A 1,062,601-nucleotide genomic window follows, 5' to 3' on the forward strand; every position below is an offset into this window, starting at 1 on the left:
AAAAAACATATTTACTGTTGATATGGCAGCCATGGATTTTATCTGAATTTAAGTACTTCTTTCCCAAGGAATTCTGAAGGCCATGATTGTTTAGGATGCAAATGGATTGATTCCATTGTTTTGTTTTGTTTTTCTGCTACATTTTTTCTAGCATGGGGTGCAAGATATAAGGACCTTATCACACTGCAAAATAGTCTGTCTGTTTGCATTGTGGAATATCTGTTTAGATATGTGTTCTAGAGCTGGTTCACCATGTATTCTGCAAGAAAATATGACAAAAATGCCCTGTCGAAATGGCTGAGGATTAACAATGTATTTTCTCTCCCAATACGTATGCTTTTAAATATTTAAAGAACTGAGCATTCATAGTATTCAAAGATGTTCAGAATTTGCTTTACAGCCAGATTAAAGTCAACACATTAGTCTGATGCATATAATCTTACATTGTACATTTCATTTAGAAACCAAAAATTTTAAATCCCTCAAGTGTCCCAGTTTCACGACTACCCCAAGTTATTATTGTGTATGGTTCTCTTCTAAATGCAATATGTGAATTGTTGCTCCTGGACTCTAGAATACTTTCTGTTCTCATTTGTTCTACAATTCTGTTTATCCTTAGCTACCAAACAAGGAAATTCATGGAAAGTTTAATATATTAAAGAATTCCTTTTAAACAATGCAAACAATGCCATGGTTGTGTGTTTTTTTCAGGATTGGGGTTGTTATATATTTTCCCCCTATTACTGGCAGATGACATTCTAATTCCAATAATCAAAGGATTAAACAGGGAGGGGAGAGAGAGAGTAAGAAAACATAGGTCAAGGGAATAGATCAAACTGCCTATTCCAGTCCACTTGACTTATTTGTGACTCATAAGTATGTCCTATTTTCGTAATGTTTTGCAGTTTCGTTCACAATATGCAGAAAAAATGCATTTTTCTCTATTAACAATTTGATTTTAAAGTGAATACAACTGATTTTAATGTTTTTGGATATTTATAATTTGTTTTGTTCTGGCATTGAATGTTTGCCATATATGTGTTGTGCTCCACCCTGAGTCCCCTTCAGGGTGAGAAGGGCGGAATATAAAGTCTTTAAATAAATATTTTTAATACATTGTCTCTCAAAATATGCATTTTTTAAATGTTGATTGAATGAAGTGAGGTGGAAGCTGTGAAATATCCATGCTCTGATCTGCTCATTAGTATAGACAGCATTGATCAGGGCAGTTCCTATAACAGTGTGCAAAGACTGAATTCCTCAAGCAAGCTTTCTTATGGACAAAGGTAGATTGCTAGACATTCAAACTAGAGTTGATTCTAGAAACCCAGTTTTTCACTGAATGTTAGCAAAGCAACAGTGGGAGGCATTGATTCACTGTTGAGGACAGAAATGGAAGAGCATAGTTCACTGCTTTACTGCTGTAAATTCCTTCCCCAGCTTCTTTCCCCATTATTTGGCAAATGCACCAGGGGAGCATGAGTAGGAAGAATTATCACTGAGGACTGAAAGAATATTCATCACTGTGCATTTACCAACATAATAATGGATTCCCCAATGCTCAGGAAACCCCAGTGAGCTTCTTCACATTGGCTGACTTATGGGGAAATATTCTGCATAAATATATATATATATATATATGTGTGTGTGTGTGTGTGTGTGTGTGTGTGTGTGTGTGTTTTAAAACTATCACCCCATCCCTTTTTGCTGGAAAAAAGTTTATGGGCAGAAATTGTTAACTGTGTTAAAAACACAATTCCCCATCCAGAAACATTTGTTGCGTATGTGAAAAAAAGTGTATTTTTGCAAAGAATAGTTCCCTAAAAGGCTTTGTAAAATTGCAGGTGTTTCTTGAGAATGACACAGAGTTCTCTGTTTTCTCCAGCAGAGAGAAAGATTTACACCCTTAACACACACAGTTGCTTCCAGCTTCTTGATGCTGTCAATTCATAGCTATTTAGCTGCCACCAAATGTTTACCTCAGCCTTTAGTCCTAAAAATGGGACCTTTAGACAAACATTAATGTCATATTGATTGTCTCCACTATACTTATCCTACTTCAAAGCATTAACAATATAATTAATCACAAGTCCTTTGGTGAAGATACTATTGAAACTCATTCTATCACTCTTGAGTTGGACCCATGGCACATCTGCAAATAAAATGTTATGTGACAGCACTGAGAAAGACAAAATCCAGTGTTTTATAGGCATTCAGAAGACAACTCTTTGCCACAAGTTTGGAAATAAATCACACATGTTAGTAATGCTTGGAATTATAATCACCGATTGCATTATTAATTTTGCAGTAGGCAAGGCTGGTGTTTTTTTGTTTTTGTTTTTTTTTACTATGCTAGAATTTTTTTCTGGCAGAATATTGAGGTAAGGTGACTTACTGGTGATATCGACAAAAGTGCCCCACCAAAATAAATGCCAGCTGCGTAATTCCCTTGGATAACATTGTGACCACTATAATTTTAAGCCCACTGATCACACCTTTAAAGGAACTGGCAAGGAACTCCCAAGAAAACCATAATATTGAACAATCATAAGTGCATGTTCACTGTGGCATTATAAACAGTTTTCCCAGCCACAATCTCCAATTAATGGAAGTAGGTAGATAATTACTATGGTAAATAATTACCATTTACAGATGCTTAGTTTTTTTTTAGACAAGAACAAAGGATCTTGTTTACGAGATGTTGAAACAATTTTCTTGAACAGTGAAATCTTTGTTTATAATGTGTGTAAAAATAAAGGACTTTTGGTAATAATGCTGATGGTGCAATTGCAACATTACAACTTGTAAATTAGCCATTTCTGAAATGAAATGCAAAGCCTGAGCAGACCTGAGTCTGCAAGACCTGTTGATGAAAGAGTGACTTAGAGGTCTCTCATTCATTGCATTGCCATAAGTCAAGTCTGTTAATCTGTAACAACAGTTCAATATTGTAAAATGAATCTCAGTCAGAAACAATCTTATTTGTAGCTTTACCTCTGCTTCTATGTGATCATTATTCTTGGCTAGCCACCTATGAAAGATGTGTCATATACCACCACAAAAACACCACAGTATCCATATAAAACAACTCATCTGCTGAGATTCTGCATCAGGAGATGTATTGTAAAATTCTACAATATATCTCCCCTCCTGCAGGAATCATCTTCCTTCTGTATCCCCCTCAACAGCCTGTGGCCAGTGGAGAATGAGGAATGGCTAAAAAGCATTGGTCTTTGTGCCTGTATATGGCAACATCATCTTCCTGGATCTCAGGAAGACACCTTGAATATTTAGAATATTTTCATCATTGTGCATCTGGGTATATGTAGAGCTTTTATGGGCATGAAAGATATAAAGAATTCCAACCTTCTTCCATGCATAATAGAATTCCAGCTCTCTCTCTCTCTCTCTTTGTGTGTGTGTGTGCTTATATGCTTATGTTGGCTGGCATTAAGCACAAGGAGGTTAAGAAGTGTTTCAAAATTACTAGAGAATTGTATTTGCTGCATAACCATGTTACATATATTTCCAACAATTAATAGTATTCTTTGTTCAGTTTCCTTTCTGCCTGAAACAGTTGAGTTACTGAAGCCATCACAAACAGCAAGTTAAATTATGTGTACAGCAATTCTAAAGTAGCCCAAACAGCACTATTTATGGAGAAAGTATCAGCAGACTTCCTTTATGTCTTCAAGGAAGGGATGTAAATTGGGTATAGTCAATGAGGATTGAGCAAGTGATTATGAAATGGAAAATCACTCTTGCACTTTAAGGAAATGGAAAACCAGTGCATAGAGTTTTGTTCTCCATAGAGACATTGTAGAATGGTCGAATCTGCCAGGGAAATGACATGACAGGCAGAGACTTTGTACATCTCCATTTTCCTTTGAACCATGGAGCGGCTGCACATTTCTAAAGCATAATGAAGGCTACCACTCCTGCTTCTCTGAGGAAGTACGTACAGGAAAGGGTTCCTACATTAAAGAAAAACCTGGATTAAGGCAGTCATTGACTTGTTTGCACTTTACTTCGAGAAAGCAAAAACATTTATTCTTTATCCTCATAAAAGGAATAACTTTGGAGCAAAACAGATTACAATAAAAGCTATCACTTATTTTACATTTTCAGGGTAAAAATTGGGCAGCACTAACCACAATGTTTGTAGTTCATTATCAGTGACTTTGAAGAAACCAATGGCTGCCATTCACACTCCAGCAACCTCAATCTACACTGCTCCCATTCTGAAAGAAAAATTGCTGGGAGCGAAAAGCTGCATTTTCTGAGCAACTCAATATCACAGGTTTGTCCTGGAATATAACAAAAGAGACACCTTTAAAAACACAACTCTAGTCTTTCCATAGAAACATAGCACCAATTCTGCTTTCTCCGTGAAAAATAGTCCCTGCTTCCCCAAACAGCCTGGTTTTATGAATTTTCTGTTTGTAAACAAATTGACTGGCATTAATGGCAATACCTAGGGCATAGATTAAGCCATTAATGCCAGTTGCACAAGGCCCATATTTGCTTGGAAGAAGAGTAATTAGAATCATTTCACAGATAGATTTAAATATCTATTTTCAGATTTGCCTGAAATTACTTAAACTGTTAAGCAATTACATTTCCGCCACATGGAAAATCAGAAACAAGTATTTTACATCCTCTTGCTATTGGGTTTAAGGAATAAAGATAATAGGCTGCAGTTTTCAGTGATCTCCTTGAATTGACCATAAATATACTGTGTCTTCAATAAGTCACATTATTCCAATATGTATACTTGGTTTTATACATGGTTGCTACCATTCTTCCCAAATGAAAAACTGACAGCTTCATTATATATGATTGATATGGCTGCTTAGGACAAGCTACTACTAAAATGAACACTATAAACATTTTTTCTTACTAATATTTGCCCGGTTTTACCTCCCAAATGTACAATGTAAAGTGAAACACTGGACTGAAATCCATGGTTTCAGATTCTCAGGGTTCTGATTGGTTTTCTGGCTTTTCTGGAGTAAATATAACAAAGCAATCTGCTTTGCTAAAAGAGTTTCAGCAAAGATTATTCAACCGTATTGGAGACCTCCATAAAACTCTATGAGGTGTGGGGGCGGGTTGAAGTTCCACAGAAGATTTTTCCATTTGCTTTCAGTTTTTCCTTTTTTAGGTTTTATGAGATCTCTTTTCAGTTCGGTTCATCCTTTTAAGGAAATACTGCTGCATTGGGGAAACACACCATAGCCGTGTGTTGATATATATACTATTCACTGTGCAGTCTCCGAATGAAATGATTCTCCCAAGGGTAGCAAGCATGAGTCATATGAACTAGATTCAGATAGCAATTTGGATAGGGTGATATGAGTTGATACTGTAATCTCCTCATTAATTTCTGATTTAGTTTAGCAAACTGTATGAACACATGGCAGCTTTGAAGCAAGGTGCAATTGTATTGGGGAGGGGGGAAGAATGACACATAAGAAAGGTTAAATTTGTAATATCCAGTGCCATAGTTCCAATCAAATTTATGCCTTCCTTTTCAATTGCTGTTAGAGCCTTTTTGAAATGCCAGAAAATGTGTGTGTGTGTGTTCCCTGTAGGTATAACCTTAATTAGCATTCTTTGGAATTCAGAAGTGAAATCAGTCATCCCAGTCTTTAGTTTGCCACTCAAGACTATATGCATAAGCTGCCCTGTAAACTACACATAAGAAGTGTATGTTCTACTTAAATTTTCACTAGATGACATGAGAAAAAACCCTTAGCATTTCCCTCCTTCATCTCCCCTCCCCTCCTTCTCATCCTCCTCCTGTGCCTTACTGCTGCTTCGCTTCCTCCTATTTCTTAGATCATTATAGGGAACTGTCTTTATACAGTATATATTCTTTCTCTTAGGAATATGCTTTTTTTAAAAAAATGCTTGTTTCTAAATTGGCCTCTGCTTCTTTCCATTGCCACAAATCTGACAAAATTGAAATCATGACCATTAAGACATGGAAGGATAGGATATTTGCTTCAAGCCACTTGAAACAATTCATTCCTAAGAGTTTGTAGTAAGAGGTCATTGCTCTGTTCTACTCAATCAAAGTCCAGGGAGCAGAACACAGAAACCACTGCAGACAATCCAGCATGGATTTTCTTAATCCTTCAGAAAAGGGCTGGTAAATGCTGAACCAACAGAAATAAGACATCTCCCTGGCATTTGGAGTGCTGTATGACAAAGGATTCATCCAGGTGTCTACATGACCCATACCATTGTAACTTAGCCAGACAGATCACTGTTCTGATTTAAAACACTTGTCTTCTCTGCATAATACTTCCTGCATAGTTTAGGAAAGTTCATGCTACAAGAACATGTGGCAAGTACTACCAGGATGTGTTCCCTTGCCACATCTCTCACTACTGTCAACACTGACTACACACATATGCTATGCCACCTACAGATTTGGAGAGCATAGCAAAAATGTCTTTCCATAATAATACCTGCATATAATTCTTTCATACCAGGGGTTATTAGCTCAGGATTTCTCCTTGCATTAAAAAGTCTCTTGGTATATTAGGGATGTAAAAATATTTGCATTTTTTTCATTCTTAGTGAGAAAGGGTGTGAAGACATCTTGATATTCAATTGGCATGAGATAGTTGTCTGTATAACAATGTCCATTTATTGTGTGTGAAGAAAATAATGTATTTTGCAAAAACATACATCACCTTTGCAAAATATTGCTTTTTTTGTGCAAATTCTATTTTTCATGCAAATATTTTGGTCTGAGAACTAACAAAAAAAATCATCCAAAAAGGAGAAAAGTATTTGATTTGAAATTATTTTATTTTGTATGTAGGAATGAAATAATCAAATACTTATATTCCTAGTGCATCTGTTGCTAAAGCCAAGTCTCAGTGTGCATTGCCCCAGTTAATGGAGTTTCAAATTTACAATGTTTGTCCACAAATAAATCCATTAAAATGTCTATAACCCCAATCCTAACCTGCAATACATAGCTCTTCCTGCACATCTGTGTAGCTGAGCAAAGAGGGAGAGGTGAGAGCATTCAGAGTGGAAAAGAGTGAGGGCCCATCCAGACAGGTCCATATCGTGAGACTTGCTGGGCTTTTACCAAAGGCATCCAAATGATGCCACTGGTAAAAATGAATTAATTTGGAATAACCTTTGTTATTCCAAATGAATTAGGTATCATATTAGATCCAGGCCTTCCTGGGTCTAATGGGGTATTGGGCCTGTGGGGACTCACTTCCAGGTAGTCCTGGGAGTCCCATTTGCCATTCCGAACATTTTGGGCTGTTGGAATACAAAGATCCAGAATGGCACCTGCCCCCCCCCCCTTCAGCCCCTATTACCCCTTAACAATAAAGTAACACTTACCTGGCCACCATAACATTTCTCCTTGCACCCTCCTGGCATGAGAAAATGATGTGCCAGGAAATGGTGGGGGGGGGGGGGTGAGGAGGGAATTCCCTTCTTGCCCCCATCTCCTAGCGCATCATTTCCTCACACGAGGACAGCACAAGGAGCAAAGTTATGGCAGTCAGGTAAGTTTTATTTTTAGGGGAAAATTTAAGGGGCCTCTGGGTGGCTGCATGCCATTCCGATTGTAATCAGGATGGCATGTAGCACCCCCCCCCCCCCCACCCCCAAGAAAGCCTGGGTTTTTTGTGGGGATAAGTGGGGATGGGAATACACACCAAAGCAGGTTTTTAAAACCCATTTTGGTGCAGATTTTGGTGCTGTCTGGAAGAGCATGGGTTTTTGGGAGCTAAGGAATGGTGACTGGACTGGTTCAATTTTACCTTCTTTGGCTGATGGAGTGGGAAAAGGGCAGGGACCGACTGTACTCTTTCCACTGCTGGCAGCAAGAGGCTTCCTTTTCTTTCTTGAAGGGGGAGAAATAAGTTGGTATTTTGAAGCTTTTGTGTAGTTGGGAATTGGATTTCTCTTTTGACTTATATGGAGGGTGAGCAATTCCTATATGTTTTCTTCACTTTGCAAAGCTGTTGGAGAGGGCACAGTTGAAGATGTGCAGCTTCTCTTGTTCTTATGTCCTCAACAGCTGCTGCTGGAGACACAGCAGAAGGTGTGCTGCTTCTCTCTCCTGGTGTTCTTTTTCTGCCTGGAAAGCCTGTTGGAGAAGACATAGCAGAACTAAACAGTTGATCCCCGGATATATCTCTAAGGAACAATTGTAATCTACTAGCAAATCAGTTCATCTGAGGCAAAATGCCTGGGATCAACAGTTCTAGCCCTTCCTTCTCTCGCTGGGAAACATCTGCATATTTCTGTAGCCTGGAGACAATGAGCTCTAATGTTTCAAGCTTTAAACCTCTTAAAAATCGATGGTCAGAGAAGTATGATTCCGAATTCTGTGGCTACTCCACATCTGTCAGAATACATCCACCTGATCTCCAGGTTCATTTAGATCAGTATCCCTTCATTTATGTCAACTTCAATTTATATCATGTCCACCAATGCAACCATAACATCAAATCAAAATGTGAATTAGATGTGTTCTTGTGCTTGTGGAAATCAGGACATTAACAAGCATCCATCCACCCACTTCACAACTTATAAGCCATACTGCAGTGGACAACTTTATAAGGTACATTACATAAAGCACGGAATATAAGGTTTACTTTACATTATTGTAGCAACACTGCACCCTGGTTTTATTATTATATTTTAGCTTTATATACTCACAGATAACCCACTCTGAGCTTCAGAAGCACCATGTGTGATCTTTATCATCATATTTTATTATGTTTGTCTGGGAAGTTTCTGCATAATTTGAAACAAAAGTAATGAAAACTATTTTAATAAGGACAGGCTACCAATGCATCTAAGCAATAACAGGGATAGGTGGGTGGAAGTATTAACTAAAGCAATGGCTTAAATTTTATGTTGCTTTCCAACCATTGCTATTGTCAAAACAATTTCACTGAAACAAAAACAGACCTCACAACCTCTGAGGATGCTTGCCATAGATGCAGGTGAAATGTCAGGAGAAATGCCTCTAGAACATGGCTCTATAGCCCGAAAAAACCCACAAGAACCTAGTGATTCCAGCCATGAAAGCCTTCGACAATACAAAAATTGAATTCTTTGGCGGTGTTCATCTTTTAACTTTATCACTATCTCATTTCTCCAACCAAAAAGAAAAGGAAAGAAATATTGATAGCATTATGACTGGAAGGAATTAGAAACATCAACAAACTATGAATTTTTAGTAAACATGTCCTCTATTATTATTCATGCAACAACTCAACAAGGGAAAATAACTTGTAAGTAGAAAAGGAGAAAAGGGAACTGAAAATAAAAAAGTGCTTATTCATTTGTCTTAGTTATGAGAAGAGTGTTATTAATTTAAGCACTGATATTACACTGCATAACTAATTTTGCAACTTTCAGAGAGCTCAATCTTTCTTAGCATTAAAGAAAAATTTCAAGACTCCCAATAGTGCAATATATTTTGAGGTTGCAACCATAACCACCTCAGAGTTCTGTCAAAAGGGAATTAGGATGGGCAGAAATGCACTTTCACTAGATCACCTTTCCTGGCCCAAACATAGGGGTGGGGAAGTGCTTTGCTTCCTTCCGGTGAAAGAAAAACAAAGAGTTAAAAAGTCCTAGCTGGGACTTGTTGTGAATGGGGCCAAGGAGAACTTGGCCTGAAGAAGTTGAAGGACCAAGATATGTTGCTGCCCTGGTCCAGTGCCTGGCCATCTGAATATTGGGGGGAGGGAGGGAGGCGCAGGCCAGCAAGCCACCACCTCATTTGATTAATGGCAAATTCAAGCTCAAATTCATGTTCAAGATTATGTTGAATCATAAATTGGATGGGAGGATCACACAGAGATTGATTGGTAACATATAATAAAAGTTGTCCATAGTTAACCCACAACATGGTGTTGTCTGGTGATTTCACTGGTTGAAGAGCAAAAGTAGAACTGTGTTAGTATGGGAGGCCTTGCAACCCAGCATATGTCTGTTACTAACAGTGCTCAGAAGTATAGGTACAAAATTTGGACATTCACGTAAAGGCACAGGAAATAGGGAAAGGAAGATTTTCTCAATCACAGAAGCCTTGTTTCCCAAGGACTGCCTCCATAGCCAAAGCAAGCTAGTCAAGTATGTGATATGGTGGGGGCTTAAATAACAACATCAACTGCACTCCCCCACAGAAAATTTAATGTACCACAAAAGGTTCTTTAAGAAGCATGTTGGGGGACTTTTACTATGTTTTGGGGGGAAGGATCAGGTCATTTTAGGCTTGTAGGGGCCTTCGCCCCCTTTTTAATAATAGAATGTAATCAGAGGTTAACTTCCTGTTCATTCTCCTGGGTCTAAAATGAGTATGTAAGGGAAATGATTTTTCTTCTTTTCCATTTTGATTTACCCCTGGAGGATCCTAGGGAATGTGAGTGGCTCATGGGTTTCACTTTACCTACCACTCCTTTAAGCTAACTAGTAACTAACATGGTTATTTCTTTCCTACAACAATAAGGGGAGAAGAAGCTGTGAGTGGAATGGGGGAAGTGAAATAATTTCCGATTTGGACTACAGAACCCATAATTCTCTAGCTCAGGTGTCCTCAAACATTTTAAGCAGAGGGCCGGTTCACAGTTCCTCAGACTGTTGGGGGGGGGGGGGGAGGGGGGGTCAGACTATAATTGGGAAAAATGATCAAATTCCTTTACACACACATATCTTATTTGTAGTGCACAAAACATGAAAGAAAACAATGTTTAAAATGAAGAATAATTTCAACCAGCATAAACTACCAGTATTTCAATGGGAAGTGTGGGCCTACTTTTGGCTAATTAGATAGTCAACTTAATTAGGATTGTTGTTATTGTGTGTGTTTAAATTATTTAAGACCAAGGGTGACCCTAAGTGTAAATTTAGGATGGGGGGCAGGTGAATGACCGTAGAGGGCCGTTGTGGGAAGTAGAAGAAGCCTCTTTGCACCATTTCTCTGTTATTTATTTCAGACTTTTGCATTTATAGCTTCTTTTCCAGAAACTATCCCAGTCAAGGAAAGCTAATGGCTCCTACATCACTGGACTAATGAATCCTTCTAGAACAGTGATTCCCAACCTTTGCTCTTTCAGGTGTTTTGGACTTCAGCTCCCAAAAATCCCAGCCATCTTTCCAGCTGGTAGGATTTCTGGGAGATGGAGGCCAAAACATCTGAGATCCACAGGTAGAGAACCACTGTTCAAGGAGGTTGTATTTCAGACTTTAAAGATGCTATCCAAGTTACTTAACCTATCCAAGAGACATGGGAACACAAACTGCCACTGTTAAAACATCTATCTATCTATCTATCAATCAGTCAATCAATCAATCAATCATCTGTGTGTATGTGTGTGTGTATACCTTTGCTGCCTCATCTTCATCTAGTACACATTACTTGCACATTTTTCCATTACTGAACTCTGGATTAAATATGATGGAATAACTGCAAAAAACAAGAGGAATAGCATTGTTGGGGGATTTCTGATTCTTATGTTTGCATGTTGCTGTTGATCCACCTTACTACACATAAAATAAAGCAGTTTGTTTCTTTTCAACATTTTAAAGGAAGATGAATCTACCTTACACAGCAAAAAAAAAAGTCTCCACTTGGCAACAAGTGTTATACAACTATAAAACAACATGGAAAATTATTAAATTGAATGGCTCAAGGAGACACCACTCTTCAAAAGGGGTTAAAAGAACAAGCAAATTTAAAGAGGGTATAATTTATTTTTACAGGAGTAGCAAATGTTCTCAAATGACTTACATAAATACAGGCAAACACAAATACAAAAAAATCAAATAAAATCCACATAAATAAGATCAATGTCAAAAGCTGCATACAAAAAAAGAAAAGAAAAAAAGTAACAAAAAAGAAACACCCCTTCAAAGCCAGTAGAGACTAAAACAAGATAGGCAGTTGCAGTCACTAAAGATCTGAAAAGCTTCATGGACATAAACACAATCTTAGATGCAAATTAGGCAGAAAAAATATAAAGCCATAAGTGGACTATCTTGTAGACCTTCTGAGAAGGATAGGCTGTAACTTTAAGGGAACCACACGACTGAAAAGTCCCATCTGCAAGTAACTGTCTCTCATTTTGTGAGACACCAGAGCAAAGTCTCAGGATGATATCAGGGCAACTGTGGAAATATCAGGATGATATGAGGACAACAACGGCTATGTCTTTGTGTGAGATGTGATGTTATTTTATGAGATGTGTTTAATAATGTTTAATGTTTTATCAGGGGAGGGTCAATTTTGACGTTTTATACTGTTCTTTATCAATGGCATTGAATTGTGAACTGCACTGAGTCCCCTTCGGGGTTGAGAAGAGCAGTATACAAATACTGCAAATAATAAATAAATAAACAAACAAATAAATAAATATGTGGAAAAAGTTGGTCCTTCAGATGTTATAGAAAAAGGGGTTGTCTAAAGAGATACACTACCTCCTTGTACAACATCCCCAAAAAAACTTCATAATTAAAGATTATGCCAACAAAAGTCACCACTTCAACTCCCAAAAATCCCATTCTGGCTATAGTTTACATACCAGTTTAAATTGGTAAAAGATGCTTCTGTCACAGTGAACACTTATGCCCTAATAACAAAAAAGGAGCCACACAGAGTCCATTGGGAATCAGACAATTAAACAAATCCCACTATTGTTCTGCTCTACTTTTCATTATGCTATGCCGACTCTCCTCCACAATGTGTCACTGTATGTGTAGGAGCCTTGAAATTGCCCATCAATTTATGATAACTCTGTGAATTTCATAGACATTTCTTAGGCAAGGTTTGCTCAGAGGTGGTTTTGCCAGTTCCTTCCTCTAAAATATTGCCTACATCACCTGGTATTGATTGGGTTCGGAAGCAGCAGGGGCAGCAATTGTTGCTGCTCCCTGCGTGTCTCTCAGCCCCTAACTAACATTAAGGCAAGGAATCAAAGGGCAGAGGCTGAGGAGAAGGAGGAAGGGAAGGAGAGAGGGGGGGGAAGGCAAAAGGAGGGAGGCGGGCCACACTCTGGGCACACACTCTGACAGTGTAGATGCATCCAAAGTCAAACCTTCCACACTGCCATGTAAAATCCAGATTATCTACTTAGGACTGGATTATATGGCAGTGTAGACACACGCATGGACACACACACACCCATATGGATGGATATTGGATCACTGGTTGGTGTGATATGTGTGTGTGTGTGTATATATATATATATATAGAGAGAGAGAGAATTATAATACTGTATATATAACTATTATATATATTGCTATTATATATATATATATATATATATATATATATATATACATATACATATACATATACATATACACACATATATGTTATATATACTACTCTGTAATATAATGTTACTACTATATATTACTATATTAAATACACTCATAGAATAGACTTAGAAGGGACTCTACCATGGTATTGGGGGAGAACAGACAGGAAGGAAGGAGAGAAAAAAGTAGGGCGGGAAAAAGGGAAGAAATGAAGGAGGGAAAGGGGGAAGGAAGGAAAGAGAGAAGGAGGGAGGGAAAAAAGGAAAGATGGAAGAAAGGAGAGAAGGAAGGAAGGAAAGAAAGGAAGAGGTACTGAAGGAAGGAAGAAGAGAAAGTAGTAAGGACAGAAAAAGGGAAGGAAAGGCAGGAAAGAGGTAAAGATGGAAGGAAAGAGAAAAGGAAATAAAAAGTGAAAGAAGGAAGGAAACAGGGAGGGAAGAAAGGAGACAAAGGAAGAAGTAGAGAAAGGGGGAGGGAAGGAAGGAAAGAGAGAAGGAAGGATGAAACCAAAGAGTGAAAGAAGGAATGAAAGAAAGAGATAGAGAAGGAAGAAAAGAGAGAAAGGGGAAGGCAAGAAAAAGGGGGGAAGGAATAGGTAGGTACCTCTCTTTCATAATAGCCCAGATATCTACCTTTACTTCAGAAATTCTTACTATAGGCCACAGCAATGCGTGGCAGTGTACAGCTAGTTTTATTCTAAAAACCATCAGTGCCGTGAAATTAGAATTCATCATAGTAAAATCTTATCTTGCAGTCCCATTATGTCATACAAAGTGAATATATGTGGCTGAAGTTCTAAACTATTGCAGGAATAAATTCCATGTGCATTATATCTTTCTAGTTATTCTGACAAATTTTTCTTCTCAATTTTAGACAGTGACATGTAGTGTTACAGTGGATTCTGCACAAAATGCTTCAGCTGTACTCCACAAAAAGGAAAAGCATTCTTATTCAAGCCCTGCAAATGCTGATTTATTATAAGTAAGTGTATGATTTTCATGATTATTTTATCTGTCTATATACTAGGAGTCACCTGAACATTTCTCAGGTGAATAGGGGTTGTGAGTGGAAGATGTTTAAGTAGCCTGATCTAGTGTACTTGGCAGAAATCTGTGATAAGTGCACTCCAATGTATCTTTTGTGTGTGAGAGTGTGTGTTTCTACCCAGATTCTACAGAGACTGGGTGCAAATTGTATCCAGAAATACACATATTTCCAGACCTGGACAGATGACAGATAAAATAAACATGTTATAAATGCAAGCATTGCTTATACTTTAAAAACTGTACACACAAATTTGCATATTTTTTTGGTTTTAAAAAGAATTCATCCAGATATTTTTTTAAACAAATCTGCATGTAAGCAGCAAGGTGTAGATCTGGAGACAGGAAAAACAGGAAGTTGATATGACAAATGCACACATTCCTACCCACAGAATAGTTCCAGTGGAGACTCACATAAATTAATCACACAGCAAAACAGCAGCACTTTATCTTTTCCTATAAAATCAGGGGACCCATCATAAACTAAAGCACCACGCCACCCTAAAATTGTAGAGAAACATTCTCAATAAACCACACAATGTGGTGTCATGCAGAAATGAAAAGCCATATGAAGGGGCCTATCATGGGAAACAACCGAATGCAGTCTACCCCTGGCAACTGTTTTTGTACATCAGCCGTAAATCTTGGACCCATTCTAACAAGAAATTAACTGTGCTTTGTTTATGCAGACTACATTGTCACTGTAACAAGCTGGAGCAGGAAGGATAGTAAATTGCCTGTTTGAGCTGTAAACTAGAAATTGACCATTGTGTTTAAAATTCTGTTTCGGTATCAGCTGAACACAATGTGTTTGTGCTAATTGAAATGATGCCTGGAAATTAGCTTCTATTCCATCCAGAGAACTAAATTATGGACCTTATCTCTCATCCAATTCAATAGGAGGTAAAATATATGCTTTATTTCTGGAAGAAATTTCATGGCTATTTCAATGCCTCCAGAAAGTCTACACACTTGATCCAGTTGAGACAAGGACACTGTTCATGCGAATTTACTGTCCTTTTAAGAGTACATTTGAGAGACAGACAGGGAAATCAATAAGGTGAGTAACTACCTTTTTACTCTGGCTTACTAATTCCTTCAAAAGAATCTCAGGGCTGGGCACTGTTATGCTTTGTGTCTTGAATTGCTCCGCTTCTTGTGCCTTTTCTAAATAATCAGATTCCTGATGGCTGACAGAGTCATGACCTGGAATAAGAGACTACCTGTAGCAATATGATTCATAATGCACTGTATGTACCTGTGGCAATTTCAGATGTTCTTCAGAAGCAACAAGACAGAAAGTGTCACTATGACTTTTCCCCGCTATGCTCCCAGGTCATATCAGAAAGGGAAGATACATGAGCTTCACAAAAATAATATGTGTTCCCTTTCTGCATTGGAATCATGTACATTTATTTCCTGAGGTGTATATGCAATGTACAATTTCAGGTGTAACTTGGGAATGCAGGGGGAGTCACTTACACTTCCATTGATAGTTCTTCAAAATGTGTGAAGGATTCTACTGTGAGTAAAACAGCACATGTGTGTGTGTGTGTGGTGTGTGTATCAATATATCTATATTGAAGTACAACCCCTTTATCAATGAGCCAAGTATCCAAGGTTTCATTTATGCTCAGAAAAATGTGCTTTCTCTTTCATTTTTAGGGTTTTTCAGTGTGACTCCATGGTATTCTTGGATGAGAAGTTTCATTTCACTGCTATCCACAGGTATATTTCCACATGAAGTATCAAATGTATCCCTACAAATACATTGGTCCTACTGTGAATATATATAGAGAGAGATGGAGATATATAGATGTGTAGACAGGGGACCTTCTTTAGATACTCAAGTTTTCAAAAAGCTTTACCACAAAGAACACTTTTGCAGAGTTATTTTGGCTTTGGCTGTTAGGTTCTACCCAAGAAAGAAACTGGGGCCAGGATCATGGCTTCTATCCAGAAATTTCTCCAGGTACGATACAGCTTCCACTTATTTAAGGGTCCCAGGTTCATTACAAAAGTACATGAGAGTAAGTACAGAATGCTCTGGCTTGTTTCCAGACTGCTAAATCCATCTGCCATGAAGAATAAAGTGATGGCTCATTCTCCAAGTTTGCCAGAAGGTGAAATAGCAAATAAATATACCTAAAGCATCAGTTATGTGCTAAGTAAATTGACCACTTTGCAGCACATGATTGTATGCTATAATGTGCAGAGAGGAAGCTTCCCCTCTCCATCGGACACCCCGACAGAGACACTGGGGGCGGGGCTGGGGCTCTTCCCAACACTCCGCCCCAACTTACCTCAGAAGCGGCTTGTCTTTGCCCACCTCACCCGCCCTTTAGAGCAGTATATTATGGTTGCCACTAGGGGGCTGGGTAGGAATTTTTTTCCCCACCTATGTTCTAGGTGGGTTTTTCAAAATTAACTCAATGTATACTTACAAATACACATATCAACAAAACACAAAGCTGCAACATTCACATTAAGCAGAAACAATTCTTCTCTTGAAGTATGAAACAAAACCTTCATGTGAGTAAAAATAGTCCTTGAATGTCAATAAATGTCCTATTCTTTATTGCATACAAGTAGACTCCAGTAATCACAATAAGTGTCCTATTTCCTTTGTTACACATGAGTGGACTCCAACCTGCAACCGGTTTCATCTCACAAGAGCCTTCATCAGACAGTTGGGTCTACAAACAACACATATCATTAATACACACATACAGCTGAACAAATTATGACAACAAATTTGTAAGTATATATACAGGCACTCTACTTACTCATTTATCAACAAAGGCTCATTTATCAAAAAAGACTCAACTTTTGAGGTAAGTGATTCACCAACAATGTTCTTGAGTATTATAGTTGTATTATATTTTATTTTTATTTCATAGATATTACATTTCTGTTATGAATGGCTTATAATTCATGTCACAATGCAATTTAGATACATTCGCATTACCATAAACAGTGGATTTTGGTCTCCACAGTTTCAGAGGAACCTATTTTTCTTTTCAATATGTTTTTAATCCCATGTTTTAATGTAGCATATTTTCCGGCATAGAAGACGACTGGGTGTATAAGACCACCCCCAACTTTTCAAGTTAAAATACAGAGTTAGGGATATACTCGCCATATAAGATTCGGTAACTATGATGCCCAGAATGCCTCAGTGGGCACATCCAAGGCATGTCGCCCGGGCCTGCTGGGAGTCATAGTCCGGAGGCGTTTCCTTGGGCCTGGGTGAACCCAGTGACCATTGGCCACTCAGGAGGCCTTGCTTTCTTCCTCTCTCTCTCTCTTGGCCGCCTGCAAATAGTGGTGCAGGAGGATTTGGAGGGCCATCGGGCTAGCTGAAGGAAGCCGATTGGGTGGCCTTGCTTCCTTCCTCTCTCCTGACTGCCTGCCTGCAAATAGCTATGTGGGAGGAGTTGGAGAAGGGCCTTGAAAAAAAGAGTGGGGGGAATGGCGGCAGTGGTGGGGACAAGTCTCTTAGCAGTATGGCCTGAGGAGGAGGGAGGGGGAAAAAGAAAGAGGGTGGAGGAGGAGGGTGGAGGGAGGGCATGTGGAGGAGGAGTGCCAGGCCAGCTGGGCTGCCCCTGACACTCTCCCCACTCTCCTTTCAAGGACCTTCTCCAACTCTTCCCATGTCACTATTTGTAGGCAGCCAGGAGAGTGAGGAAGGAAGTGAGGAAGGAAGGAAGGAAGGAAGGCCACAAAGCAGCTAGCAGAAGCCTCAGAAGGCCACCAGGCACATCCAGGCCCAAGGCAGCACCTCCAGACTATGACTCCCAGCAGCCCCGGGCGGCAGCGTGCCTTGTAAATGCCCACTGAGGCATTTTTATGCCTCCCATTTTTGTATCCGGCATATAAGACCACCCCCAACTTTCCAAAAGATTTTCCAGGGTTAGAAAGTTGTCTTATACTCTGGAAAATATGGTAGTTACATTTTATGATTTAATTGATAGCTTTATATTACTTTTGTTTCATGTTAGGTTTTCATGTTTTGTAACGCATTTAATTTTGCCATGAATATATTTGAAACCACTTTGAGTCCCCCCAGGGGTGAGAAAAGCTGTATATAAATGAAGTAAATAAATAAACTAAATAAACTTAACTATTTTCCTTCTATGGCATGATATCTAAACAAATTTACTGGGGTTTCTTTCAGCATTAATCACAATTTGATATAAAATTACTCTTCCGGTGGGCGAAAGAAGGGTTATCTCAATGGCTCAATTCCTTTGAACCAAAATACATTGCTAGGAAACAATAAGTCTGGTGTATGCAATATTTGTTTCCTGAGGCTTCTGCTAATCACTATGAATGTAATCTTTTCTAATTATAGCAAGTATTTTTGGTAATTCTCCTCCTGCTATGAAAAAGTCTTGGAGAACTGTGCAGTTTGTAAAGACTATTTGCTGTTTGAGACTTACTCTATTGCAAACTTGCAGATTTTATCATGTTTGCAAGTGATACAAAACTAGGAAGGGTGGCTAATGCATTGGAAGATAGGGACAGAGTTCAGAAGGACCTTGATAAACTAGAATATCGGTCAGAAATTAATACAATGAAATTCAATAGATGCAAAGGCAAAATTCTATATTTAGGTCACAAAAACAAAATGTTCAGATACAGTAAAAGGAATACATGGCTCAGTATTATTACAGGTGAAATGAACTTTGAGGTTATTGCTGATCATAAACTTAATGTGAGCCAGCAGTTTGATGCTGCAGCAAAGAAAGTGAATGCTAGATCAGCCTTCATTAATGGAAACATGGTTTCTAAATTGAGGGAAATATAGTCCATGGTCAGATTTTACACTAGGTATTGTGACCAGTTCTCAGTATCTCATTTTAAGAAGGATATAGACAAATTAAGCAGGATCAGAGACAGATAACAAGAATAGTAAGTGATATCAAAGAAAGGTTGAAAGAGCTGGGCTTGTTCAACTTGGTGAAGACTGATGGGTGGCATGACTGAACTTTCTAAATATCTTAAGAACTGTCATGGAGAGAAGGGGGCAGGGCCGTTCTCCCAAAACATGCCCCCCCCCCAAGAATATATTTTCTGCATGTCTTTGTTCTGAAATTTGCCTCTCCTGAACATTGATGAAGAATATCCCATAGAGTCCAGAATAAGTTACTTGTTTCTGCTCTTGACATACCATCTACCTAAGTAAAGTTAATTCCAGAAAATCTGGGGCCAAAAGAGAGAATGAAGGAACATCACTGAATGTAAAGAATAAAGAAGACAGATTATTTATATAAACTGTAATTTTAAGAGATGACTCATATAGTCTCTCGATCAAACGTCAAAAAGCCCCCGGATCCTGTGTGAGATTAAACCTTCTTTTCTCATATCACCCACGAAGGAGGATTAACTGCCTAAGCAAAAACCAACAGTCAGATCCATTTGGGGGCTTATTTTCAATCCATATTGACATTTTTCATAGTCCTGTGAATATAAAATACACTTATGGTATAATAGGCTCTTGAGCAGTCTATCCCACATGCTAAGATTCCAATTTTCAGGTCAGAATTCAATTTAGAACCAAGGTACACAAACAGCGGAATCATGCATTGAAACTTTCGATGGAATGTTTGATTTCAGTGACATATATGAGTGCTTCACTTTCTCTAGCTTACTCCAAAAACACCCATAACATTTATCTTGCCATTCCAGGACACTAGCCACTACATTCACCCTAACCTTCGAATGCAGAAAATTCACTATTATCAAAAATAGCTCCAGATTTAAAAAGGAACGACAGCTGGATTTCTTGGAAAAAATTGCATGGTTATTCCTTTAAAATGTGCACTAATTACTAGGCTTGTGCAATTCGCGTAAACTGTTATCCATTTCCATATCCCAGATTCAAGTGGAGGGGTCCCACTCCATTTTTTGGAAGCTTCCTGAATTCGGGAAGACAGAAATCCATTTTTGATCCAGGAAGCCAAAAGATTTGTTTTCTACCCAGCCCATTGGTGGTGATGGGGGCTTCCCACAGGCTCCTCTTCCCATCATTTAAGGTATTGGGTTGCTGTGAGCTTTCCAGGCTGTATGGCCATATTCCAAAAGCATTATCTCCTGACATTTTGCCCACATCTCAACCTCTGAGGATGCCTGCCATAGATGTGGGTAAAACAGGAGAGAATGCTTCTGGAACTTAGCCATACAGCTTGAAAAACTCACAGCAAGCCAGTGGTGCCTCTCCCCCATGCTTCAATCTCCTTTCTGCATTGGGTTTAATGCTTTGTTAAAGCTGTTTCTACTCTAAAGGAGACAGGGCTGCTGGCATATGTGCTCTCTCCCTGCAGCAGGCAGTTTTCCAAGGCATTTTGAGGAGGCTTCCCACTTCCCAGGGAGAGATCGACCTGAAGGTATTATTTGTTGGTTTGTTTCATTTATATACTGCTTTTCCTCAACCCCTAAGGGGACTTAGAATAGTTCACAACAAAATAAATGGCAAAATTCCACGCCTCACAATATAAAAATGCATTACATAACTAAACATATTATATACATTAAAATCAATAAACTATAAAACATCAGCCATGAACAAACATAAAACATAAGACATTCAACATTGTTACGAATCCCAGGATATCTTGACTACTTCATCTCACTTCCAAATGCTTGTTTGAAAAGCCATGTTTTGAGTAGTTTCCAAAACATCAGGAGGGAGGGGGCTAATCTGATCTCACTGGGAAGGGAATTCCACAGCTGAGAGGCCACCACCGAGAAGGCTCTGTCCCTCATCCCCATGAGTACTGTCTGTGAGGTCGGCGAGACCAAGAGCAAGACCTCCTCAGCTTATCTTAATGCTCTACCTGGCTTATAAAGAGAGATATGTTCAAATAGGTAAGCTGGACCGGGACTGTGTAGGGATGTATAGGGTAAACCCAGCAGTTTGAATTGTACTTGGTCGCAGACTGGCAGCCAGTGAAGCTGGCTAAAGGGGGGGGGGGGTATGCTCCCTGTTTGTTGCTCTAGTTCAGTGGTTCTCAATCTGGGGTTCCCAGATGTTTTTGGCCTACAACTCCCAGAAATCCCAGCTAGTTTTCCAACTGTTAGGATTTCTGGGAGTTGAAGGCCAAAAACATCTGGGGACCCCAGGTTGAGAACTGCTGCTCTAGTTAGAAAACTGGCTGTCCCCTGTTGGACTACTTGAAACTTCCAAAAAGCCTTCAAAGGCAACCCCACATAGAGTGCATTGCAGTAATCTATTTGAGATGTAACAAGAACGTGGATTACCGTGACCAAGTCTGACTTCCCTAAGTATGGGTGCAGCTGGTGCACAAGTTTTAATTGTGCGAATTCCCTCCTGGCCACCACCAAAACCTGAGGCTCCAGGCTTAGCGATGAGTCGAGGAGAACTCCCAAGCTGCGAACCTGTGACTGCAAACCTGTGTATTCTATCCTGGGCTTCCTTTAAAAGTCCTCTCTTCTCTCTTGATTTGGAGGTGCTGGAGTGGTGCTTTTCCCCGCTCACACTTTTTCTTCTAGAGGCTTCCTCCCTCCCTGCACTACATGTGTAGCTGAAAGCAGTCAGTTTTTGACAGCCACTGTTCTGCTGCGGCCAGTAAAAAAATGGTGTCTGAGCCCATGCCATTACGAGTTTCCGAACCAACTAAACAAACGAACAAACCAAAGGTAAATGTCCATAACGAATCCCTGCAAAAGACTACTAATTACACTCCTATCTCTCCAACTGGATGGAAAGGATTACAGCCATATCATGTAGCTTTGGTATTTTATTTACCTTTCCTAGTGAGCGAGGCACTTCTAGCTAGGTTTTTTTTCTTTCCTACCTTACTTTCAATCTTTCATGATACTAGAACTTCTGCCTTGCTGAATTTTAATTTAAACTTATTTATGAGTGCAGTAGCTATGAAGAATGTTAAATATATGTGTAGATGAATTGAACACAATATTACTTTCAGTACACCACTGTTATTTCAGTATTCTGTAAGTAAAATAATGAAAGTGACTATGTTTCTCCTCTGATCTTTTTATAGACAAAACTAACATTTTCTGTATCTAGATTTTGTTGGGATTTTCTATTTTAGTGTGTGTTTAGCCAGACAATGCTGACTGGGAGGTTCTGGGAGTTGTAGTGATTTAAAAACTCTTACATGTTCTTCATGAAATAGATAGCATTTTCAAGCTCTGACATACTAGCTCACAGCATATAGCATTCAATTAGTCATTTATAATAATTAGTTATAGGCCATGAGATATCATTAATTACAAATTATTACTTCATGACACCAGTTTTTTTCACCCAAAACTATGTGCAGCTATATTGCATTATGCATATAACTTAACACTGGGGAACTTTGAAATGTATTTTTATTATGCTATTATGTTTTAATGTTTAACTTACATTTTAACTAATGTTCTAAGGCACCATGGAGGTACAATGTTCACTAGGGGCTGTATAAGATTGTACTGTCTGAAAAAAGTTACCTAACACATTGTAATTATAGGTATGCTCCAGTTGAGTAGAGAACTTTCCACAGAATCTTTTGTGGTGGCTCTTCAAGCTTTGTTGGGCTCTGCTGCAAGAGGGACTCTGGGGCCTGAGTGTTGCCATCCAGCTTTTCTGCCAGCTCAGCCCTGAGCTTACTCACGAGGAGACCTGCAGCCACACCCTCATTCCAGCCAGCTGACCCAGCAGCCTCCAAGGAGAGAACATAAAAGGTCTTGACCTAGAGGCCTGGAAGAGCTTTGTTGGGCTCTGCTGCAAGAGGGACCCTGGGGCCTGAGTGTTGCCATCCAGCTTTGCTGCCAGCTCAGCCCTGGGCTTACCCACGAGGAGACCTGCAGTCAAACCCTCATTCCAGCCAGCTGACCCAGCAGGGAGAGAACATGGCCCCCCGCAATCTCTCTGCGCTGCTACTTTAATGGCCACGCCACCCATTACCCGGCTGCCGGAACATCTGCAAGGGGGGGTCTCCATGGCCATGCTGCCCATCATTTGGACATTGGAACACCTGTGTGGGTGCTCGTTTTCGGGGTTCCCTTGCCTCTCCTGTTGCTTCTGACCACTTATTCCATCAGCCCACCTTGGCAGAGATTGAATATTTACTTTTAAGCTTTTTTTGGTATTTATATTTGAATTATTGTATGTTTACTTTTAAGCTTTTTATCGTATTTCTATTTGAATTACTTCTAAGCTTTTTATTGTATTTATATTTAAATTATTATGTCATGTTTATTATTGTATGCTTGAATTGATATGTTAATTGTTTAAATTGATATGTTATGCTTATTATTATATGTGTAATGTGGCATTGTATGCCATGGATTGTAAGCCGCCCTGAGTCCCCCACTGGGGTGAGAAGGGTGGGGTATAAATGTAGAATAATAATAATAATAATAATAATAATAATAATAATAATAATACAAATGCTGGTCCTCAAGCCTTCTGCCAAGGCTACTATTACATGTACATGTGTAAATCAATTCACTTTGATCTATACCAGTGGTGGGTTTGGTGGGCATTGACCTTGAGTTTTGGAGTTGTAGTTCACCTACATCCAGAGAGCAACGTGGATTTAAACAATAATGGATCTGGACCAAACTTGGCACAAATACTCAATATGCTCAAATGTGAACACTGGTGGAGTTTGGGGAAAATAGACCTTGGAATTTGTGAGTTATAGTTACTGGGATTTATAGTTCACCTACAATCAAAGAGCCCCTTGAACACAACCAACTGTAGAATTGGGCCAAACTTCCCACACAGAACCCCTATGACCAACAGAAAATGCTGGAGGGATTTGAGAAGAATTGACAGTGATTTAGGGAAGCACATGCCTGCTCTTCCCTCCCCACTTGGAGTTTCAGGAACAGCCCTCCCCTTGACTGAGAGACCAACCAATCATAGTAGGAGGAGGCCTTTTGGTGGGAAGATTTGCATACTGTTTCCAAAAAGGAAGAGAAAGATAGGTGGATAGATCTTCAGACTTCTCTGCCAAAAGGGTTCCCAAGACCATCAGAAATATATGCTTTCTGATGGCCTTTGGCAACCCCTCTGAAAACCCTTCGTGACCCCCCCCCCCCCAGGAATCCCAACCACCAGGTTGATAAACACTAATCTGTATGGTTTCATACTTCCTTTTTCAGAAGGTGTTTGTTTCATCATAAACACTGATGACATGTATCCTGACTTGATGAGCATGAAAACAACTCTGTCAAAGTAGAGCAACAGTTTTTGCCTCAGATTTACTTTGGCCTTATCCAAACAGGACCAATTTGTAAGCCAGTATTTCATGTCCTACTATTCTTCTTTCTTAATTCCTCTAGGGAAACAGTACTGTTTTTAACTCTTGGGGATTGGTAGGATAGAAATGGCACTTTGGATCCATAGGGAAAAGTCCATGCCCCAAGCCACTAAATTAATTAGCAACCCTCCTGATCAAGTCAGGCCTGTTTAGAATTGGAAACCTATGTTCTATTATAAAGGAAACTGAAAAATGCATTGTTTCATAAAGACTATATGCTATTTTACACAGGTGTAACTGTTTGATACTAGATCCTGTTCTGTAGAAACCTGGTGATTTAAACCTTTTGAAATCATTTTGATGGTGCACTCCCCTAAACTACAACCATAGAGCTCTCTAACACTTTCCCATAACCAAATACAATTGCTTTTGCTTGGCATAGTTTTGAACCTGTTACTAATTTAGATATTAAATTCATCTAATGAAAATCAGAGGTGAACGACTTGCCAATAAATAATTTATTTGACTAATTTAGCTTGACTAATAAACACAAGCACATTGCATTTTTTCTCTCTGATGGATTAGTTATTCAAATAAAGTTGACAAATTTAGCATTGTGTATGAAAAAATTAAAGAGCATGAGGTTTATAAATATTTAAAATATGAGCTCTTTAGCTAATAATTGGGTCAACTACAAAGTACCTGTGACAATTGGGTCACAGATAGTTTTTGCTAATGGTGAACTTCCTAGATTTTTTGAAGCAAAATTGTAAAACATGGTACCTCATATAATTTGTGTGATTTATTACTGAGTCTTTCTTCTATTGACTCAAGTTTTTAAAGATACTTACTTTATTTTTCAGTCAGGAGTAAATTGTTGACTGTGTTAACAGATGAAGAGGACACAAACTTCTTGAAATCTCATATTTTTAGGACGTCATAGAAATATAGCGTTATGATAGGAGAAAAGGGCATACAAATATATGTTTTGTTTTTTGTTTATTCATTCAGTTGCTTCTGACTCTTCATGATCCCATGGACCAGGCCACGCCAAAGCCCTTATCGACCATACCACCCTCCCTCCCAGCTCTTTCAAAGTCAAGCCAGTCATTAAAAGGATACCATCCACCCATCTTACCCTTGGTCTGCCCCTCTTCCTTTTCCTTCCACTTTCCCCAACATCATTGTCTTCTCCAAGCTTCCCTGTCTTCTTATTAGGTGTCTTATTATTAGGAGCCCCTGGTGGTGCAGTGGGTTAAACCCCTGTGCCAGCAGGACTGAAGACAGACAGGTCGCAGGTTCGAATCCGGGGAGAGGCAAATGAGCTCCCTCTATCAGCTCCAGCTCCTCATGCGGGGACATGAGAGAAGCCTCCCACAAGGATGATAAAAACATCAAATCATCCAGGCATCCCCTGGGCAACATCCTTGCAGATGGCCAATTCTCTCACACCAGAAGCAACTTGCTCCTAACACGGCAAAAAAAATTAGGTGGGCAAAGTACTTCATCTTTGCCTCTAATATCCTTCCCTCCAGTGAGCAGACAGGCTTTATTTCCTGGAGTATGGACTGGTTGGATCTTCTTGTATTCCAAGGCACTCTCAGAATTTCTACCTGTGGGGGAAAAACAGCATATCAAATGATATATATTTAGACAAAATGGGGCAATATTAGGAGAAATTGCATACAAAAGTGTGCACATTCCTTGTGGGAAATCATAGTGCACATTCACAAACTGAGGCTGAAAATATGTGTGTATTGGAACTATTAAAACAGTCAGAATTACCCTTCCCTACTGCACAAAGTTAATGAAATCACTTGTGAACCTTTCAAAGTTCAAATAATACGTAATATTTGATGCATCACTTGATTGGATTATTTATGTTTACAGTTAATAGCAGGGGGTACACTGGGAGTTGTTTTTGCTGGGATCACAGCACCTAGGGAAGAAGTCTGCATGCTTCTATCCTCTGTTCCCCTGATCCCAATGAAAACCATGTCCAATAATGTGCCTTTTCCCCATAATTGCTACCATTCTAAATGGAGGAGGGGAAAACTTAAGAGGCATGAAGGGCCCTTTCACATTACACGTTATAGCACTATGGTTTTGTTTGAACTGTCAGGCAACAAATTCTGAAATGTTAGGGTCTGTGATTTGGTGAAGTTCTAAAGGTCTCTGGCTAAGAGTTCTAAATATAGTCCCCTAAACTGCAAACCCCAGGATTCCACAGGATTCAGCCATAACAGTTAAAGTGGGATCATAATACTAAAACTATGTTGTGTGAAATGACACCCAACAAACAATGACACCCATCCATGACAGTGCAAGACACTGTCTGTATTATCCAATGCAGTCTGCCTCCCACCCTGATCAACAGCTGTTTCAATACATTGTGATGTTTTGGTGCTAAATTCGTAAATATAGTAATTACTACATAACGTTACCATGTATTGTACTGCTTTTTTTGTCAATTTGTTGTAAAACAAGATGTTTTGGTGCTTAATTTGTTAAATCATAATATAATTTGATGTTTAATAAGCTTTTCCTTAATCCCTCCTTATTATCCAACATTTTCACTTATCTTATGTTCTGCCGGTCCATTTATGTTGGATAAGTGAGACTCTGCTGTATATAGAATTGGACTATCAAGACTCAATGGAGGATCTTCTGCCCTTATGTTTTCAGTTCTCTCCTCCTCCCCACAGTAATATATGAGCATATTTTTCATGGAAATTCTTGAGGTTACTAAGCAGTACACTTTTGAACCATAAAATGTGACAATGGAATTGTTTTCCATTTGTAGATACAAAATAATGGCCATTGCATGACGCCTAATATCTGTAGGTCCTTGACAGTTCATAATACATGCATTTATACAGAGCCTAAGCAAAATGTCATATCCATAAAAACATGTGTTCAGACATTTTTTATTTATATGGCCAACTGAATTCTGTGTAACACTTTCATTCATTTTAATAATAAGCTTTGACCACTGTTGCCATGTGCTGATATAATAACAAAATTTGTTACAGAAAATACAGTCAGCAATCTTTTTTTTCTGTGCCGGTGATGACAACAATGATGCCTGAGGCTATAGATCTTTTCATACTTGCCAAGTATCTGAATTTAATAGGACTTGTTTCTAGGTAAACAAACATATATATATATAATTGTGTATGAACCTTCATATTGCTTGTGGACTTATACTGACCTCCATGATTTTTTTTCATATGGGCTTCTTTAGGCAAGGGATACTCAGAGGTGGTTTGGCCAGTTCCTTCCTCTGAAATGGAACTTACAAATCCTGGTATTAATTAGTGGTTCCTCGTCCAAATACTAGCCAGGGCTGACTCTGCTTAGCTTTCAAGATCAGACAGGATTTTTGAAATCAGGTTACTGTTAATTATAATAAACAATCCCTTTAACCTAATTTGCATGATTTATGTGTTCCATTTATGAGCTTCCATGCAAATGATCTCTGATCAAACAATTGGTAGTTTTTTTCCATCTTATCTATGAAAATATCATTACCGTCAATAGGAAAAATGCATGGTCAGATGATGGATTATACTTGACCTTTCATAAGTGCTGCTTAGGCAGTGCTTGAATGTGGTACTTTTCTGGAGAATCTTATATTTTTTTTCTTAGCCTCTTTCTTATCTTTGTAAGGATGGATATTAATAATGTTTCTGGATTTCTCATCTCTTTTCAGTATGATTGTCTTCTGATCAGCTATTCTAATTCTTACTCTTCATTAAATTTTTATTTTGTTTTATTTTTAGTTGTTATTTATGCATTTTTAAGTGTTTCATCTGGCAACTCATTGCCAGTTGATTTAATTGTAAAGAAGCAGATTAACAGTATCCATTAGATTTTAAATTGCATTAATTTAATTTCCAAAGACCATGTGACGAGTTACAATATGCCAAGGGGCAGTTTTTGACTTTCCAACCTTCTGTAATACAATTCTGATTCTTCTCTTTTTTCACTTTTACTCTGATTGGCAATATAGTAGCATGGTAGTTTATTATCACCATCAAGTACACATTTTACAAAAGGTAAACAATGAAAAGTAATTTAAAAGAACAATTAAAATGTATACTGTATTATAATGTCAGTATAATGTCAGATGCATTCCTGGACTTTGCTTGGATATGTAAAATCTCATATAATAGCTAACCGATTGAAATGACAAACATCAGATGTGGTTAAATTAAACTCAAATACAGAGGTCATGATGTATTAACTTTGTGAAACTGGAACTTTCAGGTTTTTATTTTTTAAATATATATATATATATATATATATATATATATATATATATATATTTGGGACCAACAGGTAGAGTATAATATAACCACTTTTTCTCATCTGAAAATTTGGAAGATAACATAGGCAACTTTTACAGAACATATATTTTACCAATTTAACAAAAAAAAGAGATAAAATTTTAATATGCAATCACCCTCATCCCAAATTGTTTCCACCCCTTTTCCACTATTTTCCTTCTCCCCTTCCTTCTCCAATTCACCCCTCCTTCCTCCGGGAACAGTCAAACTTTCCCTTTATATTTCATTCTGTTTGTTGGGTCGTAAGGATAGTCTGGTTTAATTGCTTATAATTTCTGTTAGCCTTTGCCTTGGCCATCAGTTTTCCTCATTTCCCTTTCTATTTTCCCCTGTGTTATCCATTGGCATATTTATTTTTCCTATCCATTTTGTAATATTGAAGCAGATCATCTGCTAAATAATCGTGCCATTTTTGTATATCCCATTGTTTATTTATTTTATTTATTTACAGTATTTCTTTACCGCTTTTCTCACCCCTAGGGAGACTCAAAGCGGTTTACACATAACTGGCAAAACTTCAATGCCATACATTGGACACTGACGCGATGCCAATCCATAACAACCACAATAATAAAACCACGATTAAATATAAATCACAATTAGGCAGTACATAAGCAATCATTAAAACAATAAATAATAAAAACAGTCTCGCCAGTCGTATTGTCATTCTAGTCCATGTCCTTTAAACTCTACAAACATTTACTGTCCGAAGGCCTGGTCCCAAAGCCATGATTTTACTTTCTTTCTGAAAGCCAGGAGGGAGGGAGCAGATCTTACCTCATTTGGGAGTGTGTTCCATAGGCGAGGGGCCACCGCTGAGAAGGCCCTGTCTCTCGTCCCTGCCAGATGCATTTGCACAATTGACGGGAGCGAAAGCAGGGCCTCCCCGGATGATTTTAGATTACGAGAGGGGAAGTAGGTGTGGATGTGTTCAGACAAGTATGTTCTTTTCATCCCAGGGTGACCATGGCTTGGGCCATAGCTAATATATATGGTATTATATTGTCATGCTGCAATCTTTATTACCACTTTTCCTTCCAGTTTCATGATAAAAAAAACCCCTGTTTCTTATTCAACTCTAATTTTTGCTCTAATAATTCTTCCAGTTCCCCCTTTATTTTTCTAAAGAATTCTTGTACCTTGGGACAGACCCACCACGTATGGATAAATGGTGAGAATGTTTTATCAGTCCTGTTTTTTTTCCTGGATTCCACCGCCGCCGCCACCCACTTCTGTGTCATCCTCCTGTGTTTTTTTCCTGGTCATCCTGATGGCTCCAGTGCTGCTGCTGTTGTTGTTGATGTTATTGTTCTGGAACTCCTCTACTCACCTGATCTCCAGCTGTATCTAGTAAGGATAAGCCAAAACAATTCAAGAGATTCTCCCCTTCAGCCACAGTTCTAGCCCTGTGTCTTTTTCCATCTTTGTAAATTATTATGGCTTCTGGGGAACTGCCATGAAAATCTTATCCCAGCTGCAGTCCGTTTCTGGTGATCTATCACATGGTTTATCTCTTTCTTATTGTTTTATTCACCAGGTCCTGATAAACTTAGATTTTATTTTCCTTGAATTTTAAGTTTAAGATTGACCACTGTTTCTTAAAGATAAAATCCCTCATTCTTTCCCTTGAGAAAGCCAACACAATGTATCTTGGAGTGCCTTTTTGAGCCAACTTGAAGGGCACCCTTTCAAAATCCATCTCTGACAGCTGAATGTCCTGCTTTGATAGCCATTCTGAGATAACACTAATTAATTGGGGAGCCTCTGAATTTCAAATTTTTCAATCTGTGCTGGTTTTCCAAGTCAGTTAATTTATGTCTACTTCAGTTTCCAGGCTCAAACAACCTTTCCCATTCACCTTTCCTTGTAATTTCATTTCCAAAATTTCAGATTTGAATCTTTGACTTTCAGCACCAGCTCTTTCACAGACAAATCAAAATATGCCATTATCTTTAATAGGCAGTCCTGTTTTTTGTCAGTGGACATACCCTGGGATTCCCCCAGCTCCATGATTTATGATCTCAAGTTTCTTCTGAAGCCTCCTCCAGAACCTCAATAGCAGTTTAAGCTTCTGCCTTAACTCTGCTTCTGGTCAATATTTTTTGCTCTTGATCTAGCAGAGAGGTAAACTTGCCTTTTTTTCCACTGGAGAGCCTACACTTTTTTGCAAGGAATTAATTAGCTTAATTAATTTATGGAGGGCTACCAAGGTATGTCTAGCACTGCAATCGCCCCTCCCCCCTTTTTCATATTCTCATTTGATTACTTTTAGGTTTTCTCAAACAAAACTAAAATATTGTTTGTAAACTTAGTGCAATCTTATGTAAAAATATGTCACATTGATTCAATTGACTTTTCTTCTAGGTTTAAACCAAATTGTACTCTAAGAGTATTTTTAAAAATATGAATAGGATTCCTATCATTTGATTAAATTCAATAAAGATACACACTATTATCAATCATTCATAAATATGTTAAATATTTGATGTTAAATAATGATGCTAAACATAATAAATCAATACCGCTATTGAGGTGAGACTATCTTACTAAGTTTTGATTACAAACTTATAACGTAGCTCATTTATATCCTATTATGCATACCTAGAATAGAGTCATGTCAGCTTTCTCCAGGTACACAGCAATTTCATCCATGCCATCTAGAACAATATCCAATTCCAAAATCACCTGGTGGACTGGAGGGTGGGAACCACTGGTGTAGAATATACACACTGGGGGCAAACTGCTGAAGGAGGAGAGACTGGATGGAGAGGATGAGACACAACAGGAGATATCATAAAGGACTGAGTTAACTAGACAAAGAGAGAAAATTGAGAGGTGTAGAGGGCACACAGGGTAATAAAAATGATAGAAAGAATGTAATAATAATAATAATAATAATAATAACAACAACAACAACAATAATAACAATTTTATTTTTGTACCCCACCTCCATCTCCCCGGAGAGACTTGAATTGGCTTACATGGGGACCAAGCACGATCAACATAGTTAAAATATAACATTAAAAACATAGTAACAGCATAAAAACTGTTGTTTTTATGGGAGTTCCAGAGCCAGGGGGCCACCACTGAGAAGGCCCTCTCCCTTGTCCCCACTAACTGTGCTTGTCATGCGGGGCACGAGCGAGAGGAGAGCCAAGAGAGATTGGGGGGGGGGGGTTGAGAATGTACTGCTTGAACACACACATAGTTACTCAATACAAAATAGATAATGAAAACAAGAAACTGATAGAAATTGGGAACAGGAGCTGGGACTAAATCCTGATGTTGTTTAGCCATATTACATACTGGTTTTTTATCTGTGTCAGAGTATTTCTACTCACAAATATTTATATCTGAGTTTACTATTATTTAGTCTGGGTGGTCACTATATAGTGAGCTGGGTGTGCTATGACTGATAGGTGACATGGTAGCCATCTTGAAATATTTGAAAGGATGCATATTTAAGATGGAAGAAGTTTTTTCCTGTTGTTGCAGAGACTAGGGCCATGTTCACTAGTCAAATAAAATGGACTCTTGAGATGCTTCTGTGCTGCATCCAGTACTACTTCACTACAGTAGTCTAGATTATTTCAATAAGTGTAGGTTCAATCCAGGACATGGTGTAATGGATTCCACCTAAACACTGATAAGAACTTCCTAATGATAAGCACTGGAATATGCTGCCCAATGGAATATGTTGCCTAAGAACTTGGCAGAGACTCTTCCTTTGGAGGATAGCCCTTTGTGGTCTCTTGAGACTATGGTTCTATGTATTGAATTTCTAGAAGGAACTATGCAATTTGATGCATGGTAATTATAAAAGAATCTTATGCACTGTTCATGAAGCAAATGTTTTCAGAGACACAGAACATTTACTTTTCACTGATTGATCAATCAATCAAACAATCCATTTTTCTCTATCTCTGAGAACCAAAATGTTTCACAACATGATTAAAATATGGATACAACTAAAATTACGCAGTATGGTTTAGTAATAATAATATTTTTTATTTATTTGATCAGTCATATGACCATTTCAAAATAGAACACGAGTAAAAAAACAAGGCAATAAGGTGAAGACAGCAGCCGACCTTCTATTTATAGTCAGAATCTTATTTTCCTGGTTCTTCTTTCAGGAAATCTGCTCTTTTCTTAATTATTTTCAGAATAAAAAGGCTTACTCTGATTATGCTGGATCTTTCCTGCCCTTGCAAGAGGGATGTCAGAATATCATTTCTGTTGGGGGACCTGCAGTTGGATAATATTGGATGTAAATATCTGTCTCGCAGTTCAGTATATGCTGGACAGTCAATTAAGAAATGTTCAATGTCTTCCACTGTTTGTTCTCCCCAGACACCAAACCTCTCACTTCTTGGGATGTTACAGTAGAGCCCAGTTTGCACCATAGTACCGAGTTGTTCAAACCTAGCCCTAGTATATATTCTTCTTAAGGGTAGAGGAAGTGAAATAGTTAGGTAGTGCTCTAAATGAATATTCCTTTTGTGGGAAGCTAAAAACCTTGTGGCTGAAGACCTACCTATGCTCTCTAGGTCCAGCTGTGCATAGACATCCCTAATGCACCACTTGAGCACTTGCCCTGCCCCCAGACCCAAAACACCCAGAAATTGCAAAGGCAGACCGAATCCAGCCAGCTCATTATTCAGAGCCGCCATCCACAATGACTTCTGGTCATGCTGGACTTGATCTTCTAGACATAGGCAAGGAAGTCTACTGGGATCCATAGAGTTTACTTTTGATCAGTAATTAAATTGTCTCATTAAAATTTGAGCGTTTCCTGGGAGTATTCCTAGCTCAGCCCTTACTGCCGCTGTCAGCATTGTTCTGGAAAGGCCCACAAAAGTGCGAAGCTGCTTCACTTGGAAGGCTTCAATCTTAGCCAAATTGATGTGCCCCCAAATTTCAGCCCCAAATATCAGTGCTGGCATTATTTTTGTTTTAAAGACTTCCAGGGCAGGTCTGGTTGTGCCCGGGTATCTATGATGGTACAGCTTATAAATGGAACCTGCTGCTTTCGTGGCTCTTTGTATACTATGAGTAATGTGGTTAGCCCAAGCACCAGATGAAGAGAACATAATGCCTAGATATTTGTAGCAATTAATTTGTTCCAAATGTATGCCTTTCAGGGACCACGTGTACCCTTTCCTGTTTTTTTCCAAAGACTACAATTTTGGATTTATCCTTGTTCATAGTGAGTGAATTTAGCTCACAGTACAAATTGAATTTTGCCAGGGATCTTCTTAGTCCCACTGGAGATGTTGCCATAATCACCATGTCATCAGCGTAAAGCAGGATGCTAATAGTTCTGGACAAAACTTTAGGACCATGTAGACTGTCAGAGAATAATGTATTTACGATGTCATTTATATAGAAGTTAAAGAGAAAAGGGGCTAAAATGCACCCTTGTCTCACCCAGTTGAGGTCTTGATTTCATTGCTCAGGGCTCCACTGGGTCCAAGTCTAAGTAATCTTCTGTCAATGTTTGTGGCAGCCAGCTTTTCCCATAGTATGTTACGACAAATTGTGCCAAACGCTGAAGACAAGTCTATAAATGCTGAATACAGACACATCCCCCTTGAATTATACTTTTGAATTATGTGCTGCAGGACAAAGCAATTATCTATGGTTGACCGTCCCTGTCAGAAGCCTGATTGTTCTTCACAGAGAATATTGTTTTCATTGGACCATTGCTCAATTTTGATCAAAAGATATTTTGCGTAGATTTTTGCTGTGATATCAATCAGGCTTATAGGCCGATAGTTCTTTGGATTGGTTTTTTCTCCATTCTTATGAATAGGGACGATAATACTCATCTGCCAGCCTCTAGGTATGCTGCATGAGTTGTTAATGTGAGAGAAGAGCCCTGCTAAAAGTTGGGCCCACCAATCACTATTGTTCTTGAAAAGTTCAGCCAGCAAAAAAAAATCCTCCCCTGGAGCTTTATTGTTTTGAAGTGCGTTGATAATAGATATTACTTCATGTGGCTTGACTTGTGTCCAGGCCGGGAGGGTGGCAGGATGGTTTAGTATTAAACACAGTGAAACAGGTTACAATAATACAACAACTGTCTTAAAAACGACAGAAACATATTTTAAAGAGTGATAAATGCATAAATCCCTCTTTCCAGGTTAAAAGCGCATAGCACCAAATCACTTACCAAATGCTTGGATAACTAAAAAGATCTTCACCTGCTAGCAATAGGCCTACCAACGGATAATGTTCACCTTTCCAATAACAAGATTTCTCCTATATGTTATAGTAAAGTGCAGAGTCACACTCCTCAGCTTTTCTGAGCTTACAGTATAAAACAATCTGGTCAATGCAATGCTAAAGTACAAGGATCATGTTCTTGTTTTTAGAAAAGAAAGTAAAGCTTTCTAAAGATGCATTGTTTTTCAACTTTTTTCCTCAAACAGCAAAGATTAGTAAGACAGATATACTTGCAGTCAGAACTGCAGCAGTCCCTTTAAATGTGTTTTATTGCACATTTAATAAAAGCTGCACTTCTGGTATCAAGCTTGAGGTATCACAGTATCTATAAAAATTGCTGGAGCATGAAAAGAAAAAAAGAAGACAAAAAGTCCTGGACATTGGTTCTGATTTCCTAGGAAACAGTTACCAAAGTGAAAGTTTGAAACTGGTTTAAAAAAAAGTACCACCTCATGCTACTACCCTTCCTGCTTAAAACAGAATTGGAAGATGCAGATGAGTTCATATCTTGTATCTTTTATTAATTTTTGTTGGTGCATTTTTCTGCTTTGAATATTTTTCTTCTTCTAATGATTCTGCATGATTGGGCCCATTCTAGATGTTTTCAAACTTTCTTCATTTGTGTGTCATAAAAATAGGAAGCTGTAGGCTGTTAACAAGTTGACAGTATTATCGACATATTTGGCATCGGTATTAGTACACTTCTGTCATTTGACAATTATTTCCCTTAGCATACCATATGGTAAAGAAAATGTTTTCATTCACCCACACAGATGAATATTTTCTTGAGAGACACATACTGTGCTTTTCATCTCACCATATTTTGTACATTCCTAGAGTTTCCCTAATGTCCAGCAACTGGGAAGCACCAAAAAAATTAGTCCACTGTGCAGATAAGATGGTTTATCAGTTCTTGCTGGCTCAAAAAGGTGGCTTCAAAGACAGCTGGACAGACATATCCTCTTGGCAGATTTCCTAGACTTTTGCTTCTGCTGTTTCAGCTTCTCGGCATCTTTCACAGTTGCTTTTTATAACACTACAAGTAATAAAATCCAAAGTCTCATCAGTGTTTCTATATATTTTTGTAGGCATGCCCAGATTTATTCAGCTCTATCAATGTGAATGCTAGTAACTGCATTATTATATTACGGTAAGGATTAGTTGTTCAATTTCTGAACATTATGAATATTAAACTTGTCCAAATATTGATATAGAATCTAGGCTGGAACCTCGATTTCTGATCTCTTTGGAATGATATTTGGAATAGTCCTATATCCAAACATTTTCTAGGTCAGTTCCAAGAATAATAGAAAAATAATAATAAGGGGAAAACCCAACCAAGTTCACAGTGACAGACATCTTAAGCCAAGTGGTAAATGATCAAAAATGTCCCAGATTTCTGGCTCTGCGAGGAGTTCTGGCACAAGTAAAAGCAAGACTAAATAAAATTGTCTTGCAATGTTTCTAGAAAATTTCAGATCCATCCTAGAGGTTTTCAAGGATTAGTGATGTAATTATTCAATATTTTTTACTTCTCAAAGGAAAAAGCAAGTCATTTTTCCATTTTTTTATCACAAGAGAAACCATGCATTTTTCAAAGCCTGTTCTCAAATCATAACATGGCTGTTTTGCACAAAAAAACATCAGATTGCATGCAAAAAACCCCCAGCTTTTAATGCAATTTTTCCATACTGAACAATTCTGTTGAATTTTGTTGAGTAGAAATCCTCAATTAGAACTTTGTCTGCTAGAGAAGTATTATTTTGTTGAAATATTATTTTCTATAGAAAAAATGCTGGAATTAAGAATATATTGTATGCAAAATGTATGTGATTGATTAGCAAAGAAAACAGCATATCTGCATAGGAAACCATTTTTTGCACAAGTAATATTATGGAAAATAAAATAATGCTCTTCTCTGAACAAAAAATAACTTGATTTTGTGCAGAATGAGTTTTTCAGTGTACTATTACCACCAGTCCACTTCTCTTTCTTATCAAGGATTTGTCAACAATTTAAATAAATATATATTGATAATTTTTCTAATATTTTTGAATAAATGTTCCATTTTCATGATACAATCAGAAGAATCACAGGCATCTTCTGTCCAAGATGCAGGTCTTAGAAATACCATTTGGTAGAAACAATGGAAACATATTGCTAAATGTAGTTTGACATTTATGAGTCTCTGATCGGTCTGGGGCACTTTCCCCTGGATGGCTCAGTAGTTAGGCACATGTTCTGTGTGCAAGAAGTCCAGGGTTCAACCAGTGCGGCCTCCATGTAAAGCTAGGAGAGAAACCTGAATATTAACAAGCTGTTACCAGCTGGTGGAACAGCTCTGAGATAAAAAGACTGATAATATTATTCAGGGTGCAGCTACACTGTAGAATTAATGCAGTTTGATACCATTTAAACTGCCATAACTCAATGTTATGGGATTGTGGGATTTTTAGTTTGATGAGACACAAGCACTTTTTATGAACTCTCATGATTCCATGGCATTAAGCTATGGCAATTAAAGCAATGTCAAGTTGCCTTAATTCTATAGTGTAGATGCACTCCTAAGTAGAACATCTGAAACTATGATTAAGGAGCAGTGGCAGCCAATTCCATGATGTTTGTGTGTGTGTGTGTGTGTGTGAAGAGAAAGAGAGAGAGAGAGGGAGAGAGGGAGGGAGAGAGGGAGGGAGGGAGGGAGGGAGGGAGAGAAAAGAGGAGATGCCCTTTTCCATATTCTTTTTACCTCTGCAAATTAAAGTCCCAGAACATCACCCTACAAAATCTCACTTTTGCTCATCTCATTATATTGATTTTTCTTAAAAGTTGTTTTTGAGCATACAGTCACAACAGTGTGTTGTTTTATTTTGCTTGGTACAAATGATGTTCTGTAAAATAAACAGCTTGTAAATATTGACAGCCATTAGAAATGGTTGCCAATTTTTTCATTTTTAAAAATCAGTCTTTAGCAAATGCCCTTTTAACTATATATTGATGGTTCAAATTCTCTGTCTGATTATGGCCCAGTCGGTTGCAAAGTCTTTCTGTTCCTACAGGGTATAAATTATATTTTTTAGCAAATGTCTCATCATTTAGTAACTATCCAGTTTGGGTGAAGAAACCACTTACTAATCTCTGCAGTAATTATTTCTGAAGGATTCTTGAGATGCCAACTTGTTTAATGCCAAGGATAGGAGAGGTGGGGGTGGGAAACAGCTGCTTTCCAACATATCTCATCTTCTCCTTGTAGAAATGGTGTGAATTTGTGTATATAAGCATCAATGCCAGCCTCTCCACAATCCAGAGGCTCTGAGAAAACAAATCCAGATGAAAGAATTTCATCTCCAGAACAACATTGATTGGCATAACTGCTATTGACTTCTCACCCGCTTTCCCCATTGATCTGAAAATGGCCTCAAAGGCAGTAGATTTGAATTTGAAAATAAATGAAATAAAATACTTTGTTTTTCTTTATTGTTATAGTGGATCAAGAGTCCAAGTAAATCTTCAAGAATTAAATATATGGCACTAGGTGAGAGAGGGATAAAGAGGGAGCAAAACTCAACGAAACTACAGCATACAAAATGTATTATTTATTGCTGATACATACTCCAATATCAGTGTTGCTACTTGCTTTGGGTTAGGTAGGAATTTTCTCCTCTTTAGTTGCTTTCCTCTCTGCACTACACTGTATCTATGGGGCTTTGACAACTGGATAAGGGTGGGATATTTAAATTGGTGACCACCTGACATATACTGGAGGGAGAAAAGCAGAAGTTATGGCAAATTTATTAGCATCCATTTGGTGAGAGGGAGAATTCTGGAATTGCTTCTTTTGGTCCTAGGACCCAAGAATGGGGCAAGGAGACTGCCCTCGTAGGAGGACTGTGAGCTTTCCTTCATGTAAAGTTTTGAAATTGGGGAGGGATTCTTTGAGTTTGCTTTCCAATAGATGGTCAGACATGGAACAACTCTGCCAGTAGGTTGCTCCCCCCCCCTCCTTTTCAGAAAAGGTATCCCTTTTCAAATCATTCTTATGATTTTAGTTTTGTTAATTCATAATTGGTTAAAAATAGCTTCTTTGCCCATCCGTTGACTTTTCTTCCTGTCTCAAAATTGCAAAGCTGGATGTGTCTTGTTTACTCTTTCCCAGTCATCATCTGTTTTCAGACACATTTTCCCTAACTGCACGAACCTTTCATCATTTTGTATCTAAGCAAACAGATACGAAATATTGGTAGGTTACATACCTGTGACCATCTTTCTTCGAGTGGTGCTCTGCGAATTCACACTTGTGGAGAGACTGCGCCTGCGCGGGCTCCAACGGAAACTTCTACATTTTAAAACTTTCAAGTTTTGGCGGTAACCCCGCCCAGCCCCGGCAGGGGATAAAAGGGGCGCCCCGCGCACACCGATCCAATTCCTACGCCGCTACGGTAGCGAGAAATTGGCGGTTTGCATAGAGGGGAGGCTGGGCGGGTTAGTGTGAATTCGCAGAGCACCACTCGAAGAAAGATGGTCACAGGTATGTAACCTACCATTTTTCTTCGTGGTCTCTGCGAATGCACACTTGTGGAGACTAGCAAGCTCAGGTCCCGGAGGCGGGAAGGATGCAAACCGACTAGTCAAGTCAAGGGCCAAACAATTTTATTAAGTGCAAACATTTAGCAAACAAAAGGTTGTAAACACTTCCGAGGAAGGGCACAGTGCATAAAACTTATGGGAGTACGTGATCCTCCCGGTCACGCGAGGGTGACCAATTAACAGTGAAAGACACCCAATAAGTGAGGGCATTCCTGAACAATAAGAACCGTTTCATGACCCTTGAATTAAAACACATGGTGATTTCCGAGACACTCATTGCAATGAGGGCACATTAAGTGGTTACACAAAACAGTCTTGTTAACAAGTGCAAAATACATTAGCAAGGTAAAATGGTGCCGATATCGACACAAACAGTACCTGTGGGGGGCCCCATTAGGCTGTAGTGCAAGGTTGCCTGCGCCCCAGGCAGTAAGGCATCAAGTGTAAAGGTGCAATTACATTCACTGGCACCAGTAAACAAGTAAATTCAAGTAGAACATGGTAAATAACATTCACAACAATGCACGGTACCGAAGAAAAGCTCGGTACCGACCAACACAAGAAAAAATCTTTGGGTCTTATGAAGGACCCGATTCCAAAATCGCCCTCCCAAAGGCCATGTCAGGTGTACACCTGGTGTTCAATCTGTAATGTGAGACAAAAGTCTGAGGGTTCTTCCAAATGGCCGCCTTGCAAATAGCGTCCAGGGGAATCCCCTTAAGGAAGGCTGTTGAAGCCGCCATAGCCCTGGTTGACCGAGCCCGGACAACCAAAGGGGGCTGCCTTCGAGCAAGCTGGTAACAAAGCTCGATTACCGAGGTGATCCAGTGGGACAGGCATTGTGCCGTGACCGGCAAGCCCAACTTCTCTCGGGCATACGCCACGAACAGTCTCTGAGTCCTTCGAGACCGAGCGGTTCTGTCCCTATAAGAAAGCAAAGCCCTTCGCACATCGAGCATATGAAGTTCTTTCTCCCTCGGGGTGGAGGGGGACTGACACAACGAGGGAAGGACAATGTCTTCATTCACATGAAAGGGGGACACAACCTTAGGAAGGAAGTTCACGTCGGTACGGAGGACTGCTCTGTCCTCGTGGACAACAAAATATGGTTCGTCCACGCGCAGTGCTGCAAGCTCCGAAGGCCTACGGGCCGAGGTGATAGCAACAAGAAATGCTACCTTCCACGACAAGAGTCGCAGGTCGATCGATGATATCGGCTCAAAAGGCTCCTGTGCGAGTCGGGCCAGCACAAGGTCAAGGTCCCACCCTGGAGTCGGGGAGCGGACTGGGGGGTGTAGGTTGTTGAAACCCCGCAGGAAGGTCTTCACTGAGCTCTCCTTAAACAAGGAGGTCTCACCTGTTCGTTGCAGCTGCCAAGAGATGGCCGCCAGGTGGGACTTGAGCGACGACAACGACAGGCCTCGTTCGGTAAGGTGTAGCAGGAACGAGAGGACTGACGGTATCGACGGCTGATGGTCGTCAAGGCCCTTCTCGGAGAGGAAGGCCTGGAAGCGGTTGAGGCACGCCGAGTAGCACTTTTTGGTTGCCGGCTTGTGAGCTGCCTCCAGGATCGGGAGGACTCCTGGACACAGGGACCTCAGAACTGAATCCTCCACGCCGAAAGATGCAGAGAAGCGAGGTCGGGGTGGAGAAGTTGACCGTCTTCCCGGGAGAGTAGGTCCTGCCGAAGTGGAAGGCGTCTCATCCGTCCCTCGGACAGCTGAAGAAGGACCGAGAACCACGGTTGTCGTGGCCATTCTGGCGCGATCAAGATGCAGTTCGTTTGCGCCGCCTGGATTCTCTCGATCACCCTCGGGATGAGCGGGAAGGGAGGGAAGAGGTAGAGCAGATGCCGCGACCAGTCTAGAAGGAACGCGTCCCCGAGACACCCCGGTACCGTGTTCGGAGCAAGCCGGGCACCGAACTGAGGAAGCTGAGCGTTTTGCGGCGACGCGAAGAGGTCTGCGGTCGGGAGGCCCCAGTCCCTGAAGATCTTGGCCAACTCGTCTGGGTTCAACCTCCACTCGTGAGATGTTGCCTTGGTTCTGCTGAGTGCGTCGGCCTCGACGTTGACCTCCCCCGGGAGGTGCAAGGCTGTTATCGACACCGACCTGGCCACACACCAGTCCCAGAGTTCCAGCGACAGCTTGAGCAGTTTTCTCGAGCCCATTCCTCCCTGCTTGTTCACATAGAACATTGCCACCATGTTGTCCGTGAGGATCTGGACCGACTTCCCCGCTACCAGGAGAGCAAACGCCCTCAGAGCTTTGAAGATTGCCAGCAGTTCCAAGTAGTTTATGTGGCACTGCTTCTCCTGTGGAGACCAGAGATCGTGGACTGAGAGATCTCCTGTATGGCATCCCCATGCGAACATCGAGGCGTCTGTCGTTATTGTGACAGCCGGGGGTTCTGGATGGAATGGAACGCCTCTGCAGACATGCTGGCGGTTCATCCACCAGTTTAGAGAGTCCTTTACTGACTTTGGTATCAGCAGGCGTTTCGTAGGACTGTCCCGCATGGGATTGAAGTGGTCCAAGAACCATCTCTGGAGGGGACGGAAGCGGAGCCTCGCCAATGGTGTCACCATCACCGTGGAGGCCATGTGCCCGAGGAGGACCTGTATCTGCTTCGCGGAGACCACTCGGGATCGACGTACTTTGAGCGCCTCGGCACGAAGAGCTCTGAACCTCTCCTCCGGAAGGAAGACTGTCTGGGAGAGAGAATCGAACATGGCGCCGATGAACTTTATGCAGGTGGTGGGCTCGAGGTGGGACTTCTCCTCGTTCAGCTGGAGGCCGAGGTCTTCGAGGAGGGAAAGTGTCTTTGCCACCTGAAGGCGCAGAAGGTCCGGGGAGCGTGCCGCCAACAACCAGTCGTCTAGGTACGGGAAAATGCGGATTTTTTCCCTCCTGAGGGCTGCCGCGACCACCGACATGCATTTGGTGAAGGTTCTCGGTGCCGTCACGAGACCGAACGGAAGGACGTCGAAGACGTACGTCTGCCCCGCTACCCTGAAGGCCAGGAAGCGCCTGTGATGCTTTCTGATGGACACATGAAAATAGGTGTCTCGAAGATCGACGGACGCGAAGAAGTCCCCGTGCCTGAGGAGCGGGAGAATGGACGATACCGTCACCATCCGAAACTTTTGAGGTTTGATGAAGGAGTTTAAGTCCCTGAGGTCGAGGATGGGGCGGAGGGAGCCATCCGGCTTTGGGACAGTAAAGTATCTGGAGAAGAAGGCTCGATGGTTTTGAGAGTCCGGGAGAGGGGAAATTGCCCCCTTTCGAAGCAAGGTCTCGACCTCCTTCAGAATGGCTGAGGATGGTTCGGTATCGACAATTTGACCTGTTGGTGGGAGCTCTTCGAACTCCAATGCATAACCTTCTTCGACAATCTTTAAAACCCATGCATCTGAGGTGATATTTTCCCATGCAGGGAGAAAGTTCGTCAGGCGGTCTCCGAACGGTGTCGAGCCGGATGGAAGGAAGAGGGTGGGTACCATCGGGAGGGACATGGGAACAACATCGGTAACGAAAGAGCAAACGGTATCGTCCATTAGGGCGTCAAATGCGGCGCCTGGCTTGGTTGCCTCCAGAGGCCTGGCGGGATCGGGAGCGTTGTTGCTGATGCTGCCTTCTCTGTTGTTGTGGTTGCTGAGGGTGGGTTTGCTGGGAGGCATGCAGAGGGCGGGTAGGCTGCCGGTACTGTATGGTGCGGTACGGGACCGTGTGTCGGCGTTTGTACTGGAACCATCTGGTCCTCTGCGCCTGGTTCTGATTCTCGAACCCACACTTCGAAGCCAAGGTCTTGTAGTCGTGATTCGACTTCAGTTTGTCGTCCGTACCCGTGTTGAAGAGTCCCAGGGCATCGAACGGGAGGTCCTCGATCACCTGCCTCGAGGATGTAGAAAGGCCAGAGGACCTGAGCCATGCATGTCTCCTGATTGCCACAGCGTGAGCAATCATCTTGCCCGCGGTGTCTCCCGTGTGTTTGGCCATCTGCATCTGGTGATGGGCCAAAGAGTTCGCCTCCTGGGACAGGGTGGAAAGGGCAGAGCGGTCCTCCTCAGACATTCTTTGGAAGAGTGGTGCTGCCTTCTCCCAAAGAATCTGCTGGTATGCGCCCATACAAGCGCCATAATTTGCCATGCGGGCCAGCAGGAGGGCACCGGAGTATAGCTTCCTGCCCACTGCATCAAACCTCTTCCCCTCACGGTCGGATGGCGTCGACGATTGCCTTCCGAACCCCTGAGCCGCCTTCACGACCACCGAGTTAGGGTCGGGATGGTGTTTCAGCCACTCCAAGCCCTCATCGTCCGTTCTATACCAAGACTCGATCTTCTTGGAGGTTGGAGGGATGGAGGAAGGGGTCTTCCAGGAGCCCTGGATCACTTCTAGGAGGTAGGGAAGGAAGGGCAGAAGAGGAGCAGGAGGGGATTCCGCTTGCACCCTTTTAAACACCGGGTCCTGTACTGCCTTGGAAGTCTGCTTGACCTCTAGGCCCAGAGCTTCAGCCATACGAGCCATTTGATCTGCAAAGGCTCGGACATTGTCAGTAGGAGATGGAGGGTCAACCTCATAGGCGTCGTGAGTAGGTGATCTCTCGATCCCGAGGGACAACACAGACCCCGAGTGTACCGATCTCGGCAACTCGCCATCCTCTTCTTCGTCATCAGCTGCCACTGACTCAGGGGGAGGGGATGAGGAGACATCTCTACTCAGGAGCTGCAGCGGGGCCACCGGAGGGGCTTTCGAGGTTGAAGCCTGATTGGCACGGGCCAAGGCCAGTCTCATAGTCTGCCTGCCCCTTTCCGGAGTCTCCAGCACTGGAGAAGTCTCCTGTCTTGCCGTCACAGTTGTCAAGGTCGCGACCGACGGGAAAAGCTCCTGTCTGGCTGTCACGTGTCGAGTTGGTGCCTCGATCACCGTGTCCACCGAAATCACCGGGGACTCGGGTCGCTCTGACGGCAGCTCTGGCAAGGACTGCGGCTCCTGAACAGGTTGAGGGGCCGGTTGGGGTTCGACCGGCTGCAAAGGCGACGACCTCGCCGACGAGGTGGCCGAGGAGGCGGTGGTTTGCTTTCGGGAAGAAGAAGAAGACGAGGATGGAGGCGGCATCGTTTTCTTCTTCTTTGCCGGTGGTTGAGATGTTTTCGACACCGACTTGCCCGGGGTGGGCGGAACTGAGGAAGAGGTAGAGGCACGCCGAGACTCCTCTTGAGACCGGCGGAAGGCAATACGAACCGCCGTGGAAGATGGCGGAGTCGCCGACGTCGACCTCGTGGACCTGATCGATCTCACCGACGCCACAGAACTGGTGGAAGAGTGCCGGATGCGTACGGTCTCGGTCGTGACCGTGCAAGGAGCCTTCTGCTTCGTTGGCTTTGTAGCCTTGGAAGCTGTCGACACCGAAGCTTTGGAGGTTGTCGACATCGCTGCTCTCGGCCTCTTCTGTGCAGCCTTCTTCGCCCTTGTCTGGCGAAGCTCGGCCTCTGCCGATGGGCTAACAGGTCTTGGTGTCGATGCTGCCTTCGACGTCGAAGCTGAAGTCGAGGGCCTAGATACCGCTGCCGACGTCGACGCCGATGTCGATGTCGAAGGAACCGGAGCCAAAGTCTGCTGGTACAGAATGTATCGAAGCCGGTGGACCCGATTTTTACGGGACTGTGCCGTCAACGATTGACAATGACGGCACGAAGAAGTAACGTGTGCCTCACCGAGACACAAAAGGCAAAGAGCGTGAGAGTCCGAATCAGGGATCTTCCTCGGACAATTCGCGCATCTTTTGAAACGAGTTGTTGACATAATCCAGTCAAACAACTCGAGGAACAAACTCTGACGAGAAGCTATCCAAACTCTATCCAACTAGAAGTACCGAAGCGAGCCGTGCGGCGGAAAAAAAGGAATTGGATCGGTGTGCGCGGGGCGCCCCTTTTATCCCCTGCCGGGGCTGGGCGGGGTTACCGCCAAAACTTGAAAGTTTTAAAATGTAGAAGTTTCCGTTGGAGCCCGCGCAGGCGCAGTCTCTCCACAAGTGTGCATTCGCAGAGACCACGAAGAAAAAACAGGATTTGTAACCATCAACAAATGCTATATAACTAGGCAAAGGCTACAGTTATGCAATCATGGAATCTACCTTTTAACATTTAGTTCAAACAAGCTGAAATATGAGCAGGCATGACTTTCTATTTTAGCCCCTGATATGTTGCTATATCCATTTTTCATCACCAGTAGCATACATTGGCATGGTTTCCCTCATAAAGACCAATATGGGTTGCACAATCTCCCGAAGGTCTGACCAAGACAATTTGCTTCTTGAGATTGAGAAACATTTTTTCCCCACACTACATAGGACAAAGTATATAAAGCCAACCATGTTACTTTGGAATATGGGGTAGAAAATTCCCCTATCCCAGGCACCAAAAGCATAAAAACAAGCAACTAACAATTTGCTGCCCTTTCATGACACCCAAAGTTGGCTGCTTCAGGCAGTCACATCACTCAGTCTAATGACAGAGCCAGTCCTGGAATTACATGAAATTATTTCCAAAAGCCATTGGCAGCCATGGAGACTTGAGAAAGCAGCTAACTCTATCTCGGATAGTAACTCCTTAATGCTAAACACATTTCTATGTGTACACACACACACAAGTTTTCACCATGCACCCAATATTACAAAAGGGAGAACATGGTGTTTCTGTACACATTTTAACTGAGCACAGTGTTGTAGAGCACTCAGATGCGAACAAAAGGTCCTGCAATGCTGATCAAAAATGTGCAGACTGGATCATTCTGGAAACTGTAATTCAAAATCTGGTCACCAATTGTATTGATAAAGAGCCATAATTTTCAGCAGGAAAAAAGTATGCACATATAGAGTAAAAAGAAATTCAACCTCTATTTGAAAAAAAGATTTTCATATTGAAAAGTGAACATCATCCCACACTTGTACAAAAAAATGTGTTTTGTTTAAGGGATTATCATTTTAAAAAATCCTTGATGACAGTGAAGAGTGATTCTACACATTATAACCTCTGCCACTAAATTCAGCTGTTGTCTTTCTTTTGGGGTACTGTTTTCTACATGATGACTCAAACCATTTAAGCTTCTTCTTGCATTATATAACTTCTTGATTTGCTGCAATTAAAATACTCAATTCCCATCTGTTCCCTAGTCTTTCTTCACTGAATCACATCTACAGGTACCTGCAAGAAACATGCAAAATACTCCCAAGAAACTTTGGGAGGTGGGGAATGGCAATGGCAAGTGAAAGATGATCATGATGATGAAGTCCAGTAACTTACTATAGTCTGACAATAAATATCTATATCAGTTATATTGGAATGTATCAGTTATATTGAAATTCTGAAGAAGAAAAGTGATCAGATGCTATCAAGTCAAGCTTGGTCTTAAATTAGATCAGTGGTTCCCAATCTTTGGTCCTCCAGATGTTTTGGACTTCAGCTCTCACCATTCCTAACAGTTTGGTAAGCTGGCTAGATTTCTGTGAATTGAAGTCCAAAACACCTGGAGGACCAAAGGTTGGGAACCACTGGATTAGATCATGGTGGCAGATGCTTGATATCAAGTTAAAGCAGTATTCTAATTAAATAGATCATTTTCTGACATCAAGCCAAAGAGAATATGATTGCCACAATTCACTATGGCTGGGGAGTGCTAGGAAATATATTCTTAAAAGTAAAGTTCCCAAGTTGTGCTTTTTCTGCATGGCAGGGGGTTGGCCAGAGTGAAGGGGGGCAAGGGACAGCTCCATCTTGTCTCCTGCATATGTCATCAGTTGGGGACCTCTCCCCCCCCCCCCCAGCACCAACTGCTGCTCTGGGCCAGAGTGAAGAGGGGGTGGGGGCAGGGGATAGCTCTACCTTGTCTCCTGTGTATATAATATAATATAATATAATATAATATAATATAATATAATATAATATATACATATAATATTTATAATATTATAATGTAATACAATATAATACTACTACTAATAATAATATAATTATATATTTTATATTTCATGTAATGTTACTAATAATATTACAATATAATGGTATAGTACAATATAGTAATGCGTAATACTGATATTGTACTATGCTAATAATATAATATATTGTATGTCTGTCTGTCTGTCTGTCTATCTATCTATCTATCTATCTATCTTGTACGCCGCTCTGAGTCTCCTTCGCGGTGAGAAGGGCGGCATATAAATGTCGTAAATAATTAGTCTGTAACTCTTTATTACTGTCCCTGTGTGTGTGCTTGTGGGGGGGGGGGGGGGGGATTGGATACCAGTTCCTTCCTTCCCTGAACTACCATATTTCAGGCCATAGAGGCTCCATCCAACTCACATCAAACTGAGCTTTGCCTTCAGCCTGCTGTAGCTGAGCTGTAAGCGCGTTTCTGGGAGGGAGGCGAGCCGAGTGTGTATCTATCTCCCTCTGCTGCGGCCTGTGTTCCTGCGCGCGCGCGCGTCCACGTGAGGGGGAAAAAGACAAGCCCGGATTAGAAACAGCCGCTTGCCCGCTCTTTCCCCCGTTTTCAAAGAGAAGAGCGAAGGGGAACAGACCAAAACGTAGTCAGAATGGATTGCTGGCCCGCCCGTTGTTGTTGTTGTGGAGGGAGGGTAGGGGAGAATGAATGAAAAATAATGGAAAAGTTAGAGGTGGGGGAGAAAGAGGAAGCGCGGCTCTGGAGAAGGACGCCGGCTCGTCCTGGTCTCTCCGTGCCTGGTCTGGCACGCGCCAGCTGGAGTCGGCGTCTTTCATCGGGCGGCAATCAATCAATGCCTTGAATTGGCTTTTGCTGATCTTGCCATCACTGGTGGGGCAGGTCACCTCTCCCCTCCTCTCCTCTCCCCTCCCCTCCTCTCCCCTCCCCTCCCCTCCCCTCCCCTCCCCTCCCCTCCCCTCTCAAAACTCTGTCTCTCTCTCTCTCTCTCTCTCTCTCTCTACAACTTCTGCCCCAACCCACCATGTGTGTGTGTATGTTTGTATCTATATTCCAGTGTCTGGGGAAAGTTGTGGAGAATGTGTGTGTGTGTGTGTGTATGAAGCTGTGGAGAATGTGTGTGTTTATCTCTATTCATTCTAGTGTTTGATGGGAGATGTAGTGCACACATACACACAGGTGTGGATATGCCAAAGTCTGTGTTGAGAGGAAGTTGTGGAGAATACGTGTGTGTATATGTGTGTGTGTTATATATATATATATATATATATATTCCATATTTTTTGGGGGGGGGGTGATTTAGTATTGTATACACACACACACATCTTCTCCACAACTTCCACTCAACACAAACATTGGCATATCCACACCCGTGTGTGTGTGCACTACATCTTCTCCCAAACACACACACACACAGGTCTGTGTTGAGGTGGAGAATATGTGTGTGTGTGTGTATTCTAGTGTTAAGGGGGAGATGTAGTGCATACGCACACACACTCAGGTGTGGATATGCCAATTCTGTGTTGAGGGGAAGTTGTGGAGAATACGTGTGTGTGTGTATGTCCTTTCCAGTGTTTGGGAGGAGATTTAGTCTTGCATACACACACACACACACATTCTCCACAACTTCCCCTCAACACAAACATTGGCATATCCACAACCGTGTGTGTGTGTGCGCTATATCTTCTCCCAAACACACACACACACACACGGGTGTGGATATACCAATGTCTGTATTGAGGGGAAGTTGTGGAGAATGTGTGTGTTTGTGTGTTCCAGTGTTTGGGGGGAGATGTAGTCCACACGCACACACACTCGGGTGTGGATATGCCAATGTCTGTGTTGAGGGAAAGTTGCGAAAAATATGTGTGTGTGTGTGTGTGTGTGTGTAGAGAGAGAGAGAGAGCAGTATTTGGGGAGAGATATAGTTCATACACAAACACACACACGGGTGTGGATATGTCAATGTCTATGTTGAGGGGAAGTTGTGGAGAACACCTACGTGTGTGTTAATTTTACTATATATCCTCAACTCCTCCCTCAAAATGCACACATCCACGCGGTAAGTGGCTCTGCTAAAGTGTGTGCCTTGAGGGGTAATTGTGGAGATTATATTGCGTGTGCATTAATTGCATATATTTCCACCCCCCTCCCCCCCGACATACACACACACACACAGGCTGTAGCTATGACAATATGTGTGTGTTGGCAAGTTGTAGGGGATAGATAGAATATTAATCCACAAAACGTGTCTGTGTGTGTATGTATATGTATGTATGTGTGAGTGTGTGTATATATATATGTGTGTGTGTGTGTGTATATATATATATATACACACACACACGTTTTGTGGATATGCCAGTGTGTGTATGTGTTGGGAAGTTGTGGAATATATATATATATACACACACACATACAACATACACACACACACATATATATACACACACACACATGTACATTTCAATTATGTGTGTGTGTATGTACACATTCTCCCCCCCCCCCCAACACACACACACACACACACAATGTGGCTATGCCACTGTGTGTTTTGTTTTGGGGACAAATTGTGGGAATATACGCATCCCACGCTACCTGCCCAACTCTCCTCCCTGCTTAAGAGGGGCAGAGCCCCTCATCAGCCGGGCCCTCTCCCTCTCTCTCCCTCTCCCTCTCTGCCTCCCTCCTTCCCGCTTTGCTGGGCTCCATCATCCCCACCAGCCAGCCCCACCAGCCAGCAGGACAAGTTGCTACGGAAACGGCTGCATGGCAACGGGCTCCGAGCCTGGGGTCCGTCTGCTGCTGCTGCTGCTGCCTGCGCTTCTGCCTCCTCCTCCTCCTCCTCCTCCTCCTCCTCCGCCGCCGCGTTGCTGGCTGCCTCCTCATTCTCGGGCGCGCTTCCCTCCTCGCTAGATGGTGTGCGAGGCACCCGAGACCAGACACGCTCCGGACGCGGCGAGAAGCGGCTCGAGGAGGCAGCAGCAGCAGCAGCAGGGAAGGCACGCCGGGAAGGAAGGAGGCAGGCAGGCAGGCAGGCTCGGGCGGGAGGGTGGCCGCAGAGGAGGCGAGAGCAGCAGGAGGAGGAGGAGGAGGAAAGAGAAGGAGAAGCAGCCAGGCGTCGGATCTATCCTACCCCGCGCGCCTTTGGCCCCTGGAACCCCACAGGAAAGAGGAGGAGGAGGAGGAGGAGCACGAGAGCCACCGCCGCCCTTGTCGTCGTCGTCGTCGCCGCGAGGAGCCGGAGCGGAGCCGCGTCGGGCAGGCATGGACATGATGCTCCTGGTCCAGGGCGCTTGTTGCTCCAACCAGTGGCTGGCCGCCTTGCTGCTCAGCCTCTGCTGCCTGCTGCCCTCCTGCCTCCCCGCCGGGCAGAGCGTGGACTTTCCCGGGACCGCCGTGGACAGCCTGGTGGTCAGGAAGGGGGACACGGCTGTGCTCAGGTAGGACCGCCGGACAGACACTCCGCCCGACCCCTTTTTGTTTTGGATTTGGTGTGGGGGGGGGGGGGGACTCTGCGTCGAAGTTGGCCGTTGTGGCCCCCCACAAGGCGCGAGTGGGGCTGAAGAGCGTGGAAGAGGAAGAGGAGGACTAGAAGAGTTCCCCCCTCCCTTTCCACTTCGCAAATAACTGGCCTCTCTTTCCAGGTGTGGGGTTCTGAAGCTTAGAGGAGAGCAAGGAAAGAAGTCTCTTGCTTCATCCCTCCCTTCAAAATATCCCTCCTTTTCTTTCCTCCTTTTAAGAGGCGGAAGAGTGGAAGAAGAGGGCTTTCTCCTCATCCCCTCTTCTACAATACTGCTCCCCCCCTTCCCCCAGATGTGGGGCTTATAGAGAAGAGGAGGAAGTCTTCCTCCTCACCCCTTCTCAAAATGTTCCACATGTGAGGAGCTCAGCCTAGAGGAAGAAGAAGGGAACTAGAAGAAGAGGTCTTTACCCTCACATTCTCTTCCACCGCCCCCTTAATCCTCACATAAGTGGGGCTCTGGAGCTTAGAGGAGGAGAGGGAGAACAAGTCTTTCTCCTCATCCCTCCCACCTACAATAGTGCCCCCCCTCCCCCCAGCTATGGGGTTCTTGGAGAGAAAGGAGAGGAAGAAGTCTCCCCCCTCACCCCTCCCTTCTACAATACTGCCCTCCCTTTCCCCAGGTATGGGCTCTTAGAGAAAAAGGAGAGGAAGAAGAAGTCTTCCTCCTCACCCCTTCTCCTCATAATGTTCAATATGTGAGGAGTTCAGCTTAGAGGAGGAAGCAGGGAAGTGGAAGAAAGAGTCTTTCCTCTCACATTCCCTTCCACAACCCCACCACCACCACTTTAATCCCCACATACATAGGGCTCTGGAACTTAGAGGAGGAGGAGGAGGAGTCTTCCTCATCCCTCCCTTCAAAATATCTCTCCTCCTCCCATATATGTGAGGGGCTCAGCAGCTTAGATGAAGAATGAAAGAAGAGGTCTTTCTCTCTCCCCCCCCCCCACCCCTTGAAGCAATCATTTCCCCTTTTTCCCACAGGTGTGGGGTTCAGAAGATTAGAGGAGGAGAGAGGAGGGAGATGACTTTCTCCTCCCTTTGAAAAACCAGCCTCTCCTCCCCACACATACACTTACATGTGGGGTTCTGGGGTTTGAAGGAGGAAGAAGAAGATTAGGAGAGGTCTTTCTTCTCACCCTCCCTTTGGAAAACTTACCACCCTCTGCCCCCAAGGTTTGGGGCTCAGAAGATAGGAGGAGGAGAAGGAAGAAGTCTTTCTCCCCACCCTTCTCTAAGGAAAAATTAGTCTGGACCCCCTTTCTTCTCAGCCCTCCATTAGAAAATCCTACCCTTTCCCTCCCTCCCTGCTCTGCAGCAAAATGGGCCAAGCTTTCCACTTGGCACAGAGACTTTGACTTGGTTATAGGGCAGTGGAGGAGGGTGACAGGAGGAGGACCCACCCCCTTTCCAAACTACTACCTGTGTCCCCATTCAGAGGGACACCCTTTTCTCTCCTCCTGTTATTGCTCCTTCATTAGAGCCCCCAACCACCCTAGCCTCCCTGTAGATACAGCCTATTTGTTTTTACTGGTTTTCTATTTTCCTCAGTGGAATTAAAATATACTTCCACTCCTCACCCACTTCCTCTGCCGCTCCCTGAAATGCCCCACTCTTGGTGGATCTGTGGTACTTCGCTCAACTTTGGAGGCATCTCCCTTGGCTGCTTGCTCGGTGGGCTCTGGAACACTTATCGAATGTAATTGAGGGAGAAGGAGGAGGAAAAAGCAGATGAGACATGCAGGAGGGTCTCCCCTTGGACTTAGTTTTTGCGCTTCCCCCTAAAGCATCTTTCTCACACTCCTTGTTAAGCCTCTGAAAGCTGTAATGGCTCATCGGAGAGTAAGCAAGCTCACCCACTCTCCTCCTCCCTTTGCACAGCTTTATGAAAGCAAAGTGGCTGCAGTGCAGAATAAGCTTTGGCAAAAATATGCCTCCTTTTTTTTTGGAGGGGAGGGTGAAGTTGGTATCCAAGGCAGATATGATGGGAGTAGTGTGAAAGACCCCTTTCTTCTCACCCGCCTCTCCCTTCTGTGCCGGTCCCATCCAGATGCTTGCTGCATTAGCACTGACAGTGCAGTTTTACGCAACTGAGTCCTGTGCTATGGGATACATACATTTCTCCAGAGGTTCATTCAGAGCTCCAGCTGTAATAAGCAGCCAGTGCATACCCAGCACAGTACTCACAGACCTTATACAAGAGAGGTGTTTTGATTATATTCTTAGGCTGGTTCCAAGTGTTTTGAAAAGCACCAGTCTATGCTGCAAAATAAAGTGACAAAGGTGCTTTTAAGAATACAGATTACCATTTGTCTTGTAATTGCAGAGCCCGGTGCTTAATGAGTTCTCCTTTTGAAAGGGTATGAAATAGTATACAGTTTGTGACAAAGGAATCCAAAAAGGGTCTCTCTTCCCTCCCACCCTTGCTTCAGCAGTGAACAAACACAAATGGTTTTCGTTTGCTTTTGGAATGCTAAGTTTGTTCCTACAAGTTGGAATGGAAATCACTGATGCTTGACTTCATTTCAGTGGGATAGTGCCTGATGTTTGTAACAGGATCTGCAGTACAACCTTTCTGATGACTGGATATAGCACTGCTCAGCAGTAACAGTTCACTGAGGATACAGAGAAATGCATACACACCACTTAACATCCTTAGTGTTTTTCCTGATGGTTTTGTGCAGTAGAGAAACTACACTACAGTTGATAATGATTGCATTGAAATACTTGTATTTAAAAATATCTCTTTACCACAGGAAGACTGCAGACACACAGCAGTTGAAATGCTGTTTACCTTCCATACAGTAACAATCCATTTGGGTTGTACAACATTTGCTTATTATTAGCAGTTAATTATCTAATGCAGGTTTGTCATATCTTTTACTTTAATTTGTATTTTCATCAGTACTATTCTTTCAGCTAAAGTTTCAGTTAATATATTGCCAAAGACAGTATTTTGTCTTGCTGGGGGTAGGGTGGAGGTGGGGAACTGAACTGACTTACTATTTACTTATGTATCATATACATTCAAAGGTAGTATCTGCATCAGTTTTGACCCTGAACCATGTGGTCATAAACTGGTTTGCTTGTCACTGATTGACTAGGTTCATCAAATAACACAAGGAGGTTTGTTTTGGCAGTATGCAAAACTGCAAAATAAAATGCCTAAATACAGCAGAAGAGATTTGTTCATTGATTCAAACTGTGGCATAGTCAGCCCAACTGTATTTGTTTTCATGACTGTTCTCGTGTGGCAGATGCTGGGAAAACATCGAGTGCCTATGCACCACTGCTTGACATATTTTCCATTGGTAGTTATATGCTGTAGTTACACTCCATGGTTTTAGAATAAATTGGAATATACTCTTCAGTTTTCTTATATGGTACTGCAAACAGCAAGAATATGCAACCATGCCTATTCTGTCTTTCTGTATTTGCATTGCTTCCAGTGTAAAGAAAGACATATATCAGAGTTGATGAGCTGAGTTTTCCCATTTACATTTGAACTCAGATGAATACTAGTGATTGCTGAAAGGGGGGTATTCTTCAACACCCCCCCCCCCCCCACATTTTAAAACCAAGCAGTAATGGTGTCTCTTGGTGGTAAGAATTATTTTTTTTATCCCTAGAGCATTTCTCCCCTTAGGCCTGTGTATTGAAGTAAATATGCAACACTTAAATGCAACTGGGGCTTTAGGGTTAAGCAGTAATTTTCATCTTGTAAGATGAAGGGGCTGTTTGTAAAAGAGCTTTTTCAAGAAAGAAAAACTGTCAGTAGGGCACCTTATATAATTTTAGCATAAAAGGGGATAAGATAGAACTACTGAGTGGGGGATACCAAAGTTGATACTAAAACTGCTGGAAGATCTGCATCTTTTCATAACAGCACATTTTGCACAATTGTGTGTATTACCTTTTGTGTTCATTGTGAGAGAAAAGTTTGCATTCTTTGAGCCAATTTTGCAATGTAACTACATAGGAAATGGAGGAACAACTTGAACATCAGATGCTAACTCTCCAGTGCTTTTTGTAACTGTTACCCTAACAAACAATCCACAGCTTCAGTGAAAACACATAAAACCTAAACGACTTTAAATGAATGATATTCCATTAAAAGCTGCTTTTGAAGTGTCGTATCAGGAGAGGCATTTTTCTCCAACTGGAGAGAGGAATGGTGGCAAATTATATTTCAGTTACACTATAGTAGATGTTTTAGACTAACACATGCTGCATTATGTGGCGTTTGTATTATGTAATTTCCCAACATTGTAGTTGTATCTCATTTCCATACAGTTTTAGCATCTCTGACTTAATATTTTGGTCTTTAGTCAGCACTTTGGTTGCTTATTCAAAAGAATAGTGTATTAAAATATAGGATAAGCAAGCATTATATTTATGTAGTTGTTGAACTCTTGAGAAGCTTTATGTGGTTGACAGGTTGGCTAAGATCCAACATGTGTATGTCATGGTATATGAAAGTCAGATTATATTGGTAAAATCTACTGATGTGTTATTGTTAGCACTCTAACAAGCATGACTTTAAGTTGGCTATCATTCATGAATTCCAGGGCCAAACTTTGACTACAAACTGTGGTAAACACCTTTTGACATTTCAGTGCACTGTGTGCATGTTGAGGGTGTATGTGATAGAATAAAGGCATTAAGCAGAATAGGGTGTGATCCTATGCTGAGTAGAATATATTTGCTCCTGAGGAAATAGGGATAGGAAATAGGGTTGTAGACGCTTTTCAGATCAATCTCCATTTGGCCCTCATGCTATTACAGCTGTAATCCTATGCGTGCTTAACTTGAATAAGCCTTAATGTACATAATAATGTTCATGTCAGATCAAACATGCATCAAATTTCACTGTTTAAGGTTGAGATGTATTAGTATTGTTATAAATATTGTTCTGGAATTATGCAAACTTTCTCCTAGCTGTCTGTACATTTTAAACATGTTGGATCTGCCTGTAATCTCTGTTTGAAAGAACATGTCTTTTAAAATAGAAATGCTCTATTGCAGTGGTTCTCAACCTGTGGGTCCCCAGGTGTTTTGGCCTACAACTCCCAGAAATCCCAGCCAACTGAGTTTACCAAGCTGTTAGGATTTCTGGGAGTTGAAGGCCAAAATATCTGAGGACCCACAGGTTGAGAACTACTGCTCTATAGGATATTCCCAGGTCCACAAAGTTAACCATGATTTTTGGCATATTGCATTATACTATTGCAGTGCAGACAACAGAATGCTCTGAGAGATTAGATGGTGTTTTGAGTAATGTGATAATGGTGGAAATGAGAGGTTTCTTGTTAGAATTCCTTGTTATATGAGGCGTATGGCTGGAAATTCTAGTTTGTACCAAATTTTTATTCAGGCAGATCTCGCTGTCTTTCTGACCTCATGGACCAGTCCATGCCAGAGCTCCCTGTCGACCATGGCCAGCCCCAGCTCCTCCAAAGTCAAGTCAGTCACTTCAAAGATACCATCCATCCATCTTAGAATCATAGAATCATAAAATCATAGAGTTGGAAGAGACCTCATGCGCAATCCAGTCCAACCCCCTACCAAGAAGCAGGAAAATCGCATTCAAACAGATGGCCACCCAGCCTCTGTTTTAAAACTTCCAGAGAAGGAGCTTCCACCACACTCTAGGGCAGAGAGTTCCACTGCTGAATGGCTTTCACAGTCAGGAAGTTCTTCCTAATGTTCACGTGGAATCTCCTTTCTTGTAATTTGAAGCCATTGTTCCGTGCCCTAGTCTCCAGGGCAGCAGAAAACAAGCTTGTGCCCTCCTCCCCATGATTTCCTCTCACATATGGCTATTATGTCTCCTTGCTCCTGGTCTGCCTCTCTTACTTTTATAGTGTAACGATAATCATGAATGCCATGTAGATATCCTTTCCTATTCTCACAATGTATCCGTAATGAAATGTAAGGGCTGATGTGTTGATTGCTTTTGTTTGGTTTGGTTCATTTTAGTATTGTATTAGTGTTGTCTACTTCCACCATTGCATGTCTTGCTATCCTTGTCATCTGTAAATATATTTTTCAATCAGAGATCAAAGCTGTCTAGTCAGCTTCCTTTTACAGACACAATACATGGATGGTGGAAGTCAACGGCAAAACAGAGATGTGAAAGTGGTGGTAAGGCCAGCAAGTAGGTTTCCACTTCACTCTAACTGGTGATTGTAATTGTGGGAAGTTGAACTGAACCAGGCGTTCTCTATTCCAAGGACACTGTGTAACAGGTAAGAAGTTTTCTCTCCTAAGGAGGGAAAAAGAGAGTGTTTCCTTTCAACCCACAACACTGGCTGACCTGGCACTCCGTAATCCACAGTGCACTATCTCAGCTCACAGTAATGTATTGCTGTTGAGGGATCCTCCAATATCTAGGCCTGTCCTCTCCAGTGCCTTGACCATCATGATGACAGACATTTGTCTAGATCAGTGGTTCTCAACCTATGGGTCCCCAGGTGTTTTGGCTTACAACTTCCAGAAATCCCAGCCAGTTTACCAGCTGTTAATGTTTCTGGGAGTCAAAAGCTAAAACATCTGGGAACCCACAGGTTGAAACCACTGGTCTAGATTGTACAGAACTAAAGTTACATACATGCCTCAAAACCTTCAGTCCAGATATCCAGTGGTCTCTTCAGAGTTGTTCTTGGACATTTGTTTTTGGTTGTTTGAATACAAGTAAAGCAATGATTTTTCAGCCCCATAAATGACATTGATTTTTTAGTATTATATTTATGTGTAGGAGCCATAGTGAAATGCTTTGTTTTCTGTTGCTCTACCAATCCAATTTAAAGTGGGGGCTCCACATTTCTTTCAATTGCATGATTTGTAAACTCCTGGCATATAGCTTGCACATGTCTGTGATAGAGCAAATAAGGATGCTCTTTTTGGAGATGTAGATAAACAGAAGATATGAGACACTTGTGCTTCTTATTATGCCTGTAATCTTTGAATCCTCTCTCAGACTGCAGCGTTATACAAATCTACCTGGATCATCTCATTAAACTTACTTCTTAGCAGATATATCTAGAATTCTACTGTTGTAAGTAGTACTAACTGAAAATTAATTAAGATTTATTAGTGAGTATCATGAATATTGGTTTCATGTCCTATTTCTGAGCTTCTGTAATATAAGTTCAAATGATTGGTTCTAGCCTCTCATTCTTTCTGTATTTTGAATAAAATGGTGATTTACATAATGACCTTGTTTAACTTCCTTCATCAAAAATGAAAACCACAGATGCAGACACTGAATTATTTGAATACAGTGACATAACTTCTTAAGACATCCCCTAAGGCATTCAACAGAATTTAGGCTAGGCTGTTTATTTAAACAGATTTTGTTTATTACAAGAATAGCTTAACAAAAATTGGGTAAACTTAACAGTTACCATTTCGAAATTGGATAGACATTCTCAAATGGGCCTAGAGCTTGTTTAGAGGACACACAATGCAGTCACAATGATGTGGGTTACCTAGAAAAAGTAAAACTGGAAAATAATCCATGAAATTTTCAGATAATATTCCCATGCTTCAAATAATGTCATCTCATTTAACACATTTGATTTAAATTTATATAAAGACACATCATTTTGTGTAGATGCTGTTTTGCTGGAGTATTTGTAATACAGCAAAGAGAATAGCATACAGCTCACCTAATAAAAAGGGACTGTACCTGAAAGGGCATTGTTAAAGGATGCATGCATCAAGATAGTTCTCCTGATATATCTTACATTAACATTTATTTTGCTGAGGTATAGCTGTAGTACTTTCAGCTTAACTCTCCTCGCCTCTCCTCACCTCCTCATTTCTCCTCTCCTCTACTTATCAGTTCCATTTTAGGTTAAAAATAACATCTACTGTAGATGAACATTTTATTGCAGTAAAGCAGTGGTTCTCAAACTCTGCTCCTCCAGATTTATTTGTTTATTTACTGTACTTTTACCCTGAAGGGAACTCGGAGTGGCTTTTAAGATGGCAATATTCAATGCCATACATATAACAGATATATTATACACATACATTAAAATAATTAAAAATTTAAAACCGAAAACGAAGCATATTAATACATTACATTCATACATTTAAATCAACTACTAAAACCTCACAAATCCAAAGTCATAATCCAGAGGCCATTCCAATCATTACACTTACTTCATTGTCACATATTGCACTGTCTGTTCTCCAAAAGCTTGGTCCCACAGCCAAGTTTTCAGTTTCTTTCTGAAAATCAGGAGGGAGGGAGCTGATTTAATTTCACTCGGAAGGACACATGCAAGTTTTGGAATTCAGCTTCCACAGTTCCTAACAGCTGGTAAGATGGCTGGGATTTCTGGGAGCTGAAGCAGAGTTTGAGAAACACTGCACTAAAGGATAGATGGGAGTCTGTGGTTTGTCTTGACTGCTATTACTTGTGACTGAAAAGCAGGCTTCTTTTGTGAAATAAAATAAGCTTAGCAGTGTTCATTTGCTAGTCTATTCATCTGAGTTATCAGAGTTTATTAATGCTTATCTCCTAATAAGAGTTATTAGAAGTCCATATTTAGCCTATGTAAGATGATTGAATATAGTATAAGAGTCCAGACAACAGTAGATAAAAACAGAGAAACAGTGTGGAGCATTTTAGTAGAAAAATATAGCTGTCAAATTTTCTCTAGAATTTCCCACCCTGTATCTCTGTATACCTATATCTTCACAGGAGTAGTGGATATGGGTCTAGGTGCCCCTGACAGGAAACCCATCTATGAACACTACATGTAGAATTCCACGATGCAATGAAACTAGGATATAAATCAAGTGAGAAGAAGAAATAAAACTATTAAATGACATTGAAATAGGAAAAATGAATTCTTTCCACCTGCTTCCTCACTTTTTGAAGATTATTTTTCATTTTGAACAATAAGTCAAAAAACTTTGCCCTTCTCTAATTTTCAAAAAAGAAAGATGTTCTCAACTTAAACCAGAAAAAAATCTGTCTACTGAGTGTATTCTCAGTCAGAGCACTGCTCCATGTAGTTACTTTCTACATCCAAAGAGGTGAAAGTGAGGTCCTCAAGATATGGCTAGGCTACAATGTCTTCCTTCAGCATTGCATTGCTTGCCTATCAGTGATGGGAGTTGTACTCTAATAACAATTGGAAGGACACACATTCTTTCTCCTTGAACTACAATATATGGCAGTTACTGGTTACTGTTTACGAGGCAGAACAGGAACTGAACATCAAACAGTTTGTATCTAAACTTTGTGCTCTGTCCTGTGCTATAAAGCCTATACAATTTTTTTGTGCAATCGGCCAAATGACAATAAATAATCTGGGTTTGACATGGGACTGAAAGGAAGGCACAAAAAATTAACGAATGCACCAAAATGCATATTGATTTGGAATACAGATAGGTTGGATTTGAGAGCTATAGAAATAGAGAAGATAATTTACCTGTGAAGCAATCTGAAGGTTACAAAAACTGTGAAACTGCAAGATCTTGGATATTTGAATGGAGAATCAATATAAGGTTGCCAGTTGTACAGTATTGACTTTTATTCATAATAGTTGAACAATGAGCTTTGGACAAATGGGTACAATTACATGCTAGATATAGTAACAGAGACAAGTGATTTAGTGAAACAGGCTTGTGTCTTCCTTCTGTGTTTATGGCTCATTACATTAGAACTTGGAAGTTTAACTGTGGGGTTCAGAGGTCTTATTCTCAAACTGTGAAAGAAAATGGTGAAATTATTTAGGGGATGGTACAATAATTTTAATTTCACAAGTTACAAGTGGCAAAACCTTTGCCAGAAAATAGATATGGCTTCAAGTCCTGAGATATTTGGCTGTGTCATTTCAGCTGTACTCTACCTCTGCTGAGACAAATTGTTTCTTTCTGGACGACACAGATAATTCACTCTTTGTGGGGAAAAAACTGTCAGAAATGTAATTGTGGCAGTCCCCTTCTACTTGTAAACCAGTTTTTGCCTTATGTGTTAAAAAGTTTGGAAGCTATAACCAAAGCACTATGGCATTCTGGGAGATGGATTTTCTTTCTGACAAGTGTGAGATCTTAACATTGAAGACAAATCAAGAGTAATGGTGTCTTGAACATAGTTTATAGTAAAATATTTGTTAAATGATGTCATTAAGAATATCCAATTATATTCTGGTTGGATATATTTTCTATTTTGTGCTCTCTATATATAGCAGAACTTTTGTGGTTGCAATTCTCACATCAGTGGAAATTAGCTGTAATCGTCACACAACAACAACAACAACAACAACAACAACACTTTATTTATATTTCGCCATTCTCACCCCGAAGGGGACTCAGGGCGGATCACAGCACGCATACACAGCAAACATTCAATGCCGCTTTGTATAGACAATATACAGACAAACAGAACAGGAAGGAGATGTTGTCAACTCAGTGTCCAGATGTTTTTGGTGCCAAGGAAGGTGAGCCCAGCCTCAGGGGGTCAGGACTCTATGACGAAGAGCCGTCAGGACTTCCTCCTTCCTTTTTGGTCACCCAGCATTTTCTGATCTTCTTTCTTTATAGCGTTGTAAAACACCTCTCCCCCTTTTAGCGGTACCTAATTTCTCTAATTACAGCTAAAGCTGTTTTTGAACTGCTTAGGTAAACAGTAAGCAGGGCTGACAATCGACCACTTGCACCGACCCGGGGCTTCGAACTTGCAACCTTTTGGGTGACAGATCTTATAGTTGCTGGTGATTTACCAGCTGTGCTAAACCTCCAGCCCATAACATTGAAATTAACAAAATATTTATTATTACAACATCACCTTCAATAAGAAATATTTTGTAAATGTTATGGATATTTAAGGTAGATGACACATCTGTTTGTGGCTTAACTTCCAATCCAGTGCTATAATAGTGAAGATCTAATCTGCATCTAATCATTCGTAGATATGATTGTCTTACTTCTGATGCTCCTAGATATATTTAGTGCTGTACCTATTTAGGTTTAGCTCTTTTTCAATTGTAAATCAATTTATTTTTAATGGGATCAGTTTCTGTACTGTAGTTTGCATTTGTAGAATTGTTAACAATGTGAGCTTTTTTGCAGATCATTCTAGAAGATAAATACTTTTTTGCCATGTGTAGGCATTCAAAATCTAGAAGCTGTTTATGGAAGATTTCTTCAGTCCAAATCTTTGCCAATAAAGATACAAACATCTGGCACTTGAGCCCATGGTTAAATTGTCCTCAATATGCTATTCAATTCATTGAATTAAAAAAGGCCAGGATTTTCAATGATACAGTACGAAAGGTTTCCTAACCAGAAAATCACTTGAGTAAAGAAACAAGTTGCTTAGCACTTCTTTGTATGTATCTATTGAAATTTTTGCTAAAGATAGTTGGACGGTCTATGGAAGAAAATTTGCTCAGCACTGTAAGAAATTACTCCCCTTGGGAATGGGCTGCAGTTCAGTCAAGTGTATCAATATCTTCTGCCAGCATGAAGTCCCAGAGATTTAATGTCAGCCTTGACCTGCCCTCTCTCCATTTTATTTTCAAAAACTTGTCCTTTTAATTTAGTAGTGTCTATTTAAAGAAGGACACCATGTTTTATGAATAGGACCAAAGTGAAAAAAAAGGCCCTCTGAAAAAAATCAGTGAATAAAACACGGAAGATGTCTAACAAAAAGCAACTTTTAGTAACTCTAATCTGTAGAAATGAATGTGAGGAAATGCAATCCAACTATATCTGATGGGGCACACATTTCTTCCTCCTGTTTTATAGTAGCACAGCCATTATAGAGTCAAGTATTCAAAATTTGTATTATTAGTTAGAAGTAGACTCCAGGCTTTGAAGTTTCCTTTGCTGTGCTTTTTAGTTTCATTTCAGTGCTCCACCCAACCAGGTATCAAGATATTTTTGTCTTCCAGCAGTTAGAATAAAGAGTTTGTTTATTCTACATTTGTTATTATGAGCAGAATAGGACTAGGCAATACATATTAAAGAGTCTTTTTTTTTGTCATGTCATGAGCGACTTGAGAAACTACAAGTTGCTTCTGGTGTGAGAGAATTGGCTGTCTGCAAGGACGTCCAGGGGACGCCTGGATGTTTATGATGTTTTATCAGCCTTGTGGGAGGCTTCTCTCGTGTCTCTGCATGAGAAGCTGGAGCTGATAGAGGGAGCTCATCCATGCTCTCCCTGGATTCAAACCTGCGACCTATCGGCACAGGGTTTAACCCACTATGCCACCTATACTAAAGGGTAAGAAAAGTCATATGGGATGTGCAAAAAAAATGTCTTAAGTGAGTCTTGACTGTTTTAAAGCACTTGTTATAGTGGCTATTTTTCTTCCTTCTGTAGAGTACATGATGTCAAATGAAACAGTGCCAGAGGAACAGAAAGAATGTTGTTCCCTCTACAGATTGCTGGCTGGCTACCTAGGCTGTAACTCAGACCTAATTTCTGATTTTTCCCAAAGCATACAGGTCAGCGTAAGGTATTTTCAATATTTCTGGTAAGAAAAAAAATCACTCCAGTAACCAGCAAAAATCAAACGTTGAATCATTTTCTACAATTAGCATTTAGTCACTCATTCAGCAGCCAGTTAAAGAGCCTCAACAATCAAAAGTTCAACAAGCAAATGATAATATAAAGACCAGGAATAGGTCTAGAAGACCATGAACACCTCAAATCATTTATTTTCCTCAGTGTCCCTCCCTAACTTTTAGTATGGACAACTTTTGCTTTGTTGTTTAGTCAAAATCAAAATCAAAAATTGACACAACAAATTCAAAATCAAAGGCAAATTCAGGGACAAAAGTTACAGCAGTCATTTAATTCCTGGTGTTTATACTAAATTTCTTCCACATTGATACATATGTAGCCCACTATATAAATCAGTACACTCTCTGCATAGAGGAACATGGGGAAAATCCTTGTCTTCAGGCCTGTAACCAGGAAAAAAAAAAAAGGGGGGGGGGGGTTGGAACATTTTTTATTTTTTAAGCGAATCACAAAGAGCATAACATAAAATAATTTAAATTCTATGACTCATTTTATATTTTTATATAGACTTAATTAAATCAATTTTCTATTTTAGCTACAAAGTTTTAAGTCTTAAAAAACCCTGCAAATGACTCTTAATGGGTAATTTAGTGGTTACAAAAGAATGCCACAATGTCTGTTGGAAACACTTGAAAACTGTGTCAATACACTTTGACAGAAATCAGGCCCCATCAATAAACTTCAGTGGACACTCAAGAGTGCAAGTTCAGTCAGTCTTTCTTGCCCCATTGTGCTTCTTATGTATGCTTTCAAACATTTAAGAGTTGAAAATTACCTTTCATTTGTAGCTGTTGACACTGGCAATGTTGCCTAAACCTGAAGAAGTTTCTTCACATTTGGAAAAAAAACCTGTCTATCACAGAAAAGATATGCTTCCAGTACATTTAATGGTTTTTCAGCAGGTGTAATCTTTTTCCATTTTCTACACCACATGTCAAACTCTTCCATCAGTGTGTCAGTAGCTTGAAGGATTTCATTGCAAAGTTCTGCACACTTGTTCAAGCTGGATTTTAAATGGTCACAATTCCCTGGGCCTTGTAAACCTTTCCTGAAGCTAACTACAGAAAAAGTCCAGAAATTAGATGTATACATTTAGGCTATAATATTTCATTGATGTTGGTGAAGTTGCCTGGATGCTGCTTTTACAAGTCTGCCTTGAACAGATGTGAGGAATTCTAACTTCCTCACCCAATGACTCCACCACTGATCTTGCTGTGTTAAAGATCTGCTGAAATTCTTTCACAGATTCTGTGTGCAACTCCCTGGCTTTCTCTAAGATACTATTGACATGTTGCAGTCTACAGAAAATGTCCATATATACTCTTTGTAATTTTTTTTAGGCTGAAGGGATGATGACAGAAGCTTTCTTAAAATGTGTATGATTACTACAATTTCAGCATTCAGAATAGTTAAAAGAAGGTGTCCAGCTTGGGAAGAAGTCTCACTGTTGTATAGAAAACTCTCTTTTAGTTCTTCAAGTGTTCTCACCACCACATTGGACAGTTCACCAAAATATAAAAGTGCATCATGTCGCTCAACCCAATGGGTTTCACAAAGTAGCAACAACAGTTTCTGACAGGTGGAATGTTGCAAGTCTTTGCTAAGGCTAAGATTTAGTGATTGAGCACTGCAGTGGATGTAGACAGCCATTGGATACTTCTGTGTTATAATTGTCTGTGCACCACTAATATGAGTACATATTATCAGCTCCATCATAATCCTGTCCACACAAGTATTACAAGTTCAACCCATTTTTCCAGGTCTTCCACCTGCCATGTCACTTATTTTCATAAAGCCTGTAAAGTCTTCTCTTATTCCTGCAGCCTGTAAAGCCTGTAAAGTCTTCTCTTATTCCAAAATTTCATCTGCCAAAATAGAGAAACATTGTGATGCATTACATTTTTCAATATTTTTTTGAATATATTGTCACTACAAATGTTTATTAGTTCATTCTGTATTTGAGGACTACTATACTGGGCATTCATAGCTGCAGTTTTGAGATGGCTTTTCAGGTTAGTGTCTCCTGATTTGGCATGAGATCTCAACAAGGTCCTGAAATTACCATCATTGTGCAAAGGTTCTTCACAGGTAATGAGTCCTGAATTAGGCCTGGGTAACAACGCAAAAATTTGTTTCTAAAATCAATTTGTATTTGGGGTTTTTTTTTGTTTCGATATTTAAAATAATTACAAAATTTTCCTTTTAAAAAGTTCGATATTTACGAAATTTCGTAAATGGTAAAAAATTAACAAATCGATTTCCGAAACAATAACGAATCGATTCGTTAATGGCGGACGCGACCGCGAAATACGCTAAAAAACCTCCAAAAACTTCTGAAGCTTCCCTCTCCCTCTGTTCTTGACTGTTGGTGTAATATTATAATTTTTTTTCACTAATTAAACCATAAAACTGGCCCAGACATGCGGAAATAATAACGAAACGACCTCAGAACAATAACGAAACGAATACAATAACGAAATACGAAGCATTTACAAAACGTGTTTAAAAATTCATTTTTTTAATGATTGCTCCAGAATGGTTCGTTATCATTTTGTAATTGGAAAAATTAACAAATTATTAACGAATTACGAATTAACGAAACGAAACCGCCCAGGCCTATCCTGAATCATTGCTCCCTCTTAACGCCAGTTCTTGTTGGCCACAAAGGACAACTGGCCGAAGTTTCTTTCTGTTTTCTTCTGCTTTCTTCTTATTTTTTTTATCGTGATGACAGGTTACATCAAGACATTTTTCACTGTGAATTATCAAGATGTTTTCAGCCAAGCACTCTGTTTTTTGGTCTTCATTGAAGACTTCTATTGCATCTTTCCATCATACAAATGATTTAGCAACCAATGCACCAAGCTTCTTTACCCCAACTTCTCCTCCAAACACTACGCAGTACTTACACATGCACCTCGTACATGAAATAAGTAGGCTATCCAGGGAAAATCTGTTGAACCATTTGAGTTGAAAACCTAGGTGCCTTTTCTTACCCACAGGAAGTCCATATCCTGGAAAATGGAGTCTGTGGATTTTGTACTAATTGAGTTTTCACTTGGTCATTATCATAAATATTATCTTGTTCATATAAAACCCAAGGTCTAGCTATGACACTGCTTCTTGTCTTTGCTCCTGATCCAAGATAGCCCTAAAAGGGAGAAGAGCAAGAGATCAGTGATGTGACTACTTCCATGTGTTTTTTATATTTTAAAAACTATTAAAATAGCCCCCCCCCCCTCTGGGTGTTGAGAAAGGCGGGGTACAAATGCTTTAAATAAATAAATAAATAAATAAATATTAAAATTGTCATGGGGGTAAAACAAATGAAACTGTGTAATAAAATGTATAATTGTGTACAAATTTCACAAAAAAATGTTGATACAGCATTTTGAAGATCTTGTATACATATATTTTCACTTTAAATTGGAAATCTAAAAATCAAGATCTATGACCTACACATATTATTACATTTTTAAACACTACATAAAATATCTTTAATCAGATACTTAGTTATTCAAAAATACTTTATAGTTTAGGAGAAATTAAAGTATAAACTTTTAAAGCAAGCACAAACTATCATAGTTGTTCTATACCTGGAAACATTGTAAATTGTATTTAAACTAATTTATTCTTATGGAGTGTAACCTGGGGTGTCCGATTTTTGCTTTCAAAATTTGCAGATGACTATTTACCTTCTTTTTGTATTGGTTATGTGATTGCTGGGCCATTTCTTCAGACCAAGAGGCCATTGAATTGCCCTTGTATTTATTTTATACTATGATAAGCAAATTGCAGTGTCTTAAGGGCTACTAAAAACAAATGTGTGGTTAGGAATGAAAGGTTGTCACATTTTGTCCAAGAAGGGCTTTCAGGACAAAAGGATTACTTTGGATTTTTCAATTGCTTTTCCCTTATTGCATGGTATGAGTGTCAGTGTCCTAAACCCAAGCAAAATAGGAGATTCAGCCTCAGGATTAAATCTGCCTGATCAGCTGACGTGGTTAAACAGTTTGCATTATTCCCAAGGACTGTAGAAAATGAATTACACTGTTTTTAATCCTATAAAGACAGTGAAACCATGCTCTGTGTCACCCTGCTTCTCTGAGAGGAAATGTTTCTGGCATTCCAGCGTGTATGCACTTGCAATACCATTCAGACATTTCAGCATTTGTGTTTCCCTTCAGGCAAACACTGCTCATGAAGAAAATTTACAGGATAATTTTGACAGAAGATTCTGCGGGTGGGAGAATCCCCCTTCCCTGGAATAGGCAAACTGCCAGTTTTACTTATGTCTGCATTTAAATTTTCTAAATATTGGTAAATTAAAAAACAAAACTATACATTCATACTCATCCTTGTTACCGAACTTTATTTGTGCTATTTCATTATAGGTCGGGCAAGAGAGCACTATTTGACTGTTTTATTTGAGACTTCAAAAATGTAGGTCATTTTCAGTTGTCATGCCTATACCTCAAAAATCTGTATTATCCTTCAGATGGCAGTGGATGACTTGCCATGTATAACTTACGTCTTGATGTAGTAATGATTAATACACTTTTGAGTGATGGCATGTCAGAATTCAAGCTCTGGTTGCATTTCCATCTCTTACATCCTTGTTTGTTTTAGAACATGGTGCAGCATGAGCTGTTATCCCTTGCAAATCCATTTAGCCATCTGTACCTCTGTGCTGCATCTTTCTCATTCTGGTAACAGCAAGTCCCTAAGCATTTCCGGCCCCTCCCTTTAATAAACCTCCATATTATGAGTAAAGCAGCATTCTGATAGAAAATAAGAAACAGAAATACATTTTATCTGTTATCCTAACTCAAGAGCTATAACTACCGTATAAGCTTCTGGATGAATAAAAGGTAGATGATTTCCAATGGTTTATTTTCATTTGCTTTTCTATGGGAGCTTCAATAAAGCCCAGTTTATGAAAGTTCTGTTTAGGTATTTTCACCACTTGTATTACTTCTTATGAAGTTATTTGCATGCACCTAGGGCACTATGTCAGCTCTGCCTTCAAACATCCTCATGCATTTGAAAATACACTAGACTTTCATGCATTGAGCACAAAATTTTATGGAGGGCATGCTATGGCTGTGTTTGCTTGAATGCAGTCGTAAAGATTCTGCGGGTGGAAATTCTGCCTTCCTAGACTTCCCAGGCACAGAAAGTTCTATAAAAAAAATGCCATGCTTACAATGTTCGATATGTGAATGCCTATGATGTAAGTGTGTAGAAGTGAGTAGGAGCAGAGCGTATGCATGCTTCTATAGCATTATGTAACACAATTTTCATTTCCTAATTGGTTTTATCATAACAACATGGAAGGAGTTTATGAAACTGTGAAAACTTTGTTTTTGCGGGACATGGTGCAGTATATTTTATTACAGTTTTTCAGTGAATATATATAATTGAGTCTCAACCAATTCAACATAGTTTGTGGCAGCCATAAAAACAAAGTATCTAGAGTATAACAACTACTTTCAATGTTCGTACCACACAATAACATGGGAATAACACTTTCAAGCCAGGAACAGAAAAGTTTTCTTTCTTTTTTTTTTTTACATAGTGTAATTCTTTTAACACTACAGATGTCTAGGCCAATGCCTGCATGGAGTTGTATGTTATGGCTGGAATCTCAAATAATAGTGTTCCTTTTCTCTTGTCATTCTCATTTTGAGCCTTCACAAAATCTATGGTCAAAGTGGACAAGCGTTTAATGATAAATATCTTAGTCTACATATTATGCTATAGATGTGCAATATATTTAATGATTGTTTCTTCAGACAACTATTCAAAATCTAGTCTAACTTATCACTTTAAAATAAACAAAAAAAGGCATAATTTACTGTCAGTTTTATTCAGGCTGAGATACACACACACAAACACACACACTATGTTGTACAATTGAGTGCTAAAAGGATTATGTTGATGACCCCAAAGTTATAGAATTACTTGCTCTTATAGCGAGAGGCTATGAATTTCTGCAAAAGTATTGCAAATCTTTTTTAAAAATCTTATTTATTTATTCAGTGGATAAATAAATAGTGAGTGGCTTCTGTATTTTCAGTTGGCACTGTTTCTTGTATCTTGTGGTGTGCTTTATTTGACATCTTGGAAGGTGCTTTGAAAAGTGACCAGTGTACATAGATTTATCTAGATTAACATTAGGAACATTATAGTCAAGGTTGTACACACTTTTATTAATATATTTATGCACGCCAAGCCTGTTTAAGATTAAAAACGTTACTCTGTTAAACTGGTAGATCAGTTGGTTAAAGCTTTAATTGCAGTTTAAAGACTATGTCCCAATTAATTGAAAGGAGTGGAGACTGAAAGATGTGCCAGCTTTATTCTCTCTCCTTTGTTATAATATTTATTGCAGAAAAGGTGGCACTTCTCCAGTTATTGCATCCAAAACTAGCAGATGCACTGCTTTTCAGGGAGAAACTATAATGGCATTTTTCTTGTAAAATTCATGTTAGTTGGAAATATCAGTATGTAAAGTGATTCTTTAGCACCTTAGAGGTGAACTGATTGCACTTCTATACTGACACTATTATGAGGTTCAAAGACAACTTAAGTCCTTGGTGACCACAAAACACACTTTTAAAAAGTATCAGAAAAATCTGAGTTCATCCAAAAAAATTGCTACATCGGATTCCTATGTGTCCCAGTTCCATGGTGAAGTCAGCTCCACAAAATGAGGAATATGTTATACACCGCCACCCCTGCTTAAACACAGTAAAATATCCCAAGGAGGGGGGGGGGGTGCTTTTAAACCAGGTTGTTCTCTAGATTGGATCTGATCATTTGCGGGCCATTTTTTATTCTATCCAGATTTCAATATTGAGGAAAGAGGAAACACGAAATACACTCTTTTCTTCCAATTACAAGCTTTTTTGTCTCTTGCCTCGTTAGAAATGGGAATATTGGAAATTATACCTAAATTCTGTAGGGTGTTATGACTTTTCCAGTACATTGAGTCAACTCATTGAATTGAGCTATTACATATTCATTTTGCACATTCATACATAATACTTTAAACTGCTCATTCTGTCCTCTATCCACAATCAGAACAACAAAACCTAAATTTAACTTCATTGCACTGGTTTTGTCCTTCTGTCGATGATTTACCAAGAGTTTTTCATTCATTGTATCATTAATTTGCAAAGGTAATCCTTTCCTGTTGAGCATTATTGCTTTAATACAATATTTGCAGTCTCAATAGCAATAATTACAGATAATGAAAGTCCTTTACCTACAATAAATTTAACCTCTTAAAGGTGTATCAATTGAGCTACATATTGAGCTATTCTACAGTTTCTGCCAACACTACTGATTGAGTTACTTAAACATTGCAAAATATTTGGTTTCCTACTGCTTAATATGTAATTATGACTGCTATTTTGAATAATAGAGAATGAAACTATGTTAGGGGAATGAAAATCTAATAATGAAAAGGAAGCTATTTGCTTTTGGGATTGAATGCTCTTGTTCATCTAAACATTTTGATTGAACTTTACTTCTTAATTTTCGTTATGAATGGAAAACGGTCAGTGTGAAAATCCTCTATGGATTAAAACACCATCTATGAAGAAGTCCAAGAGCATCTATGGATGTTGCTATTCTTCCAGTTAGATACTAATGATATTTAGAAAAAGTTTCACTGATTTTAATGTGCTCTAATAACATGCAAGTGCTTTTAAGATTGCAGCCTTAGGCAACAATGCAAATTTTATTTCTTCTAGATTGTGGGATTCCTTATATAATAACAGGCAGCTTAGTTTAGACGTACACATTCAGAAGCAATATTAAATTAATCAAGACCCAAAGATGCAATGAATAGGTGTTTAGAAAAGAAATGGGATGAATTTGAATATAGCAAGAGAATAAGATAGAAATTGTGCTATCAGGTGCTTCTAAATTATGCTTTATCTGATCCTCCTTGTTTTTTCGACTTGGGGAAAGGGGGGAAGCAACCAAATCAGTGTGCATTCCTGTAGCTGGTACTTGTCTCTGGAGAGTTTCCCCTTCAGCCTCATCAAGACTGCCATATAGTGTATTGTTTTTTGGCATCTAATGACTGCTTGCTGTAAGCCATTCTGAGTCCTTCTTCAGAGGTGAGTAGGATGGGATAGAAATGCCCAAAATAAATAAATAAATAAATAAATAAATATAATACAGTTTGAGCTGGATGACATGATCAGACTGAACTTCATTGAACTAGATTATATGTACTGCCAAATACCATATATACTCGAGTATAAGCCAACTCAAATATAAGATGAGGCACCTAATCTTACCACAGAAAACTGGGAAAACTTCTTGACTCGAGTATAAGCCTAGGGTGGGAAATGCAGTAGCTATTGGTGAATTTCAAAATAAAAATAGATACCAATAACATAATAATTGAGGCATCAGTAGGTTAAATGTTTTTGAATATTTGCCATATTTCAAAGAAAAACAGTATACTGTAAGTGGAAAAGTAGGATAAAACAATAACTTATAATAACGTATAACAACAACAACAACAACAACAACAATAACTTCATTTGTAGCCTGCCCTATCTCCCTATGGGGACTCAGGTCGGGCTCCAACATAGTAACAGGCAAACATTCAATACCTATATAAACAATGCAGAGCTATTTAATTTATTTATTTATTTCTTATCAAAAGCATTGCATAAATTAGTATAAAACTCATAAAAATAGAAGGTGTACAGGCGGGTAAATATCTTTTGACCAAAAACAGGCAACAGCAACGGCATTGTCTGCATTTTTAATGCAGAGCTAGATATAGATCTATACTTACATATAGTAATTTCACATTGCATTTCCCCTGAAACGTTTGCAAATCCTCTCTCTATATATGTGCATTTCCCTCATGCAATATTTGCAAGCCCTATATATCTATGTTTATATCTATCTAATCATCTCTATCTCTATATATATATATGTATGTGTGTGCATTTTCCCTCTGTAATATTTGCAAACCTTATATATCTATATTCATATCTGTCTATCTATCTATCTATCTATCTATCCAGACATCTCTTGATATAGAGATAATTATAGCTATATAGGATTTGCAAAGACTTGCAAACATGTGAGGGAAAAATTATATATAAATTTATTTTTATACACACACACACAGAGATATACAAATATAGGTAGCTCTATATATTTATCTATATCTATATAGGATTTGCAGAGATGTGCAAATATGTGAGGAGAAAATTCATATATAAAATAATGTATACATATAGATACAGATATACAGGTACATAGGCATCTTTATATATCTTTATGTATATAGGAATTGCAAAGACCTGCAAACATATGAGGGTAAAATTCATATATAAAATTAATGTAGATAGGTAAAGGTAAAGGTAGTCCCCTGACATTAAGTCCAGTCATGTCTGACTCTGGGGTGTGGTGCTCATCTCCATTTCTAAGCCGAAGAGCCAGTGTTGTCCGTAGACACCTCCAAGGTCATGTGGCCGGCATGACTGCATGGAGCGCTGTTACCTTCCCGCCAGAGCGGTACCTATTGATCTACTCACATTTGCATGTTTTCGAACTGCTAGGTTGGCAGAAGCTAGGGCTGACAGCGGTAGCTCACGCCGCTCCCCGGAATCGAACCTGCGACCTTTCGATCAACAAGCTCAGCAGCTCAGTGCTTTAATCCACTGAGCCACCTAGATAGAGATATATAAGTACATAGGAATTGCAAAGGCTTGCAGGGGGAAATCTGTAAGAGAGATTAACAAATATTTCAGGGAAAATACTTTTATAAGATTAATGGATGTGTGTATGTGTGTGGTTTGCAAAGACTTCAGAAGAAACATGCATATATAGAAACATAGTTATAGATCTAGAGAACTTCCAAAGGCTAGTGAACACTTCCAAGAGAACAAAAATGCACATATAAAGTTAATACATTTAGATACACAGAAATTGGGCTTGCAAAAGATTTCAGGGGAAATGCATATATAAGATGAATATGTATATAGATATATACAGATAACATAGGGTTTGCAAAGATTTTTAGGGGGGGAGGAAGACTATGTATTATTTACAAGCTCCCCCTCCTTTCCCTTTTCAAAACATTCTCCTCCTCCTCTTCTTCTTCTCCTCTCTCTCTTTTAAAAATAAGAGTTTCCAAAATGGTCAACTCCAGCCTGGGAGGAGAAGTGGAGTAAGGGAGGTTTTGGAAAAGAAAACACACTAAGGAAGGGGAAGAGGAGAGAGAAATATATCATATACTGCAAGGAATGGCTGGAAACAGCTGTAACAGCAGGGGACAACATCGGAGCCTTGACTCCATTATAAGCCAAGGGAGGCTTTTTCAGTCCAATACTCGGCTTATATTTGAGTATATACAGTCATCCAATTCAATACACTTAATTTGCATTCTGAAACAAGATTATAGGCAGTGTAGATGAGGCCTTCCTTTCCTTTTCTCCCACAGTTTATGAATCACAAGGATGGGAAAAGTGTAGCCTATAACCCACATGTGGCACCAAGCTCTGTTTTGCAATACAGAGCCACTACAGTCAAACTCCGAAATTGTACAGTCTCTCAATGTTTCAAATTGGGGAAGTGAACAATTACCTGAAAAACAATGGAACATTGTTTTTCAACTGATTTGCTTCACAGCACCTTATATTTCCAACCCACCTTCCCAAAATAACATTTTTTCTTGTCTGAATGCTGAAGTGATGCCATCTCACTTCGGGATCAACCAGAATGCCTCTTTGTGACCTGTTGGAGTTGATGTAAAAAAATGTCTCCCTGCTCCTGACACAGTTACTGTGAAAATATTCTTCCAACTAGTCCCAAAACATCAGGACCTGTCTGTTTAATTTCAGAATAGTTTACATTTCAATCCCTTCACTTTGGAATTAGTCCACTTTGGCTTAGAATGCATGCTGTGTCCAAAGTGGATTCACAGTCATAGTCTAAACATTTCAGTCAGTTCTGATTGTGCTCAAAATAGAATGTATAGCTGGCCCTTTATAACTGCAGATTTAACTTTTACAGATTGAATTATTCATGAATTTAATACATGCTCTCTAGGAATTTCTAGGTCCTCAAGGATCATTCTATTGTCTGCTTTCAAGTGAAGGGTCATCTATACTGCCGCTGCCATATAAATACTATTTCAAAGGTTCTAAAGAAGATCGTTTTTTAGGCCTCCAGCTGGCCCAGAGAACAATTTCAGTTGTTTCTGATTTGGCAAAGAAAGATTTGAGTCCTCTCCAATTTACTCTGAACCTAATAAGAAAATTAAACTCTATTCCATTTCAAGTTGTACTAGGCCCAACCTGTACAGATGACAAAGGAGTCAAACTCTTTATTATCATATCTAACTTTATAAAATAATTTATGTGCTTAACAATATTTCTATGGCAACAACATATGTTGCTTCCCTATAACTTGGAATTATCTTTTTAATTGAAGATATATTTGTGGGATGAATCTCTGTGTTTTCCTTCTTAATGGAAACTTGTCTATGATGGTAATCTTTCCAATGTCTGTTTTGTTTTGTTGTTTTTGAATGGAAATCTAAGGCTGCTTGTTCATAGTCACATAATCTGCATCAGAATGTGAATTAAAGAAACCCAGTTCCACTCTGGAGAGTCTCCACATGCATCCCAGGAACCATGGAAAAGTTACTGCTGCATCCACAAAGCTCCCCTCATGCCAAATTGATCCAATAGAATTTCCTCACCTCATTTGGAGAAATGTGCTGAACTGCAAACAGATGGTTCAGCACATAAATTATTTGATCAAGTTTTATGTGATAATACAAAGTTTTGCCCCTTGTTGTCTATACATGTTGAGAATCAGCAATAGACTCAACTCAAAAGCAGAAAGGGGAAAGAGATTTCCCTCATGGAGAGAGGGAAGAGGTGTGTCTGCCTTATGCGAATACCAAATCAGGTGCCTTCCTCAAATTTTCAAGAGGTGGTGCTGTTTACATTTTATCACTGATTTCAGGGTTTCTCCTGACTTTAACATGTGTTTTCCATGTGGCTTTGCATTGCAGTACACATTAGAAATGTGTGTTTTCTAGCCACTACCACCCTCCCCATAATCCAAATCATTCTGGATTTTACAGCATGTATAGATGGGGCCAACGTAGTGGTTTTTTTCATTCTTAGTGAACATCTATATGTTAATGAAGTAGCCATATATGTGACCATTTAATTGCTCATCTAACTTAGAATCCAAAATAATAGCACGTCACCTAGTTTATTTCACAGTCTAGAAAAAATATAATCCAGGTTGAGCATCCCTTAAATCCCAGAATCTGTGATCCAAAATATTGTCCTCCAAAACATTCACATAGATGGTTAAGATAGTGACAGCTTTGCTTTATACTAGTTATTTGTTTCATAAATGAAATTATAAAATCTGTTATATAAAAGTACCTTCAGGCTATGAGTATAATGTATATATGAAACATAAATGAATTTAAATTTTTGTCACATCTCAATGATATTTCATTATGGTATTCAATGATATTTCATTATGGAATACCTATGCAAAAACAGGTATTCCAGAATCTAAAAAAAATGGCAGTCAATAGGACCATAATTTTGGTCCTAAGCATTTTGGATATGGGATACTCAAATTGTAATTAATAATAGGTAACATTAAATATAAATTGTATGGTTACTTCCATTGAATTAATATATATGACAGTGGTTCTCAACGTGGGGTCCCCAGATGTTTTTTGCCTTCAACTCCCAGAAGTCCTAACAGCTGGTAAACTGGCTGGGATTTCTGGGAGTTGAAGGCCAAAAACATCTAAGGACCCCAGGTTGTGAACCACGGATATATGATACAAATAATTTCTAACATTACAAGCTATACATTCCATTGTCCTTCTTCCAGGCATTTTATATTAGTTCATGTCATTTTCATAACTTTATTCAACATTTTTCTCTTGTTCCATTATAGAGTGCTCCTAATAAATTATAAAGTTGCACCTTATCCTTCACTTTATTATTCTCGAGCACAATGAAGATAGAGTATCTTCTAATAAAGCAATAATTTCCCTGTCTGCCCTCTCTAACCCTGATAACATTTGTAAATTTCAGTATAAGTACCAAGGTCTACACACTCATCACACATTATTTCATTCAGGGGATGTCTTTTGTTTCCATTTATGATTGATTGAAATTCTAGTGTCTGTTAACTAAATTACAGCTTTTATGGTCCTTCAGATTCAAGCAATGGGCTGGCAGGAGAAGAAATCCCCCATACTCTGTTTCCTTCGAACTTTGAGGTCTCTGTCTCTCACAGGTACCCTACTCCACTGAAGTAGTCTGATTCTTATTTGGCTGGACTACTTCAGAGTGTGGATGATATTGCTAAATATTCCTTCATTTAAAGGCATCACTGCATCTAACTTTTGCATATCCTTGTTATAAAAATTCAAAATTTGCAAAGTCTCTGGACAAAATGGGACTGTGTAATTTCCCTATGATGCCCAATACAGGACTGTTTTGTCATTTTTCTTGCTTTTTTGGTGAATATAAATATTCCAGACAGGTGAATTTCCTATCTACAGGACAAAAATCATTTGTTCACAATTTCTCCAATTATATTTCAATATTCTCCATTACAAAAACAAGTAAGCTATGTTCTTTTCTATTTCCTGAATCTGTCTGGCTTTAATTTAAGAAGAAAGTATGTTTATATAAGGTGTATAAGGCATTTGGTGAAATTAATCTTGTGTCAACACTTTGTGATATATTTTGCAAATTGCACCATGGTTACTTGAAACACTTAGGAGTTATTATCAATTATGGCAAAATTCTTTACTGGGAAAGTGAGTTTTTGTTTAAAAAATAAATCAATTGTAAATGTCATTATTTTTAAAACAACTGGAAATTAGCTAGTAACATATTTAAATTATAGTCTGAAGTTTTATTTTCAATAATTATACCTTAGTAGTGCTATTTCTAATTATACTCTACAGAAAAAAAAACTTTGATAGAAGAATCACATCTGTCATTTATAAGGTCTATATGTGGTAGTTCTGAGCCCTCATTTATTCTCCTCTCCTTCTGGAAATCCATGTAACATAATTATTTGGTGTATGTTTCTGACATGTTTAACATTTGCAATTGAGGGTGAGGAATATTTGCAGTCTGAGCGGCAATATGCAGTTTGGGAAGAGGAATAAAAGTGATTTACCACTTTCATAAATAGCTTCTGAACTATACCCAATGACCAGGTAAACACAGGGCCACAAAAAAAAGCTTAGTTAAGCAATCCTTTAGCATAAGATACTGGAAGTTCTGTCTTACACAACAACAGAAATATCTTTATAAAAGGCCATTCCATCAATCTTTTGAAGGTGGTTAATGTTGCCTTAGACTACTCTTTAATTTTAATTGAACTCACCAATTTTATGGTATGGAATCTTTTTTTTTCTTTTTCTTTAATGATGCAGAAATAGAATTTAGCAGGAGTAGTCTTATACATGGGAGTCGTCTTATATGCGGGAGTAGTGTTATACACCAGGAGTAGTCTTATAGAGCGGGTGCTGAAAATTCCAATCCAGACTGGAGAATCTGTGGTTGCTGCATATTGTGGGGAGAACTCAAAAATGGCAGTGGTTGCATCTCTGCCGTATGCAGCAACTGTATGAAAGCATTAAGGGTGATGCTGTACAAGTATGGTAGAAGAAAATCCATTCATCAGGATGCATGGACTTAATGTGGTCCCAATGGTGAGGTGAAGGGGCGCCTCACCGGGAAGGTGTAAGTGAAGGGCGGAGCAAGCTGCAGGCGTCCGGGGCGCCCGAGGAATGGAAAAAGAGATAGAGTGGCCCTGAGCCCAGAAAAATACAACTCTTTTACCTGTCTGGCCCGCCCTTGTATCCTATTACCGTGCCTCCTCCTCTGCCTCTCAGATCTCCTGAAGACTGCAGTGAAGTGGTGCAGGTGCGCATGTGCGAGATCTGAGAGGCAAAGAAGGAGGTACAGTAATAGGAAAATTACCATATTGAAATAAAATCTGATGCTTTAAAAAATTTATTTGGTGTTTGTTGGAAGAGAGGTAGTCTTATACGGCGAGTATATCCCAAACTCTATATTTTAACTGGAAAAGTTGGGGGTTGTCTTACACGCCCAGTCGTCTTATATGCCAGAATATACGGTAATTTTTTAACTTTTAAGGCTTTTCTGTGGGTTTTTTTGTTGGTGTCTGGTGTCCTGCCAGAAGGTCCAGCAAGGCATCTGGACACCACCACCCATGAAAGTACAGGTGTTCACAGGTGGTGTGTGAACTTTAACATGTTCCCAGTTGGGTTTCTTAAACCGGATTGGGTGTGGGTTAAAGTGCTGTGTGGAAGTAGCCTCACTTCCTATTGTCTCATTGGGGAGAGTCCCCTCAGGAAGATAGTTTTATTATTATTGTCATCCTCGTTTGTAATTAGGTGTCATATGTAAGTTGGATGTTTGCAGCTGGGAGGCTGCCTGTGTATGTATAATATCCATTAAATATCAAGTGAATGATACCCTGGTCAAGGCCATATAGGCCTTACAAATCAGTGAAGTTGTATTGGGAAGTAAGAATACCACATCAGCAGTTTTGTTTTCATAGCAAACAGGTCAGGTGCATTGTCTACTATTAATAATGCCAAACCATCCAGTCCTAAATACTGCTTATTCTTGCAGCAATGATGGAACCATTGGGTAAACAAGATGGCTTTTACCCAAGCTTTCAAATTATACTACAAGCAGTTGAAGATTGCATCGGTGGTTAAGAGTATGCAGGTTCTTCCATTTTTATGCTACAGATGGTTTGATCATACAGGGTGAGGCAGCATAAATTCATTTTTTAAAATGCGCACCATTCAGTTGGTTGAAGACGTAGCGGAGCGCTAGTGGTCTCGTTCGAGAGGCGGGAGTATAAAGTTTTGTCCTGAAACAGTTCAGTTGCCATCATGCGTTGGAACAGTGAGGTGCGTGCTTTTGCCATTGAGACCTACTTTTTGAGTGGATTTGGAGTGGCCGGCCTGCTCTCCAGATTTGGCCCCTTATGATTTTTTTCTATGGAGTTTTTTGAAATCCCGTGTTCATGTGAACCATCCAAGGACCCTACAAGATTTGAAGACCAACATCCAGGAAGAAATTGCCAACATAACGCCTGCTATGCTGGCAAGAGTTATGACAAATGCCAGAAATCGGTTTACTCAGTGTATGGAGAATGGAGAATGGGGGATGTCACCTACCTAATTTGATCTTCAAAACTACGTAAAACAAAACTTTAGGTATGCGCCTACATTCTAAAAAAAATTCTGATTCATACAATTTATTAAGTTTTGAGTAAAGGAAGTTATGCTGCCTCACCCTGTACAATAATAATAATAATAATAATAATAATATAATAATAATAATAATAATAATAATCTTTATTTATACCCTGCCACCATCTCCCAAGGGGGACTCGAGGTGGATTACATGAGGCCAAGCCCAGAAGTGCATTACAATACAGTAATGTGAAAAGCATAAAGCAAACATCAGAATAAAATAAATCAAGCAAAAAAAATACAATAAAAAGTACAAAGTAATACAGTGGAAGATCATATCTCTTGCACAATTGCCACATAGGCCCACAGTTAATCTGTTCTTCCATGTTTTATGTCCCGGTACTATCTTTGATGTTTTATGAATGTAGATTCTTGTGGATATTTTGCCCCAGAAGAGCCAGACTTCATCACAATTGAACACCTGAATAGTATCCTTTTTTTCTTAGTCAGGAAATGTGGCAACAGGATCCTGATTGGCATACACAGCCTCTCCAGATCGTTTTATACTTTTAAGTCCATACCTATTCTTTAATCTTGTGGTAAATGGCTAGGTGACACCTGCTGAAAGTCTTTATACTGTTTCACTAATTTCTGTTACAATGCCTTGCCATCAATGGGAACACATTTTCTGTTCATGTCTTTCATCCACACATGTAAGACCTTTTCCATTTATATTATGTACTTATCACATGTTCTGGATGTAACTTTTGCGGTTTGATGTGGCATAGCAAAATTACCAGGATTCTCTTTTTTCCTCTTCACAGCTTCACAGACTTCACTTGTTCTTGATGTAGATTTTAACAACCTCAGAACACATTTTTCCATTCCTTATTGTCCATAGCTTCCACCTTCTCACAAAAAGAAATTGCTTTACAGGTTTGATCTGGCTTATTTGAATTGTCAGCATCACCATACTTGTGATTTAAGGCTGTTATTAAACAATGCAACATCTTCAACACCACAGTCCCTCCACTAACAACAACTCTTCACCACCATGACCTCTTTACCAATACAACCTCTTTACTACTACAATCCTTTCACTGCTGGAAATTCTTCATCACCACAAGTTACTAAAGGGCAGGGTGTGTAGAGTCAGGCAATGCTGAAGATGAACTAGCACAGGTAGCATGAGTTATCACAGGTGACACAAGGAGGTAGTTGTGTATAACTGAAACTGCATAACATGAACTTGCATAATACATGAGTCTATTGTGCCATATTAGTTGACAGTTACAGACATAGGAGAGTGATTTAGGTGTGTCTATGGGAGAATATGATTGGTAGTATATTTCAATAGGTTTTTAAAATGTTGTTGATCAACATGTTATAAAAAGCTCACATCAAAGTTTTCATTCTGTAATCCAAGATACTGTAAGTTTTCATTCAGTACAAATAAACCTATAATTAGTGCAGGAAGAGTGGGTGAATTAACATCACTCTTAAGGATGTCAAATAGTCCATGAGTTCTGCACCATGGGTGGTGACTACTGTCACAAATGCCTTAACATTATACTATATAGAACCCCTAACCAATACTTTACCATCACTGGCAGTATAAAAATCTGATAACAAAGCATAATGCTTGCTTTGATTGCAGAAAGTGTACATAAATAATGTTGTTACTTCAGGTCAATTTATGAATATTGTTAGACTTTAAGGAATGTGATCAAGTATTCTATTTAAGATTACAATCCTTACATATTTGTCAACCAGTAACTGTCAACTAATATGGTACAGTCCTGTTGCCATGGGGCTTACTTTTGAGTAAGCATGAATATGATCACATTGTAAATCTCCAATATTATATAACTGTATATTAATGGCTAATAAAACATTCTGAGATTTTTAGACATGCCAAGTACTTGCATTCTGAGATTTCTAGACATGCCAAGTACATTTCTACTAATATACATAGTTGTAACTTAAATATAAAATTAAACAAATTGTGCTGTCCAAATTAAATTTTCACCAAATAAATATGGTAAGCAAAGATACAGATTCCATGTATCTATCTCAACATTTTAAAGTCATTGTATGGTTCAACAGATCTGAAAGAAATTGAAAAAACAAAATTAGAAATATAATGAAACAGTCAAGTTAAATTTATTATTTAATTAAGTGATCTGGTGGATTGTGACTGTGTTAAATAAAACTTGAGTAAACAAAAGGTAGAAAGTTTAGATTGCTTTTATAAAAAAAACTGCTCGATAAACATGTTTCCTGTGCTTCTAATTTTTTGTACATTTAGCCTAGTCTTCCTGAAAGAATGCTTTCATTGCATGCCAGAAATGGCCTTTCAAGTAACTGGAATCAGAGTTATTGAAAGTCTGCCAAAGTTCTCAGTGTATCTCTTCAGCTACTGTATCTTTTGGTGTCAACCAAAGTTATATATTTCTCTTGTCAAAATAACCACATGTATATTTGTTATTTCCCGTATCATTGCCATCTTGATGCTTAACTCAGTAGAACAAAAATGATTAGTGCTTTTTCCTTGACAATCTTATGTGGAATATAAATGAGCAAAATGCCTTTTATCCCTCCAGCAAATTTCCCCTTTGGCCACTACAAAAGTACCAGTTAGGCTAAACAACAAAATTGTCTCACAGTATCATTTAAGTGTCTCACCTAATGCTTTCCTTTAGTTATGTGGGTAAAAATTGCTACTCCCTGCCACATTTACATTTTAAAAAGGAAGAAAAACACAAACACACCCTCTGCTCTGCAGACAACAAAGAACTGGTGAAATGCCTGATTGCAATTACAGGTAGAATATTAAGACTTAGAAGGTTGAAGGTTTCCAACTGTGCATCAATTATATAGCTAAATTCTTACTGCCTTTGAACTTAAAGCATTCACAATTACATCTCATTAGCATAAGAGTATTTCACATAGCAAGGCAAGATGAAGGCTGAACTTATTAGCTTTGTCTCCTGCTGCCAAGGTGCCATGTCAGGCTTCCACATACATGTCCTGGAGAGGTCTTTTCCCTCTCTCTCAAGAAGCTTCAAAGAGCAGAGTTTCAACCCCATGTCAGTTTCACCTTTCAAATGACAGCATTTCTCAGACCCACGCAGAGGTGAGGAGAAAACATGCCAGTTTCACTGTTGCTCTTTGTAGCCTTCACATGGGGATGAGATAATTTGCAATTATGGTTGACCAGCAACTGGAAGTGCAAACCATGGTATGAGCAAGCACAGTAGAGAGCACTTTGCACTTAGAAACTGGAGTTATTTAGAGGCTCTAGTAGTATCCAAGACAGTGGGAGTTCCATGGATATCTAGAACCAAGGAGTGGAAAAGCAAGGGATTCCACATAAATAAAATAACAACCACTTGTTACATTCTTAATATCTTCTACCACTTCTATTTTTAAAAAATCTAAAAATGCTTTAAAAGGTCATATTTATTTAGTAGTCTGGGTTTTTTTTTTAAAAAAGCATTTAGAACCAGAAGATTGTATTTATGATATGTCCTTGTCTCAGGCCAAGATCAACAGTTGAAACAAACAAAACTAAGATGGCGTTCATACAAAAATTAAAAATGTGATTAAGCTATCAATAAAATCTAATAAATTTTAAATATGGTTATTTTAAAAATAAGCAATACTGCAGAATATACAGTATTGTCCCCCTTGAATTATTAAAGGCCTGTTAAAATACAAATAAAAAGTATTTGCCTACCCGCAGAAAGACAGCAAGAAGAGTACCAATCTAACCTTTCTAGTAAGTGAGTTCTAGAGTTTGGGGGGCAGCCATCAGATGGACCAATGATTATAGTAGGACAAATAGAAGGGCCTCTCATAAAATTTTAGAATGTGGGCTGGCTCAAATGGGAGAATGCAGTCCCTCAGATGTGGACTAAAATTACTTGGTACAGGTCCTGAACTGGTTTGAATTCAGGTGAGTGTTCACATTAACCATGAATCTGGCCTCAAAAATATCTGTCAAACCCCCCCCCCCTTTCCAGGAGATATGTGCAGTAATTATTTATTTAGTTATTTATTTACGGCGCTTATATGCCGCCCTTCTCACCCTGAAGGGGACTCAGAGCGGCTTACAATATATATTTTCATACAATATATTATATTATTAGCAAAGTACAATATCAGTATATATTACTATATTGCACTATACCATTATATTGTAATATTATTAGTAATATTACATGTAATTAAATATATAATTATAATTATAATATTGAATTATTATTACTAGTATTATATTGTATTACATTATAATATTATAAATATTATATGTATATACAATATACTATATTATATTATTAGTAAAGACAAGATGGAAATGTCTTCTGCTCCCCTCTGTCTTCTCTCTGGCCAGAGATGAACAGGAGATGAAAAACAAAAGGGAAAGTGACAGAAGTGGAGGTAATCAATTACCCTCCCAATGGGGTCGATTAGTTGTTTGAGCAAGAGCAGGTGTCTATAATTCACTCTGCATTCTGCAGAGCCAATTTTGCCCTGAGATCTGAGATACATTGGGATCTGTTGCAGTGCATTAAAGGGCTTAAACTGAATTTTCTTTAATGCACTGTATATTCTTTAATCCAAACTGCAACACACATTGAAGGTGTCATTTTGTGTGTGCTGTAGTTTTGAATTGGCTTGGAGCCCCATTAAATGGTCACTTTAGGTGGCCCTTTGACACACTGAGTAGATTTTGTTGAGGTGTCAGGATAGTGTGGAAGTGGTTGTGACATTAATCATACTTTCTCAGAGCTTGCATCAAGTGCATTTCGTATTGCAACTTGCAAACATACACATTTCTGTTTTACTTTTACTTCGATGGACAGGGAACTTATCAGCTGTTCTGAAACAACTGAATTCAAAAGTGTCGGTGCCTGTATGCATATCTCCACATATTGTTTGTGTAATTCAAAATAACCTGAGTGGTATCTATCTGTTCACACATACTCGTGCAGAACTATGAGATGGGGTCCTGGAATTGAACTGTCTTTTTGGTGAAAAAGGGAAAGTAACTGGAAATACTTGGAAATGGTTGAGTCTTCTCTTGTCATGGTTTTCTCCCAATTGTTCCCTTTGTCATGTAGTACATTCAGGCATCAAGAACATACATGCAGAGTGGTCAACAGAGGATTGATAAATGTCACCTCCCTGTTATGGTATCAAAGAACTTTCTGAGTAATTAAATCAAATTACAGAACCTCTATGATTGTTGTCTAGAAAGTATTTGGAGAGTTTTTTAAACACTTTGTTATGCAAGTAGTGTCATAACATAGATGTACTATAGTAAACTACACTATTAAATAAACTATTAAATGTTAGTATACTACTAGATGAAATTTAAAATATAGAATGGAAGTAATTAATTTTTAAAGATATTTTGGCTATTTCTGTACTTAAGAATGCAAACCAATGCTACAACATTGCTAGTCATAGACTGCAACTAACAAAATTACTTTCTTATTAACCTATGTGCATTTCTGACCATTTATTACTCCTTTCTATAAAAATATATCATCCAAAATCCTTTCAGGAAACTTTTGAATATCTATCTGTCTGTCTATTTATCTTTCTGTCTATCTTTTCTTAAGGGAAAAGCATAGACTCAGTCTTTGCTTTTATCATGCAATTGATCACTGCAGAAATGCTCACGGTTTCACTTATCATGCTAGATGTGTGCATGGATGAAATTTTCAACCCATGATAGAAAAACGTTTTTTTAAAAAATATATACAACAGTGTAATTTTTCTCTTTCCAGTTCTATCATGTTTCTGTAAACAATATGTTTCTTTTCTCTTTACCCTCAGAATGAATGGTAGGTATAAAATTAATCTTGATCCCCCCCCCCCCTGAAATTTAAATAGCAATTTCATGATAAACAGGACATAGTGGATCTTGCTGAATGGAGTGGGTGTTTAAATTTTTTAGTGGAAGAATAAATCTATGGCAAATACAGATAAGATTTTAGTAACATGGTAAATAATTAACAGTACTGGATAAGTGACATTTAAATTGTAGATAATTGGAATAACCCTCTACTTCCACTATCTCAGTAGGTTAAGAGTTCATTTCTCTGCATATCTTAGTTCACTGTTAATTGTTGCTGTGGCCAAGCCATTAAGGTGCTAGGAAACATTTGCCTGGTTGTGAAAACATCACAGATACAATTCTGAAAATTATCCATCTATTAATCATTTTATTCAAATCATGGTATTAGAGGCCTGATATGTGCTCATCCTTTGTCATAGACCTTTGTTCAGTTATTATATGAAGTGGATACATATATCTATCTAATTGTAAGACTTCTTAACACTTATTTAATAAGTTGTAAGAATTTCAACTCCTAGATGGAATTAATTTCATATATTCTGAGCAATGCCCACAGCCTTTTGAAACTTACATTCCCAGATACCAAGGGATTATATCCAGAAAATTATCAGAGGTGATGGTGGGTTACCTTAGATCAGTGACGTTCAAACTGTGTTTCAGAAACCCTGGGATTTCTTGGAAACTTATCAGAGGCTCCTTGGTGAGAAGATCAGTAATAGCAAACAACCTCCCTGGATAATAGCCTGCCCTCACTGTGGATCTCTTCCAGTTTGTATAGCAAAATAATGTAAGGTGTGAATGGGAGTTTCATCCATTGTCCATCACTAGCTTTTGTAGACCCCACACTGTGAAGTGTCCTTAGACTGAGAAGCTGATGTAGCAAAAGTTTTCTGAAATTAGAATATACTTGCACACCACTGCCTGAATTCATCTGCTAAAGAGATGTGTATGCGTGTATGTGCACACATGAAAAGATTATGGGAGTTCATTAATGACAATATTTCACTTGGCTGTGATGGAAATAAACTCTTAAGGGAGATAAGAAGCATTGAGGGAAATATGACATATAGTTTGGTCTGGTTGTCCCTTCTTCCCCAACTAGTATTACTACCTATGCCTGTCTTCAACAGTGGATAGAAAACTGCCACTTACGATTAGACAAGTGAATAATTCCCACCCATTTACTTAAACTATCTTTATACTAGCCTGTCAAGACAGGTTATTAACTCCTATCTCCACAAGAGCCTTACTCCTGTACAAGAAAGATATGAGTATGCATGTTTTTCTTTTTGTCAGGGTTTCCACATATGAATATACAATGTCTTGCCACAAAGCTAGCATTTTTTTTCCTTCTGAAACAAAACACAAATCAACACAGCCACACACATATGCACATATGAAGCATAGGAGACCTGCTGATTGATCAGAAAGATGCAAACAGCCTCTTCAATTATCATATGCCCATGCCAGAAAGTGCTAGGGAGGGACGTCAGCCATTATTTCATACAAGTATAAAGGATTTCAGAAGTCCCCTTGCTGGATAAGATATGGTGAACCTCTATGCATTTTTCATTTCTTTTCTTCATTTCTAGGACTTGAATAGTGAAAACTTTATTTTGTGGAAAAGAAACATGTTGTGTTATGTAGTACTCTCAACAATACACACACACACATTTATTTACATTTCAACTCATGAAAAGTTAATAGAAATGAGAAAAAAATGTGGTAGTTCATCATTTTGTAAGTGTATCTCAGTGTGTCAACACATCCTGCCCCATCTAGGATGTAAAAAATGATGAACGTTCTTTACCTCCCTTATGTCTAGCCATCTCGTATTTTAATACAATGCATGCAAAAACTGTTTTTTGTAAAAGTGTGATCTCTTGCTGACACCAACAAAAAATGCTTTGCCATCTTTCATATGAGCAGGAGAATTTTACAGTTTCTTGTTTCCGCTCACAAGAATATGGCTCCATCAACACTGACTTAAAATCAGAAATGTAACATGGATTAACCTGAGGCATTCAGATGACATTGCAGAGTATTCCGTTTCAGCCTGGAAAAAACTTGATTTTCCATGTTTAATTCAGGTTTTAAAAATACTTCCAAAGATCTTAAACTTCCCTGAAAGCCTGGACCTTTGGAGGTCTGGGGCCCATGGAGACAGTCACCTGGGATAACTATCTGTGATCCCAGCTGTCTGTCTCCACAGCCATCCCATCTCCCCAGGCTCAAGAAGCAATGCCAGCCTCCCCTCCCTGCCCTCCATTTTGCCCTCAACTTACGAGGCAAAGCCTCGGACAGTGGCCTGGAGGCTTCCCTTCCCTTCGTAGTTCCTTGAACAGCCAACAGAGGGCCTTGGAGAATGAATTCGCCCCTTCCCAAAGCCCTCTGTTGCCTGTTTGAGGCAACAGGAAGAGAAGGGAAACCTGCAGACCTCTGTCCAAAGCTTGGTAAATTGAGGGCAAAATGGAGGGCAGGGAGGGGAGGCTGGCAGTGCTTCTGCCCGCCCATGCTGATTGAGGATCAGCACGGGTGGGTGTGTGGCCATCCTGCCAAAAAGGTGAGGTTTCAGCCCCAGTCTGACCTCCAAAGGTGAATAACATTTAATTAACTTTTGAACCAGTGTGGAAAGGCCCCAAGATAAGTGAGGATTCCCAACCATAGATCCTGATCCAGCCCAGCCTCCTTTCCCTCCCATGCCATGTGAGAAATAATGCTCCAAACTTGGTGCTCAGATTACAGTTTGTTATGGGTGATATACTCAGTTCCAAACAATAGTAAAACCCAAACATACACATGTATTTATTCTGAATTCATTTACATCTTTTCTATTTCAGTCATGACCAAAACTAGTAGGAATTGCATACCTTTGAGGAGCAATCGAATTCAATATAACAGTCCTAAAAATACAATAAAATAAGATATGGGGGTCTAAGCTGAAGTATAAGATATAGGGCTTTAAGCTGAAGATTCAGCTAGAGTAAACTCATTGAATAAATGGAATTTACATGCACATTAACTTGTTTTGCAGCTGATTCAGTGGGTTTCCTCTAGTTGGAGTTAGCAATTGTATTTATGCCATATTCTTTACAAGGAATAAAGAAGGGGAATCTTAAAATTGTGAGTATATATTCAAGACAAATGTATTACAAAGCACAGAATGAGCAGCACAAGCTGTATATTTTTCCACCCACAGTGAGATTAAAAGCTAGCATAAATGCAAGAGCTCTGAATCTTTCTGAGAAGAATGCAGTAAATCTGAATTCTCTCCTAAGCTTTACATTGTATGTGAAAGAGTTCAATTTAGATTTCTTCTCCTTTAAGAATATCAACTCCAAAGACAAGCTCTTGTGTTAATAAGGCTTTGCTGTAGACAGAACTTGCTTTAAGACACAGTATAGGATGAGTAAAAAGATCAATAGGGAAAATTAAACTAAATTTCTAAAATGTGTCCTGCCACCTGTATAATCTAATGCAACTTTAGAAATTTTCAAAAAAACGCCCAAGCTTTTGTTTGGGACTGCTATCTTTTTTCTTTTTAGCTAAGACTCACAAACTTTATATGCATATTTGAGTCCTGTTACAAGAAAACATGGAGTAAATGAGCACAAAATTATACTTCAAGTTTTATGCATGCTTAGGGCTCTTCTACACATGTCCCGAAATGCAGAAGAAACCAAAATGAAAGGGGTGTGTGTGTCTAAATGACGTTTCATAAAAATGTGTGCTGATTCAGGTTAACAGCTGAAAAACACGTGTTAAAAGGGTGCACTTAAAACCCAATTTCAGCCAAAAATATGCATATTCGCATGATTATATATCCCTGCAGTCAAGGAAAACACATGATTTTGTTGGTGTGGACTGCTCCGGCACATGGGCACATGAGGGCTGTAAACAAATAAAGCCACTGACACACAAAAAAAAACATCTTGAATTTATAGTAGGTGAGGAGGGATAATAAGAAATCCACTTGTGTGTACATTTAGATATCTGCATGAGCACGTATGACATCCAGAACATCTCAGAGTGCCAATTTTCTAAACTTCTATCTTCTAAAATGTGCTATGAACGAAGATGTCAGGAGGGTGAGGGACCATTTATCGGGACTGACATGTCTGTGTTTGGACTTGTTGTCAGGTCCCCAGTTTTTTGCTCCACTTATTTGACCTGCATTTTTATGCTATTTGGAAGTGCCCTTAGACTCACTGATAGTAATTTAGAATTAAGAGGGTGGGATTATATGTTCATGGGTGATGAAATTCATATGGAATCTGCTCCCAGTATGGTTTCTCTCTTGCGTCTTCATTTTGATAACTTTAAACAAGTGATTACAAGCTCTTTTACACTGCACAATTTCTACTATGGTTCCAGTGTAACAAACATATTGTCCCACTGAGTTTTTGGTTTTGTAGTGGTGGGACACTAGTACTCCATGTCTGATCATTATAAATCTCTCCCAAACTGTAAATTTCATGGATATAGTTATATAATTGTGTAGTGTGATAAGGCCATATTAATAGAATTTCCAAGTCATGTGACTGTTCATCCTTGTATAGAATATATGCGTATCAAAAGTGATTTCTTCATTTTTCTGTCTGTGCTCAAGCAAAGTGGGGGAAGGTTGTTGAGGAAGTTGCTGCTTCCTTTCTGGTCTCATGTCTTGATATCTCAGGGTCCTTCCACACAGCCATATAACCCAGAATATCAAGGCAGAAAATCCCACAATATCTGATTTGAACTGGGATATCTGACTGATATAACTGCCATATATTCCAGTTCAAATCAGACAATGTGCGATTTTATTCAGCTGTGTGGAAGGGGCCTCGGTGTTTTTGAGACATATGAAATGGGATACACATGTGTGCACATACTCCCATGTGACTGGCAAACCTTTGCATCCAGCTGTTCTAATCAGATGTACTCTCACACACATATAGATCTGTGTACATGCAACACAACATGTGGTCTCCTTTCAAGGCCAACACATTTTTTTGCCTGTGGGGAGAAGGCATGATGATGCCACTTATCCTGTTCCATACATTGGAAATGGCTGAACAGTCAGCTGATATACACTGATGAAAGATTGGCATCTGCAGCCACATTAGAGAAGAGCATTTTGTGGAGCTGATTTTGCCCTGGATCTTGAATACACTGGCATATGCTGCACACATTTTTTTTGACTGAAGACTTTTTAAATGCATTTTATACCCTTAGATGTGCATTACAGTATGCATTAGCAGTGGGTGGCCACCATGGCCTCAAGTCGGTTTCATACTGCAGGGTTACCATATTGTGAAGTGGGATTGTGGCAAAAAAGTGCAAATCTCAGATGTTTGCTTTCTTCTGAACATGCATCAGGACCAGGCATGTAGCCGGGGGGGGGGGGGGGGGCTTTGGGGGCTTCACACCCCTCCCCCCCCGAAATTCTCATGGTGGTCTGCGAAAAGGCCTTACTGGTACATTATTTAAACTGTTATGTTTATTCATATCATGATCTGATCACCATGCTCAATATATCTCATATGCATGGGGGTATTGGGGTAACGATACAAAAGGTTTACTAGGGTAGATCCTCTTTCACTCAGACTCAGCCCCCCCCCCCCCCTGAAATCAAAATCCTGGCTACGGGCCTGATCTGATCAGGACAATACTGTATTCCAAAGAGATTAAGAAAATAGTACCCTAGACATGTCCAGTGGAATTTCGTCCAGCTGCATCCATAATGCATGAATCATTCACCTGATTTCATTAGAGGAAATGGTAAAATGTAGAGTCTTGTCCTAGTAAAAGTTAGAATTTCCTGGCTTAACATGAAGTTTTTTCATAATATGTTGATTAGGCCTGTTTGATCAAGAAAAAAATTGTTTCTAAATTCGATTCTTAATTGGGTTTTTTTTTTGTTTCGATATTAAAATCATTTACAAAACTTCCCCGAAAATTTTTTCGTTATTTACGAAATTTCGTTAATATTAACGAATTTCGTTATTACAGGGCAATAACGAATCGATTCGTTAAGATGGCGCCATTGGTTTTAAAGCGCATGCGCGAATAATAACGAAATTCGTTAATTCGTTATTACGAAATTACGAATCGATTAACGAATTTCACATTAACGAAATTTCGTTATTCGTTAATAACGAATCGATTCGTTAAGATGGCGCTTCCGCGCTTTAGCGCATGCGCGGAGACATTAACGAAATTCGTAAATCAAGCATTCGTTAATAATAAATAAACAAATAATAATACATAATAAAAATAAATAAATAAATAAATAAATAAATAAAAATAAATAATAATTAATAATAAATCGAAAATAAACAAAATAAACAAAAACATAACATTACAGCTTCATCATACATTTAGAGATGGAACTAATTTTGTGTTTTTTTCATAGAAAATGAAAGATATTGCACGAGCAGAATAGAAGGGAATCATTTTTTTTGGGCATTTATGATTTCTTTCCTCCCTTATCTTCACCCCTTCCCCCATATATTTTTAAATTTTTTTATATTTTAAATATATTTTTTATATTTTAAATATATTTTTTATATTTTTATATTTTTTTATTTTTTATTTTTTTTATTTTATATTTATATTTTTTATATTTTTTATATTTTAAATATATATATTATATATATTTTAATATTGGTAATTTAATATATTGGTAATTAAAAGAAATAATTAAAAAAACATATTAATAAAGTAATGTAACATAAGAAATAAAATAATAAAATAATATAACTGTCTGCTACAATAAAATAACAAATAAGAATAATAAAATTATCAAATAGAATATAAATCAATAAAAAGTTAAACCAAAAATTAAAATACAGTCAGTTGCTAAACAAGAAGCAAGGTAAGAAATTGAAATTAAATTACAAGACTGTAATAAAATGTAATACATAAGAAATGTATTATATTTTTTTAACATAACAATACGAAATATAAATTATTTATTTATAATATTATTACAAATTAATTGTTAAAAATGCAGAAAGTAAATTAAATCAAAAGAAGAAAATATCATAAATTTCACTTTGAAACAACTATGAATATTAAATTAAGGGAAATTATCTGGCTGGGTGGTTTTGTTCGACAATTTTGTAAATTGTTTTTTTTTATAACTATATCGGTATTTCTTTCAAACCCGGAAGTGTTTCTTCTAAATCGAAGTTCTAAATCGAAGTTTTAAATAAGGGTTCCTTGACCATGCATCTTTTTAACTCCAGTTCTTGGGCAATTTTTCTTAAAATAACAGTTTTTTGTTAAGCTTTTTTGGCCAAAAACTCCCAATAACTTAACTCCTTCAAAACAATATATCTTTCATAGTATATTGGCCGTCCCCTTCCCGGCCTTCTCCCTCCCAGGGGGACATTGCTCGGCCCGCCCCCCCCCCCCCCCGGGACTGTCATGGTGTGCACATTTCTTACACAGCATATTGGCCGTCCCCTAGTGAGACAGACTGAGTCCTCCCGGGGTGGGCTCTTGACCCTGGCCCCCCCGGGATTGACCGCCTTTTTGTCTGCTGAGAGAAGGCCGATACCCTTCCCGGCCTTCTCCCTCCCAGGGGGACATTGCTCGGCCCGCCCACCCCCCCCCCCCCGGGACTGTCATGGTGTGCACATTTCTTACACAGCATATTGGCCGTCCCCTAGTGAGACAGACTGAGTCCTCCCGGGGTGGGCTCTTGACCCTGGCCCCCCCGGGATTGACCGCCTTTTTGTCTGCTGAGAGAAGGCCGATACCCTTCCCGGCCTTCTCCCTCCCATGCCACTGAGACAGATTAACTCCTCCCGGGGTGGGCTCTTGACCTGCATCATGTGGGAGCGCATGGAACATCTTTGTCAGCCCAAGCTGACCCCCAACAACCAGGAGTGGATGATCATCACTCAGCTGGTCGAGATACTAGAACCATTCAAATTAGCCACCGAACATCTTTCAGCACAGAAAGCAATAATCATGTGGTCCCTGTCGTCCTGCGTTTGAAGAGGCATTTGGAGTCACTGCGTGGACAAAGTACATTGCAATCGTCACACCCTCCAACGTAACTTGCTCGACCCCCTTGCTGTGGAAAACCTGGTCTTATTGAAGGCCAACTTGCCATTTTTGGGCTATCCCCAGATTGATCTGGATAGCATGGACGCGTACATCACTACAGCCTTTACTGTGGTAAGTCGCTGGGTGGACAAAGTACATTGCTATCATGGCTGGGCCCCTGTTCACTCCACAGGCTTAGGAGGTGGCCAGAAAGTTGACTTTCCCCATCTGTAGACGTCTTCACATTTGTCTTTGGTGAAACAAAAGCTGTTTTACCCAGTTGTTGTGGCTGTCCTGCAGCTGTTTTTGCATCAGTACAGGGCAAGCATTTTGAAATTTTTCTTTTTTAAAAGTTTCACTGCTACATATTTCTTTTATTCTTAAAAAAAATATATAAAATATTTGAAATATTTGAAAACACTGCAGTGCATTTGTCTGCAGTTTTTGTGTGCCCTGTGGTATTTTCGCTGCACATCAGGGCAAGCATTTCATTTGTGTAGTTCCAACTAGTGCGGCCCATAAGCCAACACAAAATGCTTACAGTGCTCATTATTAGTGTAGTTCCAACCAGTGTGGCCCTTCTGGGAGTTAAGGGAGTTAAGGGAGGTTAAGAGGAGGGGAAAGTGTGTATGAAAGAGAGTTAAGGGAGGTAAAGACGAACTTTGGTCTCACAGCCATTCAAAGTCAAATTTTCATTTGAGTCCCGCGGTCTTCCCGGGTTAGGCTCATCCATTGCACTCCGTGTGTGCTGACCCCTGGGATTAAGTACTGGCCTACTCTCAGCAGCCAGGAAGACAAGGGAGTTGGGGGGAGGTTTCCCAAGTATAGGTCAGGGATGGGGACCAACCAAAATTCGCTATTACAATCATAAATAAAAACAAGTGCTTCCATGAAAATGTCTGGGATTAAGTACTGGCCTACTCTCAGCAGCCAGGAAGACAGTTAGTGGGGGGGGGGGGGGGGAAATAATATGTATGTAAAATAATTTTCTTGACTATGAATTTATACCGCAAAATTATTTTCCAGGCAATGCATTCATTTTTTTATGGAGTTGGGGGGTTGGGAAGCCATGCAAAGTCAAATTTTAACTTCTCTCGGCGCTCTCCCCATGCTCTTAAACGAATGTCCCTGTGGTCCAAAGTGTTTCCTTTTTAGTGTGTTCAAAGCAGGCCGGTCCCATCAATCAGGAACAAGTGCACGAGTACAGAAGTGCCATTGATCGCCAGGGTTGATTCGGATGATCTGGCTGGCTATGCGGGTGTTTCAATGTGTCCATCTGCAGTCCCCTGCCTTTCTTTGGTATTCGCCGGGAAGGAAGCGTTTCATCACACTGGTTGGAACTACAGAAATGATCTGGCTGGTTATGCGGGTGTCCCCTTCCTCCCTCACCGCTCCATGTGCTTCCCTCCCGAAGCTGTTGTGATGAGTTGGGGGGGGAGGGCACTGGAGTGCCAAAGGCTGCATGTCAGGGAGTGGTGGGGGAGCGTTTAGTGCCTCTTCTCCGGGCACCCCAGAGACGATGCCCAACAGGCTGAAAGTACTCATTCTCCTGTTTGGACTGTCGGAGTGCCAAAGGCTGAGAGGGAAGGATGGGAGAGGAAGCTTGGGATGTTCCCGCGTTCAGCAGGCAGTGACAATGTAAGAAACCACAACGCAGAAAGCAAAGTAGTATGCATCAGGGCACCCTCCCAAAATGTTATTCCATCCTAGTATGAGGGATGTGAGCAACGTCTCTGAACCCTGGTGTATGAAGGGGAGTTGGGGGGGAGGGTTTCCATTCAAAAATGGGAATTTACCCAAATGCTCACCCTCTAGAGCTAATCCATGCCGACGAGCGCAGTCCTCCATGATGAAGAAGTCCTAACGAAGGTGGTTTTCCCATGGTGAAACAAAAACAATTTCACCGAGTTCTTTGCCTCTATTTAAAAATGGAAAATTTTCCAAATGCTCACCCTCTAGAGCTAATCCATGCCGACGAGCCCAGACCTCCGGGATGTGTGTATGAAAGGGAGTTGGGGGGGGGGGGGGAAGCCATCTAGGTGGCCTTTTGGGTCTCTTCCTAATGTAGGATTTTGTGATTCAGGATTCTATGATTCAGTAGAGACAGGCTAGCCATCTGTCAGGAAGGGTTTGAGATGCATATGAAGAGGCATCACCCAATGATCAAGGTGAGAGTAAGAGAAACTGGCAGCACCTGGAGCCGCAGGAAGAATACTCCCACTTTGGCAACTGCCAAACCCTTCCATATGGTAGAGCGGGAAGGCTTCCGCCGCTTGATGGCGCTCGGTTGCAGAGGACGAAGTCAAAGGTAAAGAAGGAGTGTACCGAGGTCTCCATTACTAAAGTCGCCTTTAAAATAATCAATAAAAAGTGTCCTGGGGTTCCTGTGATGCCATTAGAGTGCCAAAGGCTGCATGACAGGGAGTTGGGGGAATCTTGACATACAGTCGCCATAAAAATCATAAACTTGACTAAAATTCGCCATTACAATCAATCATTAATCATTAATCATAAATCAAGAATAAAAGAAATACTTAGCTATTGATAGCTAGCTAATAATAAAACGAAGTGCTGCTATGAAAATGTGGAGGACCGAAGCATTTACTTTGAAAAAATTAGTGCGGTCAAAGCTGGCCGCTTGCATCAATCAAGAACGAAAGTCGGAGGTTTGAAGATAGAAAATCTTTAGAGTAATTCCAAGACTGGTAATCATCAATCACAAACCAGAAATATACAGTATTTTGATGACCATCCTTAGGCTGTTGTGATGAGTTGGGGGGGGGGGGGGGAAGGCACAGGAGTGCCAAACAGGTGCCGGTAACCCGTTGAACCCTATTCGTGATTTCCCCTTTCTTGGGTGCTTGACAGGGTGTGGGGGGGGGGAGGGCACAGGATTGCCAAAGGCTGCATGACGGGGAGTTGGGGTAAACTAGAGTTGGCAACTACAGCACACTGCCACAGAAGAGTTTTTAATTTTTTAGAATATGATCTGGCTGGCTATGCGGGTGTCCCCTTCCTCCCTCACCGCTCCATGTGCTTCTCTCCCGAAGCTGTTGTGATGAGTTGGGGCTTCGTGTAGGCTTATGGGCTGCACCGGTTGGAAGTTACTACACAAATGAACAAATGACACGCATGCAAAGGCTGTGAGTTACAGTGAAACTGATAATGGCTCATTACAATAATCAAGGCTGCATGACAGGGAGTTATGGGGGGGGGGGAAATTCACCCACAGCCAAGCAGATCAGGGCAAACTCGCCATAAAGTCGCGATTAAAATAAGTAGCCATTGATCGCCAGGGTTGATTCGGATGATCTGGATGGGTATGCGGGTGCCAAAGGCTGCATGACAGGGAGTTGGGGGGGGGAAGCGTACACACAGGAGTGCCTCTTTTCCGGGCACCCCAGAGACGATGCCCAACAGGCTGAAAGTACACTTCGTGTACTCTTTCTCCTGCTTGGACTGTCGCAGTGCCAAAGGCAGAGAGGGAAGGATGGGAGAGGAAGGTTGGGATGTAAAGTACACAAGGGCGTTACAGTGAAACTGAAAATGGCTCATTAAAATAATCACAATAATTAAAATAATTAAAATAAGGCTGGAGCCGGGCAGCTATGTCTTCTGTATTCACTGCTCAGGAACACCGGGCAAACGGCCGCTTTGGTTACTCTAGATAACCTGGGTCCGATCGCATCAGGGCGATGTGCCAAAGGCTGCATGAGTTGGGGGGGGGGGTACACACAGGAGTGCCTCTTTTCCGGGCACCCCAGAGACGATGAGAGGGAAGGATGGGATCCTGGGTCCGATCGCATCAGGGCGATGTGCCAAAGGCTGCATGAGTTGGGGGGGGGGGGTACACACAGGAGTGCCTCTTTTCCGGGCACCCCAGAGACGATGCCCAACAGGCTGAAAGTACACTTCGTGTACTCTTTCTCCTGCTTGGACTGTCGCAGTGCCAAAGGCAGAGAGGGAAGGATGGGAGAGGAAGGTTGGGATGTAAAGTACACAAGGGCGTTACAGTGAAACTGAAAATGGCTCATTAAAATAATCACAATAATTAAAATAATTAAAATAAGGCTGGAGCCGGGCAGCTATGTCTTCTGTATTCACTGCTCAGGAACACCGGGCAAACGGCCGCTTTGGTTACTCTAGATAACCTGGGTCCGATCGCATCAGGGCGATGTGCCAAAGGCTGCATGAGTTGGGGGGGGGGGTACACACAGGAGTGCCTCTTTTCCGGGCACCCCAGAGACGATGAGAGGGAAGGATGGGATCCTGGGTCCGATCGCATCAGGGCGATGTGCCAAAGGCTGCATGAGTTGGGGGGGGGGGGGTACACACAGGAGTGCCTCTTTTCCGGGCACCCCAGAGACGATGCCCAACAGGCTGAAAGTACACTTCGTGTACTCTTTCTCCTGCTTGGACTGTCGCAGTGCCAAAGGCAGAGAGGGAAGGATGGGAGAGGAAGGTTGGGATGTAAAGTACACAAGGGCGTTACAGTGAAACTGAAAATGGCTCATTAAAATAATCACAATAATTAAAATAATTAAAATAAGGCTGGAGCCGGGCAGCTATGTCTTCTGTATTCACTGCTCAGGAACACCGGGCAAACGGCCGCTTTGGTTACTCTAGATAACCTGGGTCCGATCGCATCAGGGCGATGTGCCAAAGGCTGCATGAGTTGGGGGGGGGGGGGTACACACAGGAGTGCCTCTTTTCCGGGCACCCCAGAGACGATGAGAGGGAAGGATGGGATCCTGGGTCCGATCGCATCAGGGCGATGTGCCAAAGGCTGCATGAGTTGGGGGGGGGGGGGGGTACACACAGGAGTGCCTCTTTTCCGGGCACCCCAGAGACGATGCCCAACAGGCTGAAAGTACACTTCGTGTACTCTTTCTCCTGCTTGGACTGTCGCAGTGCCAAAGGCAGAGAGGGAAGGATGGGAGAGGAAGGTTGGGATGTAAAGTACACAAGGGCGTTACAGTGAAACTGAAAATGGCTCATTAAAATAATCACAATAATTAAAATAATTAAAATAAGGCTGGAGCCGGGCAGCTATGTCTTCTGTATTCACTGCTCAGGAACACCGGGCAAACGGCCGCTTTGGTTACTCTAGATAACCTGGGTCCGATCGCATCAGGGCGATGTGCCAAAGGCTGCATGAGTTGGGGGGGGGGTACACACAGGAGTGCCTCTTTTCCGGGCACCCCAGAGACGATGAGAGGGAAGGATGGGATCCTGGGTCCGATCGCATCAGGGCGATGTGCCAAAGGCTGCATGAGTTGGGGGGGGGGGGGTACACACAGGAGTGCCTCTTTTCCGGGCACCCCAGAGACGATGCCCAACAGGCTGAAAGTACACTTCGTGTACTCTTTCTCCTGCTTGGACTGTCGCAGTGCCAAAGGCAGAGAGGGAAGGATGGGAGAGGAAGGTTGGGATGTAAAGTACACAAGGGCGTTACAGTGAAACTGAAAATGGCTCATTAAAATAATCACAATAATTAAAATAATTAAAATAAGGCTGGAGCCGGGCAGCTATGTCTTCTGTATTCACTGCTCAGGAACACCGGGCAAACGGCCGCTTTGGTTACTCTAGATAACCTGGGTCCGATCGCATCAGGGCGATGTGCCAAAGGCTGCATGAGTTGGGGGGGGGGGGACACACAGGAGTGCCTCTTTTCCGGGCACCCCAGAGACGATGCCCAACAGGCTGAAAGTACACTTCGTGTACTCTTTCTCCTGTTTGGACTGTCGCAGTGCCAAAGGCAGAGAGGGAAGGATGGGAGAGGAAGGTTGGGATGTAAAGTACACAAGGGCGTTACAGTGAAACTGAAAATGGCTCATTAAAATAATCACAATAATTAAAATAATTAAAATATTTTAATTTTTTATACCAAAATAATACTATTTTTTATACCAAAATAAAGTCGCATTCGTTTTTCCAAAGGCTGCAGGGAGTTGGGGGGGGGCGTACACACAGGAGTGCCTCTTTTCCGGGCACCCCAGAGACGATGCCCAACAGGCTGAAAGTACACTTCAGGTGAACTCATTCTCCTGTTTGGACTGTCAGAGTGTCGGTGTTTGTTTTTTTTACAATTTTTTTGGGTTTTTTTTTAAATGAACCAATGAAATGAAAGACGGAGGTGTTGCAGGAGTGAAACGTGGCGTCATGGCAGGTGCGTTCAAACTGCCATTCAAACTGAAATTTCCATTTGAGTCCCGCTGACCCCTGCGATTTCCCCAAATGCGGGAAACTGGCAGGGAATGACCGGGGAGACACCGTGATCATGAAGGTGGTCCTCCAGGGTTAGGCTCATCCATTGCACTCCGTGTGTGCTGACCCCGGTGATTAAAACCATCAATAATACGCATCAGGGCACCCTCCCAAAATATAATATAAAAAAAAAACTTGCCTAACAGTCGCCATAAGAAAAAGTGGGGAAATGGTGTATGAAAGGGAATGACCGGCAGGCAACTACTGGGGAAAGGCTGCATGACGGGGAGTTGGGGGGGGAGGGCACAGGAGTGCCAAAGGCTGCATGACGGGGAGTTGTGGGGGAGATTAACACAAAAGTAGGGAAATTAACCAAAAAGCTTGCCCGGCGGTTTTCATGCTTCTTGGCAGGGGTTTGTAATGGGTGGCCCATGAGGTCTCTTCCAACTGTTTGATTCTATGATCTGTTTTGTATTCAATATCAGGACAATGTTCCTGCGTTTAGCAGGCAGTGGCAATGTAAAACTAAAGCAAAGCAAAGCAAAGCAAAGCAAAGCAAAGCAAAGCAAAATTGATTAGAATTTATATATATATTGCAAAATAATTTTCCAGGCTATGCATTCATAAAGGGAAATCTGTAACTAACTCTAAGGCTGGATCTATACTGCCATATAATCCTGAATGTCAAAGCTGATGATCCCCATCATCATCTTTAAACAGGATTATAAGTGTCTACACTGCCATACAATCCAGTTCAAAGCACATAATTTTAAAAAAACCTTCTATAATCAGGTCTGTAAATAAAGAACAATACTCAGAAAACAGATAGTAAACAATCAGGGCCAGCTAACACCTACTAACAAAGGATTCCCCCAGGCAGGAAACAGCCAGGCTTTGAAGCTGCAAGGCTATTCAATGCTAATCAAAGTGACCAATAGCAACATTCACACTTGCCTCAAGCAAACAAGACTTATTTCTCCCACCCTGGACATTATTCTACAGATATATAAACCCCACTTGACTAGTTTCCAACAGACCTCGCAACTTCTGAGGATGCCTGCCATAGATGTGGGCGAAATGTCAGGAGACATCGTAATGATCCCATTGGAGCGATCTCGGCCTACCCCTACGCACTTCAGGTGTACTCATTCTCCTGTTTGGAGAAAATGGCTCATTAAAATAATCAAGGCTGTATGACAGGGAGTGGGGGGGGGGGGAGGTTACAGGAGTGCCAAAGGCTGCCTGACTGGGAGTTGGGGGGAGGAAGCGTACACACAGGAGTGCCTCTTTTCCGGGCACCCCAGAGACTCTTTCTCCTGTTTGGACTGTCGGAGTGAAACTGAAAATGGCTCATTAAAATAATCAAGGCTGTATGACAGGGAGTGGGGGGGGGGGGAGGGCACAGGAGTGCCAAATTCGGAGGTGTTGCTGGAGTGGAACGTGGCGTCATGGCAGGTGCGTTGCAGAGGAAGGAGGAGGAGGAGGTAAGCACACAGGCAGCCTTTTCCTTATAAGTTAGAGTTTCCTAGCAAAAAGGAAGACATTTAAAAGAAGTTTGGGAGCCGGGATATTCTCCTTAAACTGCCTCTCCTCGACTGGGATAACATCGTAATGATCCCATTGGAGCGATCTCGGCCTACCCCTAGTACGCACTTCAGGTGTACTCATTCTCCTGTTTGGACTGTCAGAGTGTCGGAGTTTGTTTTTTTACAATTTTTTATTGTATTTTTTAACATAACATGAACCAATGAAATGAAAGTCGGAGGTGTTAAAATGAACCAATGAAATGAAAGTCGGAGGTGGCGTCATGGCAGGTGCGTTGCATTTTTTTAAATGAAGAAATGAAATGAAACGGCACGGCAAGAGAAGACTCACAGAAGTGCCTTGCAAGACAGCCATTCAAACTGAAATTTCCATTTGAGTCCCGCTGACCCCTGCGATTTCCTCAAATGCGGGAAACTGGCAGGGAATGACCGGGGAGACACCGTGATCATGAAGGTGGTCCTCCGGGGTTAGGCTCATCCATTGCACTCCGTGTGTGCTGACCCCGGTGATTAAAACCATCAATAATACGCATCAGGGCACCCTCCCAAAATATAATATACAAAAAAAACTTGCCTAAAAGTCGACATAAAAAAAAGTGGGGAAATGGTGTATGAAAGGGAATGACCGACAGGCAACTACTGGGGAAAGGCTGCATCACGGGGAGTTGGGGAGGGGGGGCACAGGAGTGCCAAAGGCTGCATGACGACGTCCAAGGTAAAGAAGGAGTGTACCGTGGTCTCCAGTACTTTCCCATTTTTCCAAAGGCTGCATGACAAGGTATTTTTTAAAAATTGTCAGAAATGGAAAATAAAGGAGGAAATCTCCCTGCTGTGGACCAAACACAGCCACAAACAGGGACCAAGTAGAGGACACAGCCACACAAGAGCTTTAGAATATTTTTGAATTTTTTTTGTATTTTATTGAAGAACAAATGAAATACACTAAAGGTATTTTTTAAAAATAGTAAAAAAAGGAAAATAAAGGAGGAAAGGCTGCATGACGGTGAGTTGGGGCGAACTTGCCATAAAGTTGCCATAAAAAAAAGTTGCCATTGATCGCCAGGGTTGATTCAGACGATCTGGCTACTATGCGGGTGTCCCCTTCCTCCCTCACCGCTTCATGTGCTTCCCTCCCGTAGCTGTTGTGATGACTTGGGGGGGAGAGTTGGGGGGGAGCGGGGAGACAGACTCAGTCCACGCTGAAAGTTTGGGGTCTGCCCATGGGCAGGATGAGATCGGGGGAAAAGTCACCCACAGCCAAGCAGATCACCCAGTGCGTGGGAGAGATGATGGCACGGCCGCTTTGGTTACTCTAGATAACCTGGGTCTGATCGCATCAGGGCAATGTTCCCGCGTTTTGTACGCATCCTTTAAAATCATCAATAAAAAGTGAAAGGAGTGCCAAAGGCTGCAAAGGATGGGAGAGGAAGCTTGGGATGTAAAGTACACAAGGGCGTTACAGTGAAACTGATAGTGGCTCATTACAGTAATCAAGGCTGTATGACAGGGAGTTGGTGGGGGAGGGCGTTATTGGCGCGGGGTCGATTCGTTAAGGATATAAGGAATGTATTCGTTAGTACGTCGGACGCGATCGCGCATGCGCAAAAGCGACTTCCGAAACGTCGTTATTACATACATACGATTCGATTCGATATTGAGATTAATAACGAATCGACTCGTGAAAGCGAATATATACTTCTTTTTAAAGAATATAACAAACTAAAACAAAACTAAAACAAACAAACTAGAGGACAAAAGCCCTGTTCTGAAGCGTACACAGGACTACAGGAGTGCCTCTTAAAGAAATGTATAAATAAAAGACATAATAGCAGCATTTCTTGGTGAGTATCTTTGTTTTCCTTTTTTAAATAATTAAATCAACGAATAATAGTAGCAGCAGCTGCTCTACTATTAAAATATATATTTTTTTCTTTTTTTTTAATTTTTTTCATTTTTTTGGTGGTTTTTTGTGTGTTTTTTTTATGAGGTAGGTAGTTGTTTATGGGTAAGGGAGTTGGGGGAGGGGGGAAGCGTACACAGGAGTACAGGACAGCCTCTTCTCCTGGCACCCCAGAGGCGATGCCCAACAGGCTGAAAGGGGACCGGTAGGGGAAGACAGGGGAAAGGGTGTATGAAAAGGAGTTTGGGGGGGGGGGGCAACACGAAGCACTAAAGTACACAGCAGGGCAATCTTCCCGCGTTGAGCGGGCAGTGGTAACGGAAGGCAACACGAAGCACTAAAGTACACATCAGGGCAATCTTTCCGCGTTGAGCAGGCAGTGGTAACGGAAGGCAACACGAAGCACTAAAGTACACAGCAGGGCAATCTTCCCGCGTTGAGCGGGCAGTGGTAACGGAAGGCAACACGAAGCACTAAAGTACACAGCAGGGCAATCTTCCCGCGTTGAGCGGGCAGTGGTAACGGAAGGCAACACGAAGCACTAAAGTACACATCAGGGCAATCTTTCCGCGTTGAGCAGGCAGTGGTAACGGAAGGCAACACGAAGCACTAAAGTACACAGCAGGGCAATCTTCCCGCGTTGAGCGGGCAGTGGTAACGGAAGGCAACACGAAGCACTAAAGTACACAGCAGGGCAATCTTCCCGCGTTGAGCGGGCAGTGGTAACGGAAGGCAACACGAAGCACTAAAGTACACAGCAGGGCAATCTTCCCGCGTTGAGCGGGCAGTGGTAACGCAAGGCAACACGAAGCACTAAAGTACACAGCAGGGCAATCTTCCCGCGTTGAGCGGGCAGTGGTAACGGAAGGCAACACGAAGCACTAAAGTACACATCAGGGCAATCTTCCCGCGTTGAGCAGGCAGTGGTAACGGAAGGCAACACGAAGCACTAAAGTACACAGCAGGGCAATCTTCCCGCGTTGAGCGGGCAGTGGTAACGCAAGGCAACACGAAGCACTAAAGTACACAGCAGGGCAATCTTCCCGCGTTGAGCGGGCAGTGGTAACGCAAGGCAACACGAAGCACTAAAGTACACAGCAGGGCAATCTTCCCGCGTTGAGCGGGCAGTGGTAACGGAAGGCAACACGAAGCACTAAAGTACACATCAGGGCAATCTTCCCGCGTTGAGCAGGCAGTGGTAACGGAAGGCAACACGAAGCACTAAAGTACACAGCAGGGCAATCTTCCCGCGTTGAGCAGGCACAAAGCACAAAGCAACTAAGGTGATCTACCGCACGGAGCCAGGGTTGGTGTCGAAATCTATCTCCGGGTAGCCCAAAAGTGGCAAGTTGGCCTTTAAGAACACCAGCTTTTCCACCGAAAGGGGGTTGAGTGAGGTACGTTGGAGGGTGACGACATCTCCTGCCAGGCTGAAAACCCTCTCACTCTGCACACTAGTTGGTGGGCAGCTGAGAAACTTGCGGGCTACGGTTGAGAGGTCAGGCCATGTACTCCTTTTTGAGGACCAGTACGCCAATGGATCGGTGTCTACATCCTCCTGAGGCTCGTCAAAGTACCGATTGACAGAGATCTCTGCCGAGTCCATCTTTGCTGCCTGGGCCGACAAAGATGTTCCTTGCCCTGCCATCAAAGCGATACTGTCATGTATGAAACGCTCCGCTCTCCTCTTTTTCAGCTGCACTGCTCTTGCTTCATCCCTTATAGGTGGCAAGGCGGGACTGATGTTATCGGTGCTGCCGTAATCGCGGGTGTTTTTGGGAGTAACGGCAGAAGGAATTTGCTCTGAGCGTTCCCCCACCCTCCGAGAGTATTCTTCTCTCACGAGCGAGAGAAGTTCGGCCTTCCACTTTGGGAGTTCTTTGGAGCAGACAGTGTCCTTGATGGAAGGGTCGCAGAGTGCTGCGAAAACATGAATCTTACTCTCTGTCAACGGTACCAGACGTTTACGGAGGGAGAAATTCAACTTTCTGACCACCTCCTGGGCCTGTGGAGTCAAGGGCCCAGCCATACACTGCAATGTAGTTTGTCCACCCAGCGAATCCAAATGGCTCTTCAATCGCGAGATGACTGGGAGCACATGGCTGAGTAGTGCTTTGTCTCCTGAAAGTTTTTCGGTCGCCAGTTTGAACGGTTCTAGGATCTCAACCAGCTGAGTGATGGTCATCCACTCCTGGTTGTTGGGGACCAGCTTGTTTATCGGAGCCGCAATTGACAGCGAGACAGCGTGGACTGCCCTCTGTTGCTCCACCATGCGCTCCAACATGATGTAGGTGGAGTTCCAGCGGGTGGGGACATCCTGCAGTAACCGGTGTTGTGGGAGGCACTCCAGGATTTGCCTGTCACGCAGCAGTTTTGCAGACTTAGAGCTACGGTGGAAGAAGCCCGCGATTCTGCGGCAACGCTCAATGAGTTGAGAGACGGCGGTGGCGCTGTTCTCATCGGTCCCCTTGAACCCATCTTTTACGCAGTTATGCAGCAAGTGCGCCATGCATGTTACGTTTGTGAAGCCGGCACTTTCGACCGCCCGGATCATGTTCCTTCCTGCGTCTGTGACCATGAATCCCGAGTTAGCACCCCCAGAATGAGTATGCCGCATCCAGTCTCTCATCATCTCTCGCAAGTACTCAGAAATGGTGTCGGCCCTGTGATCCGTATCGATCACCTCAAGGGACAGGAGTGCCCAACGATGACCCGAGTCTTGGCAACCCTCCATCTCCCACCAGTGAGCGGTCAGGGACAAATAGGAATGCCCTCCTCCCGTGCTCGTCCAGATGTCTGAGGTGAAATGTACATGGACGGGTTGTGACTTGCTCAAAAGGTTCCTGAGACGTTGCTTGCATCCCTCGAACAAAGCGGGAATGACTGTTTGAGAGAAAGTTGTGCGACTTGGGATCTTGTACCATGGTGCCAGGAGGTGAACAAATCGGCGGAAACCTTCCCGTTCCACCATACGGAAGGGCTGGTGGTCCAGAGCCATCATCTCTCCCAGGCGACGTGTAATTTCCTTCACTGATGGCGGCTTAACTCCAGATCTCACCCTTGTAACTTGCAGGCCCCAAGCATCGAAGGTTTTCTGCACGGGGCCTGTTGGTGTGTTTGGAGTGCTGCTGCATGTGCTGGCGCCTTCAACTAGGTCCAACTTCACAGTTGGGTGGTGTCTCGTCAGGTGCGTCCTTAGCCCTGTTGTGGCAAGATGCCTCGTATCTTTTCCTCTGCTGACGCTCGCACCGCAATGCCTGCAAACTGCCACAGTGGCCTTGTCCTTATGGACGTCGTAATGATCCCACAGGAGCGATCTCGGCCTACCCCTACGCACTTCAGGTGTACTCATTCTCGTGTTTGGACTGTCTGTGTTTCTGGGAGGGATTGTTGGTGGTTGTTTCTGTGGCTCGCCCTCCATCACCATGCAGTCCTCTTGATCACTATTTCCTGTGGTAGAAGCAGATTCCATATTGTCTCCTTCCTCCCATTCCTCTGACATGTCCGCCTCCTCGCCCTCCTCTTCATAACAAGTAGTAGGAGAAGTACTTGGAAGGACATCAGGATCTGAATGTAGTCTCTCTCGAACTGAGGAATAAGGAGGAGGTCCTCCCATCTCACTGCTGGTAGAGGCATCAATAACCATCTCGTCGATTGAATGTTCCCTGCTTGTCAATGTGTCCATCTGCAGTCCCCTGTCTTTCTTTGATATTTGCGATTGCACTTGGCCCTTGCGATTAGAAAAGCCGGGAAGGAAGCGTTTCATCGCACTGGTTTGAAGTACACAAAAGAGCGATCCGATCAAGCTCTGTATTGTATGACTTTGTATTTGTATGACTTTGAGTTGGCAACTAGAGCACACAGCCGCGGAAGAGTCTTGAATGTTTTTAGAACACAAGGCCACAGGAGAGTTGTGGAATATTTTTGTATTTTTTGAATATTTTTTAAAAGAAGAAATGCCTGAAATGCACTAACAGTGTTTCTTAAAAATGGTCAGAAATGGAAAAAAAACCTCCCTGCTGCGCACCAGACGCAGGCAGGCACACAAACACACAGGGACCAGCAGCAACACAAGGCCACAGGAGAGTTGTGGAATATTTTTGTATTTTTTGAATATTTTTTAAAAGAAGAAATGCCTGAAATGCACTAACAGTGTTTCTTAAAAATGGTCAGAAATGGAAAAAAAACCTCCCTGCTGTGCACCAGACGCAGGCAGGCACACAAACACACAGGGACCAGCAACAACACAAGGCCACAGGAGAGTTGTGGAATATTTTTGTATTTTTTGAATATTTTTTAAAAGAAGAAATGCCTGAAATGCACTAACAGTGTTTCTTAAAAATGGTCAGAAATGGAAAAAAAACCTCCCTGCTGCGCACCAGACGCAGGCAGGCACACAAACACACAGGGACCAGCAGCAACACAAGGCCACAGGAGAGTTGTGGAATATTTTTGTATTTTTTGAATATTTTTTAAAAGAAGAAATGTCTGAAATGCACTAACAGTGTTTCTTAAAAATGGTCAGAAATGGAAAAAAAACCTCCCTGCTGTGCACCAGACGCAGGCAGGCACACAAACACACAGGGACCAGCAACAACACAAGGCCACAGGAGAGTTGTGGAATATTTTTGTATTTTTTGAATATTTTTTAAAAGAAGAAATGCCTGAAATGCACTAACAGTGTTTCTTAAAAATGGTCAGAAATGGAAAAAAAACCTCCCTGCTGTGCACCAGACGCAGGCAGGCACACAAACACACAGGGACCAGCAACAACACAAGGCCACAGGAGAGTTGTGGAATATTTTTGTATTTTTTGAATATTTTTTAAAAGAAGAAATGCCTGAAATGCACTAACAGTGTTTCTTAAAAATGGTCAGAAATGGAAAAAAAACCTCCCTGCTGCGCACCAGACGCAGGCAGGCACACAAACACACAGGGACCAGCAGCAACACAAGGCCACAGGAGAGTTGTGGAATATTTTTGTATTTTTTGAATATTTTTTAAAAGAAGAAATGCCTGAAATGCACTAACAGTGTTTCTTAAAAATGGTCAGAAATGGAAAAAAAACCTCCCTGCTGTGCACCAGACGCAGGCAGGCACACAAACACACAGGGACCAGCAGCAACACAAGGCCACAGGAGAGTTGTGGAATATTTTTGTATTTTTTGAATATTTTTTAAAAGAAGAAATGCCTGAAATGCACTAACAGTGTTTCTTAAAAATGGTCAGAAATGGAAAAAAAACCTCCCTGCTGCGCACCAGACGCAGGCAGGCACACAAACACACAGGGACCAGCAGCAACACAAGGCCACAGGAGAGTTGTGGAATATTTTTGTATTTTTTGAATATTTTTTAAAAGAAGAAATGCCTGAAATGCACTAACAGTGTTTCTTAAAAATGGTCAGAAATGGAAAAAAAACCTCCCTGCTGTGCACCAGACGCAGGCAGGCACACAAACACACAGGGAGCAGCAGCAACACAAGGCCACAGGAGAGTTGTGGAATATTTTTGTATTTTTTGAATATTTTTTAAAAGAAGAAATGCCTGAAATGCACTAACAGTGTTTCTTAAAAATGGTCAGAAATGGAAAAAAAACCTCCCTGCTGTGCACCAGACGCAGGCAGGCACACAAACACACAGGGACCAGCAACAACACAAGGCCACAGGAGAGTTGTGGAATATTTTTGTATTTTTTGAATATTTTTTAAAAGAAGAAATGCCTGAAATGCACTAACAGTGTTTCTTAAAAATGGTCAGAAATGGAAAAAATACCTCCCTGCTGCGCACCAGACGCAGGCAGGCACACAAACACACAGGGACCAGCAACAACACAAGGCCACAGGAGAGTTGTGGAATATTTTTGTATTTTTTGAATATTTTTTAAAAGAAGAAATGCCTGAAATGCACTAACAGTGTTTCTTAAAAATGGTCAGAAATGGAAAAAAAACCTCCCTGCTGCGCACCAGACGCAGGCAGGCACACAAACACACAGGGACCAGCAGCAACACAAGGCCACAGGAGAGTTGTGGAATATTTTTGTATTTTTTGAATATTTTTTAAAAGAAGAAATGCCTGAAATGCACTAACAGTGTTTCTTAAAAATGGTCAGAAATGGAAAAAAAACCTCCCTGCTGTGCACCAGACGCAGGCAGGCACACAAACACACAGGGACCAGCAGCAACACAAGGCCACAGGAGAGTTGTGGAATATTTTTGTATTTTTTGAATATTTTTTAAAAGAAGAAATGCCTGAAATGCACTAACAGTGTTTCTTAAAAATGGTCAGAAATGGAAAAAAAACCTCCCTGCTGTGCACCAGACGCAGGCAGGCACACAAACACACAGGGACCAGCAGCAACACAAGGCCACAGGAGAGTTGTGGAATATTTTTGTATTTTTTGAATATTTTTTAAAAGAAGAAATGCCTGAAATGCACTAACAGTGTTTCTTAAAAATGGTCAGAAATGGAAAAAAAACCTCCCTGCTGTGCACCAGACGCAGGCAGGCACACAAACACACAGGGAGCAGCAGCAACACAAGGCCACAGGAGAGTTGTGGAATATTTTTGTATTTTTTGAATATTTTTTAAAAGAAGAAATGCCTGAAATGCACTAACAGTGTTTCTTAAAAATGGTCAGAAATGGAAAAAAAACCTCCCTGCTGTGCACCAGACGCAGGCAGGCACACAAACACACAGGGACCAGCAACAACACAAGGCCACAGGAGAGTTGTGGAATATTTTTGTATTTTTTGAATATTTTTTAAAAGAAGAAATGCCTGAAATGCACTAACAGTGTTTCTTAAAAATGGTCAGAAATGGAAAAAAAACCTCCCTGCTGTGCACCAGACGCAGGCAGGCACACAAACACACAGGGACCAGCAACAACACAAGGCCACAGGAGAGTTGTGGAATATTTTTGTATTTTTTGAATATTTTTTAAAAGAAGAAATGCCTGAAATGCACTAACAGTGTTTCTTAAAAATGGTCAGAAATGGAAAAAAAACCTCCCTGCTGCGCACCAGACGCAGGCAGGCACACAAACACACAGGGAGCAGCAGCAACACAAGGCCACAGGAGAGTTGTGGAATATTTTTGTATTTTTTGAATATTTTTTAAAAGAAGAAATGCCTGAAATGCACTAACAGTGTTTCTTAAAAATGGTCAGAAATGGAAAAAAAACCTCCCTGCTGTGCACCAGACGCAGGCAGGCACACAAACACACAGGGACCAGCAGCAACACAAGGCCACAGGAGAGTTGTGGAATATTTTTGTATTTTTTGAATATTTTTTAAAAGAAGAAATGCCTGAAATGCACTAACAGTGTTTCTTAAAAATGGTCAGAAATGGAAAAAAAACCTCCCTGCTGTGCACCAGACGCAGGCAGGCACACAAACACACAGGGACCAGCAGCAACACAAGGCCACAGGAGAGTTGTGGAATATTTTTGTATTTTTTGAATATTTTTTAAAAGAAGAAATGCCTGAAATGCACTAACAGTGTTTCTTAAAAATGGTCAGAAATGGAAAAAAAACCTCCCTGCTGTGCACCAGACGCAGGCAGGCACACAAACACACAGGGAGCAGCAGCAACACAAGGCCACAGGAGAGTTGTGGAATATTTTTGTATTTTTTGAATATTTTTTAAAAGAAGAAATGCCTGAAATGCACTAACAGTGTTTCTTAAAAATGGTCAGAAATGGAAAAAAAACCTCCCTGCTGTGCACCAGACGCAGGCAGGCACACAAACACACAGGGACCAGCAACAACACAAGGCCACAGGAGAGTTGTGGAATATTTTTGTATTTTTTGAATATTTTTTAAAAGAAGAAATGCCTGAAATGCACTAACAGTGTTTCTTAAAAATGTGCACCAGACGCAGGCAGGCACAAACAGGGTAAAACACTTAAGGCAAAAAAAAAAAAATACACAAAAGGTAAAGGTTTGTTTTAAATAATAAAAAATACAGTAAAGGTAAGGCTAAGGCTAAAGGGACCAACGAACCCAAGCAACAAGTTAAACAAGGTAAAAGGCAAGCTATTATGCTTGCTTGCTTAGGGACCAACGAACCCAAGCAAGCACTGCAGACTAGAGCAGAGCACAACCCTCCCACACAGTCCTCCACCCTCGCCTCCGCGCGCCGAAATGAGCTCCGCGGCCGCGCGGAGCTCTTTTTATAGGCCTTCTCGGCCAATGAAAAGCAGCCACGGTGCACTGCTGGCGCCGGATTGGCTCCCAGGAACCAGCACATGACACAGGGCACTGAAGCCAGTACAGCAGCCGCCATTCCATTTCCGAGACGACCGGAAGATCGTAAAAAAAAAGCGGCTGCTGTTTCGATATTTTCAAACCCTTCCGGGTTTGAAAATATTGTTTTGATATCGCGTCGGATATGCAAAAAATTAAGAATAATTAACGAATTAACGAAAAACGATATAAAACCGACAGGCCTAATGTTGATACTTTTTTTGCCATTTATTTGGTCATCTGTGGAAGTTCCTGGAAGATTAGGTCAGAAAAATCACCTCATTAGTTAGGTCTATCCATGCAAAGCTTTTGTTGTTATTAGAATAGATGCTATTTTTATTTTATTTTATTTTGTTGTACACACTAAGTACTATAAATAATTTACGGCATCTTCTCTCACCACTGTACATTAAATAGAACCATTCTGAATTGTTCATTCTGTTTCTGGTCTGGCTTATGATGATCCTCAGGCAAACCTATCATCTGTGGTTTTCTTGGCAAAATTTGTTTACAAGGGGGTTCACGTTTGCCTTCTTCTGAGGCTATGAGTGTGTGAGAGAAGGCCCCATGCGAAAGTGGAAAATCATGAATTAAAAACCTCATCGTTTTTTTAAAATCTAGGTACAGCACTTCTCACAAAATCTCTAAATCCTCTAGGGCAACTCTGTGGTGAACTTACAAGTTGTTGTGTTAATATATTGATCAAATATACAAATAATCAAATTCACAAAAAGTTGAACCTGCAAATGTGAATCACTGACTGTAGAGTCAAAATGGAGGGATAAGCTAAAATGTGCCTAGCAAAGAGTCCACACTCAGTTAGCTTCTACTTAACTTTCCATTCACAGCCAATGCCTAGAGACACAAATTTGCTGTCCATGATGTGTAAAGAAGTGGGGGCATCTTGCCATGCTTGGCACATAGTAGTGTGTCATCCCAAGGGAAAGCTTGATGGCACCAGAGCCCAACACTCATCCCTTCTACTCTCCCATGCTGAGAAGATGCTTTTCTTGTTCATGACTATTTTTCTTTGTTCCCAGTCTTAAAAACAGAGTCCTTCAGATTTGTGTGCTACAACTACCACAAACGAAAGCCAGCATGGCCAGAGATAGCTGTAGATCAAAACCACCAAGAGGATTCAGGTTGGAAGCAGTCCAGCTAAGAGCTGTGGTAACCTGCCTGAAAGTAGAAAAATGCTAAGAATGGTCTGGGCTTACTTATTTCAAAGTTATTCTCATACATTCATCCAATATAGAGTATTGATTTTATGTTATATCTTCAAATCACTAAAAATGTAGACATATATGTGACCGCTAGATCTTGTGTATTTTCTCTGATCCCATGTTTTGCCTTTCTGTGTTATATATATACCTGATATAGTGGAAAAACTGCTGCTATCCATATTTTTTTTATGAATAAACCCTCAATTTTCCCTTTATTCTGCTACTTTCTTGTTTCTATCCATTACTCCAACCAATTTGCTTTGTGATTTGCAGTAGACATTTTCTGAAAATGCTTCGTAGTCTGTGTGGATATGACACCCATTTTCAAAATTGTTCTTGGATTTTTTCACTTGTATGGAATTGCTGAAAGGCTCTGCAGTTGTCTGGTGCCATAAAGGTTTTTTTAATGGTAAAAGCAAGCTGACATACCAAACTGCTTCTAAATTACTATGCAATGCAGAAATATCTATAGATGCCTTTATCTGAAAATCCTGGTGCAAGTGCATGAAACTTGAGCTATAATGCCAGACAATATCACAAATGTTCCTCCAAATTTTGGTGAAGGAAGACAATGACATGTTTGACAAGGAAGGAAGGAAGAAAAAATGAGATTGATGTGTTCAGGAGCAGATTGAGAAGTGGACAAAAAGAAACAGGCTTTCAAGACAGATTGAGAGAACCTGATTTTTTTTACATTCCACTGATTTCAATATTTCAGTAAAAATATTTTCACTTGTTTTCTGAGTTCTGAGTTACTTTGCAAACCAATTATATAAGAGTGCAGTATTTGCAGGCAATGTCAGTTTTGCGTGGCAATTTTTCCTCAAATTGTTAACTAACTTTACATATTTCTCCTATTTTTGTAGAACTGATAATATGTGGAGCTAATATGAATGATGTCACATCACCAAATACTGTTCAAATTTATTGCCACCAATCCCATCATGAGTTCTGAATGTTCCTAGCATAAATAACATTATATTCTCTGGGTAAATGATTGAAGTAGTGTAGTCATAATTCCCTTTTCCAAATAGTATTCTCATGTTATATTTTGAATTAGCTGCAATTTATAATTGCACCACATAAAATATATTATGACAGTCTAATCTGGAGACACTATTGCATTGTGTCTACATCTGGTGCACCAGTCTAAATCAAAAGAAGACACTGTGCTAAGGAGGCAACATGTACTTCTATTGAACTGTGAAAACATTAAGTATACTGCCAGACCTTCGCATTTGCTGAGGTTGGGGGCTCAGTATCCCTGTGAAAATGAAAAATCATGAATAAAAATGTTATTTTCTTTTTATCTGAGAGATCACCTCTGTAGGAATCTCAGATCCTCCAGCATGGTTATGGTCATCTTCCAGTGTATAAAGTTATTTTTGCTCTAGGTCCTCTGGTGTAATTCTGTGGTCAACTTACAATGGAAGTTGATGATAGAGTTGCACTGAAGGATCTACAAATACCCAGATAGAACATTTTAGTCAAATCTATAAATAATTAAATCAGCAGAAGCCAAGCATGTGAATCATGTTTGATTTACAAGTCACAATCAAAGGTTGTTATGGCAGTTAGCTTTAACTCTCTTTCAGAAAGGTAATACTGATACATAAATCTAGAAATCTTAGTCAAAAAAGCAACTCAAAAAACCCGGATCAATTTATCTACAGCTCAAAGTAAGCTAGCTCCCTCTCCCTCTCTCTCTCTTAATAAAAAGAACAATCTCTAAGTAGAGTAGTGAAAAGTGAGAGTTCTCCATCCTGGGATATCTCGTGGGCATCAGCACACATACCCCTCCTGGTGTCTACTATGACACTACTTCTGATTTTTTAAAATGAATGGGTGGAAAAGTGATGACACTTACTCCTACTTAACAACATGCCTAACTTATACAGGAGTCATATCAAAATTTATAATTTAGGCCCCAAAATCTGCCCTTGGCTTATACAGAAGTATAAACTGTAGTTTCCAAATATTTTCTGCAACTAAAGTTCAGTGATAGGTATGGAAGACATAAGTCACATCTCATCACAAGCTATTTAAAAAAATAAAACAAAACAAAAAGCTTTAACTGCATTGGAGAAAATATATTGGATGTGCCAGTAAAAAATTCTTATAGATGAACATTAAGTGGAAGCTAGAGATAGATCAGCATCCACAAAAGCCAAATCAATTGTATAATATCACTTAACGATGCTGAATAAATGTATGAAGGACTGCAGGCCGGTCTTTCCTCAACTACCAGGATCTGAAGGTCATGCCATTTATCGTTATGAAACAATTTTCTCCTTCTAAGATGGGTCATAATGCTATTATTATAAATTGAGGACTCCACTATAGTGATTACAAAGGAATATTGACATCTGAGCATAATTTTCCCTATATTTAAGAAAGTAACCATATGCTATTCAATGTTACTACAAAGGCAGGCTTGGATAATTATTATGAAGTTCCCTTTGTTGAAAGTTTTGGATTATATATTAAGTCAGATTTATTATTACTTGATATTTACCTATAATCTATGTATATTATAACTCAAATATTCTTTTCTCCTATCCCGCTATATTATTATTCAAATTCTGTACATCTGTCAGAGACTTTTGAATGTGCAAGTATATTACTAATTAGATTTCACAATATTCTACATAGTCTTATGAAAGATATTTAAGTAGCTTATGGTTGCAATTTACTGTTTTTTTTAACTTGCTGTAGACATTTTATGTAGAAAAAGGAACTCCTCTAAACATTATTCACACATAATGTTTAGCTATTATGGTCTCTTGATTACAAAGAGTCTCCTTACTAGACCAAGTGTGAAAAATAAAATAATTATCTGCCCTTCCCGATGAACCAAACTGGGCTTTCCAGTTTTAATGAGAAAGGAATGCATTATCATTCTGTGAATTATAATCAGACTGGATATTATTTGCACTTCAGTACTAGGAATAAAGGAAGGTAATAACTTCCTATTTTGCAATAATTCCTTATACTCAATGGTTCATTGGTCCATGTAGTGGACTATGGGTAGACAGCTGTGGTTTTCAAGATGTTTTTTTTTAATTTCTGCTCCAAAGATCTATCACCAGTGATACTCTGCTGGCTAACACTGACAGGGACGGCGGTTTCATAACTTCTGGAGGACCACAGAGGTCCACATGAATATTTCCCTTAGGTTGAACGTCTACCCCTAAGTGGGTGCCAACAAGACATAAGCCATACATTTTGGCTATTAATTAAGCCTAAACTAAATTGAATAGAGCAAAGGTTGTTGCTATGTGGTCTAGTAAATCATTTCTTTATGGAATTAGACATATTTACAATTAGAAAGTTTTTACCATTAGAAATTGACTTATTCACAGTTTCTGTTTTTATTATATGGTATATGTGTGCTATATAATTTTTTATGTGTGCTGGAGCCCCTGGTGGTGCAGTGGGTTGAGCTGCTGAGCTTGTTGACTGAAAGGTCGCAAGTTCAAATCCGAGGAGCAGTGTGAGCTTCCGCTGTCAGCCCCAGCTTCTGCCAACCTATCAGTTCGAAAACAGGGAAATGTGAATAGATCAATAGGTACCGCTCTGGCGGGAAGGTAACGGCGCTCCATGCAGTCATGCCAGCCACATGACCTTGGAGGTGTTTATGGACAATGCCAGCTCTTCGGCTTAGAAATTGAGATGAGCACCACACCCCAGAGTCTGACACAACTGGACTTCATGTCAGGGGAAAACCTTTCCTTTACCTACCTATATGTGTGCTAATCAAGATAAAATTAAAGAGGCATTGAAAACGAACATGACATTTAGCTTGAAGAGGATAATGAGACCAAAGAGAAGCCTGGAGAATCATTTTATCTTTTCTACATTGCTGAAGATTTGGAGCAGATCTGTGGAAAAAACAATGTCATGCAACCCAAGTCCTAGTTTTGCATGCCCTGAGACTTTCCAGAGACTTGTTTTTAAAAAGTAACTGCACTGATTTCTGGGAAGTTTTTTATCCCATACTACACAATACTACATAATGTAATGGTTTACCACCTGTAAAAAAACATGAGGGTTACTTTTCTTCCATACTCCTCTTATCCTACAGAAATCACTAGCCTTATGAATTGGCTGAAAATGGTGGCTGGAAATGAAATGGCACCACATCTGGTATGACAAAATGTGCAATTGTTGCCCATGGGACACACTGAGAACTGCCCTCCACCTCCTGTACAATCCTGTGCCCTCCACCTCCTGTGCCTATCCTCCTGTGCCTATCCAATATAGAGGAACACCTGTGTCTGAAGTAGTCTTTCTGGGAGGTAAAGAGTAGTGACAAGTGAAAAACATTATGCCCTTATTTACGAATGAATATTTTGGTTTAGATGGAAACTACCTGAAAGTTATTAAAGGATTCAAAACTGAAACTATTGATATTTTCCTTAAATGATGTCTCTAAGATTATGCTTTAGATAACTGCAGAATAGCCAATGTAACATCTTTTTAAAAAAGAAAATAAATCCAGAGTAATCCAGGAAAGGATAGGCCATTTAATATAATGTCTGTTCCAGTTAAATAGTTGGAAAGTTTTAAGACTAAATTGTGAATCATGAAGAGCAAACCATGTTGAAAAAGAAGTGTAGTTTTGACAAAGCTAATGTCCTTCTTACCAACCTTGTAGACTTCATCTTTCAATATATATGTGTATTGTAATAATCTGGTAGGCAGTACTTAAATGAGGATACTGGTGATTATTCTTTCTATCCTGCCTTTTCCCCAGTTTCAGACCCAAAGCAGCTTATGACAAATTTGAACATATATTATTAAAATTCAAAAGATACCAAAGGAAAAACAAGATTAAACAACCAAAAAAATTTAAACCAGATGAAAACAGACATCATTAAACAAACATATACACACACCTTACAGCAATTATCAAGATCCAGCACAATCTATGTGAGATGGGCCATATACAATTACTTATCAAATTCCTGTTGGAACAGGAAAGTCTCCACTTCGCTGTGCAAAGAGAATGGTTCCAGTCCAGTTTATCTGGGAAGGGAGAATCTCAAGGACTGATTTGTTAGGGAAAATGTTGTCCAGAAAACCTGGACAATATTCCAGGTTATCTGGAATATATAAAAATATATAGGGCTTTATAGGTCAAAACTGGCATTTTGAATTATGGCCAGAAGTGAACCAGCAGCAAGAAAAGAAATATTGGAGTGGTGTGTTTCCTATAAACAGTCCCAGTTAGAAATCTTGCTAGAGCTCTTTGGGTCCAAATACTCTTCAAAGACTGCCACACATAGCAAATGTTACAGTTATACAAATATGGTATGAGTCACCGTGACCAGATCTTAAGGAAACTCTCAGGGAATAGGTGCAGCTGGAGAACAACATGCTATTGAGTCAACTGGATTTACCTTTCTTGGACATGTGTATTAAAGATTTGTGACCACTAGAAATAGCTCTGCTTGCCCACTCCTTGTAGATGTAGGATCAAAAGGATTTTGACAAAGCTCCAGACCAAAGACTCCTTCACAGTTCTGTACTGGAACCAGTGCTTTTAACTTGTTCATAAATGGGATGGGATTAAGGGTGAGTATTGAGGTAACAATGTTTTCTGATTGTAATTAAATTATTAGGGGAGAATAAAAAAACAGGTTTTGAAGAGCTCCAAAAGGAGCTCTCCACAGAACAAAAATGAACAGCAAAATGGCAAGTGGTATCAAATGTAAACAAATGCAAAGTGATACATTTTGGAGTAAAATTTCCCAGCTTCATACAGTTCAATGTTCAGTGCTGACCACTGGGATCTTCAGTAAAATAATCTCAATGAAAATAACATCCCAATGTACAGCTTATGTCAGAAAGGCAAATTCCATGCTGGGCATAATTGAAAAGGGAATTGAAAAGGAAACTCCCGATGTCATACTACTCATGGTGTGACCAATCCATGGTGCAATCACATATGGAATACTGCATACAGTATTGGTCAGTGCTCCTAACAATGATATTGCAGAGCTAGAAAAGATAAAAAAAGTGGCAATATATGGTAAAAGGATAGCAGCAACACTGCCAGGAAGCAAGATTAAAATGTCTAACTTTAATAAATGGCAAATAAAATGAAACTTTTTTATTTATATGGAAAAAGAAAACAGGAGAAAACATTTCTCCCTCTCAGAATAAGCATTGGGTTACCTACAAAAGATGAGACATACAACATAGAACAGATAGCCAGCATGTTGTAATGATTTGGACCTTGAACCTGGAGATCAGGGTTGAAATCCCCACTTAGCTATGGAATCCCAATGGGGGCCCTTCCACAGAGCCATATAACCCAGACTATCACAGCAAAAAATCCCACAATATCTGCTTTGAACCGGGTTTTCTGAGTCCACACTGCCATATATTCCAGTTCAAAGCAGAAAATATGGAATTTTATTCAGCTGTGAGGAAGGGGCCTGGGCAACCTTGGGCAGATCACATTCTCTCAGCCTCAGAGGAAGCCAAGGGCAACCTCCCTCTAAACAAATCTTGCAAAAAAAATTTATAGGTTTGCCCGAGCACTATCTTAAGTAAAAAAATGACTTGAAGGCACAGAACAATAACAAAATAGAAAGTACCTTTTCACACAGCACATAAGTAAATTGCGATTGTCTCTGCCACAAGACGTAGCAGCTTAAAATATGGATAGCTTAAAAAGGCATTGGACAAATTCATGGAGAATTTGGCTGTCTGTGCTACTAGTCATGATAGCTGTATGTCAGTTCTAGTATCAGAGGCAATATAACTCTGTACATCAGTTATTCTAGAATGAAGAATGGATGGTGTGGTTGTACTCGTGTCATTCGGGCAAGTTTTCTATTGGCATTGACTGCTGACTGTATAAACAGGATGTTGAACTAGATAGCTTTCTGATCTGATTTTGTTAGCTTTTCGTACATTCTTAAATTCTTACTTATTCTGGGTGCCATAGTAGTGTCCAGAGATGTAGTCGGGGGGGGGGGGGAGAGTTAAACCCCCCCCCCCCCATTTTCAGGTTTAAAAAACCCTGGTTTACTCATGAATTTTAACTAGTTAACCAAATCCCAATGATAAATCTATGAGAAGAAAAAAATAAACAAGTCCCTCCAGAACTGCAAGCACAATCTCAAGCACATTTTGACAATTTATTCACACTGCCATTACTTACTGCAATAGCCGAGATAATGGAAGCAAACACGTTGGGCCACCCAAAACAGGCAGGCAAAGTCTAAGGCACAGGGGGTGGGGGTGGGTGGGATGTATTTGAAGGCCCTCATGAAGGACACCAGACTTGGTGAGGGTGGTACTGGCCTTGTAGAAACTCCAAGGCACTTTTCTCCTTGCTCCCTCCCCTCCCCTCTTCCAGATAGTAGGGTTCCCATTGCTTGCTATGCCTTTGCCTTGGCAGTTATTGGCAGGGATTTCCCAGCAGAACATAAGGGCTGGAGGTTTGGTGGCTGCATAAAGCAGAGTTCCTTTCCTGGGTTGCCTCAAGGAAGCTCCTCCTCCCTACCCTAGAATAAACTCTTAAGAAGTTGTTGCCTGGATGGGTCATACTCTCTCAGCCTCAAGCCATGATTGCTGGGCCACAGAGGAAGGTTGCAGATAACTCCTTCCTTTAAAATAATGCTTAATGAATTGCTTTTCTGGAGGGAGTCACACACTCTCAGCCCCAGGAAGGCACAGACAATTGCACTCATTAACTGTGTCATCATATATTGGGACCTACATTGTACTGCATGCCTCATGTTATGGTTAAGCTTTGGCCTCATGTTAGGTTTAGCTCTTGCAATTATATTGGGGGGGGGGGGGGTCTCTCCTTTGTTTTAAGCCTATGCTAGGCTTTAAGTTTTGTCATTATATTGGGAGTCAGCCACCTTGTTCTTGGCCTTATGTTCAGCTTTATAGCCTTTGCCAGTATATTAAATAGGCTTCATTTGGAGGTCTGTCTCCATTTTGTTCAGACCACATGCTGAGCTTCATGCCTTTCGGTTATTGTTGCTTCAGGCTGGGGCCAATCTGGAGGGGGCCACGTGGTCTTCTTCTGTATCTGAGAGGCCTTCCGGGTTCTGCCTAGTCAGGCTCATGCCTAACAAACTAGAAGGCATCAGATCTGGTCTGTTCTGGAAGCCATGCAGTCATACAATCTTGCAGCAGAGAGCTCTAAAGGGGAGGAGGTGAGTAAGTTGATGAGAAATGAGGTTTCAAAGAGAAAAGCAAAGAAGAGGGAACAAGAAACAAAGCTGTTGTTATGCTTAGAAAGGGTGAGCAATGAAATAGAGGAAAGAAAGATCAAATTGTTTTAGAAATTGTGTTGTGGACAAACAAAATTATTTCTTACATGGAGAGTTCTGTTGAGCAATTTCAGAAACCAGGGAGATATAGTATGAGAAGGACCATCATATCATATCTCCCAGAGCATCCAGAGAGTTAGACCCAGCATACTGCTTTCTCTGTGTATTTATCTATTGCAACTTGAAAAATGATGTTGAATAACTCTATTTAATCTCATTGGAATTCTAAATGTGTTGGGTAAGTTTAGTCTCACGCATTTGAGGTTCAAACTAATGGAATTAGCTGGAAACTGAAATGTCCTCATTCCAGTGTTCACACTCTGACTTGCATTCTTGAGTGTCCACCAACATTTATCGATGGAACCTGATTTCTGTCAATGTGCATTGGCACAGTTTTCAAGTATTTCCAACAGACGTTGTGGTATTTTTTTGTAACTCTAAATAACCAAGTAACAGTCATTTGCCATTATTTTAAGACTTGAAACTTTGTAACTAAAATAGAAATTTGAGTTAATTAAATCTATATAAAATATAGAATGAACCGTATAATTTAAACTATTTTGTGTTATGGAACTACTGTTCATAATTTGCAAAAAAAAAAAAAAAAAAGGTTTTAACCCCCACCCCCTACCCCCATTTTTTTCTGGCTACAGCCCTGGTAGTTTGTGTGTGTGTGTGTTTCTGTGTATGTGGATATTAGATCCTATTTGCAAAATTCATAGACTGTTTACTTTTTAATTTTCTCGGTTTAATACTATTTTAGAGTGATCAAAGTACAGCCTTATTCAGGAAAGCAGCTATTATTCTAGCAAGAAGGTAGGAGGGGGCAGGTGGGAAACAAGCCAAAGAAGGATACTCACATACTTGCCCCATGTGTACTAATTTAGCCCTTTACCAATTTAACAGGATTGAGCGATAGAAGATAATTTGCCAGGGCTATCTGCTTTCTACAATCAGATTAAGCAACTTGTTCTGACAATTACAGAAGTACAACCAATATGCCAGCATTTTTGTGATGTCTGCTGGGTATTTTCAACTCTCCCGGCTCCTGTTCTGTCTTCCTTTGGTGCATGGAAACCACTCATAATGGCTCTGAGTTCAGCTTCCTTATATTCTTCAAGGGTCCTGCACTATCCTCTGTCATGCTGACTCTCATTAAATGTTACAACACTTTAGTTTCCCTGGTTAGTAATGTATGCATTTTGATCTGCCCAGTGAGAAACACTTATGGGATACTTGCAGAATAATGAACAAAACCATTGTTAGATGCTTAGCTAAATATAGCTTCCATCTGTGTTCTAACAGCATGATAGATTTCTCTTATGCAGAGGTCACTAACCCTGCTTCCTGAGTGGTGTTTTATGCTGAGTGAACATAGATACTTCTTTTCTTTTTATTTTTTTTAACTTTTGCATCAAAACATATGAAGCAGGAAGCTTCCTTAATGTACAACAGAAATTTCATGTGTTCAACAGTAAAATAATATGTTTCTTCTCAAAAAATGCTGAACTGTAGGTCTTTTATAGAGTTGTGTGTAACTTACCCTCACTTTGTTTTTGGGAACAAAGAAACTGGGAATGGGGACAGGAATTTGCCACAAAGGGAGGGGAAGTTTCCCAAATAGTTTCATGGAGGTAGAATTCACCATTAGCATTGGCAGTGGAACTGCTTCCTTTTTACAAGTTTTGTCTTCACTCCAAGCCCTGGTAGCAGCAATAGCAGCAGAAAACAATTGCTTGGGAAAGCTGGAATCCTAGTTCAATGTTAGGGGTAAAGGGCTGGGAAGAATAGTTGCTCACCCCTGTGGTTGAAAATACTGAAGTAACATTATGCAATGTAGTCTTTTTTTCCATGTTAACTACCACCACCCCCCCCCCTCAGAAAACAAAAACAAAACAAAATGTTGATCAAGTTTGTTTCTAGCTTGTGATGTGAAATTTCAATACAATTAATAGTCTCATGGATTTTCACTCCCTGTATAAGCCTACCTGGGCCTTATGATCACCGAGAGAAATTTTTATCCCAGTCCCACCACCATCACATGCTCAGTTGATGGAGATGCAAGAAAGGCTCTTCTCATTGGCTGTTTCCAGATTTTGGAACTCCTTTCCTTGCTGTTCTTCTGTCAGCAGGCACCCTCTTTTTAAGACCTCATCAGATGCAAAAAGAGGAGTGTCTTCTCCCCGCTACCAGAACTGAGTCCCATAGAGCAGGGCAACTTCCAGGAGGACTCTGTGGGGCTCCATTTTGGCAGCAGAAAGGAAACAGGGCCCAGAGTGCCCCTGGAGGATTTGGGTGAAGAAAGCAAAGAGGTAGCGGGGAAAGATGGATCTGAAGGGGGACATGATATGGGAAGACTGAAGACAGACCCTGATGGGAAAGAACAGTGTCTTACGGTTCCACTGTCTCACACTTCCTCTCTCCCCATTTTACCCCTGCCCATCTTAGTCTGACAGGATATATAATAATGGTCTGAGGATGCTGTATTGCTTTAAAGTGCACTGTTTTTATAGCTTTAAATCTTTTTATTGTATTTGATTCCTTTAAATAAGGATTTGAAGTGCTTTAATATTGTGAATGTAATATAGCTCTTTTAAACTAGTGTTGGTTGACCAAGAGTTAGACCATGAAAAAAAGTTTATTTAGGCTTACAGAGAAGCAAAAAAAAAAAAAATTCAGATGCACATGAGGTACCTAGTCTAATTTATTGGATAAGCAAATTATTGTTGTTGTTGTTGTTGTTGTTGTTATTATTATTATTATTATTATTGTAAACAGAGGTAGAGTAAGACAAATCTTGATAGCCATTCCATGAGACTACACAGAACAAACAGATAGTGATATTCCACTTACATTTTCACTCAATATAATATGTCTTATTTAGTTAACCTTACCAATCCCAATTTCACACTTATGTATCACTTATCTATCACTAGTGTCCAGCAGTTTTGCTCTCTCCCCTCCCTCCTCCACCCCCCCCCCCCAACTGCCAGGAACAGTTAGTTCAAGTATTATAATATTTTACTTGATTGTGAAGAGAGTATGGTTCAGTTCTTTATATCCCCCCCCTTTTTTTTTACTCTAGCTATCAGAATTCCCCATTTCGAGACCCGATCCTTCTTGAAACAACCTGTTGTGTATTTAATTCTCCTTTCAAAGATATAATCCTGGAGCATACATTCTGCTAAATATTCAAACCATTTTTGATTTCCCATTTTCCTGCTCTTTCCAACCCAGAGCTAAAATTGCTTGGACAGCTTCTATCATATGTTTTGTGGTATCATTAATACATGGGCTGATATCATTTTTATAGTTCACCTTATTCCTATCACCTAGCTTCATCACATGGCCTTTCTAACTGATGAGATGGTATGGCTTTGCTTGGTTTCATCATGTCTTGTTCTCTAAATATGGACAAGTGAGTCATTTCTAAAGGTGTACAGCTGGTGATAGTGAAGCTTGTAATGCCCCCATAAAGGCTCTTACTGTTTTCTTCATTGAGCCCCAGTTATCCTTTAGCTAGGATGGATTTAGTTCCTTTTGTATAGTTTTCTATAGAAGGGAACATTAGTTAGACCTGGTCTCTTTAAGAACCCCCCCCCCCCCCCCAGAGAAGGAGTCTCCCAGCCACGGTTATGGTACTAAGGTCCTGGGAAGCTGCAATCTCTCTCATGTCTGTTTAGAAAAAGAGTCAAATAAAGTTGTTATGCAGAAGACAAAATACAGATAGAGGTCACAGAAGGAAGCCAGTAAAGTGGATCTTCTTGGAAGCAGTCAAGAAGAAATTAGTTAAGTTTCAAGCTTCAATCTGTTCCAGCAAAACAAGTCTTTGGCCCCTTCCACATAGCTGAATAAAATCGCACATTAACGGTTTTGAACTGGAATATATGGCAGTGTGGATTCAAACCCAGTTCAAAGCAGATATTGTGGGATATTCTGCCTTGATATTCTGGGTTATATGGCTGTGTGGAAGGGCCCGTAGTCTGTTCTGGCCAAGTACAGGGCACCATATAAGAGTTTACATAAGGAACAAAACAAAGCTATTTCACCTGACTTCATCTTTTCTGTGTCAAACTCTGTATTAAATCTTTGTTCTCACTACATTGACTGCATAGTTGACAGAAGGCCCTTCCACACAACTAAATACAATCCTACATTTTCTGCTTTGAACTGAAATATATGGCAACGTGGACTCAGATAACTTCCACACAGCACTATACAGGGCTGTAGCCAGAAAAAAAATTCAGGGAGGGTTGAAAATTTTGGGGGGAGGGGGTTTGAAAATTGGGGGGGGGGGGTTGAAACCTGTCTCCTAGCTCATGCTGAAGCAAAAAGCACAGCAGGAGACAGAGTAGCCTTCAATAGCCTGCAGCTCCGCCCCTGTCAACCACCTCCACCAAGTTTGGCCTCCTTAATGAGAGCATTCAACACCCCCCCCCCCCCAACTTGGTTGCTTCGCTACATCGGCTATTGCTGCAAGTAATGACAGTGTGAATAAATTGTCAATATTTGCTTGAGATAGTGCTTGCAGTTCTGGAGGGACTCTTAATTTTTTGCATCTCATAGACTTAGCATGGGGATTTGGTTAACCAGTTAAAATTCATGAGTAAACTAAGTTTTTTTTAACCTGAAAAATTTCAGGAGGGGGGGGGGGTTTGAACCCCTACCCCCCCCCCCTCCCGGCTACAGGCCTGGCACTATATCCCAGAATGTGAAGGCAGGAAATCCCACATCCAGACTCAGATAATCCAGTTCAAAGCAGATATTGTGGGATTTTCTGACTTGATATTTTGGAATATAGGGCTGCGTGGAAGGGCCCCCAGTTCAAAGCAGATATTGTGGGATTTTCTGACTTTCTATTCTGGGTTATAGGGCTATGTGCATTATATGGCAGTTTAGATGCAGCCTATTTTACTTCATCTTGCAAATCAGGTTACTTTAAAAATGTTGTGAAACACATTATCTGCTTTGAACTGGATTATATGAGTTCACACTGCAAGATAATCCAGTTCAAAGCAGACAATCTGGATTTTATATAGCTCTGTAGAAGAGGCCTAAGGCTCCTCCCACACATTATCTGCTTTGAACTGGAATATATGTCAATGTGGACTCAGAGAACCCAGTTCAAAGCAGATATTGTGAGATTTTCTGCCTTGATATGCTGGGTTATATGGCTGTGCGGAAGGGCTGTAAGTGCTCCCTCCCATTTCCTTGTGTAGGAAAAAGAGACAAACACTGAAGTTAGGAAAGGAATCTCTGCTGATTTCAATCAGCGACTAGAAATAATGGCTATTCTTTCTGGACAACCATTGGGTGGGCATTAGAGAGGGATAGATCTCCGTAGGCCAAATGGTGAAATGGCATAGGTTAAATGAACCATGTGGAACTTAGGTTCAACTCACCTACCATAGACTATGATTGCAAGAATTTATAAATCTGAACATTTCTTAGCATTCTTTGGACCTGATCAAGGGGAATATGGATGGAATTGTGCAACCTTGAAGATATAAGACTCAGTAGTGAAAAAGGTAGCAGTCATTATTAGTCAGTAGAACCCAGAACTTAGAAAAAGGACTACCGGTGGAGAAAATTAATGTTTTTAGTCCAAAAGTACTTTTTCCAAACTCTGTTAACTTGTGTTGAACAAGATTGACTTCTTTCTTAGCATTTTCATCAAAACATGATAAGTCTTTATTTTACACTTGGGCCATACCACTTGTGAAAACATTTTTCAATGTATGAGATGCACTGAATGCATCTGTGAAATTACAAATATCTAGTTACTATATTTATGGATCAAATATTCAAAAAATAAGATCCAGTTTTGATGTCTCTTCATGGAATCAAATAAGAATTTTGCCATAGGTTAGGCTTTCAATTCTAATTTATGGATTTTTAGATAAATATTTTTAAATGTGTTACTGTGAATTGATCTGTTTTTCATTATACATATGGTATTTTATCTGGTTAATCCAAAGGAACGTTTTATTGGTTCATATGCTAATAGAGGATTTGAGCATCACTGGTAATAATCATTTTTATAGAGGATGATTGTGGTGATAGTTGGGTTTTTTTCCCTTGGATTTTGTGGAGAAAAGAAAATGCTGCTCTTGGATCTGTTTCAACAGCGCAAACAGCACGGTTCACAGCAAATATATTAAGAACTCACTGCATGCTTGTTTGCAATCCTTGACCAAAGAAAGGCTTATAATTAGTGTAATTGCACAGGAAGCCTTGACTTTGTCACTTATCTGCATAATGCATATAAAGAGTGGAGTCTACTGCCGCTGCTCAGTTGAGCTGATTAATTGGAGGAATTGCACTGGTAATAATTAGTAAAAGAAGGTGCAGTGGAGCAAATCAATATCTTTCAGAGGACATTCCTTGTCCTTTGGGAGTCTAGACCTTCACCAGGCTGTCACATTGCAAGGTGATTAAAATATCTCTGATTTATACTGATTATTTATTCACTAGTCACTAATTCATTTCTGCAGTATGCTAAATTTCAATATAGAATTTTATTTTGTGCTAACAGCTACATTTTATTTTGAATTTTCCTTATGGTTTTTTGAACAATAAATCTTGAGGAGTTTGGGTTTTGTTTTGTTTGTTTGTTTTTTGTTAGTGTGATAAAGTAAAAGTAGATTCTAGTATTTCAGGGGGCATTATATGAAATACTGCTTCATTTGGTCCCCAACATTAAATACGATTCTGTTGGAGGAAATGGGTTGCAATGCTTTTACTATCTCATGTCCTTTCTACAGTGCCATATAAAATCCAGATTATCTGCTTTGAACTGGATTATATGGCATTGTGAACTCGTATAATCCAGTTCAAAGCAGATAATGTGGATTATCTACTTTGATAATCTGGATAATATGACAGTGTAGAGGGGGCCTTAGTTTATCAAAAAGACTAATTTAGCATTAAAGCATATGTTGATGATCAAAGCAAAGGCTGATATATGTAAAACACGCAAACTTTCATTCTGTATAATAACATCACAAAGCACTAATAGTCCCAGTAATGTTAAATAGCTTGGACTCACTTATTCATTCTAACTTACTAGTCAAGATGACCACTCTTTACAGACAAAGGCTACCTTTTCATTCCCTTTGAACATCACTCAGCCATAGCCCTTAGGCCAATATTTCCAACCATTAAAGCATCATAAGAAAATAGGAACAATATCACACACTTAAACGACTTTTCAAAATTTTCAACCATATTAGCACAGGTTACTATTTCCCTGGGAACGGTCCTCTATCATCCTTTCTTTAGGAAGTACATCCAGTTCTCTGGAATAGGTTCTGCCTCCTTAATACCAGTTGATTACTTTTAAAGGTGTCATAATTCTCTGATCATATCAACTGATCATTGTTATTACAATTTCTTGATATATGTCATCAATGTGCATGTTGCTTTTCCAGCAAAATAGTGAGTTCTACCAAAGGTGTGCAATCTATTGATCTATACCCACAAAGAGGGTTAGAGAATGATAATAAAAACATAAAACTACAGTATGAATCCTATATCCATGCAACTTACATACATGGTTTCACTTATTCAGTTGTTCACTTACAGCTTTCTGTACAACCTGCATCATCTTTTTGGTACTTCTGTCATTTACCCCATTGTAGTTACAAGGTGATGGTCCAACAAGGCTGATGTAATCTCGGCCCAGCTGGACCATATGGATGCCAATCTGCCACTGCAGCAGGCTTTATTAATCCAGGAGTGGGCAACTACAGCAATATTTAGAGAACAAAGTTGCCTAGTTCTGTTATAAATGGTTAGTCCAGAGTATTGACTTTAGTAACTCTTGTGGATCTTCTGGAGTGATACAAGCTGGGAAGTGTTTATTCCACCATTCACTAAACAGATCAATAAGAACCTTTTCATCTGTCTAAAGATTTCCTGCAAATTTGTATTTTTTACACATTTCATTGTTTATATAATGTATGGCCTTTTATATTGTAAAAACTTCACTAAAAGTAGTGATGAGTAGAGAGTGCTTTGAAGTGCAGAAATACAAATATCTAAATGAGAGAACCATTTGTTTGTGAGAATCCTAATCTGATATGGGTTGGCCTGGCATTTCTCAGAGAAGCAATTATGGATGGTGCTGGAAACTATCAGGACTATAGGGCAATAAATGGTCTTCAGTTTATTGGTTTACCTGTGGCAGTGCCCAGCAATTGCAAAAAAATGGGCAGCAGAATTTTACAGCATTTATGCATACCTTCCCTGTTTCTAGTATGATTGTACATTTTCAGAATATAACAATAGCAACCTATGCAGAAGACACATTAGTCAAACTAGTTTATAGTTGTGAAAAAACATTTACAGGACCCTGAATGAGAATGTTTTTTATCCTTTGGGAGGGGGTAGGTTCAAATGTGTGTGCATGCGTATGCCTGCTAAGAAGTTCAGTGAAGTTTACTCTCCACAAAATATATGCAGAAGTAAAAGAAATAAAAACAACAAAAATTATTTCCTAAAAAGCATTGGAATTTTATTTTTATTACATTGGCCTTTGTGGAAAGGCATGTTCTTTCTTGGCATCTCTTGAAGCCTTGGGAGACTATGAGTAGAAAGAGCTCTGAGAGAGTAGCATTTCATTTACATACTTTTCCCCATTAGGCTTTACTTCTGTTCACTTCTGTTGCACCACCTGACATCCACTGAGAAGTAACAGCTAATAATGAAAGGACCAAGGTAGAAACATCCTTGACACACCCCTTGTTTGGATATCAGCCAGCACGCCAATGCCTTAAATGAAGAAATAGTTTTCTGAAAGTGGCAGGCTAAATACCAAATGAGAGATTCCCTTCTGGGCACACAGAAGACTGGGTGATTTGGAGGGTGCTGAACAGATTGTGTTCTGGCTCCACAAGACACAGAGCCAACCTTAAGAAATGGAGCCACAAAGTGGAGTCCACGACATGCGAGTGTGGAGAAGAGCAAACCACAGACCACCTATTACAATGCAGTCTGAGCCCGGCCACATGCACAATGGAGGACCTCCTTATAGTAACACCAGAGGCACTCCAAGTAGCCAGTTACTGGTCAAAGGACATTTGATATAATGCCAAGTTTTAAAACTTTGTGTTTTTTAAATACAATACAACTGTACCCTTGGATCGCTCCTGATACAATAAATAAATTAATTAGCCTTTGCTAGAGCTGCTGTAAGAACAAAGGAGCCAGATAGGGAGAGGCAGCAACCCTTTGAGCTAGATGAGAAAGCAAAGTTTGGTGGAGGGGTTTTTTTTTGGGGGGGGGGGGGAGGATAGCAGCTCATCTGTTTATTTTTCCCCATCAGCCTTTGTTAAAGACTGTGAGAAAAACAGCATTCTGGTGCAGAAAGAAAGCTCTTGAAGCATTTGTGCATGGCCTGTGATGTGGACAATTACATCCCATATAGATATTACAGAGGGGAGGGGGAGAGACATAACTGCAGTGGTTCTCAAACTTTGGTCCTCCAGGTGTTTTGGACTTCAACTTCCGGAAATCCCAGTCATTTTACCAACTGTTAGGAATTGTGGGAGCAGAAGTCAAAAAGACCTGAAGGTCCAAATGTTCAGAACCACTGGCTACTGTGTTACATGTGAAATGTTTGTCTTGCCAGAAGATACCACCATCTGCCCTAAGTGAAATTGGTTGCTTTCTTCAAATGGAAGGTCAGTGCTTTACACCTACATTTTGGGCCCATTCAATGTATCATATAATGTAAGGACTTCCCAGATAGAATACAGGAAGAACTGCTACTACAGGAACCAGCAAGGAGAAACTGCCTAGGAAAATGAAGAGGACTGTAACACGATAGAAGACATTCACTATCAAGAGCAGAGAATACAGAAGGGATTCAGCACTTTCCAATTAAGCAATCAATCCCTGCGTCTTCAAGAAAATAGCAGCAGTCAAAATGCTGCATGCCCAGAAAGGAGTCAAATGTAATATCAATGTTCAAAAAAAATCTCAAAAACATTCACAGATTCCGAAGGTATTCTTTATGTTCAACCCTATGCCACTGACATGGCAGAACACCAGAAATATGGTGTCTATGTCATTTATATTGCTCCACCAGTCCTAGTCTAACATTCTTGGAGACTGTTAGAGAAATCCGCTGAAAAATACTTACAAAGTGCTATAGGCTTTATGTTATAGGGAATGAGTTTGGATTATATCTTTTTATCTTTTTAGCCTCTGGAAGCTCATGATACTTTTGAGGGTTCCCTGCTGTTGCACACTGAATCCCTTTCTTGCAAGTAACCATAAAAAGTTTAGAGCTGCCTCTTGAAACATAAAACATCAATCTAGTGCGTTCAATTAAGGATGAACAATCATGGATTTGAGATTTAACTGGTGAACACAAAGCAAACAAAGCACTCCATCCAATTATTTTATCACTTGGTAGATGTAGAATTGTGTTTTTCCCCTTAAATGAGTTAAGGTTATAATTGCAAAGAAGACTGATTGTCTGGAATGCATGTGGAAGGCAGGGCTATAGCCCGGAGGGGAGGGGGGGTCAACCCTCCCTCCGAAAATTCTCAGGTTAAAAAAAACCTGGTTTACTCATGAATTTTAACTGGTTGACCAAATTCCACTGCTAAGTCTATGAGAAGCAAAATTAAACAAGTCCCTCCAGAACTGCAAACACTATCTCAAGCAAATTTTGATAATTTATTCACACTGTCATTACTTGCAACAATAGCTGATACAGTGGAAACAACCAAGTTGGCCCACCCACAACTGGTAGGCAAAGCCTAAGGCATGGGAGGGATTTGAAGCCCCCCATGAAGGAGATGAGAAAATTGATGTAATTAAGTCTATATAAAATATAGGATGAATCATACCATTTTCATTGTTTTGTGTTATGGAATTATTTCTCATGATTCGCTAAAAAAAAAAAATCAACTCCCCCCCCCCCCCAATTATTTTCTGGCTACGGTCCTGGTGGAAGATATATGTGAAAGTGATTGATGCTTTGTTGCCTTATAGCACTCCTCATCTTATTCCATACACAATCCACTTCTATATTCAAGCAAATAAGTAAAGGCAATCTGTACATATTAAAGTGGTTTATCAAACTTGACTGGAATTTCATGATGGGACTAAATGATATGACCAACATAATTCTAACAATGAATGTATCACACCACCTGGATTCCTCTACTTCATAAAACAGTCATTAGTTACAAAGAGGGCCTACTTTGCCTGCAAGGTTTTGGTTCCAAGACCTGCCATGGCTATGAAAAACATGGATGACCACACCCACATTATTGAATGGTAGCAATATGAATGTGCATATCTTTAACATGTCCACATCCATGCTGCCATCATTTATTAATACGTTGCTGGAATTGTGGATCTGAATAGGATCTAAAAGACATATTGTATGCAGAAAGAGAGTCTCATGTGCCAGAATGTTTCATGATTGACTCCCATTTTTTTAATATGATCTTCTACTAGGCAAAAGAAAGGAATAATTCTCCTTCATTGTGTTGTTCCATAATGCTACGTGCATTCAATTTCATTTAGTGTCCTTTTATGAGCCCATTGGGTAAATCTAGCCTGACAGGGCAATGCTTAGCCGTCCCTCAAGTCCGGCTTCATCACATCCTTTGAAGTTAAGTATAAAGAGAATCATCTCTATGGTGATCCCCATGGCTTCATAGAAAATGTCCTACACTTGCCCTAAAATCTTGTCCATCCCTTATAGGATGGATCTAGGGGAAAGTTGTAAGGAGCCTTAGATTAATCACCAAGACAAAACCAAGAACCTAGCACAAAAAGGAGTAAAGCCTCACAATAACTAACAGTGATATTGCCCTAAACAACCTCACAACCAAGTTGGTGTTAGTTGTCAGCCCTTGAATTGAAAGTCAATATCAGATACAACATTTGTGGGTTTTTTGTTACTTAAAAAAGGAACCCTAATTAGAACTGACAACAGCCATTTCTCATTTCTCCTTCTTGCAACAATAAAAGAAGTATAAACCTCAAAGAGAACTAGTGTGGTGTAGTACTTTGAGTGTTAGACTATGACTCTGGAGACCAGGGTTCAAATCCACACTCAGCAATGAAGCCTACTGGGTGAAGTTGGCCTAGTCACAATTTCTCAGCCTAAGAGGGAAGCCAGTGGCAAACTGCTTCTGATGTAATCTTGCCAAGAAAACTCTGCAATAGGTTTACCTTAGGGTTACCATTAGAAATGTCTTGTAAAAACACTCGCACACATGCACACAAAATCAAGTTGACTAGAAAATCTGCTTCCTCTCCCAGTGCCAAGGTGACTTTCTGCACAGTGACAAGTTGTGTTTAGGCATTGTATACTTCTAAAAAACTAATTCAGTAACCTTTGGATGCCCATCTAATCTCATCTGTAATTGAGACGTATGGTTTGTCTTGAAAGAAAAGCTAATTCTAGACAAGCAGGTACAGTGCTTTGTGATATACCCATGCATGTTACAATCCACAATATTCACTAATAAAGTGTGGATTAGTCTTTGGCACCTAGAGAACTTCCTGGTCTCCTAATTTGCTGGAATAATTCATTAGCAAGCACTTTCCATCCATGACAGTCACAGGTAAATCCCAGTCTGGAATTGCTAATTGAAACTTCACATTGAAAGGGATGTTGCTAATGAAATGGCAAACAAATTATGTGGCAATGTAAAGGTAATCTTGTATTTTCAGAAGTGCCACAATTTATGTTAACAGGTTCATCAACAAATTCTGTAAGCATTGTAGTGAGGATTAGGATGCATATGCATTGAGTATACTGATACATGGTCTGTGGTCTCCTTTCCCATTCTGTGACCTTGAACAAGTCACACACTATCAGCTGCAGGGAAGGCAAAAGCAACCCCTCTCTGAACAAATCTCATCAAGAAAACTCCATGATAAGTTTTGTTTTAGGGTTGCCATAAATCAGAAGGCAGAAAACAATAATTATCCTTTTTAACTCATACTTTGGTACACTGAAGGCAGAATCCGAGGGCAACTTGAGATCCTTCAGATGTGATTGACTGATAGAAAAATGTTCAAATTCATTTTGACATAGGATTATTTTGGGAAGAAGAAATGAAGTCAAAGACAATAGAATGAAGAACAATGTGGTGAAGTAATTGATGCATCAGATATGTAAGCTTGATTTCAACACTTCCCATGCAGAGATTAGGTAGACCCAGTACTCCTTGTACAACAAGTCATTATATCTTCTATCTCCAATTTCCTCCTCAGGGTGGGTCAGTTCTTTTCATATCCTCCACAAATCTTATAAACTTGTTTGCAACACCTTGAAAATGTGTGTTTCTAAAGCTTTTCCCATTTAAGTACTCCACACAATGACTGTGCTTACAGAATCATTAAAGAATCTGTGATTATTACACTGTACATTAAATGGCTGTATGCTCAGATTTTTAGTATGTAATGTGGCCTACCTTTCAGTTAAAAAAAAAAAGAGTTGGAGATGGATTATTTAAATACATTTTAACTTCCATGGGGAGCTTTTTGTTGTGGCATTTCCTTCCCTGTGCCCTCAAAATAGTTAGATATTGAAATATTTTACTTTAGAAAATATCCCCTATCCCAATTCAATAACCTTAATCATGAGACCTTTTAGAGATATATTGCTTTTTCATAAGCAGAGAGATCGAGTTTATTATAGCACTTCTGTCACTTCAGATATGTCTTGCCATGTTGTCTTTGTAAAGAAACCTTATCACAGATTGTATTTGAGAAATCCAAGAGCAGATACACAGAAGCTCTTATCAGCAGGAAAAAAAGGTGTATTTTCAGCTTCCAAGATGTAATGTGTTATACCTTCTCACTAAAGGTGCCTAGCCAGGCAAAAGTGCAGTATGCTTTATGGAGGTGTAAGGTGAGCAACTCTTAAGTTGAGTTACAGTAATCCTCGTTTTCAATTAGATGGACAGAAAGCATCGATGATAACATCCATATAAGGGGATAACTGTAATATCAGGATGGTAGACTTCAGGAACTCTTTGCTATTAGGTATTACTCCATTTTAGATAGAAAAGGCTCTCTTGAATATTTCCTTTTAGAAATTGCTGGTGTATACAGTGCATTTTTGTTATCCCTGTGATCATTCATATAATGCATAGTCACAATTCTGTTAATAGAGGTGACAGGTGATTAACATTAATCACCACTCACCCTTAATTCTGCATTAAGCAAAAAAAATAACAATCTAGTTCTACTCTTCATTGGCTACTGCTGCCTTTTGTTTTTAGATATAGGTAGCTGCATCATACGAGTGTAACTTGAGGTAACTGACTATTGATCTTGTAAAGGCTTTTTCCAGTGCTGAACTCAAGTGATCTTTTAGTTCGTCTACCTGTAATACGGTCTCTTGCTATTGCCTATCACTTTACCATGGATTGTCATATTTTCCATTGAGTCATATAATTTCATGATATGTACACAGTATGACAGCCTCAGTTTAGTCATCTTCATTTTTGTTAAAAACAGTACACTTAAAACAATTTCAAAAGCATTGAAATCAATAATGAAGTAAAATGTGCAATACTTCCATTAAAGATCCCTTTGTCATCATTAGTTACATTTAGTGTTCAATTAAAATGGATTTATCATGTGACCTTGGAGCATCAGTACTTCTTAATAAATCTAGCATACAAACTTTATTTGTAAATAGCCATCCCAACACAACATGAATGCTGTGGCATGCCAAGTTTAACCTGTTCAAATGCAGCTTTGTTCTACCTCTTTAATATTCACTTTGCATTTAAGTGCATTCTATTTGGTCATCTTTCAAAGACTGTATTTCTGACCTCAGAGTTGCAGCTCTTGCACCTACAAATAAAGGAAGACTGCCAATAGAAACAGCTGGATTAGGGTAGAACCTAATTTTAACAGAGACAGTGGTTTCTTAATACACTACATGTGTTAAAACACTAGTCTTCAGCACAGCCACACTCAAAAATATTCTCTGCATACTTGATTTTTGTCTTGTTCTCACTAGACAAAGACTTTGGGTCACTATATATGTGTTTAACCAGCTTATCTGTTCTTGTTGCAAAACCTGTCACCCACCTTAAAAAATAACTTTATGGTCATCATTAAATTTACACTTATCACCACTCCAATATGTTTTTGTATTTTCAGTACTAGTCCCAAAGATGCTACTGAATTTCTTTATATCTTTGTAGGCATTTCCTATTATGCTGTATCTTGTGCCTTTCTTGCCAATTTTTGTTAGCACCAAGCTCCGTGTGCAGTGTGCTGTTCCATTTCCCTATAAAATAGGTTTGTCCTGAAAACTCCTTATTGTTCAATTGAAGAAGCTTTGATGCTGAAAAATAGTTTACCTTTGAGAAGTACACCATCTTCCCAAAAGATTTGGTAACAGACGGTATGGCATCTATGGAGGACCCTTTGCCTCTTTGAGAGGTGTGTGTGATTGTGTGTCTCTCTGTAAGCTTGTTAATGTTGTTTCAGAAGGAGGGAAGCTTGAAAATATTGTGCATGGCTGATAAAATAACAGAAAGAGGCGATAGAAGCTGTGCCAGCAGGAAACTTTGAGACAAGAGGCAAGGAAAAATGCCAGCTCAAAACCAGAATGCAGCCAGCAGATCAAACAAATGGAAAACATTTTAGTATGAGGAAGGTAGCCTCCTGTCACAAGAGAAAGAATGAGACTGAAAGAACAGTTGTTAGATGCAACGTAGTGAGGAAAGTCAGCAAGAAGCCTTAACAGTCAGAGTTACTCATGTCCTGGTATAGCCTCCCTGCTCATTGTAAGCTGCCAAGAAATATTGGGTGAGAGAATGAGCACACAAGGGAACTGCTGTGAAAAGGTACCATAGAGAGAAGAGCTAATTAGAGATTCGGAGAAACAAAGAACTGGTGTGATATATTGGGTGCAGAAAACTTGCTCTAGGGAGCGAATGGGCAATAAAGCTTCCTGTTGTGAGGTAGAGAGTAGTGCTGTGCCGGAAATTTCTTTCCCATCTCCCCTGTCCCCAACCATTCTCATTCAATTAATATAAAAGAAATTGCTCTGAATAAAACATTCAAAAGAGAAGATGACTCCAGTGAAATTCTCATGCGTGAGGTGCAGAGTTGTTGCATTCATCATAATTACAACTGGAATGGGGTGAAATTCATTTCAGATTGTTACTGTTAAAGGACTCACCAAAATTCTTCAACTTCTGAAAGGAAATAATTTGAATGCTAAAAAAATAGATGGGAGAAAAATGGAACTGCTCAGAAACAGCAAAGAAAAAAGTTGCAAGTATTGTAGTTAGGAGGATTTATATCATACATGGGAATAATGTGCCCCTCTAGAAGTTGTTGGGCTACAATTCCCAGCTTTTCTTCTTCTATGCTGAGCTTGAGCTGCATAACATCTGGAGGGTCACATGATTTTCAACCTTAATTTTCATCATATAGTACTTTCTTCTGAGAATGTTACTGGGAGAAGCATGACAATGTCCATCTTTGGTAGAAAATATTCAGGACTATTTTCTCTCTATATAATTAGTTTTGAATAGCTTCATTTGCTGAACTCAACTGTTTTTCAAGTGTGAGAGTTCACCATTACTAAGTGCACAACCATGCAGCATTAATAATACAATTTATCATATAAAGAAACACATTTTTATTATCACCATGGGAAAAAAAACTCACAGAATCACAGAATCATTTAGAGTGTATGTTCTTTTCACAGTTAAGTAAATAGTAGGTATGAACATAGTAACATAAACAAATCACCGTTATGCTTGTGGTACAAAGAATCATAGAATCATAGAATCAAAGAATGGAAGAGACCTCATGGGCCATCCAGTCCAACCCCCTGCCAAGAAGCAGGAATATTGCATTCAAATTACCCCTGACAGATGGCCATCCAGCCTCTGTTTAAAAGCTTCCAAAGAAGGAGCCTCCACCACACTCTGGGGCAGAGAGTTCCACTGCTTGAACGTCTCTCACAGTCAGGAAGTTCTTCCTCATGTTCAGATGGAATCTCCTCTCTTCAAACTCACTTTCAAACAAAGCCCATGTCCACATTGGTTAGATTGGCTATGTCTGGACTAGCCTTGGAGGCATCTGCACACACTCTCTTGAACCCATGGTGGTGATAGTTCAGAATTCATTCAGTCTGGCTGGACTGAGACTAATAGATGAGAGGGGTTGGTATTGTACATCACAATTATTTTTATTCCTTGCATGTTGGACAGATGTATCAATTTTTATTGACTGATCAATATTTTATATTGTCTAAATAGGTGATTTAAGAAACAATACTTACCACTTTCCAGAATTTAAGCATTTAGATTGAGACATTGTTTATTGTGAATCACACACAATGTAGGCATTTTAATTACTACAGTACCTTTGCCCCCCCTTATATCCAAACATGAACAAAATTATTATGATTCTATACTTTCCAATAAAAAATAACAATTCCAGACATACTGTGGTATAGATTTGATTGTGACAATGATCTAACCATCTTTAGTCAATGGGAACAAAATCAGGAAATCTGAACACTTGTCAGAAATATTCCCTGAAAGTTTTTAAGTCTGGACATTGGGACCGATTCAGGGAAAAATTCAATTGCCTGCCAACCCCCCAAATGAAGACACCAGACAACAGTTATGGGTTTAAAACTGGGCAACTTTATTAATTGTTACCTAATTAAATCTATCACTGAATCTCAAAATCAGACTAGCATGAATGTGTAGTGAATAAAGCCGAGGTGGTGTCCCTTCCCGGCCTACCCCTCGGCTAAATAGGGCGAAGCACCCGGTTCCCGGGTGACATAAACCTGGGTAACCTTTTAGGTAATGTGTTGGAGAAATCTTCCCCAAGGATGTTGAGGTAAGACCCTCCCCATTTCCAAGCCATTTATCTTGTAGTCACCTCGGTTAGAGTGACAACCAGTGATGTTTTATGTTAATGGCTTTTGTCCCAAAAGGGGGATCCTTTGGGTGCACACCAAATGTATTTCTTTCTAGCTGTTTTCTGCTGAACCTATTTATAGCCACCAAAGTCCAATCTGCCCTCTAGTAACAGTATAGGATAGGCGAAAAAACCCTCCTAACACATAGAAGGGGAAAAAATTCCTATCCGGCTCCCTAAGGCAACCCGTAATTATACTGTTAGCGGGCGGGTGAGGTGGGTCGACGTCAAGAAAGGACTGAGCCAGAGGGAGGCTATTTCCCTCTTGGCTCCGCCCCCCAAAGTAGTTCCAGCAGGAACTACTTTGGGTTGGTTTTCTTCTTTGGGCGGAGGAGGCAAAGCCCTTTCTCCTTCACCATCTGCGCTGGTTTGTAGAAAGGTAAGAGTTTGGATTCAAGATCCTACATTCAGGCTCAGTATGAAGCTGTATACGATGCATTCCTTTTCAGATTAGGTTCTTGTGGGTTTTTTCGGGCTATATGGCCATGTTGTAGAGGCATTTTTCCTGACGTTTCACCTGCATCTATGGCAAGCATCCTCAGATGTATTGTCTGAGTATTGTCGAAGGCTTTCATGTATTGTCGAAGGCTTTCATGGCTGGAATCACTAGGTTCTTGTGGGTTTTTTCGGGCTATATGGCCATGTTCTAGAGGCATTTTTCCTGACGTTTCGCCTGCATCTATGGCAAGCATCCTCAGAGGTAGTGAGGACCCCTCACTACCTCTGAGGATGCTTGCCATAGGTGCAGGCGAAACGTCAGGAGAAATGCCTCTAGAACATGGCCATATAGCCCGAAAAAACCCACAAGAACCTAGTGATTCCAGCCATGAAAGCCTTCGACAATACCTTTTCAGATTGTTCAACTTTGGTATGCTTTGTTTACACAGTTTCACAACTCATTTTATTTTCTTCCTCGCTCTCTGCCAGTGTACTGTGCTGCCTTATCTGGTTTGATGCTGACACAAATAAAACTAATGCATGTTGTTTTTCTACCCTAGTTTCCTTTTGGCTTTCAAAATGAAAGTAAGTGGTTAACTCCTACAACATCCTCTTAGCATGTAGGTGGGATGAGATTAAAGAGCTGTGTACATTAAGCACAATGTTCAAGACAGAGAGCAGCTCTTGGAGGCTTATTGCAAACAGCAGCCATAACAAACAGTTGAATGGCCTCCCCTGAGGACTGGCACATACCCTTAAGCTCTGTCATTGACAATGCAGCCTGTTGTTGAGTTGCAGAGCTGTGGCAGGTAGCTGCTGCACATATGGATGCTCAAAAGGTTCAAGCTGTCATATGGAAGCTGCAGCTCTTTTCATTTTTGGTACACTGAGTTGGGAATGAGCTGCTAGCCTATGGATCTGGAAAACACTACTGCATACCCTATTTTATTAAATGAATCAGTCTTTTATTGTTTGGAGTCTCCCAAATAAATTGCAATCCAATTCTTTTATTTTCCATTTTTTAAAAAGAGGAATTTGTGGTGCATTATAATAATAAAAATCATTTTCTGTTTTTTTTTCTATAAAAAATATGCACACAGCCTTTAAAAAGTTTAATCTTCTTTCTCACCTGAACACTTTGGGGAATTTAAAACTACTTTGATATAATATTATAGTGAAGCAGGTTATCGCCGAATAGTCTGTTCGTTTTAGCAATAATAGTGTTCATGCACCAGCACCTGCTTCATCATTGATGGTAGCAGCTGTTTGAGTTTGGAAAAAAGAATGAAACCCTGATAGTTTTGTCGTCGTTTTCTATTGTGTATTCACTTCGGACAGTTTTTGTAACCTGGACTACCAAGGAAAGGAGAATTGCAAACTGAATGCCCTTCAACTAATGGTGTTTATCTTATGAATTGGTTCAAATATACAGAACCCTCTGTGCAAATATTTCCCATTGTTTTGGGTGGGAACAAGAAGGCAACATTCACATAGGGCAGCCCTTCTGAAAAATAACACCTTCTCATGGTATCTGGGGATTTGGACAATCACTGCATTCATGTAGATCTGTCGGAAAGGCTTAAATTAGTCACTATAAACATAGCCACAGGGATAAAGATGCTAATTTTCATTAATAAAAGCTCTGCATAAGTATTGCCTGGAAAATATTTCAGTGTAATTAAGAATGGTTGGGTGTATTACTATGGGTTTTTAAAAAATTGAATAAATGAAGAAATTTGAGAAATTTGTGAAACTTTATGATTTTTCATTTGCTTGTGGGATTGTTAGATACTTGATCTTTTCAACTAGAAATATGATACATGAAATAGCTCTCGTGTGCCCTAACACTTTTCATTCCAGCCCAGATTTTTTGACTGGAAAAGGGAAGGCAAAAGATTCAGTTATCATTATACCAAACATGTTTTGTGTATGATCAGAAACACATCATTTATGTTTTGAAATGCTTCACCCTTGATTTATTACTCTACTTTAAATGGATCAGTAACCTCTAGTTACAAATTACACCATTGCCAGAGGTTTCTGAAGGGTTTCTAGACTTTCTACACATTGTTGACAGGAAACTTTCCACTAGTGTAGAAATCACATATTGGACAGATGGCAAGCTCTTTATCCTCAACAGTCTGAAAGTCAAAAGTAAGGTCACAACAACTTGTGTTATAGAACTTCAATATTCTGATAATAACATAGTCTGTTCTCATTCAGAGGACGGCTTACAAGCTTGGCCCCTCACTTAACCTTGAGAAAACCAAAGTGCTCTACCACCAGGCACCAACCAATTCCTCCATAATTCTAGAAGTAAAGCTAAATTGTTTAATGCTAGAAAAATTTGACCATTTCTGTTACTATGACAGCCACCTCTGCACAAAAATCAACATCAAAGCTGAAGTACAACACCATCTGAGCTCTGTGAGTGCAACATTTTTTTCAACTGAAGCAGAGAGTGTTTGAAGATTGGGACATTCATAGGGATACCAAGATGCCTGTTTATAAAACTATTATCCTTCCAACTCTATTGTACTCCGGTGAACGCGGACTGTCCATAAGCACGCTAGACTTCTGGAAAGAATCCAGCAGCATTGCCTTCAAAAAAATCCTGCAAAGCTCTTGAGAAGTCAGGAGGACAAATGTCAACATTCCTTATAGAAAGTAGCCTCAAAACACTACCAAAACCTCAAGAACAATTCCAGAACTATGGTTTTTCCTTCTCTCAAAGTCACAACAGTGTCCCATTTGTGTTGTCTTCGAAAAATCCTGCAAATCTCTTGGAAGACAGGTAGACAGAGAGAAGTGTTCTGGAAGAAGCAAAGACCACGAGCATTGAAGCAATATTCTTCGCCATCAACTTTGCTGGACTGGCCATGTTCTCTGAGTACCCAATCACCATCTCCCAAAACAGTTACTTTATTCCCACTTATCTGCCATGGCTCAGTGCTATGGAATGGGAGTTGTATTTATGAGGTTTTTAGAACTTCTCTGACAGAGTGCACCGCTGCCTCACCAAACTACAAATATCAGGATCCCATAGCATTGAGCAGTTAAAATATCAAACTGCATTAATTCTGTAGTCAAGAGACACCCCAAGTCTCAGTAGCAAAAATTACCTCATGGCAGTTTGGTAACCTTTCCATGTCCATAGTCACAATTTAGATATGCATTGTTTACAGCATATGCATCATAGGATGTATTAAAATCCTATGGTATAGGGGTTCAGATTATGTGGTTTATAACTGAAAGCTTTTTCTTAGTGCAATATTAAACATCTAGAATAGTCTAGGACAGTGGTTCTCAACCTGGGGTGCCCAGATGTTTTTGGCCTACAACCCGCAGAAATCCCAGCCAGTTTACCAGCTGTTAGGATTTCTGGGAGTTGGCCAAAAATATCTGGGGACCCCAGGTTGAGAACCACTGGTCTAGGAGGTCTGGGAAATTCAGGCATAGTCAAGTGAGCATTGTCCTATGTGAGATTCAGATATTTGTTATCAGGATATTTTCCTAGTGTGTATCCAGGGGCGGCTCAACCCATTACGCAAAGTAAGGATTTGCAGTATAGTTGATTTTGCCCAGGGGCGCTATTGAGGTTCTCCTGGGGGAAAATAGACCTTGACATATGTGAGTTGTAGTTACTGGGATGTATAGTTTGTCTACAACCAAAGAGCATTCTGAATTCCAACAATGATGGAATTGAACCAAATATGGCACACAGAACTCCCACGACGAACAGAAAATATATATTAGTGATTGGTTGGGGTGTGTGTGCCAAAATACTGTTTGCTTACCATTGAAAATTACCTAGGGTCGCCTCTGTGTGTATCAGTCACATGTTGGACTAGTAAGGAACTTCAAGCAGACATTCTGGAACTATTACCCTTGCTCAAAATACTTCACAGAAATTCAAAAGCTTTGTACTGATCAGGGAGTCTAAATCGAACAAGAACTAAAATTTTCTCAGTGTATACTCTCAGAGTTTTCCCTTCCAATCTGATACTCATTTTTATAGCTATTTTTAACTTTAGTTCATGCAAAGATTTTCTATTTCAAATGATTAAACTTTATACCCTTAATATGGGGACAGCTCTGCCAGAGTTTTTTTAATGCCATTAGTATTTTACATTTTCCTTCTTTAAAAATATAAATTGCTTTTTCTCTCTTGTCAGCATGTGTCAGTTATAAAATCACACTATATTTCCAGGTTGAGAAGCTTGTTCTTTATGACAGGTGTCAGGATTGCTGGTGATTTAAATTAATATTAAAGGACAATGCATGAATAGCAGAGAAAATCTGCCGAAATCTTCTCAGGATGAGACTCTCAGCTTTGGACTTCTAATGCCTATAAAATATGAATTGCTTCTAGGCAAATTATTGAAGGATTCAGAGCAGTCATATGTGAAGAGCAGAATACGATGCATCTGACAGGCTCTTAGAATGCAGATCCAAATATTCAGATACCATCTGGTCACATAAGTAGCTCCCTACAAGCACAGCACTTGGGAAACAGAGTGGAGATTTGTGTGCATTTATTGGGGTTGTGTGCATTTATGCTTTTATCGGCAAACACTATACATGGGTAGAACTTGCTAATAATTGTCAGCCAGCAATAACAGCATTTTTACCAGCAGTATTTCTAAATATATGTTGATAAGGCCAGCCCAACACACTGCTGATGTACAACCTCCATTCATTTTCAATAAGCTCATGCAGAGTTCCTGTGAAAGCCCCACTATAATGAATGAGGGTTGTGTGCCTCATTTGGATTGTTTTTGTATTAGATAAGCCCTCTTCCATCAACAACAAATGTTCCTAAAGTTAATGAGAGAAATGAGAAAACATTTGTGCCACCTTAAAAAAATAGTCTTCAGAATATAGAAAACAGAAATGAATAAAAGAATTTAAAAATGGAACTTCTCACAAATGTTGTACCTGCTTTTTAAATATTTCAGTTTGCTAACCTTAGCGTTTTCTGACCATAGGTGTCAGAAAGTCCATGAAAGATTCTCTTAAGTCCAAAGTAGAAAGGGCGAGATGGATGGATGTTACTACAGTATTATTATTATTATTATTATTATTATTATTTATTTCAGATATTTGTACCCCACCCTTCTCAACCCTCCCCCCCCCGGGGGTGGGGGGATTCAGGGCGGCTACCAGCCAGCAACGATTCGATGCCTCCATGTGCACATAATAAAATCCAATAATTACAGTTAAAAACATTAAATCAATTCAATTAAAAGGCTTGGTCCCACATCTGTGTTTTTAACTTCTTTCTGAAGTAAAGGAGGGATGTAGATAACCTAAGTTCATCAGGGAGTGAATTTCACAGGCCACCACTGAGAAGGCCCTGTTGCTCATCCCCGCCAAGCGCATTTGCAACAAATTTTTGAGAGTAGGCCTTCCCAGAAGATCTTAAATCCGAGGTGGGACATGGATGGAGATACGTTTGGACAGGTACACTGGACCAGAACTGTACAGGGTTTTATAGGTCAAGACCAGCACTTTGAATTGTTCTCAGAACTGGACTGGCAGTCAGTGGAGCTGACATAATAGGGGGATGGTATGCTCCCTGTATGACACTCTAGTGCAGGGGTCCTCAAACTAAGGCCCAAAGGCCGAATGTGGCCCTCCGAGGTCATTTACCCGGCCTTCTCTCAGGGTCAACCTAAGTCTGAAACTACTTGAAAGCACACAACAACAACAATCCTATCTCATCAGGCAAAAGCAGGCCCACACTTCCCATTGAAATACTAATAAGTTTATATTTGTTAAAATTGTTCTTCATTTTAATTATTGTATTGTTTTAAGTGGGGGGTTTTTTGCACCACAAACAAGATATGTGCAGTGTGCATAGGAATTGATTCATTTTTTTTTCAAATTATAATCCGGCCCGCCAACAGTTTGAGGGACTGTGACCTGGCCCTCTGTTTAAAAAGTTTGAGGACCCCTGCTCTAGTGAGTAATCTAGCTGCTGCCCATTGGACTAGTTGGAGTTTCCGAACAGTCTTCAAAGGCAACCCCACATATAGCACGTTGCAGTAATCTATTTGGGATGTAATAAGAGCGTGGACCACTGTGGCCAGATCAGACTTCCCAAGGTACGGGCGCAGCTGGTGCACAAGTTTTAATTGTACAAAGGCTTTCCCAGCCACCGCAGAGACCTGCAGTTCCAGGCTCAGCAATGAGTCTAGGATCACTCCCAAGCTGTGAACCTGTGTCTTCAGGGGGAATGTAACCCCGTCTAACACAGGCTGTAACCTTATGCCCTGTTCGGCCTTTCGACTGACCAGTAGGACCTCTGTCTTGTCTGGATTCAATTTCAATTTGTTAGCTCACATCCAGTCCAACACCGCTGCCAAACACCAATTCAGTGTCCGGACAGCCTCCTTGGTAACAGGTGGAAAGGAGTGACAGAGTTGGACGTCATCTGCATAGAGATAACACCTCATTCCGAAATTCCAGATGATTTCCGCCAGCAGCTTCATGTAGCTGTTAAACAACATCGGGGACAATATTGAACCCTGTGGGACTCCACAAAGCAATGGCTTTGGGGTCAAACAGCTGTCACCCAATAACACCTGCTGGGACCATCCCTCGAAGAAGGACCAGAGCCACTGAAGACCAGTACCTCCAAGTCCCATGACTGTAAGGCGTCCCAGGAAGATACCATGGTCAACGGTATCTAATGCCGCTGAGAGGTCCAGGAGAACCAATAGGGACACACTCCCCCTGTCTAGTTCCCAGCATAGATCATCTACCAAGGCAACCAAGGCGGTCTTGGTCCCATGTCCTGGCCTAAATCCAGACTGTGCTGGATCTAGATAATCGGTGTCTACCAGGAACCCCTGAAGTTGCGAAGCCACCACACATTCCATGACTTTGCCCAAATAGGGAAGATTGGAAACTGGCCGATAGTTGACTAATTGGGTGGGGTCCAGTGATGGCTTTTTCAACAGCGGTTTTATAAGCTGTTGTTTTAAGCTGGCTGGAATTTTGTCTTCCTGTAAGGAAGCATTAACCACCACCTTTACCCACTCTGCCAAAACCCCTCTTGCTTCTTTTATCAGGCAGGATGGGCAGGGGTCTAGGATGCAGGTAGTAGGCCTCACCTCTCCAAGGATCCTGTCCACATCCTAAAGCTGAACCAATTGAAATGAATCCATCAAAATCAAGGGGATGCTCTGACAAGCAGATGCTCGTGCTACATCTCCAGAGACTGCTGTTAAAATGGCATTAAAACTGGAATGAATCAGAGCGACTTTGTCAGCAAAGAACCGAGCAAATGCTTCACAGCAAGCTACTGAGTTGAGAGGGATCTTGCTCTACAGTGGATTTAACAGTCCTATGACAACTCGGAATAGCTCAGCTGGATGGTTCTTTGCAGACACAATATTGGCTGCAAGAAATGATTTCTGTGTGGCCTTTATTGCCACATCATAGGAAGTTTAAAAGGTTCCCAAATGTGCTCGGGCTGATTTGGAATGTTTCTGTTGCCACACACACTCAAGCCTCCTGTTCTTTTGCTTCATGACTGCCAGCTCCTCAGTAAACCAAAGGGCTGGTTTAACTCGGTTACTCGAGAGGGAATGTTCCAGAGCGATTGTGTCTATTGTCCTGGTCATCTCACTGTCCCAGAGAGAGAGACCAGAGCATCGACAGAGTCACTTGCTGAGGAGATGGGAAAATCCCCAAGAGCTATCAGGAAACCATTAGGATTCATAAGTCTCTTGGGGCAGACCATTCTAATGGGTTCACCACCTTTGCGGAGGCTAAGAGACACAGTAAGTCTAAACCTTATCAGGTGGTGGTTGGTCCATGGCAATGGAGCGATGGTCAGCTCCTCCACCCTGCCACCTTCATCCCATCCCTGGCAGAAAACCATATCCCATGTGTGCCCAGCACTATGGGTGGGACCAGATACTAATTGGGACAGGCCCATGGTTGCCATGGCAGCCATGAAGTCCTGAGCCACACCTAACAGAGTGGTCTTGGCATTACTTTGAAGTTCCCCAGCACTAAGCATTACTTTGAAGTCCCCCAGTTGAGACTCCAATGCCAGGTCCGAGACCACTCCGGCTACCTCAGGTAGGAAGACTGTAGTGCAGCGGGGTGGTCAGTACACTAGCACTACACTGTCCTGGTCACCTACCATTAGGCCAACACACTCAAAGGAAGTTGACTGCAGGATGGGGCACCTGGTCAGGGAGATAGAATCCTTATAGACCACTGCACCTCCGCCTCCCCACCCTCCAGTTCTTGATTGGAGCTGCACAGAGGAACCTGGTGGACAGAGCTGGGAGAGATTGACCCCTCCCACCTCATCAAACCAGGTCTCTGTTATGCAAGCCAGGTCAGCATGTTCTTCAAGGATTAAATCCTGGATAATAGATTTCCCACACTGACCTGGCATTAAGCAGCACCCCTCTCAACCTGGAGGGGCCACCATCCTGGTACCTCAGCTGTACGTGTCAGGAGAATGTTTTGGAATTGCCAATGTTCTCTCATAAATTTTGGACCAAATTGGTTGTTTCATTCTCCAGTAGGATCTTAGTATCTGCATAGGTTTGGTTCTAGGACCTCTGTCAATACCAATATACACAAACACAATTGTATATAAAAAAATTGAGTTTTAAAAATGGGCCAATATAATGCTGATTTAAAAAAAGATATTTGAGAACCTAAAAGAAGCACTGATCTCCCCCATTTCCACCACAGCATTTTATCATTATGCAGTTAACTTGTTTAGTCTACTGTAGTGGCAAATTAACAACTGGACTTAGACCACGAACTCAATAATTGGAATTAGACCAGTTCAGTTTATAGCCACATTCTGAGGGAACTTTATTCAAGGTCTTGCAGGAATCAAAGTTACATCAGCTTTTTCAGGGATGTTTCATCAGATAAAGCAGTTCATTTATTGTAGCAAACAAATACTTGATTTAAAACGTGGCCTGAACAAAATGCTACTTCTCTTAACAGCCAGCAGGTCTTACTTCACAGAGAAAGTTCATTTTACAGTTGGCTCTTACTCTCGTAGAGGTTGATAGATAACTTTCTGTATGCCAAGAGAATGTCTTTCACAACATTCTGCAAACTCTCTTCCTCTTCCTTCAAGCAAAACAAGATGATCACAGTGGCTGGGAATTATTATCAATTATATCCACCTTCCATAGCTAGCTACTAGTCAATTCAGACAATAGCCAGTGAAATATATATGGATTTGATTGTATGGTAAGCTAGCTGTTTATGCCAAAATTGTGCAAGACCAATCCCTTATTTGTCAGAGCTGAGTCTGCAACATGAGTTCTCCTCTGCTCACCTACAAAACATCTCTCTATATGCTGCTAAGCATGGACTCTGGACCACCTGTCCCAATCTTATATGCTATATACTTCATTCCCAAAACCCACTGACAAGCTTGCCTTGTCTCTTTGGACAAGAGACAATAGATGTGTGTTTGTAGAGAGCGAAGTGCCTCATACCATTCCTCTCTGCATTGCCATGGAAGGTTGAGATTCCCCTAGGGACTCATTGTCTAGAAGAGAGGCTTGTATTTCTTTGTATTTAATTGCCTGCAATAGTTCACTTTTAAGCTTAAGAGGTCTGTTATTCTTTGATAGGTGGATGGTTTCACATAGAATGACGAAGGTATATACTTATTTATGAAGATGGCTCTTCTAATGCCTGCCTAAAGTTAGTCCTTCTGTTTTTATGAGCTACTAGTCTTTTTAGTATCCTTTCACTATAAATTCTCAATTATTACCTTCATGAAACAAGGAGGGAAGTAACCCTTCACTTTGCAGGCAGTTTCTGGCTCCTATTTAAGCAGATTTATGGCACCTTAATGCCATTTAATGCCTTATGCATTGCATGGTAAAACAGTTGCACATTTTGTCCAGTTGTTTTTTTGAGAGTCAGGTAATTCATTCATGATGAAAATTGCAAACAAGGTGTTTATTTAAGATCCCTTGGAGCAGGACACTTAAATACCTTATTCGTCATGTAAGCATGGCTTCCATTAACCCAAATCCACAGAACTCTGCTATGTCCATTCTCATTATCAGCATTTTTTTTTTGGGGGGGGGGGGTAACATTTATTGAAAAACTACCTAAATATTGATTAAAGGTTGGCATATTTGTGTGCAGATTTTATTACTGCATTTAAAGGGAACGTGTGTATGCTCACAAATGAGCCGAGAATCTATTTCTTTAGGGTTGGTTGTAGATAAAACAAGCATTTTAAGTATCTTGCCAGATTCATTGCTTACGGCCATGAAAACTGAGCCTAGCTTTTGATTACACATACAAATCAGATTATTATCTTGTGGCTTGAAATTGCATGCTCATTTTTATGTGGATAGTTCTAGGACTGTGACCTCAGGTATCTGTAATCCTTTTATCCATTTGTACAATTCAGATATATTCTACTTTGATAATATCTTCCGCATCTGATGACATGCCAGTTGGAAGTCAACAAAGAAAGGGAAGCATGCCGTTCTTTCAATCTCTCTGGAATGATACAACTATAGTCTCCTATTATCTTGCTTTTGCAATATTTTGTTTTGTTGAGTCATAGAAATGATCAGTATTGCAAAATAGTAGCAATAAATTGCTTTGGGATTGATTATGCGCTTTAGCTTTGCTTCATCCATTAATCAAACTTGGCAGCTATTTATTGCCCTGGATAGAGCAAAGCAGTGGACATGATTCTCCAAACATAATAAAATGTGATACAAATCCAAGTCGAGTGATATAAAGGTCTTGTATCTCTAGGCTCAATATTGTAATAAGAGCTGAGGTACTTAATATTCTTGATCTGGATGCTTTCAAAATATGTACATTTATTGATTTTTAGAAGCAAGTGTGGTGGTACAATGGATTTAGAATTTAAATTTGCATCAAAAGAACAAGAAATGAATTGATTCAAAAACGCTTTTAATAGTTTCTGATGATAATTCAACATGATGACTAATTAATGTTACTGTTACTGTTATGTCTCACTTGGGATCCCATTAAAATGAGGCACTTTGCAGAGTACATAAGGAATGGAGCCTAATTCTGAGCCATTTATAAAGGTACAAGCTAGAAGCAATGACACACATGGTGAGATACTACAGATACAGCAGTAAGGCATTTAAGTCACTCTGCAGCTTGCCCCATATAGCAATGCTATGCAAATATGCACAGAGAGAAAGCTCAGACAGTTTATTGCTGCTTAATTCTAAGAATGTGTACAATCATAACCCTTTTCCAATGTCCATTTCTTCACATGAATAGAAAGAGTCCTACCCACATCATATTGAAGATGGGGTCGGCTAGTTTTCTACTGCTCTAGAGACAAGAGTCTCATCTTCATGAGCTATTTAGTCTGAGGCCAGTCCAAAGTAGCAAGACTCTAGACCAGTGGGTCCCATGTGTTTTGGCCTACAACTCCCAGAAATCTCAGCCAGTTTACTAGCTGTTAGGATTTCTGGGAGTTGAAGGCTACAACATCTGGGGATCCACAGGTTGAGAACCACTGCTCTAGACTATTCCAAGGGCAACTACACTGCTATTCTCTGTCCCACTGTAGTGGCTAGGCAGAAACCAAACCATTTAGTGGGGCTGAAACTGATTCAGCTCTACTGGAACTATCACCTTATCCTGGTGGCTTCCTGTTGCTGCTGCCAGACCACCACAAAGCTTCAGTAGCAACAAGAGACCTTGTGGCCATAACCAGACACATCAGCAAAGGTGTCCACATGGCCAAGGAGAAGGAGAAGTGTGTTCTAGATCAGGAAAAATATATTTTTTTATACTTACATTAGATAAAAAACATTCATATACCCTGTCATGCCCCCACAAAGGCATTTACTGTTTTCTTTGTTAAGCCTCAGTTGTCCCTTAGTTAAAATGCATTTAGTTCCTTTTGGTCTAGTTTTCTGTGGAAGGATACCTTAATTAGACCCTATCTTTTTAAGACCCCCCCCCCCCCCGACATGGAGATTGCAGTCCTCCTCAGCAACTCAGTTGCAGCTAGTCAGTCCTAAGGGTGGCAAGGAGCTTAGTGGTTGCAATGTCTTCTATTTCTAAGGTTGAAGTCAAAAGTTAAGGAAACTCAATCAAATGTTTAGGAAACTAAGTCAAAGGTTAAAGAAACACAGGCAAAGTTTAAGAAGCCAAAGATTAAGGATATTAAGTTTAAGACTTGGAGAAACCAGCTTGAAGTATTAAGGAACCAAGTCCACAGTTTAGAGAAGAAAAGAGGTGTTAACAGAAGTCAAAGCCAGACAAAGGACACTGAAAAGTGGCTAGAAAAGGGATCTTTTTGGAAGAAATCAAGATAAACCTATTTAAGTTCCAAGTTTCCATCTGTTTCTTCAAGTAATTGTTTGTTAGTCAGACCCTAGGAGGAGTTAAGGTACTGGTCTTCAACATGTTAAATTACCTTTTGTTTACTGTTACACCTTTTATTATGAGTTTCCAATTCTGTTCTGTCTGAGATTAGGGCATCTGAGAGAGTTAGCTCAGGAGACAGAACATGCCCCTTTAGTATTTCAGTTAATTCTAGACATTTGCTTTCAAAATAAATATTTCTCACTCTGTTGTTTTACTAAAAAGTTAGAGGAAAAATTCAAGAAGATAGCCATGACTACAATTGGACAAATTTGAGTAACCATTACATTACATAACATATCTGTAAATGTGGCCAAATCCATTATTTCATGTGTGTTGGAATGCAATCTAAAACCTTTGTGATGCCCAATAGAGCTTAAATCAGTGTAACTTTGTGATTCTTTGCCCATTTAATTTTATAGTTTGACTAGCAGATTTCATGGATTTGATAACCACTTTTAATGCATTTCTTATGACTAACTCATCTTTCTTCATCTTCCTGATGAAGGAATTTTAAGGTCTTGACATCATGCCTACGATTTTTTGCATATTTGCTTGGTGCCAATAAAGCTCCTGGACTTATAATATATCACTGTCTCCAAGGACATTTTTTCTGTGCAAAGGTGCTGAAGATGAATTTAGATAATTCCAGTGCTAATTTATTCCGAAGGAATTGACAATTGGATCCAGGCCGGATCCAGACAATCCTTTTTCCCAGGAGAATCTGCATTTTAAAACATGGATTTTCCTGGGGGGCTGTCCACACCCACCCCAGAAAGCATAAACCTTCTAGGATGGGTATCCAGACATTCTAGCCTGAGAGAACGTCTGGAGGCCCTATCCCTCTTCCCCCAAGCCCCCAGACCCCTTAGAAAAGTAATAAAAACTTACCTAGTCTCTATTACAAGCCTCAGCCAGCTCTCCTGATGCACCAGGAGAGCGGGGGGGGGGGGGAGAGCAATTTTCCTCCCTCCCCCCCCCCCCCCGCTCTCCTGGTGCATCGTTTCTACGCACCAGGAGAGCTGGCCAAGGCTTTTAACGGAGTTAGCATTTCAGAGAGATTTAAATCTAACTAACATCCACTAAATATCATGACTTCATTGCCTGGAAGAACTTCTCAGAAACTCCCAATTAAGCACAGTAGCAATCATATATATTTCACTCTTGTGTACAAGTACAAATACATTCAGAAACATTATCCCTGCTGAGTCAGGTTATAGGAGTTTTTGCACATTTTTCTATGATTTTTCACTTTAGAACTTTACTGTGAACTTTTTTTTGTTCAAAATATTACATTTTTGCTGAAAAACAGCATTTTATGCACAATATATTGTTTCTACCTGTTCATGTTTTGTCCAGAATGCATTTTTAATGCAAAAATGTCCCAAAATGTCATTCAGTGCTTGCTCATTTTCTGAGCGTCTGCAGAAAAGAGCAAAGTTAGTGTGCATTCTTTTTATTCCTGGTGGATACTGATGTATCTAACTCTGTTTAGAAAATGTTTTCTCTACATTATTTATTTTCCCTTTGTTCTTTATTGGTTCTTCTCACACATCTGTTAACAGATTTAAATAATCAGTTTTCAGTCAGCAGTGAGAGTTTTGAGTTCAATATTTTTGGCAGCTTCCCTTGATTCAAGTATCTGTGCTGGAACAGCTGCTCATTAGTTTGGCTGTACAAGTCTAAAGTGATTACAGTAGACATACATTGCTCATCTCTATTGTACAGCCATTTTCTTTTGTCCTCTCTGATTGCTGTGCATAGTTGGGAGCTGAAATCACTTCCATGACTTTTGTGGCAGGGCATAATTTCTAGCAAATAACATGTCAGTTTGATGAGGAATAGAAATTTGGGAGAAGGTATTAGCTCTACCCTAGTCCCATCCTACTTGCTGGAGTGATATATAGCTAGTGATAAAGGAAACTGATTTCATTTCTGACAAGTTTGTAGGAACTTTTGAAAGACTCCTTTTTGTGGATACCAATTATGCATTAAGAACTAGGACCTTTTTGTTATCTTTTCTTGTAGTTGAATAGATGAGTTTCTCTAATATTAGAGAAACATTAGGTCCATACTATGTTTGCAGAAGGAATGTGAGAACATGGAATGGCCCATTCTGCTGTTATTATGGTCATAAGTAAGCATAATTTTTTAGTAACTCTCACCCAAGACCTACTTTCAGCACAAGTAATACTTGGCCAAAGAAATTGATGAGCGCCATGCCAAACCCTGAGTAAATTTTTGCAAAGCTTTTTAATGACGTAGTAGCACTGCACTAGATTTTTACACAGACATTCTTGCAAAATATTTTTTCTATACTGCCTTTTTCCAAATAAGGTGGAGAAATTTTGAGGAATATCTGGTTGGGTGTGCAGATGATCACGTCCAGCTTACTTTGTGTAGGCAGCTGCTGGGGATTCCCCTGTTCCCTTTTAAAATCAGTTCTACTCTTTGCTTATTTCTTTATTGCATGTGAGAACAAAAAACAAACAAACATATATACCACTGAATAAATATTTGCATATTTATATTCTAGAGTATAACCTGGAATATAATAGAATAAAAACAGTAATGATTTCCTGGGCCAGAGACTTAGGGGAAAATATAGATTTAGAAACTTGGGAATACTTATGGAAAAAAGGATTAAAATTTTCCATAACTGGGTCCATTAGAGAAAATATGTACAAAGTGCTCTATAGAAGTTATATAACTCCCGAATTAATTACTAAATTTGATAAAACCCAATGGGAGAAATGTTGGAGATGCAAAATGCAGAAAGGCACCTTCTTCCATGTTTGGTGGACCTGTAAGGTAGACTGGCTTTCCCATCTAGGGTCCTTGGGTACTCTAGGCCCAACAAGAAGTTGCTAGAGGTTCTTTCAGAGATTACGGTTTTAATAATAATTTTAAAATACATCATTTTAAACATTCATTCATGCTAATAAAAGGCTAAGAAAGGGTTCCAACCTGTCGCTACAGGGAGAAAGTTACTATATTTCATCACATAATAATCACCACTGTGTAATAGTCACACTCCTATTTTTGCCCCCCCCCACCCCCAAATTGGTATTTTTGCTGTCTTTGAGTAATAGTCACACACTTGATTCATTGCCCCAAAGTCCTTTTCCATTTGCTCACCTGTATGCCCCCCCTCTTCCAGTTATGCCGCTTTATTCAGCTAAGGAAAGTGCCATAGATGGAAGGGGGAGGGTGCATGGGCACCCCCCTTTTCAGTCAAAAAAGGGTATAAAAGAACCATTAATATTCTCTTAAATATGCTGTTCAATTCCAGTTCATTACTGCACAAATAGCTAATTAGGAAGTTAACTCATTGGAAAAGGAAGTTACCTGTTAGCTCTGCGAGACAGAAATCCTGGTTTGGTGAGAACCCTGTGCTCTTTTAAAATTCTTCCTATGTTAGCAGAAAGGAAAAAACCATTATTGAAAGCAGAAACTGTAACAAAGTTATAGAGCTATTCAACTAATTGAGAATGCTTGATTTTCCTTCATCCAAAATTATATTTTAATGGATATTATATTTGAACATTACTATCAGAAGAATTAGGTTAAATAAAAAGTAATTCTTTAGTCTTTGTATTTTACAAGCAGGAACTTGTACATATTTTTGAGGGAAAGCACATTGCAATTGATGTTTTTTGTTGCCTACTGTTTGGCTGGCAGGAGACCTGTGTTTAAAGCTAATCATATTAATAGCAACTCCAGAGAACTGGGAACTTAAAGAGTAACCTTGCTTATGATTCTTCATTTCTCACTGACAGTGCTAGAAACTGAATTACAGTGTTGAAGGAAAAATAATATGTAATTTGGCTTAAGGCCTGTGGCTAGAGTCACTAATTTTAGATGTACTATGTCATTATTTCTGTACTGTTTAGAAAAAAATAAATCCCAAAACAAAAAGCTGTTCTTCACAATGTCATCCATAAATAGGGTACGGAGTTAACCTTCTCCAAAAACTACTAAGTGCATCTGTCTGTCAAAGAAAGTGAGCCCAAAACAACTATATTTCATATTGACTTACAAGCACAGAATTGAAATAAACAACAAAATTAATATCAAGTCCACTTAAGAAGTAAGATGTCCTTGTTTATATTGTAATAGGCAGGGAATACAACAAAGGTACAGCAATGACCATTGAAATGTGAAAGGTGACACTTCTGTCATAATAGAACAAGATCTAGGCTTTTGCTACAGAGCATTAGGATTTTCTTTTTTAAAGTCAGTGTACATAAAAGTTTGTAAATGCAATTCAAAATCAGCTACATAAACAAACCTTACATTCTAATTCAAGTTTACCCAATATTTTGCCCTCCAGTTGTGTTGGACTCCAGCTCCCATGATTCTAGCCTGCATAACTATTCGGCATTGACCAGTTGGTTTGGGATTATGTGAGCTATAGTCCAAGACATCTGGAAGCAGGCATGTAGCCAGGGGGGGGGAGGGCTTGGGGAGCTTCAGCCCCCCCCCCCCGAAATTCTCATGGTGGTCCGCGAGAAGGCCTTATTGGTGCATTATTTAAACTGTTATGTTTATTCATATCATGATCTGATCACCATACTCAATATATCCCATAAGCATGGGGGTATTGGGGTAACGATACAAAAGGTTTGCTAGGGTAGACCCTCTTTCGCTCAGACTCAGCCTCCCCGAATCAAACTCAGCCCCCCCTCCCCGAATCAAAATCCTGGCTACGGGCCTGTCTGGAAGGCTAGCATAATGACATTATCCCCCCTCCCTCTTTGTGTGTGTTTGTCAGACCACATCAGAATATAAATTCAAATATTTCTTTTCCTTTATGTCATTGGTTTTGTTTCCATCCTGGACTGAAATGGAGCCAAATGTAATCATATTTGAGGGCTTTGGATAAAGGGGAGGAATGGAGTGGCAAGGAGGTCTTTAAAATTATATATATATATATATATATGGGGGATATGATGGTCATATAAAAATTCTGCTGGAAGGTTGTAGTATACATAGTGAAGACACAAGGTTGAGAATAACTGCATGTTTTGAGACATATTTCCAGCTTATTGAACACGTGAAAATACCAAGACCGACTGAAGACAAAACCTTGACTAACCTTTGTAATCTAAGATACAGACTAAAAAAATGAGATACAGTTCTGCTGGAAGAGAAGTTGTGTTTACATTTGCTTCCAGGAAAATGGTATTCATGTAGGACTCATCACTATCAAATTTTATTATTGAGCTTGTCTATGCTATTTAACCAGGATATGTATTATAAAATATATAACCAGACATGAAATGTGTATGCTGATTGAGGGTCAATTTGTTGGAATTCACTGTAGTTGTGGATCTATACATTTCCTTGTTTGTTTGCATCTTCATATTTAAAAACATGTGTAGCATTCATCTTAACTTAAAATATTGTAGTCCCCTGGCAAACCTTAAATTCACTTTCACACTTTTTTCCTGATGATGTGGATTGTTTTATCTTTGCAAAAAGTATACAGAGTTGTTTTGTGCATAAAACAGTGTTTTCTTTTCAGGAAGTAGTATTTTCTGGGCATAAAATACTTGTTTCGCTATAGAAAATGTTATAGTGGATGGTTTACTCTGCAAAATTAATATATGTTTTAGATAGCAATAAGTTTTTTTCTCCATAGGAAATAACATTATTTGCACACAGAATTCAATTTCCTACACAGAACATGTTATTTTGATGCAAAACAAAACAATGTGAAATTCTGAACTCCAAAGATTTTTGCTGCACAATGTTTACAAGTTCTCAAAAAATATTTTTCAACCTATTATCAATATAGTTTCCATTTTTTTATAGTACCGACTCTTTTTAAAAGCTCATAATGATGTTTTTAAGTGCTTCCTAATTTGTTTCACACAGATAAATCTATGTGGAAATTCAGATTATTTCCAGGCCCCTTCTACACTGTCCTTATAACCCAGGATCTGATCCCAGATTGTATGGCAGTGGAGATTCATTTAATCCAGTTCGAAGCAGATAACCTGGGATCAGTTCCTGGGATATATGGACAGTGTAGAAGTGGCCTCAGAGGTTTCTCTAACTGAAGTCCATTCTTTACTTTATTTTGCATAGCAGAAGCATCCTACTGCAATCAGTTTGCCAAGACTCTGGTGGGTGAAACTTTTCATTGCCATGGGCATTTCTGCCTTGTTTTATCCTGGTAACGCTTGTGGACCACTTAGCTGAGCACTTAGTGCCTCAAGAAAGTATGCACGTTTTGCAATACATATTCCATGTGGCTGTGTACTGCCAGTGCATTATTGTTTTATCCTCAATAGGCATAATTGTATCTTATAATGATTTCCATTCAAAAGCAATCATGTTTCTCTAAGTAGAATAATGTAGAGCTGAACAATTCCTACTCTCATGTATATAATTTGCTCAATTGCCCATCATCTTACACATGTAGTGGCCAGGGTTTGGGATGATCCAGTGATCATATTCTCAAACAGGCTGTTATTAGGATGACTGCTCCCAATAACAGATTTTCTAGTTTTGCAATAAGTGAGAAAATAAAGGTATTTGACACTATGTTAATTTAGGATAGAAAAAAAGAAATACAAAAGAAGGCAGTGAGAGTACAAGATAATGGTGGTGATAGTGGCATCTCCTGGATGTTCAGAGCAATTATCAGTCTTTATGAGACCAAATAGATCTTCAGTGGAAAGAGGACTCCTTATTGCTGTGTGCCTGTGCATCACTTTGTCAAAATTCCTTGCTGGCATACAGGTTAGGCCCAACTAGACACACATTGGCTTGACAATACCATGCCCTTTGTAGCTTTAACTCCAGAAAACAATAGGAAATAGGAACATTTGAACCTATTGGTTTACTTTACATGGTATTTGTGGAGGTTAATCCATCACAATTTCAAGTGGGTTCTTAAACCAGGATTTTTAGTGGGTGTGCCCTGTCATCTTACATCCTACATCTCCTATTGATATCTTCCAACTCTCTCAACTTGGCAGGGAGATTCCTGAATAATTCTCTGTTGTCCCACATTTGCAGCTGGATCTACACTACCATGTAATCCAGTTTCAGAATGCAGATTAACTGCATTGAACTAGATTATATGAACTACACTGTCCTATAATTCAATTCAGTGCAGTTAAATCTGTATTCTGAAACTGGATTATATGGCAGTGTAGATTGAGGCTAAAGCATCCCAGGTTCTCTCTCCTTCTCCCACTTTCTGTTTTTGCTTCAGTTGCTGCCAACTGAGTTCAGAGTGCAAATTTTGCCCTCGGTATACTCAATGGCAGAAAGAGGAATGAAGAGGGTGGAGTTTTGACCTCCCAGTAGACACTGGCAAAACCCAATGGCTGTAGCAACTCCTTGGTTATTTGTTCTTTTTTCATTAATACCTTTTGTCATTTTGATCTGATGTAGTTTAGCCATATGTATCCCAGTTTGTGTGTGTGTGTGTAAAATGTTAGACAGAATGCAGTTCTATGATTTTGCTTCAAGCCTGTTAGACTGAGGTCTTTGAAAAATACTTTAGAATGCCTGGAAATTGTCTGCTGCATGCAATGATCAATTTAAAAAGATGAGAAGAGCAATGCTGGGTCAGAACAAAGGCCCATCTAGCCCAGCATTCAGTTTACACAATGGCCAGTCAATTGCCTACTGGATGCCTGCCAGCAAGACATCAGAACAACTTCACTCCCCATCTTGGGCTCTCCAGAAACTAATATATTGGAGGTAATATATAATCATCCTAATAATAATGATTTTCCATCCTCCTTCAGTGTACCCGATCTCCCTTTAAAGCTATCTGAACTGGGAGCTGTAACTGTCTTGCAGCTTTGAATTCTATATTGTAACTACTGTGCTGTGTAAAGAAATATATTTTTCTGTCCTGAATGTTAGATGAGTCAGATGCAGTGGATAATCCCAGGTTCTTTTAATACTTCTTTCTACCACACCTCATAAAGCAGTAGCCTTCCTGCGAGTCTGATAAATGTCTTCCTTGTATAAGAGCAGTCACACTTCTTAAGCTATAGCTTTGCTTTTGAGACCTCTTTGTCTCATGAGTCTTGAAAGATATGAAACTGATGACTCAAAACTGATTTTTACCCTAACCCAATTCCCTTTGCTCCTTGGGTGGTGATCTGGAACTTAACATTTTGTACCATGTGACTCTTTGTGGGCTCGTAGTATGACCCTCACTGAGACCTGGTATTAATTGACAGTTGATGTCTTGAACTTTATGGCAGTCGTATTTATATATTTATTTGTGATTTATAGTTACCTTTTAAGATTATTTCCTAAAGGGATCTGGGAATTAGTAATCTTATCCCAAAACATACTGAAAATTAAAGTTTACCAATTTCTGAATTTGAGACAATGAATGATAAGCGCATGGCATATTACAGATGTATAAACCCACCCTGAAGGTATTTGTGAAAGTTTTTTTCCACTTCATATAGATTGTTTGTCTATATTATTTGTTATTTTGGTTTGTTTTTTTCAGATGTGGTGCTTTGCTTCTGATTATATTTTAGCTTCAAATTATTACTGGCAGATATGACTATTTCTTGGCACCTTGGTTTATTATATTTTGCACTCAGGACACAGCTATTCATTTTCTCGGCTCAAGGCACTGTGTCAGTAGTGTAGGTTTCATGATTTATTACTGCACTTGCCTACTTTCAGAGTGTCCAACTCTTCCCTAGATAATTTTTTTAGCTTCCTTTCCCTTTTTTTGACAATGTCTTAGTTTCAGAAGAATTTAAATCTTCTCAAAACCCTTTAATGTAATGCATCACCATGATCCCGTGTGATTATATTATGTAATCATAGCTGCTTATCTTCTTTCTTTGCTTGAGCTTTTAAGTATCTACATCATATGATAGATGAGAAATATTTCATGCCTTCCTGAGTTAGTTTGAACATCAAAGGAAGCTCAGATTCTAATCCTGATAATTTTGAGGTCAAGACAAATCATTTTTTAAAGATAAGGCAAACAGTGAATTATATGCTAAGGCCTTTTGTAGAATGGTTTGCATTTATTCACAGTGCTCATCCTGCAGGTTTTCATGCTATACATAAAATCTACATAGTTATGAAATAAGGTTTAGAAACCAATCTTCAGTGTTGGTTATGCTGTCACCCTAATATAATGGTTTGCTAAAAAATACAGTAACTTGCTGTTCGCACTGAGAAACCTGAATTAGGTATGCATAGATTTAACATTTTCTTGAAAGAAAGAAAATGCATTAGAGTCAGAAATCACGTATTGTGGCCACTTAGCAGTTGATCTTCTGAATACATGGAGGATGATAAAGAGCAGAGACACTGATTTTCCTGGAGAACTACATACTGACACAAAACTGACTCTTCTTGGTATTCCCTTTGCCTAATGTGCGATGGTGTGTAATGCTACTGATTCGAGACATAGGATCATCTATGCTGTAGAATCAATACAGTTTGACACCACTTTAATTTCCATGGCTCCATGCTATAGAATCCTGGTGAGACACTAGCCCTTTTTGGAAGAAAAGGCTGAAGATCTTGCACACCTATAACCCCCTCTAATTTTATAGCATTGAACAATGACAGTTAAAGTGATGTCAAATTACATTCATTATACTGTGTAGATGCGCCCATAATCATTCAATTGGAAATGGGATGGGAAGCAGAGCACATGGTCTGAATCTTAAGGCCCTATCTACACAGCCCTGGGAAATGGATTAGCCTGAAGTGTCCAGATGTCATTTCAGGCTAACCCACTTAAAACTGGAGTAAAAAAAATGTACTAGATTTAATTCAGGTTTTAAAAATACCTCTAAGGCTCCTTCTATACTGCCATATACTTCAGACTATCAAATCAGATAATCCACAATATCTGCTTTGAACTGGATTATATAATCCAGTTCAAAGCAGATAAAATTGATTTTATATGGCAGTGTAGAAGGGATCTGGTTGTTCCCTGAAGGTCTGGATCCTTGGAAGTATGTGGCCTGTGGAAACAGACATCCAGGATCACCTTCCAGGACCCCAGTGTCTGTTTCCACAGCCATTTCTTCTCCTCATACTCGACCAACATGGAGAAGAGGGATGGCACTGCCAGTCTCCCCTCCCTGGACCTCATTTCCAGCTCAGCTTACTGGATGAAGGCTCTATTGGAAGCTTGAACCCTGTCTCCTTCTCCCTTGAACAGAGGGTCTTGGAGGAGGAACTCCACCCCCACCCCCCCCCCCCAAAGCCCTCTTACAGCTCTTCCAAGAGGCAAGGGAGAAGAAAGCAAGCTTCAGGCCTCCATTCGAGATGTATTTTCATAAATTGAGGGGAAAATTGAGAGAAGGGAGGAGTGCCTCTGCCCACACCTACTGATTTCTTATCAGCAAGGATGGGTATCTGGACCTCACCCTACCAAAATTCTGGGTTTTAGGCTGCTGTTTGGACTAAATCCCGGAAGAAACTGGGATTTAAAATCCCAGTTTCATTTGGAATTTTGCCCTATCTAGAAGGGCGTTTTGTGTGTATTTTCATTTCCCAGGTATTATGTAATATTAGAAGGGCTGATTGGAATTTCACTGCTGATTAGAACTTTACATATTGTAATCCTAGGAGCTGGCCTGATCTTAGTAGCTGGCCAATGTTTCTGGTTGTCCTTGACACTGACTCCCTGTGAGTCACCTCACATGAACCAATGACCTAGGAGAAAGGAGAAAGTTTTTCTTTGATGTAACTTCAGAGAAATGACTTATTTTCTTGAGACTACGAAGTGGGAATGTCTCATAATAAACTGCTGAGAGATTCAGAATGCTTCCCAAAAAATTAAAAACTGTGAAGAGCCATTGGGGGGAAAGGGGAAGAAAATTGAATATTACTTTAGGGTTTTTTTTTTCACTCCTTCTCCATTAAACTTGGGAGAGTCCCATCTTAGGAGAAAGGTGAATAAAATTCCAATAAATGAACAAATTGCTACCAAAAGTATGGTGTACATTTAGAAACTGAGGGAATTAAATACATATTCACTAAAAACAGGCAATTAAATTGTGGTAATTTAATTTGTAGACTGACTATCCTGTAAAATGTCCTTACTTTGCATGATAATCCAAACTGTTGTTTTCGAGGCTGAGGACTGTGTGCTAGTTTCATGTGCAATTTGCCCTTTCATGTGATGATGCTGTCACACATTTAGGTTTCTGTACAATTAAAGTAAGCACTGAGTTCCAAAATGTGTTTTGAAAAATTTTGGTTTGGATATTGTCCATGGTTTCCTCATTTAAACAACATAACTCCCACCCCACCCCAAAAACTGGAAACAATTCAGGTAACATCAACCTGGGGTGGGGATGGAAGAAGAAATATGCAAGTTCTGCTAGTCTCTTCCAGTTTCCCCATCTACATTAGTGTAATTTTCGTCCATGGGGATTTCTGCATACAATCTCTCTCTCTCTCTCTCTCTCTCTCTCTCTTAGTGCATTCTGATTATGTATAATGCATCTTCAGTCAAGTTACACGGTAAAAGCTTTTTAAAAATGAACACAGTAATCCAGAATTTTCTTCTTTTTTGAGATAGGAGTGAGACAACCTACTGCTAATTTGTCTGCAGTTTGTATAGTTCTAAATATTGCATTTAAGTTTGCAGCATACTAAAATCGGCATAGTATTAAATAGTCCCTATTTCACTATGAGCAGAGTGTTCTACTATTGTATGTTGTTTTATCAGTAGGCTGAAAATATGAATGTGAAGCCCATGCACTGTCAGCCTTTTGCTACCATGGCTTGCCCTTCCCAGTGACATTTGTCCTTAGGCAGTGCATAATTTGCTGTGTTTATATTTTAGGAAATAAGGTCAAATGCAAATTTCTTACCATTTTTGCAAGGCACTGTATGGTAACGATATTCACCTCCATGCCATGTAGCTCATAGCCATGTCTTAACAGAGATTTTCTTTGTTTGCTTCAGACATGTCTTTCCAGTAGACAAAAAGTGCACATTTTGAAAAGATCAAAAGCCAATACTATGGACAAAAGGTATACTCAAGACTGTTTTGTTAGGCAAAAAGAAAGGAATTAATTCATTAATATGTCCCAAAGAGATTTTTTAAATGTTCAGATTAATAACATAACTTATATAGTAACCCATATAACGTAGAGAAAATTACATGATTTGATAAATGTCTATAATAATCATTTTATTTATTTGTTTTAAATAAAATATGCTTATTTTTGGATCCCTTGATTGGTTAGACAATTTTCCATGACAAAGAGAAAGCCATTACCAGTGTATGGCACATGTGTGCCAACAAACACACGCGCACACGCACACACACTACATTGGCAGGGGGCATATGCCTCTCTTCGTTTGTTCTTATTTAGGGCAGAAAAATGCAAAAAATGTAATTACAGAGTTTCACTACATTAAAAGTAGTCTAAAAATAAAGGGGGTAATTAGAAAATATGACTTCTTGTCTATTCATCAACATACATACATTAGTTTTGTTGTTTTTATCTGATTTCAAATAGGATTCTCCCTCTTCCCCCACCCAACTTTGTGCTAAATGTAATGGAAGGTATTTGTTAAAAGCAACTGACATGTTGGTTGATTTCTTTAAAATACTGCATATTTGAAAGGATGATTTTGTAACATTCTGTGTGCAGGAATTTTGATGATCTGGTGTTAATGGACCCCTAGAACAACTGTAAGGTATTAAATGGTTTTGACTCTTGCAAACTAGGGCTTCGGGATGTGTGACATCTTTGAGAATAACCTTCCTTTTCCATTTGTAGTTTCAAGGCACTGAATATGGGTTAATGTGGCAGTCTCCTAGAGATAAAATTGGATATGGGGCAAATTAAAGATGCTCAATCCTTTGACTCTGGATGGACCTGTCCTGAAGTTCCTTTGGGGTTACTATCTGTTTTAGGCTCTATTTTCCATGCTGGTTCTACAGTTGATAATTATATCTCTAGTTATTTCTTATCTCCTCCTTTTCCTTTGTTTAACTTCCTTCATGTAAGTCGTGGCACAAAGTCTTGACATGCATATAATTTGAGGAAAAAATAATAATTTTCTGTTTTTGCATAATAATAATAAATATCTGCTATGGAATCACCTTAATAATCAATATTTCATCAGTGAGTGCAGGTGGCTCAAACACCATAAGCATGTAATGAGAGAGAGAATGTATATGCATTGAAAGTAGGGATCTGATGCTTTTGATAGTGCTAGAAATGTGTAACCAACAATGAATGATTAAATGCTAATCAAAGTGGGTAAATATAACATTCACACATACCTCTAGCAGACAAGAGTTCTTTCTCCCACCCTGGACATTCCACAGATATATAAACCTCACTTACTTAGTTTCCAATACACCCCTCAACCTCTGAGGATGCCTGCCATAGATGTGGGTGAAATGTCAGGAGAGAATGCTTCTGGAACATTGCCATACAGCTTGGAAAACGCACAGTAACCCAGTGATTTGGCCATGAAAGCCTTCAACAAAACATTGAATTATTGAATGTTATCAGTTGCTTCAATTTCTTGATCTCACATGTACTAGATACGACTGGGGTTTTGGTTCACAAACTGAATCCAATACACACATATATACATATACATACATTTGAATTGCCTACCACTTCTTAGCCCCACTTTACAGCCATGAGTCATCTATACCAGGTGTGGTTAAACCTGTATAGATTCTAGCAAAAATTGCTTCCAATTTGAACACTCACATAGATTCTCTAATTATATTGTGAGTGTTGAATTTATGAATATGTTTTAAATAAATAATTTAATCACTGTTATTCAACTTGTATATGAACACCACCAATACACAAAATCATTGTTGCTAATGTGACACTGGCATCTGGGCGAGAATGTAAAGTAGATAACTGAAAATACTGAGGCTTGTAGGTAGAAAACACTTTTTTTAAAAACCCTGCAATCTTTCTACTAATGGCATATGTAAGAGCAGTTTTGGTAATGGATTGAAAAAATTAATCCCTATCATTGAAAGTAAACACAATTACAAAGATGTCTTTTCTCTTAATAAAAAAACTGCAAACTTGTTTACAAAAATTGAAATAAAGTCCATTATAAACCTTGTTAGATGTTTAAACTGTACATTTTTGCATACATATGCAAAAGCTATTTCTTTACAAATAGGGTCCTAAGAGATTTCTAAAAGTAGACGAAGCCTTCTGTTTCTTCTCTTTTACTGGTGTTTCTTATGAGCGTATTGTATTACAAAGGAGAACAGCTTGCTCAGAACTGTAGTTTAATGTTGCTTAGAATTAGACAAAGAAAACATATCCTGATCAATATAGAACCAAAACCACATTGTGTTTGTTAACAGACAGATGGACAAATGGACAGACAGACAGATATTAAGTAGATAGAGGCAACATGTAGTCTTTTAGATGTTATGACATTACTGCACCTATAATCTTTCACTATTGGCTGTTCTAGCAACTGTTGATGGGAATTATATGTTACACACACACACACACATCAATATTTGAAAAGCTACAGTTTCCAACCCACAATATAGACAGATGCAGGTACAAATACATAGTGAAAGCTTTTCCAGCAGTGAATGCCAACATGGATGTAGAGAATTTCCAAGTATCGCCATATGACAGCTTTAGAATAGTCATTTCTATTACTATTCTATTGTAAGAACTGCTAGATTCTATATATTTAACACACTGGTGTCATTAGAAATATCAATGATGCTGAATATTAATTCCTCATGCTGTGAAGCCATGGATTGCTTGTAGTTCTTAGTTAAAACAGTTATATAATCTGAAGTTATAATTTCCAGTACTGTTGTTGCTCTAGTACAAGTAAAAATTGATTCATCAAAAACAGTATTGCTATACTTCTGTTATACTTTTAGTAATACCTTGTTTTTAGTGAAACACTAAGGTAAAGATAAAGGTTTCCCCTTGACATTAAGTCTATTTGTGTCCAACTCTGGCAGTGGTGCTCATCTCCATTTCTATGCCGAAGAGCCCGCATTGTCCGTAGATGCCTCCAGGATCATGTGGCCAGCATGACTGCATGGATCACCATTACGTTCCCACCAGAACGGTACCTATAGATCTGCTCATATTTGCATCTTTTTGAACTGTTAGGTTGGCAGAAGCTGGGGCTAACAGTGGGAGTTTACCCCACTCCCCAGATTCGAACCACCAACCTTTTGGTCAGCAAGTTCAGCAGTTCAGTGATTTAACCTGCTGCGCCACCGGGGGTAACAATGCCAATTAAATTATTTTCAGTTCCAGATTGTAGCACATCAATATGCGAAATGGTATAAAGTGTGCAACAATAATTCTGCAAGACAATTCTGTGTATATAGTTTGCCTAGCTCAGTTCATTACTTGCAGAATTACAACAGCTTACCACCAAATACTTCAATCGATATGGTTGATTGATATGAGTCCTTGAGGATGACATTCCTTGATCTCTTGTTGATTTCAGATAAATTTTCATAGAATTTCCACCTTTCTGTTGTTACTTTTTGCTTCTATTAAACTTGCCCATCTTCTTGTTCCTGGTGTCCACCATTCCAAAGTCTGCTTCTAAGACATCATCTTATCTCACTAGATAAGCACATGCATCCTATACATCCACCATCAAATGTGAGGGGAAAGTGTTTTGCTCATAATTAGCAATAAGCAGCATTCTGAAGTAAGTGTGCTATCATAACATCTCCCATGTATTTCCTAGCAAATGGTTAAAGGAACTTGTAGCATTCCCCTACCTCAAAACTGAATTATGGGTGATATTGTTACTGGTTATGCCAGACATAACATTCTCATAAATATTATGTAACATGATCATGTACATAATATTCTTGTGCACCCTCTATTTTATCAGTTTTATATTTATTTATGCAATGCTTTTGACACAAAATAAATATATTACTTACTTACTTACTTAGGCGATCCCTTGTTGGACGAGTAGGATAGTTTTCAAGGGTCAGTATTCTTGTGTATCCGTAGGTGACTGGGGAGCCCTATTCTTGACCTGCATCTTCTCCCGCAGTGAGGGCATTGGTTTCCAGGTGGAAGGCGGTCTCAGTCGGGGTTGGCTTGACGCGCCTTCCTCTTGGCACGTTTCTCTCTTTCACCCTCCATTCATGCCTCTTCAAATTCTGCAGCACTGCTGTTCACAGCTGACCTCCAGCTGGAGTGCTCAAGGGCCAGAGCTTCCCAGTTCTCAGTGTCTATGGCAGAGTTTTTAAGGTTTGCTTTGAGCCCATCTTCCTGTCCACCAACATTCCGTTTTCCATTCTTGAGTTTGGAGTAGTGCAACTGCTTTGGGAGATGGTGGTCAGGTATCCGGACAACGTGGCCGGTCCAGCGGAGTTGAAGGCGGAGGGCCATCGCTCCAGTGCTGGTGGTCTTTGCTTCTTCCAGCAAGCTGACATTTGTCCACTTGTCTTCCCAAGAGATTTGCAGGATTTTCCGGAGGCAGCACTGATGGAATCGTTCCAGGAGTTGCATGTGATGTCTGTAGACAGTCCACGTTTCGCAGGAATATAGCAGGGTTGGGAGGACAATAGCTTTATAAACAAGCACCTCGGTATCCCTACGGATGTCCCGGTCCTCAAACACTCTCTGCTTCATTCGGAAAAATTCTGGTGTTGTATTTCGGTGTCAATGTTGACTTTGGTGGAGAGGTGGCTGCCAAGGTAGCGGAAATGGTCAACATTTTCTATTGTTACACCATTAAGCTATATCTCTGGCATTGGAGCGGGGTTGGCTGGTGACTGCTGGAACATCACGTTGGTTTTCTCGATGTTCAATGACAGGCTGAGCTTCTCGTATGCTTCTGCAAATGTGTTTAGAGTGGCTTGTAGATCTTCTTCTGAATGCGCTCAGACGACATTGTGATCAGCATACTGGAGTTCTATAACAGATGTTGTTGTAACCTTGGTTTTGGCTTTCAATCTGCTGAGGTTAAGCAGCTTGCCATCGGTCCGATAGATGATTTCCACTCCGGTGGGAAGCTTCCCATCAGAAGCTTCCCAAAGTGAAGTATCATAGCAATGAAGATGGAGAATAAAGTTGGGGCAATAACACATCACTGTTTGACACCTGATTCCATCTTAAATGGGTCACTTTGGGAGCCATTGCTGTCCAAAACTATTGCCATCATGGAGGCGCTCAGACGACATTGTGATCAGCATACTGGAGTTCTATAACAGATGTTGTTGTAACCTTGGTTTTGGCTTTCAATCTGCTGAGGTTAAGCAGCTTGCCATCGGTCCGATAGATGATTTCCACTCCGGTGGGAAGCTTCCCATCAACAAAGTGAAGTATCATAGCAATGAAGATGGAGAATAAAGTTGGGGCAATAACACATCACTGTTTGACACCTGATTCCATCTTAAATGGGTCACTTTGGGAGCCATTGCTGTCCAAAACTATTGCCATCATGGAGGAGCCGCAGGATGTTCACAAATTTGTTAGGGCACCTGATTTTTTGGAGGATGGTCCAGAGAGCGCTGCAATTCACTGTGTCGAATGCCTTTGCAAGGTCGATGAATGCCATGTACAGAGGTTGATTTTGTTCCCTGCATTTTTCTTCGAGCTGTCGTGCAGTGAAGATCATGTCCACTGTTCCTCTGGGGGACAGAAGCCGTTCTGGGAGTCTGGGAGGGTGTCTTCTGAGAGGGGTAGAAGGCAGTTTGCAAGGATTCTTGCGCGGATTTTCCCAGCTGAGGTTAGAAGGGAGATCCCTCGATAGTTTCCGCAGTCTGTTCTTTCCCCTTTTTTGAAGAGTGTGATGATAGTGGCATCCTTGAAATCTGCTGGGATTTTCTCAGTCACCCACACTTTTTCTATGAGCTGGTGGAGTTATTGTGTCAGCTCAGGTCCTCCCTCTTTAAAGATTTCCGCAGGGATCCCATCAGGTCTGCTGGCTTTTGTATTTTTTTTGTTGGCTGATGGCATTGCTGACTTCTTCCAAACTAGGCAGTGCTGAAAGCTCATCCCTGGTTCGTTGTTGTGGGATTTGTGAGAGAATCTCTTTGGCGACATTGGAGCTGTGGTTCAGGAGGCATTGGTAGTGTTTTTTTTTTCAACGTAGTGCAGTTGAGTTTTGGTCCTTGAGGAGTTTGGTTCCATCTGATGAGTGTAGAGGCAAATAAATATATAAATAATGTAACATGAGATACTTGGTTGTCTATCACTATGTATTTATTTGGCTGTCTTGGTGTCGTGTGTGTGTGATGTTAGAATTCTTGGCCTGCATTTGCACTCATCACCTCTCCCATAAATAATAATATAGAATCCATTTCTACAACAAAGGAGATATATTAAAAGTTTAAGACATCATAAACAAGCACCATTTTATTTTTGATATCATGTTAGTATTTGGATTTAAGTGAGTTTAAAATACAAGTGGCATTTTTTCTTTGTTTTGGTTAACATCAGAGCTGATAAACTGATTTAGTTGAGGGAAGATGTGCTTCTTTTGTGTATCAGGAATATAAAAGCATGTCTATCAACATATGTATCAGAATATTGGAACATTTGTTAAACATAAAATGGTAGTCAGTTGTAAGAAGACAAATCCTAACTTTGTGCTCCATAGCAGAAGTATTGCAAATAGCAATGTAGTTCAATAAGCCCACAGTCTAATATTACCTAGCTTTGTCACTGTTCATGCAATGTGTCCACTATACAGTTATTTCAAAAGTAGTGACTATATTGAATGATGTTGAACTGCCAGAACAGGTGGAGGAGCTTCTCCAGTGAAGTGGTACCCTAAAGTGAACACATTCAAGGATAGTGATCAGAGAACTCAGTGAATATTTTGTTGTTGCTCATTGATCAGTATTTATAAAAGTTTTAACTGCAGGCTTCCTAGAGTTGGATAAAATTGGTTCAGTTAAAGAACCATATAAATGATATTCTGTTCTGTATTATTATATTGGAAGGTCTGAATCAGGCATCCATGATTATTAGATGCAATGATAAGCAAGAACATTTTAAAGGTGCTGTACAATGAAGGTCCAAATTTGTTTAGTACATTAAGGCATCAGTCTTACACATGCACATATGCACACACATACACACATAGGGGTGGGGGAGGGAGAATAAGCCCTCTTTGCATTCAGTAGCCTTTAATTCTGGATAGACTTGTGTGATTGTTCTATCAGTAATTCCTACCGGTTTTTTTATGACATCACTATACTATGGTAATAGTTATTTCACACAGAATAATTTTCTCAGGAACTGTTTTCAGAGGGCAGAAAGAGCTGATTCATACGTTCATTGACAATATACCAAGAGGTGGGAGTTGTGAGTACAGTAATTTTCTGTTTTCCTCTACTCAGTGCCAGACACACTGTTAAAACAATCATAATAAAGGATAGAAACTATTTACTATTGTCCTTTCCATACAAATACCAGCTTGCTTTAAACCTGTTGAGCTGTTAAAGAAATAGGCCTGTACAAAATTATTATGAAACAAATAGACTTGTGTGAAGGAAGTAAGAGTATTTTTGGACTGACTGAAAGTCGTAAAGATATATACAGTTCATACAGGAATCCTTCTGAACACCACAAAAATGGAATGATGATATAGTTATACTACTTCTCCACTTCATGTGCCCATCATCAGTTGCTCTAGACTTGGCTACTGTAAGGCGCTCTATATGGGGCTACCCTTGAAGACGGCCCATAAATTACAACTTGTCCAACATTCGACAGCCAGATTAATAACTGGGGCTAGTTATAGGGAGCGGTCGACTCCCATGTTTAAGGAGCTCCACTGGCTGCCGTTTATTTTTCGGTCCCAATTCAAGGTACAGGTCATCACCTTCCTTCATGACCGTATCTCTCTCCACGTACCAACCCAGGCCCTTAGATCTTCGGGGGAGGCCCTCCTTTCACCCCTACTAATCTCACAAGCTGGTTTTGTGGGCACAAGGGGGAGAGCCTTCTCCTCTGTGGCTCCCCAACTTTGGAACTCCTTACCTGGAGAGATCAGGAAAGCCCCTTCTATAGAAACATTTAAAAAGAACCTTAAAACCTGGTTCTTCCACTGCGCCTTTGGTGAGTAGGTGCACAATATGACACCATTGTACCCTTCAACGTTCTTCCCACAGGAACACACACCCTCCAAATGGGAAGTTTAACTTCACAACTATGTATGTTTTTTACTAGTTCCCTGCAGATAACTTGCTCCTATTTTTATCTCATTAGAGTTTTAGAATTGTTTTTATCCTGTACATGTGACCCACCCATTGTTATTATGATTGCGCTTATTAGAATGTTATTTTATGACTTTTTAATGTAATTTGATGTTGTTGTTTATTGTTTATGCTCTGGGTTTATTTTGTTGTATTATGTTGTCCAGGCTTGGCCCCATGTAAGCTGCTCCGAGTCCCCATTGGGGAGATGGTGGCAGGGTATAAATAAAGATGATGATGATGATGATGATGATGATGATGATGATGATGATGATTTTCATCAGTTCTCCTCATTTGCTTGAAGATTTAGAAAATAAAAAGATAGGCACTGATCTAAAGTATAAACAATGAGATATCTCCCAGAAGAGGTTTGAAGTCAGAAATATGATGCTGGGGGATATTGCTTGGTAGAGTATCTCTTTGCCCCAAAGTCGCCTTTCACCAACTCAAGAAATAAGCCATGCTGTTTTCTTTCAAATAAAGAAAAACTTTTTATAAATCCTGATCCAGTCCAACTTTTAGTGAGACAAGAATCAGCTGTCTAGGGAAAACATTGCTTTGCAGGGGGTGACTTTGTAAAGCTTGGTACAAGGAGAATTTCTGGTGGGAACATCTTTCATCTAATCCTCTGTGGGAGTTGAGGCATGCACCTTATACAGTTTTATTGGGAGCAGCTCTTCAAAATGGCTCATTTTGATCCTTTGCTTGAGGAGTTTTGAAGACTTCTTGGTGGGGAAAAATTGGGCTTACTTTCAGTGTGATGAAAAGGGATTGCACAGCAGTGGAAAATGATGTTAATCCCAGTCATATGATCATGCTTTCCAATATGAAATTGAATGTATGCCATGCTTGCAGGTGTAATTGTACAATCTCCTTGCATACTTTAGCAGAGACTCAGGTGAGTTTTCAGCAACAACTTTCTTCTAATAGTGCTAGAGCAAATTCCTGAGCTAATTTCTATCATGCTATTTTGAATCTAACCATCTTCAGTTGATGAGTATCTGAGAGACATTTTATCATCTTGTACTTTTATTTTCTAAAGTTGTCTCTGCTTCTGAAGACACCTTAAAGAACAATGTTTTTCAACTTCAGTCATAATCTGGGGTTATTTAGCCAATTATTCATAACATACAGATGGCATTATGTTTTCTAGGTAATAGTGTTTGAGATTCTGCCAATCTATTCATTCATATTCATCTTCCTCATGCTTGGAATAACTAATCCTGATGTATTCCTTCAACCTAGGTGATAAAAAGGATAGGTAAGCAAAGGTAGGTAAAAATACTGGAAAATGTACCTGTTTGTGATGTAAAAGTGTTATGATATTTTGAGACACTCTGTCAAGAAATTGACAATTGCTGTGTGGTTTTTGAGACTTCTTTGTAAAAAACAACAACAATTCATGTAATTTTATACACATTTTCATTGAGAAGTCTGCATATTTTGCACAACAAACAAACAAACAAACCTCTAAACAAAGTTTTGTGCATATTATTCCTTTTGTAAAAAGTTCCAAAATATAGATAATCGTTAGAAAATGTGCAGAAACATATGTATCCAACAAAGAATATTTAAGGCTCTTGAAACTATCATATCTGACATAGTGTTCAAAACTCAAAGAAGATATTGTACTGAACACGAACACAATCTGTTCATTGACAGCTTTATCATCTGTTCTATAATACTATTCACATTAAGTTAAAATTAACTTTATAGAGATTTATAGGATGAACGTGCATGGTTGCCAACCCTGCTTTCCCAAAGACTGGAAATTGTTTTCTTAATTTAATGAAATTCCATGTGATATATGAAGAACATTGATAGTCATTGGATGAACTGATTTTGCCAATAGGAGGCATGGGAATACAGCTATTTTTTAAAATTCTTGCATGACAATCGATACTTACCATATGGGCTTTTAAAAAATGAAGTAGAAATTCTTAATATACGTTTAAGTACAAGTATCTGTATCTCCTTTCAAAATTATCCCACCATCAGTGGTTGCTCCCAGGTTTTGGAGCCTTCTTCTCAGGCTGGATCTACTTCCCTATATCCCAGAATCTGATATCAGATTATTTGCTTATCCTAGATTATCTGGAAGTGCAGACTACTATAATCCATTCAAAGCAGATAAACAGGGATCAGATCCTAGGATGTAGAGCAGTGCAGATCCAGCCTCAGAGAAGTCAGGCTGCTACCTACTTTCCTTTATCAGACAAACATTTTTTTATTTCAACAGTCATTTGATGAGTGACTGTTTGTCTCACATAAACAATGCACTGAATCTTAATAATTGTTGCACTGGTACATGTGCAGAGCGTGAGTGTTGGATGTACTAATCTATATTTTGAGTGTTTCATTTTGTTTTGTTTGTTTTTTTTAACTTTTGTGCCTTGTGAATTTTTTAAACTGAAATCAAGGTTTCTGCTCTGACAATTTTCATGCAACTGTTTTTGCTGTGTAGAGATTTGCTATTAGATTTAGCCATGTTCTAATAATAAAGGCTAGCGCTGCATTTTGTTGTGTAGGTTTCTTAAAACAATCTGCCCATGTCTTTTTTATTATCACCACTGATTTCATATACGATCAAGTTATTGTTCATCACCTAATGAATCTTTCATAAGGCATCCATATTTCATTCATCAAACAGCCCTGACATGACTGAAGCAGTCCACCTGCTCCAAGCTAACATTCGATATAATGCTTGATAAGATGTGAAATATACCATGGCAATGGTTATTAGTACAGACATAGACTAGAATTGATACTGTCTTTTATTACTATACTGCTTTGGAAATGTTTGGTAGGATGTATTTCTGCTTTTGGATTGAAAATCTGTGAGCATCAGTCAAATTGACTCAAATAGTTTATTATAGTATTAACAATATATGTTTTTTGTATACAGGGAGCAAGTAAATTGTCTGAGTGACAACTCTACCACATTTGCATTAAATCAAAAGTTCTGGGAAGACATATTCCTGACTGAATGAATGTAACTCTGCTTGAAGCACACTGTAATTCTTATCCATTTTGTTTGTGTCTGACTGTTGGGTATTGCATAAATGAATATTTCTCTGATTCCTATAATGATGTTTTTCACAGCATTGCAGTAACTCAAGGCAACTTTGTTTTTTTAATTTTTTATTTCAAAAAGAGCAGTCTTCATTATGCGCAGTAATTACTATACCTAAGAGCAAAAACAAATATTAATTCATTTACCTTGGGACAAGTTGCAAAAGGAAGTTTAATCCTTATTTACATTGAAAAATGTGAAATGCAAGGTTTTAAGGACAAAAATGATTAGGTGGTAAATCAGTTTTAAGGAAATACAAGCAAAACCTATATTCAGGGATTCAAAAGAATTATGTTTTGTGATAAATTAAAACTAATCTTCTCAAGGTCGCTGCATTCAAAATCTGGTGGTAAAGAAGTCACTTTCTTGGTTATGACAAGATTGGCGGGGGCTTTGTTTTTAAAATGGAGTCAGTATTCAGATTTTTTGTGCTCCAGGCCTATAGGGAATTGAATAAATATTCCTGCTTCTTGCATTCTAGGGTTGCCTTGGGGTTTTCTTGGTTTACTTTCATAACTGCATTCTTATTAAGTTATGGTTAAGTTACTGGAGCGAAAGTTAATATAGCAATAAGGTTGCCATTCACAGAGCATAATTCAGCTACCACCATCCTTACCCTTACCTGCTGCCTAAAGCTATCCTACTTGAAGAATCATGAAGGATGAAAAGTAATATCTTATTGGCATGATGAAATATAGAAAAGAGACATTGATTGAAATATATAATTTTCTTCTCCTATGTTGTGAATCCAAAGCCTTTTGAAATAGATTGAATGGGTTACGTTTTGCTTCAAAGTGGATATTGATAACATCTACAAAACAATTTATTGAGGGCTTGATAAACCTTGTTGGTCACAAACAAAGTGCAAAATATTTGTTTGTCAAAGAAGGCACCCTGAAACCTTGATGTTTGTTGATGTATGATTACAAGCTACTGTGTTTGTGTTCTCAGAATGCCTCCTGTAAAAGGAAACAGCATTTAATAAAGGCGAACATGTTTATTGAAGGAGTAAAGATGCCCCCTTCCCACTTCCTTCCATTATTGAAATGATTCAATGTAAGTTTTGTCACAACCCTTGTGTAATGTTTAATATGGATCCTGCAGTCATAACATCTTGGTTTGTTTAACAAATTATTGATGCAGGCATGAGTTTTATCCTTTCCATCCTTTATCATAACTCCTCCTTACACCTAAAAATATCAGAGAGAGAAAATCTCCTTCCTGTCAGTGCTTTTTTGCATAAAGCAGTGTTTCTCAAACAGTGCTCCTACAGATCTTTTGGACTTCTGCCCCCATAAAACACCTGGAGGAGCACAGTTTAATAATAATAATAATAATAATAATAATAATAATAATAAATTATTCCTTACCCACCTCTCCTTGCAGCTCGAGACAGGTTGCAAGACAATTAAAAACATGAAAATTACAAAAATTCAAAAATATACATATTTCTATAGAAGATACACATTAAAACTTCATTTCTATAAATACATATTAAAATACACAAAACAGACATCAAAAAAGGAATATGAGTTGAAGATTCATAGTTAAAAACTGTCTGAGTAGGCATACTGGAAAAGATACATCTTTAGATTGTTTTTAAATTATGACAGCTGACCTAGCTGTCAGAGCTCTACCGGCAGGTCATTTCAGAGTCTTGGGGGGGGGGGGGGCAATGGAAAGGTCCTCTGGGTGGTGGTCACCAGTCGGGGTCTGGGAGGCAGGAGCACACACATTCCAGTGGACATATGTTTTTGGGGTGTATTGTACGGGAGAAGGCGATCCTGAAGGTAACCTGGACCCAAATCATGTAAATAATTAGGCTACCATATTTTGAACCAACTTGAGTTTCCAAACTTGTTACAAAGGTAGCCCAATGTGAAGCACATTACAAAAGTCCAACCTTGAGGTTACCAGCACATGCACTACCATCTTTACATCTTCCAAATCTGCCATAAAGGATGCACCATGATGGAGGAGGGAAGCAACAAAGGCATCAGGTGCAATGATGCCCACAACAATTCTGTCCCACCACCTGATTTGTTAAACCAACAGCAGAAAGCTAACTTCAAGTTTCAGCTGCGTCACATTCCTGATAAAGCAGAAGCAAGCATGAATAAAAGCAGTATCTACAGTATCACTAAAAACATGGCCAAAGAAATTAAGCTACTAATGTAATTTCATGAATTTCATGCACACCTTCAGGATTTCTCATAGTACTTCTAGAGGTGGATTAAAATTTCTTGATAATGTGATGTAACCTTGATTACTCAAACACCGCATTCCTGTTGTAAGAATTTAAGTTGGGATAGGATATTTGTCTTCAGTCAGGCATAGAAAATAAGAAATTTCCAAAGGGAGTTGTTCTTCCATTATCACCCACAGGAGAACCTATTCCACATATTGAAACTTGACTAATGAACGTGGCAAGTTCCACATTGCTTGTCTGAAGGTAAGTCATTTTCTGGGTCAAGGGGAACTTCTACCACCACAATGCCTCTCCACCCCCATCACTGTTCATTGTATTCAGTTGGAACATTTTCAATGGGATTTTGTTTTGTAATTAATCAAATGCTGAAGAAAGAACAGAGATTAAAATATAAATTTCCCAGTGTTTTTTTATGTTAGAATTATTCACATTGTTTTCATAAATTTGCAACTTAGGGGTTTTCCAGAAGGGAGATTTTTAGCTACTTGGGACTTATTTCTTTCTTGTCAAGCCATATAAATAAAGCTCCATGTTCCTCTCCCCCCCCCCACCCCCCACCAAAACATTTTCCAGGTTCCACTCAAATGGAGTGGCTCATACCTATAGTTATCTGTCCTAATGGCAGGTCTTCATGAACCAAATAATAGATTTGGACTTGATTGCTATTATAATTCTTGTTTTTCCTTGATTTTATGATGGTGCAGTCCATATATAAGCATGCTGTTGTAGTAGAGCCTCTAAGTAACGCTGCAAGCAGTAGTATGGCCGCCAGAAGGGGAAAAGGGGTACTCGTGAGCAGGAATTGGATGAGGAACAACAAAGGAAAAGGATCTGGGATATACTTATGGCACCTACCAATGAGGATTCATTTGAGGGGTTTTCTGGGGACGAAGGGTCCATGAGTGAAGGAGAGGAAGGAAATACAATGAATGGGAATAGGGGAACAAAGAGGGTTACTCGGGAGCCGGGATTGGATGAGGAGCAACAGAGGAAGAGGATCCGGGATATACTTACTGCTCCTACAGATGAGGAATCATGCATGGGTTTCTCTGAGGGTGATGGGTTAAGGAGTCATGAAGATGGAGATGACACATTGGACTGGACTAAGGTAAAAGGGTACAAGTTGTATGTGCGGAACCGACATCTAGTGATATATTTGTAGGGTTCTCTGGTAATGAGGACTGGCAAGGGGAATACATCTGAGTCTTGGGGGGATCTAAGTCTTGACAGAAGGTGAAGTTGGAGAGATGGGAGTAGGAATTCATGTGTGGAATCAAGAACAGCTGCAAGAAATAATGATGGGGTGGAGGTCAGCTCATCTTCTGATGATGATGTGTAAGATAAAAGTAGGCTCTGAAATGGGGAATCTTTGCAGAAGGCAAAGTGTTGGTATACATTCGTGCATTGGGTACTGGATTGGGTACTGGGTTCGTGCACTGTCTGGATTTGTCGCTGTCTGTTCTGTGTTGGTGTTGGGTTTGGGATCTGTAGGTTGCTGCTCCTGTTCATGTGTGCTTTGACTCGGCTTGGATTCTTGTGTGGATTTCTCCCTTCCTTGGCCTTGGACCGGTTTGGCTATGATGCTGCTTCCGTGGACTTTGGAACTTCGCTACTTCGGATTCTGCTTGCTACGACCCTGGACTTCGCTTGACTACGCTTCCTTCCCTGCGGTTTCTCTGTTTTGTTAACCATTTGAATGCTGTGCTGTTTTGTGTGACTTTCGGAGTACTTTGTTTAATCCAGTTTTTCTCCGGATAATCCGGATTATTGCTTTGGTTAACCTTTTTGTACCAGGATTGGTTTTTACCTTTGAGTTTTGACCAGAGACATTGAGTTAAGTGCCTCTGAGTCTTTTTCCTTTGTATAATAAACTCTGTTTTGGAACTAACTCTGAGTCTGGCCCTTTAAGGCGTCTGTGTTCCAACACATGCAGCACCCTTACTGTTAGATGGCTGGCCATTTTAATTTACTGGAAGCAAATTGAAGGGGATTGATTGTTAATAAGTGAACTAGATTTTGATATAAACTTCTCACTCTGCATTCAAAAATTACCTGTAAATGTAGCAAAAGGTGAGAGGTTTTAAAGGCAAGTGGTTAATAAATGTGACCAGTTGTAAGTAGGTTTGAACCAGTAAATGATGGATCTTTTATGATTTACTGACCAGGTTTCTAGCAGAGACCACAAATGGAAACGTGTGTGTGTGTGTGTGTGTGTGTGTGCCATGCTTGGAAAGAGTTAAATGGCCTCTTCTTTAGTAGTTGATATAAAGAATTGGATCTTGAATGTGACAGGCTTTTGACAATAAGTACATGCCACAGGCAGCAGCTACTTTGGAACACCATTGAAATTCCGTTCATAAGAATGCTTGGTGTATCAATACACAAAATGTTTGAAATATAAAGTGCAATCACAATTATTATTACAGCCTATACATGACCATGATATTTTAAATCAATTATAGTGAGTCATAGTGAAATGGTGTCACTTAGATAAAATGGCAAAATCAAGGTTTATTTTTTTGGTTGTCTTTTATTTTGTACTATTTTCAAGCTGTGGATGTTTGAATCCATAGATGCAGAATCCATGGATATGGAGGGCTGGCTGTACTCATTTCTTTGTTTTCATATTAAATGGCATGTAGATGTCTGGCTGTGAAGAAGACAATTTTTCATTTGTCATTTGCAAGCTGTTTGAAGACAGTGGCAGCTATTTGCATAAGGCGATAAAACAAATTACTTTAGAAATAAGTGTCAAGAAGTGAATGAATCCAAAATATGTCTTGTTTTGGAAAATATTTTCCATTGTATCTTATTGTATTTTATTGTAGCCTTCTACTGTAACTCAAGCAAATTGGTATTTGTGAAATTTTGTGCTTGTTCTAGGTGATAGAAAGAGCTGAAAGAGATGTTTTCTTTGTAATTATGTTTCATTTGCAAGGTAACTGCAGCTTCTGTAGGCCTGGAGGACATCCAAAAATTTTGGAATAGTCAGAACAGAAATCCTAGGTGGACAAGCATTGTACAATGAGTCAGTAATAATCTGGAGACTGGGATAATCAAACAATAATTGGTAATCAGGCTAGAAAAATTATGACGTGTACATCAGATAATTTCTTATTCTTCACAGAAACAGTGTATTCTGTTTACCTAATTTTAATGTCCATGTAATTATCACTGTGGTTCTTCTAACACCTGCCTGCCTGGTTGGTGCACCTGATACAGACTAAATTCTGAATTCTACATGTATTCAATAGGCTATTTTGCTCAGAAATATTTAAAAAGTGGGCATATGAAAGATTTGTTTTATCATTAGTAATCATTATTTCTTAATATGTTTTCTCATCATTACATTTTGTTTCCACTGGGTAGTGGGAAGTCTGACTACCAACTTTTGTGCAACAAAATACCTGCAGCCTAAACTATATTTTGATAGTGCTTGCCTGGGTTTTCTGGAAATTTATTATTTTTATACTTTATTAGCATTGTTTGAAAAAAAACTTCAAAAAAATTCTCACTTGATCATACATTGTAACAGGGTACAGTGCACATTTTCAGCAGGAAATACGTGCATATATAAGCCACTCCAATGCCCTTGGGGAAATGGAGCAGAATATAAATAAAGTATTATTATTATCATTAGTAGTGGTGGTACGTGAATGTAATCACTACATGGTGAAACACACAGAAAAGTAATAGCAAAACCTCAGATCCTTTATATGGTCATCTCCCTAATAAGGAGGAGCCTCTCTCTAATGGCCAGGGCAGTTGTGGAAGTCTAAATCATTCCAGGATCAATCTGTTTTTTGCCTCTTTGGGTCAGTCCCAGGATAAGTGGTCAGTGTGCATCTGTCCAGGGAAAAGATGGTCTGAATAGTAAAGAGCAGCAGTTGTATATAGACTGGTTTTGACCTGTTTTGTGATCTTTTCCACTCAAGTGCTTCGGGTCTCAGGCATTTGTTAGTGTTGAACAGTTAGCTTGCTTACATATTGTGTCTGTCACTAAATCTACTTCCCCTTCTGTTCATGTTTGGCATGTCAAAAAACCTATGCTTGTAGAGGCTTCATGTGTTATCAGTTGCCAGTCTTATTATTAGTGGCTATGCTTATAATTAAAAATGCTGTGGTGACCATTGGTAAAATACACAGTTTTTTAAAAAATCAGTATAGTATGTCTCCTGTATTAGCAATAGATACGTTTTTGAATTTACTGTTGAAACAGAAATATCAATTAATCTTACTGAAATGAATGGACTCTATCAAGTTACCAAAGAGTCACCCTGGAAGACCTATACAATTCCTAGAGTGATCGTCTTTCTGATGGAAACTCTCGGGCTCTGTTCACTGCCTTCTTAGAGAGGCATTATTGGTATCATCCAGAATTATCTGCCTATGTGGTTGCTGTTTTTCATATTTAACCCTATTTATAGTTTAGTTATAGAAAACCTCATATGTGTTAATAATGCAGAAGCTCATCTGTTCTTTTCTTAACCTGCCCCAAAGTTCCAAAGATTTGGGGAAAAAAATTGTGGTCATCATCATCATTTGATACATCACGCTCACTGTAAACTTGTCTCCATTCTACTCAAAGTCTCAATTCTATGCAAATTTAACTCTCTCTTTGTTGGCAGAAAGGAGAGAAGCATTAGGCACTAGATAAATTTATGGGTTGGATTAGTTTTTTTAAAAGTCAATAGCAGCCAAACTAGGTAGTTTGACCTATTTGGTTAGCAAGGCTGCACCCTCAGAACAAAGCTTATCTTCAAGTTATATGCAATCTTCTTCTTCCAGTGCAGAGTTCTACTGATGAGAGATTAAATTTAGTATAAAACATGAAAATATATAACATGTGTAATTTTTATCTGCAAAATATGTAATACATTATTCTGAATGATTGAAAGAGAGAGAGAGAGAGCAGTTTACAGGCAGGATTTTAGCCCCAATTTCCTTGTATGATTATTGACTGGAAACCAGTGTAAAATATGACAGTCACTTTAGCTATTGTATTTTATGACTCACTGAACACAATTACTCAAATCCGAGGATTCCTGGCAAACTATGAAAATTAGAAAAACTCAGAAATAAAAGAACAAATGACTTTGGATGTCCTGCACATGCATCCCCCCAAAATAATGTACTCAGGGGGAAACACATCTACAGTATCTCCAGGCACAGTGCAGTTTGATGGGTAAAGGTAAAGGTTTTCCCCTGACATAGTCGAGTCGTGTCCAACTCTGGGGTGTGGTGCTCATCTCCATTTCTAAGCTGAAGAGCCGGCATTGTCCATAGATACCTCCAAGGGCATGTGGCCGGCATGACTGCATGGAGTGCTGTTACCTTCCTGCCGGACCAGTACATATTGATCTACTCACATTTGCATGCTTTCGAACTGCTAGGTTGACAGAAGCTGGGGCTGACAGCTGAAGCTCACGCTGCTCCCCAGATTCGAACCTGCGACCTTTCAGTCAGCAAGCTCAGCAGCTCAGTGCTTTAACCCACTGTGCCACGGGGGCTCCCTGGTGTTTAATATCCAGGTCAAAATCCTATTTAATCACCAATGGAGCATAAAGCTCTGGATTATGCTGGTTGTGCAGGATGAGGGGTGCTTCCTGGCACAACTCTTATTTCCTAGGTCATTGATAGGCTGTGAAGATATGTCCAAATGCTGTCTGGAGAAGGAGGAGAATTCTTTGCCTTGTAAAAGATGCTCTTCCTTCTCTGTCTGCATAATATTATTAGGTACGTTCTATGCCGAATCAGTAGCTAGAAGTGAAGGAACAGAACTGGACCAGCTATTTTTGTACAACTAGGAATAAGGTATTATGCAAAGAGGTGCAGGATATTTCTCAAGGAAATTATATTGCCGTAATCCTCAATTTTGTCAGCACACATCACCAGGAAGCTTTTGGCTGTGGAATAGAATGTACACATTTGCTGCTTCAATATATTGATCACCCTTTGTTATTGTAGCCATGTTGTGTCTTTTTAAGATTCATTTTAAATGCATCTCTCAACATTCAATATCAAAATTCTACAGCTTGCTGAACAACAGATTTACTGCATGTAAATGTCCCTAAATATAGGATTAGACTGGATAACTTATTATCAACCATCCACACTGTCAACTGCAACATAAAAATGGATTTTTGAGTAGATAAAATGTTCGGTAATCATAATTAAGAGTGGGAGTTTTAATAGATTCTGTTGTAGCAGGCATACAAGATACTATAAAATTGGTTTTGAATGTCTGAGGATGGTCTGAACAGTACAGAAAGATCTTACCACTGGAAAAAAAACTAAGCTGTGCAGGCAGTTAATAGAAAGTGGCACAATTGGATATCAGGCCACACCTATCAATGTTTCTATGATGTCCTTTTAAAATGTCTACATAATTTTCCTGTTTATTAATCAATTTTCAGATCTAAAAACACAAAACCAGAGAAAGTGCTGGGACAGTTCCTTTGGACCATAAATCAAAATAAAATCAAACTCCCAGATTCATATATGGTCTGGAATATTATATCCCCATAAGATCCCTTGAGACATTGTGAGGGCAGACTTTTGAACAAAAGTATTTCATGAGTGCTTCAGCTGCCAACAGTTGACCAAACAGCCAAGAGTACAAGTCCAACAAATTCCTCTCTTGCCTTGCAGACAATTTCATGGTCCAGAAGGTAGAAGAGGCAACAAATGCGGAGGACTTGATCGATGCAGTTGAAGTGATCGAATCCTTAGGGGAAAGTGACCATGTGCTCCTGCAATTTGAGGTACAAAGGAAGGCCGAAACTAAGACAAGTCAAACCCACATTTTGGACTTTAGGAGAGCTGATTTCCAAAAAATGAAGGAAACACTGAGCAGCATTCAGTGGACACAGAGACTAAAAGGCAAGACATTACAGATGGATGGGAATTTCTCAAGAGTGAAATACTCAAGGCGCAATTGCAAACCATGCCAACAAAGAGAAAAAATAGGACAAGTGCAAAGAAGCCAGAATGGATGTCCAAAGAACTTCTAACTGTGCTAAAAAAAAAAGAGAGAGAGACATGTACAGGAAGTGGAAAAAGGGAGAAATAACCAAAGAAGAATTCAAACAAATAGCCAACACCTGTAGGGAAAAGGTCCGCAAGGCTAAAGCACAAAACGAGCTCAGGCTTGCCAGGGACATTAAAAACAATAAAAAAGGCTTCTTTTCTTATGTCAGTAGAAAAAGGAAAAACAAGGAGGCGATAGGGCCTCTTCGAGGAGAAGATGGGGCAATGCTGACAGGGGGTAGGGAAAAGGCAGAACTACTTAATGCCTTCTTTGCCTCGGTCTTCTCACAAAAAGAAAGTCATCTTCAACCTCAGCAAGATGGAGTGGATGAGGGATTAGAGGACATCCAACCCCAAATTAGGAAACAAGTCATCTTGGAATACCTGGCCACTCTAAATGAGTTCAAGTTCCCAGGGCGAGATCAACTATACCCAAGAGTACTGAAGGAACTAGCGGAAGTCATTTCCGAACCATTGGCAATCATCTTTAAGAGTTCTTGGAGAACGGGAGAAGTTCCAGCAGATTGGAGGAGGGCCAATGTGGTCTCAATCTTCAAGAAGGGAAAAAAGGATGACTCAAACAATTACCATTCGGTCTGCCTCACGTTGATACCAGGCAAGATTCTGGAAAAGATTGTGAAGGAAGTGGTCTGCAAACACTTAGAAACAAATGCGGTCATCGGTAATAGTCAACATGGATTTATCAAAAACAAGTCATGCCAGACTAATCTGATCTCTTTTTCGATAGAGTTACAAGCTGGGTAGATGCGGGGAATGCCGTGGATGTAGCGTACCTGGATTTCAGTAAGACCTTCGACAAGGTCCCCCATGACATTCTGGCAAGGAAACTAGTCCAATGTGGGCTAGGCAAAACTACGGTGAGGTGGATCTGTAATTGGTTAAATGGACGAACCCAGAGGGTGCTCACCAATGCTTCCTCTTCATCCTGGAAAGAAGTGACAAGTGGAGTGCTGCAGGGTTCCGTCCTGGGCCCGGTGCTGTTCAACATCTTTATTAATGACTTAAATGAAGGGCTAGAAGGCATGATCATCAAGTTTGCAGACGACACCAAATTGGGAGGGATAGCCAATACTCCAGAGGACAGGAGCAGGATTCAAAACGATCTTGACAGATTAGAGAGATGGGCCAAAACTAACAAAATGAAGTTCAACAGTGACAAATGCAAGATACTCAACTTAGGCAGAAAAAATGAAATGCAAAGATACAGAATGGGGGACAGTGCCTGGCTCAAGAGCAGTACGTGTGAAAAAGATCTTGGAGTCCTCGTGGACAACAAGTTAATAGGCCTGGGTAACAACGGAAAAATTTGTTTCTAAAATCGATTCGTTTTTTGGGGGTTTTTGCGTTTCTTTATTTAAAATAATTACAAAATTTTCCTTTTAAAAAGTTCGATATTTACGAAATTTCGTAAATGGTAAAAAATTAACGAATCGATTTCCGAAACAATAACGAATCAATTCGTTAATGGCAGACGCGACCGCGAAATACGCTAAAAAACCTCCAAAAACTTCTGAAGCTTCCCTCTCCCTCTGTTCTTGACTGTTGGTGTGATATTATAATTTTTTTTCACTAATTAAACCATAAAACTGGCCCAGACATGCGGAAATAATAACGAAACGACCTCAGAACAATAACGAAACGAATACAATAACGAAATACGAAGCATTTACAAAACGTATTTAAAAATTCAGTTTTTTTAATAATTGCTCCAGAATGGTTCGTTATCGTTTTGTAATTGGAAAAATTAACGAATTATTAACGAATTACGAATTAACGAAACGAAACCAAGTTAAACATGAGCCAACAATGTGATGTGGAAGTAAAAAAAAATCCAATGGGATTTTGGCCTGCATCAATAGGAGCATAGTGTCTAGATCTAGGGAAGTAATGCTGCCCCTCTATTCAGCTTTGGTTAGACCACACCTGGAATATTGTGTCCAGTTCTGGGCACCATAATTCAAGAGAGATATTGACAAGCTGGAATGTGTCCAGAGGAGGGCAACTAAAATGATCAAGGGTCTGGAGAACAAGCCCTATGAGGAGCGGCTTAAGGAGCTGGGCATGTTTAACCTGAAGAAGGGAAGGCTGAGAGGAGATATGATAGCCATGTATAAATATGTGAGAGGAAGTCACAGGGAGGAGGGAGCAAGCTTGTTTTCTGCTTCCCTGGAGACTAGGACACGAAACAATGGCTTCAAATGGCTTCAAACTACAAGAAAGGAGATTCCATCTGAACATGAGGAAGAGCTTTCTGACTGTGAGAGCCGTTCAGCAGTGGAACTCTCTGCCCCAGAGTGTGGTGGAGGCTCCTTCTTTGGAAGCTTTTAAACAGTGGCTGGATGGCCATCTGTCAGGGGTGATTTGAATGTAATATTCCTGCTTCTTGGCAGGGGGTTGGACTGAATGGCCCATGAGGTCTCTTCCAACTCTTTGATTCTATGATTCTATATCATATCACTTCCAGGAGTATTTCTGGCCCCAGAGCAGATGCCAATCTGTATAGCATCATCTTGAAAAAGAAAGGTGAAAAAAGAAAAACAGACCATCTCTTGGGAACTGTTCTTTAAAAAATATTCTCAGGTCACTTAAAGGAGAAATGAAATGGAGCAAATGTAGAATGTTTGTTAAAGGGAAGAGAATGACATCAATTCATCTCCAAATTCCTCCTTTCTCTTTCTCTCTCCCCCTCTCTCTCATATGCATACACACACAAATATTTAATGGGTACTTTCTTTGATGCCAAGAACACAAGAAAGTAGTATTTTTCCATTTTTGCACCACTTATGTATCAAACTAAGGTGCCCTGTCCCCACATATAAAAAGTAATGAGTAACATGTTTATTGAAAAATATAGACTATGCATAAAACCTTTAGCCACAATCTCATAGCTACACTTCAACACTCCATTTGAACCTTACTCATTGGTAAGAGAAGGCTGGTCACTACAGGAACTCATGCTCTTCATCAACTTCTTCATTGTTTTAGCAGAATTTGAAGGTGTGAGCTTCTAGCATTACTACAAAACAATAAGGAACACCGTGACAAGATATGTTGAGGAGAAAGGGGTTTATCCTGATACTCCAAGAGGGGTACTGTTCACTGAGTCTTTAAAGCCAACCACCATTTCACCAAGCCCCAAACAAAATCTTGTGATGCCAGCACCATTGCAAGGCTGGAGAGATTCTCATGCCTGATATCAGAACAGTGCAACACAAGCTTTCATATCTCAGTATTCTTTGGACCAGATCTGACAGGTGGATAAAGAAGCAAAAAGGGCAGGATGGGGATGGCATTCCTAGGGATGCAGAGGGCCCTTGACTCCCTGACCCTTACACATGTCACACAGATTGGCAGATATGAAAACCCCTACCCACATGTTTACTGAACCTAGGTGACTTTGCAGCATCACTTGTGCATTCATTAGAATGATCTTCAAACTAAGAGGCCCTATATTCACCCTTCTCCCAACCTTACTTTGTCTATGCAGTGTCTGTCTGCAGAAGATAATGACTTTTGATGGTTATCATTCCAGGCATATGAAACCTTCCCAATTGTATTGGAGAAGTCTGTGTTGATTATCATGGACATTGCTGATCTCATGTGACATTTGTTATTTTAATAATGCCTTTATCCAAACAACTGAAAGTTAATTCTTTCTTATGCATTTATAACAATTATCCTCGGGGAACCTCTGCAGCATTATCACATTTCTTAAGTTTCCTAGAATAACAAAAAAGCAGAAGTGGAAAAGAAAACTGAGTGATAGAAATATATTAGTAAAGTTTGCATTGATATCTTGACTGAGTTGGAAGGAAATGGATGCCAAATGAGTTAGAAATAATGGTCCACACAATGCTGGTATCAATCTTTTAAATCTGAAATTATTGACCAACAGAAGAGATAATGAGACCACGCAAAACATGTTGGTCAAAATAAGGGCAACTTTGTTAATGTTACCCATTTAATTGTTTCTTGCTTTGCTTTGTTATTGTGATGTTATGTTCTTTATTGTATTGTGTTTTGAGGCTTCGGCCTGTGTAAGCCGCATCGAGTCCTCCGGGAGATGCTAGCGGGGTACAAATAAAGTTAATAATAATAATAATAATAATAATAATAATAATAATAATAATAAGCAAAACCTAACTGGGAGAGCGGGGAGAAGCCAGGGGCGGTGACCTAGACATTTTACCCAATTTCCCTGGGCAAGATCATTATAGTCCCTGAAATGAAACCAATGTAAAAAAATGGGTTGCTCCTAGGCAAACTATTAAACTGGAAGGTTGAGCAAATGTATCAATCCTCAAGCTGGTGAGGGTGAAGACTGAGAAACCGAACCCAAGGACAGCAACCTCCCCCCCCCCCCCCACCGCAACTGCATGATACTGAGAGGCAGTTCCAGATTGTGTGAGGTGGTGTTGTTTGAATTTTATTCCACCCCCCCCCCCCCAAAAAAAAACCCTGCCAATGAAAGCCTATTCAAGGTACCAACCCTTGTCAATTGTCATGTCCCCTATGGCAGTGTAGAGCAGATGGAAAAAATCCTACCTGGCCGTAAAACAACCAGCATATTTATACTGTAAAATGAGGTGTAATAAAATTACAAAATATGTTGTGTCTTAAATGTTCTTTATGTCTTTGAAGTTGTTTTTAATATTTAAACACATTTTAATTTTTAACATTAAAGTATGTTTAGATTCATTTCTAATTTGAGCCCCTCCAGTATGATACAAGTAACTTGCTTAGATTTTGTGACTAGGTTTTAAAGGTTTTGTTTGATTGCTTTTAATATGCTTGTTTGTGGTCTGGAGAGGGCAGTATTGAGGATGGTGTCAGGGCAGAGGTCTCTAATAGTTGTGTGCTTTTCTTGGAGGAAAATCCTCCTCTGTAAAAGCAGTTAGTGATCTGAGAGTGTCACCCAATGATCTCACTAATACTATATAATTAAACCAGAAATTTTTATTTAAGCAGTTTTGTTGCCAGAGAGATCAATAGAATCTCAGTGTCTTGGGCTCCAATTCTGCACACAAATTCAGGGAGGAAATCCCATTGAATTTTGGGGTGCTCACTTTTGAATAGTCACCTACATTGGCACCAATATTTAACATTCTTGCAGCACAGTAGGCTGTTTCAGGCACCAAAAGCTGTGATTTTTTTTTTTGCAGACTCCACTAAATGTAGTCTTATATTATAGCATGCTGTACAGTTGATTCTTTCCTGTCCCCCCATAGCCCCATATATTACCCATTTTCCTTGTGTATTTTTTGTGTGTAATTTTGTTTTTACAAGAAATGAAAATGTGTCACAATAACTCTATTAAATTTTGCCCCGGGGGTTACTTTTGCTTAACCAGTGTAACATATTGTAACCAAAAAGTATGTCTCTTGCCATTTTTGAATGAGTTATGATGTAGCAGAGTGAAGTGATGCACTCTGACTGCAAGTAGGCTAGCCCTGTGTGAAGGAAATTTAACTTTCTTTTATGTGTATCCTTAGGGATCAGGAAAAGCTTCCTTGTACTAGAACTGTATATTTTATTTTACTTTATTCTATATTGTGCAAATTTTCTGGATCTGTATATTTGGGTGGAACATACTTACACAGATAGAAACACTCCTGCTAATATGGGAGTATTTTTGTACCATCGTAAGTTTTCTTACAGTGAGAAAATACCCTATAATCCAAATAATCACTGCAATTTTATCTTTGTATCTGATGATAGTGGTCCAATGCATGCCTGCTCAGATAAGTTGACACCGTTCTAAGCTTCAGGAGATCTGAAGTATGTTGTTTCCAGATCATCTGGCATAAGAATTTTTTATTTATTGTGGCCTTAAGAGCAAAGGCAGTGTTCAGGCTTCCAAAGAAGGAGGAATTGAGGTTTTTCAAAGAACTCACCAAGATTTTCTCTGTTACAGTAAGTAGCAACCTAAAGGCACAACAGGTTATGTCAGCTGGGTTAGAAATGCTTCATCTCTTTAGCACTTCCATAGATACCAGAAATGCAACAGGGTCCCTTTTATGGGAGAGATTCAATAAAATGAACAATGCATGATAATCATGATTTCAAATAGCTTACTTTGCTGAATTGATTAATGTCAGATAACACAGCCAAACAGAAGTGATGATACTGGACAAGATAAACTAATGATTTGATCATGTGTTGCAGTTTCTTAATGTTACACATATAATTATTTATAAATATTTAGTTGTTAAACTTTATTCAACTTTATTGAATGTTTAAACTGTGTCGTGTTATATATTTATTATGATGTTGCCAGTTTTATAATTTTTGCTGCTTTGAGTCCCAATTGGGAGAAAAGTAGGATAAATAAATAAATAATACTTGTATTGTCGAAGGCTTTCATGGCTGGAATCACTAGGTTCTTGTGGGTTTTTTCGGGCTATAGAGCCATGTTCTAGAGGCATTTCTCCTGACGTTTCGCTTGCATCTATGGCAAGCTTCCTCAGAGGTTGTGAGGTCTGTTGGAAGTAGGAAAAATGGGTTTATATATCTGTGGAATTGCTGGGGTGGGGCAAGGAGCTCTTCCCTGCTGCCGTTAGGTGTGAATGTTTAGCTGATCACCTTCATTAGCATTTGAAGGCCTGCCTGCGCCTGGGAAAATCTGTTGCTGGGAGGTGTTAATCTGTGCCTGGTTTTTTCCTCTCTGTTGTTTAGCTGTTATAATTTTAGAGTTTTTTAATACTGGTAGCCAGATTTTGTTCATTTTCATGGTCTCTTCCTTTCTGTTGAAATTGTCCACATGCCTGTGGATTTCAATGGCTTCTCTGTGTAGTCTGACATGGTGGTTGTTGGTGTGGTCCAGCATTTCTGTGTTCTCAAATAATATGCTGTGTCCAGGCTGGTTCATCAGGTGCTCTGCTATAGCTGACTTCTCTGGTTGAAGTAGTCTGCAGTGCCTTTCATGTTCCTTGATGCGTGTCTGGGCGCTGCGTTTGGTGGTCCCTATGTAGACTTGTCCACAGCTGCATGGTATACGGTAGACTCCTGCAGAGGTGAGAGGATCCCTCTTGTCCTTTGCTGAACATAGCATTTGTTGGATTTTCTTGGTGGGTTTGTAGATTGTTTGTATGTTGTGTTTCCTCATCAGCTTCCCTATGCGATCAGTGGTTCCCTTGATGTATGGCAGGAACACTTTCCCTCTGGGTGGATTTTCAGGATCTTTCTAGAAGAGTTAGCTGTTGTTTTCCATGTAGTCAGTATTTATTAAACAATATACCAAGTGCTGCACATTACTGCTGTAATCCTCAAAGTTTTAAATAGAACTTTTCCTTTTTAAAAGGCCCGAGTACCTTATTTAGATTTTACTCCTATTTACCCTTGATTGCATCATTTCATTGCTCTCCTATGGCCGAAATGGGCATGACTTTGACTATATTAAACCAATTCATCCTCACTAAATCTCTTGAATTGTCTTTATTGCAATGAGCCATACATACAAAGAAGGCATTTTAGATAAGTGGTCAATGACATTTTCCCATTTCTGCTGTTTGGATCACCGCTCATTGAAATTGAACCTTAGTGCTTGAGCACACCTGTGCTTTTCACTGTGATAGTCATAGCAAAGGGAAGTAGGCTATAAAATTCTCCTGGACAAAGATGCTTTACATCATCTCTGTCTTTGATTCCCTCCCAGTGGGAGTGTTAACAATATAATTTGCAAAAGATTGGCTTTATTTGGGAATCCTGACCACTGGTTCATTCCTCATTACCTTTCAAATCACTATCACTTCTGTGTTCTTTGCTTTGATTTGTAACTGGTCATTTGCTAGTTGAACTCATTGCTTGGTTTGGAATTTGTCCTTAAAATTCCTTTAGGAGACTTACACTATCATTAGCTAAAATCATAATTTCTTTGACTGAAATTAATTTAATGGCATGGAACATTGGTGACATCTATTGGAGCTTGACTCAAGTAAAATTATTTAGTAATTTAGTAATTTTCATTTGTTTACTGTAGAATAGGGCTTCTTAATTTTTTTCCACTCGCAACCTCTTTTCAAAATTTAGTTAAATTGATGGATATGGAGAGCCAACTTTTCCACAGAAATAAAAATTACTGCATGTCTAAGTTCCAAGTACATCCAAACCAAACCCCTTTGCTATAGATGATATATAAGGAAAGTAGGGTATTAACACACCAAATACAAATGTATCAAGATTGGAACATGCCAATAAGAGTTTCACATGTCTTCAATTATTTATTTATTTATTTATTTATTTACGACATTTATATGCCGCCCTTCTCACCCCAAAGGGGACTCAGAGCAGCTTACAAGGTATATATACATACAATATGTTATTAACATACTACAATATCAGTTTTAAATATTGCTATATTGCACTATATCAATTATACTGTAATATTATTAGTAATATTACATGTAATATAAATATATAATTATAATATCATATTATTATTACTAGTATTATATTGCATTACATTACAATATTATAAATATTATATGTATATGCAATATATTATATATTATATTATAACATATTATTAGAATAGCACAGGAGACAAGGTGGAACTGTCCCCTGGCCTCCCCTCTCTTCAGTTGGTGCTGGGGGGAGGGGTCCCCAACGGATGGCAAATGCATTAACAATATCTGTTTTGCTGTGTTGAAAAGCAAAAAGCTGTCTATCTCATTTTTCTTTTAAAAAATCTGTATAGAAATTATGTTTGAAGTGCAGACACATTGGTCTTATCATAGTTTGCACATGAGTTCTTACACATCATACAACACATGTTGGTTTTAGTTTGGAAAGTTATTCTGCATACAGTATGCTCTCAGTGGGCTGTTTCAAACTGGACCTGATCCTGTTGTCCACACTGCCCCAAAGCCAAAGGGATACTCTGGAATTTCAAGCAATTGCAGGAGCCCCCACCCAGCAACCTTTATATTAGTAAAGAGAAAAAGAGATCAACTAGGTTGAGTATATGATATTTACCAGAAGTAGAGAAAGGTCATGGGAGCCAGCACAGAATGAGTCTGGGTTTTAATGCCAGTGTTAGATGAGCCCTAGATTCATAGAAAATGATTTTCCAACCTGCTACCCCACACAAATCTGAATCAGGAGTTCCCACTACCCCACTGTCCACATGAGGCACCACAGTCATCACCATTTCCCTGTGTCACCACCATCACTGCTCCCAGTCAGTTGCAGAGCTCCACCTGAGCCCCTGGTTGTCACTGGCTCCTTGCTCCATTCGCAGCAGAGGCACCCGCATAACCAGGAAAGAGGAGGAAGCCAATCAACACAGAGTGCATTAGTGGGCTAATGCATTCCTGACCGATCTGGGCTGTTTGGTTTTTATCAGCTGTCTCAACAGTTTTGTGAGGGTGTGTGTAACCACTTCTGGGGCTCATCTGGATTTACCAGCCAGTATAGACATGGCATTACACAATAATTTATATATTTGACTAATTAAGTATTAATGATGAACATCTGTAGATCAAATTGTTTGTGTTTTGATTGTAATAAATGGTTGTTTTGGAAAACTGTAGCAAAAGATCTGAAATGTTGAAATAAAAAACATAGGCAATTGATCTAAGTTTGGGACAGCAAAAAGAAAGATCATAAGCAACATAGAGAACTAAGGAGAGGACAAAACTAGTGTCACCTCATTTCAAGGAGAAAACTGACAGAGTTTGTAATTGCAGTGACTCTAATGCAGCCACCAAAGAAACTGCCCATGTCAAGGTCATTTCTGTTTTGCTGGGTTGTCAGGTTTCAATTCATCCTCCATTGAGGTAGAATCTGACACCAGGACTGTCAACAGTAATTTCACAGCAGCCTCTTGACCACTGTTGTAGTATTTTATCTCATAATGATTCTCTGAAGTCATGTATTGTCTTGCTAGAATGACTTTTCATAGTTTGGTTCAACCTAGCAAATGATAGATATGCTGCTTGAGCAATTTTTATTTTATTTTATTTGAGAAGCCAGTTTTACACTCAAGGTCATTTAAGGCTTCACTTCTACAAATATTTTCTTAGGGCTTTTGTGTTGACACCACAACTATCAATTTCCTCTCTGTTAAACAAACCCTGTACCTTATATCTATTGGAGATGCTTCCAAACTATATAAGCATTATTAAATTTTAAATTTTCATGTCCATTATTTCAGTAATATAAACATCTTTGTCCATCTAGCTGAAGTTATGAGGTAAAGAGCTCAAAACAGGAAATTCCAATCTTACTATTGTAATTATTTCAGCATTGCATTTTTGGGACATTATTACTATAATGCTTTGTAATTTTAACAGAGTCTCGGTAAAAATGTAATACAAGCAATTCAATAAGTGCTATAAGGATGATAATGTATCACCATCCATTTTGGCTTTTATCTCCCAGGTCATTTAAATATCCTTTTTATGGTTAATTCATTCCAATGAAAGTCCACATACTCCTTACCTAAAACTATTGCTTATTGATCTTTATGGCAAGTTTTTTTTCTTAATGCTTCCCCCAGTAAAGCATTTTCAGACGTTTGTTTCTTGATAATGATCATAGGGATATTAAGAGTCAATAAACATTAAGGTAAACCTCCCTCTAAACAAATCTTGCTGAGATAGGAATATCTTGGGGTCATCAGAAGCAAGAAATTACTTGAATGCATACAAAAATGGCAATCATTAACTGTCTTTATCATAATTATTTATAAGTGCTTGCATTTACATTTTCATTATGCATGTGCAAGTACAAAAGGCTATCAAATAAAGGGTTTCAGGAAGTGGAGACTTTGTTCCAGTTCATGATATTGAGGCGCATCTGAAACCAACATGATCATTCAGTGACTTAAAAAGAGTTTAGAGTTTAATGGCAGATATGGCCATAAGTGGTTGCCACCTATGATGTAAAATCTTCTGATGAGAAATCTCTGTCTTTATAATGGCACATTTCTCTGAATCCATCCCTTGTTCATTGAAAAAGATTCTTTTCTAATTGTTGTTCCTTCAGAGCCAACAAAAAAGGATTAGGTTTCATTTGGATTCCCCCCCCTAAAATGTCCTCCAACGTCTTATGGATCTGAACCCAATATTTCTTCACCTTGTCACAAGATAGTACACATGTTTCTCAATTAGTATACTGCCCAAATCCCATGATAGGTTACAAGTTTACCTGAGGTATCCAAGTGATGCCTCAGGTAAACCTGGATTAATCTGGGGGAAACTGGGATTTGACACCTGCAAAAATCTGGACCTTAATCTAAGGTCTGGATCTCTGCAGGTGTTAGGACTGTGGGGATTAACTCCTGAGATTGTTTCTGCAGTCTCGAGGGGCAATCCACACAGCCATCCTGGTTCTTTGGGCTTCTGGATCATGAAGGAGTCAGATGGCATCCCTCCCCCCTTTGAGGCCCCCAGTTTCCTCTCAAAAGCTTTGCATCAAGAAGTATTGGGGAGACGCCTCCACGCAACTCCTGACGTGCATCAGGAGAGCTCTGTAGAGGGGCCTGGGCTGCTGTCAGACCCCTCAGGCAAATTTTTGAGGAGAAAATGGGGGACTGGAGGGGGACTGGAAGCTATCCTATGTCTAGCCACTTCCTCACCCCCCCCCCCCCCCCCGGGAATCCTGTAGTTGTGGGAGGAACTGGGTTAAATTAATCAGTTCTTTCCAAGATTTCAGGCTGTGTAGAAATGCCCTATGTCAGAATTATCTCATACATGATTACAGATGCCAGATTTTTATACACACAGAAATGTATATAACATAACAATGCACAAAGATGGGAAAATAAGACATTGCTGAGATTGACACATTGACAATATTGATGAAAGATACGTTTTTTGGCATTTTTTTTAAAAAAAGGATTGAGATTTGATGATTGCTGTTTTTAGATAACATTGGGGAATGTATCAGTTTTGGGTTTCGAGGATTAATAGTGTTACATTTGATGTAGAAGTGCAAAAAAGATACTAATTTAGAGGAAGTTTGGAAATTATATCTGGAAAGTGGGAAGTAATGTATTTTTTGTTTTTTGTTTTCTTTTAGCTTAGTTATGTACGGTCATTGTTGCTTTTTTCTTGTAACTTGTGTATGTCAATTTTGATCTCAGTTTTTATGTTTCTCCTTTTGTACAATTTGAATGTATATATAAGAATATTTGTGTACACAGAGAGAGAGAGAGAAAGAGAGAGAGGGTGAGAGAGAGAGAAATGTACATGCTTTATTTTCATAATGTGTATTTTTTGGACTACTGCCTTTGTGTCTTCTTCAAGAGTCACTATAATTGATGTCCCAACATGAATATTAGTTGGGGCAAACAAGAGCTGTTTTATTGACAAGAACTTTCCAATTTGGACCAAGCTATACCATGCCTGGAAGAAGCAAGGAGGCAGAGCAGCCTGATGCAAGATCAGCCACAATAATCTGTCAACCCTTAACTACCTCCTCGGCCTTCCCTAGGGCAAAGTACCTGGCCCCAGACATAGCTTAGTAACTGGTTTGCTTAATATATAATCTAGGGTCAGGTTCACCCTTCAGAGAAAAAGCCATTTATATTTAAAGGCTGTCCAAAATACATTGAGATCAGTTAAAGTGGGCTCCAGGCTGTTCAAAACACATTGAGCTTCAAATGGAGAGATGGATTCAGGATTATGCACCTGTTTCTGGGGAGTGGTACCTGAGAGCCTCGTCATGTTGGGAATTAATGTTAATTTAAGATGAAGTGCCCTATTACAGCATTCAGGCCCTGATATAGTACCTTCACTGTCTTTGTTGATTCCAAAGTCAAGATGTACAGCATAGAATCCCAAAATTTTTAATTACTTCATCCTCTGATTACATATATAAATTAAACAGCATGATCAATAGAATGGAATATTTGTAAAACTGCATATTAATAGCCAGAGGACTGAACACAGATTAATGACCAAGGAGTTGAACACAAACCAGAAGATAGGAGCAGAACAGTGTTTTTCACTTTTGACTTGCAAACCTCTACAATAAAATGTGTTTTGTTCTTACTGATGAAAATATATTTCTGCATGTTTTTCAGCTATATAGTAATTACCAGAATGGCTTCTTGTCTGATTCAGTGCATATGTTCTTGTGTGCATCACTCCCATCTACTCGCATTTAAGTTTTTTCATGGGCGGTCACTTGGGAATTCATTGATAACATTTCTTCAATGCATGTATGTACACTAGAGTAAAAATTATTTGAAACTTGCAGGATCTGAACTGAATGTCAACACTTTCCAGGAATTCAGGTCATCCAAATGAATATCATACTTCTGTTATTCTAGCCACTTCCAGTGCAGGATGAATGTGTCTCAAAGCTCTCCATGTGAATCATCAGTAGTTATCCATTGCCATCAGTACAATTTGACATGCATCTCCCGGGGGCTTCAGTTGGCGTTGCACATTAGGATTTTGGTGAATTTCATTTGGATTATCTACTAAGACTGAAATGCCATATTAAGAGTAGCCAGTCATTGTGTACCACCACTGAGCTAAATTTCCAAGGAGAAGGAGCATGTAGGAGAGGGAAAATATAGCTCATTTTATCTATGCTGCTTTTGTTCTCCACCCACTTTTTTCCCAAGTCACCTCCCAGAATTATGTTTCATAACAGTCTATCAGTTTCACTTTCATCTATATTCTCAAAAGCTTTCCATTAAATTCATGAAGAAATTTGTGGTTTTTTGACAGTTCTGTTTAGGAAAAGTACCTAATTTCTCAGATCTTCATACAGTGAATATTTTATAGGGGGAAAGATGAATAAACAATACTTGGTTCCTCATTTCTTCCGAGGGGATCTCTAACTGTATCTATACTGCCCTAATCCCAAATTATCTGCTTTGAATTGGGTTATATGAGTCTACACTGCCAGATCATTTGGGATAAGCAGATAACCTGTGATCAGATCCTGGGATATAGGGCAGTGTAGAAGGGGCCTCTGTTAAGGGGAATAATTGAAATGAATGGGATCAAACGGAAAACATACAAGATAGACAACCACCAATTTAGTCTAAGTTAGAAGATTCCCAAAGTTTAGAGGGCAACTCTGGTCTCCAAGCAGCAGGAGTCAAAACCGTTCATCTTCTGCACTTCCAGACCTGAAACCAAAAAGAAGCATTTGGCGGCAATGAACTAAGGGGCTATCTGCTGAATTTAGTACCAGAGGCTTCCCTTAATAATACATATACACATCATGCTATAAGAAAGTATATCTGTTCATAAAAGGGCAGGAGACTGAAAATAGACTATACAGAGAACCAGTTTTAATAATAGAAGCCAGGCAGAAAATAAAGATAACTAGATACACTTTTTATTATGCAAGCTCCTGCATGGAGTGAAAGCTAATTAGCTTCACTCTATATAGACACTGTATAGACCCACTTCCCATGTCAAAACACAGAACCCTTGGTAGTATACTCTTGAGGCTGAAGCTTTGTGATTTTCCTGCTTCTTGACAGGGGGGTTGGACTGGATGGCCGACAAGGTCTCTTCTAACTCAATGATTCTACTATTCTAAGTAAAAGATAGTGTCACTGTGAAGTCCCAACGGGGATATAATGAAAAGAGTATACAATTTAAATTCATTTTGTAACAAAATCCTATAGAAGCTCAAGTAGAGCAAGTTAACCAGTCAATAACCATAGGCCCAAGCATTCTTATATCTTACTGTACATGTTGGTTCTTAGCAGAACTCAGAAAAACTTGTACTGTCTTTAATGGGAAGACCTCTTCTTAACCTTGAGAAACTGAAAACAAGAGATAGCACAGGTGTTTGAGAGCATTACATGGTTTCAGGCTGTGACAAAATGGATTTCACAGGAGGACACAGAGAAGGAACTTCATTTCTTGACAGCCTCCACTGGATCTAGAGAGGGGGAAAGGATGCTTTGGACCAAATCCATTATCGGAAAGCAATGCCAATGCTATTTTTTAAAAAAAAAAAAAAAATCTACATTTCCCCCATTGCATCTTTTTATTGAAAAGCCAACTGTCAATTTTATTGATTTATTTTATTGATGACATACATCCAATAAATTAATGACAAGTTTCTGTTCTTTGTCACTTTATTGGTTTTTGTGTATCAATCCCACTTCATATTTACGAAAGAAAAAAACAAAAACCAGCAACTATTATTTCTATTAGGAAACAAAGTGTTTCTGTACAAGATTTATAAATCGATCTCTTACAATAGGAATTGTTCTTAGAATAAAGTTGTTCTTTATAAACAAAATATAACAGTAGCACCACTAGCTGAGTGATTTCTGCACATAAGAGGAAATGGGGGAAAATACTAGAATACAGAATGATAATTTAAATATTTTCCAGGTTCTATTCTTTTTTTAAAAAAAGCATGTTGTTGCAGTAAAAATCTTCCGTTAAAGGTTTTTGAAAAGGTTTTACATACAGACCCTCAGGCATTTACAGAAATCAATTTAATATAAAATCTCCTTGAACAACTACAAGTATAAAAGAAACTAAGTGGGTTGAAAAGTGGATATCACTTCATGGCAGTTATAATATTTCTTACTGTGAGCATTGATAGGATAGTGCTTGACAAGGATTACAGGGCTCAAACAGTATAATAATGTTTGTTCACGTTAATGTGGAGGAAACATGTATCACCACTATTTGTTGGAGGAAAAGACACAGGAAAAAACATCCTCACAGAAGTTACAAGAACTGCTTGCACTATAAGCTCATACCCTATGATATTTCAGAGAGGAAAACAGGACACGTGGTCAAAATGGCATAAGTTATTAATGAGGAAGGACACATAAGCTAAGAGATATTCCAGTGGTTTGCTTTTGCCTATGCCAGAAGTGTCCAGTCTTTGTTCTTCCAGGTGTTTTGGACTTCCACTCCCAGAATTGCTGAGCATAGATCAAGCTGGCCATGGCTTCTAGGTGATCGAGTCCCAAACACCAGAAGGATCAAAGATTGGAGACCACTGGCCTAAGCATATGAGAAGGGCAACACTCTTCTCTTCTCCCCATTACTGCATTAATTGAGTGCAATCCACCTTTGCCAAAATAAGTCAAGGACAAAAGAGGAGGAAGAGGAAGGAGAGACAATTAAAAGGTAGCTCAAAAAGTGAGGTTGATGGAAGTGTAACAGGGATTGTTGCTGCCAATTGAACAGTTGGATGATATGTAAGTGAGGCCTCCTCCCACAGTTAATACCACTGGATTTGAGATCACAATGTCATTTTGGTGTAATCTGTTGATGAAATTGCAGAAGCAGCAGTTTTAGTTTTCAAGGATGTTAAAAGGGTAACAAAAATAGTCTATAAGGCTTTACACAGAAAGAAGAGGAGATTCTGAAGGTGGTGTGACGTTAGGCAGATGAAGGTGTGTATTCAGTTCAGTAAAATACATTATTGCTGTTTTTTAAAAAAATTCTCCTCTGTTTGGTCTGTTTTTCCTCTATAACATTGTTGATGCTTCTGTTACATTTATGTCTTCATTTGAGTATTTATACACACACACACACACACACACATATACACAGCATATAATTTTTATTTATAGCTTGCCTCTCCTCATGACTCGAGGCGGGTTACAGCATTGCTAAAACACACATTCACCTAAAATTGTTCTTTAAAATACACATGTTAAAATGTATTTCCACAAAATACATATCAAAATACATAAAACAGAGATTAAAGGTAAGATGCAAGTTTAACTTTCATCATTAAAACTGTCTGGGTACATATACTTACTATTTATTTATTTACTTACTTACTGTATTTGTATACCGCCTTTCTCAGCCTATCGGCGACTCAACAAAACAGTATACATAATATCATAATACAATTTAAAACATTAAAATTACATAAACCACAACAGTAATAAAACAACATCTTTGGCATCTCCATATTGTCAAGCATTGTCCAATTCCATCGTCAATCGTCACTTTCCTGTATCAGTTGCCTGTATTTGTGAACGCCTGCTCAAATAGCCACGTTTTGACTTGCTTCCGAAACGTTAAGAGAGAGGGGGCAGATCTGATCTCTCTAGGGAGGGCATTCCATAGCCGGGGGGCCACCACTGAGAAGGCCCTGCCTCTCGTCCCCACCAAACGTACCTGTGACAAAGGCGAGGCCAAGAGCAGGGCCTCCCCGGATGATCTTAAGGTCCTAGATGGTTCATAAGGGGAGATACGTTAGGACAGGTAAGTTGGGCCAGAACTGTTTAGGGCATTATAGGCTAAAGCCAGCACTTTGAATTGTGTCCGGTAGCAAACTGGCAGCCAGTGGAGCTGGCGCAACAAGGGAGTTGTATGCTCCCTGAGAGCCGCTCCAGTTAGCAATCTGACTGCTGTCCGCTGGACCAGTTGAAGCTTCCGGACAGTTTTCAAAGGCAACCCCACGTAGAGAGTGTTGCAGTAGTCTATACGGAATGTAACAAGAGCGTTACTACATATACCCATGCACATACACAATATAAAATTGTTTTCCAGGCATGTTTAAACACATGCTGATGTCTTTTCTCAGAATTCATGCTTAGAAGTCTATCTTTTATACATCAGTCTGCATTGTAGTGTTTAGAGAGGTATAAAAACCAGTCAAAATACAGGAGGGCATGAAATGCAACTGACGTGTTCATCCAAGAAGTACAGAGCACATCATTTTATATAGGTGTTCAAAATTATGAAATTCCTCAACCATCTCTATATGTATTTAGGATTAGTTCCTGTATCATAAACTAGCATAAGGGGTTATTAAGTAGGCTAAATAGGAAATGCTGGCATTTGAAAATAAGTTTGAACATTGTGAGGAAGGAGACATCAGAAAATCCATCGGGGAGGCAATTTCAGACATAAAGGACATCACGGAAGAAAATCCTATGTTGCATGAAGGAGGAAAAAAATTCTGGACACATCAGGCAGGTCGCATTCTACACAGCCTTTTGCTTCTTGCTGGCATTAATCCATAAATATTTTTCTTACCATTGCCTACTGTTAAACCAAGGGATGGGGAACCATCTCCCCAAAGAGGACTCGGAGCGGCTTACATGAGGCCAAGCCCAGTGATACATTACAGTAACAAAAAAATATAAACAACAAAATAACATCACAATAAAATAAATAAACCAATCAAGTAAAATAAACAGTACAAAATAACATAATGGAAAATAAAACACCATGGGCAGGCCAAATACATGACATAAAATGATAAAACTCTGGATGAGATAACAATGAAAAGGTACGTTTGTGGAAGAGGAGCTCGTAGGGGCATGAAGAGTGGAATTAGACTTTCAATAAAGTGGGTGAAAGTGCAATATGAGGGAAACAGTGTAGGTGAAACAACAGGACTGGAATATATGGTCACTCTCCAAAGGCACATTGGAAAAGCCAAGTCTTTAGATCTTTCTTATAGGCTGCTAGGGTGGGGACTTGCATAATCTCACCAGGTAGCGAGTTCCATAGCCAGGGGATCACGGTGGAGAAGGCTCTCTCCATCATTCCCACAAGTCATGTGTAACACCAGGGAGGGAGGACACCAGTTTGTGTAAAGAAGCATGCACCTATGTGCTGTCCTCTGTCAAAGCTTTAATAGCTAACTTGCTATGAGTGTTATAAAGCAGAAGCCTCTTGGCTTGGAAATCACAGGCTGGAGTCTCTCTTGTATGAAACAAAGTATCAACGTTTATTCAAACATTCCAAGCTCCAAACGATTGTGGTTACAATTACTATTTTTGTTGCAAACTTGAGTTTCAGTCACATATATTATACATGTTGCACTTTCCTGAAATAGGCTTTCAATGTTTCTCATTTATCAAGATGGTATTTGCTTTACACATACAAGACTAAAATTACTTTCCGATTCAAGCACCACTGGCTTTTCTTTAGGTTCTCAAAACTTGTACTCTATTTGACTAGCGGCTTACTTTTCTAACAGGATTTATTAACTACCATTCATGAACAGGAGTCCCTAACTCTCTGTCCTTCACAAACTGCAATCCCTACTCAACTAACTCTCTTTTTAAAATTCTCTCTCTAACTCCCCTCCTTTTTGAACTTAACTCCGCCCCTTTAGAATGTTCGGCCCTGCTCTTCCCAACTGTCATTTTGTCTCCCAACCTTTTGAAATCCTGGGGCTATGCTAATCTACATATGACCAATCAGCCTCCATATGCAAATAAATCCGGTCCCTCTGTTGCTATCCTCTCTTGTCTCTAATCTTCCTTATCTGCCCCCTGCAAACATAGATCTATGCATTAAAATTTCATATAGAGTAACAAATTCGCTACATACGCCCCTTCCCTATAAAAATATTGCTGGAGATGAGTGTTTTTAACCTCATCGAAAGCAATATTGTTAACTTATACCTTATCTAACAATCCTATATTCAATTCACATTTAAAACCATATATTTAAATACTTACATTTTTATCATATACCACATGAAAACATTCTTTAATAATGATACTATACAGTTACTCTACCAATACAATTTTATATAAACATACATATTATATATCTTAACAGCATATATCACTAATATACATTACCAATAGTCATCTTCTTGCACCCGGTTATTCTTCTGTCTCCTGTTCCTCATCCTTTCCTGGAATTCTAGAGAGCGCATCCGCCACAATGTTTTCTTTTCCCTTAATATGTCTTACATCAAACTGATAATCTTGCAGCATTAGGCTCCACCTTATCAGTTTGCTATTGGCGTTTTTTACCTGATTCAACCACCTCAGTGGAGAATGGTCTGTATATATTAGGAACTCTCTTCCCCAAAGATAAGGTCTCAATTTGTCAATAGCCCAAATTATGGCTAAACACTCCCTCTCAATCACAGCTAAATGTTGCTCTCGCTCCAATAACTTTCTACTTAGATATAATATAGGTCTTAGGTCTCCATTTATATCTACTTGACTCAACACTACTTGTGAAGCCCGAGGATGTGGACAAGATACTTGGAGGAATGAGGCCCACCACGTCCATCCTAGACCCCTGCCCATCCTGGCTTCTGAAGGAGGCCAGAGGGGGATTGGCTGAGTGGGTAACGGTGGTGGTTAATGCCTCCCTTCGGGAAGGCAAGATTCCAGCGAGCCTAAAACAGGCTATTATAAAACCGCTGTTGAAGAAACCATCACTGGACCCCACCAAATTCGACAACTTTCGGCGTGTTTCCAATCTTCCCTTCTTGGGCAAAGTCATGGAAAGCGTGGTGGCCTCACAACTCAAGGTATTCTTGAGAGACACGGATTATCTGGATTCGGCACAGTCTGGTTTCAGACCGGGACATGGTACCGAGACGGTCTTGGTCGCCTTAGTGGATGATCTGCGCCGGGAGCTAGACAGGGGGAGTGTGTCCCTGTTGGTGCTCCTGGACCTCTCAGCGGCCTTCGATACCGTCAACCACGGTATTCTTCTGGGGCGCCTTGCAGAGATGGGTCTTGGGGGCACTGCTTTGCAGTGGCTCCAGTCATTTCTGGAGGGCCGTACCCAGAAGGTGTTATTGGGGGACTCCTGTTCAACACCACAGCCTTTGACCTGCGGGGTTCCTCAGGGCTCTATACTGTCCCCCATGCTGTTTAACATCTACATGAAGCCGCTGGGTGAGATCATCCGGAGTTTCGGGGTGCGGTGTCATCTGTACGCAGATGACGTCCAACTCTGTCACTCCTTCCCACCTGCTACTAAGGAGGCTGTCGAAGTCCTGAACCGGTGCCTGGCCGCTGTAATGGTCTGGATGAGGGCGAACAAACTGAAATTAAATCCAGACAAGACAGAGGTACTCCTGGTCAGTCACAAGGCCGAGCAGGGTATAGGGTTACAGCCTGTGCTGGACGGGGTCACACTCCCCTTGAAGGCGCAGGTTCGCAGCTTGGGTGTGACCCTGGACTCATCGCTGAGCCTGGATCCCCAGGTTTCAGCGGTGACCAGGGGAGCATTTGCACAGCTTAGGCTCGTGCGCCAGCTGCGCCCGTACCTTGGGAAGTCTGACTTGGCCACGGTGGTACACGCTTTGGTCACATCCCGCCTCGACTACTGCAACGCTCTCTACGTGGGGCTGCCCTTGAAGACGGCCCGGAAGCTTCAGCTAGTCCAGCGCGCGGCAGCCATGTTGTTAACAGGAGCAGGACGCAGGGAGCGTACTACGCCCTTGTTGTCCCAGCTCCACTGGCTGCCGATTTGCTACCGGGCCCAATTTAAGGTGCTGGTGTTATCCTACAAAGCCCTAAACGGTTCCGGCCCAAAATACCTTGCGGACCGCATCTCGGCCTACGAGCCCACGAGGACCTTGAGATCATCTGGGGAGGCCCTTCTCTCGGTCCCGCCTGCCTCACAGGCACGCCTGGCGGGGACGAGAGAGCGGGCCTTCTCGGTGGTGGCCCCCCGGCTATGGAACTCCCTCCCTGCTGAAATTAGACAGGCGCCCTCCCTTATGGCCTTTCGTAAGGGCCTGAAAACATGGCTTTTCGAGATGGCCTTCAACTGAGTGCTATGTGATTGGAAATGACGACCGGAATGGACTATGACTATGAGATTGATTATGACCCCATGATAAGACGAAGCGGATTTTTAGTATAATTAGATGTTATGTATTAGTAGAACGTTGTTTTGTTGTCATGACTTAGTGTAAATTGTCTTTTCTATGTTTTTGTACACCGCCACGAGTCGCCCTAGGGCTGAGAGCGGCGGTTAATAAGTGCAAGTAATAAATAAATAAATAAACACCGCTCCTAGTCCTATCCTTGATGCATCTGTGGTGAGTATGAACTGTTTATCAAACTCAGGTACCTTTAATATGGGTTCATTTACCAATGCATTCTTTAACTCATCATAGGCTTTTTGACACCCTTCATTCCATTTAATTATATTAGGTTTGTCTTTTTGTAGACACTCAAATAAAGGAGAAGCGATATCGCTAAAATTAGGAATAAACTTCCTATAAAAGCCTACCACTCCTACAAATGCTCTAATTTCTTTTTTAGTTCTAGGCCTTGCCCAATTCCTAATAGTTTCTACTTTGTTCCATTCAGGTATTATTTCTCCACTACCAACTACATGTCCTAAATATTTAACCTTTGTTTTTGCTAATTGGCATTTTGCAGCTTTTACTGTTAACCCAGTTTCTTTAATTCTTTGTAACACTTTAGAAATATGTCCTAAGTGCATTTCCTAATCGGTACTGTAAATTGCAATGTCATCAATATAAGCCTGAGCAAACTCTCTTAAACCTACCAACATTTTGTCAATTAATCTTTGGAAACTCGCTGCGCTATTTTTTAATCCAAAAGGTAAACGTGTGAACTCATGTAATCCCTCTTTTGTCATGAAAGCCGTTTTACACTGATTCTTAGGATCCATCCCCACTTGCCAATATCCTTTGGTTTTTTATAAGTTACAGGGATTTCTGCTACCGAGGTCTTGAATGCTGGCCCATAGATTCCTTTTAATAGATATTTCTTACCAGGCACTATCTGCTCCTGACTCTCCTCACGTTCTTGTGCTCCCTCCTCTACCACCTCTTCTTCAGTTCCAGCTTTCTTGCCCTTGGGAGGAGCCATTTTCTCTTACTTGTATTCTTTATGAGGTAATTTTGCCTCTTTCTGATGCACTGGACCAGATATATTCTACTTATCCCTCAGCTTTCTGAGGCACTAGATTAGATGTATTCTACGCATCCCGCAGCTGCCTACAATTATGTAACACCAGGGAGGGAGGACACCAGTTTGTGTAAAGAAGCATGCACCTATGTGCAGTCCTCTGTCAAAGCTTTAATAGCTAACTTGCTATGAGTGTTATAAAGCAGAAGCCTCTTGGCTTGGAAATCACAGGCTGGAGTCTCTCTTGTATGAAACAAAGTATCAACGTTTATTCAAACATTCCAAGCTCCAAACGATTGTGGTTACAATTACTATTTTTGTTGCAAACTTGAGTTTCAGTCACATATATTATACATGTTGCACTTTCCTGAAATAGGCTTTCAATGTTTCTCATTTATCAAGATGGTATTTGCTTTACACATACAAGACTAAAATTACTTTCCGATTCAAGCACCACTGGCTTTTCTTTAGGTTCTCAAAACTTGTACTCTATTTGACTAGCGGCTTACTTTTCTAACAGGATTTATTAACTACCATTCATGAACAGGAGTCCCTAACTCTCTGTCCTTCACAAACTGCAATCCCTACTCAACTAACTCTCTTTTTAAAACTCTCTCTCTAACTCCCCTCCTTTTTGAACTTAACTCCGCCCCTTTAGAATGTTCGGCCCTGCTCTTCCCAACTGTCATTTTGTCTCTCAACCTTTTGAAATCCTGGGGCTATGCTAATCTGCATATGACCAATCAGTCTCCATATGCAAATAAATCCGGTCCCTCTGTTGCTATCCTCTCTTGTCTCTAATCTTCCTTATCTGCCCCCTGCAAACATAGATCTATGCACTAAAATTTCATATAGAGTAACAAATTCGCTACATCATGCCTGTGATAGAGGAAGAGGTGAGAGGAGGGCCTCCCCCGAGGATTGGAGAAAACGTGCAGGTTTGTGGAAGGAGATGCAGTCATAAAGATAGGCAGGTCCAAAACCATTTAGGGCTTTATAGGTGTTAAGCTGCATCTTGAATTGGGACTGGAAAATGAACGGCAGCCAATTGAGCTCCTTGAATGGAGGTGGGGGGGATGGACCAGTTAGTAGTCTGGCTGCCGAACATTGGACCAATGGAAATTTCCGGGCCTCTTTAAGGGAAGCCCCATGTAGGGTGCATTGCAGTAATCCAGTCTAGAGGTAACTGAGGCATGGACAACCATGGTCAAGTCAGACCTCACAAGGTATGGTCACAGCTGGCGCACAAGTTTTAATTGCGTGAAGGCCCTCCCAGCCACCACCGACACCTGCGCATCAAGCATCAGTGCTGAATCCAGAAGGATTTAATGTGATTTGAAATCTAACTACATCTGGAGAACTATATATTTCCCATCCCTAACCTTATACAAGTTGGGTTTCACTTATCCAAAGTGTTTTAGACCAAAAGTGATTTGACTTTTGGCTTTTTTCAGATTTTTGGAATTCTTGTATTGAATTTACATGTAAAATTAGATATCTTGGCAGTGGAACTCAAATTCAAACATTAAATTAATTAATGTGCAGTTAAACATAACAAAAAACCCCAAGATTATGGCAGCCAGACTGATTGATACCCAGCAAATAGAGGGAGAAAACATGGAGGCAGTGACAGACTTTGTATTTCTAGGTGCAAAGATTACTGCATATGTAGACTGCATCCATGAAATCAGAAGACACTTACTTCTTGGGAAGAGAGCAATGTCCAATCCCGATAAAATAGTGAAGAGTCGAGACATCACACTGGCAACAAAGATCCGCATAGCCGAAGCAATGGTATTCCCCATAGTAACCTACGGATGTGAGAGCTGGACCTTAGGGAAGGCTGAGCAAAGGAAGATAGATGCTTTTGAACTGTGGTGTTGGAGGAAAGTTCTGAGAGTGCCTTGGACCGTAAGAAAATCCAACCAGTCCATACTTCAGGAAATAAAGCCCGACTGCTCATTGGAGGAAAAGATAGTAGAGGCAAAGATGAAGTACTTCAGCCATATCATGAGACGACAGGAAAGCTTGGAGAAGACAATGATGCTGGGGAAAATGGAAGGAAAAGGGAAGAGGGGCTGACCAAGGGCAAGATGGATGGATGGTATCATTGAAGTGACTGGCTTGACTCTGAAGGAGCTGGGGGAGGTGACAGCTGACAGGGAGCTCTGGCCTGGGCTGGTCCATGAGGTCACAAAGAGTCAGAAGCGACTAAACAAATGAACAACAACAAAAATATACATTACACATTCAGCTTAAAATTTCATGCACAAATTTTAAATAAATTTGTGCATGAAACAAAGTTGGTGTACATTGAACCATCAGAAAGCCAAGGTGTCACTATCTCAACCGCCCATGTCAACAATTTTGAATTTTTGAATATTTTGAATGTTCAAATGTAGATGTGAAGATTTAGGTTGCTGAGTCTAACTGTGTGAAAACATAAAAGGTAGAAAGAAAAGTTAAACTGCATTTGTTTCCATAATTTTGCTGCTTGTTTGTTTCTCAAATGTATATAATAGGCCTGGGTAACAACGCAAAAATTTGTTTCTAAAATCGGTTTGTATTTGGGGTTTTTTTTTGTTTCGATATTTAAAATAATTACAACATTTTCCTTTTAAAAAGTTCGATATTTACAAAATTTCGTAAATGGTAAAAAATTAACGAATTGATTTCTGAAACAATAACGAATCGATTCGTTAATGGCGGACGGGACCGCGAAATACGCTAAAAAACCTCCAAAAACTTCTGAAGCTTCCCTCTCCCTCTGTTCTTGACTGTTGGTGTGATATTATAATTTTTTTTCACTAATTAAACCATAAAACTGGCCCAGACATGCGGAAATAATAACTAAACGATCTCGGAACAATAACGAAACGAATACAATAACGAAATACGAAGCATTTACAAAACGTATTTAAAAATTCATTTTTTTAAATAATTGCTCCAGAATGGTTCGTTATTGTTTTGTAATTGGAAAAATTAACGAATTATTAACGAATTACGAATTAACGAAACGAAACCGCCCAGGCCTAGTATATAATATTTATGTGGCAAGAAACACATCTTTTTCCTCCAATATACTTCATATTGACTTGTGAGAATACCCAACCACCCACACAATACTTTTCCTTCTGTTTTAACAGAGAAACAAAAATATTTCTGTGTAGTCTTTTTCCTCATTTCCATCTTTGCTTTTGAAAAGTTCCATTTCTGTTTTCCTGTGATCTTTCTTGACCTTTGGATTGCATACAGTATTGTTGAATTTGTATAAATATCACTCTTACATATGCAAAGCTGTTTATCAGTCCTTTTTGTTGTTTTATCTGAGAAAATGTTTCCCCTTTATTGCTTTTCTATTTCTAGTTGTGAGGTCATACGGTGATGTCGTTCTCTCATATCTTCTTCTTTAAACAGAAGACAATATGGAAAACGTATTAATGTTTAAATTCATCTAGAAAGATACACATAGAATTGTAGGAGTAGGGTTGTAAATTGTTGCTTAATTTGTCACCATATCCAAGAACAAAATATTTTGAACTTCTTCATCCTCCTGAGCAATAATCTGAAAGTTTTCTTTCATTTTTTAAAAAAATCACTATTTAAAATTTTGAAGGAAAATTCTTCACACAAAAATTATTTTGTGTGGAAAGCATTATATTTTGCATATATTAATAATAATAATAATAATAATAATAATAATAATAGCATTTTGTGAGGTGCAGAATTACATCGCAAATGGGGGCTAGGGTTGGGTTCCTGGTTTTGTCCATCATGGAAGAATACATGATCTCATATCAATCCATTTTGTTAAATGCATCTTTACATAAATATAACATTTCTCATTGAGGATGAGAAAAATGTATTATTTCAATACTTATATATCGGAATGTAGGATATGTAAAGGTGATATTTATACAAATGCAACAATACTGTGTGCAATGTTTTATGCTTTATTACTCTTTTTAAAAATTCCAAATGAGACTTTGTTATTATGTGCAGGAAGTTAACTGGCTGCTGAGGACATTGTGCTATGCAACAAACTGTTCTCACATCCTCTCTTACAAAGTTTGCTTTATGATCATTAGGAAATATTCTCTGTGCTTTTATTTTACTCAGCTATTTTCTAAATTGCTTTTGCATGGAAAATTGAGTGTTGAGAGGCAATAGACAAATGCCTTATATAGCCACATGGCAGCAGATGGAATTGTAGAGTGTTGTGGTCTGGTGTTGGGATAGTGGGGATAGATTTGAGGGATAGTAATGACAGAGGAAAGAGAAGCTGAGTTGTTTCCAACTCAGATTTTTGAAGCTGTGGCAATTTATAACACTTCAGATTCACACTCCAGTTTTGAATGCTGTCCAGAAAGTTGTGTTTTCAAGCTTGACTCAAGAGAGTTTCACAGACAGCTCTGATCTTTGGCATTCAGAAGATAGTTGTCTTCCTTGTTAAAGTGAGGCCTATTATCACTTCTCTATGATAGTCAGTCCTCTCCCATTTTCATCTGTGTAAGGTTTCACACTTCATTCATGCAACCTTTTTTCTAAAGTCTTGGTTAAGCTCTTGAACAACTTTAGAAATTTTTCATGTTCTCAATAACAATATTTAGACATCTTTCCCAATGTATTTTGCGCACTACCCATATATATTCCATCTATATGGACTTTTACTCTATAAGGTGCTATTTTCAGGCTAGTAAAATCTGTTCTTAATGTTGCATGTAAGTACTTGCCTTGAAAGCACCCTTAAAATAACAAGCTTTAAAACAGCTGAAATAATGTTTTAATTTTTTAAGTGGACAGAAAGTATTTATTACTATTCAGGCTAGGAATTGCTTTTATGATGTTGTGTTGTGTTTTAGTGGAGTGTTATTATTATTATTATTATTATTATTATTGTGTCATGTTTTAATTGTGTTTTTCCAGGCTTCTCCCTATGTAAGCCATCCCGAGTCCCGTTGGGGAAATGGAGGTGGGGTACAAAAATAAAATAATAATAATAATTAAGCAGTTTATACTATATATTGCATGGTAGGAACTCTACAGCAGGTACAGCTAATGAAATATATGTATCTCAATTTCAAAACAAGTATTTGAAATGGGAAATGTCTCAGAGAAAAGAATTTACTATACAGTATAACCCCCATATCTGTGGCAGTTTTGTTCCTGAACTTTTCACAAAAACAGCAAACAGCGAATAAAAGTGGACCCTATTGAAATGAATGATTTCCACCAGATGTTATAACAGAGTCGTACTGGAAGATCTACAGAGGACATATTTTCTCAGATGTGGGGAGATGAAACCACGGGTATTGATCCCATGTGTAAAGGACAGCACTGTATGTTTTCCTAAGTGTTGTAATGTTTTTTGCTGGTGAGCCTCAGGGTTTGAAACACATAAATGGCTATCTTAATTTCTATACAGAATCAGACTACACACCCAAGTGCTTTAATAACATGCAGGTTAGATTATATAGCATATCTACATTGACCACTTAAGTCATGCTGGAGGGCCTATAAAATGTCTAGAGGGGTCATATTTTGTTGAACATGGATAATTTGAAACCAGATACCAGTCCTGTGGTTATGAGGATTGTACTGTATTCATTTTCATGAGTTCTACCACTCCAGTTCAAGCATTTTCCCAAAGTAACACAATTAAAGAAGTTGATAAGTTTTCTTAGTGAGATTTGTTCAGAGGATATTTGCCTTTGCTTTCTAGTGAGGCTGAGAAAATGTGGTTTGCCCAAGGCTACCTAGTGGGTTTTTGAAGCTGAAGAAGGATTTTGAACCTTGATCTTCACATAGCCTAATGATAACAGCAACTGCACTCAGAGCAGACATACACACACAAATATGAATGCCAGTAATTACATAGCCAAAATCCATTATTTTATTGAGACTGTATTACAGTGTAGTTAGTGGCTAAAGTCTGAAGACTTTGAAATTGAAATATTTCTAAAACGCAGCAGGTCTGGACAGGGACATAAGACGTTGCCTGGGAACTCTTTGTGTGCTGCAGAGAGCCTTTTTGAAGAAATCCAGATTTCAAATACAGCAAATAACTAATAAGATGGAGTTAGTGCAGATTAATCACCCCTTGATGTGTGGCCATAGGCTATCTCTTCTTATCTGCTCACAATCCAGCTGATGTTTGTAGCTTTTTGATGTGTTGTGAGTCCAGAAAGTGGTAACTTGACACTAGCAGTTTTGACCTATTCAGATAGTCAAGCGATAACTGAAATTACCACATAATTAATTCAAAAGGAGTAGCTGAACTGATCTTCAAAGTGCTATAGCACCAGCATGATTCTTCAAACAAAGCTTATTTCAGACTGTACTTCCATTGTAAATAGCTGAGTGACTGACACTGTAATCCTTTGCATGTCTACTGAGAAACAAATCCCCCCAGATTCAATGGAATTGATTCTAAAGTTTGTGCAGAAATATAGTGGAATGTAAGGGTATGGCGGTAGAGGAAATGTCTCAGCCTCTGGAACAATTTTGAGCCATCACAAAATGCACCCATAACACTGAGGAGGATTTTGCTACATTTTGTCCCCCTCCCCAGGTGTTTGAACTCCAGAACCTTATTTAACTGGAAAATATAACAGACTGAATCAGGGCAGTGTCTGGTTTTCTTTCTGATTAAATACATTCTTTTCTAGACCTAAATAGTATGGGAGAGTCCAAAAAGTGGTGAAATTGCCCTCTACAATGTAATCTATAATGTAATGCACATTGTAGATTACAATTTTGGTTAAAAATAAAGGGGAAATTCCATTGTTAAGGGTGGAGGTACATGGGAAGGGTCAAAGCATGTAGAATATGCCCCCCCCCCAAGTTTACAAATTATTTTTCAGCGGTTGTACATGAAAGTTCAAAATCTCAAACAAACAGTCCTTAGAAAGCACAAGGATGCTAGTCTAGGCCAGAAGACAGAAGATGCATGTCAGACCTGCACTGGCATTTTTCCAGCTATCTGTTTCTTCGCAGTAGAAACTAAAGGACTTTGCAGAAATTACAGTTTGATTGGTGATTACACTTTCCTCTCTTATGGGTGCTCAAAATCTTATGATGTACCAACACTGACAACATTTTTAGCTCAACCATGTTGGTGTTTCTCTGTGTTAAATGTTGCTTCTCCAAGCACCAATGCTTTTCTTGTCTTGCAAATGATGAAATAACTCAGTAAGAATAGTAAATATGAAATAATTATAATTTGTATTTTTGCAATATCTTCTTTCTTGCTGGTATTTTTATCTCATTGAAGAGGATAATGTATGTTCCTCTACAAGCTTTATGCTTATTTTTGTTATAATTCCATAATATTTGGTTATATGCTGGAGTTCCTGCATGTGCGAGCCTGTGCCCTTAAAGTCACCAGTTAGTCTATGGTGTACCTCATTAATTACATAGTTTTCTTAGGCAAGGGTTACTCATAAGTGGTTTTATCAGTTTCTTCCTATGAAATATAACCTATAGCATCTGGTATTCATTAATGGTCCAACTACTAACCAGAGCCTCCAAGATTAGACAGGATCTGATGGCTTTAAGAGATTTAGTTAGGAAATAGAGTAATCATAATTAGGAAAAAAGTTAATAATCCCAGAAATGAAATGAATGTTTTGAATTTTAAAAAAGAACCCCCCCCCCCCAAATAAATAGAATGGGTCTTTGGAAGGGGGAAAATGTAAGGTTCACATGTAGCCACAATTTGTTTTCACAGCTACACCAATGTGTTATTCAATTGTCACTTTATGTTGAATCCATGCATTTCCTAGGGTTTTTGTAGACAAAAAATACTCAGAAGTGGTTTTTCCAGTTCCTTTTTCTGAAATATCGCCTATTCATCATAAGCTAGAAGTTGTAGTTGAGTATGATTGTCTTCCAAGTGTCTTGGTGGTGTGTCTGTAAGTGACTGTAGATACCTATTCTGGATCTGCATGGTCTTTTGCAGTAAGGACATACATTTCCTGATAAAAGGTGGTCCTGATGAGGATTTGCTTGATGAACTTTATTCTTGGCATGTTGCTTCCTTATTCCCTCCATTCATGCCTCTTTGAATTCCACAGCACTATTGGTAACAGCTGACGTCTAGTTGGAATGCTCGAGGGCCAGGGCTTTCCAGTCTTGGTATTTATTCCACATTTGTAAGGTTAACTTTAAATCCATGTTTAAATCTCTTTTTGTGTTCACCAACATTCAGTTTTCTGTTCTTGAGCTGAGAGTAAAGAAACTACTTCAAGAGATGCTGTTCATGCATTCGGACACCATGGCAAGTGCAGTGAAGTTGATGGCAGAGGATCATCACTTCATTGTTGGTGGTCTTTGCTTTTTCTAGAATGCGGACATTTTTTCATCTGTCTTCCCAAAAGATTTGCAGGATTTTTCGAAAGCAACACTTATGGCATCTTTCCTGAAGTTGAAAGTGACATTTATAGATGGACCATGTTTTGCAGGCATGCAATAAAGTTTGAAGGACAATAGCTTTATACCAGTGGTTCCCAAACTTTTTTGATCAGGGACCACTTTGACCAGGGACCACTCTCCATCATTATACCAAAAGTGTTACGAATCAGTCTTTTTGGCAACTTTAGATTCAGTTTGGTTATTTGGGGTGCTGATTCAGAAAATTGCATTGGATAGACCACATCAGCTCTAGTTTCTGATACAGAACATATGCCACCCAGTAGTCGCCATCTGCTCATCCACAGAAAACCATATTTAATAAGCCTTGGCACTATAAGAGGGTTTCGAGAGACCAGTCACACTCATTGCAATGGTGTAGTAATGGTGAGTTTGCGGACCATATTTTAGTTCTTGTGGACCACGGGTGGTCCACGGACCAAAATTTGGGAACCACTGCTTTATACCAAATATTGAGAAAACAAAGTTATCTACCAGCAGGCATCAACCAGTTCCTCTGCATTGCCAGAAATAAACCTTAATGGTCTAATGCTAGAAAATGTTGACCACTTCCACTAACTAGAAGCCACCTCTCCCCAAGAGTTGACATTAATGCCAAAATACAATATCATCTGAGCTCTGTGAGCACAGCATTTTTTAGAGAGGAGATTCCATCTGAGCATGAGGAAGAACTTCCTGACTGTGAGAGCCGTTCAGCAGTGGAACTCTCTGCCCCGGAGTGTGGTGGAGGCTCCTTCTTTGGAAGCTTTTAAACAGAGGCTGGATGGCCATCTGTCAGGGGTGATTTGAATGCAATATTCCTGCTTCTTGGCAGGGGGTTGGACTGGATGGCCCATGAGGTCTCTTCCAACTCTTTGATTCTATGATTCTATGATTCTAATGAAGCAGAGATTGTTTGAGGATCAGTATATTCATAGAGATACCAAGATGCTTGTTTATAAAGCTATTGTTCTCCCAACTCTAGCCTACTGCACCAGGTATGTTGGGCAATAGAGTGATTGCATTATGGGCATCACCTTTATGTATAGAGTGATGATCTTTCAGAGAGTTCAGGGCATCTTAAGATCAATCTTACTAAAAGTGGTATGTCTGGATTGGTGTAATTTCACATGTCTTTAGCTGCTAATTCCTGGTAAATGTCCTGGAAATACTTAATAATAATTATAGCCAGTGGATGCAGATAAGTTATTGGTCCCTGGCATACAGGTGAAAACAATGTTGCTAGTCCCCACTATCAAGAAGCCTGACAAACACATTGTCTATATGTGATTCTCAGTGGCATTTTGGTAGTTTTCAACCCCTTGCCAGGCCCTCAAAGCCTCAACTTCCAGAATATTTGACCAAGCCATTTCTGGAGTGACAGATAACCTTAAAAAACACAGTCACATGCCAACCAGTGATATCAAACACAATTCTAATGTTGGTGTTGGCTGCTTGTTAGCTTGTTCAGGGTCAGCATCAGTCCCTGCAGACTAGAAGAAAAATGGTCTCAAAATGTCCAGCCTAGCCAAGATAAATATGACTGGGTTGTTCTAGATCATTCAGTTTGGTCAACTGCAGTCCTTGTATCCCAAATTAAGGGGTTTCTGGTCATAGATTTTCAAGCAGGAGGGACTTGTGCAGATTAATTGATTGTTTAGGTCAGGAAGGCTCTCTCTTTCATTTATATCAAGCCTGCAGATTAGTCTAAGCAATCACGGCTGTTTTTCTTATGGGATCAAGGTTGGTAAGTGATTTGCTTTGTTGCAACTTAATTGGAAGTGCTTCAAAAGGCTTTTGAGCAGGGTAAAGGGGAAACAGTTAATTACGACCCTGCAAAGGGAAGCATCAGTAAGCATCTTGTGAGGGCAAAGGTTCCTAAAATGGTGATGGTGAAAGAGACAAAAGCCAAGTTTCAAAGTAAGTGGCAAAGTGAAGCGGTGTCCAACATGTGCTAGTTTTTGTAATTTTGCCGCCCTACTATAGCAATGTAGTTTGTGTTTGTGAGTGGATGTGGGGTTTCTTGCCTCTATGTCCCTACTTTAGGAGTGTGCCAGATCCTGTGCTCTAGGTGAAATCATTGCTTTCACCTCAACATTATAAATTGAGTATGACATTACCTCTGCTATATTTTCCTGTCCCTGGCAAAATGAACTTTGTCAATTCATTCTCATTCCACAGACCAATGTAGCAACTTTATTTTAAAAGGCTTTTATTCATGGGTTGTTGTAGGTTTTTTCAGGCTACAAGGCCATGTTCTAGAGGCATTCTCTCCTGACGTTTCACCTGCACCTATGGCAAGCATCCTCGGAGGTAGTGAGGTCTGTTGGAACTAGGAAAATGGGTTTATATGGGACAAAGGACTCTTGTCTGTTGGAGCTAGGTGTGAATGTTTCAACTGACCACCTTGATTAGCATTTGATAGCCTGGCAGTGCCTGGAGCAATCTTTTGTTGAGAAGTGATTAGATGTCCCTGATTGTTTTCCCTCTGCTGTTTTGCTGTTTTATTCATGCATAGGAGTTTTAAGACTGGAGTGAAACTTCTGAGGTTTTTAAATGCTTTGCTGTTGATGTCTGCATGTTCATGTTTTTGTGTCCAGTTGAGCCCCTTTTTGTTCACCCATGTACTGAATTCAGCATTTCCTTTTTCCAGTGTAAATGAGACAGGTTGTTGGAAATTTGAAGCAATGTATGAGAGTACCAGGAGACATAAGTGAGTGAGATATTTGATATTTGTTTTATTAAGTCTATCTACTTAAAGTTGTATAAACCTAATTTTAAAAGGCTTGAAGCAGTATGCAAAAAATACTTTGAAATCTCATCAAATGAAACCGAAATGAATATTCAGATTAAATCCCCGGATTACCATAAAGAAACAACCATTGAACACATGTGGAGAAGAATTGAAACTCTGGCAGCTAGTTACCTTTAAATTTGGTAATGAAAGGTTCGCCTAGATCTTGCCAGGTGAATCCCTTTCTTAGAGAATTTTGTATAATATCTAGATTGTTGTTTTAAGAAAAGGAACTATATTCAAGCACTTTCCATAATGATGCACATGAACTATAAGGTTCAGTTGACATATAATCATATAGTCATGCTTTAATATCACAACACACTCTTGATTTTGGAATTGGCCTTGCTAGCCAAGCTAGATATGTGTTGCACAAATAATTAAAAGAAAGGGGAGTGGTAAACAATATCAACCAATAATTGATGTAGATTTTGTCGGGCTATATGCCCATGTTCTAGAAGCATTCTCTCCTGGTGTTTTGCCTGCATCTGTGGCTTGCCATAGATGCAGGCGAAACATCAGAAGAGAATGCTTCTAGAACATGGCCATATAGTCCGAAAAACTTACAACAACCCAATAATTGATGCTTACTTCTTGCAAACTCAAGGTCTTATCTACTTTTTTACAGCTCTGTAAATACGGGGCTATATCTGCCAGAGGAGTTTTGCCAAAGAGTAGTTTTTAAATATATATATATATATATATTTCACTGTGTTCAAAAGAATTCAATATCAAAACACTATTCAGCAAACAGCAGGTGGCTGATAAAGCATTTAGTAGAATCTTTTGTCTTTCTGTTGTTCACTGTTACATTTTTTAAAGCTTTTATCTTGGAAAAAAGTATACATTGCTTGCTTCTATGCATCTTGTTATGCCTTTTTTCTATTTTTATATAGATGTAGAAACAGATGGTTTGGATAAATTTTAATTGAAGCATATAAATAATGGAACAGAAATCTGTTATCCTCATACCCTTAAGGCATCAGGTGTTTCGCAGTTTCTCCCGTGGAATGTGATATTCCATGGAGAGTGATGAAAATAGGGGTAGTAAGCACAGCAATACTGCAATGCAGTTACAACCCAGTTATCTGTCTTTCCAAGGAAGCATATGAACTATTTGGATCAACAGATGGACATAAAAATTGGAATTGTATCTAAATAAGTTGCTGTTGATGTATTCTATTCAAAGATAGGATATTTAGCTTTTTAAAAATTGTTTGTTGCCCTAATTCTCCTAGTCCTGAAAATTGTGGAAGATACTGGAAGCTATAATCCAACAAAAGTAAAAAAAATGGAGTGAAATAACACATTCTCCTTGCTTGCCTTTCATTCTTGCTCGAGGTTTTTATTCAAAGGAAAGAAAACAAGTGAATGGACAATTATGACCGTGGCATAAGGGGTGGGGTGAGGGTGAGGGTGGGGGTGGAAGGCATACAAGGAAGAAGTCTGCACTGAGAAACTTGCCAGATCTTGCCCCTCCCCCTGTTGCTGCAAATGCCTTTTGTCAAGCCCCCATTAATTCCAAATTAGTTCATCCTCACATTGTGTATGTTTAACATGGGAAATACATGGCTGAAGGGTGATAAGATTTGTTGCTCTTATTTGACATCAAGTTGACCTCTACTGTTGGTGACCCTATCAATGAGAGACCTCCAACAGTCCTGGTCATCAACTGCCCTTTTCAGGTCTTGTGAATGCAGATCTATAGCTTCTTTGATTGAATTAATTCCAAAGAATCCACTCTCTTTATTTTGCTATTGTCGTCTACTTTACCAGAAATATCACTTTTCCAGTGAATCATGCCAAATTACAACATCTTCAGATTAGTCATCTTCACTTCTACTAAAGACATAATTTACTGTAAGATTTGTCTTTTTGGCCACCCATTGTATCTGTAGAAATATCTCCAGCACCACATTTCAAATGAGTTGATTTTCTTTCTGTGTGCTTTCTTCACTTTCCATCTTTCACAGCCATACATAGGAATGAAATAGTTTAGGTTTAGATTCTAAGTTAAGTGTTTAATAATATGTCTTTATACTAGGTGTCATATCTGGTACTCTAATGGCTTTTTTCCCCAAATCTTACTACCTCATCACATGGCCACCAAAAGTGTCCCACATAGCTCTGCTTCACCGTGGCTCCTCTGGCAACTGATCCCATGGGTGGAAGTGTGGAGCAGGAGGCACCCCCCCCCCCCCCACCACCACCATTAAAGTCAATAGCAAGCCTCCTGTGTTGCTGTTGTGGTGGCAGCACACTGGTTCCACCCTCCTTCACCCACGGAGCCAGCACAGCATCGTCTGATGGGAGCCAGCTGGCTCCATGGGTGACTGGGGCTAGATTGGTGGATGCCACTAATTTTAACCATGTATAATGAGGTCATATAGTCTCATATAGAATCATTGGCAGTTGGAAGAAACCACATGGGCCATTAAATCCAACCCCCTGCCATGAAGGAAAAGCACAAAGTACCCCCAACAGATGGCCATCCAGCCTCTGTTTAAAAGCCTCCAAAGAAGGGGCCTCCAGCATACTGAAATGACTTCTGCTAGGTAGTGAGATTCACTGTTGAATAGTTCTTACAGTCAGGAAGTTCTTCCTAATGTTCAGGTGGAATCTCCTTTCCTGAAACTTGAACTCATTGCTCCAAGGCCTAGTTTCCAGGGTTGCAGAAAACAAATCTGTTCCCTTTTCCTTATGACACTCTTTCAGATATTCAAATATGGTGTTCATGTCTCCGCTCAACCTTCTCTTCTGCAGGCTAAACATGGCCAGCTTTAAGCCACTACTCATAGGGCAAGTTTTCCAGACATTTGATCATTTTAGTTGCCTTCTGTGGACATGTTCCAGCTTAGCAATAGCCCTCTTGGATTGTGATGCCCCAAATTGGACACAGTATTCCAGGTGAGGTCTGCCCAAAGCAAAATAGAGGGGCATAATTATTTCCCTTGATCTAGACAGTATACTTCTTTTGATTCAGCCCAAAATCCCATTGGCTTTTTGAGCTGCTCCATCACATTTTTTGGCTCATGTTCAACTTGTTGTCTATTAAGACTCCAACATCCTTTTCACATGTATTATTGTTGCACACCAGATACAGCCAGGTATCACCTAATCTGTATCTGTGCATTTTATTTTTTCTGCCTAAATGTAGTATTCTACATTTCTCCTTGTTAAAATTAATTTCATTAGTTTTGTCCTAGGTCTCTAATCTGTTAAGGTTGTTTTGGATTTTGATCCTGTCTTCTAAAGTATTAGCTATCCCTTCCAATTTGGTGTCATTGGTAAACTTGATAAGCTTGCCTCTAAAACTTCGTTCAAATAATTAATAAATATGTTAAACAGCACTGGGCTTAAGGACCTCATCATAGAGGCCAAGAAGCAAGGAGACAGTGGGGGAAACCTTGGGGCTGTGTAGTATTGTTGGTAATGGGATCCCTTTCCACAACATTTCCTTGCTGTCCCTGGCATCCCCTTTCATCCTCCTCAGCTTCTTCTCTGAGGAGTTGGGTGTACACCGGGCTCCTCAGGGCTCTGGCTCTCTGTGCTACCAGCATGCTGTTTGCAAGGAGTGCAACAGAGCCCCGTGAAAGGTAACTTTGTATCATCTGATGGGCTCCTGTGGACTCTGTACCAGCAGCATGCTTGCATCACCGTGAAGCAGGGAGAAGATGCTTCTCAGCCTCCATGTGATGAGGTCATAGGACCCTTGTGCCCCACTAATCACTTCTTTCAAGAATGAAGAGGAGCCATTGGTAAATACCCTTTGGGTTTTGTTGCTTAACCAATTACAAATCCACCTAATAGTAGTATTGTCTAGTCCACATTTTACTAGTTTGTTTGCAAGAACAGCATGGGGGAAATCAAAATGTTCCATCCACAGCATTCCCTGCATCTACCAAGCTTGTAACACTATTGAAAAAAGAGTTACGACTAGTCTAGCGTGACTTGTTTTTGAAAAATCCATGCTGACTTTTAGTAAACACAGATTTCTTTTCTAAGTGATTACAGATCCTTAATGTTCTGCTCCAGAATCTTTCCTGGTATTGATATCAGGCTGACCGGATGATACATTGTTTGGGTCCTCTTTTTTTGCCCTCTTCCAATTTCCTGAGACTTCTCCTGTTCTCCAAATATTCTCAAAGATTATTACCAGTGGCTCTGAAATGACTTCTGCTGGTTCCTTTAATACCCTTGGATGTAGTTCATCTGACCCTGAAGATTTGAATTTGTTTAGAATTGTCAGGTATTCCTTGACTATTTCTTTACTTATTTTGGGTTTTCCCTATTGCCTTGTCTGCTGTATGTTGCTCAGATTGAAGACTGATTTGCTTTTGGGAGAAGACAAAAAAGGCAAGGGAGATGTTGAGTAGTTCTGCCTTTTCCCTATTCCTATTTATCTTGGTTTCCCCTTTCTTCTGTATCACAAACTTCATAGCATATGGTTACTCCTACCTAAGGATCCCACTCCTTCCACTCCATTGACCAGGTCCTCAAATGTTGTTTAGGATGAGATCTAGAAGAACTGATCCTCTCATAGCCTCTACAACATCAAGGACAATAATATTGTCTGGAAGGCAAATGAGGAATTTGTTGGACTTTAAACTCTTGGAAGAGTTGTTTTCCAACAAATATCAGACTAGTTGAAATCTCCCATTACTACTACAGGGTGAGGCAGCATAACTTCCTTTTTTGCCAATATAATGCCTGCTATGCTGGCAAGAGTCATGACAAATGCCAGAAATCGGTTTACTCAGTATGGAGAATGGAGAATGGGGGACGTCACCTACCTAATTTGATCTTCAAAACTACATAAAACAAAACTTTAGGTATGCGCATACATTATAAAAAAAATTAAAATTTCTGATTCATACAATGGGTTTTATTAAATTTTGAAAAAAAGAAGTTATGCTGCCTCACCCTGTATATCTCCATGTATGTGCGTGTTGTTGCATAGATATTTTTTCTTTCTTGTCTGAGTCATAGTTGGTATGACTACATCACAGTTCATGAGATCTCCAGTAGTGTCTTGAGAAAAGAGGAGATTTGCATAACCATGGGGCAGAGATTAATTTGAAAAAGTATAGAAAAAGATGGCTTAAACTTGAATGCTTATATAAAACATTTTCAGAGACCTTCAGAATGCTCCACACCAATTTAATTGATGTGGCCAAATCTTTTGCTCCCTTAATTCCAGAGAAAAACACTAATCAGTATACTCGGTATTCTCCTTATTCTGCCAATACTGTGTCTATTTTTTTTAAGTCTATCTATACTATACCGAATCACAACTTAAAACAAAGCATTGATCACAGGTATTTCTTTTTCTTCATGGGAGAACAGAATTATGTAGAATGCACCATGCAGGACACAGTTAATGTTGAATAATGTTACTAAATGTTTTTTTAAAATATGGTCTATTTCCTGTACTAAGCCTTGGTTAGCAGAAATAAATAAACTATATTTCTTTGAGTATTAACAAGGAGAGAGGAAGAACAGGTAAAAAGGAAGCAAATTAGTAGTTTCCATTAGTGCTAACATAAATAAATCATTTAACCCTTTGATGGGTAAATCCTCTTTGTTTTGTTCACATAGCTAAAATAACTAAAGCATAGTAAATGTGTTTGTGTTTTTTTTTTTCCCCAGAGGATATCTTTGTGGTGTTTGAGCATTTTTAAAATATTTACAACAAATTACCAGTATCCTCCAAGGTCATGTGGCTGGCATGACTGCATGGAGCGGCGTTACCTTCCCGCCGGAGCGGTACCTATTGATCTCACATTTGCATGTTTTCGAACTGCTAGGTTGGCAGAAGCTAGGGCTGACAGCGGAAGCTCACGCCGCTCCCCGGAATCGAACCTGCAACCTTTTGATCAACAAGCTCAGCAGCTCAGTGCTTTAACCCACTGTGTTAAAGCACTGAGTAAAACAGTAATTGTTGGCTATAGTCTCCCTGAGAGCTTCCTTGGAAGACATCAGAAAATGAACTGCAAACTAATTTTGGGTAGACCTTTAATCTTATCTAAACATGACAAGATGTCATATGTTGCATTATCTTAATCTGTGTGCATCTCATATTTTTATTGGTATGTGGGGAGAGAATGAATTAACTAAAGCACCTGGATGTTGTGGTAAACCACACTCTGCATCATTTTCAGAAATACAGAAACTGGAATAAAGAAGAGCTCCTAATGTATTGGTTCTACTTTGAAAATAAGACTTCTATTAGCAAAAACCCTCACCTTACCTCCATTTTTCTACTCAGTAACTTTTTTGCAGAATCTCCATGTAGTCTAGATATCTTGCCTATTACAGATTAACAAATCTGGAAAGGATGTGTTTGCAAGTGCTATCAGTAGTCTCTGCTAACATGGAAAAAAGAGCATTATAACCATATCTATGCTGATGTGGGACTTCTAAGAAAGGCTCAGTCACTGATTTAATCATATAGTGGACTGTGTGAAAGCTCTGAGTTCTTCTGTGACATCCAAATTAGTACTGAAATTAAATTGCATGCATTTTATAACAGTGGTGCTGTGGACTAAAGTGCTGAGTTGCTGCACTTGCTGACCAAAAGGTCGCAGGTTCGAATCCAGGGAGCGGCGTGAGCTCCTGCTGTTAGTTCCAGCTTCTGCCAACCTAGCAGTTTGAAAACATGCAAATGTGAGATCAATAGGTACCACTCCAGCAGGAAAGTAACGGCATTCCATGCAGTCATTCTGACCACATGACCTTGGAGGTGTCTATGGACAATGCAGGCTCTTTGGCTTAGAAATCGAGATGAGCACCAACCCCCAGAGTCAGACACGACAGGGAAAAACCTTTACCTTTCCTAACAGTTAGATAGTAACAAGTACCATTTGTGTATTTGGAAATCTTCCTTCTAGTTGTCAACCTATTTTATTGAAATCATGAACTCAGGAATATTTCAAGATTTCAAAATGACAATTTTGTGGGAAAACACTGAGCTAGACTGATTTGTGGATCTCTCTATATTGAGATTCTGTTGACACCCCACAATCTAGCAACCTAGCCATGGTAGTAATGTTAAAAGACACTGCCATATTAGTATGTTCTAATATGTAGAGAGATCTTTTAGCTCCTTTGAGACTAATAGAGAAAACAAAGTTGGAAGCATAAACTTTCATAGCCTGGATGCATCTGAAGAAGACTGAGAAGAAAGTAGAATAATAAAAAGTTAGAAACATCACAACTATAACCCAGCAAACCACTTGTGGCTCTATGGAATTGTTTTCCATTTCTGCTTAATAATACTGAGGAAGATTCACAGTTACTTGTACAGATTGTATGTATCACTTCAGGTGTTTCAAGGTGCAGAGGTAGGTAGGTTAATAATCTGCTGCAGCAAAACCAAGAAGTCTGATGGCACTTTAAAGACTAACATAAGATCTGGTAGATTCCATCATATCTCCAAAGAATGTGAAGAAGGGGCATGACCCATTCATTTGGAATGATTTTTGAGAGGAATTTGCAGCATCAGCCACAACTTTCAACATTACCTACATATTGAACTCAAGATGAAAAAGTGGGCACTTTAGCTTTACAGTGGTTATGATTATGTGAAGAGTAGCTATTATTTTTAATCAATAACAAATTATATAACCTTGGGGGCCATCCTTCCTTTTTATTGTTTATTACAGCCTTTCTTCTTCCCCTTTGCAGACATTTATGGCATTAGTCATAAGATCATAATTAAAGGAGACAACTGATAAGATTGCATATTGATGCTGCAGAAGCAATGCCAATAGTCTGCACAGTCAGTGGGCAAATCTCCTTGGTGCTTTCCAAAGGGAGAAATGCACAGGGTGCTGTTTGGGCTGGATTTTGAACAGTTTTGCATGCTGAGTTTCCCCACTGGTCATTGCAGAAAGTATCAGATACTGATTGCAAAGCTTACTATGTTCAAAAGTGAACACTTTTTGATTAAGTTGCATGCTGGTTACTGATGATATAATAAATATAAGCTAGCTCAGTGCATTTCAGAATCAAGGGGCACCTCTTGACTGACCATATAATGCAGGTTGAAGCTATCTTCAAACTGTAGTAGTTATATAATACATTCTGCAGAGTTGATTTTGCTGTGCCATGTGGTTTATGCTGTGCTCATGCTGCAGTGCATTCAAGGGCTTATTTTGGGCTTTCCCCCAACTTTGCTTGATATGCTTTAACCTCCTTAACACATGTTGCTGCACTTTGGCTGCATGCATTGTATAGCCATCATAGTTCAGAGCTAGTTTCAAACTATAGCTAGTGTTATGAAGGATAAAGTGCATTAAGAAAAGTCAGAGGAAATAAGCCCCTAAATGCACTGCAATCAACTCCACAGAATGTGAGGCACATTGTAGACACCCAACACACCAATGCATTTTGTGAAATTCAGAATGTGGGCTGATGAAAACTGCCCAAGGACATTGATGGCCAGTAGGCAGCCAATTGACCTCCATTTCTAAATTGAATACCTCCATTGCTAAATGTAACTTTATTTTTGGGTTTTCCACTTTTATGTCCATATGTGCATCTTGCCTGGAAGTGGGGTTGGGGACTCATTCCCCAATGGCTATCAAGACACAGATATTGTGGATTCTGGAAATGGTTCAAAGCCACCTTCTATGGATAATGTAATAATCATCCTAGTCTCAAATCTGTTCTAAAAATGGCAGTATAATTATTCCCACAGTGACACTAGTTTCTGCTGAACCAATTCTGAACCAACCTCAGTAGTCAGTGTAGATGAGCCCAAGTTTATAATTGTTTTTTGGGATGCTAAAATTACTAATCTTAGTGAGAGAGAAGGGTCTTATGGATAGTTGAGATATCAACATGTTTAAGCACCAGGATCATAAATGCTTATGCTTTTGAAAACAAGAACTATTGTTCTTGAGAGAAAATGAAGACAGTCAGTGACCATAGTGGAATAGGAGAAGGAAGAAATTGTAATAATTAGACTTAGCACTGAACCATAATTTGTTTATACCATTTTGGTGGTGTAGCCTTATTTCCACAAAAGGTTGCTTTTTCTCACTCTAGCTCTTATCCAAATATATTCTGCCCTGTTATAGTAGAAGATTTTATAGCAGGTAAAGTCAGCATTGCCAAATAAAGAGTATTGTTATCATTGACTGGTTACAGATACAGTATGTATATTTCAGGCAACAATCTAGAGTTTTTCTTAGCAAGTCACTCATCAAACCACAATTTTGATTCATTTCTTTGTTAAAACTTTCCTCAAGATCTTTTCAAATAGGCATCCTTGCTACTGTGGTCATCCTTCTAATCAAGATGCAAAATTCCCCAACCTCCATTATTACAGATGAGCAAGCGGAAAAACACTTAGGACAGCTGTTGCTTAAGTGCATAAGATAGAAAATATAGTAAGTTAATTGTTGCAGAGACAGTGTAGTTAGAAGAGAATGGGTAACAGGGTGAAGGTTCAGAATTTTTTTAGATCAAATATTTCAGTTGATCCAGTGAAATTGATGGTATGCATTGCTAAGAGCAAAAGTATGCATTGCACACACATCCTTTGGCACCACGTGGAGAAAAAAGAGTGATGTTGTCTAAAAATATTTTCCTTGCCTATTGTGAACAAGGAAGTCACTGAATACATCAGCAACATTTTATTAGATGCCTCAACAGGTTTGTTATCCATACTCTTTCCTTTCATATCCTCATAGCCAAGCAGATGTACGGATAGAGGGATGTAATAAACTGGAATCGATTTTTGGTACTGGATTTGGACCTAATCACAATACTTAATGTAAATTGAAAATCTGAGAATAACTAATAACCCAAACTGTGATTCAGTTTGTCATATTTTGGTCTCAAATAAATCACAATTAGCTGGCAGTGGTGGGTAGGATGTAGAAGCTAGCAAAAGAAAACATATTTAGTGATGCACCTGAATCCAGCCAATGCATATAGCTGATATCTGTAAGCTACACATGCTCAAACTTTGCAACTTGCTATAATTTTGAAGATAGCAAATATTTGCATCTGCCTTTCAAATGGCTCATAAAGTAAGCTGATATTTCTGAGGGATGTAATGACTGAAACACAAGCCACTAATATTTCTGTTCACTCAAATTTAGATAGAAGAACCTTGGATGGATTTTTTTATTGAAGATGGGAGACATAGCCTAAACTATTCTAAACTATGACTTTATGACTCATATTTTAACAATTTTCCAACATCCATTTGTGATCCTAATCTTGTCTGTTTCTAGTCCTAATTCTGCTAGCATTTCCATTTTTTTTTTGCAGATTTCAGGAGCACCATTTATTATGCATTACACTTATCTAATCCCTTGCTTCAAAGCTGAATATGTTTGATAAGTAAATGCATCACCCCACCTTAGTAAATTTCATAATTATCTTACAGATGTTAACTGTTATCTAAAAGCCAGATAAAACCTTTTTGCTTCAGGAGACATGTGGTGTTCATGGCTAAGCAGAAAGAAGTTTTTAATTCTCACTGCACATTGCGAAATATAATCATGTGCAGAACTATATGGGCTGTCCAATATGAGAAGGTTGCTTGTGTATAGCTCACAACTGGAGTCTACTGATTTGATCTAGATATTGGTGCATATAGAGTAGCAGTATACAATAATGCATTGCTGTTGAATAATGAATCACATTGAGTTCAGTAGTTCTTACTCAGTAAGGCATGGGTGTGGTTGCAATCTAAACCTATGAATCTGACACATCCACCATATTCAAGTTATTTGAATTGGCCTTGTTCAGAACATTGGATTTAAAAAAATCCATGCTCTCACTAATTAGTGATATTGTCAGGCTAATTAAGATGGATAGACATTATGACTGAATCCAGATCACCCATTGGAATCAATGAGATCTAATTAGTTGTGACAGACTTAAAATTCATTGATTCATAGAATCATAGAATCAAAGAGTTGGAAGAGACCTCATGGGCCATCCAGTCCAACCCCCTGCCAAGAAGCAGGAATATTGCATTCAAATCACCCCTGACAAATGGCCATCCAGCCTCTGTTTAAAAGCTTCCAAAGAAGGAGCCTCCACCACACTCCGGGGCAGAGAGTTCCACTGCTGAACGGCTCTCACAGTCAGGAAGTTCTTCCTCATGTTCAGATGGAATCTCCTCTCTTGTAGTTTGAAGCCATTGTTCCACGTTCTAGTCTCCAGGGAAGCAGAAAACAAGCTTGCTCCCTCCTCCCTGTGGCTTCCTCTCACATATTTATACATGGCTATCATATCCCCTCTCAGCCTTCTCTTCTTCAGACTAAACATGCCCAGCTACTTAAGCCGCTCCTCATAGGGCTTGTTCTCCAGACCTTTTATCATTTTAGTCACTCTCCTCTGGACACATTCCAGCTTGTCAAGATCTCTCTTGAATTGTGGTGCCCAGAATTGGACACAATATTCCAGATGTGGTCTAACCAAAGCAGAATAGAGGGGTAGCATTACCCCTCCCATTATATATGTGCCATCTAGATCTAGACACTATGCTCCTATTGATGCAGGCCAAAATCCCATTGGCTCACATTGTTGGCTCATGTTTAACTTGTCCACGAGGACTCCAAGATCTTTTTCACACATACTGCTCTCGAGCCAGGCATCCCCCATTCTGTATCTTTGCATTTCGTTTTTCCTGCCAAAGTGGAGTATCTTGCATTTGTCACTGTTGAACTTCATTTTGTTAGTTTTGGCCCATCTCTCTAATCTGTCAAGATCGTTTTGAATCCTGCTCCTGTCCTCTGGAGTATTGGCTATCCCTCCCAATTTGGTGTCGTCTGCAAACTTGATGATCCTGCCTTTTAACCCTTCATCTAAGTCATTAATAAAGATGTTGAACAGGACCGGGCCCAGGGCGTTCCAACAGTTCTTTTCTACGGATGGTTAATTTTGGGACCAACTCATTGCATTTTGTGAGAAATCAGTACTACCTATCTTGAGCCATCTGGACAAAGTGAGATGTCTGTTTCACTAAACAAAAAATATGAGACCAGTTTATAAAGTTGTCATATTTTGTGTTTTATTGCTTTAAAAATCGGAATAGCAGCAATATTACAGGAGAACAAACAGATGGCATTGCCTAGTGGAAAGTTTCCCCACAAAATAACATTGTTTTACATTTGCCTGCTAGGAATTAGCAATTTTACAATTAATGCAGTTTCTTGCTTTTCATTACAGTCCATAAATTACATCATATTTTTATACATTCAGATGGGAAAATAGCTTTAATATAAAGTATTATCTTTTTGACTAAACAGATAATAAATTATCATTATCTAAAACCTTTTTTCAGTTGACTGTATCTAGGATAATAAGGGTAACACCATCCCTTATTATCCTACAACACCATCCCAATAAGATACCAATTTAAATGTATTTATTAGGTTTTATTTTATTTTATCATATCAGAAGCAAACCAAGGTTGCAGTTGTAATGTATTTAAAAAACAGAAAGTTAAAAAACTTGGCATTATGCTAAATGTCCTTTGACCAGTAGCTGGCCATTTGGAGTGTCTCTGGTGTTGCTATAAGGAGGGCCTCCATTGTGCATGTGGCAGAGCTCAGGCTGCATTGTAGTAGGTGGTCTGTGGTTTGCTCTTCTCCACATTCACATGTCATGGACTCCACTTTGAAGCCCAATTTCTTAGGGTTGGCTCTGCATCTCATGGTGCCAGAGTGCAGTCTGTTCAGCACCTTCTAAGTCATCCAGTCTTCTGTATGCCCCGGGGGAGTCTCTCATCTGGCATCTGCCATGGCTTGAGGTTCCGTATTTATTAGGCAGAAAGCCAGATAGAACACAGTGGGATTGAATTCTGCATGAACAGACACAGAGCAGGAGTGGAACCCAGTAAAGAATGGACTAAGAAGCTCAACAGCAACTGCAGGTTTGCTGCTGTTGCCATCGTTGCCAGTACTGCTAATTGGCTCTTTGCCTGTCCATGTCAAGAATTATTGGAAAGCCAGACTTGATCACAGTGGTCCACATTCTTGGTACATCCCAAGTAGACTACTGCAATGCGCTCTATGTGGGGTTGCCTTTGAAGACTGTTTAGGAGCTTCAAATAGTGGGCAGCAACCAGGCTGCTCACCAGTGTGGCATATAGAGAGAGGACATCCCTCCTGTTGCATCAGCTCCACTGGCTGCTAGTCCATTACCAAGCACAATTCAAAGTGCTGGCTTTAGCCTATAAAGCCCTAAACAGTTCCAGGCCTGTTTACCTATCCAAATGTATCTCCCTTTATGAGCCAGCAAGTAGATTAAGATCTTCTGGGGAGGCCCTACTCTCGATCCCACCTCCTTCACAGGCATGGCTGGCAGGGACGAGAGACAGGACCTTCTCAGTGGTGGCCCCTCAGCTGTGGAACTCCCTCCCGAGTGAAATTAGATTGCTCTCTCCCTCCTGACCTTTAGGAAAAGGTTTAAAATGTGGATAGACTACATAGTGATGTAGTATTCTTAAGAGTATATGTTAGGTAGGATAAGGAAAAGCAAACAGGATAGTGTGTGTGTAGTTTTTAACCTAGGACCTTTTGCAGTTTATTAATTTAATGTGAATCGTACCATATACTTAAATATTGGAAAGGTGTTACATCTGATCTCCCATTATATATGTGCCATTTTGGCATGCTAACTGGTGAGTAATACTGTAGTCATAATCATACTGAGCTATAAGTAGGCATGCAACTTTCACATTGAATATCCTCATAGGTCTTATGATTGGTATCATCTGTATAGACACCTCTTCATATTTTGTATCCATAGATTCAGCCATCCATAGCTTGAAAAAATATATATTTAAAAATATTCCAGATAGCAAGCCTTGATTTTGCCATTTTATATGAAGGACATCATTTTTCTATGTCATTGTCTATAATGGGACATAAGAATCTACAAATTTGGTATTCATGGAACCAAATCTCAGTGGATACAGAGACCCAGTATCCAAGCATCTGGGTTCCTGGGTTCCTGTTTGTGTGGCTGCAGCTGTTACAGAGAGGAAGGTGCAGAGAGGAAGGTGCTGCCATCTTCCTTTCAGTATCTATGTTCCAACTTGCTCTCTGCATTATAAACACATTCATGATTGGTCTTGGTACAACCCCACATATAATATGCCCCAGACCTGGTCAATTGGAAAGCTACATTGGCTAGCTTGGCTAAACACATTTTTAGGTGGACCTGAGTGTGGAAATCTTCAATCAAGGCCACTCGAGGAACATAGAAACACTATTCATCAAGCAGCCATCAGTCTGTCCCCAACTTTTTTCTCTTTTTTCTCTCTTTTGGAATTGCAAAATAGAGTTTCCTTTCCCCTGGGTATAGATGCACAGTGCATTCATTTACCGTTTTCTCCCCATTTTCTCCTTGTCAAAACGATAGTGTTGTCATTATTCTAGATCTTCCAGCTCTAAGGATCTTGGAGGAGAACAAATTCAGCTTGAAGACTGTCAGACCCGTTTCACTCCTGGGTGCCAGAGGAAGAAGGAATTGGGTCATTGAGGATGCCTTTGTGGAGTCCTATATCCTGCCAGCCAATGGTTTCCTAAGCAGGAAGGCTGGGTGAGAGGCTTCATCAGTCAGCAGGCTGGTCATCTAGTGCCCTGATTTATGTTTTACATTGTGCTAAGGCTCTATCCAATGTTACAAAAAAAGTTGCAGCCATGATATTTTTTCCTGAGAATGTGTTTGTGATTTGTGTGCCATCTTCTTTTGCCCTCACCTCTTGTTGAACACTGGTCATACCTTCCTTTGTCATAAGTTATTCTGTTTTTATTCTTGAGCATCTTTATAGATGCACATTATGAACACTTTACATGATTGAAGTTGTTTATAGAATGCAATCATTATTGCACATTATGGTCAAATCATGGGAGATATTTGCTGTTTAGATCTACCTGTCATTGTGCTAATATTCAAGTAATGATTGAGTCCATTTTTACATGTGCTCATTGCAGCAGTATTCAAAACCTCTTTTAAAGTTCATTTAGAAGTAGTTCCATGAGGAAAAGATCCAGGTGGTTTCTAAGGGTCACATTTTATTGAGAAAAAAATCCAACTAATTTTGTGCTTAATACAATTGGATTATGCCCATGTTAAGAGAGATGGATATAAAATACCAAAAATGGCTGTGTCCTGTATAAGGGCTCTGCCATTTCCCCTTGGTGTTATTATTCCATGTCTTGATGGACAACCTGATCTGATCAGGCTGATGGACTTCCTTCAAACTAAGGGAAGCATTTGTTTCACTATAGCTGCCTTCTTTACTGAAAGACCACTCACAATATTATGTTCTGTGATTTACACAGGCTAAAAATTGGTAGTTTACTTGGCTTTGGACATGGGAAAAAATTATTATTATTTGCTTTTCATAGTCAATGATATATTTCTTTCTGCAATTGATACATTTTGCAAAGGCATATGGTTAGAACAAATGTGCCCTCGTCGATCTTGTTTGTTCAGGTGACCATTCAATCTAGATGTCACTTTATGTAGGTAAATGTGTCATTTCTGAATTTAGCTGCTAAATTTGTTGGTGAATGTAATTATTTGAATTTCATTGTACTTAGAACCATAGTTCTCTTGAAACTTTTATAGACTTCAAACTTGCCTTGGTAATATTTATTTGTTATGATGACCTCAAAAGCAAAGCACAAATCTATTGCGATTCCAATTTAAATATCAATAGAAAGAAGAATTAAAATTGAAATGCTGAAATCATATTAAGGAGACAATAAAGCAGGTATGTCCTTGTACATTGAAAATATCATTCAGGGAACAGACCAGAATGTGTGGGAAACTGACCAGTTTTCTTTGCTCTGAGCAAATGATATAATAACAAGGTAAATAATGTAATGGTAAGGTTAGTGACATAGGATTTCAATTCATTTAGAGGATCCTAACGTATAGGGTGTTGTTCTGCTAATGCAGTGTCAATGTGTGCTAGATTATTTTGAATGCTCCTAGAATCAGACTTTTAAATGAGCCTCTGCACTTCAAAGATTATCACTAAGTTGTTGATTTTCAACTAGTATTTTGGGAGCGAGAAGGCAACAGACTCACAGTATCAGTTTTCAAGAGTTTTATTTTGGCTGAAGGTGACAGCACAGCTTCCCTGGAAAAGGAAACTGCCACCCTCCTTTAGTCAGCAAATAAGTTTTATGGCATTTTATAGTGCATGCGTACAAGAGTTTTACTAAGTTTCTATTTCCCCAAAATCATCTGATTTACAAGAAATCACAAGGTTCTACAACTGTACTAAGTTTCTATTCTACGTGCATGCTTCCTTCTAGCAATCAACTTTTAGATACGTATTCTATTAAGAAAGTTGCAATTTCTTTTGTTTCCCTCTTAACTACACTATTAGTAGTGAGATTTTCAAAATCCATTGGTTGTGTTCTAGATACAGTAGATGTTTATGATCTCATCCATTTCATCTACCTTGTCTGCTAATTAATTGCTTTTGCCCTTTGCACCCTACCTAACATGTAATCAATGAAACTTGCCTTCCCCTCTCTTTCTGTTCTTTCCACTTCATCTGAGTCCTTTGGTTGGACATAACCTAAAAGCTATTTTCTAGTTGTGTTGTCTTTACCGAGAGGAGAAGTGTAGTATCCTTAGCAGATTATCGCCATGCAAACCAAAAGCAAGCAAGTTTTCCTGCCTGAACTGCCTGCAAGGCAAAGAATACATTAGTGAAAACAAATCCAGATGGTTCTAACATGTTAGAAGGAGGGAGCTGTAGGAAAGCATGAAGGTATTTTAAGGATAAATGTTCTATCTAATGATTATTTGGCAAGAACAACCAACACATTTTTTAACATTCACAGATTTTTAGGCATCTTAAATAATGTCTAGCAAAATCATTAAAACATATTGCAGGGGAAAAATATGTCTGTGCTGCAGGTTATCACATTTGTGGCTCTTTTCCAACTCCAATTACTTGGAGCATATTTTGGGAATGTATAGCTTTCCCCATTGCTATCACTAAATGTAGTAGAACAATGATGTGGTTGTTCCGTTTTTGCTAATACAGGCAAGTCCCCGAGTTACAAACAATCGACTAACACATGCCTCTTCGTAAAGAACGAGGGTGAGACAACAGAAAGTGAGAGAAATCTACCTTCAGAAGGGAAATTAACTTCTGAAAGAGTTCTCATGGGGAATAGGTGTCTCCACTGAAGCTTTATTGTTGTGGAATCCTTCCACAACAAGCCAATTTTTCAAAATTCAATTATCACAGTGACAGAAAGTGAGGTGAAATCTTCAGAATAGGGGCATGGATAGCATAGAGGTGTTAACCCTTCCCTATGTTATCCAAAAGTGTGTGTGTGTGTGTGTAACATTTGGTTGGAGTTACACTTTAAAATGTCCCTGTTCCAACTTACAAAAAAATTCAAGCCCCGAGTGGCACAGTGGGTTAAACTGATGAACTGCTGCACTTGCTGACCGAAAGGTCAGTGGTTTGAATCCAGGGAGTGGGGGTAGCTCCCACTGTTAGCCCCAGCCTCTGACAACCTAGCAGTTCAAAAAATGCAAATTTTAGTAGATCAATAGGTACCGCTTCGGTGGGAAGGTAATGGTGCTCCATGTAGTCATGCCTGCCACATGACCTTGGAGATGTCTACAGACAACACTGGCTCTTTGACTTAGAAATGGAGATGAGTACCCCCTCCCAGAGTCAGACAGGACTAGACTTAATGTCAAGGGGATACTATTAATTGTACAACTGTAGTGAAATCTACCTTTTAGGCGACCAGGCCGAAGCCTGAATATCAGTAGCTTTCATCTGGAAAGACAAGCAGCAGCAGGAGGAGGAGTCAAGCCGACTCCTGATTGGGTAGAGCGATTAGGGGAGGAGTCGGTGGAGAGAGGGGAAAAAGCTGTCAGCTTTTGACAGAAAGGAGAGAAGTGTCTTCACATCAGACACAGAAGGATAGGATTTTAGGAGAGGAAGCTAGATAGAGTTCTGACAGGGAAGAAGAGTTTAAAAGTGAGCCTTAAGGTTAGGGAATAAGGTTGAGACAAAGGCTAGGGTTTTACTGTGTTAAGAGGACCAGTAAAAGAGAGTTTTGTCTTATTAAACTTGGGAGAAGTTTAGATATTTTATTTCCCTGTGGGAGAGACAGATAGGAGTCTGTTCTCCAAGTGATACGGTTTCTAAGGATAGAGCAGTGTGTTTAAGGAAACTCACAGTTAATAAAAGCTTTATTTGTCAGTAGATCTAACTGTTTAACCTAACTACGTCTCTACAACTGAATTACGCTTCTGTACCGTTCATTCTATGAGTAGATGTTTGTTTAAAGTTCAATAAACTTTTCCTAGTTCACTTTTAACTGGTCTCAGCTTCAGTCTGTCAAACTCTTGTAAAGTCCAGTCAGCCTGTTAAGAAGCCATCGAAGAATCCAGGGCAAACACACCTTACCTACAATACATTCACACCTTTGGTTCCTCAGACCAATAAAGCTGAGGTGGTGGCGGCTAATACTACCAATAACATCGGTCATTTATAATACTTTAATTTCGTTATACTGGTGGCAGCGGTGGGATTGTTTGACCACCCTGCCCAAGCTGTGGCGCTTTAATTTCGTTATACTGGTGGCAGCAGTGGGATTGTTTGACCACCCTGCCCAAGCTGTGTCACTTTAATTTCATTATAACAACCTTTTCCTTTTCCTTTATACTTGGTCTTGACCTATAAAACCCTATACGACTCCGGTCCAGCATACCTGTCCGAACGTATCTCCTTCTACATTCCACCTCGGAGCTTAAGATCATCTGGGGAGGCCCTGCTCTCGGCCCCACCTTTGTCTCAAACACGCTTGGCGGGGACGAGGGACAGGGTCTTCTCGGTGGTGGCCGCCCGCCTGTGGAATTTGCTCCCTGGGGAAATTAGGTCATCGTCATCCCTCCTCACCTTTAGAGAAAAGGTTAAAACGTGGCTGTGGGACCAGGCCTTCGTGCAATCAGGTTAAAGGTCAATTGATAATGTTTGACTATGGCATAGAAGAGGATTTGGATAAGTTAAGTGGAGTATTCATTAGTAGATGGCTAGCTAAACAGCCACCAGACGGGCAATAGCTAATCAGAGTGTAAGTATACTGTTTTAATCTTTATTTATTAATGTTCATGTTAATTGTTATATTTGTTATTCTGTATTCTGTATTTTATGATGCGGCATTAAATTATTGCCAATTGTAAGCCGCCCTGAGTCCCCCTAGGGGTTGAGAAGGGTGGGGTAGAAATGTTTGAAATAAATAAATAAATAAATATACCTGATATAACTCATCATCATGTAAGCATGGGATTGAAAACACGACTAGAGATGAACAAAATTATGGCCTTTATTGTGGCATTGTTTGCATCAAGATAGAAATGGGCATAGCTTAGTTTAGTGGTAAATATCTTAACACTGACTAATTGTCCTTACATCTAAGTATACACTGTTGTAAGGTTAATATTTGTAAGGTTAATATTTCTTGGCAAACAACTTTTCCCTTAGATTAGATTTTTACCCCAGTCAGCTTTTTGCAGATTCTTCCTGTTGTATTCTGCTACTAAGATAATTATGTTTCAGGAAATCTTGATGAAGATTCTCTGTGGTGGCTCCCCGCTTCTGGAATGCCCTCCCGAAAGATCTCAGACAGGCCCCTACTTTGGCGGTTTTCAGAAAGAACCTGAAAACTTGGCTGTTCCAACGTGCCTTCTCAGATTAGGAACCCCACTACCAAAGCCCAGAAGCACTTTAGTAGACTCAAGATCACCTTCACCGCACACTGCACTTATATCTTAATCCCATATCCCTCCGACACTTCAGCACTTTTAACCCTGTACCCCACTCCGGCCGGCTCAGTTTTTAATAATGTCCTGTTGTATTGCTATTGTTATTGTTTTTCTGCTTTAACTGTTTTATTTGCTATGTATTGTGTTGTTGTATTGTGTTGGGCTCCGGCCTATTGTAAGCCGCATCGAATCCCTTGGGAGATGCTAGCGGGGTACAAATAAAGTTATAATAATAATAATAATAATAATAATAATAATAATAATAATAAAGCTCCCTCAAATTATACCTCAGCCTGAAATCTTCAGATACTGTACTGCCTTCTTGAATCTTCATCACAAAATACAACCATACATCATGACTTCCTGCTACTTCCTCCAACTGTAGTGTCTAGAACATCTGATAAGGCTCTCTCACATGGAACTTTCTCTAAATGTCCCCAGTTCTGTTCAGATACCCTGGCCAGAACTTCTGGCCAGCCATGTTCTTGGTAAACTTTCCAAATCATTTTATGCATTCCTCCTGAGCAATTTGAACAAATGCAGTGCCTTTTCTTAGTTGTTTTCAAAGTTTCAACTTACAGAGCAATGAAAACTAAGGTACTAAATAAATACCACTCCCTGTGACTCAATACACAATGCTATGTCTAGTTTCTGATCTACATGATTACATTATAGTTTCAAAACTCACTGAAAAAAACACATAATGCAAACATAATGTGTTTCTTCACAATATAACTCCATTTATACCTTGCCAGAATCCAAATCTGAAATTTTTTCTTGGAGCGTTGACAGTGCTATACATTTGCGCTATTAATTGTACAACTGAGCTCTCTGATTTATGTGTAGCTTGGGTATGTTTAATTACTGTGGGGTTTGTTTGTTTAATATTTTAGGGGAGCATTTCACAATACATCTCAAGAATTCCACAATATTAAAACATGAAGCTTGGGAAACTGCAGCTGCTGACAGGCTCTCCAATACTCAGAAGAGAGATGAGGGACTTATTCACATGTGCTGGCACTACGCATTTGGGGGCATGGGGAACCCATCACCCTCTCCCCATATTTCCTGACTCATCCAAGCATCTGCCACCTGATTTACCCCATTGCTCCAAGGCAACATGGGAAGCCTCCTGTGTTGACACGGTGGTGGTATGTGCTGGTTTGCCTTCTCCTTTATGAAGGAACCCTGCTGGAAGTTGCATTGCATCATGGGATGGAAGCCAGAGGGCTCTGTCATAAAGGAGAAGATGAACTAGTGCATGCCACCAATTTCGCCTAGTCTGATGAGGTTGGAGAAGGCATCAGAAGACAATGGCTATACATAAGTTGTCGCACATTTTATCCATCTAGATCTACATAATTGGCAGTGATTTTACTGGGAGATTTCACAGAAGTATTTCCAAGCCCTACTAGAAAGTATGAGATCAAAGCTAGGATCTTTTTTATCAAAAGCAAAGATCTTGTGAATTGGCTGTGGCTCTTCTTAGAATATGAATTAGGTGTAGATATCACCTTAGTGCAGCAGAAGAAAGGAAAAAGTAAGGACTCTATGGACACACTACCTTAATCCACCATAAAATCAACATTCTTGGGAGGGAATTAATATGAGCTTTTAAAAAAAGCTATAATGAGGAAATGTGTGGGATATCAACACAGTTTCATATTGTGATACCCAGACTACTTACTACTTTAGGGCAGGAAGACTGAAACATTTCTTGATGATACACATTCCATTGCCTCACAAGCATTGGGACTCAGGGAGTTTTCTGGAAAGGTGTGCAACATTGCACAAAGGACTAATCTAGAAGGAGCATTGGCAGAAAGTTTTGTTGTTTATTCATTCAGTTGTGTCTGACTCTTTATGACCTCATGGGCAAGCTCATGCCAGAGCCATCGCCACCCCCAGCTCATTCAAGGTCAAGCCCATCACTTCAAGGATAACATCCATCCATCTTGCCCTTGGTCACCTCCTCTTCCTTTTTCCTTCAGTTTTCCCCTGCATCATTATCTTCTCCAAGCTTTTCTGTCTTCTCATTATTTGATCTAAGTACTTCATATTTGCCTTCCCTCCAGTGAGCAGTCATTCATTATTTACTGGAGTAGGGACTGTTTTGATGTTCTTGTGGTCTAAGACACTCTCAGAATTTTCCTCCAACACCACAGTTCAAAAGCATCTTTCTTCCTTCGGTCAGCCTTCCTTATAGTTCAGCTCTCACATCTATAGGTTACTATGGGATACACCATTGCTTTAACTATGCATACCTTCACTGCCAGTGTGATGTCTCTACTCTTCACAATTTTATGGAGATTGGTCATTGCTCACCTCCCAAGAAGTAAACATCTTCTGATTTCCTGACTGCAGTCTGTGTCTACAATAATCTTTTCGCCTAGAAATACAAGTCTGTCACTGTCTCCAAACTTTTCTCTGTATTTGCCAGTTGTCAATCAGTCTGGTTGCCATAATCTTGTATCTTTATGTTTTACTTCAACCCAGCTTTTGCACTTTCTTCTTTCATCTTGGCTACTCTGAAGGCTACTCAGCTCCTCCTTGCTTTCAGCCATCAAAGTGGTATCATCTGCCTATCTAAGGTTGTTAATGTTTCTTCCAGCAATTTTAATTCCAGCCTTGGATTTGTCAAGCCCTGCACATTGCATGATATGTTCTGCATACAAGTTGAATAGATAGAGTGAGAATATACAACCCTGCCATACTCCTTTCCCAATCTTGAATCAGTCTGTTGTTCCATGGTCTGTTCTTCCTGTCACTAGTTGGTCCTTGTACAGATTCCTCAGGAGAGAGACAAGGTGGCTTGGTATGCCCATCCCACCAAGAACTTGCCACAATTTATTATGATCCACACAGTCAAAGGCTTTGGAATAGTCAATGAAACAGAAATGTTTTTCTGAAGCTCCCTGCCTTCCTCCATTATCCAGAAAGTAGATGCTTCAATATAGTTCTTCACAATGTTTTGTTCTCTAAAGAAGCAAGAAGTAATTTTAGAAATTTTATTTGCTCTGCAAGTAAAATGTTGCTAACAGCAGTTTTAAAGTTCAGAAATTAATTCTTATGTTAATTCGTTTTTTAAAAAAACACAGAAAACAGTATTTTCTGCAGGAAACTTAATTTTCTATGCAAAAAATATGCAGAAATGTTATTTCCCATGCTGAAAAGTATATTTTATCAAAAACTCTGAAAATTATGTACAGAATATGTCTTGAACTTCAAAGATTTTTAGTTCAGAAATCATTTTGTCAGGATTTCTTGAACCTTGGAATATAACTTTTTTACCATTTCTCAAGTGATTTGGAATATTCCCAAGTAAACACAACCTGAAGTTGATATACCATATGCCCAAGTCATGAGTTTTCTAGATCCTGCTAATTTTAAGTGATGAAAGTTTCCCAACTTGCCATACAGTGTCTTAAATCTTCCAGAAGCAGTAAGTTGATAACTGCAAATAAAGCACTAAAAATGGCAAGATAAATATTCAAAGTTCATGACCAAAAATATGAATTAGTAGAATTACACTAATAAGAAAATAGCAGCTATTTCTATTTTCTCTATCAGCAAGAATCAAAATAAACCAAAATGCCTTTTGTACCAAACAAAACAAAAATTAGAGCTTATAATGTACTGAGAATTGGGTATAATGATGATAGCCTAATAGCAGGAAATGCAGTTTTACCATGAAATGCAGGAAACACAGAGCACTTGACAGTTTTTCATAAGGTGTATTTTATTCTCTTCACAATGAAATAATGTCTTATCTCTCTTTGAGGTGCATACTTCTTATAATGACCAATGAATATGCATGTATAATGCATGAACACATACATATTTGCTACATTCTACCAAACATGTACCAATATTCTTTATCATTATGTAACCTGTCTTATTCCATTTAAACTCTGGCCATAGATTTGGCATATGGAAGGGCAATAACATAGATTTGTCAAGTTGATTGAGGTTAAGCAATTTGCTTTGTATCAGAGAATTAAAAAACATTATTGCACATTCAAGAAAACAGGCGTACTATAGGCTTTTTTGAACCTATATGCATATTCACATTTTCTTATGGAGTTAGAACCTCCTAGCTCTTTACTACTATGTACTTAGTTCAGCACCAGTCAAACTTGTGACCTGAGAATGAGGTAGTTTGCTGTCCTTTGTGTTTGTAATGAATTTGAACAATTATTTTTATATCTTTTGCTGTGTACAGCTAATTCTACTGTATATACCAAAGGCTGACATTGGCCTAAATCCTGTTGTCTTGACTAAACCCATTGAATTAGTGGAATTTGCTTTTATATATAATCTCAGATCTTTCATGCATATTATCGGATTCTGTATTCACAGATTCAACTATTCATGGCTTGAAAATCCCCTCTCCCCTCCAAATAATCCAAAAAACAACCCTCAATTTTGTCATTTTACATATAGGATCCCATTGTATATAATAGAACTTGAGCTTCCACATATTTTGGTATCTGTGGGACGTTTTGAAACTAAACTTGGATCTTTTAATAGGTTGACTGCAAAATTTTTGTTAGGGGTATCACTTTTAGTGATTTTTCTCATACCTGATGGGCTGATTGCAGATTATGATACTTGAGTCTCTGCTCACCTACGAGTATTTCAAGCTCTGCAAGAAGTACAAAGATAGTTACATAAGAAACCATCTTTCTGGTGATGTCAGCCAGGCTGAGAGTACCGCACTCAAAATGGAGTGTCTGGTACTTTCCTAAATACCCTCATAACATCATACAAGACCATTTCATTTCTTCTGGTATTATAATTATATATTTGTAATATTTTTATTGTTTATCAATTTAAATTGTTTTATAGGATGAATGAATGCTGTGAGCTGTCCTGATAATGTTTTATTTAAAAAATATGTGTACTGCCCATCAAAATAGTCCATCACAGCATAAAAGTGTACTGGACAGTGTGTGCTTGAAGTCCTAAATCAAATACCTTAGCATCTTCATTTTAAGAAAAAAAAAACCCATACATACGATTTTGGAGAAGTAGCATTCACAGTATACAATACTGTCAGATTGATACTGAGATAGATGACAGTCTGAATTGAGCAGGAATCAGATTATATGGTGGGAATTTGCTGTACAGAATGTGGAAATATTTTTCGTAGACTTTCCAGATGGCTGAATGTCATGCTGAAGAGACTAAGGATTGTGTGGGAGTAGGGAATGGATTTATATTTTGTTTTCACTTCTGTCTCATTCATTCTTCATGTAATGCCTGGAGCATAACCTTGTTATAATGAGAGAAGCACATTCATTCTCCATTCAAAATGACACACTTTACAAACTTTCATTCAAAATGATACAACACTAACCATGAGTTTATCATTGTTAACCCCTCTGAAGGGGAAACATTTATAAAATGTTAGCATGTTTCTCGTTACAAACTATCCCAATTACAAAATTATGCTGGGGCTACAATCTCTATTCCCAGTTAGAAGTAAATTTATCCAAACGCTGTGTAACTTTATTTCCAGTAAATGTGTTTAGGATCAGGATACCATTGGGATACAATTGACATGGCAAGGCTTAGAGGGTAATTGTTTTGCACTCAAAATGTAATAAGTTTGTACCCTTTGATGATTGGCTTAGCCAAGGTTCATCAGTTATAAAAATCTTAATTTTTATGAAAACTGGAAAGCCAATTCATGGCATTAATAAGGCTAGTTAGAAAGATAAATATCTAATTAAACAAGCAGTGTTATCTACTTCAAGCAAAAACTTCATTCATGGCCACATATATATAAACTGTAATCATCTTTAATAAAGGTCTTTTTATGTGAAAGCATTTAGGGATATGACCAATGTATCTGCTTTGAATTTTATTTTAAGGAAAAGGAAAATCTTTAACAACTGTGTTGAGAAAGGCTGGATTTTTCCTCTTCCATGTTTGTGTGAATATTTAATAATTTAGAATTATATTGTGCAATAAAATTATAAAAATAAGCTACAATTTTACAATTAATAGTGAAGTTACTACAACTCCTATGTGCTTATGTAATCAAACATGGGTGCTCCCCACCCCAATCTACCACGGTAGATTGGGCCTCATCACACTTCAGCATTTTCTCACTGTAATCCACTTTAAATGCTGTGACTGCCTCCTGCAGAATTCTTGGGCTTGTAGTTTAGGGAGGCCCAGGGCTTCTCTGGATGAGCAGTTTAAAGGCTGGCTTCTTCCTAATCGGCAAACTCAAGAATTCTCCAGTGACTGCTTCCTGCAGAATTCTGGGCCTTGTAGTTTACAGAGGGTCGTTTAAACTCCTCATTCAGAGAAGCCCTGGACCTCCCTAAACTATAAGCCCCAGAATTCTGCAGGAGGCAGTCACAGCATTTAGAGTGGATTAAAGCGGGAAAATGCTCAATTGTGATGAGGCAGAAATGTAGTTTTGTGATGAATTCTGACCTGTCTCTCTTCTGTGGTTGTTATTTTTACAACAATTATATTATTGAGGTGTTATTCCTTTTAAAAATATGAAAACACTTGAATCTCATAAAGGGAGCCTAAGCTGACAGGCACAGTGGAAAGGAGTAGTGTGTGATGATAACATCATGTGAGATTAGTTTGATGTTTCAAAAATTTGTTATTCCTTTATTTTACACGAAAGTACAAAACTCAGCAAATTATGACCAAGGTTTGCAAAACTGAATTGAATTTTATATGTCAGTTTAATCTAGTTCTTAGTTAAAACAATTACACTTGAAAACAGGTGCCCTTCTTTGTTCAACCAGACCTAATAGAAATGTAAAATCCAAATTACAGGAAAGAACATTAGAAAGGAATTCCTGACCATAAGAGCTGTTCAACAGTGGAACTTTTGCATAAGAGTGTGGTGGAGGCTCCTTCTTTGTAGACTTTTAAACAGAGGCTGGATAGCTATTTGTTGGGGGTGCTTTGGTTGTGCGTTTCCTGCATGGCAGGAGTTTGGACTGGATGGCCTGTGTGGCCTCTTCCAACTCTGTGATTCGAAATCATTGCATTTTTACTGCCTCTTACCACCTCATCAGACGGGGTGATTTTAGCTTCCAAGGATGCTTCTACCCCATCTAGAGGACTGATGGGCTTGTTGCTCATCAGAATGCCCTTTCCCCAACTAGGGTGAAAGTGTCACCAGATGTTTCCCCGACAATTTCCCCATGTGATGGAAAAAACATATGGAGAGGGAGATGCTCTCAGGGTGACTGATTCGCCCCATTGCCCCCTCTTTACTCCCCAGAAGCCTGGCAAAGCAGGGCGCTTTGCTAGGGTTTTGTGATGAGATTATGTGACCAATAAAAATGATCTTGGCAACAAAAACTGCATTAGTCATCTCCATACCATTTACCTTTAATTGTTTCTTGAGTTAAAACTCTCTGTTGTGTCATAATTTTCTAAATGTTACCTGCGCATAAAAGATGAACTCCTTGCATCCTGGATACATATTACAGCCATGAATAAATTAAATGAGGTCCCTTCAGCCTCACAGTGATCTGTTTTGGTCCATTTGATTTGAGGAAAACAGGAAGAGTGTCTGAGCAAGGTCTGTGTGGTTCTATTTATCCTGCCAATTCCAGTGGATTAGACATATAATGTATGTATTGCACACCACATCTTTGGAGTCAGGTCTCTGGAGGGCCGAAGATTCCAATCATGTCTTTCAGTGAGCTGACTTTGAACTGTTGTTTTTAAAAGGCACTCACACATAGCATTCATAATGAAATGTTTCTTAATATGATCATCCAAAAAGATCAACCTATGATGTATTTAGCATTCATTTGAAATGCTTCATTATCTTTTTTGTGACCTGAGTGAGACACTTCTTTGCTAATTTATAGATCGAATTGACTTACTGATAGCACCTTAAAGAGTTTGTATAATGCTGCAGCTTTTAATAAATAGGTACCATGTAAAGTGACAATTAACTGAACAGTATTTTACTTTGATTGCTTTTGTGTGTGTGTATGTGTGTGTGTGTGTGTAAATATTTAAATTTGCTTTTTAAGAAGAAAAAGTGTAAGGCCAGATGGTTCTGGCTGTCTTCCTTGAATGTGTAATTATTTCAGTGCAAGCTACAAATAATTTTCTAGCTAAATCCAATATGGTAATCGATACAAGCCATGCTATGATACACAAGTAAAGTCAATAGCATCCATTTAATTATAGTTTTCTGCATACATCATTTAGAAGGGATGAATGTGAAAGAAGTGATGCTTCTCTAGCAAAATTTTGAGTATGTCGGATATTATAAAAATTGTCCTTTTTTCATTAATTCCAAGATTTGGTATGCGCAGTATAACAAAATTTCTTATTTGAGAATATATGAAGTTGTCTCACACATTGATAGGTTTAGTTCACTATTATGTGAAACAGACCTCCATGATTTCAGACAGGGTCCTTCTGGTGCCTTCTGGAAGTGCTGAGGCTTAAATTTGGGACTTTCTACATGTAAAATTTATGCTTTACCACTGAGAAACTATATTTCCCCCAGGATAGCACACCTAATTTGGAATATAAGAAATATAAGAAAGTTTTTTCATACTGTTTCAGACCATTGGTTCATCTTGTTCATCTTTTCAGTCTGCCAGCAGCTGTGCAGGATTTCAGAGAAGATTCTTGGAATTACATCAGAGAAAAAGTATCTTTCCTTCTTATCTAGTCATATGAATGTCAGAATTTCTTCCACCCTCAAGGTCTGAAATATTGATGACATTCACCTATTTAGATTAGAATTGGAGTGCCATCAGTGTACAGTAAGATGAACAAAAAAGAGCTCTCTGCTCCCAGATTCATGGTAGTCTCTCTAAAAACTTTACATTCTCTCTAATAGATTCCACGTTGAAAACAAAGAATTCTTAGTGGGTGTACTTTTCAGACATGTTTATAGAAATAACTAATGTTCTAATATTATACACATAGAAGGATCTTTGAGCCTTGCTCTTTGAACATCTTAGCAGACTTGTCCCAGTAGGAGGACTGTTTTTGTTGCACTTCTATTCTTTTTTTCTCTGTAAAGTTGAAACTGCAGACCCCTATGGTCTCCACACTAACATGTGTGAACTTGGAGAAGATATGTGTCACCAGGTTCTCTACATGCAGCAGTTTGCCAACAATATGCTCTAAAAATCTAAACACAAGACAGCCTATTAGAATGAGGTGGGCAGCGTACCCCGTAGGCTGCATGTGGCCCCACTGACTCTGTGTGGATTCCAGCAATATTTATTCATTCTTTTCTAATAAACAAGTTGCATCACAACCTCTAGAAGTAGTATGGACAGTTGCAAAACCACCTCCAGTTATAGCCTTACAGACCCTTTTCAGGGCCCTTCCAGACAGGGCCCAAAATGTGAGTCCTCTAGGACTTTTACATGAGGTGTCCAAACGACGCCTCAGGTAAAAGAGGATTTCAGAACAAAGCAGGTAAACTCTGCTTTCTCCTGAATTAAATAGATACCACATTAGACCTGGGCCTTCCTGAAAGGCCAAGGTCTAATGGAGTCTGTTCCCATAATCCAATTCACTTCTTCATGCCCCAGGCCCAGGGAAGGGAAGACGGCACCCACCCCAAATTGCTCCTGCTTTCCCCCATGCCTCCTGGCCAAGAGGCCTCATGGCACCTGTTAAGTATCTTCTTATTTTAGGGGCTTTTGTAGGGGGGGTTAGTGACCCCATACCAGCACAGAAATTACCACACTGGCATGGGGACACTAACCAGCCAAGCCTGGTTGTTTTGGGCAGTGTGTGGGGACTTAAACCCATTTCTGAGTGGGTTTCTCTAATTCATTTCTTTATTTATTTCCAGCATTTATATCCCATCCTTCTCACCTCCGAAGAGGGACTCTAAAGCGGGATTAAGCCCTGCCTTCAAGCGCCCTAACTTCTGTAACTTTAGTTCTCTTATTTCATAAATTTGGAAATATAATAAACTGTAAGTAGGGAATTAACTAACACAATTCCACACAGATATCTTAGGGAGTTGTTTGTTCTAGGCACCTGTATATCTGGATGTTTTCCAAGATACAAAAACATCTTTTAAAAGCAGTAGTTCAATGCTTGGTCTTGATAGTTCACTTCATATTGCTTTTATTCTGGAACTGAAGCTATAAAACAGCAGTCAAATAAGATTGTTAAATTTTAACTAAGATATATGAGAATGATCATAATAGTGATGATAATGATGGTGGCATACTTGAAGAGAGATTCCTTTTATTCTACCAGCAAAATGACTGATGAGGTTCAATGATTCAGCATAAGGAAATAGTGGTGAGGAAGTGATGGAAATTCATTTTATATGTTAGCATTTCAACTAGTGAGATTCCCCCTTAATATATTCTGTAATCTGTCCTGAAGTTCAAAACATCTGCCTTGTGATCAATTAATCACCCCATCTTTTCCAAAGTTTCCTGACTTATTATTTTCAGGGTACTGGTTTTGGTCTTTCTTTGTTGTTTAGCTGTTTTGATTTTCTTTCTTCCTCTGTCCTGAACACAATTGCTTTGTGTTTTCTCATAAAGTAAAAAGGATGCTGGTATGCTAGTGTTGTTTATCCCAGCTCATTTCCTGCCTACAGTGAAGTCATATAGAAATCCTACAATTCTCTCCCATCACAAAATGTGCCAGACAGTGTGCTGCCTCTTCTTTGGTGACTCAGGCTTTCTATCTTCCATCTCATCCTGAAATAGTAATAACAGCAGCAACAACAAAAATATCAAGGCACAAATGGAGTGAAGGTACAATAAGTTTTGTTATCTAGTAGCCTAATCTGGTGGTATAACAGAATGAGTAAATGCTAGAACAGGTTGGCTTCAGAGACTGCACACAATCCTTCTCCAGAAGCACTGATATGGGAGAACTGATGGCAAGAATCATATACATACTGAAGTGTCAATGGACAGTCTAGCTCTCAGGTTTCTTCTCCATATCACATCACCTTGGCTATTTGCCTTGTCATGCATGAAATGCACTCCCTGGCTTCCCCTCACCCATTTTTGATGTCTTAATCTTTATTTCTTATTGAATCCCTTCAGATTGTGCTATTCGCTGTGGCAAAATTGAGCAGAGTGATGCAGGTTTACTCCAGAGCTGACACAAATGGGCCTTAATCACAACAAATTCCTTCACTGTTTTGAATGCTCAGATTGATTGCAAACCTGGTGGATACTTAGGTTCTACTGGCAAAAACTGTTGACTGTTGCTAGATCTTCAAGGACTTGGAGGCTTGGGTTTCTTCCTTCATCGTTTTCCCACCTCCCTGTAGCGTTCACAATTTTCTGTTCTCTCTCATTTCTTTTCCTATTCTTGCCGTGCTATTCATATCGTAATATGCAGAAAGTATGTTATGTTGTACCCCACTGTGCTTTGATACAGTACATCAGTAGTATCTTCTGTAATCATACTTTTTAACTGTGGTTCAACTAGTCAGAGAAGAGTGTTTTGAGCACTGTGTGTCAAAAGGATATTATTTCCCCTTTGCCCCATAACACAGCCTACTTTGTAGACTTGAGACATTTTCAAAGCTGTATGCACAGTGGTGATGTTTAAGGGGAAGACTGATATGGGAACATGCATCTTTTCACTAGAAGCCTTTTCAAATGCTCCCTTACAAGAAAAGGAAAGGAAAGGAAAGGAAAAAAAGAAAAGAAAAGGGTAAAATTACAATTGCTGCTTATAGTTTTGTCAATTCTTGTGGAATTCTGAACAAAAAGAGAAAACCTGCCACTTATTTATTACTGCATTCTTTAGCATAGATAACATCTCCTGTAACCATGGTTTCACTTATCTGCATTTGCAATCTATATGTTTAAAATACAGACTTTGCAGTTGGCAGGCTAGGATAACACCATCTTTGTTTGCAAAAGAAAATTGATAAATTTAGGTCTGTAGTGTGAGGCAGTTGTCAGAAGGCCAGATTCTTATCTCACTTAAACAAAAGCAACTTGATTAAACCCAATAAAGTTAATCTGGATTTGTTCTAGGGTGATTCAGAATACAATTGTCCCGCAAAAGCTGACATGGTTACAGAGTGAAACATTCCAGGCATGATTTCGTTTGTTTCCTTTCCATAACAGCCAAATTTTCATCATATTGGCTGTTATAGCTGAATTTATCAGCTGACCTTTTCTTTAGAGATCCCAAGGAAAAACAGGGGAAAGGAAAAAATGAACATAAAGAAAAAATAGGTGTGAGAAAGAAGATCCAAACTGTTAAAAAATACCCAAGTGCATGACAATCAGAGAAACAGCTTGTGTTTCTCCTTATTACCAATTAAATTCTTCTTCATTACCTTGAAAAAAATGCAAAATCATATCAGACCCTGGAGAGTCTGCCAGCATCTTCCATTCATCTCTACCTATTAAGTTTCTTGTGCCTATCTGCATCCAACAATAACAATTATTCTGTGTCTTTCTCTGTATGGGCAGGTTTACACAGTAATATATGTTTTGAGTTCTCTCAAATACTTGTAGTGTTGATTTTCCCCCCTTTTGAACTACCTAAATTTGTATTAAGTTTTCTTTAATGTAAAAACTTGTAACGTTGCATGCCTTTGACTTGCACCAATGCTCTCTAAACTACTGCAGCTTCTGACCCCAAAGCTCAATATTGGGTTTACGAAAAAATGGCAGTGAATGCCACCTATTTACGCAAAGCTGCTAACAACAACATCCAGTTTTTACAGTAGACTCTACAGAAAATATTCAACACAAAAAGGGAAATTGACCTGTTTAGCAAGCTTTGCTAAATGCTTGGCATAACAGTGGCTGAGATAGTCCTGCATGTCACACACAAATTGCGCCTTTTCTTCTCCATGAGTCTTTTATCCTGCCATGACATATTTCCACTTTTTTTCTTCCTCCCAACGTATCAAAACATGGATTTCATAGAGTACCCTTTCCCCATATTTCAAAGAACTATATCTTCCCATATGAGCCCAAATGAGCTCTAAGGCCTCCAAAGGAAGCATTCTGTCCTACGACCTTCACAAGTATGGTTGGTAGAAACATGGGAGAAAGCCTTCTCTGACTGCTTTGGAACTCCCTCCCTAAGGAAATTGGGATGGCTCCTTCTTTGTTTTACTTAAAGCAACAAGCTAAGATCTTTCTTTTCTAACATGCTTTTGGAAACTTTTAACATATTTTAACATAAATGGCTTTTATGGTGGTATACTGTTTTAAAAAGAGATTTCAATTAGTTTTAATTCTGTTGTTATTTTAAAACTTTTATAATCATCATTTGGTATGTTTTTTTTTTACTTTATGTTCGTATAGTTTGTAAACTACCTTGAGTTCCAACCTGAGAGAAAGGTGTGATGAGAGAAAGTGATGGATGGATGTGATTATGAGGACTTTTGGTATGACAGTTGGTTCAGTGTCTTCAGTTCATGGTTTCAGAAATCCCCATGGTAAGGAGAAGCAGAATGTAGTGGGAAATCTTTATTCCCAATCCTTACTAGCATAGTCTGATTTACTCTAATCAATTGTTCCTAGACATTTGCATTCTAACATTTTTATTGCTACTTTTCCATCACCTCAACCATATGGCCATAGTGAAGTGTTAAGGTTCCCCTTAATCATCATAGTCAATTTTACTGTTTATCTTCAATACAAACAATACAATGCCCAAGGGAAAGGATACATAGGCTGAAAGGTCTCTTTGTGCTCACATGGGAATTTATGGTCAATTTCTAGATATGTGGATTTTTCAGCCATCAAAAGATCCAACACAAGAGTTAGCTGAAAGAAAATTCTGAATGTAAGATGAGTATGTTAATTGTATAACTCATTCAAGGACAACATTCTCAAAATAAATGATTCTCGCATCATTCAGCTTGTTGATTCCCCAGAAATCCCACTAAGGACTCTTCCAAACAGGCCAAAATCCCAAGAGGAACTGGGATTTTAAATCTCAGTTAGGCTCAGGATTGAGGCCACACAGCAGCTCCAGAAGGGGGTACTGATTACCTCTTTATTTGTGTCAAAAGTGCAACCACCACATAAAAGGCAGTTACTTTTGCATAACTCTCCAGTAAAATTCGAATCGAAATGGCTATGCATGTAGTGATTAAAATGAGAGCAAGTACTGAACATTCCAGTGCTCACTCAAGTACATTGGTTGCATGGGCAAACCTTCCTAGTTCAAACCACATGGGAGCAAATACAAGAGTACTGTGGAAGATAGGCAAGCAATTATTTTCTAGTGCTGGTAAAAAGAATTCGATCCCATCAGATTATATGAAACAAGCAGAAATTGCCATGTGCTTATAAAGGCTTAGCTAAGCTTGTTAAGGAGAAAGATAGCACCTTTAGCAAAATCTTAAGTGAATATGGCAGAAAACTGAACAGCTGTAGAATCCATGATGGATAACATCTGCCTACCTTGGGTGCAATTCATGCTCAGGTAAAAGTAATACACAGAATACTTGCTTTAATGACTCCATTTTAGAAAGCATGCTTCAATAGTACATCGCTAGTCTTCACAATCCCCCACTCCTCTCAATGTGAATGTATGTGTGCATGGATGATAGATGAGGGGAACAATTTTTAACATAATTCCTGTTGAGCTTTATTTTTTTAGCTGTTTTAGACTTAAAGAGACATGGTGATTTCAAAACAGCAGTTAGTCTTCTTCTATCATGTCAATTTTTTCCTCTATAGCTTATTTTAATACACCACTCTAGTCTGGATTGAGGGAAGCATAGTGCTCTCCTATTGGCTGAAAACAAACCTCCCTTGAATGGGGCGGGGTTAGGTACGACCTTGGAAACCGAGAAAGGACCATATTTTTGTAAGCTATTCAATTACATATGACACAGTGTGGTGAGAGGTTGTGTGTAACTCTATATAATGAATCGTATTCTGAAGTGTAGTCTGAGTTCTTGTCTGTACCCAAAGAGTTAGCAGAAATTATTTTTTCATTTACATATAGGCGGGGTATCCGTACTTTAAAAAGTTGACATGATGTAGAAAAACTGGGGTCATTTTTGGATTCAGATGCCAAAAGTTAGTAAAAAACAAGTGTCAGATCTAACTCAATTAAAATTGTGTTTCCTAGATAGATACACAGATAGATAAATAGATTACATGCAAAAAATAGATCTCATTAATGAAGAGTAAATAGCTGGTTATTTTTTCCCCAAAACTCAAGTGAAATCTTATACTAAGTAATGCTGAAAAAACCCCCACTAAAATCCTGCATAATCTGACCAACAGTATTGGGTGAACCTTCAAGCAATGAAGAACATACTGATCTATTTCTTCCCCCTGCCTCCGGTCAGCAAATCCTATTCAGTCGGAGACTTGCAAATATGGAGGCTGTGTTAAGCTAACATGCATGTATCTAATCCTCTTCCAAAGTAAATTTGAGTATGGCCCAGCAGCAGATTTTATGGTTCTGCATTCTACATGCATTGTGCAATTTTACAATTATCTCCTGAGGCTTAACCTTTTTAACAGCATTTTAATATTCATCACTTTTACATTAAATCTGTTTCCTAGTTAATATGTAATATAGGCTTTAACTTTTTGCTTCCATTGAACATGTTGCTCACTGGGCATGTTTTGATCATGGGAAAAAATGGTTCAAAACTCGTTTCAGATGTAGGGGGCACTGGCGATGATTTCCAAAATTTCCTGGAAAAAGAGTCGGAATTTTCTGAAATTTCCAAAATTTCCAAATTGCTTCATTAATGGTGGGCGCAATTGCGCAATACGTGAAAAACTGCTTACCTAAGGAAATTTTGAACAGATAAAAGCAGATTTCTATCTCCAACAAGTAAAAAAAGTTAAAAAAAAAGTACAAAAAAGTGCTGTTCAACCCCAAGCAGAGATATTATTATTAGGAATTATTATTACAAATTATTTGAAATTGTTAGCAGATAAGGGGATTCCAAAAATCCAAAGGGACTTTCTGGGATCCTAAAATCCAAGGTCTCTAGAAAGTTTAATTCAATTGGCAGACAGTGGCAGGCAAGATAAGAACACTTCTCCCAGTTGCCCTTTTGTGCTGCTCTGCCCTGCCCTTCTTCCCTTCCCAAGCAAGCCTCTCAGGCAATGGGTGTGCTACCAGCTGTTCTCTTCTCCCCATTTGTTGTTCCTTCCCTTCCCTATCTGTAACCCCATTGCTTGATCGCACCTTTCCCACCCAAGCTGCCTTCCCAACCTGTTCACGTCCCCTGCTCGCAATGAGTCCACGAGGCACGCGAGGCCCCTTTTAAAGGAAAATGGCTGCCGTGCCATAACCCTGCCCCTCCACACATGATTTTCCTTCATTGGCTGGAGGCAAGCATCCCAGCATGTAAACAGCTGCTTGCCTTGCTGCGTGCTTGCCTTCAAATGCAGAGTCATTTCCGATTCACTTCCTGACTCGAAACAAAGATGGTGACAGTGGCTTTGAAAGGGCAAGGATACTTCCGGGTTCCCAAATTGCTTCGAAATCACTTCAAAAAGGAATTTGATCCGAATTTAATCTGAATTCCGAGGATTCTGAATGGACCTAACCATGCCTATTACTCACATTTGTTAATCAATTTTGCTTTTATTTCCATTTACTGTACCTCCATCAATGGATATAAAAATGTCTGATATAGATTTTTCTACATTTTTTAATATTTAAATTATGGGAATCCTGAGGATGATTCTAATGCTGAATATCCAGTTAAAGGCAAATTGTTGAACATAGCTCTGTTGCTACCTCTGCCGCCCTGCCCCCCACTCTCCACTAACATGGAAATGGCTGTCTTGGTTGTGTATATATGTATGTATGTATGCCACACTGAAGAGATGAGGTTTCAAGAGATTTTGATCATTATATTGTTGGAAAAAAGAACTCTAACCTCAAGTGTGTTACAATGGCACAAAGTGGACCTACATCATTGTAACTTGCTAACAGGAAACTAGCTAGGAATTTAGAATGGGTGATGGCAGAAACAGAGACAGTGGTAATTACAGACGGAGAATAGAAACACAATCTGATAGTGGGAGAAAAAATATGGGTCAATGCTTTCTGGTTCACCTATCATCTACTAACATTGACATTTGCAGGATTTTGTATCCAGTAACCTTAAGAAGCTTTCAAATTAGTTCCTACTGTGGATATCCAGGACTCCCCTGTCCATCGTTGCTTAGAGATATCTTTGCAATTTTGTCTTATTCAGACATTTTGGTTTGTACTCTTCCCCTCTCCCCACAATGCTTGAAGGTTCATTCTGCCTTTGGAATATGTATATGAGAGCTAGCTGTGTGCACAAGGCTAGACTTTTTAACATTAGAAAGTTGACTAAAAATTCCAAACACAGAAACTTTACTGGGATCTGAGAGTGCATCATTGTCAATGTGAGTGATTAAAAATAATCTTAGCAGACGGTGTCTTTCTGATTCCTCACATTTTACTTTTTTTGAAAGAGCAAAATGCACAGTAATTTATTTACCTGATTTCAGTTTACTTGCAAGTAGATTTTGGCAGGAGACTCAGAGTGTAATCCATCTCCTATTGAAGCCTATGATAAAGCTGACATTGATTTTTAAAAGAGTTGGATTGCACCCATTCACTACAAAGTGAGGAGGCTATAAATTTCTTTCACTAAACCTTAGCCATGTGATCTGCCCTATTTAGCATCAAAACAAAACTATCCTTTCGTGCATAACTGGGTTTGAAACTAATCTGGAAATGGTTGTGAATGTTAACAACTCGCAACTCGCCCCTCACCCCATAGGAAACATTCTGTTTTGCATGAGACAGACATCAAACAGGACAAACATCTATTTACAGCATTAATTGGTGACTATGGTCATCCAGATGGTTTTGCACTGTAGCTTCCAAAGGGTATGCTGTTTGGGTTTGATGGGCCAAAAAATCTGGTATGTTATAGTTACCCATCACAATTTAAAAGAGCACGTCATCCAGCTTGCTCATATATACATGCTCATATGATTCGTGAAGGAGTAAGTTTTAATGCAAACTATTGGCCCTTAAGCTAGCAACTGTCCTTCCCTACAGCCAAAGGTGAAGTTTTAAAGCCTCCGTGGGTGAGTCCATGGGGCTTCACATGAGAGTGACAATCACATCAGTCTCAGCTGGTGAGAGGCAGGCTATTAAAATTCTGCCTGCCCCTCCCAGAGGAATTCTAATAGCTAATGATAGGAGATGGTTTGGTCTGGGCCTCCCACACTTTACATTGTTTTGGCCCTGGTTTCTGTTGAGAGTGGAATGGTTTTGTTTCATGGGCTGTGGAGTTGTGGTTCAGTCTCTCTCCTGCCTCTCTTCAACTGCCCCTCCCCCCCTTTAGCCCTTAAGCTAGCAATTTTAAGTCACCTATTATGTTCTCTACAGCTAAGGATAGTTCAAGGGACAAAACCCAAAGGTTCACCAAGCCATATTTCCTTTTTAGATCATCTGCTGTTCTATTTTTTTGGTTACCCAAAAAAAGTTGGAAGAGACTGCAAGGGCCATCCAGTCCAATGTCCTTCTTATGGTATGTCTCCATAAGAAGGTATGTGAATCATGATGAAGCACTGTATCAATTTCATTCACTTTGTTTATCAAAGAGCAAGGATGTCATCAGAAATATCCATGACTTTTGATTTATAAAATTAGCTGATGAAGTCTATCACCACCTTTTTACACTTGTTGGATTATGGTAGGATTGGGAAATGATACTCTTGCCATGGTGTCTGGGGAGTTGCAGCCCACAAAATCAACATTTCCAAGTGTTAGTTTCTACACATTAATAAATACATGGCTTACCTTCCTTTTAAATACATCTTTATTAGGAGTGAGCTTATATGATCAAAGATTCACAAATAATATAATATTCTACTACATTATAATATAATGTATCTAAAATATATTATATTTATAGTATTCATTAAGGAGGGACAGTGATGAGGGTAGAACAACACGGGGCAAGTTATTGCTTGAAGGCTTTCATGATGGTGTGTTCAGGAAAAGTTGGTGAGGAACTCAAAGGAAAATTGTTACTGTCGTTAGGGGAAATAGGATGTGGTAGAAAGAGAATAGGGAAGGAAGGAGAAGGCACATATAATCAGGATTCCAGAAAATAAAATATTGAGGGGGAGGGGGAGATGTGGGAGAAGGAGCTATGTAAATTAAAAACCTATTTAATCTGTGTTGAACCTGGAAAGAAGCAGGGGAGCAAGCTACCTAGTGCGAGATTGGCCCTATTCTTCTGTCTTCCTCTGAGTAAACTGCCAGAGCTCCAAAGCAATGCAATAGCTGGGTTGCTTCTCATCTTCCAGCTACTAGAAAGCAGATCCAAGGCACACCCTCCCCCAACTGCACGTCTAAACTCAGGGCAGATCCCTCAGGTCCACTTCAAAAGAAAACTTATTTCCCACCCACTGCAAAGTGCTGCAAAGTGAGGGGATAGATCTTTAAAATTCCAGCACATGACATCATTACACCTTGTGCCTGATGCAGTTAACATTGGCCTCTCCTCCTCTGTTGAAACCATCAAAAGCAACTTCTCCCCTGGAGTGCTTTGCACCATCCACTTTCAGTGTGGCATTTCTCTAATGATGGTACAATCCAAATGGACTTGACTGCATCCTTTAACCTAAGATGAGGAAATTGAGAACAAAATTGGAAAATATATCAATAAGACAGGAAAAACAGTCTTATAATACCATAATCACAGCAACTCTTCGAGTATTCAATAATGGGGAAGCTCAGTATTTGCCCATATTGATCAGAGATGGCAAAACCTTTAGAGGGGAAGGATGGAAAATGTGGTAACCTGAATCACTAGAGCAGTGGTTCTCAACCTGGGGTCCCCAGATGTTTTTGGACTTCAACTCCCAGAAATCCTAACAGCTGGTAAACTGACTCCCAGGGATTCCTGGGAGTTGTAGGCGAAAACACCCAAGGATCGACAGGTTGAGAACCACTGCACTAGAGAATCTAAAGCAATAACTCCTAAGCAATTTGCTGCAATAAAGGTACTGGCACTCATTTGTTTTTGTTTTTTAAGTGAGAGATTTCAGGGTAAATCTTTCACTTAGACAATTGACATACCTGTCCTTAGCATGAAGAAAATAGATAGAAATAAGATTATGACATCAGGAAACTCTAATTATTTATACCTGATCTGTTTGTGTGAGATGAGAGTTTTATCTAGCTATGCTATCACAATTTCTTAAATCTGAATCTCTTCAACATGATTTTTTTCCCAACCCCACACGCATTTGTTTATGCTAGTATGTGCTGTTTTCAATACATGCTAGTACTGGCAGTTTCTCTGTTTGAATCAGAATAGGAACCCCCATCCCAAGCCATAGTAGCACTTTAGCACAACTAATGTCGCTGCACACCGCACTTTTATCCTACGTTCCTCCTACCATTTCAGCACTTTTAACCCTGTACCCCATTGCACCGGCCGAGCCAGTTTTAAATAATGTCTTGATGTATTGCCATTGTTGTTGTTTTGCTTAATTGTTTTGATTCGCTTTGTTTATTGCTGTGTTACGTTTTTATTGTATTGTGTTTTGAGGCTTCGGCCTGTGTAAGCCGCATCGAGTCCTTCGGGAGATGCTAGCGGGGTACAAATAAAGTTAATAATAATAATAATAATAATAATAATAATAAAGTTGTGTTCTGCCCAGAAAAAACACCTCAAAACAAAATACCATTGGAATACACAAAGTCAATAAAATCTACTGCTAAATTCAAATGATCATAATATCCTGCTTCATTACCTTTGAAGCAGGCAATGTGTCTAGAAACAGTGGGTTGTTGTTGGTTTTTCAGGTTGTATGTGCATGTTCTAGAAGCATTCGTTCCTGATGTCTCACATGCATCTGTGGCAAGCATCCTCAGAGGTTGTGAGGTTTGTTGGAAACTGGAAAATTGGGTTTATATATCTGGAAGGTCCAAGATGGGAGAAAAACCTCTTGTGTCTTGGAAGTAGGTGTGAATGTTTCAGTTGGCCACCGATTAGCATTTGATGGCCTGACAGTTTTTAGGTGCGGCTTGTTACTGCCTGGGAAATTTCCTTGTTGAGAGGTGATTAGGTGTTCCTGATTGTTTCCTGGTTGAAGTTCCCCTGTGTTTGAGTTTTGTTTTTTATTTACTGTTACAATTTTAGAGTTTTTTAGTACTGGTAGCCAGATTTTGTTCATTTTCATGGTTTCTCAGTTTTTTAGAAGATAATGCTACTAGAACATGGCCATACAATGTAAAAAAACCTACAACAACCCAATGATTCTGGCCATAAAAGCCTTCAACAACACATTGTCTGGAAACACTTGTTGGAGATTATAGAGGCATATAGGCCCCATGCATAACAGTCCTCAAGAAACCTTGAAGGATCTGAAGGGAATATTCAATATATGGCACCTTGATCCCCATTAATGAGATAATATAAACTGAAGATATAGTTAGTAGGGCTGGGCGGTTTCGTTCGTTAATTTCGTAATTCGTTATTAATTCGTTATTTTTTTTTATAACGAAGCGATATTGAACCATTCAGGAGCAACTAAAAATCGAAACGAATTTTTAAAATTTATTTCGTAATTGTTTCGTAATTGTTTCGTAATTGTTTCGAAATTGTTTCGTTATTATTTCGTTATTATTTCCGTATGTCTGGTGCAAGTTTTATTGATGTTGTTTGTTTTATCAGTGATAAAAAATAAATTATCACACTAACAGTCAACAACAGAGGGAGAGGGAAGCTTCAGAAGTTTCCCCTGTCCCATTTGGAGGTTTTTTTAGCATATTGCGCAATCGCGTCCGCCATTAACGAATCGATTGGTTATTGTTTCGAAATTGTTTCGTAATTTCCGAAATTTCATAAATATTGAACTTTTTTAAAGAAAAATTTCGGAATTCTTTTAAAAAACAAAACACAAAAACCCCCTAAAAACGAATTGAGTTTAGAAACAAATTTTTCTGTGGTTGCCCAGCCCTAATAGTTAGCATTAGAATGGCTCAAAATACAATCCATTCTGCTCCAGGCAATGTGAAAGCTGTCTTGCTGGGATCATAACTGGATCCACAGTCTCTCTTTCAATTTCCATCAAGGGGAAAACACTGAGACTAACCATCTTATCACATTGGGGCTTTTTGCCCCTTTGAAGTACTTTGGAGATGATCCCTGCCAAGCACCATCACATGAGCGCCATCACATGACATCCCTTGACCCTCCAGATGCCGAGGAAGTGTTGTAAGATACTTCCTCAACAACAACGGAAAGGAAAGTGTTACTACCCTTTCTCCCATCTCATAGGGACAGGGCATAAACACACCTTGCTTGTCACCGTCATGTGATGGGGGAAGGAGGGAGGGCGCATGAGCCATTTCACCAACAACTGCCACCAAAACAAAGTAGGGGCCAGTGTGAAGTCCTAAGCCTGGAGATAGAGTTAATGATATGATTTCTTTTTCATTACATGCACAAGATGTTGGGGGAAGGAAAGGAACCTCACAGAAAGAGGAAGGGCAATGTGGAAAAATACATACTTGTAATCTCAGAGCAAAAATCTAGCAGGACCTAAAATATAACCTCATCTTCAAAATCAGAGTGCTGTGCATTTTGGTTTCCAACTGCTCTCTAATACTTTTGAAAAGTGTAGAAAGTTTGGTGTTTGTGGCAACAAAATCAGCTCTGGCAACCATTTTGTCACGTAGGCCTTGCAGTACTTTTGATACTTGCCATGAAGGCATCAAATTCCTGGAAATGGGCTGTCTGCCATCAAAAGTAACCATGATTGTGGTGCCATTTGGAGTGGCATGTGCTAATTTTTGCATAATTCTGGATAGGTTTCTTCTGCCAATGGACATGCAAATGACTTTAGGCTTCAGATATTTTAATTTTCCCCTTTCACACATTTAAAGGGGCATTTTAAAGTACTCGTTCTTCTGTATCTCCCAATCTTTTAGTTATGGTAAGACATTATGTCAGAAGACAGCTAAGATTTGCAAGCACGTGCCATTTCTTATTCATCACATTCTTTTTCTTTAACTTCCCTTGAAACCATGGCAACCTTTTTTTAAAAAAAAAAACTATGCTGTTGGGAGGTCAAAATTCTACCATGGAGGAAGTGAATAAACATGTCATTTATTTAAACTTCCATCTGCTTTGTTTGATTGTTCCCATTGTTTTCTCCTCTTTGTATTCTTCTTGTATGACAGGTTGCTAAGAGGGTCAGTTTAACACCTTACCCACCAATGGTTTTTTTTGTTGTTGTTGCTAGCATTTATCAAATATTTATATGAACAGAAAAGCTTGTCTTTACCATTTTCTCCCATCTCCATTTCAAATCATAGATTAAAATGATGGCCTCAAAGGTTAGTGAATAATTGCAGGTTTTCTGTTGTCCCCCTCAAAATTTTCCATTGCTACCTCAAAACATTTGCCTGACCATACAAACATTCATAATAACCAGGGATGAGCAAAGCATCACTTTCCTGATGTTGTTCCCTAGTCCACATAATGACAACTGAGGAATGCTGGGAGCCACAGTCAAATAATATTTGGAGAGTCACATTTGCACATCCCGATACTAACTTTTGAATACTTTTTGTTTTCTCATTTTAAATGTGTAGCTTATATATCTTAGCCTGAAATATTAGACTCCTACTTTTAGTGTTCATTGAATATGAAAGTCGCATCATCCTTCTAATAATACTGTCAAGACTCAGAAGCCTCAGTAAAGCCAAACACAGAGTAAAAAGTCCAAACACAAGTTTATTGTTAACAAAAGAGTCATTAAAACACTTAAATTCAGTGCTTCAGGCTCAGCCAACAAGTTGGCATCAAAAACAAGGCAATATAAGAAACTGAAATATAACCCGGATTATTCTGGCGTTTAATCCGGTTCAACACAAAAATACAGCAATCCGCTTTAAACTCACACAGTTCAAAAAGCACAGTACAAAGAAGCAAAAACAGAGTCCAGAAAACGTTCCAAGGTCGAAGCATGTGGTAGGCAAGTTGTCCAAATCTGAGTGGCAAAAAAGCGTTGGTCAAAACAATCCGGAGTCGAGCGGTAGAGTAGAAGTAAACACAGGAACACAGGAATCTGTAGTCCAAGGACCCTAGCTCGAGAATTGGCAGCAACAAAGATTCACACCCCAAAAGAGACACTTTGCCTTCTGCAAAGATCCATACAAACAAAACCCACTTTTATCCTAAAGTTCCTCATCAGAAGATGAGGTGCTCCCCACCCTTTCATCATCACTCTCAGCTGCCTCAATCCCCACAGCTGAACCCGAGCGCCCATCCCTCCACCACTGCCAGTGTCTGTCAAGACTTAGGTCTTGCCAAGTGCTCCCCAGTTGCCATTTATTTATTTATTATTTGAACTTATATGCTGCCACTCCCCTGGGGCTCAGAGCGGCTTACAAGAATGGCTAAAATCTAACAAAATTTAAAAGCAATTTAAAACAATTTTAAAACAGCAATATCAAACATTAAACGCCTGTCGAAACAGGTATGTCTTACATGCCTTGCAGAAAGCTGGTAAGTCTCGCAAGGCACGGACTTCAGGTGGCAGAGTATTCCAGAGTGATGGTGCCACTGCTGTGAAGGCTCTGCGTCTGGTTGCTGTTAGATGCAAGGTCTTGACACTGGGGACTTCCAATAGATCTTGGTCCTCAGAACGGAGGGATCTCTGGGGTTGGTAGGGGGTGAGGCGGTCCCTCAGATACATCGGCCCCAGACCATGCAAGGCCTTAAAGGTGAGTACCATCACCAAAACCTCGGCTGAAGGGACCTGATCACCACTTTTTGGGACGGTAGACCCCTCGAAGTCATCGCTGGAGGTGGGTCAATTACAAATATCTCTAATCTCCTGAACATGGGTCCAATCAAGCTCATCCTCCTCCCCCGTGTCACTCCCAGACCCATCACTTCCTTCAAACCACATGAAGTCCTCGTCCTCTGTAGGAGTGCTAAGTATATCACGGATACGCTTCCTTTGAATCTCCTCGTCGGACTCTTGTTCACGAGTAGCCCGCTTGACTCCCCTGCTTTCCTCCCCATCCCCCATCTCACAGTCGGAGAAGCCCTCAAAGATTTCAGAATTACTCGGAGCCATGATTATCTCCCTAATCCGTTTTTGCTGCTGCTCTTCTTCCAACACTTGTGCAGCCCTCTTCTCCCTTCTACCAGTAGTAGCAACGTTACCATCATGCTGAACTACAACAAATACCCATCAAACCAAATTCATCCTCTGTTTTGACATCCTTTGTGTTTTCAGTTTTGTTCAGATACACACTACACAATCATAGCTCTTTGATACCACTTTACTTTTGGAAAATATGTGTGATAGTACTGGATTCCTCAAGTGTAGTAATCGAAACATAGTAATCAACATTGGATTGTAGCACCCATCAGCCTTAGTGGGCATAGTCAATAGCTTCATTGTCACTGCTTCCTATCTCTGCCTAACCAAGTCCCGAGAAACTTCCTTTCGTGCCTCATTTTCCCCATCTTGTATTGTGTTTTTTACTAGAAGTATAAGGGATGCTTGGATGTCCCCCTTATGGGAGTGAGGGTTTTATCAAAATGCTTATGTACACACAACATATCCAATCTTTCCATAGACGATGTTCTAAGTATCATGAATGCTCATATATAGAGAAGAATTTAAAGAATTTCATGGAGCCTTTAAGATGATTTTCAAATATTTATTTAGTACCAGCAGTGTTCTATAAATATAGCCTATGAAAAGAAAGTATACACAGAAGGGATTATACCATTGTATTGTCTTAAATCTGGAGTTTCACATGTGAGAACTCCATGGAACGTAACGTGTTGGTGGTTTTTCTAAGAGAATAATGCATGAGGACTCTCCTTTAATCATAAAATCAAATATTCACAAGCAGATTTTTATGTACACTTGGAAAATATTTTGTAAGCAAATTTCCTCTCCTTCTTGTTACTCATTCTCATTAGGCAGTTGAGTAAAGATGCTTAAAGATTATAAGCTAATTGCTTATTTACTTAGATGTATTCCATTTCTTTCTTTGATAAAAATTCTCATAAGAAATATATGATTCACACCACCTCTGCACACTATGCTGTTTGATCCACATGATCATCCGCACAGGGTGGCTTGGGACTAGATCCCATATAGTGCTCAGTTTTCCCAGATTGAAATACACTATTTTCTTAAAGAAAATGAGTCTTTCTCTCTGCATGAACAACATAAATGTTTCTTTCCTTTCATAAGCTTTTCCCATAACAATGTTCCCATGGGGATCTACTTACCACTTTACTGGTAACCTTATCTCAGCAGATAACAGCAATTCATTTAGATAACAAAGGAGAAGTATTTTTATTCTTTCCTCCTCTCTTCCTCAACTGGCCTAGTTTCTTCCTCAACAACTATGGAGGTTGGGCCCCCCAGTCCATTTCCTTTCCGCTCTTCAAAAGTGTGTATGTATATATATATATATATATATATATATATATATAGGTTACCAATAAATCATTTCCCTTTCATCCTATTTAATTGCAAAATATACATAAGTGTGTGTTGTAGTACAGTGTGATAGTAACGTTACTACTACCGGTAAAAGGGAGAAGAGGGCTGCGCAGGTGTGGGAGGAGGAGCAGCAGCGAAAGCGGATTAGAGGCATATTCATGGCTCCAACTGATTCTGAATCCTTCGAGGGTTTCTCTGACTGTGAAATGGGGGAAGGAGAGGAAAGCAGGGGAGTTAAGCGGGCTACTCATGAACAAGAATCTGATGAGGAGCTCTAAAGGAAGCGTATCCGTGATATACTTAGCGCTCCAACAGAAGATGAAGATTTTATGGGTTTTGAAGGGAGTGATGGGACTGGGAGTGACATTGAGGAGGAGGGTGATTTGGACTGGACCCGTGTACAGGAAATTAGGGATATCTGTACTCAGCCTACCTCTAATGATGATTTTGAGGGGTTTGCAGAAGAATGGCAATCGGGAAACACTTGGGAGGACCTAAGTCTTGACAGACGCTGGCAAAGGTGGAGAGATGGGAGGCAGTGTTCAGCTGCAGGGAATGGGGCAGCTGAAAGTGATGCTGAAAGGGTGGGGAGCAGTTCATCCTCTTATGAGGAGCTTTAGGATATAGGTTGGTTTGGTTTCAATGGGTCTTTGCAGAAGGCAAAGAGTTTTTCCGGGTGTGTATCTTTGTCCCTGCCATTACTCTGAGCTTGGGTCCTTGGACTACAGATCTTCGTGTTTTTGTGACTTCTGGCTGATACTTCATAAGTGCTGACTACAACTCTCCCTGTTTGACCCCGGACCATGTTTGACAGCGACTACGCTTTTTGGACTGCTTCTTCTTACTTCGGACATGCCTGGACTACGGACTGACTTTGGACTCTGATTTTTCTTGCTCCTACATTGTTTTTTGGTGCCTTTTGGACATTTTGAATTACAAGCAGTTTGCTGTATATTTTCGTTATCCCAGATTATACTCCGGGATAATCCGGATTATATTTAAATTGAGTTTTTCATGTAGCGGGTGCTATAGACTTTTAGTTTGTGTTAGAGACACTGAAGTAAGTGTCTCTAAAGCCTTTTTGTGTTTAATAAACCTGTGTTTGGACCTTTTATATTGCGTTTGGCGTTCTTGAGGCTTCTGGGTCTTGACAGTGTGAGGTTTCCTACTGTAAAAGCTGTCAAATGTTCCATAGTTTGGCTTACACATGGTAATTCCAGTAATAGTTGTTTGTTTCTGCCCCAACTTGTTTCAGTTGCTGGCAGAAGTACCTCTGCCCCTTGTGTTTTCTGACACATATGAAAGAGTATAGTTGTGTGAGAACTGAGGACACAGTCCCATAAAATTTCTGCTTCTCATATAAATTTTTCCTTTGCTCCTTACATTTCTAAAATGGAAGAGAATGAGATCTTGACAATAGATCATACATTGAACACTTATATTTACTCTGTTTGCATTTCCTTGGTATCTTTGCCTGATATTTTCCTTTGGATATTTAAACTGTACTCTATATCTAAATGCTCAACTGAAGTTTCAGTTATAGCAATACTAGATATCTGGGGGCTGAAGGAATTTTTGACTGGAGGACAGAATTCTTAATGGGAAGGAATGTTGTCATGTTTTGTCCCTCCTGTAGCTACATTTCTCCAGTCCCCCCCCCCCCCAGAAATTCATTATGTAATTATCACAAGGAAGAGAGAAAGAAAGAAAGAAAGAAAGAAAATTCTTTTTGTAAGTAACAAAGTAGTAGATGTTGAGTTCATAAAAACCTATTATTAATACTGGACAAGATGGCAGTTGTAGGCCTGGATCAGGTGAAGACAATATAGCCATGCAAGTCCTAGTTGCACTTCAAAGCTTACATAAAGATGAAGTATCTTCTTAAACAAGTAATTGTCTCTCCCATATTTACATGAGAATTGATTACAGCCCTCCTTAAATCAGACAGTCTTAGAGTGGATCTGAGGAGGATATTAGAATGCCATGGCTGGCTGTGGAGATACTTGAATGGTCCTCTGCTGTTTCAGAAGCCACTCAAGACTTGACTAAGCCCAAGATGCTGGCATAAGCATTGTGGAAGTTCTGAGGCTTCTCACTCTGCCACCATTAAATTGGATAATTCCTTTATCCTAGTCAAACATTTTTGCCCTGGTTTTACTAACCATTGTTTGGAGGTTTTCTTCTTTCCTTTATCATGCAACCTCAAAAATATTATCTTCAAAGGAATGAGACAAAAAATGTTCCCTATTCCTTCCTATCAAGCACAGTCCAAGTTAAGTGTCCACCCATCAAAGTAAAAATTATAAATTTATGAAGCATAATGGACAAGGTGGAAAGAACAAGTGGAGAATCTAGAAGCACATTAAATAAAAGCATGCATGCTCTATTTTTTAAATAAAGGTAGAAATGTGTGTCTATATTCACTGTAAAATAGATTAATGAGGGTACCAGATAAGTTCTTTTCCTGCAACATAGTCTTACAAAGTAGGGATTGGGTGTAATCTGCAGCTAAAGATAGAAATGAACATGAGACAAAAGGCACATGAATTAATTGCCTCAGGTGGTGATGGGAAATGGAACATGCCTAGGCATGAATAATTAAACAAATATTCAGAATGGTCTATTTAGTGTGTGAATGTACAACTTTCCTATATTCATCAAAAGCAATTAAAAGTTATGATCACATGTTCTGCTACTTTTTTGTGGACATGAAAAACTAGAATAACCCTAAAATGCAATTCAATTTCAGTTCATGTATTGTGTTCATTAATTCATTTATGAAGGCTGTGCAGTTAATTCACTTTATCCTTTAAAGACTTATAACTTTAAAATTTTAATTACATTTCACTTCATATACCACATTCATTAACTTATTCATTTAGAAAGCATTTGTAATTTATTGACTTTACCCTTTGTACAGTTACCAAAAGAAAAGTTAGTCTAATTTGTCTTCCTGAAATTTGTTTAAAAATCTTTATGTTCGCCTTTTCCATTTGCCGCAACATTTTGTTAACTGCCTTATCGTAAGCTGCCACATCTGTAGTCCTCAATCACTTTCACAAAAGGTATCTTTCTGCACACATCAATACTGGACCTTATAAATATCCATAAGAACATTGTCTAAAATAAATTGCTTCATGTCATGTAGAGTTGTGCCACAGTAGAAGACTCTCATTTTCAAGAGGAAGAATTTAATGAATTGTTCTAAATGTCTTTAATCCCTGGTGTTTCTCAGTTTTGGCTGCACACCATTCTGTTAAGTGATGAGCTACTGTATCAGTTCCAAAGCATTTGCATTTGGCTTCCATCCTGGATTTATCATACATCATTATTAATGCATTCTATATTTTATAAAATATTTTCACCACAAAATGGAATCTGCCAATGTTTAAGACAATCACCATTCACATTTAAAGCTACATGGAATTTTAACATATGGTAAATGCTGTGAATTGCCATCCAAAGAACCTCACAGAGCGGAAGTTTCACATAACCAGAACTTGATGGTTTACAAAAAAAGAATAGTAAGTGAAAAAATATATATAAAAAGTTTGTATAGTGCAAATTGGTTGGTTCCAGTCCATAAAGAATCACTGCAGTGTTTCTTTTAGTGCATCAGAGTGGTTTGCATTCTTGAGTTTATAGCTATGTCCTCCATTCTCTGCATTACAGCCATCTGAACTGTATGAATTTGTTTTGTGAGAAGATGGGAGATTTCAAAGGCACTAAGGTTTCTGTCATGATCAAACACAGATAACACACAAAGAAGAACATTTCTTCAACCATGCTCCAAATCACTTTGACATCATCAGAGAACTGACACCAGAAGTACTGATTCGCAAGGGAAACAGTTTAGGTGGATTCTCTCAAAGTTACTGTTAAGAGAATAATTTGAGAATTGCTGTCTGGGTTTTGGCAGTTCTCATCATCATAGATGATCACTCATGGCTGAATATAATTGTTTTCCAAGGACAGAGTCTTGGCAGTGGGTTCATAAGTAATTGTGGAGACCTACTCTGGATCCGCATGGCCTTTCACAATGAGGACACAGATTTCCAGAAGGACAAGGGCTTGCTTGATGCACCTTCCTCTTGGCATATTTCATCTTTTTGCATTGTATTTGTGTCTCTTCAAAATCCATAGCACCATTAATAACAGTTGATGTCCAGGTACAACACTTGAATGCCAGGGCTTCCAAGTGTATATTCTACATTTTAAAGATTATCTTTTAAGTCCCCTTTAAAATCTCTTTTGTAGTCCATCAACATTTTGCTTTCTGTTCATGAGCTGAGAATAAAGTAATTACTTTGAGAAATGGTATTGGGCATTCAGACAATGTAGCCAGTCCAGTCCAGCAAAGTTGATGCTTGGGAATCATCACTTCAGTCTTGGGGGTATTTGCTTTTTCCAGAACACTGCTGTTTGTCTGCATGTCTTCCAAGAGATTTGCAGCATTTTTCAGAGGCAACACAAATGGAACACTGTTGTGACTCAGAGAGAAGGAAGAACCATAGTTCCAGAATTGTTCTCGGGGTTTTGCAAGTGCTACGAGGATTTGAATGAAAAGTAATGTCTCCACCTTCATAACTCCTCAATAGATAGCGGTACTGGTATGCTTGCAGGTACTGGCTTGTTCAGTAAACTCTCCTCTACAGTTCCATCTTGCCAGGAAGCCTTAGCATTGAATGGTTGTGTTGTTAAAGTGTGAAGTATGGAACCTGCGCAGATGGTCGGTCAATGCGACTTAAGCAACGTGCAGTCATTGAATTCTTGACAGCAGAAAGTGTTACCCCAAAGGAGATTCATCAGAGAATGCAAGCTGTTTATGGTGATTGTGTTGATGTGTGTACTGTGTGTTGTTGGGCAAGTAAGTTTAAACATGTTGAGGTGGGAACATCTGACTTGCATGAAAAAGAGTTGGACGTCCTGTGACAGCAACCATTGAGTTCCACAAGCAGAAGTTGACAGATTGATTCAGGATGATTGTCGTATCAGTCAGAGAGAAATTTCAAGCATGAGTGGCATTTCACAAGAATGTGTGGGTTACATTATTTCTTTGCTTGGCTATCGGAAGATCTGTGCACGATGGGTACCCAAAATGCTGACATCTGAAATGAAAGCACACAGACTTGAAATTTGCCGGGAACTCCTCTCGCATTATGAGAATGAAGGTGATGCCTTTCTCCATTCAATTTTGACAGGAGACGAAACGTGGGTACACCATTATAACCCAGAGACAAAGCGTCAGTCTATGGAATATCAACACAAAGACTCGTCCCAGAAAAAGAAATTCAAGGCATAGTCCTCAGCTGAAAAAATCATGGCAACAGTGTTCTGGGATGCAGATGGTGTTATCCATGTTGATTTCTTTGAATGTGGAACAACGATAAATTCAGAGCGTTACATTACAATGCTGCAAACTTTGAAACGACAGTTAACAAGGATGCGAAAGGAAAAGAGAAATGTTTTCCTGCAGCATGACTGATTATCTTCCCACCCCATCTCATGCCATTCAGGATATTTGGCCCAATACAGAATCTTTTGCGAGAGACACAGGGGCTATAAAAGAAAGAGACATCCGGAACTTCCTTGAACTCTCAGTTCAAGGAACTGCTTCTTTCCTACTGTCAATCATTATATCTGCAGCAATTGTATCCATAGTTTTACTTATCCATGTCTGACAAAACATGTCCCTAGAGTTCACAATTATCCACAATTTCATATGTCCACACAAAGTCCAGAAATGCAACCCCATGGATATGTGGTAGTTGTACTATTTTCATTTATATGTCTATCCGGAAACTTGAAAAAGATTCATACATCCATCTACCTATCTGTTCATCTTGCACATTTCTATCCATCAGGGAACGTAGTACATGTAAAATTATTAAAACAAGATAACATTAAAAAAATTAAATACGACAGAAAAATCCGTAACCAGTAACAATTTTAAAAAACTATCCAAAATAAAAGTATACTAAAAGTTTAAAATATCCAGATATTAAAAATACATTTTAATTTGCTATCTCAATGAGAATGATTAACTTCTTTGAAAGACATTCCAAATTGGTTTGGATGCCACCATCTGAGATTTGTGTGCAGGCTGGAAATCCCAGGTAATCCTTCTTAATAAAAACAATTCATTTGTTCATCTATACTGTGTTAGATTTAGATCCGTTTAAATGTTTGATGCATGAATTAGGATTAAAATGAGAATTTCTGTCTTAAACATTTAATTAAACAAATCTAATGAGTTACATACTTTTAAAAAAATTAAATGTTCCTTTATTATCCTGATACAGATCATATTTTAATTAAAGGAAATCCTAGCTGATCATCTTTGCTATGTGGTTGTCAGCAATAAAGACTTCCCAAACATACAGAGGAAGATAGGGTGCAAAATAGCTTCTGATCTCAAGTTACATTTACAGCAAAATAGCAGTTTAAATATGTCATCCCAGCATTTTTAAAAAAAGTCATCTTGTTGCCTTTTCGGATTACATGGCTTTTTATATGTGTCTAGTTTTGATGTCACATAAGAGGCAAAAATAGAAAAGACAAAAGTGCTAGAAGCTCAAGGACACAATATAACACCATTGCTGGAATCAGTTTGATCAGTACTAACTGGAAATTAAGATTAGAAACTTTATCCAGGAAGGAAAATAGATAATAATTGAGAACATAATGATTTCCAGTGTCACCTGACACCATATTTCTAATGTAACCTTTGATTCTTGTAATTCTGAGGTGTCTTATTCTTCTCAAATGTAACATATACTTCTGTTAGGCCACTGTGGTTAGAAATAAAGCAATTGATAATGCTTAATCTTATTTTAGTCTTTTAAATAGCATGTCTGATGTGTAAATCACTCTACAGATTTAACTTCTGTGGAAACTAATAATTGTGTTTAGCCTATAGCTGTTCAGTGACCTCCTGTCTATATTTCCTATTTTCTTCCCTTTTTCACACAAGCCAGAGAGAGTGGAATTTGTGTATGCAGCAAAGGGCCAAGATTGTGATGGTGTCGGACGATTTGGCTCTTTTAACTGGGATAATAATGTTTTAATGTGTATGGTGCTGATATTTTAATCGTGTAATGAAGTGGCATTGTGTTGTTATTGTATATTTTTTGTATGTTAACACATGTTGTGAACTGGTCCGAATCCCTCTTTGAAGGCGAGAGGGTTGGTATATAAAACCTTGAAATGAATAAATAAATAAATAAATAAATGTATTAACATTTGCCTTTTTGACCATATTATGGAGAATATGACATTAATGAATGATAAGCAACCAGCTCCTCATTACATAACTTTGGTGGGGGTGGGGGTGGGGATGGGGGGGCAAAGTAAATGGATACAACCGTCAGGCATACTTTGTCAGGCATACTGTGAAAACAGGATTCGATGTTTCATATTATCTAGCATATTATCTGTGATCCATGAGCCACCAGTGGTCTGCAAGAACGAAAATATGATCCATGGCCTCACCATTACTACACCATTGCAAAGAGAGTGACTGGTCTTGTGAAACCCTCTTATATTGCTGAGGCTTATTAAATATGCTTTTCTGTGGGAGAGCAGATGGTGACTACTGATGTCATATGTTCTGTATCAGAAACTAGAGCTGATGTGGTCTATCCAATAATAATAATAAACTTTATTTATACCCTGCCACCATCTCCCCAGTGGGGACTCGGAGCGGCTTACATGGGGCCAAGCCGAGACAACATATTATAATAAAATAAAAACCAAGGCATAACATCAAAACAACATCAACAAAATTACATAGGGAAAAAAGGATAAACACAATAATAAAATAACATTTCAATAAGCACAATCACGATAACAATGGGCAGGCCACATGTACAGGATAAAACGATTAAAAACTCTAATGAGATAAAAATAGGAGCAGGTTATTTGCAGGGAACTCCTAAAAACACACAGAGTTGTGAAGATAAACTTCACAATTTGGTGGACATGTACTCCAGTGGCAAAAGCATAAAGGGGAGCAATAGTGTCATAATGTTCTTCAGTGGTGTAGGGCGCAGACACCCCTTGATAATGTGGCATGTCTCATTAAGAGCCACATCCACTGTTTTAGCGTGGTGAGATGTGTTCCACACTGGGCATGCATACTCAGCAGCAAAGTAGCATAGCACAAGGGCAGATGTTTTTACTGTGTCTGGTTGTGACCCCCAGGTTGTGCCAGTCAGCTTTCGTATGATATTGTTTCTAGCATCCACTTTTTGCTTGATATTCAGGCAGTGCTTCTTGTAGGTCAGAGCATGGTCCAGAATGACTCCCAGGTATTTGGGTGCGCTACAATGCTCTAGTGGGATTCCTTCCCAGGTAATCCTCAGAGCTCGGGATGCTTGTCTGTTCTTAAGGTGAAAAGCGCATGTCTGTGTTTTAAATGAATTAGAGATCAGCTGGTTTTCCCTGTAGTAGGTGGTAAGAGCACCTAGAGCTTCGGAGAGCTTCTGTTCAACCATCTCAAAGCTCCCTGCTTGAGCGGTAATGGCACGATCATCAGCATAGATGAAGCTCTCTGTCCCTTATGGCAGTGGCTGGTCATTTGTGTAAGTGTTGAAGATTGATGGAGCAAGCACGCTACCCTGAGGCAGGCTGTTCTTCTGTTTCCGCCATCTGCTTCTCTGGCCCTGGATCTCAACAAAGAAGCTCCTGTTTTGTAGCAGGTTTCCTATGAGGTGGGTGAGATGGTAGTCCTTTGTGATATTATACATTTTTCTCAGGAGGAGGCGGTGGTTTACAGTATCATAAGCTGCTGACAGGTCTATGAAGACAGCTCCTGTGATCTGCTGCCTTTCAAAGCCATCTTCTATGTGCTGAGTCAGGTTTAGTACTTGTGATGTGCAGCTTTTGCCTTTCCTGAAGTCAGCTTGCTGTGGAATCAGATATGGGTCTATTTTTTCCATAATTCTATGCAAAATAAGTCTCTTCAGAACTTTTTAGAGGTGGCACAACAGGGAAATTGTTCTCCTTAAACATGGGAGTCGACAGCTCCATATAACTAGCCCCAGTTATTAATGTGGCTGCCGAATGTTGGACAAGTTGTAGTTTCCAGGCCGTCTTCAAGGGTAGCCCCACGTAGAGTGCATTGCAATAATCCAGTCTAGAGGTAACTAAGGCTTGGACCACCATGGTCAAGTCAGACTTCACGAGGTATGGTCGCAGCTGGTGCATGAGTTTTAACTGTGCAAAGGCCCTCCCGGCCACCGTCGACACCTGCACATCAAGCGTCAGCTCTTCCACTCTGACTGTTCCATCATCTACAATAAAAACAAGGTCCAGCGTGTGTCCCACCTGATGTGTGGGGCCAGATATTACTTGAGTCAGCCCCATGGTCGTCATGGCAACCATGAAATCCTGAGCTGCACCTGTCAACATGGTCTCAGCATGGATGTTAAAGTCTCCCAAAATCATTAGTTGTTGGGAGGCCAGGGCTGAATTTGAGACCACTTCTTCTAGCTCAGGCAGAAAAACTGCTGGGTCGTGGGGTGGACGGTACACCAGCAGGATCCCCAGGCTGACTTGGCTTCCCACCCTCAGGTAGACACACTCAAACCTTGAAAATTGTGGGATGGTGCATCTGATCAGGGTGATGGATTGCTGAAAGGTCACCGCGACCCCTCCTCCCCGCTGGGTGAGATTTACCCCACCCATCTCATCCAACAACGTCTCAGTGATGCATGCCAGATCTGCCCCCTCATCCAGGATGAAGTCCTGCATGATCGCTGTCTACCGGTTGACAGATCTGGCATTCAAAAGCAATTTTGAATGCCAGTTTTGAACTCTATCAAATGCAATTTTTTAATAGCACCCGAAATAACTAAACCGAATCTAAAGTTGACCAAAAACTGATATGTAAGCCTTTTGGTACTAATGTTGGAGAGTGGTCCCTGGTCAAAGTGGTCTCTGTTCAAGTGGCCCCTGGTCAAAAAAAGGTTGGGAACCACTGTTCTTGCAGGGGGGAAGCCACCCTGTCCTGTCCATCTCCCTTGACAAAATTGTTTCAAAATATGGCCAAGATCTTTTTGGGATTATTGAATTGATAAACCCATCTCATCTCATTGGGCAAATATGATCAACCGTGTCCTACAGAGTACCTTGTCCTACTAGTTTCCCTCTCCTTCAATTTGTTTGCTTGCCTTTCTAGATCTCATGCCTAAATAGTCTTAACATTCCTAGTCAGGACTGGGTATGGGACAATTAATTTCCAATTTACATGAGCCATGTAATTTTATCTGATTATAATATTAATCCCCAGCCTGCTGAATGCAAATACATGGGCTTTGTACTTTTAAATGATTTATTTGTGCATGGAACATGTTACCTTTCACCTGTTCCCATATTTATGGTGCCCTCGCTATACCAGCATTATTAAAGTGACCAGCATTATTAAATGAACAGACTATTTTGAAATAATGTTCTTTATTGTTCTTTCTGGTATTTCACTTTAAACACAATACTAGATTTAATTCTGATCTCTGGTTACCAGGAATTTTTTATTTCCTATGGGTATGGAGGTATATCAGATGGACCATGGCCCTTTCATCATATGGATTTAGGGGTACCTTCCTCCTTGAGCCAACCATGATAATTTCTCATCTTCAAAAAAGAGTATTCAATGCCAGACATTGAAACAGCAGGTGTTAATCCAGTCTGCCACCTAGGCAAGTCATGTGCCTATTTCTGATGCATTGTGGAGATTGGGTATCCTTATCCAAAATGCTTGAGAGCAGAAGTTCATTTATGATTTGTAAACACCTTATACACTTAGTCTGGAGGTAATTTATAAACAATATCATTTAATGATTTTGTGCATGAAACAAACTTTGTGTACACAAAACCATCAAAAAACAAAGATATCGCTGCCTCAGTCACATGTGTGGACAATTTCGGATTTTGGAGTATTTTGGATTTTGGAATTGTGGGTAAGGGAAGCTGCCTGAAACTGTACTAATGTCAAATCAATTTACAATTATATAAGCCGGACGTTTAATTTCGTATATATTGCTTGTTAGTGTTATTTAATTAAGCAACAACATTAATAAAACATCTCAGTCTTTAATGAATTCTGGCATTTTTTTAGATGGCAACTAAGAGTACTCAAAAGTATGTATTCTCTTCCATCTTTATTGAATGAAGCGAAAGCAGGATCACAATACTAGAAATATACATCAGAAACTATATATTAACTTATTATATTAATTTTTGTAATTAATGTAACATTAAGATAGCAAATTAAGAGAGTGTGTTCTTATAGAACCAAAAAGCAACCTCAAAGGAGCCCATTACATATTTGAATGTCCTAACTTTTATGAGTGGGTTCCTAAGAAGCCCCTTTCTAGCTCTGTAGAGATTCATTCTGGTTACTTCAAAACATAACAAATCACTTTTAATTTTCAGCAGGTAGGAGACCCTGGCAGCTTAACAGCTTTTCAGTTCTTAGCTGTGGATTACTCAGAATCCATTCTTGGCATTTCACAAACTCTGAGATTATTGCAAGGGGACAGAACAAGTAGGGTTTTGACAAGTGAAACAAAAGAAGTCATGCTGTGTGAATTTACTTCGGTTATCAATTAAGCAGGACACTATCCAACAATACTACCAAAAGTACAAGCTTTAAAAAATGTTATCTCTTGCAGTTTTCCCATTGAATTCTGTAGCTATTTATTATATATGTTTGTGTCAGCTATACTGAAAGCACTCTTTCTCCCTGTCCCCATATTTAAACAGACCATACTCTGTTGTGTCTGAATTGTACAGCTTCATGGTTGTTTACTGTGGCTGTTATTAATATTTTATCTATACCACTGAGAGTGTCTACTTCACTTTCACTTGGAAAATGTTTTAAATGGACATATATTTAGATCACTAAAGAAAATGAGTAGCTCAATTTTTCCTACATCCTGAAAATGGTAGAGCTTTCTTACATGAATAGCTTGTTGCAATGCGTAGTATTCAAAAAGATTTGTATTCTGAATACTAAACTACATTATTGCTTTCAGTTACTTGTGGGGAAAATGGCTCACAAAGGAAATCCACTATTGAACTCCACATCCATTACATGAAACATATTTATAAGAATACATAATTTCATAACCTTTGTCTTTATACTGAGAAATTTACTTTGAAATGTGAACTACTCATTCTCAAATGCACTGAAGGAAGAATCTCCTTTTTCACATGGGCACATCCATTATTAGAAAGAGTAGGAACTTGGCATTACTTTTACATTGACCTAGTGCTTTCCTAAATATATAGGTGTGGTTTGATGATTAGAGAGGATTGTGTATTCCAGGGAGGATTGAAGCAAAATGTGTGTGTTTGTGTGTGTGTGTGAGGTGGTGGTGGTGGTGATGGTTTTCCCTGTGGAGGGAGAAATGTTTTGACATCAAGATGTCTTCCTCTCCTTTGCTGACATTCTGGTGGGGGGCGGGGGGGGGGCTCAGGGGGGCTCATAACTGGCAACCATTAGATGCCAAACACAACAATTATAATAACAATTACAATTAAAACCATTAGTTAAAACATCAATGATAAACATCCATTGAACATTACACAAATCCATCTCTATTGACTTCCACAGTCAACACTCCATATCCATTGTTCCATCCATCCACATCTTGAATTTATTTTTTAATCCAAAATCAAAGCAAACTTTCATTTTGTCATTTTATATACTATATAAAGATCATAATTTTACTATGCCATTGTATATAATGGCATTTGAGCATGCATAGATTTTGGTATCTACATGGCAAGTCCTGGAAACAAACCCCAGCAAATACCAAAGGCAAGAAGCAACACACATTATTTTGATTTGATTTGACATCATGATCCTGTTGCTAAACTTGATTGGGTTAACTTGTTAATGATGCCATTTAAGGACTGAGCATTGCTTTGCTGGTTCATAATTCCTGGCTGGTTGGGCTCATTTTGCAAAAGAACAGACCTGTGGTTTGCTTTGTTCTAATGGTGGCATTGAAGCTGTACACAAAGCAAAGAATAGCAGCGATTGGGATGTGTGAACAGTGCACTACAGCAAAGAAATGTAACAAACCTTTACTCTAATTTTGTTCCCACCTTGACAGGTGACAGTTAAGTGTACCCCTAGTTTATGTAGAAATAGTGACATTATGCCAGAATATAATATTAAATATGGACCAAGTTCCAAAGATATGTAACATCAGTTTCACAGGCAAAATGTGGTTTTAGACATATTGTCCCCCTCAAACATCACCTCACCTATGATGCATGGGAAACTGCTATCTCAGGCATGGCAAAGAGAGCAGGTCTTGAAAGAAAAGCCAACAATTCTGCAGGCAAATACAGTCACATTATTATTATTATTATTATTATTATTATTATTATTATTATTATTATTATTTGAAATGCAATAAGATGAGTCCACAGCAGACACTCTTCTGGCTGTTGTATTGGATCGCATGTCAGACACTTTCCAAGTGTCTAGGACTGTGTGACGTATCGACGAATAATACGTGCAGATCCCAGTAAGGTGGCCTTCTGCAGCTGGCAGATGGTAACTTTGTCAGCGCCAATTGTGTTTAAGTGCAGGCCAAGGTCTTTAGGCACTGCACCCAGTGTGCCACTACCACTGGTATCACCTTGACTTGCTTGTGCCAGAGTCTTTGCAGTTCGATCTTTAAATCCTCATATTGTGCGAGCTTTTTCAGTTGTTTCTCTTCAATCCTCCTGTCACCTGGGATTGCAACATCAACAATCCATACTTTGTTTTTTAACACGATCATGAGGTCAGGAATATTGTGCTCCTTATTATTATTATTATTATTATTATTATTATTATTATTCTGACACAAAAACACTGTATGTCACAGTAAACGAGATCTATATGCTGGATTTCATATCACAAAATAACAAGTTGAACACTTCCCAAGCATCTAAGACTGTGTGATGTATTTTCGAATGATGCACGCAGATCCAAGTAAGGTGGCCTTTTGCAGTTGACAGATCATGATTTTGTCAATGTTTATTGTTTCCAAATGCCGGCTGAGATCTTTTGGCATGGCACCCAATGACCACTGGGACCACCTGTACTGGTTTATGCCAGAGCCTTTGCAGTTCGATTTTGAGGTCTTGATAACGGTTGAGTTTTTCCTGTTGTTTTTGTCAATTTGACTGTCACCTGGTATGGCGACATCAATAATCCCAACTTTTCCATTTCCACAATCATGATGTCTGGTGTATTGTGTTTCAAAATTTTGTCAGTCTGGATTCAAAAGTCCCACAGTATTTTTGCATGTTCTTTTTGCATGACCTTTGCAGGTTTATGATCCCACTAATTCTTTACTGCTGGCAGGTGGTACTTGTGACATAGGTTCCAGTGAATCATTTGGGCCACAGAGTTGTGCCTTTGTTTGTAGTTCATCTGTGTGATTTTCTATTATTATTATTATTATTATTATTATTATTATTATTATTATTATTGTGTTTATTTATACCCTGTTTTTTCTCTCCACAAGGGGATCCTTGGGTGGGCTCTTTAAATACAAGCCTTAGTATCTAGAAAAGAATTGTTATTTCCCTAATTAGTTGGACATGTTTTGCCAAAGGATAATCAGAATAATAATTGCTAGTTTTTGGCACATTCTTTCAGATTTCTTTTCCCCTGAGCTATTCATTTATATTTGGGCTGTATTTCTCAAGCCTGCATGTTGCTTATGAACCATAGGAAGGGAAACAATTTTTGCATGTTTTAAGTAAAGGGGCAGGATTGTGTGGCTTTTGCTCAAACGAAAATTAAGCAATAAAAATGATGACAAGCATATGTTTCTTGCTCTACTCCAGTATGGCTTTGGTAAATGGAGAAGGCAAAGGCCGATTGACTTTATGTGTTTTAGAAGAGTGCAATAATCCCATAAAATGCACACCCTGGAGTAGTTTATGGATATTAATGCAATGAATACATGTATACAAATGACACAATAAAATTATGAATAAAAAGAAAGAAGATAGTAACCTCATCAGTATAGGCACAAGCATAATAACACAATCAAATCATGACAAATGTCGACTGTGCTAACTTCTTAGATACGTCATTAACATATATCAAATGCAGCAAGGCTGGAACATCATCTCAATGAGTTCCAAACACCCCAAGTGGCCCTTTTTATTTATTTATTTTAAAAAATCTGTCCAGTCTTTACTGGTTGCTCTCATTATACTAGACATTAGTAACAGACTGGAGCATTATTTATAGGCCTGATTCTTGTGTCTTATATGCACTAGCTTCATAAAACAAGGAACGCCTTTGGCACATAGCAAGGCTTTCATTTAGAAAAGTGTGTGAGTAGCTCATTCTCTAACATGGCTTTGGAATCCACTAAGTGATCATTTAAAATACAAATGTATTAAAAAAAAAAAAGAAGATGTGCAAAGAAGCATATTCCATTTTATTTCCATCCAGGGTAGTATCATCTCTAAACTCCACAAACTGTTGCCTGGATCATATAAGTTTAACTTACAATGCATAAAAAGAGGAAGCACTGGAGCACCATACAGGGAGCACCCCCCCCCTGCTATATAAACTCCACTGGTTGCCAGTCCATTTCCTAGCACAATTCAAAGTGCTGGTCCTGGCCTATAAAACCCTATACGGCTCTGGCCCAGCTTACTTCTCCGAACATATCTCCCTCTACATTCCACCTCGTAGTTTACGATCCACTGGGGAGACCCTGCTCTCGGTCCCATCAGCCTCGCAAACTCATCTGGTGGGGACGAGGGACAGGGCCTTCTTGGTGGTGACCCCCCACTTGTGGAACTCGCTCCCCAGCGAGATTAGATCAGCATCCTCCCTCCTTTCCTTTAGGAAAGAACTGAAATTGTGGTTGTGGAACCAGGCTTTTGGCTAGCAGACATAACTGCACTTTGGACATTGAACTGGAGCATATGATTGTTATAATAATGGAAACGGCTATATGATTGTATAACTAATGCTATTGTTTTTAATCTATTGTGATATTGTGGCATCGAATTGTTGCCAGTGTTAGCTGCTTTGAGTCCCCCCTCAAGGATGGAGTAGAAATGCTGTAAATAAATAAAGTTGAGAATGCAATATGCTGCCCCCCCCCATGTATTTTATTTATGGGTTGTTGTGTGTTTTCCGGGCTGTATGGCCATGTCCCAGAAGCATTCTCTCCTGACATTTTGCTTCATCTATGGCAGACATCCTCAGAAGTTGTGAGGTCTGTTGGAAACTAGGAAAGTGGGATATACATATTTGTGGAATGTCCAGGGTGGGAGAAAGAACTCTGTTTGAGGTAGGTATGAATGTAACAATTGGCCACCTTGATTAGCATTTAATGGCCTAGCAGCTTTCTTACTGCTTGGAGGAATTCTTTATTGGGAAATGATTAGTTGGCCCTGAATGTGTCTTTATATTTTATTTATATTTAATTTTATCATCATCATGGATTTATTACCTGCCTCTATTTTAATACTATTAAAATTATTATTTACTTCATTTATATACCGCTTTTCTCAGCCCTTGGCGACTCTAACAGACATACAACAAAATGCAGAGAGTTAAAATATAAGTTAAAATCCACTGATGAAGTGCAGATTAAAATTCACAAATTAAAATTGACTTGGTTGGCCAGCCAGAACAGATGGATCTTCAATTGTGCCTTAAATTCCAACAGCTGATCTAACTGTTGAATCTATTTTAGCAGGTCATCCCAATTCCTTGATGATGGTTCAAGTGACTGATAAATTTCTATGGCATGTATAACACAAAGGACAATCTAATAGGTGCAACTGCTACATAAATTATCAATAAAAATAGAATATTAGGCATATGTATATTTACTCATAAATACCCACCCCATGGGGATCCTTGGCACCCATTCCCAGATAAATATGTGCACAATTATACTTTTAAAATATTGCTTAAACCAGGCATAAATTCTAATCTGTTTATATATTGCTATCTCTAATAGAGTCATATATGAATACACACACACACAATTCTAAGAAGAGATAAATATTAGATGCAGTATAATGGGAAAATATTGTATTAAAATGCAACAAAATGCAGCCATTAGAAATCATACATAACCTTTGTATAAAATTTTATACATAACCTTTGTATAAAATGTATGCAATATCTCATTCGTAGTAGAGTAGAAAGTAGTAGTAAAAAGAGAAAACAACACCTAACAGATGGACCGACTTAATCAAAAAAGTCAAGACCTTGAACTTGAAACATTTGAGCAAGGTGATTGAAGACCAGGAGTGTGTCTATACTGTAGTATCAATTCAGTTTCAGGATGCATTCACACAGAACCTAAAATGCGTGAGCACACACATTTTTACCTGGGGCATCCAAATGACGTCTCAGGTAAAAGCAAATTAATTTGGGATAAAGTAGGAAAACCCTGCTTTGTCCTGAATTAATTTGAGAACTGGAAAGACTTGGATCTTTTCAGATGTGTACCCAATGTGGATTGGGCCTGAGGATCGCGTCTCATGACTTCTGGTCCCAATCCACACAGCTGATTTAGGATTTTTGGGCTACTGGTGCCCATAAAAACCCACAGCCCACATCCCCTCCCAAAACCACTTAATAAGCATAAGATAAGAAAAAATAACTTATCCGGCCAGCATTTCCCTGCTGTCACACCCCTCCTGATACGTAGAAATGATGCACCAGCCTTGGAGCCATAACTGCTATTGGGTTGCCATTCCCCATCATACCAACTCCATATGGTAGACAATTAAAAGTGTTCGTAGTTGTCATTCAATAATGTATGGGGATCAATATTAGTTAAAAACTAAAGAGCATTGACCACTATGTAAAAATGGATTCTGTGGACTTCTGAGGATAGCCATAAGGCTGATGTGGCCTTTGATGCCATATTGGTTTGGTTTTGATCATGTCTGTACCAGGTTGGTCGAAAGGATTTCAAACTGATTTGCTAATTTACACATCAGCCTCAGTAAAAGGCAGATAGCATTGCCATCAACCATGCCTAGAAAGGTGATGGTAAATACGGCATTGGTCCAACTGAAGAGCAAGATGAACACATTCAGATTGAAGTTGGATTGTGGGGGAGGAGATATTATTGTTTCTTTATTTCATAGAATAATAGAGTTGGAAGAGACCTCGTGGGCTATCCAGTCCAACCCCCCACCAAGAAGCAGGACAATCACGTTCAAAGCACCCCCAACAGATGGCCATCCAGCCTCTGTTTAAAAGCTTCCATAGAAGGAAGCTTTTACCCCACACTTTGGAGTAGAGAGTTCCACTGCTGAACAGCTCTCACAGTCAGAAAGGTCTTCCTAATGTCCAGGTGGAATCTGCTTTCCTGTAGTTTGAAGCCATTGCTCTGCATCCTAGTCTCCAGGGTAGCAGAAAACAAGCTTGCTCCCTCCTCCCTGTGGCTTCCTCTCACATATTTATACATGGCTATCATGTCTCCTCTCAGCCTTTTCTTCTGCAGGCTAAACATGCCCAGCTCTTTAAGCCGCTCCTCATAGGGCTTGTTCTCCAGACCCTTGATCATTTTAGTCACCTCTCTCTGGACATATTCCAGCTTGTCAATATTTACCTTCAATTGTGGTGCCCAGAATTGGACACAATATTCCAGGTGTGATGTATTGTCGAAGGCTTTCATGGCCGGAATCACTGGGTTGTTGTAGGTTTTTCCGGGCTATATGGCCATGTTCTGGAGGCAATTTTTCTGACCAAGCCAGAATAGAGGTGCAGCATGACTTCCCTGGATCTAGACACTATACTCCTATTTATGCAGGGCAAAATCCCATTGGCTTTTCTAGCTGCACCATCACATTGTTGGCTCATGTTTAACTTGTTCTCCACAAGGACTCCAAGATCTTTTTCACGTGTATTGCTGTCGAGCCAGGTGTCCCCCATTCTGTATCTTTGCATTTCATTTTTCTGCATAAGTGGAGTATCTTGCATTTGTCCCAATTTTTAGAAAAATGTTGCTATGTGTCAAACAGTCCTTATGTGATCAGGAAAGAATCCAAAATCTGTAAGGTGCTTTGTGACTACAGGAAATAGAACTAAGCAATTTTGCAAGAAGGGTATGACTTTAAAGAGTCACCACAGAAGAATACATGGCTTCCAAAAAACTGCAGTCTAGCACCTTTCACTGGAGAAATTTAGCATCACAGTTCAGCTATGTGTGCTCTGCAGGACAACCACATTTAAATTGAAATTAAACAAATCAGCTCACTGGCTTGTGACCAAACTCCAGATGAATTGTTATCTTCACAGTACTCTGTGTTTGCCACCCTGAGGAACAAATAGCTCTGTTTTGTTCTGAAAAGTAGCAGAACACTCTGTTTAACTGCCTATCGAGTGAGTCATTTTGTGTAACTCTACCAGTTGTTAAAGATCCCATAGTGTTCCTTCACTTCAGGGAAGCATATCAGAGACTGACTTTTTTCAGAAGTAAAGACTAAATTAGTGATGAAGAGAATGAGGGTGCTAAAGGCATCACCATTCTAAAAACATGTGCATTTGACAACGCTAACTCACTCATAACCTAGGAAAAAACAGTATGCTAAGTAAGGGGAACCCCCCCCCCCCCCCATACACACACACACACACACACACACACACACAAACACAGCCCCGACAATGCTGTATTGAATAAGGTGTGGATGCTGTTGTGGAAATCCAAATAGCCAAAATTTAGAAGGAACTGCTTTCACAAGTAGAAATTTCTTTGGCTTCCAGAGCATTATATGAGGAAGAGAACTTGACTGTTTGTGCTATCTGGTTAATGCTATCCAAGTAGGTGCTCTAAGTTTTTATGTTTCTGCAAGTTGTGCAACATCTTATACAAGTGAAAAATGTATGTTGACCATTCTTCTACCATGTCACAATGCCATCTATCAACAAACATTCGCTAAACAACAAAATCTCCTTGGGTGTGGAGTTAAGGCTTTAGATGTATATCATACTGGATTTTAGAAATGCTGTTGTTTAAATAATAATAATAAGTATTATTATTACTATTATTTTATTCTGAGAGCAGCAGTTTCACCAATGTTTGGAGAGAGTCTAAACATTATGGTACTCTGCTTTAATGGCAATAAGAACAAGTTTGATAAGTGCTAAAGAATTACATGTGTGACCATCTCATAATCCCCCCCCCCCATTTTATGAGCAGCCACTGTAAGTTTATTGGGAGTCATGGCTGCCATCAGATGACTTCCAATCATTGCTCCTGCCCACCTATCACAGAACTACAGTGCAATCATGAAATTGGGCAGATGTGTAATCATGGAGAAAAAAAATCATGAATTTAGTCAAAATAGCACAAAGGACCCATTATTTTGGCTCAAAGCAACATGTGATAGGGTCCATGACAGTCTCCCTTCTGTTTCAGAGCTTGCCATGGTGAAAAGAGGTGTTCTGATGGGCTGCTCCTAGCAGTGAGCTGTACTTAGCAGTGAGCTGTCATCCTCCTTTACAGAAGTGCAAAACTCCTTCCCTTCCAATTGTTTTAAATTATTAGTGACAGATATAGTGTAATAGAGGAACTGTAGGACAGAGAACAGGCAGTTTGGTTTTGCTGGTTTGTTTCAATCGTAATCTTGTACTTAGCAGAGAGCTGTCATCCCTGTTTATAGAAATGCATGATTAGATTATTTATTTATTTATTTATTTATTTATTTATTTACTATGCTTCTATACCGCCATTCTCAGCCTGAGGGCGACTCATGGTGGTTTAAAAAATGGCACAATTTGATTACTCCTTCCTATGGAAGGAAGTGGTTTAAAACAGCCTCCCTGTTTCAAGACTCCAATGGGTTTTGATGCAGAACAATTGGTTCCCATGGAAAGAAGTGGTTTAAAACAGCATCCCTGTCTCAAGGGTCCAATGGGTTTAGATGCAGAACTATTGCACCCCATGGAAAGGGATTCTGGCAGATTTGCATGAAGAAAAAGCTGGAGGTGGAGACATATTGCCTATGTGTGACGAAGAAGATAGTGGGCACCTACAGGAAAGCACTAAAAGTTTGGTGAGCGGAGAATGAATGAAAATGGGTGAGGAGGAAGGTACAATCAGCTCCCAAATTCATAACAATGCTTCTCAATAGTTCTGCCTGATAAGGTCCTGAGTCTGGACACTTCAAATTCTGTAAACAGTATAACAGCAAAAAGCAATTTATGACCAAATATATTTTGAAGTTGTTCTGGATGTATGAAAATAAAGTGAAAAATAACAGACATTGTTGATATGGAACTTTGAGCAATTTTGAAAAATAGGGGTAAAAAGATTAGCCAACAATGTATCAATGCTTGTATCAGGATGGAAATGATGCAGCCTTCCAGATATGTTTGGGCTGCACCAGTGCCTATACTGCTTCAGGCAGTTGGAAACTGCAGTCTGACCACACCTGAAGGCCCACATTATTTCTACCCCACTGTAAGTCCTTCATGGCAAAATGAATATTTACATCAGTTACCATTTTTCAGGCCCTTCCAGAGATTCTTATATTTATTTATTTATTTATTTATTTATTATTTACAGTTCTTATATTCCGCCCTTCTCACCCCGCAAGGGACTCAGGGCGGATTACAGTAAACACATATATGGCAAACATTCAATGCCAGTTTGACAAACAACATTTAACAGACAAAGGCTATTTAACTTTTTTTTTCTGGCCGCCAGGGGAGCTGCTGCTTTTCATCGTCCATCAACGACACCGATGAAGTTCTTCCGCATTCCACATTCCCCGGAGTCTTCTTTCTTTATGGCCTCATAAATTAGTTAAATTTAGCCTCCCACACAAGGTGGTCCCTTATTTTCCTACTTGACAGATGCAACTGTCTTTCGGGTTGCAAAGGTCGACAACGGGCTACACAATGGCTGGACACCCACTCCAGTCCGGGCTGGCTTCGAACTCATGACCTTTTGGTCAGAGTGATCTTAATGCAGCTGACACTCAGCCAGCTGCGCCACAATCTAATCAGAACTAGCCAGCATAGATAATGGTAAAAGGTATATGCTTTGTATATTTGGAAATATTGTATACAGTTGGCTGGTGGAAGCATCTCTTTTCAATTGTAGAATGTATGAATTTGCCTTTATAGTTGAACAACTTGATCTGGAAATCTTTCAGTCATTTACCTAAGCAAATGTTGCACTTCTTTCATATATATTTTTTAAAAGTCCCCATAAAACTAATTGGTTTCCTGAAATTATTGTTCAACTTTAAATTGAAAGAACATTGATTGTTTAAGCAGGAGAACAGCGAAAAGAGTATGCAGGTTAGGTGTACCTGAACAGACAATGTTGGCTGCTATGGCAACAAAGTTGTTTTTGACAAATCCCTTCTTGTCTTTAGAAAAAAAGCCTCATATATGTTGTATTTTTCCATCATTGTAAAATGAAGTGGTGGTGGCGGCTGATAATTTCATAGAGATAAAGCATCCCTTCTTCTGTTCTAACCCTAATATTACATCCATTTACAAAGAGAGAAAATTAAAGCAAACTCATTCCAAAAGCTAAATCAAGGATGCATGCTGTGTAAACACTATTATGGGTAGTAGCTGTGCTCCCATTAGGTTTCAGAAACACAGTGTACTTTACTTAGATATTGGCTATATAGGAAAGTGAAATATTTGATAGATGCAAATTGAGAGGTCACTAGTTCCTTTGAAGAGCAAAGGAGGAGACAAAATTGTACATCTGATAGATGCATCTATACCAGTCGCATCTACACCATAGAATTAATGCAGTTTGATGCCTTGTTTAAGTTTAGGAATAAAGCTATGACAATATTTCGATAATGACAAATATGTATTTTCCTTATTTATGTGTGTACATAGTAAATGCATTGTATCCATGTTACAGAGTTCTAGCATTTCAGTACCGCTTAAAATCTAATGGATATCTGGAGCTGTCAGTTAATGGACTTGGGATTGTCTGCTACAGGCCTCTGTTGCTATAATTTCAGAGGACTGGACAAGCAGAGAATTTCAAGCCCCTCACCAAATTACGGATCCTTGGACAACACTGGATGAAGTCCTGACAGTTGAACTGGTATTGAAGCTGCTGTTAGTAGTATTATTGCATTGCTACTTTAGTGTTACATTAGCAGTCCTGGTTGCTGATGAAGATTCATTCAGAGTGCAAAATTGCTTATTCTTACCTTTAAAGCCTTAAAGGCATTGAAACTTTCAAGGAGTGTCTGCAGTGCATGCCTAGCCATTAAGATGACCCTTGTTCTGATACTTTCATAAGACAGGAGATACACTCAATAGGGGCTCTTCAGTGGAGGCCCCCTTATTCTAGATCTCCTTCCTATGAGAACTTTGTTTACTATATATACTAATGTATAAGTTGAGAGCAGGTTTTCAGTCCAAAATGATCAATTTTGATAAGTCAAGGGTCATTCCATAAAGAGAGGAGGCCAATCACCACTTGGCCACTATCATTTTCCTGTCTGGGAATTTTAAAATACCAGAATAGAGTGGTCAATGCTTCTTTTAGGATCTCCCAGGATGGACTACTCAGGGATCATTCCTTTTTTGACAAGGTACATTATTTACATTGACATATGGATAAGTTGAATAACATTTGGGAGAGAGGGGAGTCATTTTTTTTACTTAAATTTCTAGAGTTGTAGATGTGGATATACAGAATATGCTCTATTTAGTTAATTTTTTTGAAGTTGACCCATTGTATGTTTTGTTGTTGCCATTTTTGATTGCTTCATTATTGATTGGTGTTTGTAATTATTCATGTTGATTATTGTATTTGGTTTCTTTAAACGATTGTTTCCTTGTTGAAAACACCTTGAGAGACCTACATGACCCACAAATGAGGTCAATATATAAAGTAAAAAAGTAAATTAAATATTTTAATCATATTTTACTAGTTTTATGTTTATATTACTATTTTTAAGCATTCAATGCTTACTATATTAAAGTAGAGCTTAATGAGAACAAGAAGCAAGATCTAGAAATGGAAAAGCAACTCACCTTAACTTGAATTTGTACCATTTTTTTACAGTTTGCAATGGAATCTTGGACATATCTTTCTGTTTCCCTCTATCGTGTAGAAAAATCCTACAAGCATCAAATTTGCACTCATCTCTTTTCTTTTACAAAGTTTGGGCAGGTCAATTTGTGTAAGGAAATATGTGTACTATTTTCTTCCAGTAGGAAAATGTGTCAACAAACCCCTGGACACATTAACAAACATGCATTCAGATGCATACATTAGGGAACATTTGTACCAAAATCCATACACATTTCTATGCAGGAAGTGAGGGAAAAGTTTCATAATGATACCAACCTTGAACAAGATGAGAATGCTGGAGAAAGCTTGGGAAATGCAAAGTAAATAAAACTGCTAGATTGTGGCAGCAGTACCAAGATCTGAGTTAATTTTCAGACTTGTATAAAATGTGCAGGTACATTTATGTCCTTATAAAATGTAGATATGTATTTGCCATCTCAGCATTTCCAGCCATCCCACGTTGAGTGATTATTGGTACACCTACTGATTTTTGTCTAGCTTTTTCACTTAAAAAATGATAGAAAGAACAGAAAAGAAAATAAAGTGAACCTCTGCATCTTGTTCACGGCTCACTGGCAATAAACATCACAGACATGCTGAGCTCACTAATATTTCCAGAGCTCTTATATTATTTTTTACCCCTTTCTTCGATGATGAGCTGGAGTATTCATCAGAACCTGCTGTGCAAAGATTGATATGCACTGTGTTGCCCAAGATCACCTGGAGAGGATTTTATGAAATAATAATAAAAATTACTGAAGGGAAATACAGCCTCTTTATGTCATATCTTTTTTCCAACTCACCTTGGTGTTCAGCTTCCATGCTAAATGTACAAATAGACACGCATCACAACAGCAACACTGCTATAAAGTAAGACATAGGAAGGTCATACAGATTCCCATTGCCTGTGGAGGGATAGAGGAAAGGAATTTCACTGAAAAACCAGGTTCCAATAGTCGGTCATTATGTAATGTAATATATGTAGCTTCAAATATTATTAACTAAAGGAATAGGAGTTGAAGTTTTCAGCAGAGCCAGCTCCACTATTAGGTAGAGCAAGTCATCATCTTTGACAATTGCTAAAGAATGAGGAGCACTGCAAGGTCAGACCTAGAAGGTGGTGGGTGCCAATACAGGGGCTCTGAAATTAGCCATTTATCTTCAGATGTGGAGAACGACACTATCAAGGGTCTATTTACATTCTTTTACTACTACAATTCCATCTTATAAGTCAACAGTTTAATATGGTCACTAAAAAAATCCAGTGTTATTTCTTAGTTGCATCAGTAGAAGTATAGTGTTGAGATCAAGGGAAGTCATTGTCCCACTCCATTCTGCTTTTGTCAGATCTCACCTGGAATACTGTGTCCAGTTCTGGCCACCATAATTTGAGAAGGATATTGACAAACTAGAATGTGTCTGGAGAAAAGCCACCAAAATGATCAAAGGTTAGGAAACCAAACCATATGAGAATTGGCTTAGGGAGCTTGGTATGTCTAGCCTGGAGAAGGGAAGGTTGATGTGACATTGAAAGGATAAGGTAAAGGAAAAGGTTTCCCCTTGACAGTATGTCTAGACATGTCTGACTCTGAGGGGTGGTGCTTCTCTCAATTTCTAAGCCAAAGAGCCAGCATCCATTGACTCCTCAAAGCTCATGTGGCCATCATGACTGCATGGAGTGCTGTTACCTTCTTGCAGGAGCAGAACCTATTGATCTACTCACATTTGCATGTTGTCGAACTGCTAGGTTAGCAGAAACTGAGCGTAACAGTGGGAGCTCACCCCGTTCCCTGTATTCACACCGCCAACCTTTCAGCCCACAGTGGTGCCCCCCCCCTCACCCAGTGCTTTATACATTGTTACAGCATCATTTCTAGAACACTGTTCAAATATAATTTTTCTCTATTTTCTCCTTCAATGCATTATGGCACAATTATGTACTTTGGGTAATTGATGTTTGCTTACTGTCAAAATACAGAATGTGTATGAATTTTTCAAACCATTTCTTTGTTACTATTGAAAATGAGTGAATAACAGTAATTTTTGCATTTGAGTGAGAAACTTAAGATGGAGAAACTAGAGCTGAGCTGAGTACAGGATGATATGATTAATCCTAGTTTGTCTTGGGTCATAGTTCATAATCATGTAGGGAAAGGGGGCTTGCTCCTTCACTAGGTGACCTTGGAGAAAACACATGCTGTCAGTCTTAGTGGAATGAACAAATCTTGCCAAGAAAGGTGCATTTATGTAAGTTTGCTTTAAGACTGCCTTAAATCCAAAACAGCTTGAATGTACACAACAACTTTCTTTTCTCAAGGGGGCTTCTGAAAAAGTGCAGACAACAAGAAGTTGAAGTGATCTCATGTGAACTTGCATTCAAAAGAAAAAAACAGCTTATAAATGTAGAAATACTAAAGCGCCCTATTTAAAGATTGTGTTCCCCTTGCCATGGCTTTACTAATTATTTTCTTTGCATGAAAAAACGTTGGTGTGTGTGTGTGTGTGTGTGTGTGTGTGTGTGTTTGTCTCACATTGCTAAAGAGGCATTTGCCAAATGGGCAATTGAAATGAGACCACATTATTTTTATTCTGAATCTGGGATAAAAAATATTTCTAAATTTGATAAGCATCTGAAAACTGTCCTCTGGAGGCAAGGCTACAACAATTTTCTGCATCACTGTCCAGATCAAATTCACTTTGCTTGATTTGTAACATGAGTGTGCTCTGTTTCAGCTTGGAGCTGCCAAAGGCAAACTTGAACTGAGATATCAGACACTTCTCCTAATTTTCTCCGAAATTCATATTCAAGAATGAGTATCTCTTTTCCCTTTTGCTACAGCTAATATGAAAATGAAACAGAAGAGGTACATCTGAATGGGAATCTTCCCCCTCCCACGTTATTTCATGTGAAAATTATGTGAACAGATCTTGGAAAAGGGTGTTTTTTGAAGACTTGCCATTCTGGCCATATGGATTGGCCTTCTGTGTAAAACATTCAAAAACCTCAAGCCTTTCCCAAGCTTTAAGAAAATTTTTCATGTAACTTAGGGTGCTTCCAAACAGCACTAAAATTCGGGATTAAAAATGGGGAGTAAGAAATCCCTGGACCTGACTGCAGGTCCCCACACAGACTTGTTAGCCTTTGGCTTCTCACAGGCTTCCTCAGTATTGGAACAAGATGGAGGGTGGATGGGGGACATCCAGCAGAAGGGTTTAAAATAAAAAGTCAGTTTATTTGAAAGCCTTCGACAATACAAAAAGTCAGTTATTTACTGGAACTCATATGCACACATGCAAATATCTAAATGCTCACACAAGCATATTTCTCATCTCTCTTCCCCCAATTTTAATGCAAGCTCTGTTTAATATTATAAACTGTGAAATAAAGAGTTTCAGAGGGTTCTAATTACTCTTTGTGCTTCCTTCAAACCATCTGTGTGTCCATTTGACAGCCGAATCAGCCGCAGAAGTATCCTGGAGCAGTCTCCACGGGCAATTGGGGGGGGGGGGGTAGGAGGAAATAATGTGTTTTGCATGATTGCAGGGTTATACAGTCATGCAAATATTTTTATTTTCCAGGTGAAATCATGTGTTTTTCCTCTGTTAATGTGAATGAGTACAGATTTGGTGCTAGCATAATTTAACCACCCCCCTTTTTAACGTGGTAACTTTTGCATTTTAGATGCTGTTTAAAAGGGCCCTTAGACCTTTAAAAAAGAGGAAAAGCCATGGGAGTAGAAGGGGCCATTTCTGTCACAAATTGCTAAGAATCAGGAAGCAGTCATAACCAGACATCACATCCACTTGTGATTTTCAGTTCAGTGCAGCTTCTTTTGAGATTTGGGCAGATATTAGACCAGTGCTAAATATCATTTACCATGTATCTGGGACAGGCTGGAGGCATTAGGCAAAAAAAAAAAAATCCCTTTTGGAGGTTGATAGGGACTCACAATGGGACATGGTAGTCCCCCCCCCCCCCCCTCGCAAAAAGCTCTAGATAACTGCAAAATCCTAGGAGTTTTGGTCCAATTTTAAATTAATATAAACAATAATATAAATAATACGATAACCTGGACAATTTATTTGTCTAATTAACAGGCATCCCCGCAGCTCAGTACGGTGTGGGTTTTTCTCTGGTTTTTAAACTTACAATTTGTTCAATTAATGTTAGCTGTGTCTTCTGAAATGTCAGAAATGTGCTGCTATTGTGGTTACTTCACAGGTTAGAGCTGTTCGTATTACTTTCTACTTGGCAAGGGCAAGCACTGAAAGTTTGGGACCTTGCAGCAATTTGAATGTTTAAGTCTGATTAACTTCCACATTCCTAAGGGAAGCAGTAGATGTCTTGAGCATTAATGACATGGTGTTTGGTGTTCTGTAGTTAAAAATACGATTCATCTCCTCCCTTAGCAAGGTGCAATAATTAATAATCTCTTCTTTTTACATTCTTCCTTCCTTCTTTTCTTTCTTGTTCTTGTACTAACAAGAACTAACACCACACATAAACAATTCAAATAATATGTATTATTAAGCATACATTTTCACTTGAATGAGCTATGTAAGTGACTGAGTCATGCATTTGAAAGAATGCAATCAACTTAGAATATTTTGTTTGTATCATCCTGCACACTCAATGGTGAAGCAGTGTCATGATTATGCTCCATTTAACAGTATAGTAGTGAGGAAAACCTCATCTCTGATATATCCACCTACCTTTTCCTTTATTGAGTGTTGGGATTGAGATTTGAAGGAGAGGTAGTAGAATGCCAATTGTTATACTTGGACTGTTGATGTCCTGGTTAATCTGTAAAATAGGGAGGTAATGCATATGCCTATGCATATAGATGCCTTCATGTCACATGTCAATTTATGGAGACTCCAGAAATTTCTTAGGGGGCTTTTTTTGAGGCAAGGTATACTCAGAGATGTTTTGTTAGATCCTTCCTCTGAAATATAGTCGGAAGCATCTGGTGTTCATTTGCAGTCTCCCATCCAAATACTAAGCACATCTTAACTTTCAAGATCAGATAAGCTCTAGTGCTTTCAGAGTATTTAGGCCCAAAGTAACCTGTACCATCAACAGAGTTACTCTGAAGTATCTTGGGTGCAGAACATGGATTCCTTGGTCTTCTGGGGAGCTCAAGGCAATGAAGTGATGGTGGAAAAGTCCTTGGGATAAATCTAATCAAGTTCCAATTAAGAACCATTTTAGAACAATTCTTTAATGTCTCTATTATATTGTCCAATGTAGTTGCTCCATGTAGTCCAGGTGCTATTACATTCTAAAGTTTATACTGTGGAGGATGAACACTCAGAAATATGTTGTAATGTGTTTGCTGAGAAAATTGCTTAGATTTGTTATGACTTGGACATGAAGATAGGGTCTGGAGAGTTGATTGAGGTATGTCCAGCTTTGATGGATGACATTCAGTTTGTTAAATATAATGATATGGACAATATGCTTGGAGAATTAACTGTTAGCTTTGGTCCATCTTGAGTGATTAAAGCTACCAGGGAAAGGATGGACAATTGCGTGATGTGTCTTGCAATCGTTCTTTGAAAATGAGCTTTATTCAAGCCCCACTTTTTTAAAAAAAAAATCAATTGTAAGCTCTTAGTTACATATCTTCACTTAACTTTACCACTCTATGATATTTGGTCAATTTCTAATCTACTTTTTTTGAGAACTAGATAATAGGGTGGACAATGAGGGCTTTCTTTAATGAACTTGGTTACTAGGATGAATTCCAGCCTGGCTTCAAATCTGGCTATAGGAAGAAACAGATTGTGTTACCTTGGTGGGTAACTTAACCCAAAGAAGAATACATTCCTGTTAGTTCTGCTGAACTTCTTAGCAGTATTTAACATCATTGGTTATGGTAGCTTTCTGGTTCTTTTTGGCTAAATGTCCCCAAAAGGTGGTGCTTGAAAACTTGCTCAGCCTTTTGGTCATTACTCTTTTGTTTTTGTTTTTCATCATCTTCATGAAATTGATAGGGACTGTCATCCAGATTTTGGGCACAGTTTGCATCAGAAAATATAATATATTTAATATATCCCTGTATTAAATATTAAATGCTCTTATGGTTATTGTAGAACCTCAGAGTAGTATTTACAGGCCTGGAAAACCATTCATTCTTTAGTTGCATGGTTCCCTTTAAAGTTCTTATGCCACTACATATTTATTTTGAAGGTTTTGCATTTAGTAATCCCATTTTGAAATCACTCCCAATGAAATCCGTCACATATTTCTTCATCCATAATAGTCGTCAGAATTCAAGCATACTTTCCACATGTGCTTTATAAATTAGGATAAATTATTGATATGTCAAAAATGTCCTAATAGTAACTTTTTCCTGAAACATATTTGATTGCAAGATCAATAGGAAGGAGTTTACCAGGTATGCAATTTATGAATTAGTGCTTCTCTTAAATTCTGTAAGTGTTTATGCTACCTATGAGTTTCAAGCCAAGTAATCCCAGTTATTTAAGACTCTCAAAGAATAACAACTTTTTGGTTATTCATGTTGTTTACTATGCAGCTAAAAGTATTAAAACTTTATTTAATACTTAAAACAGGATTCATTATCTCAAAAGAGCACAGTCAAGTGAAGTTGTACACAATCCTGGTATGGAACAAATTGTTTGTAGCATCATTTTGATATTTGTTTTTGTTGTAGCCCTCAGGTTGCCTTGATGCAATATCTTGGCAGATCCTCTTAAAAACATAATTCAAAAGGTACCTAGATAAATTGGGCCTAAATCAATAAAATGAAATTCAATAGGGTCAATTGCAAAAGTCTGCATTTGGGTTACACATACGAATTGCACAGATGTAAGATGGAGAATAAATGAATGGCTCAGCAGGTCTATATGAAAAAGAAATTTGGGATCATTGTTGATCATAAACTGGGCATGTGCCAGCAGTGTGATGCTGCATCAAAGAAAGTGAATGCTATTTTTATTATAGTTTCCAAGTTGAGAAAATAAATAGTCCAACTATATTGTGCATGGATCAGGATTCCTTTAAAGTGCCATTTTGGACGCTTCATTTTAAGAAGGATACTGACACATTGGAGCAGTTCAGAAAAGGCCAGACAGGGTAAGAATTATGGAGAACAGGATATGGCCAAGTCTAATGATTTGAAGTATTATGAGAGAAGATTTTAATTGAATATTAAAAAGAACTTCTTGATGTAAGAACAGTTTGATAATTAAAACTAATGTACTAAAGAGATGGTGGGATCTCCTACTGTGGACATCTTCAAAAAGGGACTGGGATGCTTTGTCTAGAGATCATACATTAAGCAGGAATTGGAGTCAATGCCCATTAGGCCCCTTCCAGGTCTATCAATTCTGTGCTAATTTCCGTGTGCCTTGAGGAGGGAATCTGCTTGTGATATTGGCATGTGGTACAGTTAATGCAGTTTGACACTACTTAAACTATACTTAAAACATCCAGATTGGACTATTGCAATGTGCTCTACATGGGGCTGCCCTTGAAGACGGCTCAGAAGTTCCAACTGGTACAACGGGTGGCAGCCAGGCTCCTTACTGGAGCAAACTGTAGGGAGCATGCGACACCCCTTTTAAAACAGCTTAACTGGCTGCTGATAAGTTGCCGAGCCAAATTCAAGGTGCAGGTTATGACCTATAAAGCCCTAAATGGTTCGGACCCCACCTATCTTTGTGATCGCATCTCCCTCTATGAACTGGCATGGACTTTAAGATCTTCCGGGGAGGTCCTCCTTTTCCTCCCACCACCGTCACAAGCATGGTTGGTGGGGATGAGAGAGAGGGCCTTCTCAGTGGTGGCCCCCGCCTCTGGAACACCCTTCCTAGAGAAATAAGACAGGTCCCATCCCTCCCCTCCTTTCGTAAGAGCCTGAAGACCTGGTGGTTTAAACAAACCTTTGAGAACAACTAGTTCTAGCTTAGCCCCAGATACTGTTGAAATTGGCCACACCTTTTTCTACCAATTACCCAGGTTACTTTCTTCTATTAGGCCCTGGAAATGTACAGCCATAGATTCTACCTAATTTCCCAGGCCCTCTAAAATTGCACTAGCCCTGGCCCGGCCTTTTAAATTGCCTTGAACAGGCAGGATTATTTTAAATATATATGTGCTATTGTGGTTTTTAATGCTTATATTGTCTTGTTAATTTTATGTTTATGCTGTTTTCCTTGTATGTATGGATTATGTTATTTGGAAACCGCTTTGAGTCCCCTTGGGGAGATAGAGCGGTATATAAATAAAGTTTTGTTGCTGTTTTTGTAAAACTGCCATGACTCAATGGTATGGAATGATGGGAGCTGTGTTTACAAGATTTTAGCTTTCTCTGCTAAAGAGTGCTGCTGCCTTGCCAAATTGCAAATTCCAGGATCCCATGCCATTGAATCATGGCAGTTCAAGTGATGTCAAACTGCATAAATTCTGCAGTGTATAAGGAGCTCAGCTGAATCTTTAAAGGAACTGAATCCTAACTCCCAAATAGTTTGTCTTCTGTAGTTCCTAGTATAATGTTGGGAATCTGTGCTAATTTTTGACCCAGAAATAAATTCTGAATTAGAGACATGGAGGAACACAAAGAGCTGGGTTTGCCCAAGAATATAATGAATCTTCAATAATAGTGAATGTTGTTTTTGTTCTACCTGCACGTTATATAAATAAAATTAAGCCTCTGTCCATGTGTTTATTGCTGCATTAGAAAACCAGAGTTGGATGGATTTACATGTAATTTGCAGGGTAGATTTCAGATACAATACAATATAGCTAATTGATGTATACAAAATTTGATTTGGGGTAGTCACTACTGGGCCACCTGTTCATGTCTTTAAAAACATTTTGATGCCCTACAATGCCCATATTTCTGGTTCATATTATATTTTATTCATTTATGGTTAATGATTATCCCATGAAATTAATATAACTATGTTCTTTCTTCTGTATTAATTCATAAAACTGACCTTATGAGCCAATGAAATAGAAAGATGCCATCTATAATGAGTCTTTAGATCACATCATTTACATACAAAGGGGGATGTGCTTGTTTTTTGACAGGAGTATCTGCATCAAACTACAAGCCCTGTTTTTTTTTTCCAAATAAAACTGAATTTCTGTATTTGAGTCCTTTCTGTATCAATACACTTCATTACAAACCATTTGAATATTAATATGATGAAAGACAGGCAGGGGCTTTAAAAAACACTCTTTAAAAAAGAAATACAGATTAATACAGCAACTATTGGAACTATTTACTGGTTTCTGAAATGGAAATGCATTATTGTGTAAAAAAAAATGTTTGGGACTCAGCTGTAGACCATAAAATGATGTGACCATATGAAATGTGATTTTTAAGACTTCATAACATTTATATATACCCAGAAGAAAACACCATACAAACAGTATATTAGATTTATTGTAAGCTTTGATCCTCGTGGAAATATCATATCAGTTCATTCCTTGTAGGAGTTCAGCGGTACATGAACTGGCCATCAGTCTAGTAAATCCAAACTGGGATTTGGGATTATTACTGAGGTCAGACAGCAGCTCAAGGAAACTACCATCTGTTCATGTTTCATGATTGAGAACAATGTATCATTCCTACAGGCTTGAGGTAAGTAATGAATGAAAGTATTGCCTCGAGCCCTTAGGAAACTTTTCAAACATGAAACATGACAACTTATGAATTTGTGAAAAAGTGACTCATGGAGGCAGTGGAGGAAAGAAAAGCATTGTTAACCAATACCCCAATTACTTTGGCAAGCCTTATGTATATTTCTTAGCATTTAAATTATAAATTCAAGGAAAAGAGGAAGCAAAATAAAAAGAGCAGAAATGGTGGAAAAGAAAGAGAGAAATATACAGTGTAGGATTAAAATGTAGGTTGGACATATGTACAAAAATACATATGTATATAAATATGGAGACCATAGCTTAGCTTAAAGATGAACAAATAGTGTAATTGTATTGCTTGGCTTTTGGCTTCATTTGTTCATTTGTGTAGTTTTGCTTTGTGCTGAGCGGCATGCACAGATGACAAATACAATTTTCTTTTGCTAATGGATATAATAGTTTGAAGCTCACCACAGGGGAATGGAATTGATCGTACTGCATTTTCCTTCTTCACCGGACTGTTGAGTCTTATCAACAAGAATGCAAGCGAGGACTATGCCTCTTCCACTGGGACACAGGAATTAGTTAGGATTCTGGGCTCTGCTTCTGCTTTTTTCCATGGTAATAGATCAATCCATTTACTGCAACACAAATCCAAGCCTGAAATGAGCCAAAGATCTTTTACCCTTAAATGATTAGGCTAATCATTGAAATTAGCTTTCCAGATGTGATATTATATTATATCACCTGTCCCATTTTAGAGATGGCTTGATCAGATACCAAAGTGTTACTTGACTTGCTCGGGGTCCCATAATGAGATAAACAATGGGCTAAGCCCCAGTCTGCCTTGATTTTGATTCATTATACTATCTACCAGCTAGTGCTGCTGCATGGTATTTAGCGATAATGACTATCCTGTTTAAAATCTATATTAATCCCTTCATAGTTTTCCCCTCAGGCCTTCCTCATCGGAAACATTAACTGCATTAAGATATTATGCAAATGCTGATCCTACTGTGGCAGTATTGTTATGTCGTAAATGGCGAAATCTGGAGAATAATCAATTTTTCCTCCAGAGGGATTTTCACATTGAGATATCAACATATAATAAACATATTAATATTTCAGAACCTGAAACTGCTTTTGAAGTTCTATTGAGTTGCAGTGTTCTTATCCCATTTCCTACCTCACCTTGAAATGTTTTAGCCTTCATCAACAAGGGATCCATAGTTGCATCCATAACCAATTTATAGTTCAAACAGTCAGCAGTGAACTCAATATACACTGCCATATGGGAAACTCTTTGTTCAAGCCCTTTACAACAGAGGAGAACAAAATGCCTGTTTCACAGATGAAGGGGTGATACCTACTACACACATACACTCTTTCACTTCCTCCTGTTGAAACCATGTCTTCAAGTATTCTTGAAAGCAAAACAGTTCTTTTTTTGCTATTCACTCATACTTAGTAAGGGATTCCAAAGGCAGCTATAAAAACTTTGTAAAAATAAGCTTCATTGTTGGAGGCTTTGTTAACCAAGATATGCTATAACTTGTCATTGACTTGTTTCTTCGGCAGCAAAGCTATAGTAAATTACATTAACATTGCAACTTAACAACTAACTAGCATTCCCTTCATGCTATAACTGCATGTGTGTCACACTGCCTACTTTTTGGTGGTGGTGACGGGTGTTCAGTAGTTCAACCATGGAGTCTGATGGCTCCCATCATACCCCAGAGAATTACTTTTCGGGCCAAACCGCCACAGAAACCCTGTTGCTGCCAAAAAAATTGTTGGCGGCAGTCAACGGTAGGCTCCTCATCTTTATATTAGGAAAGATGTATCAAGTTGGCTAAAGGAGGCTTCCCCCCATGTGATGAGGTGCGGGGAAGCTGGGACAGTGTAGGGCATGAAGCTACAGGTCCCCATACCCCCTGGGCAGGCATCACTGGTATTGCTGCAATCTGAGGCAATATCCAATGATTCTGGCAGCGCATGTGACAAGGTCTGTAGTATATTTAAAAAATTTGGCATTCCAAATTGGAAATCATAAGAAAAGTGGAGGCCTTGCTAGGTGGAGAGTAATCCCTAGTTGAACATTTCTGTGGTGGCCCCTCGGCTGTGGAACGCCCTTCCCATGGACATTAGATCAGCTCCTTCGTTAATGGTGTTTTGAAGAAAACTAAAAACCCGGCTGTTCGAACAGGCGTTCGGTTAAACAATGCAATGTACACGATGAATATAGAAAACGGAATTATGGAAGATGAATTGGATCACGATTCTAGTTACGAGACGTTAATGTGTTGTTATTGATGTGTCATTCTGTATATTATGCTGTTAATGGTTTTTAAATTTTTTATGCTGTTGGATTGACTTTTGCTCTTGTTGTAAACCGCTCATAAGAAATCTTGAGTCAATGAGTAGACGATTTAACCACAAATTATCTTGTGACCTAGGAGCAGAATATTGTGATAACTGTAGACTGTTGTTTGGAAATGCATCATTAATGGCACAAAACTTTCAAGTATGGCAGACTAGCTTTTAGGGAGATTCTACAAAATGTTATGTCCAAAATGGAGATAGCCTGAAAATGTCATTCCATTTCCAACACTTACAATCTAATGAAAAAGCAATTCCACCTCACTCAATTTAGCCATGCTTTATAATACACTTGTATATGGAGAGGTTAAGTATTTTAGCATACTTAAACTTTGCTTCTATCCTGCAATTGCCTGGGTGACTATATAAATTGGATCCTTGAACATTAGAAGGTCTCTCCCAGGTTTTCAGTGGATTTCTTTAATGCCAGGAAATAGCTGGATGCTTCATGCACCTCTGGCTTGCTCATGCACGTCTTTTGCCTTCAGAGTTAAGGGTGACTCATATCTCTATTAAAAAATTTAAAGTGCAACAGCTCACTGGAGGGCCGTAGAAAATTAATTTGAAATATGCTTTTCCTCATTCTTCCTCAGCTGCAAACTTGGTTATTAAGTAAAACACTCTCCTCATTCAAATAACTTGAGGATTTTTTAAAAAAAGAAATATGAAATGTTCATGCTGGAGGTCACATTAATATTTGTTAATTATGATGTATAGTTCTAAGATCAAATTGTTTGCAATCTGAGATTTGGCCTAGTTACATACATGGGTTTGGGATCATTTTTTTTTCTGAATGCGAGGCAAAATATTAATAGAAATATGCCATATTAGTTGCCTGAGTGTACTGTCAAAGCTCCTAGCACATTAAAACTACTAAAGTGAAAAGCAATTACATCGTATCACTTATTTGATAAATTAACATGGGAAAAACATCTTCTGTTTAACATTTTGTGTGAAGGGTTTCTCATGTTCACTGTAGCTCCAAAATTCTGGGAAAAATGTGGCTGATATTTTTAGTAGACACACATTAGCTGGTCAGTATGGATATGGTACATTATCTTGTGTTTTGAAAGTTCTCCAGCTTTATCACTTTCTTTGAACAAGATGGCTCTTAAAGTAGTGAAAAACTAAGGCAATTTTTGCTTTACAAAATTATATCACTTTGTTATCACTTTAACTGCCATGGCTGTGGAATCTTGAGATTTGTAATTTGTTGAGGCACCATAACTTTCTAGCAGAAAATTCTAAATACCCACCAAATCACAAGTCTCAGGTAAACTAGGATGAATGCATAGCAGCAAAAGTGGTATCAATATTTTATTCTTATGCACTGTGAAATATGCCTAAGGCCTGCCTACATAGCATAATAATGTATATTCAGTGTGAGTTCGATCCTGGCTATCATAATGAAACTCGTCAGCTTTCACTAGTTACCACATTAAGAAAAGTTAAGGGATAGTCTGGCTTCAGCACAGTGTGGACAGAAGGATTGGATCTGATTTATACTTATCTACACAGGCATTGCTGTAAGCCTCTTTTCCAGCATTCATTAGCTCTGGGGAAAGGAGAAAGATTGTGCCCATATCACTGCTATCATCCCTCCAGACAGCTGTTGTTGTTACTCCCAACGAACTTTGTGCAGACTCTTGGCTATGATGGCATCTTCTTCTTTCTGGTTGTATGGGCAGCTCTACTTTTTTTCCATGTCAAGAGCGATTTGAGAAACTGCAAGTCGCTTCTGGTGTGAGACAATTAGCTGTCTATAAGGATGTTGCCCAGGGGATGCCCAGATGTTTTTGATGTTCTACCATCCTTGTAGTAGGCTTCTTTCATGTCCCCACATGGGAAACTGTAGTTGACAGAGGGAGCTTATCCATGCTCTCCCCAGATTCGAACCTGTCGGTCTACAGTCCTGCCAGCACAAGGGTTTATCCCATTGCACCACCAGGGGCTCCGGCACCTCTACTGATTTCAGCACAGAGCATTCGCAATGGCCAGGAGATTACTAAGAGCTTTGCTGCCACTTGGGAGAATGGATTGACAATGCTGGACCTCAAGATTCTGATTGTCACCACTGTTTGTTTGGATCTGTGCATGTGGCTGCCTGCAGAACCAATCCAGAATATTTCTGCTTCAGATTGGTTCTGGATTGACTGGCCAGTGGCCTGAGTCTCATGTTTAGCTACCCTTGAGCTCTGTTTAACTGAATCCAAACAGCCAGCTTTCTGTTCTTAAATGACATGTATGCTCTTTGAAAAGAGAAACTTGCTGGCATTTATTCTTGCACTTTAGATTCTCTGATCTGAAAGTTTAGCTTACAAAATATCCTGAGAGTTATCTAGAGAGATTTATCACAGTTCAATAATTGTTGTTTCCCAAATAAATGACCAATAAAGTTATAAACTTCTTCACTAAATATAACTTCATATCTTTTACATTCCTCTGTTCTTTTCTCTGTGTTAATTTTAGATGGTAGCCTCCTCAGAACAAGGAACTATTCTTTTAAATTTTCTGTAAAGTATAAAAAGTATTCTTTACATGGTGTACAATTTGGCATTAAATAACCAAATAAATCAATTGGCTTCCAGAGAGATCTTGTAGTAAAAAAAACAAACATCCCAGTGAATTACTCTCTCACTAAATCTCATAAAAATCTGCTGTAACGAATTTATAATGCTAGTATAAACTTTCAGTGAATTGTCAGAGGAAAGACTCTGTTTTCATGTATATAATGCTTAAAACACTGCATTGCACCAATGATTTCACAGAACAGCAACAACAACAAATGTTCTCAGGAAAATGGCATTTGGAGTTGTTCTTGGCACTTTTTTACATTTTAGAAATAGATGAAACAAACTATAATCAATAGGAAAAGGGGGGGATTTGTTGAAGGAGGTGCTAGACATATGGCAGCAGACAGCTGAAAGGCACAATTCCTTCATTGCTATCTGTCTTAGGAAATAATAAATAATCTGCAAATATTGAATAGGAATAAAAAGAAATAGGAAAAAGGGGAAAAATCTTCAAGAAAAAGTGTTGTTCTATGTTTAGGCTGAAATCCTTTTTGATGACCAACGATGAAATCACAAGACCAGACAGAGAATTAGGCTAAAACAAGGATCATTTTATTTGACCTAGAAGTTATTTAATTGAAGTGTGTCTTGAGATGAGCAGAAGGAGGTGCAGCAATCTAATTGAGGTTCAGCTGGGGCTAGGTATCAGTCAGTCCATAAAAAACACCTGACCCTGAGGGCAAGCCAATGGTAGGAGTTGCTCATCCAATCTACTATATATCATTCTATGTATACATCAAACTCGTGTATACATCAAGGGCTGAGTTTAGGACCAAAATTATGTATTTTAATATGACCTATGAAAATGTCAAGGGTTATATTAAAATCTGCCACCTCAGGGTGGCAGACCCACCTGATAACCTTCACAATGTCTTACCCAGCCATTGGAAAAGGCCAGATGTGTCACCACAATAGAGCAAGTAGAGAAAATTCATGCTTCTTTTAGGATTTCTTGGGAGGGAGTAGGCTGCTACCTTTCTGTATTCTATTCAGGGAAGGGAATAGTTACATAAGAGTTAAGGTACAGTATTCACATTGACCCATGAATAAGTCAACCCAGTCTATACTAAACAGTCTATACTCTATAAGATGTAAAAGGAGCAGGTGAAATGCAGGCTTAATGTCACATTTCACCTGCTTTATCCCCACACCATTTATATTTATTTCTTGCACAGATTTGTTAAAGGACATGTAGTGATCTAGTCAGAGCTCTGCAGGAGAGGCATCATTAACAAATTCTCCTCAAGGGAAAGACAGGTGGTGAATAAGTCTGTATTCACCAGGTGCTTTCTCCAAACAAGGCCCATTAATGATACCCTCAAATTCAGAACAGGGGGAGAAGAGAAATGACCAGTAACTCTATCTTCAGCAATTTCCTTGTCAATTTTAGCTTTAGCAACTGCCTTCATTCCAATTATTGAACACAACCTAGAAGAATAAAGAGTTTGTATCCATCCAAAACCATCCCTAAAACATGCCTCCTTATAAGAATAGATATTCAATTACAAATTCAAGCAGTCCAACTTGATTGGAGTTGGACGGTTATAAAGATGTGGAGGGCTTTCCAGACTCCCTTTTTCCCTAACTGGTTCCTGGAACCACAGTGCATTCATGGAGGCAATATAAAAAAGCAGCTTGAACTATGACTGTGGGACTAGGTGCAATGTTGCCATATGTTTTTGACAGTTTTTAATTGTTTTATTTTATATAATTTAATGTGTTATGTATCTGTTTGCTTTTATGTTTCAATGTGGCATTGAAGAATTGCCAGCTGGAGGCTGCTTTGAGTCCCCTTCGGGGTGAGAGAGAGCTGGGTAGAAAGACAGTAAATAAATACTTCTTGAACAATATTGAAGGAAATGCTGAACCATGCAAACAGAACACTCATATTTAAACTTGCAAGGTCACCAGTTACACACACACTGAAAACCAAACTCCCAGCAATATTGAATGTGATTAGATGGACTGGATGGGCCTTTGGGAAGCACTCCAACCTGAGACTTTTGAATAATGTGACTACTGTGTGATTATTTGCTTGTGACAGGAAAGCCAGGGACCATCAAGAGCATCCAGAACTGTGAATGTTCCCAACAGATGGCAGGACACATAGTTGTCTTCATCTTGAAGGCTTCATCATACAACTAAGCCATCCTAGCAAAATCTCCATAAATCCAGTGAATAATATCCATATATCAGATCAGTGAATATGCTCTCCAGGACTGAGATCTCAGTATCACAATAGCATACATAAAAAACCTAAAAAACCTATTGTGCTGGTTTCTGTTGATATTTCCCCTGTGTACTGTCTCACCTCTTTCTCATCTAAGCTTTCAAGTCAATTTTCCCAGTCTCCATATTCAGCAGTGAAATTATTTCTCAATACTTTTCCATAGTATTTTGCAGTATGTGACCACCAAGCACCATGTTCATATCACCTGCCAGGTGGGAACCATAAGCAGCAATAACTCATTTTGTCCTTGTTTCATTTATTTATTAAAATATTTATATCTCATGTTCTATTTAAATATCTCAGGGGAACATATAATACAAAAACATATAAAAATGACAATTAGAAAGTGCAAAATTTAAAATGATCTGATCTTTTTATCCAGCCAATTATTGATGTACGTGAACTGGATCAATTTCTCTAGCTAAAATTAACACATCCCTCCTTTCTAACTTTTAATATCACTTCTAATTAACCTTTTTACCATTGAGGTGTTTGAAGGATAAATTAACAATGCACATGGTGATATGATGCTGGAAAGAAAGATGCAGATCACTGAGAAAACTTAATTTGAATAGGTTGTAGAGATAAAATGAGATCTTTTGCTTTAGAACAGCCTTTCTAACTTGGCAGTTACCAAGCATTTTGGATTCCTTTTATGCCTAAGCAATAATTTTATTATAGGTTTTATAGTACATCTGTGGAAAACAGGGAATTCAAATTTAAAATAATGAAAAGGAGTCAATAAAATGTGCCTCATTGATCAATGGTGACAATCCAAATGCCATTTCCTATAAATTCCACAGTCTGTTCTGAAAAATGAACCTTTTAAGTAACAAATTAATCACCTACAATTCAGTTAAATCAATGCTTACAAAAGTTTGTGTATTTGTTTGAGAAGCCTCCTACAAGGATTGTAAAGCATCAAACATCTGGGCATCCCTTGGGCAATGTCTTTGTAGATGGCCGATTCTTTCACGCCAGAAGCGACTTGCAGTTTTTCTAGTCGCTCCTGACACAAAAAGAAGTCCATTTCCCAGGTTAAAAAATAGGGTTCCAGACAATTAGAAAACCCCACCAGAAAGAACTGACCATTGAGAATTGTGTGCAGTTTTATTCCTATATTTCAACACTTTGTTGTCACAGAAGAATTATTCAGCATAAAAAGTGTTTTTTGCAAAAAAAAAAAAAGGGGGGGGGATATTGTGAATTTCATCCTGTTAGTAAGTTACAATGTTACAATTCTCACTTTCAACATCTCAGCTTTTTCCACATTGTGCGGGTTCAAATTTTATCCAACTATGCAAAAATAAAACCATGTTTTAAAAGCATTCAAACACACATACACAGCATAGTCATTTCCAGGTTGTCAGAGAATGATGGGATCACTGGTGAGATGTCCAGCTAGTTCCCTTTAACTGGATGTGCTGCAAAGATGCCATTTGCAGAGATACCCCTGGGCCATCTAAAGGTTTCTCCTGGTGCATTTCACGGCATGTCCATCTAAAAGAAAATAACTGGCCCTGCCACCTCACTTTCTGACAACTTCAGAATTGGCATGGAAGGAATATTGCGCAGTTTGCAAACTGGATTTGGAAGGTAGCATCTGTAGTACTACCTTCGTAGGATACTTTCAATGCAGAATCATGGTCATTGTTTCCTATGCAAAGGCACTTTTATCTGTGCAGAAAACAAGTTTTTGCACTATATGAAAGAATTTCTCTGTAACACTTTAGGGCAGTGGTTCTCAACCTGGGGTCCCCAGATGTTTTTGGCCTACAACTCCCAGAAATCCCAGCCAGTTTACCAGTTGTTGGGATTTCTGGGAGTTGAAGGCCAAAAACATCTGGGGACCCCAGGTTGAGAACCACTGCTTTAGGGCATTAAATGTGGGGAGAACACTGCACTGGAATGTTTGCTTTCTCCCCTGGCAGGGAAAAAACTGTGACAATTATTCATCACCACACACAAAATAGTTGGGGATTTACATCCCTAATCTGGAAAGCAGTTGATTCTCACTCCTTGGTTTTTCATAGATGAAGAACTATTTTTTCAGTTGTTATATTAGATATGTTTTTTAGGATTAGTTTGCAAATTATATGCTTTCTTTTCATCCATCTCCCCACACCTCTTCCTTTAAAAAGAGCCATCTCATTTCCTGAAGCAGTGGAATGATGAGTGGATAGACTTTTTTCATTTTTATTGTAAAGATAAGTCTTATTTGTAGTGTAAGACCTGGCAAACAACATTGGTAAATATGGATTTGGGATGTATTCCAAAGCAAGTAAATGTAATAGAAGATAGCAGAGCATGTGTGTTTTTTTCCTGTGAAAAACCAGCATGTCAAAATCAATAGCTGTGATTATCCCACAGTAACTATGTTTAATGTTCATGGGCCATGTTCTTTAGACTGGATTACTGAGGCAACCAAGTGAGTATCTGCTGAGAGAAGATAAAGAGCACCAGTTGAGTGGAGATGACGGTTTTGCTAAGTAATCTACTTCCTTGACTGCATTCTGTAAAAAGCTAAATTCCTCTGGTAAAATTTCTTTTTACAATGAATGAATCAAATGGAAATACTGCATGAAAAATGAGAATAGAGTCCTGAGGTGCTTTAAAAAACGCGTCCTATTAACGATGGAGGCACATGAAACCATCAGACCTAGGTATTGATGTTCAAAGCTGTTATTAAAACCTTGGATGCAACCTTTTGGCTTAGAATGTACCATTTACATCTTAAGCATTCTGTTCTGTTCTACATAAAGCCAGGGAACCTATTATTTCCTATTGTTTTATTACAATTTTGATAACAGTTCAGAAAATTGCACCTTGCTTGAAGCTTTGCATGCTGGCTGTGCTAATTTAGGTTCGTAATGCTACAGGTACAGGGTTTTTCTCCCATGCATATGGTATAGCAACTAAATGTTTTTGTAAATATTTTACCCAGTCTGATGAAAACAACTATTTATCATTTCACTTACATGTCCACCACGTTCTGAAAAGAACATGTCATGTCTGTCTCTTGCTACCATTTATGTCAGCCAGCCTAAATACTCTAAAGGCACCAGATCCTCTCTAAGAAGGAAGCTAAGCAGGCTCAGCCTTGGTTACTACTTGGATGGGGACCACCAAGAAATACTAGGAATTGTAGGCTGTATTTCAGAGGAAGGAAATGACAAATTGACTCTGAATATTACTTGTCTTAAAAATAACCCTATGAAAGTTATAAAGTTGCCATAGCTTGACAGATGGCTTAAAGGCACACGCGTGCACACTGTTTATGGTCTGCGGGAAAACTATATCTATGCTATCCCTAGTGCAAAATGAGAATAATTACTTCTATTAGAGTAAAGTGCTTCTCTTCTCAGATTTAGCTTTCATATTGTGCATTGAAAATCCTATAAAAAAAAAAAGAAGGCGGTTGGTGCTTGCCTGTAACTCTTGCTACTGTTTAACATCTGGTCTCCAAAAGTTTTTTTTTTGTCATCGTTTCCTTTCCACCCTTCCCCAAAGGCCTCCATTCAACCACTTCCATTAAATCCCACCTCAAAACCACATTTTCTGTATAAAAATATTTCAGAACAACATCTAAGATTTAATGGCTACAGGAACTACACTGAAGCATGTATCATTAAACTGTTATAATAGAATCATAGAATCATAGAGTTGGAAGAGACCTCATGGGCCATCCAGTTCAGCCCCTGCCAAGATGCAGGAAAATCACTTTAAAAGCACCCCTGACAGATGACCATCCAGCCTCTGTTTAAAAGCCTCCAAAGAAGGAACCTCCACCACACACTGGGGCAGAGTGGTCCACTGCTGAACAACTCGCACAGTTAGGAAGTTCTTCCCAATATTCAGGTGGAATCTCCTTTCCTGTAGTTTGAAGCCATTGTTCTGTGTCCTAGTCTCCAGGGCAGCAGAAAACAAACTTGCTCCCTCCTCCCTATGACTTTCCCTCACATATTTATACATGGCCATCATGTCATCTCTCAGTCTTCTCTTCTTTAGACTAAAAATGCCCAGCTCTTTACACCACTCCTCGTAGGGCTTGTTTTCCAGACCCTCGATCATTTTAGTCACCTTCCTCTGGACACATTCCAGCTTGTCAACATCTCCCTTCAATTGCGGTCCCCAGAATTGGACATAGTATTCCAAATGTGGTCTGACCAAGGCAGAACAGAGGGCTAGTATGACTTCCCTGTGATCATATTGTCATGGTTAACCCTTGCCTGTCCTCTCTTCTCTTTCAAATGTTTTTTCAGTATCTCTCTTAGATCTAGGGTATATCTGCATTACACAGCAATAGCACTTTGTGACCACTTCAATTGTCATGGCTGTATCCTTCTGAATCTTCGAATTCATAATTTAGTGAGATACTCTAAATCTGTTACTGGAGAGTCATCACACTGTACTTCAAAGAATAAGTCCCAATTTGGGTGCTTTGTATGTTTTGGACTAAAAGTCTTTAGTAGAGAATTCTAAATACCTCACAATACTACAAATCCAACATTCTACAGGATGAAGACAAAATGGTTAAAATGATGTCAAACTGCTATTGTTATGCGGGTCTTGGTAAAAAAAAATCTATAAAACCACTTCTTTGCAAAGACCCATATAAATAAATGGCACTTCACAAATAAGTAAACAGATCATTCTGTTGCATATTGTATATATCTGGCTATCACTGAACTCCCTAATGAACTCATGGTTGAGGACATAGCAGGGTTCAAGCATTACAACTCTCGTTTTTAGTCAGTTCCTTACATGACCTACACATAGAGCTAAAACAAACATACGTCTGCTCTCTCCAAACTCCAACTCTCTACAGAGGCTTAGCCTGTGGCTCCTCTCCTCTGTGGAAAACTCTGACAAGTGAAAAAACAGCCTGAAGCTGCCATGGCCAATCACATTCAGCCCCTTGGCCCCCTCCTTAACACCAAAAAATGGTTACATTTTATTACTAATATTAGTGCTATTGGTACTGTTACCTTTTTGGAGGTTGCAGCCATTGGCCATTATTTATTTTTATTTATGTATTGTTTTATGTTCATTGTGTATTATTATTATTATTATTATATTTTATCATTATCTCTCTGTCTTCCACCTTCTGAATCAGTATAGCTGATGACAAGCAGCAAAGCATTACTTGTGAAAGCACTCTGACCCATTGGACAGTGAAGACTTTTTAAATATATTAATTTGTGGAAAAGATTTTTTTCAAAGTTGACTGGCTGCTAGCTTGGCTTTCAAACATGACTCTATTTCCCACAATATATTTTTTTTAAAAAAAAATGGGTTTCCTTCCATTATTTCATAGTTATTTTTATTTATAAATCCTTAAAAACAGTGGATGACACAAACATTTTAAAACTTGAAAGGAATTATTCCCCGGTTATGTTGTGGCATTGTAGAGAAATTCAAGGAAAAAGCTCTTGTAGGGTTTTTTTAAAAAAAAATGGATGAGCAAAACATTCTGAAACTTGGGAGGTTAACAGTGATTGACATGTTCTACAATTGTATCAAGTTTCATACTAATAGTTCTAAAAATGAGGAGCCCCAGAAGTTTCACCACTTGCAAAATTACATAACAAAAAAGTAATGAAAATTTTGTTATATTGTTATAGTTATAATACGGACCTGTTATGATACTTTAGAAACTCTTTAGAAATGATTCACCCTCCCCCCTAATTTACTAATGAGTATAGAAACATTTTTTCATTGATCACACAGGCCTAGTTGATATCATAGGATACTGTATCTTCTTGATCTTTCTGAACAAAGTCTTGTGCATTAGATATTTGCTGTTATTTAAGACTGGGGGATGCAAAAGCATAATTGGAAATTTAAAGGAATACTGGTATAATGGAACTAGAACATAATGAAAGGAATGCAGCTACATTGAAAGCTGAGTGAGTTGCCTTCCTTTTGTATTACTCTAACATTTATAATCAGTCGAAATGTGTTAGAAGTAGTGATTGCAGTACTGCACTACTGTATTAATATTTCATCTGTTGATATAAAAAAACCAAAAGAGAAATACCCAGCTCTCATGTCCAATTGTTACATTCATTTCAGATTTCTCTTGATTTGTTATATAGAAAATAATAACTAAAATCTGAAATTGTATGTAAAAAGAGAAACATACCATGTAAACTAGAAGAGGATGGAGAAGGAATGATTACATATAGCTTAACTGTAGCTTTCTTTATGGTAGTTTTCGGAAAAACAAGAAACAGTATTTCTAGTGCACTAAAGTATGTATATTATTCCTCCCTAGTCCACACTGGATAAAAACAACCATGAAATTGATTTAACTTATATACTCATGTATAAGTCTAAAAATATTAGTAAAAAATCATCTCACATGAGTACTGTATCTTAACTATTATTAAAAAATAAACCTTCCCTTTCTCTGAGTATAGTGATGAAAGGCAAGGGCTTAGTCTGTCATGGCAGAATCTAAAAGAAGCACTTGCCTCCTCTACTCTGTCCACCATGATTTGCTTCTGGTCTTTTTGAATGCCTGATCAGTGAAATAGTAGTGGTGGCTAGGGGAAGCTGACCCCCCTGGGGTGGCCCTGGCACTTTCTCTATGGAATAATCCTTGACATAATCATAGATCATATCAAAGCCCATACTTGCCACCCCAAAACGTGCCATGAACTTATACATGAGGTTGACTTACATATGAGTATTTGCACTAAGTGGTTAAGCAGCAAATAAGCAAACTTTATCATTTGGCCAAAGGCCATTAGCTTCATTGAATAAATACAATTAAATAATGAAATCATAATGAGGTCTCAAACATAGAATGTATAACACAATGCAGTTAACCAACATCAGCTCATTTTACATAGAAATAAAAGGAATAGGAATACAAAGAAAATAAAACTAGACTTGGACACTTCTTCACGTTTCTCCCCAATGTCAAAGTCCTGAATTGCATTGGCAATCTTTCATATGGAATTCATCCCTTTCCTTTTTAATAGACTGAGTTGCCACTGGATAGTTGGCAAAATCAAATCTGACTCGTCACCAAGAAAACCAGCCCATTCTGTTTTCTCCCATCTCTTTTGCCACCTACCAATCACTGTCCTATAAATTCTGCCTTGAACTGTTGTATAAATAACACTCTAGCAAGATTTTTTTTTACTATTTCCATTGGTAGCAAGCCACATTGGCATTTGTCCGCCAAGGTAGAGAAAGGAATACGTTTAAAAAAATATTCAAAGAACTGAGTGTAGAGAAATCATGATTATAAGAATCTTCTTAGTCTGAGTCTTATAAAACTTACATAAGATTCATTTTCTGCCCATGAAACAGGACTTTTTGCGAAGATGCTGTTTCCTGCACAAAATACTTTTCTTTTCCTATGTGCAAATTTTGCATATAATAAATCTTGAACCCTGAATAGGCTCCAAAAACTGCAAAGTTTTTGAATACTTTCTCATAGTCAGAGAAAAATAGGCAAGTTCTTCAATGATTCTTTTAAAATGAAAATTTGTGAAGAATTGCATCATAATTAAATAAGGAAGGATATTAATTTTTGTCACAGGAATTACTCTTCTGTACAATTTTGATATAGCTTTAAAATGTCTCCCAATCCCAAGTAAGGTAACTGGTTCTTGAAAGATCTTGAATGCTCAGATTTGAGAAAAGATGGGTGCAATAAGGTGGGATCAACCTTTCTGACCATAAGTTGACACATACTAGTATTCTTCCACTGAGTGACCTCACTCAAGGCAAGAACAGGCATCCAGTTCCATTCTCCTGCCAAACAAAGAGCGGATGGCAAAAGCTTTTGTTTTGTGTTATTGCTTGAGTTGAGAAAAATGATTAGCGAAAATGAGTTCCTTCAGGCCTCTCAACACCAAGATCCCTGTCCAAGGCAGTTCCAAACCTTCAAGTTGACATCACTCACTGCCCCCCTTTCACCTCAAGATCCCTCCCTGGATCTTGTATTTGGGGATCGGGATGATCTCTATATGGGTCAGTGGATACATTATTTAGTTTCTTCAGTGTGATAAGTATTGTTCACTGTGGTAGGCATGACTAGACTGTATCAAAACTTAATAGGAACAGCCAGACATCCTTATCAATAAATAAATGAATAAACAAGTGGAAGTTTACTAAGATGCAATTAGAACATCCATTAATCTCTGAGATATTTAATAATTCACAGGTCCCAGACTTCCTTTTTAGCATATTTACTTGAATCTAATAATCACCTTTTTCAGATAAATTATATTGGCAAAATTGAGGTTAGCATTAGATTAGACGGAGCATTATACTCAAGTAAAAATTGTAATTCTTTCTTCAGACTGATTACCGTATTTTGTTGTTTTATATAGATTGAATGTGTCATTAATTGTTTGTTTGTTTATTCCACTCTATGTATTTTATTGTATTATTTATGTGGTGAGCCACCCCGAGTTCTTTCGGGAGATGGGGTGGAATATAAATAAAGATGATGATGATGATGATGATTATTATTATTTAATCCTACCTCTATTACAGTTTTTCCCTATCACTATGCCATCCTCCCATTATCTTTCTACAACCCTTTCCCTATCTCTGAGCCATTTCCCCCATTTCTATTTTTTCCTATCTGCATTCTGTCAGAGAAAAGACTGTTTTGTATCCATCCGCATTAAACCTTTCTTCACAACATTTCCTCCTGGAGCCCCCAGTGGCACAATGGGTTAAACTCTTTTGCCAGTAGGACTGATGATAGACAGATCAGAGGTTCCAATCTGGGGAGGTCGCAGATGGGCTCCCTCTGTCAGCTCCACCTCCAGAAACTTCCCACAAAGATGGTAAAACATCAAAACATCCAGGCATCCCCTGGACAACGTCCTTGCAGATGGCAAATTCTCTCACACCAGAACCAACTTACAGTTTCTCAAGTTCCCCCTGACATGAAAAAAAAACCAATATTTCCTGTGGATTGGTTGGCACTAGTTTCTCTCTTCATAGTCACTATGTACCCCAGTTCAAAATGACAGAAAGGCCACTTCAGACCTAACCCTAACCCTGGGAACCTCTATGTAGATTGAAATTCCGTTGTGTTGCTCCCAACAAGCATTGACTAACCAAAGAATAAAGTTCAGGACAAATTAAAACATAAAAAATGAATAGGAGCTAACCAGGAAAAAAAATCAATTTCTCCACCAGCTTCTTGAATCCATCCTGAGTGCAAGTGTTCCAAGTTTCATTTCCAAGATTCAAATAGAGTTGAAGTCCAAATCCATATCCACAGCTATCTTGAAGGATAACCTATTGTGTGCTATCTAAAAGACATAGTGCAAGGGTGACTGAGGGAATAAAGTATGAGGAATAATTCAGTTCAGCCGATGAAAAGGAAAAATCTGACCCAATGAAACCTTATGCACAAAAATCAAGCTATATTTTACTAAATACAGTGAATCAATGTTGATTGCTCTAAAACCAACAAGTGCCCCACTCAAAGACTTGAATGGCTATCATTTGTGTTAACTGTGTTTGAGATGCAATCAATATAGTCTGATCTAACCTAGGTCACTTCTTATTGTAGACTAATTAGAATTATTTTTTTAACCCTGCCTCCAGGTTATATTGTCAGTTGCAGCCAATTATTGTTTTATCTGAAAAGATCCTGTATAGTTTGCTGGCAGGACTCCTCTAAGATGCACCAGAACAAATTGGCTTAATGAAGATTTTTTTCTTTGTGTTGTTTTTTAGCTTTCAAGATCCTCTTTTACAGTTTGAGTTGTCGACAGTAGTTTAAATGCCTGCAGTATTTCTAAGGAAAGAATTCATAGTTACCATTTTTGTTTTGTTTTGCTAATTTATTCTACTTACAGCTTACAAAACTGGTAATGAAGGTGTGTTTATGTCATTCCATTTCCCATTGCTGAGAAGAATCTGCACGAAACATTCCCCCCTTCCACCATCCTTTTCTCCCGCTTTCAAATTATATACAAATAGATATCCCTTTGTCTGTTTGGAAAGTCTGCACAAACATGCTTTGAAAAATGGGGAAAATGCCTAGTAAGATGTTCCATTTAAGAAAAATATTTTGAAAAGTATGTGTGCTTTTAGTAAAACACCAAAATATTAATGATCAGCATGTAATTGGCTACCTATTGCTACCTATAAAGTTTCATAAGCAGGGATGGAAGAGAGATGGGAAGAAAATGTACACAGGGTTGGGAGGAATGCAACAGAAGTGAAGCTGAGAGGTACTCACACATTCCTATGTGTGCCAACAGTGGCTGATTCATGTGCTCCATAATCTGATCACATCTGATCACATTCAATAAAAGATAAAACATTCCATGCTTCAGCCTGGTGTGAATGTTGAGCAAGCCCCATATGTGCAAGTCATTAAGGCAGTCGTTCAAAAGCCATTCTTCATGAAGGTTGCTAAGTAACAGGCAGGTTATGCGACTGATTAGTATTTTTGTTACCAAGCTATATCTACAGGTAGTGCAGCGGGTTGGTTATTTATGTATATGCCTGCCATCTCTAATATGAAAAGCTTTGTAATTCCTCAGTAATAAAATGCATTCATAACCACATCTTCTGTAATCACTGCAGTTCCGGAGCTGCTATTTCGCACTCATTAGCAAAAACTGCCATTCACCTATAATTTATGAGAAGCATACAATTATATGTTATCACTACTTCAAGTGATTATTACACTGTATGTTTTTGAGATAATGGCATGCAACACTCCATGATGAATTATACCGCTATGGGTTGCTTTGCTTCTGTCATTAACTCTATTATTTTCCTAAAACTATCCCGTAGAGAATTATAGTATGTTACAAGGTTAGTACCTCTTTGAGGGAAACGACTTGGGTCAATGCTGAGGCCAGGATGTGACATCTTATTATGTATATCAGTACATGCATTATGATATCTACATACTTGTAGCATTCCTATATATTTTCATTGTGGTTCAAGCTACTACACTTAACGGGTTTTTGCAGAATCTGTAATACTTGTTTTCAGAAGGATTTACTTGCAGTTTCAGTCCTAAAGAAGTAGTTTTGTTTCATTTGTAATTACACTTTTATTCAAAGGAACACCACTTTCCTGTTTCTCTAATGCAGTGTTTCTCAAACTGTGCTCCTCCAGGTGTTTTGGACTCCAGCTCCCAGAAATCCCAGCAAGTTTACTAGCTGTTAGGAATTGTGGGAGCTGAAGTCCAAAACATCTGGAGGAGCATCATGGAGAAGCCGCAGGATGTTCACAAATTTGTTAGGGGACCCAATTTTTTGGAGGATGGTCCAGTGGGCGCTGCGATTCACTGTGTCAAATGCCTTTGTAAGGTCAAAGAATGCCATGTACAGAGGTTGATTTTGTTCCCTGCATTTTTCTTGGAGCTGCCGTGCAGTGAAGATCATGTCCACTATTCCTCTGGAGGGGCAGAAGCCATTCTGGGATTCTGGGAGGGTATCTTCTGAGAGGGGTAGAAGGCAGTTTGCAAGGATTCTTGCGGGGATTTTCCCAGCTGAGATACCTCAATAGTTTCCGCAGTCTGTTCTTTCCCCTTTTTTGAAGAGTGTGATGATAGTGGCATCCTTGAAATCTGCTGGGATTTTCTCAGTCACCCACACTTTTTCTATGAGCTGGTGGAGTTGTAGTGTCAGCTCAGGTCCTCCTTCTTTAAAGATTTCAGCAGGGATCCCATCAGGTCAGCTGGCTTTGTTATTTTTTATTATTTTTTTTGTTGGCTGGTGGCATTGCTGACTTCTTCCAAACTAGGCAGTGCTGCAAGCTCATCCCTGGTTTGTTGTTGTGGGATTTGTGAGAGAACCTCTTTGGCCACATTGGAACTGTGGTTCAGGAGGCTTTGGTAGTGTTCTTTCCAACGTAGTGCAATTGATTTTTGGTCCTTCAGGAGTTTGGTTCCATCTGATGCGCATAGAGGCTATATGCCATGGTTTCTTGGTCCATAGATGACCTTTGTGGCTTTGAAAAATCCCCGAGCATCATGGGTATCTGCCAGGTGTTGGATTTTTTCAGCCTTCTTTGTCCACCAGTTTTTCTTGAGTTCTCTTGTCCTTCTTTGGACCTCAGCTTTTGCACTGGCGTATATCTTTTTCTTAGCAGCACAATTGATGTCTCTCTGCCATGTTTGGAAGGCTTTCCTTTTTTTTTTTTGTCAATTAGCTGTTGGATCTCGTTGTCATTTTCATCAAACCAATCTTGATGTTTCTTGGTTTGATATCCAATAGTTTCTTCACAGGCTTGGATGATGGAGGTCTTCAGTTTGTTCCAATGTTCCTCAACATTTTCGGGGTGTTCTGTGGGTAGATTGTCCTTGAGTGCTGTTTGGAGAAGGGCTCGTCTGGAGGGCTTCTGAAGCGCTTGGGTTTTCATTTTGCACCTTGTCTTTCTTCCTTGCAGGCGATCTTGATAGCCATTGTGGATCGGATTAGCCTGTGGTCTGTCCAGCAGTCATCAGTACCTGTCATGTCTCTTGTGAGGAGCACGTCACGGCGGTCTCTGGCATGTGTGATTATGTAGTCTAAGAGGTGCCAATGCTTTGACCGGGGGTGCTTTCATGATGTCTTGAGCTAGCTTTTCTGGCGGAAGAGTGTGTTGGTGATGACAAGGTTGTGTTCCGCATATTTGGTGAGAAGCAGGATGCCGTTTGAGTTGCTGTTTCCAACCCCGTCTTTTCTTATGGTCAATGGCCACAGGTCAAAGTCTCGCCTGACTCTTGCATTAAAGTCTCCCAGGAGGATGATTTTGTCCTCCTTAGGTATCTCCGATAGGACTTTGTCCAGCTGACAGTACAATTTTTCCTTGATGTCTTCATCAGCATCTAGTGTTGGTGCATCGGCACTTATGATGGTTGCCTGTTGGTTTTTGGCAAGATCAATTTGGAGGGTTGAGAGTCGTTCGTTGATGCCAGTGGGTGCTTCGGTCAGATGTTTCACCAGATCATTTCTGATAGCAAAGCCAACTCTGTGCATTCTTTGGTCTTCTTTGGGCAGTCCCTTCCAGAAGAAGGTGTAGCCTCCTTTTCCTTTATTCAGCTGTCCCTCTCCTGATCTCCAGGTCTCCTGAAGGGCTGCTATGTTGATTTTAAAGCATCCCAGCTCCCTTGCAATGATGGAAGTTCTGTGTTCGGGGCGTTCACTGTCAGTGTTGTCCATCAGTGTCCGTACGTTCCATGTACCGAAGTTCATTTTTCTTTTTTGGATGCAGGGTGCTTACCAGACTGGACGCGGCAGTCCAGTCAGGGATAAGAAAGGCAGACTATGTTTAGGGCACCTTTTGTAGCCCCTTCCCCATGTGGGGTGAGCAGAATGGGTCCTAAAAAGGGCTGCTCAGTTATGGATACAGCTGCCAAACTACTCAACTGCCTCAGACCTTGGGGTAGAACGACTACCGCCCATGTGCCAGTCTGTGACTGGAGGCTCCCAGATTTCACATTCCTGCCCCCGTCGCCACTCGCTGATCTCCATGGGACTTTTGTTGGTTTGTTTTTATTTTCTTTGGAAGATACCTGTGCGTGAGGTTTTTTTAATGTGTGGAGGTCAGCGCACAACTGATCAACACACAGTCTTCACAGAGTGAGGTTCCACTGGTGGTGTCCTAATAACGTGCTCAGGCTCACCCTTTGTAACAGTTCACCCACCTGCCATCCCCCAGCAACAATGATGAAGAATGATACATAGAAACAATTTAAATGCTTTCTATGTTGTGCTGGCTCCACTGTAGCCAGCACAGGTCCTCTCCAGGAGAGTGATGCTTCCCCTGTCTGATGGGGAAAGTGTTGTCAAAAGGGAGCTGTGTGCAGGGTGACAGATTTGGCCAGCTGCCTCTCTCCTTTCACCAGGCCTTTGTGAAGAGACCCCTATCACCTTTGTGCTTGCACATTTTCCTTTTCACAGTTCCACCATCACAAATAGAAAGTGACATAAGTTTATGTATTTCCCCGCTTCCACCCTAAAAATGGGAGCAGGAGCAGTCTTAACAACAATTTATATTTCTTACAGAAGGAAAATAAATGAAATGCTTATGATAATGAGCAGGCACCCTCAAACTGCAGCCTTCCAGCTGTTTTGGGCCTCTAGTTCCCAGAATTCCTGACCATTGAACAAGATGGCTAGGGGCTTCTAACAGAAGGCCCAAACAGTTGGAGGGCTGCAGTTTGAGGATTTAGAGGTTTAGAGGAATTTTTGAGCTGTGTTCTGAATTAAAGAGAAATCATGTGTGAAATAATAATAATAATAAAACAGGGCATTGGACACTGTTTAATAATGTAAAAATGACCAATTCCCTCTTGAGCATCAGGGACGTGATAATGATTACACACAAGGGTTCTGCCACAAATATACACCACTGTGACCTAAGGCACTGCTGCAAGCCTTGTTTGACCCACTCCAGAGGCCTGCATCAATGGCCTTTGTTGGTGAAAGAAGCAGATGTGTCAGTTCCATTACAGACTGCAAGTGAAGTGCTTGAATAAAAGCCCTACCTCCATCAGAATGAGTGAAAGATGTTAGCCTAAGTCAGAAATTTGGTGTTAAATTATACAGGGACAGAGTGAAAATAAAGGGTAATTACATTAAACAGCACTCTTCAGGATTCTTTTGAAAAATAACTAGATTTCTAATCCACATGCTACAGTACGTGTGCTTGAGATAATGACATTAGCCCTGTAAATGTGAACCAGATTTCTGTTATAAAGAATAGTCTCTCTGACACTGCAGGAATCTTTCCATCTAAAGAGATTACAGACCTGATCTGGAAACCTTTGTCTGAATGAAAAAAAGCTCCTGCTGATCCGGAAACTTGCTTTTAAGCAAGGATTAAGTTCCTAAGTAAGGTTGCCAACTTTATTTTCCCACCAAGGCTTCTATGCAGGCGAAACTACATTTATGTCATCAAAAAATCAAGCAAAAAACTTCCAATTTCTAAATGGCAACCTGTTTCTAAAAGATAAGCTTTTAAAAACATGCCATCCCTAAAAGTAAGACTTATACAGTACATAGCTCTCATAAAAACAGACATTTTAATCCAAAAATTGTATTCATTGATCAGTGTATGTAAGTACTGTAACTTTACTCTTATCACAAAAAGGAACAATTCTTTCTTAGAGAGTAGCATGACAAGAGCTTAGTCTGTTGTGGGCACTACACCCCTTTACTCTCATTTCTGTAGTGCTGCTTCTGCTCTTTTTGAATGCCAGGGTGAGGAAATGGCAGCAGGGGTTGCTGCAGTGATTGGACCCCAAGATGGTGCTGACACTTTCCCCTCTCCAAGGAATGGCTTTCAATATATCCATGGCTCATAGCAAAATCCATCATTCTTGCTGCCCCTGGCCCTGACTTATATATGAAGTTAACTTATACAGAAATATATAGAGTAGGTTTGTGGACAATGTAAAAAAAGGAACATCCTCATCTGTTATTTCATCTGGTTTCTTTTTTGCCATTAGTGTCCTGATGTCTTGGGGTAATGAATCATGTCTATGCTCTAGGCCGAATGAGGGTGAAAATGGGTTTAAATACCCTGTTTTCACTCTCATTGATGTCCCCACGTCCCACCTCAAAACTCAGATTTTCCCGCCTGGGTGGCTGGATGCTATCCTGATTGCAGTCGGGATAGCAGTAAGCCACCTACCCCAAACCCCAAATTTAGGCCCTAAAATGTACCTAAATGTATACCTGAATACCAAAATAGCATGTGAGCAGATGGGGGATGGGATGAGGAATTTACCTAAGATCCAGGTCTTACCAGGTATCTCGTTAATTCAGAACAAAGGAGGGAAACCCTGCTTGTTCTGAATTAATTCACTTTTACCTGAGACATCATTTGGACACCTCAGGTAGGAGCGCAACAGGTCCTACATTTTGAGGCCTGTCTGGAAGGGCCCCTAGTCTCAATTTAAAGGTGCTTTCCAAAGTACTGAATAGATTCGCCATATTAGTGAACATGTGTGTGTGTGTGTGTGTGTGTGTGAATACCACAGAGGCCCAATGTAGGAGAAAATGGGCAATACTTCTCCAAACACCCAATGGGCAGTTATTTTTTATTTAGGAAAATGCCCAACAACTTTTCCCATATGCCTATTTTTCCATGACCTTCTTCAGGGGTGGAATAACAGCAAATATAAATGTAAAATTAAAAATCGACAACACAGAATTACATAATAATAGCTACATAAAATATAATATATTTTAATTTTTACTTACTACTTAAAACATATAAATCCCAATATAAAATCTAACTGCAGACATTTCTGGAGCTTCATTCCATTTGCTGAACTTAAAAAAACACACAAGGGAATCAGGTTCATGTGGGTTTTTAATTCTAGCAGGTGATCAGGGGAAAAATAATGCACATTTTCATTTTAAATAAAATTAAGGAAAAATAAAAAAGTTAGATTGAACAATCTTTTTAAAAAAATATAATTTTATTGCGTTTAGTATAAAAGATACAAGGGGGTTAGGGTTGGGGGGGTTGGGTTAGGGAGTGATTTGAAGACTTACATGTAAAGTGGGAGAACAATATGGTAATAGAAAAGTAGGAAAAGAAAGAGGGGGAAATGTATATATTATCAAAAATGGAAAGATTTTTTTGAAAAAAAAACCAACCAAAACACTACCAAAAAACCACCGTCTCTTGACTTCCATCCAGCCTTCTGTGGGACTACTATTTTTGTGACTTACATATTCGCTAAATTAAAGATGACGGTTCATGATAGTACAAAAAGCGAGGCTGTGGATCAAAACTTCTTGTGATAGAACAATCTTGAGAGTGGATGTGTGTAAAATGTCTATGAATGATGTTGAGATCCAGAACAAGGGAAATATTTTAGGACACAATACAACCCCAGTATCCACAGAATAGGTGTTTAATTTATTGACATCAGATGAAATATGCCCTCTATAGCGATTTCCTAAGTCATCCAGCATGGCTTATGATATTCTTGGGTCAGAAGTCCATTATTTTGATAGGGTGAGCTATTTGCAATTACGTACATCCAAGCAAAGTCTGTGAATATATCCCGCATGGATACATGGGTAATCGTGTACAGAGCACTCTAGATAGCGATTATTAAAAAAAACATTTAAAAGTGTATATTTGGTAGATATTTATTGTTAACAGTACCTACCAATCCATGCAATTTGCTAATCCATTCACTTTGTGAAAAAAGTTATACTGTATTAGGTAGAAAAAGCATGTGTCTTTCACCACAAATGAATTTTCCCAATCCCAAATAAGTATACTGCTCAGAAATTCTGTAAAAACCATTGTATTTTTGTGAAACAGGAAAGAAATTGATAAATTGATTTGCATTTGCGCACAGGAACAAAATAAATAAATTGTTATATTCCTATTAGGCCCTCCATTGACAATGTGATTTACCTCTGACTGTTGAGTCGCCTGTTTGGGCTGAAAAATGCGGTATAGAAATAAAGCAAATAAATAAATAAATAAATAAATAAATGTAGTTGAGATCAAGATGTTTGTGACGGTGTTTAAGGTGTGGCTTGTGAGTATTGCTAATGTTTACAGTAGATAAAGTGATGGAAGGGCCAGGTACTTCTCCAAATTAGTTTTGCCTGTTTTTTTCCATAATTGGTATTCAATTCTATTGTTCTAGCTACAGCTCAGCTGAGATTCTCAGTTTATTTGTCATGCATGTTTGGTCTTAATGGTTGCTGTCCTTAATGCAAAGTATTCAGTTGAGTTCAAGATTCAATTTCATGGTTAATTCAATTCAGGAGGCTTCCATTCCTCTCTCTCAGCTAGAAACAGGCTGGGTTGGGTGACACAACATTATGTATTATAGCAGCACTATCTCATTGTACTGTCGTGGAAGATGAGAAATGTGCTTTTTGTTCAGTAATATTATTATTCCTCCTCTCCAAAAAGCACTGAAATGTGACTGTGATCTGTTGATATTCTGGCAAGTGTATATCCTGATTGCATGGCATAATTGTTTGCAAATGAAATCTTCCTTGAGTTGGCTTGTATGTTAGAATGTGAATATCTCAGATGGAAAAAAGGGAATAAAACCAAACTTACTAGTTTAAGACAATGGATTATGTATACTTGACTTAGGCCTCCATTACAGTGTTGACATAGCTCTCCTGGTTTGCAGAAATGATGCACCAGTAGAGCGAGGGGGGAGGAAAGTGTCCGTCCCCCGTCCTCCCCCTCCCGGCTCTCCTGGTGCATCATTTCTACATGCCAGGAGAGCTCCGGCAACACTGTAAAGGAGGCCAAGTAAGTTTATTTTACTTTTAAAAGGGGTTTGGGTCTTTGGGGGAGGGGGTAGAGTCTCCAGATATTCTTCTGGGCCAGTCCTGGAAAACATCTGGACATCCACACCAGATAGTGTTCGCTTTCTGGGGTGGGAGTGGACAGGCCCTCAGGAACATCCACTTTTTGTAAATGCAGATGCTCCTGGGATAACAGTCTGTCTAGAAAGGCCAGAGCAGCAGTAAACCACATAAGACTATTTGCGAAATTGTGTTATATAAATAAATATAATACCTGCAGTAATAATAATAATAATAATCTTTTAAAATTAGTCTTGCCTGATTCGTCTTTTCCAAAGATGATACCTCTTGACCTATGTTGCACTCTAGCCCTGAGGCACCACTCTCCCTAGCACCACACCAAAAACCAGTAGTTTAAATAATAAAGAGTTTATTGAATAAAGACTATAAAAGGGAGAAAATGGGTTATATCCAAAAGTAGCCAACATGCAGTATACAAAATGAGTTAGAGTTCAATAAAAATCTTTCAAGAAAGCTAAGGAAACATCACAGGAACTAGAAATCCATGAAACATAGCAATAATCCAAGGTAATTCCAGGAACATGAACACAGGAACCTATTCCAGACAAAGTTATTCTAAGGTACATAGACAAAGGCAGGAACATGAAACAAGAATCTTTTTTTTTTTAATAAATAATCTTTATTCACATTTTCAGTAATAAACACACACATCAAAAATACAACATCGACAATGCGGAACAATACAAAGACATTGTGTTGTGACTGCTGATATTGGAGGGAAGGGGCAAGGGAAGGGAGGGGGGGAGCATATGGGAGGAGTAAAGGGGAAGGGGGGAATCGAAGGACAATAAGAAGGTGAGGAGGGGTAGGGGGAATTTGACACACCGGGAAGGGGTGCGGGTTTAAAAACAAGAATCTTGACAATACAATACCCATAGACTTGAGAACTTGGTATCACAAACAGGAGACTGTTTCCTTTTTAGCAAAGTTTTCTCCTCTGAAATTCTTGGAACTGAATATCTAATTTAATCCCGTCCAGGTTCCCATGAAATCATGTCTGAGGCACCTGGATTTTAAGGTCTTATCTTGCAGGTGCTGGGAAACCCAGATCTGTCTTGATTCTTTTGTCAGCCATCCAAAGAGCAAGCAGGAGTTTCTTTCAGAGTTGTATTCCTACATGGGGGCTGTGAAGCTCCTGAGGTAGCAATTCAATCTTGCCTGTCAGTAGCCACGTAAGATCTAATTCTATGTCTTCCAGGTAAATCCAGAGGCGGTCCTAAGTAATTTTCAAAGGTAAGCAAACAGTATTTTGCCCCCCCCCCAAAAAAAAACCCCAATTACTGATATATATTTTCTGTTCGTCATGGGAGCTCTGTGTGCAGGCCCGTAGCCAGGATTTCGATTTGGGGGGGGGGGTGAGTTTTTTTCAGGGGGGGTTCAGGGGGGGCTGAGTCTGAGTGAAAGAGGGTCTAGCCTAGCAAACCTTTTGTATCATTACCCCAATACCCCCATGCATATGGGATATATTGAGTATGGTGATCAGATCATGATATGAATAAACATAACAGTTTAAATAATGCACCAGTAAGGCCTTTTCGCGAACCACCATGAGAATTTCGGGGGAGGGGGGGGGCTGAAGCCCCTCAAGCCCCCCCCCCCCCCGGCTACATGCCTGTCTGTGTGCCATATTTGGTTCAATTCCATCATTGGTGGAGCTCAGAATGCTCTTTGACTGTAGGTGAACTATACATCCCAGTAACTACAACTCGCATATGTCAAGGTCTATTTCCCCCCGAGAATGCCTCAAGAGCGTCCCTGGGCAAAATCAACTATACTGCAAATGCTTACTTTGCATAATGGGTTGAGCCACCCCTGGGTAAATCTGTAAACTAACATAAGCTTGAGTTATGAGTAACAACAGTAACAACAACAACAACGCTTTATTTATATCCCACCCACTTTCCCCAAGGAGACTCAGGATGGCTTACAACAGAAAGAACAATATACATAGTATAATCACACTTACTTCCAAAAAGTTAAATCAGAACAAACAAATCAAAAAGACAAATCACAACACATAAAGAAAATAAATCCAATAAAACACATCAATTATAACTCATGATGTGATGTGCAGAGGGAGAGTCAATGTGGAGAGTACAAATGCAATTTTTGGTATCTATGAGTAGATCTACACTGTAGAATTAATACAGTTTGACACCATGGGTTAATGCTATGGTATCCTGGGAGTTGCAATTTGAGAAACCAGCAATCTTTGGCAGAGAAGGCAAAAACCTTGCAAAACTACAGCCCGCAAGATTTCATAGTGTTGAGCTATGGCAATTGAACTGGTGTCAAACTACATTAATTCTACAGGTAGTTGCACCCTGAGTATCCAAAAACATGTTACAGTGAAATAGATGAAGTATGTGTTTAGTGCACCATTCAGTACACACAGTAGCAACTAATGCTACTTCTCTTGGTAGTGATTTCCAAATTTAACTACAGTGATACCTTAAGTTAAGAGTTTAAGTTGTTCTGTGACCAAATTCTTAACTCAAATAACTCTTATTTCAATGTGATTTTTCCCCCATTGAAATGCTATTATTCTGTTCTGGCCCCCAAATCCCCTCAATTGTTGTTATGTGTTTTTAAATAAGAAAAAGTACTTTATAAATAACAAACACTAACTTTCATTTAAATTTTAAGATAACATTCAAAACAAACTATTTATTATGGCAATTGGTAAGGGAAAAAATGTTGAGAGATAGGCAGTACTTGGTTCCATCCAGCCACTGTGGCAGGGAAGCATATTTGAGGCAACAAAATGACCTCACCTCTGAGGAAGCTTGCCATAGATGCAGGCGAAACGTCAATGCCTCTAGAACATGGCCATATAGCCCAAAAAAACCCCACAAGAACTGAGTGATTCCGGCCATGAAAGCCTTCGACAATACAACAAAATGTCTGTTGGTCAATGTAACAGCAAGGCAAAACCTGCACTTTCATATGAAAGAATATAAAGGAGAGAACAACTTTAAAATGGTAGAAACACAAAGTTGTGGCAAGGAAACACAAAGTGAATAGGCAGGAACATTATCTTCTTCATACTTTGCATTACTCATTCCAGCCTCCCTCCCTCTCTTGTTCCTTCTCCCTCTCTCTCTCTTCATGAAGCCAAGCATACTAGGAATAAAAACCACACAAAATCAACTAACCCAAAGTTCCTCAAAACGGACAGAAATCTCCAAAAGTGGAGAAATGCAAAGCAGGCAACAATCTCCCAAAGTGGACAAGAGCATGGGCCATGCAGGCACAGAGGCTGCTCCCTTGAAGCCATAAGCCCCACTCACAACCAAGCAAAGCTTAAGGTGCATGCACCGAGTGGGGGCAGTATTTGAAAGCCCCCATGAAGGATCCAGGCTTAGTTGGAGTCAGCTGGCCTGACTGGCTCAACCATGTGTTTGGGAAAGAGCAGCAAGCTATCCAAGGCCTCTCCATTCCCCATCAATCTGCTTCGTCTCCGTGTGAGGCTAGGAAGCGGTTAGAGCAGCCTCCTTCAGGAGAGCAGAAGAGGGAGCAGAGAGGCAGTAACATGGCTAGTGGAATGTGAAGATGGAGTGCAAGATAGGCGGCTGTGCTTGGGAAACCCCATTTGCACACTGTGAATGATGGGTGTCCACTTACTCTCTGAGGTATGGGTTGGGTGAAGAGTTCCCATGTGCAGCTTTCACCATTCCAGCCATGGTGAGAGCGCTAATTGCACACCACAATTTATCCCTCCCCTCCCCTGATAACCTGGTCCCGCTAACTTGTAAATCAAAACGCTGCTTGTATGTCAAAACAAAACCCAGGCTGAGTGATGGCTCATAACTCAAAAATCTCATGAGTATGAACGCTCATAAGTCAAGGTTCCACTGTATATACTTAGTGATTTATCAAAGTTTTCCATTGCTCAACTACATCGTCACCAATTTATTTATTACCTGCCTCTCCTTACAGTGGATATATCTAGGATTCTTATCTTTATCTCTTGCATTACATTCAGGAGGGAAGGGGCTTCTGTATTCACATTTTCCACATTGTGCATAATTTTACATGCTGTGTGATGTCTTTGTTTCCTAGCGTAAAATGCCCAAATGTTGTAAAGTTTCCTTACAAGAAAGTGCTCTTTTTCTGTCCATGTGTTTGCTCAGGAACATTTAAATTACAATAAATGAATAAAAGTCTTAAGACAGAATTTCTATTCCTCCAAACGATTATTTATGCCAAGTACATTCTCCTAGGCATCCTTAGTCCATCCCATATATTCCTAACAATTGATCTTCCTATCTACATAAAGCAAAATGGATTTTGCTGTTCTAATTCCTCTTTACTTCCTTTAAACTACGCAACCTTGTCTTTTGTTGCCCCAGGAGATCCATGATAATATCATACAGCCATATGATTCTTTTGAAATAAAAGCCTATAGTATAAGTCACCTCTTGATAAATTGAAATAAGAGATTTTCTTGTTGTTATTTTATTGCTCATTGGCAATAGAATTTGAAACACAGCATTGTCCTTCCACTGCCTTCATGTGTGTAGTGACATTGAATCATTTATGTGAATTTTCTAATCACAATGATAATTCAAATCTCGTTGTTTTTTCATAGGTTCCCCTTATAGAAATAACCCTTTGTCCCCAGTTCTAAACCATCAGATCTTCTTTTTTTCCCAGAACATATTAGAGCAGACACACAAAAATGTTTACTACATGAGGAGGAGGAAAGTATTGAAAAGCTGAAGCTGATATTAACTAATTGAACCAGCAACCCAGCTGATTGCTTCTGGAGTTACGCAGTTTCCACTTTAAAAAAGAAAAAGAAAGAAAAAAGAAATGGCAAATTGAGTACAGCCCTTTAGCTGAAGCCCATGATATTGAACATTTTGGATATAATCAACATTTTCAAAAGCCTGTTATTGCTTATCCTCTAGGCATAATGTACTGCTTTGTGGTGGTCTCAAAGCTTCTGTTGCTTTTTATTCCTTAATTTTGTGTTTCAGTGCTACATGGCAAAATATCAGGAGGGAAAAATTGTACCATCTGGATTGGCTGTGATCACCAGCAAAAATGTTTGACTCTGTAAAATATAGAGTCTCTTGCAAGTAGACTGTTCTCATTGATCTTCCAATGAATGGTTAAAGGCAAGGTGGTCAGCAACAGCTAAATGATGATTATGATGATTATGATGATCTACTTAATACCAGTATAACTGTGAGTGTATTAAATGCTTTAGGTTTGATATTTTTTGGAACAGAAATAACTAATGTGTTTTGAAACAGATAGACAATATGTGGGTCAATGATTTAAAATGAATCCTGTTGGAAAATATACAAGAACATAAAAAAAACCCAATAGCAACAAATGCAAGACTTCTCTGAAACTAAGGTGCACCCCATTTTTGAAGCCCTTTAAATAGGGAAAAGGTGTGCTCTAGATTCAATTAAATACAGTATAACTTTAATGCTAAATTTTCAAAAAGAAAATCTTGGAAAAAGAGAATAGTCCCACACATGGACCAAGCTCATTGAATTCTGCTTAGTAATAGTGAGCTAGATATATGTTGCAATACTCCATGTTTTCACACAATTCTTTTCAATTTTCCCATCATAGCATAGCATCATTGAGTCCAACAGGTTTTATTTTAACAAAACTATTGATTGTAGTATTACTAGATAATTGTACAAAATGTTGCTTCTCTCGATTTTTCTTAACTTATACTTAAGCTGTTTCCTGAAATAATGCTTAAAGTACACTTCTAAGGATGTATTTCTTGGCTCAAAAATAGATTGAAATATATTTGAAGTAAAATATTTTTAGAGATAGGTAAGTGTGGAATGAGCCGGTGTGCTTTGAACATTGGATTAGGATGTTAGGAGACCAGGATTCCAATTCCTGCTCAGCCATGGTTTTGTAATCATAGACAAGTAACACTTTCTCAGCATCAGAGGAAGGCAACCTCTGATCAAATCTTGTTGTGCAAACCTCATAATTGATTCATCTAATGGTCATAAGTCATATATAACTTGAAGCCACATGACAGCAACAACAGTGTGGGGAAAATACGTAATTAAATTCAATTGTTTGGAGAGCTAGACTTGCAAATAAAACCTGACACATGCTCTCATGTCTACAAGCGGATTTAACTTAGGATCTTTTGCATTCAACCAGGACACTACATTTTACTTTTAGTGAAGCAACATGATCTTTCTGGTCCGAGCTCTGCTTCCTGCTGGACAGGGACTATGTGTATTTTCTGAAAAGAGAGGGAGTTGCTTCTTGAATATGTATGTGCTCCTCCTGCCAAAGTCCATTGACCATTCTAAGGTTTACTAGGAAGCATGGCTGTTGAATTTGCAAGTTTTACTAACTGCTCTAAGGCTGTCTTCCTACATTTGCTGCAAAGCAAACCGCTTGTATCTGTTGCAACAGCAGAGCCAAAGTAACATGACACTTGTCAGTTTCTATTCACAACCTTGCAAGCAGTACTGCATCTTGTCAAGATTCCTTCTCCAACCATCAGGCAAACCTTCATGATCAGGAGCAAAATATTACACTGGAACTTCTGTGTTTGACCGTTCCCTTGCTTCCAATCTTTTGTAATAGTATCCTCTTTGTAGATGGCAGACTAATTTCTCAAGCCTGCCATCAAGCATAATAATAATGTGGTTTGTACAGCCCTTACATTTAATAATCCATATACAAAATCTCAAAAGTATGAGAACTGACCTATGAAAAATTCATGAATGGTAATTATGCTAATTACACATAAAAATTCAGGTAGCAAGTAAGCATTTGATCCATTTATTTCCAGCAGTTTGCCAATTAAGAAGCACATGCTAAAAGCTACATCTCTTGAAAAATCTATGATTCGGCAGGTACCCCAGGGAGACTTCTTTCTTTCTCCTTAATCATATGCTGATCTCTAATTCATAGTTGTCCATTCATAAAGGAGTGCAATGATTGCTTTACAGGGTGACATGTTGTTTTTATTTGTTTTTATTTGAGACAATTTCCAGTAACAGTAGTCGCTTTGCAGAAATATGTATATTTCTCGTTAAATGTTCTTATATAGTAGTAAAATTGTTAATAGTAGCAGTAACTTGTGTGGTCCTTTGATAGAAGTATGGTAAATCGGAATTTGTTAATACATTAAGACAGTAGTTCTCAACCTGTGCATCCCCAGGTGTTTTGGCCTACAACTTCCAGAAATCCCAGCTAGTTTACCAGCTTTTAGTATTTCTGGGAGTTGAAGGTGAATGTACAATGGAATTAATACAGTCTGACACCACTTTCACTGCTATGACTTAATGTTATGGAATCATGGGGACAGTAGTTTACAAGGTCTTCAGCCTTCTCTGCCAAAAATGCTAGTGCCTCACCAAACTACAAGTCCCAGGATGGCATTGTACTGGGCCATAGCAATTAAAAGTGGTGTCAATCTGGATTAATTCTGCAGGGTAGATGTATCCTAGGAGGGCTATGCTGGGGTCCTAGACTTTAGCCCCCAAATCTCCTTAGAGCTGCAAAATGGAACCACAAACAAATATCATGGAAAACTCCCCTGACTTTCTGAAAGGAATTATGGGGACTGAATACTCCAAAGGCAATCACCCCCCCCCCCCCCAAATAGGACTTAGAACCTATGCCTGCAGGTTTCTGGAGCTTGTAGTTTAGGGAGAGAGATTCCTATTCTCATCAAGAGAAGTCCTGGGCTCACTGAAATACAAGCCCTAGAGCTCTGCAGGTTTTAAAGTGGAACAGGAAAGTCCTATCAGATCTTTCTAGGGAAGGTCGATGCTAGTTAATGTTTGAAAGGGAGACTCTCAATATAGTTATATTTCAGGGGAAGGAATTGAAAAAAACCACTTTAAGAGGCTCTCTTGGGCAACAGATTCTTCCTTCCCCCCCCCCTCCCCCTGCCCTAAACTGGGAAAGAAGGCTGGACTTCTATTTCCCAAAGTTTTCCATTTGACTTCACTTTCCAAGTCTTCTCTCTCTCCTTCCCACCCTCTCTTCTTCCCTCCCTCCCTCCTGCCCAGTTGGAGAAGGCGGCTGGGCTTCAGAAGGTTTGCCTTCAGCTTTTGACTCTCTCTCCTTTCTTTCCCAGGGAGGGAAAGCCACTCCATTTCTCCTCTGTCCCCAAGTTGGGAGATGAAGAAGAAATTGCTTGGGGATGGAAACTGTTGCCATTTCCCTTCCACTCTCAGCTTGGAAAGGATCAGCTGTGAGGCAAAGGACAAAGGCTTAGGAAAGGAAGCCCTTGCTCCATCATCAGGCAGAGGCTGGTGAGTTTGCTAGTCTCAGCCTGATGGAGGGGTAAAGGCAGTTTTTGGTGTGCGATTGCAATGTGCATCTCAATTATAGCAAAGCAATCAAGCCAAACCAAAGAAGTGGATTAGATTTGATTTAATATGGTACTTTTTAGACATGCATCATTTCGTGACACAGTAATTCATTTTTTCTACAAAACCAGAGGTTAACCTGATATGGACACATACATAAATTGTAATAAGGAAATATATAGAGATACAACAAGAAAATATTTCAGCTATATTCTATATGTATATATAATTTATTACCCATTTCACATAAACTCAGAGGTTTCTTATTAGTACACGCTACAGCTTCTACACTAATGTATCATGGTCCAGAGCTATGCACTCCAAAAGCTCAATAAATTGTATATATGTCAAGAGAATTCCAGGCATGAAAACAAAACCATACCATGAACCACCTTATGAGTGAATTTTGGATGGTGAGATCTGCCAATGGAGACTCGCATTAGTCCTGCATAAAGGACTTACCAGAATGACACAGCACTGCAAATGCCAAATGCTTTGTGTCTCCCGGAGTCCTCACTATCTTATTTTTAAAACTCCAGTAGCAGGCAGCTTGCCATATAATGATGTGCCCTTTCTGTAGTTTTACTGTTTTCTTTTGAAGATTTGTTTCCTTGATCAAAACCTTTCCTTAAGGAAAAATATGGCCCTTCTCTTTGGACACCAAGGAAAGAAACAAGACGATGGAGGATACTTTGGATGAATAATTCAAAAGGAAGCAATCAGTTGTGGCCATAACCTTCCGAAGTTAAAGCTACATCTGTTTCTTAATTCTCAAGTGTAACTCTGAGTCAAAACAGTTTTAACAATTTGGGGTGATGGGGAAAGCCAAGGGCATCTGAAAATGCCTAGCCCACTCTCACCATATGGGGCAATTTTATTCCATGTACCTGGTAGTGTTACTATAAACTGCATCCTGCACACAAACCTGATCATAATCTTTTGTCTTCATTAGTGGTGACTCATTGACATATGCTCTAATAAAAAGTCAAGACAATAAGAAATGTGCAGTTATGTGCATCAAGTGTTCAAACATCTGGAAACTGTTTTTATAGGAAAGGTACTACTGCATTTTGAGATAGAGATGAGGGAAAGAGTAGAAATCCATCTGAAGTGTATTTTTAAAGCTCAAGAATGAATTTAAAAATAGCAGCTTTGAGGAAGTCAACAGGTCACTCTGATGCACAGAGATGAGCTGCAAAATCAGCGTGAATTGAAATTCGGTTTCCAGTGTGCAGCATATGTTGTGATGAAAGTGCCAGGGAAGATAAAGTAGGCTACACTCCTTCAACCTGTTCAGAGTGTGTTCCAATCATTTGGAACCAGAATGAACTGCTCCAGCATTACACAGCCCAAATCAGAACAAATTAAAACAGGGCTGCTCTCACAGGTGCATCTATTAATCCCTCCACACCGTCTGGGATGCATACGGTGTTGTGTGTGAGGGTTTTTTTAAAAAATGAAATGCCAAGCAAAATGTTCTTTGTAAACGCAAGTGAACATGCCAGGAAGGAGTTTCATTTCATAAAACACAATATCAAATATTATTTTGAACTTATACCCAAAAGGAGGAGGTGGAGTGTTTTTGATTTCCTTTGACTTCAGGGACATTGGATGTGCAGATACCACTTTCATTTCACAGAACACCTTAGTCTCCCTCTGGTGGCTATTTTGCTTTTACAGATTATCAGTGATAAGGTTATGATAATTCCACCAAATATAAGACTAGAAGGTGGAGTGTGACACACCATAGGCTCTTAGTGGTGTTTGAGATTCATATGCTTGGAATACTGCATTAGATACGCTGCAATACCCAAAAGTTACCAAGCCGGTATTGAACACGATTTTCTCATGATCCAGAGAAGCAGGACCTAAATCAAGTAACCAAGATTGTTATTAACAGACAAATGCAGTATTATCAAAAACAAATAACTAAGATTGTTATTAACAGTTCAACATGGTTTTTTAAGTCGTAGAATATCCTTTTAGGATGTTGATCACAGAGTTGGCATTTTTCAGTTATTCAAGTCCTGGTAGCTTATGTCAGGTTTCTATAATATACAAATGAAATAAATTATACAGATATTTTTGTTAATCTACCTTGCTGGGTTTTGTGTTGAGAAATGGAGAGGAGGGGATATTGCATGTGGCATGAACATGGTTGGGAAAGTTCAGGTGAATAGTAACAGCGGTGTTCATTATGCAGTAGAAGACAACAACAATTGCATAGTAATTTTAGTATTAACATTTAACACTGAGGAATACTCAACACTGGTTGAGTATTCCTCATCTGCAAATCAGAAATCCAGTCTCCAAAATCCAAGATAGTTCACTTGGATTGCTGAGACAGAGACACCTTTGCTTTCCGATTGTTCAATGTACACAGACTTTGTTTCATGCACAAATATGTTCAATAATATTGCATATAAAGGTACCTTAGTGGTTCTTAACCTGGGGTCCCCAGATGATTTTGGCCTACAACTCCCAGAAATCCCAGCCAGTTTACCAGCTTTCAGGATTTCTGGGAGTTGAAGGCCAAAAACATCTGGGGACCCCCAGGTTGAGAACCACTGCTTTAGTCTATATGTATAAGATGTATATGAAAAATCATTAAATTTTGTGTTTAGGTTTGGGCCTTATCTCCAAGGTGTCTCATCATGTATGTGCAAATAGTCCATTAAAATATATATTTAAAAAATCCAAAAACTGTTCTGGTTCTAAACATATTGAATAAAGAATGCTCAACCTGTACACATTGTGAGAATTCAGGAGGGAAAAAAGGAAAATAGGAGATTTTATGGGGTGTGGGGGGGATGGGATCTAGCTTGATATTTTATTTAAATTTAACTGGAAATTATCCTTTCTTATTTTTCTTGTATCATTAATAAATGTGTTAATTGGCTCATTTATATTAGGATGTTAATACTGGTGGTTAATGATCATATTGACAAATGTTTGTACTTTTTTGCATTTCAGTCCAGCTTTGTTCCACTATTTAAATCCTCCTAGAACACTTCTGTATTGACTATTTACTGCAGCTTGGAATCAGTTTCAGGGAAACCAGATTCACTGCGCAAGTGATTAGATTGACAGATCTGGAACTGGTTTCATGCCTGGAAGGTGGTTACATTAACAACAAAACCTGACTTCAAACTGGTCTCTTTGCAAGAGAGCTCTAGTGCCTCAGAGAACAAATTCCAGAATAAAGTCATCCAATCAATTTAGCCATGGTAGTTAAAGTGGTGTCAAACTGCATTGATCTGATTCTACAGTGTAGATGAACTCCAGCAATCTTCAGCAATCTTATCATATACTGAATACATTTTGTCAAATGTAACTGACTGTGTCAATCAAATATTCAAGAAAAGAGTTTAAATATTTCCAATAAGATGGAAACCCTTGGTGGGCCCCTGGTTGTGCAGTGGGTTAAACTGCTGAGCTGCTGAACTTTGTGACCAAAAGGTTGGAGGTTTGAATCTGTGGAGTGGAGTGAGTTCCCACTGTTAGGCCCAGCTTCTGCCAACCTAGCAGTTTGAAAATATGTAAGTGTGAGTAGATCAATAGATACCACTTCTTCGGGAAGGTAACAGTACTCCATGCAGTAATGCTGGCCGTATGACCTTGGAAGTGTCTATGGACAATGTCAGTTCTTTGGTTTAGAAATGGAGAAGAGCACCCCCCCCCCTCACCCAAGTTGGACATGACTAGATTTAATGTCAGGGGAAACCTTTATCTTTACCTTTACATAGAAATAGTTTTCCTGAGGAGGCAAGTTGTGGGATACACCTGTTACTCCCACTCCTCAGTTACCACTTTCTGGCCTTGATGTGTGTTTTAAGAACTGAACAAACTAATTTGCTCTGTATCCTACACCTTTCTGTATAAGACAGCAGATAGAACCACAAGTTGGTTTTTTTATTAGTGCTGAAAGTGTCAGCTAATGGTAGAGACAGAGTAACAAACTGTGGTTGATGCCAACACTGCAATTGTTCCAATTACAGTTTAAAACTGTCTTGTTTGCCAAGTTTTTTTAATTAGCTGATTAGGGCTGTTTTGTTGTTTTTAACTGCCTTTCTTGTTTTTATAACATGTTTAGGAGGTGTTGTTGTTTTTATTACATCTCATTGTTTTAACTGTATTTGTTGTGTGTGAGGAAGAGCTAAGGATGTAGCTGTGTGCCATTTTAGCTGAAACTATTTTGACCAGAGTGAAAGGAAAAGCACAACAGCAATGAATGAAATGCCTCTTTGGAGTGCCAAGGTGAGGAAAATGGGCAGTGACCTGCACTCATTGGTCAACTTAGGTTGTAGGCATCCTCTCCCAGTGGATATTATGATTAAATTAAATTAAATTAAATTACAATGGCATTTGACTGCAATTTTCTATTCTGCCAGGAAAGGCCTTCCTGGTACATGCTGGAAACCAACCACCTTGTCAATCTCCCTTTTGACAGAAAAAAGCACCTCTGTAAAGGAAAATTAACTTTTGAGATCTTCTCAGGACTTGAATGATAATATTAAACTATTCAATGGGATTGATAAGCAGTTTGAAAAGCAGACTCCAAACTGTGTGAATGCACAATCAACTGGCCAATATCATTGAATGTAATAATGCATAACACAACTCTCTTCCCTGCTGACTTAACACAGTGACATACAGTGACAGATCATGCGAAAGATCTTTCTCAAGAGTACAGATCTTGGTTTATACAGTAATTCAATGAAAACAATAGCCAAAATCTGAGTGTTCACTGTGGAAAGGATGAACCCCAGTTAAGTATAATTAGAAAATGGCTTATTAAACTGTCAGTATTGTAATGCTTTTACAGAAATCTGTATCATCTCATCTCTGAAGATAAGATAGGAAATTCTCAATAAGAGACAGTAGAATTTATCTCAAAATTATAATTTTTAAAAATTGTGGGTTAAATAGTCATAAGATCTTTTTGAAGCAGACATTTTCCACTATTCCCACAGTAATCTTTTTGAAAATAGAAAATCAACTTTAGCTGAACTCTTGCTCACAGAAAATTTTCTCAAGAGACATGAAAAATATAAGGATTAATGTCGTTTCTGTCTAATGACTGCAGTGCTAGGTTTAATTAATTTTGCTGTATAGTCATTCTTTATTCATAAGGAATAATTGGTGCTTCATGAAGGTTTTTTATTAATAAATTACATTAAGCATAATCTTATGGTGACCACAATAAGCTGAAAGGTAGAAATAACTGAAGTCAGAAAAAGATTAAGTCCATAACAAATGACGAGTGGTAATGAATCTGATGCATAATTTGCACTCAAGTGTAACAAAATAATGTTAATCGGAAGGATCTTTCTTGAAACTGGATGATCATCTTTAATTAATGGAATTGTAACACTCAAATCATGATATACAAATGATGCATTTTAGATGGGAGAGTATATTCCATTTTAGTGGGTAATACCGTAATCTTTTATTTCAGTGTGTTTCTTGTGAAATCTGTTTGCGTCAATTATGATTGTAGACCATCAACAACGAGTACAGTTGAAAGTATAGCAGATAGAGAATCTTCCTATGACACCCCAGTACTGTTATATATAATATTGGACTTCATATTAGCTCTAGTTCTAGAGGTGGCATCAGATTCATGTCAACAATTCACAGGCAGGGCTCATGATGTGCATTCAGAAAATCAGAGGTACAAAATTCCAGCAAAATACTGAGTGGGGGAGTGTCAAATACCTTTGTAAACTAGAACAATTTGACTTTTGTAGTAGAGTTGGAGTAGGACAGTAATATGATAGCTACTCTTATTGAATTGATAATTCACACACAAACAAATATCACTATTTCATACTCTCATTTACCATCTGTAAGTACATTTTCTTTGTCAACTTTTCTGAGTTATTGAGCTTGTGAGACAGAGTTCATGGGGAACTGCTAGGAGTAGTCTTGAGTAATTTAATGGTCTCCATGGGACTCCATTATTAAAATGTTTTTAAGATGTATAGAAACAGAGAGGGTGGGGGCTCTATCTGATGAGGACCATGGTAACGAGCCTTCCATCACAGAGACAATTCACAGGCAGGGCTCATGATGTGCATTCAGCAGCATGGAAGAAAAATGCTGCTTCCATATTGAAGGGTAGACTGGAATGAAATGCAATTTGAAAATTAGCAAAAGTAACATGGACTGGAAGTAGATTTTGATTTATTAATTCCCAGCCCAGAGTGTATTCTGTTATATAGCCAACAAGAATAGGAAACATGATCTCAAAGTGACTATGGGAATTAGGTCTGATTTCTGATACATAAAGGTTTCATCAGCTTTGTATAGCAATCTGCAATGTTTGAGTGAATTCATTAAAGCAACCACACCAATTTGCCATCTATTCTTCTTGCATTAACATTCAAGTACCTTTTGATAAGAGGCCTTGTTTTCCAGGGGATTTACTTTCAGCAGACATACAGGATCAGGCCAATAAGCAATATTATATGGACTTTTGGCAAGCATCTCTAATGTGATGGTGGAACAGGCGCTGCAAGCAAATAAAACAGCTTGCAGTAAGTCTGACGCTTCCCCTGTCCAATTCTGTTTTATCTTACCCATTTCAGCATTAAAGCCTTGATGTCCAAAGAACTGGGCTTTTTAATATGAGGAGCAGAGAGAAAACTCTGCAACTTTCAAAACACATGCCACAGCATCTGGTTGCTTTACAGTCTTTTGAAGGCTGTGCTCTGAATGCTTTAGAACTGCCCGTTAGGTGACAGAGACAGCTGTGAAAGTAGCTGGCTAACCTAGACTGTTTGAACATAGCTTTCATAGGGTTTAACTATGCATATGAGAGAAGAAACAGCTTTAATCATTAATTGAATATTTTTGCTTTATACACTGAGGTTTTTACTTGATTGAGTAGGAGTGTTCATTTTTTTAGCAACCGCTTATAAAGCATTAAGTTATATTGTTTGAATTGCTTTTTGTTTTGCTTCTCATGGTGTTTGCAATGTCATAGGGCAACATCCCGCCTCCCCTAACATGTTTTAGCTTTGGGTTGAGATATAGTCTGAGTAAACATACAAAACTAGAAACATTTATGAACAAATCTAGATTTTTTTTTGTTTTTAATCTTAGAATTAAATATGCCAAGATATTTTAGGGGCTCTACTCTAATGAATACAAGTGAAAAGTGAAAAGGTGCTCCATCATCCAAAATGGCATTTATTCTATTCATATCCATGTATGGCCAACTTGCCACCTTCTATACTATGTTAAATATAACATCCATTGCAGAAGACCATTGCGGAGGTCTTTATGTTCAGTGTTCTTGAAATTAAATCTATAAGCTCTAAAAAGGGACACAGAACCCTTCAACAAAGTCATATAACCCAGAATATCAATGCAGGTAATCCACAATATCTGCTTTGTGGATGTTATATAGCTGTGTCTTCCACAATTTCAGGTAAAAAAAAAAAACAGTGGTTGGGAAACCCTATAAAGAAGACCAATAGTGCATCAAGACTTTGATGCCGTTCTCTCCTGGTAGTCAAACATTCGAAAGAGATGCAGACGAATTATGGTGTGGAAAAACACATGGGTTTACTCTTTTATTTCTGTGCAGAAATTGATTTTCCAGTGCAGAAAACACTGCTTCTTATTTTCTGTGTAAGAAGGAAAGAAAGAACCCCAAACATTTTTTCTCATCACAGTTGTCCCTCTACAACAGGTCAAGACATTTAAAAACAGAAAGAGGGCTAAGAAAACATTTGTGTGTAGACAAATTTATAGTAATGACTATCCCTTGCAAGCAAGTATGAAGTAGTCAAGGATTTATATCCCTACACCTCTGAATCACAAAAACAATCTTCTGTAAAGTTTCATGAAATGTCTTTATATTTTAACCTATGCACTTACTGATGTATTTTATTTTACATTCTTCCCTTTGAAGAATGCATTTTGCCTGAAAGTTCATTTCAGCTGAGCATCCATCAGTGAACTTTCATTGGTCCTTATTTTAAAAAGACAAACAAACAGCTTGGCAATAGAAGGCACCCCTGGACCTATTCAGACATATTGTCCATCTAGCTAAGGAATGCTGCAGGGCCCATCTACACTGCCAAAAATGCAGCATAGATTTTGCATTAGCCTGGGGCATCCAAACAGGCAGAGAGGGTAGGGTGGCACCTATCAAGGCTGGGCTATATGACCACCCAGCCCCCAATGCCAATGAAGCTGGTCTTTGACTCATATGTGGCATCAAACTATAGAATGAACTGGCATTTTTAATGGCAGTTCATTCCGTATTTTGGCCAATGTAGAATTATCCTGAGATAACTGTAAGCAACTCAGTCAGAGGTCTACCCTGGTTTCCACAAAGCCTGTGTGGAAATCTCAGAAGTAGACCTGCTACCAGTTACATGGAAAGCATGTGCTCTGAATATAATTGAACAGCATAAACAATTTTGCATCTTTCATTTAATCCCTTCTGTATATTTTCCTAATATTTTTCTCTAGCAGGATTTTTACACATTCATGCAATTATTTATTGCTTTGTGCTTCTTTTTATAGATATTTTCCCTCCTTTGTCTCACTTTTGTTGGTTTACAATTCTGCCAGGCCATCCACTATTATTGGACTGCTTGAGAAATCACTAAATCAGATGGATGAGGTGCTTAGGGAGGTGCTTAATGCATCTCTATGAATCAAGAGGACCTTAGTAACTTCCTTCAATGACAGGTCACACTCAGGCACAGAGTGCTATTGAGTAAAAGCAATTTGGCGTGCATAAGTCATAATTACTCAGAAGCTTTGCTTGATATCCTGCTAGGAGGAAACCAGTAAAATATCCTTCATTCTTAGAGATTTATTAAACATCTCCTTGAGCATGTGCGTTGATCCATTTGAGATTCAAGGCTTTCTCAACTGCCCTGTTAACAACTGTATTTGTAATGAGCCTCCACATAATGATCATGAGTCAAAGTTGCAACATGCTTCTTTAGAGAAGAATCTTTTCTCTAAATATGCAATTGTAAGAACTGTAAGAAGAATTCATATGGCAAAAAAGAGAGCTGAAGATGCTTTCTCCATTCAGATTATTGTGTCTGTAATTCAGAGGAGGGCAAAGGCAAACCTTTTCTGAACAAATCTTGCTGAGAAGAAATCATGATAGGCTTGCCTATCTTCTGTGGCAGTACTTTGGGGACAAATAACAGTATGCAGGATTCAGCACAATGTCCAAAATGTCGATAATGCTTCTTATACCACTGCTCATAACAAAGCTCTTCCAAAGTGGGGGGGGGGGGGGGGGGAGGAAAATGAGGTACATTTTTCCTTATATAAATGAATGGAGGATAGCTCAAAAGCATTTGGATAATAAAGTACTGGCAAAAGCAGAAGCATAATATACCTTATATTTCATGGAGAATACTTAACTCATTCAACTTAAAAAGTTCTTTAGATCAGTTGTGGTATGTTATTGTGTAGCATCATCCTTATTCTTTTATGATATGATCAACATAATTTAGCCTTGCATAATTTCAGGAGGGCAAAGGGCCATGTATTTCAAATATTACCTTTACCAATATTCTACTTGCCCTATCAGTCTAAAAAGAGTTTTGATGCTTGTGTTATTTTAAAGATCAATCCAGGATACTGTTTTTCCAAACCATATTTTAGTGTAGCAAAACCTAATGAGTATTCCCCCTTTTAAGGAAAACCTAAGTACCAATGGTATTTAGCTAGCAGGATCATATATATATATATGTATGTGTGTGTGTGTGTGTGTGTATATTTTCTGATATTTAATCTAACAAATTGATTTATGTAATATAAATGCGATTACACTTTCTGCTAATTTATTTAAATTGCCAGTATTTTTTGCATTTGTTGGTCATGAATCAACACCATAAATTTAATTCTAATTGACTTCGAATTGTCCACTAATTATATTATAATAATAATATTAATTTCTGATATTTTTTCTACATATTTTTGTATATTAATGCTTCAGTTTTGAGATCAGGTTCTGTACATTTTTCTTGAAGTAAATATGGAAACCATTTTTTTCTTAATGCAAATCTTTATAGAATCCTTTTGGTTTTAGTTTGGCAGGAGGATGAAGCTGGCTGCAAATTAGATTCTGCAATATACCTTGTTCCTTATTTTTGAACTGATTAGTTTCATACTGTTGGCAGTAACTTACCCTGCTGAATTCAGCTTGGGATTTTGTAGCAATCTTCCGCACCGTGTTCAAGCCCCTGAGGGATTGTGTAGAGATTCTGTCAAACCCTTTTCGATGGATGTGTATTTCATTCTCTGGCTGTACTTTGTGCTCATTTAAAAGAACCACTCTTCAATTTGTAGCAGAACATTTTCAAAATGAAGTTTAGAGAGGCAGCAGTCTGTCACATTGACTGGAGTATCATTCATTGCTAACATTTAGTGGGCTCTGTTCATTTGAACAGAGTTCCAATTTCATGATCTGATATTGTAAAACTCCTATTTGTCACAATTAGTTTTTAATAAAATGTACAACAATATGTTTCATACAAATTACTAAATCATAATCCTGATACTGATTACTGCTATATTGGCATTTTCTATTTTCTCAGTAAAATAGATAAGGACCCTTTATGCTAGGTCAGCTAATAAACATGTATTCCTCATCATGGGCCATAATTTATTATTTATTTTCAGAGGAGTAGCTATGGGCTAATCTACACAAACAATATAACCTGTACTCACCTTGAGTTCAATCTCAATAGTGTTTCTGCACTTCCAGTAGGTATCACAGGATTAACCAGATTAATTTGGTTTAGCCCTTTGTTAGGAAAAGTTAGTGGATGTTCAAAAATGTGCCTAAAAACCACATCTTTGGGGCCATGGCAACAGCTGGTACAAATCCATTTTGGATTGGTCAGCTGTCCACACAGGACACTCTGCCATACCTTTTCCCCTATACTCATCACTGCAGGAAAAAATGAACAGATTGTGCCCATGTTGTTGCCATCGCTGCTCCCAAATAGCCTCATAGTTCCATGTGTGAACTTTGTTTCTAAAAGGTTCCAAATCCCCCAAAAATGAAAAATGAATTATAGGTAGCAGCACCATGTTGACTAGGGACCTCTTCCCACATCCTCCAGGGTAGTGCTGTTTGTTGGCAGTTGCTGGTGAAACTGCAGGTGTGTGTGTGCTTCATGGTGCCTTGTGGTGGCCCACATGCTCTCCCTCCTTCCCTCACGAGTCAGGGACTGCAACACAAGGTACATTGACACCCTGTCCATATCAGATGGGAGAAAAGCCGCATTACCCTTTCCACCATCACGTGGGGCAAAGGGCGCAAAAATGCTGGTAGCTTCATTGGAGCTACCCAAAATGCACTTACCTTTCTGTAGTTACCAAGGTAGTGTCTTGCAGCGCTTCTTCGACACTTGGAGGGTAAATGGACAGGGCTTGCCGATCATCATGTGATGGCACTCAGCAGGCCCCATACCCAAATTGCTTTAAAGAGGCAAAATACCCCAGTGTTATGAAGCAGTAGAAGTAGAATATTATATGCAGATCAAAACTATCAAAACATATCAAATCCCTTCAGTACATGCCTTGGAAAATATTGTGTTTTCAAATGCTTAGCACAATTTTTTTATTCCTTTAAAATTTGTTCATAACGATTTTGTATGTCTTGGAAACAAGCTCTGCATATGAGCTTCTAGTCATCATGGCCCATCTATGTGGACATTCACAGATGTGCTTGTATGGACAGAAAGAAGATGGGGAAATTGGTTGTGTGAGTACCTATGCTGATGTCAGCATAGGTTGCCCATGATGGAGCTATGTCTTCTACACCTGAAAGATAAAGAAATAGACATTGCTCACAAACATGTAATGATCATTACATGTGTGATTGTCCATGAGCCAATTTAGTTGCTTTTCAGAAAAAGTAAATTGTGTCCATATCTTCAGCATTTCCCAGAGAACCATTCTGCAGTCATGAAAGAACCACTGAGGATATAGAAAAGGCTAGGGTAAAACATGAAGAAACCAAGAAATGTCTTCTTGAAATGTTTCTGATCTCTCCTAAAGTTCTTCATTTGTTTCTCCGGAGATAGAATCCCCATATTTCTTTTCAGCTTTGATTCTGGCAAATGTTCACAGCAACTCTGTGTTTGGTACTTAACATTCCCATCTATAGTTTTCCTGCTACTTTCTTCTCTTCTAGATGGCTTTGGTCTTAGAAGATAGTGTTTTCCCTTGTGGAAAATGCAGAATTAAAGAGCTAAACAGTAGCAGATTGTTGGATTACATTTTCAGTTCACTATTATTCTTGTGCAAATAGCAGTAGAAAATACTTTAAAAACTGTGGAGCTGAATGCAACATAGATGGCTTGAAATTGTTATCTTAATCTTCCTACTTAATAATACATGGCTCCTGTTTCAAAGTATAAAGAAATGTATATACATTAAAGGAAACCTAACTGTTTCTTTCCTTTGAAATCCACAGGTGTTACTTGGAAGATGGTGCTTCAAAAGGGGCCTGGCTGAACCGATCAAGTATTATTTTTGCAGGAGGAGACAAGTGGTCAGTAGATCCTCGAGTTTCAATTGCAACAGCAAATAAAAGGGAATACAGCCTCCAGATACAAGATGTGGATGTGTCAGATGATGGTCCATATACGTGTTCAGTGCAGACCCAACACACACCCAGAACAATGCAGGTGTACTTGACAGTAAAAGGTATGATCATTCAATGTTTAATTTATTGTACAAATGGTTAGAGTTGTCTTGTTCCAATGATAAATCTTCATTATCCATTTTTCTTGTTGACAAAGTATAAAAACTGAGTTATTGTATGTTTTTCGGGCTATATGGCCATGTTCTAGAAGCATTCTCTCCTGATGTTTCACCTGCATCTATGGCAAGCATCCTCAGAGGTTGTGAGGATGCTTGTCATAGATGCAAGCATCCTCACAACCATAATGAATATTTTAGTTATCTATCACTTTCCACACAGTTGTGTTTTATAATACGTGAACTCTGATGCCTTTGGAAGTTCAATCTGAATACTCACAATCCTAGATTAATATGAATATCTTAATATTGACATTATTTTCTAGCTTCTTGAGCACATGTCAATTTTGTGAATATCTGAAGTCTAGTAACTTCCCCAGATTCTTGAGTACAGATCAATAAATGCTGAGAAGCTTAACCACATTCACCTTATCTGAATATGTTGTTTGGGAACATCATCTGTTGGGTGGAGGCTGCTTTAATTGATCTGGTTTTTTTCCCATAGTTGCTTGAATCTAGGAAAGAAACAGCAGATAGATAGATAGATAGATAGATAGGCAGACAGACAGGCAGACAGGCAGACAGGCAGACAGGCAGACAGGCAGACAGGCAGACAGGCAGACAGGCAGACAGGCAGACAGGCAGACAGGCAGACAGGCAGATAGGCAGACAGATGCTGATGCACAAGTTGATTCTAGAAGTATGATATGTGATCATTTCAGAATTTACCATCTCAGTCACACGGAGCCAAAGATCAAAGATGGATGGTGGATCCCTTTCAGGTTAATGGAATCTGGAAACATGTCTATGCTTCCATATAGCATGAATGGCAATTATAGTATATCAGTCCACCTGGAATAAAGGGTTATTGCCCCAAGAAAGCTCAGCTGGGGCCTCAGGGGTTAGAGGAGGAGGCAACACTTAAGGGCCCCACTGTCTGACTTTTACTGGAGGTGGCCAAACTATGCCTCTGGTAAATGAAAATTAATTTGATACCCCATTAGATTCAGACTTCCTGAAAGCCCAGTAAGTTTTCTTCTATTTTGAGGGCTTGGAGGGGGGGGGGGTTGGGATAACCTCATGCTCTTCTGGTAGTTACAAGTCGTGGGTTTAAGCCCTCTCTGAAAGTGTTCTAAATTAACCTGGAGTCTTATCCAATATAGACAAGGGAAGTGGAATAAGTCCATGATTACATCTGCAAAATGCCCAGAATGCCAACTCCTTGAAATATGGCATAAAATATGTAATCATATTTTCTTTAGGCAGATAAATAATGCATCAAAGCTTCAAGTACCTGTGGTGAATTTTTTTTCTTATAAATGTTTTTCCTGAACATCATTTAGGATGGTAAATAGTCAAGAATGATGGAAATTGTAGTCCAGAAAGTACAATTAGAACTCAAGCATATCTCCTTATGTACACACAATAGTTCTATCCCACATTTCCCCTTTCACTTTCATACCTAAGTGTGAAACATTGCAAAAGTTTTCTCCCTGCTGGGTGATATTACGAGTGTCTCTATATGTGTGTATCAAGATTTCTTTCCACATTTTTTGTATTTTATCTATTCATGGATTGCAAAAAAAAGCACTCTATTGTGTGCCCAATATAATTATTTTTGCATGCAAAAACAGCATTTTGCATTAGTATGTGATACTAAGAATCGTGAATATTTAAGGACCATGGTTAGAAATCAGTTACATACTTGTAACTATGATAATGAATTCCACCTAACATTATTTTTGCATGAATAACATTTTTGCATTATGGTCCCAAAGCACACACCTACGCACACGCACACACACAAAGGACCCTTAAAGATAAGTAAACCCTAATAACACATTGAGACATCCTTTTCCACAGAAGACAAGGGAATTTACAAATATTCTTCAGACTTCTCAAATTCAGTGAGGTTTATTTCTTCATAGACATATAAAATTACTGATATTAACATTGTGTTAAATTAGGCTCAGAAATGCACTGTAGTGTAGTTTTCTTCTCTGGAGACTTTTCCAGAGGTTGGGTGGCTATCTGATAGAAGTGATTTGATTGCATAACAGAACATTGGACTAAATGGACCTTGTGGTGTCTAGCCACTCCATGACTCTATGATTCTAAGGATTGAAAACCAATAGAGATAACATGCTTCAAATGTGTCTGGCATGCAGAATATCCTGTGAGTTGCATTCATGGGTTCCTTGGAGGAATTCCCACTTTAGATAATGCTCTGCCTTCTGCAGCCACTAAAGACTGGCATGAAACTCTGATCACTAGTGTGCCAGGGGATATGGACACGACAGCTTATTGCAGGTGGCAGGGAACACTTTCCTTTTGATGGACACTTCCAACGCATAAATATCATTATGCCTTTGAAAGTGATTGGTATTTCTACTTGGAAGCATTAATAAAGTTCAAGTGGGGCAGATATCATTGTGCCAAACAGGGTCAAACAGAAAGAGAGTAAATGTCACTGAAAACATTGTTCTTTGCCGAGAGATGGTTATCATTATGCAAAAACAAGCTGTCAGACAACATACTGTTCTTCTACAGATAATCTCTTTCATCCTTGCCTTGTCAATGCGAGCTTGACTGTGTACCTAAAGATTGCAATTTCCACGATGAGGTTGTGGGTACAATGCAAATCAATGATTAGAAAGTCTTAAAGCATTTATGTATTGAGCACTGATGATGCAGATATGCACTTTATTTTCACAGTTTTGTGTTAATCACCATTGTAATAATCATCCATTTCCCCATGCCTGTATGGCCTCATTAACGATTCCTAGGGACAGGTGGTTTAGGAATTAGCAGTCAGATGAGGGAAGCCTTTCATCTCATGAGCTGCACTGTAAAACCGGCCCTGCTTGGCAGTGACAGAAAGCAGAGACCATCTGATGGCTGTCCATAGCTTCCATGAAATGCCCTTTCATGCTGTCACTCCGGCTCTCTGTAGCTAATTCTCAATAAGACACAAACTACTTAAAAACAACAACCCAGAAACACAGACACAAAATGTCCAGCAATATTCTGGATGAAATTGTATACATTTTAGACATTGTACACAATGAATCTTTCACAAAAGCTCAAACATTGCTTTGCTATTTAGTAATATTTCACTTACTGGAAGGAGCAAATGCTTACTCAACAATAATTCAGTATTATTTACTTATGAACTTGGCTTATTCTGAAGTACATCATTCATCCTTGTTGCTCAAAGCCATCTACACAAAAGGTTCTCTTGAGGGGTTGTTTTGCACAAAAAAAACATTTTATACAAAACCCAAGACCTCCTGTTACTAGAGATGCTGAGGATTGATTCTATACTGTTGGCTCCACTAGCTAAATGATGGTTCCTCCCTGTAAATAGGGATATTTAATTGGCCACAAATGAACATGAAGTTTAAGAGTGCTGGAAGCACTAGAAGATTACTAGCCTTAAGGGTATCTATAGATCTGTACTGGGCTGTGGTCACTATTGTGTGTGTGTATGTGTTACAGGAAGGAATGCTTTGATTGTCTGGAATGTTAGCTCTCTTACAGTAGGACCAGAAAGGTTACCGATCTTCCACTGGTGCATCACATATTCCCCTAGTAATATTGAACCAAGGAGATCAATGTGTATAAGACAGCAGTGGAAAATGCTAACAAACGACTCACAGTACTTCTCAAAACAGCAGTGTTATGAAGAAGGACCATGTCATTTGCCCTGTAGATTAGATATAATACTTTTTTTTTCAACAGAAGGAAGCTTTTACATGGAAAAATACCAGTTTGACTTTGTGGTTCATTCTTGTTGTATGTGGAATACAAAATATACATAAAAATAGTGAACAGGTAACTTGCTAAATGTAAAAGATGAAAAACACAATATATGAGAATTAAAAGGTGAAATGTGATAATATTTCTGCTCAAATAGAGAGAGAAAGCAGATTGTTTTTATGGCCTAGCTGTATATGACACGTGCTATATAGGGAGCAGAGTCCATACTGATTCCTGCTTCTGTTTATATATAAAGGGAGTGCCTAAGTTACAAACATCCGACTTATAAACGACTTACAGGAAGTTACAGAAATCTACCCCTTGATAGGGAAATTCACTACTGGAAGAGTTAGCATGGAGTAAAGGTGTCTTCACTGAAGCTTTCTCGCCAATCCTTGTTTCCATAACAAGCCAAATTTTTTAAAATCCAATTCTCACAGGGACAAGAGGTGATGTGAAATCTTCTGAACTGGGGCATAGACAGCAAAACCAAGACCACAGGGGTGTTAACCCCTCCCTATGCCATTCAAAGTTTGTGTGTGTGTTTATAGCTGGAGTTACACTTAAAATGTTTCCGTTACAACATACAAACAAATTCAACTTAAGAACAAACCCACAAAACCTATTTTGATCATAACATGAAGACTGTCTGTACTAGTAGTAGTTTTTTCTTATTTGCCTTCATCAGAAATAATGATTGTTTGTGGCTTGTATGTCATTATAAATCTGGGGTGTTGTTTGGTTTCCGGGCTGTATGGCCATGTTCTCCTGACATTTCACCTGCATCTGAATATACCAGCCACAGATGCAGACCACAGATGCAGGCAAAATGTCAGGAGAAAATGCTGCTACAACATGGCCATACAGCCACACAACACTGCAGGGATTCCGGCTGTGAAAGCTTTCGACAATACGTGGAATCCGTAATGTTGTGAATTTAAAACAATTGAACCAGACATCATTGCACCAAGCAGGATCAAACAGAACCTGTGACCTTTCATGTGTTTGGGATTCCATCTCCCAAAAGCCATTACCAGATTGTCCAATGGTCAGGAATTCTAGGGACTGAAGTCCAAAAACACCTTTAGGACCACAAGTTGTGCAAGCTTGATGTATAACCTGCTTGATTTGTAATCTTTAGAAGAGTTACCATCCCATGCATTTGTCTAATCCTCCTGTAAGATCATATGCCCTGCTTGCTACCAACGTAGCTTTAAGTGCATAAAATAAATCACTGTGTTGAAAGGAAATGCAAAGATTTTGAGTTTTCCTAAACCTTCCACTAGTCAGACTCATTGGATAATTAAGGACTCATTTTCTTCTGTTGAGAGAATCTCACTTCATTTTATTCGTGTATAATTGTAAAGACTTCTATCATGTCCTCCATATACTTGCCTTCCTGCAACACTAGATGTCCCAACATCTGAAACTCTGCCACACTGGACCATAAAACATCTAGGCATGGTCTCACTAGAAATACAGTATTCTTCCCCTTATTCATAGACTTTATCCATGGTTTTACTTACATCATTCCAAAAGATATCCCGCCCCTTCTTGGTGTTTGTGTGCCTCTCTGAATTTTTCAAAATATCAGGTTTGCTATTATCTGTTATTTCAGGCATATCCCCCAAATATTCCAACATGCCAGGGATAGTTGTTGCACTTTTTCAGTTGCTTTTAAAATGTCTCACTTTCTTTCATCTCCTCTCACCTTTCTCCATTGTTTTTGTCCTATTTCAGTTGTTGCAAAATGAGTTCAAGGTGCAAAGGTAGTTTTCACTCAGTTAATCAGTGGAGGGAGAGGAGAGAATCTTGTCCTTCCCAGAAAATACAGGACCCTTCCAGACAGGCCCCAAACCCGTGATGGGTTCCAGATTAGCTTGAGGTGTCTAAACTAATCTTTAGGCTAATCCAGTTTAACCCAGAGTAAACCTGGATTTCCAGTTTTCCTCCAGGTTTAAAAAACACCTGAAAAGATCTGGCCCTTTCAGTAAAGTCTGGATCTCTGCAGGTGTTGGGCCTTCTTCAGTCCTGAGAGTCAATCTCCACTGTCAACCACCACTGAAAACCTCCACTGGGTTTTCAGGCTCCAGGAGCCTGATAAAGGGGGATGGCAGTGCCACCCTACCCACCCAACCCCCTGTTTTCCTTAAAAACTAGCCAGAGAGGCCTGTGAAATGGACACATACCTCTTTGCTTTTTTTAAAGGAAGGGTGGGCTGGAGCCTGGCTAAATGGCCTCCTGGGTCAATCTCTGATAAATCTCAGATGGCATTTAGCTGCCACCACAAAAAATGTGGGGTTTGGGCCCATTGTGTTACCAAAATCCCAAGAGAAACCAGAATTTTGAATGCCAGCTCCTCTCGGGATTTTGCCTGTCTGGAAGGCCCTGAGACAAAAATAGACTACTTCAGTCTATTGTGTGTTCTTTGTCTTTAATAACTTTTTTCATCCTGACCACCACCCTGCGATGTTACTTGGCCATATGTGCTGCTGTTTTCAATTGTGAAATGTTGGAGGGTAAATGTAGAATCCCGAAAGGTATGATAATAGTTAAGGTGCTGTTAGAAAGAAAGCCTAAATTGTGTACCCATAAAAACGGTGTATCGTGCTAAAGTTCTCAACCTGTGAGTCCCCAGATGTTTTGGTCTTCAACTCCCTAACAGCTGGTAAACTGGCTGGGATTTCTGGGAGTTGTAGGCTAAAATACCTGTGGACTCACAGGTTGAGAACCACTGTGCTAAAGGGTCTTGAAGATCTCAAAGATTGGGCAAGCTTCTGTGGGATTCAAATAGTGAATTGTATTCTGTTCAATTGTGTTCAGTGAGGGAAATTCTGTAGAACTTGAACAGAATAATACAGAATGTGTGTAGGAAAGAAATGATACTATATCTTTAAGAATCTTCTTTTAAAATACTTAGCATCTGAAAAAATGATATGGATAAAGCATAAATGGAAGTTTCGTGGTAATTAACCTTGCCATCAAATATAGGGGAGAAATGTATTAGTAGCTGACATTACGCATAATTATTAAGGAATGGCATTTATGCCATCTGAAATTCCAAGTATAACCTCAGGCTCCAGATTGTTCATATTTGGTATAATTATCATTAACAGTTTTCAGTTGTACTTTATTGAGTTATAATGTCCATTACATCAAGAACAGAACCGAAATTGCAGTCTTTAAAAATACACAAATATGTGGGCTCAAACTGATCACTTTGACAGGTCCATCATTTTCCATCAGCTTTTTCACCATCATGTTTTAAGGTATCAGCAAAATGGACTATAAAGAAGCTTGTAGCATAATGATATGCATGCCTAGTTGTGTGAAAGGGCCACTTGAGTCCAATGCAATGTGCCCTCAGTTATGCATCCTTCAGTGTGTCATATAAAAGTACTGGGTTAGATTAGGTATTTTTATTATGCAGAAGATCCATACTTGAGAGGAGTTTTTTTTTTTCAATCAGAAAATTGCAAGCTTCATTTTATGGCATGTCCATTCGAATTTACAAGTGAAACACTTACTTGTTGGATTATAACTCCTTGAATCCCACAAACAGAATCTGAGATTCTGGAAGTTGTTATCAAAAATGTTTTTTTTTCCAAGTTGTGCAGATGTATGACCAGTTTTCCGAAATAGGTAATGATCTAACATTTCCCTAATCCACCACAAAATTGAGAATGAGCCAATTTGCTTTTTCATACTTGTAATACTGGCATGACTCAGCTATCCTAACTCAGACATATTGTTATACTGGCTTCTGCAGCTGTTTAAGTTTGAAATAACTGTAAAATGTCCCAATTGAAATATGCTTGGAGAAAGTTTTTAATCCTTTTATCTTTGTGTAAATAAAGCAGTATACAATGTTCATATACAGAATCATACAACATCCAATTACTTAACAAAACAGTTGAGTTGCTTCATAATATCTCCTCCACATTTATTTCTCCCTCATGGCTTGGCTTTCAATTGTGATGTGGCTTCTCAAACTATGACCAGGATTTTTCCTGATTATTGCATTGAAAATCTTGGAGGAGGAAGCAAGTTCAAAAGTAGATTTTGGATGCTTAGTAACCCTAGAATGATATTATATAGAAAACAATGCTGCCCGTTCAACATCTGTTCACTGAAGGAAAGCACTGGAATCAGAGCCAGAGCATTAATGGATGTCAGAAAGACATAAGTGCACCTTGTTTATGATCATGTGCAAAATAACATGTATAATGTAAAAATCTCAGAATAACGGAAACATTGCCTAAAGTTAGCATACGACTTCTACCTTGACAAGATACTGATGCTTTTCTGGTCAGTCATAATTAGGCGAGCTGCATAATCCCAGACTTTGTCTCAACTGTTAATAGGATAGCTATGGTCAAGCATCATGAGATTGTCCCATTGGTGGGATGGGAATCTTCACAGTTCCCACCTCTTTGTGTTCTGTACATATCTGCTTTCTTGCTGGCAGTTTCACTTTATGGGTTGAGAGATAGCGGAATTTTCACATGTTCATTCTCCCCTGTGCCAGTCTTGTCTAGTCCATTAGGGTTGGCAGGTAAGAAGAGTCTTGCTCATTTTCCACTGCTGCAATCTTATCCAATTATTTTCTTCATTGATTCCATTCTTACTCATCCAAGGGACATGGACATCGCCATGCTCTTCTTTGCTAGGAAGTATGGGCAGTAGCTGGTACACACCATGGTAGTATACACCAGAATGTTTGACTTGGTGATTGGTGTGATTCCTCTCTTGCCTGAGCTTAGTGATAGTTATTCTCACTGTCTACTCACACTTTATTAAATATTTTAACCTGACATTTTAAAATTATTCTGACCCATATGCATGGCAAGGGGTTGGACTAGGTGGCCCATGTGGTCTCTTCCATCTCTTTGATTCTATAATTTCATGAAAATGTGAATTATGTGATACCTGTCCCAAACAGCTGATTGTTTAAGTCTGCCAGCATTAATATGTAGATCAGCCACTTTGTTCATTAGAAGAAATTAGATATGCAAATTGTTCTCCCTTAAAACAAACTCTTTTCCTATGTGACACAAATAGTCACCAGAAGATTTATCTTCCTTATAATTTGTATTTAATTCAAGTAATGACAGCATAATTGCAGCTATCTTGCTATTCTTTGTCCAGGAGTCACTTAGGATACAATTCTATACACTCCTGCTTGGGAGAAAGTCCCACTGAACTATTCAGGGGGATATAGTGAAGGGAAAGAAGTGGAAAATGCACCAACTGGCTCATGTTCCCAGTTGAAGAGTATAATTGGGGTATTTTCCATGATAAGCTAAAGGCGGATAAGACTTTGGCAGCAATATATAGAACACAGATATCTATTACTAAGATACATGAAGTATTATGTTATTGTTGTTGAAACTTCAAATATGATTTCATATGACAGGTTTATTACTTATAAACACAATATAGAGGAACAACTTTTCTTAGTCTTGGATAAATGTCCATATTCATTTAGATAAACATAATAGTCCAATCCGTCTGATGATTTAAAGAGTCACTTGTAGATGTTTTTGAAAGACTATTTGTGGCATCCAAAGTTTTTGAAAGACTATTTGTGGCATCCAGAGAAGAGTTTTACACAGTGGCCAGGTTACAACAGTGGCCAGGTTACAACAAGGTATCCCTGGTGTAGTTCCTTGTTTCAGTGTTGGTGACTAAGAGAAGTTGTTCCTCTATATTGTGTTTGTAAGTAATAAACTTGTCATATGACATCATATTTGAAGTTTCAACAACAATAACATAATACTTTGTGGATTAGAATTTGGAACAAAATAAACCCAATCCATTGTATTTGGTCAATCAGACTACATTTAGACTATATTTTAAAGTTAGAACAACAAAGCTGTGAACTATTGGCTTATGCTGTTGTGTTTATTTTTAATGTGTTTGTAAAACAACAAGTTGCAGCCATTTTAGCAGCAATCATGAATTCATTAGCAGTGAAAGAATGATCTTGCCTTATTCCCTAGATTGTCTTGTACATGCTAGCAAAGGCACACCTGACCACATACCTTCAATTCATGTGTGATTGATGTCAGTGTGTGAGAGACCCATGCACATGCAACAATGGGGAAAGGAGAACCATGATGGGAGGAATTGGGATTTTTTTTAGAAGTTTCTCAATTTCCCCTTTTCCTGCAATGATGAGAACAAGGAAAGAGTGATGGTGCAAGTATTCCATCTAGACAGCAGATCGTGCTACCTCAAACCCAGTCCAGGTATCCAGACTGCCCTAAAGCCATTGGATACTTAGAATTTTTCAACAGACTTTAGCATATCCCCAGACTTGGCCTAAAGAAGAGCAAGCTAAAACCCTGGGATTCTCATGGGAAGTAGGCGGGCATCATAAAGACAGACAGCCTTCCATCTGCAGTGAAACCAAGGTTTTTAGCTTATGTAGACAAGTTCATAAATAGAGAACTGAAGGTGTAGGCATATGTATTCTTTCCTTAGCAATTTTTGAATTTCAACACAGCAAAATGGCTTTTTTTATAACCGTTATACTACTTGTGCATAAAGTGAGCATTCTGCTGCTTCGCAGGCTTTCCTTCCTTCCATCCTTTTTCTTTAAAGAAACCCACTCTGAAGTGGCAGAGCTCAAGAAAAATGTGCACCACTTTAAACTCTTATATATTAGCCTTTACTCTGAGGCCACTAGTACGCAGGCTGTGCCCTGGCATAATGCTGTATTTTACAAGCTGCTCTATGGCATGGGACTAATGACTCCAGCATTCCATCACATGCCCCTACTACTGCTGGTGTAATCCACCGAAATGGATGGGCTTTCACCAAGAGTAGTGCTTGATGAATTATGTAGTAGGAGTCCATTAGAGAATTATTCTGGTCCTGATTTATCTAGACTTCCCATCAAAGCCCGAGGCCAAAATGAAGGCTTTTGCTTTCCAGCACTGTAAAACATGTTTTAGGCCATGTCATGTTTATTTTAAAATGTAAAAAGAGAAAGAGAGAGATTTTCAATCATCTTTTTGTGTTTCTAGCAGGCAAGGGAAAGATGAAAAATGTTAACATTTTTAACTTTAAACAAATCTTTGTACTGGGAAAACTGTAGCTTGAAAGAACTGTGGCTATTATTGCAACAGGAAGTATTCATTCTAACATACGTCCACTGTAAGTTACTCTGGCTCAGGGAATATCAGTTAACAAAGTAGATGCATTCCTGGGCATTACTAGTTTGGTACCAGAGGCAGATATAACATTGAAAGAATATACATAGATTCAAACACAACCAAATAAAAAGAGGAGCAGTCCAATAAAGAATGATTCATGAAACATTTTATTCAGAACTAAACAATATGTACATGTGGCCTGAAGTGAAGAAGTGGCTCGGGTAAGGCTCCCATACTAAAACAAAAATAAATTGAACCTTACATAGACAACTTGAAAACTTCTTCCAAAAGGCATTCAGAGATTATTTTTAATCTCCTCCATTTTTCTTCTGAATTTCATTTTGCTAACCAAACTTACAAGGATCCCCGGTGGCACAGAACTGAAGTCTGACAGGTTGCAGGTTCGAATTCAGGGAGAGCACAGATGAGCTTCCTCTATCAGCTCCAGCTACTCAGGTGGGGACATGAGAGAAGCCTCTCACAAGGATGGTAAACATCAAAACATCCAGGCATCCCCTGGGCAACATCCTTGCAGACGACTAATTCTCTCACACTGGAAGCGACTTGCAGTTTCTCAAGTTGCTCCTGACATGATAAAAAAAACTTAAAGATAACATATTTGATGTACTTTGTTTCCAGGCATGTAAGTCCTGAATCTGGAGCCATTGTCATGCTGCCTGGGGACCACACCAACTCTGCTGGGCTGTCACCTCCTCCTATGTTGCTGCTGCTACTGATCCTTGCAGACTGCAATAGTAGGACTGGGCAACTACGGAAAAATTTGTTTCAAAACACGATTCGTTTTTAGGGGGTTTTTGCATTTCGCTTTTAAAAAGAATTCCGAAATTTTTCTTTAAAAAAGTTCGAAATTTACAAAATTTCGGAAATTACAAAACAATTACGAAACAATTACAAATTGATTCGTTAATGGCGGATGCGACCACGCAATACGCTAAAAAACCTCCAAATGGGACAGGGGGAACTTCTGAAGCTTCCCTCTCCCTCTGTTGTTGACTGTTGGTGTGATAATTATATATTTTTTTCACTGATAAAACAAACAACAACTATAAAACTTGCACCAGACATGCGGAAATAATAACGAAACAATTTTGAAACGATTTCGAAACAATTACGAAACAATTACGAAATGAATTGAAATATTCGTTTCGATTTTTAGTTGCTCCTGAATGGTTCAATATCGCTTCGTTATAAAAAAAATAACGATTTAATAACGAATTACGAAATTAACGAACGAAACCGCCCAGCCCAATGCAATAGCTCTGTCAGAGTGCCTGGCTGCTGCAGTTGTCTCTGATGGTGTTGAAATAAGATGCCTGTAAAACCAGCAAGAAGGAGGATCTCCCCTCCTTTTTTGGTAGTGACACGGGTGCTCTGTTCTAATATCATAGAACTTCATCAAACTAAGTATTTGGACGGAGCTCTGTAATCAGCTAGACGCAGGCATGTAGTTTCTCAAGTTGCTCCTGACACAAAAAAAGGTATGGTTGGTTGAATCAATGGATTTGGAAGATGTACGGGATATGTTTCTTTAACATGCTGCCCAGACCAGGGTAGTATGAGAGGAGGACTGCTGGTTCATGCTTCTCTCTCCCTTTTCTCAGCATTTTATAGTTCTCATATGCTCATTTAGGGATTCTGGAGACAACTTTTGTTTACCTTGCCTGTTGTAGGCAGGTATGACTGCAATGGAACCAGCTGGAAGAAAATCCAACTCTTTCTCAGCTTTGTTTGTTGTGCTGTTTAATGGAAACATGTTGCTGCAAATTGATGCCAAAAGTATGTGTTTATCCAGGCCTCTTTAACCACCTTTGCATTGTTCGTGATGCTAAAAACATCAAAGCAGACATTATGCAAGGCAAAGGGGCAGGAATAAAACAATCCTTTGTAAAATAAAATGAGTATAACTGTCTGGTTCCCCCTGAACTGACATATACTCAGAGAGCAGTGGTCAAACTCATTTTCATCAAGGGCCACATCAGCCTTATGCTTACATTCAAAGGGCAGTTGAATCCATGAATGGAGAATCCGTGGATACAGAGGACAAATAATAATTTTTACATAGTTATCTGTGATTCTTAATTTTTACCGAATTTAAGTCCCCAGATGTTTTTTTTATTGTTTTATTGCTTTTTCCCACTCCCACCCTCCCCTCCTTGTACATGCAATTTATACATCAAACTTCAGAAGTTACATTTGAAATATCAATCTTAGTCTTAATTTTTCTACTAAATCTTAGACATTTTCTAAATAATCCCTAACTGGTTCCCACATCTTCTTAGTTATTGTACACTTTGGTCCTCAGATGTTATTGAACAACAACTCCCATCACTTTTAATTATCCTCCATTGGACTAGGGATAATAGGAATAGTAACGCCACAGGTTCAGAGGTTGGGGAAAGGTTAAAGGACATTATAAAGTCAGACATCATATCCACAAGCCTTGTATCTAAATTCAAACCCCACTATACTGGCTAAACAGAACAAACTGCAGCCTTCAAGATATTCCTGTATCACAGTTTCCTTCTGCTCTAGTCATGAGGTGTAATGATGGGGAATACAGGAGTTGCAATTCAGCATCTGGAAGGCCACATTAAATGACAGGCTGGATTTGACCCATGGGTCTTGTGCTTGTCACATGTGCTATAGCGTATAAATCAGGCATGGGCAAACTTGGGCTTTCCAGGTGTTTTGAACTTCAACTCCCACAATTCCTAACAGCCAGTAGGCTGTTAGGAATTGTGGGAGTTGAAGTCTAAAACACCTGGAGGGCCGAAGTTTGCCCATACCTGGTATAAATAAATACCTGCACCTTTCATAATTCCTTTTAGAATGGCTCAAGCATAGTGCAGCCCTATCTCTACCAGAGCTTATCCCAATGGAGTTCGACAAGACATTATCTGAGACAAGTAGGTATAGAATAGGAGCCTAGGCCTGAATTTTTCGTGATGAGGAAGAAGCAGAAAGGGAAATCAAAACTGTAAAGGGGGGATGTGGAAAGAGGTACAAAAGAAGAGCACAAAATCATTACATCAGCGTATTCAATTTCTTTTCTCATTGTATGTGGGTGATTGGCACAAAGGCTTTGGCAGCATACGAAACAGGAAAGGGTAAGGGAAGGAAATAGATTCTTTTAACATTTGAATTTTTTCTGCCCTACAAGGTGAACTCTATTGAGTTAAGGACATGTTACAGTAACATGACATGAGAGAAATGTCACTGTTCAATTCAAAAAAGGAATAAAGTCCAAAATACGTTACCTTTTCCAGAAAATTAAGCAGTAGGTCCAAAATCATATTATTGGCACAAAAAAATCAGAGAGATCAAAGCCTCTTCTTTGGAAAAAAAATTAAACCAAGGTTTCTGTTTAGCCTGTTCCAATGCTGTTTTTTCTCACTCAATTTTATTATCAGTGTTGTCTGATAGCAACAAGCTGACAACCTCAGTTAAGGTTTGAACTTCTGTCACCAATGACCATTCATCACTGGTGTCAAGTCATAAATTGAACTTATACACATGGTGGTTTCTTTGTGGTAGGCAGCTTTGGTGGGCATCCTGTCACTTCATGAGCACATCAGGAGAAATGGTAGGTATGGTTCATGAAGGACTTCCTCTTGAAGACAATGCAGGAACTGACGTCACCCTGGAATACAGCCTGTCTGTTCAGACTATATTATAATACAACGTCAACTTTATTTGTTACCAGTTTGTGTCTGAGTTCAGTTCATAGTCATCCATGTTTCAATCCATCTACTTTGTGTGTCCTCATTATTTCATGGGTTGGTGATGCAGCAAGATTGAAAGGAATGGATTGTTCCACCAGTTCAAAGTACACTATTTTACCTGGAAAAAATTGCAGCCAGTGTGACATGGTGGTTTGCAACTTCGACAAGGATTTTGGGAAACCAAGGTTCAAATCTCTCATCAGGCACAGACAATAGACAACCTCTTCTGGATAAATCTTGCCAAGAAAAAGAAATCCTTTATTATTGGGTATCCCTTAGTCAAAGTAAACTTACAGGCACACCACCAACACCAGCAACAGATTTACAGGGAAAGCTGGATCTCAAAGAAAAATACTTTTCTGGTGCTAATGGAGTTGAAATATTGTCCCCAGTCCCCGTATGACCAAGACATGCCTGCATTGAAATCCCTCAATACCATCTTAACTGATAACAGAGTAGCATAAGACATAATACTGGCTGTGACCCTAACATAATAGCCTTTTACTCATGCATGATTTTAAACATCTTTGCCTGATGTCAATAGAGCTTCAAAAGTTTGTACACATTTTTAAAAATGTTTTGGCCCTATAAAGCGTTTGCTGTTTTATGGGTATTGAATTTTGTTATATTAAACAACATATTTGATATTCATATTGGATGATACAGGAGGGAAGAGAGGGCTCCCTCAAATGTCTCTGTGTCAATGCGAAGTCAGTTTATAACTTCATACCCTCAAGAACCAGTGGTTGTAATTAACAAAGCAGTATTGCTGTCATTGATGGTGAGAGGGAATTGATGGCATGGTAGCAGACACTGTTAATCAGCCAAGTAAACAGGAGGGTGGCATCATCTGATAGGATAATAGAGGCTCAATAAAATGGAAGTCATCTGGGAACTAAATGAATATATCAGCTGGCTTTCCAATTGACTACAATTTTTCAACTGATTCTTCTTGACCCCTTTTTCTAGGAAAACACAGATAGACACTAAATCTCTTGTGTGGGAAGTGCTTGCCTGATAGATTGTAGATAACTTAAAACACCTCTATAAAAAAAACAGGGAGCCACAGAGTGCATGGCATGAGTTTGGAGCAGAAGATCAAAGAGGGAATATTATGAGGATGGGTCTTGTGATATTATAAAGGTTCCACCATGTGTTTCAGGTTTTTTTTTCTGATCCTGGGATTGTTTGGTCAAGATATTATTTTCTGGAGTGGGCATCCTTTGCCATACAAGAGAGCCCAATTTCAATTTTTCAGTCTAATTCTGAAATGATTATAGTTGATGTGCTTGTAGATGGTTACGGATCATAGTACTAACCATCCCATTAGATAAAAATGCTGCTTCTCCTAGTTTGAGAGTCACCATTAATTTAAAAAATAAATTAGATGTGACATTGTGTCAATGGAAATTTCTTTACTTCTTCAAGATCATTGTCTTATCTATCCTTGTTAATTTTATAACAGCATTGAATGTTTGCCGTATGTGTGTAATCCACCCTGAGTCCCCTTGGGGAGATAGAGCAAAATATAAATAAAGTATATTATTATTACTTAGAGTCATTTTGCTATAGAAAACCTTGGTGTTTCTGTCCAACAAACACTTGAATTTGTCTCATGGAATTTTCTCTGAAATCTTTAAAGACATGTGGGCATATTTAGTGTATTTGTATGAACTTTGACTCTATTTGAAGATGGATTTCAGGATCCAAGCTAATATACTCTCTGTTTTTATGTTTTCCTGAATAAGGGTCGGCTCTGAATACATTTTAAATCAGTTGTAAATATTAACCTATTGGTTTTTAATACCATTAATGTTTAATTCTATTTTAATGTTTGTATATTTTGAGTCTCTGTTGTAGAGAGAAAAAGGGGGATATAAATAAATATAATGATAAACACAATAATAATTAATAAATATATAAACAAAAGGCCTATTGGGTCTGAATAGTAAACGACACCAGTATTTATTGAAGACACATCTATGACCCCATCAGACGGCCAGTGGCAGCGGTGCTCTGGTTTGTATAGACGCATGGGGAATCCAGTGCTCTACGACCTACATGCCTGGATCCAAATGAGGGCGATCACATGGGGGGGATGTGTGCACACATGGTGTGTGTGACTTCCCTCCATAAATTGTATGGTAGCACAGGAACTCTCCCGTGTTGCCCTTCTGGCGGCATGCACCAGATCTGCCCTCCTTCACCCACAGAGCCGGTATGGTGTCATATGATGGGAGGTACCTGTCTCCATGGATAACCAGAACTAAAATCAGCACAGGCCACCAATTTTAGCCCTTTGTGATGAGGTGGTTAGTTTGAAATCCATCTTTGTACCGGGTCAATACAGGTTTAATACAGGTGGTTTTCCCCTCCCCCCCCCAAGCATTCAGATTATTTGTCACATTGTATATTTGGATTCATTTATCTCTGTATGTAAATACAATTTATATATTCTGTGTGTCATTGCAACTGATACTTTGAATTAAATGTGTCAAATATTTCTAGTGTAACGTGTGCTGCCCTTTCCCACTAATAAACCTCCCTAATGCCTCCTAAATATTAATGTATTGATTCAGTCTCTGCAATGTTTGTGAAGACTAATTTATTTTCTAAATCTAGCCAAGAGGGACTTGTATTTGGAACTAACAAGATAAATCTTACACAAATTTATTTAAAGTGGAGCAAAATAAATATTCAGAAGACATCTATAATCATACCGGGAACCGCTTCCCACTTAAAACTGACAAAGCATTGCTCTTTTAAATTGCTGCTGCTTGAGATGTCAGTTTGTTATAAAATTAACTTCTTGGTGCCAGCCACTGTTATCATCTTGTCTCCTCTCTCAGAACAAAAAGAGCAAGATTTAGAAAAATTTGTTCTGGATTTCTGAAGTAGCTTAGTAAGATTTGCAAAACAATAGTAAGGCAATCTTTCTGTAAAATACATATTTACACTCTTTTAATATGCATCTCATGGATACATGATTGCTGTCAGTTCTGTGAATGTGGATCATTCCGAGTTCTTTGTATAAAAAGCAGTAAACGTTACAGTCATGTGATGTTTAAGCTTCTAGAAATTGATTGAGTCTTAGTTCATCTCCCTGCTATTGTCTTCAAATCCCACTTATGGTTACCTCATTATGTGGTTTCTTGGCCAGATTAATTCATAGGATGTTTGTCAATGCCTTCCTGTCATTGCCTTCCTCTAAGATTGAGGAAATACGACTTGTCCCATGTCACATAGCAAGTTTCAATAGCTTAATGAGGATTCATAGCATTGTCTTCTGGAGATCCTAGTTCAACACACAAAACACTATACCACACAGACTCTTATTCATCTTTTGACCATGTGAAAACTGCCCAAAAATTAAGGGAATCAAAAATGGGTTTTGTGTTCCCAAGGAATTCTTGGAATGCCAGGCAGTAGTAAAAATATTTCTAAATTGCTTTTGAGCATGAAGTTTCAAAAGCAGTTTTTGATAAGGTGTGAGACCAAGATTTTTAGAGAAAAACAATGATAGCATTAATTCATTTGTATCATAAACTACAATGTCTATCCATGTACTCCACATTATACTATGAATGAAATGAAATATATCATGTGGGACCTATTTTCACCTATTTATAAGATGGGAATTACTGCCATCTCAAAAAGAATTGGATTGATAGTCAAAGGAAAATATGGTTAGAAATAGTCAACATCTAACAGTATAGGCGGTCCCCGAGTTACAAATATCCGACTAGCAAACGGCTCCTAATTAAGAATGGGGTGAGATAACAGGAAGTGAGAGACAGCTACACCTCAGAAGGAAAACTCACTCCTGAAAAAGCTATTATCATGGGGAAAAGGTGTCTTCACTGAAACATTATCACCAATTATTGTTTTTACAACAAGCCAAAATTTTCAAAATCCAGTTATCACAGGGACAGAAAGTGAAGTGAAATCCTCTGAATAGGGGCACAGACAGCAAAGCATAGACCACAGGGGTGTTAACTCTTCCCTATGCTATCCAAAGCTTGCTTTTAGATAGATAGATAGATAGATAGATAGATAGACAGACAGACAGACAGACAGACACACACACACACAACTGGAGTTACACTTAAAAATGTACCTGTTCTGACTTAATTCACCTTAAGAACAAATCTATAGAACCTATTTTGTTTGTAACTTGGGGACTGACAGTACTGATTGATTGGTAGAGTTGGATCCAGGCTGAGTTAATAATAGTTTATTTTCATTAAAACAAATAGTTAGTTGTAGATAATATGAATCCTTAGTTTGAATCCACACTCCCTTTTTTTCTCTAGTCGTCTAGTAATATATCTTATCTTAAGAATCTCTTAAGGCATAGGACTATTCATTTGCTCAGTAATATCCAGATGTGATACTCAGACCAAACTAATTATCTGTCCATTCTCTTATATTTTTCAATATTTACTCCTGAATTTGTGCAATTATTCCAACAGTATGCTAACTTTTAAGTAGTGGAACCCATTGTGAAAATTGTAATAAATTGTGTAAAGCTTACTTTACAAAATTGTATTTTTATTATTTTTCTTTCATGTAGTGGGCAATTTTGTGTAAAGACTGAAATGGTACACATGCATGAGTTCCATGGAGAGAGATAGAGAGATACAGGTTGAATATCCCTTATCCAAAACCGTAAATCTTCCAAAATTGACTATGTGTATGGCTAAGACAGTGCCCAATTTGCTTTCTGATTGTTGAATGTACACAAACTTTGTTTCATATACAAAAAAGTATTTAAAATATGGTTTATAAAATTATTTTCCAGCGATGTGTATGAGATGCAGATGAAAAAGCAATGAATGTTGTGTTTACAATTGGGTTCCATATCAGTGTGTATATATGTATATGTGTGTGTGTGTATTCCAAAATCTGAAAGAAAAAAATCCAAAAAAATTCTGGTCCCAAGATTGATTTTCTCGTAGCATTTTGGCTATGGAAAAATCAATCTGTATTGTTCAAAATTCATATAATACAAAACCTGTGGAAATGAGCAATGAGGACTCTAATAATGTAATAAGTTGTCTATGGTCAGTAGTAATTTTAGTAAGATTATTTAATTGGATCTGTAATGATATTTTTAAAGTTTTTCTTTCATTACAATTTGAATTGGAAGATCCGAGCCCTTTTGTTTTTTAGTCATTTAATGTTTAGTCTTGTGCAGTAGTTTATTGGTGTTTAGTGTAGTGTTTTAATTTTGTTTTAGTTATTTTTCTTTTAATACCTTCTTCTAAAAACTGTAGAAGTGGTATAACATGTTGATATAATGAATGTGGATGGTTTTATTTTTTTTTTTGGAGGTGTGAAATTTAAAAAATACAATCTATTGGACTATTAACCCACCTATTTTCCATCCTCCTGGTAAGCCCAAGGGACATTTACAAAATAAATATATAAGTGCAATGTAGACTTCAATTAAAATACTTTCAATAAAACTGTTTCCTCTAAGACAAAACTATAAAATGCCTATCATTCAGTTGCTGGGTAACAGATCTCATCACTTCTGCTGTCCTAAAACAGTTAAATTGTAAACTGTCAAGGAAAAATAAGAGTCGGCTAATTAAACTGGGATTAAACTTTGGTAAAGAAGAAAGTCTTGGATGATTAGAAATGCAGACAGTGTCTTAAACAGACATCATCATTAATCCAGGCAATGTTGAACAGATTCAATACAGTACCGGGGTGTGTCACCTTCTTCACACGACAGAAATCATTTTGTGAGTAGTGTGCCTTTCGTGAGGTTTTTCTGGCTGAAAGGCAGAGGTCAGGATTCTGCTCTTTGATGTAAAACTAATGGTGTCTGACACATTAAATATCTGCACTGAGATGTTATCATCAGATAAAACCTTTTGTCAAGTTTGGTTAATGTGGTATAAGGTGAAATGACACTGGAAACAAAATTCCATAGATTCACATAAAAGATGTGAAAGATTGCTGAGAAATTGAATGTCCCAGGCAAACTGGTGAAGAAGAGGTGAGTAGGCAGAATGTCAAAAGAAATCTGTTTGTCCGTATTTTAAAAAGTCCAGACCTGGAATTGATTTGATAATTGACAAAATATAAACCTCACATCACTTCCAATATATGTTGTTTCAAAATGTTTTTGTACTTCAAGCCATGGTACAAAGGCATTTTTATTGACAAATTATTTCGTTGAAATAAAGTTAAGGACGTGTAAGGAATCTGTTGCAATGAGGTTTTTAAAACAGATGTATTCAATCCTTGCCTTCTGGAATCGAGCCTGGACCTAGATAGAGTTTGTGAGGGGAAATCTGTACTCTTCTGGGCTTCATTTTGTACTATGAAACTGGGCTTGCAGTGGGTTTACCATGAAGAATGTGAAACAAACATAAACACACAATGTATTCAGCACCATGCTCCCATTTTTTTATATATGCATTTATTTGCAATAATAATAAAATAAAAATAATAACTTTATTTTTATACCCCGCCACCATCTTCCCAAGTGGACTTGAGGTGAAAAAATAAAGTTAATATTTTTATACCCCGCCACCATCTTCCCAAGGGGACTTGAGGTGACTTACAAAGAGAACAAGCCCAAAAAATTACAGATAAAATAAGACACATTAAAATGAATTAAATAAAAATAATAAAAACAAAGGCAATCATAAACAACATCCTTAAACAATGTGGCTGAGATAAAAGTCTTAGCTGGATTCAGGCTCAATGAGTGCAAATAATTCCTAAAAGGGGCCAATGAAAACTGCGAAGATCAAATGTATGGGGACTAGGGCATAACCTCAGCAAAATGACAAGGAACCAATAGGGGGACCGGAATAAAGTGAAGGATTTAGAGTGCGTCAAGATAATACTCTAATGAAAATATTTACAGATAACTTTGTTCAATAATACACCCCCTCCCCCAAATACATACAAGTGGGGAAAGAATTCACAACAGTTTGAGAAGATGCACATCTTCCATGCTTGTCATGTTTGGGCTGGAACCCCATTGGGGCATTTCATGTTTCTGATTATTTTGTCTATAGCGATATTTTCATAATTCTGTAAGGAGGTACTAGTTCCTCAGTTCCTTTGCCAAGCCAGTTCCTCAGTCGCCTGTTGCTGCTGTTAATTTATTTATAGACCAATTTTGCCTGTACATCACCTTGAGCTCTCATGATATAGAGTGAGATATAAATATTTTAATTAATAAATAATACATAAAGTATACCACTATCTAACTACATGATCAAACTAAAACAGTAAAACAGACACCTCAACTCAGAGGCATATAATATTTTTCTTTGAAAAAATGAATATAAATAAAAAGGACTGAAAGAAATCCAAAAATCAAATAGTCCAAATGAATGTACTCTGAGCATACGAAAGTACAATTTTGTGCCACAGCTCCAAGGGCATTTAAAAAAGGGTATCAAGTTGAAACCAATGACTCAAGAAAGAGTCTGTAGATAGTCAGGCAGATGACTCCAATAATATGGAGATATGGAGCAACAAGAAAGGATAATGCTGAGCAAAAGAGGAACAAATAGTTGGCTGAGTAAAAAACCTGAGACACATTTATACCACCCAATTAGAAATTAGAAGAGGGCACTTGTACTGGGCCCTAAAAAGGAGTGGCAGCCAATAAAGAGACTTCAAAAGTAGAGTGATACAACAAGTGGCTAATTTCAACAGCAGAGCATTGAACAAAAATCCAGGAACTAAAAGGAGTTCAATGGAAAATTATAATAATCTATAATATACGACAAAATCATCTATCTGTACAACCGAGTTAGAAGTCAGAAGAAGGCACTTATACTGGGCCCTAAGGAAGACTGGCAGCCAATGAAGGGGCATCAAAAGTAGAGTGATACAAAGAAATGGCTAATTTTAACAGCAGGATGTTGAACAAAATCCCAGGAACTAAGATGAGTTCAAGGGAAAATTATAATAATCAAGGCAAGAAATGACAAAAGCTTGAACTGTAAGCCCTTGTAGAAACAGCAAGTAAGAATGATCTGATTCTGGCAAAAGTATATAAAGAAAAAAAGTAACACATACTCAGTGTGAGGAAAAATAGACAAAGTGGAAAAAAATAAGACAATAAACTTTTTCAACATTATTAACAATACTAGGGAATGAGTATTGTGAACAAGGAAACATAAGACATTCTGTGCCATATTAGGGTTCAACTGATGGATTTACTGAGAGGCATGCCATACTGTCATGCTGAACATCAGATGAAAGGCCTTGGGTAAAAAGACATGTGTTATCAGTTTAAAGATTATACTAATAAGATCCATTGTGGCAGAGTCAGCTGGAGACTGGTCCACCATACAATCATAGCTCTGTGACTTATAGCCTGCAGGTGGCTGTCAGAATTTTATTTACAGTACTTATATTCTGCCCTTCTCACCCCGAAGGGGACTCAGGGTAGATCACAGTACACATAATGCGGTTCCTATTCATCTACTCACATTGCTGTTTTTGATCCACTACATGCACAGAGGAGCTGTGCTGAAGGTCAGGAGCTCACCCTGACCCAGATTCAAACTGTCAACCTTTCGGTTGGCAAGACTTACTACAGCTGTAGCTGGTGGTTAACCTGCTGTGCTAAAGCTGGCCCTATGTCCAGATTGTGCTACTGCTGTAGTCTGCTAAAAATCCACCAAAACAATCTTAAAATCCCAGCTTGGACCTCATGATAATCCCAGTAATACAACCAGGAATACAACCGATTACATCCCAGGGCTGCTCCAGAAAGCAGTTTAAACCGGGATCTGTCGTGTTTATAAAATGTGGTAGTTCCCAGCTTCTAATCCACACATGCCCCAGAAAGTGTGTGCTTTCTGGAGCAGGTATCCAGATGTCCTCCTGAAACCTTTAGGGAGGACAGGGAGACAGTCCCCACCCACTCCCAAACCCCCTTAGAAACAGGGAGGGGGAGTAAAACTAACTTACCAGCCTCCATTAGGCCTTGCAGCATACTTTCTGGGATGTATCAATTATTCTGAAGAACTGGGGGGGGGGGGGATATTTCCTGCAATGCCCTTGGTTTTTTGTGTATAATAATACATCCCAGGAATTGTGCTGCAAGGCCTTATGGAAGCCGGTAAGTTATTTTTATTCCACCCCTCTTGTTTTTAATGGGGTTTAGAAGGGGGTGAGAGCAATCTTGTACCTTCTGAGCTCCAGGAGCACAGAAAGTGTGGGATGGGTGTTTCTACAGGCCACAAAAAAGCCCTAGGACTCCCCATGGGCCTGTCCACACAGGGTCATAGCCCATTAGACTTGAGTCTTTCACAAAGGCACAGGTCTAATGGGCTATCTAATTAATTTGCTACAAAGCAGAGTTTTCCTGCTTTGTGGTGAATGCAATCACTTTTCTGTTGGACATCATGTGGATGCCACCCCTGAAGAAGCAAGGAATCCCACTTCTAAGGGGCTGTCTGGAAGCACCCCTAGTGTCTCAAAGAGCCTGCAAATATTCTCCATCCCAGCTTCATTAAAGGAGAGTTCTAACATATACAAAGTGTGCAGAGAGATGTAGTTTCCTCTATACTTCTGTCATAAATGGTAGTAGTTAAATTGTATTCCCCATGTTTTTTGTATTTGCTTGCATACAGGATCAGAATGGGGCACGGGGAGGCATACAGGGAGGCAAGATGTAAGAAGTGTGAAAGGGAAAGGTGTTTTTTTTCTGCCCAGCTTTTTGGTCTTTCTCTTTCAACTTAATATAGACTTCAAAGGGAAGCAATGCTATTTTGGCCAAGATGGAGACAATCCCAAATGTCCTTCTCTCCATCTATGGAAGTTGAAATGCAAACAGATGCAAAACACTCCTGGATCCATGGTTTCATTTACCCACATGTGATAAAATAGGTCTCCTCTTGGCATTTCCTAGGTCCTCCAAGTGATTCTGTGGTATGCTTCTGCCAGAGGTTGACCATAGAGTCACAACAGAGGACCTGGCAATGCTTAGGGAGGTTTGCTTTATAGGCATTTTTAGGCCCTCCAGCACAAATCTACAGTCAATGCCCAAGAGAAGTTGTTAGGTCAATAGAGTTCACTATTGTCTGCAGTTTCATGTATCCATGTGAATTCCTGGAACATATCCCTCACACATATGAGGTTGTACAGTAATTAACAATTGGCATCCAAAACCTGCTGCCTGAGATGGCTGTATCCATGCCTTAATGGTAGGGCTATGAATCAACACCGCTCCAAGCTGGAGGAAATTGAAGAGTATTTCTTTTCTGTATTGAACTGGTATTATGAATCCTCTGAGATTTCTATGAATTTGTTGAGGATTACTGTTTTTAGCTCCTGGAGGGCAGAGGAAAGAGCAACTCCTGTCTCTAGTCCAAGATTAATTAGGTAGCATTATGTAAAGGGGGGAAAAAAGGTCCATAGCCTCTAGAGTGATAGTATACACTTGGTCTTGGGAAAGGATTAATGATGATACCTTGTCATAATAAGATCTACCCTTCACTGATGAGTGGCTAGTGCAGGCATACACAGTTGGAAAATAAAAAAGGATGGAAAAGATAAATGACTTTCCATTTACATATGAAACAAGAATGGATGACGAATTGTAAAATATGTCTCGTTAAGTGTGACATTGTAACCCAATCCTTCATTTCTTAAAGGCAAGTAATATATTTACTCTTATTTGTTAAACATTCCTTTTTGGGTGGCAATTACGAAACTCCCTCCATCTTTCAGTTTGCAACCTTGCAAGTTAAACAAACCTAATTATAAGCATGCAGAACATTACATGTATCAATAAAGGCAATTAAAATGCTGGGAATGTAATTAAGAAGAAAATTATAATTTCGAGAAGCAAAATGAATATGCTCGAGGGCATTTACATTTTGTAACAACGGCAAAAATAATTGGAACAGTCCAAGAATGCTATAAACAATATTTATTTACAAAGAAAGGGTGTCAGGTGGAAGAATGGATTTTAAGCTACAGGGCTGAAATGGGTATCAAGAGGTCAAAGCTGTTTCCTTAAAGGCTTGCATCCTCATATGCCAGGCATGGTGATTCAGTTTGATTGATATCTATAAGCCACATAAGGCTTGTCGTTATCCTAAGCAGCCCTGGCTTGAAATATTTGGCCTTTCCCCAGTGATTTTAGAAAGTGTGCTGGGGAAAAAATCAGCTGTCTTATGGTACTATTTTGAGTGAAGACAGTAAAATCTGGCCAGCAACAGCAGTCTTTTTCTAAGCAATGCCACTTAGAAGGACATTGCATCTTAAAGCTGCATCATTCTTATTGAGATATCTTGTAGGAAAATGTTGCCCCATATCTAGGCTTATCATTGCCACTCATATAAGGGCAAAGGTTGATATAGATATATTAAGACATCGAATTGTCTGTGAATTAGCACCTTTGTTTAACTAGCAGTTTGAAACATACATATTCAAAGGAATGAGGATGAGTGGGGGGGGGGGGGGTCGAAACAATATTTGCAAATCTTCTCATTCTCCACATTTTGTGTCTCAGTGAGGACAAAATACTCCATGAAAAAATTGTCAACTGCTGTAACATAGTTCATCACTCTGTGAAAGTGAAAAGTTCAGCACTTTTCCTGGCTTCCCACTTTTTTCTTGGTTTCTTTTTTCTTTTCTTTTCCCTCTCTCTCTCCCCTCCCCTCTCCTTAAAATATATTTATTTATTTTGCAATTAAGTGTTTTTGGTGTGTAAACAATGTTTTAGCACCAAGTTTTATACAAAAATAGTAATTAAATGTTAACAAAAATGCCCAAAAGTCCAAAAAAAATCAAATAAAGAAAAGTGCAGAAAACTCACATAGTGTGACCCACCTTTGAAAAATGTGATTCCAATATGAAAACACACAAACAAAATAAGTGAGATTTTACACTGTCCTTTGTCTAGATAATACTAAACCAGAGATCCAATTTCCGGACTCTCTCTAATGCAGCTATTCATGTTATTTGTAATTTTTGGTCAACATTGTGGTCAACAAAGACTTTTCCAAAATAGTTCCAATGGCTGTGGAAGAACTGGATTAATAACTTTTTATTTGGCATGATTCTGGAGCAGACTGCCTTATTCTGAGAAATGCCTAAATATTCAAATAAGCAATGGTTCTCTCTCATCTCAGAGCAGCTCTGCTACTGAGTTCCTTCACAGTCCTCTTAACCCTTCCACATAGGACTCTGTATCTTCTTTCTGTATAAGGCATCCAGCACCTAATCGGTAAGTTCTACCCATGGTAAGGACCCTGGATTCTAAGGACAGCCCCATTTTGATAACAATGGAGAGAGAGTTCATATATCTAATGAGTTGCCTGGAAAGTTGAGGTGTCCAAAAACTAGAATGTGGGAACAAAGTCAAAATTTTCACTCTCTTGGAAGAACAAAAAGTGTAGTACTGGGAACGGGTTGAGTATGCTGTACTCTTTCATTAAAGAGCTCTAAGGATGACTGCCCACAGCTGGTGTCTTAAAGGTTACAATATTTCCTTTCAGGTGTCATCCTTCATCACGGCGTGCGGCTTTATAAAATAATTCTTCTCCCCCCCTCCCCTTCCTGCGCTTTGTACCAGAGTCTGTGAAAATTGCTCTGTGTTGCTGAAACATGTCAGTAGTAGCCTCAGAATATTGTTGCCACTGCCTATGTGAGGAAACCCTTGGGTTTGACACTTGAGGGTTAGGGTGCCTGCTGTTTTATTGCCTTTTACCGATGAAGCAGAAAGAAACACCTATTGTGGATTAGGGATCTAATGCACAGTACTCTTTTCCTGGTGTGTCTGACTGTGTGGGATTGCTTATAAAGGCTGACTGTGAATTTCGGCAATGTCTATAATGTAATGAATACTATCATTTCAATCTTTCCTGACTTTTTCTGTTTTTAACACACATAGAAACTATAACATGTAAAAATTAGAGTGGCCTTTAAAAACTGTACATAATTAAAGCAAACTGATCATATCTTAGAATGATATCTGGCAGTATTCTTTGCCCTTTTTTGTTCATTGAGGCCAATATCCACTAGTAGCATAGTGTGAAATTTTGCCAGCAAAACCACAGCATAACTTACTAGACTGCACTACTACACAACCAGTATTTTAATGAGTAACATCACTATGCATATTCCCTTTGCTCATCAGGAGTACAACTCCCTGTTCACTTCTAATTTTGAACTAATGGAACTTCTGAACAGTTAACACTAATGTTAGAGGGCTGACATCATCCTGATACTATGCTTCAAAGGATACATCTGTACTGTAGAATTAATGCAGTTTGGAACTACTTTAACTGCCATTATTCTATCCTTTGGAATCCTGGGTTGTGTTGTTTGGTGAGGAACCAACACTCTTTGGCATAGAAGGCTAAAGACTTTTAAAAGTACAACACCCACCATTTCATACTATTGAGCCATCACAATTAATGTAGTGTCAAACTTCATTATTTCTGGAGAAATTCTGAGAGAGCACAATTTCCTGCATAACAGCATTTACACAAATGTAAACCCAAAGCAGGATCCTAACTTTTGTCTATGACTCACTACACTATCTGATGATTCGGAATTTGTCAGAACACTATCAGAAGGGAATCCCTACTTTTCTAAGAAGGGTATTTGCCTTCCTGATTAACATGGAGAAAACATCTCATAATAGTGGGTAAAGACCCCCTAGCAACTCAGAATTATTTTTCTCTAAGATTTCTTGGAGAATTAACACACACACACACACACACACATTCAATGTGCTCTGCTTAATTCTTCCTTATTTTCCCTGTTTTCTCTCCCCCTGTACCAGGAAATCCATATGTCAGACTAAATATTTTTTCTATGTATTTAAGGAGAGATCGCTGTGTTGAAATCAAATATTGACATGAGTTTTTTAGTATTTGTGTTAGCAAATGTAAGAGATTGTATCCCAAAGGCAGAGTATATACTTTGCATACAGAAAGTTCCAGGTATCACTAGTTAAAGGGTTCTATTTCCTCTAACAGAAAATATTGTTACCCAAGACCTAGGGAATTTCTTCTCAGTACAGTTAGATCAATAGTTCTTAACATGTGGGCCATGGATGAAAATCTGGTCTGCCCTTCCTCTATGTTTATTTTATTTATTTTATTTCTGCTCCTTTCATGCCACCTGCCACTCCTTCCCTGTTGCTGACTATGGCATATGTTCTGTATCAGAAAATAGAGCTGATGTGGTCTATCCAATACAATTTTCTGAATCAGTACCACAGACCAAATCTAAAGTTGACCAAAAACAGATTCGTAACCCTTTTGGTACTAATCTTGGAGAGTGGTTCCTGGTCAAGTGGTCCCTGGCCAAAGTGTCCCTGGTCAAGTGGGCCCTGATCAAAAAAAGGGTTGGGAACCACTGATTTAGATAATATTTTAGACATCTGTAATACATTTTTATGTTTTTGTTATGTGTTTTCAGTGTGTTTCCAACCTACAGTGACACTAACTCAGATATAGCACAAGGTTTTCTTGGCAAGATTTGATGAGAAAAGATTTGCTCTTGTCAAATTTAGATTATGTTTAGGCATATGGTTATGACTTGGTGTAAATAGGTTGGTTTAACATTTTCATTCAGAGCTTGAAAGCTATTTTCATATAGAAAGTACATATTAATATGCTGAAGCCATATCATAATTATTTATTTATTTATTTATTTACTTATATACCGCTGTTCTCAGCCCAGGGGCGACTCACAGCGGTGTACAACATAGGAACAGCAAAATTCAAGACACAGTATAAAAACAATTCACAATCCAGCATTATACAAAAACATCATCATTACTACGAAAACCATTCAGCGTCATCCAAACCACAATCCAATATCATTTTCCGTTGTTCCGTTCCTGTAGTCATTACCAATCATTGCACTTCTTATTCGAACGCCTTCTTGAACAACCAAGTCTTTAATTTCCTGCGGAATATCGTCAGGGAAGGTGCCAGTCTAATGTCCACGGGAAGGGTGTTCCACAGCCAAGGAGCCACCACCGAGAAGGCCCTATCTCTCGTCCCCGCCAGCTGTGCTTGTGAAGCAGGCGGGATCGAGAGCAGGGCCTCCCCGGAAGATCTCAAAGTCCTGGTGGGCTCATAGGTCGAGATGCGGTCGGATAGGTATCCTGGGCCGGAACCGTTTAGAGCTTTATAGGCCAACGCCAGCACCTTGAATTGAGCCCAGTAGCAAATCGGCAGCCAGTGGAGCTGGTACAACAAGGGGTTGTATGCTCCCTGTGTCCCGCTCCTGTTAGTATCATGGCTGCCGCACGTTGGACCCATTGAAGCTTCGGGGCCGTCTTCAAGGGCAACCCCATGTAGAGAGCATTGCAGTAGTCTAAACGGAATGTAACCAGAGCATGGACTACCGTGGCCAAGTCAGATTTCCCAAGGTACGGGTGCAGCTGGCGCACAAGCTTTAGCTGTGCAAATGCTCCCATGGTCACCGCCGAGACCTGGGGCTCCAGGCTCAGCGATGAATCCAGGATCACACCCAAGCTGCGAACCTGCGCCTTCAGGGGGAGTGCGACCCCATCCAGCACAGGCTGTAACCCTATACCCTGTTCGGCCTTGCGACTGACCAGGAGTACCTCTGTCTTGTCTGGATTCAATTTCAATTTGTTCGCCCTCATCCAGACCGTTACAGCGGCCAGGCACCGGTTCAGGACCTCGACAGCCTCCTTAGTAGCAGGTGGAAAGGAGTGACAGAGTTGGACATCATCTGCGTACAGATGACACCATACCCCGAAACTCCCGATGATCTCTCCCAGCGGCTTCATGTAGATATTAAACAACATGGGAGACAGTATTGAGCCCTGTGGAACCCCACAAGACAAAGGTTGTGGGGTTGAACAGGTGTCCCCCAGTAACATCATAAGAGCATCATCTTACCATTGCTCTGTTATGAGTGGCTTCAGCATAATTTTATTCCGTCTTCCTAAAAACAACCTTCCAAACTTTGCTTTTCAGATAGTTCACTATGTACAGCAAGGTACATATTATCTGTCTCACATATTCTTACATGTGTCTTGTGGACCAAAGTTGGGATTGGTTTTTCAAAATCAGCCCTATCCATCTGTTCATTTCACACCAGATATGACTGCTGTTATATATCATATCTGCTACATGCATCTCCCTTGTTGAATTTGCATAATTAATTGAGAGGTTTCTCCAATGTAATTAAATAGATGTTTGTTATTGTAATTTTTAACCTAGCATCCTGCACCCTTTGTCTATGTCAAAACCTGCTATGAAAGGTGTTATATTCTCCAAAATAGATTTTGAGGTTGTATGGGAAGGAGAGTGGGGAGGGGACCATTTCCTCCCAATTTTGTTGATAGAAGCAGTTTTCTCATTGGAATGAAATCATAAGATCCTGTAAAGAATTCCCTTTGTTATTTTCATTACAATCCACAATTACACAAACACACAATCATACACCAGTCTTCTTTTTCTTTGCATTCTTTTTAAGGGTTGGAAATACTGTAGTCCTTGGTTCATTAATCTGCATCATTTATAAACAACCTCTCAGTAAAACTGAAGACTCAAATAAAAATAGCTAACTTCACGGGTTTCTTACTCATCCAAATCCTCTTACCAATGCTTATGTTGCTAATCTGTTGTTTTTACCATGCAAAGGGGGAGAGCAGGACTAATGAGGTAGCTTCAAATATAGCTGTATATATAAAATTAAAAATGATCTGAAAATTTTGCAAATGTTGCTGCGTAAGTAAGATCATTTGGGGAGTTGCTTAAACAGAAGTTCTGCCCTATTGAACATAATTGTATTTCATTCAATTGTACTGTAAAATAAAAATAATTGCTTACCACAGCAATAAACAAGCCAGTGCTTTGTATGCAACAAAAGTAATTGCAGTTTAAGGTAGACAATGTTGCAAGTATATCTCTTTGCTAGTCTATTTTGGTGGCTGCTTTCTGACTATGGAACTCTCGAGGGGAACAAGAGTGGCACTAGTTCCATGCTAGCAGAGGACTTGTCTACACTGAATGCAATGCAAATCCACTGCTATCTGACTCCTCTAACAAACAGCTATTTCTGACTGCTTCTGAGTTTGCTGGAAACTCCAAAGTATCCTGGAACTTTGAATCAGCCCAGTCCCCTGTCCAGATGGACACTGCCACCATCATCCATTCCCTGCACTCATCTGCACAGGAGAAGGAATTGGCTCACCCATGTTGCCATTGTCACCCCTGCTTGCTGGCCATGAAGTTCACATTTTCATGAGCAATGTTTGTAAATTGTAGTACTCTTCTTGATATTTGCTCTGAAAAGGAGATGAGACCCAAAGAAGATTTAGAGATTATTAAAAAAAACCCTTTAGCAAACATTACATGAATATATCACATTCATTTTTCTAGTTAATCATAAGATTTGTTATGAAAATAGATACTTTACCTCTCTTTTCAAGTGGCTATTCTCTGTCCCAGCCACCAGTCACAGTTCCTGACATATAGTGAGATAGAAATAGACCAAGCATTTCACACACAAAGAGAGCCTTGCAACATACAACATACAAAATCAACAACAACAAAATCACAACACAGGCATATAAAAGGAAGTCACACATAAAAAGAAAAAACATACTTACAAGTTCCTAATCTCAAGAATAAAATTTGCAACAGTTTCGCAAAATAATATGTCAGACTTTTTCAGAAGATATGGAATTTTATAATAGCCTTGCCAATGAGTAAACTGTGCAAAAAAATTGAATTCCTGTATTTCATCCATATATTGTCTCATTTGGTGCAAAGAAACAAAGAATGATGACATGTTTCAAGAGAGACCAAGTCACAAGAATAAACCCTTTTGGAATATTCCACGTTTTTATATCTCTGATCCAAAATAACTAATGGCAACACATTACATTTTGCAGTTACATAAGGTCTCCTCTAAGTGGGATTAATCAAATTGCAGAGGTATTCTGCTATGTCTCTATACTCACATGGAATCAAAGATGTGGTAGGGGAACAAGTTGTCTTTGCTGCAAGAGTCAGATTATGAAAGTCAAGATGCAAAAGTCTGCTCTTGACTGACTTGCAGGTTTCCACATTTGTAAGCATTAAGAGTGCTTCCAAAAACAAGACAATTGCTTCCATCTTTCTGAGAATCAAAGAATACCATTCTGAAATAAAAAAAGATCGAGTAATCATTCAAAAACTATGCTGCTGTGTGTCTGTTTATCAAGCTTCCAGTACAAAATCAGACTTTCTATTTATATCATTGAACAGATCATTAATAGGCATTTACATGGGGAAACAGGCAGGATCAATGAAAGCAGTTGAAGGTCCATGTGAGTTTTCTTTCACCCCTCTTTCACAAGAGGGCCTCTTCTGGTGATACTTGAACTTAGCTTTATATAGGCCCAGGTAAGATATATGCTACTTACATCAGATGCCTGGGCCTGTACAACTAAGAGCAGGACAGTTGGGGGACAACTATGCTATTAACAGACAGTTCTCCAACACTATTTTGTTTGGAATTGAGACCACTTTGCTGCTTATTAAATCTGGCTAGTTGATCTGTTGTGAGCAGAGCTGGTGCCTATTCTTCTTGTTTTCACCAGACCACCCCCCCCCACACACACACACACACACACACAAAACATGATTACAGGCAGCTGTGCCCCAAGACAAAGAGTTAAGCAACAAAGTCAGACTTGAGGGCCATCAAGCCCCATTGGTAAGTTGTGTATGTGTGTGTGTGGGGGGGGGGGGAGTACATTGTAACACAATCTATTAATAGTTAATTAACAACTATTGTATGTATACATTCTAGATATTGAAATATTTCTATGTTATCTATTCAGCTTCTTTACAAAGTTGTTTCTTCTCTTTACATTATCTATTTTTCTCCCCCTCTTCCTCCCTCCCTCCTTTCCCCATCCTCCACCACCTTTTCCCCTATATCTTTACCTTTGACAATGAACACAGTTTTCTTAATGTTTGTACAATATCTATACTGGCTTCACCATCTTCTACCCATTTCATGTACATCACCCATTTCTCTTTAACTGCTTCTGTTTTTTCCCTTATTTACCTTCCCAAACTACACATGCTATAATATCCTATTTTACTTGCTCAAATAAGTAGTTATTCCAATTTTCCAAATTCCATTTTTTTTTTATCTCTCCCTCCCCACGCTATTATTGTCTTTCATGCTAGGACCATTGCCTTAAACAAATCTTGATTCTTTGCATTTATATTTCTGTTCCCTATTAATGTCATTAGCATAAATACCATGTTTACCTGGAATTATATTTTAAATAATTTCTCCATTTGTAATATATTTTCCCAAGAAGTTGTTATCTTTAGACATTCCCACCACATATGTATGTACTAACCTTTTTTCTGCTTTACAATGCCAACATATTGGGCTTAGCCCTATTCCCATGTTTGATATTTGGGCTAGTGTCCAATACCATTTCTATATAAACTTTCTTTTTAATTTTTTGTACTTTTCCAATTTAATTTTTTTAATCCCCTTCTTTATTTCCTCTATAGATTTTTTTGTGAGGGGCCCTTCCTTCTGCCAGTTATTTTGTAGCATTCTTACCATATATTCATCGTCTTGTATCATCATTTTGTATATTTCTCCTACTAATCCTTTCTTTATTTTCTGTCCTTTTGTTAGTATACTTCCCAATTTACTTTCTTTGTATAAACATTCCCCATATTTTCCCAATTTAAGTTTACTGTATGAGCCTAATACCTTTAGCCAATTTTTGTTCCCCACTTTTTCTATTATCCTACTCAGTGGTATGTAGTAGTTTCTTTCACTCCCATCAGCTCTGGCTACCAGTGTAGTGTTCTGGATCTAATATAAAAATTGGAACACTTGATTGCAATTCACTCCAAATAGCCTGGACCTTTCCAGGGGTCCTATCTTGCAGTCTTACCCAACAGACAATTTCACCAGGTCCCATCTGGGTTATCTTGGAAAGCCAGCATTGATTTGCTATAAATGCTTAGTAAATTATGTACTGAATCTTCTGAGCTCTTAATACAGTTTCCTTTAATGTAAAAAGGCAAAAAGGTCTCTATTTTCAGATGAATAACTTAGTATGTCTTCAATTTTTAAGTAGCAGACAATTTTCTTTAAAATCCATTGTGTTTTCAAGTAAATCTATTTTGAGTGCCTTATTATTCATATGGGAGGTTGCTTTTACGTAGACAAAAGGAATGCATTTATGGTACTTTTTCTCATAAGATCTTTTAATTGAAGACGTCTTTCTCCTTCTGATTCACATGGATAATTCCCATTAATAATGAAGCCCCTAAGGATATGAGGCATCCCCATAAGATGCTATAAAATTCTCAAAATGGATGGATGGAGCTTGCTGGTAATGAATCCACTATCTAAGGATTTTACTGTAAGTTATTTGATGTGCCGTAAATAAGTTTAAAGCAAAATTTATCTGCAGTTGCACAGGTGATTGAATTACATGGAAACATGGAAATGTGTAAATCAGTTCATTTAAATTCAACTTCTGAGGCACAAAGGAACAACTTTACCCTTTCAATGGCTTAGATGATGAAGAAGCGGTTTTTTCCTGTGTTGTGATAGCAGAGCCTCCAGATGGAGCAAAATCCGTACCTTTGAATTTTAGCAGTAGGGAAACATTTAAAAGAAGACAACTTTACAAAGCAGCTGGAGCATACAGAGTGCCTGTTTTGGTGGACTGGTTTTCTTCTTCAAACACATGTCCCCATGGGATCATTTGCAGATGTATAAAGCTGTATTTTTTTTGCACCCGCAAACATCAGCAGGTTGATTTTGTAGTGATTTGAAACCAACTGTGCCACAATTCTGTTGCGTATTGGTTTTAAGTAATCCAATGGCAGGCCAGAACACATTTTTGGGTACTTTACAGTGCTTAAGTCGATCTCTGCCACACGCTGATAATGAAACAGCCTTAGAATAGTCCACTGGCACTTGATGCTGTAGTGCTGGCGAAGCTAAGTGGATGTAATCTTGAACCATTTTGAGGAATGCATTTAAGGCATCATATACTTTTAGCATGAAGAGTAGAATATAATGGAATGGGATTAATATGGGAAATAGGATGTGGCAGGGGGGTGGTGGTGCAAGGATTTGAGGAATCTGAGAAAATGGGCTTACATTAAACGCAAACTCAATCAGTGCTATGTTAAGTGGGACCCTATCATGAATTAACCAATACTCTAAAGAATAGTGCTATTTCGTCTTGCTAATGAACTTTAAGTTGGAATAAGAGAACTTTGCATGATTAAAGGATAAAACTCACACTCCCTCCCCCCTCAACTTCAGTACAGCTTTTTCTTCATTGTTGTGGCTAAGTGTGGCCTTAAAAGATAAGGCAGCTGCTCAGCACCAAAAAATCATGGAGAAAAAAGCCCAATCACCTCGCCTGTCCGGGCTGAATGCCAAAGGGCTGATGACATCATATGCCACAGTGGTGGGTGGAGCTGAAAAGCCAAAAAAGCAGCCAAGTGCCAATACTCCCTCTAGTGGCTTCCCTGAGCAAATACTTCTGGAAATTAGATCTATGATCCAGGGCTTACAAGGAAGCATGGACTCACTAAAGGAAGATGTCAAGAAAATCACAGAAAGACAAGATGCCATCGAAAATAAAGTAACAAAACTTGAGACAGAAGGCAAATCCCTGAAAAAAAAGGCAGCGGCACACAGTGATCAGATAAGTGAACTGCGAGAGAAATATGAGACATTACAAGATCAGATGGATTTACTGGAACTAAAGGTTAACGAATGTTCAATTAGAATTAGAGGCCTGCCGGAGGGAGTTGAGAAAGGAGATTTGAAATCCTATCTGATTCAGAACATCACAACACTTCTGGAGGAAAAAGATACAGATGTGGTATACGCAATGGTGTCAGCAGACTATAGGGTCAACACAGCCTACGCAAGAATTAAGAAAGTGCCTAGAGACTGTATCCTCCAGCTCATTTCTAAATCCTTCAAAGAGCTCATTATAAGTAAACAATATGAAACTCCAATAATGGTGGAAGGTCGCAAACTACTGTTTCTCAAGGAGATCCCAACGAGGCTGCTAAGAAAAAGAAAAGAATTTGCCTTTTTAGTGACAAAATTGAAAAGGAAAGGCATTATCTTCCGATGGCAATTCCCTCAAGGTTTATCATTCTACTATAAATCTAAAAGACACACAATTTCGGACGCAACAAAAGCAGAACAATTTCTACGTAAATACAACAAGGATTTTGAGGACACTGATCGAGAAGAGATTTGCTCGCAAAGAAAAGGGATGCAGAAGGACCAAGGATCTTCAGCTGTGTCTCTGAGCCAACATGCAGATGGGGAAGAACAGAGTTGCCAGAAGGGGACAGATGATGATAAGGAAGAAGAAGCAGAAGAAGAAGCGGAAGAAGAAGAAGGAGAAGAAGCAGAAGAAGAATAAATGAGACTGTTTTGATACTGTGTAATATCTTGGGGGGTATAAAACTAAGGGTAAAAAAAGGTGGGGGGAAATGGTGGTTTGAGGAGGGGGGAGGGAGAAGGAGGAGAGGGTTAACAGATGAAATCACAAGGGTTAAAAATTATTTCCATGAATGTGAATGGTTTGAACAACTGTATTAAAAGGAAAAGGGTTTTTCACTTCTTACATAAAAATAAGGTGGACATAACTTGCATTCAAGAATCCCATTTTGTAACAAAAGATAAACATTAGTCCAAGATAAATTAGGACAGTTATTTACGGCGTGCAATGTTAAGAAAACCAACGGGGTACTGTTTTATATAAATAAGGATCTAAAACCAGAGAAAGTATTTGAGGATGAAGAAGGTAGAATATTAATGGTTAAAGTTAGGTTGCAATATAATTATATTCTTTTAGTAGGGATCTATGCACCCAACACAAATCAAAAAATGTTTTATAAAAAGTTATCAAATATCGTAGCAGAAGTAGGGGAGAAAGAAATGCTATGGTTAGGGGACTTTAATGGAGTAATCGATCCAAACATAGATAGGAATTGTAAAAGAAAAAAAGACTCTAAGGAAGGAAGGCTCCCGGGCACCCTATTTGCAGACTTAAAATACTGGGATTTATATGACCTATGGAGGATACAAAAGTTAGACAGAAGGGAATATTCATACTACTCTCATAGACATGGGTCATCATCCAGAATAGATTACATTTTTGCTACTAAAGAATTGGTAGTTAAAACTGAAAAGGTGGAATTCCTTCCCAGAGTGTTTGCAGACCATAACCCGATGTTGTTACAATTAAAAGGGGGGATTTGGGAAAGGAAGCCCTGGAGACTAAATAATTATATACTGAAAGATGAAAAAATTAAGGACAAGATCAGGTTAGGAATAGAAAATTACATTAAAGAGAATAGTAACGAGGACATAGCGGAAAAGACAGTTTGGGATGCAGGAAAAGCGGTGGTAAGAGGTTTACTAATTCAACAACATGCTATTTGGTGTAAAAAAAGAAACAATATGCAATTAGAGATGCTTACCAAAATTAGAGAGAAAGAAAAAGAATTAGAGATGTCTAAGGGGATAAGAAAAAAGCAAAACAAGAGTTAGCCAAAGTTCAGCAGCAATATGAATTATTCTTATCAAATGAATTAGAAAAGAAAATTATGTATAATAGACATAATTTTTTTGAAAATGCTAATAAACCGGACAGGCTCTTGGCATGGCAAGTGAAAGATCACAGGGAGAGACCAATAATAGCCAAGATAAGGCACAAAGGAGAGACAATTACAAACATAAGAAGAATTCAAAAAGTTTTTGAAGACTATTACAGAAACCTCTACAAAAATAACCCAATAGATACTAAAAAAAATAGACCAATACCTAGCTGATATGAATGTCTCCAAGCTCACAGAAGATAAGAAATCAGATTTGGATAGACAAATTACATGGGAGGAATTAAGCACAGCTATAGATAAAGCTAAATTAAATAAAGCCCCAGGTCCAGATGGTTTCTCTGCTCTGTTTTATAAGGTGTATAAAGAAGAATTAGGCCCGCTATTGCTTTCTACAATGAATCAAGTGCTCCAAAAAGGAGAGATGCCTGAGTCCTGGGAGGAAGCTACTATAGTTCTTTTACCTAAAATAGACAGAGATATTGAGCAAGTAAAGAATTATAGACTAATTTCATTGGTAAATAACGATTATAACTTATTCGCAGAAATTCTAGCGAACAGGTTGAAAAAAATCTTAAACCAAAATAGTACACGGGGATCAAGCAGGCTTCCTCCCAGGTAGGCATATGAGCCAAAATGTGAGAACAGTGTTAGATATACTAGAATATGCCGAACATGATCCAAGTAGAGAGATCGTGTTACTGTTTTTAGATGGTGAGAAAGCATTTGATAATGTGCGGTGGGATTATATGTTTAAAGTATTGGACCATTTCGGAGTAGGTCAGAATTTCAGAAAGGCAATAGGAGCTATTTATTCAAGGCAAAAAGCCAAATTAAAAATAAATAATCAAATGTCAAATTATATAGAAATTCAAAAAGGGACAAGACAAGGCTGTCCCTTGTTGCCCTTACTGTTCATTTGGATATTAGAAATTTTGAATAATAGAATTAGAGAAGTTAATGAAATTAAAGGAATTAAAGTAAAAGGGTATGAATTTAAAGGGAAGGCATATGCAGATGATCTGGTCTGTTTTTTAGGGGAACCTTTAAGAAGCATACATGCCTTATTGGAAATTATTAATGAATTTAGTGTTGTGTCAGGCTTTAAAATTAACAAGGAGAAATCTGTATTTCTAACTAAGAACCTATCTAAAAGTGATATTGTTAAATTGGAGAATATAACTAATTGTAAGGTAGTCCCCAAAGTAAAATATCTTGGACTATGGCTAAGTAACAAAAATAGTAAACTTTACCAACATAATTACGACAAAACCTGGAAGGAGATAAAAAGAGATTTGGAAAATTGGCAAAGACTTCAACTCACCTGGTTAGGGAGGATAGCAGTGATAAAAATGATAGTATTGCCCAAAATGCTGTTTTTGTTTCAAAACCTACCAATTATTAAGGGAGTAAAGGTGTTCGGAATATGGAAACGAGATCTGGTCAAATTCATTTGGAAAGGGAAAAAAGCGAGAATTGCCTACAGGAATCTTATTGATGGGAAAAACAGAGGGGGCCTGGCATTGCCAGATCTCAGGGACTACTATGAAGCCGCAAATTTCAGCTGGCTAAAGGAATGGATTAAAATGGACAATAAGGAGTTGCTTAAGTTAGAGGGCCATAATTTAAGATACGGATGGCACGCCTATCTTTGGGATTATAAGGACAGGGTGAACAAAGAATTCAACGGGCACGTAATAAGAGCCAGCCTTTTAGCAACATGGAAAAGATATAAGAAGGGTATGGAGCCAAAACCCCCCTTATGGCTGTGCCCATTGGAAGCAGTCCAGAGACCGGCCACACATGCTGACTCCGGCACATACAAGGATTATTTGGTCAATGAGAAAGGACAATGGATACTTAAAAGCAGAGAAGAATCTATGTTAAAAGATTGGTTCAGTTTTTTCCAACTACACGACAGATTTATGAAGGATGCAAAACTAGCATTTGCCTCTAATAAATCGGAGTTAGAAAGTATTTTCGAGAAGGGCAACAAAGGCCTAATATCCAGACTTTACAAATACATTTTAGAATATAACTTAGTAGACAACCAAATAAAATCCGTTATGATCACGTGGGCCCAAGATGTTGGCAGAAATATCGATCTGGAAGAGTGGGAAGGTCTTTGGAATAAGGGCTTTAGATTCTCAGTGGCCAGCTCAATTAGAGAAAATATGTTTAAAATGTTTTACAGAACCTATATAACCCCAGAGGTACTAGCTAAAATAGAGAAAACAGGACAAGGGGCTTGCTGGAGATGCAAGAAGGTGAAGGGATCTTTTTTCCACGTATGGTGGACCTGTAACATAGTTAAAGAATTCTGGAAAAAAGTGATGAAAGAAACAAACAAAATGATCAGCAAAAAAATCAAGAAAAACCCAGAAATGTGCTTATTAGGAATATTTAGGAGGCGTATTAGCACAGGAGATGAAGAAATTTGTCAGTATTATTTTGTTGCTGCGAGACTAATAATAGCTAAATCGTGGAAGGGGGAAAAAGAGTTAAATATTAAGGATTGGAGAGATAAATTAGTAGACTATATCCAAATGGCCAAACTGACAAATAGCAGCAGAGGTGGAAATAATGAAGAATTTGTTGAAAAATGGCGGTTGGCAATTGGATATCTTGAAAAGAAGACAAAAGTAGATTTGAGGATTGCCATAAAGGGGATTCAGTGAAAGAAGATACGTGGGTAGTTGCGGGTTAGTTATGTGATCCATACGGAGTGGTGTCGGAGGTCACAGGGATTGGGTTCACGGGTGTGGGGTTAGAGGGACAATAAATGTTAATGTATTATAACTGTAAAAAAAAAAAGAAAATGGGCTTACATGTTGTCAGTGTCCCCTTCAGCCACTTCTCAAGTAGTCCTCAATGGGGAAAAGAGAAGGAAGGAGGCTACTGCTACACAAAGTCCTGGCTGGCATCCCAAATGGTTCTCTGGCTACCTTTCTGTTCTTTTAGCCAGGAAAGGAGGAGGAAAGTCCCCTTTTCTCTAATACAGGTTGCAACCAATGGGGTCTTTCTGCACTCACTGCCATGGCCATTTCCTAAATGCCTGCCTTGCTACACGCTGCCATCGTCCAGTCAGATTGTGACATGAAAGCACCTGGAACATCAGCTTATGAAAGCCAAGTTTTTATTCATTTCATTCCTTTCTCCCACAAGAGGTCTTTGAGAAAAATACACAGCAGATGCTGAACATGGGACATAGAAGTACCCCTTTCCCCAAAGTGGCCAGCAGCAAAATAATATCTGTTTTTGGGAGTATTCTGGATTTAGGATTTTCGGATAAGGGAGGCTCAACCTGTGCTCTTGAATAAATTAAAGTTACCCCATGCATGCCAAAATATCCTTATATACTGTGGACTGTAGAGGCAAGAGAGAGGGAGAGAGAGAAAAATAGACATTACACTTTCATCTGAATGAGTTACCAGTGATTATCTAAGTACCTCATCGTTTTGTTTATCCACACACATATACACAAACATATCCCATTCTTTGCTAGCAAGAATGGCCAGAATGATAACAATTCCTTGCATACATAAAAGGAAATGTTTTTCTGGCAGATCTTCTGATCTTCAAACCAGTAAAAATCCTCTTTTAATTGCATTTGATCAAGCAAATGACTGTCAGAGATTTTTTTCATCCTTTTATTTTTTTTCTTTTCCCACACACAACACAACCCTTTGTGATGTTTACGAATGCATCGCTTCAGTTGCCAAAGGGAAAGTGATAATCCCTCACCCCACTCTGAGATGACGCTATGAATCTTTAAAAAAAATCCAGGGAAGTAAAAAAAGAAAGAGAAAGCTTCAAATTCATTGGAAAATGACATATTGAACTTGCAATATTTGTCATGAAACTCCCTTTGTCATAGTTGCATATTGCTCAAAAGCAGGCCCAGACTAAGTGTGGCAGTATAAAGTTGTAGCCCAATTTATTTTAATGATCTTAAGATGAAACCACACAACCATAAATGCTCCTCACCTAACAGTGAGAATTTGGGGAATTGGAGGGAAGTGTTCTCCCTCTCTCTCTCTATTTTTTTCCTATTTCCATTTTATCCATTGATCCTTTTTCCCCTGCAAGTGAACAATATGCAAAATGGCCATAATAGCAGCCTTGATGCATGGACTATTGGAAAATAGATGTATTGGGTGGACTATTTTCATAATTGTGGGAAATCAACCTGTATGTGTTTGCTCTGTATGTATGACCGCCTTCACAACAAAACAAAACAAAAAGGTGGAGACATTTTTGCACAATGTTGAAATGTATCATGGAGGAAACATTCTTAATGATGTCACATTCCCACAAGAACTGTGGAAAGAACTGTCACAGAGCTTGGAAAATCCTTGTACATAATGAAGCCAATAGTAAAATGTCTTCATATCTTTATCTTAGTAGTGGGACAGATTAAAGGAGCAAGTTCATCACCGCCTCAAGTCTGGAATATCTCAGTATATGGTGCTAGATAATCCCAGATTTCTCAGTATTCCAGGAAACGGAAAATAAATGACTGCTAATGAAGACATGTGTGAATAGTGCTGTTTCCCATAGCCGGAAGTCATTACAGCAAAGAAAAGTTGTAGTTGAAGTACCTTTAGGGCAATAACTCTGCAATATGTAGCCTCCAAAGAAAAGTTCCTTGCCTTTTATTTCTAAAGCATTATGAAAGACTACTCCCCTAAGAAGCACTGATTGAATTCAGAGAGATTATTCATTACTTATGGGAAAGTGAAAATGTAATGTTTATTAGGTTAATTAACTTTTTTATTTTTGGCGGCATGCCAGATAGTGTTGTGAATGCCTGTAGAATATGTGTGTGCATGAACACCCACACACACACACACAATTGATAAATGATTTCTAGTTGCCTAATAACTGAGAAAACACATAACAAGTTTGCTAGATGCCAGTGGTATAAAAAGTAGCTTTCTTATTAATGCAAAATAATTTCATCCTCTAACAGAGATCAGGCATCTATGAATGAGCACAGAGCTCATTTAAGGTACTTGAAGATAGTATAGCAGAATCATTGTTATCCCAATGTTTTGTTTATTTTTGACCTACTAAAGGGCTGTTGTACACAAGCACATAATGCAGCTTTAACCAGTATGAACAATACTGATTTGTAGCTGCATTACAGCTACACAGGAGTACTGTCAACCACCCGAGAGTCCCCACAGCCCAGCCATTTTGAAATTGGTTCAGCATAACTGAGAATGGGGCAGACTGCGCCCCCCCCCCAGTATGTAAAAAAAAAACTTGGCCACATTATCAGGAGCTTAGGTTTCGACAAACAACAAGGCACTAATCCATAGTGTAGAGACCAATATCAGAGAAGCCCAAAATCAGGAGACCTTGAAAGTCAAGCTGGAATAACAGATGCACAAACCACAAACAGATAGATGTGAGCCAGTGCTGAGTTCAAAAATCCAAGTAGCCACAACAAGACTCAACACTGAGAGCCTTTTTAGCCTATGATCTCAGCTGTTGCTTGTTTAATGCTCATTTCTCTATTAATCTCTTCGACCTGCAATCCTGTGCTCTCTCCCTCCTATGCTCCACAGGTGGGATATGTTTAATACTTCACTCGCCTGTTCAGGTGTATTTGCTTTGGTTTGCTTGGTCTGCTGGGTAGTGATTGCTACTGATGAAGACTCATCTTCAGCTGTGGCTGAGCTATGCTGTGGAGAATTCTGGGAGCTGATGACCTCCATTTCTTCCTCTATCCCTTCCAGCAACTCCTTGTCCTCACTATTAGAATCATAGAATCATAGAATCAAAGAGTTGGAAGAGACCTCATGGGCCATCCAGTCCAACCCCCTGCCAAGAAGCAGGAATATTGCATTCAAATCACCCCTGACAAATGGCCATCCAGCCTCAGCTTAAAAGCTTCCAAAGAAGGAGCCTCCACCACACTCCGGGGCAGAGAGTTCCACTGCTGAACGGCTCTCACAGTCAGGAAGTTCTTCCTAATGTTCAGATGGAATCTCCTCTCTTGTAGTTTGAAGCCATTGTTCCGCGTCCTAGTCTCCAAGGAAGCAGAAAACAAGCTTGCTCCCTCCTCCCTGTGGCTTCCTCTCACATATTTATACATGGCTATCATATCTCCTCTCAGCCTTCTCTTCGTCAGGCTAAACATGCCCAGTTCCCTAAGCCGCTCCTCATAGGGCTTGTTCTCCAGACCCTTGATCATTTTAGTCGCCCTCCTCTGGACACATTCCAGCTTGTCAATATCTCTCTTGAATTGTGGTGCCCAGAATTGGACACAATATTCCAGATGTGGTCTAACCAAAGCAGAATAGAGGGGTAGCATTACTTCCTTGAATCTAGACACTATGCTCCTATTGATGCAGGCCAAAATCCCATTGGCTTTTTTTGCCACCACATCACATTGTTGGCTCATGTTTAACTTGTTGTCCACGAGGACTCCAAGATCTTTTTCACACGTACTGCTCTCGAGCCAGGCGTCACCCATTCTGTATCTTTGCATTTCATTTTTTCTGCCAAAGTGGAGTATTTTGCATTTGTCACTGTTGAACTTCATTTTGTTAGTTTTGGCCCATCTCTCTAATCTGTCAAGATCGTTTTGAATTCTGCTCCTGTCCTCTGGACTATTGACTATCCCTCCCAATTTGGTGTCGTCTGCAAACTTGATGATCATGCCTTCTAGCCCTTCATCTAAGTCATTAATAAAGATGTTGAACAGGACCGGGCCCAGGACGGAACCCTGCGGCACTCCGCTCGTCACTTCTTTCCAAGATGAAGAGGAAGCATTAGTGAGCACTCTCTGTGTCCGTCCACTTAACCAATTACAGATCCACCTCACCGTAGTTTTGCCTAGCCCACATTGGACTAGTTTGGAGCTGTCCATGACATTGGACTATTGGAGCTGTCCATGACACAGCATACCAATCCCACCCCCACCCCTTAAAAAAACCCAGAAAATCATCAGAGCTTTGTACTTTCTACTTCCTGGTCTGCTGCCTTTTGATTCAGCCTGGCAACTGTTTCTGGGTAGGAAGGAATACACCAGATCCAGGAATCACTCAATTGCAGTGAAATGTTGTTTTAAAAATGCCCCAAAGCAAAAGATATCTGGAGAATAAAGAGAGGAAAAACACTGTCATCTGACTTCTATCCCATTGGCCTAAGCTAAGTTGGACTATGGTTTTGGCAGTTTTTCCCCTAATCCTTTGGGATTCCCAATAATTAATAAGAATAATGCTGCCCTGTAGCACATGTAATACAACTATGTTGGCAAAGCAACATATACAAAAAGCTAATCTCTACCTGCACACCAAGTTCAAAAAGGTTTATCACATTTAAAACAAAGAAAATTAAGATACTGAGTATTTTTTTCTTAAATAAAAGCAGGCCCTTTGTAATTTGTCCCTCTCCTCCCACCAGAGACACAGAAGGTTTTCTTGTAAGGCAAACATTAACAGGTTTTAAATTTAGAGAAACTTTATAATCTTCAAAAGATTCCATGTCAGTGAATAATGAGCTTAACTACCCTGAACTGTCTAGGGAAAGTACATCCCCTGCTGCCAGAATTAAAGCCATGGCTATTTGTGATGCAGGCATTTGAAATTTAACATACTGAGATTTAATTTAGGCCTAGGGTTTCTAAATTTGGTCTTCAAATATGCCTTGTCTTTACTATCTAATTGACTGTAGCTAGGGAATTTTTTTGGTTCTTCCTTTCCACTTGGATCTCCATGGAAATACTTGTATTTTTGATATGGGACAGAAAAGTTTCTGTTTCACATACCTCATTTATTTAAGCATTACCATTGTAGTTGAAACTGACCATTAGAGATTGGACTTTATCACATGAAGGAGGCAAACCAGAACTGAAGTACAGAGGTGTCATCATCACGTGATGCTCGGCACATCCCATTACCAATCCATCTCTTTACCATGATAAGCCCTTACTCTGCTATTGATGTGAAAACCCATTAATAATTGTAGATCATGCCATGTTCCCATCATTTAATTGGTGTGATGGAGCCCTTCTGCTTTTGTGTTCGTATGCCGGCACTCATGTCAGGGGCAGGATTCTCTTCCTCTCACTTGATATGCCTGTGGCAGTGGAGTTTTTAAAAAGTTTATTTTGACTTTTTATTAAACATAACTGGAATTGTGAAATTGCTTTTTATATAAAAATTAAACAGTAAACAGTGGAAATGCGGAAGGACAGGATTATAAGGTTATGTGGAAGTTGGAGTATAGGAACATGGATTGGTGAATAAGTACAATTGCATGAATGTAATGGCACGTGATGGCAAGGCTGCTTTGTTACTGCTATCAATGATTGCATGACTGCTTTGGAATCAAGACTTTGCAGCAACAATAAAGTAAAGCAACAAAGATATCCAGATTTACCATTGGACAGAACTGAAAGGGGCATCCAGGGCAAGCATGTACAACCTGTGCCCCTCCAGATGTTTGGTCCTCCAGCTCCAAGAAGCCCTAGCCAGCTTGTTCAATGGTCAGGAATTCTGGAAGCTGAAGTCCAAAACACCTGGAGGGCCACAGTTGTGTAGGCCTGATTTAGTCCATTACATAACTCCCTGATGCTCAGCCTGCCTTGCATCCTTAAAATAATCTGATGTGTTCATGTTGCATAGAGGATTGTGACCTGTTGGGAAGTTGAAGGTTCAACTGCTAGTCTAGTTAGGTTTTATGTATGAAACAGAAAGAGATGTCATCATGTTCCCTTTCTCAGACAAAGCCTGCGATGGCAATAAAAGCATTGTCTGAATTAATACTGCAACTTCTGTAATCATTATCTACTAAGAGGGCTGTGAGTGCTTTACAGGTTGTCACAGTGAAATGAACAGTATTGAGTACTTGTGTTTGTTAGTAGCTTCAGTTCCAAGCTTCCATCTTTGATGTACCTTACTTGACACTGACATTGATTCATCACGGATGAATTAGGACTCATGGAAAAATAGCAAGCAATTGCTCTAGGAGCTTCAAGGCACAGTTATTCTTTGCAAATTGATCAAGTTCTTCAATGAATATTGTACACAAAATATTGATTATCCTACTGCAACAAATTTCAGTCAAAATATTATGGAAACTACCCAGTGAGTGTGTCGATGTACATGGTAAGATTATTTTTGCTGGAGGCAAGAAGGCGATCCTATCTTGGGGCTTTCTTAATGGAATTTGTTCAAAGGTGGTTCGCCCTTGCCTTCCTCTTAAGTGGAAAGAATATGACTTGCAGAAGAGCACCAGTGGTTTTCTATGGCCAAATGGGGTTTTGAACTCAAGTCGTCGTCCAATGCTATTTTTTGAGCAAAAACCTTACTTACTTAGGCAATTTCATAATTAACTCAAGGATGATTGTCTGCCAGATGTGGTGTCTTGGCGGTGGGTTCATAGGTAGCTGTGGAGACCTATTCTTGATCCGCATATTTTCCCACAGTGAGGACCCTGACCAGGAAGGTGGTCCTGGTCTGGGTTGGCTTGATATGCCTTCCTCTTGGCACATTTCTCCCTTTCACCCTCCATTCGTGCCTTTTCAAATTCTGCAGCACTGCTGGTCACATCTGACCTCCAGTTAGAGTGCTCAAGGGCCAGGGCTTCCCAGTTCTCGGTGTCTATGCCACAGTTTTTGAGGTTGGCTTTAAGTCCATCTTTAAGTCTGTTTTCCTGTCCACCAACATTCAGTTTTCTGTTCTTGAGTTCAGGGTAGAGTAACTGGTTTGGGAGACAGTGATTGGGCATTCAGACAACATGGCCAGTGGAGTTGATAGTGGAGGACCATCGCTTCAGTGATGGTGGTCTTTGCTTCTTCCAGCATGCTGATATTTGTCCGCTTTGCAGGATTTTTTTGAGGCAGCACTTATGGAATTGTTCCAGGAGTTGCGTATGACAACTGTAGATAGTCCACATTTCGCAGGCATATAGCAGGGTTGGGAGGACCATGGCTATATAAACAAACACCTTGCTATCCCTATAGATGTTCTGGCCCTCAAACACTCTCTGCTTCATTCGAAAGAATTCTGCACTCGCAAAGCTTAGGCAGTGTTGTTTTTCAGTGTCAATGTTGACTTCGGTGGAGAGGTGGCTGCCAAGGTTGCCTCTGGCTGAGAAAGGTGGTATACAAATGCAGTAAATAAATAAATAAATAAATAAATGGCAACATTTTCTAATGTTACACCATTAAGCTGTATGCTGTATTTCTGGCATTGGAGAGGGATTGGCTGGTGACTGCTGGAAGAGCACTTTAGTTTTCTTGATGTTCAGTGAGAGGCCGAGCTTCTTGTTTGCTTCTGCAAAGGTGTTTAGAGTAATCTTTTCAATGCACATATACCACAAAAATGTTGCTACTCATAAACAGTGCTAAAGTGTGGGGTTCTATGCAAAATGAATGTCAGTCAGGAAACAGCACAAAAGAACCCAATCCACAATTTTCATGCAAAATATACATAGGTATTTCTGTGAAGAATAATTTCCCAAACAGTTTGTGATCTGTAAATACCAGATAAAACACTCTTACACTGTGTTCATCCTTTCAACCAGGTAAGTGAAAACTTTTTTAAAAAATCAGAAATTAATAAAAGTGAATGTGTTTTTCATACCCACCCCCCACCCCGAATGCTTTTTTCATGTATTAAGATGTGGCTGTTCTGTTTTTAGGAAATAAATTCAGTCATTTACCATATGGCCTGGATGGATCCTAGGAATAGGTAAAATCTAGATAAAAGTCTCTTTTTATACCATAGCGTATAAAATATACAATATGTTGCTTTATGAAATAATTGTAAATGAATACTTTTTTTTTGTTTGGTTCGCTCTAAACCACAGACTATGCTCCATGAGATTTCTTAATTTGATGTGTTACACTTTTCGTGGCATTCAGTAAAATATCTGCCCTCTGTTGTTGTTTTTGTTGTTGTTGTTTAAGTTCATATCTGAAATTATTTAGAATTCTCATATATCTGCATTGGAAATAAAATGCAGCAGCTTTTGATTCATAATAACATGAAAGATGAATATTAGAATATTTATTAACTGAGGATCTATGTATTATCTCCTCTATTATAGCTTCTTGTCCAAAGAACTAGATGAGCATCTTTATAGCATTCATTTCTTTACATGATAAGGAAAAGTGGTGGATTTAAATGTGAATGGTACATTTTAGGATAAAAGAGAAGGTGACACAATCAGATAAAGTAATTCTAGGTCTAGATTCAGATCACGATTATCGGCTATTCAGGTTCTCACATTTCATTATAACAAGTGAGATCCTTTATAAAGGTCACAGCCAAAATCCATTGATGTCAATGTGCTTTGTATCAAGCCTTAAATGCAGTATGTTGCTGCTGCTATCTGTGTGCCAGATTAATTTAATCCCAGCTCTGTGTATAAAACTTTGCCGAAGGTTTTTGAAACTAGTGTAGGAGGTTTAAATGAAGGCCTTTCAAGCACTGAGCTTAAGGTAACTTGATAGTTCATTGCTCTTTTTGCTCTTACAAAGTGGTTTTTGGTTGGGGCTGGAGGTTTACCTCTGTAACAGTAGATTCCATAGCTTGTTATTGTTTGTAATCTCTAGGTAGAAAGCTGCTACAGAATATCCAGTATCTTCCTTTCCTTCATTTTGTGAGTCTATATCTGGTTTTAAATAAATCCTAGTATTGCTCAAGGCTTTCAAAATGCCTAGTCTATTACAGTGAAAGAATTGCAAAAATACAATGGTGGGAACTCAAAATAAATTGCTTACTGACTGGTGGAAGAAGCCCTTCTAGTTGACAAATGTCCCACTATTCTCAAACAGCATGCCATTAACAGAAATCATAGTAATAGAAGCAAGGAGTGTCATCAAAGGAACAGCTTTGAGAATCCCTGCCAGTTGGACATATGTTAGCATATGGACATAACCTCCAAATGTCCTGATTTGACAGGGCAAGTCCTGATGAATCTCCTGCTATGATTCTTTTCCCAGCTGCTTTTAAAATGACCCAGTTTCTCTCTCCTTGTTTCACTTTTCCCTTTGTCCTCAGCGTACTTCCATTGATAGAGGAGGGGTCTGTGAAAGCAGAACCTTACCCTTCTCAGAAGGCTTAGAAAAAAGCAAATTGCTGCAGCTACTTCTACCTGACCACACTCTCTGGCTGTACCTGACCACTGGCTGTATATGTCCCAGTTTTCATCTGGGAAATGTTGGAGTGTATAGATTTTCTAAGAAAATGTGGTTATCATAAGGGCAGGAATGGAAAAGGAGCAAGAGAATACAACACACACTGTAGATACAATTACAGGCAGCTCCCGAGTTACAAATATCTGACTTACAAACAACTCATGCCACCTTATCACATGGCTGCCGGAGTTGCTCCACTTCGTCGAGGGACATGGGGAACCCGGCACCCATACCCCACATCGCCTGGTTACTTTTACAGCTGATCCCATGGGTGTAAGTGTGGAGCACACATGGAGTGCATGGTTTCCTGTCATGGATTCAAATAACAACACAGAAAACCTTCTAGAGCCGTGCCAGTGTCATTTGATGGGAGCCAGCAGGCTCCATTGGTGACCTGGGCTAAACGGATGGATGCCCCTGATTTTAGCTCTGTATGAAGAGGTCCATAGTTAGGAATGGGGGTGAGACAAGAGGAAGTGAGAGAAATCTATCCCTTGGGGAAAAAATCTACTCCTGAAAAAGTTATCATGGTGAAAAGGGGCCTCTACTAAAGCTTTCTCACCAAACCTTGTTTCCACAACAAGGCAACATTTGTAAAATCCAATTCTCACAGGAACAGAAAGTGAGGTGAAATCTTCTGAAAAAGAGCATAGACAGCAAAACAAACACCACAAAACAAACATCATAACCTTTACCTATGCTATCCAAAGCTTTTGTGTTATGAGGAACAATTAGTTATTATTATGGTATTGCAGATTAGCCTCATCTTCAGTATAAACTTGGACTATCAGCTACAGAACCTTTTTAGAAAGGGTTTCAACTCTTAATATACTATACAATATGACCCTGTATCCACCAGTGATGTGTTCCAAACCCCTCTTGGATACCTGAAACAGTGGATGATAGTGAACCCAATATTTGGGTTATATTTGGGCTGGAAGCATACTATAGGATCACACTGGAGAGCCTGGGGCCCATCCAGAGCTCCCGCACTTTTACCAGAGGTTCCCAAACGACACCTACAGTAAAAGGGAATTAATTCAGGAAAACTCTGCTTTGTCCTGAATTAATTTGATACCTGGTAAGACCCGAATCTTTAATAAGATCCAGCTCTTTCCAGGTATGGCCCCAGTGTGAATTGGGCCCAGAGACCGTGTCCCGTGACCCCCAGGCCCAATCCACAGAGCCCACTTGAGTTTTTTGGGCTTAATTAAACCAGAAAACCCAAAGGCCACCAACCCTAATCCTAACCCTAAACACATCCCCAACCCCAAGGCCTTAAAATAGAAAATAATTAAGGTCCTGCCATCATTAAGGTCCTGCCAGAGTCCTCCTGTCAGGTAGAAATTGTCAGAAATATTAAAAATTAACTAAGTATTTTAATTACAAAAGTTTGAGTCAAGCACTGAAGAAAGTTACCAGGAGGGCATTTAGACACCCCCCCCCCCCCCCCAGGGAAAGCATGCCATTTAGGGGAGGTGTGGGGATGAAAGGCCGCACCAAACAGGTTTTTAAAACCCGGTTCGGTGCAGCCTTTCCTACTGTCTGGAATTGGCTCTTCTTCATATTTTGGGTCATATTCCACACAGCCATATAACCCAAAATATGAAGACAGATAATCCACAATATCTGCCTTGAACTGGATTATTTGAGTCCATACTGCCATATAAGCCAGTTCAATGTGGATTTTATACAGCAGTGTGAAAGAGGCCTAAAACTGTGAATGCTGAATCCATGGATAAGGGAGTAATACTAGACATTGTTGCGCTTAAGAAACTGATTGTAAAGGTTTACCTCTGCTATTGGTTTTACTATATCTATCCCGTGCTGTTGGATTTTAACACCCTTAAACTTTTCATTTATTTATTTATTATTTATTTATTATTACACTTGTATACCGCTAATATCTCAGCCTAAGTCGGCGACTCATTGCGGTTTACAACATCTAAAACAACAATATTCAATTTAAAAACATAAAAACACATATAAAATACAGAATTATTGGGCCACCAATAACAATCCAAATGCATCTCGTAACTGGAATCACAATCCAAATTCGTCGTCTGTAATTACCAATCCTTAATCGTCAAAATTCGTTTCGTCGGATTATCCGAATGCTTGTTCAAACATCCATGTCTTTAGTTTTTTCCGAAACGCCATCAGCGAGGGGGCTGACCTTATCTCTATAGGGAGGGTGTTCCAAAGCCGAGGGGCCACCACAGAAAAGGCTCTGTCTCTCGTTCCCGCCAGCCGCACCTGTGAAGCCGGCGGGATAGAGAGCAGGGCCTCCCCAGAAGATCTTAGGGTCCTGGCAGGCTGATAGGCTGAGATACGTTCCTTCTTTATATTTGTTCTCATTTATCGTTTCCCTGGTTGCATTTACTATTTCATTAGTGCAGTCCATCCTGAATGATTAGAGATGATATTAAACTGTTAAGAGGATATTAAGAGAGTAAAAATTATGGTAGAGTGGCTTTTGTTGTTGCTTTTTAACAAGTGACCTTAGAAAGCCTTATTGAGATGATCTGAAGTTTTCTAATTGATAGCAAAATACCAATGGTTATTAAAAGGATATTTCTGGATCACTTATTTCAGGAATGCCTAGCAATAGTTGAGTGGTTTAAATGATCTTACTAATCAATATTTTACGTGTCAAAAAAAGATCACATCTTGTATATATTTTTCAAAAGAGCTCCTTATCATTTTGCTAGAAGAGAAAATGCAGTGAATAAGAATTATCAGCACATCTTCTCTGGAGTGTCTCAAAATGACAGGATTTTTTCTTAGAATTTGTACTTTGATAGCTCTTTTGGCAATAAATAAATGCTTATAGCCAAAGATAATTCTATGTAATACATTTTAATGTAAAACCATGATATGACTCTAGCTTTTATTATATGTGTTTTTCATAGATTTTTTTATCTTCAGGTAGTGATATAAGAGCTTAACAAATACAGAAAAACAAATAGTCTAGTTCTTTCCTCCAAGGAATGTTTTGCCATCTTTAGAGAGCTAGTCATTCAACATTTATTTATTTTGCAATGCTCTTGGGGCAAGCGTGTCTGGAACATCTTATCTTTTCACATTACTAACTTGGTTAAAGAACAAACAAACAGATTTGTATGAGAGGAAAGTGAACATGAATTTGCATGAATGAATAAAACAGGTATTTAGGGAGTCCATTTATGAACTCAACTTTCCATCTTTGTGTTTTTCTACCAGACTTGTGGAATATTGCAAACCACTCCTAATAGCATCAAAAATTCAGTACTGTACTATATAAAGGTAAAGGTTTTCCACTGACATTAAGTCTAGTCGAGTTCAACTCTGGGGGATGGTGCTCATCTCCATTTCTAAGCCAAAGAGTCAGCATTGTCTGTAGATGCCTTCTAGGTCACGTGGCTGCCATGACTGCATGGAGCGCTGTTGCTTTCCCACTAAAGCAGTTCCTATTGATCTACTCACATTTGCATTTTTCCCAACTGCTAGGTTGTCAGAAGCTGGAACTAATAAAGGGAACTCACTCCATCCCATGGATTCCAACCAATTGACTTTCCAGTCACCAAGTTCTACAGCTTAGTGGTTTAACCCACTGTGCCACTGTGTCCCCCACTGTACTATATATATTTGCCCAATTTTGAAGTCTCTCTCTTTCTCTCCCTCCCTCCCTCCATATATCTCTATCTCAAGTTTTAATTGGGACTTTAGAAATAATCTGATCTCATTTTGCTGTGACTTCACTGTAAATCTGCGATTTGCATTTTAATGGTAGCATTATCTTACCATCTTCTGGAGGAAGTTCACTGAACTCCTCTTTTCTTACTTTGCTGACTACATGGTATTCTCTTCTGCTGCATTGTGGTTTGCTGTGTGAATCATAGGTCAGCCCACGATCAATAACCAGAGTATAATTATGGTGTTAAAATAGCAAATCTTGGGGGCGATTTGCCGCATATGCTTGCCCTTGAAATATCTGAAAACAGTTGCTTTGGCATATGCAGAGGCTTTTATGGTAGTGAGTTCATTAAAGGTTGAGACAATATTATTATTGTGTTGAAATTTCACGTATTGACAGGATCTTGCAAAAATACTAACAGTGGCCATCTTTTAAAAGCTAACTGGCTTCTTTTGCACACCGATGTGTGCTGCAGCCCTATCAGATACTTTCAGATTTGTATAATTTCATTATTTCTTTTTGCATATAGCCTGGCCCTTCTAGAAACTAAGTTGTTATTTACTCACATCTTCTTTGTCCAACTCTTTGCCCCCAAATGAACACTGTTCTAGTGATAATTTCACTTTTGAAAAATTACACATTATATGTAAATATTAAAAGAGACTTCAATGTAATGTATTAATAATTCATCATCACATTTGAAACATTGCTGTAAGTTAAGGGCTTCTTTTCCATCTTCCATAAATCTTACAAGATGCCCTTTCTGAGATCATGTGTGTTCTAGCCAAACATGGCTTACTTTAGGTGGCAGGAGTGTGTGGAGGTGATTTTTCTCTCTCATTCCTATTTGTGCAATCTTTTTCTACCCCCCTATGTCTCCGCTTTTAGCTGTGTACATAGCAACTGCAGCAACTGCCTCTCTCTAGTTAATGCCTTGCAATTGTATCTATTTCTAAGCTTTTATAGCTTGTCCATAAAAATTTGCTGGAGGCTGTGCTTCCAACATACAGGAGATATAGCCGTCTTTCAGTGTGGAGCCATAACTTCCAGTAGTACTAATGGGAGCCGCATTCAGCTTAAGCTGTTAAAGAGACTTAATTTGCCTGAAGCAACTAACAGCTATGTGTATGGAATATCACACTCATTGCCTATACATAAAAAAAGAAAATGTTTGGGGAATTTCAAATACCATGTGGTAATGGCTGATGAAACTGGCTGCAATGTAGCAGCTGAGGATATACAGAAAATATCTCTGAATGCTCATATAGCCTATGAGGAAAATACGTCAAACTCCCTTTAAAAAGATACAGTTCCTTTTTGAACATAAAAAAGCTGAAAAATCAATAGTTAGAATTCACTGGGCAACACACATTTTTTGTGCCTCAAATGTTAGCTCTGTTTCTGGGTATATTTGACCCACTGATTTCAATTTTTTTCCCTACCAGCTCTAGATACAGAACATATGCTTATATTAGTCTTCATCTGCTCACCTATAGAAACTCATAATAACCATATCTAAGAAACTAGAGATGATGAAGTCTATCCAACACCATTTTCTGAATTAGGGCCCTGAGTAACCCCAGAAACAGACCTGATAACCAAGACACCAATAATTTTGTTGTTGTTGTTGTTGTTGTTGCTTGGCCTGTGTTTTTGTTATCCCACTATTTTGCCAAGGCATATTACTAATCAACCCAAAGGATCATCCCTCTCAAATTCCTATAGATGTTAGCAGGCCTGTAGCGAGGGGGGGGGGGTTAGGGGTTCAACCCCCCCCCCAAAAAATGTTTCAGATTTTTTTAAAAAACCTGGTTTACTCATGAATTTTAACAGGTTAACCAAATCCCCATGCTAAGTCTATGAGATGCAAAAAATTAAGAGTCCCTCCAGAACTGCAAGCACTAACTCAAGCAAATATTGACAATTTATTCACACTGTCATTACTTGCAGCAATAGCCGATGTAGTGAAGCAACCAAGTTGGGGAGGGGGGAAGGGGTTGAATGCTCTCATTAAAGGTGATGGTACTCACCTTTAAGGCCTTACATGGTCTGGGGCCGATGTACCTGAGAGACCGCCTCACCCCTACCAACTTCAGAGATTCCTCCGTTCTGAGGATCAAGATTTGTTGGAAATTCCCAATGTCAAGACCTTGCATCTAACAGCAACCAGACGCAGAACCTTTACAGCAGTGGCACCATCACTCTGGAATACTCTGCCACCTGAAGTCCGTGCCTTGCAGGACTTATCAGCTTTCCACAGGGCATGTAAGACATATCTGTTTTGACAGGCCTTTGATCTTGGATATTGCTGTTTTTAAATTGTTTTAAATTGTTTTTAAATTGTGTTAGATTTTAGCCTGTTTTTGTAAGCCGCTCCGAGCCCCAGGGGAGTGACAGCATAGAAGTTTGAATAATAAATAAATAAATTAAGGAGTCCTGACTTGGTGGAGGTGGTTGACAGGGCAGAGCTGCAGACTATTGAAGGCTGCTCTGCCCCCTGCTGTGCTCTTTGCTTCAGTGTGAGCTAAGAGGCAGGTTTCAACTCCCCCCCCCGTGAAAATTTCAACCCCCCCCCCCGAAAATTTAATCCCCTCCCGAATTTTTTTTCTGGCTACAGCCCTGGATGTTAGTCCTAAATGTGGCCACAAAATTGGCATTAAAATGTCCATTACACATTCCACTGCCTTGCAACACCTGTTATTTTTGACCTCTCACATCCATCCCTGCCTTTCTGAGCCCTCTTTCTTTGCAAATGCATTAGAGCAGTTAGAAACCCATCTGGGAGAAACTGGTTTCACTGTGCGGATTATTATATTGACAGATCTGGAACAGATTTAAGGCTAGGATGGTGCTTACATCAAAAATAGAAGGTGGCCAGTTCTAGAATCCACAATTATTTTTTCCATTTCTGGATGAGATGTGCATCAGCACCCTGGAGGAATAATAATTTTGGGGGGAGTTGGAGGAGAGAGAGAGAAAGCAATAGTTAGCAAAGAAAGTAATCAGTTACCTGTCCCAGAGGCTCAATTAGCCCTCTATTGCCCAGTTATGCCCTTGGAGTGGTTTTTGGCAGCCCAAACCACCACATTCTGAAAAATATGCTCCATCACAGATGCATGTCTATAAAGTGTTTCATACCCCGTGGAGCTGATTTCACCATATAATGTGGTTTAGATTTAGTGCATTAAGGGGTTCACTCAAAACTTTCCCCTGTCTTTGCTTGGTGCACTTTAAGGGCCTTGATTAGTCCGGCAGCATACTTTGGCAGTGTACATTTTGTAACTGCTGCAGCTTGAAGTTTCAAACTGGATAGTCAGTGTAGTTGTGCCCTTAGAGATAGCTAGTAAACAGCACTAAAGGGGCCATCCATAAGGTTCTAATTTCATAACAAATACAAGAGAAGGAAATTAAATAACTGCTGTGGGGCTGGGGATCATTGTTCAGCATGCATTTCTTCTCTGTGCCAGCAATGTTTCATTGGCATTCAAATTCTAAGTGCAGAAAGAATAACTAAAATTAACAGCAAGACTTTGGAATTTGGTCTTATTTTTGATGGGGGAAGGAGGAAAATTACTACTCTTGTAAAAATTAGCCATGACTCTTTCATAGCACTGCTTCTTCCCTTGGCAGGTGGACAGAGGTTACAGCTACACTGTAGAATTAATGCAGCCTGACACCGCTCTGACTGCCATAGCTCAATATTATGAGATCATGGAAGTTATGGTGTGTTGAGGTTCCAGCACTGTTTGGCAAAGCAGGTTATACAACTTTATAAAACTACAACTCACATAATTCAAAATTATTGAGCCAAAACAATAAAAGTGGTGTCAAATTGCATTAATTCTACAAGGTCGATGCACCTTGAGGAATTTTCAGAAAGATTTTCCATCTGATGAAAGCACAGCCACTACTTCTTTCTTTTACTCACAATTCCTTCTTAAACTACAGAATATTGTTATATCCACCATGCGCTTAAGCAGACACACATATGCACAAACATATGAATGAGTTTCTGTGAATTTAAAAGGTGTTTTTCTTATATCAGTTCAAAAATATTTGAGCAGAGGTGGTGTTTCTCACGGATGGTACATTGTTGTCTATAGTCTCTCTGAAATGCATTTCCTTGATCACCCACTGGTTTCCTGTTGTAATCTCCATGCCATAAGAGCCAGAACACACTTTGAAGAAGCGGGTGTTCAAAATACTAAAGCACTTCACTGCTGCTTCAAAATGCTTGCATCAACTCTTCACCACCTGATGTGCTTTATTGCTTAATTTTCCAACCTTAAAAAACAATCTATTTCCAGACATGCCAACTGACCTGCATGAAATTATTTCTCCTATAATCTATTTGGAGCAGATTCACTGATTGTTCACTATTGAACCTATTCTTTTGTTCCACTTGGTCTTTTTAAACAAGCAGCTTACAGCCTTTTAAACTAAGCTTCCTTTTCTTTTGCCAATAAAATATTGTTCTTCTCCCTTCTCCCTTTACTGCTTATTCTCTCAGGATGTACTACTATCTACCAGTGGGGGAATCATTCCATTCTAGGTTTAGTCTAAACTTAACTAAGGTAGTAGGTAGGTAGTCCCCTGACATTAAGTCCAGTCATGTCTGACTCTGGGGTGTGGTGCTCATCTCCATTTCTAAGCCGAAGAGCCAGCGTTGTCCGTAGACACCTCCAAGGTCATGTGGCTGCATGGAGCGCCGTTACCTTCCCGCCTATTGATCTACTCACCTTTGCATGTTTTCGAACTGCTAGGTTGGCAGAAGCTAGGGCTGACAGCGGAAGCTCACGCCGCTCCCTGGAATCGAACCTGTGACCTTTCGATCAACAAGCTCAGCAGCTCAGTGCTTTAACCCACTGCGCCACCGGGGGCTCCTAAACTTAACTAAACAGGGTGCCAAATCATGTTGAAGATTACTAGCTAAATTCTCTTGTGAGATATATATATATATATATATATATATATATATATATATATATATATATATGGAGGTGTAGTCTGTCAGTGGCTTTTAACTTTGTTGACTACAAATGGAATGTTGTGCTCAGTTCGCGTCACCTTGGTTGCTATTTTTTAAATTATTATTATGCCATGCTATTTGGCTTACATTTGTTTTACAGTGTTGGATTAAATGAATATTTTACCATTGCCATGTTTTAAAATAGACAAACCTCAAATATTTCCAAAATCCTTACAACAAACTCAGGATTTCCAAGTAGGAAAAAACCCCTTCTTCTTGATATTAAAATTAAATAGTTTTAATAATACTTTGGATTAACTTAAATCCTCTATGATGTTGGCCTGTCTGGCTATAAGCGTTCATGATCGTGGATGTCTATCCATTTACCAGTAGTTTTATTTATTGTTATTATCACTGTTATCAGAATTTATGTGTAATTATTTGCAAGATATGGAAGCTATGTGGCTTTATTTCATTTTGAAACTTTTTATAAGCTTCTGTAAGCTTCAGAAAGAGGGGGAAAAACAAATGTTCAGTATTATTGTATTATTTGAGTGTAGTCATGACAGTTAATTTCTCCCATTTTTCTATGATAAAAGTATACAATACCTACAGGCATTCCCTCCAACTGTTCTTATTTGGCAGAGACAGTCCTGATTAATATTCTAACATTCCACCTTTTCATTACTTTTAAAATGTCAATTTTTTCTCTCCTTTTTCCTTTGTTATCCTCGCTTCAGTGACTGCAAACTGATTTCAAAGTGTAAAAGTAGTTTGCACTCTGTTAAGTTGGCAGGGCAAAGGGAAGAGGGGAGCAGAAGGGGTGGAATCTTGACCATCCCAGGAAGTCAGAAAAAAGTTTTGCTGCTGCAGTCTTTCCTAGTTTGGTAAATTTTCTTCATCAATCACTTTTGTAATCTTTGTATTTTAACTACATTCCGATGTTGCTTGTATTGTCCATTATTGTAACAAACAGCTACCTCCTTTGAAATGGCACAAAATCTATTTCTGGGATTGATTTTTTGCCCTTTATACTGAATTGCCAATCTTTAGGCACTTTACCCTAAAGCTGGCAAGGGTGACAATCCAGTGTAGTTCAATTTACATGATGCACAGAGCCATCTCACGCCATTCTAGGGAAAGTTGGGGAGTGCTCTGGAGGTTCTCCAATGCTCCCAAACACCCACATGTTGAATTGTGTGATCAGCTGGACCAGTTGTGTTTTGGAATTGGCCTCACTGTTCAAATGTGCAGTGCTGCCACCCTGCTTTCCTGTGCACTGCACTTACCTGTGTCATTTTGTCATCACTATAGCAGTCCCCTTTCCTCCCTGATTCATGTGAGCACCTTTGCTTACATTGGCAAAAGTGTGCAGAGATGGGTTGGATCTCTATAGCCTCAACTGTGGCAATGACAGCATGACTGACATAAGTAAGGGTGACAATCCAGTGGAGTTCAATTGGGTTCAGCCCTGCTGGACAATTTGGATTCTATTCCATTGGTGTAGCAGGATGAATTCAGGCAATATAATAGCCCTGAGGCTGGTTCAGAGTACTGCCACTTCAGAAAAGACAAGTGGTAAATGGCCTTGTAGATGCACCCTGAACCTGCTCTTATTATTCTTGATCAAAAAAAAGGGAAATCTTCCAACTTCAATATCTAAGCAAAATAATTATCTGGGAATTGAAATTCTAATTAGAAAGGTTTTTGAATATTCATTGCTGAAAGTCAATATTAATTGGAATAAGCTAGCTATTTTGAATGTTTATAATCCTTGTAATACCTTAGCAGAGTACTTCAGATTTGATTTATTCCTTATTATCAAAGACTTTAATAATAATCACTGTGTTTCATGAAGTAATTTAATAGACGTGTTAAAAATAAATCAAATTAACTTTTTATTGAATTTCACAGGATATATATATATATATATATAGAGAGAGAGAGAGAGAGAGAGAGAGAGAGAGAGAGAGATGAATGACCATATATGTTACCACTATGTCAGATAAAAATAGTAAAGGCACAGTCATGGTAGCTCCTTAGCTGAAAAACATAATGTCAGCGGAGGTTTTCATTTTGCCCTCATTAGAACAGCAAGTAGAATTATGTTGATCTCATACACAACTTGACTATTTTGCTTTAGCAATATAATTTTTACAGGCAACCAGGTATTTGGTTTGGTCTAGGAATAGAATACATGTGGGCAACATTTGGGCAAACAGTGTTGTCCAAATATACACCCCACTTTCAAAAAAATCTTGTCAATAACTTTGTTGTGAATAGACAGCAGTGGGCTTAGCAGTTTAATGGGAGAAGGAGGATTTTAATGTATGAAAACTTGGAGGACGGTGGGATCCCTTGTGTTTTTCACACTTTCAACCACAGTGTAGTTTACAGGTGAAAAAGAAAAGGAGGAAAATGAGCCTGACTTGGAGATACAGCTTTTTAGAAGATGATTCTGCTCTTGCATGCCTGCTGATATAATGTGAAAGAAGTTCAGAGTTTTAATAACAACAGCACACATGTCTGATTGGTAATGCTAGGATAGTGGATATCGCTTTTCACAGAGCCTCGCCAAAGAACTTGAATGTATCCTTGTGGATTTATGGTACAATAACAACAGCTCTAGACTCCTGGCTCTTCTAAAACTTGATTAAAAGCAATCAATATAAGAAGGAAGTCAGAAGTGGTCCCATAAATAAAACAAAACCCATTATGAAACCAGATAACTAAAGTACACAGGTTGGGTATTCCTCATACAAAATGCTTAGGGCCAGAAGTGTTTTGGTTTTTTTGCATATTTGCACATATATAATGAGATGTCTTGAAGATGGGACCCAAATCTAAACATAAAATTCATTTTTGTTTCATATACACCTTATACATATAGCCTGAAGCCAATTTTATACACAGTACTGTATTTTTAATAATTTTAGCAATTGAACAATGAACCATAAGAAAGCAAGGGTGTCTCTATATATCAGTCACCCATGTTGACAGTTTTGGTTTTCAGATTTCCAGATAAGGGATATTCAAACTATATAATAAAGCAAAGGTGGAGCTCAAGCTGCTGTACCCACAAGAATTTTTAAATATGTATTGTATAACTTTGCAATCTCTTGTTTCCCTTATGATGTTTGTCAGTTATGAATCATCTAGTATATGCTTCTTTTAATCAAAAGTTTTGAATTTGTAAATTTTGCATCATTGCCTTGCAAATGAATACATTTTCTCAAATAGATAGTTCTTATTGGGAGACTGCACTTTTCATGAATTAGAATGCTAATATGAGGCAATCCCAAGAGCAAGCATAGTTTAGCACAGCAATTTTTGGTGTTGGACTAGGAATCTTGGAAATCAGGGTTTGAATCCCTATTCCGCTGTGAAAACCCACTGAATGACCTTTTGACAACTCATATTGTCTCAGCCACAGAGGAAGGCAGTGTCAACCCCCTTCTGAACAAATCTTGCAAAGAAAACCCCATGCCAGGGTTGCCTTAGGGTTGCCATAGGTAAGAAACAACATGAAGGCACACCACCACCACCACAATAACAACAACATATGAAGCAATATTTTCTTCCATTAACATTCCATGTTTGAGAATGCTATGGGAATTTGGGATGAGGTTAGAATTTGAAGCAAAAGCCTGATGCAATCATCCCTGGTCAAAGAAAAGACTGCAGAATCAAGGCAAAAACAGCTCAATAAGGAGTGTTTGCTCCTCATTGCTCTCCCAGCCTGCTACTTTTTTCAAATCTCACTTGGAAAAGCATACAGTTTGTATCACACAACAGAATCTGTTATGTAGACGGGAAATGGAATAGTTGCATCACACCTCTGGATTTGTTGCAGTTGGAACTGAGCTTGGAACATTACTGGAAAAGCCTAATTTGTTTTGTTTAACATTAATTCACTCAGAAATATAATCCATTTACATTAACAATAGTAGGGGAAAATAAACTGGTTGCATTACTCTTACTGTTAGCATTTCTTTTTTGAATAAATCACAGGCTGGCAGACAACTATAAAGCCCATGTCATATCTTTTTTTCCCCTGTGTCTGATCACAGCCCATTTTTTTCAGGCCCCTTATCTGTGATTTCCATGTTTTTATATTAAATAATACTTTCCCATACTGTCAGTGCTTAACTTCCTTGTTCTGTTTTTTTCTTTATTGTTCTCACTATATATATATATATATATATATATATATATATATATATATATATCGAGGCAGACAGACACAGAGGACCTCTTCACACGTGCCGCTGGAATTACCCAGTATTGCTGGGGATCACAGCGATCCTGGAGCGACTTGCCCAGGGAGCGCAGGGATCTGTTGCCCTGAGCCTCACACTGTCCCGACTTTCCCACTACTTTATCACATGGGGGATGCCTCTTTAAGCTGGCTCAACCTATCTTTCCTTTTAGAAAGATGAGGAGTTTCCTATCGTGCACTGCCAGCAGAGCAGGATTTTTTTTGCCAATTTCGCCATGGAGCCGCCCTGGAAGTACTTCTCTGGGGTGTAATGGGAACCATTGGACTCCATGGCGAAAGTACAAAGAACCCACTGCAACCAAATTTGGGCCTGTGTGATGAGGTTCAGAGACAAACAGAGAGACAGGCAGAGACACGGAGAGTCCTCCGCCACCCTCCATCCTCCTCCATCTGGAAATCTGAAAACCAAAATTGTTTACAAGGGTGATTGAGATAGTGATACCTTTGCTTTCCTCTGCCATTCTCCATCTCTTCTTCCACTCAGTGTCAGCTCTCTCAACCTTTTCTTCTTCTTCTCTGTTTATGTGTGTCCTTTGAGCATTCTTCCTCATCCACTCTATTTTATGTGCGTAGTCTCCCCATTTCTCCTGCCACCTACCTCAGCTGCAACTCCTGACACAGCACTTCAGCCACGTGATCATCCTCTTATTTCATTCCTTCTCCATTCTCATGTAGAAGAGGTTATTTAGAAAGCAGGCATAACTATTAATGAGCCAAACCTCATTAACATTATGTCTAGTTTCCCAATGGGTTCAGCACTCATTATGTAAAAATAAAAACTAAGGTCATTGGGAAGTCATTAGTCTAAATCTCAAATAAATCCACTAGGTTTGATGCATCAAACTTAATGTGTTATTTCCCAGCTCTGATTAAGAAGCCTCCCCCATCTGAAAAGCACCCTGTACCTCTGTACCATAAATATCTAAAGGTGCCACATAGATGTGTCCTTCTTTTAACTAACATCACCATTTGTTTTTGTTGTTTCATGTTTGTATAGACTTTCCTTTTATGGTGATCTTTCTTAGTGGGTTTGTGTTTGGGTTACCTTTCCTGCCACAGTTCTACCACTCTGTGTATGTCTTCTGGGAGAAAGAAAGAGAAGCTGGCGCTCTACAGTTCCCCATTTATTGCCCCAATGCTTCATTGCTTTGGCCTCTGTGAACAGTAGCTTTGTGTCAGATGTGTCTCTTCCAACAAAGGAAAATATGCTCTTAAGTGCATGACTCGTTAAGAGCATTAAAGTGAGAGGAAAGGAGATTAACTCCATTCTGGCAGGAAATTTAACTAACAGCAGTACCAAGCCTTGCCTAATTTGGGATGTTTTTCCTCCAGTTCCAATTGGCAGCTTGAATGTAGACCTAGCCAACCTTCACAATTGCAACTTCTCTGGTAGATACTGTCCAGCAGATCATGTGAAAAGCATTCAGGAAAAGGGATTTAATTTTTCTCTCTTCACTGCTTTCACAGCCAGTTCTTTTTTCCCTCACCTCAGAGGAAGAGCCAATATTATTACAGTTTTCGCCTTAGGAAGACTACCTCATACAGAGAGTTTGGCATCTAAATTTCTATTGGGCAGATATTTCTCTCTAATCAAACTCAATAATCTAATCTGTGGTTTGACAATATTTGTTAACTATTCAAATATTCATTGGGCCTGACAGGCGGTATCATAGGGCTAGCAGCTGAGGGTATTCTAGGGCTATACATTTATTGTATTATTTTCCCTTTGAAAGAACAAGACATATTGCTATATGGGCAAATATAAAAGTGTCAAGAGAGAAAACCAAACATTGAATGCCTTGCAGTGAAGGGATGTAAAAAATATCAATTTTTAAAATTCTCAGTGAGAAAGAATATATTGACACACACTCCATGAGCAAAACTGTCTACAACAGTGAGATGGTTCACATGTCTGTAAGGACAAAAACAGCAGCAATCACTCTCATTTTCTCTATTTCCGGTGGGATTTGTGGTAATCTTTTGTTTTGAATAAACTGTTCTTTGGAAAAATAGCAGGGGGGGTGGGGGTTACACAAAATGAATAATTTCCATTTAAAACATTGGTGTTTGTTTAAAAAGATTTTTCAATTGAAATGTTCATTAAAAATGCTATGATCCAAAATGTTATTATAAAGTATACAAAAACTTGGCTGATCAAGAGTTTAAAATTTACCCATTCTCGCATAAGAGAATGAAATATCATATTTCATCACAAAATAGTCAAACCCTCTGTTTTGGGTCCTGGTTTTGGTATTTTAGAATTTCTCTCATAATACACACACATTTAGTTTACAGACTTGACTATTATGCAAGGAGGCAACACTGACCCAAAGACTTCATTTCTCTGACCTATGGAGGGTTGCCAAGCCTTCACTCACCAGTGTGCTTGCTGGTGAGAGCTATGAGGCACAGGTGGCTTTGCAGCTATGAGGCTTCCCTAGGCTGGCAGTCAAGGGAAGCCCCATAGGTGCCAAAAAGTTTTCTCATATAATAGTCACACACTCCTTTTTCCCATAAAGGGGATAAGTGTGACTATTATGTGATGAAATATGGTAAATGAAATAGCTAGTTAGTGATCATGTAGAATACAATTGGTTCAGATCTCTTGATATGCAGCAAATCAGTCTCTTAGATTCAGTCTTTTCCTCTTTCCTGACTATATCATGCGGGTAGGGAACTGCAAAGCCTGGAAAATTGCATAAGGAAGCCAGATTGCATTGGCTCCTATACAGGATGGAGTAAAGTCTGCAATATACTTGAGGCAGGAGTCTGCCACCGAGCTCCTGGAGAAGATGGGATTAACTGCACACCGTGCAGAATGTGGTTCTGATCAACATCTTCCATTTCCTGGCTAGCCATGTTGGTCTTGTGGTAATGTTGAAGTAATTTTCTTGAACTAAGATATTTCATTACTTTTTCTGACACTGTTTTATCATTTGTTGTTCAGAACATCATGTCCTCAATGTCCTAAGAGATATCTGAACCTATTCCCTTTGTAGGATACATTCCTGCAATGTAAGTATGAAGGAACTCTGTAGTATAAGGACATTTAGATCACCATCAGGCCCGTAGCCAGGATTTTGGTTCGGGTGGGGGGGGGGGCTGAGTTTGTTTTGGGGGGGGCTGAGTCTGAGTGAAAGAGGGTCTACCCTAGCAAACCTTTTGTATCGTTACCTCAATACCCCCAAACATGTGGGATATATTGAGTATGGTGATCAGATCATGATATGAATAAACATAACAGTTTAAATAATGCACCAGTAAGGCCTTTTCGCGAACCACCATGAGAATTTCGGGGGGGGGGGGGTGAAGCCCCTCAAGCCCCCCCCCCCCCCCCCCAGCTACATGCCTGATCACCATTGTAGACAAATGACGATTTGCTGACATGTAGACATACTGGGATTCAGAACTGCTGTTAGGGACAGGGGACGATGAAGATCCACCCTGGAGGCTAATGGGTCCAGATGGTTTTCTGACAGTTGGCTGAGAATTTCCTATGGCTGCAGAAAGTAATTCTGCTGAAGCTACAGTTGACCTCTGGAATGGAGAAATGACCAGAGTTGTGACATGTTCACTTCTAAGTATCCTGTCATGGAACAGAATGAAAAATGATCTCTGCTTTATGAGATCTGTTGATGAGAAAACAAATAGAGTAGTACCAATTCATCTCTTCTTCTGAAAGATTAATCCAAATCCTTTTATTCAAGCAGTTTATCTCCCACACATTTAATATAAATTGATATGTTTTAACCTTTTTATAACTGATATGTGTGTATGTGTGTGAAACATATTCACAAACACAGTGTAGTTAATGGGAAAACAGAAAATAATTCATACAGTGAAACGTGTGCATTTGGCAAAGCATGTAAAGTACACACCAGTTATCTGACACTTATGAGATTGTTTTTTATCTTATTTCCTAGGAATATGGCAGACCAAAATTTCAGGCCCTGGTGTTCTAGTGATATGACAGTTCCTATTAGCAATGTGGAACTTCCCTGGCTCTTCCAGAGTGTGGCAATGTTTCACAGAAAGTGCAATATATACAGTATATATATATATAATGCATCAGTCTGCAGCTTCTATCCCCATTTTATAACAGGCCAATTACTTTAAAAACTATAGCTTTCCAAATTATCCTTGAAAATCAAGTGCAAATGGATATTTGCACTTACAGCTTCAATTTCCTTTGCAATGTTTCTAAGTATTCCCAGCTGAGAAAGAAAAGGTTTAAGGTTTCATTTAGACACAAATGTAACATCTGGGACTAAAGTAATTAGTGAATACTTCTTTTGGATGAATGAGAAGAGAGTCACATGAGATACCATGCATACTGTGTAAATTATGTAAAAACCTACACACACACACACACATACACACTGTATTTCAATAAGTGCTGTGACATGCTTTCCAGATCATTTGATATATCATTGGTATTTTGTTTGATTATTGGTACATAAAATGTTCATAATACATGCAGTAATGATCATTTCTAAAATTATTTCCTTGCTTAGAATCTACTGTTTAAAAAGTATCAAAACTTCTTTTTCACAAAAAAATCTCCACACATATCTTTATTATGTTTCGAATGTGTGTGATTTATTTTTTGATGATGGTGATGATGATGATGATCTTTTATTTCTAGCCCGCACCTCTCTCCCCAAAGGGACTCAGGGCGGCTTCCAAATGTAACACAAACAAGGCAAACATTCAGTGCCATAAAAATATAAACATTTACACATACTTACAATTAAAATGGAATAAACAACTTGGGCTGAAAGTTATAAATCAGTCAGGCATCATTGATCATACTAAACAGGTAAAAAGATATAGAAATATATAAGATTTAATAAGATTTAAGTAGTAAATGTCATTGTCAGCTTTGTCCACTAAGATGGAACTGGTGATATTATTCATCCTCCTTTCCATAGACAAGTGAACAGAAATAAAAATTTTAATTCTTTCTTGAAGGAGAGGCTATTCTGATTTCTTTAGGGAGGGAGTTCCAAAAGGAAGGAGCAACCATGGAGAAGGTCCCCTCTCTCTTCCCCACCAGCCGTCCTTGAGATGGGGGTGGGATCGAGAGGAGGGCCCCCTCTCATGATCACAGAGTCCAAGCAAATTTATAAATGAGAATGCAAGATGTCAAATAGCCTGGGCACGAACAGTTTAGGGCTTTAATAGGTAATTATTTTTTCAAGATTTTATCTCACCCCTATCCAAATTAGTATTCAAATGCATGTTTCTCACTGGCTTCATTGTTGTTATTGTTGTTGTTTTGACAAATTGGATTTTGAGTCATTTTGCTTGACAAGGATAAACATATACACTCTCACATACATAATAAACTATGAAGAGCTTATACATAAGAGAATAAAAAGGAACAGCCGGTCTTCAGCGTGGAAGGAAAATTCTGATGCTGGAAGACATTTGGAATGGACAGATGCAAAGTACAAGCACTGCTACCATTTTGGAAATCTACATGACATTTTGGAAATCCTTTGTAACTTGAGTCAATTTATTTATCCCCATTCCTTGCTAAGACTTCTTCAAGCAAATTTCACTTTTCAAAGGAAGAGAATTGATGTGGGGAATGTCAAAACAAACAAAAAGAGAGAAAAGAAGCCTAATCTTCTCATACCACACAATGATGAGGATCATTATACTGAGAAAGAAGAACCACCATTTTAACAAGAGGTTCTATGGCCATGTAAAGGTTTGTTCCCAACACTAAAATATCAGTTAGAATGATGATATCACAACAACCAGTGGATGAGCAATTGATCTGATCCTCTGGGTAAATTCTTGTTTCCAGTTTGTGCCAGGTTTGTACATGTGCATTGTCTGTTCCATCTTGCATTCCTCTTTTTTTTCTGAGAGAGAAAATGACAATATTTTTAAGTCATAGTGAACAAAGAAACTGGAAAGAAATACAATTTAGAGCAATTGCTGATGCCAGCCAAAGCTTCTATAACCAGCAAAGACATGTAGGATATCAGCTGTGAATTTCTGTTTGTTCTAGGTGTTTTCAAACTGGTTCGTTTGGAAAGGGAAGGGGGTGATGGGGAAAAACCAGGTGTGTTTTCAACCCATGGTCTTTGCATTATTTACAATTCTTGGAATTATCTTAAATGCCTCCAGCTCCATGGCTACATACAGCCCATAAAGCTGTTTTTGTCGCTCTCGGAGCACCATAGGGTTTTTCTTTTCACATTTGTCCCCAAAAGCCTCTTTAGTCGATTTTAGAACCAGATTAAAAAAAACAACACACAAACAAACAAACAAACTGGAAGTAAATTAGAAGTGACTTCTGATGACTTTCTGTTTTGAAAAAAAAACCCAAAATGACCCCCCACATTGCTTAAGATGGTGTTGGATGACATTTGGGGACCAAAAATGGGAGGAAGGGTAATGAGGGGAATGAGGGATGCAGTCCCCTAAGGTTTCCTTGGGCCATAATATCTCCCAAAGTTGCCTGCCCTGTCTGAAAGTAAAGAAAGGAAGAAAGGACAGAAGGGAGGAGACCTCTGCCACTGTGGTCATCCTGACCATTCCACTGGAATAGTTTTGAGGACTGAATGTTGGTTCCCTGAACAGCATTAAAGCAGCCACTCTTTATTTGCTATTTGTGAATGGAAATGGAAGCTGATGTCATCTGATTCTACCCACCCTTAAAATCACTTTGAACATTCTTAGCCTCTATAGAAATTAATAATATACACCAAGATCATTATTTAAGTCAAAGAGGCTCGATATATTTTTGGAATATACTGGCGAATTATTTCACAATCTGTGTATTTCCACATTAAAAGGTAATGCTTAATGCTATTATAATGTAAAAAAAACCCCCAAAAACCTAATTTGTTCAGCTTTCAAATAAGATTATTTTTTTTCAGTTCAAAGGAAGAGAGTAAGCCACAAAACAGAGTTACCATATGCTCAAGAGAGAATCAGTTGACCAAGGGGCCTGCCTTTATTGGGCATACAACATATATTTGATCACAAATATAGCACTAATAAAAATTATTAAAAATGTGGAGTGAAGGGAGTTGTAGTTACAATACAGGTGAGCATTTTCAGGCAGAATTGGCTGTCTGAACCCTGCTTTGCAAACAATGCAAGGCATCACTTTGCACACTGCCCACACAAATCAAAGTGTTCCCAATGAATCAAGGAGGATCTAAGCCTGGGCCATTTCCAGGTGGAATGTTCCTCATGCTACTAATTTAAAAAAAAAAAACACTGTTCAGTTATTCCATCTTTTTTCTCCTTAATCAATTTTGTACAGCAGGAAAAAAGGTGGAAAAAACAGGGGAGGATTACTAGTAAATAACAGCAGCATGTAAATTCTCTGTAAAACATGGCAATTAAAGCAGAGCCATGATGTAACCCTTCGTGGGATTTTTTAAATATGGGGAGTTTGGATTGGAAGAGCGTACAGCACGTACATCACAGCTTCATCCACCAACAGGCACATGTTTACCGTTTGTGTCTTGCATAGGTCAAAATGATGGATCAGTAATCTGATCAGATATGCCGAATCCTATGTTTCTATCATGATAAATGGCTTTGAACCATTGTAATTGAGTCAGAAAGTTCAAAAGGCTTAGCTGATAAATGTTAAAAGTATTATATCATATGATTGGTTTTAGTTCCTTCCATCCCCACCCCCACCCCCACCCCCCTTCCACCTCTGAATCCAGGCTTTTGGAAACAAATCAACAGAAATGGCAGCCTTATTTCCCTCTATTTCTTCCCTTTTACTAGCATCAAGCCACAGGCAACAAATATATCTCCAAGGCTCAGTATCTACAGTTCTCCCCTTCCCCCCATCTCTGTTTTCTGAGTGATAAATTGGGTACAGTAATGAAAAAATGTTGGAGAGTGATGAAAGGTCTGCAGAAAGAACAAGTGCTAGTTCTCTCCCCCACTCTCTGAATTCACCAAGAGAACAGTATGAGTCACAGAAAATAGGGAAAATCTATGGCATCAAAAATTGAAGAATGATTATCTCCAGAGAGTCTTTCTGCTTCTTCATTGACGGGAAAATTGTTGCATGACAAAATAACTCTTGGTAAGAAATGAAGGCTCTTTGATTTACTGACAAAGAAACATAAGGCGGCTAAGGTAGTCTTCAGAAGTCCTTGCATACACCCCCCCCCCCTCCCCATACCCCTTTAGAAATGTGCATTAAAACATATGACATATTACCTAATACAGGTATTATTCCTTTCTCGATTTATAGAGCGAGATTTAGGATAAGGGATACCCAGCATGCTGTAATGGTTTAAATATTGGTGTAAGACTGGGAAACAAGGGTTCAGATCCCTCACTCAGCCATGGAGACCCATTGGTGACCTTTGTCAATCACACTCTCTCAGTCTCTGAAGAAGGAAAGGGCAAATCTCCCTTGAAAGAAATGTTGCTTAGAAAAACCCATGATGGTGTTTGCCTAGTGGTAATCATAAATCATAAATTACATGAAGGAACATGATGGCAACAGTTTCAAGAGTGACAACATTCTTCCTGTTTAATTTCAAAGTTTGAGGCTTCATATAACTTCTATTCATGTGTTGAAGAAGAGAAAAGAGCTATTTCACCTGCTGACACTGCTTTTGCCAGTACATTTCCTACTCGTCTCTATGAAGGAATGGGGTCTGTTTAGAATCATGAGTCTGTAGAAATATGATTTCCACTATATGGAGTGTAATGGCTAGGTAACAAGGATGTAAAACAAGGGGTGGGGTCTATACAAGGAATTCAAGGCAAGATTATGTCTCATCATAGGCTTTCGCTCAAGGCTGAATATTATTGCCTTCCAAGTATGGGGTCTTGGCAGTGGGGCCGTAGGTGACTGTAGAGACCTATTCTTGATCTGCATGTTCTTTTGCTGTGAGGTCATCAGTTTCCAGATGGAAGGTAGTCACGACAAGGGTTATTTTGACATGCCTTCCTCTTGATACATTTCTCCCTTTCATACTCCATTTGTACCTTTTTGAATTCCACAGCACTGTTGGTAACAGTTGACCTCCAATTAGAACAGTTGAGGGCCAGGGCTTCCCAGTTCTAAGTATTTATGCCACAGGTTTATGGTTAGCTTTGAGCCCATTACTAAATCTCTTTTGCTGTCCATCAATATGCCATTTTCCATTCTTGAGTTAAGAGTATAGTAACTGCTTCAGAAGTAAGTGATTGGGCATTTGGACAACATCAGCAGTCCAGTGAAGTTGATGGTGGAGGATCATCACTTCATTACTGGTGTTCTTTGCCTCTTCTAGAACACTGACATTTGCCTGCCGTCTTCCCAAGAGATTTGCAGAATTTTTCAGAAGCAACTCTGATGGAATCATTCCAGAAGTTGAGAGTGGCATTTGTAGATGACTCACATTTCAGAGATATATAACAGTGTTGGGAGGACAATAACTTTATAAACAAGCCTTAATTGTTCAGATCCTCAAACACTCACTTCTTCATTTAAAAAAATGCTGCACTCGCAGAGCTCAGATGATGATGTACTTCTGTGGAGTGGTGGTAGCCAAGGTAGCTGAAATGGTCAACATTTTCTAATACCACACTATTAAGCTGTATTTCTGGCATTGCAGAGAGATTGGTTGGTGGACACTGATAGAGCACTTCGGTTTTCTCAATGTTCAGTGAGAGGCCAAGCTCTTTGTATGCTTCTGTAAAGTTGTTTAGAGTGGCCTGTAAGTCTTTTTCTGAATGAGCACAGACTACATATTGGAGTTCTATAACAGATGTTGTTGTGACCTTAGTTTTGGCTTCCAGTCTGCTAAGGATAAATAGATTGCCATCTGTTTGATAGGTGATTTCCACACTGGTGGGAAGCTTCCCATCAACAAGGTGCTGTATCTTCACTATGAAGGTGGAAAATAAGGTCGGGGCAATAACACATCCCTGTTTGACACTTGATTCCACCTTAAATGGGTCACTTTGGGAGTCATTACTGTCCAAGACTGTTGTCATCATGGAGGAGCCACAGGTTGTTCACAAATTTATCAAGGCATCCAATTTTTAGGAGGATGATCCAGAGAGCATTGCAATTCATTGTGAGGTCACTGAAGGCCATGTACAAAGGTTGATTTTGTTCCCTGCATTTTTCTTGGAACTGTTGTGCAGTGACAATTATATCAGTGTTTTTCTGGAGGGGCGGAAGCCGTTCAGAGATTGTGTGAGGATGTCTGAAAAAGGTAGAAGGCAGTTTGCAAGGATTCTTGTGAGGATTTTCCCAGCGGAGGTTAAAAGGGTGATATCTCGATAGTTTCCAGAGTCTGTGCCCCCTCCCCCCTTTTTTTTTGAACAGGATGATAGTGGTGTCCTTGAAGTCTGCTACTATTTTCTCCATTGCCCACACTTTTTCAATGAGCTGGTGGACTTGTGTCAGCTCAGGTCCACCCTCTTTAAATATTTCAATAGGGATCCCATCAGGCCCTTTGACTTTGTTATTTTTTAATTGGCTGATGGCTTTGCTGGCTTCCTCCAAACTAGGTTGTAAGCTAATCCCTGGTTTATTGTTGTGGGATTTGCAACAGAATCTCTTAGGCCAAGTTGGAGCTATGGTTGAGGAGGCTATGGCAGAGGTCTTTTCAGCATAGCACTATTTATTTCCTCTCCTTTATAAGTCCGGTTCTATCTGATGAGCATAGAAGGTGTATGCCATGATTTGTTGAGCCATAGATTACCTTAGTGGCTTTAAAGAATTCTGTGTACATCATGGACATCTGCAAAATGTTGGATTTCTTAAGCCTTTTTTTGTACACTAGATGTTCTTGATTTCTCTGGTTCTTTTTTGGACCTCATCTTTTGAACAAGCATAGATTTCTCTTAGCAGCACTACTGGTGTTTCTTTACCATATTTGGAAGGCTTTCCTTTTCTGATCGCTTAACTGTTGGATCTCATTATAATTTTCACCAAACCAGTCTTGATGTTTCTTAGTTTGGTATCCAGTGGTTTCTTCACAGGTTGTAATGATAGAGGTCTTCAGTTTATTCCAATGTTCCCCAACATTTTCAGAGTGTTGTTTGGAGAAGGGTTCATTTAGAGGACTCTTGAAGGGTTTGGGTATTCATTTTACATCTTTTTTTGTGGAGTCTGTGTTTGGGGGCGATCTTGATGGTCATCAAATTAATCTGTGGTCTGTCTAGCAGTCATCAGTGCCTTCATGGCTCTTGTGAGAAGCACACTGCAGATGTTTCTGGCATGTATAATTACATAGTCTAAGAGGTGCCAATGCTTTGACTGGGGGTGCTTCCATGATGTTTTAAATTTGTTTTTCTGGCAGAAGAGCATGTTGTTACAAACAATATTGTATATTTAAATAAGCCTGAAAGAGATAATCACAAATTGGGAAAATTGGCATTAACATAGTAGATTATCAGTCAGTATAAATAAATATTTAGGGACGTACTTTGTAAAAGAGAACATTTAGTTTGGTATAGATATGGTTATATATTGGTATACAGATATATGACATATTTTGTTTGAAAATAAATTCAGCTATATTGGAATTCTATATGATTTTGAGAATTATATTTAGCCTCTTTTAACAAGAACATGTTGACAACTTGAAGAGGTGTGGATAGATGGGAGAAGATGAGTAAACACACCACCATACCGCAGCTCTTTTACTGGTTTGGCCTTTCCATGCCTCAGTTGCAACAGCTGTCACTATTTTATGTGCATCTCCTTATGCTGAAGGGCATTCAATTTATGAACATGAAAGTGTCATTGATGTCAATGAGATTTGTACATGCATAGTTGATTGCTAGATTAGAGCTTTAGGGCAATTCATAGGACCATTTTTGCACACAAATTAACTTTTAGTCAGCTGTCCCATGGAGGCAAAGCAACATGGAATCAGCTTTTATGAATGTTTCTGGCAAATGCCCAATGCCTCCACAACATGCTGGATTTCCTTTTCATTATTTGCCAGAAAGGGCATTTTAAAAAACTCACGATAAAATGATACCCCAGTATTTATGTATAGAAAATGGTCCCAAACACACCTATTTGTGGAGCTACATTCTTTGCAGTCCTTATCTTATTCCTTCTTGCATGTCCTAAGGCATGCCATTATGACTTATTTTGTCCACTGTGTAACTAAGTAGGGTAATACAAATTTTACAATACAGCAAATCAGTCAGACTGTCAAAAGGCAAAGCTACCAGCCATATAGAATATGGTGCATATGAACAGCTGAAGCTATAAAAAAACACACCTTTGATTTGGCTGAGACCATAAGAGCTTGAAGAAGTTAGTCACTTGGACTAAAACTATCAGAATCCATCCAGACAGCATGCTATCTCTGGGAACAACACAAGATCCATCAAAGTGAATGCTTTCCATTCTGCTGTTGACAAAGCAGATTACGCAAATAAAATAGTCTCTGGAGAGCAATTACTTTCAACCCTCCTAGGGAGCTTCCAGACAGCATCAAAACACAGGATTCATATGCAGGATAAACAAACCCATGACCTCAGAACAGGGCTTCCTTCCCCCATCATCCTCACAGCCCTTCTGTGTCTCAGGATAAAACAGGACAAATGGGAGACATCTACCAGAATATTTTTTTTAAAAAAATCATTCAATTATGCACTAATGCTTATATGCACACATGTGAATATCCTAATACAAATATGGACAGATTCCTATGTTCACATATATGCTTCAGCACATTACAGCGGGGATTTTTTTAATGCCATTGGATTTTCCTCTTTCCCCAATTTTTTATTTAATATTATAAAGTTTAAAAGAAATACTTTCAGAGATCTCTCATGGCTCTCTACTTCCCCTCTCTTGATCAGCTGTTTCGGACTTTGTAAAACTGGCACAGGCGGGAAACAGTCTCCACAGGGAGTAAAGAGGGAAATCCCGAACTTGACGTGGCTGCTGGGCCTCACAGTCATGGGTAAATCCACTTTTTTCTCCCAGAGCTGGGATAAAGGAATGCCTTTTTGAATAGGGTTTTGCCTCTGTTGCTGTGAATGAGTTTTTTGATCTGTTCTCTCCCAAATTATAGGCGCTGTTTGGAAAGCCCCCCTAAATAATCCCAAGGGGTGTTGTACTGATATAAAAAGAACCTAGGAAAAGTGTTATTTGCCCAATAATTCTAGAGCTTGTCCATTGGTGAGGAAGTTACCTGCATTGTCTTCTTCTGATCAGAAGTTCATTTGAATATATACACATATATATTGCTCAATGATAAGAAAAGATATAATGGGGTTATTGAATAACCGAACATTGTTTCCTAAAAGAGTTAGGTTTGATTGCTTAGACTGAAGTGATACAGGTGCAGCCACTTGGATAAATCTGTCTCTTAAGTTGGGAAACTAAGCTATTATTTATTAGCACAGTGACCCAGAATTCCATAGCAATAATGTCATATACTGCATGAAAGACAATGTGGTGTAGTGGTTTAAGTATTGGACTGTGACCTGAAGATGGGTTCAAATCCCTGTTTCGTCATTGCAACCCATTGGGTGATCTTGGATAAGCCACACACTCATGGCCTCAGAGGAAGACAAAGGCAAGGACCCTCTGAACAAATTCTGCCAAGAAAGGTTTACATATACATAAAAACTATGGAAATTTAGGCATGCAAATGTACCATATGCAAAGAAATGAAGAGTAAGAAAAAGAAAGAGAGAATCCTCTAGCAAACTATTGTGAATGCCTACTGGAACTAATTATTCTGGATATATAGACCATTGAATTCTACCTAATGTTCAGCATTTATTGGTGTGCGAAAGCTTCTGCCAGTTATGAACAATGATTGATCGTGGTTCTGAGACAACAGAGATGTTTAAAGACGACAAGAAACAAACCCACCTTGTCATCATGAATTCATTATATTTTCTATTTGATATGCTTAATAATAATCCTTCCATTACTAATAAGGCACAAAAGGTCAATACTCTCATGGAGAAATAATCTCATAAGTGCCACTACAGGTATGACCTGAACATTTTTGTTTTGTTGCTTGTGATAAGAACACAATTTAATAAAAAAATGATATACCAACATATAGATTTTCTTCATTCCAATATATAGTTCATATTTCTCTCCCATAAAGCTGGCATTGAAATCTTCAAGGAATCCATCATCAGTAGACATTTACATGATAATAAATTTTAGAAAGACACAGCTAAAATATACAGGCATGTTAAACAAGATTATATAAACACTTTATGTATTACCAATGGCAAGGGAGGAGTCTGGAGATACAGATTAATCAAAATGCTCAGAACAGGACTCCCGCCTAGAGGAGTCTTTACTTTTGCTTCTGCAATAAATGAAATTGGGAGCAAATGATAAATCAAGATGCAGCCATTTTTCTTACCAGCATAGCTATTTTTTATGTTGTCAAACCTAGGCTTCGGCTGAAGCATCCTGTGCATGCAAGGCAAATTGTATTTAAAAAGCCAAAGGTAGAAACATTTGAATGTAATCTTCTGTCAAAGATCTGTTAAAGGCCTGATTATGTATATGAGGGGAACACATAGAAGGAAAGAAGACTAAGGGACCTTCTACACAGGACATAAATGCAGAAGAAATGGGGGTAAAGGGGGTCTCTACATGACATTTGCCAAAAATGTGTGCTGGGCCACATTAACAGCTTAAAAACACGTGTTAAAAAGGTGCACAAAAATGGATTTGGGGCAAAAAATATGCATATTCACATTACTGTATATCCCTGTACTCAAGAAAACCACATGACTTTGTTGCTATACACTGGTGTTGACCGCTCCACCACATGTGTGCATTTTAAAATTCCGAAACAGCCTGATGAGGACACACAGGTGACTAAATGGAAGCACAATTGAAAAGTAATTTGCATGAGAACTCTCTGCAAGCATTCCTTTGTTCTCATGTATATGAAATTAAACAGAGCTTGAATTTACACAGTAGGCACCCTCATGGCAGGCAAGGAACTCCAAAGGGAAATGGGGTTCAAGAGGGAAACAGTAAAGGCAGCAGAAGAGAGTGGAGAGATAATGGCAAGAAATCTGCTTGTTTGAACATTACTATATCTGCATCCACACATATGAGATCCAGCACATCTCAGAGCATCAATTTTAAAAAAGTAAAAGTAAACTTCTGGCAAATGTCCCTCATGTCCACCTTGAGGATTTCTAAAATCCGCTACAAAAGAAACCATCAAGAAGCCAGGGGACCATTTACTGGCACTAACAGATCCATGTCTGGACTCTCCTTAAGGTCCTGCAATTTTTAAACCCACTTCTTTGTCACAGATTATGAGACTGTTTGGAAGGGCCCTAAGTGTCTCATAGGTTCCACACATACATTACGGTTCCACACATATATTAAACCCACTTCAGGCTATTCAAACTTTCCCCCAAAAAGCCTTAAAAATAAAAAGGAAGCCCACCAGGAACTATTGCACCAGTCTTCCTGCCTGATGGAACTTACCAATAATGCCCCAAAAGACAGGGGGAGCCAGGATCAATTTGCCCCCATTCTTTTTGTGCGTCATTGGTATGTCCCATCAGGCAGAAAGACTGGTTTAATAGCTCTGGTATTTTTTATTTTTAAGGCTTTGGGGGAGGGGGGCTGGGAAGGGGGCCTATCTCACATCTCTAGGCTTCAGAAGCCCAGAAAGTGCAACGTAGTTATATGGACAGGTCCCCAAATAGTCCCAGGACTACCCGTGGGCCTGTCCACATAGGGCCCATTAGATCCTGGCCTTTCACAAAGGTACAGGTCTAATGGGATATCAAATTAATTTGGGATAAAGAAGGGTTTTCCTGCTTTGTCTCAATCCTCTTTTACTGGAGGTGTTGTTTGGATGCCTCTAGTAAAAGTGCAAGATGATCCAGGATATGGGCCCTTAGTCAGTGACTAATCAATTCATATTGCACAGGTATACGTCTTAAAGATCCAAGGCTCAATGCTATGGAATCATGGTGGTTGTAACTTCAAAAGGTCCTTAGCCTTCTCTGTCAAAGAGCACAGGTGCTGAGCAAACTTCAACTGCCAGATTTCCGTGGCACTGAGCCATGGCAGCTGAAGTGGCGTCAAGCTGGACAATTTTGCTCCCCAATCAATTATGCTGAGCAAGTGAGGAACTACTGTTGAATTTAGAAGTCTTTTGTACTTTATGTAGTGCTACTGCTTTCCTAAAGTTATGTTCAAAGTTGAGCTGTATGATAAAATTCAAGCAGGCTGCAAAGAGCCAAGATTATATTGATACCTTTAGTAAGGCTATATTCATGCATACTTCCTCTTCAGTTGGACCTGAGTGACATAATGTTGTCAGCGGTCACTCTCTGTTCATAGCATAGAAGAAGACCTCTCAGTATTTTTATTCTTTTTCTGCACTTGAAGCTCTGGAAATTACTGGTCGGGACACAATGAAGACTGGATATTCAAATACCATTGCTAATCTTCAATAACCGTGGCTGCAGTTTGGAAAATATGTCCCATAAGTTAGGAAGCCAAGTGTCACCGTAATGTAATGACTCCACTTTTCACCAAGAAATCCAGATGTAACCTTTGAAAGCAGGCCAGAAAGGAAATTAGCCATTCAGCTTTAATCTCATCTCAGTACAAAATCAGCAGTCGCCACTGCACCAAATCTTTAATTTCCTAGGCAGGCTGTGCATTGAACAGTTTCTTCAGTTTTAGATCCATTCCCAAGAATAAGTGCTTTCTTGGTTGAAGAACATAGTATTTCAGTCTGGCTCTCTATCACATTGGCACTCTGGTGGCAATGCAGGCAAAGGAAGAATATCACAGAGGTAAGGCTCTCTGATCTGCCATTTTTCATAAAAGCTTATCTGGCAGTTTGAGGTGGCTGCTCTTCTATAGCCCACAATTTCTACTGGATCAGTGATTTTATTGAACAGGGAGATAAGCGGTATAATGAATATAAGATAACAAGATGGTTGTATGGGAGCTCCTCTCCAAGAATGAATTCCAGAAAGGCAACCTCATAGCTCAGGAAGAAACCAGCTATTTGTGGGAATTGTTGACATAAGGCTTATTATTAATTTGAGAGGTTTCGACGAATCTTGATGTAAGACTGGAATTAAGAATGAAACCTTGTATAATGATAGATGAAAAGACTGTTTCAAGCAAAAGCAACAGACACATGTGATTCTCTACAGGAAAGCCTCATTACCAGGGAGAGAAGTTAATTAGCACATTCCTTGAAATTCCCACACTTTCTATTTCTGTTATCATTTTTGACACTTTCAGTGACTAAGAGACAGCTTCCTACCTAGAAGGACATTGTCTTGTGCCTATTGATGTCCAATTTTAGACACTGGCAAAAACAGCTTTCATAATAATTTGGAGAACTATCATGAGAAGATGAGATTTTGATTCCAGAAAATCCATATGTAGAGAGAAATAAAAATTATGAGAAAGAGGTGAGGAGTTACAGGGCTGCCCTTCCTTTCCTATTTAAGTGACACAGCCCAGCCAATAACAGCCAGCTGTGATTTTCCATATGCTTCTGGCTGACATTTATTTTTTGTTTTTTCTGTAAATTGTTATCTTTTAAACAATTTTAAATTCAACACAATTTTAATACAAACCATGCTTAATTGTTGTTTAACAATATAACGTTTTTAGGGATATTTTACTCATATCTGTATTTTTAAAGTATTTCTTAATTTTGTCATAAGGTTTCTTGAATCACAGATCTCAGAAAAGTTGGCATGTAAATAAATAAATACAGTAGCTATAACTCTTAACCATATAGCCAACAAGGAATGGGCACTGTAGTCTCTCGCTTTAAATCAAGGGTGTTAAATGCATTTTCACTAAGGCCCACATCAGCTTATCACTGCCTTCAAAAGACCATTTGCAATTGTAAGACTGTAAGTGTACCTACATTGACCTGGTATTGAAAGCCTCACAGACCACATGACACAGCAGGCCAAATTTGCATCTGAATAATGAATGTAATGGATTTTAAGAGAGAGGCCACACCTCAGTGGTAAATATGCAAGTTTGTTTCCCAGTTAAGAATCAAGAAAAGATCATGGGAAATACCTATGTCTACTGGAGAGCTATTTGCTTCAGTTCTAGGCTGGATGGACAAATCTCTCATCTGACATAAACCACCTTCTCATATTCTTAACATCTGAGAACCAAATTAATAACCTAGCAAGAAGTTATTATTAAATACTCCACTTCTAAAACAATGTCAAAAACGGACTGGAGTCAGATTAGATTGGCAGTTCTTTGAGAAAGGTTATATACTCCTTTAATAGCGTTCCTTCCATTGAAATAATTCCCAAATGTACCTTTAGCTCAAGTAGGGAACGCACTATGCAAATGATATATTGCAAAATTTGAAAAAAAAAAAAAGAGATTTCTGATTCCAAACCATTTGGATAAAGGATACTCAACAGGATACATTTTTTTTAAAAAAAATTAAATGATTAAAAATATTTTTTAATTAGTGGGGGAGTGGAATCCCTTTAAAGTGTATTCCCTGAGAGATAGTTATGTACTTTCCTTCAACTATGTTATTTCCACTGATCTTGATGCTCCCGTAAAATTCTTGCGACCATATGTTTACAAATACAATTAATGTTCTCCATCAAAAGAGCAGAATATTTAGGTGATCAGAATCTTCTTATGTAAATTGTCTGCTATAACGAATATTCCTTCCTCCAGTGTCACTGACAGCTTCTTGAGCTGGAGGACTTGATGTACTGAATACCTGAGACTCTTTTGTAGGCAAACAATGTATCTTTCATTCCAACCACTTTGTATTTTAAGAGAGAACTCTTGTCAAGAGTGCAGCACTTTGAATGGGTTGGAAATTATAAAACAATTCTGAGGAAGCCCTCTTCATTGTTTGACACCAGATGATGTAAGTGGCCTACTTGAGTTACAGATCTGTCCTCATCACAATTCCTTGTGAGGGTATCAATTTTCTTAAGAAGGCTACATTTTAGGACTTAGATGAAGAACACTGAAATGGACATTATTTTCAGGACTCTCCTCCCCATGTTTGTTGATTTAATGAAAAATCTTGTTCTTATTTTCCCCCTAAGGCAGTGATGGTCCTTGTGTTTATCTAAATGCATATTTACAAAAGTCTGGCAGAATTGTAAGACTGAATGTCCCAGAATTTCTCATTACTTATTTCACACATGTTTAAAGGAAGAGTCTATCATTAGAGAGAGAGAGAGAGAAATTATATACTTCTATATAATGTGCTGGTGGAATATATTCATTAACCACTAAGCTGGTGTTTGACAAGAATTAGCTTATATTGAATGGAAGATACTCTAATATGCTGGCACTCTCTATGTAAGCAAATAAATGGTATATTATTGGATATTTGTGGAAAGGTCATAATTCAGTAATAGAATGCATGCTTTGCATACATAATTCAGTCATTGGTGTCTACAAATGAGACTGGAAGCCATTCCAGAATCCTGTCTGAGAGCTTAGAGACCTTCTTTCAATCTGTGTTGGAAATATTGCAATTGGAAAGCCAATATTCTTAGTTAAAATTAGTCAGTTTCTTCTGGCCCTCTTACTTAATAAGTGAAACCTACATTTCTCAATCTGCTTATCAGTATTTTGATGAGACACAATTGTACAGAAGTAATCATATCACATATTAGTTTGTGCATCTGATCCATCAATTCCCTCATGTTAGTAAAACTTCATAGTTATTCAGATCTAAATCCAGTTGTTAATTTGAAATAGAGTGGTTGAATAAATTGAGCTAACATAGGTTACCATTGATTTAATAGGACTACTCTAGTTGAGACTAACAATTGGATTTGAGCCCAATCAAATCCAATTGTTACTTGGATTTGATTGTGCATTTTATGCACATTATCTTGGACCTAAGTCTTATAGAATTTTAAAAGGCTTCCATCTGAATTTGTGTGTGTAGGATTATTTGTAGTGCACTTTATATTCTTTTTAAGGTACACAGTATTGTAAGGCCAATTTACATTTGCATTAAAATATACTTTCAGATTTTTATTTGTGAAGCATATCAATTTTTCAAAATACTCTTTTTTGCATTATTTTAATGACTTTTTTCAAAACACCATTGTGCATAAATGGCTCCTTCTCCTTGCTCCTTAATTAGATATCCCAAATAGTGGCCACTGCATGATTGATAGCTGCTTTCCCCCTGAAATAGCAACATGTCCATATTCAGAGAGCAGGAAATGATGTCGTCAAGCAAAGCCTCACCCTCCTGGCCAGACAAGTGAAGAAAAGACAAGATGTCAATTTCTCATTGACCAGAAGGATCATGAGATGATAGTACTAGCTCAGTGGTTCTCAACCTGTGGGTCCCCAGATGTTTTGGCCTTCAACTCCCAGAAATCCTAACAATTGGTAAACTGGGTTGTTGTAGGTTTTTCCGGGCTATATGGCCATGTTCTGGAGGCAATTTTTCTCCTGACGTTTCGCCTGCATCTATGGCAAGCATCCTCAGAGGTAGTGAGGTCTGTTGGAAGTAGGAAAAATGGGTTCCAGTGATTCCGGCCATGAAAGCCTTCGACAATAAATTGGTAAACTGGCTGGAATTTCTGGGAGTTGTAGGCCAAAACACTTGGGGACCCACAGGTTGAGAACCACTGTACTAGCTGGTAAAGATAACGTGAAATATAAAACCATTGTTTTAGGCCAGGGTCTCTCCTTTACAAGATAGGCTGGCACCACAAACATGTGTTCTGTTTTTTCTTCCCTTTTTGCTTTTCTGTAAGCCTAAAATAAACATTACTGTTGATCCAAGGAACATATGGTCATTTTGCCTATTCTTGAAGCTTATGAAGCTGTTCATCCTGGCCTGGAGTGAAATCAGTAGAGAAAAAAAATCCCCTAGTTCATCTGTGACATACCTCATATCTGTGTTTCTTGTTCAGAACGAGTTATTTCCTTCCTCTACGCCTCCATTTACACTGCCAGATAATCCATTCTGAATGCAGATAAACTGCATTGAACTGGATTATATGGCAGTGTAGATCCCACCTTAGAGAGGCTGCGTAATGTGTCCATCACCAATGCATTTCCATAGCTGAGTGATCTCCTAAAAACCTACTCCAACACTCAGTCCCTGTATGGCATAATGGCTAGAAAATCCACCTATATTTAATGGGTTGGATCTGTCTTGCATGTTTCAATTTATATAGCTCCTACCTAGCCTTTGTACAAACCCTACCCACTTCCTATTTGGTGTATCCCTTGTAAATTGGTTATATATGTATTACATTCCAGTCATGAGTTTCCACCAATTTTCTATATTCGTATTCATCATACTTTGATCTTGTGTTAATAATTCAGTTTCATCAGTCTTGTTTCCCATTGTGTGCCATGGGAAACCACAAGTGATTATCTCCAGCTGCTTCTTTGATTTAGCTGCGCATTGCCAGGTCTTCTACTGCTGTCCCAGTTCTCCATGCAGTTTGACACTATTATTCCTAGTTATATCATAAATTGGGACCTATTGAGAAATCCAGATCATCACAGTGAGACAAAGTCAGAGCACAAAGAAACTTTTCTTTAATGGTTAATTGAATAAATGGAGATAATCTACAGCAGAAAAAGCCCATTACTCCATGTCATTCCAATTGGATTCTATAAGATGCATTCAGGAGCAGCTGAGAAGCCCATCCGAATCACCACAAACATGTGCACATCTGCCATGGGTTGAGGTAGGTCAGTTTATACATCCTGCCTGTCTTAACCCATATGTTACTGAGAGCCACTCAAAGGAACACACTGGATCAGAAGTTCCCCTCCTTCTTGTATGTCAAAGGACATTATTCCTCCTGCCTGATCTCTTAAGGAATAAGGATATGCTAGTCTATTAACTGACCAATATTTATTTATTTATCTATCTATTTATAGTTTTTTGCTTGTATTTGAAGAAAATGTGAGCTTTAAACAGAAAAGCCTTCAATTTCCATGCAAGTGGACTGAAAAGACTTTGATTAAGCTCCAGGTAAACTGACATGGAATGAAAGCAGAGTGTTTTATCCATCTCGAGTGTTCAGGACTTGGCAGTAAGTGTTCTATCATTTGCATTAGGATTTGAAGAAAGCAGGGCACATAAAAATACCCTTCAACAGCATAACATGTTCCTATTATTGCTTTCTTCGAGTATGAGAGAATGTAAACAATATTATAGGATGAGAACATAGGGGATAGAATTGGAGTGCTGCTGGACATACTTGTTCAGAAAACCAAGGCTCCTTTCCACTCGTCATCTAATAGCCTTTATTTAATGAATGGTTAATGGGTGGTACTGAACTCCATGTTCCTGCAGTCCACGCTGAAATGATAGATCCTTGGGTGGGAGCAATACTGCAGTTCAGAGGGAGTGATAGAAGACCCTACAGACTTTGGTGTGCAGATCCATTCCACCTACCGAGCTGGATTTGATCTGTTGCCTAGAACTCAGATTTTCTAAATTCTAGTTTCTAAATGCATTTTTTGTGTCATTAGAAGATTAACTTGTCCACCTATGTCCAAGTGAAAATGCTTTCTGTTTAGGTGCAATTCATATGTTTAGATGAGCGTTCATGATATCATTGGTGACACTCAGAGAAGCAGAAATGATGTTTGGTTTCAAATGTCTGCTGAGACATTATCTGTTTATATAACCATTGCTTGCAGGAAAACCCAGCACTCTTGCTTTTTAGTGATTAATTGTTTGGGTGTTCTCATTTATTTCATTATTTTTTGTTTTAAAAATCCTTTCAGTTCTTTGTCTTCTGGTTTGACTCTTTTTAAAAAGGTCAAACCCCCAGAGATGTCATAAAAGGAAAGAAAATATAAATAAATATCTATGTCTATGAGCTGTTAAAATTCACAAAGAGCTCTGTGTTTCTCACCTTAATATCTAATGTGACTTCTAGACCTATAAAGAATCACTAGGCCAGGAGAAATGAGTTTAGGCTTCTCGTGATTTAACCCTCATTCAAATGTGAGCCGCCATTATTATGGGAATCAAAATGTACTTTCCCGTGAAACTGTAAGACTGAAGATTTTACCATGAGTGCCATAGGGTGGTGATAGCAATAACAGGGGCAGTGTTTGTGTTTGTGTGTGTGTGCATATGTGTCTCTCTCTCTGTGTTTATGTATGTGTGAAGGCATCATAAAACAGCTTTGCCTTTTAATAGGTCCTAATAGATGGATTTTCAAAAATGTAAGATTGTAGCAGAATAAAAGAAGACAGAAATATTAAGTCATGACTCCAATATTGTTCTTCAACTCTAGCTGCTAATGTAATTCACAGGGCACGATTTCCTACCTTCTAACGATAACAGATTACATTTGGCCGGCATCTTTCATCACAATGAGCCCCTGAGTGCTTTATAAACTGATTTGTGAACCATAAATAATCACCCACTCATGAAATGTGGCAAGATATCGTTGACTTGGGTTATCTTCCTGAAGTGTGAAGTACAGGGCAGGGTAACCACACCAGGCAAAACATATTAGCATATATGGCATGGAACTCCAGCATGGAAGACAACCATCAGAAATAAAATATAACTGTAAAAAGAGGCTGAGTGAAGTGGCACTGCTTATGTGGAGATAGTGGCATCTAATCTTTACTGGGAAAGTGAGTGACTTGGAGTGTAAGGGCTTTGGTCTAAAAAAACTTGAATATCAATTTTTCCTCATAGATGAGGCCATTATTTCAGACATGACTGATATATACAAAGTACCTGGGGGGTTGGGGGGGGGGGTGAGGATTGACGGCAACATGCAGTTGCATAGAATCTCCTGCCTCGGGGCCTGCCTTATCATTAAACAGAGCCAAATGATGGATTTTGGCTGCCAAAAAGAACAGCAAACTGTGGTTCAAATCATTATTGTTTAGCTTTCCTGCCAGCTAGAGGAATCAAGGCTTTGTTCATTTGTGTTTTCAGTCTCAGGTGCCCAAATACCTTGGCTGGCTTTATGCAATGGTCTGTACCTAAATTGCTGGAGAGGGGGACAGTTGCTATACTTTATGGGGCAACAAAGTGTCTTGAGACAGCCTTGTCCTGCCTCCTACGAACATATGCTTGAAGTTACATCTGTGCAGTGGTTTGCATCCATGTACTCAGTTTCATTTGTGTCCTGCAGGTACAAATGCAAATACATGGCAATCTGGTCGCAAGGTCCTTTTTTAGCATTGTTGTTCAGCTTCAGGTCCTTTCCTATTTATGGTGATTCTATCATGGGGTTTTCCTGGCACAATTTGTTCAGATAAGGATTGCCTTTGACTTCTTCTGAGGCTGGGAGAGTGACTTTCTTAAGAATTTCCATAGCTGGGCATGGAATTGAACCCTAGTCTCAAGGGCCATAGCCCAGCACTCAAAGCACTACAACACAATTCACAGGAGAAAACTGGGATCCCTGTGGACAAGCAACTTAAAATGTAATTAAGATGCCAAGAATTTTTAATAACATAGAACACACAAACTACAAGAGGATACAGTAGGAAAAAATAACCCTCTCTCTCCCTCTACTGAGTAAATTTAACACAAACTACTTTTATCCATATTTACATGAGTATATGTTGAGTTCCTGGGCTCTGCCCGGTAATGCAAGCAGAGTTTAAGCAAAACAACACCCAGATTGCACCTAAAGCACTTTTACTAACATGCAATAGTATAAATATATAGTATCTTTGATGTCCAACTACAAACATAAAGATAGCACCCAGCTGGCATTATATAACAAAGTTCCAACTTCAGTGTTCCCAACATAACATTAAGTAGTCCAGGCAAGGTAATACCCATCCATCAAAGGCTGAAATCTGTCTTTCCATTCCTGAAGTCACGCCAAGAAGTCAGTCCAAATACTCATACAAAGTTCCAAGATTCACAGCTAGGTTTCAGGATTTCTCAGGAAACATACAGTAGCTCAGGATAAGGACTGAGCAGCCCAGGAGATAGACAGCCAGAAAATATACTGTAGTGAACAGAGGCGGCCCTAGGTAATTTTCAACGGTAAGCAAACAGTATTTTGGTCCCCCCCCCCCCCCCAAAACCAATCACTGATATATATTTTCTGTTCGCCGTAGGAGTTCTGTGTGCCATATTTGGTTCAATTCCATCGTTGGTGGAGTTCAGAATGCTCTTTGATTGTAGGTGAACTATACATCCCAGTAACTACAACTTGCATATGTCAAGGTCTATTTTCCCCCAAGAGTGCCTCAAGAGTGCCCCTGGGCAAAATCAACTATACTGCAAATGCTTACTTTGCATAATGGGTTGAGCCGCCCCTGGTAGTGCAGCAAATACTGTTCTCCCAAAGTGCAGTCTCTTACAGCATTCTTCTATGCTTCTCTTTACAGTTGCATCCCAATTCAGTAGACCTACCAAATAATCATTATAGCTTGTAAATAATTACTTGGAATAGAAGGTCAACTGGACCTCTTACAAATAGGAGGGAGATTACCCCCTTCCAAGCATTCTCCAGCAGCTATACTGAAACCATCAACTGCTGATCATGACAGTATAATGCACCATTGAATGTAATCGTCACCTAAATTTTGAATGTAATGCAAGACCCTGAAAAGGTTTGTGTAGGAAGCCACATCCCTCCATCAGCCTGGCAGGAAGCTGATAGTGGCCATGAGAAGGCTGGTGGGAAGCTGTGCCCCTCTGTCTGGCCTTCCCACCAACCTTTTCACAGCCACCATCAGCCTCTCCCTCCTTTCCCCAGATGGGATCTCTTGCCCAAAAGCACAGACAGGTTTACATTTGTGAGTCTAACACTCCATAGAATCTAATGGTATATTTTGACCAAAAAAAGGTGAGTGTTAGATTTCAGTAAATATGGTATTTTATGTTGTTTTAATACTATATTTCTTTCACAGGAACCAAGGTGACTTCTTTGCACTTTGAGGCTCATTTTCAAGAAATGAAGTTAAGGGGGAAACTGGGAGGAGAGAAAAACTGGGACATTTTAAATGTAGCTGAAAAAGTGAGACAACAAAGGACTAGTTGGCACTGTCCCTGCCACATCAGGACAGTTGAAGCGTATGGTGTAAAGAGTGATATAAGTGCTGGACATTGTTGTTAAACAGTATAGTCTAGCCATAATCTGAAGACGTTACTTTTTATAGGAGCCTTACTGTGATTACCGAATGGCTTGCAAGCACAACCCTGGGTTGCCAAAGTATGAGATCAAAATCAAGTTGCTGTTATTGTTATTTCTATTGCTCCTGCTCACATTCAAGATCATTTACAAAAGGGCAGGTTTTGATTGCCCTCCATAGGCTTTCATTATTGAATCATTCTTTATCACTTTTGGAAGCAAAGGGAAATTACACTTTCACTTACGAAAGAGCCAGGGGGAGAAATAACAATATTTTAATGTCCCCCTTGCCACTGTACATTGATTGGAAGCTCTCTAGGAAATGCATTAATTTATCTAATGATTTCTATAGTCCCAGCTCCAGCAAATATTAAAATGGAGCTCTCAGCAAATGAGCTAAAAAGGAAAGCAAGATGAACTTTGTTCATCAAGCATGCCCTTGGTTCTGCTTTAAAAAGCAAAGCAGTTCACAAATGGTTGGGCAATTATCTATTAATGCTAAGAACTAATTCCTTGTAATTTGTAACACATTTTTCATCCACCAGCCCAGTCAACCAGTTCTGTACAAATAAGGAGACTTGACTCTTTTTTTTTTTTTTTTTTTTGGTCATGTTAAGGACACTGATATAAGTGGGAGCAAGTTATTACAAAACCAATATGTACATATTTATTACTCTGGGCCACGTTTTCCCCTCCTGGATGTCATGGGAATGGGTGTCTCTTCAATCAGTTCCAGATTGTGGAACTTGAAAAATAGTAAAATTGACTGTCCTTTCATAGAATAGAATCATATAGTTGAAAGAGATTACAAGAGCTAGCCAGTCCATTCTCCTGCCCCACAGATATAGATATCACTCTAAACAGATGGCCATCTCTGTGAAAAATCATCCAGCGAAGGAGACTCCATCACACTTTGATGCAGTATATTCCACTATCAAACTTGGTTAACATCAGGAAACTTTTCCTAATATCCGTATAGCATTTTTTCACTACACAATTACCATGTATACTAATGTATAAGTTGACCTCACACACAAGTCAATGGCAGGTTTTGGGGCCAAATTATGGATTTTGATAGATGTGTTGAAGGTTATTACACAGATAGGGGAAAGTGTGAATCCCACTTCAGAGGGCCAGTCATTCCTGACCACTACTGCCATTTCCCACCCAATCATTAATAAAGGCTAGAATCAGTGCCATAGTGAAGAGAATAGAGTGGATTGGTGCTTCTTTTACATTTTCTTGGGATGGACTAAGCTTTTGGCTTTTGTGACTCAATTCAGAGAAGGGTATGGTTCTTTATAAGTGTTAAAGTTCGCTTCTCATGCTGACCTAAGGATAAGTTGACCAAGGTTATTTGGATTGATATTTTGAACAAAATTTTAAGACCTATACATTATATAGCGTGGCTATATAAATTGGAATAATTTTATGGTTTGTTGTTTGGTGAGACTTTAGAGCTTGTTGGCTGAGAATTATATGTGTCCCTCCCTAAAATGCAAACTCCAGGATTACAAAATATCTTTAAAATGGAATCATAGCACTATAATTGTGTAGTGTGAAATGATCTTGAGAGCGAGTGAAAATTTCACTGTGTAATTCAGCTCTTCTTCGAGACTGAATGTGCAACCTCTATCCCATTTTATCCCCACAGCAACCTTGTAGCATCCTGCCATAACACTGACAGCCAATCTACATTAATGATATAGATAGCAATTACATCTCACTTTCCCCCTTTCTTTACTCCCCATTAAATATAGGAAAGGTTAACACAGATGGTAAACTCAATATGAGTTGGAGAGGATTTGACCATTTGCCTCTAACATCCCTAGTTTTTATTACTTAAAAAATGACCAAGTATAGGGGAAAGGGTCACATTTTTCCAATACAAACTGCAGATCTGAGTATTTTATCCTTTTTGATGATGCAAAGTGTCTAACATCTTGGCCTTCCATCAGCAGAACATTTTTATTCCAATGGGGTGCATTCCAGATTTTAACTGTAGTGTGTTAAACTGTTTTAAATATTTAATTGCATATTTTAAATTATTTTAAGTGTTTTAAATTGACAGGGTAATTATATGTTAATGTTGACTTTTCACATGTTTTCACAATACTGTATCCATTTTAATGTGTAAACTGCCTTGAGTCCCCCTTGAGGAGGGGAGAATAAGTGAAATTGGTGATGGTAACAAAAACGACATCTGCCTATCACATCCCAACTGTCGCAATTTGGCAGAGGCAAGCCCAATTTCATTTATATCATCCCACATTTTCAGTTGCTTTTAAAATGCCCAATTTTTTTAACTGAGTTCCAAGTGCAAAAATTACATTCAGTTAATTCAATAGTGAAAGAGGGGAGAAAGATGCCAAATCTTTGCCTTTCCAGTAAACTCAGGTAAAAGCAAACTGCAACAGCTTCTCTATTTTGTGTACACAAATTACCAACAGGATTCCAGCCAGGATCGCTGCTATTTTGATTTTACTAATCAGAGTTTATATAGGGTCCTAGGAGAAGGTGCTTCATTGCTTATCCCACTCTGTTTTTCCTTGAAATACATCACACATGCACCAAAGCTGTTGTTTGCCTATCAGACATCTGAATGAATCACCCTTCTGGCAGCAAAGTGACCAAGGCAATATATGATTTGGAGCAAAATAAATAAATAATTTGGTTGCACATATCATTATCTATTCCAATTCACAACATTGCCCTTCAATATAAGGATTTCATAGCCAACTAAATATTCAACCACACGTGAAGATTTATACTATAGGACTCGATGCAGAATCACAGGCAATATAAGGGAGTACGAAATGCATTAAGAAAATTAAAAACATGTTAAGCAATATGCCAATTTAAAACCAGGTGGTCAAAACCAGTGAAAACAGTTTTAAACAAGTTGAAACTGCAATGTAGGAGAAGATTTGTATAAATTTGGGCTACAAAGGTTTTAATAAAAACAATGTATATACTTAGTACCAGAAACACATCAGTGTTGGCACCAATGGGGTGTCTAAGGAGAAATTAAGAGAGAAGGCTCTCTCCTACATCCTCCCACAGCAGATTGCTCTGTACTGATAGGGGTCAGAGGACCATCCCTCCTGCAGACCTCAATCCTCAGACAGCCATATGTAGGAATAGGCGCCCTTCAAGTATTGAAGACTTAAGTTGTTTAGGGTTTTGAAAAATTTTCACCTGCAATGCAGGTCCTCTTAGAACTGCATTATATGATTTCTACATGGTGTTCCATTTGAAAATATTTTTTTTAAAAAATTACAGGCTAATTACATTTGTAAGTTTATTTGCTAAGATGACATAATATTGCAACAAAACAAATGCATACTAAAATAAAATCTAATAATGAGAGGTCTAACTATCTTTTTGCAGCATTAGAATAGCATTTTCTCAGTTGGATATATTTTCATGTGTTTTTAAGGCTTTTTACTGGAAGAGCAAAATGGCTTATATGAATATAAAAAGGTAAAGGTTTCCCCGTGACATTAAGTGTAGTTGTGTTTGTCTCTGGGGGATGGTGCTCATCTCCATTTCTAAGCTGAAGAGCCAGTGATGTCTATAGGTGCCTCCAAGATCATGTGGCCGACATGACCGCATGGAGCCCTGTTACCTTCCTGTCGAAGAGGTACCAATTGAGTCCCCTTTGGGGTGAGAAGGGTGGCATATAAATGTCATAAATAAATAATGATAAATAAATACTTACATTCACATGTTTTTGAACTGTTAGGTTATCAAAAGCTGGGGCTAACAGCAGGAGCTCACCCCACTCCCCAGATTCGAACCACCAACCTTTCAGTTAGCAAGTTCAGTGCTGCACCACCAGGGGCTCCATATGAATATAGACATATTAATTAATCTACCGGCATATTTGTGTGGTTTTATCATCTAATTACTCAATAGAGTATTTTTCCTATATTTTATATTTCATGTATTTATTTTGTTCCTTAGTATGCAGGAATAAGAAGTACCTGATATCATAGATTTCTATAAATTAAGAATATAAATATCTACAAAATACTGCAGGTGGACCAGAAGGATTGTGTTGTCATTGTGCACAGCCTTGATAACAACAATTGCTTTCCATCCTCCTCCTAGGTACTACATTCTCCAATCATCCTATTTCTCCTATGCCTCTAACACTAATACTTATTATTATTATTATTATTATTATTATTATTTCTTACCTCTGCTCATTGCTCAAGGCAAGTTCCAACATAGCTAAAACACAGTCATTATTTAAGATTCACATATTAAAACATATTTCTACAAAATAAAAATATTAAAATACACAGAACAATAATTAAAGTGTCCCTTCCTCCATGGCTGCTGCACTCGTGACCTTTTTTCTTCTTGTTGCCAAGACTTATACCATCATAACTGATGCCAACATAATTCTTGATCTACAGTTGCCGACTACACCCAGAGTTGTAGCTCCCCAAAATAACATTTCCACCTGTGTTTTTTGACACTGATTCCAAGACTCAGACTATTATGGTTAGCTCATACCAATAATTCTTTGATATTTTTCTATAATATTATATCCCTTGCACTATGGCCATTTAGAAGTATGGATTTTCTGCAAACCATTCTAATTAAACCATATCCTACCCCTGAGGATCTTCTCAAAATCTTCCATGCTGAGTTTTCCACCTTCGGTTATCTGCTCATTTCGAAAAACTTCTTCTAAATTGGTTTTCATGTTCCTTCTGGCGAAGATCCATGTCCTCTTACTTGCACCGACTAACCCCAAGCAGGCTGATGAAGCTCATTAGAGGAAATGTCTTATTGCTCAGTTCTAGTCATAGGACTGCCTTGATAGAATTTTCAGCATACTGTTCAGGATTTTCTATTTAAATGAAGGCAGTAAAAGCATTTCAACTAAATCAAGTGGAATGATGTTATGGTTATTATAGTGACTATTGTTTTGAATGTGTGCGCGCGCGTGCTTTTAAGTGTCCTATTAATGCATCCATGGGTGATGGACAGCAACATTAATTGAAAACCCAATCCAGTTTAATCATTCGCAACACCTATGCACAATAGTATTTCAGAAACAAAATTGTTTGAAGCAGGCTTCCTCCATACACACATTTAGGACAATAGTGAAAGGTTAAAAAAAAGTTTCTTCCTGACAATAACTGCTCAGGAAGAAACTAAAATGAACATAATTAAACAACATATAGAACCCAGATTCCTAAAGATGATGGCACTGATGAAAAAGAGGAGGAAGAGGAGGCAGCGGGAGGAGGAAGGGAAAGGGGAGATGGTGAGGAGAAAGGAGGAGAAGGATAAGGTGTTATTTATATCATTTTTATGCTAATGCCACATCCAGAAATAATGGAACTAAATCAACTGAGCCTCGCCTAACCTTCACAAATGCTAGAAATGTCAGCTTTTTACTCTTCGTATATGTGCAAGAATATCCCTATCTGTTGAATATACATTGTCTGATGAGCACTGGGGGAAAGCAACATTATGACACAGTCAGAGAACCATGACCCATGAGAGCAAATGTGGCAGAAAAACAATAATGATGTTGGAATATCAAACAGCAGCCATGATAAAGCAAGATGGCCTTCTCAGTTGTGAAGGTATTCACTGGGAGAGAATCCAGTGAATGAAAGATCAAAACCCCTGAGAAGGGAGTGGCCCTAAAAAAGTTAATGGAGAGCCAACCCTATACCCACAGATGGAGATAATGTCTATGGGTTTCTGGGAGTTAGAGTTTAAAACAATAACACTTCCAATATCTAGACATGATGGATCAGACTCCAGGAAGTAAGAGAGGATGTTTGGGGGTAAAGAACTATGGTGAAAACCAATTTGGCCCAGTAGATTCCAATGTGTCATTTCTGTTATACTATATGTGGGGTTTTTTTTAGAAAGGCCTTCCAAGGGAATGCTGGTTGATATATAAACAGTCTAAAATGAAAAGGAAATGTTTCATGGGGATTGGAACAAGTGATTTGCTCCTGGTCTGAGAGGAGGAAATGTGACCTTTTGAAGCTAGCACAACAAGGAGTAAATATTGTATGAAGAGCACGAAAATCTGTTCACACTACGCATAGGGAATAATGAGCATGCTGTGCAGATCATAGCTGTGCTGTTAGTGGTATGCTCCATAGAGAACTGGGAATAGCTTTCTGATACCTCATGCAATGGTTAGGTCCATTATTGTCGTGCATTGTCACTTTCTTTCCAAGCTCCTGTTTCTGTCTGTCCTATCTGGGCAGAGAATAGATTTTTAAAGAGGTGGGTTTCCAGTCGGAGCTCGATAAATATATGTGTGGTCCTATTTGCTTGAATCTATGCATAGTTCAAAATATGCTCTTGCTTGAGACAAGTGAACTGCTTCTCCAGGCTTCTTTCATGTTTTGTGAAACATGCACATACATTTTGCACTTGTTAAAATAAAATCTGGGTTTTATGAGAATCTAGTGTTGCCTCCTCCCCATCCCAATAATATAATGGCTCCTCTCTGTCCAATGTGCTACCCCCCCCCACACACACACACACACCTAATGCCATTGCTTCCCTTAGTATATCTTGACTAATGCTGTTCTCATTTCAAATAACACTTTAGATCAAAAATTGGAAAATTACTTTTGGGGGCAAAAAATCCCATTGTTCTCCAGTAGTATGGCCACATGAGCTCTATAGTGAAGAAGATCTGTGGTGAACTCTGTTCGGGTTTCAAAATTGGCATTTTGCTGTATTCTTGCCTTCGCTGACAGATAAGTAATCTCCTGATGAGGGATCAGGTATGTGCAATGACTCATTCTTTGGTTTCCTGAATTATAAAGCGATGTTCACACGAAGATCAATACCATCTACACAATCTAGCAAATGCTGCCCTGGAGCTATATGCACCGATTTCAATTAATTAAAAAATAAAAGTCTAACACTTCTGCATGAAAGAAAATAAAGCTGTACTGTGCAAAGAGCCCATTTTTAAGTCTTCCTGTGAAAGAATCCAACATGAAGCTGCAGATGCTCAAGTGGTTAGGATTAAAATGGATGCATAACAAGAAAGCTTCAGGTTACACCTTGACACTTCAAAGGATCTTCAAATTAGAAATTTGAGGATCTCAGAATATTTTTAGAAGTGTGTTTCCTGTACATTTTCATGGTTGGTCCTATTATTGTGTGAGAGTAAGTTTATTGTAGGCACCAGATGCTAGATGATGGAAGAGGACAGTGCAACAACAATTTGCTGCCCATTCTCCTTTATTAGAGGAAAGAGCAGAGGGTTCTGGACAGCCTGCCCTCTTAATTACTTACGTACTTACTTACTTAGGCGATCCCTCGTAGTTCGAGGATGATAGTCTTCCAAGTGTAGTGTCTTGGAGGTGGGTCCGTAGGTGACTGTGGAGCCCCATGCTTGATTTGCATCTTCTCCCACACTGAGGGCATTGGTTTCCAGATGGAAGGCGGTACCGGTCGGGGTTAGCTTGATGCACCTTCCTCTTAACATGTTTCTCTCTTTCGCCCTCCATTCATGCCTCTTCAAATTCTACAGCACTGCTGGTCACAGCTGACCTCCAACCGGAGCGCTCAAGGGCCAGGACTTCCCAGTTCTTAGTGTCAATGCCAGAGTTTTTAAAGTTGGCTCTGAGGCCATCTTTAAATCTCTTTTCCTGTCCTCCAACATTCCGTTTTCTGTTCTTGAGTTCAGAATAGAGCAACTGCTTTGGGAGACGGTGGTTGGGCATCTGGACAATGTGGCCGGTCCAGTGGAGTTGATGGCGGAGGACCATTGCTTCAATGCTGGGGGTCTTTGCTTCTTCCAGCATGCTGAGATTTGTTCACTTGTCTTCCCAAGAGATTTGCAGGATTTTTCGGAGGCAGCGCTGATGGAATCGTTCCAGGAGTTGCATGTGACGTCTGTAGACTGTCCACGTCTTGCAGGCGTATAGCAGGGTTGGGAGGGCAAAAGCTTTGTAAACAAGCATCTTGCTATCCCTGCAGATGTCCTGGTGCTCAAACACTCTCTGCTTCATTTGGAAAATGCTGCACTCATGGAGCTCAGGCAGTGTTGAATTTCAGTGTCAATGTTGACTTTTGTGGAGAGGTAGCTGCCAAGGTACTGGAAATGGTCAACATTTTCTAATGTTACACCATTAAGTTGTATTTCTGGCATTGGAGAGGGATTGGCTGGTGACTATGGAAGAACACTTTGGTTTCCTCGATGTTTAATGACAGGCCGAGTTTCTTGTATGCTGCTGCAAAGGAGTTTAAAGTGGCTTGTAGGTCTTTTTCTGAATGCACGCAGATGACGTTGTCATCAGATGTTGTTGTAACCTTGGTTTTGGCTTTCAGTCTGCTGAGGTTAAATAGCTTGCCATCTGTCCGATAGATTATTTCCACTCTGGTGGGAAGCTTTCCCATCAACAATTTGCTCTCCATTCTACTTTATTAGAGGAAAGAGCAGAGGGTTCTGGACAGCCTGCCCTCTACCCCTAAACTAAAGTGCTCCTCTGGGACAGTAGAAGATTCCGCTCCATCATCCATGCTAAAGATTCAACTGCCAGTCTTTTTGCCTTTTGTAGGTAGAATGGGTATATCTTTCACATCTTAAGTAGCAATAAACTTCTGCTTTTGTTGCTCAGTGAAATGTAGGCTTTGACAGTGTCACCCCTCACAGCCACAGTTAGTCTACTTTTTCTCATGATGATCTTTTTCTTTTGTGGCAAATTAAAACTAGCCAGAGATATCTGTTGAAAAGCCCTTGTTAAGATGAATGTCCCTTATGTCAAGCATTGGTGCCTGCTGCACTTATGGAGGCAGTGGGATTACTGCTCTTAAATAATTCCATTTTCAATCTTTTGAATCCAGAAAGCAATCTGCCACTTGCGGAGCACTCTTTTGGAAGGAAAGCCCATTTACAGATACTTCTGGATGAAACCTTTAACCTATATTCATTTTGATTTGGGTTCAGGCTCCAATCATTGCATCCTTTGGATAACAGATTTACTAGTTTGTGTGTTTTTTTTGGTACAACCAATTTTATTGAATGTTAAGAAAGAACGCACATTTTATGCAATGCTGCCAGCGTTTGAGGCAATCCTGGGCCACAGATCTGCGTATTCCTTGGCTACAGGGCCTGTGATAGCAGAACCTTTCATTTCCCCATTGTTGTTTGCTATCACCCTCGCATTGTCTTCAAAGTATAAGAACACCCCGTCCTTTCTCCTGTACAATTTCCGCTGCCGAATCAACACTGCTGGATGCACCTTCTTCCTGAGTTCTGGCGTGCCTTTCTTCACATTAGCCATTACCATGTCCCCCACACCAGTAGCTGGCAGTCTGTTCAGGCACCCTTTAATTCCTTTCACGGAGATGATGTACAAATTTTTGGCCCCTGTATTATCGGCACAGTTGATAACTGCTCCCACAGGGAGATGCGATTTACTAGTTTTTGACCATTAACCATTGCATCCTTGGAATCAGTTCAGTGATATGGAAGTTGGAGGCAATGTCCTTCAGCAGTTCTCCTCTTAATCTAGAGATTAGCACTGGCAAAGTGTTTCTCCCTCTCTCCCTGGTAACTTTGCTATGAGGTGTTTCAGGAACCACCTTATCCTCGGTGCTTTCATACTTATATTAAGTTATTAGTAGCAAAAGTCTGGAGGTTTGGAATAAGACTTGTTCTCTCACCCCTAAATCAAGTTCAACTGTACAGGTTTGAAGCACTGTCTAGATGCAATTGTTCAGTAACAATTGGGGAGGGAGGGAATAAATTGAAGTGGATTTATGATACATGGGTGAGTAGTGCCCATGTTTGGGGAACAGATAGAATATCTGGACTGAATGTTTGTATCCCTGGGTCAATACTATTCATCATAACAAATGGGTTAATCCATCAATGAGGGACTACCCACAGTGAAGACTTTCCACAAGTGAAGCTGCCTGAATCATTAAACAACTACATAGATGGCAAACTTCCTCTCGGAGAAGTTCTGATATTTTTCTCTTTTGTGTTGGATGCTGTGTTTGCCTCCATGTAGGAAAAAAACCAGAAAGGTTGAATCTGGACAGGCCAAGCCTTTTCCATGGAAACTTGTTATTAACCACAACATGGCCAAGTCATCATAATAAATATTTAAAAGCGTCAACAGGAGGAACCTAACCACATGGACTCTCTTGCAAAGTAATCCAGTTCTCCTGACCAGTTCTAGCCATATTCACTCAAAATAAACCACATCCATTCACAGGAGACAGATCAGAGCTTACTTTTTTAAAGCTGCCTCTGAAAGTGAAGAAACACAAATAGGGTGTTACCTATTAAGGAGTTCCTTATCTCATGTTGTTCAAAGTTTCATCCTAGGAAATATACTCAAAGATTATAAGTATTTCTCCAAAATCCAGTCTTTAAACAGTTCGACACTGGCAGGTATTAGGTGAAGCATATGATAGTTTGATGTATACCTTGGCACCATTTTAGTAAAGAGTTGTACACTTGAATGCCCTGCATCCTGAGGGTGGGGGGCTTTGAAAGAGCCTGCCCAGGGGTGTTTTCTCTCTCTTTTAAAGTCCTGTAATTAGGCACATTTACACTGATCACTTAGATCAACACAACTTCATATCAACCCCAAGGCAGCTAAATGCCACCTTAATCTCAGGGAAGGCAGTCTTAATGCAGGGTACACATGATTCCTAAGCCAGAATTTGAGTTGTCCCCTGGGTTACGGGATGTCAAAAACCAACTACAGCTGTCTTGACAGTGCAGACATCATGCACTGTCTGGGCTAAGGTGGCCCAGGGATGCAGGATGACTGTACCCTCCCATCCCATTGACCCTTGTTGTGGATATCCCTAGCTGGCCAGTAAGGACTCCCTGCCACCTCTGAGGGAGCTAGTGGGTCCCTTTTGGGATGCAAGCAGGCTAAATTCATCATTCAGGATACTGAATTGAGCCTGCTCTTTGGCTCAATTCATAAGGGCCCTAGAATCTGCCTAGATATGTCTTCCAGAAAATGATTGGTTGGGTTGAGCAACCCATAGCTTTGGATTGCCTTTGGGGTCAAGTGTTTTTGCCCAGAAGAGGGACATGGTTACAGATTGACACCTAGCCACAGCCATACCTTCTTCAAGTTGCCCCCCCCCCCCCACATCCTTCTGCTACTTCAGAGACATAACTAAATTAAATATATTCTAGGTTGATAAGGTAGTCTGTTGTTTATCCCAAGTTTCTGTGTCCGGCTCATTATTTCTAGATTGGTCATCAAGTTTGTTGGTGTGTTGGAAAACAAATTTTCACATTCGTAGTCTCCATTGTAACACAGGTTGAGGGCAAAATAAAAAACTTCACACTTTCAAAATATGGCCGGGCTGAGATGTAAAATTGCAACATCCAAAAATAATATCCATAATGAAAACATTTATTCTTTTTATGGGGATGTAACATGAATACCTACCATCAACGGTAACAAAGCAGTTGCTAAAGCTACCATATAATAATTCAATTATTTGCATCGTCTGAACTTAACTGCTATTCTTTGTAGGAGTTTGAGGTGTAGGCTACTCCTGCAGAATATGAAATACTGATTTTTTTTAAAAAAAAAACAAGCAGTGCAGTATGTTGATCTCATTAACTGGCTTACAAGAAAAATAACATTTTCCAGTAATACACTGCAGATAATAATACATCACATCTCAAAATTAAAAGATTATATTATTAAAATGCAAACATTAACTATGATGTCTTTTTCCCATTTATTTTCAACAATTTAATGATATTTAACTTCAAGATATTTAAAGATCAGAGTTTGAAAACCTAAATCTTCATAGGATTGCCCCCTCCCCCAGTTTTGCACTATATAGGTCACAGCTGTTCACTTTCTTCTATGCCATAGAATAGAAGTTTGCAAAATGAATTAGAGTAATGGATGCATTACAAGAATCTACATGGAGAATCTGATTAATAAATTATCCTTTTATGTGGAAAAAATACTTCTGTATGTTTCTAATCTTAAAGATGCTCTGCAGAGTATGAATGCTTTTTTTGAGACCATTAAATGAACTATGTTAAGAGTGGATTATTGCCTTTGAGGGTTAGATGGTGACATATTTTGAAATATCTTTCTATTTTGGGGAAAATGTACAAACCCAATTCAAACTGCAAGGCAATGTAATATTATACTTGGCTGTTCTGGGAAATTGGATGCTAGATTTTTTTCCCCTTTCAGCTGCTGCAGAATAGTTACTGAGATTCTCTCTACTCATTTTAAAATAAAAAAGTAGAACTGGAACATGTTTAATTATTCTGATACACAATTCTTATAACTGTCATTTAGAATTTTTTTAAAAAAAATGAGTGTGTCATCTTCTCCGTCTAGAACAATATTTTAGAAGAGTTAATTGTAGGGTGGAATAATTATTTTATTTACTTTACTTTTATTTATTTTATTTATTATCTCACCTTTCTCCTGATATGGGGCTATACAGCAGGGGTCCTCAAACTTTTTAAGAAGAGGGCTGGTTCATAGTCCCTCAAATTATTGGCTGAGAAGACACACATACAGTATCTATTACATAATCAGATCTGTCACTACAGCTAGACCAGACAAATACTGTCTTACCAATACAGAAAGAAAGAAAGAATGAAAGAAAGAAAGTTTTTGCAGAGGTCTGCTTTTTTGTTGGTCTAGTGAAAATTTATTGTGTATTTTGTAACATTATAAGGTTTCAAAGTTTCCATTTTAAATGTAATCAATCTCCACGACTGTATTGTGTAATCAGAATATTTTGGCAGAAAGCAGAAAAATGCCATATCATCTGGCTGGAAGATGATCTTTCAAGATGGACTTTATCCCAACAATAAAATAGATTTCTCAGCTTTTGGCAGCTTTGCAGAAGATAGTGAAATGGGTGGTTAAAGTGTGTGTGTAAAACAGAGAGGGAGAGGTGATGTTACTGTGTGTATGTGTTTATACAAATAATGCACTACATGGAAGACAGACAACAATCATCTTGGTGTCAGTTTCTATTCCCTACATCTAAAATATGTCATTGTTTCCTACAAGGCAAATTTAATAATAATAAAATCATAAAGACCCCGGTGGCGCAATGGGTTAAACTCTTGTGCTGGCAGTACTGCTGACCAAAAGGTCGGTGGTTTGAATCCAGGGACCAGGTTGAACTCCTGTCTGTCAGCTCCAGCTCCTCATGCAGGGACATGAGAGAAGCCTCCCACAGGATGGTAAAACATCTCAGCATCCCCTAAGAAATCCTCTGGTTCTCTCACATCAAAAGCAACTTGCAGTTTCTCAAGTCACTCCTGAAATCAGAAAACCCTCAATGATTGACATAATTATTTTATTAGCTATTGTAATTCTTGGTTGTATCAACAGGAGTATAATCTCTAGATCGAGGAAAATGATAGTACCTCACCTTGAATACTGTGTCCATTTTTGGACATGGCATTTGAAGATGGAGGTCAACAAGCTAGAATGTGATTCCTGAAAGGAACACTTTAAGGAAAGGGTTTGGGAGCATGATATGTTTAGCTGGGAGAAGAGTTTAAGATTATTTGAAAACCAAGCAGTTTAGGGTGCTAGGTATGTTTCACTTGGAGAAGATGAGATTCTCACATCCACTTTTTGATCTCTGCATTGCATAGCATAAAAAATGCGGCTATTCTACTGTGTATTTGTTGATTAATGTGGTTTGTGAATTTCAGGATCTAGTAAGTGTACCTACTAGGCCTGTTTGATCAAGAAAAAAATTGTTTCTAAAACCGATTTGTAATTGGGGTGTTTTTTTGTTTCGTTATTTAAAATATTTACAAAACTTTCCAAAAAAATGTTTTGTTATTTACGAAATTTCGTAAATATTTACAAAACATTTTTTAAACTCCATTTGCCTAGTTTCCAACAGACCTCTGAGGATGCCTGCCATAGATGTGGGCAAAATGTCAGGAGAGAATGCTTCTGGAACATGGTCATACATACAGCCCTGAAAACTCACACAACCGGCCTCCGCGCGCCATCCAATCGGCTCCGGCTCCTGCGCCCTCCTCCTCCTCCCAGCTGTGTTGCAGGAAGTGCTAGGAGGAGGAGGAGGAGGAGGAGGAGGGCGCAGGAGCCGGAGCCAATTGGATGGCGCGCGGAGGCCGGTTGTAAGGGTGAGCGCGCGCGCGCCATCCAGTTGGCTCCGGGTCCTGCGCCCTCCTCCTCCTCCTCCCAGCTGTGTTGCAGGAAGTGTCAGGAGGAGGAGGAGGAGGAGGAGGGCGCAGGAGCCGGAGCCGATTGGATGGCGCGCGCGCGCTCACCCTTACAACCGGCCTCCGCGCGCCCTCCTCCTCCTCCTCCTCCCAGCTGTGTTGCAGGAAGTGTCAGGAGGAGGAGGAGGAGGAGGAGGATGGCGCGCGGAGGCCGGTTGTAAGGGTGAGCGCGCTGCGCGCCATCCAATCGGCTCCGGCTCCTGCGCCCTCCTCCTCCTCCTCCCAGCTGTGTTGCAGGAAGTGTCAGGAGGAGGAGGAGGAGGAGGAGGAGGAGGAGGGCGCAGGAGCCGGAGCCGATTGGATGGCGCGCACGCGCTCACCCTTACAACCGGCCTCCGCGCGCCATCCTCCTCCTCCTCCTCCTCCTCCTCCTCCTCCCAGCTGTGTTGCAGGAAGTGTCAGGAGGAGGAGGAGGAGGAGGAGGAGGAGGAGGAGGAGGAGGAGGAGGATGGCGCGCGGAGGCCGGTTGTAAGGGTGAGTGCGCGCGCGCCATCCAATCGGCTCCGGCTCCTGCGCCCTCCTCCTCCTCCTCCCAGCTGTGTTGCAGGAAGTGTCAGGAGGAGGAGGAGGAGGGCGCAGGAGCCGGAGCCGATTGGATGGCGCGCGCGCGCTCACCCTTACAACCGGCCTCCGCACGCCATCCTCCTCCTCCTCCTCCTCCTCCTCCTCCTAGCTGTGTTGCAGGAAGTGTCAGGAGGAGGAGGGCGCAGGAGCCGGAGCCGATTGGATGGCGTGCGGAGGCCGGTTGTAAGGGTGAGCGCGCGCGCGCCATCCAATCGGCTCCGGCTCCTGCCACGGTGCACTGCTGGGGTGCTTGGGAGCGCCGGATTGGCTCCCAGGCACCAGCAGCACTCAGCAGCCTCCATCCCATTAACGACACGAGCTGAAGCTCGTAAAATATATGGGGCTGCTGTTTCGATATTTTTAAACCCTTCCGGGTTTGAAAATGTGTTTTGAAATCGCGTCGGATATGGTAAAAATAACGATTTAATTACGAAATAACGAATTAACGAACGAAACCGCACAGGCCTAGTACCTACAATAGACAGAGTAGTCAAAGGGCTATGTAAAGAAAAAGCAAATAGATCTCTAAAGAAATGTATAGGGGACATCGCTTGTACAATAACAAACAACAAAACAGGTGCTACTATGATGTCCCTCTTCTTGGAACAACATCATTTTGTTACAGACCTCTGATTTTGGCCAATAGATAAGATGAGGTTCTGTCAAAGACCTGTCTACAGAATATCTGTTAACACAGCCACTCACTGTCTCAATCAAAGTCATATATAGCAATCAGCCAAATAAGGGCAAAGCATACAAAATAGTCCAGACTTCTTTCCAAGGGTCAAAACCAAGCAATCTCAGCAACTCAAACCAAAGTCAAAAATATAGTCCAGTCCATCTGCTGCAATGTAACTTGAGCCCTGCTACATGCACAATGGAGGACCTTCTTGCAGCAACACCAGAGGCATTCCAAATGGCCAGCTACTGGTCAAAGGATATTTAATCAACTACCAAGCTTGCAAACTTTGTGTTTTGTTTGTTTGTTTGTTTAAAAAAAATGAAATACAACTGTTTGGTTTGCTCCTGACACGATAAATAAATCAATGTCCAAAGAGTTCACCAACAGACATTCAGACTATAGCAGTTTCACAGCATTGCTCCCATCCAGGCATATAGTTGGGGGGGGGGGGGGGTGGGGCCTTGAGGGGCTTCACCTCACCCTACCCCACCCCGAAATTCTCATGGTGGTCGACGAGAAGGCCTTACTGGTACATTATTTAAACTGTTATGTTTATTTATATCATGATCTGATCACCATGCTCAATATATCCCATATGCATGGGGGTATTGGGATAATGATACAAAAGGTTTGCTAGGGTAGACCCTCTTTCACTCAGACTCACCCCCCCCCCCCCCCCGAATCAAACTCAGCTCCCCCCGGCTACGGGCCTGTTCCCATCAATTTCTAGTTCCAGTCTCCAGCTATTTTTGCACTTTCACACGTGCTCTCATCTGTTGGTCCTCCTCTGAAACAACCGATTAGATCTCAGTTGGATGGCATCATTCCTTAATTGCAGCCTCGCTCGAATTCTTAACTCCTAGTCTGCTTCCTGAAGCTTCTGATCCTGCCCTAATTCTGCATCCCTACTTCCCTGCGACTCCTAGACTTGCTCTTCAGGGGTATATTCCTCAGTGTCAGGCTGCTGCTCTCTGCTTGCTCCTGACTCAGATGTTGGGCAAAGGAGCCCTTCATCTTCATCCTCATCACAACCCCTGACAGATTCTTCTGAAAAATATTTGTCCTTATTCATCATCAAGAAAACATTTACTTATGGTGGCCATATGAATGAGTCCTCCAAGAATCCCAGTCTTCATCTGCCCTGTTCGGATCTTGCAAACTCTTTGCTTCCTGGACTGCATCAGTTCATTCATAGTACAGTCTCCCTCTTCTTCTACTGCCTTTCACTTCCCCAAGCATTATCATCTTTTCCCAATCAAAGGAAATAGGAAATATCAGGCATATGATTTTTATAGTATATGCATTAAAATTGTGACAATTATTCAGCCCATAATCATGGTGTCCAGCCATCTTGTCTTGACACAAGATGTCTTTCCCTTTAGCACATATCTATGTGCCCTTGAATATTATCTATGTTTGTTCTACCATCTGCTCACAAAATGTTCCAAGAACTTCAGCTTTTCATAACGTTGCATTTATCCAGCTTGGTTCTGGTTCAGAAATGTTTGAAGTTTGAATATAAGTCAGCATGTAGAGTCTATTGTTATAACCATGTGATATTATTGTCTTTTTTATCATTTCATGCAGCCTCCTGAAAAAAATCTTAAGAGCATACATCAAAATGAATTGGCCTTTGATCCTAATAAACTATATTTTAACTATCTTGTGGCATGTCTTTTGTTTCTGTGGGTCCTGTTGAATGCTTCCCAGCTTTTATTTCTCATAGTTGTCATAAAGAAAGTTCTGACCTTTAGCTCAGGATGAGGTACACTAAAACCCAGATTCTCATTAAATAGCGTTGGTGAGGGCTGCATCAGAAAACAGCAAAGCAGCTCACCTGCAAATGGGAAGCTGGGTTCATTTGTAGAGAGCAAGAGGGGTTTGTTCCACATGACTAGGGCAGCAATTTTGTTTGAGTGAAGGAAACTTTGCATTTAATAAAGTGTTTGTAAGATCAATAGGGTAGTCTGGCACAAAATCATACGCCTGAGTGTAGTTTGACATGCAGTACCTGAGAAGTTCTGGCATGGTTAGAATATATTTCTTTTCTTTTCTTCTATAAAACTGATAATTGGGTTTTAGAACACCAGGGTTCATGCTGCATGTTCACAATATTTTAATAAGCTGGACAAAAGTGCTTGGCAGGCAGGTCCCATTGATGAAATAATATATAAGAAATATCATTACTGATATTGTCAGCTTGGTACAATGCATCTTCAAATATTACATTTCTGAAATACTGGGGCACATCAGTCTGTTAAGATGGAGACCTAGTCGAATGTAAATTGGAATAAATACCTATAAATATATGCCTATACATATGTCTCCTTCATCTCCCTCATCTGAAATGCTCTAGGTGAGAAGATTTTTAGATGTTAGATTAGTTTAAATTTTGAAATACCTGTATTTGCATCTGCATACAGAAAGAGCAATAGGGGAAGGGAGCTAGTCACTCATCCATTGCCTGGTCATTTTTTCCTTAAGGAGAACTGATTACAAAAGTCCTCTGTAGGGATGTAAAAAGTAGACATCCCAGATGTTCTCCCAACTATCCACACATTTTGCCTTTTAGCAAAGTAACTGAGAAGAGGAGGGAAATTCCTGCTTCCTGCTGTCCCCTCTGTCCTTTTTTTCGTACTCTCTAAGCTAGATATAGGTACCAGCCAATGAGTGGCTCTACATTTGCAATTGTAGCTTTTTTTCAAGGGGTTCTGTCACATTGCACACCACCATTGGTGAGGCAGAAGAGGGTCATTGATGTTCCTGCAATGTCTGCCTTCTAAAGGGGCCTTGTGTAAATGAAATCCTTCATCTTTCTCTTTCCCTCATCAGGGCTCCTTGAAGAAAAGCTCAACCAATGCTGGAACGGGTGACTAGCCCCCTTCGGTCCAAAGGCAGTTTTTCAGATTTCAGGAAAAGGGGAACTCATATATTGGTTGTTCTCTTTTGAGATGCCCATATTTAACAAATCCAAATAAGAGCTCTCCCACCCATTTAGTTTTCTGTCAAAACACAATGTGGCCAGCTGTCTTTAGATCAAGCCTTATATGTGTTCTTTTTTTAATGCATTCTCATTTAACAGTAATAATAATAATAATAATAATAATAATAATAATAATAATAATAGTGCTTTATTTATAACCTGCCCCATCTCCTCTGAAGGACTCAGAGTGGCTTCCAATAAAAGCCACATTCAGTGCCAATAACACAAATAACATAAAAGGTCCAGCATGATCTGGCAGTTTACAGAATTATATCACAATGAGAGGTGTCACTTTTTTCTAACAGGAATCAAAATACATTTAAATACTTTGAAATTTTGCATATTTCTGATTACCTTTGAATTATCTTCATAAAAGCATTAGCCTAAACTGAAATTTTGATGGCCAACTTGGCTACTTTTATGTTTTATTTTTATTTCAATTTAGATATGCAATCATTCACCTGTTGAATTTCTGCCAATTAGGCAACAGTTGACCTACTTGAGCCAGGGCCTCAAGAGGACATTAAAATACTTTTCATAATGCCTCATCACAATAGAGCATGGATCTACTTTAAATCCTGTGGCTGCCTCCTGCAAAATTCTGAAGTTTGTCGTTAAGTGAGAACCTCTCTGGTGGAGTGGTTTAAAGGCCCTCCCTAAACTATAAACCCCAGAATTCTGAAGGAGGCACCAACCAGATTTAAAGTGGATCAATGCTCTAGTGTGATGAGGTCCTATTACGGAGTGCTGTCTGTGCTTGATGAAGCACTGGATTAGCTGGATTTGGGAAGAACTCCTGTGCACCTAATCTTGTTTTGTTTTTTAAAGCCATTCTGAATCAGTCCAGGGTTAACCCAGCCTCTGTTTCTAACAGTGATAAGTCACATAATCCCACCAAGCAAACCCAAAATCCAATGGGTTTTTCCTGTAGGGATTATTGCCCAGCATCCATGTAAACATGGAGGTGCTGCTTTGCATTGTGAAGGTAGTACATAATGTGGGTGGTGGTGAAAAATGAAACATAGCCCATGTTTTTATATGTTTATATGTTTAAGGTACTTATGTCAGTGCCTAAACTTGGCAACAGTTTTAACTGATCTCCTAAGGGAGTGAATGTGGCCTTGCACAGTTTGTCTCTTCCAAGTGTTTTCTATGTCATTTGTTGTTATGCTGCACTTGAAACGTTAGTTTCCTCGGGTGGGAAAAATCAATCACTGAAATTGTGCCCACATGTAAACAATTTGCTTTGTAGAAATAAACAGGAAATGTTTGACACATTTCCCCATATAATCTGGAGCAATTCCTCACCACTCTCTCAAGAAAAAAAATTGGGGACTCTCCCCACCCCCTACCTAGTATAGATTTTTTTAAAAACAAAAGGGAGGAAACATGCTGAAGTGCAACTTTTCAAGGATGTCATACTGGCCATTTATGATGTCCCTAGGCCAGGTTCAATAAACATTCCATGTGCTCCCTTCTGTCTTCAACAGCCGTCTTGAATTGATTGTGTGTGTTTGCACAGTCTTGCAACAGCTCTTGTGAAAGAAAGCTGGTCAGAATTATATTGATTGATTTCCCACTATGTAATTTTTATAGAGCGGTTTGACCAGTCTGACTCAACACATATCATTATAGGCAGTTTTCTCCCCAAATGTACATTCAAAGCTAAAGTATAAGAAGACCATGTCAAGCAACATCACTGACCACCCTTTAGGTTTTCATTAGACCTGTCCTTGAGGCTATGGTGGTGCATTCATACATTGAAAGAGAAGGCTACAAACAAATGAAGTCTGTATATTTGGTATGTGAATGGATTAACAGTAAAGCTGCAAGTTGCTGGGATAATACACACTATTAATAATAAAACAGTAATAAATTTAATGTCTGTCTCTCCTTGCAGCTCAAGACAGAATACAACAGGTTTAAAACAGAGCAATAAAACCCATTTTGTTATATTAAAATACATATAACAAAATACACACAAGACCATGCCAATAAAATGTTGGCTAAAATTCACAAGCAAAAATTGACTGGTCAGGTCTGCCAGAAGGGCTAGAAACATAGGTTACAACTAGTGAAGCTGTAATATGGTTTTGGCACTAATCAGAGGTGCAATAAAAACTGCCCCAGTATGGTCCAAAATATGAAATCCATTATAGAAGATAGACATCCATGGGTTACCATTATAGTGATATAACTGTTTTAGTTGAAGCATAAACCAAATCAAAAGAATTTGTACTGGGCTGAAATACAATTAGGTTAGCACAATATGGAGTGAAGTAGCACAGTTTGAAGTACCTGGCCCAATCTAGAGACTTGAACACCAAAAATAAATCAGGAAGTGTGTGATCAGAATCTTACAGGTGGTGTAAATTGATATATCATCCCATGGTGGTCCATGGTATCTTCTTTGGGCCCATCCACACAGGCCTTCAAACTGAGACCTGTCTCGGTTTTAACAGAGGTATCAAACGACACTTCCAGTAAAACTGAATTAATTCTGAAATAATTAATCACCTGGTATGATCTGGACCTTAGATAAGATCCAGGTCTTACTAGGTGTCAGCCCTGTGTGAATTGAGACCAGGAATCATGTAATATGATCCCAGGCCCAATTCGCACAGCCATCTTGGTTTTTCGGGCTCCAGAAGCCCGAAAAGTCAAGAGAGCACCTATCTCCTCCCCCAGAACTCCAAACCAACCCCCCAATAAAAAATGGTTACGCAGCAACCATTATCTTCCTCCTCACACCCTCTTAATGCATAAAAATGATGCACCAGGAGACGGGGGCGGGGGCGGGGGCAGTTGGTCAGATGAGAAGTATATGCTAGAGGACCAAGAGATAATGACTCCTGGTTGAAATGCAGCAATCACAAAATGTTCTAAATTCTCTAGCCTCTCCAGTCATTTATTGACTATGGGGATGGCCTAGTACCATAAGGTCAGATTTTGCTGGGTTAGGAGGGGAAACTTGGCAAAAGTACACCATGGAACTTTACATTCCACTAGCATTTTGCAGAATCTCAGCCCAATATGACAATATAAATGAGTTCGGTGAGCAGTTTTTGACTTTTGAATGATAGGAATTTGGAAATGCTCCTGAGGGGGTGAGGAAAGTTATTGACCTTGAGACTGGTCTTGGAGTTTTTGCCTTCTCCAGGGGCATTGCAGCTTGAAGGTTGATAGTCTTTGGTCACACCTCCAGTTTGTTGCTGATCTAAGAGCAACACAGTTTTATGGTGAGTTTCTCTTTGGAAGCCATAGTGTTTCCACCCATGGAAGCTGGGGGTATGATCTAGATGAGACTCCTTTTTAGCTTTTGTTTGTTACTAACAAATATTTAAATAGATGGCAGTAAAATTGCCCTTATTTCAGCCTATGTCTTGTACAGGTAGTCCCCAAGTTACAAAAAAGATTCTGTAGATTCATTCTTAAGTTGAATTCATATGCAAGTCGGAACAGGGAAATTCGTTGTGTCACCCCAGCCATGTGTCTCTGTGTGTGTGTGTGCATCATTTGGATAGCATAGGGAAGGGTTAACAGTACACCCCTGTGGAATTTGTTTTGCTGTCTGTGTCCCTGTTCAGAAGATTTCACCTCGCTTTCTGTCCCTGTAATAATTGGATTTTGAAAAATGTGGCTTGTTGTGGAATCAAGGATTGGGGATAAAATTTCAACGGAGACACCTTTTCCCCATGGTAACTCTTTTAGGAATGAATTTACCTTCTGAGGGGTAGATTTTTTTCTCATTTCCTCTTGTTCATAACTATGAGTCATTTGTAAGTCATATGTTTGTAACTCAGGGACTGCCTGTATCTGGTTTTGACATTCAATTTGTTGGTCCACAAAGCAAATGCTTGGATGGTGTGAAGTTAAGGGAGAGAAGGGAAGCAGACCTGTTTAAACTGACAACTCTACTAGGCAATCTAAATCAAGAATCTTGTGATTAATGTACAATTGCAGTGTTTATGGGAAGTTTTTCATAAGGGCATTATTATTATTATTATTATTATTATTATTATTACTGTTATTGTTATGTTTGTTTATAATCCACCTTTTCTTTCCAAAAGGAGACTCATTAGAATTATATGGTCAATTATCATGAACTTCTTTTTATTTGTTTGCTGGACTTAGTTGTTAATAGCAATTTATTAGATGAACTGTGATGAGAATTTGGCATTAAATTATTCTTTTTTTAATTTTCCAACTTTCTGTCTTCTTGAGTAGTTTAGCTGCATCCTTTCTTTACCATTCTTGATTTTTGAGTACTTATTTGTTTACCCCCCCCCCCATCTCTCTGAACGTTATTGTATTCTGACAATTGTTGTTAGATATCTGATTTGCTTTCTCATTTTGATATAATTTTATTTAAAAATAACATTTCTAGTTCTTTTACTTGACTATATGTAAGATTCATATTAGTCAAGCAAGCAAATAATTTAATTAACTTATAAAACATTATAGTTTTAACATTTATTACCATTAAACTACACAATAGTAAATGGTAATTTAAGCCAATTCACGTGAAATCTCTTTGTAGCAGTAAAGCAAATCTACATGATGCTTCTAGGGACAGAGTTAGAACAGTTTGTTAATATTTACCATAAGACTTCCACATAAGATTTTGTAATTTTGAATGTAGTGAGAGCTAGCCTGATTCACTAAAAAGACTTATAGAATCATAGAATCATAGAATCAAAGAGTTGGAAGAGGCCTCATGGGCCATCCAGTCCAACCCCCTGCCAAGAAGCAGACTAAGGTTTCTGATAATTAAATTTGACCTTTGCTGTACTATACAGAGTAGTAGTAAGTCAACTCTGAAAGCGCTTCCAGACAGTGCCAAAAATAGAGGGCAAAAAATCCCACACAGACCTTTTAATCCCGGTATTGGGTCCCCCACTATCCTCACTGTCAGGTATTTCTTCAAACTGAAGCAGAGTTTCTCAGCTCAACGACATCACCTGGCACCAACTTATTCTGTTATTCTGTTCTTATATACACTTGCATGAAGTAATGTTGCATTCATGCTTTCATTACCTTATACACTTAATGCAAACCTAACTTCAGGGTTTCATTATCCTCATATTTAATCACTGTAACTATGACTTGGCACTTTCAATACTTAAAGTAACCCAACATTTTATCTTCAAAATATTTTAGTATATTTTAAAACTCCAACACTCACAGGCTTCCTCCATATCAAAACAAGATGGAGAGCAGAAGGGGGACATCCAGCAGAAGGTTTTTTTTTTTAAAGAGCACTCTGTTCTGTGCTGGACTGTATATGCACACATGAAAATATCTTTAAATAAATATAAGCAGATTTGTATGTGCACATATGAGGTCCAGCGCATAACGGAGTGATTTAAAAAAAAAACTTCTGTGGGATCTCTCTTTCCTCCAGTTGTTAATTCAAGCTCTGTTTAATATTATAAAGTTTAAAAGAAAGAGTTTCAGAGAGTTCTAATTGCTCTCATTTTGTGCATACTTTAAACCTGTGGTGTATCTGTTTGACAACCAGATCAGCTGTTTTAGACTTTTTTAAAGTGCATGTGTGCTGAAGCAGTCTCCATGGGGGGGGGGGGGATAAAATCATATGTTTTTCGCAAGTGTAGACATATACAGTGATATGCAGAGAATATATGCCTTTTTGTCCAAAATTGGGATATAAGCGGACCTTTTTAACGTGTTTTTCATCCATTGCAGTGAATCAGTGTGGATTTACTGCTAGCATCATTTAACTGCCAGCCCCTCCTCTTTAACCCGGTGTCTTCCTCATTTTAGATGCTGTGTAGAAGGGCCCTGAATATTTGAGGTTCAGTGTTGAAGCTTCCATACCCTCCAACAATCCTAATTTTGCAGGGATAGTCTTGATTGGAACCCTCTTTCAATGGCTTTAAAATGTTTCAGTTTCTCTATTTTCCCCCCACTTTCCTTCTTTTTTCTTGACTTACTTCAGTTTTAACAATGGAGTTCAAAGGGCAAATGTAGTTGCACTTAGTAAAGTAGGTGTAGAAGAAAAGAGGAAAGAGAGAGAGAGATCTGGCTCATTTCAACAAATTCAGCCATAAGCAAACTGTTGCACCCCCATGTCTTCTTTTTCATTAATAACATTTGCCAGCTTGACCACACTTTGCTGTTTCTTGGTTACATGTACCACAGTTTTTGTACGCAAAATGCTGAAGACGATGAGATTCTGTACTTTTATTCTTTAATGGGCTCTTCTTTATGCGGGGGGGGGGGGGGGGAGGTGTAGTGTTAAAGCAAATACAGCATGGATTGGTAAGAATGAGTACTGAGCTAAGTATATGTGCTTTTAAAACAGTATCCCTGAAGGAGAAACTGTTAAAGATGTTTAATACAAAGCACTCTCCATCTGTCTGCAATGGATAATTTCCTCTTTAAGGTTATCATATCACAAAATTCCTTAAAGTTGTGTGACATCATGCTACAAAGAAAAACATATTAGTTTCTCAGTGCATGGAAATGGGAGGACTAGTGATCTGGGTTTCTGAATCATTCTTTGAAATTAGGAGCTGGATCAAATCAAGTCAGAACCAGTCTAAACGAAAATAATACCTGATTACAATGAGGCTTCATGGCAAATAAGGGTTTCTATAGCTCAAGGCTTGATGCTCACTGCTGAGGAATGGGATAAAAAATTAGGGAAAGAGTAATGCAGAAGCATTGCAGTAAGTCACACAGCAACTAAATGTGTTAGGAATTATTTTGTTAAAGGAATGTGTTTTCAGGAAAGGTGAAAAAAGGATGAGAGAAGCAGCCTACTGAAGAAAAGATGATGGCAAAGCTGTTCAGGTTCAGGGAGTTTCCCTACTGATTTATCAAACAGAACTGACATTTGGGTTCCTAACAAACAGAAACTTTTCTAAATTGGTCCCCATAGGAAGCGCTCTTACAGACAATGGACAGAACATAGAATAATTGGTAGGAGAGATTCCATTACAAAGAAACCTTCAGAGCACTGACTTCAAATCACTTGAAACACCATAATCCCAGTAAAATAAAGGGTCAATTTTAACAAGGAGACCACAAAGAACAATTTAAAAAACCATTATGACCAGGACCTTGTTGGTAGTGTCAACATTTTTTCTAAAATGTTCTCCTTATGAAATCCAAGGTTCTTTTAGTATTGATTCAGGAAACAATCTCACTCTTTGTTACAGCAACAGTTGTCTGAATACTGTACTGTAGCTTGTGCACTTTACTGTATCATGTAATATACAGGTGTATATATTTTGATATAAATTACCTGAATTAGTACTGAGAATCTCTCATTTGATTTCATGGGTGTTTTTTAAAAAAACATAATGGTTGAATACTACCTTGTGGATCCTTATAGTAAAAATATATATGGAATAATGTATAAACGATAGTGATTAAGCAGCACAGCTTTAGAAGCAAGACTCATGCTTGTAGCAAACTGTTGATATTAGATGACCAACCATATAATAATGAGACCAGACACAGTTGGATTAAACAAGAACCAGTGTATAAATATGAACAAAACCCTTGGTCTGCCTTGAGAAGTCTCATTCCTCCCCACCCAAATCCCAGGAGCTGTGGAGACCAATTCAGAGCTGAACCCCTCACCAAAAGGGTGCCAAAAATGAGCACCAAATTCTTATTTTTTTCTTTCCAACTGCTTGCCAGAAACAAAAAAAAACAGGCAGCTGCTTAGTTTTTTTCCCCCACAAGGCCAGTCAATAAGACACTTAATCCCTATTGCAAATCTCCCAGATATATCAAATTGCCTTCAACTGACTAATGAATTGTCATCAATCCTATAGAAGTCTTAGCAGTGAAAAACAATGGGCCCTTCTACACTATTATAAACCCCTGGATAAACTGGTTTATTTTAACCCAGTTCTTCCTGAGTTGCTGTCCCCACCCCCAATGCAAACCCCAGGCTTTCCCTTGAGAGGGTGGCTAGATGCCACCCTGCATCAAGCAATGAATGACCTGGGAGAGCATCCAGCTATCCCCCAGCCCTCCTTTCCCCCTTCAAAATCTTACCTGAGAGGCCTGCCAGGAGTGCAGGCCCCTCCTGAGGGTATTCCTGATGCATGAAAATAATGTGTCAGGAGGTGGTGGGGAGGAAGGAAATCCCTCCACCTCCTCTCCTCCCCCCACCTCCTGATGCATCATTTTCGTGCATCAGAACTCTCTGGACAGGCCTGTGCTGCTAGCAGGCCACTCTGGTAAGGTTTTGAGGGGGAAAGGAGGGGCTGGGGGGAGGGAGTGCGCACCATCCTGCTCCTTCAGACTCCAGGAACCTGAAGAACCAGGAACGGCTGTGAGACTTGACCCCCTAGGACTGCGGAAGTCAATCCCCACAGGGCCCGGAGCAAATTGGGAAATCCCAGAACCTCACCGTACTGATGCCCCCTCCCCTCTATTTGTTCCATTTTGCCAGTAATTACAGGCAACATGGAGGGGGCGTGGGGTGCCTTGTGGTGGCCCGCATGCCTGCCCTCCTTCCCCCATTACATAGGCCATTAGGGCAAGGTGTAATTCCTTCTCCCATCAGACGGGAAAGTGCAGAATCACAGCTTGTTGTATTGCTGGGTTGCCATTTCCCCCATCCGTTGGAGCTACTCAAAAGACACAAGGCTCTCTGTAATTGGCAAGGAAGCTCCTTGCGACACTTCTTCATTACTTCAGCCATCAGTGGGGTGGGGCCGCGGTCTGTGTCATGTGATGGCATTCATCAGGATCTGTGGCTGAAGAGAAGTTATTTAAAAATGGCTATCAGAGCATTAGAGGACACACATGCATCTTGAAAGTAGATCTCCAGCATCTAATTCATTTAATAGACTGATGACCTGTTTCATTTCCCAAGTTTTTAATAAAAGGTCTGCTAAAATATATTGAAATGTTCTAATTTTAAGTGGCTTAGGAATCTATTTTTCTTGTTATTTCTGCCCCAGGCACTGTATCTGCTGTTTAAAAAATGCCCTGCAATCGTTCTCCTTTGTTAGCACATGAGAAGCCTTTGTGAAGCAAAAAAGGCTTCAGTAGCAAACATTATCGCTCAACATGTGAGAGATTTGTACAGACACAAAGATGAGTTTAAACGTGTAGGAACTCAACCCATTCTAATCGTGTTCCTCTGCCCTATGACTAATCCTATGCAGCCCTGGTATGCCATGAGAGGTGTATCCATACATGCAATATCTGAAATCCAAATTGTATCACAACTGCTCAAAAGTAATGCCCATTGAATTCAGTAAGACTTATTCTCAGATAAGTATGCCCAATAATTATTTATTTCTTTCTAGTATTTCTATCCCATCCTTCTCAACCCCCGGAGGGGCACTCGGGATGAAAAGTAAATATCAAGGATGTAGATGTGTTAAAACAATATCTAGGAAATGCTGCTTTGTGAGGATATTTGACTGTTAAAACTGGTTACGGAAACTTTATTTTTGACAGTGCCATTGTGGAACAAATTAATTTTACCTAATTTGGTAAAGTGATTTTGGATTAAGGAAAATTTCAGCTGTTTCCCATTTTTTCATTCCAGTTTCTCCAAAGATAAGTCATATCTCAAACGACATTGTGGTGAATGAAGGGAGCAACGTTACACTGGCTTGCTTGGCTACAGGAAAACCAGACCCTTCCATCTCATGGAGGCATATCTCTCCGTCGGGTATGTACTAAACCTAATCTGATTCATAACATTTTCTCCCTTACAACATATACAATTTTATATGAAAGGATAGCAAAATCTCAGGTTCCAATGTAATATTATTAAGTATAAATCTCAATTTCTTTTTATATCTGTTCAAAATGCCTAATTGAAACATTCAGTAACTTGAAATAATGATGAAGTCCGTTAGTCTGCCATATCACTTAATAATTTTCATTTTAGGATGATTATTTTGTTTCAAGTATTAGATTTGAATTCTGAATATTTTTTCTGTCACAATTCATGTTTTGTCTGTAGAAAGCTAAAGTCAGCAAATGACGGAATAAAGATTAAGCCCGTTTCCAAATGTTTGTGCCCCAAACACGGGAAATGAATTGCCTCTACCCATCCTATATCTGTGCGTTTGCCTTATTTCTCCAAATCATTGAACACTATATGGATTCAGGTGATGGAGTTGCGACCTAGGTTGCCTGAAAGCAATGCTAATCAGCACTTTGCTTTACAGAGAAGGGCTTGAAAGAATTACTAATAGTGACCTTTAAAGGAGCAACAATTAAACCTTTTAAAGTGACCACCAAGGGAGTAGAAAAATCAGTTACATCATAAAGGTGGTCTTTAACTAAATGTCAAACAAAATTGTGTTGGAAACCATGGGGAGTCTTTCAAAGTGGGAGCCTAGGACTTGAGTCCACCTTATGGCAACAGAGGACCTTAAGTATCACTGTTAAAATGACATTAGCAGAACCATGCCACTAACTCGCAGTGCAACTTTAACACAGAGAGGAATGTGAGGTTTCTCTCTCTCTCTCACTGAACCTCTGGAAAAAACCCAGCAATATTCAAGGTTTTTGTAGCTATAAATCAATTAAGGCTACAGTTACATTCTAGCTGCACTTTGGCATAAACGCCTGGAAATGAATTCAAGTTAAAACACTTATTAGTGTCGAATGAAGCTGAACCAATAAAGGTGAAGCATTTATTCCAATAGTAAGGAAAAGCAAACACTTATCTGGAATTTATTACTGCTGGGAATGAGTTTGAATTTTTTTTATACATCCTTTCATGTATATTGAAAGAGGACAACAAGTAACAGATATTTATTCAGCTTCTACGTTCAAGGAATTTTTGTTGAATCTAAAAGTACATCTACACTGTGGAATTAAGCCAGCTTAAAAGCACTTTAACTGCCATGGTTCAATTATATGGACTCTCAGGAGCTATAATTTTACACGTTTTTTTTTTTTTTGCCTTCTCTGCCAATGAGTGCCAGTGTCTTGTCAAAGTACAAGCCCAAACATTCCATAGCATTGAGTCATGGCAATCAAGGTGGTGACAAACGGTAGTAATCTGCAGTCCAAATGCACCCTGATTATTCAAACACCAACCGTAAGTAGCGCAATACCCCCACCCCAAATATAAAATTGCAAACATCTCAAATTAGTGCTGGACAGAACCTGAGGATCTCTGAGATGGTGGGGGGCTGCAATAGAGTATGCTTATATTGTAGGCTCAGCACATCTTTGAACTGTGGTGGGCTGAATCTATGGATGCATACCTTATGGATATGGCAGGTCAATTATATTCCATTTTTACACCAACAAATACTCAGGGTAACTAACAACTATACAAATACAGCATGAAATATATTGCATCTACCATTGAAATATAATGCATCTACCATTTCTATTAAACAGTAAACTTCCATATAACAATTTCCTTACTTCTGTAACAGAGGGCTCAGTACTTTTTCACATTTTCACTTAAGCTTGAAATCAGCATAATGAGCATGGCTGGTTGATACTTCATGGCAATCTAACTGAGATCTACCAGCATTTCATGGTGAAATAACTCTATATTTATTGAAGTCCACAGAAGCTTGTGCAATATGGATAATTCTATTTCCAGTTGTCATTTATTCCAGCTCACATAAAAATGTAGCTGAAGAGTTCTATGGATCCACTTGAATGCAACTACAGCAATGAGACAATCTATTCTTGCTGTTATGTACCTTTGAGTCATTTCTGACTCATGTCAACCCTATTATAGGATGTGTTTCCCTCACCAAATTGTAGAGGCTAAAGAGTAGACAAAATATGGCTGCCACCCCATTTACAGTGGTAATGTAATGCTAAAATATTCAAATCTTATATAGTCATTGTATATAAAATGTAGAGGAGCAGGTACCTGTTAAGCATTTAATGGAAGGTTAAATGCTTACAGCAAAAATCCAGTTGAGAGTACTGCTCTGGAAAAGGGAACTGACCACAAAAGCTATGTTTTAGTTCTATGGCAGTGGTTCTCAACCTGTGGGTCTCCGGGTAATTTGTAATTTGATATTAGGGACACCATGAAAATTGTGGATGGTCCAGAGTCTGGGAGTGTCAGTGCAGAGAAAAGGGGACCGATCATTCTCTTTTGCTGCCATTGCCACTCCCAGATCTCCCACCTTTTTCTTCTTGGTCTTGTGGGCACCTCTATTGATGTCATTACGGGGTGCCCATGACACCCAGGAACTCTCATGGAGCTCTTTGGTTATCTGGGATTGACAATGGCAACACAGGTGGTCCAATGAGGCTGGTGAAGTTTTATCCCAGCTGGACTGTGTGGATGCCAACCTGCCACCACAGATTCAAGATGGTGTATGTGACTGTCTCTGGGACCAATCTTTAGCATTTCTGCTCTAGACTGGCCACAAATTAACTGGCCAGGTTACATGAGGCCCAAATAACACTATCATCAACAACCTTGCTCAGGCCTTTCAGATCTAGAACTGTGTCTTCTCTGTTTGAATTTAACCATCTGTAATGTGACTTTCCTCTTTTTCTACTGTCTTCCATCTTGCCTAACATTTTCATACTTTCTAGGGAGCTATGTCTTCTGATATGGATAAAGTACATCAGCCACAGTTTAGTCATCTTATGGTGCATCCATAGTGCAGAATTAATTTGATAAAAATTTTACTTCCAATATTCAATGCTATGGAATCTTGGGAGATGTAGTTTATCAAGGTCGTATGCCTTCTTTTGACAAAGTATATTCATGCCTTACCAAACTACACCTTCTATGACTCCACAGCATTGAGACATGGGACATTAACTGCATTAATTCTACAGTGTAGATGCATATTCATGTTCAGTTGTGAAGCTGAACAGTGAAGAAAGCTGATACGAAGAAAGTCAATTCACTTCAGATGTAGTCCTGAGAAGAGTTCTGAGGATACTGTGGCCTGCTAAAAAGACAAATGAAAGGGTCCTAGAGCAAATAAACCTGAATTATCCCTAAAGGTTTACAGCAGTAAAGTACCCATATAAGTGGAAATTGGGCTAGATATAGAGGTCGAAGATCAAAATCAATATGTAGCAAGATAAACAAAGGAAGAATTGGACTAATGTGAATATTCAGTTCCCTGCTCAGTCATAGAAATCCACCTTGGGCAGGTAACATGCAATCTCAGAAAACCCTGTAATAGGTTTACCTTAGGGTTGCCATAAAACAGAAAGGACTTAAAGGCACACAACAACAGTGGAGAACTTGTCAACAGAATCATTTGACCTAAGACAATAAGAATGTTGGTCATAAAACAGTAATTTTCAACTTTTCTGAATCCAATATCCATACTTATTCCAAACATCTGTTGACTTTCTAGCTACTACTCAAATTAACATAAAGCACTCTATAGGATAGAATATTAATTCATTTCAAAGTTATGAAATGAGATACAAAATTCCATAATTCTGAGTACAAATTATACGATGTAGCTTAATTTGTGGAGGGGAAAACTCTTGGTAGACAACTTCTGCTTGGCAGAGATTGGTACTTTTTTAATAGAGAAAAACTGATAGTCTAATATGAATGAAAATAAACTGTAAAGTTTTTTTTAACTTAGTACATAAATTAGAGCATGCAGTTTTAATGGGGCATGTTTAACTTGCAGTCATTATGTAAATTCATTCATTATTATAAATATTCATTATCTAAAGCTATTATGTAAATCCACCAAATCTACACATTTAGTGTAACACTAGAAGGAACATGGTGCAGAAGCTTGTAATCTGAAAATCTTATATTGTTGAAATGTCATCTGAATAAATTGCAGGTATTAGTTATTTTGTTCTGACATTTAAGAGCAAAGTGCAACATCAATAGCCGAAGAATGAAACTGGAATCTTAAAGAATTTGGGGTTGTCTGAAATATAATACTGCCTTCCAACACTTGTATGCTCAGCATGCTTATTATAGTTTCCATTTTAACAAGCGGGAACTAGAAATGTTAGTCAGAGGATAAAAGGTTCAGTGTTCCCCAACCTTTCTCAAAGCTGCCAAGGAACAAAGCTCTGCCATTTCATTTTAGGACTTGCTTATGCATTACCTCTGTTACACAGCTATGTATTGAAAGGGTCTGCATGTGTGAAAGCTCAACATTGTTAGTGCTATGATTTGGAAGGTCAGTGTTTTACTCTTCTGTCCTATACCTATGAGTTGCCTTTTGGAGCTTGTAGCAATGCTCCAAATGTCCACTTCTACTTATCTTGACCGTATTCTATTGTTTGATACACAATGGTGGCAAAAAATATTATTGCTAACATAAAGAGCCCATTTTAAGTCAGATTTTGGTTTCAGAAATAATGTGTGAAAGGTCCTGCGATGTTGAATCGGTCACCAACCATTCTGGTGATTACAGAGCCTTTCCTAACGCTCTCCTTCCCTTTTACTAGAAGGAAAGAATGAATCATTCTGTATCCATGCTGTGTCCATTTCTCATAAGCTCATTTTCTTCATGGTAATGTGCATCCATCCTGTGCATAATTTCCCCTAGCATACATCCTGTATATATAGCTTTCCCAAATATACACAATTTTACATGCCATTTTTAAGGCAAATAATCCTGTTGCATATTTTATATTGGCTACAGTTTTAGTCCTTCATTGTCAGTAAGTCAAACTCATCTAGTGCACGAAAATGGCAGAACAGTTGGTTCAGATATGTTTCTAGGTGAAAGTACATTTGAAGAGAGAAATCAATGAAAGAAGTGAGAAATACAAAGGACATGTAAAGTGAGCTTGAGAGAAAGATGAGTCAAATAGTATTCAGGCACTATTCTGAGCCCAGTAAAACCTTGCAACCCAAATTACACTTTTTCTGCTTTGAAAACTTGATGCTTCATTTGTGTCCTTTGATCTAAGCTCATTTATACATAGCTAATGTGAAGAGGAGAGACTAAGGTAAGTCTCAAATGAACATCAAAAAAGGTTTCAATTCAGAAATCAGTCCAAGTGCCTTCCAGCCAAGAAATATTGACTTGACTCCCTTCAGGGACTGGTCACAAAAGGGAAAGGAGCAATACACTTATGTAAATGTATTCTTCATCTTAAAAATATAGATAAGATTAGTGTATTAATAACTGAACATGTTAATAAACATGTTTACCATTAAATATCTATTATATTAATGACCTCATTAGATGGGCCAAATTTGGTGGCATATGCCGGCTCCACTTCAGTATTGCCACTGAGCCCGCCAACTTCTATCCCATCATGTACATCTACGTCTGGCAGTGCTCCATGGAAAAACTGAAGAGGAATGAGCATATGACAGTGACACAGCAACACAGGAGGCTTCCAGTGTTGCATTAGGATCAACAGGGAAAAGCTGGGCAGTGGATGCTTCCCACTGTAGGATGGGGTAAGGGGAAAGCCAAACCATGTGGGGCAATGGGTTCCTTATGCCCCCTACTGGGCACTACTGGGTTCGCCACGATTCATGGCAATTCTGGTGGCAAATGTAATGAGGTCCTAAGAACAGAAAGAAATCTACACAGTCTCCACCTCTGAAATATTGCTGATGTGTTCCTTCCATTATTTTTCTCCCAGAAATGTTTGAGTGCTCATACTTATTGTTTCATTTTCAGTGTGTATTGTATATCCACTCACCCTGTTATATAGACAGCCTTGGTAGCCCTTGCAATCTGGAAATACATTGTTGCTGAAAGATGTCAGTTTAGCCTTAGGAGAGCTCATAATGGCTGATGCTAAGAAATCATAAACAGGAAATGTAAGTGTGTGGTCAAGCTAGAATTAGGATGCTTACTGCATATTTTAAAGAGATGAATGTCTGCAACAACCAGAAATAGTTTGTCATTTCAAAACAGCACATTAATAAGTTTACTTGAGATCTTCCTATACTAAAACAATGAGCGTCTCCATTATCTGCAATTAAAATAAAATAATACAAAGAGCAGAGGTGCAACTGTTCCTGGAGAAGTGGGGGAGAGAGGAAGAGGGAAGGAGGGAAATTGGATATGTTTAAGTAGCAGATAAGTATTGAAATGTAAAGGATAGGAAAATGGGAATCATCAAAATGTTAGGAGAATGTATGGGAAAATTTAATTCTAATGGTGACTGTGACAATGTTATAATTTTCTTACATAACCAAATTTCTTATGGAACAGATACGGATGACACATTGAGGAATGAATGCAGTTTTACACTACTTTTAACTGCCATGGCTCATTGCTATGGAATCTTGGGAGTTGGAGTTTTCAAGATACTTAGCTTTTTCTGACAAAGAGTGTTAGTACCGCACCAAACTACAGTTTCATTAATCCTACATTGTATATTTACCCATAGGTATACAAATCTTGGTGCTTGCTCTCATTTATGTGAAGGAAATGAACAGTAAGGTTTTTATTTGATGCTAAATTAGACTGATCATTAATTCGATAGGAAGTTCAGGGGTAGAATCAATGCCTATTACAGGAATTAAGAATCCTCTTTCCAAGGATGCATAAAAAGTAGCTCATTGCTGTTACAATCAGAGCATCTTAACTCAGGCTTCCCTGGTAGTAATGGAGACATTTTGTAATCCAGTCCATTGCCAAGTGAAAAAAGTTCATACTTTCACTGTGTATTTAGCAGTGGTTAATAGAGATACCTGGAGGGAAAGATGATAAGAAGGGGTGTTTGAGATTAAGGCAGCCAAGGGCTGCCAAATTAGTTTCTGTTAATAATTCCAGACACTTCCAAGGTAAAAAAAAATGAAGTAAGGAACACTGAATGAGTTTGAGGTATTTAAAGGCTCTAGTAATTTTTCACATAAGGCAGGTTCAAGATCTTTCTATAGTTTTGAGCATTTGACAACAGTTTAGATCTACAAATTTAAAGGTGGTGTTCTTTTTGTACAACAATTGTAAAAGAGTAGGAAATATGTCACTAGCAGCTTTAGGTATGCAAAAAAAAAACACCCTTGGATTTCTTCATTGTTTTGTACTAGAAGATCTAGGAGCCCTTCCACATAGCCCTATATCCTAGAATATTGTGGCAGAAAATCCCACATTATCTGAGTGTGGACTCAGCAAACCCAGTTCAAAGCAGATATTGTGGAATTTTCTGCCTTGATATTCTGGGATATAAGGCTGTGTGAAAGGGCCCTGAGTCCACACTCAGATAATGTGAGATTTTCTGCTTTGATATTCTGAGATATAGGGCTATGTGGAAGGGCTCTAATATATGTTCCAGGGGAGGGAAGAGGGCATATAATCTAAGAGAACAAACAAAGTCCCTACCTATAATGGAATGTGTTACTCTAAATATTTTTTATCTCTGTCATTATGCAGGGAAAAGAAAATGTCTCTGGATATTAAGGAGGGAGACATCAGAGGAATGAAAGAGAGAGAGAAAGGGGTGGGGGAAACAAATGATAAGGTGATATCTATATGGAGGAAATAGATGTTGACTATTAAAGATTATGAAGTGGGCTGATCGGTTCTTTGCCACCCGAGGGAACAGGAACAGGTTATAGTAGGGTAGATTTCAATTGAACATTAGAAAGGACTTCTTGTCAGTAAGAATGTTTCAGCAATGGAACCAATTGCCTAATAGAATTTTATTTGGTAAGCAGGCAGTAAACTTACCCATGTTATCAGTATACTTATCTTTAAAGCACATGTGGTCATTACAGCCTCTAAATGTTGTTGGGACTGCAGATTTTAACCAATTCAGGTTGCTTTCACAGAGCCATTTAATTCTGAGCAGAACGTGAATTTAAGAAATCCAGTTTGCTCCAAAGTGCCCACACAGGCATCCCAGGAACTGGCTGAAAGATCAAAGGGCCCTTCTAGGGCCCTTCCACACAGCCCTATATCCCAGAATATCAAGGCAGGAAATTCCACAATATCTGCTTTTAACTTGGTTATCTGAGTCCACACTCAGATAATGTAGGATTTTCTGCCTTGATATTCTGGGATATAGGGCTGTGTGGGAAGGCCCCTACACAGCTGTATAAAATCCAGGTTACACTGTTCTACAAATTTTCAGTTTTTCTCAGTTGCGGAAACAAAATGTGCCGTTTCTTAATAAATTTAACATGCTGAATTCAAATATAATAATTAAATGTGTTAATTGGCTCTGGTTTTTATGCAACAGCTATTTCTATTTTCTCCACAATAGGTAATTCGTTAATATTATGATAATGCGCCTAACCTTACTGCATGTATATAAACCATGAATATTTACTAAATTTTAGTCAAATTATATTGCCAATAGTTTATACATGAGAAATATTTATTTAATTAGTCTATTGTTTATGTTTGTGCAGCAAGAAACTATATTAGTAGGCCTAATGCAGTTGAAAAGTCTGAAAGTTTAATGTTGCTTTAATCGTGACTTTAGTTTTTATCCTGTTTGCTTCTCTTGACCTTTCTTTTGTATTCAAGGAAAGGATTGTCTCTTACAATACTCCAGCAGTAGTCTGACAGCATTGACAGAGTCCATTTGCCTTGATATCTCTTTTCCATAGTGCTTTATTTACACATGTGCGAGGCATAACTACAGTAAAAAGAACAATGTAAAACGATGTTTTACAAAACGATACTGTCTCAGTCTTCAACTGACTGACCCTTACCATTCAAAAGTCTGGCCTTATATAGGGCTTTCTGGCTTTTGCACACGGCACTAATACTGCGTCATCAAACTTTCTAGAGTATTCCAGAATCTTCCACAGTGTAAGTCGCAACATGCATTTTTTCAATACGTGATCACGTGATTGCTTATATCATAAAAACTAGAGCCAATATACATTTTTAAATGTCATTTTTGTTTTCAGCACCCCAAAATCATAAAAGAATTTTTTCAGGTCCACAACTTTTTCTCTGTTGAACAGTGTTATCTGCTTTGAATTGGATTATATGGCAGTGTAGACTCGGATAATCCAGTTCAAAGCAGATAATGTGGATTTTCTGCCTTGATATTCTGAGATATAGGGCTGTGTGGGAAGGCCCCTACACAGCTGTATAAAATCCAGGTTATCTGCTTTGAATTGGATTATATGGCAGTGTAGACTCAGATAATCCAGTTCAAAGCAGATAATGTGGATTTTCTGTCTTGATATTCTGGATTATATAGCAGTGTAGAAGGGCCCAAAGAGAAAATGTTGTGGTGTCCTTTCCAGGGGAAAGTTTTTTGTTTACTTTCACGCCAAGTTGTGTATCCAGTTTTTTTCTCAGACTGCCGCAGCATTCACCTTGTCAGTATAAGCACTTCACATTTGGCATTCGGCTTCCAGCAGTGCGGTGTTTATTCACAGAGAAGCTTCAGCAGATTTAGTGGTTTGATCTAGAATTTCCCAGTAAATTCCTGTTGGAGCTCACAATAAGTATATGTTCTGTAGAGACCCTGACCTCAAGTCAGCTTCAAGTCAGATGTTAGTAGCTGTATAGAATGGCCCGGATCTAACAGTAGAAACTTCTACCATCTAACGCTATCCAGAATATTGCATGTTGCCTATCCCTCATTTGAAGGCATACAAATAATCAAATTCCAACAACAGTGATACTTAGTTATAAGGTATTACAAATATGGGGAGGGGGGTCAACATTCTAGAGTTTCTCACCCCCTCTTTCCCCCCTCAACTATATATGTATTAAAATGCAGTTATGTTAGTTTGCATGTAGTCCCTGGGGATTCTGTCTTCATAAAAAATTCAAAAAGACAATTGCAATAGTATTTTAATATGTATAAATGAAAGTCACTGTTGGGGTTTTTTCTTGAAAAGCACAGGCAAATGTGAGTTGAAGGCTTCATACAAGCTAAATCTGCAGTGATAGAGGCTCCTGTAAAATAACTTTTTAAAATTATTTCCTCCGACATAGGTCTTTAAACAAGCCAGTAACTTAATAATGCCAGTAGCTTTTTTACATTCTTGACTGCATCCCCCCCCCTCCGCCTCGTTCCACATGAATGGTGTTGAAAAAGAGCCGTCCAAACTGAGCAGACAGACAAGTTCAAAAACAATTTGAAAGCAAACGTTACAATACAAAATCCCCATGTTGCTTGCCTGAAATTGGACAGGGTAAATCTCCTCTGTACACTTACTGTGTCTCCATATTTTATGTTGATGTATACAAAAATAAAGAAGATCACAATCATTGTCGGTATCACATTGCATACAGGTTGTATCTACACTGTAAAATTAATGCAGTGTGACTCCACTGTAACTGCGACCAGTAAATCCTGTGGAATCATGGGAGTAGTTGTTTGTTAGGCACCAGCACTCTTTGGCAGAGAAGGCTAAAGACCTTGTAAGCCTACAACTTCCATGGCCCACAGTCCCAATTTATCTGTCCCATTTTTATAACTGTTTTTAAAACATCTCAGTTTCTCTTTCCTCTTCTCTCTTTCTCCCTTTGTCTAAAATTACTTCTATTGGTGCAAACTCAGTTCAACATGCAAAAGTAATTAGCATTAAATTAACTCTACAATGGGGAGAAAGAATCCTGCCATTCTCTGTAGTTTCATGGAAAGGCAAATTGTTGCATCCTCTCCTAGCTGATTTTTTTTTTCTTTTTAATAACGTTAACATCTTAGTCACACTCTGACGTTGCTTTGTCCTAAATTTCATGCGTGAAATGTTGGAGGGCATACCATTGTAAGTTGGATGTGCATATGTGACATCGGGTGTCCAAAACCTCATTTCAGATTTAAAGTCCAATTCAAAATGGGTTGGCTCAAGATTGATCCAAACTTAATTTATCCAAATCTGAACCACCAAATTACAGGTAATTGCCCTGGTCCCATTGAAAATCTCTGTTTCTCTTTCCTGTCTTTAAGAAGAACCCTCTTAAAAGCTAAATGACAAGTATATGTTCCCCAGATCTCATAAGTTTATTTAAAATGCTGTGTAAAAAATTATCTTACAAGGTGGTTGATATAGTATTATAAAATGTCTGCCTTAATGCAAGTCATTTTCAAAAGCAAGTGTAAATGATGACAGTTATTGTTCTGAAAATATCAACAAATGAAAATTAATTCTAAAATGGATAAATTAAAATATGCTCAATGGCAGAAGTGGTGAAGACACATAGCTGGAAATAACAAAGGATATGCTAATACTAGAAAAATGTTCGTAGCACAGTATAATATTTCTACAATATACTTTGCTTTTGCACTTTTTGGGTGATTTGGACAGCTTGTGTTTAAGAGTTAGCTTTCTTACTCTTAAATTCAGCAAAAAAAGCCCTCTCCACATTTGTAGATTGCAGTCTACTAATGGAGAATGTGCACACATACGTGTGTGTACCATAAGTGAATTCTATCCAATACAATCCCTATTATTTCTGGACAGCGCTAAAGCTCTGAAGATGTATTACACTAATGTATCATCATAGCACTGTCATTCTGACGATATATTAGTGTAATACATCTTCAGAGCACTCAAATGATGGGGCTGTCTAGCAGTTGATTCAATTCAATTACTGGACAAAAAGCATTGCTAGACAACTGAATGGCGAATGAGAGAAAATGCTTCCTGTGGTAGCCTTGCAAGTGCAAAAAATGTAATTCTAAAGGCTCCTACTATGTGCAATGCTGCTGTCATTTTCTAAATATTGATAATGCATATAGGTGCCACAATGGAAATCCTGTGTGAAACAGAAGGACTTGTTCATACACACAAAATATAGGTTGAATATCTCTTATCCAGAAATTCAAAATTGTCCAATGGCCTTGTCACACAGCTGCCAAAAAAGACTCACCTGGCTTCACTTTGCTGCAGAGCATGGGAAAGCCACCGCCCTATGCCCCGTATTGCCCAGCTCCTGCAGCTGTTGATCCCATGGGGGGAAGCATGGTGCACACATGGAGAGCACAGTTTCCCCCCATTAAAGTTGCCATAACAGCAGCAGAATGCCGGTTCTGACCTCCTTCACCCACTGAGCCAGCATGATGTCATCTGATGGGAGCCGGCCAGCTCCATAGGTAACCAGGGCAAGATCGGTGCATACCACCGATTTTAGTGCCATGTGACAAAGTTGTGAGATAGTGTACACAAACTTTATCTCATGTACAAAAATATGGGAAAATATTGTGTAGAAAATTACCTTCAACTTGGTTCCATCTCCAAGTTATCCATATGTGTGTATGCAAGTATTCCAAAATCTGGAAGAAAAATATCTGAAATATAGAACACTTCTGGTCCTAAGTATTGTGAATAAGGGATACTCAACCTGTAGTAATCTCAATTGCAACGTTTTGGTTGCAGATCCTAGACTGACCAGGGGACTAAACTTCATGGCACAGCAGTTCTCAAACTGTGCTCCACAGACCCTTGGGGCTCCACAGGTCTCATCATCATCAACATCATCAGAAAGGCTGGTTGGCTACCTGTTGTAGGTGCTTTGTTTGTGCTTTTCCTGCATGACAGAAGGGAGTTTGACTGGATGGCCTTGGGAGGAGGTCTTTCACTGAAATATTGTTAAGTTTATGTTGGTTAAAATTGTTCTTCATTTTAAATATTGTATTGTTCTTTCCTTTCCTTTTTTTTTTTTGCACTGTGTGAATTAGTTCACACAAACACTCTCCATCTATCTGCCACTGGCCTGGACTATGCCTGATATACATAGATTATATATAATATAATATAATATAATATAATATAATATAATATAATATAATATAATATAATATAAAAACATTTCTTGGGGCTCCATGAGAAACCATTGTTTCAAAAAGGGCTGCATGGCTGAAAAAGTTCGAGAACCCCTGTGATAGCCCTTGAGGCCCCCTTTGACTCTATGATTCTATCATTCTATGATTCCTACAATCATGAGTTCAAAAAGTTTAGTTTTTGAAATCTTTTGGATTTTAGATTTCTGAAAAGGGACTCAACCTGTACATCAATTTCCCATTGATTCAATGGATTTGAACCGAGAAAAGAATGTAGGTTTTAGAGATCTAGTGGAGTGGAATGGTGAAAACATTGGATTATCATCATAGAGACCTGAGTTTCAGTAGAAAGGAAGTGTCTCCCTCCCCCCCCCCCCCCCAAAAAAAATAACTTATAAGTTTTGATCAATAAATATTTATAACAGGCTTCCTTAAGAACTATTTAGGAATAGAAAATACCAGTAATCCTTGTCCAAAATACTTTAGTCTTACTTCTGAAATAAACCTTAATTTATATTTTACTAGCTGTGCCCTGCCACGCGTTGCTGTGGCCTATAGTAAAACTTATCAAAGTTGAGGTAGATATCTGGACTATTATGAAAGAGAGGTCCCTACCTATTCCTTCCCCCTTTTCCTCCCCCTTTCTCTCCTTTCTTCCTTCTCTACCTCTTTCTTTCTTTCCTTCTTTCACTATTTGGTTTCATCCTTCTCTCTTTCCTTCATTCCCTCCCCCTTTCTTCCTTTGCCTTTCTTCCCTCCCTGTTTGCTTCCTTCTTTCACTTTTTATTTCCTTTTATTTCACCACCATCATAACAATAACAATAATGCAATGCATTGCCTCCGGGACCTGACACCTCTCCCCTTCCCCCTAAAAGGGTCTCAGAGGAACAATAGCATAATAATAATAATAGAAATAACAACCTTTACCCGCCACGTGTTGCTGTGGCCAATCTTCCCTCTTTCTCTCCTTCTTTCCCTCCCTCCCTCCTTCCTTCCTTCCTTCCTTCCTTCCTTCCTTCCTTCCTTCCTTCCTTCCTTCCTTCCCATCTTTCCTTCTCCACTTCTTTCTCTATCTCTTTCCTTCCTTCCCCCTTTTTCTTTACCTCCCTTTCTCTTTCTTCCTTCTTTCCTTCCTTCCTGTCTTTCCTAGATTTTGACAGGGCGGGAAGGGGCGGGGTGGGGTTTAGAGGTGGCGTGAAGTAAAAGGAGGTAAGATTGGGGCAGGGGAGTGATGGAGCATGGGGTTGTGTGTGTGTGTGTGCGGCAGCGGGGGGAGTGATGGAGCGTGGGGTTGTGTGTGTGTGTATGACGGCGGGGGAGTGGGGTTGCGTGTGTGTGCGGCGGTGGGGGGAGTGATGGAGCGTGGGGTTGCGTGTGTGTGTGTGGCGGCGGGGGGAGTGGGGTTGCGTGTGTGTATGCGGCGGCGGGGGGAGTGATGGAGCTTGGGGTTGCGTGTGTGTGTGCGGCAACGGGGGTGTGTGTGCGGGAAGCGGCGCGGCGAGGCTTGGAGTGGGCATGGTTTCCGCAGAGGGTACATTGGCCGGAAGGCCATGTGCGCACGCCAGGGAACTTGCGGCTGGGCGCCAATGCGTATGCTCAGTTGTTTTGCCGTTTTGTGAGTGTGTTGTTGTGTTGTTTTTCATTTTGAGTAGATATGTTTGTACCTTGTGGGTTGTGTTATGGGCATGGGAATTTTGGTTAAGTTTCGTTGGGGGGTTTTTGAGTTTTGTTTCCTCGTTGGATGCCCCTAACAAATTTATATATATAGATTTTCTGGGACTCAGTATCTCTTACACATCAGGTTTTATTAGACAATTTCAGCTTTAAAGACCCACTCAGCTACCAAACCCCCTAGGTGACGTTGAGCCTATACTACATGCTATGCTCACCTATCACCACAGGGAAATTTTGAAGTAAAATTTCCAAACTTAGGTGTGCAAACAAGCCAGTTTTAACAAAATGAGAGGAGAACAAAAGTAAGTATGGCAAGAGACAACGTTTTGGGCATAGATGTCAACTCTAAAGTATGGGTATGCTGTCTTCAGAATATCGAACTGGAATGTGAGCCAGCTATTTTAAGATAAAATGTTCATATTGAATTATATGGGATTGCTTCATCCTTTCATTAATTGTTTACCTACAATTATAGTATCTCAGTTATAGTATTTTTTCAGCTTTCTATCATCTGTTGAATCACTAGTTTGGATAAGGATGACCATTTATATTACCTTTATCAATAGGTGACAGCCCAGCGTTTGATCTTCTTTAGTGCCTTCAAGTGATTACTGATTCATGGCAACCTTAAAGTGAATCTATCACAATGTTTTCTTGGTGAGATTGTTTGGTGAGGAGGGTTGCCTTTGCTTTTCTCTGAGGCTGAGCTAATGTTACTTGCCCAAAGTCATCCAGTGGTTTCTCTGGCTGAGCAGGGATTCAAACCTTGGTCTTCAGAGCTGTAGTCCACTGTCCAAAGCACTACATCATACTAGCTCTCTGTAGCTCTTACTATGATTGATGATATCTAACTTCAGAAGAATGAATTTATAACAAATAAAATCTTTTCTGGGTATTTGTAAGTTTTTCAGGCTGTATGGCCATGTTCCAGAAGCATTCTCTCCTGACGTTTTGCCTGCCTCTATGGCAGGTATTCTCAGAGACCTCACAGCCTCTGAGGATGCCTGCCAGGCATCCTGGCAGTGATTCCAGCCATGAAAACCTTCGAGAATACAAAATCTTTTCAATTTATCTATTGATATATCCAACATACAAAACCCAAAAGGCTGTACTGTCAAAGGAGAAGAAATTATAAAGCCTGGAATCTTCTTGAAGAAGACTGACTGGAAACCTTCCCATGTTGTATGCCATAGGTAGAACACTAAGGAGCCCAGACATTAATAAAGTGTCAGCTGTAGAGTCATATCTTTTAAACTGGACACTATTAGATTTGGGTTTTCTCTGTGCTTCTGAGTAATTTTACTTCTCATGTTGCAGTGACATTTGTGGGTTTTCTAGATGACTAAGAATTTATTACCAGTATTTTCATATCCTTTAGATGTTCCAGGGAAACACGTAAACCAATTCAGTCAGTTTATTTGATGATCAGTGACATACCTCCCATATGCCATCATTATTCTGCTGGCAGGCAACAGCTTGATTATGGGCACCAGCATTACACTTATCTTCCAGGTGAAAGATGGAGGAATGAGGTGAAACATCTGTTCCCTGCAGCTAAGTTGGAATGAGTCTGGAGGCCAGCCAGGAAACCTTCAGTGGCAAACTGTACCAGGAAGAATCAACAGTGACTTGGCTACAAGTAGCCAAAAGCTCTGAGGACTCTCACTCTTTATGTAGAGAAAGAAAAATGTGGACATTAGACCATTATGAATAATTGCCCTCGCATGCTGAAAGTGATTTATCTCAATCTCAGTCTGTGGCATGTGTTTCATATTCCTTTTCATGGTTTAGCAGGAGTAAATGAAAGTACATGTCCATGCCTGGGTAACTTTCTTTGTAAGGTTTTATAGGGGGGATAGAGTGATCAAATGCCCTGTGTATTCTACACAGGATCAAATAATATATAGTACATTATCATTTGGACCACAAGAGTGGCACATGTCAATTGATGTACCTATCACGTGGCTTGGCTATCCAACTGTTTTTGTTAACATATTAAATTTTCTGTAAGACATCTGTTATGTCCTTTACTAGTCTTACTGATTTTAATATGCTCTTGGGGGCCTAATCCATATTGTGTGAGCTAATGTGTGAAGGAGTAATGTGAAGCTTCATCAACAGAGTAGGAGACTGTATAAGGCAACATTTCACAACAGAGAGGTCACTCACTGCCCCGTTATTCCATTACTCCTGTGATACTTTGTTTCTTTTTGTCCAAGTGTCTCCATAGAATGGATAGTGGTTAGAGTGGTCTCATCTCAGTACAAATACTGAAATCTTGTACACTCCACATTCGTTGGGCTTAGAGGAGCACCCTCCCCCTCATCAAAAGTGAAAATCTGCAAATAAAAGAAACCACTTTTTAAAACCTGAGATGACAACTCTCTAGAACTGCCAGCATGACTCCGTGGTCAACTTCACATATGTGAATCTGACAAAAGTCAGATCTGTATATTTGGAGGGACGGCTCACAAAACAAAAACTTCCAGAAAAGTTAATATTAAACTTTCTTATAGAGTATTTATAAATATTCCTTACTTAATCCTAGTTATTCTCCTTACAACTCTGAGTAAGTATACACAGTGAGAGACTGGAAACATGATCCATGTCATGTTTTGAACAGTACATAGGCATGTGTATTTCCACATACCAAGAGTGAATGTTATGCATTCTTCCTGGCCAGTATCTGTGATGAAGTGCTGAACAAAGTGCTGAACAAAGAACTTTGATGAAAAACATTTTTTAAACCAGGTCCCTTGCTGTTTTGTCAATCACTGATTGAACATTGACCCTTTGTACCTTGAGTGTAGATATTCCCATCTCACCCACTCCCCCCACTTTTCACTACAGAAGGATGTCTGATCATCATACTGCTATCCATATAGCATACAGATATCCATCAGATCTATTTGTTTAAGTGTGTTATCTTCTTTCCAACAGGGAGAGGCTGGTTTCATCTTTGTCATGAGTATTAAAATGTGGACAGACATCCTTTATATCAAGATTCTAGCTCCGAGGCAGCTAAATCAATACCCTAATGTATCCTAGCACACAAGCTGGTTAAGGATGCCTTGGTAAAATGACTGTAAAAGGAAAAATTTTAGTTACTTCAGAGTATGGTGACTTTATAGATTTCAGTTATATATAATTTAGCCTGACAGCAGTTCGGCTCAGTGATAAAAAGTTAATATAACTTTGAGAGCAGGGGAAAATTAAACTTAGCTTTTTTTCAGTCTGAAAACCAATATGTACACTAGCCTGAGAACTAGCAATTTTGAAATACCAGTGAACTGGACATTGTTCTTGTTGAAAAGTATGAATAGTCCCTGTGAGTCATTTTCGTTCTGAATAGAACACGAAAATATTTTTTTCAATAAAGGGCTGTTTTGAAGACTATTGCTTTAGTACTAAAGGAAGTCTGCAATGCAGTATCCTATAGCAGGTTGATTTATTACAATGATAGAAAATGTTTTCCAGAAACAGATGGGTTTATGCTGGCATTACAGTTACTTACCATTCTTATGTCATCTTATGAACACAGCTTTGATGAATGAGAGTAATGCATCAATTTAATAGTTTAAAAAGATTTGCTTCTTTAATGCTATATTTCTATAATGATGGACAGCCATGCTGTCGTACTATTCTGAATCAGCATCTAAAGATATGCTTGGTTTGTGATCAACTTCTATATCTAAAGCCCTTGCAAAAATATCAAAGACAGAATTTTTTTAAAAAAAGAAAGCAGTGAGTATTGTCATCATGCCAAAAAACACACTTCTTGAACCTTGGTGATATAAGAGCCCAGCTTTAATTGTTCATGAACCAATAGTTTAAGATTAGAGAGCATCTATCTATCTATTTATCTATCTATCTATCTATCTATCTATCTATTAGGTTTGGTTGATCAAGAAAAAAATGGTTCTAAACTCGTTTCATATATGGCATTTCGATTTTAAAATTATTTCTCGAATTTTCTCGAAATAAAGATCGGAAATAGCAAAAATCTGAATAGCTTCGTTTACTTCATTAATGGAAAGTGCCCTCCCCCGTTAGTTTAAAATCTCGCAGTTTCCCTGGCCTCCCTGGCGACAAGCGGCGATGCAGTTTCCCCCAGTGGCCGTCAAGAGCTAGGCGTGGCCACGCCCACCTGCTCCCTCTGCCATCCATCGGCCCTTTGCAGTCACCTGGGCATAGCCACGCCCACCTCATTCCCCTGCCTGCCATCCATCGCTCTTTGCAGTCACACAGAGAAGGGGAACTGCAAGATTACTTTTAAAATCTTGCAGTTTCCCTTCTCTGTGTGACTGCAAAGGGCAAGGGAATGAGGTGGGCGTAGCTACGCTCAGCTCTTCTTGATGGCCACTGGGGGCGTGGCCTTCAGGAAGAGCTGGGCGTGGCCATGCCCACCTCATTCCCCTGCCTGCCAACCATCGCCATTTGCAGTCACCCACCCAGGGAAGGGCAACTGTGAGATTTTAAAACTAATATCGCAGTTTCCCTTCCCTGGGTGGGTGACTGCAAACGGCGATGGGTGGCAGGGAAATGAGGTGGGTGTGGCTACGCCCAGCTCTTCTTGACAGCCACTGGGGACGTGGCCTTCAGGAAGAGCTGGGTGTGGCGACTCCCACCTCGCCCTTCCGCATCGCGGCTTGTCGCCAGGGGAACTGCGAGATAATGTAAACCTTGACCAGACATGCGAAAATAATTCCGAAAATTGGTAAATTGTTTCAATTCGTTATTACTCCTCACACTATTCCAGCATGGCTCGAAATTGTTTTATAAGTCATTTAAATACGAATTCATTCCGATTTGAGAAGCTAACGAACCTGATCAACCAAGGACAAGCTGACGAGGGCTTTGAGGAGTGAGAGTCCCAAACACCTGGAGGACCAAAGGTTGGACACCACTTGTTTATATGTAAGATAGGGCTCATGGGATTGCCAGGCAGCATGGCCAGGAAAGGAGTCAGATATGTTTAAGGTCAGGACCTGAAGTCAATATCCTAAAGAAGCTACCAAGGCTCCAAAAACCATATAAGTGTGGAAATACTGCTCCTGCTGCAACATTTTTCTTCTTCTCAAGCAGAAGCTAACCAAAGACATATTAACAACTTCACACATGTCAGCTTTTAGAGTACAGTTGACCCACAATATCCAAGGATGCAGTATCCACAGATTCAACATCCCCCCTAAAGAAATAATGAAAAGCAATCTTTGATTTTGCAATTTTATATAAGGGATATTATTTTATTACACCATTGCATGTAATTGGATGAGCATACATGAAGTTTGGTATCCATGTGGATCTTGGAGTTAACCCCAGGAAATACTACAGACCTACTTACTATACATCCATTTATTTGGGATAAAATATCATTTAATGTTTCACTGTATGAGAAAGAGGGGGAGAGAGCTTGGATGTCCACATAGTTGTTTATTTAAATATGTATGTCCAGCCCAATATATAATCAATGTAATTATTTGGAAACAGTAAAAATGAAACTATTATCCAACATTTAATAAGTTAGTGAAGACAGTATGAAACCAGTTAAACCTATGGAAAATAATTTTAACAGCTTTAATGAAAAGTTGTATTTTTACTTGACATTAAATTGAAGCCAACATCATTGCAAATTGGGTCTCTAAGGGACATATATGAACATACCCTGACATATCTGGACACATGCTGCTCGAATTGCTGTAGCTATGAGAGTTAATTTGGGAAACTCAATGAACCTTGCTGGACTTCAGTGAGGAAAAAAAGGGTTAAATGATTTGAGAATTTAGGGAGGGCTATTTAGAATTCTCAGCCAAAATGCCTCTGCAAACTACAAGCCTTGAGATTAGTCTAAAGCAGTGATTCCTGATCTCCTTTCCTCCTTTGGGTGCTTTGGACTTCAGCTCCCAGAAACCCTAGCTGAATTGGCAAACAGTCAACCATACTGGGAGCTAAAGTCTAAAACTAAAGCTTGTGACCTACTGGCCTAGAGTTTTGTCTAGAATTTGTACCTAGAAAGATAAGTGTGCAGCAAGTTCTCTTTTTTTGCAACTGCTTTTTCCCAGTATGCAAAACCATAAAGCTGGTGCCCATGGTTGTATATGCAGTCATCCCATTTTGATGTAAAATATGACATCTAGAAGGTGTAAGGAAAGAGATGGAGTGCCCAGAGAATGCTGTATTGAAAAGCAATTCCCAAAATGACAATTGGGGCAAATGACACTCCTCATTTAGTTTCTCAAAGAGTTTATTTATTTATTTATTATTTGGTACACTTGTATACCGCTAATATCTCAGCCTATACGGCGACTCATTGCGGTTTACAGCATATTTAAAACTACAATATTCCAATTTAAAATATAAAATTAACATATAAAATACATACATATACATACATAGTATTGGGCCACCAATACAGACCAGAACATCTCATAATTGAAGTCACAATCCAATTCGTTGTCCGAGATTGCTAATCCATGATCAAAACATCATCACGTCGGATTAGCCGAAAACTTGCTGGAACATCCAAGTTTTCAGTTTTTTCCGAAATGCCATTAGCGAGGTGGCTGATCTTATTTCAGTAGGGAGGGCATTCCAAAGCCGCGGGGCCACCACAGAAAAGGCCCTATCTCTCGTACCCGCGAGCCGCACCTGTGAAGCAGGCGGGATGGAGAGAAGGGCCTCTCCCGAAGATCTTAGGGTCCTGGTGGGCTGATAGGCCGAGATGCGTTCGGATAGGTATGTAGGGCCAGAACCGTTTAGGGCTTTAAAGGTCAAAGCCAGCACTTTGAATTGGGCTCGGTAGCTAATCAGTAGCCAGTGGAGCTGGTACAGCAGAGGAGTTGTATGCTCCCTGCGCCCTGCTCCTGTTAATACCATGGCTGCCGCCCGTTGGACTAGTTGGAGCTTCCGGGCCGTCTTCAAAGGCAACCCCACGTAGAGAGCGTTGCAGTAGTCAAGGCGGGATGTAACCAGAGCGTGGACTACCGTGGCCAAGTCAGACTTCCCAAGGTACGGTCGCAGTTGGCGCACGAGTCTTAACTGTGCAAATGCTCCCCTGGTCACCGCTGAAACCTGGGGATCCAAGCTCAGCGATGAGTCCAGGATCACACCCAAACTGCGAACCTGTGTCTTCAGGGGGAGTGCGACCCCGTCTAACACAGGCTGTAACCCTATACCCTGTTCGGCCCTGCGACTGACCAGGAGTACCTCTGTCTTGTCTGGATTCAATTTCAATTTGTTCGCCCCCATCCAGACCGTCACAGCAGCCAAGCACCGGTTCAGGACTTCGACAGCCTCCTTAGTAGCGGGTGGAAAGGAGTGACAGAGCTGGACATCATCTGCGTACAGATGACACCGCACCCCGAAACTCCGGATGATCTCGCCCCGCGGCTTCATGTAGATGTTGAACAACATGGGGGACAGTATTGAACCCTGAGGAACCCCACAAAACAAAAGTTGTGAGGTAGAACAGGAGTCCCCCAGTAACACCTTCTGGGACCGACCCTCGAGGAATGACCGGAGCCACTGCAGAGCAGTACCTCTGAGACCCATTCCTGCGAGGCGTCCCAGAAGGATACCGTGGTCGACGGTATCGAAGGCCGCTGAGAGGTCGAGTAGCACCAACAGGGACACACTCCCCCTGTCGAGCTCCCGACGGAGATCATCCACTAAGGCGACCAAGGCTGTCTCGGTACCATGTCCCGGCCTAAAGCCAGACTGTGCCGGATCTAGATAATCCGTGTCTACCAAGAATGCCTGGAGTTGTGAGGCCACCACACGTTCCATGACTTTGCCCAAAAAGGGAAGATTGGAAACAGGCCGATAGTTTACCAATTGAGTGGGGTCCAGTGATGGTTTCTTCAACAGCGGTTTTATCACAGCTTGCTTTAAGCTGGCTGGAAAAATGCCTTCCCGAAGGGAGGCATTAACCACCACCTTAACCCACTCGGCCAATCCCCCTCTGGCCTCCTTTAGAAGCCAGGATGGGCAGGGGTCTAGGATGCATGTGGTAGCTCTCATTCCTCCAAGCACCTTGTCCACATCCTCGGTTTGAACCAATTGAAAAGAATCCATCAAAATTGGACAAGCAGATGCTCGTGTTACAGTTTCAGCATGTTTTGTACAATAAAAGGACACCAGGAGAGTAATAAACTTTACTGAACAATGTGAGGAAATTAAATGAAACTAAAGTCAAAAAGAGGAACCCGATTCTAAAATAACTTCTAATGACTGCAAACTGATAGAAATTCAAATAAAGCAATAAGACATGATAAACAGTTCCATGTTGCATCACATCAAAACTGTAGATTATTGGCATTCAAGTTAGATGTGATGTCTAGTGTAAAGCAAAGAACATCATTCATGGCATGAGCGAAATAAAGAAGAATTGCTTCCTTTCTTTGTGCAAAATGAGTAAATAGAAGGGCACTTAAAACACAAATATCTCAAATATAAGTTTCACAATTTAAAACAACTTGCCATTCATGTTTAGCTCTGTGCACACATTCTAATACACCTGCATTCACTGTGTGTAAAAGAATGTTCACTTGTAAGTATTTGTTAACTCAGGTGTATGAATGTCATCATTCTGTTGGTGTTGACATGCTCTGCTTACATCCATTGGTATAAACACGTTCCCAGATCATATCCAAATCTGCCAATAATGCATATACAGTGAGGTTATGGATCCAGGACTCTCCCAAAAGTGGAAAAACATTGAAATCACCTTTTTAACCTGAGAGAATATTTATCTCAGCATTATTAGATCCTACAATACAACTCCATGTTCAACTTCCACTGGACCAGAATTTTTCTGGATGGCCTACAAATGCTTAGAGAACATTGGAATCTTTAAGTGCTCTAGTTCAACTCTTTGGTCAGTTTCCTTTGCTGGAGGACCTAGATGTCCATATTAATCAAATCCAGAAATAAATCCACCAAAAGTCAAACCCACAATGTAGAGGGCCAAGTGTGATGATATACGTGACTTGAAGCCATCTATAACAGAATAGTAGTATAATGATATCGACACTGCTCTGCTACAGATATCTTCATCATATCATCATATTTATTTCTTAAAGTAATTCCCTGAATACTTGTTTCCTTCTTTTGAAATTGTTTCATTCCACTTTTGAGTTGAGTGACATTTCATCTGCAAAAGCACTTGTACATTTTAATACAATTTAACAACAATTAATAGATTATTATGTGAATAGCAAAGCTTTGTGGCAGCTGAACAAATACTTTCTCTCCCCAAAGTATGACTCTGGCTAATTTGCTGCCACCAGCATTCAGACTTTTTGAGATAGATCATGGAAACTATATAAATCTGATGGGCTTGATAGCAAATCTTCTAGATAATGCTCCTCGTAGCATATAATTTCATTAGAATTATTATAGCGTCTTCCAGTGCATACACCCACATTATTCTTTTTCTTTTATGGAGCTTTGACAGACACTAATAACAACTCCGATAACAGGTATTGGAACAAACCAAGCAACTTTTCTACATTCTCTTGCCTTTCTGGAAGTATTGGCTAAGCCCTGTTCTTTTATTCCTCCCTCACCACAGCAAGCTGCAGTCTTTTGTACAAGCAACATCCATTTTCCACACAGTTATTGTTTCTGATGGTATTTTTCAGATGGACTGATGATGGCTTCCCAGAACGGGCAAGTTAAGCTACTTGTGAGGTACTGCTATAGCGGCTCCTGAAGCCTGTCAGTGCTGCCAGTATTGGAGTGGCAGCAATATTGACCTTGGCTGAAGCTGAATATTGCTGCTTTCAAGACTGCAAAACAAATTCCACCAACATTTCAAGTCTAGCAAGAGCTCAGATATGAAGGATAGGAAAATCCTGCCATACAGACTTGAAGCATCTAAAGGAACAGTGGAGGCTTTGATCCCCAGTGTTCATGATCTAATGGTGGAGATTTCTGAATGTAATGAGAAACTATGTTGTGATGCACTCGTGGGTTACACATCAGTTGGACATTGTGGATTATGCCTTTAAATGTACAGTGTGATCCCAGACCTTGATGTGTGGACCTGTGGATACTGTTGATAGATGTGTCTGTGTTGTTTTTTATGATGTGCACATTTTTCCATCTGCTAGTTTTTGCTATCCTGCCCTTGAATGTGCATCATTTCCTTTTCAATTTAGCATCAATATTGATTTGTATAGAGATGTACATACACACATTTTAGATGCATTGCAAAATAGATTATATGCAATTATATGCATTATAGATTTATATATACAGTCTGCCATACATATCCACAGATTCAATCACGACTTGAGTGTGTGTGTGTGTTTAAAAATTCCAAAACAAACCTTCATTTTGCCATTGTATATTTGGGACACCATTTTATTATGTCATTCTGAAAAAATTAATGCCTCTCTCATCCCTGGACTTGGTAGAAATTCTGTGCTTAACCACTGCAGACTTCACCCCAGCTCCACTATTTTTCTAGTTGTTCATTTGTGGCAGGCAAATGCAGACAATATTTTCCAAGCTTATTTCTGAACTCAGGGTTACACATTTCTTCTCAATAAATATATAAATTTATGATAATTAAACCATATCATCGTGCTAACTAAATTCAAATGTTAGAGTTCATTCTTTACTGAAAAGGGGCCAGCTTGTACATGCATTTAGATCACGTGATTTACACCGCAATGTATTATTTTTCCACTTCAGTGCTGGTAGCTGAATAAGTGAACTGTGAAAAATAATGTGTGATGTGTAATGAAATGGAAGCAAAGGAGAGTGTTAAATCTGTGATAGCCAGGCTTCAACAAATATGCTCACCATGTTAAGTGTAGTGCCAGTGACAAACAGCCAATTTCCCCACTAAATTTGAAACTAAAGTGAAGGACTGGATTATCCAAGCAGTTGCATGGTGACCTCGGTCTTCTTTCAAATTCCAGAACTGAGAGAAGACTGGGATTGTTTACTAGCTAGAAAGCAGAAGGGCACAGGAAACCATTTGTGGTGCTGCCTAAATCAACCAGAGTATGTTCAGACTGCAGCATTCAAGAACACATTGACTTTCTTTTGGGTGAGGGAGGGAAAACCTGCGGTAATAAAGGCATCTGGAAGGCTGCTGATTAAAGATACTTTTTATTTCCAAGTAAAAATTCCAGGGTGTTTCAAAATGATGGACCCACTTTCTAAGCAGTATATTTCATGATGGCAACATGTTATAATTACACAAAAAGTTACATACTATTTAATGAGTGATCAAGTTTACAAGTTTTACAAACGATTTTGAGCCTGAACCAAATCTAAAAAAATAATTCTGCAGATAGAAAATATCTGTTTAGGCCTGAGTCCCTCTATGGAGGTAGAGAAGATCAGGATACAAAAGTTTTAAATAAATAAATAAATAATGCTGTGGGGTGGCCATCTTGCAAATCACTGAGTCTAGAGGTTATTTCTGTGCTGGGAAACAAATCTAGTGGTAATCATTGGAAACTATCTTTTTGAAACAGTCTTTCAAACAGTCTTTCAAATAAAGGTAAAGCTTCCCCCTGACATTAAGTCTAGTGATGTCCGACTCTGGGAGGTGGTACTCATTTCCATTTCTATGCCAAATAACCAGTGTTGTCCATAGATACCTCCAAGGTCATGTGGCCAGCATGACTGCATGGAGCGCTGCCAACTTCCCTCAGAAGTGTTACCTATTAACCAACTAACATTTTGCATGTGTTCAAACTAATAGGTTGGCAGAAGCTGAGCCTAACAGCAGCAGCTTACCCCGCTCCCAGATTCGAACTGCAACCTTTCAGTCAGCAAATTCAACAGCTCAGTGGTTTTACCCATTGCGCCACCGGGGGAGGGGGGGGGGACAGGGGGACACCTTAAGCAGTATATGTTTTTTCTATTCAAAACAAACAAACAAGCATCCCTGGCTTTTTCCTTCAGAATGGTCAGGTTAAGATACACGATTTTCTTCAGTTTTGCATTCAACACTGAAAGATCATTCTCCCTTTTCTATCAGGAAATGAAATCTTGGGTAGGTCTACCAATGTTAATGGCCAGCAGTTACAAAGTTTCATTTGGCCAACATTGCCTCCCCAGATTAGAGGCTCTTGCTGATAGGTATTTCTTTCAGATACGCAAGTCTGAATAATGTAATCTCAAGCATAGAAAATGCCTGAAGGAAGTATCTACTATTAATAAGGTTATGGTTTATATACTTCCATGCTATGACCTCTGATAGGATTTCCTTTTTCCACTTAAAAAGTTTTGTATCAATTTAGCAATTGTCTTTGTTTTCAGTACATCTTATCAGTCTTTGTCCTTTATGGATTATGCTCCTTGAAGTGTAGCTGAAAATATTTTGCTTTTACCTGTTAACAGCCCCTATTTGTGATAGTATGATGGCTTTCTAATCTTTGTTGACATAACACAACAGTTTCCAGAGGGGAAGGCATCGGATGAGAGTTATTTGTCTAAAATGGTTGTTTGCTTTATGGTTGCCTGAGGCATTCTCCTGTAACATTTGTCAGGGTGAACATTCCCTAAATGCAAGTTGTCTGTCACTCTTAATGTCTTCTTGCTCGTGGATTTTTTAAAACTTCTTTTAGAGCAAAATATAGTTTTATTACATCTAAAATAACACATGCTTTAGATAGCCAGGTGAGTTACTCAAGCCATGGGCAATCTGAAATAGGACCCACAAAATAAAGTGAAGATTAACATGATGGACAAGTAGGACTTCACAAAGTCAGTGACAGATGATGGAACACATATAAAAAAAAGATACACTGTGAAGTTAACATGAAAAGTACATTCTCCTGTGTAGTATAGGATAACCATTGGTATTTAGAAGGGAAGGCCACACTATTGCTAGCTAGCAGACAAAATTCCTCTATTGATCCCTTGAATCTGAAATACACTTGATCTTGAGTGATGAAATCTAAAGTTCATTTTACTTAAACATACCCTTTGTTTTATATTTTGCCATCTGTTACTGTGCTGTGACACTCACTTGATATATGTTTTTCAATAGGAATCTGTCATCAATCTAGCATAGTAAAGTTTATTCAAATATTGCAGCCACAGCATATTTAAGAAGCACATTTTTACTAGCTCCAACTACTTTCAAGCAAAGCAAACTACAGCTAGCATATGTTTCATTTCAAAATGTCAGTAAATAATATTTTCCTAGAAATTCATTCAATCTGGCCTCAGTGGAATGTAACAGCAGCCAACCACATAAATGGAACAGCTGGCTCTTTAGCTGAAGCTTACCTTTCATAATGTGTTCCTTCCAAGCAAATCAGAAAGAAAGAAAACTGCAGCAATTTGTTGTGTCCCATTAATAGTTTCTTTACCTCCCTCTGGATTTTTTTCACTGTTTACACTGTTTTCTAGCATATTAGTGCTGTCATTTTGACTTAAAATAATATTCTTGTTCTCTGCTGTGAGAAGCAGCAGAATTGTGAAAGACAACCTAGATATAAAACAAAGAGATTAGACAAGGTGGCACAATAATCCAACACTGCTACCTGTGTTGCATCATATGCTGGAACCAGGCCCGTAGCGAGGGGGGGGGGGTTTAGGGGTTCAACCCCCCCCCCCCTGAAATTTTTCAGGTTAAAAAAAATAAACCTGGTTTACTCATTAATTTTAACAGGTTTACTAATGAATTTCTTTAACTGGTTAATTTCCCCGCCCTCCATAGACCAGCACCCGGTGCGCCTCTGCTGCTGCCATCTCTGCCTCTCCTTTCCCTTCTCTCTCTTCTCTGAAGCAGCGCGGGGAGGGGCGTTCCTGCTAGCCAATTGCCTTCGGCCTTGCGCCCCTTCCCAGCCTGATTGACAGGAGCAGGCGAAGAAGGCAGAGCCGGCCAAGGAGAGCTTGTCTCTTAAAGGGAACGCCCGTGATTCAATATATTTATTGTCTAGGGGCACCCTTAGAAAGGCATATATAAAGGGAACGCTCGTGATTCAATATATATATATATATATATTGAATCACGAGTGTTCCCTTTATATATGCCTTTCTAAGGGTGCCCCTAGACTTGTAGAATTGCTGCAGCTTGACATCCCTTTAAACTGAGCATTATGGGAGTTGTAGTTTTGCAAGGTCTTCAGCATGCACCACACTACAACTTACCACAATTCCATAGCGTTATTTATTTATCATGCCAGGGAACCGAACAGTTGTGTTACATTTTTTACAGAACAAACAAACAAACGAACAAACAATCATACAAAAGACAGAGTTTGCAAGCTTGGTAGTTGATTAAATGTCCTTTGACCAGTAGCTGGCCACTTGGAGTGCTTCTGGTGTTGCCACAAGGAGGTCCTCCATTGTGTATGTGGCAGGGCTCAGGTTGCATTGCAGCAGGTGGTTTGTAGTTTGCTCTTCTCCGCACTCGCATGTTATGGATTCCACTTTGTAGCCCCATTTCTGAAGGTTGGCTCTGCATCTCGTGGTGCCAGAGCGCAGTCTATTCAGCGCCTTCCAAGTCATCCAGTCCTCTGTGTGCCCAGGGGAGAGTCTCTCATTTGGTATCAGCCATCGATTGAGGCTCTGGGTTTGAGCTTGCCCGGTTTGGACTCTCGCTTGCTGAGGTGTTCCAGCGAGTGTCTCTGTAGATCTTAGAAAACTATTTCTAGATTTAAGTCGTTGACGTGCTGGCTGACACCCAAACAAGGGATGAGCTTGGAGATGTCTCTGCCTTGGTCCTTTCACTATTGGCTGCTACTTCCCGGCGGATGTCAGGTGGTGCAATACTGGCTAAGCAGTGTAATTTCTCCAGTGGTTTAGGGTGCAGACACCCCATGATAATGGGGCATGTCTCATTAAGGGCCACATCCACTGTTTTAGTGTGGTGAGATGTGTTCCACACTGGGCATGCGTACTCAGCAGCAGAGTAGCACAGTGCAAGGGCAGATGTCTTCACTATATCTGGTTGTGATCCCCAGGTTGTGCCAGTCAGCTTTCGTATGATGTTGTTTCTAGCACCCACTTTTTGCTTGATGTTCAGGCAGTGCTTCTTGTAGGTAAGAGCACGGTCCAGAGTGACTCCCATGTACTTGGGTGTGCTGCAATGCTCCAGTGAGATTCCTTCCCAGGTGATCCTCAGAGCTCGGGATGCTTGTCTGTTTTTTGACATGGAAGGCACATGTCTGTGTTTTACATGGGTTGGGGATCAGTTGGTTTTCCCTGTAATAGGCAGTTAGAGCACCTAGAGCTTCGGAGAGCTTGTGTTCAACCATCTCAAAGCTCCCTGCTTGAGCAGTAATGGCACGATCATCAGCATAGATGAAACTTTATGTCCCTTCTGGCATTGGCTTATCCCCATGCTAAGTCTATGAGACGCAAAAAATTAAGAGTCCCTCCCTGCAAGCACTATCTCAAGCAAATATTGACAATTTATTCACACTGTCATTACTTGCAGCAATAGCCGATGTAGCAAAGCAACCACGTTGGGGGGGGGGGGTGTTGAATGCTCTCACTAAGAAGGCCAGACTTGGTGGAGGTGGTTGACAGGGGCGGAGCTGCAGGCTATTGAAGGTTGTTCTGCCCCCCCCCCCCCCCGCTGTGCTCTTTGCTTCAGCGTGACCTAAGAGGCAGGTTTCAACTCTTCCCCCCCCAAAAAAATTTTTTAACCCCCCCCCCCCCCAAATGTTCAACCCTCCCCGAAATTTTTTTCTGGCTACGGCCCTGGCTGGAACGCACATGTTTATGAGATTGTTCCTGTTAGGGAAGGGAGATACATGGAAATACAGCTTCTTTTGCTCCACCCCATTAAGGAAAATCAATGTGAGTCTGTAGCCAAGGCTTTGATAGTTGCTGCAAGTCTGGTTATTTCCAATTTAAGTAGGACTAGAAAGATCAAGAACAGACAACTTGATTCCTATTCATATAGCTGAACTTCCTTTCTTTCCTTCCTTTAGCCATTTACATCACTTAAACACTGATTTTAGAGAACTTTCCACTCACCAGTCCTCTCTGCCATTGAAATCTCTTCCTGCCCAGACTTGAGAAGGGAGAGTGTTCCTGGTTGCAATGGAGAGGGCAAATTGGCCATTCTGATCAAACTCACTTTTCTAGTGAAAGAACAGAATACTGATTTACATCAATTTCAAATTCTAGTTCCACGGTGGAATTCACATGCATGTGATAATTTGAATATAAAAATGTAGGCATCTCAATCTCTATAAATACAGAGATAACTATAAGCAAGCAAAGTTTATTGATTAGTCCACTGACTGTATCAACATTAAAGACAAAAGCAAAAACGTACACAAATAAACAATAATCACTATCCTAAGACTCCCATAATAGTGAACTAACATACATTCAAACTTGATTAAGTTAAAAGGTAAGTAAAAATATCATCATTGAAATGCCAAACTAAAATTTCAAACCACAAAAATTAAAAATGAAGGTTAAAACAAAGGTTAAAATAGACCAGCTATTACACAATTCTAAGACAGTTCAAATATCTGCGTCATCCCTACAGTTTACCCAATCGCCTCCATATGCGCAGTTCTCAGCTGCATTGCTTTATGAAGAAAAAGGGCCAGGGATAACTATAAGGTTGCTAAAGTGTGATCAGTAGATGGTTGACTGTGCATCACACATTGACAAAACAAATTAGTTTACTATACTTAACTATGATAGATAGATAGCACTGGACTGATGGAATACCGATCGGACTGACTGGCTGCCGATTGGCTACCGGGCTCAATTCAAAGTGCTGGCATTGGCCTTTAAAGCCCTAAACGGTTCTGGCCCAACCTACCTATCCGAACGTATCTCGGCCTATCAGCCCACCAGGACCCTAAGATCTTCTGGGGAGGCCCTGCTCTCTATCCCGCCTGCTTCACAGGTGCGGCTGGCAGGGACGAGAGAAAGGGCCTTTTCTGTGGTGGCCCCTCGGCTTTGGAACGCCCTTCCCATGGAGGTAAGATCAGCCCCCTCGCTGATGGTGTTTCGAAAAAGACTGAAGACCTGGATGTTCAAACAGGCATTTGGCTAATTCGGTACAATGAACTGACGACTAAAGGATTGGTAATATGGACGATGAAATTGGATTATGATTTTAGTTAAGAGATGCACTGGATTATTATCGACGGGCCAATACTGTCTATTGTGTATGTTGTCTTTTATGGTTTTAAATTGAATATTGTTGTTATTGTAATGTTGTAAACCGCGTTGAGTCGCCAATTTAGGCTGAGAAACGGCGGTATACAAGCACAGTAATAAATAAATAAATAAATATTCAGCAGTGATAAACTAAAGAAATGGAATTGGGAAATCCTAGTTCATCAGATAAGGAACAGAGGGGCAGCTAGAAAGTGCTCCATTGCCAGAGAGAAGATGAAAAACCGCCCCACCTTCTCCTAGACCATGAAGCAGGCCAATTTAAATTGCTCTTCCTTCAACTGAGCAGAAATTAAGTAGAGGAAATATTTCTGCCAGTGAAAAAACTTTTGCTATTATCCACACTTCCACATTTATACAATGTCCCACAACATAGCAATTGCATATATTGGGGGGGGGGGGGGTACTGTACATGACGTTTGGCTAAGGTCATGCAGGGATTTAAAAAAATCTTTGCAAATACTCCTCAAACAGCAGACTATCCCAAAATGTGAGAGACCATAAAGTAAGGAATATTTGGATACACTCTTATTCCCCTAAAAAGCCTATGTCTTACTTCAAAGACTCAAAAATAAAAACATTTTGCTGTATAAATTATTCCTATGGAGATTATTGTACTGGAGTTATCAGAGCAAACGGATTTGAATGTATTCCTCCTGCCAATTTTGTAGCAGTTTTAGAACTGCTTCCCCATTTCATATTTCTATTCAGCTAGTTCTTGGGAGGAGAGCAATGTCCAATCTCAATAAAATAGCAAAGAGCAGAGACATCACACTGGCAACAAAGATCCACACAGTCAACGCCATGGTATTCCCTGTAGTAACCTACGGATGTGAGAGCTGGACCTTAGGGAAGACTGAGCAAAGGAAGATAGATGCTTTTGAACTGTGGTGTTGGAGGAAAGTTCTGAGAGTGCCTTGGACTGCAAGAAGATCCAACCAGTCCATCCTCCAGGAAATAAAGCCCGGCTGCTCATTGGAGGGAAGGATACTAGAGACAAAGTTAAAGTACTTTGGCCACATCATGAGGAGACAGCAAAGCCGAGAGAAGACAATAATGCTGGGGAAAGTGGAAGGTAAAAGGAAGAGGGGCCAACCAAGGGCAAGATGGATGGATGGCATCCTTGAAGTGACTGGACTGACCTTCAAGGAGCTGGGGGTGGTGACGGCCGACAGGGAGCTCTGGCGTGGGCTGGTCCATGAGGTCACGAAGAGTTGGAGACGACTGAACGAATGAACAACAACAAAGTTCTTGGGTGTTTTTCCGTTTTCTGTTTAGATAACTGTTCACCCCATTTTGGTAGGAACTTGCAAGAATGCAGCCTGGATTTGGGAAATTTCTTATCAATGCAGTATCTGCTGGGATTTGGTGCCAGGACTCCACTGGAATACTATAACCAATGGATGTGCAAGTCCCATTATATACAATGATACCTTTTTAATATAAGGTTTGCTTTTTTGAATTTTGAAAAAAATATTTTCAAGGTGTGGGTGGTTGCATCATTGGATAAAGAGTCCATCGATACAGTGAGTCAACTGTATTTTGACTAAGCAAGCCTAGAGTATTTGTCTCCCTTTCTCTTGTTATTCTTTTTTCTGATTTTGAAATCAGTCACGTACAGTAGCAGTTTGTATATACACATTTGAACCTGAGCTAGGACACAATGGGTATTGAAGCTGTTAACAGAACATGGTGATTCCAAAGATTTAATAAAAAAATGAAATGCTTTTCCCTTGGAAACGTTTGAAATATGTGTCAGCTTTTTTCCTAGTTAAAGTGAAACCTTATATTTTGTAAAAGTCAATATAAACTGAAATGTAATGGTGATTTTTTGTCTAGCCTGCTAGAAGGCTGCTCAACTCAATTGCAAAATGGGCATAGATTTATTTGATGTATGCTGAGGTTAGGTAAGTCTGATCAATTATAAAGAGATTGTGTATATTGTTTCCTTTGTTTGTCGTTGTTATAATATTGCTACTTAAAGGACACCATGCAATGTAAGGTTATTTTCTGTACATGGGAGGAGTGGTGAAATATGTTATTGTTCTTCCCTTTCATTTTGGGAAAAATCTTGTCAGCAGTTTATGCTGAACCAAGCTTCATTCAACTCCAATTGAACTTTCTCTAAATGCTCTCTTATTCTCTCTCTATTTCTATCCCTTTTCTTAAAAAAAAAAAACAATCACTCTTGTTCTTTTATTCCCCTTAATTTCAGCAAAACCATTTGAAAATGGACAGTATCTGGACATCTATGGAATTACACGAGACCAAGCTGGGGAATATGAATGCAGTGCTGAAAATGATGTCTCAGTCCCAGATGTGAAAAAAGTAAAAGTCACAGTAAACTGTAAGTTATATCCACAAGTGTGTGTGTGTGTGCATATATGCAGAAAGGTTTTTTTCTATTTGTCTGTATGTGTGTACATTCAATATTAAATTTGAAAGGATTTTAATGAAAATGATTGTGACTGAAAAGAAAAAGGACATTCAGTTGGAAGGAACCAGCATCATGGCATCAGATTTTGAGCATATCTCATGTGTCTTTGTTATAACATCTGTAAAAAGATCCTGCATGGAGTGATGAAGGTTTGCTATAGATAATATTTCTCATAATATTAGAATTTCACTTATCCATCAGATTCATTCTACTTGACCACCACTGAAACTGATATTTTATTCCTACGTGCTTTTCTATGTCCAATAGTGGGTTGCTACTAGAGTAGGGGGGGCATTACTTCTCCAGGGAATTTTGGAGGACTGTAGGCCTCATTTAACCTGCTTATATCCCAAAATATTGGAAACTCCACCACACTCTGAGGGCCACAGTTTGAGGATGCCTGGCCTACACTGACTATTTAGGATGGATCAGGGCCAGGGCCATAGCCAGAGCAGGGGCTTAAAAGTTCAACCCTGCCCTGAAATGTGTCAGGTTAAAAAAAACCCTGGTTTACTCATAAATTGGTTAACCAGTTAAAATCCATGAGTAAAGTAGGCTTCAGGGGTGGGGGTAGAACCCTTCAACCCCCCCCCCCCCTCCCCGGCTATGGCCCTGATTGGGGCTGGATCAGTTCTGGGGCAGCCCATTACCTCATGAAACTGATCTAGGGTAATGTGTGGCAAGGCCACGTTAATGCATCCTTACACCCAGGCCTGTAGCCAGGGGAGAGTTTTAGGGATTCAACCCCCCCCCCCCCCCCGAAATTTTTCAGGTTAAAAAAAAACCTGGTTTACTCATGAATTTTAACTGGTTAACCCAATCCCCATGCTAAGTCTATGAGACGCAAAAAATTAAGAGTCCCTCCAGAACTGCAAGCACTATGTCAAGCAAATATTGACAATTTATTCACACTGTTATTACTTGCAGCAATAGCTGATGTAGCAAAGCAACCAGGTTTGGGGGGGAGGGGGGTTGAATGCTCTCATTAAGGAGGCCAGACTTGGTGGAGGTGGTTGACAGGGGCGGAGCTGCATATTGAAGTTTGCTCTGCCCCCTGCTGTGCTCTTTGCTTCAGCATGACCCTAACCCCCCCCCCCTGAAATTTTCAACCCCTCCCCCAAAATTTTCAAGCCCCCCCCCCCAAATTTCAACCCTTCCCGAATTTTTTTTCTGGCTACGGCCCTGCTTATACCACATTAACCAAATTTGGGGGAAGTCAGAAATCTGGCCCAGAATTTGGAGTATCCTTTAATTTTAGGCCCATCTGAACAATTGGTCCTGTTCCAAAACGGAACCAGCCACAACTGCCATCCCATGTTTCCCACCTCTCCCATCTCCCCTTCTGCCTCTTCCATCACGCTGGCTGACATCACTGGCAAAAAGATAGGACCCATCTTGTGGCTGAAGGCCATTGCAACATGGAGGATGGGAAGGGTTGGTAAGGGAGGCCGTCCAGTCAGGATTCCCTTCTGTATCCACAATGGGGAGTGGCTGTGTGGCCCACACAGGGAACCCATATTGTTGAGTCAGTGTAGACCCACCCCATATATCTGGAGCCACAGAAAAAAACTCGTTCCATCTCAAAACCTACATTCACTTCACCCAATCGAACATTGTTGGCTCTATTTGCTTCTGAAATATTTCTGACTTATCGTAATCAGAAAGCAAAACTGTCATAAAGTTTTCTTAGCAAGAGTTCATCATTGCCTTCTTCTGAAGCTGAAAGAATATATTTGCCCAAGCTTACTCGTGACTTTTCATGGCCAAATGAGGATGCATTTGGCCATGGTTTAATAATCAAACCTAGTTCAGTACTCACACCATTCTCCCATGCTGGTTGTCTATGTAGGACTTGCAACACTTTTTTGCTTAAAAAAAACTTAAAAGATAAGCTTTTACATCACACAATGGCAATACTTCCCCTGGAGGGTGGGGCAGGGTGGGGTGGGACGTAAGGTAAACAATTTGGCAGTATGTGAAGGCCCACGTAAGATATTTTCCTTGCCCCTGAACTCCAAAGAAACTTGAGCCAGATAGCTGTCTTGCAATTGTGGAGATAATTCATTAAAACTCAATTTCTTCCCACTAATTCTTTTTTTAATCAACCATTTTAATAGTTGTTACTTAAATAATTAATTGCCAGTAACATTCACTGCCTGAGCAACAATTAACTTTTCAGATTATATTAATTTATGTTTAATGAATTCACATTTGTTTCTTTGGGGGGTAATTTTCGGGAATGAACGTATTTAGTGATTTAAATTATTTTTATTAAAAAATTAAAATTAATGTTTTACTATATTTGATTAACAAATAATGACATAAATTAGTTTTTCTTAAACAATGAACATTTAAGAAAAACACAAATGAATGAGTGGCTTAAACACTAGCATTTCCAAGTTGTAGTTCACTAGACTACATTCCAGTCTATCAAGCCATAAGGTGCTTGAATGAAGTCCTGATATCTTTGACTCTCAGTATATTGTCAATAATAGAAACTAAACTACCTTCATGCTATTTTGTGATGCTATGTAATACCAGGCATTATTCAGGAGATAATGAAGTGGGAAAATTTTAACCACCTCTCTGCTGGTAACTCTGAAGGGACAAAAAAAGGTGATATCACCTTAAATCCACTGCTGATTGTCCCCAACAACATTTGCCAACTTTCAATTATTACTGCATTGAATAGCACTGGAGAAGAAGAGGGTTTGGCCAATGGCACTGCCACCTCTCTCAGCCAGCCATAGTGAATCATTGATGCCTCTGCAGATGTCAGCAGAGGTTTTCTGTCATGGCCAGGAGGTCAAGTGAAGCTCCATGGCTGGCTGGGAATGGCAGCAGTGACATGGAGGATGAGATGATGGTCCAAAGAAGCTGATTCAGGCTTGGACTTACTGTATGCCAATGCCGCATCACTGTTGATTTTGGCCATTTCCAGATAAATGTTTTGGACTGACCCTGGGAGGAATTCTTCTTTAATTGAACAATGTATCAACACCATTCAGTGGTGCCATTTTACTGCCATGGCTCCATGCTGTGGCATATCCTTTCATCCATCACCACATTGCACAGAAAGTTTCCACATAGTTCAACCCTAGTTGACATACCCTAAGCATTCCTATGGTCAATTATTGGGAAGGTTTATTTTTACTGCAAGAAAACCCTTTTAAATGCATGCTCTCGATCCCGCCGGCTTCACAAGCACGCCTGGCAGGGACGAGAGACAGGACCTTCTCAGTGGTGGCTCCTCAGCTGTGGAACGCCCTTCTTATGGATATTAGATCGCCCCCCCCCCCCCTACTGGCATTCCGGAGGAGAGTGAAGACCTGGCTGTTCGAACAGGCATTCAACTAGGCAGTGTAATTGATTATTGGAACATGGAATAATGGATATCGAGACTGGATTCTGATTCTATTGATGAGACGTGATGGATTTGTTATATTGATGTATTGATGTTTGATGTTTAATCGTTATGCTTTTAAATGTCCAATGATTTTGTACTGTGTATATTGAAACTGTTGTTGTTAACCACTCTGAGTCGCCTAAGGGCTGAGAAGAGTGATATACAAATGAAGTAAATAAATAAATAAATAAATAGGTTGATGAGTGACATGAAGGCACATACACATTATATATATATATATATATATATATATATATATATATATATATGGAATTGTACAAAACGTGCAGCCATCCCTGCATTTTGTTTCTGTTCCTCCAGCTATTGTTCCTCTGATCATCTCTTGCTTTGTGAGAATACAAAACTCCTATCTCAATTTTTAGTTGAAGCAGAATTTAGGTAATAATTCTGCATACACTGACAGACTTTTATCTGTCCTGGTTAGGACTCAGAGAGATCCAGCAGCATTTAGAAAACCAAAGGTGTCTCATCACTGAGCTGTACATTTTTACCTGTAAAAAATAGTTCTGCCCATAACCAGTACTTCAGGAGTTTCATATATCTAGTGGGGATTAAACAGATTAAAACCATCTGGAGTGTCTGAAAGTTATATAGTGTCTACCTTGGCACCTCCAGTGCATTTCACAATGACCACCATTCAATTAATCTTCTTTCTTCTTTTTTTTTATCATGAATACTTCAAGTCATGAACAAACAGGAAATTCCATTAGATTAGGAATGGGCAAAATGTTGACCCCAGGGGTCAAAGATATCAAAAATTGAAGAAAAAAATGAGGACCCCAAAGTTCACTTGGGAGATATGGAATATTCCCCAAGTGGAACGCCCTTCCTAGGGAGATTAGATCAGCTTCATCGCTCCTATCATTCCGGAAGAATCTTAAGACATGGCTATTTGAGCGGCACTTGAAAATACGGAGTAACGGATATAACAATGGAATAACTATATGGCAGAACTGGACATTGTTTTAATGATTATTAATTGAAGAATGTTTCATTATGATGTTTGATTTTATTGTTGCTGATGTTTTTTATATTGTATATTGTAATTGTGTCCTTGGTAGCATTGAATTCTTGCTTTGTAAACCGCCTCGAGTTGCCGGAAGGCTGAGAGGGGTAGTATAGAAATGGACTTAATAAATAAATAAATATTCCCACATTTTGCCACATTACTTATTCCTTGGGGCATTTGATACCCAGGAGAGGCCTTTTTTCTTAATAGAAAATATTCCACTCACTTCCAAGAGGTGCCAAAATCAAGCATCTCCTTATGGCCTATAGGGAGTGGGCAGGGGCAAAAATGGGGCGGGGGGGGGGGAGGTAGATATTGATATGTTATGGGCTTGCAGCTCTCCAATGTTTTCTGGGGATGCATGAGGTTCCTTAGTCTCCCACAGCTTCACATTCCTGTATTATGGCACACCTACACTGTAGAATTAATGCAGTTTGACACCACTTTCACTGCCATGGCTCAGTTACATGGAAGCATGGGAATTGTAGTTTGGTGAGGCACCAGCACTCTTTGGCAGAAAAGGTTAAAGACCATGTAAAACTGAAACCCCCATGATTTAACAGCACCGAGCAATGGCAGTTACTGCATTATTTCTGCAGTGTAGATATGTCCTTAGGCAAATCAATTGTCAGTTGAGTATTGCCTCTGCTCCCTGGATTCAGGTGATAGCATGTGATGAGATGAGTTTCTTAGGGATAAAAATCTATGTTAATGTCCTTCCTGTGAACATGAAGAAATCATTTAACCAATGATTTCTGCATATACAAATATTCATGTTACTTTCTACACCAAAAATCTTACTTTCTCTGCAAAATCACATCATAGTTTTTCTGGGCTAAAATAGTTCTGAGCTGCAATGATTCTAATTAAGCTTTGAATCTCAACTTTCAGGAAAGTCCCTTTTCATCTGTGCTTCAAATGTTTGAGGATATTCTTTCCAGCCATATTTTCCCATAAACACTAGATAAGCTCTAATAATAGTGCACCAGACTAGATGGACTCTTGGCCTGAAATAACAAGAGAAGAGATGTTTCTTTCCTTGCTGAGCTCTCCAGATTCTCGCTGTTGATGGTTTGTAGCATTCATTTTACCATTCTGATTTTTTTCAAAGACTGAGGCAGTATTTAGAGAAGGTGCTGTTTTAACGTCTCAGAAGTATGCTTTCAGGAGTTCTGTTGCTTAGTGCTTTCTCTTAAATACATGTCTGTATTATTTCTTGGCGTTTCATAGCCTGTGTCACCTTCCATTTTACTGGAGGTTACTTTAAGCTTTTGTAATAGGCTTTCAGTGTTATTTCTGCAAAAAGAAAAGGCAATGCATAACAACCCAAGACATACATGATTTAAAAATACATCGTAGTGCAAGATATCCTAAAAAGTCTTTTCCAAGAGGTGACTGATTTTACACGTTTTGGCTGTCCATACCTATTAGCGCCTCACTTAGCATTACTGAATGGAATGCAGAAATACTGCCGACATCTGTTCTATTCTACAAGCATATATTCATTCTGACTAGAGAGAGGAATAACATTTCAAATTACAGCTTACTTACATTAGCAAGGCATATGCCTCCTATAGTTCCTAGCTACTGGGTGTATTCGATTTGGGCTGAAAGTTACATCTAAGACTTCGCATAGTGTGGAGTCCAACTGACTGCACAGCAGCCTTCTCAGTAGTAGCTGCTGGTTCCATTTCAGATTAACTATTTAGGAATAAGCCTCAGCACTTGGGAAATTTGAACGAAAATCGAGGACTCTTTCACACTACACAATTAGAAAACTATGATTCCACTTTAACCATGGTTTCAACATATGAAATCCTAGGGTTTTACAATTCAGAGTGGAATTTTCAGAATTCTTAGCCAAAGAGCTCTATTCTCTATCTTCAGAAATCTCAGCCAAAGAGGATCTATTGTGCCTATTAAATAACTACAAACTTCAGGATTCTTTAGATGCAGACATGGCTGTTATAGTAGAATCATAGTGCTATAATTATGTAGGGTGACAACAAGACCCTTGAAGTGCATTCGGTGATCTAAGACATGGAAGCATCGCATTGACTTGCAATAAGCCTTGTTCCACCGTATGCCCTTCAGATGTTCTGAATGATGTTTAACAACAACAACAACAACAACAACAACAACAACAACAACTTTATTTGTATACCACTGTATCTCCCCGAGGGAACTCAAGGCGGTTTCCAGCATAGGTAAAACATTCAGTTACCAACACAAAATCATACAGAATAACCATTATAAAAATAAACATAATACTATTAAAACAGTCATACATATTTAAAATTTAAAAGCCAGTTCCAGTACTAATTTCCATTGGGCAAAATTCAACTACCAATGGCCAGAATTTCAGAGTGGGCCTGAACAACTATGAGAGGGCTGGGCTATACAACAAAGTAACATGGGACCAGGGAAATGGGTAAACTGCAAAACAGGGTCCTAACTAATGGCCGGGACCTGGGGCTCCTTATAATACAGTGGGGGGAAAGTATTTAGTCAGATACCAATTGCACAAGTTCTCCCACTTAAAAAGATGAGAGAGGCCTGTAATTGACATCATAGGTAGACCTCAACTATGAGAGACAACATGAGAAAACACATCCAGAAAATCACATTCTCTTATTTTTAACAAAATGATTTTCAAATTAAGTAAAATAAGTATTTCGTCCATAACAAAAGTTCGTCTCAATACTTTGTTGTATATCCTTTATTGGTAATGACAGAGGTCAAATATTTTCTGTAAATACTCACAAGGTTGGCACACACTGTTGCTGGTATGTTGGCCCATTCTTCCATGCAGATCTCCACAAGAGCAGTGATGTTTTGGGGCTATCACTGGGCAACACGGACTTTCAACTCCCTCCAAAGGTTTTCTATAGGGTTGAGATCTGGAATCTGGCTAGACCACTCCAGGACCTTGAAATGCTTCTTACAAAGTCACTCCTTCACTGACCTGGCAGTGTGCTTGGGATCATTGTCATGCTGAAAGACCCAGCCACATTTCATCTTCAGTGAATTACAGGCCTTTCTCATCTTTTTAAGTGTAAGACCTTGTACAATTGGTATCTGACTAAATACCCCCCCCCCCCACCACTGTATATAGGAGGACTGGACTAGCGGGGAAGCATAGGGCCAGGGACATGGGTAAAGTGCAGGGCAGGGTCCTAACTAATGGCCAGGGCAGGGCCTAGGGCTAGTCATGTTTCCTGTTAGCCCCAGATATCATAGCCAATGGGATCATGGGGTCTGGGATCATGGGAATTCTCCAAACCCTCTGGACCCCCCCCCCCCCAAAAAAGGAAAGATTATTCTAGCTATGAATACTTTACAGAGCTCCCTTCTTCTTTGATGGTTTCAAATTGAAACCTATACAGATAGGTTTCAATTTGAAACCATCAAACAAGAAGGGAGCTCTGTAAAGTACTCATAGCTAGAATCTAGATGTAAGCCACATCAATATCAGCATACAGTGAGCCCTTGGTATTTTCTGAGGTTCAATTCCATGGGTACACAGATATTCAAGTCCCATTATATACAATGATGTAGTAAACTTGTGTCCCTTATATAAAGTGGGAGCAACTCAAATGAGTGCTGGAGAAAGCCCATGAAATGGTGGGAGGCTACATTAGAGTATGCCTGCACTTCAATATTGTAATCATTACTCAGCAAAATGAAAATTTGCTTTTGAGTTTTTTTCAAATCAAAGCATTGTTAGTTGAATTGTGGATGCACTGTACTGCATTATTATTATTATTATTATTATTATTATTATTATTATTATTACACCCCCCCCCCCATAGCTCGAGGCAGATTACAACATTGCTAAATACACACAATAATCTAAAACCATTCTACAAAATACACATATTCAAACATATTTCTATAAAATACATATTTAAATACACAGAACAAAAATTAAACATGAGATTCAAGTTTAACATTAGTGAATAAAACTGGCTGGGTAGGCCGTCTGAAAGGGATAGGTCTTTTTTTAAAAAAAAATTCTGATAGCTGGAGGAAAACAAGAGTCATGGCTATCTTGAAACCAGACAAAAACCGCAATGATCCAAAAAGCTATAGACCAATCTCCTTGTTGTGTCATTTTTACAAAGTTCTAGAGAGATTTGTTTTGCATAGAATGATGGAAAAAAATAGACCCATGTATGATTCCACAGTAAGCTGGCTTCAGGAATGGCAAAAGCTGCACATCACAAGTGTTGAATCTGACTCAGCACATAGAAGAAGGTCGTTTTGAAAGGCAGCAGATTACAGGAACTGTCTTCATAGACCTGTCAGCAATTTATGACACTCTAAATCATCACCTTCTCCCAAGAAAAACCTATAATATCACAAAAGATATTATCACCTGCTTCATAGGAAATCTGCTACAAAACAGGAGCTTTTTTGTTGAATTCCAAGGCCAGAGAAGCAGATGGTGAAAAGAGAAGAACAGCCTGCCTCAGGGGAGCGTGCTTGCTCTATCAATGCTTAACATCTACACAAATGATCAGTCACTGCCAGAAGGGACAAAGAGCTTCATCTATGCTGACAATTGCACCATCACTGCCCAAGCAGGGAGCTTTGAAATGGTTGAACAGAAGATCTCCAAAGCTCTAGGTGCCCTTACTGCTTATTACAGGGAAAATCAGCTGATTCCTAATCCATCTAAAACACAGACATGTGCTTTCCATCTTAAGAACAGACAAGCATCTCGAGCTCTGAGGATCACCTGGGAAGGAATCCCACTGGAGCATTGCAGCACACCCAAATACCTGGGAGTTACCCTGGACCATGCTCTGACCTACAAGAAGCACTGCTTGAATGTTAAACTAAAAGTGGATGCTAGAAACAATATCATATGAAAGCTGACTGGCACAACCTGAGGATCACAACCAGACACCATGAAGACATCTGCCCTTGCGCTCTGCTACTCGGCTGCTGAGTACGCATGCCCAGTGTGGAACACATTTCATCATGCTAAAACAGTGGAGCCCCCAGTGATGCAGTGGGTTAAACCCCTGTGCCGGCAGGACTGAAGACCGACATGTCGCAGGTTCGAATCCGGGGAGAGGCGGATGAGCTCCCTCTATCAGCTCCAGCTCCTCATGAGGGGACATGAGAGAAGCCTCCCACAAGGATGATAAAAACATCAAATCACCCGGGCGTCCCTGGGCAAAATCCTTGCAGTTGGCCAATTCTCTCACACCAGAAGCAACTTGCAGTTTCTCAAGTAGCTCCTGACATGACAAAAGTGGCAGGCAAAAACCCAGAAACTCAAGCCATAGCTTCTACTGAATGTGAGACTCCCCCCCCCCCCTCCGGGCACACAAAAGACTGGGTGACTTGGAGGGTGCTAAATAGACTGTGCTCTGGCACAATGATATGCAGAGCCAACCTTAAGAAATGGAGCCACAAAGCGGATTCCACAACATGTGAGTGTAGAGAAGAGCAAACCACAGACCACCTATTACAATGCAGCCTGAGCCCCACCTCATGCACAATGAAGGACCTCCTTATAGCAACACCAGAGGCACTCCAAGTGGGCAGCTACTGGTCAAAGGATGTTTAATATAATGCCAAGTTTTTAAACTTTGTTTTTTTCAAATACATTACAACTGTACCCTTAGTTTGCTTATTACCCTTAGTTTGCAAAAAAAAAAAAAAAGCTGTCAGAGACTGCAGTGCTGTTCCTTATCTGCCCTGCTTGCTGCTTTTGCACCATTTCTTTGCTGCTATGTAACAAAAGAAAATCATCATCCATTCCTCTAGTATACAGTAATGCTCAGTTTTAATATTTTCAAATCACTGCTGAGGCTATCAAGGAAACACTTCACTCTCTGACTTGGAGGTTCTATGGTACATTGTAGGCTTAGGGTCAGCCACAGGCATCCTTCTGCCAGTTTTTGCCTCTTAGGTACCTACTTATGCTGCTTGGCTGTTCATAGCTCCATAAGGACATGGTAATCTACATGGAAATGTCTGACAGAAGACACTGTCTGCTAAAGGCCAATTTTTACATTCAACAGAGTCACGGTAGAGGTTTTCTTTAGGGATGGAAAATAGATTTGTATTTTCATATAGAAAAATTATTTTTAAAAAACCAGCTGAGATGGCTGATGGAACAGAAAGCGCCTTACTCCTGAAATCTGTACAATTGTGAAATTTATGTGCAGAAAGTATAATAATCCATGTGTTTGTTTTAAAACCTTTCATGTTCAACAATATATATAATTGGAAAAGTCATACAAATTTACTTTAGTCAATTTAGAATACCTGCTACAATACATATATTAGCAACATGAAAGAAAAAAATTCATTTGAAAGTACACATGGAAACAAAAGATACACAATCAAATAAACACAAGGATGGCAGTGGGCACTTCAGAAAATCAGTATGAACAAAACTGGCAAATTTCCACATTCTTGGTTTTCTTATAGCATTAAGTAAAAAAAAACTTATTCAAAAGCCAGCCACGGTAAGGGGACAAAATGGTACGCTGCCTCATGGTTTCTTCTGCTGTCCCCCGTTGTCCTCCAGCTTCTCAACTGCCATGTGATGAGGTCCTTATTTTCATTAAGCTGTTGTTGAGTTTTTTGGATTGATGCTGACTTTAGCACACAGTCAGTGGTCTAAAAGGACTAACCCAAAAATGTTCTGTTTCCTAGAGAATCTATTGTTCTTCTAGCAGCAAGTTGTCAGGGAAAATTATTTTGGTCAGATTAGTTTCTTGGCTATTGCTTATGTCACAGATAGAAAAATAAGAGTTTTTCCTGAATTGTCCAGAGCTACCTCTCTAGTAGGTCTCTGTGGAACTATTCAGCCTGCCTAATATGTCACTATATCAGAAGAAATGTGGGATAAAAATAAAGGAAGGAAAGAAAGAAAATGTGTAAAGAGAGCAGGCTGCTACTCAGGACATCCTCATTTTCCAACAGTAGAATCACAGCAATACAACTGTAGAATTTTGCAATCTGCCTCTACATTTTATGTGATATCTGTAAACTTTTCTTAGAATTCCATCCAAGTAAAAGCTACCTCAGAAATAAGAAAATGTACATTTCTGACTACTATATAAATGAAAGGGAATTGTTTCATCTTAAACATGCTCCATCTATGAGTTTGCAGAGAACAGGTGAGTCCTTTGGAAACCACTTAATGGGTCACTTGAGTTTTTAGTTGGAGACAACAAGGCAATTCTTACTCTTGTCTCAATTATCTGAATACAGAGTTTTTTACTGGCTGTATAACATACATTGGTTTTATTCCAAATAGGATAATACAAATCTGAATAATCATGTGGTATTCTATCAAATACATTATCTAATAAGCTAGACTTTCTTCCATTTTTGAATCTGTGTGATTGTGCCAAATTGATTTCCATGCACAGTAATGCATGTTGTTCCAGGTTATATGATCTGGTCAACAAAAAGGGCAATTTTTATACACTGTGTTTGTAGATTTTCTACTGTCCATAGCAAATTAGAAACTCACTTCCTTTAGGAAACTAATCAAATATATACTGGTGTATTCCAACCTGGTTTCTATTACTCGTATTGGGAATCTCATGCAGTATGGAAGGCAAGTCTCATAACAGCACAGCATATTGTGTGTTCAGGTCTTGCACTTAAATCACAGTATACTGCTCCTAGTATACTTCTGGTTCTCTGACACTGGAGACTCAACTTTATTGCCTTGTCTGTGAGATGAAAAGAAGATTTTTGAGTAAACTATTGTATTAACAAGGGGAAGGGAGTCGAACTGGTAAAAAGATCACGGTCACTTGGCCCTTTGATGTGGAAACAGTGTATCATTTACAGCTCTACTGTCTTTAGACAGGATTCTGATTCTGTCTACAATGCTGTTAATCTGGAGTAACTGTCTAGAAATTAATGGTGTTGTGCCAGATTTATGGCAGCACATAGCAAAGTGCAATTTGTCCTAATGGCCTTGGCTCTACTATTGTAATTAAAATAGCTGTAAATATTGATAGATGGTTAAGCATGTACGGGTAAGCAATGATTCACGGAGAAACTTCTACAAGCAGTGGTTCCTACAAAAGAGACATAGTGATCTCTGTATCATGCAAATCAGCATATGCCTGGCAAGAGAGTTAACTCATCAGGGTGGAGAAGCCATTACACCCACCAGATGTGCATTTAACAGAACAGCTGCAGGCAGGAAAGCTGCTCCAAGTCAGAGAAATGATTTGTGGGTGTGTCTGCATGTTAATTTTCAATGGATGTGTGTGTGTTCATGTTTGAAAACAAATTCCTATAATGCTCCTAATCTTCTTTGTTATTTTCAATGTGTCTAATTCTGAAAGTCATATTGCGGAAACTCCAGAGGGTGCTTTACCCTCTTTTTCCAGCTTATATAATGATTCAAGGCATTGTTTCTATACATATGGAAGGATAGATTGATTCATACTTGTTCCCTGCACAAAGTGACACTTGTATATGGTGCTAGAACTTGGGAAGAACATAAGGCTGTAAGGGCTGCCTACTGATCATAGAGTTGGAAGAGACTACAATGGCCATTGAGTCCAATGCAATACACTAACATGCAATACACTACCAAAGAACCCCTGACAGATGGAAGCTGGAATGTGTTTGTGGAAGTTGGGAGTGACAGGGTATTTGTGTTGATGACCTTCAGACAATCCAGGTGTTGCACTAGAGCCCTGAAACACATTTTAACCAAAAACCACACTCTGTCCAGATAATCCAGTAAGTAAAAGTTTATTTAGAGAAAAGTATATCAAAATTAGCAAATCCAAAAAGAGAATCAAAGTCCCAAAAGGTATTTCCAAGATAGCCAAGAGTCCAAACTCCTTTCAAATACAGTCTCAAGAATCAATCAACAGATATATCCATAAACAAGATAACATAAATCCAAGGAAGGCAATCTATGCCACACATGGACTATAAACAGGAACAAACTTAGAAACTTGAATACATGAATTCCAAAAAGTAGGACCAAAAACTGAGAGCTTTTCACCTGAATACAACGTTGCTCTCACAAAGGATTGTACCAGCAGAAATCACTTTAAAAGGCTTCAATCCCTCCCATGACATCATTCTGCACACACCTGCTTTTCCTCTCCTTATATCTAAGCTTCTGGGAAAAGTGATTTTGTCTTTGTTGCATGCTCTGTCTCCAAAGTTCCAAGTGCCTTGACCTGGACAAACATTTATCTCCCACATTTCTCTCAGCCTGCATTTCTGGCAGATTCTCATGAGAACGGATATCGCATTCTCCAGTCTCATGGGAACTGCCAGAAGATTCCAAATCAATGCTCTCCAGGCCACTTCTATCCTCCTCTGGTCCCTCTGACTCTATCCCAGCATCCCCTTCCTCATCTTCTGAGCACTCGGAATCTGACTAAGCTACACCAGACCAGCTCTACATTAAGGACACAACAGAGAGCCTGTCCATCACTGCTGTCCCCAGTATGGAATACAGTAGCACTAGGGATATTGGATTCTGTTTTGGAATGTAATCAGCAATAGGTGATCTTTTCTGGATGGTTGGGAAGTTTCTCTTGAGCAAGGCAAATAACAGTTGGAATGCAGGAGACATGTACAAGTGGAGTTCTGAAAACATTTTGATCTGCCTTTAGATTCCCTGCTTCTATTTAGCAAATGGACTTGCTCAAGCTTAGAATTCCAGGACTGACACAATTTTGGTCAGTCCCAACTACAGCAGACATATTCAATCAATATTTTTACTGGTGAGTCCATGTGTAGTTTCAATCCCAATGATTAAATGGGTCTACTTTATTCAGGTCTAATGACAAGTTTAGGCCCAGTAATGTTACAGTACCATATTTCACTGTGTAATAGTTAGGATTCAAAATTGTTATTCTGACTTTCCTCATGTAATGGCCGCATTAGAGCCAGCTGAGGATCCTCCCTCATCAGAAGTAAGAGGGGAAAAGCCCCAGCCAGCTCCAGCTTGTTTGTTTATTTATTTAAAACAATGGAGCCTGCTGGGAAAGCCATAGTGGGAAAGTAGGAAAGCCATAGCCACAGCCAGCTCCCTTGTTAAAAAAAAGAAACAAACAGGCGGTTACAGTAGCTTTTCCTCTCCTGCTTCTGAGAAGGGATGAACCCCAGCTGGCACATTTTTTTCCCTTCTCCTAATGCTCACACCTCCTCTTTTTCTTAAAAATGGGGATAAAATGCTACTATTATGCAATAAAATAAGCATTTTAACAAACAACCATGTGTCTGCTTTTACACAAATGATGCCTTTAAATTACATTTCAGTAGATCAGTGTCTTGCCTTCTGGGGTGTGTCCACTCAAGGGCCAGCAAGGTGCATCTATATAATGCAGATATGATGAGTGGCTGGTGGCTTCTACTTTCTCTATTCATTCTCCTTGTTAGCTAGAGCCTATTGTCTTATTTCTGATTTATTATGATTCCACTTTAAAAGGTCCATGAAATAGCATCCTCACTGAGATGCAGTTGATAATTTCCTCCTGATTGGAATTTTTCCCTCGTTTACTGCTCCGCACAGTATATTGCTAAAGTTAATTCTGAGAGGCTATGCTGCATAAACACAAGGCATATTTTTGAATCTTGGATACTCATTTCATGTAGCAAACAGCTGCTTAGTCTTCCAAATGTATGCAAGAAAAATTATCCACTTTAAATTACTTTTCAAATTTGAAGTTTTGTGGTTGGATTGCTTTTGACGAGACATAAACAACAAGGTTCCTGTCTGCCCTTGCAACATAAATAGTGCTCCTACTAATCTGTTTCCCTCTTTGCACTGTTTTTATTGCATAAAGTGTGTTTTCATGATAAATATGTGTATTTGATCTGCTCCTTCTTTTGAAATGATGACCTTGGAAAACATGAAGGGTGTGCGTGGGCGTATGTGTGTGTATGTAAGGGCTCTGTGAAGAAACGGTAACTAGTCTGAGAAGCAGTGTGTATGCTAGTTTCCATGTGAAAATATGGATTTAGCTATGACAGTTGTGATTTTATTTAATGTGTGAATATGCATTGGTACTTTTAATTACATTTCTGTTGACAAAAGCTGAGTTTAAAACTCAAAATCATATGTTAACAAGACACATAGAAGTTTAGTTATGTTTTCTATTGGGCAAATAGGTAGCTTTTTAAATGAGATGTTTATTATTACAAAACATGCATATGATGTAGTTAAACTACTATATTTAAAGTGGTTTCAAAGGACATCAAATAACAGTGATCAGACAATAAGGGCTAGAAGCAAAATGGAGGAATGAATGCAGCCATCCCTCCACTTTTTTTTTAGGGAATATGAGCACAGCCTTCCCTTAAAAGTGAAAAACAACCATGCATATCTCAGCAAGGAATGGGGCATTGCAAATGTGGTCCTCATGGAGAGGCTACCTGCAATAGTCCCAAGAAGGAGAAGAGGAGGCTACACACTTCACTTACTCTGAAGATCCCAACTCCTTTCCACACAGCATCCCCAAGTTTGAGAGGCTGAGACAGCAGTACAAGCATATAAATAATCAAAAACATGGATGTAAAACCTGTGAAAATGGAAGAATGCCTGTAGTTAGAACTACCCTCCATCCTCTAACTAATGTGATACTAAAAGGTAGTATTTAATTTGGCAAAAGGTAGCATCAACAGCCTGAGGAGAGAGATCCCAAATCCAAGACATGGCATCTTATAACTTCTAGATTGTGTAGGGGATAGTTGCCTTCCAGATATTGTACTGCAACTCCCATTAGCACTGGCCAGCTTTATTTAACAGCATGTCTCTGACCATTCTTGTAGTTTGTCACATTGTATTTTAATTGCCATAGGGTGACACATGTATGTCTTGAACCCTTGGTGTGAGATCTGAGATCTGTATGTCTCAGAAATGTAATTTAATTGCTTTACAAGATACTGCAAATCTCAGTGTCAGTTTTAGAGTGGGAGGGTTAAAATCAGAGTTGAGGAGTTTACTTCATGAAAATGGAGGATATAAGCCACCCTCTGGTGATTTTACCAAAGCCTTCGTTTCAGAGAAAAGAGTTTCAATAGAACAACAAGTTTGGGTTTATTTCATTTCTTAAGCTTTTTGCTGAGCAGCTTAACTTATTTAGCATTTCTTAGAAGTCTGTGTTACTGTTGCTATGGAGGTTTGCATAATATTAGCCATACTGCTAATTTTACTTTCAATTCAGACATACTGTACCAGTTGCCTGAACTTAATTATATCTGTACTCTCAAACCTGCTGTGGAAGAAATTAAGGGACTGTGGTGTTGATGGTGGCTTCTTGCTGTTGAAACTTATCATCCCTTCTTTAATCTTTTGGAGAGTATGTCACCTTAAAGCTACTCAGTTTTTCTTCTTCTTTTGACAAAACAGAACTCAACATGCATTTCTAGAAACAATAGTTTCATTTAAACACAAAACAACCTGAATATAAACACAGGGGATGAATGAAACCACACAGATGTTGGAGTTCTTTTCACAGTATCACCTAATGAATGAGATACACAAACTATTCTGGTGAAATTATTGATTGATCTACAGAATAATTCTACACTTATCAAGACAGTTTTGGCAATGAGGAAATATTTAATGTATGCAGTTCCTTTTAGGCCTGCCAATGTTCATCATTATGATGCCATTACCCACTTGGATACAAATACCAGAGAATGAAGACAGTATAATTTATTCAAAGATGTTCACAAGAACAGATCTGCATGTCTCTCCCAAACCCACAGACAACACCATTACATATCCCTTCAAACAAAAGTCCATTGAGCCAAATTTAAACAGCCTAAATGAATAAAAAGATAATTAGCCAAATTCAAAACAAGATAACACATTGTGAAATTAAACAACAGTTGAAACAGTCAAAATTACAAAACTAAAACGTCATCAAAATATTAGAAGGCTATAGCCTTTGGTGATTCTTGCTTGGCATCTCTCCTGCCCCATTGTGCTTGTCATTGGAAAACACGGGAAAGCTGAGAGAGATTCACCAAAAGCTTCAGCCTTCCACCATCCTGGCATGGCTACCCCAATGTCTGAAACTGGAAGACTGGGGGGAAATCAGGTGAATTTGAAGAGGATATTTCTTTAAGTTGCCTATTCAAGAACTGAGGAAAAAGTAAGAGAAAGCTCAAGGGGGATTCTTCTTGGTATTGTGTTGTACTAAAGAGCCTCTTTCTTGTTTTTTCCTCCAGGTCTTTGAATATTCTCTCCAACCATAGCTCAAAGTTAGCAAACTACTGACTTACTCTCTTCACATGTGCAAAGAAATTAAAACACATTTTGATTATAGTCCAGACAAATGTGTTGATCACATTGTAAACCAGGGTACAAATTGGGTGGCCTTCCAGATGCTGTTGAAGTACAACTCTCAGTAGCCTCACCTTGTTTAGTCAAGACTTAGGAGGCTGGTTGTTGCAGTTCAACAACATCACAAAGGCACTACAGTCCACACACCCTTTCTATCAGTGAATGCAGATATTTTAAAATATTGCTATAACTGCTACATCGGCACAGTAGGACTTGCAACATTGTTTCCCTTCCATGCTATTGAAGAGATGATGAAAGCAGCATATTCAGTACTGCAACTGTTGACAAAAGCAGCTATCATTTCTAGGACAGCAATAATGGACATGTAAGGATTTCCCATTTGCACTAAGATTTTGACATATATGCAGGAAAGGAAATCAGTCTGGGACACATCCCACATCTGTGAGATCTTGTGTGATAAAAGGGTACAGTTTCTAATCAGGTGCACTGACTCCATTCGGTAATGAGAAATCATGATTTCAAGCAATAGAAATGAACTATAGTGAATCCCCTCTTTTCTTCTTTCTTTTGGAGGTGTTTGGAAAGTGCTTATTTTATTCTGTTCATGTATAGATGCTCCTCCAGGGGTGTGAACTGGATGATTTTTCAAATGTGGGATCACAAGTCTAATGATTCCAGTTCATTGTCTGTGCTCCATAAAATGTATAGATATTATAATTCTACAACAAATGGATGAACATTTGACTGTGTTTTTAGATTTCAACAGTTGTCCAAAGGTTTTATTCTAGATTTCCATTAGAATTCACACAAGTAATTTTATAGTAATAGGCAAGATCATCTACACAAGATGGCTTGTGCGCACATGTTGCAACCCTATGTACATTTCTGCATATAATGCTACTGAATCCAGGCTGCCTAATCAAGAATAAGGCTTTTCAGAATTAATATTCTAAGATTGTCCAATGTTGCACATAAACAGTATGAAAAAGAGCTCAAATATATCCTTTCATTAAAAGAAAAGGCCCTCACTATTCTGTCATACATACTCTTGTCCAACAGTGTCATATAAACTCTGTTATTTGATGACCAGAATTTATCAGAATAAGCTGTCTTCCACTTCAATGGAGATCTTGAATTGATCAGATGCATGAACTGAGGAGGACAAGGACTGAGATCAGCTCACACTCTGAGCTAAGAAGCAGTTGATGGCATCACACTGGTGCTGTCAGGGGAAAAAAACTTACAGCTTTTTGTTCAAATGGCAAGCTGTAGAAGTTGATCCGGATGCCAGGGAATGCATAAATGTTTCCCCTGCTCGAGACGCATTTTTCAGCGTGAGTGCCAGGCAGTCACACTGAATAATTATTGAGATTTTGAAAAATATGTTCAAAGGAATTATTTTAATTGCCTTCATCCACTGTTATGTTTCAAACAGAAAACATCAATGAATTTCTGACCCAAGCAATAAAAAGAATGCTTCCCAAATGGTTATAAAATACAGATTGGAGTAATCATTGCCCTCAGGCATTTTTGTTCTCTTTTATTTCTTTGATGGCTAGCTCTGACGACTTGCTGTGGAGTTTCTTTTCCTTTACTAGATGATCTGTCAAGAATTGCAGGTGGTGTCACAGGCAGGCAAACCTTTGCTTTTAGCTTGTACCAGTCATTTGAAATGTCCAAAAATCTAGGCAGCAGTCAGTTGTTTTCCTGCAAGAGCAATCAGTGCAGCACTGACATTTTATTTTTCTTTTAAAAAAATAGAAAGAAAGAACTCAAGTAAAAAGCAATGTGGACCCTACCTTCCTTTTTTTATATAGAAAAGTGCTTCCTGGGTGTCTGAACTGGTGGTAAAGTATATCAGGAAATACATGTCAATTACAAATCAAACTGCACTTGATTCAGACTATTGGTATGTGGCCATATACACAGCAATGCTTGCAACAATAAGATGGTGGTTGATATACAAAGGAGTCAGGTTCAATAATTTGTAAGGATGTGCTTTTTTGTTAGTCATTGTTAAGTCATATCAAATTAGTTAACTTCTTACTTACAAGGCAGTATCTGACATGTGGGCATGGCCCATGCCAAAAACTGAAGAATATAAACTTACCCTATTCTTTTTCATTTTCATTTTGTAGATCTTGGAAGCCTCCCAAAGTGAGGTTTATTTTTATTGTTAGGAATCAAAGCAAAGCAAAAAAGGCTGCCTTTCCTCTTAATGGCCTCTCACCATCAGGAGAGAGAAAGCAGAGAGCAGTATTCACTGGGGAAGAGACTGAGAAAGCACAGAACTCTGGGAAATGTAGTTTGGAAAGTTGAGGAGCCCTATACCAGGGAATTCAAAAGGTGCTGCCCTAAACTACTTTTCCCAGAATTCTGCTCGCATCAGAAAGCCCCAATCAGGATAGGGGAGAGATTTGTCCCTCCTTAGCAGCAGCCAGCCAGAGTTCCAATAAGGTGTTGAATCTACAAAGAGGAGGACTGACTGACACTTCTAGTAAGTAAAATTCTGTGTTGGGCTGGGAAGAAATCCCTAATGGATTACCCTTGGGGGTCCCTTCGAACTCAATAGAAGAAGCATATTAATTTGTTTAGAGGCTGGATAGCCATCTGTCAGGATAGTTCTGATAATGCCCTTCTGCGTGGAAGAAGGGAGTTGAACTAGATGGCCCTTGGCAGTCCCTCCAACTCTAGGATTATGAGAAAATGTAGAATTGGTTAATATTGGTTCCTATTGGTTAATATGAGAGACATTCAATGAGATAGCGTTTGTGGTTTAAAGAAAACGTTTTTGTCAAAACTTTAAAAAGTCCCTAAAATCTGTAGAAGTATGAATATTTCTGAACATTGGGGGGGGGGGATGATCCCCTTATATCTTGTGTCCTTGTATAGAAAATTCAAGGAGATAGTTCTTTTGTTTTTTAAAATGTTGTTTATAAAAACTTTGAAAATAATCCAAAACTCCATGGATAAGTGAAAAGTGCTGAAACTTGATGAACTAACAGTGGTAAATTTGTTTTACTATTGTAGCATGTTTCACCCCAACAGCTGTAAAAATGAGGGAGAAAGGAGCCCCTGAAGTTTTCCCAATTATAGTATTTATGTACAATTACTATAATGAAAAAGTAACAAAATTCATAGTAACAATATTTTTACTAACTATATTTTAGAAGCATTTTAGAAATGAAATGCCAGCACCCTCTAATTTTTTAATGACATTTGAAACTTTTTTTATCAATAGCACATGCCTAATGGTTTGGGTTCAAACAATACATAATACATAAAGTCACTGAGCCTAGTGTCAATCTCTTCATGCAAGTGTAGTCAGTGATTCACATGAAAAGATGAATGCATTTCCATGACAAAACAAATTGGGACATGCTATCCAATTGCTCCCATTTACATTGGAATTGACTGAAACCATTGCACTCACCTTCAATAGGTAGCTTCATTCCAATTAGAGAAACCACAAGAATAAATCTTAAAAAATTATTCAACCTCTGAGGATGCTTGCCATAGATGCAGGCGAAACGTCAGGAGAGAATGCCTCTAGAACATGGCCATTAAGCCTGAAAAAATCTACAACAACCCACTTAAAAGATTTTCCCGCTTAAGTGAAAGTGAGAGGGATCAAGGTGCCATCTACACAGCAATATAGTGCAGTTTGAAACTCATTATATGGTCATTGCAGATGGGGACCAAGTTATATGAAGCCAACTCAGGTGCTATGCAAAATTTTATATAGGATGTTGCTAAGGGGAAAAAGCAACATTTCCAGAAATATAGTTGAAGCTGGGGCCCTGGAGCTGCTTGTTTGAGGCAGAGAAGTTTTGTGCTTAATACAGTCCCTAAAGGGGGGCTGGTGAACTACCACTGAGTAGGCAGTAAAGCCATTCTGGATTTTTCAGTACCTCCCTTTACGGTTGCTTTGAGTTGAACAGAAACTCTGCTAGTTGGGAACTAGCAATGACAGAGCTCCCATTCATCTCAGAGCAGAAGTAAAACCCAGGGTGGATTTGCCACATTTATTGTTGTTGTTGTTGTTGTTGTTGTTGTTGTTATTACTATGTTTATTTATAACCCACTTTTTCTCTCCACAAAGGAGACTTAAAGCAGCATATATAACATGGGGTCCACCATTCAATCTGGTAGGAAGTTAAAAATAGCAAATAGAAAAGGATAACTCTATCATCATTACAAGAATTTAGGGACTCATTCACACTACACAGTTATGGTCCCATCCTCTGTAATCCAGGGGTTCGCATTTTAGGAAAAAATATTTGGACTTACAACCTCATCAAAGGGCAAAATTGTCTGTCCTACGAAACTTGAAACCACACTTGAGGCACGGAGTCTGTGGGATCCCATCACACAACATTGATCTACTTCAATGGGGCTACATGGCTCAAGTGAAGTCGAAGTGTCATACAAAGCAGCACCGACAACACAGGAGGTTTCCCGTGTTGCATCGGAAACAAAGGGAGGAAGCTGTGCATTGGAATGAGGTAGGGGCAATGTGAGTTGATGGGTTCCCTACGCCCCACACCAGATTCACCACAATCTGTGACAAATCCCCCCACTATCACCTCGATTGGGGACCTCCATGTGATGAGGTCCATAGAGGAACGAGTTGTGAAACTGGAGGAAGGTACATTGACTAAGATAATTAGATCACACTATACTACTAGTAGAAAAAAGCAAACAGTTGGGACAAGTTAGGGATTTATTCAACTTTACCTATTATAGAGTCTTTTGAACATTGGACTATGACTCTGTCATTAATTAACCTCATATACTTCGATCTGTTTTTGCTTGTCTGTAGCTTGCTGCAAAAGCAGTTTCTAAACTTAATTTATCTGTAATGTCAACAGTTGGGTGCTTCTCATGGCTATTCTCCCCTCTATGAAACCTATATGTATATCAGCTTTAACATACTATCAATGAACAGTGGTTTTTCAGTTTTAAGAAAAAAAATACCTTCCTTGTCAGTAAAACAGATTCACTAACAAGAAAGCTGTCGTGCTGTGACAGCTGCTGTCTTCCCCAGCCCAGACAATCTGTTCCATTCTAACACTGACTTAACCCATTTGTAATGTGGTAGTAATGAGCAATGTCCTCAGCAATATAATTTGACTGGCTGGACATATTTGCCTGCTTTATTATGTGTATGAGTCCTCCAGAATCAGAAGAAAGCAACAGGATGTTGATCCCCAAACAAAAACAGTATGCTAATTATGTCACTTGGGAATCAAGTCTAATGATTCAGAAATCGCTTCGAATTTGTGCATAGTGCTTGATTCATCACCAGAAATAATGTTAAAAAACCGTTCATTGCTATGGGGAAAGTGCTCAAAATAAAGTTACAGTTGTATACAGTTATCTCAGAATAAGCTTCATTGAAGAAAAGGAGTTGAATCCAAAGCTTGGAATAGTTGGGAATGTAATACAAGTCCAAGAATGCCCTGGTCTACATGGTTGGATATCTGTATTTTGGTAGGATGAATTCAACTCTATGCAGTTTTCAATGGTTTTCTGTTGATTCCTTAGCCTCCTGTTATTACACACTCCCAGGTGAAGATGTTTCATTTGATCAGCACATCAAGAAATGCATTACATATGGAAAGTTGACATTGCAGGCAAAACATCTAAAGCAAATTCCATCATTTCCAATCAGATGTTTTTCAGTGGAAGCCATCCATCCATTCAGTTATTATGATTCACATGTCCTTAAGGTCCCTCTCTGATTTCATTCTGATGGAGCAAATAGTTCATATACTTCATGAAAACATTAGGATCTGATTTGTATTCATAGTGTAGCCATTGCCAGATATGGCAAACCGAACTTCATAAGTGCATGCCTCACTGGACTGTAGACATCATGCATATTGTATTAGAAGAAGCTTGAAGGCTTTTGAATACCTTCTGTTGTCTATTGAGAGATAACAGCTTGCAGGTACCTAGAAATAAGTGAAGCAGTTTTTGGTTGATATAGCAACCAATGAACACATATTTTAAAATGTACACATTAATGAATGCCACTTTCTTCTGACACATGCTATAATTTGCTATGATTGTACAAAGTGTGTGTTTGTGTGTTGGGGTTTAGAAGCTGGACTTTGTTCATTATGAGGTGAGAAGACTTCTTTGTCCTTCCAGATATTGCCAGAGTGCTACTCCTGTCAGCCCAACACCGTCAATGGTGGTTGCGATCCAGCAACTAGGCTATAGGTTTTCCTATTTAGCCCATGATGTGGTCATATGCATTTTCCCACTGAGCTACAACTCCTTTTCTATGATTAACATTTGAAAAATCCACTTTACTGGGACAGTAAGCTCATCCTGAGTGGCTGAATATATGGGGAGATTATGGTTACTCCTGTAATTAAAACTTCTGTTTCTGCAATCTAGATGACACATTGATAATTCCAAGAACTTTCAGCACAAGTTGTTTTGTTCAGATCAACCTTCTGATCAACTAGACCTCTCTTTTCTATTCCTTTTAAGGCCCTTCCAGGCAGGCCCAATATCCCAAGATCTGATCCCAGGTTTTCTGCTTTAAACTGGATTATATGAGTCCATGCTATCAGATAATCTAGGATAAACAGAAAACCTGGGATCAAATCCTGGGATATAGGGCCTGCCTGGAAGGGCCCTAAAAGGAATAGAAAAGAGAAGTCTAGCTGATCAGAAGGATTGGCAAGGACAATTGCGAGTAATCCTCATTATCCTGCTTTTTCAGCTGTTTTTAAAATGTCCTGGTTTCTCTCTCCCCACATCTCCTCTTTATCCTCTAATTCAGTGGATCGAAACTTATTTCAAAGTAGAACAGTGGCCCTTTCTACATTGTCATAGAATACAGATTATCAAAGTAGTTAATCCACATTATCTACTTTGAACTGGATTATATGAGTCTACACTGTCATATAATCCAGTTCAAAGCAGATAATTTGGATTTTATATGTCAGTGTAGAAGGGGCCAGTGCACTCAAGCCTGTAGCTGGATGGGGGGGGGGGTAGGGGTTCAACCCCCTTCCCCCCCCCCCCCGAAATTTTTCAGGTTAAAAAAAATCCTGGTTTACTCATGAATTTAACTGGTTAACCGAATCCCCATGCTAAGTCTATGAGACACAAAAAATTAAGAGTCCCTCCAGTACTGCAAGCACTACCTCAAGCAAATATTGACAATTTATTCACACTGTTATTACTTGCAGCAATAGCTGATGTAGCGAAGCAACCAAGTGGGGGGGGGGTGTTGAATGCTCTCATTAAGGAGGCCAGACTTGGTGGTGGTGGTTGACAGGGCAGAGCTGCAGGCTTTTGAAGGCTGCTCTGCCCCCTGCTGTGCTCTTTGCTTCAGCGTGAGCTAGGAGGCAGGTTTCAACCCCCCCCCCAAATTTTCAACCCCCCCCCCCAATCAACCCTCCCCCCAAAAAATTTTGGCTACGGCCCTGAGTGCACTATACTCAATTAGGAGGAAGAAAGGAAGGAGAACCTTGCTCTTTTGAAAAGGCAAAAGCAGACAAAACAGATGGCTTCCTGGGACCCTTCCACACAGCTGTATAAAATCCACATTGAACTGGATCATATGGCAGTGTGGACTCATAACCCAGTATAAAGCAGATATTGTGGATTATATGCCTTGATATTCTGGGTTATATAGCTGTGTGGAAGGGCCTATGGTCTTCTAGCTTGTCCATCCTCCATATAATTTTTGTGATTTTAACTCTGACCACATGTGCTCCAGTTTTCATCTGTGAAATGTTGGAGGGTATGAGGCTGGCTTGCTTTGTGTGTATGAGAGAGGTAAATGCCCCATTCAGCACAATAATAAGAGACCGCACATTGTGTTTGCTTGCTTACTTAAAAAGAGTGTGTTTGGTATGGTAAAGCAGGCCAAAGTGGCATTCAATGGAGCTGGTTTATCCCACCTCCTGTGTAAATATTTGAGTTATTTGAAATAATCATGTCTTTCTTAAAGACCATATCTTTCTATACAGTCAGGTGAAGGCTTTCTGGCAATCTCTCTGCTGTCACAGGGCTGCTTGAGGGGGGACACAGGAGGCCATTCGCTGTGGCAAACCCAACCCAGTGGTTAGAATCCCACCTCCACCTGGCTCAGCAATCATTGACAGCTAAATACTTTTTAATTTAAACCGATGTTTGGGAATTCAGTGTTTGTGCAGAAAGGGTTTTTTTTTCTAAGCAAGTGATGATGCTTCAAATCCAGGGAGCTGGGTGAGCTCCCGCTATTACCCCCAGTTTCCGCCAACTTACTGTAGGAGACCCCCTGCTTTGGGGTCCTTGCTGAGTCCGTCACAGAGGGCAGCAAAATGAAGAGAGTCTAGTCTCCAGAGGTAAAGCAGAAATCTCTTTATTTCAAGTGTGGCCACACAGGGAGAAACAACCAAGACAAACCAGTGTCTTCAAAAAAGGCTGTCTCTCCTATTTGGATATTTCAGTCACCTTATATACATGTCTTTTCGCTGTGTCATGGGCACACACCTCTCTTATCGGATCATCCATTCAAAAACATGTTTTTCTCATATTTTGGTACTTCAGTGTCTCTAACTGCTAACCTTCTACAAACTACGTAAACACACACATTATTGTTACAGATAAGCATTTTGGGTGTTAACCCACCCTGAGTACTCCCTAGGCGAACTTGACAATACAGTATCTTGTGTCTTCCAGATTCATTATCTCCTCTTAGCTTTTGGTCTTCTGCAGGCCAGAGGAGAGGGACAAGCCTCTCTTTAGGTTTTCATTTCAGCACTTAAACATTTCTAAGTTCTGTTAACCCTTTCACTCCTCCCTTTTCTTTTTGCGAAAGCTGATCATACAGAAGCTGAAGCAAGATCAATATCTAGTTATAGCATTTTTACGATACCCTGGCATTTGGGAACCGCACTTGTGGTGAACTTATAACACATCTTCATGATGATGGGAAAACACATCACAATTATAAAAAATACAATAATCAACAGGACAATACCCAGGAACAATCCCTTTAGCCATCCGAAATCTGGTAACCCTGAGGTTAGCCAATTCCACCAACTTTCACCTGTTGGGGAGTAGATAGATTATACCATAGCAACAATCTTCTCACAGGTGGGGTAATGTCCTAAATGTGTACTAATGGCAACTGTAGTATTTAGAGTCACACAAGTTTCTTCTTGGCACAGGTATGGCATCAGGATGCTACAGCCCAAGTCATAGAATCATATCAGAATCACATCAAAGAGAGCTCTCGTGCACACACACATTCATTCATACTCATGCACACACAGGCCTCCTCCAGCTAAGATGATCATTCTTTTCTGAGGAAGCGTGGACGCTCCATTGCTGCAGTTCAGGAAGCATGGAGATTGTCATGGGTCCCCTGCATTTATAAGCCAAAATCCATTTTTCTTCATTTCAATAGTCAGGTTGCTCTGTCCTCTTACTAAAGGACAATATGTCTTTGTTCTCTCCAAAGTTCAAGACATTCACATTCCAGGCCTCATGACTTATGGGGTACCTCCTGCACTCCTTACATGCTCGGCCGCACACCTCATTGTCCATTGTTGTTCAGTTATGCCTTACTGCCTCCTCGCTTCGACTGCCAAGTTCGTCCCATGTCATGCCTTGCGAGAACTCCACGTTGGTTTTTCTTCAGGCCTGCTTCTTCTCTTTTCCATGCATTCAAACATTCATTCCTCACATATTCCTCCCCTTGATACATAAATGCTAATTTATCGTATCACATACATGATCCATACATGATAAGCAATTCAGTGTTGGTTATACTTATAATCAAACTTGATTAAGTGTAGAGTATATATGTTTAGGTTAATATTGAACTTGTATGATTAATCAAACATCATAGTTCATAATTGTGTTTCTAAACACGTTAACTTGTTTTCAAATATAGATAATCGATTTGTCAATCCTGTCATTCGTCTAAGAGGCCATAAGATCCAAATGATTAGCAGCAATATAAGTATCCCTATACATACTATTGGATGTATCCTGTGAAGATATCATACCAGTGGTGTTCTGTTTGTGTTTCCCCATCAGACCAATATAAATCATTAGGCGATATAGCACATAGGCATTACATTCCATTGTCATATACCATGGTTTTGGGCTTTAGCTTTTGTAACCTGCAGATTGCACCTGCCATTTCCAATGCACATGGTTCAACTTGTTTTACTGTTAAAGGACATACATATCCCATTTATTGCATCTATCAATATCAATTATTTCATTCAAATTTGTATATTTGGACCTTGTGCATATGGTTTTCTTGGATAACAAATATGGAACCCAGAACCATTTTCCCACATGCATAGGCATAGGAACTATATCACAAACCAATTTTTTTTCAATATTGACCATTTTTCCCAAGGTTTCCAGTTTCAATCTTAGTATATCATCTTCCCAAGAATATTTGACAAGCTTACTCCATCCTTTATAATCTGTTCTTAACCAATAATGTAATTTTGTTAATTCTAGGAAGGCTTCTGAGTGTCCTCCCATTATTAACATCAACATTTTTCTCTCCAATCTCTCAAATTTATTTCCATAGTCAAACAACTCATAGACTTACTTATTTGTTGTAAGGTTTCATTTTTAGCTTTCATTAAAGCAACCAAGGATGATTCAGCTGGTCAAATATACTTAATTGCAATCCGGCAGTAATCCCATGAGTCCTGAATGTTCCCACAAACATTTTCCCTGTCAGTTGTAACCTTCCCATTTATGAAATCAAAGTCCTGTTACTATTGGTTTGGCTTCTTACCATGATCTTACCAAAGAAGGTGCATGTTTCTTTATCGAACCCTTATTGTATCACATTTGCTATTTGCACTCCTTAAAAACAATAAAACACAAACAATACATATATTTACTGTTCCAATTAATAGTCCAATTGCAATTTTTTTCATAAGTTTGCATCCTTTTAATTGGTGGCCAGTTGCATTCCTGTTTAGAAACCAAATAAAACTGTTAATTAACTTGCACAGCTTTCCAAGTTTTTCCTGGTTCGGATGAACCCACTTCTGTTTGTCATTAGCCTGTAATCAATAAGGATGAGGGTCTTCTGCTCAAAACTGCAAACACTTTATGAAAACTATCATCAATAAGAGTGAGACTAAATAAAATCTAAAATTACATATGTCATGAATGACTTTTCAATGATTTTAAAGCATAGGTTCTTTTTATTGCAATTTCCAGTGTGAGAAGGTATATAAGATTACAGAAAACATTTAGACAAAGAATGACATTGGACATACAGACATACAGATTCTATGCAACTACATTGGATTTACAATTACATTGGTTAACAAACAAACATAGGGGAATTACATTTTCACTCAACATTCACACACATGTACACGCATTCATCCACATGCATCCAAATATTACCATATCCTTTTCTCCCTCCTTGGAGAAGCACCTGTTAGGCCAGACCCTGCTTTCCTGCAGCCTGCCAATGCACAGTTCCATAATGCCATAACTTCAGAACACTGAAATGCCAAAACTTCTTTCCCTAAGCACAATGCCAAGGACCAGATCTCTGTTTTCCATACAGCAGAACCTGACTCCCTGCACAAAATCCAAGACTCCAAAAGCGCACTTCTTCCTCTTCCCTTGAGAAAGAAGCCACAAAGTGTCCAGAATCATGCTTTCCCATAGCATATCTGACACTCTCTGAATACACCACCTCTGTCCTTTCCATGGAACAGGGCATGGCGGGTGGAAGTACTGGAGTCTGTGTCTATTTTTTCTCTGAAAGTGCCTAATGCAACCTGTCTCACTAAAAGCAGAACCTATTTAATGTTTTTAAAAGTACTTATGACACATATGGTCCCTTTCTGTATCCAATTCATCCTGCCTTTCCTTCGGTTAAAACCTTACATACATTCTCGCTGCCATGATAAAACTTTCTTCTTCTGCTTCTTTTCATCTTTTCTCTCTTCTTGCTCTTCTCTATTCACATAGGCCTGGGTGGCTATCTCCATTTAGCCTATTCAGGGATAATTCAGCAAAACCAGGGGACCTCCGAATTTTCCTATGAATATCAGGTGCTACTTGTGCAATAAAAGACTGTTTGAGAGCTAAGTTTCCTTGACTCTTTTCATTCTCCTCTTCCATATCATAGGGACTCCATTTACGGTAGGCTTCAATCAGTCTTTCAAGAAAGGCACCTGGGGCTTTCTCACTATATGGTCCCACATGCTGCTTCCAGTTTAAAAGATCAGAGCTAGTAAAAGGGACATGCTGATATGCTGTACGAGTAACAATCTCATCTGCATCTAGGTTGTTTCGATTAGGTCTCCTAGGAGCATACTGTATTGTTTGCCTGAGTGGACACAGGTGGGCAGTAGCAGCTTGTGCACGGGTGGTTACTGGGGTAGAATCATCTGGGAGTCTAGGATTCCTTCTTTCCTCCCTTTGCTCATCTCTCTGGGTTAAATCCAGTCCTGATTCTTCTTGAGTGACATCTATCATAGTATTTTGTAGAAATGAGCTTCCACTATCTGAGGATCTTCCTGAAGTGGAAGACGCTCCTGAAGTAGGTGACCCAGAGGCAGGTGAAGCCTTGGTGGGTGGTCTCCTCTTGATCTTGAGTATAAAGGTACATATGGTGGGGGCTGGGATTCCAGCTCTAATTGTCCTTCTGCAGAATCAAGGTATATGACCTTCTTACTTTCACCATTAAATGGTGCTGTTGGATTGGCAAGTAAGGGCATGCAAGAGGGAGTTTCTTTGCAACATTTTAAAAGCCAAGGAGGTCGGGTTTGCAACACAACACTCCATGCATTTATATAGCAAAGCTAATCTAGATGGTTGGCAGCTATGTAACGAAGGCATTGCCTTACTATTTTCAAATCATAAGTTCCGGTTTCTGGCCATCTGGGATTTAAATTAAATTTCAGCCATTCCCCTGACACAGAAATTGCAATTTCTGGGCATTGTTACATCCTGGCATCTGTTGCCTAAACTTAGAGAAATTCTTAACCATACATTCCAATGGGCTTGAGCATTTCTTACTCCCTTTTTGCCCCATTTTCCTAAGGGTGGTGCCTATTCAGTTGTATCACACTCCCAAACAGACAATACTTTCCAACCTTCCACCCTTCTGGCGCCTGTTTACTAGTCTAGACTTTTCCTTTCCCCAAGAAAAACTCTACTCGCCTGGTCACGATGACTTGCGTTCCCTGACGTTCCTGGGGACGAGATTTCCAACTTTCCTCTCAAGTGGAGCGTTCCTGCTGACAAGGGCACCCAACAAAGATGAACAAAAGGATCGGTCTGTTGTTTTGGGATCCCTTCTCGACCTCTGTTGATACATCCCAATTGGGCAGCCTTCGCCTTCAGGAATGGGTTGCCAACAACCTCTAGAATCTCATCAAACCAGCACCTCTGCTATATCTCGGTGGAACCTCCAGAAATGTAGGGGACCCCCTGCTTTGGGGTCCTTTCTGAGTCCGTCACAGAGGGCAGCAAAATGAAGACAGTCTAGTCTCCAGAGGTAAAGCAGAAATCTCTTTATTTCAAGTGTGGCCACACAGGGAGAAACAACCAAGACAAACCAGTGTCTTCAAAAAAGGCTGTCTCTCCTATTTGGATATTTCAGTCACCTTATATACATGTCTTTTCGCTGTGTCATGGGCACACACCTCTCTTATCGGATCATCCATTCAAAAACATGTTTTTCTCATATTTTGGTACTTCAGTGACTCTAACTGCTAACCTTCTACAAACTACGTAAACACACACATTATTGTTACAGATAAGCATTTTGGGTGTTAACCCACCCTGAGTACTCCCTAGGCGAACTTGACAATACAGTATCTTGTGTCTTCCAGATTCATTATCTCCTCTTAGCTTTTGGTCTTCTGCAGGCCAGAGGAGAGGGACAAGCCTCTCTTTAGGTTTGCATTTCAGCACTTAAACATTTCTAAGTTCTGTTAACCCTTTCATTACCAGTTTGAAAACCTGCAAATGTTAGTAGATCAATAGGTGGGAAGATAATAGCACTCCAAGCAGTCATGCTGGCCACATGACCTTGGAGGCTTCTATGGACAACACTGGCTCTTCGGCTTAAAAATGGAAATTAGTGCCAATCCCCAGAGTCGAACACTACTAGACTTAATGTCAGGGGAAACCTTTACCTACACACACACACATACCTATAGCTGATATTCCTGAAGATTACCCCCAAAAGTGGGACAATGTTATAGGTTCCTTTGAGGTACTGGTACAAATTTCTAAGGTAAAGGGGCTCATGAGAGGAGGTTTCAGAAAAGGAGGATCCCCATTGGGGTATCGAGTATAAACCCACAATGCATCAGGTAATTTTCAGCCTAACTCAACCAAGATGTACATGGAAGTCTGCATTTTGACCATGTAACTTTATCTCATAGAATCATAACCTTAATTCTTCATAGTAAAAATAAAATCACAATTATGGCCCTTCTAAAATGAAGCATTTCTATATAACTCTACTATTCAGTTTATTGATTTAAATGTGTTGTAAATTGCAATCTTCCTTTGCAGATTTAAACAATCCTTTTTTCTGCCAATGGATTTTATTTTATAACACTTCTTTATTTTCTAGTTAGATAAATAACTTCACCTGTTGACTGCTCAATTTGTCATTTTCTCTGGTTCTTATTTATTTATTTATTTGTTATTTACAGTTTTTATATTCCGCCCTTCTCACCCCGCAGGGGACTCAGGGCGGATTACAGTATACACATATATGGCAAACATTCAATGCCAGTTTGACAGACAACGAATACAGACAATACACAGAGGCTATTTAACTTTTTTTTTCTGGCCGCCAGGGGAGTTGCTGCTTTCATCGTCCATCAGCGACACCGATGAAGTTCTTCCGCATTCCACATCCCGGAGTTTTCTTTATGGCCTCATAAATTAATTTAGCCTCCCACACAAGGTGGTGCCTTATTTTCCTACTTGACAGATGCAACTGTCTTTCGGGTTGCAAAGGTCGACAACAAGCTACACAATGGCTGGACACCCACTCCAGCCCGGGCTGGCTTCGAACTCATGACCTTTTGGTCAGAGTGATCTTAATGCAGCTGACACTCAGCCAGCTGCGCCACAATCCCGGTGCATTGGTTCTGAACATTCCAGTGTTGTTTTTTTTCCTTCATGGGTGTCTCAAGAATGAAAGAAATTTTGAATAAAGATCCTTCTAGAGAACCATCAATGATGAGTGACAATATTATATCCTTCTCTGCTTAAGGCACTATGTATTTTCCCCCACTCGTCTCAGCTTTTGCAGTGTGTCTCCCATTTGCACTGATTTTTACCAACGGTATGGGCTGTTTGGCTAAATGAATTCTTGGAAACTTAAGAGCAACATCTGAGAGCCTGGCAAAGGTGACAAGCTGACATCTATTCTCACATTGGTGTGGAGAGACATTCCCTTTGTAGCCTTCATAATTCCCTAAACTTTCTCTACTACTTTTGAAATACATTTGAAAAGTGGTCATTGAGTACCACCTTTCTTGTCTTTTTTAATCATTCCAGTGTTAACACAGTTGAAGTAAGTTAGGGATGTGAAGGTTTCTCATTCTTGATCGTATTGATTCTCTCAGGGTCCCACTTCTTTGTTTTGGATTAAGTTACTTGGGGTAAAGTGTTTCTATTCACAAACATGTGCATCTTAATATTTCCCCCTAATGTCCACATTCATTTTACTTAATGTATACATTTCCCTCCATTGATTATGGTGTGTTTATGCATATATTTTTTAATTGAACACATTTTAGCATCTCCACTGAACCAAATTGTCAGTGTAGATGTTCCTGTATAAGCTGGGGAAATACACAGGGAAAAGCCTCATTCTCAAGGCAGCATTCTCATGAAAAAATCATATCTATTGAAATGTCAGTCTTTCGGTATCTCTGAGTTCTCATGTCTTTTGGATTTAATTTGTGGAAGTCAATAGCAGGTTAGTGGCCAAAGTACAATGGAGAAGAAACCATCACAGGTAATCCTTTGTCCTTTGGATTTGCCAGATTCCATCTCCATGATTCCCAAATAGTATCTGCAAAGATTGATTTTTGAGGAACATGGAAACTTCAATGGTCTAAATTTTCCTAGTACAAGTTAGATCATCCTAACAGGGACATTGAGGGTTTCATGCTACTACATTAAGGGAGATGAATGCCATCTTCTCTTACTTCCACTGTCTTTCCTTGGAAGGGCTAGGACCAGAACTACTTGTAATTCTGTGATCCTGTATGAATTCATTTAACCCACTTGCCATGGCAGCCTCTTGATAAGCTCCATTTCTTCCATTTAAATAGCATCATGAAGTCCTTCCAAATATAATTAAACTTTCTATTTCTGTTGCATATGGTGCTTGGGTTCTTTAATTAAGTGCAGTATGTTTCTCTTGGCAGATCTCATTCACATATTTCAGACCCAAAACTGAAATAATCATGTTTGGCAATGTTGTACATTTTCCAAGATCGTTTCAATATTTCATGTCATGTGTTAATACAGTTCGTGATTATTAAGATCTGCAGCCTTTCAAGAGAATATTCCACTTCATTGTAGTCCAAATAAGCAAATCACTGCTATTCAGTCATGGTTTAGATAGGGGTAAGCAAAGTGTGGCCCTGAGACCTCACGTAGTCCCTCTGCAATTGACTTCAGTGTCCTAAAAGTGCAGCAATTTACGTTAAACAAGCCACAGGGCACCCCCTCCTCTATAAAGCATTAAGAAAACATACTAGCTTTTCAGTAATAGAATTCTGATATTTGTTGGGGGGACAGCAGTCTATGTATAGCCCGCACAGTCCTTACTGCAGGAATCAGGCCTTCAGAATCATGACCATTGCCCACATTAGGTTTTGAGAGGCCATTGAAAAGAAGAAACATGATGCTTCTTTGTGATAAACGTTTCTCTCCTTGCTTTGATCTTGTCTCTGAGACATAATGAAAAAGCCTCTGACAACATCTTAACGTTTTCCAACATCTCATGCATGTGCTTTGGCAGCATGGCAGCCTGAGCAGTTTCACAAGATGGAAAAAAAACAGTGTGAGTTTGTGGAGAACACATGTCTCAGACTCATGAACTGTGGAATTGAGATTTCATGTCAGGCCTACATGAGACTTAGCCTCATTTGTATGAGGCAGGTAATTTTAACAGGATAGCAAAGATGGACTTCAGTGTTGACTTTTTTCCTCATGAGACTGAGTGTGACTACAAAGACAGTGGGGGTCAAGGGAGCAAAATCAGGTGTTGTTCACATGGCACATTTATATGGTATTGGCACTTTTGTATCTAATTATGCCTGATTTGGAATTTGGCCATTTTAAAATAAGAATCTTACATCTTCATAAACATATCAGCCATGGCCCCAGATCCCTTGCTCAACTCACATTCCATTGTTTTGTATTTGTGAAGTTGTGGGAAATTATACCGAGATCATCACTTTGGCAATTTGTGGTGGGGACAGCTCCAGACAGGCTGCATGCCACTGGAAAACTCTGGGGGCCATGATAGGAAGCCACAGGCAATGAGAGTTCAAACTACATTTTAAGAACATTTTTGAACATCAAAGCGACCTTCATCCACTAACTCCACAATCTAAATTTTGGCAAGACTTCGGCTTTGGTGGCAGAAGCTACAATCTCACTGTGTGTAGAATATTTTACAATAAATAAGCAGCATTAAAATAAAGAATAATTACAAGAAAATAAATCTAATGAAAACTGGATAATATACACTCTGTGTTGAAACAACAAATGCAATTTTCCAGTGCAACTCATTTCTCTGTGGGTTTTTTTTACTGTAATTATAATGCAAATGTAATTATCACTTTGTTCTCCCATTTTTTTTCCAAAAAACTTTGAATGTTCAATCCCTAGATGAAATGGGTCCAGAACAAAGTAATTGGCCCTTTATTCTATCAGTTTAGAAAGAAGATATAATGATTCTTCAAAGCGTGTTACAACATGTCACAGTATTGCTCATCCTGCAGCCTCTCTATGAAATATTACAATATTAATTTTATTTACTAAAATATTTTAATTTGCAAACACAATGCAACATAATTAGTTGGATCAGATTGTCTTGAACAAACTAGTGTGATGTATCAGTTTTTGCATTGAATTATGCCTTGAAAGATCCAATCCCAATTGTTTTCTACACCAAGTCATGACAATTTTCCCATCTGAACTAGTTTACAGTATTGTCATGTATTGTCCCTCGGCCTGTTGGGGTGGGGGTTGTTGGCAGACTATAGTTTGAAAAAACATGAACTCATTTCTAAGCACACTGCATGTATCATATTTGGAGTGCTAAAAACTCCATGAAAGAACAATACAATATATAAAATGAAGAACACTTTTAACCAATGTAAATGTATCAGTCTTTTGATGGGAAGTTTGGGCCTGCTTTTGGCTGATGAGAGAATTAATTAGGATTGTTGTTGTGGGCCTTCAAATCATTTCAGACAGTGGCATGTGCTGGCTCAGAGTGCGGTGAAGTCTCCTTCTCTTTAGACTTTTCAGCAGAAGTGGCATGGCCATCTGTCGGGAGGGCTTTGATTGTCACCTGGCTCTCCCCTTTTCTTCTCAAGGGAGAAGCCTCAGCAAAAGGCAGCCTTTTGGAAAACATGGGGAGGCGAGGCAGGATGAAGGTAGGGTGGAGAAGAAAGGGAGGGAAGCCAGGTAGGCACTCAGCATCCAGGGCAAGCAGGGCAATTGAGGACCCTTCCTTTGCGAAAGAAAGAAAGAAAGAAAGAAAGAAAGAAAGAAAGAAAAAGAAAAGAAAAGGTTGCAGGGAAGAGAGAGATAAGAGGCCACTGGGATGGGATGTCTGAGACCGGAGCCACTCAAGGAGAAGGCAATGCTTAATTGGGGTGAAGGGATGCAAAAGGCCACCATCTCTCGCTGTCTCCTCGCAAGGAGCCCATCTTTTCTGGGGTCCTGATACCCAAGAAGGAATTAATAAACCAACAAAGAGAGTAAGGAAGTCAAGGAAGAGTGGAAGGAAAGAAGCAAGAGAAGGAAGCCTGGAGAGAGAGTGAGAGTGGAAATTTGAATTGGGCATTTTGGACATCCCTGTCCTATGGTCTTCATAGATCATTTAAAAAAAATAATCCTTATCAACTACTGGCATACTTTGGACATGGAAACAACTCAATGTGTATATATAAGCCCTTCTTAAAATGAGTTATAATAATGCATTGGGTATACCTATGATAAATTTGTTTTTCATAAGAATCAAATCTTATCAAAATTACATATAATTAAAATTGATAATATGAAAGAATAATTGTACCTCTGTTTCATCATAGTATAGGGGCTAATTGCAAATTGGGGAAATATGTGTGAACAGCTGTATGTCCCCAGATTCTGTTGATATCTATAGGTTTTCTTTATCTCTGTTCCTGTAGTTGTGAATAATTAAAGGTGGGGGGGGGGGGGGGAGAGTAAGATAGATGCCAGTCAAGGGCATACCAAGCATAGATTGGTGAGTGCAGTCTACTCCAGGTAAAGCAATACAGAGATGGATTAGGTGGATTAGGTGCACCGCTGTCCAAATGGTCTGTCTTCTCACCATCGGACAGTGTGCACTCTTCTCTAGACAATAAGGGCATAACAAACAGAATATACTGCCAGACTGCCACTGCACTGTCCACATGATTTTTATTTGTTTATAATCCTTTTGTCGGGAGGCGGAATAAATTTTAAATTGCAGATAGTTGTCTGGAAAATAAACATGATTTTCAAATACTTTCTTGCAGTGGAAAGAAAATTAATCAATTATTTTATTTCCTGCTACAATGAAATTAATGAAAATATGCATGCCTATAACTGAGTGGGTTTCAGCCACACAACTGATATGTGCCACACCACACAAGAAATCCATGTGTAGATGCCCCCCTATGGTTATTAACTCTAAGAAAACAATGGCCTAGCTAGAAGTGAGTGAAGAGACCACAATAACCAACTATAACAGTGGTTCTTAACCTGTGGACCACGGACCACCAGTGGGCTGTAGGGACAAAAATCTGGTCTGTGAGCCTCCTTCCTCTTTATTTTATTTTATTTTATTTATTTCTGTTCCTTTTGTGCCACCAGCCACTTCTTCCATGTCTCTATCATATGTTCTCTATCATATGTTCATAGCATATGTTCTCTATCAGAAAGTAGAGTTGGTATGGTCTATCCAGTGCAATTTTCTGAATCAGTACCCCAAACTAAATCTAAAGTTGACCAAAATTTATTCATAACCCCTTTGGTGCTATTGTTGGAAAGTGGTTTCTGGTCAAAGTGGTCCCTGGTCAAAAAAAGGTTGGGAACCACTGAAATGTAACATGCAATATTGCTGTTCCTGATAGAAGCAATTACTAGAGTCTGTCACAAGAAGCCACAAGGTATCATCCTAAGCCATATCATCTGTGCCATTAAGAACTATCAGAAATATGGAGTAATAGCATAATTGCTGGTTGTTGAACATCTGGGTTGAGCAGATGTTGCTCCACTCTCTCCAACAGTAGGAAAATAGAATCAAAACATCCAAGCTTTTTTGAAACAGTAGCCAAAGTTTCATTGGTTCTGTAACAGTACCAAATGTAGACAGTAGGGCTGGGTAACCACGGAAAAATTTGTTTCTAAACTCAATTTGTTTTTAGGGGGGTTTTGCGTTTCGTTTTTTAAAAGAATTCCAAAATTTTTCTTTAAAAAAGTTCGAAATATACAAAATTTCGTAAATTACAAAACAATTACAAAACAATTACGAATCGATTCGTTAATGGCGGACGCGATTGCGCAATATGCAAAAAAAAAACCTCCAAATGGGATAGGGGGAACTTCTGAAGCTTCCCTCTCCCTCTGTTGTTGACTGTTGGCGTGATAATTTATTTTTTATCACTGATAAAACAAACAACAACCCTAAAACTTGCACCAGACATATGGAAATAATAACGAAACGATTTCAAAACGATTTCGAAACGATTTCGAACCAATTACGAAACAATTACGAAATAAATTGAAAAATTCGTTTTGATTTTTAGTTGCTCCTGCATGGCTCAATATCGGATCGTAAGCTAATTTAAATACGAATAAATAACGAATTACGAAATTAACGAACGAAACCGCCCAGCCCTAGTAGACAGCCATTAAGGATTACCATTTAAGAACACAATTTACAGGTATTTTACCTGGGCACTGCTTGAAAGAATGGTAGCTGCACACAAATTCAATGCCTTCATGGGATTTAAAAAAGAAATTGCTGGTGATTTTTGTCCAAAATGAAAACAATTCAGAAAGTGCATCTAATCACAAAGATGGTCTTTAAGTCTATTTATTTTTCCTGCTTTTAGACAAATCATATTTGTAATGACATCACATCTGTTTAGAAAACCAAAATCAGTTCTGGAAAATCTGACACTGGTGTTCAGAAAAAAAATGATGCATCAAAATAAATGATAGAATACATAGACTACCCTCCCCCTCAAATGTACAGCTTTTCACTTTTATTTTTTGTAGCTCCAGAAAGATTAAAAGTCAAAGATGGAGAAAGAAAGATGGGTAACTCTGCTGAACTGCCTTCCATTGATCAAAAAGGGATTTTTTAAAAAGCAACATTGATTTAATTCTTGAGATGTTATGGAATGTTTATGAACATGACCTCCACACAGAAGATGAAAACATGTTAATGTGCAAAGCCTAAGAACATGTATGTGGAAAGGTAAATATTTGAGAAGGAGATGAAGAGATGTGGAAGTCTAAATACACATGAATTCATTATAAATAATTTCTAACCAAAACAACCAGTAGGTATTCCAGTTTTACTTTTTCCATGTGCCAGAAACCCATCGTTCTCATAAGGGATTTATTTCTAAACATTAACAATTTGCTAAATAACACCCATGACAAAAATAAAACACAATCCAATAAAAATGTGTTAAAAACTTCACAAAACCCATCGAGTAAAAGAGAAATTTCTTTATGACTTAACAATTAATACCACAAAATGTTTGTTTAATCAAACAATGTGCTAAAACACAAAGGTGAAATTGAAAGTTAGCACTGTTGAATGCTAGCATAAAAGTTAATAAATTCAGCTCATAATCATTATGCACATGCTAGCTATAATAATTTACTGTCCATATCAAATCTTTATAAGCATTGTAATTAAATATAAAAATGCACATTAGAATTATAATGAGTAATTAGGGCAACATAACTAATATGCATAAAAGTCCCAAAGCTCATTAAAATGTTAAAAGATGAAACCTGGTGTAGAGGCAGGTTTCTTTGCATATTTCTTGGATCCATCTCAATGCCAATATATTCCGCATTCCTTTATTTGTGCTTTCATTGCCTGCATATTTTTTACAAACTAAAACATTTGGCAAGTGAGCAAGGTTTATCCCCTGCTTTATCCTATTTTCATTTGGAATAAGAGAAGCAGAGGTTCTTTCTCCCTTTGTAAAACTTTCTTTTGTATGTGTTTTTAAATCTCTGTCAATAACCTTTATTAGGTTATAGAGAAGACCATACATTGTCCAAACAGATTCTTGAGCAAGAAAGTGACATATATATGATGTCTCCTGGTGAGTTTCTTGTCATAGTGGCAGATGAACCTGTCGAAGCCCTGGTCGATCTCTGGAATAGAGAGGTGGCCAGGGCGGTGAACACGATCGCCCCTGAACATCTCCTCTCACACAGCAGAGCCAATTTGTTCATCAAGGAGCTGGCAGTGATGAAGCAAGGGAGACGGAGACTAGACTGCCTCTGGCAAAAGACTCGGGAGACTTAGGACCTACTCCTTGGCAATAAAGGCAGCCAAAAAGGTTTCCTCGACTGCCCACATTGTGTTTGCAACAAATAGATCAGTGCAGTTGTTCCAAGTGGTAAGGGGACTCCTCCATCCTGGTTCCCAGGGGGAGACTCCTGACAATTTGGTGACTCAATGTGGCAAGTTTGCTCATCACTTTGCTGACAGTTATTTGGATATGATCCAACCTGGACGCCAGCCTGATGGTAGTGCCAATAAATATACCTGAAGCATCTGTCTGTCCTATTTTGTTGAATTCGTTTTACCACATTCGGCCTGATGACATGGACAAGATTCTAGGAGCTGTGAGAGTGACCACATGTGCTCTAGGCCCTTGCCCTTCCTGTCTTATAAAACTTGCCAGTGGGGGATTGGCTGAGTGGTTTACGAGGATCATCAATGTCACGTTGAAGCAGGAACAATTACCATCCCAGTTTTAAAAAGCAATTCTAAGACCAATTCTAAAGAAGTCATAATCCCTGGACTCCTCTATATTAAACAACTACTGGTACATTTAATATCTCCCTTTTTTGGTCAAGGTTATGGAGTGAGTGGTGGCTTCTCAGCTCCAAGGATTCTTGGATGAAACTGATTATCTTCATCCCTCGTAGTCTGGTTTTAGACCTGATCATGGATTGGAGACAGGTTTGGTCACCTTGGTGGATGACTTCCATAGAGAACTAGACGGGGGGAGTGTATCCCTGCTGGTCCTCTTGGATATCTCAGTGGCTTTCGATACCATCAACCATGGTATCTTTCTGGATCAGCTCTCCAGAATGGGTCTTGGGGGCACTGTTCTGCAGTGGCTCCATTCCTTCCTGGAGGATTGTACCCAGATGGTGATGCTGGGGGACACCTGCTCACACCACTGACCACTGACCTGTGGGGTCCCGCAAGGTTCTATTCTTACCCCGATGCTTTTCAGCATCTACATGAAACCGCTGGATGAGGTCATCCAGAGTTTTGGAGTTGGGTGTCATCTCTACACAGATGACACACAATTCTCAAAACATTCACTTTTAAAATTATGTATTCGCTTAATATCAAAATCTCTGTAATGTTAGGAAATGGATTGTGGTACTGTAGTATGGCTTTCTGATGCTAACCTAAATAAAAATACTTCATTTCACATCAGATGAGTGTTGCTGTACTTTTGATAATTAGCAATAGTAAAAAAGCCAGCTTGAAAGAAGTCTGATTATATGGTTAAAAATAAAATGTTTGAAACCGTATAGTATTACTTACTTTATTTGTTTCCAGAGAAGAATATTAATATCAATTAGAACACTTCTAATGGCCTCACAGGAAATTTGCCAAGAGCATTAGAAGGATTATAATTGCTACTTGGATTTAGTAGAATTTAAATCATCTTTTGCTAACATATTTAAAGGTCTGATTCCTCCTGGCTCAGTGGAGATATATTTTAACAATAATAGTATAATGGTCTTGCTCTAGGAGTGGATCCAAATAGTTTTTACAGCTTTTCTAGGTGTGCTGTCAATGCATCTGAATCCTAAGCTATACATAGCATACAAATGCATATAATAGTACTCCCATACCCTATTTAATATAGGAAAATTCAATTTGGAAAAGGGAGTCAGAAGCACAGGGGGGAAAAAAAATAATCTATTTTCATTTCAGATCAAACCACTGCTTCAGAGTTTATGAAAGCACCAAGAATCCTGTAGCCAATATTGCTAGAGCTGGGTTACTACATTTTTGGATTTTGTGGGTAGGGAGAATCATTTATTCTTGCAGCCCAGGTGAGAAATGGGTTGGTTCAATGTGCCTTTGGGGAATATATAGGGCTGCCAAACAAATCTTCAAATATTATTAAAAACAATATAAGATGTTTTGACTCTGCCCAACATGTGGGTAAAAGACAGCTATATCTGATTTGTTTTCATTTTGATTTTTTTACAGTTTCATTAATCTTCTTTAACAGTTAACTGACATGCATTTTCTGTACTTATGTCACACACCCTAAACAACAGAGTTGGGACTGCTTTTAGACAGGCTGTGATTGCTACCTGTAGATCTTTGGGGCAGATCTACACTGACGAATACTCTGGAGCCGGTCCAGCATGTTGTACACCAGATTGTCCCTAGATATTGGCCACACAGGGAGTACCCCAGCTGCTGCAGAAGTGGGAAAGAATCCCTACTACTGTGTGGCACTGAATGTATTTTAACACTAGTGGCTTTCCTGCCACTCTCCATGTCAAGGTGGTGGTTCACAGTGACACAAGACCTACCAGTCGACAATCACCTACAGTGTTGGTCACTGGGGTGATGGGGGAGACCAAGAGAAGGGGGAGAGGAGAAGCCCCCTCCTCTCCTGTTTTACTTTCTAGAACTCCCCATCACCCCATCAGACATCACTGCGGGCAACAGCTGATAGGGAGGACCCATGTTGCAGATGGAGATTGCCACCACACTGAGGGTGGTGAGAAGGTGACTGCCATCCCATGTTCCAAGGCAGTAGGGACAACTGTCCCACAGGCCCAAAGTCAGGGCACAGACTGAATTAATTTAGGTCTTTCAAAGCAAGCCATTAAAGTGACCTTGCCCCACCAGAATCAGTACTGTGAGGGATTTGACCTCTAAGGAGCTGATTCAGTCTACACCAACCAAAGTGGTAAGTCTAGATGAGGTCCTCGGGCATTACTGAAAGACAGCAAACAGTTGTTAAACTAGTGGCTTTTTAATTTTTTGCTGCTAGGCGTGGGCCAAAGTGCTCTTGGGATTTTTTTTCTTCCTCATGCATGAAAATTACCTTTCTGGATTCAACTTTGATGTCAGCCAGTAGTGGGCACCATTTATCGTTCTTTCAGCGCTGTTTTTAAAATTTCAGAATGACTTTAACGGTTTTGTTCCACTATATCTGGTGAAGGGAAACTCCAAAAACCTTATTTTTTCAGTTTTATTCATCATTTTTATTCCTAGAAACAGATTACCGATGTGAGAGGCAGTTAATAATGGATTGAATAGGGATTGTTTATTTTATTTATTTATCGTGTCAGAAGCGAATTGAGGGTACAGTTTTAAGGTATTTAAAAAGACACAAAGTTCAAAACTTAGCATTATACTAGATTTCCTTTGAGAAGAAGTGTCGCCACAAGAAGGTCCTTCATTCTGCATGTGGCAGAGCTCAGGCCATATTGTAGTAGGTGGCCTGTGGTTTGCTCTTCTCCACACTCACATGTCATGAACTCCACTTTGTGGCCCTCGTTTCTTAAGGTTGGCTCTGCATCTTGTGGTGCCAGAGCACAGTCTCTTCAGCACCTTCCAAGTCACCCAATCTTCTGTATGCCCAGGAGGAAGTTTCTCATCCGGTATCAGCCATGGATTGAGTTTCTGGGCTTTAGTCTGCCACTTTTGGACTCTCGCTTACTGAAGCAGTCTTGTGAGTGTCTCTGTGGATCTTAGGAAGCTATTTCTTGATTCAAGGCATTGGCTTGCTGGCTGATATCTGAACAGAAGATGGGCTGGAGATGTCAATGCCTGTTGCACTCCAGAACAGAAATTATACCCTCTGACCTTAAAGCACACCACATGTTCAGTGAAAAACCAATCCTTTTTATTGAAGCTGAGTAAAATAGCCAGTAAAAAGAAAGGCTTGTAAAAATAGGAAAATTTCAAAATGTAAAAGATCAGTAAAATGCAGCAATTCAAAGCAATGTCCACAAAATATATATAAACAATCCAAAGCAGTATTTATCCAGATAGGAATCAACAGGTTGCAAAGATAATCCAGAAGGTGCTAGACCACAGCAAAATGCTAAAAATCTCTATAAGAACAAGACCCCTTGAACAGCATTTCCAAGGCACATGAACATGATTTCCAAATTATGCCTGATCTAACAGGTCTTCCCTTGAAGCAAACCTTATATCCCAAAGCCCAAAAATTGGTTTTGTTTTCCTCCACTCTTGCCTCTTATCCGACAAAGCCTTTTGGAGCGATGTAAACATTGAGTTTGTTGTGGATACTGGCTGAACTCTAGCCGCCTATTTTTCAACTCCCTTTCTGGCTGCTCATTAAAATTTCCAGGTGTCAGATTGTTTTTCAAACTCAAATCTTGAGAGCTCACAGAAAGAGGGAGTAAATCATCATCTTTAGGCCCAGCAGAAATATTTTCATGAGAAACTGCCCTTTGCATTGGGGCCTCTCTGTCATTGTCTGCATGAAAATCATTTACCAAACCATCTCCATCTTGCACCTCAGCCTCAGCACCATCATTTCCCTCATCATGTCCCACATCAAGAGCATCATGATCCTGAGCATTATGAAACACAAACACAGGCTGATTCCCAACAATGCCTTGGTTCTTTCATTGCTACTTCCTGATGGACATCAGGTGGTGCAGTACTGGCGAAACAGCAAAGTTTAGGATTTATGTATGTGTAAAATAGAGAATTATATATGTGTAAAAATTATCATTACAGTGCTTCTCAGGAAATCCTATCCTCTCTAGTTCCAACTTATCAGGAATCCACTGGTCCAATTGATAGGAATCTGTTACTTTGTCAATTAGGAAGCAGCTGACTAAAAGTCCTACCTGCTTCATCATAGCAGCTATTTCTCATAAAGTGGAAAATTAGTGGGGAGGAGATTTCACTGTCTCTGCACATCCTCTGAATTAATGACCATATAGGGACTGCAAACATTAAATAGTCATGAATGTTCAACTTTAGGTTATTTGAAACTGCCCAACAGGATTCCAGCCAGTGCTTTAAATTGGGGAGTAATGAAAAAAGTGGAATGGGTTCAAGAAAAATGTTTTTATCAGTCTTAAATCTTGATCCTAACTAATCAAAAACAACAGGGAACCCCTTTTCAAGATAACATTAAGAGATTGCATCCAAAATGCCAAGGCTATAATTTTTTGGGGGGGAGGGGGGTCCCTACTCCAGTATGAAACTTCAAGGCAAACACATTTCAAAAGAAGTTTAACTCTTCAATTCTACTTCAACCTCACCAGAAAGGAATTTTTGAAAGATGTCTGAGGATCACCCACTGTCCAGTCGATCTAATATACTGCTACTTTATTTCAGAATGTTTCTTTCCTGCAGAGAGTGTTGTCCTCAAGTTTGTAGTATGGCTCTTGTTTGTAGTATTATTGCATGATGACCATAAATTCAGCATGTGAAGTAGTGAGGAAAACACCACCTGCTGTTTTCCTGCTTCTCACAGATGTTTAATTTATTTGTTTATTTAGAAGGGACAGGAGTCCTGCTGCCATAAAGAAGTTGGAAATCTTAACTTTAGAAGTAGTGCAGCTTCATATTATCTACAAAACAACTATTCCTTGAAACTAAGAGAAAAGTGTGTCATAACTCAGCTAGTATATTTTCCTTGTTTCTCTTTTCAATAAACAAGCAAAAATAATCATAAACTAGTAGATATTTTCAGGTGTAATTTCATCCAGAATTATTCCATGTCTCCAATAGCTGAGGAAGCAGCAGGGATCCCAAATTGCTAGCCTGGTACATTACCAATAATCTACTCAGAAATTTTGCTGTACTCCTAAAGTCATTTAGCATGTGAGTGTTTGATGACTTGCTATTAAAGTAAATAGTTAATATTAGCTCTTCTCAGCCTTCAAACAGTTCTGAATCATAAAATCCAAGGATTTTCTACCACATTTTCTAAACAGATTTGCTATTTATGGTGTACCGTGTAATTCTCAGAATGCTACTGAAATCCAGTGTACACCCTGGATTCAGATTTATCACACCAGATACTATATCATTTAAAAAGATATGGAATAATCTAAAATGTGCATGTATATTGGTCAAGATAGAAAAAGATATAGTCTAGTCTGTAGCCTTCACTATTAGCACCAAATGAAAACAATGGTACAGAAAGTTTTACAGAATCAGAGCATGCTTGTAAATAGGAATTTAAACTTCATGCTCTGCCTTTTTTTTCTTTCTCCTTATCTCAGATGTTTTTTTGTTTTGTTTTTTGCATTTTTGAGTACAATATTAAGCTGTGGGAAAATAGGCACTGTTTTCTTGTAACTATAGTACAGTACAGTGTTAGGGTTTCCATTTAAATTGTGAGAAGGTATGAACAATTCAAATGGGGAAATGTTCAAATTATGTGTTTTTGTACTTATTTTAAATCAATAGTGCTCCTATCCCATGGAATGAAAAATTAAGGCATCTTGTTTTCTCAAGGAAATATGTGGTTAAATACTTGAGAATAAAACCTGCGGTGACCTTCTAATTCCTGTGAGATTTCAGAACAAATATAAGTCACTCTTTATTGAATAAAAACTACTGCATTTACTTGGTTCTAATGCTCACCTTTTAAAACTAAATTATCTTCCCAAAATTAGGGTGTGTGTATGTAAAAAAAGGTTAAATCTTGTCTTTGGGACCAAGCATTCAGGCAGCTGACCAAGCAGCAGCTGTAATGACTTACAAGAACTGTCAATGAATAGACCTTGGACTGGAACTCTAGATTCACGTAATATGGTAAATTTTCTTTTTTCTTTTTTAGTTTCAGGGTTTTGAAAATTGAGGTGTGCATTAGATTTGATGGCACATTAGACTTGAGCAAATACGGTATTTTGAGTGTTATAATTCTCTGAAAGTGCACAAAATGATGGTCTGCATAGACATACACACACAAAATGCTAGTGGCATGCAAGTTTACACTTTTCAATTTTATTTTAACTATTTATTTAAAATGTATTGCATTTAAATCTTGCTTTTTTCCTATGAGTCCCTTCAATGTCAGTCTCCCCCATTTCATGTTCACAATAATCATGCGATTACGAGGGCCCAAGACAGAATGTCTGGCCTAAGGTCACCAAGCCAATTTCATGGGCCCCTGGAGACTAGAACTTTGCTGCCCCAAGTCTCACCCCAATATTGTTCTTTTTTATCCTCAGCACAGAGTTTTAACCATCCTTTTTAACAAACCTATGGGAAAAAATGAATTTAGAGATGATGACTAGGATACTTTCATGGATAAATGAGACTGCCTTAGTTTGACGTTCTCTCTAATAGATGACACTGACCCTTTATGCCACTTCATATGACTAAATACCTGAACTGTGAATAAGGCATTTAGTTTTTCCAGTATCTGTATCAAAATGTCATTTGATCATCTCAACTATTCTTTTGAACAAAGTGTTTCAAAGCACCCAATCAATTGGCAATGTCCACATAGTGCTATGTTATATGTTAAGTTATGTATCTTCAAGTCACTTCCAAACTTTATTGTTGTATGCCTTCAAGTCATTTCCCATTTACAGCAAAATTCATGTGAACCAATCGTAGGATTTTGGGGAATGAGTGCATGTGACAGACCCAAGTGGGTTTTCATGGCTGTGTAGGGAATTGAACCCTGGTCTCCAGGGTTGTAGACTCATGTAGACCCCCCTGCTGCATCAACTCCACTGGCTGCTGGTCCATTTCCAAGCAAAATTAAAAGTTCTGGTCTTAACCTATAAAGTCCTATATGGTTCCGGCCTAGCTTACTTGTCCAAACTTACCTCCTTCTATGATCCATCTTGGAGTTTACGATTGTCAGGGGAAGCCCTGCTCTTGATCCCACCACCCTCTCAAGCACGGTTGGTGGGAACAAGAGACAGGGCCTTCTCGGTGGTGGATCCCTGTCTATGGAATGCCCTCCCCAGTGAAATCAGGGCAACCTCCTCTCTCCTCTCCTTTAGAAAAAAAGGTTAAATCTTGTCTTTGGGACCAAGCATTCAGGCAGCTGACCAAGCAGCAGCTGTAATGACTTACAAGAACTGTCAATGAATAGACCTTGGACTGGAACTCTAGATTATGATTTGGATTTGGGGACTTAGACTTGGTTGTATTTAATTTTAATGGTCAATATTTTAATGTATTTTATAAACGTTGTTTTATTTGATGCCAAACTGTCTGTATTGTGATTGTTTGTTTGTTGGCATCTAATGGTTGCCAGTTGTAAGCCACCCTGAGTCCCCCCCTCCCTTGGGGGTTGAGAAGGACAGGATACAACCATTCAAAATAAATAAATAAATGCACTACATCAGATTGGTTGATTCACTATCCCCAGTTTACAGAGATCTTATTATAGTGCACAGTTTTTAATGCAAGATTTATTCCAAAATGGTTTGTCATTTGACTCTGATTCCTAGTTCAGCACTGAAATCATTGATCCACACTGACTCTGTACTTGGCTTCACTTGGTTATACTCTGCCTGTATCTGCTCACGAGTAATCACTGAAAATGAATTTTATTTTTAGGTTTGTGTTCCTATATGTGTTTTAGGTATGTGTTCCTATATGTTTTGCAATGCACATAAATTACATTTCACAATTAATTTAGCATATATATATATATATATATATATATCCCCACACACACACACACAATGTCATTTGATGCCCCCTGATACTTTGGGTAGGTACAAGATCCACTGAGCCATCCACATGTTGTTAAACCACATCATCGTCATTCTTTACCTTTGGTTGTGCTGTCTATGGCTGTCCAACAAATTTGGATGACTGCATAGTCAAGTTTCTCACTCATTATGAAAGTGAGTCACAAGATAATGTATACAAAATGGGATACAAAGATGCATGAAAGAACAGAAAAATGAGATTATTCCTGCTTTTACTTCAATATTTTGAATAATACTGTATATTTAAACAAATACATAACAATATACAGTATTATTTAAAAACATAAATCAGAACAACCTGTTTTACCTGACTTTATAATGCATTACACTTTCAGTAACAAATGTTTTTGTTTCCTTACAGTTTCGCCAACAATTCAGGAAATAAAATCCAGTGGAGTGACGCTTGGAGGGCCTGGATTCATACGATGTGAAAGTGCAGGTGTTCCATCCCCAGCTTTTGAATGGTACAAAGGAGAAAGAAGGTGAGTTTGTAGAGAAAATCTGTTTTCATTCTTTCTATGACTATATTGCTCTGCGGTCTCCATATTACTGGAACAATATGAATGTAACAAGTTCAATTCAATAAACCTATTAAATAGGTTTATAAGAATTTTGTTTGTTGTCGTTTTGTTTGTCTTGTCATGAGAAGATGGAGTCAGTCATGTGCTGTGGTGTTGTTATCCCGTTGTGTGTGTGTGTGCTTTCAAGTTGACTGTTGACTAATGACAACTGCATGAATTCCATAGGGTTTTTTAAGGCAAGGAATACTCAGAGTGGTTTTGTCATATCCAGTTTTACTACATCAAATGTCATTTATTGATGTCTGGAAAGTTTCCCAAACTCAATTCTTTATTCCACTATAGTACCAAATGCTGTAATGGAAAACTGATTATTTTAAATGTTGAGATTAACCAAACTAAAGCAGCATCTTGCATCTTAAATATTTAACATAAACTTAGCATGGCAGTTATAATTTGCACAGCACTGTATTTAATAGAAGCCCAATATGTTCTTCTTGCACATTAGGCTTAATGAGGGAGTCAGCCAAAAAGTTTGGCACTAAAATGTCATTTCTGTCAAAACCTGTGAAACAAAAAGAATGTACATTTCAAATAGCATAACAGAGACTAACATTCTTATAATGACCTAATATATTATAATATTATTAATATATTCAAATATTAGCCTAAAGATAGATATTCCTTGGGGCTGGAAGCTGATGCATACTGTCCTCCAGCTAGGTCTTATCTCTAGAGTGAGATATATGTGGCCACTGCAGCACTTCAGTGCGAATAAGAAATTTCTCCTGAAACAGCATAAGAGTTACATATTTTCCACTACGATTTTGTGTCCTTAAAAATAATGTGTGGAGAAGGGAAGAAAACAATCTATAATTCTAAAAATAAGGAACTAACTGAGGGGGAAGATGCATTCTACCCATGCTATTTTTTATACCTTGATTTTAATAGTAGTAATGTTTCACAGATGGTCTCTGGAAAAATACATCCAGTTTTGAGAGACTGGAATGAACTGAATTCGTGTGTAATTAAAGTATTGGGCATTTCTCATATTTTCTGTTTGAGAGAACTATGCAGAAGAAAAATGATTTTTATGGTATAGAAGTAGGAGATCAATTAGTGGAACAGCACAATTCAGTGGAAGCTGGAAGGGGCACCCATGATTTCTACCACAGCTTCCCATTCACCCCAAGATTTGCTCCAGTTGGAAAGAAAGCTCTCCGAAACTAATTTTAAGCAACTCTGAAGATAGGAGGGAAGAAAGAAGGGCAAAGTTCTGTAACACTGCTGTTTATCAGGGGCGGGTATCTGTATGTGACAAACATCCCTAGTCTTATCTTGGGTGAAAACGCCTGGCCCTGAGGACAATCCAGTCTATGGACTGCTCACTCCAGATGGTTGTATTTTGGATGGAAGGCAGATCTAGGGAGCCCCCCCCCCCCCCCGCAAGCCCCATTACTCAAAGGGGGAGAGTAAACTCCCATGTCAGCCCCAAGGACAGGCCCCTTTCCAACTCCCAGGCCCCAGAACCCAAAGAAGTCATTCTAGGGCCCCATCCTTCAACCAAATGGTGCCAAGGTGTACCTTACAAAGAGAAATGGAGCCAGTAGCTGAGGGAACACACACACACAATGCAGGACAAGGGAATGTCACAACTGTATATATTATATTTATTATTACGAATATGATGTTATATAATTATTTGCTACCACCAATGCATTATTAACGGGTTTTTTGCTGCCACGATTTATTGATCCATAGACCACCTCCTTGCTACAATGTTCAAGAAGACACACAAACTCTTCAGGTGAAATAAAACAAGAATATAATGTTTATTTTGTCCTTGAACCTTAAAGATGCGTAGTGATTTCAATAAACTGTCAGGATTTATTTGTACAGAGAAGTGTTTTATAACTTGAGTTTATTGAAAACAATGTTCTTCACACAGGAATACAAACAGGTTATTTAAGCCTTTTGAATCCTCTTTCTCTGAGGCTTCAACACCAGCACTCTAAAACCATAGAGGCTCACTATATTTCTTAATCCTTCTCCCTGAAGGCTTTAATTACTTTCTTCAAAGAGGTATCTTTCTAATAACAGTTCCCAAAGCTCTTCCTTCCTGCTCCTTCAAATCTCCTAAACTAACTCCTTCTACAAACTCCAAACTCTAACTGACAAAACTCTGGCTCCATAGCTCTTTCTTTTGCTCTAGCTCCATCCATCTCCTGTTGCTAAGCAACTCCTCCAATTTCATCAGCCAATCAGACTGCACCAGCTATGAAACTGTGTGATTGCTCCTCCCCTCTACTTTCCTTAGCTTTTCCAAGCCAGGCCTGTTACTGCCTGTACACCAACCTTGTAAGTTAGACTAATCTGTTGGATACCCCAACTTTTGGTAGTCTCCTCCAAAACCTGGGAGTGAGACCTAATTGAAGGCACAATCCAAAAGTCAATTCCCCAGTTCCCCAGAAATAGTGTTGTGTATATATAAAACTATCCACACCACTCAATGAAGGTGCGGGGAATTCTACCCAGTTCCAATAGGAAAGCAGATAAACTCACACTGCCCTGAGGGCAGGATGGTGAGTCATGTGAATTAAAGAAGGCCCATGTGAGGCATGCTATACATGGCCAGCCTCCGTGCATGTGATGAGCCATCAAAAATCCCCCCTTGTCTGCAGCACTCATAACTGTACGGTTTTCGGTTTAAAAAGTCATAACTCTTAAGAACTGCTATTAGGCTCTTCATAATGAGAAGCCAGTGAAGCATTGGAACATAGCATGAATGTTGACATACCCATTGATAAAACAGGCCTGTGATCTCTTCTATATATGCTGTAGATCAGTTTATTTGGATGAATCGCCTTAATGTTATGCATGACAATATCACAGACATCACACTGGCAACAAAGATCCGCATAATTAAAGCAATGGTTTTCTCCATAGTCACCTATGGATGTGAGAGCTGGACCATAGGGAAGGCTGAGCAAAGGAAGATAGATGCTTTTGAACTGTGGTGTTGGTGGAAAGTTCTGAGAGTGCCTTGGACCACCAAAAGATCCAACCAGTCCATACTCCAGAAAATAAAGCCCGACTGCTCATTGGAGGGAAGGATAGTAGAGACAAAGATGAAGTACTTTGGCCACATCATGAGAAGAAAGGAAAGCGTAGAGAAGAAAATTATGCTGGGGAAAATGGAAGGAAAAAGGAAGAGGGGTCAACCAAGGGAAAGATGGATGGATGGCATCCTTGAAGTGACTGGGTTGACCTTGAAGGAGCTGGGGGCTGTGACGGCCGACAGGGAGCTCTGGTGTGGACTGGTTCATGAGATCACAAAGAGTCAGAACCGACTGAATGAATGAACAACAACATGTCAATATGATTCAATTTTTGTGGCCATTCATGTTTAATTGACCTGTAGAAGCACATTTTGCAACAAGTGTAAAAAAGGTATTATTTAACTGATCCAAGTCAAATATCCTCTCAATTCAGCATTCATGATTGTGCTGGCCTCATCATTATTCATGAACTCATGGCTTGCTACCAGGGCATAGCTTATACTTTGTGTTTGTGCATTTATCATTTTGATATTGATTCAGACTCCTGTAACTTCTTTGTGTATTTATTTTTCTTGATTGGTTGGTGTGCTACAGGAGCAAAAACAAATTGAAAGTTTCTGACCTTATGTCCAAATTAATCATACAACATTGAAACACTTGCAAATGATGAACGTGAACTTGAATTCCAGAGCAAAAAAACACATATTTAGTACAAGTAGATTAGAGGAGGCAGATACTTCAGGAAAGAATAATTTAAACATAGCTGCACCTTAGACCCACTTCCTTGAGCAAAGGCTTACTTCCATGTAGGCATGTAGTGATTTGGTGTGCAAAATTCCTATTTTTTTCATCTTCAGATGATGCAGCAATTTCTCAAGTTTCAGAAATTTGCAAGAACTACTAGTATGCGGTTACTGGTTTGGGAATATAGAGCTCTTCTAAAACCTATTTTATATGCAGAAGTGCATAGTGGTTAAATTACAAAAATAGGAACATTAATTTAATGTAAAATATTAAATCATCAATATGCAGCTATATCATTAATAATGATAGATATGTATTTTTAAGCTGAATGCTAAGAAAAATTGTACCTCTCTCTTAGATTTATTGCATGCTGCCATCATATATCAAAATTAAATGGTAACTTGTTTATATAAGCAAGAGTTCTGCTTTCAGCATGAAATATAAGCAAATATCCGAGTAATCAAGCATAGCTAAGTATTTTCATATTTAACTATGATTTTCCAATATCTGAATCTGGCCATATATATCCTGATAACAAATTGATTAGATAATGCAAGATGGGTTCCATTTGCTTTTCCATAACTTTCTATTTACAAGGGGTCTTGTGGCTTTCCAGAATGCTATGCAGAAGAAGGCTGCTGGGATTTACAATCCCGCAACCTCTGTAAAGCCAGATAATCCCACCATTTATGTATTTCTCACATCAACCCTTTATTGGTGAAGAAATTGATAACTAGGATTGGTCTACTGGAAATAGCATCAATTTCAGAAGCAGTGAAATCAAGGGTAGGGGAATTACTTCATAGTTGCAAAATTATCCATTCATTTGTTTTGAAGATGGGATACCATTAACAGCAGAATGTGTGACCAATGTCTTTCTTCTCCTTCCACCATTAGCAAAAACACATTTAAAAACATTGTTAATTTTAAAGACCTCACAACCTCTGAGGATGCCTGCCATAGATGCAGGAAAAACATCAGGAGAGAATGCTCCTAGAACATGGCCATACAGCCCAAAAAACCTACAACAACCCAAAAAAACATTTGTATTGATTATTCAATCTGTTCTCTGCATCTTCTTGGTCTGCTTGGATTTTTTACTTTTAAAAAAATGCAATGAATTTTAAAGGTAATGCCGTATTCCGAGAAATGGGATGTAGTAATATTTTATAAAGTTATTATACAATCTAAGTAAAACAAACATGTAATAGGATGGTTGTGTGGTTGTGTCATCCTATTCTGCATTGACCTCTCTTCTCACATGGTGACTTTCAAAATATAAATCTACTCTACAAGCAGTAGGCTAATTGTTTCCAGTACTCTGAATGGCTTGACAAGTCTCTATATACACATGCAACTATTCACATTATATCCCCTCCCCTCCAAGTATGAAGAGTACAAAAATGATAGAATGGATAGATCATGCACTCACCCTCCTTGTGAGCTAATTACTTCAGATTTAATATTGAGTTTAGTTTGATACAGCTAACTCTTTCCCTAAACATGGGGACAGGGGCCAAGTGAGTAGTAGAAGAGAAGATGTTCGCTATATGTTAAATTTTTAAAAAAACCAGTATGCTCTTCCTCAAGTAGTCATGCCAATGAAGCAGAGCTCTACACATTTTTGTCCTTTACCTGCTTCCCTGATGCCTCTAGTGCCACTTCTTACACTATTCCAGATGGTCTCCTAACCTTTGGTTGGATATTGCCATAGTCATGGCAGCTGCATAATGTAATCTACCAAGACTCATATATTGTTCCTTAAGTTTCCAGGAAAATCTGATCTGTTACGGTGTGTCACTACATGTGTACAGTCTAGATCAGGCTGGCTTCTGGGAGGGAAGGGCAGATTGCAGGGTGGCAAGTGTCACCATTTTTGTTTACCTGTAGCTTGCCATCATTGCCAGAGTTATCCAAGGAGCAGACTTAGAAAGGGGGGGGGGAGGAGAGGGAGTAAACCTCTTACTTCTGGATAAACTGCTTACTCCTGAGCAAATCACTAATAACTGTGCTGATTCAAATTTAGGGTGTGGAATGCAATAACATTTCAGTGTGCTATACTAACTGTGATTATCCACCCACACACTAAAGTAATTTTTTTAATTCAAATACCTTTGTCTGTGGCTTCTAACAGAATATTTTCTATCTCCCTTCCTTCTAGACTGATCAATGGACAACAAGGGATTACTATTAAAAGCTTTAGTTCAAGATCATTTTTAAATTTCAACAATGTGACAGAGGAGCATTTCGGCAACTATACGTGTGTTGCTGCCAACAAACTAGGCACAACTAATGCCAGCCTGCTTCTTAACCGTAAGTCAAGAAAGATGATGAAAAATATTACTGTTCTGTGGGAGAGAGGGTTCTCTACTTTGGAGAGTGTGAAAATGGTGCAGTCTGTTTGGCTTGGTATCTCTTCAGAAGAACTGTGGCTCTGAATAATTTTCATGAGTTTTATTTAGCTGAAATGATCCAGGATGCAATTCAGTTTGTTTTATCATCATCATGGTCCAACTATGTCAACCAGAATACAGTATGATTTCAAGATTATTGTATCTGTCATAATATGTAAAGATATGAATTTGCAGGGTGAATGTTTGTACAGTCTGGTTTGTGATTGAAGTCTTTCTGGGTGTGGCCATATCTAGGGTTATAATTACCTCTGGCAAATGAACTTCTTGTTGTCCACTATCCATATCAGATGCCATGGAATGATGTAGGAGGTTGGTCAAGGAGCACAGAAGTTGACCCATGACAAGTGTCTTTATCAGTGCCATGCACGGTAGAAATAAAAATAGTATGGGGCATTTGTAAATTGCAATGAAATGTTTAACCTTGGAACAAAACATTTTGTGCTGCAGCTTTCTGGAAGGCAAATGTTAGACATGTGTTCTTAAATGTACATAATGTTTTTCTAGATGTGACCTATATCAAATAACTATCCAATATCTCAGGGTGTGTATGTGTGTTTAGCACTCAAGTAAAGATAGTGAAGCAAATATCCCTGGCTTGCACTTACTTTCTTGTGGGATCTTCTTTAAATCATTAGGAAAATAGTATATTATAATTTGCAGCACAGTTAAGGTGAACTAGTGTGTGATATAGAATTAAGTAGTGAGTACACTCTAGACTTCTGATTGGTAGACACTGAGGAAACTGACACTTAGTTTGGTGGGTGTATTCTGAGAGCTGTAGTAGATTTTCATATCATACGATGTGCACATTTCCTTTAGAATTCAATTTGCTGACAGTAAGCAATTCATTGACATATTTTATCAAGTGTTACAATAAACAAAATCTAATGGAAAAATATTGCTCACAATTTTTTTAAAAAAATAGGCTTTGATTTCTTAATTAAAATGTGCATGAATAAATAAAAAGCTGGTGATACATTAGGAACATACAACAAATAACTGAGCAGTTGGAAACGAGTAATTAGACAAGCTGCCAATACTTACTAAGGTTTCTGAGCCCCTGTTGGCCAACTATCATTATTCCCCTGCAGAGTTACAATTGGTGTATGAGGACATTGTGATTTTATCATGTTTCTGTCACAAAGCTTTGCTACAGCCCTGGAGCAACTAATTTTATGAATGTAGAAGCCAACACACCTCAGTGCTGGCAAAATTCCCACAGTCTCAGAATCCTTGCTAATTAATGACTTTTATTTGTATTTCCTGAAAAGGATTGTAATACTGATGGAAGATTTATAAGGCAGTATCTTTTTCACAAACCTAAGAGTTGAAGGCAATGAGGGTAATGTAATATTGAGATACTCTCATTGAGAAAACTGCTATGGCAGCAGATTGGTTTCCAAAGCATAAGCTAAGCAACAGTGATTTCTCTGTGATTCTTTGTGCACAACTATGTAAGTTAGAGATGTAAAATGATATAAATTTCATTATCTGAGGCAAAAATGAATTATTTTACCATTTTTCTCCTCACTGCAAGAAAGGTATAAATTTCTTTGCAGATTATCTGCATTTTGAGATGTATTCTGTGCAAATCGACATGCACATGCACATATACATATGGGTTTTTAATGTGTGCAGAACTGCATTTTCTGCACAGAAAACTAGTTTCCTGCAGAAACTTACTTTATGCAAAATATGACTGCTAATTTTCTGTACAAAAACACTAGCATTTTCTGTGCAGAAATTTTATTTTCCAGATTCTGGGGTTTTTTGTGCTAGATTTTTTTTTCCTGTGCAGGAAACTTCTTTTCTGCACAAAAATCCCATACCACATACATTTTGCAACATTGACTTCTTTGTGGGGTGCATATCTAAGGCATTTTGAGGAAAGGTTCTAAGAAATATTTATTTCCTGTTTGATTTAAGCACAACACAGCATCCCGTGAAAATTAAATGCTAACTACAAAACAAATAATACACACAGCCAAAATGAAGTTGGCATAACTCTTGTCTCCATGAACACCAAATTTTAGAGCTTTCAGGTTACACCTGCTTGCCATTTATCTTGTGTAATTCCTGTGGGACTGAGTGTTTCTATAGAACTGCAAAATTTACCTGTCAGAGAAAGCTACTTTGCTATTGTTTACATGCTTACATTCCAACATACAAGAATAGTGGAGCAAATGCTTGTTCACCTTGTGTTCAGCAACAACTGGTCCAACATACTTAGTATTGTAAGTTAGTTGGACAAGGATTTTTTAGCATGATTAATGATGTAAATGAATTCATATACATCCAAAATGAGTCTTGCTGATATATAAGGACATATACAACCACAGTTTGCCTGCTGTTCTTCTAAGAATAACATGGGTCACCAACATGTTAAAATATACACATTTCTAATAAAAATGGTGGTAATATACACACAGAAGGTTGAATACAAAATATTTCCTTTCATTGCAAGGCGATGACAGAATGATAAAGAAAATTTTCAGCTTCGTACTCAAGAGATGTGCTACTGTGTTAAGAGGGCAGAAATCAAACTTAAGTACTCACTGCTATTGGTGAAGCTAAACATACTTGTATCCAATTGATGCTTGGATGATGCATCATTGGGAACTTCAAACAAGCATATATCTGTGAATTGAAAGATGAAGAATTCCAATGAAAATATGCAAGGAATTGCTGGGCCCAGAACAATTAGCATTTCTCTTTTTTGAAGGAGAAGAAGCTCTAGGTGCAAAAGAGATGATATGAAACCAACCTTAACTTTTATAGCTGATCAGTGTATTATGAAGCTTGTATTATACTGACTGTACCATTTGGGTGGACAACTTGTGGTCAAATAAACAAGCCCTTGCCACAAAACACCAGCACTCAGACCATCTCATGATAACAAGGATAATATAGCAACTTGCAGAATTCTAATTTGTGACTAATCCTTAATCTAGTTTATTCTAAATATGTTATTTTTAGAGTTCATTGCCTGTGCTTCCAATGAGATGGCATTCTTAACCATATGAGTGGTTAAAGCTGGATAGTCCCATCCTGCCATCTAGGGGCTTGCTTTGAGCATTTTTGCATTGTTTACTTGGCATTGTATTTCCAGAGAGCCTCACAGCTCTAAAACGGAGGAAATGCAGTCTTTTACTATAAGCAAAAGCATGCATTTTATGATTCATTAAACCCATTATCCCAGGAGAACAAGCAGCATTATGGTACCTACCCAAGATAAAAGGCTCCATTTGCCAAGAAACAAAGAAAGAAGGAGTTAAGTCTTATTTAAATATGCAAACTCTGTTTCCAGATTAGCACAGTGTCAAGTTAAAACAAAACAAAGAAAAAAACTCCTAACAGTTCCCTAACAACTGAACTGCAGGAGACTGCCTGTGAAATCAGGGACTAACCTCAAATCTCCCTTACAGATTGTTACTTGCTATTCAGCCATAAAGTAAGGGGAACCATATTTCTGTTAAACAGTTATTTCTGCAAGTAATAGGTGCAAATTGCTTATAAAGAAAATTAAATGTCTGATTATCTGGGGGTGTGGTGTGTTCTGGGTAGGAGAAACAATTAATTACCCTTATGATGTAGACTGTACTTTGGTGTTTTGTTTCTAATTCACCTGGAGATAACAGGTCCATCACATGCTCTCATTCACAAGATTGAATGCATGTTGACAGAGATTCAAACATTCTCTTCCTTCGGCTCAAGGCACCTGATAAGCCCTCATTTGGAACAATGTTCTAGTTTTGCATAGATTCCATGTTTCCTCTTTCTCCTCTGCTTTATTGATCACCATTCTGGAGAGTCATACATTAACCCTTGGGATTTTTTTTTTGGGGGGGGGGGGGGTTAAGGAAAAGAAGGTAGAAACTGTATCTAACCCCTGAATACATATTATCCAACATTTTACAGTTTAAAATAGGACATGTGTGGCCATGTAATTCCAGAGGGTTGTGAAGCTGGTAAGAACTCACAAACTGCAGGGCTTGCGTTCTGCTTGAGATACTGGAAAGGGGAAGACTGTGCCCCTATTCTCCTCTATCCGCATGCCCCCCTGAGTTAACTGAGTACAAATTATTTTTGCATTTTGAACTCGGTGTGCAGCAACTGAAGTCAGTTGAAGGCAAAGGGAGAAACTGGGAAAGGAAAGAGAAGTTGGGATATTTAAAAAAAAACAGCACCAAAAGTGTGGCAGATGATTAATCAAGACTTTTCCTGCCAAATTGGAACAGTTGGAGGATGTCTGCAGGAAGCAGAGCTTGTTGGCTGGCTATATAAGTGAGCTGAGCCTACAACTCATTATCTGGCATAATCAACAAAAGAGTGTCAACAGTATAGACAAGGAGAACTACATTATATGGAGAGAAAATATGGTCTGCTACTACTAGCTATATGACTGACATGAAAAGAGGAAGAGCTATTTCGGAGGAACTGAAGTCAAGAAATAGACTATAAGTGAAGAATTATCAGAATGGGCATGGTAAAATGGCAAGCCTGGTTGTTTTAGTTTCTGCTTCCCTCTAGAAATACATAAATATCAGAGAAAAGTATGTCTCTACTTTGAGCAGGATTGTTCATTCCCTGTAGTTTGATTTTTTTCCAGAGAGAATCTGTACAGTCTTGTTTTACATTTTCAGCATTTAAGATAAAGGTAAAGGTTTCCCCTGACATTAAGTCTAGTTGTGTCTGACTCTGGGGGGTGGTGCTCATCTCCGTTTCTAAGCTGAAGAGCCCGTGTTGTCCGTAGACACCTCCAAGGTCATGTGGCCAACATGACTGCATGGAGAGCCATTACCTTCCTGCAGAACCAATGGCCTATTGGTAGAACCTATTGATCTACCCACATTTGCATATTTTGAGCTGCTAAGTTGGCAGAAGCTGGGCCTAACAGTGGGAGCTCACCCTGCTTCCTGGATTCAAACCACCAACCTTTTGGTCAGCAAAGCTTGCTGCACCACCAAGGGGCCCTTACCGCATTTACAAAAGGATTAAATGAATTCTTTACATTGCTGCTTCTTTACCATAATAGTAGAGATTATTAACAGTTGGATAGCTTAAAGAAAAGAACTATCAACAAGTATTAGCATGTATACCACTATATATTTATCACTCAACTTTTAAGCTTTATTGGGGGGGGGGGGTAATAGTTTGGAATTAGTGTTAGGGGCTAAATATAGACCAGTGAAACTATACCCATTAAAATAAATGGGTTGTTAGATATAATATAAGGTTCTATTAATTTTGAAATTAATTCATTTGGATTCAGCTTGCGACATTCAGATAACACTATAAATCATTACTGTCAGTAAGTTCAACAGACACACAAGCTTTTCTTTTCTATTTACATTCAGTTTAATTTTTTTTGTTTCTTGTGCTGTTTATTTAGGGGGAAAGGGTTATTTTTAGGCTATAGTATTGTCTGAATTTTAAATTATCAACCAAACAGTTTAAAAATATAGAGAACAACTCCCTTAGCTTGATTTGAAATCACGATATCTCTGCAAACATGAATCACCCATGAATGAAACTCCCTCCACTCAAAATGATGGGCCATAGAGTTTCAAAGGATGACTGCTAGATAGATGTCTCTCCCAAAATGCTTTTCAAATGCACCACTGCACTGCAATTATGGATTCTGTTTTGCTAGACTGTCCCTTATGTTGTGGAGTTACCATCTTGTAAATGACCGTGGCTAGGGACTACTTGTGCACTGGGAGAGACATCTAGCAGTAATCATTTGAAACTGCATTACCCGTCCTTTCAAGTGGTTAGAATTTCATCCGTGGGCAGTTTGTAGTTACAAAGATATCGTGATTTCAAATCAGGTCCATCTTTTTGAAACACCTGTGCTTCAAATGGAACTCAGCAGCATGTTCTATCATTGCAGAATGCTTGAATGTCATTAAGCAGCTGTCACAGATATGTTTTAGTGCTGGATTAAGTGATCTGTTTGTATACCAATAATATGTTTTGAGTTCTTTGGGAATGAAAGGTGCGATAGAAATGTTAAGATATGGTAATCATGATGGTGAAATGTAAATACCATGTTGTCTCGAACATCTGTTTTAGTGTCAAATGAAGGAAACAGATAGCAATGTCTTTGTGACAAGTATCTGTATGCTCTAACTAAATTTTACTTGAGTAGAAATACAAATGAACCTGAACTTCTGTAAAGCAGACAATGTTAAGGACCAAGAGTCTGTGGGTGAGACTCCAGGTTCCATTGTGAACCAAAGCCAGCCCCAGTTTTGTGTAACTCTGTGCCAGAGGATTTTTTTCAAGGGGCAGAGAGAGTAAAAAACCTCTATCCAAAGAGAGTGGTTGGGTTCACCACTGAAGGTTTTTTTTTAACTGGGGTTTGAATCCCTTTTCTAAACCCACAGTACAAGGTTATTTGTCAGGTTTATCACCTTTCATGAATACCAGTTCAAGGATCAGATGAGATCAGCTTCATGCATCAGTGCTTGCTGCCAGCAGAGAAAGATCAAGGTTTCGACATCTTGGGAAGTGATGAAGACCTTCATCTGTTGGACAATGCACTGGGCCTAGTTCACAGACTTCTGTGCAAAAGGGCATTATCTAAGGCCACAGTTGTGTAGCCGCTCAAGAACCCTACCTTTCAGAAGGGACTCATGTTCACACAAGTCACCAACATAAGGCTGGTTTAATTCCAGCACTTTGTTGCAATGGATCCACCACCATTCCTGAACTCCATGTAGAAGAGGCAGGCCTATAATCAGAATCTTTCCCATAAAACACAGGTCAAGCTTTTCACCAGGAGGGAAAGTATTGGCTTCTTGCTGGGCAGAGCAGCACTATGGTTTCCCTTTTCTTCCAGAGGAGGTCATCATGATTCTTTTGCCTGAACTCAAGGACCCATGGGGATGTATTTGGTTGGGATCTTTTCCTGAATCTAAGGACAGATTGCAGAAGATTCCTGGGCACTGTCAGTTTGTTGCTGAAGAGGAAAGTTATTATCTGAAGGTAGATGTTCTGGTTTTTTCCCCTAATGCCAGCTTCTTTGGTGGGAGAAGGGGACATTGTTTCCTTGGCCATGGCTCAGAAGGATCCCTGTCAATGTTATACCTGTGAAATCCAGAAATGTGTGAAAGAAAATAACCCTATGACATCTAGGTGTAAATCTGCCATCCAGGAGATGAGAAAATGTTGTGTTTAGTATCCAAGCTGCAGGACTGTCTCTTGTTCAGGGCTTGAGTCAGAGGAAATGGAAGAACATAAGCCAGTACTAGCTCCCAAGGAATTCTCCACCCCAAGATACTGAGAAGACACTGGAGAGCACAGACATTTTTGCTATTTGTTAAAACAATATTGTTGTTAAGCATCAGTTGTAAATTAGTTTTTGAGGTAGTCTTGCTATAGTGAGCAAGACCTTAACCTTGTTTTCAGGGCAAATGGGGTTGGTGTTTGGAGCAGTTTGTGATCCTCAGAGCTGCTGTAGTATATCCACTAGGCCTGGGCGGTTTCGTTCGTTAATTTTGTAATTCGTTAAATATTCGTTATATTTAACAATTACAAAATGATTTCAAAATATATTTTCAAACCCGGAAGGGTTTTTCAATAACGAATCGGCATCCTCCATCCTTTTTACGAGCTTCCGCCCGTTTCGGAAATGGGATGGAGGATGCTGGGTGCCCTGGGAGCCAATCCCAAGCAGTGTACCGTGGCTGATTGTGATTGGGCGAGCAGCCCTTTAAAAGTGGCTCCGCGTGGCCGCATTGCTCATTGTTGCGAAGGCGAGGGAGAAGACGGGAGCGGCTTGGATTGGCTTGGCTTGGCTTGGTTGGCTAAAGCTTGGATTCATTCCGTACATTGATTCATTTGCTTTCATTTTTGCATTCCTTAATTCTGTTGTTGGGAGAGCGAGGGCGGTTTTTGTTAATTTGTTAATTTTCCATTTTAAATATTTTTGAAAAATACCTTTATTTTATTCTTTAAAAAAATCAAAAAATATTCTAAAAAAAGGAAAGACCCTTGTGTGCCTGTGTGCTATCGTTTGTCCCTGTCTTGTGGCTGTTTGCTCCACAGCGGGGCGAGCATTTTGTTAATTTTCCATTTTTAAATATTTTTGAAAAATACCTTTCTTTTATTCTTAAAAAAAATCAAAAAATATTCTAAAAAAAGAAAAGACCCTTGTGTGCCTGTGTGTGCGTTTGTCATTTGTGTAATTCCAACCAGTGCGCTCCTTTTGCCAACAGAAAGTGCTATAATACAGTGCTCGCTCATTATTTGTGTAGTTCCAACCTGTGCGCTCCTTTTGCCAACACAAAGTGCTATATAATACAGTGCTCGCTCATTATTTGTGTAGTTCCAACCAGTGTGCTCCTTTTGCCAACACAAAGTGCTATATAATACAGTGCTCGCTCATTATTTGTGTAGTTCCAACCAGTGCGCTCCTTTTGCCAACACAAAGTGCTATATAATACAGTGCTCGTAAATACTTTTGCGCATGCGCTAACGCGGGCGCCATCTTAACGAATCGATTCATTATTAGCGGGGTTTACGAATAACGAAATTTCGTAAATACTTTGCACATGCGCAAACGTGGGCGCCATCTTAACGAATCGATTCGTTGTTCCCGGCAAAATTACGAAATTTCGTAAATGCTTTGCGCATGCGCCAACGCGGGCGCCATCTTAACGAATTGATTCATAAATATTTACGAAATTTCGTAAATACCGAACTTTTTTAAGGGAAAATTTTGTAATTATTTTAAATATCGAAACAAAAAAAAAACCCCAAATACAAATCGATTTTAGAAACAAATTTTTCCGTTGTTACCCAGGCCTAATATCCACCTCAAAAGGGGTGGGGGGGAACTTTGGGGGTATAGTGTCATGTCCTACAGTTAAGAATGGTTGGTATAGTGGCATGCCTAGCAGTTGGTGGTGGCTAATATATATAATGTCTGGCAGCCTGGTGGTAGTAGAAATGCCTATGCATATACAACTATGTATCATTTTGCATAAAATCCCAGTACATACTGCATTTATGGATATGGTTTTTGAAATCTATGCATCAAATTACATGGCCCAGTTAATGTCTCAACCATTTTGTCAATGCAGTGGTTCATGGTGGTAAAGCAGATTTGGATTTGAAATTATGAGACTATGTACATTGGAATGGCTACTTTGAACTGCATAGAAACAGCCACAGACTGAACACCCAGAACCTTATGCATCATTTAAATATACGCAGATGCCAGTCAGTGCAAACCTCCATGCAAGAGGCAAGGACAGGTTAATTCCATCCCATAATAAATATACATTCTGGTTCTCCTCCTGTTACTTTTGGTAATGGTCTGGATGACACATCCACTATCTCTTTAGCTGTAGAAAACACTGAATAGAAAAAAGAAGAAGCCCTGCTTTGAGAGTCCCAACTCTTCCTCTGGACATCAGAACAAATAAAACATACCATCACCCCCTTAACTGTACCAACAATATATGGTGTAAATCACTATACTTCTGGGCAGTTTTAGAAACTTCGGCATGCTACAAAACAATGACATTACTTCCTTGATGTCTTCTACATGTGTTGTTACCAGATCTCCTGGGTATTCCATTATGACCTGCTTACTTTGATGTATTTATTTTCTTAAAGGATGGGGTGAGTGCATATCCATCACTAAAAATGCTCAAAAGTTGACTTTTACAGGGTCATTATATTTTGAGCATTTGAAATGTTCACATTGCTTCACAGATTTAATGGTGATGTTCTCTGTATTTTATTGGTTTGTGTGTTCATTAAATGTTAAGGTCATCTCTTTATTGACTGATACATTATAATTAATGTGTGGCTCTATCACAGATTTCCTGAGATTTTAACCCAGTAGTACCACTGAGCTAACCCTTTTGTCATAGGTACAGAAGAAATGTGCTCTCCAGGGAAATTTAGTTTATGTTCATGCTTTCACTCTCATGTCAGCCAACAGCCTACAAAAGAGTCACCAGCATTCATTCCTGGTTACACTTATTTTACAAAATGCTAGCTCTGGAGAAAATGTTTATGATAATATTGAGCTACATGTTTTCTTACAGCTTTCTTTGTTTGGAGTCCCAAAATATCATTGTAAAATTGTTTTTATTTTTCAAAGTACTGTAAGTTGATGGACTGATATCTAGACACCTCTAAAAACAGTCAAATGTTTTTGTTTTTTTCAGATTTGGATTTAGCACATCATTGCTTCTTTTTTAATTGTGGTAGACTCTATGGAGAATGTTTGGGACAGGTACGATAATATGAATAATGGGCAAATACAAATGATAGAATCATAGAGTTGGAAGAGACCACATAGGCCATCCAGCACAATCAAAGCACTCCCAACAGATAGCCATCCAGCCAATGTTTAAAGGTCTCCAAAGAAGGAGTCTCCACCACACTCTGAGGTAGAGTATTCCACTGCTGAACAGCTCTTACAGTTAGAAAGTTCTTCCTAATGTTCAAGTGGAATCTCCTTTCCTGTAATTTGAACCCACTGCTCTCTGGGGCAGCAGAGATCAAGTCTGCTCCTTCTTCCTTATGACATCCTTTCACATATTTATACATAGTGATCATGTCTCCTCTCAACCTTCTCTTCTGCAGGCTAAACATCCCCATATCTTTAAGCCACTCCTCATTGGACATGGTCTCATTGGATCTTTAATCATTTTAAGTTGTCCTTTGAACACCTTCCAGCTTGTCAATATTTCTTTTCAGTTGTGGTTGAATTGGACACAGTATTCCAGTTGAGGTCTAATCAAAGCAGAATAGAGGTGCCCCATTACTTTCCTTGATCTAGACACTATACTTCTTTTGATGCAACTCAAAATCCAATTGGCTCTTTTAGCTGCTGCATCACATTGTTGACTCATGTTCAACTTGTGGTCTACTAAGAATCCAAGATCTTTTTTCACATGTACTGTTGTTAAAATACAGGCGTCACCCATCCTGTATCTGTGTGTTTTGTTTTTTTTCTGCCTAAATGTAATATCCTACATTTCTCCTTGTTGGGATTCATTTTGTTAGTTTTGGCCCAGCTCTTTCATATGTTAATTGTCACAAATAGTTTTAAACAAAACAAAAAAACAGAGCTTCCTCTCCTTGCTTTTATCAGTATTTGAGAGTATTGGTATTACTGATCTATATTTCAGATAAGAGACTGAGGCTGAAAGGCTGTGGTTTGCTTATGTTCACACACTGAATTCATAGCTGAACTAAAATTTCAGCAAGGAACATCCTAGCTCACAATCTATATTCCGTAGGGTTCAGTTTCAGTTCAACTTGTAGTTAAAATAATTGATATTGACATCAGTGGGCATTCCAGGTGAATTTACAGTTGAGGCTTTAATTTTCTTCGAGAATATTTTCATGTTCTAATTTCTAAGGTTAGCCAAGGATGTTTTTTAATCATAACAATGATGTACCAGTAAGTGGCAGCTTTCTCAATTAGAGGTGAATTGACAGGAATATAAGGTACTTCTCCATGTTTTCTTTTCCTTATGAAAAGTTGTACCCCTTTCAGTTAATATCTCTTTGGGAACAGAAAGCAGCATCAACCTCAATTATGGGAACAGGAAGTAGCACATTTAGATGTTGTCCACTGTCAGAGCTGTCTGTGTGACTGCATTGCTAGAAAGAAAGACAGATAATGGGAGAAATGTCACCAAAATTCCAGTAATGTGAAACTGTGAAAAGATTAATTTTGGAGTAATGCCTCTTAGCCTCAGAGATAGGAAAAGGCAAGCTGCTTTTGCACAAATCTTTTCATGCAAACCCTGTGATAAATTCTCCTTAGAATCACCATAAACTGGACATGCCTCACATGCTCAAACAACTATGTTTTTGCACTAATGATGCGAATTGTAGATGAGGTCTAGGACTGCAATTTTATTTCATAAAAAGTGAGAAAGGGTTATCCTTCAGAAAGTTCAAAACACTGACAATTATTAACCTCAGCACTTAATTATGTAAGGAGGAAAAAGTGATATTTAAAAATATGTCTTGCCTTTAAGATTTAGCTCCACAAGTTAGAAGGCTTTTTAAAAAGATTCAAGAAAATGTTTGCCTACTTACCATGTTATCAGATTAAACCAACAAGCATAAACCCCATGGGAGTCTTGAATGCTTTTGACAATATTTCCGTAATAACTAGGGATATATAACTGCCTGTTGTTTCAGAGTGAAATAAAAACCAGTACATACTAGAAATAAATGCTAACAAGTGTGTTTACACTTTAGACATTTAGAGGTAGAGACATATAATTTTTCTTTCTTTGATAATATGACTCTTTTAAAGAAGATTCTGAATAGATTTTATTTTTTTCCTGTGAAAATATTTGAAGAGTATGTGCTGGCATTACCAAGGCAATAAAGAAATGTAAATTGAGTTATCTTATATATGTGTGGGTGGCTCTATATGTTGTGTCTGTCTTGAGCATCTCTCACTCAGAATTCTAAAATCTGAAATATTCAAAAATTCAAAATTGTCAACATGGTTGGCAGAGATAGCAACACCTTTGCTTTCTGATGGTTCAGTGCACACAAATGTTTCATGCTCAACATTATTGAAAATATATAATTACCCTTGTATGAAGCATAAATGATGCACATTGTTTTGCCTGGAATTGGGATAAAGGGGAAACTTTTATCCTGTGTTTTTTGGCCGTTGCAGCGAATCAGTGCATATTTAACCCTAACGTTGTGTAGTCACCCCCTTTTAACACAGGAAATCCTGTGTTTTAGGTACTGTGTAGAGATATACTCAAAGAATAATCTCCTCATTCAAAGTTTGTTTTGCAATGACCTCAGTTTTTTAAAGTGCTAGCATTACCTCAATAACTTAGCTAAACCGACAAGCAAATCACATTAGGGTTTAAATGGCCCCTGTTGGCACTTTTGTGAGAATATATAACTTCGAAGGAGACTTTTGGTGAAGAGTAGGCCTTATTAGTTTTGGGATGCCTTTAATGCATAAGGTTGAAAACATTTGCATTAAAGTATGTATTCCTATGCAGAGAAGCCGTGTGGAGTTTTTCTCTGTGTAGGGAATCAGGTCAACATTTTATGCCCCAAATTATATTTTGTGCAAAGAAACACCATGTATTCCTACACAAATGAATTTTGCTTCCCAAAGCCCTGAAGGTTCTCACATCTGACTTCTTGGCAGTGAGGCATTTCTCACCACTTGAATCCACATAGCCCTCCCAGATAGATCTTATGGGCAGGCGTTAAGTTTGTAGTTAAACATGTAGTTGGTGGGTGGTTTCAAGCCTCTTATCCAGGGTGTAAAATTTAGAATTGATCCCCGAAAATCTGACCAAATGTGTACACTAACTGTCTCTCTAGACTTTGTGATAAGTGTGGTGTCAGGTACCGAGTGAATGCAAGCTAGTGTCTCCTTAAATTTCCTGGCACATTTTTCATAGCAGGCAGCTATAGGTCCTATTCCTGATTTCTCTGAGGATGCTTCCAGACAGCTTTAAAACCTGTTGTTTAAATGGGGTGGGGGGGGGGGGGATTCAGGGACCTGACTGCAGGTGTTGCAACCCAGCCACCTGTGTGATTCCTTTTCACCCAAACACCATACAGTTCACCAATAAGTAATAAGTTTATTAAGAAAAGTGTATATAATAGTAAGTGCAATTTCAAAACTGAGTAGACAACAATCCAAAAGTCATTCCAAAATCAGCCGACTAAGCAATTATAAAGGTACAATCGAAAACCAGACTAAAAACATGTTCAAAGTTATATCCATAAGCTTGATATTCTTGAAGGTAACCAATAGCAGTGACCAACTCTGAATATGAATCCAAAATCCCTAAAGGAAAAAAAACCAAGAAACTGTAATCCAGCGGTTTCAACAGTTAAAGCAAACCTAGATCTAAAAGCTTGAAAACTTGAACCAATATTATAATCCAATGAAGAGACATTGATCTTAAACAGGAAAGCAAGATACATTACCAAAGACCAGTTCTCCTAACACAGAGCTTCCAAGACAGGTGATTTGACCCATGAAAATCCAGTGTTGATCTCCCAATGAACTTTATCTCAAAAGGCTTAAGAATTTTAATACTTACCCATGACATCACCCTTTCTCACACCTAGGTTCCCTTTGCTTGTGTTTCAGCCTCTGGGAACAATGAATATGTTTCTCCTTCACACTATCGCCTCATAACAGTAATTGTTGAGTTATAGGCAGTGCTCCTGTTTCCTCCACATTCCTTTCAGAGTCAATCCCTGACAGATTCTCGTGAGAACTATTTTCTGTTACCCTATCAAACGATCTAACCAAAATATTCCCACCACCAGGGGGAACACTTTCGTTTTTCCCCACAGAAGTAACAGACTCAGAAGTAAAAAATCTCCACCAAAAAGTCTTCATCTTCAGAGACTTCACAGGCCTCAACAGGCCTGTCTGTCTTGGGATTGCATCCTCCACCACTCCCACAGGCTTCCTCTCTATCGGAACAAGATAAAGGGTGAAAAGTCAACATCCGGTGGAAGATTTTTTTAAAAAAATCACTCCATTATGCGCTGGATTGTATATGCACACATGCAAAAATCTTAATATAAATATATGCAGATTTGCATGTGCACATATGAGGTCCAGGACATAACGAAATGATTTTTTAAAATAAAATCTGTTGGAAATCTCTCTTTCTCCAATTGTTAATTCAAGCTCTGTTTAATATTATAAAGTTTAAAATAGATTTTCAGAGAGTTCTTTTTTTAAAAAAAATTTTTTATTGATTTATCACAGTTATTACATACTATTGCATTTTATACATCAACCTCTTTAACATGTTGTTTTGTTGTTTTGCTTTGACATTTCCTCCCCTTTTCTCTCTTTTTTTCCCCCCTTTTTTCACCTCAGTGCTCCCCTCCACCCGTCTCAAGCCACATTTCTTACATTTCATCTGTCCAAAATTTCATTTCTTCTTGTGACGGTAATTTTCCTTCCTTATTTTTTAATCCATTTACCACAAATTTTCCCCATATAGCATCAAAATCACTTTGTTTCCATATACCTTTTTTAACCTTTAATATACATGTCAGTTTATCATTTAATGCTATTTTCCATGCTTCCTTATACCACTCCTCTATTCGTATATTCATTTCTTTTTTCCAATTCCTTGCTATGAGCAGTCTTGCTATAGTTAGTAAGTTTGTTATCGCTTCTTTATCCTCCTTTTTCAGTTGCTTATTGGTATATAATGATAATAAGGCTATACTAGGACTTTTGTCTATTTTCATATTCATTATAATTTCTATTTCTCTAAATACCTTCTCCCAAAAATTATTTACATATTTACATTGCCACCACATATGTATATATGTTCCTGGTTCTTTACACCCTCTCCAACAATTTGTTGAATTGTTTTAATTCATATATGCTATTCTTACCGGTGTTAAGTACCACTTCCATATTAACTTGTAATAATTTTCTTTAACACGTATCGATAAATTTTTTAAATGTCTTTGTCCCCATAACTGTTGCCACTCTATTTCACTTATTTTTATCCCTAAATCCTCTTCCCAAATCTCCTTAAGGGTACTCTTTTTTATTTTCCCATCCTTCATTTCAATTAGTATCTTATAGATTTTGCTAATTATACCTCTTAAGTTTTCATGTTCTTCTACTGCCCTTCCCTTCTGTATTATTTGTTCGAATTGATTGAGTTGGCTTCCATTTCTATTATTTTTTTCCAGTTTATTAACCATTGTTCTAGTTGTATACAATGAAACCATGATAATTTTATTTCTTTAAACTCTTCCAACATCCTTTCCCTCTTCATTTCCACCTTCATCCAATCCCCTATTCTATCTAAATTTATTTCCCTTACCTTTTTATCCATTGCTTTTTTAAAATTTTTTGGGAATTTCTTTTCCATCACTATTGGGGTTATAATTGATCCTTCCTTTATTAACCTCCCCTTGTATTTATTCCATACTTTCAGTATGTTGCTCAGCATTGGGTTTCTAATTTCCCTCAGTTCTTTTCTAGTAAGCTGTTTAAAAAATATATTCCAAGTTTCATCTTCCACTTTTTCTGATTCATTACTAAGCCAATCTATTCCCTCTTTTTTAACCATTCCTTCTATAACCAAATTTAATCTACTTGCTTCATAATATTTTTTTATATTAGGTAGTGCTAATCCACCCTCCTTTTGCGATCTATACCATAACTGTTTGTTTAGCCTGTTTCTTTTACTTCCATTGCAGTACTTATTAATCATTTGTTGCCATCTAGTTAGCTCTTCTTCTGTGATTTGAAGTGGTAACATTCTAAATATAAAATTTATTTTTGGAAGTATTTTCATTTTTACTAATGCTATTCTTCCAAACCAGGATAAATGTATACCTTCGTACTCTATTAACTTTTTCTGAACTTCTTTTCTTAAAGTTACTACATTTACTTCCTCTATCTCTTTTAAATCCTTAGTTATTATTACTCCCAAGTATTTTAGTTTATTCTTAATTCTTATTCCCATTTTTCTCTGTTCTATAAATTTTTTTCTTCTTCTCTTGTATAATTGAGTAGCATCATTTCTGACTTGTTCCAATTAACTTGTAAACCCGTTGCTTTCCCAAATATCTCCAAATGTTCTTTTATTCTATCTATTTTCTCCACTATATTTTCTATAAATAACAATGTATCGTCAGCGAATAAGCTCACCTTCTGTTTCTCCTTTTTTCCTAATCCTTCTAAATTTTTATCATTCCTTATATTATTAGCAAAAAGTTCTATCACCATAGCAAATAATATCGGGGACAAAGGGCACCCTTGTCTAGTTCCTCTAGTCACTTTTATTTCATTTGTCACTCCATCATTTATAGTTATCACTGCTGAGTTCTTTGAATAAAATTGTTTTAGTACTCCTTTTATTTTATTTCCCATTCCAAATTTATTCAATATTTCCCCTAGTGTCTCCCATTCCACACAATCGAACGCTTTAAAAATATCTAATGATAGTATCCATGCTTTTCCCTTCCCCTCTTTAACCCAATGAATTTTATTTAGTGCTCTCCCTATCAAATTTGACATTTGTCTTCCTTTTATAAACCCACACTGATCTTCTTTTATGTACTTATACATACATTTATTCATTCTATTAGCTAATATCGCGGACAATATTTTTGCATCCTGGTTTATTAATGATATGGGCCTGTATGACCCTGGGTCTGTTAAGTCTTTGTCAGGTTTGGGTATTAATATTATTAATGATCTCCTCCATGAATCGGGTATTTTATCTCCCTTCATTATTCCATTATACAATTCCAATAATTTTGGGGTTAAAACTTCTCTAAAGCTTTTATAATATTCTGTCCCTAGACCATCCAGGCCTGGGGCTTTTCCTACTTTTAATTTATTAATGACTTCCTCTATTTCTTTTTTCTTAATAGGTTGATCCAATAGCTCTTTATCTTTCTCCTCCAGCTTACTCTCCCAATTTTCTTCCACGTATTTCCTAATTGCCTCTATGGGACATGCTTTAGTTTGATATAAGTTTTCATAAAATTCCTCAAATACTTTCAGTTTTTCTTTCATAGCTCTACATAATTTACCTGCTTTATCTTTTATCGTGTTTATCATTCCTTCCATTTTCTTTTTCTGTGTTGATTTAGCTAGGATCTTTGAATTCCTATCACTAAACTCAAAATATTCCCTCCTTAAATAAATTAAATTTTCTTGTACTTCGTCTATTTCCATTTTATCCAATTCCTCTTTTTTTGCTCTTAACCTAGCATAAATTCGTGTATCTCTCTTTATTACATATGCTTTTTCAATCTCTTCTATTTCTCTTTCTAGATTCCTTTTCCTTTCTTCTTGCCTTCTTTTTAAGTTAATTGTCTCTTTTATACATAACCCTCTGGTCACTGCTTTCATAGTATCCCATAGGACTCCTTTTGTCACCCCCTTTTCGTTGAAGCCCCATATTTCTTGCCATTCTGCTTGCACTTTATCTACTATCTCTTTATGATTTAGTATTCTTGTGTTTAACCTCCACCTTTTCATTTTATCATAATCACATTTCAACGCAATCTCAATTGAAACCAAAGCGTGATCCGAAATCTTAATCATACCTATATCAGCATTTAGCACTTTACTTGTCATATTCTTGGAGACAAAAATATAATCAATTCTTGTATACACCTTATGTACCGATGAATAATATGTGTATCTACTTTCATTTCCTTTTACCAATCTCCACACATCCTTTAATTGCCATTTATTCATTATTCTGCTTAAATCCGTTGTTTCAATATTTCTAACTTTTGATGCTATCGTAGTTTTATCCTTCTTTAAATCCATACAGCAATTACAATCTCCTCCAAATATTACATTTTGTTGATGATAATTCTCTATTTGCTCTAGCACTTTTTCGTAAAATTCTTGCTGTTTCACATTTGGTGCATATACATTTACTAATACATATTTTTCCTCCCCTATTTCCCCATATATTATTATATATCTTCCCTCTTCATCTTTCAATACCTTGTTTATGACAAAATTACATTTCTTTGCTATTATTATTGCTACTCCTCTTGACTTTGATGACCCAAAAGATGTTTCATAGTTCCTTATCCAACTCGACTTTAGCTTACTCGAGCCCCGTTTATTTTGATGTGTTTCCTGTAGGAAGATGGTGTCCGCCGCGTCCTTCTTCAGTAGAGATTCGATTCGCCTTCTCTTAATTACCGTCCCCAATCCCCTCGTGTTAAGCGTTGAAATTCTTAATTTATGGGACATCATTTCCCTTTCCCTTTAAAAGCTTTTTTGTGGCTTGAAACAACGTGAACCCTTGACCCTTTCCCTCCCCTACCCTTAGTCCCCGTTCCCCCCTCCCCCCCAATCCCCCCACTTCCCTCTTTCCCCCCTTCCTCCCCTTCCAATCTTCGGGACTTCTCGTCCCAATCATGGCCCCCGGCCTTCCCAATTGGGGAGGGGGGGGTGAAGTCATCCTGTGGCCCAGAGTCTCCCTCCCCCCGGGTGCTCATTTTAGATAGAAAATAAAAAAGAACGTTGTTGCAGTGTTTAATTTCTTCTTACATCTCGATTCCTCCAACGGCACCAATTAATTCCTCCAGTTCTCCTCCATCCGGATCCTTTTCCTCCTCCTCCTTCCGATCTCTTTCTTGTCTTCTTACTATTCCAAGCTCCTCCAGTAATTGATAACCTTGTTCCAATGAATCTATTCTGTATCTCTTGCCTTTCCATTGGAACTTAAGAAAGATAGGGTATCCCCAGGTATACAAAATTCCAGCCTTCGTTAACTGAATCGTGATAGGCTTCATTGAGTATCTCCAATTCTTGGTTTCTGGGCAGTAGTCGTTAAATATCTCCAATTTTGAATCACCCCTCTTTAGGTAATCAGGATTCTTCTTAAGTATTTTCATCAGGTCTTCCTTCTTTGCAAAATTATGGAATCGAATTATTATATTTCTGGGTGTTATTTTATTTCTTCCAGCCGGGAGGCGATGAACTCTCTCTATATCCAATTCTGACCAGTTCAATACCGGCGTAATCTTTTGCAGCCACTTCAGGATTTCAGCTTTCAGGTCTTCTTTTTTATTCCCTTCTGGATAATTTTTAATTATTGCATTATTCCTTCTTTGATTGTCTTGCATATAAACAAACTTTCTTTCCATATCTGAAAGTCTATTTTCATTTTGTTGTGTTTGCCGTTTAAGTACAAGTTGTTCCTGTTTGCTTTTTTCAATTTCTGCTTTATTCGTTTGTATTTCTCCATATATTGTTTTCAAGGTTTCTTGTATTGCCTGGAATTTTTTATCTGAGCTTTTTCGTTCCATATCCATCTCTGATTTCATTTCTTTAGCACTGGTCAAGATATCTTGTTTTAATAGCTGAGTCTCACTTTTGATCAGATCTGCTATTTTATTTAACATTTGACTATTGCTCATTTCTTTCTCTGATTTCCCCGGTTCTTCCCTCTCACTTCTTCCTTCTGATCCAACTGGTTTTGCAGTTAGACATGGCAATGATGTTTTTAGCTGATTACCCTTTTGAAGAGGAGGGCTGCGTCTAACTGCACTCATGTCTTTAGGAAGCTGAGGAGCCTGGGGAGCCTCAAGATTTTCCAACCTGTCCAATCCAGTAAGCCTTGTAAACCTTGCAAGAGATCTGTCTGAGGGCTTGGTACGTTCCCACAGAGGGTTTTTTGGAGTCTCTCTTGGTGTGTCTTTCCCTTGGTGTGTCTTCCTACTCCTACTCATTCAGTCCATTCAGTCATTCAGCACAGTCCAAAAATTTCCAACCAAATATGTCTTGTATCACTTGCAGCTTTCCCCTTATTCCGAGGGATTTGCTTTAACTGATAATAATAACTCACTCCTTCCTCATAGGAAAGGCATGCCTTTAATCATTGCTTTGGTCATTGCTTTTGCCTTCCAAATCATTTAATCCAGTCTCCCCAAAAGTTTTTCTTTAAGTAGGAAAGCTTATGACGCACTTGTAATTAGAAGGTTAGTTTCACTTTCGGCCGAAACCGGCCAGCCAGCTTTCCAGAGTTCATAAATCAAAAGCAATTAAACGGTAGTAATTTACCTTTAGACCCCTCTTTTTTCAGCTCCTTAGACACACCACACTTTCGCCTCTTTTCCAGTCCATAAAGAGAAATCCTTGATCCATTTATCACTGCATTCTGATCTTTTTGCTCGGGAGCTACCAAGAAGACGTCTTCTACTCGGCCATGGTGGCTCCTCCTCCTCATTTTCAGAGAGTTCTAATTGCTTTCCCCTTGTGCATCTCTTGAGCCACCTCTGTGTCCATTTGACAGGCCAATCAGCTAATCAACAGTCTTCACAGGGGGAAGGGAAGGAAAGGACATGTTTTTTTGGAGTGCAAGGATGCGAATATGAGCATTTTTCAGCCGGAATCAGGATATAAGTGAAACTTTCTAACATGTGTTTTTTGTCTGTTGCTGTGAATCAGTGAGAATTTACAGCTAGTGTCATTTAGCACTTCCCCCCCTTAACCCGGCGTCATCCACATTTTAGGCCTTTGTAGAAGGACCCTGAAATTCACTGAAGCCAAAAGACTAATAATCCTACTGGGTGAGCAGTGGGGAATACAATCTTACTAAAGAATGGGTATTTTTATTCAAATTGTTTGGGACTGGAACAATTACATCTTTTTTGTCTGCCTTAATGCTGCATAGCAAGTATAATAGTGAGTCTTTGCTGATTTCTGTGAAAATTGAAATATTAATACTTTGCTGCAATACTTTAATAGAGTAAGGTAAAAAATAAATAAAGGAAATGAAAAATGACTGCCAATTGATAGTGGTTGCATGAACAATACTATTGTGTTACATTTTTCCGTAATAAAAAATCTTGATTCTATACTTTATTACTAAAAGTGCTGCTATTCCTGCTGTGATACTGAACATGTATTTCCCCCATAGTTTTGAACAACATTTTACAGGAAGTTGAATCCAAGAGGATACAAATGTTTTCTCTTTCATTGTTGGTACCAGTTTAAGTGCTATAATAGCATGCTAATGAATTTGCTTTCCCTGAATTTCATCAGTTTATGAATTTTACCATGAAGTCCCTTTCACTAAGCAATTTATACAAATTTGTAATGACTCATTTGAGAAACACTGACTGTGGATTTCAATTCATTATGGATCAGTAGCACAGTAATTACAGAGTAATTACTAAAAATACTATGCGCAAATTGCCATAGTGGTAGCACCATGCAGACAGTATGTGGCCTCCAATAGGATACTTATGAGTGAATATGGCCATTGATTTAGTTATCCTGTAAAACTAGTAATAAGTTGTGTGAGTGTGTGTGTGTGTGAGAGAGAGAGAGAGAGAAGGAAAGAGATAGAAGTGGGTGAATATTAAGACAATAATGCTTATATACAGAAAACAGCGATGGAAAGAATATGAAAATATATTCTGAAAATGGTCAAAAATATTATTTTTAGTTTCAAAAAACCTGATAAGATAAATAATAATAATAATAATAATAATAATCTTTATTTATACCCCGCCACCATCTCCCTAACGGGGACTCGGGTGACTTACATGAGGCCAAGCCCAACAATACAATACAATACAATACAATAAAAACCAAAGCAAAAAATGAACAACACAATAAGATTAATAAGACATAAGAATACAATAAACAATATAAAAATACAATGAAAAATCATTCACAATCATAGTGTCAATGAGCGGGCCACATGTACAAGATAAAATGCTAAAAAAAACCCTCAGGGTGAGATAGGCCTGGAGCAGATTATTTGTGAGGGAAAGGCTAATAAAAAAACTGGGTCATAAAAACAGGGCTTCAAACAGGCAGGAGGAAGTGTACTATAGGGACAAACATTGGGGAGGGGGGCAACAGAGTATAGTTATATGGTTACTCTCCACAAGCTCAACGGAAAAAACTGGTTTTGAGATCCTTCTTGAACTGTAGAGAATTTTCAGTTTGGAACTCATTGTTCACAAAAATTACATGTTCCTTCCTTGTGTAAATAAAACATTCTCTGTACTGGAAACAGCATTGTATGAATGAAAAATAACATCACTATGTTTCAATGCAGAAATATCCATTCTTCTTTGGAAAATGTCATTTTCTGCACAGAAATTGCTATAATTGTGGATGTATTTTACATAAAGTTTGTACATGATTTGTTTGTATAGAAAACTGCATTTTTTGTGCAGAAGCATGCATTTTAAGCAAATTAATTGACTTTTTTTGTATTGAAATATTATTTTCTATAGAAAACAATCATGTGCAGATTGTATGCTGAAGTACAATACGTTTAACAGAATAGTTTGCACATTTGCAGTCAGCCATATGTGATTTTTTTCTATTTCTGCTAACCTGCTGTTTCCTATAAAAAAATTACAATCTTGCACAACAAAAAGCCTTCCCAAAAATATTGTGCAAAAAATAGCAATCTTGCATATAATCACAAGATTGCTGCTTTCTGTGCAAGGTTTCTGTCTGTAATGTTTTGCTGTACAGGGTTTTTTTGTACAAGTTTGCTCTTGTTTAGATGTACAAAACATTGATATTTCACCAAAAACACAGAGGAAGCAATGTTTTTTCCACAACTCACAATTTTCTTTGTATTTCTGTACAAAATAAAGTCCTCAAACACTTCAGGATACATGATGAGATCTGCTTAGAAATACTATTTTTTTCTGCAGTGGGGAGAAAATTGTGAAAATTATCAGCCCTTTCTTGCAGAGACAAAATAGTTGAATGTTAACATATCTCTAAGAAGGAGACAGCAATTAATGTTCCATGGAGGCTATGTTGGGCATTTCCACTGATACAACATAGCACTGAAACATTGTGACTTTAAAGCTATATTTATTTATTTGGGGTTCTTTTACCCCGCCCTTCTCACCCCGAAGGGGACCCAGGGCAGCTTACACAGTAAAGGCACGATTAGATGCCTGCATCACAACAATCATCACAAATTACAATAAATTCACAGTTACCAACAGCTTCATGCATTATTCCAATAAAATCAATAAAATCAATACAAACCTAATTCCTCCCTTACATTGTCAGTGTTTGCTGTCTCATAGATCTGCTTTTAATACCATTTCGTCAATCCTGCTGGTCTTTAATTGCCTGGTTGCCCAAAGGCCTGGTCCCATAACCAAGTCTTCACCCTCCTCCTAAAGGAGAGGAGGGATGGTGATACTCTGATTTCCCCGGGGAGTGAGTTCCACAGGTGAGGGGCTACCACTGAGAAAGCCCTTCTCCTCGTCCCCACCAGCCTCACTTGTGAGAGTGGTGGGGTCGAGAGCAGGGCCTCCCCAGATGATCTCAAACTCCGAGGTGGGACGTAGCGGGAGATACGTTCGGACAGATACACTTGACCGGAACCGTACAGGGTTTTATAGGTCAAGACCAGCACCTTGAATTGTGCTCGGAACTGAACTGGCAGCCAGTGGAGCTGGCATAGCAGGGGGGTAGTGTGCTCCCTGTATGTCGCCCCAGTGAGCAATCTGGCTGCCGCTCGCTGGACTAGTTGAAGTTTCCGAACAGTCTTCAAGGGCAACCCCACGTACAGAGCATTGCAGTAGTCTATTCGGGATGTAACAAGAGCGTGGACCACCGTGGCCAGATCAGACTTCCCAAGGTACGGGCGCAACTGGTGCACAAGTTTTAATTGCGCAAAAGCTCTCCCGGCCACCGCCGAGACCTGGGGTTCCAGGCTCAGCGGTGAATCCAGGATCACTCCCAAGCTGCGAACCTGCGACTTCAGGGGGAGTGTAACCCCATCCAGTACAGGCTGTAACCCTATACCCTGTTCGGCCTTACGACTAACCAGTAGGACCTCTGTCTTGTCTGGATTCAATTTCAATTTGTTAGCTCTCATCCAGTCCGACACAGCAGCTAGATACCGGTTCAAGGTCTGGACAGCCTCCTTGGTGACAGGTGAGAAGGAGTGACAGATCTGGACATCATCTGCATAGAGATAACATTGCAGTCCGAAACTCCGAATGATCTCCCCCAGCGGCTTCATGTAGATGTTAAACAACATTGGGGACAGAATTGATCCCTGAGGGACTCCACATGACAATGGCTGTGGGGCCGAACAGGTGTCACCCAGTAACACCTTCTGGGACCGTCCCTCAAGAAAGGACTGGAGCCACTGCAAAGCAGTACCTCCAAGTCCCATATCTGTGAGGTGTCCCAGAAGGATACCGTGATCGACGGTATCGAAGGCCGCTGAGAGGTCCAGCAGAACTAACAGGGACTCACTCCCCCTGTTTAGCTCCCTGCGAAGATCATCTACCAAGGCGACCAAGGCTGTTTCCGTTCCATGTCCCGGTCTAAAGCCAGATTGCGCCGGATCAAGATAATCAGTGTCTACCAGAAATCCCTGGAGTTGCGCTGCCACCACACGTTCCATGACTTTGCCCAAATAGGGGAGATTGGAAACTGGCCGATAGTTGTCTAATTGAGTGGGGTCCAGTGATGGTTTCTTCAACAGCGGTTTGATAATAGCTTGTTTTAAGCTCGCTGGAATCTTGCCCTCCTGCAAGGAGGCATTAACCACCACCTTCACCCACTCTGCCAAACCCCCTCTGGCTTCTTTTATCAGCCAGGATGGACAGGGGTCTAGGATGCGTGTGGTGGGTCGCACCTCTCCAAGGATCCTGTCCACATCCTCAAGCTGAACCTATTGAAAAGAATCCAATAAAACCTGACAAGCAGATGCTCTCGTTACATTCTCAGAGACTGCAGGTAAAGTGGTGTCGAAATCCGACCGGATCCGCCCAATTTTATCTGCCAAGAATCGAGCAAACGCTTCGCAGCGAGCTCGCGAGCTGTCAGGGATCTCGCTTTTCGGCGGATTTAACAAACCCCTGACAACTCAGAAGAGCTCAGCTGGACGATTCTTCGCAGATGCAATATTGGCGGCAAAGGATGTTTTTTGTGCTGCCTCTATTGCCATACCATAGGACCTTAGAAAGGCATTCAGATGTGTTTGAGCTGATTTAGTCGGATTCTTTCGCCACACGCGCTCTAGCCACCTCTTCTTTCGCTTCATTGCCGCCAGCTCCTCAGTAAACCAAGAGGCTGGATTGGCTCGGTTACTCGAGAGGGGGTGTTCTGGAGCGATTGTGTCGATTGCCCTAGTCATCTCGGTGTTCCAGTGAGAGACCAAGGCATCAACAGAGTCGCCAGCCAGGGAGGTGGGAAATTCCCCAAGAGCCGTCAGGAAGCCATTTGGATCCATGAGTCTCCTGGGGCGGACCATTCTAATGGGTCCACCACCGCTGCGGAGGTTAGAAGGTACAGTCAGTCTAAACCTAATCAGGTGGTGATCGGTCCATGACAATGGAGCAATGGTCAGCTCCTCCGCCCCGACACTGTCACCCCATCCCTGAGAAAAGACCAAATCCAATGTGTGTCCGGCAGTATGGGTAGGACCAGATACTAGTTGGGACAGGCCCATGGTTGTCATGGCGGCCATAAAGTCCTGAGCTGCACCTGAAAGAGCGGTCTCGGCATGGATATTGAAATCCCCCAGGACTACAAGCCGCTGGGAGCTCAACGCCATGTCCGAGACCACTCCTGCTAGCTCAGGTAGGGAGACTGTCGTGCAGCGGGGTGGTCGGTACACTAACAGAATCCCTATCCTGTCCCGGTCACCTAACCTAAAGCCGGCACACTCAAATGACGATGATTGTGGGATGGGGCACCTGATCAGGGGAATGCAAACCTTATAGACCACTGCCACTCCTCCTCCCCGCCCTCCGGGTCTTGGCTGGTGCTGGGCAGAGTACCCTGGCGGGCATAGTTGGGAAAGGTTCACCTCTCCCCCCTCGTCCAACCAGGTCTCTGTTATACATGCCAGGTCGGCTTGTTCCTCCTGAATTAGATCTCAAATGATGGAGGTTTTTCCATTTACCGACCTGGCATTGAACAGCACCACCCTTAATCCAGAGGGACCACCATCCTGTCATCTCAGCTGTATCTTGTCAGGAGGGTTGTACTTTTGGGCCGGATTTGTTTTTGTCTTGAATCCTTAAAATGTTTTGAGTTCGCCAGATTATTGTTAGAAATTCTGGGTCGGATTGAGTGATTTGTTCTCCCTTTCCCGTATCTCCCTCTACCTGTCACCACCTCTATAGCAGCCCCTCCACCCGCAGAGCCACCTACCCCAGGGGGAATTCCTCCAAACTCCTCATTTGGAGTATCAGATGTTGATGCATAATAATAACAGACATTGTTGTAACTGTATAACTCTGAACTCCTAGGGTCCTCCACCCCCCTGCTTCCTACTCCTTCCCATGTGTTGGGGAACATAAAGTGCATTTGAGTAACACTGGCGTAGAAGGCTGTCAGTAATAACAAAATTGACAAAGGTGATGGCATCAGTCAATTGCTGGTAGTTCGTAATGTAGAGCTAGGGTCGGACTAGGGGTTCAGGACTGTCTAAAGTGCTATAGTGCCAACACCTCAACAGCAGCTTATTGGTTTGGGACCAGTTAATAGCTTATAATGACCCAGGCGCTCTAAAGTGCAGGATTAAAGTGCTAGAATTAAAGTGCTAGGTGGTTTTCTATGGCTCAGATTCTAATAGTACCATAAAGTCTCAGTGCTGGACTAAAGTGCTTAATAGTTCAATAACTCAAAGTCAGTGCCCACAGAAGAAACCCGATGTCATTCAACTAGGATGGGCAATTAGAACCATAGGGCCCAGCTTCTAGGGCCCGTGGACAGCAAGCCGGCACCCCTTGGCCTGGCCCCTAGTTCTTCTTGGCTGTCCCGGTGAGAAGCTGATGAAGCTTAATGGGAGTTGGTCTTATATATTGCAGGCAGTGACTCCAAGGAGACAGTTTCTAGCAGCAGTGTGGAGTGATATTATTGCACCTCCAGCCAGAGGGGGCGATGTTGCAGGAGGTAACAGGATTTCTGTTGCTATGAGTTCTGGATGGTAAGCAGCAGAACACTGAACTTCTAGCGGGTAGGCCTTCCGGTTGTTGCTTGGGCTCCCACTAATGGAAGAGTGGCGATGTTTATTCCGGATGCTAGTGGGCGCGATGGATAATGTCCCACGTTGACGATGAAATCCAGATGGCAGGAAATGCAGAGGAATTCCTCTGTTGGTGGCACAGTTCAGTCAGCAGAGGGCCGCTGCTATTGGTGATGGAGGGCCGAGCCGATACAATACAATGGCAGCGCTGAGTTAACACAGCTCCCACGCTCAGGCCTCCACTAGATGGGAGCACAGAGGGATCTGAGCAGCGCGTTCTCGGCGGGTCCGGCAGCCAGGGCTGGAAGCGCGGCTTGAAGATGTAGCGCTGGGAGAGATTGGCAGCCGGCGAGTGACGAACTCTGCAGCCCCTGGGAGCCCAGCGGCCTGGCGCGGATGTCGGGCCCACGGTCCGCGGATGTCGGGCCCGGGCCCAGAAGGCGGTGATCCGCGCTGTGCCAGCGGCAATGGCGGCCGCAGGCTCAGCAAGCCCTCCAGCGGCACGGGAGAATGATGGTAAGGGCCGGGGGGTGGGGGTTGTAGAGGAGGGAGAGGGAGCAGCGCTGACCTGACTCGAGCGGCCAGGATGTTACGGCCAAAGAGTCCAAAATGTTACGGCCAAAGAATCCAAAATTACCGCCGCCAGAGCCAGCTGGACTCACAGCCAGGCAGTGCCGGAGTGGTGGTAATGGCGGCCGCGATGGAGGTTCTCTCTCTCTCCCCGCTGGCCTGATGGAATGGTGGTGACTATCATGGGCCACCCAGCTAACCCCGCGTCAGGCAGGCCCCAGGAGCTCCAGGGAACAGGCGAACCTGTGAGATCTTGCAGGTTGAGGGTTGGGGAGGGTTGGGGAGCCGGCCGCAATATGATGGCGGCACTCTACCTCATTGATTCACCCCTCCGTTTCTTCTCCCTTTTACTCCTTTCCTCCTGGTGTTTCCAGACCACCAGGGGCCTCCTTCGAGACCCCAGGTTATTCTGGAACCCCTTCCTTGGGTTAGGGGTGTCAGGAGGAGAGACGCACCTTAGATTCCCTTGGATTGAGTTCTTATTAATCGCAGCTCCGGGGGGTTGATGTCATCCGCCATACCGGAACCGGAAGCCGTTTCTATAGAGAAACTGGATACACTTATGTAGTACCATTTGGCAATTTGCTTAGTTTGCTTTATGATAACATATGGTCTTGGTATTTACTGGAAGTGCAATATTGAATGGTAAAAAAAAATCTCACCCACCTCTACAAATGCTAAACTGGATTTCTCAACAGTTGGATTTAGTGATCTATGGAAACTTTCTTGATAAAAAGAAAACATATTTCAGAACAATTCTTTGAAATGTGCATGGAATTTAGACTCTTCCATTTGCTTCAGGGCCATTGCATTGGACTGTAGGTATATTACATATACCTTGCTACACTGTTTTTATGGTGCACATAGAATTTTATATGCACTAAAGTGTTGAGTATTTTGCTCTGAAAAATGGCTCTTATTCCCATTTGACAAACAATGAACAAAATTCTACATGAAAGTGACATGGTGAAGGTCACACTTTATTCTTTGGGTGTGACATTGCAATAGAGGTATGCTTGACACAAAGAGGAATGCAAACAGGTCTGTCACTACATTTCCATAATATACTATGCATTTAAGTAATACAATATTTACGTTTTTCAAAATCACTATGGAGGAGGTTTGCATCGGAACAATTGTGATAATTATCTGTTACAAATCAAAATGGTGAAGACTCCTAAAGTAAATAAATACAGTTTGTCTCCACTGGGTTTATATTAAAGCAGTATCTTATGAGATGATGGCTCACAATAAAGACTTTTCTTCTGCTCTGTCTAAGGTTAGAATAAATTAAGTATATTCCCAATATCTGAAATACATCTCAGAAACAACTCATCATAAGAGTGAATAGTTTTAGGATTAACAAATATTGGTCATTGATCTAACCCTAACAGAAGGTATGACTTTCTGCTTGATCCTTTGAAGAACATTTTGTGCTTCCAAAAGACAAGTGGTCATTTGTCAATGGGGGCAACAATGACTATTGATACTAAATGGGATTAAATGAAATTTGCCCCCAGAATCATGCTGGGGACTTCCATTCTACTTGCACTGACAGACAGAGTTGTATCAGGTTCAGGTGTTGGATTGGACTTGTCTAAGATGACCCAAGCAGTTTTGTATCCTGTGCACCCATGGCATCAATATTCCACAACTAGAATACCTATGGAAAATCTTTTCACTGTTAGTTTGCACCACTAGTAAGAGAATCAAGAGTGGCACTTTGGTGTGGCAGGGATTTCCAGCACAGTGGAGTTCAACTGACACTTCCTTCTGTTGGTGGTGCTGGGGGTAAGGAACCAAGGTGTCATTTGCACTCCCTTAAAATTTCATGTGGTTAGAGGGAAAGGGGGAGAGGATATTTAGGATACCCTAAATATGTAACAGTTCTAATTCATCTCCTTGCCTTCCTAAAAAAAACACAGTTATTCCCATGCATAACTATTTATGTAGATATGGAGAATGACCTCTGAGAACAAGGCTGTATAATTATTGGAGTAGTGCTAATCAGATGAATTTTTAAGAGCAGAATTGCAAACAATTTTCCTTCTGTCTTACATTATTCATGGACTTGCTATTTATACATATTAATGAAAGAATATCAGGAGCAGTACTTTGTCACTTTCGTTTTCTTCTCTGCTGAGCAGCTGTAAGAATAACCCTCAAACCAGCTGTTTCCTCCAACTAATCTATGGTTAGAAATAAGGACTTTGATGCACATGCCTTTGCTTGGGATTATGCCAATTTGTTAATGCAGAAAAATATTCTGGCACATTATAAACTGAAATCTGGTTAAAATATTATCATTGCAGATCTGTTTGTGAAAACTCATAGTTAAACGATCCCCACCAGTTGTATTAATGCTTATTAAATGACTATACTGCTCTGCAGAGAAATGTAATATAGAAACAGACTGAAATTCTGAGACAAGCAAGGCATGTTATTATCACACCACATTTATTTCCATATAATTGTTAATTATAATAGGGTTGCCTGATCTTTACATAAGAACAGAATAATTGCCAAGCTAGAGTTGTCTCAAGGACCCTCTAGACCAGAATATTCTGACAGAGGCTGTCCTGAAAGCCCTGGAGAGTTCATAAACAGGGCATGAGGTTGAAAAATTGTCTTTTCAGAATCAGCACTACAGTCTAGCATTTTCACTGTGATCCTCAATTAGGGTTGTGTTGTGTTAAATTACTTGTTTCTGCAAGAAACAACTAATAATTTAGTCAAATTTGTTCCCCCACCAAACACCTTCAGAAAAGAAGTCTGGGGTGGAGGTGAAGGGAGAAAGTCGTCAACACCATAAAGGTGAAATTCAGAAGCTCCTCTATGCTCCTCTTCTGATTCCCCTACCTGCCTATCACACAACATTATTGGGCAAGGGGCGCATACTGGTAATGGTCAAGAATGCTCTGCCAACTGTTTTTTGATAAATGGTTCATGATCATACAGTTCTGGTTGACATGCACCAGCTATCAGAACATAGCTAGGGATGATGAACCTCATTGCTGAGATGTTCCTTTCACCATAGCTGTAGATAGGGAATGAGTATATTTGGAATGGGGAGAAACTGATTCTTCTTGTTGAAATTTTGGACACTTTAAAATACATTTCTTTTTCCATCCACCCCCATTGTGTGTTCACATAATCTTTCAATTCTAGTGTTTGAAGAATATCATTTAATTCTGCTCCCTTTTCCACAGCATTTATAGTCTGCCAACCAATAAAAAGAACATCAAAACAACTTACTACTTTTTCTTTCTATGCATATTGTTGTGTAATTTGTTTTCTTTCATATGCAATGCATGAAATAATATCCTTTCAATTCTCAGCATAATTTTAAAATTGGAAACAAAAATTATTCTTTATATTTTGAGAACAGTGTCATTCATAAAGAAGATTGTAATTGTGATTATTAATATGGAAAAGTGTGACATGGTAAGATGTAGATGCCTACTTAGTATGTGTAAATGTACCCATGGTTTGAGAACTATTTGTTAGTGTGGCATGATGCCTCAGATGTATTTTCTTGTTATGTATGGCACTCCAAAGATGGAGCATGTGTGGATATCTGAAAATGTGGATAATAGCAAACCCTGTATTTTGCCTATACTTGGGCTGAAAGAATTTCAAATAAATGCACTGGAAGATCTAGAAAGGCCACAAAAATTCTGGGAAGGTAAGGGTTATTTTTTGGAGCAGTGAAATTGAGGATATTGAGTCCATTGATAAGGGGATTGTACTATACTTATTCTGATATTCATGCTCCACTAATTTCCTTTACTAAATCAGTATTCAGAAATATGTTAAATCCTGACACAGTATGCTTTTATGGCCACAAAAACATGAAAATACACCCATTTACAGAAATAGAGCAAATTGGAGCCACAACCTCTAGGACACATGTGTCAAATTCAAAGACCACAGGTCAAATCCAACCTCAGATGCTGGACTATAACTCCTACATTCCTCATCATTAGACAACATGGCTAAAGCTTAAGGGAGTTGTGCTACACTGACATCTGGAAGACTGCAGTTTGTTATGTTTATTCAGGATTTGATTTTTGATACAACTCTTGTGGATGTGATGTCTGACTTTAAATGTCCTTTAACCTTTCCCAAAGAGCTGTTAATAATAATAATAATAATAATCATTCTTTATATCCTGCCACCATCTCCCCAAAGGGACTCGAGGTGGCTTACAAGATAGTGCAATGAAGTATATAACATAAACAATACATGAGTATCAAACAGTATCATGTAAAATGATAAAACAACCACTCCTGGATTTCAATTCCCATCATATTTGGTCCACATGGCAAATAATCAAAAGTGATGGGAGTTGTCATTCAATAATATCAGGAGACCCAAACAGCTTACAAACATAGAAAAGATTGGGTAAAAACTAAAGAGCACCAACCATTATGTAAAAGAAAATATAGTTGGCCTTCTATATCCACAGAGTCCATGGATTCAATAGACTTTTAAAGGCAACCATGAGGCTGAAGTGGCCCTCAACAAAAATGAGATTGACACCCCTTCTCTAGGACGAGACCATTTCAAACAAGTGTCAGGAGGAAATCAATCTGTTTCAGAACAGGACACTGAAAATTTCTTTAGCATCTTACATTAAGGGCATGGAGCCCTGGCTTCTTGAGAAGTTGATGAATTGCTGCTTCCCAAATGGCACCTCACCATGATGCTTGGCTATTGCAAATGGGAACAGTATTATGGAATGTCACAAGTCTATCACTATGTATTGCCAAAAATTGAACCGTCATCTTTAATTACTTTTGTTAGCTAAGAACTTTAACTCTCTCAAAGCTAGTAACAAATAACTTAGTTCACACAGATTTTAATTAGAAATAGTTAATACTGTTTTGTGAATGTCCTCCATGGTTTAAAAATTGCAACACAGCTTGCAGTATCCATAGTTGAAAATGTAAGGAAGTGGTGAATCATTAAAATCATAGTTATTTACAAGGGCAGAAATTATGCTTTTCTATGAAAGCTATAATACATTTGAAAGGACAGAAATTATATTTTTCCATTTCTCTAGTGAAAACCACACATTTTCTTCTATTTTATTTATTAACAAACCTATCTGATATGTTGTAAAGCATTATCTTTCAAAGAATCTCAACTGTGGTTTTCTGCAAATGACAGATTCCTCCTACAAGTCAGCATGCCCTGTATTTCAAAGATAATGTGAATATCTTGATGCAAACACTATCTTGGCAATTTACAAGTAAACCATAGCATAAAATGTGACATAAATGGACAGCCAAAATTAATGCTGGGAGTCTTTCAGGGAAATTTAACTTCTATGTTAAATCATATGATGTAGAAATCATTCTGTTTTGCTTGAATATTATTTCTTTTTCTTTTTAAATTCTGGCATCTAGACCACCTCCTAAATTATCTACAGATAGTGCTGTCGAAGCCCCCCCCCCCCCTATTTTTTGTATTTTTAAGCTTATACAGTCAGTCCTCCAGATTTGCTGGGTTTAGGGGCATAGGACCCATTAAAGTTAAAAAAAAACCACATTGCAGGGACACTAGAGATCCTTATAGAAGTGTTCTCTAGAAATGTCTAGGTTCTCCAATATGACTTTAGAAAGTTGATCCATAGAGTCATATTGGAAGACCTAGAGATTCCTGGAGAGAAGATTTTTAATAAAATCCATGAATATCAAATCTGCAAAAGTCAATAATTAAATCTGGAAAAAAAATAAATGTGGAGGGAAAACAGTAGTTATGATTTCATTGTCGGAATCACAGACACCTTAAAGGGCCAGACTCAGAGTTAGTTCCAAAACTGAGTTTATTGAAGCAAAGGAAAAGGACACAGAGACACTTAGCCTCTGGCCAAAACTCAAATGTAAAACCAGTCCTGGTTCAAAAGGGTAACAAAAATATAATCTGGATTAACCGTATAAAAGAATTGAATCAAACACAGTTCTCCGAGGTCACACAAAGAAGGTACAGCAAGCAACTGGAAAAAAAGCCGTAAAGCCGCAGGGAGAGAAGTGTTGTCAGCTGAAGTCCAGTGTCGTAGCAAAAGAAATCCGAAGTAGCAAAGTTCCAAAGTCCACAGAAGCAGTGTCGTAGTCAAGCCAGTCCAAGGTCCAAGAAGGGAGAAATCCACACTCACGATAATCCAATCCGAGTAGAAAGCACACACGAACAGGAACAGCAACCTGCAGATCCCAAACCCAATGCTGAACACGAAACAGGCAGCAACAAGTCCAGATAGTATCCAGTGTATGAAAGTACCAACACCTTGCCTTCTGCAAAGTTTCCCCATTTCTGAACCCACTTTTATCTACACATCATCATCATCAGAAGATGAACTGACCACCGCCCTATGATTATCTCTTGCAGCTGCTCCCAACTCTTCACGTGAAGTCCTACGCCCATCCCGCCATCTTCTCCATCTCCTGTCAAGACTTAGATCCCCCCAAGACTCAGTTGGATTCCCCGACTGCCAGTCTTCACTCCCAGAGAATCCCATAAATGTATCACTACATGTTGGCTCCACACAAATAGCTTGCACTTCCTTTACCTTAATCCAATCCACAGTGTCATCCCTGTTTTCCCCACTCTGTGACCCATCATCCCCAGAGAATCCCTCAAATGAATCCTCATCTGTAGGAGCCGTAAGTATATCCCGGATCCTCTTTCTTTGCCGTTCCTCATCCAATTCCTGCTCTCGAGTAACCCTCTTTCTTCCCCTAGTCCAATCCATTGTGTCTCCTTCTTCTCCTTCACTCATTGACCCTTCATCACCAGAGAACCCCTCAAATGAGTCCTCATCTGTAGGTGCCATAAGTATATCCCGGATTCTTTTTCTCTGTTGTTCCTCATCGGACTCCTGCTCTTGAGTAAGCCTTTTCCCCCTTCTGGCACCCATACTGCTGCTTGCAGTATTGCTCACATGCTCTACTACAACATTCATGGATATAGTAATTCCTAATATCTGCAATCCAACTTCCACTTAGGGTAGAATGGACGGTGAAAGAGAGAAACATGCCAAGAGGAAGGCGCGTCAAGCCAACCCCGACCGGACCACCTTCTACCTGGAAACCTTGTTGATGGGAAGCTTCCCACCGGAGTGGAAATCATCTATCGGACAGATGGCAAGCTATTCAACCTCAGCAGACTGAAAGCCAAAACCAAGATTACAACAACATCTGTTATAGAACTCCAGTTTGCTGATGACAATGTCATCTAAAGGCATTCAGAAGAAGATCTACAAGCCACTCTAAACACCTTTGCAGAAGTATACGAGAAGCTCGGCCTGTCATTGAACATCGAGAAAACCAAAGTGCTGTTCCAGCAGTCACCAGCCGTCCCCTCTCCAATGCCAGAGATACAGCTTAGTGGTGTAACATTAGAAAATGTTGACCATTTCTGCTACCTTGGCAGCCACCTCTCTACCAAAGCCAACATCGACATCGAAATACAACACCGCCTGAGCTCTGCGAGCGCAGTATTTTTCTGAATGAAGCAGAGAGTGTTTGAGGACCGGGACATCCGTAGGAATACCAAGGTGCTTGTTTATAAAGCTATTGTAGTCCCAACCCTGCTATATGCCTGCGAAACTGTCTACAGACATCACATGCAACTCCTGGAACGATTCTATCAGCGCTGCCTCTGGAAAATCCTGCAAATCTCTTGGGAAGACAGGCGGACAAATGTCAGCGTGCTGGAAGAAGCAAAGACCACCAGCATTGAAGCGATGGTCCTCCACCATCAACTCCGCTGGACCGGCCACGTTGTCCAGATGCCCGACCACCGTCTCCCAAAGCAGTTGCTCTACTCCGAACTCAAGAATGGAGAACGGAATGTTGGTGAACAGGAAAAGAGATTTAAAGATGGGCTCAAAGCGAACCTTAAAAACTCTGGCATAGACACTGAGAACTGGGAAGCCCTGGCCCTTGAGCACTCCAGATGGAGGTCAGCTGTGACCAGCAGTGCTGCAGAATTTGAAGAGGCACGAATGGAGAGTGAAAGAGAGAAACGTGCCAAGAGGAAGGCACATCAAGCCAATCCCGATCGGGACCGCCTTCCACCTGGAAACCAATGCCCTCACTGTAGAAGAAGATGCAGATCAAGAATAGGGCTCCACAGCCACCTACAGACTCACAAGAATTCTGATCCTGGAAGACTATCCTACTCGGCCAATGAGGGATCGCCTAAGTAAGTAAGCAAGTAAGGGTAAATATCTGTATGCAAAGATATGCTACACCATCCCTATGCCACTGCCATGCAGAAATGCAATATTTCACAACACGTGTCAATTATCAGATGTTATTTCACATTGTCAAATACACAGGATGCAAAAGCAGTTCACAATACACAATGTCAAACTGCAGTATGCAACCTTTATACCCAATTCTATTTCTGATGTTGTCAGACTAATATGTCTCTTGTGGTATGGGCAAATCATTTACCCAAATGAGTCACATTATTTATGTGTGTGTATGTCACTAATTGAATGCCAATCTGTGTCTCCTGGTACTCTTTTATTACTTCCTGGGTCAAAGACAATGCTTTTTCTAGGTTATGCTGCAAAGAGAAGTTGTAGTTCTTCCTCACAGTTGCACAAATGCAGCGCATATACCTGGAACTTTCTAGAGCTGGAGATTTTTCTTTGGTGAGGCTGCTCATTCTGACAGAGGCGAATTCCAAATATGCATCTGGAATTTGTTGGAGGAAAATGAAAAATGAGTGGACAAATAGTCAGGAATCTATGGCTTAGCTATCTTCTTCTACTACTGCTGCTGCTTCTTCATTTAAATTGCCCTTTCCTTTATTGTTCTGCCCTTTTAAAAGTACAATGAGAGGATCACAGTGTAAAACAGTCTGGGCCAGCCCAACGCTCTCCAGATATTCTGGATTGCAATTCCTACATTCCCCTATAAAGTTGCTTTAGAAATATTATGGAGAACCCATCCACACTACAAAATTATAGCACTTTGACACCGCTATAATTTCCATTGCTCCATCCTATGATATCTTCTGATTTGTAATTTCTTGTGGCACTAAGGCTGTCTAACAGAGGAAAGTAAACATCTCAAAAAAGTACAAATCCCAGAGTTACAAAACACTGAGCCCTGTCAGTTAATACAATATCCAACAGTTATATTCTACAGTGTGGATTCAGCCTTAAGCTGTATAACATTGGGATGTTTCATGGATACAACTTTGTAGTAACTCAAGCCCTTCACTGTTTCAATTCTGGACATGGAAATATTATATCATTGCCCTGAAATGAACATTATCATGGAAGGACATTGATGACTAATGCTGATGATGAGTAGAATGTGCTTTCATGTACCCTACAAAAATTTTTTAGATATTTCAGCAGTAGGAAGATTTGCTGTCCTAGATCTCTCAAAAACAAATTGAGTTTCAACAAGTTTTCTTTGAAGATGATTTTTAGAAATTAAGATATTCAATGTATATTTGCTTCAGAGTTCCTCCATTCCTTTTGAAAAAACATGAATTCATAAATGTCAGTCCCTCCACTGAAATGAACAGTTTGTATTAATTGCAAACAATTAATAGACTCATGTAAATGCAAACAATGTAGACTCATGTAAATTTAGGAACTCAGCATACCCCGGAAACTGGAATCTAGCCTAGAAACTGATAGTTCACAAAGTACAAGTGGAATGACTTTAGAACAAGAGTTCAAAGTGCTTTTGAAAATTGTCTCAGGGCAAAAGCTGTTTATCATGTAGCATGATGAAGCATCTGGTTAGGGGGGAAACCAGATTTTTTGGGCTCACAGGGAAAATGCCTTCATTTGCAGACTTTGTATTTAGTTTACATCACTTAATGACAAGATTTAAGGTAAACAGATAAATCAACATCAACAACAAAGTCCAAAGAATGTAACACAGTCTTTCCATTGCTGGAACTGCTTACATCTGTGGAATTGGGAAGGAATGACAGTACACACTAGTTACCTACCTCTGAAAGTTACAGGGGAGGGGAAGGAAAAACTAATGCTTGTGGATGTCATACAATGGGAAGTCAGATTTAAATCATTAATGTTGGAAGAGGGAAAATGTTATCACTTGGGGTTTTTTTTCCTAGTGTAGTTATTCCTTGAACCCTTTGGTAAAACTACACTCAAATTTGAGTATGTTTCCTAAAGCTTGTGTTATACATTCATTAGTCAATGTCATGAATGTGTGTGTAATAATATATTATACCTTTTTCCCCCCAGAAATATTTTGTATAAATCACAGCAATATTATTTGAATATAGTAAAAAATATTTCAAGAAGGTCTTATATCTAATGACATCACAGGAGCAATCAATTTGAAATATCTGCATAGTAGTGTTGTGCATTTGTCTAGAATCGCTATCCGTTTCTGTTTGTTTCATTCACAAGGCCCTGTTTTTGTTTTTTAATGCCTCTCCCAAAAATGGGCATTTTTCCGAATGCGCTTTTTTGTTCCGGGTCTAAAAGAACAAATTTTTTTGGACCATTGGCCAAAATGGACAGCCTTCCCAGGCACCCCTACCCCTCAGTTTTAGGGTTAGAGTGGTGAAAATAGCCACGCATGAAGGGCACATCTACTGTACCACACTTAGCCCACCAAATTTTATAAAGTTTGGGTCATCCCCTAATTTTTAGGATTTTTTTCCTTTTTATAAACAAAATATCCTTAACAACATTCCCTCTTTCCCCATGGTGGCCCTGCCTTCTAACTTCTCCAGAAGTAGCAGCAGGAGGAAGGTGGGCAGGACACCATTCTTTCTGCCAAATGATGCTCCACACACCACACACACACGCAGCCCAATCCTACTCACTTTTTCTTTAACTCCACCCCTTCGCATCATTTTAGGCAATGGCAGATTTATCTTGGAGCTGCCATCTTGGGTCCTTGCTTTCTGCCGCTGTGGGCACCCTCCTCCTTCTTCTCTGTCTCTCATGCAAGGAAGGCACCTACATCCCCCCTCCTCTTCTTCCCTCGTGCCTTTTACCCTCCACCTCTATCCTCCTCGTCTCTTGGAGCTGCTGCCAATGCCTTGGGTCATTGCTGCTGCCTATCTTATTCTAGAGCAGTGGTTCTTAGCCTGGGGTCCCAAGATGTTTTTGGCCTACAATTCCCAGAAATCCCAGCCAGTTTACCAGCTGTTAGGATTTTTGGGAGCTGAAGGCCAAAAACATCTGGGACCCCAGGTTGAGAACCATTGATCTAGAGTAAGTGGTGCAAAGGATGAGGGGGGTGGGGCTAGAGGATGTTTATTGTTGGCATGTTTGTTGTTTAATGAACTGTGAATGAATTTGTATAATGTTCTTATGCATGCGTGTTCCTTTCCCAAGATGTAAGATGGTTAAGTGCAAAAAAAGTTAAAACACTCATGCAGATGTACTGAAAACATGACAAATTTCAGAAGAGCTGCCAGACATTCATATCAGGAATAGAAATTCAATACCGAGAATAAGGATTCCTGAAAGTCTGTGAGCTATAAGTCACCTATGTATATTGTCAGATACTTATTTTCAAATATTGTATTTACAGGTAAACACAAGCAATTTCCCTGTTGATCATTGCAGAGGCTGGCTATTTACTCTGATGTATGTAGTCCTTACATTAAACAGACTCTATAGCATTTATAAAGAAACTATACAGGGGCAAGGAGCGAGAGAGGGGGGCAGAAGGAGACAGAAGGAGACATATTAATTTCTTCAATTGCACAAAAACTGGATCGTGTTAGCTTGCAGTAGCAAGAGAGATAATTCATGTCATCATTCTTGAATAATGCTTTTGAAATAAAGATAACCACACTTCCTAGGAGACTATAGATGAGTGGAAAGATGGGGTGACTTTGGAAAAACCCAAATCAAATTAAATAAAAATAAAGCAGTAATTAACATATAGAGCTTCCAAAAAAAAAAACCCTTGGTCACAGTTCTGTATTATACTGATTATTTGGGATACTTCTGGCAATATAACTGTTTTTGTTTCTCAGGTAATTTTACATTTGGTGGTTGATAGCAAACTTTTTTTTCTTATAAAACATTTGTTTCCTTGAATTTTATCTTGACTCTCCTTTATATTGATCTTTTGTTCTCTGAAGATGGAATTTTCATTCATTCTTCCAATGTGTCACTACACTGTGGAAACATAAGACCCCGTAGAAGATACAGTTGGTTCTCCACTTTCATGGTGATTAAGGATCCAGGACCCTATTGAACACAGGAAAATGCAGATACAATCATCACTTTTTAAACCTGGGAGAACACTTCCCTGTAGTGGGCTTTGAAGCACCAGAAATAAATCTTCTAGGCTAAAACCTGAGACCTAGGAACTGCCCCTGCTTATATTACTACATTGCATGCATTAAGTACTGACCACAGTCATCTTCAGCTTGTCATTCAGAGAGTGGGAATTTATTTTCCTGTTTGAATACTGGAAATCATAGATCATAGCCTCTTCTCAGATCATTTTGAAACAAGGGGATTTTTCCTTTTCACTTCTTCTTAGGGAAATGGGGAAAGGAACAACTTAATCTGTCCTACTTGCAACTAACCAGAATATGGATGCAGAGCAGAGGGTAACCCTTGGTGCCACAACAAATGAGACGAAAGGTGGAAGCTAAATACATAGACACACTGTAGAGACTTTTCAAGTTGCAACCACAAATCAATGGATCCTTGCAAATGTAGCAAGCTGCCCAACTACTAGCTGAACTAAAAATTTCCACAGAGCCCTCTTGTCTGGAGATGAGCTCCACAAAACTGGGCAATTTGCACCTATATCTCCCATCTGGAGATGACCCATGGAACCTGATTACTCAGGACCAGGATTAGTAAGGTCCTGCAATCCTAGTCATAACAGTCTTTGAGTTTTAGGGTCGGCTTTGCTTTGCTTGAGTTTTGTACAGGTTGACTATCCCTTATCCAAAATACTTCAGACCAGAAGTGATCCATATTTCATATTTTATCATGTTTTGGGATATTTGCATATACATAATGAGGTATCATGGTGATAGGACTCAAGTTTTATATGCATAGCCTGAAGGCAGTTTTATACATAATATTGTTAATGCTTTTGTGCACAAAACAAAGTTTGTCTACACTGAGCCATCGGAAAGTTTCACTATTTCTTGTCCAAGGAAAGGAACAGAACTCCTGGTATTTTAAGCCTTGATTTGTAGAGATGTTTTCTTTCCAGAAATACAGAATTGTTTCCTTCTACCAGCACGTACAATATACATAATTCTAACTGGTAGTAAGAGATAGGTTAACAACCCAAGAAAAGCCTAATATGTGTTAAGTGTGAGACAAAATTAAATGCCTCTTAGTTGCTTGCACCCTATAACACTGTTGCTTGAATTCTGATCTGAAGAAATGCTATGGCGTTTAAAGTCAGCATGAGAGCAACTGTGAGCTGTCTGAGCAAAATGGTGGGAGAATTAATACCATAGCTCCAGTCCTTGGATATGATTGACAGCATATGATATGAAATAATAGCCTTTCAAAGGGCATGCATTTTAGCTTCTCAAAGGAATTGTGAAGTTACTGCATTGCAGGTCAAGGTCTTCAAGTAGCATAATTATCAGAGAAGTGCCAATCCAAAATCATTTTCCATTTCTAAAACTGTACTAATTTCTAGGAGAATTTGATGGTGGCTTTTTGAGACCTCAAAATGTATTTTGCAAAAAAAATTAAGTGCTCAAAGTATAATGATGCACAATTTTGACATGCTTTTCATCATTTCAATTCCAGCCGCATTTCAAAGGCATGGTCATTTAAATTTCTTTCTTTGGGTTGTATATTGACTTGATGTTGATCTGAGTCTGCTACATCATTCAGGAAAAAGTGAGAGAGACAGAGGATGAGGAGAGAGAATGAAAGTACATGACAATTGTATGAATAGTTACTTGAAAGTAAAATTCACTAAATCAATACGTCCTTATCCAATCAAATGTGTTTGAGAATAAATATATTTAAGTTTTTTAAAAGTATGACTAGTGTATCCTTTATTTGTTACTATTAATTTTGATAGGATGTGTTGATTTATCATTATTATTGGAGTATTTTAAAATTGTTAATGTGTTTTGATTATGTGTTTTAGCAATGTTGTAACCAGCCTCAAGCCCTGAGGAGAGGCAGGGAAGAAATGTTATTATTATTATTATTATTATTATTATTATTATATGTCATGAAAAAAGTTATTGTGCCTCCTTAAATGAATATCTAAAATTGTTTGTAATGTGACTTTACAGATTGGTCTGATGATGCTTGATATCATTTATTTAAACATTCCTTTGATTAGTCCCAGGAGGGAGCTGTCTCCATGTTTGTCTATTGGAAATACTTTCCTCAGCAAAAACTCAGAGACATTTTGCATGTGTTTCATATGGGTAGATATAGCTTTGTATAAATACACTGTGTGAGTAGATATAACTTATGTATTCACAGCAAAACATGGATATTAAATTGTGTTTTGTATGCTGATTTCAGTAATCCACCAGACAACTGTCTTTGAGACCTTCAAGGGTAGGTCAGCAAAGGCAAAGCTTGGTTGAAATTTGTCAATCAGAGTGTTGTTTTCTGACTTCTGCATCTTAGTGATGTATGAATTGAGAATCTGAGATGATTATGTGTGTCACTCATAAACGCCATTCCTGCTTTACTGCATGATATTTATAGAATTTTCACCTCCCAAATTAGCATCATCAGTATTTGTTGCATGACCATAACTGTAGACATATTTTATTTTGTTTTGTCTTCCATATGTGATTAATATCCAAATGTTCTCTCCCCCTCCCCCTTTTCCCTTTTTGTAGAAATTATTGAGTCAACTACTACTAGTCCTGTCTCAAGCCCAGGTCAGTATCCACATACACCCCCAAAGTATGCTTGGGTACTCTCATTTTTCTTTTTCTTTCCAGTAAACATATGTTGGTATGTTTCATACCAATATCTGTCCATTCACTGTTCAACAGTATTACTTCTGAGTACTGCTGAACTGTGTCTTTCCTCTCATTGTGCATTCACTGTTTGTGCTGCTCTTTGGGCAAATGGTATTCTGCTTTAGTGGATTTCTTTTATGAAAGCACTTTTCTGCTTTTCTCTGTCCCAAAGATCACATAGTAGATACATACAGTGTTGGCGTAGTGGTGAAATGCCTTTCCCTTTATATTCCCTTTGTGGTATTATATGTAGTAAATTGGTTGTTGGCTGTTTTGCTAGAAGCAAGACATTTCTGTGTGGAGGTGGATGTTTTGTTTTGGGTTTTTGGCTCTTCTCTTGTAAATATTTGTGCTTGAAACATCTTCCCTTAAATGCAGCATGACATTCATTTCAGACTGCATATTCTCCAAAGGAAAAGGAGGCTTATGTGATGAACCTGCAGAGGGGTAGTGGGCACATCACAAGATAGATAATGGAGATTTATGGATGTCTACTTATAAAAACAGAACTTCTGAAAGAAATCTTGCATTTACTCTCCACTTTAAAAAGGCAGAAGTAATGCTTAGTCTTGGTTTTTGATATTTACTTTGTCATTTCCTTTTTTATAAAATAGGCAAAAATATAGTGTTTTACTGTTCTTTTTCAGTTTCCACAAAATGTTGTCTTCCATATGTGACTGACAACCAAATCCTAACCCTAACCCCCGCCCCCCAAATTGTGGGAACAAGCCCAACCCCAAACATTTATACATTCTCCAAGTTTTAAATCAAGGCAATTTAATTCTGGTATAGACAAATTACAAAGTTTCCCAGAAGCAGTAGTCAGAATACACAATGATCAGTTATCATGGAACAGCACTACAATAATGTATGCGAAGTAGTCCATGCCTGGTTTACAGAAAGAAGTCAAAGAAGCAGCAAACTACAATTTCTCCAGCTCAAAAAGGTAATGTGGCTGGAGATTGCTTTGTGACTTCTTCTCATGAGAAAACTCTGTGACCAATTGTCTTGAGGTTGACTGACTCTGAAACATTGCATTTTCATCAGTTTTAGAAAGGTGGCTGGGCTAACCATCTTGCAACTTCAAAGGATTATAGACAAAGAGCCAACCAGGCCACTACTAGAAGTTGTCATCCTGAGTTCTGTGGACAGATGCATCACTTGATAGTCAAGAATTGGTTCTAAACTGACTGTCCCCATTTGCTCTCATTAATAGGAATATCTGTGAAAAGCTTCCTAATTAAGCTGTGAACAGTAATGTTTTCCTGGTTCTAGTATGTTTTAACCCATTTTTTACGACTTGGAATCTACACTTAATCTTTCCAGGTATCACTTTCTTCTCCTCCCACCCATTGTTTTGAATGTAAGCACACCTTAGCTACAGGAATCGTCTCATGGTCTGAGTCATACAGTAGATATAGTTGAGTGATGGTAATGTATTTCTTTGTTCCCAAGATTTTTGAAGGCTCTAAGACAGATGTACCGAAGATTCCAAATACCTTCCCATGCTATCTCCATACACATACCAGGATTATTATTTATGTATAGATAGTGATGTGTCAGTCTCTACATGGCTTCTGTAATAAGTTGTTTCTCCTTAATACAAGCAGCTGAAATTCTGCAAACATGTTATCAGTTCATCCACTTTTTTCTTCTTGAAGAGCAGCTGTTTAAAAAATCCACTGATACTGATTCATACTGATTCATTTATACATGCCTCAAAATTCAACTATTGACTGAATCAATTAATCTGCTCTTCTTTATCTTCAACACATTTTTCGCTATATTCACAATCAAATACCTGCCCTTCTCCCATCCACAATGAAAAGGTATGATAAAAGAAACTCTGTCTGTGTAGACAGGTATACTTCTATCATCATTTATATCTGTACAATCTGGAGTCCCCCAAGAAAACAAGGAAAATAAGGGGAATAGTAAAAAAAATAATATTTACCTTTTGCTGTGGATTGCTTTTTACTGCTACTGCTTTTAATTATATTCAATAAACTGCTTGTATTTTACTCAGCTGTGTGGTGTTTGAAGTCAAAGGGTTTCCTGGCCTGGAGTGCAACACATATGTAATGTGTTTTTAAAAATCAGTTGAAGAAGAATAAGTTCTTTAACCAACATAAATCTCAAACAAATTTCTATTGGGTTGAAGCAGTTAAATGTTTAGAAATAATAATCCAAAACATTGCTCTATAGTTCACCTCAAGAAGTGACATCTGGTGGTTTTCATATTATTGGAACAGTAAATCTTTAGGTTTTTGTTTCAATGTTAGAAGAGTTCTCCATGGTCCTGAATCCTAGCCTTCATATATGTTCAGCACCTTGAGGTGCTTCTTTAAGATCTAAATGTTGGTATGTGTTCACATCTCATTTGTTAATATGAACAAGATAAAGCATGATTGCATCATGCAATCAATAGGTGAGTGTTTCGGATTAGTTTTTATAAATATTCAGCTGCTCTGTCTTGTTTTGGATCATGCTTTTTAATGTATTTCTATTTCTGTCTTTTGCTGATAACTATTTTTCATATTGTATTTCATATTGGCTGAGATCCTAGATCAGCTACTTAACTAATAGTCCCCCTCATTCTGCTTTACTAGGCCGCAACCATGGTGAGCAATGTGTGTGTGTATGTCTATTCTCCTGTTGATCATGGCATGGCATACTGACATACCCACCTGGTACTCTTCAGAGTTCATTATATGACAATCTATATAGATCCCTGTTGAAATTCCTTCTCTGGCAGGCAGAGTGAAATCATCAGCAAACTATGCCCTGATCAACAGGAAAAGAATTCCCCATCTCTCACAGTGGCTGCTGCCTGGTATAGCAAACCTTGAGGGATTTTTGCCATCATTGCAATAGTGCCAAACATTTGTAGCAGACACAAATGAATAGCTGAAGGCCAAAACTATGAAAAAATTACAGATGTGTAACTCTATGTTATTCATCCATAACTGATAATTAATTCCAGTCAATATGTTTATTATTTCTCTAGTTTCCTTTGTTTTGTTGGTTAATGCTTTTAAAGTCCTCATTTACTTTGATTAGTCAATATTTCAACCCATGGGAGGAACCTATTGTGTCCCATCTTTAAACCCCCCTCACCTCCCATGGGCAATATGTTTGTTGCTGAGGCAAGGCCAATGTATGAATTTCATTCTTTAACAATATTTCCAAATTGCAGGGGCAACCACCCTCTTCCCACCACAGAATCAGAAGGAAGACAAACGCAAGGTGTTAGGATAACAAAAGGACACTACTTGTTTATTGGTTACAAATGACACAGAGTTGGCCACCATGTATGGGTCCTGGACCAAGGATTGGACAGCCCACTGCTAACCAAAGCCACTTAACCACACCAGGGGTGCAGCCATTTACTGACAAGTTTCATGCCAGGACACAGGTACTACTGAACCCCTAAATAAGCCACTGAACGCTCCCCCTCTCCTAAATGGGGGGAAGAGTTATGCAAACCGGATCCAGTGTCCATGCCAAATACCACAAAGGGGAACAGGGAACTGAGAAGGCACTGGATAATGATCTATCCAGCCCTACCTTTTAAGTTTACTGGCAGATTGAAACTGAAGCTTGGCCTGGCTAATCAGGGGGCTCGGCAGGTTGCAAGTGCACCAAACGCATTGGGCACAGAGGGCTCCTGGGAAGAAAGATCCTCCAGAGAAGTGGCAAAGAGAAGAGCACCCACCTCATCCCTGTCCAGTAAGTGAGGCAGGGCATTTTATTGATGGAATTTGCTGCCACCAAATGTGGCATTAGTTATTCGATGTCATTACTTTGTGAAAAATATATTTAGAATTAGTTAGTTGGTTCTTATAGTGCTTGGTACTGAAAGACCAAGAAAATAATGGTAGTTGTTTTTGGTGATGTTTGGAGTGTCTTATAGGACATCAATCCACTTAGATCCTTCCACTACCCATTATCTTAACAACTATAGGAAGTATTAATTTCAGTACTGTTAATTCATGCTGTTCAGCTGATTCACCCCAGTTAGTTAAATTTGCCTAACTGCTTGTTTTGGGCACAGAAAACTGAAAAGAATTTCTGCTGTGCCCCCCACCCCTCCAACCAGCGCATATTTTGATTCATTCCCAACTGTTCTCTCTGGCAACAGCAGAATCAGCAAGCCAAAAGCTTTCCTGATAGTCTCAGGTAGGCTTCATAAAGTTTAAAAAAGACAGACCAGAAAGAAAAGAGGAGGAAGGCCCTGATCCATCCCAGTATATCTCCTGTGAGCTTTTTTAAAATGACAGCTCATATAATCACTGAATATTTTTGGTCATCATGTGTACATTTTGGCAAAAAAGAACTAATTATTTATTTTGAATGACACTATCAAGACCAAGATACTCTCACTTTAGAAACCAAAATATTTAGGTATTTAGGTATCAACCTCTATTTACACAATTGTAACGCACAATTGTAACGCCTAGTCAAAAACATTTTATCATGTATTTTGTTTTAAGTTGAGGTGTCAACACAAAATGTGTAATCAATAATAATTAGCCACCATTTATTTTACATTGAATAATAATACATTACATTTTCCCCCAAATGTTGGAAGGTTGAAACCATTTGGACTACACAATACTTCATTAGTTAGGCAACTGTTCTAATCTAGACCTTACTATGTGCAAAGCCTCAGCATGCTAACTGTATTAAAGAAGAACTGCTGAAAATACAATGTGACAAAGATGAGATGACCCTCAAATGGATGAATGAGTGAAAGCAGCAATATATCCTTTGAGGCAGAATGCATATGATAGACTGAAACACAAGATTAAAAATCTGTGAAGCTCTTTTGCTTCAAGGGAATACTGAAACGAGGGGGTGGCATCCAGGTACTGAAAATAATGCATTGAGGTAGTCTTTTTATGAACCAGTTAATGTTTGAAATCTTGGGTTCTTCTCAGTGTGTGGCAGCTTTGGAACAGCCCGATGATACACACAGCAAAAGCTGAAGACAGGACGGAAATCAGTTTGTTCAGTTCTGGCCAGAGTGGACTCTGGGGGCAGTTCCAAAATCCAGTGTGCCACTCCAGCCCAAGCAGGAATGTTTTGTTGAAAAGATACGAACATTTAGAAACATAAAGACGATTGGTGGAGTTTCAGGATCCATAGTGTCATTGGACATGGAGGTTTGTCCATGCCTGGCTGCAGACTGGCTGAATGTTTAAAAGTCTGTGATAGGTTGCTGATTGGCTGAGTGATCTGCTGCAAATTTCAATATACTGTCATTGGTTGAATTTGAAGCCTATCTGTTGCTTGGTATATTTGCTCGCCTGGGAGGTCTTGGGAATGTTATTTGGGCATAGCAGTGGGATAATGGCAGTTGAGGAGATTGAGGGCACAGTTTCCACATCTGGGATGATGGAATTCCAGGGCACCAGAGACAATAGGTTCTGATGCCTTGATGGGTCCTGCAGATGTGACGAAAGGGCAGGAAGGTAGGTAAATGGGCTTTTCGTTTCCTCCTGGGCTTAGCACCTTTGTGATGCAGGGAAAACTGGCCAAGCCAATTTCTGCTCATAATCATGGTTCAATTTGTGGTGCTTATGTAAACTTGGGGTCAGAAGCTGAGAAAGGCTTTGTGTGGTTTTGAGATTTGGAAGAAAGGGCAGAGTGGGACCTCATGAGGCAGTACATTCATTCCTCCATGTTGGGGTCCATTTTTGAATAATACAGTCCTAATTATTACAGTCAAATAATAGAAAATAACATGAGAGGACGAGGAACTATGAACTGCAGGTTTGTGCAATCATGAAGGGTCTACTGTAAAACCAAAAGCATGTTTCACAACAGCATTTCAGAAATAGATTTCAAGATGTTAAAAGCAGTGATTGTCATCTTGTTTATAGTCTGAACTTCAGTAAATGAATACTAAGAAAATGAAGCAGAAGGTAGATTTATACTTTGAAATAGTTTGTCCACATTCCAATTACAATGTTCTCTGCTGTTTGTTTGAAAACAATTAAAGAGAGATCTTCCATTTTTGACATTGCTCCCAACAGAGATCTTACATTGTTGGCTTCATGTAGAGATGATGCATCCATTCCAGGTTAGTTGAAAATTTAAAAGGCCCTTCCAAGGTGTTGAACTAATTTGAGATAGAAAGTTCAAAAGAGCTGCATCAGTTGTAGCTATTCAGGAGGTCTCATCCATGCTAGGTCATCAGTTATGCCAGCTGCTAGGTTGAATATGTGGACATGCTGTTTTGTATCTTACATTCTTGGAACTATATACATTACTCCACCTCAAAGTTTTACAGAATATTGTTCTATGATACAATAGAAAATATAAAATAGGAGACAGGATGGGGCACCACTAGTGTAGAAGGGGGTCTCCCCTTGGCAAATTCCCCCCAACTTGGGGGTCTGCTGCTCATCTTTTAGCATAAAAATAAGTTGTACTTATCTGTACAGAAATAAGATGTAAAATATTAGCAGAGTGGTGAGACAAAAAGATTGACCACTATGAGGCAGTCAAATCTTTGAGACCATATCTCCTTCTATGAACTGGCGCGGGCATTGAGATCTGCTGGGGAGGCCCACCATCTCAAATATGGTTGGTCGAGATGGGAGAGAGGGCCTTCTCGGTGGTTGTGCCCCAGCTCTGGAATGCCCTCCCTAGAGAGATCAGGTTAACCCCTCACTTCAAGCCTTCCATTCCAGTTTAAAAACATGGCTTTTAAAACAAGCCTTTGATCTTACATAGGTTTTTAAGGATCAGTCCGAGGACTTAGTGTTTGCGTCACGTCGGCACTGGGCTGTGTCAACTGGAAAAAACTTGTTTTTATCCGCAACTATGACCTCATTTTATGAAATTTAATGTTTTACATTGTAATTATGTATGTGCATGATTGCAACTCTATGGTTTTATCATTTTAGATGTATGTATTATATGTATGCAGCAGTTCGCTGTATTTTGTTAACTGCCCGAGTCCCTTCGGTGAGTTGGTGGCGGGGAGAAATAAAATTTATTGTTATTATTATTATCATCATCATCATTTGAAACACAACAAAATGAGTCCACAGCACATAAGATCACTCTGCTGGCTGTTGTATTGGATCACACGTCGGACACTTCCCAAGTGTCTAGGACTGTGTGATGTATCGGAGAATAATGTGTGCAGACCCCAGTATGATGGTCTTCTGCAGGTGGCAGATGGTAATTTTGTCAGCGCCGATTGAGTTTAAGTGCAGGCCAAGGTCTTTAGGCACTGCACCCAGTGTGCCAATCACCACTGGGACCACCTTTACTGGCTTGTGCCAGAGTCTTTGCAGTTCGATCTTTAAATCCTCATATTGTGTCAGCTTTTCCAGTTGTTTCCCTTCAATCCTGCTGTCACCTGGGATTGCAGCATTGATGATCCATACTTTATTTTTTAACATGACCATGAGGTCAGGAGTATTGTGCTCCAAAACTCTGTCTGTTTGAATCCGGAAGTCCCAGAGTAGTTTGACGTGCTCATTTTCTGTAACTTTTTCAGGCTTGTGATCCCACCAGTTCTTTGTCACAGGCAGATGGTATTTGTGACACAAGTTCCAATGAATCATCTGAGCAATAGTGTTATGTCTCTGCTTGTAGACTGTCTGTGCAATCTTCCTGCAGCAGCTGAGGATATGATCTATTGTTTCATTTGACTCCTTGCAGAGTCTACACTTGGGATCTTATTAATATATTATTTAAATGCTTATATATAAAATTATTACATTATTTATTATTATTTGAAACACAACAAGATGATTCCACAGCAGACAAGATCACTCTGCTGGCTGTTGTATTGGATCACACGTCGGGCACTTTCCAAGTGTCTAGGACTGTGTGATGTATCAGCAAATAATGCATGCAGATCCCAGTAAGTTGGCCTTCTGCAGCTGGCAGATGGTAATTTTGTCAGCATCGATTGTGTTTAAGAGCAGGCCAAAGTCTTTAGGCACTGCACCCAGTGTGTCAATCACCACTGGGACCACCTTTACTGGTTTGTGCCAGAGTCTTTGCAGTTTGATTTTTAAATCCTCATATTGTGTCAGCTTTTCCAGTTGTTTCTCATCAATCCTGTTGTCGCGTGGGATTGGGACATTGACGTTCCATACTTTGTTTTTTAACATGATCGTGAAGTCAGGAGTATTATGCTCCAAAACTCTGTCTGTCTGAATCCGGAAGTCCCAGAGTAGCTTGAAGTGTTCATTCTTTGTAACTTTTTCCAGCTTGTGATCCCACCAGTTCTTTGTCGCAGGCAGATGGTATTTGTAGCACTGTGTTATGCTTCTGATTGTAGTCTGTCTGCACTATCTTTTTGCAGCAGCTCAGGATGTGATCTATTGTTTCATCTGCATCCTTGCAGAGTCTACACTTGGGATCTGTTGTCGACTTTTCAGTTCCGGCTTTGATGGCATTTGTTCTAATGGCTTGTTCTTGGGCTGCCAGAATCAGGCCTTCTGTCTCCTTTTTCAAAGTTCCATTTGTGAGCCACATCCATGTTTTTTCTTTGTCAACTTGGCTCTCAATTTTTCCCAGGAACTGTTCATGGAGAGCCTTCTTTTGCAAGTTTTCTCTTCTTCTCTGCATGATGTTTTTACATTATTATTATTATTATTATTATTATTATTATTATTTAATGTGAACCTGATATTTTCCCCTTTTCCCCAGCAATGTTATTTTGCAGATTATGAGCATGAGGTTGAGAGTCACCCTAGTGTGATGTTAGGGCAGAGATTAAAAAAAACATTGTTACCTTCAAAGATGAGTAATTGCATGATGGAATAAGAACCAGTTTTCCCCATCACCACCAAAAGAGTATACATAACCTTTTTTCTCTATAATTCTTCCCAAAAGTGGCAACCAGAAATGACATACATCACTTCCATTGTCATTTGAGAGTAGCTGCAGAGGAAAACTGAGATGGGGAAACTTAGTGGGTTCTCTAAGGCTGCTGCTGCATCTGGATGCTGACGGGCTGCTGGAAGCACCCACACAATCAATCCTTGGTCTACCCCTGGAAGCCTCGTGTTTGCTGTTCTCAGCCAGGGAGCCAGCAGAGAAGAGGAAGTGGTGTCTGCCATTTGACGGCAGTGTAAGCATGCTGCTGGAACTTATGTTTCTCTGGCAGATGTAATGCTTCTTGTCACAACAATTAAGTTACTTTCCTCCCTTGTTCAAAACATTAATACATTGCCCTTTGTCCTATTTAGACTTTGAGGCTGGCATGTCATCAGATGATATCAGTGTGTACATAAAATAATAAAACAATAGATTAAAAATCTAATTAAAAGGTCCATCTTATTAAATTGCCTAGATTTTTTTAATTGTCTGAAGCCAAAAAGATTGTTGGATACATCAAGAGATGCTCCATTTCTTGAATATTGAGTGGATGCTACAAATACATTATATAAGTTGTTCCAGAATATTATTGATCAACTCTTCAGCATGCAGTTTAAGTATCCAGCTTGGATGCATGCTTTCTCCTGAGGATGGAGGACTCCTTCTTTTCACAAAGTATTTCCGATTCATTGGCAGAAGAGGAGTGATTTCAGCTCTTCCACCTTCCCCTTGAAGTTGCCCATTCTATCTCTAAACTAAGAACTGGGAATTTTGGTCCTGACAGTGTATTGGACTTCAACTCCAAGAATCCCTCACCAGTATGGCCGAAACCCAAAGTTTTTTTTCCCACCCAGTAAGAAGTTTTCTGGTGAAAGATCCCCTGAGTCTTGGAAGGTTGTTAGGAAAAGCAAGAATAAATGAACATCGTTTTCCAAATTCTGTCAATAAGAATACCCCATGAATGTGGTTCCAGTGATGGGTTCTCTTCATCCAAGCTTACTATTCTTATCCAAGTACCCAAATGTTTCCCAATGAAAACTATAATTGTGATATAATCAGGCCTAAAGCCAATTATTAGTCCCAATATGTGTATAACCACTGAATCACATAACTGTTAATTTGCGGAATTCCTATTCTTTTAATTGGTCTATTTTGCTTCAGATTAACAGTTGGATTTAGGACAGAAAAGAACCCACAAAACAAAAACCAACAATGCCAAAGAAAAATTACAGCAATACACATATAATTTACACCTGGAAAAACCATTAGAAATGAGAGAACGCCCAATAAAGAAGAGAAAGCTATAGATTATTTAAGTAGCAACTAAAATGAGCACATATATCATGCACTGACTTGTACTATCTGTGATGTTTATAGCTACAGCTACTTTTCAGCATGGCTATGAATAGAACTGGCAAATGAAGGAAACATGGAGAAATAGCAAGATTTCATTTCCTCAGTGACAAATTATTTTTTTTCTCCCACAGTACTCTAATCATCAACTTTTAACATACTTCAGATCAACTATATTTGTTGATCTTTAGACAACCTTTAAATCTTAACTGAAATATAAGTACTGTTCTTATCTCCCAGATGAATATAAATTCTGACCACTTTACACTGTTTTTCCCATAACAGTGTAAAATGTGCCTAGTTGTTAATATGCTTTAGGATAGTTTAGCTTTATTTTTACAGAGGAAGGGGGAAGCAACAAATGAAGATACCTTATACCAGGTTGGTCAACTGGTTTATTTATGAACCAAAATGAATGAAAGCAGCTAGCCAGGTTTTCAGAAGAAATGTGTCACAATTATCTGATTACACTCAACACAAGCGGTTCCTGTCTAGACGGAATGGAGAAACAAAATGGTTTCAAGTTACCATTGAGGTGAGATCATACTCTGCAGCATTTTATTACTCAAGCTGTTTAATTTGTATATAGAATATATCATACTGAAAGCAGATTTGTACTCAAAAAAAGGAAGTGTTACAAATGTGGGAAGAACATTAACAGTTTAAGATACACAGATGACACCATTTACTAATAACTGATGAAACTACTGATGAAAGCTTGTGACTGTTACACTTCAGGAAGTTTTTCTTGGCGTTCTTTTGCACTGAAATACATGTGGTTCTAATCCTGTCCATAGCCCCAACTCTTGTTACTTATCCCAACTCCTATTATTAGTCCCAAGCATTGGCTACAAGTTAACTAAATGATTCAATGGGTTCAATTTTGTTGGGATGGCTTCTTTTTATGGCAGAAAAATGTCTGTGCAAGAGACAAGAGACCATTTTCTTCACAAAGAAACTACAGCTGGCAATCTGTTTAGTTATCATAATGTTGTAGGCCTGACTTACAACATTGTAAATATACAAATTCACTTTTACAGTTGTTGCAGCACCATAATGACCAAACTGCATCCAATAAACTACATTTTAAGTCATGCAGCCACCTATCAGAGGTATTTGTGATGTGCTGGAGATCAGGATGATAGGTTATGATACACTCAACCCTGTCCTGGTAGCAAGATGCAACAAGACCCCACGGGGAGACAGCAGTCTCAAAAGGTAGACATTTTGAAGGTTAGCATCAGGAGATATACAGAGATATAGCTTTGTCATCATAGGCACATCTCCCAATGCAGGATATTGACCCATGAGTATCTCTATATCAGTTGCTCTGAAAGACTTCCTGAACTGTGAAGAATCTCATGGCTTAGTGTCAAAAAAGGGTGGGTTTTTTTCATCTGGGAAAGAAAAACTTTTAAAAAGCCATTTCTAAGCTGATATTCTTTGAAAATGTTATTCTTGACATTATTTTTCATTTCTTACCACAACAGAAAATGTATTATCATACTTAGCACAGAGATTTTAAATGAGAATTCCCTTTGAAAAAAAAGTGCTTGGTTGCTAATTTGTGGAAACAAGCTCTTTCTTTCTTTCTTTTTAAATTCTACAAGATAATGAACATATTTTAAAAGGTAATAAAGCAAGGCCTGCAGTGCATTTAGTTAGGAACAAAAGGCTTTCTTGTAATTTAAAGACAAAGGATTTGAAAGGTAGCAAGTTATTTCCACTAAATCCAGCATGTTATATTGAAAATAACTTCCCTCCTTCCCATTATACATGATTAATTCATATAAAGTGGCACAGATAACATTTAAATTAGTTATTTGGGTTTGTATTAATAAGAATGGAAATGTGGTATGTTATGTCCGAAGTTCAGAATTATATTTTTATTCAGGATTCTATACCATATTCACTAGGGCTGTGCACAGATCCGTTTTGAAAAACAGTCTCTGGCTGGTTCAATCAGCCATCACATCACCACCAAATTTTTTTCAGCCACAACAGACCATGTGGCTGTCAAAAATGACTGCTTTCTGTTTATTTTGGCATCACGTGGAGCACAGTTTCCCTGTGAGCCCTGCCTGATGAGCCAATCAGAACAGAAGGAAGTCATGACATGTATTTTAGCAAGCTGGGCCTCTGTTTTACTGTTGCAAGTAGGCTTCTGGGAGAGACAGATCAGTGATCTAAATTCTCAGTGCCTCTCACAGCTCTACATGGCTTTGCTTGCTTTTTCACTCAAATAGCAATATTTGAGTCAAAATAACCAGTGGCACAGTGGATTAAACCACTGAGCAGCTGAACTTGCTGACCAAAAGGTTGGTGGTTTGAATCCGGGTAGCAGGGTGACCTCCCACTGTTAGCCCCAGTTTCTGCCAACATAGCAGTTTGAAAACATGCAAATGTGAGTAAATCAATAGGTACCACTCCATTGGGAAGGTAACGGCACTCCACACTGTCATGCCAGCCACATGACCTTGGAGGCATCTATGGACAATGCTGGCTCTTTGGCTTAGAAATGTAGATAAGCACCACCTCTCAGAGTCAGACACGACCAAACTTAATGTCAAGGGGAAACCTTTACCTAGCAATAAATAAGTAGTTTACTTTCTACACTTATAAGAAACTGCCACCAATAATCCCCTTCACATGAGGCAAGCTTCAAATGTAAGGTAGAGGTATCTTCCCATTTCTAAAGTTGTTGCAAAATGAGGTAATTTATATCTTCTTAAAAAAAAAAAGAATAGCTAATGCTCCTTCAGGTGGTGTGGCTCCCATTGAAATAAGTGTTTCACTCAACTTCACTGATAGGGTATTCGGGGCAAACAGTCACAGAAAGGGTGGTTTCTTAAGCCTGATGCTTTTAATCCAGGTCTTTTTGAAGGATGTAAGGAGAAAGTATCCCAGAAAGGGGATTTTCTTAAGACTAGTGGCCTAAAACTGAATGGTGGCCTTCCCTCCCAAAAAAGGTAAAAAATGTGGCTATCATGTAATTAAAGATGGTATTTTAAAATATTAATAGGTACTAAACTACTCACAGTTTCTATAATGATGTGTCACAGAGAAGACATGTTAACCTTTGTATTATTAAATTGATGTCTGCTTGATCTAAGTATGATTGGTAACTTTAAAACTTTCATTGACAGAGAGCATTTTTTCCCTTTCTTTTTAACAGTATTCTCCTTTTGGCAAAAAAAGTCTCATAAATACACACACACACACCAATCTTTTTGCTATCACAGATTATTCTCAATAAAAATAATTTGAGCATTCATCATATATTTTCTTGCATGCCTTGTGTTTCTCTCCACTCCTTATAACAGAGACTGCTGTTCTATCTTTGACTGAAATTTATGGAAAGACAAGTGTGAAGATGAAGTCTTTCTTTTTCATTCTACTATATATTGTAAACCCCATAGAAATATGATTAATTCCGCATTTGTTCTGAGGAAAATGGGGAGGGAGGAGCCTAATACATTGAATATTCCAGAATGAACATTTTATGAGCGAGTCAGTATCATTACATAGTATAGATTGGATCTCCTTTTTCAAGAATTTGAAATCTAAAAGACTACAGAAATTGAATATGTTTACTGCCAATGGCATTTTGATAAAAGGGGGGGGGGGGAGTAGTTGAACAATAACTGCACAGCTGCCCAACTAATCTATGCTGTTCTTGCCCATCATACCCTGGAAATGGAATATATATAGTAGCACAAACATGCACATAGTCTAGCAAGATTAGCAGTCTCATGAAATTTCCCCCATGATATGGAACAGCATTCATACCAGATTTTGCTTAAGGTCTCACAACAGTGGTGCCACTGGGGAGACCACCTGCCCCCCCCCTTCCCTTTCCCATGCCCAATGTCAAGTTTTCCAAAAAATAAAAAAAATCAGCAATCCAAAAAATCTCTGATGCCAAACATTTCGGATAAGGAAGACTCAGCCTATATCACATAGAACTACTATGCCAATGGATATTAAAGTTAAGAGCTGTCTAGCAACTCCTCCCAAGAGAAGCAGAAAAAACTGAGCTTCTTTCATGGAAAAAATGCTTTGCATATTGTAAGGCTGTTGTTTTATTCTTATGCCTGGGTAGAAATTATTACATCTTCCAATGTTTTAGTGCTTTTTAATGGGGAAGCAAAGGTGGTGGATAAACACTTCTAATGGTTTAAGGCTCTTGGGATATAGATTTATGGTCTTGATGTCCTAAAGGTTTTAAAGTCTGCAGTTATACATTGATATTAAAGCAGTCTCTCTGGCTTCAAGGCAAAATTGCCTAACATTTCTATAGTCATTTCCAAGTTGATTGGTGTCCCACCCACACCACACCCCGTTCCCCACAATACACTGTAATCAGTTGAAAGGGGGACATTGTTTCAGTGGAAGATAGGGGGCTTTGGAATAATGGTGTAACAATGGGAGGGTGTGAATCTTGGAACTATTTGATGTCTGAAGTGACATTATTCCCTCCCCCCTCAATACTTTATGGATTAAGTACTGAATAGTCGTGTATAAAACTAATGGAACTATAGCTTTTAAAAGAATGACAAAAGCAGTTGTGCTGTGGGGAAGCAATTTATTTCATCAGCTCTTGGACATGAATTGAAATGTCTTTGTAGCAAATACAAGTTTCAGAAAGAATGTCCCAAAATATTCAGGAAAATGCTGAAAAAATATAATATGATAAATGTAAATGCTCTGTTCAGCAATAGTTGATGTTTGAGGTAGTTCATAAGGATAATGAGTAACAGCGGAATTATTCCAGAAGATTTATTTGGATACAAAACCATAATAATATGCTTCATGATTTCTTGAATAAATGCCTAAGTTCTAACAAAAAAAACCTATCATATAAAGAACTGGTTCTAAAATAGGTCATCCTGAGTTCAGTTCATCGATCTCCATTTTCTAGATCTATATATTAAATGAAGTTGTCCTTATGGACAGTTTTAATATTAATGAACGCCTCCACAAATCTACAAGGTGAGTAAAAACAAATATTTTAAATACTTCTTATGTCATGCTTAATCCAACATATGAAAGCCAGTTTTCAAAGAGAAGTTGGAATATTCAACTGTTTCAAGCAATCTAGATTGCTCATTTTTGCTCCATTTATATTTTTGGTTGTTTAGCTGGTTTGGCCAAGGGTAGGGAAAGCTTGTTTGAGTTTTGAAATCTGATAATACAGGCCCTTGCATTTATGGGTAGATTTATTGTATCACAATAATAAGTGCAGTATAGAGCATACATTGACCTTGCACAAGGTGGACATGGCCTGGTTGCAAAGGGTCGCCCTGCCATGCTTTGATTTATATATGTTTAAAAAAGGGACAGAGGGAGGCTTCTAATACAGGGTGAGGCAGCATAACTTCTTTTTCTAAAATGCATGCCATTCAGTCGGTTGAAGACATAGCAGAGCGCTAGTGGTCTCGTTCAAGAGGTGGGAGTATAAAGTTTTGTCCTGACACAGTTCAATCGCCATCATGCGTTGGAATAGTGAGGAGTGTGCTTTTGCTGTTGAAGCCTACTTTTTGGATTTGGAGTGGCCGGCCCGCTCTCCAGATATGGCCCCTTATGATTTTTTTTCTATGTGGTTTTTTCAAATCCCGTGTTTATGTGAACCGTCCAAGGACCCTACAAGATTTGAAGACCAACATCCAGGAAGAAATTGCCAACATAACGCCTACTATGCTGGCAAGAGTCATGACAAACGCCAGAAATTGGTTTACTCAGTGTATGGAGAATGGGGGATGTCACCTACCTAATTTGATCTTCAAAACTACATAAAACAAAACTTTAGGTATGCGCCTACATTATAAAAAATTAAAATTTCTGATTCATACAATGGGTTTTATTAAATTTTGAAAAAGGAAGTTATGCTGCCTCACCCTGTACTTTTGAAAACTTGTAGATGAGGGGTGAGATATCTGGGACCATCTCTGGACCCAGAGTTTGCTCCAAGGTTTAATTCAGTGCAAGTAAAATACATTCAATGCCTACCTCCTCCTTACTGTTAATTACATTGTTGCTAACTTATTTGTTGGTTAAGCCCTGTCAAGAGACCGAGTGAACAAATAACCAAATGGATCCTTCTTGTTCTGTGAGTCTGTTTTTGGGCCAAAAGGCTAAACATTTCAAGAGATTATAATGTTTAGTTACGAAAAGAAGGTAAAGTACAGCACTGGACCTGCATGGAATTAATCTAAGCTGCAATTATAGCCCATCGGACTTCAGATCACTCTGTTCTTTGCCAAAGCAGTGAAGGAATGTCAATTCACCTTTTAAATAGGCCCTCAACAGTGTTTATGATTTAACATGCTTAATCATGAAATATAATTGGTTTTCACAGCCATCACTACTATTTGACCATCCCTCCCTCTGTCTGTCCCCTCTCCCTCTTTCCTCTCCTTTCCTTTTGACATGTTTGGCAATTGGTGCATGAAGGTCCCAGGGACCAATTCCCATTGCCCATTCCTCATTGAGACAGAAGATAGGGAAAGGGGACTTTTGGTGTTGGGTTCCATGTAAGAGTCTGCCCAGCCATTTTGTGAATCTTATGCTTCAGGCATGCGAAGTGATTCTTGGACTTCAATGTAGAATATTATTTTGCATTATTAGAAGAGTATGAAAAAGATCTAAATCATGTCAGTTTTGCAGTGACAAACACGGGGAAAATGGTTAGGTGAGTTAGAGTGACAAATTTTCCTTTCCAGTTTCAAGTTGGGATGTCACATCTAATCTTCATAACCTGCTGCACAGGTTGTTTCTTTAAAGATCCATTAATTTAATCTTAAACATGATTGCAGGCAAAATATGTGGTGGCCTGAATTACTCAGCAGTGACATCTGCTTCTTCTCATTGAATCAGTGAGAATCAAGCAATGAATCAAGTTCTGGAGAACAGGGTGTTTTTTTCCCTGGCAGTTAAGATATTTCACTGTAACCCTCTTCTATGCATCCCTAACATTGAAAGGTAGATGGATAAGAAAGTCTTTTCAGAAGTGGTATCCCCTGTATTGCAAATCCCAGGTTCCATAGGATATACCCATAGTTATTCAAGTAGGATCGTAGTGCTACTATTGTTTAATGTGAAAAGGTCACTGCTATGTTTTTTGTTTACTTGTACCAGTTTATGTGATTCCTAGTGGAATTGGGTTAACTATATGACTAAGGCAGAGAATAAAAGAAGAAATAAATTAAGTAAAATGGGGGCTGTGTTATAGCAGACCTTGGGGAATGATACAATGAGAGAGAGTGACACCAAAATGACTCTCCTGTCTTTTTGGTTGTGAGAGAACATTCAAATACACCCATGTCAGTAATGTGTATACTTGACTTTTGCTAAGCACACTTTCAGACCGAGTGGGGAGGGACAGAAGCAAAGAAACTCCCAAGTGTGCACATGAGTCCCTGCCATGGATCAGGGGCACTCTGCTCACCAAGGAAGTGGAAGCAAGGTGTATGTGGTCTTTTCTTCTCCCTTTCCTCCCCAAGACTCCATCAGCATTGCAGTGTGTATTCATCACCCTGCCCTGCTTTCCTCTTCTGTCCTGCTGTAAGGCATCCAAGAAGATACTGCTACTGTCCACAAACTCTCATTGCTGCCTGAGACTTTCAAGAATTTCATGAGTGGTGGAAGGGAGAAAGAGGGTGTGAGTTGGATAGATGTTTTGGGGAGCCCCTTTATCACATGAAGCATTTGAGCAGAAATGATTTTTGCCCATGGCACTAGCTTGATTGGGTGAACTATGATTTAATATACTGGATGACACCAACCCAAGTGATGTTACTGGAAGATCAAAAAGGAAAATCTATTGACTAAAAACAAATTTTCTGCTTGAAATTTGGAATGTAATTATCATCATCACATTCCTCACAATATTCTTTTGTTCATGATCTATGGAAGTGTGAGAATTCATATTTGAAAGCTTGATCTTTCTGTGCTTAGTATCAAAAGTCCTAGGAATATACAAATTCTCCACTTGTCTTGCTGCTAACTTCACCTTGTTTTCAGAGGCTACGATAAGCTCATTTAACTTGGACCATTTAAAAATAAATCTTACAAACATTATTTTTCTATGTTTCTGATAGTTGATATTCAAAAGTGTCATCTGAAAAGGAAATGAGAACATTACTTAACAGAAACAGTTGCCAAATGCTCTAAACAGGCATTCCAGAAGAAGATAGGTAAATGTTATCATTTTTTGAAATTATAGTTATCTCATGTATTTCTGCAATTATAGGTGAGCATATGGTTTTCAGATAAAAATGTGATATTTGGCTTGTTTTGAGCCCCTTAAAATAAACAGTCTTCCAAATTACATGATTTTGACTACATTTATTATGAAATACATTGCATTACTTCAGTGACAGATGAAAATTTGTAGAGGACATTATAATGGATGGTTTCCTTTTTCATTTGGTTTAGTTTGAAACTAGGCAGCAATACTAAAGTTGCTCAGTGATTTGAGAGAGTGAAGATTTCTGACTCCATAATCTAAAAGTTTATTCTATGTATATGTTTATGTTTCTGTATCTGATATTTAAAGTTGTGTGTTGTTCATATATTTTCTCTCCTTTGTTTCATAAATATCACTTCTTATTTGTCAAGTGATTTTCCAGAATTTTCATTTATGGGTAAAGACACCAAAATGTTTTAGTAATGAGTTTGAGTTTTAGCTTAGTTTAAATGTAGCCTTAGTTATCCATACATATAATGCATTATTAAATATACTTATCTTTCTTTCCCTCTCATTGTTTCTGTGCTCTGCTTTTCCTTCTGAATTATAATTAGATTGCCAGTATTCAAACTAATAAAGACAAATTATTTAAAACAATTAAAACTCAGCAAGAAAGCTTAGTGTAGACCAGTAGTTTTTAACCAGGAAGCTCCAGGTGTTAGATGACTTCATGTTCAATAACAACAACAATGGCAGTAACAACAACAACTTTATTTTTATATCCTGCCTCCATCTTCTCAAAGGGACTCGGGGTGGCTTACATAGGGGCCAAGCCCAATATAAACAAAGGTTACAAAGTAATACAATGAAAATATATAACAGTCAGCTATATAAGACATCATGAAACATAAACCACACAAGAAACAACTAATAGCCCCCAAAAAGTGGACATGTGCAGATTTGAGACTAGTAGGACAACACAAAGACTTGTGCAAACGCAAACTGTAGGACCGGGCTGGGAATAAAGGTGCTAGAGATCCAAACAATAGATTAGGATTAGGCAGACTTGATCAGTAGCTAAACTTTTATTCAAAGGCACATTGGAATCCCAGATCATTGACTATACTGGCCAGAGAAAACTCAGAAGCCAACAACCTTTGGTGCTCCATCTTACTGGTTTATAAACACTGTGATAAATGATATTTTTCATAGTATCAGTAGTTACAATATTATGTTGACAATGTTGCAAATGAACAGTAAAAGATGAAAGAGACACATGTGTACATGGACTTGGCTTTTAACTCTCGTTTGTATTGATATTCTTTTAACTTGTTATTATTGTTTCTCATGTGATTTGTATGATTGTTGAATGTGTTGTATTGTCCATTTAAATTTGTTTAATTTACTGTTGTATTTTTATGGCCTTTTATGTTGTAAGCCACCCTGAGTCCCCTTGAAGAGACGGGGCAGAAAAATAAAGTTCTACTTACTTATCGCTAAAGTTATTGTCCACAAAAATAACCACAATTCATGTTGTGACATTTAATAAGGCTCTACACTATGAAATTTCTCACCACACCCTAGCCAAGTCCTTGGAATAAAGTTTATAAAGTCACTCAGTATAGAAAGAAAGCCAGTCAAAATAGTGAACATTGGACTAGCAACATCTAACAATCATCTTTGAAATGTAAACAGGCAGCTTCTAAAAGCTGGCTTTTAAGCATCAACTGGCAACCTCTATAGCCATTTAGGACTTTGATGAAGTTACTTTTTCCTTTTAATAAAATAGAAACTGTCACTGCTTAAGAGGAAACACTGGCACTGAGCAATGAGTTGTGGTCAGCAAAAGTGAAGTTACTTATTTTACTGTAAACTTTCCTTCTTTCTTCCTTTGGCCAGAACCTTTTTGCCGTACCCCATAGTATCATCATGCAAAATTATAGGCTTATACATGCATTAAGGTTGCTGCAGGAACTCTGTGCCCCATACTTGAGCAGCTTATTTTAGCTCTTGCCTTCATGCTTGTGGTTTCCCTGGTCAGTTAGAAATTGAGATCCTTAATTTGAACTGATATTCATCTTCTGTCAGCAGTGGAGAACCCTTCAGTGATCCTGTTCTCCCATTTGAATTAATCTCAGGAAGCATGATTGATTTCAGGGATGATGGGAACTGTGGTTCAACAACAACAGAAGTTCTCCAACCAAGCCTTATGTGTACCCCTAGGATGAACCTGGAATAAAGACCTTGCTTTAGAAAATGAATCTTTTCCATACTAACAGTCAACTGCTCCAATAAAGAAGGGTGTTTTTTTGTCCCAGATCTGTATAATAGATACAATTGATATAACACAATTTTGTGGTCTGTAATCCCACTTTAATTGCCATAGATCTATAATTTGCCAAGGGGCACTATGAATTATTTAAAGCAGTGAACAGCTAGAAAGCTCTGCTACTCTAGTTCTGAGGAACACTCCTCACCAAACTAAAAAATCCTGAATTCCATTGGAAAGAGCCACAACAGTACTATAATGTTGCAGAGTGGATACCCTCATAGATTAGTTTTAGGATGTATGCATTAGGTGTGCATTGATTTAACTCTCAAATGATGATGTTGGATCATCATTTGAGAGTTTTGACCTACAAAACCCTTTACGGCTCCGGCCCAGCATACCTGTCTGAACGTATCTCCTTCTACATCCCACCTCGGAGTTTAAGATTTTGTGGGGAGGCCCTGCTCTCGGCCCCACCTTTATCACAAGTGAGACTGGTGGGGACGAGGGACAGGGCCTTCTCGGTGGTGGCCCTTCACCTGTGGAATGCACTCCCTGGGGAAATTAGATCATCAACATCCCTCCTCTCTTTCAGAAGGAAGTTAAAAACCTGGATGTGGGTCCAGGCCTTCGGGTATGCTGGCAGATGGACAAAAAGACAGTGACGACCAGAGTAGGAAAGGACAATGATGATGCTAGATGGATTATGAATTTATGAATTGGTGAACATTGACCACAAGATTACTTTATTGCTGCTATTGTATTGTTCTGATTGTTTTAACTAGTTATAACTGTTGACGTTATATTGTAATTTGTATATTGTATTTTGTGAATTGTTGGGCATCAAATTGTGCCTTTTGTAAGCCGCCCTGAGTCCCCCCTAGGGGGTTGAGAAGGGCGGGGTAGAAGCACCCCAAATAAATAAATAAATAAATTGGATGAGCTGTTGCCCTTATGCCATCAAAGGAGGATGGAACAGTGTCCCATGTTGTCCAATGTTTTTAAACCATGACAGTGAAAAATACATTTTCATAGTAGCTGGCTTAACACTGATCACATATTCTTGTGGGATGTTCAGCTCATTAACACTTGTTTGCCAGCCTAGGTAAAAGGATGTATTGTAAAGGATTCTAAACCTTACCAGATTTGATAGAGTAAGAAGAACAATAAATAGAAACATGAACAGAGTTATTGTAAAGGTGGAGGGCTCAGTAATTAAGCATCTGGGTGTAGCTTTGAAGCACCATCTGTTTAGTGGGAAGACTGCTGATGTCACTGAAGAAAGGCATAATGATTATTTAAGAAACACAGCAGTTGGGATTTGGAAGTGAATACACTGGCTGGCAGCTATGTCAACTGCTTCCTATGGAGGAAAGATTGGAGAAGGCAGAATTGTTCCTCTACTGAATTCAAATGACCTCTTTCTGGAGTATGTGTGTGCATGTAGAATTCCTGTAAACAAAAGACTGCAGATGTTCCCTGAGATTTATTTAAATTATTATAAAAACCTAGCCAATTCCAAATGTTTTCCTTCTATCTTGCAACTGCTTCCATCCTTCCTTCCTTGGTTCAATTGTATTTCTGTCCTTCATTGTGACTTTCTATATCTAATTGGTTGGTCACTGATTGAGCAAAATGTTAGACTGACTCTTCTTTATATTCTTGTATTCATATGTTCTTTTTCCCTTGCAAGGTGTAATAAAACTACCTTTTTAGCTGGCTAGGCCGAAGCCTGCTTGGCAGTGGCTGGCCTCCTGGTTGCTGTACAGAGAAGGAGGAGGAGTCAGGCTGACTCCTGATTGGGTGTAACAATCAGGGGTGGAGTCAGCTGAATGGAGGGAAAGGGAGCTGTCTTATCTGACAGTGAGTGGAGTCTGGGAGGGAGACAGAGAGAGTTGGATTTTTTGAGAGCAGGGAACTGACAGAAGTGAGAGGACTTTGAGAGAATCTCTAAGGATTTGGAATAAGGGGAAGGCAGGAAGCCAGAGCTTTACTGAGTTAGAAGAACTAGTAAAGGAGGGCTGTGCCTTAGTGAGCCTTGTAAAGGTTTCACAGATACCTTATTGCCATTTGTCTTGGGTCTGTATCCCAGGGAATACTGTGTCTAATAGTAGAACAGTGGTTTAAAGAGATTCTCAGATATAAAAGTTATTCTGTCAGGAGAATTGTTTGATTTAAGCAACCAAGTTACTGCAACTGCATCAAGATTTTGTACCACTCATTCCATCGAGTTGTTGTTATTCTCAAGTTAAAATAAACTCTTTATTAGTTTATTCTTAACTGTTGTTCACCTCAATCCATTCGTTTCCCTCAAAGTCATTCTCTCAACACATCTTTTACTCTCCAGTCAGCCATAGAAGTCTAAGAGCTCAAATACCCTTTTATTTAGAATACAATCACACCCTTTTGGTTCCTCAGGCCGGCAATTCTGAGGTGGTGGCAGCTATTTTTACCAAGTGCTTCGGTCACTTAGGCTCAGCCTTTTGTTCCACGCTATACCTAAGGGCAGAGGTGTGATCCGTGGGGGCCACCCTGCCCGGATATCCTTTATCTCCTTTATACAAGGCCTTCACCTTTCCTAAATTCACTGTCCCACATGAGCAGTTGGGAGAATTAAAGGAAGGGGCCTTCCACAAGCCTTCAAGAAGCCCTAAACTATTAATAAAAGACAGTTCTTAAGCAAAAACAGCTACAAATTGCTGGGCATTCCATACCAAATGATCTTAAACACTACGATTCAATTAATCTGTCCACTGGGTAAAATCATTCAATGCCTCAAATAAATACCAATAGATCAAAAATAAATACAGAATAGTGCACAATAAAAATAGTAAACTTATAATAAAAGAATTAAGTATTGAAATGAAAAACAAAATATAAACAATCTAGTAGGATATAGTGAACTAAAACATGAATAAAGGTTAAGACATATATCCTACACAATTAAAATACATTTGATGAAAAATGACTACCACAGAAGTTCATTTGAAATGTATCATAGCAGCGATATAATAATACAATGGGTTAGCTAGGAATTCCAATGAATTAAAAGTGAACTAGAAAGGACTTTGGTCTAATCCAGCAGGGCTGTTGTAAAATGTTCATAGATACTCCTTCCACTCTGACTTATCAAATTGCCCATGTCCATAAATGCATTTGTGTAGCACTTTAATTCTAGTTACTGCTGTGTATAGATGGCCAGATTGGCCATTTGAAATGTTCTGTTTTATCTATGAACAGATAAATGGAAAAGGGAGCAATTCTATGAAAGTTTCAATTTGGGGTAGGTAGAGTCTGTATTAAATTATTTATTCCCACAGGGAAAATGAATGGTATAATTAATGTTCTCCCAGCTGCCAGTTCCTTGCTCATTCCCATATGACATTCTGAAAATGGGGTGAAGATAGATGTGTATTGGAGAAGGTATTGCTTTCAATGATCTGCTCTTGGTTCCCCCTCTTCCAACTGCCATGGGACACCAGCAGGATGATGGGGTTTCAGTTGGGCATTGGTTTGGGGAAGCTATAGCCATTCCCACCTGTGTTCTGATAATGCAAAACATTTTCATCATGCCCCAAGTACCAGCAAAGTCCACAAGGAGAATTCTTCTTGCTGTGCTACTCTGGTCTACAAATAGGTGGGCATGTTTATAAAGCTCTTTTAGGGCAAGGGAATGAAATAATCTAGAGAATTAAAGTGGCCACTCTCCCTCAGTATTTACAGACACTCAAAAGAACTCTTTCTTATTTTCTCCTTAAAGGTGTAAATATTATTTCCATCCCTGATCATGAGGAGAAAAATCCATAATCAATTGGGATGAAGTTTATCATCAGAAGTCAAGATGGTTTAATCTTTTTTTTCCTCTGAGTTCCTAAAAGTGATACCACCACTAATTAGGTTGACCACCATTTTCCATCTTCCACAATGCCTTTGGGCCAGTATTATTCTGCTCTATTGGGGAGGGGGAATGGTGAACATCACTTCCATATGTGTGCACCCACAAACACAGATAATTCAGAGAAAAGTCTGAAAATAATCTTCTTTTTTCCTCGCCCCCTTTTTTCATTTGTTTGTTTTATTTTATTTCATTTTGGATAGTGGAGGTGAGGGGAAATCTCAGAAAATTTCACAGAAAAGGAAAATTTTCTGAAAATGTTCTTCTTAGCTCTAATTCTGGAATTGTATGTCAATCTTTTCTTTCCCTTTCCCCTGCGATATATCCACTGCACAGTGCAACAGGGCATGTTAATTAAAACCAGCTTTAAAAGCCTTCAGGTCAAAATGATGATTCATTTGTCAGAATTCTCCAAAGCCCCAAAGAGCACTTTACCATTCATTCCCTCTGTGTCATTTTGTACAGTATTATACCATATAAAACTTTCAGCATATGCTTTTCTAAGAATAGCAAATTTTGAAAATGTCACAACCATTTTGGCAAATACAAGAGAAAAGGGTACAATAGACAGTGAATATGGTCTGAGAGGACTTTGATGATCAGATAACTAGTTTCTGCAATTTTCAACAGACGCATAGAAAGAACTGTATGCTCAGCACAGTATTAGGACAAAGAGTATGTGAATTTATTCTGTATTGTTCAGGCAAATCACAAGCATGGGTAGGCCTTGACATACACACCCCTCAATTAAGCCAGGTACCCATAAATCAATAAGGACAAATTAAAGTCATCAAGCTCAGCTCATCACAACAAGAGAGAGAGAGAGCAAGCACTATTTTATGCCTTCATATTTCAGAAGAGGTGGAATTCACAAAAAAATTAAGACCTCTGAGGTAGATCTTAATACAGTGAGTTCTCAGTAACCACACACCCTTCCTTCAGTAAATATCATAATTTTTATGTGCCCAAGTTAAATTATATAAAGTAGTGTAGTAAAATGGTGTCCCTTGTATAAAATTATAACCAACTCAAATGAGTGCCAGAGAGATCTGGGGATTTGTGATATGGCAGGAGGCTACAGCAGGTTATACCTCAACCCAAAAAGCCTTACAGTTATTAAATATTGTGAGCCATCTTGAGTCCCCTCCAGGGTGAGAAGGGCAGGATATGCGTTAAATAAATAAATAAATAATATTGCAGACTCTTTACAAAGGTGAGATTAAACGTATTTCCCTCAGGGCTGCTAAGAGGCAGACTGTCTGGAATTCCCTACTCCCAAAGACTATGCCGCTGTGGAGGAAATGAAATAAAAACAATAGAACACATTAGGTTATGCTCAGTGTGTTGCAAAATCACTGAGTGCTCTTTTTATGTTTTTTCTTCGCAATAATTTCAAACCATCGTTTGTTGGATTTATTATTTTATTTATTTCGGTTACTTCTACCCCGCCCTTCTCACCCCGAAGGGGACTCAGGGCGGCTTACAAAGGATCCATTACAGTTTCAAATGCTATACTCAGGATGTGAAAATCTCAAAGTATTAATGTTTATTCAATTTCTTTAAAGAAAAGAATAATAATAGATGGGAAGGACCACATGGGTTATCTAGTTATTTTCAGTTTCTATTTTCTACCATTGTTATTGATACTATACATTGATATTTTAAAATTATAACACCATGTTCCACTTTAACTGCCATGGTAACATTATATGAAATTATGGGGCTTTTAGTTTGATGAGGCAGTAGAGCAGTTGAAGACCAAAACAACAGGAGGATCAAAGACTAGGAACCACTGCACCGGAGCTTCTTGGTTTAGAATTCTAAATATTCCTCCAACTCTAAATTTCAGGATTCCATAGGACTGAATTACACAAGTTAAAGTGGAGTCATAGGTTTATTGTGAATAGTTATAAGACCTAGTGGCTGATTCCTGTGTATAATGCATTTCTTCTAATGTGAGCATTTTAAATTTTTTTACCTAATATATTTTACCCATTTCCCTATTAACTAAAGTGTGTTTGTGTGCATTATTCCCATTTTGGGAATCCTGAGCTAAAATGTCTTCACTGCTTTGTGCACACTATAAACCTTGGAAAGGCATGAATCCTCAAATTGAGCTTTCAACCTTCTCAAAGTGAATCTCAGACCTATGAAAGAACATTTTTTATAAAGTCTTGAGTCCAGTAAAATATCCATTCTTAAACCCTGTACATTAGGCATAGGAGCTACTTCACATCTGAGATATTTGCTATAAAATTGGTATCATATGCTTTGAGTAGTTGATTGCAGTCTACAAGCCAGTGAATATTAAGCAACTGAAATGGAAGAACCACTGTATTTTCAATGCCAACTCCAGGGAGAATACAATATCATTGTCCAGTTTGGATGTGACTAAGACATCAATTACTGTGGTTAAGGGGTTTTTTTTATTGCTTTGGAGTGTGGTAGAATATGTATGTCAGGAAATGTTACTGACTCAACATTAGAACAATTTCATTACAATAGACATCAAGCCATTTATTCCACATTAGCCCCAATTTATGGAATCGTGATAATCCTGTTGTGTAAATTACAGTTTTAGTATGCTTTGTGAAACCCTATTACTTAAAAAGTATAACACCTATAGAAGCATATCTATGTTCAAGAAATCATAATTTTTGAAATGTCTCTCAAACATCCTCTGAGCAATGTCATTTTGGAAATAGAAGGTGTCATTTTGCCTGCATTTGCTTGTTTTGAATTACTGTCTTTTGTACTCCCTTCAGGACATTAGACCAACTGAAAGGAAAATATATATGTCTTACAAAATACCTCTCTATTTCTTGAAGGCGCTTACATATTTTCTCACTATCCCCATGTGCATCAGCAGAACAATCACTCTTCATTTACATGAAAGGAGGTATACTGAATAGGCCAGGGGACAGAGAAAAGTGCAAAATCAATGGCAAAAATTAATTGCATATTGGCAGGCAAAAAAAAAATCCTCTTGAATCTGAAGTCTACCATGTATGTCTTGATGAACTGGAGAATATGAATGATTTAAAGTTTATCTGACTAGAACACATAAATATAGGATGGCACCAAAGATGGGTGAAGATATAATTCACCTTGACTGAGGCTAATGTTAATTTAAAAGGGAAAATGCTGTCAAATGTCACTTCCCAATAAAATAATGGTCCTCTTTTCCTGGTGTAAATGAAAACCAAACTAGACATAACATTAAATGTTTCCCAGCATCTGATATGCAAGTCTTACTGATGGCTGTTGCTGTTGTTTATTTCACAGCGAATTTATCTTTTTGTGTGAGGCATGCAATGCTATGTTTGCCTGTTTATATATACAAGGGTGTGTGTAAAAAAAGAAAGAGAACAAGGAAGAGATTAGACTGATCATAGGAATTCATACAACAATGTGCGAAGGTGTGAAAGAGATCATTCTAACGGTATCTTTCAATTTGCTTAAACAATGCTATTGCGATGAGGCAACAGACTTGTGTGATATTGCTCCTTGGTCTCTGGAGCAATAGAAAACAAAGTTTGCTCCATCTTCTACATGACATACTTTCAGATATTTAAAGATAGCTATTGTGTTGTTAGAATACAATTTCCAGAATTCTTTACTATTAATTGTGTCTGCAAGGGCTGTTAGGATTTGCAGACCAACAAAATGGTGAGGGTAGAGCAGGGATATGATTCCAACCTCTGTTTTGGAATGCGTGTGAGCAGCTGAAACTGAATAAACTAAACATTATCATTTTTGGACATGAAGAATTTATTTTTGAGGGAGGAAACCTCCAGTATCCATGATGATTCTTCATGTGATTTTTTTTAATGCTGGGACATCATCATTGAAAAGCAAGAGATACAGAAAGCTTCCCTTCAGAAAACCATGTTTCATGTATAGAGGGTGACGGGGTGATGTGCAAAATACTAGCATGCTTTTGTCCTCACCCATTTACTTTATTCAGCTTTAGAGTGCATGTATCGGGTTTATGATGTCAACACATAGATATTGTCCTAAAGCAAAAATACACCACAGTTACCCCCAGTGGCAGCTATATTCAGAATGTGTTATTCTCAGAGAAAGATAGATGAGAATGTTCCCAGGAAGTTAAAAAGCCCAACCAGCCATTTGTCAAACCAATACAAAAAAAAAAGACTTATTAATCATGAGCTGAAACAGATTTTATTTGGCTGTGTCAAATTGTTCACATACCTCTGGCAAATCTAAAATTGTATAGTATGTCGAACAATTTATAAGGAAGCTTGCAAAGTAGTCAGAAAAGGCAGAATTCAACCGATCAAAGAGCTCAACAAAACAAGCTATGCAGTTTTACTCAACAATAAATACTAGGCAGCTGAAGCATAAACATCAGCCTATTGTTCCTTAACTGAAATACCTCTTGGAGAAGCTCAGACAATGTCTGCAATCAAGGTACCTATTCTCTAATGCGAAAGCATGGTAAACATTTTCATCTGTCCACTCTTGCCATTCATCCTACAGCTTCTCTGCTGCCAGAGGGGTTTTCTGCTATTTTCTATCTATTTCAACAGTCAATGCTGGAGAGGGTGAGACAGCATTAAGCTGCTACATAGAGGAAACTGAAACATATAGCACAGCTGGAGGCAAGAAGCCGAACTTGAGATGCATCAGCTGCCAGTGGAAAGATGCGGAGTGTGCACACTAAACCCTAAGTGCCACCAGGGAGACAATTAGTAGCATGTCACTGAATATACGTCTCTTCCATCAAGTGTTTCTAAGTCTATACTTCTCTAAGTAAACTCTAAACCCAAACTTGATGAAAATGTTATTTACCTGTGCTGTGATCACTGAAAAAATTGATCACCTTCTTCCCATGCAACTGCAGGTTAGGAGAAGTCATGATAATGACACCAGTATTGCGATCATTATAGCATAGCCATTGTAAACATAGAAGAATTATCTCAATTTACTCATCCACTACTGTTCTGCCAGCCTCCACTGCAAATCGGTGGGGCAGCAGGATAATCCTGGTACCTCGTACCCTGCCTCACCAACAACAACACTTTCCCATCACAAATAGGGAAGCGCTGCTGCATTGTTTTCCCCCACACTAGTCCCGTTGTTCCTAATGGGGAGACTCCTCTTTTGCTGCCGAAGTATCATAGGATGCTTTCACGCCAGTTGCACCAAGTGGGCCTGATGGGTAGCATGGGGCTCCATGGCCCAACTGAGGCAAAAGCGTCTTAGGATGCTAACATTTTCTCATATAATGAGGTCCCTAGCCACAGCCCCAACCAGTTCTTCGCATACCTGCTGTTAACCAGGGATAACTTGTCTCTTAAATCTGAAGAGAAATTGATATACAGATGAAAGACACTAGATTTTGACTGAACATTAACAACAGACTTTTTTATATAAAAAGGGCATCACATGTTTCAACAGTAGGTTATTACAAGTTCCCTTTCAAAATGATTCCCCCAAAATGTCTAAGGGAGGGCACATGACCCCACAGAGATCCTTCCTAGTTGCCATATACATTAAAAGTAAAACATATTTGTTCAATGTTGTCTTTTATCTCTATTCATCTGGTTCACTTTAAAATATGGTTGAGTTTCTCAGCCAGTGCAATTGACCCAAGACTCTGTCCAAACAAAAATGCATGGAGCAAGTTTGTTTTTTTTTTAGCTTATTCTAGTGTTGGTCTATTTCCACCAAGAGCAGTAATGATATTAACTCCCTCTGATACAAGTTTGCATTTTCATCTTGAATGATGGAACAAAAGGCTTGTTCCAAAATTTGTTAATTTTGTGGCTCTCAAATAGAAACTTTTTATAACTTATTTGTCACAAACCCCTCCAGCATGAGGGAGATACATTACATGTGATCTTTGTAATTTTGGCTGGAATCCAGTGTCATCTATGCAATAATATTACTGTGCATTCCTTGTTGTTCAAAGAGATGGAGCAGTAAAGAAATGAGTACCAAATACTGAACAATTGCTGGTCCATGATTGCAATGCCATGATCTCCTTCCCCAGCAAGTTGTGCACCATTCTGTATGCCACCTTTTTTGTTTATTATCACCTTATAGAATAGTCATTCTCTTAGAACAATTATTTTATTTTTACACAAGTATTCTTAGAGAGTGACTTTAGAGTTGGCGATATCTAACCCATGTATTTGCAGTGGTTCTATAAAGACCACCCAGAAGGTCCATTCTTCTGTTGATTGGAACACATGTGAATAACATTCCTGGCAGGTTTGGAGGGTGAGCTAAGTGTATTTGTCTAATCTGATGAAGAATCCTTTCATAAAGAGCATATTCATGAGATGGCACATGTCTCACAAAAATATAGAATACATTTGAATTCCAAGATTGCTTAAAGTTTCTGTCTTTGTTGGAGAAGTGGGATTGATCCACTGAAATATGAAATAATAGATGTTCTCTTTATGTAAGCATCCAATAGTTCTTCAGTATATAGAACTATTATATAGCTGCATCTGCCAAATCATGATATCTATTAGAAAATCCGACTCTTTGCAGGTCTCCATCACACCACAGCCCATCAGCAAATCACTTTCCCTGTAGTAGCTGATTCGGAATATCCTATTCTGCCTTTTTAACTTTCCAGTTTCTCCATGCATGCTGGCTGAGATGACTCATACTATCTTGCATGTATATTGCTCAGTCCAACTAGAGTAGACTCACTTAATCAGTAGATGTGTCTATATAGTTGCTCATTGTGCAATAAATTGATTCAGTTGGTCTGTTTTAGTTGGTACTACTCAATTTAAATTGTGACTGATTTTCTTCATAACGTAAGTACTGTATTACCATTCCCTCTTAGCTGTTTCTGTTATTCCTTTCCTTAATTTTAATATATCAGGTGCTCTTTGAACAATGTTAAAACTAACTACAGGTTCAAAAACAGATCCATGATATTCAAACAGTGTCACCTGCAAGAACAATATATGTTTCCCTAAAGAAACAAAAGTCATCATGTTCATAAAAAGACCTTTTCTTCTAAAAAGATCTCTGAACAATGTGTTGTACACTGAAATAAAATGTCTACTAATGAGAAATGACCAGGCTAAACTAATTATTAGGATGCAATTAAAGAACTAATTATAGTCTTAAACTTTACACTGTGGTGCAGCTCATGTACAATGGAATAGTCCATTTTACAAATCCCCAACTTCTGCCTTGTGCGACAACCAAATTATCTTAATGGGTGTTGAAATGACAGAGTAGACGAATGTCTTTCCCTTGAGTCATTTTCTGATAAAGACACATTGCAGAGCTCCAAGATGACAAACTATATGTTCAAAGTGACAAATCATTTAATTAAAATTTACAAGCGGTTAAATACTGTTTGACCCAAATGGAAGCAGTTATCATGAATCAATTTCAGAGGAGGGACAAGGGTGCTCAAAGAAATCGATCACTAAGAGCCCCAGTACCTGGATGTATTCTGCATATCTCCATAGCCTCCCCCGCATACATTTTTTTGAATTGCCCTCTCAGCAGGCTGTAGTGTACATCTCTTCAAGAAAAGATTTCAATCAAGTTGAAAAATAGTAATAGTTTTTTACTTGGGCAGTCTCTGAACTCACTCGAGTCTCATGAATACTTAATGTCACAGAGTGTTCAAGAAAAATTCTCTTGTATCTTAAGAGCAAATAGTTCAAAATTTGATGAGTTATAGTCCTTTATTGCATATACAGGCCAGTGGAAATTGCAATCATCTTTCATGAAAAGGCTGGGTAGTTTTTATTGTTGAAGAACAAGGGTACCCATTGCTTTTACTAACTATTATGGCAAATGCAAAATTGTCTGGGTAACGTGTTTTATTATTTATACCGTCAAGCACATAATGTGTCGTACTTTCATAAAAAATATATATTAGAAGAATTTTCACCTGCCAGGAAGCTGTAGATCTGCTTTATGAATATGACTTCTCCAAAGTCCTCCTTTTTTGATTGCACCCCATAACAAAGGACATCATTGCCTTGATATATAGAATAAATCGATGCAGCTTTTAACATGAACACACACAGTATTGCCATGAATTTCCTTGAACTTAATGAACATATAATGCCCAGACCTTTTAGTAAAAAGAGCATTGTTGTAGGCCTAAATATAATTTCTCATTAACTATCCCAGACATAATATCGACAGCTGGCCTTCTCAGGTCAGACTGAAAAGGGGACAGAACTGCCTACTTACCTATTTTGCTGCAGACTTTTAACATTTTTATTTGTATGTATTGGAGGAAACAATCTTAGTTTCCTAATATGCAATAATGCACCCAGAGCACAATCCTTTACATGTCTACTAAGAAATAAATACCATTGAGTTCATTTCTGTTTACTCCCACAAAAATAGGCATACAATTCTACTTTAAGTATAAAATGTAATTAAAAAGAGACAATATTCAGAGGGAAAATAGGTTAATGCATTACTGTATATATTATTTTATACATAGAATTAAGTATAATGTGTGTTAGCTTTGTGTGATTTTATTCTTATTGGGGGCAGGGAAAGGAATCTTGTCTGGATGAAGATTTAAGGCAAGTAACTTGAAAGTTAGTTTAAAGGCACTTAGTTCTTGCTGGTGGCTGCTGTGTGCAGTTGGTTTGTCATCTCTTTTTCATCACTATGGTGGCTTTATAACATCTTCTGTGTATTTATAGCCATGACCTGTTTTAATGTAGTTCCATAAACTGTTTTGGCTTTTAGCCTTAATCTTTTTTTTAAAAGATCCTTAAGAATTAAAAAAAATCTAAACATAATTACATAAATTATAAAGTTCTCAAGTTTTGAAGGCAAGCTGTGGGAGGGGCATCTGTCTCCTAGACCCCCTAATTCTAAGACATTGCCATCCTTGGATAGACAACTGTGTCAGTGGAGATGAAAGATACCATACTGTGTAAAGGAAAGATATACCAATTTCTACACCATCACAGAAAACTTTAAAAAGCTCACCTACATGGGGAGATCATTTCAAGACATAGAAACACTTAAGAAGTTTATTTTGTGAATTCTATTTTGATACCTTGGCCTGCTGAACTCTGAGGCGCTCCTTCTCAAGGAATATCTTCATCTGAAGACTCTTATCGAATTCAGTTGGCAAGAGTAGGCAATGGTGTGGTAAAACCTTCAGCTCAAACATGTCTTTGTATTGGCCACCTCCAGGGAAGAATGATCTTTTCACAATGTAGTAAGGATTGTCCACATTTAGCTCTAATAATCCCCATGTTATTTGGGACAGCCGGAGGGAATGGAACTTGATCTTAGAGTAGCGCTAGTACCGAAAGAAAGCGTACTGTTAAGTATCAGATGCTCCCTTAGTACAATGGGCAATAGTTATATTGTTCAAGTGGGACAAAATACAGTGGGAATTATTAGACTTTACCTGAATTGTGTAAACTGAAATACTTTTAACAAAAAAAGTGGACAGAAGGAACATCAATTCCCAGTGAATGCATGTGTTTAATTTGAGAGCTTATTTGCAGTGTCTCATTTTATGATGAGAAGTAAATTATTTTTAAAGCAAATCTTTTTGAATTTGGAATGAAATGCTTTATAAAAGGTCAAATGAGCAAACATTTAATGTGAGTGGTACTAATAAATGTATCTTCCTTTAAAAAATTAGAAGTTCAGTGAGTGCCTTTAAAGCTATTTACATTATAAAATCTTGAGTCCTAATTACCTATAAGTCATACAGAGCTGTCAATGATGCAAATGAAACAAAAATGCTATCAAATTAGAGTAATTAGTACCCCAGTAAAACTATCCTTGTGCATTAAAATGTTCTTACTTTTCTCCAACATGACATTAACAAATGAATGTGTTATTGTTGAAGAAGCATCGTGCTAGAAGTATATGCATAAATATCTGATAGCATGTGCAATGGATATTAGGGCTGAAATATGTTTGTCCCAGCTTTAATTTATCACCTTGTAGCTATTGTTATAACCTGACACTTTTGTGCTAGGCATATTTATCAAAATAGAACTGAGGCAGGTTGCTCAAATGTATTCCTCCACTTATGAAAATATGTGAGACTGGCGTATTGATCATGGATTCCCCCTCCTACCTCAAAAGACTTTAGATATCACTGAAAACTGCTGTAAAGCTTCCATTTAAATCTTTTAGATCCCTATTGAGATGAATGAATGTTGTGCAACAGCATAGCAGATGCAGTCAAAATGAAAACAAAGAACTGAATTGCAGGATAAGAAAATATCAGCGTAATTTGAAGATGTCTGCTAATGAATTGAGTGATTTTAAGGATAAACATGAAAAGATCATGCAAGATTGTGCCTTCTCTGCAAGTAACAAGAAGGGATATAATTTTTCATTAACTTTCAGAAAGAAGCAAATGTAAATTTAGAAATGTTGCTATTGAAAGAAAACTTTGAAAAATGTACAAATTTCAAAGACTATTCATAGTTTGAAATATATTCAGCAATAATAATAATAATAATAATAATAATAATAATTTTATGTATATTCCACTCTATCTCCTCGGAGGGACTCGGGGTGAATATATAAAATTTTGTGGCATAGTTTGCACAGAAATATTATATTGTGTACAGAAGATGCTGGACTGACTCTTCTACAATCTACGTTACATAACCATGGTGCTTATTTCTTTATACAAAATGTAGAAATGGTTCCCAGTCTTTGATATTTTTTCTGTTTCTCCAAATTGTGAAAAAATTTGTCAGCCTAGAATTCTCTTCAAGATTCCCTGTCACTTGAGAAACACATTTTGAATAGTCTTTGCACTTCTAAACTCAAACACCATGGGCAACAACCAACCCTGAATGTAACCGATTCTGAAAAGAAGTGATTTGGGCAATTGTCTTATCTATATACTCCATTAGATTTTGTATCAGGTGTTAGGCTGAACAACATTTTTAAAGAGATCCTCTAGATCCAGGGAGGGAATGTGAAGTTTTCCAGTTGTTCATATGCAGCAGTTTCAGCACTGTTGACTATATCACCTACAGGGTGCATAGCTTTATCCTATTCTTTTGTAGTGTATTGACACCATTCATTTTTCCATCAAACTCTGTTATTCAATGTGGCTTGTTCTGGAATGTGCAGATAATAGGGATATTAATAGTAGTAAATTTCATTCTTGCAGGCAACATTTGCCATTTCCCTCTTTGCTGCAAGAATGTTGTGTGCATTTTTTAAAAACTACTTCTTCCCTGGAAATGCTTGTAGTCTCCGTGCAGAGAAAAGAAGAATTTCTTTTACACAAAACAGTACTTAAATATTGCTTTCTTTGCAGAAGACTTGTTTTATGAGCACCAATGTTATTTTCTGTGCAAAAGAAAATTCATTTTCTGCCCTTACCCCTCAAAAAAAACTTATCCATTTTTCATACACAATATAACCTGCAATGCAGAAATCCTCACCTATATACTATTATCATTATCAGGGGTTCACAATATTTGAACAAAATGCCATTTTTAAATATTTCCAAACTTATTTTCAAAAAAATGTTTCCACTCCTCACATATGATTTCAACCTATGGGTCTCTTAGTGTTTATATTATACTATATACTGATTCAGATGCCACACTGAGACATGTGTGGACAGTTTAAATAATGCTGAATGGGCAATCAGATCACAAATGGCCCTCCAATTCTTGCTGGACTTCTACTTCTGCCATCCTAGGCAAGCACAGATGAAGAACTGTAGCTGTAGAATCACAGAATTGCAAAGTAGGAAGGAATCACAAAGGCTATCTGGTGCTCATCAAACCAGCTAAAACATATCTGACAGTCTAATACATCTGGGTGAAACAGGCATTCCCCATCTGTGATATAAAGAAAAATAATAACTTCTGGTGGGATAGCTTTTTTTTGTGAACATGCCCTTGATATTTTGTGAACCATTGTTTATTTCTTTTTTCTTTCACTTTTGTTCTTTTTACATACTTATCTTGGCCTACTTTTTCCTTCCAGTATGTCTTGATTGGGGGTGCTAAAAGCATTGAATGCTGTCCGATGTTGTTTAACTCATCAAATCACCACATTGTTGTTTTGTAAAATAAATGAGTCACCAGGAGGTTGATTAATATACTTCATCCTTAAATCACAAGGTGGTTACTGGGTTTTTCGAGAAAAAAAGTGGTCTGAGTGATTCAGTTATACTTTAGGTGGCATCTTAGAATTCCATATTTTGCAAAGCATCTGAATGAAATGACAAGATCAATGCAAAAAATATGGCATGGAAGTTAAAATGAAATATTACTGTCAAAAGAGGTTTCTGTGAGATCATGTTCAATTATGGGGAAGGTCTTTAATATGATAGTTTCATTTCCTTTGAAGTATGTGTGGTTATCCCTCCCCCCACCCTCATTTTGGTGTAGCCTATGACCAGGATAGAGTACAATTAAATTATAAATGAAATCCTGGGAGTAAGAGGAAAATTCAATAAACTACATAATACAAGTGTTATTTAGACAGTTGTTACAAATATATTTCAATTATTATAGTGGAGCCCCCGGTGGCACAGTGGGTTAAACCGCTGAGCTGCTGAACTTGCTCACCGAAAGGTTGCAGGTTCTAAACTTGGGAGCAGCATGAGCTCTCGCTGTTAGCCCCAGCTTCTGCCAACCTAGCAGTTCAAAAACTTGCAAATGTAAGTAGATCAATAGGTACTGCTCCAGCAGGAAGGTAATGGTGCTCCATGCAGTCATGCTGGCCACATGACCTTGGCAGCATCTACGGACAACGCCGGCTCTTCAGCTTAGAAATGATGAGCACCAACCCCCAGAGTCAGACACAATTGGACTTAATGGCAGGGGAAAACCTTTACCTGCCTTATAGCTAGAGTGGACCTGTTTAAAGCAACTAGCCTTGAACTGTCTTATTATAAATATGTCTAAGGAACAGTATCCTGTGCATGTTTCTTTAAATATATATCTGTTCTGTTCACTGTACATAGTGTCCCATGCTCTTTCTTGGCTTTTCTAGAAACGTTCCTCTCCCCTGAAGTAATAGCAGTGACATGAGATGAAGTGAGGGGAAATCCCTCTATTATCTCCAGTTTGATGTTAGAGGTGACTGTAGGATGTCTTCTTCTGTGCTCCTTCCCTTCCCAAGTAGAAAAGCCAGAAGCAACCAATCTCAAGGTGCAGTTCCTTGAGAAAAGGAGGGATTTGAGAGATGACATTCCCATGGATGATTCACAAACCTGTTTGGGACCAGCTGCAATGGGATTGGTCTTACAGTCGAAAGATTCCCCCCCCCCCCCCCCCCGGTGTAGATAGTAGTAACTGACAAGGCCAAATGATCTAGATTCAGCAACAGTCAGACTCCTACGTTTGTGCAGCCATAGGTTATAATAATCTAGGTACATAATTCCTGCGAGATACAGTAGCCTAACCTCTAAGTAAAGGGCCCACTGGTAGCGCTGCAGGTTAAAAAGCTGAGTTGCTGAACTTGTTGACTGAAAGGTTGGCGGTTCAAATCCAGGTAGCAGGATGACCTCCCACTGTTAGCCCCAGATTCTGCTAACCTAGCAGTTCAAAAACATGCAAATGTGAGTAGATCAATAGGTACTGTTTATGTGGGAAGGTAACGGCATTTCATGCAGTCATGCTGGTCACATGACCTTGGAGGCATCTACGGACAACTCTGGCTCTTCAGCTTAGAAACTGAGATGAGCATCACCCCCCAGAGTCATACACAATTAGACATAATGTCAGGGGAAACCTTTACCTTTACCTAACCTCTGAGTAAATATGCACTATTAGTTTCTAAGCACTGAATAATTTTGTATGGAACATATTTTCCCTCCATGCTTGTGTTATTCCTAAAAAAAGGTTTGGTCCTCAGCACATTTTAGCCAGATAAGAACACAAATGTATATTTTTGGCTGTAGAGAAAAAGTCTTGAATCTCAAAACCACAAAACAGGCTTTCTAAATGAGACAAAGAACTGAGCATTTATACATTTCTGTATGGAAATTACAAAGCATCACCAATTAGTAAATCAGATTTCTTGGCACAGGTGTACTTGTCATAATGGTCCTTTATTTAATTATTTCTACTTAATTAGCATGGTAACCCCATATCTCTAATGTTACTTGGGTAATGAGCAAGAACTAATAGAAGCCCAGACACTTTCTGTGGCCTTGCTGTGTCAGCGTTCGATTCTGGTTAGATCTGGAGCTATCAGTTCTTTAAATTCTATTCCTGTCAGACTAAATACAACTCAGGGACCAGAGCAGATTCCTTCTATGTTGGTCATAAAAAAGAAGACATCAGAGGGGAAAGTAAAGCAACTCTTTTACTGAAGTTAGCATTCCTAACCAAGAGCCCAAATCCCACTTCCTCCAAGTTTATGCTAACATCTTATTCATCGAAGTGGGTCATTAATCCCCCTTTTTACCAACATTGGGGACACATGTGCACACTCTTTAAAGGGATTTGGAATACAGGAGTGCTACAGCATTTTTACAGTATAGAATTATCCTTTTCAACTTTATTGTTTTAACTGTTATTATATTGCTCTGCTATATGTAGTGGCATCGAATTGCTGCCACCTTTGGCGGTTGCCACCTTCAGGAGTTGAGAAGGACTGGGATAGAAATATCAGAAATAAATAAATACTGGAAATAAATAGGGAAGTGGGGAGTCTACCATATGCCATCTTCCTTGGGACACCACATTTCTCTTAGAATCAGTCAGTTAACCCAAAGGTAGCACTTGTCAAACCTGCCAACTCCGCCTTTTCCTCCAAGTCCCTTCAGCCCCAGCTATAAGGTATGATGGCTGCCTTCTTCCATGCCTGCCTTTTCTAACATGTTTTCTGTTCCCCTGGGCAATAGTTCAAAATGCCCTGTGTGATAGATAATTGTATAGCTCTGAAATGTTGCTATTTTGTTCACATTCATTTGGCTCTCTGTAGCAAGTTTGTGTACATGCCAACTGAAATTTTCTCAGTTATATTTTGGATATGTTTACATTGTAAGCGAACTCACAGGGAGAAAAAGCATATGATAAATTTCTCAGAAGTGCTATGGCTGATGTCTCATCCTATTACTCTTCCACTTGTCCAGGGAATCACTTTATCTTCCCTCTGAACACTGTTATTATGAAAAATATCCTCTCCCCCCCCCCCCCCACTTAGAGAAATGGGGAGGCTGACATATTGGTCCAAATCCAAAATGCAGTAGATCTCACATGCAAAATTCCAGCCCATATAAAACTCTGACCACCTGCTAATCCCATGGTGGTGACTAAGGAAAGAAGGGACAGTTTTGGTTTGGCAGTCCCCTATTTCCCTGTGGACATTAGTTACTCATGTCAAGTGATACATTCTGGATTTGGCAGTCACCATGATTCCTCTTGACTGAATTAAAATTGTTAATTGTTTGTGACTATTATGTTAATCAGAGATATCATATCAAAATGAAATTACCTTCAAAAGAATATTCATTAGGGGGAAATATCACTTTCCTAGTTGTAATGAATTTCTATCCTTGACAACAGCACTTCTGACATTTAGCTCCAATGGCAATCTCCCCAGCTGCCACGCTGCCAAAAAACATAATTTCTCTCTCAAGATGTTGACCATGTTACTGTCTTTTTCAAACAGATTCCTACAATTTCAAACACTTTAAATAATGCCAAACAGTGTTGGAATAAGAGGTTCACACTAGACTGAGAAAGTTCCTATAAAGTAAAGAGAATAGAGAGGCAGAGAGCTGTACTGATTCATTCATCCATATATATTTTTTATATTCTCCCCTTCCTCTCACTGTGGATCCGAAGGTGACTGTAATGTTTAGCTCAGCTACAAAGGTCACTTTGAGCTTGGATCAGTCACCAACTTTCTGTCTAACCTGAACATTCTTTCATGGTTTGTTTCAGTTGATACATTTACAATACAGACAGACATTCTCACAAATTTATAGTCATGGGCAATGTCTTGCCAGGGGATGGGGCTAATAAAAAATCCAGAAAAATGCATTTCTGAAGAATTGAAGTAAGGAAACAAGAGGATCCAGTCTCCAGAACCCAACATAATTCTTTTGAAACCACAGTTCTCTGCTCCATTCCTTATAAGTTAAATTGCTGAGGCTGATAGACAAGTAATGCAGCCAAGGAATATGTAGATTATACCATTCAACAGTTCATCACGTTTTCAGGATAGAATTTTTCAGAAATATTTTGCTACTTAGAGCATGTAAGTCCCTGAACTCTCTGAACTCATTTACAGAAATAAAAGCTGTCTTTTCTTTGATTCCATTGCAACGAAATGTAGTTTAATTTTTTTCCATAGAATTGAAACTGTACATTTTGAAAAGCTCAAAGAAAAAAACACCGAAAGTAATAGAAACACACACACACACATCAGCATACATATATAAATGCAAAAAAGGACACATATACACCACTTCCCAAAAGGCATATATATGCCCGAAACCATCTTTAATACATGCCATACTTTCCTGAGTTAGATGAAATATCAAACCATAGCTAAAGCAACTCTGATTGATGCTCATCTTGTTTAAACATTTATTAAGCTCTGTTATATTTCAACTCCCTTCGTCTGAACAATGATTGAAATATCTTATATTTAACACATTAGATAACCCACTACACTATCCCAGCCCATTTAGCAAGTAGGCATGCTAACTGAAAATTATCACAGTCCATCCCATCTGGAAGGCACCTGGCTGGAGAAGGCTTCACTCAGTATTAAATGGTAAAATCATATAGGTACAAAACTGTAGAATTGGTGGAGAATCCCAAGAATCATTGGATTTAGCCCCATGCTAGACTACAGATGCACCAGGATGGGTGAAACATTCTGAAACTTGATGGCTAACAGTGGTAAATGTGTTATATGATCTTAGGAAGTATCATACCAGTAGTAACAATTAGGGGGAAAGGGACCCTTGAAGTTTCCCCATTTGCACAATTAATTACTTTTATAAAAAAATAACAAAAAAGTATTTAACTAATTACAGTTACAATATGGACACTGTCCAATTTTGGAAACACTTTTGTGTGGAACAAACACTATCACATAACAGACTTTACAATGTATACTTAAGCATGCTTAGACAGAGTAAAATGCTAAGGCTTTGAAATTAGTGCAAGGGCAAACTGCTAAAATAACATTGTAAGGAGAATACTGCTGCATCCAGTGAAACGAGTTTTTGTTTCTATAGTTTTTTGTTTGGAGAAAAGGTGAAGACTGTCACTGGTTTATGGAAGATGTTCTCCAGTGGCCCATTAAAATATGTGGTTATGGCAAACATGTCAGCAGATATAGAGCTGAAATCAGTGGTTTTCTGTTAGTTAAATCTATGTAAGTTAAGGATTTGATCTATCATTCTGCAGTAGATGGGACAACATTGTTTAAAAGTTCTCTTTGATGTTAATTAATATGAAATGGCAAGCCTTGTGAGGAGGGTATTTCTCTGAGGAAAACATGTACATTTTCATGAGTGGCTTTCATACATTTCTGGGAATCTGGGAATCTGTGGTAGCAGATTCTGGATCAATGCATAATACAGATTAAGTATCTCTTATCTAAAATGCTTGGGACCAGAAGTGTTACGGATTTTGGAGTTTTCAGATTTTTGAATATTTGCATATGCACAATATGGACTTATGTACAATATACCCTCCACAAGTAATATGATTTGCTAGACTGGAGAGAGGTATGGGATCTGTGAAATTGCTGGTATTCAAGAGTAGTGCTCAGTGCAAACCCATACCTCCTATTTCACAAATCTTCACCTTTTCCTAAAGCCTTGTGTGTCCTTCACTCATTACTTGTATTGTGTATGAGATGTGAAGCCAAAGAGAGACTGAGGATCTGAGAGACTGAGAATAGAAGGGACATGATATTTTTAAAATGTACAGTAGTATACATGAGACATCAGAGGAGCTTGCCAGCTGTCTATTTCTGTCTTGTGAATGGACAAGCAGGAGCATCACAGGCAACTGACAGGCAACCTTTGGAAATTTTTGAAGCATTTCAGATTTTAAATGTTTGAATAAAGCATACTCAACATTACTACCTCATCATACAGGGAAAGATTAGGCAGCAAACACCGATCTAGCCTCGGTCACTCATGGAGCTGGCCGACTCCCATCTAACGATGGATTGCCAGCTCTGTGCACACAGAGGGGCAGAACCGGCATGCCACTTTCCTGGCAACACAGGAGGCTTCCCATGTTGCCCAATATAGGGGGAAACCATGTGCATTGCACACACTCCACACTTCCCCTCATGTGATCACCCTTCCAGTAATGCGGGCAATGCAAGTCATGGGGCGCTGGATTCCCCACACCACGCAGTGAAGCAGACTGCTGCCTCTTTCTGCTGCTGGCCATCTGGTGAGGTGATTATATTGAAAAATGCAGTGATCATTGTTTTTGTCCAAGAAATAGCAAAAATAGTAATACTGGAGGAGTTGTTGATGTCTTCATAGTGACCCAGCCTTTCCTCTAGTATTTGATATGTATGGGTTTTGTTTGTTTGTTTTGCTTGCACAATATTTGCACAGAATTAAAAAGGCTCATGAAGCTCATATGTCCTGGGCTGGAGTTGGAAAATCTGGATGGCTGGTTTCAGTTAGGCTCTTAGTCTTGACTGAATTAGCTTTCTTCTCATTGCTACTGCAATTTTTTAAATAATTGAGTTGTTGATGAATGGATGGAGTGAAGCAATAGTCCTGTGAACCTTGAAAGCATGTCCCAGGACCCACAAATTTGATCAGATTTTCTTCTCCAACAACTCAGCAGAAACTCCAACATCCAAGGCCCTTTCCTCTCTACCAGTGATAGAGGCCCAGAGTTGTCCCTAGAGTCCCAACTACATTGACCATTTAATAGAGCTTCAAACTACAACTGCCAGGTGACAAAATCCCACAAAAGCATGTGAAAGAAAGACCTTAATGTGCACCAGTGCTCTGTGGTTTGTGAATCACCATCTGGGCCTTAAACTAGTTCCAGGACTTCCTATGTAATTATCTTCACAGCAAAACCACTTTCTTCAGTATTAGTTTGAAACTGCATTAAATGGTCAGTGTAGATCGAGCCTAGCATTGGGGGGGGGGGGGGGAGAGAGAATAAAATCAATCCTTGATTTGGAAGACATAATTTACTTCCATTTCATATGTTTCAACAGAACTGATTGTTTGGCTTTTTAACTCTTTTCATATAGAGTTTTAGCGTTACTTGATAGCTTCCAACATTTTGCAGATCAGAGCTAGAACATTGTGGCCAAACAACATCACTGCATGGACCAAGATATCAAAAGCATTAATTCAAAAGCCTATTGAGAAAAGTAAGATTTTCCCCCACAGTCTCTCCCCCCAAGACACACAAACACCTAATTAAGTGCACATTATTATTACACATTGCACTAAAGTATGCAAAGGACACAAGAGAGCATGAGGAAATGGCAGCAAAACTGGGACATTTTGAAAGCAGCTGAAAAGAAGGACAGCATAGGATTTATCAGGACTGCCTCTGCCAAATCAGGACTGTGGAGGACGTGGTACTTTGTTTTATTTTTCTTGCAAGCTGCCTAGAGTCCCATGTTGGGAGAAAAGCAGGATATAAACAAAACAAAGTAATTTGAGTAGAATTGACACTGTTTTTATTGCACGGCATTGAGTTGGATCCAATACCCAATACCTATTAGACAAGTCTGCAACATTGTTAGATACCTTTTTTATTACTAAAGATTTTTCACTTATTCCTCTGATCTGACAAAGACATATAAAATCTGGCAAAATGCTTATCCTATGAAATTTACTGCATAATTTTTGCAACAATCTGAGTGAAGTGTAGCTTTAGAGAACATAAAGTGAAGATCTGATGCCTAGTGCTCATCTCATTAAATCACAATAGGATTGCCTGTTCATTGTTTTCATTTTTATGCCATGTGAAGAGATAAGTAACCATAAATCTGAAAGCAGAATTTGTCTTACAATTTAAATTCATTCTCAGCTTCCTAGTATTGCTGTCACTGTGAAATGTTATGACAAGAAACATAACATTTTAAATATAAATGAATTTAGGGATTAGTGACTTAGTCAAGATAAAATAATTATTAAATTTTGGTCCAACTTTTGGACAGTTTTCACAACAGTCTTGATCTCTTGTTCATCTCAAAAAAGGGTAAAATTAATGAAAATATACTTTTAATTATGAGTCAGATTATAATAATATTTTTAAAGTTATGAAATTTTGAATAACTACATATGCCTGATAGCAATATCCAAAAAGCTTAATGAAGGCACATTTAATCAGACATCTTTCCTGCCCCTTAATTTTTTAATTAGAGGAAAGGAATGTTATGCTGTTTACTCAATGTGGTGCTGCTTACCAAATGACCAATGTTATGCTACTTACAAAATGTAAAATTATTTCTTCTGCTGCTGCTGCTTCTTCTTCTTCCTCTTCTTCTTCTTCTTCTTCTTCTTCTTCTTCCTCCTCCTCTTCTTGATTAGCCCTTAGGCCATATCACATTACCAAATCAAACAACAACAAAGCTTGATAAGTCTTGATTACACTCTATGTAGTAAGTTAAAATAAGACACTTACTACATATAACAATACAGTAAATAAATATAAAATATATCTTATAACCAAAGCCATTAAAACTACACCAAAATACCAAGATTAAAATCACAATTTGCTAATTTGAGTTTTTAGAAGTAAAAAAAATATATGTAAGAATATGAGCTCGATTTTCTCTCATTCAGATCTTTGGTGTATTCATTCATATGGTGAATGAACAAATCATTGTTTAAATTATCCTATTCTGACCTTCAGGCCATAATTTATAGTTTTCCTGATTGACAAACCTCCCTCTTGTTTTCCCACTCATAATTCTGTTGTGACATTTTCTGCATAGATTTGATCTCTTATCTCAAGTCAATGCTTTCTAATTCAGTGCCTTTATACAGGTTGTTGTCCAGCTTCTCTAAAGCCATAAATCCTGAACTAAAGTGTAATCTTTTTTTAAAAAAAAAAACAACTTATCTTTATGACTGTATTGAAACTTCAGAATTAAATTATCATCTAATCTTTATTTAGAAACATTTTAGGCAAGCCAGTGTTGATTGTCCTCATTCTTTGTTTTGAAAACGTATCATCTGATCTTGCATTATTCTCTGCCAGTTTACCACTCCACAGGGATGTCTCAAATTGTCATTTAATCCAAATATTATACTTTAGTATCTTTAATATTTTGCTGTATATGCTTGCTTAAGTGTCTTTAATAGCCTTGCAACTAATTATGGACAAAATAATATTCAATATGAATGCAACACTTCTGCCAGAACACTGTTGTAGGAAAGTTGGTAGAGTGATAGCTCTGAGCCATTACTTAAAGGAGTTTTCCCTAGTCAACCATTGACTCACCAATAGTTTTCTTAGCAGTTGTACAGCTAAGAAAACCAATGCTAAAGGAGATACTAGATATTTCCTCACAGACCATTGCACAATGACCAGCCTAAGTCACCACAGAAAGCCATTGTAGTGCAATGGTTTGTTTCAGCATTGGACTATGCCTCTGGAGAACAAAGTCTGAATCCTTGCTCAGCCCTGCAATCCCACTGGGTGACCTTGGGCAAGCCACATTCTTCTCAATCTCAGAGGAAGGCAAAGGCAAAACCCCTCTCAACAAATCTTGCCAAGAAAACTTTGTGATAGAATTGCTTCAAGTTGTAAATGGCTTGAAAGGAATCAACAACAATGGCAGCAAATCACTATCATTCTGACCAATACTATTCATGTTTATCTCTCTCTCTCTCTCTCTCTCTCTCTCTCTCTATATATATATATATATATATATATATATGCTCTGTGCATAATGAGTACCTTAAAAACAAAAGAACCAATGAATGAAATGCCACCAAATTTGGCAACAAAACATCTCACAACACAAGTGACCATCACTCAAAAAATTATGATTTTGTTATTTGGGAGTTGTAGTTGCTGAGATTTATAGTTCACCTACAATCAAAAAGCATTCTGAACTCCATCAACAATGGAATTGAACCAAACTTGGCACACCAAACTCCCATGACCAACAGAATATACTGGAAGGGTTTAGTGGGCACTGACCTTAAGTTTTGGAGTTGTAGTTCACCTACATCCAGAGAGCACTGTGGACTCAAACAATGATGGATCTGGACCAAACTTGGCACAAGCACTCAATGTGCCCAAATATGAACACAGATGCCGTTTGGGGAAAATAGACCTTGACATTTGGGAGTTGTAGTCACTGGGATTCACAGTTCACATACAAACAAAGAGCATTCTGAATCCCACGAACGACAGAATCAGGGAAAACTTCCCACACAGAACCCCGTGACAAACAGAAAATACAGGGTTAGTCAAAATGCATAGGCCAATAAGCCATTCAATTGTACTTAAGGCCATCCAATCCAACTCCTTTCATCAGGGCAGGAAAACGTAATCAAAGTCCTCCTCACAAAGAGCCATCCAGCCATCGATATAGATAGATAGATAGATATGATTCACACAGAGAGAGATATAGTATCATAGATTTGAAAGGGACATTCTCCACATCAACACTGACAAAGAAACAGCAAGAAATACTGTTTACCCACAAGCATAAAGAAATTACATAGAAACCAACACTTATTTATTACTTTATTTTCCAGATCAACAGACTGGGCCACAGCAATGAGTGGCAGGGGACAGCTAGTACCTTATAAAGATCCATGTCTCATGAATTTTATTTTTACATGTACGAAGGTGTTAAATGTTTTTGAAGACTCCATAAGAGTCAGCTTAGGACCCTTCCAGATAGGCCCTATATCCCAGGATCTGTTCCCAGGTTTTCTGTTTGCAACCCTGGGGCCCTTGAATATCAGTAGAATGATGATGACAATAAGAATAAAATCAGTAGGGGGAGAGGAGTGATTGAAAACTCCAGTCACACCTGGTAGACTGTGAAATCAAGCATTAAAATGTTGGCCAGAATCCTCCGTGGTATTTATGTATACATAAGCACTCTAGTTACACTGATACTTGGTGAATCCTAGCATGACCTCCCCCAGTGCCCACTGGCACTACAATTGATGGTATCTGTTTTCCTGTAGTTTCCTAGCTGTAGTTTCCATTCCCTATTGCATTGGGTAGAAATAGATTCCCTTGCACACTTCCCCCTCGCATTGGAATTTGCTCACACAGGGTATGGAGCAGAACTATCAACTAAGCTGCTTCCCAAATGTCAGGGGAACTGACCTTCATAGAGTCTAGTAAGATTGGGGACTTACACAGTCTTTATACAACCCTAACCTAGGATGTTGAATACATAAAGACTCAGAATGCATGACAGGTCAATAAAATATGCATTGCTCTGGATTATGCACTCATAACTTTTGATACAGGATTCCAGCTGATAGGTTAAGTTTCTTGCCTACTCAATAGGAAATAGAATTTATTCCTATAATTAAAGAAGATTGTTCAACATTATTCCTTCTGTGTTTTTGCTTCCCATCATAAACCTTATTCTTTCCATCACATAGGCCTTGGTTCAACCTGTTTGTTCCACTCTCTCTCTCTTTTTCTTCCTCTCTTCCTGCTCATACATACACACAATTAGATTGTCAATCCATTGTGACCATATTCTCTGTCTGTCTATCACTGTCTTTATCATTTCTCCTTCACCCTATACTCTGGAATCCATTCACATTACTCATTTGTAGCACTATTAACTGCCATGGTTCCATCCTGTGAAATGTTGGGGTTTGTAGTCAGATGAGACATTGGAGCCCTCTGATTGAGAATTCAAATACCTCTTCCTAAACATCCAGTTGCAGGTTTACATAGGGTGGAATCATGTCAATTCAAGTAGAACTATAGCACTATTCTGGTGTATTGTGAATGAGCCCCAGGTGTTTACTCTCACTCTTCATGCTTCCTCTTGCCAGTCAGCTACACCTTTTCCTCACCTTTTCAATCCATTCTTTCAACTGTTAGAAACCCCTGTCTTTCAATTTATCTTTTAATTCAAACTCATTCAACAATGTGAATAAAATGACCCCCTCTCCCATCCCTAGTTTCTAACCAGATGCATGTTGAGGTGGAGAATAGCAGCAGGCAATAGAGGAGTAATTACAGGAAAGCCTAGGCGCATTGCCCTGTAAGGCAAAGGTGTCCTTTGTCTTAGTTAATGGACTACTTGACGTAAAGTGCTTGTTTCAAGTCTTTTCTCTTTCCAAATTCCAAATCAGGTGTCAGGGGACAGCACCTTTTTCTATTTCTTTTTCAAAGCTGCATTCTAACTGTGCTTTTATACTCATCAAATTTGATGACAACCATGAAAGAGATATTGTTGTAACAGCTATAAAATTAAAATGTTATGTAAAAATAAGTTGTGCTTTGAGATAAGGTCATATGACTTTTATAGTAAAAGACAGCAACAAAATATGCCAAGATTTCTCAAAAGGACTATTAAGTTTTGTACTATTAGGCTTGTATTGATGTTTTCCAAAGTATAGTTGTTGATCGTTTCTTCAGACATCCAGATCCATACATCTATTTTAACATAAAGTATATTGTCCATTACTTCTGTCTATCCTGACCATGTGCACATAAAACACCAAACATAATGCTGAAATCAGATGAATAAAACCTGCAGATTTCCTTGTAAAATAATGTGCCACTCTTATGAGTCTACAGTTGGGCAGAACCATTCACAAGAAATTAGGTCCCTAAACAATAATAACCTACAAGCCAGGAAGTTATGAGAACTAATATTGTTAGCCTCTTCCTCTAATAAATCAAAGGACTCATCCCCATAAGGAGTAAAACAAAAGAAAAGAAAGCATGCTTTTCTTTATGTGACCTATCTTTATAAATACTGATTGAGGGATAAAACTATTCTGTGCTCTTAACAAGATAATAAATGATCGAAATCTTTACCATCTTCATTGCTTATCTGACTGATAAGCAATGTCCTATTTCATAACATAGTAATTATACTTTCCCCAGATTTGAGAGCTCCCTCATGAAACATCTTACTATATTCTTGTAACGCATAAAACTAGCATTTCCAGTTATGGCACCAAAGATGTCATTAGTAGACTCAGCAGTCTACATCCCACTGAATTTTACTTCATCTTTGCATATATCTGCTGAATAATGTAAGGTAGCATTGCTGAACATAGCACATAATCATAGCACTTCATCACTTCCAATTGAATTGTAATTCTAAAACTGCATAGTCTATCCAGCAAATATTAGGTACTGCTTTTATCAGTAAAGTAGGCATAAGTGCTTATTATATAATATTTGTCTTTCATTATCATCTAAAAATTACTATGTAGTGAAAGGTCCCATTGTGCCCAAGGCTATATTGGAACTGCAAGCCCCTTTCCTTGGGGAGCATACAGTTATGTAATTGTTTGTATATGCTTTTTTGTGCAACTTATGCAACCAGCATTTAACAGCAAGAATTGTTAAGTGATCCATAAATGCTAGTTGTATGTATTGCCAGTGTATTTACAATACCTTTTATTCTAAGTAAGCAGTTATGGTTTTGGTTGATGTAAATATTAGAGAATGTGCATGGTCTACTCTACTGCACTGGATCTCCAGATATTGAAGTGCAACTCCCATCAGCCATAGTCAGCACAGTCAATGGTGAAGGGTGATGGCATTTGCAGTCAAACTACACACAGATATCACTGGAATACTGGCTGTTCCAGATATAATATATAACACAGCCAAAAATAACAGAATGAATTACTGAGTTAGTGTTATATAAATAAGTGCCCTTGCAGATGGGTGACCCATAGGGTATATGTGCTTCTTGGGAAGTCCAGTGAAACCCTTGTGACCCCTTCAAAAATCTATGGCTATCAAAAAACCTTTAAATATTAAAATATTGTGTTCAGAGGTCCTCCACCCTAGAAAGGTCCTGTATATATTAGAGTATAAGCCTAGTTTTTCAACAATTTTTTATGCTGAGAAAGTCCCCCTTGACTTATGCTTGAGTGAGGGTCCTGGCAGGAAGTCGTGGGGCTGAAAAAAGCCCTTTGTAGGGCTTCTACCAGCTGCGTGCCTCCTTCACTTTCAGTACAGCAACCCAGCTGGATCTCTGTGCTAAGAGAGGAGGAGAGGAAGGTGTGTGGCCTCTCGGCATAGCAACCCAACTGGGTTGCTGTGCCAAGAGCAGAGAAGCTGCATGCCTTAATTAATGTAATTTTATTGGTATCTATTTTTATTTTGAAATTTACCAGTAGCTGCTATATTTCCATCCTCAACTTACAGTCGAGTCAATAGGTTTTCCCAGATTTCTGTGGTAAAATTAGGTGCCTTGGCTTATATTCGGGTCAGCTTATACTCAAGTATATACAGTAACCTTGTTTCCCAACCAAAGATAACTCAAAACTGAATGAGATGTGAGATGAAGCCACTTCTACCCACAAACTGGCAGCCAGAGTGGCATGGCTACAGACCTCCAGAGCTCTGGAAAAGCTGAATATCCTCTGAGTTGGAGTATGTTGAAAAGCAAATATATTCTGAGTGGTGGTGTTATGGCAGAGCAAGAGATCTTGTGCTAGTTGATACTGGTTTGCAGAACTTGCATAAGAACAGTATCCAGTGTCATTTCTGTTATGTGTTGTAGGCCACACGCTGGCAGTGATGTGGTCCAGTAAAACAATGTTTTTTGTTCAGGTGTTATTAATATAAAAATGAATGATGTGGCTCTGCCAATATGTTTGCATTACAGTTTTCATAGTCAGTGTACTAGTGTAATATGTTCTAGAATCTTAGTTTTAAAGAATAATAAAAAATGAGTATGTGGCATAGGCAATTTTAGAAAGTGGCAGCACACAGAGTTGGTACTAGAGAAAGTCATAGGAATAGAATCATAGAACTGTAGATTTCTTGGTCAAATTCCAAAACATTTTGAAATGCTACCAATTACTGTTTATTCCTAAAGAAGTCATCTTGTGTTGAGACCCATAAGGGCATTTTAGAATATATCTATTTCATATTAACAAAACACAAAAGGATCCCTTTTGCTTTTTTGTATCATAAATATCCTTGTCATTCAGACAAGGATCTGCTTCCAAGTGCAACACTCTCATAGGCTGGATCTACATTGCCAAATAATCTAGTTTCAGAATGCAGATTAACTACATTGAATTGGATTATATGACAGTGTAGACTCACATAATCTAGTTCAATGCAATTAATCTGTATTCTGAAACTGGATTATATGGCAGTCTTAGTCAATACAACCCAGTCTTTCGGCCAAATCAAATAGCATGGACAAAAGTGCAATTCAAAATCCAGTTTTCCCAATTCTCCTCTTTGTTTTGCATCATGTAAAGCTTTATATTTGATATTCCAATTTATTCCTTTCCCATATAAATGTCAATAAATCTCTCTACCATTGTTTAAATGGCATGCCATTTGTCAAAATTGGTATTGTCTCAAATAAAAACAGCATTTTGGCAACATTCATTTTATCACTGAAATTCTCCCCAAAATGACAGTTTGAGTTCTTCCCATCTTAATAAATCTTTCATTATACCACTGCATGAGTTAGTATAATGATTCATCAATAACTGCAATTCATTTTTGTCATAGTCACATTTTCCAAAACTAATCTTTTTGAAGATTTTAAATATTTAAAAAGATCAAAATATAAAATATTTTCCATATCCAAAAATATAATTGCCACCTGTTCTCTCTGTAGCTTTATAAGCATTCAAGAATATCAAACACGCATATTTCTACTCGTCTCTTCTCTACCCCTGAAGGGGGACTCAAGACGGCTTACATATGGCAACAATTCAATGTCGTTATATATAAACAATTACAATAATACAACAATAATTAAAATACATAAAGCATTAATAAAAACAGTACATAAAGCATTAATTAAAACAAAAAAAACAGTATCATCAGCTGTATGGCCATAGTTATATTTTCAGTATTATCTAGTATTATCACATAGTTATATTTTCAGTAAAAATCCATACACAAATTGATTTCTATGAATAAAATCATGTAAAGTAGTCTTCAATCTTTCTGCTAAAATCATTGTACAAATCTTGCAACCATTACACAATAATAAAATAGAACTTTAATGTTTTATCAAGTGCTGACCCAATTTCATTTGCCTTCTTTAATGTGTCAGGGATCTTCCCCTTCTGAATAACTGAATGCAGAGTTTTCTGTTAAGGTAGTGAAATCTCTTCAACACATTTATAATAGACGGTTCAGATGCTTTGCCTATCTTAATCGTCTTAATTGCTTTAAAAATCCTTCTAATAGTTATAGCAACATTTAACATCTGTTTTCACAAGTTTAAAATCACAGGTAAATTTTGTTTGTATAAATATTTTTCTAACTGTACCCATGAAATTTGTTGAATTTTTACAATAAAATATAGTATCAGTGAAGTGCCTTTTGAATATTTACAGTGATTATCTCTTTCCCTCTTGTATCTTTAAGATTAATTTTTCTCCCTTTCTTATCTCATTTTATATGCTAGTCAACTCCCTGGCTTATTTAGAAATTCAAAGTTGTTTTGCTTTGCATAATGCATATTTTTCTCAATCTCACAGCTATCACTGATAGCTGTCTCTGTCTCTGATTGATCACCACTGTATTTGTATGAGATTTTTTGAATTCCTTTTCCTTCCTTTTTAACTTCTTCAGGAGTTGCTGGGATCTTTTCTTGTCTCCCTTTTAAAAAATGACTTCTGCATTTTGTTGTTTAAAACATCATTTCATAAAGGCCTTATTGTACATCCCACACCTGATATCAGTAGATTCACCCAGTGTATTTAAAAAAAAATGCTATCAATTTTCTTACAACATTTTAATCCTGGAGAAGGGTTTCATTTTATTTCCAGATGACAGAACCTATTTTCCAGGCTCAAATTAAAGTCACTGGATTAAAGTTTTTTTAAAAAAAATAGGCAAATTTTCCATCTTTATGATTCCAGACTAAAATCTTGGAAATCAAAAACATATCAACTATCAAAAAATATCCTTAGCATAGTCATACTTAAATCTCTCTGCATCTACTCACCCCAAATTGCCATGGTGTGCATTTCCTTCTGGCAAGTGATGGGTTGCACCTCACAGCAGTTTGCAGGAAATTTTTGCTAAAAGTCTCATAAATCTAATCAGAAGAGCCTGAATTATGCAGGAAAATGAGACATTAATATTGAGAAAAAGAGTTCCTATAATTGCTGGAGATTTAAGCCAAATGTTTAAAGACACACCATAGTGAATAGTACAAGGACTCACCAGTGGAAAGAAAAGAAAATGAAATAAGCAGCTAGGAGGAATGGCCCATAGCCGCAGATACTTCTACACTAATGCACAGAGCATGAGAAATAAACAAGATGAACTTAAACTCTTAATACAGCAAAGCAAATATGATATAATAGGTATCACTGAAACCTGGTGGATTAGATCTATTTCAGAGAAAAAGATCAAACAGCAAAGGAGGAAAATTATCTTATTTATATGTCAAAGATGTTTCATCCTGCAAAAAGATCCATGACTTAAATCTTGGAAGTCATGTTCAGAGCACCTGGGTAAAAACTAAAGGGAAGAGAAACTACAGAATGTTATCATCGAGGTCTGCAACTTGCCCCAAAACCTGATTGAGGGCTTGGATGATCTCTTCCTGGAACAGGAGAAGTAGTAATGGGAGATTTCAACTATCCTGATATTTGTTGGAAATCAACCTCTTGCTAAATATATAAGGTCCAACAAATTGCTCACTTTCCTTGCAGACAACGTCATTTTCCATAAGGTGGAATAGGCAACAAAGTGGACAAGCTCTTTTAGTCATGATCTGAGCAGTGGTCTAGAAGTTGCAGGAACTTTAGTGGGGAGTGAAAGCAGGGTGGGGCTGAAAAGCCCAGCATAATCAGCAATACATTCTAAACTCTACAAAGTCAATATGGTTTTCTCAAGTTATGCCAGATAAATTTTATCTCTTTTTTTTAAAAAAAAAAAAATTTAGAAACTTAGTAAGTAGCTGTGTATATAATACATCTTAATTTCATCAAGGCCTTCTAAAAGATTCCCTGTGACATTTTACAAACAACCTAGTAAAAGATTGGTTAGATAATACTACTGGTAGGTTGAATTGTATTTGGTTGACTAGTTGATCCCATAGGGTGCTCACCAATGACTCCTCTTTATTAATTTTATAATAACTAGGGTGTTACAGGGTTTTAGCCTGAACCCAGTGCTGTTCAACATCTTTAGAAATGACTTTGATGATGGAACAGAGGGCATGCTTAATACAAAATTAGGACAGATAACTAATACCCCAAAGAACAGAATCAGAATTCAAAATTACATTAACATATTGGAAAAAGTGAACTGAAATGAACAACATGAATTTATCAAATCAAAATGGAGAAATGTAGCATGCTACACTGAGGTAGAAAAAATGAAATGCACAGATATCAGATGGATGACCCCTGGCTTGATAACAGTACATGTAAAAGAAATCTCAGAGCCTTAGTAGATCTCAAGGTGAACACAAGTCAACACTGAAGTGCAGCAGGTAAAATTAACCAATGTTATTCTATGTTGCATCAATAGTAATGTAATGTCTATATCAAGGGAAATAATAGGGCCAATCAATTCTGCTTTGGTCAGACCTCAACTGAAATAACATGTCCAGCTTTGTGCACCACAAATCAAGAAGGGTTTTGATAAGCTGGGACATATCCAAAATGATAAACTAAAATGGTAAAAGGTCTAGAACAGTGGTTCCCAACCTGTGGTCCGCAATAATGGAAACATGGTCCATGGCCTCACCATTACGACATCTTTGCATTGAAACCACATGGCAACAAGAGTTACTGGTCTCACGAAACCCTCTGATAGTGCTGTAACAACAGGGATGTCGAGAGGGGAGAGGCCGACTTCCCATGAAAGATTACTACATCCACATCAGCTCTAGATTATTAAATATAGTTTTCTGTGGGTGAGCAGATGGCGACTACTGGATGGCATATGTTCTGTATCAGAAACTAAAGCTGATGTGGTCTATCCAATGCAATTTTCTGAATCAGCACCCCAAATAGCCAAACCAAATCTAAAGTTGCCAAAAACTAATTTGTAACCCTTTTGGTACTAATGTTGGAGAGTGGTCCCTGGTCAAAGTGGTCCCTGTTCAAATGGTTCTTGGTCAAGTAGTCCCTAGTCAAAAAAAGGCTGGGAACCACTGATCTAGAAGTTACTCCCTATGAGGAGCAGCTTAGGCAGCTGGATATGTTTAGCCTGGAGAAGAGAAGGCTGAGAAATAACATGATAGCCAGCCATGTTTAAATATTTGAATAGTTGTCACAATGAAGATGGAACAAGTTTGGTTTCAGTTGTGCCAGTCACTAGGACTACAGGTAAAGAGATTCTACCTAAACATTAGGAAGAACTTCCTGATAGTCAGAACTGCTTGACAGTAGAATATCCTGGGATGGCCATTTGTTTGTAGTACTTTGATCATATATGATAGGGGGGCATGGACTGAATTTCCCTTTTGTCTCTTCCAACTCTGTAATTTTATGATTGCTCAGCAGTTTTAAAATTTTCAAGGAAATAAATATGGCATTTCTTTTAAAAATGCAATTTTATCCAGTAGTGACTGGCATCCTATCTAATTAATACTACCGCATTATAACTGCTGACACTCTTCTGACAGAAAATCTTGATGGAAGGGTATTATTGATATACACAGACCGAGAAATGCAAGGAACAGCTGGAGGGTGACATAAGTCAAAGCAAGGAGTCTGTCTGCTTAGTGGTCTTCCCAGATGGCAACACATTCCAATAGATCATTCACCAGCACTGCACATCATGCCTCAGAGGTTTGGCAGGCTACAAAATGAACCAGCATCTGGTCTCTTAGTTTGTTTCTCTTCTTTTTCTTACTGGCCAGATTTCCTTAAGGTTGATGGAGCCCCAAGGCAATCATGCTAATGTTGTTACTGACACTGCAATCTTCTCATAGCAAACTCAAATTTTATATAGCATTTTTAACTGAGTGGAATAATATGTTTGAGGTGTTTACTAGTTGTAAGAAATAAATTACTACAACATAAAATACCATAATATCTAAACTATATAGACTATTATATACAAAGTGACTTCCGCCTATCTTTTCTTCAGTTAGAATCATAGAATCAAAGAGTTGGAAGAGACCTCATGGGCCATCCAGTCCAACCCCCTGCCAAGAAGCAGGAATATTGCATTCAAATCGCCCCTGACAGATGGACATCCAGCCTCTGTTTAAAAGCTTCCAAAGAAGGAGCCTCCACCACACTCCGGGGCAGAGAGTTCCACTGCTGAGTAGCTCTCACAGTCAGGAAGTTCTTCCTCATGTTCAGATGGAATCTCCTTTCTTGTAGTTTGAAGCCATTGTTTCCTGTCCTAGTCTCCAGGGAAGCAAAAAACAAGCTTGCTCCCTCCTCTCTGTGGCTTCCTCTCAGTTATACTCATATATCCTACATTCAACCTCTCTCTTTCCCTAAACTGAATATTCTGTAAACTGAAGTCATACTAATATTCCAATCCAAAAGTCATCAATTCACCTTTTTTTCTCAGGAGTTTACAATATTTCAAAAAACTTACTAATATTTTTTTTCCTAATCAGGAGAGACAATGAGTCCATTTCTGTTAAGTCACATCTCTCCAGCAATTATTCCAGCAATTATGCAACAAATAAATAAATAAATAAATCTGTTCAGGCTCAGACTAATAGTTGACAAACCGCATCACTCACTCAGACACTGTGATCAATGGAGAGGGCCCTCCTCTTGGTCCCACCCCTGTCCCAAGTGCAGCTGGTGGGTATGAGAGGGGGCCTTCTTCGTGGTCACCCCTTCCCTCTGGAACTTCCTCCCTAAAGAAATTGGAACAGCCCCTTCATTCCTCTTCTTCAAGAAACAACTAAAAACCTACTTTTATACATTAGCCTATAGAGAGGAAAATCACCAATCCCACCCTGTTTGATGATGTTGACAACAATTACCCTAACTTAAGAGCTATAGTTTTATATTTTTATAAATATTTTAACTGTTTAATTTGTTATGTATGATGCTTTATTGATTTATATGTTTTAACCAAGGTGTTTAATTTGTTTATTTTTAACTGTTTGTTTTAATGTTTTATTGTGTTATTGTTATTGTACATGGCATTTAATGTTTGCAATTTTTTACTTTTGGAAGCTGCCCTGAGTCGCTTCAGGGAGAGAGGATGGGTTAAAAATAAAGATGATGGTGATGATTCCTCAGAGCAAAGGTGTTGTTCCTCCATCTCTGAGCATACAGTAGCCTTGTCTCTGTAATTAAGTATTGCATATTTTCTCATAATTCCTTTTTAGTTATTCAGCCATCAATTCCAGAAGAAAACACTCCCAGTTTTGAATGAATAATAGTTTTCAAAATTATCTGCATCAGCTGATGTGCTGTCCCCCAATATTTTTTTCTTTTTCAGAAGTTTACTACCTATTCTTTTTTTTTTACATTTCTGAAGTTCCATTATACATCCTAGACAATTTCCCATACACCAATGGTAAACTATTTTATAAAGAAATTCTTTACTGTCATAACATAAAGTAAATTTCAAACCTATTGATCACCCCTTTTCTCATTGCTCCATTTATGGATATTTCCAAAGTTCCTAGCCCATTTTATAATACAATCATTCACTTTTTCTGTATCCATATTAAATTTTAAACAAAGCTTGTATATTTTACCATTTACCTGTTCATCATTTTTATATCATTGTAATTCAAGTTCTGTCTTATTTGTTCAAAACTATAAATTCTTTTCCTATTTACAAGTAATTGAAAGTTTTTAGATAGATAAAAATACTGGAAACTAAAACCTTCCATTAATAATGTTGAGGCCTGTGAAGCCTCTTAGGATGAGGACAAGGATTTTTTGGTTGAGGAAAGCAAAAGTGTTTTTTCAAGATGATGGGAATGTTTTGGGTAGATCTGTTGTTGGGAAAACAGGCAATGATTCTCAGGAGAAACAGCCAGGAATTGACTCTGAAAGGAATGTTAATGAGATACAAGGGTTACGGATAGCCCAGCATTTACAGATCAGAAAGGATAATGGGAAACAGAGACAAATCTGGTGTTCCTAGAGACTGAAAGTTAAACAGAGGGAACACAGGTGTGAGAAAGGGTTATGTCATGAGCAAGTTGGGGTATTCTTAAGGAATTGGAGTCAATGTTCAGTGGGAAGATCAACATTGGATTTTCATGGGTCAAGTTGCCTGTCTACGGAGCTCTGAGTTAGGAGTTCTGTTCTTGGGTCTGTATCTTGCTTTCCTGTTTAAATTCCATGCCTCCTCTTTGGATTATAAATGTTGTTTCAAGTTCTGGGTATTATGGTCATGTTCATGCTTTCAGGCTTTAGGATATCATTATACCTTGGATGAAAGTTTCTTGCTTTTGCCCTAAGTGATTTCTGGAATTCCTATTCAGAATTGGTCATTGCTTTTTGTTAAACTTCTGGAAATATATATCATGGTTATATTTTGAAACTGCATTTATATTAGATACTCTTTTCTTAATAAACTTACTAAACTTAATAAACTTACTATTTTTGTTCATCTGTGTAGTATTTGGGTGGAAAAGGGATCAAGTAGACATCTGGGCTGCAACAAATAACATCATATATTGTCCTTGTTGAATCTCCAGACTATCTTGATATCTTAGCAACTTTTCTTTTCCTTTTGTTTCTTTTCTGCAAAAAAAAAATCTTTTGCTGAGATTCATTTTCTGAAACAAACTTGATTTGTCTTTATTCCATATTCTCAATAAGCACACCTTAAATGGTTACTATTAAAATCTACATTTGTCACATCATAGCTATTTGTGATCCTCTCTTGCCATATGGACTTTACTTAATGATTCAATGCTATTTATCCTACTCATGAGTGGAACTTTTATCAACTATATCTTTCATAGTGTATTCCCTGTCCAGTGATCTTCCAGAAATGCAGAAGGCAGTTTATAATTCTGTACTCATCCACACACTGATTCAGCAAGTGCAGATCACATTTGTTAATAAGGGAATTGACCATCATAAACAATCTGTAAACATCCCTATATCTTAGGATTGCCAGGTTTTCTATAAAGGAGTGAAGAGTTTGAGGGTGTCTTACAAGATCTCAGAGCAAGATTACTATGAGATTTTAAATCTCATAAAAATCTAAAAAACCAAGGGTAGAGTCTTAACGGCGTGTTCATAAAGTGATTGTCGACACCTATTCTTGATCCACATGGTCTTCAATAAAGAGGACATCAATTTCTAGATGGAAGGCAATCCCAACAAGGATTTGATTGACACACCTTCCTTTTGGCGTGTTTCTCCATTTTACCCTCCATTCATGCCTCTTCAAAATCCATAACACTGTTGGTAACAGCTGACCTCCAGTTAGAATGCTCAAGGGCTGGGCTTCCCAGTTCTCTTGTGTTTATTCCACATTTTTAAGGCTAGCTTTTTAGTCTGTCGTTAAATCTCTTTTGTGTCCACTGACAGTCTATTATTTCTTCTTGAGCTGAGAGTAAAGTAACTGCTTTGGAAGATGTTAACCCAATAAAGTTTAAATCTCAAAGTACTAAAAAAAAAACCTCAGGGAAATCTTACCAGCCAGCCATTGTGAAATGAGAACTTCACTCTGATGCTCGCATCAGCCCCTTTGGATGGAGAGGAGAAAACGGTGCCATGCCAACCACAATTCCAGCAGATAAATACCCATGTTTAAGGGTTCCTGGGTACTCTATTTCCCACTCTGCAAAATAATACCATCCACCATTGTGCTTATTCTGACTAACAGATCACTGCATGTATCAGTAGTCTATTGTGCATACATGTACAGATAGAATACATACAGTAGTTGCATGTACATCATACAACAACTGAAGTAATCATCATCCCAGATATTTCCTTTAGGTTTCTCTAAGATAAAATGACATACCGTAAAAATCGGCATATTAGACGACTTTCTAAGCCAAGAAAGTCATCTTAAAAGTGGGGGGGTCGTCTTGTGTGCCGGCTATAAGTTCCACCACTTGAGGATGCCGAGAGAGAGGGATGCGAGCAGCCATTAGAGGCCAAAGGGAGCCTGCTGGTATCGCAGCTCAGCTGGCCAGCCCTCCCAATCCTCCTCCTCCTCCCCCCTCGCCATCCCCAAGCAGCGCAGCGCTGCCGCTGCCCCTCCTCCCCGTCCTCCTCCTGAAGGAAAAAGGGGCAAAAGAGGCTGCCCCCAAGCCTCCCATTCCCGGCCTCTTTCTCCCTCTCCTCTCCTTCCTCAAACAGTGCTACTCAAGGAGAGTCCAAACAAAGGCACCTCCGAGAAAGTCCTGCTGGAGAAACTTCTTCTTTCTCCCCTCTTTGGGGTTTCTTTCCTTTCTCTGTGCTCAGCTCCCTCTGAAAGAACAGCCACTCTTAAGTTTTAAAAGTTTTAAATAGCCTGCAGAGGGAGGAAGAAAAAGGTCTCTTTCCCCCGTTTTGTTTTGTTTCTGCAGCCAAGAACGAGGCAGCCTTAAAGGGGAAGTCCCAGTGCAAGGGCCATCTACTCTTAAAGGGGAATCCCCCCCCCCAAAAAAACTGCCACAGATTCAGTGCCATGGAATCACAGGAGTTGTAGTTTTACAAGGTCCTTAGCCTTCCCTGTTTAAGAGAGCCAGTACCATACCAAACTACAAGTCCCAGTTTTCTATCAGATTGTTTTGAATTTCAACTCTCACAATTCCTAACAGCTACTGGCTGGGTTGCTGTGAGTTTTCCAGACTGTATAGCCATGTTCAAGAAGTGTCCTCTCCTGATGTTTTGCCCAGATCTATGCCAGGCATCCTTGGAGGTTGTGAGGTCTGTTGGAAACATGGCAAGTGGGGTTTATATATCTGTGGAAAGTCCAGGGTGGGAGAAAGAACTCTTGTCTGCTTGAGGAAAGTGGGAATGTTGCCATTGGCTACCTTGATTAGCATTGAATGGCCTTGCAGCTTCAAAGCCTGGCTGCTTCCTGCCTGGGTGCTGCTTCCTGCCTGGGGAATCCTTTGTTGGGAGGTGTTAGTTGGTCCTGATTTTTTATTGTCTGGATTTCCCCTGCTTTTGAGTGTTGTTTTTTATTTACTGTCCTGATTTTAGAGGAGTTTTTTTTAAATACTGGTAGCCAGATTTTGTTCATTTTCATGGTTTCCTCCTTTCTGTTGAAATTGTCCACATGCTTCTTGTGGATTGCAATGGCTTCTCTGTGGAGTCTGACATGGTAGTTGTGAGAGTGGTCCAGCATTTCTGTGTTCTCAAATACTGACAGTTAGGAATTGTGGGAGTTGAAGTCCAAAACACCTGGAGGGCTACAGTTTGCCCATGCCTGATTTAGATCTATCTCAAAAAGGGTATATTTATCAAACCCTTTGGGCATGACCTTGGAAATATCTGGCTGCAGTGCAAAATGTTCTCACATGTTGGGTTTTGGAAGCTGCACAAGATGGCTTTATGACAACTTATGTCCCCTCAGCTTACCACTAGCTGCTGCATTTCCCTCCCCTGGCTTATACGCGAGTCAATAAATTTTCCCAGTTTTTGGTCGTAAAATTAAGTGCCTCAGCTTATATTCAGGTCAGCTTATACTCGAGTATATATGGCAACTAGAACTGGATGGCCACGTGTTGGGGAGGCTTGCATTGTGTCTTCCTGCCTGGCAGGAGTGAGTGGGTTGGAATGGATGGCCATTGGAGTCCCAACTCTAGCGTTCTGTTGTTGTTGTTATTGTTAAGCAGAGTTGTATGGCCACCTGTTAGGAAGGCTTGCATTGTGTCTTCCTGCCTGGCAGGAATGGGGTTGGACTGAATGGTCATTGAGGTCCCTTCTATTATTATTATTGTTGTTATTGCTATTATTGTTGTTATTGCTATTATTAAGTAGAAGGATGGCCATCTGTCGGGAGGGCTTGGACATGTGTTCCTGTCTGGCAGAATTAGAGTTAGACTGGATGGCCATTGGAGTCCCTTCCAATTCTAGATTTCCATTATTGTTGTTGTTGTTGGGGAAAGGACATTGGACCCGGCCCTGGTCTCACTCTAGGTAAGGTAAGGTAAAAATTTATAGAACTTTATTACGCTCCATGGACCCACAACTGTTAAATAAATAATAAACATACAGGAGTTTACAGGTGAGGTAAAGGTTTTCTCCTGACGTTAAGTCCAGTTGTGTCCGGCTCTGGGGGTTGGCGCTCATCTCCATTTCTAAGCCAAAGAGCTGGATACTGCTTTGATAGTCTTGGATTTGAAATCAAATCTGATGTTTTTATTTTTTATTTTTATTTGGTGTGCGATGGAAGAGGGGTGGTCTTATACGGCGAGTATATACCAAACTCTATATTTTAACTGGAAAAGTTGGGGGTCGTCTTATACACCCAGTCGTCTTATATGCCGGAATATACGGTACTTAGGGCTGAAAGCGCAAGCTGCCAGTCTAGTAAGAAACACTTTTTTGGGCTGATTATGGTGGTGGGATAAAACAGTCCAATGGATATACCTGGGAGGCCTCATATCAGTAGTCTGTACTTACCAGCCTGCAGAGTTTTTCCCTGTGTCTCTGTCAGATCTATGTGATCTCTTAGTGCTAGAAAAAAGAGATTTTATTTATTTACCTGAAACAACCTTTATAAATAATACAGCATCTTTTTTAAAAAGATCACAGTCAAATTGTAGATCAGGTATGTTTGCTTTGTTACAATCTAGATAGGATGTATTATGTTTGCAGTTCATACCAAGGAAAGCAGATTTGCATAATTTTCTACTTATTTAAGAAGTCACAACAATCCAGATTAGCTCGTACATTGGGGAAACTGTTTTAATGTGATAAGATGAAATACCACCTACAGCATGCTTGATCATCCTGGCTTGATTTCTGATAAAAATGAAAGGTTGGTTTTGTCATACTGATTTCTAATTTAACTTTGCTTTTTAATCAAAGGAAGTAAAAGAGAACTGTGCTAGTTTCGGCATTACTGAAAATTCAGGTGATTAATGAGGCCTGCGCGCTTCAGAGCTGAAAGCCCTGGTCATGTAAATGAAAGTCTCCGAATTGGGGCCTAATTTTATATGTTCTGAATTTATTGCATTAGGTGAAGCATCTCTGTGTGGAGTTAAAGTAATGTTTGGCTCATGATAGAGCTTGTGCATAATAAGAAGCAGATATCTCAACATAAATTGGAAATTGTCAAGAGTGTGACAGCTGTGCCTCTGACTTTCTCTTACCAGGAAATGAGGGGAAATTTTAGTCTGCTATTCAAAACACAATTAAATTGCCAACTCAGGGGACTGCAGAGCCACAAAGCAAACACAATGTGATGAACTTTTGAGTGTTTCTTCCATTAATATTATTACATCTCCTGTGCTTTGTCTGCCACTAAGCTTAGGAAGGCCCTTTACTTAGTAAATATTAATGGTATTTCTATTTCCAAGATGATTAAAGAAGCATTAGAAATCAACATGATGCCTTTGTGTATGTGTTATACCACCTGCTGTTTCTCTGAATTTAAAACAAGCATAGTTAAGGGACCTTTTTCTGCCAAACCATCACTTTGCCTGGGGAGTGTTGGATCACTCTGTCTCTACTCTGAGTCACATTTCCATGTAAATGCTAACAAAATTATTCCACTTATTTCTACTTTATGTACAAACTTTAAAATACATATAAAAACTCTTTCTGAACGTTTTAATTTGAAAATTCTAAACAAGAATCCAAACCCAAATTAAGTGACCTTTAGGAACTCCATGTAGTTAGGTACATATTCTACACCTATGTCAGTTTGATTTTCATAGAATCATAGAGTTGGAAAACACCTCGTGGGCCATCCAGTCCAACCTCCTGCCAAGAAGCAGAAAAATCACGTTCAAAGCAAACCCGACAGATGGCTATCCAGCCTCTGTTTAAAAGCCTCCAAAGAAGGAGCCTCCACCACACTCCGGGACAGAGAGTTCCACTGCTGAACAGCTCTCACAGTTAGAAAGTTCTTCCTCATGTTCAGGTGGAGTCTCCATTCCTGTAGTTTGAAGCCATTGTTCCGCATCCTAGTCTTCAGGGCAGCAGAAAACAAGCTTGCTCCCTCTTCCCTATGACTTTTCTTCACATGTTTATACATGGTCCTCATCATGTCTCCTCTCAGCCTTCTCTTCTGAAGGCTAAACATGCCCAAATCTTTAAGCCACTCCTCATAAGGCTTGTTCTCCAGACCCTTGATCATTTTAGTTGTCTTCCTCTGGACACTTTCTATCTTGTCAACATCTCCCTTCAATTGCAGTGCCCAGAATTGTACATAGTATTCCAGGTGTGGTCTGATCAAGGCAGAATAGAGGGGTAGACACTATACTATTTCTGCAGGCCAATTTTTTTTCAATTGCTATTAAAATGTCCCAGTTTCTATTTTCATCTCTAGTTTATTTAACATACTACAAACTGAGTAATTTACACTCAATTAACCCAGTGTGGCGAAAGGAAGATGAGAGAAGTGGAATCTTGTATTTCCCAGTACTAAACTGGTGCAGCATCTTCTAGCTTGCATATTCATCCTCATTTTGGCATCTTAACCAACACAGAAAATGTGAATTCATGACTGATTTTCAGTATCCTACTCCCTAAAATGCTAGAAATTTGTGGAAAGAAGGAAAATCATATAGAGGGAACAACACTTTTATTTGGAAAAGCAAGTGCCTCCCACTTTAACTATACGTCTGGGTGCTGTCTATGGCTGTAATGCTATATCTACAGAATGCAAAGGAAAATTGCATTCTGATGTGCAAATGCTATATCTAGGAGTTAGGATTATGCGAGTTATACACAGGCCTCCTATTATTCATCACAGTATACTTTTGTGTGTGTGTGTCAGAAGCTACTTGAGAAACTGCAAGTCACTTCTGGTGTGAGAGAATTTGCCGTCTGCAAGGATGCTCCCCAGGGGATGCTCGGGTGTTTTTGATGTTTTACCATCCTTGTGAGAGGCTTCTCTCATGTCCCCACATGGGGAGCTAGAGCTGACACAGAGAGCTCATCCATGACCCCCCCCCCCATTCCAACCTCCAACCTGTGGGTTTTCAGTCCTGCTAGCACGAGGGTTTAACCCCTTGTGCCACCAGGGGCTCCTGTCACAGCATACTGAGATTGCATATATGCAGACCACATATTCTGCTTCTTTAATGCCCCTCACCAGGGACTGGCATCTTCTGTGTCAGAGAAGACAATACTTCTTTTTCAGTCCTGCAGCTTTACGTGCAAATGGCTTGACTGTCAAGCTTAGCACATTAAATGATACAGATATTTTCTTTCAACTCAAACACATGAGGTGTCAGTCTTAGCAGACCAATTCAGTGGTCATCTCTGCGCTCCCTTTGTTGATCGTTATTCCTGCTGGCTGCTCTAAGGTCTAGCTTTAAGCACAGTTTTCAAAGAGTTCATCCAGCATTCACAACATGTAGAAGTCTGTATACATTCATCATGCAGAGGCGAATCTTGGCTGGCAGCCCCTCTTCAGCTGTGAGAAATTCAATTACTGTTTTCTACTCAGAATGGGTATCAATGACTGTTGTCATTTTAAACTGCTTGGTCATGTTCTCCTTTGCTGTGCAGGAAACAGTGGTGGGATGAATCTTTCTCGAAAACACTAAAGAAGGCATGCATTGCCTTGAATGTATAATCTTTTACTCTAGCTTTTCTACATTGTTAAGAAATAAAAGAGTATATTTTTAAAACATATGTTGTCAGACAAGCCATGAAGAAATATCCAAGAAATACAGCATTTGGTGCCAGTCTGATGGGCCTCTGGCCAGGTTGCTTAGCGTTTGTAGTAATCAAAAGCTGCTTCCTCACTAGTTCAGGCAGGCAGAGCTCAAAAACTATGTACCGGTTTATATGTGAGATAGTGGAAGAAGGCTATTCATCCATTCATTCAAAGATGGAAGCCCTAGTAGAACTCCATAGATGGCACAGGGCAGCTTTGCTTCTCTAATACCAGTGATCTCATTTGACTTTGGGTTGACTTAGCATGTGTGTTTGTGTACCTTCAAATCGCCTATCAACGTGATCTCATGGATTTCATAGGGTTCATAGGGTTTTCTAAGGCAAGTAATACTCAGAAGTGGTTTTGTCAGCTCCTTCCTCTAAAATATATAGCCACAGCATCTGGTATTCACTGGCCATCTCCTATTCCAAATACTGAACAGAGTTAACTCTGCCTAGCTTCCAAGATTGGTTGGTATCTGTTCCTTTTAGGGTATTATAGCTTCAGACATTTCACAGATGAAAATAAGCAGACGTGAGCAAGCAATATTTGAGCGTGAACCAAATAGCAAAAGCTATTAATCATGAGGATCATGGAACTAGGAAAGGTTGTAGCAATTTGCCCCACACGTAACCAACAGGTGACGTCTAAGATGCATGGGATTTGAATCCCCCTGTGGAGGAGACCAGAGCAGGCTTCACCATCCCCAGTCACATATTGGGGGGAGGGAGTAGGAGCCTATTCAAGGCCATCACCTCTCATCTCCCTCCTTTGATCCTTGTGTGTATCACTCCACAGGAGCCATATGAGTGATTTGTATGAACATCAGCACACATGTGGGCAAGAAATATTTGAGTGTGGACCAGATAGCAAAAGTTATTAATCAAGAGGAACATGCAACCTGTGACCTCATCACACTTATCAAATTCAGCATCCTAGGATGCTTTCAGCCTGTTTTGGGGTATGGAGACCCATGCTGGCCATCACACAACATTGTGTGACTTCCAGTGGAGGCCCTGCCCCCCAACCGGAGTGGAAGAATCCTTGGATACTTCCCTCCCAACATGGAGCCTTCCCGAGATTTGCTGGCTCCATTGGAGGCAGCACAATTCTGCCCTGTTGGGGAACCTCAGGTTTCAGCAGTGACCAGGGGAGCATTCGCACAGTTAAAACTTGTGCGCCAGCTGCGCCCATACCTTGGGAAGTCTGACTTAGCCACGGTAGTCCACGCTCTGGTTACATCCCGTATAGACTACTGCAACACTCTCTATGTGGGGTTGCCTTTGAAGACTGCTTGGAAGCTTCAAATGGTCCGCTTAGATTACTGCAACGCTCTCTACGTGGGGTTGCCTCTGAAGACTGCCCGGAAGCTGCAGCAAGTACAACGCGCGGCAGCCAGATTACTAACGGGGGCTGGGTACAGGGAGCACACCACTCCACTGTTACTCGAACTCCACTGGCTGCCGATTAGCTTCCGAGCACAATTCAAAGTGCTGGTGTTAACCTATGAAGCCCTAAACGACTCCGGCCCTGTTTACCTCTCCGAACGTATTCTCCCCTATGAACCATCAAGACCACTAAGATTGTCTGGAGGAGCCCTGCTTTCGGTCCCACCGCCTGCGCAAGCACGGCTGGTGGGGACGAGGGACAGGGCCTTCTCGATGGTGGCCCCTCGACTTTGGAACTCCCTGCCATTAGAGATCAGAACTGCCCCCTCCCTCATGACGTTCAGGAAACTAACAAAGACCTGGTTGTGGAACATGGCATTTGACAACTGATTTAATTCTTTGCCCACATGAAAGGAGGACGATGAATGGGATTGTGATGGTGTCGGACGATTTGGCTCTTTTAACTGTGATGATAATGTTTTAATGTGTATAGTGCTGATATTTTAATCGTGTAATGAAGTGGCATTGTGTTGTTATTGTATACTCTTGTATGTTAACACATGTTGTGAACCAGTCTGAATCCCTCTTTGAAGGTGAGAGGGTCGGTATATAAAACCTCGAAATAAATAAATAAATAAATAACGCTCGGCAGCCAGGATGCTAACAGGAGCGGCACTCAGGGAGCATACAACTCCTCTGTTGCGCAAGCCCCACTGGCTGCCAATTTGCTACCAGGCATAATTCAAAGTGCTGGCTTTAGCCTATAAAGCCCTAAACGGTTCTGGCCCGACTTACCTGTCCGAATGCATCTCCTCCTATGAACCAGCGAGGACATTAAGATAATCTGGGGAGGCCCTGCTCTCCATCCCGCCGGCATCACAAGCACGCCTGGCAGGGATGAGAGACAGGGTCTTCTCAGTGGTGGCCCCTCGCCTTGGAATGCCCTTCCTACAGATATCAGATTGGCCCCCTCCTTATTGGCATTTCGGAGGAAAGTGAAGACCTGGTTGTTCGAACAGGCATTCGATTAGGCAGTGTAATTGATTATAGGAACACGGAATAACGGATGATGAGATTGGATTCTGATTCTAGTGATGAGATGTGAATGATTTATCATATTGATGTTTAATTGTTGTTATGCTATTGTTTTTAAATGCTCCAATGGTTTTGTAACGTGTGCATTAAAATTGCTGCTGTTAACCGATTTGAGTCGCCTAAGGGCTGAGAAAAGCAGTATATAAATGAAGTAAATAAATAAATAATGCTCCCCCAGTGTGATGGGGAAAGTGTGAGAGCAGCATGTAGGACCACCCTTGCTGGCAGAATGGCACAAGGGGAGGGGCTGCCATGTATGATAGGGCTATAGGAGAGGCTGTAGCAATTTTACCTAACCCCACTGAAAAGAGCATGTTTCCATCCCTCCTTTCCTCCCTCCTGCCCCCTCCCCCGCTAAATTAATGGATTGGAAACTACTTTTGTACTTTGAATTCAGTTTGCAACAATTGAACAGAGGAGGAGGAGGAGGAAAAGAGAAGTTGGAACATTTTAAAACCAGTTGAAAACTGGAATAATTGAGATAATAATTAGTCAAAACCATTACTGCCAGATTAGAAGAGTTTGAGAATATGGGTTAGTAGAAAGCATCAGAGAAGGACAGAAACCAGGGAATTTATTTCGGGGTGATGGCAGATGAAAATAGATAGCCATCAGTTTCTGATCAGTTTCAGAAGAGACTTACCATTCCCTGATGGTCTGGTTGCAAGCTGTGCTTGGATACAGCCTAATACTAGTTGCCTTTTCCTGCCCCCCATCATCATATACCATTTTATCATAAACACATAATAGTGTTCTTATGCAAAAAAAAAATGCAACTGTGTTCTTCTAACTACATTTTTAATTAGGGCGAAGTATTTTAGCAAATAAAAGAGCTTAGTTTTCAATAGGTGATATTGTTTCTCAGGATTTCAAATGTAAAATAAGTTGTGTTCAAATTAAGGATGTAAAGAATATTTGTACATGTTTTCATCTTTATGACAGTAAAAATCTTGATACATCAAGAAATCACACTAAACATTAAAGCAAAAAAAGTAAAGTAAAGAAAAGGAATCACACTAAACAAAATTGTCAAGTGCAATAAAGAGTTTTTATCTTTCAACAAGATTAAAAAATACCAATAATGCCTTTGACTTCTTGTTTTCTAGTATTTTTCCATTTTTGTAGAATGAAAAACATTTTGCGCATGGAAGCATTACATTTTTAATTCCAAAATGATTTTCTGTACCAAAAATGCTCAGAAAACCATTTTAGTCAACATTTTTATTTAAAAGCCTGTGTGTGTGTGTGTGTGTGTAATGAATAAAAACTCTAATTTCTCTCAGAGATTTGTTGTGATAACAGAAGGGGAAAATTCATACATGTTATCCTTTCCTTATTAGCAAAAGGGTGAGATGCACATTGATTTGCAATCATAATATCCTTCCAATTGTCTTCTGTGACACTTTCTGAGTAGAATCTTCTAGCAGTCCTCTGCCCCTTTTTACACTATACAAATATATTACTATCATCCCAGTTTATCAGCCATGGTTGAACCATATGAAATCCTAGAGTTGTAGTTTGATTTGATGCCAGAGCTCTCTAACTGGAAATTCAAAATATCCTTTCCTGAATATCCCTTCATATCCCAGGAACTGTTAAGGAAGTTAAAGTGGAATAATAGTGTTATAATTTTGTCTTATCAAAGCATGCCAGAACCATCAGTGAAGTTGTGGTTCTTTTCTTTCAAAGATAACATTCTACCATCATAAATGCTTGAGAGGTGAGAGTAGTGGCCGGTTTCTACTTAAAACTTCAGGACTGGCACCATTCTATCTACTATTGGGACTGACATGCAGTTTGGAGTCTTCTCTGGCAGCTCAATGATTGATTATAGCTGGGACAAGGAAAGCTTTTCAAATCCACTGATGACATCCAATGGGGCTGCTCATTAGCCAAACCGACTAAACTGACTGGGGTCATTTGAAATCTTTGTCTCTGAATAATTTTCTTCAGCAGCTTCAACACTGTTTAATTCATCTTGACAACTTTGACTTCATTTAATTTGCTTCAACAACTTCAACCTCATTTAATTCACCTGCTTTGCCCAAGTTCTGTGTCCAGGGCTTGATACAAAATTGAGGTCAGACCTTGATTTGCATCTCCACTTTTCTTTAGCTTTACCCTTGACCTGAATTGTGGGCACCTAGAATTAAATGCATTGTCATTTATTTTGAAAGTTGATTACCAAAACAATCTGCTTTACAGATACCTTTGGTACCTTCCAGGAACTTTGTAGAAAGCTTACAGAGTCATTTACCTCTGTAGTTTTATCACTCGGGTGTCATTAATAAATCAGTAGCACCTACAATAACAGTCTGCTACAACTATAAAAAGCCTGAATGGGAGAACCACAGGAATTGATTTTGGTTGTATCTAGATTCAAATGTACATTAGAATCTCATATTTACATTAGAATGTATAATGTTTTCCCCAACAACATTGCACGGAATATTCAGACACTGAGCACGCACAGTGATTAAGATGCTGTTTTTCTGTGAATCAGAGGGCAGAATGAGATGATATTTCAATTATTTTTATGACCATTATGGTCTACTTTCCCCCCCTCTACTGATGTCAGTGACTTCAAGCAACCCTCTTTGGTTCTGAAGCTAAAGTAATACATTGGGATTCGAGAGCCCCTATCCTGGTTCCCTGGAGCAGGCCAACCATTACATACCAACCAGATTGCAGATACAACTACTGGCATCAACAATGCCTTCTGAAAGATCACTTGTCTTCTTGATTTCTATCTAAAGCTCTCCAGGACAAAGCAATCTTAGGCTGCAATACCAATAGGTTTAGTGAAGTTGTAGTGCCTTAGAGACGAATGCTATTAGTCTCTGAGGTTTACATGATCTCTTTGAAAATCTAGATATTAATTATATTACCTAGAGCAGAAGTGACTGACTTGACTTTGAAGGAACTGGGGTAGCCACAGCCTACAGGGAGCTCTTGTGTGGGCTGGTCCATGAGGTCACAAGGAGTCAGAAGTGACTCTGGGGCAGTGACTGAATGAATAAACAACAAAGCCTAGAGCAGGCGTGTCAAATTCATTTTCACCAAGGGCCATATCTGCCTTATGGCTGCCTTCAAAGGGCCATTTATAACTTTAAGACCATATAAATATAACTATGTAGCCCTTGTAATTGAAAGCCTCACAGGCCACATATTTGTTTATTTACCATTTATTTATTTACCACATTTGTATACCGCCTTTCTCAGCCTGGAGGCAACTCAAGGCAGTTCACACTCAAGGCAGTTCACAGATGGCAACAATTCGATGCCTCAACAATTATAAAATACAATTAAAACATTTAGCATATAATATAAAAACCGTACAAAGCTATAATAACATAATCATCAGCGACTCCTTACTAAAATTATTATCCAATTGCATTGTCAAGTCATTCAGTAATTACATATTTACCTGATTTTGCTGCATTAGCAAAAGCTTGTTCGAGGAGCCAGGTTTTAATCTTTTTATGGAATGTCAGAAGGGAGGAGACCAATCTTATATCCCTGGGCCGATCTTATATCCCTTATATCCCATGGGCCTGGCATTTGACATGAGTAATCTAGAGTTTGGAAAGTTACTTTTATAAATATAGCAAGGCCCCTTTGCTCATGGATTTAGTATCCATGATTTAACTTATACACACTTCAAATAATACCCCCCCCCCCCACACACACACAGACATTTGTGGGCCTTTGTAAGTCATCTAATGCTTTTCTATGGCTCAAGTATACTCAAAATATAGGATATGCTATTATCCATGATTTGAGGTATCCATGGGAGATCTTGGTACCAATCCACCATGGATATGGAGTCATACTGTAATTTTATTGAAATTGTTGCACACCAACCTTCCCTTCCTGCAACATTGTGCCATGATGCATCTGTCCCATAATTAATGTAGTTTGGTACCATTTTAACTGCCAGGGCTCAATGCTATGGAATCCTGGGGGTTGTAGTTTTACTGTTGAAAGAGGCTGGTGCCTTAACATACTACAAATCCATGCATTAATTCTACAATATAGATGCATGACCAAACAGAAGCAAGGATCAAAATGCACATCTCCAAAGTTTTTCACATCCACCCAAAATATAGGAAAATGTAACAAATTGGCATGAGCATTAAGCATTACAAACTAGCAATACTACAATATAATATTTTCACAAAAAGTTTCTACTTATTCTGTTGCAAAATGCATCCACTAGAGTCTGTCCTGACTTTGGAAATAGACATATTGACTAAATGAAGATGCATATCATTACTGCTTCTGGCTAATCTACTTTTCAGGATTCCTTGCCCCAAATCCGTGGGAGATTTCTTTACAGAATAGGGAAAGTCTATATTCATACATTCACCAGGGGTGGTCATCAGATGGTTAACATGGATTAGATCCTGTTGGTCATGACTCATGTTTCCTTTAAAAAAAATCTAGGTTTGATGCTAAGCTTGAAGTAAAGGTCCTTCCTGCATAACATAAGACAGTTGCATCTTAAGCCTTTAAGACAGAATCAGGGACACAGAGGATCATTTTAATGATACACTGTATTCAGGTACAAATACTGTCTTTAGATGTTCATGACCACACCACCTAAGATACCTGAACATCTCTTCTTTAAATACAAATAATTGCCACAAACCACAATGAACTAAATTAAATGGATTATACTAGAACTTTCATGAACCCTGGAGAATTTCAAGAGATATATCATATATTCACAAAGTCAGCAGTCATATCCGTTATTGAAGGATACAAAAAAAAGCATTTCCAAAGTTGGACAGACTTTAGAATCCAGTGAAGCTTGTAGAAGAAGAAAGAATTATACTCAAGATGTTTGCATCTCTTCCCCATGGATTAATAACTTGGCCATCACTGAGAAAGAGACAGCATGCTGCAGTTTTGTCTGGATCCCAGAACACTTAATAAAGGTATACTTAGACAACACTGTTCAATTCCAGTGACAACAGATGACTCCTTCAGTGTTGATTGGCTGGTAAAACCATCTTTATGATTCTGGATGCGGAAGATGGATTTGGCAAATTGGATTAGACAGCAAGCCTGCTGACCTATGCATTTTGAACACACCATGGGGCAGATACAAATGTCTCAGTCTACTTTTGGAATTAGGTCAACATGTGAAGTCTTTCAACAAAGGAATTATGAGACATTTGGAGAAATCACAGGGGTTCATACAATAGCAGATGACTTGATTGTAGCAGTGCCCATACTTGAAGAACATGGTTCAGTCCTGAGAAATGTGATCAAGCATATTAAATTCACTTGACACAAGATGTATCTCCTAGTCTAATAAGTAAAAAAGAACAAAACATATTATTTCAACTTAACATCAAATGATAGCAACATTGAGTCTCCCCCACCCTTGACTGCACACACACACACACACACACACACACACACATGAATCATAGAACCATAGAGCTGAAAAAGACCACATGAGGTATCTAGTCCAATCTCCTGCCATGCAGGAAAAGCACAACCAAGTCTTGTGGCAATGAACCAATTTCTCATAGAATAAACCCCAAGTGAAACATCTTTAACTCCCAGTTTTGATCATTCATGTGTCAGCATTAACACGGTATGTCTCAAGAACCTTGTGCCTTGAAATGGCTGGAAGTAGTGCTCCATAATGTACCAGTAATATGTATGTTGTGTTTGCACTGTCTGTTTTTGATAAGGCCAACTGGCTAATCAATAAATTTTTTTTTGTTGTACCAGTAATAAAAGTTTTTCACTTTCACAGGGGTCCTGTGCCCCTAATCCCGGTGAATGTGGAGGGATATATATGTGTGTGTGTGTGTGTGTGTGTGCATATTTTCTTCTTTTAATCTCGTATTTGCTACTATTTGCTAGCTTTTGAAATTTATTTGTGACATCATCCTAGCTCTTAGTATATTTTCTGAGAAAAAAATGACAGATGAGTGGTGAAATAATATCGACATTTTCACTAACTTGTATCCTTCTCTTTCCAGCTCCAAGTACGACCCAGCTTGGGATCACCGGAGGTGCTGAAGTTCTATTGTCCTGCTGGTACCTTGTCTTGACACTGTCCTCTTACACCAGCATAATGTACCTGAAGAACATCATTCTACAATAAATGTAAAGAACCATGGAAAGCTTTTAAGGATTCTTTGAAAGTGCTGATGACTGGATCCAATCTGGTAGAGTTTGTTAAAAAGCAGCGTGGGATATAATCAGCAGTGCTTATATGGGGATGATCGCCTTCTGTAGAATTGCTCATTATGTAAATACTTTAATTCTACTCTCTTTTTTATTAGCTGCATTACCTTGTGAGGAAGTACACATTGTCCTTTTTCATTTTATTTCTTTTTCTTTTTTGTTTCTTTATTTTTTACAAGAAAGACGTGAAAACTCTGAAATTACTTTTAGAGGATATTAATTGTGAGTTCATGTTTGTAATCTATAACTTTTCAAAAGCATTCAGTCATGGTCTGCTGATTTTGCAGACCGTAGTTTACATTAAAAAGAACCCAAATATTGCAGTTTAAAAAAGTGATCTTTAAGGCTGCAATACAAGCATTCATTTCCCTCTTTAAATAAGATTCTATCTCCATTGATATAGAATCCTTTTTTAAATGAAAAAAAAATCCTAAATGATATTGCCTTGGATTCATTTCTTCAAAAATAGAAAACAAATCTAGATTTTATTCTAGCATGAGACTCAGATTTCAAGAATGAGCTTTGTAATATAACTGCACTGTGCAGTTATGCTATGATTTTGATTTCTTTGTCAGTTCAGCATGGGTGTGCCTTCATAAGATACTGCTTTTCTCTTCCTCTCAGTCAAATGGGAGATATATAAATATATATATATATATATTTTGGTAGATGCTACGCTCAAGGATGTCAATCTCTTCTTAAGGACAAAGGTGCTATTGGTTGTAAAATGAATGCCACCAGTGGGATAAAGGGACACTTGCAAACACTGAGCACAGCAGACAGAGTTAATAGATGGAACTTACAACATGTATTTGAAATCTGTACAAACAGCAGGTATCTCTCAGAGACTTATTTGTGAATGTAACATTTCCTGGGTTCAGAAGTTCAGAATTTAAAAAAAGGATGCACAGAAAGTGACCATCCCTTTATTATTTTTCATAATTAGTGATGCAGTATGGTTCTTCCTGTTGAATTTATCCTGTATTAAGGTGATTCATGTATAGATCATAGTGCTTAGTTATGAAAAACCTGTTTAAAGGGTCTTTTTATCATATACAAGCAGCTCTTTGGATTTTGTTAGCATACTAATACTGTTTCAAAGTTTTCCCAAAAGTCAGTGTTCATGGACATTAAACCAGTGTTTCCTCTCCAACACAGATGTGGTTGAAAAACTTTCTCACATGCCTTCTGTGGCTCAATAATATATGTGAGTCCTATTTCCACCTGTTAATGTGGAGAAGGATCTGTAAATGTGTTGTAGCATTATGATGCCACACAATGTGGGAAATATATTATGGAAAATCTATTACTCTAGAAAAGGAAAGACTGACTTCATATAGAGCATTACTTCTTAAACTATTTGATGTAATTTGTTGTGCCACCAAAACCATATTTGTGTCAATCAGCTACAACTGTTTCTGATGTTATTGGAAACTCTCCAGCTACTGCTACCAGATGGTTTAGGGACCAGCACTGGTTCATGGACCACCACTGTAGAACACAGACTAGGATATGACTTCTCTTCTGTCTTCATTATGATAGTATGATAGGTTGTTAAATTTCTGTTCCTAGTATAGCATAACCATTGCATTTCCTGCTCAACAAGTCATGTTTCAGGTTCCATATCCTGCAAGTCCTGCTTCAGTGCACATGGACAACCTTAGGAAACCCAATCTAATTAGCAACATATCTTTAAATGATTATAAAAATGATGTCTCAGAGAAGAAATGGGAGGAAAATAATGTGAAAATTGGTAGCATCATACTCATAGGCACAACATATCACCCACAAATGACAAAAGTTAAAACTAGCACCTAAAAAATAGAAGATAACATCTATAACATTCCTTACAAATGTTACTGTAGTATGAATTAAGGAAATACTAAAGAGTTTCATTTGAATTTATTCTGGTTCCGTCACAAGTAGGGAGAAATTGCTCTTTGCTGCTTGACTGAGGACATATGTATTTGTTTTGTGTTCAGGATGAGTGATAACAGCTTGTCTCTTTAATTGCACTTGTTATGGTTTGCACGGCAAAGTGCATTAGAGCAAACTAGTGAGAATATAAAGTAAGCTGTTGTATCTCAGAATGAGTTTGTGTAGATGTCATGGTCTCAAAAGCAAAGGGCAATTTAGTGATATCTCAGCTAGACATAGAAGAGGCCGCAATGGTGTAATTCAAGTACATTAAGCTGTGATTTTCAAATAAAGACATGCATTGTATTGAACAGTTACATCACCAGTCATTAAACCCAAAACAAGTGGGATGAAAGTGAAGGTTAAGATGTGCATAATACAAATACTTGGGCATTTTGCAATGCCGCCACAAAATATTCAGTTCCACACACACTTCAGTAGAGCTTGTTCCCTACTTGTTGTCTAGAATCAACATAATCAGTTCACATACACTTTTACATTATAAACATCTTTAGCTCCTTAATTCCATTCTCCACAGTAACATGCCAAGAGTAGATTATGAAGGATATCCAGTTTAACAAGAGTTAGGAACTGCTATGTAGATCCTACTGGATGGCAGTAAAATATCACTGAATCATGCTAGGTTTTGTTCATTAATAAAATGTTTTCTTTTCATATCTATGTTATAAAACTGTTGACATTGCATGGATGGCATTTTTGGGGGGAAACCCCAAAAATATTTGATTGATCTGATATGATATTCTGATCTTTGGTATGTCTGAGTGTTCAGATTTCCAGAGGTACAGGAAGTAACTTCCAGTGGGTGTTTTATATGCTTTTTTGCTTGGTGGACTGTTGGGGGTGGATTAAACAATGTCTGGTAGTTGTTTCATCTGCCCCCTATAGAGTTTTACCAAAATGCACAGAGAGCAAGAAATGTAAGAGCCTCGCACATCCTGTTGACCTTGCAATTTTGAATGTCTATGGCTACTCTCTGTTCCCCCTTGTATTGCAGCTTTAAAGTTATAGAATACATTCAACGGACTGAAAGAGCAGTGCTGCAGAAAGTAGTATCTCTGTCAGTACTCAACAACATCTCAGAGAGAGAGAGAGTACCTACCATTGCTTTCCCCATGCACAAAGAGCTTTTAATACCTTTGCTCGCCCCAACTCTGTAGTCAAGCTAACAGTGTTCATAATTCTTCCCCAGCACATGCAGTCTGATGACTCCTGCAGCAAAACAGGGTGATATTTTATTTTTTATTAAATACCTGTGATGAAAGGATTAGTAAAGTTTGTGTGTGTGTGGAATTTTCTTCCACAATTGCAGTTGAAACACATTAGCCCCATGCCTAGCCCAGCTTCTGAATTTCTCCTGGGTGTGATTTCTGTTTTGGTTTTTTAAAATACATCTCCCTGCTCATTCAAGAGGATGATTGTATGTATAAAACGAGGACTCAGTCCTATAGGTATTTACTGTGATATTGGGAATGTCTCAGTACATGCTTAGCCCCACAAAGGCTCTTTTTTAAAAAGTCAGCAAAGAGCCTAATCCTTCCAAGACAGACACGTGTATACTGTTTTGCACAAAGTAGTCCCATAATTATGTTATAAAGAATAGCATGTGTCTATGTGCTTATAGGATAACTATCAAACAAAAAAATATTCTTAATTCTTTGGTAAACCTTTTCTATACAATCATTGTACAATTTGGGATTTATTGAGATTTGATGTGGATTGTGTTGGTTGTTGCAAATTATAATAACAATTTACAGAGTTTATTAGTCCTTAAACTGTGAGGTATGTTTGCTTTCTTTTATTTCTTACATGATAATCTGTGCTCATCTAGTTGATATCATTGCTGTTCACGTTTTTAAACAACCACAATTATATTTCTCCCAGTTATGGAAAAATATGAAAAATAAATGGATTAGCTCCAAGTGGTACAATGGAGGAGTTATTACGCATAAATTGTCCAGTGTTGAATAGTTAAATTGTGGTAATCTGTTTGATAAATCAGGACACTTAACTACAATTGTGTTGTTGCCAGGTTAACATATAGAGGAAAAAAAGGTTGCAATTACTGTGTTGTAGATAGTGATGCTGGTTGAAGGTAGAGATGTCTCAATATGGCGAATATGAATGGTGGGTTTTTTTTTAAAAAAAAAGATTAACTGGGAAATTAGCTATTCAAAATTAAAATGAAGTATAGTTTCGATGTTCATCTCTATTCTTCAAGGCTGTGCTTTATTTTTAACTACAGAAGTCTTGAAGTCACCACTACAAAAAGCTGGGGAAGTTTTGCTTTTGGTATTTTGCACATTTTCAGAATCAATGCTCAACATTATGCTGACCAAAACATCCATCTCCCCATACAACTGTGTGCACTTAAGAATGTGTATACCAAAATATGTATTTACATGGATAAATGATATGCCTTAAAGCCTCAGTATGCACTTACTTTCAGTCTGAGGAAAATAGTCCATATGTCATAATATTTTTGGGTGGGGAGACTCATTCTCCACCCCCAAAATGGTATTTAACACATCAAAGTATTATTTCACCAAGTAGACTGTGTCAGAAATTCAAAGCCATGGTGGAACTCTATGGTGAGAGTCCAGGTGGGAGTACTCATCTTTTGTACAGTGATGACTAATGTTCCCATCCAAATCCATTTCAATCTGTTGGCTTTCTGCCATTTGTTTAAGTGCATCTGGAAATTATGATAAACCTGAATAAAACTTTCACCTTTAACCCTTGCAAGTAGATAATCATGTGATGTGAGCCTGGCCAAAATGTAATCCATCAAAATGAATGTTGCCAACTGATTGTGTATGGCCGTTCATCAAGAGGGGCAAGTTATTCTCTTAGGAGTGCCAAAACAATATGGTTACCAATGAAGGGCAAAGCTTGCCTTGTTTTTCAGTCTTTCTGCACACCACAGCAAGAAATATTCTATAGTTGTTTAATGGAGCACTGTGAGTGTGGAGTGAAAGGAAATTTATTTCAGTTACACTTGTAGAGTTCATCAGTGCACTATTTGAGCACAATTTCTTCTTTCAATACAATTTCCTGAGTTGGTCCTTCTAAACTTAGCAGACCAGGAGAATCTTCTCTTTGTTCAGTGAGGAGATCTCTGTTCCAACACAAATGAGTCCCCCCTTGTAATGTGGATGAGGAAACTGTAGCAAAAGAAATCTATTAGAGAAAGGATTAGCCTCATGAAAAATAGAAACCAGCATAACAGAGAGCCATAATAAGATTAAAACTGTATAAAGTTAAAGCACACTTTTCAAATTATGTATGTTCTCTTTCTGAAACATCTTGTAGGGTTTGACTGGTACGTTAAAAATTTCATGTATTCCTTGAAATGATGTTTGGATATACAAAACAGACAGCTAGTTTATATCTCATGTATGTTACAGTATATTCATGATTTTCCCTGCTTTAAAGTATTTGCTATGAATGTGACAGCTATATGCTCATACTAACACACTTGTGTTTTGTATCCTCTAATAGCTAAATTGGAGGTGACTAATAGCATGTGTCTACTTATAAGCAAGACCCATTGAGTGTCACTGAAATCAAAGGAACTTACTCTTATCATTTCTGTATTGGACAGCAGTCTAAAATGAAATATTAAACTTCCTCTCTTTAGAGGTAGGGATAATAAAAAGCTAACCCAGTTTACCCTAGCTTCTATTATTTGTAAAGGATATTTTACTTTCCTAAAATTAAGACAAGTAATCTCAACAATTTCATTGCATTTCATTTCCCAATGCTCCCCTCCCAAGGAGACACTATTTCTTACTTTGCTCAACTTTCACCAGAATTTACTTGCCATAGAGAGATCCCTAGTGGTCAGTGATAGAGATTCATTTAGGAATATAATTTCTGGTTGAGTGTTCTTCAGTGACCTAAAACAAAAGTATTGTGTTTGCTATGAGATGACGAGATTTTGGTGATACCACTGGAGGGATGTTGTGCATTTTCAAGAGAATTTTTTGCACATTTCTTTGAAATGCACAAAACAGAGAAAATGGAATAGCTGTTATCTTCTTGAATGGATTAGTAAAAGTAACCACATTGAGTGGGTGGTTGTTTCTATGTGACCAATTGGCCTCTCTCTTGGTGCTTCCAGTGTATCTGTGCTTTGCTTCAGCAGAGGCGAATCATTAGCTGAGCACAGAGATATTTTGCATAAAATCTAGCCAACATAATGGGGAAAAATGCAGAAAACACAATGTGAGAATTGCATTGTGGCATGGTCTGAGGCAAGAAGTCAGATTTCAATCAAAAATCCCAACAGCAAGCTATTTTTGCATCCCTAATTTTTCCAACACAATTTCCTGTTTTATATGTATGTGCAATGACATGGAGCTTCATTATGTAAAGAAGGTTTCAATTGCAATTTGCCCAGTTCGGATTCAAAGATGAACTCAGCATATAGCAGAAAACCAAGGGTGAGTTGGTGTGTACAAATGTTCCCCTTCAACTTACAGTATGCCAACAGCCATTCGTAAGAAAGATCATTGCAAAATATATTTGTGATGTAGCATGGGGATGTGCATTTCAAAGTACTGATTTTTTTATTTAAAAATACTCTAATTGGTTGGACACATTTGACTCCAGCTGGTACATTTGGAGTACCGTAATAAGCAGACTATACCATGTACTCCCACATTGTGAACAGAAGAGGATTCTTCCTGCAGTAATAATTTAGAGAGTATTAGAGGATAGCTTAGGGCTCTGGTATGGAGTGGGGGCCACTTAAACTTCTGGCCTAATAAATGGATATCAAAGGAAAAGGCTTTCCACAAGATTGTTCTGTGAAACTGCAGTAACCACACATTAAAATGCTTAGTTATTGTATTTCCTTAGCACAGAAAACACAGCATGGTCTCACAACAAGCAAAACAACCAAACTATTAAACAGAAATGTGCATTTCATAATTAATAATACTGTGAAAAATATAGGTAAAACAAAATAACCAAAGTATAGAAGCTATTCAATATGATAGATAACCAACTACATAGTACAATATAGAATAATACAGACACTCTCAAGCTTCATAATAATACAAAGCTGAATATACTAAACACTTACCCAAGCACTACAAATGCATAAATGAGAAAGACAATACAAAGAACACAGGCCCCTTCTACACTGTCCTTCTGTCCCAGAATCTAATATCAGAATATCTGCTTATCCCAGATTAGATTACAGGGAGACTCTAATAATCCAGTTCGAAGCCGATAACCTGGGATCAGATCCCAAGATATAAGGAGAGTGTAGAACAGGCTCTGACAAACTTGGGCTCTTCAGGTGTTTTGGACTTCAACTCCCACAATTCCTAACAGCCTACTGGTTATTAGGAATTGTGAAAGTTGAAGTCCAAAACACCTGGAAGACCCAAGTTTGCTCATGCCTGGTGTAGAAGGTGCCTCAGACTATCTAAAGCTTGTGACTTACGTTCCTTTTTTCTCCGTTTCCAGCTGGGAAATGTAGGTTAAAGGTAAAGGTTTTCCCCTGACATTAAGTCCAGTCGTATCCGACTGTGGGGGGTGGTGTTCATCTCCATTTCTAAGCCAAAGAGCTGGCACTGTCCGTAGACACCTCCAAGGTCATGTGGCTGGCATGATTGCATGGAGCGCCATTACCTTACCGCCGGGGTGGTACCTATTGATCTACTTACATTTGCCTGTTTTCAAACTGCTAGGTTGGCAGAAGCTGGGGCTAACAGCAGAAGTTCATGCCGCTCCCCGGCTTCAAACCTGCGTCATTTCAGTCAACAAGTTTAGCAGCTCAGCGGTTTAACCCATTGCACCACTGGGGGCTAGTAGCTGCTATATTTATGCTGAGAAAAAGTATTTCATTTTCAGTTTCATTGGTTTCAAGTGTATTAATTACTACACATGAATAAAAGTATTAAATGCACTTTAATTGGGTTTGTTGCTGTTGACAATTTAATTCTACTCCTTTTTCTCTTGTTAGTCATTAGAGAGAAAGGAGGAAATGTATGCTGCCTTCTGGACAGACCTAAAAATAGTCAGGTTGAGACAATGATAATAAGTAGAGCATTAAAAAATACCAAGGAGATTCTGAATGAAAATTGCTCTTGTCTTGAAAACTAATTTCATTGGGGTCTGTGGGAGTTCACAAGAAGCCAGTTGTTTCTTTGCACTTAATATTGATTACTAAGAATAAATCGCATTGTCTCCCTTTTCCAACCCAAAGAAGTTCCTACCTTTATATCTATTCCATATTATTCATTGAAGATAATACCAACAAAACAATAAATGCAGTTCTGAAATACATTGTACAGGTCAAGGCTACTATTCATAGCAATGACATTATAGAAAGTGTGGGGGTGGAGTTTACTATAACTGTTTTTCACCACAATATAGCAAAAGATGTCAGCCTAAATGAATACAATCCAAAACATATATACTGTACTCAGAAGTGTATTCAACTGAATATTCTTCATTGCCAGGTAAGTAAAAGTTGCATTGTAATCTAAACATCTTGTGTGTGATACAAATATCACTTTCTCTCCACAGTGATTCTTTTGTCAGTTATTGTCAAATGATCCCAAAAGAGTGTGCCTTGGAAAATATTATCTTTGATTTTTAAAATTAAAATCCTAAAATAATAGAATCCCATAGTGTTTATAAGCATGCCCTAGCTTTTCTCTGCAGTAACAGTGAGCACAGTTTAAACAAAGTTAAATACTTTTTTTAGTTCCATTGATTTAGTTCCTTTTTTATCTATTTATGTATTTATTAACAAAGTACAATGAAAGAAACAGAAGGAATAAAAAGGAAGGAAAACGAAAAAGAAACGGACACATACCCAAGGCACAGTAAGACTCTGACCTCCCCCAACCACAATAAAAAGAAAAATAAATGAAAAGTATCATTCTGTTGCACTCCAGAGCAGGATCCCCTCTGACTTTAAACACCACACAGTTGAGTTAAAATAGCAAGTAGTTTATTGGCGGTAATAAAAGCCAAAGCAATAAAAAGTAATCCACAGTAAAAGGTAAATCCAATTGATTAGGAAGAAAAAGGAACAATTAATCCAAAGAGAAATAGTCCAAAGGACTCCATGAAACCAGATGCAAAGGCACTTAAAACAGGAATCAAACAAAGACAAAAGTCCATGAACTTGGCATGAAGAACTTAATGTGAATCCAATGTTGCTTCGTATGAAGCTTGATTCTGTACTTCGCACTTATATCTATTTCCCAAACAGCTAAGAATGGATTTTTCCTTAACTTTGATTTCACTTTTAACTTCTGCTGTAATCTGGCTGAGCATCGTAATTGCTGCTTTGTTTGTCTCTGCTGGCTAAAAACACTTCTTCCGTTCAAGGCTTCATTAAAATCTGTACCTGGAAATAACTGACCAAAGGACTGCGGGGCAGAGCTTTTTTCAGGCTCAAGACCTTGAGAATCACCTCGCAGCAATACAGGCCTCTCTAATTCATAATTTGAACTGTATTCAGACCCCACATCTCTAAAACCAGGCCTAGGAAACAGACCATCATCCTTATTCCCTTAAGAGGAATTGACTTGAACATGGAGAACATTGTCATTCCCATCATCCAAAGCAACCTGATTATTAGACACAATCACAGGCTGAACAGGCTGACATGCAACACATTCTACCATTACAGGTCTAACTAAATAATTCTACTAACAGTCATAACCACAGATTGTAATAGCTTTAGGTTTCTTCTTTCTTGAAAGATCCATAAACAATTTTCAATGTTTCAAAAAAAACCCACCTCTTTTTAGCTGTTTAAAATGTAATTTGGCAATTCCGGCAAACTCAGCAAGCTTAACCATTCATTCTTCCATTATCAGTACTTTTTCCCCAGCACTTCATCCATAATGTCCAACAGAAACATGTCTAGTGACACTACATTTTTTTCATTTTTTAAAATTAATGTATAAATCTTAGACCAATAACGTTTTGCCTTTTTAGGGGTCTAGCACATATGAAAAAGGAGCCCTCCTCATCTCAACATCTCCAGCATTGGTTTGCAATATTCTGGGACATTTTCAACAGCTTGTTTGAGGTTAATAAATACCATATATAAGTTCTACTATTTTTCAGTGACCAAGTTAAACTCACACTTAAATCCTTCTTATTAAAATCAATGGGGTTTTTAGAAGGCTTATCTTTGGCTGTGTAGGATAAGTCTACTTGTTCCCCTCAATCCCCCTTGTGTGCAATATATACCAACAGATATTAATTTTCAAGCAGAACCAGAATAATCCTTAGCCTAACTATATGTAATAACATAAGATTTTTCACTCTCCAAACCTGCTTTTATATCAGAGCTTCCATTGACCTCATGGCAGTCTTAAAAGCATTCTTCTCAAATTAGAAGCAGTCCTGGGGATTTATGATAACACCATGGGTTTTTTTTTTTTTTTGCTTCCTATATTTGTTTCCAATTTTAAGGCAAGGAATGGACAATTTTCTGTGTCCTGCTTTATAGTGGGGATTTTTGCACCCTTTGAACAAAGCTTCATTTAGCATGGATATTACAAATCTTTGAGATGCACTTACCATTTTTCATTGTATTTCAATATAACTCAAGATAGCAACACTTTCTCAGTCTACATGTAAAGGTGAGATGGAAAAATGCTGCAGGAAGCCACCCCGGAAACCAGACTGGTCTCCTTACATTTAAAGTTAATGAGACAGTTCCTTGCAAAACTTCAAGTTGATAATAACTGTAGGAGGTATTTTGCTTCATTAAGCTATGGGAGCTTTAAAATGTTAGGATGAAGGGGGGGGGGGTCCCTCTTTCTTTCATTTCCTCAGAAATTGCTAAAAGCATTAGTTATTCCACCAAAACAGCTCAGAATTTGTGTTTTTCTTCATTAATTTTGGCCTTTTTAACATTAACCCCCCCCCCCCCACCCCACCCCGCCGCCCTGCAAAAATAAGTTAGCAGTAGGGAAGTCGAATTTTTGATAGTTTTGCTTCCTTACAGCAAATTAACATCAAAGTATGGAGTCATTCTACATTTAATACATTGAAAACAAATGGTGCATTTCTGCCTCATAGGCTGAACAGACACAGTACATTTATGCCAGTCACGTGAATTTGGACCCCCTCTATCCATGCTGCACCATTACAATATTTTGCAGCCCTAGAATGTAGTACGATTCTCCTGTACCTATTAGCAATGCTGTTTGAATTTTAATTCAAAATACCCAAACACAACTTTCTCACGACTGTATGTAAAAATATTTCATATTTATAATATAGCAGCCAGTGTGATATGCTCCTGGGATCTAAATATAAGCAAAAAAATCTCCCAATTGTTCCCTTCAATTGTATTTTAAGAGATATGTCTGGCTGAGTTAGACAAGAAAGACTCAGACTGAATCCCTGATATTTCCAGTTGAAAAAAATAAGGTGGTAGGGATATGAAAGATTATTGCCTGGTAGCTGGAGAGATCCTTCCAGCAAGTTATTCCACAGTGGCCAATGAAAAGGTCCTCTGGATAATGGTCATTGGTCAGGTTCTAGTAAGCTGGAGTAGTTGGCTCCTAGAGGACCAAAATATATATGGTGGATTTTATGAGAGAAGGCAGTCCTGTAAGTAACCTGGTCCCAAATCATGTAGGGCTTTAAAGGTCAAAACCAAAAACCACTGGTTGTGTCATGTGTTACACTTTCCCCAGAGCTGGAAAATTTTGTACTACAAATTCCCAGCATCCTCCAGATAGCATGACCATTAGCTGAAGTCCAAAAGAACTTTTCCAAACTCATATTTTCCCATATCAGCACATACTTCAGAAAGCTGTGCAGAATGTGAAGTTTGCCTCTGGTACGTACCTGCATTTGCACAAGCGACAGCATCAATTAAATGCTTTAGCAAAGGTTAGCCTGCCAAAATATACAGTATGGCTTAAGCCTTAATAATTATGGTAATGAATATGTATATTATACAAATGTGCTGAAAGGTTACCAGGCGTTTGTGGGAGTGGGTTTTGAAATGAGCTTTCGATCTAAGTCATTTTTTTCCCATTTTGCTTCTCTGTGTTCTCAACAGAAAAAGCAAACCATATTATGCACAGTTTATGTCCCACCGTACTACCTAAGACACACTTGAGCAATGACCTGCTGAAAATGTGGTCAATAGCTCTTTGAGAGAGATTTCTTTAGAACCCAAATGCCTCTGATTTTAAGCTGCTTTAGCCAATGTCTGTCAAAAATTTTCTCTTATTGCTCTCAGTGATCTGGAAAATAAGCTTGCAAGCCAATCATGTAGAGTTTAGAATTTAAAGCGTGAGCACACACACATACACACAGAGAGAGAGCAAACACAACTGACACATTCATCTGAAGATTTGTTCAGATATTTGTATGAAGAAAATTAGGAATCTTATTCATGTGGAAAAAAAACTCTGCAAAAACAGGAACCTCATGTGCATTCTAGTTGGCCATCCGTATCCATGGATTCAATCATCCACAGCTTGAAAATATCTTTTTAATCTCCAAAGGCAAACCTTGATTTTGTCATTTTAAAGGTGACTATTTTATTATGACATTATACATAATAGGACTTGAACATCCATGGATTTGGATATTCATGGGAGGGAGAAGGGTCCTAGAACCAAATTGCTGCATACACCAAGGATCTTATGTATTTTCTATGGGAGGAATGTGTTGATGGAAAGGAGCAAGGCTAGGTATGCTTTTGCTCCCATGTTCAACAAAGGCTGGTATTGCTTGAAGAGGGATTTATATCAGCACAGACTACTAATGCATCAGTTCAATAGCATCTACATCAGGGTTAGGGAATGTGCAGTCCTCTAGATATTGTTGCACAGCAACCCCCTATCAAATATACCCAACTAAGACTATGGAAGGGATTATGGGAACTGTAGTCCAACAATACTAAAGTCCATGTACTCCCCATTCCAGCTCTACATGGACTGGTTAAAGATCTCCATGGAGAAACAGCAAAGCCCCCAAAAAAGGATGCTCCATCGTTAGGTGTCCTTTTCCTCAGAATGCCACTTTTAAAGGACACTATGGATTTCACAGTTTGACTCTTAGTTTCAGCAATAGCACTGTTGTATTGTCAGCTTATATTCAACATTTCATAAATATTCAAGCAACTGTTTCTGCCCCTGGGTTTTACACTCTTTCCAAGTGTGTGTATATGTACAGAAGTTTACAATCACTGTAATTGTATGTTTATGTCCACCTTGCCACTTATGTTTGCTTACACGTATTTTTCTGCTAAAGAAAAAAAAGAACATACAGACATGTGTATAAAAAGATCATAGGATTCCATCTTTAGTTAGAAGAATTTGGAGAGCTTTTATTCTTTGTGACTTAAAAAAACAAGCAAACAAATATTCCTCATCCTCAAGTTGAATGTGTGAACATTGACTTTGCCCCAAGATGAGTTATACTGCTAAAACATTACAAGTTATGTGAGCATATATTTATATTCCATGGATGCAGAGGATTTGTTTGAAAAAGATGCTGCTTTTATTACAGGTGATCTAGATGCTCTAGGGAGGGCAGCCTCAAGCTTGTATCTCCTCTTGTGTAGAAATCCTTTTACCTTAACTGCATTTTTATTGGCTTTCTGTAGTCTTTGGACTACAGTATATGTGAGTGTATCCAACTGTGTACATCCTAGAGAGGACATATTTTGTACGATGTGGGTAGGTTAAACTGTGAGAACAGGTCCCACAGGTGTGGGGGTCATACTGTAACATAGTTCTTTTACAATAAATAAAATAACTATATGATTAAATTCAAAATTAAATATACTAGAGAAGTTAATGTGTCCTGGGAACTGAATGTTATCCAGAGGAAATGCTTGAAGAAGGTATGCTAATATCTATATTTGGCCATCTATATAAAATGCAACATTGTCAGTTTTCCATTTTTGAAGAGGACATTCATTATTATTATTATAATCAATTGGACTATACAAGTTATGGTTATTCCTTTCTGATGCATGTATCAACCTGAATGCTTTCTGGATTGCATGCCTTCAGTTTCTTAGAATCATGGAGCTATGTTTCTTGCATCCGTTGCTATTTCATCCGATTGTTTCTCCAATTGCTCAGCGTTTGTTCCAAAAATATAGTAAAATGATGTTCTTGCTGAATGTTTTCCCAATTTTCATTCTGTGTATGGCTAATCTATTCCATAATGGATAGTTCATTTTAAGAAAACCAACCAATTCATGATGACCATTCTGTTTTGGTTGGATCCACCCTTTTCTTCCATTTTTTGCTCAATCCAATGTGTTGTTTAGCTGAAGAAGCCACTATAGGACTGGCAGATCTTTAAGAGCTACAACTTCTCCTTGTCCTATGAGTTTCTGCTGTCTCCCAGTCTGAGCATAAAGCACCCATGCTTAGAACTCTAGTCAATCCATAAGCTATTCTAGCAGCTGCATATTTTGTTTCTTGTGGAGTGTTGTTCTCCATTACTCATGACCCATATATGCAATACAAGTTACATTGCCAAATTCTGAATATTTTCATGACACAGGATGGTCTCTTGTAGCCCGCACCGTCTCTACAAACAAGTTGATCAATTAAGACTAGTAGAAAGGATTTAGGAATCTTTGAGAAATAACAGTCTTAAGCAGCACAAACCTCTGCATAAGACAATTCTAAAATTGGGTTTGCAAGCCCCTAATTTATAACTGCATATCTGGTAACTGTCATGAAAAGACAATTCATTTCTTAATGTTGGACATGAGTAGTTGATATGCTTCTGCTTCCCAGAACTAATTGCTATTCTGTCTATCTTAAGCATGCTGCATTCCAGTGATGTGTCATCTGTGTTATTTCAGAGTAGTGCTCATCCAACAACATTTCTGTGTTTAATTAAACCATTATGTAATTAAACTATCTCTATCCATCTTCTCTTAATGTTGGATGCAACTGACAACAACAAAAACCATGAGAAACACAGTTAAACTATGGGGGGGGGAGTACAGTCAAGCAGAAGATGAAACACAGATTTAAATACTGTAAAACAGCAGAAATGAACATCAAAATAGGCAGAGAAACTCATTTAGCACTCATAAAGATAGTGCATAGTAGTTGCACTGTAGAATATATTGATGCAAACTTCGAATACCAACACAGCAATATTATAGAAGGCACAATAACTAATTTCCAACATGCATAAACTAAATGCACAAACTAGCAGTAATTTAAAACTCTGCTTTCCCCACCAGTGTTATATATTTATTTCTGAAGCTGTATTGTATAGATATATCTGTGGCTTCAGGAGAACTAGTCATTGTACGCTCACTCAGCTACCCTGCTATAATCCAAAGACATATCAGTTGAATTGGGACTGAGATCAGACGAAGTATTGTTATTTCTTTTAATATAGTACACGAAAGCTGATATTCTTAAAATGAATCTCTGGGGATTTTAGATTATATCTAAAACACAACTTACGATGAAATTGCTAACATTTGCAACCTTGACCATTTCAAAACTCCTTCAATTGTCATCCAACATTTTTTTTCCATTATGCCTGTTACTTTTCTTCTAATCTAAGAACAATATCCAGGGGCTATAAGGTTTTCATTTTCAAGAACAAACACAGATGTCTATAACCCAGTATGTTCAATTACACCCCACCACCACCCATTGACTTGAAACTAAATGCAACAATAAGTCTTTTGTTTCCTTATCTATCTTGAGAAAGGAGAAGGAAGGTGTTGTGAAAAGTATAAATGGCCCAGACCATTTTCAAAGAAAACCTACTGAACGGTCATAACCTGCACAAGAAATAGTGAGAAATGAAATGGAAACAAATAAGTTACACTACTTAAAAGAGCTATCTTAAGGAGGGCGCCTCATTGCAGTTTCGTGTTCTCATGCATGTCAATCTCAAGGCACAACATTTTGTAGGGGCCCTACCTGTGTAAGACCCTGACAGTGTAAATAAGACCCTCCAGATGTTGTACGAAGACTCCAGGCATCTCTCACCACTGTGGATATTTGCTGAGGGTGATGGGAGTTTCAGTTCAACAACTTCGGAGAGCCACACTTCCCTCACCCTTCAGCTACACCAAGGAGGTTCAGAGCCATCTATACCATAGATTGTCTGGTTATTATCTTGGCCTGGAAATGATGGTGAGTGATAGAAATCTAATGGGTAGCAACAATGGAGTGTTCCTCCAGTGTGATGCTAGCTTCGGAGACATAGTTGAAAATCAAAATGGCAGACTATTAGTTTTTAACAGTACTATCTCTCTTGCAATGTTCGTGAAGTTGTCTGTATAGGGCCTTTTTCTTTCCCCAAATTCAGCACTGCAGCACTAAGTCTGGGAGAAGCCTAATTTAAAAACAACATACAGTGAGCTCATGGTATCCACTGGGATTTGTTCCAAGTACCCTCCTTGAACACCAAAATCCATTGATATCCAAGTCCCATAATATACAGTGACAATAAAATGGTGTCCCTTATATAAAATGGCAAAATGGGGGAGAAAGGGATACTTTCAGGTTGTGGGTAGTTATTAGATACAGAATCGATCGATATAAAGGGTCAAGTGTACAGTCTGGAAGAAGGTAACTTGGGGCCTTACATCAGGGCTCTTTTTCTCAAGCCAAACAAGTAGATTAATAAGAACATCTTATTCAATCCATCTTTAAAAATAAATGAAAACCTTCAAAGAAAAGGAATAGTGCTAAATACATCTTTGCATTTGAAGTACCTATTTTACTTAAAAGGATATACCATCAATTATGGAGGGGAGAACAAATAATCTTAGATTTACAGTTGTGAAGAGTAGAAATTTAATCTGTTTCTCCCCTACCATAATCCTGAGGAGCATCCATCCTATGAAGGTAATATTTAAATGTGAGGAAAGAAGTCCCCATTAACACCATAAGGAATTTGTTTTGCATGAAAATAGCAATTTCAGAATAAGGATTTTTTTTTCTGAAAACAACAGCAAGGTATGAAAGACTTCAGTCCCCACCCCCACCATAATATCTGTTATAGTCACCATAATGTGCAAAATGTCAATAATGAAAAACAGCCATTGTAATTCAGATTTTTTTAAAAAAGGTGCCCATTAAATACAAAGACAAATGGACTATCATACATTTAACTGTATGATGGGAATGGAAAAATATTGTCTGTGTAGGTGTTTTGGACTTCATTGCCCCAAACTCCAGCCAGCGTGAAACATCATGCTAAATGTGAGCAAATATATAATAGCCAAAATATTGCTTCTGTGGTTAAACCAAGCTCAAAAGGAAATTAAATATAATACATAGTTGTGTCCCACTAGATATAAATATGCAAGCCAGATCATCTTTCTCAGCAAAGGACACAGTCCAACAATGCAATCTTGCCTCAGTGGTTAAACTCCCATTAATTTTAGTCAGCAAAAGATTGGACATTTAAAATTGCTTCAGCCACCAACATAAGAGGCAATGCTTTAGAATTGCAATGACTTGCATCATCCTCCTCTAAGCTACCCTGGATGAATTCAAAAAAGAAGTTAGCTATATATCCCCCCGCCCTCCAAAAAAAATCCCCTTCACATTTGATCTATAATCCATATATTATTGTTGCATGTCCTAAAGTCATTTTCAACTTAGCATAATATTAAGACAAACCCATTGTGAGATTTTCTGAAATTAAGAGTGCAGTTATCTCAATGTCAGCCGGTGAGTTTTCATGATCAAATGGGGATTTGAACCTTGTTCTCCAGAGCTGTCCTGAGTTATATAGTCAGAGGATGTCCTTGAGATTCCCACAATTGGCGACAAAGGGAGCAATTCCTCCATTCCCCCTTCCCCTCTCCCAAGTTGCTCTGGCACTCCAGCCAGCATTATTACATGTGATAAACAACAACCAACAGCAATTTTGTGCCAAATGCTCACCGCTAAGCTGAGCACGTGACAGGAACAGTAAGGGGGGCAGTCCAGCAGCACCAAACAAAGTTTGGTGCCACTGGACTGTGCAGACGCCTTCTTGCACCAGACTGGCTAAAGACATCTAGCAGCCACACGCTGTGAAGACTCCTCCAGCAGTGATTCTGAGCATTCCATTTGGATCCACTCTGCCCAATGTAGATGAGCACTCCCATCCAGGGCTGTGAATCACCCTGAGTCCCCTTCGGGGTTGAGAAGGGTGGTACACAAATATTGAATTAAATTAAATTAAATTAAAATCCATAGCCATTAGCTAATTATAATCTCAAAAAGAAACCCTTATATGAACACACATTTCTCCTATTGTATATTTAAGAAATGTTTTGTGTCCATTTGGAATTTGCTTCTTCTATGTGCATTTTCCAATTGTGTATAGTTTTTTAGGGCATGTCCACAGATATCTCCCAACAGGAATGTTCTAGTAGTTAAATTGTGTTTGATCCATGAGCTGGCAAGGATGTGGTGGTCATATTGTGTATGTGTGTATATAATACATTTATAAATACATACACAGGGTATCCCCCAACAATATATACATTTCTTAACAGCTTATAGTAGCTACTGTGATTATCAGAAGGCTAAGTAAATATGGTTAACTCGAAGAATAAATGTTCTAATGATTATTTAATTACAGCAACCAATTCCATCTTAAATTACTATATTCTGTAAGGTGTTCTAATGGTAGCCCTTGTACAACAATGCTTTGTTCACCTTGTTGATACACAAGGTTGCAAATCTCACTTCAAGTTTCTAAATTCACATTACTCTAAACAGAGGGAAGGACAAGCTGTCATTCATGCTTTTATGAAAACTATCTAAAACTAAAGAGAAACGGATTTTGTCCTCTCTTGGTAGCATCTCTACTCAGATTTCTATTGATACTTGCCAGTTCGCCTCAGTTTTACATCAGTCACAAGAGCAGGTGAAGAACACAACACCTGTGTCTTCTGCTGGTTGTTTTGTTTGTTTGTTTGTTTTTTTGCCATATCTGAGAGTTGTTCAGCTTTTATCGAATTCATTCTTGGATCTATATGTATAGCAAGCTTTGAAAAGTTACTTTGGGATTAGATCTCTTCGAATCCCTCAGCCAAAATGAAAGATGTAGAGCTAAAATCCTGACTAGAGTACAATTATTATATTAGTAGGAGTTTCCTATGTATTGATTCATTATTAAATTATTGATCCAATAGAAGCATTCTAGTTGGAAATGATAAATAGAATTTCAGGCCTGGTTTTATATTCTGGAAGAAACCTCTAATCGATATCTCATAAAGAGTCTCCTTTAACAGAAGTTAGTAATCAGAAACCCTCAAGGTATTGTTGGAGTCCAGTCCTCATCAACCCCAGCCAATGTACCGAGTGGCAAGGAATGATAGCAGGTAGAGTCCAAAACATCAGAGGGCCAAGTATCCAAGATACTGAGCAGATGATGCCAATGCTCAAAAACAAGTTCTGGTTGTGTTGTTTTGAAATCAGATCCCGGTCTCTGTTAATTAGGTGAAGAAAAAGAAGAAAACTGAGAATGAAAAATGAAAATCATCTGACATACCTTGGAATATGAGGTTATTATATTCTCATAACTACAGCCTCGATATATCACAGCATAGACAGAATGGGGCTACTGCAAAATATCACAAAGGAACCTGCCCCTTTAAAAGCCTTTAGAGAGAGAATCAAAAGCTGACATGCTTGTGCTAATCATTATGAGGTAGTGAGCAGAATCAGCAACTCCTTCATATGAAATCGACATCTTTGCATCTTTGTTAAAAGAACAGGTTTTGCATTCCCTTATGCATGTCAAGGCTCCAATTAAAAATTAAGCACATATTAAAATTTTACACAACCTGAATTAAAAAAGAAAGGATTCCTACATATTTAATACTTAAAATTGTAAGTAGTTCTTAATGAGCTGCAGGAAATTCTCAAAATGAAGCTGAAGTCTGAATGCAAAAGCACAAAAGTGCTGGTTCTAGCTCTTTTCTTTTCTTTTGGGTTTGGAGCCAAAATGTGTGTTTCCCAAAATAGCACATGAGTCTAGGTAATAGGAAAAGCCAAAGAGAGGAACAAGTGTTTCCCTCCCAGATTAGCCTCATGTGTCAATTCCAGCCTCTGACTCGGAATGAAAATTGTGTCCACTGTCCATTGCCTTGGCTGTGTGATTAATCACAAGGCCTTGCGGACTTTGTGACCTACAATAGTCACTACAGATAAACACTGATTAGGGGCAATAGACTGCATATATTGAATATATGACTGCTTCCTTCCTTCAGTCATTAGGAGTCGATTGGTTTAGATGGGTGAGTTATGCTTTGTCATTAAAATTAGTCAGAGATCAGTTTGAAAAACAATCTACAGCAGGTAGTTAATGACCTGGTAAACTGAGGATGGAATAAAGAGGAATAGAAATCCGGCAGCTGCTTTGTTCAAGAGGCGGATGATCATTGTGAGAAACAGGTTCATGAACTAAACAGACCTATGCTGTCAGCTCTTCTAATGTTCTTAACAGAGCTTAGAAATGTTAGCTTTTTTAGACTATAGCTACCATAAGCACATGAGCATTCTGGTTGGGGGATTCTGGGTGTTGTAATCCAAAATTAAGCGATTTTCCAAGCTCCAGGATTCTGTTGAACCTGATATTTCAAATCTGCTATTTTAAAAAGTCTTAATGACTCGTGATGTTTCCCTTTCTCAAAACATGTTTGAATAACTTGCAGCACCTCTGGGTAGACCATTGTATAGGCAACACAATAAACTGTGCATAGGGGTGTCTTTATCTGGAGATTTTTAAGCAGAGGCTGAATGGCCATCTGTTAGGAATTCTTGGTTGTGTGTTCCTATGTTGTAGGGATTGGACTGGATGGCCCTTATGGTCTCTTTCAGCTCTTATGATCCTATTATTCGAAATAAACCATCTTTTAATACCTTTCTACCCATAAATGTATCAGTCTCCTAAAATAAATCAAAGTTTAAAGACCTACAAGACATTTGGGTGATCAATTTTATGGAAACATTGCCCTGAATTATAAGATCAGAATGATCAAAATTCTTTTTTGCTTTCCATGCTCTCACCTACATTCCCAAAATTCAGTTGTGAAATAACAGGTACAGAAAACACATATAAATAAATATAATAGTCATCTGAAGCTTGTCTTCAGATAATGGTCACACTCGGTATAATTAGAAACATCCCCAAAGTATTCAATCAATCTTGCTTCCTGCCCCAAACTCCTCTTAACTCTAAATGCTAAAGAATAAAATCAGGGACTTCCATATTACAAGTCTGTGATCTATCAATGTTGTGAAATTATGAAATTACAGGAATTGAGTGCATTTAAATTGGAATGGTGGTAAATTGTTCTGTGCAACCATTGTTTGGGGTCAGAAAGTGTTTTTCTGGTTTGACATTTTTCACAATTCTAGTCAGGTGTCTTACATGATAAGGCCACTAAGAATCAGAATCTCCCAGTGTAACCTGTCACATTTTTGATAATAATACAACCTGGTGAATCTGTGGAAAACATGCTTTTTAAAACAGATGCAGCTTCTCTGCAAAGAGGAATACTCTTGCTGCATTCAAAAATAATTTTCTGGGACAGAATTTAGATATAGGTAGGCCAGAACTGTAAGTAGCTTGGCCTGACAACTAAGCCATATGGATTTTATTCCAGATCTCACTCTCTATTTGGCCTATATAATCCTAAATAAACATTTAAATCTACATGTGACAAAACACTGCAGTGTGTTTTAGAAGAAAAAGAAATCATCATGTCACTGTTAATAGTGTCATAAATGTGTAATTGCTATCCTTCACAAAGCAACACAACATGAAAATTGTGCACAGTAAGAATATTGAGTCATTTCCAAAATAAGCAATGAATTGCAATATTGTGGCCCACTGGGCATCACTCGATAGCTCCAGAATAGAGAATAATCATAATGATAAACTTGTGTTTCTATTGTCCCTGGCTCGGTTCCACCCTGAATACTCAGGAAGACAAAATAATAGCCTCTTCTCATTGTTCCTTTCTCAAAGCGTTTCCCCTTTCTTGCCAATACATTTCATCTTTAACAATACTGGTGGTTTCCAGTGTTCTCTATCAAAGTTTGAAGCCTAGCAGGACCAGAGGTGAAGCTGAAGCTGAAACAATTCTCCTCTTTTGTGCATGTTCTATGTTGCATAGTTTGTGTACTAAATGTGGTAATAGTATTGGCTTTTGTAATTTCTTGGAGTAGTTTTTTGAGCTTTACTCAGAGTTAATAACATCTCCTATCAGCAGAAAGTCATACAGCAGAGAGAGGAGCCAGTTAAGAAGGATTTGATCCTTTGACAACACAAAACCATATGGCTAAGCAGAACAGCAAAAGGCAATATAGGTAGCAGTCAGGAGAAGGGCGGAAAATGTCGATCTTTAGGATAGAGATAGATTTATAGTGTAATCCGATTGAAATAAGTAAATTCTGGTAGTGATGTGAGGCATGTTATCTTGGTAGCTTTTTTTTAGAGAAGTATCAGTAATTGCACTGCCAGATCTCTATTCTTATTTCTGAACAAATCTTGAGTGCTTTCTGTTGAAGTATGTAGCAAAAGTGCACCCATCTTAGTGTTGAGTTGGTATTGGCAGCTAGCTACCCTTCTCAGAGCTTTTGCTTTGTGATTGAATCATATGGCTCCCTTGAGAAATGGTTCAAGAGAAGATGCAGACACAGGCAACACTTTGTATTCTCTGCTTCCAAGGAATTTAGTCACAATCAAAATAAAATCCAGGAGCTAGCCCTGTCCACAAATTAGTTACTGACAATCTAGGGCTCCTTCCTTCCTTCCTTCCTTTTTTTCTTTTCATCTGGCTTTTATGCTTTGCTTCAGTAACATTACCTTTGCTGACACCCATGGAGTTGTGCACAGAAATCCACAGTCACCTCATTTAAGACTCCCCTGCCTTGCACAGTAAAGGTTGTGCCTCTGTGTGTATCTATGTATATAACTGGAACTAGTGGAGTATAAGAAATAATGTAAACTTCCTATTCCATTTCAATTACATGTAGCTTTAAGCAGCAGAGTTAAAAAAAATAGTGACAACCACAGCACATGTGAGAACTGAACAAAATGATTAGACCCAAAGACTTTAATAAAAATCTATGTTTTGACTTTGTGCCAAAATGATACCAGTGTTTATGTCAATTTGGGCCACTATGGGGAGGATATTTTACAACTATGGCTCCACCCCAAAGGAGGCCCTCTCCCATGTGCTCCCTTAATATTTTACTTTCAATTCAGAGTAAAAGCTCATTGGCAGCCAGTTCTCTCCAGTTCCACATAGAGACACATCTACCTATAATTCAGCTGCAGTGAACTGCATTATATGACAGTGTAGATGGGGCTTCCATCACAAATCGTTAGCTTACCAACACTCAATAATTTGACATAGCCTACATTATAACAAAGCCAATGCAGAACAGTTGTTCTCATGCTTTCCAACTCTGAATCTAGATCTGGTTACTATTTGTGCATATTCTATTCCTGGCACTTCCAAGCCAAGTGCTCAAAATATTATGGGATATTCTTGGACATAAGCCCCAGCATCAGCTGTTATGATGTCCAAGAATATCCCATAATATTCTGAATGTTTGTCTTGAAAGTGGCAGGAATAGAATATGCACAAATAGTAACCAGATCTAGATACAGAGTTGCAAAGAGTGAGAGCTAACAACAAGCCCACAGGGAATTTGCATTCAGGCACCATCCCACTGCTATCAGGGCACATACCAAAGAAAGATCAGAGGTGCCCATACTAGCACTCCATCCTATAACTTGTTTAATGGCCACGGTCAACTCTAGTTCTGGGATCTAATGGTCATGCTGCTGTTAGAACCAGGGATGTGTGAACTGGTTATCTTCCCATTCCCATTTGCACATCCATGTTGCACAAGCTGGAAAAAAAACACATAGTAAAAGCACACATACATAGCCAGTTGGAAATAGAAATGAGTGTCCAAGCTTTAAACCCACTTCACATGCAAGAATCAAATTTTCAAAATACTTCACCCCCATGTCATCGCCATTATTTCTCTGTGTGGAAACCCAGGGAAATATAACAGTTTCTTGAGACTTCAGCCATAATTCTTAAATGTAGCAACCCCAACACCTATATCTATGAAATTATACATGTTTAGAATTACACAAGTTCTCTGTATTCAAAAGAGTGAAATGTCTTTTCTAAGCAGAATGCATGAACTTTGCTAGACTGTAGTTAGTAAAAACTGTATATCTGTCATTTACATTAAACTTTTTTTTTAAAAAAACACACAATTTAGATACTGTGCATAATGGGAAACTAGTAATAAAGCTGGAAGTTCTGGGGCTGCTTGCAATAAATGTATGTACAATTGCTGCTTGTACCTTAGGGTTTTGCATACAACAACATCTGACTTTTTTAAAAGATCAATATGGAATTCAACTTTGTTATCTTACTGCAGGAAGAAGATAGGGTATTTTCAGCTAGAGGTTAATTGGACCGTGGCCTTATTAAAGTAGGTTGAAACATTCTTAACCCAAATCGGTGCCAGCAAGTCTTTCAACTATCACCAAGACATAGGTAGCAATAAACCTTCCCAGTGTGACGATGAGCTTTTTCAATAAGCCATTAGCATGCCTAGCTTTCATAAGTATTAAGTATATGTTGTCAAACACAGATCTAAGTAGGCCACAAAGACCTATGCTACCCGTTTCTATTTGCCATAGCCATCTGCATTTCATTTGTATGTTGTAAACACCTACATGTGTTCAGATGTGCCTGTGCTTTGTAGTAGGAGGATACAACATGCTGCCACAGACTGAAAAGTTCAATTTTCATAAAGTGACAGCAGTGACATATTTGAGACAGGTAGTCGGAATGTGGGATGTTTTTGATTACAGCAGCAAGATTCAGACAAATTTTAAGAGTTGTTCTCAAAAAAAAAAGGAAATAATCTAATGTGTACATGTGGTGATATACAGTATACTCTGGAAAGTACTAGAGTCCCATTCAAAGATACTCTGGGATTAGTCTTCTACTGAGTTTTTCTGAATAATCCATATATTTAGATTTTAGTATTGGACATTGTGCCTGGAAAGCCTAAATCTCTCTAATGCAGTGGTTCTCAACCTGGGGTCCCCAGATGTTTTTGGCCTTCAACTCCCAGAAATCTTAACAGCTGGTAAACTGGCTGGGATTTCTGGGAGTTGTTGGCCAACAACATTTGGGGACCCCAGGTTGAGAACCACTGCTCTAATGTGTGTTTTTTATTAACCAAGAAAGTATGGACAAAACTAAATATGATCTAAAGAGCATCCACAGCATGTGAAAGAGAGAGAAAATTGATAAAGTAAAACCAAAAGAAGAGTATGAGATCCAGACTGAGAATGTGAAAAAGACAGAGGTAGATCCCTTCTTCCTTGTCCTCAGTACTTTCAGTTCTGGTCTATCTTCTTATCTGTTAGGTATTTAGTGAAAATACCCTTAAGGCACATAGATCTCTCAGCCAGAGAGCTCTAGTACCTCACCAAACTACAACACCCATCTCATCGTATGCATCCATGGAAGTTAAAGGGGAATCAAAGAATTATAACTCCTATCTAATCTTGGAAACTAATTGGGGTCAGTTTGGGATGGACAACCACCAAGAAATACCAGATGCTTCAGAAAAAGGAACTTGTAAAATCACCTCTGAGTATTTCTTGCCTGAGAAGATCTTGTGAAAATCATAGATTTGCCATAAGCCAACAGCTGATTTGAAGACACCTACAAGACAATTGCATACTTAATGTCAGCTTTCATTTCCCTTTCATTTGTCTATCCAACAATTTCTTAATTCAGATAGGCAGCAGCAGGAATGACTGGAAATACAGAAATCTCAGCAGAAAGAGAAGATTTTTGTACATAAATACCACAGAAACATTCAATCTTTCTCTCCCTGAACCCTCCAAATCCCCTTAGCTGCTGATGGATAAGCTACCATACTTGTATTCTAGAAGCAATGGAAAGTCTACCAGTTGCTCACTCTGTCATTCTTTCTTCTTGGCATTTCAATTTGCATACCCTTGACAATGTCCTGGGAGCCCTTTCCTACTACACAGCTATAATTCTTTGATTCCCCTTTAACTTCCATGGATGCATACGATGAGATGGGTGTTGTAGTTTGGTGAGGTACTAGAGCTCTCTGGCTGAGAGATCTATGTGCCTCTTCCTAAACTGAAAACCTCAAAGAATATAGCCATATGAGCTAAAGTGGAATCATAGCACTCTATCTGTACAGTATGAAAACTGCCTCAGATGCCAGGAAGAAAGATGGAGGGATATCACTTTCTGCAACACCAGCAACCAAAAGAATGGGAATAGAAAGAAGAAATATTTCCATGACTCAGAAGAAAATCTAAGGGCCCTTCCACACAGACCTATATCCCAGAATATCAAGGCAGAAAACCCCACAATATCTGCTTTGAATTGGGTTATCTGAGTCCACACTCGGATAATGTGAGATTTCCTGCCTTGATATTCTGGGATATAGGGCTGTGTGGAACGGCCCTAAGACTACAAAACTAACTAATATTTGTCAAAGGGCTAAAAAGTCCAATTTAAACCACTGGAATTTGCGAAATATTGGGGGGGGGGGATCAGTTCTTTGATACATGCCATCATTTACTTTCAGTCATTTCTAACTGGACTGATCAGGTTCAAATAATCCAAGCTCTCATGTTGGGATGAAGATAATTATCTTATTTTATTTAGTCATCTCACTGAAGTTGTCTTAGGGCTCCTCCACACAGTCCTATATCCCAGAATATCACAGCAGAAAATCTCACAATATTTGCTTTGAACTGGGTTATCTGAGTCCACACTGCCAAAGCAGTTCAAAGCAGATATAGGGCTGTGTAGAAGGGCCCCTAGTCTTTGACAGCAACAAGAATTGGCTGTCCCAATTGACAAAGTCTCTTCAACCTTTCTGCATTGGGTTCACAAAACCAAGGACGGTTTCATTGCATTCTGCTCAATTATAGCAAATTAATTCATGCTGATTTTATCACCATTACTTGTACTCTAATCAGTGAAAGTTTGCAGACAAATTACTATAAGTAGGAATCTATCCCTTATACAGTGTGGAAAGTTATTTTCCAAAAGTATGGCTGAATCTACACTGTTACATTTTGGAACTTCTTATATGTCAGTGTAGATCCAGTCCATGCCACTCCTTTCAGAACCACGGAAGTAACTCATTAAGATTCACTTTGCACGTTTATTATTTATATCCTGACTTTCTCACACACACAAAAATATTTTCTTCTTTTATTTTTTACTTTTTAGGATCTTTCTAGAAAATAATCCAGGTTTTTAAAAGGAAGAAAACAACCTAAACTTTATGGGGAAATGCCCAGCAAAATGTCCACAATACATTTCAGCCCCTAAACCATTTTAGACTCTGAAAGTAATTTAAAAAATATGAGTAAACATTACTTTTTACATGGAAGTACTAATGACAGAGGGACCATCATCTTTCCCTCATTATCCTCAAAACTAACTTGTTGTGTCACTACTTGTAATGCATGGTTTTCAAGCATTCATTACAAAACAATATGTCCTTGAACAGATTTTGCTATAGTTAATGTAGTTTAAAGCAATAGCATATAAAGCAATAGCATGTAGGATGATTAAGGGCTATTTTCTTTGGGCTTTATATTGATACAGATTTTCTGCAAAGACCAAAGGGGGTCTATTGCCCTTAATACTTATTTCATCAGCTCTTACATTAAAAAGCTTTCTAAATCTTTTTGGACATCTATTTATTTTATGCCTTCATTAAAGACAGCTAAAATCCACAACCTTCTTTGGAATAACTAGCAGTTATCACCTGCTGAGACTGAAATAAAATGTTACTACTTTGTATAAATGGATAAACACAATGATCCAATTCAACATTCTGATGCTGAGAAGACAACTCAGGGTTTCTGGAATACTAAGTACTTCTAGTAGAAGAGAATGCATAATAAGATCCTCTCTTCTAAGTTATGAAGTAATAGCATAACATGTTTCTGTACATCTTTTTTTAAATGATTGTATTATTTTATATTCCCATACATCACTGATGAAGGAGCTCTTTTGAAATGGTACTACAGTTCTGAGGATAAAACATACAATACAATGTATGAAACAAACATATTATAATGCAGAAGAAACATTCCCAAACTGAGGAGGGGAGCTATGTTAGTCTCTATTCCTCCATTGCTAGTTCCATCATTTTCTTCATATCAAGAACAACTTTGTTGATGCAGTTTGAAACTCTAGAAGGTGTGATGGGTTCACCTTCCTCACATGTTATATCCTTTCCAGAAACACGTGAATATTGCCCTCCTTTTGTCTGAAACACAGTGTACCCGTGAATATAAAATGTGTGTGGTTCCTCTTATGATTGTCCTGAAGCTGTAATTATCATTTCATGAGCACCACAGAGTCATGAGAAGACGTGACTCATTAAAACAGACAGTAATGCTTGGTATCATAGAACGCAGTAGGAAAAGAGGAAGACTACATTCCAAATGGATAGATTCAAGAAAGCCACAACTTTGAATGTGCAACACTTGAACAGGCAGGGCTGCTGAGGATAGGGTGACTTGGAAATCACTCATAGGGTTGCCATAAGTCAAAATAGACTAGATGGCAGCTAACACCCATCACCACAGATGTCCTCGCCCCTTCCCATAAACAGATGAATTCTTGACTTTAAACCATAGGTTTATATTATTTATTTATTTATTTATTTGCTGTATTTGTATACTGCCCCTCTCAGCCCTCAGGCAACTTGAGGCGGTTTACAAGGCAAAATTCAATGCCACAAAGCACAAGTACAATTTTAAAAACATTAACATACATAAAATCATAACAACAGCGATAAAACATAAGTCATTAATAAATCCTTATTAAAAACACTGTTCACTCCCATCGTATAGTTGTTCCAGTGTCCTATGTCAGCTATTCTGTATTTGCAAACACTTGCTTGAAAAGCCATGTCTTAAGTTTTTTTCCAAAATGTTAATAGGGAAGAACCTGATCTGATATCCTGAGGGAGGGCTTTCCACAGCCAAGGGGCCACCACTGAGAAGGCCCTGTCTCTCGTCCCTGCCAGACGAGCTTGTGATGAAGGCAGAGCCGAGAGCATGGCCTCCCCAGATGATCTTAAAATTTACCTGGGTCGATTCATTGATTTATCTGTCCCATTCGTCATCATTCAGATGCCAGATATACCAAGAGATACTTTTTTCATTAAAAGGGACATATCCCAAAAGGAAGCCATTACATGTTCCATGAAAGATTTGTAATTTAATCAGGGCCAGTGTCAAAGCATGCAAGTGTCGATAATCTGCTTGGGCATGTTCTTCAGCACATATAGCATAATAGTCCATCACAGAGGTCAGATTTCTGTTGTTCCTACTCTTACCATTACCATCTGCTCATTTCTGGAACCCAACTGAAGAAATAGCAACTGTGTGGTTGGGGGCAGCAGCAAGGAATAGACTGGGTGACCAGTTGCAAAAAAAACATGTTGTTGCCTGGAAAAAAAGAAAACAACTTTGTCGCATACAGGAGAGACCTGGACTGGGAGCATAATTCTGATTCTGTACTGGTAACTGCGGTAGCAATGTAGACAAACAGAACTGAAACCAAAAGCCTACTTCAAGGAAATTAAGGAGGCTGTCCATATCTAACTATTGATTTGACAAGGTCAGTCCCAGTTAATTCACTGTCATCCCACTTTTTCAGCTGCTTTTATAATGTTTACTTTCTCTCTCATGCCCTCACTTTCTCCTGTTGCCCCCAGGCTTATTTCAGATATTGCAAACTGAGTTCAAATAGAAGAAGTAGTTTCCACTGAAGTAACTCATTGGGAGAGAGAACGGGGCGGAATATTTCCCTTCCCAGTGGGACAAAAGCAGACTGTTTTTATCTCTTAGTGTTTGCCATATTTGCCACACTGTGTTATTTCTTGGCCACATGTCTCAATTTTAATTTGTGATATATTAGAGGGCACGGGAGCATCCCTAAAGAGCAATGGATAACAGACCTTGGAGGACCAGCTGAAAACCTATCATTGCTAAACCCACATCAGGATCTGTTACCTCATCCTTGTTTGGCCTAATGCAGAGGTGGGGAAATGTATCCCACCAAACCACAAAGCAACATGTTGCTTTTAGGCTATTTTAACCCCCAAACTGAGCAGAATTACTGAGGGCAAATTTTCAGCAAGCTTTCCATTTTCAGCAAGGTTTCCATCCTCACCCTGCTGGCCAAAATGGTAGCTGACACAGCTTGACCTCAGCAAAAATAGAATCCAGCCTCCTGTACAGTTTTTCCAACCCTGCCCCAAAAGTGGGGTCATCCCTAGTTCACTGGGATAGTGATTAGATGTTGCAAAGGGTACCAGGAGAACCTACCCACATATTGTCCAACATTTGAACCACAGTGCAATGGCCAGTGACACATACATCAGATCCTTAAGCTGAACTGCACTGGATGGAGTCTATGTAGTTTAGGCACTACTGTGCCAACAGCAGGAAGCTCAGCTGCAGAGCTCAGAAGCCATACTGACTTATCATTTCTGGGAGTGTAAAAGCTCTATGCATACACATCCCTAGTATTGCTTCACTTCACTACATCAGTCTAGTTGCCTAAATCCCTATGCTCCCAATATAGCAAGATTTCCAAAGGTCTTGATTTCTAAACCACCCTTACCCTCCAAAATGGAAAATACTTTTGCTTATGGCGAAGTCTGAGTGACTTGCTTGAACCCATATTTAATCTCCAAGCAGACACACTTCCTAAAGTTCTTTGAATATTTATTTTGGGATGGAATCACAATTGTTTCCACTGCAGCTTGCTGGCTTTCACATAAGAGAGAAACTCTTCTTTTTAACGAAAAGTTAAGAAAAGTTAAAGGTGATTTAACATAAAGCAGGATTCTTTTAAAATGTCAGCTCTTTGAAGCTACACAGAGGTCTGAAATAGTAGCATTTTTTTTCCAGCAGGGGTGGATTAGTGAACAGAGTGCAGGATAATGTAGTCAAACATATTTTATACATTACATTTGTCACATCCCTTTTAGCTCAATTTTCTGCTATCTGAACCATGTGTGAACCTGTGTGTGTATCTACATATACACATTTTATATTACAGTGCTATATTATTGCTCATTGAATGTTTTCATAGTCTCACTGCACCGTTGATATGAAATCTACTAAGTAAAAACACACTGAGTTCTGAACATTCAGAATTTTTGCTGCATCAAACATAACCAGAGCACCCACTGGCATGATTAAGGATATAAACAAGAGCTGTAATGTGCGAATTGGTTTCCACTTACTGTAAAATTCCATTCCCCAGCAATAGCCCCTCCTCAAAACATAAAATACCCATCACTTTCATTAGAATCAGAATAATTTTGTTTCTCTCTGTTCCCCACATTGTGTGAGAGTAATAACTTAATGCTTTACCTGAGATGCAATAATGGGGGATTCTGATGAATTAAACCAATATCCATTCAAATTAGAGCTTAGGAAAAATGCTCCCTTGTGATAATTATAAAGCAAGCCATTGTATACTCGTAAAATTCCACGATTAGTTTGAGCTGATGCAATTGATGGCCCTATTGAAGCAATTTTAGATCCATAAAGTTTAATTGTATTTCATTATATGACATGATCTTGGGCATTATTTTAGAAAGAATCATGAGAGGATGACTGATTTGGAAGGTGTGGAGATGTAAGGAGCTGTGTTCTTCCATCAAATTCTACGTCTAGGAACAGCAAGATACAAATCTGTTTTTTAAAAAGTAATTGAATGCATTTGCCTCCTTTTTATACTTTAGTCAGACAGATCTTATCTCTTCCTGTATCTGTGGCAGGAAAAAAATAGAGAAATATCTATCAGTAAGTGTCTCTAGACAATTCAGGCTTCTAGCCATAGGCCTGATCATGCAGACACTTATCTTCTGCAATTTTAGCTTCATTTTAAAAAAGTGTTAAGAAAAACATAGAAAACACCACTGTGGAGGAAAGGTGAGATTGTTGGATTGAGACTTGGGATGTCCAGACCAATGTTCAGACTGAACCACGAAACTCATTGGGTCAAGCATACACATTCTCTTTCTCTCAGCCTGAGCTACCCCACAGATGTTGTGACTATAAAATGGGGAGGAAGAGAGCTGTGTATATCCTTTAAGATCAATAGAGGATATAATATAAGCATTATATGAGTACACATAATGTCAGCACCATTTCTTCCCTATCCCAAAGTCCCTTGCATAGCTACCCTGAACCATGTTGAATCTTTTCCCACTCTCTGAAGGAAGAACCCAATGGGCTTTCTTCCATTAGGACCTCTGGACTTACCCTTATACTAGGCATAGCACACACTTAATAGATTTGTAAACAAGATCGGGCAAGTGAGAATCTCAGATGCTAAACTTTCCCTTGAATATCACAGGAGGACAAGGAGACTCTGCCAAGGCAAAATTAATTTTCTTGCTGATATGCTAAGTATATGATGATTAATCAAGAAAAAGATACAATTGCATATTTCTGCAAAGCTCTTGACACTTAGAGCTTAAGCAAAATCCTCTGCCCGTGGCTTTTGGTGTACTAGCTGAGCAGATGTGTCTTTGAATACTCAGCCTAACACTCACATATCTGCTTGCCTGTTCAGGGTGTTGCTCAGCAAAAGAAAGGAATATCTGTTTATCTAGAACAATGAGATTCCATGATTGAAATAAAGCACAAACATCCCATCACTTATATGTGAGTACTTTCACCAAAATGAGTGGAGAACAGATTACTTCCATTTACAAGCAAATATCAGTAATAGTGATTTACCAGCCGAGATTACTTCTTTCAAAATACAGTTCTCAAAGTTTCCTTGCCAATATAGCTGTACAGGCTGGGGGCTGTGAAATAACAAAAATAGTAAAGTTTACAAAGCTATGTTTCCAGGAGACTATGGAGATCATTAAAACACTGTCAGTGCCAAAGCAGTTGTTCAGATAACCCTTAGCTATTTCATGGAGCATAAAAAACATAGTCAGCGGGGTCATTGTTTTAACCATTCATAAATGGTGGGATGCATTAATTGCCTTCCACATCTGTTGGCTAATGGGGCTATCTGCAGGACCCCCAGTTGAGTGATTGAGATCTTTCAATCTGGTAGAAATGCAGGCATGGAAGAAGTAATTGACTATATACTTTGATGGTCTTCTATAAACCTCCCCATAAGAACTGTCATTAAAGAATTCTGGTGAGCTTCTTGCCCCCAGATTGCACATTATGGTTGTCAATGAGCAAAGGCCACTTCCTCTTTTCCATATTGCACTGCTTTGGGATTGGAGTTGTCATTTTGGAAGTATATTGTCAGTCTTCTCTTGTTTATTTTTGACGTACAGGTTTCTGGATCAGTCCAAATCACTTCAAACGATTCTCTTCTACTATGGAATCAAATAAGGTCAAGCTTATTCAATCCACAACTGCTCCAAATCAATCTGATTCATTTTGGGTTTTATGGATCTTTGTCTGAATTGCTTGCACAACTCCAGTGAAGCCACATATTTATAGGAATTCTATATGTATGGACTCTGTTTTATCACCCATAAAATGGCTGTAATAACATTTATGCTGGATCTGCTCTTGTGCTCTCAGCCATTCAACCCCAGACATTTCAGACACAGAAGAAGGACGTAGACAGAGTAGATTGTTGGAACTGCCATGTTTTCAGACTGTGGCTACAATGAGATCACTGAGGTGAATGGATAATTTTGGGTTGCACTGAACCTTCCTAAATGTTTATAAGCTAAACAGTTTGGGTCAAAGGAACACACACACATTTCCATTCTATGTTAGTCTACATTCAATGGTCTAAGGGCATTTCCAGACAACGTTAGTATGCCGGTTTTAAAAGTGGGGCAAAAAATCTCAAGACCACACAGCAAGCCCACACACAGACTTGACAGTCCTGGGAAGTGCTCCCCCGCTGTCCTCACACTTTCTTTTGAAGCTGATCAAGATGGAGGATGGACAGGAGACATTTGGTGAAAGTTCCAGCAACTTAAATGAAAGAGAAATAATTTTTGTTGTCCTTCTCAGCCTACCTCACATTGAGCATTACAGTGTAAATTACAGTGTTGGGTAATGATGTTGAGAAACATCTTAACATCCAAATTTTATGGAGCTTGCATTGATACACACTGCTTTCAATGCAAGAAGAAAGTTCTCTAAACAATATTACACATTGTGCTGTAGAGAAGCTTTGGATAGCTACTCTGCTAAACTTTGTTTGCAAATGCAAAGGTTTTAAGTTTGAGGATTTAGAGACTTCCAGATGTTGATGAGTCATCAGCTCCTGTAACAGCTCATCATTAGTCAGGCTGGCTATAGCTGATTGGAAATCAACAACATCTGGAAGGCTAAAGGTTCCCTTGACCTGATTTAAAGCCATAAGCTGTCCTATAAGTAACAACATGATATTTCTGAACTCCATGCACTGTAATTAATCATTCTGCTGATGGAAAGCATGAGAAAATAACATTACGTTGTCCCCTGGTTACATCTTGCCATTGCTCAGAAGAGGGGAAATTGATAGAAACATTTATAAAACCTTGCAAAATTAGCTACTCTCCTTGACTTGTGAGTCTATCATTTACACAAAAAGGAAATCAGATAGCAGAAATTACAGAAGAAAAATGATAAAAATGTAATGTACAACATTTGTGTAGCCATTCTTCTAAACCAAATCCACTATTTAAATGCTATCATTTGCAAGTCAAAGCATTTGTTTATGTCTCTTATTTTTCTTCACTCTTTTAAACTAAGAAATGTGAACTTGCTGGCATTATAGCATTACTCTGCACAAAACTTCCACACTTGGGTTCGTTCATCGTTGTCAACAAAATAATTTAATATACGTAGGCCATTAGAATAGGAGTAAGTGCTGTGTGGGAGGAATAATATTTGCTTCACTGTCATGGGCATGTGCTGAATTAAAAACATTACTCTGGCCAAAGGTAACACATTCCATGACTGCTGCTTCTTCGACAGATGTATAAAAATCTGTGCAATAAACAAATAATGAATAATATATTGAACACAATCAGAAACAAGCATGTTTAAAACCTATTGACTTCATGGAAATGAAAATGACAATACAATGATGAGGAAAAAAAATGTAAAACCTCAGTGATGTGTTATTTTATGTATTCTTCAAATCAACATTAACTTCAGCTACCAAACAGCAATATTTCAATGCTGGAATTTTAAATACCAGGTAAATCAGTATTATTTTTATTTTTCTAAGAGAACAATGGAAGTAAATGTGGTGCAGTGGCTTGAATGTTGGACTGGACTCTGGAGAAAAGGATTTGAATGACAACTCATCTATGGAAACCCATTTGAGCAAGTCACAATCTCACACATAGGCAAAAGCAAATCCCGTCTGAAAAAAATTGCAAAGAAAACTCCATGATAGCTTCATTTTTGGGTTGCCGCAAGTCAGAAATGACTTGAAGGTAAACATCATCATCAACAACAATAGAACAATCCTTTCCATGCCTACTCATATGTAGTCCCATTTAATTCAGTGGGGTATACTTCTTGGTAAGGAGGACTGCAGTCTGAAACAATATCAGAAGAAATCAGGGGACTGGTCTCTTGTAGTAAAACAACACAGAGTTTTCAGGCACCTTAAAATAATCAAAAGACAATGCAAACAGTGTTGCTGGCATATCATAGCATAAGCTTTTGGTAATGAAAGAGACAGTAGGTGTAAAGAGTACAATGCCATAATACACTTCCACATTTCTAAAATAGCTATTCTTATTTAAGAGTTTAGTGGTGGGAGCGGATTAGGTGGAGAAAAAAAACCCAGAAATTTTATAACAGAGGTGTGTCAGATTCTGTTTCTATGTTGACACCTCTGTTCTAACTCTAGGATAGCAACAACAAGGAAGCCACTGCTTTTCCTGTAACTTGTTGATTCACCCTGTTGGATGACAAAGAAGGCATATAGGTACACTGTGGGTCCTGTTCATAGTAGCACAGCACTACTAAGAGGACTTCCTGCAGGGAGTTTATCATGCAAGGCAGGTAAGCTGCAATCACAGGACGACAGTGGCTTTGCCTTGAACTTATCACATGATACTGCTCCTGCCACACTGCGCTCCCAGTGGGAGTCTGTTGGAAGGCATTTCTTTTACAAAAGAGGTCATTAACAGATTATTTGTGTTTGTAAAATAAATGCTTTCCAGGCTGCTTCCCACTGAGACAGTGGCGGGAAAGGGAGGATGTTATATGGTGAGTTCAAGGCAAAGATGCTATTGTCCTGCTGCAATTGTGATTTTTCTGCCTCATATGATAAACTCCCAAGTGAAGGAAACAGCAGCAGCAACAGGCAGCTGAGAAATCCAATATGAAGAGGGAGTGATTCATAGGCTTTTCTTCTGTGAGTTGGCCCTGAGCTGTTTGAACTTGTATGATGGCATAAAGATGTAGGGCTTTGACTCAGAGAGCCATATCTTTTCAAGGCAATGTGCTCCAGCCTCCAGCCAGCACTAATGATCCTAGAAATAAAAAGGTTCATCTCTGGAGAGATAGAAGTGACCTGCATCTGTTCTTTCCTTTGGAGGAAACACAAAGACATTCATCTATTTCAGTTTTGCACATAAGAATGTTAGGCAAAACAAAAATTCAGCATACTAAGTGTGGATTATCTTAAGTTAAGAATAGCCCGTTTGTGAGAAAACATCATTTCTTGGGTACAGTAATAAACACATATTTGTTGTCATTAGCTGAATGACTTTTTAATGGATTCGGCTATGGCTTGTATCTGATAATCAGACTGCTATCAAATCTTTCCTACCAAATGTTAATTTAAAGAGCATGTTTGTATTTAGAATAAAATATTATATCTTCCCTCAAAATAGGGGAATGGTGAGGAAGAAATGAAATTTGCCTCTGCAATAAATTAAGAGTCCTTTTTGTTAGTTTTTATGTCAGATTTTTATCAGTTTGAGAAATAGCCTCTTTGCTTTTTTTTTTTTTTTAAGGAAGCTGAAAAAGGCTTGATTATCCTTTGCAGAAACACTTTCCTTTCCATTTCTTTATGGATTACTACTGAAGACTGAGCTGGACATTTTGGGTAATTTCAGAACTTGGGAAAGTTCCTTTTTTGGACGGCAACTCCTAGATCTTCCCAGCAGAAAGGGAAATTCTGAAAATTGTTGCACAAAAGGTTATTTTCCCCAAGCTCCGGTAAATATGATTTTGTATTTAACAGTTGCTTGTCTTTGTGTGATTAGGTGTGATTAACACTTTTTTCCACTGCTTTCTTTTGGCACTTGTCTGTCACCAAGACTGAAGCACAGAAGGGTCAGAAGCAATGGTTCCCAACCTTTGGCCCTCCTGGTGTTTTATACTTCAACTTCCAGAAATCCCAGCCATCTTACTAGCTTTTAGGAATTATGGAAGCTGAAGTCCAAAACACCTGGAGGACCAAAGGTTGTGAACCACTGGTTTACAGCCCTCCTGCATACTTGCTGTGATCAGATAATTTTCACATGAGAATACATGTATTTGCATTTTTTAAATTACCCTGCATGTTAAATGCAGTAATTCATTTTCTATCCAATCTGGTTTGGCTTTGAGTTGTTACGTAGTGGCCACACAGAGCATCATCAATGAAACGAATCCTAAGCAGTTGACTGCATGAATATTTCTATACTGCTCTTCATCCTCTTTGAGAGTCTAAGTGGGCATTTAGTCAGTTGTAATAAGAACCAACCATTAAATCATTGAAACACTAAAATTGCATACAAATTAAAACAGGTTTAAATGCCTGGAGTAATTGGGAAATTTTGGTGTCCCACGGATGATAATATAAGCATTTAGTGAGTCTCTAGGTGCCTATATTATCATCTGTGGGCCATTTTGCAGCTAGAGTTATATTACTAAGAGGCATAAGCCCTATAAAGCAACACACAAAAAAGGAAATGTGTTTGCTCTGTTTCGCTACCTCTAGTCCCATTGCTCTCTGTACAAGGATGTTCTTTGTGCAATAAGGAATCTCTCCTTTAAACAATTAGGGTCTCCAATTGCATGAAGAGCAGGCCTATGTAAAAAGGAGCTCTCCTGTGGCTCACCATGTGAGGAAAGTAATATCCCCTTGTCAACTAGTAGATTGTAAGAGTTGTCATCTGAAAAAGTGACGTTTCAGAACTATAGTAGGATGAAGTGGGATCTACTCCATTGCAGCTTCAGCAAACTGATCTCATATTATGGCAGAAATGACTCAACTCAGATGAAGTAACATGATCATCTGAAGCAGCAGATATCAGGAAATGGTGGCAAGTCTTGCTTTAATTTTTATTGGTCTGATTTTTCGATGAATGGAGGTAGAAAGATATGCTGAAGAGTTTTTCTGTGTCATGTGCTAAAATAACATGGTTGGATTGGACTACTGTACATCTTGATTGGGATGGGTAGAGATATTCTGTTTACTGTTCTGACTGAGGCCCCGTCTACACTTCTATATAATGCATTATATGACAGTGTAGATGGAGCCTCAGAAAGTAAAATGCCTTGGTTCAGACTTGTGGTGTAAACAGGATGTATACAGTTTGTGCATAGACTTGAACATAAGTTTTTGCTGTGCCCTCTTCTAAAAAGAAGGAAGGAAACAACAATAGCAACAACCAACAACAATACAATTCTCAATCTATTGGCTTCAACTCTATACAATTCTATACATGCTTCCTTAAGACTAGATTTGTTGGGAGTTGCTGCTGTTGTTATACACCTTCCAATAAATCCCAATTTTTGGTGACTCTCCCAAATAGTTTTCCCAGGATGGTTTATTCCGAGCTCATTTGCCTTTCTCTTAGGAAAGCACTTGCCTTACCCAAGGTAATCTAGTGAGTCTCCATGGATGAGTGGGGATTCAACTCTGGTCTCCCAGAGTCCTTTTCCAATAATTGTGCTGGCTTTTCTCTTGGTGAACATTACCTTCAAGTAAATGTGCCGGACTGAGATGGTTGACTTTTCTGGCGTCGAGAGTACAATAACCCATTGTTCTATAGCAAAATTATAGAAAGCTTGCTATGGAAAAGCCTGCCGTAAAAACCTACTTTCCTTACCTTGGCCTGTTTTTCTAATTCACAGGGAGAATTTAAATGCTTTGTTATTTTCCCGAGAAAAATCTCAGTGGGCATGATATCAATTTCACCAACACAACCACCATCCCGCCAAGCTTCCAAACACATATAACTTGTTAAGACTGACATTCATATTACATACCCAGCGGACTGATTGACTCTCCGTGTTTACACAGCAGAGGTAGATCAACAGCTCTAAGATGGATTGCTTCTCATTACAAATTCAGGATGTTCAATTAAAGTGTATTAATGCAACACACTGGAATGTAGGTTCTCTTTACTTCAGGCTTGGTTTTAGACATAACATTTGAATCCCTAGGATGTTTACATTGTTATTTTTTTACACAGTAAAGTTCTTTGCAGGGATCCTGATGTTAATGTCTTATAACTATTATTGCAATGATGAATCTGGATGCATTGTGTGTTATATGGAGCCCTGGGTACTGAGCAGAATTACGGAGGCAGTAGTGTTTTGAATTGATCATATTTGGCTGCCAAAAATGATATGTATTTTAGATATATTGTGTTTTCCCTTTTGCTGCAGATGTAGTAGAAGCTGTGACAGAAGCAGAAAATATTGCTTGCTAAATGCCCTGAGTGCTAATACCTCAAGCTTATATTTTAATTACTGCATTAAAATACTAGGATTTTGATGAGCAGCACAAAAAAAAAGTGGGGGGGGGGGGAGAAGCATTGCCCTGGAAAAAAATGTCTTGGTGGTGAGCCATCTGTTCCTCATTCCGCAGATATATTTTCATTAGTGGTCCTGTACAGAAGGTTTAGTGCATTATCATATGATGAGACATATTAAAACAATAAATAATTCCTGCACCATGCAGCTTAAAATTAAAAGGCCATTGTGACAATACAAACTGATTGATAACAGTATATTTCCAAGCTAAATATAGCTTGCAGGGGGTGGGGTATGAAGCAATTTCGGGACAAGTAATAGATGGGGTGTCGTTAGATGATTTATCCGAAACTGTGAATCAATGCTATTCTGTGCTTGTGGTAGCTTTTCTTTTCTTTCTTTTTTAATGAACAGTGAATCTCAGAAACAGATAAAACTGTCTTGCTACTAGAATGTCTTTCTCTCTTTTACAAAACTCCTCACTAACTTTTAGCCTCTTACCATGTATTTGATAGGAGTCATATCCTAATAGCAGCATATATCCTATGGCTTTCTTGTACTACAAATCTGTGCCATATTAATATAGAACAGTGGTTCTCAACCTGTGGGTCCCCAGATGTTTTGGCCTTCAACTCCCATAAATCCTAACAGCTGGTAAACTGGCTGGGATTTCTGGGAGTTGTAGGCCAAAACACCTGGGGATGCTCACATTGAGAACCACTGATCTAGAATAAAGTAATAAATATGAAACATGGTTCAATGGAGACAGTATGCATGGGAAGCCAATGTTTTGTCTCCTCAGCACTGTTATGGAAACAGCTTGGGGATACCTATACAACAAACCTAAAAAACCAAAATGACTTCTCCTGGTTCCTTAGATGGATTACAACCCTCTTGCAAAGAATGCTATCATGCAAAATTTATACATGCCTACTCAGAGGTAAGCACTTCTCACTTTTGTTACACTTGCTCCCAGATACATGGGGGTGGGTGGATTGCCTCCTTAAGCTATAGCTCCCTTGATCTGTTAAAAAATATCTGACATCCAAACCAACCCCAAACGTAGTTTGAATGAGCTTTTAGAATTAAACCCACTTGAGGAAAGAAAGCATTTGTGATTCTGGAGTATTTGAAAAATGTTTTTTTTAGTCCCCACAACTCTCTTCACCTATTGGGACACTTCGGTGTTCTCAAGATCAAATTTCATGACCCAAAGTACCTCCCATTCCTATATGTAGACCCAAGTAACTAAGATTCCCCAGTGTGATTTTCTTGCAAGTTACTCTCCCTGCACAACAAATGTTGCATAATTTAAAACCGGAGGAAAAATACAGTGAGGTTTACACATTTGTGCAATCACTAACAGTTGATTCAATGAATCTGAACTAGCTGAGTCTGGAAACAGGATTCAGGTCTCTGACTCACTTAACGTTTAATTCAATGAGTCTAGTTATGTCTCTGTGGAAAGGAAAGTTAGACAGTGAAGGAAACTGACAGGTAGAAAATCAACTTATTGAAACATGTCACTGAAGGGGATTTCTATAGTTAATTTGGACTGCCAAAAAACCCCAAATAAATGGTTTGAAGAATAACTCATACTGGAACTGTCTCTTGAAACCAAGATGACTAAACAATGGCTGTCATACTTTGAGCATATCATGTGATGATACAGCTCGTTAGAAAAGAAAATAATGCTTAGTAAAGTTGAAAGCTGTAGGAAAAGGAGAAGACCTCACTACAGGAGGGTTGACTCAATCAAAGAAACCACAGTCATGGTTTTGTAAGAGCAGAACAGGGATGTCATACTCTCTTGGATTTCTGTCATTCAAAAAGTTAAAGCTGACTTGATAGTACATACTAGCATCAATAAGTCAGTTAATTCAATGGGGGTTTTATTACACAAGGCATGTGAATTGCAATAATATCAGGATAATAGTGCCTTTGGCTGGGTCTGATCACATGCTGTTTCTTTTCTGTTGTTCTTCAGTGAGAGATGGTTGCTCTTTAAGCTATAGTGATTTTTCTGTACCGTATTTAAGTCATAGTAATTGTAAGTCATGTGCAAGCAACTAGCATATTTATGTAAGCCATGTGCATATATCTAGCATATTTTGCTTTTGTAACATCATGTAATGGACCATGATACTACCTATTAAGTACCTGAATGGCTATGCCATGAAAAATCTTGCCACTTTTTGATACCAAATATGGTTCTCCACACTCTTTTACCTGGACAAAGGAAAATGACAAGCGACCATCTTTTGACCCTTCTGTTCCTTTCAAAACTCATTACATTATTTCATCTCTATTTGGACACTGATTGGAAAAATTGAGTGGCAGAAAGAAAAAAAATCAGGCAGGGTTCTCACTGAGAAAATGTTTCCATCTATATAGATCAGATGAATGAAAAATCACCCAGTTATTCTGAACTACGAATAGTTTGTCATATCATTCCCAAGTCAGAGTTGCAGAGAGAACAAGAATTATAGATCTGTCCATCTATAATAAGGAAAGTGTGTGTGTGTGAATGAGAGAGAGGGCAGAGGAAGAAAGAAAAGGGCTCTAAAACCATCATGATCTCAAAATTGCATGCACAGTAAAGGACATTGGGATGTGCACCTGGGGGATATTTCCATTTTAAAACACATTAGTTTTTGGTTTTTAAAAGTTCTTAAACACACTTCTGGAATGAGCTTCATATATTCCAAGTAGACGGGAACGTACTTAGTTCTAATCTTTTTTAATACTGGTTTTAAACCACTTCATTGGATGTGTTGCAATAGCAGATTCCCAGATTAGTTTAGTGTTTATACCTTATTTTATTTTTCTGGTTATTTAATATTTAATGTTTATTTTACTTAAGTGACATTTGTCTTTACTGTTCTAATCTAGCACAAGTCCTATATAAAATCATGCTACATATTTTTGACATTAATATTGAAATCTAAAAAAAAATACAGAAAGTGTTTAAATATGTCCATATGTTTGAAGCTTTCAGTCAAGAGGTAGCAGACTTACATAGCTTTGCATTCCCCCATTCTGCAGGACAGCTACCCAACATGGGCAAAGAGTGGACAAACCCATCCCTCAGAGCAGTGGTTCTCAGCCTATGGGTCTCCAGGTGTTTTGACCTACAACTCCCAGAAATCCCAGCCAGTTTACCAACTGTTAGGATTTCTGGAAGTTGAAAGCCAAAACATCTGGGCCCACAGGTTGAGAACCACTGCCTCAGAAGGTATAGGGTACGTCATGGTAGCAGTTTCCTTCAGAGTTTCGAGAACCTGACAGACAGGTATAACATAGTCACATTCGCAACATCGTAATGTCACTTGAAGGCTTTGATATATCAAACTAAGAGAAATTCTAACCCATATTTTTGGTTGTAAATAGGACAAGAATCCTAGCTCAGTGCAATTGTGCAAAGCCTTACTTTTTCTTTCATAAATGATCATTGCAAGACATATGATTGATGAAGATGAGATATGGCCAGATTAACTGATATTTTAAGAGGACTTAAAGACAAGATTGCTTAGACCACTAATGGAGAAAAGTTGTGTTAATAGGCATCTGTTAGTCAGCATTTGGGGCAATAACTTTTTGGACTACAATTCCCAGAATATTCTAGTTCTGTTGAATTCCTGAAATTATATTGAGGAAAGACTTTTCTTCTAAGCTCTGGCATTAACTACCTGCAAGAACTGAATGGAATTTCATTGCTCAAAGGCAGGTATCTGAAAATATCAGATGAGAAGTATCACCCATTGTTGTGGTAGTTTTAAGTACTATGCAGTGAGAGAAATGATCTTAAGCCAAGAACAATTAAACCCAAGGGGCCTGTTACCTGGGCACTCTAGAAGGAAAAATCAGTATTGGCTATTGTAGAAAAGAAATCTAACAGGAAATCTAAGGGCCCTTCCAGACAGGCCATTATCCCAGGAGCATCCACATATTTAAAATGTTAATGTTCCCGGGGAGGCATCTGCACACACCTTAAAAAGCGCATGCTTTCTTGGGTGGGTGTCCAGGTGTTCTGGGACTCCCCTGGAGAACACCCGGACACTTTAACAACCTCCCCAAAAGCCCAAAAAGGCCCTTTAAAAACAAAAGTACTTACCCAGCCTCCATTAGAAAGCTGTCACAGCTCTCCTGGCACGTAGAAATGATCTGTCAGGAGAAGGGGGGGGGGAGGAGCAATTTTCCTCCTCTCCGCTTTCTCCTGGCACATTATTTCTATGTGTCAGGATAGCTGCGGCAGCTCTCCAAAAAACCATGGGAATACAGTTTGGACTGCAGTCCAGACACCAGAAATCGTGGGTTTATCCTGCACCTTCCAAAAAGGCACGGAATAAACCCATTATCAAATTAATTCACCACAAACCACGGTTTTCCTGGTTTGTGGCAGATTCATTCAGGTTTGTTCAGGACATCATCTGGACAGCACCCTTTTTATTGTGGGAGTCTCCACAATAAACAGATTGTCTGGATATGCCCTAAGTTACCTTGACATACCAGTGCCACTAAATACTCATGTGAATTTTCAGTTACAATCACACAACACAGAGAGATACGCCCTGCTTGTATTCTTGAAAAGAGTATTCACTGACTTTCTAACCATGTTTCAATCTAATGTTAATACCTAGTTCTTTCCTACTCAAGATATGTGTTGGAGTGATCTTGATATGCCTAGAATGTTTTCCCTGAGCTATTCACCATAATGCAAACAGTTTTTTTCTCTGCCAGTAACTGGATTCTCAGGCTTGTATATGCCAGGTATCACTTTACACTTGCCATCTGACAGCACCAGCTTTCTTTTCACTTTCTTATTCAATTCATAGCCAACAAAACCTGAAGGGAATCCAATGAAATGAATAGGAAAAACAAAAACAGGGAGAGAAACTCTCATTCATACCTTGCTAAAAAGAATTATCCTTTAAAACTCTACATCAAATTCACACATTTGGAAGAAGCATTATAAAGTGCAAATATCCCCAAAGTCTTGTATTGACAAGACTCTTAATATTCTGGCCAAAACCCCTCATTAAGCCAGCGGTGCACCGTGCTCAGTCCCTTTGGAAGCTGTCAACTCCTGTATTTTAATACTATTGTTTAAATCAGAAGGGTTAGTTCTCACAACTGTAATTTTCCATAGAAAGATGTCTGTCAAACCCTAGAAAGGTCTGCTGCAGCTGCTTAGTACTGGGGGGAGGGGGCAATTCAGATGTGGGGCAAATAGTTCGAATCGGCTTGGAGGAGGAAAGAAATGTGGGTGTGCTCCCAGTTTGAATTCATCCATATTTCCCTTTTTCTTGCAGCCCAGACAGGCCATTTTCCTTCCTCTGCATTGCCTCCCTATTCCTCCTTTCCCATCTGTAATCATCATCAGCAGTGGTCAACTGTATGGTTAATAGCTGCCAGAAAGGAAACTTTGAATAAGGTATAAAGGGCCTTTGAATCCCACCCAAAAATGATGTGCATATGACACTAGCAGGATTCCAGCTTTCTCAATCAGTACATAATCAATACATAGACAGCTTCTCACTCAGAAACTTCAGCAGCATTGTAATAGAAATGTAATTGTGTCCATGATAATAAACAAGCTGAACAAGGTATTTTCTGAGTAGTGCTCTGAAAGGTAAAAGAAATGTATTCTATTGTATCTGCACAGAAATGGATTTACACATCTGCATTACAAATAAGCAATAAATGTTCCTCATCAGCTAGCTAAAAGAAAATCTTGTCCAATTACAAATTTGTCCTACACCAAACCAATGCAAGGATATAATTCCAGATACTCTATGTTCTTGGTAAAATCATGAAAGAAGGGTGAGGCTCATCAACATACTCTAAATGTGTTGTTTGTAGGATTCCCAGAGTGCATTTTCATGACAGAGTTATAAAACCATAATGGTCATATTTGCCGCTGGAGAGGTACTTAAAAATGTTGTTCCATTTCCTGAACCACAAAGAATTTTGCCAAAATATAGATTGCAAGATTCTAATTTATAGGTTGGAGCCATGGGTCTTAAAGTGGTATTAACCTACTATAACTGTGCACTATAGATACATTCCTGGAAAGGAATGAAAAGCATCCATTATCATGCTTGAAAATGGATAGCCATATATGCTTGTGGTATTCTCAGATTTGACCCATAAAAGTTTATAACAATATTGATGCTAAGGAGCACATTGCTTTGTCTCTGTGTTTTATTACACAAATACATTTTTTTCATGTCAGGAGCGACTTGAGACACTGCAAGTTGCTTCTGGTGTGACAGAATTGGTTGTCTGCAAGGACATTGCCCAGGGGACACCTGGATGTTTTGATGTTTTACCATCCTTGTGGGAGGCTTCTCTCATGTCCCCACACGTGGAGCAGAGCTGACAAAGGGATCTCAACCTGCTCTCCCCAGATGCAAACCTCTGACCTATCGGTGTTCAGTGCTGCCAGCACAAGGGTTTAACCCATTGAGCCACCAGGGGCTCCACAAATACAATTGAAATGCCAAGAAATGCCTAGTTGGTATAGCTTAAAAAAAACCCTATGGTTGCCATCTATATAAAAATAACTGATGAAAGCCTAGAAAAACATCAAAAAGGAAAATCATACTTCTACAAGTTCATTGTATCTCTTGACCTAATTTTTAACCTAATATCGGTTTCAAAATACTGCAGCAGATTTTAAATGGGCATTGGCCCTTTTTATTCACCATCAAAATCTAGAACATTTCCCCCTTTAATATCTCCTTCTGAGGCCAGACAATGTCACTCCATGAACTTAATGTAAGGCAATGGAGCCAAGCCAATTTACACCTTTGAATGAATTGGCTGAATAACTTCCAGAAAGAAAAGATATGTAGTAGCTAGTGATAATATGGTGTTGATGCCTCTCAGTGAATATCAAGTTTCATGTTACTAATCTTCAGGCTAATGCCCAAAGAATGACACTTTTTGACTATTTCAAGGATGCTTACCCTTCATTATAAACTTCTGCTTTACTTCCAGAGAATGTCGAGCTTAATTACTTATCTTTTTTCAATATCTTTGTTAGTAAAAAGGAACCAAACAGAGATAAGATTGGCAGAAAAACCAATTTTTCATTGAAGGAGGAAAGAGGAAACAATTAAAATGTGATAATATGGATCAAGAGGGTTCTTATCAAGCAGTTTGCTAGTGTACTGCTGCTGTGCGGCTTCCCCTCCATTCACTCTTTCAGCTCAACAATTGAAAGTTTTCCAGGCTCCCACTGCAGCACTTGATATATTCTAGAGTTTTCCATCCCAGAATAGAGTTACCTAACCCTAACTGATGACTGCAGGGAAAAAGTGATGGCACCAGTGTCTTGCTTAGATAGTGGATCAGGCAAAATCAAATTCAATCTAATTATCCAGACTTCCTCAGAGTCACAGGATACTTTGGAGTTTTCTACAAACTCTGGAGTATCCTCCAACTTTGCCCAAAGTGGAGAAAAATCGTTTAAAGCAAAAACTAAACCGGGATGCTCATTAGACATAACTCTGCATTGTGGAGACATCCAGCTTTCCATTCATGGATGTACATTATGATTCTTAGATGCATTTCTTCCAAATTGTGTTCTAAATTATTCAGAGTATTGGGAATAGTTTTTAAAAATGTCCACTTGCTTTCGTTTTTCATTTTGTTTTAGGTTTTTAAAAAAGTGTCTGGCATTAAAGTCACATCGGATTGCTCAAGCATTTCTACTGATGATAACATAAAATTTCCATTAGCAACTTTGACCATCCTAACTTCAGGGAGAATGGCTTTCCTGTGGTTTTCATTTATTGTTAGCAGAAACCCTAGTCCATTGCAAATCAAATTTTATCATCTCCTGTTTTTTTACTGAACCCCATAGCTGAAAGATTTGCATAGCATCATAGTTAATATTCTTGCAAACCAGCGATTAAAAGAAGGGTGAAACAATGGTACTGTTAAATGGATTTTTAATCTGTTGACTGACTGAACCCAAAGTGTGCTCAACAATGGCTCTCTTCATCCTGGAGAGAGGTGTCTAATAAAGTGCCAAAGGGTTCTGTCTTGAACCCAGTGCTATTTTATAAATGACTAGAATGATGGAAGCCGGGCTTGCTTATCAAATTTGCCAGTAACACATTAGGAAAGGGAGCTAATACCCAAGAGGACAGGAACAGAATTCAAAATTATCTTAACATATTGGAAATCTGAGCTAAAATTAACCAAATGAATTTTAACAGAAAGAAGTGTAAGTCATATAGATACTGTACTCCTTATACTTACAAAGCAGAATAGATCTCTCTATTCTGCCTTAGTCAAACCTCACCTGGAATACTGTGCAAAATTCTGGGTCCCGCAATTCAAAAAGGATATTGACAAGCTGGAATGTATGCAGAGGTGGCTGACCAAAAAGATAAAACCAAGGTCTATCTCTTTTAGATTTCAAATCTGTGATTTCAGTTCCAACGTTGCTCTCAGGCCCCTTCTACTCTGCCATAGAAAATCCATATTATCTGCTTTGGACTGGATTATATGGCAGTGTAGACTCATACAATCCAGTTGAAAGCAGATTTTTTGTGTCAAGAGTAACTTGAGTAATTGCAAGTTGCTTCTGGTGTGAGAGAATTGGTCATCTGCAAGGACATTGTCCACAGGATGCCTGGATGTTTTACCATCCTATGGGGGGCTCTTCTCATGTCCCCACATGGGAAGCTGGAGCTGAGAGATGGGAGCTCACCCCACTCCCCAGATTTGAACCATCAACCTTTCGGTCAGCAGTCCTGCTGGCACAAGGGTTTAACTCATTGTGCCACCGGGGGCTCCTTAGTTGAAAGCAGATAATGTGGATTATGTGATTTGATTATCTGGATTATATAGCAGTGAAAAGGGGCCTCCGTCTTTGTCCTTGTCTCTCATGTTACCTTTTATTTTATGGCTTTATATTTTATTTACTATCTAAACTGGTTTGCATTTATTTAAGTAGCACCCACAGTTACGCTATGGGACAGCAAACAAACAGTGGAAATAAGAAAGAGTTGGCATGTAGGCCTACCTATACTAACAATTTCAAGGAAAACCAGGGAGAGAAAATGTAGATATTAATCATACCATACAAATATCTGGCCCCACCCACTGTGCTGGACATACATTGGACTTGGTTTTCTGCCAGGGATGGGAGCAAGGTGGCGGTGTGGAGGAGTTGACCATCTCTCCGTTGCCATGGACCGACCACTTCCTGGTCAGATTTAGGCTCACTGCGCCCCCCAACCTCTGCAAAGGTGGAGGACCCATTAAGTTGGTCCGCCCCAGGAGGCTTATGGATCCGAATGGATTCCTGACGGCTCTTGGGGATTTTCCCGCCACCTCGGTAGGTGACCCTGTCGAGGCCTTGGTCGCTCTCTGGAATGGAGAGATGGCCAGGGCAATTGACACGATCGCTCCGGAACGTCCCCTCTCAAGTAGCCGAGCTAAACCAGCTCCTTGGTTTACTGAGGAGCTGGCAGTGATGAAGCGAAGGAAGAGGAAACTAGAGAGCGTGTGGCGTTTGGATCCGAGCGAGTCAAATCGAACACGGTTTGTGTCCTTTCTAAGGGCATATGCCGTGGCAATAAAAGCTGCAAAGAAAACTTTCTTTGCGGCCACTATTGCGTCTGCAAGGAACCGTCCGGCGGAGTTGTTCCGGATTGTCAGAGGTCTTTTAACTCCCGCCATCTCAGGCGGGAGCCCTGACAATTCGGCCACGCGCTGCGAAGCATTTGCTCGGTTCTTTGCAGACAAAGTCGCTTTGATCCGTTCTGGTCTGGACACCATGTTAAATGCAGTCTCAGAGGATGTGACACGAGCACCTGGTTGTCCTATTTTGATTCTTTTCAATTTGTGAAGCCCTAGGATGTGGACAAGATACTTGGAGGAATGAGGCCCACTACATCCATCCTAGACCCCTGCCCATCCTGGCTTCTGAAGGAGGCCAGAGGGGGATTGGCTGAGTGGGTAACAGTGGTGGTTAACGCCTCCCTTCGGGTAGGCGAAATTCCAGCGAGCTTAAAACAAGCTATTATAAAACCGCTGTTGAAAAAACCATCACTGGACCCCACTAAATTTGACAACTTTCGGCCTGTTTCCAATCTCCCCTTTTTGGGCAAAGTCATGGAAAGCGTGGTGGCCTCACAACTCCAGGTATTCTTGAGAGACACGGATTATCTGGATTCGGCACAGTCTGGTTTCAGACCGGGGCATGGTACTGAGACGGTCTTGGTCGCCTTAGTGGATGATCAGCGCCGGGAGCTAGACAGGGGGAGTGTGTCCCTGTTGGTGCTCCTGGACCTCTCAGCGGCCTTCGATACCGTCGACCACAGTATCCTTCTGGGGCGTCTTGCGGAAATGGGCCTCGGGGGCACTGTTCTGCAGTGGCTCTGGTCATTTCTGGAGGGCCGCACCCAGAAGGTGTTATTGGGGGACACCTGTTCAACGCCACAGCCTTTGACTTGTGGGGTTCCACAGGGCTCTATACTGTCCCCCATGCTGTTTAATATCTACATGAAGCCGCTGGGTGAGATCATCCGGAGTTTCGGGGTGCGGTGTCATCTGTATGCAGATGATGTCCAACTCTGTCACTCCTTCCCACCTGCTACTAAGGAGGCTGTCGAGGTCCTGAACTGGTGCCTGGCCGCTGTAATGGTCTGGATGAGGGCGAACAAATTGAAATTAAATCCAGACAAGACAGAGGTACTCCTGGTCAGTCGCAAGGCCGAACAGGGTATAGGGTTACAGCCTGTGCTGGATGGGGTCGCACTCCCCTTGAAGGCGCAGGTTCGCAGCTTGGGTGTGATCCTGGATTCATCGTTGAGCCTGGACCCCCAGGCTCGTGCGCCAGCTGCGCCCGTACCTTGGGAAGTCTGACTTGGCCACGGTAGTACACGCTCTGGTCACATCCCACCTTGACTACTGCAACGCTCTCTACGTGGGGCTGCCCTTGAAGACGGCCCGGAAGCTCCAGCTAGTCCAGCGCGTGGCAGCCATGTTACTAACAGGAGCGGGACGCAGGGAGTACACAACGCCCTTGTTGTCCCAGCTCCACTGGCTGCCGATCTGCTACCGGGCCCAATTCAAGGTGCTGGTGTTGGCCTACAAAACCCTAAACGGTTCCGGCTCAAAATACCTATCTGACCGCATCTCGGCCTATGAGCCCACGAGGACCTTGAGATCATCTGGGGAGGCCCTTCTCTTGATCCCGCCTGCCTCACAGGCACGCCTGATGGGGACGAGGGATAGGGCCTTCTCGGTGGTGCCCCCCGGCTGTGGAACACCCTCCCTGTAGACATCAGACAGGCGCCCTCCCTTATGACATTCCGCAAGAGCCTAAAGACGTGGTTGTTTGAGAAGGCGTTTGACTAAGTGCTACAACAAATTGGCAATGATGAGTGGAACAGAATATGGATAACGAGATTGGATTGTGATTCTATGATGAGACGTCGCGAATGATTTAGTGTAATGGTATTAATAGTGATGTTGTTATTGTTGTTTATGATATTGCTTTCATTGTAAATTGTCTTTTTATATGTTGTACACCGCCGTGAGTCGCCCTAGGGCTGAGGACGGCGGTCAACAAATGCAGTAAATAAATAAATAAATAATAAATCCCACTTTTCTGTATTTGAAGTGATAATGGGGCACAACTATGTTCACTTACTTTTCTTTACATATGCCTAGCAATAGAGTTGAATTGGGTGACATCCATCTGTTTAGAAATTTGGATTGTGAATTTGTTAAAATCTGTCTTGATCACTTGATTAAAAAGCTCCCCCCCCCCATTATTATTTTTTTGGCTTTCATGGTCTTAAAGAACGAATATTTAGAGATGAGAAAGCAATATTCTTCCCTGAAAAATAAAAGATTGTCAGAGGGCAGGATTCTCCTTCTTTCTTTTAATTGCAAGAACTGTGCAATTGTGCTAAAAATAAAAGAAATGAGAACAGCAATATTGTGGAAAGGTGGGGTTATGAAGGTATGCGGAAGAATGGTCATGGGACCAAATTGAGAAATCAACACAATTGGGCTAACGAAGAGAAGTGTGATGTTGGGGGTGCTCAATGTGGTAAGTATCCATTATCAATGAATTCATGGATTTGTGTGATAAAGTCCACATTTTAGATTGCTTAGCAGGCAAACATTTATTTGAAAATGTTTGATTGTTTTTTTATAAAGTAAATCTTTTTTTTTTTTGCCAGTTTTAAAAATTTCTGAAACATATAGCTATTTTGGAGTTACTGACAGCTAGTATTTCTTTGAGACAGAATCTCTATATATTTGGCAGAAAAGAATAATGGTTGCCCCATGATTAAAATGTCAGTGAACTAGAATTTGTGCTTCATTCATAAAGACTCATGGCAAACACAGGCAAAAGGTCCACCTTTTAACCACTCAGATGAAATCTACTGCTGGTGCATAGAAGGTATTAAGAGTTAAAGACTGCTAATCTTCAAGTGATCTTGAAGTATGTGCACAAGATCAAGTCCATCTTGTGCTGTAATTCTAAGGTTGTTTAACCTGGAAGTAAGGCTAATGGAAATCAATGTTTCACTTTCAAGTATTTAGGCTTAGGCCCAAAAACACAGCTTAGTGTACAATGCTCTACCTGGAAGCAAGCCTTGTTGATTTCAAATAGGCTTCCTCCCAGGTCAGTGAGAAAAGGTTTTGAACAGTCTGAAAGTGTTAACTTTGCCCTTGCTGTAAAACAATTGTAAATGCTCTTATATATGTAGAAAACTATATACCGTGATTTCCACCCTTCAGTGCATTTCAATGCTTAACTTATAAATCATTAGCTCAAGTCTTCCTTGTTAGCTCAACAGATGTGTTGGCTGTTTTATGCCGACTTTGCTATAAAGTGAGTTGAATCATAAACATGTACAGCATTCTTATTGACACATTTAAAGCATTTGACCTTTACCCGGCATGGGTTTTGCTATTTAATTATGAGTCCATGCAAGCCTGGCTGCAAAAATGGAATCAGCAAGTAGCGAAACCTGCTTGCAATGTAATGTTGCACACTGTGAGATTTGGCAAGTTTTACACAGTAGGGCTCCTGTCACATTGGGGAAATCTTTCTGCAGACGTAGCTTTTGATGCCAAAGCTACTTAGGAGCAAAAAAAAAAAAAGGTAAAGGAGCATTAAGAAAAAGGAAAGGAGGGCCTTTTAAACATAATCCCCCATGCCAACTATTTGCAAAATACTTTGCTCTTTTACCCCAAGTAAAAGGTTATTTCTGTTGTGAAACAGAATCATTTCTTTTGGAATAAATGGCAAAGATATTGTGATGTTAGGATGATGACATCAACATTCTTGGGTTTTTTCTCCACAATGCCACTGCTGGCTATGGGATAATGAAGCTATACCAGGCATGGGCAAACTTTGCCCCTCAACTGTTTTGGACTTCAACTCCCACAATTCCTGACTGCTGTTAAGAAGTCCAGAACACCTGCAGAGCTGAAGTTTGCCTATGCCTGATCTAAACATTGTAGTTTTCACTTTAAAGGTACTATCCAAGGTGCTGAACGTAATATAGATATGGGGCTCAAAATATTAGATAGGTTTATGAAATGTTTGGGCTGAAATTTAAGTGATTTTATCATGCCTTTTAAACGTAAGCCAATCATCACCATCCTTTCTGTTGTGTTGCCTTTGATAGTAACGGATGCCAGAATGGATTAATGTTGCATCTTGTACTTGTTACAGCTCATATTTATAAATCAAACTTTAAAGAAATGATGCCAATTACTGTGCTCAAGGGAAAGTAAATATATTTTTAAAATTATTCTAAAAACTCTGAGATTCATATTCTAAGGTTTTTGGATTTGTGGATCAGAATTTAAAAGATCAGAATATTTTGAAAATAAAACATGACATCAAAATATGACTACAAACCAGAGAAGTCACAAAACAGTTTGTTATGATTTTGTATTCTCCAAAAATCTAAACCAGGCTAAATATTAAACAAAGCAAAAAAATAGTGCTCTGGGTAGGGAGAATTTGGTTGTTTTGAAAGTCATATAGTCTACATTTAGTCTTAGACTCAAGGCAGAAATAAGGGAAGAATCTGGAGAGTTTCCAATCAGGTGCCAATATGGTTTCAGTCTGCATCTAGGGTAATCTCTAGGCCTTCTATAAGAACTAAATGAGCCCAAGTTGATTTTCCATTTTTTGTCTGTGTGTATGTGTGTTTCTAATATTGTGAAAATACTTTCTCAAAACATGCTGACCAAGAAAGTAGTTAATGTTGTGACTTTGGCCTAAATCTAATGAATGCTCCCAGATTAGTTAGACCCACTTAAATCAAGGGAACTTGTCAAGTCAGTACTTCTCTAAGTTCCATGAACTCTTAGTTCCAGGCCTTTTTTATTTTTTTAAGTGAACCTAAAAGAAAGAGCATGTACATCAGATGGCAAAAAACAACTGGTTTGACTTTCCATAAAGAAAAATGGGTGAAATTATTTTGGGGCATTGTTTGTAAAACTACAGATGAGATTGCTTGTAAATCTACAAATGAGACTGCTTGTAAATCTCATCCGTAGGAAACAGTTATGAATATATGAACATCTTCTGTATCCGGCTGCTGTTGCTTAACTCCAAAGCAGAGCTGGCAAAGGGACCAATGCACAATGAGAATGAAGAATATTGTGCTGTGGTCTACCTTGTACATGGGGCCAATGACGTACATCAGGCATCAACAATGTACATTGGGTATTCTTGCCGGTGTCCTGTTTTGGATCTCAATGAATTCAGTAACCAGGTTCCTTAACACATTGGCTACTTAGTTAAATGCTCACAAATTTACACTGAGAGGTCATTCTAAATTGTGGCCAGGGTTTTTAAATCTTATTCTTTTCTTTACCCACCTAGCATATTTGTGTTTTTTAATGAACCCTAATATTCCTCACTTTAACAAAAAGTTTCTCACAGTTGCTGTAATTTAGTTAAGAAATAGACTCATAGTAGAAATAAGATTATCTTTTATTATTTCAAATCACAAAGCAAAATAGAACAGGAATGGGTGAAAGTTGAATACCCTTTCTTAGGAGACAGAAGAATCAGTCTGATAGAGAATTTGTATTATGGACCATAAAACTGAGGTATGCTGGACACGCATTCAGTGTTGTAATCTGTAGATCTGTATATAGTGTATATACAACTAAGCACTTTCCGTGGGAAAAACAAGGTCTCTTACCTTCCAGTCATGTTCATAAAATGCTGTCCTCATCCTTCAACCAACAGTTAGTGTATATATTTGAGCAGCAAATATCTCATTGGCAGAGCACTTCTAATAAACAGCTGTGAGACAGGGATACTCATTTAGCTTGGTTTATGTGAGCAGAAGGTGATATTAGCTTGGGTTAGTACTCTGCACCTCATTATGTTCTAATCCATTGGCTCACATGAGGTTGATTTGGCAAGAAGTCAGATCGCAATCTATCCATTTCTGCTCACTTAAGAGTCCCAATGGTACACAGGAAACATCAATTCCCTTTCTTTATTCATTTTCACAAGGAAGAAAGGTATAAACACTCCATAGTATTTAATACAGCCTCAGATGGTGTGGTGGCAAAAAAGAACTTTTCTCAAGCAACTTGTATTCATATAATTTACCTCCAGATAATAATAATTACTGAATGTATTGCGAGAAATTGTGTTCTCTGTCTGAATTAAACTGTATTGAATAACACAGAAATCATAGCAAATATAGGCAAGGAACCAGATAAATGATATGAAACACATATTAAAGACATGTATGGTCTAAACAGCACCAAACTGCACTTAACATATCAATTGCCAACATAGAGAATCAGGTATGGACAAACTTTGGCCCTCCAGGTGTTTTGGACTTCAACTCCTACAATTCCTAACAGTCAGTAGGCTGTTAGGAATCGTGGAAGTTGAAGTCCAAAACACCTGGAGGGCCCAAGGTTGTTCATGCCTGAGAGAGATGATAAATTAATCATCCTGGTGGGACAGATCTAAATGGATCCTGGTTAGTTACATGGACAAAAACAACCACCCTTTCAAATGAGGTCACACCATTAATTATAATGCATATATACTGTTTCACAAACATTTGATTCTTCATAGCCTGATTCAAGCCAATGCAGTGAGTCTCCAATAAATGAAGAATTTTACTCTAGAAAGCAGTCCTACTGCATCGCTGGATGATGCAGTACATCAAAAGCATGTATCTTCTATGTTAGAGCACCCATTCTACCGATGTCATTTAAAAGACATGTCATTTAATAGTGGATGACAATAATCAAATCAATCTCTTCTGTTCCTTCCAGCCCACACAAAATTGCCTTTATTTTACAATTAGAGTATAGTGTTAGACGCTAATCAAGACATACATATTTCTGATTTTCTAAAGTCCTCCATCCACTTGACATAACAGACAAGTTTTATTTGATGCATAGTAGAGAAAGTATAATAGATGCCTTATTTAGATGAGGTTGAAAACATTTTCTGAATGCGAAATGAGTTGGGGGTTCCAAGTATAACTTCCACAAGGAAAAAGAAGAAGAAGAAATCTCTCCTGGGAGAATTTCTTCCTAGGAATGGGGTTCAGTAGGATATATAGAATGTTATTTCAAAAAGTCAGTTTGACAGCAAGATAAGCAAGAAACTCTGCAAAATAAGAAACTGAGGTCAGAAAAGAAAACTGATATTTGAATGTAGGTTAACACTTGCAGAAACTGTTACATCAAACTATCAAGTCTATCAGCAAATAATCACTACACTGATATTGGCCCAAGCCTAGAAGGTTCTGTGGTTCTCCACCTCCTACTTGCATTACTGGAAGTGGTAGACATGCAGGAATAGATCCTTAAATACTCCTAAATGATGATCTTAACTAACACTGACTCTGACGTATTTCCATTGAAATCAGAATTCTTGCAAAACCAATGGTGTTATTTTATTGTTGTCAGTAGGTTCCTGGAAAGCTGATTCTTTTCCACAGTAATACAAATTCCAGATGATCTTGTAGAAGTGAAGTTACTACTACATATTGTGTTTGACTATTTGAATTGATATTTTTACTATGTGCAATTGGTTAAAAATAAAGCTAACAGGTCTTATTTATTGGAGCAATTCCAAAATATTTCTAAAATACCCCTAAATTTAAATATACGACGAATTGGAAGACATTTGCCTTCCATGTAGAGTATGTTAAAAATTATTGTATCATTGATGAGAAATGCTCTCTGAGCTAGAAAGTGGTAAAACACTTTGAAGCAATTTGAACTGGAAGCAATTTGAACTGAAATCCATTGTGTCTCTAAGGTTCAAATAATACATAACATTGGGAGTTCTGTTTATTTCATTCCAGGACTAGCCTAACTTTGTTTGGGGAGGCTATTGTGGATCAATTTTAAGAATGAATAAGTTTCCCTCCCCATAGTTCCTTTCCTCTGTATGTTCCTTCACTTCTAGGTTCTCTTACTATAACAGATGTGGTCATCCATGAAAAACTGTGTGGAGGCGACTCAGCACCTGTATACTACTTTCTCCTCTTACAATACTTCCTTCATATGTAGTTTAAGCCTGAAACTTCTACCTTATGAATGTTTACATTAAAATGAGTATGAGCCTAGTATTATCCTGGGAGACTCAATGGACTTCTTTCCATCATCTGCCTATAAAGTTGATGACATTATAGAAATTATCTCTTGATCTTTTCCCCAGCAAATTTCTACTGTAGAAACCTTGCAGCGTAAAAGAGACACACTGCAATTGTTCTTTGGATTGCAGAACAGCTGGAATGTTTTTTGGCAAAAAAAAAGTCTTCCTCCTTTCGGTTAGGAATAGCAACTAAAAGGATAACATTACTACAAATTGGTGACACAGTAATGGTCGCATATTTTCCCCACAGCATATAACAGACTACTTCCTAGCTCAGATTTAGACATTTTGCAATCTATTGCTCCCCACAAACTATGTGTTTCAGCATATACAGGAAATATTTTACTGGCATTGCGTGGGTTTTCTAGACACAGGCACATATCCCTAATTCAGAGTATTAGACATTGCACATGTATACAATGATAAAAAAATAATACTGTTGCTAGAAATAGGCTGTGTGCTTTCATTTGCATCAAAGAACAAATAAGAAGGTGTGGTCTCATAACACAATATGGAGCAAGTATTTGGGAATATTTTTCGTTGGGGATGCATGCGAGAGATGCATTGATTATGTCCATAAAAGTTAAAATGCATTGGTCATGTACGTAAGACCTAGCTTCAACCATGGAATATGCTATTTTCTCTCAAACATGATGTCATCCAGCAGTGTAAATGCATAGAGACAGAAATTTGGTATCTGCTTTTCTTGTCTCAGAAAAGTGGGTCTGTTGTATGGATGAAACTGTATCCTGAAACAAGACTCTGTAATATGTTTACATAGACCTATCTCTGAATTAGGGCAAATGCCTGTGAATAAAAACCTATCTTTAAACATTAGATCATTGTGAACTGCACACCTTCAAGGCACACAGAAGTACTAGATCATAGTTCTTGGTGTTGTGCCTCAAAAACTTGGCATTTGATATTTGGGCCATGAAGTGAATTTCACATATTCGGACACAAGGAAAGTTGCAAGTGTGCCATTGATCTAACTAGAAGCTTAACATTTTAAAGTACTGTGCAGAGTGCTGTGCAAATCTGATGTGTTCAATCTTGAATCAATGTACAGCATTTTATGATGCATGTAGTATTTTAAGTAGCAACAGAATATGACTTTGAGGGCGGCAAGCCTATAGTAGGATATTACAGTGTTTCTCGCTTCAATGTAATATTTTGTATGGGTTTAGAAAAGATGGCCTCCGTTGTGCATTGTTTGTGAAATGTTTCTTATCCCAGAGAGGTGTATGATGTAAAATACGTCAGTGAAAAGTGTATATTTTATGTGAGAGGAAAATACATTTTATTAAAGGTAAAGCTTTGTTAGCTGTATAAAATGGCAACTGTTCAAGTGTACAGTAACTTCTTACTAATGTATGAAAATCTGTGATATTTTTGATTTGATTGTATTTGTATTGCCCAAATAAAACATTTTGGCTGTATTGTTCCTAATTTATGCTTTTTTGACACAACAGTTAAAAAACCAACAACCATGGGCCTTAAGTGTAATTTGGTTCAAAATAATTTGTCTCTTTATGTCAGAATGACATATCAAGGAGTGAAAGCTAAATGCCAAGTCCTTGAAGCTATCATATGTGAAGGAAATTATGGTATTATAATCATCAAGGGGATAGTCTTTTGAATCATAATTTTTTTCACTGAATAATCTCTCCCATAGTTTATTTCAACTTAATAAAACAAAAGTACTTAGGTAACAGTCATTTCAATCTAAGCCAGAAAAGCTCACCTGCTGCTAGTGAAATCTCTTTATCACCAATTAGTTGCTCTCCCTCTAAAATACAGCTGGTTTTTTTTTTCTTAAGCTATTATTTTGCTGAAAAGGGGCATGGCATATTTTACCCATTTAAAATTTTGGGTTTTCCTTGCAAATTCTATTTGTTAAAATCTTCTATACATATTCTCAAAGAAAACAAAAATGTATTTTTTTTACAGTGAGTTCAGATTCAGCAGCATCCACCACCACCTTTTTATCCTGGGTAGCGACCGAGCCAGTATAGACTTTGTTTTGGTTTGTTTCTCCATAGTGCTAATGGGTTAGGTGCTCTTAGTTCAATTCCTCAACTGAGACCTTTCTGACTTGGTTGGACTTACTGGTAGTTACACTACTGCCAGCACAACTCTTAGCATCGTTGGAGCAGTTAAGCCCCCCACCACAACAAGGTGGTTATCAGTACCTCAAAATCAAACTGCAAAGGCTCTGGCATAAACCAGTATAGGTGGTCCCAGTGTTAATCGGCACACTGGGTGCTGTGCCAAAAGATCTCAGCTGGCATTGACAAAATCATGATCTGACAACCGCAAAAGTCCACCTTACTTGGATCTGCACACATCATTCAAAAATATATCACACAGTCCTAAATGCTTGGGAAGTGTTCGACTTATGATTTTGTGATACGAAATCCAGCATATATAGCTTATGATGGTGGTGGGATATAAATAATTTTATTTATATCCCACCACCATCTCCCATAGGGACTTGGGGTGGCTTACAAAATGGCACACAAAGATGACATACATAAAATTCATCAACATGAAAACAATAATACATTACATAAACCAGGTGTATATATTGGATAAAATGACCTCTATTACAGAAGAATCAGTTAAAATATGAATGTAATCAATATAGCAGTCCAGTTGAATGCACAGAATGTAGATATAAAGTGCTAGGTGATTGGCAATCAGTTCTGGTTACTGTCTAAACGTTATCAAATGCCTGCTGGAAAAATCAAGTTTTTAACTCTTTCCTAAAGTGTTGTAGTATACAGGCTTGTCTAAGTTCACTGAGGAGGGTGTTCCAGAGCTGGGGGGGGGGGCACCACCGAAAAGGCCCACTCCCTTGTCCCCAACAACCGCACTAGAGACAGAGGGGGGACCAAGAGGAGGGCCTCCCTGGCAGATCTTAGAGCCTGCACTGGTTCATAGGGAGAGATGCAGTCATGAAGATAGGCTGAACCCGAATGTACATAATGTGCCTTGACACGTTAAAAAATAGAAAAAAGAAATGTCTAATTTGAGTCATGTAGCAAAAGGCGAGAGCTTAGTCTGTCTTGGAAGAACCTAAAAGAAACACCTGTTTTCACCTTTTTGGGTGGATCGTATACTTAATTTATTCAGGAAGCAGCAAAAGGAGAAGCCCAAGGGAGAAAAAGTGATGCCAATAAAACATTAGGGGTAAACAATCACACAACTGAAGAAGGACAGAGACAACATTCTGGGCTGTGTACCAGGGTGAGCTTGGAGTAGAAAGCTGTGTGCACATGGTACTAAACAATTACTGCCTCAGCACATTTTTGTTTCAACATATTCTGCTCTCTCACCCTTTTCACTCACTCACTCACTCAGACTATGACTTGGAAGAAGAATATATTTTAGGTGGACAAGAGGTAGAATTTCCACCTTTAGAAGTTTAACATTCTATCTAAAAACACAGCTTCCAACACCTTAGCCACTGACTGTGCTGTATTATTTCGCTCTCTTCACCAAGCTGTATTCCCAACTGTGTGTACAAAGAGTGAGTTAAAAGGGCATAATGGAAGCACTTTTCAGGTGAAACTTCTACCTCCCTTAAATTGCCAATAGGGACACAGATATTGAAAACAGTGAATATTTGATGCTGCCCTATGCAAAATTCATATGCATGTTTGTGTTCTCTAACCTATATATTTTTCCCACAGAGAGAAAAAAAGTCCTCACACACATTAAAGTAGAATTGATTCTTGGTAAAATGAAACCTGAAACTCTTAAAAAGAAAATCACAAGAGACTGAGGAGGAAACAGGAGCAGACTCAGTGCAAAGGGAGGAAGCAAGTGGAAGTTAATAAAAGTTCGTGAAACAAAAAGCTACTAAATCTGAGTTACTTGTTTATTAACAAAACCATAATATCAAAACTGTTCCAAAAGCCAGTGGGGAGATTCAGAAATGAACAGTAGCATGCTGAGAAAAGAGTCAGCACCATCATATTACAAGCAGCTGTATTCTAAATGAAATTGAGCTGAAGAAGTTTACCCTCTGGTAACCTCACAAATAATGAATGACAATTGTCTAACCGTATAATTTAAAGAAGAGGAAAGGCATTTCCTAATCTTTTCTGTCAAGAATGACAGCCTTACCCCCTGGATAGTCCCCTGCTAGGTGAACAGTAATACAACATGTTGAAACCGGTGGATCATGACTCACAGACTATCACGTCGGATGCTAGGATACCTTTCATGGGATTTGGGTTGAAAGGAGTTGGTTCACCTGTCCAACGAACCCAGGAGCCTGGATGCCCATTGAACAGATGGCAATAACTCTGAAAGAAAACAGTATGGAGTATGAAATTAATAAAAAAAATCCCAATAATTGCATGCTGTTTTCACAAGAGATTGTGGTAAGGACCACGGAATGAAGTAACATGCTGAGGCCTATCAGTCCCCAGGAGACTGTGAGCAGATGTATTCTTAATGAGTTTGAGTTGATAAATTGGTGCTGCAAAGGGAATTGAGACAGCTGACAGTAAATCCCTGTGTGCGTTTGTGTGTGTCACAAGCACAAACAGCTTCTCTCCTATTTTCAGATGACATAATGACCATTTCAACTTTATATTTAAAGCATTTTGAATGTCTAGAGCAGGAGCTCTCAAACTATTTCAGCTGTGGAGCTCTTTTTGAAGCAAAAGTTTATCTTGGAGCCCCAATAAATGTATATCCGGCATGGACAAGGGCAGTGGCAGTAATTGTGTGAAGTAATTCACACAGTGCAAAAAAAGGAAAGAAAGAACAATGCAATATTTAAAATCAAGAACAATTTTAACCATCACAAACTTAACAGTATTTCAGTGAAATATCCTAGGGGCCATCCAGTCCAACCCCCTTCTGCCATGCAAGAAAAGCACAAACAAAGCACCCCAAACAGATGACCACATAACCTTTGTAATAATAATAATAATAATAATAATAATAATAATAGAAACCCCAGCGGCCATCCAGTCCAATCCCCTTCTGCCATTCAGGAAAAACACAATCAAAACACCTCCTGAGTGGTGGGAGGGAAATAGGATTTTGGAAACAAAGAAAGCGGGGTAGAGGGAATTGGGCAGTGAGAAAAAGAGTCTGGGCAGTGAAGGAGATGGGGCGGGAGAGTCTGTGCCCTGGGAGGATGCTGCTGCTGCTGTTTCTGACATTTCAAAATGTTATTTTCCCTGCATTTCTCAGGAGGAGGAAAGAGAAGGAGGCAGGAAGCAGCATGGCACCACAGAGCCCCTCGCTGTCACCCACAGAGCCCCAAGGGCTCCATGGAGCACAGTTTGAGAACCCCTAGTCTAGAGATCGACCTGTATTTCATCTAAATGGAATGAGAAGTATAAACAAAACTCAGGACATAAACTATGGCTTTGCATGTTGAGTGCTGTAGACACTATTTTTAGGAAATTTGGACCATTGGTGGCTAGTGACTCCCTTGACAGTGGGCAAATTAATGCACTCTTGAGTTTTAGTCCAAATTTTAGAGGATTTATCCAGAGTTGCTTCACCACCTCACTGACATAGGCATCACCAGCCACCACTGATGGTCAGAAAATAAAATGGAGAATTTAGTTGGCTCTCATTGTTAATCATCCCTGGCATTTGCTGTATACATTGTATATGATTGAAATCAGAGTCTGATCTTATTTGGAGGTTTCCATGGCATCATTAACAAAGACAACAAAGTTCCTTCCTAAACACTAACACATAAATAATGTGTTGAAATTATATGAGAGTTGAAGCACTAACAGATATTCAAACTCAATTGTAAATATAATATATAAAAAAATCCCCCAGATTGAATGTATGTTAGTGAAAGGGTCAGACATTTCCCTTGGGAGATGGTTATGGTCCAAAAGCCTTAACTGTAATGTGTTCAAGGTTGAATGCATATATTAAGAACATATTTTCTTCTTATCTCATAGTGGGTTGCTTTGTACATTAAAAATTAAGCCATCACTGGGTTCTTCCTGTGCAAGCTGTCAATCCAAATCATATTTTGTGCATGATTTCCAGTCATACAATCAATACAGTACTTTCTGATTGACACATGTACACCTAGCATATAATCACAATCCCACACATAGACCACTATGAAGACTTGGGTGTTTCGGCACCATGCATTCTGAACAATTGGGATACAGGGCCCCTCTACTTCTGCTTTCTCCAAAGTGGAAGTTATATGTAAAGCAGAATCAAACTTTAATATAAATGGCCACTATTGTGTTCTAGGCTTGTGCTTTTCAGCTGAACCTCAATCCATTTCTGCTAGCAAAATTCTGGGAGAACTCCAGATCGGTTTTCACGCACCTCCCAAAAACAGGCAGGTAGCTGGATAGCTTTTTTCGGACCATGGCTAGAAAATGCACCTAGATCCGGCCCATTGGTGGCAATGGAGGGGGCTTCCGGGCCTGTTATTTTTAGGACTATTGGGATGAAAATGACAACACTAGGAGGCCACATCAACCACTGTTAGCCCACCAAGTTTCCTAATATTTGGGTCATCCCCAGATTTTTAGGAATTTCTTTTCTTTGTTAGAAATAAAATCTTTAAAAATTCCCCAAAAGGAAAAGAATTATCATCATTTCCCTTCATCTGATAATCATGTGTGTAAATGCATGCACACATGTTTGTTCATCATGAAAATATTAGTTTTGTCACCAGACATATGTTTCCTCATCAAATTCTTGGGATAAGAACAATGTTGGCAAATGCTCTTTCAAAGTTCATCAATTCCCTTAAATAGATGGCCCTCTATTCCAGAATACCACTTTCTCAAACAAAAAAAAATCACTGGCATCATTTCAGAACACTACAGCTGCACCACCTCTACTCTGCCCTTTATTTTGAAGGTTTGGAGGTCTACAACATTATTATCTGCAATACCCTGCTAAGTTATTTTCTAATAAGCAAAGTTCCTGCAGTTATTCTCATTGTTTCTCTCACCCCAAAGATATATCAGTGTTGTCTTCCCTACCTATATGTAGCTAGCAGGAGCTCTGTCTGTCTTTCTTTCTATCTTTTCCTGTGGATTCAGGATTTCATGGGTATTTCTTTCTTAACTTAAAAAAAGAGAAAGAGAGACAGACAGGCTTTTTTGTCATCATTAGACAACTAGGTTTCCTAAGACAGTATAGCAGCAGAGGCTCTTTCTAACAGTGGTGTATACTAGAAACCCTACTATCATCACAATAGGCATAAAATGATAGTTTGCTGTATCTACGGATCATTATACCTTTTTAGATGCTGCAGGGCTGAAGTCATGCATGATGCCTCCACCGCCTTTCTGTGGCATACTACTTTTTTTCATTGATGCTTTATATATTTTCATAAATTGACACATAGAGGGAGACTAGCAGCGGGTGCACATACTTTACAACTGCACAAAAGAATATAAAATTGCCTGTCTTTACAACTGCGGAAGAACTTGAGGACAGGCGCCTTCTGAAATTGTAACAAGGATCACACAATATAATCTGATATTCTCTGTAAGAGATAACAACAGGTCTCTTTTCTTTATTTTTACGACACTCCTTTGTCTTTCCACCCAGTCCAAACTAAGGTTGGATAAATCAGTCTATCTGCAGCCCATCTCAATTTTACATGCACTCAATCTAATGGTGTTCCATCAAAAAAAATTCACACCGGTCTGTGGTTTGTTAAACACACATATACACATATACACTCATATTCACATTTGTTCTTATGTGTTATTTCTACTGACATTTGAATCTTATATCCAGTTTTCTCTAACATACGTATGTTTAAGGAAAACACACATTGCTGAACAAAATTTTAAAGTATGCATCACATACAACAGCAAAGTCAGCAGTCCAAATGTTAACTATATTTTGATCTGCATATTACTCTGAAAAGTGTAAACTAGTTCCATTCATTTTGAAATGTCACATAAATGGTTAATTTGAGCCAGGGCACTGTCTACTTTCAAGGACTGCCTACAATTCCAGGATTCCTTTATATTAGGAAATAAATATATTGAAGTCATCTTACCATTTCTGAGATTATAATTAAGGCTGATCATAGCATAGAAAAACAGCAACATGTGGATACTTCACCCTCTTAAGAAACCTCAATGGCCAAAATATCAAAGAAAGGTTTCATATTCAGGAGTAGCTATGCGGCATGTAGCAATATACAACAAAACACAAAACCCACAAAAATAATCCATTAAGATCCAGACTATCTCTATCTTGGTTTTACTGTGCTTTGGCCCTGGTCCCTACATGGCCAAGAAGGTGAGTGGCCTCTGCCTGCATGGAAATCCCTCAAGAACATCTTAACGGACAACAGAAGTAATAGAGGAAGTGCAGTCCTGTGACTCTTAACACTGTCACTTTTCTTCTCCTTCGCTCTTCCTCTTTGCCTGATAAAAAATACAATGAAGTTTCAAAAGCTTATATTATGTATTTTGTCCTTTTTAATTGGTTCAATGAAGGAATCACAGTTTTATAGATTTTGTTTATTTAAAAGACCTCACAACCTCTGAAATAGCTTGCCATAGATGCAGGCAAAACATCAGGAGAGAATGCTTCTAGAGCATGGCCATATAGCCCGAAAAACCTACATCAACCCAGTGATTCCAGCCATGACAGCCCTCAACAGTCTTGTCTTTGTCATTTTCTACAAATTGCTTAAAACAACCAGAAACCTCTCCACAAATTGCCCAAAATATCTTCTGGTTACAACCAATAAGGAGATTTTTTAGTTTTCCCATCTCCCATGCAGAGGTTTTCCTTGCAAGCCACGATTTCCCTAGCTAATGTTGGACTAGAACTTTGGGAGACCAAAGTTTGAACCCGTCTCCTCAGCTATGGAAATGGGCAGGCCTATAGCTGGGGGTGGAGGTGGGGTTGAGGGTTTACCACACACACACACACACGTGTATGTCAGGTTTAAAAAGCCTGGTTTACTCATGAATTGGTTAACCAGTTAAAGTTGCAGGATTAAACTAGGTTTTGTTTTAAACTGACATATTTTGTGGGGAGGGGTTGAAACCTTAACACACACACACACACACACACACACACACACACACCCCGGCTATGGGCCTGGCATAGGGTACTCTTGGGCAAATCACACTATCTCAGCCAAAGATCTAAGGCAAATCTTCTCTCCTCTTGCCAAGAAAACCCTCTGATAGATTGTCATAAATTAGAGTCAACTTGGAGGAGCATAACAACAATGAGAAGATGAAACTGGAAGATCCCAGGGCTGCTAATATTTAGTTAATCCTTTTATCTGTTTTTGGAAAAAAATGTAAAGAGTTATTTTTCAAAATATCTTTCCTCAGTGTTGCTTCATTTCTGAACATTGAGTGTACATGGGTTGAAGTCTGTGTGTTCTGACCCTGACATTTCTTCATCTATATCAAAAAAATCAGGCTTCCCTCCAAGTCCCCTCCATGGTGTCTATCCTGAAGGGGTAGAGAGCAGAATGCAGCCATAAAAACCATGGTAAAGAAGCTTTAGGTTCTTTGGGGAAGGTGATCAATGATAACTGCAGGCAGCTAATATGCTTTAAGGCAGTTCTGCTCAAAGGGATTGGCAAAAAATGAATGATTGGCTCCTAGTCTACAGCACTTTTGCAAGACCCTCTGTGAAAATATTAATAATATAGTACAAATACAATACTGCCATATTGGGGGAAGCTGCTACCCATTACATCAGATAGCTCGAGAAATGCTGTTTTAAGATCCTATGTATGACTTGTAAATCCCAGTGCAAGAATACTTGTGAATCCCAATTATTCTAAAGGAATCTCTGAGTAGGTGTAAATATTTTTGAATAGACAGAGATTGGAAAGACAATGCCATGGCAATACTGTTAGTATTGAGTGATATATTTTTACACTTGTGCCCAAAAATACAGTAGTACAATACACAAAGGAATGAATGAAACGTGTTTGGCAAGCAGGACATATGTGCCTGACTCTGCACCATTAGCCTCACATCAGATATGACTTTGAATTTTGTGGGACAAACCTTTTGTCTCACTGTGACAGCTGACAAAACCATTATCAGACTCATCTGTTCATGTTAAATTTCCCCATATCTTGTGCAAATGACCCTTGAATGTGTAATATTATGAACAAAGGTCACTCATCTCTGTCTCTGGCAAAAAAAATCCTCCACAACCACCACCACAACCACAAAAACAACAACTAATCTATGATGCTCCCTCTGCTAATGCACTTATCATTTCAGTAAGATTATTGCAATTGTGAGTCAATATATTTTTGGATTTTTGTCTCTATATATATATTTAATAGATGGAATACCAGGGTGAAGAGACAAGGAAATCCAAGCAGCTCTCATTTTCCAAAGCGTGTTCATGGAAGATACAAAGCAATAGCTGCTTCCTGTGAAACCTAATTTAAACCATTAACATAGGCCCATAAAGCAAAGTCACATAGTGGGAGCCGAGTTATTTATGGTCTTGGGGACTTGCTGATTATGGCAATAAATAATACAGCATGTATTACTGGGAAATAATGTAAAGTCAGTTAATCTACAGAAGTGGAGGGAACTGGAACAATTCGCCTATTCTTCTGGCACAGCTATTTCATAACAGCAGCCTTCATACAATTGCAGTTGCCCAGGTAGCAGGCAATTTGCCTCCCCTTGCAACCTATTTACTGCCGCAATAGTTTTGACTCATTTGTTAATATTTTTTGGGAAGAGAGAGAAGTTCCCCATTCAAGCTGCTGACTGTGGGCATGGCTGGCCATATATTTTTCCTTGCTTAAACTGGCAGTGATATAGCTCCTTTCAACATTCTCACTATGGTGCCAACAAGTTTTCAGCTTAATCCAAGGAGCACAGGTTCAGTCTGTTAAACCATTTCAATTTCTACAACAGTTTGCTTAGGCTTAACATTGGCAAGCCGACACACCTTCTCCTCCTGAACCCTGCTAAAACCACTTTCACGGCAGCTCTATTTGGAAAGAGCAATTGGTAGTTTTATTCTCCATGCTGTTTTAAAAACCTATGAAGGGACAGCAAAACCAATATTGATGGTGTTGGAGGAGGGGAGGAATCACTTAAAGGAGCCAAGTGGTGAGCAGAATTGCTGCAACAAGAGCTTTTCCAGCCATCGTCTTCTTTAAAGATAAAACAGAAACAATTCTTCAGTGTTTCTTTCTGAGACTGGTTAGAATCTTATACAGCTGAGGCCAGTGTAGAAGTTCTGCATGTATGATTATGGTATGTTAGAGTGAGCCATATGCCAGTACCCCAAACTTACCATACTACCACTGAAAGCCACTTCCCATCACCATCTAGCTATTCCACACCTCCTGGTGTGTGGGCAAGATCAGAGAGATATCTGGTTAGTCCCTGTAGCCATTGAAAAATGATTACATATAGACTAAGATCTGCTGGGGTCCTCCATGGGTCTCAGCACCACTGCAAACACTTTACATCTTGCTATGAAGACACAATGAAATGTTTTTCTGATCATGCCAACTTTCCATAAGGTGTATAATAGCCATGTTGGAGTGTGTGACTTTGGGTGCTGCAGATGGAGAAATAGCAACCTGAAAAGGGACCAAAAAGCAAGAAAGGAAAAACAATGCATGTGTGTAGACTAATAAAATGCCAGCCATTTTGTTCATTCATGTCATATTCAGGACTTCATCCTTTTATACAGGGGACCAGCTTATCTTACTTTTCCTGAATGTTTATCAGAGTGATTTTGACTCTGGGTCCAGCCACTAATCGACTTTTCCTTTGGGTCACTAACTCTTTCTAGAAAAGGGTTCTCCACCACCTGTGTACAGAGTGTGTGTGATGAACACCTTATAGAAACTGCTCTATACCAAAGCAAAATTATTTTCTATATAGCCTGTATGGTTCAGTATGACTCACAGTATAAATCCAATGTTTCATCTGGAGGTATTTTATGTCACCTGATAATTTGAAAAACGAAAGCAAGCAAGAGATCACAATCATCTGAAATGTTTAAAAAGGAAGGCAAAGGCTCTTTCACTGAGATATGATTCCTCTGTAAGAGTTGCTACCACCACATACATAGAGCATTTGTTTAGATCCTGCCCTGTGCTACTACAATTTCTGAAATTAGGCTTATGGCTGCAATATCTAAGGCTTTCTTATTGACAGCCTTGTAGCTGCAATCCTAACTTTAGAACATCATTTCATTTCCCCTCAGGTATTAGGATGTCTACCAACCTTGGTCTCTTTACTTTTCTTCCTTGAGGAAAATGACAAAGGCTTTAAAATAAAAGTTGTGCTAGATCTTTGGAACAATCAGCTGTAATGCATACCTATTAATATTTTACAGATGAAAACTGGGACACTTGTGGCCATGCAAAATCAGAGTGTGATCTGGAACATTTGCATAGAAAATTGAGTTTTCTGGGCAAAAGAGTACATTTCTCATGCTAAAAAGTCCTAAACTGCAAAGATTCTTGAGACAGAGGAATTTGCCTTGTTGTGGAGTTTCTAAACTTCCTTTTACATAATAATAACATATTGTTGAATTTTCTGTCCATCTCTAACTTGCATTCTGTATCATTTCAAAGCATGCCACCTCAACTTACACCCTCTTTGATGCAGTTTGTAACTCATCTGCATCCCTTTTTTCCTTGCATCTCAAAACCAGGTAGACTTCTGTCAGTCTTCAAATTATTTCTTTGTTAAATGTTAATTAGCGACAGACTGGGTCCTACACTGCTCTGAAAGGGAGAGGGCCTTTGTTTTCCAATTGAAAAACAGAATGAAGACCACATATCCCACACACATGGCCAACCATCTTTCATAATTAAAATAACCCTTTACGCAGTCTCTTGTGACTTTAAAAACTTACTTTTGCTACCTCTTAAAAGAACCTTCATTATGAATGACAACAGTGTTTTTAGCATTTTATCTCTCCATTTTTCCATTCTAACGTATGTCTGAAATGTCTTCTTTCTATCCGATTCCATGTTAATGGGGAGAAGCTGGTGATACTGAGCCAAGTAAAACCAATGGATCAGAACTAGATCCAAGGTCAGATTGTAGGACAATTGAGAAGTTTCGGTTCTTTTTTCCCCCCTCCACAGTTAGCATTTGGCTCTAATGCTACTCCTTTTGCTTTCTGCTCTCTGCTGATCTAGTGCAGCAAATCCCAATCACAGATTAGTTATTCTGTGAACAGACAAAAATATGAAAACTATGAAAAGATGGACAGATGTACAAAGACCCTTTTTTAAATTACACAGGGGTAATGTGCTGTCTGAATGCCCTGTCTGGAGGTACAATCTCAATCAAAGATAGGTAAAGTGTAGCCTGTGGGACACAGTTGCCCCCTCCTCTCTCTCTCTCTCTCTCTCTCTCTCTCTCTCACACACACACACACACACACTACATTTAGTCACACTGGGGGCCTGTCCAGACAATACCTTTATCCCAGGAGCTCCTGCAGTAATCAGGGGGGTGGCCAGATGCCATTCTCTGTTAACCCAGAAATAATTGCAACAAAAGATTTCCAGATGCAGGATTATGGCAGGTTTTAGCTGAATATTTGGAGCTTTGCATGTTCATGCAATTGGAAATCACAGGATTTTTAATCTGGTTTTGTTCTTAGGCTTTAGATGCTTGTTCCTGATTGGTCAGTTCCTAAAAATAAGGTAACAGAATAGAAGGCAAAAACTTTGTTTGTGTGCCAGAAACTTCATGAAACATTTGGAGGGCACATTTTCTCTGGCCAGGACAAAGTTGTGGCCCCTTAGTCAATGTTGCATGTGTACATCTTTTCACAAGAAGAGCAATCAGGGACAGCCATACATAAACCAGGAACATCACCCTGTTCTGTTCCTAGCTTGAAAGTGTGTGTTCCTGTTCCATTGTGTAGTATTGGACAGAAGTAGTCCTATTCTGAAAACTTTGTTTGTGTGGCAGATACTTTATGAAACATGTAGAGGGCACAGTTTTTCTGGGCTGCACATAAAACAAAACTTTTGCAGATATGCGGTTATATGCATAATTCAATCGCCGCATAACCTCCAGGGATTTTTACTACCTACCACAGGCTGAAGGAGGGACATTGAAGTGCTAGAGAGGAATGTAAATACTGAGAGCCAAGGTCATGCAGGTGGCTAATAGGAAAAGCCATGTATAACCCAGAAACAAGACCCTGTTGTTGGATGCCACAAGTACACAATCAAATCTCTCTAGACAGATGGCCAGGTAGCCAGGCTGCAAAAATACTAGATAATGACAAAGTTCTTTTCCTGGCTTAAAAGTGTGTGTTCTAGTTTGTGTACTGCTGACTTAGGCAGTAGTGGTCATACCCCATGAGGTTTGTTTGTGTGGGAGATAGTTCAGGAAATGTCTGGAGGGCAAAAGAATGGAACTTTTCCGGTTATCCACATAACTGAATCTCCACATAATCACATATCCTCATCCTGTGAGGTTTTTTTTAAAAAAAACAAAACAAAAACCAACTGCTGGTTTCTGGCAGAAGTCCTGCAGCAGCCATCTTGGGTGCCTCTAAATCTCGGAACAAAGCATCAAGTCTGGGCAACAGATGCAGAAATCCTGTGACCAACAGGTCTGTATATAGACGTCTCCTGAAGTCCCAGACTTATTTGCCCCTTACTAAAACGCATGATTAAGTGCTGTCTGGAAGTGCCCTGGGGCATATTAAAATTATCTTGGAGAGAAATGATTTTATAAAACTTGAAATGGTCCCTTCCTAAGGTCTGGTGGTGATATTTTTAGATTTTGTTTAGCAATTTCAAAACATTAGGTAGGGTCTAGGAATTGGCTGGTTCACCATATTTTGGGCTTTATTTAGGCAAAACGAAAGAAAGAAGAGACAGGAAGGAAGGGAGGGAGGGAGGGAGGGAGGGAGGGAAGGTGGGAAAGACACTCCAGGTTCTGCTGGACACCCTTCTTCAACCCAACTCAACCCAAGAGACCTTGGCTGCACTTGCTATGAAATAAAAGCCCCACATCTCACTGTTCTCACCTTGTCTGTGCTTTAAAGCACCTGGCACACAGTTGTTATCATGGAGGTAATTAGTATTCAATTATCATCAGTTAATTTTCACCTGTTCCACTTACAAATCCCTGGTACTCCAAACTCATTCAATTAGTCTGTCAAATTGCCATCTCTCACAAACAATTCTATTTCTGTGGAATTGATCCTTAACCTGAAGTTGTTTAATTATTATTATTTTTTGGGAAAAAATGCTTAACTGATAGTGGTGATGTGTGCTGTGTAGCTAAAGACCAAAATACTCCTGAAAAAAATACAGCCCAGCATTCTTTTGGGAATTCATGCTGTTGTAAATGAATTTACTATTATGCTGTTGCACAATGGTCATATTCCCAGGAAGAGAGCATTGCCATAGCATTAGAAACACTGTCAAAGTAGAAAGAGAGGTAACAAAAATTATAATGTATGCGGTTTTCAGTAATTTGCCCTTGTGCAATAAATAATAATAATAATAATAATAATAATAATAACTATTTATATACCACTCCATCTCTCCGAGGGGACTCAGAGCGGTTCCCAAGTAATATCACAAAACATACAGAGTAAAAACAACATAACCATAAGATTAACAAACAAAATATAAACATCAACATTGTCGCTATAACACACATATATTAAAAGTAATCTTGCCAGTTCAAGGCAATTAAAAATTTTAAAGGTCGGGCCAAGATTTGTGCAAGCCCAAAAATTCTAGGTGGCTCGGGAATTAAGTGCAGTGCTACGGCAGGCAACCATAATATTAGGTCTGTGGCTGTCCATTCCAGGGCTGATTAGAGGAAAAAATCTGGGAAACTGGTAGGAAGAATAAGGCCGTATTAGACAATGTGTGGGGCTGAGTTAGAACTGGCCATTTTCAAAGGCTTGTTGAAACCACCAGGTCTTCAAGCTCTTACGAAAGGAGGGGAGGGATGGGGCCTGTCTTATTTCCTTTGGAAGGGCGTTCCAGAGACGGGGGGCCACCACTGAGAAGGCCCTCTCTCTCGTCCCCACCAACCGCACTTGAGACGGTAATGGGACAGAGAGGAGGGCCTCCCCAGAAGATCTTAGACAGTGCAAAGAAACAGCAATGGGACCAGAGGGCATTTGAACAATGGCAATGAAAGACGATACTCCCCTGCACCTGATTGGAAATCTTTTGTTACATTTCGTGGTGCTCTGTTGTATGCTGCAATCTCCCACAGTGCAACAGGTTTTCTTACAGTTTCCTGTTGCATGTTGTTATAATTCCTTTTCATGGTTGTGTCCTGTACCTTGTGTCAGCAACATAATTCCTGTACTATAAAGTTATACTTTGCATCCTGAAATGTCAGCCACAGATTACCTCAACTGATGTGTTGTTGTGTTACTTCAAGTTGTTCCCAATTTATGACAACCCTATCATGGAGTTTTCCTGCAGAATTTATTCAGAGGGAATTTGCCATTGTCCTCCTCTAGACTGAGAGGTTGATTTCATGGAGTCCTAGGATAGTACAGCATAAAAAAGATCAAAAGAGACATGAAGGTGAAATGGAATCCTGTCTTTCTGTGCTGGATTTTCAAGAAAAAAATCCCTTCTCCAAAGCTATAATTTTTGAGGAGGGCCCAGAATCTCACATTACCACTAAAAGGGGAATTTTCCTCAAGGCAAATGCTAGCTCTGGAAGATATATTTACAAATTTGCAGTTGGGATACAAATTCACATTTAGTATAATGTTTTCTAGCCTTAAACCATCATCTGGGGCAGAGTTGTCACATTCATTTCCTCCACTTTCCATTTAAAAAAGAAAAGTGATATAAGATTATTTAGGGTGCTAAAAAAGGAAAGGAGTGATAACAGCAATATGGAAATAGGGTGAGCCAAAGATACTTTTTCATCTGAAAAGAAGGTCAAGATGGCTTCTTCACCCACCCACTCCAGTCAGTATACAAAGTGCCCCCTACTTGAGCACAGTTGATGTAGAAAAGGTTGCATGGCATGTGATTTCCCCTTTCATTATCTTCCACCTGAGGTACTAGGGATAGTTTGTCTACTGGTAAGCCCATCCTGGATGTAAAAGTGTTAGTCGCTGGACTAAATCTGTTTTCCTAGATTTTATCTTGAAAATAGATACACCAACCACTGAAGTGGCACGAATATCTAAAAACAGATTTAAAGTCTCTTGAAATTCCTGACATATATGGTGATTGTGTGTGCATGCATCTTGACATTAGAGTAAGCTAAAAAAAATGTCTCCCTATAAGTGAGATAGCATTTATAGTAAACTGAATCATTCCTGCTAGGTTCCTCCTGCCTGAGGGAAAGCCTGAAGAATGATGGCTTGCTTATCTCCTAACAAGCTGCCTGGAGACCCAATCTTGGAGAAAAAGCAGGACATAAATAAAGTTAATAATGGTAGTGTTAATCCACTTGTAGAGGTACAAATGTGTAAATATGGTGCTATGCAGTGAATTTCATCCTGATCTCCCCAATCTCCATTAACCCGTCAGCAGCTGCTGTGAGTGATGAGGCTCTAATCTCCTATTGATCAGGAGGTAGCTGACTGACAGTCCCACCCCCTCCCATGAGCAATCTTGGGAGTTGGACTGGATGGCCCATGAGGTCTCTTCCAAATCTTTGATTCTATGATTCTATGAACTCCAGAAGGCAGAAGAAGCTCCCCACCACAATTCCCCTTCATTCCAGAGACTACTCACACAAAAGGTGGGTAAGACCATCAGTCAGTTGGTTCCTGATTAAGACCTCTGCTGATTGCAGTGGCTGCTACCCAATAAGTGGGAATGGGGGGGGGGGGGATTTTAACTGGGGAATACAAATTAGAGAATACATAGGGAAGAGATTGTAAATACAAACAGTTACAAGTGCATAACTTTGGGTTATAAATTCATAACTGCCCAATAGGAGTCAATAACAATAAGAAGAACAGGAAGCTGGAATCACAAACTAGAATCTGTTATTGGCCACAGATATAGAATTCTGGCTTTTGATGTCAAATAAATTGCTGACACTAGCCCCTGGCTTGTTTAACCTGTCCTACTAAATGGAGAAAACAAATAAACACAATGAGTTAGCTTGCTTGCCAAGGCACATGAACCCAAAAATGAGCTCAATCTGTCATACCAGACACTGGACAAGCCCACTGAGTGGCCTAGTAGGGACTCCCAGGGCTGCCTCAGAGGCGATAGGGAGTTACCACTGTCCGGCTGCGCTGAGCCTGGTTTGATGCCACTGGGGAATCACCTTAAATGGCATCCCCTCCTTCTGTGTTGTGGCTGTCATCAGCTTCAATGCTTCTAGCTGCTTTTCTCTTCAGGAGCCCTGCTCCCTAAGACTTCTGTGGTGGGAAGGGGGAAAGCAGCCACACCACCCAGGATAAAAGTAGGTAGGGAGATTGTCATGTCACCAACCACAACACAGGGGCAGATGAATATTTGTGACTGCCATCCCAAGCTCGTTCCTCCCATGGGATGGCTCTCAAGACAATTTCAGTTTGTTCCACATTCCAGCTGTCTTGACAACTCCTAACCTTGGGGGAAACCCAAACCCTGGCTCAGTATTTGGGTTTTCCCCTGAGTTCGCTAAACCTGGGGAAAGTATTGAGACTGCCTTCCCCTAGTTTAAGCCAGATCAGCCCCATCTAATCAGCTATACCAAATTAGGTGGTAAGTACAGACGTGCCCTGAGCCAAGATTGGTTTATAAATCTAAGTTATTGTGACAGTCAAGTGTACTATGTGTTTCTATGTCTTTTTAGGGGATGTAGGCAGAGAATACTAAATATGAGGAAGAATAGTTGGAACTGGAAGATGTGAAGAAGCATAAGAACATTGTGAGTTCTGAGTAGAAAAGTGTAAAAGAAAACCAATTTGTTTCTTTGCCACTGTGCCCTGTTTAGTTTGTCTTAATGATGCAGCTGTATGAGATGAAATAGATGTGAAATGCAAAAACTGATAATTAAAAGTTTCTTTTGGTATAACAGATTTGACTCTGTGAAGGTATTTTGTGAAAATGAGTAAGAAAAATGATTGCAAAATGTCACTTTTTGTTTTGTTGACTGACATTTCCCACTCAAAACTGGTCACACTGAATCATACAAGTTTCCTTATGTAAATTTTTATCCCACATTCACTTCATTAAAGTTTCTTGACTGCTACATGAAAAAAAACCAGCCTTGTTGATTAAGTAAACAAGTTCTGTTTAAGAAACACCCGCGCCAGAATTCTATTCAATCAAACAATTAGCACAATTGTCTGTAGTTTTAAACGTCTAACATTCTCGTACAAGGAGATAACACAACCTCCTTGCATAAATTAAAAATCAACAAAAGCAGCAAACAGCACTATGAGTTGATGGGAAAGAATAAGTTTCAGACGTTGGCATCCTGTCAGATACCTATGCTCTTGAAGCAGAAAGAAAAAAGCGTGAAACATGAACTGAGGTGAGAAATTGTGCTAAGCCAGCGCCCCAAATTCCAAAGAACCTCACTTTGCCAAGGTCTTCACATGTTTTGTATGAGGTGGCAGTGTGGACTCATGTAATCCAGTTTAAAACAGAAAACCTGGGATCAGATCCTGGGATATAGGGCCTGTCTGAAAGGGCCCTTAGATAGTAAATGTGCAGAAAAGGTGGTCATGGAGGCCACATATGGTAAGAATAGTCTTACCATAGCCTTCCATCTGTTTCTGAAGAAAAGGGACACATTCCAAATGACAGGCAATTTTCCATTCCAATCTGCCTTGGCTTTGGGGATCTCCAGCATCTCAGATTGAAAATAGCTACATACCTCTATATAGACCAAAAGAAGCTACAGAGCTGATGTACTGGCAGAGCTTTCCAATCTACTAGAACTAACCAGAATCCTAAGCCATATTCACAAAAAAAGTATGCTTGTGTTCTCAGTTCCTTGGAAAGGTATGCTAGCTTTTAGTTCAAAGATATGGAAATATGTACAATCCTGGTTTGGCAATTAAAAGAAGGAAATCTATATTGGTGTGGAGTCAACTACCTAAAGAAGACAAAATACGTTCCAAAAAACCAAAAGAAAAAAAATGTGTAGATTGTTTCTGGTTTAAGGGCTTAGTTTATTCAACTCTTCTGTTGAATTTGAATGTAAATCATAGCAACTTGAACAGAATAAAATTTACAGATAAACTTTTTGTGGTTTCTAGCATGTTTTTTACAATCTTATAAAGACTAAACTACACTCGATGGTTATGAAGGTTCTGAATGTGCATCTGTGGCAGGGAAATGCCACAGAGGTCCTGCTCTTACATTTCCTACAGAATGTGACATGTCAAAACAATCTGTGCAGCAAATTTATGCACATTTTCAGTATGTGACATTTATCTAAAAGGCCCAGGCTCTAACCAGGATGTTCTCTGATGTATTATTTTAATATACAACATTAATAATTCCAGATGTTTTGATATTTATGCCTCACATTTCTATGTCTCCTTTTTGGAACAGCAGTCTGCAGAGAATTCCTCCCCTGATTATTCTAAAGTTTCTGTGTTGGAAAAACAAAAAAGTAAGGAGCACTAACTAAGGCTGGGTGTAAAATAATCTCAGTACTTTTTTATTCAGAAGGTGGACTCATTTAATTTATTGAGCTTCCTTCCATGTAAACATTCATATAATTATAAAAGATTGCCAATGAGTAGGTTCGATTTGCAAGTTTTTATTCAGAGTCTTATATGATCATTTGGAAAATAGTCTGACGTAGCTTGGACTATGTGATTTCCTCCTGGATTCAAATCTGAATTTTGATTTAAGGTAAAGGTTTTTCCCTGACATTATGTCCAGTCATATCTGACTCTGGGGGTTGGTGCTCATCTCCATTTCTAAGCCGAAGAGCCGGGGTTGTCCATAGACACCTCCAAGGTCATGTGGCCGGCATGACTGCATGGAACATGGTTACCTTCCCACCGGAGCGGTACCTATTGATCTACTCACATTTGCATGTTTTCAAACTGCTAGGTTGACAGAAGTTGGGACTGACAGTGGAAGCTTACACCGCTCCCCAGATTCGAATCTGTGACCTTTCAGTCAACAAATTTAGCAGCTCAGTGGTTTAACCCACTGCACCACTAGGGGTTCTGAATTTTGATTTAGAAACTCCAATTTTTAAGACTACCATTATAAATCCACAGATTTAATGTAGTCTTTTTACCTTTTACCTCTCTAAGATGTTGCAATGGAATTACCACAAGTCCACACATGGGGAGGGGAGTGTCCACATGCCCTGCGGGACTTTCCGACCATGCACTGGGACACAAAATAAAAACCCCCAGAAAAGCCTTAAAAAACAAAAATCAATTACCCAGCTGCCATTCCCCCTTCTCCAGCATAATCCCCAGCCCCTATCTACACAGTGCCTGCACCTGGAAAGACTCAGGTCTTCTGAAAGACCCAGGTCTTTCCAGCTGATAAATTACCTTGGGACAAAGCAGGGTTTTCTTGCTTTGTCCTGAATGAATTCACTTTTATATGGGAGCTTGCGCTTTTAAGGGGCTGTCTGGGTGTGCCCCACATCAATCAATTCAAACATTCCATCTAATAGCTGAGTCCAGCTCCTTGAAAAAATATTTAAGATATGAGTTAGTTTCATTAACTTCTAAAGAATGGCTGTAAAGAAAACTTAAATAAATAATACCCCAGACAATGTGGGCAACAAAAAATATGGATCTGAACATTTTAATTCTGTAAATCAATAGAATGGGTTTGCTTAATGGATTTGAAAAGTCATCTTGGCTGCAGCTTTAGCCTGCAGGCTGCCACTGTGTCTCAATTTCTTTGAACCATTTCTTTTTTTCATTCATCTTAGTGGGCAGAGAAAGACTTGAGTTCCTATAAGGCAATAGCAAATACTCGGAGATTTCGAGATCACAGAGAATTCACATTTTGAAACCATTAACTACAAACCCAGCTTGACAGGTGAGAAGGAGGAAGCCTTTTTGTTTGTTTTCCAAGGCATTCACACTGCCCACATTTTCAAACAAATCATACCATCCACTGTTGTCTTGGCGGTGACCTGTCCAGGTCTCTGTATATTTGCTTTTCGGTTTTGCTATATGGTAGATAAGGTCAATACCCTGACAGTTTGCTCAAACATTCTTTATGTGTTTTCTACTATTTTTAATGTCACCCTAAAGGTCATCAGCATTCACATATAGTCCAAAACCTGGATGAAAACCATTTGTTGGATCAAGTTTATGTAGTTGAAACAGCAGCTAAACCCATGCAGGATATTTTGTTTTACTCAGTAGATCTTGGCTAATTTTTTATTACAGTATTTTTCATTACTTCCCACTCCAACCAACTGAATGTAAATGTTTGTACATCTCAGTTGATAAACCAAGTGGAAGATAGCACGAACGTAAAGCAACATTTTATAACCCAAGGCCAGCAGATGGAGATGGGCTGTAATCTCCATAATTTCGAAACAAGACCAATGACCAGAGATCACAGGGATTTTGGTCTAAAGTGAGGACAGATGTCAGATGGTGTATTTTCTTTGTTTTGTTTTTTCACTTAAATGTTGAGGTTCATCAACCAGGCCCATGTGTAAAATGATGGAAGAGGTCAGAAGTGAAAATATTTGTTTATTGAGACCGAAGGGCTAGATCTTATATCAGGACTTTATCGCACTAGTCAGAAAAACTGGCACTGAATCTGGACTGTCATCTTTTGTGTGCAAACATGCTACTGGTCTTTCATCTTCACATCTTGGTCCTTGCTAATAAGGGGGAAATAACTCCCAATTTGCCATGTTCCAGACACCTGTCTGTTCCATTCCTGTGGTGGCATGCTGGCAATAAAGATTCTCCTTTTCTGCCCATTCTTCTCACTATTCCCAAGTTTGTTTCTGTTTCTATTATATGTTCTATTATATTTTGCAGTTATATTTGCCCATTTTTTTCAAAATTGCTCTTTTAAAAAAATACGGAACAACGGAAGTGCAGGAAGGCAGGGCTACAAAAATATGCAGAATTATGATTTGTGGACTATGAATGCTGAAGCAGAATTATTGCATAAATTAAAAGAGCTGCAGTATCAGGAGTGCTCATCCCAGTATGCATCCTCTGTCAATGATACGGTTTCGGCCCAGCATACCAGTCCGAATGTATCTCCATCTACATCCCACCTCGGAGTTTAAGATCTTCTGGGGAGGCCCTGCTCTCAACCCTGCCTCTGTCACAAACATGCTTGGTGGGGACGAGGAACAGGGCCCTCTTGGTGGTGGCCCCCTGCCTGTGTAATTCGTTCCCTGGCAAAATTAGGTTATCTTCGTCCCTCCTTTCTTTTAGAAAGAAGTTAAAAACGTGGACATGGAACCAGGCCTTCAGGTAATCATGCTGACTATGACAATGAAAATGATGACAATCGCTATAGAAATGGACTATGGACAAGCTTAATTATTGGATTTTATTATATATTTTATTATGTGAACATGGAGGCATCGAATCGTTGCTGGCTGGAAGCCGCCCTGAGCGGGGTACAAATGCCTGAAATAAATAAATAAATAATATCAAGACTGCCATGGAATAACAGATTCACATGACAAAGTCCTCAGTCTTTATACACACAAGAACATCAGCAATGACAGCAACAGCAACAACAACAACTACTACTACTACTACTACTACAACCTTACTCTTGTCCATCCCCAAACTTTATCTGATTTGGAAATCTAGCTTGTTGTTGCTTTTGCTAGGTCAAAAAGTATTGCGGATTTGCTGCAAAGCCCTACCAGTAGGTTCCAATTTACCTTCTTTCAATTTATGGAACAGAACAGCAAACTAGCTTTCTTTGGGGGATGAAGGTAGTTCTATATTCATTTCTTTGGTTTGTTATATGATCTATTCTTGAAACACTGCATGGATTTAGTAGAAATCCACATCTGACAACACAGGTAGAGACATATTGAATAAAAAGAGGACTTCCTGCCTTCTCACATCATTAGTACTCTTTACAAACAGCCAAAGGTGTTAGACGTTATAGAAATAAAGAAAGCAGAAAGGCTGTGAGACATAGTACATAGGACAACATCCTGCTACTGATAGAAGCATGCCCATGTGTGATTTATGTGTGTATCTCTTTTTGGATGGGGCACAAGGAGCTATTCTCCACTTTGAACTCCATTCAAATCATACCCTGCCACTCTGGGAAGGGTCCCTTGCTGCTCTTCTTTATCCTTGGGGAGGTAAAGAAGAAGGCATGAAGATGCACTGGCCTCCCACAGAAAGAAAAATAGTCTGCCGGAAAGATATAGAACTACATGGCTGGAATGCTACAAGCACAATGTAGGATCTCAGCTATACAAGGTGTGGGCATAGATCTAGGAGCACTTATTCTCTCCCACCCTGAACCACCTCGCAGGTAGGATTGACCCAAACATTTTTCTCTCTGGAATACAGAAGCTTACAGTAACCCCCTCCCAAAATCAAGATCAAGACAGAGAAATTACTCTGTCACACAAGCTTCTGTACTAGCCTGTCTAAAACCGAATAGCTTTCTTGCTGTTCAGCTAATTCCTTAAATTTCAAATGCTGTGAATAATCACAATTGCTGTCTTGAGTCCAGGAATAGCTTTTGAAAGTGCTTAACAAATGTCTGATTAACAAATTATTTGGTTAATTGCATTGCCTAATTGATACAGTTGAACAAAGCTTGCAGCCTTTGCTAAATGGAATCGCTTTGCCTAGTAGATAATGAATACATGTCACATTGGAAAAGAAGATGAACGTGTCATTGAACAGGTAGAAAAAAACTAAGGCATGTCTGGCATTCTGGGAGAAAGGCAGAGTGGAAATCCAATAAATAAACTAAATCTATAAATGCTCATTTCTTCTCTATTAGCCAATGAACATTTACGAATCTACTGAAGTTACATTTAAAGTAGCAAAGACAGTTCTATTAAAAAGTGTTGTTTAAAGTCTTCCGGTCATTTTTGTGTACATTTTTTTCCTTCTATGAAGAATTGTATTCTTCCTGAAATACATGTCTTGGGTCTGCATGTTACAAGGAGGAAGCAGTGCAGTGTCCAAATCCAAAAACAAACCACTACAGCCTGACCTTTTGTAGACAAGAAGACCCAGAAGAATGGCATGAAGCCGAGGGTGGGTGAAGAGAGCAGAGCTGGCTGCGGGCTGAAAGAAATGAACCAGCAAATAAAGCCTCAGAGACCAATTGCAGAAGAAATAAGCTGAGAATGAAATGAATATAACAATTTGAAAGGCATTGTTGCTGAGACCAGGTCAACTGATTTATATGAAATGCAAACAAACTTTCATAAGAAAAGATTCCAATGTTTGCTGAGAGTTTCAAGGAGACCTATATACAGTAGTGTCTGTTCATTACTATACATTTTCAAGCATATTTTCATTTTAGTTCTATTTGTTTCAAACAACTAAAATGCCCTTGTTGACCATTGCCTACATGCTGAAAATATCAGAATTGTGAAAGCCTAATATGTACATATTCCTTTCTTAAATGTATGCACAAGTTACTTGAACTTCAAATGGTTGTTGGTTACTACCATCACATCAACTCAACTTCTGATGAATCCATAAGAGATCTTCAAGTCCCTCTGTTATCAACAGCCCTGCTCAGGCCTTGCAGGATTAGGGTCGTGACTTCCTTGATTCAGTCTTATCCATCTGGAATGCAATCTTCATCCCCATCTACACTGTCATATAATGCAGTTTGAAGCTGCATTATATGGTCAATGTAGACTCATATAATGCAGTTGAATGCAGTATCTAGGGGGTACGGGCCACCAGTAGGGGAAAGGAGAGAAACAAATATGAGATGTGATATGTGAAAGAGGAGAGGTTTCATTCCCACTTAAAGTGCTCTCATCCTGTGAGAATGATGATGGTGACATCACCACCATTACTGGCACCAATGATCAGTCACCTGTGAGGGTGGTAAATATTCATTTGCGAAAAGTGAAATTAGGTTACTTTCAAAGTCATGACAATAGTAAGACAATTGTCTTACTTTGAAAATAAATTATGTTACTTTGAAAGTAAATTATGTTACTTTCAAAGTCATGACAATCCCTGTGGCAAGCACAATTGGGATATACAAATAATAATAATTATAATAATAATAATAATAATAATAATAATAACAATAACAACAACAACAAACAACAACAACACATTTCTTCTTCACTCTTCCTATTTCATCAAAAATCAGAATGAGAAGAGAAGAGAAAAGAAAATGCAATTTGCAATCAGCAAAGGTAAGTCAACGGTGGAAACTTATTATCTAAAACCATTGAATATAGGCTATCAAATATCAGCATTGATGCCAGTTTTAAAAAGTTAAGCAAGGGGGCATTAAGGAAGAGGCAGAATTTATTCTACTTAGCAAAACAAAGTCACCACTTGAAAAAGACAATACTATCCACTGTTTGTCTGTACTAAAGGAAAAGGCAACTTTATGTAATCATGATAAGAAGGTGTTTGTTTAGAATCAGAATGTAATCCCTATAAGCAAGAATAGAGGCCCATGTCTCTGTATCTAGCTCTCCAAATGCTATCACCTATAAAACCCATGTTGCAAGTCATGTAACTCCCTAATATCACTATTTATGGGTTACGAGAGTAAGGGAATAAGTAGCAACATGCCAGCTATTTTGCTTAGCTGGAGTGCCATGACAGGAAAAGTCAGGGACCTCTAAGGGCCCTTCTAAACCAGCCCAACATGTGGGATCTGTCTCGGTTTTATCTAAGGCATCCAAATAAGTGGGATGGCACCCACTCCCTCCCCTCTTAGTCCTCCATTCCCACAAAGAAAAACTTACCTGAGGGACCTGCCCCCCCCCCCACCCACCCTCTGATGTGTCATTTTGTGCATCAGGAGAGCTCTCCAGAAGGGCCTATGCTCCCGACAACCCCCTCAGGTAAGTTTTGGGGGAAAATGGCAGGCTGGGATTGACCTGAGAGGGCATGTAGCCACACACCCCCTCGCACCCACAAACAAACAGGGAAAGCCCGGGATTTGGGTTTGAGCTGGGGACTCAGTCCTGGAAGGAACTGGGATTTAATATCCCAGTTCCTCCAAGATTTAGCTATGTGTGGAAGGGCCCTAAGCATCCTTGGGATGTTCTTGCAAATAATGTCCTTTTATCACATTCAGTCGAAGAAAAATAAGTGGAATTCCCTGGCTTTCCAACAACCCAGAAGAGGGATGTGTTGTTATGTGGCTTTTGTGTTGTTTGGTAAGAAGATAATTCTGACCTACATATTGGCCGAAAAAGTGAGTTGTGATGCCATAAACTGGGCTTTATGCCACTGTAAATCACTGACAGGATTACAGTGACACATCTGCTTTTTCATTTTAGAAAGTTCTTGAACTGATCCTGTGTTATGTAGTTTGCAATATTATTTATGCTAGACTTTTAAAACATCATTGTTTCAAAAGCAGTGCAGCTGAACAAAAGCCCAAAAGAATATTAACTCGTGTTCCTTTCTGTCTTTAATTTCTATTGAGATATGGCACTAGCAATAAGGATGTCAATGGATGCACGGAACATTAAAATATAATTATATGTTGATGACATTGCTAACTCAATAAATCCATGGGGACAATCATGTTAGTTCCTTGCAGCTTTGGACGGGCAAGGAAGAGAAAAATTAATAATGCCTCATTGTTATTCCTTAATTTATTGTCCTCTTATAAGTCTGTTCTCTCTTTCTCTCTCTTTTCTCTCACCTCTCAGGCTTTTTTTTCACACAAGTGCTTCTGTGCAAAGAAGCAATCTGTCGCTTGCTTCCTCTTCCTGTTCCTCCCTGCTTTTGGATCTTGTTGCTGTCCATCATGTTTCAATTCTTTCCAGCTGCCACCAACAAATCAAAAAGTGGAAAACCTCAGCAAGAACAGAAGGGAGTGCAGGGAGGTGGGAAGACTATACCAAATGAAAATGTCATCTTCCATGCCATTTCCACCCCCCAAAAAGCCTCAAAACTGCATTATATTTAATTCAGGGAGTGGGTAGATTTTTAAAAAATGAAGACTGAAAATTAATATAATATCTGTGTAATTAATATAAACAGTTGTCACTACTCTGGATAATTTATTTTTTATTTATAATGTAAGTATCTAAAACTAAAATTATGGATCTCTTTATAAAGGCAATTTTAAATACCTCTTCCAAACCCTGCAGATAGTTCAATGTAAAAATCAAAACATGTATTACTTTCCTAAAACCAACTATTTTTCATCACTCTCTACATTAATAATAATCATCATGATCATCTTTATTTGTATTCCGCCAGCATCTCCCCAAAGTGGACTAGGGGAAGCTAACATGAGGCCAAGCCCAAAATTATAGTACAGCAAAATAAAATACAAAGAAGCAAAAATAACATCAAAATAAAATACATGAAATAACAAAATAAAATAAACAGTTACTAAATAACATGATAGAGAAATAGGACACAATGGGCGGGCCAAACGCACAGGATAAAATTGATAAAACCCTGAATGAGATAAGTACTGGGATAATGTGTTTCTGAGGGAGGAGCTAAAAAGGGGTGAATAGTGGGATTAGACCTTAATTGAGAGCGGGGAAAGGTGCATCATGAGGACAGAACTGTAGTTGGAGCAAACAAAACATGGAATATATGTTCATTTGCCAAAGGCCCATCATTGCTAACTCATCAGAAGAGCCAAGTTTTTAGGTCTTTCTTAAAAGCTGCCAAGGTAGGGCTTCCCTAATATCACTAGGGAGCAAGTTCCAAAGCCAAGGGGTCACAGTGGAGAAGGCTCTCTCCCTCATACCTGTGATAAAGGTGGGGGTGAAAGAAGGGCCTCCCCAGAGGATCGAAGAGATTGTGCAGGTTTATGGAAGGAGATATAGTCACGAAGGTAGGCAGGTCCCAAACCATTCAAGGATTTGTAGGTGTTAATCTGCATCTTGATTTGGGACCAGAAGATGAACAGCAACCAATGGAGTTCCTTAAACAGGGGGGTAGACCGCTCCCTCTAATTTGCTCCAGTTAGCAGTCTGGCTGCCAAACATTGGACCAATTGAAGTTTTTGGGCCATCTTCAATGGTAGCCCCACGTAGAGTGCATTGCAATAGTCCAGTCTACAGGTAACTAAGGCGTGGGCCACTGTGGTCAGATCAGACTTCACAAGGTACGGTCACAGCTAGCGCATGAGTTTTAATTGTGCGAAGGCCCTCCCAGCCACAGCCAACACCTGAGCATCAAGTGTCAATGCTGAATCCAGGAGTACCCCCAAGCTGCAGACCTGTGCCTTCAGAGGGAGTGCAACCCCGTCAAACACAGGTTGCCACCCTATACCCCAGTAAGATGTTTGACTGACCTGGAGGAGCTCTGTCTTGTTGGGATTTATCTTCAGCCTGTTTGCCCTCATCCAGATTGTCACAGCAGCCAGGCACTGGTCCAGGATCTGAGGAGCTTCCTTGGATTCTGACAGAAAAGAGTAGTAGAGTTGGGTGTCATCTATGTAGAGATAGCACCAAACTCCAAAACTCCGGATGACCTCTCCCAGCGGTTTCATGTAGGTGTTGAAAAACATGGGGGACAGAATGAAGCCTTGTGGGGCCCCTCAGGTCAATGGCCAGGGGTCCGAGCAGGTGTCCCCCATCTTCACCAACTGGGAATGACCCCCCAGGAGGGACCGGAGCCACAGCAAAACTGAGCCCCCAAGTCCCATCCCAGGAAGCTGACCCAAAAGGATACCATGATCAATGGTATTGAAAGCCACTGAGATGTCCAAGAGAACCAGCAGGGTCACACTTCCCCTGTCCAGCTCCCTGAGGAGATAATCCACCAAGGTGACCAAAGCCATCTCAGGACTGTGCCCAGGCTTGAAACCAGACTGTGACTGATCTAGAAAATCAGTGTCATCTAGGAATCCTTGAAGCTGAGAGGCGACTACCCACTCTAGCACCCTGCCCAGAAAAGGGAGGTTAGAAATTGGTCTGTAGTTGTTAAGCACAGAAGGGTCAAGGGAGGTCTTCTTCAGTACTGGTTTTACTACTGCCTGCTTAAAGCAAGACAGAAATTTCCCTTGGACCAACGAAGCATTTATTAGAGACGCAAACCAATCTAACAACCCATCTCTGGCCAGCTTAACTTGCCAGGAAGAGCCCAAGTGGTCACTCTCACAAGGATCCCATCCACATCATCAGGTAGAACAAGACGAAATTAATCCCATAAGATCAGACAGACAGGCACATCGGTTACCTCATCTGGCATTGCACTTAAACTGGTATCCAACTTGAGACGTAACTTAGCGACTTTGTCTACAAAATGGTGTGCGAAATTGCTGCACCGAGTTGCCGAGTCCTCAGTGATGTTCCCCACCTTGGGTGGGTGGAGGAGCTCCCCCAAAATAAAGAAGTCTCATCCATACAACTTTCGTAATTTGGAAGGATTGTGTTGTTCAAATTGATATCTCCTTTTCATCTTGGCACTGTCAAATCAGTTCCAGTTCACAAGTTAAATGATTTACAAATCAAAATGAATCAAATAATTTGTGTGGGGAAAGTAGCAATAATATAGAGAACTATTATGCAAAAGATTTTGGTTAAAGATGCATCCGAAGTACAAAATATAATTTAATACCACCATTCATCATGAGTGTCAAGCTTAGCTTGTTGATACACATCTGGAAAAAATGCCTACAAACCAAGTAGACAATTGGTTTAATCTAGTGGCAGATGGTGGCTTTCATGTCAGTGTGTTGGTGGATCTTCTCGGGGTTTCAGTGTGAACTTTAAATGCACTTTACAAGTTGTTGAAACCTATTCTCAAAATAGATTCATATTTTGACTAGTTCCTTTAAAATTCGTAGTAACCGCTGTAATGGATTCACTACCCCACTGACATGAAAGACACTAGCAGCTACTGGTGCAGTCCGAGAAGCTGGCAAATCAAGTGTCTAAACAAGAAAAGCTGTTAACATTACATGTATTGAATATATGTCAAATTTGTGAGAAAACGCGCTTCCTAAGCATTTTTCCTCCATGTCCTTAGTGTGATTCTGTAAGGAGAGACATAAATTTGAGCCACAGAAAGAAGGAAAGTTTATAAGTGCAATCTGATGCAGATTTACTTGAAAGTTCAGTTGGCCTAAATCCAATCGTTCACTTCAACAGGAGTGTGATTTTTGAATTAACAGAAGTTGAACCATTGAGTTAATTGAAATGTTCACTTCTCAGATTCCCATTGATTTGATGGGTCTACTCTAATTAGGACTGGCAATTGGTCTGAGATCCTGGTATCTAAAGAACACATAAGAATTGCAGTTTGAAGTAAACTATGTGGTAATTTAAAAGTAATTCCTTTTCATAAAGCAATAGTAGTAGTTTGGGAAAGACTATCCTGTAATACATTTACAGTTAAGCTCTTTAATACCTGGTACATTTCTGCATAACAATATTTATGGGATAATACTAATGACTTAAGAATCATAATGACCTTTGAAAATAATTCTAAAGGGAGCTACTAAGATTAAAGAGCGGTTGTTTAAAATCTATAAAATCTGATAGAGCAAGATCTCATGGAGGATAATACAAAAATAAGATGGGAAAACAATTGAACTAATATATCTATCTATCTAAAAAGGATTGCCTTATCTCTGTAAAGCAGGCTATTACATTTACATATGCACTACTCTAACATTTTGGAGTTTTAATAGCATTTATACACCAGCTAAATTGAAATAAAGCTCTGAAGTATATAGTATTTACTGGAGATATAACCCAAAAAAATCTGATCTACATTTTGCGTGAACATCTAGTGAAAGTGAAATGTAGCAACTGCTGATATCTGAGTTGGGGTAACATATAGGCTGCTAGCTTTAACAAGTAATACAATGGGGAAAGTATCAGAAATGTATCTGAAAGGGAAGTGGTAGAGAAACCATACAATATTGACCTTGGCAGAGCTGGCATTTTCAGCTTACATCTATTGGGCCAGGCCACATTCATTATTCCCACTCCACGGCACACATTTGAGTCCCATATAACCACCAAGTATAAGAAGGGTTAGTAGACCAGGTAGGATACACTGACTACATAAATACCCAAATGCAACATACACACACAGCCACTCCATACATTTTTAACCAAGCCACATTTAGGATTTGCTTTCTCTTCCCTTTGCCACCACCAGTTGTGACAACTAGAACAGTCAGCCCTGACAATTGCAACTAATAATGCACATGATGTGAAGGAAAATCAATCTGAAAGTATAACATTGTCCAGCAAAAAGATATAAAGGAAGATCCCAGAGAAATTCTTTAAAATCTGCCTACTGATGTGAAAAAATATCTTTCCAGGCCCAAATGGATGAAGGTTGTATTTCAGGATAACTCTGTAATTGTAAAGGTGGCTGGTCATGTTGCTTCCAACCAAGTCATATGCAATCAATCACATGAGATCCTGACTGAGATACTTCATCAAGAAATGTACATGTCTCATGTAATGACATCTCTGTAGCTCTATACTATCTCCCACAAAAACATAGTATAAGCCATGTACCGTCTCACCCATCCCATGCAGCCATTTCTGGGTTGTAGGAAAGCAAGGAGTTCAGCAATTAAACATCTACCTATCTTCCTGGACAAAATATTACAGACAATAGCAGAGACCTCCAAAGGTCTTTGCAGATGTCATATTTGGATCCCAACTAGCTAAAGAATAATAGTTGGACACATCACTACTTATCCCCTTGCTCTCTGACAACATGGACATTGCTATATTGTAGTGGTGGGGCTACATAGCTTATAAGGTGGGTTGGAAAGAGCCTTTCAGTTGTTTCATAGCCAGAATTCTCTTACACAATTATCAAAATGTTAGGGTTTTTATATCAGGAGTAACTTGAGAAACTGCAAGTTACTTATGGTGTGAGAAAATTGGCCAGTGTAAGGACGTTGTCCCCACATAGGAAGCTGGAGCTGACAGATGGGAGCTCACCCCACTCCCCTAATTTGAACCACTGAACTTTCATAAAGCAGATGTATCATATCATAACTTACCAACAGGATGCCAAACTAAAATCCTTTCCTGATATATCATGAACTATCATGAGAGTTCATGAGATCTCATCTAGAAATCTCCTCACAGCTAGGAGTACTGGCCTTGTGAGGTTTAAGCATCCTAGTCATAGTGACAAACAATGAGTTAGTTGCAGAGGCAGAGAAGATGATGGTGATGGGTCTGAGCTATGGCATTCCATATCACAACTTTCCATCATGTGGCGATATGGGGCAATAGTAAGACACTCTATTGAAAAGGATTATTGAAACAATATTTTTGTTTCAGACAGAAATGGCTGTGTTGAATCCGAGACACCTAATAGATAGATGATAGATATATTTTCATTCATTCCTTGAATTAAAATGTACTTATAGCAGGGAATATAACCTTGACAAAAGAGTGCAGATGTAAACATAACCCAAGACAATTGGAGTATCTGACTACCGTTTAGCACTTCATGCTTATAAACAAATGCATACATATTTGACAGGGATAAATCATAGCTCATTTATTACCATAAATTTATTTACCTTCTGAAACCAATAATAATATTCAGGGTAATGGCTTGTCCCAAAGTACCATTAAGAGAAGGGAAAATTGTATTGATGCTCTTCCATCTTAGGGAAGACCTAATGGAAAATGGCGCTGTGCCACAATGTATCCAGCAGTCCATGATAATGTTAAAAAATGGTATGTACTATGTAGGGGAAATGCAGATGTTAAGAGTATCACTCCAGTGATTCCTTCAATGACTTTGAGAATGCATTTTCTATAGTGTTTTATGCAATAATTTTCTCATGTTCCATCTTCTGTGAAGTTAGAAACAACACTTTTCTGCGTAGAAGAATGTTTCTACTAGTGGAAAAGCATCATTGCATCCATCTCAATATTTTATTTTTGCAAGCAATTTTATTCTGCAATTTCCTGCACCACTTATTTTCAAATGTATATTTAAGAGGATTTTTTAACCACCGTGCAATATGGTAAATCTAATTTAAAATGAAGAGGAGTTATTATTGGTTGGAATTCACTTGGGGATGTGTGTTTTGTAAGTGGCCGTGTGTCTGCAGGAAATAAAATTGAGCAGTTTCACAATTTCTGTATTCAATAAGGGGGCTGTTGTTACATTACTATGTAGAAGAGCCAGCAAAGTGATTGCAGTGCATCTGGATCAATACACAGTGGGATCAATTGAAATGGGCATTCCCGGTGCCCATTAAGACACCAGCTATGGAGTATCAATGCACACTGGTAGAAACTGGTGTCCTTGGGTCAGTCTTTGACTGCCATGAAACACATATTCGCAATTCACTAGGAGGACTCCATAGTGCATCTGTTTTGTACCTACTCTCTTTACATAAGATTCAAAGTATGTATGCTTCTTTGTATCACATGATATGCTGAATCCGAACCAAACTTGGCACACATACACTTCATTATCTCACTTAAAATAACACTATGTAACAAAATGTGGGGGGGGGGGGGAATATGTTCCTGGTTTGAAAGTGCTATTTCTTGTTTAATCGTGCGGTACTTTCTTTGAAAGTCATTAGTATACTCCAGAAATGTTTTGTGTCTACCACAAGCTATGTTGAATTGATTGAGACTCTATGAGATATTCATTGAAAAACTATAGCATTTGATTCCCAAGGAATTATTGGGAATCTGAGCCCAAACCCAGTTTCAAATTGGCCAGCGAGGGTATTGTTTTTATGATGTTAATTGATTTTAATGTTTATACTATTTGTTGTTATTTATTGTTTTTATTTGTAATCCTTGGGCTTGCCTCTCTGTGAGCAGCCCCGAGTCCCTTTGGGGAGATGGAGGGAGGGGTATAAAAATAACATTATTATTGTTGTTATTATTATTATTATTATTATTATTATTGCAGTTTGATAAACATTGTACATGTTTTTATGATAGAAAAAATTGGGAAATGACATTTATAACCCAGGAACAAAAATCATATTACATACTGTAATTGAGGGGAGCGGAGAGGATGACAGAAGTTGGAGTCCATTCACATCCTGAGATTTTCAAATGCAGAAGGAGCGGGAACATTTTCACACAAACACCAGACAACCAACACATCTGATATAACTGCAGTTGATGTCACAACATATCTGGTTTTATTTTCAGCCAAATTTCAGCTTTTGGTGGGGCAAAATCACTGCATTTTCAAAAGTGAATAACTGCCTGTGGAAAAAAAAATTAAAACAAGGGTCTTAAGTTTTTCAGGGTGCTTAAGGGGCTTTCGGGCATCTCAAAATTGAGGCCTGCAGATGCACTTTCCCATTCTTGTCTCAGGACTCTGACTGACATTAAGAGCTTTCAAAAAATTGTTGATTTTGGAGCCTACCCAATTTTTTTGACTCTACCCATGACTAAAATGTGTTCCCAATAACCTTTCTGAAGCTGAATTCATAAAAAGATGCCCTTTTTATACAGATAGTACAGAACAATAATAACTATTTCACAGTAGACAGTTGAAATGAACATCAGATTAAAATCTAGATTTTCAATCTATGTTTAATCAAGAGAATGAGTGACAACAACAATTAACTGATCAATTGCTTCATCCATAAGCAATAAATGCACCAGAGACCTTCCTTGGTGGTACTCTATGACAGCAGATGTGGTGGCTATGAGTTTCCTTTTCTCAGGGACAAAATATTGCAAATGAAACAGCTTCACAAAGGCATACAGGCACAAAAATCCAAGCCAAGCAAACACTCCAAAGTGGGCCTAATTTGTCTCCTGAACAAAAACACATAGCAAACAATAGGTGCAGAAAAGGGAGTTGTGAGAGATAACGCTGGGCTAGAAAATTGTTTCTTTGAACATTGCGAATGTGTGTCTTTTGACAAATTGTTCCTCCCTCAACCCATTTGCCCAAACTGGGCTAAGGCTGATTATGGTACTTCCAAGGCTTTTGTTTAGCCAAACCTATTTTCTAAACAAGCTTCCACAGACAATGCTACGGGTATTTTGAAATGTTTCCCAGTATACTGTTTTCATTGCAAAGATGCAGAGTCCTGCATATGATGTCTTCCCCATCTACTCACCCAATGCCCATTAGTGCAGAAGTTATCAACAGAGGATTCGGATGAAAAGGAGAAGAAAAACTCTATCTGAGCAAAAGCCAAATGCTATTCACTACCATCTCCTTGTCACTTTGCAGCCAGTAGCTTAGTGGCGAATTTTGAAGTACAGACCCTCAACAGGACAGTCACCATGGCAACATTTCTAAGGACGATCCCCCAAATGTAGGCAGCTGTGCTAATCTGAAACAAGTTCTCGTTTTCATCTCCACTAAGATCAGGTCTTTTGTGAAAAGGATGGGCCTTGCCAGCTCAAGGCCAAGCCATCTCAAAATATGTTGGATTGTAACAAGGATCTATTCTAACAATACAGGATTGTTTGGAAAAAATATTCCTCTCAGCTGTGGGTATTACAGCTGAATTCATACAGTAGCATATGATGCCATAGGTACTGATCAAACAAACAAAAAATCCTAATGGTTCGAGCCTAAGTCCTGATTTTACTACGCAAAAATCCATTGCACATTTGAGAGGGAAGGCAGACCACTGAAGGGTTACAGCTGTCCTGAGCCCTAGCTTAACAGAGGATCTTTGAGTCTCAAAATGAGCTCAGCAGTAGGTAAAGCACGAAACAGATTTATTGCTCACTGACAACTGCACCTTATGCATAAACATATATAATAATACACACCCCATAAAACAAATATATAGCATCAAGATAAATATGTGCAATATGCAAAGCCAAACTGAGAACTGGCCACAATCATTCTTTTCCAGAGTCCAGAGAACAGAAATTAGCATATAAAATCTTCAGAAGCAATCAGTTTCCACTTGCACAATGCTAGTTTCACAAATATGACAGTTCTACACGGCATATAGTAAACAGTACCTGTCAATAAAAATGTAGTACATAAAGGAAAGTAGTTATAGGCTCAAACTACCGATACTTCAGAATGAACAGAGGGGACATTCTATTAAGGAAAAATCCTGTTGTCTCCCTTAAAATAGCCAACAATGCAGCATCTTCCCACTATGGATTGGAGCTTTCAGCATCCCTGGACCTCCATCACTGCAAGGAATTAAATCTTTAATTGAAAAGCCACTTTGGCTCATGTGAACCAATAAGAGATAGCTGTGGGGGAACCTCTCTCATAAAAATAGAGAGGGATGGGGGAGGCTTTATACATTCTACTGGATTGGCATCTAGCTACTAGTGTCATGGTAATCTGAATCATCACCATGTAATTGTCTAGAATCATCATAGCCAGGCATCATTACAGACAGAGGTGTCAATAAAGGGGGTGGTGAAATGAGGGCATTGTTCCCAAATAGAGGGTTATTCTTCAGTCCTCAAATTTCTAGCTATGCACTTGTTAAAAGTTCATTTGAGCTTTTAGAAATACAGTTTGTGCATCCAAGAGAAAGGGCTGTTGAAGAGAATGAGAACAAAGAAAATATGATAGTTTGTCAAAGCTGGAAATATGGGGAAATATGGGGATTGATGGAAAATTCTTATTGAGGAGCAATGTCCTTGTTTACACAAACACACAAACTCACAGAGGGGTGTGTGGTCATGGAGAGCAGTTTTTTCATGTGTACACACAGAGAAAGAGTTTAGACTGCTCACACTGATCACAGACGTTTCTGACTTGATCAACAAAACAGTGGTGGGTATTTTTGAAGTGTGGACACTAGATCTCCCAGCTCCATCCTGATCCAGTTGTCCACACTTCAAAAATACTGCAGAAGAATGACTTTCTGGAAGCTCTAGAGGTAATTGTGGTTCTCTTTGTGCCACATTAGCAGCTGGAAGCAGCAATTCCAGCTGCTAATGTAGATGCCTCACAGCAGTTACTCCATTTTGTTTTGCCTGTGTAAACATGACCTTAATTGGCCAAATATTTCTCTTCTTGTCTACATGTACCTATAAAACCAGAGGTAGCACAAGCTGCATAGCTTCATTTAGCAAGCAAAAGCAAAGCAAAGGAAGTTAGTTTTATGGATGAGGGTCATCACAGTGGGGAAGAATAGAGAAGGTGATGGAGACATGAGATGAGAACTTCAGTAATTCACAGATAAAACTTTGTTTCATACCATCACAGGTGCGATTGTAGATATAAGAAGGAAGGAAAGAGTTTCAGTCCTGACAACTATCTCTTCTTCTAGCCTCAGGAGACAGGGGTGGAGAGGAGTCCACAGAGAATATTGCAAAATTACATTCTAAACAGTGCATTTTATTTAAGTGTCAACTTTTTAATTGTTTTAAACAATTTTAAACTGTTCTAGCTTCTAGATTTATATTTGTGTATTTGTGTACATGTCTTCAGGCAGGCACTTAGATGTGCATTGAAAAGATGATGCGCATTTATTCTTCTATGATTTTAATCAAAGCTAATCTATCAAAGCTGTTATCAGTTGTGGGGAAAGCTTTGTTAGAGGCCATAGCACTTTATAAGGGCCTGCCTGTTTCGGCAGCCAGTGATTGCTACCCAGAAACTAAACTAAGAGTTTGGACAATGGTAATGATGGATGCCTATCACCAGCTTCACCAGATTCTCCACATCTACCATGGTCTTCTGCTCATTGCACAAATCACAAGTGGCACATAGAGTAACACACTGAGTTTTCACTGAGGCAATATACCTATAGTGTAATAGCCTGAATATCTTAAATCAGGCTGATTTGAGGTTTGCAACTAGCTACCAGAAGTTATTTCATTGAGGACGTCAAATCCATATATTTACCACTGTCCAGGTACAATGTACTCACCTGTTTCCAAAATATTATGCTGTTATATTCCATAGTTCCATGTCAAATGCTAAAGGTGGACAAAATATTTGATAGTATTCAAAACCTGGGCAAAAAATAGAGAATGCTGCAAAACACTAAGAAAATCCAAGACTGATGAGAGTCCTCACAGTCCTTATTCTGAGCAAAATATTTATCCGGTATATTATTTTCTGAGCAGAAAATATTGTGAAACATTAAAGAATGCTCAAACTTTCATACAGTGGCACTTTTTCACATGCCAGTAGGGCAATGATCAAGATCCTGCAAGGTAGACTCCAGCAATACACAAAGAGAGATAATTTCCAAATGTACATACAAGCTGGGTTTAGAAAAGGCAGAGGAATGAGAGACCAAATTGCCAATATCCACTGGATAATGAAGGAAGGTAGGGAGTTTAAAAAAACCCATCAATTTCTGTTTTATTGACTATTCTAAAGCCTTTGAGTGTATGGATCATAATATATTGTGGCAAGTTCTTGGTAGTATGGGGATACCAAGTCACCTTGTCTATCTCCTGAGGAATCTACATAACAACCAAGTAGCAACAGCAAGAACAGACCACGGAACAACAGACTGGTTCAAGTTTGTGAAAGGAGTACAGCAGGTCTGATACTCTCACCCTACCTATCAGGGGCGGCTCAACCCATTACGCAAAGTAAGCATTTGCAATATAGTTGATTTTGCCCAGGGGCACTCTTGAGGCACTCTTGGGGGAAAATAGACCTTGACATATGCAAGTTGTAGTTACTGGGATGTATAGTTCACCTAAAATCAAAGCACATTCTGAACTCCACCAATGATGGAATTGAACCAAATATGGCACACAGAACTCCCATGACGAACAGAAAATATATATCAGTGATTGGTTGGGGGGGGGGGGGATACTGTTTGCTTACCATTGAAAATTACCTAAGGCCGCCTCTGGCGTCATGTGTGTATGAGGGGAGAACTTAGAAGGGGTGAACAATGGGGTTGACCTTCAATAAAGGCAAGAGCAAGTGCATCAAGAGGTCAGATTTGTACTGGGAAGGACATGGTATGGAGATATGTGTTCATTCGTCAAAGGCACACTAGAAAAGTCAGGTTTTTAGGCCTTTCTTAAAGGCTGCCAGGATAGGGGCTTGCCTAATCTCACTGGGACAGAAATAAAGCAGAAGGGCCAGGTGGAATAGATCTGTGTGCAGTGTGAATGCTGGAATACTAGAGCAGAAATACATGTGCCAGAAAGCCGAATACAAATAACTAACCCCGATGTATGGGTATCCAATTGATTTCTGCTGTTTTTCATCTTTGATCTTACTTTCTGTCCTATCTAGTTATCTCTGGCTTACTTAGAAATAATGTGTTTTAGCTGGATGCTCTATCTACCCCTGAACTGTGTCCTCCCTCCTTCCCTGAAGCAACAATGTATTTTGCTCTTTGTTTTTATCTTACTGGCCTTGAATCCGTAGAAGCTACGAATCTCCAAAAGTCAACCGTACAAAGAAATTGACAGTTCATTACCTGACTTTACGCCATCAATGAAACTGCAGGGAAGATCATTCATCTTGTGCCACCATAGCAACTGTGTGTGTGCGCGCGCGCGCGCATGTATGAGAAGCTGAGAGAGAACAGGGGAAAGAGAACGAGGAAGAGAGAGTTGGGATATGGTTGATGGCTGATAAATTGGTTTCCATGGCAAAGACACAATGTACTACTTATATAGGAAAATATATACTATGGCCGTTTTCATCCAGTTTGCTGTGTTGCATTGATAGAAATCAGTGGCCTAAAATAGACAGATGTTAAAACAGTGTTAGCCAGATTGCCTTCATTGTCTCATAAGAAAAAGCAGGATTCAGCATTTTACAAAGTTGTGGTGGGGGGCAGTGGGACAGAAAGAGAAATTCATAAGTACTACTACTGTAACTTAGTGCAAGGATGGTTCCACAAAGGCAAAGACATGGCAAAAGACAGATATATGGGAAAAGAGCACAGCAGAATATAACCCTTTCGTTCTTTTTCCTGCTTCATAAATCATCCTGTTTATGTAAGGTGGCCACTAAAGCAAGGCACAGTTAAGAAAACATTCTCTTTTATTTCTATGGAATACTTAAATGATTGATGCTGTGCATGGAAGACTATGTGCCATGTTCGGAAGATGATTTACTGATACCCACTAACAAATGGGTTTTGAACACTATTTTCAAAAAAGCAGATGTTCAGCCTTATATGATATTGAAATAATTGGGGAACTGCTTTTAGAAGAGAAGGCTGCACACAGAGAACGTGAGTGTGTATCTACCGAGCAAGCCCCCACTTCACATTTGAAATAGTAATGATTTCAGGGGAAAGAGCAATTTAGCTCCAAATAACTATGGCCACAGCACAGCTCTTCACCTTCAATAGGCAAAAGCTTATCTCCATGCCTTGGCATTTGTAAGACAATGTCATAATGCCAAGCTAGAAGAATAATTATTGGGTGATTGTAAGCAAGTCATTTTCTAAGCATGGCACTGTTCTTTTTCTCCCTCCTTCCTCTGACCGCAAAGCTAATAGACTTGGAGAGGTGCTATACAGTGAATATGTACAGTGCAAAATGAATAACAGAATCTGAACATGTGTTTTGCCTGCCATGTGCATGTCTTCTCATTCCTGGTGATACACCCAGAGCATTAGGAATGCTGCACTAGCAGACATTTTGTGCATCCTTGTATTACTAGGACGTCAAAAGTGTCAATATTGAATGTTGTTTCATACAGCATGGAAAGGTGTGATAAAAGATGAACTTGACTCATTTCACACATACATGGAGAAGATTATACTTTCCAGCTACTTGAAAGCTCAATATACAAGGAACTGGTCGGCCTACTCAGGGTCCGTCCAGACAGGGCCTTTATTTCCCACAATGTTCTGGGCAGTCCCAAATTAATTCGCTACAAACCAGGAAAAGCCTGGTTTGTAGCAAATTAATTTGATAGTGGATTTATTCCATGCCTTCTTGGAAGGTGCGGGATAAATGTATGATTTCTGATGTCTGGAGGATAATCCAGACAGCATTACTGGGCTAAATAAACCTGGTAAATGGTGGGAATACACACCCCACTCCCCCCAAGCCCTTAGACCCTTTTGAAAAATAAAAAAAACTTACCTGGCCTGAAGTATTCCGTCGGAGCAGCTCTCCCGGTGGATACAAATGATGTGCCAGGGGAATGGGGGAAGGAGGAAAATTCCCCCCCCCTCCTTCGCTCTCTTGTACGTGCCAGGAGAGCTGCTACGAGGGAATACTGCAGGCCTGGTAAGTTGTGTTTACTTTTCTAAGGGGTCTGGGGGATTGGGGGGAGGGCCTCCAGACATTCTCTAAGGCTAGTCTTGAGAGAACATCTGGACAACCCACCCCAGAAAGTGTGGATATAGACAGGCCCCCAGAAACAGCCACATTATTTTAATGTGGATACTTCTGGGATAAAGGTTTGTCTGGATCTGGCTTCAGCCACAAGAAACGTGTATTGAAATGCTTTTAGTTGTGAGTCACTTTGAGTCTCCACATGGAGAGAAAAAGCAGGATATAAATAAACATTTTTAAAAAGCTGATCTTGTATGTTTAATGTTCTTGGAAAGGACAAAAGCAGGCATTTACTAGAATGTAAGAAACATCATTTGTCTCTATGTATGACTGGAAAAAACAGATGACCTACATGCTTAGAAATGATCTGTACAGTGTACTGAGATTGTCACATGGTAAACGACTATTTTCCCAGGCCTTCTCACATTTGCTGAGATTATAAGCTACACTGCATCTCTACACATTTGCTGATAAATAAGACATGGTGTGATTACCAGTCCTCACTCGCAGGAAATTGTGCCTCAAACTGCGACTTTAATTTCTCACTCTTCATCTTTCCTTATCCATATTGTCTTCTTTTTCCACCTCAAATGCTTGGTTTAATTAGATGGCAAGTCTGTAGGCAGAGTTTAATCATTCTTTATTTTATGTAGTAGACTGTATAACAGAGCCAGGATATCAGGAAAAAGCGGCGGAAATGCTTCAGTGAATAGTTTGCTTAACTGCACCACCTAAACCTTTGTTAATACACTATGATTCTCATTTGCTTTATAACTTGCATTCCACTTAATGCTAGACACAGATCAGAAAGAACCAATGCATGCGCAGAGGGGCAGAAAACACAGAGAAAACAGCCATTCATATCTCCTTGTTGCAGCAGTCCCTGGTGTAACCTGAAATCTCTTTTGTACCAATCATGGTTTAGTCTAATTAATTCTGCAATGCAATGCAGATTTACCTGGGGAAATATTCTATTGAATTCAATGGAAGTTACATCTCAGCAGGTGTGGATCAAGTTGCACTGTAAAATGGTAGGTAACAATAACACTTTGTCTAAAAAAATGCTAACCTCTAGATTTAAATCTTTTGGGGGTTTCTATCGGTTTTGGTTTAGTTTTCCTCAAGCCTGCCAAAGAATTCTGGTGAATGGATTCAGTTTACAACCCACTACGCAAGTTACCAACTAAAAAACAAAACTCAAACACAGGGGAACTCCAGACAAGAAACAATAAGGAACACCTAATCACCTCTTAACAAAGGAATTTCCCAGGCAGTAACAAGCTACACCTAAAAACTATCAGGCCATCAAATGTTAATCAAGGTGGCCGATTGAAACATTCACACCTAATTCCAACAGACAAGAGTTTTTTCTCCTACCCTGGACCTTCCACAGATATATAAACCCATTTTTTTCTAGTTCCCAACAAACCTCACAACCTCTGAGGATGCTTGCCACAGAAGCAGATGAAACGTCAGGAGAGAACATGGCCATACAGCCTGAAAAACCCACAACAACCCACTACCAACTATAGTTTTTTAAAATTACTTTTTAAGGCCCCCTGGTGGTGCAGTGGGTTAAACTGCTGAGCTGCTGAACTAGCTGACCAAAAGGTTGGCGGTTCAAATCCGCGGAGCGAGATGAGCTCCCACTGTTAGGTCCAGCTTCTGCCAACCTAGCAGATCAAAAACATGCAAATGTGAATATATCAATAGCTACTGCTTCTGCAGGAAGGTAACGGAGCACCATGCAGTCATGCTGGTCACATGACCTTGGAGGTGTCTACGGGCAACACCGGCTCTTCGGCTTAGAAATGGAGATGAGCACCACCCCTCTGAATCAGACACGACTAGACTTAATGTCTGGGGAAAACTTTTACCTTCAAGACTTTAGGAAATATTTACTGTAACTTTATTGATGATAGTGATGATGACATACCACTTCAGGATTTTCCCATAACAAATGATGTGGTCTAGTTAATGAAAATTGGTGGCATAAAAACATAGATATCTATTAAATATAGCAGAGATATAATTGTGAAACAGGAAAAGGGGACTACTGTCTCCCAAGTGAAATTTCCCTTTGGTCCCCACATTTTTAGCATTGTATTTGAACAGTTTGAAAATGTAGGCTTCTAAAGAAAAAAAAATCCTGCAAAACCCAACATTTACATTAAATAAATGATCAATAACAAAAAAAAAACACTGAACATATACATGGAAGCTTTTTCAGACATACATTGCTAGTGCATCTACAGCTATGTGTGAAAATTCTTTCTCCAGTGCAACACTTGTGCTGACTTCAAATGAGCATTCAGTGCTTCACTAGAGAAAATCAAATTTAGTAACCCTGACTTTTGAAAGGGACCCATTTTTCATCGGTGAGTGCTGTATCTACTTGGAAGCATATCCTGTTGATTTCCATGAGATACATTCCCTCGCAGATAAGCAAGACTATACATAGCAGTACCAATTTACAATGTTGTTGTAGTGGAAATCCCAGTACAATGGTGAGGAATGCTTGCCAACAGAGCAGATTGTGAGGAATGCTGGAAGGTGAAGTTCAGCAGCATCTGGTGGGCCACATGATTCCCATCTCACAGTTGTGGGATGTGTGTGTGTTCACATCACTTGTTGACTTATGGCGACCCAATGTATTTTCTAATGTTTTCTTAGGGAAGAAATACTATGGAGTTGGTTTTGCCAGTTCCTTCCTCTGAAATATAGCCTTCAGTGCTTGATATTCGTTGGTTGTCTCCCATCCAAGTAATAATTGGCTTAAATCTCTTGGTCTGCTGCTGTGTTTGGTTACTGATATTTTACATTTTAATGCATTGTATGCTCCTTCTCTCTGAGCTGCCTTGTGCTTCAAATAAATAATACATGACACATGAAATGAAATGATCACTATTGTAACTTTCCCTGACTGTACATTTTCCAGGGCATTGGGTCATTCACTGTGGGAACAGGATGTTGGAAGAGATGGGCTGTTGATCTGATCCAGCATGGTAATTCATATGTCCTAAAAGAACATGACATCTGAAAAATGATGTAGCCCACTCCTATGGAACATTGAAAGGCATCAAAGAGCCCATTGGCTGTATGTGGGGCTTGATGCTATTTTTGTAATTTATATCACCATCTTTGACATGCAAACATCCCCTACAAAAATAAATCTGTGCTGCTAAATGTCAGTTCCACATGGGGGCTTCCCTTTAAACACAAGCAAGAAATGTTTTCATACCATGAGTACATTTGGAATTTGTGACCAAAATTTGGCACCAGAGCATTTCTAGAATCTGTGGGTAGGTATGACATAAAATTAGCCCTCAATCAATTGGAGTTGCCCTCCCTTATCTATAAAAGTATGTGGTCCATTCCACAAATATGGAGCAGCTCCCCTTTCCTTGACTACAGGACCCTCTAATACCATTTGTTTTCTACATAATATCTCTTCATTTTAGTGAATCCCCTTGGTTTTTCCCATGTGTGATATTCAGAAAACTTTTCAGCTATATCATTTTGATGGGGTTAGCGCTAAATAATGGCAATTACTTTTTCCTCACACTCTCTCCTGTCATATTACTGGTCACACTATGTGTGGAAAATCGAACACTTAGAATGGCATTTGAACTGTTCTGAAGCTTCCTATATATGCAGAGAGCATGTTGTGAAAAGCTTTTAATGATAGCTAATGAACCAGGCTTAGAGAAGCAATGCAAACAGTAAACAATGTCATTATGGCAATTTTTAAATATCTTACTTCATTAAAAACAGCTGCAAAGGCGCAGTGCTCTAAAATGCATTGGGGCATACATTTGGAAGTGACAATCCATCAACCAGGTGTCAACACTATACCTGCTGATTGGATTTTTCTGAGAAAGTTCCAGAATATGATGATTTACAGCCTTCTGAATGCCATTGTAGTGGGTTGTCAGAAGGATTTATAATAATGATGAGGACTACGTGGCCTCCAGAAGAGGTTGTTGGGCTGCAAGTCTCAACGACCCTTGCCAACATAGCTAATGATGGGAGTGGTACACGTTCCCCTAACCCCTGATGTATAAGAAATATTATAAGAGGTTGCAGTTCTATATATATACATACTCGCATTTATCTGCATTGAACTCCATAAGATCGATCATGAGTACATGTAGGTAAATAGACTATAGCTAGAAGAATGAGTGATCTTAAACCAAATGGGCTAGAGAATCAGAACAAGAAGAGGAAGGAAGTAAATGTAGCTAAAAGAAGAAACAGAAACAAAATGTTTGGTAAAAGCACTGATTTGGAGCAAAACAGACTGTTGATAATGAAGGCCTTGCCTACATGTTTTGGCAGCTAAGTTGAAGATACTGTTCAGAGCTTATTACAGGAAATAAGTTACAGGTGGGCCTCCCTAACATGTAGTCTCCTTTTCTCTTTTCTTCTTTCTCTTTCTCTTTTCTTCTTTCTGGACACAACTGTGCATCAGCCATTACTCTCAAATGTAGCAAGATCACTTGAAATGGTTGTTCTATCATGTTAAGCAAAGCTAGGAAATTTCCAAGGATCCAAGGATCAATTTCCTTTCTTTGGGATCTTTAGTAGATATCAACAAGCTGAAATGTGTCAGAGAAGGGCAGCCAAACTGCTAAAAGACCTGGAAGCGAAGTCCTGTGAGGAACAGCTAACACAACTGCTTATCCCAAGGGGTCCTCTGACCAGGAGAATGCTGTAGATATCATTTTCCAGCACTTAGGTCTCCATCATCTATGGAATGCTTTGATTGGGGTGCTACCAAGCTGTGAATGTAGGATTTTGAGATCACATATGGTCATTCAGTCCAGCATATGATATTTTTACTACTAACCCTGATGAATAAGTTCTCCCCATCAACAATTTGGATCTTATTGGGCCAAGAATTGAACCCCTCTAGATCAACTCTTGTCACCTCTTTCCAGGTTGATTGTGAAGTCAGGATTTCAAAGCTGATCATAGCTCACAGAAACTAGATCATGGAAAGTTTTTTTTAGAAAACAACTTCCATAATCCACTAACAGAAAATACTCAGGCATATCAAGATTTTGACCTTTGCCAGCAGGAAGAAAAGTAGGGATGGGGATTTTGTCAGGTCAGCTTTTAGCTTAAGTGCTTGGGCTGATTTTGAGATAATAAGCACTTTACTATTAAATCAGTCTTATACTGATTTAACTGTCATGTTTTATTCCACAGAATCCTTGTACATGTAGTTTTGTGGGGTACATAGAAGTCTCTACTAGAGAGCTCCAGCATTATAATTTGGGAAGTCTACCCAAAGTCTTTAAGAAAATTCTGAATGCCTCACCAAATAATAATTCTCAGGATTCCATAAAATAGAGGTATAAAAGTCAAAACTGTCTTAAACTGGTATTATTGTACATCACACATACACCAATGTTTTCTCCTTCCATTTTTACTGCAGTATTGCAGAGGGAGTCCAATAACTAACCAGCCTGAAAGTTCAGACTTCACATTTGGACTTTATGACTCAAATTTGATTATAAACTTTTCTTTTAGGAATTTTAGATATAGGAAACAGTTTTTGTTTTCATTATAGCCCAGAGCAATGCTTTAACTACATCTAAATACAGTCATGTCTAAACAAACAAACAAAATCTCCCAGTGATTAGTCTTTATTATTATTATTATTCAAACTATCATTGAGGAATATGCAAGTGTTTGCAAAACCCCAAACAGAAGACTTCAGACATTGTTAAAGTAGATTCACATTTTATAGCCACAGATGTGGAGGCAGCTGTATAGAAATCCATCGATAGTTGATGTTTTCTGAAGCACTGACAATCAGTCTGCAGGGAAAATAAACTAAAAAGGGCTAATCCTGGATTAAAAGGTATGCAGATTACTCTCATTTTAATGATGAATAAAGCTAAATGGAAACAAAAAAGCCACCCTATGTTAAATAGCAGGGAATATTAAATGTGTTTGGAAGCAGTTTAGTGGCTTAGTAATCAAGCAGACTATCCATGTCTAAAGATGACCTTTGGTCTCAGAATAAAAGAGTGAACACCAGCAGGGGCCATGGGACAGGCTTGCAGAGATCCCAAGGCAGGTTAAACACCAACAGCACTTGAAAGGACATTTTTAATAGTCTCTCTGTGTCTTCTGCATGGTTGTTTGTTGTGGTCTAAACCTGTGATATGGGCTCTGCTGGGATTTCTTTCAGACACTGGTTTGCTCTTGTGGGCTATTGCGCCATTTTCAGTGTAGGGTGACTCCAAGACAAACACATCACAGGATTCTCCTGACAAAATGGATTCAGGAATGGACTATCATTGCCTTCCCCTGCAAGTGTGTGATTTACCTAACATTACACAATGGCTTTCCATGGCCAAGAAGGGGTCTGGACCGTAGTCTCCCAGAGTCTACTGCATTTTGCAGTGAATTTTGATGGTAAGTGAGCTTTGTCTTCATACCAGCATTTATTTGAAGCTTTTTTCATAAGAAGCCAGCTGCCCACTGACAATGATGCACATCACCTTAATCTGTTGGGCATGTTATTTACACAATTATGTTGCAGAACATTGAAGGAAGTTAGATGGCTGCCTCACCAAGATAATGACTAAATATACATTGGCATTGTCCCTGGAGTGCCATGGCATTGTAGACCAAATCAGAATTGGACAAATTTGCAAAATGGTGAAAGTCATTGCAAAATCTGATGAAAAAAAGCAAGACTTTCAAGAAGCTGGTGAGCCCTGAAACCGTGGCCCAAAAGGAATTCTGGATGCAGCTGACAATACTTATAGCAACTTGGTGGGTTTCAAAGCAGATAGGGATCTTCATGCAGATAGCTTCTGTGATCACAGATAAAGCAATCAGGTAGCTAGACCCAATCAAATACACTGAAATATAAAAAAACTGAAAGGCAGCAGTAGTCTTTTAAATTTTCTGTTTCTTAATTGTTTTATCTACTTATTTGAAGAAGCCGTTTTATTTCTGACCAAAGCCCACATTGATAATTGCGTGACAGATTAGTTTCCATTGCATGTTTTATTTTCCTCTTGCTTAAAATGTGTCCAATTGTACATTGGAATAATGACTACTGTAAACCTCTCTAATTGAACATATTATGTTTCTTCGAAAATAAGACATAAAATAAGCCGTAGCAGGATTTCTAAGCATTTGTGCAATATAACCCATACCCCAAAAATAAGACATGGTGATTGATCTTATAGGCTTACTTTGCAAAATGGGTTGAGCCGCCCCTGACTGTGGGTCTTTCTCCCCCAGCACCAACCAGCAACAGTCTGTGGGTCTCTCTCACCCTCTACAAACACCTGTAAGAAGACAACTTAAACATATTTGAATAAATGTAGATTGTTGTACTATACTTAATAAAAAAAGACATTCCCTGACAATAAGCCATAGTGTCTTCTTGAGGAAAAATAAATATAAGACAGTGCCTTATTTTCAGGAAAACATGGTATTTCACACATTCACATTACCTTTCAGGTCAACACCATTCTAGCTGAATGTATATGAGTATGTGTAAGTTTTTCACCTATGGTGCTTTAATTTTTTTACTTAAATGTTTTAAAGACACTAAATTATTGTAATCTATTGATGTTATAACAGAATTAGTGCAATTTGGTATTATATTTTGCAAAATTTAAGATGCTGAATAGGAAAGAAATAAGCATATCTGTTCAGAGTATACAGCAGGAATGTTTTTGTTAAGCAACAAAATATTAAGAGCATAAGTACAGGCAAGCTCTAGGCATGAAGGCAACATAACTAAAAACAGAATGATAAAGGGAAAAAAATAGCCTGAGAGAAAGTAAACACATTGCCATCGCATAATGAATCTAAGAAAATGTACAACATTGGTGTGAAAGGGAAACAAAATCTGGGGTTTGTGTAATCACCTGCAAGAGGACTGAATTAATGGTAACTAGTAACACATGAAGAAAGTGCTTTCACCTCCAAATAAGGTCTATATAGTGACAATGAGTAGCAAGTAGAACAGCCTTATTGAACAATTAAACAGAACATATCACTGGATGCATTTACACAGTTAAATTAATGCACTTTGACACCACTTTCATTGCTGTTGTTCAGTGCTTTGGAAGCCTGACTTGTAGTTTGGTGAGGCACCAGCACTCTTTGGCAGAGAAGGCTAAAGAGCTTGTAAAACTACAACTTCCAAAACATTGAGCCATGGTAACTAAGGTAGTGTAAAACTGCATTAATTCAACAGAAATGTGCCCAAAGAGACCACTGTTATTCTTGATGGGCGTGAAACCCTAATGCTGCTCAAGCATCATTTTCATTCAAACATGCAGTGCATATTAATATGTCCTTTAATCCAATGTGTTAATGTGACTGGAGGATAACTGAATCAATTTCAGGAAAGACAGACTAAATATGATATATAGGCATTAGTCAAGCGATGCATCATCTGTGTATTAGCCTCTTTCTGCACTCCTAACAATAGCTATGTCAGAAAATGGTACACAGAACATCTGCTAAAGATCTTCAGTGTAGCAGAAAATGGTGAAAGCAAAGTTTTCTCCTTAAATGCAGCAGGCAAGTTAATAAATTCTAGTAGCTTTTAAACTATGTGGCTCATTCACACATCTGCATTCACAGCTTTGAATTACTGCAACAGCAGAATAAGAAATATGATTGCTCCTCTGCAGGCAAAACAGTAGAGATGTAAATGTATCTGTAAACATATCCTTTCAAATACATGTGTATTGCATTAGTTTTCAACACAAATATGTTATTAAATAAAAGGGATATGAACTGGTTTCCTGTTTCCCGTGGTGTTTTTTATTCTCATTCAATTCATCAGTTGCCATTTTCTCTCAAACTGTCCTTGGTCTTTCTCCCTGTCAAATACTTTGTCTTTATATAGCCAACAACTACAAAATCCTCAGTTCTAAACAGACGCATTTTAATTATTTTTATATATTTGTGTCCTGTCCTGTATCAAAGGATGTCAAGGCAGGGTTCTGGAATAAAAACAGCAATTTGAAACAGTTTGAAAAGCCAAAAACAATGCAGAATATATTGTGTACTCATATAAGGTTCACTGCCACCTAGTGAATAAGTCATACAACAGCATTGCCTGCACACTTGTTAGAAGTATTTTATATATTCAACAGCACGCTTGTAAGTATTAATTTCAGCATTCCTCCCAGTGATCTGCATGCATACACACACACACACACACACATACACAAACTCCTACATGAGAGGAGAGTCACCACTCCTAGCAACAAAAATACAAGTGTAATTATTTTGGTGGTTTTCAAATCATCTCCTACATAAATATGAAATGCCCATGATTAAGGGTAATGCAACCCCAGATTTAGATATGGAACCTATTGGGCGGTTGATCCAGAGATTGGCTGTAATTTCTTTTACACAGAAGAACTGAAGCAGTTTAATACCACTGTAACTGTTAAAGCTATATACCATGTGGTCCTGGAATTTATAATGCACATTCTAGCAGGAAATTCAAAATAGTCTTCAGAATTGCAATTGAGACACTGAATTATGGGTTAACATCCAGAGTGCCCCCTTCTTTTCCATATCTGTCAGCAACACATGCATAGGAATGTGACAAAATGCAGCAATCAAATTAGCATGGTCCAGAGGATCTCACCCCACAGCAAGAAGGGAAAAAAAGGGAAAATTTTAAAAACTGCTACAATAACAGAAAATTCTTTCCCAATCCCACATGGTTTTCTTGACATGAGTCTGAGAACCATGCAGGAGGCAAGATGGCTAGAGGGACACAAGATGAGGTATGTTGATGGTCTGGCTGAGAATGGCTGGCCAGGAAGTACCAAGGATGGGTAGGTAGATGGATGATTGATAGATGATAGATAGATAGATAGATAGATAGATAGATAGATAGAAGATCAATAGGTCAATCCTGGGCAAGTTCTGTGAAGATTTGGGTCCAAATCTCATGCCAAAATTATCAATCAATCAATAATTTTATTGGTCATATACTAACATAAGACACGTTTATCATAGGTTACAAAGGACAATGTGTCATTCAATACAAGAAACATGTTAAGATCACATTTAATAATACTAATAACAACTAAAAGTAAATCACAACATTCTACCTAAGACCAAGGTTGTTCCATAACCCCCAACCCCAGGTATCTCACATGGTCACCCAATGATCTCATGATGGCTTGACTTCACGATCACTAGAAGACTTGGTGAAATGTTCCCTTCTCTGCAATGGGGTCAGGCATACCAATACCAATGAGTCAAATATGGTGACCCTGATTGTATTGTGTAAAACTCAAATTACATCATAATCAAACTTGGCAACCAATGGCAGGCAAATATAAGGAGGAGGACACAGAGTTCTGCATAATCATGGGAACCAAGATACTAAATTATGGGTCCAATATGGTGGCCATGTCTTTTTTTACATAAAGCTCAAATTACATCACAATTAAACTTGGCAACCAATGGCAGGCAAAGATAAGGAGGAGGACACAGAGCTCTGCATACTTCAGACCATTATCTGCCCAAGCAAGACCAGAAGGTAAAACATCTGGCAATGCTTCCAATACTGTATTTCGTCAGTCCTAAGATGCACTTTCTCCCTATATAAATATATCTAAAATTGGGTATACCTTAGAGCAGGGGTCCTCAAACTAAGGCCCGGGGGCCGGATGCGGCCCTCCAAGGTCATTTACCCGGCCCTCGCTCAGGGTCAACCTAAGCCTGAAATTACTTGAAAGCACACAACAACAACAATCCTATCTCATCAGCCAAAAGCAGGCCCACACTTCCCACTGAAATACTAATAAGTTTCTATTTGTTAAACTTGTTCTTCATTTTAATCACTGTATTGTTTAAAGTGTGCACAGGAATTCATTCATTTTTTAAAAAAAATTATAATCTGGCCCTCCAACAGTTTGAGGGACTGTGACCTGGCCCTCTGTCTAAAAAGTTTGAGGACCCCTGCCTTAGAGTCACAGGTATATCTTATGTATTTCTGGTGGTGGTACTGGAATTAGTGTGCATCTCACAATCAATGGTGTCTTACAATAGAAGAAATACGGCATTTGCCAATTCATGGGGCAAATTAAATAACCTGTGAGATATGAGCTGAATTTCAGAGGCAATCTTCAGGTTAAACCCTTTCCACCAGCTGTTCACACACACACATGATTTCCCTTTCCCCCTTTAATTAACATTCAGTACTCTACTTTTTGCCATAGCTTCCACAGAAAAGAGTCCTCATAGCTGAAATCATTGTATTTAAAGTGGTATCAAAGTGATATAGTTGTCCTGTGTGAAAGCGAGTCTAGTGTTGTACACTGGTATCCCATACCAGCAGAATCATGACTTTCCTCCCTGCTCCCTCTTGCTGATGGCCCACAAACCTTGCTCCAGAGGGTTGCTCAGTCCTCCAGAGTCATTTATTTGTGTGAACAGAAGATAAGAGGGAAAGGGAGGCTGCTGATTCTGGCAGAAACAGTGTGATCCATTAGAAATGCACTACTGAATCCTGGCCAGGACCTCATACAATCTGTCCCATGTGCTTTAACAACATAAAACCGTCACATCAGTTCCCTGCAGGTTTTCCCAGCAGTTTCAAAAGGAATGAACACACATTATGATACAATGCAATTGTACTGTGCAAACTAGAAGAGCAGTTATGATTCACAATTCGCTGTATGAAGGCACGCAGCAGCACTAATTCATTATTAGCCAACTGATTTTTTCCAGTAATGTCACACAGGGAAAAGGAAAGCTGGCTATAGATCTTGAAATGGTTGGTGAATAACCCAAGGCAAGGCAGACACTCACTGCTTGAGACAGACTTAAGTCCAGAGGACTTGCCAGACATTATGTTGAGACACAGAGACAGCTCTCCACTGGCATCCCGTCTGCACAGCTTTACGTGTATAATTTATCACAGATTCTATCATCTTTAATTTAAGATACATGGCACAGTTTTGCGATGGATTTCATCAGGCTTATGCCTGCTTTCTGCTCACTGTGCATTTGAGCCAACAGTTAACTGATTTCTGCCTCAATATAGTCTTAGAGAGCTGCATATAGCCGGCATCTCTTTCTCTGTAATAAAACCACCCCCTGCCTCGTGAAAAACAGCAATGACAACTATAGGAATCCTCAAAGACAAAGATTTCAAGTTGCTATTATGTGCTACAAGTCCAGGTGTAATTATCTGAGACCGTAGGAAGCTGAAAAATTCAGGGCTCCATCTCACTGTTTATTGTTTCATAGATTTAGCCCACTTTTCAGGATAAAAACCTTCACAAAACACATTTCAATTGATTACAAATACAAAATCAAGCCCTAAAACCATATTCAATAAGGAAATCATTGAAATAATATGATACAGGACACCAAATACATACCTTACCTACCTGTTGTAGACCAGAGCCACCATGGTATAATATTGTGCGCCAGTTACACCCGTACCTTGGGAAGTCAGACTTCGCCACAGTAGTCCATGCTCTGGTTACATCCCGAATAGACTACTGTGATGTGCTCTAAGTGGGGCTGCCTTTGAAGACTGTTCAGAAGCTACAAATGGTCCAACGGTTGGCAGCCAGATTGCTCACCAAAGCAGCGTACAAGGAGCATACAACCCACCTGTTACATCAGCTCCACTAGCTGCGAATCTGCTACCGAGCACAATTCAAAATGCTGGCTTGAGCCTATAAAGATCTAAACAGTTCTGGCCCAGCTTATCTGTCTGAACGTATCTCCCACTATGAACCTGGGGAGGCCCTGCCCTCGGTCTCGCCTCCCTTGCAGGTGAAATTGGCAGACCTGAAAGACAGGGCCTTTTCAGTGGTGCCCCCTCGACTATGGAACTACCAACCTAATAATGTTAGATCAGCCCCTGCCCTTCTGCAAAAGAGTGCAAACAAGGCTTTGTGACCAAGACGTTAAAGAACTTGTGAAATAGATAGACTTGAAACAATGTGCAATGACCATTGGAACATCCCGGATTATGCTCGTGGATTATGTGTTTAACTCTTAATATATTGTTCTTAATTTTTTAATTGTTTTAATGTACTTTTGAATTATATTTTAATATTTATTTAAGTGTAAATTGTGTTTTGGGTCATTGAATTGTTGCCTGTATATAAAGCCGCCTTGAGTCCCTTCTGGGGTGAGAAAGATGGTAGAAATTTCGTAAATAAATAAATAATAGTTGTTTGAACACTGGATTATGACTTTAAAGACCAGGGTTCAATCCGCACTCAGACACAGAAGCCCACTGAGGAAAAGTCACATTCTCTTAGCCTCAGAGGACGCAAAGGCAAATCCCCTCTGAATAAATCTTGCTATGAAAACTCTGTGATATATTCACCATAGAGGCATCACAGGTTGGGCACAATTTCAACAACTAAGTTGTAGTCCCAATTTAAGTGCATAGTAGTAACTTCTTTTAAATATATGTTAAATATATGTGAAAGACCCACAAAGACTGTATTGTTGAAGGCTTTCATGGCCAGAATCACTGGGTTGTTGAAGGTTTTTTGGGCTATATGGCCATGTTCTAGAAGCATTCTCTCCTGACATTTTGCCTGCATCTATGGCAGGCATCCTCAGAGGTTGTGAGATCTTCAACTACCCAGACCCACAAAGATGTTCTGGGTAGACAAAGTAAAAAGAAATAAAAGGTAGCTCTAATGCTCCCAGAATGGGGAAAAAACAGCATTGAAAATCGATGTAACTGTTAGCCGGGGGAGCAAAAGAAGGTGGTAGGGAAGATTTCTTGTGGCAAAATACACAAACTGAACCTAAAATTACTCCAATAAAATATTTACATTTTTTCAAAGGCTTTCAAACATATTGCCACTTAATTGTAGGAAACCATATTTCGAAACAAAGATATCAGTATTTTTTTAAAGTAAATCATGTATTAAGCCTTCTCCCGCCTCCGCCCTGCAATACATAAAGAGCTACAGATGGAATTTTTATATACAGTTGTTTGCTCAGTAGATGGAATATTGAATCCTTCACCCATTAACTGTATCCTCACTCCAAATTTGCTGCACCTGCTATTTTACATCTTGGTATATTTCATACTGAATATTGATGGCCCATTCAGAATGCAATGTAAAGACTTTGTCTTTGGCCTGGAACAGCACAAGGCTGACATCTATTGGGCATTCCTTACACTGCTGTAGCAATTGCCAAACTGACACATTTAGGGGCTGGTTTCAAAAAATGTTAGTCAAATAAGCATATGCATTTTTGTTAGATAATGAAGTAATTTGACTATATTTGCACACAAAGAAAACAATATTTCATTAGAAGTGATAGAAGTATTCAGACAATGTTGGCACATGTCCAGAGCTGGATGGTGGCTTTCATGTTGGCCAGTTGCTGAATCCATGTTAGATTTTAGTCAAAATGTTAAAGGAGCTGTCTAAAGTGCTGATGCCACTACCCTCTTAATAGGAGTCCCTGGTGGCACAATGGGTTACTTATTTATTTATTTAGAACTTTTATATCCCGTTCTTTTCTACCTCCGTGAAGGGACTTAGAACGGCTTACAACAGCAAACATTCAATGCTACATGATAAATAACATTTTAAAAACAACATTCATAATAAATAAGCTATAAAATACATATAAAAAACAGTTCACCAAGTTAAAAACATCATCCAATTCAATCCAAACATTGTGGTTCAATAACTCTTAGCCTTTACCGGTTCAATCCATCTGATCTGTGAATGCCTGATTCCATAGCCAGGATTTCAGTTGCTCCCTGAAGGTCAGGAGGGAGGGGACAAACCTAACCTCGTAGGAGAGAGAGTTCCATAGCTGCAGGGCCACCACAGAGAAGGCTCTGTCTCTTGTCCCCACCAAGCGCAACTGTGAAGGTTGTGGAACCAAGAGCAGGGCCTCTCCGGAAGATCTTAAAGTCCTTGATGGTTTATAGGAGAAGATACATTTGGACAGGTAAACTGGGTTTTATAGGTTAAAACTAACACTTTGAATTGTGCTCAGAAGCTAATTGGCAGCGCGTAGAGCTGGTGTAACAAAGGAGTTGTACGCTCCCTGTACCCCGCTCCCGTGAGCAACCTGGCTACCAATCGTTGGACTAGTTGGGGCTTCCGGGCAGTCTTCAGAGGCAAACCCACATAGAGTGTGTTGCAGTATTCTATTCCCCTTGTGCCAGCAGAACTGCTGACCAAAAGGTCAGCAGTTCAAGTCCAGGGAGCAGGGTGAGCTTCCATCTGTCAGCTTTAGTTTCTCATATGGGGGCATGAGAGAAGCTTCCCACAGGATGGTAAAACATCTGGGTGTCCCCTGGGCAGCATCCTTGCAGATTGCCAATTCTCTCACAGCAGACACAACTTGAAGTTTCTCAAGTCGCTCCTGGCATTTAAAAAAAACTACCCTCTTGACATAGAACTCAAGTGTCACAGCAAAGCTATAAGCAGGTCTTTGATACACTACTCTGAGGGCAGACAATTTCATCTGGTTATTGACTAATTTGTTTTCAGCGTATTTTGTTTATGGAGTGGGGAATAAGGAAGTTCAGATCACAACTGAAATATTCCTTTTTGTGGCCTCAATGACATGCCTGAAATAGAAGCTCCAGGTGCTCCTGAAGCAGCTTCACCTTTTGCTTTGGTTCAGCACTAAGAGTGCCCTATTATGTGAATCTAATGCACACCCTAATTTTTGTCGAGGTAATTTAGCCAAAAAAAAGATGAGCGTTAGATTCAAGTAAATACAGTATGTGAGAGGCAACTATTTATTTCATTTCTACAGGTTCTCGGCACTGATTTCAGCTGACTTAAAGTCAGCACATGAAGCTCTTTGAACAATGTAAGGCTCTATATACATGATAAGTAATAATGGTAGAAATTATAGTGAGCCTGTCATATCATTTAAGATACCAATTTAGGGAAATGAATGTAAATCTTTCATTACCCCCAAAAATGGCCATGGGAAGTCTAATTTTTCTAACAGGAAGCCAAACTGAATATGCAAAAAGTTTGAAAAGCAGTGCTTAGAATGGATTAAGGAGACAAACAGCAGCACATCAGATTCTTCATTGCAGCTGATACAGGGATTTGCATTCCACCTGCTGATGTGTGTTGCCTTATTCAGCATCAGAGAGTGAAGGGGGGGGGGGGGAGGAATACTTTTACAAGTCTTATTAGTCTTGGCTTCAAGAAAATAAGCTTAATTTTGTATAACAAATGATTTGTTAGGCACATCTCTGACTGGGCATGACCAAAGGACAGCTATTGAAGTCTTATTTGGAGGAAAATCTAAAATGATGACAACTGATAATGCATCCCAAAACCTGGTTACAATGACCACCAACATGCACCAGAAGAGTGTAAAGGCCTTTTTACCGCAAACAAAATTCAAGCAAAACATATCCCAAACTCAATGGGAGATGCACTCACACATACTGACACACATAGCTGCAGACCGGGGGAAATTGCTCAGCACTATTTATATGATGCACATATAAGCTGGAAATCCCTTCTCTAGTTTTTTAAAATATACTTTTAAGTGTTCAGTAGTGTAATGCAGCAAGACCAAAGTGAACAGAAATTGTAGAAGATAAAGACATCTGCTTTGATCTTTTTTTACCACATATGACAAGTACTATTATCCTACAGGCAGCAGATCCTGTCTGATCTTGGAAACTGAACCAGGTCAGCCCTGGGTTGGTACTTGAATGGAAGACCGCCAATTAATCCCAGGTGGAGCAGGCTATGTTCCAGAGGAAGAAACTAGCAAAGCCACATATGAAGATTCATTGCCAAAGAAAACCCTATGAACATCATGGAACCACCACGTCAAAATGTGGGTTGAAGGCACATACCCACATGCATAAACTCATATGAATTGGATTCAGGCCACATGCATACACTCATATGAATTGGATTCAGGCTGGGTGAATAGAGTCTTATTCTATGCACTGAAAATAATCTACTCTTCAGGTAGGCTAAGGATACTATTTTCTTTCAATTCTATTTCCCACTGCACCCTACTCTCAAGTATCATTCATGCTGCTCTAGAGGGTTTCCCAGTCCTGTGAAACAAATTTTCAGGATGGATTGACAAATGCCAAATCTCTACATCATGACTTAAGGCCCTTCCACACAGCCACATTGCCCAAAATATCAAGGCAGTAAGACTGAGTCCAAGGTATATCTATGTGGATGTATAGTTCAATATTTGGTTTTTATTACACTGGTACACTGCTATGTGGGCATCCCAAGAAAGATGGGATGTGATGCATTGTTCTCATCTCTAACACCATTGAATTTTTTGGTGTGTACTCCAGCTGGAGAAAAATGATCATGGATGTCCTCTAAAGGTGAAACCAAAGATGCCTGTGTAAATTGCCTAAACTGGGCCAGCCTGATTCAAGTAGCTAAAGAGTAGAAGTGAGAGACAGTGAGGGTGCCTGACTGAGATTTTGGGTAATTCAGTCTTCACAAAGCTATGAAACTTACTGAGTACAATGGTGGCTAGTGGTGTCCATGTCAGTGGGGATCTAGGTTCAGCACCTTGGATAGGTCTTTTAAAACTCAGATTTACAATTGGAGCAAATTTGGGTCTCTTCTATTTATTATTTATTTATTTCAGGCACTTCTACCCCGCCCTTCTCAACCCCCTAGGGGGGACTTCTACACTGCCCTATATTTCAGGATCTGAACCCAGATCATCTGCTTATCCCAGATTATATGGCAGTGGAGACTCATATAATCCAGTTCAAAGCAGGTAATCTGGGATCAGATCCTGGGATATAGGGCAGTGTAGTGGCCCACTCTTATGGAAGCTGCAACCTGATGCTGAACAAGTGACTTTTGGCTAGTCTCATTCTTTCCCAGCATGACCTGCTTGTGATAAGAATGAAGTGGGGAGAGAAAAAGCTTTATCTGATGAGTAGAATCTATTGGAAGAAGAAGAGTGGATGTAAAAGTAATTAACTAATAACATGAAAAAAAGTTAGTATTCTTGTTTTGGGATCATGGAATTTAATGTGGGTATCTTTTGTTCATTCCAGTTTTGTGATTTACTAAGTTAGAGCGAATCCAATTTTGACTCTTCCTTTCTCGGTGTGTCTTTCTTTAAGTTCCGCCTGTGCAAAGAATTGTCCTGAATTCTCGAGGATCTGGAGCAGGTGGGTGACTCACTTCCACTGACAAGATGACCATATTGAGCTTATTGTCTTCAAAAAATAAAAAAAAAGATTTCTAATGAGATTTGACAGGTTATTTGGAAAGTGCTGAAGAAGTGCTGCTCAGGTGCAGTTTTTGTTATTTTTCAATATTCATCTAACTTGTCAGGATCTCATCCAGATTTTTATTATTTTATTTCATTTTGGGTGTAATGAATGGAATTGTTTTATCAGCACTGATGCAGGAAGTGTACGGTGGGGGAAAAATATTCAGCTGAGATGCTGTCATCCAGATCTTTTGTCTAACTGACAAGAGTTGTCATGTTCTTTTGGTACCTGATGGGCAGAGTGTAAACTGATAAACAGCTTAAAAATGAAATTGTCAATCATCATTACAAAAGCTTGTTTTTTAAAAAAAAAAAACATTCTGCAACTGGAGAGCAGTACTGGGCCTCAAACTTCAGGCTCCTCTGGTCCAACGGACCTGGAAAGAAATAGATGTCACATGAGCATTTTATCAGCCTCAGAAAAAGAATAAGTAACTTTCAGCCATTGGCAATAAAGCTCAAGGAGTTGTTATAATAATCCTGGAAACACCATTTTATTTTGTTGTTTGAAGAAAAGTACAATTGCTGTATAGATGTGTAGAATGAAGGGAGAAAAAGTAAGATTTTTTGATAGTTATGTCAATATTTGCTTTGTTTCCTCATAACTAAGTTCCATTGCATTCAGTTGGGTTTGTTCCTAGTAAGTCCCTATAGGGCCTGCAGCCATACAGAGCAGGACTATACATGTTAATTTGCAAATGCAACTGTGTTCAATGAGGCTTACTCCCAGGTAAGAGTTGGGACAGAAGCCTTAGGCATCATGGTGCATATTTCAACAATATTTTTTCCAACTTGTGAAACTGAGGTGAGATTCCAAATAAAGCAAAAACAGCCAGTATGCAAACTATTCGGTATTCAGATTAATGAAGCAAAGCAGTTTTCCTGCAGTTTTTTTTTTCCAAAACTCAAAGCATTCCCTGTGCTCTGTTGGCATTTTCTGACATTAATAGCATCCTTGAAAGTGTTTGCAATGTTTGCTTTTGTGAAAGCTGGCATTTAGAAGCATCAACAAAAGACCTTATTCAGACAAGAGAAAGTTTATTAGTATGAACTACATATTTGGGAGAAAGGAAAAATAGAATTTGGTATCTCTAGCTATGTGACTAGGGCCTCTTCTACACTCCACATTATCTTCTTTGAATTGGAATATATGGTAGTGTGGACTCAGGTAACCCTGCCCAAAGCAGATGTTGTGGGATTTTCTGCCTTGATATTCTGGCTATATGGCTATGAGGAAGGGCCCTCAGTGAGAAATAAATATCATGTGCATAGAAGACTATTCAGGAAAACTTAAGAACATAAGTCTATAAGTAAGAAAGGAACAGAGCAAGTAAGGGCCCTTCCACAAAGCCCTTTATCCCAGAATATCAAGCCAGAAAATCCCATGTTATCTGTGTGGACTCAGATAAGCCAGTTCAAATAAGATAATGTGGGATTTTCTGCCTTGATGTTCTGGGATATAGGGTTGTGTGGAAGGGCCCTAAGACAAAAAAGAAACTCACCAGGGACTCTTAAAGCCCTTCCACACAGCCATATAACCCAGAATATCAAGGTGCAAATTCCACAGTATCTGCTTTGAACTGGCTTATCTGAGTCTACACTGCCATATAGTTCAGTTAAAAGCAAATAATGTGGGATTTTATTCAGCTATGTGAAAGGGCCCTTAGTGACACACATAAATTGATACTCAATAGGACTATAGTGTCTAGATCCAGGGAAGTCATGCTACCCCTCTATTCTGCCTTAGATAGACCACATCTGGAATACTGTGTCCAATTCTGGGCACCACAATTGAAGGGAGATGTTGACAAGCTGGAATGTGTCCAGAGGCGGGCAACTAAAATGATCAAGAGTCTGGAGAACAAGCCCTATGAGAAGTGGCTTAAAGCGCTGGCCATGTTTAGCCTGAAGAAGAGACAGCTTGGAGGAGACATGATGAATGTCGTTTATAAATATGTGAGAGGAAGTCACAGGGAGGACGGAGCAAGCTTGTTTTCTGCTGCCCTGGAGACTAAGATGCGGAGCAATGGCTTCAAACTACAAGAAAGGAGATTCCACCTGAACATTAGGAAAAGTGTGGTGGAGGCTCCTTCTTTGGAGATTTAAGCAGAGGCTGAATGGCCATCTGCCGGGGGTGCTTTGAATATGGTTTTCCTCCTTTTTGGCAGGGGGTTGGACTGGATGACCCACAAGGTCTCTTCCAACTCTATGATTCTATGATACATTCCTATACTTTCAAACTAATACAGTGCAACCCATGCATTTGAAGGATACATTCTTGAAGTTACTACGAAAACAAGAAACAATGGATAATAGTGAACTCTTTCAAAATGAACAACTTCTACCAGAGGTTTGTGTAGTGATGATTCGGACAGGCTAAAATAGGTTTATCTCTGCTTGGCTTTGATTTTTCAGTGTAGCCTTTATAGGATTTGTAAGAGGAATGCCAGAATGCTGTAATCCCAGTTCTTCAATGAGCCATGGAGGCAACTGTGGGCCAGACTATCTCTCCTTTCATCCCTTGCTCTCTATCTCAAATTAACATACCTTACTGGGCTGTTGCAAAAAAAAAAAAAAAAAAAAAAGGCAGAGAAGATAAAAGCAATGTGCAGTTCATAGGCTTGGGCGGTTTCGTTCGTTAATTTCGTAATTCGTTATTAATTCGTATTTAAATTAGCTTACGATCCAATATTGAGCCATGCAGGAATTGTGTGAGGAGTATTAAAGATTCGAAACAATTTTTTCAATTTATTTCGTAATTATTTCGTCATTATTTCGAAATTATTTCGTAATTATTTTGTAATTATTTTCACGTCTGGTGCAAGTTTTATAGTTGTTGTTTGTTTTATCACACCAACAGTCAACAACAGAGGGAGAGGGAAGCTTCAGAAGTTCCTCCTGTCCCATTTGGAGGTTTTTTTTAGCATATTGCGCAATCTCGTCCGCCATTAACGAATCGATTCGTAATTTTACGAAATTTCGTAAATTTTGAAATTTTTTAAAGGAAAAACCAAATTTTTCTGTGGTTACCCAAGCCTAGCAGTTCATTGCTTTGAATACATTGATGGAAAGCAAGATACAAATGTATCCGAGGACGAAATAATTTGTTGTTCTCTGCCTTCAAATCATTTCCAACTTGTAGCAACCCTAAGGCTAACTTATCACGGGCTTTTGTGGATGGCTCACAAGGTCTCTTCCAACTCTATGATTCTTAGCAATGTTTATTTAGAGCAGTTTCTTTCCTTTACAGCAGAAAGAGTGCGTCTTGCTCAAGGGAATCCAGTAGGGTTCCATAGCTGACTGGGAATTTGAACCCTGGGCTCAGAATTCTAGACCAACACTCAGACCACTACACTACACTGGCTTTCTAAAATCTAATTCATTGTAAATAATACAACAGCAGTACTGAAGTATGGCTTCCACAAATTCTCAGTCTTGTCACATTTTTGAAGCAGTGCTGAATAGTGTTCAACCAGAAAAACACCATTCTAATGTTACACTCAGGAGCAAACACTCATGTAAATCCACACCTTGCAAACTGGAGCAAGGGGAACTGCCTTGGAAGTAATGTGGATTGAGGAGTTGGAAATGATAAATATCCTCTCCTTCTCCAAATTATTCCTCTACTCCTACCAGGCCATGCCCAATATACTTTGCTGTGTGGGACCTCCCATTTCTTTCCACATCTCGTGAATGAATCTTACTTCAGCCCTGGCAATGGGTTTGGCTCCTCTACCACTGAGAAAAAGCATTGTAGGCCAGTTTAATGGGTGTAGGATTGGCTACACAGATCACACAGCTTTGTCATTCAAGAAAGAGGAATTGCTAGATGATTCAGGAGGAACAACTGAGTGCAGCTACTTCACTCCTCCAAACAGTAGTACTGCCCCCGACTCATACCAACTGAAACTCTTTCAAAAAATATAACAAATCTGTTTAACATTATATGTATTCACATTTATCATGTGCCAGTAGTATGGGGAAATATAGGCAAGGGCGGTTGTGGTAAATATAGCATTTCAGGATTTTAGCCCAGTAGGAAGCTCTATCAAACTCCTGTTGTTACTAATATGTAACAGAAATAATAGCAAGTTGATTAAGGAGAATGCTTGCATTTGCTCTTGCCAAGAGATGGCTATCACTATAGTTCTGTTGCTCTTGAGGGCATCAATCAAGCTGTGCCATAATGTACGGCACAGATGGCAGGATGAAGCCAGCAGGAGTGGGTGGACTAAGGCTGGAGAGAGAGGAGAGCCTTTCAGAATAATGATGGTATTGTTGCCTCCAGTGCACCCATTCATATTACTGTTGTCTCTAGCCAAACATTTCTGCAGGTTTTGCAGTGCTTCAAACTGATGACAGAAATGAATGAGTATACATGCTAATGCAACACTGGTACTGGCAGATGAGGTGATTTTAGCTCGATAACCATATCTCTTTGAGGCTACTACAATCCAATCCTAGGTCCCAGTCCAGATTGCCCCTTTTCCATATGCTGAGAATTTGCCAGGGTCCAGGGCTGAATTGGGGGGGGGGGGGGAATCTGAGCTCACGCCAGAACCACAAAGAAAACATTAACATTCAGTTCTTTGCCCACTGTCTTTCTCCTGCCTAAGCAGTCATGAAAACTTATGATAGGTCAAAAGGTAGAGCTGACTCTACATACCTGCTTCTATGGACCCTGTAAATACAAACTTGCTTGCTCTGACTACACTTTCCAAACCCCTTCAGCCAGCATGACCACATTGGCTGGAGGATTGTGGGAACTGTAGCCCAAATAAGTAACTCTCCAAAGAATTGTAACTCCTAAACACAATATCAGCAAAACAGCACTTGGGTTGCCTTACTACTAGAGTAGGAGGCTGGATTGATATGAATCGTGGGAGTTATAAAATACCAGAACTACAAACATAACTCATGGTCAAAACATTGACCAGTTAGTTTGAATCAATACATACAATTCAGCCACGTTCCACCCACTTCATCTATTATCTTCTTCAATTCTCAGATTCCTGATTCTTCTGTCATTTGGCCCTTCCCCGATATATATATTTCTCAATCTTGTCATTTATTTTATGTCTTTCAATCAGAATTTGGTACAGAGACATCCCTCACCTATCTCTTTCTTTACTTTATGATATGTATTATATAAAAACTAAGCTGGCTCTCCTGTGGTTATAATGAAAACCCAAATATGTATTGTAAATGTCAGGTAACTTGTTGGCAAATTAGCTTTGCTGGTGGAACAATAACCTGAAATGCAACACGAGTTATTTGTTTTCAGGGGAAAAGGGGGACCTGCAACTGAAAATATCACTATGATAAAAAAAAACAATATGATAGGAAGGAGGATTAATTCCCAAACTGATTGACAAGAGAACCTTATTCAATAAGAGCCTCAAAAGCTTGTATAATATATTTTGTGCATTTCTGACGGCAAATAAAGGTATCTCTATTGTAGATATTGGATTTTGTTGTATTTTACCATATAGCTAACATGGCTACCCCTGAATATGTTTTCTGGATTTAGTGATGTCAAAGGGAAACCTTAAGAAGTGGGCACTAAAAAAACGAGGGACAGGACCTTCTCAGTAGTGGCCCCTTGGCTATGGAACTCTCTTCCCCAGCAAAATCAGGTCAGCTTCCTTCTTCTTGACCTTCAGAAAGCAAGTAAAAACACTGCTCTGGAACCAAGCCTTAGGCCAATAATGCAGTGCTATACATGATGGAAAATGTGCAATCGCAAATGGAACAGCCTTCTATGATCTCAAACTGCGTGGTTTTAATAATCTGTTTTAATTCTATGTGGCTTTTAAAATTATGTTTTAATATATATTTTAATTTTATACTGTTCTTGATATGGCATCAAATTATTGTCTTTGTAAGGCCACTCTGTCCCCTTTGGGGTGAGAAGGGCGGAATATAAATATTGTAAATAAATAAAAATAAATACCATATGGGAGAAGGCACACAGCATTGCGCAGTGGTTTAAGTATTATAAGTGGATTCTGTAGACCAGGGTCTGAACCCCCATTTGTCCATGGAAACCTACTGAATAACCTTCGGCAAATCACACACTGAGCCTCGGGAGAAAACAAGGATAAACCCCCTCTGAAAAAAACCAAAATAGCTTTGCCTTAGGGTTATTGTAAGTAATTTCTAATGTACTAGTGGGAGTAAAAGAACCTGTAGTTAAGACTAGTGGCACAATATTTTCTGAGATACTATATTCTTTTTGCCAGATAACGTGACAAAAGGATATAATTTTATACTGAATCTGAGTCACAAAGACCCCTGTCAGTAAACCAACCAAACAAGCAAACCTGTATTTATAATAGAACAAAATAAAATAAAAAACCCAAGCGCCGAGACTTATGACAAAGGCAAAGAAAAAAATGACATGGAAGAGGATAAATTAGTGCAGATATTAGACTACAGTACATTGCTTCTAAAATATATTAGCATTTTTATTAGAGCCACTGGTGTCTCTTGGATTGTGTTTTGGCACGATCTTTGGAGGTATGAACTCTTCATTTCATATAACGAAAGATTTACATGCAAGTGCTAATCTTTTATCTTTTGCAACAATTACATGTTGAAGAAAATATCTTCCAAGCTGTGTCAGCTTGAGTGACATGTGAGCACCCCTCTCTAAGCATCTGTTACAGAGATTCTATTACCGAAAGTCTGCCACACTTGAAAATTGGAACAAATATTATAGGAGACCAAGAAAGTAAAAATGTTATGAGGCATTTAAAAAAGAAAAAAATCAACAACCATCAGAAAGAGCTCTATTATATTTTTGCAGGAAATTATAAACAATGAAGCATCGCTTGATGGTTTACACAGAATTTACACATTTGCAATACTCTTTGGGAACAGAGCACCAAGCGCTGCTCCTGTGAAAAGTGAAGTGGAATAAATTAGCATTATACAGAAGCAGTGCTTTGTGGATTGCTTCAGGGCTCTATTATTTTCTTCTTTCTGGCAAAAAAAAAAAAAACTGTGAAAGGAGCTTGCTCCTCCTTTAACAAAGAAAGACAATTTCTCAGTATTGTGTGTATATATCGTGTATGCTGAAAGCAGGAGCAGGAAACTCAAGGTTCTCAAGATGCTATTAGATTTCAATTCCCATCCGCTCCAGGTAACCTGAGAACAATGGTCCAGGTTGATGGTTATTGTAGTCCAGCTACAGTAAATGCTTGATGATATTCCTTAATTGACATTCAATTGGAAGGAGTAAAAAAAACCATCTAGTTCAACTCCCTGCCATGCAAAAATACACAATTATAAGACTCCTGAAAGATGCCCACCTTATTTTGATTTGCAGAACTCCTCAAAGTATATGCAGTCAATAGAGAGAGATGAGCAAAAGTTACTCGTGTGATGACTTCTTCCCAAAAAGCTGATAGTATGGAACAACTCCAAAACATATGAGTTAAAAAAGCATGAGCAGTATTACCTCTTCAACATTTGCTGATTTAGAAAGCCTTTTCTTGAATAGACATTGTAGCGATCAATATACCCAAAAGAGCAATTTCTGCTGTATAAGACATAGTCTGAGATCTATAGCCATACTACTTATACATGTTAGAAGCAATGGCCATTGATTAGTCAATTGGATATTCCAATGCTCTATCCCATTCTTGTTGTAAACCTCTCATGTTATATTCATTTATAAATAAGAGAAGAGTGTGTGCACTGTTGGTTAGATACTTTGTTTGGCTCAATCAATGTCTCTAATATTAAAGGGAATTTTAGGTGCAAATAAACTCTAACACATATGGATGGAAGTTGCAGGACCAAATCTGGATTGCAACAAAAGTTTCAGCTACAGATACAGGTTGAGCACCCCTTAGTCAGAATTCCAAAATAAGAAATATAACAAAATCCAAAATCATTCACACGGGTGGTGAGATAGTAGCACATCTACTTTTTGATAGTGTGGTGTACACAAACTTTGTTTAAAATATGATTAAAACGTTGTGCATAAAATTACCTTCAGTCTATCCACCTCATCACATTGAGAGGGGGAAAACATAGGTGACCACCCTTTTAAGATGAGAGAATCGCCCCTCTTATATCGGCAGTAGTCCCATTTGACGTTATGCCTCCCCATAGTACTCACATGTGGAAACTTAAGAACTGGCAATACATTCATCCTACATTAATCACAAGGCCAATATCTAAAAACTAAGAGATCCCTTGCCCTGCCCAAAGCCCCTTACATGAAAGTTGACTGACACCAGGTTAAAACCATTTCTTTCAGTGGGAGCCTATGGTTCTGCATCAAAGCCCATAGGATACAAGATACAGTGATCCATTTTAAAACCATTGATGAAAGTAGGGCAATGAAAACAGGACAGGAAACTGTGATGGTTCCCATTGCACCTGTTTTTGGTAAACAGGTGCAATGGGAATGTTTGATAAGTGGTAGAAGATCTTAACACAATTGCTGGCCTGTGCTAGGAGTTCCCTCCTTGCAAGACCTCTTTGCAACCACAAGGACCATGCATGGCAGCCAGAAGTAGATTCACTCATGTGATGAGCTCCGTTCCCTTCCATGTTTGAAAAGAGGCTGAAGTGGGAAATTTCTCAATGTGTTAAGGTGGTATGTAAGCATACATGAATTTCATATTAAGACTTAGGTCTCACCTGCAAGATATTTCATTATGTGCAAATACAGGAATTTAAAAAAAATCTGGAGTGGGACCCTGAAATCCCAAACACTTCTGATCCCATGAATTTTGGGTAAGGGATACTGAACCTGAGTAGCCATTTAGATGATCAAGTTAATATAAAATACTCTAATAAAATGAAAAAGGGCAAAAAGTCAGCATCAACACTAAGTATTGGATTTAAGGAAATGGTCCCATTGTTGTCCCATACCAAATGGTTTCTTACCCATTTTTACCTCTATAGATTCCCCTATAAAATCAATTTAATATAAATGTATGGGTCAAACCGCATTTGACAAGACAATATCTGTGACTCAGTTATAACTGCTGGAGCCCCCAGTGGCGCAGTGGGTTAAACCCCTGTGCCGGCAGGACTGAAGACTGACAGGTCACAGGTTCAAATCCAGGGAGAGCGTGGATGAGCTCCCTCTATTGGCTCCAGCTCCTCATGCGGGGACATGAGAGAAGCCTCCCACAAGGATGACAAAACATCAAAACATCTAGGCGTCCCCTGGGCAATTCTCTCACACGAGAAGCAACTTGCCAATTCTCAAGTCACTCCTGACACGACAAAAAAAGTTATAACTGCTAAAACTGCTGGGAAAATCCTACCTTCTTTTATAACATGAGAACCAAATGTTGTCTATTTGAATAAAGCTGAAAAAATGAAAATCAAAGACCATGAGGATTACTTATTATTAATATTTAGATACCTTGAGTGGATGTATCCAAATATTAATACAAGATAACAGACATACCAGTTGGTGCATAAGAAGATCTGGAAGGCCAATCCACACATACACTTTGACAGAAAGTTGCTTATTTTTCATTGAAATTCTAGGAAATGAGCCCCCTCCTCTCTACTAAACAATATATTTAGTTTTTAAAAAATATTTGCAAGATATAAGTAAAGGAATTCACCAATAATGTAAAAATTAAGGAATATGTCTATAATAAATAAACCTTAAATAAATATAATCATAATAACTTACACGTAAACTTCTAGAAAACACTGCCAGATATCTATATAAACACCCAATACAAGGCATCTATAAACTGTAGATTCAGAAGCTGAGGTCCTCCATCCATTGCATAAAATAAAGGGTATGTCTTGCCATTGCTAAAAGGATATATCTACACTGTACAACTAATGCAGTTTAGCACCACTTGAATCTTATGGAATCCTGCAATTTGCAGTTGCTGTGGCATCAAGACTCTTAGGGCCCTTTGAGACAGGCCCTATAACCTAGGATCTGATCCCAGGTGTTCTGCTTTAACCTGTATTATATGAGATCAGATCCTGGGATATAGGACCTGTCTGGAAGGGCACTTAGGCCCCTTCCACACAACTGAATAAAATCCCACATTTTCTGCTTTGAACTGGAACATATGGCAGTGTGGACGCAGATAACCCAGTTCAAAGCAGATTTTGTGGGATTTTCTGCCTTGATATTCTGAGTTACATGGCGGTGTGGAAAAAACCCTAAAGCAGAGAAGGCCAAAGACCTTGTAAAACAACTCCTATGGTTCCTTAGTGGTGTGAAACCAGATTCATTCTATATTGTAGGTGCACCCTTACTTATCCTCTGAAAGGGCAAGCTGAATCAACTAAAAGCTTATTTCCAAAATGAGACAATAGTTCAAAAGCATGCAGATAAGCTTCAATAAAAATCAGGCAGCTGTAAAACAAAATTAATTCAACTGATAACTATTCCTCAAAAGGAAACTACCAGGGGAATAAACAGATCATATTTTCAAAAGATGCAAGAAGAGAATTAGAATGCCTGCAATTAGCAGACAAACTCAGACCTTTGCTAAATAAATAGGTCTCTTTCAGTAAAAAGTAAATATGAAGGGGCAGGATAAATAGAATTATGATATTATTCCATTGGGATATTCAGTGTTTTCTGTCCTTTTGTCCATTGTACGAAGACAACCTCCAAACTTCTCGCCTTGCAAGGATGAAATCAATAGGCGAAAGCACAAAGAGACAGTACAACATTCTGATCCGTTTCATCACACTTGCATTCTAATATCCCATCATTACAAGTAATTTTGGCTTTCAAAGCTCAGCATGACTCATATGCCTAGAGACAATCCATTTTATATTTTGCCAGAGAGACCTGACAATTATATCTTGAAACATTTATTTTTACACCTTTAATAAAAGACAACCCCCATATTAATATTTTATCACTATCAGGCATTGAAACTACACATTGCTAAAGTGCCACCTACTGTATCCACAGGAACAATACACATTACATGGGAGTAGTCTTTAGGCTTTAGAAGAAAATGCCTTTGTTGTCTGTGTGATCAGGAACTGGAGCATTTTTCTACCTTAAAGATTCAACAAAACAAGGATGTTTTGGATCATTACCCCAATCTCTGAGTTGGATTCAAACTTCATGAGAAAATAAGACTCTTGAAGATTTATATCTAAATTTGTGCGTGTGTGTCACGCTGTGGCAACCTCATGAATTTCACAGGATTTTCTTACTGAAAAAATACTCAGAGATGATTTTGCTAGTTTGGTCCTCTGAAATATGGCGCACAGTCAGTCCCTAGCATCCATTGGCAGTCTCCCATCCAAGTATTAATCAAAGCTTGACCATGCTCAGCTTCCAAGGTCAAACAAGATCTGATATGTTTATGGTATTTAGGCCATATGAGTAAATACTAATGTATTTTCATCATACAACCACACAGTTCTCCACAAAAACGGCATCATGGTATCAAATTCATAATAATTTCTTTTCAAATTGGATTATTAATTTACAGCATGACAAAGCTGAATTTAGAGGAGACATGTATCACATAATGGAAACATCGACTTTCCTATATGATGCTTTGACTGTTGTTTATATCATAGAATCATAGAGTTGGAAGAGACCTCATGGGCCATCCAGTCCAACCCCCTGCCAAGAAGCAGGAAAATCGCATTCAAAGATCAGGAACGGGGAAGATGTTGTTGAACACCAACTCCCATCATCCCTCACCATGGATGGATGCCGCAGTCCAGCAGCATTCAGGTCACATTTCCTACTGTTAAAAAGAAAGGTAGGCAACAGCAAAATTGAGGCAGTGCAGTATAACTGTTTGAGTTTTGGATTAGGAGTCTGCAGGCACATCAACACTGTGGGATAAATGCAATTTGATTTCAATTTAACTGTCATGACTCAGGACTATGGAACCTTGGAAGTTGTAGTTTTATGAGGTCTTTAGCCTTCTCACCAGAGTGCTGTGCCTCACTAAACTACAACTCCTATCATTCCATAGCATTGATGCATAGGTAGATGCAACAAGGGGAAATGGCTTGAATCCCCAATCAGGTATGAAAACCCACTGGTGACCTTGGTGTAATAAAAACACTCTCAATCACACTACAGAAAAAATCCACTTAAAATCCAGTTTCTGCCTCCTGCAGAATTCTGAGGTTTGTAGTTTAGGGAGGAACCTTTAACAGCTTCAGTAAACTACAAACCCCAGAATTCTGCAGGAGGCAGAACCCAGATTTTAAATGGATTTTTTTCTCTAGTGTGATGAAGATATCATCAGGGGAAATGAAATCCGTCTGATGGCTAGAAGTCCACGAGGGGAAATTAAAAGGAACATCAGAGGCCCCATCTACTATCTATAATGCAGTTCAATTGTTTTGGAATGTGGAAGGATGAGTGCTCCTACCTGTCATCCGAACATCCTGAAAAACAGCAAAGGCAGCTGGGATGAGATTTTAACATGATTTACTCCTGAATATCTTCTATTGCAGTTTCTGACTTGTCATCCTAGCCCACTGCAGTTTCCAGAGGCTTTTTTTATTAAATCGAAATAATATCGTGCAAAGCCTGGGTAACACCACTTCATGATCGGTACAGTCAATCCTCCATATCTACAATTTTTGTATCTGTGGATTAAAACATCTACAGCTTGATTTTAAAAAAATATCCAAAGGGCAAGCTTTGATTTTGTCACTTTATATTAGGGATACTATCATTCTTTGGTATTATATATATTGGAACGTGAGCAGCTATAGATTTTAGGATCTTGGAACCAAACCCCAGCAGGTACCAAAGGTCCACTGTACATTTATTGTACTTTCTGTAATGCATGGATGTTCCACTCTGTAACTGTACAGGCAGTCCTCGAGTTACAAATGACTCATAGTTAAGAATGGGGGTGAGGCAACAGGAAGCAAGACAAATCTACCCCTCTGAAGGGAAATTCACTACTGAAAGAGATACCATGAGGAAAGGGTGTCTCCACTGAAGCTTTCTCATCAATCCTTCTTTCCACAACAAGCCAAAGTTTTTAAAATACAATTATCACAGGGACAGAAAGTGAAGTGAAATTTTCTGAACAAGGGCACAGATCACCAAACAAACACCACAGGGGTATTAACCCTGCCCTATAATATCCAAAGCTTATCTATCTATCGATTGGGGGGGGGGGGTACACTTAAAACATGTACCTGTTCCAAATAACATGCAAATTCAGCTTAAGAACAAACCTACAAAACCTATGTTGTTAGAAACTTGGGGACTGCCTGTATTCCTGTAACTGGTTCCCATTAAAAAGCTGTTTGACACTTTAGCAATCATGGGGCAATGCTATGGAGCCATGGGAGTTACTGCTCTGCAAGGCTTTTAGCCTTCTCTACCGGTCCTGGTGCCTCACCAAACTATAATTCCCATTATTCCATAGGTTTGAGCCATGCCTGTTAAAATGGTGGCAAAGTGCATTAATTCTACAGTGTAGATGCAGCCATAGTTTCATGTTTAGATTTGGGCCTCCAATATACAGTAGGCTCTCAGTTAACCGAAATCTCAAACAACTGGCAAAAAAAATGATACTGCATTTACAAAGCTGTCAATTGTATTATAAATACAGTTGACTGTGTCACATTACATTAAATTTGTATTAGTCTTAATTTGCTTTTAATTACTGTATTTCAACACTGATATCAAGTCAATACAGACTTTATGGAATGGTATAATGTGAATCATAGTATTTTATAGGAACCAGACAAGCAACCAGAAACATTCATCCAGCACCTACCAATTCCCATGGGTGCCGGTTAACTGAGGGCCCTTCCACACAGCCATATCAAGGCAGAAAATCCCACAATATCTGCTTTGAATTGGGTTATCAGAGTCCATACTGCCATATATCCTGGTTCAAAACAGAAATTGTGGGATTTTATTCAGCTGTGTGGAAGGGGCCTGAGAGTCTACTGTTATTTCTTTATGTACATATATGCAAATGTACCCAGTCTGTTGAAAGCATGAATTTTAAACTCATGTAATGTGTTTTGGTCTCAGCCCTGTGTAATTAATATGCATCTTACAGAAATGTTTTGATCATTAACCGTGCTCCATGCAGTCATGCTGGCCATATTATCTTGGAGGTGTCTATGGGGTTGCCCTTGAAGACAGCCCGGAAGCTCCAACCGGTACAATGGGCGGCAGTCAGGCTCCTTACTGGAGCAAACTATAGGGAGCATAAAACACCCCTTTTAAAACAGCTTCACTGACTACCAATAAGTCGCCGAGCCAAATTCAAGGTGCAGGTTATGACCTATAAAGCCCTAAACGGTTCGGGCCCCACCTATCTTTGCGATCGCATCTCCCTCTATGAACCGGCGCAAAGTTTAAGATCTTCCGGGGAGGCCCTCCTTTCGCTCCCACCACTGTCACAAGCATGGTTGGTGGGGACGAGAGAGAGAGCCTTCTCGGTGGTGGCCCCTCGCCTCTGGAATGTCCTTCCTAGAGAAATAAGACAGGCCCCATCCCTGCCCTCCTTTCGTAAGAACCTGAAGACCTGGTGGTTTAAACAAACCTTTGAGAACGACTGGTTTTAGCTCTACCCCAGATACGGTTGAAATTGGCCATATCTTCTTCTATCAATTACCAAGGTCACTCTCTTCTGTTAGGCCCTGGAAATGTACAGCCATAGACTCTACCTAACTTCCCGGGCCCTCTAAAATCGCAGTAGCCCAACCCGGCCTTTTAAACAGCCTTGATCAAACATGATTATTTTAAATATATGTGCTATTGTGGTTTTAATGCTTATATTGTCTTGTAAATTTTATGTTTATGCCATTTTTTCCCTTGTATGTACTTTTTATGTTTACTTGGAAATCACTCTGAGTCCCCGGTATATAAATAAAGTTTTGTTGTTTGTTGTATGGACAATGTCGGCTCTTCGGCTTAGAAATGGAGATGAGCACCAACCCCCAGAGTCAGACACGACAGGACTTAATGTCAGCAGAAAACTTTTACCTTTAACTTTGATCATTATCTTTTATGAACTGAACTTTAATGAGTGCTTGTAGAATTTTTATATAGTACTAGCTTGGGTACCCGATGTTATTTGAAAAAGTCAGTTTTTTAATTGTACAAAATGTGTAAGGTTGTGGGTGAACTATAACTCACATCATGCCAGGTTAACCCCAAAAAACTCCATCAGTACTTCAGGTTTGTTATGCTGAACAAGTTTGCTCTAGATGCAAACTCTAGATTATTAAGTAGATATTCCATTTTTTGGAATAGTAGCAGCTCAAATAGTATATGCTAGAGATACCTCTTTTAGAAGAATGGGAAAAATAGGTTACAGATTTGCAGATAATGGATAAAATAACTGTACTATTAAGAGGAGAACCATTAGAGAACTTTGTTAATGAATGGCAACCAATTATTCAACATATCAATGTAAAATTAAACTAAAAAAATGTATATGGAAGATCCTATAAGACTGTAGACAAGGAGCAAGATAAAGATTTTCTCCTGACATTAAGCCCAGTCGTGTCCGACTCTGAAGGTTGGTACTCATCTCCATTTCGAAGCTGAAGAGCCGGCGTTGTCTATAGTCACCTCCATGGTTATGTGGCCGGCATGACTGCATGGAGCGCTGTTGCCTTCCTGCTGAAGCGGTACCTATCGATCTACTCATATTTGCATGTTTTCGAATTGCTAGGTTGGCAGAAGCTGGGGCTGACAGTGGGAGCTCACGCCACTCCCCAGATTCGAACCTGCGACCTTTTGGTCAACAAGCTCAGCAGCTCAGCGTTTTAACCCACTGCGCCACCAGGAGACAAGGAGGAAACTGATATTAAGTTAGAGCCTATGATTCCTTTATATGTACTGGGTTGTTGTAGGTTTTTTCGGGCTGTATGGCCATGGTCTACATCAGGGGTCCTCAAACTAAGGCCCAGGGGCCGGATACGGCCCTCGAAGGTCATTTACCCGGCCCTCGCTCAGGGTCAACCTAAGTCTGAAACGACTTGAAAGTACACAACAACAACAACAACAATCTCATCAGCCAAAAGCAGGCCCACACTTCTCATTGAAATGCTAATAAGTTTATATTTGTTAAAATTGTTTTTCATTTTAATTATTGTATTGCATTTGTGTTTTTTGCACTACAAATAAGATATGTGCAGTGTGCATAAGAATTCATTCATGTTGTGTTTCTGTTTTTTTCAAATTATAATCTGGCCCTCCAACAGTTTGAGGGACTATGACCTGGCCCTCTGTTTAAAAAGTTTGTGGACCCATGGTCTAGAGGCATTCTCTCCTGACGTTTCACCTGCATCTATGGCAAGCATCCTCAGAGGTAGTGTTTATATGTACTGTTTAAACAGAAGACTGTGACCACTTAAAGAAAATATATTATGGAACACTAATGGCTGGAAAGTATTACACGGTACACAACAAACACTTACAAATGTATGTCTATTGGAATAAATAAATCTTTTTAAAAAACTGGAATCCCAAACACTTTTTGTCCCTTTAAGGACAAGAGAAGGGATACTTCGGCCTGTATTTATCCCACCTGCTTGGCGGATTCGTAGTCTATTACAATGAATGAGATCCATCCAATTCGGATTTGTCTCCAGCGTCTATTGTGGCAATGAGGCGTCCTCCCAACGCCAGGGGTCGCTCTGCCTTTCCGCTCCTTTCCCGCCACGCTCGCTTTATAGGCGTCTAACAAAATGCCCAATTGAAGTAATTTAGTCTTTCCCAACTTTCTCCCTTCCTATTTATACCTGCCTCGACCTTTCAAGGTCCAGAGGAGCCGCAAGCGATTGCGCATTTGCTACAGCGAGTTGAAAGAAGTCGGTAGGAACAGGCGGAGCAAGGGCAGCCCCAACGGCCAAAGGACCCCGGAGGTCCTCGCTGTCGCCACCGAGGCCCAGCCGTCGCCGCCAGAGAGACGCGTCCGGGCCGTTTCTCGGCTGCCAGAATGTCGACAAAGAATTTCCGCGTCAGCGACGGAGACTGGATCTGCCCGGACAAAAAGTGAGCGGCGGGAGGAGGCGGGGAGGCTAGGCCCAGTCGGGAGAGAGAGAGAGAGAGAAAGGCTCTGGGAAGCGGGCCGGGCCTTGCTTCGTCCCCTCTCCCTTGGGTTGCCTGAGAGAGTGAGAAGCCTTCTCTGGTTTGTCCTATTTATTTTTCCCCAGGGAAAGGAGTTCTTCAAGCGGCCTTTTCGGGCGGGGAGAACGAGCCCCTCACCACTGTATTTCACCTGGGCCTTTTCCCCCGCACGGCCTTTTATATTAATATCCCACGGGATTGGCCTCCGCTTTACCTAGCCGTGATCCAATGCTGTGGAATCCTGGGAGTTGTAGTTTGGTAGGGTACCAGCACTTTTCGGCGGAGAAGGCAAAAGAAAGGCCGGGTTTATTTATTTATTTATTTTGGTCGTGTCGGGAGCGACTTGGGAAACTGCAAGTCGTTTCTGGTGTGAGAGAATTGGCCATCTGCAATTCTCGGATGTTTTGATGTTTTACCATGCTTGTGGGAGGCTTCTCTCACGTCCCTGCATAGGAGCTGGAACTGACATAGGGAACTCATCCATACTCTCCTCAGATTCGAACCTGCAACCTGTCGGTCTTCAGTCCTGCTGGCACAGGGGTTTAATCCACTGCACCACTGGTAATAGTATGATAGTGATATTGAGCCGCTATCAATAGCTGGGTATGGAAGCTCCAAGCGTTACGGAGATGCCGCATCGCTACTTTGGGAGCGCTGTTTGTGCAAGAGAGACTTAGCTAATGTAAACCAGGCAGGAGACAGATAATATAGAAGGAATGTAAGAGTTCTTTAATGGTGACACCCATACCCTGAACCGTACCATAAGCCTAAGCCTAACCTCTTTCCCATACCCTAAGCCAAACCCTAAATCTTTCCCTAACCCTTACCCTAAGTGTCTCCTTTCTATCTCTCCTTCGCTCTCCCCGCTCTCACTCCGCCCCCTCTCTTCCCTTATTCACAGGCACCTTTGTGGCATCTCCGTAACACTCGGAGCTTACAGACCCAGCTATCATGCTATCACCGAAAGGCCTTGTCACACTACAACCCCCATAGCACTGAGCCCTGGCAATTGAGATGGTGCCAAACTGTGTTCATTCTATAGCAGGCATGGCCAAGCTTTGGCTCTCCATCCCAGAATATCAAGGCAGAAAACCCCACATTATCTGAGTATGGACTCAGATAACTCAGTTCAAAGCAGATATGGTGGGATTTTCTGCTTTGATATTCTGAGATATAGGGCTGTGTGGAAACATAGCCTAAAAGTAATCTTATGTATGGAATTTTAATAATTTTGCATTTGAAACAAAGTGTGTGCACAATGAAACATTGGAAACTAAAGCTATCGAACACTAATGTGGATGATTTTGGATAAGGGATGTTCAAGCTGTACACACACAGCCTGAAGGCAGTTTTATATAATATTTAAAAATAATTTTTTGCAGGAAAGTAAGTTTGTGTGTAATGACCCATCAGAAAGCAAAGGTTTCACTTACTTACAGGGTGTCCCAACATAGAAACTCGTGTTATATTTTGTATTTTGAATATTTTAGTGTTTGTATGTTTGGGTGCGTGTGTGTATAGTTATTATATTTATATCTTATATACTTTTATTATATTATATTTTTAATTTAAGTATCTATGTATATATTTTAAAAAGTTTTGTAATGAAATTTTTGTTTAAAAAAGGTACCTCTATCTCTAATTTCCCATTTTCCCTCTATAGTGAGTGACTTTTGGGTATTTCAGACCCACATATTTGAAGAACTTTGGGTTTTGGAGAAGGTGAACCATTTATATATACCAGGCATCCTTAAATGGTAGCGCTCCAGCTCCCAGAATTCTTGACCATTGAACAAGCTGGCAAGGGCTTCTGAGAGTAGGAGGCTCAAACAATTGGAGGGCTGCAGTTTAAGGATGCCTGATCTAGGTCATCCGGGGGTCCTTCCACACATCCATATATCCCAGAATATCAAGGCAGAAAATCTCACAATATCTGCTTTGAACTTGGTTATCTGAGTCCACACTCAGATAATGTGGGATTTCTTGCCTTGATATTCTGGGATAAAGGGCTGTGTGGAAGGGCCCCAGGTTAACTTCCACCTGAAGTTGATTGCAGAATCTGAATGGAGGACTGGAGGTCCTTCCACACAGCTGTTGCGTGATAACCCACAAAGGGCTATGTTTCAGGATAATATGAAATATAAAGGAACATTTACTTAGACTTGGATCCCATCTTCAGATGTTGCTTTATCGAAATATAGCTATTTCAAAATACAAAATATGGAATTCTTTATCCAAAATACTTGGAACCAGACATGTTTGGGACTTTTTTGGATTTTGGAAGTTTTCTATTTGCATATACATACTTAAGTAGATATATTAGAAGTGGGGCCCAAGTCTAAACACAAAATTCATTTACATTTCATATATATATTATGCATATATATTGAAGGTACTTTAATCCATTATTTTAAAATAATTTTATGCATGAACCAAAGTCGAGGTATACTCAGCCATCAGAAAGCAAAGGTGATTATTATCTCAGCCTCCCTTGTGGACATTTGTGGATTTTGGAACTCTGGAAAAGGGATGCTAAACCTGAACACTTATAGCCTGAAGATAATTTTATATAATACTATCGGAAAACAAAGGTGTGACTATATCAGCTACATGTTAGGACAATTTTGGAGTATTTTGGGTTTCTTGTTAAAAGATGCTCCACCTGTACTAAAATGTTTTTTCACAGTTATTTACCTTTTATTGTAGTAACTAGCTATACCTGCCACACGTTGCTGTGGCCAACCTTCCCTTCGTCTTTGTCTTCTCTTTTCTTTCTCTCCTTCCTTCCTTCCTTCTCTTCCTCTTCCCTTCCCCCCTTTTCTTTCCCTTCCTCTTTCTCCCAGTTCTTCCTTCTCTACCTATTATTGGACTGCAAATCCCAGCAATCCTCCTGATCAATCTACTTACCTATCTCTATCTTATCTATCTATCTTATCTATCTATAGGATTGTTGGGAGTTGCAGGCTAGGAATAGGAAATTGGAAATATGCAGGGATTGGGATGCTCTCAAAGAAATCCAAGGAGAAGGAGGTTTGCAGCTTGGAAGCAGTGCATTTGGATCATCCTCTTCTCCTAAAGGGCCTGGTTTAGGGGATGGTGGGAGAGTGTGGATATGTTATTGTGTGTTTTGTTTGCCAGGGGGAGTTCTTTTTGCACATGCGCTGTAGCGTCTTTTTGTGTTTTAAGTCCCTTCCGCTATGTTTTTAGTGTTTTTAGTGTATGAGTGATGGTCACCCATTGGCCTGATAGGTGTATTCTGTCCAAATTTGGTGTCAATTCGTCCAGTGGTTTTTGAGTTATGTTAATCCCACAAACAAACATTACATTTTTATTTATATAGATGTTTTCTTTCCAAAGATTACAGGCATGTAGCTTTGCAGTTTTCAATGACTTGCAGTTTTCTTTCAGTGACTTGTAGAGGAAAGATAACAGCCTGAAAATGAATCTAGATTTCCATTGAGAAGCCTGTATTAAAATGCTTAGGACATAGTTGTTAACAGAAATATAATCAACTCATGTTTGCTTTGTAGGTGTGGAAACGTTAACTTTGCTAGAAGAACCAGCTGCAACAGGTGTGGACGGGGTAAGTATTCAAAATACATTCCTTTTGAAGGAAGGAGGGATTGGAAACACAAACCCTATAAGCAATTTGTTTTTGTTTGCAAATAAACATTTCCAAAGAAAAAGGAAATTCACACTTAAGGGAGTGAGGAGTGAGGGATATAAGCAAATTTTAAAAATGTTTAATTGCCTTCAGAAAAAACCACAGAGGCCAAGATGATGAAAGCCGGAGGGACTGAAATAGGGAAGACTCTTGCTGAAAAGAGCCGTGGTCTCTTCAGTGCCAATGACTGGCAGTGCAAAACGTAAGCTTTTTCAGCTGACACTTCATTTCTCTCTTTATTCTTTAAATGTTTCTCTCCCATAGCTCATATAGTCCTATTCCTATGGGTGCTTACTCAGAACATGAGTAAAATCCAGTTGTTCGTCCCAAGTAGAGTACATTCCTTTAATCTGTGGAGCTACCGTATTTACATGATGATTTACAAGCTAACATTGAGTTTGGATTAACAGTTGGCTCAGTGAGGTGGAAGGGACTTAGTTGAAAAGAAATGAACTTGACTTGGGTTTTGTTTGCTTTTTCTCCTTGTTTTTGCTGACATAACATCAAAGAAAATAAAAGAGAATGACCTTGTCAACCTCTTTGTACAAAACAAGTTTGTACCAACATATCTACTACAGCAGAGCTTTACAAATTTTTCATGTTGATGACCCGCTTTTTAGAAATGCATCATTTTGCAACAAGTTCATCATTCAGTTTTACTAGCAAGTGGGGGAGTTAAATCAACCCCTTTTAAGAGTTTGATACAATGTATTTATTTAGAAATATATCCATTTCAGTGGTAATTACTGCAGCTCAATCAACAAATGTCACAAATTATAAAATGTATAATAGTACCTACACTTGATCAACAGCAGCATACCACTTTGGAAGTGATTAGACCTCTCTGGAGTTTTTAAAACAGTGGCTGGATGGCCATCCACAGGTGCTTTGACTATTTCTTCCTGCCTGGCTGAAGAAGGTTGGGCTGGATGCCCTTTGGGGGGTCTCTTCTTCCTCCTCCTGGCTCTCCTCTTCCTCTCTTCCCCTTTTCCCCAACCGAGACCACTGTTTGAGGCTAGGTGGAGAGCTGAGGATGACAAAGAGGAGGGGGATGACGGCCAATGTAGTGCCTCGTACTTGGTGCTGCTTGAGTAGCCGCCGCTGTTGCTTCTGCTGGCACTTTCAGGGGTGACCACTACATGCTTTAGCTTGTGAGGGCAGAGGGGAGTATTTTTCCTGCGACACAGTGATGGTCTCCAAACTGTGTGTCGTGACACACAGTTTGAAGAGTTCTGTACTACAGTATAATAAAACTCCACTTACATCAATTACATGTTTTTGAAGAAGCTTTTTGGAGGGAAAAATAGTACTCACTATTTTCTATGCATAATGCTGATTAATAGTTATTCTCACTGTTAAATATTGATTTGAAATATTGCTGTTTTTTACTTATCTAATATTTAGATTTTAAATTTCTGAACAAGTATTATTTTCTATATTTAATGACACCTTTTTCTTTCCTTCCTAAAGATGTGGTAATGTTAATTGGGCCAGGAGATCAGAATGCAATATGTGCAACACTCCAAAATATGCGAAACTGGAGGAAAGAACAGGTAATGTTTTTAAGTTTAGTAAAACCATCTTTCAAAAAATACAGTGCTCAAAATCTTGTTTCCTTTTTGTGTGAGCTATTCTTTTGATTTGTTTGAGGATTCTTTTGATTAGGAAGCTAAAAGTTCAACCAATTTCAAATTGTCTGGTTTTGCTGAAGATCTCTAGATTGTTGCAATAATGAGTCAGTTTTCTGAGGAACTCATATTCTGACAATACTGGGCTTTTAAAGAAGTTACATAGAATTGGAAAGAAAACTAAAAACTCTTGAAAAGACTCCTTTTTGCAGAAATTAAAAAGCGATGCCACTTCAAACAGGAGCCATCTGCTCTTAAGAGCTAAATAAAAAAAAGGTTGTAATGTATAAAAGATACAACTAATTTTGGGTGCATATTAGATCATGGAAGGCAAAGTAGTGCCCTCCTGTAATCACTGACCATATTAGCTAGGGAATGTTTAGAACCAACAAGGAAAAGGATAATGAGCTTCCATCCACTAATTTCTATAAGTAGATATTTGTTTGTAATATATTGTATGACTCTAAATTCTAATTTCATCTTAAAGGTGCACTGGTCTTATGTACACCATTAAACTAATCAATCAACAATTCCATTATCTATATTTCACTTCAGGTTTGACTAGAACCTTTAGAAAATTGTTGTTTTAAAAGTATTCTTTGTTTTAGTGATGAAGATTCAATCCATAGTACACTCACTGAGATAAATTGGATTTAAGTTAGTGACCTGAATGCCTAATGTGATTAATGCATTCTCTGGGCTTGCTCTACTGCATAAGTAGATTCAACTCAGTAGATTGTGAGTTTAGAATATATGGATTTACCTCCTAAAATTTTTGGAAACATCTCTTTTCAGGGTATGGTGGAGGCTTTAATGAAAGAGAGAATGTTGAGTATATAGAACGTGAAGAGTCAGATGGGGAATATGATGAGGTAGGTGGTGTGTACCTTATGAACAGGTGATTGTAAAGTCTGCTTTGATGGGAAAACTGAGTAAAACGGTTCTATATGTCTGCACTATATGTTATGTTTTGCAAGAAGTCAGTGTCTTCCTTAATAACAATGAAAACAAAATTGCAGGGAAGAAATGACTGGGATTCCAGGTTGCATACTTTCACCAAAAAACCTCAGATTTATCATTTCTACCAGTAGGTCATTTTGGTAGTTTAAACCCTTTCGGTTGTTACAACAAGAGTGGATGCGAGATTAATAACTTGATAAATCAACACATATGTAAGTTCTATTAATTCAGTTAGGCTAGCAGTTTTGTACATGATTTTACCAAAATCAGTTTCATTGGTAGAAAACCTGGCTTAAAGTACATTCAGAGAAGTTATAATACATCTATTGTTTGTGTTAATAATAGAATCACTGAAGAACAAATATGTTTTCCCCCCTGCATTGACTTATACTTTTGATGTGGTTATATAACGGGCAAACTGTGTAAATGTAAAAAATTTCGACAGCAGTAGTTTTCAAAGGGATTTTGGGCCACCTGTCCAAACTGAAATTCACAAATATTGCAATGTTAAATGTTCATTGTTCTGAAACTCCTTCTTTCACAATGCATGCTAAGATACAATATTTGTAATATATGCTGAACGTAATGTCTTGTTAGCTGATTTAGATTTTAACTCACATAAACTATATATCTGACAGTGTTTATCCTTCACGTACAGAAGTTTATATCAAAAAACTATACATCTTATGTATATCAAAACCAACCTTTTAGAACACAAGTGATTGCTTTCCAAATATATGTGATACTGCTTTGGATCCTGCATTAGATTGTTAAGTTTTCTAATTCCAGTCTCTTTTTCTGCAGAGGAATACAAAAGTAAATTCAATGTGAGAATATTCAGTTAAATTATGTTTGCTCTGTTTTCATAACATGTTACCAAGAGTTTGACATTCCCCTGCCTCTTTATTTAGTTTGGTCGTAAAAAGAAAAAGTATAGAGGGAAGCCTGTTGGTCCAGCATCTATCCTAAAGGAAGTTGAAGATAAGGAATCTGAAGGGGAAGAAGAGGAGGATGAGGATGGAGATCTGTCTAAATATAAATTGGATGAGGTAAAGTAGTAATCTGTATCACAAACCCCACTTAATTGCTTTATTGAATAAGTTCATAATCTCTGATATATTTTTTTTCTATTTAAACTGCTGGTAGGAATCCAGCTGAATCTTTGTCTTTCAGCGCAGGTTGGAAGCATCATGCAAAATGGCAGACAAAGCTTAGCTTCCCTTAAATAAACGTACAGAATTACCTTTGAAGAACCAAAATCAGCCTAGAACTATACAAAAAGGTCATAATTCAGTCACATTTTTTGAATGTGGATAAAGCAGTGTCTAGCTCTAATGGTTCATTGCAAACTTCATAAATGCATTTAATTAATAATGGTTAAATTAATGTTTGAATTCTTATGCAGCTTCCAGATTAAAGCACACACAGAGATATCAGTAGAATTCTGTCCAACATATTAGTTATATAAGTAAAATAAAAATGGTGTTGGTAAATTGAACAATTTTACAATGTTGTATCACAACAGATGCTTTAAAGAGAAGAAAGACACAGTTTTTAAAAATTCTATTTTTTCTAAGATGAGAGATGAGGCCACTGAAATTCTCTTTTAGAGGGAAATCTGTAATGTTGCCGCTCTTATTCCTACCAAATGCCATTACAAACGTCATGGAATTTGGAGCAGCAGCTTCTAATTTTTCATCTAATATACAGAAAAAACAAACTTAACAAAAGCCCATGACTGCAAAAAAACATAAGGAGTATAGTGTAAAGCTGGGCTTCTTATACTTTTCAACTTGGGACCCATTTAACCAGAGAAATTTGTATGTGACCCTGGTTATATAGGTATAAAAAACAGGTATACAAATCAAACATTTACTGATAACAAATAAGCATTTGCAAGGCTTGCAAAACAGGCTGATTTTCCTTTTTTTGAAGTGCAGCTGAAACATCTTCTGCGGAGCCCACTGTAAACACTGCACTACAGATTCATTTAAATGCCTAAAACAGCCAGTAGGTGATCTTCAGAATTGTGCTGTGGAGAGCCCATTTGGGGTTGAGACTCACAGTTTAATAAGCTATGACATGGAAACACTATCCTCATGAGAATATAATCAGATCCCTAATTACTGATTGGTCCAAATAAAAAAATAAGAACATTCACTTTGAAAAAGAAGCAGAGCAATGCTAGAGCTAGATCTTGACATTGATATCCTGGGAATTATGTATGTGTTTCCTGCGTGTGTATGCACGTACATACAGAACCAGCTGAAACAGAAATCTTCAAATTTTGACTTTTATAACACTGATTTTGTTTCCATTTGAAACAAAATGGTACCTCAAGTTATGCCATGTTCAGTACATTTTTTGTTATTCATGTATCTTTAAGGAGAAATGGGGAGACCCTGAGGATCATATTTCCATTATGTGACCATTATGTAAAGGTTAAATTATTCTGAAATATAGCACCACCTAGTCAGCTTCATGATTTAATAATATTTATTCCAATTCTCTCTAATCAGAGGTCAGCAGCTCCCACAATTATATCCAGTTTGGTATGTAGTAAGCTAATCATTTGAATTCACTGTGTTATACTATTGAAACAAAGCCATATATCTGTATATGAAATGTCTTCTTAGTCTGCTTAAATAATTGTTTGAGTCTTTTTTTTTCAGGATGAGGATGAAGAGGATGGTGATCTCTCAAAATATAATCTTGATGCTAGTGAGGAAGAAGATTCTTCCAAGAAGAAGAAAACTACAGCTAGGCGCAGTCGTTCCAAGTCTCGATCTTCTCACTCACGATCTTCATCTCGCTCATCCTCCCATTCAAGCTCAAGGTCTAGGTCCAGGTAAACGGGTACAGGTCAAGGGTAACGCCAGACAAAATGTCAGTATCTAACTTTCTTTATTTACATTTTTTTGTGATTGATTTTTTATTTTAGTTTTTTTGCAGTTTGAGTCAATCTAATAAACTTTACACACCAGATAGATCACATTTAAACAAATTGCAGGTGGTTGTGATCATGAAACATTTTGAGGTCTGTGGTAGTTAAGTGAAAGGCTTTGCTTTAGATTTTAATATTTTGTTAGTGGCTTAATAAAATATAATTCTAGTTTCTCTGATATGTCACATATAGCTAACCACATATGGCTAATGTTTGTTAGATTATTGTTGAGAGTGAAATATTGAAATCAAGTATTTGAAAGCTTAAGCTCTATTGGAAGTCATTCCATAACTATTTTATAATGGTTGTTTTGGAGGTGGTTTTCCACTGAAAGTATGAAGGAAGGAAAGAACTTGTAGTTTATTTATATCCCTGAGAAAACTCAGTTATACAGACAATCCTTTTGCTAGTCAAATTTTTGGTTCGCCTAATATTTTACACTTTCTATTTTGTTTTGGCTTCATCTGAAGTTCTAGTATCTGCTCCATTTTGCACTGATTTTTTGATACTGTGTTTGTAACAAAACCGATGAATTGTTTCTCCTTCCTGGATTATTACCTACCTTTGAAGCAATACTGTATCAGAGAGCAGTTGATGCTTCAAGCAACGAAGGGTTTTTTATTTTGCTTTCTAGGTTATGTGCGTATTCAATAATCAGGGTATATTATCTTATAATTCTGATGTCTAGTATGCAGAACAATGCTGTTGTAGCATAATGGAATTCTGTGTGATTGGATGGAGTTAACATAACTCCTGATGACAACATCTAGGCTCTTCTCTCCTGTAGATATAGGAAAGGCTCCTGCTGGAGGATAGGGTTAAAGGCAGTTCTTGCTGGTTCAGCCACCACTTTTCATATTATTTCAGAGGATCCACAAAACTATACACAATTGAGAGGCTGCAGAGATTTTTTTTAAAAAAAACCAACCTTGTCCTCTCTTAACTTGGCCAAAGTAAGCAAAACCTAGGGACAAACCATTAATGGACACGTTTCTTAATATAAATAATTCAGTTTTGCAGAAATACGGGACCTGTTTCCATACACCTGTCCTTTTAATATTAGGCTACAAATGCTCTCTTGGATAATACTGTTGTTATTTTTTGAATAAGCTCATAGCAGCAAGCAACAAATAATCCAATGCAAAATATATCAGTGAAATGAAATTAGTTGGGTTTTTATAAATGGGACAGGTTTAAAAGTAAATATGAGTATCTAAAATCTAGGGGGCTCTGAATGTTGTTTCTACATACTTCCTGAAATTCTTGGTTCACCTATTCTGCATACTTTTACCAGAGCCACTTCTGTCTGCCTAAAATCAGATGTTAAATTGCTTCTGTAAGCACTTTCTGCCTTTGAATGCAAAAGAAACAAAAATAATAGGAATAACGGGAATAATAAATACTGGTTTGAACTTGAAAACATTAAGCTCATATTATATTGACAGCAGCAATAAAAAATTCTTATTACCTCTTCAAAAACAAGACTACGTTGTTCCTGACTATATAGTGAAACAGATTATATCTTTATGTATAATGTTATAATTCATAAAATTGAAAATGAATCTAGGAATTCTGAATGCCAACAGGAAATACTTAAATGTTTATCCTGAACTGGAATTCTGAAAAAATATTTCTGTTGAAGTCCTGTACACAAATCTGAAAATAAATTCTACTGAACATTTACATCAAAGTAGATCTTTTTTGGACTGCCTAATTTTTACCAAGGAACTAAAACAACTTTATTCTTTTTGGACAAGCAAGTTATAAAGATACTCATTAAGCTATATCTCTTTACAGCTTTCTGTAAAGAGGTATAGCTTTACCTTTGTACATATTCTGTTAACAGTAAATAGCATCAGAAGTTGGCTTGAATATGCTTAAAGTTACATGCTTCCTACTTCTGAAGGAATAGACCTTACCAAATTCAGGTTCAGAGTAAAGTATTTTCTGTGTATATTATTATTTTAAAGAAAATAATATACAGAAGAAGATTATTAGAAATCGATAACATTTAGCAAAAATTTTTTGGTGAGAATCCAAAGAATGCTGAGAGCCAAAGGGGCTTAGATTTCTGTTGTGCTACCTTTGAAATTGAAATATCTTTAAGTATCTGCTTGTGGCATAATAGGAGTAGTTATGTAAAGAACCAGAAAATCAAATTTCTTTCATGTATTTTAAACTACTGTTTTAATCTCATCAAGAAGCTCTTTGGATCCTGACCATTCAGTGTTTGAAATGCAAGATCCAAGTTGTCATGATGTAGAGAAGATACCATTATTTCTGTTCTGAACTATGAATGAAACTAAAAATTAAATTTCCACTGATTTGTCTTTTCCCTGGAAAAAAAAATATCCCATGTTGTTTCAGGTCAAGAAGCTCCTCCAGTTCAAGGTCAAGATCTCATTCCAGTTCCAGAGAACGTTCTAGATCCCGTGGGTCGAAATCAAGGTGAATGAGGTAGCAGTCTCTCTGCTTTCAGAGAGAAACAGAAAGACCACCAGAACTTACTCTCTTTTATTCTATATATTTCATTTAATGTTCACAGATAATGTGTTATCATGCAGTAACAGCGGTAAAGGAAATATTATATGAAATGTTTGTTAAAATATTATAGAAAAAAACACTACTGTAGAAATATTTAAAAGTAGTCCTTGTCTCAGAGTAAGATTGGACAGTTCAATAGAATGCAAACTGGAATTTCGGTGCGTTGAGACCCTTCGGGGCTTGTTTTTGTGCAATTGGTCTCTGCAAAGGAAACAAAAGTGGAAGCAGCTAGAATTTGATGTCTGATTTTGGAAAACATTTAAAAGTGTGAAATGAAGCCAGGGGCCCTGATCTTGGAAGCTAAACATCGACAATTGTGGTAGTAGTTAAACGAGAAACCATAAGGAAATACCAGGTGCTGAGGGCTATATTTCAGACGAAGGAACTGGCAAACCATCGCTTAAGTATTTCTTGAGTAAGATGTGACATCAGTGTGGCATTCCAGTGGTCTCTACCTAGAGGAAATTTGCTGAAATACTCATACATCTCAAGTATTTTGTCTGTATGAAAATTATTGTTACCATCAGATTTTCCTAATAGCTTTAGTTAATAATTTTGTTCAACAAACTCATCAAATGCAGCACTTTGCAACTTTATCCTAGTTCACCCAGGTTTTTTAAAAAATGTAAAAAGTAAAAAATGCGCATCTGCCACTTGCTGTGGATAAGCATAAAATCAATGTAGCCACTATAAAGGTTTCTGAATTATGTGTTCCTGTCCTAGTTTTCTTTATTTTAAAATATTTTTATTAGCACACATTAACAGATTACAGTATAAACCGAAGACAAAACAATGAACACTTTACAAACACATAACTCCTCCACCCAGGCCACAACAAGTATCATTTTCTTTGTCATTAATTTATGAGTCAACCAGTAAACAAATGCCATATCCAAAATTCCTGACCAATAACGTTTTATTGTTTTCCTTTATTACTCTCTAAAATATATTTGATGAAATCCAACCAGTATGAATCAAACTCTGATCTTTTCATTTCCCCCTGAACACCCTCATTTCTATTGATAGTTTATAATTTAAGGCAATGTTCCATACCTATACCGTGCTTCTGCATGGTTTGTTACTATTTGTTACTCTCTTCCAATTCCTTGCAATTATAAGTCTCGCCACTGTGAGTAAAATAATAACCAGTTCTTTTTTTTTCATGCCTAAGTTCAGCTTTGTGGCATCCATCAGTAATGCTAACTAGTATTCAATGCAATGTTTAATCCTATAATATCACCTATTTCCATAAATATATTTCCATAAATATATTGTTCCAAAAACTCTTCAGCTGGTGGCATTCCCAACATACATGAAAATATGCCCTTTTGTCTAAACCACGTCTTCAGCAGGGGTTACTTTGCTTCCTATCCATCTGGTGTAATTTAACTGGTGTGGTATACCATTTCCATATGACTTTATACACATTTTCTTTTAATCATATTGACATATTCTTAACCGCTCTCTACTTTAGAACCGTTTTCCATTCCAGATCCGTCAGAGGCCCTGGGTCTCTTTTTCATACCTTTTCTAACAACTTCAACCCTATTTTATCGCCTATTAATCCATTATATATTTTCCCAATTAATCCTTTCCCAGATATTTGTTGCTTTTTAAGTTTACTTAGCTATTCTTCATATTTATTTAACTCTATGTATGGGCTTTTTACGTAACCAGTCCTTTTTCCATGTATATAGCTGCTGCCTCTCAAACAAACTGAAGACACCTTGTTGCTCTAACTTATTAAATTTGGCCATTGAATTTTGTATCCAGTTTCCACCTCCACTAATTTTTTATTCTTAAATTTAACTCTCAAGACTTTTGGAAATTTTCCAGTAAAACTATTGGGGTTAGGGGAGAAACTCCTGGAAATATTTTGTTTTTTAACTTAACTCAAGTCTCCATAACATCTTTAGCCAGGTTATTTTCACGCTCCTTAATTACTTTGCCTGTGATTAACATGAAAAACACATCCCCATAATCTTTTTGCCAGCTTTTGCCTTCAAGTTCCTGCCAGATTAATTTAAGTTCCAACAACAGCCTAAATACGCCTTTTATTATATATCTGATAGTAGGTTTTTAGTTCTGGTATTCCTAATCCTCCTAATTACTGGTCCATCCTAGTAAAAATGTGATTTGAATTGGCCTCTGTCCATGTTGTGAAACTCCTCTGAAAGATGTTAAATTCTAAGTCCTTGTTAGCACAGCAGTAAGTACTTATGAACTGATCTGTTCTCACTTATTTGAGTTTGATATCTATTTTAAATCGTTATGCTGCAGTTTCTAGTGCGCAGAATTGAGTGTGATTTATTTCTTAATAAAGATCCAGCTCCAGGTCCGTCAGGGGTTCTTCCACCCCAAGAAAGAGATCTTACTCGAGCTCTCATTCGTCATCCTCCCCTGAGAGAAGCAGAAAAAGAAGCCGATCCAGATCGTCTTCTGGTGATTGCAAAAAAAGGCGAATGAGATCACGGTCACCTGAAAGGTTTGGGTTTTGTAGAATAACAATGGTTGTTCTTTCAATGTTGACTGTGAGAGGACTAGACAAAGAGCTGAATGTTTTTTAGTATTGTGTGCTTGGACATAGCAGGTTTTTTTTTTATTTTTGTAGATTTTATTCTGCCAATCTCTTAAAACGCTCATATGCTTTCAGTTAACATTTTAATATTGTTTATGTTACAGATATAGCCACTTTTTTCCTTTTTCTAGAACTCACTTTAACTAAGAGTTCTATATCTTTTGTATACTGTTTTGTGCAGCCACACAGATATTAAATCCAGGAAGTTCTATTCAGTTCACACCCTGCCCCATTTATTTTAATTCTATATCTATTTTTCCCCTGTCACAGTCCTAACAATTCAAACTTAATTCATTTGCATGCTTTTCTCCCATTTTATCTTCCAGAAATCGCAGGTCATCATCTGGATCTTCTCATTCTGGATCCCGCACAAGTTCTAAAAAGAAATAATATATTAAAAAACGGAAAACTTAAAAAATATAGTCCAGTGCATGAGACATAAAGAAGTTGGTGTCTTACTTGGTCAGAAGTGCTAAATACTGCTAGTAGGGAGTGCATGTTTTATGGAAAACTGCAGCTTATTTTAATTAATGAACCAAAATAGTGAAATATTTTAAGCCATAAATTGACCCCTGAAAGGTGAGTAGTGTGACGTTTGCTTTGTTTTTCTTTTCAAAAATTTGTGCCTCCTCCTTTTTCTTAGCTTGACCGGCTTCAAAATGTGAAAGCTAAGTGAAGTCCTGTCCCAATGCTTCCCTTATTTGCCATTTAGACAACATGCAAAACTAAAGAGGGTGGTACAATTGGCATTAATACGTGCTGGTGTATTTCATTTTCCCTTGCCCTCTGTGCACACAGTAGGAAATTACTCATTGTTACAATGAGTTTTAAAATAGAAAATATTTCAGTGTGAAAGCGACCTTCTATTATGGTTTTTACTTGAGAAGAAATGCATGTTTAGACAAATGGGAAAATAATTTTCTGTAAGTCACATACTATGTTTTTTGATACTAGGCGAAGGAAGAAAAGCTTACTTGTTATGCTGAATGTATACTTTCCTGACAACATAACTTTCTAGTTGGTGCTTCCTACATTTTTGGTTTTTGATAGTCATATCCTAAGCTAAAAAGTTAGCATATGAAGTATAGTGACAAAGTACAATAAAGCACTGAGAACCAGGGCATTCAGGATTTTTGAAACCTTTTACAGAGGAGTGGGACTGTAGCATTCAAATCTGTTTGCACAAGGCCAAAAAAACAAACAAACCCTGAAATCAAACTGGCAAACCTTTTGTTTCATGTTTGTAACTCTTACAGAAACTGTCACAACTCTTCTAAAATATAATACTTCACCCATGAATCATTGCAAGTAATTTTCTTTGTTGACCAATGTAAATTTATGGCTTAAAATGTTTCATAAAATTTGTGTTACTAGCAAATATTTGTTAAATACTGACCAATTTTAAGTTCCTTTTGCTTGGGAGAAATATGTGTTATCTTCAGTGACATCCCAAGGTAAGTATGTTAAGGGAGATTAATTGTTCAAGGAAACAAACAGTGTGTCATCACTTGTATGTAACATCTTATTTGTAAAGTGAACTGCATAGAGTGACAAATGCAGTAGAAACTATTTTATTTTACATTTTTCTTTTATGAACATCTTAAATTTCTTTTGGACTGATCAAAGAGAAAACAGACTGCTTTTTGCTGTAGAACTATTTTGGATAAACTCGGCATTAAAAAGGCCCTACAATCCTGTATTGCTTTCCTCTTAGGTATACTTCTCTTTTGCTAAATGTAGCCTAGATTGCACAAGAACAGTTAGTCTCTTGTAACTGCCTCTGACTTCTTGAAAGTCTGTCTAAAATTGTGAAAAATCAGATTTGCTAGATGCTACATGTTAAAGTTAGTTATCCTTGTGGTTTATATTCCTAAGTATTGTACCTAACCAGTTTTTTAAACTTGGCAAAATGATAAGCTAGAATGACTAAGGGACAATTATGGGTGTCATTTGGCTTGGATTAAAATGTACTGGTGTGTTCTATGAAAATACAATTCTGTAGACATATGTAAATAAAGCATGCTGATCAAAGAAAAAGACGTTCTTCTTTTGTTTTGAGCATCTCACCTGTATAATTTCAAAAGATGAATCCATTCATTGAGTTATTTTATAAAAGTGGCTTGAAATAATCTGAAGTGTATGTCCAAAGTATATTCAGTCATACATAATATTGTATGCTCATTGTTGTTCAGAGTCATATGTTATATTCAGTTTACCTTCGGAACATTTGTAATAAATGTGTGTAGACTTGATGTAGACTTTCCCATCCATAAACATTATGAGTCTTGTTTCCAGAAAGACAGAGACCTTGGAAAGGCCCATGCCAAAGGCAAGGTGATTTCTCACAGTCATCTTTCCTTGTGCATTCTTAGCACCAACCATCTAGATCAGGAAACTGGTTTGACACCCAAGTAAGTAAAAGGGGAAGTGAACAGAAATCTCCCCCTCCTCAGTATCTTTTGTCTAGCTGAATAGCCTGTGTAACAGTTTTTCACAGATAGTCTATATCAGGCATGGGCAAACTTTTTGACAAAGGGCCGCATTGCACGTTAAAATTTGACAGATGGGTGGGGAACAGGCAGATGGATGGAGAGTATTTGTGTGAATATAAATTGTACGTAAATTCCATAAGATAAAGAAATCTTTTTAAAAACAAAAAGGTTTTCATGAGACATGTTGTGTCCCCATGCACTTCACTATTACACTCTATGTATTTGCCCATATTTCTTATAAGGGATTGGTTTCCACTTCAGATTTGCTAGTAACACTGTGTAAGTGTTTTTTATAACTAGTCTAAATCCAGCTTGATGTGCTTTCATAACTTCATTGAAGATTAAACACTTGGAGGGGGGAATGGTGGGTTCCGATTGCTACTCTGCTGTAGAGCTGCATGTGGCCTGCCTCTCTAAGTCACACTCAGAGCCTTTGAGGACAGTATCCAGCCACATGCTGATCAGGCCCGGTTTACAGTTACTCCTTGGATTCAGCCTTGTCCCTTCAATAAGTTTACTAGCTAATTTTTAACACTGATTCTTCTATATTCTGGGCAGTAACCAACACAAGATGTCTACTAGTGGAATAGAATGGAAGGCCATCCCCCCTTCCCTAATGTAGCTTTCTTTGTGCCCCTGAAAGCAGCTCTCAAGAAATTGGGAAAATCTCCAGTGCTGATATTTAAACTGTTAGAGAGCTGCAGTGAAATAGAGCAGGAATAAATGTTATAACATCCAATAGCAAAACACTGGATGTAACCATTATAAAGTAAACTTCATATCCCGCAATTGAAATTTCACGTGATAGTGGCAGTGGTCAACAATAGCAGTAGATCTTCATTTTTATCTTTTTGACAGCCATGCTTTATCATCACCAACATCCATTCTTCATATACTCATAGTTAAAATATAGTGGTGCTAGTGTGAACCAGCAGAGGAAATGATTTATGCCAGTTCTACAGTGAAATTGTTTTAAAAAATATTAACAGGGCAGAAGTAAAGCCCATCTCTCTGAGTTGTATTTTCCCTTCTGACTCTGTGGAGGAAAAATTGGGTCTGAATGACTTTTCCCTCCAGGCAATGGGTTCAGTTAACCTATTCTCTCATTTAAAATCAAATGCTTTTAGTATTTCTCCAGAAAATCCTTGGTGGCACAACCAACAATAATTTTCAGACTTCTTAAGTAGGAACATTGTCTACCTGTTTCATATTGAAATGGAACATTAAAGTTATGCTGGAAATAGCCAAAATTCTATCTACCCCAGCATCCTATATCCCGCATGACCAGCCAGATATCTATAATAGGAAACTCAAACAGAAATCGAGAACAAAAATGGACACTCAAGCTACCTATAACTCCTGTTGTCGAAAATATTGCATAAATTCTCTCAAATTAAAGATGGCTATTCTCATTATGTCTTGTAGTAAATTTAGTTGCCTGCCACAACTATAATTTTATAATCTTAAATCCAGAAATTCAGATTGGGTTATAAAACTGAGAAAAGGGGAAAATCTTAACCCAATTTGTTGGTTTTTTCATACTGTGTATTTCTTGCTGTCGTTTTTCTCAGCTGAAAAGCCCCAGATTCTTTCTCAGTGAGAGGCGTTACGTGAACCTGTTGATCATATGTTGAACTTTTCTACATCTATTCCAGCTTTACGTTTTTTGAGATACAATGATCACAACTACAAATATTTCAAATATGGTCACACCACATATTTGTATAAGACTACAGGCAGTACCTGAGTTACAAACATCTAACTTACAAATGACTCATAGTTAAGAACAGGGGTGAGACAACAGGCAGTGAAGGGGAATTCACTCCTGAAAGAGTTACCATGAGAAAGGGTGTCTCAACTGAAGCTTTATCACAATTTCTTGTTTCCACAACAAGCCATTTTTTTTCAAAATCCAATTAGCACAGGGACAGAAAGTGAGGTGAAATCTTCTAAACAGGAACACAGGCAGCAGAACAAACACCACAGAGGTATTAGCCCTTCCCTGTACGCATGCACGCACACACATTCATTCATTCATTCTTGGTTGGATTTACACTTAAAAATGCAACTCTTCTGACTTACATAAAAATTCAACCTCTGAAGAGGCCAGCCACAGATGCAGGCGAAACGTTAGGAGAGAAGGCTGCTGGAACATGGCCATACACCCCGTAAAACTCACAGCAATCCAGTGATTCCAGCCACAAAAGCCTTCAACAATGCATAGAACCTATCTTGCTTGTAACTTGGGGACTGCCTGCATTATGATGAAGTTCTATGTATTGACTTTTGGCACTGATTTTCTATCAAGGTTTGTTTTATTAGATTTGGAAAACAGTGTAGATCCATATGTAAATAACATTGGTAAATATCTATAAATTGAGCTTGCTTAAAAGCACTGTCGTAAATTGAAAGTGAATCATTCCAGTAATAGGAAAGTAGCCTAGTATCGATAAACATCTATGGTGCTAAAAGCACAAATCTAATGTAGAAGTGGAAACATAACCTAATTTCTCTTGGGATAGATTATGCCTTCCATCAAATAGCTAGATTACTGGAATAAGAGATACTTCCGATAGTCGTCTCATCTTAACTCTATGTGAATTAAAAATGTTCCAGTTCTTGGCTTTATGCCTATACGTGTAAGCTTCCAATTAAAATACCGTTAGAGATTTTATGAGGAAAGTGCATTCAGAGATAGATCACAGTAATTCTCTGCAATTTTGTTTACAGTAATGGGAATATATTTTAAATTATATTTTTCTCATTTTGGGAATTTGCTTTTGCTGATATACCAGTACTGCATTCTAACAATTTTTTATATATAATTAGGGATGAAATAATGTTTAAGGTGCAGGGGTCGAGGCAAGTAGCAGCTTTGTCATAATACATATGATTTGTCATTATTGTCACTGCTTAAGTGATTGATGGTCAGAAATCCCAGTCCATTTATTGCAAATTGCTTGGTCCTTCGTGCAATCTGGAGAAGCTATCCTAGAAGTACCAAATTCTCCTAAGAGGCTTCATGTGTAGTTGTTCAGAGTGTGACTTACTATGATGTACAGCATGATTCCCAACTATTTTTAGATGGATATTAAGAATTCCTATTTACAAGCCTCCAATGCATAGCCAATGTATTTCATAAACAAAGTGTTTTAAATGTGTGTGTTTGTGTTTTGTGCCTTGTGTTTGAAATCCTTCTGTGTTCATTATAAATATTTGTTTATAAATATTTGTGAATAAATCCATGCAAAATCTCTCAGTAGATCCAGCTCTAGCTTTTGCTCACCCTTCCTCCTAAAGGATTGTATATATAAGAGTGTACACTCTTCTTATTTCACAATCACTACTGTACATACTCGTACATAAATCAAATTCATATGTAAGCCAATGACAGGTTTGGGGGCCGAAATTATGGATGTTGATATGACTCATGGATAAGCCAGTGCTTATTCTGCAGAGAGGGGAAAACACCTCAGAGGAACAGCTGCCCCTGGCACTGCTACCATTTCCCCACCTAGGAACTTAAAATGGTCAGAAGTGGTACTGTGGTGGAGAGAGTACATGGGGATGGCACTTATAGGATCTCCTCAGATTAACTAAGCCCTTTCACCACTCTGAAAAGGGGATGGTTCCTTTTTAAATAAGAGTTAAGTTACAGAATTTGCATTGACTCGTTGATTAGTCAGTTCAGGATTTTTTTCAGTTGATGTGAACAGGTTAATTGACATTGTCAGAATAATACTTCTAAACTGTCATTTGTCTTCATGAATACATATATTCGATGTCTACTTAGAAACAAGCATCAAGATTTTTTGATTTATTTGCAAGGAAATTTGTCCACTACTGCAACCTACAAAGAATTTCATGATAGAAAACTGAGTTTACAAAGGCCTTTCAGTGGCATCTGACACTAGTGAAATTGTTAAACTTAATTTGTGATATTGTGAGTCAGGAAAAGCACAGAAACATATCACGTTCTCATCTTGGTTTATGTAATTTCCATAGCTCTGAGGCTGCTATCCTTCCTCAAGCAGCCAGCTAGATTAATGTACTGCCAAATGATGCAGAACTAGTTAATTGGATATGCAAAGGTATGCCTGTTACACAGGTAGTTTTAAAAAAATTACAACTTGTGCTAGTGCAACTATTTTTAAGATGGAGTTTGATTTATTAATGTGCTAGTATTGATTTAGCAGAGTTGGAACAATGTGAAGCTTTGGTATCCCGATGGGGTGTTAAGCAACCCAGCCAGAAAGTCAGTTTGTTCTAGTGCAATCCCTCAGAAACCTACCTCGGCAACCCACAATTCCCATCCCAGTTCTTTACTGACGTCAAGCCATTGACCTGCCAAATCTGCTGACGACTTGTTCTCTCCGATGATTTGGCGGTCACGCTGCCTTCCCTCTCATACCTGCTTCTCACTTTTGTTTTAAAAGTTTTGGAAGCAAAATTCAGTCTGGTGTGTAAAAATTACAATTTCCAAGATAGCCTTTCATGAAATCCTACCTGATCTATCTGAAGGATGAACAGGACAGGTACAGCTGAAACGCCTTGAATATATGAATGCGATGGCAGGGTGGAGAATTTGTTAGGTGCAGGAGAACACTTTGAGACATGTTTATGCAAAAGAAACAGGCTTCATGTAATCCCCAGGTGCTTCACAACAAAACAGTGGCAGAGCAGCCTATGGAAAACTGACAGGAAACAGAAACTTGATGCATCTGATTAAGTGGAGGAGAGCAGATGGGGCAAGAGACAGCTTGCCTTAAAGGATAATAATTCTATTCTGAGAGCTGAAGGGCCACAAATAAAGGTATGCGTTGGAGAAGTGTTTGGAATGGAACGTCATGTAGCTGCATATGGTTATTGCATTTTCTATCCTGCCTTTCTCTCGCTCTCCGCTCTTTCTCAAAGTAAATTGCGTTGAGAGAAATGGACTAAGGTCACACAAGGAGTTTTGTACCACTGAGAACTTGAATCCTAACACTTGGTCATTGTGTACCATACTAATTATGTTGGAAGCCTCCTAGTTAGGGCAGTTAGAGAAGAAAGGAGAAACCTAGTGGCTATAATGAAACTTTTTTTTGAAATAGAAGCTTGGTCTAGAAAAGGAGAGTTAGAATCACAGAGCTTTGGTGTCAAACTAGAATTCTCTGGAAGTTACTTTGATAATTTTGGATAAAGATATCAGGCCCCACAGACTCATTTGGGGGCACACTTGTCCTGATAAAAATGTCTCCTGAGAAGCCAAGTAAAATGGGGAAAGCAAGAAAGTTAATTACCTCACATTGATAAGTGAATGTCTCACCCTCAAGATGACAGGTAAAATTTCTATACACACTAATGAATGCCTTTGAGGAGTTGGGCACATAAGAAGAAAATCTGTCAGAGAGGCAATTGTACCACTGGGTGGGAATGAGGTTACAGGAGTCATAAATATAAGAGCACAAAAGACAATTTATTCCTCGTCTTTCTTTGCTGAAGAGGCTATGGAGTGGGTGCCAGTGACAGAGTTAATGGTTTGGCTGCCCTTGAGATACTCTGTACAAAGTCTGGTCATAAGATCTTACACTTCAAGAAAGAGAAGCCAACAGTAGCCAAAACCAAAAGCATGGGGTTTTTTAAATGGAGGAGCAAGTTACTGCAAAACTAAAATAATGGTTAGTATGAATAAAACAGAAAGGGGGGGGGGGTCATCTTTGATGGTACTGGAAATTTGAGTCATATAAAAGGTAAAGGATTCCCCTGACATTAAGTCTAGTCGTGTCTGACTTGGGGGTGGTGCTTGCCTCCATTTCTAAGCCAAAGAGTCCGTAGACGCCTCTTAGGTCATGTGGCCAGCATGACTGCATGGAGCACCGTGACCTTCCTGGTTTAGGCCTCTCGGTCTCATTGACTTTCAAGTGTTAACTGAAGTCCAGTTTCACTTCTGGATCTCTGCTCTCTTCCAAATGGTGCCTATGGACCTGTTTCTTGGTATATCTGGCCTGCTGATTCCAAAAATGACACCTGTTTCTCTGTATCAGTCATAGTTTTTGAGATATATAACATATGTCATGTACCAGTCTTCATCTGCTTGGCCATGGAAAACCATATCTAAGAAACTTTAGCTTAGAACCAAAGTCCCCCCCCCCCCCCCCCCCCCCAGGAACAGGCCTAAAAACCAAGACAGCAAGATTTGTTGTTGGGATGTGATAGGTTGGGTTCCTGGAACTTCTCTTCTTCCCCAAGCATATGGGCCAAAGGCATACTGGAATTCAAAAATTCCATATAGGTGGCTGAGATAGTGACACTTTTGCTTTCTGATGTGTACTCAGTATACACATACGTGGATTCATGCCCCAAAATATTACAAATGTTTATAAAATTTCTTTCAGGCCATGTATTTATGACATATAGAAAACACAAATGAATGTCATGTTCAGATATGGGTCCCAGCTCCAAGATGGTTTCTTATTATGTACATAGCCTACAGAAGAGAAGGCTGAGAGGAGGCATGATGAGGGCCATGTATGTAAGGGGAATTCATAGGGAAGAGGAAGCAGGCTTGTTTTCTGCTCTCTTGGAGACTAGGACCCGAAACAATGGCTGCAATGGCTACAGGAAAGGAGATTCTTCCTGAACATTAAGAAGAACTGCCTGACTGTGAGAGCTGTTCAGCAGTGGAACTCTGCCCTGGAGTGTGGTGGAGGCTCCTTTTGGGGGGCTTTTAAACAGAGGCTGGGTGGCCATCTGTCAGGAGTGCTCTGAATGCAGTTTTCCTGCTTCTTGGCAGAGTGTTGGACTGGATGGCCCACGAGGTCTCTTCCAACTCTGAGTCTATGATTCTACATATAGATTATTCCAAATCTGGGCGAGAGGGGAAGGGGGAAATCGAAAACATTTCTGCTCCTAATCATTTCCCATAAGGCAGCGATTTTCAACCTGGGAGTCAGGACCCCTGGGGGAGTTGCAAGGGGATGTCTGGAGGATTGCCAAAACCCATCAGAAAACAGTATGGGGGTTAGTCATGGAGATTCTGTGTAGGAAGTTTGGCCTAATTCTCATTGGTGGGCTTCAGAATGCTCTTTGATTGTAGGTGAACTATAAATCTCAGCAATTACATAAACCCATTGCTAGACAAAAGGAGAGCGGGAAGCTCATGGCACATTTGTGATCTGGTTTGCAGAAATGTCAAATCTATTTTCCCCAAACTCCTCCACTGTTCATATTTGGGCATATTGAGCAAATTTGGTTTGGATCTATCATTGTTTGAGTCCATAGTGCTCTCTGGATGTAGATGAACTACAACTCCAAAACTCAAGCTCAATGCCCACCACACTCTTCCAGTATTTTCTGATGGTCATGGGAGTTCTGTGTGCCAAGTTTGGTTCAAGCCCATTGTTGATGGAGTTCAGAATGCTCTTTGATTGTAGGTGAACTATAAATCCCAGCAACTACAACTCTCGAATGACAAAATCAATCCCCCAACCCCACCAGTATTCCAATTTGGGTGTATCGGGTATTTGGTCCAGTGAATGAAAATACACCCTGCCTATTAGATATTTGCTTGACGATTCATAACAATTGCAAAATTACAGTTATGAAGTAGCAATGAAAATAATTTTATAGTTGAGGGTTACCACAACATGAGGAACTGGATTAAGGGGTGACGGCATTAGGAAGGTTGAGAACTACTGGCATAAGGGATTTTTGTTGTTCATTGTTCAGTCGTTTCTGACTCTTCGTGACCTCATGGACCAGCCCATGCCAGAGCTCCCTGTCGGCTGTCAGCACCCCCAGCTCCTTCAAGTTCAAGCCAGTCATTTCAAGGATGCCATCCATCCATCTTGCCCTTGGTCAGCCCCTTTTCCTTTTTCCTTCCATTTTCCCCAGCATCATTGTCTTCTCTAAGCTTTCTTGTCTTCTCATTATGTGGCCAAAATACTTCATCTTGGCCTCTAATATCCTTCCCTCCAATGAGCAGTCAGGCTTTATTTCCTGAAGTATGGACTGGTTGGATCTTCTTGTGGTCCAAGGCACTCTCAGAACTTTCCTCCAACAACACAGTTCAAAAACATCTATCTTCCTTCGCTCAGCTTTCCCTATAGTCCAGCTCTCACATCCATAGGTTACTACGGGGAATACCATTGCTTTAACTATGCAGATCTTCATTGCCAGTGTTATGTCTCTACTCTTCACTATTTTATCGAGATTGGTCATTGCTTTTCTCCCAAGAAGTAAGCGTCTTCTGATTTCCTGGCTGCAGTCCACCTAGGGGGTGGTGCTCATCTCCATTTCTAAGCCAAAGAGCCGGTGTTGTCCATAGACACCTCCAAGGTCATGTGGCCGACATGACTGCATGGATACTAACCTGTATTATAACAGGGATGGGTGTCAATTGAAGGATTCAAGGGGAAAGAGAAAGGAGCGCCTTATGTTTTGGTAACTTAGACTAGGAGTGCCTGTGGCTTTCCGCTAGGTGGCGCCATTGCATGGGACTTGGGTTTTCTTTCAACCTTCTTTCGCGATGCTTGCTTGATTGCTTGCTTTCTCTCTGTTAGAAACTCGGCATTGCCAAGTCAGGAGGCAACGGGAGGAGAGAGATCCCAAAGTGTGGTGGAAGCTGAGCAACTAGGCGGCGAAGAAGAGGAGAGCTTTCCAAGAATAGAGACGCAACAGCCAGGTTTGGGACTCGCAAGAGGAGAGTGAGGGACTTGGAGGAGCAGAATCCTCCAAGTCCCAGCAGGGCAAAAGCTCCCTTCTTGGGTCCAGGAGCTCAACATTTCCAACGCCTGGGGCGAGAGGAAGCTCCTGGGGAGTGGAAGGCAGCAAGATCCTCCAGAGAGGGTGGGAGGGAACTGGCAACAAGCCCCCCTCTCTTCCTTGGTGTGATTTGGTGAATGGAGCCAATCAGACCCCGCCTCCTTTGTCTATAAAAGCTCAAGGCTATCCTTCCCCTCTTCACTTTTGTTTGTGGCTGTTGAGGGTGCATTCACAGCCATGGGACTGGGCTGCAGCTGCATCTCTCCACCCAGGCTCTGCTCTCCTGCCCAGCCTGCCTGGACATGACTCCTTGCTACTACTATTACCACCGCAGCAGCCCCAGCGAGGAGTGGCTCAACGCCTCAGCCATGGCCAAGGGCAATGGCACTGGCACCGGCTTCCCTGGAGGAGGAGGAATCGGACCAGAGGAAGGGGAGTGCGGCTCTGTCTCGGTGGTCTTCCCCTTGACCATGATGATCACCGGCATGGTGGGCAACGGCTTGGCCATGCTGCTGGTGTACCGCGCCTATCACAAGAAGGAGAACCAGCGCAAGAAGTCCTTCTTGCTCTGCATCGGCTCCTTGGCCCTGACCGACCTGACCGGCCAGCTCCTGACCAGCCCTGTTGTCATCTCGGTGTACTTAGCCAAGAGGAACTGGTGGGCCGTGGATCCCTCCCTCCGCCTCTGCTCCTTTTTCGGCCTCAGCATGACCGTCTTTGGCCTCTGCCCGCTCTTCATCGCCAGCGCCATGGCCGTCGAGCGGACCCTGGCCATCCGGGCCCCACATTGGTACACCGGCCACATGAAGACCCGGGTGACCAAGTCGGTCCTGCTCAGCGTGTGGCTGGCCACCTTTGCCTTCGCCCTCTTGCCCCTGGTCGGTGTTGGGAAATACACCCTCCAGTGGCCTGGCACTTGGTGCTTCATCAGCATGAAGGACCCCAAAGAGCCCCGGGTGGCCAACATCATCTTCGCCTCGACTTTTGCCTTCTTGGGACTCTTCTCGCTTGGCATCACCGTGGCCTGCAATGTGGCCACCATTGTCGCCTTGGTGTGTCGGTGTCGATCCAAAAGCTCGGTGTCTCAGTCTAGGAGGCAGTGGGGCAGGATCACCACGGAAACCTTGCTCCAGCTCTTGGGAATCATGTGTGTCCTCTTTGCCTGCTGGTCTCCGCTCTTGGTAGGTTGCCTGTCTCTCTTTGGTGTGCCTCTGTCTCTGCCCTCTATGACTGGGGGGGGGGGGGGGGGGGAGAAAGAATCAGCCACACAAAAGAGTGCAGTATGAAATAGAGAAGTTATAGGATTATAAAAAGAAATGGATGAGCTCCATTGTATATAACTTTGTGGAAAATGTGCTTTCTGAAATCCAATGGGAATGCTGTGTGTGTTCTTATATGAATGCATGGACACATAAACATATCTTTAGGTCACTTGCCAACTTATGATGGTGTTGTGTGCCTTTAAACCATTTCTGTTGACTCTAAAGTGAACCTAACATGGGATTTTCTGAAGCTTAAGGGTGTGTGATTTTGCCCAAGATCATCAAGTGGCTATCAGAGCGGTGAACTAAACTCTGGTCTCCAGAGACATAGCCTAACACTCAAACCATTTTACCATGTTTGGTTCTAACTAATGGTAATCCCATGAATTGCATAGCATTTTCTTGGGCAAGGACAAAAATCTCCCCCTCCAACTATCTATAACTTTTAACGGGGGGGGGGGGGCATCATGATGCTGCCACTTGAGTGATTTGCTGCCTATATGTGATTTAGAGAGAGATTATATTTTTCTGAAAAATCTTTAGAGCTCATTATTATGTATTCTCTTAGGCGGTCGGCACACATGTATAGAGATAAGCAAACAGATATTTGTGACTTTTAAGCAGAGGCTGGATGGCCATCTGTCAGGTGCTTTGAATGCGATTTTCCTGCTTCTTGGCAGGGGGTTGGACTGAATGGCCCACCAGGTCTCTTCCAACTCTATGATTCTATCACTGATTGTAAGTACATATTTTGATGAATTTCTCTATAGCAATACCACTCTGCCTGATTGGTTCAAAATCTGGCATCAGGCTTTAGCTGAATTTTTTTTTGGTCTGTCATGTCTATAACCCCATTGTTTTCATTCCCATCCAGGAATGAAAGTCTGGTGCAGATAGTAGTAGGAATCTGCCTTTTGAATTTTCAAGTGTTGTTTGTTTATCTAGCTGAATTGTGTCCACACTGACTGACTGCAGCTCTCTCGAGCAGCCTTCCACTTCTGGTGCTCCCCATGTATTTTGCAGTGTGACTCCTCTCAGGCCCAGGTGCAGTGCAGCAGATCTAGGCAATATCACATGGGGTGGGTTGCAATTATAAAAACATTATCTTGAGTCTGATATATATAATGATGCTCTAAAATCTGAGTCATGATTGAGAACTTGCAGCCCATTTGATATTGTGGGACTGCCATATAATCTAGTTTGCACTGCATTATAATGGTCTGTGTAGACTAGTGGTTCCCAGCTTTTTTTTGACCAGCATTAGTACCAAAAGGGTTGCAAATCAGTTTTTGGTCAACTTAAGATTCGGTTTGGTTATTTGAGGTGCTGATTCAGAAAACTGCATTAGATAGACCACATTAGCTCTAGTTTCTGATACAGAACATACATCACCCAGTAGTCGATATCTGCTCACCCACAGAAAACCATATTTAATAAGCCTCAGCAGTATAAGAGGGTTTTGCAAGACCATTCGCTCTCGTTGCAACAGTGTAGTAAGGGTGAGGCCGCAGACCATATTTTAGATCTTGCGGACCACTGGTGGTCCACAGACCACAGGTTAGGAACCACTGGTGTAGACTCACATAATGCAGATTGAACCTCATTGAACTGGATTGCATGAGTCAACACTGCCATATACTCCAGTTCAATGCAGTTAATCTGCATTGTCATTAAATCTTCTGCATATGCTGTCCCACTCAGCCATGAACTTCTGTCACCCCTCCAGGAAGATTGAAACCATTGCTTGTTTCCTGCTTCTAGAGAAGGCATGTGACACAAATTGTCAAGACCAGTTCTGGTTTAAGGTTATGTGTGATTTAAGTCAGACATTGCTTTTCTTGATGTGTAAATATTTAGAGAATGGAGAGCTTTTTTTGAGCCATACTGAGCACCAAGCTGATATGTAGCTATTTGCCAGAAACATTTGGGAAACAAGTATTTCAGTATACACTAGCAACAGGCTAGTTGCTTTCCATCTATGATGCTAAACATTAGCACTAAAGAAGGGTTTAAGAGATTTAAGGATAGAAAGACTGAGTAAAGGGGGATTATAAACACTTCTGTTTGCATTTCCCACCAGAATGGCAGAAAATGATGCTTTTATAGTATACTGACAGGTGTTTTGCTATATAAGCCAATAGGTCAAACTGACCTCAAATGGCCTTGGAAAATATGCTACTGTTGGTTTAACTCAAACGATAGCCCTCACTGCTAATCCCACATCCCATTATTGGCTATTGTGTCTAAAGTTGATTTGAACTGTAGGCACAACATCTAAAGGACCAAAAGCAGTGTTTCTCAACCTGGGGGTCGGGACCCCTAAGGGGGTCACCAGGGGGTGACAGAGGGGTCACCAAAGACCATCAGAAAACACAGTATTTTCTGTTGGGCATGGGGGTTCTGTGTGGGAAGTTTGGCCCAATTCTATCATTGGTGGGGATCAGAATGCTCTTTGATTGTAGGTGAACTATAAATCCCAGCAACTACAACTCCCAAATGTCAAGCTCTATTTCCCCCAAGCTCCGCCACTGTTCAAATTTGGGCACACTGAGTATTTGTGCCAAGTTTGGTCCAGATCCATCATTGTTTGAGTCCACAGTGCTCTCTGGAAATAGGTGAATGACAACTCCAAAACTCAAGGTCAATATTCACCAAACCCAGTAACTATAAATCCCAGCAACTACAACTCCCAAATGACAAAATATCCCCCTCCCCCCACCTCACTAGTATTCAAATTTGGGTGTATTGGGTATTTGTGTCAAATTTGGTACAGTGAATGAAAAAACCTCCTGCATATCAGATATTTAGATTACAATTCATAACAGTAGCAAAATTACAGTTATGAAATAGTAACAAAAATAATGTTATGGTTGAGGGTCACCACAACTTGAGGAACTGAATTAAGGGGTCATGGCATTTGGAAGGTTGAGAAACCCTGATTTAAAGGTTTTTTTCACATCATTGTTCTTAGATTTATGGATTTTATATTTTGTTTTTGTTAGTCCCCTTCAACAAAAATGTTGGACAAGTGGGCTTATTAACAAAAGACCCTCCTCATAAATACACATCAGAGTAACTTATCAGCAGCAATGTGAACCAGCATCAGTAGCCCAAAGTGATAAAAAGAATAAAAGCACACAGACCAATGCTATCTCTTCTTAGGAGGCTTTTCTTTGTTGTAAATAATATGGTTCCACTATTTACAAGAATAAAGTTTCCAAAACACAAATAAACAACAGTAGCTTTACATACCGCAGCCTTCACACTGAAGCTTACTCACACGAGGCTTCTCTCACACAGAGGTTTACCTCACACTCCTCAGGACGACACTAGCTTTGTCCCACTGACTCTGACAGGCTTTGGCCTACTAACTCTTGCAGTGCTTGACTCACACTTTTATAATCAAAAATACCTAGTTAATATTTAATATTTCTGACAAAAATGTGATGCAGAGTTCAAGAAATAAATACAACTTCTCTCAAGGACCATTGTCATATAATGGTTAGAGTCTTGATCAGCCATGGAAACCCAATGAATGATTTCAGATTTCACACTTTCTCAGCCTCAGAGATAGGCAATGGCAAACCTCTCATAACACATCTTACCAGGAAAACCCTTCGATAGATTCACTTTAGGGTCACCAAGGGTCAAAAATGACTTGGAGGCACACAACAACAGCAAGAACTGTTGCTCTTCAGCTGTTGCTCTCTCAGCAATGTTTAATTTTGGTCTTGAAAACTGAAAAAAGAGCTGAGGAAAAAATCGGGCAGATATTGGAAGAGGGAAGCATGTTAGGGAAGAGTCCTGTCCCCTCTTCATGCCCCCTTATGTTGCATTTTAATCCTTTCCCACTTTAAGTTTCATTGAAATCTCCAGCAAGCAACCTGATTGAGAATACGTGGATCTGCCACTGTCTAGTTTATCTGTACTTTAGTTCTATATTAAGCTGGCCCTGTTTATACTATTCAGCAAATATAATCAGTATTACAATAAACATTTTGCTTTTTTTCCAGCACTGGTGGTATTGCACAAAGGAGAGACTGAATTTCCAACCATGTAGCTCCAAAGTAGTTTGGCAGGGGCAGGGGGGTAACATATTTGGGATGTTTATGTGAGAATGAAGAACAACATAACACTTTTGCGATCCCGTTACCACGTTTGAGTATTAGTGTAATTATTTTCATTCCCACTTATTCCAAGAATCTCACAGTAATTGACCCGATTATTTCTTTCCAGCTCAGAGCTTTGCTAGAGCATTACAGGGTAGGCTAGGCTATGAGATAATGACTGGCCCAAGGCGATCCAGAGCATGTAATAGAGTGGCAATCCTAATAGCACAGTCTGAACACTATGACACCATGACTCTCTGCTTTGACAGTGAGAACCTGCAAAAGGAACCAGGCACAGATTTGGGGACAGTGCCCGTAATATTCAACAATTCCTGGTATAGCTGCCCCATACATGAGACAGTTACACTAGCCAAATCTTGGACCAGCAGCAGCTAAAAACAGCCCTCCAGTTTCCTCTTCTGAACATTTTGTGATCCTCAGTTCCCAAGCATCTGACAAAACTATTTATGCTTGGCTCCAGATAATCTTTCAGACTGGGTGATTGTTTGTATACTATCCATGTTTTGTCTGTACATATGTGAGAAATTTTCCATTCACTGAGATTTATACATGTAGAATCCTGGCTCTTGTGTCTTTGTATCCAGGCATTTGATCTCATATGGTAGGATTCTCCTGGAAGGAAATTTTTTACTGGATTGCCTTCTAGGAACCAAGTTGAAATACATCTCCTTGGGCAGTGTTGACTTAACTATTTTGTCCCCAGTTCTTACATCTGACTGTCTAAACACTATAAAGATCCTGCCTAATCTTGGAAGCTTAGCAGGGTTAACCCTGGTTAGTACTTAGATAGAAAACTGCCAAGAAATATCAAGTGCCATAGGCTGTGCTTCAGAGGAAAGAACTGGCAAAACCACTTTGGACTATTCCTGGCCTAAGAAAATGACATGAAATTAATGGGGTCACCATAGGTTGACTTAAAGGCACATAACATATATTTATATATGAATGTTCATGTACAGTATATGTTGCTACAAATACAGGCAGACCCCAAGCTGCAGACATCCACTTACAAACAACTCATAATTAAGAAGGGGGTGAGATAACAGGAAGTGAGAAAAATCTGCCCCTGAAAAGGTTACCATGGGAAAACGTGACTCCACTGGAGCTTTCTTGCCAATCCTTGTTTCCACAACAAGCCAAATTTTCCAAAATCCAATTATCACAGGAACAGAAAATAAGGGGAAATCTCATGAAGAAGGGCCCAGACAGCAAAACAAACACCACAAGGGTGTTAATCCTTCCCTATACTTTCGAAAGCTACACATACATACACACATGGCTAGGGTTACACTTTAAAATGTACCTGTTCCAACTTACATACAAATTCAACTTAAGAACAATCCTACAGAACCAATCTTGTTCGTAACTTGGGCATTGCCAGTATAACATCCGTATTCTGTTGTGACAGGGAAAGCACAAGTAATTTTCCAAAGAATACATGAAACAGGTATTTCGGGAAAGAACCAATACACACCCTTCCTGGGCACACCATACCAGATCGGCTCCTCTGTCTTTTCCTTTGAGATCAGACTTCAGATAGAATTCTTGGAAGTTAGGTAGGCATGACGCACTCCGGAAAACATGAGCTGCACTTGGAAGAAACCTTGCCAAGAAATGGAAATATAAGGAATTTTGAGGTGCATACAGAATAGATCATACTATAGGATCAAATGGTTAAGAGTTTGTGACTGGAAAATGAGAACCATATCAAGTATGACATCCATTTTATTTAACGTGCAGATTTTACACATATAAATAGTATTACTGAGGTAGGGGGAAGCAGGTAATCACAGAAAGAGCAAAGAAGTTTTAGGTTTCCTGTCGTAGTTAACTGTGAATCGCACAATGTGGTATTCCTGCGCCAGCGCAGGCCAACTTCGGAACCTTCTAGAAGCTAAAAACTACTGTATCCCCCCTTGGCCCCTCCCCTCTCTCCCTCGAGTATATAAATCCCCTAGGAGGGGCCAGTCGCCATTCCTCTTTTTTCCGCCGTTAGTAGGCTGTCAACTGGTGAACCTTCATTACTCTACTTTGGATTTTGACTCGGACTGAATTCTGACTGGACAAGGTACTCTGTTTTCCCCCCACATCGGACTGGACTTGACTGCTCCCTCTGCTATGGCGACGACTTCTTTTAAGAAGTGCTCAGCTTGCCCCAACATCCTCCCGGACACAGACGGACACGTCTTGTGCCTTACATGTCTGGGAGAGGCGCATCTGTCACAACCTTGTGGCATCTGCGCTGCTTTTACTCCGCAAACGCGGAAAAACAGAGAGTCAAGATTGAAGGCGGCTCTATATGAAAGGGCTTTGCTCCCGCCGCCTGTTAACAGGCCTCAGCCCGCTTTAGAGGCTCCCTTGCCTGCTAAAACCAGGCCTGAGCAGAATGGCCTGAAGAAGAAGAAGAAGGCCCCACAAGATGGCCGCGCCGAGAGCGCACAACCAAGGCCTTCTAACAAAAAGGCGGGAAGATCTACCGCCGTTGCGCCTCCGTCCCTACAAAGGGAAAGATCGCTCCCCCTGCTGGCAAGCACAAGGGAGCTGATACAGGCCCAACCACCCCCGGCGCTTACCTTGCCGGCGTCGGGAGGCTCAACTGCACCCGGATTGGGGCCTGCTCCGACACCGATCTCTTCCCCATCGACATCAGAGCGCCCCAGGGACATCGAGGATCCAGCGCGTTCGAGGCAGCCGACACCGGGACAAGCAGCCTCCGCGCCGCTCATCGAGGAGCCTCCTGAAACTGAAAGGCCGGCCTCTGTAGAGGGCGAAACCACTCCCCTGCTCCCTGTGGCTCCGCCCACAGGAAGGGAGGGGGAGCGCGCTCCGGTGTCGGCCGAGGGAGGAACTCTCTCTCCTCGCCCTTCTGAGGCCTTCCCCAGACCAGCTGTTCCGGTCCCGAGGCCTTCGACACCGAGGGGGAGCCAGGGGAGCAGGAGAAGATCGCGCTCCCCTTCTCGCCGCAGCCGCCGCGCAAGAAGAGAGAGGCGGCGGAGAGCATCGAGGGGAAGGTCCAGGCCAGGATCCCCCTCCTCCTCAGCGGAATCGTCCTCCTCCTCCTCCTCTTCCTCCTCCTCTTCGGCGGCTTCGAGGGCATCGAGGGCATCGAGAAGGTCCCGTCGCTCTCGTCGCCCACACTCCACCCCCAACCAATGGGGACCTTGTGGGCCCAATCCATTTCCCCATCCAGGCTTTTGGCAGATGGGTCCAGCGGGGCAATTTCTGTTTCCACAGCATCCTGCTTCTGCCTTTGCCCCTCTACCATTGATGGAGGCCATACAGGGGATTGCACAGAGAGGCTTTGGAACCTCAACCACGGTTTTTCCATCCTCCACCTCTGTTATGTCCACAGCAACCCGTCCATCAGTGACTGGACTTGGACAGACAAGCTGTGCTGAAATAAATGATTGTGTTAATGCTACTCATGTTGACCAAAATGCTGTATGTGTTGAACGTAGTTGTACTGAACGCTCTGGCTCTTTGGTTCAGAATGTAAGTGTTGCTAATACAGAAGCGCTCTTGCCTGTTCACGTGGAGGAGCCTTGCACTCCACAGATGCCCCAGGAGGTGACCGCGACCACGGGTGACCTTAACCCTCCTGAAGTGGAGGACTCAGATTCTTCTACAGAATCTAGAGACCCACAACTTGCTCAGGCCTCAGCAGACGCTGCTCCCCTACCGGCTGACTTCAACAAGTTTTCATCTTTGGTGGATAGAATGGTCAAGGCGCTCGATATTCCAGCCCCAAGAGCGCCTGAACATGTAGAGGATTTTATGTTTCCTTCGAATGAACAAAATATCCCTACTTCCACGTCACTCCCAATGTTGCCTTACCTGATAAAGCTTGCTAAGATATTAGACACGCCTCCAACCGCAGTGCCCGCCACCCCAAGAAGGGTTGACTCCCTGTATAGGATTGATTTGGCCACGGCCAAGTGGGTTTCTAACCCTCCCAAACCGAACACTGTGGTTGCGGAGGTGGTGAAATCAAAGAAACCAAAAAGTACCCTCTCTGCTCCGCCGGATAAGGAGGGAAAGAAGGTCGATATGTTGGGGAAGAAAGCACACTTGGCGGCAGGTTTAGTCACCCGTATGGCGCACTACGCGACATACATGAGTGGCTATCAGTCATTTCTCTGGAATAGGATGCTCCCGCATTTGGAGAAGCTCCCCCCAGAGGAGCAGCGCTTCCCCAAAGCGCTACAGGCTGAAGCACTCGTGCTATCGAAAATCCAAAAGGATTTCGCAAAGCACTTGGCGGAGCTGGCGGGACATTTATTTGCGACCGCCACCTCCATCAGGAGGCACGCATGGCTTAGGGCCGCAAATCTCTCCGAGGAAGGGAAGGCCCTCGCAGAAGAGCTCCCTTTACACGAGGAGGGCCTATTCAACCCGGAGACAGACATAACAATTAAAGAAAAACAAGAAGTCCGCCAAGCTGCCAACAAGTTCGGCTTCACTTGGCAGCCCTACCAAAACAAACCCAGATGGCAATCAGCTCCCAACGCCTATCGTAAGAACTATACTAATTCTTACTCTGGGTCATTCAGGGGGAGGGGCCCTTCATCCCCTAGGTATCAGGGAGGCAAGAAAGGCAATTACCAGCCCAAGTCCAGGTATCAGCCCTATCAGGGTAAACCGAGAAATCAAGGGGCCTCAAGGAAGCGGCTTTGATGCCTGCATGTTACAGCCCCACTCTGTTTTAGCTCCACCTGGCCCTCCGTTAGAGGGAGTTCAAGAGTTTGCTGTTAACCCCTGTTGCAATGTTATCCCCCTTTCCTCACATCCACCCTCCCCGGTGGTATTCGGAGATAGGCTTCAGGCATTCTATGCTAACTGGGCACTGATTACCACTGACAAGTGGGTGCTCTCTATAATACAGCAGGGATATGCCATTGAATTTGTGGACAACCCACCTGTGGGTTCAATCAAGGTTACTCCCCCTTCTGATGTGTTATCTAAAGAAATTGAGGTGCTTCTAAGCAAGGGAGCCATCTCACCTGTTCATCCCTCGTTGTTTACACGCTGTTTTTTCTCGAGATATTTTGTTGTCTCTAAGAAGGGTGGAGGTTTCAGAGCTATTATGGACTTGAGAGAATTGAATAAATTCATTGCTCCAAAGAAATTTCGCATGGTGACTCTTTCATCTATAATGCCTTTGTTGCCAGAGGGCGCATGGTTTGCCACTATAGATTTACGGGATGCATACTTCCATTTATCAATAGTGCACCATCACCGCAGATTCCTTACCTTTAGGGTGGGCGATAGGACATTTTGTTACAATGTGCTCCCTTTTGGCCTCAGTACGGCCCCTAGGGTTTTTACCAAATGCATGGCGGTGGTGGTGGCCCATCTTCGTACCCGCGGCATCGTGGTATACCCTTATATAGACGATTGGCTGATAGTTTCGAGATCAGCTGACCAACTCCAGGCTCATGTGCACATTGTGTTGTCTCTTTTGCAGTCGCTGGGCCTGGTGGTCAACATGGAGAAGTCCTCATTACGGCCGGTACGTGGGATCCTCTTCATCGGAGCTTTCCTAGATGCGGTGTCTCAGAGAGCGTATCTCCCGTTGGACAGGTTCTCCAATTTACAGGCACAGGTCCAGAGTGCTATACAGGCCCAGGTAATATCGGCCCACCAAATCCAAACCCTACTGGGTCATATGGCGTCCACTACGGCGGTGACACCTTTTTCGCGCCTCCGTATGCGCCCCCTCCAGGCATGGTTTGGTACAGTGTTCGACCCCCTCAGGGATTCGCCCCAGGTCAAACTTACTCTGCCACAGGAAGTCCGTCGCTCCTTAGATTGGTGGACTGCCCCTCAATTTGTATGTGTCGGGCTACCTTTCCAACTCCCGTACCCCACCAGGATGATTACAACGGATTCATCGCTTACGGGATGGGGTGCCCATTCTCAGGGCCTAGTGGCCCATGGCAAGTGGTCTCCAAGCGAGGCCAAGCTTCACATAAACGTTCTAGAGTTAAAGGCCGTAGAAAGAGCACTAAAGTCATTCGAAGGGTTAATTCACGGCCGAGTAGTTCAGATATTGACGGACAATACAACTGTCATGTTCTATCTGAACAAGCAAGGAGGGACTCACTCCCCTCAGTTGTTGAACCTCACTCTTCAAATTTGGGAGTGGTGCATCCAGAGGAAGGTGTATCTTCAGGTCTCCCACCTCCCGGGAGAGGAGAATTCCCTGGCAGACACACTGAGCAGGAATCCACTGGGGAACCACGATTGGTCCCTCAATCAGGAAGAGGCACTAGGAATTTTCCAATTGTGGGGATTCCCGGAGATAGATCTTTTTGCAACCAAGGAGAACACGAAGTGCCTCAGGTTCTGCTCACGGGACGATCCTCAGAGGACGCAAGTGGGTCTAGGAGATGCGTTTCTCCATTATTGGGGGGGCGCATTACTGTACGCCTTCCCTCCATTTCCGTTGCTGTTGAAGGTGGTAGCAAAGTTACAGAGAGACCACTCTCATTGTATAGTGGTGACACCCTGGTGGCCCCGTCAGCAGTGGTTTGCACCACTTCTACAGCTGTCGAAAGGGCAGTTTTTCAAACTCAGCAACAGGACAGATCTCTTGACATCTCAGAGGGGTCAAGTATTGTACCCCGATGTGCACCTCCTCAAGTTGACGGCGTGGTTGATAGTACCGCCGCATTGGGGTTAGAATCTACCCTTCCCCAAACAGTTTTGACTATCTTAGAGGCAGCACATAGACCATCTACGAAAAGATCGTATATCTTTAAGTGGAACAAATTTACTAAGTTTGCTAAATCAAAAGGGCATGATCCAGATGTGGCCCCAATTTCAGTAGTTTTGGATTTTTTGGCAGCACTTTATGATTCTGGGCTTTCTAACTCATCGCTAAAGTGTTATTTAGCGGCCATTTCCTGGTTTAGACGGAAGAAGGGTCTTCCTTCATGTTTTGTTGACCCGTTAGTCAAGCTTTTTCTAAGAGGACTTCAGAATGTAAGGCCTCCGGTGGCTCCCATAGTTCCCTCGTGGAACTTGGAGTTGGTGCTTTCCGCTCTGATGAAGCCGCCCTTTGAGCCTATGTCTTCTTCGGAATTAAGGCTATTAACTTGGAAGGTGGCATTCTTAGTAGCCATAACTTCGGCTAGACGAGCGAGTGAGCTATGTGCCTTACGAGTGGATCCTCCATACCTAAAATTTCATGCCGACAAGGTAGTTTTGCGGATGGATTTGGCGTTCTTGCCTAAGGTGGCCACCAAATTTCATGTTTCACAGGATATCGTTTTACCAGCGTTTTTTCAGAACCCTGAGACCCCGTTGGAGAAGGGGTTGCACTCCTTGGATGTTAGAAGGGCATTGTCCTTCTATGTCCACAGGACGGCTGAGTTCAGAAAGTCCCCGAGACTATTTGTTAAGTATCGTAAGGACACTAGGGGTCTCCCAGTTTCCTCTCAACGTTTCTCGGCGTGGATTGTGTCAATAATCCGTACTTGTTATGGACTGGCCGGGAAAGAACTGCCTCAGCAGATTAGGGGACACTCTACTAGGGCTGTAGCTACTTCAACCGCTTTTATGAAGGGTGTTCCGTTGGAAACCATTTGTAAAGTGGCTATATGGGCTTCTCCCACTACTTTTGTCTCACATTACAAAGTGGACAGGGTATCCCGGAGAGAAGCTGATTTTGGTAGAGCAGTGTTGTTCTCTGCGGTGGCATGACCCCACCAACCAGAGTTACAGCTCGCTAGTCTACCACATTGTGCGATTCACAGTTAACTACGACAGGAAATGGAAGGTTGCTTACCTGTAACCGTGGTTTCCTGAGTAGTTACCTGTGAATTCGCACAAACCCTCCCTCCTCCCCTCGGGTGTCATGCCACCCTTCTGGCCGTTGACCGGCGGAAGAGGAATGGCGACTGGCCCCTCCTAGGGGATTTATATACTCGAGGGAGAGAGGGGAGGGGCCAAGGGGGGATACAGTAGTTTTTAGCTTCTAGAAGGTTCCGAAGTTGGCCTGCGCTGGCGCAGGAATACCACATTGTGCGAATTCACAGGTAACTACTCAGGAAACCACGGTTACAGGTAAGCAACCTTCCATTTTAATTGCTGGCTATGGTCCTGAGATAAATTCAGTCAATGCAGTGCATATTAGTCTAATAACAATAATTTTATTTTTATATCCCGCCACTATCTCCCCGAGGCGACCTGGGGCATCTTACATGGGGACTAGCCCAATCACAGATAAAAACAACAGCATTAAAACCAATCAATAAAAACATAACACAGAAACAAGCAACAACATAATAAAAACAATAACATGGCTGCAAAACAGAATCAGAGCTGGGAGCGGGCTGAAGTAAGTGCAATAAATTCCTAAGTAGAGCTGAGGAAAAGTGCAAAAGTGTCAATCTAGAGGGAGTACCTCTGGCCATAAAATGTCAAGATTAGTGGGGGTAGGCAGAACTAAAGTGCAGGAACGTAGGTAATATCAAGCGAGTTCTCTGGTGAACTGCCTAATAAAAGGCACAAAAAAAAGCAGCAGACTTGGTGATTAGGGAGTCAAAATTAGTGTCTCAGATAATAACAATACATGTGAGGAAGAAGGTGGTCCTTAGGATATTCACTTGTCAAGCCTCTTAAGAGTTTCAGTAACTCTTGCTGTTGCTATTTATGACACAACCTTATAAACACTGTTATTCCCAACATGTTAATTTACCTTGATGGCCTAATTTTCCAAAACACAAAATGAATATATAGTAAGGATTATTAAGATGTTCTTATAAGAGTAATGAGAAGAGAATTACAATAATATCTTTTAGCAGATCAGAAAAACCAAGTCCATCTTGTTTGACAATCTATCTTTAGGAGTAGCCAAAGGTGGCAATTTAAAATCTATCCTGCACACTTTTGTTTGTGGTTGTGGGGTGTCTGGTATTTTAGTATTCATTAATTGACCCATATTGCTGTTAGTTTCTGTTTTTGTAGACTGATTTGAATTTATATCAGTTGAAAAGTAAGTTGAACATACATTTATATGGGTGGAAAATAAATATACGAGACACAGCAGATATTTAAAAAGCACATGGTAAACATGCAGCATCCTTTTCTTGTTTCAAACTGGGTATATATCCAGTCAGTAGTGACATAATTCCTTGGAATCGTAGTTTAGTTGAGATCCCCACTTGTAGCTATTTGTACAAAGAGGCTGCGAAATAATGTTTCAGTTCATGAGACAAATTTAGGAGAACGAACGGTCAGCTTTTGAGACGCCAGTATTTAATATATGAGAAAAGCTTATTCAAGATATAATACCTATGCCCTGAGAAACTGTGATTACCACAGACCAGATGTGGGACTTACCAGGACCAAAACAAATACTCAGCCCAAAGGGTCAACAAGTGCATTGGAAGGAATACGTTTATTTGAAAGACATGATGGGCGCAATCCTATTGTTTTTCATGGAATGGTTGTATATATACTTCATAATATCTTACTGAAATCTATATGATTTTTTTAAATGTTAACTAGGTTTGGATGTTATGCTGAAAGTCCACTAGCCTTGGGAGGCAAAAAAAAAATTAATCAAAGAATGCATTTCATAAAATGACATTTGGTTCAATAATGTGTGCTTAACCCCTAGTGAAAGCTGTGACTGAGCTGTGCAATTATATTGGTGTTTTTCCTAGCCATGAAAATTCCAGCTTTATTTAGTATATGGTCAGTCTTAATGTTTTTACTGTCTAAGGTGGAGGTGAATGCTTGTCATGGTAATTTCACTATCTGCCTTAGTAATTAGATGTTTTGTACTTGAGCATGCAGAATCATCAACGAATATGACTAAAAATGATCAAAGATTCTTAGAACAAAAGTCCACAATATGCATAGAACCCAAAATTGAGAAAACACTCCTTTGCATCATTCTAATTTACAGCAAACACTATAATAGTGGGGAGATGGTAACTTCATCTTTCCAAGCAACTCTCTCATCTTAAAGCATTCACTTGGATAAAGTCTGACACACTATTGATCTGTTCATTAGTGGTTCAATTGATGGCCGATAAATTGTGGCCCTAACTCTCTTGAATGACAGATATTGTGCTGTTCAGAGTATAATCGAAAGAGCTCAGAGACAAATGGAGTCCTTGCCAATCTAGATCTTCCAAATTTCTGTCCGGAATTAGCCTCTATATCACCCTAACTCTTCATGCTGCAAATCTCAATTGTTGCTAGGAAAACTGGGTTTCTCATGGTTTCTAAACCATTTCTGAATAATGAATCTAAATAACAACCAGTGTATTGTAAGTTCATTTCTCCATGTAATAGCCATGAAATGCTATCAGTGCTTAAAACAACTTTGCAATCTAACTTATCTTGTTGAACTCAAGGCAAATATGAGGTACATTCTGATGAAGGGCAAAGAGGTATTTATTTTTCCATGGATTAGTTGGCATTTGCTTTCTCTTTTCTCTCTAACTAAGCTCCCTCTATAAAAACCCACCTGTCATAAATCTAGTGCCACTTAAGATAGTTGATAAACCTCACTGAAGTGAAGAACCATCAGGTTCTGTTGTTATAGAATATTTTCAGAAATTAACTGGACGGGTAATACTTGTATTTATCAGAAAGACCAGCTATTCTGAGAGACTGATAAAAATGGAATTTTCATGAATTAGGTAAAAAAATGTACCGCTGAAACTTTTCATTTTGACCTGATTTTTTAAAAAAATAAAGCACCTTACATTTAGAATGGCACACTTAAAACCATTCTTTCTTCCTACCATAATATCTCTATAGAGATTTTGAGAGAGCCCTGACGTCAATATGTGGTGAAACAATGGAACAAACTTGACAGATTCCACACCTGATCTCTAACAATGCACCTAATAGCTTTGACCACATACACAAGGTCATATGGATTATCTTCAGATAGAGGTCATCGATACTAATTAGTCTCTTAACACATAGGATCCTGTGGTTGAGAAAAGTTTGTTTCATTATTTCAATGAAATTATAATAGCATCTTTGTGAACCACATGGGAAGAGTCTACATTACAGCTTCTTCCTATATCTCCATGAATAGTCTGTAAATTGGGTAATGTTGAAATAAGGGAGTACAGTGGTACTAAATGTTGGAATAGTGAGTACATCCCTCCAGTGTGCTGGGGTTAGGGGCCCAGGATCATCATGAATGAAGAAATTGCTGTTTTCTATCTGAGAAAAAAAACTTTAGGACTATCTAGTTCCCCCCAGCGCCACTCTGTGGTCAACTTCTGCTGGAAGCTGGTTATAAAATTGCTTTGAAAGACCTGGAGATTCATAGATAAGTGTTCTCTTTAGAAATCTCTAGGTTCTCTCACATGACTGCATGAAACTGACCACAAGGTCACACTGGAGGACTAAGAGCAGTGGTTCTCAACCTGTGGGTCTCCATGTGTTTTGGCCTACAACTCCCAGAAATCCCAATCAATTTACCAGCTGTTAGGAGGTCTGGGAGTTGAAGGCCAAAACATCTGGGGACCCACAGGTTGAGAACCACTGACCTAGAGAGAGCATTCCCAATCAAATTTGCAAAGGTCAAAACCGCAAATATGGAGGGATGACTATAACTGTGTACTCAAAACATTTTTATGTAAGCCCAGTTTATGTGTATTATATCAATGTACCTTCAAGACTAAAACTCTATGCTAATTTACTTCTTTAGAATCTTATAATGCATATGCTCTCCAGTCAGATCTGTCAGTACCCAGTTATAATGATGCTTTGAATCACATCATTATGTATGCACTCACTACAGGCATGCACTGTTGTTTCCATATATGCTTTTTTATGGACACTGATCTTGTCAAATTTTTGGATATTTTAGGTACTGTGATCTGGTCTGATATGGAAAGAAGTCCATGGTGGTGACAGACAGCATGAGTTACGGCATCAAGTGGCAGCACTTGAGAAGTAGCCATAGTATTGGGTTTTTCAGACATGGTTTGGGGCACTCAACTACCACTGATAGCATGAAAATAGCACTATTGCCATATCACCAAATTATCTGCTTTGAGAGTTAGCTTTAGACTTTTCTTAGAACAAAACCTACAAGCATAAACTGCCAAAACAAAGGAAGAGGAGAAAAGCAAACAGTGACTAGAGCTAGGTACATTATTTTTGCTGTTATATTTCCAAGCACCCAACACATGGTTACAATATGTTTAAAAATAACTTTCCTTTCACATTCCTAAAGCAACTAAAATAATTATCTTTCAGTTAGCAGTTTGGCATATGGGTCAGTCATTTACTCTCTACCTAATCTTATCCTCTCTTCAGTCCCCATTACAAAGCAAGAGATAAAACCCAGGTTTGCCCCCGAAATATGTGTCATTCCCCCTCTACTTCTAAGTGAGTCCACACTCAACAGCTATAAAAATAACTAACAAGCATTACAGTTACATCACAAAAAAGGATATGTTATACCTAGTTTAAGTACCATTGCAACATTATTGTATTATCGTGATCTGAAAAATAAATGAGTTCATAACTAATTGCTTTGAGGCTCTGGCAATGGGCAAATTAAAAAGGAATTCTCTTGGAATGAGACCATAAAGAGGCTCTAGGCTGCTTTCACTCAATCTCGAGTAATGGGATAGCTGAAGTCCTTTACAAATGGATCAGAGTGCTTAATTATCAAAACATTATATTATTATCATGTCTACTCCTGACTAATTATCTTTCTTTAAACTATAGCTAGTGGCTCTCAGAGGTATTCTCTCGTGCAATAAATTTGCATCACCTTCCAATACTGAGTTCTCTTTACAACTCAAACATGCCTCTCTCTTTCAAATCTAGGAACATAAGACTTGCATAGATGAAAATCAGAATATATGTAGCTGAGCAACAGCAGAGTGTAGTTGAAAGGGTCAGGCAAGAAGATGGCAAAAGGTTTTAATGAACATCCAAAACTATTATTTTAAGCAGAGCGGTCTTAGAATATATGGATGCAGGTACACTATAGAATTAATGCAGTTTCACATCAGGGGTTGGGAGTTGCATATTTCATTTCAAGCTTCCCCGACTGTCTCCCTATGAATCAAGCAGTGCTTCTATGAAAGATAATTGTTGCTGTCATGTGCTTTAAAATTGTTTCCAGTGCATGATAATCCTAAGATGAACCTATCATGGAGGCCCCTTCCACACAACTGTATAACATTCACATTGAACTGGATTATATGACAGTGTGGACTCAGATAATCAGTTCAAAGCAAATATTGTGGATTATCTTCCTTGATTTTCTGTCTTATATAGCTGTGTGAAAGATCTTGGAGTTTTCTGGGCCAAAACAGGGATTTGAACCCTGGTCTCCAGGGTTGTAGTCCAATGCTCTCACCACCACAACATTCAAGCTCATGGAGAATAATGCCCAAGCCAAGCATGTGGCTGCAGAGCTAGACATTCTGTTATTTTATTTACAAATCAGGAGTGTAGATAGTTCAATTGGGCATACTGTTGGGAAGGATGCTTCTGATCAGCAGCTAGTCAAAGCCGCACCACATCTACCACTGCAGCAGGGGCCCTAGAACTGTTTTTAAGGTGGGGAGTGGGCTCAATATTCGTTTTGCTGATTATTGAAAGGTCCTTAAAAATATAATCAGAGGATTTAAAAATAGATTTACCAAGAAAATAGATAGATTTACCAAGAAAAGGAGCAGGCAAAGTTACCAAGGAAATGAGATAAGACTAAGCAAATGTAACAGGTTTTGGTGTTAACAATTTTCAATGTGTCACTTTGCAGTGCTGGAAATGTGGAAAGTGTGGGGAATTTTCATTAGAGAGGCAGAATTGTTATGTGGGTGAGACATGACCTCATTCCCCTTGTCATGTAGTTTTGCCTTTGATGTAGATATTTACTCAAACTCTACTGACTTGAACAATATTTGCTCTCGGAAAAATTGACATAACAGTACTATTTAGGTAAAACTTTCCCATTTCATCCGTTGGAGACTTCTAATGTCAGAGAACCTCTGAGATATCCAAAGCCAACAGAATGGCAGAAATGAGAGGGGAATAACTTTTTCCAGTCCTTTTATTTTTTTTCCCCTAACTATAATTAACAGATTACCCACTAGCACTACTAATAAAGCCTGTGAAAATAATTTAATATATGCCAACCTCAGAATTGTGCTTGGTTGCTTTTAGAACTATGCAGCAAAACAGCTGTTAAAATCAATATTCTTTGTGAGAAGAGAAGAAAAAGAACAAGGAAGGAAATGGATAACAATAATGCAAACAGATTAACATCTGAGATAAGTAAAACGGCTGTTCCATGGTGAAGAAGAAGTATTGTTTTGCCAAACTGCATGATAAACTCAATTTCTGATGCCAGTGATTTAGCCAATTAATCTGACATATAGGTGGAGGCTGAGCATAACTGCTTGATTACTCTAAACTCAGAAGGACTGGGCAGTTTCAACTAGACAATGCATCACACGCACACACACAAATGTGAATTTCTCGAGGTACACCAAGCAACAATAAAAAAGATCTGGCCTGCTGATGAACTCTCCAGGGATGATTAAACCTAGACAGTCAAGGAGACAATTTTGGAACTGCATTACAATATCTACACTGTTATTATTCCTGAGATAAATCAGTGACCGTGGGTGTCTTAATATTTCTTGGTGCTTACTTTGTATATCTCTGATGGATAATTCCCAAGGAAGCTCAATTACATAGGAGTTTTAATTGTTCAATTAAGTGTTTGCCCTGCCTAGTCTTCAGGGAGGACATGAGCCAAGGAGAGGTCAAAATGAGGCACTGGCCTCCAATAAAAATTCCTCCTGCCAGATGAAATTTCCCTTCAGTCCCACTACATGGGGAGGGAGTGGGAGACAGGGTACTGCCATCCTGTGTCCCCAGGCTGGCAGAGCCCTGGAAACATGGTATGGCAGTCAAGACAGTTGTAGCTAGTTCCACTTGGAAACTGACCCAACTGTTTTCACTGCCCCTAAATTGGGTGACAGCATGATTCATTGTTTCCCCTGACTTAGCTTAATCTGGGCAAGGCCATGTTTAGCTGCCATGAGACTGATCCAGTTACACACCAACCTAAGTGCAAATGAGCCCTCAGTCTTAACAGAGCTGTTAAGAAGGTCAGATTTCTTGCAATGGAAGATATGCACCTGACTGAGCACACTATGACTTCCACATGCTTTCAGATACAGCACCCATGACACTCAATCAGTAGGGCTTGCCCTTGTGGATGATGGGAGATGTAGCACCAAATTCCTGGAGGGTACCAAACTGTAGAAGGCTGATGCACTTTCACAAAATGTTAGGTCCCATTCCAATGAATTTTCATCATTTCCACACTGGTTTCAAATTACAGACTGAATAGGTCTTATCCAAAATGGTTGAAACCAGAACTATTTTGGAACTTTACTTTAGAATTCTCATATTGTTTTTAGTATTGTAAGCTGGTTAGAGTCTCATTTCAAAGAAGAAAGTGGGATAATAATAATAATAATAATTTCAATAATAATAATGAGATATCTTGGAGATGGGACTGAAGTCTAAACACAAAATTCATTTATGCACATACAATCTCATCATATTAGCCAACAGGCAAAGCATCCACTTCGCATGGCATCTGGGAGGTAAGAGGGAGTAGTGGGGTGAATCTGTTACCCCGCACACAGCTCCCTCTCACCAGAGAAGCCTCCCATATTGAGAGAGAAACATGGTACGACGCTTTCTGTTAAGTTGAAGGAGGAAGCTCCCTTACATCATCTGATGGGCAGAAGGCCCATCAGTCCTCCAACTGGAGTGGAAGTATTGCGGGATGCTTCCAAAGGTAAATGAGATGAAGTAGTTAGTCTGAAGGTAATTTTATATAGAGACTTTTAATAATTTTATGCATCAAACAAAGTTCGTGTACATTGAACCTTCAGAAAACTAAGTGTGACTATTTCAGCCCATTTCAGATTTTGCTGTATTTCAGATTTCAGAATTCTGGATAAGGGATGCCCACCCTGTCTGGCACCTGTATTTCTCTTTTCCTCATTGCTTCTCCTACAGGAGGGGAGACATTGTGTAGATGTAATTCTTACTTATTTTCCAGGTCTATCTTTGGTATAAATATTTCTAACAGTCAAGCTGTGAGGGAACTGCATTGGGTCTTATATGAAGAAAGTAAAATAAATTTATTGGAAATGAAATGAAATGTAACAAGCACTTTACCCCCAAAGGGCACAGCATGCTGCACAGAGCGGTCTTGAGCGTTATTAGTAATTTCAGATAGGAAAGCAGTACAGAGGCAAAGGTGGCAATGGGTAATGCTGTAGTGTTGTAAATTCAGTATGGCAAGAAATTCTCCTAATTGCATCTGGGTTTCCTCCCTCGCATAGTCCATTTCCTCTCTTTTTCATCTCACTGATAGTCACCTCAAACAAATTAAACTGAGCTAGTAAGTAGCATCAGAATAAAGTATTAAAACAAAGCTCAATGACTACTGAAGTTAATAAAAGAAAGGAAGCCAGTGTGGTGTAGCAGTCTGAGAGTTTAGAGATCATGGTTCAATTGCCTGCTCAGCCACAGAAACCCACCTCAGACAATTCATACACACTCAGCTCCAGAAAATAGAATGATAGATTCATTTAGGGTCTCTATAAGTTAGAAATCAATTGAAGGCACAACAACAAAATCTTTTCCACCTATATATATATATATGTTTGTACTGGGTTGTTGTAGGTTTTTCAGGCTCTATGGCCATTCGCCTGCATCTATGGTAGGTGTCCTCAGAGGAGAGAATACTTCTAGAACATAGACATACAATAACCCAGTGATTCTGGCCATGAAAGCTTTCAACAATACATATGTTTGGACTGTTTGCCTAACTGCCACAGGGCTGCTGTTTTGAGGTCTACTGCAGTGCAAGACAAGGTTCATGTTATGGTTCAAAGGACAAATGATGGATAAGTGTAAAAATAAGCTGCAACCTACCCAACCCCCTACTCAAAAAGCGACAGTTTTATGAATGTTTTGTGTTACATTTTAAAAAACCAATTCCACAATGTCACTTCATTTGAAGATACAAGCACTCAAAGGATTGACCGTATATGTTTAAAATAAAGGTGGGCGAGCAACTTTAGCTGAAGTCAGTGCTATTTATGTATACAAAACAGGAGCTTAACCTTTACCTTGATGTATTTTAATATAATCATAATATTCATTGAAATGGCCAGATGCAAATGTCAAGATAATGTATTTCCAAAAAATGGATAAAGTCTGAGGGCCGATGCTAGAAACAGAAAATATAATTTTTCACTCCAGAAGAGAGAATTTCTCTGAAGAAGGAAGGGAGGGAGAGAAAGAAGGCATTAATGGGACCCAGAAAAATCCAAAAATAAAAAGTACTCAGAAGCAAACATTCCTTATGTGAAGCAAATTTTGACTGAAAACGATAGACTAGGCACCACCAACTATCAAAAAGAGCTAACCTTGGGGGACAGAGGATTACTCTACTTAAAACCTTTCTCTTCGCCCCATCAGGTGTGTTTTTTCTATGCTTAGAACATAGAGAAAGCCCCTGCCCTCGGATATTTGGGTTGATATAGCAGGCTGGTGCAACACAAGCTGGTTCCTCAGCAACCCTAGTGCCTATATAAATTTTGGAAGATCATTACCAGTATTTTGAGTTGCTCCTGAAAACAAATGTAGTCACTAGTTTATCTCTTAAAGGAGATATGTCATGATCCCATAAAAAAAAAAACACAACCACATTCTCACAGCACCAGCCCTTCTCGCAGCTCCAATTGCAGCTTCTAAAAGCTCCCTGGAAAGTAAATTGCATCAATCTAGTCTAGATGTGACAAAAGCATGTGTCATCATGGTCAGATTTCATCACCCTCATTTTAGTGTACTCTCAGAGACCAATTAAAACACGACCAGGTCTCTATAGTATTTCTAAAACCTGAAATCCATTTTTAATATCAATCAAGACATTGGGCAGGAAAACAAGGGCAAAGAATGGCTTCATTTATGTCACCTTTGGTTCTTTTTTTTTTTTAGCTCCGCCTTACATTTTAGGAGTTGCGAGACAAACAACATCAATGAATTAATTAATTTTCCTGCCTTTTTAGCACTGCAACAATGAAAGTGCCTTGCAACATTAATCATATTACAGCATCCCCTGAAAGCCGTGTGCTATACTTTAACGAGTAATTTCAAACCTATGATCATAAAAGGAAGTCTTAAGTTGAAAATGTTTAAATATATAACAGAAATGGAAGGTGAAAGGTTTTGTACACAGAAAGAACAGCCAAAAAAGGGGATGAAATACAAAAATCTAGTGTTTTACAAGTACAAGGATACAGTGTTCTTGTTTTGCTATGTCTTAATAGTGTGTAACTTTCCTGAATCAGTTTATATTTATAGTAATGAGAATTTGAATTGGAATGTAAAATAATTTAATGGACCTATTAAATCAGCTCAGTAGTCTGAGAGCATTTTAAGAGCTGAAAAGCCTCAGTGACTTTAGAAGATGCCATCACATTACCCCAGTCTTGCTGAATATTGTTTCATACAAAGGAATGTCTCCAAATGAGTAACTATTTTGCTATGACACATAACTTCTCCTTGTTTTCTTAGATTATGATGCTGAAAGTGGCCTTCAATCATACCATTATGGATAAATGTGAAGACTCCTGCAATCGAACCCAAACCTCTGAGTTGCAGCCAGAGTGCAATGTCTTCTTAACTGCTGTTCGCTTGGCCTCGCTGAATCAAATCTTGGACCCTTGGGTTTACTTGCTGCTTAGAAAGATCCTCCTGCGAAAGTTTTGCCAGGTAGCAAGTGCCATATCCTGCTGCTCTCAGGACAGATGGAAAGGACAGCACTTCATGTTGTCAGACAAAATTACACACCCTACTGCATGAAGATGCTTGCATGTCAACAACTTTTCTCCAAGGAGCTTCGGCTTTTACCAAGGACTTCTCAATCAGTGGTATCAAGCTTGTGGCCGTCCAGGTGTTTGGCACTTCAGCCCCCAGAATTCATAGTCATTGGACAAGCTAGCTAGAGCTTCTGGAGTTGGAAGCCCAACATCTGGACGACCACAAGTTTGACACCTCCATTCTAGATGTACTTGGACTGAAGCTTCCATGTCCACCAGCCAAAATTGCCCATGCTGAAGAATGTTAGGCGTGATACCACAAACAGCTGGAGAGCTATGTGTTCCCCATTTCTTGTCCAGTGGGGTACATCTAATGATGCAACTTCTTTTGTCATCAGAATTGAAAAAAGGACAGCCTTCCTTCCCTACTGCAATCCCCTGTACATCTGAAGAGCTTTCCCTGGAGGACTGGGAAACTCTCTTGAACTTGTTTTCAAGTTATGCTGAGGTTTTGAAGAACTGACACAAGGGAAAGAAGATCCCATGGTATCACTTCTGTAGCACCAGAGCAACGTAGGTTTTAGACGACAACTTCTTCCCTACTGCGAACTTGGACATCTGGTGCATGGGAATGTCCCTCTATAAGCTAATTTATTTTCATGGTCGGATAGATTAAAAAGAACTGAAAATGTTTTTAAAAATAGACATCCTATGTCTTTTGAAAGTCACAAATGATAATGCAATTTGTTGTGTTCTCGTGCCAAAAAACTGGGATTTTCCTTTTACATTTGAGAAGAATCTTATTTTTAAAGTAGAAGTTTGATTGTAGATTCAACATGGAGTAATTTTCATTGCTTTTTCACCCCTCACACATTCATTTAACTGAAAAGAAGAAAGGAAATACCCTTTTCACATTGTTTCTAATAGTGACAGATGGGACGGGGTTGGAGAAAGGAAAACACAATTGTGTAGATTACTAATTTGGCAGCATTCCTTAAAGTTATATGGGTAGCAGTAGAACTATGAAATGCAAAGAACTGCCACAATAATTGTGCATTTCTATTCAACACTAAATAAATTTTAATTTCCTTACTTGTTTTATATGTTTATTTCTTTATAGAAGTCATATGCTTATCTCTCCGAGATGTAGTTCTTTTGCAGTGATAACTTGTTATCACAGAAATTAAACTATAACCTTTTGACACTGAAAATGAAAACAAAATGGAAAATTGGTCTTCAGTTTGGAAACAATACTAGAGGCAGTTAGTTAATGTTTTTTCCTCTATGCTATTTGAATATGGCACTTATTTACCATAGTGTTTTATTATGCAGTAATATCCATCTTTTATCGAAATATGTTTCTAGTGTCCCTTTGATGCTTTCAAAGTTTTACATTTCTGTGTGTATGTGTGCCTGCCTGCTAATTTAAGCTGGATCTACTTTGTCATATCACCCAGTTTCTGAATCGATATTATTTGCTTTGTATTGAATTATATCTGTCTACACTGCCATGTAGTCCAGTTCAAACCAAATAATCTGTATTCAAAAACTATATTATGTGGGAGTGTAGATAGGGCCTTAGAGTCTTCACATTCTTCTATGTATCATTTGTGCCTGGGACCTCATTTTTCAGCAGCCCAAATCCTACTGTTAGTCCCAACTAGAGCCGACCAAGGATTGCAGTGGGATTTATGTATGTGTTGACTTCTTTAACAGTTGATTCAGTTTATACTCTAATTGGGACTAATCAATAGTATTCCAAATTGTCTCTATCCAAGTGTCGAAGTTGTCGAAGGCTTTCATAGCCAAAATCACTAGGTTGCTGTGAGTTTTCTGGGCAGTATGGCCATGTTTCTTAAGCATTCTCTCCTAACATTTCATCCACATCTATGGCAGGCATCCTCAGAGGTTATGAGGCCCCACAACCTCTGAGGATGCCTGCCGTAGATGTGGGCAAAACATTAGAAGAGAATGCTTCTGGAACATAGCCATACAGCCCAGAAAACTCACAGCAACCCAGAGTCTATGAACCTTCATATATTTACAGAAAATTGTTTTTACTTTTATTTTCTTTAATATACAATCCGTATCTGTGTTGGTTATTTTGAAGACGACAAACAGCAATCTTTACCACATAATGACAGAGAGTGGGCCGCATGTACATAAAATGATTTAAAAACTCTGAGTGAGATTAGGGGGGAGAACTAATTGTAAGGGAGAACTCACAGAGAGGTAGGAACTTCGTACATGGGTGGGGGGGACTCCTGGGACAAAAACGTTGAGGGAGCACTAGCATAAAATTATGTGGCTACTCTCAGAAAGCACAACGGCAGAGCCAAGTCTTAAGACTCTTTTTAAAGGTTTCTAATGTAGGGGCTTTCCTAATCTCTCCAGGCAATGAATTCCAGAGTCGAGGGGCCACAGAGGAGAAGGCTCTCTCCCTTGTACCCACAAGGCAAGTCTGAGAGACTGGCAAGGGTGAAAGGAGGGCCTCACCCGAAGATCAAAGGGTTTTGGTTGGTTCATGGAGAGAGATACGGTCACAAAGGTAGGCGGGTCCCAAACCATTTAGGGCTTTATAGATAAGAACCTGTACCTTGAATTGGGACTGGAAGATAAACGGTAGCCAATGGAGCTCCTTAAACAAGGGCGTTGACCGCTCCCTGTAAGAGGCCCCAATTAGTCTGGCTGCTGACGGTTGGACAAGTTGTAATTTCCGGGCCGTCTTCAAGGGTAGCCCTACATAGAGAGCATTGCAATAGTCCAGTCTAGAGGTAACTAAGGCATGGACCACCATGGTCAAGTCAGACTTCGCGAGGTATGGTCGCAGTTGGCGCACAAGTTTTAGGTGTGCTAAGGTTCTCCTGGCCACCGCCAACACCTGTGCTTCAAGCGTCAGTGCTGAGTCCAGGAGAACCCACAAACAGCAGACCTGTGGCTTCAGGGGGAGTGCAATCCCATCCAGCACAGGTTGCCACCCAGTACCCTGGTCAGATGGACGACTGACCTGGAGGACCTCTGTCTTGTCAGGATTGATAGCTTGTTCCTCCTCATCCAGTTCATCGCTGCAGCCAGGCACTGGTCCAGTATCCTCGGGGCTTCCTTGGAGTCTGGTGGAAATGAGTAGTGGAGTTGGGTGTCATCTGCATAGAAATGGCACCGTACTCCAAAACTCCGGATGACCTCTCCCAGCGGTTTCATGTAGATGTTAAAAAGCATGGGGGACAGAATGGATCCTTGCAGGACCCCATAGGTCAATGGCCAGGGGTCCGAGCAGGAGTCTCCCAACTGGGAACAATCCTCCAGGAAGGACCGGAGCCACAGGAGAACCGTGCCCCTGAGCCCCATCTCAGCAAGCCTCCCCAGAAGGATACCATGGTCGATGGTATTAAAAGCTGCTGAGATGTCCAAGAGAACCAGCAGGGCCACACTCCCCCTGTCCAGTTCCTGCGGAGGTCATCCACCAAGGTGACCAAAGCTGTCTCGGTACTGTGCCCAGGCCAAAAGCCAGACTGCGAATGATCTAGAAAATCTGTCTTTTAAAATTACTACTAAAGGGTTAAATTAATAAAGGACAATTTTGTTAAAAATTCATTGATATGAATAAAGTATACACAGACATTAGTGTTATATAGGGAATCTCCTATGATTCATCCATTACAAACAAGATATTAATCAAATATTAATGAATTTGGATCAGCTAAATTAGTTTTCTTATTATGCAGTTCCCAATTTGCTTCAAGTGCATTTGTTAATTCATATCAATTCCATTAGGTTCCACTTTCATGCAATTAATTTTTTTTGGTGCTATTAGTAGTTTTTTTATGGTGCGAGTAGTAGTTTTTATTACTACTTCTAGAAGCAATTCATGAAAATACAATGTAGAATTGAATGCACTCCAGGTGCTGCCAGTGGAAGAAATATATGTAGCTAAAGCCTTCCTAGTACATGAGTATTCAAACTTCTGTTCAAAACTAATTAACAAACTATGATGGCCATTCGGTTGAACAGCTATTATAATCAGGATGGTCTTCACACTATTTAATCAAAATTCTCATTTATTGTCATTAGAATTCATGGGTTTGAGTCCTATTCTTTGGAACAGTAGAAAACAATCCTGTTTGATACATTGCTGCCCTTGAAAAGTCTGAAGATATTTGGCTATCCTATCTCTCAAACTTCTCTTCAGACTTCCTTTACACATGCCACTTCCTCAAATATGGCTTTTATCATTAGTACTATAACTTTTCTAAATATGTAATTATTACTGCTAGTTTCTACTCTTCCATAGTGATTTGCCATTTTCTCCTCCTTCTGCAAGCCCATTCCAAATCTTAATCCTAATCTTAATATTTGTTCTGCACATATCTTTATTTTCCTAGACTCGTCCTTCATTTTTTGAAATTGTTTCCCAATTGTCCCTTCAGGATTTAATTTTTGAGAAATCCCCATTCATTGTGGACATCCTTATTTTTCAGCATATCTAATTGTGGAAGTTCACATGATATTTCATTAAGTTTATCAAAATTTGCTTCCGTAAAAGTTTCCAGTGCCTGTCTGAAAGCATTCCTTTCTTCTGCATAAAAATTCCAAGAGGATATGAATGTCTGTCTGTTGAAGGATGCAACTAGTTGACACCATGGTCTCTCTGATGAGGATTCAAGTCCAAATATTCGAGCCATGGTTTGCTTTTTCTATTTTCTGGACAATTGCATTCACAGCAAGGCAAGCGAGATTTTAAAAATGGTGGGAATAGACTTTACATTCTGTCAGAGTTTGACTTCCAGCAGATATCAGGATACTGAACTCTCACATCGCAATCATTTTCCTCCTTTTGGAGTATTTGGTATTCTGTTCTAGGAAAACACCATGAAAATATTTGAGCTGAACTGAAAGTCTATTAAGGTTCTTGGTAAGATTTTCTCTACTTATTGTTCTTACTGAAATTGGTTCAGTCATATAATCACAAAGTTGTAGGAGCTGCAGTGGCACAATGGGTTAAACCCTCATGCCAGCTGAACTGCTGATCTGAAGGTTGGCGGTTCGAATCTCTGTGATGGAGTGAGCTCTCATATGTCAGCTCCAGCTTCCCATGCAGGAACATGAGAGAAGCCTCCCACAGGATGGTAAAACATCCGGGCATCCCCTGGACAGCATTCCTGCATACGGACAATTCTCTCACACCAGAAGTGACTTGCAGTTTCTCAAGTCAGTTCTGACATGAAAAAAATCACAAAGTTGATGTGATTAGCAGCTTTTGTCTCCTGTTTCTTAAACCTTTTTACATTTATACAAAATCACCATATATGAGACTTAACCATTTATGTTGAGACTTTGAAAGTTAATTTGAGAAGGGGGTGCTATAATTCTCAGAACTGACTAGCCAGAATGATAGTTTACGGGAACTGCATTCTAAAAAGAAATGCTTTCAAGCTCTGATTTGCTCCTAATCACTGTTTAATTACTACATTGTTTTTATAAAGGAATTCTATGGGATAAGGTGCTGTGTAGCAAAGTCTTTCACATATTTTTCGAACAAATTGGGATCTAAATTGGGATTGTAAACAGTCATCTTCCAAATATAATCTCACCATATTTCTGGCTTGGAAAAAATATTTAAAGAATATGCCTCTCGTTCAAGTAATTCAGTCTTACTGGAGGGTAAATTCCACTGATTTTAATAGAATTCAGATCTAAGAAGACGTGTATAGGTTAGAGAAATTCTTCTCCATGATGCATAGATTTTTCTCTAATTTAAAAGGGTTTGTAATGCTGTCATCCACAGATCAGAACATCGAAAAACGTTTTAATCGCAACACGAGGGCAGTGTGGGGAGGCTGCATTTAGTTCATGCAATGGAAGGTTTTGCTGCTGTGTAAATTGTACTCTTCAAATAACTTTTATTGGACTTTGCATTGAGTGTCTTAACTTACAGCCATTATTGTGAAACTTCAACTCATGTTGGATGTTTTTCAGGAAAAATCAGTCTTTACTTTAAATGTCAATAATCCTTCATAATGGGATATAGTCATTATGGGAATGATAAATATATGAAGTTTATTCCATAGCTTTTCTTTTTAGATGTCGCTCTGAAATTGCTTCAGCAAAAGCTATTAACAGTTATTCCTCATTCTGTAAACTATCCTGAAGGGTGAGAAGAAAAGTGAAGAGAAATTGTTATGTATGCACTAGTAACATCTTAAAGTAATAGTGGGACTGTGCCATAAAAGAAAAGCTTTATGTTTAAAAATGTGTACTGTAGGTCTTGAAGGAAGAACTCATTTAATCCTGTAAGTACCAGGGATACGTGTAAATACCATTGGATAATCCTGTAAATACCATTGGATAAGCTGTCTAGGGCTTCCTGCAGCTAGACTCCCAAACACCTGGAGGGCAACAGCTTGTGCAAGCCCAATCTATAATATAAAATTAACAGCTGTCATTCTCAACTTTAATGTTAGAAACGAATAGTTTTGTTGGAAACCAGTAGTTAGGGTTGCATTTACTCTTTGTTAGATTGCTTTAATCTCTGTTGTTGAATGAGCTCTCTTGGGCAAGGCTCATCTTAACAAGCAAGCTGTTACTTGCAGCAATCTGTTTCAAGGCAGGAAGCATCACTATTTTTCAAGATCTGAGAAATATGCCTTTAGGACTGCCTGAGGTGTGACAGAAGATTTCTACACCACTCTGAGGAGACAAACATCTTGGACTTACTTTGCTGTTGGATGCTGTGTCACAATACTAATTCAACTGACTTCTAAATATGACTTCCAGCTTTTTATTGACTTCTAAGAACAAAGTGTACTAACATAGGATTTTTCTCAGTAGATAAAACAAATGCAGACTTGTGTTTTGTATCATAATATTATTAGGTGTGATCAGGACTATTATTAGGAGTGATCAGAGTGCATCTTTACTACCCTCCCCCCCACCAAGGACCTCAGTGGCTAGGGTGGATTATACAGGATTAGGCAAGCCAGTAGGTAACAAGGACCCAACCATGTAGACCTTTAAACGTCTAAACCAACACTTCGTACTTTTCCCGGTAATTAATTGGCAACCAATGGAGTGACTTTAGTATGGGTGTGATGTGCTCCCTCCTAAATGTTCCTGTAACTTATCTGGTTGCTGTGCTTTGAAGTACATTACATTTCTGAACTTGGTACAAAAGTAGCCCAATGTAAAGTGCATTGCAAAAGTATAACCTTGCAGTTACCAGCACATGCAATATCATCTTTAGGTCCTCCAACTCTAGGAAGGGACGCAGCTAGCATATCAGCCAAAGTTGATAAGCACTCCTGACCATTACATCTATAGAGTGCTCCTGACAGATCCAGGAGCACTCTATCCTGCAGAACCAGTCTTTCAGGGTGAGTGCAATCCCATCCAGAACTGGCTGATACACCTCCATTCCCAAGTTAGAAACCTAATGGCAAGCACCTCCATCTAGCCTTGATTCAGTTTCAATTTATTCAGAGGAGACATGCAATCCTTAACTAAAGCTGTTTTTGAAGGCATGGAGAAATATATTTGTCTCATCTGTGTACTGATAGCATTCCACCCCATGCCTCCAGATGATCTCTTTTAGTGGTTTCATCTAAATGTTAAAAAGATTGGAGATAGAATGGCACCCTATGGGATGCCTTATAACAGCTTATTTTTTGAGGAGCAACTATCTACAAGCAGCACCATCTGGAACCTGTCTCAGAAGTATGATTGGAACTACTGCAACACAGTGCTTCCAAATCCCAACCTCCACCCCAGGTGTTCCAGAAAGATACCATGGTTTATAATATCGAAAGCCGCTGAAAGATCTAGAAGCATCAACAGGGACCCACACCCCTTGTTGGTGTTAAGACAGAGATCATCCACTAAGGCAACCATAGCAGTCTCAAATCCATATCCTGCTCTCAAGCTGGTTTGAAGTGGGTCAAGGAGGAGTGTGTCATTCAAGAGTGCCTGGAGTTGTTGGGCAACTGCCCTCTCAATCACCTTTCCCCAAAAAGGAAAGTTGGAGACTTGTCTGTAATTATCAAAGTCCATGAGATCCAGGGAGGGCTTTTTCAGCAGTGATCTAACTATTGCTTCTTTTAAACAAGTTGGAAAGTTCCCCTCCCTGTGAGATGCATTCTTATTTGAGATCAAATTGCATTTCTTCCCTGGATGACCAGCCAAGAGGGGCAGTCAATGAGTGTGTTCCCAGTTGATAAAGCCAAATCTTTGGCTAGCTAGGCAACATCTTATTCCCACCAGGGGTGGGGGGTGACTTGCAACCAACTAGATGATTCTGGGTATCTCTTTCACTACATTTGGTGTATCAAAGCCACAACAACCAGTAGTCACACAATGAGCTTGTAAGTATTCTTACTATATGACATATGACACAAAATATAACACCATTTAAATGGAAGAACAACTCTGCTAGCCAGCATCATCTAAACTGCTAGTTCTAGGTTTCTTCTCCTGGCAGAAGCTGATTGTCTTAAGCTCCAGCAGACCCAACTCCTTCAGGCCCACTGGCCTTACTTTTTATCTGCTGTCTGGATAGTAGATGCTTTCCTTGCTGGATTTGTATACAGCAGATGCAAACTCAGGCCCTAGTGGGGCCTTTATATCTGCTGTCTATCTCCTCAGTTCATAGCTGAATGGTCCAAGCAGAGGTTGTCGAGTTCTGCCCAACTGAAAACAGCAATAAGCTTGGGGTAGCAGCTCCACCAGTGTAGTTCTCAGGAAAGCAAAGACCAGCAAAGCTGGATGGTAGTACTTGCTGGGTTTGTATACAGCAGAGGCCCAGTGTTGCTTCAGCACTATGGATATTGTCAGCTCCATTTTTGTGCCTAGTGGTGACCACATTTGACATCTTGAGGGGCAAGGAAAGGGTCAAGGGTGAGTGGCACTGAACTGATTAAAGCAGGCTCTCTTGGTGTCATGCGGATCCGCTGCCACCCCATTCTCAACTGGTTTCAAGGACATAGAGTATAGCCTCCAGCAGTGCTGCTCTAGATTATGTCACTCCAGATCAGCATCCACCCTAAAACAAACTTAGATCTCATTGATACCAATGTGACATTAATCACAACCAACCTCTTGTAGTTTCTACTGGTACCTAGACATAATCATATTAGTGTTCATCCAATCCACCATGGTCTTATGCCACTTCAATTATTTTTGGTGATGTTGTTTTAAATGCCTGTCTACTGTTAATCGAGAAAAGAAACGATATAACTGACATCAGCTAATCATTGCATACATAAAACAGAGATCACAGCAGCAAATTGTCAGCTCTTTAATATATATTATATAATACATAAATTATAGCATTATGTCTAGACTGCATGGATTTTAGATGCTCATAGATTTAGGGATTCTATTGATGACACCAGATTACTTTACAAATTTAAAGAGCCTTATGATGAATGTATTACCACAGCAAACTGACTTATCAGTGTTAGGAAATTGTTATATAACATTACTTTGACATATAAAAAGGCATCTAGTTTTACAACCATACATTTAATAGTATCCACATCCTTTCAACATACACCTAAAATATTTTTCTAAGTACTTTCAGAATATTTGCTTTGACTCTTCCTTGGTATCTTAGCATATATTAACACATTGGTCTTCATTTGACGTTTCTTAGAAATGGAATGCTTGTATTATTTTTAAAGCTGTTGCTTAAAAGCAAGATATCTAAAGGTAAAGGGATAAAATTATATATTGCTAAGAGACAGCAACACATCATGCGATGTGCGGGGCTGGATGAATGCAAAGCTGGGGTGAAAATTGCTGGAAGAAACATTAACAACCTCAGATATGCAGATGACACCACTCTGATGGCCGAAAGCGAGGAGGAGCTGAGGAGCCTTCTAATCAAGGTGAAAGAAGAAAGCGCAAAAGCCGGGTTGCAGCTAAACGTCAAAAAAACCAAGATTATGGCAACAAGAATGATTGACAACTGGAAAATAGAGGGAGAAACCGTGGAGGCCGTGACAGACTTTGTATTTCTAGGTGCAAAGATTACTGCAGATGCAGACTGTGGCCAGGAAATCAGAAGACGCTTACTTCTTGGGAGGAGAGCAATGTTCAGTCTCGATAAAATAGTGAAGAGTAGAGACATCAGACTGGCAACAAAGATCCGCCTAGTCAAAGCCATGGTATTCCCAGTAGTAACCTACGGATGTGAGAGCTGGACCTTAGGGAAGGCTGAGCAAAGGAAGATCGATGCTTTTGAGCTGTGGTGTTGGAGGAAAGTGCTGAGAGTGCCTTGGACTGCGAGAAGATCCAACCAGTCCATCCTCCAGGAAATAAAGCCCGACTGCTCACTGGAGGGAAAGATACTAGAGACAAAGTTGAAGTACTTTGGCCACATCATGAGGAGACAGGAAAGCCTAGAGAAGACAATTATGCTGGGGAAAGTGGAAGGCAAAAGGAAGAGGGGCCGACCAAGGGCAAGATGGATGGATGGCATCCTTGAAGTGACTGGACTGACCTTGAGGGAGCTGGGGGTGGTAACGGCCGACAGGGAGCTCTGGCGTAGGCTGGTCCATGAGGTCACGAAGAGTCGGAGACGACTGAACGAATGAACAACAACAAAGAGACAGCAATTCAGCTTTACAAGAGTTCTCATTCACTTAGGCCACATCTCCAATGTTGATATGCCTGGCAATTCACAGGTTTTGACAGGTAAAACTTCTGATTTGGGATTTCTTATTTACTTCTTTTGTGGTATACATCACTTCAGTCTGAGCGCTAATATCTGACAGCAGCCTTTGAATGTTGTCAAAAATGGCAGCATCAAGCTCCTTCATGAATGGTGGGGGAGTACAAACTACAGAAACAGAGTTTTCTTCATACATCTGAATAGTTGCCACTAGAGCTTACAAAAATTATTTATTTTGTCTATACCTCCACAAACTTCCTAATCATCATGGTCTAGGGACACTGTCTTCCATTCAAACAGTGTCATATGAGTTCATTATGTCCAAGCTGTAAGTCATAGATTGCAGCATCTGACATGTTGCAGATAATGGCAACTGATCCTAAAAATCCATAGACATAGTAATTTAGTCATTTAAAACTTCACTTGAGCATTTATAAATACACTTAAAGGTTTCAAAGAAAAGTGAGTAGCAAATGTGCTAAGGGAAAACTAACACAGTAAGTATAAGTGTTCTTGATATAAATAATTCTCCAATGCTAGAAATTTGGGGATGCAGAATTCTTATTGAGTTGGGGGAGGTCAATGCTCTCGTTGTTCTTCCTCCCATAGCTATAATTCTGCTGTTCATATTTGCCCAGATTCCACCGAGTTTAATTATATTTGTTCCCAAGAAAATAGGCATAATAATACAACTGGAGCAGAACATTCCCACCTCATTTCTCAGAGAGCCCTGACGTCAGAAAATATCTGAAATATCCAAAACCTGACTGAAGGGCAGAAGTGAGAGAGGAATGACCTTTTCACTCCTTTTCTCCATTCCTAACTATAATTAACAGACTCTCCACCACCAACAACATGAAGCCTATGAAAAGAAATCACATTTCCAAGCCTAGCATAAAATACTGATATCCTTGGGCTACTTTTAAAATAATGCAGTGCAGCAACTAGATGTAAAAGCCAAGTTTCTTTCTAGAAATCAAAGGAGAAGAAGAGAGGAAGTGGGTAATTATGACATACACACAACTCCAAATAAAAAATCAGTGCATTCAATCTAAGGCAGTTACTGTATATATCTATGTATAAGTCTATACAATTAAGTCAAAAAATGACCCCAAAAACCTGGCTTGACTTATTCATGGGTGAATGTAAATACTGTACCTTAACGCTTATGAAAAAATGAACCACCCTCTGCTCTGAGTAGCATGGTAAAAGTCAAGAACTTTGGGAAAACCTAAAAGGAGGACAAAATCCCTTCTATGGTTTCCCCCATGGCAGTGATTCTGGCCTTTTTGAATGCCTTGCTGGGAAAATAATGATAGCAACCAGGACCAACTGGTCATTGGAGGCAGGTTGGCACTTTTCCCACTCTGAAGAATGACCCACAACATATCCAGGGGTCATATCAAAATTTATAATTTTATCCTCCAAAAGCTGACTTTGACCTATACAAAGGGGTAGCTAAAAGGCATCTACTTAAGCAAGAACTTGGATTTCAGAACATCAGCCTTCTTTCTTGCTAAGAAGACTAGACTAAGAGCAAAGATTAACATCTGAAATAAGTAAGCCCGCAGGTCCATAGTGGAAGACTATTGTTTTGCCAGACTGCATGGTAAGTTCAATTTCTGATGTCAATAGTTTCACCAATCAGAAATATGGATGGAAGCTCAGAACTTCAATTCAGGAGGACTGGCCAATTCCCACTGGATAAAGCATCATAAAAAGGTTAATTTCTCAAAGTATACTAAGCAACAATAAGTTATGGCCTGCTGATTAATACCCTGGGCTTGATGAAACATAAGCAATCTAGAGGACTATTATGTAGTTGCACTACAGTATCTACCTCTGTTTATATGAAAGCTAAGGCTAAATGAAACCTATGAATCTTTAAGGTACCTTAGACTTCATTGTTTTGTTGCACCTTAGAACTTCAACCCACAATAATAGGAAAGTAGCGAGGATCGTATTTTTGCCGCCATGCTTCGAGACAGCCTGTTTTGTAATTAAACGTTTGGTTTACCTACTCCCATCAGATGTTCTCCTTTTCTCTGCTTTCTGAAGGATTTATCCATTTGATTTGCCATCACACGACAGAGATATGTTTCCTCCCATTGTCCTTCCACGATTTCAATTATTTCTCTTTTTTTTTAAAAAAAAAAAGCATCATCCCAGATTGTAGGAAGTGATTTAAAATTAACCCTGAACTTTCACCAAGCTTTTTCATTGGTGATTGTAGGAAACGGTTTAAATTGACATTTTGGCTGAGGAGCCAAACACAGCACCATTGATTTGTTTACATACGGGCAACAGGGATTAACATCACATGGGGAAATAGACCATTTTGCCCATCTCTACATGGGAAATTTAAAAATAAGTCAAATGTCAACTGGCTTAGGAGTCGTTGGGGAAACCAACACTTTAGAAACAGCAAAATACTTCAGTCCCACGGTTGAAGCTTGTGTCATGTGAAAAGCACTGTGAGTTGCCATTTCTTAATAATAATAATAATAATAATAATAATAATAATAATAATAATAATAATAATCCTTTATTTATATTCCACCAAATGCCACCATAGAACAAACAAGTACAGAAAAATTGATCCCAGGAAATCCTCACATATGAAAACAACATTGGAACCTAACATCACTAAATTAAACAAAACATAATCAAACAAAAATTATATAATGACAAAAAATCTGAAAATAAAACATCCACGTTGATTTACAAAAGCCAACTAAAGTTCACAAAGTTATATGGGTTAGTTGTGTGGCCAATTACAGTAACTGGGCTATCAAGGACTAGCAGAGCTCAGATACTATAATAGTTCTCAACCTCCTTCTCTCCATATTCTAGTGAGCAAAAGTAAGTTTTCAGTTGTTTTTTGAAGGAGAAAAGGGAGGGGCAGCTTTATTTCTTTAGGGAGGGAGTTCCAGAGATGGGAGGCAGCCACAGAGAAGGTCTTCTCTCTCGTTCCCACCAGCCATACTTGAGATGGAGGTGAGACCAAGAGCAGGGCCTCCTCCACTGACAGCAGCACCTGAGCTGGTTTGTAAGAGGAGATGTGATTGGTTAAATAGCCTGGACCTGAGTCATTTAGGGCTTTAAAGGTAATGACCAGCACTTTGCATTTAGGCCAGAAGCAGACCGGCAGCCAGTGGAACTGCCATAACATGGGAGTGGATCTTTCCCTGTAAGGGGCTCCAGTTAGTAATCTGACTAAGTGTGTAGAAACACTGATTTTATTGTGTGAAATGAAGTCATTAGTTATTCTCTAGAGATATGAATATGTCACACCTATCTTTCTAAGAAAAGAAAAGCTAAAATCTTTGGCTCAATTAATTTCCATTAAAAATCAATTTCCAGTTATTATTACCTAAGAAATTAATTTCACATTGGGACATGTATCTTTGACACCCTTTATTATGGGAAAAGTTTAAATGTGGCTTTAACTTACTGAAAGATTTAAAACAGAAGACACATTTTATAGACTTGTCTCTATTCTTTTAGGGTTGGACTAAAATTATGGAGATCAGGCTTTGAATTCCTTTTGAGCAATGGAAACCCATAGGGTAACCTTGGCCAATTCAAACTTCCTCAGCTTCAGAGAAAGACAAAGGCAAACTCCTCTGAACAAATCTTGCAAAGAAAAACCCACTTTGATACAATTTGAAGACACACAACAAAATCAACAGTAAAATGCAAAAATTTACCAGCCTCTGGCTGCAAGTCCTCCTTTAATTTTGAAAGGAACGTTATAGTGCGCTCATCCACCAGCAAGATGGCACTTTTGTACCATAATTTTTTCCCAAAAGAAAATCAAGAGAGAAGTAAACTTGACCTTCATCATAAATCCACATCTGCAAACCACACTCTTGTTTTGTTTTTTAATCCCTATGTTCTAGCTCAGTTCCCAGAATGGGCTATAAACACTTCTTCCCCAAAGTATGACATGGGTGAACATAAAGGCAATAACAACTGGCAAAACTGAAGGAACCTATATTGTGATAACTTCTTAGATATATCTAGAACAGCCCTATGCCGCCAAGGAGAAAAAATAGATAAATTACCCTTTATGGTGTAGTCTATGGTCTCTATGGTAAAGAAACAGCCAGTACTGGCAAAATGGATCCGGCATCTCAGTCATCCATCTAGTTTCAGTTTAAAATTTGGAATAGATACACTACCCCACTGGGATGGAAATCACCAGTTGCTACCAGTCACAGGGACTAAAAGATAAATCAGATTTTCCTACTTCAAGGGCAGGGTGTATGTATGTCCATCCTTGGAGAACATTGTCCAATATCAGACCTTTCTTCCTAGCTCACATAGAAACATCTATAACTTTCACCAATCCACAGTGACTGGGGCTGGGGACATTTATTTATCAATGGGTCTCTTTCTTCTAAAGAAATCCTAATGTTAGCAATACCAGTTCAGGAAGTGACACAGATGAATTGTCTTCCTTGGGTTCAAATACAGAGGGGAAGAAGTGGCAATTGCATCATTGCCCTTTTGCTTGTGGCAGCCTCTAAGGCAGGGGTGTCAAATTCATTTTCATCAAGATCCACATCAATTTTATAGTTGCCTTGAAAAAATCATTGAATCTATGAATGGAGAATCCATGGATACAGAGGTTTGTTTTTACATAGTGGTTGGTGCTTTTTTTTATATAGTTTTCATTCAATTTGGATCCCCAGATGTTATTGAATGACAACTCCCAATTCTTTTGGATTATCTGCCATGCAGACTGGGGATAATGGGATAATGGGAATTGAAACCTAACAGAACATGTAACTCTGAGGTTGGGGAAAGTTTGAAGGACATTTTAAAGTCAGACATCATATCCAAATGCTTTGTATCTAAATTCAAACCCTACTATCCTGACTAAATAGAACAAACTGCAGCCTCCCGTATATTACTGTATCACTTCACCTCTAGTTGTGATGTCTCATGATGAGGAATACAGGTGTTGTAGTATAGCATCTGGAGGGTCAGATAAAATGACATGGTGGGCTGGATTTGGCCTTTAGACCTTGAGTTTGGCACATGTGCTGTAAGGGCATTGACTACCTTGAAGCCTCTACGCTGAAGTTCTTTATGTGTTTATGTTCGGTTTATCTGTGAGTTTGTTTTCAAAAAGCTTAAGGCTTCTCCACTGCCCCCTCTCTGCCTCCAGTTCAAAGGTACAGCCACTCATCTCATGTAATTTACTTTTCATTCTCTAATTCACAGACATTGTAACATGTCAGATTGACCTCCAAAGTGAATTTAGTCCCACTGGCCGCCTTTTTCAAGAGTAGCTGTGAAGAAATGTTGCCAGATAAGGAACATGTTCTGTCAGCTCCCTCTTTGGTGGGGAGAACACATATTTGTGAGAAGCACAAGGAAAGAAGTAAGGATAGCTTTTTGCCCTAGATTTATACAGAAAATAAATTATATGGCTACTCCTCATTCCACTCCATAAACTATTTCAATTCTCCCGCATCCAGTAAAAGTAAGACACGGAACCGATGACTGGTAGTTCAAATGGCTTTTCAGTGAACCCTATCAGCACAGGCAGTTCATGGATCTAAAATGTGGGGCAGGGAGTGAATGCTTTTCTCCAAAATGTAATAAGCAGTCATTCTAAAACTGAACTTGGAAATAGAATTTAGCAATGGATCATGTCTGACAGTTATAATAACTAAATACGGGACAAAACAGACATAAAAGAGTATCATGTAAATATTAGTTTTCAAAATAAATCACTGCATTGGAAAATAATACAGCAGAGGTTGTATTTCCCCCAAGGGGGAAATGACAGCATCTTCAATTTGATCGTTTTAACAACCTGAACAGCTAAAACCTACAGCACATTTTTGTTGTTTTTAAATTTATCTTCCCACAATCTGAATTTTCTTCCCTCCATGGACTACAAAGCCCATGATACAATTGCTGCTTGTGGATGGTGGGAATCCAGCATGCTTGGAAACTATCACCTTGGGAAAGACTGTAGAGCATAGAATCTTCTCTTACAGTCTATCCTTTTATGTTTTGTCACTCATTGGCATTTCTACCCTTCTTTTCATTCCCATCAACATGTATAGGATTAATTTACTCTCTATATACCTTGCTGAACAAAGGGTACTCTATCTATAGGCATTTACTCATGGCTGAGTATGATTGTCTTTGAAGGATAGAGTCTTGTTGGTGGGTCCATAAGCAACTGTGGAGACCTGTTCTGAATCTACATTGTCTTTCACAATGACAACATAGATTTCCAGATGAAAGGTGGTCCTGGCAAGGATTTGCTTGATGCACCTTTCACTTGGCAGGTTTCTCCCTTTCACCCTCAATTCATGCCTCTTCAAAAGCCACAGTACTGTTGGTAACAGCTGACCTCCAGTTAGAATGCATGAGGGCCAGGACTTACTTGTTCTTAGTATTTATTTCACATTTTTAAGGTTAGCTTTAAACCCATCTTTAAATCTCTTTTGCTGTCCACCAACATTCCATTTTCTCCTCTTGAGCTGAGCATAAAGAAACTACTTTGGGGGACAGTGATTGGGCATTCAGACAATGTGGTCAGTTCAGTGAAGTTCATGGTGGGGGATCATTTCTTCAATGCTGGTAGGCTTTGCTTTTTCCAGAATGCCTTCATTTGTCCACTCAGCCCTCCCAAGACATTTTCACAATTTCCAGAAGTCGAGAGCAACATATTAATAAGCAACATTAATGGTTAGCAAGGAATAATAATAATAATAATAATTATTATTATTATTATTATTTATTTATTTATTTATATCCCACTTTTCTCCTTCATGAGACCCAAAGTGGCTTACAACATACCAATGTCACACAAACAACAGTCCAAAGACATGTATCCAGACCAGACAATAAATAAAATATAAAAACATCTTTAAATGGGCAATTTAAAAACAATATACATTCATGTGGCATCATGTTGAGTTGTCTGCTCTGAATGATGACGGGCATTCTGCTTGGGATTTGCTTCTTCATAAATGTTTTTTATTGATCTTGCTATGGCTTTATATTATATGTTAATGTTTTAGTTGTATTTTATGGTTTTGGGGGCATTAAATTGTTGCCGACTGTAAACCGCTTTGAGTTGCCTGCAGGCTGAGAAAGGCAGTATATAAATATTGCAAATAAATAAATAATATCACTTGTGTGCAAAACTGAATTAAGTAGTTTCAAATTATCTGCATTTACCCATTACAATTCCATCTGTGTCTATTGTGTAATGGCAAGTAGTGGGATGACTGAAGTGCTATGTTCCAACATTGCTACAAAGTGCTACAGCACTGTTTCATAAACTGTGAGTCTTGACTCAAAATGAGATCCACTCAGCTCAATGTTAGGTTCCCAAAAAAATTGGTAACTCTTTTGGACATTGATATGAATCTGTTGTGCAGTGTTTATAGTAGACTCTGCAGAAGATGTTTCAGTTGTACTTCATAAAAAGGAAACCCAGTCTGTTGGGCAAGCCTTGCAAATGCTGGTTTGTTATCAGCAAATGCTTGATTTTGTATACCTATTTTAATATTTATATAACTGGGGTCATATAAACATTTCTTCGGCTGAAAATAATCACAAATGGAAAAATTTAAGAAGCCCTATACTAGAGCATAAGAAGATTGCCCAGTGTGTCTCAGTTTTCGACACACATCAAAAGTGCTAATGTATATCAGATGTTCCCAATGCACAATTTAACAATTCACTCATACGGTTTTGTTATATTTCTGTAATGGAGCTCTAGATTCAAAATGCCATTGAAGCCGAATTGTCTTTTTTGATGAAAGCCCCTATTGCATAATGAGTAAGTGGAGTTATGGGGATATGTGAAAGTATGACTGTGGGAAAACAGATCAACAAAGCAGCCCCATTGTGACAAAGATGGTCTGGCTGGCTGGCACTCTGAATAGCTCTATTCCATATTACAAGATTTTGTTGCAAAGCCTACATTGCCTTCACCAATCTATGCATTCCCATATTATTGTTTGCAAAGGTTTCAAAGGGTATTAAATTGATGCATCTTTTATTTCAACTCAAGGGGGAAAGGACAGTTCCCCCTGTTCAGGTTCTTTTAACAACCTGAACAGCTAAAGCCTAAAACACTTTTTAAAACTTTCTTTGAGTATTCTTAAAAGTTGTCTGAGTAACTTAGAAAGGAAATAAAATTGGGAAAGAATCAGAGATGGCCTGTGGCTATCCCTTCCATTCTTGCTGCTATAATTACAGATCAGCCCTTTGCTGATCTTCCTCTTCCATCACATAAAAGCCTTTTGTAAGGAGAAGAAGGAAATAAAAGAGGAGACCATCTCATCAAGCTTCTATTTTGTTTCATGGTTTTCTGTGAGAACAATGAAGCATGAATCAATTGACTACAGAGCGATTTGATATTTCAAAATTACACAGATGATTTTTTCTATCTATATAATACTGTATTGTTTTCCTCAGAGTATTCCCTCTCCCCCAGTTCTACCGAATATGAATGTGCATTAGCATGCAAGAAAATAAAGGTATCCTCAACATTTTATTGATCTTGATCGCAAGAATGAATCAGAATTTCAGTGAATGATAACCAAATTACAGTAAGATCTGCGGAACCAATATATGCAGTTTTACTTATCCATTTACTTCATTTATTCACTTAGAGCTTTCTACCTACATCCTTTTCTCAGCATCTCTGTTGTTTGTCCCATTGAAAATATCTGTGATTTCACATATAATGAGAAATCCAGGAATGTATTCCTTGCGTATATGTGGGTTTTACTGTGCAATTGATTCTGAACCATGTTGTTTTGTATTAAAGAACTAGGCTGGTACAAACCAGAAGAAGCTACAGGGAAGTGATACGAATTAAAGGTGTAACTGATGCTTCATTGTTGCTTATGAACGCTTACACAAAGGTAAGATTCATTATGATCCATACCCTCCAATATTTCACAAATGAACACTGGGACACATAACTCCATTCAACTTCAGAATGTGACTAACATGGCAACAATTGTTAATGAGGAAGAACAGACAAGCTAGGAAAGACTGTAGCACTTTGCTTTTCCCTGAGAGTACTTGAAAGGACACCATTTCTCCTCTCTTCCTAGATTTATTGAATGTGAACTACTTTTAAACTTTGAACTCTGTTTGAAGCAATTAAAGCAAGCTGAGGACAAAGGAAAAGAGTGGGGATGAGAAACTGGGATATTTTAAAAGCAGCTGAAAAAGTTGGATGGCAAAGTTTTAATCAGGACTATTCCTGCCAAACCAAGACAGTTGCAGGGATCAAAGGCATTCAGTCTAAAGCAGTGTTTCTCAACCTGAGGGTCAGGAGCCCTGGTAGGGTCGCAAGGGGGTGTCAGAGGGGTTGCCAAAGACCATCAGAAAACACAGTATTTTCTGTTGGTCATGAGTTGAATTTCTGTGTGGGAAATTTGAGCCAATTCTATTGTTGGTGGGGTTCAGAATACTCTTTAATTTTAGGTGAACTATAAATCCCAGAAACCACAACTCTCAAATGTCAAGGTCTATTTCTCCAAACTCCTCCAGTACTCACATTTGGACAAATTAAGTATTTGTGCCAAGTTTGGTCCACATCCATTATTGTTTGAGTCCACACTGCCCTCTGGATGTAGGTGAACTACAACTCCAAAACTCAAGGTCAATACCCACCAAACCCTTCCGGTATTTTCTGTTGGTCATGGGAGTTCTGTGTGCCAAGTTTGGTTCAGTTCCATCCTTGGTGGAGTTCAGAATACTCATTGATTGTGGGTGAACTATAAATCCCAGCATCTACAATTCTCAAATGTCAACATCATATCAAGTATTTGTGCCAAATTTGGCCCAGTGAATGAAAATACATTTTGCATATCGGATATTTACATTATAATTCATAACAGTAGCAAAATTACAGTTATGAAGTAGCAACAAAAATAATTTTATGGTTGGGGATCACCACAACATGAGGAACTGTATTAAAGGGTCTTGGCATTACGAAGGTTGATAACACTTGGTCTAAAGTAAACCTAGTGTTGATCAGACCTGTGGCCCAAATTGCTTATATACTCATAACACTTTTCTGAAATGTATTTGATCCACTTTCCAGAAATTTTGTAGCAGACTGTTAAACAACACACAACATTCATACAGGAAGGATGTAGGTATTTCTATGACTGAGAGTAATGGAAATCCAGGCATTTGAGATCTGAAGCTGAATGGTTTTGTGGACCCCATTCTAGTGGTAAACAGGACTACTTGTAAAGTGATTGTGGCTAATGCCAAAGGATGGGACTTTTCGCATTTGTATGGATATTGTGATGGTTATGATCTCTTCTTTACTACAGTAAGCCATGCTATTCTGTTCAAAACTAGAGAACAACTTTATAGTAGCAAAGCAACTCAAAGGGGCTGTTTTTATTTTTTTAAATGAAGTTGAAATTCTGTCCTATGTGCATCAGTTCAGGAGCAAAATAAATCTTTATAGCGGAAAAGTGGGTATGTCAGATATGCACCTCCAAAAGCAGGAAATCTTAACCCTTTCTATAAAAAGAAAATGCTCTCTCTGAAGATTGCTCAGGAATGATTCACAGAGGAAACAAATGAATGATTGTAGATGTCATTCTATTTGTGTGGTTTTAACATGAATTTTATTGGCCAAAAAGATTGTGATGAAACTCAATAAATATGGCAATATCAGATATAAAAAAAACATTTTATGGCAATTTAAATCTGTTGATATATGTATAATGGATCTTGCTGTACTTTTCCACAAGGAATACTGACTCACTAATATGATTTTCTTTAAAAGTTGTTCTCTTCTTTCATATTATGGCAGTGATTATATAAGAGACCATTCATGTTCCTAATATCGGTAGTTCAGTTTTTATTTTTTAAGGGCATTCTCAGTTATTTACCTCTGTCATTTTTATCAGGTTCTTGATAAATAATAATATTAAAGGCACACATAAACAGTAGAGCAAAAATAATGCATTCATGCCTTAAAATTATTCTTCATTACTGTCCACAATAGCACTTCAGTTAATGGTGAATGTGTTTAGTATTTTTACTATCATTACTAAAGTAAACTAATAGGTGGATGATACTACCTGAGTCAATTATAACCTAAAGTGAGAGCTCTGACAACTTAAGATGCTCATTTATAAATAGGTCTTATACATTTGGCACTCCTTCACCAGGAAGACATGCAGAGCCTTATAACTGCTAGATTACAAGAAGGATCTGAAGAATCCATATTTTATTAATGTGGCATGCTAGAAATAAAAAAAATACTCCTGGTTTAATTGGCATTTCAAAATAGTGCATCTGATATGTAGTTGCTGTTGTGTGCCTTCCAACTGTTTCCAACCTATGGTGAAAAACCATGGAGCTATCTTGGCAAGGTTTGTTCAGAAGGGGTTTGCCTGTCTTCTTCTGAGGCTGAGAGAGTGTTACCCCATGGTTTTCCATGTCCAAGTGTGGATTTGAATCATAGGACCTCTTCACATGGGGCATTTTAGCTCTGTTTCGTTGCTTTTAATCACAGCTTGGGCAGGGCCTGTTGTGCGCCATCCCACAATGCAGGGCAGTCTCCACTTTCCTCCACCACTACTGAGAGGAAAGTGTATTTTGGTTAGCTCCAATGGAACTACCTGCACATTTGTCCCCCTTTCCCTGTGTGATGGGGGAAAGGGCGGCGGGGCAATGTATGTTGTCACCCATTGTTACCCTATCCCCATCTGATGAGGACAGGGACAGGGTGCCAACACACCCTGTTCCATCCCCACCGTATGATGGAGAAAGGGGGGAGGGTGCATGGGGCTTCATGAGCTGCTCCGCATGCCTTCCCTTTCACAGGCAACTGCCAGCAAAACAGCAGAGCCCAAAAGAGCCATGTGAAGAGGTTCTAGGTCTCTAGAGTCATAACCCAACACTTGAACCACTACACTTTACATTACTGCAGTGTTTTCTATTATATTTATTTATTAATATCCACCCTATAAGTTCATGTCTTGAAATAAATTCATTTAGTACTCAAAGGGAAACAAAATGTGAAACAGTAGCTCTGATATTGACAATGGTCAATTATCATGCATATTGTTTTGGTTTAATGCAACTCACAACTCTCTGGGAAGGAGCTATATAAAAGAACTTAAGGAATATCGAGGCAGGGGGGAAACAACCAATCCCACCGCTGCCACCAATATAAAGGAGTTGAAGGGATATCCAGGCAGGGTGGACACCACGATCACACCTCCGCCCTTAGATATAGCGTGGAACAAAAGGCTGACCCTAAGTGACCGAAGTACTTGGTAAAAATATAGCTGCCACCACCTCAGAAATACCGGCCTGAGGAACCAAAAAGGGTGTGATTGTATTTCAAGTAAAAGGATGTTTGAGCACTGAGACTTTTATGGCTGACTGGAGAGTAAAAGACGTGTTGAGAGAAAGATTTTTGAGGGAAACGAATGGATTGAGGCGAACACCAGTTAAAAGTAAACTAATAAAGAGTTTATTTTAACTTGAGAATAACAACAACTCGTTGGAATGAGTGGTACAAAATCTTGATGCAGTTGCAGTAACTTGGTTGCTTAAAATCAAACAGTTCTCTCTGACAGAATAGCTTTCTCAGCTTGAGTCTCTATAACCAACTGTTCTATTATTAGACACAGTTTTACTAGGAGCACAGACCCCTGTCTGCCTCCCTCAACTGGCTATAAGGTATCTTTGAAACCTCTCTTAGGCTCAATAAGACACAGCTCTCCTTTACTAGCCTCTCTAGTAAAGCTCTAGCCTAATATCTTCACCATATACCTTAAACCTAGAGACTAGCTAAAAGCTCTTCCCTTTCTGTCAGTTCCCTGCTCTAAAAATCCAACTCTCTCTGTCTAACTCTCAGACTCTTCTCTTTTCTGTCAGGCAAGACAGCTCCTTTCCCTCCATTCAGCTGACTCCACCCCTGATTGTTACACCCAATCAGGAGTCAGCCTGTCTCCTCCTCCTTCTCTGCTCAACCACCAGGAGGCCAAACACTGCTATGCAGGCTTCGGCCTAGCCAGCTAAAAAGGTAGTTTTATTACAAGCTACTTCAGGGAAATAAGGTAAAGGAGTGAAAGAGATTGATGAAGGTGAGCTTTTGTCTTTCAGGATAAGACAAGTTGCTGAGCTATGTGGATATGTGCTTGTTAGGGTTGTATTTGTTGTTAGAGCACAGGGAAGAGTATGGTGGAGACGAATTGGGTTACTGTGTTCTTAGGAAGTTGACCTAACTCTATATAGTTGCCTACACAGTCTCTGTCACTCAGACATAGGAACTCAAGAAAAGAGAAAATAAACCCTGTTCTCATATAGGTCATGGAAACATGCAGCTGCGGTGGGTTGCAACATCAAAGGTGTTTGTTTTCTGACCGGAAGATGTAGGAACTATACATTCAGAAAGTAAATGCTAGCTGCACTGTTAGAAAAGTAGAACGGATGACACTTGTGGTCTCTTCCAATTCTGTTGCTGTGATTTTCTATATAACCTAATTTGGCTATTGCTGTGTTTGTACAGTATCTTTCCAAATTTTGCTCCCCGTGTTCCTAGAATGATATGCCCCTGAATGTCATCTCTTGGAAGTCAACTACAGAGGAGTCCAAACTATAATGGATGCATATGGGAAGCTAACAGGTTATACATGCACTGTGTAGTATAAACTATTATGGATATGTTTATTTTGTTTAATATTTGGAAGATGAACTTTATGGCTCAAAAGATTTTGGGTCTTTGTCCCTGAAAGGGATTTGTACACTATTTGTACAAATAGATTTCATTTTTGACTTCTGTGTGGGATATATCTTTAAATGGTAAAATGGAAACTTGGTGTTTAGGATAGCATGTCATTTAACCCAGAACTGCACGATGAATGGTCCATCTACATGGGGAGGCGCTCTCAACTCTTGGTTTCTGAACTGCAGCAACAGGGAACAGAGTCCTGGTCATTTAGGGTTAAGTTTGGTTCAGCCTCACCAGATGGTCACCTTTAACTTTTCTTTTGTTTGTCACTGCAGCAGCAGTTATGGAGTTCTGGAGAGCTCCTGATCATCAACTGACACCAATGCTAATGTTAGCAAAAACAATTAATAAATCCATGTGAAACTTGTCAATAGTTCTCAGTCCTACAATGTTGCCATAATCAAGCTTGTTGCAATGAGTCCATTCCTCTTTTTGATGACATGCCAGCAGAATAGCGATGTCAGGGAGTAGGATTCTCCTCATCTCCCCCTCCACATCACTATTTCAAAGCTGTCCAGTTTCCTTTAGTTTTATATTTTGTAGTTATATTTGCCTATTTGGTTTTTTTTAAAGATGGATTTGTAAAATTGCATTAAAATTAAAAAATGGAACATTGGAAGTCTGGGAAGGTGGGATTATCATGCAAAAGTAGGATCATGGAACAAAAATAGTTGAATGGGGGGAAAGCATGGTTAAATAGAGGTATGATATTGGAAATGCTCAACCGGGTATATATATTCTCTCAGTAGTATAGCATGTTTATGCAATGTTTATGCAATGTTCTTTCTCTAGTTGTATTCAGGTGCATACATACATACATACATACATACATACATGGTAACATACCCCCTACCCCCCCATACACACACACACTGACAAAGAGACTTACCTCTTCATCACACAGGTTTTTGCAAGTGTCATAGGATGCTTGCAGCACGCTTCATCTAAGGAGCCCCATGGCACCCATCATATGATGCACACTCACTTCTGGCAAGTCTCCATAGATGAACTGTGATGTAAGAATCCTATGACACTTCACCCAGAACTCATTGCTGTGAGCAAGGCGGGGGTGGGGGAGGCTGATGGGATTGCCCCGCTGCCCCATGGGTTCGCCACAGAGACTGGCAAATCCCCCCACTGCCCTTCATCAATGTGATGAGGTCCTTAGTTTTCTTCTCTACCCCTGTTCTGTTACCCTCAGTGCTTCTACAGCCATTCAGGTGTATAAATGATTAACAACATCTAAAAGCAGTGTTTGACGATTTACAGCTGGAAAAGTAATGCACTGTTTTCACATCAGTGGATCATGACAAAGAGGTCTACCACTTTCATTTCCTAATCACAGTAAATTTGCAGAGTCTTAAAGAAAGTTTGCAAGTAAATCAATTATTACTCTCCAGAGAACAATTCCATGCAAGAAATAGGCACTGTAAGTGTTAGTTATGCCCCTGTGGCATTTTAAGGGCAGGCAATAACTGAGATGAAATGGAGACAGTAAAAATAGGCAGGAGAAAATAAACTTTAACACGATCATCCTAGAAATTACACTCTCAACAAAATATTCTATTTCTTTCTCTCTTTTTTTTCTACTGCTGTTCTGCTGATAGGTACAAATCATTTGGGAAGTTGTCTGGCACAAAGTACAGAGCTTCTGCTCCAGACATTCATGCAGATCCATGCATCTAGTTTCTATGATTTCTTTTTCTCATGGATTCAAAGTACATATTTGGAGATATGCCCCTCACCCTTCCCAGAATTCCTTCATCATGTTCAAGTCCTGAAAAACTCAGTAAAGCAACTTATAGAAATAGCTGGACATTTTTTCTGGTGCATAATTAGGCCATGTTTGTGAAGGTGGTGTTTTGCATGTGGGTCACATTGTGCTTTGTGAGTACAAATGGATACGTCACATACATTTTGTTGCAGATTTGTTTGTACAATGTTACAATTAAATAGTGATGTGGCATTGTGCTGCCACCACGTCATTCTCTGAGCATAAAGTTATGCTCCATCTCATCTATTCTGGATCTTGGCCTTTTCATGTGTACATTTTTTAGGATGCAAGAAAATCGAGTAGTCAAAAGATATACCTTCAATTGACACATTGTTTAAGCAGTATGAATATTCTACAGTATAGCACTGGAGAACTAGATGGCTGTCAGTAGCATAGTGATACCCTTAAATCAATTTTTTGCAACCTGAATACCTCCTGGGAATTTGGAGACATTTTGCATATCATTGTATTCTCTACCCTATAGATCTACATGGTTTTTGAATTACTTTACTTTTCCACATATGAGTGGGATGGGGAGACAAACCTGAAACAGGACTGCTGTTGATTAAAGAGGGGGTGATTCTGTACACTTAAAGGGATGGTCGCCCATGCTAACTTAATGTAATGTAATAAGACCGTTAGTCATGCTTGAACACTTAAGGATTTATTGTATCACTTTTATGGCCATTTGTCTCATGGTAATATCCCTTGGATTTCTTTATGAAGAAGAATGGCAGAAAATATGTGGCATTACATTATGTTTCCAGGCAGAAGTTCTAGTGGTAGAGACATTTTAAGGCACAGACTCCAGAACCCAAACTCCAAATGGAGACAAATTTTAGCTTCAGCCCAATCACAAATATGCATGCCAAGACCTTCCAGTGTATTAAACATTTTCAAGGATTCATATGAAACTAACTGTTCAAATAGCCAATAGACACATAACTTATTTCCCTTAATAGGGTTAGACTAAAATGGGACAGTGATCAAAAATACCAGTTCTGAAAGAACGTGTAGCAGAATATGGTCCTCGCCATCATATAAATCAATCTAAGGAGACATAAAACTATAAAAGTTGTGCATAATATGAAAAATAAACCATATAAACAAACTGCTATCTCCACTTGTGGCACATTGGGCTCTCTCCTTCATATCTGGGTCTAGTATTCAAAGGTATATAGTGATTGGAAACCCATTACAGGCAGTCCCCAAGTTACAAACAACATAGGTTCTGTAGGTTTGTTCTTAAGTTGAATTTGTATGTAAGTTGGAACAGGTACATTTTTAGGTCTAACTCAAGCCAGAGAGGGAGGGAGGGAGGGCAGGAGATATGATAGATTGATAGATAGATAGATAGATAGATAGATACTAGCTTTGGTAGCATAGAGAAGGGTCAACACCCCTGTGATGTTTGTTTTGCTGTCTGTGCCCCTGTTCAGTATATTTCACCGCACTTTATGTCCCTTTGAGAATTGGATTTTGAAAAAAAAATGGTTTGTTGTGGAAACAAGGATTGGGAATACAGCTTCAGTGGAAACACCTTTTCTCCATGGTGACTCTTTCATGAGTGAATTTTCCTTCCTGGAGGTAGATTTCTCTCATTTTCTGTTGTCTCATTCCCGTTCTTAACTATGAGTTGTTTATAAGTCAAATGTTTGTGACTTGGGGTCTACCTGTGTGTGTGTATACACACACACACACACACACACACACACACACACACTTTTTTGGTTTTTCAAAGCTGAAATTACAAAATTAATCTTAATTAAAAAATTATGAAACAGCAGTAGTATAAAATGCCAAATAGCCTGTACAAGGGAAGTAAGTAACATCACAAATCGAAGAATCAAATTAAAGAATGTTTTACTCTTATTGTCACTATTCCAAAGAGACAAACATGAATTGAAAAACAAAGCTTTGTTTGTTTGTTTGTTTGTTTGCATCCTATCTTTCTCCCAACACAGGATTCAAGGTGATATAAAACACCAAACTGCCACCAAAACCTTTATCAGCCATGTATGCTAAAAGTCCAAAGCTTCCTTAAATAATAAATATTTTCCCTTATGGTGGAAAGACAGGTTTTTCCTCGTGTCTTTACTTAATGTGATTGGAAGGAGGTGGGACCCATTTAAAAAAGTCTTGCCCTGCAGATAGTCCAAGCAAGATGTTATAGGAAAATACAGTTTTTTGAACAGTCGGAACTCAAGTTATGTAGGGCTTTTGAGATCATAGTGAACACTTTGAATTCTGTCTAGAAATAAAAACCAGGATTCATATCACAATTGCTAACATTTCGTCTGAAATAACAGAGATATGAAAACATTTGGATGGTCTTTCAATTGACAGTTGGATGAACAGAGATTGGACAATTGCTCCCCTAGGAAAGCTCACAAACAAAAAGAGATACCTACGTGGGTTAGAAAAGCCATAACACCTTTATTCTACTTAGAACTCATTTCAACCCTGCTTTTTTAAAAATAGGTTCAAACACACTAGGTCACACAACTGCAAATTGGTTGACTTTGAAAAGGCAAGATTGACCAACAGAACAATTTGTTTTCCCAAACTATCTGCTCATGTTGTGGCTACGTTCTATATTTTTCTTAATGCTCCAATATTAATGAATAAAATAGCTAATTTTAAAATTAGAGGATCTTAGCTGCCAAATTCACAGCTTGGAAAAGTTTCTGCTTTGGAGTACAACTCCAGAATCCCCAGCCAAGTGTTAAAGTTAATGAGATATGCTGGGTTTCTTCCATTAAAGTAATATTTCATACCAGCCATCATGTACTCTCCCAATTATACATGCTGTAATAACTCACTGCTGTATGAAAAATAAAATGGTGCATGCTCTAAAAATAGCAACCGATAAATCTGAACTTATGAAGCCCAAATCATATAGCTGTCACATAAAAAGAGATGTGGTCACAAGACAAAACTTTCCATAGAAATGGACATTCTGTACGTGTGAGTGAGGAATCTTTTTCATTACTCACACTATTTTTGTATCTTCAGTATATCTGGCATAAAATGGCAGTACATTGAACCAGTGCAGAATGTTATTTGTAATTAGAGAAAACATGCTGTTGTCATGGGCCCTGAAGTTGACTCTGACTTATGCCAGCCTTGTCATAGGGATTTCTGGGCAGGATTTGTTCAGAATCTTTCTTCTGAGGATGGGACAGGGTGACTTGCTCAACATTACCCAATGTGTTTCCATAAATGATCAGGGATTTATATCCTTGTTTCCCAGCAACTTGGTCTAACACTCAGGTTCTTATACCGTTCCTGCTTTCAGACAAAATATGCTCCACTAATTCACATATTTTCTTCCAAGTATTGATTTTCTATATTCAATTCTAGAAGATATTTGATGACTGCTCTTGCTAATGAAATCTTCTCACATTTCTTTGACTCATTCTTGCAATAAGAGAAAGTGAAATATTGAGCTCAACAATATTTAGGTTTTATAAGCCCTAGGATTCCATCTATTTGTCTCAGACATAAAAGAATATGTGGTGGTGGCACAGTGGGTTAAAGTGCTGAGCTGCTGAACTGGCTGACCAAAAGTTTGGCAGTTTGAATCCGAGGAGCAGGGTGAGCTCCCACTGTTAGCCCCAGCTTCTGCCAACCTATTAGTTTGAAAACATGCAAATGTGAATAGATCAATAGCTACCATTTAGGCAGGAAACTCCATGCAGTCATGCTGGTCACATGACCTTGGAGGCGTCTATGGACAACGTCAGCTCTTTGACTTAGAAATGAAGATGAGATCCACCCTTCAGAGTCAGACACGACAAGATTTAATGTCAAGGGGAAACTTTTACCTTTTGCACTTAAGTGATAAGAAAGAAAAAAGGAGAGATTGCCAATAAAAGAAAAAGAAAGCCAATTTGATTATTTGCTTATTCACAGAAAACTGTATTATGCTGCATTTCAGAAAAGTGTACACGAGAGCTAGACATGTCCTTTCCCATTATTTGTGTAATAGGAAGGGACGTTTCTAGCTCTTGTGTACACTTATCTGAAAATGCATTGTAATGTCATTCTTCTTGTCTTCATCAGTTAATATCAGTTACAATCACTTACTGATATCTCATCTGACACTGTCAAAAGCAGTTGGCTTTAATTCACTTCGCTGTGAACACAGTAGGATTCCTGGAAAGTAATGGCTGGCACGTTCTTCAGTATCACTTTTTAAAATACCTTTCATGATTTCATGTATAAATCGATATCATATATAAGTCAAGGGCAAGTTTAGATGCTGTAACTATGGGTTTTGTATATAACTGATGGGTAAGTCAAGGATCCATGAGAGGAAAGGGCCAGTGCCAACATCAGGGGCCAACTAGCCCTGAATAGCACTGTTGCCATTGGGTTGTTGTAGTTTTTTTCGGGCTATATGTCCATTTTCCTGCCCAGGCATTCAAAAAGACTGGACATGGTCCCCAGATTGAGATAATAATCAGTGCCTCTTTTATGCTCTCCTAAGAGGAAGAATTAAGCTCTCGCCTTTTGCCACTCTACTTAAAAATAGTTCCTTTAAAAAAAAAGGGTTAAAGTACAGTACCTTAACTTGATTTGTGATTTATGGGAACACTGTTTTGACTAAAGTTTATAGGCTTATACATGAGTATATATACTATTACTTGTTCAGTATTTGGTGCCTCACCGTTGAATATGTGAACTTGTTTCCTTAATGATAATTGGCAATGTAAGATAATGTTACACTGTTCATCCTTTCCTTTTCACATGATAATGCTTTCATACATGCAGATTTCTAGGCCAATCACTTCAACTCCATTTTTATAAATTATAACAGAAAAAATAACCCAATGCAGGCTGTCCCCGGGTCACAAACAACCCACTTAGAAACAACTTGTAGTTAAGAACAGGGGTAAGAGATCAGGAAGTCAGAGAAATGAACCTCTAGGAAAGGAAATTAACTCGTGGAAGAGTTATCATGGGGAAAGGGTGTCTTGACTGAAGCTTTCTCATTAATCCTTGATTCCACAACAAGCCACATTTTTCAAAATCCAATGATCACAGGGACTGAAAGTGAAGTGAAATCTGCTGAACAGGGCACAGACACCAAAACAAACACCACAGGAGTGTTAACCCTTCCCTATGCTATCCAAAGCTTTAAAAATGTCTGGAGTTACATTTAAAGATGTACCTGTTCCAACTCATAAACACACTCAAGAACAAACCTACAGAACTATCTTGTTTATAAATGGGGGACTGCCTGTGTTTTATTCTTGTGTGGGGCATGGAAGTTAGTAATTAGAGGGGGTGGGTTTAGCAGGGGTAGAAATGCCTTTGTATAATTTCTTTATCTCCTTCCACCAGTTTCCTGTGCATTGTTTTATGTAGTAAAATGTAGTTATTAATAAAAAAAATTTTTTAAAGGACTGGGACATCTATAGGGATACCAAGATGCTTGTTTATAAAGCCATTGTCCTTCCAATCCTGCTATATGCCTGAGAAACATGGACTATCTACAGATGTCATACACAACGCCTGGAATGATTCCATCAGCGCTGCCTCTGAAAAAGTCTGCAAATCTCTTGGGTAGACAGGAGGACGAATGTCAGTGTGCTGGAAGAAGCAATGCTCCTCTGCCATCAACTCCGCTGGACTGGCCAGATTGTCCTAATGCCTGATCACCGTCTCCCAAAGCAGTTATCTACTCCGAATCCAAGAACAGAAAAGGGAAGGTTGGTGGATAGGAAAAGAGATTTAAAGATGGGCTTAAAGCCAACCTCAAAAATTGTGGCACAGACACTGAGAACTAGGAAGCCCTGGCCCTTGAGCACTCTAGCTGGAGGTCAACTATGACCAGAAGTGCTGCAGATTTCAAAGAGGCATGAATGGAGGGTGAAAGGGAGAAACGTGCCAAGAGGAAGGCATGTCAAGCCAACTCTGACTGGGACTGCCTTCCATCTGGAAACCAATGTCCTCACTGCAGGAGAACATGCGGATCAAGAATAGGACTCCACAGCCACCTACGGACCCATCACCAAGACACCATATCTGGAAGACAATCATCCTCAAGCTACGAGGTATTGCCTAAGTAAGTAAGTAATTTAAAAAGAAAACCTGAAAGAGTTTTGGACCTTACAATGCCACCCTTCCTCGGGTATTCTCACTTGGGATAACAGATTCAAAGCATTTCAATGTTTTTGTGATGATGTTTCTGAAACTCTATCTCCCTGTGTTACCCACCAATGGCTAGGCTTGCTGTATCTGATGTGACTTCAACAACTCTGCACAATATCACCCTATTTTAGACTCTCAATATGATGACCTTATGAGCAAGGAAGATCTTTACTATTAATTCGGTTCAGATGCACATTATTACTGCATTTTTCATTGATTTTTTTTTACTACTGGCTGAATTTTCTGAAAAGAGCTATAAAAACCACAATTTTAAAGAAGTTGCTTTCCCGTCCTCCCCAAATGGTCTGAAAAGCTTCTAACTGATTGCAGCAAGTTATCTATGTTATTGATGCACTTCCCAGCCACATAAGAAAGGTGATAACTACATCACAGTAGGGAAAGGGGTTGTAAAGTGAATACCTGTAGCGTACAATGCTGATTTTCTGCCATGACCTCAGCCTCTTAAAATGTAATTGCCTGCACTAAGGCTTGGCATGCCCCCTACCTCACAGGAATGGAAGTCTTGTGATGTACACAATCAGATTTGGAACCACATGCTTAGAATTCCCCTTACGCTAACAATACCATCACTACCTTCTACATCATTTATGCATGAAAATGCTTTTATGCCACTTAACTCAGTGAATAAGTCTGAAGATCAGATAAGCTCTTTGAGAGACATTTTTTCTTTTTCTACCAGTAGCATTGAATGCCAAAGGAATCAGCTATCCTGCAGCAGTATGATGGGGATGAGGAATGGTTATATTCCTGGCAGTATTGCAGATGGGAAGCATAATGTGGAGTTAGTAAGTATCATGACTTATAAACACATAATCACTATCCACACTCTCCTTCCATAAACCTTGCTCTATTGGAAGGAGAAATGGGTACTACCAGCAAGAATATAGTGTTGTGAGCTACTTTGCTATGTCTTAGTTTTGAATCAGCCATTAAAACCTATTAGTTTTACCAAACCAGTCTCTGCTCACAGTGGAAAGTGCTAGAACTGTTTTGTTGACCTATTTCAACACAGCCACCTGCATTTTTGCCTGTCTTTGGGAATATACCTATGGGGCCAGTCATGATGAATGCCCACATTTCAAAATCTAGAACATTGTAGTCTTCTGAAGGTGTGTTCATATGTATAGACCATCTTACCATTCTATATTCAGCACTTCATATCTGGATATTGGACTGCATAATGCAGGCATGTAGCCCCCCCCCCCTCCCCGAAATTCTCATGATGGTCCACGAGGAGGCCTTACTGGTACATTATTTAAACTGTTATGTTTATTAATATCATGATCTGATCACCATTCTCAATATATCCCATATGTATGGGGGTGTTAGGGTAACGATACAAAAGATTTGCTAGGGTAGACCCTCTTTCACCCAGACTCAACCCCCCCCCAATCAAACTCAACCCCTCCCCCCCCCCCCCGAATCAAAATCCTGTGGTCATGTTGAGATTACTTTGATTATGTGTTCCTGCACAACAGGGGACTGGACTAGTTAGTTCTTGTGGTCTCTTCCAACTTGATTCTAAGACACCAGCTCACTATTCTGTGACAGTTATATTTGTGTAGAATATAAATACAAACTGCATTGAGGACTTTTGATATCAAACCTTATGTACTTCTGGTTTTCCCATCCATGGATCCACAATCAAACTTCCCCACACATTTCTACACTACTGCTGTTCCTTTTTAATTTTTTAACAGAATTTAAGCATTAAAACCACAAAAAAGTAAAGATATACATAAAATAGCCAATTTGGGAAACAGCCAGCTTGGAAATAGTGAGGGAGAAGGTAGGAGAATCTCACTGTTTCCATGCTCGTGCAGAAGTGGAACTCACCACAGTAGGGCAGTGATATTGAAACCCCAAGGTCCAAAAAGAAGACAACAAACCCGCAGCCATGAAAAAGTCTTGATAACCAAGTCCAAGACAATCTTCCATGTAAAACCTAATTTTAGCTAATTTCCACAGATGAATTTTAGCCTGGCATACAGGTTTCACAAGCACTCAACAGGGAGAAACATAGGAAAACCCCATCACCCCTTCACAATGCCCTAGGAAATACACACTACTTATTTGTGAGACTATTTCCTCATCCCAATGGCCAAATTGAACCCACTCCCTGGGATTCCCATTGAAGCTATGCCAACACCCCAGGCACCCATTATATGGTCAGCTAAAATCCATTTCCGATTCTGGCCAGGCAGGAATAGAGACAGCAAAAACTATTATCTCCAGCTCACCCACATTCCTTTCTTCCTGCACTCCTTTCCAGGGCAGAAAAGAGCAGTTGTTGTTTATTTGTTCAGTAATTTCCGACTCTTTGTGACCTCATGGACCAGCTGACTCCAGAGCTCCCTGCATTCATTAGACATCAAATCCAGCAAATGACAATATATTAAATTTCCCACCTGTGCATCATGGACATCTGCAAAGTGTTGAATTGCTTGTGCTTTTTTTGTCCACCAAATGTCATTGAGTTCTCTGCTCCTTTTTTGGACCGCGGCTTTTGCACTAGCATTAATCTTTTTCTTAGCAGTGCAGTTGGTATCTCTCTGCTATATTTGGAAGGCTTTCCTTTTCTTATCGATTAGCTGTTGGATCACATTATCCTTTTCATCAAACCAGTCTTGATGATTCTTAGTTTGATATCCAATGGTTTCTTCACAGGCTGTGATGATGGAGGTCTTTAATTTATTCCTGAAAAACTGAAAAAACTATTGAAGGACAGAATCTTTAAAAATAGAATAGATGAAGAAGAAATGGATGGGAAGTAATATAACATAGCAAGACAAATTCACTTGTTTAGAAATCCACATGAGTAATCAAACTGGAGCAGTGGGGAGTTTTTGGTTAAAGATAAATGGAGAAGAAATAGAAACAATGTTGTACTAGGAAGGTACCAAACCAAGATGAGGTAGTGGATGATATTTTCCGAAACAGGTCTCAAAATCTTCAAAAGCCAGAAGTGTTGCTTTTGAGGGAATAGTCCAGACAGCGGAGGTAGTGGGTTTATCCCATGCCTTCCAAGAATGCATAGAATAAACCCACTAACAATTAAATTCACTACAAACCTGCATTTTCCTGGTTTGTGGAGAATGAATTCGTGTTTCTCTAGGACGTCATCTAGACACCCCCCCCCCCTTTTAATTGCGGGAACTTCTGCATTATAGGGGCTGTTAAAGATGCACCCTGAGAAAGGCCTCCTGAGAACGTCTCAAGGCACAGGCAGGCTCATGTGGGGAGATAACTTCAGAAAACCTGGACCTGAGTTGTATAAGGCTTTGTAGACCATAACCAGTGCTTTGAATTGTGCCTCTAAACAAAGTGGCAGTCAATGGAGCTGTTACAAAACAGGATTTGTGTGCTTCCTGTTGTACATATATAATTCTTCATTTCCCTTTCTATTATTTTGTAACAAAATTCATGCCAAACTTTCTCCCTTTTCAGAATACTTTGACCAGACTCCTGTATGGGATATGTGTATGTCTGAAATTGCATAGATGTGCTACACAATTAATCCCAACTTATTTACTTCAGTCCCCACTTACTGGGAAGCAGTCACTGTTATTGACAGGGTCTGTTCACCTATAAGCCTGGAAACAGTTGACCAAACCCCCCTCCCACTGGGGGAGAGGAGTAGGAGTGTCTGTCAACTGCTTTTTGATCGATAGGTGAACAGATCCTGTCAATTACAGTGTTTATGAGTGATTTCCGGCATAACAGGCTGAAGCAGAACCCCTGCTGCAATTTTCCCTTGTGCTAGAGATCACGCACACTACTTTTTAAATGACAGAAAAACAGACTGCCATCAGTCACAACACGGACAGCAGGAGGGATTGGAAAAGTACTTGACTATGCCTCATAGCCAGATGTAGACTGATGACATCTTCTTCCAAGTTTTTAGCAGATGGTTTTCTTGCTCTGTGTTTAGCTATGGGGCATAGCCACATGTTTCTCTGACACTCTCTCCACTCTCCACCAGAAACAGAATTAACATGCAGGGCATATATTGTAGCAAAACCGTCAGTCTAAGAGGGGAGGGGGGATGTTGCAGAGGGTGTAAAAGACTTGGCTAATGTCTGTATTTATCCACCACCATGCTACAAAGGCAGGAATACTAATTATGTAGCCTTCCAGATGTTTAGATGCATGGTCTAATAGCCCTAGCCAATACAGCCCAGGGTGAAGACTGCTGACCCAAGTTCTCAACTCAATTCAAAAGCAAGGTTGAAAGAGGCCAGTAATCGAAATTTGTTTTAGCACATAAATAACAGATCCCAGTAGGATCAAGCCTGGTGTTCTAATGCCTTGCCCTAGTCTCTTGTCCAAGCAGATCCAAAGAAGAATCAAGACCCATTCTCATCACGTTATGGAAAGTCTCCTGGCCCATTTCCTGCTGGCTGGAAGAGAAGGATAACAATAATTTGTCTAGTTGTAGTAGCTTCCGGTACTCAGCAAGTTCTCAAACAGCACTAAGGAATCCTGTTGATATTGGTCATTCGGTAGATTTTCAATCAAACCTACAGCTGTTTCCTACGAGATGCTGTCACTGTAGATTTCTTTTTGGCTTGCTTTGCCTTTTGTTTTATTTTTGTTATTCTGTTCATTTTGTTTTCTTTTTTCTCCCACTCAGAACTTCATTTTAACCAGCTCCTTCCTTTCCATTCCTTCTCTGGACCCTTCCACACAGCCATATAATCCAGAATATCAAAGCAGAAAATCCCACAATATCTGGGTTATCAGAGTTACACTGCCATATATTCTATATATGAGATTTTATTCATCTGTGTGGAAAGGGCCTGAATCTTCATTTTCCTTACTTCCTTCTGTACCAATCAGTATTGTTTTCTTTATATGTTTTACATTACTTTGCATAGGATGATAGCTACTTCTTAACTTTGTGCTCGTTCATACTGTAGAATCAATCCAGTTTAACTCCACTTTAACTGCCCTGGCTCAATGCTATAAAAAGTTGTAGTTTTATAATGTCTTTAGCATTCTCTGCCATACAGTGCCGGTACGCCACCAAGCTACAACTCCTATGATTCAACTATATTGAACTAAGGCATGTAAGAGGGCTAATACATTACTACAGATAATGTTTACAATAATGCTCTGTTGTGTCAATAAAATCTAGGTGTTTAAATGTATTTTATTAGATTTAAGAAACACCAACTTGCAAACAAACTTTAGCATTGTTATTGTCATCATCAATACTCAAAATATTTTTGGATATAATGTAATATTCCACCAGAAACATCTTAATACATTTATTCTGACAGATATAACTGTCACAGCAAACAAACTTTCACGATTCATTCTATAAACATATTGTGACACAGACTCATTCCCTACAGCCAGAAAAAAGAGCCCTTAAGTTAGGGTCTATCCTTCAGGGAAAAGTGATTGCTCATGGAGTTTGACAACTCAGGCTCGATTATGCTCGTGCACTATGCTATTGCTGCTGAGAAGAACATTCATCATGCAGATGTCAGATATCCCTGGAAATTAGATTTTTCTAGGGAAACGAATTCAAAAGTTTAGTACTTGTTCTCTGTCAACTTTGTATGACTTATGCTGAAATAATAAAATCAGAATGGCTGGTCTGAGAGGTATTGGATGGATTTGTAGAGATTTATTCCAACATCAAATCAAAATGTCAATGTCAAAATGACTGTTTTTGAAGCACTGACCAATAAAAACCCATTAAAATGCCACATAGTCTAGGGCCACATTTAGCAATCTAGCCTTTTCCATGTAGCAGTCTTCAAATCAAGTCTCTTGGTGATCTCTTCTATACACCACATTAAGACTAAAAGATATCATGGCAACTGTCCTCGACTTGTGGAACAGTATCCCATTGGAGGTTTTCCAAACTCCTTAAGAAGCCTGCTAACTATTGTTGTGAAAATAATTTCCAGAGTTTAAACTGGAGATGGCATCTCTATCTTTAATGCTTATGTAGAAAGGGACTGTCAGCAACTATTGCTTGGTATTGCCTTGCATGATACTAGTATAAGTGCCATCTCAAGTTCTTATTTATTTATTTATTTATTTATTTATTTATTTTGCGCATTTTTACCCCGCCCTTCTCAACCCCCGAGGGGGGGCTCAGGGCGGCTTACAAAAGGCACAATTCGATGCCAACAACAACAATAAAATAAAACATGTATCAAAAGCAATTATAAAAATCAAAACAATCAAGTTATATATCACAATCAATAAAACCAATCTAATGTTCAATGTTAGCCAGCTCAGAATCCATAAATTAATTCCACATTGTCAAATCCTATCATTTCTAGTCGTCTTTGTCCTTTGCCTATCTGCCAGATAACCCAAAGGCCTGGTCCCATATCCATGTTTTTAGTTTCCTTGTGAAATAGAGGAGGGATGTCAATGATCTGATTTCCCCGGGAAGTGAATTCCACAGGCGAGGGGCCACCACTCTTATTCAGGCAACCCTATCTGATGCATGACCCAAATGGCATTCCTCTCACAATCTGTGTCAAGTCCAATACATTAGAATGTCTTGCTAAACTTTTGGGATACCAGTTCATGCTTCTATCTTTCCCATCATTCTTCATGGTGAGGTCTGAAGCAGGTCACTTCACCTTGCAGGGTCATCCAGAACTAGGAAATAACTAGTTAGAGGCCTCAGTTGGTATCAGATTAGAGACTAGTCACCTCATTATACCTCCGGCAGCTGGCAGCACTCCACTTCACCATGAGGTGTGGGGAATCTGGCACTCCACACCCTATATCACCCCAAAAGCAACCACATGGGAGAGCAATCACACGAGGGGAAACGTGAGTGCACATAGCTTCCCCTATAGACTGTATGGCAACACAGAAGCTTTCCCATATTGCCTTGCTGGCGACATGAGCCAGCTCCACCCTGCTTCATTCACAGAGCTGGCACGACATCATGTGATGGGAACCAGCCAACTCCATGGGTGACCTGGGCTATAATTGGTGCATGCTACTGATTTTAGCCCAATGTGATGAAGTCAATAGTGTTAGATCCAACTACAGCTAGTTATATTGTGAGTCATCAGATAACATTTGACTTGGTGGGTCTACTTTAATTGAAACTATGGCCCCAGTAGCTTCAAACTGCAACAGCTAGACAACAAACTTCCATGAAACCATGTAAAAGAAAACCCTTAATGTGCATTAGCACTCTATGGTTTATGTCATCACCATCCGGGTCTCAAATTGGCTCCAGGGTTTCCTACATAATCACTTGCACAGCTAAACCACTTTCTTCAATACCTGTTTGAAACTGTCTTAACTGGTCAGTGTAGATGGGACCCAGGCAACATAATGCAGTCTAGAAATTATGATGAAATGTTTATCATTGTCACTTCATTACTGAGTCCAGAATTTAGAAAATGTATGGACCCCCCTCCTCAGAATTTAGCATAATTGTGGATTCCAGGGATTGTAGTTAAATGGTTATACTTCCAGAAATCCATGTTCAATCACATTCATTTACAGCCAAAGCAGCATATTAGCTCCAGATGGAGTGAATTAATTTGAATATGACTTACACCTGAGGGGAGCTGCTGGCAGTAGAGACTGCAGATAGTTTGGCATGGATGGGACCAAAGTCTTCTGTCTTTTATGATTGCTGAAAGATTCAAAGCACAGCAGCATATGTAGTGGATCAGTAAAGCTGGCAACTAACAGAGACTGAATGTAATTTAATAAGGTCGGTGCAGCTACATCAATAGGCCAATTTACTCTAGACAGATTTGACATTGCCACAGGGCCCAGCCATGGCAGCAGACTAACCCAGGTAAGAACATTTGCAATTACGTACCTATACCACTTCCATCTAAACATTGTAATAGGGTCATCAGACAACACAAAATTATATTCTTTCATATGGCCAAAATTTATCTTGAATGCAGTTTGTATCTAGAAAGAAAATGGGTAAACACCGTGGCCAGACTCTACAGCATGGATTGGTAGTCCCAACAAAAATATTTGTTGTTACTTATATCACTTAACAGAAATTACATTTCAATCAGAAGGCTACTTTTGGACTTCGAAATACAGCAAAAGTGCCCTCTGCAGGCAGAATTTGGCTGGAAATATGTTCATTTCCCTAAATTCTGATAATAATGTTTGTTTTGTTTTTGAGTTATTCAGAATACACATCATTCTTCCCAAAGGCATTTTGCCTTTCCAAGGTGAAAAGAAATGATATTTTCCAGAATTACTGGTACACTAAAAGCCTTCTGCTGTTTGCTTCCTGACATATCCACATTATTACTTCACCGTACAACTCTGCAATATGCCCTAGTTGAATGATGAGGACCAGCATGCCTAAGGGAAATTGCTATTGATCACTAGGCAGTTCTTCCAATGTTTGTCTGAATAGCTTCCGAAATTGTGTTATGTTTCCCTACATGCAGTCTCTCAACTCAATTACAGAAGCAGAAATATAATATTTTGAAAAAGAAGGTGCATGTGAGCAAATCTTAAAGGTCCTCTGGAGGAAAAGGAAAGCAGGAGTGAATTACCAGAACAATGTAAGGGCTGTGGTTTACATTTTGTGCATGTGTTGCTAACATCTGAGTGCACTCTGCTGGTTCACTCTTCCACTGAAAAAAAAATGAGTGAACAGGGCAAATGAGTAGGTGGAACCAGGGCTTTAAAAACACCCTTTTTAGACAAGTGCCAGAATTTCATGCTCTAATTGATACTGAGTAAAGCATCTTCTGTATCACACCTCTCTTCATTTGTGCAATAGTGCTGTTTAGGCAATTTATGGCCCCGCAATCATACTTCCACATTATCTTGCAACACCACCTTCATTTCCCACTACTATTTCATTTTTTTATTAAGATCTATTTTGCAATTTCAGCTTTGAAAAACAAAAACAATTGTGTGTGTGTGCGCGCGCTTGTGTATTTCTCCTTATCATGGGGGAAAAGTGTTTCAACTAAAGCTTTATCACCAATCCTTGTTTCCACAACAAGCCATAGTTTTCAAAATCCAATTCTTACAGGGTCAGAGAGTATGGTGAAATCTTCTGAACAGGGGCACAGAAAGCAAAACAAACACTAGAGAAAAAGTTAAATAGCCTTTGTCTATGTCTGTATATGTTTGTATGTCAAAATTGGCATTGAATGTTTGCCATATGTACATTGTAATCCACCCTGAGTCCCCTGCGGGGTGAGAAGGGCGGAATATAAAAGCTGTAAATAAATAAATGAATAAATAAATAAATAAATACAGGAGTGTTAACCCTTCCCTATGCTATCTAAAGCTGCTCTATCTATCTATCTATCTATCTATCTATCTGGCTGGAGTTATACTTAAAAGATGTACCTGTTCTGACTTACATACATATTCAATTTAAGAACTAACCTACAGAACCTATCTTATTGGTAACTTGTGGACTGCTTATGTATGTTTGTGTGTGTGTGTGTATACACATACACGTATATGTGTGTCTATGATCAATAGATAGATAGATAGATAGATAGATAGATAGATAGATGAAAATGAACAACTTTGGAATGGGGGAGGGAGGATAAGGAGAATAAGCCTGCCCCTTATGTCACTTTACTGCCGAAAATCCAGCACAGAACCAGAAAGGATCCGTCACAACAAAGTAGGCAGTAGGAAAGTTTTGGGAGATTGAGAGCTTTGGGGCTCTTCCACACAGCAAATCCCACAATATCTGCTTTGAACTGGATTATCCTAGTCCACACTCAGATAATCTGGGATTTTCTGCCTTCATATTCTGGGATATATTGCTGTGTGGAAGACTCCTTAGACAGACTTTATCCTTTACTAGCTAGAGAAAAGATAAACATAGAGAGGATGCAGATGTGGGCAATAGAGAACATCACCAAAGGTCTATCCGCAATACCAGTTTTTCTGCTTTGTGCAATAAAGTCCAATGTCTGCAACAGTAAATAACTAAACAATCCATACAATCCAATGGTAAAATGATGGTCCAATGAACTGATACAATTTGGCCATTTTCAAAGCCCCGCTCAACAGTTACATCCTTAAGGAGCACAAAGTGAAAAGTATTAGTAATATCGATGTATGCTGAATGGATAGTCCAGACACTGGCATCAGTCTGTGGGAAGGTGCTTGGCATACAAACCCAGAAGATGAAGTCTCTAATTTGCACAATTTCTTATTTCCCATTTTTGTGGTGGCGTGTGGAAAGAAGAATCACACAAATCTAATCAGTTTATTGCCTGCAGGCTTTCCCTATGGTGGTTCCACATCACAGATTCTGTGCAGCACAAGCACCGTGCCATGAATATTACTAATGACCTTTTATAGCTCTATAAAGACAGATAGCTCAGAAAACAATTTTTAAAAGTAATTTGTTCCTATTTTTATTATTATTAGAAATATCCTGTGATCATTATTGACTTCAGTGTTGGGGGAGGGGGCTTGTTCCTTTTCATTTGGTTGCTTGATATGTTTTTTATCACTTACAATTATGTTTTAATGGAGAAACCCATTAGAAATTATAAGAAAATGGCATTAAACTATTTTTTAAAACTCTTGTCAAAAAGTCTATAAAGTGCCTTTAAAAGCAACATTTGAAAATAACAAGAAGCCGTTATTCATTATACCAATAATGAGTAAATGGTATAATTCATAATGATTGCTCACTAAATCACTTTCAAAAATATAACTTTTTAACATCAGTTTACTATGAGGCTCTGCCCATGACAAGTTAATTCCTTTTTTTAAAAAAAATTATTTATTTTGATACAACCCATTCCAAGCTTTCCTCCAATGTTTAGCAGTGATTTGAAAGAAAGGAATTCACAACTGTTTCTTGCAAGTCTTTCTTTCCAAATATGTGGAACATCTCTGACTATTTTGTCCTCTATAATTACAGCAAAAAACCATGCTGGAAGAAACAAGGAACTCATTGAAATCTGTGACATCTGATGCATTTATTAAATGTTTTTCCCTCAAGAATCTACCTACCTATTGAATGTATTTATTTATTGTGTCAGAAGCAAATTGAGGATACAGTTATAATGTATTTAGAAACACAAAAATTATACAAAATTTCCTTTGACCAGAAGCTGACCACTTGGAGTGCCTCTGGTGTCGCTGTGATATGGTCCTTCATTGTTCATGTGACAGCGCTCAGGTTGCATTTTAGTAGGTGGTCTGTGGTGTGCTCTTCTCCGCACTCGCATGTCATGGACTCCACTTTGTAGTTCCATTTCTTAAGGTTGCCTCTGCTCCTCATGGTGCCAGAGTGCAGTCTGTTCAGCACCTTCCAAGTCACCCAATCTTGCACTCAGGAGGGAGTCTCTTATTCAGAATCCGGGTTTTAACCTGCCACTTTTGGACTCTCGCTTGCTGAGGTGTTCCTGTGAATATCTCTGTAGATCCTAGAAAGCTCTTTCTTGATTTAAGGCATTGGCATGCTGGTTGATTTCCCAATAGAGGATGGACCAGAGATGTCACTGCCTTTACTGGCTGCTACTTCCTGGCAGATTTCAGGTGGTACAATACCAGCTAAACAGTATAATTTCTCTAGTAGTGTGGGGTGTAAACTTCCTGTTATAATGCAGCATTGCTCATTAAGAGCCACAGCCACTGTTTTAATGTGGCGAGAAGTGTTCCACACGGGGCATGCGTATTCAGCAGCCGAGTAGCAAAGCGCATGGGCAGACATCTTCACTGTTTCTGGTTGTGATCCCCGGGTTGTGCCAGTCAGTTTTCCTATAATATTATTTCTAGCACCCACTTTTTGCTTGATAGTCAAGCAGTGCTTCTTGTAAGTCAGAGCACGGTCCAGCACACCAGGTATTTTGGTGTGCCAATTACATATTGAATGTCCTCTTAACATAAATGTTGATAGAAAAAACACTGTAATTCTATTCATGTCTAAATACTCTGCTGGCATTCCTATGTTGATTTAACCACCATACAAAAATCCTCCAACAGAGACTAATGACCTCATCACACTGTTCCAAATAACGCTAGGATGCTTACAGCCAGCTTTGGGAACAGAAGGCTCATTGCAGCGATCAGACAAGGTCCTCCAACCAGGCTAAAAGCATCACCAGGCACTTTCCCTGGCAACACAGGAGTTATCCCGTGTTTCACTGGCTTCAGTGGAGCCAGCACAGGGCCTCCTCAAGGAAGCAACGTTTTCCACAAATAATGGGGAAAGCATTGCAAGAGGGAGATGTGCACGGGGTAAAAAAATTGCCCTGCAGCTCCCTCTTTTCTTCCTGGAAGCCAGAGAAGGGGTCCTCAGAATCACCTGTTGAAAAGGCATGAATTATTATCCAATCTACAACTTGTAGATTGGAAAGTCATTTATGCCTTTTCAACAGGTGATTTTTCAAACTACCTCTCCAAATCAGAAATTGAAGACAGAGGCAACTCTGGAAGAGCAATTATTTGGTGGGAAGTGTATGCCAGGTGCCAACATGCCTGTGATGACTTTTGTTCTCCTACTGAGAGTATTTTCAGTTATCCTTATTCCTTTCACTTTATCTATTGGAAAATGTAAGATTTTCCCTCTGGGTCTTCTAAAAACATCGTGTACCCATTTACCTAGAAAGTATAACTGTCTGCACTACTTGGAAGCCGTAACACATCTTTAAAAATATGGGTAGCAACAGAAGCAAACAACAGACTCAAATTCAAATACATGGCTGTTAGTTTAATAGTATCCTGTAAATGCTTTCTGAGGCGCTGCTGTCAAATATAAATTCCTTCCACAATATAGGTATAGAATATGGATGTCCCTCCAAAAAAGAGATTAGACAAGCTAAATTTTTAGGCAGGGAGAGGCAGTAGAACATTTTTATTCTATCTAGTCTTAAGAAAAACAGCTTCCTTTCTGGATTTTGCAATGCAAACAATATAGAAAGAATACAGATAAGCAAACAATTTAGAAGCAAAATGGTATAATTTGCAAAGAGTTCCCACACAGACACTCAAATCAGCAAACAGCTGGTTCAATTTACAGTAATGTCATTTATGATTACTAAGAATGAAAATACAGTTGTGTGTTGGTAGAAATATTGATGCTTCTGTAGCAATTATATATTTTTCTGGCTAAGCACATCTGGAAAATGCTGGTGGTCTCTGGAAAGTGCAGGTGCTCTCTGCAGGTCAAAATAGATTCATAGACACAGCGAGTAAAAATAGATTCAAAGCTATTAATATGTAAGCTATGTGGGTTGGTGCATTTAACCAAGTTTTTCAGAAATACTATGCAGCTTTTTTGCATTGTGGTCTGGGTATCCCAAACTGTCTTAAGACTAAACTTTTTTTGTAAATGGGATAAGCTTTTTTGGAAACTAGAACCTGTTTCAAACAGTTAAATTTTGGAGTGTGTGGTTTCCGGGCTGCATGGCTGTGTTCTGGCAGCATTTTCTCCTGACATTTCACCTGAATCTGTGACTGGCATCTTCAGAGGATGCTCTGAAGAGGCCAGCCACAGATGCAGCAAAATGTCAGGAGAAAATGCTGCTAGAACACAACCATACAACCTGGAAACCACACAACGCTCCAGTGACTCCGGTCGTGAAAGCCTTCGACAATACAATTAAATTTTGGCTAGGTTTCCATTTTTCAGATAACTGAATCCCCTGTTAATAGAGTCTCTATAAGTAAATGTTCACATTTGATTTTGCTTAAAATATTATCAGTTTGAATATGACTTGATTGTATCTTAATGCTGAGGCAACAAAAACATCCATGTTCCTTAGTATGTTAGCATATGCTCCACTATTACAAATTGTGTTATCAGCACAGGGCAGTCTCCCTGTATCTAATGACTCTTATTACAAGTGACTTATACTTGCTGGTCTTAATACCTACAAACTGTAATACTGTAGAAAAAAGAGGAAGGCAATAATAATCCCACTCTGAATAAATCCTGCCAAAAAAAACCCTCATGATATGTTGACCATAGGGCCAACATAAATCAGAGTAACTTGATGGCACACAGAAATCTCTCAAGAATAGATTTGAGAGGGAGATTTGTCAACAGATCTATTTTGCACCCTTCTCTCCACCTGAGACTACCCTCAAAAACCAGGGAGTGAGGGCGAGGCCCTGAGATCTGGTAATGCTAGGGGCTACATGCATATGTAGGTTCTTTGCTACTCCTTTCTAATTTCTTACCAGCTGAAACGTGAATGCAAGTCCAGTTAAGTGATACTATTGGACAATGCATGCCATTTGAAGCATCTTCCTTGGACAGTACTATCAGCTCCAACAACACAGCCAAGAGAAAGGATAGGTTGGGGCCTTCTGTTTAAAGCTCCTGTCCAACCATATCTCAAAAGCTCCAAGTTCACTAACCCAGTTTTAGATAGTTTGATGCCTTTTATTTGAAATGCTTAACACAAGAAGTATTCTGGATTTTGGATCCTCCCCCCCCCCCCCCCCGAGATTTTGGAATGCTTACATAATGAAATATCTAGGAGATGAAACCTAAGTCTAAGGATGAAATTTATTTAGGTTTTATATTTATATCCAGAGCCTTGTTTTAGCTTTTTACACAACACAGTTTTGTGTACTTTGTACCATCAGAAAGCAAACATGTTGTCCTCTTAGTCGCCCATGTGGATTGCAGTGTTTTTTGGATAGTATAGGTTAGTACATATAAGGGATACTCAACTTATACTAACAATCCTTGTAATTTCATTCACATATTAATGAACAATGTTCATTATTAGAGGCAGTTAAAAAGAGAGTGGACATTTGCTCTCTAGTACTATCTCTCCTCTCTGCCAAGCAGAAAGATGAATACTGCTTCATTTCCTGGGAGATATGAATAAATTAATTGCAAAACCATTCCTCCCCCCCCCCCCCCATCCATATGCACCAAAACACCCAGCAAGAGGGGGGATTATTTTGTGTCGCAAGTGGCAACTGACCCTCTGTCAAGCAGCAACTGACCTTCTTTCTAGCTAAACCTGCTCACTTAAATGAAAGGTTCACTGGTGGGAAATAACAATGTGATGGAGGAGTTCACTTGGACTATAATTTGGTTGCTCCATCTGGTCTTGGTACATATTGTCCAGATCGTTATATCCCTGAAAGCTGTGGTGCTTTTCAAACAAATATGGAAATAATTAACAAAAAAGATGGACAGAGGCAGGGTAAAGGGAGAGGGAGAGAAAACAGATATCTGTGTGCACAAGGGAGGGTGCTCATAAGGACATACAAGAACCAACAATAATTTGTCTGATTGCCTGTTGCTTGTTTGGAAAGCAAACATACTTTCTGCCAGCTTTTCCACCTAGGAAAATTGTTAATGTGGGAAATAATTATCACTGTTAATTATTAATATGGGACATAATTATAACTCCCAACCATACGCCAGGCTATAATGTTTATCCACTTGAGTCTATCCATCAGCAGATGTAGTCCCTGCAAGTCAATCAGTCCTGCATACTCCTGAAGTCAAAATTTGTGTCCTGTCTTTAGTAGGAAAAACAGAAAACATTAGTACTGTATGTGCCTTGAAGACTATTGACTATCAGGACATTCTGCAGCTCTGACAAGATGGGCAAAGTGTGACCAAAATAAGACCCTCAAATCTCTCCTATCCTCCCCTATTTTTAAAAAAATCAGACTGATTTTGGTGTGATTTTTGCCCCCAAATCATACCAAAATGTCCATAAGAGCAATCATTTTCTCCTCCATTCCTTTCCCTATTCATCCTCTCCACCAACCTTGCCAAAAACCAGGGGCGGGGTGACAGCTGAAAAATGGCCAAATAGTGGCCATAAATGACATCATATCACCAGATATCATATTGAGAACTGGCTGAACTGGTCGACCAAAAAGTTGGCGGTTCCAATTCGGGGAGCTCCCATCTGTAAAGCTCTAGCTTCCCATGTGGGGACATGAGAGAAGCCTCCCACAGGATGGTAAAACATGAAAACATCCGGGTGTCCCCTGGGCAACATCCTTGCAGATGGCCTATTCTCTCACATCAGAAGTTTCTCAAGTCACTCCTGACATGAAAAAAAACACCCTGGTTGACTCATAAATTTATGGCAAAGGAAATAATTCTTGTTCAGGCCTTGCTGGTAGAGTTACAAGTTTGTAAAATGCTCATTGTTTTGTGTTTGGTTTGATGTTCTGTCGAAAAAAATTAGAACATATTTTCCAATTTTAAAACACTTCATCAACTCCCGAAAAGAAGATTTTTGTGTTACAGATCAGCATATATATCAGTTTTCATATCTTACAAAAGTTCATTAGTTAATCTGTGAAATCCTGCCATGTCAGAGGAGAGAAAAGTGTTAACTCTATTTTTAAAATGGATGTGAATTCATTCAAATTATAATCCACTTTCAGGTGAGTTAGAAAGATCACACGTTTCACACATATGGTGCATGTACTTTCTCAAACACGCTGCACAAATAGGTGAAAACAAGACAAGACAAATAATGACTCTTTTCTGGGAAGAGTTTTAAATTAGAAACACTTAGAAGCATGAATGATTCTGGTTTGGGGAGGAGAGAAAACACATTACCTCACGGAATTTTAAAATGTAAGGATAGGGGAGGGGGCAGATTAAGAAAGAGATTTACAGGCAGAGAGAAGGTGACTTTTCAGACACTGGCAGCCGGCCAGAATAAATTTGCTCCTGGCTTGGACAAACCTATTCATTTAACATAAGTTTTAGACTGCAGAAATCAGCATGTTAATCCTTCCAAGCCATGGATGTAAGCTTTACCACCTGTTAATTCCAGCAAAACAAACGATTGTAAGAAAGAATAGGTGGTAACTATATATATGGCTGGAGTTACTCAATAAATGTACCTCCGACTTACAAACAAATTCACCTTAAGAACAAACCTACAGAAACAATCTTGTTCATAATTTGGAGACTGCCTGTCTATACCAATGACAGGATGTCATTTCACAAAACATAATACATGATGCACACTTGCAATTCAAAGTAAAGTGTTCACAACTACAATGCACAGTGTGGGATGAAGAACTACACCACAAGACAAAGTATAGAAAACATAATTACAATGCATAATTGTTGGACATGACAACCTTCTTCAATCCTTCTCTAGTAATATTTATCTATGATCCTGTTGCTTACTGTTTCCTGTATATATGTTCTGGTATGCAGCTTCCTTTACTCTATGGTTCCTGAGAAGTTATAAAAGGAGCTGCAGACCATATGATCACATGACTTCTTCAGACATTTGCTTTGTGATTTGCTGTAAGAGATGTTCTTACCAAATGGCACAGAGAATTATCTCAAACATATCTGAAACTGCACTAAGTTTGTACTTGTGTGTGTTAAACGCATGAAGGTTGTGAGTAAACCAAATATGCTATTTTTATCAAAGTCTAATTCATTTTTGTCTCTTGAGTGCATGATATAAAACAAGTTGTTTTATAGGAGAGTATATATTTTGGGGCACTGAAAACACTTCTGAAGCACTGCTGTTTTTTAATGCACTGGCAAAATCTCTGTTTTCCTAACAGATCAGAAATAACAGGTTATTCAGTCTAACAACTGAAACCATTGCCTAACATAATTATATCTGGTTATATACCACAAGAGAAGATTATACTCTGAAGGGTTTTTGGCTCTTCTTTGAAAGGTCATGCTTTTCCAAAAAAAGGTTTATGATCTCCAAAAAGCGTTTTCCAAAAGGTTATGAATGCCATTTTCCAAAAATAATGAACAACTGTAATATGCAATGCACACTTCACAGTGTGCAAAAACACAGGGCCAGATGAACGTGCTGCCTACACAACTCCATTTTCATCACTATCAGCAGAACACTTCAATTGCATAATGCCATTTGGTCCTTCAGGTATAGCATGACTGACACGTTCGTATGTTCCTTGCAAGTTGCCACTCAGTAATTTTTTGTAGGGAACTAGAATCATGATCATATTAAAGTCCTAGATTGATCCATCAGATTATTTAGATACCTACTAAACATTCACTTCCGATTGCTTCATTCTTTGCTCTGGAATGTACCACTTTTGTACCATTTTTGTATTCATATTAAAGCTGATAATATAATCTTATATATAAACTCTCAGCCTGTGTATGTTTGTGCTCGCAAAACTCAAAAAGTATCGGTTGATTAACATTTTGACACAATGTTGCATTCCAATACACATGTGTTTTTATAGTAAAATGAATTTTTGACACAACACTACATTTGAATACACATGTGTATTTAGCGTAAAGCTAGCAGTCTGGGAATAGACACAATGGAATCTGTGATCCCCGAAGCAACTGCTCACAGCCTAGCTTTCATTTTACCTCAGCAGTATAATGAAAACTGAGCACTTGCAACCAATAGCTGTGCAACTTTCCTTTTACCTCTGCAGTAAAAGAAATAACAACCTATCACTAAGCAGATAATATTATCAAAGAGATAATTCAGTTATCTGCTTTAAACCGGATTATATGAGTCTACACTGCCATATAATCCAGTTCAAAGCAGATAATCTGGATTATATGGCAATGTCTTCAATTGTGTCTTCAATTTACATTATAATTATAAAACCATTAGTACATTCAGGAGTGACCATTTCAGTATGGAAGTAAAACAAATTTTCAGGCTTGTAGTTGTCACAACTCAGACTTTATTTCACTCTGTTTGAAGGCAAAAAGTTCAATATCATCCCTGACTATATTGGGTATTATTTTTTCTTTCCTATTTCACACCCGCTAAGGCAAAGGTGAGAGCTGGCTCAACTGAACCAACAAACAGGTTGATTTCAATATTTATAGTAGTGTTATGGCATAAAAGCCAATTCCCACTTGCATGGCCCCATACAGTGTAGAGCATATTTTTTCTTAATTTATGTATAGATCTTGCTGCATCTGTCAGATGAAATGACTCTCACAGCAGCCTATGGTGAGATTAATAATGAACAAGCTGGTTTCTTTTCTTGGACTTAGAATCTAAAAAACACAACACAAAAGGAAGAGGGAAGAGCAAGGGGATTAATACAAACTCTGCCCCCTGTCTTAAAGTTTATTTAATTTCCTTAGTTTTCTAAGCATCTTAATCCTTCTGAATATCTTCAAAGTCTGCAGCCATGTTTATCTCCTTTGACATGTTACCTTAAATGTCCAAGATTTGAATCTAATTGGAAATCTTAACTAGGGTTCATCTGCTGAGAGAATGGAATTTAACACACATGCTGATTTCCCAAGTTCTCATTGATTTAATGAGCTTACTCGAGATAGGACTCACAATTCGATTTAGGTTTAAATATCCTAATCCTACAGATATATTTCAATGCATTTCACAGGAGACCTACTTTATGCACAAAGCAAAGAACTTGATTAAAAGGGTTTTTCAGAGCATAAATCTAATATTAGAACAAATTACAGGAAAGAGATTTCATCTGAACAATTGAATGGCTTATTGGCCTATGCATTTTGACTAACCCTGTATATTTTAATCTTGAGTGATTGTTGACAACAGTTACAGTGTCCACAGCTAGTGTGACCCCTAGTGGTAAGATTGTGGGATGTAGTAGGAGAATTATATTCAGAATGGATCAAAAGGTCCCTTAAATTTCTGGATTTTTTGTGTGCAATTATAGGTTTGTCTTTGCATCCAGGAATGTCCTGTAGTAAATGCCAATGTTTTGAAATAATTTTAGTGATTTTAGATTAATATTGTGTGAGTGTCAAAGGCCATATTATGCGGTTATTATGTTTTCTAGGGCGTTCCCGTAGTAACTCCCCTCTGTTGATGGAGTTAGCCTTACTCATGGCTGTGTTGAGTATCTTATTAGGATATCCTCTCTCTCTGAGTTGTTTCTTCAGGATACCTGCTGTAGATTCAAAATCCTTTTGTGTGCTAGAATTACGTTTCAGTCTTAAAAACTGAGAAAATGGTAAATTAGATTTAAGAGAAAAGTGATGAAAGCTGGAAAAATGTAAAATAGAATTCTTATCTGTAGGTTTGCTATAATTTTTAACTAATAGTTTCTGGCCATTTTTGAAAACCATGATGTCCAAAAAGTTAATATTAGTAGGGCTACAGTGATGTGTAAATTTCATGTGTTTATGTAGTGTATTGATCCAGCTGCAAAATAGGTCCGCTACTGGCTGTGATCTCACTACTATAAAAATATCATCTAGATATCTTCCAAAATAAAGGATATCTAAAGAAAATGGATTCTTAGTAGTATTGAAAATGAATTTACTTTCTAAGTCTGCTAACTCCATCAACAGAGGGGAGTTACTACAGGAACGCCCTAGAAAACATAATAACCGCATAATATGGCCTTTGACACTCACACAATATTAATCTAAAATCACTAAAATTATTTCAAAACATTGGCATTTACTACAGGACATTCCTGGATGCAAAGACAAACCTATAATTGCACACAAAAAATCCAGAAATTTAAGGGACCTTTTGATCCATTCTGAATATAATTCTCCTACTACATCCCACAATCTTACCACTAGGGGTCACACTAGCTGTGGACACTGTAACTGTTGTCCACAATCACTCAAGATTAAAATATACTCTCATCCAACACTTAACATCAAGATTACCTTGCAACATTTAACAACATGTTCCACTGATAATGTAATTTACCTATTAGAATGCTCCTGCAAGCTATTATATGTTGGAATGACTACTAGACCCCTTAAAACCAGGATAAATGAACATCGTTCACGCATAAGGAATGGGTCCACTGACTCTTCACTATATGTACATTTCAATGAAAAAGCTCATACACACCATAGCTTTAAATTTTGCGCTTTAGAAAAAATATTACCCAGACCTAATGCAGATGTAAAAAAACTCCTTCTACAAAGAGAATCTTTTTGGATCTTTAAACTATAAACACTGGTTCCACAAGGACTAAATGATAAAATTGAATACACTTGTTTCTTGTGAAATGTAGTTCTACTTAAGAGGTAGCCTAGGTATGACTCAATGCTCGTTATAGAACTCCTCCAGAACAGAGCCTGTACTACTGAAGAGAGTGTAAAGAGAGTGTAAGTAGAGTAGCGTGTTTCTTTACTGTTATTATAGAATGTTTCACTAGAAATGTGAATTGGGGAGTTTCATGTATCTATTGTGTATGTTATTTTTACTCCTTTATTTAGTGCATTAAGTATAATGTGATAACAGACTACATCCTGAAGAAGATAATTTTTCGAAACAAGGAGAACATACCGGGAGACCTTGTAGAAATTTTGTTACCTAAGGAAGACTCTGCTGCATAAGAAGTACTCCTTAAGACTGTGTTGCTAAAAGAAGAATTCTTTTGAGGATAAAGACAGAGACTGTTGAATTCCTGCAGTGAAATCCGACTCCAGGAAAGGATGGACTTTATTATCTCTAGTCTACTATTCATTTCTCTATGTTGATAAGATAACCTACATTTACTTATAATGTGCTGATAACATTACTGTTAAATGCTATAAATGCTATAAAGTCTAGACAATTTACTCCATTAGAGAACATATTATCCTGATTTATATTATTTTCTTGAGAGTCTTATAAAATACACATACATACATTCTTGTTTAGACTAGATGGACCACATGGTCTCTTCCAACTCTATTATTCTATGATGTTATTGTTCTAACTTTCCTAACAAAAAAGGAACAAAAGTTCTGTATCCCAAATAATGAAGCACATTGGTGATCTTATATCAGGTGACAGAATATATCCAAGGAAATATAAATGTATTCAGACTTCAAGACTACCCTTACCTTAAAATTAAAACTGAATTTCAGCTTCATATCAAAAGTTATTTATCATTGAACATGGGAAACCAAGACTCTTATAAATATGACACATAATACATCATACACATAAGATACATTTGGATAAACAGAAGAAATCCTCTAGGCAGATATATAGTATTCTCCATCTGATGATACTTTGTCACCATCTTGCAGTAATGATTAAAAATGCTCAAAAAAAACATTCCACTCTGATAATATATACGTATATTATCAATTTCATTCTATAAATATGCAATGTTCTGTTTAGTCACTAAGAGATTTTGGCAACTATAAAAGTAAATGTTTAAGACATCTGGAATTATGATATATTGCCTTGGACTTTATCCCATGTTTTGGGGGGGCGGGGGCGGGGGGGGGAGGTAGTGTCATGTAATTGTGACATTCAGTCCTATCAGACAGATGGCCAGCTATTTAACCTCAGCAGACTGAAAGCCAAAACCAAGGTGCCAACAATGTCTATTATAGAACTCCAGTATGCTGGTGATAATGTAGTCTATGCTCATTCAGAAGAAGACCTACAAGCACTCTAAACACCTTTGCAGAAACAAAGAATGAGAAACTTGAATTCTCACTGAACATTGAGAAAACCAATTGTTCTATCAGCAGGCACCAGCCAGTCCCTCTGCAATGCCAGAAATACAGCTTAATGGTGTAACATTAGAAAATGTTGACCATTTCCGCTACCTTGGCAGCCACCTCTGCCCAAAGGCAACACTGAAATACAACCCCATCTGAGCTCTGTGAGTACAGCATATTTTCAAATGAAGCAGAGAGTGTTTGAGGTTTGGGACATTCATAAGCATACCAAGATGTTTGTTTATAAAGCTATTATCCACCCAACCCTGTTATATGCATGGGAAACATGGACCATCTACAGATGTTGCACTCAACTTCTGGAATGATTCCATCAGCGTTGCCTCCAAAAAATCCTGAAAATCTCTTAGGAAGACAGGCAGACAAATGTCAGTGTTCTGCAAGAAGCACTGGCCTGACCATGTTGTCCAAATGCCTGATTACCATCTCCCAAAACAATTATTATATGCTCAACTCAAGAATGGAAAATGAAATGTTGGTGAACAGCAAAAGAGATTTAGTGATGGGCTTAAAGCTAAACTTAAAAACTGTGGCATAGACACATAGAACTGGAAAGCCATGACCCTTGAGAATTCTAACTGGAGGTCAACTGTTACCAGCAGGGCTGTGAAATTAGAAAAGGCACTAATGGAGGGCAAAAAGGAGAAGCGTGTCAAGAGGAAGGTACATTAAACCAACCTTTTTTGGGACTGCCTTCTATCTGGAAATGGATGTCCTCACTGGAAAAGAACATGCAGATCAAGAATAGGTCTCTACAATCATGTATGGAGCCACCACCAAGACCATACACTTGGAAGGCAATCATACTCAGCAAAGAGTGATAGCTCATGATGATATTTTTTTTGAGAAACTGCAAGCCGCTTCTGTGTGAGAGAATTGGCCATCTGCAAGGACATTGCCCAGGGGATGACTGGATGTTTTACCATCCTTGTAGGTGGCTTCTCTCATGTCCCAGTGTGGTGAGCCGAAACTGACAGAGGGAGCTCATCCCCCTCTCCCCAGATTTGAACCTCTGACCTGTCGGTCTTCAGTCCTGTCGGCACAAAGGTTTAACCCATTGCTCCACTCGGGGCTCCTGCCTATGATGCTGATATGGCAGAGTACTGGGGACTCATGGCCAGTTAGGAGACCACCCACAGGACAGCCCATTTGCCCATGTCATAGAGTCAATTCAATGTGGGCTATTCTGATCTTCACTTGGGTAGCATCTACACTGAAGGATTAATGCAGTTTGAAGCCACTTTAAATACCATGGCTCAATGCTGTGGAATCCTGGAAATTGCGAGTTTTTTAAGTCTTAAGCCTTCTAGGACTTGCAGTTTGGTGACAAATCAGGACTTTTTGCCTCAAAGATAAGGTTTGCTTGCAAAATATGGCAGAATCCAACAAAATTGGTATTCACTATGGTCTCCTTTATGTTCCCCAATTCAGCTCTAGAGTCTAAAATCTAGATGAAGAAAACTTCTCAGTATATTTCAGATGAAAGGACAACAAAACAAACATTTGTTTGCCTAAGAAAATACTATGAAATTTATAGAGTTGCTATAAATTGATAGGTGACTTGAATACAAATACAGAGAGGGAAAGAGACAAAAGTCTACAAGTGGGATGGCAATGAAAAGGGATTTATGCTGTGAGTGAATTTAGTCGTCTGCTTTCAGCCTTGAGAAGATAGATTTTTATTGCTTGCATACTCTAATTGCACATAATCCAACTCATTTGTTATTTTTCTTTCACTCACTCTGTTATGTTTTATGATGGTTCTTCCCATTGTTGCTCTTAAACTGTTTTATTGCTAGCTTTTATCACTGTGTTTGTTCCTTTTATATATTGCTGTTTATACTACATTGTAGTACTTTCCCCCCCTGTAAGGCGCCTTCTTTTTCTTCTCCACTCCATTTTTTGGAAATGAAAATGTATGTACAGATTCATTGTTTAAATATGCTTGAGTTAAATAAATGTTGTCAAATACAGTTTATTTGTTTATTTATTTATTTACGACATTTATATGCCACCCTTCTCACCCTGAAGGGGACTCAGAGCAGCTTACAAGATATATATACATACAATATATTATATTATTAGCATAGTACAATATCAGTATTATATATTACTATATTGTACTATACCTTTATATTGTAATATAATGTCAGCCCTTTATATCCACTGGGGTTTGGTACCAGGACACTCATGGATTCCAGCTCTATAGGTGCTCAAATCTCATTGCATACAATAACATATCAAAGTTGCAAAATCAGGGTTAACATTTTGGATTGATTTTTTTTGTATTCTGAATATTTTCAAGCAATTGATTGTTGACTCCAAGAATACAGAATCTATGGATACAGAGGGCCAACTGCACACGTTATCACAATATGTGCATTTCTCAATGTGTCTCATCTCAAAGTATACCAGATACATTATTTTTAAAAATACATTGGGTATGCATTTCTATACATTTTTGGTGCAAAGAATTGTAAAGCGTGGAAAACCCAAAGGATAACTTCATTGGATGACCCTTTCTATAGTTCCATTTTAACTGACAGGGCTGCATCCTATGGAATCCTAGAGTTGGTAATTCAGTGAGTCACCAAATATCTCTGAAAGAGAGATTCAAATACCTAAATTACAAATCCCTAGATTGTATAGGGTGAAGCCATGTCAATTAAAATGGAAGCATCATAGTATAGTTGTGTTGTGTCTACACATTAGGCCAGGAGGTACATTTTAATAAAAAAAGGAACCAACCCTTCTCTGAATAGACTGCTGAAAGGAAAGAGTTTAGTCCATCTCAGAAGAACTGAAAAAAAGCACTGACCCCTCTATTATCCCAGCCATGGTACCGCTTTTAGCATTTTTGAAGGCCTGGGCAGGGAAATGGCAATGGTTACCATGGCTATTGGGGTCCCTAAGATGCCATTGGTGCTTTCCCTCTTCACAGAATGATCCTTGAATAATCCATATGAAAATCTATAAATTTGACTCCCAAACTAATACATGAAGTCGTCAACTATAACAACCCTCAAATAATACATGAGGCTGACTTGTACATGAGTATATATGGTAAATGATTGTTAACATTTGTGCTATCCCATGTATAAGCTCCAACATTCCATGGATGAAAACTGTGCCAAGCAACATCAGAGCATGGTTATGATGGGAAAAGTTATTAATGAGGAGAAATACATAAGTGAAGAGAGGCTAGAGGATACAGTTTTTCCTCACTTACCATGGGTGTTACGTTCCAGGACCACCTGCAAAAAGTGAAAACCTGTGAAGTAGGGATGCTATCTATATCTATCTATCTATCTATCTATCTATCTATCTATCTATCTAATTCAGAGAGTGAGGCAGAAGCAATTTAGTGGGAAGAGTGATGGGGAATGAAATAATCCCTAATGAATATAATGTGGAATCAAATTCCAATTGATTGACTGCCTGTCTCCCGAGAGGGAGGGTAGCACTTCCTGCCATACTCAATTGTTGCCAGGAGGCAATAACCTGCAAAACAGCAAATCCGCAAAAAGCAAACCGCGAAGTAGCGAGGGAACACTGTCCTGTGCTTTCCCCTGAGCCATTTGGAAAAGATGAGATTCTGGCCCTTCCTCTGCTTTTCACCTCTGTTGAATAAATTGAATCCACAGTACATTTACACTTCGAACTCAGCTTGAAGCAATTGCAGTAAGCTGAGGATAAGGAAGAGGTGAGAGAAACTGGAGCATTTTAACATCAGCTGAAAAAGTGGGGTGACAGAGGAATAATTGAGATTGTCAAATCATGAGAATTAGATGGAGAACTGGGTCTCATGTAGGAAGAAAACTGATAAATTAAATAAAAATGCAATAAACATCCAAATCAGCAAGCTCTTTTAAACAGGACCCCCCCACAAAAAACTTATTGTAGGATGCTTTCTATAGTGTCAATCATTGATTATTGTTCAACATGAAAACTAGTTGCCTACCTCTGCATTAATTCAGTAGAAGGGAAAGGAAAGAATCAGCAAAATTCTGCTCTTCCATGTATGCTGAAATCTTTCTTAACTTGTGTGCTCTTTGTCATTTGTAACTTGCCATCTTTTCTTTTTCCTATTTTCTTTGGGGAGCATTGTAAAAAAAACTGAAAAGTAGGATAAGAGTGGAGTGATTGTGACTATGCCTGATTATTGGGAGCTTCAGAGTGTGTGCCATTTTCAATTCTGTTTTGTTTTAATTTTTACTGAGATTGTCTTGGGTCCCATACAGGATGAAAAATAAGATGTAAAACCAACAAACATTTCTAGCTTTTAAACAGAAATTGAAAACAAACTTACTTCAAAGTGCTTTTATATAGCATTGCTCATTGATTGGAGAGTACCCTATTATTTAAATTGTCAAATCTCCATAAGAAGATTTTCCATGTTGGTTGAGGATAAGCAAGATACAGATTAAATGTGTAGCATGCAAAGACTTACGTTCTTTATTTAGCGGGAACATGGGAGTGTGGGTCTTTGACAGTGGGCGTTATTTACTGCTAATTTTCTATCCCTAAATTGATCCTTTCTAAGAGCTAAAAATAAATTGGTAATAATGAACACTTTGGTAGCCTGCGCATGCGATAGGATTTAGTGGGAAGAGTGATGGGGAATGAAATAATCCCTAATGAATATAATGTGGAATCAAATTCCAATTGATACCAAGGACAAACTCGGATTTTTCCCTTTGCTTTTCTTCAATTCTTGGAATATGACATCCCTGTTCTCTTGGCTAGTTTTCAAAGGATTCCTTACTCAAATATAATTTCTCCTGCTTCCAGAATAAAATCTGTGTGATGACTACAAACTATTTTTTCTATATACACAGCAATTTTCTTGCTTCTTGGCAGGGAGTTGGACTGGATGGCCCATGAGGTCTCCTCCAGCTCTATGATTCTATGATTCTATATTCATTTAACCCACTTCACATGGCACCTTTCATATGGAAATTTCATACAGCTAATTGTTAAAATATATTGCTTGACTAAAGATTATTCTGAGTTCTCCAGTTAAGTAGACTTAAATATCAAAGTTAAAACCTATACACACACACACACACACACACACACATACACACACACTGGAGTATTGCTAGGCAGGATAAACAGTACCAGTTTCAGAATGTCACAAGTTTTAATGATCCAAGCAGTTTAATATCTTTTACTTTTAATTCACCTATTTACATAGTTTATAAGGACAACCTTGCATTGAGTGGTATTTTAATTTAGTTTACAAACTATGAAAGTCAAATCGGACAGGCTAACACAACATAGTAGGTAGGATTCTTACATTTTGGAGAAGTCAGGATATAGCTGCACTGAATTTGCTAAAAGCCAGAGTCCAATCACAATTTTTGCACAATACAGAGATCTGGAGTTTTAAACCTTCAGAGGGTTTCAAATGCATTCAGAACAGCACAAACCTGCTAGGAATATTTGGAAGATATCTCTGCTTTGTACCTGTGAATGGAGATAAAGCCTTTCATTAAGAATGAATGGATGGGGTATGACAATGAATAATTCCAGATTCATAAAAAATTCTGAGTGGCTCTAAAATTATCTGTGACCTAAAGATATTCAGCAAGGTTTAAGCACACAATATGTACTCAGACTTTCTTATCAGTTGTCCTATTAGAATAATCTGACTAGCCTTAAAGTTACCTTAACCTCTAACCAACCTTCAGAATAGTTTGTCATTATAAAAGAGAGATAAGTTATCATTTACTTCTGATTACATTGGTCTGTTAAGACAGCTTAGAACAATGGGTCCCAACCTATGCTCTTCCAGGTGTTTTGAACTTCAGCTCCAAGTGATGCATTCAGAAGTGCAATATTCACAGTTGCTGATGTTCCTTTTCTTCTTTTGATTAGATGGGTTTGATACCATCTGCACAGGGATTTTCATAAATTCAACCATGTAAATAAAACCATGTTTCTGACACTCTTTTTTTTCTTGGTTAAGTGCATCTTCACACTTTTTAAAAGCTACTTGAGATGCTAAACCTATTTTGGAGATTACATCTAGTACCTTGGATAGCTCTGTAAAACCTACAATAAAACCCAGACATGGAAGTCAAGTAGTGGCCAATTTGTGGCCAGGGGAACATGGGAATCACCTAGATCAGTGGTTCTCAACCTGTGGATCCCCAGGTGTTTTGGCCTACAACTCTCAGAAATCCCAGCCACTTTAGGATTTCAGCCACTCTCAGAAATCCCAGCTGTTAGGATTTCTGGGAATTGAAGGCCAAAACATCTGGGAACTCACAGGTTGAGAACCACTGACCTAGAGTAAATCACCTAGACACTGTGATGCTAGTGTTGGCAAAAAGAGATTGAGGGAAACTATGTTATTTTCTTCATTTTCTATTATACTAGCAAATACTTGCTGAAAATCCAAGCTAATGACTTCTCACCTTCTCCTATATTACCCATCTAAGCAGATGCTGGGCTCATTACACAACGATATGAAAAACACATATGTAGGAAGAAAAGGAGGTTATGTCAATAATGTCTCATGAGAAAAGCTGTAATACAAGTGGGCCTAATTTATTGTTGAAGTTCAGATGATTTGAGCATACCTTATCCTAAATGCTTTTGACCATAATTTTCTTTATTTATATATTTTTAATTTTGGGATTTGTATTTGTATATGTGTATATAATGAGCAATTTTGGAACCCAAGTTCATGAAATTTGATTACGTGTAATATACATAAATGGCCCCAGCCTAGTTTACCTGTCCAAACACATCTCCCTTTATGAATCACCACAAAGACCAAGATCTTCTGGGGAAGCCCTGCTCTTGATCCCATCACCGTCACAGGTGAGCTTGGTGGGAACGAGAGGCAGGCCCTTCTCCGTGATTGCCCCCTCCCCCAGTTATGGAATTCCCTTCCTGGCAATATTAGATCAGCTCCCTCCTGTGAAAACCTGGCTGTGGGACCAAGGCTTTGGGGGCAGTACAATGAAGCAATAATAGAATGGTGTCCTGAGATGGTTTGTAAGCAATTGATTTTAAAGTGGATATAAGTAATTTTAATGTTTGTGTATATTTATGATTTTATGTCCTGGCATTTAATGTTTGCCATATATATGTTGTGCTCCACCCTGAGTCCCCCGCGGGGTGAGAAGGGTGGAATATAAATGTTTCAAATAAATAAATACACATTAATGATATAGTGCAAAGGTCATTTTATAGAATATTTTAATAATTTTCTACATGAAATAAAATTGAACCATCAGAAAACAACAAAAAAGTAACTATCTCAGCCACCCATGTGAACAATTTTGGATTTTTTCAGATTTTGGAATTCCATAAAAGGGATACTCTGCCTGCATGTTTTATCTTATTCATTGCATTTTCTTTAATACAAGGTTCAAAGATGCCACTGTCAGATTAAAGAGTGAACATTCAGGCAAGGAACTTGCATGCTTTTTCAAACTTTTTCAGTTCCATTAGAGGGCTGAGAAATGTGGAAATGCAACAAGAACCCACAAAATGTGGTGGAGGTAGCACAAGTGGAGAAAGCCACTCACTTCTGGGTGCAATACAGGTATGGAGGAGGGGAAAACAGCCAATGAAAGATCTCCCATAAACACATATACACTTCTTCTCATTTTAGAATCTAGGGAGGGAAAAGGTATTACACGTCAGAAGGCAAAACAGATTTGGGAAAAGGAAAGGGCTCCACTTCAGGAAACAATTAATTGAGTTGCCGCTTAACAAGGACATCTTTGTTGATCATATGAAAACAGATTATGCCCACTTAATATATTTCTCCCAACAGAAGAAATAAGTCCAAATGCTATTGGTTAGAGTTTAACTATTATAAACAACTGAAATAAACCCAATCAGTCATTAGGATCCATTTAGTTATTGATTTACAATTCAACACTTGCTTCAATGGGTTCACTGTAGTTGGGATGAAGCAATAGACTCATGCATGAAGTATTACACTGGGTAGCTATGGGATACTTGGCTGTAAATCCACATGCAACAAAACTAAAGGCAGCAGCCTTCTTGAAGTACAGTAGAGTTTGCTTATCCAACATAAATGGGCCAGCAGAATGTTGGATAAGCAAAAATGTTGGATAATAAGGAGGAATTAAGGAAAAGCCTATTAAATGCCAAATTACATTAGGATTTTACAAATTAAGCATCAAAACATCATGTTTACAACAAATCCACAGAAAAAGAAGTTCATTACACAGTAATGTTATGTAGTGATTACTGTATTTACAAATTTAGCACCAAAGCATCGCAATGTATTGAAAAAAGCCATGGATCCGAGAGGGAGGCAGATTGCGTTGGATAATACAGAACACTGGATGAGCACTGGACGATCTTCCGTCTGGCGCCGGCGCGGCCTGGCCTGGTGCACTTCTCAGTCTGCCCCGCGGCCGTCCTCTGCCTGCTGCCGCGCTGCCGTGCCTGGGCTCACAAGAGGAAGTGAGCCACGATCCGTCCATCGGGCGCCGGCACGGCCTGAGCCTGGTGCACTGCTCAGCCTGCCCGTGGCCGTCTCCGGTGGGCATCCGCCGCCCAAGGCTTGACATCTACCGGGGTCCCTCGGCATCTCATCGCCGCTGAGGCCCGCCTCCACCGTCGCCGCCATTTTCACCAGGCCGCGGCCACTACCTTCGCTGGGCCGCTGTGGGGCTGCGGAGCTGCGGCCTCCTCTGCTGATGTGTCATCGCCACCTGGGATTAAACTAACGCAGTCCTCCGCAGGGCCGAGCTACGGCCGGGCCGCCACCGCTGTCACCGCCGGGGGACCACCACCACCGCCCCACTAGGCCGCAGACATCGCCAGCAGGACCGCGCCTTCCACCAGGCCAGACCATTGTCGCGGCCGCTATCACCACCAGCTTGTAGCTGGGCTGCGGACTACGGAGGGTCTGGCTGTCCCGGTGCGGACCCCAGAGCAGACATCTTGTGCTGACCTTTTTGTGTAGACCTGATATTGTGTTGGCCTCCTCTGTGCAGTTCTCTGTGTAACCTTTTGTGTAGACCGCTGTGTAGACCGTTATGCTAGCCCTTGTAGACCTTTAGGCTGGCCTTTCTGTGTTAGTACAGAGTGTGTAGTTCTGTAGCCGACCAACTGTGCTGCCTTTGCCGAGTTACCATCTCCGGAAGCCCCCCATCCGCTCCATTCCAACCGTCTCGAGACTCCATCTGGGTCATAATAGCATTGAGTTAATTGACCATCATCTCAGCCCCATAGGAGGGTGATTATATACCATCAGCTTGCACATTCCGGGGCTTACATCGGTTGAATATGTGATATAAATACGAGATATAGCACTTTATGTAAGAGAGCACGTTAAGGCGCCTGCCTGTGCCGCCAACCGCATTAGCACTTTCGCCCCTTCCTATCCCTCCGTGCCGCACTTTAGCTACTGCACTTTAGCTACTGCACTTTAGCTACTATAGCGATTGCACTTTAGATCTAGCTCTTTATTGTGCACTTTATGAACTATTCTAGTGGTGTGGCCAGAACATCCAACACTGCCTTGTATCGTTGTTATCCATGTGGTCCCCCATCCCCCTCTGTGTGCTATCCTTGTTACTATTGTATAGTGTGAGGGACAGGGGTGGTGGTGGGTTGGACCCTATAAATAAAAATGAGGTGGGGAGGGGGGTAGTGGGGAAGAAAGGAGATTGGCAAAGACCGGAAAGTCAAGCAACGAATAAAGCAGAAAGCAAGATCTTGGCGTTAGACTGCGGCATGGAGGGGGGGAGGTGTTCCATGAGCCGAGGGGCCCCCATAGAGGTCGTGGTGGGAAGGAGGAGATGCGGGAAAAGGAGACCTCGAATTCGGCCTAATTCGGACCGCTTATCCATATTAACAACCCCCAACCGGTCTCCTAAGGTAAATTGGTGTAACCAGGTGAGCGGGCCCTCTGGTTTGAAGGTGGTGTTGTTGAACGCCAGATCTGTCAACGGAAAAATGACCTGGATCCAGGATTTAATCCTGGAGGAGCGGGCAGATCTGGCGTGCATCACGGAGACCTGGCTGGATGAAGCGGGGGGCGTAAACCTCTCCCAGCTTTGTCCTCCAGGCTTCTCCGTGCAACACCAACCAAGAGCCGGAGGACGGGGAGGTGGGGTCGCAGTGGTCTATAGAGATTCCATCCATCTGACCAGGAGTCCCATCCCGCAGACCACAAATTTCGAATGCGTCCACCTGAGGGTGGGTGACCGGGACAGAATAGGGATTCTTGTAGTGTACCGTCCACCTCGCTGCACTACAGTCTCCCTGCCTGAGCTAGCGGGGGTGGTCTCGAGCCTGGTGGTGGAGTCCCAACGGCTCCTTGTGCTGGGGGACTTCAACATCCATGCCGAGGCGACCCTCACAGGAGCGGCTCAGGACTTCATGTCTGCCATGGCAACCATGGGGCTGTCCCAACAAATAACTGGCCCCACCCACTGTGCTGGACACACATTGGACTTGGTTTTCTGCCAGGGATGGGAGCAAGGTGGTGGTGTGGAGGAGTTGTCCATCTCTCCGTTGCCATGGACCGACCACTTCCTGATCAGATTTAGGCTCACTGCGCCCCCTAACCTCCGCAAAGGTGGAGGACCCATTAAGATGGTCCGCCCCAGGAGGCTTATGGATCCGAACGGATTCCTGATGGCTCTTGGGGATTTTCCCGCCACCTTGGCAGGTGACCATGTCGAGGCCTTGGTCGCTCTCTGGAATGGGGAGATGACCAGGGCAATTGACAGGATCGCTCCGGAACGTCCCCTCTCAAGTAACCGAGCTAAACCAGCTCCTTGGTTCACTGAGGAGCTGGCAGCGATGAAGCGAAGGAAGAGGGAACTAGAGAGCGTGTGGCGCTCGGACCCAAGCGAGCCAAATCGAGCACGGTTTGTGTCCTTTTTAAGGGCATATGCCGCGGCAATAAAAGCCGCAAAGAAAACTTTCTTTGCGGCTACTATTGCGTCTGCAAAAAACCGTCCGGCGGAGTTGTTTCGGATTGTCAGAGGTCTTTTAACTCCCCCTACCTCAGGTGGGAGCCCTGACAACTCGGACACGCGCTGTGAAGCATTTGCTCGGTTCTTTGCAGACAAAGTCGCTTTGATCCGTTCTGGACTGGACGCCACATTAAATGCAGTCTCTGTGGATGTGACACAAGCACCTGCTTGTCCTATTTTGATGGATTCTTTTCAGTTTGTGAAACCCGAGGATGTGGACAAGATACTTGGAGGAATGAGGCCTACCACGTCCATCCTAGACCCCTGCCCATCCTGGCTTCTGAAAGAGGCCAGAGGGGGATTGGCTGAGTGGGTAACGGTGGTGGTTAATGCCTCCCTTCGGGAAGGCACGATTCCAGCGAGCCTAAAACAGGCTATTATAAAGCCGCTGTTGAAGAAACCATCACTGGACCCCACTAAATTTATCAACTTTCGGCCTGTTTCCAATCTTCCCTTCTTGGGCAAAGTCATGGAAAGCGTGGTGGCCTCACAACTCCAGGTATTCTTGAGAGACACGGATTATCTGGATCCGGCACAGTCTGGCTTCCGACCGGGACATGGTACCGAGACGGTCTTGGTCGCCTTAGTGGATGATCTCCGCCGGGAGCTAGACAGGGGGAGTGTGTCCCTGTTGGTGCTTCTGGACCTCTCAGCGGCCTTCGATACCGTCGACCACGGTATTCTTCTGGGACACCTTGCAGAGATGGGCCTTGGGGGCACCGCTTTCCGGTGGCTCCAGTCATTTCTGGAGGGTCGTACCCAGAAGGTGTTATTGGGGGACTCCTGTTCAACACCACAGCCTTTGACCTGTGGTGTTCCTCAGGGCTCCATACTGTCCCCCATGCTGTTTAACATCTACATGAAGCCGCTGGGTGAGATCATCCGGAGTTTCGGGGTGCGGTGTCACCTGTACGCAGATGACGTCCAACTCTGTCACTCCTTTCCACCTGCTACTAAGGAGGCTGTCGAAGTCCTGAACCGGTGCCTGGCCGCTGTGACGGTCTGGATGAGGGCGAACAAACTGAAATTAAATCCAGACAAGACAGAGGTACTCCTGGTCAGTTGCAAGGCCGAACAGGGTATAGGGTTACAGCCTGTGCTGGACGGGGTCGCACTCCCCTTGAAGGCGCAGGTTCGCAGCTTGGGTGTGACCCTGGACTCATCGCTGAGCCTGGATCCCCAGGTTTCAGCGGTGACCAGGGGAGCATTTGCACAGCTTCGGCTCGTGCGCCAGCTGCGCCCGTATCTTGGGAAGTCTGACTTGGCCACGGTGGTACACGCTTTGGTCACATCCCGCCTCGACTACTGCAACGCTCTCTACGTGGGGCTGCCCTTGAAGACGGCCCGGAAGCTCCAGCTAGTCCAGCGCGCGGCAGCCATGTTGCTAACCGGAGCGGGACGCAGGGAGCGCACAACGCCCTTGCTGTCCCAGCTCCACTGGCTGCCGATCAGCTACCGGGCCCAATTCAAGGTGCTGGTGCTAACCTACAAAGCCCTAAACGGTTCCGGCCCAAAATACCTTGAGTACCGCATCTCGGCCTACGAGCCCACGAGGACCTTGAGATCATCCGGGGAGGCCCTTCTCTCGGTCCCGCCTGCCTCACAGGCACGCTTGGCGGGGACTAGAGAGCGGGCCTTCTCGGTAGTGGCCCCCCGGCTGTGGAACTCCCTCCCCGCTGAAATTAGACAGGCGCCTTCCCTCATGGCCTTCCGCAAGGGCCTGAAAACCTGGCTCTTCGAAAAGGCCTTCAATTAAGTGCCATGTTTGGAATGACCACCGGAATGGACTATGACTACGAGATTGATTATGACCCAAACAAGACGAAGCGGATTTTTAGTTTAATTAGCTGTGTGTTAGTAAGATGTGTGTTATGGTCTTGAATTTACTGTAACTGTTGTCTTTATGTTCTATGTTCTGTACACCGCCACGAGTCGCCTTCGGGCTGAGAGTGGCGGTTAACAAGTGCAAATAATAAATAAATAAATAAATAAAATGAGCAAAGGTTGGATAAGCAAGACCCTACTTTACCCTGATTTAAGAAAGAGTCTTGTTTTTGTTTAGAACATGTTGCCTTCTATCAAATTTATCACTGCTTTTGAAAAACATTTTCATGTTCCTCAGCTATAATTGGATTAGGCCTAATTGTCCACTGAAACCAGCACAGAAACACATTGTACATATTAGAATATTAAGGCTTATTGTTTTCATCACAGTTAATAACTGAAGCAGTGTTCTAAAGTAAACATTGCTCAATCTACGCAATTATACCTGTTATACTAAGCAGGGTCCCATCAGTTATCTGATACTTCTCAAGCCAAGGAACCAGATAATGCTGAATTAATGCTGGGTGAAAAAGAGCTCAATGGATTTGTATATTTTAAGAGCCAGCATAGAATAACAATTTGGATGTTAGATTAAAACTTCAAAAGACAGGGTGTGAATCCCCTCTTAGCCATGGAAACACACTGAGTGATCTTGGGCAAGTCACACTCCCTTAGGTCCCATCTGCACTGATCATTTCATGTGGCTTCATGCCAACTCAAAACTGTGGCCACCACAAAACAAATAGCAGCAATTTGTGCTGCAGTACAAATTATAGGGCATACAGTTCATTTAAAAAGTTGCAGAAAAGTCTGATCTTAACTCTTTAATACATTGTAGCAAATTCCAATGCATCTCAGATTGCAAGGTGAAACTGGCTCTAGAGATTGTAGAGCACATTGGAGAGACCCACTCTCACTGAAGTGTTTTGTAGGATTCCGAACAAGGAGGCAAGGGAACTGCTGGAAACTGCCCCAAAGGAATGACTATGCAGCAGGGGACTAACTGACTCCCTGGGAGGTGTAGCTGAAAACCTCTAACTATGTCACTTTCCCCTTTTTTTCAGCCTAGAGTACTATGGTGCTCATCTCTCCTGAAAATGGGGGAGGGACCCCATGGAGCCGTTTGAGGCAAGGTTTCACAGTTATACTGATCATCTTCCTGGCCTCAACCAGTTCCAAACCTATTAACCTAATGACCTGCACAATGAAACCAGTTCCTATCAAACTTGTCCACGCTGCATTGTAGTATCAGTGTAGACGTGTCCTTAGCCTCAGAAGAAGACAAGGGCAAACTGCAACTGAACAATTCTTGCCCATGATAGATATGCCTTAGGGCTGCCATAAGTCAGAATGGGCTTCAAGGCACACAAAAATAAAGTAACTCAAAACTCATACTTTATAACCTTCTGTGAATGGCTCATTTATTTAAGTGTTCACTGAAGAATTTATTGGCCACTTTCCCAATGCTTAAAGTGGCTTATGTAAGATCTACAATCATTATATGCAAACATTATCATTTGGCTAAGTAAACCTTTACTTTTGTTATCAGTTTCCACATCACAGAAATTCGTAGGTTTTCCTATTTGCACATTACCTGGAAGCCAAGGAAGCATATGCCTGACTTATCTTTGTATCTTTATTTCCCATTTATTACTTCTTCCGGGTAATACACAAGTTAACTCTCAGCTACCTCATAATGTGTTCAAAAAGATCATGCAAGGCGAATGTGATTTTTAATGGTTGTAAAAGCCACATGCTTCCTGCATCTCACAGTTACTATGCATCTTTGTTGTAGTAGAAGTGTGCCTTCAAGTCATTGTTGACTTACGGTGACTATAAGGAAAATTTATCATTGGGGTTTTCTGGGTCTGAGAGTGTGTGACTCACTCAAGGTCACCCAGTGGGATTTGCACGACTAGATGGGGAATCCAACCCTGCTCAGCCCTTCCATACTGTCCTTTATCCCAGGATCTGATCCCAGATTATCTGCTTTAAACTAAAATATATGAGTCCTCACTGCCAGATAACCTGGGAGAAACAGATAATCTGGGATCAGATCCTGGGATAAAAAGGCAGCGTGGAACAGCCCCTAGTGTGATGCTCAACCTGCTAGGCCATGCTGGCTCTCAACACATAAAGAAATGTAGCATCTCTTTAATCCTTACATGTTATGTTTACTTGCATTCATGAAGGTAACCATGTTAGTTTATTGAAGCAAAAGACTATCACGTTGAGTTTTTGTGAACTGCAATCCACTTTGTCCAATGCAGTAAGTGCAGTGTATTTTATTGGTGAGCATTGAGCTTGGAACTAGAAGATCAAACCATGATGTGTGCTGGGTGACCTTGGGCCACTCATGTTCTTCCTGATCTACTTCACGGAGGTTTTGGGAGGGTATTGTGAGTAGGAAAATCATGAAAGCTGCCCTAAACTCAATAGAAAAAGTGAGGATACAAATGTAACTTTAAAATATCCAAATACAGATACAATATACACAGTTGTGGGTAGGACTAAAGTTAGTGAGGTCAAAGGGAAATTAAATGCTTTAAGCACTAGCAGGGAGAAATATATTATATATACAGGACTGTTGTAAGTAACACAAACATCCTGGCACTAGGTAATAAACCAAATAATATATGTATCGTGCCAAGAATCTATTTCTCTGGTTCAAATCTCTGATGACACACTGAAACTCCCTAATGAATTGTAAGTGAGCAATTGTTCTCTCTGATTGCTTTCAAAGTTTGTTGGCTCCCCAACAGCTATTTCAAGATCAATGCCAAAGGATGGAATCCTGTTGGTGACATATACTGGCTTAACTTAGGACAACATCCGTGTATGTAGTTTGGATGATGTTGTTTGTTTGTTTGTTTGTTTGTTTGTTTATTTACTATATTTCTATACCACCATTCTCAGTCCGAGGGCACCTGTTACAAAAGGCAATGTTGATACCTCTTTTTATAATGGTTTCCCCCACAGGTAGATAGTTATGGTACATCCCCATGCAGCATCCAACTGTAGTCCAACAGCCATCAGAAAAGAGCTGACATAATTTACCCAGACTCTCAGATACTGGTTTATTTTCTATGGATTCAAGAGAGTTATATCATTCTCTTTTCCAGGCTATGGAAGTTCAACTGCTCAAGGGACCAGTGTCCTTCACCAACCATTAAATGGCAATAGTAGGGTACTCTACAGAGAGCAGAGGGGAAAACCTAGTTATATATTATCTCTGCCATAGTGTCCTACTAATCCCAGCTAGAGAATATCTGAGTGGCCCAGTAGTAATGTTCTAGTTGGGACTATCAATTGGATATAGACCCAAGGATGAGTTGAAATGTTTGAGCTAAAATTTATAAGCATGAGAAATTAGGGTGGAAAAACTGAAAAAGGGTGGACAGAGATACAAATCATTTAAAACCTTCCTTGAAAAGTTTACTTTTGCCAGTCATTCTCCCATCCCACCTCCCCTTTTTCCTATTGCCTCAATAAGCATCTACAATGGGTCTCTTTTCAGGTGGTTGGTTGCATTTCCCCTGGCAGGATTTGCTGCTTATGTTGTTTTCCTGAGATGCCTACTAGCATTGCCGTTGGAGACCAAGAAAGCATTAACAGGCAACGCAAGCTCCAACATGCTGTTTTCATCTTATTTTGAGGTGTTATAGAACAGTTTTGTTTCTGATGTGATTCTTTAGGTACCTGCTTGATGCCTCCTGAAGAAAACTAACTGATATTTTTTTTTTAGAAAAGAAAAAGAAAAAATAAACTTCAAAACTATATTTACAACTTGGGTGCTGTATCCAATAAATCCAAGCAGATACTGCTCATGCATGTATCTCAGCTGTAAAAAGATTGTCTCTGTGTCATAAGGCCAGCCCTGGCAACAGGCCCACAGAACTGTGCATGCAAAACACAAGTATCAGAAGTGTTTTGCAGATTGATGTGACACTGCATTAACTACATAGTTTTATCTCAGCAATGCAGACATATGGAGCTGTTTTCCTCTGACAGCCAATTTTGCTGAATCATTCATTGGGGCCCCATGTGCTGTAGAGGTTTGTTTTCAGTGGTTGCAATCAAGCTAGCCTTCCTTTTCCAAACTACAAAGATGATATTAGTTTTGGCCCATATTTAATTTCATCAATTTTGCTGCCTAAAGCAAGCTAGCACAAGAACAAACAAAATGGTTGCATTCCCAGGTCACCCTTACATTGAAACATGGAAGCTGATTTAGCTGGCCATTTAACCATATTTTGATACAGAAGCTGAAACAGTATCCCTATTTTTTCTGAGACCCAGAGGCTAGCTTAGGGTGCATCTACACTGTGGAATTAATGCAGTTTGACACCACTTTAACTGTCATGGCTCAATGCTATGGAATCATGGGGACTATAGTTCTAGAAAGCCTTTGGTCTTCTTTGCCAGACTGCTGGTGCCTTGGGCCCTTTCTACACTACCATATATACCAAGATCTGATCCCAATTATCTTCTTTGAACTGGATTATTAGAGTCTCCACTGGTAGATAATCTGGGATAAGAAGATAATCTGGGATCAGATCCTGAGATACAGGGGCTGTGAGGAAGGGGCTTCAGTTAAAGTTTAAAATGCATTAACTTTTGGTTTAAAATGTTTTTATTGAATATTTCCAGATTTTGTCACACAAGATGGAATATTGGAACAGTTCAGTAAAAAGACGAAAAGGGAAGGCAGGAGTAATGGAGTTATTGTTAGTAGATTAGCTCTCCAAATATCTAGTATGTTGTTGGGGAAGAGGGGGGAGTTGAGTGGACAAAGGGAAAGACATTGTACAAAATCATAGTTGTTACATCTAATTCTTCAGGCCTTAATTTTACAGTGTAGATGCACCCTTAGTAGGAGTCCACTGCAAGTTTGCTACCATTGCCTCACTCCACATCAGCTGATCTCAGGGACCTGCCTCACTCTGTCTAACCAAAGCACAGGCCCTGGAGCTATGCAATCCACATCCCATTCTATCCTTCTTTATTTCTCAGTTGATCACACACAGTCACCCAAAAACGAGCCCAGTGCACTTCAGATATTATTCCATCTGTCACCATCCATCAAGGCCATGTGAATATGTCTGATTGTGATGGACCTCCAGAGAAGTCAAAGTAACAAGGGTGTCAACTTCTGAAACTTGCGAAAATCCCTGTCAGCACATGGAAGTAAGGATGGTGTCAAGAAGAAGTCACAGTTACACAGATCCAAACAGCAAGGGATAACATTTCTAATCCCTTTATTATCCCCAAGATAAATTGAAAATACGTTTTTGTGCTAATTCTCTTTCTTTTAGACAGAGCAACTCAATCAAAGAAAAGGAAAAAGTGCTGTTTGTTATAAAATAGTTCATCTGTAACGCACTGGGATGAATTAAATGCTGCCATCAATCTTTGCATATCCGTGGCAAAATCTTTTCAGTCTACTTACTACATTCCAGGAAATGTCTTTCCAAGAGGAAGAAAAGTGATATGACGTCCCCACTGCTAATAACACTTTTATGTTGGGTCAATAATTAATTGCTTAATGGTTTCAAAGAAACAGAATGAAAACAGAAGAACCTGTCAGCATTAAGAATATGTATTTCATCATACAAAGTACTAGCCGCACTTGGCATTTGTCCCATATGAATGCCTGGAGGAGGTAATGGGCTGGATGAGGAAAAACAAATTGGAACTGAATCTAGACGAAACAGAGGTGCTTGCCATCAAGGGCCTTAATCTGGGGATGGAGGCATATCAACCAGTTCTGGATGGGGTAGCGCTCCCCATGAAAGACTGTGTTTGCAGCTTGGGAGTACTACTGGATCTGTCTCTCCAAATGTCAGCCCACGTAGATGCAACGGTCAGGAGTACTTACTATCGGCTTTGGCTAATACGCCAGCTGCGCCCCTCCTAGATTTGGAGGGCGTTAAGATGGAAGTGCATGCACTGGTAACCTCAAAATTAGACTTCTGCAACACACTCTATATTGGACTACCTTTGTACCAATTTCGGAAACTCCAGCTGGTTCAAAATACAGCCGCCAGATTGGTTATGGGAACATCCAGGAGTGAGCATGTTACATATATCCTAAAGTCACTCCACTGGCTAATTAGTTTCCGAGCAAAGTACGAAGTGTTGGTTTCAACCTTTAAAGCCCTACATGTTTTGGGTCCAGGTTACCTACAGGATCACCTTCTCCCATTCAATCCGCCCCGAACACTGAGATCCTCTGAAGGACGGTTGCTCCAACCTCCCAGAACCCAACTGGTGACTGTCAGTCAGAAGACCTTTTCATCGGCCACCACACAACAGTGGAACAACCTGCTGGAAGAGCTTTGACAGCTAAACCAACTGCCACAATTTAAGACACAAGTGAAGACCTATCTCTTCTGGCAAGCCTACCCAGACAGTTTTAATGAATTTTTAACCTCCATCTTATGCTTAATCTCTGTTTTGTGTATTTTAATATGTATCTTCTGGAAATATGTTTTAATGTGTTAATTTTAAAATATTTTTTAAGGTAAATGTGTACTTTAAAATGTTGTAACCTGTCTCTAACCATGAGGAGAGGCGGACATGAAAATAATAATAATAATAATAATTATTATTATTATTATTATTATTATTATTATTATTATTATGGTGTATATGTATCATTGAGCTGCAAAGTAAATTACCTTTCATTTTAAACAGTGCAGTGCACAGGCAATATTATAAAATAAAGTTACAGATTTATACTGTGAAACCTTAAAAAATAAAGATAACAAAGAGTATTGTGGAGTTTAATCTGTGGAATAAAGATTAGTGGAATCAGCTTTGTGTTAGTGTTTAAAAAGCCATAAGATTTTATCACTGGTTTGCTGACCACAACCAATTAAAATTGCACTTTATTATTTCTATCGCAAAAAGTGGCTTCGGGATTATGTAACAACAATATTTAAATTCCATCCTTTGATAATGCCTGTTTATGGCTGGATCTGCACTGCCATATAATTTCAGAATGCAGATTAACTGCACTAAATTAAATTATACAAGTCTACACTGCCATATAATGCAGTTCAATGCAGTTAAACTGCATTTGATGGCAGTGAAAATGGAGTCTGAAAATCTTGATTAAGCATAGTTACTCAGAAAAACCCGAATGTTAAAGAAGATGATCTAAATGCCACACTTAATTTCTCAATAGTGAAAATGAGTGTTGAACCACAATGCAGGCCCCACAACCCACTTCCTGCCCCTCATTCTTGGTGTCTTGGTTTTTAGTCTTGTTTCTGGGGTTGTTTGAAGCACTGGATCAGAAATTGTATTGGATAGTCTACATCAGCTCTAGTTCCCTAGAAGATATAATGATTTTCTATGGGTGAGCAGATGAAGAGTGATATATAGCATATGTTCTGCATCTCAAAAACTAAAACTCATAGGGGGAAACTGGTGCCATTTTTGGAATCAGCAGTTCAAATATACCCAGGAGCAGGTCTAACATTTGAGGCACCGAAATGTGTGTTGGCTATTAATGTGGCTATTAATGTGGCTATTAATGTAACAGAATCATTTTATATATATTCTCCACAATGGGAAATCAATAAATTAAGCTAGAATTAAACAAATCAGTAGCCTACAAACTTCCAGTTTGCATACAAAAGTCTTGAGTATCCATAAATACTACATATTCATATTACAGCTATTATCTGGATACTCTAAAGCACCCTGAGAAAGCCAAGACATTCAATGAGCTTATGTAACAGTCAAGACTCAAAAGAACATTCAGAGATCATTTTCCCATTCACTTTAATTGTCCTGCTGATATGACCAGCTTAATTTCTCACTGATGTCTTTTTCATATTTTAGAGAATTCCAATCTAATTTATTTTTTGCAATCACTATGGGGCAGTTTGACTAACCAAAGGATTTCTAGATCATGGATTCTCTGAACCAACTAGAACTGGATGGCCAACATTTGCTCGATGAAGCATCCGACCCATGTGGACATTACCAACCCATTTTTGAAGACCCTTCACCCCACTCATGCATTCCCATCACAATTGTTGCTGAATGTCATAGCACATAGTGTTGAGGCTCAGCGTCACAGCAACGTATCTACTACCAGTTGCAGGAGAAGGAGGAGTGATGCTGAGTCAGACTTGGATCAGCGTCAGCTGATGCGTATTCGTGATATCATTTTGGCCCCGAGCGATTCGGAGGACTTTGCAGGGTTCGGCCCTGAGGACTTAGTAGAGTCAGATTACCGGGGAGTAAAGCGGGTGGCCAGTGAGTCAACAACAAAAATAGACATTTATTTTCTTTTAAATAAAGCCCTGAAGGTGCATGTGACTTGTTGGTGAATAAAATTGTGCTCCCAGAAGGTGAACAAGCAATATGAATATGATAAAGAGGAACAGTTGATCTCTCCATGAACTTTTTCTTTTCTCTGACTCATGCAGCCTGTCCAGAAGGCTTTGAATTAAAACTGAGACAGCTAGAACACAATAGTCATTGATCATTTTGAGCCTCACTGATTTGGGGAAGATAATATAAATTTTCCTCTGCAATCCCATCACCACAAATGTCTGCCAGCCAAACCTAACCATGGTGTAATATAACTGGGAACACCGAGTTTATTTCAGGGATTACCAAACCGATGTTTCTAACTCATAGAGTGAACGTGACTAGCTCTGGACAAGTACAGAGCAGGAGAAAACATTAAGGAATTCTGGGAAGAAAATGTTCCACCTCGGTCGGAAACAACTTGAAGGCACACAACAACAAATCCGCCAGAAAGCTTAGACTTCTGAAATGGTATTATGAGACAGGTAATCCACTCTCATTACTGAATTACACGGTTGATTTGTTTTCTTCAGACACCATCTGCATGCATGAGATCAAATCGAGGCTTAAATGAACACATGCAGATATTCTGGAGGCAGGATTTGGTATGTTTTGAAGTTGGTTCTTACACTATTGGGGGGTTAATGCTTTTTATTTTGTAAAACACAGATTCATTTTCATTCTTCTTCATATCAATCCACCAAGCTTTGCTCCATTTAATCCATTACCTCAATCTGGAGACTGGGGCCCCTTCACTCTACACAACTGTAGCACTATGATATTAAGAGTTCTTTGTTGGTGGGGTATCCTGTCTTGAAGTGTGGGTGGAGTTTCCTTCTCTGGAAGTTTTTAAGCAAAGTCTGGATGGCCATCTGTTGGGAGTGCTTTGTTTTTGGTATTCAGACTATTTAAACTGCTTTGGCAACTTCCTATGGAATTCTAGGGTTTATAAATCACAGAGCCCTTTAATAGAAAAGTCTAAATATCCATTAATAAACTGTGGATCCCAGGATTTCTTAATATATTGTCATTGTCATTAAAGTGGAATCAGAGACAGTTGGGAGAAAAACTTTTGGCACAGAATCAACAGTATAAACAGGACAGTCACACTAAGAAGTACCACATTTTGAAGCAAATGAAGTAATATATTATCTGCAGATTCAGTGTCCACAGTTTCATTTATCCATACTCCAAAGTATACCCCCTATAGAAGTGTTTGTAAGACCCTATAAGCCCTCCAATGGTATTCTATGGTGCGCTTCCAATCCAAGTATAGTCAAAATATAGAGTTTGCTATTAACTGTAGTTTCGGGTATCCACAGGAGATCTTGGAACATATCCCCAGTGCATTTGGGGGTCATTCTGTACATTAGGTAGTAGGTTAGGGGGATAAAAACATTGAGTCCAGGAAATACCTAATTGTTTCAGTCCAAGTGACCAGTTGTGTCTATGGCAGAATTTTGTTATGAATTTTCATCACAAACACTAGCTTTATTTATGCATGTTCCTATTCTACACAGCTACATTGCATTATGAAATAGACAAGCCAAACTGAATCAGAGACAAAGCAGATCTTATTACTGAATTGATTTATATGCTACTTTCAGTTTAAAGCAAAAGCAAGCAGTGTGTGTGTATATATATACACCAATTAGCCTGTGTATACAATGATTTATTTATATCTTGATTTATTTATACAGGGAAACTATTCCAGAAAATAACTTTTCTAAGCTCTGGGATGGATATCCATGATTTACCAGCTGTACTGCATTTACATCTGAATTCTCAAAATGGGTTCTGTCCACATTTCATATTTTGTCGGTAATCTCCAAAATACCTTCCTTCCATGCAGGCTTTCATTTCCTAGTATCATTAAAAGCTTGTCAATCAATGTTCTCACAGCAGAAAAAAAATATGCAACACTGCAAAATGTTTGTACCTAATTTCCTAAATATTACTCCTACTAATAGTAATAGTCATTATGATTTATTTAGATCTCTTTAAAAAGTATGAAGTGATGTACAACATACTCATGAAACCATATAATATGAATGATAAAAATGTATGCACATCTCATTTCAAAAATCAATAGCAAAACACTTTAAAAGAAAGCAAAGCACAACCCTGACAACAGCAGTAATAAAACATAATGCTAGTATCAGCTACAATAAAAATTAACGGCACACAATTAAAGTCTACCAAAACAGATACCTACTGAGGAGGACGTCTATCGATTTGATAGATTTGTTGAATTTGAAGTAAGACCAAAGTCAAGTCTTTATGGGCTGAATAAAAGAAACATGCTGCGAACCCTCCATATGAGTTATGGCTGGTTCTGCAGCAGAAGCACTACTTTCAGCTGTCAATCTGAAGCACAAAAGGAACTGCAGGTTACTCCAGAGCTTCCAGGACACTCTAGAGGAGACCTTCCAATCTGTGGCCCTCCAAGTGTTTTGGACTTCAGCTCCCCAACTTCTGAGCAATGGACAAGCTGCCTAGGGCTTCTGGAGTCCCAAATACCTGGAGGGCCACAGATTGTGCCCACTGCTCTAGAGTGCCTCCCTAAGTTTTTGATGTGTGGACAACTGGATCTGGCTAGATCTGGATTGACCCAGGGTCGAAACACTCACCACTGTCTTGCTGGTCAAATGCATCTCCTTTGGAGACCTTTGCTGGCAACATCATTTCTAATGATCATATGGCTGTTGTGATCTCACGTCAATAGGGAGCTGCTTTTGGCTAGCAAAACAGCAGTGGTGACCCTCATCCTGATGCACCAATTGCCAAAATTACCTTCCAAACAACAGAACAGCTTTGTGATGGGATAGCTTTGGAGCAAAGTAACCAAGTAATTGACCTGGTATAGATGCAGCCCAAGACTTTTTATACTGGTCTTGCTTCTTGAGCAGGCCTATATGAAAGGAAGTGGTTTCAGGTCAAACTGCTCTTAAGTTCTTTAACATTTTAAAGGCACTCTGAATTGAGCCTGGAAAGAAACAGGAAGACAGCAGAACTAACATTAGCTTAAAATTATACCTTCTCATCCAGGAGTGCAGGATAAAGTCTGGTCACTCAATTTTGGGTGAATGGAGACATCAGACTGTATTTAACAATCTCGTCCAGTCATAATGAGTCATGGAAGATTGGTGCCATTCGTTGCTTCCAAGTAATAATCGATGTTATCACAGTGTAAACAAGAAAATAAAATTTTAAATGGACATCAAAATAACAAATCAAGAAGCAACTTCAGGTAACAGAGCTCAAGAAACTCATTTTTCTCTAGTGCCATGACAGCAACAGATTCTACTGAAGCACATTTAGCCAGAACAGTAATTGGGCTTGATTTTATAATTTGATTGGAGTGTCTTGTGGGGCAAGCCTAATGATATAAATGTAATGAATTTTGAAAAATAGCAGTAGTAGATAAAGCAGAGTGTACTGACAATTTTTAAAAAACAAACTGAATCATTTTTACTTGCACACTACTACATACTGTAGCAATGAAAAGAAAATGGAAATTGCTTCATTTTTTCTATACTGGATTTTAAATGCTCTTGGGTAGAAAATCAGGGGTGTTGGAGGAGGGGGGCGGGTATTATTGAAATTCCACATACGGTCTATCTGGGGTTTTATTACTGCAGACTATATTGTCCTACATCCAAGGGCACACTGTTGGAGACAATCTTTTCAGAACAGGAAATTCCAAACACAAAAAATTGTTTCATTGAATCCTGGCTATCATGTCAACAGTTGGGATGCACTGGTTATCAATAATGCCATGTGATCCAAGAGGACTGTATTAATAGTAGATTAATCAATTAAAATAATTATTTTAATCTGTGCAATTTTGTCTTATATGATACGTCTTACACTATATCTGATATTTCTATACACTATATCTGATATTTTGCAATTTATTTTACCTTTATTGTTTGTGAATTGTCTATTATGTTTGTACTGGCATTGAATGTTTGCCAAATTTTTTTTGGAAGCCACCCTGTGTCCCCTTGGGAAGAGATGATAGGTTGAAAATAAAGTTTATTATTATTATTATTTTGGGCTACTGGGAAAAGGTACTATCCAGACTGAACAGTAGATAATTAAAATATTTTTTTTAATTTCAAAAAGCAATTTCTTAATTGTTGTTGTTGTTGTTATACGTATTTCTATCCTTTTCCCCAGTTCAGGACTCAAAGCAGTTTACAACACATTAAAAGCATACTGTTAAAAACCAACTAATTCCAAAAATAAAAACAAAATTAAACAAAAAAATTAAAACAAAATTAAAAACACATTCTTAAACACAGGCATACAAACCAGCACAACAAATAGCAAGATCCAGCACATTATTTTTGATGGGACAGGAAACATATCGTCAATCATCAAATCTTTGTCTAAACAAAAAATAAGGAGGATGCCAATCAAACTTCTCTGGGAAGGGATTTTCAGAGCTTGGGAGCAGCGGCTGAGAAGGCTCTCTCCCATACTTATGGTGGCACAATTGTTCTCTGTTGATTAAATCTCCTTCATACTTTTTCTCCCATATCCAAAAGATGTGTGATCTTTGGTTATACTGATGGTCTTCTTACTAAGAGATACTGGATACTCTGTGAGATGAATCAATAATATACCAGATGCTTTGTGAGAAGAATTAATTAATAGTATTAAAAAGAATATATTTAATTTCTCAATTTAAGCATGTATTTTAAGGAAACTACATGTCAAAATATGATATCTAGATTTTAGAAATTCAAAAATTCAAAAACATGCAAAGCTACTTGAATTTAAATAACAAGAAATCAATTTTAAAAGCGAATAGCATGTTCCATTCTGCCTCTTCCCTTTATTTTCAAATCACTGCATGTCACTTCACACACTCTGTGTTTGAGGATACATGACTTCAGTTGCCTGTTGACTTGTGGAAACCTCATGGATTTCATAGTGTTTTTCAAAAATAAGGACTACTTCAAGGGCTTTGCCAGTTTCTTCCTCTCAAGACAGCAGCGATTGGTATTCCTTGGGAGTCTCCCATTGCTGATTCTGCTGAGCTTCCAAAATCAGATGAGATCTGGTGCCTTCAGGTATTTAGACCCCCTTATTATCAAAACTTGGGTATAAAAGAAATAATTATGTATAGGAGGAAAGATGTGGAATATTCTTCAAAGTGTATATTGCAATTGAATAAATGGTTCTGTTTTTCTTTGTTTGCCAGACCATGTTCTGCTCAGACTTTGTCTGACAGTTTTGCTAGAGTACTATTAAATGCTCTCAGGGAACATCATAAAGATACGTTGTGCAGGACAGCATTGTACATCACGAATAATGGAACCATATACTCCTGCCTTTGTATACCAGCCAGAATTTAACTCATCTCTGGTGCAAAACAAATCCTTCGTTTTGCTTCCAAAGTTCAATGGATAAAGTCCAGCATAAACCATATAAAAAGGAGGAGGTATCACATCTTAGGAAAGCCCCTTGTTGTGATCTCAGAACCCTGGCATACTTAATACTTATTAATACTTATGAGATTAATCACCGAGGGTTTAATCAGAGGGAATTTATGGGTCAGCAGAACATTCTAAAAGCATTAATCACAGATGCACTTTGGTACAGAAGCACTGCAAAGTACAAAGCTTATTATCCCCCACCACTTTAGCAAAACAGCCAAGTTCCGTTATAGAAAACATGCTCTGCATATTGCCGGTGGTCCTAGGTTCAGTTCTGGCATCTCACAAAAGATGGAAAATCAAGTAATATGAAATACATGCATGCCTGTAACACTGGAGAACCACTTTCAGTTAAGAGTAGAAGACACGCTAGTTATCCATTACAAAGAGCATTATGCTTGATCAGGGCTTGGAAAAGTTACTAGAACTCCCCTCTCCAAGCCAGTATGACCATCACATTTTCCCAAACTAAATATAAGGAATTTTTCTAGTCCCTGTTGCTGTCCAATATTTATAACCAATATATTGGCCAGCATCAGAACCTAGTATCCTTAAACAATAGTTTGTTTTCATTGTTGATGCTTCCCTTGTATTTCTTCTTCTGGTTATTTTTTTGTCTGAGGTTTTATGACAACATCTACAGTTTTCTTACAAGTTCCAGATGATCTCATTAATCCAAAATGATGGAAAATCAGGATCCTAGTTTTGAGCCCTAGGACTAAACTAAGGCTGGATCTACACTGCCCTATATCCCAGGATCTGATCCCCGATTATCTGTTTATCCCAGGTCATCTGGCAGTGTAGACTTATATAATCCTGTTCAAAGCAGATAATCTGGGATCAGATCCTAGGATACAAGGCAGTGTTGATCCAGCCTAAAATGAAGGCCACATTCAGATAGGCCTATCAGGATTTACTGAGAAGATTCGGAAGTCAATAGTTTAGTGCAAGTCCATTTTCTAGTCTGAATTTATTCAGCCGCTAAATCAAATTCATTTGATCTACTTTGCTTTGGACTGCTAATGGGATTTAAGTATTTTTGAAGAGCTGCTCAGTAGGCTCTGTCAGTGTGAATGGGAAAAAATAACAGCTCTGAATAAAGCCTGAGCTGTGTAAATCTGAATATCTCTGTAGCTGAACACTAGCTAATATGGCTTGTTTTGTGAAAATAGAAAATATATTACGTCCCTAACAGAACTCAGCATTTCTTCAAGGAGAGAATACTAGGGGTTTCTTTTTTTACATGTTAAGGAAATAAAAAACCTATTCTCTAAGACTTAGACTGAAATATTGAGCAAAAATCAATGGATCAGCAATAAGACATTTCTGAAGCCCATATGATGTGACGTTTGTGAAAAGTATGCAACCGTTTACATACAATATTCATATTGGAACAGAGTAATGAGTTTTTTAAACACCCCAACACTGTTGGAAAGTCAGGCTATGTTTGCATTTAAGTAGTTTGCCAAGATACACATCATATATCTTAGCTCTTAGAAGTTTACAGCTCACTGCTGTCTCCAAATATGTCACATGCAAAATGTTCCACATGCCTTATATGATGCAAAGGAAAGAATTGTCCTCTTTAATAATGCATCCCAATTTGCCTGGATTGTTTATTTTATATGATCTGATGTCATTGGCTCTTCAGAGATGAAAGGCAAGCAAGTATATTTAAAATGCTGAATAGTGCAATTGCTCTTGATATAACTGTATGACAGTGCAAGGGTGTTACCGATTAAAGTTGCTGAATGTCCATAGGTCCAACTAGTCTAGAAGATTACTTGAGCCATCATCATTATTGTGGGGCATCATTGTACAGCCAGTCCCTGACTTACAAACATCTGACTTACAATGACTCGTAGTTAAGAATGAGAGTGAGACAACAGGAAGTGAGAGAAATCTACTCCCAGGAAGGGAAATTCACTCCTGGAAGAGTTATCATGGGGAAAAGGTGTCTCAATTGAAGCTTTCTCGCCAATCCTTGTTTCCACAACAAGTCATTTTTTTCATAATCCAATTATCACAGGGGCAGAAAGTGGGGTGAAATATTCTGAACAAGGGCACAGACATCAAAACAAACACCTCAGGGGTGTTCACCCTTCACTATGCTATCCAAAGCTTATATATATATATATATATATATATATATATATATATATATATCTAGGGTTACACTTTAAAATGTACCTATTCCAACTTAAGAACAAATGTATAGAACCTATCTTGTTCATAACTTGGGACTGCCTGTATTAGTATGAGAAATAGTGGCAGTAAAAATATCCATAAGTGTAACATATGGGATTCAATGTGGCCCCAGTTCAATTTTTTTTCAGGAATAGGTTTCTGAATTGTAGATTTCAGAACTGCAGGATTTTCACTTCCAATTGAAAAAACCCGAAGTCTTTCAACATGATAAGGGAACTAAAACTGCATTAATTCTGCAGTGTAGATGGGCCCATGGATGCCTCTTGGTTTCTCGTTCTCTGCCATACCCCTTTGTGTGAGTCTATGAGAAACACACACACACACCCAAGAGGCATCCATGGGCCCATCTACACTGCAGAATTAATGCAGTTTGACCCCACTTTAAGTGTCACATCTCAATGCCTTGTGGGCCGAGAAGGCTAAAGACCTTGTAAAACTACAACCCTCATAATTCAACTGAATCAAAAGAATTCTCCCAAGTATAAAATGCAATGATTGAGTTGGGACAGTACTAACTTCTACAATGTAGATGCACTCCTTGATTATGATTATATTTAAACTAGATTTTGACAGAGAGATCATCAACTGGAGGACTGCTGTCTCTAAAATATAACGCACTACCACCTGGAAGGAAGGGGGCTCTGGAGTTATTTCTAGAAGACTGTTAATGCTGTCTGCTACCTAAGTCACTCTGACTCTGACCTTCTATTAGTTTTTGGTGCATAGAAATCAGCACTGATGAATTAAAGATAATGAGGAAACTGCTCCCACATCTTTTTTTAACAGTTAAGTTCCCAGTCCACACTAGTTTAGTCCATTCCCAAAAAAACTGCAACAAAGAACATTGCAATCTTCCAATATAATTTGTGCACACTTTTACACAAATTATATTGGAGGACTTCCATTTAGATCCAAGCTCGTTTTGCTTAAATACAGCATCTCATATATATTTTTAAAAAACTAACTAGAGGCATGAAGACTTTTTAAAAATGTGATAAATTTGAATAATACATTATTCCCACAAAGTCAAGGCAAGCAACCATAAAATACGGAGAAACTACTCGCCATATTACATAAGCAAATTAAAATGAAAATGAAGTCAATATTTCTTTAGCTCTGGGTTATATCTTCCTCTCTCTCTTCACGTTTCTCTCTCACACACACACATATACACACGCTTGCTGATGCCAGTTGCTGGTTATAATCTGAACAGAGTATTCAATTATATAAACATTAAAGATTCATCAAAAGCTTTTTCACCCGGAAGCCTAGACGGACCTTAAACAGGATGGTTTTATTATATTATTTAGCACCCTCTTCGACAACATGTACAAGTCCCATTATGGAATAATAATGTGCCAGGCATGCTGATGGAATAGACATTGTTATGTGTTTGTTATTTTACTGAAGAATGATATGTTCCAGGGACAGCCCAGCTGGATTTTGCTTTCTTCTGAAGGAAGAGAGCATTGGATATCTTAAGATGTCTTTGTGATGATGACTGTTCTATTTGCAAGTACATTGCCATAGATTTCTACACACAGTGATTTTATGTATGCCTTTTCTCATTCCTCAGTGAGAAGGGCAAGACTTTCCCCAGCTTTGATTGGTATCTTACTCAATGTAGCCTCGTAAACTCATATCTCTTAGGATTCCTCATTCAAGCTTGATGTCATAAACACTACAAGGGATTAGCATTTGATTCAACTGTGTTTTAATATATTTCTGTATTTAATTGGATATTCATATTTCATGTGAGGTATTACCTGTAACCCTCACCCGGTATGAATGTGAATGATGTAGTAGTTTAAGTACTGGACTAGACACAACCATGGAAACCCAATTCACATTCTGTCAGCTGCAGAGGAAAGCAATGGCTAAGCCCTCTACACAAATCGTGCCAGAAAAACCCAGTGATACTGTCACCATAAATCAGAAACAACTTACAGGTGAAAAAGAACAATAGAGGTGTATCTTACATATTTGTTTTGAACCAAAGTTGCTATGAGCTCTCCAGTCTTGAAAGAAAGAAAGAAAGAAAGAAAGAAAGAAAGAAAGAAAGAGAAAGCATAGAAATCCCTGCTCTTTATCCCAAAGGGGAAGAATGGTGGTCCCATCTTGCAATCCTTTGGTCTCAGTTTTCAAGGCAATTTTTCTGACTCATTTTCTATCTCATTTTCATCTTCTCTTATTAAATTATGAGACTGTCTTTATTTTACGCTGGAACAACATTTAGGAATATTAAGCATTGTATCCCTCATTATTACCATGACAAAACTGAACCAAATTAAATGTCTTTTCATTAACAATGCATGCTCTGGCTGCCTTCATTCTGACTGCATTCATAAGAAATTTAATTTGCAATATGTTAATGCAATAGGTTCACATTCACATTGATGAAATGCCAAGTTGAGGGCAGCAGTGGTTAGGGGCGGATTCCAGTGAAGAATGAATCCACTGGATTACTTAAAATCAGATCTGAAAGCTTTGCTATAAATAGCATGGCATTATGCTTTGCAGATTCACAACAAATTTATTTTGGCACTAGCTGTCCCCTGCCACGCGTTGCTGTGGCCCAGTCTAGTGATCTGGAAAATAAAGTAATGAGAAAGTGTTGGTTTCTAATATATGTAATTCCTTTCTGCTTGTGAGTAAACAGTATTTCTTGTTGTTTCTTTGTAAGTGTTGATGTGGAGAGTGTCTGGTTTGCCTACTCTGGAATATGCAATATATCATAGTCCTTCTTTAAGGGTCTCTTTCAAATCTATGATACTATATCTGTGTGTGTGAAAGAGAATCATATCTATCTATCTATATTTATGACTGGATGGCTCTTTGTCAGGAGGACTCTGATTACATTTTCTTGCCCTGATGAAGAGAGTTGGACTGGATGGCCTTAAGTATTTTCTGTTGGTCACAGGGGTTCTGTGTGGGAAATGTGCCCCAATTCTGTCGTTTGTGGGATTCAGAATGCTCTTTAATTGTAGGTGAACTATAAATCCCAGTAACTACAAATCCCAAATGTCAAGGTATATTTCCCTTAAACTCCATCTGTGTTCATATTTGGGCATATGGAATATTCATGCCAAGTTTGGTCCAGATCTAACTTTGTTTGAGTCCACAGTGTTCTCTGTATGTGGGTGAACTACAATTCCCAAACTCAAGGTCAATGTCCACCAAACCCTTCCAGTTTTTTCTGTTGGTCATGGGAGCCCTGTGTGCTAAGTTTGGCCCAATTCCATCATTGGTGGAGTTCAAAATGCTCTTTGATTGTAGGTGAACTATAAATCCCAGCAATGACAACTCCCAAATAACAAAATCAATTTTTTTGAGTGAAGGACATACATTGTGTTGTTAGGTGTCTTGTTTCCAAATTTGGTGTCAATTTGTCCAGTGGTTTTTGAGTTCTGTGAATACCACAAACGAACATTACATTTTTATTTATATAGATGTAAGTTACTCTAGAAATGACAGCATTCTGAAAAGAAAACAGGTTTAAAATAGATTCACTTCTTATGAGAAAGCATTTTATTGGCCTTCCTGAAAATCTAAATATATTTATTATTTTTATAATGAGTTCATAATATGCGTGTATTTTAAATGTACTAAAAAGAAATCCCATCATTTATTCTCATTCATCCACTGGGACAAAAGCAGTAAATGCGTGGAAGCTGCCTAGTGTTATGTGGACAACTAAAAGCAGTAGCTGTGGTGATGATGAGCTTGGGAAAGTGACTTTTTGACTACAACTTCCAGAATCTACTACAAGAATTGGCCACTTTTCCATTTGATAGTCTCATTTGAAATGCTTTCCTTCATAATAAATTTGGTGGCCCTCCTACATTGGATTCCAATTTTTGGCTAGAAAGAAACAAGGAGTGAACTCAAGCAGTATGAAGTTATTTATTTCTTGTCAAAAGCATTGCACAGATAAAACAAGTATAAAACTAATAAAATAGAAGGAGCACAAGTGGCTAAACAACTCCAGACCAAAAACGGGCAACAGCGACCACATTTCCTGTAGCTTTAAGCAGTTCTTCCTCTTTGCATGAGGCAAGGCATTGTGGGCAAGCATACAGATGCAGAGTTGTTTGTTCTGCTCCACAGTTGCAGGAGGTGAAGGATTCTTCTAGGTCAGTGGTTCTCAACCTGGGATCCCCAGATGTTTTTGGCCTTCAACTCCCAGAAATCCTAACAGCTGGTAAACTGGCCGGGATTTCTGGAAGTTGTAGGCCAAAAACATCTGGGGACCCCAGGTTGAGAACCACTGTTCTAGGTAGTGCCATTTTGCCATGTTGTCTTTTGATCTGCCCACTCCACTTCTGAGTCTGTTCAGGGACTTCCAAGTTGCCCATTCTTGGTTTGTCCCTGGAGGCAGATCCTGGGGGGGGGGGGGGGACATCCATTTGGGATTTCCTGGTTTAGCTGCCCAGAGGGATACTCTTGCTGTTGCTGAAGGAACATAAAGGGGAGTGGTGGTTCTCATGAAACTTTTCCTGGATTTGAGTCTACTGGAAAGAGGCTGATAGCCATGCAGTGGATAGCTATCAGAGTGTTAAACCTTATTTCTCGGACAGTTAGCAGCAACTTCCCATTGCACATCGGGGGGTGGGCAATGCCAGGTAGCTTATAGTGTCTATCAACAGGTGTAGGTTTGAGACATCCTGTGATTATTCTATATGATTTGTTCAGTGCTATATTCACCTGGTTTGCATGGGCAGACTTCTGCCAAACAGGACAGGCATACTCAGCAGTTGAATGAGTCAAGGCCAGAGCTGATGTTCTTATTAATTTGGGGTCTGCACCCCATGCACTACCAGTAAGTTTCCACAGGATGTTATTGCGTGCAGCTACTTTGTGCTTGGTGTTCATACAGTGTTTCCTAAATGTTAGTAATATGGAGTGAAAATAACATTGCAGTAAATGGCAACCAAAAGCTCACTCATTTGTCGTATATACTGTACTTATTTACTCAAAGCATGGTGTATTAACACTAAAACACCCAAGTTGTGTTACCAGCTGAGACAGAGAATACCAGAAATATCTCTCCCCAAGAGATCAGTACTTCGAAAATACTAGTCTTGCAGAAAAACTCAGATACATTAAATCATTTTGAAGAATTTTCAAATCTATTTTTTCAGCAATATAAATATCATTCAATTTTTAAAGTCAGTAGTTTTCCAATAAATTACTCATGTCACCCATATACCCATTAAAACCAGACCCACCTATAAACAATAATAAACAGTTAAAAATCACTGTCATTTTCACCTGTGTAAACATCAACTGTTACATGCTATTCATACTTTATTTGGCCAGGGTTCAAAAAGCAGGTGTTTTAAACCTGTTGTGCTCCCTAAAAAGTCTAGAAGTGGGTGCAGGTTGCCCACCCAGCTTCTTCCACTGTTTTTCTAGCAACCACTCAAGAAAATTCAGCATGTAGAGAGTTTAATATGCTGCATAGATAGATCCTTTATGATTAACAGGATACACTGTTATGTAACAGGAGGCGACTGTCAAAAAAATCTATAGCTCTTGAGACAGGGCAAGCTTCAGAAACAGTTCCATACAGCTTTCAGAAGAGACCATGGACACAGAACCTGTCAGCTGCTGTCATAACATCTTTACTGAGTATTTCCATGGACTCTACTGTTATGCTGAAATGGATACATAATAATAGATACCAGTACATTTATTTTAGCACAGTGTTTCTGCAATGGAAGTAGACTCAGTGTTTCTTTCAGTTCATAGCCCAACAGTGAAGATAATCAACTTAAAAGACCCATCAAAATATAATATTAAACCACAGTTATGTGTTGGAGCAATGAGTCTGAGTGCAAAGCCAACAATATTGTGCTTTAGAAGGCAGAGAACTAAATTCTGCTGTTATTCCTGGATATAATAGAGCCATTGAATTGGATTCATTTACCTACATATCAATTCACAATCAGTTGATTCACTGGGTCTACTCAATGGGTCACTTTTGATCCCATTTGGAGGAAAAGGAAATACATACATGCATACATTAATTGGGATAAAATAAGAGAATTCCAGCCATAGATAGTAGTTCCTGTTTTTGATTGTTTGTTTGTTTGCTTTTTGTTGTTGATTTACTGGAGAGTACGTGATGGGGCACCAATATGTTTTTACTCCTTTGTGAGAACCAGATCTGGAAAATGGAGTCCCTTCATATTATATATTTTGCAGAACAGTGATCCTTCACTGTCAATTGTAGCCACTGCCAGTTATTCAGATTAAATTCAGTACAAAAGCAAAGGGTTAATACCTGAGTGATAAAAGTATGACCCAGCATTACCCATTGTTAGGGATGCTGAAACACTAGCCAACATTACTCTTTGTTAGTTAGAAATGCAGAAAGACTGCAGTCAAAAAACATCTGAGAAGCTGCACTTTGGCCCTTGTTAAAGCCATCTGTCTCCCATGTTCCAATCTGGATTAGGTCTCTTGTGTAAAATGAGTGAAATCTGGAATGGTTCCAAAAACCTTTTTGCTATAGCATAAAAGAAATAGAATGAGAGAGCAAGAAGGGCCCATCCAGACAGGCCCAAAACGCAGAACCTATCATGGTTTTACTGGAGGCATCTAAACAACGCCTCCGGTAAAAAATAAAAATAAACCAACGTGGAGTAAAACATGTTTTCCCTGGTTTTCTCCACATTAATTAAATACCTTATAAAATCCAGGCCTTTCTGAAAGCCCCAGGTCTAATGAGATATTGGGCATGTGGGGATTGACTTCTGGGATCGCATTCTGCAACACCAAGGGTGAGTCCCCACAACAATCTCACCTCTTTGGGCTTTGAAAAGCCTGGAGGAGTGGGATGGCACCCACCTCTTCCCCTCCTGCCCTCCCATTAGGTGCCAGCATCACAGGCCTCTCCCTATTGTCCTCCTGGCATGGGAAAATGACGTGTCTAGAGGTGGGAAGGAGGAGGGAGTTCTCTGTAAGTTTGAGGACCTAAATGGGGGTCGCCTCACACTATCCTGATTTGATTCAGAATGGCATGTAGCCAACTCTCCCTCCCCCCAAAAGCGTGGGTTTGGGTTGAGGTGGGGACTAGAACCCATGCTGAAGTGGGTTACTTTAACCCATTTTGGCACAGGTTTTAATCATGTCTGGAAGTGCCCTCAGATTCAAGGCTTGCCAGAGTTCATTCTTTAAATGCTATACTTTATCACATTTGTGTAACACTTAACTAGTGTTCAGCACAAATTGTGTAGCCCTCCATATGTCAACAAGTTCCTATTATTCCCTACCAGTATTCCTAGTAGCCAGTCCAGCTTATTGTTAATTGCATCCCCCAAATTTCATGAAAAAATGCAAGCAAGCAATCCACCAGTTGCTTCTAAATATATTTTATAGGTTTAGAAGTAGGGAAAATATGTTCCATGTAAGGACTTGTTTGCTCATGGCAACTATATAAAGCTATTTGAACTCAGTATTCCTGTCTTGGATTGCCCCTCTAGAAGCAAAATTGTTGTTGTTTAGGCTGTAAAAAGATCACATTAAAATCTACTTACATGAAAAGCTTATGCATGAGAATGTCAGTAAATGAAATCTGTAACCCACCAATTTCTCCCTCGTGTATTATCACCTTCATTAAGGTAGCTGTTGTAGCTGGAAGATGTGGTGGGAAATTTGTAATGGTTTGCTGGGCTTGGTGGAGATTTCACACTCAGTTACTTCTATCTGATATATTACTTTATAATTAAGCAATTATGTGATGCACCCTTACGACACTGCAGGAAATGTACCAAATAACTACCACCCAAAGTAAAACAAATGTGCCAGATTCATTCAATGCAGTGTCTATTAGAGTGTGTGAAAGAATTCCAGCATTTAGTGAAAAAGCTACCTGCATTTAACCACAACAGGCACCTAAATGTGTGTTTCAAATATAAGAAACCAACAAAATACTAACAAAGTAACATTACAAACCGAACTGACACCTACTCTTGGAAGAATATTTATAGCCAAATGATATTTGTTTCTGCATAGTCCAAAAGGCATCCAATGTTATAAATAATTATCATATTTTGGAACAGGGAACCCTGAAATGTATTAAATACATCTCGACTAAGCTTACAGGTGATTTCTGCTTCACTCTATTTATACTCTATTTATACCACTTGTGTTATACTTGGAGCAACTCCTCTATTTATAGAAGATAATATAGTAGGGGTTTTACATGTTTAACCATTAAAACCTACCTTGTATTGCCAACCAAATGGATGAGCAGGAAAAACACCACTTTTCACTTTTCCCACTTTTCAGAAGATGGCTGCCAGAATTACTCACACTTTCCCATACATAGAAAAATCACTACTTTCTCTTCCCTATATATTGATTTTAATATTCCCGTTTTTGCCCTATGGTGCATACATGCTTCAGTAAGGTCTGCTAACAAGGGGTGGAAGTAGCATAGAATATGGATCCAAAATAGGTCTTCACATTCACTTACAGATCCACCACCAAGACTCTACGTTTGGAAGACAATCATACTCAACCACAAGTGATCTCCGATTATGATGGAGAGATTTGGATGAGGAAATATTGTAGCCTCCACTTGGCAGTAATCCCTGCTTTAGTGCTTTCTCTATGGATTCTTAAGTTCTTGAAGGTTGAGCATATTAGAGACATTCCCTGTAGCCTATAGTTTAAAAGTAATAATCAACCATATATTCGTTCACTGAGAACACTTCCAGACAGCACCAAAATCTGTGTTTTAAATCTAAGACAAAAAAAATCCTGGAACCTGACACACAGACCTGTCAGTCCTGGGATATGGTCCCCCGCCTTCTTTTGTAGCAGATCAAGATGGAGCAGTCTAATTGTCCAATGGGGCTCAATTGTAGGGTCTCTTGCATAGTGATCTGTTAGGGACTGATGTCTGATATAGCTGGATTTGCTTGATGTTAGCCAAGGAAAGGCTAATATAAACACATGTATACTGTACACCTCAGACAAGTGTAGCCTTGTGGGGGTGGGAGGGAGGCTTCCATTGTGAAAGTGTAATAATTTAATACTGAGATAGTATATTAATTTGAACTTTGGGGTATGATTCAGAAAGCCAGGTTTTGATTCTCCACTTGACCATATCAATCTACTGGATGTCTTTGGGTGAGTCACATGCTCTTAGCCCCACAAACTACATGAGTTCATTTTAAGGTTGACTATAAATTAGAAATGCCTTAGAGCAGGCCTGCACAATATATAACCCCACAAGGATTTGGTGCAGTCCTCAGAGGCTCTGTGTCTGAATCTTAAAAAGATAGGTTATATGCAGTGCTACAGCGAAGTAGCAATCAAAATTACCAAACTAACCTGTGGCAAAGGGGGCACCACCAATCAATATGTTAAGGACACTAGAAGTGCTGTTCTCTGTTAGAAACACAGTCTGAGGAGGCTTTCGGACCCAGGTTGGAGTAGTGGAGAGCAGCGATGAATTTTTCAGGTATATTGGAGTATTTGGGGGGGGGGGGGGGTTGAAATTTTAGGATTCTGATTGTGTTGAAATTTAACATTAGATTGGCTGAGGGAGAGGGAGATGGTAAAGAAGTACCTCAGTTAGTGTCTCTGAAACTCTTATTTTCTTTTGGCCTCCATCGCCTCCTTCTCATCCAGCAATGAACCCACTAATTCCACACTATAAATTTCCCCCATTTATGAGAGGGAAACTTAGGGCCCTTCTACACAGGATTCCCTCTCTCTCTCTCTCTCACACACACACACACACACACACAGACAGACAGACATGTCCTGAGGCATCATTTTCAAGCTTCAAGAGCACTGCGAAGAGGGGTCTGCACTGCCGGCAGGCTCCTCCAGTAAGTTTTTGAGGGAATGGATGGCCTGGGGGATGATATCCAGCCCTCTTGAGGGCTTTCCCTCAAGAGGGGTGGAGATTGAAACCCAAGAGGAAGCGGGTTTTTTTAACCTGCTTCCTCTTGGGTTTTAGTTAAGTGTAGAAGGGCCCTTCACCATGAAGTTTGCTGTGGAGGGGGAGGCTGTCCTCATGGCAAAACTAAGTTTTTTCCTCAGAAATGTGGGATATGAACTATGTGTTGGCAGCTTTTCCCTCTGGAGGAGGGAAAGCAAAAGCAAAGAGAAAGGAAGAGTGGTAGAGGAAGGAACTGATGGCCATTGTGTCTAGTTCATTTCAGAAAGGAAGGTGAGTGTATTCTACTCTTACATTTCTGAGATTTTTTTATTTATGTCTTTAACTTAGGCTTCCATTTTAATTGGTATAGGTTAAAGAATGTTTAATTGGTGTGTAGTTCTATGTCCTCAGTATGTTTTTTAATGGCTCCTGGACTATGATTTTGGATTGTGTGGTTTTAATAATTGGTTTTAATGTTTAGGTGTTTTTAATTTTATGGTTTTTAATGTATATGTTTTTATTTGTATGTCTGTTTATGCGGCATCAAATCGTTGCCTACTTGTAAGCAACTCTGAGTCCCCTTCAAGGTGAGAAGGGTGGGGCATAAATATAGTAAATAAATTAATTAAATGTTTCAAATTAATATTTTAATTGGATTGGTTGTTTAATTTTGTATTATGTATAGTTTTAGCTATTGTATTTTAAGTGATATTGTCAGTTACTTTGGGTTCCATATTGGAAAAAATCAGGACACAAATTAAATAAATAAATAATCATGATAATGTTCAGTTTTGATTAACTTTATGAGACAATTTCTCCAGACATAAATTCCAGTGGTTTTAGCAGCATCATACTATCCTTCCTTGCATCCAATGATATTGCTGAAATGGGGAAATAATAGCAAAACAAAATTAACCACAATTACACTATTGAAATTAAGAAAGCTTCTGAAATACTTGGGCCTTTGTTCAGTTTTTAGTACTCAGCCTTTATTACAGATCAGCCTCTAGTATGTAAACCTTAAGTTCGTGTAAAGACAAAGTAGATATCTCATGCCTGATTACTCCTTATTCCTGCATAATGACACTGAATTCAAACAAAGGATACCGGACCAGAACTCTGTTCTTACAATGACCAACCACAGGTCTATAGGAAATCCAGAAGGATATGTATCCACATATTGTCACATGCTAAGCTATACAAATAAATAATACATGCAAACTAAAAAGTTATTTTGTTAATTACTATTCATTACAATACATAGTCTTTCAATAGCCTGGGTAGCATCAAGCACATTTGGTAAATCAGAAATTAAGAATCAAGTTTTAATCACATTCCAGAAGTCTACTCTGTGGGCTTGCAAAAGCAAGTTTAATAAATGACTTTTTTATCACACTTGGAGAGACTGCTCACCAAAGCATTCCTGGAAATGCTTAATAATAAGAGGTACTTCAATCAGAGCGCTATGGCAATATCTCAACATACATTTTGGAACAGTTTGAGCTCTGTCTCAAAAGCAGCAGTTATAGTTTTGCCAAGAAGGTCATATAAGTTATGAAATGTACTTTTAAAGAGCTGCACTTCTTATCAAAACCATCCATTGACAAGGAAGGGGAGTGAGATTCCTTACCATGATTAAGCAAAGCCTTGTAGAATCATACAAAATGTGCAAGGGAAACAAAAGCATGCCAACTTCATTAATAGAGTTTAGTATATTTTATTATTATGTTTGTTTACCCCAGAATCCTTTTTATTTCAGCTCCCGATTGTATCACCTCTCCAGATCAGTTTATTTTAACGAGTATAAAATTAGAAAGTACAGTAACAAAATCTGAGCCTTTTCAATCAATCTGCATGTGAACTTAGATGGCAATCCTATCTACAGTTGAACCTTGATATTAGCTGAGGTTTGGTCCCGGAATCACCACTACCCATGGATACCCAAATTCATGGATATTCATTTATATGTAATGGCATAGTAAAATGGTAACCCTTATACAAAATGGATCAAGGTTTGCGTTTGGGGTTTTGAAAAATATTTTCAAGCAATGGGTGGTTAAATCAATGGATAAAGAATCCATGGGTATGGAGGGCTGACTGTATATTTATCAAGAACTAAATCCCAAGGAATGTATGGAACTGGCTTCTGAGAGTAAATATGCATAAGCAAAAGACAAAATATTCCTCTTCTCAGCTGTTGCTTAGGGAAATATCCTTCTACTTCTGTAGTAACAGTTGTAAAGGCATGTCACAAATGTTCCACACACTTCTTACTATTCACATTTTCCATTTAGTATAACATGAAATCATATAATGATTTCACCTGAATCAAATTCTAATATTTCAGACATTTTTATTTTAGATTTAATTTATAATCTAATGCTGCATGAATTATTAGATTCAGCACTTAAATACTGCATGGATTATTAGCATCAGCACTTAAATTGCAGATATTCTTTTCCCATTAGAAATGAACAGCATCTTATTAATGAAAGCCATTAATCTTTTCTCTTGTTAGGTTTTAAAGAGCAAAAATCCCATGTGGAGAATGTGAATAAACCCATAAAGAAACCCATAAATATTTAAAGTTAACTATAGTCATCATACAAATCATTCAAATATCTTTCAATTACAGTTTTCTACAGCTACAAGATAATTACATTTGCTGTGTGTGTGATCTTTTACTACTGCAGAAATGTACAGATCATTTTTTTTCCGGGCACAAGTGATTCAGAGATGAAGCAGGGGAACATTTCCTATCTTTTATTTATTTATTTAGAGAATTTTTACCCCACGACAAAGGCACTTGGAGTGACTTTCAAAATTTTAATTTGCCCTTAGGCTTACAATGAGATTTTGCTGCCTGTAGCAGAACAACCAATGATGCACCTCCCTACAAAATTATAGTACACAGGCCAACTACGCTTATTCAGCATGTGATATTCTTCTTATAGTTAAAATACAACAATAATAAATAATTTTAAATTTGTTGCTTTTTTATGATACCCAAAATCTGGGGCATATTGCATAATTCAGTGTTTGAATTGAGATCCATCTGTGACATTTAACTGATTCTAAACATTTTGCTATATTCAATGGGATCTACTCCCAAATAAGTATGGATATAGGAGTCTCAAGTATGGAGGTGTTGAGCTTGCTATTTGCAAAGCAATCTGTGCTTGAAATTGAATTAGGAAAAGACAACAAGTTTAACACCTCAGCAAGCGAGAGTTCAAAAGTGGCAGGCTCAAACCCAGCACCTCAATCCGTGGGTGATACCAGATGAGAGACTCCCCCCTGGGCACACAGAAGACTAGGAGACTTGGAAGGCGCTGAACAGACTGCGCTCTGGCACCATGAGATGCAGAGCCAATCTTAAGAAATGGGGCTACAAAGTTGAATCCACGACATGAGAGTGTGGAGAAGAGCAAACCACTGACCACCTGCTGCAATGCAACCTGAGCCCTGCCACATGCACGATGGAGGACCTTCTTGCAGCAACACCAGAGGCACTCCAAGTGGCCAGATACTGGTCAAAGGACATTTAATCAGCTACCAAGTTTGCAAAACGTGTGGGTTTTTTTAATCTGTTTGTTTGTTTTGTTCTGTTAGAAATGTAATACAATGTTCTGGTTGCGGATGACACAATAAATAAATAACAAGTTTTAACTCTGATAAATCAATAGGGATACCACAGTTGCATTGAATGCTAAGAAATATGTGGGGTATTTATGACATGTTATGTCATAGTTTTTGGAAAGTTAAGGGAGTTAGTCATGCATTTCCAGCATAACATTTAGATAAAGAAATGCCTTCCTGAGATCAGTGAAAGTTTTTCCTAACTACTCTCAAGTAGTGAATCCACTTCTAGTTTTAATCTGAACTTTGGAAAATCTATGCAAACGGTTGAGCTGATTTGAGGAGGACAGAGGACCCTTCCACACTGCCATTTAACTCAGAATATCAAAGCAGAAAATCTCACAAAATCTGCTTTGAACTGGGTTATCTGAGTCCACACTGTTATCTATTCCAGTTCAAAGCAGGAAATGTGGGATTTTATTCAGCTGTGTGGAAGGGACAAGAGTCTACTCCCTTGGAGAACCACGATTACAATCTGTCCACAGCCCAAAGCAATTTCACTGCCCCAATGGCATAGCCATCTTCCTCCTCTGAAAATGATTGCTCAGAACCTATCCTTCAAAGTCCTTTAAACCACTAGTTGTTTTATCTTACGTTCACTATCATGTTCAGAAGCAATTCCTCAGTCTCTGGAAAAACAGTGTCATATGCATCAAATAGTACTAGCTTCATCAGTGCAGTCACCCCTCCATATGCACAGGTTCTGCATCTTTGGACATATCCAACTATGGCTTGAAAATATTTGAAAACAAATTCAAAAAGTAAGCATTAACTTTGCATACACTGAACAGTGTGATATTGCGTAGGCACATACCCTGCTAAAGCCCTTCAGCAATTTCACAGATCCTCAGATTCTCCAAGGCACTTATTTAAATTGTTCACCACTTTATATAAGAGATGCCATTTTACCATTTTGGTATATATTATGGGATTTAAATATCCAAGTATTCAGGAATCCATGGAGTATTCTTGAAGGAAACACCAGTGGATACCAAAGGCCCATCATATAATCAGTAAGAATCATCAGATGATTCAGAAGCTACTAACTTTTCCTAATAGATATGTTCCTTCTACCACAATTGTGAACTCAGCTTGATTCATATCTGTATTTAAGATAAATCAACATCAGGTACTCATGGAAATCAATAATGTCACTCTGATGAATTATACAGTAGATCTGCACAACTGGTATTTGAGATGTAGCAGGAACATAAACAAAAAACAAAGATAACTTTGTATTGTCTGAGGCTTTCATGGCTTGAATCCCTGGGTTGTTGTAGGTTTCTCGGGCAATATGGCCATGTTCTAGAAGCATTCTCTCCTGACGTTTCGCCTGCATCTATGGCAAGCATCCTCAGAGGTTGTGAGGTCTTTTAATTGTGTTTAAAAAGTGTTATGGTCTATGAATTTTGTAAAAAAAAAAGTTGTGCTTCTAGAGAGATACAGTAATGTCCAATTCTTTTCATATATATCTGTGTGTGTCTGCCCTCAGGTTGCCTTATGGTGACCCCATGTTTTAAAGGGTTTTCATAGGCAAGGAAAACTCAGAGGTGTTTTTGGCAGTGTTTTCCTCTGAAATATAGCATACAATGCCTGGTATTTGTGGCAGTCTCCTATCCAGATATTAACCAGGACTTATTCTGCTTAGCTTCCGAGATGAAACAGGATCTGGTGCTTTTAGGATATTTTAGCATATAAATCCATATCTATATCTTATCTATATGTATATACAGATAAATATATTTCCATGGTAACAAATACAGCTTCTATCTGCCACAGATAGAGTGGCTAGGACAGCAGTTTTATCCAGATTCTATAGTGTTTAATATGGATTATTCACAGGGCTTTTGCAATCTTTTAAATATTCCCCCCACACATCTGCACCGTAGGGGGAAGAAGAGAGAACAGTCATGTCTGACTGCATAGTAGTAATGATAAATGCCCATCAGTTTTTGCTCTTTTCTCCTGTGAATACACTGAAGAAGAAAAACTTGCAGGTGTCTAGAGTAAGAAAATCATTAATCACTCTCCATATTTTGCTTAACGATAGATAGATAGATAGATAGATAGATAGATAGATAGATAGATAGATAGCCATATTCAACTTTAGGGATGATTCTTCCCTTTCCTATTCAGCTATAGTTTTGAAATAAACAATCTGCACTGCACAATTACAGCAGGAATAGCCATGTGAACAGCTGGAAGCTGTGCTCTTAAATATGGAAATACATGTTAGCTGCTAAATAATTTGCAATGTATTTTAGCAGAATGTAAAGCAGCCCTGTGCATATACTAGACATGAGTGCATCTGAATCAGTTTAGAGCCACAGACTGGGAAAGGACATTGAAGTCTTTTTGGCCTCGTTTTTTTTGAATTTCATCTAAGGGCAAGATTTGCCACTGATTCCACCATACTATGCACATATTTATTTCCTGGGGAGGCTGCAAAGCTTGTGTAACAGTATATTCACATTAGCATTTTGTCTCACATATTTTTCTTTTAACTCTGCTAGCCATCTTCATTATATGCTCACATACTCTGAAACATTTCATAGATGAAAACCAGGACATATATGGTTACTAGGCTAGGAAATATCAGAATAAAGTCAAGATGGCAAAATATATTAATGAAGCAAAACACACAAGCTAGGAAAGGCAGTGTGCTTTTGCCTGAAGCTACCGGGGAGGGCAAGACTCTGCTCCTACCATCTCACTGCTGAGTTAACTGAATGCAAACTACTTTTGCACTGTGAACTCAGTTTATAGCAATTGAAGTAACATAAGGACAAAGCAGGGGAGTGGGAAGAGGAAAATAGGTACACTTTAAAAGTGAGTAGAAAAACAGTCTCCCTATCATTTAGGGTGGGAGAGAGGGGTATATACTAAAATCATGTTAACTCAACATAGCTGGCTACAGCCATGACAAAAAAGACATCCATTTGGAGTGTCACCCTAGACATCCATGCTAGGCATCTTATTTCTGATGGATATGGGAGTATATCTTTTTCAGCCATGTAGAAAAAGCTACCATATATTATCATATGTAAGTTGACCTCACCTCATGTAAAAATCAAAGAAAGATTATGGGTTTTGATATGGCCCATGGATAAGTTGAGGGTCATTCTGTAGAGAGAGGGATATATAATCTCTGCCTCAGATGGCCATCTGACTCTGGCCAACACATCTGCCATTTATACAGGTCACATAACACAGAGCTGATGTGGAGTAACAATAATCTAGCTTGGCATTGGGGGCAGCTACACCACCTATTTCAGTCACCCTGCAGTGGCAAGACCGAATCCCAATCATCCAGTTGGGATGAAGCCTTACATTTGTTGTTTTGTCAAGGTGGCAGTAACCACATAACTTCTAGAGAGCTATTGGTTATTTCCAAGTGCATTTGCAGATGTCAGGTTTATCTGAATTTGACTAAGGTACCCTCATAACTTGGATAAAGGAGGAGTGGTCCCTTTCCCCTTCATATTCCTAGGCTATGCAAGCACTTTGCTGACATTGGCAAAGGTACCTAGCAACAGCCAGGAGCTCTCAGGGGCTCCATGACTGCTGTGTTGTTGACAAAAACCAAAATCAAAAAAAGGTATGTACAATCTCTTTTTACTCACACTGTGGAACAGTGTTGTGTGCACAGCTGGGCCATTTGAGTTAGAACTGACTCAGCTGTTTACACCACGCTGAAGTCTGGGACTGCTCCAGAGCTTCAGAGAAATCCCAGAGCATCCCTTAACTTAATACAGTGAAAAAATGAGTTAGTTGGTTTTACCCCTCACTGGGACTTGGAAGATCATGCACATAGGCACCCAGGGACAACTTCTGTCCCACTTTGGAAAATGTGGCTCATAGAGGCAGCCCCCCCCCCCCCCAGTCTTAAAAGAAAAGAAAATTCACCATACTACTCAAAGAAATGTATGGTTCTTTTTAAAGAAAAGTTAATGTATAGTAATACCTCTTATCAACAAAAGGAACAATCATCTTCTATTGCCTTATAATGTAGTTGGATCTGCGTTATAATGGTCAGTGTAGACTCAAACAACAATTTAAAATCACATTCTAAAACACCTCTCCCCAGGCCCTTGCTATCTTCCACAGACTCCCCAGACATTACAGGTTGCATCACCCCCTTTCCTCATCCTCTGAGCACTCAGAAAGCTCATCCGATGTTTGCCAGGCTACAACAATTATCTGATTTGAAGTGGATTGTATGGCAATGTAGAGTCAGATAATCCAATTCAAACCAGATATTGTGTATTACCTGCTTTGATATTCTGGATTCTATGGTCTTTGGAGTTCTAAAGGGAACTCAGCTTTACCCTGGAAATGTGGAAACTCTTGGATAGCTTCATCAGATATTCAGGTGGGATAGCTTCTGTGACTGCCTGAGGAATATTTAGCAGCTCAAACTGAATAATCATTACTTCTTCTTTAATATTCTTCCTTTCTATCAAAAACATGTTATTCAAGGTAATAACAGTAAAAGTTAAATGAAAACAAATAGAATTTAAACAGAAAAGGAGATTAAAAATACAATATAAAACAGATTATAAAATATTGTATTTAGAAAACGCTAGATTGTACAATAGTGTATCTACAAATCTTCCTCCTAATTGGCTTTTAAAAACATTAAAATGTCTTTGTTTTGAGCTGCTTTTAGATGAAAAGCTAAACTTAAAGCTAAAGTTTTTGATTGTTTAAGAGCTTATACAGCTGCTAGTTTTGAAATGGCTTCCTTCAAATTGTTAAAATTGGTTTTATGTGAACATTGTAATGCGCTGTAAACCATTTTCAAATTGCTTTTTAATGGTTTTGCTTTTTTATTTGTGAAGTTGATTTAGTTTCATGTTTTATTTATGAGCACAGAATTTTTTTAAAAAAATTAAAAATGTTGCAAATTGTCTTTGTATCTTATATTTTTCCAAAGATGAAAGACTATTGCAATGTCAGTCTCCCTAATGTGGGCAAGAGTCAGTTTATTTTATTCCTCTGTTATTCTGTTAAGGGGCTGTTTAGCAGAAATGGGCATGATTAGAACCAAAGACAATGAAGTCAGAGCCAAAACTGCTGGAGAAAGAAGAGGAGCTAAAGGTGAATGTGAATATGCTTTCCCCACTATTTTGGGGCTCATCCAGACTGATGAAAAGCCTTGAGGTTTGGTAGTCATAATACTTGTTCTGATTTCTTTTTTAAAAAATAGAAACCATATACTGTACATTGTAACCCCTCCTCATGTCATGGCACCAATGCATACAGTTCAATTTATCCATAGTTTCATTTACTCAGTTATTTGCTTTGGATCGCCTGTACAAGTTGCACTTACTTCTCAGAACTTCAATTGTTCGTCCCATTAAAAATAGTAGGATTCACTATTATCCAGAGTTTCACATATCTATGCAAAGTCTGGGAATGTATCCCCTGCAAATACGTGGACCTCACTGTAGTTGCTGTCGCTGTTTATTCCCAGTAAATTTCTGGGTGGCACAAGCCACAACTTTTGAAAACAAGAGCGAGACATTGGTTTTTTGCCCCTTATTCTTGGAGACACCGAGGGCTCCTCCAAACAGCTGAATAAAATCCCACATTATCTGCTTTGAACTGGGATATATGGCAGTGTGGACTCAGATAACTCAATTAAAAGCAGATATTGTGAATTATTTTGCCTTGACGTTCTGGGTTATATGAGAAAGGCCCTAAGAATAGGTAGAATTTAATCCTACCTTAAGGGTTCTTAGAGTCTTGAATATCGCAGTCTTTAATTTATTTGATCTACTTACTTTGGGTTCTATGAATAGAGAGCCATATTGTTTTTTTGTTCCCATTTAATCTATTGCAGATTTCTAAGAAAGGTGACAGAGCAGAATAAATGTTTTATTGTACCCCTGATTAATATGTTTAGAGTAAAATATCCTGCCTGTTTTTACTGATGAGTTAGATATTATTAAAAAATTGATCTTTTATTCATGGAAATGCAATTTTGCAGTTCTGAAAAATATATTGAGTTTAGGCAAATACTTTATCAATATGGTTTTAAGATTACATAATTGTGACAAAAGCAGAGAAGTAAATTGATATTATAAATCATGGATATGCAAAATTGCAAAGCATTTTTTGAAGGAACATATTGTGATAATGTATTTTTTAAAATGACTGAGATTCTACACTAGGATTGTGTAACATAACTCAATGCATATGAAGTTATGTGTTGCTGAATGCAAAATAGAACCTGGAATGAAACACATAATCATAAACATAAAATATATAAAGAAGAGCGGGCCATTTCAGAAGAAAGATTTTATTCAAAACTCTCATGGCCTGGTTAAAGAAGTCCAGATTCCCTTTAATGCAAGTAATATTTCTGAGAACACTATCTTGATCTTTGGTAAGTACAAATTCATTTCCTTAATGTCAAAAGAACATTTCCTGTAAAGGCTTTTAAAGCAGCAGTCCATCATCAATGCTTGATTTCCTTTACATTAGTGATATCAAATGCGTGAAACTGAAATAATAACTCAATTCTACCAGAATAAACTCTATCATTATAATAGGCAGAATGAGGTGCCCACTTCAGTTACATGGAGTGCTAAAATGTGAAAAATGGCAGAGCAGAGATGATGGAGAAGAGAGCTGTGTGTTTTGCATAGTCTTCTGTTCATGTGTAGCTTGACAGGTCGCAGGATGCCAGAAATTGCTGTCCTGCTTTGGGTTTCTAAACAGAAGATAAATTTCAAGAGGAGCAGCACTGGAAGAAGTTAAAAAATGATATTTGTGTATGAGGTGACTTAAAAGTCTGAACACCCATTTCTAGCACTTCCAGTGGGAGCCATGGCTGTCTCATTTAGGACACCAAAAGCTAGAAACAAAAGGAAAGGACTTGGGAAAGGAGTAGTGGACAAACACATGTAGGATGTTATTATACCAAGCCTCTGTGGCACTATAATCATTTCAGTGTAAATCATGGATACATATCACATTGAACACCTTCAATATTGCACCTTTCTTCACTAGCACAATGCTCTGTTTCACCAGTCTATAGTCCTACAGTCAGACTTCTACATGCCCTAATAATCCCTACTACAGTTCGTTTACCAACCGGAACATACTAGATGCAAAGAACAAGCCTTCAGAAATTTCATTTGGAACTTTTTTATGGGTCACAAGTGCAGCTCAACACATAGAACTTCATCGCATGGAAACTGCTCTGAGTCCCCTTCGGGACTGAGATAAAGAGGGGTTTCTAAAGTGTTTCCAAAGTATACTTAAGTGAAAATTTTGTTACAATAACGAAACTAATGAAATTTCATTACTATTTCATTACAGTAATTGCATATGCACATAATTAAATTACTATAATTGGGGAAATTTCAGGGGCTCCTATCTCCCTCATTTCTAAAGCTATTGGAGTGAAACTTTTACCACTTTTACCACCAAATTTCAGAACATTTCACTCATTCACAGATTTTTGGTGAATTCTCAAACTTTTAGGAAGGGACAAATTTCTCTCTGCTATCATGATTGGTGCTTTCTGATGCTGATGCAATCTGGGAAATGTAGTTTAGGGCAGGGTCTTTTGAATTCTCTGGCATAAGACTTTTTCCAAACTACATTTCCCAGAGTTCTGTGCTGTTCCCAAAATGCACTACTACACCTTTTGCCCGCGCTAATGCCGAGAGGACTGCATTAATGTCACAGAAGAATGACAAGGCACTAAGGCAGCCTTTGGCTTTGCTTCCTTGACTTGCATTGAATATGAGACTGACTTTTGGAGCTTTCTGAGATTTACAAAACTAAAACAAAAACTATGGGGTAAGTTTCAATTCTAAAATATTTGGTGTGGGCCACAGAAATATTTCTGATACAGCTTCTAACTTACAAAACTTCTGATTTTCTTACGATTTCCAACTCTTCCAATTTTTTGCACATGCTTATTTAGCATACATTAAAAAGAGTACCTGGCCTCTCTATTGTCACAAGCTTTCTACTTGGTGGCCACAGTAAGTGAAAGCCAAGAGCGGTTCCATTTTTAAAAACTGGACTATAGAAGAATCTGTTATTTTTTATAACTCACAGGCACAACAAACACAAGCAAATAAGGCATATGAATGGGAGTGTATGTATTAAATAGCTAAAGCTTTTTAGAAATTTACTGTAAAGTATTCAGGGTAGATGTGGAAAAGCCTGGCCTCTAGCCAGCTGAGCAGAATGAGAAGTGCAGTACAAAAGAATCTGGATGATCATCCATTCATCTGTGAGATCTGTTAGTTATCTATAATTGTATCTGGCATTGTTAAAGATATTTAAAAATTAGGACATCTGTTAGAAGGCAGTTGGCAGGAACATGTAGTGGCATAATGTGTTAATTCCTGCTGCCTGTTATTATACTATATTCCTAATCAGATAAATATGTGTAAAATAGAAATACAAAGATTTGTACTGTGAGATTAGAAGCAAATAATCAATGGGTTATAAATAACAAGCTAATGGTAATTACTTCCTGTCCAATACCAAGTATATAATTGCACAGCTGTTCTATCATAAGGGGATAGATTAATTCCTTTTGTAGCATAATTGTACCAGTCTACTTTCTTAATACTTAGAGGATTGTGGATGCACTGAATAGCAGAGAAGTAATAGTCCATGCTTTGGGTGCTCTCTTGTGCTCTGTTTTATGTGCTAAGGCAGGAAAAATCATGTGCATCACCAGACATCAGCTTGCAGTATTAGTCTTTTCCTTTGTTTAAAAAAGGGACCGAAAGAAACTAATCAATTTGGGGAACAAGAAAAGAAAAGTATTTTTTTAAAAAAACTTTGGAGGCTTCAGAACTATAACTGTAACTGCTTTAAAAAGTAATTTTTAAAGCATTGCTCTTCCTTTTGGGTCAGGGACTTGTTTTAAAAAGCAGTGCACCACTGCATTCTCCATGAGTGCTTCCCAATATGGATAACATGAAGCTTCATTGTTATGACAAGGAACTGTACAAATGACTTAGGGAAGATATTGGAAGCTGTATATGTTTTGCAGTAGCATTCCGTCTGTTATGGCTCTGAGATTAGCCATTTGTCATACTGTATAATGGCATATATTTCTAGTCTGGAAAGAACAGAGTTTGAGCACTACTTCCATGTCATCTAGAAGCTTTGAAATTGATTTTCTTTCCCACTAAAGGAGATTAAACACAACACACATTTCATTATAATTCTGAATGAACCATTACTATTTTTGCTATTACTGTTTTTATGTGTCATCACGTTGGTTTCAACTTTTGACAACCAACAAGAAGCTTCGACAAACTAAGGGCATAGTTTTATATTTGCAGTTCAGTCATTATGGCTTCTAGAAATTGCTCAGGTTTGAATTATTCTTGACTTTTTGTTCGTATGTTTGGTATTCTCTACATCTCTGCTCCACATTTCAAATGAGTTTATTCTCTTTCCATCAGCTTGTTCACTGTCCAGCTTCCCCAAACATATCTGTATAGTAAAAAAAAAATGCAAAATCATGGTGAGGATAATGGGGAGTGTTAGTCCAATAATATCTGGAGAGCCATGTTTGTTCTGTTCCTACTCTTAAATGAGGGAGCCTTAAAACACTACTGGTCACATTGCCTCAAGCAGTCAGCCAGAGGAATTTGCATTTAAGGCCAATGCCCCCTATTTTTTCAGGGTTTTCTTAGGCAAGGAATACTAAGCAGTGGTTTTGCCAATTACAATGTTCCCTCACTTATCGCAGGTATTACATTCCAGGACCACCTGCGAAAAGTGAAAATCCACAAAGTAGGGACGCTGTATATGTATATCGCATTCTGAGGGTGAGGCAGAAGCAAGGAGAGATTTAAAGACACTGCACACTTCTTTTTTTTTTTGCTAGCTATCTCTGCTTTGCTTTGCAATCTCTCTTGCATGGCTGCTTCTCTCCCAAGAGGGAAAGTGAAACCCCCTTTCACACTCCATCGTTGCCAGGAGGTGGGATTAGAACACTGCTCTGGGCAATGGCAACTATTCATAAACTAGGAGCCAAAAACCTGCAAAACAGTGAATCTGCGAAAAGCGAAGCGCGAAGTTACAAGGGAACACGATATAGTCTACAGCATTTGGTATTTTTTGAAAATCTGTTATTCAAGTACTAACTATGGCTGCCATGGCTTAAATTGCCAGATTAGACAGGATCTGGTAGCTTTGGGGTATTTAGACCCAGTAAAGCAGATGATACTAGTCAAATCTGTGATTCATTTAAGTCATTAGCCAATGTCAACATTGGTAACATTAGATAAGTTTCCTATAAAGTCCATTATAAAGATGCTCAGTTGGAATGTAGTCCTTGCTGGATTGCTTTTACTGTTTCATCTTCTATCAAGCTCCCCTGCGAAATTGAAAATCTTTTGTCCTTCACCTATAGAATTGCTTCTCATGAGGTCCTTATTAGTTGTGCTATTCAGCTTGCTAGCAAGAGGGAGTAAAGGTCTCTGTGCTCAGCTGTAGTGCAGACTTCAGTTATTAAGAAAATAAATCTATTTAATGTGTCCCATGCCTCTATTCAAAAGGCAAAAGAAATTAAGCAGAGATTGTGGAAAGCTATCTTCAGAGCATTAGGCTACTCTTTATCACTTCTATAGAAGTCAAGGGAATGAATAAGCACTTTTCCAACAATCTTCTACTCCATTGAGCCTATAAGCAACAGAGCACATAAGTGCTGTTCCTCTCATTTCCTTTCAATTGCCACTGCTGTGGCTAGCCGCAGAATACACTTTTCTCTTTGTGCTAAGTGGAGAACTAGGGAAATCATAACTATAAACAAAGAGTTTTGAAAAGACATATGCGGCAAGAAAGAGAATTCAAATATGGTTTAATCAGTAATAATAATAATAATAGTCATGACACTTAATGAACTATCTTCTTCAGCTTATTTCTCTTTTAATGCTGTTTGACACCATTTTAACTTCCAAAACTCAGTGCTGTGAAATCTTATGATTACTTGTTTGTTGAGGTGCCGGCACTCGTTAAAAGAGAAGGCTGGTCATCTTTTAAAACTACAGCTCTCATGTTTCCCTAACACTGAGCCATGGAAATTAAAGTGGTATCAAACTACATTTATTCTATGGTGTAGATTCACCCTTATTTTCCTATCATTTGTACAATTGATTTCAACATGTTGAATATTCCCAAGTTGCCTCTTTATATGAGACATTTTTTTCCTCCCTGAAAGTAGAATGGAAAAATGGTAAGTGGTCATTACTTACGTTAATATAAATTGGGGCGATGTTTAGATAATTGAGGGCCACTTTCAATTCCTCACAACCGTGGGTCATATGACTACTGGTGACTTCTAAGTACCTGAAATAACTTCTAGGATATTTGGGGAATTTGGGAAAATCTGGTTGTTTTGGGGTGCTTCTTGAAAACAGCATTAGAATGTCTGACAGTTCTTATTCAAATTGTATTTTTAGTCAGTTCTTATCTTTGAACATGTGAATTTGGTGAGTATTTTGTGAGATTCCAGAAAAACTAAAAGCCACCGCCTCCTCTCTCCTCCTTCTCCTCCTCCCCCCCTTCTCTTCCCCTTCCTCCCTCCCTCCCTTTCTTCCTTCCTGCCTTCCTTCCTAGCTCTGGCATTACCAATGTTACCTTTCTTTCCCTGATAATAAACCCTGCCTGAAAAAAACCCCTTCAGATGCAACTGTTAACTTGACCTCATGCTCAAAAATTATCATATACTTGATTGATTTAACTAGCAAAACAGATTGCCCATGAATTTCATAATACTTCTTGTTTTCAGCTGACCACCTGCTGAACACTACGAAACTAATTTGTGAAAAGTGTACAAGATCACACAAACATTTTAATATGAAATGGGAATCTGCCAAAGGCACATAATTTAAACAAGAGTTGTTAAAATTTCATCAGAGGCATTAATGTTGATAGTAAAGGTGTGTTCTAACAGACTATCGAACAGTTTCTAAAATAAACATTTATATATTGATTTTTCATGTTCACTGTATGCTGTACACAATTATTTTCTTGTAGGCTTCTTGTGTACACTAGGGCTAAACTATATCTGATATAATTAAGTGTGCATAAACATGATGGTTTTACTGTAGAGCAAAAGCAGTGTGATAAAATATATGTTGCAGCCCCATGTTTTGTTTTAAATGTATTCACTGCTTCCAAAAGTTACATAACACTTTTTGAGAGCAAAAGGCTTAGCCAGTTCTGTCCTATATGGAGGGGATTATTCACCCAAGTGGCATATTTTGGGTGTTAAGAGAGACAGGCCATTGTCCATGCTTTATTCAAAAATATATTGCTGCAAGGATGGGAAGAGGTACTTATGGGATTTTTGATTAATATACAAAAATAATTTAGTGAGTTTCGTATACCATATGCCCTGAAGGAAGGGGATAGGTGCCATGTGGTGTTCCACCTCAGGGGCAACACAACTACTGGTTCAGATAACATTCTGGATGTTTGTGAAGCAATCAAATTAGTATTGATCAGACAAGGATACTGATTACAATAATATTTTGTGTGTTTTTTGTTGTTGTTAACACTTTCCACTTTTGTACCACTTTCTGCATACTCACATTTCATATTGCTTATGGGGGAAGAATAAAAAATTAAGGCTCAGCTTTCACCCAGGGGACTATTGGCATCAAAAATTAATAGAGCAAAAAATTAACATATAGCATAAGATATTAAGATTCAGAATGTTGAAAATCTTGCCTTTAGTTTAAGATTTTAAGGAGACTTCTAATTCTTTAAGCTAAGAGGAAAAGTTTATAAATGTGGAAAATTTAGAGTATACAGAAAAAAATGGACTATATCCCTCAAAAGCTCATAGCATGCTTGGGTATTGGCCAGAGCTAGAGTTTTGGCCCATGTGATTCCATCATCTGTTTCACTAGCTCCCAGTCCCTTTCCAGATTCCAGACAAAGTACTGGTTATTACCTTTGACTCAGACATGGAGACTGAAGACTAGAAAACCCAGAATGTCCAATGTTCCTTCTTTGGAAGCTTTTAAACAGAGGCTGGATGGCCATCTGTCAGGGGTGATTTGAATGCAATATCCCTGCTTCTTGGCAGGGGGTTGGACTGGATGGCCCATGAGGTCTCTTCCAACTCTTTGATTCTATGATTCTATGTTCAGTGACAAGTCAATGCAACAGAAAGAACATTACATTATTGTAAAGAGAGAGCTGAATTAGTGGTGCCATTAAAAATAATTAACAACCAGATGGGTACGGGAAAAGCTATCCAGGACTTGGAGTGTTATCACGTCAAGGTATTATAGCATTGTGGTAATGCATTAGTCCCACTTTTGTCTCAGCCTTTTCACATGACATTGTTGCTTTCCATTGCATTGAAAGGTCATTAAAAAACTGTTGTTTATTAAAACTGGAAATAATCTTTGACTCTCTTTCTTGCAACAATTAATAGCGCTTTCTTCTGTAAATGATCCATTAGTGGATATGATGTGGATGCAACCAAGTTATGATGTTACATTACTACAGCTGCAGTTTTCTTTTTAAAAGATAGATAAACTAATTATGAGACACAAGGTACAGGAGTCAGCAGTGGTGCCATTAACACAGAGAGGAAAAAACCTGCAAATTACAGTACTTAAGTGCAAATGTAGCTATGGTGTGATAGAGAGCATAAATTATCAGCTCCTACTCACAAAAATGGCTTGAGTGAACTCAAACAGAATAATGCAGCATAAAGAAGCGGTATTATGTCCATGATCCAGAAGACAATTTTGTCTTGCCTGGTACCACAGAAATGTAATTGTATGACACTGGAAGATTCAGTCTCTCTTAGCTTTCCATCTAGGCTAAAGATATCTGCAACACTGAAGAACTAATATCACTACAGCACTATTATTCTCTTTAGTATATAATTTCCCAGTCTTTCACAGTTCATCAAAGGCAATAAAAAGTACTCTGTTTCTATACTGTAGGTCCATTAATGAAAATGAGAAGAATAATGAAGATTAGAAGTCTGTGTCAGGTAATAATCATCAATATATTCCCAAAATGCATGTATAGGAAATAGAGAATACTAGCACTAGAATATCAACCCACATCATATGATTGGAAGATGTAGACCACAATCTTTATGGGTTACAACTATAGATAGGGTTGGCAACTGCATGGGGCCAGAGCCAGACATTTATCAATCTACCTGTTGATCAGTGAACTCAACCCTTCAGCCAACTGCTGGAAACCCTGGGATTACGGGAGAGGATTCACGTGGATAGGTGTGGTCCCCAACACTAACAGGGATCGCAGAATAGGGGTGTGCAATCTGGGAAACCGCCATGCAGTTTTCAGAGTCTGGTTTTCACACACACACACCCCTTTTAGGGGACTTCTTGAATTTTGGAGAGGTTTCTGTTTCTGTGCTGGAAAGATTCAGTTAATTGGCACCCATGGGGAAATGGGGGAAAATTACAGGCTTATTTCTCTGTCATTTTTAGGCCTATCAGCATGAAACCTGCCTCACTTGTAGGCCACATCTACAACTGCAAGGCTGCCAAGGTTCAGAATGTTTCACCAATTCACTGATTTTTGGGAATATGTTTAAGTTTTACGGTAACATTTTTTAAAAATAATCCCACAAGAGGGTGTTCTGGGAATTGAAGTCCCAAGCACATGCTACAAGAGGGGAGGAGAATGGAAGCAGTCAACCAGGCCTCTGACTGTTTGAGAAAGAAAGGGAGAAACACATACAGAGAGAAACCTCAACTCCCATCATGTCTCAGGAGGGAATACAGATTCATACCGTACAAAGTTCTGCTGAAAAAGCGAGTTCCCATTTGCCTCAAGTAGGTGCATGGAGGGGCTTTGGGAAGGGATGGAGGAGGCTGCCAGAGAAAAAAGAAAATGAGAAGCCACAGCTTGCCTGATTAGGCTGTCACACGCTGCCTCTACCTCAGGTAGAGTGTCACTCAGCTCCATTAGCCCCCATATGCTGAAAAGATCTGGCTGCTGTGGTCCGTATTGACTAAGGCTTCAGCTTTTGATATTACATGAGTAGGAGCACCAAGAGGTTATTCTCCTGCTGCTTCATGTTACGTGCACAGTTTTCCATAGAGTTTTCTTAGCCAAAAGATATTGTTGCCAATCCCCACTTAACATATTTTATCAATCTCTAAAATTTCAAAGGGCTCTTCTACAATCTTCAGTTCACAATAAGATGCCATGGAAACAATTTTAATCCTCAAATTTTAATGCAAGATAATTATCAGCTTAGTAAAAATGCACTGCAGTCTCTCTCCCTCTCTCTGCCAGCATTTCAATTATATTGCTTTATTGCCAGCCTGAAAATTAGCATCTTACTAGAATTGCTGGAATAATTCAAGACCAAATCAATATGATTACATAGATTTTTGTTGGTGTTTCAGTTTGTTTTTGATCTGGATAACAGCAGACAGAAATATGTTTCCCTGCACAGAAATGACAGTGTAAATACCAGCCTGAACATCTTCTAAAGGGCAGAGAGTAAAAAGAAAAAAAAATCAAGGGGAAGTTAGAAACTAATGTTACCATGTGTCCTCTAAGACTTGTAGAGAGTCACAGAGATAAATGTTTGGCTATAGTAAAAGATTTGAAAAGTAGTATTCTGTTGGAAGGTACAGGCAGGAGAAGTCAATGTAAAGTAGTAAACATTTAACTTTCTCCCCCTTTCGCTAAGGCCTTTCTCAAAGTACATTAGTCTGTCCAAAAAAGGGCCGAATTACTCCTTTCTTTGCCTCCAGCTTTTGTTAGAATATTTCAAAATATTTTTTTTCATCCAGGGAAATATTTGATATTCAGTTATTGTTTTGGGATCAAGAGAAAACTGCAGCAGTAATTTCTGCACATTCCATTGCATTAGTAGCTATGTTTACTCAGCTTGCTGATTATGCCCCAAAGGTGTTGGAGTGTCCTATCTGTTTTCAAACAACAAATAGCACAATCAAAATGTCAATATGATCTTCATCATATTGCAGCCATCATTTATTTGATTTGTTTAGTTTCCAGGCCTGATCCTCCTGTAGTAAAAGATCAGCTTATTGATCCTGCTAACTTCCCCTGGTAACAGCTCTATTCACAGTCCCCAGATGTAGAAGAAATATTGCCACTATTATGGGAGCTTTGAGTGTTGGACCAGGATTCTAGGAGATCAAAGTTCAAATACCACCACCTCCCCAAACATGTGGCTTGACCTTGAAGGAACTGGGGGTGGCTACGGCGCCAGGGAGCTCTGGCGTGGGCTGGTCCATGAGGTCACAAAGAGTCAGAAGTGACTGAACGAATAAACAACCCCAAACATGGGGTGCTAAGAGAGTATTATTCTCCACCTAAGAAGAAAGCAAGTGAAACTTCCTCTAAATCACTGTTTCTCAAACCGTGGGTCTTGACCCCCAGATGGGGTCATCTTAGTTCAATGAAACATTTGGCAACATCAAAAGGTTTCTGAATGCCACCCATTTACAGTAATCTGTTATCAACAATGTGCAACCTTTACAGCCAACACTACAGAAAATGCTTCAGCTGTATTGCACAAAAAGGAAAATCAGCCTGTTTAGCGAGCCTTGCAAATGCTGATTTGTTATCAGCAAATGTTTAGTTTTTATACCTATTTTTATACCTATATACCAAGGGCCACTTTTCTTAAGCTAAAAGGGGCAGTGGATGGAAAAGTTTAAAAACCCCTGCCCTAAATAAATCTTGCACAGATAATGTTTTGAAACTCTGTGTTGGAATTCAAAGCTGGCCCAAGATATTTGCTGCCTGGCCCGTCTTTGGCCATAAAACTGCACTAATAGTAAATTAAGAAACAATGTGCTGCACTTCGATGATTTCCGGAATTTCAGTCGAGACAGCAATATCCTTCTGTCCAATTCTGAATTGGATGCTGACCTAGATAAGCTACTAGTCTGACCTAGCCATGCTTTCCTTGAGAGTTCTTATATATCTAATGTAGCCTGGAGCAGCTCCTTATCTAGAATATTCATGCTGAAATTGGAGGTGTTGTGACAAATCTGGGAAGTGAATTTGCTATGCTGGAGCAGCCCACATCTCATATCCACTATGTTGCTACTGCTCTTACCTGGCCACTGAGCTCGATTTGAGCTCCTGGACATTCAAGGAACCTCTGTTGACATCAGAACAGGCCACCCATGCAACCAGCAGAAAGGAGGGGGTCAATCTCCCCTCATTCTTCCTGATTGTGTGGGCATTTCATTTTGAAATTGGCAGGGGCACTTGCATCATCAGTTCATCTCACCTCCCTCTTCCAGCTTATGCCATCTAAGGGCGTTTCTAGGCTTCACAGTGTCAATTCAGGTTTTTAAAACCCACTTTGGCATGCTTTTCTGTCCCTACACCCACCCCAAAGAAAAACAGGCCTTTCTGGTGGAGTGTTTAGAAGCCCCCACCCCCAATCAGCCTTAAAGAAAACTTACTGGGCTGCCATTACACTGCTCCAGCTGGCCTCCAGGCATGTAGAAATGATGTATCAGGAGGCAGGGGCCAGGAATGATTTTCCTCCTCACTGCCCCTAACCTCCTGGACCATTATTTTTATGCACCAGGAGACCTGCCAGAGTAGTGTAGTGGTAGCCTGGTAAGATTCCTTTAATTTTAAGGCTGGTTTGGGGGGGGGGGCGCTGGTGGGTGCCCTCTCACTCCTCCAGATTCATTGAATCCGAAAAACCAAGAGGGCTGTGGGGACTGACCCCTGGGTAGTCTTAAGACTATTAGGTAGTCAGTCCGCACAGGCCCAATACCCCATTAGACCCAGGCCTTTCATGAAGGCCTGGTCTAATGGGCTATCAAATTAATTTGTGTTTATGCAGGGTTTACTTGCTTTCCCCCAAATTAATTCGCTTTTACCTGAAGCATTGTTTGAATGCCTTAGGTAAAAGGCCGACAGGCCTTGCTTTTTGCGGCCTGCCTGGAAGCACCCTTAGAGTGGTGGCAGCAGCAACATGGTCAAAATCAGATTTGGTCCAGACTGACCCAAATCCATAAGATGCCATGAAGTTTCCGGAAAAATGTGGCATATCCCCAAACTTTAAGCAACAACTTTAGTTTAAAACAAACAAACACCTTGGGTTACTCAGTGGAAGTTTCTGAGTATCATGAAGACAACCGGCCAGCCATTTAGGGTGTGTCTGGGTTTTATTTGGTTTCTAGCAAATATAGACAAGCCTTAAGTGTAGACAAGTCCTAGTAGTACCATTGAATCCCAAAGGTGAATGTTGTATCAACACTTATGAGAATCTCATTGATTCAATGGGTCTTTTCATGTTAGAACCATTAATAGACGTTTGGCATGCATACTTTTGTTTTCTTTAATTTAAAATGAATATATGAATTGACAAAGTTTTATCCCAAGACACAGTGTAGTTTCATACACTGGCTTTGGTTGATGTTCTGCAATTTAAGTCATCCCAGTACTAGGAAGACACTCAATAGAAAGAGTGAGTAAATAACAATCAGGTTCTGTTTTAAGGAAAGCCTGTTCACTTAATCTTTTATACTGATATGGCATTTAACTTAAGCTTCATAGCTAAGTCTAAAGCAAGCAACAAGATATGGAATACTAAAACAGAGCTTATTATCTCTAGCTCTTATCTCTACACTTCTGCATTCCATTCACCCACCAACACCAGTAAATAGAAGTTTTAAAGAAACAAATCAGGAAAGATGCTTCTTTCCCATCAGGAAAAAAACAGAACCTACATCAAGAATAACAGAGCACTAAAAAGACTTTCTATATTATGAGTTTCTTTAATCATTAAATTTATAGGCTCATGCCGTGCCTTCAGCATAATCTCAAATCGCCTCCCTTTCTGGTTTCAGCCACTTTTGCAAGGCAGTGAGAGCATCACAGTTACGTATGACGTTCATAAAATCCAAGTGCTAGTTTCTCCCAATCACACCAATTGCAAACTTGGTACAGAAAGAAGATAGCCCATCAAGAATATTTAAATTTGTACTGCAAAGCACAACTGGTGATTGACTCACCCATGTAAGCACACCCAAACATCCATGTATTGAGATTTTTAAGTCTTTGGTCAGTTTTCTTGATGGTTCCAAAAAGATAACAAAATGAGGGTGATTATTGAAATGTTAGTATGCAGTGACTCATGGCCAATGTGGGCTGCATTTGATCTTGGAGAGTCATATATGTTTCACGTTTTTGTATAAACATTAAGAACTTTCATAGAACTATTAGAATTTACATAGCTGTTCCCAGTTCTACTAGCAATAATTTACTGTACTGATAGCTCTTACCTAAATTGTGAGTAGACCAACATCTTTCCTGTATTTGTAAGTTTCAGAGCCATTATAAGTCTTGATTACTCCCATTCCTTTTTGCCATGTGTATTTATTGCTACTACATATATCACCAGTCTACCATGTAAGTAGGATGAGAACTACCACACTTCTACCATTATGGGTTAAGGTGTTGTTCCCCATTCAGACCATAAGCTACCTAAGCACACAGTTGTTCAGTGTTGTTATTGTTTTTAATGGGCACCAAATGTATCATATAATAAACCATGGGCTACCTGGGAGACCAAGGCCCCTAGAGGCAACTGTAAGCATTGGAGGTAATGGGTTTAAGACTATTATAGTAAGGAAGAAACAAGACTTCAGTGCTACAGTGGAACTCCTTGATTGACCAGACATGGTGCATTCTACATTGACAGGAAATGTGGGGCCAATCTCATGTCCAGGATGCCAGATTGGGGCTTGCATAGTCACTCTAGTATTAAAGTCTTGTTTCTTCCTTATCATAATGGTCTTAAGCCCATTACCTCCAATGCTTACAGTTGCTTCTAGGGGCCGTGGTGTCCCAGGTATCCCATGGCTCAACTACCTCAGATACGGGAGAATCCTGACTATGCAACTGTCCCAAACACAATTCAGCTCTACTGGGAAACTCCCATAGGGATCCATATCTCAGATCATGGCTGTCCCCAGCTCTGACACATCACCTCTTCAGCACTCTGGCTGAGATCAGTCAGAATGCCACCACACTAGATGAGATGTTGGGGTGGGAGAGTCAGAGTGCCGATAACAAGATAGGTGGCATGCTGTGGCTGGGAACAGCTGTGACATGGGGGGATGAGATAGGACTGCTATTTCATGTCTCTGGGCCATCTGAGCCCAGGGAATGCAGGATGACAATGAAAGCTGTTGCAGCCAGTTTCCATGAGGAACCACCCCAACTGTCTTTATAGACCTAATCCAGGATTTAGTTTTCCCACAACTTACCTTAAACCTGGGGTAAACCCATTTCAATATGACTTTGCCCCGGGTTAAACTAGATTAGCCCAAGGCAGTGTTTAGCCACTTCAGGGCTGATCTGAGTACACACTAACCTAAGTGGTCACTGTAGATGAGCCTAAACTATTTCATCCTTGCAAGTTAGGACAAATAATGCTCACAATTTTCTAATCCCTACTCTCCTAGTATCCAGACATTCTCAAGTGCTTTCAGAAATTATTCTGGGCATAAATATTTGTGAGATTTCCCCCATAAGAATTATTCAGTTTTGTACGCACACAAAAACAGTTTCCATATAGTCAAGCATGTTTTTCTATTAGCTGTTTTCTATGCAAAAAAATAAATAAATCCAGCAACCTTGCACAGCAAAAATAAACTTGTACAATAATAAATCTTGCACAGAAAATGGCAGTCTTGTACTATGCAACTATGTAGTTGATATTTTGTGTAAGATATTTTTTCCCAAAGAAAATAGCAATCTTGCACCAACTACCATCTTCTAACTGCACAAGGCAATCTCACAATAGTGGGGAGGGGTTGTGGAAAACCTCACAGATCTTACAGAAAAATCCACATGTATTTCTGCACAGTATAATTTCCTGTATACGTCAGTATGTGATATTACTGGGTGAACTACACAACAATTCTTTTTCTTCTTATTATCTGCTCATATTTCAGCCAGAAAACAAATAATGGTAAATATTATTTCCATCGCTATTCTCCAATTATACATGGCTGCTATAATCTACTCTTAGAAAATATATTAGAAAATAAATATCATTTAGTAAATATGGCTTAAATCTGGATTAATATACAACAGAACCAGAATGAATAATAATTTATTTTAGTTATTCAAGCCAGAATGACAAAGATGTAATGAACTGTCTTTAAACCATAAATATAGATGCTTAACTTTTGTAATACATTACATTTCCCCCACCAGGAAATAGGACAAAAGACATAAATGCAATAAATTAGCTTGGCTTTATTAAAGTGACCCAGGGCTATTCCAAATGGGGCAGATGAATCAGAACATTTCAGTATTTGTTGCTGTATTTGTTTGCTTAACTATTGTAGTTTCTTTAATTGTTTTTCCAAACTATATTCTAGCAATCCCTGGATAAGGTTCAACATCTTATCATAGAATCATAGAATTAAAGTTGAAAGAGGCCACAAGGGCCATCTAGACCAACCCTGCCTCTTCTCTTCCTTTTTAATTTTTTCTTAAGAAGCCTAGTGCTTCAATGCATCATTAAAATTGCACTTTCCTACTGAATCTAAGAAAAATAAATAAAACAAAAACAAACAAGAAAATTTGTTCTTCAAACTATGGGATCATCTTCCTGCTTCCTTTAAAACCACCTTTGGAAAAGCCTTAGATCACAAAAATCACTACAAACAGGGATTGTTATGAGCTTGTCTTCTTAACAATCAGGAAGAATACAGAGTCTGCAGCAAGATGTTCACATCTTTTTAATGCTTTGTAGTCCTGGTCTGTGACTGTTACAATAAAATTCAAAATTCAATCAAAATTCATTCAAATTCAAAACTAAAAAGCTAATTAGACTGGAGGGCCTATCTTAAGCACTAACAATGACTATGCCTATAACACATAATTCAACTGATAAGTAGCCCCCAGTGGTGCAATGGGTTAAACCCTTGTGCCGGCAAGACGACTGACCAGCAGTTTGAATCTGGGGAGAGTGAGCTGAGCTCCCTCTGTCAGCTCCAGCTCCCCATGCGGGGACATGAGAGAAGCCTCCCACAAGGATGGTAAAACATCACAACATCTGGGCATCCTCTGGGTAATGTTCTTACAGACAACCAGTTCTCTCATACCAGAAACAACTTTCAGTTTCCCAAGTCCTCCTGACAGACATAAAAAACCTGATAAATAATCTCTTTGATTGCTTTTTAATTATTCTGCAAGGATAATTTCTCTGTGTACAATTTGAACAACATGCAACCACATAAAATGTTTTGAATGAACTCAAACATCAGTTGGTCCTAAAATCCAGAGGATGTGTGAAATTTCAATCAGATGCATCTGGTGAGCACACGAATTCCAGGTGGATTATGTGATGTTCTTTATTGACATTTAAATGTCATGGACAATTTCCAGATATTTCCATTCAACTTCATCAAAACATTCTAAACTAAAATGTTTAATCTGCAGAGCCTGAGAATCTGGAAGTAAATGCAGGTGCTTCTGTTTTTCTCAGATGTTTGAATAGATCTTAAAATCAATACGTGAGTTAAAAGGAAATTGGGGTTAATGCTAAAATTAAAGTTCTGTCTGTTCTGGGAAGAGACAGTGGCTAAAATTAATCTTAATGAAATCTACTTCCTTTGTCTTTAATGTGTGCTAAATATTCTCCAAATCGTTAACATACAACATCATCCCATAGTCTGAGTGTAGGCATTTGTGTAGCCTGCAATATACTGGAATTTTAACTGGCATCACAAAATATCAAAATTTGCAGAATGCAAGGTGTTTTAAAATTACAGTCTAGCAGGATAATCTACAGACAGATTGAACTAATGAATTAGTTACATCTATTGATTGTAATATAGATGGAGTCCGGAATCCAATTGTTACTCACAAGCTGGGTAGGCCCATTGAAGATGGTGATCTGAGAAGTCAACCTTTATTGTGTTCCACAGATTCAATGGATTTACTCTAATTGGGGCTTGCTTTGGTTTTAGACCTAGACAAAATTGAGCTTGTAGCTGTAATCTCTCTATTAAATGTGATCCCATGTAGATGAATGGTTTGCCTCTAAAACTCTAAGTCAGCCTAAAACCCAAAAAGTAGTGATTCATATGAAAGGTATTTTCAACAGGAGAAAATTAGCAGTGATGACCAGATCAAAATAGTTTATTCCACTGATGATACCCGGGCAATAGCAAACAATGCTGCATGATGGTGTTGTGCACAGAAAGTGTATTTACTTTAAACTTTGATTTTTTTTCTATGCTGAGATGGTGGCTTTTGTATCAGTATTTGGGCTTTTAAAAATGTCTATGCTAATGATGCTAAACACACAGGAAAATATGGTTATTAATTATGATATCTGATGCCATTTGTGGAAATTGATTGGGACACCCAATCACTGAGCAGCTCAGATAAGTCTACAAAGGACCTCATCACATTGAGCTCCTCAAGCTGGAGGACAGCAAGGACATCTGTGGGGCAGGGGAGTATATCTGGTGGGTAGCAGGGGAAACTGTCGTCCCTCACCCTGCATTGCCTCCTTCCCCATCACACAGGGGGAAGTATTGCTGCCCAGCTTCTCCCCACGCTGTCCCCAGCTTACCTAATGAGAACATGGGTAGCCACTCATGTTCTTAGGGCTCCGTCCAATGATGCTTCCAGGATGGAGCCAGAATGGAGCCCTGCCAAAACTAGCCCTATGTCATGTGATGGGTTCTGGCAGGCTCCATCCATGGATATTGTAGTAATTGGTAATTGTTTATTGTTTATTAATTTTGTAATTGTATTAAGTTGATAACTGCTTTTATACTGTATTATTGAATTCTGCTGTCTCTTGTTGTTGTAAACCGCTGTGAGTCACCTCCGGGCTGAGAACGGTGGTATACAAGTAAGGTAAATAAATAAATAAATAAATAAATAAATAAATAAATCCAGGCTCCGTCCTGTAAGAGTCCTAGGATGGAGCTCAAGCATCATGTGATGAGGTCCCAAGTTCTCTCTTCTTAAAAAGCATCCTCACAATCACCACAAAATATAGGTTCGGTTGAAAGAGAATGGCAGAGGCAATAAATAACACGAAAGAGGAGCAATTTAAACTCAATTCTTCCTAGCTGTTGTCAAATGCTTCAACCATTCCGTTACATCTCACTGGATCTCAAAAGAAAGAAAGAAAGAAAGAAAGAAAGAAAGAAAGAAAGAAAGAAAGAAAGAAAATAATCCTTCTCCATGCTATAAAGCAAATCTGGGCAAGTGTGGAAGACTAGGGGGCAACATTGACTTTCCAGGAGAATTTGTCCTCATGTGCCCTTATAGCAAATATAGGGCTTTCCTGGGTTCTTTCAGGTAAATAAATTTTGAACAATTTTGCAAAAATTCATTTTGACATCTGAGAAGTCCAGTGCTTTCCATACCCTACAGAGATCATTTTGGGACATTTGCAAGCAATGTTTCTGATCCCTGGGGGGGGGGGGGGGCTGAGTGGCCACAGGAATGGCCCTAAGAACAGTATGTTGGCTACAACCCCCATTTTGCCCACCTTGTTATAGAACTACTATAGAAAATGGCCTGCCAGCCATAAACTTTGAAACCATAAGACCTCTTACTAAAGTGAGAGAAAAATCATAGTGATACGCAAGACTGTAAAAAAGTAAAGCCCACCTTCTGACTTTTTGTAAGGTACTGGAATATATTCCAATGCTTCTTTAAAGCATGTGTCTGGCCACCCACATGCTCCAAAGGAAATATGGATAGAGCAAAGAAAGAATCCTGACTGAAACCCAAAGAACTGATTCAAGCATGAATTGACACTATTAAATTGAGCTGATAACACTCTATATAGTATAATTTCCTCTAATTACTCTGCTTGAAATTTGCTATATTCTATTGTCTCTTCAAGAGAATTTGAAACTGGCAGTCAGCCTTTGAAAAACAGCTTTTGCAATAAGCTCCTTTAGGTAATCCATTCCTATTATCCAGTTAAAGGTGAATTCAGAACCAGTGGAAACTTCGTATCTGTATAAGAGAACCCTGTTGCTGTAGGAACTAAATAGGTTATTTTTACTGGAAGCAAGCTGTGTGTCATATGAATCACACAATTTCTATCTCCAGTGCAATGCTTCCTAGGTCTTAGAATGGGCTTACACTAACCCTGTGTGACTACCAGACATGCATCCCATGCATCACCAGCCTTTGATGGTATTTTCTTTCTCTCTCTGAAAGTAGCTTTGAACCTTTACCAGTTGTCTAGCAGATATAGAATAATAGAATCATAGAGTGGGAAGAGACCACATGGGACATCTTGTGCAACCCTCTGCATGCAGGAAAAGCACATTCAAATTCACTGGATGTAGGTTGTGTAGAGAATGGATATGTAGAGGTGGAGAAAGTAGTAGCTGTTGAATTTTTATCTATCAGAATTTTCTATAAGAAAGTCTTTAGCTGAGATCCTACATTGTTTCAGTATAAGCCCTATCCTGAACACCAATAAAGCACAACATAAGTCATCAATGTGCCCTGCTGGAAACACATTTTGTAATTGTAATTTGCAATACCAACATATGCAGAAAATGTGGGTTTCTCCTTCAATTCTGTATACTTTAATGTATTGCCACAAGTACAATGAGCCCACATGTGCAACCCAACTTAAGCCAACATCAGCTGGATATGGCTAGTACACATTGTCCAAAATATCATTCTCCATTCATAGAGCAAGTAGTGTCACTAACAAGATAACAGTTTTCATCAGATGCTGATCAGAGGAGACATGTGAACAGCTGTTGCTTGAAGCCTGGCTCCACAATACGACAGAGTTAATTATTTGAATTGTTGGAACAGATCAATTATATTCCCATTTGTAGGCAAGCAGTCCACATTGGTATGAGTCTTATCTTGATATCAGCAATACAGGCAGCTGAAAATTCAGAAAGACCATGGTGTTCAAGAAGGATGACAGCAGTGAACACCATGGAGCTCCACCCAAAACTCAGAGAAGCACACAGCTGGGAGAAGGGTGAGATTGGCAAACTGATTAGCTGTTTGCTTTGATCAAATTCCTAGTTCTGCAAAAGTTATAGTTTGGGGAAAAGATCAATATTATTTGGCATATTTAATGGATTTCATTTCAATGTTATTCAAAGTTTGCTTAGAGCTAGCTCAAAGCTACACAAAGGACCTTTCCAAAGCTCATTTTTCAATCATCTTTCTATTCTGAGAAATGATTTCGTTCATAAAATGATAATGATAACTTGTGTATTTCTTCAATTTATTATCGATATTAGCTCAAACAGACTTTCTTCTTCTGCTAATTTGATCTAATTAATATAAGTATGGTGTTCTGGGTCAACATAATACAATTACTGTTCAGATTTTGTTCTGAAAATTGACTGAGCTTCTCATTGTCAAGTCTGAGAAAGAAAACAGCACTCTTTTCTATTTTGGTAACCCACATTCCACATCAACAAATGACAACATCTGGCAAAAGTAAGTATTAGTCCTTTTGTTACCACTGCCCATATTTAGTATACATAAGACACATTTTGGGGGTCTGGAAGTGATCAGTCATTATTAGATGTTTTGGCAACCTCTCTTGGAAGAACCAATGCCAGCACAATATGTAATGCACTTCTTATAAATAATTTTATAAAAGAATCCCCTAGCTTGGATCATGCTAGCAATTTTGCCTCCATCTTGCAAGAAATGGGATTAGTTTGGGGTTAGAAACAGCACTATGTTTAACAGAGTTTGGAAGTTATTCTTCCAGAATCTTCAATGACTTTCCAGTTTTAGGAGAGATATTCAGAATTCTAAGTCAGAACTCATAATGCCTTTAACCAAATTAGAAACCCTAGAATTGCATTGGATACAGGCCTAACAGTTAAAGTGGAATCATATTTCCATAATGCTGTAGTGCAGTGGTTCTCAACCTGTGGGTCCCCAGATGTTTTGGTCTTCAACTCCCAGAAATCCTAACCCTCTAGTAAACTGGCTGCGATTTCTGGGAGTTGTAGGCCAAAACACCTGTGGACCCACAGGTTAGGAACCATTGCTGAAGTGTGAAAGAGCTCCCATCTGATGTGAAAGTTATCAGGACCTTGTCACATGAAGTCGCCTAATGCAGGTAACAGCGGGGGGAATCCGTCACCCAATGCCCAACACAGCCCACAGCAGCACCTTCTCCATCATATGGGTGGGAAGCATCACTGATGGGCTTCCCCTTGTGTTTGCCTCATTGCTGGCAATGAGAACACAGGAAGCCTCCCATGTTCTCCTTCCCTCTAAAGACACATTCAGCACAGTTTGGGGACAGAGTCCTGCCGGAAGTAGGTCTATGTCATTTGATGGGATTCCACAGGCTCGATCCTCGTAATGTCTTGGAAGCGTCCTAGGACTGGTAAAAAATAGAGTATACTCTGGTTTCTCTTCAGATCGTAGGACTGGTAAAAACCTCATTGTGATGAGGTCCTAGGGGAGTGAATTGTAGATGTGGATTTTGAGAGTACTATTGGCTTTGTATATGAATAGCAAAAATCCATGCCTCTACTTTGTTTCAAAAGAGTGAGAAATATGAAAAAGTATAATGTGATGCTTACTTCAAAGCATAACCTGGAGTTCAATTCATGGATTGTTGCTGTTGTCAGACTTCATGTCATTTCTAATCCACAGATAAGCTGTCATGAGCTTTTCTTGGAAAGATTTGTTCAGGGGGTTGGCTTTACCTTCCTTTGATGCTGAGGGGAAAAAAAGGTATGGCTGAGCAGGGATTTGAACTCTAGTCACCAGGTTCAGAGTCCAATGTTCAAAGCACTGGCTCTTTGAACTCATGGTACCATCCCAAAATTCATGCCCATTTTTTTGATCAAATATCTTGTATCTATTTTCAAAATATCTCTGAAAAAATGCATAGTCCAGATACCTGTTGGGAGATTACATCAGTGCAATTAAGAAAGCCATGGATCCGTGGCAGCACTCTTGACGCAAAAAGACATACACACAACCTCTGCATCTTAATCTTTTTCACTTTTCACTACAACCCACCTATATTCCAAAGAGGTATTTACACTTTTTGAGACTTCTTATGCTATGCATTATTCAGACCAATCATTTGCTGCCCATGTGGAAATGACTAATTCAAGTTAGTGTTCCATAATGTTCTTCAGTGCTCCATTCTGTGTCATTTGGGATTTTATTATGATATATGTTTTGTAGCTTTACTTTTATTGTCATTTTGCATTCATCACCATTGTAAGTTTATCCTAAAAAGAGCATTCGAACAAAGCACATCAGCATGCAAAACCTGAATAAAATGACAGAAGACCCATATGTTCTGTGTTGCTGCTCATGGTTGTGTTAAAGAACAACATCAAAAAGATTGATTGATGATACAATTCACTGGTCTTATAGAATGAAAATAACGAGTATGGGCAAGACCCATCCCTACTATGTGCCACATTTGAAGCTATTCAACAAATGTATTCTACATGTTCCCAAAGGCAGTCAATTTGTCAGTGATTCTGCGCAACACACCTGTTGTCAAATCCCAGATGTCTTGTGAATTTCCTAGTCTCTTCAGGGTCACCATTGCTGTGTAGCGGCAGCACTTGGAACCTGGAAGCCACAGTTTCTCTGTCAATTAAATGCTACTTCATATAAGTGGGAGACTAGTATTCCTTTGCTAGTTGATACCCCTAGTTACTGTTCTTAGCTGTTTCTTAGTTTATGTAATACATGGTGCTTATTGTGAAGATTAGTTCAGAGACTTTTTAACACTATATCATTATTTGTATACTCCATTGGCTCTGGGGCATCCCTAAATAACGCCACCGGTTGCTCTAAAATGGATTAATGTATACTACAGAATTAATGAATGTTATAACACTTTAACTGCCATGGCTTTATGCTATGAAATCATGGCAGTTGTTGTTTTACAAGATCTTTGGCTTTCTCTGCCAAGGAGTGTCAGTGCCACAATTGCAAGTCCCAGATTTCCATAATGTTGAGCCATGGCAGTTGAAATAGTGTCAAATTGCATTAATTCTACAGTGTACATGCATCCCTAGATAATGAAGACAGTTTTCAGCCTAGTTAAAAAAAAAATAACTGTACAAACCAGATGGCTGAAACTTGGGCACATCATTTAAATCTCTTCAGGTGACAATGATATAAAATGCCTATCTTATAAGTCTAAATCTATGTGAATTTGACTATGAAGAACTAAAATGTCCCATATTACTGCATAAGGGTTTTTTTAAGTCCCTAGGCTATTCAATTTTTACAGAAATTGAGCAGAATTGAAATACAGTAAAAGAAAAAATAGAAAAATGTGCAATTAATATGCTAAGATTGCACATTATATTAAAATGCATTTTATATAGTTAATTATTGAGCAATGTTCATTTGCATAATATGACCTTTAAAATGCCTGAAAAATGCCAAGCCTTCAGAACCTAGACTTCATAGAGAAGTCCTAAACATTTAAGGCATTGGTTTATCTTGGTAGTTTAGACTAAATTTTAATTATGCTAATCCTTTTTAAAAGTTTATTATTTCTCTGCAGTGACCTCAAGAGGTTTGGGGTAACATGAGGGCAGAAAAATGCTGTATAATTTGTTGTGATCAAGTTTTATCATCAGGAATGTGGACTAGTATCTATGAGATTGTCTCTCTCAAGTGACAAAATGTGTTACATTGCACACCTTAAAATCATAGAATTATAGAATCCTAGAGTTGGAAGAGACCTCGTGGGCCATCCAGTCCAATCCCCTGCCAAGAAGCAGGACAATTGCATTCAAAGCACCTTCACTTTAATCATATTCTGCTCCACCTCGGGCATCTGAGTCCCTTGATCCCATTTTTTGTAACCTAGTATATGTATAGCCTAACACATGTGGTTGTTGAATATCTTCAAACAAATGCAAATGCCATTTCCATTTATCTAAAAACAGGAAATCCAAAATACTCCAAAATCCAAACTGGGTAGCTGAGAGCAGGCAATTCTCAGGATGTTCCGCGAGAATACTGGTACATTATTTAAACTGTTATGTTTATTCATATCATGATATGATCACCATGCTCAATATATCCCATATGCATGGGGGTATTTGGGTAACGATACAAAAGGTTTGCTAGGCTAGACCCTCTTTCACTCAGACTTGCCCCCCCCCCCTCGAATCAAACTCAGCTCCCCTCAAAACAAAATCCTGGCTATGGGCCTGCTGAGAGAGTGGCAGCTTTCTTGTGGTTCAGTGTGCACAATCTTTGTTTCATGCACAACATTATTTAAAATAGTCTATATATATATATGAATTATAAATCAATTTTGTGATTGGTCCAAGCTCCAAGATATTTAATGACAGTAGAGTCTCGCTTATCGAACCTTCGCTCATCCAACATTCTGTATTATCCAACGCAATCTGTCTCCCGCCTGGATCCACAGCTGTTTCAATACAGCTCTTGGTGCTAAATTCGTAAATACAGTAATTACTACATAACGTTACCGTGTATTAAACTGCTTTTTCTGTCAATTTGTTGTAAAACATGATGTTTTGGTTCTTAATTTGTAAAATCATAACCTTAATCTCTCCTTATTATCCAACATTTTCACTTATCCAACATTCTGCCAGCCTGTTTATGTTGGATAAGCGAGACTCTACTATATGTACATAATTGTATTCAAACACACATACACAATCTAAAATCTAAAATAATTCTAATCCAAAGCATTTCAGATAAGGGATATTCAACTTATAATTGACAAACTGGTAGAAGACATCATGTTATTAAACAAAAGAATATTCTTCATTTAGTGGGCATTATGTTCAGAGTGTATAATCTGTCCTTTTTCTTGTACATAAATGTGCAGAGAATAGAAAGCAGCTGAGAATTAAAAAAGATGAATGTTTGTTTACCAGCCAACAAAGTATAATGAAGTAATTAAAGGTAGGTTCCTAAGTAGTCATTGAAGATGAATGTAAAGAAAACAAAATTCATTTCCAAAGAATGTGAATGCCATTAATAATAATTGAGATCATAATTCAGCCCTTGTTTTAGAACAAACACCACATATATCACTTTTTCCTCAGCACACATGTTTGCCTATAAACACATACAGGGAGAAATGGAAAATGGATAAACTGAAATTCTTTTGGATATCAGCCACTAAGCAATTTGAACATTTTTGAATTATATTTTTATGAAGAAGGATGCTTGTATCCATCTTTGGTGCCATTTTCCAGAAACGAGACCCTGGTTAGCAACAAACTGCAAACCTGATGTACTTCCAATTAATGATTAGGCAATGCACATACATTTACTGCCTACCTCACCTTTCTTATGTTTGTACTTTTATCTATAGTTCTCCTCTGGTACAAGAAAGCAGCATAATGAATTTGGAACCACTATGTTTGCTTTAGAGGTATCCAAACCTATAGAAGCAGCAACCCACCCCCTTTCTTCTGCAGAATACAACTATAACTGCTTTTGCTTCTGTTCTCACACATAGGACCTTCTTGTAGAACTGCAAAAGCAGAAGCTATTCTTGATTTCTACTCAAAGGGTCTCTTCATTATATACTTATATATATATCAAGAAAAATCCCTGATAGGGTCACCATAGGTTGGGAACAATCTGAAGGTAAACGGCAACAACAGACACAAGAGATTTCAGTATATGATGCGATCATACCAGAGCTTTAAAGTAGACACCCCTGCATTTCTGCCACCTGCAGAATTCTGAGAATTGTAGTTTGGGAAGGCGAGGATCTCTGTAGCTGAGAATTCAAAAGGCCCAGCCTGAAACTACCTATCCCAGAATTCTGCAGGCAGTAGAAATATGGGGCTGCCCACTTTAAAGCCCTGGTGTGATAACATGGATGTGTCGAACATCTCAGTGCTATGAAGTATTGAGGTGTTTTGTGGGGTGGTCCTACATATTGTGTGTGGTGGCCCTAGATGTTATCACATGAGACTTACAGACCACAATTATGGCAGGATAAAAGTGGCTTTGAGAGGGCTTACCACATGTCTTTGTGGTTCCTCCACAGTCACATTGACCTGAATTGTGATTGGGATCATCTTTTCATTGATGGGAAAATACTGTCAATGAATCCAGTATCACTGTTGTTTGCCATTCTTCCATATGTGATATTCCTTTTCTCTGAAATCCTGGTATTGCAAAGTCGATGAAGGTCTTACAAAAACACCAAAACTGTGTGACTCTACAATTGTGGCAAAATTGGGGAGAAAGAAAAATATATATTTTAAAAAACACACAGTGCACAATATGCTGAATAGTGTAAACATGAGTAGAAAACGAGGCTGTGAAAACTGATCATAGAAATTCACATCAACAAAGTACGAATTTTAGGAAAAAAATTATGTGTCATTTTATGCATGTTTGCTATTGTAAATGTATGTTGTTATATCATCTATATGTTTATATATTGTTTATTTTATGTTTGGCACTTGTAGTGCTTCTGTAAGCCGTCCTAAGTCCCTTAGAGGAGATGGTGGGGGGGGGGGGGTATAAATAAAGATTATTATTATTATTATTATTATTATTATTATTATTATTATTATTACCATCATAGTGCAGTTGTGCTAAGATGTGAAAGAGTTTGCTACTGTAACATTTTTTCATTTGCTTAAACAACGTGATTCCAACGAGGCAACAGACTGGTGTGATAAAGATGACAAGCAACCTGAAAGCATATACATACAGTCATTTGCAAATAGTTACTCACTAGCACAGATATAAAGTATATCCTGATTCTTTACATCCATAGTGTGGCTTATCTCCCTTTCTGCCCAATGTAAGCCTAGAATAATTTCCCATTGTTGATCATTGTAAATATTGCATAGGATTGAGCAATAGATCTATCACAAAACAGTAGATGTTTTTGTAAGGCTGACCATAGTTTAAGTAAGCATTGTGTATTGGTTTACATGTTTGTCAATTACTCTGGAGAACAGGGTTTGAATACTCTGCCATGGAAACCAGCTGGATGACCTTGGGTACACTCTCACAGCTTCAGAGGAAACAAAAGCAATACCTCTCTGAAAAAATATTGCCAGGAAAAACCCCTGACAGATTTGCCTTAGAATTACCATAAATTGGAAACAACCTGAAACTACAAAGAATAGTTATTTACTGCCAATCTCTGTTTTGTTTGATTTCAGTGCTTTATTATGGCATCCTTATAATAGTTGAGAGCATTGTTTTGTGTTGTATTGTTTCTTTCTTGATGTCACTTTTCTAATAGTCCACAAAAAAAGTGATATGGACTCAATTAATGACAGTCCTGTTCAGGAGTACAAAGAGTAGTAGTTATCTGGTTTTTCCCCAGTTTGGGATTCAAAGCACCAGTTCAGGCCAGATGATATAAAATATTAGCTGTAAATGATAGAAAAATCAATAGCACAATAAAAAGATCTAATAAAAATCCAGTACATTGTAAAAGATGAGATCTTCTCCAACTGCGAAAACACAAACCTGTTGGTCAACTTGAGTGTAAATATGGTAAGCTACCTTCTCTGTATGCTGACTTGTGATAAATGTGTGATAAATCTTTCAGACAAGATTTATATGTATTCCAGCAAGAGGACTGCTGTGCAAATTGACTGTGAGAATTCTGCCACATTAAATAAAATTACACAAGGAAATTGCATATCCTCAGGGATGAACATTCCTTAAAACAAGAATTATCTTCCTGAAAATAATAATGATATTGGATCTTGTTAATATATTTGAACCATTCTGCAATGCCAGGAAGGAAGAATAAGATGCTCTGTTTTTATTGTCAGATTGCAGCTCCCATGATCATTCACCATTGACTATGCTGCCCAGGGATGATTGGATGTACAGTCTAGCAGTGCCCGAAGGGCCTTATGTCCCATATCAGAATCCTGAAATGGGATTACAGTTCAAAGACAGTCATAGTCATTTCTCTGGGAAAGAGGTTTCAGAGTAAACAGTTCAAGCCATGAGTCAGGGTGAGCACTCAACTGTCTGTTCTAGCTCTCTGCATACCTAGCAGTTTGAAAGGATGCAATGCGAGTAGATAAATAGGTACCGCCTTCTGGTGGAAAGGTAAAAGGACGCCCTATGCAGACATGCCAGCAAAAGATCAGAAAAGGCCACGGCCAGCAGGCTCCTTTGGCATATAAAAATGGAACAACAGCACCTTCCCATGGTCAAAAGTTGAGCATCACCTCCAGACAGGCATGTAGCTGGGGGGGGGGGGGGCTTGAGGGGCTTCAGCCTCCCCCGAAATTCTCATGGTGGTTCGCGAAAAGGTCTTACTGGTGCATTATTGAAACTGTTATGTTTATTCATATCATGATCTGATCACCATACTCAATATATCCCATATGCATGGGGGTATTGGGGTAATGAAACAAAAGGTTTGCTAGGGTAGACCCTCTTTCACTCAGACTCAGCCCCCCCCCCCCGAAACTCAGCCCCCCCCCCCCCCCCGAATCGAAATCCTGGCTACGGGCCTGCCTCCAGACATTGGAAATCGATAAAAAGGAGAAGACTTTTACCTATTTGTATATTGAATGTCATTGTTCATGTTAAATGGTATGTACTGTAATCTGCTCTGAGTCCCTCCAGAAAGATAAAGTGGAATATAAATAAAGTGTTTTAAAGCAATCAACCTATTACATATAATGGGGAAAAATCAAAATGCAATCTTTGGTGTGAAATGTTCAATAGAACTACATGTCTATCTTATTATCTTTCTTTGATTTTTTTTTTCCAGTAGAAACATTATGTCTGTCTGAAGATTTTCAAAAAGGCTGATTTCTAGTCAAACAGTATTCTGTATTTGCATGCAAATGCGAGAAACATTTACTTGTTCATAAAATGTTACTACTTCCTAGTAGAAGATTACATTCCGGATAATATTTTGGTCTGGTTAGTCTAGATCAGACTTCCACAGTAGGTGACCAACTCGCTGGGAGGATCCTAAAATTTATCTAAAGTCATTGTTCTGATATTTTGGACATATAATACAGTTAAGAATGGATAGCCTGCAATTATTCACTCATGACTGTTACATATTCACTGTCAGGTAGAAATCAATGCAATTGACAGTGGAGCTGCTGTTCCCGAAAAGGAGGGAATTGTAACAAGGACCTTGTTTCTGTTCATAGCAGACTGACAGGGGCATAAATCCTCAGCAAGCACTGCAACTGCTGTGAGAAAATGGAGATTGGTGGTGGTAGTCAAACCAGAATTCAGAATGGTTCTTACATACAGGATTCCTGCCAACTGTTCATTTGTTGGTTGGTAAATTTTAAATTTGCTGTGATTTTGACTGGATGCATATTCACTCTAGATTGTTTTGCTGCTACATTGAATTTGTCCTATATTTACATTTTTTAATCTGAATATATGAATATATTTTGTAACAAAAAGTTTCTTTCAGTGCTATGTGTTGTGGGGAATAGGACAAAGATTTAAGTGCTGAAGAAATTTGAGAGAAGATTGGTTTGCTCTAACCATGATCCTCAAGAAGCTGGCTTCAAGAGAGCAAAATCTTCTGAGAATTGATTAGAATATTCTAAAGTGTAGATCAAATACCTTTAAGAGAGAGAGAAAATTTTGTTAGCCAGGTTTTGATGAAAGTTAAATGATTTCAAATGAGAAGAGAAGCCTAGACCTAGATCAAAGATTTTGCAAATTTTTCTACATAAAATGTAGATTACCCGGAGGAGACTCAAGGGAAGAATTTAATTACTTCTCTTGGTGATAGAAATGTTCATGACTATTGTAGCCAGTGCAAATAAAATGTTCTCTACTTCCAAAGGAATATGACACTAATTCATGGCATAATAGAGGAACATTTTAACTAATATGTTAATGCCTCAAACCAGTACTATTAGCCACATAAATTATTTACTACACTGGCAAGCAGTGGTTTAGCTCTGACATACTGTTATATTTTGATTATAGTAATAAAAAAGGAATAACATAGCTCAGGTTCTTTAAGAGAAGTAAATTATCATTATTATTTTCAAATGTATGCATTAGAACTTGTATTTTGCAGAGTGTGTTCTCTAACTGAGGATTTGGAGCACTCCCCATTAAACCGCAAATTTCAGGATTCCATAAAATGCAGCTATAGCAGTTAAAATGGAATCATAATACTATAGCTGAGTATAGTAAATTATAGTTAAAAATGTAAATACAACATATTTCATAAAGAATAGAAATATAAAGATGCATGTATTATACAGTTCTTAGATTTAAAGTATTTTTTTTCAATTGATTTCTTATTATCACGAAGTGGTTTTAGTTACATATAGTTTTTAGTTGCATTCTTGACAAAACTATCTTGAATCCTTCTGAACTACAAACTTTTGATGTGATTGTTACCGATATTCTGTTCTGTTGAAATATTCCTATTTCATGCTTGCCAATTCTTTAATTGCTGTTCAGAGTTATGGATAAAATGGAACAGATTTAAAATATTCCTTTGGAAAACTTTGAGAAAGAAGGAATGTAAGGTGGTGTCGTAAAATCCCATGGTGAAAAAAAGCAGGATTATGTCTGTGTCAGGTAAAATATTTTATATGATGCATAGTGTTATAACTGTGTAGTGCAAAAGGGCCCAAGGACTTTAAACAACAACAACAACAACAACAACAACAACAACAACATTCCGCCCTTCTCATCCCGCAGGGACTAAGGGCAGAGCACAACATATATATGGCAAACATTCAATGCCGGGACATAAAACCATAAATATATACAAACATTAAAACCACTTATATCCACTTTAAAATCAGTTGCTTAAAAACCATCTTAAGATACCATTCTATTATTGCCTCATTGCATTGCCCCAAAGGCTTGGTCCCACACATTATGGAAATAATAGCCTTACAAGAAAAGAGCATAGTTGAAAACTCACATGTATTAGTTTATTCCACTCTGTCCTTGTGCCCAAAAAACAAACTCATTCCTCACCCATCTTAACAAGAAAAAACTCTTCTCTTTTTTACCCATCCATCATTCCTTATAATCTTATATCTTTACTTTATCTCTTTTTTTCTCCTTTAGTTTACTGATCCCCATGTCAATCTAACAAATGCTCTGTGCTGGAGAGCTTTAAAATTTCGTTCCTTGGGAAAGATAAGAAGCAAACATGCAGTGTCTGGTAGAGAACATTAACCACCTACATGTGAAAAACATCACTGTTCTTTCCTAGCTACTCATGCTTCTGTAATAGCAACTTACCAACCCCAAGGAATGTCTTTTTTTAAAGAGTGAGAAGTAATTTTGCAAAAAATCCACAAGATCACACCTCAAGTGGGTAAAATAAAATTGGTTGGCTATTTATCATTGCGGCTCCTTTAATTAATAATGTATTTAACAACTTGGCTTTGGCATAAAATATTGGTGTAAAACTCCAATTTAAGACATTAATATTTTCTTTTTAAAAATAATATATAGTTAACCTTATCTATCTACAGATTTCTAATCTAGATAATCAGTTAATATTTTTATTAAATAGTTTTTATCATGGATATGTTTCACTTAGGCTTGTCTCCATACAAACAGAACTAGACAGCCTCAGGGTCCATCTACACTGTAGAATTAATGCAGTTGCTACTACTTTAACTGCTTGATGCTATAGAACAATGAGAGTGGTAGTTAGGTGAGGCACCAGCATTATTTGGCAGAGAAGACTGAAGACCTTGTAAAACTACAACCCCCATCATTCCATAGGATTAGGTCACAACAGCCAAAGTGGTGTCAATCTACATTAATTCTATAGAGTAGATGCACTCTTATTTGCCTATATTCTATTCTGTTTCACTTCTTATTGTCATTTCAAATGTTCTATTAATGCACACTTGCTACTTGAGAATTTCATAGAATGGAACACAGCTGTCAATTTTCTTAGTTAATGAGAAATGGGATACATTAGCAGCACATCCGTGGGACAGTGATCTTGCCAAGCACATAAACATGGGATTGTGCTACATATGATGCTTTTACACACACCTGCTTTACTGATCTGTTTTAAATCTGCCAGGTTGCTTACAGTTTTCTTGTGAGAACTGTTAAACTGCACTGCAGACACTTTCCATATGAGGAGTGCATTGAGGAAAGTAGTAGAATTCATATTTATATAATTAAAATGAATGTTTCCTGCCTGGTTATAATTTAAACAGGATTTTTAGAAATAAAAATGAATTTATGATGCTGTGGGTAAGAAAAGAAAATAAGCATGGCTAGTGCTTTGAGTGCTGGACTTTCAGAATTGCTCAGCCATAGAAACCCTCTGGGAGACTTTGGGCAAGTCACACTGTTTCCACTTTAGAGAAAGACAATGGTTTTTTGAACAAATCTCAACCAGAAAACTCCATGATAGTGTTACCATAAGTTGGAAACACCACAACAAGTTACACAAAACAAACAACAAGAGAAAGAGGATTTCTAGAAAATGTGGACTTCACAAAAAGAACCTGGTAGTGATTGTAGAAAGACATATGATTATGTACTTGCATCAATGACCAACTTATAGTTCCAAATTAATAACTAACCACCACATATACTCCTGCATAAGTTGATCTCATATATAAATTGAGAGAAGGTTTGTGGGTCAGAATTATAGATTTTGATATGACACGTGAATAAGCTGAATGTCATTCCTCAAAAAGGGGAAAGCACCACTGCAGCCTTAGGGGATCAGCTCCCCTTGGTGACCACCACCATTTCTCTGCCCAAGCATCTAAAAAGGTCAAAAGTGACACCATGGTAGAGAGAGGGGGGATCGTTGCTTCTTTTAGGTTCTCACAGGACACACTAAGCTCTTGGTTTTTTTCACTCAATTTAGAGAAGGTGATGGTTCCTTTTAAAATAAGATTTAAGGCACAGTGCTCACATTAACCCATAGATAAGTCAACCCAGATTTTTGGTAGATTTTTGGAGTAAAATTATGAAACTTTACATGACTAGATAGGTTAATTAACTAGAGGTGTGCAATTCAGCCAAAAATGCATGCCGTTTTGGGGTCTATTTATGGCTACCCCTCATTCTGTTTACCAGGAAGTTACTTGAATTGGGTGTTGTCGTTTTCATTCAGCAAAGATGTGGTCTATTGGCTACAATGGGAAACTTTAAAAGCTCAATCCTCAATCATTTTAAGCCCTATCTGCATGAAACCTATCTCAGTTTTAGACCTCATTTACAACTGCAGACCTGTCAAGTTTCAAAACAATTCATGTATTTTTAAAAAGTTTTAATCATAACAGTTTTTAAAAGAAGACAAACCGCAAGAGAGGGTTTTGAGAATTGTAGTTGTTGGTTGTGTACATTCTCAGACAATCAGAGCATGGACACAATCAGGCTTTTTATTGGATAAGAAACAGAGAGAGAGAACTTCAACTCCCATTATCTTGTGAGAGGAACTCAAAGACCTTTCAATGCCTACCCCATGCAAGTGCTGCTGGGAAAATGAGTTCCCATCAGGGCCCTCTCTGGAGGAGAAGCCTAGGAAACTTTCCAAAAAGAAATGGATGGATGCTGCAACTGCTGAAGAGAGAGAAAAAGATGCTGCAATAATCCAATCTTCTCCAGGAGCCCACCAGACCCAGGGGCGGTTCTTGCATTACGCTAGGTAAGCGACTGCTGAATAGTTTTTTTTGGCCAGAGGCGCCAAAAAAGGCGCCTCTGTAAATGCCCCCTCCCCTCTGCAAGCTTTCTCTGCCTCCCTCTCCCTCTTGAAGGCTACACAGAGTCCGCGGCCTCCCTTCTGGCTCTGCGCATGCGCCCCACAGTTGGGAAGGTGGGCTCGTGTGTTTCCCCTCCACTCTGTGCGTGCGTGCATGCGGGAGGAGGCGAGAGCAGCTATGTGCGAGGAGGCGCCCGTGTGCCTCCAGCAGCACGAGCTGTTCAAGTTCCGGGAGGAAGGTCAGTTCTAGTCACCTGCTTACAAGGAAAGGGCCTGAGGCTGTGCGGAATACTGGGAGTTGGAGTCTTCCCCTCTGCATCCAAGAACTTCCTGGCCTCACTTACTGTTGTTGTTATATTCTTCCTCTTCCTCTTCCTCTTCTTCTTCTTCTTCTTCTTCTTCTTCTTCTTATTATTATTATTATTATTATTATATATGGGGCAGAAAGGATGAGGGAACCTGCTATAACTTTGACTTACTGTTGTTGTTTGTGGGTTTGTTGTTGTTGTTATATGGGGCAGAAAGTTGTATTGGATCACACGTGGGACTGTGTGATGTATAGGTGAATAATGCGTGCAGATCCCAGTAAGGTGGCCTTCTGCAGCTGGCAGGCAGATCATGATTTTGTCAGTCCTGATTGGTTTTAAATGCAGACCAAGGTCTTTAGGCACTGTACCCAGTGTGCCATCACCACTGGGACCACTTTGACTGGCTTGTGCTGGAGTCTTTGCAGTTCAATCTTTAAATCCTCATATTCCAGGTTTTCTGTTTATCCCAGATTATCTGGCAGTGCGGACTCATATCTGCTTTGGACCCAGTTCAAAGCAGATAACCTGGGATCAGATCTTGGGTTATAAGGACAGTGTAGAAGGGGTCTAGGGGCCTTCCAGACAGGCCCTATATCCCAAGATCTGATCCCAGGTTTTCTGTTTATCCCAGATTATCTGGTAGTGCGGACTCATATAATCCAGTTCAAAGCAGATAACCTGGGATCAGATCCTGGGATATAGGGCCCATCTGGAAGGGCCCCAGGATGAACCTAGCACTGGATTTTCTTTGCAAGATATTTTCAGAAGGAGTCTGCCTTTGCCTTCTTTGAGGTTGAGAAAGTGTGTCTCTCTCAAGGTCATCCCGTGGCACTCCATTGCCATTTATTAGAATCCAAGTCTCCAGACTCCTAGTCCAAAACACATGCACATAATTAATGAATTAATTAATTTCACATATATGTATCCTGTGTAATGTATAATGATGATGATGATGATGATGATGATGATGATGATGATGAAATAGAAGATGGTATATAATAATAGAAGAGTAATTCTATCTTGGCAGAAAGATGGGGGCTGGATTTGGGGTTTCCTTCCCACTGAATTTTATAATAATAGTAATAACAATAGTCTCCTGGAGTGACTGAAGGAGAAAAAAACAAAAACAAAAAAAACCCTTCCAGTATTTTCTGTTGGTCATGGGAGTTCTGTGTGCCAAGTTCGGTTCAATTTAATCATTGGTGGAGTTCAGAATGCTCTGATTGTAGGTGAACTATAAATCCAAGCACTACAACTCCCAAATGTCAAGGTCTATTTTCCCAAAGCTCCACCAGTGTTCACATTGGGGCATATTGAGTATTCTTGCCAAGTTTGGTCCAGATCCATCACTGTTTGGGTCCAAGGTTAATGCCCAACAAACCCTTCCAGTATTTTCTGTTGGTCATGGGAGTTCTGTGTGCCAAATTTGGTTCAATATCATCATTGGTGGAATTCAGAATGCTCTGATTGTAGGTGTACTATCAATCCAAGCACTACAACTCCCATATGTCATGGTCTGTTCCTCCCAAACTCCACCAGTGTTCAAATTTGGGCATATTGAGTATTTGTGCCAAGTTTGGTCCAGATCCATAGTGGTTTGGGTCCACAGTGCTCTCCAGATGTAGGTGAACTACAACTCCCAAACTCAAGGTCAAAGCCCACTGAACCCTTCCAATAATTTCTGTTGGTCATGGGAGTTCTGTGTGCCAAGTTTGGTTCAATTCCATCATTGGTGGAGTTCAGAATGCTCTTTTATTGTAGGTGAACTATAAATCCCAGCAACTAAAACTCCTTAATGACAAAATACCCCCCCCCCCAAACTCTACCAAATTTGGCCCAGTGAGTGAAAATACATCCTGCATATCGATATTTACATTACGATTCATAACAGTAGCAAAATTACAGTTATGAAGTACTAATGGAAATAATGTTATGGTTGGGGGTCACCACAACATGAGGAACTGTATTAAGGGGTCACTGCATTAGGAAGATTGAGAACCACTGATGTACATGCATATCTCCCTTACAGAGCTATGCACACATCTATAGCTATATAATAATAATAATAATAATAATAATAATAATAATAATACTTTATTTGTACCCTGCTACCATCTCCCCAAGGGACTTACATGAGGCCAAGCCCAAAATACATCAAACAAAATATCAATAAGCACAACATTACTAAACAATCAATACAATACAAATCATATAAATCACATAAACAAAAACAGTCAATGGTGACAAATAAACAATTTTTTGTTTAAATGGCCGGCCCGAATGTATATCCCTGAACGTGCTTGTGTGCCCATATATATTTCCATGCATTTCTATGTATGCATTTGTATATCCATGTATGTATGCACATATGTGACCATGAATATGTAGCTAAAGGTAATGGTTTTCCCCTTGACATTAAGCCTAGTTGTGTCCGACTCTGGGGGTTGGTGCTCATCTCCATTTCTAAGCTGAAGAGCCGGCATTGTCCATGGACATCTCCAAGGTCATGTGGCTGGCATGACTGCATGGAGCGCAGTTACCTTCCCATCAAAGCAGTACCTATTGATCCACTCACATTTGCATGTTTTTGAACTGCTAAGTTGGCAGAAGCTAGGGCTAACGGTGGGAGCTCATGGTGCTCCCCAGATTCAAACCTGCAACCTTTCAATCAGCAAGTTCAGCAGCTCAGCAGTTTAACTCACTGCACCACTGGGGGCTCTGGTGGTGCAGTGTATGTATATGCATATATATCCATGCATATGCACGTGTATGGATATACATGTCTATGTACGGATCTATTGATAGTCTCCTTATCTGTGCCTATAGGTACAGGATACACAAACACACACCACTCTCATAGGAACAATGCTTGGTGCCAATAAATGATGTAAGATATATATATATCCTTTCCTACTTTTGCCTCCTTTTTTGTCACCATATATTTCCATACACATACATGTATGTATATATTTATCCATGCACATGTACAGCCACTTCGAGTCCCCATGGTGGGGAAAAGGTGCAATATAGATAAATCTCTCAGTATATAAAAATGTGAAAGAACGTATGTTTGTCTGTACCACAAAGGCCGTTGCTAGGTGAAGTAGCCCTCTGTGATGTCACTGGGAAAGAAAGGTGACGTGTATGGAGGGAAGGGAGGAAGGAAGGAAAGAAAGAAAGAAAAAGAAGAGAAAGAAAGAAGAGAGAGAGGGAGAAAAGAAGGGAAGGAAGGAAGAGAAAGGAAGGGGAAAGTATGAGGGGTGGGATTGAAAGAAAGAGAAAGAATGTATGAAAGCACCCACACAATCTAGTGTAATTATAATAAATGAAACAGAGAGAGGCGTACATATTGTTTCCATGACAAGCTTTGTTGAGAAAAGATTTGCCCTAACTTTCCTTTGTGGCTGAGAGAGAGTGACCTGCCCAACATCATCCAGTGGGGTTCATGGCTGAGCAGGGCTTCAAAGTCACACATGTATATACACACACATAGTCCTGCACTGATCTAATGGTGCACACATACATAAGGATCTGTAAACATTCACACAGAGGGACATGTGCACATTCATAGAATCATAGAGTTGGAAGAGACCTCATGGGCCATCCAGTCCAACCCCCCGCCAAAAAGCAGGAATACTGCATTCAAAGCACCCCTGACAGATGGCCATCCATTTACCTTTACCTAAATGTTCATGGTCACTTACGTGCATACATTATTCAAGTGCCTCTCTTCACATGCACACATACATACATATGCTTATATTTATTTACCACACAGGGGCGGCTCAACCCATTACGCAAAGTAAGCATTTGCAGTATAGTTGATTTTGCCCAGGGGTGCTCTTGAGGCGCTCTTGGGGGAAAATAGACCTTGACATATGCGAGTTGTAGTTACTGGGATGTATAGTTCACCTACAATCAAAGAGCATTCTGAACTCCACCAATGATGGAATTGAACCAAATATGGCACACAGAACTCCCATGATGAACAGAATATATATATATATATATCAGTGATTAGTTGGGGAGGGGGGGGGAATACTGTTTGCTTACCATTGAAAATTACCTTGGACCGCCTCTGACCAGACCCCTGCCTCAGGTATATTGCAGACTTAACTGTATCCTCTTAATCCATTTTGCCAAGCTTTTTGGTCCCTCCTACTCATTCTGTTTTCAGAGGTTATATGAAATGGACCACGAAATATTACAAATCATTTTTGTTCAAATTGTTTCGGGCCAAGCCTATAACTAACTATTTGCATCTTTCCACAGTGATTTCAGGGGAAATAGCAATAAAAAAATCTATCCAACACAGCATAAACAATGGTAGAGAGGATTTCAGATTGTCCAACTGTTTTTAATGTCCCATGAGAGTTTCTTTGGAGGATAAAACATGATTTGGTTGTATTTCTTTGATTTCAGAGGTTTCTAGGGTCACTAACTGGTAGCAGCTTATGAAAAACCCCTATTACACAGCCCGGTTGCCCTCTATTTCTTGATGTCTTGGTTTTTAGGCGTGTTCCTGGAGTTATTTGAGACTCTAATTCAGAAAATTGCATTGGATAGACAGCATCAACTCTAGCTTCTTAAATATGGCTTTCTATGGGCAAGCAGATGGCAACTGGTACATGGCATATATTCTGTAGCTCAAAAACTAAAGCTGATGGAGCAAAACCAGTGCCATTTTTGGAATCTACAACTCAATTATATCCAGAAACAAGGCTAACATTTGAAGCACCAAAATGTGTGTTGGCCAGTTATGTGACTGATACATTAAAGAACTGATCATATCAAAAAGCAATGGTGGGCACAATGAACAAATAATACATGGTCCAAAGTTGTTTTCAGTATTCCTTCAACCACCACTAATATATTGCTCCAGTCTGCCTGATCTTCTTTTTCAATTTCTTGCTTTAAAATACTGTTTGTTTACCGTTGAAATTTACCTAGGGCCGCCTCTGAGTATAATGAATCAATAGTAAGGCTTGGCCATGGTACATCAATCCAACTTAAAATCCCAGATCAGTTCTCTTGCCCAGGGAGGTCATTCAGGTTCATCTTGTCTTCGCTTATCTCATGGTGTTGATGTGAAAAAGAGGAAATGAATATAAGAGTCACACTTGAATGGTGTCTTCCTATGTATGACTTAGATATCTGGAGAAATGTTTCTTAGAAACCTTCAGAATTAAGTTAACTTAGATTTTAAAATGAAATTAAAGAAAACTGAATTATCTTCTGACTTATCAAATTATATTTTGAGAAGTCAGGTAACATTGGCATCATTCCTTTTCCTAAGAAAAAGAAAGATAGAAAGCCCTTCTCAGTACAATGGAATAGTCATGCTTTCTTCACAATTCTGTAATGAGTGAAAAGCAAATAGATGTAGCAATAATGCCTAAATTAAAAAAAATGAATGGAAGGGTTTTGTAAGAACCATATGTTTCACAATTACAAGATATGACCAAAGCCAGATTCATTCTGGACTTACTTCTTTGGCTGTTTATTCTGAAAATTTGACCATACCCCACTCTAATCCTGAATAGTAGTCAGAAACTACTGAAACGTGAGTGTTTTTAAAACTCTTTATTTTAGATGCTAATGTCTTCATTTACTAACTTAGAGCCCTTCCACCCAGCCATACAGCCCAGAATATCAAGGCAGAAAATCCCACAATATCGGCTTTGAACTGGGTTATCTGAGTTCACACTGCCATATATTCCAATTCAAAACAGAAAATGTGGGATTTTATTCAGCTGTGTAGAAGGGACGTTATTTACTAATTTTATTTATACCCCACCTTTCTCTCCAAGGGGTCCCCTGGTGGCACAGTGGGTTAAATCACTGAGCTGCTGAACTTGCTGACCAAAAGGTTGGTGGTATGAATTCGGGGAGCGGGGAGGGTGGGGTGGGGTGGTGAGCTCCTGCTGTTAACCCAGCTTCTGCCAACCTAGCAGTTTGAAAACATGCAAGTGTGAGTAGATCAATAGGTACCACTTCTGTGGGAAGGTAACAACACTTAATGAAGTCATGTTGGCCATATGACCTTGGAGGTGTCTATGGACAATGATGGCTCTTTGGCTTAGAAATAGGGATGAGCACCACTCCCCAGAGTTGGATATGACTACATTTAATGTCAGGGGAAACCTTTACCTTTCTCCCCGAGGGGAGACAAGACAGTTACATACACTTTGATCAATTTAAAAGAATTCGAACACAAAACATTAAAATACAATTAAATAGTACTGTGTGAGCTAGGTTAAAATACAGTTAAAATATAATAAAAACAATTAAAATGAATGTTAAAACTCACAATCCCCGCAAAAATCCCACTCACAGCCTCCCCAGCAGCATTCTGCTTATCCTTCCTCAAATGCCTGCTGGTTGAGGAAGATCTTTTACAGCTTCTTGCAGGCTACATTCAGATGAGCAGCTCCTACTGTGAATAATCAATATTCTTCTGTGCTACATGTACACAGTGTTGGGGAATGTGCGTTTTCCATAAATCCATTTTATTTTCAACTCATTGTATGGCTGCAGTGACAATGCAATGGTCAGTTCAAAATCCCCAGAGAACCATTTGAATTTCAGCATGCATACTGTACAATTTTTGCAGTAGGCACATTTAAGAGCAGCTTGGACATAAAGTCTTATTTTCACTGTGTCCTTCGAGACTGGACTCTCCAGGTCATGAATTATCTGCAGATATTTATTTATTTTATTTTATTTATTTGATGCATTTATTAACCGCCATTCTCAGCCCTTTAGGGCAACTCATGGCGGTGTACACACATATAAAAGACAATTTACAAAGAGGCAATTACAACAACATATAAACTACATAACAATTACAAACTACACTAAAAATTAGCTTCGTCTCATAGTGGAATCATAACCAATCTCATATTCCTTGTTCCATTCCAGTCATCTTTACCACATTGTTATAGCACTTAATTAAATGCCTTCTCGAACAGCCATGTCTTGAGGCTTTTTCGGAAGGACATGAGGGAGGGCGCCTGTCTGATGTCTGCAGGGAGAGTGTTCCACAGCCGGGGGGCCACCACCGAGAAGGCCCTCTCCCTCGTCCCCGCCAGACGTGCCTGTGAGGCAGGCGGGATCGAGAGAAGGGCCTCCCCAGACGATCTCAAGGTCCTCGTGGGCTCGTAGGCCAAGATGCGGTCCGAAAGGTATTTTGGGCCGGAACTGTTTAGGGCTTTGTAGGCCAAAACCAGCACCTTAAATTGGGTCCGGTAGCAAATCGGCAGCCAATGGAGCTGGGACAACAAGGGCGTTGTATGCTCCCTGCCACCCGCTCCAGTTAGTAACATGGCTGCCGCGCGCTGAACCAGCTGAAGCTTCCAGGCCGTCTTCAAGGGCAGCCCCACGTAGAGAGCGTTGCAGTAGTCAAGGCGGGATGTGACCAGAGCGTGTACCACCGTGGCCAAGTCAGACTTCCCGAGATACGGGCGCAGCTTGAGTGAAAGGAGAAAAGCTTTAAATGTTTTCTGTTTAAAATATTTTATCCCCCCTCACCATTTATTTTTGTAATGTCTTTATGTCACTGAACTGTGCATGCACTGTTTGTGGTGTGCCATCCTTATATTCTCTCCTTATGTTTAGCACAAAAAAATCAATCAGAGCTTTTATAAAACACAAACAGCACCTAAAGCTGATTTTTTTTCTCCTCCAGCCCACAAATGTAAGCTACAGCCAAGGAGAAGTGAAAGGGCACTCGTTGAGCAGGGAGTTCAATTTGTAAGAGAATTATTCTGTTATTTAATCTGTTATTTTCTCTTGAATCCATGATACAAATAGAGTCGGTGTGGTGCTTTAAGGATGATCTGGATTTAAATCTCTGCTTAGTGCTCTGCTACAATGGGCAGGTAAGGCTCGTGCAAATTTCGGCTAGAGTAGCTCTGGATGCAGAACATATGAAGTGCATCTGTGACCATTATCCAGATGGTCAGAGTTCACATTGTTCTGCCACCTCATCATCCATGTTGCTGCGACCACTCCTAGGCAGCTACCGAGCTGTGCCTGAATGCTTAACTGTTGCCTGCTGCATCTACTGATGTGAGAATGGGATGTTCATACAACCAGCAAGAAGGAGAAGGTTGATCTCCCCTTTTTCTTGTTTGTTGCAACAGCATACACCACCATGATGGCTAGGCACTTGCATGGACTCTTTGGTTGGAGGGGAGCAGAAGTGGTGATGACATAGGGACAAGACTTTCCTTGCCTTGGTGAACACAAGGAAAAGACAACGGCAGTGGTGTACATCTAGAAAAAGGAATCCATCTGAAACAGATCTGATACTACTGTTCAGATAGCCCCAAAGTTCTGGGATACTCCAGAGGTTTTGGGCAAACTCTGGAGTATTCCCTAACTTTGCCTAAAGCATTGTGAAGATTCTCAATGGCACATTCACCATGAGTATGGGGGGGGGGGGTGTTTTTGTTTTTTGGCTTGTGTAGACAAGCCCTTAGTACTGGAAACTCACTGTGTGATTGAAAGTCTCTCTTGCTTAATCTCAGAAAAAAATGGCAAATATCCTTGGAATGAGAAATATTCCCTAGGAAAGCTACTGGAAGAGTCATCATAATTTGGAGTTGACTTAGAGATATGTTATGACAACAACAATAATCCAATGGTGTTCTTTCACCCAATGGGAGAAATCCTTTTGTTGGGGGGGGGGGGGGTTTGCATATTCTTCCTTAATGCTGCAGGACCTACCAACAGCTTCCATGAAAGTCTGAAGGGTCCCTAACCCTATGAATCATTGTAAGTAATCTAGAGAAAGAAGATGAGAGCAAGACCACATCCTTTTCTCTCATTATTGAAAACTCTTATTCAAAGGAAGGGCTACATTGGTTTCAGACCTTCCCTCCTGGCCCCCATGACTAAATGAGTTACCCTCCGTACTGCAGTGCCATAATAGATTGTTTTAGTTTAGTGGGCAATAAAGTGTGGCATACACAGCATTGATGTAGCTGACAAGTAGACCCAACTGACAAGTACAGCACTGATGGTTACAGTGTGCAGTGAGGTGGAGAAAAAAATGTAAGTAAATTGGTTTACCTTCTTTGGTTTTAGGCTTTGTGGAAGTCTTCCACTAATATTGTCATAAAACATAACATAGGTAATGAAAATTACAAATTAAAATCTAGAATGTTCAAGGCAAGAATGTAAGCTGAACATAAAAACAAAGCCACTTCATTCAGTAAATTAGCCAAAGTAAATCAGCAGCCAGCCAGAAAGCCTGGCTGTTTCCCCCTGAATTCTTTGACAAAGCTGTTTGTCAAATACAAAACAAGTCATAAAATTCTTCATCTGCACTTTAAGATGATAATAATTTGCAGGCATAGCCTTCCCAGGCAGGCAGAGCATGTAATGTGAAGGAGTTCTGCAATCATAAATCTGTCACACTGTAATTGTTCGATGTGGTATAAACAGTAATAACAAGTGGTAATTCAGGTAGACACTCTTGGAAGTTTCCTCTGAAGTTGCTTTGTGTAACTCTTTTAATTCGGTTTTCACTCATGGTCTTCTAGAGGGGAAATAGCCAAGCAGAAGAGAGCAGAAATATAATTTTATTTCCATATATTTAGCCCTTTGCTGCAGTTTAATCAGTTGACTCAAGCTTGAAGAGGCACATGCACAATTCTCATAGAATTATAATCTTGTGCCCACTTTCTTACAAATAAGAGTCATTAAACTCACTGCGACATGCACTGGATGTAAATGCATGTTCTATATTATTAGTCTCTCTAGTATCCTTGTATTCTCAATTCTTAAAAAGGACAGCTAAGAAATATCATCATCAACATCAACATCTCTTCCTTCCCCTCCTTATCTACCTTACTAGTTTATTTGGAGCAGTTCTAAAACAAAAACCAAAAGTGGTCAGTTCACAGAAGCTACATTGTAGTCTCCTGCAATATTTGTACCAAAGCGAAAGTCTCAGAAAGTCTGCTTGATTATGATCTCCTATGTATCCCCAGAAGTAGAAGAAAGTAAATAGCCTTCACTAAGAGCCATGAGGATTACAGCTCTGTATCCCCAACATATTTGATTTTGGAGAACAGACAAGGTCTAAGTGACCATGGAGAAAAGTTTTCAAAGAACTTTGTGTCCTGTAATTACCTCTTGCAATTGCCAGGATGTGAGCATTCAATTTTCTCTCACTTATATATGCAGTCAGGTTTTCCCTCTCCAACTTGCAAACTGTAATAAAAAAGAAACCTTCCCCAGGCCCTGATTGTTATTTGCTTTTAACCTCTGGCATAGGTTTCTGGAGTTCTCATTTGATGAACAAACTCAGGAACTTGGAAAGCGACTTTTTGCACTAAAAATTTCTGAATTCTCCAACTATTGATTTCTGGGAGCCATACTGAAAAAGCAACTTTTCCAAACCCTTAATGAATAATAATAATAATAATAATAATAATAATCGCACTTTTATGAATGTATGGCATCGAATTGTGCCAATCTGTAACCCGCCTTGAGTCACCATATGGTTGAGCAAGGTGGGCTATAAATGTCGTAAATAAATAATAAATTATTAATAATCAATCTTTATTTGTATCCTACTTTTCTCCCACAAAGGGACCCAAAGTGGCTTAAAACATATTAAAAGCAATGCATGTCCAATAAACTCAGCCCATATGATTTAGTTCATACTGTATAAGAATTTCAAGTCAAACCTGCTCAGTTAAGTTTGATCATTGAGCCATTATAACTTTTTTTTTACTTTACGGTTCAAGAATCAACAATAACTTTGAAATTCAATTCTCTTTGTTTACTTTCCATAATTGCTTGGTACAATAAGCAGCTACCAGTCCCATATAAGCGGGCTGGTCTTGTATTTTCTACCTCACTGACCAAAATGAGCATGGGCTGCTACTGGAAATATATGTACCCTAAGGCTATGTTCATGCTAGTACTGTTCCAGGACCAGATCACATATTAAAAGAAGGGAAGTTTTTCTAGGCAAAAGGAATGTGTTGAATTAGTGCTACACTAGCACAGTAAGAGGAAGAGAGCTTTATTGCTATTGATCACTTTGTACATGAGAGAAGTCTTATGTCCCTCACTCTACAGTCTGCTCACACTACAATGCAGGAACTAACTCAAGACTAGGAGACTGTGGCTTCCCAGAACATTTTGGACAAGAATTTCCATAATCAAAGACCTTGGCTAGACTAAGTAAAGTTGATAGACCACTTTCCCTGACTCACGGGATAATGGAGAGTATATTCTTCTATCCTGGTGAATAGATAACTATTTCCTTTTCAACAAGTTAGCAATGGTTGTACAATAACTGGGTGTACAAACTTACGTTCTAAGCCTGCACTGTATTTAGCATAAGAATCCAGTCCAATTGGGAAATGCTGCTAAATATAAAATCATGACTGCCTTTTGCAGATTTTTAACTACAGACTGGAAGATCTCTTTCTTTTCTCAGTAGTGTAGAATATCTGCTTATTGCAAAGAAAGTTCACCCAGATGGTGACATTTTAGAAGCCAGAATGTATTTATTTATTTAAGCTTCCACTGATTATTATGCACTTTCTTGTTTCATTCATTGCAGCTTCTTTCTAATAGGGATGATAAGAATACGTTCCACTAGGTCAGTGGTTCTCAATCTGTGGGTCCTCAGATGTTTTGACCTTCAACTCCCAGAAATCCTAACAGCTGGTAAACTGGCTGGGATTTCTGGGAGTTGTAGGCCAAAATGCTTGGGGACCCACAGGCTGAGAACCAAATGGTGTTGTGCTACAGCTGCCACCATTTACTTCATTCGGTATATTGGCTACAACCAATTATTGGGATACCTAGCAAGCTAACTATGTCCACCCCAGTTATATAAAGAACATTCACTACTTTTTTACATGTCCTCACATAAACTTTTAGGTACTTGTGGAAATACAAATTTAGATGATTTATCAGAAGACACATCTCTGTCATGTGTCTATTTCACATGCCCTGAGCAAGCCCCCAAGACAGTAATTTGTATTTCAGAAGGGATCAGTGAGAGAAGCAGAGATATGTCCACATATTTTCTTTTAGATGTATAGCTAGCTATCTATACTAAATGTCTGGATCAGGGTGATGGGAAATGCTGCAGGTGAAGGATAAGGCTCTGGAATAGCCTCCATAGATTCTAGGATTTGGGTGGGAAAGGAATGTATCCTTGAGGCTGACTTGCAAGTTTTCCACTCAAATATAATGTACTGGGACTTGGATGGAGTTTTGACCTCATTGTTCCATTGTTGGTCATCAATGTTGTCTTGACCTCCTGAGGACACGAGAAAATCCATTTTTTAAAACCAATACATTATTTTAAATTCTTTTATCTTAGAACTATTTTGTGCTGCCCATTAGCCCATTATTTTGTGCTGCCCATTAGCTATTTTTCTCTGGCTAATTAGCAATAGTATGATTATAGCGCTGCCCGCTTCATGTGTTGAGTTATTAATAGACAACTATGGAAGCTGCTGTCTCAGTGGATTAATTCATATCAATGACTTTGCTTTCCAAAATTGCACATAAGTATCAAAGCATTTCCTGTCCTTACCCAGTCAAATAAATAAATGGAACATTTTTAGTAAATGTTTCAGAATCTGCTTTTAGCTCTCTCCACTGGTGGCCACTACTAATGAAAATGAATTACTTCCATTGCCAGCTGAAAATTAGACCATTTATTCTAACCAGGAAAATTCTGATCTTATTCCCAGTGCAGTCATATAAAAGTCCAGCCACCATTTTCTTTTTATAGCAGTGTCAGAGTTTGCTTGTTTTACCAACTTCCTGTATAAATGTAGCACACAAGTGGTAGTTATGGCACTTCAGAATTAACCATTGGTTAAAATTCAACTTTTATCTATCATCTGAAAAGTTTTTACAATCTCCATTCTTCCAAAAACATGACTGCCAATATACAGAATATAAGGCCATTCCATTCTCCTATTCAATAGATTCAGTTCATGCTGCATGTGTCTATTTCACTTTGAAAAAATATGGTAATGAGCCGAAAGTTCTCCAAAGAACAGGGGATTAACTCTTAGGCACCAAAGAAACTTATAGTACTAACATAATCTTCTGATGCAAGAATCATTAGCTCAAAATTTCCTTCAAAATGATAGTGACAGACCTTAAAATTTATGGAAGCCAAAAATTTCAAGCCACTTCAAAATCCACAGAAGACTTGGAGATTATTTCAGATTATATTTCTGTAAACTATTTGAAAATCCTAAATCCTTGGAATTCAGGAAGGTTGCTATTTGAAGTCTTTTTGATATTGACAAAACAAATATTAATTTCTCTGAAATTTAGCTGAGACTTAATGTTTTAGCTTATATATTTCAACTAATTTCTATTTATATGTATCACCTATCATGTTTTAACTTACATGTTTTAATTATGTTTTATTTCTTTGTACCACATACCATATTTTAGTATATAGCTTTTAACAATGCCTTATTTGGGTTGTAAGTTTTTCGGGCTGTATGGCCATGTTCTAGAAGCATTCTCTCCTGACTTTTCCTCTGCATCTATGGCAGGCATCCTCAGAGGTTGTGAGGTCTGTTGGAAACTAGGAAATTTGGGTTTATATATCTGTGGAAAGTCCAGGGTGGGAGAAAGAACTTTTGTCTGTTGGAGCTAGGTATGACTGTTTCAATAGGTCACCTTGATTAGCATTTGATGGCCTGTCAGTTTTTAGGTATGCTCTGTTACTGCCTGGGAGAATTCTTTGTTGAGAGGTGATTAGCTTCTAGAACATGGTCATACAGCCCAAAAAAACCTGCAACAACCCATTTCTCTTTAGTTGCTATTTTAATGTTAATTTTAATTGTATCCGAGGGGAAAAAAATCACTATTTCTGCTCAGGGTGCATCTACAGTGTAGAATGAATGTAGTTTGACACCATTTTAACTGCAATGGCTCAATGCTGTGGAATCTTGGGTGTCGTCCTTTTTACCAGACTTCAGCTTTCTCTGCCAAAGAGTGCTGTCGCCTCATTAAACTACAAATCCATGATACCATAGCATTGACTTATGCGATATCAAACAGCATTAATTGTTCAGTGTAGATATACCATCAGCAAGTATTTGGGGGTAGAGTGGTGGTCTTTATGGTAGCCATTCTGGTGAACCCAGGCATTGCTCACTAACCCAAGTACATAAGGAAAGGCTATTGCTTCATCCTCTTAAGTGCTTTTCTTCCCATGTATGAATCTTGTTATTGCAATCCTGTTATTGCAAAAACTAATACAATATACATCTGAGTAATTAATTTAAGTTTCATAGTTGACAATGGTCAAGAAGGGTAGGCAAGATAGCATGTTCTATTACTCAAAGTACAATGTACCCAGAATAATGTGCCTATCTCAGTCCCTTGGGAAATTTGAGATGGTAAACTGACCGTGTGATTTATCATCCAATTGTTCAAGTTTGTCCTATAAAAATAGAGGAGCCTTCCATAAATTGCATGAGAAAGAATTTTTTTCTTTAAAAAAAGATGGCTATCAGAAGCTATGAAACAAGTTGAAGCAATGAAACAAAAACTTGATAATGTCCTTAGACATAATATCATTCATTTTTTATATTTGACAGAGCCATAACTCATGTATTGTCAAAGGATTTTAATGACCGGAATCACTGGGTTGTTGTAGGTTTTTCGGGCTGTATGGCCATGTTCTAGAAGCATTCTCTCCTGACATTTTGCCTGCATCTATGGCAGGCATCCTCAGAGGTTGTGAGGTCTGTCGGAAACAAGGCAAGTGGGGTTTATATATCTATTTTCCACATGCTTTCGGGTCCTCTTCATGTGGTCCTCTTCAGGTGAAATGTCAGAAGAGAATGCTTCTAGAGCATGACCATACAGCCCAAAAAACCTACAACAACCCATAACTCATGTATTTGGGGAGCCATGTAACAATGCTCAAACACCTGATCAAACAGTGGATCTATATAGATCCAAATGTTTGAATCATGCATATGCTGGCTGCTTAAAATGTCTATCCTGAAGTTGTAGCCTGAAGCAGATTTAGGCTATTATGAAAAGCTATAGTCTTCTTTTGTTCAATAGTCCAACAGTGACAATTCATGGTCAATCTGCTTAATTCTATACAGTAGGTCTCTGTGCTGAGACAGAAAGCCTGCTTTGTAGTGCTTGACAAGAACTATTTAAATAATAATCACTTAATCATGACAACTCATGCTTGCAATTCTATTTTTGAAACTTTCCTGTAAGTCAAACTCAGGCATTTCTTAGAAAAACAACTGAGTAATATGGTACAAGGGATTAAGAGATAGGACTGTTGACTAAAAACATCAGTGTTCTTTTTGGAAGGTAGCAGGGAGAATCTGAGAAATTAACCAAAGAGGAGCTGAGAAGTCTATCTGTTTTAGTATTTGCTTTGATTTCTTGTTTCTCAAGTGGATGTTATGCATGGTCTTTCCACTCACTCTGCTTATACAGACTCACTCCAAATATAAAGATGAAAAGTGCAAAAGGCATAGACTAGTTTGGAGTTTTGTGTCATTGGGCTTGGGGCTAGAATAAATCCAATTAGTTGTATCTTTTAAACTGGCTACTCACTAAATAGAGCTTGATACCCTAAAGGATGCCTGATCTTGGAAGTTATGCAGGGTCAACCCAGATAGTACTTGGATGGTGTTGTTCATTCGTTCAGTCGTCTCCGACTCTTCGTGACCTCATGGACCAGCCCACGCCAGAGCTCCCTGTCGGCCGCTACCACCCCCAGCTCCCTCAAGGTCAGTCCAGTCACCTCAAGGATGCCATCCATCCATCTTGCCCTTGGTCGGCCCCTCTTCCTTTTGCCTTCCACTTTCCCCAGCATAATTGTCTTCTCTAGGCTTTCCTGTCTCCTCATGATGTGGCCAAAGTACTTCAACTTTGTCTCCAGTATCTTTCCCTCCAGTGAGCAGTCGGGCTTTATTTCCTGGAGGATGGACTGGTTGGATCTTCTCGCAGTCCAAGGCACTCTCAGCACTTTCCTCCAACACCACAGCTCAAAAGCATCGATCTTCCTTCGCTCAGCCTTCCCTAAGGTCCAGCTCTCGCATCCGTAGGTGACTACAGGGAATACCATGGCTTTGACTAGGCGGATCTTTGTTGCCAGTCTGATGTCTCTACTCTTCACTATTTTATCGAGACTGGACATTGCTCTCCTCCAAGAAGTAAGCGTCTTCTGATTTCCTGGCTACAGTCTGCATCTGCAGTAATCTTTGCACCTAGAAATACAAAGTCTGTCACGGCCTCCACGGTTTCTCCCTCTATTTTCCAATTGTCAATCATTCTTGTTGCCATAATCTTGGTTTTTTTGACGTTTAGCTGCAACCCGGCTTTTGCGCTTTCTTCTTTCACCTTGATTAGAAGGCTCCTCCTTGGATGGTAGACTAACAATAAATAACACGTGCTATAAGCTATATTTTGAAGAAGGGACTGGCAAAATTACCTCTGAGAGAGCATCCAGACTGCACCTAAAGTGCACGCCCTCCCGCATTTCCCCCCCGGGGCATCCAAACGATGCCTCAGGTAAAAACAAATTCCTTTGGCACAAAGCAGGAAAACCCAGCTTTGTGCTGAAATAATTTGACAGTTGGAAAAAACTGGACCTTTCAGAAGATCCAGGTCTTTCCAGCTGCGGTGGCAGTGCTGTGTAGATGGGGACTGGGGATCACACCACATGACTTCTGGTGCCCATCTACAGAGCTGTCTTGTGTTTCTTGGGCTCCTGAAGCCCAGGAAACCCAAGACAGCCCTCATGCCCTCCCAAAACCCCTTAAGAAGTCTTTTAAAAAGATAATAACTTACCCAACCACCATTACTCTGCTACTGGACCTCTCCTGATGCATAAAAATTAAGGCTGGCTCTGGAGAAGGGGGAATGGCAGCCAGGTAAGATATTTTCTTTTTAAAAGGATTTTCTGAGGGGTTTTTGTTTTGTGTCCAGACCTTCCGGCAGGGCATTTGGACAACCCCCCACCGCCGCCGCCGCCCAGGAAAGTGTGGATGTTGGTGAGAGGTATCTGGACTTCAACCTGGGTGCAATCGCATTTAAGAAACCCAATTGTGCTCAGGTTAAAGTGCTGCCCCACAGTGTTTCTTGCCTAAGAAAACCCTATGAAATCTATGGGATCACCATATGTTGACAGGCAACTTGAAAATACATAAACAGACACATTGTTAAAATATACTATTTTTCAATATAACAAGCTTTGGTTTGGTTCCAAAAACTGGCCAATAAAATAAATTATAGCAACATCCAGGGAAATCAATGGTAAGCTTGCAATCTGTTATATGGATGCTTCATATTTTGTTTTATGGATGCTTCATATTTCGGGTTGTAATTATTATGTAGAAAACAGATCATGGACAGATTTTACCATGTTTGTTTTGAAGGGAAAGGAACTATATTTGGTAATAAATTATTGTAATATTTCTGTTCTGTTTCAAATCTTTGGTTTTCAAATAACAACAGCAAGTTTACTTTTGTTTAAAAATATAGTAACAATGTGGTGTTGTACAAAAAATATTATGCATTGTGCGTGGATTTTCCAAGCAATTGTCATAGATATTTGCTATTGATAATTGTTACAGAACCCTTTAAAGACATCTAAGCATCTAAGATCATAATCATCTTCACAACTTATGACAGTGAAATCCACAAAGACATTGTATGAAGACAATAATGTTGTTCACTAAATGAAACCAATTTCCAATGTCTTAAATTGAACAAAGCACTGAATTTCTTTCTATATCCACTCTCTTTATTCTAGTCACAACTTTTAAAAATTCTCCAAAGGGCAGAAAAAGTGTGGGCAACAAATCTATAAGCAATCATTTCCTTGTATGTGTCTATCTGCTGTGTAATTGGGAGGAAAATTGTTATCACTGTGGCAAACCATTTTGTTCTACTATAACTCAATCAGCTACAAAAGCACGCATTCCTATTTGTTTTTGCCATGGTGAAATGGAGATGCATCCAAGTTTTTTTTCTCCATAGCTGGATGTACTGTCATAGGTACAAATGTTATCTTAGGAGCATGTGAGATTACATAAATGTTTGTTCTTATTTTGTGCATCAGGCCATTTATAACTTATGACAATACTAATGTGAGCCTATTTCTAAGGCTGAGAGAATGTGACTTGCCCAAAGTCACCCAGTAGGTTTTCATGACTAAGCATGAATACTGGTCTCCAGAGTCAAACCATGCTGGCTCCTAGAGGATTGTGTAACACAATTGTACCACAATATGTCATGCCAAATCCAAAGTGTGGAGATAACATCAAATGCTTAGGACCTTGATGTTTGAATAAACACCTCTCCCTACAACTGGTTGCTTAGGGACTGAAGTTGGCTGAAGGGGCCCACGTCTGTCTTCCAATACATTCCAGAAGCACAGGAGAGAGTGCTTTCCAATTTATATATATATATATATATATATATATATATATATATATATATATATATAATGTCCTCCCCCTGAAAACCTGCATGATGCTGATCTTCATGCCATTCTAGTCTCAGAAACATTAAAGCTATGGGCCCGAATCATTTCCCCTCAAAACATACATGAATATATTTTCAAATAACTGAAAACGTTTCATCTCTCTTGGCTTCTTCATGTTAATCTGTTTAAATTATGTTTTCCTGTTAATCATTTGTAATTGTATGCTGCACAAAAATGTCATCATTTGGATTCGGTTATAAATAGACTAATAAATAAATAAACTCCAAGATGACTCCAAGATGCGCTATCATGAAAGCATTATATATAATCAACTTTAGTATCTGTTCCTTTGTCTCACCCATTTTGCAACTATCTAGAGACCATCTACTTGGAAAACCTGTTGACCAAGTGGCTGTTTGCTTGCCTGGCAAGTTATTGTTTGATAAATTGACACAAATATGTTCATCTTGAATGGACTCCCTTATCAATGCATTATCATAGTGCTGAAAAATTAATAATGTCTTTTCAATGAACGATTTGAAGTACCAGTTTGAAACCACATGAGAGAATGTGAGTACTTTGGGATTTTTTCTTCACAGTGAGAGCTTCTTGCACTAGTAGTTTAAGATATGTTCAGCTGTTCTTTTTTCCCCTTAATGCATTTTCTACAGTAGTGAAAATTAACACAGAAGCTGGGGGGGGGGGGGGGCACAAGGGAGTTTTATAGATGGTGGATGCCATGGTTGAAAACCTCTATGAAACTCAGTGAATGTACCAAGCTATGGCATGGTAAGAACTATGTCTGAAACTGCTCTGTGAAATCAGGAAATCAAGATAATTCACAATAAATGTGAATTTAGGAATGGCATAGACATGTTGTATTTTGAGAATAGCTTCTTAGTTTTAAACAAAGGAAGTACTGTAGAAAGTAGTAGCACTATTTGGAATCAGAATGCAATATGTAGCATCCGTTTACTCCTTTCCCTATTTATTTATTTATTTATTTCCTTCCATCCCAGGTGCAAAGGACTCAGAAGCTGAAAACTGATGGTCTGAGGCATTAATCATGGATACAGTTCACAAACTCTGAAGGATACAGCATTGCTGTACAGACTGAATAAGTGGAAGCTTACTGCAGCACAGTCTACTAATTTTTATAGAGCAATGTTATGGTTTTCTAAAACATAAAATGTACTGTGTCCTGGGAACATTTCTCTCCAATGGAGATGTTCAGTAGTCAAAAGTACTGAAGTTATTTTTCATTTCTAGTAGCAAAGCAGAGCAGAATAATTTAAAATCCAGGAAAAGTCATCCACTAAAATACATTCTATTGCTGGGCTAATCCTACCTGTACAACAGTGGTAAAGTTTAAAAGTAAAGATAAAGATTTCCCCTGACATTAAGCCTAGTTGTGTCCAACTCTGCGGGGTGGTGCTCATCTCCATTTCTAAGCCGAAGAGCCAGCATTGTCTGTAGACACCTCCTAGGTCATGTGGCCAGCATGACTTCATGGAGCGCCATTACCTTCCCACAGAGGTGGTACTTATTGATCTACTCACATTTGCTCACATTTGTTTTCAAACTACTAGGCTGGCAGAAGCTGGGATAACAGTGGGAGCTCACCTCGCTCCCCAGATTTGAACTGCCAACATTTCTGTCAGCAAGTTTAGCCGCTCAATGGCTTAACCCGCTGCATCACCAAGGGGCCCTTAAAAGCTCTAATTCTACTTTTAGGCAAAGTCGAACCATTTTTTTAGGCAGCAAATGCTGGGAGACAGCTGTCATAAAAACTCTTATCACACACACACACTTATATCCTGTCTCTGACACTCTTTGTATACTGGTGCCTACAGATCGTATTACATGATACAAGATCCATTTTGACAGTAATTCATAGGCACTAGTACCATTTTGTAAAAGGAGAAACAATTGGCTTCACTCATCTCTTAATTCCTCTGCATGTGTCAGAAGTGCCTTTTCTCGTGTGCATTGGCACACACATCTGCAACTTGTATGCAGCTCGTCTTCTGTGAAAGTGATGTGTCTTTCAAGGCATGTTTTGGGGCACTATTTTAATCCTGCTCGGTTGTCCTTTGTTGAAACAGCAGTGCACCTTTGGTGGCAGTCGAATAAAGACAATGGATATTACCATAAATTTCTCATTATTGTTTCTTTAAAAAATTAAACTGCATAGCTCTGTAGAAGCAAAAAGATATATTTATGTTTCTATGTTGGGACAGGGGTTACAAACCTACATGGCTGTGCAAGATCTATACCGTGCCCCCCTCCCAAAATAAAAAGAGAGAGAAGGCGATGTTGTGGAGAACATTGGATGAATTGGTTAAATTGGGAGGGGTCATCCCTCTGTCATGTATTAAGCGAAACACAATGGTAGATGAAGGAATGAAGGGAATGTTATCAAATTTGTGGATGATATAAAACTATAAGGGTTAGCTAACACATTTGAAGATGTAGACAAAATTCAAAAGGATCTTGATAAACAAGAAAACTCAGCTAAAATTGATAAAATTATGTTCAAACAGGAACAAATTCATTTTTTTACATTTAGACCAAAATATCAAATACACAGGTACTGAACAGGGGATACTTGGCACAGCAATGAAAAGGACTGTAGGATTAATGTTGATTTGTGTGTGTGTGTGTCAGGAGCAACTTGAGAAACTGCAAGTTGCTTCTGATGTAAGATAATTGGCCATCTGCAAGGACGTTGCCCAGGGGTACCCAGATGCTTGATGTTTTATCATCCTTGTGGGGGGCTTCTCTCATGTCCCCACATGAGGAGCTGGAATTGACAGAGGGAGCTCAACCCACTCAGTCAGCAGTCCTGCCAGCACAACAGTTTAACCCATTGTGCCACTGAGGGCTCCATCATAAACTGAAAATGAGCCAACTACCTGCAGAGGAAGCTCTGGTTGGAGATCCTGCATTGAGCAAAGACTGGACCTGATGGGCAAAAGAGCCCATTTCAAATTTATTATTCTATTGAATGAATATCATCTTATCCTCATCTTATCCTTCACTAATGAGACTGGTGAATCCCATGCCAACAAAGCCAATCCAGGAGTGATGCAACGAGACCAGGTTTATCTAGTTTTCAAGGAAGCTATCTAAGAATTTGGGATTGTGTTAGGATAAAAACTGGCTCTTCCATTCTCCACAGTCAACTGTCCTTGACTTAACTCTTCAAGAGGCTTTTTCACACTACATTAATATAGCATTTCAACTGTCATGTTTCCATTCTTTGGAATCCCAAGTTTTATGAACCATAGGAATCTCTTTTTTTACTAATTCAAACTCACTAGCTCAGTATTTTGAATGACAATGAATCTCCAGAGCTTGATGCAGAAGTCTTTTCCAGGACCCATACAATTATATCATTATGAATGTACTTGTACTACATCCTTTGGGATTTATTGGTTCGTAGTTTGATGAGACATTAGAGCTTTCTGGTACAGAATTCTAAAGCCATTCCATAAAGTGTAAATTCTGGAATTTCTTAAAATGTTACCATAGCATTTAAAGTGGAATTATAACTTTTTTTAGTGTGAAAGGGTGCCAGGTTTCAAGAAAGTTTTCTGCTGCCATGGGAACTGTGTACTTACAGCTGCATTTCCAAAGTAATTCAGAAAGAAAAACATTATGAATACAGGAGGCTTATCTAAGTTGTCTTCAACAATTGGCTCACTTATAGCAAACTATGCTACTCAGCTGTAAAATACTCAGCGGAGCATGGCATTCATTGAGCCATAACACATGTTATGGATGATGGGGCCAGAAGCAAGCCTCATTACCTCTGCAGGCTTCAGCAAGCAATTAAAACGCAATTACACTTGCATTATACCAAAAAATCATGTAGCATGGCAAGTTATGACCAGTTTGCAGTAGCAATCCTCTCACTAAACTCTCACTTCTGGCCAGAGGATTAGGGGCATTTTCAATTTTTTCAGCTCACATACTTGGTTTTGTTTAGCATCCCTCCTAGCTTGGCATCCTGACTCTGCCAAGTTTGAAGGAATAAATGCAATTTAACCTCCCAATTTGTGTGAAAGTGTTAACTGATACCAGACAGATGGGATAATTTAAATCATCAAAGTCCTATTAAAATCAACATTCCCCTCTCATTCCTAACAATGTGCATCAGTGAGGATGGTGATATTTTTTAACTCCTTAGGCTACTTTAATGTTCTCTATAATGTTTTGTCTTGCACTGATTTACTACAGCAGTACATTGGCAACAAACAAATCGTTCCCTTCTTTTTAAACGTTAATAGATGGCCAAACTATTTGACTCCTCTAGATAAAGAATCATGGGGAAGGAAATTGAAGTGCCATTCACAGCTAGTTCCATGAACAGAAGGCTCAGCAAGTACACAGGCATGATCATGATCTGATCCCAGACTTCCCACTGAAGTAAGATATTCTCATAATTTTGTTTACATTCTAACAACTGCTTCTCATTTTCCATTTGTACATATCAATTAGCCCAGGTAGTTTCATATAAAGTAGCACATCTTTTGCTCTCTTTTTAAGGTGATATGTAAGTGACCAACCTATCAGGGCTGTAGGTAGGGATCTTATTTATTTAATATCCCACCTCATCAGATATTTCTATGATAGTGGTAAGACCAAGAGGAAGCAGGAGAAGGGAGCACAGAACACAGAACAATGGTTTCAAACTACAGGAAAGGAGATTCCACCTGAAGGAAGAACTTCCTGACTATGAGAGCTGTTCAGCAGTGGAACTATCTGCCCCAGAGTGTGATGTAGGCTTCTTTTTTGGAGGCTTTTAAACAAAGGTTGGAAGGCCATCTGTCGGGGGTGCTTTGAATGCAATATTCCTGCTTCTTGGCAGGGGGTTGGACTGGATGGCCCATGAGGTCTCTTCCAACTCTTTGATTCTTTGATTCTATGATTCTATGAATGCGATTTTCCTGCTTCTTGGCAGGGGGTTGGACTGGATAGCCCACGAGGTCTCTTCCAATTCTATGATTCTATGAATCTTTTAAAACTCAAGCAGGTTTGGCTGTCCTACCTAGGGTCACTAGGAGCTGTATTCCAACAGCATCTGGAAGGACGTACAATAATGTTTCTCCTAGATAACAAGCAAAAAGCCCAATGTAGTGAAGTATCCCATATCTAATCAGACACCAACTTTGGAAACTGCTCAGGTAAGAATGACCATGATGGATTCACTTCACTGATATCCGGAGGTGGACACCTTATTCCATAAATGTCTCACCATGAAAATTCATACTCTGTCAAGCCCATTTTTGTTCCATCTTCTGCTCCAACAGCAGAGCCTGGCCAGCTTGGCCTTCCAAACATTGTTGGACTTCAAATTCCAACATTCATCATCTGGCTGTGCTACCTAGGAGCACTAGGAACTGTATTCCAACAGCATCTGGAAGGAAACAGTTTTCTGCTACCCTGGAGAATCCACCACTGCCAGATTATAAATCTGACTTTTCAATGGGATTGAGGAACAACTATCTCTTTTCATGCCTGGCTGAAGCCCTACCCTCTCGCATGTCACTTCATCTGGCTTTCACTAGTGAACTCTTGTTCATCCCATTATTATTGCCATTTATTTTGTCAGTGGTTAGCTAGAACTAAATGGAAAAAAGAGGTAGAGCTGCATCATCTGAATCTTATTCATTACACAACCTGGACATACTTCTTGAGGGGTTTTGTATAGACTAGTTGTTTAACAACACAAATTATAAAATGGAATGCTGACAAAACAATGCTGGTCTGTCTGATCATTGAAATGTCTCTGAAATGAAACATTACATAGAAATCACAAAAGTATTCATACTTCAAGAGTTTAGTTGAATCATACAAACTTTTGTATTTCCTCACCCTGAAGTTTATACAGTTTTTATTAGCTCCCCCCACTTCTCAATGAAGATTTTACATATTATTAAATGCTGTCCTGTAAATTTTTGATGCTGTTCATGTAGGAAGTGCAACAAAACTTAGCACTGACTAGTCAAGAACCACTCATGGCTGGTAGTAGTAATAGGTTTGTTAGTCTGAGTGAACCAAAGTGTTATCTCTTATTCCTAAACGGATCCCTCTGTGATATAACTTCTCCTTTCCATTAGTTCTCTCTTGGCTCTTCTCTAGAATGGAGCTAGGTTAGATTAGCACCCAGAGTAACTTTCTTTAGAATGGAATTCTTAAAGGGTTTTTTTTCTCTCTCTCCAAATGACTGTTGTCTTTGCTTATTTGTCAGGATCTCTCATTACTGGACACACACTATCAGTTCATTTTAGAGGTTCATTTGCATATCTCCTTTAAGAATTAGGGTTTTACATTTGCATGGGTTATTCTTAATCCCTTCTTTGTTAATATATTGCTTTAGGGGGGAGGGGGCTTTAATTTTTAAAGGCAGTTTTAAAATCTGTTAATGAATAGTCATATAAAAGAAGCACACCCATATACATTGCTATTGGCCATTGAAAAAAGTGGTTACTGACAAACACTTTTTGGAAATACCAGTGTGTGCCTGCCCTTTCAACTTTGGTATGTTTAGTATGTGGGAAACTGCTGCAATGCAGGGGAAACTACAGCAAACATGCTTGGAATGCAAAGTCAGCCCTTAAATAAATATGGCTTTATGTCATACCATGCCTTATTTTGTTCATGCAAATATTGGAGCATGAGAGTGATCTTGGTGAAAATGCAGGGTACCAGCTTGGGCCCTTTCACACTATGCAAATATAGCACTATGATACTGCTTTAATTGCCATGGCTGCATCCTGGAAACTGCAGTTTAAGAACAGGCTTTAGTATCAAGAGTATGCATTATCTAGTTGTTTCAGCATTGGGCTATAACTCTGGAGACCAAGGTTCAATTCCCTGCTAAGCCATTGAAACCCACTGATTGACGCTGGGCAAGTTGGACATTCTCAGCCTCAGAAAACCCTATAATAGGTTCACTTTAGGGTTGCTACAAGTTGCAAAGGACTTGAAAGCACACCAGAGCAACAAGATTTAGAATTCTTAGCCAGAGAGCTGTAGTATCTCATCATGATACAAAGCCCAAAATGCCATAGGATATAACCATAGCAGTTAAAGGCCAATTATACTGTCATAAATATATTGCAGAAGGAATCTTGGTCTTCCCTTGTACAATTGTATTTAGTACAGCATTTATTCAATAATGATGTTGGTTACATTGTTTGAAAAAATCTCCTAACTACTGAATTTAATTTCCTCTCTTTCCATTTCAGTTAAGCCGTCATCTGTTTTTCAGGGCCCTTTTAAAATCTAGGTAAAGTTGGAGTAGCTTACTAGGATATTATAACATTAGGAGAAAAGATCTAACTTTATTGTCTGGGAAGCAGTGTTTGTAATTCTAAAACTAATGGCTTGGTTTATAGACCAGCTGTACTGCAGTTTTGTGTTTGCCAAGCCCACAGCAATAGACATTAACAGATTTTTTAAATTTGTAAGAATATATATAGAGAGGGGGGGGGGCTTGTAGCACAGTCGGTTAAACAGTGAGCTGCTGAACTTGCTGACCAAAAGGTTGGCGGTTCGAATCCGGGGAGTGGGGTGAACTCCTGCTGTTAGCCCAGCTTCTGCCAACCTAGCAGTTCAAAAACATGCAAGTGTGAGTAGATCAATAGGTACCACTTCTGTGGGAAGGTAACGGCACTCCATGTAGTCATGCTGGCCATGTGACTTTGGAGGTGTCTATGGACAACCGGCTCTTCAGCTTAGAAATAGAGATGAGCACCAGCACAGAGTTGGACATGACTAGATTTAATGTCAAGGGGAAACCTTTACCTTTAAAATACATAACTCTGATGTGTATGAAATTTCAGGTTTCCATGGTTTGGTTTAACTATAGTATCTCATCTATGCTGTGCCCTATACATTAAAAGCCAAATGATTTCTCTCGCTTTTTTAGTATACACGCGGAACTCTTCTTCTTCATGGGAAATCTACAGGTGGGGTTCTGCCATCTGAATCTTCCTGAAAAATTACATGTGTAGATTAGCACTTATTTAGCTGAACATCCATCCCCAAATTTCTCTTCCAATAGGAAACCAACACACTGGAAAAATAATTATAGTGTCACTTTTCCTGCTAGTCTTCCACCTGAAAAGCTGACATGGAAGTAGTCTAACTTTTCCCCTCTTCATTGTTTAAAATCATGTATTCCTATGAGATCTATGCCACACAGACTATCTCTTCAGCTCTATCTGGCACCTGTATATAAAAACAACATTCTAGCTGTACCTTGTACAGTTTTCCCAAGGAGGAAATCTCATAGACCTCTTAGTTGGGAGTAAACCATATACATTAACCATCTTCTGCTGAGCTATTCTGGCAACATTTTCTCTCTCTTTAAAACACGCAGTTGTACTTAAAAAGATATAAAGGAATCTTGTACCACCTTTGATACTGTGACAAAGACATTTCTAGCAAAAGCTTTCATGAATTCTTTATCAGATGCAAAAACTGGACTTTACAAAAACTTATTGAAACTGGTCTCGAAAAGGATGCAATTTTCCTTTGTATCTTTTAACGCCAGAATATGGCAATATCTTTGAATGCCGTCTTACTGCATATCTAAAGACAACAGTTCACATACTAGATGAAACTAGTGAGTATGATTCATAGCTGCCTAAATACCATAGATGTACCAGACTCACTCTGATTAGGAAGCTAAACAGGGTACTTGGATGGGCGACTGACAAAGACTATCAAATACAGGTAGTTCCCAAGTTACAAACAAGATAGGTTCTGTAGGTTTGTTCTTAAGTTGAATTTGTATGGAAGTCAGAATGGGCACATTTTTAAGTGTAACTCCAGGTAAAGTTAACACCCAGTGGTGCTTGTTTTGCTATCTGTGCCCCTGTTCAGGAGATTTCACCTCACTTTCTGTCCCTGTGATAATTAGACTTTGAAAAATTTGGCTTTCTGTGGAAACAAGGGTTTGTGATAAAAGGTTAGATTTCTCTGGCTTCCTGTTTTCTCACTCCCCTTCTTAACTATGAGTTGGATGTGTGTACCTTGGGGACTGCCTTACCTATAGGATGAATTTCAGAGGAAGGAACTCACAAAACCACCTCTAAGTATTCCTTGCTTAAGAAAACCCTATGAAATTAATGGTACCACCATTTCAGCAGGTTATGCAAAGGAACATTTTGCACATGATTAGCAATAAATTCTGACTCCTGATGTCAAAAGTTCCAGCCAGCATGGTCAATCATAATGAACTATGAGTATTTCACCTGATAAACCAATAGTTCCTCATCCTTGGATTAGAGTAGCTGCTTTTACCATCTACTAGATAAAACTCATATCCGAATACTCATGACAAATAGCAAACATAAAAGATGGGAAGGACGGCATTCAAGAAAGCTAACTACACAAAGTTAAATATCTGGTGTCTTCCTGAGCAAAACAGAAAAGGACAAGAAATGTTACTTCCATGAACTTCCTTAAGGTTACTTATTTTAGGATCTAAGCCAATGTTCTAGAGATGGCTGGGTGCTGTTAATATCCTAAAAAAAAAAGTTATCCTAAAAGTGCATATGTGCTGAGCAGGGACACACACAACTTTTCCCAGAGACTATAACCTCAAGAGGAAGGATTAGGTGGATCAACTAGTGGGATATACAAACCGATAGGACGTCTCAAAAGTATCAGCTGAGACAGAGTAAATATTACTTAAGAAATAGCCCCACATCACCCAGACCACAATGTTAAAAGGATCCGCGCAGATAATAGCAGATGTTATGCAGGATATCTGGAGCATGTGCAGCCTTCCAAATAATGTTGCATTGCAATGCCCACGATGTATTGATTCATTACCTATTTGTCCTTATTTATTTTTACTAAAATCAGAAGAGAGGACATAGAATGACTAAAAATATCACCAATACGCATTAGCCTATAAATCCACAATAAATATAAAAGAACCTCACAACCTCTGAGGATGCTTGCCATAGATACAGGCAAAACGTCAGGAGAGAATGCCTCCAGAACATGGCCATATAGCCAGAAAAAACCTACAACAACTCAATGATTCCGGCCATGAAAGCCTTCAACAATACAATATAAAAGCAATTTAGAAGGTTGGCTCAAAGAAATGCCATTTCACACACTTCTTGAAAGGAGTAAGAATAGGAATAATTATGAAATACGTTCCAGTTTGGAAATGAAGTAAGAGAAAACTTTTTTTGGCATTCCTGTCAAGGTGATAAAATTCTCTCTGGGAACTGCTGATATTTGCTGCAATCCAGAATGTATCTAGAAGGCCAGCATTTCCCACCTGTACAATCAAATAGTTTTTTGGTAACCCACCCATATACTCCAGACAAGACTAGTTCATAACTAGCTTTGAACCCAACTAGAAATTGATGTACTTTAGAAAACACCCCTACTACATACAGATAGATTAAAAGTCAGTAGTGTGCCATACATTCCAAAGACGACACAGGAAGTACGTCATACGTCTTAAATTATTTCCACCACTTACGCAATGGAACTGTTTCTTCTTTCTTTTTCTGAGATGCCCGAGCTCACATCATTGTGGGAGGATTGAAATATAATTTTGGAACCAGCTGTTGTACTTTATCCAGAATCCACAACTGTGTGACCATGCTGACTAGGAGATGCAAATAGCCAAAAGTTATATTTTTTGTTGGTGAAAAATTTCTACTTTCTGTTGAATGTCTGATGAACTTCAATGCCACAGTCAGTGTTATTAGAAATCTAGGAAATTTTCCTGACACTGTCCAGGTTGATGTAATGATTTGACTTATGATCTGGGGGGGGGGGGGGGGGGATCTGGTGTCATATACAATCTTTAAAATATTTAATGCCAAAAAACATGGCCAAAACCAGCAGCTTTATTGGCTGCCCAAAACCAATTTGTTGATTCATTCCAAATATACATAAAGACATTTGGAATACCAGCGTTCAGTATATCACAGTTGGCCAAAATATTCATTATAAAGAGTGAAAAGATATAGACTACCAGAATCCTAGATCAGTTACTTAGTTTACATCTGTATAAATACTTAGCAGCTCCTGTCCCAACATCTTTCCACCCGAGATAACTTTAAGAGAAAGATGCTGGATCTGGTGAAGATCTGTTCATCTTCCAATCAGGTCACAAGAAGGGTGTTTCTGCTACCACTCCTGACAACAAACCAGCCTGGTGCTCTAAATGAAAACTGAATGGCCCCTCTTTCGCCCACCAAAAAAGGCCTATTAATGTGCACTGGTTGACATTTAGGTAGGTTTCTGGTAAAACTAAAAACAGACCAGTTACAGGGTTGGTGTGAGTTTTCCAGGCTGTATGGCCATGTTCCAGAAGCATTCTCTTCTAACATTTCGCTCACATCTATGGCAGGCATCCTCAGAGGTTGTGAGGTCTGTTGGAAACTAGGCAAGTGAGGTTTATATATTTGTGAAATGTCCAGGGTGGGAGAAAGAACTCTTGTCTGCTTGAGGCAAGTGTGAATGTTGCAACTGGCCACTTTGATTAGCACTGAATGCCCTTGCAGCTTCAAAACCTGGCTGCTTGCTGCCTGGGGAATCCTTTGTTGGGAAGTGTTAGCTGGTAGCTAACTGGTAGCCCAGAAAACTCACAGCAACCCAATGATTCTGGCCATGAAATCCCTTGACAATACATTAGACCAGTTACAGATTCATAAGCACTGACTATGAATCTGCAATACTGAATACCAGCCAAAGTGCTGTGGGAAACAGGCTGAAATAGTTGACACATCATGTCCAAACCTTATTGTGGTCTTTATTAGAGAACATATTCTGTGATTCTGTTAACAGTATGATCAAGCATATGCATTTGTAACATTATGACAGTGAAACATTTTAAATTACAATATACTTGAAATAGTAGTATTAGCTACAACCCAGTGGTATTTAACTGTGGGATGCTCCAGTGTGTGTATGGCACCATTACTTCAACACCAGCTTTTCCCTTCAGTGTCAGGAGCTGTTCAGTCTATCCTTCATTCTTCCAGAGCACCATTCTAGACTCAGAAGTGAATTATGTCAACCTTTCTTTCATAGGGGTGGGTTGTATTTTTTGCTGCTCAAGTAATAAAATATTCAGTCAATTTTATCTTCAGCTTTCACTGGTTGCTCATTTGCTGTTTCAAAGAAACTCTTCAGCGAAAAATGAAAACCAATCAACTTTATATAATTTATGAGAAGTACACATTATAGAAAAAATGCGTTGCTTATGGAAACAGTTCTCATATGTCAGTCACAGATGCTGGAGCAAAGATTTTAAAATTCAAAAGCACAAACGGCCTATGCAAAGACCAGAAATCTAAACAGGAGAAAATTTATGTTCAAAACAGATACAGTATCTTTAAAAACAACAACAACTGACATGGTGCCATGAAACAGACTCCCCCCCCCCCCCTATTTTCAATGTTATATTGAAGAGAAATAACATCTGGCCTAAGAGGCCAATCAGAGGCTACATTTTGCATTTGAACTTGTACTTTTCTGAATCAGATATGAACTCTTTTGTTTTACTTCAGCAGCACAAAAAGGTAGAAGGAAAAGAGTACTGGCATAACTGTAGTAGTCTTCTAAATGTACATACCACTGCACCTTCTAAGATTTCAAAGTATTCCAGGCATAGAATTTAGTTGTAGTTCATTATTGTCTTCCATACTGCAGATGGAGGAACTAAGGCCGAGAAGAGTAGTTTACCTGAGGCCACCTGGTGAGGTTCATAACATAGGCAAGACTCGAACCGAGGACTGCCTAATGCTGTAATTCAGCCACTATGTTACATCAGCATATGATACATTTAAATATCATTAAGTGCCAATGGGACATAACATTTCTGAGCATAAATCACAGTCATCCAAAAGCTGCTGCTGTACGAAAAGAAGGGTTGATTTTAGCTTTTAAATTTGCTAATCAAGAAATGATAGAGATGACACCTCTGAAGGCATTCCCTTTTTCAATGGGCAAGCACCCTTGGCTTGCTTAGAGAATGTTAAAATCTAAGTTTGCATTTTAAAGAAATCAAATCCAGTGAAATTTCATGAGTAGCTGAACATCCCATTCGTTTCCTTCATGTTACAGGTGTGCGGGTATCCCGTTGCCATCTGAGCCCTAATCTCTTAGTTACGGATTTTGAAATCAGGAACCTGTGGTAAGAGAGAACAAACAGAAAAGCATCACTATTTTCCTGCAAATTGCTTGACTTTTCAGGGAGCTGAGACTGTGTAAGTTTTTAGTTGCCTTTCTTCAGTGATATTGATAGAAGAGCAATGCAACAGATTCTACTGAATGTCTAGAATAGTGAGGATGTTTGTAAACAAGTGTTTCGTTGGCACATTTCTAGTAAGTCTCTCATTGGAGCATTAAATTTGCATGATATTATTTATGGAGGGACATTAGATGCTTGCAATTTTAGGTGCGTATGCATATTAATCTATAATGTAATCCCTCCCTATCTGTGGATTCCTTTCCCAGTTAGCGTCATGGTAGCCAGTGGGTGCAACATGGCTAGTCCCTGTTGCTCATCCCTTGAAGTGACATCTCTGTGGATAAGGGGGGGGGGGGGGACACTGCTGTAATGTAAAAGGACCCTGAAAAAGACCTCTGCTCAAAACTCTGGACACTCACAGTTATTGACAACTGAGACACCACAGTGAGCCAAATAGCTTGGACTTGTTCTAAAGGCATATTCCTATGCTACCTAGCAGAACACATTATTCCACCTTACTAACATTTCTCTGAACATAAACTGTTCTGGCTCAGCTTACCTGTCCAAATGTATCTCCTTCTATGAGCCAGCTAGGAGGTTAAAATAGTCTGGGGAGGCCCTGGTCTCGGTCCCACATCCTTCTCAGATGTGCTTGGTGGGGACGAGAAACAGGGCCTTCTCAGTGGTGGTCCCTCAGTTATGGAACTTCCTCCCTAATGAAATTAGATCAGCCCCCTCCGCCCTGATCTTCAGGAAAAGGCTAAAGACATGGATGTGGGATCAAGCGTTCCGTTAGTAACCCACTAGAGAACTATGGAATAGTGCAACTTGGAATGGCCATAGACTATGATTTCAGATAATGTGATTTTAAATAGTGTTTTGAAGTTTGATAGGTTGGTTTTTAATAATCATTTTAATATATCTGTTTATATTACTATATATGTATGTTTCTATGGCATCGAATCGTTGCCTATGTATGTAAGCTGCCTTGAGTCCCCTACAGGGTTGAGAAAGGCAGGGCATAAATAGGGTAAATAAATAAATAAATATTCATCTTTTGGACATATGGGGGAGTCCTATGAGTAAGCTGAAATAGGAGATTTTGTATGGAGAAGTCTTGTTATCTCCACGCGTGTTGGTTGGAGCTGAAAAGGCACAATGGTCTCTAGAGTATTGGTTATGAGAATCCCCCTCCTGATGCTGGATTACAAATCCTTACAGCTCAACCTGCACTGCCAATGTTGAGGGGTTCAGGAATTACAACTGAACAACATCTAAAAGACCCTCATCATTCCTGTCCCTGTTTTAGGGTCTTCTTTAGAAATGCCCCATTCAATTTCTGTGACCATTTTGGATGAGATATTGCATAAAGGTTGTCCGCTGCACTATTTCCAAACCTTTTTCACACATATATTTCTATGATATTGAGCTGCTAGTAAAAACAGAGGCACTTGGACCCTAGCCTAAGCACCAGCAAAATGAAAGCAGTGTGCGCACATACACCAACCATATTTGATAGAACGCCTATAAGCTGTAATGAACTTCAGTATTCAATGCTCATCAGGAGTATAAATTTCTGAAACACCAGTGAAGCTAAAAATGGCCCAAGTGGTGAAAACACTTTCCTCACACTGACGGGCAATGAACTATGAAGTGACTTACTGCTGCCTTCAGAGCTTGGGCCAGATCTTCCAGTAAGTCTTCCAAGTCTTCTAAACCAATGGACATGCGAATTAACGTGTCAGTGATTCCAAGGCTTTCCCTGTCTGCCTTAGGAACTGAAGCGTGAGTCATGATGGCACTGAAAAAGAACAGATAGTCCAGGCTTTGAGATTCATAAACAGAAAGCAATGGACCAGAAAGTACAGGAAATATAACAATTTAAAATAAAATTAATGTAACAAGAGGTGAGGCAAAGTCACACCCTGAACTGCAGATTGAGTTCATGGAAGTCCAATATTAATCTGCAGGAAAAAATTTTAATGGATTCACTTTTAACATGCAAATCTCTGATTCCAATAAAACATGATCTGACACATTGGATGATATTTTCAAACTATTGTTTAGAATCAATCCTTTTCAGTCAATTGCTGTTTTGAACCAAAACTCTCAGAATTCCCAAATCAACATGGCTTTGGACATATTAGACAGGAGAGTCTGTTAACATAATTCCAGTTAAAGTTGTTGATCTAAACTGTGCTTGAAATTCATATATTCTGGGGAAGGCTAAGGAATTACCATTCCTCTATCAAGGTATTTCGAGCCTGCAGCGAAGCCTGCAATACTGTATGGAGAACAGAACCCATATCAAAGAGAGAAACCTACACGTTCAGGTAAAAGAGTGAATGTGAGAAGATGAGCGAGGGAGTGGATGCTGGTTGTAAATGGCATTCCTAACAAGATAATTTCAACCAACAATGAAGCAAGCTCCCTTCCCTTTAAATTTACTGGAGTTCAAATCTCTACAAAGTGATTCAGGTTTTCAGTTCTGTTCGGCAACATAATCAAATGAAATCTATGTGAACTTTTTAATGAGCGGACAATGGATATATGAGATACATGGAGGAAAAACCATTCTCAATACATGTTGTGTTTTTCCTTTTCTGTGGCAGACAAAATCTAGTCTGAGGCTCCTCTAACTTACAGGCATGTAATTTTTAAGACAAATTTGAAAGTATTTATGTGCTGCTTCTACTTTTCCACTGTGTCTACAGTTAAAAGCACTTGATGTACACCAAATGCAGCTGGGTTTTCTGTACCAAATATGCCCCCCTGTGTACATAAACCGAACAGCAGACCAGAGTCACATTGGCAAGACTGCAATGAATGTGTTGATAACTGTCTCCATGTTCATTAGTATACACTACTTAAATAGCTGATGTTTTTAACTGAACTCATTTTAACAGAGATTTCAAATAAACATTACTTACGGATGCTCTGCTAAACTTTCATAGCCTCCCAGACTTTCAGCCAAGGCAAAAAGCTAGAGAAAAGAATTCAGAATATTATTTTTGAACAAACTTTCATTCCATTTTTCATACCATTTAGTCCTAGGCAAAATTAGATAGGTAATTAAACCCTTTGAAATCAGTAAACAGATATACCTAGCTCTGCTTTCTCTCAGATGGGAAGAGAAATTATTTTAGCAGTGAAGAAAAAGCACACCACAACAAACTAATTATCTAATTGGTTTGAAGAGAAACCACCCCAAATCCCCAGTTTGGAAGTTACTATATACCACAATTGGAGAAGTTACAGTTTGTTGACAGTGATGAAAGCAATAGTTCGTGATTTACAACTAGCAGAGCAGCCAAGTGAAAATAAGTGGTCATCAAGGACTAGTGTGCTTGCTGAATATCAAGCCCAAATTTTCTGGAACTCAGGCAAACTTTGACAGAGATATTAATACTGGTGGACCAATGAGCCTCATGTCATTAGGGTGGTGAATTTATTCAGGGGCTTTAGCTTGAACTTTAAAACAGCCCTATCTCTCCAATGAGTTCAGCATCTGAATAGCTCCCTTCAAATTTCAGACTAAAATCTCAAATGGATTTGCATGGCTACTAACATAGGAGCTATCAGCTATTTAGAAAACAATTAAAAACAGCTCAACCATGAAATTTAGGCCATGAAACTAAAGCATACATGCCAATTCTCTTCTGGCTATCAGAGAAATGAATTTTATGCATGACAAGGAAATAAATCATGCATGGAGAAAACAGGGCTTCTGTCACCAGACTAGGGGAAAAAAGATTTACTTCTCAAGGCTGCCATTTCTCCGCTGGAGGATGAAACTGCAGTGGTAGGATGTCCTCTCCAGTGCTTTTACTTCTTTCCTCCTATTGTGAAATCCTACTGACCACAGGCAACTGACTAGGAAAACACAACATTGTGGTAGGTAACTAACAATAAGGGCAAAGGGATGAATTTGGATAGTAGATAGCAATGCTTAGCCATCATTTGAGGATGATAAACTGACACTGTCTCAATGATTTTAAATTATGAATCTGAAATTGTGTATATTAAATTACTAGTTGTTTTAACATGTATTGACAATGTATGCTCTTTTTGAACTGATGTCTTCACCGGTGTATGTGTTATGTGTTATTAACAGATGACATGTGTTGCATTTTAATATATTGTTATTCCCTGCCTTGATCTATGTGGTAAGGAGGATAAGAAATAAATATTGTTGTTGTTGATATATCTATTAGACAACAAACTACTGCTGCTGCTATTACTAAAACTGTTTCTTAGGAAAGAGTTTACAAGAAGGGCAGAGAAATGGTCTTTGAATTTCTTTTGATTTCTTTTCCATTTCTTTAGCTGGCAGAATGTACCTTGAAAGGGCTGTTCCTACTATTGCAGGCTCCAAGCTCAATTGAAAATGTGAGCGAAGACCTATTAAGATATAGGCTCAGAAACCTAGGAGACAAACTTCATTTACTGGTCCATCAAACCCAACAGATAGATTAGGAACAGCTTTTAGGTTTAAAAACTCCATGTCAAGATCAAGAGGGCATGGGTAAGCAGAAAGGAATGGGCATGCTATGGAGCCCAAAGGCAGTGCCAATCCATCTTCAGCTCTGCTGGAGCTCTGAAAGTCTGCACAAGAACTTTTTGCAGCTGCCATTTTTGACTGCACTAGGGAGTTTTTTTTCACTGTTTCAGAGTAGATGTGCACCTCAACCCTAAACACTACCTTACAACCCTGTAAAAGCATGTCTCACATTTTGTGTGTCTGTGGGAAGGAGTTTAATTGAGAAGAAATATTGTAGAGATGCTGGGGCCTTTGAGGGATTGATGGCAGATCCTAATGGTGGATCCTTGCCTAATGGGTGCATGCAGTCCAAGGGCTACACATTCCACAACCTTGCTATGCATGACATATGTTCCTTTTCAGGAAATTCCTTTCCACAAGACCAATTTTTCTCAGCCTTTTTACACTGGAGAATTCTTTGAACTAAGGTTTAGTCTCCGGGAATCCCTACATAAAATGATTATATATGCAGCTCAAAAAAGACAAAACAAAAATAAAATCTTTTTCTTTCACAAGTTGGTGGAACTTTTGGTAACTTTTTGCAGAATCAGGAAAAGAAAGGTTGAGAAAACCTGCCCTTCTCTCTCTCCCCTCTCCTGGTTGAATTTATTACCCCAGTGGGGCGTACAGGGAAAGTAGATTCACATATCTCATCCCTGTCCAAGCATGCCCTTGGTACCAGCTTGAATTCTGTTTCAATTAGAATAAATGGCATTAGCAGAAATGGTAATTTACCAATTTAGCATGAACTCAGTGGGGATTATTCTAGCTGGGATTAACAATAGGATTTAGTCTACCGTTACTAAATTGGTTTTCCTGTGGCCAGGGACAGAATGAGTACAAGATGGAAATCTCATTATTATTACAAAAATTAATACAGCCTAGTATTTGGGAAGAAGTGGAATATTAGGTAGAATACATACAGTCCCAGCTTTTTTATTATTATTATTATTATTATCATCATCATCATCATCATCATCACCATCTTTATTTATATCCCGCCTTTATCCCCATGGAGACTTAAGGTGGTTAACAACCACATAATAAAAGAAAAAAATGAAACTAAGCAAATACAAAAATTAAAAGGCAATTAAATATTGGTGTGAGGATATACCGTTAAAAATACAATAAAATATGATTAAAATTACATTTAAAATGCACACACACACCCAATTCCACCCGTAACCTCCCCAACAGCATGCCCCTCGTCCTTCCTCAAATGCTTGCTGGCACAGCAATGTTTTTACCTGCTTGTGGTATGTTTTATGGAAGCTATCCAGAATGACCATTACAGAACAGGAAGAGCTCTTTGCTCATTTTTCCAAGTTAATTTGGTTGCCAGCCATTGGGGAAGTGACTGTATACCTGTATTTAGGGGAGAATACTTTTCGAGTGATATGCGTTCATGAAGAAATGATTGGACAGAATTTGCTTGACTCAAAGCATTTGGGATACAAACATGATGTCTCTGTTGCATCAGCAAAACTAACCTTGCTTTCAAAACTCTGTTTATAATTGTGGCGGAAGATGAGCTGGCAGCTGGCATGGGGTGGCATTACCTAGCTCATATTGGTTAGATAAGCAGTAACTGCTTGAATAACTGGTTCATTTTAATTTGGATACACCCTTTTCCTTCCTTCCCATTACTGCCATCTCTCACTACCAAGTGGGTGATTAACTTTTTGAGACTTCTCACCATGCCTTTCAACACCATGATATGCCCCACAAGCCGGAAGCTGCATCTAGATCATGGTTAGGTCACAAGGTGGTGCTGTTCTTCTTTATAGAGGAAATGTGTCTGCTTCAAAGATCTTTACCTTTAAGTTTTTGAGAAATGTGGAGGCGTTCGCAAGATTTCCTTTAATGTAAAACGAAATCATCCCTGGGCAGCCTGTGCACTGGCGTTTCACCACCTCAAACTGCGGGTGTGACGGCAAGCCTGAAATGAGTCATGTGTTACACAAACAACTTAAAGTTTTTATTATTTTAAAACCTACACTGAATAGCCCTTTGGGAGCCACCTCGATGACTACTAAGGTTCAAACTAAAGAGGTTCCAAAGCAATAACTATCAGGCAGAGAGATGGAGGCATATGAAATTTTAATGTTGCCATTTGTAGCACATACACAGTCCATTTCAGGGCCAAGAGAAGACTTTTTTGCAATGGGAAGTCAATCTTGTACTTGACCTTTACTGACCCTTAACCAACTGTAGAGGGGGAGTGTTGGGAGGTGTTAATATGGCAAATTTGCCCTGGTGCAGAAATGGATATTATTCTGGAGAAGAAGAAGAAAATCAGAAAGCTCTTTTTTAAAACATTTCTAGGGTTTCTAAGACCTAAGAGGGGCACATGTGGATTATGTGCTACTTTATACATGCACAAAAATAATGAGAATTTAGAATGCAGTGCCTGGAATTAATGGTTGTGACAACAGTAAGGATATTATATGTGGAATAGATTATGGGATTGGAAAGCTCATGGAGGTAAAGGCAATGCAAATTATAACTAGTGTGTGTTGCATCTGCTTTTAATCAGCCATTAGTCAAATTAAGCTTCTCGCGCTAAATTGGAAGAGTTCACTTAAAAGCATAAACATCTACATAAATTATGCATGAGTCTAAACATATTGGACAAAAAGATCAAACAAATCCAAAAGTCAATGTAAATATTGTTCCTTAACTCTTATCAAAAATGGCAACCATTTGACAGCTGAAGTCTGTTCCAAGAAAAATTAAAGGAGGTACTAGCTCTATTTTCTTCCATTGTGGCATTGCTTATGCCCTTTTTGAATGCCTGGGCAGGAAATTTACAGCGGCAAGGAGCTCTGGCCCTGAGGTGGCATTGGTGCTTTCCCCTTGCCACCAAATGACCTTCAACATACCTATGGACTATATCAAAAAACATAATTTTGGACCTGAAACCTGCCGTTGACTGATACTTAAGGAAACCTATACACAAGTATATATGGTACCTACTCAAAAGTAATCCCTTTATGTTAAACAGGACTTACAGGCAAGTAAGTGGACACAACTTTACAGTCTTATTCATGCTGAATGTTCCCCAACTCATGTCAATGGCTTTTATTTTGTTCCATTGTTTTAATTTTTGGCAATGATACTTTAGCAACCAGCAGGTTATGCAAAAGATGACTCACCAGGGAATATGACTTTTTCAACTCTAGGATCTGACTCAAGGAACTGGGCAACAGCCAGTGCATTCTGGAAATGTTGTTTCATGCGGATCGGCAATGTCTTTAAACCCCGGTTGCAAAGGTAGCAGTCAAAAGGAGACGGAACCGCTCCAAGGGCTACAAACCAAAACCAAGAAATCAGCTGCTTCTCTGGTGATTTTGTCACTCCCACCAAGCAATGAATAAAGAGCAAATAAACAAGACATACTGAAAAAATATAGTCATTTCCTCACAATAAGTATCAATCGGAGCAGAAGAGTTAAATTTTATCTATCTGGTAACAGATAGGAATACTGTGAACCAAGAATGTCAAGGTTAGAGATTATTGCATGAGTCCCAGAGAATTGGATTTAGTTTAGTGAAGTTAGACACTTTTTTATATTGGAATTCTTTTCAAGCAAAGTACAAAATGGCAATAGTAACCATTGAATATTGTTGATATTCCCACTGCCACTTGCTTAAAACATGGCGTTTCGGAGGAAGGTCAAGACTTGGCTCTATGAGCAAGCGTTTGGCTAATCAGTGCAACTGAACAACTGAACACAGGAAGTCGGTAAAATTGAACATAGGAATGGCACAAGGATTATGAGAATGGATCTTGTTCTGTTGAGGTGTCATGAATTGACAAGGAATTGATAATAATTGTTGATTTTGTTGTAATGTGTAATGTGTTTTTAACTGTATATTACTGTATAACTTGCACTGTGTAAACCGCATTGAGTCGCCTAATCTAGGCTGAAAAATGCGGTATAGAAATAAAGCAAATAAATAAATAAATAAATAATAAAACATGTCAAGTCCATGTATGTATATATTCCTCATCCCGATATACCACATTTTTAAAATCCTCACAGAAAAGATGGATTAGATAGAATTAATACATGGCCGGTCAGTCACTGAACTAAGGGTTAACTAATGAGCTTCGTGCTAGTTTGACCTATGTCTTCCAAAGCCAAGTTCTGGATGCACAACTGAGTAATAATATAACTTCAGTGCTCGATGTAGCAAGGAGTAACAGTTCTACTGATTAACCAGTAATGACAGCAGTTTTAAGAAGTAAAATAAACTATAACCAAAGAAAAAACAGTGGAGGAGTAAATTACCTTTCACAAATATAGAAAAAAGACACCAAAGACCAACGAAGATTAGAGGGAAGTTAACTTTTTTTCTCTCTCTCTTATTTTTCCTATCTCTCCTTTGGGGCTTTTCCCCCCTTTCCAGTATTAACTTTTATTTTCCTACTATTCTCTTATCTATAATAACAATGTTCTCCCACTTTCGATGCAAAAATTCTATCTTTATTTCAATTTTATAAAACATACATACATATATATATATATATATATATATATATATATATATATATATATATATATAAAAAGAAACAATCCATCTGTCATTCCTGGTACAAAATGGTGCTACCCACTGCTTTCTGTACTTGAAAATTCACTATTTATTTTGTTCCAATTATATCTTGTTTACCGCTCCCTTCTCTCTCCTTTTATTAAACCATTAAACACCAAGAAGCATTTTTAAGGCTCCATCCGCCATTTAATGCCGTTGAAACGGCATTATAGGGTCAATGTAGACTCATATAATGCAGTTCAATGCAGTTTAACTGCATTTTGTCCATCTATGTAGACTATATTATGCAGTTTCAAAATGCATTATATCGCAATGTAAATAAGAGTCCATTTGCAATGAAACTTCTGGTTTATGTTGGAAGAGTGATTTAAGTGTTTACATATCTTTACTTTAGTAATGATTTATTGGTGCTTTAATATAAGGAGAGAAAGAGAGAGCGCAATCAAACATTGTTTTGAGTTGAGTCCATACTCACCATATTGCAAGAGTCTGAGTCTTTCATGGATACCATCATCGTTTACTGAGACTAATCCCATTACAACATCACTGTGACCTGAAAATGAAATACGGGAGAAAAAAGAGGTCAGCTGTAAGATTAAAAGGCACTTTTTCTAGTTGCTCTTTTTCTTTGGGTTCTACATTATTCCTCTATACTAGCAGTCCTCCAACTTTTAAAGCAGAGGGCTGGTTCATGATCCCTCAAACTGTTTTGGGGGTGGGGGTGGGGGACTAAAAGATAGAAAAAAACTGAACAAATTCCTATGCACACTACACATATCTTACTTGTAGTGCCAAAAAACATAAAAGAGCAATACAATACTGAAAATGAAGAACAATTTTGACCAATATAGACTTAACAGTATTTCAATGAGAAGTGTGGGCCTTCAATTGGCTGATGATAGTTAATTGCCAGTTCCATATTTGTCATTGATAGTCATAACAAGTAGTTCAAGTGTGTCAGTATTTTCCCTTGACATAATTGTTTCCTAGGGATACAAAATAGCTATTACTTCTTGAAGATGTGCACTGGTAGCTATTACATCAGCGGATGTTGTATAGGCAGCTAGTAACTGAAGGAGTGTAGCGGGCTCTGAGGGGGGCCTGCATCACAATGTCCTCATGGCTCTTTTCATGGCTCTTTCCTTACTTCCCTCCTTTTCCTTTCTTTCCATATGGCAAGGGTCCCTGCGGCTGCAAGTGAAGGTGATGGGAAAATTGGCCCGGGGGGGGGGGGGGGGCGCTAAGTTTGGGAACCTCTGCTCGATTACTTTGACCAGTGTTTCCCAAAATTTAATCTTCCAGGTGTTTTGGATTTAAACTCCCAGAATTTCTGACTGTTGATCAATCTGGCTGGTACTTCTGGGTGTTGAAATCCAAAACAGCTGGAAGACCAAGGTTTGGGAACCACTGCTTTAGATCATAACATGCAATTTCTTTAGTGTTGCCATCTCTCTAGAACTACTCACTCTGATACTAAATGGATGAGGTTAGTTACTCTGAAATAAAATTATGGAATCTACTATTTGATAGTGTGATTATTAGCCTTTCCCAATCCGGTGCCATCATGATGCTGACTAGTGAAGCTGCCTCACAATGTCCCCTTGGCTCTCTTTGTGGCTCTTTCCTTCATTCCCCATTTTTCACTTAAGTCCTCAGCACATTTAGTGCTTATGCTTCAGATGTTGACATCTGGAAGAGAAAAAGTCTGTGTATATATCTGCACCCTTAGGCTTTCACCATGTTCTAATACTCTGCTTAACTTGGGCCCATATTTTGTCTATTTACAGTAGAACTTTATGTTGATTTACTATGAAGTAGTGGCAGCAAGTGACTCATGTGTCAGTGGGCTATTTAATCTGCTCCAAATAGTCAAAAGTTATTCCCCAGATAGTTCAGTGCCTTGCACGTCTTATTTAAAGTTCAGATTAAAACCTGGAGGAGCTTCACTACCCCATTCATATGGAAGGCACCAGTCAGCATGGCTATAAAGCAACTTCCATGACATTTAACAGGGATTTAGCTCTTCCTGATGAGTGCATTTGGGACTATGCAAAGAAAGGTCAAAAATGAATGATTTCTGAAATGTCTGTAAATAAAAAAAGCATTTCAAAACTCACTAAGAGTTTGTGTTATTTATTAATTCTGTGCAGTATCTTTTTCTTGCAGATGTCAATAATTAATGTGAGGTGGAGAAAGAAGCTCTGTAACTTTAGAGAAGTACTAGACTCCAGTGCGACTCAAAGTAATGGTTCCTGGACTGACACTTGTTCCTGAATTGCTTCTTGGTGAGTTTCCCAAAAAGATAGAAAAAAATGTACCCAATGGGCACAAATATGATGCTGTTCTCGGGGGGGGGGGGGGATAACTGCCAGTCTCTCATATCAGATCTTCCAAGAAGTACTAATATAGTCACTTTCTATCTTGGATGCTGCTTTACATAAAGATGATTAAGCCCACTGGTAAACAATGTTTAAAACCAAGAGGAAATTCTAAAGCAGTTTGAGATAAGGGAAATGCATACACTTTCTGAAAAACAACAGTCCATCTTAACATAAATTGCAAAATCTTAAGACACTGGGAGCTTTTATTTCAACTCTACACCAATGGGATTTTTAGACTGAGCTAATTCACTTTTCAAATATTTGAACAAGGCTCTCCGCAGGGACCAAAATTAAAATGGAGAAATTTTCCAAAGGAAGCCATTCTTCAATCAGCATATATTTACTCAGAACATGGCCCTACAGCATTATTATAGAAACGTTACCAAAACATGTGCAGAAGTAAAACCTATGTAGAGAGTAATGATTCATGTAGACATTTGTATTGGAAGTCATTATAAAAACTATGCATTTCTTTTCTTTTATCAATGTACATTAACAAAAACAAAAATAATGACCACGGGTGATTCACACAATTATAAAGTGGGTATAAATGTAAAGATGTATAATGAAATATCAAACTCAGAATCACTCAGAGCCATACGATTTCTCATTTTGACACTTGTGAAAGCTAGACAACCAAGACTACAACAAGAAAATGAATTCATTTGAAATGTGATGCTCAAGAAAAGACAAATAAATGACCCTTAAAGAGAATAAAGTTTGAACTTTCATTATAAATGAAGATGATTACACTGAGGCTATTGTACTTTGGGCATAACATGAGATAATATGATTAGTTGGAAAAGACAATAATACTTGATGAAGTAGAAGGCACTAAAAAGAGATGAAGACCAGATGATGATGATGATGATGACGACAACTACTACTACTAGTAGTAGATTGATTCAGTGTATGAAACTACAGCCCTGGATTTGCAAGACCTAATAGGCAGCTTGGAGGTCTCTCATTCCAAAAAGAAAAGCTGACATAATGGCAAAAAGCAACAAAAACAATCCATGAAAAAAATAAAAACTTGATAGTGAAAAGGAATCACATATTACTAGACACGAATGAGATACGGGCTGCTTGTTAGAATATCATTCTAATAATACACATTTCAAAAAGTACTTACCATTCATGTATTTAGTTGCCGAGTACATACAGATGTCTGCTCCTAAAGCTAAAGGTCGCTAAAAAAAAGAAAAAGAAAAAGAAAAAGTCAAGTTAGGTAGAAAAGGCTCAATGTATGTTCTGTTGAATGATGAACTAGTTTTCAAAGCACAATTATATACTGTTGAGACCAAGAGTGTCACAGTAATTTCTGCTATGCAGAAGTTAAGCTGGAGCCGCTAAGAAAACATCCACAAGTCCCAGTGACATTTTATCAGTCATTGCTCATGCAAACACATAAGCAATGAAAAAACCTTGACTGGAAAAGTGTAAAAAGGGGAAATGAGGGCAAGGTACCATTGCTTTAACTATGCGAATCTTCGTTGCCAGTGTGATGTCTCTACTCTTCACTATTTTATCGAGATTGGACATTGCTCTCCTCCCAAGAAGGAAGCGTCTCCTGATTTCCTGGCTACAGTCTGCGTCTGCAGTGATCTTTGCACCTAGAAATACAAAGTCTGTCACTGCCTCCACGTTTTCTCCCTCTATTTCCCAGTTGTCAATCGTTCTTGTATGAGTACGAAGCCAAAATAGTCTCTCTTATTCATTAGGGCTTGTCCCTGTTGATTTCCAATCAACACGGCTTTCCCCTAGAAATGCTGCGACTGCCGTAGTGATTTTCTCTCTCTCTCTATGCTCTTGGCATGTGGCAATGTGGTTCACTGGACACTGTTTTCTTCTATTATATTGGCTAATCTATTAGGAATGTTTCATCATGCTGGATCAGTTTGGGAGAATGAGCTTGATTATAGGCCCATGCAATTGCCAGAATACTAATTCCATGGAATTAACACTCTTCCATTTGCCTGCCCTCTTTTCCAAGGGCTGTCTGGGGCTGTCTCAGTGTAGCCCTATGATTAACTATGACATCTTTTCCTGTTTGCAAGTAAGTTAGTAAATTACAGACTCCGTGCTTTATAACTCAAACCCTATGTTTTGGTTGCTAACAATGTAACCCCACGCGTCTTCAGTCAGAGGTAATCTCCACTTTGAGTAATGGGGCTTGCGCTCTAATAGGTGTCTAAAATGGAGTCAAAGATTAATATATTTCTATATGCCTTGACATTCAAACAAGCTCTCACTTTTCAAACCCTCCCAGATTTTATATTAATGGATAACTAAGCAAAGAGTGTTGACTGAGCACAATTTCTGACAATTGAACTATTTAGGCAAAAGGGAGAGGTGGATTGGTTTGGAATCTATATTCTTCTATATTGTATGATCTCCACCAAATACTCATCCGACAGGATGCTCCCAGTTCCATAAGGTCAAAATATAGCAAAGCACTTTGTAAATGTATAGTTTATGTTCCGTAACTGAATGTTTGCCGTATATATGTTGTGAGAACGGTGGAATAGAAATTCTTTAAAAATAATAAATAATAAATAAAGGTTGCTATATAAATTTGAAGCAGTTGCAAAAAAAAAAAAAAAAAAAAAAAGACGAGGGACTAGGTGGCTTTTACAGATTGGAAGTTACTCTGAGTCCCCAAACCATAATATCACTTGGACATTCCGAGAGTTGGTGTGCAAAAAAGCTAATGTTTATAAAATTATCAACATATCAAAATCAAAAAACTACAGTAGGAGATTTGGGGGGGGGGGGGGAGGTATCAGGAGTGACTTGAGAAACTGCGAGTTGTGTCTAGCGAGAGGGAATTGGCCGTCTGCAAGGATGTTGCCCAGGGGAACCATCCCGTGGGAGGCTTCTCTCATGTGACTGCAAGAGGGGTTGGAGCTGACAGATGGGAGCTCACCCGCTCCCCAGATTTGAACTGCCAACCTTTTGGTCAGCAGTCCTGTCAGCACAAGGGTTTAACCCATTGTGGGGACTCCTATAATAGGAGTGATTAAGGCATAATACCTCTCTGTCTCTCCTTACTCCATCACCCAAGAATATCAGTCAAATACTATAGTATAATCATCATAATGAAGATTCTTTCTCTAGTACAAGATGATTAAAATATTTCCTATACAAGTTACCAGACAACTTTAATTCCCCCCTCCATACACACAAGTGAGTCGAAAGAGATAATAAATTATATGATATAAATACACAGCAAGCATTCCTGATTTGAAGGGAATTTTATTTATATGGATATAAACTTATAAACCAATAGTAATGGGATAGCAATCTAGCCCTAGTAAGGGGGGGAGGACCGTTTCTTTGAGGTCTGGTGTTTCTCTTTGTCCCATTATGAGTAGGTTATCACAACTACCATCTCTAATTTTGGTCTTTTCCTTCCTCCTGATGAAATTTCCTCCAGAATTCAGGGGGCAAATTATTAAAGGTGTTGGAAGGGCCCACCCACAAAAAGTTTTTGAAAAAAGAAAATATGCACCATAGGATAATAAGCTTACCTGGAAATATGCAGACATAAAGGTATTATCTACGGCTAAAATAACTCCTTTGTGTTTATGGACAACCTTGGCACACGCTTGAATATCAATAACTTTCAACATTGGATTTGTGGGAGTTTCAATCCAGACAAGCTGTGAGATTAAAAAAATTAAGTTATACAATGACATATATTTCTTTGTGTTTTTTAAAGATATCATCAGCATATATAAAGGCATCATCATATATTCCTGTCTGTCTATATTATATATTGCAAAAAGTACTTCAGGTTGAGCATCCCTTATTCAGAATTCTAAAATACTCAAAAATCTACAATTGTGTATGGGGGTGGCTCAAATAATGAAACCTTTGCTTTCTGATAGTTCAGTATCGAAAAACTTTGTTTCATACACAAAATTCTTTAAAATACAGTGTATAAAATTATCTTCAGTCAGTATGTATAAATTGCATATGAAACATAAATGAGTTTTGAGTTCAGAGTTGGGCCTCACATCCATTATGTACTGTATGTATATGCAAATATAGGGATTCTGAAATTTGAAAAAAAAAAATCTCAATTCTAAAACCCTCCTGAACCGAAGAGAACTGTTCTTATGCAAAGCGAAACACTCCCTTCCTTTCTATAAAGGTCCAATGACTTGGATTTTTTAAAATGGTCATGCCACTGTTGGTATATGGAGGCAGCAATGGTCACAAAGACGGATGCAGGACTGCATGTTGCACATCTTTGAACTAAACAAATCGCTGTAGAGTCTGCAAAAGGTTAGAACAGGCATGGGCAAACTTCAGCCCGCCTGGTGTTTGGAACTTCAACTCCCACAATTCCTAACAGTCTCAGGCCCTTTCCCTTTTCCCCTCAGCCACTTGAGGCTGTTAGGAATTGTGGGAGTTGAAGTCCAAAACACCTGGTGGACTGATGTTTGCCCATGTCTGGGTTAGAAGTTCTTCACTGTGCTACATTGGGCCTTACTGAACACAGCTCTGGGTTTCATTTGACACAGGTCTAAAGCTCTCAGTCTAAAATAAGACTAGCTTATTGCAAAGTGCTCTTTAAAGTGGTAAAACCCTCCACTTTGAAAGGTATGTAGTCCTACAGCAAAATACTACAGTAAGTAGAAGGTTGAGAAACATGGAAGCCTTAACAGTGAGTGCCCCAATATTTTTTAAATGGGCAAAAAATTCCATTCAATTAACTCCTCGCTGGGACCTTTAAACTACTGAAATTCTTGCCTAGAATCCTCAGAAAGTTTTGGCAAAGCACTACAAGAAAATCCCACTGCTCCTTTGAACTCAAGGGCCCTACCTGGCATTATTTGTTCACCAGTTGTATGGGCCTAGCTAAATTTCCAAGCAAGATTTTTTTGGAATAGGCAGGTTCCAAAAAAATCTAATCAATCCTACTCCCTATTTCTATTATGCTTTACCTAAAAAATAAGAAAGTATTCTGTTTATAACATGTATACTTACTCTAAGAAACAATTTACCAGGTATCTACTCAAGAGATCAGCAATTACAGCTGTCTCATACATAGTCCTTGAATCAAAGGACTATTATAAAATATACATACCATATCATCTTAATCTCTTTCATTGACAGCTGGAACAAACATATTAATTCCCAGCTGTGGCATACCAAGCAAGATTTGTGGAAGGGAGTCATTCCAAATACATACATTGATGAAAGCACTATTTTATGAGCAACCCCCACCTCACTTTATTACCTTGGTCTGAGGTGTGATTGCAGCATCAAGGCTTTCCAGTTTGGTACAGTCGACAAAAACAGTTTTCAGGCCCATGTCTGATGCCATTTTACTGAAATATCTATTGGTACCTAGGATATGAAGTAACCTCATCTTTATGATCTTCATCATACCATACATTAATTATAGCATCAGAAAGCAAAATGGATACAAGGAGAAACATTTGTTATGCACTTGTTAGAGCAGTGGTTCCCAACCTGTGGTCTGCAAGAACTAAAATCTGGTCCACGGCCTACATCGTTGCAACGAGAGTGACTGGTCTCGCAAAATCCTCTTATAGTGCTGAGGCTTATAAATATGCTTTTCTGTGGGCGAGCAGATGGTGACTACTGGGTGGCATATGTTCTGTATCAGAAACAAGAGCTGATGTGGCCTATCCAACACAATTTTCTGAATCAAACCAAATCTAAAGTTGACCAAAAACTGATTCGTAACCCTTTTGGTACTAATGTCAGAGATTGATCCCATGTCAAAGCGGTCCCTGGTCAAAAAAAGGTTGGGAACTGCTGTGTTAGAGTTATATCCTGCCTTTCCTCCAATTTACTCGAAGTGGTATATAGGGCTCTCTTCTTTTTCACGAAAAAGCGAGATAAACTGAAAGGAATGTCCAAAGTTACCCAGTAAAATGTATGGCTTATTGGAGACTTAAACCTGAATTTCCTGGGCTCTAGTCCAACCCTCTTGTCACTATACCACAGTGGCTCTCATTTTACCCTTTTGGAATTTGTTATGTAAAACACGTGATGGTCAGCTACAGCTATATCTTGATGGTAAACTGACATTTGCACTGGCAGGAAATGAATGAAGCTTCTACAGATCATATTTCTATGTAAACAGAACATCATATTTTAAAGCTCACTCATAATATTTGTTCATTAAAATATCTGAATCTTTGGTATAAAAATGTTGGGGAAATCAGGTTTACCTAACATACAAGAAAGTCCTAAAATTAGAAAGACCAGAAACAAAGGTTTGAGAAGTAACTACAGTTCAGTGGACTGAGAACCTGCTTTAGCCTGAAGAAAGTCAATGTTTGGACACTTTCCCTTCTATTTTGTTTAGCACTGCAATTTGCATCTTTACAATTTCATCAGACAAATATTATAGATATAAATAAACACTGGCTTGACAAACAACAAATTCTGAGTGCTAAACAAGCATTATGAAAATAGATATTTGGTTTGAGACCTAAAGTTTATACATAGGTCCTAAAGAGGTGACACTGAATTTTGAGACAATTTCTTTAAAATAGCGTGAACAATAATGTATATAAAAGTAATAATAAATATTACTATTACCGTACATACTTGAGTATGCCAAGTTTTTCAGCCCCCTTTTAAGGCTGAAAAGGCCCCCCTCGGCTTATACTCGAATCAAGGTTATTTATTATTTTACTCTTTTTAACATCATCGTCATTATTATTATTGCATTTACATTATTTTACTATATTATTATATTTATTATTTTCTCTTTATTATTTTTATTATTACAGTTATTATTTTACTCTATTATTACATTTCCATTATTTTACCCTATTATTATTTTAATTACATTATTTTATTCTATTATTATTATTGGAAGAATACATAAGCACATTTACATTAAAGAAGGCCAGAATAATTGTTTAATCAGAGTTGGAGAGTTTTATCTTAAATTACAGTTTAATGTAAATATTCAATATAATTTAACCTACTGATGACTGAATTAATGTAATTTTATTGGTATCTAATTTTATTTTGAAATTTGCCAGTAGCTGCTGCATTTCCCACTCTCATCTTATACTCGAGTCAATACATTTTCCCAGTTTTTTGTGGTACAATTAGGTGCCTCGGCTTATATTTGGGTCAGCTTATACTTGAGTATAAATAGTATTTAACGATGATGCGCATCATCTTCGATACATAAATTTATGTGAGGAAAACTCAATCCTACAATATGTTGCAGAAGAATTTAAAAAATAGATCAAAGGCTCTTGTGTGAATGCACACACAAACTGTTGCTCCGTTTGAACTGAAGTAACAGTGTTCTGAGAAACACCACATCACTACTAGTATTTTTGTCCCCATTAAAAAGGGAACAGTTGGCTGGTGGCACACAGTCACGTCCTCCTTGCTTTTGTGGAAAACATGTTTTCCTCTTTTCACATGAAGGCAGTCACATTAGTACATGTTACTTGGATGCCCCAGCCGGCAGCTACAGTAAACGGATACCTATTTTGCCAATCACTAAAGCCACCTTTGGCTGCTGTCCCAGAAAAAGCAGAAAAGTGAGCAGTACAGAGATACATGGAAAGAGAGCAGCTTCTTCTTCAAGAGAGATAACACATAAAATGTCTGCAATTTTGAATTATTTATTGCATATGGAGTATGTGTTTAGTTCAACAAAATAAAAGCTTTTGTGAAAATATATCTTTTAACCAGCTCTTGGTCTATTCTGAACCATTACTGACATTGCGGTAAATTTATAAAATGAAGTTGGGATTCAGATCATAGTTTCATAGTGGATGACCCCCAGGCTCCTTCACACAGCTGAATAAAATCCCATATTTTCTGTAGAAGTTGTTCATTTCAAAAGAGTTCACTATTATCTATTGTTTCCCATTTTCATGGTAACTTTGGGAATGTATGCTGAAAATACATGGGTTGCACTATATTAGTTTGGAAGTATAGGGATGTATCAATTTCTGTGTGTCACTAAGGGCCCTTTCACATAGCTGAATAAAATCTCACATTTTCTGCTTTGACCTGGAATATATGGCAGTGTGGACTCAGATAACCCAGTTCAATGCAGATACTGTGGGATTTTCTGCCTTGTTATTCTGGGTTATATGGCTGTGTGGTAGGGCCCGCAATCAATTCTTAGAAATTCTCTCCCTTTCTTGCTTAACATTCCAATTCCCTGACCTTTTGTGTAGCATTTTCTAGTGGTTATTCAGGTGAGAATATTCAGCAAGGGAGGGCAGATAATTTGCTTCTACTACACCAGAACATGTATCCAGCCCAGTAGTTATTCCATATCCAATGGAACCAGATTATCTTCTTATCCCAGATTACCTGGTAGTGGAGACTCATATAATCCAGTTCAAAGCATATAAACTGGGATCAGATCCTAGGGTATAGGGGCAGTGTAAAAGGGGCCTAAGAGAGGATCTAGAGTAGCAACCTCTAGAACAGGAGCAGACACTGGATATTCCTGGACTGCGAGCCCCAGCAATCCAAGTCAGCACAGCCAACGACAAAAAATGTTGGAAGCTACAGTCCAACAACATCTGGATTCTTTAGGAACAGCACAGTGAAACTACAGCTTTCTATGGCTCAAGGAGGCTGTGGCACAAAACCAAATGGCAAACATTCTCAACTATATTATGGGGTGCAAAAAGTGGGGTTTGCTGCCCTCCCAGATCCACTCATGAGTAAATGTAGTCACCTGCCCCAACATTAACAGTTTCCCATTCTTGATCTAAGGACTTGGTAATAGTCTCAAAAACTATTCCAGAGAAGATACATTCAGTGTGTGTGTGTGCAAATAAGTAAAGTCACATATTGAATGAGGAAAGACCAATGACTATACATAAGCCATTAATGCACCTGGGGAATTGTATCGGAATCTATTGAAGGGTTAATAATTGTAACTTTTTGTAGTACATAAGCTCTTTTTGAAAGGGGAAATTGAGAAATTAGCCTTACTGACATAGAACTTATTCACAACTATAGGAACAACAGTTGGTGAGTCATAGCTGGATGTGTCAACTATCTTACCATAAAAATGAGACACCTACACTATCTAATCTGATGGAACTGTTGACTTTGAAGTTATCCTCAACAGTTAACATACATTTGTAAACTCAGGTCAAATATATGTTTATATGCCTTCTGGGTTACAACTCAGATTACATCCTGGACATTTAAAGCTTCCTAAGCAGAAGAATACACCCACCTCCATAGACATCGTCTGTACAAACAATAGTATCTCCTGCCTTTAGTAGATGTGCAATGTTCAGGGTAGCTGCTAATCCAGAAGCGTATGCTAAACCTTAAAGAAAAAACAGAAGAAACATAAAACAAACTTGATAAATTGAACAAATGGACTCTTCTCTACATTTCAGCAAACACAAAGAAGGGCATAACCCTGCCTTATTTGAAAATTGCCCTGTTTACAAGACACAGTTTGCTGTGAAGGGATTAGATTAGGAGTGTCAAAAATTAACCTAGTGTCTAGAAGCAAATGGGTTTATCTTGAAGCACAAATTATGCCCAATCGCAACAGCACTATATTGTGAATGTACACACATTTAAAGTATATGAACGCTTCCAAAAATGAAGTACTTCACACTTGAAAATTTGTGATAATAAATGGATTAATGTCAGGGGGTGTACCTACATTGAAGAATTAATGCAGTTTGACACCACCTTAGCAGCCAAGACTCAATTCTACAGAATCACGGGAGCTGCAGTTTCAGAAGGTCTACAGCATTGGTTCCTAACCTTTTTTTTTTTTTTTTACCAGGGATTCCTTGACCAGGGACCATTTTGACCAGGGTCCATTCTCCAACATGAATACCAAAAGGGTAACGAATCAGGTTTTCGTCAACTTTAGATTCGGTTTGGTTATTTGGGGTGCTGATTCAGAAAATTACATTGGATAGACCACATCAGATCTAGTATCTGATAAAGAATATATGCATCCTGTAATCTCCATCTGCTCCCCATAAAAAAAACATATTTAATAATTTAGAGCTGATGTGGTAGCAAGTAATCTTTCTTTCCCGACATCCCTGTTGCCTTGGAACTATAAGAGAGTTTAACGAGACCAGTCGCTCTCGTTGCCATATGGTTTTGAGGCAATGATATAGTAATGGTGAGGCTGCAAACCATAGTTTCTTTCTTGTGGACCACTGGTGGTCCTTGGACCACAGGTTGGGAACCACTGGTCTATAGCTTTCTCTGCCAAAGAAGTGCTGGCATTTCAGGAAACTACAACTCCTCCGATTCCATAACCTTGAGCCATGGCAGCTAAGGTAGTGTCAAACTGCATTAATTCTACAATGCAGAAGCACCCGAGGACAAATAAAAATCTAATTAGTTATAACACAAAACAAAACAAAATCATGTAGTTGTATCATGGTGTAGCGTTAAACAAAGATTAATCATGGATTTCAATTACTGCTGTTTTTTTTTCTCTAAGCAACTGTGTTTTCAGATTGTGTAGTCAATGGTAGATATAGACAACTTACAATATTTGGCTCCATCCAGTGCTGCCACAGCTTTTTCTAAGCAATCACGAGTTGGATTTCCACAACGACTATATTCAAAGCCCTATGAAAGAGACAAAAATAAATATTGAATCATCCATGACAATAGTAGATTGGAGCCCTAGAATAAATACAGAAATTTACTAGTTTTGATTTTAAAAAAGTAATTCTACTCCCTGGCGTAAAATTAAGATTCCTGAAATGTGTTTCATGTTTGTGGAAAATGTTTTATCTTGTATATACGCAATTGCCATTCATTTTGCATTGTTACCTACATAGCATGAGAACCCAAGTCATGAAATAAAATAATTACTGCAAAGTAAAAGTCCTTTATGCCAGTGGATTCACTAGGAACAAAGCAACATTATGTATATGTCAAGATATCAAGTGTTGCCTGGGGATGACAATTATACAACATGAGTGACTGGACAAGTTTTCCCCAGGCCTTCATTTCCATATTACTTAAGAGGTAGTTAGAAAACATATTAAGAAAGGGAGAATTTTCCTTCTTCCGAGATCAAGAGAGAATGACACAAAAAGGACCCAGGTTCAGACTGCCTGGTATAAAAGGAACATTGCCAGGATCAAGAGAAGTAGAACAAATACTGGGATTAAATAGATCAGAAAGAATAAAGACTCGGAAGAGACAGAGATTCACACAAGAGTTACTCAGTTAGTTTGTCTGATTACCCAGAAAGTAAAATATACTGGTAACAGCTAAGAGGCAATCCAAACCATTGTCTCTAAGAGTTCCGGTCCAACATTCAAAGCACTATGCTAGCTTCTAAATTTCCCTCCCTTTAGTCCAGGTGCCAGTTCTCTGCCTGAGATATTCCGTCATAGGGACTGTCAAAAAATGGTGACCCTCTACACTGCCATATAATCTAGTTCAAAGCAAATATATAGATTTGGTGTATATCCAGCCTTAGTCTACCATGAAAAAGGACCCCAAATATCCTAAGAGTTGTGGTTTGCAATCTTTTCTTTACCTTGGCCCCCCTTTATCTTTTGTTGCCATGGAGCATCAAAACTTCACTCAAGATTTAAAACCCTAAAGTGCATGTAATTTATTTAAAGTTGCTCAACAAGTGGTTTCAAATTTGAAGAAGAGAGGAATAAGTAAATGAATACGCTCCTATTATAATTCAGTCAGCTTTCCGTATGTGTGGATTTGATTAAAATATTCTCTCTATGAATTTCTAGGTCCTTCAGAAATCACGTCAGAAGACCTAAATTCCTAGAAAAACACATCTCTAGGAATCTCTGAGGTCTCTAGTACAACTCTATTGTCAATTTCCAAAAGAAATTGACCTCAGAGTTACACAAAAGGACACAGAGCAGTGGTTCTCAACCTGTGGGTCCCCAGATGTTTTGGCCTACAGCTCCCAGAAATCCCAGCCAGTTTACCAGCTGTTAGGATTTATGGGAGTTGAAGGCCAAAATATCTGGGGACCCAGAAGTTGAGAACCACTGACATAGAAGTTCCTAGAGAGGTGTTCTCCCAGGTTAAAACAGTGTTTGTATTCATGTTTTTCTACTTCTGTGGGGGTCTAGTGCTCTTATGCAAATTTGAAAAACTAACTGTAATTGTATTTAATTTTTAATTTACGGCATTTATATGCCGCCCTTCTCACCCCGAAGGGGACTCAGAGCAGTTTACAAGATATATATACATACAATATATATTATTAGCATAGAACAATATCAGTATTATTATTATTCTATTGTGTGTGTGTGTGTGTGTGTATACACACACACACACACACACACACACACACTATAATCATCATAATACATGAACACCAATCCATGGCCTAATATTACTTGTTAATTTTAATTAATTAATGAACTAATGAGAGAGATGGTGCTACATTTCATTACAAGTCTTGCCATATCAGTCTTAATAGCTGAAACCTGTATTGTCCACAGGAGGAGGTATGTGAACTGGAGTCAAACTGTAATGCAGTCAAAATAATAACTTCATTCAATGCAAAACAAAAAGTCAGTCCATAGCCAGGTTGCTTTTTGGCCCATGAAATCTATTGCTGCAAACATTACAAAGATCTCTTGACATACACACCTGTGCTGCTTTGTTGCATCAAAGCCTAGTGCACCTTAACAGGTTTAATTATTTGCACATTTCAACAGAACTGATGCAAAACTAACAAATTAGGGATCACAGCCAATTAGCCTCGGGGCATCAAAAGAAGGCCTCACCTTTCTTTTGGAACAAGATATCCTGTACACATTGTCTAATAAAACATGACATGGGGGGAAAAGAACCCTTCTAGTTTTATATCTTAAGTATACCTGCCAGGATAAAGTCTCACTTATAAACAAGTAAAATATTAAGTACCTTATTGAACATTAACAGAAAAAAGAACAGTTTGACACTATCACTGCAAAACAGACAGTTTCTTGTGGCACTATAAAGGCAACAGATATATTGCAGGTTTTACTGAACGCTTTATTAAACATGAAGCCTCATGACATTTTATACACAGGTGCTTTTTCCAATTTAAACTCTGGAATGAATCATACAATGCTTTGGAAAGCTGCCCTGTGGCATATGCAAGTTTCCTATTTTGTTGCATCATGCAGTGGACAAGGTAGGAAGGCAAGTTTTTTGTTTCCTGCCCCTTCAAATCTGCTGAGTTGAAATGACTGAGCATTTCCTTGTAACTTTCGAGTTACTCAAATCTATGACGACAATCCAGGAATTGAACACTGAATGCTTTAAACTTAGACGCATACAAACCCTGTTAGGAATAGAGATAACTTTAATTTGTACAAACAAAAAACCAGGAGTTGAAAAACACATATATAAATAACATGCATATCTTTCATATCCAGATTTAAAATAGGATCTAAGGAAGAAAATAAAGGGCATAAAATTACGGGCACAGTGGAGTTAACAATGGAATAGCTGAAATGTGAGATTTTAACTCTTTAATAGGTAATGTAAGTCAACTAGAAAATGCAGAATGTAACTTCCCAAATAATGGCTCTTCACTAATCATGTCGTGAGCTGCTCCGGCTATATTAACAATGTTCAGTAACCCCCATGTGAAAACCTAGCATTGAAAGCTAGTGCTAGAGTACATATACCATATATAATGGGCAGTTATGAATATATTTTAAAATATATTCATGACCGTAGTACAACCATTGTATCCAAAGAGGTATGTTCCGGGATAACTTGTGGATACCTGAAGTATAGAATAGCAGACCCTTTATTTTAACTATACTTGCATCAGAAGGCCCACAAATACTTTCAAGGAGAAATATTTTGGGAGTGTGGGCAATTGAAATTGTGGATATCGAATCCATGCATAAAGGGGATTGCACTGCATAAAGAGATCAACTCATACAAGGGCCATCACATGTGTATTACAGTAGTCCCGCTTATCCGACCTTCACTTATCCAACATTTCGTTTTATCCAACGCTTTTATCCGACACCCCCTTTTCCTCCAGGATTTCCCTTTCAATTGAAGGAGCGCTCCCAACTCTCTCTCCATTCCCAATAAGTGAAAAAGGGAGAAAATGAGGGAAAGAGGCAGAACCGAAAGTGGAAAGAAATGTCCTCCCTACATCCCTCTGTGATTTCAATGCCCCTCTTCCACATCTGGGCACTTCCTGCTGGGCTGCTCTAGCCCTGAGCCTTGCCTTAACCCTTTGAGTCCCTGTTGTTAGTATTCTAGGTGTCTAGCGCCACGTCAGATGAGTAACAGTAGAAGACTCGGTATTATCCAACATTTTCGTTTATCCGACAGTCTGCCACCCCATTTATGTTGAATAAACGAGACTCTACTGTATTTCAAATCCATACCAAAACTACCAAATGAGCTAAAAAATTGTGGGGGGTGCGGGGGGTCGGGTCTTAACGGGAGAAGGTGAATTTTGAAATTAAAAACAGATTGGAGGAAGAACAAATTCAGAATTTGAATACAAAGGAAGAAAAGAAATCTGAAGCAACACTATAGCCTTTTAATATATTGTGCCACATGGCAGAGACTTTTCACACTACAAAATTATAGTGCTATGATTCCACTTTAACTGCCATTGCAACATTCAATGGAATCTAGGAAATTATAGTTTAGGAAAGGCGTATTTACAATGCACAGCCAGAGGGCTCTACAGCCTCATTTAACTACAAATCCCAGGACGCGACAGGCAGAGAGCATGGCAGTTAAAGTAGAATCGTAGCATCTGTGTGTAAATTGTTCTTTTTTTAAAATGATAGGACGGACAATAGGAGGAATACAAAAATTAGGGACAAACACCATCTGGATTTCCTGAAATACTAACCAGTGAAAGCCCACCCCAACAATCATTACTAATAGGCAAATGACATCCAGTTTAGAAAGTCTGGGCTTTCAAACTGGTACATTACAGGAAGACTGTTTCTTTGCTTCCTTGTAGGATATCAGTCCATCTCTCACATTCCTAAATGACTTCCTGCATTCATGAGTCTTCAAGTTAACTGTTGCTGTGGAGGTATGTTTGAGATCCAAGTATGCGAGTAACTGTGTCTTCAAGTCACGTGTGACTTATGGTGACTCCATAAATTTAATAGGATTTTCTTAGGCAGTTTTACCAGTTCCTTCCTCTGAGATTGGTACCTATTGATCTACTCACATTTGCATGTTTCTGAACTGCTAGATTGGCAGAAGCTGGAGCTAACAGTGGGAGCTCATGCCACTCCACGGATTCAAACCTGCGACCTTTCGGTTGACAAGTTCAGCAACTCAGCTATTTAACCCACTGCGCCACTGGGGACTCCAATGTGAATATATATGTGTCTCTCTGTGTTAAATAACAATAATCTATATAAATAAAAATGTAATGTTCATTTGTGGGATTAACATAACTCAAAAACCACTGGACGAATCAACACAAAATACGGACACCAATACACCTATCAGGCCAATGAGTAACCATCACTCATAAAAACACTGAAAAACACAGCGGAGGGGACTTAAGAAGCCAAAAAAGCAAAGAGACGCTATAGTGCATGTGCAAAATGACTCCCTGGCAAACAAAACACACAATAGCATATCCACACTCCCTTCCAGACTACAGCTCCCAGCATCCCCTACACCAGGCCCTTTAGGAGAGGAGGATGATTCAAATGCACTGCTTCCAAGCTGCAAGCTTCAAGCTTCCTTCTTCTTGAATCTCTTTGAGAGCATCCCAATCCCTGCATATTTCCAATTTCCTATTCCTGGACTGCAACTCCCAGCGGTTCTCAACCTGGGGTCCCCAGATGTTTTTGGCCTTCAACTCCCAGAAATCCTAACAGCTCGTAAACTGACCGGATTTCTGTGAGTTGTAGGCAAAAAACATATGGGGACCCCAGGTTGAGAACCACTGCTCCAGATAGATAGATAGATAGATAGATAGATAGATAGATAGATAGATAGATAGATTGATTGATGAGGAGGACTGTTGGGAGTTGCAGTCCATAAATAGGTAGTGAAGGAATAAAGGGGAGAAGGGGGGAGGGAAAGAAAAGAGGGGAGGAAGGGAAGAGGAAGAGAAGGAAGGAGAGAAGGAAAGAGGAAAAAGGGAAGGAAGGGAAAGAAAGAGGGAAGGAGAGAAAGGAGGAGAGAAAGAGGGAGGAAAGGTTGGCCACAGCAACGCCTGGCGGGTACGGCTAATACATAATATAATAATAGTAAGTGTATAAATTAGTACACAGAGGCTATACCAGGCATGGGCAAACTTGGGCCCTCCAGATGGACTTCAACTCCCATAATTCCTAACGGCCTCGGGCTCCTTCCTTTTCCCCTTAAGCGTTGGGAATTGTGGGAGCTGAAGTCCAAAACACCTGGAGGGCCCAAGAAGGCCCATGCCTGGTATACAGATGGGCACCTCCTGTGTCCCCAACCCTCCCTCCCCCCCCCCCCCCCAAAGAAGAGGGACTCACGCTGTGCTGGCCGGGCGCGTGCTGCTTGAAGGTGGTGGAGAGCGAGATGGGGGGCACCACGGCCAGGGACTTCCATTGCTCGGGCTCCTGCCCCGCGTGGATGGCCTGCGTGGCGAAGTTCTTGAAAGGCGGCAGGAAGCCGGCGAGCTTGTCCTTTCCCTTCTCCATGGGAGGCTGGGCGAGGGAGTATGGCAAGAGAGAGAGAGATCAGAGAGAGAGATCGGAGAGAGAGAAGGCACAGGTGCCGGCCGAAGGAGGAAGAAGGCACAAGAGAAGAGAGGCGCCTGGCGCAAGGCGAGTGACTCCTGGGCCGGTGAGTGTCGCCGTGCCTTAAGGGCTGGGAAGCCCCGCCCACGCGGCCCGAGGGAGGAGAGCCCCGCCGCCCAATCCGGGCCCAGGGCCGCCCGGTCAGGCCTCCCATTGGCCCGGAGCCAGGCGCGTGGCTCTCTCCGTGTCCTGAAAGGGGTCGAGAGACTGGAACAACAAAAAGAGGAAGGTGACGTCGGGTCTTGGAGGAAGCCCGCCCCCCGCGCCCCTTGTCCTCTTGACCCTGCCCTCCCTCCCTCTTGCTGCCTCCTCTTGCTTCTGAACTAGAGCCTAAACAAGCCCCCCCCCCCCTTTGGACCACTGCGCTCTTAACTTGCCAGCCAACCTCCCCACTCTAGACACAACATCCTCCCTGCGGCTCTAATTCATTCATTATCCAATGCTTATAATAATAATCAATAATCGGAAACTTCTCAAAGCACAGCAGACAAAGAACCAGTACAGGAAAACTGCACTCCAAACCAGAGCTGACTGCTGGCACAACAAAGCATTGCATGGGCAGTTCCTTGACAACATTGAAGGAAATGTTGACAGAAAGAAGACCTGGTTATGGCTCATGAATGGAAACCTGAAGGAGACAGAAGGACTGATTCTTGCAGCCCAGGAGCAAGCCATCAGAACAAATGCAATTAAGGCCAGGATTGAAAAATCAGCGGATGACCCAAAATGCAGACTGTGCAAGGAAGCTGATGAAACCATGGACCATATCCTCAGCTGTTGCAAGAAAATCGCACAGACGGACTACAAACAAAGATATGACTCTGTGGCCCAGATGATTCACTGGAACTTATGTCACAAGTACCACCTGCCAGCAGTAAAGAATTGGTGAGATCATAAACCCGCAAAGGTCGTGGAAAATGAACATACAAAAATACTGTAGGACTTTTGAATCCAGACTGACAAAGTTTTGGAACACAATACATCAGTCATCACAATTGTGGAAAAGAAAAAAGTTTGGATTATTGATGTCACCATACCAGGTGACAGCCACATTGAGGAAAAACAACAGGAAAAACTCAGCCGGTATCAAAATCGAACTGCAAAGGCTCTGGCATAAACCAGTACAGGTGGTCCCAGTGGTCATTGGCGCACTGGGTGCCGTGCCAAAAGATCTCAGCTGGCATTTGGAAACAATAAACATTGACAAAATCACGATCCGTCAACTGCAAAAGGCCACCTTACTTGGATCTGCACGCATCATTCAGAAATATATCACACAGTCCTATACACTTGGGAAGTGTTTAACTTGTGATTTCTTGATACGAAATCCAGCATATAGATCTCGTTTGTTGTGACATACTGTGGTTTTGTGTCAGTAAAATAATAATAATAATAATAATAATAATTGCAATCCCGGGTTACAGCAGTATTGAAGAGAAACAACTGGGAAAGGTGACACGATATGAGGATTTAAAGATCAAACTGCAAAGACTCTGCCACAAGTCAGTCAAGGTGGTCCCAGTGGTGAGCGGAACACTGGGTGCAGTGCCTAAAGACCTTGGCCTGCACTTAAACACAATCGGCGCTGACAAAATTACCATTGACAGCTGCAGAAGGCCACCTTACTGGGATCTGCACGCATTATTCGCCGATACATCACACAGTCCTAGACACTTGTGCTTTCCTGCATGGCAACGGGTTGGACTAGATGGCCCATTTCGTCTCTTCTAACTCTATTATTCTATGATTCTTTGATTAAAAACTACTCATCTCAAAAATAAAACCTGCAATGCCTCAGAGTTGTTCAGAAGGTATGGAATTTTATAACACTGTTGCCATTGAGAACGCTGCAAATGGAATGCCTGTCTTTCATCCCTATCTTTGCATATTTGGGGCATGCAAACAAAAAATTGTCAAATGTTTTGGCAGACACCCAGAACAAACCCTGTTAGAATGGTCCATTTTTGTATCTCCCATCCAAGAGAGCTGATGGCAACATGTCACATCTTGCAACAGCCAAAACTTTCCTCTGGATGGGATTAATCAAAACATGAAGACAATGCTTTTATAGGAACAGGTCTAAATCAATGCTACTCATTGCCCCCAGATGCATCAACACTGAAGATTTAATGCAGTTCGATCCCATTTTAACTGCCAGAGTTTAAGGCTATGGGATCCTGGGAGTTGCAATTTGGAGAGGAACTGGGATTCTGGCAGGGAAAAGCTATAGAACTTGTCAATATTTCATATTATTGAGTCTTGGTGGGTCAAGTGGTGTCAAACTACATTAATTCTGCACTGTAGATGCACCCTGATATGAGTTTCCTAGACTAATGGGCTCTTCCTATAATAGTTTCCTCTGGCAAACTGTGCTATAATCTATGAAAGTGCATGCTTTTATTCAATTATTCTGCTCCATTGTTGAGGTTTTACAGGAGTCCCACATACCAGTAACCCTGGGTGCATCTACACTGAGATTGAATACATGCTAGTGCTAATGCTTTGCCAAACTGCAACTCCCAGGATCCCACAGCATTGTGCATTGGCAGTTCAAGTGGTAACAAACTATATTTATTCTACAGTGTGGCTGCACCCTCAGGGTTGCTAGCTGCCCTTCTACTCACCCCTTTTTTAAACATTGAAAAGAATAATATTGTACTGTATTCAGTATGAAAATTGCCACAGAGGTGAGTGCTGAACTTCTTATCAGATGGCTGATTAAATATACAGCTTGGGGCGCTTCTGGATCAACCTTTGCTTTCGTAAAAGCAACCAAGTCCATTTGGCAGGTAAACAAGTTCATTACGAAATGTGAAGTGCTGAATATATGTTAGAATTACATCTAATGTCTACAAAATGGTATTCAAGACAGGGCAATTTGTTGGCCTAGGGAACACGTAGACTCTCATTTTAAATCACTCTGTGAAAAAAAGGTTTTGTATCTTTTCTTCTGTACTAAAAATAATCTGTCAGCCATTGGGATGAGCTAGCCAACAAGGAATTTAGGAAGCAGGAAAGAAGAGCCCATCTATGGCCATAATTTGAAAATAATGGCATAAAAGCAGGACATGAGTAACTTTTTGTTTCATCAGCTTGTGCTCACAAGGAAACACCAGTTTGAATTTTCTGATAATGACCAATAACTGCTGAGGATCACAGCTCCTATAAAGGGTTTTCTGTATTTTCTGGGGCTACTGCGTGATATGTTATGAGCCTTCCTGGACTCATGGGCCATGTAATCTGTGAAAGCTCCTCCTATAATATTTTCCTCTGTCAAACTGAGTTATAATCCATGAGTGCATACTTATAATCAAATAATTTAGCCTTACTCACAAGATTTTATAGGTTTCCACCTACCATTAACTACCCTGCTCAGACCCATAACTCCAATTTTGTTGTTGTCCCTTTAAACAAAATCTATTAAGGAGGGAAAGACTGGAAGAGCCTGATAATGCCTTTTGACTGGTAACACAATGCACTGTCAGTCTTGAATAACTTTTATCCTACTCATAAAGGATATGCAGGGGTAAAAATCACCTCCTAAACACACACAAAAACCTTTAGTGAATGGAGACAAAATGACAGGATGAATGTTGAGGCAAAGAGCACCAGAAAGATATAAGGACAAAACATTTTACCGATATCAGAATCAATGTGTTGTCGAAGGCTTTCATGGCCAGAATCACTGAGTTGCTGTGAGTTGTCTGGGCTATATAGCCATGTTCCAGAAGTATTCTCTGCTGACGTTTTGCCCACATCTATGGCAGGCATCCTCTGAGGTTGTGAGGTCTGTTAGAAACTAGGCAAGTGAGGTTTATATATCTGTGGGATATTCAGCCAGGCTTTGAAGCTGCAAGGCCATTCAGTGCGAATCAAGGTGGCCAATTGCAACATCACACTTGCCTCAAGCAGACTAGTGTTCTTTCTCCCATTCTGGACATTCCACAGATATATAAAACTCACTTGCCTAGTTTCCAACAAACCTTACAATCTCTGAGGATGCCTGCCATAGATATGGGTGAAACGTCAGGATAGAATACTTCTAAAACATGGCCATACAGCCCAGAAAACTCACAGCAACCCATATCAGAATCATTAATCTCATTCTGCAGTATTAGAACTCTTAGGAAATGCAATCCAGCATCACTATTTATTGGTTTCTTTCACTTCTTAAAATAGTATTTTATAAGCTAAGTATAGCATTGTGTATTTGAACACTTAATTAAAGTTACACTAACAAGTATATTCTTGAATAGCTCTATTTAGGAAACCTACTTTCAGAAATTAGCTCAAAAAACAGCTGACATCCATGATATAGGTGGACCATATCAATTGAATGTGACAAGAAGGTGTTTCTTGACCACAAACATCTCAACTAATAAAGTTATCCCTTCTAGATTTATGCACCTTTTAAGCAATAAATAAAAATAAAAATGTGTATTCCTCTTGGATGATGTTCTGCTTCCAAAGTTTGTTTTTCCCCCTTTCCCCTTTTTCCACAACCTATATAAATGAAATGCCTTTTTTCCTGTGCAAAAAAATATATTGTGGGAATGTTAAATCAAAGAAAGCATTTCTGAAAGAACTGGGCTGAAGCTGTTTTTTTAAAAAAAAAAAACTGAATGGTACATCTCCTTTGGTTAACAGTTTATGAATGTTGCGCAATATAATATAATTGCATAATTTGATCAACTATTACCAAATGTTATCTCAGACCTTGAACTATAGTTGGCAATTAACATTAGATTTGCGGTCAAAAAAGTCACTGAATAGTGGATTTCCAGACACCTGTATTTCTGTATCATGATCTGAGCCATAGGGGGAGGCGGGTAATAAATTGTTCACACACATTTTATCCTCCCATTTCACTCAAGCATTTTCCCAGATGTAACAAACATTAACAATGAAAAATAACAGAACAATCCTACCTATAGTATACTTGCATTCAATGGCATTCAGTCAGGAAAAGAAAAATCTCCTGCCTTATTTTTTCACCATGAATAGAAGTTCTATTTGCAGAAATCAGCATGATAATTTTTAAACATTATCAATTGCTCTCAAAGGTATACAAGGGCAAGGCAGTAAAAAAGTTGGCATACACTACTAACAAGGCTTTAAAGGTAAACAAGCCTAAGCATAATTATTTAGAAGTAGATTTCCTTGACAATAGAACAATAGAACATTGAAAACAATAGAACATAAGTGCATGGCAAGTAGTGTGCAAAAAGATCTGCAAAGAGTTATTTTAAATATGTTTTCTATGAAGTACCTTTCCTGACTAAAGTGGGACTTAAATTTAGGAAAGGAAACATTCCAGTTGCATTGCCCTATTCTGTCTACAGGAACTGCAAAGCCACATCCATGGACCATCTATTGGAATACATAGGTTATATCCACTCCACCTGAGCAGATGTGGATTTCCTACTTTGAACATGGGATGTTGGTGGTCAGAAATGGATGAGATGTCTCCAGGGAATTTAGTCCAGGATTTATTCTACTTAAGTAGTCATTTCCCTAAAGCCACCAAAGGAATCCCAATGACACCACACTTTGATTGCAAGGAAATATCTCTAAGTTTCCATGATCAATACTCAAGCCAGGTTTTATTCACGCAATTGACTATACCTTAAATTGATGTGTTAATGGAATGGACAGTCCATGAGGACATTCTTAAACCAAAATGTATCAATAAGTTTTGGGGCCAGATCAACAACTCCATCACTCCCACAGGAGCTATTTGTAACTAAAAGTTCCTGGGATGAAACAATGCCCACAGAGAATTTTCAATCTCAACTAAACAACAGAAACCAAAAGCCAAAGAGAGGACATGTTCGGAAAGGCCCACTAATGGTTGCCATTAATTCGTGATCTTTTCCTCTATTAAGGCTTCTCCGTGGCTTGATGAATCTGGATCAGGCTTGGCACACACATCCTTCATTACCCAACTTAAAACAATTGAGGGATCTGAACTTAAAAAACAACAACAAAAAACAACCCATTTGGGCCAAGCACAAAGGTAAAGTAAAGGAACAAAGAGGATTGGCTGTGGCTAGGTGAAGTAACTCTCTCTCTCTCTGTCCTGTGAATGGAAAAGAAAAGGAGTGAATTAGATTGGCAGTTGTATGAGGGAGGGAGGGAGGGAGAAAAGAAAGAAAGAAAGAAAGAAAGAAAGAGAAAAAATAGGAAAAGGAAGTGAGGGAGGAGGGAAGGAAGAGAAAAAGCAAAGGAAAAAGTATGAGGGGAGGAAAAAATAAAAAGAATGGGGGGGAAAGGGAAGGGGAAAGAAGGAAGGAAGGAAGGAAGGAAGGAAAAGGAAGATATAAAAAGGGAGGAGGAGAAAGAAAGAAAGAAAGAAAGAAAGAAAGAAAGAAAGAGCATGGGGGAAGATGTATGAGGGAAAGCAAAGGAAGAAGAAAAGAAAGGGGGAAAAAGAGAGGAAAAAGTGTATGAGGGAAGTGAAGGAAGGAAAGAAAGAGCCACAATTAGAGCCTGCCCAGCATTGCCATGGAAATATGAGATACGTCTTTTCAAAGCTGGAAAAGGGAAAAAGCAGGCAGGTAACATTCCATATGACACCGGGGAACCTTACAACATGAAAAGCTTCCTTAAACTTTTATTTATTTATTGTAATGATACTGTTCCATTATCTGGGTAGAAGCCACTAGGGGTGATATAGGGAGAAGGATAGTCCATTTTATTGGGCGGGGGGGGGGGGGGGGTTGAAGAAGGAAAACAATTTCCCCCGTTTTCACTGGTTATTCCCCCTCCCCACTTCCCATTTCAAAAAGGAGGGTTGTTTCCACAACAGTGACATGGGTGGGGGAAATAAAAAGAAAACAGGGGAAAATGGTTTTCCTCCTTCAACCTACCCTCCACCCTCACAAAATGGATTATCCTTCTCTATCGCCCCCTAGTGGCCTCTGCCCAGATAATCGGACAGTAGCAAAGTAATAAATCAATAATTTACAGAAATAATACAATGCTAAACAAATATTATCAAGGCTTTTAATTAAAAGCCAAGGAGATGGGTTTTTAAAGCCCACATCAGTGATTGAGCTACCTTTACCTCAGGTTTTGTCCAGGATTGTCTCTGTAATATGCATGATTTCAGATTAGCTAGAATCAAATCACAGATATATTTTAAAGGGTTGATTTTGCTTTTTTTAAATAAAGAAAGAAAGAATGGTGCTTTACATGGTTCTCTGGTTCCCTCTACCAGATGAATGGCAGAACACAATGTCTCATTTGTGACAAATTCAAAACCAATGCACCATGTTCAATGCATGGCATTATGACATCTTCTGATAGGGCTATTGATGCAATCTCTGATTAGAAGGGGGTGTTTTGTTTGATGTGTCCTGTTCAAATATTTAGTGGACTGATTTCACAATGCTCATGCCTATAAGAAAACAGGCATTTAAATGTGCATTCAGGCTTAATCGACAATATACTTCAATGTTTTATCAATTTGATTGAGTAAAATATGTCCTCTTATTATTTTCTATGAAATTATGTCAGAATGTACATATCCATTCTGCTTCTTTTTGCTTTTTGCTTCTCCTAAGATACTTCTAAGATGGTTCTTGATCTATGCACAATCCATGCATAATAATTCATTTCATTAACCTACAATGGGCAAGCCAGTTCTCAATCTGTGAGAGCCCAGATGTTTTTGCCTTCAGAAATCCTAACAGCTGGTAAACTGGCTGGGATTTTTGGGAGTTGTAGGCCAAAACACCTGGGCACCCACAAGTTGAGAGCCACTGGACTAGGCATTAATTGGGTTGTACTGTATGATTCAAACAGGCACCAGCTTCAGGTTCCAAGTTTTGGTAGTTTCTTGGAACTAAGCCCCATTAAGCACAACAGGGCTTTCTTTTGCACTAAAAGGTAAAGGTAGTCCCCTGACATTAAGTCCAGTCATGTCTGACTCTGGGGTGTGGTGCTCATCTCCATTTCTAAGCCGAAGAGCACTACTAGTATATAAATCAAGGAGCCACATTAAGATAGAAAATATAAAAGATATCTACATATACAATTAAGTTTCATTGTAGAGGAATTTAAATATTAAAAATAGAAGACAGCTCTATCTTAAGACCAAGCCTATTAAATTTAATAGCTCTTTCTTTCTAGTAAGTTTTGGGATGCATCTTGCATATGGGTGAGGGGTGGTACGTTTTATGTGACTTTTAAACCATACACATTTGCAAACATCTATGCTGTTTTGATTTATCCTAACAAACATATTTGAAATTAAATCTCACTACCGAGTAAGCATTGTTATGATTGGGCCATAATTAACTCAGTGTAATTTAAAGAGATTATAAAATATAGAGTGAAACGGATGGCTGGAGTTAAACTTTGGGTTCATCTATATGGGGCAGTTGAGCCCAGAGCAGTCTTCAAAGCAGTTCTGGATCTGGAACATTCAAGCCAAACCCAAAACTATTGTCTAAAATCCTGAGAGTGCATCTGCTGTGTGACCCCCCCCCCCACCACCACCACCACCACTTTTAATCAGCCACAGAGATTCATAATAGATTCTAGCTTCTTTGAAGCCCCATTTGAGCACTTTGTGCTAATGTTAGAAAAGGACACATGTGTAACCAGCAAGAGGGAGGGAGCAATGAGCACAGGGAAAGGTTGATGGCATTAGTGTCCATTTTGGACAGAGGGTCTGGGTGAACTGGATCCAGTCTAACTATTCAGACTACTCCAAAGCCATGGAATACTCCGGAGTAACCATCAAACTCTGGAAGATCCCCCAAACTTGCCTATAGTGGGAGAGTAAAAATAAAGCAATACTTACTAGAAGCTAATGTACATCATGTGGACAGCCAAATATCCATTTGTGGTGAGTATAGGGTACTTTGCCCTTCCACACAGCTGAATAAAATCCCACATTATCTACTTTAAACTGAAATATATGGCATTGTAGACTCAGATAGCCCAGTTCAAAGCAGATATTGTGGGATTTTCTGCCTTGATATTCTGGGTTATATGGCTGTGTGGAAGGGCCCTTATAATACACTCATCAATACCCATGTGACCCATCCTGTTAATTTCACTGGCTCTACTCTAAGGGTGCATCCACACCAAGTATGGGCAAACTTCGGCCCTCCAGATGTTTTGGACTTTGACTCCCGCAATTCCTAACAGCTGGTAAACTGGCTGGGATTTCTACGAGTTGAAGTCTAAAACACCTGGAGGGCCAAAGTTTACCCATGCCTGATCTATACTCTCACCTCCAAATTCTCCATTATAGATTTTGGACTACAACACCCCCCATCCCTCACTATTGTCTATGTAGGATCAGGATAGATGGGAGCTGAAATCCAACATCATTCAGAGAGCAACATATTCTCCAGTGTGAGTTAAAAGACAAAGGGGCTTTAAAAAAGATAATACAAATCAACAAAGGTAGATAGTTCAGTTTTAGTAAAATTAAAATGTTCTCTTTAACTGGTGGCATATTTCACCTATTTACACAAAGTTGTAGCTCAATCTACACACACACTTCTCCCAAATATTTAATAGAACTGCCTCTCTATGGCCTATCTACACTGCTATATAATACAGTTTGAAACTGCATTACATGATTAGTGTGATCTCATGCCATGCAATTTAGCTGCACCGAAGTATATTATACAAGTCTGCGCTGACCATATAATGCAGAGCCCAACTGCATTATATGGCAGAGTAGATGGGGCCTATGACCCTCAGCTAGGGTCGTAGTACACTACTGTTATGGCGCTTGCATCCCTTTCCCTTGCCATGACATCCTCCTATGGAAGGTTAGCATGTGCAGTGAATGAGAAGGCATTTAGATCTCTCAGGGCCCTTCCACACAGCCCTATATCCCAGAAGATCAAGACAGAAAATCCCACAATATCTGCTTTGAACTGGGTTATGAGTCCACACTGCCATAGAACCCAGTTCAATGCAGAAAATGTGGGATTTTATGCAGTTTTGTGGAAGGGGCCTGGGTTATCTGAATCCACACTGCCACACAACCCTGTTCAGCTGTGTAGAAGGGGCCTCAGGCATCTGTATAAGGACTGGTTTCTTTTACCATGTTCATGATGATCTGGATGTGAAGATTGCTGGTGACAGTAAATTATTTAGGGCGGTGAGAACACAATTAGATTTTAAAGAGCTCTGAAAGGACCTCTGCAAACTGGGAGAATGGGCAGTAAAATGGGATACCTATTAGGGAGCAAATTCTGCCGGGGGTGGGATGGTGGTAATTATGAGTGGGTTGTTTGGGGGAACTAATATCAGGGCAGATAATTCACAATATCTGCTTTGAACTCGGTTGAGGGCCCTTCCATGCAGCCTTATATATGACAATAGGATCATTGATAGGAGAGGAAGGGATTGCCTGAGGTGTGTGAGTGAAGAG

The 1,062,601-nt window shown here is 39.1% G+C and overlaps 4 protein-coding genes and 1 long non-coding RNA gene across 7 annotated transcripts; 3 read left to right on the forward strand and 2 right to left on the reverse strand.

Annotated features, from left to right (window-relative positions):
• The first annotated feature begins 50,449 nt into the window (after positions 1-50,449).
• Positions 50,450-675,160, forward strand: NEGR1 (neuronal growth regulator 1). Of its 2 annotated transcripts, XM_060773729.2 has the most exons (8): positions 50,450-51,160; positions 344,692-344,924; positions 462,437-462,562; positions 496,514-496,645; positions 546,036-546,156; positions 552,157-552,308; positions 595,300-595,341; positions 670,282-675,160. In XM_060773729.2, exons 1-8 carry the CDS (start codon positions 50,634-50,636, stop codon positions 670,404-670,406), a joined length of 1,458 nt encoding a protein of 485 aa, XP_060629712.2. In that variant the 5' UTR covers positions 50,450-50,633; the 3' UTR covers positions 670,407-675,160. The 2 variants fall into 2 exon arrangements, with proteins under 2 accessions (XP_060629712.2, XP_060629713.2); XM_060773730.2 differs by lacking the exon at positions 595,300-595,341 and having other exon boundaries at positions 50,456-51,160.
• Positions 675,161-788,651: 113,491 nt separating this feature from the next.
• On the reverse strand, positions 788,652-804,932 carry LOC137096972 (uncharacterized). The gene is made up of 2 exons (XR_010909857.1): positions 804,853-804,932; positions 788,652-788,721 (listed from the first exon to the last, which is right to left on the reverse strand). It is a non-coding gene; the product is annotated as an uncharacterized lncRNA (long non-coding RNA).
• A 238-nt stretch (positions 804,933-805,170) lies between these two features.
• ZRANB2 (zinc finger RANBP2-type containing 2) lies at positions 805,171-821,749 on the forward strand. 2 transcript variants are annotated; one of them, XM_060773727.2, is made up of 10 exons: positions 805,171-805,319; positions 808,925-808,977; positions 809,152-809,260; positions 810,529-810,611; positions 811,482-811,558; positions 812,558-812,695; positions 814,319-814,494; positions 816,958-817,038; positions 819,458-819,619; positions 820,039-821,749. In XM_060773727.2, exons 1-10 carry the CDS (start codon positions 805,264-805,266, stop codon positions 820,100-820,102), a joined length of 999 nt encoding a protein of 332 aa, XP_060629710.1. In that variant the 5' UTR covers positions 805,171-805,263; the 3' UTR covers positions 820,103-821,749. The 2 variants fall into 2 exon arrangements, with proteins under 2 accessions (XP_060629710.1, XP_060629709.1); XM_060773726.2 differs by lacking the exon at positions 820,039-821,749 and having other exon boundaries at positions 819,458-820,032.
• Positions 821,750-830,626: 8,877 nt separating this feature from the next.
• On the forward strand, positions 830,627-856,293 carry PTGER3 (prostaglandin E receptor 3). The gene is made up of 2 exons (XM_060773725.2): positions 830,627-832,130; positions 854,957-856,293. The coding sequence occupies exons 1-2, from the start codon at positions 831,252-831,254 to the stop codon at positions 855,242-855,244; spliced, it is 1,167 nt and encodes a 388-aa protein (XP_060629708.1). The 5' UTR covers positions 830,627-831,251; the 3' UTR covers positions 855,245-856,293.
• Positions 856,294-1,022,523: 166,230 nt separating this feature from the next.
• CTH (cystathionine gamma-lyase) lies at positions 1,022,524-1,052,284 on the reverse strand. The gene is made up of 12 exons (XM_060773721.2): positions 1,051,933-1,052,284; positions 1,045,984-1,046,065; positions 1,044,687-1,044,782; positions 1,040,712-1,040,821; positions 1,038,994-1,039,125; positions 1,036,596-1,036,653; positions 1,033,558-1,033,635; positions 1,031,682-1,031,834; positions 1,030,344-1,030,465; positions 1,026,917-1,026,969; positions 1,025,649-1,025,787; positions 1,022,524-1,023,924 (listed from the first exon to the last, which is right to left on the reverse strand). The coding sequence occupies exons 1-12, from the start codon at positions 1,052,098-1,052,100 to the stop codon at positions 1,023,898-1,023,900; spliced, it is 1,218 nt and encodes a 405-aa protein (XP_060629704.2). The 5' UTR covers positions 1,052,101-1,052,284; the 3' UTR covers positions 1,022,524-1,023,897.
• Positions 1,052,285-1,062,601: the final 10,317 nt, after the last annotated feature.

This window comes from Anolis sagrei, chromosome 4 (genome assembly GCF_037176765.1).
Source record: "Anolis sagrei isolate rAnoSag1 chromosome 4, rAnoSag1.mat, whole genome shotgun sequence".
Lineage (NCBI taxonomy): Eukaryota > Metazoa > Chordata > Lepidosauria > Squamata > Dactyloidae > Anolis > Anolis sagrei.

Coding starts and splice junctions, on each gene's coding strand:
- NEGR1 (XM_060773729.2), top strand. CDS start 50,634: ATGGTGTGCGAGGCACCCGAGACCAGACACGCTCCGGACGCGGCGAGA. Junction 344,925..462,436: donor GGTGTACTTGACAGTAAAAG/GTATGATCATTC, acceptor TTTTCATTCCAG/TTTCTCCAAAGATAAGTCAT. Junction 462,563..496,513: donor GAGGCATATCTCTCCGTCGG/GTATGTACTAAA, acceptor CCTTAATTTCAG/CAAAACCATTTGAAAATGGA.
- ZRANB2 (XM_060773726.2), top strand. CDS start 805,264: ATGTCGACAAAGAATTTCCGCGTCAGCGACGGAGACTGGATCTGCCCG. Junction 808,978..809,151: donor CTGCAACAGGTGTGGACGGG/GTAAGTATTCAA, acceptor AATTGCCTTCAG/AAAAAACCACAGAGGCCAAG. Junction 814,495..816,957: donor AGCTCAAGGTCTAGGTCCAG/GTAAACGGGTAC, acceptor ATGTTGTTTCAG/GTCAAGAAGCTCCTCCAGTT.
- PTGER3 (XM_060773725.2), top strand. CDS start 831,252: ATGACTCCTTGCTACTACTATTACCACCGCAGCAGCCCCAGCGAGGAG. Junction 832,131..854,956: donor CCTGCTGGTCTCCGCTCTTG/GTAGGTTGCCTG, acceptor TTGTTTTCTTAG/ATTATGATGCTGAAAGTGGC.
- CTH (XM_060773721.2), bottom strand. CDS start 1,052,100: ATGGAGAAGGGAAAGGACAAGCTCGCCGGCTTCCTGCCGCCTTTCAAG. Junction 1,031,835..1,033,557: donor ACTCAGACTCTTGCAATATG/GTGAGTATGGAC, acceptor TTTGGTTTGTAG/CCCTTGGAGCGGTTCCGTCT. Junction 1,030,466..1,031,681: donor TGAAAAAGTCATATTCCCTG/GTGAGTCATCTT, acceptor GACTCATTTCAG/GCTTGCCGTCACACCCGCAG.